The sequence below is a fragment of the Podarcis erhardii genome (assembly GCF_964252035.2).
Source record: "Podarcis erhardii genome assembly, chromosome: 8".
Lineage (NCBI taxonomy): Eukaryota > Metazoa > Chordata > Lepidosauria > Squamata > Lacertidae > Podarcis > Podarcis erhardii.
The window spans coordinates 14,939,695-15,978,099 of record NC_138499.1 but is presented as its reverse complement, the minus strand read 5'-3'; the positions used below and the strand labels follow the sequence as shown (position 1 = coordinate 15,978,099).

General features: G+C 44.8%; 6 protein-coding genes and 4 long non-coding RNA genes across 15 annotated transcripts in view; 4 read left to right on the top strand and 6 right to left on the bottom strand.

The window, feature by feature from the left end:
• The first annotated feature begins 23,106 nt into the window (after positions 1–23,106).
• On the top strand, positions 23,107–158,542 carry COL14A1 (collagen type XIV alpha 1 chain). Of its 4 annotated transcripts, XM_081873918.1 has the most exons (49): positions 23,107–23,341; positions 29,306–29,432; positions 41,391–41,507; positions 46,352–46,495; positions 51,909–52,010; positions 67,386–67,541; positions 68,110–68,229; positions 71,876–72,040; positions 72,608–72,769; positions 72,862–73,013; positions 74,073–74,202; positions 81,260–81,405; positions 84,785–84,914; positions 87,837–87,976; positions 89,096–89,222; positions 89,867–90,006; positions 91,487–91,619; positions 92,663–92,734; positions 93,364–93,515; positions 99,508–99,637; positions 99,764–99,886; positions 100,477–100,626; positions 100,932–101,048; positions 102,444–102,590; positions 103,839–103,913; positions 104,149–104,288; positions 105,495–105,618; positions 105,765–105,908; positions 107,157–107,321; positions 110,337–110,375; positions 112,452–112,590; positions 116,940–117,082; positions 117,419–117,528; positions 117,766–117,924; positions 123,674–123,751; positions 123,882–123,968; positions 126,884–126,937; positions 127,502–127,597; positions 128,998–129,051; positions 129,649–129,702; positions 134,752–134,805; positions 135,832–135,903; positions 136,497–136,532; positions 136,875–136,941; positions 137,410–137,598; positions 151,906–151,983; positions 152,218–152,373; positions 156,663–156,741; positions 157,634–157,768. In XM_081873918.1, exons 2-48 carry the CDS (start codon positions 29,330–29,332, stop codon positions 156,698–156,700), a joined length of 5,409 nt encoding a protein of 1,802 aa, XP_081730044.1. In that variant the 5' UTR covers positions 23,107–23,341; positions 29,306–29,329; the 3' UTR covers positions 156,701–156,741; positions 157,634–157,768. The 4 variants fall into 4 exon arrangements, with proteins under 4 accessions (XP_081730044.1, XP_081730042.1, XP_081730043.1 ...); XM_081873916.1 differs by lacking the exon at positions 156,663–156,741 and having other exon boundaries at positions 23,109–23,341; positions 157,634–158,542; XM_081873917.1 differs by lacking the exon at positions 156,663–156,741 and having other exon boundaries at positions 23,111–23,341; positions 93,364–93,506; positions 157,634–158,542.
• LOC309349183 lies at positions 58,618–64,640 on the top strand. The gene is made up of 2 exons (XR_014159805.1): positions 58,618–59,553; positions 64,361–64,640. It is a non-coding gene; the product is annotated as an uncharacterized lncRNA (long non-coding RNA).
• A 10,119-nt stretch (positions 158,543–168,661) lies between the features above and the next one.
• On the bottom strand, positions 168,662–206,106 carry MRPL13 (mitochondrial ribosomal protein L13). The gene is made up of 7 exons (XM_081874791.1): positions 205,991–206,106; positions 204,210–204,333; positions 201,403–201,496; positions 200,097–200,157; positions 189,319–189,405; positions 188,337–188,458; positions 168,662–168,929 (listed from the first exon to the last, which is right to left on the bottom strand). Exons 1-7 carry the CDS (start codon positions 206,015–206,017, stop codon positions 168,905–168,907), a joined length of 540 nt encoding a protein of 179 aa, XP_081730917.1. The 5' UTR covers positions 206,018–206,106; the 3' UTR covers positions 168,662–168,904.
• A 26-nt stretch (positions 206,107–206,132) lies between these two features.
• On the top strand, positions 206,133–242,815 carry MTBP (MDM2 binding protein). Its single transcript, XM_081874125.1, has 22 exons — positions 206,133–206,241; positions 207,298–207,378; positions 207,946–208,019; positions 208,103–208,254; positions 210,457–210,515; positions 211,375–211,519; positions 212,094–212,208; positions 213,702–213,842; positions 214,428–214,522; positions 215,396–215,468; positions 217,561–217,678; positions 218,261–218,434; positions 220,112–220,222; positions 222,330–222,488; positions 224,635–224,722; positions 224,839–224,973; positions 227,157–227,252; positions 237,299–237,565; positions 239,250–239,499; positions 240,537–240,650; positions 241,946–242,011; positions 242,448–242,815. The coding sequence occupies exons 1-22, from the start codon at positions 206,172–206,174 to the stop codon at positions 242,484–242,486; spliced, it is 2,622 nt and encodes an 873-aa protein (XP_081730251.1). The 5' UTR covers positions 206,133–206,171; the 3' UTR covers positions 242,487–242,815.
• Positions 227,260–230,188, bottom strand: LOC309349103. The gene is made up of 3 exons (XR_014159703.1): positions 228,665–230,188; positions 228,117–228,323; positions 227,260–227,859 (listed from the first exon to the last, which is right to left on the bottom strand). It is a non-coding gene; the product is annotated as an uncharacterized lncRNA (long non-coding RNA).
• A 482-nt stretch (positions 242,816–243,297) lies between the features above and the next one.
• Positions 243,298–353,266, bottom strand: SNTB1 (syntrophin beta 1). Its single transcript, XM_081874351.1, has 7 exons — positions 352,408–353,266; positions 287,818–288,034; positions 274,448–274,655; positions 258,090–258,229; positions 249,054–249,250; positions 247,226–247,416; positions 243,298–246,353 (listed from the first exon to the last, which is right to left on the bottom strand). Exons 1-7 carry the CDS (start codon positions 353,048–353,050, stop codon positions 246,261–246,263), a joined length of 1,689 nt encoding a protein of 562 aa, XP_081730477.1. The 5' UTR covers positions 353,051–353,266; the 3' UTR covers positions 243,298–246,260.
• A 43,319-nt stretch (positions 353,267–396,585) lies between these two features.
• LOC309349192 lies at positions 396,586–1,007,980 on the bottom strand. The gene is made up of 2 exons (XR_014159814.1): positions 1,007,932–1,007,980; positions 396,586–397,413 (listed from the first exon to the last, which is right to left on the bottom strand). It is a non-coding gene; the product is annotated as an uncharacterized lncRNA (long non-coding RNA).
• HAS2 (hyaluronan synthase 2) lies at positions 593,745–635,331 on the bottom strand. The gene is made up of 4 exons (XM_081874365.1): positions 634,684–635,331; positions 608,058–608,684; positions 598,410–598,511; positions 593,745–595,373 (listed from the first exon to the last, which is right to left on the bottom strand). Exons 2-4 carry the CDS (start codon positions 608,682–608,684, stop codon positions 594,444–594,446), a joined length of 1,659 nt encoding a protein of 552 aa, XP_081730491.1. The 5' UTR covers positions 634,684–635,331; the 3' UTR covers positions 593,745–594,443.
• Positions 668,434–671,238, bottom strand: LOC309349181. Its single transcript, XR_014159803.1, has 3 exons — positions 671,106–671,238; positions 669,237–669,293; positions 668,434–668,701 (listed from the first exon to the last, which is right to left on the bottom strand). It is a non-coding gene; the product is annotated as an uncharacterized lncRNA (long non-coding RNA).
• A 17,945-nt stretch (positions 1,007,981–1,025,925) lies between the features above and the next one.
• ZHX2 (zinc fingers and homeoboxes 2) overlaps positions 1,025,926–1,038,405 on the top strand; it is a 44,360-nt gene continuing 31,880 nt past the window's right edge. The window contains exon 1 of one of the 3 annotated variants that reach the window (XM_081874175.1): positions 1,025,926–1,026,212. The gene's annotated coding sequence lies outside the window, so the exon portion shown is untranslated. The other 2 variants (XM_081874173.1, XM_081874174.1) reach the window with 2 other exon arrangements.

Here is a 1,038,405-nt window from a genome sequence, read left to right as displayed (position 1 = left end):
GGCAGGATGTAAATATGAGCAAATAAAATATTTCTCAGTCTTGATGCCGCATCTTAAAAATGAGGACAATAACGATCTACCTCCCGGGATTGTGGTGAATGTAAAAATCCTTCAAACTTGTGCATTAACTGAGCTTTCACAGGCCATATAGTTCCTTGAAAAGCGTGGCTTTAATAGCACAGCGATAACTAACAGTATGATGCTCAGTGGCTTAAAAGAACCTATTACGTATACAGTTTGGGTGGAATGACTGGATCTGAGAGGCTTTGTTTAGCCTCATTTTCGAAACGCTAAAAATAGAGGAAGCTGCAGCCATACCTGCATTAAAATGTGCTTCTCTCACTGCTGAGTAATACGCGCTTGCTTTTAAAAGAGCAGAGCTTTCACTTTTTGTAAACTCACATCTGAATCATTGTTTTGTAGAATGCTGAATGAACTACGTAAAACCACGGAGCCAATCCTACTTTAGAGCCAATTTTGCAAAATATTAAGGGGGTTAGGTTAGGCAACAGGATTTGGGGGTTGTTGTTTTTTCAGGGTGTTGAAGGTAGGGGGGGGGGAATGAATTATTTCTCATGATGTGGACACTCAATTCAATTCTGCTGCAATAAGCAGGTTTTTCACATTAGGTCCAAATCCAAAATATTGTCTATTTTCAGCATAAATTCAGATTCACAGACCATGATGAAGCCCCTAGATTGAAATGTCTGAATCCCCCTTCAACCCAATTCCTGGTTGAAGCTTTTAGAAAGGTGTGTGTGTGTGAGGGTGTGAGGGTGTGTGTGTGTTTAAAATTTGGCAGCATATCTTCAACAGCAAAATTCAAACACTTTAATACTTGTACTTGACCCTTTCAGATGTGACTTTAGAGAAATTCACTCCTGTTTGTGCAGGGAAAATGCACATTTGGACATAGGCTTGCTTTGAGCTACAGTAAAATGTGATAAATTTCGAAAGAGGGGGAAATATTTGCGCCAGCTTTGTAATTTCTCGCTCCGATGAGGAAAGGTGTGCCATAATTTTTTTGAATGTATACATATTTATATGTTTTCCACAAGACTGTGTAAGCTATACATAGCAAAGGTATTCTGGTACTGTTCGATTTATATATGTCAGTTGAGTTTTTGAATAAACCTTTTTAAAAACGTGATTTGTTTGTGGCCCCATGCAAAAGAAAACGTTACTATCTCGGCGTTCTTCTCCAGGAAAGGGGATCTTTGACTCATGGGCCAAACTTGGCAACCCACACCCTTTGCAAGCCACACCCTGTGGGGCAGGATTCGGTCAAAATTTTGTCAGGAGTGCTCTGTATACTCACTGACCCTCTCTTTTGGGGAGTGGGGGTGGTCCGTGTTGTGGCAAGCTGTGGCAGTGCTTGAGCGACAGGCGTATTGTGTGACAGGAAACCTTGCGCCTGAATGCATATCGCAGTGCAAATGGGCATGGACTCCTGACCCACTCATTTTATTTATTTATTTAAGCGGTAAGTGATCCCAGAGAAGGTTTAGATAAAAACCATTTTTTTAAAAAAAATGGAACCATTTCATCAAAACATCAGAAAGCAAGGTCATTGGTAGCTGACAGCAACCAGAGCAACAATAAAGTCAAATAAAAATAAATAATAAATAATAACATAAAATAAAAATAAAAGCCAAATAAAAATAAATAAATCAGAAAACAACCCAGCACTCTTAACCAGGAAAATGCTTGTGCGAATGAAACTGTTTTCAGCTGGTAACTAATGTTCATAAGGATCAGTGATAGCGCCTCTTTGAGGTTTTGTGGTGGTGTTTTTACAGTCATTTGCACTTTTGTATTTGTTTCTTCCTACACATTTTTGTTCTTTGTTTTCTTTCCTTGTTTTTCTTTTTCCCCTGTATCACTTTTTTTCATTATAATCAACATTCTTTTGACAAAATATTAATACCAAATTGAAAATAAAAATCAATAAAATCAAGCAGTATAGAAATTTTATGAAATAAGTAAAATAAGGAAAAGGGGGGGGGGGGAGAGAAATAATGTATTTGCCTGCCACTGAAAGGCAAGTGAGCCTGTCTGGGTCCTCATTCTACTCTTGGTGCCAGCACTGAAAAAGTCCTCTCTATAGTAGCCATCTGCTGCACCTCCCATAGGATGTCTTCCCGTGAGTGAGGAATTATCATTTTATTATTTACTATATTTATTAGTCACTTTTTTCCAGAAAAGCCAAACACAAAACCGCTAAAAAATACGAACATTAAAAACAAGGATAGACAACACACACACACACACAAAATCCAACTCAATCCCATCCCACTAAAATGTATTAAAAGAAAATCAGATTCAAATACCTGACAGAACAATACAGTGGTACCTCTGGATGCGAACGGGATCTGTTCTGGAGCCCCATTCGCATCCTGAAGCAAACACAACCTGCGTCCGTGCGTCTGTGGGTTGCGATTTGCTGCTTTTGCGCATGCGCGTGACATCATTTTGAGTGTCTGCGCATGCACGAGCGGCGAAACCTGGAAGTAACGTGCTCTGTTACTTCTGGGTCGCCATGGAGCGCAACCCAAAAATGCTTAACCTGAAGCTACTTCAAGGTATGACTGTAATGTTTTTGCCTGCCCCCCAAAACACATATACTGATGGCACCAGACGTAAAGGTAAAAGGTAAAAAGGACTCCTTTATGGTTAAGTCCAGTCAAAGGTGACTCTGGGGTTGCGGCGCTCATCTCGCTTTCAGACCAAGGGAGCCGGCGTTTGTCCACAGACAGCTTTCTGGGTCGTGCGACCAGCATGACTAAACCACTTCTGGCTCAACAGGACACCGTGATGGAAACCAGAGCGCATGGAAACAGCTCTGACCTATTTGTCTACTTGCACTGGCATTCTTTCGAACTGCTAGGTTGGCAGGAACTGGAATGGAGCAACGGGAGCTCAAACCGCCGACCTTCCAATCAGCAAGCCCAAGAGACTCAGTGGTTTAGATCACAGCGCCACCAGCATCCCAGCACCAGACGTGCCTCCCTGGGGAGTGCATTCCATAAACGGTGAGATTGCCACTCAGAAGGTCTGGACTGTTGTCACCACCTCCCTCAGAGGGGACTCACAAAGTAGGGCCTCCGATGATGAATGCAGGTCCATGTTGGTTCATGTGGGGAGAGGTGGTCTTTGAGGTGCTGGGGTCCTGATATACTTGTTGTTGTTTAGTCGTTTCGTCGTGTCTGACTCTTTGTGACCCCATGGACCAGAGCACACCAGGCACTTCTGTCTTCCACTGCCTCCCGCAGTTTGGCCAAACTCATGTTGGTAGCTTCAAGAACACTGTCCCACCATCTCGTCCTCTGTCGCCCCCTTCTCCTTGTGCCCTTCATCTTTCCCAACATCAAGTTCTTTTCCAGGGAGTCTTTTCTTCTCATGAGGTGGCCAAAGTATTGGAGCCTCAGCTTCAGGATCTGTCCTTCCAGTGAGCACTCAGGGCTGATTTCCTTCAGAATGGATAGGTTTGATCTTCTTGCAGTCCATGGGACTCTCAAGAGTCTCCTCCAGCACCATAATTCTTCTTTATGGTCCAGCTTTCACTGATATACTTATGAGGTACATATCAGGCCACTGAAGACATTTGGGCACCTGAGGTGGACTCCAAAACAGTGCCTCTCTCAGTGCCAGGGAAGGAGGAGTGAGGGAAGATCTACATCAGGAACAAGGGTGGAAGGAGATTGACATTGGGATCTGCTGCCCCGCCTGAGGCAGTTGCCTAATGGGTGGGTCCGCCCTGGGTTACATTGAAGGGATAATAAGATAAAATGACAGGAAGGATTTGAAACCTGCGGGACCAGAGATTTACAGAAGACTGGAAGAAATATACGAACTATTTGAAGAGCAACTGTAATCAGCAAATTACACTAGTAGGACTACAATAAGTTTTGTAAGGAGAAATGTATGAAGCATTGCAAAGTAGAGAAAGAATAGTGATATTAGATATTAGTTATGAGTTAAATGTAATTGTGGAAGTAAGAAATGTATATTTAGTGAACAGATTGGAAAATTTTCAGATGTGATTGATGGAAGTCAAAAAAAATGGTATAAGATATGAAAGTATGTTTAATTATTTTTGAAAATGATATGTTGAAAACCAATAAAAATGTATATATGTAAAAAAAAAAAAACCCATAGAAGGGATAATAACACAGTTAAGCCCATGGAGGTTGGTGCGTGTGAAAATGAAGTGACCAATTCTTCAGCTATTGGACTGATTTCCTCTGCAATTGCACACGTTCTGAAAAATTTCTTATTTTATTTTATTTATTAGATTTCTATACCGCCCTATACCCGGAAGTCTCAGGGCGGTTCACAGAATAGGTCACAATATATAAAATAAAAATAAAAACAATAACCCAATAACACATAAACACACCCCACCAAAAATAAGAGCCACTGAAAGAGGTGGACGCAACCATTTCTCTGCTGCTAAAGCCAGTGGCAAAATCTGCAACGGTTTCATTCTCTGTGACACGACGAAGTGTCGCTCTTTGCATTGCAAAGGAATCCATCCCATGCACTGTCACAGCAACGAAACAGTTTGATGTGTGCAGCACCTTCTTCCAAGCACATTTTACGGCTTAAAAAGAGCTTAAGCAAAGGGGCTTTCACAGAGTCAGCTGCCTGATGTTTGATGCCTATGTGAGATGACATCTTTATGAAGTATTTAGGGGCTGGTACTGTTCCCACTGCATTCCATTAAGGGAAACGGCACAGTGCAAAGGCATGGATAATGCTTATCTCAGCATATTCTTTTGAGAGTCTCTTAATTTATTCTCCGGCATAAAATGCGCTGGCTTTCTTTGTTCCCAAGACAATCTAGCGTTTTCCTCCAACTCTCAGTTTGGCTCTTGTATTTATTTATTTCTTTTTAGGTAATATCATCCTGTGACTTACTTAATAATCTCTTGCCATTTCCCCTCCCCCTCTGATGCTTAGGGAAAATGGGTCACAATTTAGCTCTGCAGTGCCATACAGTGAGGGTGAGTGAATTTGTGCATGTTATTATAGGTCCTTGTATAGGTCCTGGGAATTATCTGCTTGCCTGCTGATTCACGTTATACTGTACCTCGTTCTGTGTTCTCAGATAGGGCAGAAATTAAACTTTCTTTGCATTTCAACGAGAAACTGTTTAATTCACATTTTCCCCCAAACACAGCCACCCTTTGAAATTCACACACCTATGAATTTTGCAGTGCAGTTCTCCAGTCAAGTACTGTGTACAAACATGCCTATTCTGAGCTACGGTGTGCATAATAATGCATATATTAGTGATAATAATATATAAAATTTCATTCTATGTGGGCTCTCCAAAATGTAAGCCTCCAAAAATGCAAATAAAGCAAACTGCATATAAAATGTGTTTATTTGGAAAAATTCTTACTACAATGCTGACGAATTTTCATAATTTACAATATAAATTTGAAAATGGTCTCTCATATAAAGTTGGGCTATGCAGGTGTTGGCTGAGGAGTAAAGTTATGTAGAAGCAGAGAAGTAAATGTGCATAATCATATTTTTTTTTCAGTTGTCGGAGGTAAAATGGAGGCTAAAACTCCCTACTTACACAAAAGCAGTGTTAATTTTTATAGATGCGGAGAAGGCCTTTGATAATATCTCCTGGAAATTTATGAAGGGAAATTTAAAATAAATGGGAGTGGGACGGGGTTTTGAGAATGGGATTGATGCAATATATTCAGAACAAAAGGCTAAATTGATAGTCAACAATGTGATTACAGAAGAGTTTAAAATCGAAAAAGGAACACGACAAGGCTGCCCTATTTCCCCTCTGCTATTTATTTCGGTTCTGGAGGTGCTCTTGAATATGATTAGAGGGGACCGGTTGGTGGAAGGAATTCAGGTCGGAGCGAAACAATATAAACTTAAAGCTTTTGCAGATGACCCAGTTTTGACCCTGCAGGAGCCAGAATCTAGTACGAAAAGAGTATTACAATTGATTCATGACTTTGGTCGGGTGGCGGGATTTACATTAAACAAACAGAAAACCAAGGTATTGGGGGAAAAATTGACAGATACAGAGTCAGGACGGTTTCAGAGAGGGACAGAATTAAATGTGGTTAAAAAAGTAAAGTACCTAGGGGTAAACATAACAGCAAAAAATCTGAGTCTATTTAAGGACAACTATGAAAAATGTTGGTCAGAAATCAAGAGAGAATTAGACAGTTGGACAAAATTGAAACTTTCTTTGTTAGGCCGAATTGCTGCTATCAAGATGAATGTATTGCCAAAAATGTTGTTTTTGTTTCAAACACTACAGATTGTGGACAAAACGGAGTGCTTCCAGAAGTGGCAGAGAGACATCTCTAAATTTGTCTGGCAGGGCAAAAAGCCCAGAATTAAATTTAAGATATTAACTGATGCGAAAGAAAGAGGGGGCTTTGCCCTGCCAGACCTAAAGTTGTACTATGAGGCCGCAGCTTTCTGCTGGCTAAAAGATTGGCTACTTCTCGAAGACACTGATGTACTGGATCTGGAAGGCTTTAACAATGCTTTTGGTTGGCATGCATACTTATGGTATGACAAGGTTAAGATCAATAAGGCCTTTAAGAACCATATTGTCAGAAAAGCAGTGTTTAATGTCTGGACAAAATATAAAGACTTATTGGAAAACAAAACTCCAAGGTGGCTTTCACCTCTGGAAGCTAAGGCCCGAAAAAGACCCAATATGGAGGCCAAATGGCCAAAATATTGGGAAATACTAGAAAAAGATGGAGACAATTGGAAATTGCAGAGTTTGGAGAAAATGAAGGATAAAGTGCGAGACTGGTTACACTACGCTCAGATTAAAGAAGTTTTTAAAAATGATAGAAAATTAGGGTTCCAGGTGGAGAAATCGAAATTGGAAACAGAACTGTTAGAACCTAAGACTAAGGTACTTTCAAGAATGTATAACTTGCTGTGAAAATGGAATACACAAGATGAAATGGTTAAATCGGCTATGATAAAGTGGGCACAGGATATTGGGTATAATATCATGTTTGAGGACTGGGAAAGGTTGTGGACCACTGGGTTGAACTTCACTGCATGTAATGCTTTGAAGGAAAATGTAATGAAAATGATATATAGATGGTACATGACCCCAGTTAAACTTGCTAAAATATACCATTTGTCTGACAACAAATGCTGGAAATGTAAAGGAAATGAAGGAACATTCTTTCACCTCTGGTTGACGTGCCCTAGAGTGAAGGCTTTCTGGGAAATGATATATAATGAGTTGAAAAAGGTATTTAAGTATACCTTCCCTAAGAAACCAGAGGCCTTCCTCCTGGGTATTGTCGACCAGAGGGTGATAAAGAAGGACAGAACTTTTTTCCTGTATGCAACAACGGCAGCAAGGATACTCATCGCCAAGCATTGGAAAACTCAAGATCTACCCACACTGGAAGAATGGCAGATGCAACTGATAGACTATATGGAACTGGCTGAGATGACCGGCAGAATCCGAGACCTGGGAGAGGAGAAGGTTGAAGAAGACTGGAAGAAATTCAAGATTTATTTACAAAAATACTGTAATTTGGTTGAATGTTAAGAAGGATGCCAGATCATAAATAATTGAGCACCACTAAATTAGATGGAATTAGGATGACAAGTGAGATTGAGGAAAATATAATTTTTTTGGAGAATTATTAGATTATATTTAAATGAGCGGGACATAAGAACGCAAACAAGTTGATAAATTGCTGGTAAAAATTTATAATGATGTAAGTGGGAACGGGAGACGTGAGGGAGTCCAAAGAAGCTATGAAACTATGTTATGATACATGTTACATTGTTTATTATTTTTGCATTTGTATTTAAAATCTTAATAAATATTTTTTTAAAAAAATAAAAATAAAACTCCCTACTTACAGCTTCAGTCTCACCTGTCTGAGGTTAAAGACAGACTGGGAAAAGTATATGGGAAAAATGTTTGCAGGATCAAAGCCACTCCTGCCGATAGTGCTAATAAAAGCAGATGGTTATTTTGCAAGGAAATCCATATCGAAAGAAGCAATGCAATAAGTAAATAATAATAATCATATAGTAGAGTGAAATCTACATGTAAATATGCACATGCAAGTGAAAATAACATACCCAAATGCATTATGTTAGTGGAAATTGCTTTGCAAAAATGTCATGATAGGCCAAATTGCATAGAAGGAGGAGGAGGAGGAGGAGGAGGAGGAGGAGGAGGAGGAGGAGGAGGAGGAGTTTGGATTTGATATCTCGCCTTTCACTCCCCTTCAGGAGTCTCAAAGCAGCTAACATTCTCCTTTCCCTTCCTCCCCCACAACAAACACTCTGTGAGGAGAGTGGGGCTGAGAGACTTCAGAGAAGTGTGACTGGCCCAAGGTCACCCAGCAGCTGCATGTGGAGGAGCGGGGACGCGAACCCGGTTCCCCAGATTACGAGACTACCGCTCTTAACCACTACACCACACTGGCCAAATAGTGAAATTTTTACCAAAATGCTGCTGATTTTTCACAAGGTCTGTGCTAAATTCACAAACAGATGTGGCAATGTGAGGAAGTGAACACAGGAACTGAGGAATTAGAAAGAGAGAGAAACAGTAATTGACAGGTGCACCCCTCCCTATGTGAAATCACACACACAAAGGTGTGTTTCTTTGCATAACTTAAAAAGGAATGGGGAGGCACAGAATCTCCCACACAACATGGGACTGGCTCTCTGTTACAGAGAGAACATTGTGAGATTTAAAGAGAAGAAAGAGCACTGCTTTCTTATTCCGGTAGATCCCTGGTTGTGATTGTGCCTTCATTTGCTGGTCTTCCAGCATTGCTTCAGTAGCTGTAAAAGGTTAGATCTAGTGTGGGTGGCCGGACAGGCAGGGATCGGTCAACCATAAGAACTGCTGACTTTTCTGGATTCAACTTCACAGTGCCACAAGACAACAGCACTGTGACCCATAAATAACCCTACTTTTTCAACAATGTTTTTCTTCAGCCAAATCCTGTTTCTTTAGACAATGGCAGCTATTTACAAGCTCTGAATCTGAATGCGTGAACAAACTCCTTTTTTCAAAAAAACACCCTCACAATTACGATAGATTGTCAAGATGTGACTTTTTATAAACGAAACACTCCTCCTTTCTGTTTACACAAAGTGCAAGTAACCCTCTCTTATTTGCACTAGTGCTATTTGCAAATGTGTGACTTGGAATTTGCCTTTGTGGTAAATGTTCGGTTTCATAAGAGCTGGTTTCACTGCATAGACTCCATGGCCTATTTTCTAGGCAGTTGCATTTTATTTGTTCTCATCCCAAAGAGCATCTGATCAGCAGTGAGATGTTTATCTTGCCTTAGACGCATGGCCTTCCAGGATAGGCCCCAGACTCCAGAAATGTGTAATAAACAAAAATCTGCCTTTATTCCCTTATGGGGAACACAAGAGCCCTTATAGAGTCCTTTGTAGGTTCTCCATCAGTCAGAGAAAATAACAGAGGCCAGCCAGAGAATATTGAGAAGCAAAGCAGCTCGTAAGCCTGATCTTTATTGAACTGTTGCAACAGGGTGCTCCCCTCACACGCAGGAGAAAGGAGGAGGACCCAGAACCAAGGTGTGTCCACCCTTATATAGACCTTTTAAATTGCCCGCCCTGGAGTCCAAGAAACATCATACCTACATCACAGAAAGGGTGTAGCTCAAGACCACCCCCCAGATACATCATGCCTACATCACAGAAAGGATGGTCTACAACAGAAATCTGAGTGCGTTCTTTATCTCCTGTCTGGCAGACCTGTTAATGGTCACTTGATTGGATACCCTGGGGAGCCTGGCCAGTCTTTTGTAATGACAAATACTTAGTTCCTGAGCCAGGTCACAGGCTCATACCCTATTCATACACAGACATACCCTTAAGACAGGATTTGTGGAGGAGGAGACAATGGGGAGGCTTTGCAGAAATGTTTGAGGTCTATTTGAGAGGGACAAAATGGTTTCAGGACTTTCTGTGGGGTTTCAGACATGTGGTTTATATATTGATGTACATGCTTGGTTGGTACATTTATATATATAATTATGTCAGATGAAATGACTCCTGGGAGGAACACACAGAGAAAAAATGCCATGGTACATCTGTAACAGTGAAACTGGATGCCTCCATCTGCCCCAGCTACAATAAAACATGTCTCTCCTGTATTGGTCTCTACAGCCACAGCAGGTGCTGTAACTCTCCAACAGTTTGACTTCACCTGCAAAGGCACATTCTTCCATTGTCTTCTGAGACAGACAAATGCCAACAAAAGACATGGCACTCCAGAATGAACCCTGAACTCCAGAGATGCAATTCCCCTCTTCTCCCTTCCTCAGAATGTGGGCTTTGAACCAAAACTGAGGGTGGGAGGACAAAGCAATGTCCCACATTTCTCAACAACCTTTGCTGTACTGTGCAGACTTTCAACAAATCACATGCCCCAGCCAGCAATTGCAGGACAAATATGGGTTTTCGTGAGTCTAAGCTCATAGGGTGCATCCAGACTGCTGCTATTTTGGGGTTGGAATCAATCGCATATTTGCAAATTCAGATTGCGCGGGAGGTCTTGCACCACAAATCTGCTTCCCTAAAAGATCAGAGTTTTGGTGACCCGGAAAGTGATGGGTTGCTTTGATGCAACCACCATCTAACCTCCCTGCAAACAAATCAGAATAAATGCTCAATAAACAGGTTGTCTGAAAGCACCTATTGCCTTCAACATTCATCTATGGGAACTGAGTACAATAACCATGCACCCTGCTTTAAAGAGGACACTCTTCTATTTCAAAGACTGTCAGAGAACAGTCCTCTTCTATTTGAAGGGCCATCTAGACCAAGTCTGGTTTAAAGACGAAGAACCATCAGAAGGCGGGCCCACACCCAAAAGGCCCCATTCGTGTTAGTTGCTAACCTAGCATCTCTTGCCAACAAAGCAGAGAGCAGGGTCTCAGTCAATGACCGTAAAGCCCAGGTTTTCAAAACTGGGTAAATATAAGGACAATCTTTACCAGCGAGAGGCAAGTCCTGAGTCCTGATAGGGACCATCGGAGCATAGACCTCACGTCACCCACTTCTCAAGCTATTTTATAACTCATGCAACTTTCTACTTTATATCAGTTGTTTTCAACTGATGTACCGAAGCATGTACTGAACTGGCTCTTGACCTGGTTGTTATCCAAGCTATGGTCCTCTTCTGCTTACAGAGACGCAATCTAAAATAAACATCGCAGGGCAACCCCAATGGCCTCAAATGTATTTTCAGCGGATCAGCTCTGAAACCTGATAACCCCAGTTGCTTTCACCCGAGCCAAGCTGCTTCCACAACACCTCGGCCTGGCTTGCCAAATGTTCAGAAAAATCAGCCCCTAAGCTGCTCCAGAAACTTTCAAAGCAGTAATCCATACGCGACTCCCCCCCCCCCGCCCCCCCCATCACCTGCTAATGTCAGCAGACTGAGCTGGGGAAAAGACTGGCAATCTTCACTTCTAGCAATAATGTGATTAATATCATGTTTTAAATTGAAGGCCAGGGGTCACGACTGGTTGTTAGAACTCATACACATTGCATGCCCAAGGTTCCCAGCTCAAAAATCTCAGGAGACAGAACTTCAAAAAGACCTCTTGCCAGCCAGAACAGACAGCACTGTGCCAGGTGGGCAAAAGGCTGTAAGAGAGACAGTTTTCATGTAAAATATGGGGAGATCTGCTACGTTTGAAAATCCTGGTTTCTCCTGCACCCCATTTTTTTCTTGCTTGTTCTGCTCCAGATACAGATCAATGGAGATGCTAGGGATCAAACTAAAGGCCTTCTACATGCAAGCAGATGATCATTGGCTGAGCTATGGTCCTCCCACTTCACATTTATGGTGTGTTTGCTGCTTTCTAGACAAATGCAGGACACAGATAAAAAGTTTCTTGAGTGCCCACTAGTGGCATCAAACCAAAAAACGTTGACTGACCTAGTACTTTATTTAAAGCAGACCTAACAAACAATTGGTACGTGGGTGGCACTTTGGGTTAAACCAAAGAGCCTAGGACTTGCCGATCAGAAAGTCGATGGTTCAAATCCCCGCGACGGGGTGAGCTCCCGTTGCTCAGTCCCTGCTGGCCACATGACCTGAAAGCTGTACGCCGGCTCCCTTGGCCAATAAAGCGAGATGAGCGCCGCAACCCCAGAGACAGCCATGACTGGACCTTCCAGCAGGAAGGTAAACGGCGTGTGCTGCTGCTCTGGTTCTCCAGAAGCGGCTTAGTCATGCTGGCTCCCTTGGCCTATAGAGTGAGATGAGCGCCGCAACTCCTGAGTTCGTCACAACTGGACCTAATGGTCAGGGGTCCCTTTACCCCTTTACCTTTATCATATTTACCTTAACCTTTTGCCTGTCCAGTGGAAAGCAAAGAGCTTCTCTCTCTTTTTTTTAATTCGAAAAATTACTTTTCAGAATCTTGTTGCATATTCTCAGCACAGAACTTTAACAATGAAGTTAGAGCCCTTGGGTGGGTGTTACCCCTATATACACTTACCTCACTGAGCTTAGTGAGCCTTATAGGACTGCATTGTTAATAACCTGAATATCAGATTTTACACAATGCTGCCCTCTGCTGCTTCAAAATGCTTCTGAACTTTTACAGATGGCTTTTCAAAAGCTTAGAGCCCAGCCACACTTTCGCATGACCTGCATTTTGATCGTGTTGCGTACCGATTAATTTCTCTGGGTCCACAAGCTTTTCTTGCAGTTCTATTGCTTTGCCTTGAGAAAACCCAATCTTACCTGCTGAACTGAAGCTCGGTTAAGCAAAAAGCTCTCTTTGGATTTTCCAAGCATCTGATAATATCCGATTGAGTGGATAAGATCAGATTTCTGCAAGGTGCAACTGTGGAACAATGAGAAAAGCTCTTGGAAATTAATTGGTACATAATAATCAAGATCAGGGTAAAGAGGAAGTGTGGACAAATGCTTTGTTTTTGTAAACAGCCTTTAGGTAAAGGTAAAGGGACCCCTGACCATTAGGTCCAGTCGTGGCCGACTCTAGGGTTGCAGCTCTCATCTCGCTTTATTGGCCAAGGGAGCCGGCGTACAGCTTCCAGGTCATGTGGCCAGCATGACTAAGCCGCTTTTGGCAAACCAGAGCAGCGCATGGAAACGCCGTTTACCTTCCTGCCGGAGTGGTACCTATTTATCTACTTGTACTTTGACGTGATTTCGAACTGCTAGGTTGGCAGGAGCAGGGACCGAGCAACGGGAGCTCACCCCGTCGTGGGGATTCGAACCGCCGACCTTCTGATCGGCAAGTCCTAGGCTCTGTGGTTTAACCCACAGCGCCACCTGCGTCCCAAACAGCCTTTAGTTTTTCTAAAACTATATTGATTCCCTGGCAGAGCTGGTCCTACCATTAGGCAGAGCCAAGCGGCCATTTCAAGCATCAGGTGCTGGGATGTTTGGGAAGGCAATAGTGGCAACATACACATGCATACCAGTTTCTCCTGATAGGAAAGGGGGAGAAATTTTCAATTCAATTTGCATCTTCCAAAACAATATGCAAACTGAAATACAGTGATCTATCAAAATGTGCACATCTCTGAATTTTGCAACACAATTCTCCACTCAAGTGATGGAATACTATTCAGCTACCACATCCTTAGATGGTTGGTGGAATGACCCTGAGTGAGAGGCGGGGAAGGGAACATCTCCCAGGATGAGAGACTGATAGAAGAAAGGAAAGCTCCCCAGTTAGAGCTGGGAGGGCTCACCTCTTTCTGTGGGTGACAAGGGTTAAGACAGGGGTCAGCAAACTTTTTCAGCAGGGAGCTGGTCCACTGTCCCTCAGACCTTGTGGGGGGCCAGACTATATTTTTGGGGCAAAAATGAATGAAATCCTATGCTCCACGAATAATCCAGAGATGCATTTTAAATAAAAGCACCTGTTCTACTCATGTAAAAACACCAGACAGGCCCCACAAATAACCCAGAGTTGCATTTTGAATAAAAACATACATTCTACTCATGTAAAAACACCAGGCAGGCCCCACAAATAACCCAGAGTTGCATTTTGAATAAAATGACACATTCTACTCATGTAAAAACACGCTGATTCCCGGACTGTCTGCAGGCTGGATTTAGAAGGTGATTGGGCTCAATCCAGCCCCTGGGCCTTAGTTTGCCTACCCATGGGTTAAGAGCTAACTTTGAGGGAAGGCTCTGTCTTTTCTTTTCTCCTTCTCTGCTTTTGTTTTTATTTAAATTAGCTTCTTTTACATTACAGTGGTACCTCGGGTTACAGACGCTTCAGGTTACAGACTCCGCTAACTCAGAAATAGTACCTCAGGTTAAGAACTTTGCTTCAAGATGAGAACAGAAATTGTACTCCGGCGGCGCGGCAGCAGCAGGAGGCCCCATTAGCTAAAGTGGTACCTCAGATTAAGAACAGTTTCAGGTTAAGAACTTAACAGTTTCAGGTTAAGAACAGTTTCAGGTTAAGTTCTTAACCCAAGGTACCACTGTACTGCATCATGAAAAAGGTTTAATAAAATCTTAAGGGGGGGGGGGATTCCATGTCCCATCAGTGCAAAAATTTCAGCTTGCGCAGTGGGGGGACTCCACCTCATGTGTGCTACATACCCTCCCCAAATCTGCTCCCCCGTTTTTCCAGGGAAAACCTGAAGTGACGAAGGAAGCTCTTGCATAGATGAACCAGATATATGCAAACCAGATATAAAAGTAATTATACATGTAATTATTGCTTTGATAACATTATGACGGCTATATATTTAAATGTAACAAGCGTGCCAAACAGGATAATAATATATGCTTAATTGGTAGGGTAAGTTTATGTTTTATAAGGAAGTGTTGCAGGTTTTAATTTCTCCTCCCACCAGCATTTCAACCTGTCCGTGGTTGAAACTGAGCTTTCTGTCTGTGCCTTCAGCGTGTTCTAATCCTTCTAACCTCCTTTGGGCTAGGTTTGCAGGTATGGCAGAAGGAGATAGGGTCTGCCCATGCGATGCCCACCTGGTGGAAACTCTAGCTCACATGGCCCTTAAATGTAAAAGGTATGATGATCTCCGCCAACAATTTCTAGGCCATCTATGTATTCCAACATGGAAACCAGAGACAGAGGTTATACGCTTCTTATTACAGGGGAGAGACCAGGAGCTCCTCAAGACAGTAGCTAAGTTCCTCTATTTGATTTTTTTTTTGTCGCCAAAGTACGCTACAGGATCCTGCCCTTGCTGGAGACCCACGGAGATGATACAGATTGCTTGCCTCTTCTTCCCTTTGGCAAATGACTGTACTGTTGAAATGGCGAGGAGATCGCACTGGCCTATTTATTCTGAATGTATTCTGAATGTTCCTATGTGATGCCAATAAAGGTTACTTTACTTGGCTATAAAAAGGGCTTAGCCTGAGGTTTAGAGAGTGAGTTGGTTAGTTGGTTGGGAAAAGGCAGCTGGGAAAGCAGCTGGCAGACAGATGGAAACAGAGAGACACTAAGTGCAGCTGGTTATTGTGTGAGGGGAGGTAGAAGAGTTAGAGATAGAAGAAAATGCATTTCAAATGCATTTAAATGCATTTATTTCTGATTGCAATAAACTACAATCTTCATTCGGGACATGGGTGGCACTGTGGGTTAAACCACAGAGCCTAGGAAGCTGCACGCCGGCTCCCTCGGCCAATAAAGTGAGATGAGCGCCGCAACCCCAGAGTCGGTCACGACCATAGGCGCCGACTCCATGGGGCCTGAGGGGGCCCGAGCCCCCTCAAAAATTCGTTTGGGGGGGCTCTGCCCCCCCAATAATTTAAGAAAATTATTAGTTATATTATGCTTTGTAAAATCACAAAATTATGTTGGTATTTTTTATTTTCCTTGTTTGACGATAGTTACCTTTTAAAATACATTCAGTATTGAGTTAAAACAAAGCCACTCCCGATCTAGAGAGGGGGTGGGGTTGCGGGCTCTCGACCCATCAACAATCTCGCGGGGCTGGCGTCAGCCCCGCGAGAAGCGGGGATTCCCCCAGCTCATTAATATTCACCGCCCACGGCGGCAGCCAATCGGCTGCCGCAAAGGGCGGGCCCTCACAGGTTCACTTAAGATCGGGGCAGCCCGGGGCTCGCCCCTTTCGTTCCCCCAGCAGCAGCGGTTTGGAGGTCTTGGGCCCCCCCAATATTTTTTATAAGTCGGTATGGGCCCCCGCCCCCCCAATATTTTTTATAAGTCGGCGCCCCTGGTCACGACTGGACCTAATGGTCAGGGGTCCCTTTACTTTTACCTTACAATCTTCATTGTTAACTTAAGATCCTGACTGAGACTAAGTGATTTACCAGGGAGGACCTGGTTGGTAGCAGCGGATTAGTGGTGTACGGGTCAATAGTCTGTGAGACGGTCGGGGGCTCCGTACGAACACCACAGATGCTTTAGCTGAGATTCCTATATGCAGATGGTTGGACTAGATGACCCTCAGAACCCCTTCCAACTCTAAAATTCTGTCATTCTATAATGGCAAAATGCAGCGAAAACCTGTGAAGGAGTCCACAGGCCTCTGTGGTTGATTTGTCAAAACCGCACTCCTATTTAATCCAGGTCTGCACTTGATTTGATTGCAGCCTGTTTTTTTTCACACATACCTCACCGTGTTGCTACCTAATAAATGACATTTCATATTGACATGAGTACAACACAGCTCAGTCATCACAGCTGAGGATGATGAAATCTTGTAAAATCCATGGAGGAAATTAAGGTAAATGAGTCAGGCAACCAGCATTTCAACTAATAAAAGGGGGGAGGGAAGTGGACTTCCCATTCAGATTTCTAGGTATGTGTACTGATAAAAAAACTCACATCTTCAGAAATGACAGCATGGAACGAAGTTTATGCACAAAGAAAACACTGGGAGATTTACTGTTTCAGTTAGTATGCTAGGTGTTTCGACTAATTTTGCCCCCCTCATTATGCTTTTATGTGACAAATTAATTGCACGTCTGGCTTGACAGCGAGTGATGGGGTGTCCAGGGAGAGAATTTGTTTGCAATAGGAACCTACATAATTTGCAGACTGAAACACAGCTACCTTTTGAAATTCACATTTCTCTGAATTTTGTGATGCAGTTCTCTAGCTGAAAGGTGTGTGCCAGAATTCATGTATTTTTAATGGTTTTTTTTTGGGGGGGGATTGTTAACAGGAACACACCTACCCGTGCCACCAAAATTCTCCATAGTCTTTAAATGTCTTTAAATGCCCTTTGAAATGGGCTTCTTACTGTCATTGTGTTACTGCCTCCCATGGAAAATACTATTTTGTTTGTTCTTGTTTAGTTGTGTCCGATTCTTTGTGACCCCATGGACGAGAGCACGCCAGGCACTCCTGTCTTCCACTGCCTCCCACAATTTGGTCAAACTCATGCTGGTAGCTTCGAGAACTCTATCCAACCATCTCGTCCTCTGTCATCCCCTACTCCTTGTGCCCTCCATCTTTCCCAACATCAGGGTCTTTTCCAGGGAGTCTTCTCTTCTCATGAGGTGGCGAAAATATTGGAGCCTCAGCTTCAGGATCTGTCCTTCCAGCGAGCACTCAGGGCTGATTTCCTTCAGAATGGATAGGTTTGATCTTCTTGCAGTCCATGGGACTCTCAAGAGTCTCCTCCAGCACCATAATTCAAAAGCATCAATTCTTTGGCGATCAGCCTTCTTGATGGTCCAGCTCCATACATCACACGTTGGCAAAGCTGGACCAAAACATTTTGCTGCCTGACATAAATTCAAGGTATAAAATACCCAAGACTGATCAATTTATTTTGGCACCTGAGGTGGGAAATCCCAGAAGCACTTCTTGCGCTCCCTAGAAATAAAAAGAATACAAGAAAAATGTTGCACGACATCCCTCCCCCCGCAAAAAAAATCTTTGAGCAGTGCAATATTCTGGGGGTTGGTTGCAGGCGATTACTCAGGGTTCGTGCTCCCTTTGGAATGAGGCACAGCAAAAACTGTGGTGTTTTTAGGATAGATGGTTTATATACAACCTGAGCCTACAGTGGAGGGGCTCATAGGATCAACACCCGAAGAGGGTCTTGCTTCACCCATAGTCACAGCTTGGATGTGAGCAGAAATCAGGCATAGCCAGGGCCGGATTTAGGTTTGACGAGGCTCTAAGCTACTGAAGGTAATGGGGCCCTTTCTATGTCCAGCTGTCCTTTGTCAACAACCAATTGTCACTGTTTTTTGTGTTGAATATATGCTGTATGGTAATTTATGGAACTAATAGGTATCTAAAGCTATTTGCACATGCAGAATGTAGGCACTCTATATATAGAAATGAGCAAATCAGTGATATTTTAGGGAGCAGGCTAGCAGGCGGGGCCCATTATTTACATCATAGGAGCCTACACAACACAAAACACTGTTGCTGTATGTAGGTTTTATTTTATTTGGTTTTTTTATCTTATATTTTGGAAATGTACATCCAGGTGTTTTTTCCCCTTTCATTTTTTTCCCAGCCCCCAAGAGAGCGGGGTCCTAAGCTATAGCTTGTTTAGTTTATATGTAAATCCGGCACTGGGCCGCATAGCTCTGCCTCACAGGCTTCTGCTTGCTTCTTCCCCCAGCATCTAGCACTCACACACGCAACTCAACTGTGGCCTTTTTCTTTTCGAATGCCCCGCCCATCTGGCACAGAGCCACTTCCTTTGTTACCTTAATGCCCCATATTTAGAAGGCCATTATCAAGAAGATTGCCTGGCTGTTCCATCACTGTCAATCTTTACTTAGATGCCTAAAATCACTGGATCCAGGAATGAGAAGGGTCTTGGCATGCAGCCTACCCTACTACCACTTCAATACAATAGCAAATGAAACAGTGGACTCAATAGCATCATAGAATCGTAGAGTCAGAAGGGGCTCCAACGGTCATCCAGCCCAACCTCCTGCAATGGAGAAAATAGAATTATAGCAGGCTTCCTCAACCTCGGCCCTCCAGATGTTTTGAGACTACAATTCCCATCATCCCTGACCACTGGTTCTGCTAGCTAGGGATCATGGGAGTTGTAGGCCAAAAACATCTGGAGGGCCGAGGTTGAGGAAGCCTGAATTATAGCATCAGAGGCTAAGGCCTAGGGCTGGCTCTGGTCAAGTCTTGAGTGAATCAGTCTCTCTCTCTCTCCTGTTTTACAACAATCATGGGAAGATTAGAAAGGTACAGTTCTTTGCACATTGAAACATGCTGCATCAGTGGATTGCAAGAATCAGGCAGGACAGAGTTGAAATCTGACACAAGGTGGCAGTCACACACTTTCCTATTTTCCTCCTCTCTCTCTCTCTCTCTCTCTCTCTCTCTCTCTCTCTCTCTCTCTCTCTCTTTTAAAGGCACAAAAGGCAGAGGGAGCCAGAGACTTTCCTCTTTGAAATCTGGCCCTCCTCCCTCACTTCAGTTCCTTGAAGTACCTTTCAGAATCCCAGCCACTCTATTGGAAACTGGGCATCAAGCAGCAACCATGCATGAACCCGATTACTTCTCTCTCTCTCTCTCTCTCTCTCTCTCTCTCTCTCTCTCTCTCTCCATCCTTATGAACATTTCAGGAATCTGCGGCTAAACCTGCTCACTTCCTTCCGTCTCCCCTCCCTTTCTTTAGCTGCATGCAACAATTTCAGGCATTTGAAGTGAATGTTCCTTGTGACAGTTGCAGAGAGGAAAATAAATGGTCCAGAGTCCTTCTGCATCAGAGGGAGGGCTGGGGCAGAAAAACCCAGGCATGCCTTCTTTTATTTTCCACACACAGTACTGCAGAAGAGGGCATGGAATGCAGCGCTTTTTATTCTATTTTTAGAAGGGAGATAAGGGGGTCTGTTTTGGATTATGCCTCTCAGGGCTGGATTAATTCACGCAAGGCATTAATTAACAATAGGCAGACGGTCTCATGTTCCATCCCCAACGTCTCCATTTAGGGCTGGGAGTATTCCCAATCTGCCTGAAACCTTGGAGGGCTGCTGCAAGTCAGTGTAGACAATACTAAGCTCCTGGATGGACCAAGGATGCAGCATGCAGAGCCTTGATTCTTCAACATCAACTTCGTTGGACTGGTCATGGTGTGCGGATTACCTGATTATCGTCTTCCAAAGCAACTACTCTATTCCAAACTTAAAAATGGAAGGTGTAATGCTGGTGGTCAACAAAAGAGGTTTAAAGACTCTCTCAAGGCAAATCTAAAAAAATGTAGTATAAACACCGACAACTGGGAAACACTGGCTCCAATTGGAGTGCTCCAATTGGAGAACAGTCTTTACCAAAGGTGTCATGGGTTTTGAAGATGCTCAAACTCAGGACGAAAGGGAGAATTGTGCTAAGAGGAAGGCACACTTGGCAAACGCTCACCATGACCAACTCCCACCTGGAAACCTATGTCCCCATGGTGGAAGGACATGTGGATCCAGAATTGGCCTCCACAGTCATTTACGGACTCACTTTTAAAACTGTGTTTGTGGAAAACAATCTTAGTCAGCTACGAGCGATTGCCAAAGAAGAAGAACGCAAGTCTGCATTAACACATTGGAGCCTCAGTTTGGTCCATAGAAGAGCAGTGGCGAATATCGTCCTTGAACAAACACCTCCTTGTGGGAAGAGCCACCTATCCACCCGACCAAAGAACTAATAAGCGTGTCCAAGACTCTTGCGGCATCCAATGCTGGATCATATATGGCTGGGAGATGGGTGCATAGGTTGCTCTTGGAGGTGTGGCCCTCCAGGCGTGCAGTTGGACACCAAATGTACAGTTGTCAAAAAGAAAGGTTGTACAGTTGGAGCACTAATAATGTGAAGATGGAAAAACTGAGTGGGAAACTAGACATAACTTATTAACTGTGTTAAGATCCCTTAAATCAGATGTTTTCAACCTTTTCGAGTCCATGGCTCCCTTGACCAACTACATTCTTTGAGGCAGTGTGGTGTAGTGGTTCAGAGCGGTGGACTCGTAATCTGGGGAACCGGGTTCGCGTCTCCGCTCCTCCACATGCAGCTGCTGGGTGACCTTGGGCTAGTCACACTTCTCTGAAGACTCTCAGCCCCACTCACCTCACAGAGTGTTTGTTGTGGGGGAGGAAGGGAAAGGAAATTGTTAGCTGCTTTGAGACTCCTTAGTGTAGTGATAAAGCAGGATATCAAATCGAAACTCTTCTTCTTTCTGTGGCACCCCTATGGGGCTCAGGAACCCAGTTCTGTCACCCCTTGCCCTCAGAGCTGGCTGCCTCTTGCCCTTTTTCAAACATTCTCCCTTATGGAGTGCTCCTTCGGCCTTCTCTCCTCCCCCTCCTCCTTGGGAGTCCTCCAGGCAGCTCCTGCTGCCACCCTGGTCTCTGAGGTGCCCACCCCTGCCCCAAAGAGAGGTGACTCCTCACACTGTCCATTCCCAACAGCAAGGGCTGGAGGAATGGCTGACTGGCTGGGCTCCCTCTCCCACTTGCTTCCTTACTCTGAGGCCACCTCAGCTCCTGGCAACCAAGATCCCTGGCCAGCCTCAGAGGCACCATTCACCTGGGGAGCCTGTAGTCAGGGCTGCTGCAACAAACAGCTGTGCAAGACTTTGGTAGGCAGAGATGCGAGAGGGTAGAAAAAGAGGGAGGGAAGGAAAGAGGGACAGAGGCCATTGTTGCCCGCGACACCCCTGACCATCATTCAAGGCACCCCAGGCTGCCACAGCACACTGGTTGAAAACCACTGCCTTAAATGTCAGGCAATTTCAGGGACAGTGTGTGCACAGATTGCACATGGATGGAATGCATGCAGTTTCTACACTTAAAACAAGATGCTCCTATTAAAGCACCTTCTTCTGTTTTGGCCAGAACCTCCTCTTCTTTGGACAGGTGACATTACTGAACCAAGGCAGGTTCATAAACAAATCGCAGAATTACTTCTATGGTGAAATGGCCTCTTATGTGTAAGCTGTGCTTTCCCCCCCCCAGCCAGAGCAACAACTTAATGGTGAGTTCCGGCACCTTTTTTTCTTTTTAAAGAAAGCACTGGGTGTAAAGCAAAGCAATTTTGTGTTCATTGGCTTTTGTGTGCCTTTATGCAGAGAATTTGTGCCTTTATGGCAGAATTTGTGCAGTTGGGAAATCTGCTTTTAACCCCCTCCCCTTTCCATGAAACCTTCAGCATATTTTCCCAGTCCTCATTCCCAGCCCCTAACCAAGCCTTAAAAACACATAAATACAGTGGTACCTCGGGTTACATATGCTTCAGGTTACAGACTCTGCTCACCCAGAAATAGTACCTTGGGTTAAGAACTTTGCTTCAGGATGAGAACAGAAATCACACGGTGGTGGTGCGGTGGCAGCAGGAGGCCCCATTAGCTAAGGTGGTGCTTCAGGTTAAGAACAGTTTAAGGTTAAGAACGGACCTCCGGAACGAATTAAGTACTTAACCCGAGGTACCACTGTAGATCAATACTTCACTAACATGCAGCTCTCTCTCTCTCTTCCCTCCCCTGATGTTAAAATGTAACTTGTCAACTGCTTAGCGGGGGTGGGGATCAGGTGGATGAAACTTTGTTCCCAGCCATGAGCAACCAATAAATGAAGAATTTTGCTTGCTGAAGAGTCCTGTGCAACTGGAAAGCTTGCATGCTTCCATTCCAACAGCAATGGATTTTTATTTATTAAAAATGCTTGGGCATCACTTAGGGCAGATGTATACTACACATTTATGAAGTGCTTTTTTCTTTAAAAAAATGTTTAGGTGTTCTCTCATTTTCCTACTCATATTGAAATACTGCCCTTCAACGAGGCCAAACTTAGATTCACGAAATGTTTAGGGGTATGTGTACCCCTGCGTCCCCCCAGGGGGAAAAAGCACTGCATTTATGAGTGTTTATAACAATTTCACTGTGACAGCCCCCCCCCATGAGAATTCCATTTAAGGGAGGATACAGAGAAATACGCCTGCACTTAGGTAAGGTTAACCCTGCAATCCTGTACATTTCTATTCAGAAGCAAATATTGGAGTACTTGTACTTCGAAGTTGGGCTGCAGTGCAGCAGCTTAAACCAGTTTTAAAACCCGTAGTGTTTAAAAATGCCTTGATTTCCTCCCCCTTCTGGGACGGGGGGTGGGGGGAGACAGCTGTCCATGTGCCAAACGAATGTTGTGGGAACCGTGCCTTTGAAAGACCACTCCCCTCTCCTCCCAAGATGGATTTGTAAGCCCATTTCCCATACTTGGAGAAACCCTCTCGCTTGAACCAAAAGACTCACATTTCTCCCTCGTTCCCATTGTACACCTGGCAACACCCCCCCACCCTCCCGCGGGACTGCCCTTCCTCAACTCAGGAGCGGAGTGGAGACGGTAAGGGATTGGGGTGAGGGTTTGCAGAAGGAGAGAGGGAATGGGTGCCGGGGATTATTCTTGCGTCTTGGAATCGCTGTGTATCTCTCCCCCACCAACCCACCTCGCTGCTCCCCCCCCCCCTTTTCTCCTCTTTCCCCTCATTTCCACCTTCCAGTCTTTCACCGGCTGCTTTCTTCCTCTCCCATTGCTGCTGATCAAACAGAAGAAAAGGGCATCTGATGGGGGAGAAACAAACTTTTCCTAAGAGTTTGTTGCTTGGTTTTGAGCTTGCGCGCGCGCGCGCTGCTGCTGCAAAGTCTGGTTTTCTCGCAGGGAACTGCACCCACTTTGCAATGCACTAAAGCAAAATTGTTCGTGGCTGCAAAGGTTTGTTTGATTTCCAACCCATCCGGCTTTGACCATTTAAAAAATGAAATAAAATAGTAATTGGGTGTGTCTAAAAAAAAACCTTAACAGAGGATGGGGTGGGTGGAAAGAAAGGCGAAATATTCTAAATAGCTAATCCCCTCTCCCTTTTCTATTCTTCTTACCTTCGTTTCATCAGTGAACAAAGACACATCTGTGCGCCCTGTAATGATGGGGTATAGAAATAATTTTCCCAGAGAGATGTAGATAAGGAAGGGAAGGGGATTTGGAGTGAGCGGGTGCGCGCGTTGGTTTAAAGGGAAAGCGAGAAAATCTGTAGGTTTTGGAGACGTGGCTGTGTATTTGGGTGGGTGGGTGTGCTGTGCGCTTTCTGAGGAGCGCGGTTGCCTAATCGGAACAGCCAAGAAATGCGCAAAAACGCGCCTTGCCAGATAAATGGATAGCTTTCCTTCCTCGCAAGCAGCACCCCTCTCTCGGCGCCTGGGGCTCTGCTATTCTGCCGGCGATGATGGTGGTGGAGAGCTTGCCAGGCCTGCTGGCTGTGTGAAACGGATCCTGTCCCAATATAATCCCTCGAGGCTTAATCTGAGCCGCGGCGGGTGGGGAAAACCCTCAGGACGCTCCCCCGGCCATCAGTGAAGCCATATCGAAGGCGAGAGTGCCAGTGCGCACGTGCAGATGCGCAAGGCTTCGTTTGAACCCGGGCTGAACGACCTGCACGTCTTTTCCCCGTCCCCCTCACTTCTCAATGGCAGGGCACACCCCTGTTATGTAGGTGCAGTGGTAAGAAAGTACAGAGTGCCTCTGAACATGTGCAGAGAGCCTTCCCTCAGATTTGTTGTTGGGATTCAAGCCATTTATTTATTTTGAGACTAGAGAAAAGCAATAAAATAAGTAACTTGTGGTAATGTTTTAGCAATTTTTTGAGAAAGGTCAATACAGCGTCTCTGCCCATCCGTCCTCATGTTTGCCTTGATTATCCGAACCTGTCACAGGTGTAGCAAATAGCACCTTGCAACCCCCTTGTTTTGTTTTGTAACTATGCAGGAATGTTAATTCAGGCATGAATGCAGAGGGGGGCCTTTCTGAAATGAAATGGACATTCCAGCCACCCTAGGTTTTTATATTTGTATTCTGCAACATGTGGTAAATGCAAGAAACACATTGAGTATCATGTGTGGAAATGTTTTTTGGGGTTTTTTTTTGAGGGGGGGGGGGCTTGCCCTGCAGTCTGTTAATGCTGTTAAATCGAAGTAGAAAGTGGAAGAGAGAGAGTTTTTCGAGCACATTCTTTCCTTTGGAAGCTCTGTGTTCACATGACAGATGTGGGAAGTGCCAAAAACTGATTGAGGGAACTTTCTGACGGCCTGTTTATTGTACATTTATCACGGTTAGTTTGCGGGGAGATTAGATGACAGCTGTCTAAGGAGCATTCCTTTTGAATTGTTTGTGGGGATGCTGACTATTTAATAATATCCTGCCAGGGTCTCCTGTCATTCCCTTCCAGTTCTGGCACGTGGCCTGTCCCACACCTTAACACGATGAAGGCCAATACTGTATTTCTAAACTTAAAAGTGTGCAAGCTTACCTGTTGAATGTGCTCAGGCTGGATCTCTCTCTTTTGATTCAGAGTTGCAGGTAATATGACGAGTGGTATCCTAAAGGTAAAGGGACCCCTGACCATTAGGTCCAGTCATGACCGACTCTGGGGTTGCAGCGCTCATCTCGCTTTATTGGCTGAGGGAGCCAGTGTACAGCTTCCAGGTCACGTGGCCAGCATGACTAAGCCACTTCTGGCGAACCAGAGCAGTGCACGGAAACGCCGTTTACCTTCCTGCCAGAGTTGTACCTATTTATCTACTTGCACTTTGACGTGCTTTTGAGCTGCTAGGTTGGCAGGAGCAGGGGCGGATCAATGGGAGCTCACCCCATTGCAGGGATTTGAACTGCCAACCTTCTGATTGGCAAGTCCTAGGCTCTGTGGTTTAACCCACAGCGCCACATGCATCCCTACTGGATCCTACTGGTGATCTAATAGTGAGTGCAGAACTTTTAATGCCATTAGAAAAGGAGTCAGCAAACTTTTTCAGCAGGGGGCCGGTCCACTGTTCCTCAGACCTTGTGGGGGCGCTGGACTATATTTTGAGAAAAATAATAATGAACGAATTCCTATGCCCCACAAATAACCCAGAGATGCATTTAAAATAAAAGGGCACATTCTACTCATGTAAAAACACGCTGATTCCAGTACCGTCTGCGGTCCGGATTTAGAAGGCGATTGGGCCAGATCCAGCCCCCGGGCCTTAGTTTGCCTACCCATGGAGTAAACAAACACACACACACACACACACACACACACACACACAAACACAAATGGTATGATCTGGATTGTGTGGTGCACTTGCAGAAAGGGCTCACATCTATCGGTTCTGCATTTCCCTCAAGTTGCCCACAGCTGGTTTTCCCCCATAGCACACCATATACGCATTGCTCAAGAGTTCTCCTGTGTGGCCACTGTGTGATGAACACAACTGCTCAGCAGATGCACAGAGAAAAGTCTTGCCCCTCCTGTTCTGATCACCGCTGCCAGCCTTCCCGTTGCGGTGCATTGCTGGCGCCAATCTTCGTTGGCTTCTGAGAACCTTCACAGCAGCTGAAACAGCAGGGCTGCATTTCACCTGTCCTATATGAGTTTCCAACATGTGTGGAATAGCTTTATATAATGGGGGGGGATGATACTGCTCAGATTGTTGCAGTAGTTTTCCTGTGCCTGAACAACAGGCATAAGTGTTACTATACTATTGATATTGTATTTTGTATCCAGTGCCTTTGGTGGCCAAAGACACCATACAATCAGGCATGGCCAAACTTGGCACTCCAGCTGTTTTGGGACTACAATTCCCATCACTGTTGACAACTGGTCCTGTTAGCTAGGGATGATGGGAGTTGTAGTCCCAATATAGCTGGAGGGCCAAGTTTGGCCATGCCTGCCATACATCAATTGTCAGGTTTTAAGGATGCAATTGGAGCCTCAGCTTCAGGATCTGTCCTTCCAGGGAGCACTCAGGGCTGATTCCTTCAGAATGGATAGGTTTGATCTTTTTGCAGTCCATGGGATTCTCAAGAGTCTCTTCCAGCACCAGAATTCAAAAGCAATCCAGTGGCACTTTCCCATGTTGTATAAAGAAAACACAAGCATACCTGTCTCTCTGGCCTCCATTGTCCCAGGTGTGATGAGTTTGGATTTTCAGGTTAAAATCCTGAAAACCTTACCAAGCAATGTGCTCAACTTTCCTGCTATGTGTGTATGTATAACCCTCATAGTTTGAATTAAGTAGCTGGGATTAAAAAAGATATAGTGAATTCTGGAGTTTAAAATCTTCAAATTGAATGTCACTTTAACTTGAAATAACACAGATGGTGCAGAAAGCTTCCCCCTTGGGCTGGTCATTCAGTCTTATCCAAGAGACAATATCTTTGGATTCTCCATTGGTTTTAACATCACGTTTGTGAAAGCTTCCTTGGTAAACCATTCAAGTTACAACAAGAGACTGTTGGGCCCAAGGAGTAAATCTCAAACATTTTTGACCTGACCTTGTTTTCTCCTTGATGGTTCTATTCCAAACCTTTCTGCTATTCTGCCCCCTAGCACATTCACACCCCTAATACCTGGAGAAATTATGTTTATCCTGGCAGCTGAAGGTCTAGTAGTGAATTAATTTGAAACCCGTATCCCCTTCATTAGGGATACAGGTGGCGCTGTGGTCTAAACCACTGAGCCTAGAGCTTGCCGATCAGAAGGTTGGCAGTTCGAATCCCCTCAATGGGGTGAGCTCCCGTTGCTCGGTCCCAGCTCCTGCCCACCTAGCAGTTCGAAAGCACGTCAAAGTGCAAGTAGATAAATAGGTACCGCTCCGGCGGGGAGGTAAATGGCATTTCTGTGCGCTGCTCTGGTTTGCCAGAAGCGGCTTAGTCATGCTGGCCAAATGACCTGGAAGCTGTACGCCGGCTCCCTCGGCCAATAAAGCGAGATGAGCGCCGCAATCCCAGAGTCGGCCACAACTGGACCTAATGGTCAGGGGTCCCTTTACCTTTGCCTTTATGGTTTGCCCTGCTCTATGGGCTGCATTCCATGGTAGCTTTGCTAAGACTTAGGTCTATTAATTTTAATGGGTCTAACTTCAGGTCACCAGATTTTTTTCAATGAATCTGGGGACACTTTTCAACTTCAGTCGGAATGGATGGATTTTGTCAGGGGACTGATTTGTAAATCTGGGGACTTTCCCCGGGAAACAGGGACGTCTGGTAACCTTAGTCTAACTCTGGGTAGATCTTAGTTGGATGGGGCACTTTGTTCTTAAAGTGTTTGCCTTCAGCTTCTCCCATTCTAAGGCTGAGCTATCGCTAAGGCGATAAATCACTTTGGAGAACCATGTCAGGTTTCTGGTGGGAAATCCCCTGCTGATATGGTCCTTCATACCAAAAAGAAGAAGGAGAGAAATATCCATGCATGAAGAAAAGTAGTATTTCAGGGAGAAGCATTCTAGAGAAGTCTAAAATATGCGCAGGGAGGTTTAATGTGTGCCATGCACTCAACCACAAAATACAAAAGAACCCAACCCATTTGTTGTCTAAAGTGATTCAGCCCAGACACAGGCTGACAACCTCACTGAGAACTAGGCTAATGAGACTTTCTGCATGACGAGACACCAAGCATGCCCTAACAATATTTGAGCTTCTCGCAAGCAAAAAATAAAAAATCGCAAATATGTGACGTCCCCTCCACCTATAGAGCACAGGGCATATTTTTGCTGCAGGGGATGGCTTTGTTCCTTGTTTCCCTAAAATTTATTTATTTTACAGTTTTAAAATAGTCGTTCTGACTAGATGAGGGCTGCAGGAGAAAAAAGAAAAAAGGGGTGGGGTGGGCATGCACAGTCTCTTCCAAGGAATAAAACTGAGCTATAGGGTTCATTGGACAATGTAGCATTGCAACAAGAAGTAAGTCTTGCTGTTTGTGAACGACACCATAAATTTAAAGCATGAGGCTTCCTCCGAAGAAACCTGGAAACTGTAATTTATTAAGGGAATTGTAGCTCTGTGAGGGGTACACTACAATTCCCAGGATTCTTGTGGGGTGGGTAAGCCATGTCCTTAAATGTGCTTTAAATATATGTTGTGGATGTGACAATATATACTGTATTTTTCACTCTATAAGATGCACCAGACCACAAGATGCACCTAGTTTTTGGAGGAGGAAAACAAGGAAAAAAATATTCTGAATCTTAGAAGCCAGAACAGCAAGAGGGATCGCTGCACAGTGAAAGCAGCAATCCCTCTTGCTATTCTGGCTTCTGTGATAGCTGCGCAGCCTGCATTCACTCCATAAGACGCACACACATTTCCCCTTACTTTTTAGGAGGGAAAAAGTGAGTCTTATACAGCAAAAAATACGGTATAGTTTATAGCGTTTGTATTTCCCTTTCCCCCTCAGCTAACAGGAAAATAACCTTGACGAGAATCTTGCTTGCCACAGCTGAAATCCCAAAGGGTGACCACAACATCTGTTGATTAAATACTTCTGTGCGATTACAGGTTTGTTGATGTTACATACAACCGATGACAAAGGAAAAGACCCACCGCTGGTTCAAGATGCTGAGCTGGTTCCCCTTTGTCTTCATAGCCATCACAGCTCAGTTAATGACGCACGTCCGGGGTCAAGGTAAACTTATCTCTAAGAAACCATTATATTTCACTAGGGCTCTCTGATGTGCAGAAAAGGGGCTCCTGTGTACAATTCACACTCTCTCATTAAGCAGTGCATATGGAAACATTTAGATCATGGAAAGACACCCATCATTTCCTGTCACAATGGCTAACGCAGTAGCCAGGGATGATGGGTTTTGTAGTCCCAGAATTTTGCAAGGACACCATGTTGGCTACCCCTGATTTAGACAAACTAAAATGTTGTGATTGGAGGAGTGGCTACTTTGAATCCCAGATAGGATGCCGTGTTTGTGTTTTTGTGCAGGTCATACTATTCGTTTTACTGTACCTCTGAGTGCATGTGGACCACTGTTCTAGGAAGCAGGTCTGGATAACACGGCACCTTCTTCCTCTACCCCACAATAAGTTATTTTTTGCCAGTTCCATGAAGCAGGTGTGGAATGTATGCAGCTTTTGCCAGTTTAACGCATGCCCTCCGTATTGTTCAAAGTTTCTGTTTTCTAGCACCTGCTTTCAATAACTGATCACTTCTGCTTGGTTCCATAACAGCTGGTTTTACTTTTAACAAATATAGCAATACTGCAGCCATGTTTGCCTAGGAATTGTGACCCTTTTTGACAACTGGATGTGTGCAGGGGTATGCAAAAGACTATTCCTTTAGGTTTATGAATATAGGTGGACATAAATAACTAAGACTCTCCTGGTTCTTTAGAAAATCAGGCCTGCAGTCCTAACCCCATTTACCTGGTAGTAAGCTCCACTATATTCCATGTGACTTACTTCTGAGTAGAGATGGTTTGGATTGCACTCTAACCAATTTATTATGACGTAATAAAGTCCATTTTATCGGATACACAACGAGTCATCCTCAGCTGCCAGGTATATAAACACATTGGTGCAAAAAGCTAAAAGCTGGAATCAAATGAAAAATGTACTGTCTGTTAAATGTGTGCAGAATAAGACCACTGACCCTTTACATCAGCAGGATTGGTAGACTAATACATGTTTACCCTTCTGGAACGAGATGGGCATGCTTGTTTATATGTGTTCTCAAGTGCTTCCTAAGTTCATAATTTATTTCTACTAATCTACTTTATGAGTGCAAGATCTTATGCACTTTATGGACCAGTGCTGTGTATGCTTACTTGAAATTAAGTTGATTTGAATCTACTGAATTTACATGCTGTCCTTGCATTCTGGAAAATGTAAGGCAGAAAAGCAAGGTGGGCCAGGAATGGCAATGCTAGCAACCGGAATGAGAGTCTGCATTTGCTTGTCTGTACACTCTGCAATTCAAACAATATAAGGGGGAGGGGGGAGCTGTTTTAAAAGAAAATGAGGTCCTCTTCCGTAAGGGAAGCCACCAGCTTTCTGATTCACACACTGAGCATTTCAGACCACCTTCCACGTCTGTCGTCAGGAATTATGTTTCTGGAGCACTAACAACAACAATGAAAAATGTCCAAGTTTCGATATGATCTGCACAAACCCAAAGGCCTTGAACTTGTCTCTCTCCTCCTTTTGGATGAATGCTTTAATGTCGCTGCCGGCCATGCGCTTGCACATTCCTGCGAAATCGCTTAACAAGCTTGAGCTTCTGATTTTTATCAGCTAATTTCACCGATACGTAGACTGATTCTTTTTCTTCTTTTGCAAGAAGTGAGATTTTATTCCACAGGCTATAAAGGTGCTCCACAGAAATAAAGATTCCCTCTCCAGGTTGGTGGCCCTGAAGTCATTCCAATCAATATATTGTTATGTTTGTCCGAGAGTTAGATTCATTTTTATTTTTTCACTTTCTCTAGTTGTATGTGCTTTCTTGTGCAGGAATGATAGTCTTTGCATAACTAAGCTAAATACTTGCTTTAAGGAACTGTTTTGGCCCTTATATGGTCAGTTATCGGCACGGAAATTGTCGGCTCTCGTTTCTTCTCTCTTTCCATTTGAAGAAACAAGCAAACGCTGGGTGGAGATAATCTAGTTATGTAAAGACTTTTCTGCACATTTCTTCTAGACTGTTGTGTTGTAGGTTTCCAGTATATGCACAGAAACACCTGACTGAGTTTGTCTTTCTTTTCCTATCTGTGTTGGACGAGTGACCGGTTCATGGGTTCTGGAAATGTGGTTTGTTTGGTGACGGCTTCTTATCAGTGATGTTGGTGCTCTTGTTTCTCTGATAGGAAAAGGACCATAGCTCAGTAGAAGGACCCATGTAGAGTCCCTTACATCTAGAGCAGTGGTTCCTGACCTTTTTTTGGCCATGCCCTATCTAAGCATCTCTAAAATCCTGATGCCCCCCCCCCATGACATATAATTCTTATTATTCAAAAAAATGAGCTCCTATTCACATGGAGGAAGCCTAAAGGGTCATTAACTTGGTCTAAACCAGGCTTCCTCAACCTCACCCCTCCATATGTTTTTGGCCTACAACTCCCATGATCGCTAGCTAGCAGGACCAGTGGTTAGGGATGATGGGAACTGTAGTCTCAAAACATCTGGAGGACCAAGGTTGAGGAAGCCTGGTCTAAACAAGCTTCCAAATTGCCCCCCTTAAAAAATCAAATCACCACCCCCGTAGGGCGTATGCCCCATATTGGGAACCGCGGTTCTGGAGTTAAAAAGATCTCCAATAACAGTACTGGGAAAAACCTTGGCCTGAAGGACAGCTGCCAGTCAGAGTAGAAAATCCTGGGTGAAATGGTCTATTGGGCCAATATTTGGATTATTTGATATATATAAGTATATATATATGTATATGTATAATTTGGAATATTTAATGTGATTTGATAGGATTGTTAAAGTGGAAAATTTAATAAAAATGATTTTTATTTTTTAAAAAAGAAATGGTCTATTGGGCCAAGCCCCAGGATTTTTACACCAAACCCAAGATCTCCTTTCTCCCCACCCCCCTTTCAAAAATATTACATTGCTTACAGGGCAGCTTCTATACATATAAATGACCATATGTGAATATGTGTTGTGGGGTTGCACATTGAGGTTTTTTTAAAAAGGACCTTGCAAAGTCCCTGTGGTACAGTGATCTAACTCAGTAAGAGGCAGATGTGTATTTGTGTATTGTGCTTATATAGTTGCGTTGTACATTTACATACATGCATATATAGTCCTGTGAAAGAAATGGCTGTTATTTGATCTAAGATGGCATGCGCATTGCCCATTTAAAACACAAATCTGGAGATGGAAATAAGACACAGTCCTTACCAGAGAAGAATGGCAGATTAAATTTATGGATTATGGCAGGTATAGGCAAACTCAGCCCTCCAGATGTTTTGGGACTATAACTCCCATCATCCATGACCACTGGTCCTGTTAGCTAAAGATGATTTGAGTTGTAGTCCCAAAACATCTGGAGGGCCGAGTTTGCCTATGCCTGGACTATGCCGCAATGGAAAAAATGACCGGAAGAATTAGGAATCAGGAAGACCAATTATTTTTTAAATAAGGAATGGGGAAAAGATATAATTTATCTTAAAAATCATTGCAAACCATTAAAATTATTAGTAGGATTGGAATGACACTTGTAGTTAACTATAGTTAACTATGGTTGTAAAGGAGATTTGATAGAATTGGATTAACAGAGAAGATGCAGGAGGAAAAAGGTTAATATAAGGATCCACAAAGGGGAGGAGAAAAGTCCATGGGAATTTGTGGAATTCTCTTTTTGTTTTGGTTGTTTGATGATTGTAAATTTCACAATTTGGAAAATTAAATAAATATATTTTTTTAAAAAAGATAGAAAAATAACAAAATACTGTACTGTAAACTGTTCATTAGCAAAAATGCTAAACAACAGGACTGGCTTATGGTGGTGCCAGATCAGTGAAAACTAGTCTCGTTCAGCCAAAAACATGACTAATGCCCCATCAACCCTTTGCATTTAAAGCAGTAACAGTCATGACTTCCCTCAAAGAATTCTGGGAACTGTAGTATGTTATGGATGCTGAGAGTTCTTAGGAGACATCTGTTCCCCCCTCACAGAGGTGCAATCCTGAGAGTTTTCTGTGAAGACGGATATGTTTTCAAACCACTCTAGAAACTGCAGTTTTATGAGGGGAATTGTTGTTGTTGTTTAGTCATTCAGTCGTGTCCGACTCTTTGTGACCCCAGGGACCAGAGCACGCCAGGCACTCCTGTTTTCCACTGCCTCCCACAGCTTGGTCCAACTCATGCTGGTAGCTTCGAAAACACTGTCCAACCATCTTGTCCTCTGCTGTCCCCTTCTCCTTGTGCCCTCCATCTTTCCCAACATCAGGGTCTATTCCAGGGAGTCTTCTCTTCTCCTGAGGTGGCCAAAGTACTGGAGCCTCAGCTTCAGGATCTGTCCTTCCAGTGAGCACTCAGGGCTGATTTCCTTCAGAATGGATAGGTTTGATCTTCTTGCAGTCCATGGGACTCTCAAGAGTCTCCTCCAGCACCATAATTCAAAAGCATCAATTCTTCGGCGATCAGCCTTCTTTATGGTCCAGCTCTCACTTCCATACATCACTACTGGGAAAACCATAGCTTGAACTATACGGACCTTTGTTGGCAAGGTGATGTCTCTGCTTTTTAAGATGCTGTCTAGGTTTGTCATTGCTTTCCTCCCAAGAAGCAGGCGTCTTTTAATTTTGTGACTGCTGGGGTCTCTTAACAATTCCATGCAATTTCAATGAACTACCATTCCCAGGATTCTTTGGGGGAAGCCATGGCCTCTTAAAGTGGCGCCATGGTGCTTTAAATACGTGGCCGAAGTACGCTTACTTGCCGGGGGGTGGGAACCGAAATGAAATCAGTTAAGGCTACTTTGTAAAGGAGCCTAGAAAAGTTACTAGCCTGAAAACATTTTGCTAGCCTGCTGGAGGCTGACAGATGGAGAGCCACACCCCTCCCACAGTAGCCTTTGACTTTCTATAATGGGTGAAAAGGAAGGGGACTTTCATAGAATCATAGAGTTGGAAGAGACCACAAGGGCCATCGAGTCCAACCCCCTGCCAAGCAGGAAACACCATCAGAGCACTCCTGACATATGGTTGTCAAGCCTCTGCTTAAAGACCTCCAAAGAAGGAGACTCCACCACACTCCTTGGCAGCAAATTCCACTGTTGAACAGCTCTTACTGTCAGGAAGTTCTTCCTAATGTTTAGGTGGAATCTTCTTTCTTGTAGTTTGGATCCATTGCTCCATGTCCGCTTCTCTGGAGCAGCAGAAAACAACCTTTCTCCCTCCTCTATGTGACATCCTTTTATATATTTGAACATTGCTATCATATCACCCCTTAACCTCCTCTTCTCCAGGCTAAACATGCCCAGCTCCCTTAGCCGTTCCTCATAAGGCATCGTTTCCAGGCCTTTGACCATTTTGGTTGCCCTCCTCTGGACACGTTCCAATTTGTCAGTGTCCTTCTTGAACTGTGGTGCCCAGAACTGGACACAGTACTCCAGGTGAGGTCTGACCAGAGCAGAATACAGTGGCACTATTACTTCCCTTGATCTAGATGCTATACTCCTATTGATGCAGCCCAGAATTGCATTGGCTTTTTTAGCTGCCGCGTCACACTGTTGACTCATGTCGAGTTTGTGGTCAACCAAGACTCCTAGATCCTTTTCACATGTACTGCTCTCAAGCCAGGTGTCACCCATCTTGTATTTGTGCCTCTCATTTTTTTTGCCCAAGTGCAATACTTTACATTTCTCCCTGTTAAAATTCATCTTGTTTGTTTTGGCCCAGTTCTCTAATCTGTCAAGGTCGTTTTGAAGTGTGATCCTGTCCTCTGGGGTGTTAGCCACCCCTCCCAGTTTGGTGTCATCTGCAAATTTGATCAGGATGCCCTTGAGTCCATCATCCAAGTCATTGATAAAGATGTTGAATAAGACCGGGCCCAAGACAGAACCCTGTGGCACCCCACTAGTCACTCTTCTCCAGGATGAAGAGGAACCATGGATGAGCACCCTTTGGGTTCGGTCAGTCAGCCAGTTACAAATCCACTGAGTGGTAGCATAGTCAAGACCGCATAGTTTCATCCTCTGGCAGCCCACCTGGTTTCTATACTGGTCACAGAGGAAGGACTGACCACTGCATCCTTACACACACACCCCACTCCTTCAATGGCTTAGCATCTTGTTCTCATTCATTCATTCAAAGTCTCTGTATCCCACTCCTCAGCCAGAATGTTCCAGAGCAGCTTCCTTATCAGTGAAAACAGTCCCTGCCCTTGGGCTTACTATCTAAAAAGACACCACACAAAAGGGGTGGCGGTGGAAGAAGAGAACAAGTGAATTCAATTCATTGTTGCCTATGGCTACCAGGCAAGTGATTAATGACAAGACTGCGTCTGGCCAGCAAGTGCAGGGTCTCTTAATTTATATCCAGACAAGTCTCCTTGCTTCTACTTAATTTGAGAGGTCTCTCTCTCCCCCCCCCCTTCTATACTGTTTTACCTGGCAAATGTAACAATTGTATGCTTTTGCCATTGTCGTTCTTTCTTCTCTGTGGAGGGTGAGGAAACACCCTGAAATAACAGCAGCAGCAGCAGCAACAACAACAACTTATTTTATTTATACCCCACCCTGTGGGTGGTTTACAGAATACATAAAACATAATAAGGCACCAAACATTAAAAAGTTCCTGATAATCATTTTTTTGTGCTTGCTCCAAAGGTTTATTTAGGCTGTAATTCTATACCAATTTTACTTGTGAGTAAGCCAAGGCGCACTGAAATGTCTGCTTCTCAGTAGGCTTACGCTTAATAGCAGGAGTGAGGAACCTCCTATTTACATGTCAATTTGGCCTGTGAGGCCATTTCTCCCAAAGTCACATCCACCTGTCAATCAGGTAGTGTCACACTAACGGGTGGGTGATGTCAGCTGATGGGCACAGTTCAATTCCTCATTGGCTGAGCTGGCCAGTTATCCACAGGAAACTACTGTGTGTATCCCAAGCAAAAGAGTTTAGCCTCCCAGCTTGCAGGGAGGGTTAAATCCTGCTCAGACCCCTGCAGAGAGCAGGATTGAAAACTCTGCTCTCCAGCTGATGAACAGAGAGCTCAGATGGTTACTATCTCTTCCTCCCCAGTGGGTCAACTTTGGCAGGTGGGTGGCCAATCAGCTGACCTATTTATGATGTCAGATGATCAACAGGATGGGGGGGTCTGTGCTCCCCCTTGCTTAAGAGGGACAAAGTGAATTAATTACTCAATGTAATTTCATATTTTAATGAAACTCTCTTGGTGCCAGTCATATCTCTTCGTTCATTCTTCTCTGGTTCACCCCATCATTGGCGATCCTGAATCATCTAATCTAACCCGCTGCAATGCAGGAAACTTTTGCAGCCCTGAGATTGAGAGTCTCACACTTTGAAAATGAATTCAGTGTTGCCTTTTGTAACAGCAGTTGGCTGAGTTTTCTAAAATGTGTCAGAGAACCCCGCAGTTACTTCAATATGAATCTGATACACTAAATTTTCAGCAGGCCACTTATCTCATTGTTGTTATATTTCTCCTCCCCTTCCATCCCTTCACCCCTGCCCCAAAAGAGGTCCACATTTTCAAAGATCTGTGGAGGTGGTTGGTGTGTTTCCTCTTGGCCCAAGGTTGTCTGTTGGTCGTTACAGCTGATGGATATTTGTGGGTGTGGTGAGCATCTTTTAAGCATGACCAAAATGCAAAGCCATGAGCACATTCCAGAGGAGGTCAGGCATCCTTTTAATCTCACAGATACTGATGTGAATTGATTTGGACAGACCATCTTGGTCCGATTCCAGAGGCTGCCACTAACAACCTCTGTACAACCCAAGATTCTGCAACAGCCAAGTGGAAGGACCCTACCTCTTAGCAGCAACCACAGTCATCAGCTTGCTATATAATGATTTGTGCCACTGCTGATCACTAGAATCATAGCATGACCCTGATCAACTGAGCGTAGCACAACCCCCCTCTGGACTCTTGGTCACCCAAGAGAGGGCCGATCCCTCAGTCTTTGCCACTGCAGATTTGAAAGGTGGGGTTATTGGTAAGGAAGGGTCAGGTCAGTGCCCCAATGAGCGCAAATTGATGATGCTGTCAGCTCTTGTCAAGCCAGCGTGTAAGTGTGGCAGCATACTAGATGTGGTACCTCGGGTTACATATGCTTCAGGTTACAGGCGCTTCAGGTTACAGACTCTGCTAACCCAGAAATACTACCTCGGGTTAAGAACTGTGCTTCAGGATGAGGACAGAAATCGTGCAGTGGCGGCACAGTGGCAGCAGGAGGCCCCATTAGCTAAAGTGGTCTTCAGGTTAAGAACAGTTTCAGGTTAAGTACGGACCTCCGGAACGAATTAAGTTCTTAACCCGAGGTACCACTGTACTTGTGTTAATCCAATTAATGTACATAATTTTTATGTCGGGGTGGCCAACTCTCAAGAGACTGCGATCTACTCTCAGAGTTAAAAACTGACAGTGATCTACCCCCTTTTGGGGGGGTTCAGGTCAAAGTTGTTGAGATTTTTTTTAGGAAGGAGGAAGGCCCATTTTGGGGGGGTTCGGGTCAAAGTTTTTGAGTTTTTTCAGGAAAAAAGTTGAGCTTGTTTTAGGGGAGCCACAGTTGTTCAGCTTCTTTGGGGGAGTCAATGATCTACCAGTGATCTACCGCAGACGTCCAGTGATCTACCGGTAGATCACGCTCTACCTGTTGGACATGCCTGTTTTATGTAAATCGCCACAAAAAGCCTGAGTAACCTCAGGACTGTGAGCTTCCTTTGAAATGCAAATGGCAGGTCTTAAGAAGTGATCTCTGCTCTGCGCCCCCCCCCCCGCTCCAACTTGGGGGCTCCTGTTGCTATTTTGCGGTAGGATCTAATCACATTTTGTAGCAAGTTCAGGTTGTATCATTGCAATGGTGTTCTTGCAATAAGGAAAGTGACAGAAATGCACTGTTGGAAGTATTTTGAGTTGCACCCTGACATTTGAAGAAGAAATAGGAAGTGTAGCAAAGCAGGAAGTGACTTCAGCATCAGTCTAACAGTGAAGCGAGATCAGCTCAGGACACTCGAGGAAGCAAAATGGTTCCTCTTTCTAGCTACCCTTTCTCAAGCAGATACATCAGCCTGCAACACAAGCTGAGTTGCACCCTGACACTTCCACCAGATGCAACATTGTCTAACCTCCGCACAAACAAATCATTGAAAAGTTTTGTCTCAATTGCTTGGTGAGGTTGCCCCTGGCATTTAGTTGAGAACTCAAGTGCTGTTGGTTTTGGATCCTTGTCTCTTACCCTTTTGTTTTTATGGGCGCTTCCACCATTGTTCCACCAGATTCTGAGTAAGCATGGATTGCTCAGGTACTCAGTCTTGTTTATTTGTTTGTATTGAAATGCATATGTATGGCTTACCCAAAGGCTTGAGGTGGTGATAGTAAAGGTAAAGGGACCCCTGACCATTAGCTCCAGTCATGGCAGTCTCTGGGGTTGCGGCGCTCATCTCGCTTTATTGGCCGAGAGAGCCGGCGTACAGCTTCCGGGTCATGTGGCCAGCATTACTAAGCCACTTCTGGCGAACCAGAGCACCTCACGGAAATGCCGTTTACCTTCCCGCTGGAGCGGTACCTATTTAACTACTTGCACTTTGACGTGCTTTCGAACTGCTAGGTTGGCAGGAACAGGGACCGAGCAACAGGACCTCACCCCATCGTGGGGATTCAAACCGCCGACCTTCTGATTGGCAAGTCCTAGGCTCTGTGGTTTAACCCACAGCGCCACCTGCATCCCTGTGGTGATAGTAAGACCCCACTATTAGGGCATTTTCACCCTCATCAGCAGAATCACATAGCGCAACTCTTTCTAAACTGTACCACTCAGACTGCAGAAAAGAGATTGTATGTTTCATTGTTTGTGCGTGAGAGAGAGCAAGGGAGCACCATGTCACGGTAAAGGCAGTTCAAATATGTCTGGAGTGGTAGAGCTCGGAAAAGCTATCTCAGATGTCATTCTGCTGGTCATGTAGCTTGGTTGCTGGGAGCACACCTAACTGAGATGTGACAAAGCTGGCCTATTCTCTGCAATTCCTCTCTCTGACTCCATTTATCCAGCTCACGTTGCTTGTCTCTGCTTGCCTGAATTGCTCAGTTGCTGTCATGTATATTAAATTCCTTTTGAGGCTATATACAAGACCAGTCACTTCTTACAGTTGCTCAGATGAACTGGGGGAAGTGCGGTTGGGCATTAAACTGGCCTGATGTTTTAATGGTAGGATTTATGTATGCTGTGTGTGTGTGTGTGTGTGTGTGTGTACATGTTACTTTTCTGGTTTGCTTTGGGGCTCAGCTTCATTATTTAAAAAAGTTAGCACATACATTAATTATGTGAAGTTGCTCTGAGCTGCTGGGATGTTCAGGCACAGAGAAGGAAGCCCAAAAGGTGCCTTCATGTAAGACTTTTGCAGCTCCTGATCAGTTCATGCATGGATGTGCATGGACCACACACCAGACGGAGAAGCCTTTTAATACCATTTCAAGCACAACGGGTTCCCATTTCTTTTGCTGACGATGCAGCAACCTCACCAAGTTGAATGGCTGAGATGGGAAGGAGCAATAGGGCATTGCAGTGGAAAGCTTGAGGATATTGTAGGGTTAGGAAATTGGAACTTTTGGTTTGGCAAGGATGAGCGAGGCAGGCATAGGGTGAAGGTGGAATTGCTTGGAGGTTTGCCACGTTTAGCAGAGGAAGGCGTGGTACTGGGTGGAGAAGGAGAGTTGCTCATATGCCATCGCACTCCAGGCAATTTGTGAGGCTTGTGCCTTGCTAGTTATTTTGAGCTCCAAGGCAAGTCTGCACAACTTGTCTCCCCTGCCAAACCCAGCTCACCAGCTGCGTATGATGGCTTTCTAGATCTCTGACAACCCACTGTCTCTACAGCCTCAAGCAGCACCCAACCAGAGGTTGTTAAGCTCCTGGTTTGATTGAGTGGATTGCAAATTGTGCAGTGCTTGGCTACAGGCAGATCTGTGATTCTGATATCAGTAATAGATGTATTTGCCGGGGGGGGGGGTGTGTGGTATGTGCACTATGGGATGTCTTTTTAAAATGATGTACCAGCATACAGGATTGCCTACACAGCCACGTCAAATAAATTAACTGCTATGGCTTTTCCACACCTCTCATGGGAATTCTGGCAATTTTAAATAGTCTGGAAATTCTCTGGATCAGAATTTCAGAGGACTAAAATTTGTAGGGTCCATCGGTGGGAAGCCATGTCAGTTGGGCATATTTATGTTTATTTTGTTAAAAATTATTGCTTTAGTCATCTGCAAAGCAGTTACAGAGTAGACTTATTCTAAGTGACATTCTGCCTAAAACTAAGGGACTTCTAGCACACTTAATTGCTGGTAGGCTCGGGAGCACCAGCGAATCAGTGTATTCCATGTTGTTAACTTGGTCCACCCACCACCCTTTGAAAATTACAATGCTCCTTTTTCCTGCATGCACTATAAAACATACTCAAAATTCATGCCTTCCCAAGTCTTTCACAATATGACCTTGAGCAATCTCCACCTCCCTACTCTCCAGGAGACCCCCAAAAGCTATAAAGAGCCCATTAGAATGTTCCCTGCACCATAACATAACAAAGAACAGATAATACACACCAAAATAAAGTTTGTGCATCGACTTTGCTTGCTAAACTAGGATGTTTTAACCTCTAACCCCAACGTTTCTTTGTCTTTCCCTGTGGGGACAATAGTGCTTTTTTACATTTATTGTGTAGCTTATGTCTTTGGGAACTGATAATTCACCTTGACGTATTTCAACGTCGTTTTACAAACTAATAGACGCTCATCACGGGACTCTCCTGATAACCCGCATCCTTTGTCTTGTCTGAAAATTGTGTCGTCTCTTGTTTAATTTGAATGTCTGTATGTGCTGTTAATCTTAAGTTTTAAACGAAGTGCGATAAGTCCTTCAGTGCTTATATTTTTGCTTCCCTTTCAGTGGCCCCGCCGTCGAGATTAAGATACACTGTTGTTGCTCATGACAGTGTTCAGATTTCATGGAAAGCCCCTAAAGGGCAGATTGATGGATATAGACTCCTCGTCACTCCAAATGCAGGTAAGGGGAGGGGGATGAAATGCTACCTTTCCCCTGTATTGCCAGTTTTCAAGCTGAGCTCCAAAGAACCTGATGAGGGATTTGTCCATTGAAGATGGGACAACAGTAGCCCAGCCTAGACCCATTTATTTATTTTTACAAGTCACTGAGCTAAAAACCTAGGCTGGTTCTACACTTGGCATCACTGAGGCATTGTTCTTTCATTCTAAGCTATTGTCTTGGCAGCAACAACAAAGCTGCTTTCTCCCCACTTCCTATCAGATGCTTTGCTCTAAGGAAAACAACAGGCATCGGAGCCTACTCCTAGGGTCTGAGGTCCCTTCGCCTCCTCCCAATAAGATATATGAAGGGGCTGGGCCCCCTCAAAGTTGATGGACATTGCCATTCAAATAGTGAGGGTGAGTCCCGTCATGTGATCAACTATGCAGGGCATAATCCCCCTGCCCTATATTTTATTTACTGTACTTTTCCGTGCATAAGACTCCCCCATGTATAAGACGCACCCTATTTGGGTGGACTCAATTTTAAGAAAATGGGGGGAGGTGGCTCAGAGTTGTTGGGCTTTTTTGAGGGGGGGGGGTATCCAGAGTTGTACAGCTTTTTTTGGGGGGGGGAATTTCCAGAAATTGCTCACCCGCAGCACCGATGCTGACAATCGCCAGCAGCCGCCAATCCACTGCCCACTTGCCGCAGCAACAGCTGATCACCAATGAACCTTTCCCCAGCAGAAATTCACTAACCCAACTGAGAAAAGCTGTCTGCTGACAATCGCGCGCATCCCAGAACAGCAGCCACCAATCACGGCAGCGACAGCCAATCCACAGCAGTCTTTGCTGCAGAAACAACCCAACCCAATTAGAGCAGCAGCCGCCAATCCAAAGCAGCTCTTCTAGCAGCTAACAATCAGCCACTGAATCTCCTGCTCATGGCTGCAGCCAATCACCCTCTCCCCCCCATTCACTATCCATGTTTAAGATGAGGTGGGTGGCACCGTGGGTTAAACCACAGAGCCTAGGACTTGCCGATCAGAAGGTTGGCGGTTCGAATCCCCGCGACGGGGTGAGCTCCCGTTGCTCGGTCCCTGCTCCTGCCAACCTAGCAGTTCGAAAGCACGGCAAAGTGCAAGTAGATCAATAGGTACCGCTCCGGCGGGAAGGTAAACGGCGTTTCCGTGCGCTGCTCTGGTTTGCCAGAAGCAGCTGAGTCATGCTGGCCACATGACCCGGAAGCTGTACGCCGGCTCCCTCGGCCAATAAAGTGAGATGAGTGCCGCAACCCCAGAGTCGGTCATGACTGGACCTAATGGTCAGGGGTCCCTTTACCTTTACCTATAAGATGAGGCACGTTTGTGAACATTATTTTAGAGTAAAAAAACCTTGTCTTATACACAGAATAGTATGGTAAGTTGGCACCCCAAGTGACAGGGAAATGCTCTGAATAGTATGGGATAGCACACTGAACCTGGGCTCATGGTTTAACTCTGTCCAGGCTAACCACAAGCTGTAACCATGGTTTGGCTTGGCGAGACTTGCAAACCAGGCCTACCCAGGTACCTTGTTCACTCACACAGTCTGCTTGTGCAAAGGCTTTGGGAAATGTTTACAGCTGAAGTTGGAATTACCGTTATGCGAGCATGCAAGACTCCATTGGCTCAATACTCACAGTATTATTGTAACTGAGGGGGAAATTGCATGTTATACACATCATGCAGCCTGGATTCTTTTAAAATTCAGCAGAAATTCAGCATCATGCTTCTGTTTCTGCTGAGCTCAGAACTGCAGCCTTTAGCAAGCCCTTTAAAAAACCCAGGAACAGTTGACGCTTCCTTGCACACATCTGTGTGTAACTTGTAGTTTGCCCTTGAGGATAGTGTTTGCTGAAGAGATATCATTCTGGCTGTTGCTGCAGAAACTCTAGTTGTAAAGAAATTGAAGAAGTTGTACTTGCTTCATGCAGTGATCAAAGGTATATTTGGGGGAGAACACCATATATTTGGACTATTCCTCTAAACCTACTCTTTCGCCTAGTTAGACAATGTTTGCAAAAGGTTAAAGGCTGTTCAGTGAGAGCATGCCTTATGTCTGCAACATGCCTGTTCTGTTCTGAAGAGTTTGGCAGTTAACCGTTCTGAACTGCAAACACGGAGCTGCTTAAAACCAAATTGTTAGGGCAAAGGGACAGTGCTTGCAAACCTGAGTGATCAGCTGATTGTCTGGGCTTGCAGAACTTGGTGCACTGGACTTTCCAGGTGCAACTGATCAGTGATGCCTCAAAGCCCTGCTTTTAACTTCCTCACACCTGATGCCGTATGATACACAAGGCATGGCTTGGCTGAGACAGCCTCATGGGCCAAATGGGGAGGTCTGGCAGGCCTGACTAAGCCTGTGTGGGGGAGACTGCCATTGTCATGTAGCAGTTCCAAGGACCAGACATTTCACAATCAACCCCATCAATATGGTCGCAAGCTTCGTGCCATGCTAGCTGTATGAATCAATGCAAACATTTCTCCCACAGTGTTCAGATTGGGACATTGCTTCTGCTGCCTCTGAGGGTATATGGGACTTGTACAGATTTTGACCTAGCTGCCAAAAAATTTAACCTTCACTCATTTAAATAATAACAATAATAAGTTTTTGAGAGTCACTATCTGGCAACTTTAAGCTTCCCTTTCTAGAATTATGTCCATGCCTAAATAAACTATCATTCTTTGCAATCCAAGCTATGCCAGAGTCTTTGTTCCTTTCTCTTTCGTGAGACTTGAACCCCTAGGAGGCTGCAAGGAGCCCTCCCTCTCTAGCCATAGAACTGGTTCCACCAGAATCTTCTACAACAGACGGGTGTTGGATGCAGATAAGTCTTCTCTGGAGGTGAAGGCTTGCAAGCCACCCACTTATAGGGATGGAAGGACCTGTCAATTTCATTTCTCTGAGTCTCTCATTCTTTCAAATTTCAGTTCTCCACATTTTGCAGAAATTGCAATTACTTTTTTAAAAAAATCCTCATAAAATTCACCAGCATTTTGGTCTGAATTTCTCCTAATAAACACATCGGCTGTATGCAGTTTTGACTAATGTACACATTTTTGCAAGCAGTTTTTCATTAATGTGGTGTGTATTTGTTATTCTTCAATAATATCATCATTTTAACGCACTCTTTCCTCATTACATGAATCTTTGTAAACATATTTTGGTTGGGATACTGCATTGCAAAATTTGGATAAGTGCAAATTCCACATATAGTTTCAGGAAGTTCACATTTGATAGATTTGACTTTAAATTTAGCCAAATCAGATTTCTCCACCATTTCCTACTCCCTTATAAACAGACCTTGTCCGTTTGCATTTGGTGATATTAGGGGTGCTGAGTGATGCCCTCTTGCTACATGCCAAGTTCAGCAGGTATGAATTCTCAAAAATAATACACACAGCTCACACTTTACGAATGTTCACTGTGCAAAAATTCACTCATGCCAACACAAGGAATTTGTAGCCAAACCACTGCAGATTCTGTGGTTGGGAATGCATTAGAAATTTCCCCATAGGAATCATTGGAACTCATCACCTCGTTATGTGAACGGAACTCATCAACTTGCTATGCAAACAGTTGCCTAATGAACAACTTCCATTGTGTTCATAAAGCAGGACCTGCATGAACAGCTTCATAATGTGGGTCAGGCAACCATGCTTGAATGATGCCTTAGGAATGTTTCTTCTTGACATGCTAGTTTTCTACAAGCAACACTTTTTATTTGGGGTTTATATCCAGCCATAGGGACGCGGGTGGCGCTGTGTGTTAAACTTTCAGGTTCACTAATGGCTAAACAGAAGTACCGGTACTTCGTCTGTTTGTGAAAGGGGCAAAATCCTGTGAATGGAACAAGCTCTGCTGTAGGCATTTTTATAATTCTAATGGTACCAAGAGGGACGCGGGTGGCACTGTCGGTTAAACCACAGAGCCTAGGACTTGCCGATCAGAACGTCGGCGGTTCGAATCCCCGCGGCGGGGTGAGCTCCCGTTGCTCGGTCCCTGCTCCTGCCCACCTAGCAGTTCGAAAGCACGTCAAAGTGCAAGTAGATAAATAGGTACCACTCCAGCGGGAAGGTAAACGGCGTTTCCGTGCGCTGCTCTGGTTTGCCAGAAGTGGCTTAGTCATGCTGGCCACATGACCCGGAAGCTGTACGCCGGCTCCCTCGGCCAATAAAGCGAGATGAGCGCCGCAACCCCAGAGTTGGCCACGACTGGAGCTAATGGTCAGGGGTCCCTTTAGTTCTATCCAGCCATACAGACTCCATCCCTTTTGTTTTGTAGTGTAAACATTTCAACTGTAGTGCTTCACGTTATGGAAAGGGATCCCAGATTGCTCTAGGCTCTGTAACTTTGCTGCCTATGATTGCAAAGGATTAACGAGTAATTTCCCAGTGAGGAGACAGGTAGAAACACGATTTAAAGTTTAAACTTATGCCAAGGATGTATCGTATTGTGTTGAAGAATATATGAATGCATAGAGCTACTTATTTATGTATCTCCATATCCAAGCTGGAATCTAAAGAGGCTTTAATAACTACTTTAGGATTTTGGAGGGGTTTGGGTGGGGTGCGGGTAATGGAATGCAGAATGGCTTTTTCCTTGGAAAGTTACACAAAAAAAAGTTCTGGAACAAATGGGACTGTTCTGATTTGTTATAAGACAGCTTTGCATGTTTATATAGTTTAACTGTGGATTTATGTTGCCTTTATGAAACAGGAACATTGCATGCACATACAAAAATGTGGATCTCTGTGCTATTTTTGTTTTTAAATTAAAAATGCAACTCTGGTCTTTCTTTCTTTTTTTCCTTTCCGGCAGGTGGAAAAACCAACGAGCTCACTCTTCAAAACAATGCAAACAAAGCAATTATTCAAGGCCTTATCCCCGATCAGGGCTATACGGTTCAGATTGTGGCTCTTGCTAAGGATCAGGAAAGCAAAGCGGCTCAAGGCCAGTTCCGAAGTATGTTTTCTCTCCCGTTATCTACGTTTCTCACAGGGCTTTGCAAGAAGCTGGTTTTTGAGATGAGCATTTGAAATGTGTTTTGCAATGTGGAATGTGTGCTTTCTTGCCTGTCATCACACCGCAGAGTCTTGGAATCAAGGATCCAAACTTGAAAAGAAAAGCCCCCAAGGCTGGTGCAGACATGGGGAGCCAGATTCAACTAAACAGTTGTGTTAGCAGGAGCCACTACAATGAGTCCTGCTAGTGTAACTGGGGCTTACCCACCAATTCCAACACAACCCGCAAATCTGCTTGGTGGAAGGGCAAGAGAACCTCCAGAACAATGCGTAGCGGGAAAAGTGGGGAGTTCATTCCATCTGGCAAGCAGAATGCTTGATTATGGAATGGTTGTAATAGCGTGACAGTGATTTGCACCCTCTGAGCTTTTCCCTGGGCAATGCAGCCATACTTTATCTCATACTTAGAGAACTCCAGCTTCTCCAGTTCCAGCTCATAGTTCTGTGGCAGAACACATGATTTGCATGCTCCAAGTTCAATCCCTTACACCATAAGAAATGAGGATGGGGAAAGAGAGAGTTTAAAATACTGCCTAATAAGTGGTGCGAAAGATCCCTGCATAAGACTCTGGAGAACCACTGCCTTTGGGCAAGGGTCTTAGTATATTATTATTATTATTATTATTATTATTATTATTATTATTAAATATAATAATAATTTATTATTTATACCCCGCCCATCTGGCTGGGCTTCCCCAGCCACTCTGGGCGGCTTCCAAAAAAAATATTAAAATACTGTACTACATCAAACATTACAAGCTTTCCTAAACAGGGCTGCCTTCAAATGTCTTCTAAAAGTCTGGTAGTTGTTGTTCTCTTTGACATCTAATGGGAGGGCATTCCACAGGGAGGGCACCACTACCGAGAAGGCCCTCTACCTGGTTCCCTGTAACTTGGCTTCTCGCAGTGAGGGAACCGCCAGAAGGCCCTCGTGCTGGACCTCAGTGTCCGGGTAGAACGATGGGGGTGGAGACGCTCCTTCAGATATACTGGACCGAGGCCGTTTAGTTCAGCGGTAGAGCTCAGCGGTAGAGCATCTGCTTTGCGTGCAGAAGGTTGCAGGTTCAATTCCCAGCATCTCCAGCTAGGGCTGCCCCTGTATGGGCCTCTGGAGGGCTGCTGCCAGTCAGTGTAGACCATACTAAGCTAAATGGACCAACAGCCCAAATTGGCATATGGCAGATGCTGTTTTTCTTATGTGCCATTCACAGTACAGTGATACCTTGGTTTTCGAAGATAATTTGTTCTGGAAGACTGTTTGAGTTCCGAAATGTTTGAAAACCGAAAACTCAATAGCCGACAGCTAGGGTGCAGGATCTTGCCCTCAGCAGAAGCCACGTGGTCATGTTCGACTTTCAAGGCGTGTTCGAAAACCAAAGCATTTACTTCTGGGTTTACGGCGTTTGAAAACTGAAATGTTCGTCAATGGAGACGTTTGAAAACCGAGGGACCACTGTACATAATATGGAGTCCTGAGGTACCTGTCTGAGTTCTCCCAACTCCAGACACTGATCTTAAAAAACCTTTGAGCTGGAGCATATACTAGGGTTGCCATATTCCCCAAAGTGGAAAATCCGGACAATGTTGTTGAGTCTTTATAATTTTATTTTATTAGGTCAAAGTTGTTGAGCTTTTTCAGATTTTTTAAAAAGGATTTAACAACAACAAAAATCACTCCCCTTGACAATTCTGCAAAAATATTCCTGGACGCCATTTTCCTTCCCAATTCCTGGATGTTTCCAGGAAAACCCAGACGAATGGCAGCCCTAGCATATACCCTCTAGGTGCAGAGCCAAGTATGGACCAGTGGACTTCTCCCGTCAGATGTAAACCAGAGTACAGGTGGGATCCAGTACGTGTGGTGTGTGCATTTGCTCAGAGATTTTGGCAGCCTGCGACATCCCTGGCAAACTCACAGAGCAGGCTCTCCTTGGCTACAACCGAGTGGTGTGACTTGGACGCTTATCTGGTATGCCATCAGATCTTCCCTTCCGTGTCTCTGCCTCTTGAGGCCAGTGCTCTCTCTAGCTCATTTCCATGCCCATTGGTGCTGTTGGTCCAGAGCTGTAGCTAGGTGATCTTGCGCCCCTGGCAGAACCATCCAACCACCCTAGCCACAGACAAATTAGCTCTTCTTTCCGTCTCTCCTCCAACCCCCCCCCCTCCACCCATTCAATCCACCCTCTATTTAAAACCATTTCTTATCAGGCATTCATCAATATTTATATTTATCAACATATTTTTAGCCAATTTTGTGTGCCCCAATTGCCTGTGCCCCTGGCAGGAGCCCACCTCACCTCCCCAGCTATGGCCCTGGGTGGGTCACTGGCAGTGACCCCTAAAATATATGGGTCTGGACCCAGAAGGAAATCATGCACCCATTAGCAGAGGCCTGATATCTGTTGATGAAGAGAAGCTGGGCCAAGCCCTCTCAGAGCCATTTCTCAGCGTAACTGGCTGTATTATTTGATATAACCCCCCCATGCAAGAAACCCGCCATGTCACATGCTGCTTTAGAGTTAAAGAGCAAACTGTTGAATGGTTGACCCAGGCTCTGAGTTATTAGCTGTGGTTGTGTTCAGAGTTGCTTAATTCCACCGGAAAGGTTGACAGTGTGATTTAGAATGCAAAGGCTGACAGTATATTCCAAAGCTTGGCTTTGGTCTGTGTTTATTGGCTGCAGCGAGACGTCCGCATGGAAGCATAATGGCTTGTCTGAATGAAATCAGACATCTTGTGCCTCTCGGAGCCCGCCTTAAATGTGGATGTGCTGTAAATGGATAAGAGTTCTGCGGGCACCTTAAAGACTGACATGTTTGCCATTTGCAAAACAACAACAAACCTCTGGTTACATGAAACATATTCAATAAACACACAAGACGTAACCTGCTGTACCTTTGAATAAATAAGGTATATTATTCATTGTATCAAATTGTAGATTTCAACAGAAGTAGCTCATAAAGCATTACCTAGAGTTTGTACTACTGATGAAGCCCAGGACAGCGAAACAAGGCTAATATCCCGGAAATCCTTGTCTTAGACTCTGTGAAAGGATTCTGTGGAACTGTAACAACCTTTCATGTGAATTGTTGGACTCTATGAACAGACAGATGGAATAGACACTTATACGTGCATGGACCTTATGCATGAACTGATTAGAGAATGAACTGATCCACTGGGTCTTCTGCTTTTTTCATTGAACTTTATGAGCTACTTCTGTTGAAATCTACAATTTGATACAAGGAATAGTATACCTTATTTATTCAAAAGTACAGCCGGTTACGTCTTGTGTGTTTATTGACATGTTTGCCATGTCATAAGCTTTAGCAGACAACTGTTATATTGAGTTGCAGGTAAATATGTGCACATGGTTGTCATTGGGAGGAGGTGGGAAACAGCAAAGTCAGAGGGAAATGAAATGCTAAAACGTAGACGCAGTGATAAGTGTCTTATTAACAGTGGTAATTCACAAAAAACAAATAAACACAATTGTGTTGACAACACAGGTGCACCCACATCGGTAAGCCAATTAACACATGCAGCACGACGAAGAATGCATTACCTTGTGAAACGCCCCAAGATCTTTTGATGAATTGCAGTATATAAATCTAAAAAATAAAATAATTTCCCCACCAACCCCCACCCCAAGAGTAGATATACTTGAAAATCAGGATAACAGGGCATACATCTGTTAAAGTAGACTGCAGTCCACAAAAACTTAATAATTTGTTAGTCTTTAAGGTGCCCTGTGACTGCTTTTGCTTCAAGAGACAAGCAGCAACTCTCTGAGAAATGTGGTAGATAGCTAATATTTCTTAAGACCACTGAGATTCATCCTTATTTTAGCGGCTGATTCACATAATATTATTGTTACTATTCTTTTCCATTTCATTTCTATACTGCTTTATATTTTTTAAGAACAAAATCTCAAAGCGGTTTACAAGCTGCATTAAAACACTGAAAGAAAACAATCCAGAATAAAACCATTACTGAAGAAAGTATACATTCAAAGCAACAGAACTAACAGGAAACTAAAAGATTTCCAAATAAAACATTACAAAGCTACGGAATACATACCAAATGTAGCAAAGTTAACAATTTTTGCTACCTTAAACATTTCAAAAGAAAACATTACTAAATGCCTACTTAAAGCAGCCTAAGTAACAAGAGAATAAAATAATGTGTGAACAAACTTGAGTTTTACAAACTTGTGTTTGCAAATTAAGTGTATTGTGTATATCCTCACTTTGTACCCAAGGTTTGGTTGTGATGCCTTTAAGAGCGTCTTTTCGCTAGCAAGCCATAATATGTGAAAAGGCCCAAAGGAAGGATGAAAAATATGAAAGGGGAAATGTATAACTGACAGATCAGTAGCATGACTGAAAGAAGGCCATGAGCAGAACATGATTTTTTAATAAGATGCAGCCACCTCCTCCCCAAGAAATGCTTTTAATAGATGGCTTTTATTAAGTCGGTTACACAATAATAGAGGCATGGTCTTGCTGCAGTAAGACTATATTTACCGGTCGTTTTCCACATTTTAGGAAGACTGTACAAATTGGAGAGGATTCAGAGGAGACTGACGACAATGGGTGTTGGTTTTTTCTTTAAAAGAATTCAGAGATATAAGAAGCATCTGAAAGGGTTGTTTCTAGTCTAATGAAGAACAGATAAGGGTAACATTAAAATAGTTCGGCAGAAATGCCAAGAACCATTTTTCTTCATTACAGCTTGGAAAAAAGGCAAGACTTTCATTAGCACTGTATTCACTATTAGCCAATAGTTAAGGGGTTGGTTTAGGTTTATAAAGCCTTTTAGGGTTTAGACACGGGTGGCACTGTGGGTTAAACCACAGAGCCTAGGACTTGCTGATCAGAAGGTCGGCGGTTCGAATCCCCGCAACGGGGCGAGCTCCCGTGGCTCAGTCCCTCCTCCTGCCAACCTAGCAGTTCGAAAGCAAGTAGATAAATAGGTACTGTTTCCGTGCGCTGCTCTGGTTCACCAGAAGCAGCTTAGTCATGCTGGCCACATGACCCAGAAGCTGTATGCCGGCTCCCTTGGCCAATAAAGCGAGATGAGCGCCGCAACCCCAGAGTCGGCCACGACTGGACCAAATGGTCAGGGGTCCCTTTACCTTTACTATGGACCCAAAAAGGAGTCTAAACATTTTAATATATGTAATAGGCATATGTTGGCGACAACAGAATTCAAAATTAGAACATGGGAGAAATGGAACGCAGACTGCCTCATGTAGCACAACATGGTAATGTCATCTATAGAAGCCCATTTAATCACTGGGATGCAGAGTTTGTTATGCTTGGGTGTCCCTGTTTTAACTCTGTCCACCTTTGCAGTTAAAGATATTGAGAAGAAGAAGGAGACCTCAGGAAAACCCAAGGTGAAGCCTGCCACCCCAACGAAGGATATTGAAAGTACACAACTTCCAGAAGTAGAAGGTCAGAGTTTGTGGGGAAGGAATGTAACATGGCAATGTTTTCTGTGTTTTCTAAAACAGGCCACATAGTAATATACACGGTGGGTATTGTTGCAAGTCAACATTTCGTTTTGTTCTTTCTCAACCATTACTCACGTCGGCGACTTCTTAAATACATCGTTAATTATTATGAGAACAAAATGCTACACATCAGTAACGATAATGTATTTTGGTTCAGTTTCAGTGCTCTGCACACCTGTTAAAGCAGCAAATTTAGGAGTGGTGTTTGTAAAAGTAGAGCTGTTCTGCAAGTCTACATTCCAATCTGAGCATGGTCCACCAGATGTGGAGTTGGGAAGTTTCCTTCAAATTGTGGAAAGAACCAAAATCCTCCCCCATCCATAGACTTGGCCAAGTAAGGTTAGGATGTTGAGTTGTCCATTAAGATAAAAACCAACAGGAATGTGTCCTTGGAAAACAGCAAGCTTAACTCCATGCCAGTCCACATAAGCCTTGAGCAAGGGAGCACTTTTGTTGTGAGAATGATGTCATTTTCTGATTAACAAACTAGGTTTGTCAAGGGTAATGGTATCTTTGTGTGCCAGTGTAGAGTGTGTTTATAATGAGACATGCTTTGTGCTTAAATAGCTTCTGGGAGCAAATCAGGTATTTTTTCATGCTATTATAGAATTCAAAACACCTTTTTTAAAAATAGCATTCCAAAGTAATTAGACCCTATTACCAGTAATTATTTGCAAATAATAAGCACACACAAGAGCCTAAGATTTCCATCCTCAAGACTTCTGAAATCCTCTGTCTTTTCAGGTTTGTATGCTTGTGGGGGAAATTTTGTCCTTATCTCTTTTATTCCATGCTGGAGAGAGTCTGGCTTATTTTGGGGTTACCAGTAAAAAATACTTTGCTTTTGAGCAGTATTGGTCATACTAAAGTGTCAAGTAAGTATCTTAAATGCAGAAAGAATACATAGAGAGATGTGTCCAGAATCCATGCCAGAGACTTACTAAGAATTCACTACCTAGAGATCTGTCCGTCGTCCATTATTTTAGATGGATTCAGGAAGTAATCCAAACTGAAGATCCCCAGGGATGAGCTGATTTTGGAATAGGTTGACTGAGCTGTCTCAGCCATAGATACTGGGATTTCATGACATATCTTTAGGCACCAGGTGAAAACATTCCTCTATATTCAGGCCTTTGGCTGATTAACCAATATATGACCTTTGTGTTTCTGGGAGGGGAATAGATTTTGCTTTATAATGTATTATTTGTTCTCATTTTGTTTTTCTATGTTGTGAATGACCCTGTGATCTTGGGATGAAGACCGGTATACAAATAATAATAATAATAATAATAATAATAATAATAATAATAATAATAAAGGTTGGCTCAGCTGGAAGTAGCTCTGCTCCTGAACTGAGTTTTGAATACAGGTGAGTTACACTGGCATCACCTTGCCAACAAAGGTCTGTATAGTTAAAGCTATGGTTTTCCCAGTAGTGATTTGTGGAAGTGAGAGCTGGGCCATAAAGAAGGCTGATCACCGAAGAATTCATGCTTTTGAATTATGGTGCTGGAGGAGACTCTTGAGAGTCCCATGGACTGCAAAAAGATCAAACCTCTCCATTCTGAAGGAAATCAGCCCTGAGTGCTCACTGGAAGGACAGATCCTGAAGCTGAGGCTCCAATACTTTGGCCACCTCATGAGAAGAGAAGACTCCCTGGAAAAGTCCCTGATGTTGGGAAAGATAGAGGGCACAAGGAGAAGGGGACGACAGAGGACAAGATGGTTGGACAGCGTTCTCGAAGCTATCAGCTTGAGTTGGACCAAACTTTGGGAGGCAGTGGAAGACAGGAGTGCCTGGTGTGCTCTGGTCCATGGGGTCATGAAGTGTCGGACACGACTAAATGACTAAACAACAACACCAACACACTGGCAAAGTTTAGCTCAGCGTATATCAGGCTGGCTTCCTGTAGTTTGGATTGCTCCATTGGACTAGTCCTAAGCACGCTTACTTGGCAATAAGCTCCATTGGCCCCAGTGGAATGGTGTTCTCAAGTATACATGCATAGCACTACTCTTTAGGAACAGGGTTACACAGATTCGTGGCGAATTGATCCGTCAGTGGCAACATGCTATAATGGCAAAGTGAAACCTCCCTTTTACAGAGTTGGTATCACTTTGAATGAATACTACATGCTGGGGCCAAAGGGAGGAAAGCAATCACCTTTATTTAGTCATTATTTGGAATGTAAAAGGTGAAAGATTTATACGAGCTGAAGAGAAACCAGAGTATACGCCACCCTTCAGAATGAGTGTAAACTGGTTGATTTATGAATGAAAACATGAAATGCAGAATAGGTTACATAATTGTTCAGCCTTAGAAAGCTCAGAGGCCTTTTTTTGTTTTTTTGTTTTAAAGAAATTTTTATTAAGAGGTTTTTTTTATAGCAATAAAGAAAAAACAGCATAGCAAAAAGCAAACAGAAAAGGAAAAACAAACATAAAATTTAGCATCGTATAATAACCAACTTTTCTTCGTTTTTGGACTTCCTCACGTCTCTCGCTCCTACTTTCCAAATTTATAAAACTTTAACCAGCAATTTATCACCTTATTTCCGTTCTTATTGTACACTTTTCCAATATTTTGTCCCTAACTTTGAATATTTTTATTTAGGTCTTAAATATCTAATCTTACCATAATATTTATTCAAAATTTATTTTTCTCATAAACTTGACTCATTTTCACAGTCTTTTCACCAAATTTTATGGTGCCCTGTTATTTTCAAATCCCTCATTCTTCTTAGCACTCATATAATTTACAGTGTTTTTGTAGGTAGTCCTTGAATTTCTTCCAGTCCTCTTCCACTGCTTCCTCTCCCAGGTCTCGGATTCTGCCAGTCATTTCTGCTAGCTCCATGTAGTCCATCAGTTGCATCTGCCATTCTTCCAGCGTGGGCAAATCTTGAGTTTTCCAATATTTAGCGACAAGTATCCTTGCTGCTGTTGTCGCATACATGAAAAATGTTCGATCATTCTTTAACACCCTCTGGCCAACAATGCCCAAAAGGAAGGCCTCTGGTTTCTTAGGGAAGGTATACTTAAATACCTTTTTCAACTCGTTATATATCATTTCCCAGAAGGCCTTAACCCTGGGGCAAGTCCACCAGAGGTGAAAGAACGTTCCTTCGGTTTCCTTACATTTCCAACACTTATTATCTGACAGGTGATATATTTTTGCTAGCTTGACTGGGGTCATGTACCACCTATATATCATTTTCATAGTATTTTCTTTCAGGGCATTACATGCCGTAAACTTCATACCGGTGGTCCATAACTTTTCCCAGTCAGCAAACATAACATTATACCCAATGTCCTGTGCCCACTTTATCATAGCTGATTTAACCGTTTCATCCTGTGTATTCCACCTCAGCAACAAGTTATACATTCTTGAAAGTACCTTAGTCTTAGGTCAGAGGCCTTTTTTTGTAGCCGCTATTGGAAAGCTAATGACGAACGTTGACCTGGACAGGTGAGCCCAGTTCTGGTGTCCGGAAAGGCAAATGGTTTCTTTACTAATGACTGATGGGAGCTCTCTGGAAATGTAACCACGGTTTATAGAGTGTTCAGTCATCAAAAGCGTCTCTGTTCTTCTGGTTTCTATCCTCAACCTTCCCTGGCCAGGCACTTAGCTTCTCTTCACGCTTGCAGAGTTTTAAGCTCAATGGCTCATTAATCCACTCAAGTCATTTTGCTCTCTTCAAACAAGAGAGCGATTCCTTCGGTCGCTTTCCTGAGCTTCCCTGCGTTGAAAAATCTTTTCTGTGCAAGATGAAAGGGGCAGTGGGTTCTTTCTGCTCTCACCGTTCCTGAGTACACGTGGCATGAAACTCTTAAATGCCTTTGGTGCCTCTCCGAAAAAGCCTTTTGTGTTGCCTTGTGTCTGGTTGTCTTGTCATGGTTCTCCAACTACGTTGCTCCAGTTATTTCGGTGGAACAAGACTTAACTTGGCAGACAGCTGCAGGGGCTCTTTCATTTAGAGCATCACTTTCATTTAGAAGTTGTACAAGTTCCAATTTTTTTAAAAAAGACATATAAATATGGGTTTTTTTTGGGGGGGGGACTTGACTATCAGTGCGAGACTTAGTTATATTCTTTAGGCCAAGGGATAATAATTCTGTTTAAAGGACTTGCCCCTGATACTATGATGCAGGCACAAAATAGACTTCTCTGTATGGAAAAGAAATCAACACATGTCAGTGTATTTATGGCTGTTTCTTTTCCACACGCAAGCTGTGGAAAAAGCAGTGTGATGGAGAACAGCGATGGGGACCCTGTGGTCTTCCAGATGTTGCTCTGCTGTTGTTGGATTTCAACGGTATCTTGAAGGCTTCAGGTTTGCCATCGCTGGAACAGAGACTAGGGACGGGCACACCCAACATTTGCAGTGTGAAAGTATTCTCACATGTTTATTCATATGTCTGGTCCTTTGGTGAGTTGGGGACCTCACCTGCATGTGAAGATAGGCTCTGCCGGATTGAGCGAATGAAACCAATGGTGGATTTAATGGTCAAAAAAGCGGTTTCTGAATGTGCCCTAGAGGGAAGTGAGGGGCAGAAGGGGCTTGCCCAGCTGGGAAGGGAGCCCATCTAGGAAAAGGAAAACTCTGATGCTAAACCTGCTGCTTTGATTGAATTGTGCCTTGAGATCATTTTTGACAGAATAGTAATAATAATATTTTATTATTTATACTCTGCCCATGTGTCTGGGTTTCCCCTTCCACTCTGGGTGGATTACAACATATATAAAACATAGTAAAACATAAAACCAGTAAGTTTCGCCGGTCTTATTCTTACCGGAAGAATAGGAAATCAAGATTAAGTTAATTTGGATATGCAGAAGATATTAAAAATAAATTTGAAGACCCGCAGAAAGAGGGGGAAGGAAGTCAGGTTTTGAAATGTTAAAATGATTGTAAAATTAGTGAAATGTCTAAACTTGAAAAGTATAAATAAAATTTAAAAGTGTGTATATATATGTATGAAACATTAAAAAGTTTTTGATACACAGCTGCCTTCAGATGTCTTCTAAAAGTTATGTAGTTCTTTATCTCCTTGACTTCTGATGGGAGGGCATTCCACAGGGTTGGTGCCACTAGCGAGAAGGCCCTCTGCCTAGTTCTCTGTAACTTCGCTTCCCGCAGTGAGGGAACCGTCAGAAGGCCCTCAGAGGAGGACCTAAGCGATGGGGGTGTAGATGCTCCTTCAGATGGTGAGTTAGAAACATTTGAATAAGTGAATATATAATTATGGAGGTGTAAAAAATACAAAACACATCCCCCCCCCATGAGCCTCCACTGCTTTTAAGGTATTCATAAGTGATCTGGAATCAAAGAGGAAGCCAAATTCGTAGATTGATGACACCCAGTTTTTCAGACTGGGCTTAAAAACAACCACAACTAGACAACAGCCTCATGGATTCCCATGGAGACCTCAACATATGAGGTGGGGTAGATTAACCCTTCCCTCCCAAGCAACAAACACCTTAGCAACCCTTCCCCCACTCCTTTACACAGTTAGTTTTAGAAAGAAGCTCCCATCTATGCCAACATGAGCTTTCCTCCCTGAAGGGGAGGGGAAATATTTTATTGGGATTCTAGCTAGAGAGAGAGTCCCTTTGTGCAGCCATAACAACTTTTCTCTGTGTGTATTGTGCACACACACACACACACACACACACACACACACTTGTAATTGATTAAAGAAATACCAGAGATATAGCTGAATGTAGTGCAGTCAAACCTTAGTTCTTGAACAGTTTGGCTGCCAAACAAATTGGCTCCCGAATGCCAAAAACCTGGAAGTAAGTGTTCCGATTTTGAATGTTTTTCGGAAGCCGAATGTCCGACACAGCTTCTGCTTGAGTGAAGTCCTGCAGTCAATCGCAAGCCACGCCTTGATTTTTGAACGGTTTCAGGAGTCAAATGGATTTCCAGAACGGATTAAGTTCGAGAACCAAGGTACCACTGTCCATTAAGCCTAACAGGTCGTTTGGACTGTTGCATTCCTAAACTGCATGTAAGCTTCCAGGAAGGAGCCAGAGGACCACTTTTAGAAGCAGTACAGTGGTACCTCATGTTATGTACTTAATCTGTTCTGGATGTCCGTTCGTAAGAGGAAACCGCTGGTAACATGAGGTGCGCTTTCGCTAATGGTGCCTCCCTCTGCTGCCGCGGTGCTGGAGCGCGACTTCCGCTCGCATCCCGGGGCAAAGGTCGCAACAAGGGGCATCTACTTCCAGGTTAGCAGAGCAGGTAACCCTCAGCATTTGTAAGGGGGACAGTACGTAACACGAGGTACTACTGTATGTTGATTTTTTTTAGTCTGAGGTAAACAGCGTTTCTGTGCACTGCTCTGGCACGCCAGAAGCGGCTTAGTCATGCTGGCCACATGACCCAGAAGCTGTACGCCGGCTCCCTTGGCCAGGAAAGCGAGATGAGTGCTGCAACCCCAGAGTCGGCCAAGACTTAATGCTAAGGTACTCATTGAAAGGATAGCAACTCCTCCCCTTAAAACATTAAACTATAGTGAAACCTTTTCACCTGATTGGCAAGGGTATAAGTGCCCTCAGAAAGATTGCAGAATGACAGAGCCGCAAAAGACAATCTTGCTTACTTGTTGGGGTTTCCATTTAAACTAAAAGGAATTTAAGTTATCCCTCAGGTTTAATCTAAGCATGTGCGCACAAACATATGCAATCAGGTAACATATGCCCTAATCCCAGAGGAAAGTAAATGCTCTGATAATACTGAGAACAAAATGGGCAACCCTTTCTTGATCGTTAGAATAGCATATATTAGTATGAGAAGATTTTTATCAAGCTGTGTGTTATTTGGTACACTTCTGTAGTATACAGAAAATAAACCACTAACTTTGCATTGTTGTATCCTTGAGCCATTATCTCTGTATATGTACACTTTTTGAACTCTCGACTCATTCTATGTCACAAATATGTCCCAATATGTAGCTTGCAATGTGTGTTTTTTCTGGGTGCACAGAGTCCCCCTGGCCAAATTGTATAAGTAAAGAAAAGAAAACACAAGATATATTTTAAGACATCCTTCACATAGACTAAACATCTAATTTAAGTTGCCAGCTTTTAGTGGAAGGCTGGACTTGATATGTCCATTCACCCTTGCGTTTAAAGCACATGATAATACTTGTCTCCAAAGAATGTTGTCAGGCTTAATTAATTTGTTGTTTGCATGTCGCGAAGTGCCCATAACTACTTCAACTGTCAGATGGACTGAGAGAAAATGTGTGTGTGAAAAGTAACAGTACAGTATCAGCACGAGTGAAGCAGGTTAATGCACTATTAGTATCTCTCTGTCTCATAGACGAGTGAATATATTATTATAAGTTTACATTACTAGTATAGCATTATAAAGTGTGAATTTTTTTCAGGCAGAAATATCTGCCGTAGTTTTGCCACCACCTGCCTGCCCTCTGGGTGCTGAACTTTGGAGGAGGAGGGAAGTACAGCTAAGGTCAGTGCTGTCAACAGTTCTATGCCTGGGGCAGGCTCAGAATATCCTCCTGGAATCAGAGCCACGAAAATCACACTTGGTGTGTGTGTGTGTGTGTGTGTGTGGCCGCAAAGGGTTAAAAGTATAAAATAGGAGTTATCCTTGTACGGACCCCTGTGAGAGTCATTAGTAAAAACTGGAGGGAGAGAAGAATGTGGACCTCGAGGAAGACTTCTGGTAAAATTCCAAGGGCTCATGGCATTCAATCTGCTTCTGCTCAGAAATGCTTTTTTTTTTAAATAAAAAAAAAAGGTTTGCTGGTGGCTGCTGTCTAATCAGCAGCTGCAGCTCAGAATTGCATGCCTCTGATTTCCCCCCCATCTTTTCCCAGCCAACATTATTCAACCCTGGAAACTACATTAGCAAGCAGAATGTGCTGTGCTGTGTTAGGATGCAGGCACAAACGCAGTGAGCATGTGCTAGTCTGTGCCGCTCTACATTGCTGCTGCCTCCGTCAAAAAACCAAACCAGGTGTGATGTGGATATTCTGCAACTGTTTTTGTTTTTTGTTTCTGTTTTTTTTTGCAAAACTGAAACTTTTTTTTTTTGTTGCAGTGATAAAAAATGGGGGAGGCAGGAAGTGACTGTGGTTCTTTTTTAAATGTTTTTTATTGGTTTTACATATAATCACATTAAAAGGTAAAGGTACAACTGACTGTTAGGTCTAGGTCCAGTTGTGGACAACTGTGGGGTTGCACGCTCATCTCGCTCTGTAGGTCGAGGGAGCCGGCATTTGTCCACAGACAGCTTCCAGGTCATGTGGCCAGCATGACTAAGCCACTTCTGGCGAACCAGAGCAGCACACAGAAACATAACACCATATCCTCTTATTTTATCTCTTTGGTTCAACTGAGCCTAGCGACTTCCCTCCCTCCCGTCTGATGGTTTACAAAATTAAATTTTACATCTTTGCATTTCACTTCGTTTCCCATCCTTGTTATATCGTTACCTAAAATATTATATTATTCAACCTGAATAGGTAGCAGTTTCATCTTACAGATCTTCTGCTAACCCTGCTAGTGCTGTTAATTGCTTACAGTTGTCTTTCAAATGTAATATAAATTTGTTCCAGAAATGACTCTGGTTCAGGACTGCAGGACACGAGGAAAGGGGAATTAATCCCCTGCCCTATCATTTTCCCACTGAAAAGCACCCACCTCTAAGGCTGCTATTTGCTTTCGTTGGTAAAACTGTGATTATGCCCCACTGGAGGAAAGGAACATATTTATTATTTCAGTGGGTTGGACTAGATGGCCCTTGGAGTCCCCTCCAATGTTACAGTTCTACAATTCTACAACCCCTGTCCATTTTGTACCATTTTTCTGTGCACCTCAGGGCAGATTTCCTATCACACCTCACATAGAAGTGTTGACTGGGGGCTGATAAGACTTGAAGTCAAATACTTAGGGAATACCTGGATTAAGGTGATTAATCTTATTTCAATTCTGATCAAGTTGATTTTTTTTGAACTGATTCCTTTTGCAGTCCTAATGTTAGAAACAAACAAAACTCCCTATTGGATCTTTAAATCAATTCAGGATTGTCAGTTGTTGTTCGAGGGCTGTGAAAAGTTAGTGTTGGCAACTTTCCGTAAGCTTACAGTCTAAACATTTAGTTAAACATTCACAGCCGTTTATAAGAAAACTGGGAAAGAGAAGCATTAATTAAAAACAACATCGCACAAGCTGCACCGCTTGCAAGAGGCAGATGTGGCTTTTGTTCCGAAGAGGCTTTTGCTTTAGATTATTGCCAAAAGAGACATCTCACATATTCACTTGAAATACAGCCCACAAAACAATGAGCTCAGATTGGTGCAGCGGGAATTTATCATGGCTCGGGGTGATTTATGGTAAAGTGCAATTAAAAGCACAAGATACAAGTAACCTAGTACGAGGGATGAACAAATCTGGCAATTTCAGGGGTTTTCTGCTTCCCATTTTTTCTAGTCTTCAGTTCAGTTTGCTGCAGTTCTGCATCAGTTTGCATGAAAGAAAATCATTGCAAAAAATAGCATTTTAGTTCACATTTCTCCTAAAATGGCCTCCCTCATTCCACTTGCCTGCTTCAGCTTCTGCCTCTGTTTCTTGACTGCTCTCTGCCACGGACTATCCCTGCTCACCAAGCTCTGTTACCTCTTCATCTTCCGACACCTCCTCTTCTCCCTCTGACCACTCATCATTCTCCCACCACCACTCTGAGCCTTCTTCCCTTGGTGGTTCCCCAGCTGGTCCCTCCCATGATTCCTCTACGTCCAACCAGTCCATGATGACATCTTCTGATGTAGGCCAGTCATTTCTAGCTTCCTTCCTCTTCTAGTCTTGACTGAGCCCCCTCATGGAAAAGCAGTGGCACAGCCCAGGAGCATGCAGAGGGAAATAACCCGTCCAGAAGAAGAGCTTTCCTGGATCAGACTAAATATTTGCCTAGCCGCATATGCTTTTTCCAACCAGCTTGCTTCTGAGAACCCCACATGGAAGCAATAGCCCTTGCGCACAGTGCCCTGAATTCAGACTAAACTTGGCTCAGTCTGGAGGCTCTGTTTAGCTGTCATGCTTCAACGTTATTTTCATTTTGCAGCCAGGTGAAAATGCACCTCTTTGTCCAAGATTTTGAGGTGAGGCGAAATGCATTGAAGTTGTGTTGCGCTGTGTCCTTCTTCTCCCAAGTGAATTTCATTGGCTTTTACGCTGACAGTTCAAGCACCTACCCTCCTGCCCTGCCCTTCTGTGTTATAAATAGATGGCCTCCTGTCACCAACTTGAAAAGAAGAAGAAATATGAAGGGCTTTGAAGACCCAAGTTTGAGTTGGAATCCAGCCTAAGAAAAGTAGTTGGACGTAGAAGCTCCACAGCCTCAGAAAAATCTTCAGTGGATTAATGGCCTCTTTGCTACTCTGATTGTTAACAACCGTGCATCAGTTCAGTCTAAATATATTTTTGATTTCATTTTACAAAAAAATATTTGGGATTCTTTTCATCTATCTTTAGGCGAAGCATTACCCATAAATTTCAAAGAGGGGGAAGCAACACTTTGCTCTGGACTGTATAACTCCTTTTTGGAAATTGTGTTGATAGCTATTCAGCGCTTAGTACTGAATAACAGCCAATTGCACCAATCAATGAATGATTAGTAAAACCAGACCATAAATCTTACAGTGGAACCTTCTCTTATCTACATGCCAACAAAGAGAAAACAATTATTGCCCTGCTCATCTTTCTCTAGAAATCACATATTTAGCAAGACGCTATCTTTGTGGTTGGTCATACCCTGACCAGCATTTAAAGTATTTATTAACACACACCACAGTGCAGATGGGCATAGTATGAAGACATCATCCAGTAGAGCAGGGATGGGAATGCCTGGGGTCCTCCAGATGTTGTGGGACTCCGAGTCCCATCAACCACAGCCAGCATGGTCTATGGTCATCATGGTATTGTGGCAAAGATTATGGGAGCTATAGTTGCAACAACATCTGGAGGTTCCTTACCCTTGCATTAGAGTGTCAGATGTAAATGTTTGGGACCAGTGACCAAAGTAGCTGTGTTATCTGCATTGCTGTTTTTCTAGGAAGAGAGGTGCCGAAACTCACCGTGAACACCTCCCTTGTTCTCTTATACTGGCAATGGTGGCCACCTGAAAGGTGCTGGAACTGAGTTCCAATGGGTTCTGGCTGGGAAAAAAAAAGCCCTGGTTATCTGTAGGAGTGTCATGGACTGGTTGGGCACAGAGGAATGGTGGGAGGAACCAGCTGGGTTTCCCCCAAGGGAAGAAGGCTCAGAGCTCTGGGATTGGTGGTGGGACGACAATGAGTGGTCAGAGGGAGAAGACTGGGAGAAGGAGGTGTCGGAAGCTGAAGAGGTAACAGGCCTTAGTGAGCGGGGAGAGTCTGTGGCAGAGAGAAGTTCAGAACCAGAGGCAGAAGCTGAAGCAGGGGAGAGAGGAGGCCAAGAGGCAGAGATGGATCAGGATGGTGAAGAGTCAGGGGTGTCTGCCCCTCCTGCTGCAACAAGCCCCCCTCCCCTTTGTCTCCCAGTACCAGAAGAGGCATGAAAAGGGCAGAGGAGACGTTAGCTTTGTGCAGGTGCAATCTCTGATTGCTTGGGGAAAACCCTGGAGAGGAGGGGACTTAGACAACTGCTGGGAAGCAGTAACCTTCAGTCTCAGCAACTGCAAGACCTAATGGAGATGAGTTGCTTTGCTCATTAGGCCTGACACTCCTGTGCAGATCCTGTTTTTGCTAATAAAGAGTTAATTTGAACTTACTCAGTGTGATTTACTGCTGGCTCGCTCCTGTCAAGGAGGTTGCAGGTGCAATCCCTGCTATCTCTTATTAGAAAGGTTTCCAGGTAGGAATGCAATAACAGGGGACTAGTGCACCCAAGCAGTCACTTGTGTCAAGAGCTCCAGGTAGAACATGCTGTAAATAGCATGCCATGAGGTCATGTGTGCAGTATTGATACCAACCTCTTTGTGGGTCAGCTTGTGTTATTCATTTGACACATTTCAACTGAGTAGCTCCATGTGCCAGAATTTTGTTTGTGCAAACCACCAGTTTGTGATTGCTGTGCTACCACTTTACTGTTTGATAATGAATTTTTAAAAAAGATTTTACATGGCTTAAATGGGATTGACTTTAAAATGTCAGAAAGTGCATTTTTTGAGGTGTTTAAACAAATAAAAACAAATGCTTCTGATGAAGATCTTTTCTCTGTTGTTTCGTATATAAATCTGCAGTTTTTAATATCTCACTATTGTCATTCCATTTTAGGATCTCTCAACACCTGACGATAAGTTCAAGTGAAGTGCTAGGAGAAAATCAAATATATAAACTTAGTGGGTGTGCGGAAGTAGCAAAAGTTTTATGAATAGAAGCTTTGAGCAAGTTCATTGCAACTGCGAAGAATTATAGACGTTCCAGACTTCTGTGGAAGCGCAATATGATATGGAACAAAGTCACTAATGCTTGGGTGTTAATATAAATCTTGTGGGATTTAATAATGGCTTGCTTTGTTCTGATAATTTTGAAATAAAATATTGTGAGGAACGCAGTTGTAAATTTTCTCGGCTGCTGTCATTTTGCAAAATTATTTATATAACCAAGCTGAATTTATTTCTTCTGCATAATTGTAATAGCTTCACACACCACGCCAGTTGTAACTATCTTAAGAAGCAGATAATTTTGAGCTAAGAATGAGTGGACTCCAAAGTTAGCCTACTTTAAAAATGTGTAATGGGGACATGAGGCATCTAATGCTTCGATCCACAGCACTCTTAAAACTGAGTAATTAGATCTAAACCATTTTGCTCCTAATTACTTGAGGTGGAATACATAGGTGGAAGCAAGTATTTTAGCTCAACCTGGTCCCATTTCTTACTGATGGGGTAATTCAATTTGATTAAAGTACAATTTGTTGCATTTGATTTGGGGGCAATCCTATGGCAAGGTCCACTGGGATGCGCAGTTTAGGATACAGTGAGTTGCCAGCTTAAGTGGTTGAGTCTTAAACTCAGCCTGCATTACCTGTTCTAACCTGGAGATTTAATTCCCAGAGTGTAGCTAACAGGTTTCTGTGGGAGACGCCATGACTGTTTTAATGGCATAACACTGCTCTAAATGTATTGTGTAGAATATCCGTGTTTGGGTTCCCAGCTGTTGTTGGAACACAATTCCCATCATCCCTGACCGCTGGCCCTGCTGGCTAGGGATGATGGGAGTTGTAGCCCAACAACAGCTGGAGACCCAAGTTTGAGAAACAGATGGTGCCATAGTTAGGCCTATGCATCTGAGCTGAAAACAACCTGTTCTCTAGCTTGGTCCCCATATCCCATGTAAAACCATCATTTGGGTAGCAGGACCAGAGAGATCCTGCACTGAAACAAGCATGTCAATTCCGTGTGGAGCTCAGCATGAAAAATTCACTATTTGGGGGTAAACCAGCTTTATAAACCCAAATAGCCCACCTGCCTTTATATTAAGAATTGCATCAGTGCACCAGGTTGCTGACTGGTTTTTCAGTGGTTTTGTTGAGAACATTTTTCAGTGCCTATGTTACAGATACAGCAATAAAAATAATGGAAGAAAATATACACATTTTTAAAAGCTGCTTAGGGCGTAAACCTTGTTCATCAGCTCCACTCCACTCTGATCCCTACTGAAATTAATATATTTGGAATGGCGTCATGAACCGTCCTATGAGTTCCACTTGAGTCTTACAGTCACACTTCTGGTATTGATTAATTCTTCCCTTTTCTTCCATCGCAGCATGCGTCCGCTAAAATTGTGAAAATGAGATCATGTTTGCTTTTCTTGCATCAGATTATCCCTGTTGTATACCCTAACCGCAATTGCACACTTGCAAGCTGGTCCAGTTATTGTGCTTTATTTAACCTATTGCGTGCTGTAAGTGTCTATAACAAAATCATCTTCACTGCAACACGTTTGTGTATTTGCATTAGTTTTTATGTGCTTGCATTGTTCTTGTTGTTTTTTTTGCAAATATGTACAAATCAAAACTTACAAACTTGAAAAAGAGAAAAGAAATTAAGAAAGGTTACAAAAAAAGAAGAAAAGAAAAGAAAAAAGAAAAACGGAAACATAAATAAGTATCATACACTGATACAGTTAAATCTTAATAAAGAAAAAAGAAAATCATAAATAAAGCGAGATTAAGTCATTCATTGTTAAACTAATACTTTACAGATAAAACACATGCTTTTAACAATTACCTCTTCTGCGTCATCCATTGTTACCTATCATTGTTACTTAAAAAAAATAATCAGATAAATTGTGATAAAGACTGGTGGCTATTGCCTGCATTTTCAAAGCCCTTCTGCACATCAGATTGCTTTTACTGGTTTCGAAATAATGCCAGCAATATTAATGCTGTGTTGACAGTGCTGCATTTTGGAGATAGGGTGTTAATAGTTTTTATTAAGTGTCCTAGGGCTGCATATGTATTGACCTTTCAACTGCTGTTGCTGACTCTCTGCTCTTATATTGCATTTGACCAACTGTGCATGTATTTTATTCTGATTTTACTTCTGTTGCTTTCTTCACAGGCACCTGGCAGGTGTCCCTCTCGTCTGCTGTTCCTTTCAAATCCATCCACTCACCTTTATTTGTTAAAAGTCTTTGCATTCTCAGCTAACTTGAGACTCAATATTATAAATTGGGATTTCAAGGTCATTGGGTCAAACAGAAAAGCAATTCCTTTGTCACCTGCAGGAGACTTGCCCATTAATATAACAAGGCCATTAACCTAGACTAACAAGAAGGCTGTTCCTGTGAAAATGCAGCTGCTAACCTTACAATGAATTGTTGTTGCTTTCTCCCCAACAAGTTCTTGACAAGGCAGAGAATTTCTGCAAGCCTTCCTTGGAGTCAATAACTCTGTTATGTGTTTACAGAAGTATTATATATTTGCTTTCGTAGATTTTCACGGGTACAGTATTATATTAAAGTATTATATATATATATATATATATATATATATTATATATATATTATATATATATATATAAATTATATATATATATATATATATATATATATATATATATATATATATATATTTATATATATATATAAATTTTATATATATATATATAAATTATATATATATTTATATATATAATATATTTATATTTATATATATATAATATATATATTTATATTAAAGTATTATATATATATTTATTTTTTTAAAAAGGAGGAGAAAGAGGAGGGAAAAAAACCTTCTGTTGGGAAATTTTCATGGAGTAAGCTCTTTTGCTTGCTGTTTTGTAATTGACAGAAAACCAATTTAAATGCAAAACTCCAGCCATCGCAGACATAGTGATCTTGGTGGATGGTTCCTGGAGTATCGGCAGATTCAACTTCCGGCTTGTGCGTCTTTTCCTGGAGAACCTTGTTGCTGCCTTCAATGTGGGATCTGAAAAAACAAGAATAGGTAATATTTCAAAATGTAGTTTGTGTGTAGGGGGACGATGACTCAGCCCATTGTGACTTGAGTTGCTATTTCTTTGTAACTGCAGTTTGTCTGTATTTTTGTTATTTGCATGTAATTAGCAAAAATATGGTGGCCTTCAAACTGACACTGAAATAATGGGTGCGAACGTTATACACGCAGGTCCCACTATCGGAATGCTCCATTATACGAAATTTCAGTTATCCGAACGCAGACAATTGTGCCCAAACCTGCTATACGAATGAAGCCTTGCCATATACAAACCCTCTCCAAATGCATATGGTTAAGAGCGGTAGTCTTGTAATCTGGTGAACTGGGTTCGCTTCCCCGCTCCTCCACATGCAGCTGCTGGGTGACCTTGGGCTAGTCACACTTCTCTGAAGTCTCTCAGCCTCACTCACCTCACAGAGTGTTTGTTGCCGGGGAGGAAGGGAAAGGAGAATATTAGCCGCTTTGAGACTCCTTCAGGTAGTGATAAAGTGGGATATCAAATCCAAACTCTTCTTCCAAACTCTTCTTATGGGATGATGTGCACTCCTTTCTTCCCCAGGCCTTGCACAGTACAGCGGCGACCCACGCATAGAATGGCATCTGAATGCCTATAGCACAAAAGAGGCTGTCTTGGATGCGGTACGCAACCTACCCTATAAGGGTGGGAACACCTTAACAGGTACAAGTATGGTTTTATGCACTTCAGTAATGTGCAGAGCTCCCCAATTATCCTTTTGATCTGTTATCCTATTCATTCTTTTGCACGGAGAGTAAAAATGCGCCTGTGTTATTGCTGTAGTTTGGTTATAAGGTTAGTGAAAGGCGGGGGGGGGGAGGGTTGTCGGCAGTATGTGCAGGAATTCATGCGCCGAACTCTAAATCATTTTACATGGTGTCATTAGGTTTAAAATAATAATAATAAAGACTACACTACATTGAAGGAGACAGGGAAGGAAAACATCAACCCAGCTATTCAAGCTGATGCAAATTGGTTATATTATTTAAATTTTGAAGGGTGCATCTTACAAAATGTTGTTCCCCGCTTAATTTACTGCATTGATGTGTTATTAATTTTAGCCAGCAGCATTGTGCTGGGAGCTGTACAGAACATGTTGGTTAAAAGGCCCCTTTCCTGTAGGGCTTGCATACTACACAGTGGCCTGTGTTCACCTAAAAGGAAGAGGTTGGAAGCATCTGCTTTCTTGTTTAAACTAACCACAGTTCATCATTGCATCCAAACCACTGTGGTTAGTTTAAATGATGGCTTAAACCAGGAACAGGCAGCTTGTGACCTCAGTGGCGTAGCGTGGGTTGTCAGCACCTGGGGCAAGGCAAGTAATTTGCGCCCCCTAACCCGTGGATTTTAGCAGGGGGCAGAGAGCTGCGAGTGCGAGCGCCCCCCCAGATGTTGCGCCTGGTGCGGCCGGCCCCCCCTCACCCCCACTCTACGCCACTGTGTGACCCTCAGCTTAAAGTTCAACAGCCGTCTTTCGACGAGACAATTGGTTCTAACCTCTGACATTCCCTGCAGCCCACTGAACTGGGAGCAAGCAAAGGAAAACAGGGTTAGCACCACCTGTCGGAATTTTCGCTACGACCGAGCTGGAAAAGCTCATCCTCCAGTCGAGTCCTCCGACGGTGATTAACGACCTGAGCCTTTGATGAGGCTCCAGGCACGTTCCCTCATTAAGCAGAGTATCAAAGCAGCAGCGAAAGAGACGAGAAATGTGAGCTACATGCTAGGTTTTATTTCTAACTACGCAGACAGAAAAGAAACATCCTCTCTCTGTGAAAGCAGAGAGCAACTGAAACAAAGGAACGGGAAACCAGTAAACACCACATGCGTCTCCTGTATTCCATGAGACTTCCAACAGCCTGGAATGTCTGGAATGCAAAACAGAGTCTTGTGACTCCAAGCACTGCACAGTGGCAACACACAGAAACCAACATTACCCACTTTGGGCTCTTTCTCACAAACCACCAACGTGCAGTCCTTGATAGGTTACATTCAAGGGAAGGCAACCCTCAAGAGAAAATGTTGCACGCCAACATGAGGGGTTCAAACAAACCACAGTTCCCTGCTCAAAACTTACAAACTGTGGTTAGTTTAAACAAGGTTCCATTTCCCCACTCTAAGTGCCAGAGGAAGAGATGAGAATATTGAGCTTGAGATTCTTGCATAGTCCAAACCACGGTGTAGCTGCTAAACTTTAGCATTTGGTCCAGACTAATGCTGCAGGAGATTTGGAGCACCAGGTTGCATCCCAGATTGGTTTGGTTTGGCTCAGGCTGACTGCAGCCCATCTAAAAGGATACTGAATAATACCTGTTAGCTTTAGAATCTTAGTAAGCTGAAAGAGGAGGCTTAAAGGATTTCCCTTGAGTAACTGCAATCCGTGATTCAGCCCTGAACAAGATCCAGTCTTTCCCATGAGTAATGATTATTCACAATACCAGGCTTAAGAGTCTCAGACCTTCAATTAGTCATGTTGAATCCCAGCTTCACACTCCCACTGACATAACATACCACAGGCTCCCCCTCCCCCTAGTGTGCAGCATTTGGATACATATTCCTCTAATTATCCCATTCCCAAATCCTTGATTTAATTAAATTTTTCACTCTTCAACATGCCAGTTGTCTTTGGGAAGGTTGCTGGGGAGTTAGTAGTGAAGCATGTGCTTTGCATGCTAATCAGTCTCTGTATTGGATCTGAAATTGTTTTAATACAATTCAGTTTGTTTTAATTGTGTTATATATGGATGCGGGTGGCGCTGTGGGTTAAATCACAGGGCCTAGGACTTGCCAATCAGAAGGTCGGTGGTTCGAAACCCCGCGACAGGGTGAGCTCCCCTTGCTCGGTCCCTGCTCCTGCCCACCTAGCAGTTCGAAAGCACGTCAAAGCACAAGTAGATAAATAGGTACCACTCTGGCGGGAAGGTAAACGGCGTTTCCATGCGCTGCTGTGGTTCGCCAGAAGCGGCTTAGTCATGCTGGCCACATGACCTGGAAGCTGTACGCCGGCTCCCTCGGCCAATAAAGCGAGATGAGCGCCGCAACCCCAGAGTCGGCCACGACTGGACCTAATGGTCAGGGGTCCCTTTACCTTTTACTATGCCATTGTGTGAACTGTTTTTTTATGCTGTGTGTGTGAGGGAGAGGGGGAGTGGATGAGAGAGATTGCTTACTGATGTGTCATAGGAAACAATTCATAAATGAAATCAATAAATCAATAATAATAAGGATGTATGCATATGGTCCCAGGTTTAATCCCCAGCATCTCAAAGTGAGACTTGGAAAGCTCCTGCCTGAAATTCTGAGTCACTGCTGGTCAGTGCAGAAGACAATATTGAACTAGATGGAACAATGACCATCTGCTTCACTTGCCTTTAACAGCATAAAAATATATATCTGTGCCCAGCTATTCCCCCAAGCATCATCTTCTTCTTTGGCAATCACTTGTAGCCGAGTTAGATTGTCTTCCATGAACACGGTTTTAACAGTGAGTCTGTAAGTGACTGTGGAGGCCAATTCTGGATCCACACGTCCTTCCACAGTGGGGACATAGGTTTCTGGGCGAGAGTTGATCACGGTGAGGGTTTGCCAAGCGTGCCTTCCTCTTGGCACGGTTCTCCCTTTCGTCCTGAGTTCGAGTGTCTTCAAAGCCCATGACACCTTTGGTAAAGGCTGTTCTCCAGTTGGAGCACTCACGGGCCAGTGTTTCCCAGTTGTTAGTGTTTATACTGCATGTTTTTAGATTTGTCCTGAGAGTGTCTTTGAACCTCTTTTGTTGACCACAGGCATTACGCTTTCCATTTTTAACTCAGAATAGAGTAGTTGCTTTTTACTCGGAATAGAGTAGTAGCTTTTGAAGACATTAATCAGGCATCCGCACAACATTGTGCCGATGCCTCCAAGCATAACCTACCACACACCCCTTATCCTTATAACTGTGAGGTAAGTTACACTGAGAGGTAGCTGCTGGTCATTCTGGCTGAGTAGGAAGTTGTACTTGGGCCTTTGCATTGGAAGTGTTCAATGTTTTTTCTTTCAACAATCCAATAATTGGCTGTGGCTGATAGGAACTGAAGTCCTATAACATCTTTCCACCCCTGCCTTAGAGGGAGAGTACCATCTTTTCCAGCATCTCATTTAAACACGGTGACAATTCCAGCTATCTATTAACCATTAGCTCCCACTGAGGAAACATGAGCCAGCTATTCTGGACTATTTGCTATCAATCCATGTTACAATCAGCCAGAAGCTTTTAACTCTCTATATATGGTCAATTTGAGTAAGGCTTTCCTCTCTCTTCCTCTTCACACAGGGCTTGCCTTAACTTTTATTTTGGAAAACAACTTTAAGCCAGAAGCAGGTGCAAGACCCGGGGTCCCCAAAATCGGTATATTGATCACTGATGGCAAATCCCAAGATGATGTCATTCCGCCTGCCAAGAACCTGAAAGACGCTGGCATTGAATTGTTTGCTATTGGTGTGTATTCTTGTCTTACTGATTAGCTTTGGAAAGTGTTTTCTCTCATTGGAACAGGCTAAAGACCCATCTAAGGGACACGGGTGGTGCTGTGGGTTAAACCACAGAGCCTAGGACTTGCCGATCAGAAGGTCGAATCCCTGCGACGGGGTGAGCTCCCGTTGCTCGGTCCCTGCTCCTGCCAACCTAGCAGTTGGAAAGCACGTCCAAGTGCAAGTAGATAAATAGGTACCACTCTGGTGGGAAGGTAAACGGCGTTTCCGTGCGCTGCTCTGGTTCACCAGAAACGGCTTAGTCATGCTGGCCACATGACCCGGAAGCTGTACGCCGGCTCCCTCGGCCAATAAAGCGAGATGAGCACCGCAACCCCAGAGTCGGTCACGACTGGACCTAATGGTCAGGGGTCCCTTTACCCTTTACCTTTAAAGACCCATCTAGTTCAGCATTCCACTCTCTCAGTGGCCAACCAGATATGGGAATTTGGGGTGATGGCTGGGAATCCCGAGTGCGAATGTGAATTGAGGCTGAATTGAGGCTTGCAACTTGTGGTGTTTCTTCCAATGCTAGGTGTAAAGAATGCCGACGAAAATGAACTGAAGGAAATCGCCTCTGAACCAGACAGCACTCACGTCTACAACGTTGCTGACTTCAGCTTCATGAACTCCATTGTGGAAGGTCTTACCAAGACCGTGTGCTCAAGAGTTGAAGAACAGGAAAAGGAAATCAAAGGTAAATGAGGAAACTTACGACAGAGCGCAACGAGTAGCCGGTATTCCATTTCACACGGTTAAAATGATTGTTTTTAATTGCCTAAAACTTAGGAACTTTGGTAGCCACTCTGGGGGCTCCTACAGATTTGGTCACATCCGAGGTGACAGCCAGAGGGTTCCGTGTGAGTTGGACTCATGCGCCAGGCAAAGTGGAGAAATACAGAGTTGTCTACTACCCCACAAGAGGAGGACAGCCAGAGGAGGTAATGATATAATGAGTGCTCATGCACTTAATCATCTCAATGTGTTCAATAGAAAGAGAGGGAGATGGAATTCACCACCTTAAAAAATCCTAAGAATAGCCTTGATGGAGTTGGCCAAGACATCCTTCCATGTAATTAAATATCCTGTGGCCACTCAAGGTGTCTTCAGGAAGCCTACAAGCAGGTCCATTTTATCTGCTTTTGGCCTAATCAATCTGTTAGACTTCATGGCTTTTTAGGGGTGAGACTTGTGGCGATCACACAGGGTCCCCGGACGTTTCACCGTCTATGGATTCCTGTGGCACCACTTTATTTCTCGCTGCCACAACCCAGGCCCTACCTGGTACAATACTGAGTCCAGTCAGGGTTAAATTGGAACATAAACTTCTGTTTATTTATTGCAGTTTAACAAGCGTGTGGTTTCATAAATGGTATCGGTCAATTACAGTCATGGGGTGCCTATCCAGACCTTATAACTTCCGCTACCAGCTCTCACTCACTAAACCACCTCTCAGATATTTACTTGTCTTCCTAGCCCCTAACTGTTCCTGACTCATCTTATTTCTCTACACTAACTCAACCTACCCACAGACTCTATCCCAATTCAATCCCACTCCAACCAACCACCCAAGGAACTCCCCCTTTCGCCCCTCCCAGAGCTGGGTTTATAGCCCCTCTGACTCCACCCCCTGGGTTCTGATTGGGTAACTTGTTTAACTATTTCACCTCCAGCACTCTCATATGTTAACGTCACAAGACTTTGGCACCTAAAATGGCTGCCGTGCTCTCGCGCGAGAAAACGGGATGCCCCGTTTTTTTCTGGGACACTTGTGGGTTATGGGATGCCTCTAATTTGGGCAGGGCATGAGTAGAGGACTCTTTGGGGGGGGAGGTGGAAATCATTAGTGACTGCTAATCAACTGGTATTCTCTCTTTCACCAGTCACTTCTCTTTCTCCTGGACTCGTGTTAAGGCTCATTTCCAGGCAAAGGAGAAAGCCTGATTTGGTATGAATTTGAAAAAAAATCTTGATTTGATTCGGTCTGTCTCTTCCTACAGGTGGTTGTGCATGGCAGTGATTCAACGGCAGTACTGAAAAACCTGATGTCTATAACCGAATACCAGATCGCTGTTTTTGCCATATACATTACTTCTGCCAGCGAGGGCCTCCGGGGTACTGAAACTACGCGTAAGTAATGGAACAGAACAAAGAGTCCGTGCATATCTGTTTCTGAGCTGTGCCGAAGCTGGATTCTTTCGGCCCTAATCAGGCATTCGAAACCTTTGATGTGATGAGACAGAACAGTGACAATTCACTAGCTCTGCCTGCCCCCCTCCCCTGTAGCCTTCCCGACTACCCTCCACAAGTTAGAGGCAAACATCTGCAGTGGAAAGCCTGCTCTGCTTGGAAAATCCAGGTTATGGAATCCATGTAGAGCTTCCATGGGTTTAAAAACAGGCTCCCCACTCCAAAAGATCTCCCTCCAGCTGGTGGAGGGTGATAGGAATGTATTTGAATCAGGAATGTATTTGGTTGATGAAGCTGGTACCTTGCTTCTCTTTCTCTCTCTCTTTCATTGCATGAAGGATTTAGAACACCAGAGCAGGGTTTCTGCAATGCTTCTAGTACATTTGGTAACTCCAGGTTTAAGAGCATGAGAAGAACCTGCCGGATCAGGCCAGTGGCTCATCTAGTGCAACATCCTGTTCTCCCGGTGGCCAATGGGAAGCCCACATAGGTTGAAACCTGTGTCTGATATTGCATCAGATTTGAAAGTTTGCTTCTTTCCATGTCTTTCGGGCTGCTGCTGTTTCCTTCCCCCCTGTCATTCTCCTCTAGATAAGTTTACCTGTGAAGGTGCCCCTCTCCCATGGTCAGGCTATATAATGCTGCTTTTAAAATGTGAAATCTGAACAGGCGATGGGTGCTCTCTCAAGAAAAGTTATCGGGGGAGAATCAGAGGCAACCCTGTCATGTCAGAGCAAATGCTTTACTTTCTTAATGAGGCAGTGAAGCCCATTCATTGGGATCTGACCACCTTACTTTCAAATAGAGTCGTACTTGCATGAGATAGACCCCTCTGGGAATAAGCTAAAAGCTTCTGCATTGGGAAAATTGTTAGCATATGAACTGTTTTCTCTGACATAGTAACTTCTTTGTTTTCAGGTGAAGTCTGTTTCATTTAAGAGCCACCCCTTGTAAAAAGTGCTTGTAAAATTAACCACAGGCTTACCTTGCTGTCAAAAGAACCCCAAGTACTGTAGCTCCAGCCTCAGTTTGACTTTTCACCATGCATGAGGCTTAAAGTGTTTCTTGTTCCAGTTGGCTTGCGATGAGAATGTTAAATCCACATTAGCCATAACCCACATTTGCATTATGAGTTCCCAGTGGCGGAGCTTCATGCTCCAGCACCAGGGGGCAGAGAGCAGGCAGGGGCGGGGCTGGTGCACATCCTGAGGGCACGGCACCCAGCGTGGGAGGGGGGCAGCTGCGATGGCACCCTGTCAGGATCGTGCTGCCAGGGGCGGTGCGCTCCCCCCCGCACTCCTCTTCCTCTTCCTCTGCCAGTGCAAGTTCCTACACTCTGGTTTCTGCACTAAGAACAAGTGGCCAGAATCAACCCTGAAGCCTCACTTGACCAGCCTAGGCCTATGCCAAGTCTAATACAGTTCAGTAGGACTTAAAGGTAAAGGTAAAGTGACCCCTGACCATTAGGTCCAGTCGTGACCGACTCTGGGGTTGAGGTGCTCATCTCGCTTTACTGGCTGAGGGAGCTGGTGTACAGTTTCCGGGTCACGTGGCCAGCATGACTAAGCCGCTTCTGGCGAACCAGATCAGCACACTGAAACGCCGTTTACCTTCCAGCCGGAGCGGTACCTATTTATCTACTTGTACTTTGAGGTGCTTTCAAACTGCTAGGTTGGCAGGAGCAGGGACTGAGCAACGGGAGCTCACCCCGTCACGGGGATTCAAACCACCAACCTTCTGATCGGCAAGTCCTAGGCTCTGTGGTTTAACCCACAGCGCCACCCGCGTCCCTTTTCTTAGGACTTACTCCTAAGTAAATATGCACTGGATCACAGACTCGTTGTGCTTTCACTCAAGAAAAGCACACCTGTCCTTGGGGGCCAGCTTTTATCTTGTTGCTTGTTGCTGACTAGTGAGATTAATCCTCCAGACACAAACCAGCAGGCCTCCTGATAAGAGCTTGCACTCCAACTCCTCTCTTCTGATTGATTCTAGGTTGTGTGAGTAAGGGAATGGAAGGTCTGCTTCCATACCTGGCGCCAACCCTCAGCTATCACCCAGGAAGGAGTAATTATGTGGTGCTTGTGCCTAGCATGGTATTTCTAGAAGTGTGTGTGTGTGCTCTGCATTCCAAGCACCATGCAGAAAAGGCTTTTATTTATGCTTAAGCAACGTATCTTTAGGGATGCCATAGATGCTTTTAAGAGGTTTGTGTCTTGACATGCTCTTACCTACGGACCCAGTTTTATATTTCTTTTCTTTTCTTTTCTTTTCTTTTCTTTTCTTTTCTTTTCTTTTCTTTTCTTTTCTTGGAAAAAGCAGTAAAGCAGTTTTGACAAAAACTGCTGCCTTATGGGGGCAGCTGGATGCGAGAGATTTCCTGCATCTTGCTACTTCCTCGGTGCAAACCTCAAAAGAATCTGCGTACAAATGGAGGCCCGTGTCTCCTGTGACTGGCAGAAGCTCTGGGGCCCATCATCTGCTAGCCAAACCTTTAATCGGAAATGCCATTCAATGACATTTCAGGACTGAGCCTGAAAAGCAGGTGGTCTATCTCTGAGCTTATACCCTGCCCTCACAGGGATGCTGTGGCGCTGTGGTCTAAACCACCGAGCCTCCTTGGCTTGCCAGTCGTAAGGTTTGCGGTTCGAATCCGTGAGATCCAGCAGTTCGAATCCATTGCTCTGTCCCAGCTCCTGCCAACCTAGCAGTTTGAAAGCACACCAGTGCGAGTAGATAAATAGGTTCTGCTGTGGCGGGAAGGTAAATGGCGTTTCTCTGCTCTCTGGCTTCTGTTGCAGTGTCCTATCATGCTAGAAGCAGCTTAGTCATGCTGGCCACATGACCCAGAAAGCTGTCTGTGGACAAATGCCGGTTCCCTTGCCCTGAAAGCAGAGATGAGCGCCGCACTCCATTTGTTGTTGTTTAGTTGTGTCTGACTCTTCATGACCCCATGGACCAGAACACGCCAGGCACTCCTGTCTTCCACTGCCTCCCGCAGTTTGGTCAGACTCATGCTGGTAGCTTAGAGAACACTGCCCACCCATCTCGTCCTCTCTCGTCCCCTTCTCCTTGTGCCCTCCATCTTTCCCAACACCAGGGTCTTTTCCAGGGAATCTTCTCTTCTCATGAGGTGGCCAAAGTATTGGAGCCTCAGCTTCAGGATCTGTCCTTCCAGTGAGCATTTGGGGCTGATTTCCATAAGAATAGATAAATACTATTCACCCCATAGTCGAATTCAATTAGACTTAACCGTCCAGGGGTCTTTTACCTTTTTTAGCTATACCTTGCTCTGTTGCATCTCTCAATCCAATCACACCCGAATCACACACAACAGAAATGCCTCCCACCGAGGGAGGGGCAGTGAATCATACAGAGACACTGCGGGCAACATCTGTGTAGGTGGATTATTTGGGTTGTCATTTATCACAGCATGCTGGCAGGTCCCAGCGCACTCATGTGCCCCAACACTGGGAAGTATTGAACTAGGGCATCAATGCTATGTATGCTTCTTTGGGAATCAGCGCCATTGTTCCCAGTGGGACTTACTCCTGAGCTGACATGCATTGGATTGCACTGCATAAGAATTAGGTTATCTGTAGGCCAGGATGTGATCCATCCCGGTCAGGATTTGGTTAATGAGTAACTCCGTGGTAATATTGCCGCATACTGACGCAGTAACATCCCATCCCATAGCACCTGGCGCACTTTCAAAGTCACTTTTCAAGTTCTGACTAAGCCCAGCCCTATACATTTTTCAGAACTGATCGCACAACTGCCCAAGGCTGAATGTCTCCAAGCGCCGTTTTAACAAATCTTTGCTTGAGTGTCATAAAGCAATACTCTTGAAATGTGCAAATAATTAATCACTCCATTTCAAATATATATATTAATGCTGCCTTTGGGAGTTTGCGGGGGGAAATATAGTTTACATTTTTGACCTCGCTGGAAGATGGTGACAGATTAAAATAAACAGCAAATATGAAAACCCACACATTTGTGCATAGGTTGCAGGAAATGAAATCTCGACTGAACAGCGCGGCCAGCCATGGAGATAAATTAATTCATGCCATGAGCATTTGAGACATGGAAAATATTAAAGATAAGTGCATACTTGGTGTTGGTGGTGGGGTGGTCAGACCAGGGATGGAAAAACTGTGACTCTCTAGATGAGCGGTTCTCAACCTGTGGGTCCCCAGATGTTGTTGGACTACAACTCCCATCATCCCTGAGCTCTGGCTTTGCTAGCTAGGGGTGATGGAACTTGTAGTTCAACAACATCTGGGGACCCACAGGTTGAGAACCGCTGATCTAGATATTGCTGGCTGAGGCTACTGAGACTTGGGAATCTAAGAGCATCTGGAGAGACACAGGTTCCCTGCGCTTGTGTAGAGAGAAGTGGTCAACAATAGCATCACGGGAGACCCTCCAGAGCACCTGAAGAAAGTATGACCTTGGGATGGGTTATGTGTGTGAAATTGGATTTAGTTTGCATTTAAATGAGAATATACGAGATTCACACTTTCCAAAGCAATATGAAGCATCCATCCTTCAAAAGTTGCACTTATCTGAATTTTGCGATGTAGTTCGCCAATCAACCAATGTTTACAAAAATGCATATATAAGAGGAAGGTGGGCATAAAAATGAATATGTTAGTACAAATAACATTTTTTAAAATTGCTGAATTGGGAAGGATCGTCTGGTTCCACCACCTGCAATGCAGAAATCCCACAGCCCTGAAATTAAGAGTGTCATACTCTACGACTGAGCTGTTTTGGGATTATATTGTTTGCAGTTCTTGTGTTGCACCTATGGGGAAGACTTGGGAACCCCAGAGGGCACAATCCCCATAAGTTCAGGGTGAAGGGATTCAACAAGCTCAGCCAATGCTGCGTGTGAATGGAGCGTGATCCTCGAACAGGTGTGTGGCTCTCTGAATGCTTTTGGACTCCAACACCCATCAACCCCAGCCAACATGGCTGGGGATCGGGGATGATGGGAGTTGTAGTCTAACAGCATCTGGACGACTACAATTTACATGTTCCTGCTTTAGAAGATACCTTAGTACCCTTTGGAATGTGGAAGTGATGGGTTGTTGTTTTTTGCAGCTAACGTTTGAAAATCCTTGTATCATACCTGGGGCAGCCAGTTTTTTGGCATGCAGATAGGTGTGATGCTTCAGTTGGCCAATGGAAACAAAGAATTGGAATATATTGTTACAGAAATTGGGTTCCACCCCAACACTTTACCAAGCGGTAGTAAGATTTCAGGGGGATTCCAGGCGCTCACCTAGAGTCTGTGCTGCTTTGGAGAATCAAGACGCGGCACAGACTGTTGTAGCTTTAAGAAATATGATTTATTCACATATTTACACCTGAGTTTAGATGGAGGGAGTCCAGATCTTACAGCATGGTCCTCTCAAGAGGGGCTTGTTCCCCACAGCACTTGAGACCAAGGCACTATACCTGAAGGAGCGTCTACCCCCTATCGTTCAGCCTGGACACTGAGGTCCAGCTCCGAGGGCCTTCTGGCCGTTCCCTCCCTGCGAAAAGTGAGGTTACAGGGAACCAGGCAGGGGGTCTTCTCGGTAGTGGTGCCTGCCCTGTGGAGCACCCTCCCATCAGATGTCAAGGAAATAAACAACTATCTGACTTTTAGAAGACATCTGAAGGCAGTCCTGTTTAGGGAAGTTTTTAATGTTTGATGTTTTATTGTGCTTTTAATGTTGTGTTGGGAGCCGCCCAGAGTGGTTGGGAAACCCAGCCAGATGGACGGGGTAATAATAATAATAATAATAATAATAATAATAATAATAATATTTATGCTAATGTGACATTCCCAAGACCACATCCCCTGCTTGTATCATATGTATATACAGAGTGCAAAAAGCCTAAATACAGAATTGCCTGTGTTTAAAATTCATCCAAGGCTACATCTGTATTCTGACTCCTACCACAATATGGTAACATATTTGGTGAAATGTAGGGAAGTTTTAAATGTTTGATGTTTTATCATGGTTGTAATATTCTGTTGGGAGCCGCCCAAAGTGGCTGGGGTATAAATAAATTATCATCATCATCATCATCATCTCCTAATTCTGCTGTTCCTAAAAACTGAGCCTCCTTTATTTGTGTGCATTCTAACGGTCAGTTCTTTTGATGCTTTGAAGTACTAAGGGCTAATTCCCTCAAGCATTAGCTAACAAATTTGACTTCATCAACACTTGTTGATTGACTGGGATCAAAGACTTAAGAGTTTACCCAGGTTAATTAACTCTTCATATTCTAACTGCTGATGCTCAGAAGTAGGAACACACATTCCTACTTACACATGGATCTTGACCAGGCATAGGCAAACTCCAGCCCTCCAGATGTTTGGGACTACAATTCCCATGATCCCTAGCTAACAGGACCAGTGGTCAGGGATGATGGGAATTGTAGTCCCAAACATCTGGAGGGCTGGAGTTTGCCTATGCCTGATCTTGACTGCATTCTCAAAGTCTGGCACACAGGCTTTGCACAATAATTAAACTCCCACAAACCCCTCTCATAACCCCTTTTCTATGACACATTGAGACTGTCTTATAACATATCCCAGTTATAACATCCAAGTTCTAATGAAATCCTAATATCTACTAAACCTAAACCTTTTGCACCATGGCTCTATCACCATATTCATCCCAGTAAGATAAATGAGGAATCTAACAGAAAAACAAGAAACATGATCCAAAATGAAGAAGAATTAGAAGTGCAATGATATTTTCAGGCAGTACCTCCCATGCATATGGCAGCGCAAAAGAAATAAGCTATTTTGTGCCTCATTCATCTTAAAGTCCTTGCATCGGTAATTTGCTGCGGGTCGTCCTGGTCAGCACCGTTCAAACAAAGTTGGTTGTTCATTCCTGACAAAGAAAGCCTTGAATTTACTGTTAGAGAATGATTTTAATTTCAGCTGCTCTCCTCTAAGTAACTGTATCTTGTTTCCCACCCCCTGCAGTCGCCTTGCCAATGGCCTCAGATCTGGAGCTGTATGACGTGTCTCACAGCAGCATGAGAGTGAAATGGAACAGAGTAGCCGGTGCAACCGGCTATATGATTCTGTACGCTCCTCTAACCGATGGGCTGGCTGCAGATGAGAAGGAGGTGAGCTTGGCATCAACCAGAAGAGATGTCTGTGGGATATGAATGTTTGTGGAATAAGGTCATGGGTTCGAGCTCCACATTGGGCAAAAGATTCCTGCATTGCAGGGGGTTGGATTAGTGTTGGTGCTGACCTTGAAAGCCCTAAACGGCCTCGGTCCTGTATACCTGAAGGAGTGTCTCCACCCCCATCGTTCAGCCCAGACACTGAGGTCCAGCGCCGAGGGCCTTCTGGCGGTTCCCTCATTGCGAGAAGCAAAGCTACAGGGAACCAGACAGAGGGCCTTCTCGGTAGTGGCGCCCACCCTGTGGAACGCCCTCCAGATGTGATGGAAATAAGCAGCTATCTTATCTTTAAGACATCTGAAGGCAGCCCTTTTTAGGGAAGTTTTTAATATTTAATGCTGTATTGTTTTTAGCACTTGATTGGGAGCTGCCCAGAGTGGCTGGGGAAACTCAGCCAGATGGGCGGGGTATAAATAATAAATTATTATTATTATTATTATTATTATTATTATTATTATTATTTACCATTGCGGGCCCTTTCAATCCTATGATTCTAAGGACATGATGGATCATCTCTTCAAAGTGTGTGCTTATTTTCTTGAAAAGTCCCACTGCCTCCACAAGACACTTTATTAGGACTTATATGTTCTTCTCAAAGCAGGATGTGTAGACAGTGCCTGAGCCTTGTTGCTGTGTGGATGGGTGTGTGTAGATTTTTTTTTTTTTTGGCTGCAGAGGAGAGAGGTAAAACTCCTCCCCTCCCAGCTTGCTGTGCTCACAATTAGCACTGGGACACCCCCCATACCTGTAATTAATCGATTAAAGAAAAACCAAAGATGGGATGTGAGGGCGATCTGGCTGCGACATCTGTCACCCCATTGATCGCCAGGGTTGATTTGGCTGATCTGGCTGGCTAGGCGGGTGTCCCCTTCCTCCCTCACTGCTCCATGTGCGTCCCTCCCGAGGATAGCTCAGTTGGTTAGACCATGGTGCTGATAACACCAAGGTTGCAGGTTCGATCCCTGTATGGACCAGCTGCATATTCCTGCATTGCAGGGGGTTGGACTAGATGATCCTCAGGGTCCCTTCCAACTCTACAGTTCTATGATTCTAGCTGCGCGCTCGGTGGAAGAGGACGACCATCCCAGATAGAAGGAGTGTACCGTTCTTCGGTCAAGGGTATACGATAGCTGCGCTCCCCTGCTAGAACCTCCAAACAAGAAAAACCAAAGATGTAGCTGCATTCTACGCATGAAACATGTTGTTTGGCCCTTGGTAATTTCTAAGATTTAGTCAGAATTAGAGACAAAGGAGAGTATTGATTCATTACACATTTAAAGTCACCCCCCCCAAAAAAATTTCCACTTTCTGAAACTACATGTGAATCGAAGCACATGTGAATCGAATTCACACACATCTGAATTTTGCAATGCAGTTTTCCAACTGAACAAAGCTTATAAAATAATGTATATATTAGTGGCGTATGTATATATTAGCCAGGAGTGCTTGGCGTTCTCTGGTGCATGAGGTCACGAAGAGTCGGACACGGCTAAATGACTAAACAACAACAACAATATATTAGTGGAAAGTGTACATAAAAATAAAGAATTTATTGAAAACAGCATACCGAAATGCATTGAATTAGGGGAAATTATTTGCAGAAATGTTTCACATTAGCTAAGATGGCATATAAAATGTATTTATTAGGATAAAACTTCATTGAAATGCTGATGAATTTTCATTAGGACTTTTTTAAAGGGTGGGAAAATCACAAATAGCTGCAAAATGTAAAGAGTTTAATTTAAGATCAGCAGAATGAGAAACTGCGAGGACTGAAATCTACAGATCCTTCCCTCCATTGTCAGAACGAGTATGCATTTTCTTGACTTGGTGAACAAAATCTGCCCTTTTAGACAGTGTGAAGGGGCACCATCTCTGCCCCATTGCTCAGTTTGTGTGTTTGAAATTGCATTTATTCCCATTCAGAGAAGGAGACTTAACAACATGCAAAGGCATGCAAGGCTCTGGTAAGGGTGTAGAGAGCTCGCATAGACTTGTGCTTTGTTCTTTGCATGATCTGTAGCTATGGGCATGTACCCCCTTCAATGAAAACTTGCTGAAATCAGCAAGCTCGAGAACCTCACCCTATAGACAGATTTTCAACAAATAAATCAGTCTTTATTATTATTATTATTACTACTACACCCAGTGAAGAAGCTCAAGGGGACAGAAATACTCACTTCAAATTGCAAACTGCATTAGCAGTAACTAAACCTCGCCCTATGGAAATAATTCTTAAATGCACTAATCATAGCTGCCATCTCCACAACCATCTGGTTCCAGCTGCCATTTTGAGGTGTGTTTTCTTTTATTGTTGCAACAACAACAACAACCGCAATCTCACAAGAGGAACCTTGAGGCCTTTTGTGTAGAGGTCTCCTCCTTCTTCTCCTCCTCTCACCTGTATACTGGGTGGTTATTTCTAGTCCTTAAAACGAACCATTGTACTGTGTCTCTATGGGCAATACAACATGTACCTTGTTCTGACTCAAGACCAGATCCCAAATAGTACTCCCACCTCTGGATAAAGCCAACATTTTCAAAGGTCTTGTTGTACCATTAAGACACCAGTTCCCACCTTCCCCTGTCTCTTTCTCCATCTTGGTACTGGTCCCAGAGGCAGATTTCTTCACTCTTATGCATCGCCAGTGTGGTGTAGTGGTTAAGAGCGGTAGTTTCGTAATCTGGGGAACCGAGTTCGCGTCTCCACTCCTCCACATGCAGCTGCTGGGTGACCTTGGGCCAGTCACACTTCTCTGAAGTCTCTCAGCCCCACTCACCTCACAGAGTGTTTGTTGTGGGGGAGGAAGGGAAAGGAGAATGTTAGCCACTTTGAGACTCCTTCGGGTAGTGATAAAGCGGGATATCAAATCCAAACTACTACTCCTCCTCCTCCTCCTCTTCTTCTTCTTCTTCTTCTTCTTCTTCTTCTTCTTCTTCTTCTTCTTCTTCTTCTTCTTCTTCTCCTCAAGGCTGGCCTTGTATGTTCTTCCTCAATTACCTCAGTTGCTGCTTCTCCTCTGCAAAACTGTATCAGGAGGCAATGATTTATGAGGGGAAGTGGCAGACAAAGAGGTGTTTAACATTTTCCCCATAACACACCTCTGCCCAGTTGTCATTTGTCTCCTAAGAGTTCTGGATCTGTGATTCCATGCCCTCCTTACTTGGCTTTGCAGAGGAGACTTTCAAGCACCCAATATTGACTAAATAAATAAGGGTTCTCCCCTCCCCTTGGGGAATAAGGCCTTCCCTCTCCCCTTTTTATGCTGCTTCCTTGGTTTATATATGATGAACCATCCTTTTGTTTCATCCACAGATGAAAATTGGAGAAAGCTCAACAGACATTGAACTGGAGGGTCTTCTGCCCAACACAGAATACACGGTCACGGTTTACGCCATGTTTGGAGAGGAAGCCAGTGACCCGCTTACAGGACAAGAAACAACATGTAGGTGATTCAGTGCTCCAGGAGCAAAACTCTAGGAGAGGTTTGCGTGTTTGAAAATGAATTTCTGGCATAGAATATTCATTCCCACAGGGATTGTTAAGGGAAGGCAGGTGGGCACCATTTATGAATATCCCCCAGAACCACCAAAATATCTGGTTATGATGGAGTAGAACAAAGTAACCACAATGCATTGCTTCTTCTTTTTGTTTGTATTTGGTTTTAAGATATTGAAGATCATTGTCCTGCTAATTTATCCTCCACCAGGGCCAGGGCCTTCTCAGTGATGGCTCCGACCTGGTGAAATGCTCTGTCCCATGAGACCAGGGCCCTGCAGGATTTAACTTCCTTCCACAGGGCCTGTAAGACAGAGCTATTCCACCTGGCTTTCAATTTGAACTTAGCCTGACCTTTTATTCCCCTTCCTTCCCTCCCCCTCCCCTTTGTATGAAGATTACCCGCTCTGGGATCTCACAGCTAATTCTCCCCTGGTCTCCACGCTGGCCCAAATAGAACTAATTTAGCCAGCTAGCCCTGATGATCATCTAATGTTTATTGGATGGATTTTCCCCTTAAATTGATTTTTGAATTCTGAATTTATTGTTATGCATCTTTTATACTGTATTTTATGCTGTTTTTTGTTGCATCAATTTTAAATTTGTTGTTAGCCGTCCTGAGCCTGGTTTTCTGAACCGTGAAGGGTGGGGTATATAAAAAAAAATTATTATATTAAACTTACCCTCCGTGAAAATATTTTCTTTGCCCCCCTGTGCTGGAACACAGAGACCTGCCTTATGCTGAGTCACATCATTGGTCCATCTAACTCAGTATTCTCTGGACTGATTGGCAGCCGTTCTCCAGAAGGTAGCACCCTTCCCCATGCCATATAAAGAAGCCGATTGGACTAGCAGTTCTTACATCACTGCACCTGAAACAAACATGACAGTCTGGAGTGGCTAGGCAAGCTGGGTACCATACATTTCTCTGTCTTCCATCACTTAGGAATGGTCAGGGGCCTTTAAAGTGATTGCTTCTTCCTCTCAGCATCCGCTGCCTGAGGCAGTCATTTCAATTTGCCTAATGGTAGGGTTAGCCCTGGCTAGACCACTCAGATGCCCGATCCCCATCATGTACTTTTTCAATTCATGGGGGAGGTACATGTGAAACTCCATAGGTCCTTGTCATTAAAGGTAAAGGGACCCCTGACCATTAGGTCCAGTTGCGGACGACTCTGGGGTTGCGGCGCTCATCTTGCTTTATTGGCCAAGGGAGCCAGCGTACAGCTTCCAGGTCATGTGGCCAGCATGACTAAGCCGCTTCTGGTGAACCAGAGCAGCGCACGGAAACGCCGTTTACCTTCTCGCTGGAGCGGTACCTATTTATCTACTTGTACTTTGTTGTGCTTTCGAACTGCTAGGTTGGCAGGAGCAGGGACCGAGCAACGGGAGCTCACTGTGTCGCGGGGATTCGAACCGCTGACCTTCTGATTGGCAAGCCCTAGGCTCTGTGGTTTAACCCACAGCGCCACCCGCATCCCTGTCCTTGTCATTACACGTGTGTAATAACATGTAAGGCACAGTTCCAGCGGAAATATCTCATGTGCCGTCTCTTTGATTTCATGCCAAACCAGTGTTTTCATTTTTGCATGGCTTGCCCTGAACATTTTCCTAGAAAATTGTGTCTAAAGCCAGAAGTTTCTCAGCTTGCACGTTTTTCTGTTGTGTTATGAAAGGATCCAGACTTTTTCATTAAAAACAGCTTATGCTAGTAAACATGTAGTCATGAAATCAGAGAGCGAGTTGCATGCAACGTTACAAATGTGTGCAAGGAAAAGAGGTTTAATAATGTAAATAATACAGCCTTGTGAGACTGTGGTTTTTTTTTTCTGAGGGGGTAATACAGTGTTTACTCCTTCCCCAGCTGACTGGGTTGTTGTTGTTTTTGCTCATAATTGCTTGCAACTGCTTTCTTCACTGTAACAAGGATGGGAGAAACTGTAGTCCTCAAGATATTCCTGGACTCCAGCTCTCATCCAGAAGTCTAAGGGTACCTACGCATCATACTATTTAAAGCACACGACTTCTTCCAAAGAATCTTGAGAACTGTGGTTTATTCCTTACAGAATTGCAGCTTCCAGTACCTTGGACAAACTACAGTTCCCAGGATTCTTTGGGGGGAGTCATGTATGTTGTGTTTGCAGCCAGAGATGATGGGGACTGTAGTCCAAACAGTCTGGAGAGTTTCTGATTTCCTCTCCTTCCTCTATTGGATTCTAGATGCATTTTTCTCCATGAGAAGAGGGATGTGGCAGACACAGAGCCATAATTTTGGTCGAGAGGGACACTAAGTGTTGGTGTACATAAACCGCACTTAAAACTCTACCTGGACAGTTCTGCTTTCGACTGCCAGGGAAAGAGGGATTTGAATGTTTGGATTCCTTCCGATGAAAACAAATAAATAACCCTCCACACAGGAAAAAATAGCATACCGTATTTTTCCGTGTATTACACGCCCCTGTGTATAATGTGCCCCCTGTTTTGGGGGACTCCAAATTAAGAAAATGGGAGGAGATTGTATCCGTGTATAAGATGACCCCCAATTTTAAACATATTTTTTAAAGGAAAAAACCTAGTCTTATACATGGAAAAATGTGGTATATGGCATGTATGTACTTTGTTACATGGGGAGAAAAAGGCATACAACTTGCACATTTTGACAACATTCCCAGGGGCTGATTACATACCAGCTGTTGGAATGATTGCTGACTTCCATTGAAGTCATTGGGACTAATTCAGCTTGAATTCAAGCATATGGAGTTCATGTTTTCTTTTCAATGTGTTTTTTTCTTTCTACATGTTTAAGAGATATAGATTTTTTTATTTTTTAAAAAAGTTTGTAATTTGAACTTCCCTCTACCTTTTGCAGTACCTTTAAGCCCACCGCAGAACTTGATGTTTTCAAATGTGGGACACAATTCAGCAAAGATAACATGGGATCCTGCTTCTAAAAAGGTGAAAGGCTATCGGATTATGTATGTCAAAACGGATGGAACAGAAACCAATGAGGTAAGCAGATTTTTAGAAACAGGTGTTGTTGTTTTTAAAGGAGCAAATGTATTATGAAATTCCTGTATCTGATTGCAATCTGCCAGTTACTGATATCATAATTAGATTTAGTACTTCTCTTTGGGTAAAGAACCACTTCAAAGACCTACAGAAAGCTCCATACCTAGAGAGATGCCAAGGAATGTCACTCACAAGATAACCTTCTAGAAACTCAGAAGATGCCATGAAATATTTAAATAAATCAATTTAAACAGCAAAAAGCCACAGAAGGGGCAAAATTGACTCGAAAAGAGAGGGAAAAACTGCAAAAATGACTCGGAAAGATCAGGAAAACAGCTAGCAATCTCAGGAGTATTTTTAACTGCAATCCCATGATCCTTTGAGGACTGTGGAGAGTTACAGTTCGAGAAAGGAGGTTTGGAGGGACCAGTTGGATGGTGTTTACAAGCTTTTTAGAAGGTTCCCCCCCTCCAATATGCGATTTTACGTTTGTGCATGGTGCCCAGGAACATAACCCCTGCCTAAGTGGGGAGACACCTGCAGTTTGTTTGAAAAATGTGTTTCAAGGCTTTGAAAAACGTACATAACCTGGATTCCACCCTTGCTCCCTGAGTCCATCTTTATTTTCTGTTAGCGCTGATGCCAGATTTTCCTCTTCCTCGCTACCAGCCCTGTGAGTGGAAGGTAGGACAGACCTTTCCAAAGGCAGTTAAGGAGCAACTGCACGGCTCTTGAAACAGAAGCGCCATTTTGCGGTTTGTTTCTTTTAAAAACACATGTTGTGCAGGTGCTCTCCCTTCCTTCCAAGCCCTGGTGGTCCATTTCAGCAGCAGGATCTGGTATTTTATGACAGTAAACAGGAGAGGGGTATAGCACCCCCTTTTTCTCCCTCATCTCTCCCCTGTAGCTGAAGGAGAGGAGAGGAAGCAATCCGTTTCTTGCTTTTGCCAAACCACTGAAGGGTACATTCTGGCACCCAGAAGGCTTTCTTCAGCTGTTAGGAAACTCACACAGCTCAATACAAGCCTGCCTTTTGCATCCTGATGTAGACGGTGCAAGCCAGCTGAGTCTTGCCTTGAGACTCTCCACATGGTTGACGGCACTCCTTTTATTTTGCAGGAAGAGGTTGGCCGTGTTTCAACACACACTCTGCAGAGCCTGACATCCCTCACTGAATATACTGTTGCTATTTTCTCCCTCTATGACGAAGGGCAGTCTGAGGCACTCACTGGCAGCTTCACCACGAGTAAGTCTGGCTCCACTTCTGAAAGCTATCCAAGCACAACCGTAATATTCCTTTGCTTTTCCGGAAAGAAAAGTAATTGCAACAGTCTCGCACTGCGATTTTATTTTTTTTTAAGGAAAAAGGAACGTAATAACTCCTCGACTATTCATTCACTCAGCAGTTTAGAAACTTGAAATTAAAAGAAATGCAAATAGGCATTTTTGTCCGATATCTTCTAATGGTGGCTACAGAAAGAAAGAGAAGCATTTAAATATTGGATAGCTGGAGGCAAGTTGGGTTTTGCCAGTTTGCTGAATAAATTATGTAGATGAAGTAAACCCCTCAGAATTCCTTTAAGAAAAGTTTCTTTCCAGCATTTCAGTTGCATTGAGGTGTTCTCAAGCGCGAAAAAAATGCAGTTCAGTCAAATTTGAACCTCTTAAGGCTAAGCAATCCCCTGTGCCAAAGAACTGAACTGAAAATCACTCCATGGGATTCTGTCCTCCTCTCCCTGGTTGCTCTAGTTTTTGGAAATGGAACAAATACAGCCCAATTAATTCTACCATGTTTATAGGGTGCCTTGGAGAGCTTTCATAGTGCTTCTCTTCAATCATCTCAGTGATCCTTATAACAAGTTTTCTTTCCGATGCGATACTGTCTTGCAGAAAAAGTTCCATCTCCCCAGTATCTGGAAATAAACGAAGTATCCACAGATAGCTTTACAGTCAGCTGGAAGCTGCCATCCTCAGACGTTGCCCTTCTTCGACTGGCATGGATTCCACTGGGTGGGGAAGAAGCCGAAGAGGTGACTGTTCTTACCTCTCGTATGGTATCCTGTATATTAACAGCAAGCTCATGCTCCAAGTACAGCCGTACCTTGGTTTTCAAACAGCTTAGTTCTCAAACGTTTTGGCTCCCGAATGATCGAAACCCGGAAGTGACAATTCCGGTTTTTGAACGTTATTTGGGAAGCCGAACGTGTAACGTGGCTTCTGATTGGTGGCAGGAGCTTCCTGCCACCAATCAGAAGCTCTGCTTTGGTTTTTCAAATGTTTTGGAAGCCAGACGTCCAACGGGGCTTCTGTGGCTTCCAATTGGCTGCAGGAGCTTCCTGCAGCCAATCGGAAGCCGTGTTCTGGTTTTTGAACGTTCTGGAAATTGAACGGACTTCTGGAACAGATTCTGTTCGACTTCCAAGGTATGACTGTACTGGTCCTTTCTCTTTTGGCCAAAACAACAACATCCATGCACAAGATAGAACTATGAGCAGGCTCGGAGAAAACTCAGGATTTGCAAAAGTACCGAAAAAAAAAAAAAAAGAACCATTTAATATTAATATTTAATATTAATTTATTTTTTCTACCCCGCCCATCTGACTGGGTTTCCCCAGCCACTCTGGGCAGCTTTCAACAGAACATTAAAAACAGAATAAAACTTCAAACATTCAAAACTTCCCTAAACAGGGCTGCCTTCATATGTCTTCTAAAAGTCGGATAGTTGTATATTTCCTTGACATCTGATGGGAGGGCGTTCCACAGGGCAGGCGCCACTACTGAGAAGGCCCTCTGCTTGGTTCCTTGTAACCTCACTTCTCCCAGTGAACCGCCAGGAAGTCCTAGGAGCTGGACCTCAGTGTCCAGACTGAACGATGGGGGTGGAGATGCTCCTTCATGTATACAGGGCCGAGGCCATTTAGGGCTTTAAAAATCAACACCAGCACTTTGAATTGTGCTCAGAAACGTACTGGGAACCAATGATGGCGGGGAGGGGGGGAGCAACACTAAGGAGGGGGCAAACCCAAAAAGAGCTCGGTGAGGAATGAGCATATTCAGTGGCCATGGAATTCAGACTTTTTTAGGAGTGGGGATGTGGGTGGAAAACTGGAGGAGGGAGAAGGCGAGAACATGGAACAGAGTATTCTGGAAATGGGCATGAGCAACCCCCACCGCAGCATGTTATTGCAGGTACCAGAGTTGTATGAATGAGTAACAAATCCCGCTGAGTAGCCGAGACGGATGATACAGTAGTAACTCGGGTTACAGACGCTTCAGGTTACAGATGCTTTAGGTTACAGACTCTGCTAACCCAGAAATAGTACCTCTGGTTAAGAACTTTGCTTCAGGATGAGAACAGAAATTGCGCGGCAGCAGTTGAGGCCCCATTAGCTAAAGTGGTACCTCAGGTTAAGACCAGTTTCAGGTTAAGAACAGACCTCTGGAACGAATTAAGTTCTTAACCTGAGATACCACTGTATGTCTTTCTATCTGCTGTTCTGTCTTCTTCAGATCGTCCTCAGCGGAGAGGTGGACACGTACGAGATCGAAGGCCTACTGCCAAGTACAGAATATGAGGTGTCCTTGGTGGCCATCTTTGACGACGAAAGCGAAAGCGACGTCATTGCTGTCCTTGGGACCACACGTACGACAGGAAAAAACATTGCAACCTTCTCTTCTCTTCCCCTCCTCTCCCACTCACTCCCTAGGGCCTGAATTTCTAGAAAGGGAGATTTCTGTCTGGGAATGCTGCCCTGTGAGCTGCAAAAACACAATTCCACAATTTCCTGATACACGGGGTGGTGGGGATGATTCTTTGCAGTCACTTGGCGCCTTCTCAAGGGCAATTCCCTCTTTCTCCACTTAGGGAACTTCCATAGCTCAGTGGTAGAGCATCTGATTTACACTCAGAAGGTCATGGGTTCATTCCTCAGCATCTCCAGGCAAGGCTGGGAGAGGCTTCTGCCTGAAACCCTGGAGAGGGCTTGCCAGTCAGTGTAGACAACACTGAGCAATAGGGATCAATAGTCTGACTCAGTATAAAGGCAGTTTCCTATGTTCCTATGTATTCCAAGATAAGTTTGGGCATTCAAAATTGACCTCTGGTATGCCAGGATATGTATCAAGCATTGTCTCATGTTAAATAACGGCTTTATCAATCTATTAATAATATCACCCATCCTCTCTTCCAAAATATCTGGGATGTGTGGAAGGAAGCCCTGTCACAGGTTTAAGAAGCGGGAAGTTTGTAGTGGAGAAGCTGTGTTTGTGTGTGTTGCTTAATTTCTTCCAGTCTGCAGCTTTACCCAAATCTACCCACCTTCTGCTGGATTAATAATGTGTATTTGCTACAGGAGAAAAAGTGTTGTGGGTGGTAGAATTTGGAATAGAGAAACCGCAGACAGGGCAAAGCTCAAATACTCCTCCTCCTCCTCCTCCTCCTCAGTGCTTCTCTTTTTCAAATTTCCCTCTCCTGAAGCTGCTTTTCTTAAAGAAAAGAAAAGAAAAAGGGTTTACATGTTTAAAAGTGTAGTATTAATGTATAAGTGCCTGCGAGACTGCTGAATTCACTAAAATGTTCCCATATTTCCATAGCCAGTAGATAAATGTATGTGACTGGCTTGAAGATGCGATTGCTAAAATGATGTTTCGCATGAAAGGTTCCATATTGTGTGTGTTCCCCCCCAGTTGAAGTAACAACTACTGAAATGACCACCATAACCACGACTAGTACCACAACTTTCCGGCCTACAACAGCAGGTACAAATTACTTTTTTTTATTTAGAAGATGAAAAATATCGTAAATATTTGTACAGCCAATTTTATTGGGCCTGTTTGTTTTTTTGACAAAAGTAAAAAAGAAAGGAAAGGAAAGGAAAGGAAAGGAAAGGAAAGGAAAGGAAAGGAAAGGAAAGGAAAGGAAAGGAAAGGAAAGGAAAGGATGCCAATATGTCTCAAACAGATTTTCAGAATGTGAATTTTCCTCACACATTGCTGCCTCAAACTTAAAATTCTCTTCAGAGGCCCTGCAAGTGAAGTGTGGCCGATGGCTCTTAGGGAGAAAGTCTTATTGGTGGTGGCACCCCAGTTATGGAAAAGTCTCCTCAGAGAGGATTTTATGGATTTTTTTGGTCCCAGGGGTTACCTCATTATCCACTTAGATTTTTAGAACCTGTGATCTTAAAACCTGACTCTGTACCCGACTGGTTATATGGAAATGTTTGCACTGCAATGGTTTTATAATGTTTCTTAATTATTGCATTTTACTGTTATATCTCCGTGAGCTAGACAACTATGGTATTGTGTGGCCCCCAACTCTCTGTGATATTAATAAAATTCAGTTTTTTAAAAAGATTTTGAAAACAAACGCATGTTTGATATCATTTCAGTCTTTCGAACAGGAATAAGAAATCTCGTCATAGACGACGAAACTACCTCAAGCTTGAGAGTCAAATGGGACATTTCGGACTACAATGTTCGTCAGTTCAGGGTGACATACCTCACCGCTGACGGTGATCGGGGTGAGGAAGCGGTAAGAACGGTTGGTATGAATTTTCTGTATGGTTCAGCTTGGAGTCTTCGTTTTCATAATAAAGAGGCAAATGACTTATCCTACAATGGCTAAATGCTAGCAGACGCCCTGAGATATACCTCACACATAATTATGCTTGTGTGGCTTGTGAGTTTATAGATACTTGCATGCTTACAATGTCATCAGCGCATGTATTATTTTGCAGTTTCAGCAGTTAAAAATTGGCAGGATAGCAAGGGATGAAGCAGCAAAAAATTGGCAGGATAGCAAGGGACGAAGGAGAGCAAGTACAGTTAAATTTGGGCCTCGCATGCACTATGCACTCAAAGCAGTATAAAAGGTAAAGGATCCCTGACAGTTAAGTCCAGTTGCGAACGACTCTGGGGTTGCGGCGCTCATCTCGCTTTACTGGCCGAGAGAGCCGACGTTTGTCCGCAGACAGTTTTTCCAGGTCATGTGGCCAGCATGACTAAGCTGCTTCAGGCGAAACCAGAGCAGTGCACAGAAACGCCGTTTACCTTCCCACCGGAGCGGTACCTATTTATCTACTTGCGCTTTGACATGCTTTCCAACTGCTAGGTTGGCAGGAGCTGGGACCGAGCAAATGGGAGCTCACCCCGTTGCAGGGATTCGAACTGCCGACCTTCCGATCAGCAATCCCTAGGCTCAGTGGTTTAGACCACAGCACCACCCACGTCCTTCCTCAAATGCCACTTTAAACGGTCATGGCTTCCCCCAAAGAAACTTGGGAACTGTGGTTTGTTAAAGGTGCTGAGAGCTACTCTCTACTCCCCTCCACAGACCTACAGTTCTCAGAGTGGTTTAGCAACAGATCCCTCTTCCCAGGATTCTAAGGATTCTAACTCTAAGGTGTCTTAACAACTCTCACCAACCTTAAGAAATTCCAGTTCCCAGGATTCTTTCGGAGGTTGCCATGACTGTTCCAAGTGGTATGATTCTGCTTTAAATTCAGGTTGCAGGTGGTGGTGTCTGTTGCAATTGGGATATTGATTAATGGGTGAAGCCAAAGTTCTCATGGAAAGGTGGGTTTTTAAGAAGGGATTTGAGTGAAGAGAACAAGTACAGGATCAGGGAGTGAGTTCCAGGCCTAGAGGATCGCAACAGAGATCTCTGGAATTCCTTACATTACCTACCTGTAAGGCTTATGATATCTTTTTGTCTCCCTGGGAACAACTAAAAATGCTTCTCCTTTTGTAAAAACAGAGCAAATTGTTTATTCTGAGGTCCAGTGCCAAGGGCCTTCTGGCGGTTCTCTCGCTGCGAGAAGCCAAGTTACAGGGAACCAGGCAGAGGGTCTTCTTGGTAGTGGCACCCGCCCTGTGGAATGCCCTCCCACCAGATGTCAAAGAGAAAAACAACTACCAGATTTTTAGAAGACATCTGAAGGCAGTCCTGTTTAGGGAAGCTTTTAATGTTTAATAGGTTATTGTATTTTAATATTCTGTTGGAAGCCGCCCAGAGTGGCTGGAGAAACCCAGCCAGATGGGCGGGGTATAAATAATAAATTATTATTAGTAGTAGTAGTAGTAGTATTCTGTTGTGTGAGTATAGCTCAGTTGGTAGAGTATTAGATTCTTAATCTCATGGTTGTTGGTTGGAGCCCCACATCAGGCAAAAGATTCCTGCATTGCAGGGGGTTGGACTAAATGACCTTCATTCCCGTGAAATGTGAGTTTTTCCTCTCCCACCTTGACCCACCATGCAGTTTGATCTCCTAGCTTTGGTTGCTAGCCTGTTGTGCTCTGATGAGGTTCTCATCAGAGGTTTGCAGATATAAAGGATTATTCACTGCATGGAATAGCGCTTCATGTTTCTTCTTGCAGTCTGCTGCCTTAATCAGATCTCTATTTTGTAGGAAGCTCTTGTTAATAAAAACGTCAAAAGGCAGGGGTGTTAATTGATGATCTCTCCCTTTTTGTTTCAGTTTCTTCTGGGTTTTATGAGGCTTTGGTAGAAAGTGTTTTTTTAACAATAATAATAAAAAGCAGTCTGTCAAAGCAATGTGTGCTTCTCCCCGGGCTGTAAAAAAAAGTGTGCAAACTTCCAAAAAAATTATTTGAGAAGCATGTAAACAATGGTATTGTATACTTATCAGCCTTTAATCATGCGAGACCCCAGCTGCAGTCTGAAGTGGTACAGTCCTGGACTTGATTTAGCATCTCTGTAAGCTGGTTGTGGAGTGGGGTTGAGGAACCGGTAGCCTGCCAGTTCTTCTTGGATTACAATTCCCACCATGCCTGACCATTGGTTGTTCTTGCTGGGCTGATAGGAGATCAGAGTTCAACAAGATCTGGAGGTCCAAAGGTTGCCCCACCTGCAGCAGAGAATCTTCTGTCCAGCTTTTTTAAACGGTAGAAATGCGTTGTTCACGGATGACAACGGTTGCCATTTTTGTAAAGCTGAAATTTCTATTTGTTCCTGTCACGTGTGGCTTCAGACCAATGCGTTTGGTTCTAGAATGTGCTGCTGCTGCTCTCCAGATGTGCGATGTGGCCAGTTGCGCCAAGCCTCTGTGGCTTTTGCTGTGGTTACGCTGCACGTTGCCAAGCCTTTTCATGAATGACATGAACCGAAAATCAGTTCCATAAAGTCACGAAGGCTGGAGCTTTGTGTTCTTCCCTTTGACTGTCGCACATGATATGTCGCACATGGTTACGCTGCACGTTGCCAAGCCTTTTCATGAATGACATGAACCGAAAATCAGTTCCATAAAGTCACGAAGGCTGGAGCTTTGTGTTCTTCCCTTTGACTGTCGCACATGATATTGCTTAGCGCTCTTGCAACCTTTTAAAGCAGCCGGTTGGTTTTCTTAACTCCGCGAGTCCTACCTTCAGCAAACAATTCCATATCATCTTGAAGGCCAATAAACCCAGTGAGCATCTGCCATGGAATCTCTTCAATGTTGCAAAGGATTCTGGGCCATGTTCTAGACAAGTACGAACTCTGTTGACACAGGATGCTGGCAGTGCCTGTTCAGCCTCACTGTCACCCCTGCCTGAAACAGAGAATAGGCCCCCAAAATGCATTGAAGCACTCCCCTTTGTCTGCCCATTACAGTGGTACCTCTAGTTACGAACTTAATTCGTTCCGGAGGTCCGTTCTTAACCTGAAACTGTTCTTAACTAGAGGCGTGCTTTCACTAATGGGGCCTCTTGTTGCCACTGCACCGCCGACACACGATTTCCCTTCTCATCCTGGGGCAAAGTTCTCAACTCAAGGTAATTCTTCCAGGTTAGCAGAGTTTGTAACCTGAAGCGTTTGTAACCTGAGGTGTTTGTAACTCGAGGTACCACTGTACATGTAAATGGTGAGCAAGCTGTATCTCAGGGATGCTTATATGTCATTAATTATTCTTCCATCTATGTACGCTTGATAAGTTTCCAAGGAATCCTTGTTTACTCCTGGGATAGTTTGAAAACTCTGGTTTTGAACCACCCCAACTGAAACTGCCTGCTTTGACCACAACATAAAGGTTGTTTGGAGCAATATTCCAAGACTCCTTTACCTTGTCTCTTGTCTTCTAGTCTCCCCTTCCCCCATTCAACTTTTTAAATCTGTGGACATTCTCTCCATCTCCACAGAGCCCTATTTTCAACTCTTCTATCTTTCCCTTTGATTCTGCCCTTCCAGCATATTCACGGAGCCAACAACTGGCAACCTTTATGGACTTCTGGGCGCATTTCAAGTTTTGAGGGAGTTATGGGGGTGCCAGTCACAAAATGGCTGCCATGGGGAGTGTGGGATAACACAAAAGCAGAGAGAGAACACCGTTGACAATGTTGGGCTTACCATAAGAAGTCAGCTGTGTCCTGCAAGTCCTGGTTATGGAGATCACACACCAACACACACACATACAAACACAGAGATGATGTGTCTAATAATTGCTGCTGTCTAATTAAAGGACAAATAGCATCTGTCCTTTCAGGAAATACAGATAAGGTAGCCACACCACTGTTAATATATCACATAAAACGCTTAGAAGTTGCCTGCCAATTTAGCCCCATAGCTTTCTTTCTAGGAGGCCTAGAATCATAGAAAGTATAGGAATGTTAAGGAACGTAAGAGAGGATATATTGTTTTGATATTATCCCTCCTCACTCAAACTAATGAGTAAACCTACCTGGACCCTGAGATTAACCTACCCGGACCTTGAGATCATCTTCTGAGGCTCTCCTTCGTGTGCCTCCTTCTCAAGAGGTCCAGAGGGTGGCAACACGAGAACGGGCCTTCTCTGTAGTGGCTCCCCATCTGTGGAATGCTCTCCCTAGGGAAGTTCGCCTGGCACCTTCATTATACACCTTTAGGCGCCAGGCAAAAACATTCCTTTTTAACCAGGCCTTTGCCTGACTTCATCTACTTCCTATACCCTTTTAAAAATGCTGGCTCTTTTTTGGAGGGGGGCGTTCTTGGGTTGTTATTTTTGTTTTTATTTTATGTATTCAATATTTTATGTAAACCAACCTGAGACCTTCAGGTATAGGGCGGTATAGAAGTAAGTAAGTAAGTAAATAAATATAAAAAATAAAAACAGCTGAGCACATTCCCTTTGCAACTTATTTGGAAGCAAGTTTGATGATTTGTTAGAATCCTCTAATTGAGCAATCCAGCCTGGATTGTTCCTGGCAAGTTTCCTCTTTTATTTCCCTCTTAAAATAACAATAACACAACACATAAAGTTTTACTTGCATTCCATTTGCAGCCGTAATCTGAAGGCAGGCTTTATCTTGTGGTTACAGTGAAAAGAAGTCTGAGCTTATATCTCAGACTTTCTGCTCGTGGGCTCCATCCTATGTGAAGGTTGAGCCATGTGCTGGCTAAGAGCCAGGAGAACAGGAGTCCAAGAAGCCAAGAGGCCAAGAGAGAGATGGTTGCTTGACCAGCCCTTTTATCTGGTCAGCTAGGGTCACATCCATCTACCTGGTCACACACAGAAGGAGGACGCTCCAAAGCAGGTATAGCAGGAAGTCCTCCCTGTTCGGAGCCACGTTCCCCTGGGTGTCCATTCTAGGCAACAGGAAAATGTTGTACTTGACTGCTCTAGTAATAACACAGCCCACAGGATCATTTAGTCATCATGCAGGAATATGCAGCTATCCCATATAGATATTGTCAGGGAACAACCATTGGAGCTAGAGGAGGAGGGGGGGCTCCAGAGGGATGCCAGAGAGCGCCCCAGGAGGGAGAGAGGCAGCCCATCTGCTGGGGAAGGAAATCAGCATAGCACCAGTGGAGAAGGGGGGCAGATGGGGGAATCTGCGAGGTGGCTCCATGACTCCTCGCCGGAAACCAGCTGGGAGAGCACGGGTCCTCCGCTGCCCACACCCTCCCTGCGCAGAAGACTTCCGCGCAGGGAGAGTAGGCGGAGACTAGGCATCAAAGAGCTTCTTTGCTGGAAGAAGTTCAAGAAACGCCCACTGACGGATTCTGCCAGCGATTGAGACAGCCACGGATGAGTGGCTGTCTGGACAGAAAGGGTTCACCCAGGTAACCCAGCCAGGTGTGCCGACGACTTACGCACTAGCAACCCCTAGAACCATTACAGATATCAAACCTACAACCTTGGCGTTATCAGCACCACACTCTAACCAACTGAGCTATCCAGCCTAGTCTCAACTTATTATTTTTTTTTAATGAAAGCTCAGGACCTGGGGAACCTTCTCGAGGCACCACTGAATGTTACTATCTACATCGTGCATGCCTTTGTGCATAATAATCTTGCATGTGTCGCAGTTAAACTCAGAAGTCATGGCCTGCATCTATTTCTAAAGAGATGGACGTATGACAAACCCACACAGTATCGGCATTTTCACGTTGGAGAGTGTACATGGATGTACATGGCTTTTCTTTTTCTACAACCTAGTCCACCAGTGCTGAGGAGGTTTAATAACCTAAAGTGGTCCTGTGGCTCAAGAAGCTCTGAAACAGATGCAAAACACAGAGGTTAATCATAGATCTTTTTTGTTTTGTTTCCCCTGACTAGGTAATGGTCCCTGCAAGGCAAAACAGTTTGCTTCTTCAGCCTTTGCTCTCAGACACTGAATATAAAGTTATGGTTACCCCAATCTATTCTGACGGGGAAGGTGTCAGTCTGTCAGCTCCAGGGAAAACATGTGAGTACAAAGGTTTCTCTCCTGGCAAAAGTCGTAATATAAGCAACTGTCCCTTTTTTAAGCAAGCGCTGTTTCTCCAGGATGTACTGAGAACCATTTCATTTGTAATACGTTTTCATTTTGCAGTGCCCCTGTTTGCTCCTCAAAATCTCAGGGTCTCTGACGAATGGTACAACCGATTGCGGATTAGCTGGGATGCCCCTCCATCCCCCACAATGGGATACAGGATTGTATATAAACCTGTGAACAGTGAGTGTCTAAAATGGTTGCTTATGTAGTTTATTTAAATATGTGGTAAATATGTTAAATCAGGTGTGTGAATGCAACTCGCCTAGGTATAGTTCTCACAAGATAAGGTGGGAAACCTGTGTTACAATAATTCCTTCCTGAGAAGATCCCACTTTCAGTCTGACTGTCCATGGAAAAGAATTCCTGGCCATAAAAAACTAGCATTTCTGGAAGATGTTGGACTAGAGCGCTTCTTCCTAACATGCTAGCTTTCTGCATGTAGGGATTTTTATTTTTTATAATGGGGGAGCATTCAGTCATGCAAATTACCAACTGCAGTCCAGACAGAGGTATACCATCTTATCTACTGTCAACGAGACTAAGGTTATTTATGCTCAAGTCACTCATGACAAATAAGAATTGCCTTTAAGAAACTAGCAGAGGGTGTGTGTGTGTGTGTTTTGTAAACTGGAATAAAGTGAGTTAGAACAATATTTCATTTTAAGAATGAGCATGGTTTTATGTGATCAGAAGCTAGTAATGAAATTTCACAGTGTCTTCAAGCTGTGTTTCCCTGCCTAAGTCATTTATATTCCTCTCACTTCTTGCAGTCCCTGGACCAGCCCTGGAGACGTTTGTGGGAGATGATATCAGCACCATCCTTATTTTGAATTTGCTCAGTGGAACCGAATACAGCGTTAAAGTATTTGCTTCCTACTCAACGGGATTCAGCGATGCTTTAGCTGGCGTAGCCAAAACATGTAAGAGACCTCAACTTCTTGTTATCCAATTTCTAATCTCCATGGACCATATTTCATTGGTAACCTTAGCCTTGAACAGAGTATCGAACTCAACCACTTTTCTTTTGCGCTGTTCCTAAAGGAAATGTTTTTGCTTGCTCTTCTGCATGAAGTTCTTACTTCAAGTTTAAGGTACATAAAAAGTAAAACGCACAGAACAAACAAAGCAGACAAGTGTTGAGAAAACCCAAATTTTAAATCAACGACAAGTAGGTTCTGCATCTAAAGAAATGACGAATGTTTTTTATTCCTGTATTCCATTTCAGTGTACTTGGGAGTGACAAATCCGAGTGCTTATCAAGTCCGCATGACAAGTATCTGTGCTCAGTGGCAACTTCAAAGACATGCAACAGCATACAGGGTTGTGATCGAATCAGCTCTTGGTAAGTCATAAGGAAATAGCATCAGTGTGATGCCAGAACACCTGTCAACTACTAAGATACTCTGTTGCTTGATTCATGATTGATATCTGCTTACCATATTATAGTGAAACTTAAACAAAGATGAACTCTCATAAAAGTGACCCGCCTTGCACGGAACGTGAGGATTCCCAGGGAAAAGATCACGAAGAATGTACTCCTTCCCCAGTCCTTCTTGGTTATGGCTTTTGGTTTGTCTGGAATGAAACAAACCATAGTCCCAAGTTCCGATAAAATGTTAAGTCAAACCATGGCTTGGCTCACAGCAGTGCAGCAGCAGCAGGACTGGAGAACGAGAAAAGCAGTTGCGTGTCGAGGTCCCCAAGCCACCCCAATAAAACACAATTCACACAGAATTTTTGTTTAAGGTTTTTGGCATAATTTTGGCCACAACTTTATTAAAATACAGAAAATGTGATTGGTTGCTTAGGCATTGGTTGAGACTATCTGTCCCCGCCCGAGGACAGACTGACATTCACACACCAGTGAAAGTCAGAAAGGGAAAACATTTTGGGGAGAAAGATGTAGCTGGGTACCATGCCCTCACCTCTCCCCAAATGCTCCCAGGGGCTCTTGCGTGGCCCTAGCCCCTTGACAGGGGTTTGGACAAAAGCATGGCAAGCCCCTGGATTCCTTTAACGGAATTCCCTTGCAGCAGCAACAGCATTGGAGGGGCAGGCACAGCCGATCCATGCCCCTCCACCAACCAATTCATAAAAACCAATGCCCTAACCGCAACCTTACAAGTTCTGATGATTTGTTACGCAGTAGGCAAAAACCAAATGGCCCCAGCCAATCAGCCAAATGGACAAAATTCCTACCAGGCCCCTGCCCCAAAAGCAGACAACCCCATGACAAACATAGCAAGGTCAACGTGAACAACCCTAAATATAGGGAGGGTGGGCGGGTGATCTGATGCACGCTATGAAAAGAGGAAGCTCAATGCTGCGAGCAGGGAATATAAAACTTCTTGGCTGTCAGTCACAAAATGGCAACATCAACTTCTCCCCAATCACAAGGGGAGCCCAATCGCAAGGGTGGCCAACTACCTTTACCTGTCCAACAATAGTGGGATGTCTTGCAAGACCCCTTGGCAACATATGCTCTCTATGAAGGAGAACATGTTTTGCGTTCTCTCCAGGAGCATGTGCGCTTGCACATTCTTGCTAAGTCATAGTTTGCTTTAGCATTACCAGCTAATAGAATCCAGCTCAAAGTGTCGTCTTCTTCTTCTTCTTCTTCTTCTTCTTCTTCTTCTTCTTCTTCTTCTTCTTCTTCTTCTCTGTGCTCCACTTCATTGTGTTACCTGTATTTTAGACCAAAGTCCTAATCTTTAAACAGCTCCATTTCTAATTTCAGATGGGACACAGGAGGAAGCATTACTTGGTGGAGGAACTCCGAGGCATTGCTTCTTTGAACTCGTTCCTGGTACAGAATACAAAATCAGCATCCATACGCAGCTTCAAGAAATAGAGGGGCCTGCTGTCAGCATAATGGAGACCACTTGTAAGTATACATCCCATTGGAATCCGGTTCATTTTGCTGTCATCAGACATAGGCACTAAGACCTCCTTCACACCTGATTTCCTAAACTTGGCACCATTATCTGATACAATTGCATCAGGGACTCCGTGGCTGGAGGCAGGTGCCTCAGGACCTGAGTATAGAGTCTAGCTTAATAGGCTACCTTGGAATTTGCGTGGCTAGGCCTCAAAGACAGAGCCTTCTTCAGACACAGAAGGATGCACCACTGACCTCTGTGATTGGTAGGCCACATGTAGCCTCTTCATTGGCTAGGCCTGGTATAAGCACTAGGAACTTGGCTTTTTGACTTTTGCCTAATCAGCATAGCAGGATCTTTTCCCTGTTACACCCCAAGCCTTCAGTTCCAATACCGGACATCAGAAACTGCCTTTTACCAGGACAGTCCATTCATTCATCCATCCATCAGGCTGAGTGTTGTCTACAGTGACTGGCAGAAGCTGTCCATGGTTTCAGATGGGGGACATGGTTTTCCTACCTAGGGACTGAACCTTGGACTACTGTGCATGCAAAGCAGATGCTCTATTACAGCCTTTCTCAACCTTGGGTCCATATGTGTTGTTGGACTACAACTCCCATCATCCTTGACCATGGGTCCTGCAAGCTACAGGTGATGGGGGTTGTAGTCCAACTACATCTGGGGACCCAAGGTTGAGAAAGGCTACTCTACTATATTGAGCTATGGTATTTCACCATGTCAGGGGTGAAACACAGATGTGTGTTTGGGTCTAATGTTATGCATATCTAATATTGATTAAATCCCCCCCTCCAAACTCCCATTTCCTACCCTCTGCCTTAGGGGTGTGTATTGATTGTTGGGGGTAAGTATCAAACTGCTCTCACCTTACTTATAACCTTAAACTTGACTCAAATGCCTGTGTGGTGCTAAAGACTGCACCAACCCTGCAAGATGAACTAGAAGGAGCACTGCAATTTCTCTTTCATCAGTGAAATTATATGCATTTAGACTTTGCCCGTGGAGATGGACTGTGAGGCCTTCCAGATTTCAGGCAAATCTTTGCAACCATCTTTTGAAACAGATGAAAGCTGAGATTCTCAGCAAGCCAAATTCTGGGCTCAGTACAATATGAGCTGGGCATATAACAAAACATTCACATTTCCTGCATTCTCCCAATATCTGAATAATGCTTTCACAATTGACCTGCTTACACAGTCAAGCTTCCTCTTACTGTTCTTTTTTTCTGTTTCTAGTGCCATTCCCAACCCAACCACCACCAACTCCTTCAACCACCACTCCACAACCTACAATTCCTCCTGCAAAGGAAGGTAGGCTCTTTCTGTAGCAGAGTAACAGGTGTGAATGATGCAATGATTATCTTAAGCATTCTTCTGTTTTGAAAGCTGTTTCCCCCCCCTCCAGGGTAGAGCTCATAGTTACTCAGTGAGATCCTAACTATTGGGTTCCATAGGCAGGTTTACACATGTCAAGGAGGAGAGGCATCACTTTAGCATGGGAAACCTGCTGTCTTTCTTTATTCCAAAGTACTTTGTATGTCTTTAGTTTGCAAAGCTGCAAAGGCTGACCTTGTCTTTTTGGTGGATGGCTCATGGAGTATCGGAGACGACAATTTCAACAAAATCATTGGCTTCCTGTACAGCACTGTTGGAGCTCTTGATAAGATTGGCCCTGATGGAACTCAGGTGAGTGAATGAGTGCGAGAAAGAATTAACAGGATTCAAAACATGAGCAAACATCTAATTCAAAGGAGGCTTGGAATGGGATGAATGAAAATACGATATTATGGCGAACGCTGTTGAAAAGCATGCGGTGGCATCTTTCTTTAGATCTGTAAATATTTATATTCCAGAGTGTCATTAATTCCTGTACAGAGACTCACTGTGTTACTGAAATTCCCCTAACACCTCAATTCCAAACACACCCACCTGTAAGTTTATGACGAAGGTTATTTTTTTGCATAACACACTTCCCAGCAAGTCTGCTGAAATTCAAAGGCTTGCTGTGGTCTTCAAAGAGGGCCACACAAGCTGACTTCAACACGACTGGGAGATGGCAGGTGTTCACATAGCTCCTATTGGGAGGACTAAAACCCTTTCTCTACACAGAATTCGGTGAGGCGTGTTGATGAGCAAAGTATCATAGAGAGCAGCTGTAAGCTACAGTGGCCACCTCTGTTCAAAGGAGGAGGGTTCAGTGTAAACGCCCATTCAGTTTATCTCCCACTTGCCACTGATCCATTCTTCTTTGACTAGATGGTGGTCTTTAGAAAGGTGGACACATGAGAAAAATGGAGCCTGGTGTCCAAGATTGGTTATGTCATCTGCCAGAGTACCAGGGTAACTGATATGCCCTCCTTGCTTTGGCACTGATAATGAGGCTTTCAAGTTTGTTTGTGATGGATTAGCACAGAAGGAAGAAGAGAAATAGTCAAGCAGAAGCTGGTTACTTCTTTCTTTTTCATTGATGGGCTACCTGCTTCATGCCAGCAGTTGAAAGGGTGATGCTTCTTTGCAAATTCAAAGCTAAAGGTTGCATTTCAACTAGCTGAAGATCTTTTATTAAAGCTCAGTGTGTTCTACAAGCTGAACTTATGCAGTCAGATGTAAACACCACTAAGGGAAGTGGAGCTTACTGACAGGAAACTATGTATGGTATTATATATTACTGATCCTTGATGTTTGTGTAATAATGGATCCACACAACTGCCTTCATTTTGGGACTCTCCTTGGAGGTGTCACCGTGGTGGCTCTCATGATGAGGCTCCTAAACTTCAAAATTTACCACTACCTGAGGTGTGTAAGTGTGTCTGAGAGAGTGTGGATCCCAACCAGCTCTCACTTGCCCCTGCTGTGTCTGCCATAAATGAGTGAGATGTCTTTTCTATGAAGGTGGCCATTGCTCAGTTCAGTGATGATCCCAGGACAGAATTTAAACTGAATGCCTACCGAACGAAAGAAACACTTTTGGAGGCCATCCAGCACATAGCATACAAGGGAGGAAATACCAAAACAGGTGAGTTAGATTGCCAGGTAGATTTTGTCATTGCTGATTTCAACAAAGGGGGTCGTCAGGGCCATGTTTTTTGTGGAGAAAGTTGAGATAGAAATTAAATAAATACACTTCGGTGCACTGTTTATCTTTCTTCTTCTTCTTTTCAGGCAAGGCAATAAAACATGCCCAACAGGCCTTATTTACTATTGACTCAGGGACCAGAAAGGGGATTCCAAAGGTTTTGGTAGTGATCACAGATGGGCGATCACAGGATGATGTGAACAAAGTCGCCAGAGAGATGCAGCTAGATGGTAAGAAGATAGGGACATAAGGAAAGCTCACCTATATCAGGCCAAACACCCCAAGCAGGACATGAATGCAATAGGCTTCTGTTGCCCATCTTCCCTCTGATATTGGTGGCATAGCTGTCAACTTTTCCCTTTTCTTGCGAGGAATCCTATTTGGAATAAGAGAATTTCCCTTTAAAACAGGGAAACGTTGCCAGCTATGATTGGTGGTAAATGGCCATTCTCTTAAGAATTACCTGTTCCAACTTATCTGTCTCAGGAGGCCTTTCATAAAATACAAAATTTAAAAGCAAGTGGCAAAGTAGTGCTCCGTGTGATTGGTTTGCTTGATATATGTTTTAAAAGGGAGCAATTTGCAAGGCACATAATTGCTTTCTTCTCTCTCTCTCGGGCTTCTCTTTTGCTGATATATGCAGACTCTTCAGCCACCCATTAACCACTTTTATAGGTGTGCATGCATCTGAAGAAATGTGCATGCACACGAAAGCTCATACCAATGACAAACTTAGTTGGTCTCTAAGGTGTTACTGGAAGGGATTTTTTATTTTGTTTCAGACCAACATGGCTACCTACCTGTCACTTTTATAGGTGTTCTCATAAAGGTCAGGTAGAGAGAGTCAAATGAGCATTCTCAACGTTTTTGTGTCAGTGATTTTAGCTAGTGTGGGATAAAATGTAGAAGATGCTGCAATTATTGGAGTCTCAGGTCTCTTTCTCTTCTCTGATGCAGTAGTTTCTGTATCTGAGGCATGGGCTATTAAACTAGCATCCACCAATCCAAAAAGAAAATAAAATTGTGGGTTCAGTGCACCAACGGCTCAAGCTCCATGTCTGTTGCATTGTGTTGGCACAATGGTCAAGACACCCTAACTTGCAGGACTGGTGTGTTGGCAAAGCAAGTGTTAGAATTAGGTCATACGTTATTGAAAGAAAAAAGGGAAATTAATCTGTGTGCTTCTTTGTCTGTTGGACACACTACGTAGTTTCTGTTCCTAAAATAAACTTGGCTGGTTGAAGGGAGAGAGTTCCTTTTTCTTGGCTGGCTAAAGGGAGAGTCCTTTTATGAAAGTGCTGAAAGAGTAATCTGGTGATGTTTATTGGGGTGGAGAAGTGAATTTGTGCCTTCTGGTGCGCGATGGAGAAAACTGGTTTTATTTTTCCGTACTGCGTTTAGTTAAAAGATTCGCAAGAGGAAGAACGGTTGTTGCATCTGAAGAATTTTTTATTTGTGTTTTTCTCCCTCCAACCTAGGGTTCAGTATATTTGCCATTGGAGTAGCAGATGCTGATTATTCAGAACTGGTTAACATTGGCAGCAAGCCTAGTGACAGGCATGTCTTCTTTGTGGACGACTTTGATGCCTTTAAGAAGATTGAAGATGAACTGATCACTTTTGTCTGCGAGACAGCTTCAGCAAGTTAGCGATTAAGACTTCATTTTTATCTGCTTCTGTTTATACGATATATGATCTCTTTTTTGTCATTGTCCCATACAGAACAATGAAATTGAAAAACTACATAAAACATTCAAAAACCCCTAAAAAATCTGAAACCCAATTTTAAAATACATTGTACTATACTATAAAAACCCATAAAAACTCTGAAACCCCATTTTAAAATACACTATACTATACTATACTATACTATACTATACTATACTATAAAATACACTATACTAAAAAATACACTATACTATAGAGACCCGTTATGCTGTGTTTAGAACCAGAATTGCATTTATGTAGAAACTGTTTCTCAGGAGGCTAGTCCTGGCCTTTATAACCCTATACCTTCTTCCAGAAGGCAGAAGTTGAAAGAGATCATTTCCGGGCTGCGTACTATCCGGCGCTATCTCTGCCGCTTTCTTATGGCACCTGGCAGCATAGATTTGATCTAAGGTGGGAAGAGTTGCACTCAATTATTCTCTCTGCAGTCTTTACAACCCTGGATAGTATTGTTTTTTCCCTGACCGTGCAGCTCCCAAACCACATACACAGACCATAAGTTAATATGCTCTCCACAGTCCAATGGTAAAATGCCATCAACAGGTCCTTTGAGAGATTGTTTTTCCGGAGGATTCTCAGAAAATATAACCTCTGCTGTGCTCTCTTCATCAGGTCTTTGCTGTTTTCTCCCCAGGTTAGGACGTCTCTCAACTCCATTCCCAGAAATCGAAACACCGAGACCTGTTCCACGCACTTCCCCTCAATAATAAGTTTATTGCCCAAACAGCATATAAAAACGATGCTTTGCTAACTGGGGTAGTGTATGATACTCCTGCAGTATGATAGTAACAGTTGAACTCTGTGCATTCGAAGGAAAAGCCACTGAACAAGTACCGTATTTTTCGCCCTATAGGACGCACTGTCCCATAAGGCGCACCTAGTTTTTTTTTGGGGGGGGGGGAAATAAAGGGGAAAAAATTATTTCTCCCTCAGGCACGAGGCTGGGGCGGGGGAAGCCCGAGCTTCCCCCGACCCCAGCCCCCAGAACAGGCAACTCTCCACAAGCCGTGAGAGCCTGGCGCAGGGCTCCCGCATCTTGCGGAGAGCTGCGCAAAGTCTGGGCGCACTGAGCTCAGCGCGCCCAGCCTTTGGCATGCAGGCAACTCTCCGCAAGCCGGAGGAGCCCAGCGCAGGGCTCCTGCGTCTTGCAGAGAGCTGTGCGAAGTCTGGAGAGCGAGAGGGGTCGGTGCGCACCGACCCCTCTCGCTCTCCAGGCTTCAGCGAAAGCCTGCATTCGCCCCATAGGACACACACACATTTCCCCTTCATTTTTGGAGGGGAAAAAATGTGTCCTATGGGGCGAAAAATACGGTATGTACTTCACTTTTTTTGCAATCCTTTTGCAATCAAACCTATGTAGCAGAATGTGCATCCTGTCACATTCCAGATTAAAGTTGTTTCTACACTGCTGCCCTGGCTCCAAAACATGACAGCAGATGCTCTTATTTGTAAATAAGGAAGTGGCCTTTATTGAAGCAGAGTAATGGTACAGACTCGGCAGCAGGAAAGGAGCCGATTCAGTCTCAGAGCTCTCAAAAGGCATAGCGTTGGCAAAGAAGAGTCTGGTCTAGAAGCACGGGTCGAGGTTCACGAATCCAAGATAACAACAACAATAATTTTATTATTTGAACCCATCTGACTGGGTTGCCCCAACCACCCTGGGCAGTTTCCAACAAATATAAAAGAATAATAAAACATCAGACATTAAAAACTTCCCTAAACAGGGCTGCCTTCAGCTGTCTTCTAAAAGTCAGATACAGTGATACCTCTGGCTGCGAATGGGATCTGTTCTGGAGGCCCATTCACAACATGAGCAGAACACAACCCACGTCTGCGCATGCACGGGTCACAATTCACCACTTCTGCGCATGCTCATGACGTCATTTTGCGCATCTCTGCATGCGCGAGTGGCGAAACCCGGAAGTAACCCTTTCCGGTACTTCCAAGTCGCCGCAGGACGCAACCTGAAAACATTCAACCTGAAGCAAACGTAACATGAGGTACCACTGTAGTTGTTTATTTCCTTGACATCTGATGGGAGGGCATTCCACACGGAGGGTGCCACTACCGAGAAGGCCCTCTGCCTGGTTCCTTGTAACCTCACTTCTCACAGTGAGGGAACCACCAGAAGGCCCTTGGAGCTGGACCTCAGTGTCAAGACTGCACAGGTTGTTCCTACAAGTTATTCATGCTCACCTGCCAGCCTTTAAAGCTAGGTTGGAGCAAAGCCCTTACGTGAGAGAATCTCTATTCCCGTAGGATGCAAGCGGGTACAATGTTTGGGTGGGTGCATCTTCTTCCTTCTCCAGAGGTGTTGCCTTGTCTGGGGAGAGAGTGTCAGACCTTCTTCTCCAACTGAGCCCTGTGCAGACACCCCAGGCAGTGGCTTTGAGTCATGCCCAGACTCCAACAGTGCTCTCTCTGCCACAAGAGAAAGGGAAGGAGCAGCCTCCTCATCTGAACCTGAAGGCGTCGAGGGAGTCATGACAACTACAGCCCTGGAATGTTTCTGAGGCACTGTTTTTCCACAGTTAACAGGGACTAGAATGAAAACAGAGGTTCCCCATAGCACTTACTATTTTTTATTGCTTCTTAATTAAAAGGTATAATCCACCCTTCCTTGCCAAAGGGAGCCCAGAGTGAATCACAATAAAAAAATTAGCTAAGAACCAAATTAAAACAATACTATTGGAGACGGAAGTTAAAACCAACAGTGTAAAACTATCATTGTTTACTGATGTTCACCGGGGTTTTTGTTTTGTGTGCTCACGCATGTGTTCTTACAGTGCCAAACTACACATCAAGGTCCTGGTGTCTATTGATCTCATAGCACAGATTTTGGGTTCCATTTAGAAATATGTTGTGTAGCCAACAATTTCCCCCCCTCTTTTTCAAGACTTAAAGATATTCTCTTCTTCTTCCTTTTTGCAGCTTGCCCATTGGTTTATAAAGATGGCAACAGCCTAGCAGGTATAGTATTTCTATATATTCCTTCTTCCTTCCTTCATTTGCATTTCTATATTGCCTTCCTGCCAAGGCACCCGAGGTGGCTTACAAGTTTAAAGCACAAATTTAAAGATGTGAAATTGGGAGTGGAGAGAGACTGACTGGAGCAGACCTTGCTGTATCTGCTTCCCTAACACTCCCTCGGACTCTTCATCTTCTGTTAATTGTTTAAAGGATTATATTTCTCATTTGCAGATCCTTCCCTAACTGACATGCCTACTACTAAAATTTTTGAAATATACGAGCTATATATACATTATTTACACAATGGGCCCCGCATGATTGGCTAATTCCAGGCTGCTCCTGCAGGCCAATCAGGTCACTGATTCACTTCCACCTGGAGCTGGATTGGGTGGCTCCTGCTGACCAATCAGACTGCTGCATTCTGGATCCTTTTGTTCTAGGATTCAGCTCAGTATATAACAAATTTAATAATAATTTATTATTTATACCCCACCTATCTGGCTGGGTTTCCCCAGCCACTCTGGGCAGCTTCCAACAACAAATTAAAAATACATTAAAAATACTACTGCTCTGGAAAGGTTTATTGTTCAACTGTTAAAAGGGGCAGTCACATAATGAGACTGTCTGGCACACTCTGCCAGGGCCGTGTCAATCATTCATGGCAACACACACATACACACACACACACACACACACACACACACACACACTACAGGACTTCAGCTTGCAACCAATCTAGTTAGGAAATTACTGCTGGGCTCAGATAATAAGAGACAGCAGCTTCATTGGAAGTAATGATTTATGGCTGATGGTTGCCTGAACGTGTCTGGGCAAACCTTGGGCTCATGTTCTCCTCTCTCCTCTATTCCCCTTTGGCAAGGGCTTGAGGAGATCAGAAGCTTTTGCTTCTACGTTTGACTAGTTGCAATTTAGCGCCGTGTCCAATACTGATCAAACTGGTGGTTAGTTTTAACTATAGTTTGCTGAAACAAGCCAACTCTGAAGCTGTCTTCTTTCAATAAATCATAGTCAAGAGTACTCACAGTCAGGGTTCAGATGTAATACTAAACTGGGGCTAATTGAAGACGGAACTGAAATCTTCCAACCTTTTTAGAGCTACACTGCAGGAGCAGGGAAGGGAGAGAATGTGAGCATGAGACTCATTCCTTTACCAATAAACTATAGTTTATCATTACACCGAATGCAGTCAATGATTGATCAAGGTCACACAGGAGAGTTTGGGAAGACTAAGCACCTTGGAAGAAAGTCTCCAACCTAAATACTTCATTCTCGAGGCCAAGCTGGCCTCTTATGCACAAACCCCATTAAAGAACCCAAGCTATGAAAGACCATAGTGAGTCTATTGCGAATCTATTTTTTTCCATGGGTTTTCTGCTGCTGCTGCTGCTCAACTTACAGCAGTATAAATAAATATGCATTCTCTAGTGCTCATGCTTTGGATTTAAAAAGGTTTAATTCCTGTCAGATGCCTTGTACGCCTTCTTCCAGCAACTCCTTAAGCCAAGCTGGTGCCAAATGTATTGCTCGCCTCCCTTTGGACCGCATCAGCGAGGCTGAGAGAGGGGTCTTGTCATCTGGGCTGCCCAGGACCTCCATACACACTGCCCAGACTTATATACCTTAGAAAGTCACTTCAGTGCTTCTAATGCAATGGTTTGACTTTGTCCCCTGGAGGCACACTCCATTGTTTCTCTAGACAGGTGGATGCCACCACTGCCACCAATTCCTGCCATTTTTTTCAGCAGCTTTCAGTTGGAGGAGAATTCAGTACTTGAACCAATGACCTGACTCAGCACCAGGCAATGCCATGTTCCAATCGCTTTTAGCTAACAACCTTTTCCACTTTTCCTTTCAAGCACCATTAAAACATGTGACACTTGAGCAAGTTGATGACCACCTTCTTACATTATTTTATAGCGTTTTGTGGTATGCAAGTTCCCAGGGAAATGGGCCCATGCTCGTAAACTTAGCGGTGGTATAAATCTTTAGTCATTTTCTCATTTTCACTCCCAAGCCACATTAAGAGAAGTCAGTGACATGTCTTATGTTTTTCAGGATTCAAAATGATGGAGATGTTTGGTTTGGTGGAAAAAGAGTTTGCAACTGTGGAAGGGGTTTCTATGGAGCCTGGAACATTTAATGCCTACTCCTGCTACAGACTGCATAAGGATGCTTTGGTTTCCCAGCCAACCAAGTATGAACTCTAGATGTATTCTTAAAATATGTTGGTGTAATTATAGCCAAAGCTCATGGAAGCTAAACCATAGCAACATTTTCTAAATCTGCATCTGAATACTGGATTTGTAAGAGCGGGCCCTACCATTAGGCAAGTCGGGCAATCCATCTCAAGCTCAGATTTTGGGTGACAAATTGTGAGTGAGATCCCATGGGGCTTTTCATTCCTCTCCTCCCTCTGCAGCCTCACTGTGCACCCCCAAAATCTGCTCTGAATGATTGGAAGACCCTCTGGAGTAACAGAGAGTGACATTTGAGTTTCTGCCTCAGGTAGCAAAATATCTATTTTGGGCCTGTCTCAGAAGCTCTGTATGGTATTTAACCATTACAAAAAATAGCAAAGGTTTCAAGTTATTTGGGGGCATGGCAGTAAATGTTTTCACTGGTGAAAAGGTGAGGGTTTTTATGGATGCAAATGAAGCAATCTCACTAAGCAAACAGGACAGTGTTTTGGGGGAGAGGAAATGAAGAAACTGCAGCACCTTGCAGTTCAGGAAAATGCAGAATAGCAGTGAGTTACTTATTTGTGTGTTACTTACTCAGTGTTTCCCAGCTTTATCATCTCTGAGCACAATCAAGTGCAAGATCTTATGCACAACAGAATATGTTTCCATGTGCAGAATTTCCCCCATCACATGTGCAAGTTTCTCTAGATCTATGGAATTCTCCCCACTCCCAGTGTACCTGGTTGATTATGAAATAAGTATCCCAATTCCAAAATCTGCTTGGGAGTCACAATCCCTCCCCACTACTGGCGAGTGGGGATTTCCTTAGTTCTCCAGATGTCACATTCCTGCCTCCTGTCAGTCATTTGATTGGCAGGGGAAGGGGTCGAGTGGAAGGTCTGTGAGTAGCACTGTTCTCAGAGCTGTCTGAATTAGGGCATCTAGCTATAGTATTATTATTCTTGAACCAAGCTTTTGCTTGCTTCCCAAGAAGAAGTCGTGGGCAGAACCCTCCTTCCAAACATTTACAGTAAGCATCTCTACTGTAATGCAAGTCTGCCCAGACTGCCTCTGGAATGTTACCAGTATTAATCTTTACCTTGGCCAAACCAACGTGCTTGTCCCTTAATATATATATATATATATATATATATATATATATATATATATCTGTATTCATTAAAACCCCTCGTCATATGTCACACTCTGGCATTAGGGTTGAGTGCTGAAAATACGAGAGAGGAGCATATTGAGTTTCAGAGAAAGTCGAGTCCAAGAGCAGGATTTAACTTGGGAAGGGAAACACACTGCTTAAGTGAAGAGATAAAGCTAACTCAACCCATGTGTGGATTCTGAAAATGGTGGTGATTAGAAACAGCAAGGCTTGTGGGAGAGCACAGATTGTAACATGGCATTCAGTGCTGGAAGAAGTGGGAACTTACAGGGTGGGTTCAGCATGGCACACTTCCAATTGTTCTGTCTGCACAATGATTTGTGCTTGCCAGATGGAATATCCCCCTCCCCTCCCCCTGTTCACTGTTCTCTGCGTTCTCCTGCTCCCACACCCGAGCCAATTTCAGGGGATGCAGGAGACATATGGGAGGAAGCTGTATCCCAATGTGGCTGAAAGACCTACATTGGCTCCCAGTACGTTTCCGAGCACAATTCAAAGTGCTGGTGTTGACCTTTCAAGCCCCAAATGGCCTCGGCCCAGTATACCTGAAGGAGCGTCTCCACCCTGTCTTTCAGCCCGGACACTGAGGTCCAGCTCTGAGGGCCTTCTGGTGGTTCCCTCCCTGCATGAAGTGAGGTTACAGGGAACCAGGCAGAGGGCCTTCTCGGTAGTGGCACCTGCTCTGTGGAATGCCCTCCCATCAGATGTCAAGGAAATAAACAACTATCTGACTCTTAGAAGACATCTGAAGGCAGCCCTGTTTAGGGAAGTTTTTAATGACTGATGTTTTATCGTGTTTTTAATGTTCTGTTGCGAAACCCAGCCAGATGGGCAGGGTACAAATAAATTAGTAGCAGTAGTAGTAGTATTATCCTGTCCCAGCAAGGACAATGGGCATGCTCCACGACCATCCACTCCCCGCAAAAGTCCTTGCGGGGTTGTTTTTCTCCACAAGCAGAAATCTTTACCACAGACAAGGCTTGTTAGGTGAATCCTGCCCAAGACCACTTGCATTGGTGGAGAACCTTAGGACAAATGTGGCCTTTCAGGTCTTTCCATCTGAGCTTCAGAACTCTCCCTAGGACAAACCTGCTCCCCAGGCCACCCTCCCTCTCCTCAGGCCCCACCCTTTACAGATCTTGCTCTGCGCCCTCCTCGCGTGGCTCCTTTTTCTTGACTTGATGTGATTGTGATAATTCCCCTTGATGGCCTGGATGGAGAGGGTGTGTGTGTTTTGGGGTTTAGAAAGCTCTGGCTTTCGTGTGACAGAAATGTAACCTAGTGTACAAAGGTTACGAGTCAGGCCTGGGTCCCATGCCACAGAGAGGTTAGGCTGGCCTCAACCAGAGCCAGGGCTTTTTTGGCCGTGGCCCCGATCTGGTGGAACGCTCTGTCACAAGAGACTAGGGCCCTGCGGGACTTGACATCTTTCTGCAGGGCCTGCAAGACAGAGCTGTTCCACCAGGCCTTTGGCCAGGGCACAGCCTGACCCCCTCCTTTGACAATCCTCATAGAACTCTAGCCCAATGGTTGCCATTAATTTGATTGGAATTAATTTTATAATGAAATGATTTTAGAATGTTTTATCGTTTTACTGTTGCTAGCCGCTCTGAGCCTGGCTTCGGCTGGGGAGGGGGGGATATAAATAAAATTTATTATTATTATTATTATTATTATTATTATTATTATTATTATTGGCTTTGGCTTTGCCCACTTTTGCCTCTGATCCCCCACACTACCGGCAAACAGACTTTGGAAAGTTTCTCACAAGGAAATGTGCCCCTCAAGCTGAAAATATTTCCCCATCCCTTCTGTAGAGCATGCCATGTTGTTTTTCAAATGTAAGTCATGCTTAGCCGGAACAAAACAGGTCGGCACTGCACACACAGCCCTTATTTCAGCCTTCCCCAAGCTGAGAGTTAAAGACAGTAAGAAATGTCTTTATTCCTTTCACAAGATGCCTTTTCCCCTGTCTTATATGTTTAATTCATTGTTAAAAAACATGTTCTTGAAAGATCCTCTGAACCTCTGAGGTAAGAGCAAGACAAAAGATTGCTTTATTCATGCGAGAACAAATTACTGCCACTGAGTTTGGGCCGTACCTGATTAGGCGTGTGCAGCTTAGTTGCACTGAAATTCGGATTCTGTGTTCCAGTACTTGCAGAGAAACATAACAGGTTCAAATTCAACCCTACGGCGGCAAATGCTACCTGGGACGCAACGCTGTGCTTGATGTTTTACTTGCTTAAGTGGTGTTGAGTCTTGGGTTGTGCACAAGGTGGATAGCTCTCACAGTAACTCTCTGGTTGGTCTCTGTCAAGTAACTGGAGGAGGAAATGAAATCCTATGAAATGCGGTTACTGTATCATAGGCTTCGCTTCAGCAAAGGCATTAAGCATCTCTTCTTGGCTGCCCTCCTCAAACCACTTCCTCTGGAGTCATCCTGAAGAGATGAAATTGCCCCACGGGAGCAAGTCTGAAGGCTGCAATGTGGTTAGACTCTTTTCTGCATGTCAGTTTCAAGATGTGTGAAATGACATCAGAAATATAATTATAAAAAAGTTTGCGGCAGTCGGCCACTCATCTTCTAACAGCTTAAGGGCAGCTTAACTAGAATAGGCAAGTCTACTGTAACCAGACCTCCAGGTCATTTAATTAAAAGTTTTAAAGGAGAAATAGGTGGTTATATGTAAAACTGAGAATACTGTAGGCTCCCTAGTTTAAACGTTTTGGAATGAGGCCAGTGAGAGCATTGTACTACTTTCTAAACTCAGTCGAGTAGACTTCCTATCTGCAGCAGTCTTCTTTTCCATAACCTTCTGGTTTTGTCATCCAATGATCAGCAAAGGGCCATATCACAAATGCATTGAGAACTATGTTTGCTTTTTGGTAATGTACATGTTGAGTGTATGCATATGTATGTATGCATGCATGCATCGTCATATAATAAAATCATACATAAGGTGATTTTCAAATAAAAGATATAAACCACAAAAATTAGCAACAAACCTAACAGTAAAAAAAGCAGCAGTTTGAAATTAGTGCTCTTTGGTTCTTTCCTTTTACCTCAGAAGTGCTAATTCAAGAAGATAGGAGCAATTACGACTGGGGCATGGGGCGGAGGTGTGCTTTCAGGACCCCATTTCCTGTGATGACATCAGTTTCTGGAGCCTTATTTTCCTTTTACAGATATCTACACCCAGAGGGACTTCCTTCAGATTATACCATTACTTTTCTCTTCCGTATACTCCCTGAAACGCCTGAGGAACCGTTTGCTCTCTGGGAAATTCTGAATGAAGAATATGAGCCACTGGTTGGAGTTATTTTGGATAGTATGTTCATTGTGTCTTTATCTCGGACCTTGATTGATTGATTGATTGATTGATTGATTGATTGATTTGGTTTGTTTATATTCTGCCTTCTCATTCAAGGAGACAAAAAAGCCATTATTGAATTCCCTGCCACACCCCAAAATAAAGTTATAACTTGTACCCCTGTACATTGTTCCCACACCCTTTTATGAGAACCTATTTCTATTTTCTATTTTATCATTTTGATGAAGCCTTTAAAGAAAATAAATTACTCGAGGGTATCTAAGTTGATGTTCCTCTTTTAAAAAACACTGTAAGCATATATCTCTGAAACATGTTCTGTCTCACACTCCACAGATGGTGGCAAAACATTGACTTTCTTCAATTACGACTACAAAGGTGAATTCCAGACTGTCACTTTTGAAGGACCTGATATAAAGAAAATATTTTATGGAAGTTTCCATAAGGTGAGAATTGCTGAGACATTTGGGGGGAAAGGATGTGATCGTGTAAAAAGAAGTGATAATATTCTGAATACTTTTTTCTGGTTTTGCTTTGTCTCTACCGAAAGTAGTGCTAAAATGGGGAATTAGGAGGTGTATCTGTTGTTGATTTTATAAAAAAACTATATGTATTTTCCTGGGCTTTCTTTCTTTTCATTTCTTTTTTTTTTTGGTATTAAACACATAATTTTCTTCCCTCAGTTGCATGTTGTCATCAGCAAAACTACAGCTAAAGTTGTGATTGATTGCAAACAAGTGGGTGAGAAGATGATCAATGCAGCAGGCAATATTTCTTCTGATGGGATAGAGGTACTGGGAAGAATGGTTCGATCGAGAGGGCCAAGGGACAACTCTGCACCAGTAAGTGAAGCAGCTTGGTGTTTTGAGCTAAAAGAGAGCATTTTCTTTTTTTAAAATGGTTGCCATATTAATATAATGTTCATGATGTAATGTGTTTAATGAGAAAAAAAGCTGCTATTTGGTTATTTAAAGAAATGTTTGCCTGAGAAATTCTGGCTCATATAGAAAGCTGACAGTGAGAAGATTTAAATATCTGCCTTGGGTATCAGGAAAACTCTTTTTAATAAGTTCTTAACATGCTAGGGATGATCCCATGCCTAGATACATTGATGCCTACAACACCCACATTGAATAGTTTCGCCAGAAGGGCACCATGGACAGTGATAATGGGAGCTGCTGAGAATCTAAAACAATCATCCTTAGCATGTTAAGGGTCATGCTCTCCCTGTCCCGGTGAAAGTCATCCCATGGGACCATTTCCATCCCCCCCCCCTCAACCAAACCTGAAATCTGATCAGGGTGGATCTAGAAAACTAGTCCCATCTAATTGTTTCTGGAGTTGTGTGGCAACCACTTGCTTGAGCACAATGCCGAGAATGGCGATGTGAATCACTGGTGCTCAACATCAAAAAAACTAAAATCATGGCAAATAGAAAGGGAAGAAATGGAGGCAGTGAGAGATTTTACTTTCTTGGGCTCCATGATCACTGCAGATGGTGACAGCAGTCACGAAATTAAAAAACACCTGCTTCTTGGGAGAAAAGCAATGACAAACCTAGACAGCACCTTAAAAAGCAGAGACATCACCTTACCAACAAAGGTCCGTATTGTTAAAGCTATGGTTTTCCCAGTAGTGATGTATGGAAGTGAGAGCTGGACCATAAAGAAGGCTGATCGCTGAAGAATTGATGCTTTTGAATTATGGTGCTGGAGGAGACTCTTGAGAGTCCCGTAGACTGCAAGAAGTTCAAGCCTATCCATTCTGAAGGAAATCAGCCCTGAGTGCTCACTGGAAGTACAGATCCTGAAGCTGAGGCTCCAATACCTTGGCCACCTCATGAGAAGAGAACGCTCCCTGGAAAAGACCCTGATGCTGGGAAAGATTAAGTGTACAAGGAGAAGGGCACGACAGAGGATGAGATGGTTGGACAGTGTTCTCAAAGCTACCAACATGAGTTTGACCAAGCTGTGGGAGGCAGTGGAAGACCAAGAGTACCTGGTGTGCTCTGGTCCATGGGATCATGAAGAGTCGGACATGGCTAAATGACTAAACAATAACAACAATAGTTTATTTGGGGACTGGGTTAGGGTCTTCAGTGGTAGCTGAATTATGGATTCTTTTCGTGAAAGTGGTATAAGCCCCTTTTAACAAGACATTTACCTTCTCCTGGACCCATTGAAACACCGACTTGTTGGAAGTGAAAGGGTTAAGCATACAGGTGGACTTCCCAAGCACCTTTGTTAACAGCCTCAAGCCTTGAAGACTGAAAGTCATTTGCTTTGGATGCCTTCACAGATTGAACTTCATTAAGTACGGAGTTCATATTGTGGTGAATGTGAGCAATTTTATCAAAATTGCAAATACGTTTTGGCTTGCTACCAAAGGTACCAACATATCACTCTCTTGCAAAGGGACACTGGATGAACCTCTTGCTTCTTCACCATCATCTTGATAATGAGTTCTTAAGTTGTGTTCATAAACTTGTGATTCTAAGAAGAGCATTGCCCTTATACTGTTGTTTCCTCCAAATGATTTGATATCATCCTTTTGCAAGACAACAAACCGTCCTTCTCTTATCAAGACTGGATCTCCCATTCATCATCCCCAAAAATGTCTTCAGGAACAGTACCATTGCATTTTGGGGATTAGAGAATGAAATAAGCTGAAGCTATAGGAGGAGAGGTGGGTTTGTGTCAAAGTTGGACAATCTACCCATAGCCTTTGACCTTTCCTGAGCAGCTAAGCTCCATTAAACATAATAGGACAAAAACTCAAAATAGGCCTACTCAGTGCTTTTTTTCTGGGGGTACGCAGGGGTGTGCATACACCTAAACATTTTGTGAATCTAAGCTAGACCTTATTGAGGGGCAGTATTTCAATATGAGTAGGAAAATGAGAGTACCCCAAACATATTTTTTTAGGAAAAAAAGCACTGGACCTACTGCTTCTTGACCTGTCAGGAATATTTATCCCAAAATTATGCTAGAGGAAGAAGAAGAAGAAGAAGAAGAAGAAGAAGAAGAAGAAGAAGAAGAAGAAGAATTGCTTTCAGGCCTCAGGCTTAAATATGGGAATGAATACATCAGGCCTCACAGAACAATTGAACAAAACAACCTTTGTGACTACATTCCAACAGCAAAAGACAAAGATGAACTTATAAAAGGTTGCAGTTAAAGAGCCTTTTGTAGAAAGAAAAAGAAAGAAATGATGGCTTTTGTTAAAGAGAATCAGAACTGTATGAAGGATAAATGACATAGCAAAATCTACACCCACAGAAAAATGCTGGTTGCCTTCAAGTGAATTGGTTGGTGGTTATGTAAGTCCGCAAGCATGCATTTCGAAACACAGCTCCGTAATGTACACTCAGTTACATCAGTTACAATGTTATCCTAAACATTAATAAAGCCTGTGTTGTATGATGCAAATTCAAGGATCCAAAGGTTTAATGCTTTCTATGGTTCAGGCAGGTAAACCCCCAGATGTGCTCATGTCTTCTCTGAGCCAGGGGGATGTCTAGTCCCTTTTCGGCGGCAAAGAGGAAGCTCCTCTGCTGCGCTTGCCTTAGATGCGGCAAGCCACACCCCCAAGCCAGCCAATTGGCTGGCCAGGGAGATGACGCAGCAGAGGATTCCCCACATCGCGCAGGGCTGGAACCCAGCCTCCGTGCGAGTGTTGGGGGCAGGAGCCCGCAACACCACCTCCTCCTGAGGTCGGAAGTGGCTTTCTCAACTATGCCTGGCACCTTGATTACAAATTAGGAACTATCCTTCTGTGGAGAAACGCAGCGGAAATCATTGTTAATCAAAATAAATAGCACTCCGGCAGCTCCAACGTCTTCAAACTTGCTGTAATCTACTGCAATGCTTTCAAAGCAGCATTAATATTCAGTAATAAAGAAGGCTGATCTCCGAAGAATTGATGCTTTTGAATTATGGTGCTGGAGGAAACTCTTGAGAGTCCCATGGACTGCAAGAAGATCAAACCTCTCCATTCTTAAGGAAATCAGCCCTGAGTGCTCACTGGAAGGACACATCCTGAAGCTGAGGCTCCAATACTTTGGCCACCTCATGAGAAGAGAAGACTCCCTGGAAAAGACCCTGAAGTTGGGAAAGACGGAGGGCACAAGGAGAAGGGGACGACAGAGGATGAGATGGTTGGACAGTGTTCTCGAAGCTACCAGCATGGGTTTGGCCAAACTGCAGGAGGCATGGAAAACAGGAGTGCCTGGCATGCTTTGGTCCATGGGGTCACAAAGAGTCAAACACGACTAAACGACTAAACAACAACAACAATGATGGCTAGGCCTTGTGATATTTAAATCAACTTATCAAGTTCAAAGAGCACCCCAGACAACTGATCCCTGCATATGTGCAGACTGTGATGCTCACACGAACATATTCTGACCGCAAAAAGACTTCCCTATTTATATTCTTTGAAGAGGACCTCTCTGCATCTTCAGATAGAGCTCTTTCCTCTCCCTTCCATGAATGTGCCTGCCTATGCACATGCAGGAGCTTGCATGTGGACACCAGCAAATTAGGACAGTATATTTTTTGCATTTATGCTGTGTTCCTTAAATCACCCTAGAGAGACTGTTTGTTTATTCTGTCCAAATCACACACATGAGTTTTAGTGCTGTTCGGTCCAGTCCTTCACAGATTTCTATGGATTTGTGTGCATCTGAATCTTGACCAGTTTAAATGTAAATGTCCAAGAGTAAATGCCTCAGAAACAAAGAAACCGTTGTTTAGCAACTCAGCTGGAATAAGAAAGAGCAACCCAGGTCACAGTTTAAAGTCAGAAGAATGGCTGATTCAGCCGGTTTCAGCATCAATGTAATAAATCAATTCAAACCACTGTTTCTTGGTAATTTACTAAAAAAATAATAATGCAATATCACATTGCATCCTTAATCTGATTAATACTAACCCATGAAACAGAAGAAACCCACTTTGAGATTTTTATTACAAACAAGGAGTATAAAAATGTTGTGAAATAAATAAATACAATAAGGAAATAAGGGCATATCATTTTCATTTGTTGTGATGGGATGAATTCCTGTGAGCACCCAGAAGTATCAACAAGAGGCGTATTATGTGAAACAGCTGAAAAGATGAAAAAAAAAATTATCATGTTTAGTCTGTGATTACCCTAAGCGCGCGCACACACACACACACACACACACAAACACACACACACACACACACACACACACACACACACACACACACAGGATTTACATAGAACATATTTCTAAATACTAGTTTTAAAATTCACTCTTTTTATTAAGTTTGTAAAAATATAATAATATGTGAAATGTAAGGATCTTGTGGAAGCAATCCTATACACAAGAAGCTGCCATAAAGCAAGAAGGAGTACGTTAAAAGTTCCTTGGGAAGAAGGATTGATTGCTAAACCCTTCTGGGAATTGTGGGTCTCTGAGAGGAACAGGGGTCTCCTAACATCTTGCCACAGCCTTAACAAACTAGTTTCCAGGATACTTTGGGGGAGAAGCCACGACTGCTCAATCTGGTATGATACCCCTTCAAATGTACAGTACAGATGAGCAAGCATTGCTTCAAGTCAAAACCACTACACTATTAAAAGCCAAGCATCTATGCCAACAGGGACGCGGGTGGCGCTGTGGGTTAAACCACAGAGCCTAGGAACTTGCCGATCAGAAGGTCGGCAGGTTCAAATCCCTGCGACAGGGTGAGCGCCCGTTGCTCGGTCCCTGCTCCTGCCAACCTAGCAATTCGAAAGCATGTTAAAGTGCAAGTAGATAAATAGGTACTACTCTGGCGGGAAGATAAACAGCGTTTCTGTGCGCTGCTCTGGTTCGCCAGAAGCGGCTTAGTCATGCTGGCCACATGACCCGGAAGCTGTACGCCGGCTCCCTTGGCCAGTAAAGCGAAATGAGCACCGCAATCCCAGAGTCGGCCATGACTGGACCTAATGGTCAAGGGTCCCTTTACCTTTACCTTATCTGTGCCAGCAGCTGCATAGTTCCATGCTTTGCAAACTGAGCAATCAGCTGATCGTTGAGGCTTGCAAAGGACCATGGACGCACCAAGGATCAGCTGGTTGTCAAGACCTTTATCGTGCTTGTATTGCCTTGTGCAAGTGCCTTTGGCCCAGACATGTCTCCACCTGCTCCATGTCTGACATCACATATGAGGTCAGATGCGTGTGCCTCGGCCAAAACAGCCTTGTGGGTCAAGTGAGCAGGGGCGGAGCAAGGGGGTGTGGGCAGCATTGGGTGTCATCCTGAGGGGGTGTGACATTCAGCCCCCTGCCTGTGACTCCCAAGCCTACAGCGAGCAGTGGCAAAGCTCCCTTCCTTCCCCTGGCTTGCTGTAGGCTTGGGAGTCACAGACGGGGTGGTGCGTGACAAAATTTCTGCACCGGGTACCACCTCACCTTGCTACGCCTCTGCAAGTGAGGAAGACCAAATTAGGTCTGTAGGCAGGAGGGTCCCTCCCCATCCTGCAATCTAAGGCAATTCCTTTATTGTTTGAGATGGCTCTCCTTCACTGATCTCCTGAACCGGCTACATCTTATGTTATATTTCCCCTTTTTCCAAACCAGTTCCAGCTGCAGATGTTTGACATCGTCTGCACCACTTCATGGGCCAACAGAGATAAATGTTGTGAACTTCCAGCTTTGGTAAGCTCTTGCTTTTTAAAACTTCTGTTTGGTGACATGTGGTTCTGATTTAATTTAAGATTGATGCAGATTAATGCCTAATTTGGAATCTACCGAACCAGTCGTGACAGGGCCTTCTTTTTCTCACCAGAGGGATGAAGAAAGCTGCCCTGCCCTACCTCATTCTTGCTCCTGTTCTGAAGTCAGCAAGGGAGCTAATGGACCCCCTGGACCACCAGTAAGGCTATAATAATAATAATAATAATAATAATAATAATAATAATAATAATAAAAAATAATGTGTTTGCTTTGGTTCTCTGCCATGGACCAGCTTATTATGTTTGATCTCATACTTGACAAAGTTGAAGATGAACTTATTTGAACCAAGAAAGGTTTGATGCTTTGAGTATGTTTTGAGTATAGTGGTACCTTGGGTTACAGACGCTTCAGGTTACAGACTCCACTAACCCAAAAATAGTACATTGGGTTAAGAACTTTACCTCAGGATGAGAACAGAAATTGTGCGGCAGTGGCAGCGGGTTCCTCAGGTTAAGAACAGCTGCAGGTTCCTCCGGTTAAGAACAGCTGCAGGTTAAGAACGGACCTCCAGAACAAATTGCCGTATTTTTCGCCCTATAGGACGCACTTTCCCCCCTCCAAAAATGAAGGGGAAATCTGGTTGCATCCTATGGGGCAAATGCAGGCTTTCGCTGAAGGTTGGAGAGCGAGAGGGGTCGGTGCGCTCGCTCTCCAGGCTTCAGGAAGACACCCGCAGCCTAGGCAGCCCTGCGGGAGGTCCCACAGGGATGTCTAGGCTGCAGATAGCAGAGCGCCCGGTGCTTCGGGAACACGTCCACAGCCCAGGCAGCCCTGCGGGAGTTCCCCGCAGGGCTCCCCACGCTGTGGATAGCAGCCTGCTGCCCGGCGCGTAGGGCACCCTGAAGCAGAGCGCCCCGCACGCTGGACAGACATCCGCAGCGTGGGGAGCCCTGCAGGAGTTCCCCGCAGGGCTCCCCATGCTGCGGATAGCAGCCCTGAAGCAGAGTGCCCCTCGCGCCAGGCATACATCCGCAGCATGGGGAGCCCTGCAGGAGTTCCCCGCAGGGCTCCCCACGCTGTGGATAGCAGCCTGCCGCCTGGCGGGTGGGGCACCCTGAAGCAGAGCGCCCCGCGCGCCGGACAGACATCGGCCAGCCCCACAAGCTCGGGGGACAGCAGGGAGGCGCAGCGCCGCCATCCTGCTGTTCCTCGACCTGGTTCAGTTTCCCCAACCTGCTTTTGTGGGGAAAATAAAGGGGGGGGGGAATTTCCTTTATTTCTCCCCCAAAAAACTAGGTGCGTCCTATGGGACGAAAAATAGGGTAAGTTCTTAACCTGAGGTACCACTGTATAGTTTTGTTTGTTTGGTGGTTTATGTTGCCTCAGCTGGTTTGCAGTTTAGCCAGACCAAGCCAAGACATTTTGCCACCTGAGGCAAACCACAAAATGGCACCCACTGCCAGGGAAGAAGGGTTGAGTGTAGATTTCATTTGGGAACAAGGAGAGGAATCAAATCAACCTGACCTGATGGTTGAAGTCAAAATCAAGTGCCATCACGTGGGGACCTATATCCCCTGTCTCTCTCCTGACAGAAGTCATCCTACACGATGACCAAAAATGTTTTAAAACAAATTTGTGGCTGCATACACACTATACCTTTAAAACACATTAAGCGTTACAATTTGGTTTCCTGGCATGCTTGTGGCTTGTAAGAAAAACCTCTCAAGTCTACCGATACGCTAAGTAAAGTCCCATGAGAAACACACCACAAATTTTCACTGGAGATAAAATGTCTCATTCATTCCACCCAAATCAGCCAGACAGACAGGGCGGAGGTGGGGGAAGGGAATCTAATTCCTCGTCATGTTTCAATTTGGACAGAAAACAAGTGTGATTTGGACTTTTTATTCCCTCTAATAATATTGGAGTTGGTCTAAGTTCAGCAAATTAAATCAAAATGTGGAAAAAGAAATACAGGTTTTCAGAGCTATGCACTTATGTGTGTGTGTGTCGGCAGGCAAATCAAGGTGGAAGCATGTGGAAATTTTAAATTTGTGTCCTTTTTTGTATACAGTGTACTGAGCCCAGAAAATCCTGCTGCTGCTGCTGCTGCTGATTAAATTTGTATACCACCCTATACCCACTGGTCTCACTCACCATGTTCCTTGTGGTTTACTTTTCCTCGGAAGAGTAAATGGCAAAACAAACAAACAAAAAACCACTTGCCCCATGTCCCTTAGTTTAGCAATCCAGCCTCCATTTGTAAAGGCCGATTCCAAATTCTGGCTATTGGTCATGTTTAGGTTTCACAGAATGTTGGAAGCTGGTTGCACACACAGAGAGAAAGAGCGCTGGGAAAGGGGAGGGAGAGATATATCCTAAAGCACTGGATTTCATCCAGTGGGTTGGAATCCAATTATACAAATTTACAAATTGTGTACAAGTCGGTCAGAGGACTCAATTGCAAAATTCAGGAAAGTAAAAAGGAGACTGCAGTTCAGTTTGTGCACTATTCAAGAAGTGTGAATTAGGGATATCTGCATGAAAATTGGGAATTGAATCCCTCCCCCATCTTTGTTTGAGCTTCATGTGTTTGCTGGTCTCTGCTGTAGAGCAGAACCATAACTTGATGTGAGGAGATAACCTGCTTCCTAGTCTCCATTTTTAAGGCATTTTATCAAAGATTGATGTACTGCTTTCATTAATAAGTTAGGGAGGAAAATAATATGTACTTTTCTTTAAAAAGGAAGAATGGAGGCATTGGGGATAGCGGGATATCATCACTCTCCCTAAAAACGAACTTGGGTGCTGAGTGTCTCCAGGACTAGAGCCAAAACATGGACATGAAGAACCAAGAGAGAAGTAACAGCATGCACTGGGGAGCCTGCACATTTGCTGAAAGGCAACAAATCCTAAAAGCAGGCTAGCCTGTTGAGGATGGTGAAGATTCAGTAGCCATGGGATGCTGAGGGTCAACTGAAAGGCAAAACAGGAAGTGAATGGGATGGAGTTTCCTGGAGGAAGGCATGGCTTTAACCTGAACAGGAGCCCACCTATTTTGAGGGCCTATTTTTATGTGCAGCAACTTCTCCTAACTCTAAATGTGTTTTGCAGGGTGGACCAGGTCTCCGAGGTCCAAAAGGTAACCGAGGCGACCTTGGCCCAAAGGTAATTTGTCTTGCTGCTTCTTCTGTTGCTTCTTCTTTTTAATGGGTTTGTGACTGCATAGTAAAAAAATTGATTTGAATATTCTGTAGGTATAATCCAGGTCCACAGGGATTTTCCCCTTGACGCAAGGGATACTTGAGACTTGTGCCTCCGCTCTTTTCCATTGCATTTCCTCAACCACAGATGCTATTTGCAGAAACTTTCATTGTCTGTTAGGGTGATGAGAGGAAGAGTCTTTAATAACTGCATGGATTTCTACAAAAAAAATGTAGAATTGCATTCATTGGAATATTTTTTATGAATGTAGAATTTATGAATGTAGAATTACATTCATTGGCGTTACGTATCTATTGGAATATTTTTCATTTAGGAGCAGATCTACATGCAGTAAATATTTTGCTTGATCCAACCAGGCCTTTGCGGAGAACTTTCTTAGATCTCCTCAGTTGGGTTAATTAATGTGTCACTTTAGTTTAGTTTGGAGGGAGCTGGAGGCTTTCTAGTCAGAGTAGATGGCTGTTCCTCTAATAGAGATTCATGATATGATGACCTTTTTTGTTCCAGGGACCAGATGGACCTCGTGGTGAAATTGGAGCTCCTGGTCCTCAGGGGCCTCCTGGACCCCAAGGACCAAGTGGGCACTCCATCCAAGGACCTCCGGTAGGTTCTGAACAGTTGACAGCCCAGTCTTATTTGCACCATAGCAGTTAGAGTTGCCAGGTTTTGCAAAACAGTGCAATACTTGAGCTGCAAAAAAGCAGCGTTAGAATCACAAGGTGCTTCCAAAGGACGGGGGGAGGGTCTGCCCTATGGGGGCAATATTTGACAAAAACCGGGAAGACCCAGGGGAATTTTGTTACACAGTTCAAGCCCTGGTTGAAGGCAGATTTGGGATCTTGTTTAGTGTCCTCTGATTTGAGAGTCTTTCAACGTCTTCCCAACTCGTTAGCAAAAAAAGGGAACAGAATTATCCCTTATAAGGCTGTCAGTACACACTGTACCTTTAAAGCACATTTGAAGCACTTTTTTTTCTTCATGTTTTTGATCCAGAAAAGCTCAATTCCAATTGATTTCAGAGGGAGAATTAAGAGCTTGCTTTACTCGTGAAATTGGTAGAAAGCCACTTCCGAGCTGGAGAGGAGGTGGGGTTGCAGCCCCATGCCCTCCCCACGCACGCGGGGGCTGACTCACAGCCCCGGCGAGAATGAGGGAATCCTCGGGCACGCCAATCGGCTAGTCAGGGAGGCATGGCCTGGGCTATTTATGGCCGGCGCGCCCGAGGACCACCCTCTCTTCGCCGTTCCAGCTGCTCCGGTTTCCCACTCTGCCCGCCCTTAGTTTTCTGCTCTGACCTTGCTATGGACTTCGGTTGGTCACCATTGAGGGGCCTGGTAGGAATTTTTTCCTCTTGGCAAATTGACACCAGCCATTTGGTTTTTCACCTACCTCGTAGCAAATCATCACAACCTCTCGGCATTGGCAGTTAGGCATTGGTAGGGGTATTGTTATGCAAATGTAATGGGGGGGAAGGAAGCGCCATCACCTTTCCCCAAAGATAAGGGTAGTACGGTAAAGGATTCCGGGGGGCGTTGCCCTGTCTGAAGCCTATGGAGGTGTGGGCCTAAGGCACGCCAAGAGCGGTGACCCCAGGGGAGCTCCTAGTTGATGTGCATCAACAGGACTTCCCCCACTGGTGGTTAACCCTTACCGGCCTTCATGCAATCGGGCTGAAGCCGGTTAGTTGTTAGGACCAATGCCTAAGCCAATACCGCTCAATTCCTGCAATCAATAAAGTTGTGGCCTTTTCCGCCCATTAACCTTAAATGCCGTGTCCTGTGCCTTTATTTCCCAAGGGGGGAGGGGGACCTTCCATGCAATCTAAAACTTTGGTTAGACCGTGCCTCATGTTTGTAGCTCACCTTTGCTATTTTCCCCTTCTTCTTCCCCAGAAATAAATCCGTAGTTCACAGTTTTGTACCTCTGTTTTGATGAAAGAAATGGGATAGCTGGACAAACAATGTGCCACTGGTATGATTAACTCTGTGGTCATTTATCAACAGGGAACAACTGGTGAAAAGGGAGAAATTGGAGAAATGGGCCGCCCTGGCCTACAGGTTGGTATGACTCTGCTTCCCAACTCTCAAACTGCTGGAAATGCCTGTTCACGAGACTCCGTTTGTCTCGTTGTAATTGCAAGCAGAGGCAGGGCCGTCTTAAGTGTATCCGGCGCCGTGGTGCAAAGATTCCTCTGGCGCCCCGCCCCCCTGTTTCCCAGAGTTGCTGACCTTTTTACGGCACTGCCGGCAGCTTTGCGGGGCTGGAGGAGGCGGGCAGCAGCTGGAGGGTGGCTCCTCTGGTGAAGAAGAGGTAGAGGCTCTAGGCACGGGGCTGCTTCAGCGAGGCAGGCGAGGGCGGCGAGCTGATGCCAGGAGGCGCCGTGCCCAGCCGCCGCCCCTTCTCTGGCACCTGTGCTGCGGTGGCCACAGCAGGCGGAGGCTCCAGGAGCAGAGCTGCTTCGCGCGGCATGGCGGAGGCGGGCGAGGGCAGTGAGCTGATGCCAGGAGGTGCCGCATCCAGACCTCGCCTCTTCCCTGGCGCCCTCCAGAACATGGCACCCCGGTGCCCCGCACCACTTGCCTCTATGGCCAAGACGCCCCTGAGCAGAGGGTGAATGTTGTTGTATCTTTTGAAATGTGTTATCTTTCATGCAGGGGGTCCCAGGAGCATCTGGATCCCCAGGACGAGATGGAAGCCAAGGCCAAAGGGTAAGACTGGACAAGTGACTCCTCTTTTGCTTCTTCTCCTTCCTCTGGGTCGTCCTTTCTAAGTTAATGTTCCAACCCCAGGACTTCTGTGAGTCAGTTTTGTGCATGTGACATTGGCTGCTTCTCAAGAAATCCTGGCGAGGGAAGGCTTGGCCCGTGGCTCCTTTTTTCTGGACCAGCAACACACTGACTGTAGGTTTGTACAGCAACAGGAACTGGCACAAATTCCACCTACATTTAAGTGCCCGAAATTCATCTGAGCGGTCTCCTATGTTTTCTTCTGTGTGTTGCCTTTTGTCTTATAATATCTGAATAATAATAATAATAATAATAATAATAATAATAATAATAATAAATAAATAAATAAATAAATAATTTATTTATACCCTGCTCATCTGGCTGGGTTTCCCCAGCCAACAAAATATTAAAAATACAATAAAATGCAATACATTAAATACTTCCCTAAACAGGGCTGCGTCCAGGTGTCTTCTAAACATCAGATGGTTGTTTATTTCTTTGACATCTGGTGGGAGGGCATTCCACAGGGCAAGAGCCACTACCGAGAAGGCCCTCTGCCTGGTTCCCTGTAACCTCACTTCTCACAGTGAGGGAACCTCCAGAAGGCCCTCAGAGCTGGACCTCAGTGTCCAGGCTGAACGATGGGGGTGAAGACATTCCTTCAGGTATACTGGGCCAAGGCTGTTTAGGGCTTTAAAAGTTAGCACCAACACTTTGAATCGTGCTCGGAAATGTACTGGGAGCCGATGTAGGTCTTTCAGGACTGGTGTTATATGATCTCGGCAGCCACTCCCAGTCACCAGTCTAGCTGGCGCATTCTGGATTAGTTGTGGTTTCTGGGCCACCTTAAAAGGTAGCCCCATGTAGAGAGCATTGCAGTAGATTATTTCATTCCAGATGTGAAATATGGAGCAGAGAGAGAAAGGGGGCTCTTCTCAGTGTTCTGCTATATTGCCTAAAGAGCTGTGCCCAGTTCCAGCATGAACCATTTTGCTGCCTGAAATATAGCTCAGATGCCTTCTCCACTTCTGGCTAGTTTTTTCTTCCAAAAAAACCCCCACAAACATTTCTGACACCAATATCTTCCTTCATTTCTCATAATCACCACACACACCTCATAGCACCCCTTAAAACAATCCCTTACTGTAGGCTCACAGTCTAACAGACATGACACAAAAGGAAAAAGGAATGGGGAGGGAAGAAGAAGAAGAAACAAGCAGTTGCTTCTTCACTGGCTAATGAATGGGGACAGGTTCTTCTCTCCCTTCCCCCCTTGCTATTATGCAGCCTCTCAGTGGCCCCAAGTCACCTGGGTGGTTGCAGAGACCAGTGTGTGTCTTCCTTCAGCTCAGATGTCCCACATAACTGGCAGGAGCAGAGTGTTCAAAACAGATGAAAGGAAGTGGAATCCCATCCAGTGTCAAGTGTAAACCTTGTCATCTCATTACACCTGCGTGGCATTATTTAAATAGCAGAAGCAGCAATGTGAACCTGCTTGAGCGGAAGTTGCCTTTTGCTTTCTATTTCTTTTGCTTTAATTATTAAGGTTTTAAAACATACGATCAAATATATGACAAGCAGCAAAAAGATTGTGAATGTTTACTGCTGTTTCCCACCCTGTAATTATACGATCACATAAATCGCTTTCTGTTGATTTATTTTTCTTTCTTTCTTTTTAATCTCAAGTTTTCTGATTAGTGCTTTCAACAAGGAAGAAGTTATAACACATTCCCCAAGCCAGCCTGCAGAAATAAACAGATCAATTTCATGATGGATTGCACATACAATAAAATATATAGCTGAGGGCAGGTTGGATTGCAGTTTTGAGACTGATTCAAGATGGTAAAAGCCAAATTTTTGGTTTGGTTTTTTTAATAAAGTAAGAAACCCTTAAGAGGGGTTTTGTCCTTAATTAGATTCAATCCACTGAGGAATATCAAGTCAGAGCAGACCCATCAAAAACAATGGGCACAACTAAGAAGTCCCTTAGGGACGCAGGTGGCACTGTGGGTTAAAGCACAGAGCCTAGGGCTTGCCGATCGGAAGGCCAGTGGTTCGAATCCCCACGATGGGCTGAGCTCCCGTTGCTCAGTCCCAGCTCCTGCCAACCTAGCAGTTCGAAAGCACGTCAAGTAGATAAATAGGTACCACTCCGGCGGGGAGGTAAGCGGTGTTTCTGTGCGCTGCTCTGGTTTCTCCAGAAGCGACTTAGTCATGCTGGCCACATGACCCAGAAAAACTGTCTGAGGAAGTGGACAAACGCTGGCTCCCTCGGCCTGTAAAGCGAGATGAGTGAAGCAACACCAGAGTCATTCATGACTGGACTTAATTGTCAGGGGTCCCTTTACCTTTAAGAAGTCCCTTGATTTCAGAGGTATGACTCTTGAGTTTGCTTAACCATATCGGGTAACAGGATTAAATAAGACCACATTCCAAACTTACATTAAGGTAATTATTCTAAGCAGAGAACTATGGAAAGAAGTTCTGTTTAAACCAATGGTACCAATTTCATGAGATTCTTTTTTTTTAAGAGCAGGACTGCAGGGCTGTTAAAAACAATCCGCTCTTAGACTATGTCTTGAAACAGATCTTGGGCTCCTGCAATTCCCTCTTGCTCTTTCTCTGCTCCCTTCATTTAAGCATCACAAAAAAAACCTTCTGCAGTCCTCACACCTCTCAACTTATATATGCCCTGCTGAACCTCCTCTGGAATTAAGCTTTTAAACCACGAAGAATAAGCAAGGGGAATTCTGGCATCTGTTACTTATGAGAAAGGTGGTAATATAGATCTATTCCCCTAAGCCTCTCTTTGCTTAATCCCTTTCTTGCCACATGCAGTTATTGTAGCGGGCCTTTCACTGCATCCAGGCACTGCGAAGCGAGGGCTTGCATTAGTCTGTCAGCTCAGTAGACAATGCCACTGCTGTGAATGAGGGGTGTGTGCCTGTGTTTGTGTGTGTGTGTTTCTGGACAGCAGATGCTGTCCAAGATTGATTTGGCAGCACTCGCACCACGTTAGTTTCGTTTAGTCAAGAATTTCTGTGCCTTGTTCCAAGAACAGCACTGAGCGAGTTCCTACGCCTGGATTTGGGTCTTTTACCAGAAATACTGTGTCAACGCAGCCATGCTGAGTGGCAGCTGATACGGTCCTGAGCCCACACTGGAACTTTTCATCTCCTTCATTGCTCCAACTTGTTGGCTGGGACTCCCGGCATTTGCAACCACCGTTTGCGTTTATTTAAAGAAAAAGATGGAATACAAAGGAGAGGGTAGGAGAAACACAGATGGAGGCTGGCGGGCCAACCAAAACATATTTTTAAAAAGTCAAAATGGGCCTTGTTGCAGATTTGGTTGGATCCCAGGTCTGAAAAAGCTGGAAGCTACTGCTTGCTTCAAGGAACGGTATCCAAATAGATCGCATCACTGGCGAAAGAAATAGAAAGGAACGCTCTCTTCTCCCCACAAATGGGAGACGTACCAGAGGTCAGAGTGCAGAATCCAACAGATCTGAATGCATTCTAATGGAGATGTTGAAAGAATCTGAGCCAGGAAAGAGGTTTGGCTGGAAGAAAACAAATCTGGTGGAAACCAATGGGTGGGAAGGGGTTAAAAATATCTTGCAACGTCTTCTTCCCTGCAGATTTCCTCCCATCTGCACAGGCAGGGTTTCCAGCAAATACAGGACTGGGAATCCCCATTTTTCTGCTTACGGTCCAATTTTGATCTTAGAATCTAACACCCCCCCCCCCAAAAAAAAATCATAAATGGGAATGAAGTATTGTGCTGCTACAGCTGGTTTGAGGCTAATGCAAGTAGGAAGGGGAAGGAACAGAATTTCTTTTATTTTCTAACATCTGAAAAGTCCCATATTTCCCACTAATTCACAGATCTAACGCGGTGGTGCAGTCACCCAATATAAACGCATTCCCCTTCCTTCTCTGCAGTCTGCATTTCTGGTTTAAGATGTATACCTGCCGTTTGATAATCCGGGAAGCAACGTTTCGTAGCAGCTTCTGGAAGTTTCTAAAGGCTGGCATGTATCTCTTGTTGGAGGGACTGCAGAAGCAGTGCTGCTTCCCCAACTTCAAACAGGCTGCTGCTTGACTTAATTTATAAAATACCCATTTTCACACCTAACAAAATACAGTAGGAGGAAATTTGTCAACGGCCAAAAGATACAGAAACAGTGCCAAAGTAAATATGCCCGGAAGGCTTGCATGGATATATTATTTAGCAGCTAAACAAGAGAAAGCAGCAAAACCTGAAAACGTATCATGTTGTATGCTTTTAAAATAAAAGCTAGAAAGAAACTCAGGTAGAAGCATATCTTTTCACTCTCATTTGAAGAAGAATTGGCAGAAAAGTTAATTCACCCCCATCTTCAAAGAACTGAAGGTGGCACTGTGGTTTGCAAGCACCAACAGGTAAAGGGACAAACAGATTCCTAACTTACTTTGTTGGCTCTGAACTTTGGCTGCCCAGCTCACATCAGTGTTGTATGTTGCCCACGTGCAAATCCCTAGTTCTTTTGGAGTTTTCTTGGACCTTGGGGACTTTCAGACAGTTGCTATTTTCAAGTGCAATTCCATCGAAAACCAGCACAATACCAGGTCACACAATTCAAGTTGATTGCACAACAAACCTTCTTCTCTCCCCCCCAACCCCCCCCCCAGGCTTTTGGTGACAAAGAAAGCAATGGGAAAAGGGCGGGATTAACAATTGCTTGACACAACATCATATATAACCTCCCCACAAACTGATCAGAACAAACGCTCAGTAAAAGTCAACATTGTCTAACCACCCTGAAAACTTTGCAGAAACGAATCAGGTTGTATGAATTGATTAGTTTTGTGCTTGTTCTGAACATCCTGTAGAGAACATCAAGAGTTCTGTGGAGTCTGGGATCGTGGCCTTCCTTGTCTAGTGAACAATACTGTTCTAGTCTATGGGAAATTGGTCCTGCATCTTATGTGGGATAAAAAGCAATACTCTAATTTATCTAATTTATCTAATTACTTGCCTCTGATCTAGGGCCTGCCAGGCAAAGACGGACCCACTGGCCCTCAAGGGCCACCAGGGCCTGTGGTAAGTAAAAATACACCAAATTCTAGGTAACGTAGATTGAGTATTTGATATGGTAGGAAGTGCATGTTTATTTAAAACCACAGAACCTACGGCTTGCCGATCAGAAGGTCGGCGGTTCGAATCTCTGCGATGGGGTGAGCTCCTGTTGCTTGGTCCCTGCTCCTGCCCACCTAGCAGTTCGAAAGCACGTCAAAGTGCAAGTAGATAAATAGGTATCGCTCCAGCAGGAAGGTAAATGGCATTTCCGTGCGCTGCTCTGGTTCATCAGAAGCAGCTTAGTCATGCTGGCCCAGAAGCTGTACGCCGGCTCCCTCGGCCAGTAAAGCGAGATGAGCACCGCAACCCCAGAGTCATCTGCGACTGGACCTAACGGTCAGGGGTACCTTTACCTTTTAAAGGTATCTACAGCATGGTATGTGCTAGCTAAACACCAGAACATACAGCTGTTTGGTGTTGTGAGGGTATAGGGAAGCCTCCATGAATAAACTATTCATTTGGGGTTGTGCATAGTCCTGTTGATATTCCAACTTGTGTCAAACTTAAATTTAGGCTGCAGCTCACCATCTTCTGCAGGGATGGTTAGGCATATTCTCAAGACGCATTGAGTGCATCCTCAGTTCTGGGCTCAGAAAATGCCAACTAGGAAACTTAAACGGAACACAACTTTAATACCATCCAATTTTGGGAGACTCAAAATTGGGGTGCATGTCTTCTGGAACGCGCTTCCGGGTGTGACCCATGCCCAAAAAAGTGCTGGGGGGGTGCAAAATCTTCTGTGGCATCCCAAAATATGCATTTTTTTTTACGCAGGACCATGGCCCCCCAAAAGCACTTTTTTCAGGGCAAGAGCGCAGCGTGAGTGCATGTGAGATTACAACACCCAAAATGGCGGCTGTAATCTTGCACAAAAAAAGGGATGTCCTGTCCCCCCCCCCCCCAAGGCCCTTGCCAGGTATGAACTTTATCTGTATGGGACTATGTGGTTCAGTTGGTATATGGATGTGTTCTCTTGTTCTCTCTGTGCAGGGAATACCTGGTGCTCCAGGTGTACCAGGAGTCACCGGCAATATTGGGCCACAAGGCGATGCTGGAGCACCTGTAAGTAGTAGAACACTTTACTGAATGTATCGCTATGGCCATCCTTTCTGAGATATTTACCACAAGTTCAGTACACAGGATAAGCTCTACCTTAGGATTCACCACAGTACATATTACAACTTCCCTCCAGGGCCTAGGTGGTGTCAGGAGCAGGTCAGTAATAAATCACACGGAGTAAGTGAAGTTAACCCTTTATTAGAAGAATCAAGAGCTGCTCAGCAGTGCCAGGCCTTATGAGCACAGCAACCCTTCCCAGTAGATCTGGCCCCCAGATTGTCACCTAGAAAGGAATGTGGCCCTTAGGCTGGGAAAAACAACAACCCTTCCTTAATCAAGGGAACTAAACATCTGCATGGACACATTGCAGCTTCTCACAATGATACAACACTAGCCCTTCACCTGCCAAACTCTGAAGCTGTGTTTGAAATGTGCAGTGAGATACGATTCAATCCCATTGTCATAACTACTCCTATAATAAGGTTCGGGCCCACTGATCTGCAGTCAGTACATTAAAAAACAACCCTATTAATCACAGAAGCAGAAGAAAGGGCATATGCACAAATTAATTTTTATTCTTTTTTGTTCCCCCGCAGGGACTTCCAGGACCAAAAGGCGAGAGGGGTGAACGTGTAAGTACATTGTAAATACAGAACTGTACAGAGAGCACAGCAGGCATATGAATTACTGTAGTTTTTAATTCTTTTTAAAAAGCTATTCATTTGCCTACTATATTTACAGCTCACCTTTCATCCAAGGCAGTCCTGAGAAGCTTGGTAGGACTTACTTCTAAGTGGACATTGCATAGTATTGTACCGTTGAAAGCCAAAGGTTACTATGTGCAAACAAATCAGGGCAAAGGGTCAATTAACCGTTAATCTGGAATCATAGAATTGTAGACTTGGAAGGGTCTAAAGGTCATCTAAGGGAGCTAGCAGGTGTTAACATGTTATTACAATGTTCTTATCACACAGGGAGACCTCCAGTCCCATGCCATGGTACGGGCAGTAGCCCGTCAAGTATGTGAACAGCTTATCCAAGGTGGGTAAAAATAATTTCCATGTTACAGTTCTAAAACACAGTTGTGGAAGCTGTGATCAAACAACCCACCAGCCCAATTATGGTGGCTGTCAAAATAATGCTTCATTTGGACCAGTTGTTGAAGGGCAATTTTTAAGGATATGTCTGTCATGGTCCAGTTCACTGGCGATCGAAGTCCCGGCAGGGGACGGCAGGACCGGGGGCAAGATGACAAGATGGCAGGGTGGGAGCAGGAATGGGGCTCCAGAAGCCAGGAGTCAGGAACCCGAGGGTCAGAGAGCCGGGAGTCAAGAAGCCAAGGGTCTGAGGGTCAGGAAGCAAGAAGTCAAGGGTCCAAGGATCAAGAAGCAAGGAGTCACCAATCAGCCTCACCTGTGTGCCCGTGCCTTGCCTCTTCAGAACAAACTTAGGAAGGCCCCAGTCCTGCAAAGTCCTATTGGTCACACCTGACACTGCCTTTCTTTGCAGGTCACCTGGCCAGGTATAACTCCATCTTAAATCAAATCCCAAGCCAGTCTGTCTCAACACGAACTGTCCCTGGACCCCCCGGTGAACCAGGGAGGCAAGGGTTACCTGGACCTCAAGGAGAACAAGGATCTTCGGGAAGGCCAGGATTTCCAGGCAGTCCTGGCCAGCCTGGAAGACCTGGCGAAAGAGGTGAGTTGTGAACATCGAGATTTATAAAACTGGAGCTTGCATGAAGGGTACCAAACACAATAAAATTATGTCTGACATCAGAGGGAACATGAAAAGCGGGAGAGATATAAATAGCTTTTGGTTCCTGGATAGCATTGAGTGTGATAAAAAAACCAAAAAACCATGCTGAATTTTTCCAAAATTAATTAATCTCTGAGCAGCACTATTAAGAGTTTCTTTTTGGGAACTGGCCTTTCAGAAAGAGTATTTCATGCCAAGTATAATTCTGTATAAAGCATTTATGAAAATGGGGTCAAATTGCTTGATAACAGCCTATCAAACCTTCCTTTTTCCATGGTATTGGGTGAATAGGTGTGTGTGTGTGTGTGTGTGTGTGTGTGTGTGTGTGTGTGTGTGTGTGTAATCTTAACCAGAAGTGTATAATCTACTCAGAAGTAAGTAAAACTGAATTTAGTGGGGCTTAGTCCGAGGAAAGTAGGGTCAGGATTGTAGCTTAGGGGTTGCATTCAACTAAGTCGTGCTTAGAGTAGACCCTCTGAAGGCAGTTTCTGTCAGGAATTCAGCCTACACTTGAGTAGGACCCTGGCAGAGACACATGCCCGACTGGCATGTCTCCCTCATGGTTGATTGTTCGTGAGCTTCAAAAGCTTTCTTCAGCCCGAACATCACAGCGACCGATGCCAACCGACACCGGCACACTTAGGGATCCTCAGAGTTTGCAGAGCATTGTGTGACAGACCTCAGCAACTCAGCATTTGGGCTAATCTACTTTATTTACATATAAACACACAGGGAGCACTGCAGCATGGCTCCCTCTCTCTCTGGCATCAGGCAGCAAAGAGAGAAAGAACAAAGGACAATAGTCCCACTCCACGGAACACAGTAACACAAACATCCTGTCTCCGTCACTTCCCACTTTGTGGAGTCAAAACATATACCGTCATGTGAAAGACAACAATCCCATGACTGCAATCACGGAGCAGGAATTCTAACAGTTTCTGCATGTGCTGTAGAGGGAAGTGGGGGACTGATGGGGCTTACCCACCTGGGGAGGTAGCCCAGCTAGGGGAAGGAAAACTCTAATCCTAAAGCTCCGCTGCCTTGCAGGATATCTTCAGGAGAAGACAGGGCTAAGGAGTAAACCCTGCACAAATCTGGACTGATGTCCCTAAAACGGTTGGATGGCGCCTCATACGGCTCTTTCCAGCAATTCCTGAAGCCAAACTGGTGCCAAACGTATTGCTTTGTTTTCCTTTGGACCACATCAGTGGGGCCAAGAGGTCTTGTCGTCTGGGCAGCCCAGGACCTCCAGACTCACTTCCCAGGCTTGTGTCCCATAGAGGTCACTTCAGTGCTGCTAATGCAGCAGTTTGACTTCAGAGACACACTCCATTATCTCTCGAGACAGATGGATGCCAATAAATAAATAAATGACAATAAATTTATCCCTGATGGGACTGAAGATGTCTTACAAATTAAAAACACAAACCGGTAAAAACACAGAAAAACAATATATATATATAAATTAAACATTGATGGAATTAAAACAATACACATATATAAAAAATCTGTTAAAACCATACAGATAATTACCATAAAAACAGCACGGCACCAACTCTTTCATTAAAAGCAGTCAGTTCCCCAGAGCCAGTTGGAATAAGAAAGTTCCTCATCTGCTGGTGGAAGGACAATGAGGAGGGAGCCAGTCTAGCTTTTCTAGGGCGTGAGTTCCAAAACCTGGGGGCAGCAACCAAGTAGGCCCTATTCAAGGATGTTCCTTATGCAATGGGGTTTTTCCCCTTGCCCCATGGGGGGGGGGGGATAATTCCACCTGGCATGCCCAAATGCTTCCTAAGTTGGAACATTCACTTTAGCACAATGTTGAATTTCTCCCAAATACAACAAAGGGTCTTTGGTAAAGACCAGCAAATTTAAACTAGCACATGCTTTTGCAGACTAGAGTCCATTTCATCAGCAGCATCAGAAAGCTTATGCCATTATAAAACATTAAGGTGCCCCAAAAGACTATTCTGCTGTTTTCTGCGGCAACAGACTAACACTGCTCTTCCTGTGGAAATAGTTACAGTGGAAAGCCAGTGAACCGTATTTTTCCTTCACTGGTGCAGTCCTTCTCATATAATTGCATAATTTTTACGGCCTAGTTTCATTTTGTAATTTTAGTAACTACAAATAAAAGTTGAACACCAGTCAGTAGCACTGAGGCTGAACAGGAAGGAACTTGTTTCCCAAACTTTACAGCAGGTGGGATTTTGTAACTGAGCTAAGGCAGTTTCAGGTGACTACTTCCCATTGATAGTTAAGGGAAGTTGGAGTCTGTGTGTGTTCCCTTTAATATGCCTCCTGAAATTATTGCAGCCCCATTTGTGAATGATGGATCTTATATGGTGAATGATTTCCACCATTCCCCCGGAATGAGGGTGTGTGGGCATGGCAAGGGGGAAGTAACTTGAAGACAGAATCAATCTGTGCTATCCAAAAAAACGCTCTGTGGAAGGAATGGATTTTGACAGGGAAAGAAGGTATTTCAGATATAGCTATTTTTCACGAAATTCAAAATCGCAGTACAATAAAAATGCAAGGTAAGAAATAAAAGAAGCAAGGAAAATACAGTTAAAAATCTATGTGAATATTTCTCAATTCCCAAACCTTTGTCGGCATATAGACTAGATTCCAGGAAGGTTCAGTACAGTAAAATCACTCAGCAAAATCTGCATCTAACAATTAAGATAATGTATAAAGGTAAAGGTAAAGGTAAAGGTAAAGGTAAAGGTAAAGGTAAAGGGACCCCTGACCAGTGGTCCAGTCACAGACGACTCTGGGGTTGCGGTGCTCATCTCGCTCTATAGGCCGAGGGAGCTGGCGTTTGTCTGCAGACAGCTTCCGGGTCATGTGGCCAGCATGACTAAGCCGCTTCTGGCGAACCAGAGCTGCGCATGGAAACACCATTTACCTTCTCGCCGGAGTGGTACCTATTTATCTACTTGCACTTTGACGTGCTTTTGTACTGCTAGGTTGGCAGGAGCAGGGACTGAGCAACGGGAGCTCACCCTGTCGCGGGGATTTGAATCACCAACCTTATGATCGACAAGCCCTAGGCTCTGTGGTTTAACCCACAGCGCCACCTGCGTCCTAAGATAATATATAACATGCACTTAATCCTTGTTGCGTGTTGCAGAAATTGGGCAGCTATCTCCATCTTAACCCCGTCCCAAGAAGACCTAAGGAAGGCTGCCTTACGTTCACCTGAATGCCACTTCCTGCTAAGAACCACCTGATTAATGAGCTTAGATGGAATTGTCTGAATCAAGCATCAGTGCAAAAGAACATGCACAACTGATTCTATATGTCAAGTTTCCTCAACCTTGGCCTTTCAGATGTTTTTGGCCTACAACTCCCATGATCCCTAGTTAGCAGGACCCGTGGTCAGGGATAATGGGAATTGCAGTCTCAAAACATCTGGAGGGCCGAAGTTGAGGAAGCCTGCTATATGTTTTTGTCCAGAGAGGTGTCGTCTCTCTGTGAGTGGTATTTTCTGGAATCTCCCCTGTAGCAATGCCAAAGGTAGCACATTCAGTCTCACATGTATGCCCTGTGTTGATTCAGGTTGGGAGAGATAAGTTGCCATTGGGAATCCACATCGTACCATCCCCAGACTTGCACAGACACTGTCCCTGATTTGGCGACTAAGTTCTTGAAATTCGTTACCTAACAATCTGTGTTTAATTATCTCTCTCACACACACCCCGCACTGAATTATCTATGTGAATATTTAAAGCGGCGGATGCGTTGCCTTTCATTTTCGACCCAAAACCCGCAAACACACTGCAGACAACCCAAACGAAAATTGCAGACCACTAGCAGTCCATGGACCACATCCCTTCGCCTAGAGTCCTCATGATGAATGGAAATAAATCCTAAGTACCTGTGATTGCATTTGTTCACATGAGAATGTAAGACAAGCCTGCTTGATCGGGCCTGTGACTCATCTAGCCTGGCATGCAGATTTCAGCAGATGCCTGAGAGAAGCCTGCAAGCTGGGCATGAGCGCAACAGCACCCTGCCTGCCTTCGATTCCCACCAACTGGTATTCAGAGGTAGTCCTCCGATAGTGGAGGCAGAACATAGCCATCATGGTGTGAACCTGTCAATAGCCTTGTCCTTCACAAATTTGCCCAATCCTGTTTTAAAGCCATCCAAATTGGTGGTCCCCATTGCCTCTTTTGGGAGTGAGTTCCATAATTTATGCATTCCATGAAGAAGTAGGGGTTTTTTTTTAATTGGCCCTGAGTCTTCATGTCCATCCATCATTACCTTTAACTCTCACCTTCCTCCTAATAAGCTCTTTGTGGTGGTTTTGCTTTAGTTGTATGCCAAAAATAACTTAAAACGGCAGCAGTACAGAGGGCACAAAAGCAAGGGTGGGTGTGTTTGTGTGGAGGTGGCAATATCCTCAAGAAGTTTAAGCCTGCTGACACTTAACTAGCTTAAGGCTTAAATCCTGCACACACACACACACACACACACACAGCCTTGGGTGTAGGTTTAGACTATTACAATGCACTGACAAACAATCTGGAACCTGCAACTGTTTCAAAATTCTTAACCATTCCAACAGAGGCTTGGACTTACTTTTGAGTAAGCAGGCATAGGATTCTTCTATAGTTTTGCAATCCAATGCACACTTTTCCCGGGAGTAAGCCACATTAAACTCAATGACTGGTATTCAACTAAATTTTACTCAGACCTATTGAAATCATTGGACCCAAATTAGTCGTGTTCATTACTTTCATTGGGTCTCCTTTCAGTAAAATGTGGTTGAAAAATGACCCAGCAGTGCTTATCTTTGAGTAGACATGCAAAGGATTGCACCGTGAGTGGGCAAATACAACTGACAGAATGATGCTAGTAAGTCCCACAGGGCTCAATGGGACTTACTCCCAAGTAAACGTGTATAGTATTACAGCCTAAGTGACTTCGAGTGCACAATATGGGGGTTGCAATGCGTTTTATATTCCCTGTGCGTGAAAGCCATTTTGCATGCTGTAATGGCAGCTCTTTGGTCATTTCTGTGTGTCAAACATCTTGCTCAGTAGTCATGCTGTTGGCTCTGATGAGGAAACCTTTAAGTGACCTCTGAGACTGCCTCCCACCTAAAAGAAGAAGAAAAAGGAAAGAAAACCAAAGTCTCTGAGGCCATAATTCTAATTACTTCAGTGTAAGAGGAGAAAAGATTTAGGAGGGTGAGCTTGTCAGCCCCGGGTTTCTATGGCGAAGCTGAACAAAGAGTGACATTGTTTGGTGGTATAAGGGAAAAGAGCGTTGAGGTAGGAGGGAAAGGGGAAGTTGGAGACAAGAAAGGGACCGATTCACTGTTAGAGGGGGTGGGCTAAAGAGTTGTGGGAGGCTGGAGGAACTGCCTGAAAAGCATAATTATTTGTGCCACTTAAGCAAATGTCTTGGAGTGTGGAGAACTTAACGCAAGGATTAGGCAGATGTACAAGATAAAGGAGGACAAACAATGTTTCGGATTGTAGTAATAATTCGCAAACACGCAACAACAAACTTTATAGCCTTGTCTGTAGCTTGCAGGGAGCCTGCCAGGGAATTCTGCAGAGAAGCGTTAGTTTGCGATAACGAAAAGAAGAAGAAGAAGAAGAAGGCATGGGATCAAAGTTCCCTCATTCTCGTTATTTCTGTTGCTAAAACAGCTGTCAAAGCAAAAGAGACTTTTTGGCAGGACTTGCTTGGAATTGATATATACGAACATCTCCACCAGCATTAATGGCCATGCTTTCTAATGTCAAAAACTGGTCCCGGGCCAACGCAGAAGTAGGGCCAACTACATTGCATAGTTCAGAAAGCTGACCTTGGGCTAAAAACTGCTTATGTCAGAGTAGACTTGCAAATGCCCGGTGGAAAGCACCCTTGAGCTTGTTGCACAGTTTCAGTTCATTTTGGTGGGACTTGCACTGAACCTCCCAGTTGATTGTGCCATTAGGAACATAAGCAGAGGCCTGGTAGATCAGATCAAGGGTTCAGCTAGTCCAGCATCCTCAGGAGCATCCCATCCCCGTCGTCCAGCCCGGACACTGAGGTCCAGCTCTGAGAGCCTTCTGACGGTTCCCTCCCTGTGAGAAGTGAGGTTACAGGGAACCAGGCAGAGGGCCTTCTCGGTGGTGGCACCCACCCTGTGGAACACCTTCTCATCAGATGTCAAGGAAATAAGCAACTATCTGACTTTTAGAAGACATCTGAAGGCAACCCTGTATCGGGAAATTTTTAATGTCTAATGTTTTACCAATTATGTGCTGTAAGCTGCCCAGAATAGCTGGGGAAACCCAGCCAGATGGGTGGGGTACAAATAACAATAACAATTATACTGAAGTTTTTTGAGCAGATATTTTAAAGGAAAATCGCCATAAATGACATTGCTGACAGGTGTTGTCATATGTCTGGATTTTCCCGGACATTTTTAGCTATTTCTATCCGGCCACTGCTTCCAATTGCAGTATCCTGACTATGTCCAGAAAATTCAGGACATATGGCAGCCCCGGTATGAGTACTGTGTTGTTCTAGCAAAAGGACAGAGCTAGGCTGCTAGCTTCACATCCCCCAAGCTGGATTCTTCCTTGTTGCTAAAACTAGATATGATCTCAGCAAGTCTCCTGCCTAAAATTTTATTTAGGCTGTTTGAGAATTTGGAACTCAATGTCCTTTGGGTGGAGGTGGGGGGAGAGAAACAAGCCATAAATAATGTCGAAATAGCTAGGAGATATTCATTTGACTGGATATGCATGTTTTGGGCAATCACTCAGCCTGAGAAGCTGTAACTCTTCAGGCGAGGTGGTGAAAAGGAATTGGGAGAAACCAGCTAAAGTTGAAGTTGGGGCGGGAGCAGAGAGGTGTTTGGACTATTAGAAGAACTGTTCTGTTCAAAAGGGGATGAATTTTCACCCGGATGATTCATTGCTTTGGTGGGAATGCATTTAGCAAGAGGTGTTCCTTGATCTCTGTTTGATTATTTCGTTTCTTGATCTCTGTTTGATTATTTCGTTTGTATCCCACCTTTTCCGATATAATTCCAGTTACAGATAGGTAGCCGTGTTGGTCTGCCATAGTCAAAACAAAAAATTCCTTCCAGTAGCACCTTATAGACCAAAGTATCTGAAGAAGTGTGCATGCACACGAAAGCTCATACCTAGAACTAACTTAGTTGGTCTTTAAGGTGCTACTGGAAGGAAATTTTCCGATATAATGTTCCAGATTATTTAGGTACTGCACACTCTCTGATCCTTCCTATGCCCACAAAATGCTAATCTTTAAACTGAATGCAGTAAAACAAGACTATAATTTATGTTTTAATAAAGCAGTGGAAATTGTCGTGAAAGGAGGCTCTCTCCCTTTTCACTTCCCTCTGGTTCCTATCTGCAAATGAGCTCCTCATTAGCATTTTTCCTATCTGAAAAGCACCATCAGTCTGCCCTGTCACTGCAGATAAGAGGCGGGATGAAATCAAGATGATGCAAAGGAAGGGAAAGGCTCTCTGAAGTCCTTTTTTGTGCTTCTGCCAAATTAGATAGCTTACAATTCATTCCTGCATTAGCAGTTTAGTGACACTAAGCACATGCTTCCTTGATAAGAAGTTATTTTTAATACTCATGAACAATTCCAATTTTTTGTTGTTGTTTTTTAAAAAAGTTAGTAATTCTGAGAGGTAAACTATGTTAGCTTGCCAGCGACCGAGCGAGTAAGCAGCTTTTCAATGGCTTGACTATGACTGAATTCATGATGTTGACACCCATTATTGTTGTTTAGTCATTTAGTCGTGTCCGACTCTTCGTGACCCCATGGACCAGAGCACGCCAGGCACTCCTGTCTTCCAATGCCTCCCGCAGCTTGGTCAAACTCATTGTAGTAGCTTTGAGAACACTGTCCAACCACCTTGTCCTCTGTCGTCCCCTTCTCTTTGTGCCCTCAATCTTTCCCAACATCAGGGTCTTTTCCAGGGAGTCTTCTCTTCTCACGAGGTGGCCAAAGTATTGGAGCCTCAGCTTCAGGATCTGTCCTTCCAGTGAGCACTCAGGGCTGATTTCCTTCAGAATGGATAGGTTTGATCTTCTTGCAGTCCACGGGACTCTCAAGAATCTCCTCCAGCACCATAATTCAAAAGCATCAATTCTTCGGCGATCAGCCTTCTTTATGGTCCAGCTCTCACTTCCATACATCACTACAGGGAAAACCATAGCTTTAACTATACAGACCAGTGTTCTTATCCGTTTACAGTTTGTTTGTAAATATTCAATAAACCATTTCCATTATTTTATATAAAAAACTTTGTTATCTTGATTTCTTATTTCCCCCCAGTTAGTTTCACCATTTCTGCATATTCCATAAGTTTTTATATTCATTCTTCTTTTGTCAGGACTTCTTCTTCTTTCCATTTTTGGGCATATAACATTCTTGCCGCTGTAGTCACATACATGAATAAATCTCTATACAGTTTGAGTAGTTCTGTCCCTATAATTCCCAAAAGGAAAGCTTCTGGGTTTTTTTGTTTTGGTTTTTTGCAAAAGATATTTTAAACATCTTTTTCAGTTCATTATATATCATTTCCTAGAAATCCCCTTAATCCTGATTTTATTTTATTCTTCAGTAGATTTACAAAAAAGAAAAACAAACATGAATAAATAAATTTTAGAAAAGAACAAGGTTAGACGTGGATGCACAAAGCAATTTTTTAAATAAAGAAAAGCAAGACAGTGCAGTATACAAGGCTGGGCCTCGATGGTGGTGGCTCCTCCTCACCTAGCAGCTCTCCAGCAGCTGCTACAAGCTGCCCAAGGGAGGAGACCAGTGGTGGAGGCCATGGAGGGGTAACTGGACAGTCCCTCGAATTCACCACTCAGGATAAACTCCAGCTCATTCTTCTCCCTGACCTTGGTGGCAGTGGTATTGGTGGCGGAAGCAGGGACATTCCTGGATAAAATCAGAAGCTGGGATGGCTTCCGTAATTCCTGGACTGTCTCTGGAAAATTGGGAGACTTGGAGGGTAGTTTATTTGTGGTTTCTTATGGTTCCAGGGATGCAGGTGGCACTGTGGTCTAAACCACAGAGCCTAGGGCTTGCCGATCAGAAGGTCGGGGGTTCATATCCCCACAACGTGGTGAGCTCTCCTTGCTCGGTCCCAGCTCCTGCCAACCTAGTAGTTCGAAAGCACTTCAAAGTGCTAGATAAATGGGTACCACTCCGGCGGGAAGGTAAACAGCATTTCATAGAATCATAGAATCATAGAATCATAGAGTTGGAAGAGACCACAAGGGCCATCGAGTCCAACCCCCTGCCAAGCAGGAAACACCATCAGAGTACTCCTGACATATGGTTGTCAAGCCTCTGCTTAAAGACCTCCAAAGAAGGAGACTCCACCACACTCCTTGGCAGCAAATTCCACTGTCGAACAGCTCTCACTGTCAGGAAGTTCCTCCTAATGTTTAGGTGGAATCTTTTTTCTTGTAGTTTGGAACCATTGCTCCGTGTCCGCTTCTCTGGAGCAGCAGAAAACAACCTTTCTCCCCCCTCTAGGTGACATCCTTTTATATATTTGAACATGGCTATCATATCACCCCTTAACCTCCTCTTCTCCAGGCTAAACATGCCCAGCTCCCTTAGCCGTTCCTCATAAGGCATCGTTTCCAGGCCTTTAACCATTTTGGTTGCCCTCCTCTGGACACGTTCCAGTTTGTCAGTGTCCTTCTTGAACTGTGGTGCCCAGAACTGGACACAGTACTCCAGGTGAGGTCTGACCAGAGCAGAATACAGTGGCACTATTACTTCCCTTGATCTAGATGCTATACTCCTATTGATGCAGCCCAGAATTGCATTGGCTTTTTTAGCTGCCGCGTCACACTGTTGGCTCATGTCAAGTTTGTGGTCAACCAAGACTCTTAGATCCTTTTCACATGTATTGCTCTCAAGCCAGGTGTCACCCATCTTGTATTTGTGCCTCTCATTTTTTTTGCCCAAGTGCAATACTTTACATTTCTCCCTGTTAAAATTCATCTTGTTTGTTTTGGCCCAGTTCTCTAATCTGTCAAGGTCGTTTTGAAGTGTGATCCTGTCCTCTGGGGTGTTAGCCACCCCTCCCAGTTTGGTGTCATCTGCAAATTTGATCAGGATGCCCTTGAGTCCATCATCCAAGTCGTTGATAAAGATGTTGAATAAGACCAGGCCCAAGACAGAACCCTGTGGTGCTGCTCTGGTTTGCCAGAAGCGGCCTAGTCATGCTGGCCACATGACCCGGAAGCTGTATGCCGGCTCCCTCGGCCAGTAAAGCAAGATGAGCGCCGCAACCCCAGAGTCATCCTCGACTGGATCTAATGGTCAGGGGTCCCTTTACCTTTATGGTTCCAGGGCAGTTATATGTGACCCCGGCCACTGCTTGCGAAAGTTTTGGGGCAGACGTATCACTTCATTTCCATTCAGTGTGTATCTTGCTGAAATCCTGCAACTTTTCATACCACAAATGCGTGTTGTTGTTGTTTTGTCCTATCCCACCTGGCTTCAGGTGGTTTTGGCATCATGTAAATGTCTACCTTTTTGCTGTAGGTTTTTTTTTGTGTGTGTGTAATCTTAGGGTTTTTTTTTAGTAAGATGGAGCTGAAGATTTTGCGGTTGATTTTTGTGGGCGTGCTGTGTTTTCCTTGCTCTTTATTCTGCTAGAATTGTTTTATATTTTGAATGGAATTGTCACCTGCTCTGGGGTCACGTGATGCTGAAAGTATAAATAATAGAAATGTTTCAAATAGCGCTGGGTCCAAAGCGGAGGTCTGGAGAATCACTCTGGTGCTTTCGCCGCTTGCCTGTACTCCCTGCTTTCTGAGTTTAAAAGCACACATTTCATAAAGCTGGCCTCCTGAATGCATATCTGAATCTTTAATTATAACAGAAAGCCATGACCTCAGCTTTCCTGTAAGCTTGAATATGATAGCATCGGTCCAAAAAGAAAAAAGAAAAAAGAAAGAAATGAAAAAAACTCCAAAAACACTGGGATACCAGCCTAGGAGCTTGGCCTGGTTTCTGCTAATAGCTTTGCTCTGCTTGTGCCAAATCACCTGACAGTGTCTTGCCTCTAAAACGACACTGTAAGATATTCAGCCTCATTCTCCGCCCAGATGAGGCCCGGGAGCTTATCGTCCACTAGTTAGTTTGGGTTTTAAGGCAACTATCCATGTCAACATGAATTCAATCTTAATATTTTTGCTTAAGTTGGGAACTGTTGCTACAAACCATACCTTGTAAGCGGCCTACGAGAGTGTGATCTTATTATATATTTTTTTAAAAAAAGAAAAATTAAAACAGAAAGAGAGTGTATGATCTTGGCCACTCGTTTTAGGTATGCAAAGATAATAGGAGAGAGAATGTGGTTGGAAGGGATATGCTGCAAGTGTTTTTGCAACAGGTTGTTGTTGTTTAGTCGTTTAGTTGTGTCCGATTCTTCGTGACCCCATGGACCAGAGCACGCCAGGCACTCCTGTCTTCCACTGCCTCCCGCAGTTTGGTCAAACTCATGCTGGTAGCTTCGAGAACACTGTCCAACCATCTCGTCCTCTGCCGTCCCCTTCTCCTTGTGCCCTCCATCTTTCCCAACACCAGGGTCTTTTCCAGGGAGTCTTCTCTTCTCATGAGGTGGCCAAATTATTGGAGCCTCAGCTTCAGGATCTGTCCTTCCAGTGAGCACTCAGGGCTGATTTCCTTCAGAATGGATGGGTTTGATCTTCTTGCAGTCCATGGGACTCTCAAGAGTCTCCTCCAGCACCATAATTCAAAAGCATCAATTCTTCGGCGATCAGCCTTCTTTATGGTCCAGCTCTCACTTCCATACATCACTACTGGGAAAACCATAGCTTTAACTATACGGACCTTTGTTGGCAAGGTGATGTCTCTGCTTTTTAAGATGCTGTCTAGGTTGGTCATTGCTTTTCTCTCAAGAAGCAGGCATCTTTTAATTTTGTGGTTGCTGTCACTTTTCAACAGGAGCAGTCTCTAATTTCAGCATCTATCCCTGAAAACTTCCTGGTCCCTTGGTTGTCTTTTGAAGATTCCACCCCCCCTCAAGTTGCAATCCTTTGCCCGTGTACTTGGGGGTCAAGACCCGTTATGCTCATTGGCGCTTGCGATCTGGTGAGACACACGTGTAGGTTTGTGCTTTGAGAGCTGTAAGGAAACGGAACACATTCTTTAAACAAAATCATTCTGGCAGCCGGGGGCCTTTTTATTCTTTGAGGGGAAGTTTAGAATTTCACACCTTCTCTGCTCAGCATCTTTTGTGGGCTGTGAGTGAGGTGATTCTTCTTGACCCGGGTCTAACACTGTGCTGAATTAGAAGGAATATTCCCGCTGTGCAGTTAAACGCTTCAGAAACTGTGTACAGGTGGGTGCAAAAGAGTTGGGCATCTGTAATAATCGAGCCATAAATGAGAGCCATTGCACCTTCTGGCATTGATTAGTGACTTCACGAAGCTATAGCAGTGAAAGGGAATGGAGGAAGACATCGTTTTTGTTTAACCGGCTGAGCTTGCATCACCTGCTCTATTTGAGCTCCTTTTTTTTTGTTAAAAAATGTTAAAAACATTCTAAAACCATCCCTATGCAGCTTAAGGAATGAGTTGCGCTTACAGGAACATCCAATAGCGACTGTTACATCAAATTATGGGAAGTGTTCTGATATTCCTACCGTTTCAGAGGAGGAAGATAAAATCCTTGAGCTAGCTACTTAAGAGTTAAAGAAAGACATCAATGTTCTTAAGAAAATGTGGTTTGTTCAATGATCAGAACAACAAGGCTGGTTCTTTGACAGATGCAGGTATTTGGAATGCTGTCCATTTGAGATTTGTTGGTTTGTTTCTCTTAAATATGTAAATATTGGAACCACAAAAATCTACATGGAATATATTTCTGTGGTTCTAATAAAACCAGTTCTGAAATAAAAATAAAGATCAGTTTGACAGCATTCCAAATAAATGCAATATCTGTTTAAGAATGACACTTTACGTATAATTTATTCTTATTTAAGCTTAAATGTGGATCATATTGGGTGTATATGTGTGTGATTCAAGTAGGAATGGGATGCCAACTAGTCTTTTAGGTGCCACAAGACACTTCTGTTGTTTTTGTTGCTCAAGACAAACATAGCAAACTCTCTGGAAATTGTTAGTTTTATTTTTGGCGTCCGCCTGTCTTGAGAGACAGTGGAGGTGTGTCCTATTCGGGGTGAGGTCAAACTGTTGGAGAGTTACAGCACCTGCTATGGCTGTAGAGACCGATACAGGAGAGACATGTTTTATTGCAGCTGGGGCAGATGAAGGCATCCGGTTGTGCCGCTGCAGATGTGCCATAGCGTTTCTTCTCTCTGCTAAAACGAATGTCAACAACAGCGTAAAGTGGTACCTCGGGTTAAGAACTTAATTCGTTCTGGAGGTCCGTTCTTAACCTGAAACTGTTCTTAACCTGAGGTACCACTTTAGCTAATGGGGCCTCCCGCCGCTGCTGCGCCACCACCGCACAATTTCTGTTCTCATCCTGAAGTAAAGTTCTTAACCTGAGGCACTACTTCTGGGTTATCGGAGTCTGTAACCTGAAGCGTCTGTAACTCGAGGTACCACTGTACAAAATTGGGATTTATGCTTTAACCAGAAGTTTGAGGAGCTCATGCAATGAGAAAGTGGAGGCCAAACCAGAACTGTTGTGTGAATCGACATAGCTTTAATATAAATACGTTAGCGACCTCTGACTACTGTATCCAGGAAGGGTCTTTATTTTGCTGTATGTCAGCAATGTCTTCTAAAGTGGCCCAACAGGACTTCGTAAAGAGCCACTACAGTGGTACCTTGGGTTACAGACGCTTCAGGTTACACACTCCGCTAACCCAGAAATAGTACCTTGGGTTAAGAACTTTGCTTCAGGATAAGAACAGAAATCGGGCAGCAGCAGCAGCATGGCAGCAGTGGGAGGCCCCATTAGCTAAAGTGGTACCTCAGGTTAAGAACAGTTTCAGGTTAAGAATGGACCTCGAGAACGAATTAAGTTCTTAACCCAAGGCACCACTGTATAACAGGAAACTAGCTATAGCAACACCTTCCAACAAGGCTGTAACAGAAGACGCAACAGAGCCATTTCTCCTTGGCCTCCCTTCCTTTTCTTAATTAATAAAAGATGCTCATGGAGAAGCATTAATCAACTCTCCCCCACACCACCCCATCTGTTCTGATTTTTATCCTTTCCTCTTAACAGGTTTATCGGGAGAGAAGGGAGAGCGAGGGAGCCCAGGTGTCGGGACCCAAGGTCCTCGGGGCCCACCAGGGGCAGCAGGTAAATTCGCTGTAGTGACCATATGCCCAAATGATATGCAACGGTCAGTACAATTAAATGTGCATTCCCATGCATAATAAACAACAGTCGGTACAAGTAAAGTCTGGCCCCTGTATAATAAAGAACACGTGTGGAATCACGTCTGGTTACTTAGGTAGTCCTTACCTGACGTTGCTGTCTCATTCTGCAGCAGTGGGAAGGATGTTCTGACATCCGTTTCTGTGTTCTGTGCAGGGCCTCCAGGCGAAAGCCGTACAGGCACCCCGGGACCACCAGGTTCACCAGGTCCAAGAGGACCACCTGGCCATACAGGTGTTCCTGGGCCGCATGGCGCCTCAGGGCAACCGGGATACTGCGATCCCTCTTCCTGTGCTGGATATGGAACAGGTGGTGAGTATGTGTTTCCGAGTTAGCCTCCTCCCGCCACACACATGTCTTCAAAATGAGGTAGCTCAGTCAGTAGAACATGGGACTCTTAATCTCAGGGCCGGGGGTTCTAGTCCCACTGTCAGGTGCTGGTGTGGTTGCTCGAGAACAAAAAGGCAAGACTCCAATCTGTCTTTTCCAGGCTTTATTATCTGTACAAACTATTTTACAGTGCAGAGTGTCGCAAGTCCATGTCTGCTCAGTCACTAGCAGAATCTGGGAGTGGGTGGTCCTTATACCTTCCCCAGCATAACAGCCGTGTGACCCCCAACCTTCTCCTGCCCTCTCTGCGCCGAAGACTACTGCGCAGAATGGGCGCTGGCAAAGGGGGACTTGCCTCCCCTCTGCTTTGCTCAGGCTCAGTGCTGAGGCTCTCCCTAGCATCTTCTGATCCCAGCACCCCCTCCCCACTGGAGGTGGGGCTTCTCTCCTCACCAGAGGAAGAACTGCTTCACAAGATCTTCGGAGGCTCCCTGTAACACAACTGCCCTTCCACCTCTCGCCTCTGAGCTGATGGCAGTTCCCTGACACCCACGTTGGGTGAAAGATTCCCACATTGTAGGGGGTTTGACCCTCGTGGTCCCTTCCAGCTCTACGATCCTAGCGCTTTACTGAATTTTTGTGCTGCTCGATTTTCAGTGAGTAAGTTGTGGCTTCGGGAACGAGGGAAAGGTTCTGCAAAATCAGAAACAACACACACACACACACACACACACACACACACACACACCGCAGTTGGACCTGTTACTCTCCCAAGTGATTTTGGAGCTATTCTTTTTACCTGAAAGGACCTTGTAATTACAGTGGTACCTCGGGTTAAGTACTTAATTCGTTCCGGAGGTCTGTACTTAACCTGAAACTGTTCTTAACCTGAAGCACCACTTTAGCTAATGGGGCCTCCCACTGACGCTGCACCACCGGAGCACGATTTCTGTTCTCATCCTGAAGCAAAGTTCTTAACCTGAAGCACTATTTCTGGGTTTGCGGAGTCTGTAACCTGAAGCGTATGTAACCTGAAGTGTATGTAACCCGAGGTACCACTGTAATTGCCCCAGCCCACCAGGGATCTCATTGTAGATATGATGGTGTCATAGGGGCATGCAACCTAACCAGCTTAGCTCTTTGGTCACTGCAGCGAAGGCAAACAGAACTGCACTGCCTTCTCTCTGAAGACCCTCAAAAGTGCATTTGGACACATACCTGTGTGCGCACTGAAGTACACACCCTTGTATTCTGACACAAATGTGCATCTGGGCCACTACGGATACAAAGTTAGTGTGGTTTCCTCTTCCCCACAGACACACCTGTCTGAACATCCCCTCCATGTCCACAAATAAAAATAAATCATTTCCTGATCAGTCATCAATACCATTTTAAACATTTCAAAAGAAATCCAAGCGCAGAATCTCAATGCGCACAAAAGCAACAAAGCCCTATTAAAATCACAGAACCGTGGAGCATGTTTGCATGTTTTTTTACTGTAGGGACTTTTAGTTGAAGGAGGTGAATCCTAGAGAAGTTTAGGGTTTCTTTTAATCTTTACAAATGTCAGTAAAGTAGCCAGGGTGGCTGTCCTAAAGCAGGGAGTTCCAAAGATGAGAACATAATACTGAGGTAGGCTTCCATTCCAAGGAAAGGGAATTCCAGAGAGCTGTTGCCACTGGGCTAAAAAACCCTTGCTGGTTTCCTTCACAATGGTGGCAGCATTAGTGTAATGCGGGAGAAAATTATGTCAACTGATCATACTGTTCACATAGGAGGCTCAAAGGAATTTTTCCTCTGTGGATTTGTCTTAATCCCTCTGTTAAAGCCATCCCTGTCTCCTGTGGGAGCGACCTGCTTAGTTTAACTCTGCATTGTAATAATAATAATAATAATAATAATAATAATAATAATAATAATATTTATACCCCGCCCATCTGGCTGGGTTTCCCCAGCCACTCTGCGCAGCTTCCAGCAAAACACTAAAATACAATAACCTATTAAACATTAAAAGCTTCCCTAAACAGGGCTTCCTTCAGATGTCTTCCAAAAGTTTGGTAGTTATTTTTCTCTTTGACATCTGGTGGGAGGGCGTTCCACAGGGCGGGTGCCACTACCGAGAAGGCCCTCTGCCTGAAGAAGTGATATATTTTATGTGTCCCGAATCCTCTGACATTGAACTCCATTGGATATCCTTGAGTCCTAGTGTTAGTGGGAGAGGGAGAAAAACTCGTCTCTATCCACTTTATACATTTCCGATATATCACCTCTTCCTTGCCTTTTCTCTAAGCTAAAAAGCCCCAAACTTTCTGAAACTCTGCCACATCACTTAACCGCAACTCAGCCCTGATGTCACAGGGCCCAGCGTTACGTGTGTCCAAATGTTCATGTTCCCCTGGTCTGAGAAGCACATCATAATGGCCTTGTTGTTCTTCTGCCCTGCGCTCTTCCAGAAATGCAGAAACTATTTTGGAGAGTGACAGTAGGGGAACCATCGTAAAATGATATTGCAACTGCGGGGACAAAGAGACATCCTTGCCAAACATGGTTATAAATCCTCAGGCCTACCTTTAAAAAAATTACTGATTAATCTGAAGTGCTCCCCTGTGTGAACCACATACACAGGCTAAGCAGCCATAACTACACCTGTGTGTCCACATTGCAGACTTTGAATAGCTCTGGTTGCCTGTTGGGCAGGGAAAGGAAAATGGTCCTCACTCAGTCCCTGTCAAGCAGCCAATAAGTGCTAAACACTATATCTAACTAGAGCTAATCATGCACAGCCACAGTGCTGAGGAGGGGAATCATAAACATTGTGGTCTACTTCATTGGGTCAGGGAACTGTCAGGAGCTTGTCCTACACTTGAGTAGCACCTTGGCAGAGACACATGCCCAACTGGCATGTTCCCTCCCTCCTGGTCGATCGTTCGGGAGCTTCAAAAGCTTTTTCAGCCTGAACATCACAGCGACCGATGCCAGCAGACACCGGCACACTTAGGGATCCACAGAGTCTTTGCAGCTTGCATGACAGACCTCAGCAACTCAGCATTTTGGCTAATCTACTTTATTTACATATAAACACACACAGAGTCCTGCAACATGGCTCCCTCTCTCTCTAGCATCAGACAGCAAAAAGAGAAAGAACAAAGGACAATAGTCCCACTTCACGGAACACAGTAACACAAACATCCTGTCTCCATCACTTCCCACTTTGTGGAGTCAAAACATACACCGTCATGTGAAAGACAACAATCCCATGACTGCAATCATGGAGCAGGAATTCTAACAGGAACGTGCCCGGTTATCTCATTCAAAGAGGAAAAACAGTTGAAGCAATTAAAACCCCATATAAAAACCAAAGAGTGTGTGAAATGCAGGGCGTTTTGTTTCTCTGTCTCTTGTGCTTGTCATGTGCCATTGTCACATTGTCTAAAATAACCCAGTCCAACTTTCTTGAATGTCTGTTTGTGTCATCCATCTCCTGGTTTTAACCTGATCTGCCTTGGGTGGTTGAGTGGTTGGGAGATCCCTAGCTGAGAAGCTCCTCGTTCATGTTTGTCTAAACAGCATGGGAGACCTGAGTGTCACTAACTAAGCCTCTTGTAATAATCTGAATCAGCAGGGCATATAGTTGTAATTCATGAATGACAGTCTTTTTTTTAAAAAAAAGAAATCGGACTAAAATACCCCCATTGCATGGAGAGATTGTGTCCTGACAACGTTTCTTGAACAGTGGTTTTCAAATGGTGTTCCTTGAGAGCATTATTTTTGACTGGCTCCGCCCATTTTTGCCTTTGGCCACACCCACTGTTGGCATTATCATCTTCTGCCAAACATATGTGTGTGTGTGTTTGTTGGGTGAATTGTCAACCAAGCCTCAGAATTCTCTACAACATGCAACGTTCCCATGGTAAGCAAACTGATACGGAAAAACTCATTGAGGACCTTGAAAAACACTGTTTGATATCCAAGGGGCCATGGAAGGAAGGTGTAGGAACTTTGACACAAGTTCATGTGCTGCATGTGAATGTTTTTTATTCCTTCTTGTTTTGGTTTGCAAAGCATGAAGCAAAGCCTTAGGTTGTACTTATTAGTTTGAGACTCAGTCTTGGGTACAGCTTAAGTCACAAGATTAACCTGTAGTTGAACTGGCCTTGGAGACCTTTGTTTGTTTTACTGACCTGTATGTATTTCTCTGTTGTTCACCTGCTCCTGTCCCTCTCCCCCTCTTCCCCCCACCCTTCATCTTGGTTCGTTTTCGATTTCCGAAGGCTCATTCCCTTACAATGGCTACCCATACGGAAGGTGAAATCGGGTAGAGTCTGGTTTTTCTTTCTCATATGGATGAAGGTCAGAATGGCAACTACTGAACAGCCTTGATGCTTTCCCACCAGCAACACTGATTATTATGATTATTATTATCACCACTAACAAAGGATGCCTACTCTGGTTTTCTTATGCTTTCTGCTAGAATTAAAACACTTGGCACATTTCTCCACGGTGCGCATTGCTAGGCACAGCACAAACAACCACTGGACAGGCTGTTATCCAGAACAGGATTGTATTGAAGCCCTGGGAGAGCTTTTGGAAAGGGAGCGCTTCACTTATGTGAGATAGAGCAAAACAGGGGGGAACGGCAACAAAATATTGCAGGTTGGAGTGTTCCTATTTAGGCCTCCAGCAAGCCAGCCAGATCCCATATGCAGGATTTTCCACTGAATCAGGGTCATTTGCTTTAATTCCCCCCCCCCCCACTGAAATAAATGAAGGCTAAACACACTTAATCAAGGCTAGGTTGTGTCTATTGGTTCTTAAGCTGCTCCATGTTCCCCTGCCCCTAACCACGCTGTGTAACAGACAACTCATATCTAATACAATTAGCGCACTGTTACTGCTGGTGTCGGTTTCCAACTAACAGGAAGATAATCATAAATCTTCCCCCATTCACTGGTGCTGATTTAATCTTGCAAGGCCAACTGCTTTGTAAGAAGCAGCAGCCGAGAGCAGCCTTTCTCAACCTTGGGCTCCCCACTCGATGATATTGGACTACAACTCCCATCATTCCTAGCTAGCAGGAGCAGCAGTCAAGGATGATGGGAGTTGTAGTCCCGCCACATCTGGGGACCCAAAGTTGAGACAGAAAGTTGCTCTATAGAGAGCAATATTCAACCAAGCTCCTAACGATTGCTTCAATTTTGCTTTCCTCTTGCGTTAACTGTGCGGCTCCTCTTGGCGAGTTAAGGTGGCTATGGGGACCCAACTGATCAAGAGATCCCTGTCGTGCCGTTACCGCACAGCTCCTACCAGCTCTATGACTCCGAGGACCTTTACGATGACGATGATCAAGAGCCTTATCTAGTGCATGGATCCTACCATCACCCGCAGTCCCCCTACCCAGCACCTCGCCTGGCTCAGCCAGAGTTCACACCTGTGCGGGAAGAAATGGGAGCTCTCGAACTGAGATCCCCCGGAATAAGCCGCCTTTCAAGAAGAATCTCCAAAAGAAGCGCCAGTTCTCTGAGGCTCAAGAGGAAGGTTAAGAAAACCTCTTAACGAACTATTTCTCTTTCTCTCTGTGTGCATTATATACATGAATCTTTTAGGCCTCTGTCCAGTTGCCTAATGTTGTCGTGGGAATTGTTTACAGGCTCATATCTTAAAGGGAAAAAATTATATTGTACATTACCACTTTGGCAGAACGAGGGGTGGGGTGGGGATAGCTAATTACATTGCATGCCAGAAGTTATTAGCTTTGTAGGGGTTTATTGTTAGATGGAAACTCCAAGGGACATTTCTGTAGATCTTTGTAGTTATTGCATTAGAATGGTTCGATGCACATTTCAAAACACTCCATCACCAGCTGTTATATCTGAATAAGTCAAGGAGCTCATTCCACTATTTCTTGCTTTCTGAATTTCTCTGCCTGGATTTTGATTGTGTGCTTTACTTGCAAAGTAACCCTTCTGAAGCCAACTGTGTTGGTTGATTTTATTTTATTTTTAATCGTTTCCTTCGAAGATTTATATAAAGTGGGATTTTCTTCCCACAGCATTCCTATTAAATACCTATTAGAAACACACTAATAATTTATTGTGGGTCTATCACTACTCTATTTTATATACAAATAAACGTGGCAAACTTTTATAAATAATTTCATCTGTTGTATTTATTATTTTTAAGAGCCCACGACTGTGGTATGAAGTTTAATCTGGGGGTCCCTGAGATCTATAAAAAAAACACACACCATCCCACAATCCTTGCAAGTTCCAGTTGTGAGATTGCTCTGTCCATGGAAGTATTTCTGCTTGCCTTCTTAGATGTGATTTCTGCATTGCAGGGAGTTGGACTAGATGATTTTACACGTTTCAAACTTCGCTTAAAACGGAACGACTCTTCTAATTCAGTGTACAGGTTTTCCTTTGCTGGATTGGGATACGTATGTCAGACAGTTCAGGGCCATTTCACAGCTCACAAGATGTACCTCTCCGCTGCATCAACCCTAAATCTGTTCTGGACAGATTTGGGGAGAACATGTTGCACGCACGGGGGAAATGGAGGACGGGAAGTTCTGTTGTAAGTGCATAAATCCTTGCACTGATGGCAGTGGTGTAGCGTGGGTTGCCAGTACCCAAGGGGGTGGGAGGGAGGGAAAGGGATGGAGTACACATGTGCATTTAACTGCCTAACAGCATCCACCTCACCCAGGAGATCGCAGCCGCAGAGATAAGAAAAGAGGGGTCGTTTTGTTGTCTGGAGTGATCACTTCTTGGTTCACATGGAGAAGCCCAGCAGAGCCCGTGACAGAAACACACAGCTGTATTGAGACAGCACTGGGTGTTGAAATTTTGCACCCCCTAACAATTTTGCGCCCCAGGCAACCATCCCTTTCCCTCCTGTCTCCTCTGTGGGGCACACTAGTTGAATAGCACCCTACGTTTCCAGAGGGTTTCTCTGCCTTAGCAGAGGGGCAATGCTGTTGCTGGTTTTTGGCACTTTCCACAATGCTGGCATGGATCCCAAATGCACCATTCGAACAACATCAGTTGCAGGTAAGCAACCTGGCATTTGTTGTACAATAACTCCCACTTATCACCCATCTAATCTTTGTTTTTCCCCAGCCTAGTATGCTACAAACATCTATCTTGTTTATCTGAAGTCATGCTCGCCTTGAGTGTTTTAGATGTCTCGTGCCTGTATATTGCATTACTATAGGAAAATGCCTCCCCTGCAAGTGAAAACCTTTTCCCATATAAAACTTGCTTAAAGACTGCCATGAGCTATTCTCCAGCAAGATGGCCACATATGTCTATGTGCTGCATATTTATTCCAGAAATGGTGTCCCTTGTAGCCAACTCATTCCTCTCATTCTCTTATAATTAGGTCAGAATATGTTGGAAATCTGAGGCTGCTGAAAGACTCTGATTATTTTCCCCACTGATAATTTATGTCAGAAATGTTGGAATGATATAATATAGATTAATTGATTCTGATTGCATTTCATGCCATGATGGATGTACATTCTTATGCTGATATTCTTTGCCAGAAAATGCTGATTTCTCAAGCTTCTGCACACCAGAAGAAATAAACGAGGGTCTTTCTTCTAGATTTTAAAAGCAAATTGGTGGCTTGGTAGCTTGATCTACACTGGGATCTAGAACAGGAGGCCTTGGCCCTTTGCCGTGCAGTAGGGACGCGGGTGGCGCTGTGGGTTAAACCACAGAGCCTAGGGCTTGCCAATCAGAACGTCGGCGGTTCAAATCCCTGTGACGGGGTGAGCTCCCATTGCTCAGTCCCTGCTCCTGCCAACCTAGCAGTTCGAAAACATATCAAAGTGCAAATAGATAAATAGGTACCACTCCGGCGGGAAGGTAAACGGCGTTTCTGTGCGCTGCTCTGGTTCACCAGAAGTGGCTTAGTCATGCTGGCCACATGACCCAGAAGCTGTCTGCGGACAAACGCTGGCTCCCTCGGCCTATAGAGTGAGATGAACGCGCAACCCCAGAGTTGGTCACGACTGGACCTAATGGTCAGGGATCCCTTTACCTTTACCTTAGAGTTCTGATCCAGATCATCAGGCCTCAATCACATGCTGTTTGCATTGAGGCTAAAGCTTCCATTTGGTCCAATAGGAACTTTTATTTCCAGTGCAAATAGCAGGGACAAAGATGTGCTTTCCCAAGTCCACATTCCCAGCATGTTCACATTCTTGTTTCATCTGTGTTGCCTTGGTCACCTCCCCAGAATGGACGATGGCAAGGATGTGCTCTGCAGGGAGTTGGCTTCAGGTACAAGGCCTGTTGGCAGACCAACTCTGCGCTACAAAGATGTCTGCAAACAAGACGTGAAGGCTGGCAACATCAACCCTGCTGTGTGGGAATCCCTTGCAGACGACCGCAGTGCCTGGAGGCAGCCAGGTTGTGCATCTGCAGCAGTGACCAGCAGAGGAATGACGGCTAGAGGGAGCGCAGACAGAACAAACACCATGGTACACCTGCATCAGCACAACCGGAGGCCTTCACCTGCCTTGGCTGCAACAAAACATGTCTCTCCTACATTGGTCTCTACAGCCACAGCAGGCATTGTGGCTCTCCAATGGTTTGACTGCATTCCATTGTCTCCCGAGGTCAGATGAGTGCCAGCTTCTGAAATAAGTCCATGTCTGTGTTTCCCAAACTAAGATGCTGCAAGAGATATATGATATACAATATACAATATCTTTATTGTCATTGTCCCATACAGAACAATGAAATTGAAAATCTATATAAAACATTCAAAACCCCCTAAAAACTCTGAAACCCCATTTTAAAATACAATATACTATAGAGACACCTTATGCTGCATTTAGAACCAGAATTGCAGTTGCGTAGAAACTGTTTCTCAGGTGGCTAGTGCTGGTCTTTATAACCCTGTACCTTCTTCCAGAAGGCAGAAGCTGAAAGAGATCATTTCCGGGTTGTGCACTATCCTGCGCTATCTCTGCAGCTTTCTTATGGCACCTCACAGCATAGATTTGATCTAAGGTGGGAAGAGTGCACCCAATTATTCTCTCCGCAGTCTTTACAACCCTGGACAGCATTTTTTCCCTGACCGTGCAGCTCCCAAACCACACACAGAGACCATAAGTTAATACACTCTCCACAGTACAATGGTAAAATGCCATCAACAGGTCCTTTGAGAGATTGTTTTTCCGGAGGTTTCTCAGAAAATATAACCTTTGCTGTGCTCTCTTCATCAGGTCTTTGCTGTTTTCTCCCCAGGTTAAGTTAGGTTTTACGGCCTGAGATGTGCTGTAAAAAGTAAATCACCATGTTGGGCAGCCAGCATTATATGGCTGTCAGAAGCATTGAAGTCAGGGCCGGGGAGAGTGAGGAGAACGTATTTGGTACTGATTTGCCTCCTCTTTTTTAAAAAATATAAATTTTTATTAATTTTTCAACGTATCATTTTCAACAATAATTAAACATACTTTCAAATCTTACACCTTTTTTTTTACTTCCATCAATCACATCTGAAAATTTTCCAATCTATCCACTTGATATACATTTCTTACTTCCACTATTACATTTAAATCTCATAACTAATATCTATTCTTTTTGTACTTTGCAAGGTTTCATATATTTTTCCTTACAAAACTTCTTGTAGTCCTACTAGCGTAATTTGTTGATTACAGTTGCTCTTCAAATAGTTCATATATTTCTTCCAATCTTCTGTGAATCTCTGGTCCCACAGGTTTCGAATCCTTCCTGTCATTTTATCTAATTCTGCGTAGTCCATTAGTTTTGTCTGCCATTCTTCTTTCGTCGGGATTTCTTCTTGCTTCCATTTCTGGGCTAACAATACTCTTGCCGTGATCTGCCTCCTCTAGACCAACATACATGCATCTTCAAGTGGGAGTAAGGAGGTACCCAAGATGCCATAGCAACAGCTTGCACAGCATCTGATAAGCACAGGGAGAGCTGCCCTAGAAACATCACCATTGGCCCAAATTAGGATCCATCCATCAGTAAATGGCAAATGGAATAGTAAGATACTAGCAGGGACTAGTTAAGTGCACTATCCTACAGTTGCCAGGAGTCCTTCCGATTGCTCTGGAAACTGATTAGGCAAATTAAGCAGATACATTGGTTGGCTCCCAGCTAAGGTTGGTTTAGCCGATTCCTGCATTGCAGGAGGTTGGATTAGATAACCTTCTGGGTCCCTTCCAACGCTGCAGTTCTACGATGGTATGAAACGAAGTGAAACTCAGTTAATCTGGATCAAATATGAATAAAGGTAAAGGTAAAGGGACCCCTGACCATTAGGTCCAGTCGTGATTGACTCTGGGGTTGCGGCGCTCATCTCACTTTATTGGCCGAAGGAGCTGGCGTACAGCTTCCGGGTCATGTGGCCAGCATGACTAAGCTGCTTCTGGTGAACCAGAGCAGCGCACGGAAACGCTGTTTACCTTCCCGCCGGAGCGGTACCTATTTATCTACTTGCACTTTGACATGCTTTCGAACTGCTAGGTTGGCAGGAGCAGGGACCAAGCAACGGGAGCTCACCCCATCATGGGGATTCGGATTAGAAAAGCTAAAGCACAGAATGAACTCAGAGGTTAAAAGCAACAAAAAAGGCTTTTATGGGTATGTTCGTAGCAAAAGGAAGAACAAAGAAACAGTGGGGTCACTCAGAGGAGAAGATGGTGAAATGCAAACAGGGGACACAGAAAGGGCTGAACTCCTCAATGCCTTCTTTGCCTCAGTCTTCTCCGATAAAGAAAACAATGCCCAACCTGAAGAATTTGGAGCAAATGATTCAGCAGAGGAAACACAGCCCAGAATAACTAAGGAGATAGTACAAGAATACTTGGCTAGTTTAGATGTATTCAAGTCTCCAGGGCCAGATGAACTGCATCCAAGAGTATTAAAAGAACTGGCAGATGTGATCTCAGAACCACTGGCAGTCATCTTTGAGAATTCCTGGAGAACAGGCGAAGTCCCGGCAGACTGGAGGAGGGCAAATGTTGTCCCTATTTTCAAAAAGGGTAAAAGAGAGGACCCAAATAATTACCGCCCAGTCAGTCTGACATCAATACCAGGGAAGATTCTGGAGCAGATCATTAAGCAAACAGTCTGTGAGCACCTAGAAAGGAATGCTGCGATCACCAATAGTCAGCATGGATTTCTGAAAAATAAGTCATGTCAGACTAACCTGATCTCGTTTTTTGACAGAATTACAAGCCTGGTAGATGAAGGGAACACAGTGGATGTAGCCTACCTTGATTTCAGCAAGGCATTTGACAAGGTGCCCCATGATATTCTTGTAAAGAAGCTGGTAAAATGCGGTCTTGACTATGCTACCACTCAGTGGATTTGTAACTGGCTGACTGACCGAACCCAAAGGGTGCTCATCAATGGTTCCTCTTCATCCTGGAGAAGAGTGACTAGTGGGGTGCCACAGGGTTCTGTCTTGGGCCCGGTCTTATTCAACATCTTTATCAACGACTTGGATGATGGACTCAAGGGCATCCTGATCAAATTTGCAGATGACACCAAACTGGGAGGGGTGGCTAACACCCCAGAGGACAGGATCACACTTCAAAACGACCTTGACAGATTAGAGAACTGGGCCAAAACAAACAAGATGAATTTTAATAGGGAGAAATGTAAAGTATTGCACTTGGGCAAAAAAAATGAGAGGCACAAATACAAGATGGGTGACACCTGGCTTGAGAGCAGTACATGTGAAAAGGATCTAGGAGTCTTGGTTGACCACAAACTTGACATGAGCCAACAGTGTGACGCGGCAGCTAAAAAAGCCAATGCAATTCTGGGCTGCATCAGTAGGAGTATTGCATCTAGATCAAGGGAAGTAATAGTGCCACTGTATTCTGCTCTGGTCAGACCTCACCTGGAGTACTGTGTCCAGTTCTGGGCACCACAGTTCAAGAAGGACACTGACAAACTGGAACGTGTCCAGAGGAGGGCAACCAAAATGGTCAAAGGCCTGGAAATGATGCCTTATGAAGAACGGCTAAGGGAGCTGGGCATGTTTAGCCTGGAGAAGAGGAGGTTAAGGGGTGATATGATAGCCATGTTCAAATATATAAAAGGATGTCACATAGAGGAGGGGAAAAGGTTGTTTTCTGCTGCTCCAGAGAAGCGGACACGGAGCAATGGTTCCAAACTACAAGAAAAAAGATTCCACCTAAACATTAGGAAGAACTTCCTGACAGTAAGAGCTGTTCGACAGTGGAATTTGCTGCCAAGGAGTGTGGTGGAGTCTCCTTCTTTGGAGGTCTTTAAGCAGAGGCTTGACAACCATATGTCAGGAGTGCTCTGATGGTGTTTCCTGCTTGGCAGGGGGTTGGACTCGATGGCCCTTGTGGTCTCTTCCAACTCTATGATTCTATGATTCTATGAACTGCCAACCTTCTGATCGGCAAGTGCTAGGCTCTGTGGTTTAACCCACAGCGCTACCTGCGTCCCTTCAAATATGAAGGGAATTAAGTGTGGCTCTGGTTTCAGTTTCGGAGGGAAAAACACTGCACCAGATGGCAAAGTCTGGAAAACAACGCACTAGAGGTGGTAATAAATCAGTGCTGCCTCTTAATGAAGACATCCTAGTTTGTAGGCTAAAGATCAATTTTGTACCCAAAATGAAATGGAATCCCTGTATAGTGGCTTGAATTAGTATGCACCCCCCCCCCGGCCAAAGATGCACTGCGCCCAAATTGCCTCAGTAGACACACATATAGGTCCACATTATGTTCCTTGATGCTGATTTTTGTTGGTCTGGTAAGGTTCCTAAAATTACATACTCCATAATATCCTGTCCAAGATTTTGACAGTATGTTTTAACCCAGCGCCCCACAAAATCATGACCTAATATTGCAGCTGGTGGGTTTTTTTTTTTGCAGTGATTAAGATTTACCTTAGATGAATATCTGGTCTATTAGCTAAGCATACAGTATTAACAAGCAATCTGAAAGCAGTGTAAATCGCTGACTGGCTGTAGACAGCATCCAAGGATATGCTAGGACCTTTTGGAATTGCTCCCAAAATTAAACGTGAGAGGGAACGGCTCCTAGTATTTCATATGCTGTGCAGGATTACGCACAGTGCAAGACCAATTTGCTAAATGGCCTGCAATGTAAATATTTGCATAAACAGTTATGCAGGATTGACAATAGGAGAGGGCCAGAACTTTCTCTGAAAAACTTCCTCACTGAGTATGGCTCACTATCCCAACAGCAAGCAGAGGGAGAACTCAGAAAGACAAAGGAAGTAAAATAAGATACTGTATAGGATTATGCCCAGACCTTGCTGTAATACTCTGCACATTCAGATATCCAAACAGCCAGAGTTTGCCCCTTTCCTTACATGCTTGTGCTTTGCTGTTTGGAATCCGTCATTTTCAGGCAGACCATGCAGGGAGGGAGGGAGGGAGGTTGGACAAAGCAGAGATTATATGCAACAACAGCAGCAAGAATACTCGTTGCCAAGTATTGGAAGACACAAGATCTACCCACCCTGGAAGAGTGGCAGATGAAGGTGATGGATTATATGGAATTAGCGGAAATGACTGGCAGAATCTGAGATCTGGGAGAAGAGGTGGTGGAAGAAGACTGGAAGAAATTTAAAGACTATCTGCAGAAGTATTACAAAATTAATGAATGTTAAAATGATGTTGGATTGAAAACAAGTGGTATTAGCAACAAAGTTAAAAAGAGTATGCAAATAAGTGAATTGATAATGGGTGAAAACATAGAATTTTGATACGTTAAGATATAGAGTTAAGATAAATAAAAGAGGGTAAGGATTTGCTGATCTGATTTTGTAAATGGGAATACAAAAAGGGAAGGTGTGAGGAGGTGAGGAAAATAAGGATAAGAACTTTAAAGTTAGCAAAAGAATAATGGTTGTTTTTCTTCTTTTTTATTTTTACTTTTACTTACTTTTTGTGTTTTGGGTATCTTTCTGCTTTGTTTTTTACTTTTCTGTTGTATTTTGTTAAAAAAATTAATAAATATCTATTTTTTAAAAAAAACAAAGCAGAGATTAGAAATATTCCCACAGGTATCAATGGGAAACGTGGATTGTTATGCAAACACTCTCCCAATGATTTCCCAGGGAATGCATTGCATTCCGTAAGCAGGGCCTATGTATATTCCTCTGTTTGACTAGCTTGGATCAAAGATTTTCAAGAAGCAATAGAGCACAGTTATGTGGACAACTGAGTAGACTTGGGAAAATGCTCAGAGAGAAACTGACCATAGTTCGCCAGGAGGGCAGTGTGCCCAAGCCACAGCTTTTGCATGAGAATGATCATAATGAACAGTGAGCTATAATTTTTAATGACGGCTGTGCTATGCAGGCTGTATGAAGTTCACACCGCATATTAATCTCACACGTTCTTTCCCCTTGACCAAAATTTATCACTCGTAACTTGGCTTCTTTAACTCCAGCCAAGAGTGTTAAGACCTAAGTGCATGTCATAAAACAGGAACAACTGCCAAAACATTTGTTATGGCCACTGGGGTTGACTTTTTGTTGTGTCAGAACTAAATCACACCTGTACCCTTGATAACTATATTCAATTTGTTCATAGGAAAACTGTGTTGCACCCAGGAAAGGAGAAAACCTCATGCCCTCTGAAAACAGTTCAGTAAGAATGCCCATTTTGCAGATTTTAGAACATTTTTATTTATCATTTTATACATGTGCCAAAAGAAGCAAGAGGCAGATGTGTAGCTTCAAGATTTCTTCCAAAACCCAGTCACTTTTTAATCTTAGGAGAGTTGCCGATTTTGCCAGATGTTCTAAGAAGTCAGAGCAACTCTGAAGCATTTAACACAGGAGGAACGACTGAGAGGGCCTAACTCAAAACACCTACACTGTAGTTTAGGAAAAGATGCTGCGTTTTACCGAAGCAGTTCAAAATACATTCTTCAATAGACTGAGCAATCTGGGAATCTCAACAGCGCTGAGCATTGCTCCCAGTCTACCGGTGGTCCAAACACCCACCCCTCAAGACAGACACATTAATAGCGTGGCCAGAGAAGCGATCATTGTACCGCTCCCCTCTGTTGGGAGTCAATGGGAGGGGAATTACTTACACCAGATCTTGTCCTCTCAAAAGATTCCTGCCGAACAAGAAGTTCAGATTCAGTCTAGGTGTGCTCATTCCATATGCTGCCAAGACACACCTTGCATTCCATGGCTGGAATTTTGCTGTCAAAGAGTCTCCTGGAACTGTTCCAATATGCTGGAGGAGAGGTCCGACAGTAGACCTCATTTCACTGCTGCAAAACTCTCCCCGTAAGCAGAGTGGCATTTCAGCCCAGGCTTTTCAGCCCAGCGGACCTCAGGAACAGAGCTACACCCCGAGTTAACTACACTGGCGTTAATCCAGAGCTATGCACCTAACAGCAGTGTGCTGAGTGTTTCTAGCTACTTGTCACTACACTTTTGTCTTTCAGTGGATGGCGAAAACCATACTCTTTTGTTGGGCATCAGAATGCTGCTGTGTTCCGTCTCTAGTCTCCTTGCTTCTATGTACCGTGTTTTTCGCTCCATAAGACACACTTTTTTCCTCTTAAAAAGGGGAATTGTGTGTGCGTCTTATGGAGAGAATGGTGCTGCGCAGAGATGGAGAGATATTTTTTTGTTTTCCTCCTCTAAAACTTATGGTTGGGAGCATCTTATAGAGCGAAAAATATGGTAACTGGTTACTGCATTGTGGTGTACTGAGCTGGATTGCTGTGGTTTTTATTTTTGTTTGTACTTTAATTGCATGCATTTTTATTGTTTCTGCTTTAATTGTTTGCATGCATGCTGCTCTAGGGGCCTATGGAGAAAGTGCAGCAAACAAAACAAATTCCAACTATAGCTAGCTACTCAATAAATGGTTGGTGATGGTAACTTATACACTGGTAATCTACCTTATAGGTGAGACAAGGGACCCTGAATCCAAGTTTAACCTCACTCTCCTTTTTGGCAAAAGGAAGCACGGCACTGTCTCTAATGACAGTCCTAGCTGTCTATCAATCCTGTTCTGCATGCCCAGTTCCCGCTCCAGTAAGGGGATGTGTGTACAAAAGTCTTTGCTAGAGCAGGACACCTAAACTTAAGTGTGAGATCATTGGCTAACTGCAGGCTTCAGCAGGAATACAACAATCTAACAGCCAGCACACTTGCTCAAATGTTTTACGTATTATACAGTTATGCATGCCACAAAACAAGTTCACCCAAAGGCCAGAACGCCGTAAAAAAAGATGTACATACTGCAGTTAATTTCAGAAAAGTATTTTTTATTGTCAGCCCCGTTCCCCCGTCCACGGAAGAAAAAGGGGATTACCAAGCATAAACAAATGAAGTAATACTGCCCTAAACCTGAAAAAAAATCAAGTTTGCTTTAGACCAGACAATTAAAGCTTTATGCAATTAACTAAACGGTGAAATGCTGGATGGCTTTTATCTTCTAGAAGACAAAGCATGTAGGCTCCTGTTCTCATTCTTTCACACTCTTCCTGCTACGCCGGTCGAAAATCTTTAGGTCTGCAAATAAAAAAAAAGCAGGGATGAATAAATATGCTAGGACAGCTTGTCAAATAAAACAAAGAAGAAGAAATAAAAAGATCATAAACTATTATTACGGCGGTAATATTACTCTTATTACAGGTTGGGAACCTGTGGCCATTCCTCGCCCTTAATATATTGGCAGCTAAAATAACAGTGCATCAGTCTGTACTGTGGAAAAAAAAATATGTGAAAAAATGTACCAAAGAACAAGCAGAAAAATTAGGAGGTGGTCATTTATGGAGTTTCCTGTAACTTATTTCTGCTCATCTAAAGGCAACTAGCAAAGTGAACTGTAGTCCTGGTCCCATCACACTTAAAACCAAACACACATACGCTCTCTCTCTGCAGCTAAAGATGCTTTGGGACGCAATAACCTGAAATGAAATACAGTGGACCCTCTGGATACAAATTTAATTTGTTCCAGGGGTCCGTGCAGACCCTAAAAAATCTGCATCCAGAGGAGCCATTTCTGTGCATATGCGCGAGTGGTTAAACCCGGGAAAATGCTTCCGAGTTTGCCGCTTTCACAACCCGAAGTTTATGTTACTCGAGAGTAACGGAACCCGAGAGTGTACTGTATTCAACTTGCGTTTTTCTCAGAACACACCAACTGAGATTAATGTATATGACTCAAGTTAGGTCCAAGAGACCTACTTGTGAGCAAAACTTAGTTGACCACCACTCATGGGAAATAAACAAGCCATTAGCAGAGATAAATGAGATAGCTTGAACATACAGGCTGAGAACTGCATAGTATGTTGGATATGAAAACTGGAAAGCACCATCAGATCATCTCATTTCGCAAATACAACAAGGGAGGGAGCCTCCCAATTCCCATGACCCAGGAGAGCTCCGGGTTCTGCTGAGCAGATGGGAAATGCAGAAACTGGCAACCACATTGCTCAGCTGATAAAAATGAAACAAGGCTGCATGCATCAGCTCAAATCAGTATACCACACAAGTTCTCCAATGATCTGGAGGCCAGACCCTGCTATTTAACCCCCCACCCCTAAATACGGCAGTTATTAAAAAGTGTTTATAATAGTTAGACATAGACTATGATATAGATGCTCACCCGGTGCTGCTACATCGACACATATTTAATTAAGTTCTTTACCCTTCTCCCCAGTGATGCATGGGAATCCACTGGTCAACATTATCGAGTTGCTTCGCTCCCTCCCTCCTCCCATTCTCTGCTTCTGCTCTTGCAGTGGAGTCATGAGCTGGCAGCCGTAAAAGACAAGTGCTAATTGGAACATTACTATGCTGTTTCATTACCTGGGACTGGCAAGGCTATTCTGCAGCATTTCAGAGTCAACACCAGCTATCTGAACAGTGACTTGAGAAGCAGCTGCTGCTCTAAATACAGTGGTACCTCGGGTTACAGATGCTTCAGGTTACAGACGCTTCAGGTTACAGACTCCGCTAACCCAGAAATAGCACCTTGGGTTAAGAACTTTGCTTCAGGATGAGAACAGAAATCGCACGGCGGCAGCAGGAGGCCCCATTAGCTAAAGTGGTGCTTCAGGTTAAGAACAGTTTCAGGTTAAGAACGGCCCTCCAGAATGAATTAAGTTCTTAACTCGAGGTACCACTGTACCACTTTCCCCCCCATTACCAAAGGAGCGCGTTAGAAACTGAGATATGAAAGCTAGGAGCTAAATGGCACCTTAAACCTAGGTTATGCGTTCTACAAAGCCGATTCCCCTTGCAGGGAGTTGATCATAGAATCATAGAATCATAGAGTTGGAAGAGACCACAAGGGCCATCGAGTCCACCCCCCTGCCAAGCGGGCAGATCATGAGCCCAACACGTGCATCACAGGGAGTTCCTGGCTGCATCATTTCATATTGGCCAGTCCAATCGGCCGAGGGGGGCATGGCTTAGCCCATTTAAACGAGCCGCAGCCAGGCTCTCACCCTCTTTTACCTTGCTCAGGTGTTTGTGTGTGTCCTCTGTCTAAAGCCCAGACGGGGGCCAGGGCCATAGCACAACTCCTGTCAGTGACCCTGGGGGAATTCCTTGTTGATGTGCATCAACAGGCCTTCCCATATCGGTAGTTAACTCTTATTAGACTCCCTGCAGGCGGGCAGGAGTCAGATAATAATAATAATAATAAATTTTTATTTATACCCCGCCCTTCCCGGTTCAAAAACTGGGCTCAGGGCGGTTAACAACAAATTTAAAACACTTTAAAACACTTAATTATAAAAGCAGCATAAAATACAGTATAAAAACACGAGTAACAATAAAATTCAAAAATCAAAAATCAATTAGATAATCCCCAGGGCTAGCTGGCTGAATTGGTCCTACTTGGGCCAACGAGGAGGGCAGGGGAGAATTAGCTGTGGGGTCTCAGAACGGGTGATCTTCATTTAAGAGGAGGGGGAGGGAAGGGAAGGGAAATAAAAGATCAGGCTGAATTCAAATTAAAGGCCAGGCGGAATAGCTCTGTCTTACAGGCCCGACGGAAGGAGGTTAAATCCTGAAGGGCCCTAGTCTCATGGGACAGATCATTCCACCAGGTCAGAGCCATCACTGAAAAGGCCCTGGCCCTGGTGGAGGATAGTCTAACTTCCAGGACTTCTAAACTATGGTTATTCATGGACCTTAAGGTCCTCTGCAGGGCATATCAGGAGAGGCAGTCCCGTAGATATGAGGGCCCTAAGCCGCAAAGTCATTGGTTCCAATGCCTAAGCCAATACTACTCACATTCTGTAATCAATAAAGTTGTGGCCTTTTTTCAGCCTATTAACATAAATTCTGGTGTCAAGTGTCTTTACTCTACAATGGGGGAGAGGGTTCAGGACCCTGCCATGCAATGTAGTGTCTAGGCACACTTTTTTAATAACAAGAATACAAAGCTGAAAATGAATGAACTGCAGCTGAAACATTCAGTTCATTTTTCACATGGTCTAGTCCTTCCGCTTCCCACCCCACTAATATTCTTAAGAGGGTCTCTTCTCTGGTATTCAGAGAGTAGTTGGGGAGGCAGAAAAAGGTCCTCCTTTCCTCCGCTCTGCAGTTTTAATCTGAAATCTTAGGCGCAGCACTGCACCCAAAGCTCAGAAACTGCTTCATGAAATTCTGTCGCAAAATGCGCCTAAAAGAATGGGAGTTTTGAACGCTGAACCGTACGGATTGAAAAAGGGAATGTTTAATAAAGAGGCGTTTACACAAAAGGCAATTTGCAGTCAATAAAAAAAGAAAGGAAAAACATGTTTCCCCCAGGTGCAGAGGCCTCAGATTCTGACATGCAGGTCTATGCACAAGTCCTGCCTTTGCTGATCTAGGCAAACTTCAGCCATTTCAGACCCAGAACTGACCTTTAATTCTCATCTACAAAATGTATGTATTTATCTTGCATATTTAGACTGTTCAACAGTGGAACTGTCTCCCTCGGGAGGTTGTGGACTCTCCTTCTTTGGAGATTCTTAACCAGAGGTTGGATGGCCATCTGTCATGGATGCTTCCCTGAGATTCCTGCATTGCAGGGGGTTGGTTGAGATGATCCTTTGTGTCCCTTAAGGTAAAGGTAAAGGGACCCCTGACTGTTAGGTCCAGTCGCGGACGACTCTGGGGTTGCGGCGCTCATCTCACTTTACTGGCCAAGGAAGCTGGCGTACAGCTTCCGGGTCATGTGGCCAGCATGACTGAGCTGCTTCTGGAGAACCAGAGCAGCGCACGGAAACGCCATTTACCTTCCCGCCGGAGCGGTACCTATTTATCTACTTGCACTCTGATGTGCTTTTGAACTGCTAGGTTGGCAGGAGCAGGGACCGAGCAATGGGAGCTCACCCCGTCGTGGGGATTCGAACCACCAACCTTCTGATTGGCAGGTCCTAGGCTCCGTGGTTTAACCCATAGCGCCACCCACATCCCTATAATTCTGCGTCCTTTGCAACTCTACATTTCTACAATTCTATATTGCTTTCTGTTACAAATGACCTCAAAGCAGCTCATGTGTTACAAGTCAAAACATCAATACAATTTATAAAACAGAATGAAAAACATAAAACCGTAACAATGACAATCAATACAGCAATGTAGAAAGGGGTGCAGTAGGAACATGTGTTTATTAACTGGAAATGCTGCATCTCACAGCCAAATGACTAGGAATGTTTTCATCACTCCTGCAAATTTTCCTTGCTTCTTTTTAAGCATGCTCGATATTCACGGAATATAATTAATTTGTGTTTATTTATATTTAGTAAACTTTATATAGAGCCATCCAAGCACATGGAATTTGGCAGAACTGCAGGAGTCTAAAGTTTGACAGCAGGCGACAGAATAGAGGAAAGGGTCAGGCAATGGTGGCAGGAACTGTGTGAACTCAGTTCTTAGGCTTTTCTTTTTTCCCCCAGATGGGTTTAAAGAAAAAGATCACAAGCATCCGTTTCCAACTTAACAGAAGTGAGCGGAACTTCTGGATGAGCTGCAGAGAAAGAGTTAATGTGCCGCAAAATTAAAGGCGACCAATCCCTTTCTCTGAAACCCTGTTAGGTTTTCAAAAGCTATGGTACTTTTTTGTCCTTTCCAAAGAGTTTTAGGCACAAATACAGCCAGGCCCAAAGAAGACTGCTTCTGGCAGCGGAGACTTACGGAACAAAACATCTCCAATCCCAAGAAAGCCCTTAAGAGCGTTAATCGATATCCCTATGAGCGATGGCCGTATGAAACCTGGGGCGTTCCTCTTTCACTCTCTGAGTTTCCCTTAACCAAATATAAAAATTCTTCTGCACTTGGAACAAATCAGCACAGTGTAACCGAAGAAAGTACATGACCTTTGACAACTGGAAGCCGTGGGTTAGAAATCTGGGCACATGGGGGGGGGGACTGGTTTAGAGAATTTATGAATAAATGGGATGCCTTATAAGGCCTGTGAAAGCCTGTGTCTTCATCAGAGGATAAAAAGTGGGTTGCGATGAGGGCCAGTCTGTTTTGCTAGTTCCTCACCACCCTACTGTGCCCATAACTGAAAGCTATAACTGAAAGAACCACCTGATGTGATCGCAATTAATTTAACTCACAAAGCATTAATAACATGCAGCTTTGAAAAAGTAGCCCAATGGACTGATCTTGAGACCTGCGTCAGGTACTGCTTCTGCTATGGATTTCTTCTGCATAAAAGATATTGCATTACATTCGTCATTCAATTATCTTTCCACTGATATATAATTTTATGGTATTACTTACTCCAAAAGAAAGTGGTGCTTTGAGCCATCAAACCTCAGAAATACACTTTTCCCTAAAGGTTCCCACAATTTTGGCCACTAGTGTAGTTTAAAAATGATCTCAGGGCCAAGAAAGAACATTCTCCAAAACCATGAACAGCCGCATAGGGTAGATAATACGGGCTTAGATGAAGCAATAGACTGACTCGCTTTAAGGCAGTTTTGTATGTTTGACAGCCACTATTTTAAAGGGGAAAAAACTTCCCAAACTAAATACTGTCTTCCCGTCCCGTGTACGATGCTATTTAACACCCCCAGAGCCTTGTTAAAACGTCTTTTCAGTGGGTACAAAAAATACGTGCGCTAGAAAATTTGCTGACGAAACTGCTGAAATAAGTGAAGGCAAACCGTGGTAGTTTTTAGCCCAATCTCAATAGAGTCACTGTGGAATTTGCTCCTTAGCAAAACCGCAGGCAGCGCATTCCAGTTAAGGTGACCCCTTTTTTGCCTAGCAATGCTCTGCAGACCAAAAACTGGGGTTTGGCGGAAGCTGTATGGTGGGAGTAGCAGCCTATTTTATTTTTAACAGCATAGTAAACATAATTAACAAGACTCTGCAGCCTTTAATGACAAGGCGTATCCCCACATTATTTCCATGCAAATAAGCACAAGGGCTGATAAAAACTGGAACTGTGTTGTATAAAGGCAGGAAGCATGCCCCAAAGAGCAAGGATGCACCCCTGTGTTCCTATGCAAAGCTAGTTTTAAAGAATGCCAAAAGATTTTCACATTAGCTATCATGGAAGTTGAGAAGGAGGGCGAAACCCTCTTCTCCATCCTAATTATGAAAATACAAGAGCGGGGAGAAATCAATGCATAAGTCTTTATCCAAATGGCATGTGGGATCCAACACAGAGAGATAAGCCAACATTTTACTTGGATAAATGGGAGTTATTCCTTCTTTCTGGATTATAGTGACACAGAAGGTGTCCAGATTTCAAAAAGTACAGTGGTTACGAACTTAATTCGTTCTGGAGGTCTGTTCTTAACCTGAAACTGTTCTTAACCAGAGGTACCACTTTAGCTAATGGGGTCTCCCACTGCCGCCACGTGATTCTCATCCTGAAGTAAAGTTCTTAACCCGAGGTACTACTTCCAGGTTAGCGGAGTCTGTAACCTGAAGCGTTTGTAACCCGAGGTACCACAGTAATGGAATCTTTACAAATGTTTCTCAGATTATTTCATTCAAAGCTCCATTACATTGCAACATCAAGGAACATATTCAGCGTTATGTCAAAATTAGCACAACCAATTTCCCCTTCACTTCTAACACGTACTTGGAAGACTATCACAGCTTTCTTAGCTGTCTTTAAGTCTATGAAACATTACCCCACAAATACAGAAATACCAAGATTTGTCAGCAGAAGTTACTTACTAAGCCAGCAATATGCACCTGGCATGATGACTTTGAAGCCTTCAAAATGGCATTTTTTCTATTTGCCTGCAGGTAAACCCCTCTCCTTGTCAAGTGAGAAAAATGACTCCCATCCATGGAGTGAGTGGCAGGTATTCATCACCTCCTTGCCGTGGACAAACCTGACTTTTCTGACTTTTCTGAAGCACTACATGAGGTCAGTGCCTTGCAGCTAATCTATTAGCGGTGTACACCAACAAATCTGACACGAAGAGATTAAGTAACAGGACAAACGCGAAGTTGAAAAGGGCACTAATGAGTCTGAACTCCGGTTTGGGTGAGTGGCTGGGAAAACTTTCCTAGACATGGAATCAAGACAGACACTCAGAAAGTCTCTGCAGAGTTGTGTAACCGTTTTACTCACAGGGCTGCTTCCACATCCATTCATGTGGATTTCTTGCAGAAATAACTTCCAAGTGTTTTACAATCCATGGCTGCCTCCTGAGGGCAATGTCAGTCTTGACATACAAACAAACAATAACAATGCACTCTCTCTACCAATTCTGCACTGAAATTAGTGGTTGGACAATTTCTGCAGAAAAACTGCTGAAGTCTGAAGACTGGCTGGTTAAAGAATACTAGGCTTTTGAGCTACATATGACTCCTGCCCAGTTCTAGTACAGCAGGAGGACAGCCAAAACTGGAAGGGAGAGGAGACGCAAGAGGGAAGGGAGCCCAAAAAACGGTGCACAGAGCGTGTACCCTGAAAGAGATCCCTCTCATCTGAGCTATCCAGAATTGGCCTCCACAGTCACTTATGGACTCATTGTTAAAACCGTGTTTATGGAAGACAATCTTACTCAGCAACGAGTGATTGAAGAAGACGACGAAGAGGAAGAGGAGGAGGAGGAAGAAGAAGGCCAAGAAAGTGGGGGAGGCTAAGCAGCGTGCAAAAATATAGCTTTTTGAAAGGAACAGAAGGAGACAAAAATCTGCATGATTCAAAATGGCCAACCAACGTTGAAATGTCTAGTACAGTCATATCTCATGCTACATTTGCTTCATGTTACGTTTTTTCAGGTTGCGTTCCACAGTGACCCGGAAGTACCGGAAAGGGTTACTTCCGTGTTTCGTCACTCACACATGGCAGACGCAGGCGCGCAAAATGATGTCACGTGCATGCGCAGAAGCGGTGAATCGCAACCCATGCGTGCACAGATGCGCCGCTGCGGGTTGCGTTCTATTCATGTTGCGAACAGACCTCCGGAATGGATCCCGTTTGCAACCAGAGGTACCACTGTATGCATCTTTGAGCTTCTGGTCTTATTAGGGTGAAAAGGGACCTGAAGAATCAAGATCTTTGTGCTGTCGCCGGTTTACATTTTTCTGCAAATAGAATTGCGTATGAATGGAGGGAACACGCAGTCTGCTCCCCAAGTGCTCCCTTCAAAACTGCACTGGCCCTGGCGGTCCCGGATGACAAGGAGAAAAGAAATTCCATCTCCTTCAAGAACTTGAGATCGAATCAGGCCATTTGCCTTGCTTTAGACCAGTCTTTGTTCTAGCTGCAGTCGAGAAATTAAAAACCATCAAGGAGAAAGCCATGCTCACAAGAATGTGGAGTTATTATTAGTTGATGACAGCAATGCTGCCCTGTAATAACGTGTCACTACTTCTCTTTCAGGCTTGCTTAACAAAATATGTTTTCAACAGGTTCTTTAATGTTCTATTTTATCTGTATATATAGAGAGGGGGGCGGGAATGTATATACCAACTTATCTCAGTCAATGTAATCAGTCATGAACCACACTAAGCCAAACCATAAAGGTAAAGGTAAAGAAAGGGACCCCTGACCATTAGGTCCAGTCATGGCCGACTCTGGGGTTGCGGCGCTCATCTTGCTTTATTGGCCAAGGGAGCTGGCGTACAGCTTCCGGGTCATGTGGCCAGCATGACTAAGCCACTTCTGGCGAACCAGAGCAGCGCATGGAAACACCGTTTACCTCCCCTCCGGAGTGGTACCTATTTATCTACTTGCACTTTGACGTGCTTTCGAACGGTTACCGTAGGTTGGCAGGAGCAGGGATTGAGCAATGGGAGCTCACCCTGTCGCAGGGATTCGACCTTCTGATCGGCAAGTCCTAGGCTCTGTGGTTTAACCCACAGCGCCACCCGCGTCCCAGCTCCCTTTAGGAGACAGAACCAAAATGGCAGTACTGTTCTATAGTCACATGCCAGATGAGAACCAGACTGAAACAGGTCCTGTGTATATTGAGTCCCATCAGGGGAAAAGGCAGGGTTGGCCATTAATTTGATTCTGAATTGATTTTAGAATGAATTGATTTTAGAATGTATTTCAATTAAATGATTGTGATTTTATGTAAACTGGGTTATTTTTACTGTTGTTAGCCGCTCTGAGCCCAGCTTCGGCTGGGGATGGCGGGATATAAATATTATATTATTATTATTATTATTATTATTATTATTATTATTATTATTATTATTATTATTATTGCATTTATTACAATAACATTAAGAGAGCAAAGTTTTCAAGAATATACTGATGGGGGGCGGGAAATCAATGCTTTGCTTATTTTTTACCAAGCAATATTCCTGCTTCAGTTCCTTCTGTATCTGTTTAACTACAAGAGAATGTAAATATTTTACTATTTTGATGTGCCTCTCATGGTTCACTAGGTAGTGCTTATGCACTTCATCTGACAGGAACAAAGACATCCTTGCAAACTGGAATTTTAACCTGGGGGAAAGGTTAGAGAGAAAGGCAGTGGAAGACTTAAAGAGGGGTGCATTACATGGATAAAGAAATCATGGGATTAAGTTTAAACAGCCAAAAAGCCTTATATGTGGATTTGCTGACCTTTCGGATTCTTAAAATTTTATTTTGAGCCTTCATATTAGAGCAACACTCTGGCATCTGGCCACTGGGCAAATTTGAGGACTCCAAGGGAATGAGAGTCCCTCTTTAGAAGTACCTGATTACCTGTGCAATGCTTCCCCGGGGGAAAAGCGAACGTTGGTACTTAACCGTGATAAGTTCCTTCTCTATACGGAGAACTGGGTTGTTTCTGCCTATCTCACCACTGGCAGGAATTTTTTAAAAAACAAAACTTTGAGGATACTTCAGGGCAGGGTGGATTCGATTTAAATCAAATCGATTTAAATCACGATTTAAATCACGATTTAAATCACTAGTCAGTAAGACTTGATTTAAATCACTAGTCAGTAAGACTTAATTTAAATCATTTTTTTTTACAGAAAGACTCATTCTTGCCAGTATAATCTTAATATTTTCAACCCAATGAAGGTTTCATTTTTGGAATAATAAATTTTCAGAGTAGTTTTTACAGTTATATCCAAAATTACTGACTTGGTTATACTATTAGAAATACATAAGACAGATAATTATGAAATGATTGTTAGGTTTAAGAAGTTAACTGTTTATATTGGGACAACTTTTCTGCTGTACTTTATTGGACGGAGAAAAATAATCATTTCCTTAATAACAATTTAAGCAATTTATTTAACTAAAGCAATAACATTATGGAGAGTTTGGATTTATATAGCAAATGTATCCATGTTTGTTAACTGATGTGGTTAAGCTTTTTTTAAACAAACAAACAAACAAACAAACAAACAAACAAACAAACAAACAAACAAAAACAAACTTAGACTGAGTTTTAACACACATACAAAACTTAAAACAAATCCTTATTTCCTGATGAATAGCCTTTGGACTATAATGTAACTTAAATAGAAAACTATCTTTACAAAGGTTTTTCCTCCAAAAGCATTTTATTTTAAAATTCATTTAAATAAAAAAATAAATAAATCTGATTTAAATAAAAAAAATCTGATTTATTTTTTTTAATCATTGATTTTTATCCACCCTGCTTCAGGGGAGAGACAAGCTCATCCCAGCTCAACTCATGCTTAAGCAAGTAACTGCAATAGCAACTAAGGAATAGGAGGGGAACATGGTACTGTTATGTACTGAGTTTAATAGGATCCAAAAGGCAGCAGTCTGATTGGTCCTAGAACAATAGGATTCAGAATGCAGCAGTCTGATTGGTCCTACAACAATGGGATTCAGAATGCAGCAGTCTGATTGGTCCACAGGAGCCACCCAATCCAGCTCCAGGTGAACGTGACCCTGCAACCAGATTGGCCTACAGGTGAATTAGCCAATCATGTGTGGCCCATTGTGTAAATAATGTATATAAAGCAGACATTCTGGGGGAACCTCCATTCATCCTCACCACTATGAGCTGAATAAAGAGCATGAAATCCACTCTCGACTCTGAGTATATTTCAGGAACATGCCCCCCTGGTCACTGCATGAAAGGAAAGCTTTCTAGTGGCCCCTTTAATTAGCACAGGAGAAAGGGAAAACGGAAATAATCCTCATAATGGGCTGAGAAGGCCAGAAAGGCTGGGAAGGAAAGATAGGAGGCCCCTGGACCTTGGGACAAAAGTCTCATACCCCTCTGGGCAACCCTCCGAGATTCAGCGTCCAATAGCCTGATAGGTCTGTAGCAAGCAGGGTGGGGAGACTGAGGAGGCCATGGGGAGGTCCAAAGTCTGTCCTAGACAGGCAATCCACTCGCCCAACTTCCCAGCCTAACTTCCTGAAGTGCTGGAGCTGCTGGATCAAGCATTTGCAGTTTGCCTGAAACCTCCTCGGCTTGGGCTGCTGTTAAATTCAAGGGAATTCCGCAGGCGGCCTGGGATCCCAGATTCCACTGAGGAATAAATAATAATAATAATTATTATTTATTTATACTCCGCCCATCTGGCTGGGTTTCCCCAGCCACTCTGGGTGGCTTCCAACACAATATTAAAATACAGTAATGTATCGAACATTAAAAGCTTCCCTAAACAGGGCTGCCTTCAGATGTCTTCTAAGTGTTTGGTAGTTATTTTCCTCATTGACATCTGGTGGGAGGGCGTTCCACAGGGTGGGTGCCACTACCGAGGAATCCAGAGGAAGCTCCATCTCTCAGAAAAGAAAGTCTCCTCCTTTCTGCTGGGTTTTCCCTCTGACCCTTTCTGAGGCTTTCCTCCCAAGTCCGGAGGCCTTCCAAGGGCTGTAGGCCCAAAGGAAGCTGAAAAAGTGGTTCCAAGAAACGAAGGCAAAGGAAGAACAAAGGAAAGGAAAATCCCTTCCAATATGGCTATCCCGCCTTCTTCTTTTGCCCAGAGCACGCAAGAGACCTCATACCAGCGGTGAATGCAGGAAATGGAACAGGGGCATACTTCTCGCCTGAAGTATCCCTCAAAAATTTTCTAAGACTTCCTGCCGGTGGTGAGATGGGCGGAGACAAGCCCACATCATGCATCCCAATTTTCCCCCAAGGGAGAAATAACCTCTGTTCAGGTTTAGGCTGCTTGCAGCAAAGTACTTCGTTATTTTCTATCCCCCTAGAGTGCTTGGTTTTTGCTCCACTGCAAAGTCTAGTTATGACTCAGGCATGTCAACCCAGAGCTCAATATTTCTCACTGCAATTTGTACTTAGTGCCAGATTTGTTGAGAAGGTAATTAACTGTGGCATTCATAGGGGTACTCAAGGATTAAGCAGATTTTGAATCGGGGACTCAAATAGATTTGGGATCAGGCTTAGTAGGCTGGCTATAAAATTTACTGCTTAGGTTCTGCTCAAACCCAAGTTGGAACGGTTCGATTTAACCTGCCACGTAACAGTTTCCAGAAGAAGCAGAGTGAAATCCAATAGCTTTTATTTCAGCTTCCTGTCTCACACTTGCATTCATGATTGAAAGCAACCGAAATTGAAAATGGGTAAAAAAGCATCTTGCTAATGCAGTCTGGTGAACATTCAGCCTGGACAGAATAAAAGGATAGATCAACAGAGGGAAAAGTTGGTCACGTAAAACTTATTTTGCACTTCAAAATAGTGAACAGTTGCACAGTTCAAAGCACCTCAAGTAAAACAGAATACAAAAAATGTGGCTTTGCTAGTCAAGCCAAAATTTATGGTCACCAGGTTCCTTCATGGCTTGGCAGAAGCAACATCACTGCCCAATATCAGGCAGTTACAGACTCTCACACCCCAACTCACCCTACCTGTGAAGAAAAGAGCTGGGGAGCATGTTGGCTTTTGTTGAGCAGCTCAGAGCACCTCATTTGAGCAGCAGCCAAATAAAACCTGCCTCTATTTACTGTGGGGAGGAAAGATGAATAATAATAATAATAAATTTTATTTATACCCCACCCTCTCCGGCCAGAGCCAGGCTCAGGGCGGCTAACACCAGCAAAATTACAATAAAAACATAATAGGAGGAAAAAACAGAACAAAACAATTTAAAATGCAGTCTCATTTTAATACTAGCCCATAGATCAAAACCATAAGGAGAGGGGGGGAAAGGGTCAGACTGAGTCCAAACCAGGTGGAACAGCTCTGTCTCGCAGGCCCTGTGGAAAGATGTCAAGTCCTGCAGGGGCCGTAGTCTCTTGTGACGGAGCGTTCCACGAAGTCGGGGCCAGTACTGAAAAGGCCCTGGCCCTAGTTGAGACCAATCTAACCACCTCGGGGCTTGGGACCTCCAAAGTGTTGTCATTTGTGGACCTTAAGGTCCTCCGCGGGGCATACCAGGAGAGGCGGTCCCATAGGTATGTGGGTCCTAGGGAAAGAGAACACCAGTTTCGTCTGCTGTTGCTTGGAGGGGGCGGGGGGAAGAAGGGGTCAGCGTGCTTCTGCTGAGCAGCAACCATCCTGGGTGATTTGGCCATGCAGCTGCCAAACAACCCCAGTCTTCCTCCCAACCTTGGATTGCTACACGGCTGTTGGGATGATCACGCTTCAAAGCTGCAAAGGAGGCTACTCATTTGACACGCACAGCAAATGAAGACACTCATTAAGCTGCGACCCAGCAAACGTGCTCCCACTCCTGAGAAACAAAAGCCAAAATAATGTTGTAGAACTTTTACTACAGAGAAACCAGGAAACACAGCCATGCTCAGCCCATCTTTCCTCTGAAGAAACAAAAAATGGCAGGTAAGCAGGCACTCCCACAGAAGTATTTTTAGCCGCGCAGGATTCCCTGGGGCAAGTTATTTTATGCTCAGTCTCTCTCAGGCAGCTGGAGTGAAAGGGGCCTGTAATTTTCCAGTTAAAACAGTGCCTAATATTCACAACTGAAGGCAAGACACTTTTCATGCACATTTTACTAATTATAAGCTGTGTCGTTAAGTACCATTTCCCTGCTTAATTCCACATGGCATTTCTCTGCGTTAAAACCACTGGCTTCCTGTAACCTTCTTAATTGTGGTGGTAACAGACTCCAATTTCACAGCATAAAACTGCGAAGGTCTAACATTAGCAGGATTTTTATGAAAACATCTCCTGGCTTCCATATGAGGGGAAGCATCACTATCAATTTGGCTGAAGTCTTATGGCATCTCCCAACCCATTTCCATTCCCTCTCCCCCCCCCCCCAAATTTTTTTCAGAACTCTCCTTTCTGCACTAAGGATTCTTGCCGCCTCTTAAAGTGCTTTGATTGCTTCCTTGTTCTTATGCAACAAGGGGTCAAGTGCTTTCCCCCTTTCTCAGCAGTGGGAATAAAAGCTTTCTGACCTCCTCTCTCACTTCCTCTTTTGGGCTAAGCAAGATACTTAAATGTTTCTTGAGAGGGGAGGGGGAATCTGAAGGAGAGTCAAGCCTAATAGTGTTGTCAGGAGCTTCTCCTACACTTGAGTAGCACCCTGGTAGAGACACATGCCCGACTGGCATGTTCACTCCCTCCTGGTCGATCGTTCGGGAGCTTTAAAAGCTTTCTTCAGCCAAGACATCACAGCGACTGATGCCAACTGACACCGGCACACTTAGGGATCCGCAGAGTTTGCGCATCATGTGTGACAGACCTCAGCAACTCAGCATTTTGGCTAATCTACTTTATTTACGTATTAACACACACGGAGCACTGCAACATGGCTCCCTCTCTCTCTAGCATCAGACAGCAAAGAGAGAAAAACAAAGGACAATAGCCCCACTTCATGGAACACAATAACACAAACTTCCTGTCTCCGTCACTTCTCACTCTGTGGAGTCAAAATATACACCGTCATGTGATAGACAAAAATCCTGTGACTGAAATCATGGAGCAGGAATTCTAACAGTTGTAACAGTCACTTCTGCACACTTCTGCAGAAACAAGATAAACTTCATATTTCTCCCCATCTCGATTCTGAAGGGAAACACTAAGCCAAGACCTCTGACTGCTCAGATACCAAAGGGATCCAGGACAGGGCATCCAGTGGTCAAGAGGCAGATACAGTAGTACCTCGGGTTACAGACGCTTCAGGTTACAGACTCTGCTTACCCAGAAATAGTACCTCGGGTTAAGAACTTTGCTTCAGGATGAGAACAAAAATCGTGCGGCGGTGGCACAGCAGCAGTGGGAGGCCCCATTAGCTAAAGTGGTACCTCAGGTTAAGAACAGTTTCAGGTTAAGAACGGACCTCCAAAATGAATTAAGTTCTTAATCCGAGGTACCACTGTACCAGTGTTCAAAATCAGCCAGGCACCAGACACATTTTGCACCTGGCTTTTGACCACTTGCAACCAAGTGAAGATGCCTGGATGCCAGAATGGGCCTGACATCTCCACCATCTGGAGGTGCATGCCTGGGAATCATTGGATCTGGACTAATACCTCATCCTGTAGAATTCTCTTGGTTATATTTTATCTGCACAACTGGAATGAATTTCTGGAACCTGAATGCTTTTGTCTGTGCATCCTGAGCAGGAGCTGTTGCCATTAAGAAAAAGAGGTTGGAATAGGCCAATATCTATGTGGATTGTCCCTGGATTAAGTTCTCAAAGTTCTCAACCTAGCTCAAGGTTGTGATATGAACTAAGACTTTAGAGCCGTCTTGCCCCAAAATGGCAACTAGACATTCCATTTAGAGCCTATAACCTTGGTTTAAGGAGTCATTTGGCCCCTAGCTTAAATATCTGAGTGAGATACATGTATGTCATGCACAGTAACCACCAAACTGTCTCCACAACACCCGTTATCTATTTGTTTCTCATCCTCTGTGGGCAACAATCTAGAAACAAACCTTTTAGGCAATCAAGGAGGAAAGAAAGGAAAAAGAGACAAAGGACAGCCAGGAACCAATGGTGAAGGAACCAGCAGCTCAGGCATCAATTCTGGTAGACTCTTAATTCCTTGCCTTTTAGCTATTATAGTGCTCACCAAGGTATCTGGATTTTGAAACAACCAGGAATATAGCCAGATGAAAGTATGCAAAATGAAGTTAGTTTATGGAAATCTGCATGCTTTCCATTGTTCCAGACACTGGGTGCAGACAGAAGGATATATATTCAGCATTTATATATTGGGGTTTTTTTTAAAATAGATGTTCAAAGTACTTCAAAAACAAGCTTCCCTCCTACCGCATTTTTCGCTCCATAAGACACACTTTTCCCCTCCTAAAAAGTAAGGGGAACTGTGTGTGTGTCTTATGGAGCGAATGCAGGGGGGAGGCAGGCAGGAAAAGCCCTCAAGAGCCGCGCACAAGCTCTGTGCGGCTCTTGCAGGCTTTTCCCCAGGACGGAGAAGGGACTGACGCGGCCAGTCAGTCCCTTCTCCCTCCTCGTAGAAAAGCCCGCAGGAGCCGCACGCTCCTTAAAGGGTGCACGGCTCCTGTGGGCTTTTGCGGGAGGTGGGGGTATTGCCATAGCCACGCGCAGCCCTTCCAGCCGGGAGAGGCTGTGCGTGGCTATGGCTTCTTTAGCCGCGTGCAGCCTCTCCCAGCTGGAGAGGTTGCGCACTGCTAAAAAGGGATGGATCCTGCTCGCTGTCTTGGCTTCTTTTCTCTTTGGTGCTGGGGGGGGGGGCTTCCCCCGGCAGCCCCAGAAGCAATTTGGGGGTGTGTGGGGGGAAAATAATATTTTTTTTTCTTGATTTCCCCCTCTAAAAACTAGGTGCGCCTTATGGTCCGGTGCGCCTTATGGAGCGAAAAATACAGTATGTTATAGACCAAAGAGGGCTACATGGCCGTTTAGTATCACTGTTCTGACATAGTGGACTGCAGGAGGAGAGAGACAAGCAGCTAAGGGGGTTTGTAGTTGTGGCGAGATTCTGAGATGTCTTGGCTCGCAGTCAAAGTTCATACACTACACCAGATAATATTAGAAGGGTGAAATGCTTCACAGAGGGGAAAGGGTCAGACACCTGGACTCTCCTGGAACTTTTTTCCTTGACTCGTCGTTATTCCAAAGTTAGCAGACTGTAAAGTCCTATTTGGAAGGAGAATGGCTTTAAATAATCAGGCTCATAGGGAACCAGCTCCAGCTCTTGAGAATTCTCTTTCGGGTGGTCTCTGTCTTTCTGATTCTCTCTGTCCTACGTAATCACAGGATGGAATAATTCTGCATATGCCACAATAAGATGGAAATACTGTACTTGTAAACAGCAGTACATTTCAAATTCTGCTCGTTATAAGACCATAGCAGGATTGAGAAAGAGGTAGGAGCACACTAAGTTTCCAAAACACTTTTTATCTCCTCCCTAAACAAAAGAAATTAAGCCCATATAATATACTGAATAAATAAAATAATAATTTTATTACTTATAACCCGCCCATGTGACTGGGTTTCTACCACTCTGAGTGGCTTATAGCATATATAAAAACATAGTAAAACATCCAGCATTAAAAACTTCTTGATACAGGGCTGCTGTCAGATGTCTTCTAAAACTTGTGCAATTCTTTATTTCCTTGACATCGGATGGGAGGGCGTTCCACAGGGAGGGCGCCACTACCGAGAAGGCCCTCTGCCTGGTTCCCTGTAACTTGGCTTCTTGCAGTGAGGGAACCAGCAGAAGACCCATGGAGGAGGAATATCTGATTTTAACTTTTCCTTTCTTCCTACAACCACAGTGCCCAACTATCTTTTTTTAAGTCCAAGGCTCAACAGTTAATGAAGGTGAAGACTCATTCAGTGAGCGAAATAACTTTCTTTAGGTAAGGCAGAATTCTTTCAAAGCATTGCAGTGAAAGGGAGGCTCCGTCCGTGCCTTGTTTGGTAACGTAAGAACCTACGAAGAGCCTGTGGAAGACCAGAAAGCAGGATTTGAGCACAAGAGCATGCTCCCTTCCTGTGGTTTCCAGAAAACTGGTATTCAGAATCATTGCTGCCTCCAACTGTGGATGCAGAGTATTGATTTCTTATGTTCTCCCATCACTCTTATATCACATGCAGAGAATCTGAAGTGAAAGTAAGGTCAGTATGGAATTCTTATGTATGGGCCTTGCTACTACAGTAGTACCTCGTGTTACGTACCATCCCCCTTACAAATGCTTCGGGTTACACGCTCCGCTAACCCGGAAGTAGATGCCCCTTGTTGCGACCTTTGCGGATGTGAGCGGAAGTCACGCTCTGGCAGCACAGCAGCAATGGGAGGCGCAATTAGTGAAAGCACGCCTCATGTTATGAACAGACCTCTGGAACGGATATAATAAATAATAATAATAATAATAATAATAATAATAATAATAATAATAATAATATATTTATATCCCGCCCATCTCTGGGCGGCTTCCAACAGAACACTAAAATACAATAACCTATTAAACATTAAAAGCTTCCCTAAAGAGGGCTGCCTTCAGATGTCTTCCAAAAGTTTGGTAGTTGTTTTTCTCTTTGACATCTGGTGGGAGGGCGTTCCACAGGGCGGGTGCCACCACCAAGAAGACTGGTACCTGGTAACTTGGCTTCTCGCAGTGAGGGAACCACCAGAGGGTACGTAACACGACGTACCACTGTAATCATATAATGTTCCAGGAAGCTCATCAAATGTTTTGCAATACGTTTTATTCCTGCATCATTACTGTACATTGATATCTCAGCAGTGGGTCTTTTACTAACAGATTTCTGAGGTGGTCAGAGGCGGGGAGCCAGGCCCAGTTGCTTCCCAGATTGTCATTCGTAAAGGTGGCACCACGCAGAATGCATAGAGCTCATACTGACCGCTGCTGATTCCAATTGTACAGGCATATTTTTATAGACACAGCGACGGTAAAACTTCTATGGCAGGAGAGATGGTCGTGGGAAGAGAAGAGGCATCTACCCTGCACTGAAAAAACAAGCTCTGCTTGGGTAGCATCACCTCAAATGCCACCGAAAAGGCAATATTCTAGCGGGTAGATATTGAGCTGTCGTGATTTTCATTCCTACAGGTCTGCTCTGCATGCTAGATTTGGCTCTAGTGTCCTTCACAAAACACCCTTAATACTTGGCGCAAGTATTGGTTTCAAGATTGCATTCTGGTTTGGTAAAGGAATTTATCTCCTCAGCTTCCTGCTTTCTTCTCTTTGTAAATAAAGCTTAAGACACATATTATGGACTGCTTTCAAGGCTTCAACTTAATCCACCCAAAACCTTACAAATACCTGTGTGTAAGGTATTCCACGCGAAAGCAGGCTACTATATTTTATAGGTTAGACCATTGTGTTTAAAAAACTATTCCGAAAATATTTCCCTTGAGGAGCAAAAACAGATATGCCTTGATTTCTATTATTTTAAAGGAAATGCGCGCACACACCCCCTCTCTCATGAAATAAGATCAAAATCTACTCTCAGAGTAATCCAAAAACTGAAGGGACAAATGTATATGGCGTATCCGTCTTCATCTTTGCTTCAAAGACATTTTTAAAACATTTCTCTAGCCGCTTAGAAGCTAACGCATTCTTTAAAAGCTAATCCATCACGTGCGGTTATAAAAGCCCTGTGCAATGACTTTTAGGCACTTACGGATTCCAGAGCCTTGGGAAAGCATCGATTTCCTCTTGCGTATATTCGTCAAACCTCTTGGGCACTTTGCGGGGCTGTGGAAGCACCTCTACAAGATTCTTGCGTATTTCTTCGGGGATTACCTGAGGAAGAGGGAAACACAAACAGCCACTGGCCATCAATTGCCGTATTTTTTTGCTCTATAAGATGCACCCGACCATAAGACACACCTAGTTTTTAGAGGAAGAAAACAAGAAAAGCCAGCAAGAGCCGCAGACACGTTCGCTCGGCGCGGCTCTTTAAAGATAGAGCGGCTCTTGCTGGCTTTTCCGGGAGGTGGAAGAAGGGAGTGACGGGCTGCCCTCCATCCCTTCTCCCACCTCCCTGAAAAGCCAGAGCAAGCTGCACAGCTATCTCTGAAGCCAGCACAGCAAGAGGGAGAGCTGTGCAGCGGTTTTTGCTCTGCTGGCTTCCCAGCGAAGCAGATGAGGGACGGAAGGGAGCCCTTACGCTTTGCACAGCTATCGCTGAAGCCAGCACAACAAGAGGCGCTAGAGGCGCTGCGCAGCTCTCCCTCTTGTTTTGAGTGTTATGCTGAGGTCTGTCTGTTTTTCCTATTTATTTTGCATTTCTCTGGCTCTTTTTTTGTGACTGTGTGGAACCAAGTTCAGCTACTGATTGATTGATTAGTTTGGTGACTGCAGTACATTGTTTATTGCTTTCATTTTATGGATCAATGGTCTCATTGGATAGTAAAATTCATGTTAAATTGCTGTTTTAGGGGTTGTTTTTAAAAGTCTGGAACAGATTAATCCATTTTACGTTACTTTCTATGGGAAAGTGCACCTTGATTTTGGAACGCTTTGGTTTTAGAACGGACTTTTGGAACGAATTAAGTTTGAGAACCAAGGTACCACTGTACATGGATTGAAAATGTAGGTTAGAATTTGCATGGGTACAGTCGAGATTGGTACACAAGAAACAATACTGGCAACTAACTTACATCATCTGCAAAGATGTGCAGCCTTTGCATCATAGTTCTTCTGAGAAGGTTTTTGGGGAGCATTCCATACGTAGCCAGTTTTACAATCTGCAAAAGAAAACACATAACATTGGCTATCTCAAGGTCTCAGAAATCTTCAGCCTTCTAATACAGAATTAAATAAGAGAATTTTATTTTATCTTTCATTTTAAATAAAAAGATAAAGTTTTAAACACCAACCTTTCTTAATTGGCCTGACTTGAACCCCTAGCTGCACCTAAAACGTTTTCTCAAGGCTCTGTCTGCACCTAACTTTTTTTTAAAAAAACACACCAAAAAACTTTTGTTTGCTGTTTTGGGCACTTTAAAGAAGTCATAGACAGCAATGCTTGTGTGCCAATGCTTCCTTCTTCGTCCCTTTACAATGTGGCTGGGAATGTCAGGTTGCGTGGTGAGTTCCTGCCCCCCCCCCCGTGGAAATAATGACACATGACACAATTATTAAGGTTAATGGGTTAAATAAGGCCACAACTTTATTGGTTACAGGTGATGAGCAGTATTGGCTTAGGCATTGGTCCTAACCGACTATATCTGACTCCAGCCCGTCCGCTTGAAGTCCGGGAAGGATTAACCACCAGTAGGGGGAGTCCTGCTGATGCACATCAACTAGGAACTCCCCCAGGGTCACCGATTGGGGGGCGTGCCTTAGGACCTCACCTCCCCAGGCTTCGGACAGGGCCACACACCCCGGAATCCTTTATCGGACTACCCTTTAATATGTGGGGCAGGTGATGGCGCTACCTCCCGTCTTCCATCTACAGAACAATACCAATGCCTAACCGCCAATACCAAGAAAGTTGTGACGATTTGCTACGAGGTAGGCGAAAACCAAGTGGCTGGTGCCAATTTGCCAAGTGGAAAAATTCCTACCAGGCCCCTCAATGGTGACCAACCAAGGTCCATAGCAAGGTCAAGGAACGAAAACCTTATAGGGCGGGAGGGTGGGAAAAAGCAGGAACAGCTGGCAGGGAGATCCCCGGCTGCGTCATGCCTTAAATAGGGCAGGCCACACCCCCAGAGCCAGCCGATTGGCCGGCCAGGGGGTGACACAGCTGGGAATCCCCCCAATCACGCAGCGGTTGGGCTCCAGTTGCACTCGTGGTGGGGCCGTGAAGCCTGCAACCCCACCTCCTCCGTAGTGCGGAAGTGGCTCTGCCTTCAAAGAGGGCCTGAAAAGGCAACAGGAAGCATCAGTGCTTTGAGTTTCCTGTTGTATCGTCTTCCCCAGCCCACCTCATCACTGTTTGCAATGAACCTCCCCTAGCAGGCTCTCTTCCACAAATATTCCTGAAGGGAATGTTTACTATCGGAAATGACAAGAGCCTTCATTATGGGATTTCCCCCATCGCTCTTGCCAGGTAGCTATGACACTCATATAGCTGCATTAAAAATCCCTGCTAAATTATGATTTCTTTCATGTTATTAAACATGGCTGGATTAAATGTGTGCCAAAATCTGTTGTTTTTTTTAATAAAGAAAACCTTCAGTCTCTTTAAAAAGGAAATCCCTATATAATTTTTAAAAAGTGGTGACCAGACATTCTGTTTTTGCGCCTACAATTCAAGTCTCAGGGGTAGTGTTGCTCCTTGCTTTCGCATCCCAGTTTCTAACACTGGCCTTAACTATTCTGCGCTACAAAGCACTTTCAATCCTTCGCGCTCTCTTCCATTCCTGTTGGCACAACACACTAAGGATTGGACAGTTAATGGCTATTTCTGACTATGCCCATTAGAAGTAAATGCTGACTACACTGTAAATATTTAGAGATGAATGACAGATACATTTATCTAAATAATTCTTTCCAAATGTACAAGTGTATTTGGTTTCAGTTTTAAAAACAGAGCCTGCACCCCATGTAGCTACACACTCATAAATTCCCTTCCAAAATATAATATGTTGTGCCTCCTTTATCTGAATAATATTTTTAAAGAATCACATGTGAGCAATGTGGCTTCTTTTTTAAAATGTAAGACCATTTTAGAATAATTTCAAGTTTTGATCTCTGTTTCTAGAAAGACAGCTTTGCCTACCTGAAGAATGGCAGAAGGACTGCAATTCTAACCATGTCTATTCTGAAGTAGCTCCCATTGAACTCAATTGTGCTTTATCCCTCTTAGTGACTGCAGCCTTAGACAGCACCACAAATCACACAAAACACAGTTATGTCTAGCTCATCTCACCTTGTATCCTATTATCATTATATGGAGTTGAACATATATAGTTCAAGTTATTTTGGGGGAGGAAGGGTGGGATGTCAAATGAATAAATGATAATAATAATAAATAGGACACAAAACAAATTTAACTTGATATTAAAGAAGGGCAGCGACAGGTGGGGAATGCAGGACACATCTCCCAGTTTTAAGGTACTGTGTAGCTTTGTCTTTAACTGCGGGCATTGAAGCCTATAAAAATTATTTGCTTAGCGATTTGCTCAAGATGAACAGGCCTATTAATAGCAAAGGGGAATAAGATCTATGGGCCAATGTTCATCTATACAAAAGAACAACAGCTGAGTGCTAACAACAACAACAACAACAACAACAACAACATGCCAACCATCTGACCAGTGTTAAGAGACTCAGATATATAAGCTAGGGGCCAAATGACTCCTTAAACCAAGGTTATAGGCTCTAAATGGAATGTCTAGTTGCCATTTGGGGGCAAGACGGCTCTAAAGTAATATTTTTCAAATGATGGGCTGACTGTGATTGATTCTCCGTTAAACATCTGGCCAGTTCAGAGGACAACCTTGAGCTAGGTTGAGAACTTTGAGAACTTAAAGAAGGAAAGTCACTTGATCCAGGGACAATCCACATATATACTGGCCTACCCCAACCTCTTTTTCTTAATAGCGACAGCTCCTGCACAGAAAAATAGCATTTTGGTTCCAGAAATTCATTCCAGTTGTGCAGATAAAATCTAACTGATAGAATTTTACAGGATGAGGTATTAGTCCAGATCCAATGATTCCCATGCATGCACCTCCAGATGGTGGAAATGTCAGGCCCATTCTGGCACCCAGGCATCTTCACTTGGTTGCAAGTGGTCAAAAGCCAGGGGCAAAATGTGCCTGGCGCCTGGCTAATTTCGAACACTGCATCTGACTGGGTTGTGCCAGCTCTGGGAGACTTCCAGCGAATCATAAAACCACAGTAAAACATCACACCTTAAAAACTTGACCCTAAAGATCTGAATATGCTGATATGCTCCTTTGCATAAAAACTGGAAAGCTGTACAGACTTTACCCAAAGGGAAACTGTTATATAAAAGCAAACCTCAAAACAGAGGACTTCTAATTCTAGAACTGTGGCTCTACCGTGCCAATCTGTCAAAGGGTGTACTTTTTAAAAAAATGCAATCAGCAATTTAAGATCAGCTTACAGGATCAAGATGTGTGTCTGCAGCTTAGGTTGAAAAGTGCGAAAAAAAGTGATGAAAAAAATAACCAACAAATAATCGGAATTGTGAAAATCAGAACAGACATTAGTCATTGCAAAATGCTGATATATGTGTGATTTAATATCCTGTGTAAGGTATTTAATATAGGAACTAATCTAAAGTAACTTCCTCTGCAGTTAATAGTCACTAAACAATTCTGGAATACGGTCAACAAAAGTAATTGGAAAACTCTGGAGGGAGAGAGGATCCTTTGTTTCATTTTTTTTTTTTTTTGCAGTGCATATCAATGTTAAACTTCAATTCCCAATAACCAGAAATGCAGAAAAACTCATGACGAGTGCAAGTTCTATTATACTTGTCACATCTCTTGAGCAACACAATCCTCTTCCTTTTTACTCAAAAATTACTGTTTCCAGTAAAGCTTACTTACTCCCAAGCAAGTGCATATGAGAACCATAAGAAACCTCTATTAATTGCTGGTGTTCCCACTCTGAACATGGTTTAGTTCCCCAGCTTTTCTAATGAACACCCCAGAATTGAGGTCCTTGAGATCCTTCGGCCCCTGTGTGCAAAACACACTGAAAAATATTTTGCCCATTTTGTTTTAAAACGCCTACTTTTATTTTGATTTTTTTACATAAACCTGCCTTCAGATTTGGAGTTAAGAACTCTTGGAGTGCATTATAATAAGAACTGCTGTGTCGTTTTGCATCTGGAATTGCTTTCTCGTCAGGGCAGTTTCAACGGTTTTACGTCTAGGATTTGTTTACAGTAGAAACTACTAGATTTTTCAGGTGCTTTTTTGTGTGTGTGTGCATTAAATCCTGAATAAAAGCCACAAAAGATGCCATAAATGTTAGTTTTCAATAGACAGTTTACAAAGCCAGTAAGAGCAATGCAATCTGGAAGGAACATAAAAGCCACAAGTCAAAAGCCAGAAACTTTCACTTCCAAGCTTCAAGTCGTCACGTGCTCCTCTTTCAAATACAACGGAGAGAGCGCTATAGATTTCCACATATGCCGGCAGAGTGGTTTTACACAAATGCACCTCATATTACAGTTGGCTTAAAAAACCCACCTTGGCTAAATTAAGGGAGATTCAAGGTATTTTTCTTTTGTTCAAATCAGGCTCCTGGGGCGCTACCTTGAATCGGGGGGAAAGAGATTCAATCCTCGCCCTGTACTGCAACGATCCCCAATACTACTCAAATTGCACCCCTGTATTCTGCCTTCATGTTTCCCCCTCTACAGTTTATAGCCGCTCTTGGGACATGGGTTCATTCCAGTCTCCTGATCCAAGCTGAGCCACCCTCAAATACGCTAGGGGATTCAATCGCAGAGTTTTCTCACGTAACATGCAGTTGGGCCCTCTTGATGACATGGTTTGGACTGGAGGGTCGTATTGATTTTAGAAATGCATACCCCTCACTCATCACCAGTCTGTTCCCAGGTTGGCTTGCAAGCAAAAATGAAAGATATAATGCAGCTACTAAATATACTCCCATCAATAAAACACAGAAAAACCACCACCAGAGATTTATGAACTCCCACTTATAGCAGGAGGAGAACGTGGAAAGAGAGACTTTTCAGTTGCTTATATCCTCAGGACTCACTGTCAGTCCCAATAACATCAGAATAGCAACATCAGTTCATAAGGCAACATCTATTTCATCTTTAATTATTTGATTGTTGTTATCATGTTCTTTAGCAACAAATTGCCACCTCTTTAAGTGAAACGTGCTCTCTGCTGGATCGTGGCACAACTTGTGAACAGGAGTTAGATTCATTAACCAAAGCAGAGAAAGATTTAAGTCACAAATGAATTTAACTCACAAATGAGGTGTGGGCATATGGATCCCTTTCTCAACCCATGCAGAGTTTGTCACTTTCTGCATAGTTTGTCACTAGTCTGGAAGACTAGCACTAACCATAATTTCTGAATTCAGACATCATGGTAGACAGTAAACCACACGCAAAGGGAGTGAGGGGAAGAACGCTTTCTCAGTTCTCCAAATTATGGTGTGGGGCATTGTCAGGACAAAGCAGACACTAGCTGAGTCAGCCAACTCTTGATTTCATTTGGTTCACATTATTCAAAAAAGTAGTTCTGTGGTTCTTCAGTTTGCATTTCTATTTACATGTGTCTTGGCCTGTACATAGGAATTAGCAGCTGAGAAGCATTATGGGGTGAAGAAGTCCAACTCCTTGAAATCAGGGACTATCAGATGGGGAACCCCCTTGACAGGACATCAAGTCCTTGGGCTGCTAGTTGCTTATCCCTCTTCTAAAATATAATATAAAAATTCAACAGGGGGGAAAAAGCAAAATGCTAACATTAAGCAGTTCCTGAAAAGTTTGGACAAGCTCTCTAGTAAGGAACTAATAAAACTGCCAAACAGACAGCTGTGAAGAAAATATATAAAATATATATAATTTAAAAATGTGTATATATAAATACACCCATATAATAGTTGGAAAGGCAGAGATCTGGAAGAAGTAACTAAACTTTCCAAGAAAATCTGGCCGACTCATTATTAATTGAGAAGACATTGGTATAATGAAGCAAATTCAAGAAGAAAAATCTGGTTCAAAAATTGAATAATGCTGATTCCACAAAAAACCACTGGAAAAGTGATCTGTTAAGGGAGATAGTGTATGGTATCAGCAAAAAAAGGTGAAAAGAAAACCCAGTTATTGGTGGAAGTCTTTGGATAAAGTACCATTCTTCTTTTAAATATGCTGGTGAGAGCTGGTTTGCTAATTGACTAATGGAAGCATTAGAACCCAAAAGCTGCCTGCATGAGCCCTAAATACCGTATTTTTCCATGTACTGTATAAGACAACCTTTTTTTCTGATATTTTTTTTGTGATAAATTGAGGGTCGTCTTATAGATGGGTCAATATGCTAAGTAAGTGAGGGCCGGTGCTGCGGCAGTAGCAGGGAAATGTCGGAGAGGAGGCTGCTTACCCGCTCTTCCCGGCTTAGGAAGAGTATTTGGTTTGTGCCAGTATGCAGTGTATTACGGCACCAGTTCCGTCAGCCAGAGCGGGGGATCATCAAAAAGCTGCTCAACAGCTCAGCGAACTTACAAAAGCAGCTCAACAACTATTGAGGGCTCCCCAAAAGAGGGGTCTTATACATGGGGTCGCGTTATACACAAAAAAATACGGTGAAATGAAGTGCAAGGAATGAAAAGGAAGGTGCCTTAAACCAAACTGGACCCCCTAGTCTATCTGAGTTCAGTATCTTCATTGATCAAAACCGTTGAGAATCTCTGCCAGTCTTTTCCAGCCCTACCTAGAAATGCCATAGATGGAACTGGAATCTTTCTGCGTGCAAAGTGTAGACTTCCACTATGCTACTGCCCTTCTGAGACATTGGTTTTGTAGTTAAAAGTTAGTCTCAGACTGGGAAACCTCACCTTCCCAGAAGAACTATAGGGGAAGAATAATTACATTTAGGCAGAGAGGTTGTCTTCCATAAACAGAAGAGATTTAACTTAGAGAAGAGAAATTAAAAGAAAAAATGGTATATAGCAAGGAGTATAATATAGGAACCATGCACAGTTTCTCTGAAATACATAGAATTACAAGGGGGGGACACACATTATAGAGGATTAGGCTACTTTTCCGCTTGTGAAAACGATACAGTTTTAAGCTAAATGGACTTGCATGCCAAATTTGATAGACCTTAGTTCCAACTGCCTTATTTCTGGATTTCTACTACAATACAATTTGAATTCTAAAGTAGAGTTGTGCAGCAGTGGTTTTTTTCAAGAAGGGAATTGCAATTATCGCATGATGGAATGGAAGTTTGCATCTTTCCCCCCACAATATTTTTTCCAAATACATGAAGATAAGCATTTTTATGGGAGAACAACTGAAATAAGTGCACATTCATTCCCAAATGAATGGAGCTCTTTCCGAGACAAAACAAACTTCTTAAACAACACAGCTGATTACAGCTATGATCCTTACACAATTTATTCAAAATTTTACTTTCAAAACTGATGCTACATTCTGCACTTTTAGGCAACTGCAGCACACAGAAACGCCGTTTACCTTCCTGCCACAGTACTTCTTTATCTACTTGCACTTTGACGTGTTTTCGAACTGCTAGGTTGGCAGGAGCAGGGACCGAGCAACGGCAGCTTACCCCATCGCGGGGATTCGAACCGCTGACCTTCTGATCAGCAAGTCCTAGGCTCTGTGGTTCAACCCACAGCGCCACCCGTGTCCCACCTAATCAATGTACTCAGCTCTGAATACTGGGATAGAGGAAGACAAAACCAGAGCCCATTTGATTTTAAAAGCAAACCTTTTAATGATTTTTGGAAGGTTTTTCTCCACTTGTTCCTCTGTTAGTCTAGGCAAGTCTGCTGAAAAGTTATTAACTGGAATAGTCTACCACAGGGATGTCCAACCGCTCGACTGCGATTTGACAGGTCGACCCCTGGTTTATATTAAGTCGATTGCGGTCTCATTTTCCTCTGCGGGAAAAGAATACTCTTCCTGTATTTGCGCACGATTTCAAGAACGGAAGATGGTGCTCCCCCCCCAAAAATAGGCAGAAGTATTTGCTGTTTCTCCTAAAAAAAGGTCAACGACTTTGGCTTGCCCCCCTTAAAAAAAGGTCAACATCTTAGGTCACTAGATCACTGCTAGTTTTTTTTATCCGGGAGCAGATCGCAGTCCCTTGGGAGTTTGACGTCCCTGCTCTATTACATCTCCTGGGTCCTGAATGATCTAAGGTGGGTTTTAACAACTGCACTGCCAGCACATAATCCAGAGTGAATGGAGGCAGCACAATTTTTCCATATCTAACTTTGAGGCATGTTAAGTTATGCTGCCCTCAAGTGTTCACTGGCCAACATGAGCAACTGACACAAAAAATAAAACTGAAAACCTATTTGTCATGAAAGGCTGATTTAGTCAAAGAATCTATCATTCATCTGTAAGTCGGTTTCTGAAAACTTTTATTTTAAACTGCAATCGTTACTACTGCTGCTGCTGCTAAGTGACTCACCGTACTTTTCCGTGTAGAAGACTATATTTTTTTCTTTAAAAAATCATGCTAAAAGATTGGGGTCGTCTTATACATGGGTAGCGAGTAGGGTGGATGTTTGATTGGTTGCTGCTGCATCTGTTAGCGGCTATTGTGCATGTGATTGGTTGCTGCATCGATAGGTGGTGTTGACTGACTGATGCTGCAGCAATTGGGCGGGCAATCGGCAGCTTCTGCCTGCGAGGGGACAGACGGGAGGCGGATTTTGTGATGCGTGCGGGAGAGTGATTTACGGCAACCCACCCCCCAAAAGCTCAACAACCTTGTGTAATGTCCCCCCATTTTCTGAATTTTGTGTCCTCAAAAATAGGGGGCGTCTTATCCTTACAGATGGAAAAGTACAGCAACTACCAGTTAGCTCATCTAGGAGAAGAAAAACTCTGATCCTAAACCTCCGCTGCCTTGTGGAATATCCATGGGAGGGGGGGGGGGAAGGCTTAGGAGTAAACCCTACACAAATCACTCAGACTCAATACACCAAGCACCCCAAAAACATGAACGGAACATGGCCCCTAACAAGTGTGATAAATATCAAGGATTTTAAAAGCTGGATTTAAGTTTTTTTTTAAAAAAAAAATTTATTAAAATGACAATGAAATTTCTCTTCAAAATAATTTGGCTAACGCCACAGAATCTGAATAACGAGAGGAGGGAAGGCAGTTTGACAAGAGATAGAGAAGCTGTTCAACCACATGGAACAGCATGGCAGAAGGCATGGAAATGAGCTTTGGTGGCACAGAAACATTGAGACCGGCCACATGGGAGAGAACAAAAAGTTAAGGTGAGGGGAGAGACTCCATCAGGCAAGGCCTCCTTCCACCTGCCTTGCTCTGCCCTCTGCTTCTCAATGTGTATTGTATTGTTTTATGTACCGTGGCTTGTCGTTGTTTTATTGATTATAGTTTAGATATTATTGTAACTGTTGAGTGGATTTCTGTTTAACTTTTATATGTTGATATTATTATTTTATACTATTCTAATTGATTGCTGAATGTTACTTTTTTGATGTAGGCTGCCTATTTTAAAGTTATGTTTTATTATCACATTTTTGTATTGCATTAGATTGTTATAAGACATACATTTTTTGTTTCTTCAGCTTGTAAACCGCCTTGAGTATTGTAAGAAAGAAAGGCGGTATACAAATTAAAAATGATGAAATGATGATAAGAAGTTAGGTGTAGAGACTGAGAGCTGTAAAATGAGGACCAGAAAACTGACTGGGGCGGCCGTAGCTTCAGAAATGAAATAAACACATGGTGTTTTGAATTGCATTGCATTGTGGGCACTTGCTGTATAGTGCCTGCAATGTAATTAACCACCCGCTTAGTGCCATATAATCTAGCCTCATAATGTCACTCCCCACCCCTGCAAAAAAAAGGAGAGCTGATCATGGTGTGCATGGTTACCCACCAACTATTATGTCCAATAGAGACACCACCATTTTCTCATTCTAATCTCATGCAGCAAGCCCCTTCAATTGCAAAGATGTGACAGTCTCTTAATGATTGCATGGGAAGGCTCTCAATGCTAGGACCTGGCCACTGCTTCATGTGGGAGGCAAATGAGGCGCTGTGGGTTAAACCACAGAGCCTAGGACTTGCCGATCAGAAGGTTGGCGGTTCGAATCCCTGCGACGGGGTGAGCTCCCGTTGCTCGGTCCCTGCTCCTGCCAACCTAGCAGTTCGAAAGCACGTCAAAGTATTGATGTTTTAACATGTAACATGTGAGCCGCTTTGAGGTCATTTGTAACAGAAAGCAATATAGAATCATGGAATTGTAGAGTTGCAAGGGATGCGGGTGGCGCTGTGGGTTAAACCACAGAGCCTAGGGCTTGCCAATCAAAAGGTCGGCGGTTCGAATCCCCGCAACGGGGTGAGCTCCCATTGCTTGGTCCCTGCTCCTGCCAACCTAGCAGTTTGAAAGCACGTCAAAGTGCAAGTAGATAAATAGGTACCACTCCGGCGGGAAGGTAAACAGCGTTTCCGTGCGCTGCTCTGGTTCGCCAGAAGCGGCTTAGTCATGCTGGCCACATAACCTGGAAGCTGTACGCCGGCTCCCTTGGCCAATAAAGCAAGATGAGCGCCGCAACCCCAGAGTCGGCCACGACTGGACTTAATGGTCAGGTGTTCCTTTACCTTTACCTTTAGCCCTGAGATGAGAGCACATGCCACTGTGGCACTCTGCCTGCAATATGGTCCACTTGAAATGAAGGCAGAACATTGCATAGAGAAGTCATTTAGAGAGGCAGGACGATAGAAGGGGTGCTCACTTACTGCAGTTGGGTCCCTTAGATGAAGCTGAGCTGCTGTCACCTGTTTGAAGCCACCAGGGTATCTATAATACAAAACGAAAGAATCCAGAAAATTCAGAAGCGTATCTAAATAAGAGATCGATAGCAAAGATTGCCATCTTGCAAATAAAAACATGCATATGCTTAATGTAAGTTCGCTCGCTAGTGAAATGCATTGTTTATGGTTTTATAAGTATTTTATTGATGTTGATTCATATCATCTTGTCGTTTCATTGATATTTTCGGAACCAACCATATTCACGTGACTGATTTGTGTTAACAGCTACAAGTAGGTAGCTGTGTTGGTCTGCCGTGGTCAAAACAAAATAAAAAAAATCCTTCCAGTAGCACCTTAGAGATCAACTAAGTTTGTTATAGGTATAAGCTTTCGTGTGCATGCACACTTCTTCAGATACCCGAAAGCTCATACCAGTAACACGAAAAGCTCATACCAATAGCAAACTTAGTTGGTCTCTAAGGTGCTACTGAAAGGATTTTTTTAAATTTTTATTAATATTCCATATTGAATTTTAAATGGCTGTATCCTGTCCTGGGACTTGCTAGTGAAGGGCAGATAAGAATAATATTAATAATTTGTATGTTATGTTATGAGAGCTCCAAGTTTTGAGCTGGAAAGGATGGTGGGGCTTGGATTGGCCCTGTGTGCCTCAGCAATGCAGCAGCCAAACATCCCCTTGCCAGCTTCCCCACTTTGGAGCTGGAGAGGCAATTGTCCCCATCCACTTCTGAAACTCCAAGGTTAGAAGGAAGGCTCAGACTTGTTATGGTTGCTCAAGGACGGCAGCACATTTGCTGTAGTGAGCAAAAATATAGAACACCCTGACACGGGGCTATTTGCTAAAAAACAACAACCACCGTTTACTATGGGAGTTGCACAAGCATTTCCAATAAATATTAGCATATCTTATGCTAAAAATACAAAGCTTCCCTTTTCCGACTTTCTACCAGTAACAACATTCAAAGCCATTTACAGTGAGTGGTACCTCAGGTTAAGTACTTAATTCGTTCCGGAGGTCCATACTTAACCTGAAATTGTTCTTAACCTGAAGCACCACTTTAGCTAATGGGGCCTCCTGCTGCTGCCGCACTGCCGAGCACGATTTCTGTTCTCATCCTGAAGCAAAGTTCTTAACCTGAAGCACTATTTCTGGGTTAGCGGAGGCTGTAACCTGAGGCGTATGTAACCCGAGGTACCACTGTATATCCATATTTTACCAACAGTACTGATTTGTTCCATGTTTTTAATCCTTAAGATGTTGAAAGCTTACCCAGTATGTGATGAATACACCTTCTGCTCCCATTTGTTCCCGGAAAAAGCAATGTGCCTTGTGTTTATTATGACAACATGATCTCCAAGGTCACCTAAAAGAAAGAAATAAAAAGGTTTTCAGTTAACAGGACCATCAGCAACCAAACTACTCCAGGTGTATAGCACAATTTCCTCCAGACAAACCATAAACTGTAAACAAGGGCAAGACACTAAGTCAAACCATAGCTTAGTTCACAGCAGTGCAGCAGCAGCAACAGGACCTGAGGAGGAGCACAGTAGTGATTGCCTCCTCTTCAGGAGCCTGCAAACTTGTGTGCTCATGCTAAGCATGATTTGGCTTAGCATTATGTGCAAACTGAACCCATATCAAGGAACAATCTACGATCCTGTGCAATGTTGAGGAAACATGCATCAAAAGCAATAGTTTTCATGGCATCCATTACACTGGTACCTCGATCTAAGAACAGTCCTGTTAACAAATGATTCGGGCAACGCATTCACTCCACAAAACCGGAAGTAGGTGTTCCGGCTAGCAAACTTTGCCCCGGAAGCCGAACGGTGGAAAGGCACCGGCGGCGGGAAGCCTCATTAGGGAAAGCGCACCTCGGTTTAAGAACGCTTTCGGCTTAAGAACAGACCTCCGGAACGAATTAAGTTCGTAAAGGTTGGTACCACTGTACTGGGAAAGCTCATAAGTCATGCCCTCATTGGCTACAGAGGGGTGTGCAATGTGCAGTCAGCAAGCTACTCAATTTGTGAAGTGTGCATTTGGTTTAGGTTTCAGTAGCCGCAGCAGCAGCAGCAGGGGCAGCATGTCAACTTTTTTTTAAGGAGAAGAGAACATGAGAGTAATTCTGCATTTGCTCTGCATCTATTCTCAGATCTACTACATACAAAATATATTCTGCTCATAAGCAACAGGTTATCCTACATCAAAATGGGTGTATTTCACGGATAAGTGGCTGGGATTCTTGTAAAGCATGCTGACTGATTTAGATGGGCCTTCATAAGATTCAGGAAAGTATTTCAGAAAGAAGGCATACCCGGGATCATTCAACACAGATTAATTATGCCTTAATAGTAAGGAGGGGTCGCGGGTGGCGCTGTGGGTTAAACCACAGAGCCTAGGACTTGCTGATCAGAAGGTCAGCGGTTCAAATCCCCGCGACGGGGTGAGCTCCCGTTGCTCGGTTCCTGCTCCTGCCAAACTAGCAGTTCAAAAGCACATCAAAGTGCAAGTTGATAAATGGCGGGAAGGTAAATGGCGTTTCTCTGGCGGGAAGGTAAACGGCATTTCTGTGCGCTCCTCTGGTTTGCCAGAAGCGGCTTAGTCATGCTGGCCACATGACCTGGAAGCTGTATGTCGGCTCCCTCGGCCACGAAAGCAAGATGAGCGCCGCAACCCCAGAGTTGGCCATGACTGGACCTAATGGTCAGGGGTCCCTTTACCTTTAATAGTAAGGAGATGTCATGCAATGTACTTAATTTGAAAATTTACATGCAGACTGCTAACTGAGAGGACTCCAAAACAAAATAAAAAAATTCCTTCCAGTAGCACCTTAAAGACCAACTAAGTTAGTTCTTGGTATGAGCTTTCGTGTGCATGCACACTTCTTCAGATACACAGTGTATCTGTACTTCAGTGTATCTGAAGAAGTGTGCATGCACACGAAAGCTCATACCAAGAACTAGACTTCCGGAGGCGGCGCGAAGGGTAATGGCTGCCCTTTCCTAACGGGAAGGGAAGCTCCGCACGAGAAAGGGTCGTCCGCTACGGCGCAGCGGAGACCCAGAAACGGAAAACCGCAGGCAGCAGAAGCCTGCGGTCCCGGGACCCGGCGGGTGCCAGAAGCGGCCACCGAAACGTTGAGGGAGCCTCGTAAGGGGCTCCGGATCGCGGAGGAGGCTGCGGCGCTGTGGGTCGTTCCGCAATCGGCGGAGTGAAGCCGCGTAGCTGTTGCCAGTGAGCGCTGACCTTTCTTCCTGAAATTTATGCTTTAAAAACAACAACCCGTGAGTAAACAACGGACTGTATGTAATTCGGGACTTTAAAACATTAAATTTGGCTGAAAGCGGATTGACGAAAAACAGGAAGTCCGTCTTCCGCTCCCATTGAACTTGAACGCAAAGAGCGTGGAAGAGTGGAGGCAAAGAGAGACCTTTTAAACTATTTGATCTGAGCACCCATTGAACTTTATTTTAAGTGGAATAAATAACCTCATGTGCTGGACTTTTATGAATTTTAGTTATTTTAATCTTTCTCCCTTTGGAGCTATATTTTAACTAAAAACCCCAGGCGCTGGAACTGCCTGAGAAACTGAGCTGTCAGCTTGCAAGAACTAACTTAGTTGGTCTAACCAAGAACTAACCAAGAACTAACTTAGTTGGTCTTTAAGGTGCTACTGGAAGGAATTTTTTTATTTTGTTTTGACTATGGCAGACCAACACGGCTACCTATCTGTAACTGTGAGAGGACTCCAGTTCAACAACAACAAAAGGGTAAAGCAACACTCAGTTCATTCCACTCCAGCTTTAAACTGTCAATGTGATGCCCATGCGATCACTCTCTGGTCACAGAGACCCCCTCTGATGCCCTCAGATTTCACTCTTTGCCCTCCCTCTGAAATTAGGCTTGAAAGAATTCTATTGTACCCAACAGAACAGGTTACAGTTTTTGTGGTGCCCACAATTCCTCCAGCCTGAAAATGTGTTCATTGGCCTAAAAAGATTGTTGACCCCTGCTTTAAACAATAAAAACAAATCAGTGCTGATATAGCAAACATTTGAATCCCGAGCAGAACTCACTTAGTGCATGGTACACAGGCTTATGCTTCCCCTCAAGTCTGATGGCAGTGATGGCTGCAATTTTTCCTGGCGGTTGCATCTTCGCATCTATAAGATACCAGGCTCGAGCAAATGTGGCCCATTGCTTTAAAGGAATATTGGATCATGGTTAGCATATAGAAATATTATTATTCCTAGTAAACAAAAATATATGTGCTCATCTCAGTGAGCCATCCCCAGCGTATGTTCCTTGATCTATGTGACATTAAGAACTGTGGTTTGTCTATTAGGACTGGTTGCATTAAAATAAAATGAAACACCAACGTACCTAAAGATACATTTTTGCTGCCCTGGGACACAGAAGATGGTCAACAATGAGAGATTCCAACATGTAGTTGGAAAGCAACAGTGGCATCCAAGCCATAATTTCTCCAGGGTTTTTTTTTTTTTTTTACCTCAATCCTATGCAGTATAGGTGCACCAACATAACTGAAAATAATAGGCTTAAGTGCACCTAACTCTGCATAGACCGCACACGCCTACTTGGGAGTAAGTCCGCTTATATTCAGTGGGAATCAGTTCAAAGTAAACATGCATCAGGCTGAAGCCATATTTTAAAGTCATTCAGAAGTTGACATTCAGAACAAATTCAGATGTAAGGAACAACATTATAATAAAAATGAAGTTCTGTAGCACGGTAATGCATATGGTATATGCCATAATTAGAGTTCCTAACATAACCCTCAATTAATGGGTTAAGCGGGGGGGGGGGGGCGTCACACACCACTTGCCACATGCAAATGTGCATAATGAGACTCAAGGGTAATTTCCCTTTAAAGCAGTGGCTCTCCAGATTTTTGCTGATCCCGCATAATTCAACAGCCCAGCCAGCATAGTCAATGATCATGGTAGTTGTAGTCCAGCAAAAAAAATCTGGAGGGTCACAACACCCAGCCTACAGGAAGTCCGCAAGCAGGACCCAACTTGTGACTCCCCAGCATACTGCCTCCGACAGTGGAGGGCAGCACATAACCATCTTGGTTGAAACAGGCAAGAGAAGGAACAAGTCCCTTGTCCTTTCCTGGTCACTTTTCTGCGGAGTCTACGCAAGGAGGTGCCCCTGAAAGCCTACTTTTACGTAAAGAGAAGGAAACCAATAAGCATTGCATTTTTACACCCAGAAGGAAATGGGGAGACACTGTTATATGGCACCCCGACCTCAATGCTGGAGGCAGAACATGGTTTTACCTAAAGAGCTTGGGCTTGCGATTTATACAACCGCGCAATCACACGTTCCCACTAAATATATATGAGTTTATTGGGTAACGTTCATGGATTATCTGACATATCTGGTACCAAATAAAAACCTTGCGTCCCACTATGGGATATATTTTGCATCACCTGTTCTGCTCTAAGCATTTATTATTATTATAATAATTATTATTACTATTACAATTATTATTAACGTTGTGATCTCAGGAGGAAGGGTGGTACAGTATAACCATTCAGTTAATAGCAATAATAATAACCATGGGACTTTATTCTTAATTACAACATCAACACATTTCAGCAACGGTTACAGATCCCTTGACGCCCCAGCTGCCCGCTTTAAAACGGAAGACGCATTTGCAGCGCGCCGAGTCCCTCCAGACCTTTTGCAATACATTAAGGGCAACCCCCCCCCCCTTAAAGAATGCGGATTCACTCCGGATTAAGGCGCGCAGCCGGCCCGGCCCGGCCCGGCCCCCAGCAGCCCTGCGTGGCGCCTTTCCGAGGGGGAGGCCGGGGCTCCCTCCTGGTACCTGCGCGGCCTTGGTGAAGCTGGCCATGGCGGCTCCCGGAGGCTGAGGCCTCGAAGGAGGGCGGCGGGCGGCGGCCGAGGCCTGTAGCTCCTCCTCGGGAAGCGGAAGCGGCGCCGGCGGCGAGGCGGAGGCGGAGGAGGCGGAGGCGGGAAGCGGGCGCCCGGCGGGCGACGGGGCCCTCATGGACCGCCACCTCCTCTTCGTGAGCTGGCGAGGCCGGCGAGGGGAGGCCGGAGCCCAAGGCCGCCCAGGTGCGCGCTTTCTTCCCGCGTGAACCTCGCGGGCTTGTGCCAGGTTTCGTGCGCGTGTGAATGTCGCGTCTTTCTGGCAGGTTTCATTCACGTGTGCGCGTGTGTGAACGCCGTGTGTGTGTAATCCCAGGTTGAATTCACGTGTATGCATGTGAATGTCGTGTGTTTATTGCAGGTTGAATTCACGTGTGAATGCCGTGTGTTTCTAACTGGTTTAAGTCACGTGTATGTGAATGTCGTGTGTTGATGGCAGGTTTGATACATGTGTGAATGTCACGTGTTTCTATGCATGTGAATGTCGTGTGTTGATTGCAGGTTTAATTCACGTGTACACGTGTGAATGTTGTGTGTTTATTGCAAGTTTCATTCACGTGTACACATGTGGATCTCGTTTGCTTATTGTCGCCCTCCCATGTCGGCATGTGAACCTCATTTGCTTATTGCAGTAGAATTCATGTGCATGTGTGTGAACTTTGTGTGTTTTTTGCACATTTAATGCATGTGTACAGTGTGAACTTATTGTTTATTGCTGGTTCAATTCAGGTGTACAGTGTGAATCTCATTTGCTTATTGCCGGTTTAATTCATGTGTATGCATGTGAACCTTATTGGTTAACTGCAAGTTTCATTCACATGTATGTGTGTAAATTTCATGTGTTTATTGCAGATTTAATAAACGTGTACGCATATGAACCTCCTTTGCTTATTGTCAACCTCCATGTTGGCATATGAACCTCGTTCGCTTGTTGCAGTATCATTCACATTTATGTGTGAACCTCGTGTGTTTATTGCTGGTTTAATTCATGTGTATGCATGTGGACCTTCTTGGTTTATTGCAAATTTCATTCACGTGTATGCGTGTGAATGTCATGTTTATTGCAGATTTCATTTATGTGAACTTCATTTGCTTATTGTCATCCTGGTTCATAGCTATATACTAGAGATATTTTGGCATGCATGCTACTGTAAACTTAAGGAATGCTTAATAAGGATGGAATGTGGATTCTTGTGTTCCTATGATGCTTCCTGCACATAAACTAAAATTCGTATTTTGCAGGTTTGACTGCTGAAAGTATTTATAACATATTAGAAACAAACTGCAGTACCTCACTAAACACAAAAGTTGAAGATTTCCCAGGTAAGTGAAACAGCAAATATTAGCATATGCCATGTTTTCAGACATTGGGGACTCGCAGGGGATGGGTAGGTCCAGCCTGTGTTGCTTGTGAACCCTCTCAGAAGCGTCTGACTTGCCACTGTTGAAAACAGAAAAATCTCTATAAATTTTGAATGTTTTCAGGTCTGTGCTTGAGATGCCAGTTAGTGTAATTTATAAAGTCACAGCAGTCATTTATTGAGGGCCTCACAGATTTAGTTAACTGTATATGGCCACTAGAAAACAAGGAAAAACAGCAGCAATTCGCAAACCTTTTTCATGCAAGAGCTGGGGTGATAGGGAGAAAAAAGAGGATAATTAATAATGTAACAAAAATACAATTGTTTACAGTAATATTTTGCATTTTGTTATTTAGTGTATATTTTTTGACATAGCATCTTGCAGTTCATGAGTCAGCCTTTGCAGTCCATTAAACATATCTGAAGAAGGAAATATGGTTTGGATACAAGCTACTAATACTCTTTCTTTCTTTCTTTCTTTCTTTCTTTCTTTCTTTCTTTCTTTCTTTCTATTCCTTCCTTTCTTTAGCATGTTCACTTGTTGGGACTCCAGGTATGAAAGGATGGTATTTTGCAATTCAGTCAATATGTGGGTTTTCTCAGGTGAGTTAGTACAAGTTGCATCATTATCTACAATGTTAATATAACTTGGCCGACCCTTACGAAATTTCCTTTTGATTGGATAGTTTTGCAGTTGTGACTGGGAGGACATCAATTTTGACCTGGAGGCGGAAGAAAGCAGAATCTCTATTCAAAGAAATATCGAAGCGTGCCTTGGCGATTTTCAAAGTTTTGAGGATGATGACAGTAATAGCCGGGAATCCCTATCCCTGATTGAGTAAGCTGATTCAATATCTGATAATACACCCAAATAGTACAGTTTAAGAACCAGAAAACCTAGGCTGCAAGCCAGAAAACCATGGGAATCATTGACTTTAGTAGGGTTGCACATAATTCACCTGGAGAGTCTGCAGTGGAGCACAGCATTCTAAGCAGGAGGCAATGCAAAGGTGAGGGGAAGTAGTTTTATTGCCACTGTACAAAAATGAAGCCGGGATACATACCAGGGAATAACAAGGGCAAGATAGCTTGTCTTAGGATGCTGTTAGCTGAGTGAAATAGCCAGGCTGAGGTCAGAAGGCCTGTGTGTGTTTTATAACTTTATTTTCAACCAAATGAGTCCCTCAAAATAATTTGCAGGAAGCATAAGCAGTGAGACAATACAGGCACGCCAGTTTTACAATGCAGTCTTGATACGGAAGCAATTATAAAGAGGGCATACTTTTTGAGAACTTGGCTAGATTCTTCAGTTGTCAGAACATGTGAAATGCATTCATGGGGTGTGAAAGTGGCTGTCATGAAAGCATGACAGTGTTAGGCTGTTACGAGGCTGCATCCAACAGCAGTTTTGAACAGGTCTTGGCCTTGTAAGCCTGGCAGTTTCTTGGAGGGGTTTTGACTAGTTGAATGTTAAAACATTATTTATTTCAGATATAAATGGTGCATGGCAGGTGTTGTTAATTTTACAAGAAGCAACACAAGGGGGAGCCAGTGTGTTTGTCACTGAAACATGTCTTTTATATATATATATATAAATATTTATTAAAATTTTTGAATACAAATGCACAAATAATAAACAATCTTACTTATATCATAACATGGTTTCATCACTTCTTTGGACTCCCTCACGTCTCCCGCTCCCATTTACATCGTAAAAAGGTTTTTCCAAGCAAATTATCAACTTATTTAGGATCTTATATCCACTCATTTAAATATAATCTAGCAATTCTCCAAAAAATTTATGTTTTCTTTAATCTCACTTATCATCAAATTCAAATCTAATTTAGTGGTGGCCAATTTTTTATAATCTAGCATCCTTCTTAACATTCAACCAAATTGCAATGTTTTTGTAAATACGTCTTAAATTTCTTCCAGTCTTCCTCAATCCTCTCTTCTCCCAGGTCTCGGATTCTGCCAGTCATCTCGGCCAGTTGCAAGTCCATTGGCCTTGTAAGCCTGGCAGTTTCTTGGAGGGGTTTTGACTAGTTGAATGTTAAAACATTATTTATTTCAGATATAAATGGTGCATGGCAGGTGTTGTTAATTTTACAAGAAGCAACACAGTGTGTTTGTCACTGAAACATGTCAAACAGAAGTTGCTTCATCTCTTTAGCCTGAAATTCTAAACGTACATACTTATGAATAAAACCAGTTGAACTCAGTTAGGTTTGTTCTGAATAAACGTACATAGGATTGTGTTATAAGTAGCAAAACAGTGTTAGTAAATGACTTGTTAGAGGGGCATTTTTAGAGTTTGACTTGGCATCTGACTGCTCTAATAACCAGTGAATAATTTTTTAAAAACATAAAATTTAAATCATAGGTAGGCAAACTAAGGCTTGGGGGCCGCATCCAGCCCAATTGCCTTCTAAATCCAGCCTGCAGATGGTCTGGGAATCAGCGTGTTTTTACATGAGTAGAATGTGTCCTTTTATTTAAAATGCATCTCTGGGTTATTTGTGGGGCCTGCCTGGTGTTTTTACATGAGTAGAATGTGTGCTTTTATTTAAAATGCATCTCTGGGTTATTTGTGAGGCATAGGAATTTGTCCATTTTTTTTCCCTTCAAAATATAGTCCGGCCCCCCACAAGGTCTGAGGTACAGTGGACCGGCCCCCTGCTGAAAAAGTTTGCTGACCCCTGATTTAAATCATCCTTGCGTGGATGTTTTCATAGGATCTTTATGGGCTCCCTAACCCATGGGACTCTCAAGAGTCTCCTCCAGCACCATAATTCAAAAGCATCAATTCTTCGGCGATCACCCTTCTTTATGGTCCAGCTCTCACTTCCATTGGTACCAGACATCATTCCATTGGTACCAGACATCAAATAAGAAGCAAGCCTACTCGTCTGTTTCACACACTGAAAACATGTTGATACTTTGCAATTCAAATATGTGGATTGCATAACGCTTGGAATATTTTGAAGCATTTTATTCTTGAAAGATGATAGCTTATTTATTTTCAATGTTTGTGTTTCAGTCTCTATGAAGAGTCTGCAGAGAGTATACATCTGTTAGCAGATAAACTTCCTGCTCCTGGTAATCTTTTTTTAATAATCAAATCTTTCCCCCTGAAATATCTTTTTTAAAAATGCATTTGGGGTATAACAGATCTATTCCAATTTTTTTGGTATGGCGAACCTTATTCAAATAAGCATGCATGTCGTCTCTCCTGTATATAATCTACTCGTATTTGGCAAGTAGTTTTGCATTACTGGAAAGTTTGATACAGTCACCAGCTGTTGTTGTGCTTCTGCTTATGTATTTCCATAGTCTGGGAGCAAAATGGCAACAGGTTTCTGCAGCAAAGCAGTCTGGTAGAAGAAATACAGTGTGGCAAAATTTAGTTTTTTAAAAAACAAAAGTGATCAGGAATCATAATGGAAATAAGTCCACTTTATCTGTGGCTACTGTGATAGACTTGCAAATGGACTTGGAAGATGATGTTGCTTGCTACAGACACAGCTGAACAGTATTTATTTAGCCATTTTTATATCACCGAGTTATCTGTGCCTTCCAGGGCATATTTACAGATCTGTGTTAGAGGAATGAAAGGGGGGTCATGAAGTAAGAAGAATGATATACAGTGGAAGGAAAATTGGAACTGCAAAGATATCAGGAAGCTTAAATGCAGCTTTTTCTAGGGTTAGCTGTAGAAGATAGAGAATAGCAGTGAAGGTGTGATGTCTAAGTTAGGTCGCGTCTCTTAAAACATCTTTCTGAATTTGAGTGTTCTACAACTAGATGTTTGAGAAATGATGCAAACAAGCCTATAAATTTTGACAAACTGCTTGATAATAGCTTTTGGGGGATAAAACGGCTTTTACCCTATCTTGTGCTTAATAGTGAGGGGTTTTGCTGCACATGTGTGTTTTACCTATTGAAATTGCTTCTACAGGAAGAACAATGGTTGATGTCATATTGCATTCTTCAGAAAGAGATGCCCCTAGATTAAAAGATTGCTTACCTGCCATTGGTGCCTTGAAACACCTGAGAGAATGGCATGGAGCAAAAATAACTATTGTAGCAAGTGAAAGAAAAATGTGAGTAGTGCCATTTAAACAAGGGAACTAATTTTAGTGTTTATGTCACTTTATGTAAAAATATTTTAATGTCTCAGTTCATAAATTGTAATATTTTGGCAGGCACCCTTATAAACAAAATGTAAGTTTGCACTTAAAGAGGAAACAAGAGCACCACACCTCCAAAACGTTGACTAAAGCTTTGTATCTTTCTGGTAGATTTCTTCTCTGCCCTGATTTATGTTTAAATTGTATACGGGGTTTGAGTTTTTTCTGGCAATAATGAATCGTGTTATGCCCATCAAGCTGCCTTTTGATTTCCTAGAGGGTTAGGAAGTCTTGAGCTAGACACCTGAATGCTAAGGGAGACTTGTGAGACCACTGAATTTGAATTATAAGATCATTGAGTGACTTTGGTTAATTGAAGGCATATAGATAATGCCCACAACTACTAAGATATATTACTTTTACAAAAGATAAAGCAGTACTGGGCTGATAGCTGGTGTTGTACCGTTGTCTTAAACATTGAAGTTGTAAAGATATAAAGACTTGAGTAAAGAACGCACAACTCACTTGTGTTTTCTTTCTGCAACAGTTGGCAGAAAATCGCATGCTATCTTTCTGCAGATATTGTGGCTCCCGAGAATCTGAAAAACAGCATTGATTCCAGAGACTTGTGGAGAGGAAAGATTCAGATATGGGAGCGAAAGGTATCGGTGTGAAACCCTTTGTGGGTGCATGTTGACTCAACCTGTATCAAACTAATGAAAAATGCATGCTAAGTTCTTACACGGAAAGGCTTCAAAGCTCTTGATTGAATTTAGTGAATCAGAGAGAAAACTGTGTTGCTTTAAGCATAGTGATCAAGGTGTGTGTGGCTGAAACAGCCTGGTATTCTGGTTTGGGTGGGCAGAGCTTGCAGATTTGAGATAGCAACCCAAGCATGCTAACTCTGTATGTCCTTGATTGTGCAGATGAGCTGCAAGCCCAGAAAATATTTTCTCCCCAGTTGTCCAATTGCTTCACTGGCAGAGCCCACACTGCCAGATAGGACAAAGGAAGATAATAGGGCTATCCGACAATGGCATGCTTCAAGTTCCCTGCGAGAGAAACCATATTTAAGCACCATCAGTCACTACAAGCGCAGTGTGTAGATCCCAAATCTGCACGTACAGTCGTACCTTGAAAGTCAGACGGAATCTGTTCCGGAAGTCCGTTCAGCTTCCAAAACGTTTGAAAACCAAATGGCGACTTCTGATTGGCTGCAGGAAGCTCCTGCAGCCAATCAGAAGCCCCATCGGATGTTTGGGTTCCAAAAGAATATTCGCACACCGGAAGAATCACTGTAGTGTTTGGGAGCCAAAAAGTCCCAAGTTCCAGGGCATTGGGGGTCCAAGTTACGACTGTATATCCACCTTGGATGGTGAAGATACCAACACAGAGGGACAGAGAAGTGAAGGCGATAGAAAAGCATCTAAACAGTAAAGTGGCTTGAGGTACACAAAGGAGGCAGGTCTCCCATTTCTTGTTGTGCACATGCCTTCCTCTCTTCTTACCACAGCAGGAGATTTTGAGTTGGAGTGAGGAATAATACTTGTGCATTTAATGAAGGATTAGGCGGTTCCCTCACTGTGAGAAGTGAGGTTACAGGGAACCAGGCAGAGGGCCTTCTCGGTAGTGGCGCCCGCCCTGTGGAACGCTCTCCCACCAGATGTCAAGGAAATAAACAACTATCTGACTTTTAGAAGACATCTGAAGGCAGCCCTGTTTAGGGAAGTTTTTGATGCTTGAAGTTTTATTCTGTTTTTAATGTTCTGATGAAAGCCGCCCAGAGTGGCTGGGGAAGCCCAGCCAGATGGGTAGGGTAGAAATAAGATACTATTATTAATTATTATTATTATTATTATTATTATTATTATTCAGCATTCAGATCTGGACTCTCTGCTATCCACTTCCTTCCCCAGAAAGAAGGGCAGAGGATATAGGTGGGACCAGCTTATCTGAGCACACAAGCAAGGAAAAAGCTTTTGAAAGTGTTTTTTTAAAAAATATAAAAAAAATCCAGTAATGCATTGTTTTTAATTCCTTTCGTTGTGTTTTCTTTTTTCACCTTAAGTGTTTTTGACTAATTTAAAAAGAAATAAATGCAACTCCTGCTATAGATTTTTCTGCACTTACTTTTTTCTATTTCTGTTTTCTTCAGTTTGGATCTGAAATTACTTTTCCAGACTTCTGTATAAAAGGCACTGCATCAGGAAGGCAGCTCAGCACCTCGGCTTTAAATTCTTACTTTACTGCCGATGAAACTGGACGTAGGCAGAATACTAATGCTTGTTTGTCGGAGGTAAAGCCTGTGTTTTACGTGTCTTTGAAATGGCACTTCTCCTCTTTAGGAATCAATAGTGGCTAAATCTAGGCAATAGGCATGCAGTAAAATCGAAGACTTGTTGTAAGGAGACTGGAAAACATTCACAGGCAAAAATGAAAGAGAATATTTGAAAATCTGGCTGCAGGTTCTCTCTGTGCTGAAAAGGATTACACTTACCTAATCACACGAAAACAACAAAAGCAGAAGGGAAAGACAAAAGGTAGGGAAGAGAAATGCAGTAAATGTAGCAACATGTGTTTAAAGCGTGGCTGCTGTTGGGGATAAAAAAAATGAGGATTATTTTTGGTCAAGAATTCAGTTGAGCCTAGGTTGTGCTCATCGTGGTTGATTTTCCTTTCCATTACCTTGTGACTTGGCCGTTTCAGAGGGTATTTTAACTATGGGGGCTTTTTGACTGTGCAAGAGAAAAAGAAGTGTAGAAACCTCTGTGTGCGGTTTTTTAAAAATATTCTGGCCATAAACATATACAATTATCTCATTTAGAGGTATTCGTGGTATATGTGTTTGCCTAATAACCCTTTCATCTTAATTTCTTCTTAGGTTTTCCATTATTATTGCCCTGCCTTGAAATTCATACAGATAGTGATGCTGTCACATCTGCCTTCATCTTTAGTGTCGGGTCTTCAGTTTGAACTGTATCCTTTTGTTGCCAGACTCATTTCATGCGCTTTAGTTGCTTTGAGTGCATGTAGAGCAGGCACGTCCAAAGTTTGTTTTGGGGGGCCTAATTTGGCCCGCCGGTCGGTTTAATTCAGCCCCTGTGGCAGTTTATTTCCTGGGGTAAAATCCTAAAAAAAACCTCAACTTCAATCCTAAAAAAAGGTTAACAACTTTGGTTGGCCCCCACGGCCCTTTACTTCCTCAAATCTGGCCCTCTTTGAAAAAAGTTTGGGCACCACTGATGTAGAGCATGAGACCCTTGTATCTCAGGGTGGTGGGTGCGAGCCACACGTTGAACATTGCTAGGAGTTGGAGTAGATGACCCTCATTGGTCCCTTCCAACTCTACAATTCTGTGATTCTGTGAAGATACGTGTCAGGGAACTACCATCAGCTCAGAGGCGAGAGGTGGGAGGGCAGGTGTGTTACAGGGAGCCTCCAAAGATCTTGCGAAGCAGTTCTTCCTCTGGTGAGGAGAGAAGCCCCACCTCCAGTGGGGAGGGGGTGCTGGGATCAGAAGATGCTAGGGAGAGCCTCAGCACTGAGCCTGAGCAAACCAGAGGGGTGGCAAGTCCCCCTTTGCCAGCGCCCATTCTGCGCAGTAGTCTTCAGCGCAGAAAAGGGAGGAGAAGGTTGGGGGTCACACGGCTGTTATGCTGAGGAGGGTATAAGGACTACCCACTTCCAGATTCTGTTAGCGACTGAGCAGACATGGACTTGCGACGCTCTGCACTGTAAATAGTTTGTACAGATAATAAAGCCTGGAAAAGACAGATTGGAGTCTTGCCTGTTCGTTCTCGAGCAACCACACCAGCACCTGACAAAATGGTTCTTTGACTCTCTGTGTAGGAGCTTGGCAAGAACTGATGTTGAAGAGAAATCTCTGCTATTTTGGAATCAGATTTCTTCTCTGTGTGGAAAGGTATCTTGTCTCTTGCAGTGCTTTTTTTCTGGGGGGACGCATACCCCTAAACATTTTGTGAATCAAAGTTTGGCCTCATTGAGGGGCAGTATTTCAATATGAGTAGGAAAATAAGAGTACCCCTAAACATTTTTTAAAGAAAAAAAAGCACTGGTCTCTTTGGAAAATCAAGTATAATGTTAAGTTTTATATGTATACTGGTCTCTGGTGTGTCACCTTATTTCTCAGGTAAATATGAGTAATGAACACATTAGCTTAAATACAAATAAGCATAGTTTCCATTTGGGGTAGAGAGTTTCTTGGAAAGATAGCAAGTGCTTTGCAGCACAGTAGTATCTGAGGGCTATTCACAAACCTTCTAAGTATAAATTATATATTTAATGCAGTGTTTCTCAACTTTTGGTCTCCCGCTATTGTTGGACTACAAAACCCATGATCCCTAGCTAGCAGTACCAGCGGACAGAGATAATGGGAGTTGTAGTCCAACAACAACTTTGCGACGCAAAGTTGAGAAGCATTGATTTAATGAATGTAACTCTAAACTATTGCCAGCAAGCCAAAGCTCACAAACCATGGTTTGATCCTGGCATGGTTAAACGAACCATCGTTTAACCATGGTTTCCATGAACTCAGTTAGAATGGGTTGCTCTGGTTTAGTTTAAAAGTGAAAGCTTCCCCACTTCTCACAGCTATAGCAGAGGTGGGAGAGAGAGTGCATGAACCCATGGCTCCTTTAGGATCGCTCAAATAATACTCAACTGTAAGGTAAAGGTAAAGGGACCCCCGACCATTAGGTCCAGTAGTGACCGAATCTGGGGTTGTGGCGCTCATCTCGCTTTATTGGCCGAGGGAACTGGCGTACAGCTTCTCAGTCATGTGGCCCGCATGACTAAGCCGCTTCTGGCGAACCAGAGCAGCGCATGGAAACACCATTTACCTTCCCGCCGGAGCGGTACCTGTTTATCAACTTGCACTTTGATGTGCTTTCGAACTGCTAGGTTGGCATGAGCAGGGACTGAGAAACGGGAGCTCACAGGGAGCATCACGGGGATTCGAACCACTGACCGTCTGATAGGCAAGTCCTAGGCTCTGTGGTTTAACCCACAGCGCCACCCACATCAAATAATACTCAACAGTAGTTTAGTGTTTTTACTGGAAATGCACATCGTTTCTAAATTACAAGCCATATGCCTAGGGTTGTAAATGTATGGAATAAAGAGAAATGGGCATAAAAGTTCAGTATCTTCCGTATCCAAAATACAGGGGAATATGTGCCCTAAAGTGAGGCTGCAGTTTGCAAGAAGAATCAAGCAGATTTATACAATACAAGGATCAGTCTAATTCTGCCAAGATGTTTCCTTTTATTCCATAGTTTTCTAAATATTCTCCAATCCTTATATACGTTTTGTTTTGGTTGGCCTCTGTATTGTATACATATGTTTGTAGGAGGTAAAAAGAAATTATATAAGGAATACGTAACTGTGCAGTATAAAGTAATGGATAGACAAAGTACAGTGAGATTAATTGGAAGTCGGTTTTAAATTTATTTTCTATAAATTTTATAATTGTGTTCAATACCAGGAGTATATATGATGATAATTATATTAATCTTCTTATATCTTATAGTGTGGTGGTTTGTTTGATTTTTCTGTTATTTGTTTGTTTGATTGTACGTTTGTTTACTTGTATGTACGTCTGTTTTTCATAAATGTATTTGTTTTAAATTACTAAAGATATATTTTTTAAAAAGGGAAAAAAGAATCAAGCAGATTTATTGGTCTGGATGTTGTTGCATTCACTTGATTCATGTAAGACATTATTACAGCCATCTTACATGTGCAGATAAATGTTCACACAAGTGACCTGTTTGCATGACCCCCCTAATGCAGAAGGAAGGGATTAGAGAAGTTGCTCTTTTGTGACTAGAGAAGCCATGGGGTGTCCCCCCCCCCAATTTCGAGGTAGAGCAGCGTTCTTTTGTCATCGTTTCAACTGTCCTTGAAAGATCAGTCATACTACCTGACCCTTTAAAAATCTTTCTCCTATGATGTTTATTTGGTAATGGAAAAGTGTACATATGCTTTTTCTGCAGGTAGGAGCCTTATTTTTATTGCCTTGCACAGTAAGCAGCATGTTGGTTCCTTTACCTGCGCAGCTGAGCTCAAAAAAATGGAAGGAATATATAGCCCAGAAACCCAGACTCATTAATGGTACGTTGTATTTCATTACTACATTTGCACTCTTTCCCTGTCCTGCTGGCCCACTTTTTTCATTACCCCTGCCCCCAATTGCTCTTTTTTTCTCTTGAAACTCTTAGTAGATCTTTATTGATTGTATATGAACCTTGCATAAAAATAATACCTCTTTTGAAGCTTTTTTAAGCCAGTATAAAAAAGAAATGCTTCTATTTCCTTAAGTAAACAAATACGAGGATGACCTAATAACACAACCTTATATGTGTTTACTCAGAAGTAATCCCCAGTGTATTCAGTGGGCTTGCTTCCTAGCCAGCAGATATAACATTTCAGCCTAAATATATTAATCTGAATAATTTATCAGGTTTTCTTTAAATTTTTGAAGAAATTGTGTGTGTGTGTTGTTGTTGTTGTTGTTTTTAATTAACGAAAGTTCAAATGTATTTACTTCTCTTATTAGAGGAACCCTGGCTATCCTAAATCTATAACTTATTAATATTTATTCTAGATTTTCTGTATGTGTTTATTGAACAAATTACTGTTTTGTTTAGTAAGGTCTGAAGTCTTTAGTTGCACAACTTCTTGTGTTCTAATTAGTTCCAGAAGTTGAACTGAAAGGAGAAACGTGCAACTATTATTTCTTGGTACAAGGAAACGGCCGTGGAGGTTGCAAGGCAACATTGATCTATTCAGCCAGTCAGATCAATGGATCACTCGCTCTTGCAAAAACAACCGGAAAATTTACCACAAAGACAGGAGAAAGTGAAGCATGTAAGTATTATGGTGCATTACTTTCCTTCCAAGTAGAACCAATTTCTTTTTAAAAACAGAGATCTAATATATTCAACGTTTGGAGTCTTAGATCCAAGATAATAAGGATATTAATCATTTTAACCAATTCTAGCGTCTAAGAACTAATCAAGCTTGTGAGCTTGCCTATTAGTTCTTTCAGTCGGGGAATGAGATCTGTGTACAGGCTTGTTCTCCTGAGTGTTTTCTCACTGACTTTGATGAGACAAATCTTGGAATAGCTATTATACACACTGCTATGTATTAGAATTGCACGGGTTAGAGCAGCTTTTGCCAGTCTGCAGCCCTCCTGGTGGGAGTTGTGGTCCAAAACAAACAGAGGGCACCAGGTTGTCAAAGATGGGGTTAGCTGTTTTCTTTTATTGCATTTCCCAGCAAAATATGTCTCAGAATTAGAACATTGCAAGGCATTTGCTAGAGCTGGCCAGGACATTGGTGACTTTTCCCGTGTTTGTTGACAAGGGTAGCCCATCTTAACAGTTTCGGAAAGCTGCTAATAAGCATCCCATTCATATTTATTCCCAATTTTTTTTGGGGGGGGGACTTTTTTTTCAGGTATAGAAAGGGATCAGTCTGAATCTACATCATTAAATTTTCTACATCATTAAATTTTAATAGTAGTACTTATTAGGCATCTCATTAAGCATTGTCAGTCGCATTGATAGATTTCATAATTCAGTATACAGTGGTACCTCGGGTTAAGAACTTAATTCGTTCTGGAGGTCCCTTCTTAACGTGAAACTGTTCTTAACTTGAGGTACCACTTTAGCTAATGGGGCCTCCCGCCGCTGCGCGATTTCTGTTCTCATCCTGGGGCAAAGTTCTTAACCCAACGTACTATTTCCGGGTTAGCGGAATCTGTAACCTTGAAGCGTTTGTAACCTGAGGTACCACTGTATTCACATAATGCCAAACTAGCACTTTGGTAAGCCTTTAGAGCTTAAGAGGGATTATTTCAATACTACTACAGTGGTACTTCTGGTTACGAACTTAATTCATTCCGGAGGTCCATTCTTAACCTGAAACCGTTCTTAACCTGAGGTACCACTTTAGCTAATAGGGGCCCCCGCCGCACTGCTGCTGCGCGATTTCTGTTCTCATCCTGGGACAAATTTCTTAACCCGAAGTACGATTTTTGGGTTAGCGGAGTCTGTAACCTGAAGCGTCTGTAACCCGAGGTACCACTGTAATTCTTAGCCTGGTAAAGAGGAGACTGGGAGGAGATACAATAGCCACCTTCAAATATCTCAAGGGCTACCACATGGAATATGGAACAAGCTTGTTTTCTCCTGCTCTGGGGCTAGGACCCATACAAATCGATAAGTTGCAAGAAAAGAGATTCTGGCTCAACTTCAGGAAGAACTTTCTGACAGTCAGAGCTGTTTGACAGTGGAACAGACTCCCTCGGGAGTTTGTGAACTCTTCTTCCTTGGAGGTTTTTAAAGCAAAGGTTTGGTGGTCATCTGCCCAAGATGCTTTAGGTGAGATTCCTGCATTGCAGGGGTTTGGACTAGCTGACCCTTCGTGTCCCTTCCAGCTCTACTATTCTATGATTCTCATGTGATTCTAAGATTCTAATTTGATCAGCTTTTTTTAAGAACACCTCTCATCTCTCCCTGCCCTTCCCTATCAACACAGGTTTGTTTGAAGAATTCATCAGATCTCTCCCACATTTCTGTGGAGAACAGATTTTACAGAGAGAGAAGAAATTGGCTCGTGCCCAAGCATTGGCTTTGAATCACTGCCGGAGTGAGTAACAGGGAGAACTGATATAAACCACATTTATCTTAATTTGGAGTTTAATTTGACACTATTTACATTTATAAGCCCTGGAGAAGCTCGTAAGTTCAAATATTGTTTAAAAGCGTTGTCATTAAGAAAAATTACAACTGCACATCAGGTAACTCAAACCAGGCTTAGGATAATGGGTCCCGTCACCCCCGAATTACTTCAAATCACATATTCTGCTTTGTTTTTTTGAGGGCAGGGGAGTCTTTGCCTGTTTGCAGGGCAGATAGCCGCTCTGCTTGCAGGGCAGCTAGATAAATTGGAGGGTGCGATGAAAGTTTAAAACGAAAACCAAATACCCAGTAGAGATTTTTTTTGTTTCAACAGGGCACAAGTAGTCTGTAGGAACACCAGGATAAGTGGTTTGTTGTATATCGTTGAAACAATCACTTCCTTACTGGAGCTAACGTGATATGAAGATTAAATAAAAACATTTAGCAAGCAAGAAATAGAAAACAGGGCTAGTTATGAACCCAGTGCTCTACACAGTGAGAGGAGTGTAAATGATCAGTACAGGCTCACTTCAGATTGTCACCCAGCTCCTGGGAGGGGAGACACTAGGGGTGGCAGAGCTGCCATTCTTCTCCCCACCTCATGGATTTATTCCAGTCAAGGAAATAAATGCCTCTGTACAGCTGTACTTGTAATTCAATCCCACTGGGACCATTGACTTTCTTCTTAATCTGTGTGAACCTTGTTAAGATTGGCTTTAAGGCTGCAATCCTAGACAGGCTTACTTAGGAGTATGTTCCAATGAAAGCCCACTAAGATCAATGTGGTGGGTATTTCCAAATAAATAAAAAATGCTGCCTGAATCTTACTTCGGCTGACTACAAGCATCTTCCATTTTCTTCTGAACAACAAGCTAAGCGCTAAGGGAGGATTTTTTTTTTTTTTTGGTACCCATTTGACAAAAGCTCCAGGTGAGGCCTTGGAAAAAGGAGTTCCCACTGCAACCTCTTTATTAAGCATATGTGGGGAGCAGCCCCATAGCCTTCAACTACAGGAACAGCAGAAGCAGGGGGAGAATATAGCTGCCAGCTATTTTCCTGCATGCTTTGGTGAATTGATAGAGCAAATAACTAAAGGTAAAGGGACCCCTGACCATTTGGTCCAGTCATGGCTGACTCTGGGGTTGCGACGCTCATCTCGCTTCATTGGCCGAGGAAGTCGGCATACAACCAGCATGACTAAGCATGACATGTGGCCAGCATGACTAAGCCGCTTCTGGCGAACCAGAGCAGCGCACGGAAACACCGTTTACCTTTCCACCAGAGCGGTACCTATTTATCTAGTTTCACTTTGACATGCTTTCGAACTGCTAGGTTGGCAGGAGCAGGGACCGAGCAACGGAAGCTCACCCTCTCGCGGGGATTCAAACTGCCGACCTAGGCTCTGTGGTTTAACCCACAATGCCACCCGCGTCCCAGAGCAAATAGCTAGGCGTTAGCAAATCGCCGGGTTAAAAAACAACAACGCTTTCCACTGCTCCTTCCCAAACTTCCTGTGGCAACTGTTGGAAGTAGACACAAAATTCATGAATTGATATGCCTCATTTGCTGAATTAGTGAACGGTTTGCATTTTATGTAGATTACACTGTTGAGGTTTGTGACAACCGAGAGATGGGAATTCTATCTGTATTGCTTGACAATTCGTTCTTGACTGGTTCCTTCTGGTTTCCATGCTGCACCGGAATCACTGCTTGTCTTAATCTAGTTCAGTGAATCATGAAGACTTTATTTAATTAAAAGAATACCTTGGAGAAAAGTGCATTATTAATTGTCTGCTAGAAACGACAAACATTTATTGTTGTTATTGGTTGCAAATGAGAAGAAATTACTGGAACAAATGCATATTTTTTCCTAGGTAGCTTTTTGTAAAGGTGATTCACATTTGCCTCCAGATTGTTTTTCTTTCTTTTCTTGGCAGCAACATTCGGTCAGAGGTGATGTTGTTACTTCAGTAAATTGTTATTGATTAACATCACTATATACCTCGCGTTGAGAGTACCATGTCAGTAACCAAAGAAGAAGAAGAGAAGCTGAGCTTTTGTGTTCTCTATTGCAGAAAGGCAGGAATCTGCCAGACAGCTCCCGGTGGTTTCAAGCGATGACCTGAAAACCTTGCTGACATGTACCAGAGAACATTATTTGGAGTTGTGGAGCACCAGCCAGCTAAATCGTTCTGTAGCACCTGTCAAAGCCAAAGTCCAGGGTACAGCTTGTGGTAGGCATAATTTGGTTGCATAGTTATTATCATTTGGGGAAATGCTGGCTTTCGATACTTGAGGTGTATATTTTAGGACCCACCTGATTTCTGAGATTGTCAGTTGTTTTAAGCTGTTTTTAATATTGTGTTTCAATGTTGCAACCCACCCTGGGACCTTAGGGTGAAGAGCAGGTAATAAATCATCATCATCCTCAATATGTCTACAGTCGTACCTTGGAAGTCGAATGGAAGTCCGTTCGACTTCCAAAACATTCGGAAACCAAAGCGCAGCTTCTGATTGGCTACAGGAAGCTCCTGCAGCCAATGGGAAGCTGCGGAAGTCCCGTCGGACATTCAGGTTCCTAAAGAACGTTCACAAACTGGAACACTCACTCCCGGGTTTGCAGGAGCCAAAACGTTCAAGAACTAAGCTGTCCAAAAACCAAGGTACGACTGTACCTATCAATCATGACATTCTTTCCCTTAAGGATATCAGTGAGCGTGCTACTCCCTTGGTGAGAGCAGGGAAACAAGCTAGAGAGCAGCAAAAACTGGAGAACTAAGCAAGTCAGAATGTGAAGACGTGGTTTAAAGTTTTTAAGCTGATTTAATATCCTGGCTTGTTTAGAAGCAACTAATCATAGTTTCCCTCTTCAGATGTAACAGGAAGCTGCAGTAAAAGGCAGCTTTCTTGGCTTGGCTGGAGTGAAACGTGTAAAAGAAGTTTGTTTGTATCTTGGTTTTTTAATAAAACAAATTCCTTCCAGTAGCACCTTAAAGACCAACTAAGTCAGTTCTTGGTATGAGCTTTCGTGTGCATGCACACTTCTTCAGATACACTGAAACAGAAGTTTCCAGACCCTTCTATATAGTGAGAAGGTGGGGAGGGGTATTACTCAGAAGGGTGGTGGGAATGGGTGATTGGCAGATAGCTGTGATGAGCCTGTAGACGACTCTTAACGACTGGCTTTTTAATATTACTATTCATCCAACTTTTGAACCACACTCCTTCAAATTAAGCTCTTAGCGTGGTTTACAATTGCGTCATGTAAAACAGCCTAAAAGCACTAAAACACGGATTAGAGAGTTAAAACAACCACTATAACAACCACCAAAAATGTTAAAGGGAATGCTCATCAACACCCTGGTACAATGCCAGCAGAATTAAAGCAGCAGGCCTTAACCAGTCAGATTCCTCCAACAGCCTGGGTGAACAAGGGTGCCTTAATCTGGCACTAGAAACGCAGAGATATAGGATGCAGTGGCTGACTTCTCTCACCTTGAAGGCCACATTGAGGGTTCACCACCTTTCTTGAGGGCTGTGCGCCAGCATGCGGACACACTCACGGGGCACACACGGTACACACAAACACAGCAGGGAGTGGAGGGAAACAAGCAGCTTAATTCCAAGAAAGAGGTGCAATGCAAGTCTTCCAGACCAGTCATGGAAAAACGCACAAATGTGCCTTTTTAATGAGTTACCAAAAAAGTGATGTTTGTTTGTTTGAATCCCATTATTCCAATCGGTTGAGCGGAGCTTAAGATCGACATCCAAGTACAAAATGCATAAAGCGAAATGCACAGCACATGTTTTAGACAAAAGTTAACATTTTAACATGCTTTTCTGATCTTCTATGTTCTAACGCTCTTTGTTGATCATTCCAGCTGTTTGCTTTTGTTGATGCTGCAAAGTACAGTCAGAGCTAATAGGATTCATTATAATGGTGTAGGCAGCAGTTGCCACAGGCGTTGCAGAATCTGTTGTACAAAACCCTTAGAAAAATGCAAACTTTTGAGTTACAGTGGTACCTCGGGTTACATACGCTTCAGGTTACAGACTCCGCTAACCCAGAAATGGTACCTCAGGTTAAGAACTTTACTTCACAATGAGAACAGAAATCGCGCAGTGGCAGCACGGCAGCAGTGGGAGGCCCCATTAGCTAAAGTGGTGCTTCAGGTTAAGAACAGTTTCAGGTTAAGGACGGACCTCCAGAACGAATTAAGTACTTAACCCGAGGTACCACTGTATACAGGACTCCCATGAGGTATAATGGGAAGCTGGTAGATTCTCTGCTATACCTAGATTTTGCAGGGAGTTATGGTATTGTTTTGACTTTATTCCCCCCCCCCCCACTTTCCCCCACCTCCAACGTCTCACATTTAGAGCTGAAAGATTCAAATCCTTTGAAGTGGCCAGAAAGAAACGTCCTGCAGAACTTGGAAAGCACTGAAAAAATTAAACGAAAAGCCAGGTAACATTAACATGGCTTAAATGTTGGCAGTTTTTAAATAAACCACACTACCTATTCAGCACCAGCTATCGGTGTAGTTAGTGATTTTTGTTCATCTGTTTTGTTTCCCTCGCCAGGGTTTCGGAATTACTTGCCCGTAAAGAAGGCCAAAAGGGCCCTGCGATATCACTTGATGCCAAAGAGCTGCTGAAGTATTTCACCCCAGAAGGCCTGCCCATTGGGGATCTGCAGCCTTTACACGTTCAAAAAAGGTAAGGCGTTGTTAGGCATACAGCGCACTGTTAAATAGTTCATTCTTTAAGATGGTAATCCTGAAGGATGGGATTGCCTCTTTGAATCTATGTGAGATGTTTTTTCTAATACCTCCTTCAGGTGCCTAATAGTAATTTCTCTGCTGCTGAAGGTGTGTACCGCACCTGCAAAATCAATAACGGGACAGGGGTGGGGAATCTTTTCAGCTCCATAGACCATTTCCTTATCAGGATTGTTTGGGGGGGGCCGCAAGTTTAACGGGTGGGTAGGCCTGCCCACCTGTCAATCACCTGGCAACATTTGAGAGTTGGGTTGCCCCAACCATTTGCCAAAACCCCTTGCGTGGGGTTCCCACATGCCAGCTGCCCGTCAGGCTCTTGGGAACCTCAGTGCAAGGAGCATTGCAGTTTGGAAGTGCTCAGCGCAGGGCTGGCAAAGCGCTTTTTTCCCTCACCTCCCCCTGAATGGAGCAGAAAATATGAAGCCTGCATTTTACAGGCTGCGCGTGCCTGCTTTCTGCTGGGATCAAGTGCACACAGCCAAACTGAGCAGGATTTCACCCAGCTGTTTGTCAGCTGTCCAGCAGGTTGAATCCTGACAAGACAGAAGTACTGTTCTTGGGGGACAGGGGCCTGGTGGGTGTGGAGGACTCCCTGGTCCTGAATGGGGTAACTTTGCCCCTGAAGGACCAGGTGCGCAGCCTGAGAGTCATTTTGGACTCACAGCTGTCCATGGAGGCGCAGGTCAATTCTGTATCCAGGGCAGCTGTCTGCCAGCTCCACCTGGTACCCAGGCTGAGACCCTACCTGCCCGCAGACTGTCTTGCCAGAGCGGTGCATGCTCTAGTTATCTCCCGCTTGGACTACTGCAATGCGCTCTATGTGGGGCTACCTTTGAAGGTGATCCGGAAACTACAACTAATCCAGAATGTGGCGGCTAGACTGGTGACTGGGAGCAGCCGCCAAGACCACATAACAAAGACCTACATTGGCTCCCAGTACATTTCCGAGCACAATTCAAAGTGTTGGTGTTGACCTTTAAAGCCCTAAACGGCCTCGGCCCAGTATACCTGAAGGAGCGTCTCCACCCCCATCGTTCAGCCCAGACGCTAAGGTCCAGCGCCGAGGGCCTTCTGGCGGTTTCCTCACTGTGAGAAGCAAAGCTATAGGGAACCAGGCAGAGGGCCTTCTCAGTGGTGGCACCCGCCCTGTGGAACGCCCTCTCACCAAGATGTCAAGGAGATAAACAACTAGTTGCGGAACGCCCTCCCATCAGATGTCAAAGAGATAAACTACCTGACATTTAGAATACATCTGAAGGCAGCCCTGTTCAGGGAAGTTTTTAATGTGTGACATTTTAATGTATTCTTAATCTTTGTTGGAAGCCGCCCAGAGTGGCTGGGGAAACCCAGCCAGATGGGCGGGGTACAAATAAATTATTATTATTATTATTATTATTATTATTATTATTATTATTATTATTTATTTCCTGCTGCATTGTCTGTGCACACTTGTTCCCTGCTGGAAATAGGCACACATAGCCCAAGAAAGCCTGCAAAGCATTCTTATTTCAGCGCTCTTTCCCAGAGCGAGTGCAGAAACAAGCACTTTGCAAGCTCTAAGTTTTTTTCCAAGCATTGGCTTGGGTGGCATAGGGTGTGGTGAGGAAGTCTCTTTCTCTCAAATAGCCTATAGTTGGGGGCGGAAAGGGGGTTGCTTTCTTTGTTTGGCTGTGCGTGCCTGTTTTCTGCTGGGAACAGGTGCGCACAGCTAAACTGAGCAGGATTAAACCCTGGCTTGTCAGCTGTCAATTGGGTGTTAACTCCTACTTTGGCTGCGCATGACTGTTGCCTGCTGGGAGCCAGGCACCCTGGACCAATGCAGAAGTGAACCCCACCTTCCCGCCCGCTAGTTGACAGCATAAGTGACACCCACCGGTTGAAAGGTGGGTGTGGTTTAGGGGAAATGGCCTCACGGGCCAAGATTGGTCCATGGGCTGTAGGTTCCCCAACCCTGTTGCATACTATGAATTGAGTTTTAACTGTGCCAGAGTAATTTTAGTACTATGGTGCCAAAGTGGCAGACAGTTGCTGTTCTTCCTGTAAAAAAGTTATCCTCCGTTCTAGAAATAAGCCAAAGCTGCAAATTAAAATCAATTCTTTCTCCCTCCCCACCCTGTTCAGTGAAAATACTTTCCTTCTGACGCCAGAGCTGACTCCTCGAAAACTCAGAAGCTTGCCCTTTGAAAAGGCTGCTGGCTGCCATTATCACGGTCTTGAGTAAGTTACTTTATAAGTGAGTGATGTGAACTGTTCACTCGGTCCTCTTACTCAGTGTAAATGCAATGTACACACACACACACACACTTCACATTTGGTCTTATTATGCAAGGGGAAGCATCATTTGAATTTGCTAGCATCTTGCAATAATTAATTGTCTGGAATGAAAGCGTTACGCCTTTGATTTGAATAGTTATACGTTTTTATGGTAATGGGTGCTTAAGATGTTATGACAGTAACTTTTCACTTTCAAATCAAAGCAATAAGGAAAATTGCTGACAGCTCATGAATTAAGTCTGCGGTTCTATTATGCCAGGATGGGAGGTAGACAGCGGAGGAGGCCTTGGAACAGAGAATATATGCTGTGATGCCTACATTAAAGGATATTGAGCCCAGTGATGGGCTGAGACTCCATGCACATCTTCTCTAACAGCAGCTCTGCATACTCACAGAGGCTGCAGTGTATTTATACTACATCTGGATCCTGCAATGGAAAACACAGCTGTCCTGGGCTTCTGGCGTTTTTGAATCATTCCATGCTTGGAAACGGGGCCCCTATCAGATAACAGAGGAGCAACCATCATTTTCTTTAGAAGTACAGTGGTACCTCGGGTTACATACGCTTCAGGTTACATACACTTCGGGTTACAGACTCCACTAACCCAGAAATATTACCTCAGGTTAAGAACTTTGTTTCAGGATGAGAACAGAAATCGTGCTCCGGCGGTGCGGTAGCAGTGGGAGGCCCCATTAGCTAAAGTGGTGCTTCAGGTTAAGAACAGTTTCAGGTTAAGAACGGACCTCCAGAACGAATTAAGTACTTAACCCGAGGTACCACTGCAGCAGGTTGACCATGTTCTATACACTAAAAAAAAGCTCTCTGATAGTTTTATCACAGTGGGTGTCATAGAATCTAGTGTAGTGTACCCTATTTGACATGAAGATGGCTCTAACTCAAACTGTTAAAGTATATTGAACTGGCTAGATTAACAGAGGCAATTAGAGATCACACTAGACAAGAGTTTCAAAAAGCATGGGGGAAATGCAGAGAATACTTCACAAAACAGTGCCCTAAAATATATACAGTGGTGCCCCGCAAGACGAATGCCTCGCAAGACAAAAAACCCGCTAGACGAAAGGGTTTTCCGTTTTGGAGGCGCTTCGCAAAACGAATTTCCCTATGGGCTTGCTTCGCAAGACAAAATGTCTTGCGAGTTTTTCCGACTTTTCCCCTCTCTCCCCCCCTTTTTCTAAGCCGCTAAGCCGCTTATCCGCTAAGCTGATAAGCCGCTAAACCGCTAATAGCGCTAATCCGCTAAGCCGTCAATGGGCTTGCTTCACAAGACGAAAAAGCCACTCGACGAAGAGAATCGCGGAACGGATTGTTTTCGTCTTGCGAGGCACCACTGTACCTGGACTTGTTTCAATTAATGTCTGCAGGAGACTTTGTGGATACTTAAGTTATAATTAGAAAAATCTTAATAATTATTCATAAAGGAAACAGTTTATAAGAAGTAAATAAGGAGGCCAGATACAGGATAAAGGAAGTCTTTTGTTTGTATTGTTGTATGTTATGCTCACTGTATGTTATGTTCATATTTAATGAGGGTGGATTTGTGTATTGGGGGGGGGGTTATGTTATGTTGTAAATAAAATTCCAATAAAAATTTAGAGAGGGGCGGGAGAAGAAGATGGCTCTAACTTACTAGTGGAAAATGATCTGAATTTATCAGACTGCTCACTAGGTATCCAGTATGGCACAAGAATGTCCAAAGTAGATTCCTTTCTGGGAATCCCACAGTGCCCTGAGCTTGTTTTAGTTTCCACTGTGAGAATGAAGGTAAATCTCAAGAATGCCCAATGCATAGTAGCAGCGGTGGAACATTCCAAGAACGTCTTATTAGAGCCAGGGCATTTCTGCTCCTCTTCTTGCGAAATGCCCATCTTACCCGAGAAGTCCCGAGTATGAATGGGTGAAGTTTAGTCCTTAATCCCTTTGTCCTGGAGAAGTTGGTCTGTTGCGATGATTGCCTGCCTTATTGAAGTATGAAATAGAGGAAGAATTAAGTAGAACAGGCTGCTTCAGATGGTTTAGTATCTACTTCAAAGGACTTTCCCCAAGCTTTCATGGACTAAGTTGGTGGTTGTCATTGATTGTTCAACACTTTGAAGGGTTGGGAAGCGCAACGTGCATACTGAGAAGCAGTATTAGTTTCTTACAGAAGCTCTTTTCAGTAGCTGAATACAAATGAAAGAGGCAGTTTGGGGTGAGCAACAAAACCGCATCTTCCATAATTCCAAATAGACTTCCATAGCACTGCAGCTGTGCAGAGCCCATGGCATTAGGTGGTCACTTGCCCTCCTCTATTTTATTTGCATGATGAGACCTAAACTCAAATTCAGGAGTAGTCAATCTTGGTGCCCGCCAGGATTTGTGAACTACAAATCCCAGTGGAAGCTACTGTCGACAGCAACTGGGCGTCACTGCATTGACTGTTGTTGGTCAAATGTTTTGCTTTTGGATGTTCATCCCAGGGCGCTGTATCTGTTTTCCAGAGTTTAATAGGGCTTGTAATCCTTTTGGATTACACCCAGTATACCTGAAGGAGCATCTCCTTCCTCATTGTTCAGGCCGTACACTGAGGTCCAGTGCCGAGGGCCTTCTGGTGTTTCCCTTGCTGCGAGAAGTGAATCTACAAGGAACCAGGCAGAGGGCCTTCTCGGTAGTGGCACCCGCCCTGTGGAACGCCCTCCCACCAGATGTCAAAGAGATAAACAACTATCTGACTTTTAGAAGACACCTGAAGGCAGCCCTGCTCAGGGAAGTTTTTAATGTTTGGTTTTATCGTGTTTTTAATATTTTGTTGGGAGCTGCCCAGAGTGGATGGGGAAACCCAGCCAGATGGGCGGGGTATAAATAATAAATTAGTATTATTATTAATTGGTGTCTGGGACTTGTAGCATTTTCTCTCTCTCTGTCTGCCAGTGTCTCTCTCTTTCTCTCCATTTTTTGTGTGTGTGTTTTGGAAAGTAATGTCAGCTGTTTTTCCATTACTTTATGAAATCCATTTAATTTTACTATTTAGTGTTCTTTGATGGCAGTGGTATTGGCAATTCAGCTACGAGAACCAGACGTGCAAAGTGCATTGTGGCTGGTATGGGGTGGGAGAGCCAAACACCATCTTCAGCAGATTGTGGAATGATTATTAGCACCCGAACATTTTAGTGGGGCTGTGTACAAAAAAAAAAAAGGGCAGTTTGGAATTTCTTGATTTTTTTTTTAATGTTTCTTTGGTGCTGCGCCTGATCAAAACCAATTTGCATAACCTTTTCCCATTGTCATGAATCAGACACAGCTGGATTGTGGGGGCTGGGGGGGGAGAGAAGGAGAGGAAGATGTTGCCATAAAAAGAGTGAGCAAAGTGACAGCATTACTCAGGATAAATTAATATGTCAGCTCTGTAGAATGGGCAGCAAAGCTTAACTCAGAATACAAACAAGGAAACTCAAAATACCATGAAATGGATAAGCAATAAGTTTTTTTGTCTTATCAGATAATGAGCTTGTTTCTAGTGGCAAAATTGAATACATTACTTACGTTGATTAAAAACTCTCTTTTTAGAAGAGGGAATAGACTTCGGGCTATGTATGACAATATTATCTTGGTAACAGAAAATGACTTGATTTGTCCTGACAGTCTGGTGGAAGCGCCATGTACTGGTGCTCAGATAATTATAATAGCCATGTGCCTCCATGTTGATTGAATTGTTAGGCAAGCCAATCCCGCCCATCTTATCTGCTAAAGTGGAAAGTATATGCTTTTAGGCGTAATGGCCAAATTGAACCTCCCTGTTGAGAGAACAAATGATCAGAGAATGGTTATTGCCCTTGGGTCCTATTTGTGCACTTCTTGGAGGCATCTGGTCGGTCACTTTTGAACTCTTTTGAACTCAGAACGCTGGCCACTTGTCTAAACCAGCAGGACTCTTCTAATCCATATGTGGATGTGCTCCATTGATTGATTTGTGCTCTGAGATTGATTCATCCATGCCTGTTGGCACCAAATATTTGTAGAAGGACCTTCTTTCACTCAGTATGGGACTCCACAAATAGCTGTCATCACACACATTCCATCTCCTCATCTGAATGAGTCTTTGAAACAATCCTCTGAGGGATAATACTTAATAATACTTTTGTATAGTGCATGTGAAGCATTTACGAATAGCGAGTTGTAAGCCTTGCAGCATCACTGTTAAGGCAAGTCATTGTTGTTGTCGTTTAGTCGAGTCCGACTCTTCATGATCCCATGGACCAGAGCACGCCAGGCACTCCTGTCTTCCACTGCCTCCCGCAGTTTGGTCAAACTCATGCTGGTAGCTTCAAGAACACTGTCCAACCATCTCGTCCTCTGTCGTCCCCTTCTCCTTGTGCCCTCCATCTTTCCCAACATCAGGGTCTTTTCCAGGGAGTCTTTTCTTCTCATGAGGTGGCCAAAGTATTGGAGCCTCAGCTTCAGGATCTGTCATTACTATCCCCCATTTTACAGATGGGGAGGACTGAGGCCAAGAGACAGAGGCTTGCATAAGGCCATCTGACGAGTTCATTCATGGCAGATACGGGTTCAAACTGGGGATTACCTGATAGATGGAATATCCATTCCTTCATTTTATTTGTATGCTGTACACACGCACACACACACACACACACACACACACACACACACCATGCTCAAAGCAGCTTACAACGAAGGAACCGGGGTGCATTTCAAACAAACACTACAAATATAATTTCATAATAACACAGCAAAACAACTCCATAACAGCATTGCTGGAAACATGCTGAGGAAGAGAACAGTTGTAAACCATCTGGCTTCTTTTAGGCTGGAATGCAAAACCCACTGACTAGGAAGTAAGCTCCACTGAGCCTAGTGGGACCTACTTCTGAGTAAGCATGCATAGGATATACAAATAGCATTCTTTTTTGATGCCAGCGAATTGTGGGTTGAGGTGTGTGGCACGCTGAAACTAAGGTGGAAGGCGGTTTGATCCATGAGGTCTGTTTTTGCCCCGTATCATAGCAGACTGCAGGAGGACCTTTTCAGAGGTTCACTAGCAATTCAAATAAGGAGAGACATTCTCATACCGCAACGTAAACAAGGGGTACTAAGTTATCCCTTAATTAGGAAAACACCTCCAGGCAGAAGAAGCCATTCAAAAAACTGCAGCACTGGAGCAGGAGGTGAGACCACTGCACAAGCAGGTAGGGGATCAGCAAGCCTACCTGTCTATGATAGAACTTCGGGCACGGGAAAACAACTTGAAATTGAGGTTCATTCCAGAACTTGAACATGAACAAGGGAATCTAACTGAGTATTTAACAAAAGAGTTTTCCAAGTGGTGGAACTTGGAGGAGGAAAAGGACTTTAAAATCGTGACTGCTTTTAGACTTGGAAAACTTACAAGAAAAGACAAGCCCAGAGACTGTTTGATTACTTTAAGATCCAAGGAGGAGAGGGACAAAATATTAGGACTACACTACGGAAAGTCACTGGAAATTTTGGACAAAAGAGCAGAGGTGTACAAGGATATTCCTAAACAACTTAGATCCACTTATTCTGAACTAGTGAAGTTGCTGAGGAGCAATTTAATCATCTTTAGGTGGGAATTCCCACAAGGACTGTCCTTTACGTTTAGGGGGAAGAAGGTGAAAATTAAAACAGCAGAAGACAGAGATAAATTTCTGAATACATACGGAGAGGATCTTCAGAAAGGGATTGATAGACCTCCTGGGGCCGAACCACAACTTGTACCTACACCTACACCGAAGGGGTCCCTAGACCAGGAGAAAAAGATACCACCACCAGATCAATAACAGATTTGACCAGGATGTCTCTGCAACTTCTAAGTTGGAATATAAATGGCGCCAACATCCCGGAGAAAAGAAGAAGGATATTTCATATTTTGAAAAAAGAACAATTGGACATTATTTGTTTGCAAGAAACACATGTGACTAGGCTACACAGAAAAGTGTTAATAAACAAAAGACTAGGCCAAGAATTTATTTCTTCAGATCGAGTAAAGAAAAGAGGCGTGGTGATATATGCAAAAGAGAGCCTGTCACCAAAATTCCTATTCAAGGATGAACACGGACGAATTTTGGCAATTGAGATTCAGAACCAAGGTGAAAAGTTTTTATTATTAGGAATTTATGCGCCAAATGAGGGAAAATCGGAATTTTACAAGAAGCTGCATGAGATTATGCTGGACTATCTGGACTATGATAACATCATTATGTTAGGAGATATGAATGGAGTGGTATCAACCAACATGGATAAGTCACAAAACCATAACGTGACAAAAGATGGCAGACTACCAAAGACATTTTTTGAAATGACTGACAATATGGACTTGATTGACATCTGGAGAACAAAGAATCCCCTAGAAAGACAAGGAACATTCTTTTCTGAAGCCCAACTGACATGGACAAGAATTGACCAAATTTGGACAACTAAAGGCCTGGCACCTAAAATAAAAAAGTGGAAATCTGCCCAAGAACCTGCTCCGACCATAACGCTGTCAAGATGGATATGAGACTAACTCCAACTGGCTCTTTCAGATGGAGGATGAATGACAACTTGTTTAGAGATCAGGATATTATTAAAACGGCCCAAAAAGCTTTGAAGGACTATTTTGAGATAAACCTGAATACTACAGTGGAAAAAAGAACTGTCTGGGACGCAAGCAAGGCGGTGATGAGAGGGTTTCTGATACAGCAGAATACAATTAAGAAAAAAGCACAGAATGACAAGAAAGACAAGATCTTGGAGAAAATTAAAGAAGGTGAGAAAAAGCTAAGATCGAAACCGAAATCAAAGGAGATCTTAAGAGAAATTAAACACTATCAAGTACAATATGCAAAAATGATGAACCAAGAAGTGGAATGGAAGATTAAGCTAATGAAACAAAGATCCTTTGAATCGGCAAATAAATGTGGAAAGCTGCTAGCATGGCAGCTGAAAAAGAGACAAAAGCTGAACACAGTAACAAATTTGGAAATTGAGGGAAGAAATATTCAGAACCCGGTGGAAATTAGAAAGTGCTTCCAGAGATTCTTCAAACAACTTTACACACAAGGGCCGCAAAATGAATCAGAGATAGATTCAGTTTTTACAGAAGTATGGTTTACCAAAGTTGTCTCTTAACAACAGAACAATCCTGAATTATAAAATAACACAATTAGAAATTGAGGAGGCCATTCAGAACATGCAATTGGGCAAGTCTCCAGGGCCAGATGGGCTTACCTCCAAATATTATAAGACATTGAAAGACTATTTGATGCATCCACTAATGGAGGTTTGCAATGAAATTATGGAAGGGAAGAAGGCACCGGAGTCGTGGAAAGAAGCTTTCATCACATTGATACCCAAATCGGAATCTGAAAAGACGCAACTTACAAACTACCGCCCCATCTCCCTTTTAAATGTGGATTACAAAATATTTGCAGACATTCTAGCAAGAAGATTTAAAAAAGTTCTTAATGAAGTAATTCATAAGGACCAAGCAGGCTTCCTCCCAGGTAGACATTTGTTTGCTAACACAAGGAACATTATTGATATTTTGGAACTTTTGCAAACAAATATAAATACAAAAGCTGTGTTAATTTTCATAGATGTGGAGAAAGCCTTTGACAACATTTCTTGGAAATTTATGAAGAAAAATTTAGAAGGAATGGGAGTGGGGCGGGGACTTTACAATGGGATAGAGGCAATTTATTCAGAGCAAAAAGCAAAATTGATAGTTAATAATGTGGTGACAGAAGAGTTCAGAATTGAGAAAGGAACAAGACAAGGTTGCCCTATATCCCCTTTGTTATTTATATTGGTCCTGGAAGTGCTCTTGAATATGATTAGAGGAGACCGGTTGGTAGAAGGTATTCAGGTCGGAGCGAAACAATACAAACTGAAAGCATTTGCAGATGACCTAGTTTTGACCCTACAGGAGCCAGAGCCTAGCACTAAAAGGGTACTGAAACTGATTCAGGAATTTGGTCGAGTGGCAGGATTTAAACTTAATAAACAAAAAACTAAGGTTTTAGGGAAAAATTTGACTTCTTTAGAGTCAGAAAGGTTTCAAAAAGAGACAGAATTAAATGTGGTTAAAAAAGTAAAATATCTAGGGGTAAATATAACAGCGAAGAACAGAAATTTATTTAAAGATAATTATGAAAAATGTTGGTCTGAAATTAAAAAAGACCTAGATGTCTGGTCAAGATTGAAACTTTCCTTGTCAGGACGTATTGCTGCTGTTAAAATGAATGTATTGCCAAAGATGTTGTTTTTATTTCAAACTTTGCAAATAGTGGACAAAATGGAGTGTTTTGGGAGGTGGCAACGAGATATTTCTAAATTTGTCTGGCAGGGCAAAAAGCCCAGAATCAAGTTTAAGATACTAACTGATGCTAAAGAAAGAGGGGGCTTTGCCCTGCCAGACTTAAAGTTGTATTATGAATCAGCAGCCTTTTGCTGGTTGAAAGATTGGCTACTTCTTGAAAACACTGATGTTTTAGATTTGGAAGGATTTAATAATGCGTTTGGTTGGCACGCGTATCTGTGGTATGACAAGGTTAAAATACATAAGGCTTTCAAGAACCATGTTGTCAGAAAAGCAGTGTTCAATGTCTGGTCAAAATATAAAGACTTATTGGAAAATAAGACCCCAAGGTGCCTATCACCAATGGAGGCTAAGGCCCCGAAAAGACTCAATATGGAGGCCAAATGGCCGAAATATTGGGAAATAATAGAAAAAGATGGAGATAATTGGAGGTTGCAGAGTATGGAGAAAATAAAAGATAAAGTGCGAGATTGGTTACATTATGCTCAGATTAAAGAAGTCTTTAAGTTGGACAAAAAGATAGGATTTCAGGTGGAAAAATCAAAGTTAGAAACAGAACTGTTAGAACCCAGCTCTAAGATACTTTCAAGAATGTATAACTTGCTGCTAAAATGGAATACACAAGATGAAACGGTCAAATCAGCTATGATAAAATGGGCACAGGACATAGGGTACAACATCATGTTTGCTGACTGGGAAAAGTTATGGACCACCGGTATGAAATTTACGGCATGTAATACATTATGAAAACATTATGAAAATGATATACAGGTGGTACATGACCCCAGTCAAGCTTGCAAAGATATATCATTTGCCTGATAATAAATGTTGGAAGTGTAAAGAGGCTGAAGGAACATTCTTTCACCTCTGGTGGACGTGCCCTAGAGTGAAGGCTTTCTGGGAAATGATATATAACGAGCTGAAAAAGGTATTTAAGTATACCTTTCTTAAGAAACCAGAGGCCTTCCTCCTCGGCATTGTCGGCCAGAGTGTGCAAAAGAAGGACCGAACCTTTTTTATGTATGCTATAACAGCAGCAAGGATACTTATTGCTAAAGGCTGGAAAACTCAAGACTTGCCCACACTGGAAGAATGGCAGATGCAACTGATGGACTATATGGAACTGGATGAGATGACTGGCAGAATCCGAGACCAGGGAGAAGAATTGGAGGAGAACTGGAAGAAGTTTAAAGACTATCTGCAAAAGCATTGTAAACTGTATGAATGTTAAGAAAAATGTAAGATCTGTAACATCAAGGCTCTAACAAATTAATAACCTTTATGTATAAAAGTCAATGTAATTGAAAAATAAGATAAATTGTGGATAAATGGTATCCTATAATTAACCTTTGACAAAAGAAATCTAAAAGATTAAATTTGAGATTTGAATATTGGGAAATTTTAATTAGATAAACTAAATTAAGTTAATAATTTGCTGGTAAAACTTATGAGTCTAGAGAGTAGGAACAAGAGGCGTGAGGAAGTCCAAGGATGTTTATGAAATGATGATATCTGAAATTGATATGTTTTTATATATATTTATTGTCAAACAAAATTTAATAAATATTATTTAAAAAAAAAAAATTAGGAAAACACCTCCGTTCTTCTGCAGTGCTCCTCTCACGGCTTCTGAAGCTGTTTCATGTTTCGCTTTAGATACTGCCTGGACAACAGGAGAGCTTTGGAGAGAGACGTGGCATTTGCTGAACTTCAGACTCGTCTTATCCGTTACGAAACGCAGACCACCTGCACAAAGGAGTCCTGTCCCGTGCCCTGTGCGTTGAGCCCTCTGCCATCTCCTGCGGTTTTGTCAGAGCCCGGGAGTGTCCCCGATGGGGAATCTTTGCAGAGGGAGCTGCAAGCAGAGGCATCCAGGTTAAAACGCAGATCAAAGGACCTGGACGGCTTTCATTCCAACAAGAGGTAATATAATAATAATAATAATAATAATAATAATAATAATAATAATAATAATTTTTTTTTTAAAAAATATTTTTATCACGCCCTCCCCAGCCGAAGCCGGGCTCAGGGCGGCTAACAACAATAAAATAGTACAAAAGTACAGCATAAACAACACTCTAAAATCATTCATTATAAAATTAATTACCGTAATTTTTGCTCTATAACATGCACGTAGTTTTTAGAGGAGGAAAATCTGTAGGCATGCCACCCGTAGGCATTTCCTCCATAACACGCACAGACATTTCCCCTTACTTTCTAGGAGGAAAAAAGTGAGTGTTATGGTGCAAAAAATACGGTAATTCAAGCCACTGGCAACCATTGGGCCAGAGCTCCGCGAAGATTGCCGAGGGAGGGAGTCAGGCTGTGCCCTGGCCAAAGGCCTGGTGGAACAGCTCTGTCTTGCAGGCCCTGCGGAAAGATTTCAACTCCCGCAGGGCCCTGGTCTCTTGTGACAGAGTGTTCCACCAGATCGGAGCCACAGCTGAAAAAGCCCTGGCTCTAGTTGAGGCCAGCCTAACTTCTCTGTGGCCTGGGACCTTCAAGATGTCTTTATTTGAAGACCGTAAGTTTCTCTGTGGGGCATACCAGGAGAGGCGGTCCCGTAGCTACGAGGGTCCTAGGCCGTATAGGGCTTTAAAGGTTAAAACCAGCACCTTTAACCTGATCCTGTACTCCACCGGGAGCCAGTGCAGCTGGTATAGCACCAGGTGAATGTGATCTCGCAGCGAAGACCCCGTAAGGAGTCACACTGCATCATTCTGCACCCGCTGGAGTTTCTGGGTCAGTCTCAAGGGCAGCCCCACGTAGAGCGAGTTACAATAATCCAGTCTGGAGGTGACCGTCGCGTGGATCACAGTGGCTAGGTCAGGGCGAGAGAGGTAAGGAGCCGACTGCTTAGCTTGGCGGAGATGGAAAAATGCCGCCTTCGTTATAGCTGCAATCTGCGCCTCCATGGAAAGGGAGGTGTCGAAGATTACACCCAAACTCTTAACGGACGGTGCTGGCACTAATTGCGCCCCCGCAAGAGATGGGAGTTGCCCCCCCCCAATCCCATATCCCAATATGCAGCGGTGTAGCTAGCTGCTCAGGCATTCGGCTCGGGCGTGCTGCAGGCGCCGCCCCCCCCAAGTGGTAGGTGGCCGCCCAGTGCGCCCCCAACCCCAGCTATGCTAGTGGTGATATGCTACACTTTTTTTTAAAAAGTGAGATATTTTGAGTATGTGTAAATTGAGCTCTCTTTTCATTCCGAAGAGATTTCTGTGGCATAATGTTCAGATAATCTTAATCCTCTTTTGCTAATTCCTCCCTCCCTGCCTTATTTTTCCTGTGCGATAACCTTTCGTTAGCTTTGAATATGTTGAAACAGGACCCGAAGGCATTTTTGCTTGAGCTCCATAGGGCTGCGTGATGGAAGACGCTGAGTGAGGGTCACGCCCCACCAAACTGGTTCTGTTTAGATAACTCACTGCCAGATTGGATGAAAGATCAGATGCAGAAATGTGTTATGTTTTCTCTCCTGTTTCAGATGGATAATTTTTAAATGCTGGCGTCTGACACGATTTGAGGTGTTTTAATGACAAATCGAGCCGCGCACAGAACAGAATAATCTTAACATCTGTTTTGTTCCCTCAACTCTTCTTTCTAGGTTGCGGAAATCTGAAAGCACAGATTCTCTCTTGTCCCAGACAAGCGGAAGCAGCGGGAGTCGCCATTCAGGAGTTGTCACAAGGCAATGCCAGGAGATTTCAGTCTCTCTGCCTTCAGTAGCTGTGAAACAGTCTCACAGTCGGATGCATAAAGTCGCCCTAAAGAGCAGCTCAGCAAGCCAGAGGTGTGGGGGAAAGCCAGAAACATTGAAGCCCACAAGGGAATCGAGATCTCAGAAGCATACACGGGTAAATAACTTTTTCCGGATAGCTAAAAATGAAGTTCTGTCTTTGCTTTTGCTGTCCCTAGATTGAATAAGGCAGGGCGAAGATTAGACCCATAAATACAACAAATTACTTGCCATCCTCTTTAGCCAGACTTTTGAGTCTCTTCTTCAAATTCCCATGCTGCTCCTGTTGCCAAGAAACTCAGTTCCACTCGTACTCTGCACATGCCCCAAGGATATGTGTATTTTAGTTTTGTTCTGAGCGGTGAGCAATAGCACCGCATTATAAATAGTTCGTATTACAGAGTTAGGGCACAGTTTCTTAAGCTCTGGGAAATGCTTGTTTATGCACTTAGGCAGCAGAAGACAATATCCATTTTATCCCTAGATGGAGAATAGTTTCAGTACAGGGAACTGTCAGCTTAAGTAATTAGTCAAAGGGGGGGAGGAGACATTAAAGGAGGATAAAACAACAACAACTAAATAAAAATCCAAACAAGGATGTTGTGTGTGTATGTGATAGGTTTTTTATTTTTTTAATGCCTAGTAGCTAGTGTTTCATCTTCAAAGGACAATATGAATATTTTATTCATATTCCTGTGAGGTAGGTAAACAAGCGATCTGTTTGCTTGTTCAAATAAAAAAAGAATCGGAACAAGTTTTGTTACTTGCTCTAGCATGAGGGGGTCACGTCATAATTACATCTTTCACTGAGACGCCTATCATGTTTTAGTCTGGCACCTAAGCCTGCAAAGATACGATTGCAGCAAAATGTGTGTAGGTGTCCACATGCAGCGTGGAGTTTATATTCATCAGGCAGCTTTGATCTTTGCAGCTTCCTTTTGAGCGGATCGTCAGCCTAAATTTTGCTTAGATGTGTTACCTGTGAAAATGCTGCAGGCAGTGTCTATATAGCAGGGCTGAGCTGAGAAATGCTGGTGCCCAGGCCCCTTCGTTAGTAGCACGGTTTTGCTCCGATAAAAAATGTGCATTTGAAAGTGGGGCGTGTGGGGCATTGGGCCTCAGAAGTGCAATACATTGCCAATGCTTCTCTTCAAGATGCTGAAGGAGGTGGTGGCGAAAACCCTCAAGGAGCACGGCATTGTTGAAGATCACAAATGCTTTGCGGCGTGCAGCCAGCGTCTGTTTGAGATATCCAAGTATTATCTAAAGGTACTTTTCTCCAGCTTCCGCATGCGCAGAACAGTGCGTGATTGTGTTATGGTTTGATATGTTGACAAGGAAGGGTGGCCTGTGTGATTTACCATACTTTTCCATGTATAAGAAATTTGGGAACTCAAATTTTAAAAATGGAGGGAGATGGCACAGAGTTGTTGAGGTTTTTTTTGGGGGGGGGGAGCTGAAAATCGCTCACCCGCACGCATCCAATAATCTGCCTCTCATCTGTCCCCTCGCCAGCAGAAACTGCCAATCGCCCGCCCAGTCGCCACAACGTCAGCCTATCAACACCAGCCATTGACGCAGCAACCAATAACACGCCCAATAGCCGCTGACAGCCTCAGCAGCAGCAACCAATCAAACGTCCACCCTATGCACTATCCATGTATAAGATGACCCCCACTTTTTAGCATTATTTTTAAAGAAAAGTACCAAATCTTATACACAGAAAAGTATGGTATTCTGCCTTCAAAGTGGCCTTCTTTTACTGACTTAGAATCATAGATTTGTAGAGTTGGAAGGGACCCTGAGATTAAGAGAATTATGCACTTCTGATAGGGATGAGCCAAAGTGCCTTGTTCGGTGTCCTTTTTCATTCTATTAAAGTGGCGGTTTCTGGGCACTTGCTACAATCAAATTCACATTGCTTGAATACTATCCTCTCTGCCATTTTCCTCCACCTTAACAGTCCTCAGCCCTGCTCTGCCCCATTTGCCCATGCTACCGTTTCATTGCATGGGTGACACTTGTGATTTTGATTAAGCATCGCAACACCGCACCTGGCACAATGATTTCAGGAATGCTCACACACGAAATCTGGGGCTTGAAATAGCAAATTGGGTTCAATAGCAATGTGGACAAATGAGAGGAGTGCAAAGATAAGATGTAAAAATGTGCTAAGAAGACTCAGTAGCCAGGGGAGTAAAAAGAAATAAAAACACTGGGCATTGCGGGTTTAAAATTTTAATTTTACTAGTTTGTTTGGCTGTGGAATATCAAAATTTGGAAAGGTACAGTACAGCTTTTACTACCATTTGTTGCCATTTCCAGTGAGATAGCTGTGTTAGTCTCTATGCGATAAAAGAACTTAAAAAGTAACTCATTTATTATGGCATAAGCTTTTATGAACTACAGGCCAACTGTCATCCATTAAAGTTTATGCATTTTGGTGTTACTGTAGTGCTTTGTTTTCCAGAATATTAATACATCTATTCCTTCTTGCTAACCTTAAATCTAACACTGCGATCCATTAAGTTTTCCGCTTGTAATGCAATATGGTTCTTATTTAGGATCTGAAAACATCGAGGGGACTATTTGATGAAATGAAGAAAGCTGCAACCAGCAATGTTAAACAGGTGAGATTCTCTTACCTGTGCATGTGTCCAGATTATGTTTTCTGTACTGGAGGAATATTACAAATACTACTTAGGCTTGGCTTGGGTTATCAAAGTGGGTTCTCAGGGTTATCTAGATTGAATTGCCTCAAATAGTGGCTTCATTGGGCTGCTGGATGAGTCTGTAAGATGACCAAATTGTCCCCTTAGTATTAATTTGTGGAATGTGACCTGTAAAATGGTTTGTTTGCCCAGCAGAATATCTGCCTTTGTTTTGCGAATTCAGAGTTTGGTAAGAGTTGTTGGCTATCATTTTGTTTGAAGATCCTTGAATTATAAAGAACTGCCCCAGTATTAATTAGATTCAACATTTCTGTATTGCATCATTTTACACCTCTTAAGCTTTGTTTCATGTTCATTTTTAATTCTAAGTGCATTTCTTGGGATGTGTTTACAGGTCATTGAATGGGTTTTAGACAAGAGCAAGGAGAAATGACATGTGCTAAAACCATTGCTATTCCAGGATGGCAATTTTGAGCAAGCACAGCACATTAAATGGACAGCGTGGGAGTGCCTTGTTACGTTGTGGAAGTCCCTAAAACCAGTGATTCCTGCAGTGTAATACCCTCAAAGATCTCTGACATTTAAAAAATGGCTTTGAATTGAGCCTTATGTGTATATATCTGTGTATGTGTATATATATATACACACACAATTATTATTTCAAACTGTATAAATAACACAATCAAATCGTCTATGCTTTTTTTTTAAATATGCGGTTTGTACAGCTTTTTTATTTAGAAAATAAAAGCTAGGTTTCTAAGTAGTTGACAGCGTTATCTTCTTTTCCTGTTTGCCTGATTTACCAGGCGCATAACTCTGTCAGTACCTTCCTTGTGGTTAACCAACTAGCCATAAAAGTTTTACAAGATAGACAAAACCCTCTTGCGCTTGATAACAAATTAAGTGTCAAGAACAGTGGCTTTTGTTGAAAAACCCTGAACCAAAAGGCCACCAGGAGGAATATTCTTCCTCTAGACCTGACCGCTGACCCCCATAGATGAACCAAGATGAACCAGAATGTCTCAGTCAAAGCAAAAATGTGCACAGTAAGTTTCAACCAGTTTCAGAAGATTCAAGGGAGATAATTGTAAAAGGAGACTTAGCTAGAATAATTGCTGCTATCAAGCCAAAACTCAGTTGTAGAAATTCCACTGGGGTTAATCAAGCCAGCGTCACTGAATGTAACTATAATGCTTTCTCAGAGCATTCTGTTCTTCCCATATAAAATATAACCCCACAAAAACTCCAGTAAATGAATTTTTTATTAAATATAGTATTTTTTCCTCTAAAATATAAATATTTTAAACTAAATTCTTACAAATCTTGAGTAGCACCGTATAATTTGTTCTATCAACTCCAACCAAATATGAGTCGATCCAAAATCTGTATTTAATTTGTCTATAAATATATAACATTTTTTTCTCTTTGCAGATTATTCGCTTATTCTTTATATTGTAATCTGAGCACCGTAAATTACATGACATACTGTGTTGTTTATTAATTGATAACTAATAGATAAATTCTGATTATTTACAATGAAGGTATATCTTTAACATTCCAGTGATTTTTTTAAAAAGTGTTTAAGGACAGTATAATTTACACATGCATTTACTTTCCCTACAATACACAGTAATTCTGGGTTATTTTCTGTCATTCAAATCCATAAACACTCTCCCTTTGCAATTTCAGTTGTATTGAACGAAGGACTTGTATTTTGTGTGACGTTGGCAAGTGCATGGATTGATGGCTCTCCATCTGTATATTTGCATGTTCCTTTATTTTTCATAAAAAGAAAAAAATCCAGCCCAGCCTCACATATCCCTCTATCATCCTTCAACTGACATGGACACCCTTATTCCACTTACGGAGATCTCTTACCTGCAAAGGTGTTCCTATGCTTTAAATGCAGGAACGAGACCTACCCCTGCATGCATTCCACTCCTAAGTCCATTCAAGTGAAACATGGAAGCCCATAGAGTCTTCTGTGCGCACATGGGGCTCTAAATCAGAGAAATACTACATTGACAGAAAGGGGTTCTTCTTTATGGAAGACCGCTATTATCATATCCCTCTCTTCTCAAGGGCTTCAGTACTTTCCCTCCCCTGCCTGCACCATGCCTGCATTTACCATCAATAACAATTACACCAGTATCAGGCATAGCTGTTATTAATACTAAGCAAATACTCTATAACCAGGGTTTTATTATTAGCTTCAAACCCTGGTTAGGAAACTCTGGCTTAATGCTCAGTTCTGGATGAAGTTAAGTGCATGATGTGCTTAGCAACATTTGTTCCGTTAGCCATGGTTAAGATCTGCACCGTAATACGGATCCCGTTCAGTATCTTCTGTATATAAAACAATGTATTTCCCCCCATGTACAAAAATAACTCTAAAAAGAGATTTTGTTGCCGTGTCCCACTTCCAGGGAACACAATTAAAATGAAACACAACTGAGCTCCCTTTTGTCTGTCAGAGGGAATCAACATCGAAAAAATGAGCAGTGTTCCAGGAAGCATGAATAATAAGGATAATTGTTATACTGAAAGCCACCAGCTCAGGGTCTCCTGATCACATTTTCTGCCTCTTTGTGTGTGTGTGTACAAGATAGGGTTTTAGTGTTGATGCATTTGGAAGACTGCATTCAAGCAGGATTCTTTGTGGGTTGTATCCAACCAAGTCATACTCAGAGGAGACCCATTGACATCAATGGACAAGTTAGTCATGACTGAATTAAGTCCACCCACTTCCCTGGGTCTACTCCAGCCCAATAAAACGGTACTTTGCCATGGCGATTGGCTGCTCCCGAGTGCTGCTGGTGTTCTTACACCGCAGCTGTTCGGATCTATACTTGGGTCAAGAAGCCAGCAAATGGGAGTGAAATGGCATAATATAGGGTTGCCAAAGCTTGTTGCTGGGAAGGAAGGAATTAAAGAACCTTTCCCTTGTGCCTTGGCTCATGGGAAGACTATCAGCAGAAAGCATCACCACTGAAGGACCTTTAGCCGAAGCTCAAAATGAGCCTCCCCATCTGAAAATTCTTCCAGAAGGATCTTCGCTGCTTTAGAGTAAAAGATTTGAAATGCATAACATAATTTCATGTAGACTGTTTCTCTCACCCCAAGTTATTACTGAGCAACACCATTTTACGAAAGTTAGCTTGGATTTCTTAATTGAACGGGCACAGCAGCTTCTACAGCTGAATGTTACATGTGGCCATTGTAACCCTTAAGCTACAGTACTTAAGGACAATTCTGAGGTTTCCTCCTGCTCTGGCCTGGCTTGGCAACGCTGCCTCAGTCTGACCTCTCCACCTGGGAATAGTGCCCTTTTGTGCAATGGTCACAGAGAACTAGATTTCCAAACCATTTCCACCTTTGTCTGGACAAGCAAACTACTCTGGCTGGTGCATTAATGGCAGGAAGGTGGAGTTTTCTGAAAACGGAAAGATGGCTCGGCGGATACAAAGTCCACAGGTGCACAAGATCTTGACAACTTTTCACCAGATCTTCTGTCTATCTGCCTAGCCCTTATTTTCACTCATCAGTTGTTTTCAAACTGCATACTCTCAGAACCCCAGCCCAAATCTGTGTTCAACTGTCTCTCCTCACCCATAATGGACTGCAGATTTCTGGGATGTTCTGGGACACACTTTTATCAGTCCACAAAGACTGCCAGCCCCATCTGTGGGCAGTAGTTGTCATGCTACATAAACAGAGAGGGGCACCCTAAAGTTGATTGTTGCTCCACTGTGGCTGGGCGATGCCAGGGAAAATGGTGGACTTCAGGGGAGCTGTTCTCACATTGCTGATTTTCTAACTGAGGCATCCCCCAGTTTCTCAGAGCCCAGCTTGAAAACCACTGCTCTCTTAGCACTGCTGCAGGCACAGTTAGGTATACTGGAAATGCCACACTGTAGTATTAAGCTATTTACTCCTTCAATTTATTTATTTATTTCCTTTATTTACAAGCCATCAGTTTTGTTTCCCCCTGCAGTGTGTTAGTCGAAGCAAATGTCCTGCTCTCGAGCATCTCGGCAACTCTTCCTCCTTTCTGTGCTCTGTTTTTGTAGCTGGTCCAAATGTTGGGCATTGCTCCTGTGCAGAATATTATATATATATATATCCCTAGCAGCTTCTGCTGTTGCCGAGATGTCCCTTGCCATTTAGATTGTGCAGGCAGCTCCTCCGTTCTTCCTTCAGACTGTGCTTATGCTACCAACCCAAGTCTTGTAATCTTGGCCGAAAGGAATGAATGAATGATGAACACAATTGGCTTTGGACAAGAGTGAAGGTCCAGTTGCTGAAATCAGAAGAGAGAAGAAGTATGACTCAATAAAGGATGTACACAGAAGGAAATCTGGGTTGCACCCGAAGGTGCCTTGCTAACAAAACGAATGGTTCCGTAAGCAGAAATGGGATCTTTCGATGCAACCCACAATTTTATTTTTGATCGTATGGGGGGGGGGGAGTTCTCAGTATCCTTACAGTAAGCTCAAAACTAGAATGAAAGCATCACTTTGAAGGTGACTTATGCAGCAGGCTAAATCAGACAGGTGGTCCATAGGGCTGTAAAAAAGCAATTCTGCAAAGCAACGGCTGGAGATGTCAAATGTAGCTCTTCTCTCTCCCGACTATGCAGCTGATCCTAGTTTTTGCTGATCTTTTGGTAGTTGGAGCAAAGTGGTGGGGGAGAAGCTAACCTTAGGTGCACCTCCAGTAGCCGGTTTCAAAGTAAAGCAATAGGACACTCTGAGCGGCTGCCAATCAAATGTTAAAAACAGTACAGCATTAAATATTTAAAACTTCCCTATTTCCTTCACATCTGAAGGGAGGGTGTTCCACAGGGTGGGCGCCACTATCGAGAAGGCCCTCTCTCTGGTTCCCTGTTGCCCAGGATCAGAAACTTCCTCTTTAAGAAAACCTGTAGTGTACACATAGCCTTGCATATTTACCTTCAGGCCTGCAAGGAACTGTCTCCCGATTACTAGGAATTGTGACATGACACCTGCTTTTTCAAAGACTTTCCAAATTCTTAAGCACCTAATTCGCAGCACAGCACTGCACAAACACTGTCACCCAGTAACAAAACGTTTATCGAAGGAGCAGATTCTACAAACAACAACAACCTATATTCACGGCAACGCGGGGAAAATACAAAAATAAAAATCTTACAATTTCTCCTTCCTTTCCTCCAAAGTCTAAGTAAAGCATCCGAATCCCATCGTCCGAGGACATTTTTAGCTTTTCGTAGGGAAACTGTAGAATGGTTTTGGGGAAGGCACCATCTTGGGGTTCAGCTGCGAGGGAGAATCCGTGTTCGTAATGAATGGTCAATCGGCATTCCTGGCCTTTGTAGGTGCAAGCTGAAGGGAAAAACACACACGAGTTGGTAATAGTTAATGGGTGGGGAGTCACAAGCCTATTTGAAGGCTTTTGAATATTTTGGTTCTAGCTTGCAGAGAAGCTTGGGGATAGGGAACTAATTGGCTCCATGACTACTGAAAACAGGCTCCGATAACTGCAAGCAGGAAAACAGCGTAGCACTAATATTTCAGCATACGTGGCTGAGCATCAGCAGGAGCCGAGAAGATACCTGGAAGGCAGGTAATACCGACTGCAGCTGTATATAATAGTAATAATTAAAAGCATGGGGGGGGGTTAATAGGTTCTCTGAACCTGCAAATTAGTCCTAGCCAGGCAAAATTTCTGTGACAGGCGCCTTGGCTCACAATAGCTGGGACACAAACTAGGAACCACCTGGTCTGTGAACTACACGGTCAGGGGAAAAATAACGCTGTCCAAGGTTGTGAAGACTGCAGAGAGAATAATTGGGTGCACTCTTCCCACCTTGGAGCAAATCTATGCTTCCAGGTGCTATAAGAAAGCTGCAGAGATAGTGCAGGATAGTGCACACCCCAGAAATTATCTCTTTCAGCTTCTGCCTTCTGGAATAAGATACAGGGTTATAAAGACTAGGACTAGCTGCCTGAGAAACAGTTTTTATCCAAATGCGATTTTGGTTTTAAACACAGTGTAAGGTAGTCTCTATGTGAGTATATTGTATTCAGTTATGGGGTATCAGAGTTTTTAGGGGGCTAACCAGGCTGGGATAGTTGGGATAGCAGGCTTGTTGGTTTTTGAATGTCTGATGTAGATTTTTTCAATTTCGTTGTATGGGACAATGACAATAAAGATTATTGTATCGTATTGTAGTCTTCCTTATGGCAACTCGTGGTCTGGGAGCCCACCCCATAAGCCCAGCCTCTGTGGCTTGCAGCAGAACTCCTGAACTCGAGGGTTCTCCTTGATTATATAATTCAGCTCTGCGTGAATAGAGCAAAAGGCTCTCAAAACACACTTCTCCCGAGTGCGAATAGCAGCATACAGTGGTACCTCGGGTTAAGAACTTAATTTGTTCTGGAGGTCCGTTCTTAACCTGAAACTGTTATTAACCTGAGGTACCACTTTAGCTAATGAGGTCTCCCGCTGCTGCGCAATTTCTGTTCTCATCCTGAAGCAAAGTTCTTAACCCGAGGTACTATTTCTGGGTTAGCAGAGTCTGTAACCTGAAGCATATGTAAGCTGAAGCGTATGTAACCCAAGGTACCACTGTATACACTTCCAGAGTTAATGCTAAATACATTATTTCTGGTAAATGAGCCACCATAGCTCATTCTCATCCTGAAGCAAAGTTCTTAACCCGAGGTACTATTTCTGGGTTAGCGGAGTCTGTAACCTGAAGCATCTGCAACCTGAAGAGTCTGTAACCCGAGGTACCACTGTACATTGTGAGAGAACCCTTCGTTTGGCTCACTCCTGGATATAGCAGACAAAGGGACCTTCAGCACCCCTTGGCCATTTTGGACAGCAAACAGACCAGAGGTAAGCAATATTGTGCCCTCTTCTCCCACTTAGGTGTCATGGCTGCTGGGGAGCCGTAGGTTCCCTACGCCTATTTCAAAGGATAGTTGCCGACTGTGGCCCTATGGCTTTGGCTCACCGGTAGTGATTTCCATTGAGAGTTCCGCAGCGTTGTGGCAACCCTGAACTATGCTCCGCGTCCACAGCGAGAGGTCCCTGCCGGTCTCTGTCCTGAAGAGATGGCTTTCGATTCCTTGCCGCGTACCCGTACGGGTAGCAAAGGACAAATCCATCCCGGCCTGGGGGGAGCCTTTCCCAGGTCCTGAATGTACCAACCTAAAGGGGAATGAACGAAACAAGAAGTTGGCGTTAGAGGGAGGGTTTCACAATAGTTGATTCCCTGCTTGGTATGCAGAAGGTCCCAGTTGCAGTATCTGCTATATAATTCAATTTCACTTAAACTGGAGGTTTCATCAAGCAGACTAGATCGGATCAAAGTATATTATTCAAGGTTTCCTTGCAAAAGCCATGACACTTATCTAAAGGTGGCGAAACGATTAGATGAGAAGCAAGCATTTCCTGGAGCGCCATTGAACTTGGAAGTTGATAGTGACATCACCTTGCCCACAAAGGTCCATATAGTTAAAGCCATGGTTTTTCCAGTAGTGATGTATGGAAGTGAGAGCTGGTCTGATCGCCGAAGAATTGATGCTTTTGAATTATGGTGCTGGAGGAGACGATTGAGAGTCCCATGGACTGCAAGAAGATCAAACCTATCCATTCTGAAGGAAATCAGGCCTGAGTGCTCACTGGAAGGACAGATCCTGAAGCTGAGGCTCCAAGACTTTGGCCACCTCATGAGAAGAGAAGACTCCCTAGAAAAGACCCTGATGTTGGGAAAGATGGAGGGCACAAGGAGAAGGGGACGACAGGACGAGATGGTTGGACAGTGTTCTCGAAGCTACCAGCATGAGTTTGACCAAACTGCGGGAGGCAGTGGAAGACAGGAGTGCCTGGTGTGCTCTGGTCAATGGAGTCATGAAGAGTCGGACACGACTAAACAACAACAACAAGTGACAGGACTGTTAGGAAAGGTGCTGGTCTGAACTTCTGAGGCGTGATTTAATCTTGTTTAACTTTGTCAACATGGAATGGGTACATCGACTTTCTTCCTGAATAATATGCTAACTAATCCAAAGAGTTTGCTAATTGTTCTGCAATCTGACTGACTGCGTCATCACAAACTCACGTAGGTAATTTTAATAAGTAAACTTAAAAGCGTGACTCCAGACCACAGGGCTCTCAGGCACTGTTTCCACCATAGCACCCTTTGAACAGACAGGTTTCATCTCTACCAACTGAGGTCTCTAACTAATTGCCTCCATTTAGTAAGGAAGCCTCCCACCCGGGGCTGCAAGTCACAAAGTCTGAGGGTTTCTACAGGGTAAGAGACACAGCCATACACACCTTTGAGGACAGAAGATGGCCCAGAATGTTCTGTTGCTCAACTGCGGTTCTGTGGTAGGCAAGTCAATACGGGAAGGATTCCCTCAAATGCCATAGCCCTTCTGTTACAGAGGATATGTGTGCGGGCCTAGCCAGTTCACAACAAAAATCCAAAGGGAGGTCTACCATGAAAGTGTGATTTCTTTCCTTTTCTTACACCTCTTAACAGCATTTGCAGCTGTCTATACTCAAAGGGAAACTGGGAGCAGCAAACCTTTGCCACATCTTGGTTCAAATTTGATAGGCTCACGGCGGAAACTGCTCTGAGGAACCAGCTCGGCCTCTCGGCCAGCTGGCTGACCATCCTCAGTGCATGCCTCATACCTCCTGTTCCTTTTCTTGAAACCTTCCAAGGAAATGGAGCCCGCAACCTCTCCCATCAAGCCACTGGGTCAGAATTCATTTGCAAATCTGACACTATTGGGCTTCAGCTCTGCAGAAACAGAGAGAGGCCAGCTCATTACAGAAAGTAATTGCAATAATTGTCCCTTGAGCAGAAGTATGTAAGACGAGTCTGACCAAAGGCTTTTCTAAGTCTGGCATCATCCTGTTCTCCACAGATACTCTTGCTTCATCAACACTGCAACAGAAGCAGGGCAGCAGGTACCAGCCTGATGTGTGTTCACATAAAACACTAGTTTAATACAGTGGTTCTCAAACTTATTTCTCTGAGCCACACTTTCAGAATAAAAATGTTCTCGTGTTACACCAAATTGTTTATTGATAAGAAATACACTGGAAAACTAAAACAACTCCTGGCAGTGCTTGATTTATAACACAGAATCCTAGAATCCAGCTCATTTTCAACATACTTTATCACATGCTGATGTTAGAAGAAAAAGATAAAAGGACGGAAAGGATCAGCAGGAGAAAAGACAGCCAAAGAATCATTTGGACTCATGTTTCTTTAGTGGTCCAAGTGAGCCAATTCAATTAAAAGCAGTTGATGTTGCATTCAGAAGATAAGGGGGGAAAGCCACAAGGCATTTTTGCACATGGGTTTAGTAGCATGAGAGAAACCCAAAACACTTGTTACTCATGTAGCAGTGCTTTTTGGGGGTTTTTTTTTAACCCTTCAACAAGCAGGGCCATTCAGAAGTTGATGAACAATTGATATACTGCAGGGAACTGTATGAGCTCAGAGCTTTCAGCTCTCAGTGAGAGAGTTCACCTGAAGATTAGCCAGATGGAGAGGCTTTGCCAGGTAAAAGGTCCATCTCAACAGTGCCCTGGGTGTGTGCATTCAAGGACCAGCACTTCCCAGCAGAGGGCACAGGAGAGCTAAAAATCCAAAACAAACGCAGCTTTTTCCAGCATGTTGAGTATCATAGACTTGTAGAGTTGCAGGAATATGGGGATCAAGAAGAAACATTTGTTGTTGTTAATAATAATAATAATAATAATAATAATAATAATAATAATAATATATTTACTTATACAGTGGTACCTCGGGTTAAGTACTTAATTCGTTCTGGAGGTCCGTTCTTAACCTGAAACTGTTCTTAACCTGAGGTACCACTTTAGCTAATGGGGCCTCCTGCTCCTGTCGCGCTGCCGGAGCACGATTTCTGTTCTCATCCTGAAGCAAAGTTCTTAACCCGAGGTACTATTTCTGGGTTAGCGGAGTCTGTAACCTGAAGCGTCTGTAACCTGAAGCGTCTGTAACCCGAGGTACCACTGTACCCTCCCCCCCTTTTCCCCCTGATGGGACTCAAGGAGATGTAGACCCATGGGTCATGCTTAAAGCTTGATAAGGATGTAGTAAGTCCATTTCCTGCCCATGTCCTCTCTGCATGTGTCTCTCACCCCACCCCACCCCACATTTCTGCATTAACCTGAGCACATATTAAACCCACAACTAAATCTGCATCAGAATATTGTCACTCAAGACACTGCATTCCTGAAAGTATTCTCTCTTGCAACACACATTTGAAATGCATTTTGGTTCCCTTTCTTTTTTTTTTTAAGCTGAGAATGCTGTCAAAACAACCAGAGTGTTAGGAATCACTGATCTGCTTGTTTATATAGCAGCCAGTCCACGGACCACCAATTGGGAACCGCTAATGGATCTAAGGGATAACAGAGTTTCAATTCATACACTAGTCTGGAATCAGATCAGCCCACACTGGAATTGGCAAGGAGTCCTCAGTTCCTCAAGTACTGCAACTTGCAGAGGATTCACATCGTGATGGTGAAACTCGCTTGCTATTCTTTTTCAAGCTTACCTGCAGCCTGGATCGTCCAGCTAGATTTGAGGTACAGACTGGTGTTTAGAAATGCAAATAGCTTCAGGGTAGGGGAAAGGCAAGGGATGCAGGTGGCGCTGTGGGTTAAACCACAGAGCCTAGGGCTTGCCGATCAGAAGGTCAGTGGTTCGAATCCCCGTGATGGGGTGAGCTCCCGTTGCTCGGTCCCTGCTCCTGCCAACCTAGCAGTTCGAAAGCACGTCAAAGTGCAAGTAGATAAATAGGTACCACTCCAGCGGGAAGGTAAATGGCGTTTCCATGCGCTGCTCTATGTGACTCATAGAATCACAGAACTGTAGAAATGGAAGGGGTGCCAAGGGTCATCTAGTCCAACCCCCACAAGGCAGGAATCGCAACGAAAGCATCCATGGTGGGTGGCCACCCAACCTCTGCTAAAATACCTCCAGCAAGGCAGCTTGCTGTGCTCCTAAGCACTTCCATTTTTGTGTGTTGGTGTGCCGGCGCTCTGACACAAACAGCTGCACGCTTGTGGAAATTTAGTTGTCATTCCCTGAGTGGCTGTCCTAAGATAACCCTCCTGTCAGTACAAAGAAGGGATTGGGTGTTCTAGACACCCTTACTAACTCGCTCGGGGTCACTGAGAGGCTACAGAGTCCCTCACGCCACTGCTAGCAGGAACATGCCGACTCGCCAGCCTTGTAACATGAGAACCTTCGTGTCTTGTGCTGTTTCCTCGCAGTGAAGGAATCCCGCACTATTTGGGCGGGTTAAGTCTTCTGCAAGCCGGAGCCAACACTTGCCTCCACATTTGTCGCCATTTGCTGTCCTCGGATTCGTGAAAAATGTTTCACCTAGTGACAGCTTGGCAGTTGTCACTACATGTGGCCAGCTCGAAGCCAGATGCATGAGAGCATACCCTAAGCCACCAAATGCTCAGACAAAGAGTACCTTTGGTAGTGCACAGTGTTTTAACTGGATTGTGTTCAGACCCTCACGGCTTCAGCCAGGAAATGGTCCATGCATTTGGTGAACTGGGCAGTGTTAGAAACTGAGATATCAAAGCTAGGAGTTAAATGGCATCTTAAACCTAGGATATGGGCGCCACAACGGAATGTCTAGGCGCGCTTTTTATGACAAGAATACAAAGCTAAAAATGAATGAACTGCAGATTGGCAGACAAAATTAATGCACTACGCAGAATTGGATAAAATGACAGGAAGGATTTGAAATCTGCGGGACCAGAGATTTACAGATGACTGGAAGAAATATATGAACTATTTGAAGAGCAACTGTAATCAACAAGTCACGCTAGTAGGACTACAATAAGTTTTGTAAGGCGAAATATATGAAATATTGCAAAGAAGAGAGACATTAGTTATGATATTTAAATGTAATAGTGAAAGTAAGAAATGTAAATTAAGTGAAAAGATTGGAAAATTTTCAGGTGTGATTGATGGAAGTCAAAAAAAATTGTATAAGATATAAAAAAGTATGTTTAATAATTGTTGAAAATGATATGTTAAAACACACATACATATGAAAATGAATAAACTGCAGCTAAAATCTTCATTTTTCACATGGTCTGAGGACTGCAAAAAACAAAGCCACGCTTCCCCTGCCCACCCCCTAATACTCTTATGAGGGTCTCTTCTCCAGCCTTCAGAGAGTGGCTGGAAGTGGATAGGCAGAAAAAGGTCCTCCTTTCATTCCAGCAGTGGCAGTTTTAAGCTGAAATCTGAGGTGCAGTACCGCACCCAGAGCTCAGAAACTGCTCACATGAAAGAAGTTCCCTGTCACAAAATGTGCCTAGAACAATGGGAGTTTCGAACGCTGAAATGGGATGGTGTTCAACTAACATGTTCCACTAGTGCAAGGATTGCTACTTGTGCAATGCAATTCCACACACACCATGCATGCCCCAAATCTGTTCTGGAGGGTTGAAAAAATCCCCAGAACAAATTTAGGGTGCATACGGGGGCCGGAGGGGGGGGAGAGAGTTTGATTGCGCAAGTGGAAATCCTCACACTCCCGGAACATATTACTCTGCACCAGATTGGATATAATGGAAAAATTTGCGACGATCTTTATCAGTAAACCAGTATCAAGCTAGGAAAGAGCTTCTTCATGCTTTATGCCAGATGTGGTTTGGGCTCTGGCTCCCACAAACATTTGGGGTGCAACATGGACTGAGAAGTGGGCCAAGAACCAAGAAGCCTTATGAGGAACAGTTGAAGGAGCTGAGTATGTTTAGCCTGGAAAAGAGGAGACTAAAAGGAGAGGGGATTTTGTTGTTGTTGTTTAGTCGTTTAGTCATGTCTGACTCTTCGTGACCCCATGGACCAGAGCACGCCAGGCACTCCTGTCTTCCACTGCCTCCCGCAGTTTGGTCAAACTCATGCTGGTAGCTTTGAGAACACTGTCCAACCATCTCGTCCTCTGTCATCCCCTTCTCCTTGTGTCCTCCATCTTTCCCAACATCAGGGTCTTTTCCAGGGAGTCTTCTCTTCTCATGAGTTGGCCAAAGTATTGGAGCCTCAACTTCACAATCTGTCCTTCCAGTGAGCACTCAGGGCTGATTTCCTTCAGAATGGATAGGTTTGATCTTCTTGCAGTCTATGGGACTCTCAAGATGGGATAGCCACCTTCAAATGTCTTAAGGGCTGTAACATGGAAGAGGGAACAAGCTTGTTTTCTCCTGTTCTGGAGAGTAGTACCCAAACCAATGACTTCAATTTATAGGAAAGCAGATTCCGGCTAAACATCAGGATAAATTTCTGATGGTAAGAGCTGTTAGACAGTGGAACTGTCTCCCTCAGGAGGTTGTGGGCTCTCCTTCCTTGGGGGTTTTTAAGCAGAGGTTGGATGGCCACCTGTCATGGATGCTTTAGCTGAGATCCCTGCATTGCAAGGGGGTGAACTAGATGACTGTTACGGTCCCTTCCAACTCTACAATTCTATGATTCTAACCAGCAACTGGCTGAAGTTCCCACTTGAATTTTTCTGCACGTTTTAATTCATTTGTGCTTCACATGTCTAATGTGGCAAGCATCCCAGTGTAACCCCCAGCAGCCTGGAAAAAAACTGAAGTGGCCTTGCACAAGTCATTATTTTTAACTTACTAGCTGGTCTGTTGATAGGAGTTGCAGCCCAAAAATTCTAGGGTACCAGGTTGAGGAAGTCTGCTTTAGAGTGTGCCCATAAGCCAAAAGCCAGCTCTTTTGTCCCACCTTACCCATCTACTTGTTCTTGCTTCCTGACACTCTATGGTAACCAGCTATTCCTCTGTTATCTCCTATCCCAATGGGAAAATGTCTTCCTTATTGCAAGCTTGCATCTCTGGTGGAAACAGCTGGCAGCAGAAAGAAGCATGAAGAATAAAAAAACCCCAAGGATGATACAACACCAGGAATGTTTCTGGAGGGCTTGGCAATATCCAGGGCTGATCTGCCTCTTTGGTGGCAGCAGTATTAATTCCAGAAATCGAGCAGGAATAATAAATTATAACGCTCCCAAGCAGAACTTATTTACATACTAAAACGTTACAGAATCAAAGAGCAAAATTCCGGTTCCAAAAAGCGAGGCACACATGGAGTACAAGCCAAAGAAAGCAAATCTTACAGGCTTATAAAATCATTTAGTGCACAGAGAAACGGCGACTGGGGAGAATTCTGCTTCTCCTTCTTTTTCAATAGTGGAATCATGAGCTACGAAAACTGTTTTGACACAAGGCAAAATTCTCTCATTGACAAGGGACACACAGGGTCAGGCTCTGCAGAAGTATGCAAAGGCATGCCCTGCAACGATGTCACGCAGGTGAGATGCAGTGCTCCATGCAACTGGGAACACTGCCTTTCCAGGGTACCTGGCCATGTGGAGCGCTGGGCATACACGCAGATCTGCATTTGAAGACATGCACAAAGGGAGGCAGAGCCTGCTGCTTGCCGCCATATTTGCATTCATGGTTCACAGAAGGCCTTTGCTCCACCCCCACCCCCAGATACAAATTAAACACCACCTCCAACTCCTTGAAAGATTCCATCAAGGGTGTCTCTGAAAAATTTTACACATCACTTGGGAAGACAGGCGGACTAATGTCAGTGTACTGGAAGAAGCAAAGATCACCAGTTTTCTTCAACATCAACTTCGTTGGACTGGTCATGTTTTGCGGATGCCTGACGATCGTCTTCCAAAGCAACTACTCCATTCCGAACTTAAAAATGAAAAGCGTAATGCTGGTGGTCAACAAAAGAAATTTAAAGACTCTCTGAAGGTGAATCTAAAAAAGTGTAGTATAAACACCGACAACTGGGAAACACTGGCCTGCGAGCACTCCAATTGGTGAACAGCCTTTACCAAAGGTGTCATGAACTTTGAAGACACTCAAACTCAGGATGAAAGGGAGAAACGTGCTAAGAGGAAGGCACGCTTGGCAAACCCTCACTGTGATCAACCTATGTCCTCACTGTGGAAGGATGTGTGGATCCAGAATTGGCCTCCACAGCCACTTACAGACTCACTGTTAAAACCGTGTTTATGGAAGGCAAACTTACTTGGCTATGAGTGGTTGCCGAAGAAGACCAATTAAGAATACTTGAAGAGGGTTTCGCTTTGACAAATGTTTCTCGTTAACCTTAGAACAGAATTCTGAACCCTTCCTAAGAAAGGAAGCTATGTTCTACCTCTACAGAAGTACGCCTCCAGATACCAGTTGCTGGGAATCACAGGTGGGCTTGTTGTGCTGATGTTCCCAAATGCATCTGGTTGGCCAAGGTGAGAAGAGGTACTGAACTAGATGGACCACTGGCCTGATGCAGAAGGCTCTTCTTATGTTGCTGCCTCATCAAAACGCATCTGCCTTGTAGCAAGTGCCCTTTTAGATATTGCTGGACTACAACTTCCATCACCCCTGACCATTGGCCCTGGGAGTTACTGTTGTTGGCATCTGTCTGTCTCAAGAGACAACTGAGTGAGCCTCCGGGAGTAAAGTCAAACTGCTGTGCCGGAAGTGATCTCCCTGGGCAGTGTGTATGGAGGTCGGGGGCTGCCCATCCAACCCCCCCTCTCAGCCTTGTTAATGCAGTCCAAAGCAGTGTTAAATATATAAGCCAGGCACGTAAGTCCTCTGTGACATCAAACATGCCAAATGAGGGTCTGGCTTGCCCTCTGTGATGCCAGAGCTTATCAACCACTAGCTATTTGACTTTTAGAAGACACCTGAAGGCAGCCCTGTTTAGGCAAATTTTTAATGTCTGATGTTTTATTGTATTTTTAATATTTTGTTGGGAGCCACCCAGAGGGGCTGGGGAAACCCAGCCAGATGGGCAGGGTATAAATAAATGATGATGATGATGATGATGATGATGATGATGATAGTGAGCGGCCTGTGGACATGACTCAGCATCTCAAGGCTCAGTGCACAGTCGCTAGTTATGGAAGCAGTGACAAAACATCAACAAAGGTACCTGGTGGCCAGCAGAGGGTATGAATGAAGAGGACCGAACCAAGCCTCTTTGATCCGTGGCATGCTCTCGTACATCAAGAGATCCTTCTCAGTCAGTACAACAAGCACAGCTTTCCAATGCCTCTCGTTCTCTCCCAGCACCTGGGGAGGAAAAGAAGAAATAGAGCCTGTGAAATGATGGCAAGGAAAGAAGTCAAGATTGCAGTTGCCAGCTAGTCTGAAGTGGGGGGGGGGGGGAGAAGAAGCACATGCTGTCAGGAAAGCAATGAGTTCATTGATTGAATCACTTCTCTAGTAGCAGTCATTTATGCATAGCTCCCCAAGAGCGCACTGATTTGCGTAAAATTGTTGTATGCATAGATGCAAAGAAGTAACTGCTGTAATTTCAATAGAAGTGCATCTCAGAAAAAATAGGGAAGACCTGTTGGCATATGCAGTCTGCAGTCTAGGTACAACAAGGGAAGCTACATTAGGCTTGAGTCTAACCGGTACTGTTCAGCCTGACTGGCAGAAGGTCTCCCGTATTTCAGACAAGGAAGAACCCTGGCCTGATCTGCAAATGCCAGGGATCTGCTGCTTGTTCTCTACCACTGAGTTCCGGCAACCCAACAGGTTTGCTATGGGCAGCTACAAGGCCTCTGCTCTCTTCTTATGATCCTTTACCTTCAAACCAGACTTGGACTACACAGCCCTCCAAACAGAGGTTGCCTTCAAGCAGAAGACTATCCTCTGGCAGACCTTCAAGTTAGAGGACTGTCCTCTGACTGCTCTAAGAGTAATATGTATCCCATTTTTAAGGAAAGTACCCCCCCCCCCGGGGCAAATCATTCAAAAATTAGCTACTGCTGCCATGTTTTTCTTTCTAAACTCCAGGTTTCTTGCGGGACACACATTTTGTTCTTAAATCAAGTGACTCACGCAATCTAGACTTTGCCAAATGGTTTAAAAGCATATTTTCAAACTGTGAAGCTAATCGATAATTAAATTAGAGTCCTGTTTTGGAAAGCCATTCTGTATTTTTCATTAATTGGAAAGGGCCACTCCAATTATAATTGCTTTTTATTAAACTAATTACACAGTATCAGCAGGCTGAAAATTTCACCAGGCATTCAGCCTGTGAGATTTAAGCAAAGGGTGCGTTGGCTTTGGGGAAGTCTCATGTTTCATAAAGGCTAGTTTTCAGGATATAAAAATCCGTGTTTCACTAGATTTACAGACCAGCTATGAATAGAAACCTTTAAAAAAGAGAAATTTTGATTCTTATTTTTTGTTTTGTTCTCCTGTTTGAAAGAAAATGGGTTGTTTTCTTTTCAACAAATTTGCATTGATTTTTTAATGTATAGGAAAATATGTTTTCAAATAAACAATATAAAAGGAAAAGCAAAGCCTAGGTTTAAAATAAAGTTGACATTCTGGACAAGTGCCTAATAAACATCTTCATGAAGTGATCTACTCAGGTGAGTACATCAGGTAAAGAATTGAACCAGTGCTTTAAACTTTATTTCCCCTTTTTTCCATTTCAGAGTATAGGGGCAGCAGAATTAAAGCCACTATGAGGAGGCCTCTCTGCTTAAAGGCTGCCGGTAGAGACTTTCCATATTCCTAGAGTGAGTTTCTGACATTTGTAAAGGGACCCCTGATCATTAGGTTCAGTCGTGGCCGACTCTGGGGTTGCAGCGCTCATCTCACTTTATTGGCCGAGGGAGCCAGCGTACAGCTTCCGGGTCATGTGGCCAGCATGACTAAGCCGCTTCTGGTGAACCAGAGCAGTGCACAGAAACACCGTTTACCTTCCCGCCGGAGCAGTACCTATTTATCTACTTGCACTTTGACGTGCTTTCGAACTGCTAGGTGGGCAAGAGCAGGGACCGAGCAACGGGAGCTCACCTCGGCATGGGCATTCGAACCGCCGACCTTCTGATCGGCAAGTCCTAGGCTCTGTGGTTTAACACACAGCGCCACCCGCATCCAGGCAACTAATCCCTTTGGATACTCTGCACAGTGTGGAAGTGGCACCGTGTTGACAGATGTTAAGATACATATTAGGCTATGTATTTTTATTTCTTTTCTTGCTGGTTGATGAATGACAACGTCCACATTTTTATTTTTATTTATAGTAAATAATCTTGATTCAAGTGCAGGAGGCAATTCCGAATACAAAAATAATGAAATTTGATTGGCCGAAGCAAAATAAACTGCAATGCAGAAACGCATCGCACGACATCTACAGTGTCCTGTCTCCCTCTGAGCTGCATTGGTGAACTCACTGAAACCAAGGCGATTTCCAGCGGTGGAGCTGATTAGAGCAGACAGCCGTAAGCACAGGATGTCGGCACATCCCACGCGGCGGGAAATTGGGCCGCACTATACCTCTGACCCCAGCCGCAGACGAAGGAGGCAATACAGGGAGAATTATTTCAAGAGGGAAATGAAAAGAAGCAAATGGCTACATTTCCATTGCTAATCTCTTCCTGATCCCAATGCGCACTACAATGCAGGCTTGTGTCGCTATCAGATCTGGGCGTTTGCCAAGGCATACAAAATTCCCTGCAGGGCACAATAGGAACTGCTGGAAGTACCTAACGAAAACAAGAGAAAAAAATTCCTTCCAGTAGCACCTTAAAGACCAACTAAGTTAGTTCTAGGTATGAGCTTTTGTGTGCATGCACACTTCTTCAGATACACTGAAACAGAAGTCACCAGACCCTTCTATATAGTGAGAAGGTGGGGAGGGGTATTACTCAGAAGGGTGGTGGGAATGGGTGATTGGCAGATAGCTGTGATGAGCCTGTTGACGAAGAGGTGCGAGTTGAAGGTGGGGAAGGGGGGAGATTGTGCAGCCTGGGCTGTGCGTCCATTTGGGTGCTAGGAGTCTGAATGCTCAGGGAAGACAGAAGCAGATAAACGCATAATTGCAATGATTGATTGATTGATAATAAGTAGTGGTCCAAATTTGTTGGTATCGCTCTTAAACCAGCTTCACTTAACCGCAGCGACATTGTCATGTACATTAGTAGCATCGTGACTTCATAAAAACACTATGTGATCCCTGATTGTCTAGGTTCACTCTAGAAAAGAGAAAGAAGCCAAAGCAAACAGGGGGAGGTAGGTAATCATAGAATCATAGAATCATAGAGTTGGAAGAGACCACAAGGGCCATCGAGTCCAACCCCCTGCCAAGCAGGAAACACCATCAGAGTACTCCTGACATATGGTTGACATATGGTCGTAATGATGAAATGACAGCAAGTTAAGGAAACCAATGGCAGCAAGGTAGCAAAGAAGGTGGGATATGTAGGAGGGAAGTCTGCATTAGGTGAAGTCTTGGGGTTATTTCAGACTCAAAGCTGTCCATTGAGGCACAGGTTAATTCTGCGTCCAGGGTAGCTCCATCTGGGACATCACTTAAAACTCTACCTGCCTGTGAACTGTCTTGCCAGAGTGGCGCATGCTCTGGTTATCTCCCGCTTGGACTACTGCAATGTGCTTTACGTGGGGCTACCTTTGAAGGTGACTCAGAAACTACAACTAATCCAGAATGTGGCAGCTGGACTGGTGACTGGGAGTGGCCGCCGAGACCGTACAACACCGGTCCTGAAAGACCTACATTGGCTCCCAGTTTGTTTCCGGGCACAATTCAAAGTGTTGGTGCTGACTTTTAAAGCCCTAAATGGCCTCAGCCCAGTATACCTGAAGGAGCATCTCCACCCCCGAACACTGTCCTCCGAGGGTCTTCTGCTGGTTCCCTCACTGCGAAAAAGCGAAGTTACATGGAACCAGGCAGAGGGCCTTCTCGGTAGTGGCCCCCTCCCTGTGGAACGCCCTCCCTTCAGAAGTCAAGGAAATAAACAACTATCTGACTTTAAGAAGACATCTGAAGGCAGCCCTGCTTAGGGAAGTTTCTAATGCTTGAAGTTTTATCACGTTTTTACTATTCTGCTAGGAGCCGCCAAGAGTGGCTGGGGCAACCCAGCCAGATGGGTGGGGTATAAATAATAAAATTGTTGTTGTCGTCGTCATCTAGGGCAGCAGCTCATTGCACATAAACAATTTTTTTTATTGTTGTATTTTTCCTCCTGAGTTTTTAGGGGAGACCTCTCACAGCCAGGATCTCTCTGCTGCTTGGCTTATGAAAGATGACAAGATCACAACCCTAAAATCGGCATCTACGTTCCTATGAGGTTTAATCAATTATCTGAGACAAACCATTGCTTGCAAACTAAACGCTAGATACTCTCAACATTATAACTCAAGTCTACGTGAGGTAGCAGCAAGATTCTTTATTTATTTTTAATCTTCTCCTACCTGACAGTTATGTGGAGTTTTAAATTAGATATGCACACCACAAACGGATGGAGTGCAATACAGCATTATTTCCTCCAGATTACTGAACGATGGAAGATTGCTAAGGCTGTCAATCTTTAAACCGAAATCCTATTAGGAAATTACATGCTATCTGCAATGGAGACTCTAAAGCTTAATGCTTTTAACTTGACTCTCCAGTTCTCTGGGTGTTTTCCGAATTTTTGCTACACAGTGCTGCAGTATTCCATGATCTGAAAAGCCGTGTTTATCTGACACGCAGATCACGTTAGGAACATAGGAAACTGCCTTTGTTTGGAGTCAGACCATTGGACCACCTGGTTCAATGCTGTCTACAATGACTGGCTTAATAATGCAAGCAGAGCTCAGCATCCCATTCCCATAATGACCAACCAAAATAATAATAATAATAATAATAATAATAATAATAATAATAATAATAATTTGTACCCCGCCCATCCGGCTGGGTTTCCCCAGCCACTCTGGGTGGCTTCCATAGAAACCAAAAATACACTAAAATATCACACATTTAAAAACTTCCCTGAACAGGGCTGCCTTAAGATGTTTTCTGAATGTCACGTAGTTGTTTATAGCTTTGACATCTGATGGGAGGATGTTCCACAGGGCGGGCGCCACTACTGAGAAGGCCCTCGGCGCTGGACCTCAGCGTCCGGGCAGAACGATGGGGGTGGAGACGCTCCTTCAGGTATACTGGGCCGAGGCCGTTTAGGGCTTTAAAGGTCAACACCAGCACTTTGAATTGTGCTCGGAAACATACTGGGAGCCAATGTAGGTCTTTCAAGACTGGTGTTATGTGGTCTGGGTGGCCGCCCCCAGTCACCAGTCTAGCTGCCGCATTCTGGATTAGTTGTAGTTTCCGAGTCACCTTCAAAGGTAGCCCCACGTAGAGTGCATTGCAGTAGTCCAAGCGGGAGATAACCAGAGCATGCACCACTCTGACAAGACAGTCCGCGGGCAGGTAGGGTCTCAGCCTGCGTACCAGGTGGAGTTGGTAGACAGCTGCCAATGGGAAGCTCACAAGCAGAACAGAACTCTCCCACTACCAAGCGACTGGGATTCATAAAGCATTGCTGCCTCTAAAAGTGGACACAGAGCACAGCCATCGGGGTTAATAGCCATTGATAGCCTGCAGGGACTGAGGCTATTTGCAGAGTTGGAAAGGACCATGAGGGTCATCTAGTACAACCCCATATACTATTTTCCCCAATCTGGGGCTTGAACACACAACCCTGAGATGAAGAGTCTCATGACTTACCAACTGAGCTGTCATGTGGCAAGATCCACTGAGATGAGCAGCTTAGGATGCAGCCCATCTCTGGCTCAGCCAGCTGATTCCTGGCTCAACGAACCCCAAGCCAAAGATATGCCAACGGATCTCGGCCCAGTATACCTGAAGGAGCATCTCCACCCCCATTGTCCAGCTCCGAGGGCCTCCTGGCGGTTCCCTCACTGCGGGAAGTGACGTTACAGGGAACCAGGCAGAGGGCCTTCTCAGTAGTGGCACCTGCCTGTGGAATGCCCTCCCATCAGATGTCAAGAAATAAACAACAATCTGACTTTTAGAAGAAATCTGAAGGTTGCCCTGTATAGGGAAGTTTTTAATGTTTGATGTTTTATTGTGTTTTTAATATTCTGTTGGGAGCCGGTCAGAGTGGTTGGGGAAACCTAGCCAGATGGGTGGGGTATAAATAACAAATTGTAATTGTTGTTGTTGTTATGTCCCATCCTGGCTTAGTCAAGGTTGATGAAAGCCCTAAAATGGGGGGTTCTGGGGGTGGGACTTAGGCTGGATATCTGAATACCATTGAGCTTGGACACTTGACCTAGCAACCTGGCACACAGCTCTATTTTACAGGGATCCAGGCAGAGGGCCTTCTCGGTAGTGGCACCCGCCTTGTGGAACGCCCTCCCACCTGATGTCAAAGAGAACAACAACTACCAGACTTTTAGAAGACATCTGAAGGCAGCCCTGTTTATGGAAGTTTTTAATGTTTAACAGACCACTGTATTTTAATACTTTGTTGGAAGCCGCCCAGGGTGGCTGGGGAGACCCAGCCAGATGGGTGGGGTATAAATAATAAATTGTTGTTGTTGTTGTTGTTGTTGTTGTTGTTGTTGTTGTTGTTGTTGTTAATCAGAGGATTGTAGAATTGTGGAGTTGAAAGGGACACCAAGGGTCATCTAGTCCAACCCCCTGCAATGCAGGAATCCAGTCAACCTCCACTTAAACGCCTCCAACGAAGGAGAGGCTTGTTGGTGACTGAGCAGCAAACCTCACTGTTGAATGGGGTTTGAATCTGGTGTCTCTTTACATTGGCTTGCTTTACACCAGCTTCTTGTGCATAGGATTACTCCCTCTGTCTAACCTGTCAATCCTATTTTAAACCACTCAAAGGCAGCAGGTCTTTGGGGTTTGGGGCAGCCGTTTCTCTCAGCTCCACCTTGAGACGGCAAGGTTGAAACTAGGAACTTCTGTGTGTAACTCATCTGCCGTAATCTTCCAACTTCTTTTTCATTCTGCCTATAATAACGATGAGGATAATAAAACTTGTCCCTAAAGTTTTACCCGTTGATTAATCAGCCCATTAAACCGAGCGGTCCTCATCTGCACAATTGTAAGGTTAAATACATATATACATACAGTACTTTAAAAATAAAACTGCTGGTATTGGCAGATGCGTTTGAGGTAACAGGTGCATAACCATTATCAGGCAGCATTTGGTTCCCATTTCAAATATGTGGGGGACTTTCCCATTCCTCTGGATATGATCCCAAACCACATCCCAGAGCTGCTGGTTATCCCTAGTAAAACATCCAGGCAGCTGTGAAAAGCGCTTTTGAACCATGTAAGAAGTAGCTCAGGCTGGATGTTCCTTTAGGCTATTTGGAAAGTCTGAGGGCAACCAAATGCAAAACAGCTGGGGGTGTGAAGAATAACTGTAGAAAGCCCCTTCCCCCGAAGATAAGCTTGCGATAAGAATGGCCAGATTTGTCTGCAAAAATGAAAGCATGTTCCTCTGGATAAAATGGGCCCAAACTTTGGTCTCAGCTGGAAGCAAAGGAGGATCCCAGACTGATCCACAAACCATTGAAGGCCTGTGCTTAGATCTACAGTCGTACCTTGGAAGTCAAACGGAATCTGTTCCGGAAGTCTGTTCGACTTCCAAAAAGTCCGAAAACCAAATCGTGGCTTCCGATTGGCTGCAGGAAACTCCTGCAGCCAATCAGAAGCTGCGGAAGCCCTGTCGGATGTCCGGGTTCCAAAGAACATTTGCAAACTGGAACAATCACTTCTGGGTTTGCGGTGTTCAGGAGCCAAAGTATTTGAGTTCCAGGCCATTCGAAAACCAAGTTACGACTGTTTGTTTGTTTTTTAAAAAATGAACTGCAATCTCCAAACAGTATACAACCATAGAAGAGACATGACTAAAATATACAAGCCAATTAAAGAAAAGTTTGCAACCATAATTAAAAATAAAGATAATTAAATAGTCTAAGACCAGTTTTTCCTGTTGAGGTCAGTGAGGCTGAATTGGGCTTAGAGCCAACCATACTTTACTGAACTATGAAATCTACCAATAGCCTCTCTAGGCACATATCTGTTTATATTTAATCTCAATAAATCTTCAGCCTTGGTTCATGTTCCACCTTCCCCTGGTATGTGTTACGTCCCACTTCTGAAAATGGCCAAGTTTGTACACCACAGTAAACCATAGCTAACACTGTACCATGAACGTGACTACAGAGCAGCTTTGACTCCTTGTTGCTCATGCTGGGAGGTAATAAACCATAATCCCTGCCTTGGTATCACATTCGAAACAGGGGTTGCAGTTTGCTTTGCCCTTCTGAAAACTGCCCAGTTTGCACACCATGATAAACCATGGTTAATGGTTTATTGCTGTGTTGTCTAACTCCTTTAAGTTCAAAGCACAATCCCTGGCTAAACATGATATCCAAGCAAACCATGATCTCCAAGTCCTGACTTTGTCTACAGGTTGTGGTTTCTTGTGAGTCAAACCATGTTCCCAGGGTTTAGATGCAGTGCTAAACCACAGGCCCATAGTTTGTATCTTCCTTGGGCAAGCAGATGCAAAAACTGCTTGTGCATGGTAAAAACCATGCAAATATACATGTGCAAATATGGCTGAGATTTCTGACAGACAAGTCTATTTCTGGCCTCACTCACAATTGGGGTGGCTGCTCTTATCCACACAGAACGTTCCAGAAGGGGGCAACATCTTCCTTCCTCCAATCTGTCTTGTGACCTCATTAGAAAACATGCTTCGATCCGGAGCTATGGTAGTGGATTAAGAGGAGGGAGCAACTCCTTGACTCTTTGCTTTGTGTGTGAAATGTTTAAGGCTGGCGCTGACAATTGACCTCCGAGGGTTTTTTTTTCTATCTACTACTATTCCCTCTGCATTCCCCCGCTGCCATGTTCAAGTTCCCTAGCTTTTTTCCTTTAGCAGGGCAGGATCGCTCGGTGCACTCCTTCAAAGGATTATTTCACCTGCTGCTCCTTGCTTAGCTGTTCCTAAAATATACCCAGGCCTTTTTTAAACACCTTTGCCTTCATCTCTCCCCGTTGTGCCTTCTGCTTGGAGGTTCTGTGCTATTTTCTTCCCTCTCTCCCAACTTCTATAGGCTTCATGGGGAGAGACCACAACTCAGCAATGTCAAAGGTCCCAGATTCCAAGCCCTTGTAGTATGTCTGGTTAAATATTCAAGTTGCAGGGCAGGCTGGGAAAGAGCTCGGGATGAGACTCTGGACACCTTCGTTGGAAGTTATGCTGAGCTGAGCACAGGAAAAGCTTGCCCCACTCACCGGCAGCTAGGCAGCCTGCCTTCCAAGTTCGTCTGTCCTGTGTCCCACTTTCTGTATCCGTGCAAAAGTTGCTGTTGTTGTTTAGTTGTGTCCGACTCTTCGTGACCCCATGGACCAGAGCACGCCAGGCACTCCTGTCTTCCACTGCCTTCCGCAGTTTGGTCAAACTCATGCTGGTAGCTTCAAGAACATTGTCCAACCATCTTGTCCTCTGTTGTCCCCTTCTCCTTGTGCCCTCCATCTTTCCCAACATCATGGTCTTTTCCAGGGAGTCTTCTCTTCTCATGAGGTGGTACTGCAGTCTCAACTTCAGGATCTGTCCTTCCAGTGAGCACTCAGGGCTGATTTCCTTAAGAATGGATAGGTTTGATCTTCTTGCAGTCCATGGGACTCTCCAGAGTCTCCTCCAGCACCATAATTCTAAAGCATCAATTATTAGGCGATCAGCCTTCTTTATGGTCCAGCTCTCACTTCCATACATCACTACTGGGAAAACCAGAGCTTTAACTATACGGACCTTTGCGGGCAAGGTGATGTCTCTGCTTTTTAAGATCCTGTCTAGGCTTGCCACCGCCTTTCTCCCAAGGAGCAGGCATCTTTTAATATCGTGGCTGCTGTCACCATCTGCAGTGATCATGGAGCCCAAGAAAGTAAGAAAACAGGGAACTGAGCCAGAAAGCTTCCCACTATATTCATTCGTTGCTCCAGGCTTTTAAGCTGTGGTCCCTTTGGTCCTTATTGGTCAGTGTGAGCAATGGGCAGCCTAGAATGGCATTTGGCAGGCTGGCCCTCTGCTTATTCTAACCTCCATGTGCCCAACATCCTGCTGCCGTCGGATGGTTTCAGCTCAGGCTCGTTTGCTCCTTGCTTGTGTGTGCTGTGTTTGTTTTTCTTTCCTAATCCTTAAATTGAGGTAGATGGCAGAGAGGGAGGACATTGTTGTGTGCTGGGACTGCAGCCCAGGGCTTGCTGCGCTGTGGTTGGAAATCAGAAATCTTACAAACTTCTGGACAAAGCAGATCCTGCAACTTTCTAGCAAGCAAGCTTTTCAGGCCCTGAACTTTGCTCACAGTTTAGCATTAGGTTTGCATCGCACTGCACAGGCATGCATAAAAGTCCTCCATCATAGGTAAAAGGTAAAGGGACCCATGGACATAGGCGACTATGGGGTTGTGGGGCTCATCTTGCTTTCAAGCCGGGGGAGCTGGCGTTTCTCCACAGACAGCTTTCTGGGCCATGTGGCACGCATGACTAAACCACTTCTGGTGCAATGGGACACCATGACAGAAACCAGAGCGCACGGAAACACCGTTTACCTTCCTACCGCAGCGATACCTATTTATCTACTTGCACTGTTGTGCTTTTGAACTGCTAGGTTTGCAGGAGCTGGGACAGAGCAACAGGGCGCAGGTGGCACTGTGGTCTAAATCACTGAGTCTCCTGGGCTTGCCAATCAGAAGGTCGGCGGTTCGAATCCCCACGACGGGGTGAACCTCCATCATATAGGCCGCATGAATCACTATAAGCATTTCTGCACCTGTAGGACATTGAATGACAGAATCACCAAGTTGGAAGGGACCCCAAACATGATCTAATCCAACTCCCTGCAATGTAGGAATATCAACAAAAGCATCCATGAGAGATGGACATCCAACCTCTATTTAAAAACCTCCAAGGAATGAGAGTCCACCACCTCTCCACTCCATTTCACAGCTCTTACTGTCAGGAAGTTCTTCTTGGCTAGAATCTCCTTTCTTGCAACTTGAAACCATTGGTTTGGATCCTAGCCTCCGGAGCAAGAGAAAACAAGCTATCCCACTCTTCCATGTAACAACCCTGAAGATATTTGAGGATGCAAGTGGCACTGTGGGTTAAACCACAGAGCCTAGGACTTGCCGATCAGAAGGTCGGCGGTTCGAATCCCCGCGATGGGGTGAGCTCCCGTTGCTTGGTCCCTGCTCCTGCCAACCTAGCAGTTCGAAAGCACAAAGTACAAGTAGATAAATAGGTACCGCTCTGGCAGGAAGGTAAACGGCGTTTCTGTGTGCTGCTCTGGTTCGCCAGAAGTGGCTTAGTCATGCTGGCCACATGACCCGGAAGCTGTATGCCGGTTCCCTCGGCCAATAAAGCAAGATGAGCGCTGCAACCCCAGAGTCGGCCACGTCTGGACCTAATGGTCAGGGGTCCCTTTACCTTTACTTATCCTTTCTCCTCTCAGCCGCCTCTTTTCCAGGCTCCTTCAACCATTCCTCATTAGGCTTGGTTTTTAACAAGTTGCCATTGTGATTGTGTTCCATACTGCAAAAGGAAGTATGAAAAATAGACCTGCTCTGTGGCCATGCAAAAGTTGGGAGCGTGAGATCCAAGCTTGTTTTCGAAGCACTAAACTATGGTTTACTGTTGCTTCTGAACACAGCCATTGCCTAACATTCACGTGCTCCTTCCTGTTTCACAGCCCTTTAAGTTCCTCCATGATGTAAAGGTAAAGGGACCCCTAACCATTAGGTCCAGTCGTGGCCCACTCTGGGGTTGCGGCGCTCATCTCACTTTATTGGCCAAGGGAGCCGGCGTACAGCTTCCGGGTCATGCGGCCAGCATGACTAAGCCGCTTCTGGCGAACCAGAGCAGCGCATGGAAATGCCGTTTACCTTCCTGCCGGAGTGGTACCTATTTATCTACTTGCACTTTGACGTGCTTTCGAACTGCTAGGTTGGCAGGAGCAGGGACTGAGCAACAGGAGCTCACCCCGTCGCGGGGATTCAAACTGCTGACCTTCTGATCGGCAAGTCCTAGGCTCTGTGGTTTAACCCACAGTACCACCCGCATCCCTCCTCCATGATGTAGTCATCTTTTTAAAAAAAAGTTAGGAAAAAAAAGCAAGGGACAGAAAATGACTTGTTTCCCCACCGTTGATTACATTGTACAAGCAGTAAACCTGCGTTCTGCGCCACTGTGCCAATGGCCCACTTCAATTAACATGCCAGCATGGTGCGTATTTCTTCCTTCTTTAAAAAGCCCTAAGGTGATCTTGCAATGTGCTCTGCATCTAAATCACCTGAGGTCTGAGGTTAATGTCCGCAGCGCACAACTCATTAGCTGCGCATTACTGTCCAAGCCAACCCCCCTCCCCTCAACTAACATGATTGATCCAACCACATGCTTAGTCCTGGGACTCGTTCTCAAATGAGAGTTTATTGCAAAAGGAAAGGTCAGCACCTTTGCAGAATGTTCTTTCCGATACATGTTGCAAGCGTTTGCTTTTCGAACTAATCACCGGGGGAAGGGCGGAATGACAACTAATACAGAGCCTCATTAAAAATTGAGAAGAGAGACAGGGAAGGGAGAAAAAGGAAGCTCTGGTGCAGCCAGTTCCTTTCTTCTTACCTCTGCTTGAGAATATTTTATGCTGCAATAAGCCTTACACCACAACAGATGCTTTGTCCACCTAACCCAATGGCTGCAGCTCTTATGGGTCTCAGGCAGGACACTTAATCCATTTAGGGAAGACAGCAGGTCTGTGGTAAAAGCATCTTTTCGGTGTGCAGCAGGACCCAAATTCAATCCCCAACATCTTTGGGTAGGGCTAGGAGAGACTGCTGCTGAAAATCCTAAAATTGCTACCGGTATAATAATAATAATAATAATAATAATAATAATAATAATAATAATAATAATATTTATTTATACATACATACATACATACATACATACATACATACATACCCCGCCTATCTGGCTGGGTTTCCCCAGCCACTCTGGGCGGCTTCCAACTGAATATTAAAAACAATACAGCATCAGACATTAAAAACTTCCCTAAACACGGCTGCCTTCAGTTGTCTTTTAAAAGTAAAATAGTTATTTATTTCTTTTACATCTGGTGGGAGAGCGTTCCACAGGGTGGGTGCCACTACCAAGAAGGCCCTCTCCCTGGTTCCTTGTAACTTAGCTTCTCACAGTGAGGGAACCACCAGAAGGCCCTCGGAGCTAGACCTCCGTGTCCCGGCTGGATAATGGGGGTGGAGATGCTCCTTCAGGTATACTGGGCTGAGGCCGTTTAGGGCTTTAAAGGTCAGCACCAACACTTTGAATTGTGCTCGTAAATGTACTGGGAGCCAATGAAGATCTTTCAGGACTGGTGTAAGCAACATTGAGCTGGACAGACCAGTGGTCTGACTCAGTGTAAGGAAACTTCCTATGCTCTTGCAGGTTACATGCTGGTCATATTGTCATGGACTGGTTGGATGCAGAGGAATGGTGGAAGGAACCAGCTGGGGAACCGCCAGGGGAAGAAGGCTCTGAGCCTAGGGACTGGTGGTGGGACAACGAAGAGGGAGAAGACTGGGAGGAGGAGGTGTAGGAAGCAGAAGAGGTAACAGGGCTTAGTGAGCAGAGAGAGTCTGTGGCAGAAGGAAGTCCAGAAGAAGAAGCTGAAGCAGGAGAGAAAGGAGGCCAAGAGGCAGAGGTGGGTCAGGCTGGTGAAGAAATACAGGTGTCTTCCTCTGCTGCTGCAACTAAGCTCCTTTCCCTCCCTCGTCTGCCAGAACCAGAAGAGGCATGAAGAGGATGGAGGGAAGATTGGTGACACAGTCTCTGATTATTTGAGGGGGAAACCCTGGAGAGAAGGGGACTTAAAGCAAGGTCTAAGCTGCAATGCTTCAAAGCATCTTTGTAAATAAGATGATGGGTCTTCTTTTCACTAGGTGACATTTGCAGTGTGACTTGAATTACTGCTGGCTAAGACCAGCGACTACAAAGGACCACTGCCAACTGAAGCGTTGCACGTGAAACATTTATACCTTTCTTTCTTTTTTTTAACAAAAACTGCAAATGAAACTGTGATCCAATTACCATTTGGGTAGTGATCGGTTGCTGTTCTTCAAGGCACATGGAACAACATGGGGAATCATGCATATGTAGAGCCCAATTTTAGCCATGAACGTGGAACTCGTCAGAAATCTTGGAAAACTGAGACAGCTTGAAAATTGTCCCAGTATGCTATACACAACCTGCTTTTTGAACAATTGGAAGCACCCCATATTATAGTTACCAGTGGCAGTCACATGTAGATAACCACACTGAACCAAAGACTCTGTGGGAAAGGACTAAATGTGGGTTTTAAATGAACAAACCGTAGCAATCCTGTATGGCTGGATTGCTCTTTACAGCAAAATCTGCCTAAACTTGTCAGGTTCTTCTCTGAAGTCCCAAGAGCTAGAATCCTGCGTTTTGGGTTTTTTTAAAGCATAAAAGTCATAGCCTTGCAAAGAATCAAAGAATCATAGCCTGGCAAAGAATCCGATTTGTTTCAGGGGTCCCGGGGAGCACTTGCAAGAATAACAAACCAACACCCCTGTTTATTTGTGGTAAGTAACTCCTGGCAATTCATCACAAGATCAGAAGCAGTGACCTCCAAGGAAAAAGTGAAGGGCGCAGGTTGTTTCAAGTTGGAACGCCAAACACGAGGTGCATACCACACAAAGGGCACACCAGCCCCAAGCACTACCAAGTGTTATGAAAGCATCACACGTTGGCATCGGCTTTCAATTCTGGGCCCTGTCCAAGATCCATGCCTCTTAAAGCCCTAAATGGGCAAAGAGCTCAATATCCACTGGGACCAACTTTCTCTTGCTAAGCTTCTGTCTTAATCAAGAATGCTGAGTCCGTGGACTCAGGGCAGGGAGAACAGCTGAGGTACCTTGAAGTGCCCATGCCATCGTTGCTAAATATACTGCCACCACCTCCAACCGAGCAGTTGATCACGACAAAATAGAATGCCTGCTGTCCTGAGCATTAATGCAGCAACAGCACATTGCATTTCATGGACGGACAGCCAAATGCCAATTGGGATTTGCAAAATGTTACTCAAGTGGAGCCCCATTCTCTTCCATAAAGCGGCCTTTGCCCCAACCGGCTGTTTTGGACTACAAGTCCCATCAGCCTTAGCCAACACAGCCGGGCTGGCGCTGATGCGAGGTGAAGTTCAAAGCAGCAGCTGGAAGTAACCAGCTTAGGCAAATTTTGCCATGAGGAGTTCGCCGTTTTGCTTCTAGGAGGAGGTGAAAACCATGATGCAGGGAGCTGGGGAAAAGCCTATCATGAACAAAGAGTCTCCAACCCTTAGAAAAAGATGTTCAGATGTGGGGGTAATTTGAACTTATCCATAGGAGGCCCTAGATGAAATCCCACAATGCCTTGAAAACATCTGGAAGAACTATGGGAGCAAAGGTCAGGGTCAATTGTACAGCGATCAAAATGATCAAGGCAGTAGAGCGAGACCCCTGTGAGGAAAAGGTGCAGCGCCTGGGACTTCAGGCAAGCCAGAGGTGACATGAAGGAACCTTATAAAATTATACATGGCATGGAAACAGTGGGAACAGAAAAGCTCTTCTTCCTCTCCTGTATCACTAGAGATTGTGTGCATGCAATGAAGCTGAAGGTTGGAAGATTCAGCAAAGTACCTCAATGGAACTTGTTCCCAAAGGTGGCAGTGATGGCCACCCCACTTGGGCTGCTTAAAAAAGAGGACTTGACAAATTTGTTTGTCCCGAACCCACAGAATACCTGGCAGAAAGTTCCCACAGGTGTACACAGCCCCCAAAAGCAACATCTCAGAGACCTCCTGGAACAACCAAGCCGTGGTCCATCAACGTGGGCAGCTGAGCAGACACGGCACCTCCGTTCTGCTTCCCTTTTATACCTTGCATGCCAATTGCCACATCTGGGCTTGACGAGGCCCGTGACCCACACCTATCCTGAGTCTACTCCAGCTGGGGAAGCTGAGAGGAGGGCCCTTGCCTGCCTCAGCCTCCTGGAGCGCCCTTCTCGCTTCTGCCTCAGAATGCTCAGAAGGTAAAAAGTAAAGGACCCCTGAATGGGGGTCCAGTCAAAAGTGACTATGAGGTGCGTTTGTCCACAGACAGCTTTCTGGGTCATGTGTCCAGCATGACTGAACCGCTTCTGGTGCAATGGGACACTGTGACGGAAACCAGACCACATAGAAACACCATTTACCTTCCCGCCACAGCAGTACCTATTTATCTACTTGCACTGGCGTGCTTTGAAACTGCTAGGTTGGCAAAAGCTGGGACAGAGCAACGGAAGATCACCCTGTCGCAGGGATTCGAACTGCTGAACTTCTGAGCGGCAAGCCCAAGAGGGAAGGCCTGTGGACAGAATGAGGAACTTGTTACCTTTTCTGCGAGCCAGCCAAGGTGCCTAATCTCTCGAGCTCCAGCAATTCCTGCTTTGCCCAGCTGATCTTTGACCTCCGAGATGGCCTTAGGAATGAGATCGCTGACGCAGGAGTGGATGGAGTGGAACCAGGCCTGCGCTGTGGCGGAATCCTTACTCCTTAGAACCAGGGTGTGCCTGGCATCTGGCGAATGAACTTCTACAAGCCTGCGGGAGAGAAAAAAGCAGAATCAGGATAACGGCTGGAGGTTTAGTCTAAAAATATTTAGGATGGCTATCACAAAGCAGCCCAATCCTATGAACCTTGCTAAAATACAAGCATTAAATATCCATCCGTCTGTCTGTCTGTCTATCTATCTATCTATCATCTATATCTATCATCTGTCATCTATCTATCTATCTATCTATCTATCTATCTATCTATCTATCTCACTGCAGGTCATGTTTTGTGCACTATTATATAATAGACTATTCAATATTACTTTACAAGTCGTTCCACTTTAAAGTTATATTTTATTATGATATATATTCTAATAGCGGGTGGCGCTGTGGGTAAAACCTCAGCGCCTAGGACTTGCCGATCGCATGGTCGGCGGTTCGAATCCCCGCGGGGGGTGCGCTCCCGTCATTCGGCCCCAGCGCCTGCCAACCTAGCAGTTCGAAAGCACCTCCAGGTGCAAGTAGATAAATAGGGACCGCTTACCAGCGGGAAGGTAAACGGCGTTCTATGTGCTGCGCTGGCTCGCCAGATGCAGCTTGTCACGCTGGCCACGTGACCCGGAAGTGTCTGCGGACAGCGCTGGCTCCCGGCCTATAGAGTGAGATGAGCGCACAACCCTAGAGTCTGTCAAGACTGGCCCGAACGGGCAGGGTTACCTTTACCTTTATATTCTAATAGACTATTCAACATTACTTTACAAGTCATTCCACTTTAAAGTTATGTTTTATTATGATTTTTCGTATTGCATCGGATTATTAGAAGGGGTGTGCGTTCTTTAATGCATATTTTGTTGCTGCAAACTGTCTTGTGTATAAAGGTAGGCTGTATACAAATTAAAAAGCAAAAAGAAATGAAAATGAAAATACCGCAGGGTGTAGGTCGCGAAGTTTAACTTCTAGTTAGCGAAGTGAAGAGGAAACAAACAAGCCACGAATTATCGCAGGCTGGTTGTGGTTGGCTTGAATTAACTAGAACTTGAACAGAACTGGATGTGCTTTGTTCAAAAGTAGAAATGAAAGTTTTCAGCTTCCGAACCTTGTGCTCAAGAGTAGAGAGCCCACCAGGCCAGCAATCGCTGTAGCTCACAGAAGAGGAAAACAAGGGAACTCTCCTCAATGTGGGGGAGGAAATAATGAAGGTGATTCGTATTGTTGATTTGTTATGTTGCAATTGTTAATAAAAAAATAAAAAAACAAATAGCAAAGAATACGTTAGACTTAATGTACGTGGTGCTTTACAAAATGACATGAGGAGGTCACTGCCCGCAAGGCATTTACAGGTGAACTTTTGACAGGTGAGAGGAACCATAGAATCACAGAATTGTAGAGTTGGAAGGGACCCTGAGGATTATCTCATCCAAACCCCTGCAATGCAGGAATATGCAGCTGTCCCATACGGGGATCGAACCTGCAACCTTGGCATTACCAGCACCATGCTCTAACCAACTGAGCTATCCATGCATCAATAACAAACACCACTATTGACTAGTAGCAGGTGTCCAGGACTTCAGGCAGCGTCTCCAGGTGCCTGGGATTGAACGTGGGACCTTCTGCATGCAAACCAGATGCTCTCCCTGTGAGCTGTGGCCCTTCCACATGCAGAAGATTTCCCTACCCATCCTGTCCGCATAAATACAACAATGTGCTAGGCACGGCCGCCGAGGTGCCGCGCAAACATTTTGCAAGCAGAGCACATTTGCCAAACAGACGGGACAGCTCCGATTTGAAAATGGCTTAAAACGTGTTACGCTCTTTGGCAACCTGCCTTCTGAAAGGCAACATTATGTTTATCTGCTATTTGATGATAAAAGTTCCCTTTTCCACTCTCCCTGGCCTAGAAATATTTCAGGCAGTGCCACAGCTGTGTTTATCCTCACACACCACCGCAGTTATGCAAACACAGCGTGCGGAATGGCTTTCGATAAAACCCACACCAGCTCGCAGGAATGGCACGTTTAAGCGCGAGGTGGCTGCCATGATACACACGCACAGGAATGGTATCACGTTTTCCCAGGGGCTGCTTGGCTAACTTCGCAAAAACAAAGAGTCCGAGTTGCCAGTTGTCATTTCCCAGCATTCCTCCTTTCACTTCCAAAATGCTTCCCGTCTCTGACATGCATTTAGCCCTCCCATAATCAGGCAAAGAGCCTAACAGGGAAGTTTGGCTGGCACCTTCATGATACACTTTTAGGCGCCAGGCAATAAACAACTACCGTATTTTCCCCTCTATAAGACGCACCAGACCACAAGACACACCTAGTTTTTGGAGGAGGAAAACAAGAAGGAAAAAAATTCTGAATCTCAGAAGACAGAACAGCAAGAGGGATCCCCTCTTGCTGTTCTGGCTTCTGGGATAGCTGCGCAGCCTGCATTCGCTCCATAAGATGCACACACATTTCCCCTTACTTTTTAGGAGGAAAAAAGTGAGTTTTATAGAGCAAAAAATACGGTATTTTACTTTTAAAAGACAACTGAAGGCATCCCTGTTTAGGGAAGTTTTTAAAGTCTGGTGCTGTATTGTTTTTAATATTCAGTTGGAAGCCACCCAGAGTAGCTGGGGAAACCCAGCCAGATGGGTGGGGTATAAATAATAAATAATAGTAATAGTAATAATAATAATAATAATAATAATAATAATAATAATAATAATAATAATAACAACAACAACAACTCTTTAACCAGGCCTTTGGCTGATTGATATCCAGCACCCTTTTAAAAATAGGGGGGGGGGGATTACTGGGTTTTTGTTGTTTTTTATTTTCATTATGTATTTTGTGTTTGTAGATTGCAATTTTATGTGGTTGTACTGCCCTGAGACCTGCAGGCATAGGACAGTATACAAATTTAAATTGTTGTTGTTGAACGGGCAACATAATGGCAAACAAGATTTAACATATGCAACTGCAAATTACAATCATAGCCTCCCTTGTCCATAGCAGAACCATTCCAGCTTTCTATTATTGGTTTCTTTTTTTCAAATGCCCATTGTTATACAACATGGTGCATTTGGTTTCTGTTCTCCTGGCTGCATCAAACAAACGCCTAACTCTAGTCTGTGCAAGTGCCTTGTATAGCGCTGTGATCTAAACCACTGAGCCTCTTGGGCTTGCTGATTGGAAGGTTGGCGGTTCAAATCCCAACGACAGGTTGAGCTCCCGTTGCTCTGTCCCAGTTCCTGCCAACCTAGCAGTTCAAAAGCACAACAGCACAAGTAGATAAATAGGTACCCCTGCGGCGGGAAGGTAAACAGCGTTTCTGTGTGCTCTGGTTTCCGCCACGGTGCCCCATTGCTCCAGAAGAGGTTTAGTCATGCTGGCCACATGAGATGAAAAGCTGTCTGTGGACAAATGCCGGCTCCCTTGGCCTGAAAGCAAGATGAGCACCGCAACCCCATAGTCACCTTTGACTGGACTTCACCGTCCAGGGGTTCCTTTAAGGAAGCCCGTCTCCAGCCACGCTCACTGCAGCTCCCACAGCCTCACCCCAGCACTCGCACGCACAAAGGGGGCGATCCCATGGCAAAATCTGCTGGGATGACCAGCTGAGGTTGCAGCGGATGTCCGGCTGTGCCAGCTGATTCTTGCTCCGCCAAGCTCAGAAATCTCAAGTCCCCAAGCCTGATTCAGCCAAAGAGAAGCCAACATAACTTGCTCAGTCAATGTAAGCACCAAAAAACGGGGTGCAGGATCAGAGAGGGGAGAAGCTTAGGCTGAATCCTAAGTCAATTCAGCTTCATCTGGCAACTTGACAAAGGACCGTTTGTCAATGCTCGGTCAATGCTTGCTTTACCTTTTGTCAATGTTCGTGCAGAGCAGCGGCAACAGCCCCACTGCAGAACGGGTTTTCGATCCAGGGTTAACTTTTCGCTGGCTTAATTTACACCATCTTGCTTTGGGTCAGCTCTTTGCACACAGGATTGCTCCAACACACAAACACACACACAATATTTAGGTTTTAAAACGTTATTTCATACCATGGCTGCACCACGGTCGACTTCAGGTTTTTGAAAGCTTCCTTACTTCCGTATATGGATGCAAGCTGTACTTCAAAGTTGTATCAAAGACGATTTCCAGACGTATTATTATGCACATAGCTGAAGTGTATAGGCTCTGTCAGCCGGCTGATTTTGCTTTTATGGGCATGGATGGCCAAGTTACTTTGCTAGAGAGCATGAACATGTCATGGGCTGCGTTCTAAAATAGCAGAGCACTTCTCATCGGAGCAGCGAGGTATGCTCAGGGACATTGACGCAAGACGAAAAGCCAAACTCCGTGCCAGGAACATTATGCAGATTAAGCAGCAGATTTGCATCGCTTGTACAAACCATTTGCTTTGATTCCAATATTTGAGATTTCCCTGGGTGGGTTCCTCTTCTATACGCTCCCTGAGCAGAACATCTGAAGCAGAAACTTGAATATCTTTCCTATTATTCTACCTTCCTTTCCCTAAGGCAAAATGTCCAAAACGGTACTACCTGATAACTGAATAGAGGAAACAAGCCACATTCTGCAAGGGGAGGAATGTATAGGGTCTTAAAAAACAACAACCCTGTAAGGCCTGAGGACTGAAATTGGACAGGTTCCTTATGAACATAAGAAGACCGCTGCTGCATCAGATAACATTGGGGGGCTGCAGGGAGACTCCCCCCACAAAAGGCCACAGGATGCCAACTTTTGTCTTACAGGAATTGCCTGGACTGTATGTGTGTGTCTGTGGTTATAAAATGCTACGCAATTCAACATCCTATATTTTAGGCCCCATCTACACTTCACATTTCATGGGACGCGGGTGGCGCTGTGGGTTAAACCACAGAGCCTAGGACTTGCCGATCAGAAGGTCAGCGGTTCAAATCCCCATGACAGGCTGAGCTCCCGTTTCTCGGTCTCAGCTCCTGCCAACCTAGCAGTTCGAAAGCACGTCAAAGTGCAAGTAGATAAATAGGTACTGCTCCGGCGGGAAGGTAAAGGTGTTTCCATGCGCTGCTCTGGTTCACCAGAAGTGGCTTAGTCATGCTGGCCACATGACCCGGAAGCTGTATGCCGGTTCCCTCGGCCAATAAAGCGAGATGAGCACCGCAACCCCAGAGTCGGTCACGACTAGACTTAAATGGTCAGGGGTCCCTTTACCTTTACACTTCACATTTAAAGCAGTATCATACCACTTTTATGGCTTCCCCCAAATACTCCTGGGAACTGTACTTTGTTCTGATACTTGCCAGGAGATAACCCACCCCCATTCCACTTTCCCCTGCAGAGCTAAAATTCCCAGAATGGCTTAACCGTCAATCCCTCTCCCCCCAGGGAACTTTGGGAATTATAGATCTGTGACAGGAACAGAGGTCTCCTAACAACTCTCAGGACCCTTAGCAAACTACAGTTCCCAGGATTCTTTGGGGGAAGCAAGGGGTGTTTAAAGTGGTATCAGAGTGCAGACGGGGTCTGTTGTGCATTGAGTCAAAGGATTTTATATCTGTATTATTATTGTCTGTATTTGCATTAGGGTAAAGTAACTGCCTTTTGGTTCCAGAGGGTACAGCTACTATTGGTTCATTTAAGCTGCTGTATTTGGATCCTCTGTCTTATTGGTTGCCTCCAAAAGGCAGGACTGTGATTGCCTGATATTGTTCCCTCCAAAATGTATCCTCTCTAGCTAGTTCCCTGTCCCTATAAATGTAGCTCTCCCCTCCTCAGGTTTCAGTCTTGTTGCTTTAATAAAGAAGTGTTACTAGAGCAGTGTTTCCCAACCGGTGTTCCGCGGCACACTAGTGTGCCGCGAGACGTTGCCGGGTGTGCCGTGGGTGGGAGGCGGGTGAGTCGGGCTGCTTTAGCCCCGTGCGTGCTCTCCCAGCTGGAGAGGTGACGCGCGCCTATGGAGGCTCCTGCCATAGGCGCGCGTCACCTCTCCAGCCGGGAGAGGGTCGCGGGGGGCTGCTTTAGCCCCGTGCGTGCTCTCCCGGCTGGAGAGGTGACGCGCGCCTATGGAGGCTCCTGCCATAGGCGCGCGTCACCTCTCCAGCCGGGAAAGTGCGCGCGGGGCTAAAGCAGCCCCCCGCGACCCTCTCCCGGCTGGAGAGGTGACGCACGCCTATGGCAGGAGCCTCCATAGGCGCGCGTCACCTCTCCAGCCGGGAGAGCACGCACGGGGCTAAAGCAGCCCCCCGCGACCCTCTCCCGGCTGGAGAGGTGACGCGCGCCTATGGCAGGAGCCTCCATAGGCGCGCGTCACCTCTCCAGCCGGGAGAGCACGCACGGGGCTAAAGCAGCCCCCCGCGACCCTCTCCCCGCTGGAGAGGTGACGCGCGCCTATGGCAGGAGCCTCCATAGGCGCGCGTCACCTCTCCAGCCGGGAGAGCACGCACGGGGCTAAAGCAGCCCCCCGCGACCCTCTCCCCGCTGGAGAGGTGACGCGCGCCTATGGCAGGAGCCTCCATAGGCGCGCGTCACCTCTCCAGCCGGGAGAGCACGCACGGGGCTAAAGCAGCCCCCCGCGACCCTCTCCCCGCTGGAGAGGTGACGCGCGCCTATGGCAGGAGCCTCCATAGGCGCGCGTCACCTCTCCAGCCGGGAGAGCACGCACGGGGCTAAAGCAGCCCCCCGCGACCCTCTCCCCGCTGGAGAGGTGACGCGCGCCTATGGCAGGAGCCTCCATAGGCGCGCGTCACCTCTCCAGCCGGGAGAGCACGCACGGGGCTAAAGCAGCCCCCCGCGACCCTCTCCCCGCTGGAGAGGTGACGTGCGCCTATGGCAGGAGCCTCCATAGGCGCGCGTCACCTCTCCAGCTGGGAGAGCACGCACGGGGCTAAAACGCAACCGTCTCCCGGCTGGAGCCGCGGGGCTGGGGCGGGGGAAGCCCGAGCTTCCCCCTCCCCCAGAACGGGACCCAGAGCTCTGGGAGCTTGCGGGGCTGGGGGAGGAGGAAGCCCTCCGCCAGCCTCCAAACCATGTTGGGAGTCAGCGGGTGGGCGCGCTACGCCTCTCCCGCTGTCTCCCGAGTTTGCGGGGCTGGCGACGGGGAGGAGCAGGCTTCTCCCCCCGCCAGCCTTCTAGCCAAGTCGGGGGACAGCGGGAAGGGCGCGCTACGCCTCTCCCGCTGTCGCCCGATTTTGCGGGGCTGGCGACGGGGAAAAGCAGGCTTCTCCCCCCCCCCCCCGCCAGCCTTCTAACCAAGTCGGGGGACAGCGGGATGGCGGCGTTCCTTCGGAGGACGCCCGTGCTCCGCGCTGGTGTTGGCCAGCCTTGCGCACCCGGGGGATCTCCCCCCAGGAGCGCAAGGCTTGCAGGCGGCGCAGAGCACGGGGCGCCCTTCAGAGGACGCCCCGTGCTCCGCGCTGTGTTGGCAAGCCTTGCGCACGGGGGGGGGCGCGTGGGGCGCCCTGAAACAGAGGGTTCCCCATGCTGCGGACTGTAGCCTGCCGCCCGATGCGCGGGGCGCCCTGAAGCAGAGCGCCCCTCGCGCCAGGCAGACATGGGCCAGCCCCACAAGCTCGGGGGACAGTGGGGAGGCGCAGCACCGCCATCCCACTGTTCCCCGACCTGGTTTTTGGGGGGGAAATAAAGGAAAAAAAATTTTCCTTTATTTCCCCCCCCCCAAAAAAGTAGGTGCGTCCTATGGGACGGAGCGTCCTAAAAATACGGTACTTACTATTTCATAATAAAGTAATTATAAAATACCGGTACTTTCTTTGTGTTTATTTGATGCCTATTAAAGAGAGTTACTTTATATATAGTCAATATAGGCACAGAGTTAATTTTTTAAACATTTTCTAATGGTGGTGTGCCTCGAGATTTTTTTCATGAAACAAGTGTGCCTTTGCCCAAAAAAGGTTGGGAAACACAACTGTCTCCAGCATATTATGTCAAGAGAGCTGAAATCACAAACCCCATGTCACAACAGGGTCTTCCTGCGATGATTCCTCATGCCCCCAAGGAAAGAGAGGAAGCAGAGAAGTAATGGATTAGGGAGAGATCCTAACCCAGCCTTTCTCAACCTGTGGGTCCCCAGATGTTGTTGAACTACAACTGCCATCACCCCTAGCTACCAAGGCCAGAACTCAGGGATGATGGGAGTTGTAGTCCAACAACATCTGGGGACCCACAGGTTGAGAACCGCTGTGGACCTAACCCAAATGCAGCTCTGGCTGAAGCCTTGGAACAGAAAATGATTTCATCCATCAATCTCCACCGACAATGGAGTTGCCAATATTTTAACTAGAGTTGTTGGCATCACATAAGCTGCAGTTATGTTTTGATTTGGGCTGGAGCAGCTACAGAAGCTGTGGGGAGTCTCTTAAAGTGTTTTTGCAATACCTTTTCCCCACTCATTTGGGGGAATACAGGACACAGCAAGGTTTCTCACCGCGTCTGATGTTGACTGGAGAACGTCAACTGAGAGCTCAGAGTTTCCACAGGAAATAAAGGCCACAAGAACTGAGAAACCCTCTTTTAATGTGTGGGAGACTCAAAACTACTCGTTTCCTGAAGATAGCAAAGGTTATTTGTGACCGTGTGAGCTGTATCTGAAACAGAGCATTGTCTCACACCTGAAGCTCTCTTTCCCAAGGGTTTGAAAGTCATGGTCAGTTTTGAAGCACCCAGAGCCCAGGCCTGGCTCCATTCATGGCAACAGCATCCATGATCGATTGGAGGAAGTGGGCGCCATCCTCAACTTACTGTAATCCAATTAGTCTCTGAGTCTCTTTGCCACTGCAGAGGATGGAGCAAAGGGCCAGGTAAGGACAATTCTCAGAAGAGAGGCTGATTATTAAACCACTCTGGGAACTCTAGCTCTGTGAGGGGAGTAAGGGGCTATTGGCAATTCTCAGCATCCTTTTTGTTGTTGTTTAGTTGTGTCCGACTCTTCGTGACCCCATGGACCAGAGCATGCCAGGCACTCCTGTCTTCCACTGCCTCCTGCAGTTTGGTCAAACTCATGCTGGTAGCTTCGAGAACATTGTCCAACCATCTTGTCCTCTGTCATCCCCTTCTCCCTGTGCCCTCCATCTTTCCCAACATCAGGGTCTTTTCCAGGGAGTCTTCTCTTCTCATGAGGTGGCCAAAGTATTGGAGCTTCAGCTTCACGATCTGTCCTTCCAGTGAGCACTCAGGGCTGATTTCCTTCAGAATGGATAGGTTTGATCTTCTTGCAGTCCATGGGACTCTCAAGAGTCTCCTCCAGCACCATAATTCAAAAGCATCAATTCTTCGTCGACAAGCCTTCTTTATGGTCCAGCTCTCACTTCCATACATCACTACTGGGAAAACCACAGCTTTAACTATACGGACCTTTGTTGGCAAGGTGATGTCTCTGCTTTTTAAGATGCTGTGTAGGTTTGTCATTGCTTTTCTCCCAAGAAGCAGGTGTCTTTTAATTTCATGACTGCTGTCACCATCTGCAGTGATCCTGGAGCCCAAGAAAGTAAAATCTCTCACTACCTCTATTTCTTCCCGCAAACTATCATTCCCAGGATTGGGTTTTTTTTGGGGGGGGGGTTGGGGGTTATAGCTGTTTAAAGTGGTATCACAGTGTTCTCAATTTAGGGTGTGGACGTGGCCGCAGCTGAACCAAGGATTTCCGCAAGGATTTGAGAGATCCAGCTGTTCCGCTGTCGAAGTCAGGAGAACGGCTGCTTTCCATGCTCCTAGCCCTCTCCCTAAACTTGAAAAACTTCAGCTTTCAAGCCCCCTTCAGACGGAGAAGTGTTGAAAGCCAAAGAACTTGCAGCCAATTTCTTTAAAAGCCTCTGTACTGGGTAGGAACAAAAAGCTCATTGATGTGAAATGGGGGGGGGGGTTGAATATATTCTCTTTCCCCTGACTTCATTGGTTTCTTTTATTTCTTTTTGGTTAGCAACTGCGAGAGAGACAATGGCGTTGAGCTGCCGTGTGCTGGGGTGCAGCTGGTTCCACATATGTTTAAAACAGGGACCAACAAGCTCGCCCTATTTTTAGCGCCAGGAAGCAAAGGGCCATGGAAGTCCCGTGTGCCGTTCTGCCTTGCTCACTTCCCTTGTGAGCAGAAGGTTCCCAAGCCAAGGCGATTCAAAATAATATGAGGATTTTAGGCCCTCCGCCTTATCAAGACTCTACATCTTGTAACCCTAGGGCAGGTATAGGCAAACTCAGCCCTCCAGATGTTTTGGGACTACAACTCCCATCATCCCTAGCTAGCAGGACCCATGGTCAGGGATGATGAGAGTTGTAGTCCCAAAACATCTGGAGGGCCGAGTCTGCCTACGCCTGCCCTAGGGCCTTCTCCTCTTGCCCCTTTCCTTTCTAGAGGTACCCTACTCCTGTCTCAAAGCTCTAGATGAGAGATTCTCTTGCAAACCACCTTCAGTTTTAGCTCCTGATCCATCTTCCATTTCTCCACCACCCATTGTTGCTTCAGATCAGGGGTCGGCAAGGTTTACCTCGCCTGGGCCAGTTCACTCCAGCAGAGATCCCTCCATGGGCCGGAACCTGTACCACGGCCGCAATTTCCAGCATCCGAGCAGATGCAATTTCTGGCACTGCAGAAGCAAGTCCCCACACCACGCTGTGCCGGTTTAGCGAAACGTGCGGGGACTCACTGAGCGGGTGGCTCAGTTCAGGGGCGGGTTGGGGGCCGGTTAAACAACCCCCGTGGGCTGCTTGTGGCCCGTGGGCCTTAGGTTGCCTACCCCTGCTTCAGATCCTTGCTTTTTACCCCATCACGTTCTTTCTCCCCATCCGCTAATTCCTTTAACCACCTGCTCCTGTCTCATCCCCCCACCACCACTTCCATACAACACAGCGCAATCCTCTCCTCCCAAAATTAACGTTGGCAGCGTCCTTCCACGTGCAGTTGGAATGTTCGCAATCATGCCGTGGCATCTTCCTGGCTCAGCCAGTTTGCTGAATGCAGGTTTCATTGCCAGAAGCGCACTGCACTGCACAAACGGCTAGTTTCACTGCGCAGAACAGGAATTTGCCTAAAACATAACCTTCTTTCTTTCCAGAATTCTCTCGTAATGCGGTAATGTAGGTAGCTGACCCACGGCAACCCCAAGCAATCAGCTGGCCTACGATCTACAGCAGCGTCAAGCAATTTCAACAGCAAATCAGCTGGCCTGGAGAAGCCTCATGTATGACCCAGTCAGGTGATTTATAGGAGCATCGTGGGTACCATTACAGTGGTACCTCAGGTTACAGATGCTTCAGGTTACAGACTCCGCTAACCCAGAAACAGTACCTCGTGTTAAGAACTTTGCTTCAGGATGAGAACAGAAATGGTGCAGCGGTGGTGCGGTGGCAGCGGGAGGCCCCATTAGCTAAAGTAGTACCTCAGGTTAAGAACAGTTTCAGGTTAAGAACGGACCTCCAGAATGAATTAAGTTCTTAACCCGAGGTACCACTGTATTACTTTGGGTGTGGTGCTTCTGGGGATAAGGCAGGACTGGGTAAACTATATTCCCTGTAAATGTACCAGATATGCTCGTGTTTTCTGTGGGTTTCTCATGATCACTGTGAGAGCGGAAGGCTGCTCTACGTGGACTTTTTTTTTCTGAACCAGCAGAGATCCTCTTATGCGTTCAGAGTGAAACAAACGTGGTTGCATGACGATGTAGCTGTGGCATGCATTCTTCCCGGCCCTTGCCCTCACTTAGAAATATTATCTGTGTAAGAAAAAGGGGATATTGGAAGCATCCTTCTGTGAGTCATAAGAAAGGTGACCAGCTTTGAAAAGGCTAGGTATAGTTTTAAGAAGTGTATTTGCTCGTACTCTTTCCCGATCTGAGCCAAAAAAAAAAAAAAAAAAGCTTCCCAAACCTGTTGCATGGCGAAGTCTTTGCAGAACACCAAAAGATTCCTGAACAGTGGGGTTGTTACAGGATGACAACATGGGAATTTTCGCACAGTTAAGATAATCTGGTAAAATGTGTTCATCTGATTCACTTCAGCCAGCAGAAATCACACCCACTCTTAGCTTAGCACACTAGAACTGTGTCAATTCTTATTTACTTTAAGGCCTAGAACAGGCATCCCCAACCTGCGGCCCGCCATATGTTTTGGGACTACAACTCCCATCATCCCTAGCTAACAGGACCAGTGGTCAGGGATGATGGGAATTGTAGTCCAAGACATCTGGAGGGCCGAAGGATGGGGTTGCCTGGCCTAGAATAAAGATCTGGTGTATAGACTTCCACGTCTGTGTTTTTTTAATAAAAAGAAAAAGGGAAAAAGAAAAAGGCAGGTTTTGAATAAACATTCACAAACTTTATATTGGTAATATACAGATAGATAAATTAAGGATCCATACAATGTTATAATATGCAGAGAATAATATGTGTTGAGAAACCAAAGAGGAGCTGAGGGAAGTCTGGGGTGGGAGGGTGGGTTTTTCTTTGGGGGGGGGAGGGGGGAGGGAAAAAATGAGGGGGGGGAGGAGGATGTATTTTTTTGATAAATTGTCATGTTGAAATTCCTAATAAAAAACATTTTTTTTAAAAAAAGATACTTTGCAATGGGCGTGCATTTTTGTTTATCCATAAATAAGTATCAATAAATCAGCTAATTAAAAAGTGGAATATTAATATTCACAATGGAGTACTTATAGAGCCACAAATACATTCCATAAGGTTGATTTGAATGTACCTGAGTTTCTATGAATTCTGGATACATACACCGATGATATTATTATTATTATTAGTAGTAGTAGTAGTATTTAATAATAATAATGAAGGTGTAATGATTTGTAAGTGTATATGTATTATCATCATTTTATATAGGGATCATCCACACTTCTGTTTATCCCATGAATTCTAGTTGTGGGTCCAAGAGGTTCTTGTTTTGTTCCATGGATTTCCCCCCGGAAAACCCACTGCTTACCACTGAATCAGAACAACTGTCAATTGGGTTTCTTGACCTTCGTTCCGATTCAGCAGTACATTGCGGGCTTTCCCAAAGAAAGCAGCGGGACGGAACTAAATCCTCTCGGACCTGTGAATAGAAATCAAAAGGCAAATGGAATAAATCATGGAACAAAGATAAGTGTGGCTTAGCCCCCGGTTGAAGAGGTTGGTGCTTCTTTTGATCTGTCGCTTTTGTGTAAGTGCATATTATCTCTCTCCCCCCCCCCCAAAGGTCAAACACCTTCCCCCTGCCCCGCCAACTTCCCCGGCAACGCCCATTACCTGTTTTCTGGGTCCGACACGGCCATGTTCCGCGTAACGTAGCACATTTTGAGCGGGATCGTCTTTTTGTCTCTGTGGATGGAGAGGGACAGCTGAGACAGGGGGTCGGTGGACGCATTCCCCAGCCGCGGAGATTCGGGTGGGGGGGTCTCCCAGCCAATTTCGGAAACCGGAGACCCTTTCTTGACGTAGGGGGTGGCTTCCCTCATGTACTTCACTGTAGCAAAGAAGAAGAATGAAGGGTGAGTATGTGAAAAAATGTTCTGAGAGCCAAACACTCCTTTGCTGAAGCACTAGACCATGAGTAACTCATGTGGTTCCCTGCTGCCTCCATTGGCCTAGATGACCCTCCTCTGTTTAGCCCCTCAAGATACTCCCTCACTCAACATTCAGGGTCAAATTCATCCTAGTCGAGACAAACGTTAAGGCACACTTGACAAGGAGCGCACAATGACGTAGAGTGGAGTAGGAGAGCTGAAAATAACCAACACATTTCGCATCTGGCAACCCATGTGTCCCTTTCATTTCAGATAGTACATGGGCAGAAGAGTCTAAAAAGCCCGAGAGACACAAATTGTCACATCCCTTTCTAGCAGCGATGGTGGCTCATTTACCAGAAATAATGTATTTAGCATTAACTCTGGAAGTGTATACAGTGGTACCTCGGGTTACATACGCTTCAGGTTACATACGCTTCAGGTTACAGACTCCGCTAACCCAGAAATAGTACCTCGGGTTAAGAACTTTGCTTCAGGATGAGAACAGAAATCGTGCTCCGGCAGCACGGCAGCAGCAGGAGGCCCGATTAGCTAAAGTGGTGCTTCAGGGTAAGAACAGTTTCAGGTTAAGTACGGCCCTCTGGAACAAATTAAGTACTTAACCCAAAGTACCACTGTACAGTCGTACCTCGGAGATTGAACGGAATCCGTTCCGGAAGTCCGTTCGACTTCCAAAGTGTTTGGAAACCAAAGAGCGGCTTCTGATTGGCTGCGGGAAGCTCCTGCAGCCAATCAGAAGCTGCGGAAGCTCCGTCAGACATTCAGCTTCCAAAATAAGTTCGAAAACCAGAACACTCACATCTGGGTTTTGATTGTTCGACAACCAAAACATACGAGTACCAAGGCGTTCGACAACCAAGGCATGACTGTACTTGAACTATGCCTCCTAGATCAAAATATACACAGGAGGCTGTTTGTTTGTTTGTAGCCTCCTGTGTATATTTTGCTCTAGGATGCATAGTTTGGTCAGAATTGAAGACACTTCCAGAGTTAACATTACGCACAAACATACACACACCAAACTCAGTTTGCTAATTGTTTTTAGATTGTGTCGACTTAGCAACAGTTTTCAAGAGGCAAGAATCGCTTTTCCTACAAGTCAATCCAAGCCAGACGTGCTTTGACCGTTCTTAAGAACGGCCACCATGCAACTGCAAAGCAGACCTACTTCTGGCCTTGCAAAGCTTAATGCTTCGTGGAGCAACTTGAGCTAAGCTCTTTAAAATGCAGAAGAGGAGAGGAGAGGGGATGGGATGGGAGACCAAAGCCAGAGAGAGCAACTTGGACTGAAAACTAAACAACAGGCTGGAACATTCAGATGTGAATGCAGTTCCCAGGACATTGTCAACAAGAGTAAAACATCCTTCCACTTCGCCCTGCCAAGTCCCAGGTTCTGTTTCTCAGTTCTCAATTCTTAAATGCAGCATGTCCCAGTTGAACATCAATTTGCAATATATATATATATATATATATATATATATATATATATATATATTTTAAAGCAAAGCCTGCATGAAAACTGGCATGGGTTTTTTTGGTGACATTTTGCTCAATAATAGGGTTCTTCTTCTTTTTTTGCAAGCCATTCCCTTGAATATGATACATTTTTGTATGCGACTAATCACTAATATATTGATTTTTGTGTGCGCTTAAATTATATACTTTTTTGGGCAGGAAAACCACAACACAAAATTCAGAGGAGTGCAAATTTGAATAACCACGCTTTAACATAAAATCAATTGAATTGTGCTACCACAATTCCAATAGTGCATAGGGTTGGGCATTTTCTGGAGTTCTGTAGCTCCAATATACCACAAAACTACTCTATTTCTCTATAAAAATATTTTTCTCCTGCCTTCTTTCCTTCATCCTTACTATATTTGTCAATTTAAAGATAAGTACAATTTCTCATAAGTGCACAATCCAGTCCTCAATTGTTGGGAGTTTTTATTTTCTTCCAATTTGAGATGCAGTTAAGAGATGCTCTCACATTGTGATGCCTTCAGACAACACTGAGTGCTTTACAAAACTGGACAATACAATCAAGGTGTCTAATAATAATTGATAACCTGTTATAATTTCAATTTTGTTTATTATGTCTATACCAAATATCTTATTTTGGGACAAAACCAGAAAATAGGGGCCATATCTGCGTTTACTGTCTGACAGCTCCAGCACATATTCCTAGTATTCCTATAAATACCTTCAAGCCTTTTCAGACTCTGAAGACCTGGCAGTAGCCAGCGGTGAATGATCCTAACATCTTCCCGAAGGGTACAGAATCTTTCAGAAATACATTCCTGTTTCTTTTATGATTTGAAGTCCAAGGAACCGGATTTTCTATAAAGCTATTTTTATTCATTGTACTCCAACTGCCTCTCTGAACTTGAAGCTTCTATATCTACCTATGGCTTTAAATGCTTTATGTTACACCATAGCCCAAAAGTGTCCTGGGGAGGAAAGGGCATCCCATTTTTTCTCATAAGAGGATGGCAGCCATTTTGGGTGCCATGATCTCATGTGATTTCATGCTATGATTTCACCCTGAAAAAGTACTGGGAGGGGGGCTGTGATCTTGCACGGTGCCCCAAAACAGGTTTTTGGGTGCTGTGCCTGATAAAATGCTTTTTTCAAGGGAAGGGGATCACGGTGTGAGATTGTGTGAGATCACAGCGCCCAAAATGGCCGCCCTCTCGTGAGAAAAAACAGGAAGATGGCGTCCCAGAAGATCATTTTTGCCTTTGATGTGTTCGAAGCTATGATTGCACACCTGGTAAAAGGACGTTTTGGTCTGGTGTCTCCAAATTCCAGATGGGTCAAAAGCATGAAAGAGCAGCAAATAATGATGACATCTGTCGTATGAACTTTGCATTTTTACTGCCCATCTGAAGGTGCAAGGCTGGGAGGTTGGTTATGAGAAGCCCCAATTGCCCTCCCTCCTTGCACTTCGTACTTTAAAAGGCCAAATTCTGTATTACAAATCCCACATACAGACAGGTATTGATAGCCACATTTCAGTTTCATATTGGCTGGCCTCTTGTCCTGAGAGGACACGATGTATTATGGCTTTCAAAGAAGTTCAATAATGTTTATCAAGCGGTCAAGATCTGTTCTTGACTCCTACACCAAGTGTTTCAACAGCCAACCATACAGTGGTACCTCAGGTTACAAACACTTCAGGTTACAGACTCTGCTAACCCGGAAGTAGTACCTCAGGTTAAGAACTTTACCTCAGGATGAGGGAGGCTCCATTAGCTAAAGTGGTGCCTCAGGTTAAGAACGGTTTCAGGTTAAGAACAGACCTCCGGAACTAATTAAGTTCGTAACCAGAGGTACCACTGTATTAGGAAATGCCCACTCTGTCTCAGTCTCTGTTTGCATTGGGTCATCATTTGTAATAAGCTGCAATTTAGCACAGCCTTTGCCAGTCCTGGTTTGGGGGGGGGGTTTGAACTACAAATCCCCCCATGGAGTTGTGCAAGAGGTGTACTCCAGAAACATCTGGAGGGCACCAAGGTTGGTTAGACCTAACCAGTGTTAGAAATTAGCCAGGCGCGTTTTGCGACTTGTGTGGCTCCACTTGCAACCAGATGGAGATCTCTGGATTCCAGGCTGGGCATCTCCATCTGGCTGGCTTACTTTCTTAAGCAAGTAAGCAGAAGACATTATTTGCTGCATTTGTATTCCACCTTTTTATCCAAGGTGTCTATGGTTCACCCCCATTCCTCAGTGAATCCCTAAAACGACCCTGTGAAGTGGACTAAGAGGCTATGGCCAGTGAGCTTCATGACTGAGTGAGGGATTTGAAACCTGATCTCCCAGCTTCTAGTCTGACACTCTAACCACTACACCACCTTGGCTTCCTGGAGCACTTCTGCAATGGGGCAGCTCTATAAATTAAGTTGGTAAACTAACATGGTGAAAGCAAAAGGTCACTTAGAGAAGGACCTGAAATATTTTTTCTTGAAGCTTGAATTTGTTTTATTCTGGATTGTTTTATTTGATGTTTTAATAAGTTGTAAACTGCTTTGAGATTTTTTTCCCCTTTAGAATAAAAATGAAACAAATAATAGTATAGATGGTATATTACACCAGTGAAATTAGCTAAAACGTATAAGACAAATAATAAATGTTGGAAATGTAAAGAAAAAGAAGGAACATTTTATCATATGTGGTGGGAATGTAAAAAAGTAAAGATATATAATGAGATGAAAAAGATGTTGAAATATACATTTAAAAAAAAAAACCAGAAGCATTTTTACTTGGTATTATAGGTCAGGACATTAATAGGCAAGATGTTAAATTGTTTGTATAAGCAACAACTGCAGCAAGAGTATTGTTAGCCCAGAAATGAAAACAAGAATAAATTCCAATGAAAGAAGAATGGCAGACGAAATTAATGGACTATGCAGAATTGGAAAAAATGACAGGAAGGATTCGAAACCTGAGGGACCAGAGATTTACAGAAGATTATAAGAAGTATATGAATTATTTGAAGAGCAACTGTAATCAACAAATTACGCTAGTAGGACTACAAGAAGTTTTGTAAGGAGAAATATACAAAGTGTTAAAAGATAGAGATATTGGTTATGAGTTTGAAATGTAATAGGGAAGATAAGAAATGTATACTGAGATATTAGATCGGAAAATTTTCAGACAGGATTGATGGAAGTCAAAAATTTGAATAAGATGTAAAAGTATGTTTAATTACTGTTGAAAATGATATGTTAAACACACACACACACACACACACACACACACACACACACACACATATATAATGAAACAAATAATAAAAATAAATTTCATTGCAAAAAAAGGCACCTAGACATTCTTGTTGTGGCGACTGCAACATAGGTTTAAGGTGCCCTTTGGCGATTAGCTTACATATCTGGGTTCCTAACACTTCCTCCATTTCTCGGTTCCGACCTGATCCGACGCTTACAGACACATGCAGGTTAAAAGCGCCATCTAAAAACTCACATCACTGACCCCACAACCTCTTTCAGGCAGAGGCTCTAATCACCACATACTAATTAATAATCCACGGTCTCTTTGTGTATGGCAAATTACAAAAAAAAAAACAACCCAATAATATTGCGGTCAAGCAATTAAAATTCCAATGCTCAGTTCCTTCCTCATCCCCACTGCCGGTACTTTCACCCTCCACGCCGAAAATGACAGGAAACGAGGAAGCGGCAGTTGAACAAATTAATCCTCTGGCACTTGCTGAGGGTTCGGCGTTTGTTGCTTGCTTTGCAAGGCAAGGCAGAGCCGTTGTTTCAAAAGAGCACTTCATTTGTGCGCAATCCTGCCAAGCCCCCAAAACATTTCCACAATTAATCCTTTGTTACTATTCCCAGATGACATTTGGGGAGGTGGGGGGGGGGCGGAAGCAAAGAAGAAAAGCATACGTCCAACAAAGGGAAGTCAACACGGCAAATTTGATCAAATATATCAGTCAATGGAGCTTCTGGAGCGTCTTACGGCTCATGCAGGTTAGCAAAAAGCGGCAGAGGCAACAAAAGGAGCTACAGTTCATTGTCTGGGGAGGGCCTGTAGCTGAGGGGTGGGACAACAGCTTTGAATGTAGAAGGTCAGGATCAATCCCAGCATCTCCAGTTGGAGCTGTCTATATAAACAGAATATTATCAATCAAAGATCTGATTAAGAGCCATCAGCCCAGCTTAAAGGAAGTCATCGTTTGCAGCAGTCGCCTATTGAGATCCTTATTCTTCTTCGGCGATCACTCATAGCCGAGTAAGATTGTCTTCCATAAACACAGTTTTAAAAGTGAGTACGTAAGTGACTGTGGAGGCCAATTCTGGATCCACACGTCCTTCCACAGTGGGGACATAGGTTTCCGGGTGGGAGTTGATCACAGTGAGGGTTTGCCAAGCGTGCCTTCCTCCTAGCACGTTTCTCCCTTGCGTCCTGAGTTCGTGCGTCTTCAAAGAACCATGACACCGTTGGTAAAGGCTGTTCTCCATGAATGGTGGTGGCCACAACCTCCTCAAGCAAAAAACTTGGTATGGAGGATCATCTTGAGCCTGCAGAATGCCAGAATCCCATCAGAACCGACTGGATCAGGGCGTGTTTCGTCAAGCATCATGCTTCCCGCACTAGTCGACGCCCACCATTGGTACGTGCGCCCTCAGTGCAACCTTTGAGCCAAAACAGGTGAGCCAACCCTGCTCAGTAGCTTAGGACCTGGCATCTGGTAGACTACCCCTGAACATGGAGGCTCTGTAACTTGTCACGTATTGCTGAGTGGGGGAGGCACATATTGTTAACCCCACCCCCGGTTTTAAAGCCTATGCATGTAGGATCTCCTCCAATGGTCTCTCTGGTACATGGCAGAAATTCACAGAAGCCTGAGAAAGAAGCAACAATGGTTTAAAGGTAAAGGGACCCCTGACCATTAGGTCCAGTCGTGACCGACTCTGGGGTTGCGGCGCTCATCTTGCTTTATTGGCCAAGGGAGCCGGCGTACAGGTGTACGTGTACGTGTATGTGGCCACCATGACTAAGCCGCTTCTAGCGAACCAGAGCAGTGCACGGAAACGCCGTTTACCTTCCCGCTGGAGTGGTACCTATTTATCTACTTGCACTTTGACATGCTTTTGAACTGCTAGGTTGGCAGGAGCAGGGACCGAGCTCACCCCGTCGTGGGGATTTGAACCGACGACCTTCTAATCGGCAAGTCCTAGGCTCTGTGGTTTAACCCACAGCGCCACCCAGGTTTAACCCACAGTGCCACCCAGGTTTAACAAGGGTTTACGGAGGGCAAAACATGCAGCCACCTTTGCAAAGCTGCCCCCCCCAAGGCCCCAATACTGGGTAGCAGAGAGACCTCTGGTGCTCTCCTTTCCCTCACTACATAAAACCTATTTCTGTTTTACCAAGTCAGATGAGCAACTTGATAATTCACAAGGGACCTGCCCTTTACAGCGCAGAAATGCCACATACCAGGAGTTCAGGCATAGCGCTTTCAGTATGTTTGAGTGAATCTCAAATATTTGCAGAGCAGCATGGCAGGGAACGCCAGGAGTTGTGAAACAAGACAAACTTCTCACAAAATACTTTAAAAAGACGTTTTCTGTTCGTGGGTACCTAGCCGTAAATTCAGAATCTTTCTTGGCTGCAAAGTAATTTATGCTTCCTACAGTTGAAATATTTCATTTCATTTCATGTTGAGCATTTGGACTCCCCTACCTTTGAATATTTCATTCCAAAGTCGGTAGGCAACCTCTGTCTTTCCAGATGTTACTAGATTCTTAGCTCCCATCAGCCCCTGCCAGCATAGCCAAAATAGTTTTAAAAAATCAATTCAGGTAAGATAGGAGAGAAAGTATAAGAGGGCGACGGCTGCCATGAATCACTATCGTAGCGCTGAAGGATGAAAGTAGTTCAGTAAGTTTACACAACAAGGAACTTGGTTTTATAATGCTACAAAATAATGAAAGCTACAGGACGCTTCTACTACATATTGAGATGAACACCTTTCACCATACCCCATCTCAACAAAGGGTCCTTCACTTTGGCAGGGTCATAACAATGAAAGCTCATTGACAAATATTTGTATACAGACTAATAATGTATTTGGCCCAAATTTCATCCCACTGAATGCTGACTTCACTTTCCCATGCTTAAATGTACTAGCAGTCTCATACTCAGTACAGTGGTTCCTTGGGTTACATACGCTTCAGGTTACAGACGCTTCAGGTTACACACTCCACTAACCCAGAAATAGTGCTTCAGGTTAAGAACTTTGCTTCAGGATGACAACAGAAATCGTGCTCCAGCGGCCCAGCGGCAGCAGGAGGCCCCATTAGCTAAAGTGGTGCTTCAGGTTAAGAACAGTTTCAGGTTAAGAACAGACCTCCGGAATGAATTAAGTACTTAACCCAAGGTACCACTGTACAGTTCCGGAATCCTAAGAAAGCAAATGATTCGCGCAGCTCCTAATCAATGATTAAAATCAGTGTGATTTTGAAAGGCTCCACAGAAGCATAGAATTGCAGAGTTGGACCCCAAAAGTCGTCTAGTCCCATCCCCTGCAATGGAGGAATCTTTTTGTCCAACATGGGACTTGAACCCACAACCTACAAGGAGTCTTGTGCACTACCAAATGAGCTATCCATCCGCCATCTTAATTTAAAATGGCATTCAACTGTATACAAACACAGACCCAAACCCGCTCCTTGGTCTTCGGAAACCACCATGCAAAATTGGGTTACGATACGTTTAGAGCTGTAGAAATGAACAGCGAGCAGACGAGTCACTTCTCAAAATAAACAAGCAGACTGGCAGAAGGTACCCAGAGTTGCCTGGGAATTCTAAAGGGCCCAAAATTGCTGTGATTTATAAATCGAGCATTTTGGTCGCCATTTTCTGAACCTTTTCCAACTCTACAATATCCTTTTCGAGGTGAGGCAACCAGAACTTTACACGGTACTCCAAATGCGGTTATGCCATAGATTTGTACAATGGCATTATATTGACAGTTTCACTAAAGGAAGGAACTTTTTATCACATGTGGTGGAAATGTAAAAAAGTGAAAAAGTTCTGGGAAATGATTTATAATGAGATGAAAAAGATGTTGAAATATACATTTATTAAGAAACCAGAATAATTTTTACTTGGCATTGTAGGAAATCATATTAATAGACAGGATTGTAAGTTGTTTTTAGTTGCAATGACAGCATCAAGAATATTACTGCCACAAAAATGGAAGCAAGAAGAATTACTGACAAAAGAAGAACGGAGGATGAAGTTGATGGACTATGCAGAATTAGATAAATTAACAGGAAGGATTAGAAACCTGCGGGATCAGAGATTCTTAGAAGACTGGAGTAAATATATGAACTATCTGAAAAGTAATTGTGATGAACAGACTATGCTAGTAGGGCTGCAAGAAGTTTTGTAAAGTGGATTATTTAAAATATTGCAAGAAAGACTATGAAGAGAATTATTAGTCAAGGATAATTAGACGTAATAAAGAAATTAAGAAATGCAGAATCAGTGATAAAGAACGGAAAATCATCAGAGGTGTTGACAGAAGTCTAAAATATTGTATGAGATGAGAAGTTATGTTGTATGACTGTTGGAACTGATATGTTAAAAAATCAATTAAAATGTATATATAAAAAAAGATATTGGCAGTTTTGCTATCAATTCCTTTCCTGGCATTTTCATTGAGCTATTAACGATGACCTCAAGGTCTCGGTAAAAAGTGCGGAGAGGAAGCTGAAGGAGGAAGCTGCAGGAGGAAGTTGGATGAGCGAAACTCTTTTCCGCTTCCTCTTTCGGATCTGTGTGCTTTTTCAAGGCTCAGATGTGTTCTACCGGAGCTACCTTTTACCCAGATCCCTTGGAAAAGCAGTATGTGTGCATGTGTGTTTCCTTGGGTGACCTGATTTGGGGAGGTTGGGGGGAGGAGTGATCAGAGGAGGTGACGCCAACAACACTCCCTCTAAAATCCACATGTGCACACAAGCCAAAATAGCTGGCAACCTCTGACTGGAGATCAGTTTCCTTGTTCAAACTTGGATTGTGACAAATTTCCTGTCAGCGCACCATTTTTGGACCTCTGCATGGCTCACTCAACAGGATCTTTCCAATTGCTGCATTTTGGACTGCAACGACTTTTCCCCTAGGGGGAAAAAATTGCTTAATATGTCTAGGCAGGTTTTTTTCATTGTCTGGAAACACATTATGTAATCTGGGTGTTTTACTGAAGTTGTTCCTGATTCTTGGGCCCTGCCGTCATAGGATAACGCTTTGTCCCTCTACCAGTTTTTGCTTTGCCGTAAGACCATTTATCGGGATTATATGAGTGAGCAAATTGGAGAACGGAGGCGCCTGTATGTCACATGTTCTTGGCAACGAGACAGTATTTCTCTTACCTTCTAGCAATCACCGTTTATCTCAATTAGCCTTGGTGTTAGGAATACTTACATAACTTGCAGATAACCCTTATCGTTACATCCGTACGGCATGAGCTGGCAAGTGTCATTATTCCTTCGGAATCTCTTGCCTGAACATACTGAGGACTAGGAACAGAGGCCCACTCTTCAAAAACCATCAGAATAATGCCAGTTATCAGAGGACTGTAAGATAATTTAATTTACTGGTAGATCTCTGTCTGATTTGCAAAGATTTCTGATTCCCATGTCTTTAGCTGGAGAGGAGCTAAAAGTAATGCCTTTCTCTGTGTGCTCCAGTTCTGGTGCTCAAAGCAAATTCCTGGACTCATAGTTCTTTGACTTGTACATCTTTTGAACCAGGTTCCCTCAGAAGTTTGGGAGAGGTGGCCTGGAAGAGGGTTATCTTTGTGGCAACCTCTAGATCAGGGCTTCCCCAAAATGGGTCTCCAGCTGTGTCTGAACTACAACTCCCATCATCCCTAGCTAGCAAGACAAATGGTCCAGGGTGATGGGAACTGTAGTCCAAAAACAGCTGCTGGAGATCCTTTTTTGGGGGAAACCTTGCTCTAGATTGTGGAAGACTCTCACGCACCCCCAAATAGATGAATCTAGCATCTTCATTGTATAGCTTCTGCCCCATGCTGAAAACACTCCACTTACCCATGGGTATTTGAGAGTTAAGGTATTTTTGTTTCTGTGTGACCCACCTCTGTTATTGATTTTATGCTGTTCTGCTCCATTTGGAATGGTTTTACTTGTTTTATAATTGCAACTGTTTAATCTGTATTTTTATAATTGTCTACTCTGTTGCTGCAACCTGCCCGGGAACCTGATGGCGAAGGCGGGGAAGACATTTTGGGTTGCATTCAGTGTTTGTCATCCTCAGAGTAGATACACAGGTCCATTAATTTCAAGGGTCTGCTCTGAGCATTAACAACACAAGGTGCTACCTTGCTCTCTCTCTCTACTGTATAGTGTAAAAAACCACCCCAAAACAAAGCAGATTCCACAAGCCTTGAGTCCACCCAAAAGTACATTAACAAGAAGTTTAACGACTGAGCTGGGAAGCTATCTGGAGTTTGTCCTTATTCTCCAACTTCCCTGACCTTTTGTCTCGTTTTTTAAAAGATGGTGAACCTGCAGGGAGAAGTTTGTGTTGTTGCTTACTTTAATCTCTCTCTCTCTCTCTCTCTCTCTCTCTCTCTCTCTCTCTCTCTCTGGTGTCCAGCACCTATTTGTGCTTTTTGGGGGGTTGGACTATATGACCCCTGGAGACCCTTCGAATCCTATGAACTCGGGGCACCAACTCTGTCCAGCACATTCACCATCTGAGCATGAACCAGAGAAAGACAGATAGTTACAGGGAACCAGTTACAGGGAACCAGGCAGAGATAGTTACCGTATTTTTCGCTCTATAAGATGCACCAGACCACCAGTTTTTGGAGGAGGAAAACAAGAAAAAAAATATTCTGAATCTCAGAAGCCAGAACAGCAAGAGGAATCGCTGCACAGTGAAAGCAGCAATCCCTCTTGCTGTTCTGGCTTCTGGGATAGCTGCGCAGCCTGCATTCGCTCCATAACACACACGCACACATTTCCCCTTACTTTTTAGGAGGGAAAAGGTGAGTCTTATAGAGCAGAAAATACGGTACAGGGAACCAGGTAGAGGGCCTTCTCGGTAGTGGCACCCTCCCTGTGGAACGCCCTCCCACCAGATGTCAAAGAGAACAACAACTACCAGACTTTTAGAAGACATCTGAAGGCAGCCCTGTTTAGGGAAGTTTATAATGTTTGATGTATTACAGTATTTTAATATTTTTTTTTGGAAGCCACCCAGAGTGGCTGGGGAAGCCCAGCCAGATGGGTGGGGTAAAAATAATAAATTATTATTATATTATTATTATAGACAGAGAGAGAGAGAGAGTGTAATACTTTAGATTGCACTGCTCTCATTGACTATTAAGGAATGAGACAGCTTAGTTGGTAGAGCAAGAGACTTATAAACTCAAGAGTCATGGGTTTGAGACTCACATTGGACAAAAGATTCCTGCATTGCAGGGGGTTCGACTAGATGATCTCTGTGGTCCCTTCCAACTCTACAATTCTATGTGTTAAGTTGTGGGTTGACATAGCAGACGACACAGCGATTTCTCCAAGTAGCTCTTTATTTTGTAAGCTGGAATAGAACTGACTGCAAACAGCTCAGCCGGCCTGCTTTTATAGGCAGCCGGCTGTCAACATTGTAGCAACAACAGCCCAGAGTTCCCGCCTAAAATAACTGACGTGGACCTGAGTGAAAACTATCGACAGACCTGAGTGAACTATATACAGTATCCCCCTGCTGGCCCAGGGTGAAACTTCACTACATAACACTATGATTCCATTATACACCTGGGTGTATAATGCCTTATATATCAGCCCCAATCCTCTCCGAAGCCTTGTCATCTAGGAAAGGACAACAGAATAAAACAAACAGTGCTGGTTGCCATCAGCAAGCTGGCCTTTAGGGTCCTTGCCACTGTCAATTTGTCTCCTGGTTTTTAAAGGACAACAACGAAGTCCTAGCTTTCCCGCAAATGTCACAGCGAGATAAACAATTTAACATTTATAATGTCTCTCATCTGCAGTTTCTCAGATCTCTCTCACCTGCATGCAAACACACACACACACAAGTTCCCTGGGTACTCCCAGTGTTAACCTGAGGAACTATTTCTGGGTTAGCCGGGTCTGTAACCTGAAACGTATGTAACCTGAAGCGTATGTAACCGAAGGTACCACTGTAATAGTAATTGCGTGGCTATTCCCTCCCCCCCACAGGTAGAATGAATAAAGACACCAGACACAAGTATTTAAGTTAATGGGCGAAAATGGCCACAACTTTATTGATTACAGGTAAGAGAGGTATTGGCTTTAGGCATTGGCCCCTAACCGACTATCCGGTCTAACCGGGAAGGGTTAAACACCAACAGGGGGAGCTACCTGAGATGCATATCCCTAGGCGCTCCCCGAGGGGTTACCGCTCGGGGGCGCGCTTTAGGCCCTAGCCTCCGTAGGTTTCAGACGAGGCGTCGCCCCTCGGAGTCCTTTAACGAACTACCCTTCAAGCAATGGGGGAGGTGATGGCGCTCCTCCCCCCGATCTAATTTGCATAACAATACCCCGGCCAATGCCTACCGCCAAAACCGAGGAAGTTGTGACGAATTGCTACGAGGTAGGCGAAAAAACCAAGTGGCTCCACAACCAGCCAATTAGCCAAATGGAAAAATTCCTACCCGGCCCCTTGCGGCGACCAGCCGAAGCCCATAGCAAGGTCGATGGCAAACCTAAAGGGTGGGTGGGTTCCCTTCTGGCGGTTCCCTCATTGCGAGAAGCAAAGCTACAGGGAACCAGGCAGAGGGCCTTCTCGGTAGTGGCGCCTGCCCTGTGGAACGCCCTCCCATCAGATGTCAAAGCGATAAATAACTATCTGACATTCAGAAGACATCTTAAGGCAGCCCTGTTCAGGGAAGTTTTTAATCTGTGATATTTTAGTGTATTTTTGGTTTTTATGGAAGCCGCCCAGAGTGGCTGGGGAAACCCAGCCAGATGGGCGGGGTACAAATAATAAATTATTATTATTATTATTATTAATATCCCGTGGGGAAAATGGCACATAGACACTGATAATGCCAAGGTTGCAAGTTCAATCCCTGTATGGGACAGTTGCAAATTCCTGCATTGCAGGGGGCTGGACTAGATGATCCATGATCCTCAGGGTCCCTTTCCAACTCTATAATTCTATGATTTATCTATGATTCTGTTGTGGTGACTGCAACCTAGCTTTAAGGTGCGGCTAGTTTGCATATCTGAGTTTCTAACACGGACTGTAATCCAGACAAAGTGAGGCAGGAGTGAATCACACCGAAATCAATGAAGTTTTAATACTTAGCTATGTGATCATGTTTGTACACGCAACTTGTGCGCTTAACTCCCACTTCAATCAAGGGATGACTCGCAGGTGCGAAGCAGCTTGCAGCAAAGACACCAGAATGTTTCTCTAACCACGGTTTAAATCACGAGGGGAATGCGGTTGTATGACTAGCACCTAAAACTTCAGCTGCCGAGTTTGGTGTCCTGGAGAACTAGAAACGCATCCTGGCTTCCAGACGATTGGGGAAATCATCTGCTTTGCATGCAGACGGTCCCAAGTTCAAGTTGCAGTATCACTAGATAGGGCTGGGAATGTCCCCTGCCTGAAACCACGCAGAGATGCTGTCAGTCAGTGTTGACAAAGCCTCTCCTCCTCCCAGAGGGGAGGGATTGTGAGCGGGAGTAGCCTTCTGATTGGTTCTGCTGCCGCAGCCAAGCCTCCCAGCCAACCAATAGGGCCGGCTGGTGTGCGGGGCTAAATGCATTTAAACAGCCACGGCAGCCCTCTTCTCTCATTCTGTTCCTGTTCTGAATCGTGCAGTGGCCCGCAAGCTGCTATATATGAATGGCCATGTGACTGCACACCCTGACATCCGATTCAGCGATGTGTTTTTTGTTATGTACTGAAGTTCTCACCCTGGGCCAGCAGGGGGATACTGTAGATAGTTATGCAAATAAGGGATCGAAAGTGACGTTCAGTGATTGGATAGTTTTAGAAAATTGTTACAGTTACGTTGTACTGGAGCTCTATATAAGCAGGCTGGCTGAACCCTTCAGTTCAGTTCTGTTCTGGCCTCTGAATAAACAAGAGCTGTTTGAAGAATCACTGTGTCGTCTGATATGTTCACCAACAACTTAACATTTTTGTTTCATGACGATGGCGTCCATCTTTCTGATCAAGGAAATGATGTGTGGTTGGCAGACATCATCAGAAGTATTAGGAATTGGTTGCAGCTGTGAGGGTATTGGCGGAGAGCCATTTGGCTCGGGTGGCAGTTAGGCATTGGAATATGTGTGCTGTGTTGGAGGATTGGGTATGCGCCATCATCTACCCCTCCTCTTTTGGGTATTCCGTTAAAGGAATCAGGCGGTCGTGGATCCTGTCCACTGCGCTGCTGGTGGCTAGGCCATGGCACGGCCCCCGGTGACGTCATGGAGGAGCTTCCAGTTGTATTTGCACCAACAAGCTCCTCCCATTGGTTGTTAACCCTGATATGACTCTCGGCTGTGTGGGGTGGAGTCTTGTATCGCTGTTTCATCCAATGCCTAAGCCAGTACTACTCACATGCTGTAACCAATAAAGGTTGTGGCCTAATTTTGCCCATTAACCTAAAGTAACATGTCTGTGTGTCTTATTATAATCCTATGCGGGTGGAGGGTCCTTGACTCACAATGCTGAAGTCGATGGGCCAATGGTCTGACTCTGTGTACGGACATTCCCTAAGTTCCTAACAGCTTGCAGGCAAAAAAGAAAAGTACTCCGTTTATTCAGCAAGACAAATTCTGAACGCTTGATTTAAACGATATTTCACATTTTTAAATTTCCCTGATTCTGCCAGGACGTGTTACTCTGCCCAAGGATGTTGACTCTCGCCTGCTGGGAATCGTTTTATATGCTTCCACTGAGTTCTTAAAAAACGATACTGCAGTTTCTAGACAATTCCTCTTCTTGAGTCACTGGCTCTTATCAGATAACCGTTGCCGGCGCAGTCCTTTTAACACCTGTCCTTCCCAAATTGGTGTTCTTATCTTGCTATTATGGTAAGGTTAAACCGATAGTTCTGCTTCTTGCGTTCCATGTGAGAAACCTTAGTGCATTTTCCCAGCAAAGAATACAGAAAGCCAGGATCAGTAAACAGGAGAACCAAACAGTAATAAAGGTTTTTCCTAAACTGCGCTGCACACTACAGGGCTGCCGGCTTGAACGCCAGGTTTCCCCTCTTGAGGGGGAAAAAAAACCTCCCTGCACATAGAAAATTAGCACACCCGTCACCCTGACATGCTACTCTTCTATGTGCAGGGAATGTTTGCATGTGGGGTTAGCAAACAAGCATGTGACTCGCACTTCTGTGGCCCAAAGTGTCATGTTCTTTGAAAACCTTTGTCTCTTTATACTGCTGATTGTACTATAGCTGGATCTAGACACATAAAAAAAAAGTTTCAGGAAAAGCGTGTTGTAAACCTCATAATGGGAAATAACATTGGCGAAAGACGGAACTCTGGTGTCACCGTGTTATAACACATTTAAAGCGCTTTTTCTTTACTAATGTAGTGGGAGTCCTGCCTTTGGTTCAAAATTCAGAGTTAGAAAGGACCATAAAGGGTGTCCTGGACTCCAAAGCAAGACCAAAAATGGAAAGAAGTCCCAACAAAGGAAGAATGGATACAAAAATTATGGAATATGAAGAAATGGCAAAACTTACCAGAAGAATAAGAAATCAACAAACTTTTTATAAAAGAATGGAAATGGTTTATTGAATATTTACAAATAAATTGTAAACAGATAATCTCCTGCCCTCTTTCCACAGCTGTTGAAGAAGGCAGGGTAACCTCAACACTAGTCGTGCAGGGAATCAAGTTCAGAGTACCGTATTTTTTTGCGCTTTTTTCCTCCTAAAAAGTAAGGGGAAATGTCTGTGCATCTTATGGAGCGAATGTACTGGACGGCAGAGGGATCCCTTGGCTGCCGCTGCAGTCGTGAGCTGAGGGATGCCTCCGGAGTCGGAGCCATGGCTCCCGTCCGTCACTCACTGTGAAGCCAGCAGAGCAAGAGCCGCTCTGCGAGGCTCTTGCTTTTCTTGCTTTAAAGCAAGAGTCGCAGAGAGCGTGTCAGCGGCTCTTGCTCTGCTGGCTTTACAGTGAGGCAGGAGTAGGGATGGACAGGAGCTATGGCTCCCAAGTGCCCCTCCTCCCACCTCACTGTAAAACAAGGTGGAAGGAGGGATGGACAAGCAAAGTGAGAGCTGCACAAAGCGGGGCAGAAGCCATATAAGCGGTTCTCGCTTTGCTTGCTTTAAAGCAAGAAAAGCGAGATCCGCTTACACGCTCTGCGCAGAATATTTTTTTTCTTGTTTTCCTCCTCTAAAAACTAGGTGCATCTTATGGTCAGGTGCGTTTTATGGAGCGAAAAATACGGTGATCTCAGAAGACCCTCAGAAGAGTGGAGAGAGGATGCTCATGGCAAAACCAAATTCTGCCTGGCTACCAAGGCAAGGCTAGATTTAGGATCATAAAGCTGTAGAGCTGGAAGGGACCACAAGGGTCATCAGTGTCCAGTCCCCTGCATTGTAGGGATCTTTTGCCCAACGTGGGAATAGAACCCACAACCTTGAGATTCAGAGTCTCATGCTCTACCAACTGAGCTATCCCAGCTGGATGAGAAGTGACCTGCTGGATCTGCCCAATGGCCCATCTTGTCCAAGAGCACTCTGCCTTCCTTCCGTTTCCAGCAACTGATTTTCAGAAGCATCGCTCTGGGCGCAGAGCAGATTCATCAAAACCGGTACCCATGGATCTGCTGACCCACCGCAAGTCACAACACTGCACCCCATCCCAATTCTTAACCGTTCCGCACTAAAACAAACACCGCTTCAATCTTCCAAAGGGAAATCTGAGGCCAAAGAGGAGATTCCGTTCTACCGGACATACAATCCACTCCCTAGCTGCAAGGCCAGGTCTTGATGTCCGTGAGAAAGAGTGGGAAACATCCCTGGTATTTAAGCTCATATTTTATCACTTGCTCCGCTCAGGTCCTGTTTCGGAACAAAAACACAGCTGCAATGTTAGATGAACTGGTCGGGACGGCTTGTTATAGCCACGCTCTGCACAGGAAGGAAAGAGGCTCCTTGATTATTCCATAAAATGTTGCCTTTACGACACTATCTAAATCATAAAAGCAAACCGTCTTATCTCAGGTTTCCCCCCTCGCAGGCTGCATTCGTCCTTCCCTTCAAAGGAAGCAACATTATATTAAAAACGAAGTCGGAATCTCTCCAGGGTCGTTTAAAAGAAGAAGAGTCCAGGCAGACAGACAAAATTCGCTGTGGCTTTCCTTTCTAGAGATTTTACCCGATGCAAATTCATTTAGAGAACGGCACAGAGGCAGTTTGGCCTGAGGGGAACTGGAATCTATGATCTGCCAAATGCCAAAGGTTATAGGGTCTCTCTCCTCATGTCCCTCTCTCCTATGATTCTTTATTCCTTGAAATAAATATCCATGATATACTTATTCTGGCATCCGACACACACACACACAAATTTCCACTGAGAATCTAAACTTTATACAAAAGAAAGTAAAACCAAATTTCTAGCCCTTTTCGTAAGACTGTGACCTGGTTTGGATGTTAAACCCTAAATCACAGGTTTAGCATTATGTGCATGAACTTGATCCTGTCTCTTCTTCCAGTATGGCCAAGATGAGGAAACAGAAAGCAGCTACTTCCATTTTGAACTAACTTCAACTTGCCGTTTCACTCAAAGTAGGAACTCTGGTTTTAAGGCTTGGCTTGTGGTCAGAGAGGTTATCAGGCGCAAAGCTGAGTCGAGACGTCCGTGAGACGAGGCACTTTGGGCTGCCTCTGACTTGCATGAACAATTCCAAGTCCATTATGGTGGGGGCTTCTCCATGGGGTCTGACACCTCACTCGGTAGAGCGTGGGAATCTTAATCTCAGGGCAGTGGGTTCGAGTTCCACATTGGGCCGAAAGATTCCTGCATTGCCAAGGGTTAGACTTCAGGGGTCAGCAAACGTTTTTAGCAGGGGTCTGGTCCACTGTCCCTCAGACCTTGTGGGCGGCCAGAAAATATTTTTGGGGGGGAGGACACAAATTCCTATGCCCCACAAATAACCCAGGGATGCATTTTAAATAAAAACACACATTCTACTCATGTAAAAACATCAGGCAGGCCCCACAAATAACACAAAGATGCTGTTATGTACTGAAGCTCTCACCCTGGGCCAGCAGGGGGATACTGTAGATAGTTCAGGTCCACATATGCAAATAAGGGATCGAAAGTGACGTTCAGTGATTGGATAGTTACAGACAGTTGTTACAGTTACATTGTACTGGAGCTCTATATAAGCAGGCTGGCTGAACCCTTCAGTTCAGTTCTGTTCTGACCTGTGAATAAACAACAGCTGTTTGGAGAATCGCTGTGTCGTCTGATATGTTTACCCACAACTTAACAGATGCATTTTTAATAAAAGGGCACATTCTACTCATGTAAAAACACACTGATTCCCGGACTATCTGCGGGCCGGATTGAGAAAGCAATTGGGCCGGATCCGGCCCCTGGGCCTTAGTTTGCCTACCCATGGACTAGATAACCCTTATAGTCCCTTCCAACTCTATGACTCTTCAGGGTTAGGCAGGATCCTGACCATGACATCTGAATGCAGCCTATGTGTCTCTCAGAAACAAAAGAAGTTCACATGGCAGCACATCAGTGACCTGCATAGTTCTTTGCAGTATTCCCTGCCTTGCAGAAACAGAATACTGTATTTTTCGCTCTATAAGACGCACCAGACCACAAGACGCACCTCAGAAGCCAGAACAGCAAGAGGGATCGCTGTGCAGTGAAAGCAGCAATCCCTCTTGCTGTTCTGGCTCCTGTGATAGCTGCGCAGCCTGCATTCGCTCCATAAGACGCACAAACATTTCCCTTTACTTTTTAGGAGGGGAAAAGTGAGTCTTATAGAGCAAAAAATACGGTATATTGCGCAAAACCAGCGCAGAAATGGGCAAATCAGCTCAAGTTGCATACTTTATGCTGGTCACAGAATCCAGCTTCTCCTTGCTGCAGAATTTTAATTTCACTTTAGCAATGAGTCTATGCACAGTCCTGATTATTGGGCATGCATTTTTATTCTCGACGGTGGCGTTGGCATTCCAATGACGGAGAGCATTCTGAGCTAATGGTTTTCGACTGTAATTTCCAATTGAATTAGGCCCACAAACCCCTTTTACTGGAACACTTTATTGGCAATGCCAAGTTCTGAGCAGAAGCCGTTTGTTTTTGTTTTTTCTGGATGGGGAAAACAAACAAACTACAAACCCAGTTTCGCCATCTGTTCTGCAAAGTCAAGACCAGCAACACACGTCCTCCAACACATCCCCAAGGGAAACTGAGGTCTGGTCTATGTTATTTCTGTTCACGATTTATGAGTTGCCCACCATCATAGAGATCTCTAAAAGAACACAGGACCAGATCGAAATTAACACTCCTAATATGCTAGAGCTAAAAGAAGACTATCTTCACCATGCGCTGAAATCTATATAATGTCAGCACCTGCCTCATCCCCCCACCCCCCCGAAAGGTGTTGCATAATGCAGGAGCTATTTCACCGACTGCTCTCTTCTGCATATAGAGAGTTTTAATATATTTCATAGACTTGTCAGGCACAAAGGGACCACAAGGGTCATCTAGTCCAACCCCCTGCAATGCAGGAATTTTTTGCCCAACATGGGATTCAAACCCACGACCCTGAGATTAAGAGTCCCAATTGAGTTACAGGGGAAGGGCTATGTTTCAGTGGCAAGAACATCTGCTTTGCAAGTTCCAAGGTTCAATCCTCAAGATCTCCAGGTGTACCAGAGAGAAACCCTTGCCTCAAATCACAGAGCGCTTCTGCCAGTCAGTGCAGACAATATGGAGCTGGATAGACTACTTCATGATTTATCCCCGATTTCCCCCCCATTTATATACCACTTTGCAAGGATCTCTAGGTGGGGTACATAGTTATCCTCCTCCTTTCTCTCTCTCTCTCTCTCTCTCTCTCTCTCTCTCACACACACACACACACACACACACACACACAGAGAGAGAGAGAGAGAGAGATTTTATGTGTGTGTATAGATAGATAGATAGATAGATAGATAGATAGATAGATAGATAGATGATAGATAGATAGATAGTGGACGAACGTGATCCGTGTGGGATGCATGTTCGCAACCCGCAGCAGCACGTCTGCGCACATGCGGGTTGCGATTTGGCCCTTCTGCACATGCGCAAAGAACGATTTAGCGCTTCTGCGCATGTGCGACTGCCCAAACCCGGAAGTAACCTGTTCCAGTACTTCCAAGTTTTGGTGGTCCGCAACCCGAAAAAATGCAGCCTGAAACATCTGTAACCCGAGGTATGACTGTATTCTGTTGTACAATTTAGAGTATTCATTTAACCTTAAAATATGAATGACTTCCCGTCTTCTCTTTCCATGGTTCATTTTGCATATCATAAATCCCTGCATATTTTACATAAACTAACATTCAGCATTCCATTATTACAGCCCTCAAAACTTATTTACACTGCTGATTTTATCTTAATTCTGCTAACGGTTTCAAGTGTACACAATTCCCCCCCATATATTCAATAAACCTTTTCCAATCTTCTTTAAACATATGTTCTTCTTGTTCTCTTATTCTATATGTTAAGCCTGAAAGTTGTGCATATTCATTGAACCATAGAATCATAGAATCATAGAATCATAGAGTTGGAAGAGACCACAAGGGCCATTGAGTCCAACCCCCTGCCAAGCAGGAAACACCATCAGAGCACTCCTGACATATGGTTGTCAAGCCTCTGCTTAAAGACCTCCAAAGAAGGAGACTCCACCACACTCCTTGGCAGCAAATTCCACTGTCGAACAGCTCTTACTGTCAGGAAGTTCTTCCTAATGTTTAGATGGAATCTTCTTTCTTGTAGTTTGGATCCATTGCTCCGTGTCCGCTTCTCTGGAGCAGCAGAAAACAACCTTTCTCCCTCCTCTATGTGACATCCTTTTATATATTTGAACATGGCTATCATATCACCCCTTAACCTCCTCTTCTCCAGGCTAAACATACCCAGCTCCCTTAGCCGTTCCTCATAAGGCATCGTTTCCAGGCCTTTGACCATTTGGGTTGCCCTCCTCTGGACACGTTCCAGTTTGTCAGTGTCCTTCTTGAACTGTGGTGCCCAGAACTGGACACAGTACTCCAGGTGAGGTCTGACCAGAGCAGAATACAGTGGCACTATTACTTCCCTTGATCTAGATGCTATACTCCTATTGATGCAGCCCAGAATTGCAATTCCATCAACTTAAGCTTCCATTCTTCTTTGGAGGTACCTTAGGCTGAGAGGCAGTGACTGACTGCAAGGTGGCCCAGTGAGCTTCATGGCTGAGTGGGGATTCGAACCCTGGTCACCCAGGTCATAGCCCAACACTCTAACCATTACGCCATACTATTCCTTATTCTATTCTCAAAGCAACCATGACAGGTCAGTAGACTGGGTCTGCTCAGTCAAGGTCCCACAGTGAGCTTTCTGGCTGAGTAGGAGATTGGATCTGAGTCTTCTCGGTCCTGATCCAGGCCTCTAAACCCAGCATTTGGTAAACTTTGCCCCCTCCAGCAGTTGGTTGGTCTGTAACTCCCATAATTGCTGGTACCACTGGTCCTGCCAGCTGGAGCTCATGGAATTTGGACTCCAACAACATCTGGAGTGCTCAAATCCCTGCTCTAACCACTACCCCAGACTGCTAGCATTCTCTCACTTCATTCTGCTGTGTGTGCAGACCAGGTGGCAATTGCCACTGCAATTCTTCTTCTTCTTCTTCTTCTTCTTCTTCTTCTTCTTCTTCTTCTTCATCTTCATCTTCATCTTCATCTTCATCTTCTTCCCCTCCTCTGTTCCCTGTTATAATATAATCCACACAAATTCCGCTTCATGCGCATAGCTTATACAGGACCTGCAATCGCCAGCTTTTTTAGGGTGTGGGACAGAATTTGGGTCAGAACAGATTCCCTCTCCCCTGCCCCACTTTTAAGCATGGTGTGTCCTTACAGCATTGGTTGAGAGCTGTAATAACAGAACGTATCGGCGACCTGGTGGCCTTGTTTACAGCCAGCTCTGGGTACTCTGTGCTTCATCGAAACTAAAGGACAAAAAGAATGATGGGAGACACAGCGATAAGCCACAGCAAAAAGCGGTGGGAGACTAATGCTTACTTCCAGATCCTTTATTATCACCCACCTCAGCCTGGCAATTACCGACTAGTAAATCCCCTGGAATCATCCAAACGACACGGATATGTTGCTATTGTTGTTTTAAACAATGCAGGCTTCGTCGGTGTTCATCTACAGCAGGTACTTCCACAATTGCACTCATGTCCTGCTTGCAGGTTTTCTGCAGACAAGTGCTGGGCAATCTATGGCTTTCAACGTTGTGATACTCCAATATATCACAATGTCTGAAATAAGGACAGAGCTCAGTAGAGGCACTGGCTGGCTTCACGGTTTTTCCTGTATCGTGATTTTTGACAGTGCCTGCTCTCATGATTTGCAGCCCCCTATGAGATTAGATGGGCTGGATCACATCCAGATCCTGGATCTAGATCCTGGCCAGATCCAGTGCGACACTTCTTAAATTCTTATGCACCTACATGACTAATTGGCACGAGCAACTTCCAGAACGGGGTCCCTTCCAACTCTACGATTTATTTCTGCAGCACATCACAAAGGGATTTTTTTAATAATAAAAAATCTTCATGAAAATTGTTCAGTGTTTGAGTGCAACTCCCACCAAAACCACAATTTTGTATGCAGTTTTGACTAATATGCCCATTTTTACAAACTAATATGCCCATTTTTACAAACCCAACGTAATGCATTTTTGGACACAATGTTTGGGTGGAGAAGCGCATTGCAAAACTCAGAGATGTGCACATTTTGAAACCTTAGCTGTGTTTCGGTTTGCGTGTTGGTTAAAAGAGTATCAATTGGGTTGCTGTTTCTCATTAAAATGCAAACGAAACCAAACTTTTCCATCTGCAGCAACGTGTAACGTTTGATGTTGTCAGAAGTGTGGACATGAGTCGTGCAATGGAACGTCTGAGCAACAGAATCAGTAAGGAAGAGCGACAAAAGCTTAGGTTCCCCTACAGTTGTAGGGTGTGTGTGTGTGTGTGTGTGTGTGTGTGTGTGTGTGTGAGAGAGAGAGAGAGAGAGAGAGAGAGAGAGAGAGAGAATATGTCAGAATATGCAGGAGGATGCAACAGCGAAAGGACCATCTCCTCCTGCGCCAGCATGCTTGCTACCTAAATATCTGATGCAGAAGACCTTGCCTGCATCCTGTCTATGTTCTCTGTAGAAGCACCCAGTTCTGTGTGCCCCTCTCCTGCTGTTTCCCACCAGCTAGTGAAAACCTTTCTACCCTGGTAGGCAAACACTGTAAAGGTAAAAGTAAAGGGACCCCTGACCATTAGGTCCAGTTGTGACTGACTGGGGTTGTGGCGCTCATCTCGCTTTATTGACCGAGGGAGCCCACGTACAGCTTCTGATTCATGTGACCAGCATGACTAAGCCGCCTCTGGCGAACCAGAGCAGCGCACGGAAATGCAGTTTACCTTCCCGCTGGAGTGGTACCTATTTATCTACTTGCACTTTGATGTGCTTTCGAACTGCTAGGTTGGCAGGAGCAGGGACCAAGTACAGTGGTGCCCCACAAGACGAATGCCTCGCAAGACGGAAAACCCGCTAGACGAAAGGGTTTTCCGTTTTGGAGGCGCTTCACAAAACGAATTTCCCTATGGGCTTGCTTCGCAAGACGAAAATGTCTTGCGAGTTCCTGCGGTTCTCCCCCCCCTTTTTTCTAAGCCGCTAAGCCGCTTATCAGCTGATCCGCTAAGCCGCTAAGCCGCTAAAAGCCGCTAAGCCGCTAATAGCGCTAATCCGCTAAGCCGTCAATGGGCTTGCTTCGCAAGACGAAAAACCGCTAGACGAAGAGACTCGCGGAACAGATTAATTTCGTCTTGCGAGGCACCACTGTAACGGGAGCACACTGTGTCGCGGGGATTCGAACCACCGACCTTCTGATCGGCAAGTCCTAGGCTCTGTGGTTTAACCCACAGTGCCACCCGCGTCCCTCAGGCGAACACTGTACACATCTCAAATTCCTTTGCTCAATGTTATAAACACAGGGAACAAAAGTCAGTGGCTTCCACCACAATTTTTCTTCCAAAGCACAGCCATTCTGTTAAGGTTCGGTTGAGACATAATGCTGAACCATGGTTAATGGTAAGCATGGCTTGCCACCTTCAGACTGGTTAGCATCCCAAGCACATGGCAGAACCATGGTTGAGTCTGCCAAGCTTTCCCTGGAAGGATGTAAAGAGAGAGATATCAGCAGGATCTGCTTCATAACTCGCATGTAGGTGGGGAAGGAAGTTGCCTTAACCATGGTTTCCTCGATGCAGCTGTAGTACTTAACCATGGTTAAAGGAAACCCATAAAATCATGTCTGCGTGGGAGCTGAATAATAATAATAATGGCAGCCTTCTAGAAGAATCAAAATTACCGTATTTTTTGCTCTATAAGACGCACCAGACCACAAGACGCACCTAGTTTTTGGAGGAGGAAAACAAGAAAAAAAATATTCTGAATCTCAGAAGCCAGAACAGCAAGAGGGATCGCTGTGCAGCGAAAGCAGCAATCCCTCTTGGTGTTCTGGCTCCTGGGATAGCTGCGCAGCCTGCATTCGCTCCATAAGACGCACACACATTTCCCCTTACTTTTTAGGAGGGAAAAAGTGAATCTTATAGAGTGAAAAATACGGTACCTCTCCCTTTCTCCAATTCCGAGGGACAGTGTTAGCTGGATTCAGCACTTTGGCACAGCCCCTACTTAAGAATTTTGTTGACATATTAATGTTGCTCTTTAATACCAGGCCCAGCATAATCAATTTCCACTTGGAGTGATGACTCATGGAAAATATCTGCTAACATAAAATAAAACAAGTGCTATACATGGAGAGGAACAGTGGACAAAGCGGACATGAAAGGCTCAGCAGATTCCACTGGACCAGAATGCGTTTGATTTCAACTTGAAAGACATATATATATATATATATATATGCTAACTAATTGCACATTCTTAAAAGCTGATGCAGCACTTTGACAATCTAGGAAGCAGTAAGACGGAAGTAATTATAGATGCTTACAGAAGTTTCCAGAACAGGGAGTCTTTGCAGCAGAGAAGTGATGAGAATGAGCAGTAAGGCGGGGGGCACTTTGTACAAATTTCAGTTCAGCCAAGAACTGAGTACCTTAAAAAAACACGCTTCCTCAGCATTGGTCTACCTTGGTCAGTTTACAAGATAATGCATTTGAGGCACTTCAAGTATCTAGAAAAACTCCTATATGAATGTAAAGGTAAAGGTAAAGGGACCCCTGACCATTAGGTCTAGTGGTGACCGACTCTGGGTTTGCGGCACTCATCTCGCTTTATTGGCCGAGGGAGCCGGCGTACAGCTTCCGGGTCATGTGGCCAGCATGACTAAGAACCAGAGCAGCGCACGGAAACGCCGTTTACCTTCCCGCCAGAGCGGTACCTATTTATCTACTTGCACTTTGACATGCTTTCAAACTGCTAGGTTGGCAGGATCAGGGACCGAGCCACGGGAGCTCACCCCGTCGCGGGGATTCAAACCGCTGACCTTCTGATCAGCAAGTCCTAGGCTCTGTGGTTTAACTCACAGCGCCACCTGCGTCGCTTCCTATATGAATACTAACCATGACTGCTAGGTTGGCAGGAGATGGGACCGAGCAACAGGAGCTCACCGCGTCACGGGCATTACCCTAACAATATTTATACAGTGGTACCTCAGGTTACATACGCTTCAGGTTACATATGTTTCAGGTTACAGACTCCGCTAACCCAGAAATAGTACCTCAGGTTAAGAACTTTGCTTCAGGATGAGAACAGAACGAATTAAGTACTTAACCCGAGGTACCAATGTACGTATATTCTCGCTCTGCCTTCAAAAAATCTCAGTAAGGTTTTCCAGGGCTTGAGCACTTCCTCTCTTGATGGTGACTCCAGAAAATATCTGTTTTTGCTACTGGTGTTCTGGAGTTGGCAGCAGGCCCTGCTTCATCAACCTTGTCCGCAAAGCCACCCCTAAAATTTTCAGCCTGTTGTGAGAGCAACTGCACGGCATTTTAGCAACTTCTCCAATTGCTCAATTGCCCAGAATGAAGATTACTCTCCTGAACATTTCATTTGAACTGGACTGGGTCTCTCCTATAGTTTCTAGGTTAAGACACTTAGGGAGAAAACACTATGCTAAGTGGAAGCAAACTTTACAGTGAAACATCCTTTTGCGAAATCAATCCACTTCTGTTCAACGTTTCCTAATTCTAATGAAGATCAGCAAGTATTTACTGTTGACACAGCATGGCTCAAAAAAAAAAGGGGGGGGACCTGCTTGCAGTAAAAGTGGAAATAATTACATCAGAAGTTTCAGGCAAACAAAAATTCACAAAGAACACAAAATGTACCAAGCCACTTGCAAAAATGAGGCTCTTTGGGGCAACTTAAACTAGGCCAGCGACTCATCAAGCAATATAGTCTTACATTTTGCTGAAGCTAAGCAGGTTTAGGTCTGGGTCAATGTCCAGATGGCAGAAAACCTGCAAATCACTTGACAGAAGTAGGGAAAGTTAGAAACTTAGATCTACAGTGGTACCTCGGGTTACATACGCTTCAGGTTACATACGCTTCAGGTTACAGACTCCCCTAACCCAGAAATAGTGCTTCAGGTTAAGAACTTTGCTTCAGGATAAGAACAGAAATCAGGCTCTGGCGGTGCGGTGGCAGCAAGAGGCCTCATTAGCTAAAGTGGTGCTTCAGGTTAAGAACAGTTTCAGGTTAAGAACGGACCTCTGGAACGAATTAAGTACTTAACCCAAGGTACCACTGTATACTGGACAGTGTTCTCGAAGCTACAAACATGAGTCTGACCAAACTGTGGGAGGCAGTGGAAGGCAGGAGTGCCTGGTGTGCTCCGGTCCATGGGGTCACGAAGAGTCGGACACGACTAAATGACTAAACAACAACAACCACTGTATAAGCTAGCAAGCAAATGGCTCCTTAAACCACAGTTGCAGTCGCTGGGATGCTGGGGACAAAGGTTTAAGCCGGGGTGGTCATCTTAGCCAGGCTGTTCTTTGTGAACTTTCTGGAAGTTGGCCACCCAAAGAAAGAATGGAAGCAGCCATTTCTGAGAGGAGCCTGCCTGAAGATAAACAGAACCGTCTACTTTTATTTCCTTTTTAAATGCTTTGCGGCAATCATTCAAAATGTTAAACGTGCTGCGGTTGCAGTTTTGTCCAAAGCCTGGCCGTTTATTGAAGACACAATGTAGGCCTTTGTTTGCCACCAGTGGAAAATATGGCATGGCGGCAAAGGCTGAAAGAAACACAAAAGGCTCTTTAAAAGGGGGGAAGCCTTCTAAGCTTGTGGCTGAAACCTACATTGCTACATTGCTATTGTAATCCTTGAGTGGTTTCCCAACAAACACTTCCTCTGGTGCATTAAGACATTGCCCACTGGGATAGTTCAGTCAATAGAATATGCGACCCATAATCTCAGGGTCAAGGGTTCGAGCCCCCACATTGGGCAAAGAGATGTTTAGGGAAGCTTTTAATGTTTGATGCATTACGGTATTTTAATATTTTGTTGGAAGCCACTCAGAATGGCAGGGGAAGCCCAGCCAGATGGGTGGGGTATAAATAAATTATTATTATTATTATTATTATTATTATTATTATTATTATTATTCATGCCTTGCAGGGGATTGGACTAGAAGACACTCACGGTCCCAACTCTACTATGGTTCTATGGGCAGAATGCTGACTTTTAGCCAATTAAAGATCCAATTGGGGAGATCTGGTGGATAAGCTTCTCTCACACTAACTCACCATCATATTTGGAGTCGCAGAAAGAACTCCTTCGCAACCCCTGCCTCACCATCAGATTGACTTTGGAGCACAATCAGTTTTTCACTAATATGCACGGCTTCGCTTGCTTCCAGAGGAGCCCAAGAAATATTTGCTCCACAAGGAATACTGTAACTCAGGCGACCGTCTGCACCATAAATCTAAAGCACTATTAGACCACTTCGACAGGAACGGCTTCCTTCAGAGCCAGAGCCAGTGTGGTGTAGTGGTTAAGAATGGTGGACTTGTAATCTGGGGAACCGGGTTCGCTTCCCCGCTCCTCCACATGCAACTGCTGGGTGACCTTGGGCCAGTCACGCTTCTCTGAAGTCTCTCAGCCCCACTCACCTCACAGAGTGTTTGTTGTGGGGGAGGAAGGGAAAGGAGAATGTTAGCCGCTTTGAGACTCCCTAGGGTAGTGATAAAGCGGGATATCAAATCCAAACTCCTCTTCTTCTTCTTCTTCTTCTTCTTCTTCTTCTTCTTCTTCTTCAAGGAACCCTGGGAACTGTAGTTTGTGAAGGGTGCCAAGAGTTGTCCAGAGACCCCTTGGAGAGCTATGAATCCCAGACTGGTGTAACAATCAATCCCTCTCCCCAGCGATCTCAAAATGTATGGGGCAGTAGTCAACTAAAAAGTTGTTTTAGTACAATGACTTTCAGCTGTGCAATATACCGTATTTTTCACTCTATAAGACGCACCAGACCACAAGACGCACCTAGTTTTTGGAGGAGGAAAACAAGAAAAAAAATATTCTGAATCTCAGAAGCCAGAACAGCAAGAGGGATTGCTGCGCAGTGAAAGCAGTGATCCCTCTTGCTGTTCTGGCTTCTGGGATAGCTGCGCAGCCTGCATTCGCTCCATAAGACTCACACACATTTCCTCTCACTTTTAAGGAGGGAAAAAGTGAGTCTTATAGAGCAAAAAATACAGTAACTTAACCAGTCTCTCCCTTCCCCATGTATCCCCCTGAATCTGCTCCAGGGATTAGGGTGTTTGTTTGTTTGTTTGTCTGCATGGGTGGGAGTTTGGAATATCCCCAGTGATACCAAATGCTGATGTTTCACTTGCAGTTTATGGAAGAAAAACTTTGTTTCCCTTTGTAAGAAGGGCAATCGAGGCAGCTCTGTTATTTACTACTGAACAAGGTGCATCATCAACAAGATTATGATGCCTCCTTATTCCCGCCGGGTCATTTAGTGCTGGCATTGCACTGCAAACATAGTTCAGGGAACGGAAACTTTGCTGTTCTTGGATTCTCTATCTCTCCCTAGTCTAATAATGCCACTTTTTAAAAAACGAACTTTAAAGGACACAGGGCTTGCATTGAAAGGGGGAAATAAATCACCTATAGCCCTGTCATGGTCATGTGTAGAAGATTCAGACAAATCCTGCATCTCTCTGAAGAGCCTGGAATGGAAGAAATTTGGGGGCAATTCAGCCAGGGACGGATTTAGATTTGATGAGGCCCTAAGCTATGGAAGGTAAAGGGCCCCCTTTATATGTCCAGCTGTCCTTTGTTAACAACAAATTGCCACGGTTTTTTGTGTTGAATATATGCTAGCAGGCTAGCAGGCGGGGCCCATTACTTATATCATAGGAGCCTACACAACACAAAAACTGTTGCTGCATGTAGGTTTTGTTTTATTTGTTTTTATCTTATATTTTGGAAATGTAGATCCAGGTTTTTTCCCTTTTAATTTTTTTGGGGGCCCCCAAGAGAGTGGGGCTCCAAGCCAGGGGTCGGCAAGGCTTACCAGTCATGGGCCGGATCACTCCCATTGAGATCATCCGTGGGCCAGACCGGCGCAACGCGACGCCAGAAATCACATCTGCGCATGTCCGCTGAAAACTGCTTCTGTGCATGCCCAGACGCCGAAAATCACACCTGCGCAAAAGTGATTTTCAGCGTCTGGCATGCGCAGATGCAATTACTGGTATCTGCGCATGTGCAGACATGATTTCTGGCACCGCTTGGAGAGTCTCCGCGCCGTGCTGTGAGGGTTTAGCGCAGTGCGGGGGGGGGGGACTCGCTGAGCAGGCGGCTCGGTTCGGGGCGGCTTGTGGGCCGGTAAAACGGTCTGCGTGGGCCGCATCCGGCCCATGGGCTGCACGTTGCCAACCCCTGCCCTTAGCTATAGCTTGCTTAAAAAGGTAAAGGGACCCCTGGCCATTAGGTCCAGTCGTGACAGACTCTGGGGTTGTGGCGCTCATCTCGCTTTATTGGCCGAAGGAGCCGGCATACAGCTTCTGGGTCATGTGGCCAGCATGACTAAGCCGCTGCTGGCAGACCAGAGCAGCGCACGGAAACACCATTTACCTTCCTGCCAGAGTGGTACCTATTTATCTACTTGCACTTTGACCTGCTTTCGAACTGCTAGGTTGGCAGGAGCAGGGACAGAGCAACGGGAGCTCACCCCGTCGCGGGGATTTGAACTACCAACCTTCTGATTGGCAAGCCCTAGGCTCTGTGGTTAACCCACAGCGCCACCTACATCCCGTCATGTATGAGCTTGTTTAGCTCATACATAAATCCGGCTCTGAATTCAGGGATTATGATTTTTTAAAAAAAACAAAACACCTGTCAGAGCTGCCTCTAGGTCCCAGCTCACAGAGGACCAACACCAGGCTGATGTTATGTACAAAAGTCTTTATTGAAGTTTAATTTCCATTTCAAAGCCAGAGCGTGCAGCCCTACGTCTAGACTCTAGATCGGCGAAGTCCCGTCTGAGTCTCCGCCCCTTCCACACCAGTTTAAGATCCTAGCCCTGCTTCACCTCCTGCGCTGCTCTCTTCTCCTCTGGGTCCTCCTGCCCTCTGGGGCATTGCCCTTTCTGGACTCTTCCGACGCTGAGTCGCTTAGCTCCTCCCCCTGCCTCCGGCGTGCTTTAGGACCCGGTTCCCAATCCTCACTCTCTGCTGTCCCACGCTCCTGTACATTTGAACTTGCTTCTCGCGCCAACCCAGTGACCTTTCTCCTAACCGTTACACTAGTTCTATCACTGCTTCCCTCTTCCGTGACACTGGCCGGATCTGACCTCCCTTCCGTTATCCGACTCTCCGAGGGAGGCGTGGTAGACTCTGCCTCGTCTCCTCTCCCTGGTGGGGAAAGCACTGGCCCCGATGCCTGGGACTCTTCCCCCCCACTCTGCTCTGGTGGGGAAGCTGGTCCTGATTTCCTTTTTTTTTTTTTTAAATAAAATTTTTATTATATTTTCAGTTTACAGAAAAGAAAGAAAAGGATAGAAAAGAAAAAAGAAAAATAATCCAACTTTCAGAATACATTTTTAAGTTGTTAACTGAACTTCCCCACATCTCCCTCACCCTGCGTTCTTTACAATAAAACATATCAGCAAATTATTACCTTGTTTCATGTCTTATTTATATCTTTCAAAATATTTTACTTCTAAATTTAAAGTACCTTTTGTCAAATATTTATACCTTAATAGCTTTAAATTTCAACTTTTTCTTACTTATAACTTAATTTTTGTTTTCTCAATCTAGTTGCAGGAGCTAAATTTTCCAAGTTATGCAGATTCTTAACATTCATACAACTTATAATGTTTTTGTAAATAGTCCTTAAATTTTTTCCAGTCTTCTTCCATTGTCTCTTCTCCCAAATCTCGGATTCTGCCAGTCATTTCAGCCAGTTCCATATAGTCCATCAACTGCGTCTGCCACTCTTCCAGCGTGGGAAGATCTTGTGTCTTCCAATATTTTGCAATAAGTATTCTTGCTGCTGTAGTTGCATACATAAAAAGTGTTCTATCCTTCTTTAACACCCTTTGGTCCACAATGCCCTGGGTCCGCCAAGCCACACGGTGAATTGGTTCCTCTGACCCGGCAGAGCTACAGTCGATCCATCAATTTTATTGCAATCCAGCAGCCAGCTAACGATACACAAAGTCAATAAGAGCAACAGCTACTGGTGGCATTCCAGGAGGAGTTATAAAGTGAAATATAACGGCGGTTGTATAGATGCACTGCCAGGGATATCTGAACTACCTCTCAGAAGTTTAACGAACCAAAAGAAAAAAGGGTAAAACAGTCTGGGAAAGATGGTGGCCATCTGTATTCATCAAATGAATATGAAATGCTTTGTCATGGTTTGCCTTAAAAAGTGGGGTAAATTAATTGATTACCAGCTGGCCAAAGAAACACCTGGATGATAAAAAGTTATCATTTATTTAAAAATATTCCTAAGGTGCCTTTTAGGGACAAAGTATCCAAAGGTAGCTTTCAGCAATATGTCACAATATACAGTTGGCTCTATCGGCAACATGCGATCATAGCTTCAATTTGGAAACTCTCTACCTGCTCGTAAAGTTGTTTGAGAAGTCTCTTCCCGGTTGTGATTAATGGTGGCTCTTCCTCTAAGCCCTTTAGTATCTCTATTTATTTAATATACCCTTTCATCTGTTTAAACAAGTCCTTCTTGCAATATATTCATTTGAATGATGACTTTTTCCTTGGTTTTGTTTTTATTAAGGCAGAGAAATTGTACATTTGCACAGGAGGAAACGAATCTGAGTTGCAAAGCTCAAGAGCTGCTCCTCATGGCCAACGTGCCTCATTTACAATATCCAAGTATATTTAATCAATTAATTAACAATTAAGTGCTTAGAAATCAAGACAATCCATTAAAGGGTCAGCTAATCCCTTAAAAACCTCAAATTACTGGGCTGATCATCCTAGCGTTTTTTTTTTTAATAACAGGTGCTGTTTCTTTCTTCTGTAAGTACAAAACAAGTATGTCAACTTTACACAACGTCATTTGACAGAAGAGTCTAGTGAGCCATAGAGGCGACTGGGAGGAAGATCAGACACCAGCAGAAAATCAGACATGCTATGACGCTTGTGAGCCAGAAAAAGCTACCTATTGTGCAAAATGATATGCTCTAAAAATATACAAAGCAACACACCCTAAAAATGACAACACCCGACATTATAAAACTGCATTAACAAATGCTACAGGATCTAAGTGTAACATCCACAGTGAATACAGCTGTAAAACTTAGTCCGGCCCCCAACAAGGTCTGAGGGACAGTGGACCGGCCCCCTGCTGAAAAAGTTTGCTGACCCCTGCTTTAAAGTTGGACACCAACCCCCATCAGCCCCAACTAACATGGCCAATGGTTATTTATTTATTTATTCACTTCATTTTTATTGTATACTATAAATTCTGACCCTGATGTTGGGAAAGATGGAGGGCACAAGGAGAAGGGGACGACAAAGGACGAGATAGTTGGACAGTGTTCTCGAAGCTACCAGCATGAGTTTGACCAAACTGCAGGAGGCAGTGGAAGACAGGAGTGCCTGGCATGCTCTGGTCCATGGGGTCATAAAGAGTCGGACACGACTAAACAACAACAACATAAATTCTGACATGTTGCTAGACGCTACCTTCAGAGAGTTTCTCCTCTGAAAGGTGCCATATGAATATTTAAAATAACTGATAACTTAAAACAAAACAAAAGCCTATCATCCAAGAATCCAGTTGTTTCAAAATGCTGGAGTTGGAATAAATAGTCTTTAAATTTAATTTAGTTTGTCCCAGCTGGTGTGGGGAACACCTTGATACAGCCTCTCGATGAGATACTTGGGTCCCATTTTCTGAGGCTGACAGAGAAATATGGATAAGGAGGCCGCAGAATTATCCCTACAGTGGAAACAAATGAAAAGATTAGGAATGTAAAGTGGATCATTAGGGGATACTTCCCAGCAAACTACCGTAAGTGTGGGGCAGGGGGTGGGCAAAAAACAAAGTCTTGGCAAAAACAATGGAACCATTCTCATCTCAAAAGTAGCCAACAAGAATCCTCGAGTTATATCAAAGTCTGATCAATCAAGCCAGATCAAATGAAAAGCAGCAGCAGAAGAAAATACTTTATACTAAGCATTTCACTCCCTTTGGGGTTTAGTTTTCCAGCAAATGCATCTTTGAACACATCTATCCAAAGGCTTGCCTTGATTCATTCTTGAGCCAACTCTTTAAAAATTGCTTTTATCTTAGGATGTTTTAACCCAGATCAACTTCTAGACTGGCAGAACATGCAATGAAAAGGACCGTTTAGGCTTACATTTGAGCACGAGTGATATATTAAAAGCCCGTGTAATTTCAATCCTTTTTTTAAAGGTTTGCAAAGCTGAATTGCTTCTCCTTGCTCCAGGCTCCCTTCTGTTTCTTAATGGATTCTTTACTAAATCTATAAGATAACACCGGATGAGTTGCAGATATTTAAACAGGAAACCAATTAACTTAATGTAGCCACCACCTTTGAAGTCTCTCTAGTTGGCAACGTTTCCCCCCCCCCCTTTTATCTGCTTTTTCTCTCATAATATATATGTGAACCAAAGAGAGTTGCGAAAACTGGTTTGTTTGCTTCTCCTTTACTCAGAAATCAAGGGTTTTAAAATATACCACTGAATCAGAAATTCTACCAATATCAGATTATAATGTCGCTGGCTTAAAACTGGGGCTTTGATTATTTTCTGTGACTTTCCCTGACAACTGAAATGTTATGCTCACAAGACGTCAAAAAGTAGAGGCAAATGCAATGTTTATGGAGTTGCAGAGCTGATTTGCAAGTGTATTTGCTGGTTCTGTCTGGATGCAACGGTGACCTATGGTTTAGGCTAGCTTTCCGTGGGTGGGGTATCGTGCACTTCCCCATAGCTGTCAACTTACAGATTTGAAAATAAGGGACCAGCAGCCTCGAAAATAAGGGATCAGCAGCCAAAATAAGGGATTTTCAGAGCACTGGGTGGTTCAATTTCTGAGCCCCACCGAGCCAAAGGCAGAAAGCCCAGCCAGCAGCCAAACGAAGCCTTAAGCGGTGGTTCCCACAGTGCAGCAACCCGGCAAAGGGGATGCAGCAAGGAAAACCATTGTCACCTCTCCGCTGGGAAGCACAAGGCATGCAAGCTCCACCCCCCAGTCATTCTTAGACTCCTTATTGGATGAGCAACGCAGCCAAGCAACACAGTTGCCTGGAGCTTCCCTCCTCCCTGGCTGGCAGGGAGGGAGGGAGAGGAGCTGCTTCCTTTGAAACCTGGGAAATTTAAGGGACATCATCAATAAGGGACAGCAGTGGGACACAGCACTGGGATAAGGAACTTTCCCGCCAAATAAGGGACGGTTGACAGCTATGCACTTCCCATCCGCCGTGTTGAGCTTGCCGATCCTAAGATCTTGGCCTGCTGAACTGAAAAGGTTCCCCATTCAGAATGGCAGATGAAATTAATGGACTATGCAGAATTAGATAAATTAATGGGAAGGATTCGAAACCTGCGGGACCAGAGATTCTTAGAAGACTGGAGTAAATATTTGAACTATTTGAACAGCAATTGTAATAAACAGATTACGCTAGTAGGACTGCAAGAAGTTCTGTAAGGAGGATTATGTGAAATATTGCAAGGAAGATTATGAAGAGCATTATTAGTTAATGATAATTAAAAGTAAAAGAGAAACTAAGAAATGCAGAATGGAAAATCTTCAGAGGTTGTTGACAGAAGTCTAAAATATTGTATAAGATAAGAAGTTATGTTAAATGACTGTTGGAAATGATATGTTAAAAAATTAATAAAAATGTGTGTGTGTGTGTGTGTGTGTGTGTGTGTGTGTGTGTGTATATATATAGAAAAGGTTCCCCACTCTTGCTGTAACTAAATTCATTATACCCACGTTGCACGGTTGGATGGTTCGCTGCAAATACGTGTCCTGGAGCAACTACGGCAAAGTTTGCGCATTCTTGCTAAAGCATGAGTGGGCATCCTCTACTGGCTCTTTGGAATTCTTGGCAGGGGCGGTGAAAGACAAAATATCCTGATCTGTAAGCGTTCTAAGCAGCAAGCAGGGCAGAAGCTGTTTCACGGACTGGCTTGCCACAAATCAAGCTCTCCTGGGAAGGAAGGGTGGGCAACTGCCCCTCCTTCAGTAGATGGAAAGCCAGTGGAAATAAAGTGAAAAAGCCCTTCAGGATTACATCACTTCACAGTTCAAGGTGAACCAATGCCAGTGTACTGGAAGAAGCAAAGATCACCAGCGTTGAAGCAATGATTCTTCAACATCAACTTCGTTGGACTGGTCATGTTGTGCGGGTGCCTGATGATCGTCTTCCAAAGCAACTACTCTATTCCAAACTTAAAAATGGAAAGCGTAATGCTGGTGGTCAACAAAAGAGGTTTAAAGATTCTCTCAAGGCAAATCTTAAAAAATGTAGTATAAACACTGACAACTGGGAAACACTGGCCTGCGAGCGCTCCACTTGGAGAACAGCCTTTAGCAAAGGTATCATGGGCTTTGAAGACACTCAAACTCAGGACTCAAGGGAGAAAAGTGCTAAGAGGAAGGCACTTTGCTTAGCAAATCCACACTGTGATCAACTCCTGTCCGGAAACCAATGTCCCCACTGTGGAAGGGCGTGTGGATCCAGAATTGGCCTCCACAGTCACTTATGGACTAATTGTTAAAACCGTGTTTATGGAAGACAATCTTACTCGGCTACGAGTGATCACCAGAGAAGAGCTACAACATGTTTGAACACTCAAAATCCTCCTGCATGTGCAATAGGTGCATGTGCATCAGGGACAAGGCTAGGCTGGAATCTTCTAAGGTGTTAGCTTTCCACATGCAAGGAGCTTCTGATTTGACACAAATGTGCTGCCCTCCATGACTTTCATCACCATCGTTGTTGTTGTTGTTGTTGTTGTTGTTGTTGTTGTTGTTGTTGTTGTTGTTATACCCTGCCCATCTTACTGGGTTTCTCCAGCCACTCAGGGCGGCTTCCAACATATATAAAAATATAATAAAACATGGGACATTAAAAAGCTTCCCTGTATATAATTTTGACAGTTTATTATAGTTCCTTATTATTGTTAATTCCATTTCTATATTAAAAGGGGGGCGGGAATCTCAAAGCGGTTTACAACCCACATTAAAGCATCAAATAAAACAATCCACAACAAAACATTACCGGAGGAAGTCAAATATAAAGTATATATCCCAAACAACAGAAATAACAAAACAATCTTGGAACATTACTAAAAGAAGTCAAATATAAAATGCACAAGTACATCCTTTTTTGGAACATTTTGCTGCTACTTGGTTAAGTAGTTCAGCTTAGCTTGGATGAAATTGTTTGCTGGATATCCAAAGGTTCCTATCTACAACCAGCAAAATAATACCAGGAGAAAGAAAAAGGGAATATGACCAGCTAAAGAAACATGAAAGAAAACCACTGGCCCCAGTTGAAGGACAGAGGAAAACATGCGAGAACATAACCTGTCTTTAAATGAAATGCTCTTTTCTTGAATTTTAATGTACAGTGAGTTGCAAATGAATTATTATTATTATTATTATTATTATTAAGGCAGAAAAGAGAGGCTTCAGGTCCCTCATGGCCTTGATCTCCTCTTGTGCACTCATGCTAAGCCATGGTTTGGCTTCGCATGGCATACAAGCCAGGCCAATGCAGAAATCTCACAACAAACCCCAGACGTGAGAGTCTTAATCTCTGGGTCATGCGTTCAAGCCCTGTTATGTATTCAGTGGTCTGTGTTTGCCTGAGCTTGACTAAGGAATCTGAGCTCCTGTGTTCTGATTCAATACATGTTGTCCAATCGCAGAACATTTCAGGATTTTTGGCCTCTGCCATTGGCCCTTGAACTCTGAGTTGTGATTCGCAGCTTGGAAGTTTAGACAGCCAATCACGTAGGGAGTGGGAGTGGCCCAGGTTTTCAGAAATGTATATAAGTAGTTGCTTTGCCTCTGTTTCCCAGTTATGTAGTTCAATAAAGATCCTTGCTGTTATCACTGTGTCTTGCCTTGTGGGAACCCACCTACACATCAAGCCCCACATTGGGCAAAGGATTCCTCCATTGCAAAGAGTTGGACTCGATGACTCTTGTGGTCTCTTCCAGCTCAACGAATCTATGAGAACATATTGGGCTATGTCACTTTTAGCAGAAACGGCATATATTGTACATCTTCCTGACATGCACCCAGATGCCTTTCTTATGAAAAAGGCCTCGAGATTGGATTAGCGTTCAATTTACCTGGAATCCAATCATGCCCCTGGCTCAAACAATGAGGCTATGTGCTGCCTTCACTTCCTGACCAAAAGAGCCTGAGAATTCTTGAGAACAGCGCTTTTCAAAAACTTTCTGCCTTCATAGAAGGCAGCCCTGTTTAGGGAAGCTTGTAATGTTTGATGCATTGCGGTATTTTAATATTTTGTTGGAAGCTGCCCAGAGTGGCTGGGGAAGCCCAGCCAGATGGGCAGGGCATAAATAAATTATTATTATTATTATTATTATTATTATTATTATTATTATTATTATGCATCAGCTTGCTTGCAGAGGGCTCTTTCCGAACGTCGCAGGGGATCCTTGGGTATATAATCTAAATGTGGATGTGAGCAGATTTCAGACCTGCAATATTTCATTTTCCTTACTTTCTTTACTGAAACCCTGAGGGGTCCACTTGTGGGAAAATATAACGGTGGAGGGCCAGAGCCCAATACAAAAAAGGTGGCTCAGGTAGCAGAGCCAATAACCGACACCGAATACAGGGCCAAACCACAGTGGACTTTGATGGGCAAGGTTTCAGTCATGGCAGTTGTCATCAGCACTGGCACAGCGCAGGCAAAGATCTCACAATAACTAGCCCTTAATCCCAGTAGGAGTTGCCAGCATGGTGGCTGCAAGGCCTAAGGTCTCGGATGCTGGAAGTTGTAGCATGATTCCTGCATTTCAGGGGGTTGGACTAGATGACCCTCGGTGTCCCTTCCAATCCCATTACCTTGAGGGCACCCCCCCAATCTAGTTTATGCAATCTGATTTAGCCACTTACTTGCCTAGTTGCCTCTAGGACAGCGTTTCTCAACCTTGGGTCCCCAGATGTTGTTGGACTACAACTCCCATCATCCCTGAGCTCTGGCTTTGCTAGCTAGGGGTGATGGGAGTTGTAGTCCAACAACATCTGGGGGCGCAAGGTTGAGAAAGGCTGCTCCAGGAGAATGGTTTCTCATTTCAGGCAATTAATACACTACAAATGGCTAACACATATCCCCTTGGGGAAGTGTGCCTGCAGCTTCTGCAGTGCAGATTTACTGAAGTATATTATTATTATTATTATTATTATTATTATTATTATTATTATTATTATCATCATCATCACACTGCCCTTCACCCGAAGATCCCAGGCTGGTTCACGTCAGAAAAATACAAAATGAGAATGCAAAATACACAATAAAAGAAAACAAACCACTAACCCCCGTCCCACAGACGCATTTAAAAAGCCGTAGAATGTTAATCAGCCAAATGCCTGGCTGAAGAGAAAGGTTTTCACCTGGCACCTAAAGATATGAGCTAGGTGAGAGTCCCTGGGCACAGCATTCCACAAAGGGGGAGCTACCACGGAAAAGAAATAATTCTCTCATTTATTTATTTAATAACCAGCAGTTTTTATTACCTAAGCTAGCAACCCCCTGCTAACTTCCCACCAATTTCTCCCCGGTTATCGCGAGCGAAGGAACTGCTTTTCGGCAAATGGATTTCACCACCTCAATCTACCCTGCGCCGGTTCCTTCCTTCGTTTGGGGTTAAAGTTCCCACAGAGCTACACCATGCCATTGGCAGGAAACGCTGGGTTATATCAGACAGCTTTTGGCCCCGGCAATGAAAAACATTCCACAGTTTATTACAACTGGCTTATGCTTATTCATTCTCGCCGACTTCCCATGTGATAAGCAGGCTGCTTTAAGATCCACGGCAGCTATGAGAAGGATTCCAGAAATTCCACAAGGACAGAAAGACGCAGAAGAACACAAGCTGATAAACATGCTGGAAGTTTCCCCCAGTTTCTGACAACAATGCGGCACATTTGCAGTATAGGAGAAACCCACCAGTGGGGAGGCAGGTTTTTTTACAATGGCATATGAACCCCCCAATTTCCATACATTCATATTTCAAAGACTGCAGCCTAGTTCAAGAGATTCTGGGACAGACCTACACAAACTTCGAGCTGACATGCCCTCTTTTTCTTCACATAGGAGGCTGAAGCCACCTGCTTTTGAACTAACCATAGTTTCCCCATGATGCACAAACTTAGGAAACTCTGGTTTGTTTTAACTGTGTTTAGTACAGAAACCAGGGTTGTGACTAGTTTCCATGTGATCCAGTGAGGCTCTGGAGCTGATCAGGATTTGAACCAAAGTACCTCCTTCCTAAAGGGACGCAGGTGGCACTGTGGGTTAAACCGCAGAGCCTAGGACTTGCCGATCAGAAGGTTGGCAGTTTGAATCCCAGCGACAGGTGAGCTCCCATTGCTCAGTCCCTGTTCCTGCCAACCTAGCAGTTTGAAAGCTCCTCAAAGTGCAAGTAGATAAATAAGTACCGCTCCAGTGGGAAGGTAAACGGCGTTTCTGTGCGCTGCTCTGGTTCGCCAGAAGTGACTTAGTCATGCTGGCCACATGACCCAGAAGCTATACGTCGGCTCCCTCAGCCAATAAAGCGAGATGAGCACCACAACCCCAAAGTCAGCCATGACTGGACCTAATGGTCAGGGGTCCCTTTACCTTTACCTCCTTCCTGGACCAAGACAAGCACTTTGTTCAATGCCCTACAATGGATTCCATGCTGAAAAAGGGTCAAGCATGCCAGCTGGCCTATCTTGCAGGAATTATACTCGGTCACACTGAATCTGCTTTGCCTTGGCACAGGTTTTTCGACTTGCTTTTTTAATCCATACAACATATAGGACCACAATAATAACTCAGAGCAAGTCAGCTACTGAAGATCTAACTGGTTTAGCCAATATTCATTAACTGGGAAGGCCCCTGTTTCAAAAAGGAAGGGGGGCATTGGAAGAAGCAAAGACCGCTTAGTTAAAGGAACACAATGCCTATGTATAACACAGTGTTCCATAACCCAGACAACAAAGCCAGGGTAATTCAGATTCAAGCAGGTTGTTCTGGGTCACTCTACTGAGAACAAAAACCTTACCAGTTAAAGGCCCTGCACAATCTTATGATAAAGCTGGACACTTATGTGTTAGAAATAAACCACATGCTTTTGACGTTGTTTAGATGTTAAGACCACTGGTGTGTTTGCTGCTATGGACTCCTTTAGGAGGAAGGGTGGGGTATTAATCAAAGAAGCCAACAAACAATTTACCGTACTTTTCGCTCCATAAGACGCACCGGACCACAAGACGCACCTAGTTTTTGGAGGAGGAAAACAAGAAAAAAAATATTCTGAATCTCAGAAGCCAGGACAGCAAGAGGGATCGCTGCGCAGTGAAAGCAGCAATCGCTCTTGCTGTTCTGGCTTCTGGGATAGCTGCGCAGCCTGCATTCGCTCCACAAGACGCACACACATTTCCCCTTACTTTTTAGGAGGGAAAAAGTGAGTCTTATAGAGCAAAAAATACGGTACATGGCTTATGTTTAGGGCTGGTCCCCAAAGGCTATACACCCCAAATCTATTTGTGTGCAATGATCCAAAGTAAACTCAATGGCTTTAATTCCACACCCAGAAGATCTAAAGCTTTAGACAAATCAAACATCTCATGCCTGGAGGATGGCAGGTCTTATGGCTCCCTCTTCTTCATGCCATAAAGAGTAGTAGCATTCTGAAACTTAATTTTCTTTTTCAAAATGTTCATATTTATGGATCCAATGACTTGTGGGGAGTGGGGATTTTTCCCCCCAAAACTTGGTGCAGGAAGCAAAGAAACCGTGGGTAACAATGATCTGGATATACCAAATCTTACATACTATTTTTATATTTAAAAATTCCTTCCAGTAGCTCCTTAGAGACCAACTAAGTTTGTTATTGGTATGAGCTTTTGTGTGCTTGCCCACTTCTTCAGATACTATTTTTATGATATAGCTAACATTTGCTATTGCAAAATCCTTTTGCATCTGTAATAAATGATGAAGAGTTGGATCTTGATGAACATTTGGGGGGATCATTGTTCGGATCTCAGCTGACTCAAACCCTGGAGAGGCCTCCTCGAAAGAAGAGGCCTGGTGGCCTGCAATGCACTCTCTGAAGACAGGCTGCAAAAGTCACAGGAGAAGCATTTGCTTGGCTATTGCAATTGCAAATGGTGAGTTTACATACTCACGCTGCCAAAGAACCAAGAGTCTTACTCATAAGCACTCCAAATGTTTCCTTCTCTTGCAAAGTCCCAAGAACCTGGTTTCATGACATAAAGGTAAAGGGACCCCTGACCATTAGGTCCAGTCATGGCCGACTCTGGAGTTGCGGCGCTCCTCGCGCTTTATTGGCCAAGGGAGCCGGCATACAGCTTCCAGGTCATGTGGCCAGCATGACTAAGCCACTTCTGGCAAACCAGAGGAGCACACGGAAACGCCTTTTACCTTCCTGCCAGAGCGGTACCTAGCTATCTACCTGCACTTTGACATGCTTTCAAGCTGCTAGGTTGGCAGGAGCAGGGACCGAGAAATGGGAGCTCATCCCATTGCGGGATTCAAACCGCCGACCTTCTGATTGGCAAGTCCTAGGCTCTGTGGTTTAACCCACAACGCCACCCGCATCCCTTTTTATGACATACCAAGATTGTAATAAATAAATAAAAATGTCCAGTAGCACCTTAGAGACCAGCTAAGTTTGTTTCGTGCATGCACACAAAAGCTTATACCCAGAACAAACTTAGATGGTCTCTAAGGCGCTACTGGACAATATTTTAATTTATTTCGATTGCGTCAGACCAACACGGCTACCTACCTGAATACCAAGATTGTGTCACCAGAGAATGTACTTGGATTGAAAAACCAGAGGCCTTGAAAGCCTAAAGCTTCTCCCCCCTCCCCCCCCCACCAAGGCTTCCACCTCTGCAAAGCTACTGGTGTGAATGGACATAATGACCCCAAATCTGGGCTTAGCTCCAGAGGCAAGAGATTTGGACAATTAAACCGCATTGTACTGGCAGGATCGGGCACTTTAGAACCCTAAGAGGTGCCTTTTGTTAAGAGTTTCTCAAAAGGAACAAAGTCTCCCTCCCTCCCCAATCCCAGAACACATTTACTCCTGAGTTTCCAAGCAGTTATGGAGACTGCAAAAAAAAAATCCACTACATCGGGGGCGCCAGCTGGGCGCCAGCTGGCACCATGGCACTCATGAAGGGTTTCGCTGGTATTCCCAGCAGGAGCCAAAGACTCTGAGCTTTCTTTTTCAAGTAAGTCTCCAGCCCTCCTAGGAGGAAAGTTAAGCAACAAAATGTGCAGGTACCCTTCCACAGAATTTTGCAGAATGGGCCAACCTGGCTGCTCCTGGCTTTCTGTGTTTTTAGCCAATGAGTGAAGTCAGGGCTGCAACTGGTAAGTGAGTTGTTTAGGCAAGAGGAATCGCTTGGGTCCTTAAGTGCTCATATATGGGTGGTTTGAGCATACAGTGGACTCTCCAGATACTAATTTAATTCGTTCCAGGGTTCGTGTGCACCCCAAATAATCCATATCGAGAGGTGCCGCTTCTGCGTGGGGCACAATAGAGCACTTCTGTGCATGAGCAAGCGGCAAAACCCAGAAAAATACTTCCGGGTTTGCCACTTTCACAACCCAAAGTTTACGTTACTCAAGAGTAACGTAACCCAAGGGTCTACCGTACATGTTTTTGCATGTATGTGCCACCCCCAAAACATAACCCTTCTGTAACATGCAAATGTAATTTATACTGCTATTTTTAAAATATACATCAGGAGGTTTACAAAAGTCACACAAAAAACCCCCAACACATATCAATTTTTGAAATCAGATATCAGGTAACTGTTATGGAACTATTCTGCAGTTTTACACTGGGCCTCATGGAACTAAAAAAGAAGGAAGGTTTGTATGCAGTGTAGATTATTTCTAAACTCACACTCATTCCTTGCCTGTGTGTGTTCAAATCTTTATTCAGTTTCAATTGATGCCAAAGATGGACAAACATGAGGGAAGTGAGAAACAAGAGTTGACAGTTGCATCCGAAAACACCACGCTGCAGGAGAAAAACGCTTAACAGACTCCAAAATTGCATTTTCTGGGCCAGATGCTTGAACTAGTTTCATATTCTGCAGTTTTTGGAAGGATCTGAGGAGAAAAATGTGCCGGGAAAAAATAAAAATAAACACGCTGCCCTATTGGAAGGAGAAAAGAGGAAGAAAGGAATATCAAGTTCACAAATAATTCCTTGCAAGCAGAGGCATCTGGTCCGAGAAGCATACATTTTTAGCGCCTGCAGAGGCAAGAGACTCTGCGTTCCCACTGCTTTTCTGACACTTGGGCAGAGCTTCATGCGAACAATGAGACCACTGACGCACACGAGAGACCCTGAACTGGAGTGATGGTCACTAACACTACCTTGTAAGGATGAAAAAGAGTGCATTTCAACTGCGGGCACTACTGTATTTCACCTACCTATTTTAAGCAAGCTATTATTCATAGTAGGGATGCGGGTGGTGCTGTGGGTTAAACCACAGAGCCTAGGACTTGCTGATCAGAAGGTCGGCGGTTCGAATCCCCGCGACGGGGTGAGGTCCCGTTGCTCGGTCCCTGCTCCTGCCAACCTAACAGTTCGAAAGCACGTTAAAGTGAAAGTAGATAAATAGGTACCATTCCGGCGGGAAGGTAAACGGCGTTTGCGTGCAATGCTCTGGTTCGCCAGAAGTGGCTTAGTCATGCTGGCCACATGATCCGGAAGCTGTACGCCGGCTCCCTCGGCCAGTAAAGCAAGATGAGCGCCGCAACCCCAGAGTCGTCCGTGGCTGGACCTAATGGTCAGGGGTCCCTTTACCTTTATTATTCATGGTAAATGGTACAGCATGGCATGCTCAAGGCAACCAACCATGCGGTATTCCACACTACGTCATTCCTTTGCCCCCCTATCCTGTATCCAGTCACTGTTTAAGCATTTCACAGCTACCTAACATGCTTAGCCCTCCGTATATAGGATTAATAACCTAGTAAAACAGTATCATTACCTGATAAAAGATTGCAGGTTGCCAAGAGCTCTAGCAGATAGGTTTGACCTGCAAATCTTAATAAGTTAATGACTCATTTCAGTGGTGATTAAGGCACAAGGAAGGAGAAAAGGACCTTTTGCCCATTTATGGTGCACACAGCAGGGTTTGCAGAAGCAGAGAAAAATATTTAAGGGAGTGGGGAGCTCAGAGTGGGAGGGAGCCCCCCCCAAAAGTGACCAGTAAGGACTGAGCATGCTGGACAGCTACAGAAAGCTGATTGGCAGGTTGTGGCAAAGAAAAAGAGATAGGAAATGGTAGAGGAGGAAAGGCAAAAGGCCACGAATGGGTGGTATTGTGAACAGAAGCACTTTCACGGGGCAGCATATGCTTACATTGAGACTGCTAAGCCTTCAGGGCCTCAGCCAGACCTTTCCGCTGCAACCCCTGTGACCAGAGATCCCTCTACAAAATAAAAGAAAAAAGGTAAAGGGACCCCTGACCATTAGGTCCAGTTGTGACCAACTCTGGGGTTGCAGCGCTCATCTCACCTCTGTACCTCTGTACCTCTGTACCTCAGCTCACCTCTGTACCTGGAAGTACAGCTTCCAGGTCATGTGGCCAGCATGACTAAGCCACTTCTGGTGAACCAGAGCAGCGCACGGAAACGCCGTTTACCTTCCTGCCGGAGTGGTACCTATTTATGTACTTGCACTCTGACGTGCTTTCGAACTGCTAGGTTGGCAGGAGCAGGGACCGAGCAACGGGAGCTCACCCCATCGCGGGGATTCGAACCACCAACCTTCTGATCAGCAAGTCCTAGGCTCTGTGGTTTAACCCACATCTCACAAAATAAAATACAGATACACAATACCCAGCAAGTGTCCTGGAACCCTTTGTAGTGAACCACAGTCAAAAGCTCAGATTCTTACAGTAAAACAAAAACAAAAAAACTGGCAGAAGCAACTCCCAAAATGCTTGAGGGCAGAACTTGTCGTTTTGCTACATGTGGTCGACGCCGACTGTGAGCCATCTCCCTTCCAATTAATTTTTATGACAATGCAGATGAATCACAAGGAAACTCCTATTTCATACAGGCCTTTTATTTGCCTAGTTTCCTTCCTTGTCTTAAAAGCACCCAAGCCAGTTTGGGCTTGAATTTTCGCTGTTCCTTTAAGAACGGACTGTTTTCCATTCTGACCCCCCCAGGGACTACTGTTTATTCCATGAACACACAACAAAACAAAAATGCACAGAGGGAGAGAGAGTAGAGAATTTGCAAGCGCTTTTGGAAACTTGGCTTGGGAGCAGAATGATGAATCTGTGTTACTTGTTTGGTCAACTGCGTTCTACCGCACTTCTAAGCAAACGTCTCAATTACAGGGGCGGGCAGCATACAGCCCACAAACCACAGAGTGTCCGTACGGCACTTTCATGTGGTGAGTTTACAGCTTGTTAGAATCAGTAAAAAAAAAAAAAAAAAAAAAAAACCAACCCTTCCAACATTGCATGGATTCCAAGGTGCACACTTATATACAATGGGACTTGCTGCCTAACCTGAAAAATACCTACTGAGGAGCAAGTCTCATTCACTTAAATAGGTCCAAGTGTGCTCAGGGTTGCATTCTAAAATTAAACTAAGGACTCCATTTGTACTGATTTCTTTGGGGCTTACAGTGGTACCTCGGGTTAAGAACTTAATGAGTTCCGGAGGTCTGTTCTTAACGTGAAACTGTTCTTAACCTGAAGCACCACTTTAGCTAATGGGGCCTCCCGCTGCTGCCGCGCCGCCGGAGCATGATTTCTGTTCTCATCCTGAAGCAAAGTTCTTAACCCGAGGTACTATTTCTGGGTTAGCGAAGTCTGTAGCCTGAAGCGTCTGTAACCCAAGGTACCACTGTATACAGATATATAAGCTAGGGCCAAATGACTTCTTAAACCGAGGTTGCTGTCGCCAAGACGGAATGTCTAGTTGCTCAACTCTTGTTTTTAAAACAATGGACTGATTGCGATTGATTCTTAGTTAAACATCTGGTCAGTTCAGACGACAACCTTGAGCTTGGTTAAGAGCTTTGAGAACTTAAAGAAAGTCCCTTGATCCTGGGACAGTCCACATCTATATTGGCCTATTCCGACCTCTTTTTCCTTAATGGCGACAGCTCCTTGCTCAGGCTGCACAGAAAAAGCAATTTGCTTCCAGAAACTCATTCCAATTGTGCAGATAAAATATAACTGATAGAATTCTACAGGATGAGGTATTAGTGTTTGAAAATGGTCCAGATCCTCCAGCCCTAGGAGTCCTCACAAGGGAGCTGTTCCTGGAGGAAGAACTGTGAGGGGAGAGACTCCATCAGGCAAGCCCTCCTTCCACCTGCCTTGCTCTACCCTCTGCTTCTCAATGTGTATTGTATTGTTTTATGTACTGTGGCTTGCCGTTGTTTATAGTTTAGATATTATTGTAACTGTTGAGTGGATTTCTGTTTAACTTTTATATGCCCTGAGCCCGGCTTCGGCTGGGGAGGGCGGGATATAAATAAATTTTTTTATTATTATTAATTATGATGATGATGATGATGATGATGATGATGATGTTGATATTATTATTTTATACTGTTATGTAGTGAAGTTTCACCCTGGGCCAGCTGGCAGAGTTTCCAAGCGCCCAACTTATTTAAAGGACTATGTTGTTGGACATGTATCACTGTTGGTCTAAGTATGGGAAATGTAACCGATATGCTTTTGTGCCTAATTGAACCATTACGCGTAGTGCTGTATATAAGGAAACCATTACGATTGTAACTAACGCCTTATCTCGGTGGGGAGGGGTGTTATGTAGTGAAGTTTCACCCTGGGCCAGCAGGGGGATACTGTAGATAGTTTTCACTCAGGTCTGTAGATAGTTTTCACTCAGGTCCACGTCAGTTATTTTAGGCGGGAAACTCTGGGTTGTTGTTGCTACAATGTTGACAGCCGGCTGCCTATAAAAGCAGGCCGGCTGAGCTGTTTGCTAGTCAGTTCTATTCCAGCTTACAAAATAAAGAGCTGCTTTGGAGAAATCACTGTGTCGTCTGCTATGTCAACCCACAACTTAACATATACTATTCCAATTGATTGTTGAATGTTACTTTTTTGATGTAGGCTGCCTATTTTAAAGATATGTTTTATCAAATTTTTCTATTGCCTTAGATTGTGCATTTTTTGTTTCTTCAGCTTGTAAACCGCCTTGAGTATTGTAAGATAGAAAGGCGGTATAAAAATTTAAAATGATGATGATGATGATGATGATGATGACGATGACGATGACGATGACGATGACGATCCCCAGGCATGCAACTCCAGATTCTGGAGATGTCAGGTTCCATCCTGGCACCCAGGCATCTTCACTTGGTCGCAAGTGGTCTAAAGCCAGGTGCAAAATGCTCCTGGCTGATTTTGAACACAGTCAAAGTGGCCTTAAGTTTTGTCCAGGTCATTCAAGCGGGGTCTAAAATCTAGTGTGAAATGATTAGAAGCTAATGCGATGCGGAAAGTCCAGCACACACACTCTCACACCCCATGCTGCAGCCACACCTACAGAAGACCGTTCACAAAATTCCCATCAGAACATTGTGTGCTTTTTCTGAATGGAGAGAGGCATAGGGATAATTGCGTTTAATAATTTTATTATCTGTACCCTGAGTATCTGACTGGGACGCAGAGACTTTTGGATCTCGTTGTCTGGAGGTTAGGCTGCTGTACAAAGGCACTGAGCAAATGAGCCACAGTTTGCTCCACCTACTTTTACCCATGGACTGCAAGAAGATCAAACCTCTCCATTCTTAAGGAAATCAGCCCAGAATGCTCACTGGAAGGACAGATCCTGAAAGCTGAGGCTCCAATACTTTGGCCACCTCATGAGAAGAGAAGACTCCCTGGAAAAGACCCTGGTGTTGGGAAAGATGGAGGGCGCAAGGAGAAGGGGACGGCAGAGGACGAGATGGTTGGACAGTGTTCTCGAAGCTACCAGCATGAGTTTGACCAAACTGCGGGAGGCAGTGGAAGACAGGAGGGCCTGGCGTGCTCTGATTCCATGGAGTCACGAAGAGTCGGACACAACTAAACAACTTTTGCCCTTAGCTCCACCCACCTATGGTGTGTGCCCCAGCCACCCCCAAAGGTTTATCATAAGGGAATGTGGCCCTTGGGGTGGAAAAGCTTGGCCATCCCTGGTCTAGAGGGAGAAATTTCTCAGATTTGGGGTTTGAGAAATTTCTCCCCCTATACCAGGAAGTGTGCCATTTTGGGGGGCCTGAGAGACACATTCTAGTATCAGAGATGCTGCAAGGCTTTTTTTTTTTTTTTTAAAGTGCAAACCAAGAGGAGGGATGAGTAAAAAAAAAAACCTGGGCTAACACCTCTTGAACTGACATAAAATAATACCCTGCAAAAAATAAATAAATAATAATCTCAGAAATTTCCCATACTCCCCCCCCCTGCAACTTTTAAGGGTGTTTGCATTCCTTTCCCCCGCAACATAATATTTGGCACAGCTTTACTACAAATAGCTGAAGATGGCTTGAAACTGGAGAGATAGATCTTCAGTCCAGTATCTTCCAGATGTTTTAGCTGATCACAGACCATCTTTAGCATAGGAAGAAAGCCAAAAAATTATCACAAAAAACCAACTTTTTTTTAAACTAACTTTCCTATCCCTTCCACCGTTTGCAACTCCCTTGGTAACGTAGCATGAGGGAAGGAAGCATAGCTGTCAACATTTTCCTTTTTTTAAGGGAAATTCCCTTATTCCAAATAGGATTCCTCACAAGAAAAGGGAAAAGTTTACAGCTATGGAAGGAAGGATTGGGGGGGGGGGGGCTTCCTGCATGCATAATAGATCTCCTTGGAAAAGGGTTAGAATTCAGCGGAATTATAGAATGCAAGCTTATGTTGCCTCAGAGTTACTATATGCGGTTAAGGAACACATGTTTAAAATTCAGGAGCTCTGCACACAGAAAAAGCCACAGGCAGAAATACATTCTCTGTACATACCATCTTTTATTTTTGGAGAAGTTTATTAGGTTTATTAAAACACTCCTAGGGATGAATTCTATGCTGCATACAAGATACATTAGGTCTTAAGATAATATTCTTCAATAAAAAGAACATAAATCTTTACATGGCCCTTCTACAACTCCAGGGAAAGTAGATTTCTCAGAGTAGGCTTTTCGAGTGTTCCAGCAGCCGCACGCGATTCTCATTTCCTTCCCACCTTCTGCATCTCATACCAGAGCTGACTTAAAGCAGGGTGTTTACAATATAAAAATACAAAAATACATAGTAACAAACAAAAACAATAACCTCCATACACTGTTTAAAAGGCCATTATTTCTTCAATGAGCCAAAGTACTGAGAGAAGAGGAACATTTTTGCCTGGCACTTAAAGATTTATAATGAAGGCACCCAGCGAGACTCCCTGGGGAGAGCATTCCACAGACAGGGAGCCACTGCAGAAAAGGCCATCCTCTGGACTCTCGCAGAGGAGGCACACGAAGACGGGCCTCAGATGATGATCGCAGGGGTTCAGCACTTTGAATTGGGTCCAGAAGTTAACTGGTGACTAGTGCAGTCGGGCCAGGATACATGCAATATGGTCAAATCATCTGAGCAACCTGGTCGCTGAAGTCTGTGCTAGCTGAAGTTTCCGAACCATCTTCAGAGGCAGCCCCACAAATAACACGTGGCAGTAATCAGACCTAGAGGTTATCAGAACGTAGGCAACAGAAGGCAAGCTGTCCCTGTCCAGATATGGGTGCAGCTGGGCTGCCAGCCAAAGCTGAGGGACACCACTCTGTGCCACTGAGGCCCACCTGAGCCTCAAGCAACAACAAAGGATCCAGAAGTACCCCAAGCTACGAACCTGCTCCTTCAGAGGAAGAGCAGGCCACCTTCCAGCTATCCGGTCTAGGGAACCACCCACTAACAAGGCCTCAGTGTTACCTGGATTGAGCTTCAGTTTATTGGCTCTCATCCACTCTGTTACTGAGGCAAGACAACCTGGTAGAACGGGGGTGGGCAACTTAAAGCCCATGGGCCAAAAGCGACCCACGGGGGTCGTTTAACCGGCCCATAAACTGCCCCTGAACTGAGCCACCCGCTTGGCGAGTCCCCGGGTGCTGCACTAAACTGGCGCAGCATGGTGCGGGGACTCACTTCCGCAGTGCTGGAAACTGCGCCTGACACCGGAAATCGCAGGTGCACACATGGAGGGATCTCCGCTGGAGTGAACCGGCCCGGGTGAGGTAAACCTTGCCAACCCCTGTGGTATAAGTTATACATCCATCTGTCACTCGCTCATGTTACACTTTTTGGTGCGTTTCCCTGTCACTTTCCTGACCACAAAAAGTTGTTTTCTAAAGTTGGGTTTGTTGCAAGAGAGTGCTTTAGTCCACTTCAGTGCATAAACCTAAACTCCCCCTGCCGAAACAGTGACAACCTCACACATCCGCTTTTCTTAAATGCCTGAAACAGAGCAAGGATAAAAAACCACCCAGGGGATTTCTGCTAAGTATTTATTGTACAGGAATGTAGGGATCATAAAGCCCGGAGTCAGATGTGCAAGTTACTCAGCTAACAGCAAACGCCTAGGGAATAACGGAGGACGTGCTTCTGTCCCCTTGTGTGTACGCAACAGACTTATAAGGAAATGCTTCAGTTGTGCAAACACTACAGCTATGCATTCTTTGCTGTACAAGAGTCTCGCTGCGCAGCCCTAAGCTGGCCAAACGTCGTTCTGAGCAGCGATCGGCATTCCATTCCTCTCCGCATGCCTCCTTGTCTTTTCCCTGCCCACTTTGCAATTCCTCTCCAATCCCCTTCAAATCGCTTTCAAAAGTAGGGGGTCCATGGCTTGGCTTTTGAAAAAACATTGGCTCTGCAGTACAGTGGTACCTCGGGTTAAGCACTTAATTCGTTCTGGAGGTCCGTTCTTAACCTGAAACTGTTCTTAACCTGAAGCACTACTTTAGCTAATGGGGCCTCCCATTGCCGCCGTGCGATTTCTGTTCTCATCCTGAAGCAAAGTTCTTTACCTGAGGTACTGTTTCTGGGTCAGCGGAGTCTGTAACCTGAAGCATCTGTAACCTGAGGTAAAAAGGTAAAGGGACCCCTGACCATTAGGTCCAGTCGTGACCGACTCTGGGGTTGCGGCACTCATCTCACTTTATTGGCTGAGGGAGCCTACAAGATGCAAATGGTCCCCAACCCTAGCGTATGCCTTGTCTGATCTATCAAATCTTATTGATGCTTTCAGATCACTGCCCCCGTGTCAATTGCGATCTCACTGGTCATTGGCTACTTCCCTGCCAAGCAAAATGACCAATTCCAGAGGGGGCAGCCTCATCAGAGCCACAAAACCCTTGTTTCTGCTGCAAAGCTGGCCAGCAACCTTATTCTGGTATACTCTTTCATGAGCTTGAGAAGGGAGTGGGAAAACTCGCAGCCATCCCTGTGTTGCTAAACTACAATTCCCAACATACCTGACTCCTGGCTGTTTTGATTGTAAGTCTTGTAGCTCGACAACACCTGGAGGGCCAGAAGTTCCCAGCCAGTGAGATCGAGCCTTTGTTTGACAAACGGGGATCTCTTCTAGATCGCATAAAATACTGCCGCAATATGATTTATAATGAGATGAAAAAGATGTTGAAATATACATTTATTAAGAAACCTGAAGCATTTCTACTTGGCATTGTAGGAGATGATATTAATAGACAGGATTGTAAGTTGTTTTTATATGCAAATACAGCAGCAAGACTATTACTGGCACAAAAATGGAAGCAAAAAGAATTACCGATGAAAGAAGAATAGAGGATGAAGTTGATGGACTACGCAGAATTAGATAAATTAACAGGAAGGATTTGAAACCTGCAGGATCAGAGATTCTTAGAAGACTGGAGTAAATCTACGAACTATTTGAAAAGTAATTGTGATGAACAGATTACGCTAGTAGGACTGCAAGAAGTTTTGTAAGGTGGATTATTTGAAATACTGCAAAAAAGACTATGAAGAGAATTATTAGCTAAGGACAATTAAATGTAATATAGGAATTAAGAAATGCAGAATAAGTGATAAAGAATGGAAAATCATCAGAGGTGTTGGCAGAAGTCTAAAAATAATGTATAAGATGAGAAGATATGCTGTTTGACTGTTGGAACTGATATGTTAAAAATCATTTTAAAAAAAAAAAAAAATACTGCCGCAATAAACATGTTGGGGTTCAACTAGATGACACTCAGGGTCCCTTCCAAACTCTTCAATTCTGTAATTCTGTGTTAGTCTTTAAGGCTCCAGCAAACTCTCAGTTGCTTTTACGGCACAACGCTTGAAGGTTTCCCAACTTGCACTCTCTGGAGATTGACAGGCTATTGTGACAACTTTGCAGGGAGACCAGGTGTTAAAAGAGCACCTTGCACCAGCTCTTGTACCTTTCACCGTAACAGTGCAAGGAAACAAGCAATACCTTTGGCACAGCAGTTGGCAACATCCCTTTGTCCTGCCAATTTTCTTCTTCTTAATCAAGGACGACTTTCTGGAGGTTTGACTTCTGTCCATACCCATGTACATGTTTCCTACCATGCTGAGTGTTTTTAATATGCATTCACCCCCCCCCCACTAGGAGGCCACTTTTAGGGAGAAAGGAAGATAAAGGACACAGGCTGCAAATTGCCATCTACTGAAATGGAAGCTAGATGGTTCTCAGTGTGAGGTCTGAGGCATCTCCCTCTCTTTGCCCAAGCTTTTAGTGCTGGGGAAACCAGTGGATGCAATTTCTGATTGCAGTTACGAAAGAAGGTTTCAAAACAGCCCCAGCAAAAAAAGATTGCTCGGTGCAGGGGAAGCCAGATCTCATCAAAATTGCTTCGAAGGAACTTCCTAATTTGCACAATACTTTTTTGCAGAGGACAACACACAAACATCCAACACACGCTTCCCTCTCAAGCCTTGTAGCCTGCAAAAGCTGTCTGGTGGTGCCTGGAGGGTACACAGCACTTGTGGCAGGAGAAGCTGAAAGGTAAAGGTAAAGGGAACCCTGACCATTAGGTCCAGTCGTGGCTGACTCTGGGGTTGCGGTGCTCATCTCGCTTTATTGGCCGAGGGAGCTGGCGTACAGCTTCCGGGTCATGTGGCCAGCATGACTAAGCTGCTTCTGGCGAACCAGAGCAGCACACGGAAACGCTGTTCACCTTCCCGCCGGAGTGGTACCTATTTATCTACTTGCACTTTGACGTGCTTTCAAACTGCTAGGTTGGCAGGAGCAGGGACCGAGAAACGGGAGCTCACCCCTTTGCAGGCATTCGAACCGCCAACCTTCTGATCGGCAAGTCCTAGGCTCTGTGGTTTAACCCACAGTGTAGTTAGAAATCAATGCAGAATTCAGGGAAGGGCTGTGGCTCAGTAGCAGAGGATCAGCTTGACATTAGTGTTAGAAACTCAGATATATAAGTTAATCACCAAATGGCACCTTAAACCCGAGCTGCAGTCGCCACATTGGAATGTCTAGGTACTTTTCTTCTTCTTGCAATGGCACTTACTATTATTATTATTATTATTAATTTCATTAGTATACCTCTTCATATTTTAAAGAAAAAATCTCAAAGCTGTTTACAACACATTAAAGCAACAAATAAAACAACCCAAAACAAAACAAATTCAAGCTTCAAGGAAAACATTTCAGATCCTTCTCTGACATTTTGATTTTCTGATATTTATTTACCTACTTAATTCGTACAGATGCCTCATAGCAGAAGTACTCTAGGAAGCCAGTGTGGTGTAGTGGTTAGAGCATTGGGTAGGCAAACTAAGGCCTGGGGGCTGGATCCGGCCCAAGCGCCTTCTAAATCTGGCCCGCGGACGGTCCGGGAATCAGCGTGTTTTTACACGAGTAGAATGTGTCCTTTTATTTAAAATGCATCTCTGGGTTATTTGTGGGGCATAGGGATTCGTTCTTCTTCTTCTTTTCAAAATATAGTCCGGCCCCCCACAAGTGGACCGGCCCCCTGCTGAAAAAGTCTGCTCACCCTGGGTTAGAGTGTCAGACTAGGATCTGGGAGATCAGGGTTCAAATCCCCACTCGTTCGTGAAGCTCACTGGGTGACCCCTGGAGTCAGTCACAGCCTCTTAACCTACCTCACAGGGTCGTTGTAGGGATTAACTGAGGAGGCGGTGAACCATGTACTGCTTGGAGGAAAAGGTGGGATACAAATGCAGTAATATGCCAGTGTGGTGTAGTGGTTAAGAGCGGAAGTCTCGTAATCTGGTGAACCGGGTTCGCGTCTCCGCTCCTCCACATGCAGCTGCTGGGTGACCTTGGGCTAGTCACACTTCTCTGAAGTCTCTCAGCCTCACTCACCTCACAGAGTGTTTGCTGTGGGGGAGGAAGGGAAAGGAGAATGTTAGCCGTTTTGAGACTCCTTAAAGGGAGTGAAAGGCGGGATATTAAATCCAAACTCCTCCTCTTCTTCTTCTTCTTCTTCTTCTTCTTCTTCTTCTTCTTCTTCTGCTTAAGACAGCTGGAGGAGCCAGCCAGATGGAGATGTTAGCCGCCAACCTGGCATCCATGTGGTCACAACTGGACCAGCATCAGCAGCAAAACGCGCCTGGCAGCACCTGGCTAATTTCTAACACTGCTTGGCGTGCAGCCGGTCCTAGGTTCAATCCCTAGCATCTCCTGCAAGGACTGGAAGAGACTCCCAGCCGGAAATCATGGAGAGGCGATGCCAGTCAGTGTAGACAATACTGAGATGTTCTTCCTGCCAGAACCTGAATGCAGGCAGGTGAACAGAATTCTATAAGTGCATTAAATTATTTAGGTGTGATACCCTCCACAGTGGGACATGGGTAGCGCTGTGGCTTAAACCACAGAGCCTAGGGCCTGCCAATCAGAAGGTCGGAGGTTTGAATCCCCGCAACGGGGTGAGCTCCCGTTGCTCGGTCCCTGCTCCTGCCAACCTAGCAGTCTGAAAGCACGTCAAAGTGCAAGTAGATAAATAGGTATCGCTCTGGCAGGAAGGTAAACGGTGTTTCTGTGCGTTGCTCTGGTTCGCCAGAAGCGGCTTAGTCATGCTGGCCACATGACCCGGAAGCTGTACGCTGGCTCCCTCGGCTAATAAAGTGAGATGAGCGCTGCAACCCCAGAGTTGGCCATGACTGGTCCTAATGGTCAGGGGTCCCTTTACCTTTACCCTCCACAACATCTGGACTACAACTCCCATGTTGACTGGGGGCTGGGGAGAGATGAGGAGAAGCAAGATATCTTGCCTAGAGCTTCTCAGTTATTCTGGAGTCATGCAGAAGGCTAAAAGGGAGGAGCCGGACTTCTCCTTAATGAGATACTGGGAAGAATACTGCCTGCCTGCTTTCTCCCAAGTAAAAAGGAACAGAGACTTGCTTGCTTGTTTTTAAATGAAAGCTAAACTTTCAGGGAAGCTTTTCTTTTCTTTTCCTGGGGACACAATACGCAGCCAATTTTCAAAAACACACTGAAATTCCTGCCCTACTTCTGCAGGCACTGGAATAGTTTAGGCTTGTAAATCTCACGGCAAGCAAAGGAAACGTTTATGAAATTGAAAAAGCAGTCGGTTTTTTCCCCTCAGGTCCTTAGGCCACCCTTCCCAGCCGTTGTCACAAATTTTGTGTGCAGGCTGGTCACTTGTGCAGACTAACTTTGCACTGCTAGGAAAGTTGGTAACAACATCTGGATGGTCCCTGTTCACCTCCCCTCTCAAGAAAGTGTCCTTATTCAGGTTTGACCCAGTTACCTTCTGGGCCCTTAAAGTTTGCTGCACAGCACTAAACTTAGGAGAGAGGGACTCTGCTCTCAAGATACCTTCATATTTTGCTCCTCAAGGAAATATAGCTGCCTCTGAAGTACAGCATGTCCAGGCTGGAGTGTGACTTGCTGCAGTGTGGAAAAGTACTTCAGAAAGCAGTGTTTGCTCACATCAATCATCAACTAAACGGCAAAGGCCAAATTCTCTCCGAAGTTATGCCCACATACCCATTCATCCCCACGAGGCTGTGGCAGAACATGGTCCCCTTTCTGTGCTCCCTGCCACAGCAGATATTTCCAAGAACTGCCCAGCTCACCAGAAGGGTGGAGGAGGCAGTCAAATGAAGTCTACCGTAAGGCCAGGACCAAATGGATGAGCAAAGAGTCAGATGGGCCCATTTCTACAGAATTGCAGGCTAGGGCTCTTGCTTTCCGTTCCCACAACATGCAGAGTTCATCAGCCTCGGCTGCCGAAGTCTCAGCTAAAATGCTCACTCTGCATTTTAAGTATGTCCTGGGGCCGATGTGAACTGAAACCAAGAATTCTTCCACACCAAAATACATCGCCAATGCCTTCAGACTGCAATCAGCTGTCTGCGGCAACGGATTTTAATTAATCCTCCGCACCCTCTCTCCTGTGGCAGGCACTCGTACGCAAAAAAAAAAAGAAGAAAAAAAAGAAATCATGCATGAATCAATTTGTCAAGATGAGAAAGGGCTAACTAGCCATGTGCATAACATAAGCAGGGTGGGACAGTTCATCTGGAGAAAGTTAAGTGCCTAAATCTCCAAGACTTTAGTGGAATGTAAGCAAGCACCCTGGGATCGTGCATATAGGAGACACACACATGGCCTTGTATTAAAGGAATGCTGAAGCTCTTAATCTTTTTTAAAAATACAAGAGTTTCAAATGAGACAACACGGTGCCAATTATGTTCTCAGGAGGATCGGGGATCAGGAAGGATTTTTTAAAAAGAGGGAAAAAACCCATAACTACCCTCAAATGTTTGAGGGTTCTCTCTAAGCCAGTCTCATGACTTCAGCAAGCTTGATTTGCAATTCTGAACCTCGCCAGTTACAGCAATACCAGGGCTCTGGGTCATGCCAACCAGATGAGAGGCTAAGCCAAGGCGAAGCAGATGTCGCACGATCTGCAACCTGCCAGGAATTGTTCTCTGAAAATGAAACACCACACAGCGCAATGCAAACCTCGCTTTAACCACCTGGGCATCTGTTTAGCAAACGTGTCCATTGCCAGACATCCAAGTAGGAATCAGCAGCCCAGGGCCAGATCCAGACCCCTGCAAGTTTCTAGTTTGCGAAGGAAGCAGAGAGCGGCAACAACGGGAAAGCAAGGTGGGTGGTGAATAATAATAATAATAATAATAATAATAATAACAACAACAACAACAACAACTCTGGGCGGCTCCCAATCAAGTGTTAAAAACAATACAGCGTTAAATATTAAAAACTTCCCTGAACAGGGCCGTCTTCAGATGTCTTTTAAAGATAGGATAGCTGCTTATTTCCTTCACATCTGATGGGAGGGCGTTCCACAGGATGGGTGCCACTACCGAGAAGGCCCTCTGCCTGGTTCCCTGTAACCTCACTTCTCGCAATGAGGGAACCACCAGAAGGCCCTCGGTGCTGGATCTCAGTGTCCGGGCTGAATGATGGGGGTGGAGACAGGTATACTGGACCAAGGCCATTTAGGGCTTTAAAGGCCAGCACCAACACTTTTAATTGTGCTCGGAAATGTACTGGGAGTGCATGCGAAACGTGCATGTGAAACAAACTTCTACAACTTTCCTTGAGAGGCCCCCCCCCCATGGCACAAGCTCCTGAATAGATTTTAAACACCATCTCTAAACTGAAATCCCATTAATTACCTAATGGCTCTGACAGTTGAGGCAGAACATAGCCATTGATAACCTTTCAGATGATTCATTGCAAATCAGCTCAACGACGGCCCACAACCAGAGTAAGCTGCATTCCAATTCTAGGCATGCTTACTCAGAAATAAGTCCCACTGAGTTCAGTTGGGCTTACTGGAAAAACAAACAAACCACGGATGGTATTTTAGCCTCCTGGTGCCATCCTAAACACACCTGCTAGAGAGCATGTCCCATTAAACTCTTTGGGGCTTATTTGCAAGTAAACAAACATAGGATTGCAGTATGTTCCACAGTTTCCACAGTACAGTACGGTGAAGAAAGCAAACACAGTTCAGTTCCTGATCAGCCTCAAAACTCATTCTGTCATGTTGGGCCATTCACCAATACTTGGCCAGGTCTACCTTACAGGGTTTTTGTGAAGGAAAAATGTGGGATGGGCAACAATACAGTAGTACCTTGGTTTTCGAGGTACTACTGGGAGTCCGTTCAACCCCCGGAACCGTTTGAAAACCAAAGTGTGGCTTCCAATTGGCTGTAGGAGTATCCTGCAGCCAATCAGAAGAAGTGCCGGATGTACAGCTTCCGAAAATTCCGAAGCTCCTGCAACCAATCGGAGGCCCCCCGTCAGACGTTCGGGTTCCAAAGAATGTTCTTAAATCGGAACACTCACTTCCGGGTTTGTGGCGTTCGGGAGCCAAAACATTTGAGTACCAAGGTGTTTGGGATCCAAGGTATGACTGTATGTGCAAATCATGTTGACTGTGTTGTGAAGGACATATTGAAGCTACCTACAACTCTCCAACTTCCAAAGTTTTCATTAAAGCCACTTGTCACTGAACACATGAATCCACAGTTTTTCTTCCTCCTTATTAACAATACCAGTAACTATGGTTCACCTGGTCAGCTAGTTAGGTTCTATTGGGGTGGTCAACTTTTTACAGCTTCCTGCTCCTATGCATTTCACATCAGCTGGATCTGCTGACACTCATAGATGATCGTGAATGATGAATAACGCTTCATGTGCTTCCTTCTGCATACCAAGCTTCTGTTTAATGCAACAGGTGTGTGTTGATTTTGTTCTGGCCCACCTGGCTTTCATAGCATCACTAAAGTTTCAACTGAGGATTAAATCTCTAGACGGGAAGCGGGAGGGCGCAGATGCCTGTGTAGTCTCTTAGGACATAGGACTCTGCCTCATGAGGAGTTCTATGAAACACAAAAGCTTGCAAACTCCAACCCTGTGCTCAGCTGATCCAACTACAGAGAAATTTTTATGAGCTTTACAACTTCCTGAAGCACTGTTACTCCATCATTCTGTTCCAATCATTTTTCAAGGCTTCAAGTGCTGCCATATATTTGAGCAAACATTTTTCAAAAGAAGACAGGAGATTTTGAGCGGCGTTTTGCCTGTCAACCTTCTTCACAAATGCCAACGAACTGGAGGTCGGGAATCTCTAGGACAATGAACTTGTGTGTGCAAGCAAGTTATCACCAAGGGCATTTTCTCTCTCTAAAAAAACACAAAATGGATGTTTTGTTCCTGTAACTTTTTGCTGTTTGGCTCCTGGGGGTCTGCCCTCGCAGGTTACTTTTGACAAACACCGAGAGGAGAGCAGCAACAACTTTTAGGTGTAACCCTTCTTCCAAAGCCCCATTTCGGAAACCTTTTAAAAATGCGGTCCATAGTTTTCAAAGTTAGGGAAGGAGGGGCAATGAAGACAAAGATTCCCATAATCTCTCTTGAGGGCTGACAATTATCATCTCTGTTCTCTTACCCCCAGTCTTCTCTAACATGGTGGCGTCCATATTGTGTTGGACTACAGCACCCACCAGGGACATGGGTGGCACTGTGGGTTAAACCACAGAGCCTAGGACTTGCCAATCAGAAGGTCGGTGGTTCGAATCCCCGTGACGGGGTGAGCTCCTGTTGCTCGGTCCCTGCTCCTGCCAACCTAGCAGTTCAAAAGCACGTCAAAGTGCAAGTAGATAAATAGGTACTGCTCCGGCAGGAAGGTAAACGGCGTTTCTGTGTGCTGCTGTGGTTCGCCAGAAGCGGCTTAGTTGTGCTGGCCACATGACCCGGAAGCTGTATGCCGGCTCCCTCGGCCAATAAAGCGAGATGAGCGCCACAACCCCAGAGTCGGTCACGACTGGACCTAATGGTCAGGGGTCCCTTTACCTTTACCTTTTACAGCACCCACCATCCATGAATCAGCCACATTTGCTAAGCCCGATGCAAGTTCTAGCCCAAAACAGCTGGAGTACTAAGCGGAGGTTTTGCACACCCAAAGTTGTGATTTCCTCAAGGGCAGTGCCCTTGCAGGAGAACACTGTTAACCTTTGCTTATCACACAGACTGCTCCTGCTCAAACAGAGCACACAGGACAACCTTGTCACTCATCTCTGATCAAGCTTTGAATCTAGAGTTGCACAACCCTTAATCTCTGTGAGTCTGGAGAGGGATGGGTGCTCACGTTTGTGACCTGAACGACTTCTCACAAGCGTCACTAAATCTTGCATGCTCTTATTTGGAAGGAAGCCTCACCTCGCGATTAAATATCACTGGGCCATAAGACGGCCTTTTTTAAAATGTAGGAGGCCTGGAGGGTTTGTTGACAGCAGGGTAAAAAAGCAAACCATTTTGCATGCAGCATATAGCACCTTCTTAGCCAATGCAGTTTCGACATCTGCATTCACATTTTCAGTTGTGGGGGCGGACAGACAGACACTTGCAAAAAGAGCTGAACTTTAGAGTAGTTTAAATGAACAGTGCTCCTCGGATATGAGGAAACAAAAAGTATCCAGCCAAGCTTGCTTTATCTACTACACACCTTGCCAGAAAGACCTGATCTGACCCACTGTTCTCTGTTTCAACAGATAAGATGGCAAAGTTCTAGAAGTTAACCCCTTATTAACTTACAAGGTGTCACACAGGGTTGGGGGGGGGGAACAGCAGAGGGATCTTCCGAAAGCATCTCCCAATTGTCATCCTTTTTCTTTTTGAGTAAATAAACAAACAAACCCATCTCTCTTTACCTTTGCTGAAGCCCCTAATCCTGTTTTTCTAGATGTGCTTGCAAATGGCTGTGAGAGGTTGTCACACTTAACACTAAAGGTATCTTTGCTCAGCTGTTGCCCCCTATTCAGATGAAACAAATCCTCATGCTTTTTACACACACTGAGTTGTTTCAATATTCACATACAAAGCCTTGAAAATTCCTGTCTACCCTTGACGTTTGTCCTGGCATATTCTACCTCTAGACCAGGCACCAACCTTCAGCCCTCCAGATATTTTGGACTACAATTCCCATCATCCCTGACCACTGGTCCTGTTAGCTAGGGATCATGGGTGTTGTAGGCCAAAACATCTGGAGGGCCGCAGGTTGGGGGTGCCTGGTCTAGACTGTCTCTCATTTCATTTTTTTTAAATTTTATCTACTGATTATTTTGATATCCCCCGAGGAAATAAAGACACAGTTGTCTTCCCTCCTCAACTTTATCCTCACACAACAATCCTGTTAGGTAGGGTGAGCTGAGAGAAGGTTATTTGGCCCAAGGTCACAAAGCGAGCTTCATAGCTAAGGGTGGGGATTTGAAACCTGGCCTCCAAGCATCCTAGTTCAGCAATCTAACCGCCATACTATGCAAGGCAACACTGCACATAAAAACATGCAACTTTCCCCTAATTTCCCTCTCTCTCTCCTTTCTACAACCCAAAGTCAGAATCTGGAGTGAGCAATTGGGAGCAGAGGTTGCGGGGGGGGGGGGGGTTTGCAGAGAGGACAACACTGGGGGGGGGGGACACTTAACACTTTCTCTGCTGCCTGTTCTTTCTGCTCCAAAGAAGGCTCCACACATGCACAAACCAGGAACGGTTTCTCCAAGAGAAACAGAGAGGACCTTTCCAATCTCAGTTTATAGCACAATCCTATGTGTGTTTACTTGGTAGTAAATCTCATCCTGTTCTGCTGGGTTCATTTCTCCCAGGTAAGTGTGTGCTTAGGACTGCAGGCTCCAATTAGGGGATTAGCCCTAATTTTGCTTGTGTATTTTGCTTCAAGCCCAAACACCTTAATACAGCCAGGCAAAGACCACATGCCTCTCCTCACCTGCACAGTAATAACAAACCATATCCTAGGAACTTTACACCATAATGTGTTTTCAAGGCGGAGGCTCAATACCAGCAAGAGAATGATAAGAGATGCTCAACCAGCTCTGGTTAAGAAGTGCTAGTCCTGCAGCAGTAGCTTCAAAACCCACCTTGCCAGTTCCCAAAGGGCTCTGAGCACAGCAAAATCCAACACCTTTCGTTTTTCTCATTTATTTTTATTATTACTATGTATCTTTAAAAGATAAACATTCAGGGTAACAAGGGACTTAAACCGGAAGCCTTTCTTTAGCACACATGCCCTTAAGGGGATGATCCACCACTCATTTACTCGTGAGCAAGCCCCGCCAAACTTGTCGATGTGACAGGCAACAGGCTGCACCACGGGGGTGAGTATAGCAACGTTGGCCAAAGTGGGGCCCCCGCCAGATGTTGCTGGACTACAACTCCCATCATCCCTGGCCACGGCAAGTTGCGAGTGCAGCTGTATGTGGAAGGCACCCCCCCCCGGCTACCGCCAAACACCACAGGCAAACACTATACTGTGGGTGTTTCTGCAAGCAAGTGCAGCCAACTAGGTTCCAGTGCCCTTTCGGATGCCAACGGGCGAAATGCTTTGCAAAGTCAGAGCGCCGTCAGCGCGCGCGCACATTCCCACGCACCCCCAGCAGGTGGACCCGACGTTGCCCCCCAGTCCGTCCCGGGTGCCTTTCACTCTAAGCTATTAAAAGCGCAAGAGCGCCTCTCGGCATGTGAAGAGCGCCTCTGGCGCACAGTCCAGATTTCAACCAAAAACAAGTCTTTCTCTTCATACACAGAACACACGCGCGAAGCTTTTTACGATTTGGGGGCCAGGGCTGTGCGCTCCACCAGCTCACTATTCCTCCCCCCCCCCCCGCGCCCCGTCTCTTTCTTAGGAAACTTTGCAGGACTTGGCCCTGTTAACCCCTTACCTTCCAGCGCCACCTCCTTGCCCGCCCTCTTGAGCGCTTGCACCGCTTCGTCGTGGGTGGCGTCGCGCAGGTCCGTGCCGTTGACGGCCAGGATGGCATCCCCGACGTAGAGCGCCTGGGTCTGGTCGGCGGCCAGCCCTTTGAAGATCTTGCTGATCAGGATGGGCATCTTGTTTTCCTTGCCCCCCTTGATGCTGATGCCCAGCCCGCCCATCTCCTGCTTGAGCACCTTGACGCACCGCTTCTTGTTGGAGATAGCTTCGGGGACTTGCTCGGGCAGGTCGGTGAAAGCCGTGCGCACCCCGCTCATCAAACCCGATTTAGGACTCATGCCGCCGCCGCCCCCCGACGGCGACTCCGGAGAACCCCCGCTGGAAAGGCTGCAGGCGGCCGAGGCGCCCCCCGACGCCGGACCCAGCGCTGCCCCGCTGCAGAAAGTCCCATTGCCGTTGCTGCCCGACGCCCCGATGCCGTTGTACGCGGCGGCGGCGGGAGCGCCACCGTCGTCGGCGCTCAGCACCAGCGCCTCGTCGCTCAGGCTCACCAGCACCCGGTGCCACCGGTCGCGCACCAAAACTTCCAGCGCGCCACTGCGCTGCACCCGGCCGACGCCGCCTCCCCCTCCGGCTGCCGCTACCGCCATCTTTGGAGCATTTCTCGAAGCACCATGTGATCGAGGGCGCGCACAGACAGGCGGACGGGCAAGGGAAGCGAAAGAGGGCGCGCGGAGGAGCGCGCAAGACTTCTCCTCGGCGCCCGAGCGAGCGAGCGAGAGAGAGAGGCGTCGAGGACTAGGGAGGAGGAGGAGAGGGAGGGACCAGGGAGAGCCCCCGAGCGCTCCCAGCCTTGCAGCGTGGCGAGCCGAGGGGAGGAGCAGTGGGGAGAACCGGGCGGGGTGGGGGGGGGAGAGAAAGGACGGACGGGGCGGGCGGAAGAAGGAAACTCCGGCGCAAGGGCGCAGGAGGCAGCCCGAGTTTGGAGACGGGCGCGCAGCTCGAGACTTCGGAGTTGGGTAAAGCTGAAGGGCTCCCGCGCCGCCGGCCCGGAGAGATCAAGCATTTCCTGGAAGGGCAAAGCTTGTTTTTGTTTCGAGATTCTTGAGGTTTTCAGTTTTGCGTATTTTTGTGTGGGTGAGCCGCTTTGAGACCTAGGCGGTGGAAAGGAGTGAGAGAGAGAGTGTGTGTTTAACAGAACAAACATAAGTAATAAAACAGTAAACCCATAAGAAATGTGGGGCTGCTTTAAAAAAACAGGTTTTATTATTATTAGACGGAGCTGGGTGCAGCTCGAATGGAAGGCAGAAGAACCTTGCGTGACCTTGGCGTTGTTAATCGTGCCTCGGTTTAAGGGCACTTCTGGTCGTGGCTGCTCAGAAGTAAATGTTATTTAGTTTGACGGGGCTTACTCCCAGGTACGTGGGGATAGGATCGAGGACTCGGCTCGCTTCACACTTCCTGAGGTTGTGGGGTAACAGACTCTGCCTTTCTCTTTCTCTTTTACACGTACACACTGTTCTGAGCTCCTTGAAGACAGAGTGGAATGTCACCCCGTTAATGTTCTTATATAGGCGAATTCACGGAGGATAAAACTATCAGTTGCCGCAAGCGATTGTTGTGTCTGTGTTCTGTCTCCATGACCAAGACAGCATAGTCCTGAATTCCAGTTCCTGGGAATTGCAAGTGGGGAGAAGGTTGTTGCACTCGGGTTCAGCTTCCCATAGAAGAAGAGGAGTTTGGATTTGATATCCTGCTTTATCACTCCCCTTCAGGAGTCTCAAAGCAGCTAACATTCTCCTTTCCCTTCCTCCCCCCCAACAAACACTCTGTGAGGTGAGTGGGGCTGAGAGACTTCAGAGAAGTGTGACTAGCCCAAGGTCACCCAGCAGCTGCATGTGGAGGAGCAGGGAAGCGAACCTGGTTCACCAGATTACGAGTCCACAGCTCTTAACCACTACACCACACTGGCTCTGTAGTTGGCTTCTCGAACAACAGGGTTCTGGACTAGATGGTCCTTCAGCCCAAAGACGTACCTAGGCTCCCTTGTGCCCTTGGCAAAGAGTCTTATCAGCACCGAGAGAGACCATGGACAAGAAATTTCCCTCACCTGGCCTCCCAGAGCAGTGGAGGAGCAGACAGGTGGGCAGGCTCATAGCCACTCCGAGACAGAGTGGAGAGGTGTGATTTGTGCGACCCCCCCTGCCCTCGGGCCTGCACCCTTGACTGGGGCCAACCTGACCAACCCCTAGGTTAGGGTTTCCCAAACCTGGGTCTCCAGCTTTTTGGGACTACAACCCCTATCATCTCTGACCAATGGGGTCTTACTAGCTAGAGATGATGGGAGTTGTAGTCCAAAACAGCTGGAGACCCAAGTTTGAGAAACCCTGCCCTAGGTACACCTCTGCCTTGGCCTGATCCAGCAAAGCTCTTCTCATGTTTTAAATAATAATAATAATATAGTTCCAGGGAACAACAGTTTGCACGTTATTGTTTTTGTTGGCCTCAACTAATGCAATAATTAGTACCTACCCAACTGTTACTTCTGGATTCTTTTTCCCACCGTTGTCATTATTCTTAACTGCCTCAGGTGTCTGGCACTGGCTCCCGAAAACCCAGTAAACTTCAGAGTTTGCCAGGCTCCACCCACAGCTTAGCAGATTCCACTGTCTCACAGTAGAAGCGTTCAAGCAAATACCCTTATCCTCACACACTGAGTGCTGTCTGAAAATTGGCTACTGGCTGGCAGACGGCTGGTGTTTCTAGATCAGCAAACTTTTTCAGCAGGGGGCTGGTTCACTGTCCCTCAGACCTTGGAGGGGGGGCAGACTATATTTTGAAGGGGGGGAATGAGAACGAATTCCTATGCCCCACAAATAACCCAGAGATGCATTTTAAATAAAAGGACACATTCTACTCATGTAAAAACATGCTGATTCCTGGACCGTCCGCGGGCCAGATTTAGAAGGCGATTGGGCCAGTTCCGGCCCCTGGGCCTTAGTTTGCCTACCCATGGTGCGCTCTTCTTGCAGGTAGTCACATGCTTGGCCGTCAGTGCCCCGAGTTTTCCCTTTTCTTTTCCCCTAAGGTAGATCTTGTGTTTTGGGGTGTCCAGAAGCAGTCTGAGCCAACCTTAGCACATGGGCAGCTGCTGCAGCCCTAGAACCCAGCTCTAGAACACTCTTTGAAAGAATAAAGAATCCGTCCCGATGCTTCGAGCAGCGCAAGCTGCCAGTTTAATTTTCCACAGCAGTTTTGCTTCAGGGAATTGCGAGGAATTAATGCAGCAGCCTCCGTCCAAATGGCACTACTGCTTGCTAGTGTGCACCATTGCTACTCGGCAAGTCCACCAGGGCCCAACAGCAGAGAAAGGGCTCATCAGAGGGCATGTTGCCTAGCCTCCTCAAATGGGGAGCCTGCCCCACAGGGCTGTTTGCATGTGTGAGTGTGTGCATAAGCAGAACTTGTACTGTTAGAAAATTGAGGCTGGGCTATTATTAATATCCATAATTATAATTATTACCACTACTGTTATATTTATATGTCACCCATCCGACTGGGTTGCCTCATCCAGTCTGGGGGGCTTCCAGCAAAATATGAAAACACGATAAAAACATCAAATATTAAAAACTTCCCTATAGAGGGCTGCCTTCAGGTGTCTTCTAAAAGTCATATAGTTCTTTATCTCCGTGACATCTGGTGGGGTGGGGGGCGCTACTACCAAGAAGGCCCTCTGTGTCGTTCCCTGTAACTTCACGTCTTGTAATGAGGGAACTGCCAGAAGGTCCTTGGAACTGGACCTCAGTGTCCGAGCTGAAAAATGGGGGTGGAGATGCTCCTTCAGGTATGCAGGGCCGAAGAGGTTTGAGGCTTTAAAGGTCAGTACCAACACTTTGAATTGTGCTCAGATATGTACCGGGAGCCAATGTAGATCTTTTAGGACCAGTGTTATATGGTCCCAGCATCTGCTCCAAGTCACCAATCTAGCTGCCGCATTCTGGATTTGTTGTAGTTTCCCAGTCACCTTCAAAGGAAGCCCCACGTAGAGCGCATTGCAGTAGTCAAGATGACCAGAGCATGTGCCACTCTGGAAAGACAGTCTGTGGGCAGGTAGGGTCTCAGCCTGCGTACCAGATGGAGCTGGTAAGACAGCCGCCTTGGATTCTAGTTCAGCTGCAGTGAAGAGGTAAAGCAAAGGCTATTCCTACAGTTTTGGTGAGAGTTAAGATCCATCCCAAAGTATTGTAACATAAACTTCAGCTTTCAGTGAATTTTGTTGTTGAAAGCCAAACAAGCAATCCTAAAAATAAATGGTTATAACTAAAGTGTTGACATATCCTTAGTTACAGTGACATTCCATCCCTTCCCCTCCAGCCTGATTTGCTCTGCAAGTCTCTTTCAAGCGTTGATTGCTTCCCAAGGCACCAAGGTGGCAAGCGATTTGTTTCCAGGAGGGGCTTTGGTTTGTTGCATTTTTATATATTTAATCAGCTGCATCTGTTGCTGCATTAAGAGGCACATTGCTTAAAATGACCAAATCAAAGGTTGGGTGGTGGCTGTGACAGCAGCTGTTGAGCAAATTGGAATTCTTAGCATAGTAAGGGAGAGGACGAGAAACAATTCCACATGTCACCGCTTCCATTGTCCGCCTGTCAAAGGGAAGGCTTGTCCAGAAAACAACGTACCGCTTACTCCGAGCTTGCCTGCTTCACTTTGCAAGAGCAGAAGAGCGAGCCTGAACTTCACCTAGAAGGAAACTCTCAACAAATTCTAGAGGCCCTTGGTTGACCAAATCACCCAAGGAAGGTTGAGGGACACAGAACCAGAATTTAATTGAGAGTTCCTTGGTGTCGTGAAGGTATGCAAACCTATAAGAACGAGAGCAGCTAGAAGCAAAGTCTCCTGAACCCTTGGCCTACCTGGCAGCTAGTCAGTATGTCAAGTCCAAAGTTAAAAGACCATCCATGCAAGCAAGGTCGAAGGTGAATCCAAGTCTGAAGTCCAGCAGTCAGGATACAGTCCAGAGTCCAACACAAAGCTCAGTCCCATAGAGGTCCAGGGGCATCCCGGCCAAGGTCCACCAACATGGGCAGCCGAGCAGACACAGCATCTCTGCTCTGATTGCCACATCTGGGCTTTATGAGGCAGGTGACCCTCACCTGTTCCAAGCCTAAAGCTGAGGAATCACACACCTTCTCCCAGAGCTAGTGAGCCCCACCTGGTCAAATAAGGAGCTGGGTGGGGGCCCTTGCCTGTTACAGCCTCCTAGAGCAGCGGTTCTCAACCTTGGGTCCCCAGATGTTGTTGGACTACAACTCCCATCATCACTCTGAGCTCTGGCCTTGCTAGCTAGGGGTGATGGGAGTTGTAGTTCAACAACATCTGGGGACCCACACGTTGAGAAAGGCTGTCCTAGAGCATACCTCCCAATGCTCTGTACACCTGAGAGCCTGCCATGTCTATAGAGAAGCTCTGGCTCTCGTGATGGGTCCTGCTGCTCTGGTTTCTGTGCATTGCCCTCCATCTCCTTGCCATCCTCTTGTCACCCTGTGAGAAGAAGAAGAGTTTGGATTTGATATCCCACTTGAGACCTGAAGGAGTCTCAAAGCGGCTAGCATTCTCCTTTCCCTTCCTCCCCCACAACAAACACTCTGTGAGATGAGCAGGGCTGAGAGACTTCAGAGAAGTGTGACTAGCCCAAGGTCACCCAGCAGCTGCATGTGGATGAGCAAGGAAGTGAACCCGGTTCCCCAGATTACGAGTCTACCGCTCTTAACCACTACACCACACTGGCTCTCTGTGAGTACTTCCTTCCCCGGCAGGGCTCTTCCTATGCCATGTCTCAAACCAGCGCTGGCTGCAAGGGGTTCAGCCTCTCCTGGGTTTTTAGGCCTACCTGGAGATGAACCTGGGGCCTTTGGCATGCAAAGCAAATGCTCTACTGTGGAGCTACAGCCCTTGTGAAAAGCATAGCCAGATGACATTCCTGAAGCCCAAGCTGGAAGGTGCTTCATCTACAAAGTGCACAAAAGCCACCGCTTCGATTCAAAGAGCCCAGCTAGATAAACGAAGAGAGTGACCGTGAAAGATGAAGGAGAAAATAGTTCCATTAGCATCTGGGCATTTGGAATGGCAAGATTTCCCCCTGAACAATGGCCCCCATTGAGACCGTGAGTGCCTGCCTTGTGTCTGCTACCCATCAGACAGGCATCACTTTCTCTTGAGCAGCTGTGCACTCTAATTGGAAAAGAAAAGGCTCCCAAACTCATAAAAGGGTCTCTCATTGCAACGCTGGAAATCACTCTGGAGCAGAAGTGAGTCAACTGCTCCTGCGCCTCTCTGCCCCCTTGATCATCTTGGCATCATGACGATCATAGTTTTTTGTTTGTTTATTTTTAAACTGCAGGATGCCTTTTAAGACCCTAAGCAGCATGGAGTTGCAGTACCTTAAGGATCACCTCTTCCTGTTTACACCTTATTATAACACTGGCAGGGACGCGGGTGGCACTGTGGGTTAAACCACAGAGCCTAGGACTTGCCGATCAGAAGGTTGGCGGTTCGAATCCCTGCGAAGGGGTGAGCTCCCGTTGCTCGGTCCCAGCTCCTGCCAACCTAGCAGTTCAAAAGCATGTCAAAGTGCAAGTAGATAAATAGGTACCGCTCTGGTGGGAAGGTAAATGGCGTTTCCGTACACTGCTCTGGTTCGCCAGAAGCGGCTTAGTCATGCTGGCCACATGACACGGAAGCTGTATGCCAGCTCCCTCAGCCAATAAAGCGAGATGAGCGCCGCAACCCCAGAGTCGGTCACGACTGGACCTAATGGTCAGGGGTCCCTTTACCTTTACCTTTATATAACACTGGCACTTCTGTTTTCTAAGGTTCTCTTTCTAAACCCACAGGATTCTGCGTACCCCTGGTTGCTGGAGTCTGCTTAAGGATTTATCTCAGCATTGTGACTGTTCCTCGTTAGGCCCAAGGGATAAAATCATAGTTTTCACCTCATCTGATTCAGAAAGCCCACAAGCCTCACACTTATTCTCCTGCTGCACCTCTTTTTCTCACCATTCCCATTAGCCTCAGAAAACATTGCCAACGGCCAGGGGTGATGGGAATTGTAGTTCAGAAACATCTTGAGGGCTGAAGTTTCCCCACAGCTGGACCAGACCCTTTGCTCCCATCACCCAAGAGTACCAAATTGTCTCCGCTCATTTTTACCACTTATTATGGCATAATATTTCAACAACCAATCGCAGTTTTGTATGTGTCCTTCCCATTGCAGCCCTTTGTTGCCATAGCTATCCATAAATAACACTCATGTTTGTATCCAAACCTCTCCCAGTTGACTTACAGTAGGATTCCACCCAGATTTATCTGCCAGCTTTTGGAGCCTGCTACTTCTCAAGTCTTTCCCAATATATAATATCAACCATCTCTGTGTAGGGGTTACAATCACACTGACGCACAAAATCAACTCATGATGAGGTGAAAGAATCTTGCCATGGCTTTTGCACATCGCAAAGTGAGATCAAAAGGGTAGCAAACAACTAGATTAGGAGATTAATCAGGGCTTTCCCCCTTTTAAAATGCTGTAGTCCTCTATGAACTATACTGCTTCTTGGTGTAGATGGCAAATTGTTAGAATCTTCCTCCCAGTTAAAACTCATTTCATATGAAAATCAGGCAGAAGTCTAGGATAGATCTGCATTCACTCATACTCTGCTTTTCTAACAGCAGGGAGATGATTCAAACATATGGTCCCCCAACTGCATCTTTTAGTTATACAGTTGTACCTTGGAAATTGAACGGAATCCATTCCGGAAGTCCGTTTGACATCCAAAATGTTCAAAAAACCAAAGCACGGCTTCTGATTGGCTGCAGTAAGCTCTTGCAGCCAATCGGAAGCTGTGGAAGCTCCGTTGGACGTTCGGCTTCCAAAAGAACGTTCAAAAACCAGAACAATCACTTCCGGGTTTCGATCGTTTGGGAGCCAAAATGTCCGAGAACTAGGCTGTTCGACTTCCAAGTAACGACTGTACAATCCTGGAAACACAGCTCTTGAAAAAAAATTCAATGATTGTTATTATTAGTGGCAGCAGTAATATATCACCTTCCACTAATATGATGTCTTCAGGTGATGATGTACACAATATAGTGAAAAGCATTTTAAAAAGCAGTTAAAATCAGCACAGAAAATAACAGCAAATTAACTGAAAAAAATGGGAGACACAGCCATGATATTCATCCTGCTGGGAAAGATTGCCAGAAGAAAAATGTCTTCAGCTGCTTCCAGGAAGGACAGAGAATGGGCACCTGTTATGTCTCAACAGGAAATTGAATTCCACAGAACGAACTAAAAGTACTGCTTGGAGTTGCTTAATACGGGGTCTTATGAATACAGAACGTAGAAGTGCATTTACCACATTTCTTCTTACACTAGGTTTGGGCAATACAAGATGGTGGCCTGTAAGCAAAATGGAGACCCAGGCCACTGTGTGTGTGAGACCTCTTCCCCTCATTCTGTAGGTTGGTATTTGGCTGAAGGGAGTGGCTAAGGGAAATACTCCTCATGCTCCAGTATGAAGTGGCCAAGGGAAGCAGCTGCAGGAGTGAATCAACCAGTGGTATCCCCCGGAACAATGTGGGAAATGTTGGGATGCAACCCTTGGCTCACACACTGTGGCTAACACTGGTAGCCCCACAAACTGTTCTCATGAGCTGTGGCTGGCCAAACTCCAGGTGGCCGATGGAAGCAGCCAATGCTGACCCTATGCCACGGCCTGGTTCACGGGCGATCAAAGTCCCGGCTGGGGACGTCGGGACCGGGAGCAAGATGGCGGGGTGGGAGCAGGAACAGAAGTCCAGAAGTCAGAAGTCAGGAAGCCAAGGGTCCGAGGATCAAGAAGCAAGGAGTCATGAAGTCAAGGGTTCAAGGATCAAGAAGCAAGGAGTCAAGGAGCTAAACGCAGCAAGGCAGGGAATGTGTTGCTGTGGCAAAGAGCCGAAGGGAAATGCTGACCTTATATCCCTTCCTGGCTCTTGCCACCAGGTGCTGTGAGTTACCAATCGGCCTCACCTGTGCGGCCATACCTTGCCTCTTCAGAACCAACTTAGGAAGGCCCCGGTCCTGCAAAGTCCTACTGGTCACAGGGCCTGGCTCCTGCATGCACTCCTGACACCCTCAGGGTGTCATGTCAGGCTTGTGCATGACAGAACCAGGAGATTCTCAGCTTCTCCAGACAGTCTACACATTGAACACTCATCCTCATTTGCTTGCACAAAACTTACACTGAGATTCGATTGTCTCAGGCCTGTCATCTAGCTTTCGTTGGGATTTGTTTGTGGGGCGGTTATATGACAGCGAGCATCCGAGCTGGATTCGTTCCGATTTGCTTGCAGGCTGTTTACACAACTTCCTGTTAATCATTTGCTCATTCCGCACCGTTCAATGTGTATCCCCTACCTGCAAAAGTTCAGTTTCTTTTAAAAAGTGGTTATGCTATGTTGGGGCAACAGAGTGCTTTATCCGCTTTGATTGCAGAAACCCAAATTTCCCAACTCTCATCCTTCCTGCAAAACACTGACTGGCTGGGGATACCTCCAGGGAAAACAAAATCACGCAAGTCTGCTGATCCACTATTAGAAATCCACCCACTCTTTCGTCAGTTCATTAAAATGAAATTTCAGAGCAAATAGTGGTGGTAAAATAGTGGCTTGAGCACTGCGGAGGGCCCACCTCCCTAAGCGCCACAATTGCTCCATGAAGACTTTCTGCAGTGCACATTCCTACCTACCAACCCCCTATGACATTTGGCAGCTCTCGATGCCACGTTTTGCGAAATGCCTCCTCCGAGAAGTGACAGACGTCTCGCTGGCCGACCTTCTGGTTTTGACATGCGACGCAGACCACCCTTTGCCTTTTAAAAATGAACAGCTGCATGCCCCTGTTTCCCCCCTCTCCTGTCTCTACACGTCCTGGTGCCACCTGCCAAAAGACGGTGTGCCCGCCTACTGACATTTCTCAGCATTTGTTATGCCATATCTGCCTCTGCCTTGGGTGGGTGGGTGTAGGAACAACAAGAGTTCATTTTGTCTGTCTCTTGGCAATAGCACACAGAGTGCCTGCCAGCGTATTGTTTATTTCTCCTCTGAGGCAAATCTCTTCTTCAAACGGTATTCATGATTACGTTTCGACCATGTAACAAGCAGGGGTTCATTTGTAAAGGAGAAATGTTGGAGTTCCTATACAGTGGTATTGCGTGGGGAAGGGTCTTCCTAGCAAAGAGAGGGAAACGGACAGTGGCAGCGGTCATTTATTTTATTAATCTTAATTATTTCATGAACTTTTTACACCACTTGATTGCTTCATTTTCGTTTTTTAAAAATAAAACCTGCAAAGCAGTTGCGCCCGGAAAAACAGCCCCTCTGCCCCACGCCCCAGTGCTACACAACAGCTCCTATATAGCTTTGAAAAAGGGGTATAATAATAATTTATTATTTATACCCCGCCCATCCAGCTGGGTTTCCCCAGCCACTCCGGGTGGCTTCCAGCTGAATATTAAAAACAATACAGCGTCAGACATTAAAAACTTCCCTAAACAGGGCCGCCTTCAGTTGTCTTTTAAAAGTAAAATAGTTGTTTATTGCCTTGACATCTGCTGGGAGGGCGTTCCACAGGGCAGGCGCCACTACCGAGAAGGCCCTCTGCCTGGTTCCCTGTAACCTCACTTCTCGCAATGAGGGAACTGCCAGAAGGCCCTCGGTGCTGTATCTCAGCATCCGGGCTGGATGATGGGGGTGGAGATGCTCCTTCAGGTATACAGGCTGTTTAGGGCTTTAAAGGTCAGCACCAACACTTTGAATTGTGCTTGGAAACGTACTGGGAGCCAATGAAGATCTTTCAGGACCGGTGTTATATGGTCTCGGCGGCCGCTCCCAGTCACCAGTCTAGCTACCACATTCTGGATTAATTGCAGTTTCCAAGTCACCTTCAAAGGTAGCCCCACGTAGAGCGCATTGCAGTAGTCCAAGCGGGAGATAACTCTGGCAAGACAGTCTGCGGGCAGGTAGGGTCTCAGCCTGCGTACCAAATGGAGCTGGTAAACAGCTGCCCTGGACACAGAATTAACCTGCTCCTCAGATACATGGCCTCCATGACTCTCTATCTGGCCCTTGGGAGTCTCCCTGTGTCACATCCTCTCCCACGCCACACCCTTCGCTGGCCCTACTTTTATTGATTCAAATTACAAGAAATGGGATTCCAACTAAACATTATGAAGAACTTCCTGACAAGTAAGTGCTGTTTGCCAGTACAACTTACTAGCTTGGAAGATGGCAGACTCTATTTCATTGCAGGTTTTTAAACAGAGATCAGATGGCCATCTGCCATGGATTCTCGAGCTGTGATTCCTGCATTGCAGCTGGTTTGACTAGATGACCTTTGGGGTCTCTTCCAACACTACAATTCTATGTTTCTATGATTCTACTTCCTACACTACTTCTCTATTTTCATCGAAGAAATGTTGGAGGGTATGGAGTTCTGACCCCTAAGCCAAGGAGACAAGTAACTATACAATTTTTAGAAGGCATCTAAAGGCAGCCCTGTATAGGGAAGTTTTTAATGTTTGATGTTTAAATTTGTGGGAAGCTGCCAAGAGTGGCTGGGGCAACCCAGTCAGATGGACGACATAGAAATAACAAATTAGTAGTAGTAGTATATAGTAGTGTATTGGGAACCCGTGTGGATTCTCACGAATCAGTGTCAGTGGCGTAGCGGGGGGGTGCAGGGGGGGGCCGGCGGCACCGGGCGCAACATCTGGGGGTTAGGGTTAGGGGGCACAAATCCACGGGTTAGGGGGCGCAAATTACTTGCCCCGGGTGCTGACAACCCACGCTACGCCACTGATCAGTGTCATTCCAAGAGAATGGGAGCCAGTTAGTTTTCACTAGTTGAAAATTCTGAACAAGGGTCGCTCCAGAAAAAGCACATTGTAATCATCTAGCCAGGATGTTACTAGAGAATGGACTATATCTCTTCATGAGTGGCTGTAATCAGCAAACTGGGTGTAACTGATAATAAGCACTTTATGCCTTCCCAAGCCTACAGTGAGAAAGATGGATCAAGCCCCAAGCTATGCACCTTCAAAAAGAGTGCAGCCTCATCCGGAACAGGCCATCTACTCAACTCCCAGACTCAAAAAACCGCCAGTCCACCTCCATCTTATTCATTTGGCCCTCATCCAGCCTACTGCTCCCTGCAGGCAACAACCTCACATCTGCAATAAATACCTGTGGCCATCCCTCTCTTCAACGGACACGGCATGAATCGTCTTGAGATCATTTACGCTAAAACTGGAAGTTCAAGATTAGAAGCACGATGCACCCAGCAATGCTAGAAAATTAATTATAACCGGTTTCAAGTGATTGGACTTTCTTGATTGCTATATTCAGTCCCTATAATTAGGGAGTTATAGGTGATGCAACTAATCATGGCTTTTAGTAGAATTTTAATTGCATCTACTTTCATCCATGGGAGTGGTTGGAACTTGGAATGTATAAAGATACACAATGAATATTCTCTCCCCCCGCCCCCCGTGGTGTAGATGTGAAAACCAGAACACAAAGACCGATTGTTGTCCAGATCTCTCTCCCCCCCCCCCACACACTATGTTTTAAAAATGTTCTGTATCTTCTGCAAAGGTTAGGTTACCATTTCATTTAATAGCCCTTTGCACTTCTATAGTGCCTTAATGTTTGTAACTTTCTTTTCCTCTTTTTTAATGGCACTGTTTTTCAAAATCCAGACATCAACATACAAAACATCTTTTTTTTTTAAAAAAAAAAGTCATTTGTTTGAAACTGAGATACTCTAAAAATATCCCTACAAAATCAGCAATAAAGCAGTAACTACAGCTAATTATAGACCCCCAAATAAAGATATAGCAAGCATGTGACATAACAGAATCAAACTTCAAAGCTGGTTATGCATCTGTCAGCGCAAGCATATATTGCTTTACATTTCTGAGGCTTTGATGCTGTCTATCAAGTTATCTGACAGACTTAATAAATAGACTCTGGGTGAAAAATAACAGGAAGCCTCCAATTCAACACTACAGGGGCAGAGGGAAGCCAAAAAATGGGGAGTTGAGGAGGGTCAGTTGGGGTGGGTGAGAAATGTCCCTATTTTCATCTGAGGAACGTTGGAGAGTATGCTTGTGATCATTATGTACCACTATGTAAGGAACTACAGTGGTACCTTGGGTTAAGAACTTAATTCGTTCTGGAGGTCCGTTCTTAACCTGAAACTGTTCTTAACCTGAAGCACCACTTTAGCTAATGGGGCCTCCTGCTGCCACCACGCCGCCCGAGCACAATTTCTGTTCTCATCCTGAAGCAAAGTTCTTAACCCGAGGTACTATTTCTGGGTTAGCGGAGTCTGTACCCTGACGCGTCTGTAACCTGAAGCATCTGTAACCCGAGGTACCACTGTATAGGGAATTGGAAATGTAGATTGATTATTTGTTAAATTGTAGGATTTATTGGGCACATGGTGGTTAATTAGTTAATTACTGGGACCATAGGATATGTGTAATTTGTTTGTATATAATTAGTCTTTGCTTATCTGCTTGCTTAAGTGAGGTTTTGATTAGTCTCGTTCATAGGTGACATTCTAATCTGATGACTTCTTCCTTCCTTGCACAGTGGTAAAGGTAAAGGGCCCCCTGACCATTAGGTCCAGTCATGGCTGACTCTGGGGTTGTGGCGCTCATCTCACTTTATAGGCCGAGGGAGCCGGCGTACAGCTTCCGGGTCATGTGGCCAGCATGACTAAGCCGCTTCTGGCGAACCAGAGCAGCGCACAGAAATCCGTTTACCTTCCCGCCGGAGCGGTACCTATTTATCTACTTGCACTTTGACATGCTTTCGAACTGCTAGTTGGGCAGGAGCTGGGACCGAGCAACAGGAGCTCACCCCGTTGCGGGCATTTGAACTGCCGACCTTCTGATTGACAAGTCCTAGGCTCTGTGGTTTAACCCACAGCACCAACCGCGTCCTCGGGTTAAAAACTTAAATCGTTCTGGAGGTCTGTTCTTAACCTGAAACTGTTCTTAACCTTAGGTACCACTTAAGCTAATGGGGCCTCCCGCTGCCTCCGCATGATTTCTGTTCTCATCCTGAAGCAAAGTTCTTTACCTGAGGTACTATTTCTGGGTTAGCGGAGTCTGTAACCTGAAGTGTCTGTAATCCAGGTACCACTGTGGTGCCTTTTAGTTTAGGTAAATTGAAGCCTTCTCAGCCTTGGCAGTGTGCATTAAAGACACATTCTTCTAAGCAGCAATTAATCGCTTGCAGATTTGATTGCTTGGATTGTGTTTGCGTCTGGCTTCCAGCCTAGCTGCTCCAACAGGAAAGTTTTGCTTGCCCTTCTCCCTTAGCTTCCTATCATGGGAAGTCCCACCAAATAAATGCCTTCTCCGTAGCGCCCCCCCACCATCTGACAGAAGACATCATGGGTGCTCTTAACTCCAACCTTGGAGCCAATCATTTGAATGCCCATTCATGGGCAGAGGGGCAGCCCCCTCAACTATTTTATGGGGGTGGTGAAGGGACCTCTGCCATTAGGAGTTGGCTCTTATGCTCATCATGAAATAGCAGTTCACAGCACCTTTTCTCAGACCCACTCAGTCTGATATATGTTTCTAGCACTAAGGTAAAGGTAAAGGGGCCCCTGACCATTAGGTCCAGTCGTGACCGATTCTGGGGTTGCGGCTCTCATCTCGCTTTATTGGCCTAGGGAGCCGGCGTACAGCTTCCGGGTTATGTGGCCAGCATGACTAAGCCACTTCTGGCGAACCAGAGCAGCGCACGGAAACGCCATTTACCTTCCCGCCAGAGCGGTGCCTATTTATCTACTTGCACTTCATGCTTTCGAACTGCTAGGTTAGCAGGAGCAGGGACCGAGCAATGGGAGCGCACCCCGTCATAGGGATTCAAACCGCCGACCTTCTGATCGGCAAGCCCTAGGCTCTGTGGTTTAACCCACAGCACCACCTGCATCCCTGTTTCTAGCACTAGTGCTACCAAATAAAGTATGCACAATAATAACAAAGAGGATAAGTTGAATTACATGCAGAGTTTATTTCTTGCAATCTGGAGATTGTCCTCTCTCCCAGCTGACGTGAAAACAGCCTTTTGAAGCAGCCTTTTGAAAAAGATTAAGCACAATTCCCTCCACTCTGCAAGGCTCCCCACTGGCACCCCAGGCTCAAAGATCCCTTGAAACTATATCATAAAGTTCAGCCTATTCTTGGGGTTTACTTCTGTTTCAACGTCTGAAGAAGCCCTTTGATCAGTGACTTGATATCTTTTATTATAAAATCTCATATTCTCCGCTGGAGACCTAAGCGCCACCACCGCCGCCTCCTCTTGCCCTCCTGATTTTGCTTGATCACTTGATATTGTTGGATTGTTGACAAACACTAAGTCAAAACAGGACTTGGAAGTCGTTCTAAACGAGCTTTTCAAAGAATTACCCCCTGGGACAAGATTCTCCCTCTTCCCTTCCTAATTAGCAGGAGAGGAGTCAAGTTAATGCCATCCAATCTGCAATCTGAAAAAAAGGTTAAAAGGTGAGAATTAAAAGAGAGAGACAAAGCGTAGGGAACACCCACAATCTACAGAAGTCGTAAAAGTATAAATGCTCCTTTTGTGCTTGAAGGCTTTCAGATCTATATATATTTACTGGCTGGAATTACGGTTTTCCTTTTCTTGACCTCTTTTCATGAGCAAGGAGTTCAGCTATGCAAATACTCTGTGTGGATGAAATACAGTCAGTGGCGTAGCGTGGGTTGTCAGCACCCGGGGCAAAGCAAGTAATTTGCGACCGCTAACCCGTGGATTTGCGCCCCTAACCCGTGGATTTGCGCCCCCTAACCCTAACCCTAACCCCCAGATGTTGCGCCCGGTGCGGCCGGCCCCCCCTGCACCCGCCACGCTACGCCACTGAATACAGTCTTGCGTGGGAAAGGAGACAGCTCCTTCTCCCCCACTCGTAGGGTCCTGTTTAGTCACACCAAGCAACAGCAAATAGATCTACCAAGCGATCTGTTTTGTGGCAGTCTCCGTTTATGACCATAAGATCATTAATTCTTTCTTGTGCCCTTAAAAACACCATTGTCTCCTTGATAATAGCAATAAGGCCTTGCCAATATCATCATTTTGGGATGGCAGGATCTTGTGGAAAATTCAGCATGTTCCAAATTTCCCTGTGAAAAGGATCTAGGGGTATGTCACCTTCATATTTCAGAATAAAAGGATGTCTTTTCCATTCAGCGATGTACTGAAAAGGCCTCCTTGCTCTCACCTGCTTAGCCTCCGTCCAACAAAAACACCAACTGCACTTCATTTCAGTTCAACAGATTGCTTAAGTGCTTTTCTGGATGGGATTCAGTTCCAGGACCGGGCTGTTGAATTGTACCACTGTCTCTGTACATAAACACAAATTTGCATATATATATATAGAGAGAGAGAGAGAGGGAGAGGTTTCCTTTGGACTATCGCTGGACTGAACAGAATGAGGGTCAGCTGAAAGTCCTTCTCACTGAGTATACCTAGGGTCACCGATTGTTTGGAACCCATGGCTGCATTTGCAAATCTGAGACAGTGTTGTGGGCTGCTGGGAGAGCTTGGCTAGTCCAGGGGACAGGGAGTTGAGTACAAAACAGAGATTGTGTCTGAGCCCCAAATATCAAACCAGTAAAGGTAAAGGACCCCTGACAGTTAAGTCCAGTCGTAAACGACTCTGGGGTTGCAGCGCTCATTTCGCTTTCCTGGCTGAGGGAGCCGCCGTTTGTCCACAGACAGTTTTTCTGGGTCATGTGGCCAGCATGACTAAGCCGCTTCTGGTGAAACCAGAGCAGCGCACGGAAATGCCGTTTACCTTCCTGCCAGAGCGGTACCTATTTATCTACTTGCACTTTGATGTGCTTTCAAACTGCTAGGTTGGCAGGAGCTGGGACCGAGCAACGGGAGCTCACCCTGTCACGGGGATTCAAACTACCAACCTTCTGATCGGCAAGAAGAGAAGAGTTTGGATTTGATATCCCGCTTTATCACTATCCTAAGGAGTCTCAAAGCAGTTAACAATCTCCTTTCCGTATCCTTCCCCACAATAAACACTCTGTGAGGTGACTGAGGCTGAGAGACTTCAGAGAACTGTGACTAGCCCAAGGTCACCCAGCAGCTGCATGTGGAGGAGCGGAGATGTGAACCCAGTTCACCAGATTATGAGTCTACCACTCTTAACCACTACACCACACCACACCACAGCGCCACCCGCGTCAAACCATTAGCCGTCACCAAAAAAAGCACAACACATTACCCATACACAAGCTACCTTTCTGAAGACCATTTCCACCCAAAACTGCAGCAACACCCCCCAACACTCCACTACACTGCAGCACTGAACCGTGGTTTAATATTTTGTCCAAACATGGCCTATGTGTCATGAAATTAAAGTCATGATGGTATTTAGAAGCGTTGCTGCCTCCGACAATGGAGGCAGAGCCGAGCCATCACAACTGGCCCGCGAGTGCTCCAATTGGAGAACAGCCTTTACCAAAGGTGTCATGGGCTTTGAAGACGCTTGAACTAGGGACAAAAGGGATAAACATGCTAAGACAGAGGCCATCAAACTATGGCCCGCAGGCCGGATATGGCCCACCGGGCTCGTTAATCCAGCCCACAAACTTTGCAGATTCTGCTGCCCGCTCGCTCAGTCCCCGTGCTAAACAGGTGCGACACGGCATAGCTTCTGATTGGCTGCAGGAAGCTCCTGCAGCCAATCAAAAGCCGCAGATGCCTCTGGGCAGGCAGTGATGCTGGCACAGCTTCTGATTGGTTGCAGAAAGCTCCTGCAGCCACTCAGAAGCCACAGATGCCTCTGGGCGCTGCCCCTTCCTTCCTGCTGTGGCAGCTGAGCGGCAGGAAGCGGCGGCGGTGCCTCCACCACCCAGGCCAGCGGCATCTGGTTACCGCCCTGTTATGTACTGAAATTCTCACCCTGGGCCAGCAGGGGGATACTGTAGATAGTTATGCAAATGAAGGATCGAAAGTGACGTTCAGTGATTGGATAGTTTGTATGCAAATGAAGGATCGAAAGTGATGTTCAGTGATTGGATAGTTTGTATGCAAATGAAGGATCGAAAGTGACGTTCAGGGATTGGATAGTTTTAGAAAATGGCAACAGTTACATTGTTCTGGAGCTCTATATAAGCAGGCTGACTGAGCTCCTCAGTTCAGTTCTGTTCCAGCTTACAAATAAAGAGCTGCTTTGGAAGAATCACTGTGCCGTCTGATATGTTTGCCCACAACTTAACACGCCCCTTCCTTCCTGCTAAGGTGGCCAAGTGGGAGGAAGCGGCCGAGTGGGAAGGAAGCAGCAGTGGCGTGGAGGCTGCTTCCGCTGCCCAGGTCAGCGGCATGGGCTCTGTGCCCCGCTGAGAGAGAGGACGCTGCCGCTGCTGAAGATGAGGCAGCTTCAGTGGCTGCGGCATGAGTGGCATAGACTAGGGGGCCTTTCAGGAGTGGGGTGCTTTCAGGAGGTGGTGAGTCCTGCCCCCCACAAGGTCTGAGGGACAGTGGACCAGCCCCCTCCTGAAAATGTTTGCTGACCCCTGTGTTAAGAGGAAGGTATGCTTGGCAAACCCTCACTGTGATCAACTTGCACCTGGAAACCAACGTCCCCACTGTGGAAGGACGTGTGGATCCAGAATTGGCCTCCATAGTCACTTAAGGACTCACTGTTGAAATCATGTTTATGGAAGACACTCTTACTCGGCTCCAAGTGATCACCAAAGAAGAAGAAGAAGTGGCCAAAGATAATCTTATATTCCACAAACTTGTCTAATCCTCCTCTAAAGCCATCCAAGTTGGGGGCCATCATTGCCTCCTGGGGGCACAAATTCCGTATTTTTAACTAGGTACCGTGTGCAGCAGTATTTTCTTTTTTCTCTCCTGAATCTTTGAACTTTCAGCTTCATTGGATGCTTGCAAGTTCTACTGTCATGAGAGAGGGAGCAAAACTTTTCTCTCCCTACCATCCCCTTGCGTAATTTTGTAAACTTCTGTCATGTTGCCACTTGCTTGCCTTTCCTGTAACCTGTTGTTGTTGTTTAGTTGTTTAGTCGTGTCCGACTCTTTGTGACCCCATGGACCAGAGCACGCCAGGCACTCCTGTCTTCCACTGCCTCCTGCAGTTTGGTCAAACTCATGCTGGTAGCTTTGATAGCACTGTCCAACCATCTCGGCCTCTGTCATCCCCTTCTCCTTGTGCCCTCCATCTTTCCCAGCATCAGGGTCTTTTCCAGGGAGTCTTCTCTTCTCATGAGGTGGCCAAAGTATTGGAGCCTCAGCTTCACGATCTGTCCTTCCAGTGAGCACTCAGGGCTGATTTCCTTCAGAATGGAACGGTTTGATCTTCTTGCAGCCCATGGGACTCTCAAGAGTCTCCTCCAGCACCAAAGTTCAAAAGCATCAATTCTTCGGCGATCAGCCTTCTTTATGGTCCAGCTCTCACTTCCATACATCACTACTGGGAAAACCAGAGCTTTAACTATACAGACCTTTCCTGTAACCTAAGAAGTCCCAAACTCTGCTACCATTCTTCATAGGGGCGTCGTTCCATGCCCTTGATCATTTTGGTTGCCTATATATATATTTAAAAATCACACTATATAATTGGATTTGAAGCCAATTGGATTAAAAACCAACAATCTGAAATGCGCTTGCATTAATTTTCATGGCACATAAGGAGGATCACTTCTCTCCAAATGAATCTACCCGGACTTCTGATGCCCTTCTTCATGTGCCTCTAGAGACCCAGAGGGTGGAAACACGAGAATGGGCCTTTTCTGTAGTGACTCCTCATTTGTGGAATGCTCTCCCCAGGGAGTGTTATGCACTTTTAGGCACCAGGCGAAAACATTCCTCTTCTATCAGAGCTTTGGCTGACTGACATCCAATGCCCTTTTGAAATGTGTTGGGCATGAGGGATTATTGGGTTGTTCTTGTTCTTATTTTTATTACATATTTTGTGTTTTTATATTGTGATTTTATGTTGCGAACAACCCTGAGGCCTGCGGGTATAGGGCAATATGTAAATTTAAATAATAATAATAATAATAATAATAATAATAATAATAATAACAACTGTTTTTAAAAAACATTAAGAGCATTGAAGACTGTAGACTCAGAATGTTCCAACTCATTATTCTGATCCCTCGCTTTTTTTTTCATAGCGAATAACAAAACTGACCTCCTCCAATGCAATGTTAAAAGTCTTCCTGACAATAAATGCGCTTTTTAAGAGCTGTGTTTCCTTTATGGCTGCACACCCAACATGGGCTGTGTTGCTGAGAAGTGCTGAATTCACATATCTCTCTTCTCCCTCATCAGGTTCCCCCCCCCCCCCCGATTCATAAGGACACAGTGCAGACACTATTGTGATAAGGAAGAGCAACGAACAAAGGGCTGCCTCCCGGTAAAGTCGGAGAACCTTCAGCAGCGAAGCCTAGTTTCAAAATCAATTCTGCTGAAGAGAGAGTGAAAGGCAGAGATCATACAAAAAAAAAAAAAAAAAAAAAAAATCCTTGACCTCCTTTCCCCACCCCATTCCAATTTGCACTGAATAGAAAACTGTTCTGCAATTTTAGATGTGCTATTGAGTGGCTTAGTGGGTGCCAGCTGTGCTCTGTAATTACTTGGCAAAATATCTGCACACGATAAGAGGGAAAAATCTGTGCTAGTGGTAGAGATAACCTGGCTAATGATCTGTTGTCTTCCAACCTGGTTAAGTCTTTAGTGCAAAGTCAGGGTGCAGTATTACCAGGTGAGCGGTGATCGTGTTAGTATCTTCCATGGCTACAGGAAGCCATACCCAAATCCACACCTGAGAGGGCTGGCCATCAAGGGTTGACACGGTCATTCAGTGAGGGGCATCAGAAATTTTGCAATACCCTCTGACTCAATCCCCTGGCACTTGCCCTAACAGCCAGGGTTGGTTGAAGTCACAGTGTTTCCCAAACTCGGGTCTCCAGTTGTTTGTGGACTCCAACTCCCATCATCCCTAGCTAGCAGGACCTGTGGTCAGGGATGATGGGAACTGTAGTCCAAAAACAGTTGGAGACCCAAGTTCGGAAAACATTAAGACCAGCATATGTGCTGCCGGGAGGGGGGGAAGCCAAAGTTGTTGACCTTATTGGGGGGAGGAAAATTGCTTAACTGTAACAACGATGCAGCGGAAATAACTGCTTTTGTTTCCTGACTTGGGGATATTTGACGCTACGAAGTAATAGAGCGACGAAGGAGGGGGGCAGGGACTTTTGCTCCATTGCTTTTCACTGCCGCTGAACGAGAGGAACCGGTATACAGTAGGTATACATTTGGCAACCCCCAGAATACACTTGGTGCCTCCCAAGATTCGGCGCCCGGGTGCACCGCACCCCTTGCACCCTGGGGTAAAGACAGCCCTGATTAAGATATAGCATAAGATGAGTCCTGATGGATCAGTCCAAAGACCAGCATCTATTGTAGCAGCCTATTCTCACAGTGGCTAACCAGATGCCCTTGAGAAGACCTCAAACAGGGCCTTAGTGCCACAGCGCTCTTTCCACTTGCAGTCGTGAGCAATTTTTATTCAGAGGCCTACTGAATAGTCACGAATAGCCTTATCAGTGGCATTCCCCCTTTAAAGCTTTCCAGGTTGGTGATTATCACTACATCTTGTGATGTTTTGTTGCGTGTTGAGGTCCCCAAGCCACCCCCTAAATAAATCACAGTTCACACAGAATTTTTGTTTAAGGTTTTTGGCATAATTTTGGCCACAACTTTATTAAAATACATAACGTGAGTGGTTGCTTAGGCATTGGTTAAGACTATCTGTCTCCACCCAGGGACAGAACTTACTTCCACAACCCTGTGAAAGTCAGTAAGGGAAAACATTTGGGGAGAGGATGGAGCTGGGCACCAGACCCTCACGTCTCCCAGGGGCTTGAGCGGCCCAAGTCCCTTACCAGGGATTTGGACAAAAGCATGGTAAGCCCCTGGATTCCTTTAACGGAATTTCCTTGCAGCAGCAGCATTGGCGGGGCAGGCACTGCCAACCACATCCCCTCCACCAACCAGTTTTAACCAATGCCTAACTGCAACCTTACAAGGTGTGACGATTTGCTACACAGTAGGCAAAAACATTTGGCACCCAAATGGTCTGAAATGGCAGAACAAATGGTCTGAAGCTCAACATCAGAAAAACAAAGATCATGGCCACTGGTCACCTCCTGGCAAATAGAAGGGGAAGAAATGGAGGCAGTGAGAGATTTTACTTTCTTGGGCTCCATGATCACTGCAGATGGTGACAGCAGCCACAAAATTAAAAGACGCCTGCTTCTTGGGAGAAAAGCAATGGCAAACGTAGACAGCATCTTAAAAAGCAGAGGCATCACCTTGCCAACAAAGGTCCGTATTGTAAAAGCTATGGTTTTCCCAGCAGTGATGTATGGAAGTGAGAGCTGGAACATAAAGAAGGCTGATCGCCAAAGAATTGATGCTTTTGAATTATGGTGCTGGAGGAGACTCTTGAGAGTCCCATGGACTGCAAGAAGAACAAACCTATCCATTCTGAAGGAAATCAGCCCTGAGTGCTCACTGGAAGGACAGATCATGAAGCTGAGGCTCCAATACTTTGACCACCTCATGAGAAGAGAAGACTCCCTGGAAAAGACCCTGATGTTGGGAAAGATTGAAGACACAGGGAGAAGGGGACGACAGAGGATGAGATGGTTGTACAGTGTTTCCAAAGCTACCAGCATGAGTTTGACCAAACTGCGGGAGGCAGTGGAAGACAGGAGTGCCTGGCATGCTCTGGTCCATGGGGTCACGAAGAGTTGGACACGACTAAATGACTAAACAACAACAACAAGGCAAAAACCAAATGGCACCAGCCAATCTGCCAAATGGACAAAATTTCTACTAGGCCCCTGCCCCCAAAGCAGACGACCCCATGGCAGGCATAGCAAGGTCAGACACACAAGCCCTAATTTAGGGAGGATGGGCGGGTGATCCGATGCATGCAGCAAAAGGGAGCGTTAAATGCTGCGTGCTAAGTATATAAACCCTCAAGCCACCCCACAAATTTGGCAACATCATAATTTGCCCAACAACCCAGAATAGCCAATCACAATCCTGGACATTTAAACAATCCCACCCAGCAACCAAGAGGGGGTGTCCTGTTAGACCCCACCGCAACACATGCTCTCCATGAAGGAGAACATTCTTTGTCAGAGGGGAAGGACAATGTAATAGCTCTTCCTATTTTATCTACAGAAGCTGACTGGGTTTACAGGTGAATATTTCTACACTGGCGACAGGACAGCATCTTCCACGGTACCACCTGCATGTAGGTAAAACTAACCTACTCAGGAGAAGTGGCGGCACTCAACTTTTCTCACTGATGTGCTAATTTTCTGCATGAAGGGATGATCATCTCTCTCTCTCTCTCTCTCTCTCTCTCTCTCTCTCTCTCTCTCTCCCTTGAGGAAAGCACTAAAGAAAAAGAAAAAGAAAAAGCAATCGTTCATCCGAAGAGGCAGACCTCAGACTCTTTCTACTTCATTCTGTGTAACTTGTAGAAGTGCTTCTCATGTCAATAATTTCCTTCTTGGTTCTTCTCTTCTTTGAACGTCATGTGCATTCTGGAGGAAGCCTGTTGAGAATTTTTCTCATATTTCTAAAAGGCAGAAACTATTTAACAGCTCTTGAAATAATACTTGGCTCAAGTAAAGAATGTCAAGGTGAATGTCAAGGAGGGCGAAGAACAAGAACTGTGGCTGGCAGCCCACAAATTGCTTACTCCAAAGTAGTCCTTATCAACTTAAGAGACAACCTTTAGCGCAAAAACAGGTAACTAGCTGGGGTATTACAACAGGAAATATGATATTAGGCCCAAATAAACAAAAAGTGGAAAATCTTCAATCAGATGTCCTGAAGTTCATATTGTATTTATGGATTTATAACATTTCTAGCTCTTTTTTAGAAGGAGCTAAAAAATGGTCATGTTTTGCAGCCTTCTTCCATTTTCATCAATCAGATATTTTTAATACCCCTCTGAATATGTTTCATTGAACCCAGTGTGACTTAACATAAATATGCCCAATATCAGAATGCATAAGAAGGGGAAAGTCAGCAATAGCCATTTTAAAAGTATAAATAGAAAGGCATTGAAATAATCTGCTTTGTGGACAATATCTCCCAATGTGATAGCAGTCTTTACATGGTAACATCCCTGGGAAAATTGCATACATTCTTTATGTGTGAAGGCATCATCTCCAGTTCAATGCAGCTCTTTATGTATAACAAAGACATGTTGGAATACATTCCAGCCAAGCCTGATTATCGTCTTCCAAAGCAACTACTCTATTCTGAACTTAAAAATGGAAAGTGTAATGCTGGTGGTCAACAAAAGAGGTTTAAAGACTGTCTCAAGGCAAATCTAAAAAAATGTAGTACAGTCATACCTCAGGTTGAATGTGCTTCAGGTTAAGCGCTTTCGGGTTGTGCTCCGCAGCAACCAGGAAGTAACAGAGTACGTTACTTCTGGGTTTCGCCACTCACGCATGCGCAGATGCTCAAAATGACATCACGTGCATGCACGGAAGCAGCAAAACATGACCCGCACACACGCAGTCGCGTCTTACGTTCCAAAGAATTTGCGGATCCCGTTCGCATCCCAAGGTACCACTGTATAAACACTGACAACTGGGAAACACTGGCCTGTGAGCGCTCCAATTGGAGAAAAGCCTTTACCAAAGTCACTTGAACTCAGGAGGAAAGGGAGAAATGTGCTAAGAGGAAGGCACGCTTGGCAAATCCACACCGTGATCAACTCCCACCCGGGAACCAATGTCCCCACTGTGGAACTGGCCTCCACAGTCACTTACGGATTCATTGTTAAAACCGTGTTTATAGAAGACAATCTGATTCGGCTACGAATCCAAAGAAGATGGATCCCCCATCAACCTAAAGAAGAAAAGTAGCTAACAAGTGTTGGGAATTGAAGGACAGAACAAATAGTAGTAAGTTTTATCAAGTCAATTTCTCTTAGCTTGCTTGACCAACTTAGCTAGTGTTGTATTATATTTGCATTTCAAAAGAAAGAAAGAAAGGAAGGAAGGAAGGAAGGAAGGAAGGAAGGAAGGAAGGAAGAAACTTTGCTTTCTTGCTTTGGATAAATGTTTGGGTTTCTGAGGGGGGAAGACCCATAATTTTCAGGAAATAAATCATCTTTGGAAAGCATCCACGTTTTGATGGAAATTACTGACATTTGGGGAACATACCTTCAATTTCTGCAAGTTTTGTGGGCAAATTTTGTGGGAGGGGGAAGTGTTTTCCTCCCCCCCAGCGTTCTGAAAGCTTCAAAACTATTGCAGTGTAAGTTAAGCATTAATTAGACAACCTCTTGAGTTTCTTCACTAGGAATAGAGATTTATTTCCTCAGAACAAAGGATCTTAAATGTACTTAACAGGTAATTTAACATCCCAGCAGGTAGAAGTTTGTCTCAGAAATCAGTGCCATAGCATGAAATAATCCTATTTGTTTCTGGGAGGTGGACAAGGTTTTTGGAGAGGGGATCACAGGATAGCCCCATGCCTCTGCCAAGGGAGGCAAATCCCAGTGGGAGCTAATTGAAAAACAAATTAACTTATTAGTGATGGTGATTGCCCTAAACCCTTTTGCCACCTCTTCCCAATTTGGGTAATGCTGAAGGGTAAGTGATGCAGTTGGGAAGAGGAATAAGTATAGACGCTTCAGGTTACATACGCTTCAGGTTACAGACTCCGCTAACCCAGAAATATTACCTCGGGTTAAGAACTTTGCTTCAGGATGAGAAGAGAAATTGCGCAGCAGCGGCACGGCGGCAGCAGGAGGCCCCATTAGCTAAAGTGGTGCTTCAGGTTAAGAACAGTTTCAGGTTAAGAACGGACCTCCAGAACATATTAAGTTCTTAACCTGAGGTAGCACTGTACTGTATTTTTCCGTGTATAATACCCCCAATTTTTTCGGACTCCAAATTGAGGAAATGGGGGGAAAGCTTTTTTTCAGGGGGATTGCCCACACTTGTTGAGCTTTTTTTTTGGGGGGGGGGATTGACGACAATCGCTCACCCGCCTGTCTGCTGCTGCCAATCGCATGGGTTGAAGAAGCCACCAATCGTCTGCACGCTCACCGGCAGCAGCCGCCAATCACCCGCCCAAATGCCGCTGACAATCTCCTGCTCGCAGCAGCCACCAATCACCCATCGCACCTCTGCACTATCCGTGTATAAGACAACCCCCAATTTTTAGCATTTTTAAAAATAATAAAAAACTCGTCTTTTACACAGAAAAATACGGTACTGCACATCTCCTGGGATGTGGGGTTGGAAGTGGCTTAGAGAAGAGAGTTAATACGATCAGTTTAACACCGCAGAAGAACCCTGAGCGTGGAAAACTTGGGTCCTCCTTTGAAATTGCTTGCTGGTGGTAGGGATTACAGAATGCACTTGCTCCAAGAAGAAAGCATCAACACAGTTTTTGGCCCTCTGTCTGCATCCATCAGGCCTCCCCCAGCTGTCAATCTGGCAGCAACCATCCCATCAGGGAGAGATGGGAAGCAGGGCTTATTTCATCAGCTCTGCTGAAAAAGCAGCTCCATCGAACTCCTCCTACCCCAGCACTGTTTCCATGCTAACATATCATTATCAGAACTATTATGTAAGAACTGGTGCCTGAGTTTGCTTCCTGGAAAGTGCAGGAGGGGGAGCGTTCTTGTGATCGGGTCCTGTCTGAGAGTTTCCCACATGCATCTGGTTGGCCCCTGTTGGCCGCAGGATGGTGGAGAACGTAGGCCATTGGTCTGCTCCAGAAGGGCTCTTCTCATGTTCTTAGTCCAAAGTGATTAGGGTGATGTCTGAAAAGGAAATGCAGTCTGGTATGTGGTTGGCAAGGGACGCGGGTGGCACTGTGGGTTAAACCACAGAGCCTAGGCCTTGCCGATCAGAAGGTTGGCGGTTCAAATCCCTGCGACGGGGTGAGTTCCCGTTGCTCGGTCCCTGCTCCTGCCCACCTAGCAGTTCAAAAGCATGTCAAAGTTCAAGTAGATAAATAGGTACCGCTCCGGCGGGAAGGTAAACGGCATTTCTGTGCGCTGCTCTGGTTCGCCAATAGCAGCTTAGTCATGCTGGCCACATGACCCAGAAGCTGTACCCAGAAGCTCCCTCGGTCAATCAATAAACGTTACTTCCGGGTGTCACCGCTCGCGCATGCGCAAACGCAGACGCTTAAAATGACATCACGCGCATGTGCGGAAGTGGCGATACATGACCCGCACATGCGCAGACCCACAATCGTGTGTTACATTCTACTCAGGATGCGGACGGGGCTCCAGAACGGATCCCATTCGCATCCAGAGGTACCACTGTATATAAGTATGGTACCAGTGCATGCTTTCTGGAGTGTGACTCCCATTTAGTTTTTTTCAATCTACTTTCAAGTTATTGTGAACTGTGAAAGCAGCACAAATTTGTGCCTTTCTGGATTCTAATGTTACTGGAATACTGCAATTGAAAAGAATTTAACTGAAATGTTTTTAGCTGAAAAGGGATGACAGAACTTTCAAAATTTGGGCCTTGGACAATCTTTGTCAACGTATCAAAATGGTGTAGATAGGTTTGCCATTACTGATAGTTATTTAGCACCTCTGTTATGTTATGGTCAACATTATAACCTGCAACTCTTTCCGCCAAAGATTACTTCACCCACTAGCCCAGTGTATACATAATGTGCTGTTTTTTAGGAACAAGAAGTAAATGCTGCCATCTAGTGAATTAAGGGCTCCTCTGGATAACCTGTTTATTAAGCAGTCATTTAATCTGCTTTCACAAAGCTTACTCAGGATGAGACCATGTCTGGCTTATATTGAGCATTTTGTTACGACTTGTTTGTGGGGAGATTACACAAAAATGAGTATTCGCCCTGGTTTGTTCGTGTTGTGTTTATCTGTCTTCCCATTAATCATTGAGTCATCCCACACTTCTCAGTATATTTCCCCATCGTTTTCCTAAGAGCAAGCAGTCAGTTGCTTTTCTCAACATGCATTTGGGCCCCTGCACACTTTAAAACTCTTGTTGTCTTATAAACTCTCTGTCATCCACCTTTCTTATATTTCTGATCAGAAGGGGAGCAGAAACAACCAGCATGTTACAGAAACTGACTTCAAGTTTCTTGGGTAGCAGAGGAAGCAAAATATTGGCTGAATGCAAGCTGTGCGTGCCACTGTTGTAAACAAAAATATGCCCTTTTCCCTTATGGGGTATCTGAGAGCCCATATAGAGTCCTTACATAGGTTCCCTATTGGTAGGAGAGAATAACAGAGGCCAACCAGAGAATATTGAGAAGCAAGGCAGCTAGTAAGCTTGATCTTTATTAAAACTGTTGCAACACGGTGCTCCCCCCACACACAGGAAAAGAGGAGAGGACCCCCAAAAATGCTGTGCAAGGGCTTATAAAGACTTTTGAAATTCCCATCCTGTAGATCAAGACCACCCCCAGAAACATTATACATACATCACAGAAGGGGTGTAACCTAAGACCACCCCTCAGATACATCACAGAAAAGGTGGTCTTAAAACAGAAATTTCAATATTGTTTTTCTCTTATCCTTGTTTATTTCCTGTCTGGCAGGTTACTTGATTGGATTGCCTGAGGAGCCTGGCCATTCTTTTGTAGTGATAAATAGTGATAAATAGTTCCCGGGCCATGTCACAGGCTCAACACCCTATTCAAACACATCAACATACCCTTAAGACAGGATTTGTGAAGGAAAAGACAGTGGGGAGGTTTTTCCACTTTGACCATGCAGAGAAACATTTGCTCAGTTTAGGAATCAAAAATGGCTTCAGGTCAGTCTTCCTGTGCCGATCTATGTACGTGCAGTTATGAACATTACCATATATCGAGACCTCAAAATTCCTATCACACCACGAGCTGGCATAGTGATCAGGGGAATATCCACTGTTTGAATAGCTACCATGGTCCATAGCTGTTCTGGGGATTATTTAAATCCTTATTGAATATCCCACAAAATTCCCGGAAAAATCACGACATATCTGGAAAAAGCATTGGGGGGAGGAGGAATTGTGTGAGATCATGGCAACCAAAAGGGCCGCCATGTTCTTGTGATAAACAATGGGAGGATGGCGTCCCACATTTTGGCTTCAGTGTCTGGGAGGGTATGTTATCACCAATACGGTGGAACCTTTTCTGAAGATGGGAGGACATGGCTGTAGTTCCACTGAGATCCAGCTCCAAGGGCCTTCTGGCGGTTCCCTCATTCCGAGAAGGAAGGTTACAGGGAACCAGACAGAGGGCCTTCTCGGTAGTGGCGCCCACCCTGTGGAATGCCCTCCCATCAGATGTCAAGGAAATAAGCAGCTATCCTATTTTTAAAAGACATCTGAAGGCAGCCCTGTTTAGGGAAGTTTTTAATATTTAATGTTGTATTGTTTTTAACATTCGATTGGGAGCTGCCCAGAGTGGCTGGGGAAACTCAGCCAGATGAGCGGGGTATAAATAATAAATTATTATTATTATTATTATTATTATTAATCACTGGGTCTCACCCATCAGCTGTTTCCTGGTCATTTTTTTTAAACACACACACACACACACACACACACACACACTGAAATATACTCGGAGTCGAGTGTTGATTTCATGCTCTTTATTTCAGCTCATGGCAAACAGGGAGTGAGTCTTCCCACAAACCTCTGGCTATATATACATTATTTACACAATGGGTCCCGTGTGATCGGCTGATTCAACTCCCCTCCTGGAGCCTGATTGGGCTGCTGCTGCAGGCCAATCAGATTGCTGATTCACTTCCTCCTGGAGCCGGATTGGGCGGCTCCTGCAGACCAATCAGGATGCTGCCTTCAATTATCCTACTTGCCTATTGTTCTAGGATCCAAGCTCAGTACATAACATACACACACACACACACACACACACACACACACACACAAAAACAACACAAACAAACCTGGAGATGCCAGGGACTCAACCTGGCAATACCATATAGAGAGCTTCCACGAAGATCTTTGCACTCTGACTACAGAGTAAAACCGGATTGGTGTATACAGGGTCCAAGTGTTATAATATTTTCTTGTTGTCTGTGGATTCCAGGGGTAGAATTCAAGCTTCTTCTGTGCCCTGATAAATTCTGTCTTCAGGTCAGCACTTAGTAGAGACAGGTAGATTCATTAAAAAAACTTTTTCTTTTGTTAGGAACACAGCAAAACACACTTTTCTTGTAGCAAGGCAGAGCAGTTCATACAGCCTTTCCACTCACTCCAGCATGTACAAACACAGAGCCACAGCTAGTGGAACTAAATTGCACCAGGGTCACATCCACACCATCCATTAAAGCACCATTAAACTGCCATGACTTCCCCCCCAAAGAATCCTGGGAACTGTAGTTTGTTAAGAGCGCTGATCCTTTTGCATCACGTCTGGTTTGCCTTACAATAATTAAACATATCTCCTTCCTTGCATTTCACTTTTCCTTTCCTAATTGCAAGACTGAAAAACTGGAAGTTCATTCCTTCTCTTCCGAAGTGAACAGTAATTTAAGACCACTGAGAGCTGAAGCTTAAATTATAGTGTAGAGACAGCAATGCCCAGAAAGAAATACAGCTTAATAGCTTGCATCTTAATCACACGTATATAAACATTGCACAGCCAAATAGCTTTCAACTTAATTGTGCCTTTCTTTTCAACAAACCATTTTATTTCAGTAATGATTACTGGTAAGTTATGATCCCTTTAGAATTAGGATGCCAGAAGGCCTTAGCAAATAATACAAGACAGGCTGCTGAGGAAATGCTTTAATATGTTTTTTTAAAAATATATCAGTCACCAAAGCTGACAATAGCAAAAATACTACTTTAGAAAATGTTAAGTGTTGAAATGAAACATCTGTTTTACTAAAAAGAAAAAAGAAAAAAAAACCTCTGGAGAACTAACATAGGTAGTTCAAAATAATAATAATAATAATAATAAATTTTATTTATATCCCGCCCTCCCCAGCCGAAGCCGGGCTCAGGGCGGCTAACAACACTAAAACTAAAATGAGAGCAGGGTTGTGTTCAGCCTTGGCTCATTCTGTTTATCTTGTCAGTGGTTTTGACCATGGAACCCTTCTGAAGCAGCTCAAGGAAATATGAGTTGGTGGCCCTGTACCCGTTCCTCCAAGGCCATTTCCCGAAAGCAGGTATCAGGGGCACTGTTTCACACCATGAGAGTTGTTATGTGGTGTCCCACAGGGTTCTGTCTTGCTTCCCACGCTATTTGACAACTAAATGCCATGACTAGGAGCTGCCATCGGGAGATCTCGAATGAGGTGTCATCATCATAAGGATGACATCTAGCGCTGTCTCTCTGTTCCATCACAACAGACCCTCTTGGGTGTTAAGATCGGCATCAGTGCACATTGGGGGCTTTCTTTGTAGTTCTGTCACCCTAAACGACTGGGAATAGTGACGTAGGAGACAGGTTTCTTTGTGGCAGCCCCACAGAAGGGCTGCTGTTGTTTGGAACTGTTTTACTTGTTTACAACTAAACCATCAACAAGTAATTTAGTTTGGACTAATCTCATTGATACAGGGACGCAGGTGGCGCTGTGAGTTAAACCACAGAGCCTAGGGCTTGCCGATCAGAAGGTCGGTGGTTTGAATCCCCGCGACGGGGTGAGCTCCTGTTGTTTGGTCCCAGCTCCTGCCAACCTAGCAGTTCGAAAGCACATCAAGTGCAAGTAGATAAATAGGTACCGCTCTGGCAGGAAGGTAAATGGCGTTCTGCTGTGCTTCACCAGAAGTGGTTTAGTCATGCTGGCCACATGACCTGGAAGCTGTACACCGCCTCCCTCGGCCAATAAAGCGAGATGAGCGCCGCAACCCCAGAATCATCCATGACTGGACCTAATGGTCAGGGGTCCCTTTACCTTTAATCTCATTGAAGGTCAACCAATGTCTGCGTCACAGTTCTGAATTAATTGCAGCCGAAACCCTGTTATTCTGACAGATCAAACATCTCAAAACTGGAGACAGACAAATCCCTGCACTGCACTCATGAACTGGGTGATTTATATGAGCAATGTGTGAGGTAAGCAGGGGAAGAAATATAAATTATCCCCGTTCATCGCATTCACTTATTTTAATATTTCCCACATGTTTCTATGACAACATTCAAGGCGTGCACATTTTAATTTTACTAGTGCAGGGGAAGCTTGTCAAAGTTGTAGAGAGTTCCCTAGAAATTTTAAAAATCATATTATTAGGAAAGCATTGTATAATGTATGGAATCGATATAAAGATTTGTTTGAAAGTAAAACCCCCAGGTGGCTGTCACCAATGGAAGCTAAGGCGGTAAAAAGATTGAACATGGATACAGACTGGCCAAAATATTGTGAAATTATAGAATATGATGGTGAAAAGTTGAAACTACAGAGTTTTGAGAAATTGAAACCTAAAGTCCGAGATTGGTTACATTATTACCAGATTAATGAAACTTTTAAGCAGGACAGAAAACTAGGATTTCAGAAGGAGAGGTCAAAGTTAGAAACAGAATTGCTAGAACCCAATACTAAGAATTTGTCTAGAATGTATAATCTGCTGCTAAAATGGAACACACAAGATGAAACGGTTAAATCAGCCATGATTAAGTGGGCACAAGATATCGGCCATGATATTATGTTTGCTGACTGGGAGCAGTTATGGACCACAGGTATTAAATTTACGGCATGTAGTGCCCTGAAAGAGAACTTAATGAAAATGATCTATAGGTGGTACATGACCCCAGTCAAGCTAGCAAAGATATACCATTTGCCCAATAACAATTGCTGGAAGTGTAATGAATGTGAAGGAACCTTTTATCACCTTTGGTGGACCTGCCCAAAGATTAAGGCCTACTGGGAAATGATCTATAATGAAATTAAGAAAATCCTTAAGTGGACATTTGTAAAGAAACCGGAGGCTTTTCTCCTGGGCATGGTCGGCCAATTGGTACCAAAGAAAGATAAGACCTTTTTTATGTACGCAACAACAGCAGCAAGAATCCTTTTGGCGAAGTATTGGAAGACTAAAGAATTACCTACTCTGGAAGAATGGCAGACCAAGGTGACTGAATTTATGGGACTGGCAGAGATGACCGGCAGAATCCGTGACCAGAGGAAAGAGACAGTGGAGGAGGACTGGAAAAAATTTAAAATCTATCTTAAAAATTGTTGTAAAATTTCGGAATGTTAAGATGTCAGGGGATTGGACACAAAGAATTACAGCTATAAATCGAAATTTATAAAGCAGAAACTCTTTTTAAAGAGAACTAAATATAAAAATGGGATGAAGAATTGCTAAAAATTTTGAAATTTGGATGCAGTGAAGGGGAGGTTTGGGGAAGTCGCATTATGTTTGTTCGTTTTTTGTTTATGTTGTAAAATCAATAAAAATTATTATAAAAAAAAAAAAAAAATGAAGCCTCAGCTTCACGATCTGTCCTTCTGCATCAATTCTTTGGCGATCAGCCTTCTTTATGGTGCAGCTCTCACTTCCATACATCACTACTGGGAAAGTGGGCCTAGAAACCCTATATAAATGAATATATAATTGTTAGAGGAGCATTTAGGGGAGCACGACTGCTTCAGTCACACTGGGTGTGGAGCCTTAGGAGCACCACAGGGGGTGCTGCAATTATTACATAGAAAGGAAGGCGAAGTGTCGGGACGACAACCAAATTTGGTGGAAATTTGAGACCCCAAGTTCCACTGCTGTGGTTGTGTGAACCCCAACCTCTGAGTGGTGAGAGATCTTGGGACTACCAGCACGGTCCTCAGGTTTCATTTCCTTAGAATGAAAGTCACTGGAGGAAGGGTTGTCTCTCTGATACATAGTTTTGTTTACACAAATGTACAAGCTGAGCATAAGATGAAGGGCTCACAGCATTAACACTTCAACAGATCCTGATCTCTCGTTTGGTTTCTACTGCCCCAGCCGCTCTGCAAAAAAGCCAAAAGATTGGTAAAGAAGCTGAAAATCCCAGTTCATTTTCACAATGAGTTGAAAGGGTGAACAATATCTATAGTCCTGCTTTCTGAACCAGATGGGCAATTAAGGGCAGACGAATTCCCCTGTCTTGTTGCAGGGACCACAAATGAATGATACCAAATACAAAGAATGCAGAAAAACCAACAGAATCATCAGCTCATAGAATAATAGAATTGCAGAGTTGGAAGGGACCCTGAGGGTCATCTAGAACAACCCACTGTGATGCGGGAATCTTTCGCCCAACATGGGGCTCGAACCCATGAACCTGAAATTAAGAGTCTCATGCTCTACTGACTGAGCCAACCTGGGAGGAAATTTCTCCTGACTACCTACCTTCTTTGCCAGTCTCTTGTGAAAAAGGCCCGTTTGAAAGCTGTTCCCCGCCCCAGGCTTTGACAAGCCTTTGAAACCTCCAAGGGTGTCATGAAGGCCCATTAATTACAACACACACTTTTCAGAGAGCTGAATTAAATTGCAGCACAAAGCACTTTTTGGAAATGGGTTGGATAATCACAGCATCTTCAACTGTTCTGTGCTTTCATATGCCAGTCATTTTGGGCACACAGTTGAGCTCTGTATCATTTTACCTCGCATGAAGTGAAAATCGATAGCTTGTTGGTCTTGACAGGCTGCTAAATGCCGTTTTTCAGCAGCCCAAGGATCATCAATCACTGGCAACTCAACATTAATTTTATTGTTCTCTAGCAGTCAAGGAGGTGGCTTTTTCTTCTTCCCGATGTTTACCTTTGTTCCGAGACAATGAAGTATGTGCAGATGTTCCAAGGTTTAATATTCAATTAGAAAGATAAAATGTGCTCCTCTTTCTAGTGCACATGGAAATTTTCAAGCCTGATTGCTTTAGCGGTGGCTAAATCTCTGGACCTGTTTTCATTGCCAAGGATCCCTGCCTCTTGGCCCCCCCTCATCTCCAGTCTCTGATTCTGGAGTTCTCTCTGCCACAGCCTCTTCCTGCTCACTAAAGCCTGTTGCCTCTTCAGCTTCTGACACTTCCTCCTCTTCCCAGTCTTCTCCCTCTTTCCCTCTGTCCACTCATCATAATCCCATCACCAGCCCCCTGGCTCTGAGCCTTCTTCCCCTGAGGGTTCTCTTGCAGGTTCCTCAGCTGATACCTCCCACCGCTCTGTGGAGGTAATGCTCCACTTTACGAAGACAAATCTCACACCAGACATGCAACAGTGTGTCAAGGAGCATTGTGCCTGCTCTCCTTGACCTTTTGCCTTCTTGGCTAGAAAACAGGGTTTCCCCCCTGACCTTTTGTCCTCTCACAATTTGTTTGTTAGACGTAAGGCTTGGCTGGAGCATGACGCAGACATAATCAAGTATTGGGGGGAACATTTTAGGAAAACACCTGTTGCCTGGTGTATTTGCTAACACTGGAAATGTGCTTAGATGGAAATATGTTAAGTTCAGGGTGGTTTCACTACTGTTTCCAATGGTTGATTTCTGCTAATAAAAGGAGCCTTGGCAGAGCTAGCCGGCAGCTTGCTTGGAGCATGCTTGCCAGTGTGCTTCTGGACAGCTCACCTGCATTCAACCTCCCGTCATCTCCATTATTCCTACACGCTCCTCTGCTTCCAGCCAGTCCACAATAGATGCCAGGGCTTCTTTAGTTGTGATTGTGGGGGTTTGGACTAGGTGACCCTTGGGATCCCTTCCAGTTCAATGATTTTATGAAAAGAAAACGTTACTAAAGGAAGCCGTATATAAAATGCACATTCAAAACAGTATCAGCAAGAGAATTAAATAGAACATACCTGCTGCTTCCAATGGTAGTTTGTGGCAGATGGTGGCTGTGGAAGCTCAGGCTCAATGACCTGGGTCTCCACTAAGAGTCAGCCAAGATGGTCTCTGGCCTCTTCAGCAGCTTTTGTAGCTGGAGTCAGTCAGGGCCTCACCCTCCCAGGCCAGGTGCGAAAAGGCCTGCAAAGTATGTTGTTACTTTTTTTTCTACAACTGAAGGTTTAACTTTTCTATAGTACAGAAGATCTATGTGGCTCAAACTGTTAATGGGAAGCAGTGTGTGGTTGGCCTTTACTGTCTTGGTCCCCCCCCCCCCAGTTGCGTTTTACATTGTCTCAATTCTAATAAACTTCAGATTGCAGCGGGGTGTGAGATGCCGTCATTTCAGCAACTTGTTTAAAGGCCATGTTGTCTTATTTTCTTTTCATTGTTATTGTTTTGTTTAGAGTTCCTCAAGGCACCCAAGGGCTCTTTTATGGGCGTTGCGAAGTCGAAAATGGTGAGTACATCTTTTACACCGCATCCAGTTTTATAATGGGCCCTTTGTGTCTGAGTGGGCTACACCCCATTCGGCCAGTAACGTTCTGGAACAGGACCCAAAAGAAAACCGATCACACAAAATTGCCCTTTGCGGAACGTGCCCGGGGTGTTGTTAAGAGTGTTGATAGTATTGAAATGATTTAGGGGCTGTGCAAACCTCAGTGAACTGTCTTTGCAGAGTAATAAACCATCTGAGGTGTGAGATTATGAGTAAGGCTATATTGAACTGCCCTTTATTACTGGTTGTTGGTGTTGCCAAATGGAAACAGAGGGGGCTGTTGCTTCATAGCTCACGGGATGATTGTGTCTTGCATCAAGGCAAAGACACCGGCTTGTTGCTGAGGTCACTCTGAAATTGCTGTGTGGTACGTGGCCAATGGTCATGTCCAGACAAATTTGCGAAGGCAAGAATAATGAGGCCCAGCTACCAAGAAAATTCTTCTCCTGCCCACCTCCGGACAGGTAAGGGGGAAGTTGGAATGATGATGTTGACACACAACACCATGAGGTAAGAAAAAAATACAGCCTTTCCTTCCTTGCCCTGAATAAAAATTATTATATATTTGCCTCACCGCCCCCCAAACTGGTGAAATGTTCCCTGTTACCTTCATTAATAGAAAACATTAACAGTCTTTCATCATCATCATCGTTAATTTTTTATAGAGCCCTATCCCTATAGAGTCCCATGGACTGCAAGAAGATCAAACCTATCCATTCTGAAGGAAATCAGCCCTGAGTGCTCACTGGAAGGACAGATCCTGAAGCTGAGGCTCCAATACTTCGGCCACCTCATGAGAAGAGAAGACTCCCTGGAAAAGACCCTGGTGTTGGAAAAGATGGAGGGCACAAGGAGAAGGGGACGACAGAGGACGAGATGCTTGGACAGTGTTCTCGAAGCTACCAGCATGAGTCTGACAAAACTGCGGGAAGCAGTGGAAGACAGGAGTGCCTGGCGTTCTCTGGTCCATGGGGTCACGAAGAATAGGACACGACTAAACGACTAAACAACAATAACATCCCCATAGATCTCAACATAATATTGCAATATTGAAAAATCATCAACGCAACCAACTTTTTTAAGAGAGAGAAAAATAAAACAAACAGACTAAAATCTACATTAAAAAGAAAACCTCAGCAAGCTGCAGCCCGAGAGCAACGGAATATTCTCTGAGCATTTCGATCAAGAGATGACAGGGCACATTTTGGCCTGAAGGTGTCTCCATTTCCCTATGAAACTTTACCATTTGGCCACACGTGCTTCCAAGACAAGCGGCTCCCTCAGTCAGGCTCTTGGGACCTCACAGTAAATCAACACACCTATTTGGTCATTTCCCACCACATGGTGTTATGGTACTTGCCTGTTATCACTTTTGCGGAAAGCTCTACCTTTTCAAAATTGTAGTGGGCTGCTGTGTGGCATTTTTGTGATGTGCGATGAACTTACATACCATGGAAAGGTTAAGGCCGGAGGGAACAGGCCAACAGTTTTCAATATCTACAAGGATTTCAGAAAGGAGAGAGAGAGAGAGAGAACTATTTATTTTTAATCACTAAAGAGAATACATTGCATTGCCCTCCTGCTGGGATTATGGTGAAATGAATGGTGTAAATGGTGCCAAAATGAATGCAAAGACATCCTACTGATCTAAAATTGTGGTCTCCAAAGTTAAGTCTCCTTTTCATAGCAACCTTTCTGCATGTCTGCTGAATGTTGAGAATTCTGGGGATTGCAGTATGACAGTTTTTGATCATGCCACTATTAGGGATGGGGGGGGGGGAATTTGTTGTCATTTGCATTTAAAGGTAAAGCTACCTAACTCACCCTTTCTGAAACAATATTGAACCGAAATGCAGCCACCCAATGAAATTAGCACATCTCTGAATTCTGCAGCTCTCCAGGCAAGTAGTGTATCGTGTTGCAGAGTGTGCATAAAAATGCAGGTGTTAGTGAAAATGCATTTTGTTAGGGGAAATTGCTTTGCAAATATGTTTGTGTTAGGCCAAAACTGCATAGAAAAATATATTAGGAGAAATTCACTCTAAAATGCTGCTGAATTTTCATGAGGCTCATCCACTTCAGGTGTGGGGAACCTTTGGCCCCATCAGCCTCAGCAAGCATGGTCAATAGACAGGGATGATTGGAGTTGTAGTTCTCCAACATCTGGCGGGTCAAAGGTCCCCATACTCGATCCAGCTAGTTCCTAAACATGTACCATAATTGAAACAAAGCATTGTCTTCACCTGCCTACTCACACCTAAATTTCATCTTTAAGCTTCTTGAGGCAGAGACCTAATGTACCTATTCTTTTGAAAGTACCTTGTGCTATATAAATGATGATGATGTTGGTTGACCCTTTGCAAATCCTTTTGACAGGTTTTCTGATGCTTAGCTATATAGGTTAATGCTGCCATAACCCTGCCACCAGTGGATTTTGAGTTAGACATGAGATTATGCATTTGGTTCTGAGCAGCATCACTCCCTTTCAATCACTACGTCCATTGGCTTTATGTCATGATGAGTTCCTTTGAAGCACCAGTCGATTATGTTGCCAGATTCATTGGTTAATCAATGCCACCATCTATGAACGCCACTACAGAACTCTATCATACCTCCATTAAAAAGCTTGTGAGTTTGTCTGTAAGTTACAGTTTGAACATTCAGGCTCAAGTTCAAAGCTCTAGAAAGTTTCACTGCACGTGAGAACTTGATGTACCTTTTCAACGACAAGGACTTATGTTCATGCATATTTGTATTGTGTGTTTGGTAATCTCTGCATGCACAGCCTTCCATCTGAATGCTTGATCCCTTGAATGTTGTTGGGTGTGCTGGAATAATGTGCCCCTTGGGGAGAACTCATTTTAATTTTACTGTTTACAAAGTCCCAATGATACTTCTTCAGATAATTAATCACCATGTCCAGCTACATGCATGGTATCACTTTTTGTGTGTGTGCCTGGACACATGCAAGGATGTGTTTTATGGATGAGTTTTATGGAAATAATTTATGTGACACGTAGCCCTGCAGGTGTTTGGCCAGTGGAGGTCTATCTGGCTCCATGCATTGTAGAAGATTCTTAACTCTGTAAGCTACAAAGCTCTAAATTTGCAGATCCAATTTTATTGTGGAATAACATGGAAGTTCAGCAGTGGCACTCACAGGCACACAGTTTTGCCGTCCACAAAACTCAATGAGCAAAGATATCTTTGGAAATGTTTACATGCCTCAAATCTCATCCACGTGTATTGACTGGCATATTCCACAGGAATATGGAGTGAGATAACAAGTCAATGCTATTTCATTGCTTCTTGGAGTACATCTGAGACTGGACGAAAGCTGCGAAGGTGTCTCAACAAACAGTCATGACCCTCCCACCCACCATCTGTCCAATCTTCCCTCCTGGCTGGTTGAGGCCCTTCCTTCAATGGTAGGGAATCTCTGTTCCATGGGTGGGGCAGGACACATAGCCAGTGGGGTGGACTTTCCTTCCCCAAAGGGGTGGAACCTTCATTCAGTCATCCACTTCATTCATTCTGGTAGATAGCATCTACCAACCAAAACCCAAGCCAGTAGGGATCTCAGGGTCCCCAGCAGCTGCCCGTAAACCTTTGTTTTGCTTCTCAGGTAGCAAAAGTGGAACCTCTCTTCCATTAAAACCACTCCAATAATTCAAACGTGACCTCACATCTGTCTGGAATTGAATTCCACATGATACTCATTATATAATCAACATGATTAAAATAGATGGAGCCTTCTGGAAGTAGACAAAATATGAGAGCAATTACACTGAAAGGTGGAGTGGGGTAGGGTAGGGGGAAAAGGAGATCGGACCAAACAAACCTGCAACCAGGAAGCCAAAATAACCTTAACACTTGCTCACTGCTTTAAGTATCAGTGTTTCACAGGGACTACAGTAAAATCAAGGAGGTGATGGAAGAAGGGGATTTCTGCAGAGGGCATTGCACTGAATAGGTCGTCTGGTTTGAATGAAGATGAGCCTTTGCCTCTTGTTGCGAATAGATGTACTCAGCCCTTTGCAGAATGACTACCGTTTAAGCACCACATTTAACCCTGAGATGGAGGCAACCACGAGGGTTGTGTGCCCTCAAAGTCTTATCCAAATCCTACTTAAACTAATGGAAATGTTTGCTTTGAAGTTGATGGGAACTGAACTGGCACCAGTCCAGCAGACCACTTATGTCCTATGTTAACCCCGTTTAAGGATTGAAGGGATATAGCTGCTTTATAACTATACAGTTTCCCACATGTACCTAAATACATATATCTGGAAGGAAACTCTTGCCAAAAATAAGCCCTCTAATAGAAGAAGGAATGGTTTCTTGAGGGATATCCTTAAATTTTACTAAAGGAAAGTTAAGGATAGGATAGAAATGAACTCCTAAGGACTCAGGGTTTCCAGATGTGCCTTTTTTTTAAAAAAAGGCAAACCTAATAAAGCTAGCCTTCCCAGAGTAATTACATTTTTATGTGCTCTTTCACATAGATGTATGAAAACTGAGATAGTACAAGCCCTATCTCATGACAGAGAGCCCTCCCATCCAGTAGGGGTCGCTGTATCAAAAGTGTCACCTGATATGTGAGCCCTGACAAAGAACATTAATCTGAAACTCATTGGGATCCATTAATAATAAGTTTGAACTTTGTAGAGATATGAAATATTCAGTGGATATTTCATAAGCTTGATCTTTTTGTTACTGTTACACATGTCCCAATCTTTGAGTGGCATGAGATTTCCCAACACATACCTTGGGTTTGGTTTCCTGAGAATGAAGGTCACAGGAGACAGGGTTGCCTTTGTGATAAATAGTTCTGTTTACACAAACATAAGCATAAGATGGAGGTCTGAAAGCATGAAGACTGCTACAGATCTTCCTCCCCTATTTGGTTTCTAGATGCTCCCCCAAAGCCATAGCTTTGGATTCAACACAAGCCTTTGTGTCTCTTTCCAGCCCAGTAGAAGATGAGGTCTATCGCTCTCTTACACTCACCAGTGACATTACCTGTGAAAGAGTGTAGGAGAGATAATTCAGACCAACATGAGTTAAAACAAGAGGTTTATCAAGCCATACATGGCTGGAGACATGAGCTGGCCTGTTGTTTGTTGTTGTTGTTTAGTCGTTTAGTCATGTCCAACTCTTCATGACCCCATGGACCAGAGCACGCCAGGCACTTCTGTCTTCCACTGCCTCCCACAGTTTGGTCAAACTCATGCTGGTAGCTTCAAGAACACTATCCAACCATCCCGTTCTCTGCCGTCCCCTTCTCCTTGTGCCCTCCCTCTTTCCCAACATCAGGGTCTTTTCCAGGAAGTCTTCTCTTCTCATGAGGTGGCCAAAGTATTGGAGCCTCAGCTTCACGATCTGTCCTTCCAGTGAGCACTCAGGGTTGATTTCCTTCAGAATGGATAGGTTTGATCTTCTTGCAGTCCATGGGACTCTTAAGAGTCTCCTCCAGCACCATAATTCAAAAGCATCCATTCTTCGGCAATCAGCCTTCTTTATGGTCCAGCTCTCACTTCCATACATCACTACTGGGAAAACCATGGCTTTAACTATACGGACCTTTGTTGGCAAAGTGATGTCTCTACTTTTTAAGATGCTGTCTAGGTTTGTCATTGCTTTTCTCCCAGGAAACAGGCGTCTTTTAATTTTGTGGCTGCTGTCACCATCTGTAGTGATCATAGAGCCCAAGAAATTAAAATCTCTCACTGCCTCCATTTCTTCCCCTTCTATTTGCCAGGAGGTGATGGGACCAGTGGCCATGATCTTCGTTTTTTTGATGTTGAGCATCAGACCATATTTTGCGCTCTCCTCTTTCACCCTCATTAAAAGGTTCTCTAATTCCTCCTCACTTTCTGCCTGGCTTGGGCTAGGGAGAGCACAACTCAGGAAAGCCCTGTAAATGAGAGTCAGGCCAGCGAAATCATGCTTTCCATTCTTACTGGCACTCAAGGCAGAGAAAGGCAACCGGTTTTAGCTTGTGAATAAGTTATGGGCACTCAGTCCCAAGTAGAAGAGGAAAGCGGAACAGCTGTTCCATTGCATTCATTTCCTCTTAAACACTTCACTATGGCGATAACAGCTCTATCAATATCCTCCTTTCAGTTGCCTGCTGTGTATAGTCTTTTTGTTTGAGTGTTGCCAGGTCAGTTTTCTTTGGTGAGAAGCAGCTGTAAGAGTTGAATTCTGGGTGGTAGCAGAAGAGGAAGGACAATGTTTATTTCATCTTTATTTTAAGACGACGCATCCCATCGTTCTCGAGGAGTCAAAAAGCCACCATCTTGCTGCTGGGTGGTGTTGGAAAAATTAAAATTTATTTCTGGGACGGGTCATTAAGGTCCGCTTTTCATGAAGTGGCACTTGCATTTTTATAGCAAAAGTAGCAGATGTGAATACAACCCCACCCCCATATATACACTGTAGCGTTTCTCCATGTTTTGTTAATTACAGAAAGCTAGAGCATAATAAGAGCCTTGAAGGAGCAGATGGGATGTGGGTGGTGCTGTGGCTTGAACCACAGAGCCTAGGGCTTGCCGATCAGAAGGTCGGTGGTTCGAATCTCCGTTGCTCGGTCCCTGCTCCTGCCAACCTAGCAGTTCGAAAGCAAATCAAAGTGCAAGTAGATAAATAGGTACCACTCTGGCGGGAAGGTAAACAGCGTTTCTGTGCACTGCTCTGGTTCACCAGAAGCGGCTTAGTCATGCTGGCCACATAACCCGGAAGCTGTACGCCAGCTCCCTCTGCCAATAAAGCGAGATGAGTGCCACAACCCCAGAGTCGTCCACGACTGGACCTAATGGTCAGGGGTCCCTTTACCTTTACTAGAGCATAATAAGACCCTTGATGGAGCCTCCCTTCCACTCCAGCATCCTGTTCTCACAGTGGCCAACCAGATGCCTATGGGAAAGCCTGCAAGCAGGACCTGAGCACAGGAGCCCTCTCCCCATTCGTACTGTAAACCGCCCTATTATCCTTGGATGAAGGGAGATATATAAATTTGATAAATAAATAAATAATTGTGATTGCCAGGAGCTGGTTTTCAGAGGCCTACCACCTCTCTGCTACTGAAGTTAGGTACTGGAGTTAGGGACACAGGTGGCACTGTGGTCTAAACCACTGAGCCTCTTGGGCTTGCCGATCAGAAGGTCGGCGGTTCGAATCCCCACGACAGGGTGAGCTCTGTCCGTTGCTCTGTCCCAGCTCCTGCCAACCTAGCAGTTCGAAAGCATGCCAGCGCAAGTAGATAAATAGGTACTGCTGTGGCGGGAAGGTAAACGGCATTTCCGTGCTCTCTGGTTTCCGTCACGGTGTCCCGTTGCTCCAGAAGCGGTTTAGTCATGCTGGCCACATGACCCGGAAATCTGTCTGTGGACAAACGCCGGCTCCCTCAGCCTGAAAGCGAGATGAGCGCTACAACCCCATAGTCATCTTTGACTGGACCTAACCATCCAGGGGTCCTTTAACTTTACTGGAGTTAGTACATATCCATTTTGGCTATTAGCAATTGATAGGCTTATCCTCCATGAAATTGTCTAAACTCTTTTTAAAGCCATTCAAGTACAACACCACATGGTCTGGAATTCCATAGCTTAACCATGGAACTTTCATTGTGATCTGTTCACACCACTTAATCCGTGTGTGTGTGTGTATGTGTGTGTGTAATTTTTATTGAATTTACAAATTTTACATTACAAATTAAACATCTTTTATTACACCATTCATTGACTTCCTGGCAGGTAGAAATAGAATAGGACAAGCTTCTTCCAGTACAGAAATACAACGATGGGGACAGCTTCAACAGCTGACATCCTATCTGTCAGGCATCTTATTACTTTTGTGTGGCCCCTGATTTATTTTGGCCCCTGTACTTCAGCAGCTTGTAACCTTCTGAATTCCGGGAAAAAATGCCGAGGACAAGTTTTCTACGAACGAAAGCGAATGAATTTGATCTAGTTCATTTTGTAAAAGGACAGACTCTTCTCTATTTGGGCAAGATGAACCTAAACTAGAACTAGTTCCTTTCAAAGTGAACTTTCCCACCTCAGGTCTGCAAGTGACCTCAGAAGCAGACGACCCACCATTTGCCACACACATAAAAAGATATATATGTATTTTTTCCCCTCAGTGAACTCAAAATACTGGGCATCCTTCTTCCCAATGTGATGTAGCCCAGTTGTAGTTCCTTGTGAAGAAGGGTTTGGAGTGCTTTGAACAACACCGTAATTTACCTCACAGAATATTTTCCTAGCATCCCTTCCTACTGGAACAACTCAAACTCTGGAAGGACAGAAATTTACCTCACAGAATATTCTCTCATCGCCTTCCCTGTTTAGTCCCTAAGGGGACTAAAATTTACCTCAGAGAACATTCTCCCCACTGCAGCCATTCAAATGGTAAAGAGATTGAGATTTCTCTCAGGAAACGGTTTTCCATAATCCAGATGACTGGCCGCGAGTCCTATGCACATTGAACAAGTTAATTCCAGTTTTATGAGAAAGGGTTAGATGGGCTGTGGAAAAGAAAGATTGAATTGATTATGAACCAAAGGTTCTGGAATACAAGTTCTTTTACTGCGCTGTTATATTTCACATTTTTAAAAACTGTGAATAAAGAAAATGAGTTAATGCTGAATGATAGCTTCACTATGGCATGGGCAATAAACATAATTTTCTTATCAGCCCAATCCTCTTTGTCTATTAGCAAGTACTTCACAATGTTTGGAGAAGATAAATCACCTCACATATCTTGAAGCTTTTAAAGGCTTTGTATCAGATGATATACACCCTTAATCTCTTTGCCAAGTTAAACAGGATAAAAGATATGGCATAAATATATAACATAGAGCAATAACTCTCCATGAATACAGTAGCTAGTCATACTTTCTCCTAGCTACACAGAGCTTTACGAAATGCACGTAAAATGGTGCCTCAGAAAAAGGTTGCTTCCACATTTAAGCTTTTTCAGAGCTGCTGTGGAACAAACCACTGAAAGATGAATTAATATAGTGTTTAATATAGAAATTGTTAATTTTAAATAGAAGATCCTTCTATAAAGCTTATGCAGATATAAGTCCCATTCTGCAAAGGGTCATTTCCAATGTTAATTAAAAGGTTTCTGTTGCTGGGTCTGCTCTCAAGTGCCTCCTGTTGAGCATGGGATTACTGAGGAATAGCCTGTTAATTGCTCATTGAATAAGATCCTTTAATGGCAGTGTTCATTCCCAACAAGGTGCCAATTCTATGGTCAGAATTAGTCCCTGACCTTTTATCCTGCATTATCTATTTTCTGTCACTCACAGAAAAATATTGAAATGGGCAAAAATATCCTTAGCATCTCCCCCCCCCCCCCCCCGCAATTTAACAACATCATGTAGATTAATTGTTTAGCAAACCTAGAGTTCCCAAACCTGGGTGAACTACTATTTTAAAATATTCAACGCCTCACCCTGCTTTCTCCCAAATTCTGACGAGCCTCTCCCCTCTAATATACCAAACTGCCCCCACCCCTGGTAAGCACAGACGAAATGATGGAATTTATTGCAGAATTAAAACATGGTAAGTCTCCTGGTTCTGATGGGATTTCTGCTGAGATTCTATAAAATAAGTATGAAGATTGGTGGGAATCACCATTTGCTAACCTTCCCACTCTTATAGACCAATGAGGAATTATACCAAAATTGTGGTTAACTTCTGTAACAATCCCAATCTATAAAAAGGCGATTCTGAGCAGCCATGTAATGATTGCCCTTTTAGTCTTCTGTCCACTATAAGTAAACTCTAAACATTTATAGTGCTATCTATTGGACTGGATTAAAATGAACAGAATTAATGGCCCTGAACAGATTGGATTAACAAAACGGAAAAAAGCTATTGATCACTGTCTCTCATTTGTCTTTCTAGCAGGTAAATATATGAAATCCGAAAGGGGAAAGTTATACATGGACTTTATTGATCTGAAAAGTGCTTTTGACTCGATACCTAGAGGGTTGTTATGGGAGAAACTGAATACTATTGAGCTAGAATCCCCGACTACTTTTCTTGATAAAAAAATATGTGTCAGGTGAAGATCTCCCCGGATGGGCACTTGACACTTAGATTTACAACTACTAAAAGAGTCTTTGCCCCCTATCTATTTAATCCATTTTTGGATGATATGAAACAACATATTACTCAAAACCCAAGATCTTGGTATTTTCACAGAGTTGGCATCCATCTAAATGGTGTATCGCTGATCAAGCAAGTTAAAAGGCGGTGAAGGCGGTGAAGGCGGTGAAGGTCCTGTGTGAGTGCCTGGAGGCGGTTGGAGGATGGATGGCGGCTAATGGATTGAGGTTGAATCCTGACAAGACAGAAGTACTGTTTTGGGGGGACAGGAGGAGGGCATGTGTGGAGGACTCCCTGGTCCTGAATGGGGTAACTGTGCCCCTGAAGGACCAGGTGCGCAGCCTGGGAGTCATTTTGGACTCACAGCTGTCCATGGAGGTGCAGGTCAATTCTGTATCCAGGGCAGCTGTCTACCAACTCCACCTGGAACGCAGGCTGAGACCCTACCTGCCCACGGACTGTCTCGCCAGAGTGGTGCATGCTCTAGTTATCTCCTGCTTGGACTACTGCAATGCGCTCTACGTGGGGCTACCTTTGAAGGTGACTCGGAAACTACAACTAATCCAGAATGCGGCAGCTAGACTGGTGACTGGGGGCGGCCGCCAAGACCACATAACACCGGTCTTGAAAGACCTACATTGGCTCCCAGTACGTTTCCGAGGACAATTCAAAGTGCTGGTGTTGACCTTTAAAGCCCTAAACGGCCTCGGCCCAGTATACCTGAAGGAGCGTCTCCACCCCCATCGTTCTGCCCGGACGCTGAGGTCCAGCACCGAGGGCCTTCTGGTGGTTCCCTCATTGCGAGAAGCAAAGCTACAGGGAACCAGGCAGAGGGCCTTCTCGGTAGTGGCGCCTGCCCTGTGGAATGCCCTCCCATCAGATGTCAAAGCGATAAATAACTACCTGACATTCAGAAGACATCTTAAGGTAGCCCTGTTCAGGGAAGTTTTTAATCTGTGATATTTTAGTGTATTTTTGGTTTTTATGGAAGCCGCCCAGAGTGGCTGGGGAAACCCAGCCAGATGGGCGGGGTACAAATAATAAATTATTATTATTATTATTATTATTATTATTATTATTATTATTATTATTAAAAGCTTTAGGGACCACCTTTTATTACAATCTAAAATGGGTGACTCACTGTAATAAGATAACCAACTTAGCTAATTGCTCTGCAGCACGAATTAAACAATTCTGTTTTCTCGATGGTAACCAGAATGTGCCTGCAGCAGTTAGGGCCTATAGCAGAAAAACTGTTTTGCAACTCCTTTATGGGATTCCCTTATGGATAACTGACTTTAACAACAAAATTGAGGGTGTACAGGCATCCTTCTTCCGACAAATTCTAAGAGCTCCAAAATGTGTCTCCTATCTGGCTATGTGGGCAGAGTTAGGCCAGCATCTCTTAGAATCTAGGGGCTGGATTATGACATTTACATACTGCTTAAAAATTCACTTTAATACAGACTTGGACAGTTTACTAACTTCTTTATTAAGAAACACACATAATTTTACATGGTTTTCTGATATTACCCTCAAACTCAGGAAATAGGGAATGGAATAGATTCCCTTCTTCGGATGAGTCACAAATCTCCTCTCTCATCAAGCAGAGACTGCTAGACCATGAAATCCATAAAACCCTACCCCTCCCAGCCTTTTGTATGTTCATCTGCTTACTTAGGATTGCAGCTCCACCATGGAGTAATACGTAATTACTTTCATAATCTAGATACTAGATATCTAGATAATCTAGATACATAATCATAGCACTGCAGAGCTTTTATGCTAGCTGTATTGTTTGGAAGGTTTCAAAAAAATCCCCTTCCAGAACATATTCTGCTTCTGTAATAAGAAAACATCACATAATTTTGGATTGCCCTCTTCTCGGCACCCTTCGCAGAGATCTCCTAGTTACTCCCTATTATATTGATTTACAAAGAGTCTGTAATCCAATATTTGTTGAGGGATGATACTCCCCAAATACCAAGATTGCTTTGGGGTATTTAGCCGAGGTTTTTAAAGCTAAATCTAAAGTTGCCTGATTTACTCAATGGTGACTATCTAGTCTTTGTATGTGTTTGGATTCTTAATGTATTTGGCTGAGTTTGTATGCTTTTATTGTTTAAACTTACGCGAATAAAGGCCAATAACAAATAAGAAACCTAGAACGTCCATACATCCAGATTTTCCTGGACATTACTGGGATTTCAAAAGGCAGTGCTTTGGTGTCCTGGTTTTTACTTTTTGAAATATGCCAGCCCTAGCAAACCACACTGAAATATTTTTTGATTAGGTGTGTATCAATCTTATGAAATAAAAATAAAATAATAAAATAGATTCAAGTGAACTGAAGGATAGTAATTCCAGACAAAATTACTAGTAGTATGGAAGCAACCCATCAGACCAGCCTTATACATGTCTACTCAGAAGTAAACTTATCGGGCTTACTCCCCAGTAAGTGGATATAGAATCGCTGCCCAAGTTATTATTTGAGCTACTATGTTTGCAAAAGTGACTTCTGCCAGATCTGGACTATGTGGAGGAACATCTGAGCTTGCCAATGTCTTGCTTACATTTGTTCTGGATTTGTCATTCAGCACTGAGTCAGTCTGGCAGCATCCAGAAAAGCTGTGTCCTTTTTACAGCAGTTTCATGACTGTTCACAAAGAAGACCCAAGCGAAGAACTGACCTCTCCCATCCTTGCTGGCAAGCTCTTGTATAAAGAATTAGCGCTGCAATCTAAAACATAAGAAAGAGAGAAAAGCCCACCCAAACGCTTCCTTTTCCTAATGTGCTGCCCAGACAAATGTCAGATCGTCTCCTAATTACAGGCAAAAAAATTCTCTGGGGTTCAGAGACATGAGAGCATTCAAAGAGAGGCAGCCTCAGGCCTCTCGCTTCCTCTGGAGTATCAGTGAATCATCTCACGAAGCACATTCCATACTTGTAACAATGGGCAGCCTTGCTTTGCCCAGATACACTGGCAGGCCTGTCAAGTGGCATTTTCATCAGGGCGGAGGCTGCTCTTTGCAGAAAAGAACCCCATCATCGATGGCCGGGCTGTGCCAAATGGATTGATTGCACAAAGCGTCCCTGCCTTGTTCTTTCTCGTCTCCTCCCCATGTCTCTCTGGAAATCGGCTCTGCTGACAAACAGTGGTACCTCGGGTTAAGAACTTAATTCGTTCCAGAGGTCCGTTCTTAACCTGAAACTGTTCTTAACCTGAAGCACCACTTTAGCTAATGGGGCCTCCCACTGCTGCCGCGCCGCCGCCACACGATTTCTGTTCTCATCCTGAAGCAAAGTTCTTAACCCGAGGTACTATTTCTGGGTTAGCGGAGTCTGTAACCTGAAGCGTCTGTAACCTGAGGTACCACTGTAATAAGTTGCACATTGCAGCATGGAGCGAAAGCCTGAAGGAACAATGGGGACCTTTCAGAAATAACAACTGGAAACGCTATTTCTCTTGGCAGCAGGCCTCCCTCTATTCTCAGCCTGGTATACATCAGGAGGAGCTCTCTGAAGTTGGGAGGGCTAAACCAGTGTCAGACCACTTAAAGTATAGTCAGGATATATGAGAGACATTGTTCTTCTTTTTGCTGGAACCACACCCCTTCTGCATTAAAGAGCACACACACAAAAATTTAACTGCTGTCATGGAGAACATATGACGTTGATTCTCAAACAGTGTGCCAGGGTTAACGTTGGGCGAGAAATATGACTCAGTTTGCATTTAAAGGTGAGCATACCAAATCCAGACTTTCCAGAAAAAACGCTGGACTAAAACACAGCCATATGTCTCTAAATTTTGTGGTGCAGTTCTCCAGTCAAGTAATGTTTGGGTGAAGTGCGCATACAAATGCTTGTATTCGTGGAAAATAACACTTGAGCAGTGCTGGATTTACGTATAAGCTAAACAAGCTATAGCTTAGGGCCCCCCAGAAATTTTAAAGGGATAAAAAAAAGTGGATGTACATTTCCAAAATACGAGATAAAAAAAAAAAATAAAACCTACATACAGCAACAGTGTTTTGTGTTGTGTAGGCTCCTATGATGTAAATAAAGCCTGTTAGCCTGCTCCCTAAAATATCACTGGTTTGCTCATTTCTATATATAGGGTGCCTACATTCTGCATGGACTGGTTGTAACAATTACTTTGATAAAATACATATTGTGTTATGTGCAAATGGCTTTAGATACCTATTAGGTCCATAAATAAATAAATAAATAAATAAATAAATAAATAAATAAATAAATAAAAATACCCCACCCATCTGGCTCCACTCTGGGTGGCTTCCAACAAAATATTAAAATACAATAATGCACCAAAGATTAAAAGCTTCCCTAAACAGGGCTGCCTTCAGATTCAACACACAAAACAGTGACAATCTGTTGTTGACAAAGGACAGCTGGACATATAAAGGGCCCCATTACCTTCAGTAGCTTAGGGCCCCATCAAACCTAAATATGGCCCTGCACATGAGAATGCTTTATATTATGGGGAAAGTGCTTTATAAAAATATGCATATTAGGCAAAACTTCTTATGAACGTGTGTGTATGTACTGTATATCAGGAAAAATTCTGACTAATGTTCCTTGTGGATTTCCCCACTCCCCAAATTAGTATACTGATGTAGAAGTGTGGAGAAATGAACTTAAGGCTGGAAGAATGAGAAACTGGAAGAAACTCAGTTACAGATAGGTAGCCGTGTTGGTCTGCCATAGTCAAAACAAAACAAATTCCTTCCAGTAGCACCTTAAAGACCAACTAAGTCAGTTCTTGGTATGAGCTTTCGTGTGCATGCACACTTCTTCAGTGTGTATCTGAAGAAGTGTGCATGCACACGAAAGCTCATACCAAGAACTGACTTAGTTGGTCTTTAAGGTGCTACTGGAAGGAATTTGTTTTGTTTTGACTATGGCAGACCAACACGGCTACCTATCTGTGTATCTGAAGAAGTGTGCATGCACACGAAAGCTCATACCAAGAACTGACTTAGTTGGTCTTTAAGGTGCTACTGGAAGGAATTTGTTTTGTTTTGGAAGAAACTCATTCACACATCCTTGACTTTATAGGTGAATTGCACCTTAAGCCATTATGTTGGTTACATCCAGCACTCTATGGAGTGGCGAGATCCTGTGCAGCATTGACCCCTCTTCTCTGCTGCTGATATATGAGCTGCAAGTTCACTTTGGGGGAGAGACAGTAAGTTGCACCAAAGCTTCTGAATACCAGTTTCTGGAAACCGCAGAATGAGAGAGAGAGAGAGAGAGAGAGAGAGAGAGAGAGAGAGAGAACTCATGACTTGGTCCCGCTTCCAGGTTTCCCACAGGCATTTGGTTAGCCATTGTGAGAACAGGGTGCTGGTGAGCCTTCGGCCTGATCCAGCAGCTTCTTCTTATGTTCTTTTGCACCAGGATTACTGGTACTTGCTGTAGCCCACTCTATAGTTGACAGGGACTGCACAGAGAGCACAACCCCATAACTGACTGACTGGGCAAGGGGGAAAGAATGAGAAGCTGAAAGGCAATATGAACCAGGCCATCTTATAGTTGCAAGGTGGGCTGGTTACTATTCACTGTTTCGGGAGACGATCAAGAAACTTTCATTTTGAGCCTAAGAATGAAGCGTGCTTTAAATTTTACTCCAAAAAAACCAACAACAATTCTGTGCTGAGCTGTGAAAAGTTTAGGAAGTGCTGTCCTTTGTTAATGCCTTTTTCCTCACCATGTTGTTCACAAGTCCCCCCTCCCCAAACCCAGCACCATAGCTTGTTTTCAACTAAGTTTTGCTCAAAGGAAACCTCGTGAACTTAAAGGTCTAAACTTAGTTATGTTCATTAATTTCAGTGGGTCTCTTTGAGTAAAATTAACCTAAGTCCCACACAATATATATAAACATTAGGCAAGTTAATTTTCCTTCAGACTGCATCCTAGTGACTAAACAGTTTAATATTCAGATCTATCATATGGAAAATACATGAAACAGCAGAATTTGTGTGTGTGTGTGTGTGTTACCATCACTTTCCAGACTTGAGGCAAAAGTGTTCCCTGCCCCTTTCAGATCTCAGTAAACTGATTCATTAATTAAGAATGTGACTAATTTATGACTTCTCTAAATCTTATCTGCAGCTATATGTGCAGGGGAGACTTGAATGAGTCTTTGGAAAATTTGGGAATGTTTTTAAAACAAAAGCCAAAACACACACGAACCATTCAGTATGAGATAATCCAAAAATTCAAATTCATTAAATAACAATGTTTTTTTCAAGGTACTATTGACTTCTGTATAATACCAGTTGCTAGAGAACCGAAGAAGAGGGTTGTTCTCTTCATGCCATGGTTTTGCGTTTCCCAGAGGCTGTTGTTCGGTCACAGTGGCAAACAGGATGCTGGACTAGGTAGGCTTTTGATCTGATCCAACACAGCTCTTCTTATATTAAAAGCCTTGGAGATTGGAAACAAAAGGTATTGCCAGGGAACTGCCATCAGTGCCGGAGGGAGAGAGCAAAATCCAGAGGGATTCCAGAGAGCGTCCCGGGATTGGGAGAGGCAGCCCATCTTCTGGGGAAGAGAATCAGCGTAGCACCAGTGGAGAAGGGGGGCAGATGGGGGAAGCGGCGAGGCGGTCCCATGACTCCTTGCCGGGGACCAGCGGGGAGAGTAGAGGTCCTCCGCTGCCTACACCCTCCTTGCGCAGAAGGCTTTCGCGCAGAGAGAGTAGGAGGAGACTAGGCGTCAAAGAGCTTCTTTGCTGGAAGAAGTTTAAGAAACGCCCACTGACGGATTCTGCCAGCGATTGAGACAGCCACGGGTGAGTGGCTGTCCGGACAGAAAAGGTTCACTCAGGCAATACACCCAGGTGTTTGCACCGGCTTACGTACGAGCAACCCCTAGAACCATTACAGGTATGGTCAAGGAAAGCTGGGTGCTCAAACTAAGAAAGTTCCATTGGTTCCAAAGCACATTCTACTGTTACAGGTGATGCAGCAATAAAACTGCTAGCACATTTGCAAAGCTAAGCAGGGTCCTGCATGGTTTCAAATTGGATGGGAGACAGTGCGTTGAGATTCCTGGATTGCGGAGGGTTGGATGAGATGATCATCAGCATTCCTTCCAACTCTACAATTCTATGATTCTCAGTTCATGCAGGCTCTGGTCAAGTTGATAACACTGGTTCTCAGTAAATGGACATATTCATAGGTATGAATCCAAGAAGATATCTAAGCCTGTCAACCTCTGACCCTTTTCGTACATTTTGTGACGTTAGCAGTGCAAGCCTCTTTTTACACGAAAACAAGGGAGTGGGCTGCCACACAGAAGCTTGGTATAAATAGAGGACTTTTTGTTTTGATACGCAGATGTTTCAGTGGACATCAAAGGGAGCCAGGAAGAGAAATTCAGCAGAATTTCTCCTTTCTCCATTCCCTTTTGTAAAATGCTTGGCAGAACACCCTGAACCTGATGGTTAGGGGTCTTTGAGATGAGCAGCTGTTCCAAAAGCAGGAAAGAGTCAGGCATATGCTAACTCCCTTCCATTTGACCTTGATAGTTAGGAGTCCAAAATGTTTCCTTCTTAAAGGTTTCTTTTGGTGTTGATCTCTTCCATTGATCTCGTCATCTTTGTTGTAATGCTCATTAGTTCTAGCGGAAATGTAAAAGCACACCCCAGCAGTTGGGGCAAGGCAAAATTAATTCACTGTATTGTAGTTACAGATAGGTAGCCGTGTTGGTCTGCCATAGTCAAAACAAAATAAAAAAATTCCTTCCAGTAGCACCTTAAAGACCAACTAAGTTAGTTCTAGGTATGAGCTTTCGTGTATCTGAAGAAGTGCATGCACACGAAAGCTCATACCTAGAACTAACTTAGTTGGTCTTTAAGGTGCTACTGGAAGGAATTTTTTTATTTTGTTTTCACTGTATTGTAGTATCTCAGAATATAAAGATTCTGATTTGTTTTCTAATGGTACAATGCACAATACCATCTGTAATATGCCTGTTGTTAATTCCATCTTCCAAGCACTGACACAAACTGGAAATAGTAAAGTCAAAAGCATTGCAGAAATGGGTTTCAAAAGGAAGAGAAAAGAGTCTCACTGCATCTCCCAAGCAACTTCTCAGAAATGCAGGAAGCTGCCTTCTACTGAGTCTGAGTCAGTATTGACTGGGAGTCTCTCTCCCAGTCCTACTTGGAGATGCTGGAGAATGAATCTGAGATTTTATTCATCCAAAGCTACAACTTTCTTCTGAGGAGACGACTATCTGAAAGGGTAGGGAAGATTGCACAGGGTAAGTCATTCACCTATATATCAATCTTCCCTTACCTGGTGTCTCCCCCTCCACCCTCAACAAGAAGTTTATTAATGTGCACACCCCATTCTCCAAGTGCCCAGAGCATCCAGGGGCTCCAGCTCTTGCCCAGGGTTCAATTTCCTTGGAATGAAGGTCAGTGGAGACTGTGGTGTCATTAGGTTTTATTTGTACATGCATATAACAAGAAGAAGAAGAAGAAGAAGAAGAAGAAGAAGAAGAAGAAGAAGAAGAAGAAGACGACGACGACTTTGGATTTGATATCCCGCCTTTCACTCCCTTTAAGGAGTCTCAAAGCGGCTAACATTCTCCTTTCCCTTCCTCCCCCACAACAAACACTCTGTGAGGTGAGTGGGGCTGAGAGACTTCAAAGAAGTGTGACTGGCCCAAGGTCACCCAGCAGCTGCATGTGGAGGAGCGGAGATGCGAACCCGGTTCCCCAGATTACGAGACTACCGCTCTTAACCACTACAGCATACTGGCTCCCTAAGAGCATAGGATGGAGGGGCTCACAGCACCAACACACAGGCAGATCTTGCTTCTCCATTAGGTTTCCAGAGAAAGCCCAGGTCACACCTTTGGGCCCAGCACAGAGCAACAGGCATGTCTCTGTTTCCAGCTTCAACATCAACCCAACCCAACCCACACACAGCCCCTTTGGCCTACTATTCCCCATCCTAGGATGATGCAGCATCCATCCAGGTGAGCTGTTGGTAGGGGAAATGCCTGCCCATTTTTTTCTCTATGGCAACAGAGCAACCTCTTGGGAAGTATAAAATGTAATGGCCAGCTAAGGTCATTATCTTGCAAAGAAACTCATTTGACCCATTCACCAGGTTTCTTCTTCGAGTTTCTAACACAGAAAGCGGTCATATACCAGGTTGACTATTTGCCTGTTTCTCCCAGTGTTGTTCTCTCTGACTGGCAGTGGTTCTTCTGCAGGGTCCAGGCAGAGGTGCTATTAACTGGCGGTGCAATGGATTGCACCCGGGATATTCTGTGTGTAAAGCAGAGAAGGAATTATGAATTGGGGCTGAGTGGACAACTATAGGCTGCAGTGGTATTATCCACATTTGAAGTAGACTGAGGGCCTGACCAAAAGTTTGAGAGTCCAATCAACCTTAACTGGAATTGCTAATATCATGCCTGCCGTTCTCCATGGCGAATTCCATTGTTGTACATCTGTTGTTACTGGAAAGAAAGAATAGCATAATCTGAATTCCTCTGTGAATTTGAAGGTAGCTCTGTCCAGTCCTTTTTCCTCAGGAAGTGTAAAGTTAAAGTACGAACACAGATGACGCTCTTTTGGACCACAAGAGCAGAGATTCAGTAAGAAGTCATTAGAAGTTCAGCTCACAAAGGACTTGCAGAAACAAGCTTCACTCTCTGTTCTTGCTGAATGTTGTGTATATAAAACTGCAACCCGTGGACCACTGAAAGAAATGTGTGAACATGGAGATTAGCCAGAGGTCTTTGCCAGAGCATCACTTAACTTCTCTGAACATCTGGCTGGCTTGAGAAGTAACTGCTGTTTGAAAATGGCTGTGGAACTTCTTCGTTTGATCAGGAAGGGCTTGTTTAAAAAGACACCTACCTGCATTTCAGGAGCTGCTGTGGTGCACCACAGTACAGTAGTTTGTTACAGTATATTCCTAGGTGCACACTCAGTGGAGGCTGGTGTCCAACCACGGCATAGAATCAGAACTGTAAAGTTGGAAAGGACCCTGAGGGTCACCTAGTGTCAGGAACTGGGCAGAGGAGGAATGGTGGAGACCGCCTCACCAGCCTGACACTTCCAGAGAAGAAGAAGTCAGTTCAGAATCACAACAGGGGTTTGAGGGAGATCACAGCTCAGAGGCAGATGAGGGGAAAAGCTGGGAAATAATGGGAGAGGAGGAGGAGGAGGAGGAGGAGGAGGAGGAGGAGGAAGGGGTGAAAGCTGATGGGCACAGTGTCTTTAGAAAGCATTCCAGACCCTCCTCTCTCCCAGAACCTGATGAGCATTGAAAGTAGGAGAGCAAAGAGCTCAAAGGCAGAGGGCACTTTTCAGTATCCATAGCTGTGACGCATGAGAGAGGAAGAGGGTGGAGACTCACTCAGGGCAACGCCATTATTCCAAGAGGTTGCATTTCCAAACCTCTCTCTGTGAATATTGAAGCAATTAGTAAGAACTTTTCCTTGTCTTATCCTTTCCTGGCAACCTGCCATGGGGCTTGGATCCTCTGCCGCCTGACACCTAGTCCAATGTGTTTGGAAGGTGAGTTTGACTTCCATTTGGTTCATCTCCAGACAATGGAAATTGTCCTCTGGACTAATCTTCCAACTCCCTCAACACAATAGCTCTGAAATACACCAAGCAAAGATTCCATGGCTCAAACTATTAAGTTTCCTAATAGGAAGCGACCCTGGGACTTACTCACAGGAAAGCAAGGCACCACGCTTGTAAATCTGAGGTTAATCAACCCAGCTGAAGCCCTGAAGAAGCTTTGGGATTGGGACTGGGGTGCCTAAAGCAGGAGGCCAATGATAGGTGGAAACAGAGTCAATGGCAGGCATTACCACAGGGCAGCTAATGCCGCAGTAGACAGATCTGGGATTCAAAATGTCTTTAACAGATTAAAGAACTGGGCCCAAACTAACAAAATGAATTTCAGTAAGGACAAATGTTCAGGTTCTACACTTAGGCAGGAAAAACCAGCTGCACAAATATAAGGTGGGGGACACCTGGCTTGCCAGCAGTACATGTCAAAAGGATCTAGGCGTCTTAGTAGACCACAACCTTAACATGAGTCAACAGTGTGATGCAGCAGCAGAAAGAGCTAATGCTATCCTAGGCTGCATCAACAGAAGTATAGTATCCAGACCAAGGGAAATAATAGTACGGCTCTGTTCTGCCTTGGTCAGACCAAACCTGGAATACTGTACCCTGTTCTCGGTGCCACAATTTAAGAAGGATGTTGACAAGCTGAAAGATGTGCAGACGATAGTGACCAAGATGATCAAGGGTCTGAAAACCAAGTTAGGTAAAGGTAAAGGGACCCCTGACCATTAGGTCCCCGACTCTGGGGTTGCGGCGCTCATCTCGCTTTATTGGCCGAGGGAGCCGGCTTACAGCTTCCGGGGCATGTGGCCAGCATGACTAAGCCGCTTCTGGCGAACCAGAGCAGCACACAGAAAGACCGTTTACCTTCCTGCCGGAGCGGTTCCTATTTATCTACTTGCACTTTGACATGCTTTCGAACTTCTAGGTTGGCAGGAGCAGGGACCGAGCAACGGGAGCTCACCCCGTCATCGGGATTCGAACCGCCAACCTTCTGATCGGCAAGTCCTAGGCTCTGTGGTTTAACCCACAGCACTACCCGTGTCCTGAAAACCAAGTTACAAGAAAGGAAATTCCTACTTAACACCAGGAAGACCTTTCCGACAAGAAGAGCTGGAATTGATTCCCTCGGAAAGTGGTGGACTCTCCTTCCTTGGAGGTTTTCAAGCAGAGGTTGGGTGGCCATCTCCCATGGATGCTTTAGTTGAGATTCCTGTATTGCAGAGGGTTGGACTAGATGATCCTTGGGGTCCTTTCCAACTTTATGATTCAAAGAAGCATAAAACCATCCATACAATGCACGCCCCAAATGAAAAATGGAAGATGAGTAAATAATTGGACGAGCTGCAAGGCAGCTTCCTGAGTTCCCAAGTAAACGTAAATACAACCTTTCAAAAAATAAGCAAGACGCTACTGAGAAACATGTTTTTCATTTTCTCCCTCATGCACCTCTCTGATTCCCCGCTCCCCTTGTGAGCCACAGATGTTTCCTACATCCCCATTTGGCCCCTACCTCTTTCCACCTGCTTCCTCCTGCAGTCCCTGCCAATAAAAGTTTTCACCAGCGCTGCGCAGGAACTTGACATAAAGCGGATCTCTTCTGAAAACAAGCTGTGGTACCTCACCCCCTGGGAGCACTCCTTCTCCCACATAACACCACAAGGTTGCAGCCTCCCTCAAAGGGTTTGGCGCTGCTGCATTCCAAGCAAATATACTGAATAACCCCCACCCACCCCATGCAAAAATATCACATTTCTCCATTGAAATGTTTGCCCCATCCTTTTCTCTCCAGGGCACACTTAAGGCTTCTCAAGCGATGTGTAGAGTGCCAGAGTTACCTCATCCATGTCAAGTTCAGGAAATGTTTCATGAGGACATTAAGACTTGAGTTCAATGCCACCTAGAGGAGACCCATTTGCACTAATGAACATGAACCTGCTTGTGGGTATTTGGGTGGCCACTGTGAGAACAGGGTGCTGGGCTAGATGGGCCACTGGCCTGATCCAGCACTTTTCTTATGATCTGATCCCCCGGTGACTCACCTCCCTGTCTCGCCCAAAGGCGAGCACTCATCCTGCGAGTCTCTCCTTCTCTCAGACCTGAGTCTCTCCAGCTCGGGAGATGTCGGTGGGTTACTAGACCCAGGGGCCGCCTCAGCCTCTCCTGACCCAGCCGGTAGTAGAGCAACTGTAAGTTATTGCCCAGCTGGAGGCAATGAGGTAATCCCTGCATCTGGAGTCAGGGCAGGCTCAGGCCCCTGACTCGGCCTAGCTGGTGCTTGTTGCAGGGGAACCTGTGCAGACTGGGGCTCTTCAGAATCAGGCCCTAGACTAGGTTCAGCTGCCGCCTGAGGCAAAGGATCTGGTGTGGACTGAGACTCCTCTGGCTCCGAGTCCAAGACCAAGTCCCAGGCCATCACAGTCCCTCTTCTGCACAGCCAGCACCGAGCACTGGAAGAGGATCAGCCGGCACTTGTGTTTAGCAGTGGAACTCTCATGAAGTGGAACCTTTGAGCATGTGGGAAGCATTTCCTTGCTGGAGTGGAGGTGGCGGACATGTCTGATGCTCTTGCCGGCCCCTCTCTGCTGCCATGAGATGCGGTGTGGGCAGAGGAAGCAAGTGAGAAATGAAGGGGAGGAGCAGCTGCCAGGTAGGGGCTGCAGCAGGGGAGGCAGCCAGCTGACTCATGCATCTCTTGGTGCTGTGCTTCTGCACGAGCCAGCTGACTTGTGTGGCAGCGCAGCGCCAAAAGGCACATGTCCTGATTTTCAGCTGGAAAATGTTGGTGGGTATGCACTTGGTAAAACCTAGTTGAATACCACTACTCTCTAGCCTTGAATGGGGAAGAGAAAACTGACATGCTGTGCTTGAAAATGAAGGCACTCCAGGCAGTTGATTTTGGTATCTGCTCATCTACACATGTGCCGCATGTTATTTTCTGCAAGCAAGTGGCTTTTGTGAATAAATGGCATTATAAAGATACAGGGGTGCCTTAGGTAGATCACCCATGAGCAACATGGTTCTTCAGGGTCTTATGTCTCACCCTTTCTTTGAGAAGGGCCTGCTGGACCAGACCAAAGACACATCTAGTTCAATATCCTGTTATCAGAACTCATAAGAAACCTGCAAGCAGCACAAGAGTGCTCTCACCTCCTGCAGCTTCTAGCAACTGGTATTGAGAAGCATTATTGCCTCCTCTTGAGGACCATTAAATGGAGATGCTGAGATGCCTGCATGTGTCCTACAGCACTTCCCTTGGCTCAATACCTCACAGTCCTGACCTATCAGCTCTTGCTAATGCATGAAGTGATCTTAACTCTTCCTTCTATAAAAGACAGCAAGAATGTTTAAAGAGGCAACTTCCGGGTTGGCGCCATCGCCGAATGGCGGACTCCCTCCGAGCTCCGGAGGGAGCCTGCTCGGCAGGGGCTGGGTTGTACCGCGCCGGCGACGCGGGGACCCTCAAAAACCATGGGCGCTGAAACCCATGGACATGGTGACTCGGCTGGCACCTTTTGCGCCCCCCCGACCCGCGAAGGAGCCTTTTTAAAGGCTGCGGAACGGGTGACGGGGGGGGGTGCTTTGAGTCCTCCGCTTCCCCTGCCGAGCGAAGCCGCATGCCATTCGACGGAGAGCGCTGACTTCTTCTATTGAAAATTTGGACTTAAAAGAATAACCCGTGAGTAATTGGAACCTGGACTAAAAAGGGGGATAAATTTTTTAAAAAAATTCGGAGCGAGCGGGGGAGGCGCAAAAAGGAAGTCAGCCCCCCCCCCCCCGTCGTAGAGGAGTTAAAGTAAAGGATTTGACAACTAAGATCGAGCGCAACCCTATTTTGACAAAGTTACTAACTTCGCAATGGAAAATTATAAGACTGAGCTGGAGGAGAAAAGTGGAATTGAATTAAAAAGCAAACCCCCCCCCCCTGGAATCCTGGGAGCGATTTGTGAGAGCACCGGGAGAAGAGAAAGAGAGGTTTTGACAGCTGTCAAAGAGCTGTCAAAGCGGAAGAACAAAAATGAGAACTTTGTTACCAGGACTTTGCCGGTTACATTTGTTATAAATTGGATACAAATTGCTTAAAACAAGGAATAACAAGTTATTTTGACTGGTGGGCGTGATCTGGAAGGGAACTGAGTTATTGCAATCCACCTAGAGGAGCTGAGGGATATTACAAGTATTGTTGGCTTGGAACTTGAATAGAACTTTTTATCTCCTGGGAAACTGCAGGAATGGAACACTATTTTGTCTACAGAGGTCTACACACTAAAGGAGACAATAGATTTATCTATTGAAGAATGGAAGGGACTTGGCATAATGTTTTGTTCCTGAATAACAGAGCCTCTGCAGAGGAATTAGAAGCTTTTGGAATTAGAACATTTGTGCAGGAGAGCAGGAAAAAAAAAAAGGAGGAGAGGGATTAACAAGAACAACAAGAACAACAAGAATTGGATAAAGTTGGAAGTGGGAACATTTGGGACATCCAGATTTGAAAAGTCTAAGAAATAAAATTGGAGTTTTTACTCCTAAATATAAAAATCTGGATGGAAGAAATGGGCCTTTTTGAGATAGACTCCTTCCAAGATTGGACATTCGAAATTAAAGATGACTGGTAAAGGACTATGGCCTAGATAGATGTGGGAGCTCCAGGAAGACATCAGACGTTGATGAACATTGGGAACGCAACCGGGAAAGGGGGGAGGGAAATTTGGAATCCAAAGGGCGTAAAATTATATTTGATTATCTTAATTATATTTTACAATTTTATTTTAATTAATTATATTTGATTATTTTAATCTGTATTGTATATTAAAGGAGGGAACGCGCGGAAGGGAGCAGGTCGATTTTAGGGGATGGGAAAATATTTTTAAAACTGGGCTAATGATAATAAGTTCAAAATCTGGGATAAGAATTTGCTGAATTTATTTGTAAAAATTGGAATACAAGAGGGGGAGGGGAGGGGAAGTCCTGGAAAGATGTTACTGAAAATAAGATTTTAAATTGGGATGTTTTGTTCTTTTTATTTCTTTTGTAATTGGAAACTTCTAATAAATATTATTTTTTTAAAAAAAGACTGTTTAAAGAGGAATGACCGCTCCCCACATCAAATGGGGCCACCTTTTGCGTGGTCACGTGCAGCCCCCCAGATCCCAGTGCAACGCCTGGTCGTTTGGGCTGGCTTCATCCTCCCCAGGCTGGATACCTGGAGGTCTCCGCTTACCTCAGCCAATCGCCCAATCCCGCCAGGGGAGGTGTTGCCAGGGGATTGGCCAGGTAAGGGGAGGGACTGTCCTGTTCACACAACAGAAGGTGACCCTTACCTGCGAAGCGGCAGTTGGCTCCAGAGCTTCTCCCACTGTGCCCTCCCTCAGTTAAGTCTTCTTTTGCAGGTTAACCTCTTCTCCACATGTATGCAGGCACTGCTACGTCAGGGTCGCTGTTGAAGGGCCGAAAAGGAATTTCCCTGCATTGGCAGGTTTTGCCTTTCCCATAGCAAAACGTCACAACTTCGGCGGTTTCAGGCCTTGGGTGGAATCCTTTAGTCTATCTTCCTAAATGGGGGGAGGCTGAAGTGGTGACCCCCCCCCTTGTGGCGGTGATACCAGGGTTCCCCGTTAAAGGGGTCTTGAGGGGACGCATTGGCCATACACCGAAAAGTTGTCATTGCTCTCCCCTCCAATGGTGGCGAAACGGAGGGCGGGCTCTCTGCTTGAACATATGTTCTCCAGAGCCAGCCCAATCCCCACACATTCTGGATAACCCTGAAGTCTCCCAGATCCCTGACTGGGGACTAGGAAGGATAAAGGCCCAATGCCTGAGCCAAGGTCTCCCTACATCTGAAACTTAATAAAGTTGTGGCCAATTTTAATCCCATAGCATGTTGTCTTGAGTCATTATTCCGCTTGGGGGTCACTTGGGGTTGGGGGGACTCCGCCTGTCCACACAATATAATCATCCCAGTCTGGATTAGATGAGGAGTTGAAACTCTTTCCAATGACTGTCCAGAAATAATGATTTGCTAGCAACAGCTGCTTGCAATTATTGTGGGTACTCCTAAATTACGAGTCTATGAACTAGCCCTTGATTAAGATTAATTTCAGAAAGAATAATCCTTGTAACACTTGCAAATAGCTGCGCCAGTCAGAGTCTTTCGTCTTTGTTATAGCAATCCATTATTTTAACATGGTGGTCAGTTCCAAAATATAAAGTTGTCAGCGTGCCTACAGATTTTGGCATATCCCTCTAACTTTGTTTTAACATATTGTTTAAACCAAGTTTAATAGTGTTGATTTTCCTCTCGGGCTCTTTGCCATTGCAATGGATTGACAATTGGTTCAAACTTCTGAGCCAAATTGTACAAATCAGCTGAATGAATGATTCGTTATGAAGCTGGAAGTTGCATTTTGCCTTATGACACCCTTGAATACAAGTAATCCATGCTGCAGCACCAATGAATCAATACTGTCCAATAGGAAAGTCTTGTATGGTGAGTTAAGTTCAAATCTGAGGAAATCACTTAATTCTGAGATGCAGCCACAGCGATTTCGGCTTAAATTTCTCTGGATCACATTCTGGACAGCTTAGTGGCACACTGGTGCAGCCATAAAACTGCTAGTACATTTGCAAAGAAGAGGAAGAAGAAGAGTTTGGATTTGATATCCCGCCTTTCACTCCCCTTCAGGAGTCTCAAAGCGGCTAACATTCTCCTTTCCCTTCCTCCCCCACAACAAACACTCTGTGAGGTGAGTGGGGCTGAGAGACTTCAAAGAAGTGTGACTAGCCCAAGGTCACCCAGCAGCTGCATGTGGAGGAGCGGAGACGCGAACCCGGTTCCCCAGATTACGAGACTACCGCTCTTAACCACTACACCACACTGGCTCTCAAAGCCAAGCAAGGTCCGCTATGGATTCAAACTGGATGGGGGGGGGGGACCGCATGTGAGATTCCTGCATTACAAGGAGTTGGACTAGATGACCCTCGATGTTCCTTCCAACTCTCCAATTCTATAACCGCCTTACAATAACAAATGGTTTCAACAATTATTTTCTCTTCCTAGGGAACTGTAGTTCTGTGGGCTTCTGAGATCTCAGGACAAAATTCTCAACATCTCAGCAATCTGCATTGTCCAGGTTCCTTTTGGGTGAGGAGCCCTGACAGATAAAATAGTTTTTTTAAAAAAACAAAAACAAAACAAAACAAAAACAATAATATGGCTTGGCTCCTCACTAACCCTCTGCAAACAGAAGGGCACTTTTTGTTCACAGTCTGCAAGAGTACGGATCTTCTAGCTTCAGAGCAGAGCATCTGTTTTGCATGCAGAAGGTTCTTAGTTCAGTTCCCTGCACCTCCAGGTAGGGTTTTTTGTTTCTGAAAACCCACCTAAAACCCTATACAGTCATACCTCAGGTTACAGATGCTTCAGGTTGCGGTTTTTTTGGGTTGCGGACTGCCGAAACCTGGAAGTACCGGAATGGGTTACTTCCAGGGTTCGGCGGTTGCGCATGCGCAGAAGCACCAAATTGCAACCCGTGCATGTGCAGGTGCGCAGACGCGGGTTGCGGACGCTGCAGGTTGCGAACGTGCATCCCGCACGGATCACGTTCGCAACCCGAGCATCCACTGTAGTGCTGTTTCCGTGCAGCTGCTTCAGTGCAGACAATGCTGAGCTAGACAAACAAATGGTCTGCCTCAGAGTAAGGCATCTCCCCACCCCCACCCCCCGTGACAATGACAATAAAGATATCGTATATTGTCTCCTGCACTGCCTCTCATGCTGCTCTGGAGTGTCCCTCAACCCCCAGAAGAGTTTTTTGAGGAGCAAAGTAGCTACTGGGGGAAGGGGAGGTGCCCCTTTCTGGCGAGTGGGAGGGCCCTATCAGTAGGACTCCACTTATAGGATACTTCTGCCAATAGAACCCTTGTTAGGATTCAAGCCTGCTAGAGAAGAAAAGACTTGAGAATTTTGCATTGATTCTGAGATGTGGGTAGCACCAGTGGTTTCTTTAAACTCCTCCCGCCCATTCCTTGTACTCCCTAAGTTAGGGTGACCCACAAGTCCTACGATATGGAAGGCAGCCCTCTGTATCGAGGAGTCCTCTATTTTAAAAAGCCCCGATGTGTCGTATTTTTCGCTTCATACACACCTGACCATAAAACACACCTAGTTTTTAGATGAGGAAAACAAGAAGAAAAAGAATCTTAAACGAAACAGTGGATGTATGATCTTTCTGGTTCATGCTGTGGCCACAGACATGATATGTGATTTGACAGTGAGTTTGGGGTAGCCCAATGCAAAACTTCTGAGAATCCATGTGGATCCATGCTTTATAACCATGTTTTTGTGCCATTGAGGCCCCACAAAACAGTGGGTGCCTGATTTTTGGGTGCAGGCTATAGCCATGTAAAGGGACGCGGGTGGCACTGTGGGTAAAACCTCAGTGCCTAGGACTTGCCGATCGTATGGTTGGCAGTTCGAACCCCTGCGGCGGGTGAGCTCCCGTCATTCGGTCCTAGCTCCTGCCCACCTAGCAGTTCGAAAGTGCAAGTAGATAAATAGGTACCGCTTTATAGTGGGAAGGTAAATGGCGTTTCCGTGTGCTGCACTGGTGCAGGCTCACCAGAGCAGCTTCTTCACTCTGGCCACATGACCCGGAAGTGTCTTCGGACAGCGCTGGCCCCCGGCCTCTTAAGCGAGATGGGTGCGCAACCCCAGAGTCGGTCACGACTGGCCCGTATGGGCAGGGGTACCTTTACCATTTATAGCCATGTACATGCTATGTGATCTGATGGTGAATTTGGGGTGACCCAATGCAAAAATCCTGAGGATCCATGTGCTTTTACCTCCCCCCTCCCAAGCAGCCTCCATTATTGCTAGAGTCCCTTATCTCCCTTCTGATCACTTGCTGATCAGCTGCTCAGCGGCTTTGTTTCAACACCCCCTTCCCTCTTTCTAAAAAAAAGAAAAGCACAATCTGCTTTTCGCCCCTGGGCAATTCAGCTCCAGGGACCACGCATTCGTTCCATAAGATGCACAGACATTTCCCCTTACTTTTTAGGAGGAAAAAAGTGTGTCTTAGGGAGCGAAAAATACGGTATTTACCCTTCCTTGTCATTGCCAATGTGGCCACCCTATCTTCTTCTGTATCAATACTATGGCACCATGGCAGGCATGCAGTTGTTCTTTGTCAGGTGAATTGATGTGGAAAGGTTTGAAGGCCATGGCTGAGCAATTTGATGCATTGGGAAGCTCCCATTTCTGTGAGACAAATGGTTACTTTGGCTGGACTCTGTAGGAAAGTTCAGTAGATTACTAAAGGCAGCTTTTCTCCCCACAGCTTCCATAACCGCTGCGGAAGGCAGCTTGCAGCTGGCTTGTTTGCTGTCTGTTGTTATAACAAAATGTTAAACTACAGCAGCAATCACAAATGTTATTTCCAGGATGCTGTTGTTGCGGACGCTGGCTATAGAAGACAGCTTCTCGTTTTTCTGCAGTTTGTACAAATGAGGGAACCTCCCCTGCTGTCTGTTCCTCTGCCAAAGCCAGCAAATTTGTCTCCTTATTTTTAATGAGCTTGCAAAAAGGAAAAAAGAAAGAAAGAAAGTAATGCAATGAGAGGCCTGCCTCGCACATCGGAGGAAAGTCGGAAATGTCCATTTGCACCCACCAGGGACCACATCTGTTGAGTAAAGATAGCTGTAAGGATGGCTTGCATCAACAATGAATGCTGAGTGGAAGGGGGGGTGATGATTTCACAATGAGGAACTCTCAGTTATCACTATAGTGTGTTCGTAGCAGTGCTTGCACACATTTGTGCAATCATACAAAATATAGAATGAGGCTGAATTTACTGTTTTTGCATAGTTCAAACCCTGATCTACCCCATAGCAGAATGAGGTGGGAGAATCCTGAGATGGTAGAATGAAATGTGCAGCTTCTGGTGGCAGGTGGGTGACCCCATTTTTGAATGTCCCGTTCATTAATCAAACATCTGCGGTCCACACAGTAGAAAACTGGCCAGGCAAGAAAAAGGCCATCTTGCAACCTTCATCCTTGATCTGCTCATTTTCTGTTTGCAGGGAGTTATTTTTTATTATTTGTTTTACTTGGGCAAACATCTCCAAAATGGTATCTCCCATCTGCAGCCTGAAGCACTGCAGTTCAGGATTCCTAATTCTGCTACATGTGTAAACTAGGGCTTTCCTATCATTCTGTAGCACTGATCTTGCATATCAGAGTGGAATCATTGTACAATAGTGACCCAGTTACAGATAGGTAGCCGTGTTGGTCTGCCATAGTCAAAACAAAAAAAATTCCTTCCAGTAGCACCTTAAAGACCAACTAAGTCAGTTCTTGGTATGAGCTTTCATGTGCATGCACACTTCTTCAGATACACTGAAACAGAAGTTTCCAGACCCTTCTATATAGTGAGAAGGTGGGGAGGGGTATTACTCAGAAGGGTGGTGGGAATGGGTGATTGGCAGATGGCTGTGATGAGCCTGTTGATGACTCTTAACGACTGCAATAGGTCTCATTATACATGACAAAGCCATTTTTCACCTTTTCACCCCTTGCTTTTTCCTGTAAGACCTATTGCAGTCGTTAAGAGTCGTCAACAGGCTCATCACAGCCATCTGCCAATCACCCATTCCCACCACCCTTCTGAGTAATACCCCTCCCCACCTTCTCACTATATAGAAGGGTCTGGAAACTTCTGTTTCAGTGTATCTGAAGAAGTGTGCATGCACACGAAAGCTCATACCAAGAACTGACTTAGTTGGTCTTTAAGGTGCCACTGGAAGAAATTTTTTTTTTTGTTTTGAATAGTGACCCAGTAACCCTTCCAACAGAGCTGGCCCAGAGATGATGGGAATTATAGTCCTACAACACCTGGATGGAACCACTTTGGCTTCTCCTACAAGTGATCTGCCCTAAGAAATCTGTATCAGTATAAAAAACAAGCTGTGCATCGTGCAGGTCTTCTTGCCAACAAGATGATTATTTTATTCAGAAAACGTGTAAACAAGTGTTGTGCAAGTAAAACACAGCTAAAATCCATGCAGTTCCACTCTTGGGTGTGTGTTTGGTGGCAAACACAGGTTTGCTTTAGTGCGATAGTGTAAGATCACCTCATGTACATTAAGAAAAGGAGAAATTAAAGGGCCCACAGCAAGGAAATGGAGAATTGAGTCATTCTGGCTCATAACAGTCCGCTTGCACTGCGTTAACAAGTGACATGTGATAGAAAAAGGAACAGAGGTCTCCACAGGCCCATAAAAACAGTCACTAGCTGGTCACAAATGATGTATGAATGATTAAATAATACCATGACCTGTAACAGCAGAGCTTCTGTTGATTTCTTCACTAACAGCCTTGTGAGCGACAAACTCTCCAGCACTACACAGAGGAAGGGAGGGGACACATTTGTAGCGCACCCATCCCAAGGACCACAGCTCAAGGCTTTCATCAGCCATATTTACACAGTAGTGGAAGTTGTGCTCTGTCCGGTCCACATCAGCATTTTGCCAATGGAAAAATCTGATGGTCTGAGGGGTCATCTGAACTTGCACTTGTCCAGTGCCTACAAGGCACAGGTCTGATCAGTTTTCTGCTTGTCCCACACTTTCTAGACACAGGTCTGAGCGGTTTTGCCTTTGCCCCACCGCTTTCTCCAGGGAAGCCACTCTTTAGCGATAAATCAGAACAAACGTCAATCTGGAGAAAACCTGATGGACACTTGCTCCAGTTGAGCAGTAGAGATCAGGTTTCCTGGGGGGTGGGGGGACGGACACAGTGGGACAAGTGCAAATCTGCATGAGCCCTAAATATTGGAGCAGATAATCTTTACCCATCCCTATTTTACAGGGTGTGGCTCCTTTTGATATGCAGTATGCCTTGCCTTCATAGCTCAGTTGGTAGATCATGAGATTCTTCATCTCATGTCAGGGTTCAGGGACTCAGCTTCCTCCCCCCCCCCCCTTTGGTAGTAGATAAGCAGAACAAAGTGAAAGGAGTTTCTTACCAGTTAGAAATTTTAATGATCACAGCGAGAGAACAAAGAATCCATTCCTAGGAATGAAGGTGCTCCCAATTAAGGGTTCCACCCACTTTCTCCCTAGTCACCCACGTCAGGTCTTGCAGCCTGATCTCGCAATCGTTGTGCTTTCTGTGCTGCCACCTTATCTGCTCTCCTTGACCTTCAGCTGAGTGGATGTATGCTTTTCAGCGACAGTGAGTCTGTTAACTCTCTCCCTCCCAGTTCTTCTTCTCCTAGCTGTTCACCATCCAGTACTTCCCAACTTCTGTCTTCTGAACTATGTCCCTCTGCAAACCACTGTTCCAAATCTATACTGTCCCACTGCTCCTGGGAAGATTCAGGATTCTGATCAGGAGCAGGTGGAGGGCAAGGCTCCCACCACTCCTCCTCAGTGCAACCCTCCTCATGGTCCCTGACATCTCAGGGTCATGGGTTTGGGCAAAAGATTCCTGCATTGCAAGGAGTTGGAATAGATGGTCCTTGTGGTCCCTTCCCACTCTACAGTTCTATGATTCTATGTTCATGGACAGAGCTGGACAATTGCACTGGAAATTTTGCATTTGTCTCCACTGTACACCAAAACATATGTATAAAAGAATCTTCAAATTCAGCTTGGTTCGGGAGGGTGTAAATGAAATGCTTTATTGTCACTTGCACAACTTGTATACAGTGAGATTACACGAGCACCCCCCACTCAGCTCTCTTAGTCTTAATTCCCCTCGTTTACTGATGCACACCCACCAAACCCGAAAGTCAGTTGCCCTGTTGTTATCTTTTCATTCAGCAGCCTAACAGCCCACGGATAGAAGCTGTTCTTTACCCTGTTGGTGAGCCTAATCATGCTTCTATATCTTCTGCCCGAGGGCAGGAGATCAAGAAATGCCGACCAGGGTGTGAATCATCCCTGAGAATTTTCCTCACTCTCCTGAGGCAACGTTCTTCCGCAGTGTCATCCAGCGGATTCACGGGACAGTCCATAATATCTTGTGCTGTGTTCACCACCCTCTGTAGGCACTTCCTATCAGTTGATGTCAAACCAGCGTACCACACCGTGATGCAGTAGAACGAGATTGGTAGAAGGAGATCATCAAATGTTGATTGAAATCGTTCTGTCACAATACTCTGAGGAGATGGAGTCTCTGTTGGGTTTTCTTAACCACCTGGGTTGTATTGATTTTCCAAGTAAGGTCTTCACTGAGATAAACGCCTAGGAATTTAAAGGAAGAGACTCTCTCTTTAAATAAAGGATTAGGGAGGCATGACACAGGAAGATGGATCACATTAACAGCTGCTAGATGTGCTGGCTAAATGGAACTTCCAGCCTCAGAGGCAATGTATCTTGGAACACAACACTAGATGTGGAGGAGAAACAGGAGAAACCTTTGTGCCTTGCTACCGGCTGGCTCCTGTTGAAAACAAAAATTGCAGTTCTGGAGTAGATGGAATTTCGATCTGATCCAGCAGCATGAGCCTTATACTCTGATGTTCTCAATTTTATAGCACCAGGATAGAGTACCATACAGGGCAAGGAGATCCCAGCCATGGATTGTAGCTTGCCAGGTGCTTCATAGTCCTTGTCCTCCTCCTCTTCTGATTTATTTTAATGGCAGATGCAACCTCCACAAACCCCAGCCCTTGATGGGCCACCAACTGTACACAGCTGGTGGTCTGTGTTTGACCTAATGGTTCAGAAGCTGGGCAGCCTCAGCCTAAAGGAATATTTGCCGCTCTCATCTTAGTGAGTTCCAAATGTCTAAAGTTGAACGTGAACCAAAGCGAGTGATTCAAAATCAGATCCGCTTCACTGAAAAAACACTTCACTGAAAAGGCTGATATCATGTAATGCTTCACTCACAGTTAAATATTAGCCACAGGATATGAATTTTCAAGGGCATTCTTCAGCCACTTCAAAAACCTCTTTGGCTCGAGTTCCTCTTATACCATCTTTATTTTATTTGGACACAAAAAAGGAGGTGTCTTTGTCACAGTCATTTATTTTCCTTATCGGAAGAGGCAAAATGCTCACAGAGCATCTGGGTTTTGGTGAGGTCTTTCCTCCTTCCTATTTTTTCCAGCTGCTCTGGCCTCGTTGTTTTGCAGGATCCTCATTTGGCAACCCCAGAAGATGAGGGTTTTTGTTTTTGTTTTGGTCCCCTGGCCACCTTCCCATTTTAAAAGCTGGAAATAGGAGCCGTTTACCACACAAGAATAATCCTGCATAACAAAAACTGTTTCCCCCCTCCAGTCCTTGCATCAATCATCCCACAGTCGAGGTCTGTCACTCACAAAAGGGACTGGAAAGTACAGAATCTTTTGCTTTATTGTTTATGACTGTCATCCTGTCATGTTTTGTTGTTGTTGTTTAGTCGTTTAGTCGTGTCTGACTCTTTGTGACCCCATGGACCAGAGCACGCCAGGCACTCCTGTCTTCCACTGCCTCCCGCAGTTTGGTCAAACTCATGCTGGTAGCTTCGAGAACACTGTCCAACCATCTCGTCCTCTGTCATCCCCTTCTCCTTGTGCCCTCCATCTTTCCCAACATCAGGGTCTTTTCCAGGAAGTCTTCTCTTCTCATGAGGTGGCCAAAGTATTGGAGCCTCAGCTTCACGATCTGTCCTTCCAGTGAGCAGTCAGGGTTGATTTCCTTAAGAATGGATAGGTTTGATCTTCTTGCAGCCCATGGGACTCTCAAGAGTCTCCTCCAGCACCATAATTCAAAAGCATAAATTCTTCGGCGATCAACCTTCTTTATGGTCCAGCTTTCACTTCCATACATCACTACTGGGAAAACCATAGCTTTTACTATATGGACCTTTGTTGGCAGGGTGATGTCTCTACTTTTTAAGATGCTGTCTAGATTTGTCATTGCTTTTCTCCCAAGAAGCAGGTGTCTTTTAATTTCGTGGCTGCTGTCACCATCTGTAGTGATCATGGAGCCCAAGGAGCCCGTTTTTTTTGATGTTGTCATCCTGTCATAGTATAATCAATTGAGGGAGCTGCCTTATAGCTAGTCAGACCATTTGGTCCATCTGGTTCAGTACTGTCCACACTGACTGGCAGCAGTCAGTTAGGGGGCATACCCAACCATCTCTGGGAATGAACCTAGGATCTTCTGTCCACAAAGCAGGGGTGGGCATTCCCTGTCCCCCACTGCAGATGGCTGCACTCCCTTGCAGGTAGTATGTCAGAGGCTGCAAACAGGTGTTGTTTGGGGCCTAGGGACGTTGAAGAATTATGACGGAAATGCGAGTGAAGTTTATTTTATTCGAAATTGAATTAGTTAGTTGCTTTATCTTGCCAGGGCAACCCAAAGCGCCTTACAGTGATTGAGGCTTGCTCATTCTTCCCATATCTGGAATGGTAATCAATCCAATGGTCTGCATGATCTGTATTTGCTGCTTCTGCTTTCAGCCTGCAAATGAAACATAATTGATTACTCCCCCCACTGCGTTTCCTTTGCAATGGAATCAAATGGTGCGGAATAATGTAATCATTGCACAATTAATTGTGTAAAAATTCTGCCGCAGCAGACAGTGTGAAACCTCATGTCAGAAGCCGAACTGCAGCAGAAAGGAAACAGTGCTGCATGCAACAAACATCTTTACCCTGGCTTTTGACACTTGGGGTGTATCTTGTTAGGACTGTGCATGGGGTGGCCTTAGAACAACTATTTAAAAGATGGATTGCATTTATATCTCATCTTTTCCCTCTGAGGAGCTCTATGTGGCATACATTATTTCCCCCTTCCTCCTTTAATCCCCACAGCAACCCTGTAAGATAGGTTAGGCTGAGAGGCAGTGAAAGGGTCAAGGTCACCCAGTGAGCATCATGGCCAAGTGGGGATTTCGATCCTGAGCTCCAAGGTCCAACACTTCAACCACTATATCACCTTGACTCTCTTTGTGTGATTCCCCCTCCTTCTAGGTGAGTACTGTCTGGAGGCAGATCAGGATTCTTTATACTGATCCCAGCCCTCCTAAGAAGCATTCCCAATGATGGTTGCTTTATTTTTAGGGCTGTTGCTTGTAGAAGCATTGAACTTGCCAAGTTTAAATTTCATGTATTTTCCTCAAATGTTAAGAGAAATCTACAGGAGTCAAGATTTAAGCGTGGGGGGTTTTCAAAGTTGAATTTCATTTCTTTAAAAATCTGAAAACATTTAAAACTCAAAAAAATGCAACAAAGAATTCATTCCAGTGCTGCTTGTACAGAAGGATTTCCTGACCCAGCAGAGAAAATGAGTGGTCAACAAATAGAGGGGCAAAGAATCTTTGGAGAACAACATTTTTGGCATATATATATTTACTGCATAAATTTTGCAGGAGAAAGGAAGCAGATTTTTCTTCTGAATTAAAACTCCATGTTTTTAGTGTGTGGTCTGAGTTTAAAGCATTTGGAACTTTTCCAGAAAGATCAAAGGTATCAAAGTTTTCTGTCATGTCAATGCTCCTCTCCCTTCATTTATTTACTAACTTAGATTTCAGATAGAAGTGATGCAGCTTAACCATCTACCGTGTTCTAAATAATTCAGCAGAGTGTAATCTCTCTGACTATTTTAACAATCAGTCCTTCCACTTTGTTGTTGGCATTCATCTCTCCCATGAGAAACTGGAGTGTGTCTCTGGGGGGAGAAGTCCCTGGAGAATCGCAGCGCCTGGTGTGGTTGCAGAATCCGCTAACTCATAACTGCTGCCTCCTGCGTTGTTTTTGCTGTGTTAGCGGTACTGAAGTGATCTCTCCACAGTGCAAGCCTGGGCAGTGTGTCTGGAGGTCCTGGGCTTCCCAGACAAGACCCCACCCCTCGTCCTTGCTGATGTGATCCAAAGGAAAGCAGAGCAATATGTATGGCACCAGCTTGGCTGCAGGAGTTGCCGGAAGGAGGCGTACAAGGTACCACCCAACCATTTTAGGGACTCCTCTCTGGATTTGTGGACAGTTTACTCTTCAGTCTCTTCTCCCGAAGATGTCCCACAACTTGAAGAAGAAGAGGGGGAGTTTGGATTTGATATCCTTCATTATCACTATCCTAAGGAGTCTCAAAGCGGCTAACATTCTCCTTTCCCTTCTTCCCCCACAACAAACACTCTGTGAGGTGAGTGGGGCTGAGAGACTTCAAAGGTCTATTTTTTTTTTTTAATAAATATTTATTAAAGTTTTTAAATATAAATGCACAAATAATAAACAATCTTACTTCTATCACAGACATAATTTCATGACTTCTTTGGACTCCCTCGCGTCTCCCGCTCCCATTTACATCGTTAAAAGTTTTTTCCAAACAAATTATCAACTTGTTTACAATCTCATGTCCACACATTCAAATATAATCTAGCACTTCTTCCAAAAAGTTTTATATTTTCTTTAGTCTCACTTATCATCAAATTTCAAATCTAATTTAGTGGTGGCCAATTTTTTATAATCTAGCATCCTTCTTAACATTCAACCAAATTACAATGTTTTTGTAGATACTTCTTGAATTTCTCCCAGTCTTCCTCCATCTTCTCTTCTCCCAGGTCACGGATTCTGCCAGTCATCTCGGCCAGTTGCATATAGTCCATCAGTTGCATCTGCCACTCTTCCAGTGTGGGTAGATCTTGAGTTTTCCATTTTTTTGCGATGAGTATCCTTGCTGCCGTTGTTGCATACATAAAGAATGTTCGGTCCTTCTTTAACACCTTCTGGCCGACAATACCCAGAAGGAAGGCCTCTGGTTTCTTAGTGAAGGTATACTTAAATACCTTTTTCAGCTCATTATATATCATTTCCCAGAAGACCTTCACCTTAGGGCATGTCCACCAGAGGTGAAAGAATGTTCCTTCGTTTTCTTTACATTTCCAACATTTATTATCAGACGAATGGTATATTTTGGCAAGTTTAACTGGGGTCATGTACCATCTATATATCATTTTCATTACATTTTCCTTCAGAGCATTACATGCGGTGAAGTTCAGCCCAGTGGTCCACAACCTTTCCCAGTCCTCAAACATGATGTTATGCCCAATGTCCTGTGCCCATTTTATCATAGCCGATTTAACCATTTCGTCTTGTGTATTCCATTTTAACAGCAAGTTATACATTCTAGATAATACCTTAGTCTTTGGTTCTAACAATTCAGTTTCTAACTTCGATTTCTCCACCTGGAACCCTAACTTTTTATCATTTTTAAAAACTTCTTTAATCTGAGCATAATGTAACCAGTCTCGCACCTTATCCTTCATTTTCTCTAAACTCTGCAATTTCCAATTGTCTCCATCTTTTTCTAATATTTCCCAATATTTTGGCCATTTGGCCTCCATATTGGGTCTTTTTAGGGCCTTAGCCTCCAGAGGTGAGAGCCACCTTGGAGTTTTATTTTCCAGTAAGTCTTTGTATTTTGTCCAGACATTAAACACTGCTTTCCTGACAATATGGTTCTTAAAGGCCTTATTGATCTTAACTTTATCATACCATAAGTATGCATGCCAACCAAAAGCATTGTTAAAACCTTCCAAATCCAACACGTCAGTGTCTTCGAGAAGTAGCCAGTCTTTTAGCCAGCAAAAAGCTGCGGCTTCATAGTACAACTTTAAGTCTGGCAGGGCAAAGCCCCCTCTTTCTTTCGCATCTGTTAATATCTTAAACTTAATTCTGGGCTTTTTGCCCTGCCAGACAAATCTGGATATATCTTTCTGCCACTTCCGGAAGCACTCCGTTTTGTCCACAATCTGTAATGTTTGAAACAAAAACAACATTTTTGGCAATACATTCATCTTGATAGCAGCAATTCGGCCTAACAAAGAAAGCTTCAATTTTGTCCAACTATCCAAGTCTCTCTTAATTTCAGACCAACATTTTTCATAATTATCCTTAAATAGACTCAGGTTTTTTGCTGTTATGTTTACCCCTAGGTATTTTACTTTTTTAACCATAGTTAGTTCTGTTTCTCTCTGAAACCGTTCCGACTCTATATCTGTCAAATTTTTTCCCAACACTTTAGTTTTCTGTTTATTTAATTTAAATCCTGCCACCCGACCAAAATCCTGTATCAGTTGTAATACTCTTTTCGTGCTAGATTCTGGCTCCTGCAGAGTCAAAACTAAGTCATCTGCGAAAGCTTTCAATTTGTATTGTTTCGCTCCGACCTGAATCCCTTCCACCAACCGGTCCCCTCTGATTAAGTTCAAGAGCACCTCCAGAACCGAAATAAATAACAAAGGGGAAATCGGGCAGCCTTGTCGTGTTCCTTTTTCAATTTTGAACTCTTCTGTAACCACATTGTTAACTATTAGTTTAGCCTTTTGTTCTGAATATATTGCGTCAATCCCATTCTCAAACCCCCGTCCCACTCCCATTTCATTCAAATTTCCCTTCATAAATTTCCAAGAAATATTGTCAAAGGCCTTCTCCGCGTCTATAAAAATTAACACTGCTTTTGTATTTATATCTGTTTGCAAAAGTTCCAAAACGTCAATAATGTTCCTAGTATTTGCAAACATATGTCTGCCTGGGAGAAAGCCTGCCTGGTCTTTATGAATTACTTCATTAAGAACTCTTTTAAATCTACTTGCCAAAATGTCTGCAAATATTTTGTAATCCACATTCAGAAGGGAGATGGGACGATAGTTTTTAAGTTGTGTCTTTTCAGCTTCAGATTTTGGTATCAATGTGATAAAAGCTTCCTTCCACGATTCCGGCGCCTTCTTCCCTTCCATAATTTCATTACAGACCTCCATCAATGGTTGGATCAGATAGTCTTTTAATGTCTTATAATACTTGGAGGTCAGGCCGTCTGGCCCTGGAGATTTGCCCAATTGCATGTTCTGGATAGCTTGTTCAATCTCTTGCTGTGTTATTTTGTTATTCAGGATTAATCTGTTTTTTTGTGACAACTTTGTTAGTCCATTTCTTTCCAAAAATTGTTTAATCTCAACCTCATCTTGCGGCCCTTGAGTGTATAATTTTTTAAAGTATCTCTGGAAGCACTTTCTAATTTCCATGGGGTTCTGGATATTTCTTCCTTCAATTTCTAGGTTTGTAACTGTATTTAGTTTCTGTCTCTTCTTCAACTGCCAGGCTAGCAGTTTCCCACATTTATTTGCCGATTCAAAAGTTTTTTGTTTCATTAATTTAATCTTCCATTCTATTTCTTGGTTTATCAATTTGGAATATTGAGCTTGATATAGTTTAATTTCTCTCAGAATCGGCTGTGACTTCGGATTTGATCTTAATTTCTTCTCCAATTCTTTGATTTTCTGCAAAATCTTATCTTTCCTTTCATTTTGTGTTCTTTTCTTTACGGTGTTCTGTTGTATCAAGAACCCCCTCATCACAGCTTTGCTTGCGTCCCAGATAGTTCTTTTTTCCACCGTAGTGTTCATATTTATTTCAAAATAGTCCTTCAGAGTTTTTTGGGCCTTCTTAACGATCTCCTGATCTCCAAACAAGCTATCATTCATCTTCCATCTAAAGGAGCCGGTTGGCAAAAGTGTCATATCCATCTTCAGCGCATTATGGTCGGAGCAGGTCTTTGGGCAGATTTCCACTTTTCTGACCTTGGGTGCCAGACCTCTAGATATCCATATTTGGTCGATTCTTGTCCAAGTCAGTTGGGCTTCAGAGAAGAATGTTCCCTCTCTTCCCAGGGGGTTCTTAGTTCTCCAAATGTCAATCCAGTCCATATTGTCAGCCATTTCAAAAAAGGTCTTTGGCAGTCTGCCATCTTTTGTGACATTTTGATTTTGTGACTTATCCATGTTTGTCGATACGACCCCATTCATATCTCCCATCATAATGATGTTGTTGTAGTCCAGATAGTCCAGCATGATCTCATGCAACTTCTTGTAAAATTCCGATTTCCCGTCATTTGGTGCATAAATTCCTAATATCAGAATCTTTTCTCCTTGATGTTGTATCTCAATTCCTAATATTCTTCCATGTTCGTCTTTGAATAAGAATTTAGGTGACAGGCTCTCTTTTGCATATATCACCACTCCTCGCTTCTTTACTCTGTCCGAAGATATAAATTCTTGACCAAGTCTTTTGTTTATTAACACCTTTCTATGGAGCCTAGTCACATGTGTTTCTTGTAAGCAGATAATATCCAATTGTTCTTTTTTTAATATATGAAAAATTTTCCTCCTTTTTTCCGGGATGTTGCAGCCATTAATGTTCCAACTCATAAGTTGCAGAGACATCCTGAATAAATCTGGTTATTTTTCAAGGGGTGGTATCTTATTCAGAAGATCTTCAGGGTCCAAGGGTGCAGGTTCCTCTGGTGTTTCAGGCCCTGGAAGTTGGTCAATTCCTTTGTGAAGGTCCTCTCCGTATACGTTCAGAAATTTATCTCTATCTTCCGATGTTCTGACTTTGATCTTCTTCCCTCTAAAAGTAAAAGATAGTCCTTGAGGAAATTCCCACCTAAAGATGATTGAATTCTTCCTTAGTAGTCTTGTCAACTCCAAATAGTTAGATCTAAGATCTAGCAGTTGTTTAGGAATATCCTTGTAGATCTCAATTCTTTTGTCCAAAATATCCAGTGACTTTCCGTAGTGTAGGCCCAAAATCTTATCCCTTTCCTCCTTTGACCTCAGTATTATCAAACAGTCTCTGGGCTTCTCTTTCTTTAGAAGTCTTCCGAGCCTAAAAGCCGAGACGATTTTAAAGTCCTTTTCCTCTAAACTCCAAAATTTGGAAAATTCTTTAGTCAAAAACTCAGCTAGGTTGCCTTCTTCCACTTCTGGTATTGCTCTTATCCTTAAATTGCTCTCCCTGTTCCGCAGTTCAAGCATGGACAAATAGGTCTGATGTTCACCTACTTGTTTACAGAGTGGTCTTACCTCTTGTTCTAAGTTTTCAAGTTTTTGGCTGGTATCTTCAGCCAATTTCCGATTTTCCCCTGCAGCCTCCTTCAATTCTCCGATTGCTTGAGTATTCTGTGCAACTTGTCCAGATAATTTATTTAAACATTCTATGTTCTGCTCAATTTTATATGTTTGCTCATCGGCTTTCTTGTCCAAAGATTCTACTTTCTTATCCAAAGATTCTAATTTTTCGAAAATTTTCTCTAAGATAGCAGTGCTTGCCCCTGAGGCCATATCTTCCAGTTGTAATTCCTCAGTTTCTCCCTCCCCTGCCCGAGGCAGAGAAACAGCTTCCACCTCAGAAGGCAAAGTAGGCACAGATGATCTACGTGCCTGTGAGGCTGCGGTTAAAGTTGTCAAAGTTGTTTGTTTAGTTCTTCCTCTCCTTCTTGTACCACTCATTCCAAAGTTATCTAAAAGTCAAGGTCAAGCTGAGTTGTTCCCATGAGAAAGCCACGGCCCAGATGGTAACAGTCAACAGAGGGCCGGGAAAAGGAAAGTAAAATAAAAGTCACTGTTATAAGTCCCAAATCCTCTAGGGGGAGTTTAAAATATTTCAGGAAAGAAGTCAATTTCAATTAAAATAAAGTCAGATTTTTAAGTCCAGGAACCTTCAATAAAAAGATTTTTCAGCAGAGTTGAGGTTCAGTACAGCAACAGTGTTTCTGATGGTGCAAGCTGGTAATCCAAATGCCTTAAAGTAACAAGTTCAAACTCTCTCAGATTGTTTCAAAGTTCAGATTCAAAGTATCCAAACTGCAAACTGCAAGCTGACAGCTCAGTTTCTCAGGCAGCTCCAGCGCCTGGGGTTTTTAGTTAGAATGTAGCTCCAAAGGGAGAAAGATATCCCCGTGTAATTAAAATTCATAAGAGTCCAACACATAGAGTAATTGTTCCACTTAAAATAAAGTTCAATGGGTGCTCAGATCAAATAGTTTAAAAGATCTCTCTTTGCCTCCACTCCTCCAGCTCTTTGCGTTCAAGTTCAATGGGAGCGGAAGACGGACTTCCTGTTTTTCGTCACTCCGCTTTCAGCCAAATTCAATATTTTAAAGTCCCAAATTGCATAGAGTCAGATGTTTACTCACGGGTTGTTGTTTTCAAGGCATAAATTTCAGGAAGAAAGGTCAGCGCTCACTGGCAACAGCTACGCGGCTTCACTCCGCCGATTGCGGAACGACCCACAGCGCCGCAGCCTCCTCCGCGATCCGGAGCCCCTTACGGGGTTCCTTCAACGTTTCGGTGGCCGCTACAGGCGCCCGCCGGGTCCCAGGACCGCAGGCTTCTGCTGCCTGCGGTTTTCCGTTTTGGGTCTCCGCTGCGCCGTAGCGGACGACCCTTCTCGTGCGGAGCTTCCCTTCCCCGTTAGGAAAGGGCAGCCATTACCCTTCGCGCCGCCTCCGGAAGGTCTAGCCCAAGGTCTAGCCCAAGGTCACCCAGCAGCTGCATGTAGAGGAGCGGAGACGCGAACCTGGTTCACCAGATTACAAGTCTACTGCTCTTAACCACTACACCACACTGGCTCTATCATATTTAAGAATAGGGGTGGGCGGATGTCAGGCTTGTGAAATCTACATTGATTTTTACAGGAGCCCTGGGGTCCATCAATCAAAGCAAAATAGTGGACAGGCATTGAGAAGAAAGGAACAAGGTGCCCCCCCAGCACATACACCCCCAAATCCACCCCCGGTTTCCTCCCAAACATCAGTCCAGTTTAGGAGGACAGAAGGAAGCTTTTAGTTGCTGCTGTGATTGAATGGTTGGGAGTAAGAAAACCTCACTACAAATCACCTTATAAATCATTCTGGCTCAGGTATACGGCCTGCCAGCTCATTTCTAGGTCCAGTTTAAGGTGTTAGTACTAACCTTTAAGGTCCCAAATGGTTTGTGAACTGGGTATGTGAAGGATCTCCCCAGACATCAAGATCTACATCTTGGTCCATTTCTCCACTCCACCAGTATCTGCTCTTAGGTTAAGGAGGACTTTCTCTGCCTCTGCCCTGGAATACCCTCCCTGTCCTGTTCCAGTTCCAAGAAGGAGCCAACATGGCAAGGCTGCAGCACCAAGGAGAGCTCCTAGTGGCAGTGAGCCTGTGTCTCCAGTCCACCTCTTCCGTACTCTTCCCTTTTGGAGAACTAGAGTCTCTTAAAGGGGCAGTACTTTGCTTAAACGACTCCAACCTGATGCACTTCCTGTGCTGAGGTCCTGTAGGAGGCACTAGGCTCCTTGGGTGCTCTGATTCAATGAGTTTGTCGCAGTGTGAACCAACTCAGTCAGCTCCTGCTTGCCAGTCTCTGGTTCAGTGGGTCCCTCACCATCTTTCTTCTTCTTTGCGAACGCTCTTAGCCGAGTAAGATTGTCTTCCAGAAACACGGTTTTAACAGTGAGTCCGTAAGTGACTGTGGAGGCCAAGTCTGGATTCTCATGTCTTTCCACACTGGGGACACAAGTTTCCAGGCAGGAGATGATCATGGTGAGGGTTTACCAAACATGCCTTCCTCTTAGCACGTTTCTCCCTTTCGTCCTGAGTTCAAGCGTCTTCAAAGCCCATGACACCTTTGGTAAAGGCTGTTCTCCAATTGGAGCACTCGCAGGCCAGTGTTTCCCAGTTGTTGGTGTTTATACTACATTTTTTTTAGATTTGCCTTGAGAGAGTCTTTAAACCTCTGTTGTTGACTACCAGCAATACACTTTCCATTTTTAAGTATGGGATAGAGTAGTTGCTTTGGAAGATGATAATCAGGCATCCACACAACATGACCAGTCCAACAAAGTTGATGTTGATGAACATTGCTTCATCAGCAGCATTAGGTTCAGAGCCAAATTCTTGGTCCAGCAACTCAGGTAGTATTACCGATTTGGAGTTATTACACTTCCCATAGAAATATATAAGGCTCCTTCTTTGCCAACCTGCAGGAGAGCTTTTTGAGGCTTATTCATGATTGGTGTAAAAAGTGTGAACTTACCTGTTTGTATACCCCAATTATTCTGTACACAGACTGTACACTTATTGAACGTCACATGTGAACACCTGTGCAAGTGTACAGCTCACCTCTTTGCGTACATGGATTGGACACTTGTTGAATGTACCATGTGAACACCCATACTTTCTTATTACAGCCCCCTTGTGTATACTGTTCTGGCGCTATGTTTTAGGTAATGATTTATCTGCTATCACTTCATTTTAATAATCTGGATTTTTGGAAAACTGTTATTGTCATTTGGTTAAGGAAGTATCTGCACCTCCTGCAAACAGCCTTGTGAGTATTGATGCCCTGAAAAGGTGGGTTTAAAACCTATCGATAAATAGAAGCAGTAAATAAAATGTAGATAAATCTGGAAACACAAATTGCATCCTGCCTCACTCCTATTGGAATAGTTGATAGTACATAGAATTATGCTGTTTTCCAGCCCTTTTATTCACCCAACTATCATTTTTTTAAACTAAATATATAAAATTAGCTTCAATATGGAAGAAATCTAGTGTTCTTGTTTAGACAGTCTACGCTTTGGCACCATATGAACCCATTTCTGCTCTCTTGTGGTCTCTGGTAGAAATCAAAACTAAATAAGCAAAGAAGGGAACAAGAACTCAGAAAAAAATAATAAAGCAAAATATCAGAATAATTAATTCAGAATGAGTTTCCCCTCAGTCCTTCTCACATGTAACAAGAAATGCAAAAGAGTGTTCAGAATCCTAATGGTTTAAAATGAAAAGTTATGGCTAAAAGGGAACATTGCCTCTCTGTCCTAGAAATTTTGCCAAATCCATGAGGCCATAATCAAAGCTCCAAAAACCAACACTGACATCCTCCTTCCATATTTACTTTTCATAAGCAGAGCAAAGGAAATGTGGGAAGCAATCAGGAATTCTTATTCACACACAATGACCAAATGTTTCTGATTAGAATAAATGAAAAGTAAGGTCACTGGCACCCACTTTTCGTAATATACTTTTTATTTATTAAATGTCTACACCACCCTTCCTCTGAGGATCACAGGGCAGTCTGCAATATAAAAACACAAACATACACAAGAAAGAAGCTCTCTGTGTGTCTGATTTCACTAGGCAGTTACCCCGGTGAGCTGTTGATGGCACCCTCACGACACGGCTGGGCAAACCCAGTAGTGGTGGGAGTTGTGGGTGGTGATTCCGGCTCATGGGATTCCACCACCCAAGGCAGCTGCTTCAGTTCACCTCATGGATGGGCTGGCCCGGCCCAGCCCACCCTTCACTAGGAGGAGGACCAAGGGCGGGTGATAACAATTTGAAATTCAGAATTAGAAACAGTTCAAACAGATTAGAATGGGTGCTGAAAATGCACGCCTCAAGTGTCAAAGGCCAGAGAAAAGATGTGTGTCTTAGGCAATAACCTTAGGCATGAAGGATTTAAAGTTCTTATTGTCCTGTACCATAGAGACTGGAAAGAAATATACTTTTTATTTATTAAATGTCTACACCACCCTTCCTCTGAGGATCACAGGGCAGTCTGCAATATATAAAAACACAAACATACACAATTGTATTAAGAAACAAAAACAGTATTTTTGCTGTTAGTGGTGTTATGGTTATTATTTACTACTTCCTTGCCAAGGTGGCCTCTAAGGAGTTTACACACACGAAAACAATAGCAAAAAATACACACACAATTAAAATGTGCAGTAAAGAAGGCCATTAAAACAGCACAGCAATTAAAACAGTGAAAAATAGCAATTGTGAAGGCCAGGAGATCGGAGGAATGCTTTTCTAAACAGGTGTTTTTTGAAGAGCCGACAGAATGCCAATACTGATGGGGCGTTTAGCATTAATGTATTTTGATTATATTTTAAAAGTTTTTAAATTGTTCTATATGACTCTTACATGTGATAATTTGTCGTAAGCCACCCTGGGTAGTGCTTAAGCTTTAGAAGTACAGGATAGAAATAGATGCTAGACAGACAGACAGACAGAAAGACAGAGATATGAAACAACTTATACTGAATCAAATAATTGGCCCAGGTCTTTCTTGACTCTCTAGGCCAGTGGTGGCCCAAGGGCTTGATGATCTAGATAGGCAAGGATCTAGGCAAGGATGTCTAGATAGAATGCTGTCAAGGCATCCCACATTTAAATGTTCCCATATCCAATTTGGAATCTCACTACAAGGAGACGATTAGGTTAAAGTTTGAAGAAGATGAACCAATGGAGGAAAAAACTAAATAACATTATAATTTTAGAATATCTAACTGTGAAGATACACAGAATGAAAGGGTTTAAGGTCAGTGAGAAGATACTGAATTATTTAGGTAGGTTTGAACAATTTGGGGCAATTAAAATGTTAAAAGTTAAATAAACCTTGTGGATGGAGGAGGGTTAACGTATATAAAATTGTACATATGGTTGATTTGAATATGTTATTATTGATTATGTATACCCAATGTATCAGTTGCCTGGGGGGTTTCACTGTTTGTGCTTGGTTGTTGGTAAAAAATAAACATTTTAAACATTAAAAAAAAATTAAAAGGGTCATCAGAGGAGAAAGATTTCCAACTGCATGGCCATGAATAAGATAATAAACACATGTTGAAATAAGAATTTTTAAAAAGTTAGAAGAAAATATGTGTGTGTGTGTGATATATGTGTTTGCGTGTTGCAAATATGTGTATTTGAGGGAGTATTTAAACAAGCAAGTTCTCTGTCAACTTTCTGACATGTTACAGTCCCAGGAAGGGTATGCCATTGGCTTTTTTTCCGAGTGTGCAGACTACCCTTAAACAGGTAGGCGAATAATTATTAAAAGCATATACTGGAAGAATGGAAGTAGAATCTAGAATTGCTTCAAAAACAAAAACCCAGTCTACGCTGCAACTCTGCATAATATTACAAGAAAAATATTTACACAGAATAAAATCACTATATATTTTGGATGAGTATCACTTTCTGCTTGAGTTTCTGAATTAACAATTATAAAGGCCCAAGAAATATTTTTTCCAGACATGGATGTTTTATATGTCAAAGTTGGTGGCTTTCAGTCATAGGAGCTTTCCCTTAGCTTTTGGAGAAGCTTCCTGGCGGTGGTTGTGGTAAAGATTGACAAATCAATAGCTGAAACTTGAAGACCTATACAAAAATATGGCACAGCAAAGAGGAAATTTGCTTTTTAGAAATACCCTTAAACGGATGCTTTTTTCTACTTAATCAGAACAATATTTACCCTTGTCAGAGATTAGAAACTAGGAAAGGGGGTTGCACATGTATTCACTTAGGGCTTGTTCATTTTATCCTGGTATAGAAATCCTTCAGCTTGTCTTAGCCTCTTATGCTTTCCCCCAACATGGTATTATAGAGCCGCCTAAAACCTAGACATTAATAAATGGTAGATTTTGATTATCTTGGAGTATTGAAGGGAAGATTGAAGGCCAGTGGAGAAGTAAAGACTAAGCTTTCTTTCCAAGCCAGGACCTCACCTGGGATAGAGGCATTAACATGACCAAAGGGGTTGATGGCCCACCTGAGAGCCTGGGAAGACACTCGGAGTCGAGTGTTGATTTCATGCTCTTTATTCAGCTCATAGCAGTGAGGAGGAATGGAAATTCCCCCACAATGTCTGCTTTATATACATTATTTACACAATGGGCCCCACGTGATTGGCTAATTCCCGAATTCTCCTGTAGGCCAATCAGGTTGCGGATTCACTTCCACCTGGAGTTGGATTGGGTGGCTCCTGCGGACCAATCAGACTGCTGCATTCTGGATCCTATTGTCCTAGGACCAGTCAGACTGCTGCATTCTGAATCCTATTGTTCTAGGGCCAACCAGACTGCTGCAATTTGGATCCTATTCTACTCAGTACATAACAGGGTGGTTGGGACTCCCTCCATGCAGCCTGCAGGTGTAAATAGGTGAATAAATCATAGTTCTTAAAGCTACAGCAGTCTCCGCCGTGTCTCAATTCTCCAAAGGAACACAGAAAGCCTGGAACCCCCTGGAATCTTGCTACCGCTTGACAGAGAGTGGGGGGAGGCACCCAGCTTTTGTAACAATTTGTTCTGGACTGCAACTCTCATCAATTCCATCCAGCCTTGCCAATGGTCAGTCCAAATAGAGAAGGGTAGAAAAAAAGCTACTGAGGAATATGGAAAAAGAGTCTCTAGATAACCAGGGGCTCTGTGCTTCTGCCTCCTCTTTCAATAAAGTGACAGTGCAAATGATCAACATGGGCAGTTTTTGGGGGTATATAGCAGTGTGCTGATTTTAAAAATCCTTTGTAAGAGCACAATGTCGAGAATAAGCCTAACCAGGAAATATGCATTGCAGAGCCATCATGCAGTCCTTTATACGTACATGTGGGAAATGGTTGTTGAGTCACAATGACCATGTCCAATAAAACTTTAGCACCTTTCAGATGATCTGATGCGAGCACAGTGGTTGACCATATGGGGAATGGGAACATGATAGCAAGTCCCAGTCCCCCCACCATACATGTGCACATTTGCACAAACGCAGCAGGCCTATATGCGTCCAAAATGTAATCGCAGATACTTGTATGCATGGCTCCAGACTGGCTGCGACCCACATGTATATCTCTACATATGTACAATTTGTATGCATTGTATGTGCATACGTGATCCCACTCCATTTGTTGCATACACTTCTGAATAGTGCTAAAGTTTTAGCACCATTTAAACCACAGAGCCTAGGACTTGCTGATCAGAAGGTCAGCGGTTCGAATCCCCTCAACGGGGTGAGCTCCCATTGCTTGGTCCCTGATCCTGCCAACCTAGCAGTTCAAAAGCACGTCAAAGTGCAAGTAGATAAATAGGTACCACTCTGGTGAGAAGGTGAATGGCGTTCTGCTCTGGTTTGCCAGAAGCAGCTTAGTCATGCTGGCCACATGACCCGGAAGCTGTACACCGGCTCCCTCGGCCAATAAAGCAAGATGAGCGCCACAACCCCAGAGTTGTCCACAACTGGACCTAATGTTCAGGGTTCCCTTTATCTTTTTACCTCGACTCCATAGGGACACGGGTGGTGCTGTGGTCTAAACCACTGAGCCTAGGGCTTGCCGATCAGAAGGTGGGTGGTTCGAATCCCCGCAATGGGGTGAGTTCCTGTTGTTCGGTCCCAGCTCCTGCCCAACTAGCAGTTCGAAAACACGTCAAATGCAAGTAGATAAATAGGCACCACTCCGGCAGGAAGGTAAACAGCGTTTCCGTGTGCTGCTCTGGTTCTTCAGAAGCGGCTTAGTCATACTGGTCACATGACCCGGAAGCTGTCTGCGGACAAAACACCAGCTCCCTCGGCCTATAGAGCGAGATGAGCGGTGCAACCCTAGAGTCGTCCGTGACTGGACCTAACGGTCAGGGGTATCTTTACCTTTACCTCAACTCCATGAATGTTCTTTTTATGTATGGCAGAGCATTCCAGAACGTCTTTGCTGACTGTGGTTATTCTGAAGTCACTGCATGTTCATTGCACGCATCCAGGTTAATCTAAACAGTGCTAACTTTGTGTTCCCAATCATGCGTACAAGCCAAAATTCTTTCTCTAGTGCAAAGAAAGCAATGCTGATTGGGGAGATCTCTAGGCGTGCCCATGAGGTGGTGAGTTATTGATAAATGGGGAGTTGCCAATATGTTTAATCCTGGGTTGAGTTTCATAGTGAAAAACAGATGATCAAAGCCATTTACAATCAATGACATGTTTATGCCTCCCACTGTATTCAAAACCGAGGACGTTTTCCCGCTTGGCCTTTGCTCTAGCAGGGGAAATGAGAAAGCAGCTGAGGAAATGAAACCAGAGTTACAAAAAAGCCACAGCACAGCAGAACCCAAACTGATACTTTGCATGGAAAATCCCCCCCCCCCCAAAGTATATTGTTAATTCACCCGTTGTTCTCACAAGTAGGGATGTGGGAGGCATTGATTCATTTCAGATTTTAATGTGAGCCTATCAGATTGGCAGTTCCCAAAACTAATACAGAAACTGAAAAACATTGCGGTCCTTTGAAATTCGCACTTCTCCGAATTTTGTGGTGCAGTTCTCTAATCAAAGTATGTTTTTAAAAAACCACATAGGTTAGTAAAAATAATGTACAAAATGTGTGCTGGGGAGAATTCTTTGCAAAAGTGTGTATGCTAGACAAAATTGCACAGAAAAATGAATATATTTGGAGAAACGCACACTTGGGCACACATAGAAATTCAAATGAATGCAGAAATGGGGCAAATGAACTTATTGCTATTATTATTATTAATAATATTTATTACATTTGTATACAGCCCTTCATCTGTAGTTCTCAGGTTCACAACGTAAAGCTTAGGATTGGAAAAAATGAGAAATTGAAATTGGCAGATTCATCCATCCTCACAGCATTCCGAATTACAGCTGGGTATCATTCAAAACAAAGGGAACCACCACTCTATCCTCCCCCTCACCAAAAAACCCCCCCACACCTGATTGTGCATAAAACAGAAGATACTCAATTGCTGGCTTGCTAAATTATAGATTATCAAGCCTGAAGTAAGTTATGAGACCATGTGTTCCCGCCTGCTTTCCTTGGCACTTCCATTTATTTTAATATAATTAAACCAAAGTGTACCGGTATGTTCATTCCACCATCACCTTTAGTCCGACAGGTTTTTGAAAAGCTTCAGATACATGCAAAAAACTGTGTGACTAGAGGCATGGGTGAAACTGTGTGTGTGTGTGTGTGTGTGTGTGTGTGTGTGCACGAGCGCACCAGGGACAATGATGCCTCTCTCATTTCACCTTAGAAAAAAACACCGTCCGAATCCAGTCTGAAAGGCTTTGGTGTGAGGTGCTTTTTCCCAGTTGCATGGGAAAACATCGGGGACGATGCTTCCAGTGAGGCTACTCTTCTGAGCTCTTGAACGAGATGCAGCGCAAAGACTGCATGTTGTTTCTTGATCTCTAAGTTAAAGCAGCTGCGTCTGTATACTTTAGAGTTAATTGGAACATCTGGCTCTTATATCTCCTGAGAAAGCTAGGATCATAAATGTTTAAAGAAGAACTTTCCCATATTACCACAACTGGTACTTCTATATCAGCCCCGCAGCCAGGAGGTACTGCTGTTTGCTGACTCAACAATGCGGTGCCGTCAATGACTCTAGTGTCCAATTCTGCTTTATCAAGGTGTCCCACCAGACTTCAGCACAAAGTCACTAAGGCTTTCTTACGTTATCCAAAACACCGGTCTTAGATCTGCTTGTTTAGGCTTTCGAATGACTCCATAAGCCATTCCTTTTTTAAAAAATGTGCCTGTTGTTTACAGGCAAAGTACACAGCTTTCAATAAAATACACTTTTGTAAAACAAATTCCTTCCAGTAGCACCTTAAAGACCAACTAAGTCAGTTCTTGGTATGAGCTTTCGTGTGCATGCACACTTCTTCAGATACACTGAAGAATCTGTGTATCTTCAGATCTGTGTATCTGAAGAAGTGTGCATGCACACGAAAGCTCATACCAAGAACTGACTTAGTTGGTCTTTAAGGTGCTACTGGAAGGAATTTGTTTTGTTTTGACTATGGCAGACCAACACGGCTACCTATCTGTAACATACACTTTTGTAGTTTTTAAAATTATGCTCTGCTCCAATAAACTACTTGGCATATAGCACCCTAGCACTGCACTTTTTAATTGCAGTGAACAAGAGAAGTTAATGTTTTAATTTCGGGAGTCTGGGCATTTCACTAAGCACAACTCCGAGAAGAATCAGAAGGAAAGGAGCATGCAGCTTTTTCCCAGTTATTGGAAAACTGTAAATCTCATTGAAGATTTGTATTCAGTGAAATTGATTCTACTCATGTGGATTCTGGGGAACATCCATAAAATGATTAAAGAAGGAACCTCCCTGATGGGGTAGCCTTGGAAGAGTTCTGAGGGCTATAAAGGGAGGCCTGGGGGGGTGGGAGGATACATTCAGCCCACAGACCCATGATTCTTGAACCCTGATTTAGGGTAAAGTCTACTCTGGCTTGCAGAGGTCCATTACTGTCTCTAGTATGTAGAATTGAAGCATATCATATAACACCAAGATCACATAACACTGGTCTTGAAAGATCTACACTGGCTCCCAGTACGTTTCTGAGCACAATTCAAAGTGTTGGTGCCGACCTTTAAAGCCCTAAATGGCCTCAGTCCTGTATACCTGAAGGAGCGTCTCCACCTCCATCGTTCTGCCCGGACACTGAGGTCCAGTGCCGAGGGCCTTTAGGCAGTTCCCTCGCTACGAGAAGCCAAGTTAGAGGAAACCAAGCAAAGGGCACCCACCCTGTGGAACGCCCTCCCATCAGATGTCAAAGAGAAAAATAACTACCAAACTTTTAGAAGACATCTGAAGGCAGCCCTGCTTAGGGAAGCTTTTAATGTTTAATAGGTTATTGTATTTTAGTGTTTTGTTGGAAACCACCCAGAGTGGCTGGGGAAACCCAGCCAGATGGGTGAGGTATAAATAATAAATTATTATTATTATTATTATTATTATTATTATTATTATTATTGTTGTTGTTGTTGTTGTTGTTGTTGTTGTTGTTGTCAGGGGCTCAGGAGCAGAGGCACAGGGAAGAGAGGAAATGGAGAGCGAAGGGGAAGAATCTGAGGGCAGCGTAGGAGAAGATGACAGTGGCCCGAGAGATTCCATGAGCCTCTCCAGCGAATCAGAAGATTCACAGAAGGGGGCGCCGATGGCCAGGGCAAGGGGGGTCCCAAGGGGGACACTCCAGAAGCAAGGGGCCAGCGGGGACTCCCAGAGCAGCAGTTGGAGATCAGGACCAGCTTCCCCACCAGAGCGTAGTGGGGGGGAAGAGTCCCAGGTATCGGGGCCAGCGTCTCCCCCAGCAGGGAGAGAAGATGAGTCAGGGCTGACCACGCCTCCATCGGAGAGTCAGGGAACAGAGGGGAAGTCAGGTCCAGCTAGCCTCCCGGAAGAGGGAAGCAGTGACAGAAGCAGTGTCACGGTCAGCAGGAAGGTCACTGGGTGGGCGCGAGAGCCAAGTTCAAATGTACAGGCGCGCGGGACAGCAGAGAACCCGGATTGGGAACCAGGTCCTAAAGCCCGCCGGAGGCAGGGGGAGGAGTCAGGGGACTCAGCGTCAGAAGAGTCCAGAAAAGGGAATGCCCCAGCGGACAGGAGGACCCAGAGGAGGAGAGAGCAGAGGAAGAGGTGGAGCAGGGCTAGAGTCTTAAACTGGTGTCAGAGGGGAGGAGATTCAGACGGAGCTTCGGCGGTCTAGGGTTTAAGACGTAGAGCTGCGCGCCACGGCTTTGAAATAGAGACTGAACTTCAATAAAGACTTTTGTATATAACAACGACCTGGCGTTGGTCCTCTGTGAGCTGGGACCTTGGGCAGCTCTGACAATTATTATTATTATTATTATTATTATTATTATTATTATTATTATTATTATTATTATCTACCTCTGGATGTAAGAATTTATTTATACACGATAAAATATTCTACCATGAATGTTTAGGTTCATTAATCCTTGATATCTGTGAACTTGATTTGAGGAGCTGCTAACCTAGACACCCCCTGATTATGTGAAACAGAGAGCAGAAGCATTGTCTCTGTAGAATATATATATATTATGACAGCTTCAGGGCACGCACGGTGGTTACTTTCACAGATTCAGATCTAGCCAATTTTATTTATAAACTCAGGGAGTTCTTCATAAAAGAAAGCTAAAGATTATATGATTTTTTGAAAATCAGGAGACATCTATTTCTCCCCTTGGCAATATGGCCGCCAAGTGCAAAAATAAGGACTTTCTGAAACCAAACAGCAACGAGAGGCCAAATCAACCCACTGCAGTCCTGAACGGAAATGACTCTCCAGATTCAGCGGACTGGGCAGTCCCAGAAGAGGAGGATTTACTGAGTAATTTTACCAATTTACCAGATGAATAGCAGAGGGACATTATCATAAAACGAGATAAGTTGCGGTCCAGGTTGGCCCAGATGCAATGCCATGGATGGCAGGATGTTGTTGAAACAGCTGGCAGTCAGGCCCCATGTCCATTTCCCAAAAATGTATAGTCAAGAAGAGGATGTCCAGAGGAACATCTGAGTGCACAGATGTGGACCTGCAATCCCAACCCCCCCCCCATAACATGGTGAGGGTCAACCCTGACACAGTGGCTGCGAACTCCTGGCTGAGCTATCGCAAACTAGCTCCAAACGAGATAGTTACTCCTCTCCCGAGAACCAAGGGGTATATCAGCATTGCTGAATGGGTTTCTACTGATGGAAGGTATGAGGAGCATTTATTTTAGACAAAACAGGGTATCTGGACAAGGTGGAAGCAATGGGCATAGAGCCTTGAGAGACAACAAGGCTGTTGTCATGGAATATAGCATGTTGGCGCTCAAAGCAGAACGACAAATTAGTAAAAATTGCTCTGCTGCAGAATGTAGGATGCAAAGCAATAAATGCAAACTGATCTCATTTTCATAGGTCAAAACTGAGATGCACAATCTGCTTCTGAAGGTTTTTGCATTGTTGCCATGATCTTTGGTTAGAAGGTGGTATAGACATATTTTTATAATTGGACAAACAAGCAGTTCTCAGTGCTACATTCAAGGGCCTAATTTTCCATTTTCCTTTCCTGAATTCTAAACACTAGGACGAGGGTGAATTCTTACTGAGTATCCAAAGTCTGGTTTCATGTTTGGTTTGTCGCATTCATATTAATTGGGTTAAATTGGGATCTCACAAAGTCGGCAATGTGACATGTTTTCGTTCTTTGGTGGTGGTGGGGAGGGGGAATCTGTAATAATAATCTTGTAAAGAAAGCCAATTATTTCCTTGCCTTTGTTCTGAAGTTTTCATTAAAACAGCAGAATATGAATAGCTGTTGCCTACGGGCTAAAAAAATAAAATAAAATGTAGATTACCATAAGACTGGCATTCTTTTTTGAAAAATCTGGAAGTAACCAAGGAGCATAAGTGCTGTTCTATTGGTGGGACAGAACTTAGACCCAAATAAGAGTAGTCAACATGGTACCATCCAGATGATTCACACTACAGCTCCCATCAACTCCTCCCTTCATGGCCATTGAAAATAATAATAATAATAACAACAACAACAACAACAACATTTTATTACCCAACCTCAAGGGTGGCCCATCCTCTTTTGCTGCCTGAGATGAAACAGGAAAGTGCCACCTCCCGCTCCGCCCCCCCCCCCCAGCCGGTGTCATGGGGTTGCAGCTTCCAGCAACCAAGATAATCAAGGGTCTGGAAACTAAGCCATATGAGGAGCGCTTGAAGGAGCTGGGTATGTTTAGCCTGGAAAAGAGACTGAGAGGAGATATGATAGTCATCTTCAAATATCTTAAGGGTTGCCACATGAAAAATGAAGCATGCCTTTTTTTCTCCGGTTCTGGAGGGTAAAAGTAATCCATTTACAGCAGTTCCGATCTTAATCCTTTATTTAAAGGCCACTGGTTTCTTGACTTTCATTCGTAGTTGCAAATTTATTTAGTTGCAAAAGGTGGTAGAACTCGAAGCAATGGCTTCAAGTTGCAAGAAAGGAGATTCTGACTAAGCATTCGGGGAAAACTTTCTGACAGTAAGAGCTGCTCAGCAATGGAACAGACGCCCATGAGAGGTGGTGGGCTCTCCTTGCTTGGCGGTTTTTAAGCAGAGGTTGGATGGCCATCTGTCATGGATGCTTTAGCTGAGATTCCGGCATTGCAGAGGGTTGGACTAGATGACCCTTGCGGTCCCTTCCAACTCTATGGTTCTATGAGATGTTGTGGAGCTCACACAAGATTTCACAGAGCTCTCAAAAGATCTTGTGAGAATTCTGTGGGACCACACGAGAATTCCACAACATCTCACGAGATCTCACTGGAAGCCACAGCTTGTCAGGAACTGGGGGCAGATGAGGAGGAGTCGTGGAGAGAGGGAAGAGGAAGGGAATATGGGTCCGGGTTCATGGTGTTTTGAGACAGGGCACACCCCCGAAGAAGGAAGGAGTTGGTAGATAATGGGTGGTGAAGAGCAGAAGCTAGAGAGCAGGTGCACTAGCCCTGAACAGACAAATTTCAGATGTGTTAAAAACTGTACAGCAGCCCAATGACACAATGTCTCTGGAGAGGATACTAGAAACTCCCCCTTATGCTAAAACCAGGTACTTTCTTTGTGTCTCAGAGCAGGAAGCCAAACAGAGGCAGAATGATTTCCTTGCTGGTCACCGTAGGCAGCAGGAGGGGTCTGGGAGCTTGGGCGTAACTGCTGGGGTGGGTGGGGAGCAGGCACTCTGAGCAACAGCTCAAGAAAGAGGAAGCACATCCCATGTCTCCATGTATTTCTGTTGATTTAAATAAAAAAACTGAAAGAAGCTCTCTGTGTCTCTGATTTCACTAGGCAGTTACCCCGGTGAGCTGTTGATGGCACCCTCACGACACGGCTGGGCAAACCCAGTAGTGGCGGGAGTTGTGGGTGGTGATTCCGGCTCATGGGATTCCACCACCCAAGGCAGCTGCTTCAGTTCGCCTCATGGATGGGCTGGCCCGGCCCACTCTTCACTAGGAGGAGGACCAAGGGCGGGTGATAACAATTTGAAATTCAGAATTAGAAACAGTTCAAACAGATTAGTCATAGGGATAGGATGGGTGCTGAAAATGCACATCTCAAGTGTCAAAGGCCAGAGAAAAGATGTGTGTCTTAGGCAATAACCTTAGGCATGAAGGATTTAAACTTCTTATTGTCCTATACCATAGAGGCTGGAAAGAAACTAGACCCTAGAAATCTTTCCTGGCTGAGCCACTCATTGGTATCCACAAGGTACTGTTTTATTTCAGATTGGGTCAGGTTTTCCAGTGAGCTCATGATCACGCCTTCAAGCATGCCTTCAATATCCAGCAGCTGTAATAAAAAAATAAAAATAAAAATGAAGGATTAACCAAGCTTGTAGCCAAGCCAATTTTACAACCTATATCTCACGGCTCCCAATCCGGTGTCTAATTGCTTTGAAGATGAATAGGACATTTTCAGAGGGGTGAGAAAAGCAATTTTAATAAACAAGGTGCCCATCGTCTGACATCAGACCACGGATTGCCCTTGAACAACATTTTCCACCATATTATAACCCAGACATGAGAGGGGTGGTGGGATGTGTTGCAGTGGTACTAACAATTAGCTATCCTTGGCACGAGGGACCAAAAGAACAGGTCTGGCAGTAGATGAAGTCATAGAACCTCAAAGAATACTGTAAACCTAAAAGGAGCAGACGCATGTTTATGTGAACAGGGCTTGTAACATCAGTCCCTTAGCAAATGCATAGTTAATGTTTGCATCCTTCTGGGTTTACACATTTCCAGTAAAACGTCTTGCGAGTTGGGAAGGCAGTTCAGTGCCGTAATTACGAAATGTTCCATCACTTTCAGCAGCCGTCTCTGAAGGATGAGAAGACAAGCCGGTATCAACAGAGGTTGATCAGCTGGCTTATTGATGAAAAGAGAAATAAAGGTACCATTCTGTGTCCTCCACACATCCAAGAGAGAAAGAGAAAGAGCTAATGTGATTTTAGTATCTACACTATACATATAATGAGCACTCACACATTATATGTGGGTGCCCTTTGTGGGATCACACGCTGGGCTACAGTTCCCAGGGAACTTACTAGAAATAAGGGGCTGGCTTACATCTCAGTGTTATTATTCAGAGATTCACGCCCAGCCTCAATAATCTAGTTTTTTGCTGGGAGGTGGGGCCAGCCCCAGTTTAAATAGAGGGTGAGAGCCGACAACAGACAGGCTGTCAGCTCTGGAGATTCACCCTCCCTTTGTTTAATGTTTTCTTGTTCGCAGGTTAACTGTTCCTTCCTGTTTAGCAGGCAGGCTGTGGTCTTTGACTGGTTGCTGTTGAAGGACCGGGAAGAAATTTTCGCAGGTTAACTGTTCCTTCCTGTTTAGCAGGCAGGCTGTGGTCTTTGACTGGTTGCTGTTGAAGGACCGGGAAGAAATTTTCCTGCATTGGCAGGTTTTGTCTTCCTCATAGCAGGTTGTCACAACTTTGGCGGTTATGGCCTTAGGTGGAATCCTTTAGTATTTTCTTCCCTATACGGGGGGGTGGGCGGGTGTGAAGTGGTTATTCACCCCCCCACAATGGCGGCGATTCCAGGGTCCCCCTCTTAAAGAGGCTATATATATGGGTGTCACTGGCCATATACTGAAAGGTTGTCAGTGAACTACCCCGCGTACAGGGATATGGGTTTGGCTGCCTGCTACACTTATGTCCCACAGAGCACCCCATATCCCACTTACCCTGATGTGCCCCAGTTCCCCTGGCTGGGGGGCTGGGAGAGATACACGCCCAAGACCTAAGCCAAGGTCTTCCTACATTCAGAAGTTTAAATAAAGTTGTGGCTGAATTTTAATTCCATATAATGGCAGAGTCTTTATTCCTTTCTTGTGATCCCTGGGGGCTGGGGCTGTCGCGCCTGCCTACGCAAAGCAGTATCACACCACTTTAAACAATCACGGCTTATCCCAAAAAATATGGGTAACTGTAGTATAAGGGTATTGGGAGTTGTTGGGAGACTCCTAGTCTCCCCACAGAGCTGCAATTTCCAGAGTGACTTAAAGGCCAATCCCTCTTCCAAGGGAACTCTGAGAATTGTAGTTCTGTGAGGGGAATTGTCTTGTCATGTAGGTCATAGCTATCCATGACAGTTTCATTGCAAACAAGGATTTAACATTACAGGGTTTTTGTAAATGTGCCGAAGAAGAAGAAGAAGAAGAAGAGGAGGAGGAGGAGGAGGAGGAGGAGGAGGAGGAGTTTGGATTTGATATCCCGCTTTATCACTACCCTAAAGAGTCTCAAAGCGGCTAACATTCTCCTTTCCCTTCCTCCCCCACAACAAACACTTTGCGAGGTGAGTGGGGCTGAGAGACTTCAAAGAAGTGTGACTAGCCCAAGGTCACCCAGCAGCTGCATGTGGAGGAGCGGGGAATCGAACCCGGTTCACCAGATTACGAGTCCACCGCTCTTAACCACTACAACAGCTCATGTGGTTAGCTTCACAGCAATAATTAGTTTCAATGAGAGTTTTGTCTCATGTAAGGGGTTAATGAGCTTGACCAAACTGCGGGAGGCAGTGGAAGACAGGAGTACCTGGAGTGCTCCATGGGGTCACGAAGAGTCGGACACGACTAAACGACTAAACAACAAGGGGTTAATATATTTTAAAAAGCAACCTGATCAGTCTGAGAAAGCTGACCACACATGGGCAAGATCTCAGTTTACATTATGAGCTGAAGAATAACTTCTTGGGGGAAACTAATACTTGATTGTCTCCATGTTACAAACTGGATAAATTCATATTTCAGAGTTGTGAACTTTGGTAGCATCTCTGATGAAGAGCGCTTCAACATGGCTTCAAGCCAAACCACTGCCCTTTTCAATTCCCCGAATCTCTGCTTGAAGGGCATAACTCTGGCACGCATCAGATTCTTGCTGGGGTATCTACAGGCTCTGCTATGCTGGATCAACATCTGTCTCCTTGGGGAGCCATCTTCTTGGGAACCTGTTCCTCTGTTCCTCTGTTTTCTAGAACTCGTTTCCGGCTAGTGAACGATTCCAGCTGAGGTCAGTACCCGCCATCTGGCTCAGTGCCTCGCAAACTTGCAGATTTTGTGCAAAAGGACACTCATCGTCACCCAGCCCTGATGCAGGAATGCCAGGCCACCCTCAAAGCACCAAATCAGGCATGGGAACCACAAGCCCTGTTTCCTCTCACCCGCTTTTTGTCATCTAGAGCCCAGGTCCTCACCGGATGGGCAAATCTCACTCTTGTGTGACCAGCCTCTTCTGTGCCTAAATGAATTTGACAAGGACATATTTACCCCCTTCTGGCCTTACACAAGGCACTGCTGAAATCAGAAAGACCAGAGTCCACCCCTGCAAGGGAGTATGGTCTTTCAGAACATAAGAAGAGCCTTTTGGATCAGGCCAATGACCACCCAGTCCAGCATCCTGTTCTCATAGTGGCCAACCAGATGCGTCTGGAGAACCTGCAAGGACCTGAACACAAGTGTGTTCTCCCTTCCTGAGGTTTCCAGCAACTGGTATTCAGAAACATTACTGCCTCCAGCTGTGGTCTGCTGAATGGTTGCATGGTGAAATGTCAGCTAGCTATAACAGAACCAACAACTCTAAGGCTGCCTAATAATTGCTGGCCCATTGTAGCCAGTGAGTTGGGTCAGTGTGGTTGTCAGGAACAAGCTAGCAGTAAATCACACCAATCACAGTTGGAGTTAACTCTTTATTAGCAAAAACACGATCTGCACAGACTTGGCGGAGTGTCAGTCTAATTAGGACACCAACTCATCTCTGGTAGGTCTTGCCCCCTGGAAGCAGTTGTTGAGACTGAAGGTCCCCACCTGCAATGGCCTGGGACTCGGGCTCAGACTCGGAGCTAGAGGAGTCTCAGTCTGCACTGGATCTGAACCAAGGCTGGGGCCTGACCCTGAAGAGTTCCAGTCTGCACAGGTTCCCCTGCAACGAACACCAGCTGGGCCGAGTCAGGGGCCTGAGCCTACCCTGGCTCCAGATGTGGGGATTACCTCGTTGCCTTCAGCTGGGCCATCACTTACAGCTTTTCCACTACTGGCTGGGTCAGGGGAGGCTGAGGCGGCCCCTGGGTTTAGTAACCCACCAACATCTCCTGAGCTGCAGAGACTAAGGTCTGAGAGAAGGAGGGACCTGAGTACTTGCAGGAGGAGTGCTCGCCTTCGGGCGAGACAGGGAGGTGAGTTGCTGGGCGATCAGGACTGGCTGTTACTCCAACAAAGATAAAAGGCTGTCAGACTGCACCCCAGGAGCAACGTTGCTGTATGTCAGAACCTGCCTGAGATCCTGTACCTGTCCTTGCCTGGTTTCCTGCCTCATGTCCTGCCTTGGCCCTGTCAGACTGACTCCCAGAGGAACCTTCGGATTCTGGACCGGTCCTGGACCATGTTTCACAGGTTACCCTCGGGCCCAGCATACCACCCCTCCACAGCTGTCCAAGTCCCCTCCACTCCTGGGTTATTTCCCAGCAACTGGAGACTGGATATGCATGTTGCCAACCTTTCCTGCCTCCTTTTCATGCCTCTTCTGGTTCTGGGAGACAAGTGTGGAGGGCAGCTTGTCACAGCAGGAGGGGGACACACTTTTTTCCAGCCTGTCTTATCTCTGCCTCTTGGCCTCCTCTCTCCCCTGCTTCAGCTTCTGCCTCTGGTTCTGGCCTTCTCTCTGCCACAGACTCTCCCAGCTCGCTAAGCCCTGTTGCCTCCTCAGCTTCCGACACCTCCTCCTCCCAGTCTTCTCCCTCTGACCACTCTTCATTGTCCCACCACCGCTCCCCGGGTTCTGAGCTTTCTTCCCTTAGTGGTTCCCCAGCTGGTTCCTCCCACTATTCCTCTGTGTCTGTCAGAGACTGGGCAGAGGAGGAATGGTGGGGACCACCTCCCCAGTCTGACCCTTCAAGAGAAGAAGAAGACAGTTCAAAATTACAACAAGGGTTTGAGGGAGGTCACAGCTCAGAGGAAGATGAGGGGGAAAGCTGGGAAATAATGGGAGAGGAGGAGGAGGCAGACCTGCAGCAGGTGGCTGACACTTTATCACTAGAAAGCATTCCAGACCCACCATCTCCCAGAACCCGGCAAGCTTTAAAAGTAGGAGAGCAAAGGGCTCAGAGACAGATGGCCCTAAGCGGCAACCATGGGGGGGGGTAGTACTGTTGATGAATTGGGACACGGGTAGCACTGTAGGTTAAACCACAGAGCCTAGGATTTGCCGATCAGAAGGTCAGGAGTTTGAATCCCCGTGACGGGGTGAGCTCCCGTTGCTCGGTCCCTGCTCCTGCCAACCTAGCAGTTTGAAAGCACGCCAAAGTGCAAGTAGATAAATAGGTACCACTCTGGCGGGAAGGTAAACAGCGTTTCCGTGCGCCACATGACCCGGAAGCTGTACACCGTCTGCCTCGGCCAATAAAGCGAGATGAGCGCCGCAACCCCAGAGTCGGCCACGACTGGACCTAATGGTCAGGGGTCTCTTTACATTTACCTTACTGTTGATGAATGAGGAAGTAGGGGAGAAGGAGGGAGAGATTTACTTGGAGCAACACTGTTATTCCAAGTGGCTACATTTCCAAGCCTCTCTCTGTGAATATTGAATAAAAACAGATGGTAAGGACTTCCCTTGTCTTATCCGTTCCTGGCAACCTGCCGTGTGGGCTGGATTCTCTGCCCCCTGAGCAGTGGTGGAGGAAGGGGGTGGGGGCGGCCCGCCATTGGTGCCATCCCTGAGTGGGGTGACAAACCTTTCTCTATGCTAACACCACAGGGCGTGGCGGATCGCCCCCCTATGCGCAGCTTGCCCTGCCGCTGGTATGTAGTGACGCCAAGTGTGCGCTGTACATAGCAGGGCTGCGCATGTGCCGCTGAGCGGTTCGCCCCACACCAGGTGGCAGAGAGCCTCCCTTCACCTCTGCACCTGACAGTGTCCAACCAGTCTATGACAGTAATATACTAAGACTAATACTAATACTAATAATAATAATAATAATAATAATAATAATAATAATATTTATTATTTCTACCCCGCCCATCTGGCTGAGTTTCCCCAGCCACTCTGGGTGGCTTCCAATCAAGTGTTAAAAACAATACAGCATTAAATATTAAAAACCTCCCTAAACAGGGCTGCCTTCAGATGACTTTTAAAGAGAAGATAGCTGCTTATTTCCTTCACATCTGAAGGGAGGGCATTCCACAGGGCGGGCGCCACTACCGAGAAGGCCCTCTGTCTGGTTCCCTGTAACCTCACTTCTCGCAATGAGGGAACCGCCAGAAGGCCCTCAGCGCTGGATCTCAGTGTACTGGCTGAACGAGGGGGGTGGAGGCGCTCCTTCAGGTATACTGGACCGAGGCCGTTTAGGGCTTTAAAGGTCAGCACCAACACTTTGAATTGTGCTCAGAAACGTACTGGGAGCCAATGCAGATCTCTTAGGACCGGTGTTATGTGCCCCCAGTCACCAGTCTAGCTGCCGCATTCTGGATTAATTGCAGTTTCTGGGTCACCTTCAAAGGTAGCCCCACGTAGAGCGCATTGCAGTAGTCCAAGCGGGAGATAACTAGAGCATGCACCACTCTGGCGAGACAGTCCACAGGCAGGTAGGGTCTCAGCCTGCGTACCAGATGGAGCTGGTAGACAGCCGCCCTGGACACAGAATTAACCTGTGCCTCCATGGACAGCTGTGAGTCCAAAATGACTCCCAGGCTGCACACCTGGTCCTTCAGGGGCACAGTTACCCCATTCAGGACCAGGGAGTCCCCCACCCCCGCCCACCCCCTGTTCCCCCAAAACAGTACTTCTGTCTTGTCAGGATTTAACCTCAATCTGTTAGCTGCCATCCATCCTCCAACCGCTTCCAGACACTCACACAGGACCTTTACTGCCTTCACTGGTTCTGATTTAAAAGAGAGGTAGAGCTGGGTATCATCTGCATACTGATGAACACCCAGCCCAAACCCCCTGATGATCTCTCCCAGCGGCTTCATATAGATGTTGAAAAGCATGGGGGAGAGGACGGAACCCTGAGGCACCCCACAAGTGAGGACCCAGGGGTCTGAACACTCATCCCCCACCACCACTTTCTGGACACGGCCCAGTAGTGGAGGTACCATCCTGATACTGGTGTTGCTACCACTTACGGGGATGGGGCAGGGCAGAGCATGGCGACAAGGAGATAGAAGATGTGTGGGCACATTGGCAGAACCAAGGGCTCTTCCTCTGGCGCACTCCCAGAGCCCTGACCTTGGCACTGCTGCTGCTCTACCCAGGCAAGCACCCACAATGCTGGCATTGAGAGGTTGGCTCTGCTGTACCACCTCATTGGGCCCTGTGTTCCTGTCACATGCAGTGTTGCACTTGGATACTCTTTAACTTGGAACAGCTTGTCCTGGGTCCTGCCCAAGAACAGCAGCAGGTGTACTTTCTTGTAAGTAAGAAGCCAAACTTTATTCTAACATGTAAACTCACCAACAGCAACTTTTTTCTTTTAAAGAGCAACTTTTAAAGATGGCCTGCATGAAAAACTATGGAGGTAGACACCTGCGATTTGACATGCTTGATCGTCACTTGCAGGGGCTAAATAATAATAATAATAATAATAATAATAATAATAATAATAATAATAATAATAATATTTATATCCCGCCCATCTGCTGGGTTTCCCCAGCAATTCTAGGTGGCTCCCAACAGAATATTAAAAACACCAAACATTAAAAACTTCCCTAAACAGGGCTGCCTTCAGATGTCTTCTGGATAGTGCCTTCTGGATAGCGCAGGATAGTGCGCACCCTGGAAATGATCTCTTTCAGCTTCTGCCTTCTGGAAGAAGGTACAGGGTTATAAAGACTAGAACTAGCCACCTGAGAAACAGTTTCTATCCAAATGCGATTTTTGTTTTAAACATGGTGTAAAGAGTCTCTATGGGAGCATACTGTATACAGAGTTTTTAGGGGGCTAACCAGGTTGGGATAGCTGGGATAGCAGGCTTGTTGGTTTTGAATGTCTTATGTAGATTTTTTTTTTTCCAATTTCTTTGTTCTGTATGGGACAATGACAATAAAGATTATTGTATCATAAAAGTTGGATAGTTGTTTATTTCCTTGACATCTGATGGGAGGGCGTTCCACAGGGCGGGTGCCACCACCGAGAAGGCCCTCTGGCTGGTTCCCTGTAACCCCACTTCTTGTAGGGAGGGAACCGCCAGAAGTCCCTCAGAGCTGGACCTCAGTGTCTGGGCTGATCAATGGCGGTGGAGACGCTCCTTCAGGTATACTGAGCCGAGTCTTTGTTAGGGATAGATATGTAACGATATCCATACTTAAGCAGAACTACGCCCCTGGTATTAAATTTCTATCTACCCTTGTAGGCTGCCCAGGCCCAACTCCTCCAAAAACCCTACCCAGTGTTTATGCACCAGGAGGTTACATTCCCTCCCTGAAAACACGACATTTAGAATCAAGAAAGCATCTCGTAATGTGAAAATGGGCTGATAATAAACTTCGCATGGTTGGCGCTGACAGAAGGGAACCTTGGCGTTTCATTCCTAATTAAGCTCCGATGTCCCGGGTTAGGCAGCAGAAGCAGGACCTCTTAGCTTGGCAGGAAATGAACTTACGGAGGCTTCAATTGTTAACATGTGCTACAATTATGGATTTATTCAAATTAAAGGGGGAAGAGAGAAACCAGAGGTGCTCAGGAGTCCCTTGTGCCGCTCTGAAGCTCTGTGTGGCGCAGATGCGGGCTGACACAGGCCTGTACACTTTAATGCTAGGATAATGTAATAAAGATACATGTGCAGAATTATCCTCATGCTAAAGTGCACGAGGAGGGGGGGCCTGCTCCAACAGAGCTTGCTGTTTCCGTTGAACAACTGAGCTGAGATTTCAGACGCTGAAAAATCCATTGTTTCTCTTGCAGAACGATAGCTAAGCGCCTATTGATGGTTGGAAGTGCAGCAGCAAGGATCATTCAGTTTGTAACTGAAGGGTTAATTCTGTTTATCTGTACGTCAGCTAACGCAGAAGGTTGAGGTAGAGGTGCTGCTTGCCATGAGCACCTACTTTCATTTAACACTTTTAAAAAATTGTGTGCAAATTGCTTTGAGATAGTTGTTTAGAAGGAGATTAATAACATTGGGAACAAAATTTTTGTTGCATTGACACCTGCAGTTGTTCTAACCTAATTTCGACGTGCTGATTTCATATCTGAAGTTGGTTTTGTTCTCTGTGCTCTAGTTTTTTTTTGCAATTCATGTTTTTCACTTTTCACCATAAGCTTTGTTTTTCACAGTGCAAGAATTCAATATTTTATTAAACACATAGCCAAAGTAGTACAATATGAGTATAAATGTAAGTGACTTAAGTGGTTAGAGTGTTGGACTAAGACCTGGGAGACCAGGGTTGATAATCCTCACTTAGCCTTGCTCACTGGGTGACCTTGGGCCAGTCACTGCCTCTGAGCCTAACCTACCTCACAGGGTTGCTGTGGGAATTAAAGGAGGAGGAGAACTATGTGTGCCACTTTTATATCCTTGGAGAAAAAAGCTGGGATATAAATGCAATAAAACGAATAAAAATAAAATTATTATTTTCTGCCCAGATTGAATTCCAGGTGTGTGTTTGTTTGTGAGATTAAACATGCAGAACACCACACAGAAAAATATGGCCGCAGAGTGGGGTTGTGGGTTAGAAGGGGAATGGAAAATAACAAGTGCAGAAAGGATAAGTAGCCACAACCAACAAGGTTTTAGAAGATGTGGCAAGCTCCCAGTCTGCGCTGGAGAAGCAAAACAACCTAGTCTAGCATGTTCTCATAATCCGTGAGACTTTGTAACTGCACACCAAGCTTAGGGAAAATATATTGGTACGCCTTAAAAACATTACGGGAGATGAGATTCCGTGGAAAACCGTTATTATTCTCACAGGGTACATGGAGATCTGTGCAAAAAAAAGGGTAGAGATATCTGATTGCAAATGCGTTGGTGGCAGGCAGGACTTCATTGGCAAGACGCTGGGAGCGACATCAATTGCCAGCGGCTGAGTTTTTGGAAATGCAATATATGGAATATTATGTTGATGTACAAAACCGAGTTGACTTCAGATATTGTTGGAAAGGGAAAGTTGATTCGGGTGACGCAATGGAAGCGCTCTGATCCAGTATTACAGCAGAATGGTGGCATTTGAGAATGGCAATGCAAGGAGTGTATTGGCTCCGATACAATGGGTGGGGTATAAATAAAATTATTATTGTTGTTGTTGTTGTCTGATACGGACTTGCAGTGCATAATGATTGACACTCCATGTCACATTTTTCCGCGGTGTTTGGCATTTTCTTTGGGTCATACCCAATGGTAGTCATAACTTATGTCTATTGATTTTCACAGGTCTACTCTGATTATGACTAATGCTGAATGGCACACTTTAGCCATGTTATTTTAAATATATTTAAACACACACACAGTTTATTTACTTCAAAGTTTCTCCTCTTGCTGTGCTTTTCTCTCTGACAAGAACAGCTATCGAGGTTCTAGAAAATATTTTGTCTGTTTATTTCTAAATAGCCTTTCCAGACCAAGACCTTCCAAGGCAGCAAACAACTATATAAACATGCAGCTATATTATTAAACACGCAATGTATTTTTTACGCTGCCTTATGAAAACCTTTTTCTGAAAGGTGGGATATATATTTATTAGTGGAATTTTGATTTATTAGTTATTACTGTAGTGCAGTCAGACAGACTAGGGAGATCCAGGTTCCAATCCCCATTTGGCAATGAAGCTCATTGGGTGTCCTTGGGCCAGTCACAGTCTCTCAACCTAACCTACCTCACAGGGTTGTTGTGGAGGGGAGAAACAGTGCCCACTACCTTGGGCTCCCTGGAGGAAAAGTGGGATATAAGTGTTATGATAAGTTGTCCGGGGCTGACGGAATCATATTTTAAAGCAGCGTTTCCCAAACTTGTGTTTCCAGTGGTTTTGGGACTACAATTCCCATCAACCTTGACCACTGGTCCTGCTAGCTAGGGATGATGGGATTTGTAGTCCAAAAACAACTGGAGACCCAAGTTAGGGAAACCCTGTTTTAAAGCATTTCTGTCTATTTTTTGGAATTAATTTGAAATCAAATTTCAAATAATGTCAGGTGTTTAATTCTAAAAATGCAGAAATACAATCCAGCCAGCTCATGTCAAATTAAGTCACATCATTTCAAAACAGACAGATTTCCAAAGTCTCTTCTTTTTTTTTTAAGACCAACACTGAAGGTGGGTGATCTGGTTTCTCCACATGGAACCCTTTATATCTATATCCTGTTCTGTTGGGCTTTGGTGCTCAAGGGGAACAAGTGGCAACGACCAGAGTCTCGCAAAGGCATTGCTGGTAGCAGCTGCCAGGGGCTTCTCCTGCCTGAGCTTTGGAAGACCTGATTGTAGCAAAGCGAGAGAATCATCTGAAGGTTTAAAAAGACTGGCCAGTGGATGCTTAAAAGGATCTGTGGCATTTGCCCTCCTAGGTGTGTGACATCATACCGGGTTCATAGGGAAAGCGTTAACCAATTGTAAAATGACTAACCAATGGGAACCCAGGGGGCAGCGTTAATTGCACACTATGAAATCTCATAGTACCGGAAGTCCTCGAAAGATTCCATCAAAGGTGTCTCCGAAAAATTTTATGCCTCACCTGGGAAGACAGGCAAACTAATGCTAGTGTACTGGAAGAAGCAAAGAACACCAGTGTCGAAGCAATGATTCTTCAATACCAACTTCGTTGGACTGGTCATGTTGTGTATTCATCTTCCAAAGCAACTACTCTATCCCATACTTAAAAATAGAAAGTGTAATGCTGGTAGCCAACAAAAGAGGTTCAAAGACTCTCTCAAGGCAAATCTAAAAAAAAATGTAGTATAAACACTGACAACTGGGAAACACTGGCCTGTGAGCACTCCAGTTGGAGAACAGCCTTTACCAAAGGTGTCATGAACTTTGAAGATGTTCGAGCTCAGGATGAAAGGGAGAACCGTGCTAAGAGGAAAGCGCAATTGGCAACCTATGTCCTCACTGTGGAAGGACGTGTGGATCCAGAATTGGCCTCCACTACCACTTACGGACTCACTTTTAAAACCATGTTTACGGAAGACAATCTTACCTGGCTACAAGTGATCGCCAAAGAAGAAGACTTGGTCTGGCAGGACGGATGAGTTGAAAACCACTCATGCACAAGAGAAGGACAAAAGAATACTAGCAAAACAGCATCCTTGGAAAAGTTTGCTGTAAAGTGGGGTTTTGAGGGGACAGAGGAAGGAGGGCTCCACTCCTGAGATGGAATTCCAGGTGCATTTATTTCAAATTGCCTAGTTTTAGTTTCTGAAGCTGAGCAGCCATCATCACAATAGAGTAATTTTAGACTCTTAGATGGACTTAATGGCCTTTCAGGGAGCAGGGTCTATTTTAAGTGGTAATGTTCATTACGTCACTTCAAAATATGGTAAACAAACCCTGCTGGATTGGGGGTGGGTGGGGGCTACTCCTGCCCTGACAGCACCACTCTGACAGAGTCTGCTATCTCACAGCTACATTGTATGACAAAAGTAGGATAATATTCTTATGAGTTGGTTGGGAAAGGAAATGAGTGCCCACCAAATTGTGGATATTACTTAAAAAAAAAAAAAAAACAAGAAGAGAAGTCCCCTGAATTGGACAGTAACCATCAGTCCTCCCCCAAGGCTTTGGAGGAGCTTGAATCTAACAAAGTTATCCTGGAAGCCTCTTGCTCTAGACAGAAAGCAGAACTCGCTGGTCCCTTCCCTTGACCCTCTCCTTCCTTAGCTCGTTCATCTCCTCCCATGAAACCCTAGACTTTATCTCTGATGCCGCTGTAATTATGAAATGCAAGTTCGCCGTTTCCACAAGGCCGTATTTACATGACATCATGGAGACAGATGGCACTTTGCAAATTACTTGGCAATGATGCATCCCAGATCCAAACCGCAACGGCGCAAGACAGACAGGACAGGACAAGCCATGACAGAAGACAGAGGTGGAGGGCAGGAAGGAAGGAAAGGACAGCGGCTGTAACAAACAAGGACCATATGATATCTTTTGCAAAGCAGCCCGCATCTTAGGGAGTTCCAGCCGTCCCTATCTCACCCTCCTTCTTCTCCCCACTCCTGCCCTGAATCTTTCAACATCCTTGCAGGGCAAGGGAAGGAGAATGAGCAGGGATAACTCATCCCATGGAGATAACTGTAAGACATAGGGACAAATACCATTGTAGATTAAGGGCCAAACCACATGGCGGTTTTTAAAAATAGAATTCAGCTTTTATTTTTTTGTTTTTTCCCCCATTCCTGCCTCATTGCACTTTGCTTTTCATCCAAAGCCATATAAATTAAACACTCCTCCTTTTTCCACCATGCTGCTGATCCGTGTGGGACGTGACTCATGCATCTGCCCAGTTTCTTTGCAGGGCAGTGGAGTAGGCACAGAGCAGAACATCGTGCGCCAGGCGGGTCAATGCATGTAGAGTTCTGGTGGCATGAGGGTCTGATAGGCACGGTTCTTTCCTCCTAAGTAAAAAATGGTACCAATCCGCCTTATGCCCATGCTGTCCTGCTCCCTGCGCCCCAGTGTCACCCCAGGAGGACTTGAATGAAGGTGAATCAAAAGTCACCCATCCAGGGAAGAGCCCTTAGCACTCCTGTCCTCCCAACCTGGGGACGTGTCTCTCGCATCACCCTCAGAATCCAGTGAGGACCTTCCTTGTAGCGCCTTCTGTTCTCCAGTGCTGCCAGAGCCAGGGGCTTGGGAAAGGGGGCGGTGGGGTGGATCACTGAGGGGGGTGACATTTGGCACACCACTTGCCCATGATTCCCAAGCCTACCTCTAGTTATCGGGGTAAGGGGGCGGAGCTGTGCTGCTTTGCCAGCGACATTCCCCATTCCCCCTTTCATTTTGACAGCTTAGGAGAGGCTTGGGAGTCGCGGGTGGTGCACCAAATGGGCGGCTCAGTCCACCCCCATGGGTGGCTTGCTCCGCCCCCTGGCTGCAGGGCACGCGCACCACTCCAGGCACTCAAGCAGCTATCCTGTGCCTGGGAGGGCACCCTCTGCGCCATGCGCCCCACGGGAGCATGCACGCCCTGGGCAGTGCAGGATTATTCTCCCCCACTGGCCGGAGCATACAAGGCTACAGACCCTCACACAGGTCCCCCGGATGGTCTATTGATCCCTGTGCCACCACTGTGCTTGCTTCCCTGCAGCCACCAACCAGTTACTCTCTGGTAAAACACTGAGTCCAGATAGTTGTTAAAATGAACCAAAAAAAGGGGGCAGTTCAGGGCCAGCACCACCAACCAAACTGTTCGGCCGAATTCTGGCTGAAGCTCAGGGGCTTCTCAGTCAGCGAGGAACACCCTGAAACACCTTGCGCACCTGTGCCATCAAGTGGATGTGATGTCCTGCTCCCTCTTCATCTGGATTTTGAGCTCAGAAGAATGAGGAGGAACAACCAAGAGTGTGACTTATGCTCCTAAGAGTGGAGGGACCCAGAAGGGCTTGAGCAGATGTTTCTGGCTTACTCAAGCCGAATGCATGTGGGTTTGTGGTTTCTCTTAAGTGTTTGCTAATATTTACCACATTGCACAGTCAAACATCCTTTCTCAACTGAGCTGGCTGCTCATAATGCAACACAGATGAGTTCATCAACAGTTGTCGGGGCCTTTTCTCTTCTTTTTTGGAGATGTGTGAAATCAAATGTTCCCCTCCCAAATCCATTCATTCCATTTATGCCAGAGGCTTTCAAGCTGTATATTTTTTTGAGGTGGGGGAGGAGTGGAGACTGGTTTTTCCCTGGGTTCCTCAGTGAGAAGATAAATCAAGGTTGCTAGATGTTGATAGGGGCATTGGGAGAGTTCTGCTGGATCAAACCAAGCTTCTGTTTCATCCAGCACCCTCTTGCACGCCACTGCCAAGGATGTGAGGAAGCCCCCAACAAAAGCCTGAGTGAAAAGCAATTCTTGTTGCTGCCATTGCTCCAATATTATTGAAGTGGGCTTGCTTGCAAATGAAAAAGAAAATGACTGTTGATATATCCTGTAGAGTGTTATGTCTCAGAATCTGACAGTGAACAAGCACAGCCATTAATTGGAACCTAAGAGGAGCTCTCAGTGAAGTTTTGTAGTTTTGCAAGAAAGAGGGCTGGGAGGTCTTAATTCAGACCACCACTCCCCTTCAGCTGATTGGTAGAAATTTGCACGTTCTTTAAAAGGAGTCTATGAACAGCCCCTCCCCCAAATCACCAAAAATGAGGGTTAGAACCCTCTTACTTCTTGCCTCTGCTAAATGAACCCAAGTTCCTCCAATTTTATTTCTCTCTTTTGCCTTCTGCCTTCTGGCAATGCCTGCAACCAAGCTGATGAAAAATGTATGCTCTGTTTTCCTTTGGACCACACCAGTGATGCTGAGAGGGGTTTATTTGTCATCTGAGCAGCCCAGGACCTCCAGACACACTGCCCAGGCTTGTACCTGGGAGGTCACCTCGGTGCTGCTAAGGCAGCAAAAACAACATGGGAGGCAGCAGTGGCGAGCTACCGGTCTCTGCAGCCACAGCAGGCGCTGGGATTCTCCAGCAGTTTGACTTCAGCCCCGGAGGCACACTCCATTGTCTCTTGAGACAGATGGTTGCCAACCACAAAGACACTTCATCTTCCCTAAGGCAGCCGAAAGCAACTTACAACCAACAAATGTATGCAGCCTAACTTTGCACATCTCATTCCCCACCCAGCTAGGAAGTCTTCTTCTGCATGTGTATGTCGCTTAGCTGGATTGGGGCAAAAAAACCAACACCACTTCTAGCAGTAGCCATATGTAAAAAAACAACAACTAACCACACATATCATATGTGTAGTCTGGGGTTTCTATAAATATACAATCACTAGTCCAGTGTAATTAATCTTTGCATTCAACAAAGATGTTCTGATTTCTTTGCAATGCAGAGAGGGTTGGTTTACATTAGCTGCCCCAAGTAAAAGATTTCATTCTTTGATTGACATTCTGGGCAGCTCTGATCTTTACATTATCTATTGATCCCCCTTGCATTGCAGCTTGGAACCACAGCCAGTCAATGCTTTAAAATGAATCAACTTCCTACTTGGACCACCACTGGCTACTGGATCAAGCCTCTGGCCCCATCTAGTCCAGGATTGATGCTTTTGAATTATGGTGCTGGAGGAGACTCTTGAGAGTCCCATGGACTGCAAGAAGATCAAACCTATCCATTCTTAAAGAAATCAGCCCTGAGTGCTCACTGGAAGGACAGAGCCTGAAGCTGAGGCTCCAATACTTTGGCCACCTCATGAGAAGAGAAGACTCCCTGGAAAAGACCCTGATGTTGGGAAAGATGGAGGGCACAAGGAGAAGGGGACGACAGAGGACAAGATGGTTGGACAGTGTTCTCGAAGCTACCAGCATGAATTTGACCAAGCTGCAGGAGGCAGTGGAAGACAGGAGTGCCTGGTGTGCTCTGGTCCATGGGGTCACGAAGAGTCGGACACAACTAAACGACTAAATAACAACGACAACAAGAAGTCCAGGATCATGTTCTCAAAGTGGCCAACCAGGTACCCATGGGAAGCCCACAGACAGCACCATGGGCATGAAAGCAGCCTCTGTTCCTGCAGTTCCCAGGAAGTGGCATTCAGAAGCAAGTTGTCTCCGACAGTGCAGGGACAACTTAGCCATCCGTATTAGTAGCAGTGATTTACCGTGTATGGAAGAACCAGAATACACTTTGGGGTGATGTTCAGAAGAATTCCACTAGGGGACGGAATTGCGTTCTGAATTAACTTTTAGCTTGTTGGAAAAGCCGATAGCTTCCAGAATCTTAAATCTTTCAATGTGGGGACGCAGGCAAAGTCCTCTTGTTGCTGTGGGAACAGACCAAAGCAGAGGGTAAATAATTTGACAATAACGAGAGACCATTTCAATTTTCTTCCCACTTTTTAATGCTGCAGGTGGGGTTATTTTTTGGGAGGAGTGTGTTTGCGTTTTTTAAAACCACTTTAATTTTCAAATTCTCCTTTCACCCTGCTGTAATTAGATCCATCATTTGTTGCCTAACCTGAGAGCTTCTCTGTGAGAAGTCTGGGGAACACAAGACCCTCCCTACTGCCAAATGGGATCATGGCACATAGGTCTATTTAGACGCCATGCATTCAAAAAACCCTGGCTCCCAGGACTCCCTGCTCTCCATTTCCTTTCATCTCAGCACCTCACTTCGAATCAAAAAGAGCAGCTGCATTCTTCACATGGACTGACTGGCTTTTTCTCAGAAAGATATTCTGAAGTTGAACATATGATGCACACAAACACCCTCACAAATTTGGATTCATCAGCAGAAACAGAAGTTTAGAAGCTGACATTTTATTTTACTGCTTTTGAGCCAAAGGCAACCAGCTCATACCCTCCAACATTTCTCTGATGAAAATAGGGATGTCTTATTCTATTATTAAAAGGGACGTGGGTGGCGCTGTGGGTTAAACCACAGAGCCTAGGACTTGCCAATCAGGAGGTCGGCGGTTCGAATCCCCGCAACGGGGTGAGCTCCTGTTGCTCAGTCCCTGCTCCTGCCAACCTAGCAGTTCGAAAGCACGTTAAAGTGCAAGTAGATAAATAGGTACCGCTCCAGCGGGAAGGTGTGCTGCTCTGGTTTGCCAGAAGCGGCTTAGTCATGCTGGCCACATGACCCGGAAGCTGTACGCTGGCTCCCTTGGCCAATAAAGCGAGATGAGCGCCGCAACCCCAGAGTCAGCCACGACTGGACCTAATGGTCAGGGGCCCCTTTACCTTTACTATTCTGTTGTTGTTGTTGTTGTTGTTGTTGTTGTTGTTGTTGTTGTTGTTGTTGTTGTTGTTGTTGTTATCATCCCACCCATCTGACTCTGACCACTCTGGGTGGCTTCCAACATATATAAAAACACAAAAAAATAAACATAACAAACTTCCCAATACAGGGCTGCCTTCTGAGGTCTTCTAAAGGTTGTATAGTTACTTATCGCTTTGGCTCAGGGGTCGCATAACTCCATACCCTCTAACATTTCTTCGATGAAAATAGAGCCATCCTAAGGAAAAGTGGGACATTTAGGGGTCAAATCAAAAACTGGAATGGCTTCTGTATGAAACGACCATTGCCCCTCACGAATTTAGGTTCATCAGTGGGAATAAAAGTTTAGAAGCTGACATTTTATTTTACTGCTCCCGAGCCAAAGTCAACCAGCTGATGGGGAGTGATTCTGGTCATCTGTGCTGCCTGTGTTAAGTGACCGTCCTTTGAGAAATACTGAGACATGTTTATTAGGGCAAATGGGGGCAATGGCCTACTGTGGTGATCACACAGGGTCCCCGGACGTTTAACAGTCTATTGATCCCTGTGCCACCACTGTGCTCGCTTCCCTGCTGCCACCAACCCGTTACTCTCGGGTAAAACACTGAGTCCAGACAGTTGTTAAAAGTGAACCAAATAAACAAGTTTATTTTATAAACGTTAACAAGTTTATGGTTTCTCAGATAATATTCCTGTCAGTATCTATACCTTCCTAAAAACCTTCTGACTCATTATCTCAACTGTTTGACTGACTCCTCTTAAATTCTCTCACATCAGACTAGCCCAACCTACAAACTTATCCTCTCTGTCTCTTCTAACTCCAGACTGTCTTGTCAACCACCCTAACTAACTCACTTAAAAAAAACAACCTTCTGTGCTTAAACCTTTCTTGTCGTTTAGTCGTTTAGTCATGTCCGACTCTTCGTGACCCCATGGACCAGAGCACACCAGGCACTCCTGTCTTCCACAGCCTCCTGCAGCTTGGTCAAATTCATGCTGGTAGCTTCGAGAACACTGCCCAACCATCTCGTTCCTCTGTCGTCCCCTTCTCCTTGTGCCCTCCATCTTTCCCAACATCAGGGTCTTTTCCAGGGAGTCTTCTCTTCTCATGAGGTGGCCAAAGTATTGGAGCCTCAGCTTCAGGATCTGTCCTTCCAGTGAGCACTCCGGGCTGATTTCCTTCAGAATGGATAGGTTTGATCTTCTTGCAGTCCATGGGACTCTCAAGAGTCTCCTCCAGCACCATAATTCAAAAGCATCCATTCTTTGGCGATCAGCCTTCTTTATGGTCCAGCTCTCACTTCCATACATCACTACTGGGAAAACCATAGCTTTAACTATACGGACCTTTGTTGGCAAGGTGATGTCTCTGCTTTTTAAGATGCTGTCTAGGTTTGTCATTGCTTAAACCTTATACACAATTAACTCCGCCCCTTGGCTTCCCATTGGTTAGTCATTTTACAATGAGTTAACACTTTCCTTATGAACCCAGTATGATGTCACACACCTAAGAGGGCAAATGTCACACCTAGAAACTTCAGCCTGCCCTGAGCCAGCCCCTGGCTGCCTACTTTCATGTGCACAACCGCAAGGAGGGTAGCCAGGCCCAGGGAGAAGCGGCATGCTGGCATTTTCTGATGAGAACTCATGAGATTTCGCTGATATATTCACTGGCAGAGCGGGCAGGGCACAGAGGCAGCCTGCTATGGCTTGCCTCGCAAAGCGGTGCAGGGGCCACACTTGTGCGCCGCAGTCCAGGCGAGGAGAGGGGTGGCAAAGCTGCTGTCAACTCTCTTCCTCTCCTTGCCCTTTGTCGCTAGTGATGCTACAGTCACTGTCCAACCAGGCAGAGGGCCTTCTTGGTGGTGGCGCCCGCTGTGGCGATCACACAGGGTCCCCGGACGTCTGACAGTCTATTGATCCCTTTGCCACCACTGTGATTGCTTTCCCGCTGCCACCAACCCATTTCCCTCGGGTACACACGGAGTCCAGTCAGTTGTTATCATTAACAAATAATCAAGTTTATTTTTATAAGCATGAACAAGTTTAAGGTTTCAGTTAATTCTTCTTGTCAGTTTCTTAATCTTAGTTTCTTTACTGACCTATTCATTCCTAACAACTTCAAACTGATTATCCCAACTATCCATCTGACTCCACCTAACAGTTCCTCTCACTCTCTCACAACACAACTCGACCAATCCATAGACTTATCCTCCCTCTTCCTTCTCCAACTCCCAACTCTCAACTGACTTCTACACAACTCCCACTCTAACTGCTCCCCTTGGGTTCCCACTGGCCAATCACTTCACACTCATTTAACCCTTTCCTTATGACCCACCTAGGAGGCAAACGCCACAGCCGCCCTGTGGACCGCCCTCCCATCAGCTATCCAGCTTTAATAAATAAACAACTATCCAGTTTTTAGAAAACATCTGAAGGGAATGTTTTAAATGTTTGAAGATTTATTGTGCTTTCAATTCTGTTGGAAGCAGCCCAGAGTGGCTGGGGAAACCTAGCCAGATGGGCGGGGTAAAAATAATAAATAATAATAATAAATATTATTATCAATAGGCTCTGACCCTGGCATGGCAATAGTCTGTGCAACACCCAGAAATGGATGTGTTTGCCTGCTGAAAAATGAGCCTTCCTTTCCTACTAGTGCTAGGAAAAGTAAAATGCAAATAAACCCCATACTTTAAGTAGGGGAGAAATGATCCTAGGGGTATTTTCTTTACTTCTGCTTGTGTGTATGATGCCTTGAACAAGCGCAACATTCAGTTTTTCTGGGAAATTCTTTGCTTTCAAGTCGCTGAGAGATCTAAGCAACCTTGCTGGTAGCTCCGGGAAAGTTTTACAGTATAAACACACCTACCTGAGGTTCTGTATTTTAGCCCACTAATTAGTCAATAATTATCCTCTCAATGCGTCTTGGAAGTGAAACCAAGGCTGTGACACAGGAGAACAAGGTCAGGCTTTGATTGCCTCGCTGCCTCACTTCTTAGCTGAAAAGCAGCCAATTATACCTGTTGTAAAGCAAGGTCAAAGCTTCAGGCTGGCGATATAAATAAATTAGATCCTGTTTGGGTTCTTAGACGGGGGTGTATTAATAGCTAGGCATAAATAGCTTAGGTTTGTTTGAATGCCTTTCAAGGAAATGTGGGGGGGGGTGTAATACACTAAAAAGCAGTCTAGCTAGATCCTGGAAAGAGAATAAGATTTGCAAGCCTAAAGCCAGCCATTTTGTTGTAAAGGAGGCCTGAGGATACATTAGGAGAGGGGGCGTCATAAGTTGATGTGAAACGGCGCACAAAGCTCAACTAAATTTTGTGTTTCAATTTATGGCCAGAGCAATCTGAGAGTGAGACCAAGGCAGAGAAACCTTTTCCTATATGACCTGCCAGCTCTTGCCAGCAGAATGGCAGGTGGTAGTGGTCACACGTATGGGTTGCCAGAATTTCCTGGACATAACTGGGATTCTGCCGTCAGAAACTGTGTCCGGGCAGAAATTGCTGAAACGTCTGGGATAATCCGGATGTTTGGCAACATGTGTCAGTACAGTGGTACCTTGGTTCTCAAACTTAATCTGTTCTGGAAGTCCGTTCCAAAACCAAAGCGTTCCAAAACCAAGGCACGCTTTCCCATAGAAAGTAATGCAAAATGGATTAATCCGTTCCAGACTTTTAAAAACAACCCCTAAAACAGCAATTGAACATGAATTTTACTATCTAACGAGACCATTGATCCATAAAATGAAAGCAACAAACAACGTACTGCAGTCACACAATCAATCCACCCGTAGCTGAACTGGGTTCCACACAGTCACAAAAACAAAACAAAAAAGCTGCAAAAACATAAACACAAAATAAATAGCAAAAACAGACTTTGGCATAACACTCAAAACAGGTGGCACTCAAATCGGAAGTGTAACACTCAAAATGGAGCACGTTCAGCTTCTGAAAAAGGTTCACAAACCAGAACACTTACTTCTGGGTTTACAGTGTTTGGGTTCCAAGTTGTTTGTGTACCAAGGCGTTTGAGAACCAAGGTACCACTGTAGTGTAGATTCTGACGCATTGCCAAAATAGCTCTAAAACTTCATTTATGGCAACACTACTTTTTCCATTTCTCCCCATTTGAAAAATCTTATGGTCCACACTCCCAGGCACCAAAGGATTGCACCCTAAGAGCATTTAATTTATTTTATTTCATGTTCCTTGCTTGATGACTACAATAAAACAAAGGAGTCAAGTTACAGTTATTCCTCCTCCCTCTCCCCAAAAATATGTAAATCTGAGCAAATTTGGAGAGCGGGGACAACTACTGCTGTGTGTTTTCATAGCTGTTGCCTTGAGCTCCACCCCCCCACACACACTTTGCAGCTCTTTATTTTATTTTATTTTGACCAAGTAATAATTATACATAAATAGGAATAAAAATGTGCACCCCACCACTGAGACCATTCCACTGTAACTATCCAGCCTCCCAAAATTCCAACATCTCTTGCAATGGTTTGACCCCTTTCCGTTTTAACAGTACGAATTCTACAAACACCCTCCATATCTTCTCAAAATCATTTATCCTGCATATTCCCCGTCTTACCTCAATGGCACATGTTAATTTATCATTAATAGCTATATCCCACACCTCTTTATACAGTGGTACCTCAGGTTAAGAACTTATTTCGTTCCGGAGGTCCGTTCTTAACCTGAAACTGTTCTTAACATGAGGTACCACTTTAGGTAATGGGGCCTCCTGATGCCGCCATGCCGCCACAACACAATTTCTGTTCTCATCCTGAAGCAAGGTTCTTAACCCGAGGTACTATTTCTGGGTTAGTGGAGTCTGTAACCTGAAGCGTCTGTAACGTGAAGTGTCTGTAACCCGAGGTAAAGGGTAAAGGTAAAGGGACCCCTGACCGTTAAGTCCAGTCGTGGCCGACTCTGGGGTTGCGGCACTCATCTCACTTTATTGCCCGAGGTAGCCGGCGTACAGCTTCCGGGTCATGTGGCCAGCATGACTAAGCCACTTCTGGCGAACCAGAGCAGCGCACGGAAACACCGTTTACCTTCCCGCTGAAGCGGTACCTATTTATCTACTTGCACTGGCATGCTTTCGAACTGCTAGGTTGGCAGGAGCAGGAGCGGAGCAATAGGAGCTCACTCCGTCATGGGGATTCGAACCGCCGACCTTCTGATCGGCAAATCCTAGGCTCTGTGGTTTAACCCACAGTGCCACCCGTGTCCCGTAACCCGAGGTACTACTGTACTATTCTTCCATTTTATATTCTGCTTGCCCCTTCCACTTCCTAGCCCTAATAACTCATGCAGCTGTCAATAAATTTGTGAGCAAGTCCTTCCTGGCCGGCGAGCCTTTCACCCCATCGTAAATTGTTAATAATGCTACCTCTGGACTTTTGGTTAGCTTTAACCCAGTGATTTCTGTTATCTCCTTAAACACCCTTTTCCAGAAAAAATTGTACATATTTACACCTCCACCACATGTGAACATTATTCCCGGTTTCCTGGCATCCCTGCCTTGAGCTCTGATCACAGCTCTTGTGTGTCTGGATGGAGGCTAGAAGCGAGTGTGTGCAGAAACCAGCCTAAAAGCAAAAATTGCATTTGCTGGCCCACCCACCTTTGCCTCTGGCACCACCCACCGGTGGTACGTTGCATACAGCAGACCGTAGCCCTCAGGCTAATAAAGTTTCCCCGCTCCTGAAAGAGAGGAAAGACAAGATAAATGTTGGGGACGAAGGACATTGCGATATGTTTTTGCTGGTACACAACTCGTAATCCTGCTATAAACCTGTTGATGTCCCAAACCACTTGCGGTACATTCAGACACAGCAATTGCATTAAAAGAGAGAGAGCTGCGATAGATGATGTTTCAATGGGCAACATTTTCCAGAGCTAAAGGGGAACTTCACAACTTGAGCAGAAACCCACCCTGGTTCCCTGGTTGAGCTTCTCTTGCAGCTGAAGACAGAAGATGACCTTTACTAAAGCAGACCCTGGAGGCTTTACCTTTGAGTCAGTTTCTGAGTCACAAGCACTGTTGGTTTTCTTCTTAAAGTGCTTTCTCTCTCCCCCCCCCCCCGTTAGATGCACTGGGGTTGAGAAGCCACTGGGTTGGGTTTTTTCTGTCCCAAGAACCAACTAAATTTTAGTTGCTAAAGCCTCAGTTTGCCCCAGGAAGAAACATGACACATTGTGAGAACTTACTTTGAAAGGAATTCTCTTCCCCATCTATCCCCCCGCCCCCTTTCAAATCCCTGCTTTTATGGATAGTTGGAAGGAAATAGAAATTAAAATAAATAAATTCCAGCTGGTGCCTTTGTAATTTGCAGATTCATAGGAATCTGTCAAGTTATCCGATTAGCAGTTTCTTATGGCTCTTTGGTGAGATTTTACCCAGCCCACTAGGCTATGCATAAACTTTGTAAGTTGGTGGGAGAGCGGTGGAGGGAACAAGCACAATGCTAGTAAATGCATTGATTAAACAGGAGCTATTCCTGTTTGGGTGGGTCTATGAACAAGCTGATTTACTTATGCCAAACATCTGTGGTTGTGGGATAAATGTGCATCTGTTTATGCAGTATGCAAATTCATGGGGAGAGAGAGAGAGAGAGAGAGAGAGAGAGAGAGAGAGATGTCACTGAAAGCTTTGAATGCACATCTGGAACATTAATAAATAATAATAATAATAATAATAATAATAATAATAATAATAATAATTTACTATTTATTATTTATACCCCACCCATCTGGCTGGGTTTCCCAACAAAACACTAAAATACAATAACCTAGTAAACATTAAACGCTTCCCTAAACAGGGTTGCCTTCAGATGTCTTCTAAAAGTTTGGTAGATATTTTTCTCTTTGGAATCTGGTGGGAGGGCGTTCCACAGGGTGGGTGCCACTACCGAGAAGGCCCTCTGCCTGGTTCCCTGTAACTTGGCTTCTTGCAGCGAGGGAACCGCCAGAAGACCCTCAGAGCTGGACCTCAGTGTCCAAGCAGAACGATGGAGGTGGAGACGCTCCTTCAGGTATACTGGATCGAGGCCATTTAGGGCTTTAAAGGTCAGCACCAACACTTTGAATTGTGCTTGGATTGGAAACGTACTGGGAGCTAGTGTAGGTCTTTCAAGACCAGTGTTATATGGTCTCGGCAGCCGCTCCCAGTCACCAGTCTAGCTGCCGCATTCTGGATTAGGACTGGTGATGGTGCTGTGAGGCAGGCATTCAAGACACCCCTGTGTGCTCTAGTGATTAGAGAGTTGGACTAGGGGCGAATCTACACTGGCCGGTTATAACATTAAAAATGTGTTATAAAAATGTGACACCAGAGGGTGCTGCAGAGCAGTGATCTGGGGGAATGGGAAATTGCATTGAGAACTATGTAACTTTTTTTCCATATAGCTTTTAATAGTGTTTTTGCAGATCAGTGTAGATCCAGCCTAGGACCTGGGAGCCCAGGGTTCCAATCCCTGCTCAGGCACAAGGTCTACCTTGGCTTAGTCACTAGCTCTCAGCCTAAAGTCCTCACAGCTTAAAGACCACCGCCACTACATGGGAGACAAATTGAAGAAAAGGAAACACAAATCGACCCCGTCCCATAGCTTAACCAATCGTGAGTATGGGCTATGAGATCTAAAAAAAAGTGTAGACTTGCACATGCTGGCCAGCTTCCATTTTGATTTGAAATGCTTGTTTTGAGCTTCTCAGAAGTACCTTAAAGCATGAAGTCTGTGAGGGGATCACTGGCCTGCAATGGCGCTCACCTGAGAGTTGCCCAAACTGCACTCGGGAGCGCTCCGGCTGGAAAAAAAACACTGATCATAGGGCTTATCCTCATGTACCTTTTATCTCACGTTTCCCAGGCACAGGTCCATGCTTAAACACTCTGTGTCCAAGCAGTCCCCCCCCCCCCTTATCCCCAGAGCTTTCCTCACAAAAACTGAATCAAGAAAGCTGAATCAAAACAAACATCAGTTTGGGTTTCCTGCAGATTGACGTTTGTTCTGATCGAGCTGTAAAGCTCCAGGATGAAAAAATGGGACTCTTTCCTGGAAAGAGCGGAAGAAAGGTAAGTGTGGATAAGCCCATAATGTACAGAGATGGCAATGTTGGGTCTGCAACCAAAGGGTACTTATTACATGGGTGGGTGGCTTGGATGGTCACGAATGTGCAATTAAACATGTTTTGCTTCTCAGCAAGTGCCCTGTATACTGCATTTTTGTATTTTCAGTATGTAACAGTTACCCCCTTTCGCAGAAACAACTGGCGTTTCTTTTCTGCTAATAGTTGCAATTAGCCACGATTATTCAGCCAAGGCAAGTTCAAGTTTCCGTTCTTAAATGTCACTCGATCTTCTGGAGTTAGAGGAGCGTTGTGTGGCGACTGAATTCCTACCAAAGTATTTTCAGGTCACCAAAATGTCTTCCCCCCGACAATATTTATCCCGTGTAATGCATCCGGGCCATTTGGGTGGGAGCTGCTAAGAACTCTCTTGCTGCAAAGTAGAGTTTTAATGACATGGGTGTATTTGAAGTCTAGTTTCCAACAGCAAAATTGCCCTGTGGTATGCTATGTCAATTACAAGCACAAGCTTGAACTATATTTGAGTGAACTTTGATGATAGATTGTAATGCAGCTATCAAGGCATCTTATATGATGGCTGTTGTCGAGGGGTGAAGCAGAAATTAATTGCTGCTTTTGTCTCCCCTCTAAGCTGATGTGGGGAGAAAATCTGGATGGCATTCCTCTATATGCTGCATTTTTCTAATTCACTGGAAGCTCACTGCAAATTTCTGTTGTTGTTTTTTTAAAAAAATATTTTTTTATTAATTTTCCAATTTTTAACACTAAACAGCAACAACACACAAACATCAACAAATACAAACACACACAAAAAATATCATTTCTTAACCTCAGCAAATTTCTGTATTGATATAAGGACATAATTACTTGCCTCCCCCAATCATGGCTGAAATTTCTAGATACTTTATTATTTACTTATTAATGAATTGCCTTTCCCATTGGTCTCAGGGTAATTTACCTGTAGAAATTTTGACAATTACCGTAATGTAAATACCTTACATAAACAACATAAAAAGCTTTTGTTAAAATTACAAAATAAAACTGAAGGTCTTGTAAAAGCAGTACAAAATGAAAATAAGTTTTAATAGTTGTCAGACGTATGCAAATTGACTCTAGACCTGACCTGCATGACGATAAACAAGTGTAGCAGTTAATGTTTTGTTGAAATCAATATTTTCTTTGTAAGTTTTATGCTGGGTTTCCATTTGGAAGGTGCAAAATGTCCGGTGCTCTGTTTTGTTCTTCTTCTAACCGATAGCCAATACAAAATTACTTATTAACAACTATAACTTCTTATTAATACTATATTTTTTGTGTGGAAAATGTTATATGTTAGATCATGCGAGAGGGAGACATCTATCTCAGAACTTGCTGCACCTGCTACCTGTTGGGATTCAAGCCCTTCTCATAAGAAGCTGGCAGCAGTCCAGGCACCCGGCTTGATTCCCTGATGACCTCCCTGGCTGCATTCCCCAGCAGACGCAGGCAAGGTCTCGATCGGCGATTCTTCTCAAACGTGAGAAGAACACACCCCTCTTTCCTGCCTCCCCCAGGCAGGGGAAAGAGATAGACAGAAACGTATTTACATGCTTTTATTTCTGTCTTTGCAGCGTTACAGAAAACGTGACTGCTCTCTCCAAATTCCAGCAGTGTTGTGACAAACACTTCCTGGATAGGAATAAACGGAAGAGCTCATATTACACTCTGAGCTAATTCCGGTGCTTCGCACTGTGAATAGACTGCCCCTCTGATTCCCACAGAACAGTCCCAACATTCCCATCATGTTTACCTCTCAAGCTAGCAGTTTGCAGCTGCATTGCATCCATATTGTAACACTACCATGTTGCGCTTATATTAGGCTCCAACACAGTCACAGATGCCTGAATCCAGCAACATCACCAGATGCCTTCAGGTAATGTCAATCTAGCCTCCTTTTCTCACAGTGGCTGACCAGCTTGGGGGGGGGGCTCAGTCCCATCCTCACATACTTTGGGGGGGCACTGAGATGTCCTCAGACCCATAGAGTTGGCGCCTGTGTTGATTTGTGTTTGCTATGGGTGCTTGGAAAACGCCAACAAAACACAATTTTTTTATTGACCTGCCTAAGATACAGGACAAAGCACCACCTTTTGAAAAATTCCCCCCAGATGTCAATTTCACCTTTGAAATCCCAGTAAAGCCCAGGACGTATGGCAGCCCTATGTAACAGTACTCTGCTAGCTGGCAATGTGGGTCATTTTCAGTCACTACCTGTATTCCAGATCCCCTCAGGAGCACCTGTGCTCCTTGCTATTATGGAATACAGAAAGGTAACCATAATAACGTGGGACGCGGGTGGCGCTGTGGGTTAAACCACTGAGCCTAGGGCTTGCCGATCAGAAGGTCGGGGGTTCGAATCCCCGCAACGGGGTGAGCTCCCGTTGCTCGATCCCTGCTCCTGCCAACCTAGCAGTTCGAAAGCACGTCAAAGTGCAAGTAGATAAATAGGTACTGCTCCAGCAGGAAGGTAAACGGCATTTCTGTGCGCTGCTCTGGTTTGCCGGAAGTGGCTTAGTCATGCTGGCCACATGACCCGGAAGCTGTATGCTGGCTCCCTCGGCCAATAAAGCGAGATGAGCACCGCAACCCCAGAATCAGCCACAACTGTACCTAATGGTCAGGGGTCCCTTTACTTTTAACCATAATAAATGCTCTTAAATGCACCACTTTGGATTTTAATTTGAGCCTACCCAAGAGCAGGCCTATAAATCTGACTCCCACAGCCTGTGTTCACCTTCCTTGCTTCCGAAACCTGAAATGGCATCCTTGATGAAGCCACTGATTAAACCAATTAAGCTCGCAGCCCTGGCTGTTTGGCAGTGTCAGAACAAATTTCCAGCGGCCTTTTAATTGGGTGCAATTAGTTCATCTTTTTACCAAAAGGAAGGGGAGAGGGGGAACTTGTTGTTGCACTGGGGTTGTGGGGGAATGGCAAGCTATTAAATTTTACCCTTGAACAAATCTAGATGATAACAAGGGCACTATAAGGGGAACCGAAGAAGGTGATTGGCTTTGTTTTGTTTATCTCTATGGCATCTTTCTTTCTTTTTTGTGTGTGGAAGTGTTTTGATATTGTAGTTTTCTTTGCATCTTTTCATCTGTTTGGCAAAGAGCTAATTGTGGCCTCCCGTTCTCACGTTGCGCTGTGCTGAGCTTTCCGCCCTTGCATGAAATGCCTTGATATATCCAAAACACAAATATATACAATTTGGCAACTCCCCTTGCGCTTGCCTTTCATGCCAAGATTAAAGGGCTGCCGGCTGTGCTCTTTTGGAGCTTCTCAAAGTGAGCAGAAAGGCCTCTGAGTCTCTGATGACCAGGCTCACTATAGCTTTAATTCAACTCCCAGGCTCCTATAGAGTTCAGGTTTGAAGTTTTCCTATTCGTTAACCTCTTCACTGAACCGAATTTTCCTCTGATTCTCTAATTAGGTACAGTCTAAGCTTTGGTAACTCTTTAAGAGTTTCCTATTGGGGAGCTTAGGGGAACAAGGTTCAAAAGATGAGCTGGCAAGGATGCTTTAGGAGCCCTTAGCTAGACAGTTTGATCAGAGGACAACAAAACTCTACCCACCCCCTTATTTGTGGGTGAAATAAGCAGCGGAGGAGATTAAATCTGCAAATGCCTTAAACGCTTCATTTAAAGTTGTGCTGGTGCCAAGCCTTGCCCTTAGGTGTCTGGAAACTCTTTGTCCCTTGTGAAATGAACTCCCCCTCCACCCCAACTTAGGATGTTCGAGAAATTCTTTTATAATTTCACTTTAGCGACAGAACTTGTACCCCAAGCTCCTCACCTAGAGGGGCAGTACCATGATGTTACCTTCCCAGAAAGTTTGTTGTTGTGTTCACTGGGAGTGGTGTGGCATCAGGGAGGTTGGCACAATGCAGGTGAAACGACAGAGCTAATTTGGTACTGCCATTGCTGTGCCCACAATGCGACAAATGGGGTCATCTTAATAGATGGTCCTGGTTGCGGGCAGGCTCTCAACCTGGTTCCCACCACCACCCTGGCGTGGGTGGAGCTATCGCTCATGCCAGGGTGGCACCACAATCACCCAGGGCTATTGCCCAATCATGCCAAAGGGTGATAGTGGGGGAAAGTATAAAAGCAGCAGCGTGACGTGTGCCAGGCTCCTGCTTCGCGCTGCTGAACCCTCCCTTTAATTTAGATCCTTTGGCCTTGCTTTGAACTTTGGTTGGTTGCCCGGCTTGAGTTGGGGGCTGGGTAGGAGAAAGCATTTGGCTACAACAGCCTGAGACTTCCCTCCTCCTCAACTAATGGTTTCCCCACTTATTATCTAATACTGCATTTTGGGATTATAGTTATTACTATTAAATCCTAATTGTAAATCAACAATTCTTAAATTATACTTTTCAAGAATTGATAAAGTCCGCCTTACAAAACTTCTTGCAACCCTACTGGTGAAGTTAGTTGTTTTACAGTTGTCTTTCAGGTATTCTGAAAATTTATTCCAGTCTTTCGGGAAAGTCTGGTCTTGCTGGTTCCGAATTTTTCCTGTTAGTTTCGCCAACTCGTTGGTACTGATTCACACACACACACGCACCCTCAAAATTTGCTCCTGAGGATGGGGAGACTCACCAGAGTGGATTCTAGGTGTGTTCAGGAGGAAGAGAGGGTGTTCGGAAGAAGTCTCTGCGCTTGCAACATTGGATACAACCCATAGTATGCTAGGCATCACCAGTCAGGTCTTCTCCCTCAGTCGTGCGGGGCATGGAGGTATGGGCAGGTTTGCTTGTTTATTGAAAGGCAAACAGTTGAGGGGAAAGGGTATAGATTTTTGCACCTCTTTAAACAAGAGGAAGAGAAATCAACAGAAGTGACTATAAACTTTTTCAATATGCAGTGACTGCGGCAAGAATTTTAATGGCCCAAAAATGGAAACAAGAGGAATTACCGACATTGGAAGAATGGAGGCAGAAACTTATGGATTTTGCAGAACTAGATAAAATGACAGGAAAAATTAGATACCAGAAAGATCACAAGTTCACTCAGGACTGGAGAAAGTTTACGATTTATCTGGAAAATATTTGTGACGAACAGACAACGCTAGTCGGATTTAAAGAGGCTTTCTGAATGAGAAAGGGTATTGTAAAAGGGAAAGGAGCTGTAAAGATTTATAAACTGGCAATATAATTATAAAGGAAATGCGGAACAAATATAAAAGTATGAGGATTGCGGGGGAGCGGGTGGAAGTCAAAAAAACTAATATGTGGAATATGATTGTGTTTAAATAATTTGTAAATGGAAAACTTTCTTAAAAAATTAATTAAAAAAAAATAAACAAGAGGAAGGACACGGGTGGTGCTGTAGATTAAACCACAGAGCCTAGGACTTGCCGATCAGAAGGTTGGCAGTTCGAATCCCCATGCTGGCCACATGACCCGGAAGCTGTACGCCGGCTCCCTTGGCCAATAAAGCAAGATAAGCACCGCAACCCCAGTGTCAGTCACGACTGGACCCAGTGGTCAGGGGTCCCTTTACCCTTTACCTTTAAACAAGAGGAGTGCCTGGCGTGCTCTGGTCCATGGGGTCACGAAGAGTCAGACATGACTAAATGACTAAACAACAACAAAACAAGAGGAGGAAGTTGCTTTCAAGAAGCCTCCTTGAAGACATTGCTTGTACTGTATTATCTAATAAGGAAAAGTATGTGTTTGCTTTAAAGTTATTCATTTTTCTTCCACGCTTGCTAAATTTTGCAGATTATATCAGCTAATGAACTGAAACTAATAGGATGAATCCCCTAAGAGTTCTTTAATCGAGTAGTGGCTGTAATGCAAATGCCAAGACCTCTATGGTCCCTTTGTTTATAATCAAATAAATTTATTGCTGCATAAAGCATGCGGTATCTTGGCTGGCCCACCACAGCAAATTGTATGTGTTGCTCTTAGTAGCTGTTTCCTTGATTCAGTTTCCATAGGGAATTAATGAAATAAACTAGTCTTGAAAGGCCCACCTGCATTCAGAACCTGGGTGGAACAGCACTCTCGCCTCCTGAGGTTTCAAGCAACTGTTATTCAGAAGCGTTATTGTCCCTGACCATGAAGGTTGAGTATCGCCATCAGAGCTAGCAGCCCTCTCCTCCATGAATTTGTCCAATCCTCTTTTAAAGCCATCCAAGATGGCGGCTCTCCCAGCCTGCTGTGGGAGCAAGCGCAATAGTTTAAGTCTCTGCTGCATGAAGGAATTTGTTTTATCTGTCCTGAACCTTCCAACATTCAGCTCCCTTCTTCTTAGCGTTGCCAGCTATTCCATGTTACTGGAATAGGGAAGAGTTCACCTGCAAGATCTTCCACCCCACCGAGGGAAACATCATTTCCTGAGGCACTGGCTGCTCCTGCTTTTTTCTGGCACCCGCGCACATGCCTCGAGCTTTTCCTGCATTTCTGTGGTTTTATTTTTGTGTGTGACGATCTGAGTCTGCATAAATATGCATCGATGAGTGATTAACTGGTGCAAGGAAATATACCGTATTTTTCGCCCTATAGGACACACTTTTTCCCCTCCAAAAATGAAGGGGAAATGTGTGTGTGTCCTATGGGGCGAATGCAGGCTTTCGCTGAAGCCTGGAGAGCGAGAGGCGTCGGTGCACACCGACACCTCTCGCTCTCCAGGCTCCAGGAAGCTATCCGCAAGGCTTGCGGGCGGCAGCCTGCAGCGCGGAGCAAGGGGCGCCCTTTGGAGGACGCCCTGTGCTTCGTGCAGGTGTCCGCAAGCCTTGCGCGCCCGGGGGGCACCCTGTGCTCAGCCTGAAGCAGAGCGCCCCACGCACTGGACAGATATCCGCAGCCTGGGGAGCCCTGCAGGAGTTCCCCGCAGGGCTCCCCACCCTGTGGATAGCAGCCTGCCGCCCGGCGGGTGGGGCGCCCTGAAGCAGAGCGCCCCGCGTGCCGGACAGACATCGGCCAGCCCACAAGCTCGGGGGACAGCGGGGAGGCGCAGCACCACATCCCACTGTTCCCCGACCTAGTTTTGGGGGGGAAATAAAGGAATTTCCCCCCCCCTTTATTTCCCCCCCCCAAAAAAGTAGGTGCGTCCTATGGGACGGAGCGTCCTATGGGACGAAAAATACGGTAATCTCTACCCGACTGCAAAGTAAAGGTGGCATCCAAATTTCCTGTACTCAAAAATCCCTTCTGCGTAGGGATTAACACAAACTCTGATAGTTCGTGTTAATAGATAGATAGTTGATTTCATGAAGATTTAAAATCCAGGGCCAACCCAAGACATTTTGCTCCCAGAACTGGAGTGGCAAATGCCACCAGTTGCCCAAATTAAGGTGCAGGCTAGTCTCAGGCTTGTCAAGTTATTTTGGTGCCTGTGTTTTCCCAGCTTCTCATTATTCCACTCCTAAATTCAGTTCTCACCATTTCCACATCGTTTTGCAAATTTGCTTGTAAAATAAAAGTCCCCGTGAAAAATAGCCAGCATCTTAGTGCGAATTTCTCCTAATGCACAAATGTTCTTATGCAATTTCGCCTAATAGACACAAACTCTGGCAGACGGAAGGAGCTTCCTAAAAAGCGCTGCTGGCAACTTACCATGTAGCCTGTGAAATGTTATTTATCTATTTAAGGGATTTATATATGCCCTGCTGTTCAGCCCCCCCCCCCCATACCTCCAGAATGGCTTTCAAAATCAGTACGTAGATGAAGAGTTTGGATTTGATATCCTGCTTTATCACTACCCTAAGGCATCTCAAAGTGGCTAACAATCTCCTTTTCCCTCCCTCCCTCCCTCCCTCCCTCCCTCCCTCACAACAGACAATCTGTGAGATGAGTGAGGCTGAGAGACTTCAGAGAAGTGTGACTAGCCCAAGGTCACCCAGCAGCTGCATGTGGAGGAGTGAGGAAGCGAACCCGGTTCACTAGATTACAAGTCTACCACTCTTAACCACTACACCTCACTGGCTCACTTGCTCAGTAGCAAGATGGTCCCTGTCTTCATGCTCACAACCTAAGCCTGAAGGCACAACATGTGAGGGAAAAGAAATAGAAGGAAGGCTTGTATGATGACGTCTAAATGGACACACACCCCAATCCAGCAAGGGATTCCCCATACGGAAGCAGACTCTGCATATGAATGTCCTTGCAGCATCGGGAGACTGATGGGCAAATTGGATGAATCAGGCTCAACAGGTGCATTGCAATGCAAAATATCTAAGCACCGTTATCCACAGGAAAGGAACGGAGATTTGTGTTCTCGCCTGTGCCAGAATGCAAAAGGGGTTTCTGCTGGCTAATCTGCTTTACACAACACAACAGTCCCATGTAAGTACAATATGATACGATACGATAATCTTTATTGTCATTGTCCCATAAAGAACAATGAAATTGGGGGGGGGGGGAATCTACATAAGACATTCAAAACCAACAAGCCTGCTAGCCCAGCCTGGTTAGACCCCCTAAAAACTTTGATACCCCATTTTTAAAATACAATACACTCCCATAGAGACTCCTTACACAGCATTTAAAACCAAAATTGCATTTGGATAGAAACTGTTTCTCAGGTGGCTAGTCCTAGTCTTTATAAACCTGTACCTTCTTCCAGAAGGCAGAAGCTGAAAGAGATCATTTCCAGGGTGAGCACTTTCCTGCACTATCACTGCAGCTTTCTTATGGCACCTGGAAGCATAGATTTGATTTAGGTATTGTGGGAATGCTTCTCAACCCTGGCTTCCCAGCATGTGGAAATGCATGGGAGGGGGGGCGGTGCATGCGAGGGAAACCCAAGTATACAACCATTACCTATTGCATCCTTACACAAGGTTTCCCTGTGGATGTCTCCACCTAAGATGCGAGGTTCGATGAGCATTGTGTTCGAGGCCGATGATTTGCCTCGTTCTGACTGCTCCCCAATGTGGATACCCAGCAGAAGATGCAGACCACCAACTCTCCTTTGTCTCCTAAGCCGCTGCATATGGATCATATGGTAACGATGTTTGTTCACTACCTAGCGGCGAAAGGCCCTATATCCTATTACGGATCCCTTGGGCTGTACAGTCGACTTGTTTAGAATTCTGTCAAAAGAAATCAGGGATGTTTTTACAACAGGGAGAAGGGGAGGCAAAGGGGGTCGGTGCAAAAGAAAAACAGAAGTGTGTGCAGGAACAGGCATGTCTGTCCCCCAAGCTACTATTAGTTTTGGAACAAGGCCAAGAAAAGGAGAGGTTACCTACTAACTTAACATCTGTGAACAAGAGGTCATACTGGGCGCAAGAATGAGTTGCAGAATCCTATTCCCAGTCTCTCCCCCTCCCCCCGTGCTGATACTTTGGGGGCCTGTGGGATTGTCTGCTCTTGGGTTTGAGTTAGGATGGGCCGAGGCAGATGCTACTTTGTTCTCACATTTCACTTTGTTCTCTTCATTTCGCTTTTAATTTGTACGCTGCTTTTCTATGTTAAAATGGTATGTGGCAAATATCACACGTCGTATAACAGACCCATCTTATGCACATAAGTCATGCTAAGAATATGACTTTGAAATAAACCTATATCAGATAAAGGTATATTCAATAACCCATTAGACTATAAGAGTAAGGTAAAGGTAAAGGGACCCCTGACTGTTAAGTCCAGTCGCGGATGACTCTGGGGTTGTGGCGCTCATCTCACTTTACTGGACGAGGGAGCCGGCGTATGTCCGAAGACAGCTACTGGGACTAAGCCGCTTCTGGCAAACCAGAGCAGTGCATGGGAATGTTGTTTACCTTTCCTCTGGAGTGGTACCTATTTATCTACTTGCACTTTGACGTGTGTTTGAACTGCTAGGTTGGCAGGAGCAGGGACCGAGCAATGGGAGTTCACTCTGTCCCAGGGATTTGAACTGCCGACCTTCTGATATGCAAGCCCTAGGCTCTGTGGTTTAACCCACAGCGCCAGCCACTTGTGTCCCAGACTATAAGAGCACACAATAAAATTAACTCTCAAAATATCAGCAACTAATTAACCGGGAATTCACTCTCAACAATTGCAATAAATGTTACTAAACGACAATCACCAGTGTTAAAATATGTTCCAATACCATTTGTACTTCTGTATTTTTGTTACGGCCAATGGTTTTCAGCAAATAAATTAGATGGACTGACTCGTGAATGCACATGTCCCAGTGCTGGGAAATTATTTACCTCTAAGGTGCTCAAGTCTCCCAGGTACATGGTTCTCCTCCTACTCTGTTTTATCCTCACAACCACCCTGTAAGGCGGGTCAGGCCATGAGAGACTGTGACTGCATCACGCAGTAAGCTTTGTGGCTGAGTGGGGATTCGAACCCTTGTCTCCCAGGTCCTGATCCGACACTGTGACCATAACACCACACTGGCTCCCGATTCCCCTCTAAGAGGAGTAGCTAAAGGGAGTCTTGTTATAGTGAAAGTGTCTGGTTTCTCTCTCGTCTCCCTGTAATTCAAGTACCAGCATATCTTCAGGCGCCCTTCCTTCCTCTCCCATTGACGAGAATCAGCTTGTTGCAACAATATCGCAGGTTCTATTATCCTCGCTTTCCCCCTCCACAGTTGTTCGACATATGAGCCTATTTGCTCGTCCTGGTTGGTGGTCCCCAATTGGTGGGTGAGGCCAGAATGGAAGTAATAACTTTTCTTTCACGATTGCAGTAGGACTTGAATAGCGTCAAAGCCCCTCCTAGAGGAGGAACGAGCGTAGTTTGTTGCAACTGTGTGCCACAGACCTTTAGGGCCTCTCCTTCCACCATGTGCAATAAAAGAGCAACTTCAAAGGCTGCTCCTGAGACTATTGTGGAAAGCCAAAAGTGCAGTTCCCATCACTTCCAGGGGTCAGCCTGCCTTCCCACAGAGACTTCCTATGGTTGTGTGAGAGAATCTGTAGCTGCAAAACTTCTTTGTTTCACGCAAGTAACAAAAGGCTCCTCTAGGCTACCTGTTTGTTAAGCATTTTCTCCTGATTTGCTCATGCAGAGGTAAGACAAGGGCCCTGCCTGTATGATACAATTTAAGTCTGTATCATACCACTTTGAACAGTCATGGCTTCCCCCAGAGAATCCTGGGAAGTTTGTTTGTTAAGGGAGCTGATCTTCTTTTAGGAGACGCCCTCTTCCATTCCAATTCCCAGAGTGGTTTGTTTGTTTATTTATATTATTTATTCAATTTATATACCACCCTTTATCTAAAGATCCCAGGGCGGTGTACAGTGGTACCTCAGGTGAAGAACTTAATTTGTTCCGGAAACTCTTCTTAACCTGAGGTACCACTTTAGCTAATGGGGCCTCCTGCTGCCTCCATACCGCTGCCACGCGATTTCTGTTCTCAGCTTGAAGCAAAGTTCTTAACCCGAGGTACTATTTCTGGGTTAGCGGAGTCTGTAACCTGAAGCATCTGTAACCCGAGGTACCACTGTACAATGTTACAAGCACATTATAGAACATCAATGATAAAAACATAATATAAAGCATACTGACAGACAGCCTAATAATAAATAATCGTCATAATAATAGAATCATAGAGTTGGAAGGGACCATAAATTAGAATCATAGAATCATAGAGTTGGAAGAGACCACAAGGGCCATCGAGTCCAACCCCCTGCCAAGCAGGAAACACCATCAGAGCACTCCTGACATATGGTTGTCAAGCCTCTGCTTAAAGACCTCCAAAGAAGGAGACTCCACCACACTCCTTGGCAGCAAATTCCACTGTCAAACAGCTCTTACTGTCAGGAAGTTCTTCCTAATGTTTAGGTGGAATCTTCTTTCTTGTAGTTTGGAAACATTGCTCTGTGTCCGCTTCTCTGGAGCAGCAGAAAACAACCTTTCTCCCTAAATTAATATCCAAAGGCCTGGATACAGAGGAATGGTTTTGCCTGGTGCCTAAAGATACATCGTGATGGCACCAGGTGAGCCTCTCTGGGGAGAGCATTCCACAGTCGGGGAGCCACCATGGAAAAGGCCTGTTCTCTTGTTGCCACCTTCCGAACCTCTCTGAGAGACATAGATGAGACCCTTTGGTGACAATGGCAGGTTGTGGGTCGGTTTGTATGGGGAGAGGTGCTCCTTAAAGTGTTAAGGTCCTGAACCATGTAACAGTCAATCCTCCTTACTCGGGAACTCTTGGAATTGTAGCTTTAAATATTTAGTGCAGATGAGGCCTATATCCACTCTGGCCTATCTGGTCCAGCACCCTGTTCTCACAGCGGCCAACTAGATGCGTGTGGGAAGTTCAGAAGCAGCACAAAAACCACTCTCCTCTCCTGCAGTTTCCAGAAACTGGCATTCAGATTAACACTGCCTCGGGCAATGGAGGCAGAACAATAGCCATCGTGGCTGGTAGCCATTGACAACTTTGCCCTCTGTGAATTTGTCTAATCCTCTTTTAAAGCCATCCCAGTTGGTCACCATCGCTGCCTCTCCATCGTCAGTGGGTCTTCCAGAAAGCTTCACAGCCCCTTTTTAAGGCAGCAAATGAATATAATGCAATCAGAAAATTGCACAAATTGAAATAATGACAACAGAGCACCAGATTACCGATTTATAAACTCCACTTTATATGCTACCAAATGTCTAGGCAATACACAAAGGTTTTCAGCTGGTGTCTCAAAGCTAATGGAGTTAGAGCTAAATCGCTGAATAACATCAAAAACAAGCTGAACACAGTAATACAGTCTTCCTTTCTCAAGAAATCTGGCTCGCGGAGCTAATACTGGCTCTTACATTTCATGGTCTTTCTGGCTCCGCTATTGACATTTTTCTCTCTGTATTCATGTATCTATATAGCTGCCAAGTGAACAAAACACTTTACGCCTCTGGCAAAGGGGAACCTCATGCTGCAATAAATCTGACATGGCCCAGCCCTGTGCATGCTTATTTGGAAGGTAAATCCTGCCGAATTAAATCAAAAGTTTTAATTGTGCATAGGATTGCAGCCTTGTAGCAGAATCCTAAACACATTTTTCTGGAAGTGAGTTGCATTGGTTCAGTGTTATTTCCAAATGTGAGCAGCCAGGCACATTTACTGTACAATAATCCTATGCATTTACCGTATACTCAAAATTAAATCGCATTGTGTTGAATGCAGCCTTTCCCTAGCAAGTGGGCCTAGAGGCCCGCAGCCTTAATATTTAAGGCGCTACAGGACTCTTGACTAGTTTTCACTGTGACGTGACTAAAATGGTTCCTATTTCTCTGGGACGTAACTAGAAGACCCAGATGTTTCCAGGGATGGTCCCTGGCAGAGCACATCTTTGCAGAAGAAGGTCATTAGGATGCAAGGCTATCTTATGCTCCACAGCTGCAGCGCATTGGGAGGCCAGTGTGCTTGTGTGGCCTAGCCGAGGAACAAACACCAAAGCTCAAGAAAGGAAGAAGAGTAGCAATTTGGCCAAGGCGGCTTGTAGAATCAACTGAGAACTGGAAGAGGCTCTCTCTGGAAAACCCCTCGCAGGAAAATGCTGACCTTGGAGAGGGACTTGTCTAGCAGTGCCAATCTTTTCCCACCTTAAGTCATGCTGTGCCTCCATTCCATGGAGAGATTTTTAAATATATATATATATATATGAAAAGATGCAAAGCAGGCCAAGTGCCTGGTGTCAACAAATAAACACCAAACATAAGAAGCGAAACAAACGTAGAGTCGTTTATGAATTCTGGATACTTGGCCTTGGTGAAGCTTTGACGTTTTCATCCCCAAAAAGTTTTTGATTTGAGTTTCTACTGAAATGAGGCTGCATTTTAATGTTGTATTTTAATCTTGGTTTTTAAGTTGTATTTTAATCAGTTGTTTTTATACTTGGTGTTAGCTGCCCTGAGGGCTGGGGAGGGCGAAGTATAAATAATTTTTAAAAATATTATTATTATTATTATTATTATTATTATTATTATTATTATTATTATTATTCAGAGTCATTTATGCATTCTTCATACTGCAGGGGATGCCCACCAAGAGTTCATCCTCTCAGTTAAATTGTTCTCAGTACAGTGGTACCTCGGGTTACACACGCTTCAGGTTACAGACTCCACTAACCCAGAAAGAGTACCTCGGGTTAAGAACTTTGCTTCAGGATGAGAACAGAAATCGTGCAGCGGCGGCGCAGTGACAGTGGGAGGCCCCATTAGCTAAAGTGGTGCTTCAGGTTAAGAATAGTTTCAGGTTAAGAACGGACCTCCAGAACGAATTAAGTTCTTAACCCGAGGTACCACTGTATATGCTGTCCCTGAAACAATGGAGGTGGGGTCTATGCTGCATTTTCTTTTTACACTGGTACCTTGGTTCTCAAACTTAATCCCAGAATTCCGTTCCAAAACCAAAGCGTTCCAAAATCAAGGTGTGCTTTCCCATAGCAGCGGAAGACTCCATTTACAAATGGAACACATTCAACAGGAAGCGGAACGTGTTCTGCTTCCAAGGCAAAGTTCACAAACCAAAACACCTACTTCCGGGTTTGCAGGTTCTTAATCCAAGTATATCCTATAATAATAATAATAATAATTTATTATTTATACCCCGCCCATCTGGCTGGGCCTCCCCAGCCACTCTGGGCGGCTTCCATAAAAACCAAAAATACAGTAAAATATCACACGTTAAAAACTTCCCTGAACAGGGCTGCCTTAAGATGTCTTCTGAATGTCAGGTAGTTGTTTATCGCTTTGACATCTGCTGGAAGGGCGTTCCACAGGGCGGGGGCCACTACCGAGAAGGCCCTCTGCCTGGTTCCCTGTAGCTTTGCTGCTCGCAATGAGGGAACCGCCAGAAGGCCCTCGGCGCTGGACCTCAGCGTACGGGCATAATGATGGGGGTGGAGACGCTCCTTCAGGTATACTGGACCGAGGCCGTTTAGGGCTTTAAAGGTCAGCACCAACACTTTGAATTGTGCTCGGAAACATACTGGGAGCCAATGTAGGTCTTTCAAGACCGGTGTTATATGGTCTCGGCGGCCACTCCCAGTCACCAGTCTAGCTGCCGCATTCTGGATTAGTTGTAGTTTCCGAGTCACCTTCAAAGGTAGCCCCACGTAGAGTGCATTGCAGTAGTCCAAGCGGGAGATAACCAGAGCATGCACCACTCTGGCGAGACAATCCGCAGGCAGATAGGGTCTCAGCCCACGTACCAGATGGAGCTGGTAAACAGCTGCCCTGGACACAGATTTGACCTGTGCTTCCATGGACAGCTGTGAGTCCAAAATGACTCCCAGGCTGCGCACCTGGTCCTTCAGGGGCACAGTTACCCCATTCAAGACCAGGGAATCCTCCACACCTGCCCGCCTCCTGTCCCCCAAAAACAGTACTTCTGTCTTGTCAGGATTCAACCTCAATCTGTTAGCCGCCATCCATCCTCCAACCGCCTCCAGACACTCACACAGGACCTTCACCGCCCTCACTGGTTCTGATTTAAAAGAGATGTAGAGCTGGGTATCATCCGCATACTGATGAACACCCAGCCCAAACCTCCTGATGATCTCTCCCAGCGGCTGCATGTAAATGTTGAAAAGCATGGGGGAGAGGACAGAACCCTGAGGCACCCCACAAGTGAGAGCCCAGGGGTCTGAACACTCATCCCCCACCACCACTTTCTGAACACGGCCCAGGAGGAAGGAGCGGAACCACTGTATAACAGTGCCCCCAGCTCCCAGCCCCTCAAGACGGTCCAGAAGGATGTTATGGTCGATGGTATCAAACGCCGCTGAGAGATCCAGCAGAACTAGGAAACAGCTCTCACCTTTGTCCCTAGCCCGCCGGAGATCATCAACCAGTGCGACCAAGGCAGTTTCAGTCCCATGATGAGGCCTGAATCCCGACTGGAAGGGATCCAAATGGTCCGCTTCTTCCAGGCGTGCCTGGAGTTGTTTGGCAACCACTCGCTCAATCACCTTGCCCAAGAATGGAAGATTTGAGACTGGGCGATAGTTGGCCATCGTGGCCGCATCTAAAGATGGTTTTTTAAGAAGCGGTTTAATAACCGCCTCTTTTAGCGGGTCTGGGAAGGCTCCCTCACGGAGGGAAGCATTCACCACCCCATGAAGCCCATCACCCAGTCCTTCCCTGCTAGCTTTTATAAGCCAGGATGGGCAAGGATCCAGGAGACAGGTGGTTGGTTTCACTCGTCCAAGCAGCCTGTCCACATCCTTGGAGGTAACAGATTGGAATTGATCCCACTCAACTTGACTAGACAGAACTCTAGCACTTTCCTATTATTGAGTCCCCACCAGCCGCTCTTCTGTGTATCTTATAAACATTTTGCTCCAGGGCTCCAAAAGGTAAGTGGCACAGAGCAAGTGTCAAAGTTCTTGAATATGGTCAACGGTAGAAGACCACTTATGATTTCCTGATATCTGTATATCTATATCTGTCTATCTGTGTGTGCACACATACACACAGAGACACAAGCACACAGGACTCAGCTACATTACTAAAGAAACAGCAATTTGAATGCACTATAAACATGCAACAGCAGATAGTGCCAGAGAGCAGGGAATTTTAAAACACAATTTTACATAGAGATTTTTTTTCTTTTGTTATAATGATCTAATTTCTGAGGGTGTTTTTTTCCTGGGTCTAGATGCACCCACCGTTTAGTATTATAGTCCTGTGTTTTCAGTTGCATTAACATTTATTTTTATTAATGTTATTGCCAATCGTTACAAGATGGTTAGCGATCGTTTCAATGGTCTGTTGACTGCAAATAAAGTGATGATGATTGTTCTAAAGTGGTGTGTTGGGGGAAGATGACTGCAGCGTGGGGAGGGATTGGCAGAAATCCTTCTCTGCTTGTGGAAGGGGCTCCTATGTTCCACCCCAGATGTTTCCCACGCATAGGAAAAAAACAGAAAAGTGTAAGACTTTTTCTATTACTATGAAGAAATGTAACCAAACACTGCTCTGGCAGTAGGTGCTGCTGTAGACCTTGTTTATGTTTGCATGTTCACTTCCACCAAGTCAAAAGAACCTTTGGAAAAGATTGCAGCAAAGATATTAGTGGGGAGGGTGGAAATCCTGCACAGGACCAGGAAGAACCAACAATGGAAGAGGGGAAACGGGATTTCAGGGTGTTAGAAATCGCCACAAACACTTGCCGATAAGCAAACAGCCCTTGGCTGAGAGGAAATCTCATTATTAGTGAGCCAGAGTTGCTGCCTGCTGAAAAACCACTGAGCTGAAAACCTAAAAATAGGTGTGTTGAGACTAGAATGAGGCTTGCCAGCTTTAAAACAAACAAAAGCACAAGCTCTGCTTCTGTGCTTTGAAGAGCAGCTTGACATGAGGAAATTAAGCAGATAAAAAACATCTAGTCCGGCACCCTGTTCTCACAGAGGCCAGCTAGATGCTCATGGGAAGCCTGTGAAGAGCACCTGGGTGCAAGAGACGCCTGCCCACTTGTGATTCCCAACATCTGGTATTCAAAGGCAGACTCCATGTGACAGGGAAGCTTTCCCCGTTCTTTTATGTTCATGCCCGAAACAGCTTCTTTGGGTCAATTTTTGCATGCTTGGTTACGGTTAAAGCCACAGCCTTGCAGCCAGAAAAAAACAGCTGGCAGCTGTAACAAGAACTTACAACACTGCCTCTTTTAAACGGGACCTCCTTATATCATGGGCTGCAAGCATCTGGAGGGATGTTATCATGATCGGAGCAATCGTTTTGCCCAGTGAAAGATTTAAGTGCAACCCCAAAGCTTGCACATCTTTAACCTGCAACAGAAGTGGAGAATGGGGAAGCTGTAGCCCTCAAGATGTTGTTGGGGCTTCAACTCTCATCATCCCTGGTCACAGGGGGGTTGGACTAGATGAGCACCGTGGTCCCTTCCAACTCGACAATTCTGTGATTCTGTCACCATCTCTGAGGCTGATCATAACTATCTGGAGGGCCAGAAGCTCCGCACCCCGGCAGACAGGTTGGTCCAATTGACCATATATCTGTGCCGCTTCTCTGTTTCTGTGGGGCCAACATAAGGTCCATATATATATAGTGGTACCTCAGGTTAAGTACTTAATTCGTTCTGGAGGTCCGTTCTTAACCTGAAACTGTTCTTAACCTGAAGCACCACTTTAGCTAATGGGGCCTCCTGCTGTTGCCGCGCCGCCGGAGCACAATTTCTGTTCTCATCCTGAAGCAAAGTTCTTAACCCGAGGTATTATTTCTGGGTTAGTGGAGTGTGTAACCTGAAGCGTATGTAACCCGAGGTACCACTGTACAGTCATACCTCATGTTACTTCCGCTTCATGTTATGTTCTTTCAGGTTACGTCCCGTGGCGACCCGGAAGTACCGGAAAGGGTTACTTCCGGGTTTCACCGCTCACACATGCACAGAAGCACAAAATGACGTCACACGCATACGCAGAAGTGGCGAATCACAACCTGCGTGTGCACAGATGCGCCACTGCAGGTTGTGTTCTTTTCATGTTGCGGACGGGCCTCCGGAACTGATTCCGTTCGCAACCAAAGGTAGCACTATACAGTGGTACCACAGGTTACATACGCTTCAGGTTACATACGCTTCGGGTTACAGACTCTGCTAACCCAGAAATAGTGCTTCAGGTTAAGAACTTTGCTTCGGGATGAGAACAGAAATCGTGCTCCAGCGGCGTGGCGGCAGCAGGAGGCCCCATTAGCTAAAGTGGTGCTTCAGGTTAAGGACAGTTTCAGGTTAAGTATGGACCTCTGGAATGAATTAAGTACTTAACCTGAGGTACCACTGTATTATGTTGGAAGCCACCCAGAGTGCCTGGGGCAACCCAGTCAGAAGGGTGGAGTACAAAAAATAAATTATTATTATTATTAGGCTGAAGTAGAATTTGAACGAGAGTTTTCCTAGAACTGGTCTGACACCTGCAGTCATACTTATTGGTAGCTATTTCTTGCTTGCCACCACAGGAGTTAAATGGCTAATGAACAGACATTGCCAGCAGTGATCTCCGGGTTGGTGTGACCCAGCCTACAGCTAGTGGAAGCTGCAGTTACTGAAAACAAAAGGCATTGTTTTTATTTTATTTCTGAATGTTACCTTTAAGTCCAGGAGGCAGAGAAAGCTGAATAACCTTGGTTTTCTATGGGGATAGGGGCCTCCCAGAACCCTCACCCCTAAAATCCCATTCTGCATCAATTTACTGGCGGCCTTTTCCTTTCCAAACCACCCATGGTAGTGTACCCAAAATACACAAAAGGTTCAAGGCGTTTCTCCTTTCCCCCAAGAGATCCATTTATTGGCTTTGTTTCTCTGACAATACATTCTCTCTAATTGTTTTAGCTGCACCAGGGGGAGCCCTGATTAGTTTTTAAAGACTTTGGGACTGTGTTGTGTGTGTGTGTGTGTGTGTGTGTGTGTGTGTGTGTTGCATATCAATTTTTCCAGCTGTGTTAACAAATTGAAGGAAAACAGATGGTGGGGAGGAGGATGGAGAGAAAACTCAGAAGGGTCTCTGGCACTTGGGCAATCATTAACACCTTCCAACCTTATGACTACCTTCATAAAGTAAACCTTCACCTCTTGGTAAGGTCAGGAGGAGTTCTTTGCAATGTTTTCACATCATACAGGGAAGGAGACGATCCTTTTTATGAGGAAAGGGTCCAAATCCAATCTAAGCAGTGTAAGAAGAGCCTGCTAGATTTAGACCAGGGGTAAGGAACCTAAGGCCCAGGGGCCGGATGTGGCCCAATCACCTTCTCCACCCGCCCTGCAGATGGTCCAGGAATCAGCATGTTTTTACATGAGTAGTATGTGTCCTTTTCAGGACGCGGGTGGTGCTGTGGGTTAAACCACAGAGCCTAGGACATGCAGATCAGAAGGTCGGCGGTTCGAATCCCCACGATGGGGTGAGCTCCCGTTGCTCAGTCCCTGCTCCTGCCAACCTAGCAGTTCGAAAGCACCTCAAAGTGCAAGTAGATAAATAGGTACCCCTCCGGCAGGAAGGTAAACGGCATTTCTGTGCGCTGCTCTGGTTCGCCAGAAGCGGCTTAGTCATGCTGGCCACATGACCCAGAAGCTGTACGCCGGCTCCCTCAGCCAATAAAGCGAGATGAGTGCCACAACCCCAGAGTTGGCCACGACTGGACCTAATGGTCAGGGGTCCTTCTACCCTTTACCTTTATGTGTCCTTTTATTTATAATGCATCTCTGGATTATTTGTGGGACCTGCCTGATGTTTTTACATGAGTAGAATGTGTGCTTTTACTTAAAATGCATCTCTGGGTTATTGTGGAGCATAGGAATTCGTTCATTTTTTAAAAAATAGTCCGGCCCACCACATGGTCTGAGGGATGGTGGACCGGCCCACAGCTGAAAAAGGTTGCTGACCCCTGATTTAGACCAGTGCCCCCATCTGTCCCAGCATCCCATGCCCTCCAACATTTCTCTGATGAAAACAGAGACATCCTATTCCATGACAACAACAACAATTTTATTATTTATACCCCGCCCATCTGACTGGGTTGCCCCAGCCACTCTGGGCAGCTTCCAACATATATAAAAGCATAATGAAACATGAAACATTCAAAAACTTCCCTATCCAGGGCTGCCTTCAGGTGTCTTCTACAGGTTGTATAGTTACTTATCTCCTTGGTTTGTGGGTCGTATAAGTCCATACCCTCCAACATTTCTCTGATGAAAACAGGGACATCCTAAGGACGTGCCATGGGACTGTCTCTGGAAAATAGGAGCATTTGGAAGGTTTGTGCCATCAGTCCTAGCCAACATGGGCAATTTTCCAGCTGTAGGCATTTGGAGGGCAGTGTCTGGAGAAGGCTGATTTAATAACATGTGCAGGGAATGTCTTTTGCATAAAGGGAAACACTCAGAACTGGAATTCACCATCTGCAGCTCGACGTCTTCTGCTCCAAGAACTCTGCCGCGTGATTCATCTTGAATGTGTACACCAGCCCCGGGTAATTGCAAACGTCAACACTTGCAAACAAAACAAACAACAACAAAACTCCGCCTGACGGCCTGCTTCTGGGGGTCTATTCATATGGCTACTGGCATGGGAGAGCAAGAGGGGGAAAACCTGTGTTTTGTTTCAGCTGGAGGGAGAACAAACTTGGGAAGCGGTTTGCTGGACTCCAGCTCCCATCCCAACATTGCCAAGGATGATGTAGTTGGCCAACATCTGGAGGACCGCAGGCTCCACACCCTCAGGCTATGTTAACGGCTTCGTGGGAAAGGTGTTTTTATTGTATTTCTTAGGAGAGATCTGAAGGATGAAAGAGAGAGTCGGCTGCTAGCACCGCAGGAGCCCTTAGCAGGCTTTCAGTATGAATTTGCAAAGAGAGCCTCAGGTATGAGTGAGATTGCCTTGCCTTCTAGATGACACACAATATTGTTACAGAAAAATCTAGGTGCGAGGCTGCTCAGTCACTCAGCTCGTCAGGCAGAGCCCGTGGGTCCCTGCGGAATAAAGGAAGGAGTCCAGCCACCAACTGTATAGCTGTAGACCAAAGTTTATTGCGCAACAGGTTCAAAGGGGAATTTTGAATCCTGAGGATAGGATGACAAGGACTTTTAAAAGTTTCTATCTTATCCCAACATACAGTTCATTAAGCATCATCACTACATCATTGCTACATCACTGCTAAATCCTGATTAACATAGGAGGAATGTGTTGGGGCAACAGGTGGATACAGGATATGTATTCGGAAGTACATTCTAAGCACCTACTACAAAGGAACAACAGAACTTTGGTTTGCATAGTCTGCCACCTGGGCAAGTCCAGAGGAGTGCCTTTGCCCAGCGATTGACACCTATGAGTACCTTCCTGTGAGTATGTGACCTCCCGCTTGAGGGATTATGGCGGGGACCGAGTGGTTTCCAAGTCCTTGGCCAATGAAGCAAATTGGCGGTAGAATGAAGGAAACTGGCAAAGGAGTTGATTTTAGATGATTTTTTAAGGCTAAGTAACTTCCCTGAGCTGTCAAGTCGAAAGGATACATTTATGCATAATATTTGTAACATCTACCAACTTTAAAGATGTGCCCCCGCCCCCCGTAATTTCCGTAACAATATGCATCAGTCCCTAGGGGACCTGACACACTTCTGCACATGGAATGCCCTCCACTGGGAAGCTAAACCCCAGTCAATCAGGGTTCACATCCTGGCAGAGGGAAAATTATAGGTGTACACGAATAGCACTCTTCCTACTGGTGCCAGTCATGCACCAGCCAGGCACTCCAAACATTTGTTGAACTACAACTCCCAGTGCCCCCAACCATTAACTATCTAGTTGGGGCTGATGGGAGTTGTAGTCCCAAACATTGGGTGTGTGTGTAAATCTGTCAATTTCAGTTTCTCAGTTTTCACAAATCTGTCAATTTCAGTTTCACTCAGTTTCTTATTTTTCTAATCTTAAATTCATCTCTTCACATTTCTGGAGCAGTTCACAATAGTTCTTTTGTTTAAAAGTGCTCATGAAAATCATTCAGCACTCTAGTCTGTATTTCTCCTGATACCCATATTTTGCAAGGTAGTTTCCTTGAATAAAATGTATTTTTTAAATGTCATCTACAACGACTAAAGGAATTTATATGCATGCTTGCCTTTATTTCATTTCATTTATCATATTTCTATGCCACTTTTCACTCATATGAGTCACAAAGTGACTTACAAACAATAAATGGCAACAACAACAATTTTATTATTTCTACCCCACCCATCTGACTGGATTGCCCCAGCCAGACTGGGCAGGGCAATAACATAATAGAACATCACAATTACAGCATAAACCATATAGAATAATTAACAATCAACAGTAAAACAATTGCAAATCAGCAGTAAAACAACCACCTTCTATAAAACACCATTAAAACAACTAAAAAAAATTAGGCTAAACAGCACAACCATAACAAAAGATTCACAAATCTTTACGGCACTCATAATCCACAAAACAATGCTAACAAGACGTAACAACCCCAAACAAACAAACACTGTTCAATTTATCCTAATATACACACTAACGTACACATTATTTGGTTGGAGAATCACACCACAAAGTGCAAATTCCAAATGAAAGCTGTGTTTTGGCTTTTGCATATTGTTCTGGAAATTCGGATCAGATGGGCTTGCATCTGAACCAATTCGAATTTCCTCCCTCTTCACATATTCATAATGTAGGTAAAAGGTAAAGGACCCCTGGACGGTTAAGTCCAGGCAAAGGCGACTATGGGGTTGCGGCTCATCTTTTAGGCCAAGGGAGCCGGCGTTTGTCCACAGACAGCTTTCCGGGTCATGTGGCCAGCATGACTAAACCGCTTCTTGCGCAACACAAGACCGTGACGGAAACCAGAGTGCACGGAAATGACGTTTACCTTCTCGCCACAGCGGTACCTATTTATCTACTTGCACTGGCATGCTTTTGAACCTCTAGGTTGGCAAGAGCTGGGACAGAGCAACAGGAGCTCACTCCGTTGCGGGGATTCAAACCGCCAACCTTCTGATTGGCAAGCCGAAAAGCAGGGGTCAGCAACCTTTTTCAGCCGTGGGCCGGTCCTTCAGACCTTGTGGGGGGCTGGACTTTAGTTTTTTGGGGCAAATGAACAAATTCCTATGCCCCACAAATAACCCAGAGATGCATTTTAAATAAAAGCACACATTCTACTCATGTAAAAACACCAGGCAGGCCTCACAAATAACCCAGTGATGCATTTTAAATAAAAGCACACATTCTACTCATGTAAAAACACGCTGATTCCCAGACCATCCACAGGCTGGATTGAGAAGGTGATTGGGCCGTGTCCGGCCCCCGGGCCTTAGGTTGCCTACCCCTGCCCAAGAGGCTCAGTGGTTTAGACCACAGCACCATCTTTACCTGCATAATGTAGACCAAGATAAGGCTATGATGCTATAGGAACAGAGTCCCAGACAGCGGAGACAGCAAAGAATTAGAGAAGTCTGTTAGGCGAACAGGCAAGTTATCAGTAACTGAATTTCCTAGACTGTGGGGGGGGGGGGATCTTGTAGATCTATGACGCAAGCGTGCACCGTTTCCCAGTTGTTATTAGAGGGTAATTAAGTGCCTGGAGCTAGGAAAGGGGTGCATAGACCTAATTGTCGTTTAATTAGATTTTGACATGAGAGAAGGAGGGTTTAGCTTTGAACCTGGCTTGAGAAACCATGTGTAGCAGCTACAGCATCGTCTGTGTTTCTCTTACAGACAGATTCCCATGTTAAGATCACACACATACAGCTTGGGGGAGGATTAGTTCTCATCCAGTTGTTTAAACCATGATGGCATCCAGATTTATTTTCCTTGTTAATTAACAACGGCAATGCTTAGGTTTACATCCATCTGCGCGGACAAAAGCGTAGCGTTGCCAGCAGGCTGCACATGTTAACATCTGCTGGCTTATGTGTTGATTACTGGGAAAAGCTTATACACAGTATTTACTACCCTGTGGTTTTGAAAGACGTGGACGTGTTAAACAGCTGGAGATTGTGGCACCCTGAACCTCAGGCTCTTCAAGCTCCCATCTGCAACATTTTACCTGGGACCATCATGGTACCTGTGGGACAAAATGGGCAGATCGCTGCAGCTCTGTTTTTAATACAATATACAAATCTTTATTAAGTCATAGACCAGCATAAAAGGGTGGGGTACAGTCATTTAAAATCTGAAAAGCATTTTGGAAAGCTAAAGGGCATTAAGACAGAAGGTGAATATAAAAGTCGATAAGAATTTAAAAGACGCTAAAAGAATTACAAGAAATGGATAGAAACATTGGGCGGGTGTGGAAGAGCATGAAAGGTTGATATATAAAAGACTTTAACTATTAATTTACCGAGCACTCTGATATGTTCATTAAATCTAGTTTGTGGCACAGGTCATCCTCCAACGAATTTTGAGCACTGCTGTGCAGAATCTAGCAACATTGTACGCTGTAGCAGGCTTGGTATCTGAGAGCAGCAGGGTGGTTTTTTAATATGAAATGGTAGGAATCAGAAATCAGAAGGCAAAGTGGTTTTTTAAAAAGGCAATAGGACCAAACAGCAGTGCCAGCTCCATCTGGTACGCAGGCTGAGACCCTACCTGCCCATGCACTGTCTCGCCAGAGTGGTTATCTCCCGCTTGGACTACTGCAATGCGCTCTATGTGGGGCTACCTTTGAAGGTGACCCGGAAACTACAACTAATCCAGAATGCGGCAGCTAGACTGGTGACTGGGAATGGCCGCTGAGACCATATAACGCCGGTCTTGAAAGTCCTACATTGGCTCCCAGTACGTTTCCGAGCACAATTCAAAGTGTTGGTGCTGACCTCTAAAGCCCTAAATGGCCTTGGTCCAGTATATCTGAAGGAGCATCTCCACCCCCATCGTTCTGCCCGGACACTGAGGTCCAGTGCCGAGGGCCTTCTGGCAGTTCCCTCACTGCGAGAAGCCAAGTTACAGGGAACCAGGCAGAGGGCCTTCTCGGTAGTGGAATGCCCTCCCACCAGATGTCAAAGAGAACAACAACTACCAGACTTTTCGAAGACATCTGAAGGCAGCCCTGTTTAGGGAAGCTTTTAATGTTTGATGTATTACAGTATTTTAATATATATTTTTGGAAGCCGCCCAGAGTGGCTGGGGAAGCCCAGGCAGATGGGTGGGGTATAAATAATAAATTATCAGCATCATCATCATCATCATCAAAATCAGTGAAAATCTGTTGCTTGCATTTATATGGTTTAGGTCTAGATGCTGGTTTTTATTTGCTTGAAGCAGACCTTATGTTATTCAAATGTGCCCAGCATAACTATTCCTCGCAAAGTTTATAAATAATTCTCAATCATCATAAATTATCATGAAATAGTATTGAGTTATTATTACGGTTAATGATTGCATTTATAATCTTGACCTATGTATCATTTTAATTTATTGATTGTATTTGGTGCTACTGATTGCCATCAACCTAGAATTCGTTTTGATAAGGGAATATGAAGATGCAATTAGGTTGGGTAACTAAGAGGTATTCTTTGAATATTGAGTTGATTGTATAAATATTACCAGTCCCTTGATTATTCTTCTTGATTATGAAACTTGATGGTAAGTAAGTGTAATTACATGTGTATATGCATAAATACATTTAAATAATTTTTAAAAGAATAAACTAAAGGAGAAGCAAAATAAAATAAATAAAAGTTGCAAAATTAATATTGCTGCAAAATATCTTCCGCAGGTGTAGCTGAGGAATAAAATGGAAGCTGCTGTGAATAATATATGCCCAGCCTTTTCACAATTACCACCTTTGTGATTCCCATTTTACAGGTGAGAAACCAAGCCCAAGAAAAATTCATTGGCCGAGGTCATTGCCACAATGCTGGCTTCTGAAATGGTGTCTTTCTAAAATAAGGCTGGCTTACTTATGGATTTTAGGATCATAGCATTACTGAGTTTAAAAATTCAGCAACACAGTAATTCTATGCCAGTAGTTCCCAAATGTCCTCCCACTATGGAACACTTAAAAACACCACGCAAGATGCTAGATGATTTTTAATTGTGTTTTTAAATATTAATTATGTAAAGCTTTCATCTACCACTTTATCGTTCACATTTCAAAGAATTCCATGGAATCCAAATTGTCATACAATAAGGATAAAGTATAAGAAGCAAATGGGATGCGGGTGGCGCTGTGGGTTAAACCACAGAGCCTAGGACTTGCTAATCAAAAGGTCAGCGGTTCGAATCCCCGCAACGGGGTGAGCTCCTGTTGTTTGGTCCCTGCTCCTGCCAACCTAGCAGTTCGAAAGCATGTCAAAGTGCAAGTAGATAAATAGGTACAGCTCCGGCGGAAAGGTAAACGGCATTTCCGTGCGCTGCTCTGGTTCACCAGAAGCGGCTTAGTCATGCTGGCCGCATGAACCGGAAGCTGTACGCTGGCTCCCTCGGCCAATAAAGCGAGATGAGTGCCGCAACCCCAGAGTCGGCCACAACTGGACCTAATGGTCAGGGGTACCTTTACCTTTATACAAAACAAAAGAAGCTTCTAATTCTATTTAATTGCTGCTTTTATTTCTTATATTGTGTATTATTGTAAATAGTCATATTTTAACATCAGTACTGATGAACCATGTTGACCACTGGTGGTCCAGTTTGGGAACTCCTGTTCTGTACCCAGTTACCCATAGTAGATGAGCAAATATGATTTTGATGATCCTCTTCTATAAGCAGAGATCAGAAAATGCCAAAATGCACTGAGTTTTGGGCAAAAATTTCCTTAAAATGGTGTCAATATGCTTTCTTCTTAATCATTTCTTTCACCCACACTTTTCAGTGCATTTCTCTGTCCTAACTACAAAAAAAGTCCTTTAAAAGAAAAAGGAAACAGTGGAATTGGTATGCCAGGACCTTTGGATGCAATATAATATTTTTAAACTGCCTTGAGTTTAAAATTCTATAGTTCTACGATTTAGGCTTGCAGCTTGGGGAAATGAATAAGTATCAGTGTTCAAGAGGTGAACTTGGTTGATATGGGCACTTTGCATCACCACTCAGCTGTTGTTGTTTTTTAATTTCTAAAAGTACTAGTGATTTAGTTTGGAAAGAGCGAGCTCAGATGTTGGATGAATCCATTGCCAATAGCATTGTTTAGGCATGAAGGTAGGGCTTCTGTGATGGAACAAAAAACAAGTTAGGAGATTAATTTTCAAAGCCTGGAAACCAGATACTTCCTGATTATAGCATTAGCAGTTGTGAGGGTGGGAGGAGTGAAATCTAGTTAGAAACACACCAACGAAGGTATTTGGAATACCAGGGAATATGGGGCTGACATTCTTTATAAATGAGTCCTTTTGAGGACACGTTAGACTTTTCCTTTCAGAAATGTAATTCTCCTGAGTGGAATCTTCCATCAAGGTATGACGGCAAGTGTTAGCTGCAGAATGTATAAACAGAGTGAGCCAATTCATTTGCTGCATGCTTAATGAGCCAGGCTTTTAACATGGGAAGACACCAGCTTCTTTCTTCCACCTCCTTGTCTGGTCTGCAACAGACACATTGAAGCCAAGAAGACGCCATCGTAGCATTCACGGCCAAGCCAGCTTCTGTGGTGCAACAAAGTGCCATTTCATGTTACCCTAAGATGTTGCTATACTCTGTAAGATCTGTAAATTAAGGAAGAAGGCCTCAAAACACCTCCCTTCTGAATCAAAGCCTTAATAGGCACTCAAATGCTCTGCAAGATGAGAGAATGATCAACTTCCCATTAAAGAAAATGCCACTGTTATGTCCATTATGAAAATTATACTTGTCCCTTCCATTGCAAATGGACTTTTACAAGAGAGAGAGAGAGAGACAGACAGAGACAGAGACAGAGACAGAGAGAAATGTGGGAATGTTCAGGGATGCAGGAGAGGATATATTGTTTGATCATAGCCTTTCCAACTTGTGTAAACAAGTTCACAATTTAGCAGAGTAACATTCCCCCTTTTAAACTCTCAGTGGATGTGTTTGCTCAGGCTCACTAAAGCCTCTATAATAACTGGTCTGGTATTTCTCCCTTATTCCCTCATAAAAGATAAGACACGACACAGTCTTCTATGAAAGTATAAAAAGTGTTTACTCACATTCTGTTCACAGTCGGATCCCAGAAGGCAGACTTAGCTTAGAAAAGTAACATACACCTGGAAACTATCTCATAAGGAGACAGTCCCTTTGCCCCCTCTTGGCAAGAGAGCATCTTTGGCTAAGCAGATGTTGCTTTGTCAATGCATGTAGTCAAAGAGAGAGAGATGGCTGCCCTGCCCTGTGCTTTTGTTGTTACCTGCACAGGTGAGGCCACACCCACCTCTAGTCACATGCAGAGGAAGTCTGTCCCAGCCCAGAAGGAAACAGGAAGTTTACCTGCTGGCTGGACAAACATTCCTCCCCGTGTGTAAACATGTTCACTCTAGGCATGTTGTACTTGACTGCTCTTGTGTTTCACATCCCACAAGAGAGAGAGAGATGTAGAAACCCAAGCCAAATCTGCTTCTGTGACATAAGCAATGGGAAAGGTTAATTTAGGTAAGTGTGGAAAGGCTTCTCTTGTAGAACCACAAAAAAATGCGACTTAGGGGTCCCTCCTGATTTTGGGGGAGGGAAGCATCTCCTCCTGTACTTTCTTTCCAGTTCCTCAGCTCCAACCAGACTTGGGGGAGGAGGCAATTTTTTGCCTGTGAGTTGGGCAGATGCAGCAAGACAAATTGAGGCTTTTTCTGCTTTGACAACTAGAGAGGAGGAAGAGGGAGGAGGAACATGCTGATCGACAGATATGAGAAGCTGCTACAGCTGGAATGCATTTCGCAGCTGAAGGTCTTGCTTGTCTCCCTCCAGTCATGAGCAGCTACAAGTTGAAAAGCCAGAACGCATCCTCAGCTATAACGTCATGAGTTGGGAGTAAATCCATGCAGCTTGATGGGGTCCCTCCCTTGTCGCTTGAGTGCAAAACAGGGCCTGGCTTTCGGTGAGGCAGATTGGACAAGAGAGATGGATCGGGCTCTTCATCAACATTTGGGAAACCGAAGCCCTCTGAGCTGAAGCCAAGAACTTGACACTCCTATGTTTCCTGCATTATTTCAGACTATGCTGATTTAGTTCTGCATGGCTTTAAATATTTCAGAATTACATATATCAGCATTTTCCGATTTGGGGACGTGCTCTGATATATATTGGATGCAGCATGTTCTTCTCGTCGTGCCAAGTGCACTGGTAGCTGCTAGCGACACGTTTTTGCAAAGTTTGTTGGGCAAATTGTATAAACAGTAGCTTTGGCTGCTGTCGCCTATTTGCAAATGCTTAGATAGATGAGCCAGCTATGACTCTGGGTTTCTGGGTTGTGGATGTTAGTTAGATGTCAACACCATGCTCTGAAACTTACCAGTTTTGAAGCATGTCTATGTTATACTTTGGTATATTTCCAGAAAGTGTCAATTTGGGAAGTTGACCTTTAAAATAGATTGGATTTCTTCCCCCATCACTAAGTGCACTTTGGTTTGGCACCTTGACAGACTGTCAGGCAGCCATGCTAGTGTAGGAACAATAGGTTTCTCAACTGCTGTCAAAACCATGTATCTCACCACGTCCCCAACTTCATGCAGACGTGATCTAAGATTTATATGCCTTTGGACTTTACCACATGGCGAAATTTTACATGCACTTCTCACCTGTCAACTGCAAAGGAAATGGTTACTGGTCTGGCACAACCAGAAGAAGAAATTAGGCAAGCAACTTGGATAATTCAAACTCAGCTTCTGTTCTCAGCCACTCTCTGCTTCCTTTTATTCAAAGCAGGGTCGTGGCCTTTGCTATCTACTGAAGATGTTTAAAATTGTCTTAATTAACCTGAGAGTTGCTTATCTGAAACGGCTCTTCAATATCAGCCTTGAATTCAAGATAATCGGGGAAGAGGATCTTGTGTTTAAAAGCGTAGGGGCAGCAATCTTTCATCCTCTGAGGAAAGCTTCCCTCGCTTAATTGTCTCCTTTTAAGTCACCCCTGCTTTGTTCGAGCCAGTAGCCCTGTCACAAAAGAGGACAGGGAGGAAGAGAGGTTAGGAAGTTAAAGAAAGGACAAAGAGATTATCAGGGCTCTGTGGCTTTGTGTGAGGTCGCATTAGGTCAGCAAGCCTCTCTGCTGACTTTTGGAGCACTCCCATTGAAATCTAACAAGGGACTAATTTGGGACACCAAACATAGAAGAAGAAAAATCACAAGTCTAACCCTGTGAAGAAATACATGTTTGTGTGGTGTTACCAGACCCTCCAAGTGTCCCTATCTTCCAGGGACAGTCCCAGATTTACAGAAGCCGTTCTGGTTTCTGATTTGATCCTGGAAAGTCCTTCTTTTCCTTAGGACATGCCGACTTTCATCAGAGAAATGTTGTACTGAGTTATATGACCCCCCCCCCCCAGCCAGGGAGATGAGTAACTATACAACCTTTAGAAGACATCTGAAGGCAGCCCTGTATAGGGAAGATTTTTAATGTTTCATGTTTTATTATGTTTTTATATATGTTAGAAGCTGCTTGGAATGGCTGAGGAAAAACCCAGTCAGATGGGTGGGGTCTAAATAATAAAATTATCTTCTTCTTCCTTGGTGACCTCTCATAGCCGAGTAAGATTGTCTTCCATAAACATGGTTTTAACAATGAGTCCGTAAGTGACTGCGGAGGCCAATTCTGGACCCACACGTCCTTCCACAGTGGGGACATTGGTTCCCGGGTGGGAGTTGCTCACGGTGTGGATTTGCCAAGCGCGTCTTCCTCTTAGCATGTTTCTCCTTTGCATTCTGAGTTCGAGTGTCTTCAAAGTCCATGACATCTTTGGTAAAGGCTGTTCTCCAACTGGAGTGCTCGCAGGCCAGTGTTTCCCAGTTGTCAGTGTTTATACTACATTTTTAAAGATTTGCCTTGAGACAGTCTTTAAACCTCAGTAAGGTTGGTAGTACAATAGCTTTGTAAACAAGCATTCTGGTTTCCCTGCAAATGTCCTGGTCCTCAAACACTCTGCACTTCAGTCGGGAGAAAGCTGCACTTGCAGAGCTCAGGCGATGCTGGATTTCAGCATCACTGTTGACCCTTATGGAAAGATAACTGCCTAGGTAGGAGAAGTGATCAACATTTTCCAAAGTTACACCATTGAGTTGGATTTGTGGCACTGCAGAGGGGTTATTTTGTATTTGTTGGTCCAGCACTTTGGTTTTTGGGATGTTGAGCGACAGGCCAAGCTTTTCGTAAGCTTCTGCGAAGATATTTAGGATGGTTTGGAGCATGCACATACTATGTTGTCATCAGCATATTGAAGCTCTATGACGGAAGTTACGGTAACCTTACCCTTTGCTTTCAGCTTGCTCAGATTGAAGAGCTTTCCATCTGTTCGATATATGATTTATACCCCAGTGGGGAGTTTCCCTTCAACAAAGTGTAGGATCATGGGAATGAAAATAATGAATAGAGTTGGGGCAATAACACAACCCTGTTTAACACCTGATCCCACTGTGAATGGTTCACTTTGAGAGCCATTGTTATCTGCGATTGTTGCTGTCATATTATCATGGAGCCGAATCATGTTTAGAAATTTATCTGGGCAGCCAATTTTCAGAAGGACAGTCCACAGGGCATTACGCTTTACAGTGTCGAAAGCCTTAGTCAGGTCCATAAAAGCATATACAGTGGGTGGTTTTGCTCTCTGCATTTTTCCTGAAGCTGTCAAGCGGTGAAAATCATGTCCACTGTCCCCCTAGAAGGCCAAAAACCATTTTGGGATTCAGAAAGGGTCACCTCGGATATTGTTAAGAGACGGTTTGCTAAGATCCTTGCAGGAATTTTGCGGGCCGCAGCTCATAGAGAGATGCCTCGATAGTTTCCACAATCAGTTCTGTCACCTTTTTAAAAGAGATTGATAATTTAGGCATCCCTAAAGTCTGCTGCTAATAATTATATTATTAGCCTGATAGGTGTTTCTCAGGAGTTTGGAGGTGGGGGCAATTTTTGCAGCCACAAAAGGGCAGGGATCTGGATGCAGCCCTGATCTGGATGTTTCCAGTATATGCAGGAACAAACTAGTATTTAATTCAATGTTGCTGTTGTTTTTAAAAGACCCTAGTAGAAACTTCTATTTGTTTCCATCCGGACCCCACAAGAAAATTTTCTGGCTCCCAAAACTCTACCGATTTTGGCAGCATCTGGAAAGAGGAGAAGGAAATTAAAGTAGACACAGTGCCTGGGTGGGCAGAGCTCAGGGCCCTGAGGAGGATGCAAGCCATCCCCTGCCCATCCATCAGATCAATCATTTGATAAGCAGAGAGGGATGGGGGAAACCTCCTCCTTCCTCCTCTTCTGATCTGCATAGCTGGAAAGACGAGTACGAACTCCGAACTCCGTTATCACCTTTGAAGCTAGGAAAAGGAGAAATAATGCGTAGAGAAGGATCCAAGCATTCCTCCACAGCGGCGTAGCGTGGGTTGTCAGTACCCGGGGCAAGGCAAGTAATTTGCGCCCCCTAACCCGGGGCAAGGCAAGTAACTTGCGCCCCCTAACCCCTAACCATGGTCATTAATACTGACGACTCTACTCTGGGGCAAACTCCGTGGTGACTACTGCCCTCCGTGGTGTTGTTTTTGCAATTAAAGGACCCCTGCCTCAAATAAAGCATCTTGGGGATTGGGGACTGGGATTTGCCAAGGGAGCTGGGAATTGCAGTTCAGTGGCGGGTCAGGGGGAGAGGGTCCCTTCCGCGTCTGGGTGCCGCGGGCCCCTTTGCGCCAAGACGCGCGTCTTTGGGCGTCGCGGCGCAGCCTTCTCGGTCTCCCTCCCCGGCCCGGCTAGCCCCGACGCGGCTTCTTTCTGGCGCGGGGAGGGAGCGCCTCTGGGGCCAGTGCGTCGGCCGGCCTCCGGCGCGGGTGGGCGGGCCCCGTCGGGGCCGGTGGGCGGTCTTGGCGCGCAGGCACTAGAGCGCAGGTGGCTCCGGCTGGGCGCTTCATTCGCCGCCGGTGGCGCGTTTGGCGGGCTGCGCGTGTCCAGACAGCGACCCGAGCCTGGGCGGCGTGGCGCTTGGTGCCGGAGCCTCCGCCCGCAGCGCCCCGTCGGGAGACCCGGCTGGAAGGAGCCTCGAGCCGGCTGTCGGACGCGGCTGAAGCAGCCAGGGCGGCATGGCAGGCAGCGGCTCCTCGGCGACTCCGGAGGCAGTGAGCGCGCCCCCCCCCAGAAGTTGCGCCCGGTGCGGCCGGCCCCCCCTGCACCCCCCACGCTACGCCACTGTTCCTCCATCCCAGTACTGAGGCTCATGACACAAAACAGCATAAAACTATTGCAAAGGTTTGTCACTGGTTCGGAGAGAATTGGACAATGTTGGGTTTTGGGGGGGATACCTACAGCCACCATTTTGAGTATCCATTACTCAGTTTGGGGGAGTGGCAAGAAACTCCTTGGAGGCAGCCTACATATTCAATAAATAAATAAATAAATAAATAAATAAATAAATAAATTGCAAATAAATGCAAATAATAGTACAGTGGTACCTCTAGATATGAACGGGATCTGTTCCGGAGCCCCGTTCACATCTAGAAGCAAACGTAACTAGTGACGGCACGTCTGCTTTTCGCCGCTTCTGCGCATGCACGTGACGTCATTTTGAGTGTCTCTGGTTCGGAACATGCAAAAAGTTAAAACAACAATAGACTGGAACAAATAAAACTCTAATCAAGTTTCTAAACACCTGGGCTTGTCTAAATGAGAATGCTTTTAACAGGTGCCAAAAAGAATACAGTGGTACCTTGGGTTAAGTCCGTATTTAACCTGAAACTGTTTTTAACCCAAAGCACCACTTTAGCTAATGGGGCCTCCAGCTGCTGCCGCGCCACCAGAGCACAATTTCTGTTCTCATCCTGAAGCCAAGTTCTTAACCTGAAGCACTATTTCTGGGTTAGTGGAGTCTGTAACCTGAAGCGTATGTAACCCGAGGTACCACTGTACTGCTTGATGTCAAAATGCAGGGAGTTCTGATGTTTATGTGCTGTCACTAAACCCTACAAATCTTATAAATGCAGAATGGGTGTGTGTTGGTTTTCAAAAAGTGTCGATTGGTTCGCCTTTAAATGAGAACTGAATCAAATTTCCCCCCGTCCATGTTGAGGGTCTGCAGCAGATGTTCAGGAGTTCCTCTGCAGAAATGTTAATGGGGAGAAATCCCTGAACATAGGGACTTGGAAGAAAGCATTTGCACTCGAGGAATCAAATGAAACACAACATGTCACACAAAGAAATGACTTGCACTCTTCCCACCCGGAGAGAAAACCATCAGAAGATCTTCCTTACTCGTGTTTTTAGCCAGAACTGTACTTAACATGGATTTCTCTGTTTTTGGCTCTCTCTGTTTCCATGCAGCTGTGCTAGATTACTATAAAGCCAATTGAGTTAGAAGGAAATTCATCTCTCTCTCTCTCTCTCTCTCTCTCTCTCTCTCTCTCTCTCTCTCTCTTAATCTTCTTGCATTTCAAGATGGGAAAGTGAAAGGAAGAGAAGAGGCTTCCATAGAGCAGCAAGTACTGTATTTTTCGCTCTATAAGACACACCAGACCATAAGACGCACCTAGTTTTTGGAGGAGGAAAACAAGAGAAAATATATTCTGAATCTCAGAAGCCAGAACAGCAAGAGGGATCACTGCGCAGCGAAAGCAGCGATCCCTCTCGCTGTTCTGGCTTCTGGGATAGCTGCACAGCCTGCATTCGCTCCATAAGATGCACACACATTTCCCCTTACCTTTTAGGAGGAAAAGGTGAGTCTTATAGAGCAAAAAATACGGTAGTTTGAGTGCTTGATGAACAAGTTGGTAACGTTTGAAATACAACTTGAAAACTTACAATTCTATTAAATTCAAGGGTCGTAGTACAATTAAATATGATTAGGAGTAAGAGCAGATGAATCTGACAATTTCTCATTTATTCCAATCTTCAGTTTTCCCCATTTCTTCATAAATTTGCAGCTCAGAAGTGTGTGGCGGAATCAAATGTCTCCAAATATCTGACATTTCACCCAGGATACATGTATTTGAAAGCACTTTCTCCCCCTAACAGAATGCATTTTTGGGTGTTATTTGATCATCTATGCATTGTTGCATTTTTCACTAACGTACAAAGTTTTGAACTGCATCCTTTGGTTTCAGAACTGCATCTCAAGATTTGGAAGAATGAAGATTTCAAAGGAGAGCTGTGTATCAGTTCTTGTATTGGTTTCAGGGTGTGTGAATTTGTTAGCCTGGTATTAAGTCCTGAACTAAACAAAATTTAGAGCACATTTAGAAATGCTAACTGCTATTTCCGGACACATTTTCAAAGGCAAGTCCCATGTACAATACATTAAGATTTTTTTTAATTAAAGTTTTTCATAATACAGTAAGATATAGAAAACAGTTGTGATTTTTTTTAACAATTGACAAAAATAGCTACATTTTTTTAAAAAAAAAGAAAAGGAAAGGAAAAGAAAAGAAGAATCACAGTTATTATTTGTGGCATGGTATCACAAAAAATGTCACAATGTGTTTATCAGTCTTCGGCTGCAACCCAAACCCCACTTACCTGGAAAGAAGTCCCATTGAATTAACTGGAATTTGCTCCTGAGTAGACATGGCTAGGACTGCAGCTTCTCAGGTGCTATAAAGGTCCACGTTGCCCTTGGTTCATCCTTAAAAAGACAAAACAAGTCATAAACATGAAGTCTGTGTGACTTCTTTCCTTGCATTCTTCATAGCAAAGGTTGCAGTTTTCAGCTGGGGCAATCAGAATAAGATCCACTATTTGACTATTGATTCAAAACCCTAAAATGTATTTTGTATCATTGGCATTTCTATTCTTTGTATATCGTATTGTTGTTTTATTGCTATGCCCGATGGCTGACACAAATAAAGATTCATTCATTCATTCATTCATTCATTCATTCATAAGTAGCATAAGATTCCCCTCCCCCTTCCACCCCCACTTCAATAATAATAATAATAATAATAATAATAATAATAATAATAATAATTTATTATTTGTACCCCGCCCATCTGGCTGGGTTTCCCCAGCCACTCTGGGCGGCTTCCAACACAGATGAAAAATACATTAAAATGTCACACATTAAAAACTTCCCTGAACAGTATTGTTCCCTGAACAATAAAGTTTTAACAATTGCTAGGTTGATTAGATTAATGCAGGGATAGGGAACCTCTGGCCCTCTACATCCTGTTGGACTGCAACTTCCGGAAGGCACAGCCAGGATGGCCAGTGTTCAGGAATGATGGGAGTTGGAGTCCAACAACATCTGGAGGGCGCCATGTTGGATATTCTACTGGATCCCTGGTTTTTATTCTTGCTTGTCTCCTGCTTTCCCCCCTCCTCTGCTCTTAACTGCTGTTTTACTTTGAGATTTTTAAAACGTTTTGTAAGGAACTTCTGGTGCAAAGTCAACAGAAGCCGTATCAGGTTGCGTTACCTGGTGGTTGGAAGAGGTTGACTCCCAAGAGAATATCCACAGGGCTTCCACCTTAGTTGTGGTCTTGCCGTTTGTGGTCTAGCTCCGAAGCACCCCTTTAGTGCCGAGCGAGTTGCCTACGCCTCTTGCAGAACATCTGGTGTTCCTCAGCGCAATTAGATTTAAGAGTTTGGGCAGGCCTAGACCAACACAAACATTTTGACATTAGCAAAGATCCCACTGAGGTAATATGAAATAGCAAGAATTGTTTTGACTAGATTTCTCTAATGAGCGGAGGGAACAGAACACATTTTAAAATAAGAATGTTTGGGAAATGTCTGCCCTGTTTCTATTCAATTCTAAACAGGAGGAACGCCACAATGGCCGATGTGGTTTAGGTACAGATGTAAAGGGTAGGAGAGGTTTAAGATAATGTAAACAATTCGGTAAGGAGGCACTTTGGGAAATCTATCAAAATAAGCCAAAAGGAAGCTAAAAGGATATTGTATTTAGAGAAGCGGGGAGAAATAGTCGGCGCTGATTTTTAGTGGATATCTCCAGCAGCTGTAGTGGATTCGTTATGCATACATACACAATCTATGCAGCGGTCCAGGGGGAACAAAGAGAAAATTGCTCCATTAAAGAAACAAAACGAAACAATGGGAGCAGGAACTCGAAGCGCTCAGAAAAGGAAAGGGAACACACCATCCATTTTGCTTCTTTCTGTTCTGAAAGAGTGTGAGGAGGAGGAGAAAAATCCAACGGCAATTTGTGGAAAGTTGAAATAATTAGTAGTGTCAATGGAGCCAAAAGGATATTTTGTGTGTGCTGATTGTGAAAAGCCCAGTTCTATCTCATATATTAAAGCTCCACAGAAATGTTGTTATATTTCACTTTAACGCACCAGCGCCTAGGACATTTAGTCCGACGTAACGCTGATTGGTGTGTTCAAGTAATTTTTGAATTATTGCAATTTTGTAATGTTGGGGGTGGGGATGAAGGGAACCCTGAAAGCTTATACTCTTTCTGCGATCTTTTGCAGTTGTTTACGTAAACTACCAAACACATGTATTAGATGACATAAAAATCAGCATCTTACAGAAACAAACATAGGAGAGCCAGCTATGGTGACATCCTAATGTGTTGTTTGGTCATCTTATTTATTTCTTGGAACACTCCTCCAAGCCTTTAGGAGATTTTAGTCACACAGCCAGAGGGATTGGATATGGAGAAACTAAATGAAATATGTTGAAGATTTTAATTGCCTCTTTTGTTTGGTGTGTGTCCCCCCCCCCCCCCGCCCTGCTGGCAAACCAGCTCCGACATCCCTTGTGATAAAAGGTGGGATATAAATCTTATAAATAAATAAAGTGTGTGCCTGTCTCTATATCGCTATAGCAGGGTTTCTCAAACTTGGCTCTCTAGCTGTTTTTGAACTATAACTCCCATCATCCCTAGCCAGCAAGAACAGTGGTCAGGGATGATGGGAATTGTAGTACAAAAACAGCTGGAGACCCAAGTTAGGGAACCCTTGATCTATAGTGAGAGAGAGTGTGCTAAATTTGTTTTATTTGTTGTAAGCCACCTTGGGAGCTAAGGTGGGATATATTTATACACAATAAAAGTATAAAAGGTGGCAGCTATAAATGCCAAGCTAGAACCAGAGTCTAGGGACACGGGTGGTGCTGTGGGTTAAACCACAGAGCCTAGGACTTGCCGATCAGAAGGTCGGCGGTTCGAATCCCCACGATGGGGTGAGCTCCCGTTGCTCAGTTCCTGCTCCTGCCAACCTAGCAGTTCGAAAGCACGTCAAAGTGCAAGTAGATAAATAGGTACCACTCTGGCGGGAAGATAAACGGCGTTTCTGTGCGCTGCTCTGGTTCACCAGAAGAGCTGTATGCCGGCTCCCTTGGCCAATAAAGCGAGATGAGCGCCGCAACCCCATAGTCGGCCACGACTGGACCTAATGGTCAGGGGTCCCTTTACCTTTACCTTTAGAACCAGAGTCATGATTCAGTAAGACAATTCAGGTAAGGGCATGTGGGCTGTGCAGATAAGGGTAACCTCATCAGAATATACCTGGTTCTAAGGCAGAAAAAAGGAAGTCATGGTTTTGGTAGAGAAAACATAGAAGATGGAGAGGAACTTGAAAGCTAAGCATGCCTTAAAAGGGGGGGTGGGGTGGAAATATACCTTTGCCAGGCTTTGCCGACTTGGTGTCCAGAAGATGTTTTGGACTTCTCGCGTTCCCATCAGCCCCAGCTAGCATGGCTGTGTTGGCTGAGGTTCATGAGAGCCGAGGTCCAAAAACTCTGGGGGATACCAGGTTGGCAAACACTGATATACACAGGACCATATTTTTTTTACCTGCAAGGGTAAATGGGCCTGTAAGGGACACACCCACCTCTCAGGAGGGACACACCCGCCTTCTATAACAGCCATCTTCAAATATCTAAATGTCTGTCTCATGGGAGATGGAGCAAGCTTATTTTCTCCTGCTCTGGAAGGTGGGACCTGAATCAACAGCTTCAAGTTACGAGTAATGAGATTCCTACTAAACGTCCGAAAGAATTTTATGACAAAAAGAGCTTCTCAACAGTGGAATGGTTCTCTCTTCTTCCTTGGAGGTTTTTAAGTGGCAGTCTGTCATGGATGCTTTAGTTGAGATTCCTGCATTGCAGGGGTTGACCTACATGAGGGGTAGGCAACCTAAGGCCAAGGGGCCAGATGCGGCCCAATCGCCTTCTCAATCTGGCCCACAGACGGTCCAGGAATCAGCATGTTTTAAAATGAGTAGAATGTGTCCTTTTATTTAAAATGCATCTCTGTGTTATTTGTGGGGCATAGGAATTGGTTCGTGTGTTTCCGCCCCCTCCCCCAATATAGTCCGGCCCCCCAAAAGGTCTGAGGGATGGTGGACTGGCCCATGGCCTAAAAAGGTTGCTGACCCCTGATCTAGATGGTCCTTATGATTCCTTCCAACTCTGCAGCTCCATAATTCAGTCCTTCTTTAGCAATCCTAAATTTCCTTGAAGAGGAACTGTAATGGTTCTAGGGGGTTGCTCATGCGTAAGTTGCCGCCACTCTTGGCTTGGTTGCCTGGTTGAACCCTTTCTGTCTGAACAGCCCTTCACTTCGTGGCTGTCTCAGTCGCTGGCAGAATCCGTCAGTGGGCGTTTCTTAAACTTCTTCCAGCAAAAAAGTTCTTTGACGCCAAGTCTCCTCCTACTCTCCCTGCGCAGAAGTCTTCTGCGCAGGGAGGGTGTGGGCAGCGGAGTACCCGTGCTCTCCCCACTAGTCTCCGTTGAAGAGTCCTGGAGCCTTTTCTCCGATTCCCCATCTGCCCCCCTTCTCTCCTGGTGTTACGTTGATTTCCTTCCCCAGCAGCTGGGCTGCCTCTCCCCCTGCTGGGACCCTCTCCGGCATCCCTCTGGAGCCTTCCCTCCGCCTCTGGCTCTGATGGCAGTTCCCTGACAGGAACATCCTAGCTTAGAAGGCAAACTAAGGAAGCAGGAAGTGGAAATAAATTGCATCTGGAATAGGAGAAGAAGCCAGACCATGGAGTCTTCTGAGCTTGGGATATTGTTGCTTTGGCAGCAGCTGAAACCTTCCCTCTCCACCTCCGTTGCCTCAGACACATCCACTCTTCTTTCTTTCCTCAGGTGGAATGTATCAAAATGCTCAGGGAGGAAGTGGTTTGGCCCCTTTACTCATACACCGCCGAGTCCATTCTGCCAGAGTCCCAGCAGTGCCAGGAGTTCGCCATCTTGATTTGACCGGCTGGAAATGAGGCGGAACGTTCTGGAAAGTAGGCGTTCCTTCCACAGTCCTGAGTTCAAGCCGACAGCCAACATAAGCAGTGTGGCTGGGGATTTCAGTCTGCCATGAGGCTCCACTGGCTTGGAAATGATGGTAGAAAAATAGGCAGCACAGTATTCAGGGTGGGCCTCAGCCCTCCACCTCCCCTGTGGTCCTGCCTCTGTTTGCAGCATGTCAGTCTACTAATGTAGCATGTCACTATTTCAGCCAAATGTTTGGATCTATTTCATTCTTCTTCTTTTTAAATAGGACATTTTTATTTGTTTTAAAAGGTTTGTTATGTATCAGGCAAATGCCACCTCTGTTGTCTTTTTGGTGCTGGCCGAAGGCTTTTTAAAGAAAAAGGTGGGATTCTCATCAAAACTCATCAGGGAGAGTGCATCAGTAGCAGAGAGAAAGCCAACTCACGCAAAATGGTGATGTGCGGGCCTTCCCCTCATACACAATGGTTTGTACCCAATGGAGTGCTAAGCAACTGTCCTGTCTGCGCAACCATTTACACTTGTGCAATGGGACCTTCCGCCTCCCCTCTTACATGTGCTGCTAGATCTACTCCTTTCAGCAGTAGATTCAGCATAGCTGTCAACATTTCCCTTTTTTTAAGGGAAATTCCCTTATTCTGAATAGGATTCCTCGCAAGGAAAGGGTAAAGTTGACAGCTATGAGATTCAGGTAGGTAGCCGTGTAGGTCTGGCTAGTCGAAATAAATAATAATGATAATTTTATATATTGTCCAGTAGCACCTTATATGTGGGACGCAGGTGGCGCTGTGGTCTAAACCACTGAGCCTCTTGGGCTTGCTGAATGGGGGTAAACAAAGATCAACAGATTTGCTGTCACTAGGTAACATTGGGTCGTGGGTGGCGCTGTGGTGTAAACTACTGAGCCTAGGGCTTGCTGATTGGAAGGTCAGCGGTTCAAATCCCCGCGACGGGGTGAGCCTCCGTTACTCGGTCCCTGCTCCTGCCAACCTAGCAGTTCAAAAGCACGTCTAAGTGCAAGTAGAGAAATAGGTACTACTCCTGTGGAAAGGTAAACGGCGTTTCCGTGTGCTGCTCTGGTTCGCCAGAAGCAGCTTAGTCATGCTGGCCACATGACCCGGAAGCTGTACGCCAGCTCCCTCGGCCAATAAAGCGAGATGAGCGCCGCAACCCCAGAGTCGTCTGCGACTGGACCTAACAATCAGGGGTCCCTTTACCTTTACATGTGCAAGATAGTGCTGCAGGTCATGCTAAAGGAGGGTGAAAATAAATAACATAAATCTAATCTTATTTAAATAATGTCATTCGTGATGGCAAATATAATATGTTTTTTAAAACATCTTATGTAAAATTTTAGGTTTTAAAAGAGGCGAGCGCAGACTCTGTGTATCTGAGCCAAAGATAACCACTGACCATTTTTTAGTAAACAATGTGACAGAATAAATGATTAGATTTCTTACAGCTGAGAAAACTATATAAGCCTAATAAATAGTTTGAGAAATGTAACATTTCCAGTTAGCTTACATGTACAAGCATGTCTGCGCCAACATCTGCACTAGCAGAATATATCCCATAAGGTAAAGACGTTGATTGCTATTGTTGAATGTTAATATTTTGGATCTCTTTATTTCTCTCTGCAGGAGGAAGAAAAATGTGTTTGCTATTTTGCCTGCGTTCCATATACAGTGGTACCTCGGGTTACAGACGCTTCAGGTTACAGACTCCACTAACCCAGAAAAAGTACCTCGGGTAAAGAACTTTGCTTCAGGATGAGAACAGAAATCACGTGGCGGCAGCGGGAGGCCCCATTAGCTAAAGTGGTACCTCAGGTTAAGAACAGTTTCGCTTTAAGAACTGACCTCTAGAACGAATTAAGTTATTAACCTGAGGTACCACTGTAGTAAAATGTCCATGCACGTTCTATGCAGTGCAGTATTTTAACATAGAAGACTTGGTCCACTCTCATTTGAGTGGGTCTTCGATGACCACTAGGCAGTAGGTCAGGCTGGTGGCAAGTAAGAACTACACCACCATTAAAGATTCAAGACCTCCCTTTGCACTTAATCTCTCCCTTTCTCTTTCTCTTCAAAAAGAAAGCCAAACAACAACAAAAGAAAGAAAATACAGGTGTGACAGATGTTGAGTTGCAGCTGAGTCTACTCGGGTTGCAAATGCAGCTCACCAGAGGAAAATCAGTGCATGGAACCAGGCTTAGGGCTTGGCTTGCTGGAATCAATGGATACTGCCTGAATTGTTTGCTGGAAGGAGTAATTGAGGTAAGATGGGATTGGGATCTCATTTCCTTTCTGGCAGAGGTGCAACCATTCCTCTGTTTTTAGGCAAATATCACTGAGGCTGGTTATTATTCTTATTCTTATTCTTATTCTTATTCTTATTATTATTAATACCCTGCCCATCTGGCTGGGTTTCCCCAGTCACTCTGGGTGGCTCCCAACAGAATTAAAAGCACAATAAAACATCAGACATTAAAAACTTCCCTAAACAGGGCTGCCTTCAGATGTCTTCTAAAGGTCAGATAGTTGTTTATTTTCTTGACATCTGGTGGGAGGGTGTTCCACAGGGCAGGCACCACCACTGAGAAGGCCCTCTGCCTAGTTCCCTGTAACTTGGCTTCTCACAGTGAGGGAACCGCCAGAAGGCCCTCGGAGCTGGACCTCAGTGTCCGGACAGAACAATGGGGATGAAGACCCTCCTTCAGGTTTTTTTTAAAAAATAATAATCATTTCTCACATACTCTTCAAATCTTTATATGTCTTTTCCAAGGCCTTCTTAATAATCTTGCATTGCCACCACATATAAATAACCTCTTATGCTTTCCCCCCTCCCTTCCTGTTTCTTTTCTATCACATTCAGAGGCTCCCAAATAATTTCACATGAGGTGCCATTTTTGTTTTGGGCTACTCTTGAAGAGCGGAGGACAAGTACAAGTAGATTCAGAGCTGGTGAAGCGGCTGGGCCAAAGCCGAAAGGTCGCGCAGTTGTGCATATGCCTGAAAGTGAAAGGAAAGTCCAATGCTGTAAAGAAAAATATTGCATAGGAACCTGGAATGTAAGAACCATGAACCTTGGTAAGTTGGATGTGGTCAAAAATGAGATGGCAAGATTAAATATTGACATCCTGGGCATCAGTGAACTAAAATGGATGGGAATGGGCAAATTCAGTTCAGATGACCATCATCCCTGGAAAAGACCCTGATGTTGGGAAAGATGGAGGGCACAAGGAGAAGGGGACGACAGAGGACGAGATGGTTGGACAGTGTTCTTGAACCAAACTGCGGGAGGCAGTGGAAGACAGGAGTGCCTGGCGTGCTCTGGCCCATGAGGTCACGAAGAGTCGGACACGACTAAATGACTAAACAACAACAACTCTTGCTTTTCCTTGTATTTTCCTCGAACCTTGTCTCTCTACCATTTCCAAGACTTTAAATTAGGCCCCGTAGCAGCATGTGGGCAGGATTGTGTACTCAGATTAGCAGCATCAACCCAGCAACTCAAGAAGGATATCTTCCAGACATCACCTGGAGATGCAGGCAACCGAACCTTGTGTCTGCAAGGCAGAAGCTCCATCACCAGCCTATGTTCCCAACCTGGTGGGAAGATGCTGGCTTCAAGATCCACCAATGCAGTCACCAATGCAGCAGTGCGAAAGCGCAAAGTGGGTTCTCCTTCATGGAGAGCACGTGTTGTGGTGGGAGCAACCATGACATCCCCTGTTGCTGGGTGGGTGGGTTAGTTTGGATGGCCACGAATTTGATTGGACACATTCAGTTGTTGCTGGGGAAAATTTATTGCTGCAATTTTATTTGATTGATGGGGGTGCTATATATGCGCAGCACTGAGCTTCCTATGCGCAGCACCTGAGCTTACCTACCCTCCCTCCCTTTATTTAGGGTTTGTTCGCGCTGACCTTGCTATGCCTGTCATGGGGTCGTCTGCTTTGGGGCAGGGGCCTGGTAGGGATTTTACCATATGGCTGATTGGCTGGTGCCATTTGGGCTTTGCCTACTTCGTAGCAAATCGTCACAACTTGTAAGATTGCAGTTAGGAATTGGTTAATTTTTGGTTGGTGGAGGGGATGTGGTTGGCTGTGGCTGCCCCTCCAATGCTGCTGCTGCAAGGGTATCCAGGGGCTTGCCATGCTTTGTCCGAATCCCTGGCAAAGGGCTAGGGCCATGCAAGAGCCCCTGGGAGCATTTGGGGAGAGGGGAGAGCCTGGCACCCAGCTTTATTCTCTCCCCAAAATTGTTTACCCTTACTGACTTCCACAGGGACGCAGGTGGCGCTGTAGGTTAAACCACTGAGCCTAGGACTTGCCGATCAGAAGGTCAGCAGTTCGAAACCCCACAACGGGGTGAGCTCCCGTTGCTCGGTCCCTGCTCCTGCCCACCTAGCAGTTCGAAAGCACGTCAAAGTGCAAGTAGATAAATAGGTACCATTCCTGCGGGAAGGTAAACGGCGTTTCCATGTGCTGCTCTGGTTCGCCAGAAGCGGCTTAGTGATGCTGGCCACATGACCCAGAAACTGTACGCTGGCTCCCTCAGCCAGTAAAGCGAGATGAGCACCTCAACCCCAGAGTCGGCCATGACTGGACCTAATGGTCAGGGGTCCCTTTACCTTTACCTTTACTGACTTCCACAGGGGTGCGGTTGTCAGTTCTGTTCCTACCTCCAAGTGGGAACAGATAGTCGCTAACCAATGCCTAAGCAACCACTCGCATACTGTAATTCAATAAAGTTGTGGCCAAAATTATGCCAAAAACCAAAACAAAAATGATGTGTGAACCGTGTTTTTATTCAGGGGTGTCTTGGGGGTGCTCGACACGCAAACGTCTATTGCAATTGAAAAGGGCGCCTTTACCAATTTGGTTGCACGGACGTGTATTTTATGGAAGCTGCTTTCGGCCTCTTTTGCAGCGGGTGGAGTGGGGGAGCACGCTGTAAATTTCATAAATGAATACCCAGCCCGAACCCCAGTTTTAACTACATTTGGCAACCCATCGAGATAAAAGCAGGCTTTTTTTCTTCCTCTGCCCAAAGCTTAGTAAGAGAATAGAGCTTGTCATAGTTCTGCCAGAGTCAACTTTTTCCCCAGCCAGGGATTCGAGCTGAAAAAGTTACTAGGAAAGGTTGATTCTGGCAAAGAGGCCAACTGTGTGAACCTGCCAGCCTTTCCCAGTATGGCACAAATAGGAGTGTGTGCCAACCTGCCAGTTCCACTGGCACATCTCACCTCACCTCACTGCCCCTTTCCTCTTAGCAAGACTTGCTGCCCAGTGTCAAACCTACTATAACAGACATCAGGAAATGTGCTCATTCTGATGTCTGAGAAATCTTGCACGCCACCCCAATCCCCAAGGGGCGCGAGATTCCAGGTGTTCCAAGAGCTTACTCAGGGTTCGTGTTTCCTTTGGAATGAGGCACGGTGAGGACTGTGGTGTCTTAATGATATGTATTTACACATATATACAACCTGTGTCTACAGTGGAGGGGCTCACACCCCAAAAAGGGTACTGAAAAAGGGTATTGAAAAAATTGTTTAAATATACTTTTCCCCCCAAAATCGGAAGCATTCTTGCTGGGGTTGATAGGAGATGAAATAAGAAAAGCAGATCAGATATTATTCATGTATGCTACGACTGCTGCCAGAATCTTAGCAGCCCAAAAATGGAAAACTCGGGAAATACCAACATTAGTGGAGTGGCAGACAAAAATGGTTGAATATGTGGAATTAGCAAAACTGACCCACAGAATCCGTAAGTTCAGAAGTGAGTGGAGTAAATTTGAGGAGTATATATGTAATAATTGTAGAAGTTTAAAGACTGCAGTAGGATTAAAATAAATCTTATGACTTGAATAGGATGGTGTTAAGAACCTGTGAAAAAAAGGAAAGATTAATATGAAAACCTCTGAAGGGAGGGAGGGAAGTCTGTGCTTGATAGAGCCTTGAGAGAATAAGTGTACATAAGATTGTAGAACACTAGTGTATTTATTTTGTTTTGTTTGTGTTAAAGAAAACTCAATAAAAAGCATTTTTTTAAAAAAAGGGTACTGCTTTTCGCATAGCTGCAAAAATTGGGGGGGGGGGATGGACGACAGAAATTAGGCATCACTCTGTCTCTCTGGCTTCCCAGCCTGCTGCTTCCAGCTTCTCCCTTGTAGTTCACATCAGTCAGCTATGGCCTTCGTCATTATGACTACCAGTGAGTTAAGGGAGGGGCCCCCACCCATTTGAAATCTGGCAAAGACCCACTTCCTTTGTTACCTTGGCTATTCCAATAATTTGGATCCTTGGTTAGATTTTAACATTTGCTGGATCCAGGGATTAGAAGGGTCTTGGCATGAAGCGTAACCCCCACAAACTCATAACACTAATTTCATTTTGGAGTTACATGGAGTTACCTGCATGGAGTGCACTTTCTTGTATTAATTTAGAAAAACTAATTCCAATATTAAGCAAATAACTGTATGAATCCGAATGTCAACACTTGTTGGCTGAAATGGACAAATGCATTGCATTCATTCAGAGATTAAGACCACACCATGATACCACCGTCATGGTTTCCCCCAAAGAATCATGGAAATTGTAGGTTTTTTAAGGATTCCAGGAGTTATTAGGAGAGGCCTATTCCCCTGACAGAGTTACAATTCCCAGAGTGGTTTAGCAATCAATCCCTCTTCCCAGGGAACTCTGGGAATCGTAGCTGTGTTAGGGAAACAAGGGATCTGTTCAGAAGCGTGAATTTTGAAGGATTGCTGTGTGGGGAATAGGTCCAAGCTTCCTTACCAAACTACAGTTCTTCATAAGTGGTGCAATAGTGCTTTAAATATAAGGTGCAGGATATTCCGACAATTGAAGAATGGCAACAGAAAGTACTGGAGTATGCGGAAATAGCAAGGCTAAGAAGGAAATATAGCAAGGCTAAGAATCCGACAGCAGGATGATGAGAAATTCTAAAAAGAATGGTCCAAATTTATGGTATACTTAAGAGAAAACTGTACATAAATAAAGACACTCACAGGACTGAAATAAAACTCATAACGTTTATTGTAAACATTTGGTTAGACCATAAGATGTAATGCTGTAATATAATAAGGACTGTGCGTTTAAAGTATGATACAAAAATTTATTGAGGAATTATAGACATCTATAGAATGTATAGGGACGCGGGTGGTGCTGTGGGTTAAACCACAGAGCCTAGGACTTGCCGATCAGAAGGTCGCGGTTCGAATCCCCACGACGGGGTGAGCTACCGTTGTTCGGTCCCTGTTCCTGCCAACCTAGCAGTTTGAAAGCACATCAAATTGCAAGTAGATAAATAGGTACCACTCTGGCGGGAAGGTAAACGGCCACATGATGGCCACATGACCCGGAAGCTGTCTGCGGACAAACGCCAGCTCCCTCAGCCTATAGAGCGAGATGAGTGCCACAACCCCAGAGTCGCTCACAACTGGACCTAATGGTCAGGGGTCCCTTTACTTTTACCTTATAGAATGTATATATAGTAAACACGCTTAAGTAAGAGCAATGTATATATAGTAAACACGCTTAAGTAAGAGCAATGTAGAGAAGTCAGAAGAGGGGTGGAGGGGAGTTAATTTGGATAAGATAATGTTGGTCACGACTGGACCTAATGGTCAGGGGTCCCTTTACCGTTAACTAAGGTGTCTCAAAGCGGCTAACAATCTCCTTTTCTATTCTTCTCCCACAACAATCACTCTGTGAGGTGACAGATAGGTAGCCGTGTTGGTCTGCCATAGTCAAAACAAAACAAATTCCTTCCAGTAGCACCTTAAAGACCAACTAAGTCAGTTCTTGGTATGAGCTTTCGTGTGCATGCACACTTCTTCAGATACACAGTCTCAGGAGAAAGTGTGTATCTGAAGAAGTGTGCATGCACACGAAAGCTCATACCAAGAACTGACTTAGTTGGTCTTTAAGGTGTTACTGGAAGGAATTTGTTTTGTTTTGTCTGTGAGGTGAGTGAGGCTGAGAGACTTCAGAGAAGTGTGACTGGCCCAAGGTCACCCAGCAGCTGCATGTGGAGGAGCGGGGAATCGAACCCGGTTCACCAGATTACGAGTCCACTGCTCAACCACTACACCACACTGGCTCTCCCAGTGTGGGACATTCCGGGATCAAATCAGAAACCGGGACGGCTTCAGTAAATCAGGGACTGTCCCTGGAAAATAGGGACACTTTGAGGGTCTGCAGAGATGGCCTAATTAGAAAGGATAGCAGGGCATGTTCATAAAGTCAGCACTAACTACTGGTGATATTTTATAAACACAATCCATATCTAACAGTGCCAACCTTTTGGGAAACGGATTGTACATTTTCAAGGAAGGTGCAAACCACAGCAAATACATACGAAAGCCTCTTCCTTCGTTCAGGAAGCAACTGGCTTCTCTAAACTAAGCTGGTGGCCTTATGATTCCTTGCATTATTCTTTTAATGTCACGACCTTTATGTCAAAATGAGAGGCTCAATGTAGATTTTTCTTGTCCTTGAAAGCTACACTTTCTCCTGAGACAAAGAGCCCCTTTTTTACGTCAGGGGCTGCCATGAGGTGGGAGCTGCAAAGCTCTGCAAGTTTGGGCAGTGTGTGTGCTGACATTTTTCATTCCTCATGTCCCACAAGTATTTCCCTTTTCAACGGGCCTTCTGTGTGAGGTGGGAGGCGGGGAAAGGAAGGAGCTTTTCTCTTGGCTCCAGTACATTCGAAAATCCTGATGAGGTTCCCAATTTCTTTGAGGCTTTGGTCCCACGCAGTAGTGACCGGTGCTCATTGGGCAGAAGGCAGAGAGTCTGACAGTAGGTGGCGCCGCAGCCAATGACAGGAAGAGCTGACTAAATCAGGAGCCAATGGGAGCACACGACACCAGGAGAGACTAGCGCCCAATGGAACTGGTACAGCAAACGGCAGGGAGACAGACAGTAGGTGGCGCCAGAGCCAACGAGAGGCACGGTCAAGAAATACTAGTTTTAACTCCATCCTCCCCGCTGTTGAGTTCTACAAAGGCAGTGCTGAGATGGGTAGGCAACGTAAGGCCCAGGGGCCTGATCCGGCCCAATTGCCTTCTAAATCTGGCCCACAGACGGTCCGGGAATCAGTGTGTTTTTACATGAGTAGAATGTGTCCTTTTATTTAAAATGCATCTCTGGGTTATTTGTGGGGCATAGGAATTCGTTCTTTGTTTTTCGTTTTTCTTTTCAAAATATAGTCTGGCCCCCCACAAGGTCTGAGGGACAGTGGACCGGCCCCCTGCTGAAAAAGTTTGCTGACCCCGGCTGAGATGAAGGAGGAAGATGCTGATAGACGGTATTACCCCCTGGGTTGGGTAGAAGTACGAAGGCCAGCAGGTTGACTGAATTAAACTATGGAACTCACTCCCACAGGAGACAATGGTGGCCACCAACTTGGATAGCTTTAAAAGAGGATTGGGCAGATTCACGGAGGGTAAAGCTAACAGTGGCTATGAGGCATGATGGCCATGCTCTGCCTGCATAGTTGGAGGCAGTGATGTTTCTGAATACCAGTCCTGGAGACCACAGGAGGGGAGAGTCCATAGTCATCTTCAGTGCTTTTTTCTGTGGGGGGGGGGACACGTACCCTCTAAACATTTTGTGAATCTTTGTACCTTTGTCCATTTAAAGTGGTACCTTGGGTTAAGAACTTAATTCATTCTGTTTTTTTTTTTTTTAAGAAATCTTTATTAAGAGTTTTTTTTTATAGCAATAAAGAAGAAAAACAGCATAGCAAAAAGCAAACAGAAAGGGAAAAACAAACATAAAATTTAGCATCGTATAATAACCAACTTTTCTTCGTTTTTGGACTTCCTCACGTCTCTCACTCCTACTTTCCAAATTTATAAAACTTTAACCAGCAATTTATCACCTTATTTCCGTTCTTATTGTACACTTTTCCAATATTTTGTCCCTAACTTTGAATATTTTTATCTAGGTCTTAAATATCTAATCTTACCATAATATTTATTCAAAATTTATTTTTCTCATAAAATTCACTCATTTTCACAGTCTTTTCACCAAATTTTATGGTGCCCTGTTATTTTCAAATCCCTCATCCTTCTTAGCACTCATATAATTTACAGTGTTTTTGTAGGTAGTCCTTGAATTTCTTCCAGTCCTCTTCCACTGCTTCCTCTCCCAGGTCTCGGATTCTGCCAGTCATTTCTGCTAGCTCCATATAGTCCATCAGTTGCATCTGCCATTCTTCCAGCGTGGGCAAATCTTGAGTTTTCCAATATTTAGCGACAAGTATCCTTGCTGCTGTTGTCGCATACATAAAAAATGTTCGATCATTCTTTAACACCCTCTGGCCAACAATGCCCAAAAGGAAGGCCTCTGGTTTCTTAGGGAAGGTATACTTAAATACCTTTTTCAACTCATTATATATCATTTCCCAGAAGGCCTTAACCCTGGGGCAAGTCCACCAGAGGTGAAAGAACGTTCCTTCGGTTTCCTTACATTTCCAACACTTATTATCTGACAGGTGATATATTTTTGCTAGCTTGACTGGGGTCATGTACCACCTATATATCAATTTCATAATGTTTTCTTTCAGGGCATTACATGCCGTAAACTTCATACCGGTGGTCCATAACTTTTCCCAGTCAGCAAACATAACATTATACCCAATGTCCTGTGCCCACTTTATCATAGCTGATTTAACCGTTTCATCCTGTGTATTCCACCTCAGCAACAAGTTATACATTCTTGAAAGTACCTTGTCTTAGGTTCTAACAGTTCTGTTTCCAGTTTCGATTTTTCCACCTGGAATCCTAACTTTTTATCCAATTTAAAAGCCTCTTTGATCTGAGCGTAATGTAGCCAATCTCGCACTTTGTCTTTTAGTTTCTCCAAACTCTGTAATCTCCAATTGTCTCCATCTCTTTCTAATATCTCCCAATATTTCGGCCATTTGACCTCCATATTGGGTCTTTTCACAGCTTTAGCTTCCATAGGTGACAGCCACCTTGGGGTCTTATTTTCTAATAAGTCTTTATATTTTGTCCAGACATTAAACACTGCTTTCCTTACAATATGGTTCTTGAAATTCTTGTGAATCTTAACCTTGTCATACCACAGATATGCATGCCATCCAAAAGCATTGTTAAATCCTTCCAAATCTAACACATCAGTGTTTTCAAGGAGCAGCCAATCTTTCAGCCAGCAAAAAGCTGCTGATTCATAATACAACCTAAAGTCTGGCAGGGCAAACCCCCCTCTTTCTTTAGCATCAGTTAATATTTTAAACTTAATTCTGGGCTTTTTGCCCTGCCAGACAAATTTAGAAATGTCTCTTTGCCACTTCCTGAAACACTCCATTTTATCCACAATCTGTAAAGTCTGAAATAGAAACAGCATTCTTGGCAATACATTCAAGGAACTTAATTCATTCTGGAGGTCCGTTCTTAACCTGAAACTCTTCCACTTTAGCTAATGGGGTCTCCCGCTGCCGCCACGCGATTTCTGTTCTCATCCTGAAGCAAAGTTCTTAACCTGAGGTACTATTTCTAGGTTAGCGAAGTTTGTAACCTGAAGCATCTCTTACCTGAAGTGTCTGTAACCTGAGGTACCACTGTACTGTCTTTATTTTCCCCGATTTGAACTATAAAATGGTGATTTTCTTGAGTTAAAACGAGAGTACCCCTAAACATTATTTTAAGGGAAAAGCACTGGGCATCTGGTTAGCCACTGTGAGAACAGGAAGCTGGACTAGGTGGGTCATTGGCCTGATCCAGCAAGCTGATATAGATATAGATATAGATGTAGATGTAGATGTAGATGTAGATGTAGATGTAGATGTAGATGTAGATATAGTTTTATTAAATTTTTCTGATTTACATTTCAAAATATTCATTTGGACAACTTTAAATCAATCACTTCCCTTCTTCTCTTTCTGTGGTTCATTTTGCATACCACACCTCCCTGCATATTTTATATGAACTCAACCATTCAGTAATCCATTGTTACACCATCAAAGCTCATTTGCACTGTTGAATTTATCTTAATGCTACCAGTGTTTTTACATGTATACAATATTCACCCATATAATCAACAAACATTTGCCAGTCTTTAAACGTATATTCTCCTTGTTCTCTTATTATGTATGTTAAATCTGCAATCCTTTTGGTTGGGGATAATTCAGAAGGAAATCCCCAGGTGTCAAAAAAAGACTATTTATGTATGCTACTACTGCAGCCTGTGTTTTGCTAGCCCCAAAATGGAAAACGAGCGAGGTCCCAACCAAAGAAGAATGGCAACTTAAACAGGTGAAATACGCACAGCTTGCAGATCCAGCAGCCTCTTCCACTGGTCATATGGAAATACTTTTCACATAGCCTCCTTTCCTTTTTAAATAAATGAATAAACAAAAGAGTAGAAAACATGTATTGTTCTTTTCTATCTACCAGCAAACAGGACCATTAAAACGAGTTTCCCCTTCCCGAGATGGCCGCATAAACTATTTTTCCACGAGAGGCTGCTTATCACCATTCACCTCAGCAGTGCTCAAGTGGGCAGAAGCGGCCCCTGAAAATGAAGCATTTCAACCCCCCCTTAGTAAACACTAATGACCTATTCATAAAGAGAAGGGCAACAATTTCACACAATAGGAACATTCAGATTCAGCACGGACTGCCAAAGTCAGCAGGAGAAGACGTGTAAATCAGTTTCAGAGGAAATCCAAAGAAATTCTGAGGAAATAAGAACATTCTTAGCAACAATGCGGAGACTAATTTCATTATTTATGGCTTTGAGGAAAGGCATCCCTGGAAGACTGCCTTGGGAAACCCCACGTAACATGCCTCAAGTTCGGTGGAAGCAAAGCTAAGTACAGTGGTACCTCAGGTTACATACGCTTCAGGTTACATACACTTCAGGTTACAGACTCCGCTAACCCAGAAATAGTGCTTCAGGTTAAGAACTTTGCTTCAGGATGAGAACAGAAATCATGTGGTGGCAGCGGGAGGCCCCATTAGCTAAAGTGGTACCTCAGGTTAAGAACAGTTTCAGGTTAAGTACGGACCTCCGGAACGAATTAAGTACTTAACCTGAGGTACCACTGTGTATCATATCAATGTCTTCCTATGCGGGGCTCTCAAAATAAAGAGAAATGTTTCCCGCTGAGAGGGCTACAAAGTTATTGGATAGTGTCCATTTATTACCTACACCCAGTGCTATTTTTCTAGAAAAATAGGTGCCGGAGCTCACAACAAATATTTCCCTTGTTCTCTTGGAATGGTAATGGCGCTCACCTGAGAGGGGCCAGAGTTGAGCTCCAGTGAGCTCTGGCTAAAAACAAAGCCCTGCCTGTACCCCTACGATGGATCTTTGGCCAAGGTCAGAACATGCAGTGCTAAAAAAGAAAAACACCCCCCCCCCATTTAATCTACCTGCAACCTGATAGTGCAGAACCAACCCAGCAGATTAGATGGGAATATGGTCAACCCAGTGCTGGATTTACGTATAAACTAAACAAGCTATAGTTTAGGGCCCCACTCTCTCGCCCTCCCCAAATTGTGAGTCTTTGTAAATTGTGTTTCTAAAAGAACTTTTGTTATTGCCAAATACCAATGTGTTTGCATTATTAAGTTTGTTATGAATAAAATATCATTTTAAGTTAGAGCTTAATAATTATTTCACAATTAATATACTTCTTCTTAATTGTATTTCACTATTAATATACTGGAGGAGACTCTTGAGAGTCCCATGGACTGCAAGAAGATCAAACCTATCCATTCTTAAGGAAATCAGCCCTGAGTGCTCACTGGAAGGACAGATCCTGAAGCTGAGGCTCCAATACTTTGGCCACCTCATGAGAAGAGAAGACTCCCTGGAAAAGACCCTGATGTTGGGAAAGATGGAGGGCACAAGGAGAAGGGGATGACAGAGGACGAGATGGTGGGACAGTGTTCTCGAAGCTACCAGCATGAGTTTGACCAAACTGCAGGAGGCAGTGGAAGACAGGAGTGCCTGGCGTGCTCTGGTCCATGGGGTCACAAAGAGTCGGACACGACTAAACAACAACAAATTAATATACTGCTTTTAATTGTATTTCAGTTCAACAATTACTTTGATAAAATACATATTTTGTTATGTGCAAATGGCTTTAGATACCTATTTGGTCCATAAATTACTATATAGCATATATTCAACACAAAAAACAGTGACAATTTGTTGTTGACAAAAGACAGCTGGGCATATAAAGGGCCCCATTACCTTCAGTAGCTTAGGGCCTCATCAAGCCTAAATCTGGCCCTGGGTCAACCCTGGCAGAAGACAACTCCATATATTTATTGCACTACATTATTAAAATCTGCAGAATTATTATTATTATTATTATTATTATTATTATTATTATTATTATTATTATTATTATTCCTTGGGCTGGAAATCAGTTTGCAACAGTTCCACACACACCCCCCGCCCCACTCCTTTAATGGAAGACAAAGCTAGCCACAAACTGCTGAATATAAATATGCCTCACTCTCCCCCGCAGATGGGATGCTCTCTTCTATTGTGATTTACATTATCCTCATCCAACCACTGTCAGCCTATCGCGTGTCCCCTTGCACAGTTTACAATTCCCATTTATGAGAAAGCATCCTTGTGAAATTGGACAAGGCTGCCTGTCCGGATATGATGATTCAACCCTGGAGAATTCCTTTTGGCTTTGGACGTTCTCGAAATGTCAAGACCTATAAGGACTCTTGTATGGTATTGTTACACTGGGAAAGAATCTGCAGAACAGGAGTTCAGTACGACGTAACGTGACATGGGACAGCATATTGTCACGGGTTTGTGGGTACCAGAACTTAATCAACGCAAATGTTTCCTAACCAGGAAATCGTCTGGGGGTGATGAGTTACTCTTGTGCAGCTCAGAGATTGAGCTGGCCTGCAACAGTATCCTTTCGTTCCTGTTTCCTGCATTGGTTTCAGCCTGGAGAAGCACTTGAATAATCTCATCTGGGGCAATCACAATTTCTCCACACTCTAGAAAGATTATTCTGTTTGCTTTCGTTACTGTTCTTAACCCTTCCAAGCCTTGGGGATAGGGCAGGCTATCAAGCTAAACTGCATGCATACACAAGCAGGACTACCATATTTTTCGCTCTATAAGATACACCAGACCACAAGACGCACCTAGTTTTTGGAGGAGGAAAACAAGAAAAAAAAATATTATGAATCTCAGAAGTCAGAACAGGAAGAGGGATCGCTGTGCAGTGAAAGCAGCAATCCCTCTTGCTGTTCTGGCTTCTGGGATAGCTGCGCAGCCTGCATTCGCTCCATAAGACGCACACACATTTCCCCTTACTTTTTAGGAGGGAAAACGTGAGTCTTATAGAGCAGAAAATACGGTAACTGCTTCAGCAGTCTTAAAGACTTCATAATCCATGATGTATTGTGGCTGTGAGTGAAATTGCATTCATGAAAATATCTGGCTCTTTGAGGACCTGGGACGGCCAAAGAAATGGAAGCACAACCAAAATCCAGGCAGAGAGGCAGGTGAATTTTCCATGGAAATGCACAATGTGTGGTTGTAAAAATAAATAAAAATGGAGTTGAGTTGTTGTTGTTGTTTTAATCCACCTGCAGGTTTTTGCCCTGCAGCACTATTTAGGATGGTGGAATAAGTGAAGATGCTAGCGTTCCAGAAATGTTTGCAATTTAGAAGGACAAAATCCTGGCTGAGAGCTTTGGGTATTTGCCACTGATCTTGGTTGGACCAAGGTTTGGCTGAAAAGGTCAAATTTGTTTACCACTTTGTGTGAAATCCCAGTACAGTTAAGACCCATGGCAGGCCTCCTGTGGCCTCCTGTGAGATTAGATTTGGCCCTGAATAAGCAAAAAAAATACACTGTTTTGTTAAGTAAGGGGTGGACACACTTTCCAAGTCCAGAGTGTCTGATTTATGTGTCATAGATTTTAGCTCCACCCTTAATCATCAGCTCTGGCTGCAGTATTTACAAGACTCCAAGGTGGGAAGAGCACATGCGGCTGCCATTGGCAAGTTTGTGGAGTTGTGGAGGACATTTTAATGAGATTGTGCTGTGACCTCAAAGTAAACAGAATCAATCTGTTGATAAAATGTGCAATTAATTAGTCTTCTTCTCTTCTACTTTTTTATATTATTATTACAAGAATTGACCATGTGGGAGGTGTTCAGACAGCCACTTTGAGTGGCATAATTCTGACAGCCCACCCTGATCCCCCATAATTGCACTGATAATAATAATAATAATAATAATAATAATAATAATAATAATAATTTATACCCCGCCCATCTGGCCAGTCACTCTGGGGAGCTTCCAACAAAATATTAAAATACAGTAATGCATCAAACGTTAAAAGCTTCCCTAAACAGGGCTGCCTTCAGATGTCTTTGTTGTCCCCGAGAGGGGGCAATGACAATAAAGATATTATTATTATTATTATTATTATTATTATTATTATTATTATTATTCTAAAAGTCTGGTAGTTGTTGTTCTTTTTGACATCTGGTGGGAGGGCGTTCCACAGGGTGGGTGCCACTACCGAGAAGGCCCTCTGCCTGGTTCCCTGTAACCTCACTTCTTGCAGTGAGGGAACCTCCAGAAGGCCCTTGGAGCTGGACCTCAGTGTCCGGGCTGAATGATGGGCGTGGAGACGCTCCTTCAGATATACTGGACCCTAATCTGCACTGTGATGATTTGCACAATAAGAAGCTGCCATACACTACGTTGGACCGCTGGTCAGGGCCGGCCTACCCATGAGACAACTTGAGGAGACCGCCTCAGGCGCCAGGATCCATAGGGACAGCAGATCCCAATGTAGATCTTTATTCCCCCCCTTTGTTCCTGATGAAGTTCTTCACTCACTCCTTCCCTGGTGGGGAGGGGGTGCCATTTTGTTGCTTTGCCTTAGGTACCAAATTGTCTTGGGCTGGCCTGCCAGTGATCCGTCTAGTTTGCTAAGAATTATTTACACATTGATTGACAACACCCGTCCAGCGTTACAACCAAGGGTCTTTCCCAACTTGGGATTGCTGCAGGTGGCAAAAGAGGAAGAGGAGGCGGAGGCAGTGGCGGCATGGGGCATGGGGGTAACCCCATTTTCTGTTTTGCCTCAAGCAGCAAAATGTCTTGGGCTGGCTCTAACTCCCACCATTCCTGACCATTGGCCGCTCTGGCTGGGGATGATGGGAGTTGTAGACCAAAACACCAAAAAAATCCAGAATGCACCATGACTGGTGACTGGGAGTGGCCGCCGGGACCACATAACCCTGGTCCTGAGAGATCTGCATTGGCTCCCAGCATGTTTCTGAGCACAATTCAAAGTGTTGGTGCTGACCTTTAAAGCCCTAAATGGCCTTGGTCCTGTATACCTGAAGGAGCATCTCCACCCCTATCGTTCAGCCTGGACACTGAGATACAGCTCCATGGGCCTTCTGGCGGTTCCCTCATTGTGAGAAGTGAGGTTACAGGGAACCAGACAGAGGGCCTTCTCGATAGTGGTGCCCGCCCTGTGGAACGTCCTCCCTTCGGATGTGAAGGAAATAAGCACCTATCTTCTCTTTAAAAGACATCTGAAGGCAGATTAGGTTAATAGTTTTTATTCTCCTTTCAAACCACACTTTCCAAATTCAACTTGGCGACAGGAGATCCCTTGAATGGTCTGCTGTGGAATGCCGGTGTGTTGCAAAGGATTCTGGGGCATATTGTAGGGCACATGCTCAGATCATGTAAGGTAGCCTGATAGACACCCATCCTTCTCCCGTGTTAAAACTTCACTGGAAGAGGTCAGCAAGCAACTTGAGAAACGGACATTTCTCTGCCATCGCTTTTCTTCTTGCTAAGGGCCCCCTGGCAAGCTTCCCAGCTTCCCGAGAACGCAGTTTGCAAACCACTCGTGTAATGAACTGGATGGCATTGCAATGGGAAGAGAAGTTGGAGAGGCTCGAGATTCTGAGACCATGCATAACATTTGTCTCCAGGTGCAGCATGGAAGCGCATTTCTTTAAGCAGATCTCAATAAGCCTCACTTGCTCAGCAGTTTCCAATATCCCACAGACAATTTCTGAGTCAAAACAACAGTTTGTATACAGCTGTGCTAATGGCTGCCACTTGCAGTCAGAGGAAGTCCGCTTTCGATTCCAACCATCTGGACGGATTGTGCAGCCTACAGCAAAAATATATTTCCAACTTCTCAAAGATGGGGAGGGGGCACATTGTCCACCTTTGCAGTAACTGTGCTATTGTGTGGTTGGGCGATGTGGGACAGATGTCTTTTGGGAAATGGTTGTCAGCATTTCATTAAAGATGACTCAGCCTACTCTCCAGCTTTAGGTTTTAGGTGCTTTGAACAAGAGGGTATAATAATAATAATAATAATAATAATAATAATAATAATAATAATATTCATACCCTGCCCATGTGGCTGGGTTTCCACAGCCACTCTGGGCAGCTTACAACATATATAAAACATAGCAAAACATGACACATTAAAAACTTCCCGATACAGGGCTGCCTTCAGATGTCTTCTTAAAGTTACAGGATGAACATACAATGATGAAGAACATAAGAAGAGCCCACTGGATCAGGCCAATGACCATACCCTTCAATTCTCCCACTTTAAGTGGGACATCCCAGAATTGTCTACCAGCTCCATCTGGTATGCAGGCTGAGACCCTACTTGCCCACAGACTGTCTCGCCAGAGTGGTGCATGCGCTAGTTATTGTATTTTCCATTTGGATTACTGCAATGCGCTCTACATGGGGCTACCTTTGAAGGTAACTCGGAAACGGCAATTAATCCAGAATGCAGCAGCTAGACTGGTGACTGGGAGCGGCCACCGAGACCATATAACACCGGTCCTGAAAGATCTGCTTTGGCTCCCAGTAAGTTTCTGAGCACAATTCAAAGTGTTGGTGCTGACCTTTAAAGCCCTAAACGGCCTTGGTCCAGTATACCTGAAGGAGTGTCTCCACGCCCATCATTCAGCCCAGACACTGAGGTCCAGCTCCAAGGGCCTTCTGGTGGTTCCCTCGCTGCGAGAAGTGATGTTACAGGGAACCAGGCAGAGGGCCTTCTCGGTAGTGATGCCTGCCCTATGGAACGCCCTCCCAGCAGATGCCAAGGCAATAAACAACTATTTTACTTTTAAAAGACAACTGAAGGTGGCCCTGTTTAGGGAAGTTTTTAATGTTTGATGCTGTATTGTTTTTTAATATTCCGTTGGAAGCCTCCCAAAGTGGCTGGAGAAACCCAGCCAGATGGGCGGAGTATAAATAATAAATTGTTGTTGTTGTTGCTGCTGCTGCTGTTGTTGAAGCCACCACAGCTTCTGATTGGATCCTGGGGATGTCCTGTTTTCACTCCTGCAAGAGCTATTGTGGAAGTCACTTGGTCCCTTCTAGAGTGTGGCCCTGAAAGAAACACACCCCAATTTTCCTCTGTGGATTACGGAGACACTCGTTGACTTGGAATGAAGTAGAGGTATACGCAGGTGTGAGCTTCTGGGTTGGCTTGGGAAGGCATTCCTTGCCCAATCTGAGAAAAGATGTGGCCGCTGGCACTTGGAACGCAGTACGGGCAAACAGAGGTGGGGCTTGCGCAGCACTGATTGCACCGCATCTGTGTTGCCCTCACTGCACTTACTCCATAGCCATATACCCCACTCTCTTTTCGGTGTTTCAGCAGTTAAAACACGTCTTTGCACAGAAGCCAATGGAGCAAGCTGGCTTGCATGCGAAACTGAGCTCTGGATTTTAGTCCTCGCTGCCATCTGGAGGGTGTTTTGCATCTCCTCCTCCACTCTCTTGGGGGTATGCAAATCCAAACCAGCCGTGACATGGCTGGGCTGTTGTAAACCATGGTCCGCCCTAATCTGGAATATAGGGAGAAGAACATACAGTAAGGATAGCCTTGCTTACCAGTGGCCCTGTTCTCACAGTGGCCGACCGGAATCCCACAGGAAACTCTCAAACGGGACTCACCTCTGCTGTAGCAGCAACACTGCCAGATAGCAGAGAGATTGTGTGAGTGAGAGAGGCACCTCCTTTTCCAGAGCAGTAGCAGCAAAGAAACTGAGCAGGCAGTCAAGTAAATCGCAGCCAGAGAAGAACTTGGGTGTTTGTAATATTTGCCTTTTATTATGAACCCTGCATTCCAAAGCAGACACCTGTGTTTACAGACAAGTTAGATCCATGTGGTTGAATTAAGAAGGAAGAGAGCAGAATCTCCCTGGAGGATACTGCGAGGGATGGATTTGCATCCCTTTTGGGAAGACTTGGTGCATGAGTTTTGCTGCGCAGTCCTGGTCTAATTAGCATACTCGTGGTCCACAAGGATTCTTCAAGAATCAGCTTTCCACTTGCGATGGCCAGACTTCCCAAAACATGAATAACCCAGAAAGATTATTAAAGGTGTATCACGGTCCTGCTTACCAAAGCGTGCTTTCTTTGCTTTTCTCACATATAAGAACAAGCAGGCAGTATTTAGATGACCATAATTAGGCCTTGGCCTCTCCTTTCCTCAAGTGTGTGGAAGGATAATCATCACATCCCACAAAAGCTTCCAAACGCATTGTTCTGGGATCGCTTTGTTTTTCCATTGCTTAAACTTTCCACGTTTCTGCTAGCCAAATTTCTGTGCTTTGGGTTTCGTTCCGCATCTGTTGGTCTCCAGACCAGGGTGATTTTGTTATAGCTGGGCATCTATTTCTCTGAAACATCAAGTGTTGGAGAAATTTAAAAGGGGGTTTCTAGACTCCCCAAAAACTCCCCAAAAAGGATGCAGACTCCAAGTGAAAAGATACAATACAAGGTAAAAAGGTAAAGGTAAATGACCTCTGGACAGTAAGGGGTTTAGTCATGCTGGCCACATGATCCAGAAAACATTCAATACAGATGTGCATAAGGACAGCCTCAAAGATAAGGAGGAGACTCCAAAGAACCACATCCAAAGCAATGTTTTTAATACACTTCCAGATTACGCACGTGATTTCTTTCTTTTCTTTTTTTGAAGATAATCTTTATTGGTTTTATAATTACATACTATACGCTGTGGGTTAAACCACAGAGCCTAGGACTTGCCGATCAGAAGGTCGGCGGTTCAAATCCCCGCGACGGGGTGAGCTCCCGTTGCTCGGTCCCTGCTCCTGCCAACCTAGCAGTTCGAAAGCATGTCAAAGTGCAAGTAGATAAATAGGTACCACTCCTGCGGGAAGGTAAACGGCGTTTCCGTGCACTGTTCTTGTTCGCCAAAAGCAGCTTAGTCATGCTGGCCACATGACCCAGAAGCTGTACGCCGGCTCCCTCGGTCAATAAAGTGAGATGAGTGCCGCAACCCCAGAGTCGGCCACGACTGGACCTAATGGTCAGGGTTCCCTTTACCTTTAGCTTTATACACATACACATTACATTACATTACATTACATTACATTACATTACATTTACATTTACTCCTAAGAGTTGACTTCCCTCCTTCCTTCTTCTGGCTTTTTTATGTCATCTCTAAGTTTTTCACATTTTCTTTATCCGTTTTGTATATTGTTCTTCTTTCATCTTTATCCATACAGTGTCTATATACAAATAAATCTTTCTGTATATACAAGTCTTGTTGTTTGTCTATAGTCATTTACAGTTACCCTGATTATATTTTACATTTTAATTCATATTGTCATTAATATCCAATAATGTGCTTTCTAGTCACCAATCAAAAGATCACAGCAATCTTAATAGATGCAACCCAATGTCATCATCCTGAATCAATCAAAAGCACTTGGCTCTTCAGATCAGCCCTCATCATAATATCATGTGATTACATAGAACCATTTTTTCAGTCTATTTCCTTATCAAGACTTTGACTAATTTTCCTATTCATTAAATGTCTCCCAATCTGTCTACAAAACAATTCAAGATTAATAACAGTTGACATGCCCAGCTGATTCTCTTTTCATGCATACAATGGCCAGCATGGATTCTAACAGTTTATTCTTTTCAGTGCTCCGGAACGGACATTCGCTACGTCCAGTACTAGTTCTGTATTGAAAAAGGTAGGCAGGCACATGACTTTTCAGTTTAGCCAGGCCATAATCTCAAAAGAAAATGAAATCGTCAAAATGATAGAGTGCTATGAAATTATCATTTTCTCCATTACATTTACTGTTTGGATATATTCTGAGCATAGAAGGGTGGACCAAAATTGACTGCCATTTTATCGCATATGTAAAAGGTAAAGGTACAGGACCCCTGACAGTTCAGTCCAGTCGCAGACGACTCTGGGGTTGCGGTGCTCATCTCGCTTTACAGGCCAAGGGAGCCGGCGTTTGTCTGCAGACAGTTTTTCCAGGTCATGTGGCCAGCATGACTAAGCCGCTTCTGGCGAAACCAGAGCAGCGCATGGAGACGCCATTTACCTTCCTGCTGGAGCGGTACCCATTTATCTACTTGCACTTTTTGGCATGCTTTCAAACTGCTAGCTTCAATATTCACAGAGAGAAAGGCTTAGAAATGCAGCCTTTTGGTGTAATGGCATTACTCTGAGTGAATCTCCACCTCCTCCGTCTCTCCTAATTCCTCACTTTGTTGTTGTTTAGTCATTTAGTCGTGTCCGACTCTTCGTGACCCCATGGACCTGAGCACGCCAGGCACTCCTGTCTTCCACTGCCTCCCACAGTTTGGTCAAACTCATGCTGGTAGCTTCGAGAACACTGTCCAACCATCTCGTCCTCTGTCATCCCCTTCTCCTTGTGCCCTCCATCTTTCCCAACATCAGGGAGTCTTCTCTTCTCATGAGGTGGCCAAAGTATTAGAGCCTCAGCTTCAGGATCTCTCCTTCCAGTGAGCACTTCCACGCTACCAGTACTAAAAAGTGCCCTCTGCCTTTGAGCTCTTTGCTCTCCTACTTTCAAGGCCTGCCGTGTTCTGAGAGAGGGGGGTCTGGAATGCTTTCTAAAGACACTGAGTCTGTCAGGTGTCTTTCCTCTGGTACTTCTTCTTCCTCCTCTTCCTCCTCTCCCATTATTTCCCAGCTTTCCCCCTCATCTGCCTCAGAGCTGTGATCTCCCACAAACCCCTGTTGTAATTCTGAACTGTCTCCTTCTTCTCTGGAAGGGGCAGGCTGGGGAAGCTCCCTCCACCATTCCTCCTCTGCCCAGTCCCTGACACTACCTCTGACCACGGAGACAGAATATAGCCATCATGGCTAGCAACCATGATAAAGTCAAACTGATCAATACATAAAGCAGTACATCCTATGAGCCATTGCCAGTAAAGTGGGAAATGAATTGTTTCCTTTTTTTAAAGTAATATTTATTACTTTTAAAAGAAGAGAAAACAGAAGCAGAAAAAAAAACAAAAGAAAAAAGTACAATACAATACAACATAAAAACAGTACAAAACACAACCTAAACCCATTGAAGTAAACACTAAACTAAACAGAGCCCACTCCCTAACCCTAATGCTAAAAAAACAAATCAAAAACAATTTAAAAAAATTACATCCCCCCTTTTCGAAACTCTTTCTTTCGTTCCCTTGTTTCCTAGACCTCCTCTCACCTCCCTTTTTGTTTTCCACTTCTACTAGTTCTTTCAGCAAATCCTTTCCATCTTTCTCTATTCTCTATCATATTATATATAACATATTTTTTTAACCTTATTTTAACATTAAAACTAAAATACTTATATGTACTTAACTCCTTATAACATTTCTGCTAAATCCATAAAATATCAATCCACCATTTTTCTATCACTCATTAATTTTGCAATATTTCTATATATAAACTTTAAATTTTTCAATCTTCTTCCATCAACTCCTCTCCCTGGTTTCGGATTCTGCCAGTCCTTTCCGTCAATTCCATATAGTCCATCAACCTGGAGATCTTATGTCCGAGGCTCTTAACTCTTTTCCAGGTCCCTTCTGCAGATCTTCTTCATATTCTCTAATGCTAGAGAGCAAATCTCGAGAAAACTCCATGCTAACAATGTTTTTATTCCTTCTGGACAGTTCAGCCAGATTTCCATAGTTGAAGCTAGGGACTATAAAGTGTTTCAGGACGTATTTCAAGATTCTTCCAAATCCAAAGGCCCTCAAAACTTCAATCTCCTCCAAATCCAAGTCCATGTCCCAAAAGTCAATTAATCCCTGGATAGAGGGATATTTCCGACTTTCCTTCTTCAGTCCAAACCGGGATCCAATCCTCAAAATCTGACTTTCTCTATATTCAATCATAAAAGGCCTCAGTTTATAGTCCTCAATTTGCTTCTGTAAAACTAAAGGTCCCGCTTGTGTTATTTTAGGTTCAAAAACAACAACTTTCTCCTTTTCCTCCACCATTTGTTCTGCCAAAGTAGATTCCTGTGCCAGGTCCTGAATTATTTCTGCGATGGTGCTCTCTTCTTGTATCAAATTAGTCACTTTCTGTTCCAAGTTATCAACTTTAAAAGTCGTGGCATCCGTCTTTTTATTAAGCTCTTCCAGCGAATGACTTATTTTATGTAATAGAGTCACAATATCTTCTCCTATCAACATTTTGAATAGTCCAAGGTCAATCACTGGTTCTCAGAATCCTTATCTTGCAGCTGGAGATCCCCCAGTTACACTCCTGTAACAGTTTCAAAAGCTCCCTCTAGACTAGCAAGACCAGTGGCAAGGGATGATGGGAATTGTAGTCCAAAAACAGCTGGAGGCACAAGGTTGGGAAACACTGCTCTAGAGGGAAACAGTCTCCACTTGAATGAATTCTTTCAAGCACAACTCAAGCAATAAACAAAGTTTCAATTTTCAGTTACTTTTCCTCCATTTTGAATGCAGAAGAGGACAATGGAAACAGTATCTTGCTCTTATTTTAGCTAGCTGTCAAATCCGTTCTGTCAACTAACTTTCCCCAAACGTCATCTGGCAACCCATACCCAGGTTCAGAGCTGAGGTGATTTGATTTTCCCCTCACTCCTGCAGGCTTACTAAGTTCAAAATTCCAAATCCCCCCCCCTTCACCTGCCTCCAAGGGGGGTTTTATATTTTTAACCGATGGAAATTTAATCTTTTATCAAAAGCTTTCAGAGACTTTAGCTTGTAACGTCTTTGCTTCAGTCTATTTACAAAAGCGGAAGGCAGACTTCCTGTTTATGACCTTCCCGCTTCAGCGCCAAATTAAGATATTTAAAGATCCAATTTTCCATTCTACTCACGGGTAGTTGTTTAAAATCCAATTGTCCACAGGAAAAAGTCAGCGCTCTCCAGCAACAGCGATGCGGCTTCACTCCATGAAAAAAGCAGTCGATTCAAATCACCCCGCCGCTCACCCCATGTCGCTCCAGATCCCAAAACAGGGTTTCCCCGCGAGTAGGGGAGGCGCAAAAGGTGCCAGCCGAATCCCAGGTTCACAAGCTTCTCCCGCTTGTGATTTCAATGGGTCTCTGCCTTCGCGGTGGCGGTCAGACCCTGTTTTTCACGGAGTAAGTTCCTCCCGATCGGAGGAGCTCAGCCATTGCCGGAGGCGCCAACCCGGAAGTCTCCCTTGTGTCGGAAATGAATTGTTTCCAGGCTTTGGGTTATATATTGAAACACTAGAGATATATCAAGACATCTGAGATTATTTTTGGCCAGTTTCAATCCTCTCTTCTAAAGCTGACAGCATGTCTAAATATGGTCTCCAGCATAATTTTCGCTTGTGAATTCGTGTTAACCTCACTGGCTCATTCTAATTAGCACTTTGGTTTAGTCTGCAAGAAATCAGCTGTACTGAAGTGAACAGCGTGACCTCCGGCTGTGTTTTCATGCCCCCCCTCCATGTCCCTCATTTATCTTCCTTTTCTTTTTGTTACGTGTCCTTTGTAAATCACCGCCCCTCTCTTGGCATTTTGGGGGGTGAAAATTGTCTCAACTAAAAAGGTTGTTAATGCAAAATTTGGAGGCTGAACTGAGTCTCTGCTCACCCCCCTGATTTGCAGGTGATGCCAGGCATTTAAATTGTTTTCCGGGGCCAGTGCATTAACATTTGCACACTGTTTCAAGGTGGGTGGGTGTGTATGGAGCCAAAAGCTTATCCCCTCCCAACTTCTTTTCATTTAAAAGCTGCCTGAAAGGTCATTGGCAGGGACTCTGCTGTTGAGGCTGAGCCATTGAGCGATAGCCTGCAGTAAGCAGGAGTGAAGAACCAAGAAGAAGAAGAAGAGGAAGATGAAAAGGAAGAGGAAGAGGAAGAGGAGGAGAAGGAGTTTGGATTAGATATCCCGCTTTATCACTACCTGAAGGAGTCTCAAAGCGGCTAACATTCTCCTTTCCCTTCTTCCCCCACAACAAACACTCTGTGAGGTGAGTGGGGCTGAGAGACTTCAAAGAAGTGTGGCTAGCCCAAGGTCACCCAACAGCTGCATGTGGAGGAGCGGAGACGCGAACCCAGTTCACCACATTACGAGTCCACCACTCTTAACCACTACACGACACCATACATTTACAGCATGTGCAAAGCACACGCACACCCAAAGAATCCTGGGAACTGTAGTTTGCCAATGGAGTTGGAATTTGTTGCTCCATGGGGGGAAACTACAGTTCCCAAGATTCATTGGGGGAAGCCATGTGCTTTAAATGCGTGGTGTGGATGTGACCCAAGGCAGAACCGCAGGAGGCAGAACCAAGAGGCAGAACCAAAGGACAAGCCAAAATGCAAGGACACACCAGAGTCTTGTTGCTCGGGCAAGGTCCTCCCATATCCCTTCTTGTCCAGGAGGACCCAATGGGCAGCCTGGGTGAGAGGAGGAGAAAGTTGTCACTCACAGTTCAAATGTCCAATCATACGGGGGAGCTGCTTGGAAGCCACTCAGGGAGCCTTTTTGACTGGAGAGTGGGGCAAAAATGCTCTTAACATGCAAACTTCATTGGGTCCACTTTGAGTATTTGGTACAATTAGGGTTGCCATATATCTGGAATTTCACGGACATCGCCAGAATGTGGCAGTCGGAAGCAGTGTCCGGGTGGAAATTGCTGAAATGTCTGGGACCCATGGCAACCCATGTCAGAGGTCTGTTGTTGTTGTTGTTTAGTCATTTAGTTGTGTCCGACTCTTCGTGACCCCATGGACCAGAGCACGCCAGGAACGCCTGCCTTCCACTGCCTTCCACTGCCTTCCGCAGTTTGGTCGAACTCATGCTGGTAGCTTCGAGAACACTGTCCAACCATCTCGTCCTCTGTCGTCCCCTTCTCCTTGTGCCCTCCATCTTTCCCAACATCAGGGTCTTTTCCAGGGAGTCTTCCCTTCTCATAAGCTGGTCAAAGTATTGGAGCCTCAGCTTCAGGATCTGTCCTTCCAGTGAGCACTCAGGGCTGATTTCCTTAAGAATGGAGAGGTTTGTTCTTCTTGCAGTCCATGGGACTCTCAAGAGTCTCCTCCAGCACCATAATTCAAAAGCATCAATTCTTCGGCGATCAGCTTTCTTTATGGTCCAGCTCTCATTTCCATACATCACTACGGGGAAAAGCGAAGTCTAGATTTTGCCAAATTTCCTTAAGAATAGCTCAAAAGGGGCAAATAATATATATTTTGAGATTTTCCAGATTTTCCAATCTTGGCTTTTAGGAGGGAATGCCTTCTCCACAGAGGAAGGGATTGGGAATGAGAGCTGGTATGTTATGAAGGTGCCCCTATTTTCATCGGTGAAATATTTGAGGGTATGCATTTGGCAGTTCAGATTTGCAGGATGGTGGCAGCTCTTTGATCAGAGCCAGCCTCCCTCCTGAGACTATTAAAAGCTTGCAGCTCCTGTGAATCTATTCGGAGAGATCCTCCTGTCAGCATGCAAGCCAAACGTCTCCATAAATATGCAGAGAATGCCAAGACTAGTTCGAGAAAGCTACGGCACATAAATAGGAAAGCTTTTAATAAATTTATGCATCCATCGAGTGGTGTGAAATCTGCTTGGCTGTTCTTCGCATGGAAACCAAAGTATTGTGTAAAAGCATTGAATAAGAGTTGGTTGCGGCACAGAATGTGAACGTCAGGGCTTCAGTTCTTCACCGATTTGAAGACGGGTTTCAGGCTAAGCTGACATAGCTCAGTTGGTAGAGCATGAGACTCTTAATTTCAGGGCCATGGGTTCAAGCCCCACGTTGGGCAAAAGTTTCCTGCATTGAAGAGGGGTTTGACCAGATGATCCCCGTGGTCCCTTCCAACTCTACAGTTCTATCATTTTAAGAAAAGCTGTATTTCTCCATTGATGCAACCGGCAGAGCCAGCATCATGGATTGACACAATTGGGCTGAAAAGATTCTCATTCAGTAGTTAATAGTCATAGCAGTCACATAGCTCAGCCAATCACAAGCTTCCCTATTTTAATGAGATGTATTTCTGTTTAAATTGTCACCATTGTGATAGGAATTTTGTGGTCTTAGATATATGTTAAATGTTCATAAGTGTACCAACCAAGCACGTACATAGATCAGCACAGGAAGACCGACCTGAAACCATTTTTTATTCCCAAACTGACCAAATGTTTTCTCTGCAAGGTCAAAGGAAAATGGAAAAGCCTCCCCATTGTCTTTTCCTTCACAAATCCTGTCTTAAGGGCACATTTTAGATATGAATAGGGTGTGAGCCTGTGACCTGGCTCAGGAATTAAGTATTTGTCATTACAAAAGACTGGAAAGGCTCCCCAGGCAATCCAATCAAGTGACCATTAAGCAGGTAACCTGGCAGAGAGGAGGTAAACAAAGCACTCAGATTTCTGCTGTAGACCACCCTTTCTGTGGTGTAGGTATGATGTATCTGGGGTGGTGGTGGTCTTGAGCTACACCCCTTCTGTGGTGTATGTATGATGTTTCTGGGGCTGGTCTTGGACTCCAGGGAGGGAATTCAAAAGTCTTTATAAGGCCTTGCGCGCCATTGTTCTGGGTTCCTCCTCCCTCCTGCATGTGGTGAGTGAGGACCCTGTTGCAACAGATCAATAAAGTTCAGTCTTCCTAGCTGTGATGTATACATGATGTTTCTGGGGGGTGGTCTTGGACTCTAGGGAGGGAATTTAAAATGTCTATATAAGGGCAGGCACACCTTTGTTCAGGGTTCCTCGTCCCTCCTGCGTGTGGTGAGTGAGGACCCTGTTGCAACAGATTGATAAAGATCAGGCTTACTAGCTGCTTTGCTTCTCAATATTCTCTGGTTGGCCTCTGTTATTTTCTCCTACGAATAGGGAACCTACGTAAGGACTTAATATGGGCTCTTGGATACCCCATAAGGGAAAAAAAGGAAGGTTTTTGTTTACAACATCATTATTTTGGAATAATGCATGTAAATCAACATATGCACATTTTATGCAAATCTGTGCCCTCTTTTTGTCTTCTTTTCAGTGACGCATTTCATTTTCCTTTTTTTGGGGGGGGGGGGATGCTGTGCAAGTGGCCACCCAAGGAGGGAGATGCAAGCCAGCCGGAAGGAAGCAGTAATTCTCATGGAGATCACTTCTCTTTTTAAAGGTATCTTGTATATGAAAGGCTGCCTGGTCCAAGTCCTGTTTATGGACGAAGAACCACAAGAAGAGAGAACAGGGAGGGGGCTTGAAGTCACCCGTCAATTGTTGGTCCCTGAGCATCCGTCTTCCCTATGATTCTAAGATATATTTCTATCTGAATTATAGCAATTGGCTCTGGGCATGCATCTGTGCATGTAACCTAGCACACCTGCTTTGGGTGCAGAAGGCCCCAGGAGGAGTTCTTATTTGATATAAAATATATTCTCTTGGTAGGCACAGAACAAGAGGCTGCTTATTGATGGGCAAGCTTCTGCAGATGGTGACAGCAGCCATGAAATTAAAAGACACCTGCTTCTTGGGAGAAAAACAATGACAAACCTAGACATAGCTTTTACTATACGGACCTTTGTTGGCAAGGCGATGTCTCTACTTTTTAAGATGCTGTCAAGGTTTGTCACTGCTTTTCTCCCAAGAAGCAGGCATCTTTTAATTTCGTGACTGCTGTCATCATCTGCAGTGATCATGGAGCCCAAGAAAGTAAAATCTCTCACTGCCTCCATATGCTCTTAGATATATGGTAATGTTCATAAGTGTGCCAACCAAGCATGTACATAGATCAGCACAGGAAGACGGACCTGAAACCATTTTGATTCCCAAATTGACCAAATGTTTTCCCTGCAAGGAGGGGGGCGGTCAGGGAGCCTTCCCATTGTCTCAGGAATTGAGTAATCAGCATTTTAATGGGTGACAGACGATCAGGAAAGGCAGTCAGGAAAGGCAATCAGATAACCTGGCAAACAGGAAAAACAACATTCAAATTTCTGTTTTAGACCGCCTTTTTGTGATGTAGGTATGATGTATCTGGGGGTGGTCTTTATCTTGTTGTTGTTGTTTAGTTGTTTAGTTGTGTCCGACTCTTCGTGACCCCATGGACCAGAGCACGCCAGGCACTCCTGTCTTCCACTGCCTCCCGCAGTTTGGTCAAACTCATGCTGGTAGCTTCGAGAACACTGTCCAACCATCTCGTCCTCTGTCGTCCCCTTCTCCTTGTCCCCTCAATCTTTCCCAACATCAGGGTCTTTTCCAGGGAGTCTTCTCTTCTCATGAGGTGGCCAAAGTATTGGAGCCTCAGCTTCAGGATCTGTCCTTCCAGTGAGCACTCAGGGCTGATTTCCTTCAGAATGGATACATTTGATCTTCTTGCAGTCCATGGGCCTCTCAAGAGTCTCCTCCAGCACCATAATTAAATAAATATTCCCTTTCATATACAAGATACATAATTGCTACAGGGTGGCAATTTCAAAAGTCCATATAAGACCTTGCGTGCCATTGTTCTGGCTTCCTCCTCCCTCCTGCGTGTGGTGAGTGAGGACCCTGTTGCAACAGATCAATAAAGTTCAGTCTTACTAGCTGCTTTGCCTCTCCATATTCTCTGGTTGGCCTCTTTTATTTTCTTCTATCAATAGGAAACCTATGTAAGGACTCTATATGGGCTTTTGGATACCACATAAGGGAAAAGGGCAATTTTTGTTTACAACAGCTGCAACCCATAATAATTGGAGACAATACTGCAAACCCTGCCTGAAATCTGGGGGTGATGCTGCTGCTGCCAGCCAGTGTAGACAATACTGTGCTAGATGGGCTAATTATTTGAATTGGAGTAAAGCATCTCCCTCTGTCCCTGTGTCTGGTGAAGTGTCACCACTTATTTCACAGCAGAGACAATGATGTCATCTGCCAGCGTACGATTTGCCAATCCTCTGCATGCCAAACAAATAAGCTTTTCTTGGAGAGAGAGAGACCCACAAAAGAAGCTGAGCAAGGAAAAGAAAGGTTGTTTATATTAGCATGCCTATAAGGGTTTAGCAGGCACTTTTTTATTATGGGGGGGGGGAGTCCTTTTATCTATGACCGAACCGAAATGTCACAGGAACAATGAGCAAGACTTTGGGTCCAACAGAACTCTTCATCAGGCTGGATACTGAGCAGAAGCAGGAGGAGGTGGGGTAATTTAAAAAACAAAGCTGGCTTGCTAATGAAGCCACAATGTCTGCACTAGTCAGATCAAATCTTTATTGTTATGGTCAATGGCCGGCAAAATAAGAGGCTCGTAAATCACATTATGCAAACGTGTACAACAGCAGAAAAAAAAGAGGAAGAAAATAAAAAAGTAAAGTAAATATAAATATCACAGAGTGAAATAAAATGGGGTCAGCATTTTAAAAGCTGTAATCATGTCACGAAATCCAAGGAGGAAAATGCCTGGGGCTCAGTTCCTGGTGGGTTCTGCTTGCTGCACCATATTACTTGGCTACACTGAGAGTGAAACATGCATTTTGATCTGAGAGGAGCAGAGGACATAAAATGCACTTGATTGCCATGTTGTTGGCATCCATCTGGCTCGAGAGGCAATGGAGTGTGCCTCTGGGGGTGAAGTCTAACTGCTATGTTAGCAGCACCAAAGTGACCTTCCTGGGGTGCTGAACTTCATTAGGGTGTCATGAGCAAGAATTTGCAAATATTCAGAGACATCACTGTCCTTTTTTCTTGCCAAAGCTGAAATTTCTGCAATGTCGGCTTGTAGCAATTTTAGAGGCTAGCAATAATTAAGAAGAATAATGTGCTGGAAATTATGAAAATTGGCAACCCTGAATATTGCTCTTTATGGTCTTGCCAAATACTTACGGGATATATTCCAGAGAAATGGTGATGTTCTTTCCCAGATAATAATATGCATCTTGACAATTAGAACTCTGAGCCAATATAAGACCAAGAAGCTGTGCTTTGTGGACTTCTTGGCTGTAAAATATCAAATAGAAAATATGGGGGAGGAAGACCACAGCTTATGCCCAGATCCTATGAGGAAGTTCACGTCTTCAAGAGATCTTCTCATTTCCTCTTAGTTTCAGCTGCAATCTAATATGCACACTTAACGGAGAGGAAGTCCCAATGAAATTTATACGGTTGACTTACTTCTAAGCAGATGTGGATAAGATTTCACCGTCAGTGACTTTTGATGTATGCTTGCTCCCATACTCAGCTTCTAATAATTACCTGGATATGGTAGGTAGCAGGTTCTGGGGTTGTTTGGGGCTCTCACCAAGCCACACCCCCCCTTACTCTTACTGGGTGTTTGGGCCTGGCTGGAATGTGTCCTTGAATTCTGACAGTACCTTTAGGTTCCCTGGATGGAGTACATTGTGTGTGTGTGTGTGTGTGTGTGTGTGTGTGTAAACAAAAACTACATTTGTAGTTGTCCTCCCTGGTACACAAGGCTGGGCAGTGGTTATGGGGTGCTGGGCTGCCCAGATACTAAGGCCTCCCTCCCGGTCTCACTGATGTGGTCCAAAGGAAAGCAGAGTGGTATGTCTGTCACCAGCTTGGCTGCTGGAGCTGCCAGAAGGAGATGTACAAGGTGCCATCCAACCATCTGAGGGACTCCACTCTGGATTTGTGTAGTATTTCCTCCTTAGCCTTTCCTTCTGCTAGAGATATCCACAAGGCAGCAGGATCAGAGTTTTCCTTCTCCTAGATGGGCTACCTTCCCAGGTGGATGAGCCCCATCTGCCCCTCACTTTGCTCTAGGGCAGGGTTCAGCAAACTTACCACGCCTCGGGCTGCTGTCTCCAGCGCCAATCGCATGGCGGGCCAGAGGGCGGGGGAGCGCATACCCATATGTGTGCGCACACACTATTTCTGGCGCACTAACCAGATGTGAAGGCAGAGGTCCAAGGAGAAGATGCTTCCACAAGGTTATTTGTGAGGGAGAGAATTTTGCCATTACGCTCTTTTCATTCATTAGCAAATAAAGTTTGTGTTATATTTCTTCCAGCCAGGGGGGAAGGGAAAGAACACAGTGGTCTGGGGCCTGCCTAAGACAACTTTTGCTCCCTCCAAAACCATGATTGCACTTTTCCAACTGGGCTCTAATATTGTTTCCCAAGCACACTGTTTGGCTCCCATCCCTTGGCGGGGAAAATGCTCGTATTTGTGAGGCTCCTGAAGGCAGAAACCCCATCTTGTCCCACTCTGAAAAGTGTTCTTGATGAGATACATGGCTGCCAAGCAGCTCTGTGCCGAAGCACTCACTTTGCATACGAGACTAAATGCATCACTGAAATAGAAACGAGGACAAAGATTTGCATGTGCTAGTTTATATGTGCAGATGCACATTCAGAACTAATTACTATAATTCAGTTAGAAATATATCTCGCAACAATAGGGGAAAATGGATGCTCAGGCACCAACCATTCATGGGCAAGCTCAATTCCCCTCCCTGTTCTATCGTCTTATGGTTCTTCATCTTTAAACTAGATGTGGATCAAGCATCCTTTCAACTAGAAGATGCGTTTAAAAAAAGGAGCAATTTCTGGCAGCTATTCAAATGGAAGATTGCCCTATGGAAAGCTCACCAGGTGGCCGTTGGTGACAAGGAATTCTATCCTGGTGAGAATTTTGCAATATACCAGAAGACATTCTACCAAGCCCCCTTCCCCCTCAGACCTGGAGCTGGCTGTGAGCCATGTATACTGCAATCTGGAAAACTGCCAAAGAGAGAAATGGGAATGAGCATTCTAATAAAATAAGGGCATAAGACAAACCTGCTGCATGGGGTCAATGGCCCATCTAGCTCTGTATCCTCGTCTCACAGTGGCCAACCAGATGCCTATGGAAAACCAGCAAGCACTGTCACAAGAGACTAGGGCCCTGCACAACTTGACATCTTTCCGCAGGGCCTGCAAGACAGAGCTGTTCCACCAGGCCCTTGGCCAAGGCACAGTCTGACCCCCTCCTTGGGTAATCCTCATAGAACTCTAGCCCAATGGTTGCCATTAATTTGATTCTGAATTGATTTTAGAATGAATTGATTTTAGAATGTATTTTAATTAACTGATTGTGATTTTATGTGTTACTTTTATTGTTGTTAGCAGCTCTGAGCCCAGCTTCAGCTGGGGAGGGCGGGATATAAATAAAATTGTATTATTATTATTATTAAGCAGGATTTGAGCACCAGATCAACTGGTATTCAGAAGCATTGTTATCTCCAACTGTGGAGGCAGAACATAGTCATCATGACTATTATTGTTGTTGTTGTTGTTATATTTTAAAGAAAAAAACTCAGTTTACAACCTAAATTAAAACATCAAACAAAACCATCCAGGATAAAACATTACAGAAGAAAGTCAAGTAGTATACATTGAAAGCAACCTAATTAACAGAAAGTTGAAATATTATCTTAAAGATGTCAAAATGAAACATTACAAAGGAGGTCAGCTACAGAATGCACATTTAACACAGCAAAGTTAACAGAAAAAAACTTTCTTAAACGTTTCAAAAGAAAACATTGCTAAAGGAAGTCAAATATAAAACGCACATTTGAAACAGCATAATTAGGAAGAGAATAAAATATTATCATAAGCATAGAAAATATCTGCTGCTGTTGCTGCCAATCCTGCAAATGGGGTTCATGGCAGGCTGCGGCTCAGTGATAGCCAAGATGGTTTCAGGCCTCTTCAACAGCCTCGGGTTTTTTTTGTAGCTGGAGTCCATCAGAGCCCCAACCTCCCAGGCCAGGTGGGAAAATGCCTGCAAGGCAAGAAGCAGGTCTTCCAGGTCTCACAGCCAAGATGGTCCATTGATAGCCAACTCCTCCATGAATATTTGTCTTATCCTCCTTCAAAGCCAGCCAAGTTGGTGGCCATCATAGCCTATTGTCAAAGTGACTTCCATAGTTGAACTATGCGCTGCACGCAGTGGTTCAAGTGGTTCTTTTGAGAGGAGAGATGCAAACACCTAATATGGGTGCCACTTGGATATGCACTGCAATATGGACATCTGGGAGCGGAAGGACAAGTGCTGGGAGTCTGTTTATGTGTTCATGGCCTGAACCCTGAACACTCCTCGCCAACGTATCAGCTTCTGTGTTTGGAGTAATGCCATAAACTCTCCACAAATTTCTTAGACCTGTTGGCTTCTCTCTCTCTCTCTCTCTCTCTCTCTCTCTCTCTCTCTCTCACACACACACACACACACACACACACACACACACACTCACACTTCCCTCACCCTTTTTTAAGGGAATGTCATTGCTTCCCATCTCTGGCTTCCCACTAACAAGGAGAACCAGCCCAAGTTCTGCAAGGGAGCCCGTTGTTCATATGCCAGCCCAGGCCCAACATGGTGGCTATTGCCAAGCCAGCTGGGTCCTTGCTGGCACTGTTGCTACAAAAGTTGCCAGGCAGCGGCCAAGTCAAGAATCTGCAAGCCTTTGGGGGAGGCGGGGGATATAATCAATTCCATGTGCATCTTTCTTTTTGTTTATTGCCTAGCAGAAAGTAATTTATTCAGAGATTCCAAATCATATTTTAGAAACATAACAAATAGTCCATTGTACATCTGTGTGCTGGACCAGTCTGGGAAACGTTCATTGTGCGCAATATTATAAAGCTCCCTTCTTGTTATTTCCAAATATTGTGACTGATTTATCTTCTCCAGTGGCATGCTGAGAGCTACTCTGTGCAGTCCTGCTCCAGCAGACAAATGGAGCAATGTTTTTTCCCATGAATACCATGAACAAGGAGGGCCATCGACACCTCTGTCCTTGCCAACTGGAAGGAGCCCACCATGTATGATTCACTTGATAGGCTACTTTTGGAGCGCCACATCAACGCTGATCATTATCTTACTTGTTTGTGTGGCCCGGACAGAGTTACTTCAATGGAGAATGAAAATGTGCCCTTATGCATCAATAAGATATTGATGATAACCCATTTGGGACTTAGAAGAAAAGATGGACTGAGAAGGAGATGGCTTTCTCATACGAGATTAATTACCATTCCTGTTCAGTTCTCATAGCTCCAATATTTTCTGCAAAATTTGGCAATTAAAATCAGACCGTACACAAGTGTTGATAAGTTAACCAAAAACTGACATACTTAAAAGTGGGGTGACCAAGAGTGGTATTCAGTTATGCTTTACTCAGGGTAGATCTGCTGAAATTAATGAAGATGACCAAGTTAGAACCATTAATTTATCTGGGTAAAACTTAGTTGAATACCACACCAGATGTTTTGGACTACAACTCCCATCAGCCCCAGCCAGCATGGCCAATGATCAGGGATGATGGGAGCTGTCGTCCAAAACTACCATATTGGCAGTTCTGATTTACAAGATTATATACTGCTCCCCAGGAAGGCTTTTCACTCGGACCTGCAGCAGGTTTTCCCATGGACTAGAACAAGAGAGAGGGAGTGGGGAGTTGGAAAAGTGACTTGATCACAGCTGTCTTCCATCTTCTTGTTTTGAATATGGACCAGACAGCCCTTCAAATAGAGGACTCTCCTCTGACAGCCCTCCCAGCCCTCTGTGAAGCAGGAACACGCATGATCACCATCGTTTTTTGATTTTCCACATTGCCACTGGAAACGAGAGATCACAGTTCCCCTAAAAATATGTTTCTGCTTCCAGATTTCCTTAATTGGATTGGACATCTCCGTGATTCCTAACCCTGATCCAGGTTTTGCCACTTGTACCTTCATCTTGGTGATAACTGAGTCTCCGGACCAAAGCACGAGACTTGGGAACCCTATCTGGAAAGCACTGTAGCCCTCATCAGGCAGTCAGCCTGGACACACACACAAGGAGAAAAGGGCATAAAGAAAAGGTGATGGGCCCCTCTGCCTCATCCCCAGTAGTGATGGCCATGCCCCTTCCACTGGGCCATGGCTTGGTGGTGGTAGAGCACAAGCTTTGTGTGCAGAAGGTCCCAGGTTCAATCCACAGTATCTCCAGGTGGGACTGGAAGAGATCTCCATCTGAAACCAAGCTAGTCACTGTTAGGATATTGATGTTCCGTTCCACCTAAACAGATGTGTGGAGCTGTTGTGTGTCACATGTCTGTTTACATTCCAGCACAGCTTGCTGGGAACTTCCATTTGTGCATAGCTTTTGCCTTATGCTGCTTCTTGCTTCGACATGGAGAGCAGACATGTTTTCTTTGTCCTGATCTATGCTGAATAAACTGCTTGTAAATATGCTTTACATATGCCTCTGTCCACCCTTCTGTCGCGAAGAGTTTGTTATCTCTGCTGGCTTGCGTGCTCAGCTTCTGAAAGGCTTCTGAAGCTCTGAGTCGCTGATTGATGCAGAAACGTTCCCTTGGGCGCACTAGGTGGACCCATGGACTGGCTCAGCATAAGGCAAGTTTCTATGCTCCTATGTACCCATTCTTCACAGGTTTAGCTCAAAGTTCTGGAGGGGGCATGAATGTACCTACATGGCTTCTTGCAACTGAGAAACCCAAAGAGGCTTTATGAAGCCTGCATTAGACAGGCTTAAAAATTTAAGAAGAGCCTGCAGGATCAGGCGAATGGCCCATCTAATCCAGCATCCTATTCTCACAATGGCCAACCAGATGCCTGTGGGAAACTTCCAAGCAGGACCCGAGCACAACAGCACTCTCATCTCTTGAAGCTTCAAGCAACAGGTCGGTTGAGGTGATATAAATATTAGACAGTGAAGGCAGTACAAGTGCAGGCCTACTATAAATACAGACAGCCTGAGTTTCTGCTCTTCTCCAGTCAACACAGCAGTCTCTTCAATCCGATGCGTTCTCCAAGCTCCAGCAACTGACTTCAGGGACTGTGATATTGGAGGACGCACACTTCGGAACTGGAGCTGGTTACTGGTGCCCAGGACTCCAGCTTGGCCCTGTCATTGCTTCCCCTCCCCCCACGCCTTTTCTTTCCATAGCAAACAAAGGAAATATGACGACGCTCTTGGCCGGTTTCTGCAGTTGGTGTACCAAGTTATGTCAGCCTCCACAATTCCTCATGTCAAACCCATCTCATTAGCACCTGAAATCTAAACACACCAGCCGTTTCAAATAGCCCATTTCACAGGGCAAAAGAGGAAGAGAGGAGGGGGCATTTTGCTTTTCCTGCTCTCTGCACCCAAACATAATAGCACATGCAGGCGTCATTGTTTTTGCCAAAGTACATGCAACGTCTTCCAATTCTGAGCTGGTTTTTTTCACACTTTTTACTCCGGTATTGAACTGCTTCTGTCCAGGCACATTCTTTACCGCCAGCAGGAAGAGCGATGCAAAATACCTGATTACAGTGCAAAATATCCCTGGGATGAAAGTCAGAGCATGAGCTCACCCTCCATTTGCAAGACAGCAGGGCAGCTCTGTGTTTGCTGCCCGGCACCATTCTATAAACTGTTTGGCTCTTAAGCTGCTGTAATTGAGGTCTTTCAAATTCAAACCCCCTGTTTTCGGCAGGGGTTTGGATATTTAGGGCTCCAGACATTACTGAAGGCATATTTGCAGCCATCCCTTAAAGGAAGGAGTGTTTACACTATGTCGGGGCTTATGACAAAGAAGCTCCGTCACTGGATTCGCTAGGAAGGAAGGGTGCCAACTTGAATAAGATATTGGGGGGGGGCAGGTAAGCCCCACCCACGTAATCACAGGAGACAGTGCATGCACACCATTTGAATAGCAATGCCCATCAACTTGGGGGGGGGCTCAAATATTTTATTGTGGGGGCCAAAAGGACTTCAACCCCTAAGAGTTGGCTCACCAGGAAGGAAGGAAGGAAGGAAGGAAGGAAGGAAGGAAGGAAGGAAGGAAGGAAGGAAGGAAGGCTGGGTCCATGCAAACATCTGATAAGCATAGCCACCAGGTGTTGAGCCTAGCCTCTCCAATCCCAGACGTACCCAGCCAGATGCAGAGTTCTGCCATCAGGAAAGAAGGTTCTCAAGAAATCTAGAACAATGTGGAGACAGTAGGCAAGAGTTATAGCTCAGTGCTAGAGTTCTTGCATGCCCAACATTTCTCTGATAAAAATAGGGACATCCCACTCCATACAGTCGTACCTCGGCTCCCAAATGCCTTGGGAGTCAAACGTTCTGGCTCCCGAACAATCAAAAACCAGAAGTGAGTGTTCCGGTTTTCGAACGTTTTTTCAGAAGCCGAACGTCCGAATAAGGAACAGTGTGTTCCCCCCAGGGGGTACTCAATGGTACACAGTACCGGCTCTTTTTGTTTTTGTGTTTTTGTGTTGTTAAACAGTGTGACACTTACTGTAACAACTTCATGGTGAATACCAGCACCTAGTTTACTAGAGGAGGGTGGGAAGCACTGATAATGAATATCAGATTCTAGCTAATATTTGGGTTAATGCAAGGGAAAGGAAGGGAAAATGCAAGCTGCAGAAATGGTTCAGACAATGAAGTTAAGAGCAAAGTCATTAACAGGCAAAGGTGCTGATTGCTGGTCATAAGCACATCAAAAGAAGAAGCTCAGGTCTGTGCAAAGCAGAGGTTGCCAAGGAGACGGGGAGGGATGTGAAAAAGGAGTGTTGCTTTTTTTGCTGGAGTTTGGGTTTTTGGCAAAGAATCGTGGGAAGGAGGAGGAGGTAGGCAAAGACATCTTGGAGAGGCTGCAACCCATAGACTTGGGAGCTATGGCTGGCTGCTCTGGACTCAAGATGGCGGAAGCTGTTGGAGAAGCAAGAAGGGACTCTCTGGAGACGAAATGCTATGGACTGTCTTCCTCTCCATGCAGATCCAGGTGTATAGAAGTGTAAAATAAACTGTATATTGCTCAAAAATGGAAAGAGGATGAGGTTCCCACGAAGGAAGAACGGCTTATTAAAATGATGGAGTATGCTGAACCCACCAAGCCAACAGCAAACATTAGAGATCAAAACGACGACACATTCTCTTAGGGTTGGAAACCTTTTGTAGAATATCTAAAGAACTAAAGAACTATTACATGGGTAGGCAAACTAAGGTCCGGGGGCCGGATCCGGCCCAATTGCCTTCTAAATCCGGCCTGTGGATGGTCCTGGAATCACCGTGTTTTTACATGAGTCGAATGTGTCCTTTTATTTAAAATGCATCTCTGGGTTATTTGTGGGACCTGCCTGGTGTTTTTACATGAGTAGAATGTGTTCTTTTATTTAAAATGCATCTCTGGGTTATTTGTGGGGCATAGGAATTAGTTCATTATTTCCCCCCAAAATATATAGTAAGGCTCCCCACTGAGGGACAGTTGACCGGCTGAGGGACAGTCGACCAGCCCTCTGCTGAAAAAGTTTCCTGACCCCTGAACTATTACTAGTGCATGAAAACATGAGCAGGATTTGAAATATGAGCAACGGTAAAAAGAAATTAAGGCTAATAATGTAGGATGTGTACATATGGAGCGTTATAAGTTAAAATATGCAGCATTAACCGATAAACACAGAACACCATTGGGGTGTGTGTGGAATGAGAAGTCCATGGATAAATTCAAGGTATTGTTGATGCTTAAGTATGCAAACTTTAGAAAATTATATAAAATTAGCATACATAAAGAAACGAATCATATATCTTAATTTCTGCTGTGCCCTGAATTCTCAACACGGAAAGACGTCTGGCACCGCTGGAATTTTGCTACTCCTCAGCAGAGATTGGGGTGGCGTTGAAGATGCAGAATCCATCCGAAATGAGCTCCATGGTTGGAGTGCCATTTGGGTTCTTCGTGCTCTCGCAGACTATGTGGGTTCTCCTGGAATCCTTTGTCCATTGTCTGAATATCTTGCACTTGCAAAATGCCAAAGGAAAACTGCTGAGAGTTGTCTAGTTTGGCAGTTAGGCCTGCCTGGCTGCTGTAGGTGCTGACCCCAAGGATGGAAATGGAGTCACTAGTGGCAAATAGAAGGGGAAGAAATGGAGGCAGTGAGAGATTTTACTTTCTTGGGCTCCATGATCACTGCAGATGGTGACAGCAGTCACAAAATTAAAAGACACCTGCTTCTTGGCAGAAAAGCAATGACAAACCTAGACAGCATCTTAAAAAGCAGAGGCATCACCTTGCCAACAAAGGTCCATATAGTTAAAGCTTGGGTCACTTGGGTGGTACTAACACAGCGGTTTGACTTCACCCCTGGAGGCACACTCCATTGGCTCTCAAGACAGATGGAAGTCAACAATGGGAGTGCAAAATAATTTTCAGTCCAAGGGCCGTGTTCCCTTGTAAATAACTTTCTGGGGGCCACAGGGCAGTGCCAGTGGAAGCAGAGGCAAAAGTGATCACAGCAACAAATGTAGTTTTTGTTTACACACACACAATGTACTCCATCCAGGGAACCTAAAGGTACTGTCAGAATTCAAGGACACATTCCAGCCAGGCCCAAACACCCAGTAAGAGGGTAGGCAGTAAGAGGGGTGTGTGGCTTGGTGAGAGCCCCAAACAACCCCAGAACCTGCTACCTACCATATCCAGGTAATTATTAGAAGCTGAGTATGGGAGCAAGCATACATCAAAAGTCACTGACAGTGAAATCTTATCCACATCTGCTTAGAAGTAAGTCAACCGTATAAAATTCATTGGGACTTCCTCTCCGTTAAGTGTGCATATTAGATTGCAGCTGAAACCAAGAGGAAATGAGAAGATCTCTTGAAGACATGAACTTTCTCATAGGATCTGGGCATGAGCTGTTGTCTTTCTCCCCCATATTTTCTATTTGATATTTTATAGCCAAGAAGTCCAAAAAGCACAGCTTCTTGGTCTTATATTGGTCCAGAGTTCGAATTGTCAAGATGCATATTATTATCTGGGAAAGAACATCACCATTTCTCTGGAATATATCCCGTAAGTATTTGGCAAGACCATAAAGAGCAATATTCAGGGTTGCCAATTTTCATAATTTCCAGCACATTCTTCTTCTTAATTATTATTAGCCTCTAAAATTGCTACAAGCCGACATTGCAGAAATTTCAGTTTTGGCAAGAAAAATGGACAGTGATGTCTCTGAATATTTGTGAATTCTTGCTCATGACACCCTAATGAAATTCACATTCATGAGGACTTATGGGGGAGGGATGAAGGCAGACTGACCTGCTGGCTGGAGTAAAGCACCTTAAGATAGGTAGAACTAGCTGCTTCACGTCATAGAAACAGAACTGGTATGTATCTTGGAGTAGCTGCAATCACAGAACAGCTTCAACTGATATAGAAGCTGCAGCTGTTCCTGGAGCAAGATAGCTTGACCACAGTAGTTCAGACTTATTGGTAACTTCAGATTACTTCAAAGGGCTTCCCTTGCAGTTGATCTGGAACCTGCAGTTAGTGCAGAATGCTGCAGCACAATTGCTGACAGGAGCAAGAGTCTGTTTGCATATTAAACCTGTGCTCAGATATCTGCGTTGGCTGATGATTTGTTGCCAGGCCAAGCTCGAAGTGTTACTTTTGGTACATAAAGCCCTTAATAGCTTAGGACCAGTTATCAGTGTTTCTCAAATCTGGGTCCCTGGCTGTTGTTGAACTACAACTCCCATCATCCCTAGCTAGCAGGAGCGGTGGTCAGGGATGATGGGTGTTGTAGTCCAACAACAGTTTCAGAAACACTGGAGGGATCACCTTATCCCCATATGAGCCTATTCAGTTTCTTTGATCTACAGAACTTACATGTTTTGCATTCACAATGAGTCTTTCTGTTAGTGTGGTAGCAGCATTACTTTAATGCACTGTTTCTCAAACTTGGGTCCTCAACTGTTTGTTGGACTACAACTCCCATCATCCCTAGCTAGCAGGTCCCTTCCAACTTGATGATTCTGTGATTCCTGGAAACACACTGGAAGCCAGCGAAGATGTGTTTTAGCTTAGCCTTATGAGCACCAGGTGATTGAGGTTTCATTGACGCAGCAGATTCGCTGACCTCATTGTTTGGCCTGCCCTTTGCTTGCGGTCTGCCAACATTCAGCCTTGCTGCTTTGGAAAACTGGGTGGTTACCCCAACAAACGAAATAAAAATCAAGGGCGCAATCTGTATAACCCACTGGGCCCCCACCCCATTAACGTGGAGGTTTGTCAGAATAAAATGGAGTTGGCCAGCTTTCCTGAAAGAGCATTTAAGGGCTGGATAAGGGACATCAGCTTAGTCCTGGGAAACATTTTGCTCAAGCTTTTTGGTTAAGTGTAAACATATTGTTGGCTAATTAATGGAACCAGATGTTTTCGCAGTTCAAGGAAACCCATTGTCTGGCTGATTCTCGTCACTGGGAATTGACAATTTTGTCCCTGCCAGAGAAAGGGAACTCTGTGAAACAAGAAAACGGAAAGCGATTGCCCAAATCTAATAAGTCACTTCCAATGAGATTCGTTCCCCAGTTAAAAATCTGCCTTATAAGCAACAGAAACAGTTTGCCTAAGAGTAAGTCATACTTCAACAAATTCAAATGAGGCAGAAACACGGAAGGAAATAAAAATGTTATCTCTCTGCTATACATGTTTTCCCCATGATGAGAATATATCTCACAACTTTCTAAGAAAACAAAACAACACCCCCTCAAAAAAACTTCCAACATCCCACACCTACCTACTTTGATCTTTTTTCTTATATACTTTTCATCCCATCGCCTGGCTGCATCACGGTTGCCTCCCCATTAGGTCCCTGAGGTAAAAGTTAAAGGTAAAGGACCCCTGGACAGTTCAGTCCAGTCAAAGGCACTATGGGGTTGCGATGCTCATCTCGCTTTCAGGCTGAGGGAGCCGGCGTTTGTCCACAGACAGCTTTCTGGGTCATGTGGCCAGCATGACTAAACCACTTATGGTGCAATGGGACACCATGAGAGAAGCCAAAGCCCACGGAAATGCTGTTTACCTTCCCGCCGCAGCGGTACCTATTTATCTACTTGCACTGGCATGCTTTCGAACTGCTAGGTAGGCAGGAGCTGGGACAGAGCAATGGGAGCTCACCCCATTGCGGGGATTTGAACCTCCGACCTTCTGATCAGCAAGCCCAAGAGGCTCAGTGGTTTAGACCACAGTGCCACCCGAATCCCCCGAGGCACTATGCAGATAGACCAGAGCCAGGCAGGTGAAAACAACTTCTAAAAGGGGTTTCAGGTCAGGCTTTTTGGCTTAGGTGAGCAGCAAGAAAACTTGACCTGCTCCACCCAGAAATTCACGACCCTGAGATCTGAGATTTCAGGAGTTTCCAGTGCTTACCTACCAGGTTTGGTTTCTTCAGAATGAGATTACTAGAGACTGTCTGGTGTTTTATGATCTTCGATTTACTTACACTCATATAATGGTTGAGCACAGGGGGAGATTCACAGCATTAAACAATGGGGTTTCTAGAGCCCGTTGTTTCTCATCAGCCATTGCACTGCTGGTCCATTCCTGACCATCCAGCAAAGAGAGGAAGAAGGATTGAGAATGAACCAAGATGGCCTGTAAGGAGTGAGAAGGGGCAGAGAGTTGCGCTGAGCACCTTTTGATGTTGCCTATTCTAGAGGACTATTGTGCATTTTTCTCTGCTGGGAAGTTGAGCTTTCAGTTTAAGGCTGCTAGCCCTGGCCTCTGATTTTTTACTACCATTCATATCAATTTACTTTCAACACTTCCATTTCAATGGCGTTGTTTCAATGCTCTCTGCAAGGTAAAAGTAGATCTGGTGGAACCAAGACCCACAGTTTTTGAATACCCAGTGCAAGATCTGTGCTCAGTCTGCTTATAATACAAAATTTATTACTTATACCCCACCCATCTGGCCAGGCCTCCTCAGCCACTCTGGGCAGCTCCCAATAGAATATTAAAAACATGATAAAACATCAAACATTAAAAACTTCCCTAAAGCCTTTGCCAGGGCTGCTTTCAGTTGTTTTCTAAAAGTCAGATAGTTGTTTATTTCCTTGATATCTGATGGGAGGGAGTTCCACAGGGCAGGCGCCACTACTGAGAAGGCCCTCTGCCTGGTTCTCTGTAACCTCACTTCTCTCAGTGAGGGAACTGCCGGAATGCCCTTGGAGCTGGACCTCAGAGTCCAGGTTGAACAATGGGGTTGGAGACACTCCTTCAGGTATACTGAGCCCAGGCCAACACATGCTCCATTGCATCACAGAGCCTGACTGCTAATGCTGGCCACATGACCCGGAAAAATTGTCTGTGGACAAATGTTGGCTCCCTCAGCCAGTAAAGTGAGATGAGCGCCACAACCCCAGAGTCATTCGCGACTGGACTAAACTGTCAAGGGTCCTTTATGTAAAGGTAAAGGGACCCCTGACCATTAGGTCCAGTCGTGACTGACTCTGGGGGTTTGGCGCTCATCTCGCTTTATTGGCCGAGGGAGCCGGTGTACAGCCTCCGGGTCATGTGGCTAGCATGACTAAGCCACTTCTGGTGAACCAGAGCAGCACACAGAAGCGCCGTTTACCTTTCCACTGGAGCGGTACCTATATATCTACTTGCACTTTGACGTGCTTTCGAACTGCTAGGTTGGCAGAAGCAGGGACCGAGCAACGGGAGCTCACCCCGTAGCGGGGATTCGAACCGCCGACCTTCTGATCGGCAAGTCCTAGGCTCTGTGGTTTAACCCACAGCGCCACCCACGTCCCACCAAGGGTCCTTTACCTTTACCTTTTTAGGTAACATTGATGCTGGTGGGACTTGAAGCTATTGCAGAGATAGCCAACATTGCATGCTTCAGATGTTGCTGGACTCCAAATCCCATCATTCCAGACCACTGGCCATGCTGACTGGGGCTGATGTGATGGGCAGGTTGGAACAGCTAAGCATGTGTACTTTGGAGCAGAATTTGCCAGTGCAGTTATGAAACTGACAACCCTTTTGACTAGGAATCCAATGACAACTTGATTGATTCCTATTTGAAGCACGGCTTCTTCTTGGCGTGGCGGGGGTCCCGATGGAACGATGCCCCCCGCAGGCGTAATGATGTCATTATAGTTTTCAACTTGGCCATTTTTCTTGACGCTGACAGAGCAAAGGAAGCGGGCGCCAGATATTTTCAGAACATCCCAGCTGTTTTGCTGAGGCAGATGATTAACGACGTCTCTCCCGGATGCTTGATTAATCATTGTAACCTTAAACTATCTTGAGAGCAATTTCAGCAAGTGTTCTTCATGCGGATAATAACCCCGAGCATCTATTAGAACGTCCCATTGTGAAACCTAATCAGACCCTGCAATCATGAAGACCAACCAGCGTTCCGTTTAGACAAAAACGTGAGTGGATCAGGCAGGACTGAGGTGGAATATTAAGCGCTGGAGAGATAAATGTTAAGGGCTAGAGAGAGAGATCCTTGCAAGCGAGGAAACCAGAAGCAAATGGAGATGTATAAATGGGTTTTTAGAACATAAACAGTAGTAGCACAAGAAAACTCAGCCCACCGAGAACGTTCAAAGGTTTAAATTAAGCAAAGTAGGCAATTGTAGTGTTTTTATGACACATTCACAAAAGATAAATGTATGATGGAGCAAGTCCTGGTTTTGTTTCTTCTTCTTTCTTTTTTTAAAGACCTCTGAGTTGTCCTGGGATTAAAGAGTAGTTCCAGCAGCTGCAAGGCTACGTCTGTAAGAGAATCAGCAGGTCCCCAAACAGCAGAGGAAGAAACAACTGCAAGCAGGTGTTTCAAGTGGTGTTTTTAAAAAATTAAAACTGGGCAGCCCTTTGTGTTGTAGCTCATCATTCAAGTCTTGGTCAGGGATCATCTGTGTGTTCCATTAACAGAGGTGGACTTGGGTCTTTCAAATTTCAGCAGCGCCCTGTGTGAGGCCAAAATTCAGCATCCTCCCACCTCCCATTCTGCTCAATTCATGACATCATAGTTGTGGTGCCCTGTGGTGCCCCCTAGGCTCAGTGCCCAGTGCTGCAGAACTGGTCGCACTGCCCTAAATCCACTTCTGCAGAAATCACATCGGGGAGCGAGCATGTTCTTCTCCTTTCGAGGGAGAAGGATGCCTCCCTATTGAGAAATCTTGGTCTGGGTGAGGGAATTGAATGCATAAAGCACCAAAAATTGATTAGGGGTGTCAGTGTTTCACTGAACTATGATCATGTTTCTGATTGATTGAATCAATCTAGAAAGAAAAAACTCAAGAAGGGTGCAAAGCAGTTGGAGGTGGTGGCAGCCCTGGGAAAGTCCTGAAGACCAGACAGGAAGGACTGTAGGCATTGTTCAAATATGCAGCCGGGAAGAGGGCTTGGCTGCTTTGTGGGTGTCAGGGACTGGACTGAAAAAGAGGAGGACTGGTGGAGATCACATACACACACCACCTTCTCCTGTAGCTTCCAGAGAAGAAGGAGGCAGTGTTGAATTACAGCAGAGCTTTGAGGGAGATCAAAGCACAGAGACAGGTGAACAAAAGACGTGAGAGGTGATAAGAGAAATGGGAGGGGAGGCAGAGCCAGCTGACATGTTGTCAATGGAAAGCATAGCTGATTCCCCCGTCCCCTAGAACTCGGTGTTCGTTAAGAGTGCAAAAACAAAGGATGCAGCGACAGTTGACCATGGGTATGTCGACATGCAGAGGGCCGGGAAGCCAGCTAGCAAGCCCCAGATCGGCTGACTCCTTTCATCGGCCCGTGCTCTGATGTAAATCAGCGACCCGGTCTTCAAAGCCAGGGCACGCTATCAACAGAGAGAACTGTGCCCACAGAATAGGCGTGAGGCTTGTGGAAGCATACTCCAACTACAGATTTATTAATCATAAATCAGGACAAAGAAACATGTCGTCTCTCTCTCACGTCGTCTCAGAGAGAACAGCTAAAAGCAAAAGCGATACACACAATGGAAGTTCCCAGCATACTGTGCTGGAATGTAAACAGACATGTGACATGTAACAATCCCATGTATGTTCCTTAAGGTGGAATGAAAATGTCAAGAGAGTGGACATCATAGAGGCAGATTCTGTTGCTAGAAAGGGAGTGGGGAGGAGCTCAGAGTGAGTAACTGCCATCATTGAGGAATGACTGGATTTCTTTGTCTCTCAACCATGATGACTGAATAAACTCTTAAGCAAGGACTTTCTTGTTTCCTCCTCCTTGCTGCCAACGGGAGAGGGAGAGAGTTCCTCAAGCCTGACAGAGGGACTTCAAGTGGGAAGCTACCTTGGGGCTTGCTTGGCCGCTTCCCTCTCTGCAACCTGAGAGCCTCACTTAATTCCATTGGTCATGATGGATGGCAGTGTTGGCTGCTGCCCATTGGTAAGGGAGACCAACAGTAGGTGGCATCAGCGATTTGTCCCCATCCTCCTCCGCCTTGCTGAGTTCTGCAAGGGCAACACTGAGACTAAGGAGGTGGAAGCTGACTGGGTTTAAGCAAGACTGGATTTAAGCAAGAAGGCAGACAGGTCTGACTGAGGGCAGACTGTGGTTGGTGGGGCAATGCCCCATTTGCCCTAATTCACCAGCCTCCACTGATGCATGATGATTACTGCAAATGTCAGCAGACAACCAAACATTCACCCCTGAAATGTGGCACAGCTCTAATCACGTCTGATTAAAGGCTTGCTTCTGCTCATGCTTTATTTGCAGAACTGGCTGGAGACGTGTTGCTGCCTGAGGTGAAGGACGAGATTCACCCTCCCCTCCATCCCATGAGCAGAGGCCTGCTGGACTGGCACTGAATATTACTTCACTGGTAAGAGGGCAGTGCCCTCGACTGCTCCTGAGGGCAGCAAGGCTAGCTTCAGGAGTGTGGGGTCAACCATGCTTGACACGCAACTCTGGCCTCCAACACCTTACTGCTGCTCCCTGCCCTCCAATATCTGCCACCTGAGGCAGCCCAGTGACTCCTGCTGCCCAATGGTAGAGCCAGAGATGTAGGAAGTGAGGTGCGGTGGGTGCGGGCTGCCCCGGGTGCCATCTCTGAAGCGAGTGACAAAATCCCTCCTGGGCAGGGATAGCCGCACCGATCACCCCCCTGGGTAGGAATCGCCGCTGATCGCCTTGCCGATCACCTCTGTGGGCAGAGATCATCGTGCCAATGTCCCCCCTGGGCAGGGATCACCGTGCCAATCTCCCCCCTGGGTGGCCCACCCTGCCCCATGGGCAGCCTGCCCCCAGGTGCACAGCATGTGTGCCATTCTGGGTGCCCGAGCAGCTAGCTACGCCACTGAGTAGAGCGGACCCTGTTAATGGCTCTCTGTTTCCTAGTTATTTGATGTAGGGTTGTCTTATACTCCTGTGTTTTGTACTGCTTACAGTACAAACTTATACATGTCTAGACACAGGTCTATTTTTATTGTATGTTGTATTTGAGTGTTCCTTGCATATTTTTTTTTAATCTTGAAGAGGATATTGTGTTTCACAGCTATTTATGCTGCTTTAAATGTGGGCTTTTATTGCATTTTTTGTATTTGATTTGCATTTGTAATATTTGCTTCTGGTATTCTGTAGATGTTGTATTTGTTGTTCTGCAATCTGCTTAGAGGGCATGAAGATAGGTAGATAGACAGAGAGAGCTATAGGAACGAAATGAATTGGGAGTGGAGAATCTTTTTCAGTCTCAGGGCTGCATTCTCCACTGAATTAATGACCATGTCTAATTTAAATTTCATTCAAATGGGTCTACTCTAAGTAGACCAGGTGTGTATATCCGACGGGTCTCAAACCCTTGAAAATTCTGCATGTGAAGCCAGGCTCCAGCAGATAGAGAGGAGGAGACCAATAGTGGGTCCAATGGTCAAGAAGGCAGTTTCTACTGGTGCCACAGAGGTAAATGAGGGACAGATGGGACTCATCAACCTGGGAAGGTAGCCCATCTAGGAGAAGGAAATCTATGATTCCTCTGCCTTGCGGGATAACTTCAGGAGGAAAAAAAAAGCTAAGGAGTAAATCCTACACAAATCCAGAGTTGAATGTGGTTGGATGGCATCTTGCACACCTACTTCCAGCAACTCCTGCAGCCCAGCTGGTGCCAAATGTATTGCTCTGCTTTCCTTTGGACCACATCAGAGAGGCCGAGAGAGGGCCTCCATCAGTGCCGGAGTTATGTATAAACTAAACAAGCTATAGCTTAGGGCCCCACTCTCTTGGGCGCCCCCCAAAAAATTAAAGGGGAAAAAACTGGATTTACATTTCCAAAATATAAGATTAAAAACAAATAAAATAAATACAGCAACAGAGTTTTGTGTTGTGTAGGCTCCTATGATGTAAATAACGGGCTCCGCCTGCTCCCTAAAATATCACTGGTTTGCTCATTTCTATATAGAGGATGCCTACATTCTGCATGTGCAAATGGCTTTAGATACCTATTAGGTCCGTAAATTACCATATAGCATATATTCTACACACAAAACAGCGACAATTTGTTGTTGACAAAGGACAGCTGGACATAGAAAGGGCCCCATTACCTTCAGTAGCTTAGGGCCTCATCAAACCTAACTCCAGCCCTGGCCTCCATACACACTGCCCTGGTTTCCTCCCCAGGGCAGGAACCACTAACACAGCGGTTTGACTTCCCCTCCAGAGGGGCAAGCCATTGTCTCTTGAGACAGACAGATACAAACAACAACAACAACAAAAACAACAACAACAACACCTCTGAATAAAACAATATAGGTTACAACCTACTAGAAGCGCTATAGGATACAGTTCCATGATTCTATGATACATTCCAGTGAAATCAAAATTTTAAGGTCTTATATATATAATAAATGTTCATAAATGCACCAAACAAGCACGTACATTGATATATAAACCACATGTCTGAAACCCCACAGAAAGTCCTGAAACCATTTGGTGCCTCCCAAATTGACCTCAAACATTTCTCTGCAAAGCCTCCCCATTGTCTCCTCCTCCACAAATCCTGTCTTAAGGCTATGTCTGTGTATGAATAGGGTGAGCCTGTGACCTGGCTCAGGAACTAAGTATTTGTCCTTACAAAAGACTGGCCAGGCTCCCCAGGGTATCCAATCAAGTGACCATTAACAGGTAACCTGCCAGACAGGAGATAAACAACGCAGTCAGATTTCTGTTGTAGACCGCCCTTTCTGTGATGTAGGTATGATGTATCTGGGGGGTGGTCTTGAGCTACACCCTTTCTGTGATGTATGTAAGATGTTTCTGGGGGTGGTCTTGGACTGCAGGGCGGGCAATTTAAAATGTCTATATAAGGGTGGGCACACCTTTGTTCTTGGTCCTCCTCCTTTCCTGCGTGTTAGGGGAGCATCCTCTTGCAACAGTTCAATAAAGATCAGGCTTACTAGCTGCTTTGCTTCTCAGTATTCTCTGGTTGGCCTCTATTATTTTCTCCGACCGATGGAGAACCTACAAAGGACTCTATAAGGGGTCTTGTGTTCCCCTAAAGGAATAAGGGCAGATTTTTGTTTATTACACCAGTCAAGCAAAAAAGCTCAAGTAGACTGGAAAGTATTAGGAACACTTAGAGGTGTGGCCTGGGGGCAGTCTTGGAGGGCTTTATTTGGCCACTGGGCCTGACATTCCCCACCCATGATATAAATAAATACATAATCAGTGATTAGAGCCTTCCCCCTCCCACCACCGTCAATGAGACTTACTTTCAGGTACATTTATATGGGATTGCAGCATTCATCAGGTAATTCTAGAACAACTTGAGGAGCTACATGATGTTGTCCACATGGCTGACCTCTGCAGGCCGAAATCAGAGTGTCATTAAGGCAAAAAAATGACACCGTCCTGGTTTGTAAAATGTTTGCTTTATGGTTCATTCAGGGACGAGTCAGTAGGAAAAGGACTATAAAGACACTGCTGCAAGTTTGGCTATGGGACGCGCCTCGTCCGATGCAGCCAACTTCTACAGAGGTTGTGCCTCTTGCAGATGGATGATTATTTGGTTATCCTAAACAATAAAAATAATAATTATTTTTTACAGTTGATGGTACAAATCACTACATTTTTAAACACAAACACACACCTCCTCCCTGTATAATAGAGGGGAAATGTTCTCATGACATCACAAAATGCACAAAAAGATGTATTTGTTTGTCTTTCCAATAAGATTTCCTCCAGCCTTCCTGTACCTCTGTATGAGCAAACATTGGCATGTTATTCTCGGATAGATGTTTCTGAAACACTGACAGATGGTAGTTAGAATAGGGGCCATACTTTTCCTGAGTCTGAAGCCACACACACACACACACACACACAAAACCCACGGTATGAAGGTCTGGACACATACAAGGACTTAATTGTTCTGATGGCTTGCTCCACGATGTTCTTTGAATGTTCGCATTGCTCACCCACAGGTATATTTTGGGAAAGCTGACTCCGAGCCTCCCGAATGGAAACAATTTGCAACTGCAGAAGGTAACGCTTAACCAGTCTCTCTCTCTGTTTCCAGTGCTCAGAGTTATTTGTAGAATCATGAAATTGTAAAGTTGGAAGGGACCCTGAGGGTCATCTAGTCCAAACCCCCTGCAATGCGAGAATTTCAACACACAGTTCCCCATCCAATCTGAAACCATACCAGACCCCGCTTAGCTTCGCAAATGTTAGCAGTTTTATTGCTGCTGTTGTAAACAAAAAACTGCCCTTGTCCCTTATGGGGTATCCAAGAGCCCATATAGAGCCCTTATGTAGGTTCCCTATTGGTAGAAGAAAATAACAGAGGCCAACCGGAGAATATTGAGAAGCAAAGCAGCTAGTAAGCCTGATCTTTATTGATCTGTTGCAACAGGGTCCTCACTCACCCCACACTGGAGGGAGGAGGAACCCAGAACAATGGCGCGCAAGGCCTTATAAAGACTTTTGAATTCCCTCCCTGGAGTCCAAGACCAGCCCCAGAAACATCATACATACATCACAGAAGGGGTGTAGCTCAGGACCACCACCACCCCAGATACATCATACCTACACCACAGAAAGGGCGGTCTACAGCAGAAATCTGAGTGCTTTGTTTACCTCCTGTCTGCCAGGTTACCTGTTTAATGGTCACTTGATTGGATTGCCTGTGGAGCCTGGCCAGTCTTTTGTAATGAGAAATACTTAGTTCCTGAGCCAAGTCATAGGCTCATACCCTATTCATATCTTAAATGTGCCCTTAAGACAGGATTTGTGAAGGAAAAGACAATGGGGAGGCTTTTCCATTTTCCTTTGACGTTGCAGAGAAAACATTTGGTCAGTTTGGGAATCAAAATGGTTTCAGGTCGGTCTTCCTGTGCTGATCTATGTACGTGCTTGGTTGGTACACTTATGAACATTTAACATATATCTAAGACCTCAAAATTCCTATCACACTGCACAGTGCAATTCCGTTTTTAGTCAAAACAGCACCATCCATACACAAGGGGGAGGTACTGGCCATCTCAGAAGAGCCCTGAGGTTTTCAGAAATTTCCCTCCCCCCCCCACCCAAAAAAATGTAGGGGGCAACTCTTTATTTTTGTGGGAGTGGGAAACGGCAAAAACAGCTTACTGAGAACTGACTGTGCTCAGTGGCTGCAGAAATGCTGACTATACTTTGTCATGGGAAAGGGATGTTGGTAGCCGTTGAGAAATTTTCAGTGGTTTATTCCTCTCAGTTGAGTTCAGTGGTAAATATTTTCCTTTCACCAGCCCTGTGGTGGATGAAAAGTCCTGTCATCAGAGCTGCACTGGCATAATTTTTGAACCAGTGTTTCTTCTGTGGCATGTTTTGCCAGCCCAGTGAGACTTCCTCCATATCCTACACCCCTCAACCAGATTATTTCAAGCAAATGATTGCCCACTGTTGTAAGGAAACAGAGAGGGGCAGACAGAGACAGTATCTGATTTCGGTGTTGATTGAAAGCAGGCACGGCTGCTTTAAGGAGGGGGGGGGGGATGAGCTGACACACAATTCAAAGAAATAGGTGTTGATTATCTTCCCAGCAGATCCTTGAAGTGTTAATCAACTTTTATAATAGCTTCCGGATGGACTGATCCAAGAACAATGAGCCAAGCATCTCCTCTTTCATAAAAAAACTCTCTGATACTGATTTGCATTGCCAAACATTCCTGCATGGGTTGCTTTTCCTGGTGTTAACCAAATGCCAGAGAGAGCCACATCAGTCAAGCTGAAGAAAGCCAGAGAAGTAAAGCTAAACTAAATAGGTACGAAGTCAGCTTATTATACGGGAAGGGCTGTAGCTCAGCAGTAATGCAACTGCTTTGCATGCAGAAGGTCCCAGGTTCAGTCCCTCCAAGGAATGCAGGTAGCACTGTGGTCTAAACCACTGAGCCTCTTGTGCTTGCCGCTCAGAAGGCCAGAGGTTCTACACTTGATCTTAGCCAATCAATACCAATAATTAAAGGTGTGACGATATTTAAAGAATGGCAAAGAGTATTATCAAGATATATCTGGCAGGGCAAGAAGCCAAGAATGAAATTTAAGATTTTAACAGATGCAAAATGTTATGTACTGAGTTGAATAGGATCCAAACTGCAACAGTCTGATTGGTCCTAGAACAATAGGATCCAAAAGGCAGCAGTCTGATTGGTCCTAGAACAATAGGATTCAGAATGCAGCAGTCTGATTGGTCCTAGAACAATGCAGCAGTATGATTGGTTGGCAGGAACTACCCAATCATGCTCCAGATAGAAGTGAATCCACAACCTGATTGGCTTACAGTAGAATTCCGGAATTAGCCAATCATGTGCAGCCCATTGTGTAAATAATGTATATAAAGCAGATACTTTGAGGGGACTTTCATTCATTCCTCCTCACCACTATGAGCTGAATAAAGAGCATGAAATCACTTTGCGACTCTGAGTATATTTCACAAAAGATAGAGGAGGCTTTGCCCTGCCAGATTTAAAGTTATATTTTGAGGCTGCATGTCTTTGCTGGGTGAAAGAATGGATAAAGTTAGAAAATACAGAATTGTTGGATTTAAAAGGTTATGATAATAGATTTGGTTGGCACGCATATTTATGGTATGAGAAAAAAAGAGCGCACAAAGGTTTTGAAAATCACATATTCCGAGGTCCGCTGATTGAGGTATGGAATAGGTACAAAAATCTATTAGAGTTTAAAACTCCATTTTGGCTGTCACCATTGGAGGTAATGAGTGTTAAGAAGATCAATATGACGGGGAGTTGGATTACATATGAGAACTTAATTATAAAAGAAGGAAATAAATGGAAATTGAAACCATATGAAGAAGTTAAAGAATATGTGAATGATTGGTTACATTACTTCCAACTGAATGTGATGTTTAAAAAAGAGATGCTGGAAAGGGGTTTTCAAGAAGAAAAATCTAGATTTCAAAAAGAAATTTTGAATAATGATGTTAAAATTCTATCTAAAATGTATAAATTGTTACTTGAGTGACATACAAAGGATGAAGAGGTTAAAGTTGCAATGATTCAATGGGCCAAAGATTTTGGTTATAATATTCAATTTGATGATTGGATAAGACTGTGGAAAGAAGGAATGAAATTTACTGCATGTACTACATTAAAAGAGAATGTTATGAAAATGTTATATAGATGGTATGTAACACCAGTAAAACTTGGAAAGATGTATAAAGTTAGTAATAAATGTTGGAAATGCCAGGAAAAAGAAGGAACATTTTATCACATGTGGTGGGAATGTAAAAAAATGAAAGGTTTCTGGGAAATGATTTATAATGAGTTGAAAAAAATGTTGAAATACACTTTTGTTAAGAAGCCAGAAGCTTTTCTGTTAGGAATATTAAGAAATGATATAAAAAAGAAGGATGAGAAGTTGTTTTTATATGCAGTAACAGCGGCAAGAATTTTGGTGGCACAAAAATGGAAACAGGAAGAAATCCCGACGAAAGAAGAATGGAGAATGAAGCTCATGGAATACGCAGAATTAGATAAATTAACGGGGAGAATTCGGAACCGACGAGACCAAAGATTTACGAAGGACTGGAATAAATTTACAGAGTATATTAAAAATATATTTGAAGGAGAATTAACGTTTGTAGGCTTTCAAGAACTCTGTGATAATAATGGAAAGAAATATTGTTTTATATTATTTGTTAAAGCGTGTTCTCCCTAACAGAGAGCACGTGTTGCGGTTGGGAACAGGCCACCCTCCAGTGACTAGGCAAATTTAGTTGGAACCCAACCATTTAAATGGTTAAACTGGGTTGCTGGGGTGTTTGATTGTTGCCAATTCGGAGGAGGGGTCAGAGTCTATATATACAAGGGCCAGACGTTGGCACGGCCTCTTGGCCGTTTTGCATCGGATCAAGGAGCAGCTCTGCCTGAGACGGTTGTATTTCGAGCCTTGCTGTTTAAATCCTAACTTTATTGCCTTTGGCCTCCCCCCCCCCTTCTTTCTTTTATTTCTTCCCACTATATTTCTCCTCCTTCCCTGCTTCCTCCTTCCTCCTTTACCTTAATTTTCCGCTGTGATCTGTCCCTGTTTATTTGGTTTACTATTGTCTAGCACAGTTTGGGCTGGGGGTGGGGATCCCCCCCCCCGCTCGGTGGGGCTCGGCCTTCCCGGTTTTTTTGGGGGGGGGCCTTAATACTTTTGTTCGGGGAATTCCCTCTCTGCGTGGCGGGAGACGTCCGCGAAGCCCGTTTACCCCTCAGCCTCGCTCAGCGGCCCCGCGGCAGCCAGCGTAGTCGCTCCTTTTCCCTCCCCCCCACCTGTCCCTCAGCGGCTTGATTGTTGCGGGCCCTGGTTGGCGTGGGGGCCGTTGTCGTGCCCCCCTCCCGTAGGGACAAAGGGGGGGGAATTTTTCGTCCATCGCCGGGGCGCATTAAGCGCCTGCTTCCCTTTTTGTTACTGTGCGCGTTATATAGGGACTTTGGCGCTGCCTGGCTATTGCCGCTTGCTGAGGCCTGCACAGGGCCGCGAGGCCTGTGTTTCTTTCTTAAAACTGCTGCGCAATAGCTGGTGTCCTCCATTTTGAGCTCGCACGTGGTGCGTCTGGGAGAGTGCCTGCCTTGCGTTGCCCTGCTTGCCGGCCCTCTAGTGGTCACTGGCTGCTACTGCAGCCGCTAGTGGGTTAGCTCCCCCTGGTGGCTCAACACTGTATTACACCTTCAGCGTTCACTGACTGGGCCGGCTAGGGACCCCCACTGGCCGACCTGAGCATTGCAGCCCTTTTTCTCTTGAATTAACCTGCTGATTTCTCTGAGGCTAATTGAGATTTTTTAGAATAGAGTTAACCGATTATTTGATTCATTGCAGCCTTTCTCTTGAGTTAGCCTGCTGATTTATCTGAGTCCAACTGTGAGTTTAAAAAAATAGAATATCTGCGGCTAATTGATTATTTAACTATTTGACTTCTTTATTGATTTCCAGTCACAGCACCTTTCACGTCTTGGGTGGTACGCCTGGTGCTCCCTGTTAGCTGGCCTTAGGAGTTCCATCGTTTGTTTTAAATTGTATAATCAATATTCAATAATTGTCTGATTGCTTTTAGTTTTAAATCAAGTTGGATTTATTAATTTGCATTACAAGTTTTATTTGATCTGCTGCTCGTGGTTCTTTCAGGAACAGTGCTCATAGGGTGGTGGTGGTGCCTTGTGGGTTCTGGGAGTTTGCCTGGCCATATCCTTTTCAACTCTTATTGAAGTTGTTGCCTCATTGGTTGTTGTTTGTGGTGGAGTTCTTTTGACTCTTGTATTTTTCTTGACTAGCAGGTATGGCTCCAAAGAAAGCTTCGGCCCGCCCTGGCCCATCTGCGACCGCAAAACGGCCTATTAGAGGCCCTTCTCAGGCGCTGTGCTCTCCTGCCCCAAGTCAGGCGATGGGGCGGGTGTAGTCCTTGGTGGCAAATATGGCCGGTGATCCAGTTGCCTTGTCTCGCTTTGCGGCTGAAATGGATGGCTTTCTTCAACAATGTTCCAGTCAGCCTTCTACGTCTGCGGGGCCACCTCATCCGTTGGTGGCATTGTCGCCTGCCTCTTCGTCATCTAGCGAGAATGGGAGGGAAGGGTTGTTAGTCAGTGGTCCGAGGGCTGATCCCCAGTTGACCCAACCATCTTACTTACCTGCTACTCGTGGCCGTTCTCAGAGGACGAGTCTGTCGTCCAGGAGGGCCTTGAAGAGGAAGAACCCTTCAGCACCTGCTACCCGCCAAAGCAGGGTTGCCCGGCCTTCGGCTGAGTTAGCTTCAGGTTCGGGTATCTCACATGTTGTTTCTTCTCCAGCAGATCCGGGTGCTTCTCAGCCAAATTTTGACTCTGCCTCTTCTGTGGAAGATAGCTTACCAGTCCCGGCTAAGAGATCTTTGGGTGGAAAGCGTCACCACAGAAGATCTTCCCGGAAGCATGCCAAACGTAGAAGGGCGGACTCTTCTTCCTCTTATACGGGTACATCATCTAGCTCCGATGATGAGGCTGGTAATTCAATGGAACTTTATTGGGGTTTCGGCGAGTCGGCTTCAGGGCTCCCGAGGTGGGCCTGGGAACGGAGGGCCAATACGCACCGTGCTAAGTACGGGGCCGTACAAGAGTGTAGGGACGGTGTGCTGGTACCTGACATTAACGTCTCTACCAACTCGGCCAGGGACATTATTCCTGGTTCACACCTGGCTACAAAGCTTCGGTCTAGGATATTGAATGGCCGTTATGTAGATATTTTCAAATTGGCCCCACCTTCGGAGGATCAGGAGAAGGGGCCTTCTTCCAAGAAGCGCCCTGGTGCCGCCATTGCAGACAGGACATTCGAACATTGGCTCGATTGTTTTCAAGTCTTCGCTGGTGTTGTTGTGGCAGCCTATCCTTGGAGGTCTCTTCACTTGTTTGTTTACCTATCCATTGTTCGCTCTGCCTTCACCAAAGCTGGTGAAAAGGCTGCGATCAAATATGACGAGAATTTCAGGCACCGAGCGGCCAAGATTCCCATGGCCCGTTGGGATCATAGGGATCTCGATGTCTGGACCACCCACGTGGCACCACTCATCAATAAGAAAGCGCCAGAACAGCAGAAATTCAAGCCGGCAGCCTTTAGACCTAGCCGCCGCTTCCTATGCTGGGATTTTAACAAGGGCTCCTGTCAGCGGCAGGGGTGCAGATATGCCCATGTCTGTGAAAGGTGCAATGGTTCGCATGCTGCTTCCTCTTGTTTTGGTGGTCGGCGGCCCTTTCGAGGGGGCAGAGGGGGTTCTCAGCAAAGTTCCAAGCCAACCCCCTCCCCTGCAACTTCAGCAGCAGGGAAATAACATGCTAAACTCCCTGGCATACACTCCTGTTAGCTTGCAGGCCCTGCACTTATGGCTGCAGTCTTACCCCAATAGGGAGGCTGCAGTCTATCTGAGCAATGGTTTCTCTGTTGGTTTTCGGATTCCTGTAGCCATGCCTCCCGTGGCACAGAATCCTGCTAACCAAAAATCAATTCGCGAGCTGCCTCAGGTTGCTCGCAAGAAGATTGCGAAAGAGGTGGCTATGCGGCGTATGGCCGGCCCCTTTGATACAGCTCCCTTTCATAATTTGCATGTATCCCCATTGGGTATCGTGCCAAAAAAGGCCCCTGGTGAATTTCGTTTGATTCATAACTTGTCGCATCCCACGGGCACGTCAGTCAATGACGTTATTCCACCGGAGCTCTGCTCCGTGAAGTATGCTTCTCTTGATCAGGCGATCAAGATGATTAGGAAATTTGGCCATGCCGCTTTATTGGCAAAATGTGATATTGAATCGGCATTTCTCCTTTTGCCAATTCATCCGGAGGATTTTTGGCTGCTAGGTTTTCAGTTTGAGGGCAGCTATTACTTTGACAAGGCTATGCCTATGGGCTGTTCCATAGCATGTGCCGCCTTTGAAGCATTTAGTACCTTTTTGGAATGGGCCCTAAAATTTAAAACAGGTTTGGGCGGAGTCACCCATTATTTGGATGATTTTTTACTGGCCTCGGCGAGCGATACCGGCGATTGCGCGGTGTTGCTGCAGGCTTTTGCTGACCTTACACAGGAATTGGGGGTTCCGCTTGCCGCTGACAAGACGGAGGGTCCTTCAACCCAGCTCACTTACCTGGGTATCCTCTTGGATACAGTGGCTCAAACTTCTAGCTTGCCAGGGGACAAGTTGGTTGCCTTGAGGAAGATCATAGAGGAGCTACTTCCTCTGAAAAAAGTGTCACTCAGGCAACTCCAGTCGCTTTTGGGACACCTGAATTTCGCTTGCAGAGTGGTGGCTCCCGGGCGCCCCTTCTGTTCACGCCTAGCGCGTCTCACCGTAGGGTTGAAGGCCCCGCATCATCGGGTTCGCCTCTCTGGTGAGGTGCGTGCTGATCTTCGCATCTGGCTTGAATTCCTTGAGGAATTCAATGGGGTGTCCTTATGGCAAGACACTTTGAACTTGCATAATGACTTCCAGGTGCACTCCGATGCTGCAGGTTCCCTGGGTTTCGGTCTTTACTGGAAAGGTCGTTGGTGCGCTCAGTGTTGGCCGGCTGGGTGGCAGGGAAGAGAGATTACGCGTAACCTAACTTTTCTCGCGTTTTTTCCAATTGCAGTGGCAGTGCACTTGTGGGTCGAGGAGTTCAGGAACCGTCGTGTCTGCTTCTGGACCGATAACCAGGCGGTGGTGACTGTGTTGGCCAAACTGTCATCTCGCTCCCCCAGGGTGTCTGCCCTTTTGCGGGCCTTTGTGTTGCATTGCTTACGTTGTAATATAGTTTTTTCGGCACGTTTTATTCCTGGGGTGTCTAACGAAATTGCTGATGCTCTGTCCCGTTTTCAGATGGAGCGGTTCAGACTTCTGGTTCCAGAGGCGCGGATACGTCCGGAATATTTCCCGGATCATCTCTGGAGCCTTGGCAGCAATTAGTTTTTCAGGGAGTAGCGGCATCGGTTTCCCCTTCTACCCTGAGATCTTACAGAAAAGCTGGGGCTGATTTTCTGGCATTTATCCGCCAGTCAGCCAGGGTGCTAGCTGGGGTCCCACCCACCTCTTTGCAGGTGCTAAAATACTTGGCGCATTTATTTCAGATGGGGCGTGCGGGCAAGACACTTAGGATGCAGGCAGCTGCTATAGCATTTTTCTGTAAGACACATTTTGATACTGATCCTTGTGCGAAGTTTGTTGTTCGCAGAGCCCTTGAAGGTTGGGGTAGACTATGTCCTTCTCGGCCAACAAACCGACGCCCCATCTCTTTTGAATTGTTGAGCAAGATGCGCAAAAAACTGCGGGTGGTGTGTTGGTCTGGCTATGAGGCCCCTCCTGTTTTCGGCTGCCTTTTCTATAGCCTTTTTTGGAGCATTGAGAGTGGGCGAACTGGTGGTGGAAGACCACAGGGATGGTCGTTCCAGGGGCCTTTTGCTCCAGGATGTGCAGCTATCCCCTGCTGAATTGAGAATTACAATTAGGCATTCAAAGACGGATCAGAGGGGCAAGGGGGCTCTCATTCGTCTCCCTGCCACTGGGGCGACAGGCCCTTGCCCAGTAAAGGATGTTAATAAGTACATGGTGGTGCGGGCGCAAGGGGATGGGCCACTGCTCCGGCACGAGAATGGGTTGCCCCTAACAAGACACCAGTTCGCAGGGGTGATGCGTAAGGCGATCCTAGCCTGTGGTGGCGTGGCTTCTGATTTTGCCCCCCATTCCTTTAGGATAGGGGCGGCCACGACGGCAGCTCATTGGGGTTTGTCAGCGGCTAGGATACAGGATTTGGGTCGTTGGAAATCGAATGCGTTCAAGGGATATGTTCGCTAACGATTTGGTATCTTATACTGTTTTTGTTCATTTATCTCAGGTTTGTCAGCCATACGCATCTGGATGGTGGGGCACAGCATCATCCATTGGGCTGGTATCGCAGCACGTCAGTCCGGAATGGGTCCAGGTCTCGGCCTTCCTTCACACATTCGGGTGTCCTGGCTGTCCAGACGAGGAATGTGCTGGTCAGAGTTTTTGCCACGGATTCGAAGGCAGTTGCTCTTGGAAGGGCCGCCAGCGGCTATTCTGGTGCAGCTGGGGGAGAATGACCTGGTTGCCATGGACTGTTTATCACTACGTGCTGCAATTTTGGCTGACCTGGAGACGCTGCAGGCAATGGTGCCCACAGCAAAGATATTTTGGTCTAAGCTTTTGCAACGACGTGTTTGGATGGGTAGTCGTTGCCCGAAGGCCACTGAAAGGGCCAGAAAGCGCATCAATGCTGCTGTATCCAGAAGGATTGTGGAGCTGGGTGGAGAGGTGATTTTTCACCATGAAATCTCCTATCATGCGACAGCCCTCTTTAGAGCTGATGGTGTGCACCTTTCTGCTTCTGGGAATGAGGCTTGGTTAGGTGCGGTGGTGGCCAAGCTGAGGTCTTGGCTGGGGCTGTGAGTGGTTTGGCGGTGAGCTGAGGGCTCCATGGCGGTTAGGCATTGGTTAAATTGGTGCTTGGAGGGGTAAGTGCCTACCCCTCCAAATGATGCGAAAGGGAATTCCGTTAAAGGAAATCCAGGGGCTTGCCATTCTTTCGTCCTTGTCCCCGGAGTCGGACTTGGGCCGTGCAAGCCCCACAGGAACATGAGGGTGAGAAGTGATGGTCTGGTGCCCAGCTTCAGTTCTCACCCAATACTTGTTTCCCACGCTGGCTTCCGCTGGTGTCCGGAAGACCAGCTCTGTCCCTGAGGGCAAGGACAGATAGTCATAACCAATGCCTAAGCAACCACTCACATTTTTGTATTTGAATAAAGTTGTGGCCAAAATTATGCCAAAAATCTTAAACAAAAATTGATGTGTGAAGTGTGAATTATTGGGGGGCTACTGTGACTCAACACGCAAGACTAATATGGTTAAAAAAAAACCAATATAGATGGAAGAAATGTGAATAATTGTGATAATATGGAAAATTTCCAGATAGGCTGAGGGAAGTCTAAAAGTATAAAGACTAGAACTGGATGTAAATTTTGGATGGAATGTTTTTCCTTTATTGTTATTTTTGAAATATTTGATATTTTTTTAAAAAAAAAAACCAGAAGGTTGGAGGTTCGAATCCCCGTGACGGTGTGAGCTCCCGTTGCTCTGTTCCAGCTCCTGCCAACCTAGCAGTTCGAAAGCACACCAGCGCAAGCAGATAAATAGGTACCAATGTGGCGTGAAGGTAAACGGCGTTTCCATGTGCTCTGATTTCCGCCACAGTGTTCTGTTGCACCAGAAGCGGTTTAGTCATGCTGGCTGCATGATCTGGAAAGCTGTCTGTGGACAAACGCTGGCTCCCTCAGCCTGAAAGCGAGATGAGTGCTGCAACTCCATAGTTACCTTTGACTGGATTTAACCGTCCAGGGGTCCTTTACCTTTTACCTTTTCAATCCCTCCAGTTAGGGCTAGGAGAGCCAGTCAATGTAAACAACACAGAGATAGACAGATTAATGGTCTGTATTCTTTCTGAAGGCTATTGAAGACTAATAGCTATCTGGTGGGGGGTTATTCTATTTTCTGCTCCTGTGTTCTGTCTTGCGCCTGCGTTTTGCCCACTCACTATATATATTTCACTTCGTTCTTGTTGATAGACCCCTTGGATAAGTTAGTATGCACACACACACACACACACACACACACACACACTCCGCCTGGGTCTGTCCAAAAGCTCATGTGCTTCATGTTCTCACCAGTGATGACTATTGCCCCTTGGAGCTGATAAGGGGCAGAAGGCAGGGAGAGCTACAGTTAAGTAGAGCAAGAACCAATAACAGGTAAAGGTAAAGGGACCCCTGACCATTAGGTCCAGTCACGGACGACTCTGGGGTTGCGGTGCTCATCTCGCTTTATTGGCCGAGGGAGCCGGCGTACAGATTCCGGGTCATGTGGCCAACATGACTAAGCCACTTCTGGCAAACCAGAGCAGCGCACGGAAATGCCGTTTACCTTCCCGCCGGAGCGGTACCTATTTATCTACTTGCACTCTGACGTGCTTTCGAACTGCTAGGTTGGCAGGAGCTGGGACTGAGCAACAGGAGCTCACTCCATCTCAGGGATTCGAACCGCCGACCTTCTGATCGGCAAGCCCTAGGCTCTGTGGTTTAACCCACAGTGCCACCCGCGTCCCAAGTAACAGGTAGAGCCAAATAATTCTACTTTTGGCTCCTTCCTTCTTCCTGCCAACTTCTGCAAGGGGTGGCACTGAGACAGAGGAGGAAGCTGGTACAGATAGTGACACTCCTTCAACTGGTTGTAAGTAAAAAGACAGGCAGGAGGAGGGGGGTGTTGGCTGAGTTTGGAGGCCACTGCCTGAATGGGCTCCCCTCGTGCTCACAGCAGCCAACCAAATGCCCATGGGAGGCCCACAAGCTGGACCTGAATGTGACAATACACTCTCCACTTGTGAGTCCCAACAGCACCCGATTTAGGGTGGTGCATTCGGTTTCCCTGCACAGGGTGCCAAGCCAAAGGGATACATTATTATTATTATTATTATTATTATTATTATTATTATTATTTCTGGTTTTGTAATAATCTGAAGTCTCAGTGAGCTTTTGAGAAGATATGTTTAAATAGCAACTGTACCCAAAGGAAATATTGTGAAAATAAGAAATATTTTTTGGGGGGTGCCAAATTTTGTCCTCACTCAGGGCGGCATATTAATGGAGGTAGAGCCAACCCACTGTGACTAGCAGTCACTGATCGCCATTATCCTCCATTCATTGGTCTAACCTTCTTCCAAAGCCATCCAATGTGATAACTGTTACTTTTTCCTGTGGGATAAATATCCATCGTTTGCCTATGCACTGTGTGAAAAAGATATTTCTTTTGTGTGTCCAAATTCTTCCAACATTCAAGTCATGGCAGAACCTAGGATCTTACTGTGAAATGAAAATCGAAATATCTGTATGTATGTATAAATCTCTCCTCTGTTACGTTCTTCTTCTTTTAAAGATCAGTTTGTGTGGAAAGGATCTGATTTTGTTAGATATGACACTGACTTTACACCTATTTGGTTTCCTGGCTGTGCTTATCTTGGAGCTACAATTTAGCACCTCTGGGAGAGATCTTGCATAGATGCTTGAACTGAACTGATAAATGGAACAAAAAAAATATGAATGAAGGCCAGCTGTCCTTTTGATTGGAGAGATTAAGAGCTGCTGTTTTACACAATATGTCTAGCGCTACACATACCAGAAGAAATCCTTGTGCAGCCCAGTCTTATGCAATGAGGCATAACTAGAACTGCAACCCCATATACATTTACCATAAGCCCAGTGGAACACAATGGGACGTCGCCCTGAGCAAATAAGCACAGGCTTGCATTGCAAACCAGTTTCAATCCCAACTTGCCAAGGATGAGGCTGTTATGAAACAACATGTTTGCAAACCACCCTGTTTGCATTGTCTACTAGATATGGGGGGAATTCCATACTGTGGCTGGGTTTTGTGAGTGGGATTCAATCACATAGTAACATTTTCAGGTCATGCACATAGTGAATTTGGGCTCATGCACAGCAAATTCTCTTCCTGTTAAAAACTGGAGATGAAGGGGAAATGCAACAAGAAACCGAGGTGGAATCTACACACATATTTAAAAACGCTGTGAAAATGCTTTTTTAAAAAGGGGGTTTTTTGGGGGGGGGACACGACTACATTGAATTTGCCATAGCTCACTGTCGCCATCTAGTGTCACGTTTGTATATTGCACTTTACAACACACTGAAAACGTTTTATTTGCAGCTGTGTAGTTGATTCAGTAAGTGTCATTGGGCAAGACTTCTGGAATGCTCTGTCAATACAGTTTCAGCAGGCGGCATCTGTGCCAACTTTCCTATTCTGCCAGAGAATAGCTTACGCTGGCAATTAAGACTATGTTGTTGTTTAGTCGTTTAGTCGTGTCCGACTCTTCGTGACCCCATGGACCAGAGCACGCCAGGCACTCCTGTCTTCCACTGCTTCCCGCAGTTTGGTCAAACTCATGTTGGCAGCCTCGAGAACACTATCCAACCATCTCGTCCTCTGTCGTCCCCTTCTCCTTGTGCCCTCCATCTTTCCCAACCTCAGGGTCTTTTCCAGGGAGTCTTCTCTTCTCATGAGGTGGCCAAAGTACTGGAGCCTCAGCTTCAGGATCTGTCCTTCCAGTGAGCACTCAGGGCTGATTTCCTTCAGAATGGATAGGTTTGTTCTTCTTGCAGTCCATGGAACTCTCAAGAGTCTCCTCCAGCACCATAATTCAAAACTCCAGGGACAATTAAGACTATATCTCCCCACAATTGTTAATTTAATTTGAGATTTTTTTAAAAAAAATAATCATTTCTATTGTATGCTTTTATGTTCTATTGCTGTAAAAAAGCTTTGCTGTATTTTTACTGACCTAATCGTATATCAATATATTTTTAAAAAAATAAATAAATAACTACAGCTGGCAAACAAATTGGAATGAATGCTCAATGATACATCCACATTGACCTTGAGGTCTCAATACTGGTCAGCCACAACCAGTTCAGACCCCATATGAAATATATATATATATATATATATATATATATATATATATATATATTTGTCCTGACATACATCAGATTACACTTGTCCACGTTGAATCGCATTTGCCATTTGACCGTCTTTTCAATCATTTTGGAGAGATCATTCTCTTCACAATCCCTTTTGGTTTCAAAGATTATATGACACCTTTAAAAGTTCTGCAGACTGAGGCAGTTGTGTCAGCATTTGAGGTTAACATAATTAACATATTTATTGTGTGAAATGGTAGTCAAGGTAATTTAATCATAACGCACATGCTTACTTTTGCATGGCAGATATTCTTGAAAAAGAGCTTAAAGCTTGAAATGTGCTGACCATATTATAGACTAAAGATGTAATTTACAGCACTGATTGATTATTTTCCTCTTAAGCGTGGGGCAGGGAATTAGAGATTTATAGGTTGGTCTGCTCTTGAATGTGGCAGGAAAATATCAGATAAAACCATTTGACTTAACATTGCAAAGACATCCTGTTAAAAACATGGGAGGGAACTGAATTCTGTTTTGGGCTCGAATTCGAAGTTGATTTTCAATCAATTGCAAGGCGGCACTTTTCTTTTTAAAGACCTCTATTGAAGTGCTTATCTTCCTCTTCTCCACCCCACAGTCAGGCCAGGATACTTTGTAAGTTGTCTATTGTCAAAATAATTCATTGCCGCTGGGGGAATCTTGAGTTCAGAAGCAGTGGCCATCTCCGGTTTAACAGGGGTTAGCCACATCAAAGGGAGAAATAGATGTGTTCAGTCTCGGGGGTGGGAATGGCGATCATCACTGCTCTTGAAGTTGCCAACTTCCCCTTTCAATCCAGAGTAGGAAATTTACTCCAAAGATGAAAAGCAAAGTGAAAGAGAAATTGGCATGCGTGCCAGCTCTTTTCCAAGCCTTCCAGCCCAGCAGAAATCAGGGCAGACCAAGGAAGCAATAGGATCTTATTATCTGGTGCTCTAAAACTAATTCTGGGTTCGCCCCTTGGTCCGACTAGCATCGCTTAGGACAGACTTAAGTGCCTTCTTTTAAAAGAGAGTTTTAAACTTAGGCAGCCTAGAAAAGGACTTAATGAAGCACAGTGGACCAATACCAGCTGATGACATGGCTGCCCAAATCAACACAGACTGTGGAAACTTCACATTGGACTTCAAGCATCTGGCATTGTGTGCCTCCCCATTCTTCCTCCAGACTCTGGGTCCTTGGTTTCCTAATGAGATGCAAAAGCTGCTCTCATCAGAAAAGAGATTTGGGGAGCCATGTCATCAGCTGGTGTTGGTCCACTGTGCTTCATTAAGTCCTGGGTCAACACAGCCATCTACCAGGAGATTTTGGAGCACTTCACGCTTCCTTCCGCAGACGAACTTTATGGGGATGCTGACTTCATTTTCCAGCAGGACTTTGGCACCTGCCCACATTGCCAAAAGTACCAAAATCTGGTTCAATGCCCATGGGATTACTGTGCTTGATTGGCCAGCAAACTCGCCTGACCTGAACCCCATAGAGAATCTATGGGGCATTGCCAAGAGAAAGATGAGAGACATGAGACCGAGCAATGCAGAAGAGCTAAAGGCTGCTATTGAAGCTTCCTGGTCTTCCATAACACCTCAGCAGAGCCACAGGCTGGTAGCATCCATGCCACGCCGCATTGAGGCAGTAATTGATGCAAAAGGGGCCCAAACAAAGTACTGAGTACATATGCATGCTTCTACTCCTCAGAGGTCCAATGTTGCTCTATTTGCAATCCTTGTTTTGCTGATTTCATTTAATATTCTAATTTTCTGAGATTGTTAATTTGGGGTTTTCATCAGCTGTATGCTATGAGCATCACAATTATAACAAATAAAGGCTTGCCATATCTCGCGTTGCATGTTATGAGTCTATCTCATATATTAGTTTCACCTTTTAAGTTGGATTACTGAAATAAATGAACTTTTCCACGATATTCTAATTTTCCGAGTTTCACCTGTAGATTGGTTTGTCTGCGAGTGCGGTAGAAAAGAATCTGGTGGAACCATTTGCTTAACAGAACAGCTTGAAGTTGCACCCAAAAATTACTAGAAAGCTTCCATCACATCTTCACAATGTTCCAGTTGGCTTATGATAAGAATCTCCCTAAGACTACTGTTACACTAAAACACACACACACAAACCCATTCTCTGCCTTAGATTTAAAAGCACTGTGTTTGTCTAACCGAATGATTATCCCAGCCAATAGATAATGAATGAGCCCACAGGTCATTGTTCTGCTATTTGGCTTTCTAATCTGAAGCCCTTGCAATACCCTGAGACAGTTATCCCGAAGGCTTCAAAAACCAGAAACAATATCCAGACACGGCTGGCTAGCATTTTAATTGCAATCCATTTCAATACGGCTGCAACTTACCTAAGAGGAAGTCCCATCAAAGTCAATGGGGTTTGCTTGTGAACAGAGTTCATGTCAGGATAAATTGGTTAGTCTTTATGGTGCCACAAGACGCTTCATTCTGGTTGCTGTAACTGACAAACATGGCCACCTACCCACCCCCTCTGCCGCTGCCGGAAATGGCTAGGATATTTAGGATTGTCACTGTAAAACTCCAATTCTATACTCACTTGGGAGTAAGGGCTTATCCCCGATTACTTTTTGTCCCCTTCCTTCCAGGCACAGGTTAGCACTTTAATGCTCTGTGTCTGAGCAGTTTGTTTGTAAGGTACCGTATTTTTCGCTCCATAAGGTGCACATGACCATAAGACGCAGGAGGAGGAAAATAAGAGAAAACATTTTCTGAACAAAATAGTGGATGTATGATTTTTGTGGTTCATGCTGTGGCCACAGACATGCTATGTGATTTGACGTTGAGTTTGGGGTAGCCCAATGCAAAAATCCTGAGAATCCATGTGGATCCATGCCTTGCGGCAACATTTTTGCTCCATTATGGCCCCACAAAACAGTGGATGCATGGTTTTTTTTGGTGTAGGCTGTAGCCATGGACATGCTATGTGATCTGATGGTGAATTTGTGGTGACCCAATGCAAAAATCCTGAGGATCCATGTGCTTTTACCTCCCCACTCCCAGGCAGCCTCCTTTATTGCTAGAGTCCCTTATCTCCCTCCTGATAGCTTGCCGATCAGCTGCTCAGCGGCTTCTTTTCAACACCCCTTCCCCTCTTGTTTGCCTTAGAATCTTTTCCTTAGCTGGAGCAGTTTTTTGCTCCTCCTTTTCTTCTAATTTCTCTCCTCATTGCTTGTTTTAGTCTTCCTGTCTCCTCTCCTTGCAAGTTTGCTGTCTTTACCTCCCCCACCCCACCCGGCAGCCTCCTTTACCCACAGCCTTTTCTTCCTCCTGACCGTTTGCCAATCAGCTGCTCAGCGGCTTCGTTTCAATACCCCCTTCCCTCTTTCTTAAAAAAAAAAGAGCAGAATCTGCTTTTCGCCTCTGGGCAATTCTGCTCCAGCGACCACGTATTTGCTCCATAAGACACACAGACATTTCCCCTTACCTTTTAGGAGGAAAAAAGTATGTCTTATGGAGCGAAAAATACGGTACATGTGCTTTTTCTAAGCAGTCAAAGACTTGTGTGCAGCCTGCCCCTGCTCTGCACATTTCAGCCCTCTTCTCATTCTGGAAGACCAGGTGGGAGGGGAGCTTGTTGTAGGGGGAGACACCCAGGACTGTTCACCAGCTTCACTCATCTCTGCTCTTGGCCTCCCTTCTGTTCTCCTTCAGCTTCTGCCTCTGATTCTGTACTTACCTCTTCCACAAACTCTCCCAGTTCACTGAGCCCTTTTACCTCTTCAGCTTCTGACACTTCCTTCTCACAGTCTTCTCCTGCTTCTCCCTCCATTGTTGCCCCACCATCAATCCCTGGGCTCTGAGCCTTCTTCCCTTGCGGGTTCCCCAGCTGTTTCCTCTGTGAGAGGAATTTTGAGGTCTTAGATATATGATAAATGTTCATAAGTGTACCAGCCAAGCACGTACATAGATCAGCACAGGAAGACCGACCTGGAACAATTTTTGATTCCCAAACTGTCCCAAGCTGACCAAATGTTTTCTCTGCAAGGTGAAAGGAAAATGGAAAGGCCTCCCCATTGTCTTTTCCTTCATAATAATAATAATAATAATAATAACAATAATAACAAATCCTGTCTTAAGGGTATGTCTGTGTATGAAGAGGGTGAGCCTGTGACCTGGCTCAGGAACTATGTATTTATCATTACAAAAGAGTGGCCAAGCTCCCCAGGGTATCCAATCAAGTAAGCAGGCAATCCAATCAAGTGACCATTAAACAGGTAACCTGTCAGACGAGATAAACAAGTCACTCAGATTTTTGTTGTAGACCACCTTTTCTGTGATGTAGGTATGATGTATCTGGGGGTGGTCTTAGGTTACACCCCATCTGTGATGTACGTATGATGTATCTGGGGGGTGGTCTTGAGCCCCAGGGCAGGGAATTTAAATTGTCTATATAAGGCCTTGTGCGCCATTGTTCTGGGTTCCTCCTCCCTCCTGCGTGGGGTGAGTGAGGACCCTGTTGCAACAGATTGATAAAGATCAGGCTTACTAGCTGCTTTGCTTCTCAATATTCTCTGGTTGGCCTCTGTTATTTTCTCCTACCAATAGGGAACCTACGTAAGGACTCTATATGGGCTCTTGGATACCCCATAAGGGAAAAAGGGCAGATTTTGTGTTCAACCAAACTGTAACAGCTAGCAGAGAGAGGCAGCCACAACATGGTGCCCTCCAGATGTTGCTGGACTCCAATACTCCAAATATTTTCAGTGCATCTTTGCCAAATATACACCCTTTTGCAAAGGAATTTCCCCTAACATGAGGCTTTTTGTGTGTGTGAATATTGTAGAAATGTGAATTTTCGAAAGATGGCTGTGTTTCAATTTACATGTTGTGTTAGAAAGTGAAGACCTTTAAATGCACTCTGAATCAGATTTCACCCCATATCCAGAACTGTACCAGCATAAGGCTGCAATCCATTGGCCCATTAAACCCCTGTTTTAAATATGTTGCATTTAATCCTCCTTAACCAAGATTATTCAACCCTGTTTATTTAACCAGCCTGATTTCATCAGAGAATATCTAGGTGCGAGTGGAGCGTGATTGGTATAATGAATTACTTTGGGTCAAAAGATTGTTCCTTTCTCTGCACACAAAATACCATTCCTAGAGCTTTGCTGAATTTGCAGGAACAAGCCCAGGGCCTCCTTGAAGAGAACTTTTGCAGCAGTGACGTGCTCTCCAAACCTCTTCACCCAGGGTGGTCTGACTGTATGAGCAGTGTAATGTTGGGAGGAAAGCCTCAACATGAGATTACAGCTCTTTTGCCCATTTCTACCTCTTTCTAAGTAGGTCCAAAATGTCCTTATTTAATCATACAGCCTGCGTTGCTATATGTTCAAATCATGGCAAACCACCATACCCTCCAATATTTCTCCAATGAAAATAGGGACATCCTATTCTGCTGTTGCTGTTGTTGTTATTGATTTATTTATACCCCACCCATCTGACTGAGTGGCCCCAGCCACTATGGGTGGCTTCCAACATATATATTAAAACATAATAAAACATTAAACATTTAAAAACATCCCTATATAGGGCTGCTTTCAGATGTTTTCTAAAGGTTGTGTAGTTGCTTATCTCCTTGGCTCAGGGCTCACATAACTCCATGCTACCCCAACATTTCTCTGATGATGATGATGATGATAATGATAATGATAATTTATTTATACCCCACCCATCTGGTTGGGTTTTCCCAGCCACTTGGAAGGCATTTGAAGGCAGCCCTTTTTAGGGAAGTTTTTAATATTTGATGTTCTATTGTCTTTTTAATGTTTTGTTGGAAGCCGCCCAGAGTGGCTGGGGATAGTCAGATAGTTGTTTATTTCCTTGACATATGATGGGACATTCCACAGGGTGGGCACCACTACTGAGAAGGCCCTCTTCCTTAGGGACGTCCTAAGGAAAAGCGGGACATTCCAGAATCAAATCAGAAACTGGGATGGCTTCTGTAAATCCAGGACCATCTCTGAAAAATAGGGATAGTGGGAGGGTCTGCACCACTAAACCAATATTGAGGAGGCGCCACCTGCAATTGAAACTTCAGGTTTTTGCTAGATGATTCAGTTAGCCATGTGTTCTACTTTACAGAGGACTGTCCTCTGTTCGAAGGAGTCTTCCATTTGAAGGGATAATTAGGCCCTGGGCAGCTTGCCTCAAGTTGTTAAACCAAACAAAGGGGTTCAAAGAAACTTCTTATATGCGTTGGCATGTTCTGTTCTTTAATGTACATGAAGGCTTAGAAAGCTGGATTTGAATTTTGCAGAGAGAAGTTCTTTTTGAGCTGGCTCATTTTGGACCCTCAATGGAAGAAGAAGATTGTTGCTGCTGTGGACCTTTTCTCCAAACTTATTACTTATAATTCATCTTCATAGCTGTGATTTTGAGTTAAAGATATTGTTAAGGAAACAGTTCCTCTGTGTGTAAGGGGCAAAGATCGGCTTTAGAAGACCTGTTTTGCATGCTGGATTTTCCAGAGTCAATTCCCAGCTTCTCCAGGTAGGACTGGAAGAGAACCCTGTCCAAAATCCTTGAGATCTGCTGCCACTCAATGTAGCCAATACAGTGGTACCTCTGGTTCAGTACTTAATTCATTCTGGAGGTCCGTTCTTAACCTGAAACTGTTCTTAACCTGAAGCACCACTTTAGCTAATGGGGCCTCCTGCTGCTGCCGTGCCGCCGGAGCACAACTTCTGTTCTCATCCTGAAGCAAAGTTCTTAACCCGAGGTACTATTTCTGGGTTAGCGGAGTCTGTAACCTGAAGCGTCTGTAACCTGAAGCGTATGTAACCCGAGGTACCACTGTACTGAGCTAGATGAAGCAAAGGACTGGCTAGTTATAAGGCAGCTTCACACAGTCATGCAAAATTCAGATCACGTACAGCTGCCCGATATCCTCTGCTAAAATAACTAAATATCTTTGAAGAGAGTCCCATTTTAGGCTTGGAGTACACAGCACTTTGGAGTATCCCAGAGAAATGGAAAACAAATAATAATAATAATAATCCCCTTCAACAAAGGTTTTCAAGCTAAGTTTATAAGTGTATTTCTTAAACTATAATCAGAACATAGCAACTTTAATCAGATGCCATGTCTAAATTCCCCACAATTAACAGCGTTTTTGTTTTTTTAAACCCTCTAATTAGATGTACCCTGGAAGAATTTTGGCTACCAAAATATGCCTATTTCATATTTAGGTTGGGGGGGCATGTAGACCAGCCTTAAAATAGAAAGTCCCCCCTCTTTTTTTTTAAGGATCCTTTTACATAATCCCTATTTGCATGCTCTTGCCTAAGTTTCTTCCTGCTGTTGAAAAGGGCAGTGATCAGAAACAAACACACACACAGGCTCATAAGCAATCACACACTGGAACAGTTTTGGCAGCCAATGAATGATGGGCTTCTTTGCCCTCCTATTAAAAACGCTTGCTAAAAGAGACATTCTCTTTTTTTCAGGGGCCGCCTTTGCGACGTCCTGATCTGCAGCTAAATGAAGGCACTCTGTAGTCAGGTCTGAAAGAACTGCTCTCCCCCAGTCTTACATCTGTGGTCCTCCCAGCTCAAAAACAGGGCAATGTACAGTTTGTTTTGACACCTGCTTTGTTTTGACACCTGCCCCCAACACCCTGCTTTATTACATTTACGGTTGGGTCTTCAGAATATGCCCCACAGTGTGTTGCGGTTTGCAAGGAAGTGTGCTTTCGATCCAGGGCTGAGACCATCTGAAAAGCCAAGGCTCAAGCTATGAAATGGACATCTGAAGGCAGCCCATTTTAGGGAAGTTTTAAAATGTTTGATGTTTTATCGTGTTTTTAATATTCTGTTGGGAGCCACCCAGAGTGGCTGTGGAAACCCAGGCAGATGGGTGGGGTATAAATAAATTTATTATTATTATTATTATTATTATTATTATTATTATTATTCATTGCTTTCCATGCAGAAGATACTTGGGCCAAACCACAGTTTCTCCAGGTAGGGCTGAAAAAATGTCCCCTGTCTGAAACATCAGAGACCCACTGCCGATCAGTGTAGACAGTAGAGCTGAATGGACCCGTGGTTTGACTTTGTATCTTGAGGCAACTCGGTTTTCAACCCATCTTGTCACACCCTAAACATCTTGCAGATGAAGGTGACCTGGAAACTGCAATTAATCCAGAATGTGGCAGCTAGACTGGTGACTGGGAGTAGCTGCCGAGACTATATAACACTGGTCCTGAAAGACTTACTTTGGCTTCCAGTACATTTCCGAGCACAATTCAAAGTATTGGTGCTGACCTTTAAAACCCTAAAGTGTCTCGGCCCAGTATACCTGAAGGAGCGTCTCCACCATCATCATTCAGCCCAGACACTGAGGTCCAGCTCCAAGGGCCTTCTGGAGGTTCCCTCACTGCGAGAAGTGAGGTTACAGGGAACCAGGAAGAGGGCCTTCTCGGTGGTGGCGCCCGCCCTGTGGAACGCCTTCCCATCAGATGTCAGGGAAATAAACAACTATGTGATTTTTAGAAGACATCTAAAGGCAGCCCTGTTTAGGGAAGTTTTTAATGTTTGATGTTTTATTGTGTTTTTAATATTTTGTTGGGAGCCACCTAGAGTGGCTGGGGAAACTTGGCCAGATGGGCAGGATAGAAATAATAAATTATTATTAACTATTATTATGGAACTTCTGCACCAGGTGAAAAAGCCCCTTCCCAAGAGGGATTGTCAGCTGACACCATTTCTCAGGACTTATATTTTTGAATTGTTCTAGGTTTGTATGGGCTGCATTCATTTATTGAATTTATTGTTAGCTAACATGCTACTATTAGAAATGGGTGATTTTGTCAACTTTGTTTTCTCTCGTTTTTCCAATCTCAAATTCAGTTCCCCACTTCATTAGTGTTCTAGTGTGGGTTTCTCCATATGCACATTTTATATGCAATTCCCCGAATATACAATTTTTTCCGCAAAGTATTTTTTCTGTAACGCAATGCATCTTTCATGAATCAATGCATTTTTACACACATTTAACACATTTTTTTTGCACAGGTTACTGGGCTGAGGAACTGCAGTGCAAAAGTTGAGGAGGGCAGATTTCAAAGGATGGCTGCATCGTTCCAGTTCATGTCTAAGAGGTTTAGGAAAGTTTGGATCTGCTAGGTTTGTCTTTAAATAGTAACTGAATCAACTTTCTCTTCCATGCCTAGTCATTGTGTTTCTATAGGACTGTATTGGTGGGAACGCTGCTGCTTTTCTAAACTGCTTTGTGTTTGTTGTGGGCCTCCCGAGTTCAATGTTGCTGTTGGAAAAGTGCCAAATATCAAACCAAATGCGTCAACTTTATGTGCATCATGGGGAAGTTTTAATCCCCCTTCATATATGGCAAGGGTGGCCACATGGTGCCCTACAAATTCCAGCAGCCCCAAATGTCATGTCCAACAGCCATGGATGATGGGAGTTGTAGTCCAACAACATTGGGAGCTCAGCACCAGGGGCATCATCTTGGGCCCCAGATTATGGGTGCCCAATAGCACCCATGCCATAACGTGATGTTGTGACGTCATGTCATTTACATTGTGTGTGCTACACCAGCGGGGCCTCAGAGGTCACATCTGAGGCCTCTGTTGTGACTTCCAGTTTCTACTAGAAGTTGCATCTGAGGTCCCATCAGGTCTCAGACATGACTTCCAGGGTCTCACGAAGCACCAGGATTCGCATTAGAAGTGCCCGAATGATGGAGTCTATGTGTTCAGCTAGTGCTCCACCTAGAAAAAGGTAAAAGGTAAAGAACCCATGGACGGTTAAGTATAGTCAAAGGCAGGCACGTCCAAAGTCCAGCCTGGGGGCCAAATCCAGCCCCCTGGTTGATTTAATCTGGCCCCTCAAGCAATTCTGAGAAATGAATCTGTTGTGGCCCCTGAGCTCCTGCTGTTCAGCTTGTTCTGCCCAGGAGCCAACGCATAGACGGAGAGCTGCAGCTCTTCAGCATTGACCCTTGGAACCGCCCACCCGCCGGCTCGCGCATGCACCCTATTCGGTTTTCCCGCTGCTGGTTGACTCGTGCAGGTGCCCTGTGTACGGATCGGTCTTCTGCCTGCCTGCGGATTCCTGCAGCGGCTCACCATGCAGCTTGCTTTCATAGTTGCTCTCGCCTGTACAACTAAAAGAAAGCTCAACAACTTCAATCCTTAAAAAACGCTCAAGAACTTTGGGGTAAAATCCTAAAAAAAAGGGTAGGCTGTCTGAATTGTGCATTGCTTTGTAACAATTTGTTGGGTCTCTGGACCGTAATAAAGATTAATTGATTGATTGATTGATTGGGAAAAAACTCAGCAACTTCGGCTGGCCCTCATGCATGTTCACTTCATCAAATCTGGCCCTCTTTTTTGGACCCCACTGGTCAAAAGTGACTATGGGGTTGCGGCGCTCATCTCGCTTTTCAGGCAGAGGGAGCCGGCATTTGTCCACAGTCAGTTTTCCAGGTCATGTGGCCAGCATGACTAAACCGCTTCTGGTGAACGGAGGAACGTGATGGGTGCCAGAGTGCACAGAAACACAGATTATCTTCCCGCCACAGCAGTACCCATTTATCTACTTGCACTGGTGTGCTTTCAAACTGCTAGGTTGGCAGGAGCTAGGACACAGCAATGGGAGGTCACCTCATCGCTGGGATTCGAACCGCCGACCTTCTGATCAGCAAGCCCAAGAACAGGGGTGGGCAAGGCTTACTTTGCCTGGGCCGGTTCACTGCCGCGGAGCCCCCTCCGTGGGCCAGATCGCAGGCATGCGTTAGAGTGCGTGTGACCAATTTCTGGCATTTGCAACTGCACAGACGCGATTTCTAGCGCTGCAAAAGCGAGTCCCTGCGCCGTGCGGTGCTGGTTTAGCACAGCGCATGGGGACTCGCCAAGTGGATGGCTCAGTTCCGGAGCGGCTCGGGGGCCGGTAAAATGACCCCCATGGGCCGCTTTTGGTCCCTGGGCCTTAGGTTGCAGACCCCTGCAAAGAGGCTCAGTGGTTTAGATCACATCGCCACTCGCATTCCTCCACCTAGAAAAAGGTGCATCTAGCCAACAATAGGACCAGGTGAGAATTGTGATACAAATGCCATCACATTCGTATTGGTTGCATATATAAAACCAGCTGCTATGCAGGTCCTACATGGTAGATTTGGGCTCCTTTTAGAAATACATGTACGAAGCTCAGGAAAGAACACCAACTGCTCACAATCGTATCAAAAATATTTTATTTATTAAAGTAACAATTGTACTAAACAACCTATACTTGAAATGCATTGAATAATTGCTAGAATAAATACAGGCAATTATTTCAATCCTTTAAAGAATGAGAGGATTTTTATTTGACACTTGAACGTTGTTACCCCAAAGCTTTAACTTATACAATATAAATAGTTAAAAGGCAAAAGTCAAGTTTCTTTTCTTTTTTTCCCCCATTTGTGTCATTTGCATGGTTTTTTGTTTGTTTTTTTAAAAAAAGAAAATTTAATACTGATCCATTTGGTCACCAAAAAGGATCGATTTTCTCCCCCAGTTGCAAGCAAATTAAGGCAAATTTTGCGAGCAAACATGATCTCTGTATCATCAGACAAGGTAGTATGGGTGTTACACATTCCATAGCAGAAAAATCAAAGTCATATCTGCATTTTAAGGAAGACAACCACATATCCCCCAAAACAACCAGATGAGTTTCCATTCTACCACAGTGATGGCCCATGTCAAAAAGAACAAGAATAAAATATAGATCAGTATGTTGTTGATACTCTTCCGCTTTTTAAAAAAAATATTCTTAGGGATTAATATTACATTAATTGCCTATGCGGGAATTGGGGCCCATATTTTCCTCTTTTTAAAAAATGTATTTTTAGGCATTCTTACAATAATAATAATAATAAAAACTTTGATGGGTACATCATTGGGGATGGAAGGAATAACTACAGCACAGAGGTGTAGAGATTCATGTTATTCTTCCATTAGGTTGGATCCAGATTTAAGATGTAATCTAATACACATTCACCTGGGAATAACCCCACTGAACTCAGTGGGATTTTCCTTATTTTTCCGTCTATAAGATGTCCCCATGTATAAGATGCCCCCTATTTGGGGGGACTCAGATTTAAGAAAATTCCACCCTCGGTACTATCAGTGTATAAGATGCCCCCTAATATTTTATATTATTTCTTAGGGGGAAAACCTAGTCTTATACCTGGAAAAATGTGGTAATTCTGAGTTGATATGTATGGGATTCTGCTATATGTTACTCATGCTATAGCTCATTGAAATCAGTTTGGACAAGTTAAGTCAAGGTTCACATAAATCCCATTGATTTCAATGGGGCTAAAGCTTTACTTTAGACAGGACCTATCCCAATAGTTTTCTCTGGAAGCTAATGGACTGCCAATAGCTTCCATTCTAGACTGGAAAGGATTTTCTCACTGGGTTGGCATAACTCAATTTGAACAAACCAAGATATGCGACTAGGATTTCACCCATCTTTACATATTTTCTAAACTGGAAACCAAGAGTTTCACTCCGACAACACTATGTTTTCATATATATAAACACTATGTTTTCATATATATATAGCATTCGGCACCCAGGTGGTGAGATGGAAGACTGTTTTTAATGCCTATGTATCATCTGGCAGAGGGTTATAAGTTTCCTCTTACAAAAATTTTATGGGGAGGAGAAAAAGATTGCACGTATCTATCCCATTGGCCTTTGTGGGCCCAATCCCACAGAAGGTTCTCCTCCACAATTCGCACTGAAATTGGTGGGAGCTGTGCAGAACCGGAGGTGGAATTTTGGGCTCTGGATTTAACGGTCTCATTGCGACGTCAATATTTGGTTAAGTCAAACCTGGTGTTTTTGTCCTCTCACTCTAATTATTCTACTATGTGGGGCACTGGATATCTGCCCAAATGGTGCCACTGAAGTGGTTTGTGATCACTTAACGCAGCTCCCATGGATTTCAATGGGGGTCTAGGCAGGAGAATATCCTGGGGATTGTGCTATTCCTTGCGCACAAAGATTTTGCCTCCAAAAATTGACAGTGATGTTAATTTTCCCTTCCACCCCCTCAAATAAAGTCAAAAGCACACATTTAAATACTTTCACAGAAATAAACATTCATCAGTTTAAAAATACAGAGACTTTTAAAAAATTCTTCTTTCAATAGTGGGAGGGGGAAAATTCAAATCAGCAAACCATTTTCACATTGTGGGCAAGTCTTTTTCTTTTCTTTTTTAAGGAGGAGTTTCTCAAAGCCTATTTAGAGAGGGGGGAAGCGAGAGACTGTAAGAGTGGCGGGGAGGGGTGAAAATAGTGTACTTTTTGGCAGAAATATAAAATACGAGGTTTTTATTTATTTGTTTTTTTTTAAAAAAAAAGACTGGTGTAAAAAGTAAACAGAGACAAATAATTACAATTATATAAAAATACAAACCCTTGGTCATCAAAACCCTTATAAAAACTTGACTTTGGAATTACAGTTTGCAGCCTAACACACACACACACACACACACACACACACACACACACACACACACAAACACACACACCACACATGCTCACTCGCACTGCTTCCTAGGAAAAAAAGTCACAGAACAACAAGAAGGTTCATAAATTAGGTTGCAGATCCTAAAATGGGTTACCAGATCCTTTGCTTGTGTCTCCAAATCTCCCTTTCTTCCATGTCCGCCCACAGGAGCGTGGCCAATGAGGTATATAGGACGTTAACACTTTTGGGCGTACGCACAACAGAAGAAAGTGCATCGTTGGGAGACCACCCACAGGAATGGGTTGAATCCTTGTGATTTTCTTCTCCCCCCCTCCCCCACCCTTTCCCGACAAAAAGGCACAATCACATTTAATTATTATTATTATTGCTTTGGCATGGTCATGAATTCGTTCATGTTCAAGTCCCAGCAGCAGTGATCCTTTTCCCTTGATGATCTCAAGTACCACAAACGCTAGAAGGTTCGTCGTGTGACAAGAAAGATTCCATGGGCAGCAAAAGAATAAAATTTAAAAAATGGGGTTAAGGGAGGCACAGTGGTTGAATCATACATCAAGCACCATGTCGTACTGTTGTTCCTTCTTCCTCCTTCCGCATTTGGTGATGAGGACCAAGTACAAAGTCAAGAGCATCACCCAATAGCAGGCGTAAAGTATCGTACCAATGATTAGCACGGTCTGTTTTGATTCAGTGAATGGCTTTTTGGATTCCTTGTATATCGTGAAAATGACGCCGCCCAAGAGGATTGTAAACCAAATGGAGACTGGGATGAGTCCTATGAAGTTGACCACGATGGTTTTCCGGCCCGACGTGCCCCAGCCTGCTTTGTTTATGGTGGCGATGGCAAACATCTTTGCCGGCAGTAAACTGGACATGTACAACACTGAGTAGAGAGACATGAAAACCATGACAATGTTCCCTCTAAGGCAGCTAGCAAAGGAAGACTTGATAAGGCCCACCAGCTGGACTGTCAACAAGAAAAGGAGGATGTTCCACAGCTTCCCCCGGTAGAAAAGCTGGATGACAGTGGCAATGAGGAAGAATGGGAAGAAGCCAGTGATGACAGCCTCGTAAGTCATCCACAAGTGATGCTTGTGGAACCACATTGCATTGTATAGCCACTCTCGGAAGTAGGACTTGCTCCAGCGGGTCTGTTGGTTCAACCACCTGAGATATTCGATGGGCGTTTCGGTAAGGCACTTGGACCGAGCTGTGTATTTCGTTGCATAGCCAAGGCTCAGGACTCGGTTGGTGAGATGACGGTCGTCTCCAAAGCTGCACTGAGATCCCATGAATTCTTGATTGTACCAGTCTTCCACAAATTCGTGGAGCAAGGCGTTCCTGTACATCCCCAAGGGCCCGCTGATGCACTGCACACAGCCAAAGTAGGACTGGCAGGCCCTCTCGATGTTAAACGCCATCCAGTATCGAACGCTGCTGAGAAAGGAGATCCACGAGTCGTACTTGTTCAAAATCTGCAAGCAGCAACAATGAAAAGGAAGTTTTAGCAAGAAAAAGAATATGCAACTGTGTTTTTTTAAAAAAATCAAAACCCATAAAGTATATGTCATAAAATACTGCCATTCACATTTTTTTCCATTTTTTATATTTTGACATAGTAATAATCAAAGAAAAAAGAATAAAAATGTGCACCCCACCACTGAGACCATTAACAACCAACCTCCCAAAATTCCAACACCTCTTGCGATGGTTTGACCCCTTTCCATTTTAACAGTACAAATTCTACAAACACCCTCCATATCTCCTCATAATAATTTCACCTGCATATTCCCTGCCTTACCTTAATGGCACATGTTAATTTATCATTAATAGCTATATCCCACACCTCTTTATGCCATTCTTCCATTTTATATTCTGCTTTCCCCTTCTACTTCCTACCTAAACAGCTGTGTGCAGCTGTCAATAAATTTGTGAGCAAGTTCTTCATAACCTGTGAACCTTCCACCTCATCGTAAATTGATAATAGTGCTACCTCTGGACTTTTGGTCAGCTTTAACCCAGCGATTTCTGTTATCTCCTTAAATACCATTTGCCAATTTTTTTTTTTTTTACATATTTATACTTCCGCCACATGTGAACATAATTCCCTGTTTCCTGGCATCCCTCCAACATAACACCGAATATCCCTTGTTTATTTGGTTTAATCTGACTGGTGTTAAATACTATCTCCAAATTGATTTATAATAATTTTATTTTATTCTTACATTATTTTTAATATTCTGTTACTCCCTCCCACCCATGTTTTCATAGAATCCTGTAATGCAAGAATCCTGCACTTCATGTTGGCTCTCTCTCACACAATACCAATGTTACCGATATTTTGTGGCAGTGGTTTTCAAACTGCGTACGGATCAGCACCATGCATTTAAAGTACAATCCTGGGAGCTGCAGTTTCCCCCTCAAGGTGCTACAAATTCCCAGCATCCTTAACAGACTACAGTTCCTAAGATTCCTTGGGGGAACCAGTGCACTTTCAATGAGTGTTGGGTGTGCTTCAAATGGATAGTGTGGCTCCGCCTTGTGTGATAGAAGACCTGGAATTGCTCAGTGCCTTATCTTGGGGTTCCTCCTACTTCCAGCATCCTTCCCTCTCATCTAGACCCCAATTTTGAACAAATACTTCACTGGACACAGAATGGAACATTTGCAAGAGACCCCAAATGGCAGAAAGAACACAGGCATACATATCGTTTCCAAGTTCAGAGTCTGCAAAACCAACAAAGTTCCCCAGAACAAGGTACTCTGGTTTCTGTACATTTCTAGACTCCGGCTTTTTCCAAGGTCTTGTTTATTTTACTTTGACTGCACAACTTCACTGTGATCTGCTCAAGGGGCGGGCAGAGATGTCAGGGAGCACGGGGCCCCGAGCCACCGTGTCACTCCCAGGAGAGACGCGTGGCTTGGTAAGTGCCGCCCCCTGGTGTGTGCCATTTTGTCGCCCCCTCAGGGATTACACCACACCCCCTGCAGCCCCCTTCCTACGCCCCTGCTCATTGACACCAAGCACAGCCAGATCAGCAGCTCACTCCATCCTGATCACCCATCTCTGTCTTATGCTCTTTCCTAATCATGTTATTTTACCCCTATATAATTAGAATCTGAACCTTGCCCTCCTGAAATGCAATGACTGATTCCAAGAGTCAAAGCTTCATGTGGACTATATTGTGTAAGAATTAGGCCTGGCAGCACTGTAATCGGCACACTCTATTATCTTGTCTCAGCCGGTCTTTTGTGCCCTTTACATTGGGGCCCATTTTATCTATACAGGCCCCAGACAGAGTTGTTCCACCTGGCCTTTGGCCTTTGGCTTGGAATCAATTTGATTCCCTCCCCCTCTTCTTTTTTCCTTTCTCTTTCTGTGATGGAACTCCTATTTGGAAACTTCCCTGGCTTTTTTCTGGCCCATGTAGGACCAGTCTGAATAGCTAGCCTTGGTGAAGACTTGACGTTTTCATGCCCCAAAAAAGTTTTTGATTTGAGTTTCCACTGAAAGGAGGCTGCATTTTAATGTTTTGATGTTTTAATATTGTATTTTAATCTTGTTTTTTAAGTTGTATTTCGATCAATTGTTTTATATCGGGTGTTAGCAGCCCTGAGCCTGGTCTTGGCTGGGGAGGGCGGGGTATAAATAAAATTTATTATTATTATTAGGTTTTTCAGATTAACAGAAAAGCTCAGTTATCCAAGCCCCAAACCATCTGAAGGTGGGGAAGGATAGGGATGTGTGCTTTTTTAATGTTTAATGTTTTATCATGTTTTTAGATATGTTGGAAGCCACTCAGAGTGACTGAGGCAACCCATTCAGATGCGTGGGGTATAAATGCTAAACCAGTAATAATAAATATTATTACGGAATAGGACGTCCCTATTTTCATTGGAGAAATGTTGGAGGGTACATGGCTCATGTACAGACAATGACCAATAAGGACATGTGACAGGGTATGGAAGTGGCTGGAAAAGGAGGCAGAAAAGGGGGTGTGAGTGGGCTTATGTCATGCACAATGACCCAGAACACAACCCTTGTGCAGTGGCGTAGCGTGGGGGGTGCAGGGGGGGGCGGCCGCACCGGGCGCAACATCTGGGGGTTAGGGTTAGGGGGCGCAAATCCACGGGTTAGGGGGCGCAAATTACTTGCCTTGCCCCGGGTGCTGACAACCCACGCTACGCCGCTGCCCTTGTGCAAATCAGGGTTGTCTGTATTACCATGTCCTACTCGGAATGAAATAGCAAGCATATTGTAAATGCATGAACGGTGGCATCACATAGGAATGTCTTCTGTGCAAAGTTCATGGATCAATATTCCCAAATCCAGCCTAGATATCCAGTGGCTTCTGGATCAATGCATCCACTATAGGAGAAATGTTCACAGTGCACATAAAATATGCATGTGACTTCCTGCGTGACTATCAATCTTCACTTGCAAGGGAGCACATAGAGGTGGCCCTAAATTTACAGTCTTTGATGCAGAGTTTGAAAATTGCTATATTCACCTGCACATCTCCCCCAACGCCTCCAACCATTGGATCTTCTTCTAAAACCTTGACCATTTCTACCGATGAAGCTGGATCAAGCATTGTATCAGAGTCGCAAACCTGTCCACGAGAAAAATAAGTAAATGTGGAATTAATAAGGGAACCAGAGTCAGCACTTCCGAAAACTATGTGTTTCACAATTGGTGTGTTTTGAAACAAATCCTATCAAGCAAATCACAGGTTGTGGAACCCACACTGGCAAAGCTTAGCAACACTTAGAAAACTTGAAAAAAGGTCACCCCATTCACACAAGGGGATGATGCCTTTGGCAGATTTCAATTTTTAACTGCAAATTTCAACTATGCACTTTTTCACATTGTAAGGCTTAAAGATTCTCTTTGTTCCCTCACATCTGACTCCGCTCGCTCTAAAACACTTCCCACCGGAATCTGCAGTTTTCCCCCTTTTAAAGCCTGTTTGTGTCAGGCTAGCAGGCATACCCTTTAAATGTAACAGCCGTTGTGTGAGTACTGTGGCTATAAAGAAATGTCTGTTCTCAGAATCAGAGGTATTTATTTTATTTGCGCATTGGATCAACTTCTTTGAACAAGGACCGTGTTCATGAGATGGGGCATGGAGAAGTGTGTGTGTGTGTGTGTGTGTGCTGGGGGGACGACTTTGCGGGTGTTCTGCACTTTTCCTGATCCCATTTGACAGAAGGAAACCGGATGCATTTGGTGCCCCCAGTTCAAAAGTTTCCCGCTGTCCTAAGGGGGGAATGAATGATGAGTGAACCTACAGATGCTTATAAAAATTGGCAGAGGATCTGGGAAGAAATACGATAGCCCCCCTTTTTTTTCACTCACAGAAGGTTTAGCCATTCATGTATATATGATTCCAGAAGCCGATTCTGCCAACCAGATCTCTTTGAACCTGTGTTTCATGGAGCTCTCTCATTCACAACACGCCTATAGAACTGTTTCTCATAATCGCACACTCGCATTTTATAGCATTTAATGTTGCTCTGCTTGTTGTTATTATGCTCTCGTATTGTTTCAAAAGAGACGCGGGTGGCACTGTGGGTTAAACCACAGAGCTTTGGGCTTGCCAATCAGAAGGTTGGCGGTTCGAATCCCCGCGATGGGGTGAGCTCCTGTTGCTCAGTCCCTCCTCCTGCCAACCTAGCAGTTCGAAAGCATGTCAAAGTGCAAGTAGATAAATAGGTACTGCTCCGGCGGGAAGGTAAATGGCGTTTCCGTGCACTGCTCTGGTTCGCCAGAAGCGGCTTAGTCATGCTGGCCACATGACCTGGAAGCTGTATGCCAGCTCCCTCAGCCAATAAAGCAAGATGAGCACCACAACCCCAGAGTCGGCCACGACTGGACCTAATGGTCAGGGGTCCCTTGACCTTGTTTCAAAGGATATTCTGACCTCATTTCTAGCATGTTTGAAATGTTCTGCAGGTATGGCTTTCTTCTCCTTTGAAGAGAGTTGTTGTTGAGTAAAATGATCATGGCAGTGGATGCTCACTTAAGGGCAGAAGACAGAGCAGAACCGGCCTGACCATGAGGTTGAGTGAGGTAGCTGCCTCAGGTGGCACCCCACAAGGAGCATCATCCCCGTTCTGATGCCCAGTTTTGCTGCTGGTCTCCCCAACTTCTAGGTTCACAGACTCATAGAATTGTAGCAATGCAGAAATCTCAGGTAGAGCATCCATGACTGATGGACATCCAACCTCTGCTTAAAAAGGAAGGAGAGTCCACAACCTCCCAGAGGAGACTGTTCCACTGTTGTAACAGCTCTTATGGTCAGAAAGTTTTAGTCAGAAATCTCCTTTATTGTAACTTGAAACCAGTGGTCTGAGTCCTACCATCTGGAGAAGGCGAAAACAAGCTTGTTCCCTCCTTCCATGTGACACTGAATGAATTTTCATGAGGATTGCTTTGAAAAATGCAAATCGCTGCAGAAATCTGGAGAAGCAAATTTAATATTGGAAAAACGAGCAATGGAGAGAATTGAAATTGAAAGTTCCTTCCACCCACTAATTGTTGCAAATGTTTCTATTCTAAGCCTTCCCTCTAATGAACTCTGGGTAACATTCACTTGGGTCTATCCTTCCTCCCCAGTTATCCTCAAAACAACCCTGTTGAGCTGACCAGTCATGACTGTCCCAAGGTCACATAATGAAACTTCGCAGCTCAAGCAGGAATTCAAACCCAGGCCTTTTATCACCAACTTCACCAGGAGCAGGTCATAGACCTGACAGTGACCAATAGGTCAAGGGACAGAGCCAAGGGTGGTGCCAATAGGTTATAGGGGAGCCTGCTATAAAGAGTGTTGATTAATATTTCTGACTCCCATTCATTAGCTTCCCAGTTAGACCAATAGATTACTGGGTGGCAAGCAGTTATATTCACAGCTGGCATGAAAGGCATGAATACTGAAATATGAATGTAAATTCACCTTTCCCATTCACTAGATCTACAAATGTGTACTCTCTTCATTTAGAAGTGGGGGGGGGGGAGAGAGAGAGAATTACAGTCATTTGCATAAGGGCTTAGAGACCATTAGAGGTGCCTTTTTGTCCATCTGGCAACAAAAACAGCTTTCAAAATGCTGATAAGGGGAAGAACCAGTTAGGGTTGTTAGTGCACCACAATGTGGAAATTATGCTTTGCCTTGGATGTCAGGTATGTCATGCGGCAGGTACATTAACAAGCAAGCTCTGTGAAGCATTGGGTAGCCATATTCCCTGATATTTATGATAAATCTCACTTATTTGAAAGAGCTAATGTGGTGTCATAGGACCTGGGAGACCAGAGTTCAAATCCCTATTTTGTCATGGAGCTAGGAAGAGGAAAAATCTGCCCATTTTGGTTTCTCTGGGTGTCCCACCCCCATTTTTTTCAGTCTTAAGTTTGGTTCTCCCCATTTCAAAATCGGTTAACATTTTTTTAAAATCCTCATGAAAAATTGTAAGCATTTTAGTGCAAATTTCTCCAGATAAGCACAGTTTTTGTACACCCTTCTCCTCCTATGCATGATTTCACAACGCTGTTTTCTCCAACAGAATGTTATGTTCCCATGCTATTTTCACTAATATAGAAATTTATATCCACACTTTACTCTAGAATATGCATTTTTGTACAAACTACTTGGTGGGAGAACTGCGTTGCAAAATTCAGAGTGGTGGGAATTACAGAGGACAGCTGTGTTTCGGTTTGTGTACCGTTTCGCAAAGTGCAATTTACGTAAGTTCACCTTTAAATGATAACTGAATTCAATATTTTCCCCATCCCTACCTTGGGCTTAGGACGCAGGTGGCGCTGTGGGTTAAACCACAAAGCCTAGGACTTGCTGATGAGAAGGTCGGCGGTTCGAATCCCAGCAACGGGGTGAGCTCCCGTTGCTCGGTCCCTGCTCCTGCCAACCTAGCACTTCGAAAGCACGTCAAGTGCAAGTAGATAAATAGGTACCACTCCGGTGGGAAGGTAAATGGCGTTTCCATGCGCTGCTCTGGTTTGCCAGAAGTGGCTTAGTCATGCTGGCTACATGCCCCAGAAGCTGTACGCCGGCTCCCTCGGCCAAAAAAGCGAGATGAGCACCGCAACCCCAGAGTCAGTCACGACTGGACCTAATGGTCAGGGGGTCCCTTTACCTTTACCTTGTGCTAGTCACCGACTCTCAGCTCAACCTCCCTCACAGGGTTGCTGTGAGGATGCTATGGAGAGTGGAAGAACCATATCTGCCACCTAGGCTAGAAATGAAATTATTTATAGTGAATCAAAACATTAAAAAGCCCTCTTTGGTTGTTGCTTAAAAAAACCCCAACAACACTTCTTAAAAACTCTCCCTCCCCCCTTTGCCAGATGTATTGCTGGGATCCGAGGCCATGATTCATTTTGTGAGAAACTCTGAGGCACTCATATGCAAACAGATGCTCTTGCTGCTCAGAAAGAGCATCTCAAAGGATTGGCAGAGTCCGCGAAAATGGAGAGATTTTAAAGCCCTATAAAAACTTGTTAAGAAGCAGGGGGAAGGCGGCGGTGGCTGGGTGGGGAGGAGGAGGGGAGCTTAGAAATACAAACAGGAGAGATCCCTCAGCCAAAGAGTGTTGGCTTCATCCTTTACAGCTGCATTACCTCACTCAAGGCAAAAGCTTGGCCTTTAAAGCCTCAGTGACACCGTTCACTTAAAAATGAATTAGGCAGCACCCACCCACCCCCTTTGCAAAGTACAAGCTGCAGGCAAGGATTATTTGCCAGCTGGGCTGCATCTGACATAGACATACCCCCCCCCTTCCTTACTAGGCCTGGTAAAATGGAAGGGGCAAAAAGCTTACAAACAAAGAACTAACTCACGCAGGCTACTTGTATTTATAATTGCCGTTGAGCTTTGGGGAGGAATACATGGGCGTGGGTTGCCCCCATTTTATCCTTTCAGAGAGGTAGACTGGGGCCAAGAGACAGAAAGAGGGAGGGAGGGAGAAGAATGTCCCAATAGGCCACATTCAATAGTACCATGATACCACTTTAAACCATCATGGCTTCCCCCAAATAATTATGGGAGCTCCTTGTTGTGGGTGTTGCTGTTTAAGAGGCCTCTACTCCCCTCACAACCGAGCCACAGTTTCTCCTGGTTATTAAGCCATTCTGAGATCTGTAGTTCTGCAAGGGGAATGAGCGTCTCCCAACATCTCTCAGCACCCGCAACAAACTAAAGCTCCTAATATTCTTTGAGGGAAGCCATGAGCATTTACTAGTGGTGCTGTGGTCTAAACCACTTGGGCCTCTTGGGCTTGCCGATCAGAAGGTTGGCGGTTCAAATCCCCGCGACGGGGTAAGCTCCCGTTGCTCAGTCCCAGCTCCTGCCAACCTAGCAGTTCAAAAGCACGTCAAAGTGCAAGTAGATAAACAGGTACCGCTCCGGCGGGAAGGTAAACGGTGTTTCCGTGCACTGCTCTGGTTTTGGTGTTCTGTTGCACCAGAAGTGGCTTCGCCATGCTGGCTACATGAACCGAAAAAACTGTCTGCGGGCAAATGCCAGCTCCCTTGGCCTGTAAAGCGAGATGAGCGCCACAACCCCAGAGACATCTGCGACTGGACTTAACTGTCAGGGGTCCTTTACCTTTTTATAGAAGTTTTACATATACAGTGGTACCTCTCTGTTGGTTGCAAACAGGATCCGTTCCGGAGCCCCATTCGCAACATGAGCAGAATGCAACCTGTGTCTCTGCGTGCGCAGGTCGTGATTTGCCGCTTTTGCGCATGCAAGTGGCGTCATTTTGAGTGTCTGTGCATGCACGAGCAGCGAAACCTGGAAGTAACCCTTTCCGGTACTTCCGGGTCACTGCAGGACACAACCTGAAAAGATTTAACTGAAGCAAACTTAACAAGAGGTATGACTGTATGGTGTAAATATTGGCCCCCAATGAGCTTCAGGGCTGAGTGAGGATTCAAAAGCTGATGTCTGCTACCAAAGTTCAGGGCTCTTCACTTTGGAGGAATGCAGATAGGCAGGTCCTGGTGTGAGGCATTTGTGGCACAAAGACACTGCCACAGATTGACACTGTGTTGGGTGTTCAAGGGACTGGGGTGAATTCTGTGTGGCAGGTGACTCCCAGACCCTAATGACTGTGGTAGGGCCACTGAAGGCTGCTCCATAACCACAATGGGGCAGTGCCCCCAAACCTCAACCTACCCCCACCTGTCTGCCTCCTTATTTACAACCAACCATGAGTTGCCGGTCATTGGCTCTGGTTTCCCATATTGCAGTCCCCTTGCCTTCTGCCTCACCAGCCCCACTGGACACCAGTCACCACTGGTAGGGGCACCCAGGACCCAGGCTATGGTACAGACGCTATTCTTCCTCTCCTGGAATAGAGTATAGAGGAAAACGTGAAGGAGCTGGGTATGTTTAGCCTGGAAAAGAGGAGACTGAGAGGATATATGATAGCCATCTTCAAATATCTCAAGGGTTGTGACATGGAAGACAGAGCACATCTGTTTTCTCCTGCTCTTGAGGGTAGGACCCGAACCAATGGCTTCAAGTTACAAGAAAGGAGATTCCGGCTAAACGTTCAAAAAAAGTTTCTGACAGTAAGACCTGTTAAAAACAGTGGAACAGATTCCCATGAGAAGCCGTGGACTCTGAGAATTCTCCGGAAAAACAATCTCTCAAAGGACCTGTTGATGGCATTTTACCATTGTACTCTTGAGTGTCTTAACTTATGATCTGTGTATGTGGTTTGGGAGCTGCACTGTCAGGGGAAAAACAATGCTGTCCAGGGTTATAAAGACTGCGGAGAGAATAACTGGGTCAAATCCATGCTTCCAGGTGCCATAAGAAAGCTGCAGAGATAGTGCAGGATAGTGCGCACCCCGGAAATGATCTCTTTTAAGCTTCTGCCTTCTGGAAGAAGGTACAGGGTTATAAAGACTAGAACTAGCCACCTGAGAAACAGTTTCTATCCAAATGCAATTTTGGTTTTAAACGCAGTGTAAGGAGTCTCTATGGGAGTATATTGTATTTAAAAATGGGGTATCAGAGTTTTTAGGGGGCTAACCAGGCTGGGATAGCAGGCTTGTTGGTTTCTGAATGTCTTATGTAGATTTTTCAGTTTCGTTGTTCTGTATGGGACAATGACAATAAAGATGATAAAGATTAGCGTATTCTTCCTTGGAGGCTTTTAAACAGAGGTTGGATGGCCATCTGTCATGGATGCTTTAGCTGAGATTCCTGCAGGGCAGGGGGTTGGACTAGATAACCCGTGGGTCCCTTCGAGCTCCAAGATTCTATGACCTTTCTAAGAGAGACCTTATTTGCAAGCAGCAGCAACACGAATGATGCTTTCAACAATTTGTAGATATAAATGAAGGCAGTTTTTTTACACCAGTTAAGAAACTGGCCTAGTTAAATAACACAGCGAGGCAACTTCAATCCCATTGGATTGGGTACCCATTATATATTTTTTGCTTAAAAGCAAACGAGGCAGAAAAAGATTGCCAGAGATAGGGGGTTGGTCTACCCCTTCAAAACAACATAGGACACTCTTGTAGAGTCAGGTTATGGGACTATCTCATCTACTATCATCTAAACCTGCTGCCACTGAAACACCTCCATAGGAGCCAATTCCAGTGGGCCAAGGGTGCCCTGGCACCCACAATAATATAATTGTGGGGGGGGGGGAGGAAACACCCACAAAGCCAATGAGAAAAGCCGGCAGGTGGCAGCGGGGCATCCTTTTCTGGGAATGGGGCTCAGATGTGGAGGCAGAGTCTCTGAGCTCCTCCCTATGGAAAACGGTGCCTCGCTGGTATTCTCTATAAGATTGAATATCAATATACGTATAGAGACTTTGAGATTAGACCACTCAAGAAGCCTGGAAAACTATCTTGGGAGTGTGCTACCTGCAAGCCCCAGTAAAAGGGCCCCATTGGGGGCAAACAGTGGCCTCTTGATTACTTGGACTGCCAACTTCATTAACATCTATCTACAACTCCACTAGCATCTCTCGGTATTGCGAATAACACCAAACTTACCTCTTGTTGGTATCTGCATGAACTTATCTAAAAGACTGAGTTAAGCATTTGAAAAACCTATTGAAACAAGACATTACAAGTTCATCTTAGGTTGGGTAGTTCGCAAGTCTCTTGTGGCTTTGTTTAATGTTTTGTATTTTTCTCAGAAGGTTGATAAAGAATGTATAATTTATTATTCTCTGTATATTAATCGCCAACATGTTGCATGAGTCGCACTACTTCCTTTAGCTCAGCAGTGGTGGAACCTCTGTCCTGTGGGCCTGGTGTGAGTCCCAAGTTTGCTTGCTGAGCTGCTTCTGACAAACTGTGCCCCATACCCCATCATAGGTATGGGGTACCTCTGGATGCCGCTACAAAGGAAAAGCTGGGCACTTAAAATTGAAATCCAGAGTGTCCCTTTGTAAGTGGGACTTTTTGTTTCTGACTGGGAGCTCTGCTAGGATCAGCTGCAGTTCAGAGTTCCTCGTCAGGAACTCCCTAGTATAGCTCCATCGCTTTCGCCTTTTGAAGGAACTGGCTGGAATTCAAGTAAGTTCCCAGAAACAGAGCATTTCCCCTAATGATGTAAGCTAATAGATAGTGGGAGATCCCCTCTGAAACAGTTACGTGAGATGAGTAAATAGCAACCCACACTGAAACTGCAATGCTCTTCTTCAGACCAACAGCCCACTGAGAGTCTATAACTGCTGTCTTTCCAGTCTTATAACCCTGATTCATTCGCAAGCTGCTTCTGCTAGTAGCCATCATGCAGGTTACCAGCAGTGGTCAGCAAGGTAGGAGAGTGGTGCTTACCTGACCTACTGTCACCTGCATCACTGCAGTGTACTGGGAAGGGTGAGACAGCCATGAGTGAGTTGGCCGTGAGGTCGGCAGAATGCAAACGCACTTGGCAGCAGCACAGGTTGGCTCTGTCAGTGCATTTGCACTGCGCTGGCCAAACCACCACCTCTCCCTTCTCCTTCTCAGTAACACAGGTGATAGGGCAGATAAGTGCTACCACCCCACCAACTGCTGTTGCGGGTTATGTAATTCAGCAAGTGATTAATCTACGGATTTAGAAACAACTGCCAATAAACAGATATGGTAAACAGAAGCATGTGTAAACAGAGGCAAAGAATCTATCCCTGCTTTAAAAAATATGATTGGGGAAAGAATATCATTCAGAGAAGAAATGGCTGCCACAATGTTTGTCCCAATTTCAAACTGGTGATGCTTCGGGGTCCAAGTAATCATAGATATCATTTGCAGGTTTTGGGGTGCTCCCCTTACCATATTCATTGCATACTGGACCATGAGTTAAGGTCCAGTATGCAATGAATATGGTAAGGTAATCTCTTTGTGAGGTTAGGCATTGAGGTTAGGCATCGGGTAAGCCTTTGTTTGGATGGAGGGGAGGTTGTAGCCTTTGCCTGCCCCTCTCAGTAAGGGTATCCTGTTAAAGGGATCCGGGGGTGTGGATTCTGTCCAATTCTGTCGGACGTGGGCTAGGGCCATGTCACAACCCCAGTGGGAACCCCTCGGGGTACCCCTATTTGATGTACGTCATAGGGCTCCCCTATTGGTGGTTTACTCTTAGATGGACTTCCTGCAGGCAGGTTGTAGTAGAGATCTAGCCTGGCTTCACCCAATGCCTAAGCCAAACCGCTCACATCTGTAACCAATAAAGTTGTGGCCTATTTGAACCCATAAACCAAAATACTCATGTCCATGTGTTTATTGTCCATTAGGGAACTGCAGGTCACGGGGCCTTGGCACGTAAGTGCCACACACACACACACACACACCCCCCCCCCGGTGTACTGGTTTCTGAATTTGTTATGGTTTGTGAACGCTTCTAAGTTAAGTAACTGCACAGCTCAGTGTCAGATTCTGCCCATCCCCTTAAAACTGGCCCTGCACCAGCATGACGTGTCACTGTGTACTATCTGACCAGCCTTAACTATTTCAGAAGCTAAAGCTTTTCAACAGCCCTGCTGTTTTCCAAATGGAGAGTGAAAGGGGCGCTCTGTTCACTGAGGGACTAGGATAGGCTACGCACTGCAACGTCCAGCACAAGATGTACAAGACCTGCTTTCTTTGGAGGCTTGTTTTACTTGGCAGTGAAGAAGGGCTTTTTCATACCTACCTGCACATAATCCACGCTTCTCCCCAGTGCTTTGAACGCTGTGTACATCACTTCTCTTTTCCCACCCCATTTTTGCATGATGCAGACACTTTTGTTGGACAGGACCAGTTGAGTGACGTGCTGCATGCTCTCTTTATGCGACTCTTCCGTCTCCTCCGGGCCTCTCTGGTGGAAGTTATTCCTCCAGACGTAAGTAGCAGACTTATCCCTGCCCATGACTTCGCTAAAAATGTCCATCATGTAAACGTCATCTTCAGAATTCCCATCGATGACCATAATCACCTTAATTCCAGGGTAGGTGAGCCTTTTCACGGAAAGTAAACATTTCCTTAAGTAGTTGGGGTCCTCCTGGTAGGCAGCAATGCAAAGGGCAACAGTTTTGTTCAGCTTGATGGGCGTCTCAAGAGACCGTTTCATTTTCCTGTGTTCGAGGAAGGCAAACAGGCTTTGGATGATGAGGTGCGATGCCAGAATGGCGCCGTAGAGTCCAAAGGAGAAGTAATAGTTGTCCGTTTGGATAAACTGGTAGCCAACAATGTAAGCAGCGGAGATCCCAAGCAGGAGGGACACCCCAAAGAGTGTGGTTCCAAGTATTCTCAAGATACATAGAAACCTCTCGCAATGCATCTGCAATGAATCAAGACAGGTCATGGTTACTTAAGCATACTTCTGGATAAAAGAGATGATCGGGTTAGTTCAAGGCAGGGATAAGGAAACCTGTGGCACTCATTGGACTCCAACTCCCTAGCTGATGTATTCGATAGTCAGGAATGATGGGAGATGGAGTAGCAGTGGAGTGCATGGCAAGGCTACACCGCTTACCTGATCTTCCTCTGCCTGAGTTGCTGTTGTATTCTGGGATACAGGGGCAGTGAGGCTGGTGCGGTGCAAACAGGCAGACGGGAGCACTAGGTTGCCTCTACCTGTGCATTTGCACTGAACTTGCCACAACCTCTCCCCCTTCCCTTCTCCATTCTGGTATGCAGCATCGACTCAGCCACAGGGAGGTCAGGTAGCCTCACCAACAACATCTGAAGGGCCACAAGTTCCCCACAGCTAGATAGAGGGAAATAGGTTTATGACACCTATGACAGAGCTATAAGCTGCAAGATATAGCTTCCAAATTCTGATTGAGGGGGGACATATGTAATATTGAAAAAACAGGGAGCAGTAATGGTAGAATCATTGCAAACAATCATGTGCAATCTGGTTATAGTTCTGCTCAAACTACATAAAATGCTGGCACGTATTTATCTATCTTGGATGCTGCATTAACAACAGAGCCAAATGAATCATGTTTTGAGCTTATAAAAAGCTACTTCTTCACCAGGGGAAATGTAGTTCAAAATTCCCAAAGCGTTTCTATAGAATATCTTGGGAAATGTTAGGTTTTGTCAATAAGCTTTTGTACTTGCTACTTAGTCCTGTCTGATACCTGTTGATTGGATCTTGTGCTACAAGCCCAGGCAATAATCACCAGATAAACCATTGCTTTGTTATGGGCTCCATGGTGGGATGTGATGGTCTTTCATATGTTGGACAGTGATAACTGGGTATTTGCAACTGTGTGTGCCAGGGGAACATAGCAAGTCTCAGGTCCCTGCATGTCTACTTAAAATGCCTTGCAAATAAGAGCAAAAGCGGGGGGGGGGGGAATGCAAGTCACTATCATTCACCCTTGATTCCCCCCATTTGATGTTCTGCTCTCCTACAAATGTAAGGGCTCTAAATGACCTGGGTTTATCTGGATCAGCACCATGGTGCCTCACATCGCATTGTTTTCTTAGGTCAACGTGACCTGGTTCATGTAGGGTACAACCAGAGGACAATTGAAAGCAGCTGCAGAGAAGACGCAAGCAAACTATATTTCTGGATGCAATTCTGCTTATCTCCTCGGAGACAGATGTGCATTAAGGGTCCTTTTTACGGCTGTATTTTATGTTGCACAGACCAAAATGCAAAACAAGAAAAACACACTAGTGGATAATGGCTCACTTAAGCAGGAAATTGCCAATTCCTACAAACTATGGTGTATCTTATCCCTCTCCCCATATGACTACACCTCTTATTTATGGACTTGAACCAGGATTGTCTACCTAGGAGATCCTTGATCCCCTAAGGAATCAAGTTAGGAGATTGAACCAGGGACTGGCAGATCAAACATTTTGTCCAAGGAATAGAAATTGGCAGTGGCCGCAGTCTAAACCCATCCAGTGGTGCCACATTGCATGGCTCAGTTCCAGGGTGCTGTCCCTTTAAATTATCTTTCCCATTTGGGATGTAACTCCTGTAGTCTCTGGGAGCTCTCCCTGGTCCTGCAGTACCAAGATGTAACAGAACCAGCTGCTTCTAACTACCTCTTGTAGTTCATAGAGAGTTGGAAGGGAATTCAAATGCCATCTAGTCCAACCCTTGCTGATGTAGGAACTCTGCTGCTAGAGCATCTCTAATAAGTGGCCATCCAGCTTCCATCTCTAATAAGTGGCCATCTCTAATAAGTGGCCATCCAGCTTCCAAGGTTAGACCAGCACTATTTGAAGCAAGCAGGTCCACTGTTGAACAGATTGTACCATCAGGAAGCTCTTCCTAATGTTTAGTCTAATAAATCCCTTTGACTTGGGTACCACCCTCTGAGTTGACGGAAAACATATCTGATCATTTTATATGACAGTTTTTTTAAAAAAAGGTTTTCATATAGTCTTTTAATCATATCTTGCAACTCCTTCAACCTCTCTCCATAAGATTAGATTTCCACTCCCTTTTCTACATCATTGCCACTCTCCTCAGGACACATTCCAGTTTACTGATATCAGTCTTAAACTGTGGTGCTCAGAACTGGGCGTAGTACTCAAAAGTGTAGTCCGACAAAAGTAGAATAGAGAGGTACTCAATACTTCTTGAGATCTAGATACTATGCTCCCATTAAGGCTTCTTGTTAGATTCCTGACCTAGAACTGCTAAGTCCCAATGCATTGTGTAATAAAAGAGTTGTCCTTTTCATAGCCTTCCTGGTACCTATAAATTGCATATACCAGGAATATACAGTGTAGCAGCAAACTAATGTGTGCAATTCCCTAGTTCAAAGTTCATCACAGCAATCAATTCACAAGGTGTTTCATATGATTCACTGTTTTCTTGGTCTCAACGTTCCCTCCACAACATGGGGATAAAATTTGCCTTCCTTACAGGACTGTAAGAGGGAGAACTGAGAAAATGTATGTTAAATGCTTTGTACATTTGAAATGCACCATACCTGTATTACGTTACACACCAGCAAAACAATATTTGAGATGAAACCCAGCCTTTCTTGGGTATGGAATTCCTACTGTTATGCTTTCATGAATTTTAAATATAAACCACCAAGAGTGACCCCATATTTTTTCAAGCCTAAACACACACGCACAGTTTATTAGCTCCCTTTAAAAACAAAACCCTAGAGCAATCATTTTTCCAAGGTGACAAAACCATGAGCAAGAGTTCCAAAAATTCGTACACTTGTCAGTCGGCTGTTACAAGTGTCTCGGAAAAGTTGTACAATATCCTCCAGCTTCAAGTCTTAACTTGCTAGAGAAATCTTGAAGCGCAAAGTGACTTCATCAGCTGTGCTGTTCTTCCGTGTTGCTTATACTAATATTAGAAGGTCTTTTTTAAAGAGAGAGAGAGAGAGAAAGGAGGTGTCAGACTATATATAGGCTGAGCCCTTTCAGAACTTGAAATAGAATCTGGCAACTTTTGGCATCCTTAGCTTGTCTGTCTCTGGAATCTCCGTAATGCTAAACTCTGCAAGTTATGCATGATCTAACAAGAATGCAAGACTTAACAAGTGAACAAGATGCGAAGGCACCACAGTAATAAGCAAAGAGTATATATTAAAACCTTTCCAGGAACAGAGAGACTTGCTGTTTAGCACTGTGCATCTTTACTCAGAAATTCATTGCACAATGCTCAATGGGGCTTACTCCCAGGTCAGTATGCATAGCATTGTGTAAAGGTGGGAATAATTTCAACAGGCTTTACCTCTGAGTAAAGATGCATAGATTTGCATTGCATGGGGGGTGGGGAGAGACAGTATCTCAGAAAGTTCTCCTTTAATCCTGGGTTGCATTTCAATAGGGCAAGACTTAGCACAACCCTTCAAGTCCACTCAGCCTAGACAAGTCTATTCAAAGGAGTTCAATGGAACTGTCTTCCAGAAAACTGGCTATAGGCTGCTTATATGGGCCTGGATCTGTGAGTGGGTCACAGCAGAGGCATCAGCAACAAGTGACATACTCCTCATACCCCAGGGTTAGAAACTCAGATATATAAGTTAGGTACTAAATGGCTCCTTGAACCAGGATTACAGTCACCAAAACAGAATGCCTAGTTGTAATTTTGGGGCCAGACTGCTCAAAGACCGTATTTTCCAGTATGACTTTTTGGTTCCTGAAATTCATTCTGATTGTGCAGATAAAATGTAACAGATAGAATTCTACAGGATGCGATATTTGTGTGTGTGTGAAAACAGTCAAGATCCAAGGATGAAAACAGTGGGGAGGAGGAAAATGAAGGTGGTAGTTAGGGGTGGATAATCTTGTCAATTTCAGGTTCTCTCGTCTTCTCATTTCTCCAATCCTAAATTCAGTTTTCCACATTTCCACAACGATTTGTCAATCTTCTATTTAAAAAAACCTCATGCAAATTTATCCTACTATACAAATGTTCGTGTGCAATTTTGTCCAATGTAATGCATTTCTGTATGCAGTTTAAAGTAATATACAGTGGTACTGCGGGTTAAGTACTTAATTCGTTCCGGAGGTCCGTTCTTAACCTGAAACTGTTCTTAACCTGAAGCACCACTTTAGCTAATGGGGCCTCCTGCTGCCGCTGCACTGCCGGAGCCCGATTTCTGTTCTTATCCTGAAGCAAAGTTCTTAACCTGAAGCACTCTTTCTGGGTTAGTGGAGTGTGTAACCTGAAGCATATGTAACCCGAGGTACCACTGTATGCCTCTTACGTAATCTTTGCCATAGTATATGAATTTTGTACACACTACGTGAAGACTGGACAGCTAAGTTGAAAAATTCAGAGAAGTGTGAATTCCAAAGGGTTGCTGTGTTTCGGCTCGCATTGTTTCAGAGTGTTAATTAGGAAGGTTTGCCATCCCTAGGTGGAATACACCCCCTCCTACATTTCAAACATTTTTATTTGGCATGTATCCTCAGATCTCATATATAGCAATCAAACACCAGACTTCAAACAATACAGGGAGGGAAAAGGTACCATATGTACCAGTTCAGTGGCACCCAGGGTTGCGTATAATTTTTCTTAGCTTTCAGCAAACATCAAATAAGGGGAAGAACTAGGAACCTAGCCAAGTCCCCATCATTCCGATTAAGATTCTCCAGCAACTTCTCTGGCTACAATAACTTCCAATTATGATGTGATGCATGCAGTGGTACCGTCATGCCAGCCAAGCTGTGCAAGCAACTGAAGTCATTGCTTGGAACAGCAATATTGCAAGCTGTGTGCAATCTGAAAGGAGCAGCCCAGAATCCCCTGCAGTTTCAAAGAGGATACTGTAGAATGCTCTCCCCAGGGAGGTTCAGCCGGCGCCTTCATTATACACCTTTAGGTGCCAGGCAAAAACGTTTCTCTTTAACAAGGCCTTCGGCTGATTGACAGCCAAAGCCCTTTAAAAATGTGTTTTGGAAGGGGGGGGATTATTGGGTTATTGTTTTTATTATGTATTTTGTGTTTTTATATTGTGACTTTATGTTGTTAATCACCCTGAGACATGCAGATATAGGGCAGTATACAAATAAAATAAATAGTCGTACCTTGGAAGCGGAACAGAATCCGTTCCGGAAGTCCATTCGACTTCCAAAACGTTCAGAAACCAAAGCGCGGCTTCTGATTGGCTGCCAATCTGAAGCCACGGAAGCCCCGTCGGACGTTGGCTTCCAAACATAGTTCACAAACCAGAATAGTCACTTCCGGGTTTGTGGCGTTCGGGAGCCAAAACGTTCGAGAACTAGGTTGTTTGAAAACCAAGGTACGACTGTAATAGTTCAGGTCTTCAACTCCATGGATGGTATTCAGCTTAGGTTTTACTCAAGAAATTAATGAACATGACTAAGCTAGGTCCATTGCTTTCAATGGGTCTACTGCAAGTAAAGAAATGACTTCAGTTTCATGCACAGCTTGGCTGGCCATGTGTTTGATCACAGCCAATGATGGTTGGTGCCCACTAGACTGAGGGAGCAAACGGCAAGGAGACCATCAGTAAGTAGAATCAGAGCCAACTAATTCTTGATTAGTTGTGAAAGCTGGACCATAAAGAAGGCTGATCCACCGAAGAATTGATGCTTTTGAATTATGGTGCTGGAGGAGACTCTTGAGAGTCCCAAGGACTGCAAGAAGATCAAACCTATCCATTCTGAAGGAAATCAGCCCTGAGTGCTCACTGGAAGGACAGATCCTGAAGCTGAGGCTCCAATACTTTGGCCACCTCATGAGAAGAGAAGACTCCCTGGAAAAGACCCTGATGCTGGAAAAGATGGGAGGGCACAAGCAGAAGGGGACAACAGAGGATGAGATGGTTGGATAGTGTTCTCGAAGCTACCAGCATGAGTTTGACCAAACTGCGGGAGGCAGTGGAAGACAGAAGTGCCTGGTGTGCTCTGGTCCATGGGGTCATGAAGAGGCGGACACGACTAAACGACTAAACAACAACAACAAATTCTTGATTGCCCCCTTCCTTCTCACAGCTGTGTACTATATGGGCAACAACACTAAAAACATAATAAGAGCTGGCTGAATCAGGCCAATGGCCTATCTAGTCCTTCATCCTGTTTTCACAGTGGCTGAATAGTTGCTTGTGGGAAACAATCAAGTGGCATTTGGGCACAAGAGCCCTTTGCCCTCCTGTAGTTTCCAGCAACTGGTCTTCAGAAGCATTGCTGCCTTCAACTGTGGAAGCAGAGCATAGCCATCATGGCTAGTAGCCATGAATAGGCCACTACTCGAGGAATTTGTCTAATCTGTTTTTAAAGCTGTCACTGCCTCCTGCGGGAGTTCCACAGTTTAAATATGCGCTGCCTAGGACCTCATACCTGTGGGACCGCCTCTCCTGGAATGTCCCACAGAGGACCATACAGTCTTCAAATAAAAAGATCTTGGAGATCCTGGGCCACAGGGAGGTGAGGCTGGACTCAACCAGAGCCAGGGCTTTTCCGGCCGTGGCCCGATCTGGTGGAATGCTCTGTCACAAGAGACTAGGGCCCTGCGGGACTTGACATCTTTCCACAGGGCCTGCAAGACAGAGCTGTTCCACCAGGCCTTTGGCCAAGACACAGTCTGACCCCCTCCTTCTGTAATCCTCATAGAACTCTAGCCCAATGGTTGCCATTAATTTGACGCTGAATTGATTTTAGAATGAATTGTTTTTAGAATGTATTTTGATTAATTGATTGTGATTTTATGTAAACTGTGTTATTTTTACAGTTGCTAGCCGCTCTGAGCCTGGCTTTGGCTGGGGAGGGCGGGATATAAATAAATTATATTATTATTATTATTATTATTATTATTATTATTATTATTATTATTATTTTGTCTGTCCCAAATCTTCCGATACTTGAAACCAAGGAGGAGCCTGCCAGTCAGTGCCACCCTCTGGACTGGTTACAAGTAAGAAGGCAAGCAAGATGGTTAGGACTGGTGGATAATGGAAGAGCCCTAATGGAGAATTTCAAGGAATTATGTACAGTCTCTGCCACATAATCTTACATGTTTTATCAGAACGAGAGTTCCACTAAGTTCAGTGGGACTTCCTCTCTTCAGAGGGATGTGGGTGGCACTGTGGTCTAAACCACTGAGCCTCTTGGGTTTGCCGATCAGAAGGTCGGCAGTTCGAATCTGTGTGATGGGGTGAGCTCAGTCTGTTGCTCTGTCCCAGCTTCTGCTAACCTAGCAGTTCGAAAGCATGCCAGTGCAAGTAGATAAATAGGTACTGCTGTGGCGGGAAGGTAAACGGCATTTCCGTGTGCTCTGGTTTCTCTCATGGTGTCCCATTGCACCAGAAGCAGTTTAGACATGCTGGCTGCATGATCTGGAAAGCTGTCTGTGGACAAACGCCAGCTCCCTCAGCCATGAGTGCCACAACCCCATAGTCACCTTAGACTGGACTTAACCGTCCAGAGGTCCTTTACCTTTTTACCTTTACCTCACTAATGCAGAGTTTAGGGTTGCTGCCTTAGCTAGGAAAACATATTTTCAAGTGAAATGTATTCCTAAACTGAACTCTGGCAGTGTAACCAGACCTATCCCCAAACTTCTGCCCCTTTCCCCATTATTCACATTTTCCTTACATTCACTATTTTCTGTGTGCATGCTGATAATATTCAGCACACCATCTGTTGGCCACATCTGATTTGGAACTACACCCTCTGACATCATTATATGCTTGAGGACCATCCCTTTGAAAGGCTGGGAAAAAAGATTTTCTACTTAACTATAGCCATACAACACTCATCAACTGTTTACATTTCGGTCTTACAGGGCTTTACGGCATGGGGGAGGGGAGGATGGGGGCTACACCCTTTTATAACTTAGAAAAGGACGTATTTGATCACTTTAGCAGATCACAAGGACAGGAGTCAAAGAGAAAGGAACCCTTTTTAGAGATTTTAAAGTTAAGAGTGGGAGAGGTTTAAAGAAGGCAGTAAGCTTGCTTTCATGTACAGCTTCAGAGAGAGAAAGCTTATTCCAGATTCTGTAATGGAGACGCATTCTTAAAAGATCTAAACCCTTGGGTCTGGCAGGATCTACAGAGTCACACCCTAAAATGTGTCGCCAGCAGTTTGAAGTTTCAAGGCTGTTTCTTACACGTCTGTGTCCATCACTTGGTTTCTCAGTGCCAGATGACAGAGCAGCTGGACATGTGAACTGGCTCCATTGAAAACCATTATGCAGTGGCATAGCAAGGTCAATGAATGTTAGAATGATGTCGGAATGAAGTTAAGTGGTTCTTAGCAGTGGTTCTTAGCAGTAACGCTAGAAAGGAGTAGGTGAAAATGGATTTTTAACAGGCGAGAAAGTAAAGTTATACTATATTAAGATAAGGGATTAAGATAAAAATAAAGAGGGAAAGGATTTGCTGAGTTAACCAATTGAACTGGAATACAAAAAAGGGAGGTGTGGGGAGGTCAGCGAAACAAGTAAATGAAAGATAAGTTATGGAATGATGGACTTACTTTTAATTGTGTTTATTTTTTCTGTATTTTGTTTTTTTATATATATTTTTTCTTACCTTTGTAACCTTTTTTGAAATTTCAATAAATATTATATATATATATATATATATATATATATATATATATATATATATATATATATATTTGCTTTCGTAGATTTTCACGGGTACAGGAATGCAGGTTTTGGTGTCCTCGGGTGTCTTCCCGTGTAAAAGTTGGGGTGTCTAGGCGACGTTTCGACGAGGTCTCACTCGTCATCTTCAGGCTGGTGCTTTCGGCTTCTTGTTACTGGAACAGAGCAGGATCTCAGTGTTTGAGTTCCTATAAATACTGTAGAGGGGGTGTGGTGTATAGCCTCCAATGTTCTGGGCAGAGAGGAAGTTCCCAGGCTAGTGTGCCTTTTCTTCTTTTGTTCCTTAATTACTTGAGAGATATCTTGAGTGATTTCTTGAGTGATATCCTGAGTACCACTTAGGTGGGTCATTAGGTGTGGATTAGTTGTTAAAGTCTTTGTGTCTTGACCTCTTGAACACACCAGACCCAAACCCAGACCCTCTCCACAGATGAATTACAGACACCATCCAGTAGCCAATCCATGGTGGCACCTCCGGATGCTGCACCCCCCTGCAATCCCTACACAGATCTGGCTGACACAAGCCACAAAACCACAGCTCGCCCCTATACACGAAGCCAAGCCAGAGCACAACTAAGTACAGTACAGCCATCTTCTCAGGAAAACTCTTCACAAAGTTCAAGAGGTCAAGACACAAAGACTTTAACAACTAATCCACACCTAATGACCCACCTAAGTGGTACTCAGGATATCACTCAAGAAATCACTCAAGATATCTCTCAAGTAATTAAGGAACAAAAGAAGAAAAGGCACACTAGCCTGGGAACTTCCTCTCTGCCCAGAACATTGGAGGCTATACACCACACCCCCTCTACAGTATTTATAGGAACTCAAACACTGAGATCCTGCTCTGTTCCAGTAACAAGAAGCCGAAAGCACCAGCCTGAAGATGACGAGTGAGACCTCGTCGAAACGTCGCCTAGACACCCCAACTTTTACACGGGAAGACACCCGAGGACACCAAAACCTGCATATATATATATATATATATATATATATATATATATATATATATATAAAAGAAAACCATTATGCAGTGGCATAGCAAGGTCAGGTGGTACCCGGTGTGGAAAATTTCTTTGGACTCTAGTTGAAATCTGGTTGGACTCCCAAGAGACTGCCATCTACTCACAGTATAAAAAGACTGGCTGTGATCTACCCATTATCATTGCAAGGACTTGTTGAGGTTTCTTTAGGGGAGGGTTGCCCAAAGTTGTTGAGCTTTCTGTGGTTCCAGGGTTTGGGTCCTGAGTTGAGGGACCTTTTGCTTCTTGTCAGGAGGTTGAATCCTGACAAGACAGAAGTACTGTTTTGGGGGGACAGGAGGAGGGCAGGTGTGGAGGACTCCCTGGTCCTGAATGGGGTAACTGTGCCCCTGAAGGACCAGGTGCGCAGCCTGGGAGTCATTTTGGACTCACAGCTGTCCATGGAGGTGCAGGTCAATTCTGTGTCCAGGGCAGCTGTTTACCTGCTCTATCTGGTACGTAGGCAGAGACCCTACCTGCCCTCTGACCGTCTCGCCAGAGTGGTGCATGCTCTGGTTATCTCCTGCTTGGACTACTGCAATGCGCTCTATGTGGGGCTACCTTTGAAGGTGACCTGGAAACTACAACTAATCCAGAATGCGGCAGCTAGACTGGTGACTGGGAGCGGCAGCCGAGACCACATAACACCGGTCTTGAAAGACCTACATTGGCTCCCAGTATGTTTCCGAGCACAATTCAAAGTGTTGGTGCTGATCTTTAAAGCTCTAAGTGGCCTCGGTCCAGTATATCTGAAGGAGCATCTCCACCTCCATCATTCTACCTGGACACTGAGGTCCAGCACCGAGGGCCTTCTGGTGGTTCCCTCACTGTGAGAAGCCAAGTTAAAGGGAAACAGGCAGAAGGCCTTCTTGGTAGTGGCGCCCTCCCTGTGGAATGCCCTCCCACCAGATGTCAAAGAGAACAACAACTACCAGACTTTTAGAAGACATCTGAAGGCAGCCCTGTTTAGGGAAGCTCTTAATGTTTGATGTATTACTGTATTTAAATATTTGGTTGGAATCCGCCCAGAGTGGCTGGGGCAGCCCAGCAGATGGGCAGGGTATTAATAATAATAAATAATTGCTTCTCTCCTTCCCTCTACCCTTCACTTCTTTGCTCGCCTGCCTCCTTCCCATTCTCTCCCTGCATGGCTCCGCCAGCAGCCAGGGAGCGTGAGGCTGTCAAAACGAGGGGGGAAGACTGCCAGAGTAGGGGTAGGCAGGAGTCGTGGGCAGACTGTGCGCCAAATGTCACCCCCCTCAGAGTTGACACCCAGTTCACACCACCCCCACCTTGCTCCACCCTTGCCATTATGCATTGGATAAAGGGGTGACAGACAATGTCTTGTGAAGTTCTGTAACTGTGGTGGTTCACTGACACACCGCTTGATGCTGCAACCATCTACAAAAACAAAAACCAGAATCCACAACCACCGCCAACCCAACTCAATCCATTAAGAATTTGGGCATATTGAAGCAACTACTTGACTAAGAAGACCGTGACTATGTTAGGATCATAGAATTGTGGAGTTGGAAGGGACCCCAGGGGTCATTTAGCCAAACACCCTGCAGTGCAGGAATCACAGCTACCAGAACCCAAGCCAACCAGTCCTGTGCATCATCATCATCATCATCATCATCATCATCATCATCATCATCCAAGTCATCCTGTAAGATCCTAGAGCAGTTTGCAGCATAATCAGACAAAATACAACATCACAGAACAATAGCCTCAAAAGGCTCCTAACCAAACACATGACAATCATTAGCAGATTCTGTATAGCAGCAGACAAAATAAGAGCTACCAGAAAGCATCATAAGGAGGTTCCAGATCAACAGAGAAGCCACAGGGAGAGGAAGGTGAAGCCTGAAGTCCTCTCCTGATATGCCCCGCGGAGGTCCACAAATGACAACATTTTGGAGGTCCCAAGTCGCAAGGTGGTTACATTGGTGTCAACAAGGACCAGGGCCTTTTCAGTACTGGCCCCGACTTGGTGGAACGCTCTGTCACAAGAGACTAGGGCCCTGCAGGACTTGACATCTTTCTGCAGGGCCTGCAAGACAGAGCTGTTCCTCCTGGCCTTTGGTTTGGACTCAGTCTGACCCTCATGTTTCCCTCTCCTTATGGTCTTGATTTATTGGCTACATTTAAAATGAGGCTGCATTTTAAATTGCATTTTAACCTGTATTTTAATTTTTTTTCTCTTTTTCTTTTTCCCTTATTATGTTTTACTGTGATTTTATTGGTGTTAGCTGCTCTGAGCCTGGCTCTGGCCGGGAAGGGCGGGGTATAAATAAAATTTATTATTGTTATTACCTGAAAATAAACCCAGTTGAACTCAATAGACCATAGCTGGGAAACTTGTGGCCCTCCAACCTCCATCAGTGACAACCACCACAGCCAAAGGGCAGGGATGTTGGGAACTGCAGTCTAACAACATCTGTCCACAGGTCCCTGCACTATAGGGTTTGCTCAGAAATGGCTTGTGAGGTTGGGCAGAGCTGCTGTACCAGCTTCCCAGAGGGTGGGCCCCTGGAGCAGAGGGAGACTTTGGCCTTTCAAATTTCAGTGGCACCCTGTGCAAGGCCAAAATTGGGTGTGTCCCACTTCACACCTTCCATTATGCACATGCACTACGCCATAGTTGCAGCAACCCCCTTGGCTCAGTGCCCAGTGTGGGGACACCGGTTGTGCTGCCCTAAATCCACATCTGACTGGGGTTTACCAGGATGGAGAGGAGCAAGGTGGCAGGGAGAGCTAGGCATGGTGCAAACACATTGGCAGGAGCACCAGATTTGCTCTGCCAGTGCGTTTGCACCATGCCAACATCCCCACCGCCTTCCCCTCCCGGTTAGCAACAGTGACTCTCTGCCGGAAAAATTAGCATAGCAGCTATGCTCAACTTGGTGACATGTATGCCAGGGGTGGCCCATCCTGTTTTGCTACCAGAAGCAAAATGGAAAGGTGCCACCACCACCCCACCACTGCCCCCCTCTGGCCTTCCTTGCCAGGGTTATGTGGCAATGGCTTCTGGAGAGAGATCAAGATCTTACAGAGCTCTCACAAGATATCACAGCGCTCTCGCAAGATCTCCCCAGAAGCTGCCACTGCGGCTTCTCCTCGCTGTGATACATATGGATAAGCACTACTGGTGGAGAAGCAGGGGGCATCCAAAATCTGTGTAAGTTAAAAGAGTTATTAGCTTGAGCCAAATGGTCATGTGAAAAAAGGCCCTGGGTGTAGCTGATTAAGCCCATAGTTTCAAATGAATCAAAACAACCTGACAGATGTAATTTGGGCTGCCTTGAACTCAGTGGGAGATTTGCCACATACTTAAAAGCACAGCAAAAATCTGTGGGAAATTCTTTGACTTCGGTAGCTTGATATGAGAGTTTAGCCAAAGACTGTAGACTTTGCAGCAATGTGACAATTAAGAGATCCCTGCTGCTTGCGGTAGCTTTACAGTTAAGCATCCTGTAGGACTTAAAGTAATCTCTGTATCTCACTCATTCTTTCTCTCTTGTTCTCCCTCCCTCCCTCCTTCCCTCATAGCGGTCAACCTTCCCTTTTTTGCGGGACGGGAAATTCCCTTATTCCAGTGCCGTTTCCCGCTGCTTCCCACTGCTATCCCGGATTGTTAGATATCCCATAGACTGTCCCCGGGACAGGTGAGGTTGCTGATCCCTTATTTTCGAATCTGAAAGTTGGCACCTATGCCCTCCCTCCCCACGCACCCCCAACCTGGCACACAGAATTCATTTATACAAAATACATGTTGAAAGCACGATGCCTGGATAGCTCAGCTGGTAAGAGTGTGGCGCTGATAACGCCAAGGCTGCAGGTTCAATCCCCTTCCAACTCTAAAAAAATTATACAATTCATTTTTCTGCATTTAATTTCATTCCAACCAAATGGAAGGTGTTCACAAGGACATAGGAACTGGCTTGTGGGGAGTAGGCAAGATGAGGTGCCTACCTCAGGCAGCAGATGCTGGGGTTGTGTGGTAGGCCTCCACTGGAGACAAACCCCCAGCCTTTTCCCTCTCTGTAATTATCTACATTGACTGGCAGCAGCTCTCCAAGATTTCAGACCATTACTTTGGAGATGCTGAGGTTTGAAGCTGGGTCTTGTGGTGTAGTGGTTAAGAGCGGTAGTCTCGTAATCTGGGGAACCGGGTTCGCTTCCCCGCTCCTCCACATGCAGCTGCTGGGTGACCTTGGGCTAGTCACACTTCTCTGAAGTCTCTCAGCCTCACTCACCTCACAGAGTGTTTGTTGTGGGGGAGGAAGGGAAAGGAGATTGTTGGCCGCTTTGAGACTCCTTCGGGTAGTGATAAAGTGGGATATCAAATCCAAACTCCTCTTCTTCTACTACAAGCTACCTTCAGGGATGAGGTGACCACTCTCTCACCTATACCTGGAGATGCTGGGGACCTTCCAAAAGCAAAAGCTCTGTCACTTGCCGCAATGCAATCTATCAGCGCACAAGCTAAATTGATATCCCCAAGCACTTTCCCGATCTGTCCCACTATTATGACTGAAATCTCGAGTTGCTTTGCCCAGAATCCTGAACACAGCTGAAGCTAACGGGTTTCCAGCAATGTAGCCTTGGGCAGGACTGCAGTCATAGCGAAACACGGACATTTGATACAGGACTTTGAAACCGGGGCTATCTGATGCCCAGGATCTGATAGTTAAAAATCGGGACCGGATTATGGCAGCCAATGCTGCTGCTGCTGCTGCTTGGCACCGTTCCAATCGCCAATCTGCTCCTTACAAATTTGATAAGCCTGCAAAAGGAAAGACTTGGTGGCTGGAACAATTCCAAATAGCCAGGAAATCCCACTTGAGGTCAAAGACAGCCACAATTGGAGAATTCCTCACTCACTCGTCTAGCCAATACAGGCTGTAACCCCCAAAACAAACTGGAAACCTAAGGACTCTTGTTCTGGTTCAGGTTCAAATAATGATTGTCAAACAATGGCTCAGGTTCTGCTCCGTTCCAGATCGGGGGGAAATAATAATAATTACTAAAGGCTTGGGTTTTTTGCTTTTTCCAGTTCTAATTTCATATTGAGGAGCTTTCAGAAGTGATCTCAAAAGGACTGCAAGCTGGCCAGGGGTTGGGGAAGAAGTGGCAAAGCCCTGGAGCAGATATGGGAGATTGGCACTTGCTAGAAAAGGAATATCAGGTTGACACCTGTTACTCTTAACCCACTTAGACAATGAACTGGAATGGACCACAGTCCACAAATGCCTCTCCTATAGTACTGGATTCCCTGCATTGCCTAGGCTTGGATTAGATGACTACACGAAGGACTAAATTATTCTATGTAAATGAGTAAAGTTTCAAGACCAGGAGCAGCCAAAATACGTCACATGACTTAAACCACTGAGTATCTTGGGCTTGCTGATCGGAAGGTCGGCAATTCGAATCCGCGTGACAAGCTGAGCTTCTGTTGCTTTGTCCCAACTGCTGCCAGTCTAGCAGTCCTAAAGCACACCAGTGCAAGTAGATAAATAGGTACCACTGCGGCAGGAAGGTAAACGGCGTTTCTGTGCACTTTGGTTTCCGTCACAGTGTTCCATTGCGCCAGAAGTGGTTTAGTCATGCTGGCCACATGACCCGGAAAGCTGTCTGTGGACGAATGCCGGCTCCCTTGGCCTGAAAGTGAGATGAACGGTGCAACTCCATAGTCTCCTTTGACTCGATTTAACCATCCAGGGGTCCTTTACTGGTTATCTTTATTCTTCTACCCAATTATATGCTTCTCCACCTCTGCCTAAAGTTCTCCCTCACATGACTTGACTTATTCTCCTCTCAGACTGCCTCTTTTCCAGAAAAAGCCTCCTCAAATTCAAGACATGATTTTCTGTTGTGCCAGGAACCAGTCAGACGAACCAGAGATCCGCTGCATCCTTCAGCTTCTGAAAAGCTGTAGGAGGAGTTTCAGAGGGTGGTCATCTCTACATTCACACTTACTGTATTTACATTCGAACCGTACGCAGGCACCTGTAAATTATAAAATTAGCCGATTGGCACCCCCGTTTCTGGGAAGCTGGCGGAGACTTAATTTTGGCAGCAGCAGAAGCAAATCCATCTTTGAAGTACAAATGATTCCCAGCATTCATTCATTATGAACATAAAATAGCTGTCAGCATTCTTTCCCCTTCCAGTTTTAAGAGCCAATGGAAGGGGAAACTGAACAGTTATGTTACATCTGTACGGCTTTACTGCTTTGCAGCCCAGTTGCCTTAGTCTCCCGCTCATTTATCATTTCCAGATTTTTTACATGTCATTGATCTTCGCTGCAGGGATCAGACAGAGCCGACGTCAGGTCTCTGTTTTAAGTGCAAATTAAAGAACAGGAGAGAGCCCAGCTTTCAATAATGAAAAAAGAAATAATAATAAAAAAATCAGGCCATTATAAACATGAAACCAGCTGTACATTCTCAGAGACCCCAATATGGGGTCTCCGAGTAGCATTGAATTAAAAGGCGTGGGGCCCTATTCTAAACTGTCAGTTTGCCTACGCCATTGCTCTCAAGTCTTACACCTTTTAGCTGAAGGCATGCTTCGTTAAGGGACGCAGGTGGCGCTATGGACTAAACCACAGAACCTAGGGCTTGCAGATCAGAAGGTCAGTGGTTCGAATCGCCGCAATGGGGTGAGTTCCCGTTGCTCGGTCCCTGCTCCTGCCAACCTAGCAGTTCGAAAGCAGGTCAAAGTGCAAGCAGATAAATAGGTACTGCTCTGGTGGAAAGGTAAACAGCATTTCCATGCGCTGCTGTGGTTCGCCAGAAGCGGCTTAGTCATGCTGCCCACATGACCCAGAAGCTGTACGCCAACCCCCTCGGCCAGTAAAGTGAGATGAGTGCCACAACCCCAGAGTTGGTCACAACTGGACCCAATGGTCAGGGGTCCCTTTACCTTTACCTATGCTTTGTTAAAATGAAGGTCTCTCCCCGCTTCCAAAGAGTGCAGATAGTCAAAAATAAGGGTTCTAACTAATCTGGATTAGTGATAGGGAGTATAAAACTGGCATCCAAGGATGCCAACTTGAATAAAATATTGGAGGGGCTCAGGTAAATTCTGGCCCGCATAATCAAGTCAGTAGACGTGGCACAAACACACCATTTGAATGGCAATTCTGATAAACTTTAGGTTTGTGTGCCCCCCCAAAAAAATATTTTATTGAGGGTGCCAAAGGGACCTTGGCCCCTAAGAGTTGGAAAGAAAGAAAGAAAGAAAGAAAGAAAGAAAGAAAGAAAGAAAGAAAGATGGTGCAAATATCATTTGAAGGATGCCAATGAGGAAAGTATGGGAATGCCAACATTTTGGGAAGGAATGTTGACTTCTTAGTAATAAATGAGGGGGAGGGATGGATACTATACTGAGAAAAAGGAAGGCTTTTGTGAGGCTGGAAGTACCCAGTGACTCACATAACTAAGCATGTGAATATCTTCCATTGAATAATATTGTGCTGGAAGTGAAAGTGTTGGGTGTTTGGTAAGTGAGAAGAATACTTTGCATTCATATTGTGCAATCCTATGCATGCACATAAACTCCCCTTATGCAATGCTGTTTACCCCCATGTAAGTGAGCATAGGATTGCATATGCGGGTGTTCAAAGCACATCCTATTTATTATCCCAGGGATTGCTAGCAGGCTCAGTAAGGGAGGGCAAGTGCTATTGTTGCCATATTGCTGGGGTGAGTGGTGGCCAAAAAGAGCAATGAGCAAGCCCTGGTGGATCAGACCCAAACCCCGTCTTGTCCAGGATCCTGCTCTTACAATAGCCAAGTATGCCCAGACATAGCAAGTCCACAAGCAGGACACAAAAGTGTCCACTCACCCAACTTGTGATTTCCGGCAACTCACATTCAGCGGTTTACTTCCTCCTGCACTTAAAAGTAACACATAGCCATCAGGACTAGTAAAGGTAAAGGGACCCCTGACCATTAGGTCCAGTCATGGCCGACTCTGGGGTTGCGGCGCACATCTCGCTTTATTGGCCAAGGGAGCCGGTGTACAGCTTCCGGGTCATGTGGCCAGCATGACTAAGCCGTTTCTGGCAAACCAGAGCAGCGCACAAAAACGCCGTTTACCTTCCCCGCTGGAGCGGTACCTATTTATCTACTTGCACTTGGATGTGCTTTCAAACTGCTAGGTTGGCAGGAGCAGGGACCGAGCAACGGGAGCTCACCCCGTCGCAGGGATTCGAACCGCAAGCCCTCTGATCAGCAAGCCCTAGGCTCTGTGGTTTAACCCACAGCGCCACCCGTGCCCCTCAGGACTAGTAGCCATCGACTAATCCTTAATAAAACCAGGCAAGAGGTGAGGATTTGCTTTAAGGCCACCTAGTTAGCCTGTCCTGTGACCAAAGCGAGGTTTTATCTGGCAATCTTTCAAACCATTCTCCACGCTAGATCATGCAGTAGCTATTTTGCACATTCCTGTCACGGAGTGATGTGTGCATGTACACGAGCCCCTCTATGAAAAGACATGCTAGGAAATAGTCTCTGCAATACTGGACCGGCTAAAGGTGAACCTAACCCCCTATATAATTAGCTAGAAGCACAAAACACCTCTGGCAACTAGTTACGTAGAGGTGGCTAAATGTACACGTTGCAGAATCGCAACCTGTGTGAATGGCTGGAACGTTAACAAATATCAATACAACTTTGCTCCCTGAACAGTGGTCTACAGGAGAGACCTGAAACGCATTGCATTATGCACCTGCTCAGAATTCTAGCTACTCTGTTTACATTCCTCCTGGATTAATTTCTGTTCAGTGCCTAGCAAGTTAGCCAGCATTCTGTACCCACTGAGCACATTTGTGTACAGACAGTATACAGTGTGTTATGTACTGAGTTGAATAGGATCCAAAATGCAGCAGTCTGATTGGTCCACAGGAGCCACCCTATCCAACTCCAGGTGGAAGTGAATCTGCGACCTGATTGGCCTACAGGAGAATCCCAGAATTAGCCAATCACGTGGGGCCCATTGTGTATATAAAGGAGACATTCTGGGGAAACTTCCATTCCTCCTCACCACTATGAGCTGAATAAAGAGCATGAAATCCACTCTTGACTCCGAGTATATTTCACAGTGGTACCTCGGGTTACAGATGCTTCAGGTTAGAGGCTCCGCTAACCCAGAAATAATACCTCGGATTAAGAACTTTGCATCAGGATGAGAACAGAAATTGTGTGGCGGTGGCGCGGCAGCAGCGGGAGGCCCCATTAGCTAAAGTAGCACCTCAGGTTAAGAACAGTTTCAGGTTAAGAATGGACCTCCAGAACAAACAAATTAAGTTCTTAACCCGAGGTACCACTGTAGCTTCAAAGCACCTTCAAGGCACATTCTTTCCCTCAAAGAATTCTGGGCGCTGTGGTTTGTTCAAGTTTGTGAGGAGTGTAACTATGAGGGGCAAACGACAGTGCCCAGAATTCTTGGAGGCAAAGGACCTGTGTCAAATATGCTGTAGAAGGTATAGCGTACATATACTCTTAGTCCTCATCATTGAGCTGTTTTTGGAGTTTCCCCTTTCTATAGATTTGTCATACTTCTGCAAACCTTGGGGTTTCCTCAAGCCTGCTGATATGTTCATGTCACATGATCATGTCACACAGGACAAATGCAACTAAGGGTGAAGGCATCACTGGTTTCTCCTGCTGTAAAAATATGCTGGAGAACATGAATCTCAGCCCTAAAGGTAAAGGTAATGGGACCCCTGACCATTAGGTCCAGTCGTGACCACCTCTGGGATTGTGGTGCTCATCTCGCTTTATTGGCCGAGGGAGCCAGCGTACAGCTTCTGGGTCATGTGGCCAGCAGGACTAAGCCATTTCTGGCGAACCAGAGCAGCGCACGAAAATGTTGTTTACCTTCCCGCTGGAGCAGTACCTATTTATCTACTCACACTTTGACGTGCTTTCAAACTGCTAGGTTGACAGGAGCAGGGACCGAGCGACAGGAGCTCACCCCGTCGTGGGGATTCGAACAGCTGACCTTCTGATCAGCAAGTCCTAGGTTCTGTGGTTTAACTAACAGCGCCACCCTTGTTCTTCTTATGTATGGGTTTATTTACCACCCCAGCATACAGGTCTTGATACAGCGCAAAGCAGGAGGAGCACTGCTGTCCTTGGATGAATCAGCAGCAATTATATTTTGAACCATCAGAAGCTAAACGAGCCTCAAGTTTCAGTTCTCTAATCACTTAACTGGATTTTGCAGCAGAGCAAGCCTCATCTATTTCAGTGGAACAGACTTCCCAGAGATAGCTTGTGCCTGTGCAGATTTCCTCAGAAGAAAGTCCCACTGAATTCAAGGAGGCTCATTCCTTTGCATGCCTGTGTTGGACTGCAGCCTCCGCTAGCTTGCAAATTGATGCATCTCATTTCAGTGGGTTGGAAGAGAACTGAAAAGGCCAAGTCTCAAGTTTCAAAGCTGTCTCATTGTCCTGTTCCCTGTGCAGACTGCTGGGTGGTGGTAGGTTTTATTTTCTGCTCCTGCTGATAGCTATTACTTAAAGATGTGTGGAAACTAGAAACCACTGGGGATAATATATGTGGCTTGTCAGTTACACACTATTTCAAAGAGTGGTGAGCCAATGAGGTCCAGTCGGCCTTCAAGGCTGGAGACTAATCTACTTATGGATTTCTTGTGGCCTTGAGAAAGTTATTTCTCTCTAATACCCTGATCCTAAGCATCTTTGCTCAGCATTATCCCATTTATTTGAATGAAGCTTGCTTCCAGTATGTGTGCTCTGGTCCTTGGTTTCTTCAAAGGATCTGAGCACACATGCTGGATGCAACCACCAAGGACTTTTGATACAGCCAATTATTTGTTTCCATTGTTCTGTGCTACCAACCACAATGCCTTTGCTTTGTTGGTCAACCTGGGGCAAGAGGAAGGAGTTCAATTATAGTCATACCTCATGTTACGTTTGCTTCAGGTTGAGCATTTTCAGGTTGTGTCCCACGGTGACCCAATGTACCGGAAAGGGCTACTTCCAGGTTTTGCCGCTCGCGCATGCGCAGACGTGCAAAATGACGTCACGCGCATGCACAGAAGCGGCAAATCGTGACCCACACAGACTTGGGTTGCATTCTGCTCATGTTGCGAACGGGCCTCCGGAACGGATCCCGTTTGCAACCAGAGGTACCACTGTATTGTGTGCCTGGAAGAAGGGTGTGGCGATAACACAGGGTCCCCAGACATTTCACCGTCTATTGATCCCTGTGCCACCACTTTATTTCTCGCTGCCACCACCCAGGCCCTACCTGGTAAAATACTGAGTCCAGTCAGGGTTAAATTGAAACAAACTTTTGTTATTTATTGCAGTTTAACAAGCGTGTGGTTTCATAAACCGTACTGGTCAATTACATTCATGGGGTGCCTATCCAGACCTATAACTTCCGCTACCTGCTCTCACTCACTAAACCACCTCTCAGATATTTACTTGTCTGCCTAGCCCCTAACTGTTCCCGACTCAGCCTATTTTGCTACACTAACTCAACCTACCCACAGACTCTATCCCAATTCACCCCCACTCCAACCACCCACCCAACTCCCAACGAACTTCTCCCTTTGCCCCTCCCAGAACTGGTTTTATACTCCCACTGACTCCACCCCCCTGGGTCCTGACTGGGCAACCTGTTTAACTATTTCACCTCCAGCACTCTCATATGTTAACGTCACAGAGGGTCCCTTCCCATCACCTCAAACCCCAAGTTCTGTTCATACAAACAAAGCCCACAAATCTAGGGTGGGGCATCTGTGACCTTCCAGATGTTGAACTCCCATCATTGGGGGCAGACCCCTAGGGGCCAAGGCAGTTTTGGCCCCAACCCCAATGCATTTTTTGAGAGGACTGGGGCCAGGCCTCTTCAATTTCCAGAGGGCGCTTGGCTCCACCCCCTGAGACTTATGTCATCTGGAAAAGCTGGCACCTTTGACTCCCGTCATCCCTGACCACTGGCCATGCTGGCCAACAATACTGATAGCTAGAATCCAACAACATATGAAGGGCAACCGATTCCCCACACCTGTTTTGAATGGTTAAAATCTAAAATAATCCTTTTATTTGGGAGTGGGGTCACTCTTCCCCACCCCCCACCCCCGGTTATTTTCCTTTTGTACATGAAACACGTTTACTAAAATGGTTATTGAGTATTGTATAGTGGTACCTTGGTTTGCAACCATTTTGGATTACATCCACGTCAAACACGGAAGTGCGTGTCCCTTTTTTAAAAAAATTGCAACCCTTTTTTGGGGGGGGAGGCCCCATTGGCAAAAGTGCGCCTTAGGTTACAACCTGTTTTGGTTTACAACCAGACCTCTGGAACGGATTATGGTTGTAAACCAAGGTACCATTGTACTAGGAAAAGTGAGCACATGGACTAATATTGAAGTCTAAGGAAATAAATGCAGTTTGTAAGGCAGGGGCTAGAGAAAGGCAAGCCTAAGCATGTTTACAGAGCTCCGTGGGACTCGCTGCCTAGTATGAAGTCACCATCTGAAGCACTCAATCACCTGCTTTAAATCTTCCTCCCAACCCCCAAGATTAATGGGATAATAAAAAAATGCTTAACCTTCAAGGCCCATCTTTCTAGAGCAGCTATATGGTATAATAACCCATCAGCTCTCAGAGGGTGTCACAGGAGAGGAGGGCAAGCGTGACGGGAAGATTCAAGGGCAATCAATGAAACAGTTAAACATTTCAGTGCAGTATAATATCAAAATAAGTTTTTAATTTGCAGAATATGGCTATTTATCTTTTCAAAATAAGTGCAATAACATCAAGGGATGTTGAGGAAAGTATCATCCTTATGGTTGCCATATTTCAAAAAGTAAAAACCAGGACAACCCAAAGCTGTTGAGCTTTCTTTAGGAAGGAAACACACACAAACCTGCGCTGTCTTTTGTAAATTCCCCCCGTCAATTAAAAAAAAAAACGGACGTCAATTCCGCCTATGAAATCCCAGGTGTATGGCAGCCCTAATCATCCTATAATACTTAACGTACATATGTAAGAGACTCATTTATAGTTATAATTTGGGAACATATCCTTACGCAGATGCTGATTTAATACCTTTATACTTGATTTTATACTTTCTGGATGTTCTATTTTGTAAATTAAGTACTTCTAGGAGTCCCCGTCCCCCACAACGTATTTCTTTTTTGCTTTCCAATCCATTTCCACATCTGCTGTGGCTCAATTTTTTTATTCTGAAATAATAATAAAGGGGAGAGAGAGTTTGAGCTCCGTGGGAGAACAGAAAATCCCAGGTTCCACCCCCCGACTCTCTAGGCAGGGCTGGGAAGTCGAAAGGAGCTCCTTATGCCAAGAACCCCCTTGAAACGTCTCCTTTTTCTCTTCCCTCTCAGAGGCGCCAGCTGTAGAAAAAGTCCCCACTTCCCTCATGCTTGTCTCACGGATCGACCGGGGGAACCCCTTCCAGATCGCCGGGGCCAATCAGGAGAGGGTGCGGCGCCGCGTCATAAAGGAGGAGGCGGACCCTCCCACACAGTGACCTCATCGTCGGCATTCCCTGCATCTCGGCTCTTGCCTGCTGCCACGTGGGTTCCCAGCCTGCAATAAAAGTCTGCCTGGCTTTTTGCTGAGCGACCTCGCTCTTGGCTTTTTTGCTCGCTCTGCAAAAAGGGAAGGCGGCCGGGGCCCCAAACGCCTCTCCCCTGTCTTGCAAGGGGGCGCTGGGCTGCAGGGAGGCCGGGGCTTGTTTTCATGCGCTGAGGGGCGAGTGCTGCACACGTGTGGGTCGCCTCTCTGGACTCTGGTCTCTTCTCCCCGCCTCCCCATAATTGAACCGCTCCAGCTGCGCCCTGTCGAAACCTTTTGCAACCAGACTCTCTTGCATGTGGTCTTTTGCAAAAAGGACCCTGCTTTTAAACTCGCTGCGCCTTCCCACGAGGGAAGAAAGGCTGCTGAATCCGGAGCAATAAAAAGGGGAAAAAAGCAGTGGGAACGAAACAATGAGGTGGCTTCTATCCAGGGCATGGAGAGAGAGGAGATAGGCATCTTGGAGCCCGGCAGGCGGTTGCCAAGCCGGGGCCAGCGCAGCCTCCTCTCAAGCCTGGCTCCCTTTGTCCTGCCCCACGGATGGGGGGAGAGCGGATCGGCCCCTGTCTGGACGCGCGCTGCTCCGGAGCCGATGCCACGTCCTTCCATTTCCCGCGCCCCATCCTCCAAGGCAAAGGATCTCAACCCTGCCCACCCGGAAAAAAAACAAAGCAAAACCCTCGCCCCGATCCACGACCACACACCGCACTTGGGTAGCAAAGCATTGAGCCTTGCAAGTCCTGGAGTCGAGGAGTTGCATTGCTCCTCTCTCCGGTAAAACGGCGCCCAGCTGCGGCAGCGATCCTACGCATAGACAACCTGGGAGTAAGGGGCTTTGAAGCCAGCGAGGCTTAAGGCCGGAGTAAAGAGGCACTGGGAGATCTTGAGGGTGGGGTGGAGGAGTCAGGGTGCCCACGTGTTAATATAGGGTGGGTACCTATCTTTGCTTCCCTTCCCTCCCACCGAAGCATTTCGAAGCGCCTTGCAAAATTGGTTCACCAAACCAGACACACCCCTCTCCTAACATCGAGCAGACAGATGTTTCTTCCAGAGAGGGGAGGGGGAGACCGGCTCTCCAGATGTTGCTGGACTCCCAACTCCCAGCAGCTCTGGCCATGGTCGCTGGCGGGGGGGGCGTCAATAGCCAGATGTTCCTCCCCACCACCGCAGCATCTGGCTATTCAGATTACATTTGAACATGGCTCCTTCCTTTCACAGCCTTTGCCTTGACAGATCTGTAGCTCCCATCAATGCGTCTTTTAGAAAAAGAAAAACGAAAGAAGTCAAGAGCGCACCCCAGCTACCCTCCCATCTTGTGGCAGCGCGTTCCGTAGGTGGAAGCGTTGCGGAGCAGCTCCTTTCTCGCGCCAGTCAAATTTATTGGCCGATTCTGGCTCGGTTTGCAGGTTTGTTGAGACACCCTCTCCCCCCCCCCTTCCTTAAAAAATAAATAAATAAATCACTGGGAATCTGGCACCCACACCCCTCCCCCTCTCGCCTTCTGCTCCTTCCCAGGTTCCTTCTCCACTCTCTTCCACCCGTTTGAAACCGGGAAGGGAGGGGAGGGCGTGGCAAAGTCACGTTTCATGTTTTTACAAGTGTCTAAATAGCTACAGTGTATGCAGTCCAAAAAGAGAGAGAAGGGGAAAGCAGACCCGCCTTCCGGAATAGACTCGCTCCTTTGATATTTTGGAACCAGATCAATGTCTCCAAATCTCCCAAGAACCTTTTATAGCTTACATAGGTGTGTTCATACGTGTGATTTTATATATATATTTGTTGCAAGCCGAGAGGGAAAAACTATTCCTTTACTTAGGCGTACAAGACACGCCCCCCAACCAGTTACTTGCGAGTAGGCTTACTGATTTCCCTCCATTGATTTTACGGATGTTCCCACAATTATCATGGAATTGAGAGAAGAGACCAAACCCTAGGAGGACCTAGATGCATGTACTCCTGCACAAGCCCCTTCCAATGGGGTTTACTCGCGAGTAAGTTCTCTTCTGCCACAAAACCCTAGCGCTCGATCCTCGATCTTTAAATGCATTTGCAGAACTCGGAGGAGTCGGGGTTGGTAAACGATTTATAGACCAGGATAAAGAAAACGGGCAAGATCCGGCCAAAGGTGAACACCTCCCAGTACCATTTTCCCCCGGTAGAAGAGAAGCGCACCCCCCCCCAAAAAACCTAACCATGCTTAGGCCCACACGGGCTTTGCTCCCAAGTAAGTACGCGCAGGATTGCAGCCTTAAAACAAGGTTGACCTTGGCAGGATCGTGTCCTGAGCCCTGAAGACGCGCCCACGGTAGCCTAGGTGTTAAATTTAGCTTCCCCAAAACAGGATGCAGTAAAGAGATGCACAGCATTATCTGAAAGACGCTTCAGGTGATCAACAGCAATGGCAATTAAAATAGGCTGTTCCTCGGGGCAGAGACCTGCGTTCCCATCGGTTTAAAAGGCACAAGCGCGCAAAGAGTTCCCTCGATGGCGCTCCACAAATTTCTCTGTCCCCCTCCTCGGAAGCAATGTCCGCCTCTTATTTAAAAATAAATCACCCCTAAATCCCCCCCCCACCCGATTTCTTGCAAGAAACCTAAACAGAAATAAAATTGCCCATTTGTATATAAAAAAAGCAACCCTCACTCACCTTGCAGTTCTTCTCTGCTCATCCAAGATCTACAAAGAGGCCGTCGGCGCGGTGCGGAGACCTGGAAGCCCTCTCCCCCCAGATTGAGGTAATAGATCAACTCACGCTTTCGGGAGGGTGTTTGGAGGGGCTGGATCCCAACGGCCTGCAAACCATGGGGAAGAAAACAGGGAGCAGAAGGGGGATCTTTGCTCCCCCACCTGGATCCCAGTTCCCTAAAAAAATTCAAGTTTCTGGCCTTTTTTTTCCAAATTTCCTTGCCCCTTCCTTATTTTTCCCCTCAAAGCTGGCTTCCAGAGAGATGGAGACGGTGGGCTTGTTCCTGGCGGTGGAGAGTCCAGGCGCCCGCCGCAGAAGTTGCTAAGAAAAGTTGAAGGCGGCGCAGCATGAACAGGCAAAAGAGGGAAGGAGGGGGAAAAAAGTCTCACTCTCTCTCTTTGGTCCGGGCTGAATGGAACTTCTATCTCAGGCTCGGCGGCGGCGGCGTAGCAGCAGCAAGCAGCCTCAGCAGTTGGAAGTAGCGGGTGGATAATATTTTCCAGACGTCTCTTGCCTCTTTCTCTCTCTCTCTCCCGTCTTCTTTTTCCTGCCTCCCCTTGGCTGCTGAGATTCTGCCTGCTCCAAGTTAAGGGGTCTCTCTCGCTTTCTCCTTTTTTTTTTTTTAAACCAGTGAAGGCTTGGAGGTTGTTTTAATAGGGTGGAAAGGGTGGGGGGGGGAGAGGAGGAGGAAGGAGGGAGAGAGGGAGGGAACTCCTGTAAGTTGGAAGGGGGGGGGAGAGCGAGAGAGAAGAGGGAGAGAACTGCCCATTCAACAGGATCAGTTTAAACTCGAGTGAATTCAATTAAATTAATTGCAAACAGAAATTGCAAAAAGAGAGAGAAATACAATACACATGTGTTACTACCACCTGATTTCCTCTTCGTGTTAGAAGGGGTGGGGAGAGGGGAGTTGGGCTTTTGAAATCCCTCCATTCCGCCACTCATTTCACCTCCCAGAATCGTATTGTATGTTTTGGGTAGTAAATGATTTCTGGTGCACATTGCATTTTTAAAAAATATATATTTAAAAAAATCCAGGTTTCATATTTTCCCCTCCTTCTCTTCTAAGGAAGCGGGCTGGAGGGATTGCTTCTCTGATGATTTCTTAATTCATTGGAATTGCTTTACACAAGCTGGCTTTGCTTCCTTGATCCAGCCCAGCTTTGCGAGATAATAAGGGATATGGTTGGAAGGGACTCCAGGCAAAATGAGAAATAAACCCATTCACAGTCCCTGGCCAACGAGCCTGGATTTGGAGAGCAAGGCTGGAAGAAGGGGGAGGGGATGACAACACGAAACAGTCTTTGAAATCATCTTTGCATCAGAAGCTCTGGTCCCAATCCAGCCAGGAAGATCCATGTGCAAAAGTGGGCTTTTCTGTGCAGGCAGCTGTTGGGAACATCTTGATATGCAGACACATGGCACTGCCATCATGTTCATTTGAGGCCCACTACACTGACTGGCTTTTCGATGGAGAGGAGTAGGTGAATGCACACCCCCATTGTGTTAGTCGTGAGTTGTGTGGTTCATGACTAAATGTGCACGACTAGATCTGAACCAGAACCTCTCCATTTCTTCCTTTAGTTCAGGTGAGGTGAGAACCTGTGGAACGAGAGATGTTGCTGGACTCCAGCTCCCATCGTCCCTCACCTTTAGGCCATGCTGGCTGGGGCTGATGACACTAGAAGTCCACCAACAGTTGGAGGACCACAGTTTACCCACTCCCGACATCGATCATCCCCTTTAGTTCTCATGTTCTGGGTGTGAGTGCCAAAACAGGACCACTCACACACAACTGAGAGGTGTTGGCAGGTTTGGGTGAGTCCTGAGGTTTGGAGATGAAAAAGGTAAAGGTAAAGGGACCCCTGACCATTAGGTCCAGTCGTGACTGACTCTGGGGTTGCGGATCTCACTTTATTGGCCGAGGCAGCCAATAAATGACTAAGCCGCTTCTGGTGAAGCAGAGCAGCGCACGGAAATGCCGTTTAGCTTCCCGCCGGAGCGGTACCCATTTATCTACTTGCACTGGCATGCTTTCGAACTGCTAGGTTGGCAGGAGCAGGGACTGAGCAATGGGAGCTCACCCTGTCGCAGGGATTCAAACCGCCGACCTTCTGATCGGCAAGCCCTAGGCTCTGTGGTTTAACCCACAGCGCCAAACACACAAACCCCCCTCTTTCGTGGGAATGAATCCTAAGGGAGTAAACCCCCAAAAGTAGCCCATTGAAAACACAGTGTGCTCTGACCCACAGATGGATGAACAGGATGAAAAAGATAAGAAAGGAAATGGAGAGTGTAGAATCCTGAACAGGGAGCCCTACACATTGCAACATCCCCCCTCCCCAGACAACGATGATTGATTGCTTATATTTATATCCTGCCCATCTACACAACTGTGCCCAAAACACTTAATGAAACGAATGGGGGAATTAGATCAGTCCTGTTACCAATTTTGCTGCTGCCTTCTGCTTGCTTCCATCAATATTGTCAGCCGAGAGAAATGGAACTGCTGTGATCAATCAGTGCCCCCCTTTACTCTGCTGGTGTACAGAAATAATGACTACTAAATTCCTGTCAATTCATGCTACTATTTCATATATATATATATTAAACATTATTTGTGGGGGGTGATCGCTCTGCATTTTCCCTGCAACAGACTTTCAAGAAAACTGACCACCACCAGGTGGCACTGTTTAGAAAATTATAAGCCTTGCGGTTCCACTGGTCTTGCCAAAGGTCATATGATTTCTAATATTTTTTGCAAATATATGCACATGGACCCAAGTGAAAAGCTTGTATCAATCTGCCTCCCCTGAGGTTGAATGGCAGAAAAACGCCAACTAGCTGTAATGCGTCAGAATGGCTTCTCTTGACAGTTCCCATTCATTGAGCATCTGGTTCTGTTAAACAGGCATGCGGATTGTCTTCCCTGACATTTCCCCTTATTAGTATGTGGGCAAACTCCCCATAATCTGCTTCAGATAGAATCCTGAGCGAGCAGTTTGCTTCCTGGACATCTGCTGGATGTCCAGAGAAAGCTAAACCTGAGGAAGGATGCAGGAAACTTTCAGCCGAAGAATCAAATCAGCATGTGACATTCACGCCTCCTTCCCCAACCACCTGGCCGTGGGGCTGCAGTGGCAGCGGAAGCCAAAAGCTGGCAAAATCTTATGCCTTTCTATGCAACTCTTTCTTTGCCTTTCTGCGCAACCCTTTCATAAAGGTTCTGCAGCCACGGCAGGTTCTAGTCTCTAGACCAGGCCTGCCAAAGCTCAGCCCTAGGGTCTGAATTTGGCCCTCCAGTTCTCTCTTGGCTGGCTCTCAAAACTCTCCTCAGGCCACAAATCTTCCCCAGCCTCATCTGTTCTCGCCCCTTATCTACTTAAGGGTTGCCATATTTCAAACAGTGACGTTTTTGAGTTATTTTAATGGGAAATCGGCAAAGACGACACTGCTAACATGGGTTGCCGTATGTCTGGTTTTTCCTCACTGTCATTTTCTGAATTCTGAATTCTGCCCAGACATTGCCCAGGGAGTCTTCTCTTCTCATGTGGTGGCCAAAGTCTTGGAGCCTCAGCTTCACGATCTGTCCTTCCAGGGAGCACTCAGGGCTGATTTCCTTCAGAATGGAGAGGTTTGATCTTCTTGCAGTCCATGGGACTCTCCAGAGTCTCCTCCAGCACCATAATTCAAAAGCATCAATTCTTCGGCGATCAGCCTTCTTTATGGTCCGGCTCTCACTTCCATACATCACTACTGGGAAAACTTATATTACTCTGCAATATTGTGCCCATTTTACAGATGGCTGAAAGACAGGGGCTTGCCCAATGCCGTAAGGCCAAGTTGGAACAGTTGAGGCTGGAACAAGTGAGACTGGAATGCAAGTCAAAATCAACTGTCTGCTGAACCAAGTCAGCAGATAACGTCATTAATGCTGCCACATTTATATAATATGATTGAGTGACTGATGTAAGTCATGATTGACTGTCATATTCTGACAAGCTTTTGGCAACTGACTGCTTTTAAAGGAAAGGGCTTTAAAAATAAATAAATCTGTGGTTGTGAAGTTAATTGATCAGTCGGCATCAGTTCTGCACTGAGGCTGATGCACGAACTGACACTTTTGATTCCTGCAAATATTCATGGGAGACATTGGTGCATATGTAAATCCCTCCCTCTGAAATCCTTTAGACTTCAAACCGTGCTGTATTGTGCTCCAGTTAATTTAATCTCTACTGAGAAGTCTTAGTTCACACTGTACTATCTTCCACAAAGAGGAATCCTTGCATTATGCCAGATGGAACTTCTTGTCTGAGTTGCCAATGACCAGTTTATGCTAATAGAAGGTGTCAAAGTCCTCTCCTGTTTACTATAATCTGATGTGATCTGTCAGAAAATGTTCCTATGCATTTGGCCTTATCTGACTCCTCTAGGAAGAGTTGATATGCTAACATATTTGATTATGAGCTCGGAAGAGCTAATCTATTCAAGATGCTCAATTCAGAGGATCCCATCTTAAGGTGCCAAAGGGAAAGGAGATATACAAAAAGAATTTGATAAAGGTCAGTCTGATTCTGACAGACCAAGCAAATAACCCTCCAAACATTTGATTTAATTGAACTGCTTGGGCTTAAATCATGAAATTTATGTACCACTTAAAAAGCAATTTAAAACATTTTAAATGATTAAAATTAACAGTACAAGAGATGTAAACTTATCAACATCTGTCTGGAAAGGCTTGCCTGAACAAAAATATTTTAAGCGGACACCAGAAAGAGTACAGCAAAGGTACCTACCTGTAAACAGTTTCAAATTGTAGGTGCTGCTACACTGAAAGTTCAGTTTTTTTACAAGTGTGGAAGTATTATAAGCACCTTTGCCAGTTCTGCAGATCAAGCATTTGAATGGGCATGGATGGAGTAATAATGTGATGCCATAAGTAAACTGTTCCCAACCTGTTAAGGGTTCTCTATATCAATAATAACACACTGAGCGTGGCCTGGTATTTTCCTATTTTGATATTTCTGATTGAATCATAGAACTGTAGAGTTGGAAGGGGTCCAAAAGTATAAACAGCTTCCCGAAAAGCAGAAGTAGCTTTTGTTAATGCTTAATGCTTTAATATTTCTGTGTAAACACCTCCACCTGAAAAGTTTATATCACACGCTATGTGTGTGTACATAAATAAATTTGGTGCGGAATATGGGCTACAGGATGAAGAGCAAGACTTGGCTCTAATGATCCTTTGAGTCATTGTGGTGTTTGTAGATTCAGGTAGCTAGCCGTGTTGGTCTGACGCAGTTGAAATATTAAAAAAAATAATAAAAATTGTCCAGTAGCACCTTAGAGACCAACTAAGTTTGTTCTTGGTATAAGCTTTTGTGTGCATGCACACTTCTTCAGATACACTAAAACAGAAGTCACCAGACCCGTGTGTGTGTGTGTGTGTGTAGTGGGAGGGTGGGGTAGGGTTTTTCTCCGGGAGGGTAGTAGGAGATGGATAATTGGCTCAATGGGTATGGTAAACCTGTTGACGACTGTTAACGACTGCAATTAGCCCTACAGGAAAAAGCAAGGGATAGTATGCAGATGATTAGCATATGTAATGAGACATGAATCCAATATCTCTATTAAGACCAGGTCTCTCTATAGTTTTCAGTTTAGTGATAAGTTGTAATTCAGCAACTTCTCTTTCAAGTCTGTTTCTGAAATTCTTTTGTAATAAGACAGCTGCTTTGAGATCCTGTATTGAATGTCCTGGGAGATTGAAGTGTTCTCCTCCTGAGAAAAACCCCACCTAACCCTCCCACTATATATAAGGGTCTAGTGACTTCTGTTTCAGTGTATCTGAAGAAGTGTGCATGCACAAGAAAGCTCAAACCAAAAACAAACTGTGGTGTTTGGGTTAGACTCACATAGCTTGACATACTGCTTTAAGACAGCTAGACAGGTAGTAAGAGGATGAGAGAAATGCATGCATTTAATAGCAGAAGTACTAACAAGACTATGACTTCTGAAGATGAAGTTTTTTTAATTTGTGGAAAAGCAGCCAATTCCAGGCAATCACTGTGGCTTTATCAAAACTCATTTACGGATTAAGAGTTATCTCTGCTGAAGTTTGATACTATCATTGTCTTCATAGCCTAAGGCATTTGCCTGCAATCAGTGTGTATCTGCACAGCTAATTTTCAGGTACTGATTGAATTTCTAACTGGGTGTGATAAATGGTGTCTTTACTTTTCTGGCCTTTGTGTACATTCAAAAATGAAATTGGCCTCAGTTTGTGTGTTAATGTAAATATTTTACCCGGCACAAGAATTAAACCTATACTGATAATGTAAAAATGGTGCTCCTGTCTCAGATAACAACTCTTCCAGACCAATGTAAACGTAAAGGTAAAGGGACCCCTGACCATTAGGTCCAGTCATGACCTACTCTGGGGTTGCGGCGCTCATCTCACTTTATTGGCCGAGGGGGCCAGCGTACAGCTTCCGGGTCATGTGGCCACCATGACTATGCTGCTTCTGGTGAACCAGAGCAGCACACAGAAACGCCGTTTACCTTCCGGCCGGAGCGGTACCTATTTATCTACTTGCACTTTCAGATAGGTAGCCGTGTTGGTCTGCCATAGTCAAAACAAAATAAAAAAATTCCTTCCAGTAGCACCTTAAAGACCAACTAAGTATGTCTTGGTATGAGCTTTCGTGTGCATGCACACTTCTTCACGAAAGCTCATACCAAGAACTAACTTAGTTGGTCTTTAAGGTGCTACTGGAAGGAATTTTTTTACTTGCACTTTGACGTGCTTTCAAACTGCCAGGCTGGCAGGAGCAGGGACTGAGCAACGGGAGCTCACCCTGTTGTGGGGATTCGAACCGCAGACCTTCTGATCGGCAAGTCCTAGGCTCTGTGGTTTAACCCACAGCGCCACCCGCGTCCCCCCCAAAAAAGAAGTCATTATGTATATTTGAAGGCGAGGCAATAGCACATGGGGGAAATGTCTATGTCTTCTTTCTGTAAAGCCTTTGGGACTTTTTTTTTTTGCAATTAAGCAGTGCATAAATTTTATGAAATGAAGTTTACATAGTGTGTGTGTTTTAGGAGGCCCAGTTTAATAGGTTGTTCCCACATGGGTGGCAGAGGTGGTAAAGGTAAAAAAGGTAAAGGACCTCTGGATGATTAAGTCCAGTCAAAGGCGACTATGGGGTTGCAGCGTGCATCTCACTTTCAGGCCGAGGGAGCCGGCGTTTGTCCACAGACAGATTTCTGGGTCATGTGACCAGCGTGACTAAACTGCCTCTTGCGCAACAGAACACCGTGACGGAAACCAGAGCACATGAAAATACTGCTTTTCTTCCCGCCGCAGCAGTACCTATTTATCTACTTACACTGGCGTGCTTTCAAACTGTTAGGTTGGCAGGAGCTGTGACAGAGCAATGGGAAGTCACCCTGTTGTGGGGACTTGAACCGCTGACCTTCTGATCGGCAAGCCCAGGAGGTTCAGTGGTTTAGACCACAGCGCCACGTGCCCCAGCATACCAACCCAACCAATAGGGCAGGGTTGAACCTATCACTCAAAGAGACAGTAGAAGAACTTATCTGATATATCATGAGAAGAGACTCCAGATGAGTTTGTTGGGTAAATGCTAGGATGTCCCTCAAGATGATGATGATGATGATGATGATGATTATTATTATTATTATTATTATTATTATTATTATTATTATTTATACTCCGCCCTCCCCAGCCAAGGCCGGGCTAAGAGCGGCTTACAAGCAATAATAAAAACAAGTTGAATGATTACAAATTAAAAAACAAAAACAAAATTAAAATACAACATTAAAATATTGAAACATTAAAATATTAAAAGGTAGCCTCATCGCAGGAGGAGAAGGGAAAGAAAAAAGTAAGAGAGGGAGGGAGGGTATCAAATTGGCTCCAAGCCAAAGGCCAGGTGGAAAACTCTGTCTTACAGGCCTTGCGGAAAGAAATCAGATCCTGCAGGGCCCTGGTCTCATGAGGCAGAGCGTTCCACCAGGCCGGAGCCAATGTTGAAAAGGCCCTGCCTCTGGTTGAAGCAAATCTAACTTCCTTAGGGCCTGGGACCACTAGGGTGTTGCTATTTATGGACCTTGAGGCTCTCCCTTCTTTGCAACCGTAATATCAAACCTGCGCAAATATTTAGGGTTAGTTTCTACACCCATGGGGCACCCCTTAATTTATTATCACTCAATCACTCAAAAATTCACAGTTTTGAGCCAGTGTGGCGTATTGGTTAGAATGTTGGACTAGGACTTGGGAGAGCAGGGTTCAAATTCCCACTTAGCCATGATGCTCACTGGGTGACCTTAGGCCAGTCACCATCTCTTAGCCTAACCCACCTCACAGGGTTGCTGTGAGGATGAGATGGGGAGGAGGAAAACCATTTCAGCCACCTTGGGATTCCTGGAAGAGAAAGGTGGTCTATAAATAAATAAATATTGTGTGGCCAGACTCTATGGAAAGGCAGGTTTTTGAAGTGACGTGAAACCTCTCTCCCTGCTGCTTGAACTGGAACGGCTGCTTCCATTTGATGGCAACCCTCAGTTGGTCTCCATGTAGTCTGTGAAATGGGCATAAAATACCTGCCACAAACAGGCGTGCCGGCTGGGAAAGCGGAACGGCCATTTAGCAGCAGTTCTGGGTAACAATGTGATCGCTATCAAACAGTGGTTCCCCCACAAAAGGAACACTTATTGCAGGGCAGGAATTTGGCTGTTTCAAGCCACGGCTTGTAGAGAACGGCGGTGTCAGGAAAGACCCTGTCCGCTGGCACAGATGGACTGGGTTTGACAACAGAAGTTATTCTTCAGTTCCAGCAAATCAGTGTTGTGACCCCTTTTTTTATTTTAGCACACTCTGTTCGTGTGTGGCCTCTTCCTGACCTGCCAAGTCTGCTCAGACGCAACTTCCTGCTTGTTCTTGCCCCTCTTTCCAGAAAGCAGTCAATCTTCATCTTCCTGGGATGCCTGTGTGGGCCTCTTGAGCTGGCCACAGCAGGAAAGACTCATCTCTCCAAAGGACCCTTTCTTTCTCTTATCTTCTGAGTCCTCTTTGGGGAATCCTCAGACTCATTATCACTCCCCCTCCCCCATTAAGTGGGAGAAACCAAAATGATGAAAGTGTTGCTAATTGCTCTGCAGACACCCATCAATTATGACTGGAGAACGAAGGGAGGAAAATGTTTATGCACTTTTGTTTATAGGGGGACCACTTACCAGTGGAGGGGGGAAAAGGAAGGATTGCATGGGGGGGGGGAGAAGACAAAAGAGGGTGTGCATTTGCATAAAATCTGCACATGTCTGCTCTGCTTTTTAGGTGCTAATTGCCAGTGGTCAACTGCAAGACTCTTGCTAGCTCTCCACTATCATTTAGGGTTCTTAAATCGTATTTTTTCAGATTTCCAATATTTATACTGAACGGAAACAAAGCAATTTTACAGCAATCAAAGCCACATACGTAAAGAGTTAGTTGTGTGCAGTGCTTTTTTCTGGGGGGATGCAGGGGTACGCACACCCCAAAGTATTTGTGAATCTTTGTACTTTTGTCCATTTACTGTACTTATTTTGCCTGATTTGAACTACTGTTTAAAATGGTGAGTTTCTTTTTTTAAAATACATTTTTTAAAAACATATCAATTTCAACAGTCATACAACATAACTTCTCATCTTATCCAATATTTTAGACTTCCGTCAACATCTCTGATGGTTTTCCATTCACTATCTCTTATTATGCATTTCCTAATTTCTAGATTACATTTAGTTATCCTTAACTAATGATTCTCCTCATATTCTTGCAATATTGCAAATAATTCACCTTACAAAACTTCTTGCAACCCTACTAGCGTAATCTGTTCATCACAATTGCTTTTCAAATAGTTTGTAAATTTACTCCATTCTTCTGAGAATCTCTGGTTAAAATGGTGATTTTCTTGAGTCAAAATCAGAGTACCCCTAAACATTTCTTAAGGGGGGAAAAGCACTGGTTGTGTGTGGCTAACTCATGTTATACTGGTTTCACTGGCACCTACTAGTTGGATTAAAGTCCCGGAGTGCAATGCTGGCAAATGTTTATTGGGTTTTTAAAAAAATTCTCTCACTTACTGCCACTGCAGGTCATTGGGCACTGTCGTTTTCCCAAACCAGTAGCATCCCTCTGCCTTTGTTGTTGTGAGTTTTAAAGGAGAAAGGAAGAAATTGCTGAAATCTGAGCCGTGTGACTGGATGGAGGAGAGGAGGACACAGGCGAGATGAGGTGGTAATTTGACCCTGCCCCGTATTTATCCATCTGAAGGAAGCCTCTTTGAACAGCGCTTCATCCTGGGAGCTCTCCAAAGTTCAAAGTAAAACTGAAGGAGAGCTTGTGTCACTCTGGGGCCTTAATCTAATCACAACATCCCCTTTGATTTAGAAGTCCACTTGGGAGGTAGGCAATACCTCTAGGGAACTCTGAAATAGGGTGGTTTAACTTACTGCTGCTTCTCCCCACTCAACCCACTTTCCCGCTCAACCCAAAGGCAGAAGGATAGGCAGACAGCAGATTTGTGGGATCAACTTTTATTTTGTTTTATTAGAACCCCAGAATCCATCCATAAAGATAAAGGGACCCCTGACCATTAGGTCCAGTCGTGGCTGACTCTGGGGTTGTGGCAGTCATCTTGCTTTATTGGCCAAAGGAGCCGGCGTACAGCTTCCTAGTCATTCACTGCTCTTTGCTGCGCTCCGATCAGCAAATGTCGCCATCTCCGGAACGCTTCATGAATGGCGAGTAGTTCTCGGTTGTACACGGTGTAGTTTCTCTCGGATTTGTTCAGCTTCCGCGAGAAGAAGGCACACGGTCTCCATTCCGACGTATCCCGGCTGTAGAAGCACCGCCCCCACTGCTCTGTCTGATGCGTCAGTCTCCACTCTCATTGGTTGCCGTAGATCCACGTGCAAAAGTTGTTCTTCCGATGCAAACGCCTTCTTTAAACTTTCGAACGCTCGCTGCGCCTCTTCCGTCCAGACAAATTTCTTCTTGCTGCTGAGACAATCAGTGATGGGAGCCGTTAAGTGGGCAAAGTTCTTGATGAACTTCCGATAGAAGTTTCCGAAGCCCAGGAACCTTTGCACGTCCTTCTTAGTTTTCGGTGTCTTCCATTCCAGTACCGCTTGAACCTTGCTGGGATCCATGGCCAATCCCTTGTCTGACAACCGGTACCCCAGGAATTCCACCTCTCTGGTATGAAACTGACACTTCTCCAGTTTCACCCACAGCTGGTTTGCTTGCAGTCTGCTCAGTACCTCTCTTACGTCCCGCACATGCTGCTCCTCATTCTCTGAGTACACCAAGACGTCATCTAAGAACGCTACACAGTTCTTGTAAAGCAAGGGTCCCAGGACGTGATTCATGAATGATTGAAAACAGGCTGAGCCCGCCTGTAGACCGAAGGGCATAATGAGGTACTCAAAGGCCCCCAAGGGGGTGAACATGGTGGTTTTCCACTCGTCTCCCTTTCTCATACGTATCAGGTTATACGCCCCCCTTAGGTCCAGCTTGGTAAAAATTTTCCCTTTCCTCACCCGGGTCAAAATGTCATCGATTCTGGGCATGGGGAAAGTCACGGGTTCTGACACTGCATTTAGGGCCCGGAAGTCCACGACCAATCTGGGTTTATCCGTGTGTTTTTTGTCCACAAAGAACACTGGGCTGCCCCCCACCGCTCGTGACTCTCTGATGAAACCTCGCTTGAGGTTTTTGTCAATGAACTCCCTTAACTCCTGCATCTCCCTGTCTGACATAGCATACAGCTTGCCCACTGGCAGTTGTGCTCCTGGGAGTAAGTTAATTTGACAGTCAAAGGGTCTGTGCGGGGGCAGTTTGTCTGCTTCTCTTTCGCTGAAGACGTTAACCAAGTCGGCATATTGTCGTGGTACCTCCCCTTTATTTGTTACTTCCATCCCTGCTAGCGTGGCCTGGGCTTCTGCCTGTGCTTCCCCTCCCTTGCAGTGCGCCAGGCAATACGCTGACCCAAATGAGACTACTCTCTGGTGCCATCCCACTAGCGGGTCATGCAGCGCTAGCCAGCTCATTCCCAATATGATGGGCGCTCCTCCCAGGGTAGCCACATTAAACGCTATGACCTCCGTGTGTCTTGCCACCCTCATAATCATGGGAACAGTCTGGAGGTTAACTTCTCCCCCCAACAGCTCCCTCCCATCAATCGTTGTTACCTGCAGAGGGTTACTTAAAGGAACAGTCTGTATCTGGTGTTCCGCTGCAAACTCCTTACTCATAAAATTGCAGGAGCTGCCTGAGTCCAATAGCGCCCTTATCTTTAGCGGATGTCCGTTTGGTAGCTCTAGCACCACCTCCACGACAAGCGCTGGTCTTGGGGGTTCAGGCTTGGGCACATTCACTGCTCTTTGGCCTGGCTGCTGTGCCCCGATGCTGGCAACCAGGCGTTGGCTTTTACCTGCTCCTTAACCCCCTCCTCCTCCCCCCAACAGCTCCCGCCATTTCTTGCCATCCCTTCCTCTGAGGGCAGACTCTGGCAAAGTGACCTAGCTGTTGGCAGAGGAAACACTTCTTGGCGCTCTTTCCCTCTTTCTTCCGCCCTTCGTTGGCGTTTGAAACTCCGCGCGCACGCGCTGTTCCAATCTCCATCGGTTCTACTGGCGGTGACTGCTGCCCTGGTATCTCTGGAATGCGGAACTCACTCCAACGTTCCCCTTTCCCTTCCCGCTTTTCCAAGGCTCTTGCCTCTTGGCGCGCTCCGACAGCAAGCGCTGATTTAGTCAATTGGTCCATAGACTCCGCCCTGGGCGCGCGGGAAAGTTCATCCTTCACCGCCGAGGATAACCCTTCTTCGAAAAGCATTTGAATTGGGTCTGCAGACAGGTCCCACCCCAGTTTATGGATCAACATGGTAAACTCAGTCCAGTACTCTCGGACGGAGCGGTTCCCCTGTTTACACGCCATCAATTGTCTGCGCACCACCCCCTGCTCAATCTCACTGGAAAACATCAGGTCCATGGCGCGAAAAAATTTCCTCGTGTCCTTTAGAGCGTCACTGTTCCCTGCCACCAGGGGCCTCACCCAGTCTTTCGCCCCACCTTCGAGATGCCCAATGACATACGCCACTCTCGATTCCTCATCTGGGAAGTCATCAAACTGCAGATTGAGGGCGTATTGTATCTCAGTCCTAAAGGCTTGATAATTTCTGGGATCACCCCCAAACTTTTGCACCAACCCTGGCACCTTCCTGGCAAGTGGGGTGGTTTTGCCCTTGTCTGCATCCTGAGCCCGCCTCTCTTCGAGCCTCGCCGTTTGCAGCGCTAGCTGGAGTTCCAACACCCTGTACCTTTCTTCCAGGCTTGGACCCGCTCCAGCTCCTCCTGCGTCTCCAGCTCCGGTTGGGTTGCTCATGATGCCTTTTGCACAAGCGCTTACAGAGACTGTCGGATTGCTGTGATGGGATTATGAGCTACTTGTGCGTAAAAGTTCAGTCCCTCAGATCTTGGGCATGTTTCTCAAGACTCTGTGTACAGCGGAGCCCCCTTAAGCATGACTCCCTTAATCGCTGGCAGAATCCGACAGTGGACGTTTACGGAAACGACTCCAGCATAGAAGCTCCTTAACGGAAACGCGTCGTCTGGATTCTCGGCGCGACAGTTTCCGGCGAGGAGTGGGTGTACCTATAGGAGGTCCTGCGACTTCTCCACTGTTTTCGCTGGAAGATTCCCTGAGCAATTCCTGCGCCTCACTCTCTCTCTGATCTCCCGCACTCCCCCTGCTGGTACCTTCCCCCGCTGCTAATTCTCTCCTAGCTTCTGAGAGCCCCTCCACCACCTGCCTTTCCGATGGCAGTTCCCTGACAGTATATTACCAATAAGGAGTTTGTGAATGTTTATTCAAAACCTGCCAAGGAGTCCAGTTCGTAAAGGGTTCCCATTCTTCTTTAAAGTCGCAGTTATCCTTGTCACGTAATTTATGTGTCAATTTCACCAATTCCGCATAGTCCATCAGTTTCTCTTGCCACAGTTCTTTAGTCGGGATTTCTTCATTCTTCCATCCTTGTGCTATTAATACTCTTGCCGCCGTTGTTGCATACATAAAAAATTTTTTTAGTTTCCTTAGCAGGTCTTCAGATAAAAACATATCTTTTAATAGTTTGTCATAAGTTGTCCACCTGAGTGTTGCGTTTGTATTATCTTCATATAATACAAGCACCTGGGGTAGCTCTTACCCTCAGGGTTGTGGGTTTGAGTCCCATGTTGGGCAAAAAAAGATCCCTGCATTGCAGGTGGCGCTGCAGTCTAAACCACTGAGCCTCCTGGACTTGCTGATTAAAAGGTCGGAGGTTCGAATCCCCACGATGGGGTGAGCTCCCATTGCTCTGTCCCAGCTCCTGCCAACCTAGCACGCTGTTTGAAAGCACTCCAGTACAAGTAGATAAATAGGTACTGCTGTGGCGGGAAAGTAAATGGTTTTTCTGTGCACTCTGGTTTCCACCACGATGTTCCACTGCGCCAGAAGCGGTTCAGTCAAGCTGGCCACATGACCCGGGAATGCTGTCTGTGGACAAACGCCGGCTCCCTCTGCCTAAAAGTGAGATGAGCGCTGCAACCCCATAGTTGCCTTTAACTGGACTTAATCATCCAGGGCTCCTTTACCTTTTTACCTTTTACTAGATGATCCTCATGGTCACTTCCAACTCTGTGAATCTGTGACTCACAGCATTGGTTGGGACCAATCCAAGACTTTTTGCTGCTTGAAGTCAAGGATACAAATGGTGTTCTCCCCCATTGTAAATGTGTACACATACTCCTGGATTTATTGAATGGTATACTTATCACTATGGGATGCGGGTGGCGCTGTGGGTAAAACCTCACCTTGCCGATCGTATGGTCGGCGGTTCGAATCCCCGCGGCGGGGTGAGCTCCCGTCTTTCGGTCCCAGCTCCTGCCCACCTAGCAGTTCGAAAGCACCCTTAAGTGCAAGTAGATAAATAGGTACTGCTTTATAACGGGAAGGTAAACAGTGTTTCCGTGTGCTGCGCGGGTGCTGGCTTGCCAGAGCAGCTTCGTCACGCTGGCCACGTGACCCAGACAGCGCTGGCTCCCGGCCTCTTAAGTGAGATGAGCGCACAACCCTAGAGTCGGACACGACTGGCCCGTACAGGCAGGGGTACCTTTAGCTTTATACTTATCACTAGGGATGCGGGTGGCGCTGTGGGCAAAACCTCAGCACCTAGGACTTGCCGATCGTATGGTCGGCAGTTTGAATCCCCGCGGCGGGGTGCGCTCCCATCGTTCGGTCCCAGCGCCTGCCAACCTAGCAGTTCAAAAGCACCCCCGGGTGCAAGTAGATAAATAGGGACCGCTTACCAGTGGGAAGGTAAACGGCATTCCGTGTGCTGCGCTGGCTCGCCAGATGCAGCTTGTCACGCTGGCCACGTGACCCGGAAGTGTCTGCGGACATCGCTGGCTCCCGGCCTATAGAGTGAGATGAGCACACAACCCTTGAGTCTGGCAAGACTGGCCCGTACGGGCAGGGGTACCTTTACCTTTACCTTTACCTTATACTTATCACTAGGGATGCGGGTGGCGCTGTGGGTTAAACCACAGAGCCTAGGACTAGGTCGGCGGTTCAAATCCCCGCGATGGGGTGAGCTCCCGTTGCTCGGTCCCTGCTCCTGCCAACCTAGCAGTTCAAAAGCACGTCAAAGTGCAAGTAGATAAATAGGTACCACTCCGGCGGGAAGGTAAATGACGTTTCTGTGCACTGCTCTGGTTTGCCAGAAGCAGCTTAGTCATGCTGGCCACATGACCTGGAAGCTATATGCCAGCTCCCTCGGCCAATAAAGCAAGAAGAGCGCCGCAACCCCAGAGTCAGTCACGACTGGACCTTTACCTTTACCTTATACTTATCACTAAGGTATTACAGATTTTTTTCCAGCAGCTGAGAAGAACCTGATCAGTTCTTTTTGGTCTACGACTGAAGCAGCCACCATTTTCTGTGTTCGGGCAATTTTAGAGTAGCTGGAAGCAAAATAGGAATTAAATCTACGCTGGAATAACAGGAACTATTGGGCAATGATCCCTACTCTGTGGTATGCTTAGCATAATGATTAATCTATCTCTCAAAACATGCCAGCCCAACTTGTTCTACTGGCACCAAGACCCTTGAATCCAAAGACTGTGTCTTCGACAATGTACGCAGCATTGTCTCGTTCTATGAAATGTGGCCAGGTTTGTGTGTGTTTTTTACAATAATTGCTGCTGTTTCTGGTAAACCAAAGGTTTTTACCTAGAAATTTATAATTTGCACAACTGCTAATCACGTTAAACAAACACGAGGAAGGAACGCAAGCAGCCAGAAAGATATCTCAAATCCATCTGTTCATGTTTGGTACTGCTGCGTTTAAAGAATAATTCCAGATTAGATGACCAATTTTGTAACCTCAAATGATGGCGATCTATCCACCAAACCTCTTGTTTCCGTTCACACAAGTCTAGTAAATAAATGGAGCTGAGTTATAAAAGCAATAGACAGGCCACATCTGAGATAGCCTCACAAAATGTTGCTCTCAGTTTTCCAGGATGTGAATTTGGGTCAGTACTAATAGCCTGACCGAAGGCCCATTTAAGTTGGTGGATGTGTGTGTGTTTAAGTTTAAATATCTCTGTTGACTTCAATGAAATGGGATCAGCAAAGATTCTGCTTAACTGGGTTGCGGGTTGGGCTGGTAGACAGCACATCCAAATCTGTGGGTTGTATCATCTAAAATGACTTAACAAAACTGTGACCAGCAATTCCAGCTCTTAAACATTCATTCTGAAATGCTTAATGTGGGTTGCAGCTGTGGCCAGCGGTCAAAGAAAATAATAACTTCAACTCGTTTTTTCCCCAGCATAATATTTTAATCTAAATTGTTATTTTTAAAGGAGAAAATGTTGTTTTTTCTGGAGAGATAGGAGCAATATATACTCCGTTCCTTCGATTTCCCCTTTTCAGAGTTTATATAACAAAGGGCTAAACTCATTTCATGGCGGTGAAGCTGGAGTAAATTGTGGTATGTTCCCATACAAAGAAAAGAACAGATACACAGGAACCAGGAAGGGCATGACACCTGACATCGCTTCTGGATTATTCTGAGTCAGTAACCAGGAAACAGAAAGCTGTGGTTTGCCTGAAACAGTATTTCCCAACAGCGTGGGCTCTATCATTAGACAGGGGGAAGTGGCTGCCTCAGGCAGCAGATTTTGGGTATCATGAAAGGGCAACAGACGCCATACATTTAAAGCATATTTAATTCAATTTGCTTCCACCATACAATCCTGGAAAGTGTAGTTTACCTCTGATAGGGCTACAGCAACCAGAGTCATAACAAATCACAGTACCCAGGTTTCTTCGCAGGTGTCTTTTTATTTTTTATTTTTTGTATATAGACATATTTGTTTTAAAAACAGTTGACTTTAGCAAAGTTTCAATACAGTGGTACCTTGGTTCTCAAATGCCTTGGTACTCAAACAACTTGGAACCCAAACACTGCAAACCAAGAAGTAAGTGTTCCAGTTTGAGAACTTTTTTTGGAAGCCGAACGTGCTCCATTTTGAGTGGTATGCTTCCGATTTGAGCGCCACACTTCTGTTTTGAGTGTTACGCTGAGGTCTGTCTGTTTTTGCTATTTAATTTGCATTTTTGTTTTTGCTGCTTTAATTTTTGTTTTTGTGACTGTGTGGAACAGGTGTAGAACAGGTGTTCTGCTCTGGTGCAGTCATCTTCAGCTGGTGGCTCAGAAACCACTACCAGCTTGTAGCCTAAGGTGGGTCAAAACAGTGGCACTACCAGAATTTTATGAAAAATTTTACACATCACTTGGGAAGACAGGCGAACTAATGCCAGTGTACTGGAAGAAGCGAAGATCCCCAGTGTCGAAGCAATGATTCTTCAACATCAACTTTGTTGGACTGGTTATGTTGTGTGGATGCCTGATTATCATCTTCCAAAGCTGCTACTATTTTCTGAACTTAAAAATGGAAAGCGTAATGCTGGTGGTCAACAAAAGAGGTTTAAAAACTCTCTCAGTGCAAATCTTTTACAAATGTAGTATAAACACCAACAACTGGGAAACACTGGCCTGCGAGCACTCCGATAGAACAACCTTTACCAAAGGTGTCATAGGCTTTGAAGATGCTTGAACTCAGGTCGAAAGGAAGAAACATGCTAAGAGGAAGGCACGCTTGGCAAACCCTCACCATGATCAACTCCCACCCCGAAACCTATGTCCCCATGGTGGAAGGACATGTGGATCCAGAATTGGCCTCCACAGTCACTTACGGACTCACTGTTAAAATCGTGTTCACGGAAGACAATCTTACTCAGCTACGAGTGATCACCAAAGAAGAAGACTTCCAAACTTCCAAAAGTTTTTAACAAGGGTTCATTCCTGCCAAACATGTTCATGGAAGACAATCTTACTTGTCTACGAGTGATTGCCAAAGAAGAAACTACCACACTCTCTGAATGTCCCTATTTTCCAGGGACAGTCCGAGATTTAAAGAAACCATCCCAGTTTCTGATTTGATCCTGGAATGTCCCACTTTTCCTTAGGATGTCCCTATTTTCATTGGAGAAATGTTGGAGGGTATGCAGCGTCCCCTGAGCCAAAGAGATAAGTAACTATGCAACCTTTAGAAGACATCTGAAGGCAGCCCTGTATAGTTTTATTATGTTTTTATATATATAGGAAGCTGCCCAGAGTGACTGGGGCAACCCACTCAAATGGGCGGGGTATAAATGATAAAATTGTTATTGTTGCTGTTATTGAATACGATGTCCCTATTTTCATTGGAGAAATGTTGGAGGGTCTTCACTACCACCATACCAATTCTTGGTGAGAAATTCAAGAAGTGGGTCCTCAAATGTGTGTTTGTGTTAAAGGCAGGTTTAGGCTCGAAAAGGCTGAAGACTGCTGCTCCAGTGTCTTACAAAATCTTTGGGAATCCACCCAGTTCGGTAACAACATGATGAGACTAATATATTCCTTGACAAGCACCGAGGCAGCATACCTTTTTTCCTGGATGCACACCCTCAAAGAATCTCTGCAGGAAGTTGAAAGCTTTCCCTCTTCATTATATTACTATCTTAATCCCGGCTGCTGGAGTTTGTCATAGATGTTGCTGATAATAATTACCACATCTCTTCACTGTCTAGGAGTTCGGAAGTCAGATTTCCCCTCTCCCCCACCCCCTTCCAAACTTTACATCATCCTTCTCACTTGGAAAACTCTTCCTTTCTTTATGGGCTGTCTGTTGCGAAATGCTTTAGTCATCTCCGTGCCCCCAGCCTCCCTCACATCTCCCCGTTGACTTCAAAGAGCTAGCTTGCGTGATGTGGGGTTCATCCATGACAGTGAGATTTACACAACCTGACCCTATTGTCCATTGATGTAAAGGAGGCACTTTATGGAGTCTCTGTGAAGCCGGTCGTAAAAATCCCAGCCAGCCCGGCCTGATTAATGACCAGTTGCATAGCTGATTAACATAGTCAAAAACCGTTTTGTGGGCTATAGTTGTAACACACAGGAAAATCTGCTAATTCACAAAACTGCTCCAGGCAAGCTTTACATGACCGCCCAGCGATAGACAGAACGCTTCTTGTGTGATTTTTCTTCTGTCTGGAAATGGAGATTCACTTACCAAAAATATTCTTGTGCAATAAACAAATTTAGCCCCTTGAGGTATTCCTTGTGCAGAAAATCGAATCTGGTCATCAGTGGCTTATTGTAGCAATTGCTTGTGATTAAAATTATTTATGTTTTAAAGTAGTGGGACGTTTTTCAGATTGAGGGAGGCATTCTATTACCAGCAACCTTACGGGGCCTCTATGATATAGCCATATAAGCCCATTCACCTCCCATTCTGCAGATTCAGCAGCTGTAGCCATAGGCACCAGCTCTATGGGGCTGAGGACACCTTAGCCTCCCCAAATATATTGTAACAGGGCTGAACCCCCCCACCCCGATCTTGAGCAGTTGGGCCTCCCCGCAGATGCAGTGGACCTTGTAGTCTTCTCCCGCTGCATGATGTCACACGTGTGCCTGATATCACACGGGCATGTTGGGGTCTTCCAAAGTTGGGCAGAACCCGGCGCCAATGGCTGTAGTTCAGTGGCAGAGCTCCAGGTCTGAGATTCAATTCCTGGCAACTCTTGGTAGAGCTGGGAAAGAAGAGCCCAGTCTGGAGAGATTCTGGTACCCAACACAGACAATGCAAAGTTAGATGGACTGTTGATCTGGTATATAAGGCACAGGAGGATCAAAATGATTGGGAGAAGGGTCATGACTCAGTGGCAGAGTACATACCATGTGCAAAAAGTCTCAGGTTCAGGCTTAGCATCTTCAGGTAAGGCTGAGTAAGATTCCTGTCTTACTCAGGTGCTGCCATTTAGTGAAGACCAGGGGTGTCTAACGTTTGGCCTCCAGGAGTTATTGGACTACAAATCCCATCATCTCTGACCATTGGCTATGCTGGGTGTGTGTGGCTGATGGGAGCTGGAGTCTAACCGCATCGATAGACAGTGCTGAGGTAGATAGCCCAATGATCTTACTCAATATATAAGGCAGCTGGGTAACTCAGTTGGTTGGCGTATGGTGCTGATAATGCCAAGGTTGCAGGTTCGATCCCCGTAAGGGGCAGGTGCATATTCCTGCACTAAAGGGGGTTGGACTAGATGATCCTCAGGGTCCCTTCCAACTCTAGGATTTTGATTCCTGAGCTCCTAAAGCTGGGGAAAGTTTGGTCACTGATTATGGGGCTGTATATTAAGCCTGTTTTTGGAAGTGTTGGGGGATTGGGGTGAGGGAAGACTTCTGAAGTTCCAGTTTAGTGATAAAAGTGCTGAACTGGAATCAGAAGGCGATTCCAAATAATTCTGCTATATGATATGTGTTTCTGTTTAAAGGTCAGGTAGATTTCCGGTGGTGCGTTAACATGTTTGGGCAAGAAAGCTGCAAGTAACGCTTAATCATCGCCTGTGCCAATTACATTAGTCTATATTGACTCTTGAACATTTGTGTGTGTGTTTTTTTTAAAAAAACAAACCCGGAAAGCTGCTGTTTCCAGTAATCAGATTCACTAGCCAGACACCAGCACCAGTGTTTTAGAGATTAGGGTGAAGGTGATAATCACAGGTAATGTCAGCCCAGACCCTGAGGGGATGAAGGGTGAAGGAGGTGGAAAAGAATCAACAGATAAGGGAAAGGAAGAGACACAGAGTCATCGGCTGGAAGTGTATCCTGTGTGTGTGTGTGTGTGTGTGTGTGTGTGTGTGTGTGTGTGGTTCGTAACTTGAAATGCAGAGGTGTATAAAATTATGTATGGCTAGATAAACAAGGTCCGTATAGTTAAAGCTGTGGTTTTCCCAATAGTGACGTATGGAAGTGAAAGCTGGACCATAAAGAAGGCTGATCAACAAAGAATTGATGCTTTTGAATTATGGTGCTGAAGGAGACTCTTGAGAGTCCCATGGACTGCAAGAAGATCAAACCTATCCATTCTGAAGGAAATCAGCCCTGAGTGCTCTCTGGAAGGACAGATCGTGAAGCTGAGGCTCCAGTACTTCGGCCACCTCATGAGAAGAGAAGACTCCCTGGAAAAGACCCTGATGTTGGGAAAGATGGAGGGCACAAGGAGAAGGGGATGACAGAGGACAAGATGGTTGGACAGTGTTCTCGAAGCTACCAGCATGTGTTTCACCAAACTGCGGGAGGCAGTGGAAGACAGAAGTGCCTGGTGTGCTCTGGTCCATGGGGTCACGAAGAGTCAGACACGACTAAACGACTAAACAACAACAGATAAACAAATGTTCTTCTCCCTCTCTCATAAAACCAGAACTTGGGGCCAGCCAATGAAGCTGAATTCTGGTAAATTTGGAACTGAGAGAACAAGACCGTTCTACACACAGTGCAGCAGTGATGTTGTGTCTGCCAGAATGGGGATGGAGCTGGACAAAAGGCAATGGAGAGCATTTGGATGGCAGCATCAGCATCCTGTAGGTGTGCAAGCTCCTGCACAGGGGCTTGCAAAAATGAACCCCTCCCTTTCACTTTTATGTTGGGAGGGTTGCGGAAAACTTGGTTCATTGATTCATGTTTGGCGGAAATGACGTTTGGAAGTTTGGAAGTCTTCTTCTTTGGCGATCACTCGTAGCCGAGTAAGATTTCTTCCATAAACACGGTTTTAACAATGAGTCGGTAAGTGACACTGGAGGCCAATTCTGGATCCACATGTCCTTCCACAGTGGGGACATTGGTTTTGGGGTGGGAGTTGATCATGGTGAGGGTTTGCCAAATGTGCCTTCCTCTTAGCGTGTTTCTTCCTTTCGTCCTGAGTTCAAGCATCTTCAAAGCCCATGACACCTTTGGTAAAGGCTGTTCTCCAGCTGGAGTGCTCGCAGGCCAGTGTTTCCCAGTTGTTGGTGTTTATACTACATTTTTAAAGATTTGCCTTGAGAGAGTCTTTAAACCTCTTTTGTTGACCACCAACATTACACCTTCCGTTTTTAAGTTCAGAATAGTGTAGTTGCTTTGGAAGACAATAATCAGGCATCCAAACACCATGACCAGTCCAATGAAGTTGATGTTGAAGAATCGTTGCTTCAACACTGGTGAGCATTCTCCATTATATCCACAATTCTTCTACTTTCTCCAAATCCTGCCTTATCCCAGCTATCTTTAGACATAGGCAAAGGCTCCACTCTGCATCACAAAGAACTAATAGGCTTCTTACTGACCGCAGCATGATTAGTGATAGCTCAACAGTGAGCGAACAGGATTTTGAGGGTCCTTTGGCATGGCAACCTCAGTGCCCCTCTTAACTTGGTGCTATCCAGCTTGCACTAAATCATGACAAGGCCTTCTCGGAGGTGGTTCCTTGTTTGTGACATATCATTCCTAGTGAGGTGCATCCGTCCCCCTCATTATTAGCATTCAGGAGTAATTTAAAACATCTTTGTTCACCCATATATTCATTGGCTGAAAGATACAGTTCCTGGCAGCCTTGAAATTATTAGCTGCAGGGATAGGTGACTGATTTTAAATGGTTTCAGGTGTTCTTGATGTTTCAAAATGTCTGCAAAGTCTTTATGCTTTTTATTTTTTATTGCATTGTTTTGCTGCGGGATAGACATTTAATAAATATTTTTTAAAAAACAACAACAACAACTTGCAAAGAGGTAAAGTATAAAAATTCTCCAACGCAGCACCTAATCTTCTTGGGTATTCTTTGCAAACATGTTGGGTTAGCAGGTTCCCTGCTTGCTTGTTGTTGTTGCTTAGTCGTGTCCGACTCTTCGTGACCTCATGGACCAGAGCACGCCAGGCACTCCTGTCTTCCACTGCCTCCCACAGTTTGGTCAGGCTCATGCTGGTAGCTTCAAGAACACTATCCAACCATCTCGTCCTCTGTCTTCCCCTTCTTGTGCCCTCCATCTTTCCCAACATCAGGGTCTTTTACAGGGAGTCTTCTCTTCTCAAGAGGTGGCCAAAGTATTGAAGTCTCCCTTCATGGATCACTGCCTTGCTGTGGTGAAGGGGCTTGAATAACTCAGAGAAGCTATGAACTATGCTGAGCAGGGCACCCAAGATGGACAGGTAATAGTGGAGAGTTTAGACCAAACATGATCCACCTGGAGGAGGAACCGGCAAGCCCCTCCAGTATCCCTGCCAAGAAAACTCCATGGACAAAGACAACTGCCCTGCTTGCTTGAGGCCCTGGCAAATGCCCAGCTGTACCACTTCCCGAAGCCAGTCCTAAGTGCGTAAATACCAAGTGACTCAGCCCAAGTCTAAATTTTGGCAAATCCAAAAGCAACAAAAGGAGAGATGGGAATGGTCAGTCGCCTGTGTCCAAAAGCATAATTGTTATAAACAGAGCTGGGGATTGAAAAATAAATAGACTTTCTCTGCTGCTAAGCTCCGTCAACGAGAATGGAACAATGGCCTAGGATGAGGACAGACGGCACCCCCTTCCTAAACACCACCTTCTGACGCAGCCAGGACCTCCACCACGGGGTCCAAAATGTGTAGAGCAAAATATGCATTTCTGATTGTTCCGCTCACAGTAGGTCCTGGGAACCTGGCTTACATCAGACACAGTACAGTGGTACCTTGGGTTACAGACTCTTCAGGTTACATACGCTTCAGGTTACAGACTCCGCTAACCCAGAAATAGTACCTCGGGTTAAGAACTTTGCTTCAGGATGAGAACAGAAATCATGCAGCAGCGGCGTGGCAGGAGCAGGAGGCCCCATTAGCTAAAGTGGTGCTACAGGTTAAGAGCAGTTTCAGGTTAAGAACAGACCTCCGGAACGAATTAAGTTCTTAACCCGAGGTACCATTGTATTATTGTTTTTTTAATGAGGAAATTATTTCTTCTTCAGTTAAATGTGAGTCACTCAGCTAATATAGACGGAGTCTATATTCTTATATTACTGAGTCCAGGCTCAGATGTTTTTCTTGTATCATTGTGAATTTTATTTTGCATCAGGTGCAGAGGCGTGCTAAAAGATTGGATGGATTGTATAGCAAAGCAATTTTAGGACATCGAAAGAACACAGAAAGCAGCCTTATACCGAGTTGGACCCAAGAATTAATGTTTTACATTTAAGGGCCATGAGAGCTAGTTTCCACCAGGTGGGCATTGCATGGGCAGATCCTATCTCCTTCTGCCATACCCACAAACCTACCCCTACGTGATAAATGGGAACCACACCAGGGTGAAGGCATCCTCTTTTTGAAAAAAAACCATACTTTTCAGATATATACATTTCACTGATTTTACAGTCATTTTGACATTTTGAAACTTGACTTCCTTCCCCCTCCCCTCTCTCTCCCCCCAAATTCTTTGCTTATTTATCTGTTTTGCAACACAAGAAAATCTTTAATAAAAACTAATTTAAAAAAGAGAGAGGATAAGTCAAATCCATGGAAGTGTAATCAACAAAAATCTGCCCTTATTCCCTTATGGGGGACACAAGAGCCCTTATAGAGTCCTTTGTAGGTTCTCCATCGGTCGGAGAAAATAACAGGTGCCAACCAGAGAATATTGAGAAGCAAAGCAGCTCGTAAGCCTGATCTTTATTGAACTGTTGCAACAGGGTGCTCCCTTCCAGTAAGTTTCGCCATTTCTGCATATTCCACCAGTTTTTGTATCCATTCTTCCTTTGTTGGGACTTCTTCTAGGGGTGAAGGCACCCTCCTCTGTCCCTGTGCTAGTTTGAGTTGGTTAGCTTTTCTAGTAGGGTGGTTTCCCATACATTTGGGCAAACGTGGTCCATGTTCACTCCTCTGAAAAGTATCTACAGATGGTACCTAACTCCAAGGAAGTGGTCTTACCCCCTTTTAAAGCCATCCAGGCTGGTGGCCATAACTGCCTCCTGCGGGAGCTAGTTTGACAATACACTGCTGTACTGAAGCACTTTCTTTTATCTGTCTCAAATCTTAAGAAGCATGTAAGCCCAATACTCACTGCAGATGGTGACAGCAGTCACGAAATTAAAAGACGCCTGCTTCTTTGGAGAAAAGCAATGACATACCTAGACAGCATCCTAAAAAGCAGAGACATCACTTTGCCAACAAAGGTCCGTATAGTTAAAGCTATGGTTTTTCAGGTAGTGATGTATGGAAGTGAGAGCTGGACGATAAAGAAGGCTGATCGCCAAAGAATGGATGCTTTTGAATTATGGTGTTGGAGGAGACTCTTGAGAGTCCCATGGACTGCAAGAAGATCAAACCTCAGCATTCTTAAGGAAATCAGCCCTGAAGGACAGATCGTGAAGCTGAGGCTCCAATACTTTGGCCACCTCATGAGAAGAGAAGACTCCCTGGAAAAGTCCCTGATGTTGGGAAAGATGGAGGGCACAAGGAGAAGGGGACGACAGAGGACGAGATGGTTGGACAGTGTTCTCGAAGCTACCAGCATGAGTCTGACCAAACTGCGGGACGCAGTGGAAGACAGGAGTGCCTGGTGTGCTCTGGTCCATGGGGTCACGAAGAGTCGGACACGACTAAATGACTAAACAACAACAAAAAGCCTAATGCGTGCTGTGGCTCGTTCACATCATGCACCTGGACCATTATCTTTCAGAGGCATCACTGCAATGTGCTTCAGAAGTCCATCATTTTGTAATACCCTTAGCTCCTTGATGCCGTCTTTCTTACCGGTAGGGTTTCAACACATATACTATTGGGTAATGATGGCAAACAGAAAGCTTTTCTCAGCCTGAGCTTGCAAGGATAGAAAAATATACCATTTTGTTATTTATCTCTCTGGGATTTTGGGTGAAGGGGAGGCAGGGTAAAGGTCTGTGCTGGAAAATCCCAATCTCAATTATTCATGGTAAAAGTGTACTAAAAAACCAAACCACTGGCAATTGGGTGCTGAAATCAGCCTCAGCTGAATCACATCACCTTTCCTAATGGTAGGGCCGGGTCATCTGGGAGAGGAGCCAGCATGCACAAATTCAAATCTATGATAAGCCATGACATCCATATGGGGAAATTGGCCTTGGGCAAACTGACAGCTTTTAATGGAGAACAAGGAGTGTCACCAGTGGTCATAGTAGACATTACTTGGTTAGATGGACCAACAGTCAAAATAGCATCGTGCATGTTCACTTTAAATAAGTTGGCAATCAATTTGTTTGACAAGGACATCAAAGTTTCCTATCAAACAAACATTAAAAATGGAATAGTTTTCATTGTTAACCTGGTTTCATAACTCAGGACACTCCCAATAATAATATATATATACTTAAGCCGCATTGTGCTGATTGAATACTTTATAATCTGAATATTTTTGGAATGATATTTGCCCAGCAACTGGAAAAAAAGCTTACCTTTGTGGTTATTATTATTATTATGAAGTGAAGTGATTAACTTTCTCGGCCAGAAATTAGCTCCTTTAAATATATGAGCTAAATAATTCGTGTTTTATATATAGATAAAAAAAAAACACAGATGGATATGGAGGAGGTAAAGATGTCCATTTGTCCTACTTCGCAGAGGACAGATCTCTAGTTGAAAGATGGTCCAGTAGAAGTCCAATTGAAAGGTAAGTAACAGGTTAGCTGGCCTGTCTTCCTTCCTATTCTAGTGTTTGTGTGTATCTTGTGTGTGTGCACAGGCAGATTTTATGCATATAAAAACATCCTCATTTTTTGTGATGTATTTCAGAAACACACAACTAATCACCCTAGAGAAGTAATTTTTAAAATTCCTTTGTAGAGTTTCCATTACTACTGTATTCCTTACTAGATGCCTGAGAAGTGGTAACTTCTTCTTAGACATCGGTACTTTTACTGCTTTTTAAGAATACAAGAGAGCTCCTGCTGGAACAAGCCAAACACCCATCCATTCTATTTCTCTGGTAAGATCTGAATACCTTAATTGACAAAAAAAAACAAAAAACCTTTAAGCAGTTTACAAAACCAATATAAAATGTTTGCCCAAATGCAGTTAAAACCAAACAGTAAAAACAAATTTACATAGAAATTATCGATACGGGTAAAACCAGCCAATTAAAACAGATATAAATAATAAAATTATATTTCTGGGACTCTGGCTAGAGTTGCTTAAACAAAAAATATATATTAGCAGGTGCTCCAAGCAGTGCATTGAAGGCCCCTTCCTAATATTAATCTAGTCCAGCTGCCTTTTATCTGACAAACATTTAGTAGCCAATCCGCCACAAACTAAAAAATAAGAAGTTCACAAAACCACCTTGCCGCCTCTGAACTGGAAATCCATCTGGATCTCCCCATTCAGTTTTGAAACATCATCTTGGATTAAGACGGCCATGTAATTGCACCCTGAGTCTGACCAAATCCAGGGGAACTGAAATAACATGCCCAATGCATGTTTCTGATCCGAGAAGGATTAGGAGTGACTGGAAGTGTTGTGAGAAAGCCTTTTCCCAGGAGATCTCTCGCCCAGATAGCTGACCAGAGGCCTCTTTTAGTTTGTGAACTTCCAAGGCACCTTTCAGCATCCTTTGATGTGAGCTCTCTGCTTCCTGCCATGCCAAAATACAAAAAACAACAACACCCACCCTCGCTCTCAACATTGTGTCGATGCAAATCGAACTTCTTTGGTCAACATAAACTCACCTAAGCCTGCGCTTTGAACTGCTAACACCTGGGAGACCAGATCCTTGTAGACCTTAAAGATGGGGATTTAAGAGTATGTTTGTCTAGAAGATGCTCTATTATCTCCTTCTTAGCAAGCTCTCAAGGCATCGTATTAACTTAAGCAATGGAGGAGGAGCGATTTGCTTTGAAAAGCAACACATGCCAGGAAAGAGAGTTAAAGTTCAAACTGTATCCTTTACTGCTCTCTCTCTGTGTTTAATGCAGTTGTTTGTGGGCAGGATGGATGGGGGGGGCGGTCTTCAGGCACACTATATTTGTCAGAGTCCTTAAACAAATGACTTAAGGATGGAGTTTCCAGTCTTTGGTGCAACAGAGAGAGAGAGAGAGAGACTCCTTTGTGTTTGTGGATTCAAAGCAGGCTGTTAATGATACCTGAATGTAATTACTGTTTGTTATTGCTATGTGGTGTCTTCTTAAATAAAGGAGAAGAGAGGAAAGCAGAGGGTAAACAAACTTCATGGAGACCAAGAGAACTTCAAAAGCCAAGCTAGGGCCACCCCAGAGTCCAAACACAGCTTTCCAGCTCCCAGCTCCTTAAAAAGCAACAAAAGAGTCTTGTGGCACCTTAAAGACTGATTAGCAAATTTATTATAGCATAAGGAACTTTCATGCAGTAAAGTCCCACTTCATCAGATGCATGAAGGCATCGTCCTGAGTTGCAGGCACACATTTAGCCACATATACAAGGCATGGTTGGTTGGCTGAAATTGCAAGCCGTGAGGTCAGAGGAAAATGAAATGCAAAAGACTACAGAGAGTAATAATTATGTACTTAACAGTGGTAATTTGCAAAAAAATTAAATTTAAAAATGTTAATTTTAATTTAAAATCCTAAACAGCCTCGGGCCAGTATACCTGAAGGAGCATCTCCACCCCCGTTGTTCAGCCCAGACACTGAGGTCCATCTCTGAGGGACTTCTGGCGGTTCCCTCACTGTGAGAAGCGAAGTTACAGGGAACCAGGCAGAGGGCCTTCTTGGTAGTGGCACCTGCCCTGTGGAATGCCCTCCCATCAGATGTCAAAGAGATGAACAACTATGTGACATTTAGAAGGCATCTGAAGGCATCTGAAGGCAGGAAGTTTTTAATGACTGGTGTTTTAATGTACTTTTAATCATTTGTTGGAAGCAGCCCAGAGTGGCTGGGGAAACCCAGCCAGATGGGTTGTTGTTGTTGTTGTTGTTGTTATGATTAATTTATTTATACACTGCCCATCTGACTGGGTTGCCCCGGCCACTGTAAGGTAATCATGAATGGAGTTGTTCTAGGGGTGAACCAATGGAGGAAAAAACTGAATAATATTATAATTTTAGAATATCTAACCGTGAAGATACACAGAATGAAAGGGTTTAAGCTCAGTGAGAAAGAGGAGGATTGGTTTGAGAAGATATTGAATTATTTGGGTAGGTTTGAGCAATTTGGGGCACTTAAAATGTTAAAAGTTAAATAAACCTTGTGGATGGAGGAGAGTTAACATATATAAAATTGTACATATGGTTAATTTGAATATGTTACTATTGATTATGTATACCCAATGTATCAGCCGCCTTGGGGTTTCACTGTTTGTGTTTTGGTTGTTGGTAAAATAAAATAAAATAAAATAAAATAAAATAAAATAAAATAAAATAAAATAAAGTGAATGGAGTTGTTCTGCCTCATGTCTATCTTTGCTTCTTCTGATGGCCTGGTTTGTTAGATCTAGCCGCAGTTTCCAGAACCTTTTTTCCCCTTTTCATGCTGTCATCCCTTTTAGCAGTGTGTTGCATTTTTTTCCATGCCTTTAAAGTTGCACTTGGATTACTTTCTGTTGTCACTTTAGGCGCTGGGCCAGCTGAACAGAGGCTGAACTGGAGATATAAATTTCACTTTCGTGTGCACACGAGTTGCACAAACCCTGAACTGTAGAAGCCTTCTATCCAAAAATGACATAAAATAATAATTGGTTTGTCCAATCCTTTACATGTCAGCGATGGAACTCGTGACTATTAGGAAGCAGATTTTAAAGAAGCCAATATTTATTCAATTTCCCAGTGCGCCTCGTGGCCCGAAAGATTGGGGAGACTTCTGGTCTAGGTGCACACTGTACAGCTTGAATATCTGTGGGCTTCTCCAGATATCAAGCTGAACATGCCTAGGGGATTTGAAAAGATGCTTGAGGGCAGAGGAAAACTGCAGCAAAAGCTAGGTAAAGGTAAAGGGACCCCTGACCATTAGGTCCAGTCGTGGCCGAATCTGGGGTTGCGGTGCTCATCTCACTTTATTGGCCGAGGGAGCCGGCGTACAGCTTCTGGGTCATATGGCCAGCATGACTAAGCCGCTTCTGGCGAACCAGTGCAGCGCACGGAAACGCTGTTTACCTTCCTGCCGGAGTGGTACCTATATATCTACTTGCACTTTGACGTGCTTTCAAACTGCCAGGTTGGCAGGAGCAGGGACCGAGCAATGGGAGTTCACCCCGTTGCAGGGATTTGAACCGCCGACCTTCTGATCGGCAAGTCCTAGGCTCTGTGGTTTAATCCACAGCGCCACCCGTGTCCCCAGAGCAGTTTACAAGTCACTAAAATAAATATATAAATGACCAGCTCAGACTTAAAGACACAATTCAAAAGGAAAATGGACTAGGAGGGAGGAGCAAAAGCTAGGCCTGCTATAAAGCTTTATTGAAAAGTAGTCAGGTTTGGAGTCATTTGCTTGGAAATTCCTGCCCCCCGGGGAACATGATCTTGGTAACTTCAGTTCCACTAGCCATGTTGTAACAGCCGCAACGCAGGCCTAATCCTGCATCCCATTTTATGGGTGTTGCATGTGCAACAGTATTCTTAGACTCCAAGGAGAACTACTGGTTTCTAACCGACAGATGTATTGCAGCAGGACTTCAAACGATACAGTGACATGTGCAGAGAAAGGGAGATCATCTGCACACATTTACACCGAGAGGGGAAAATCGAGTGCTGTTTTACAACTGGAGCAATATTCCGAGAATCAAATCCACCGAGGGATAAAGTGAGCCCAGACTGTAAAGTGAGAAAAGGGGGAGGAAAAATGAAAATGTTCCATAGGCTTTAAAGGTCTCGGAATTTTAATGCAATCTAATTTGACTGGCTGTGCTGTGGTCAAGGCTTTGGCGCTAGAGACAATGGAGAGGGAGGTTGCCAGCCCTGGCCCCAGAGAGTGCTCTGGTAACTTTTTGAAATGTTGCAGGATCTGTTTTTAAAGATACAAGAGCCTTCGCAAACTCTGAAGCTTGTAACATAGAGTGGTAGGGGACAAAATCTAGACTTGGAACTTGTATCAATGTTTAGTAGTTTCACGGGGAAGGGCGGTGTAACATCTGCCTTCGATGCAGAAGGCATCCAGATGGACCCCCAACATCTTCATGTGGGCATTAGAATGTCTCTCTTTTTAAACCCCTGGTAAGTAGAGGTAAAGGGACCCCTGACCGTTAGGTCCAGTCGTGGCCGACTCTGGTGTTGCGGCACTCATCTTGCTTTATTGGCTGAGGGAGCCAGCGTACAGCTTCCAGGTCATGTGGCCAGCAGGACTAAGCCGCTTCTGGCAAACCAGAGCAGCGCATGGAAACGCCGGTACCTATTTATCTACTTGCACTTTGACGTGCTTTTGAACTGCTAGGTGGGCAGGAGCAGGGACCGAGCTCACCCTGTTGCGGGGATTCGAACCACTGACCTTCTGATCAGCAAGTCCTAGGCTCTGTGGTTTAACCCACAGTGCCACCCACTTCCCGCTTTGATCTATAGGCTACCACTAAAACGAGGCTGCATTTTATGCTGTACTCTAACTTATATTTTAATCAATTGTTTGTTGGGGTTTTTGTTTTTTTGTTTTTGTTTTGTTCTTAATATTTTTACTGTATTTATATCCGGTGTTAGCTGGCCTGAGCCCGGTTTTGGCCGGGGAGGGCAGGGTATATTATTATTATTATTATTATTATTATTATTATTATTATTATTATTATTATACCTTCCACACCCAACAGAGACTTATCCATTTGTAATCTTGGAGTCAAGTCTACAAATCATGTCTTCTTCCCAGAGAGCACACATTGTGATGGGATCATAAAGACCGACCTCAATGCTGTTGTGGGTGGGAGCGATTGGAAAGCCACTACAACCCGACTGGTGGTCCCTTGAGGTCTTGGAGTCTTAACACGCAAGCTGGCCTTATAGCTACAACATCCAGGGTAATTTCTGCCATTTCCCCCTGCATCCCTCTCTGCCACCTGATTAGAAGATTTGGTGAACTTTAAAGCTTGCCACAATTTTGTGACCTTTTAATTGGTTCTAATAAGTGTATTGCTCAACTGCAGATTTTTGAGTTCTCCCCACCCCACCCGAGGTTTTCTATGGACCAACATCATTACATTTTTTTAAAAACCCTGAGACATGGTCCCTGCAGCCAGTGATTTTGATGAGTTGCATGCTGCCTCAGGGACCATACAGTTGAAAAGCAGGATGAGAATACTGTAAATAAATAAAAAATATAAACTTCACATCTTGGAAGGTGGACTGCACAACTTGATGTTATAATCCTGGATAAGGAACAATGCCTTTAAGGTTTGGGGTGGGGGAATTACGCTCTAACAAAATGTTTTGTTATTGTATTGAATGTCAAATTCGGATCACATCCTGGGGTAAATGCTCAGTGTTTATTCAAACTCCATGCTGTTTCCATAAAAATTGGGATGTCTGGACAACGTCACTTGCCTTCGCATCTGGCTGAGATGTAGCAAAGCAACAAAAAGATACTCGCTTTAGCCAGCCGTTGGGCTTATCCACACTTAATTTTCTTCTGCTCTTTCCAGGTGTACGCTTTAAAGCTCAACTGGAGCAAACAGCAATCCAAGGAAGACCTGAATTGATGTTTGCTCCGACTGAGCACTGAAGAGCAGGTTTTCATGGGGGAAAGCTCTAGGGCAAACAACCCCCAAACACTGAGCTTTTAAGCGCAGGGATGTGCCTGGAAAGTGCAGGGCAACAAATAAATGTATATAAATAAGCCCACTGTCACAAATGAGGATTGTTGTTGTTTAGTCGTGTCCGACTCTTGGTGACCCCATGGACCAGAGCACGCCAGGCACTCCTGTCTTCCACTGCCTCCCACAGTTTGGTCAAACTCATGCTGGTAGCTTCGAGAACACTGTCCAACCACCTCGTCCTCTGTTGTCCCCTTTTCCTTGTGCCCTCCATCTTTCCCAACATCAGGGTCTTTTCCAGGGAGTCTTCTCTTCTCATGAGGTGGCCAAAGTATTGGAGCCTCAGCTTCATGATCTGTCCTTCTAGTGAGCACTCAGGGCTGATTTCTTTAGGAATGGATAGGTTTGATCTTCTTGCAGTCCATGGGACTCTCAAAAGTCTCCTCCAGCACCATAATCCAAAAGCATCAATTCTTTGGCGATCAGCCTTCTTTATGGTCCAGCTCTCACTTCCATACATTACTACTGGGAAAACTCTAGCTTTAACTATACGGACCTTTGTTGGCAAGGTGATGTCTCTGCTTTTTAAGATGCTGTCTAGGTTTGTCATTGCTTTTCTCCTGGTTTATGTTAAAGGGTGGTTGAAGAGCAGAGAGGTAGCTCAGTTGGTTAGAGCGTGGTGCTGATTATGCCAAGGTTGCAGGTTCGATCCCTGTCTGGGACAGCTGCATCATCCTGCATTGCAGGGGGTTGGTCTGGATGATCCTCAAGGTCCCTTTCAACTCTACAATTCTATGATTCCATCTTAAGGGAGTCCCTGAGGTGGAGGAACAGAGGGACAGGGCTCTTGGGTTCACACTGGCAGAGTGCAAGGTAACCTGGCAACTTTTTCCTTATTTCTCCCTCCCACCCCATCCTTCTCTTTGCTGGCCACCAGAAACAGCTGAGAGATGGGGGTGAAGTCATGATGCTTGCTTCCCACCAGGTGGGTTGCTGTTGCAACAATTTGCAATTTGGTTCTGGCAGATCCTGCCAATGCAGTGCAGTGATTCAAATGTCAGGCTCCAATACAGAAAACGCTCGTTCCGATCTCTATCCAGCTTTAAAGGCCACAGGCTAGATCTGAGCAAATCACTCAGACTGCTTACACCCTAACCCATTTGTAGTACCCAAAAAACGTAGTTTTTTCTCTCTCTACCAGGAATCATTCATTCTCAAGCTCAACATGCTGCTTTCAATCTAGATTGATTCCAGATCCTGCCAATCCACAAGGGTGAGTGTCGTTAATTGTTTGGAAACCCTTCCCATGGTTAGTTTATCCATGGATGTAAGCTAGCCTTCCTAATGCTTACCCAGGATGGGGACAAGATGAAGATGGTAGCCAGGTTTCTTCAACACGCAGTGAGGATCTGTGAATGTTATGCAGCAGTATTTTGATTGCTAGATTTTGCTGAGCGATTTTATTGCACTGCACCTTTCAGAACTTTGTCTATACAGTGGTACCTCTGGTTACAGACGCTTCAGGTTACAGACTCCACTAACCCAGAAATAGTACCTCAGGTTAAGAACTTTACTTCAGCATGAGAACAGAAATCATGTGGTGGCAGTGGGGGGCCCCATTAGCTGAAGTGGCACCTCAGGTTAAGAACAGTTTCAGGTTAAGAACGGACCTCCAGAACGAATTAAGTTCTTAACCCGAGATACCACTGTATGCCAATAAAGGCTGGAGATTGAAATTGGGTTAAACCACAAATTTTCATCTTTGCACATGCCCTGGGTGAATGAAAAAAGACGCTGTGATTGTGATCTTAGTATACACCCACCTACAAGTCATTGGGCAAGTGTACATACACTCTCCCAATTTATCTGGTCCCCCTACATTTGTTTTCAGTGTGCAATGAGCTTTTACTTTCAGAATGAAACCAGCTTCTCAAGAGGCTTCTGTCACAGTGTCCTGTTGCGCCAGAAGGGGTTTAGTCATGCTGGCCACAAGACCCGGAAAACTGTCTGCAGACAAATGCTGGTTCCCTTGCCCTGAAAGCAAGATGAGCGCCACACCCCATAGTTGCCTTTCACTGGGCCTAACCATCCAGGGGTCCTTTGCCTTTACCATTACCTTTATTATGCAATGTATCTAGACTGGCTGTGGACTATGTAGAAAAATACCAAGTGCTGGGTCTCCACTGATTCTAGGATAAAATGCTGTGCATTTGCAGCCACGATGTAGAGCTATGATTTCTCCAAATCATCACTAAGCAAAACATCACACCGGGTGACCTGTCTAAGTCTAGGTAGTTCTGTAGTAGAACTACGTAAATTGTATAGAAAATTATTTATGTATGCTACTACAGCAGGAAGAATGTTACTTGCCCAAAAGTGGAAAGAAGCAGAAGTCCCAGAAAAAGAAGACTGGATACAAAAACTTAAGGAATATGCAGAAATGGCAAAACTTACCGGAAGAATAAGAAATCAAGATAACAAACTTTTAATAAAAGAATTGAAATGGTTTATTGAATATTTACAGACAGATTGTAAACAGATAAAAACATTAGCAGGATTAATGTAATAACCTGCAGTTTTATAAGAGTATATATTTACAGTAGATAAATAAATGAGCAAGTTAAATAAACTTGGATATGCAGAAGATATTAATAAATTAAGTTAAGTAACCGCAGAAAGAGGGGGAAGGAAGTCAAAATTTGGAAATGTTAAATCGAGTGTAAAACTAATGAAATGTATAAATTTGAAAAAAAAATATAAAACTATTTTAAAAAAGGAATTCAAGAAGTCTAGAATGGAGTGGTCAGTGCAGGCTCCTGAGAAATCCAGCTTTCTTTTTATTTCTTTAAATGACTCCTAACAAGTTTCTTGGCATTATGGTTGGGAAGAGATGCTGCGGAAGCATGTGCAATTCCTACTGAAGCCTGAGAAGTGCCTGAATAAGATTCCTAGTAGCTTATTTCAGGACTAAATAGAGGGGGGCAAAGTCCTCGGTCTCCACTGAATCTAAAATAAAACTCATAAAATCATAGAATTGTAGAGTTGGAAGTAACCCCCAAGGCTAATCTAGTCTACCCCACCCCCCGCAGTGTCCAACGTGGAGCTTGAACCCACAGCCCCTGAGATTAAGAGTCTCGTGCTCTACCGACTGAGCTATCCAGTTATGTATACATAAGCATTCAGTTGGAAGGTGAGTCCTGTCTGACTGAGCCCTAACCTACCTTACAGGGTTGTTGGGAGCCAAAATTCTGCCCCGAGTTCCTCGGGAGAAAGGTAGCACATAGATCTAAAGGCAGCATGTACTGTAGATCTGCCGTTCTGCACCCTCTCCAAATGGCAGCTTCTTCTTTCCTTCTAGGGCGCCCTGCCAAACCCCTGTTCTTCCCCGCAGCAAATCAAGAGCTATCACCGGCGGGTAACAACTTGCAGACACAACTCACTGGCTGGAAAATGTTCCTGACAGCAACAAGGAAGCTCACATTATCCATCCCTCGTATCCGTGAAAAAAGCTTAAATCAGGTACGCCACAGAGCTGGGTTTACTGATCAAAGCAAATTCATTCCAGACAAAAACAGAAAGGAGGCTCAATTATTTCCTAGTAGGGCTTAATGGGCTGCAATTGAGGAGAAGCATTTTTATGAATTAAGGGGTTGAGTTATGGTGATCAATGAGGTGCCAATCAAAGGGCCCTTCCTCCCAGGCAGGTGATAAAGGGCGCTTGCTACAGTGCAGCTGAAACCACATGAAATGACCTTGACTCTAGTTAGCAACTGGAAGGATGCCAAGTCAGTCATATTCCATATTAGCACAGCAGATGTGAGGGTGCTGGTCCCTTGAAGCTTAATTATCGGTGCTGCTTACTATCCCGGTTGCTAGTGCAGGACCATCAATGGGCACACTAGTTCAAGGTGTGTAACAATTACTGCTGAATTTGCTTCTGATACTGCAGTCCCCAGTATTTACCCAGTTATGGCCAATATGCCCTCATTGGCCAGATTAGGACCTTTGCTGGACACAGGTTGGTCCATGTTCACCCTAAGCCCTCTTGAGGCATTATAACTAGGGGTTCAGCCAACACACGAGGGAAGAGCAATGGGAACAAGTGTGTAGATCTTGCTCTGTTACTATTCTGGGTTCTTTCCGCTCTGGTTTAGGGTACGATTGCTGTTCTGCTCAGGGCTTGCTTGCTGGAATTTTGTTGCCCAAGGTGAGACCAGGATGCTGGAGAGCCAGTGTGGTGTAGTGGTTAGAGTGTGGGACTAAGACCTGGGAGACCAGGGTTCAAATCTCTGCTCTGCCATGAAAATTAGTGGGTGAACTTGCAGGGACGGAGGAAGGGGGGGGTGCAGTGGGTGATCGCTTGCAGAGGGATTTTGAAATTAGGCTAAGCGCTGAAGGTTGATCACCTCTCATGTGGAGCCGAGCCTGTTGACATTTCTTACTGAAAGGTGCAATGGGGAGTGAGAGCAGTGTCAGTCTGGGTGGGGCAGGCATGCAAGTGAAAAATGAAGGCACTCTATGCTCCATCAAGCATCACAGATGAGCAAGGGATGCAAGAAATGGACAGTGCCCTTTTGATATTGTGAGGATGTCAAAGAGCCAGATAAAATGGCCAAAAGGAGAGGGAGAATCCATGGTTGAGGGTGGTGTCCCCTCCTGTCCCAGCCGCCCTTTCACAGGGGCAGAGTGCCTTCTTAGTAGTGGTGCCCACCCTGTGGAACACCCTCCCACCAGATGGCAAAGGAAAAAACAGCTACAGTGGACACTCGGGTTGCGAACGTGATCCATGCGGGAAGCACATTCGCAACCCGCAGCGCCGCGTTTGCGCACACATGGATTGCGATTTGGTCTTCTGCGCATGTGCAAAGCATGATTTAGCACTTCTGCGCATGCACAAGCGCCAAAACCCGGAAGTAACCTGTTCCGGTACTTCCGGGTTCAGCGCAGTGCACAACCCGAAATCGTGCAACTCAAAGCATCTGTAACCCAAGGTATGACTGTACCAGACTTTTAGGAGACATCTGAAGGCAGCCCTGTTTAGGGAAGCCTTTAATATCTGAAGGACTATTGTATCTTAATCTTTTGTTGGAAGCCACCCAGAATGGTTGGGGAAACCCAACCAGATGGGCAGGGTATAAGTAAATTATTATTATTATTATTATTATTATTATTATTATTATTATTATTATTATCTCCATTAAATTGCACAGCTTTTATCCTGACAGTTCTGCAAGAGGACAGTGGTTGCTGGTTATAGAGGTCTGCCTGTCGAGAAGATCCAAAATCAGGCACCCCTATGCATACATCCCCAGAGTTTTGCTTTGTAATTTCCGTTTTTCCTTTCCGACTGAAATTTCACCAGAACTGGGGTGGGACAAAGGCTTAAGGTAATTCCTGGAATCACAATTAAATCCAGCCAGTGGGGGCACATAAGGTCTGGGGGAAATCCCACTGGGATTTCAGGTAGGATTCAATCACGTACCAGCAAACTGAGGTCTCGGAATCAGAGCTGATCTGGAGGTCTTGCACAACGACCCTGCTTCCCCAAACAATTAGACTTCTTGCAATAAGTGACCAGGGGGGTGGGGGGTGGGCAGATGCATTGGAAAAGCGTATGGTAATGCTTTGAACACACCCTCACCTAATCTCCCTGCAAACGAATGAGGATGAATATTCAATGAACAGGTAAGCTAGAATGAGCCTTTGTGAACCACTTGCATCCTTTGTGTTATTTGTACATGTGTGCAAATGTCTCTCTTTCTCTAACACACAATGCTAAAATCAATTGTGTATTGGTTCTAGTTTTATTATTGTTAAAAGCAGCTAGAAAAGGAGACGGGGAGTAGCCTTCCAAGGAATAATTATTCATTGAGACCCTGTCTGCCTTTCTTGGCACTGTCCCGCACAAGGCAGCTGGCCTGTAATGGCATTTTAATGGTGTCATAATATGGTGCTTCTTTTAGGCGTGTCAAGCAGTAATGCTTCCTCACACTCCCACTTTTGGCAGGCGCTGCACTAAGCATGGCCTGCGGGGGTTTCACATAAGCAGCCATGTCTGCATCCTAGTATACTTTCAAAGTCTATATTACCAAAGATCCCCAGAGGCCACAGCAAAGAAAAGAAGAGAAACGAAAGGAACATATATCTCCGTGTTTCTCCCCCTCCCCCCCCCCATTTCTTCTTCTGTGGCATATTCTCATCTAACTTTATGCAATTCATACAGCTGCATAAAGCAGTTTATTGCAGGGAGTAATTTTGAATTGTTTCTTCAACTTACCTCAGGGTGTTGTGACCCAGCGTAGTTTAACCTGGGTTATAAAGTGTTTGTGCTGCTTCCGTTGCGAGGAAAGTGGGATTTTGTGTGTGTTTTCGGAGAGAGATTGTCTTTTTTGGTTTCGTTAATTATTATACGTTTTATGTTTGGGTATTCTCTTATTTGTGTGCACCATTGGCTATGCAAATATAATAAGTGACACTGTGGGTTAAACCACAGAGCCTAGGGCTTGTCGATCAGAAGGTTGCTGGTTCAAATCCCCGTGACAGGGTGAGCTCCTGTTGTTTTTCTTAGTTCCTGCCAACCTAGCAGTTCGAAAGCACGCTAGTGCAAGTAGATAAATAGCGGCGGGAAGGTAAACGGCTACTCTGGTTCGCAAGAAGTGGCTTAGTCATGCTGGCCACATGACCCGGAAGCTGTACGGCAGCTCCCTCGGCCAATAAAGCGAGATGAGCACCGCAACCCCAGAGTCGACCACGACTGGACCTAATGGTCAGGGGTCCCTTTACCTTTACTTTAACTAGTAATAAGATTAATTCATCCCATTTTTATACCACCCACTTTATTCGACAGCCAGTGTGGTGTAGTGGTTAAGAGCGGTAGTCTCGTAATCTGGGGAACTGGGTTCGCGTCTCCGTTCCTCCACATGCAGCTGCTGGGTGATCTTGGGCCAGTCATACTTCTTTGAAGTCTCTCAGCCCCACTCACCTCACAGAGTGTTTGTTGTGGGGGAAGAAGGGAAAAGGAGATTGTAAGCCGCTTTGAGACTCCTGAAGGGGAGTGAAAGGCGGGATATCAAATCCAAACTCTTCTTCTTCTTGAGATGGGATGCGATGGGGTGCATAGTCTTTCGCCCTCCTGACCCCCATCCTGGATAGCAAAAAGGTCTCAGAGGTAGGCTGCAGTCTTGTATGTATTTACGTGGGAGAAAGTCCCACTGAGCTCAACTGGACTTACTTCAGAGGAGACATGTACAGAACTGTACTGTTATAGGTGCTTATTGAAACCAATGAACCCACATGTCCTTGCCTTTGTACTGAGTTGTGTTTTTCAATTAAATTGTACACTGTCCTGCACTTACTTCAAGGTCTCAAATAGGCAGCTAGACCGAGCTTTCTGTAATATGCACATTTATTTGAGCATAACTGATTAATTGGCTAAAAGGCAGAGGGTTAACAGTGCAATCCTATGCATGCCTACTCAGAAGTTAAGTCCCATTGAGTTCAATGGGGCTCATTCCCAGGTAGGTCTGTATAGGATTACAGTCTTAATCCACACACAAAAATACCCCCCCCCAAACCCCCCAGCCCTCAAATCAGTTGACAGCCCTAATGGCTTCCATTCTAATCTTAAGAGAATTTAAGCTTACCAAAAAGGAAAGGAAATGGTTTACATCCTGCCACTTGGTACTGAGGGGCAAAAGAAGAAGACTATTAAAAATGTATATAATATGAAACTAGGAGGTCACTACAGGTTACTCTCCAGGAGCACCGACAGAGAAATTAATGCCTGCCTTGAAACTGTTCCACTAATATAAGTTTCCTCCTAGCTCTGTATAAAATCAAACGGATTGCTCAGTGTCTCATTTCTATTGAAATGTGTTTTCAATTTAGAATTTCTTCCCGACCAGCCCCCCCCCTTGCACCCGCTCACTTCCAAATCCACCCGCTAATATCCAAAAAGAGGGGGCCCAAATGCTGTTCTGACAAAATGTCCCTCTATAGCTTGTGGGTAATGAAACCCAGACGAATTTGCTGCCCATCGAAGAAGAACGGCAAATGTGGTTTTCAAAATGATGGGTGGGTAGGAAAGGGAATTAAGGAGCAAGTGAGGAGCACCACTTGGGGAAGCAAAACAATACTGAAGAGATAGCAAAGTGGGACAGGAAGAGATGTAGAAGATGGGTGAATCTGAGTATTTTGGTTTCCTTCAGTTTCTTGTTTTCCCAATCTTAAGTTCTGTTTCCTATCCGTTTTTGAAAAAACAGCCACATGAAAATTCATCGCCATGTTCCTGGCATGGAGAAAGTGGACAGAGACAGGTTTTCCTCCCACTCCAATAACATTTGAATTCAAGGACCTCCAGTAAAATTGAAGGCTGGGTGGTGCAGTGCAAAGCTGAACTATGGAACTTACTCCCGCAGGAGGAAGGATGGCTTTAAAAGAGGACTGGACAGGTTCATGGAGAAGAGGACTGTCAATGGTTACCAGTGGTGTAGTGAGGGTTGCCAGCGCCCGGGACTGCATGGAGAGGGAAGGAAATGGAAGTGTATGCATGTGCATTCGACTGCCTAACCGCATCCATGTCACCTAGGAGATTGCAGCCACAGAGATAAGAAAAGAAGAGTTGTTCCGTTATCTGGAGAGGTCACACCAGGCATAGGCAAACTCGGCCCTCCAGATGTTTTGGGACTACAACTCCCATCATCCCTAGCTAACAGGACCAGTGGTCAGGGATGATGGGAATTGTAGTCTCAAAACATATGGAGGGCCGAGTTTGCCTATGCCTGGGTCTCACACACACAAACACACACACACAAGCTGCTTTACCAAGTCAGACAATTAGACCATCCAGTTTACTGCCAACTGGCAGTGTCTCTTTAGAGTTTGAGACAGGAGTCTTTCCCAGTCAAAGAAGAAGAAGAAGAAGTTATTATTTATACCCCGCCCATCTGGCTGGGTTTCTCCAGCAATTCTGGGTGGCTCCCAACAGAATATTAAAAACATGAAAAAACATCAAACATTAAAAACTTCCCTAAACAGAGCTGCCTTCAGATGTCTTCTAAAAGTCAGATAGTTGTTTATTTCCTTGACATCTGATGGGAGGGCATTCCACAGGGCAGGCACCACTACCGAGAAGGCCCTCTGCCTGGTTTCCTGTAGCTTCACTTCTCGCAGCTTCACTGCCAGCAGACCCTCGGAGTTGGACCTCTGTGTCCGGGCTGAATTATGTGGGTGGAGACACTCCTTCAGGTATACTTACCTAGTCTTACCTGAAGCTGCCGGGGCTTGAACCTGGGACCTTTTGAATGAAAAGCAGATGCTTTTTCACTAAGCTGTGCCCTTTCTCTGTGCTTCCTCAGGCTGCCAGAACTCTCCTGGGCTTCAGAACCTCCTCACACACCTCTCTCACTATTTCTGATTCCCAGAAACCTATATTCAGAAGTTTCACTGCCTCCAGGCAGAGCGTAGACCATCATGGTCAGCAGCTACTGAGAACTTCCATGAATGCATTTTCCCTGGTACATCTTGTTCACCTTGCAGGAAGCAGCTAGGCCTTACCTACTTGTTATGACTCCTGACCTGCGCTCTGGCCCCAACTCAGATCTCCATGCGTCAGATACACCAAGCGGCCTGCAATGCCCCTGTTGATCCATCTGCATTATATTATGTCCTCATTTATTACCAAGTGTGGTTTTCAAAGGGGATTCATTAGAGAGACGCAACCCATTGCACAACGAAGGGACTGTTTTTCTTCCCACCGCTCTCGCCTTCCCTCCTCTTCTCAAGTTTCTCTTTCCCTCCCTTGCGATGGCAGGGATATGAGATGCTGGTGGGACAATATTTTGGATCCAACGCCAGTTCATCTGTTCTGGACAATTAATGTGGGTGGCAAACAATACCTGACTCAACCCTTTCCCACCTCTCCTTTCTTTTTGGTGGCTGCCAAAACCATGAGAAGTGGTTAATTATCTTCTACAGCCTGTCTCTTACTTAATAAGGTGCCGGACTGCTGCACTTCAGTCTGGAAAATCTGGCTTCCTCCTAAGAGAAACAAAGGAATAATTATATGCCTGTGCAAAGAAAGAGAGAGAAAATAAATATGTTTCATAGGAGAAATAATTTCAATAAGCGCCTAATTTGTGTTTTAAGCAAAAGCTCCTAGGATTCATATGTTCAGGCCCAATGCATAGTCCACACCTTGGGTAGCCACTTATCCATTGCCACAAAGAGGACACATATTTGCCTAAATGTAATGGTTCCAAGTGGCTGCTCGAGAGCAAGCAGGCAATTACCTGCCTACTTGGCTGTAAAGCCTTGCTTTAGCTGCAAAACAAACGTTATCTGTCCAGAGCGCCACTCTCCCGTGGCTGGCTCATTCACTGGCAGAATCCGTGAGTGGGCGGCCCTTAAACTTTCCCCAGCAAAGTACTTTCTTGACGCCCAGTCTGCGCCTCCCCTCTCTGCGTGGAAGCTTACTGCGCAAAGAGGGTGTGGGTAACAGAGGACCCCTCTCCTCCCCGCTTTGACCAGGCAAGGTCTTCTGCCACCACCTCACCTCCTCCGAGCCCTGCAACTCCTCTCCACCGGAGGTGTGGTTACTCTCCTCCGTTGAGGAGGAGCTACTTCTCACAATCCTTAGAGGCTCTCTGTACTCCATCCGGCTTTTCCTCTCTCCCTCCTGAACCATGGCAGTTCCCTGACAATAAAATTTGCATTTGCTCATATATATGTATAGAATCATAGAATCTTAAGAATTGGAAGGGACCCCACGGGTCATCTAGTCCAACTCCCTGCAATGCAGGAATCTCAGCTAAAGCATCCATGACAGATGGCCAGCCAACCTCTGTTTAAAAACTTCCAAGGAAGGAGAGTTCACCACCTCTCATGGGTGTCTGTTCCACTGCTGAACTGCTCTTACTGTCAGAAAGTTTTCCAAATGTTTAGACAGATTCTCCTTTCTTGCAACTTGAATCCATTGATTCTAGTCCTACCATCCAGAGCGTCATTTATAAAGACATCAAACAACAATGGGCCCAGGGCAGAACCATGCGGAACCATGTGGCACCCTATTTGTCACTTTTTTCCAGGGTGACGAGGCACCATTAATGAGTACTCTTCGGGTCCGATCAGTCAACCAGCTACAAATCCACCTAACAGTTACCTCATTCAACCCATATTTTACCAGCCTCCTTGCGAGAATATCATGGGGGACTTACTGAAATCAAGCCTTACTGAAATCAAGCTACACAAAGATAAGATGAAATAGGGAAACAAGTAGAATTGGAAATAAACCTCATAACGGGGAAGATTAAGATTAAGAAAAGTGATGGATAATGAAAATAATAAGCAAAATGTATAAGGAAACTAATATAACTAACAGTAGTTGTAAATGAATACAGACAGACAACAAGAATTGTATAAACATGAGGATTTATTGTATAAACATGAAGATTTATTGTATAAACATGAGGATTTATTTGTTTATGGATGCACTATGGACAAATATGGAAAATGAATAACAATATACAAAATGGAAGAAAATAATGCGATAAAATTATATGTGACATAAAAAACCAGAAGAAGGAAGGAGAGAAGTCAGCTCTGAAGAGCAAGTATAAATGTAAAATGTAATACAATAAGTGTACAATGGTACCTCGGGTTACATACGCTTCAGGTTACGTACGCTTCAGGTTACAGACTCCGCTAACCCAGAAATAGTGCTTCAGGTTAAGAACTTTGCTTCGGGATGAGAACAGAAATCGGGCTCTGGCGGCGCGGCGGCAGCGGGAGGCCCCATTAGCTAAAGTGGTGCTTCAGGTTAAGTACGGACCTCTGGAACTAATTAAGTACTTAACCTGAGGTACCACTGTATGTGGAGTATCTAATTGAAAAACTAATAAAGATTATTTGGAGAGAGAAAAAGAGATCAAGATACACTATATCCACAGCATTTCCCTGATCCACCAAGTTTGTAATTCCATGAAAAAAAGAAATCAGATTGGTTTGGCATGACCTATTTTTGATAAATCCATGCTGGGTCGTAGTAATCACAGTGTCCTTTTCTAAATGCTCACAGACCAACTGTTGAATTAGCTGTTCTAGAAGCTTCCTTGGTATCGATGTCAAGCTCACCGGTTGGTAGTTACCTGGGTGGGCCCTTTTGACAGTGTTTGCCCACCTCCAGCCTGTAGTGACATCACCTATTCTCCAAGAATTCTCAAAGATAATAGAAAAAAGCTCTGAAATTACATCCACGAGCTCCTTTAGTACCCTTGGATGCAGCTCATCAGGCCCTCGAGATCTGAATTCACTTAAAGTAGCTAGGTGTTCCCGTACTACCTCTTTTCCAACTTGGGCTGAAGCTCCCTCCTTACCTCATTTTTTCTGTTATCACCAGGTAGCACGTTTATTTTATACAGTAAGGTTTATATATGCTTCACACACAAAATAAATAAATCTCCAAGCAGTCTCCCTAAAACTGGAATGAAAGAGTAAAAACTAGCAGTGGAAACTAACTTTTAAAAGCAGTCAACGTAATCAAATTATCATCAAAATATAGACACAAACAGCAGAGACATCACCTTGCCAACAAAGTTCCTTATAGTTAAAGCTATGGTTTTCCCAGTAGTGATGTATGGAAGTGAGAGCTGGACCATAAAGAAGGCTGATCGCCAAAGAATTGATGCTTTTGAATTATGGTTCTGGAGGAGACTCTTGAGAGTCCCATGGACTGCAAGGAGATCAATCCTCTCCATTCTGAAGGAAATCAGCCCTGAGTGCTCACTGGAAGGACAGATCCTGAAGCTGAGGCTCCAATACTTTGGCCACCTCATGAGAAGAGAAGACTCCCTGGAAAAGACCCTGATGTTGGGAAAGATGGAGGGCACAAGGAGAAGGGGACGACAGAGGATGAGATGGTTGGATAGTGTTCTTGAAGCTACCAGCATGAGTTTGACCAAACTGCGGGAGGCAGTGGAAGACAGGAGTGCCTGGCGTGCTCTCGTCCATGGGGTCACAAAGAGTCAGACACGACTAAATGACTAAACAACAACAACAACATTTTCATTGGATAAATGTTGGAGGGTGTGCTGCACCAATTTTACTGGGACATCCCAAATCTACGAAAGCCATCCTGATTGGATCCCGGAATGTCCCATTTCCCACCTTCCAGCACCACCACTGAGCTCAGGGAGGAGAAGGAGCTTGCAGCCCGCACTTGAGCTTGCAGTGGCGCTGTGCTCTCACGTGAGTCAACTGACATCCACGAGAGTGCAGCAGCAAAAGACGTGTAAACTGGGATGGCCCAATCGGTAGAGAATCATAGAATTTGCAGAGTCGGAAGCGGCCACAAGGGCCATCTAGTCCAACCTCCTGCAACACAGGAATATTTTGCCCTTGAGACTCTTAATCTCATGCTCAGCCGACTGAGCTATCCTTCAGATGGGAAGTGGAATAGCCATGCATGCCGCCACCTTAAGCTTCTTGGAAAAGGAAGGCTGGGATGAACAACAGAGAAATGGCGCCAACCATCGAATCCAACTTTTCTTGCATAGAATGCACTTATGCATATCTTCTACAGTAGTACCTTGGGTTACATACGCTTCAGGTTACAGACTCCACTAACCCAGAAATAGTACCTCGGGTTAAGAACTTTGCTTCAGGATGAGAACAGAAATCGTGCTCCGGTGGCACGGCAGCAGTGGGAGGCCCCATTAGCTAAAGTGGTGCTTCAGGTTAAGAACTGTTTCAGGTTAAGAACGGACCTCCGGAACGAATTAAGTACTTAATCCGAGGTACCACTGTATAAGGAAAAACACAGATCCAACCTATTAACTTCAAGGAGTTCCCTTGCTGCTGCTGCTGAGATCAGCCAATCAGCGTTGGAAATCTTCTGTCATTAGCTGAAGTGCATTGACCAGGAAACCAACACTGTGTGGCCCTGAGTTGCCAGTTGAAGTTCTGATGGCAGAGACCCCTCCCCTCACTTGCCACCTCCTTTTCTGACATCTGGTAACAAAGTGCAGCTCCCTTCTGAAGAAGTCCGTGGGAGGTTAAAGGCTAATGATATCAAAAACCCGAGGCTGTCTGGTTTATTGTAAGCCTTGTTTGCTTTAGATCGAGCTCATTGATCGGAATGAAACACCCACCACTGGGAAAGGAAAAGTCTTCAAAAGTGAATTAGCAGCCTGGGTCTCAAAAAAGGAGATTGAGCTGGAGGAACTTGGGATGGAGTCGGCTTTCAGAAATCGGCTGCAGCCTCATTAACTGGGGTTAATGATGTTTTCTCTCCTTGATGGGCAGCCTTCTCAAGCTGATGAGCCACAGCTGCCCCAATACGAAATGTAGGTTCACATATAACACCTTATAAAACCTTATCCCATCAGAGCTTAGCATCCCTAGAGGAGGGCGTTTGAACAAAGGATCAAGATCCTTGCTGGGTACAAGAAACTAATCATATAGTTCTCTGTTGGTGACCTGTTTTATCTACCTAGCTTCCTAGCTACCAGCACCAGACCAGCAGCTATTCCATCAGGTTACAGTAGAGGAGGGGACAGAATGGATGCAGGACCATGCCATCAGCACATCTGAGAGACCAGCAACTTTCGTTGTATCCTCTTATTGAATTTTTCCATCCCAGCCGGTCATTAGAAGAACCTGCAACCGAGAACTTGAACCCAAGTTTGCTTGCTTGCTCCTCCCTCCTAGTCCATTTTCCTTTTGAATTGTGTCTTTAAGTCTGAGCTGGTCATTTATGTATTTACAGTGGTACCTTGGGTTCCATACGCTTCAGGTTACAGACTCCGCTAACCCAGAAATAGTACTGCGGGTGAAGAACTTTGCTTCAGGATGAGAACAGAAATCTCTAAGACTAAGGTACTTTCAAGAATGTATAACTTGCTGTTAAAATGGAACACACAAGATGAAACGGTCAAATCGGCTATGATAAAGTGGGCACAGGACATTGGGTATAACATCATGTTTGAAGACTGGGAAAGGTTGTGGACCGTTGGGCTGAATTTTACTGCATGTAATGCTTTGAAAGAAAATGTTATGAAAATGATATATAGATGGTACATGACCCCAGTCAAACTTGCAAAAATATACCACTTGTCTGATAATAAGTGTTGGAAATGTAAAGAAAACGAAGGAACCTTCTTTCACCTCTGGTGGACCTGCCCTAGGGTGAAGGCTTTCTGGGAAATGATATATAATGAGCTGAAAAAGGTATTTAAGTATACCTTCCCTAAGAAACCAGAGGCCTTCCTTCTGGGTATTGTCGGCCAGAGGGTGCAAAAGAAGGACCGAACATTATTTATGTATGCAACAACAGCAGCAAGGATACTCGTTGCCAAGCATTGGAAAACCCAAGATTTAGCCACACTGGAAGAATGGCAGATGCAACTGATAGACTATATGGAACTGGCCGAGATGACTGGCAGAATCCGAGACCTGGGAGAGGAGACGGCAGAAGAAGATTGGAAGGAATTCAAGACCTATCTACAGAAACATTGTAAATTGTATGAATGTTAAGAAGGATGCTAGATTATAAATAACTTGGCACCATTAAGCTAGATGAAGTGAAATATGAAGATAAGTTAAATTGAAGAAAAGATAAATTTTGGATAATTATTAGGCTAAATTTAATTTTTTCAGGTTTGAATAAACAATATCTAAAATTAGAGATAAAACATTGGAAAAATAGATAACAAGAATGGAAATAAGGGGATAAATTGCTGGTTAGATATTTATAAATCAGGAACGCAGGAGCGGGAGATGTGAGGGAGTCCAAAGAAGTTAAGAAATTATGCTATGATATCTGTTATTTTGTTTCTTTTTTCATTTGTATGGTAATTAAAAAAACTTTCAATAAATATTTATAAAAAAAAAAGAAGGATGAGAACAGAAATCGGGTTCCGGCGGCGCGGCAGCAACAGGAGGCCCCATTAGCTAAAGTGGTGCTTCAGGTTAAGAACTGTTTCAGGTTAAGAACGGACCCCTGGAACGAATTAAGTACTTAACCAGAGGTATTTTAGTGACTTGTAAGCTGTTCTGGGGATGTGGGTGGTGCTGGGGGTTAAACCACAGAGCCTAGGACTTGCCAATCAGAAGGTCGGCGGTTCGAATCCCCGCAACAGGGTGAGCTCCCATTACTCGGTCCCTGCTCCTGCCAACCTAGCAGTTCAAAAGCACGTCAAAGTGCAAGTAGATAAATAGCTACCTCTCCGGCAGGATGGTAAACGGCGTTTCCGTGTACTGCTCTGGTTTGCCAGAAGCGGCTTAGTCATGCTGGACACATGACCCAGAAGCTGTACGCCGGCTCCTTTGGCCAATAAAGCAAGATGAGCGCCACAACCCCAGAGTTGGCCACGACTGGACCTAATGGTCAGGGGTCCCTTTACCTTTACCTTTAAGCTGCTCTGAGAGCTCACTCCCTTTTCTTTTTCTTTTGGCTGGTGAGTGGGATAAAGGGGGCAAGAAAACATATTTAAATAAATAACCACCACATTGACTACTCATGGGATAGAGATGCCTAAAGTCGTGACGGAAAGGAAGCAGTTCAGTGGTATTTTGTGGGCATGTCCACACAAGTATCGAGAAGATGCACTCGCCATGTGCTCACATGCAAATCAGGAGCTTCTAGAGAGGCAGGGAGGGGAGTGAAATTTGAGGGAAGCAAGTGAACACACATGGAGACTAACACTCCTTCTGAGAGAGAGAAAAACCCATTCCTCAAAAGGTAGCATTTGGTCAGGGACAAGTCTCTATCTCCTAAAAAAAGGGACTATCTCTGGTAAACACAGGGAATTAAAGCGGATCAGAGAATCTTTGTATATGACCACACATGATAATGTTTCTCCTGATAATGATGCTGTCACCTCGTCATGTTCAGGAAATCTTGGGGCATATGAGGCAAGTCACCAAAGCATACAAGAGATGTCCCTGAACTGAACTGAACTGAACTGACCTGAGATAGAACTCAGTTTGTATTTAAAAGTACTTTTCAAAAAACAAAACAAAAACCCAGAGTCCTTTCGTTGGGGATAACTCAGACGAAAATTCCCAGGTACAGTGGTACCTCGGGTTAAGTACTTAATGCGTTCCGGAGGTCCGTTCTTAACCTGAAACTGTTCTTAACCTGAAGCACCACTTTAGCTAATGGGGCCTCCTGCTGCTGCCGCGCCGCCGGAGCACAATTTCTGTTCTCATCCTGAAGCAAAGTTCTTAACCTGAAGCACTATTTCTGGGTTAGCGGAGTCTGTAACCTGAAGCGTATGTGTCAGGGGCTCAGGAGCTGAGGCACAGGGAAGATGGGAGATGGAGAGCGAGGGGGAGGAATCCGAAGGGAGCGTAGGAGGGGACAGTGGTCCGAGGGATTCCATGAGCCTCTCCAGCGAATCGGAAGATTCACAGAAGGGAGCGCCAGTGGCCAGGGGCAGGGGGGTCCCAAGGGGAACGCCCCAGGAGCAAGGGGGCAGCAGGGACTCCCAGAGCAGTAGTTGGAAATCAGGACCAGCTTCCCCACCAGAGCAGAGTGGGGGGGAAGAGTCCCAGGCATCGGGGCCAGTGCTTTCCCCACCAGGGAGAGGAGACGAGGCAGAGTCTACCACGCCTCCCTCGGAGAGTCGGACAACGGAAGGGAGGTCAGATCCGGCCAGTGTCACGGAAGAGGGAAGCAGTGATAGAAGTAGTGTAACGGTTAGGAGAAAGGTCACTGGGTTGGCGCGAGAAGCAAGTTCAAATGTACAGGAGCGCGGGACAGCAGGAGCGCGGGACAGCAGAGAGTGAGGATTGGGAACCAGGTCCTAAAGCACGCCGGAGGCAGGGGGAGGAACTAAGCGACTCAGCGTCGGAAGAGTCCAGAAAGGGCAATGCCCCAGAGGGCAGGAGGACCCAGAGGAGAAGAGAGCAGCGCAGGAGGTGGAGCAGGGCTAAGATCTTAAACTGGTGTGGAAGGGGCGGAGACTCAGACGGGACTTCGCCGATCTAGAGTCTAGACGTAGGGCTGCACGCTCTGGCTTTGAAATGGAAATTAAACTTCAATAAAGACTTTTGTACATAACATCAGCCTGGCGTTGGTCCTCTGTGAGCTGGGACCTAGAGGCAGCTCTGACAGTATGTAACCTGAAGCATATGTAACCTGAGGTACCACTGTATCAGAAAAGGTTATTTATTTATGCCACTACTGTTTTGTTAGCCCAAAAATGGAAAACGAGCAAAGTCCCAACTAAAGAAGAATGGCGACTTAAACTGATGGAATATGTGCAGCTTGCAGACCTAACATATAGAATAGAAGAACAAGAAGAATATATGTTTAGAGAAGATTGGAAAGTGTTTATTGAATATATGGGGGGGGGAGAATTGTGTATATTTGAAAATGTGGGCAGCATTAATATTCAACAGTGTAAATAAGTTTTGATGGATAATAATGGGATACTGAATGGTTTAGTTTATATAAAATATGCAAGTATTTCTGTTGTGCAAAATGAACTATGTAAAGAGAGGAAGAGAAGTCATTGATATTTTAAGGTTTTTAAGTGATTATTCTAAAATGTAAAACACACACACACACACACACACACACACACACACACACACACATATATATATATATATATATATATATCAGTTTATAAGCCCACAGGTCTTCATATGTCCATAGGCCGCATGTGGGTGCAGGATCCGATCCCCTTGCAAATACTCCCTTTTTGGGAAAGGTGATTGAGAGGGTTGTGGTGCAACAGTTTGCAAGCACTCTTGGATAAAAGTGGCGATCTGACCCCATTCCAGTTGGGGTCTGGCCTGATTATGGGACTGAATCACCCATGGTCGCCCTGATGGATGACCTTTGTTGAAAAAACGTCAGGGGGAACGCGACCCTATTATTCTTACTTGTGGCTTTGGATACCATTGACCATGGTATTCTCTTGAATTGGCTCTGTGAGTTGAGAGAAAGTCAGCAGGGTGCAGTGGTTAGAGTATCCAACTAGGATGTGGGAGACCAGGGTTCTGATCATCCCTCTCTCACTGGGTGTCAATGGACCAGTCACTGCGTCTCAGCCTCAGCCATCTCACAGGGTTGTTGTTGATTGAATGAGGAGGGGGAGAAGCATGTATGCTGCCTTGAACTCATTGGAGGAAAAGGTGGGATGAATAAACATTGCATTAATAAATATCAGGGATACTGTTCTACAACAAGAACGATTTTACTATTTGCATGCCGCCCATCTGACTGGGTTGCCTAAGCCACTCTGGGCAGCTCCCAATAGAATATTAAAAACACGATAAAACACCAAACATTAAAAACTTCCCTAATGTTTCTAAGAGGGACGCAAGTGGCGCTGTGGTCTAAACCACTGAGCCAAGGGCTTGCCAATCAGAAGTTCAGTGGTTCGAATCCCTGCGACGGGGTGAGCTCCCGTTGCTCAGTCCCTGCTCTTGCCAACCTAGCAGTTCGAAAGCACGTCAAAGTGCAAGTAGATAAATAGGTACTGCTCCGGCGGGAAGGTAAACGCCATTTCCGTGCACTGCTCTGATTCGCCAGAAGCGGCTTAGTCATGCTGGCCACATGACCTGGAAAAACTGTCTGTGGACAAATGCTGGCTACCTTGGCCTATAGAGCGAGATGAGCGCCACAACCCCAGAGTCGTCCACGAGTGGACCTAACGGTCAGGGGTACCTTTACCTTTACTAATGTTTCTAAAATGTAAATTGCTTGGAGATACCTCTAGGGAAGATATTTATCAATCAAATTAGCACCAAATAAATAACATAATCCCTTGGTGCATGCATCAAGAAACCAAGGTCCTATCAGCCTCTTTGAAAATTCCTGGAGTAGATTTCAGAATCTGAAATAGAGTCTTCGGTGCATTATAGAGTTTTGGTAGTGTAGAATGCATTCCTTCTGCCACCCTCCAAGACCTTTTGGAGTAGAACTAAGATGTTCCTCAACTCCGTATCTAGACAGTACAAACCAGTTAGCATATGAAACAAAATAAAATAAAAACATAAAAAAAATCCTTCCAGTTGCACCTTAGAGACCAATTAAGTTAGTTATTGGTATGAGCTTTCATGTGCATGCACACTTCTTCCATGCACACGAAAGCTCATACCAATAACTAACTTAGTTGGTCTCTAAGGTGCTACTGGAAGGAATTTTTTTATTTTATTTTATTTATTTTGTTTTGTTTTGACTACGGCAGACCAACACGGCTACCTACATGCAGTTAGCATATGGTTTGCCAGCGAAATGAAAGTTGCAGCATTTGTCCTGATGGCATCTCTTTGCTGAGGAGAGCATTGGATATAATCACACTAACATTCTTGATTTAGGTAGGTAGCTGTGTTGGTCTAACACAGTCAAAATAAATAAATTAATTTAAAAATTGTCCAGTAGCACCTTAGAGATCAATACCCAGAGCAAACTTAGTTGGTCTCTAAGGTGCTACTGGACAACGTTTTTTAGTATAACGAAGTGACTTCTTTCTGCTTAGGTTCATGGAAAGGATAATCCAGAGGAAAACACCCAGCATTTAGATAGGGAGAAGACATTCTCACTTCAGACTTCAAATATTAGCATTTAGCTAATCTTTACATTAATCCCATTGCTCTTCTTTTATCTCTTTAAGCACCTTTATGCTATTAGCGATGGCATTGTTCCCCCCCAAATGAACAATTCATTCCGCTTCACCTTATCGAAACTGTATCTAATCAGTTGATGGAACCATTTAGGAACAGGGTCTGAAAAGATCCGTGGTTATTTTATTGGCACAGCCCTAATGCCTTACAGCTCGGATATCTTTCTCATAAGGGCTTGCCTTAGAACAATGTGACAACTATCACATTTGCCAGAGATAAGGAGATGCAATGCTGCTTGAAGGCCCAAAGAGGCAAGGAGACCCTGTGAACTGAGTGACCCTAGAGTTGGGCCATGAACTGCAGCCTGAGATGTCAGGAGCTGGGAGGAAGGTCACTGGTCTGAAGCAATATGCAAAGCAGAGGAAGGGGCCATAGCTCAGTGGAAAAGGTTTCCAGTTTCCAGGTAGGGCTGGGACCAAACTATGGAGCCACCTTTAGTCAATACTGAGATGTTCCCCCCAAAAAGCTCAACAACTTTGTCCCCACTTCCCTATTAAAGGAGAAACTAGAGGCTAGGACCATGGGCTAAGAGACCATCCAAAAAGGCAGCCTAAACCATAACCAGCATCTTAAAAAGTAGAGACATCACCTTGCCAACAAAGGTCCGTATAGTTAAAGCTATGGTTTTCCCAGTAGTGATGTATGGAAGTGAGAGCTGGAGCATAAAGAAGGCTGATCGCCGAAGAATTGATGCTTTTGAATTATGGTGCTGGAGGAGACTCTTGAGAGTCCCATGGACTGCAGGAAGATCAAACCTATCCATTCTGAAGGAAATCAGCCCTGAGTGCTCACTGGAAGGACAGATCCTGAAGCTGAGGCTCCAATACTTTGGCCACCTCATGAGAAGAGAAGACTCCCTGGAAAAGACCCTGATGTTGGGAAAGATGGAGGGCACAAGGAGAAGGGGACGACAGAGGACGAGATGTTTGGACGGTGTTCTCGAAGCTACCAGCATGAGTTTGACCAAACTGCGGGAGGCAGTGGAGGACAGAAGTGCCTGGCGTGCTCTGGTCCTTGGGGGTCACGAAGAGTCGGACACGACTAAACGACTAAACAACAACAACAAAACCATAACCAAGGATGCTGGACCATGCAGAGTTCTTGTTGCTCATGCATGGCTCAGCTGGGAAATGAAACACTTTATAGTTTTTCTTGCCCAGAAGAATCCATGAGCAGCGTGGGTAGGCAGAAGCTTCATCTCTGAGGAGGCTGCCAGCTGCAGTTCAAAGCTTCACCACACGGGGCAGTTGCACACAAATCCCAATCGCTCCTCCAGACAGCAGCCTAGTGGAAAATACCATTGCACGAGGGGGATTTGTGGTTGATGAAATAATATTGATTTGTCATAGGAACCCCCGGCCAGGTATGTATATACGGCTTCAGATCCCAAGCCGTTTCCATAGTGACCCAGCTGTTGTTAATGTAACAAAGGAGATGCAATTGCAGAATCTTTCCATTCTTCGAGCACTTGATTATATATGTTATCTGCCAGCAAGGAGATGAGAAACGCTTAACGCTGTAGCAGGGAGGAGGGATGCCACATCATAACACGAGTGATGGATGAGCCCAAACTGGGAACTGTAATATGTACACTCCCACTCCCCAAAGAATAACCTCTGATTTTGTTAATGCTTCGGGAGGCCCCTGAGGGCCAGAGAACAGCAGTTGTTAAAATGATGTACAATACTTCGGCTGGCTCCCCCCTTTTCACCCCAGAATACTGGAAATGATTCCAGGAAACATCCAGATAAGATAGAAAATGGATGTAAATCATTTCTCCCTGCTATATTATGCTGTCATAGGAACATAGGAAGGTGTCTTATACAGAGTCCAACCCTTGGTCCATATAGTTTAGTAGGTAAGGTAAAGGTAAAGGACCCCTGGATGGTTAAGTCCAGTCAAAGGTGATTATGGGGTTGTGGTGCTCATCTCGCTTTCAGGCTGAGGGAACTGGTGTTTGTCCACAGTTTTCCACATCATGTGGCCAGCATGACTAAACTGCTTTGGGCGCGATGGGGCACTGTGACGGAAACCAGAGCGCAAGGAAATGCCGTTTACCTTCCCGCTGCAGTGGTACCTATTTATCTACTTGCGCTGGTGTGCTTTTGAAGTGCTAGGTTGGCAGGAACTGGGGCAAAGCAATGGGAGCTCACCCTGTAGCGGGGATTCCAACCACCGACTTTCAGATCGGCAAGCCCAAGTGGCTCAGTAGTTTAGACCACAGCATCACCAGTGTCCCTACACTGACTGGCAGCAAATCTCCAGGGTTTTTGGCAGAGCATCTCTCCCAGCCCCACCTAGAGATGCTGGGAATTGCACCAGGGATCTTCTGCATGGAAAGCTGATGCTCTACCACTAGGTTTGGTCCTTCTCTCCAATGTCTTTCTCTCCAATTTGATGTAAAATTTGATGTACAGAAGCTCATCATGACAGCCCCACAGCCATGCCTCCGAGGAGATTCCCTGAATGTAGGTGGTTGTGTCATGACACCAAACAGGGAGGGGTAGCTATGGCCACAGAAGATCGAATCAGGATTCAAGATGACCGTAGAACCGATGGAGAACTGAGCCCAAACTAACCAAATGTGTTTCAGTAGTGACAAATGTACGGTTTGCACTTAGGCAAGAAGAACCAGCAGCACAATTATAAGATGGGAGACATCTGGCTTCACATGTGAAAAAGACCAAGAGTCTTAGTAGATCACGAGCTTAACATGTCAACAGTGTAATACAGCACCAAAAAAAAGCTAGTGCTCTTCTAGGCTGCCTCAACAGAAGTATAGTGTCCCCATCAAGGGAAGTAATAGTCCCTGCTCAGTTCTGCCTTGGTCAGACCACACCTGGACTACTGTGTCCAATTCTGGACATCACAATTTAAGAAAGATGCTGACAAGCAAGGTCACCGGTCTTGAAAGACCTATGTTGGCGCCCAGTATATTTCTGAGCACAATTCAAAGTGTCGGTGCCGACTTTTAAAGCCCAAAACGGCCTCGGTCCAGTATACCTGAAGGAGCGTCTCCACCCCCATCGTTCAGCCCGGACACTGAGGTCCAGCGCCAAGGACCTTCTGGTGGTTCCCTCATTGCGAGAAGTGAGGTTACAGTGAACCAGACAGAGGGCCTTCTCGGTAGTGGCAGCCACCCTGTGGAACGTCCTCCCATCAGATGTCAAGGAAATAAGCAGCTATCTTATCTTTAAAAGACATCTGAAGGCAGCCCTGTGTAGGGAAGTTTTTTTTTGTTTTTTTTAAATAATATTTATTAAAGTTTCAAAAAAGTTACAAGAATAAGAAAAAAAGAAAAAGAAAAAATACAAAATACAGAGAAGTAAAAACAATTAAAAACAAATCAACCTTTCCATGTCTTGTCTTTCATTTACTTGTTTCCCTGACCTCCTCACACCTCCCTTTTTTGTATTCTAGTTCAATTAGTTATTTCAGCAAATCCTTTCCATTTTTGCTTTTATCTTAATAATTTATCTTGATATATTATAACTTTACATTCTCACCTATTAACAATCCATTTTTACATACTCCTTTATAACATTACTGCTAAAACCACATAACTTCATTCCAACATCCTTCTAACATTCCTTAATTTTACAATGTTTCTGTAGATAGTCTTTAAATTTCTTCCAATCTTCTTCTACCGACTCTTCTCCCAGGTCTCGGATTCTGCCAGTCATTTCCGCCAGTTCCATGTACTCCATCACCTTCATCTGCCATTCTTCCCGGGTGGGTAGATCTTGTGTCTTCCAATACTTTGCGATGAGTATTCTTGCTGCTGTTGTGAGCACGAGTTTAATTTCTTGCCCATCCCTACCTGTGAGGTTTGCCATTTGAGCAGGATTCACCTTTTCCTAGCAGATTTCCTGAACGCCTTTTAAACACTCCACATTTGCAATATGGTAGCACCCACCAAGCTTGCAAACGCATCAACATGTGTCAGAAAAGACAACTCAGCAGATCCTGGAAGAGGAAAGGAACAGCTGAAAAGTGTTGAATCATAATAGCAGCACAAAATGAGGCCTTTGCATGATTGATGCAATGTGTGTCAGCGTGCTGGAAAAGTCCGCATTTGAGAACCTCTCTGCCAAGCGGCACAGTGGTACAAAGCTGGAGTCACACAGAAGTGGCATTAAATTGCCACGTTGGAGTGGGTTGACGTGTAATTGAGGACGAAAGCATCTTTGCCCGCCTGAATGAAATCAGCCTTTGCTGTAGGCATTCTCCAAGCCAGTGAGAAGGAAGAGGCATTCTGATCGTTTTCACATGTCCTCCCCTCTGAAGGAAACCCCTTTTCACTGTGGCCACAGATTTATGTCCATTTCCCTTCCTGTCTGGTTCTTGAAAAAGGAGGAAATCAAGTCTTGAACAAATAACACCAAATGGGAGTGAGCGGGATAGATAGCCATAGCAGAAAAGGTTGTCTGCCAGGGAGTAGAATTCTTTTTTCTGACATGCAGAAATCTTTGCCTTCCTGTTCATGCCTTCTCAAAGATGAAGCAAGGTCTGCTGTTAAAAGGAAAGTCACAAAAGTTAAAAACTTGTGTAGGTTTTCTTACCACATCAGTCACTCTTTCCACCTTGTTTAACCCGAGATCCATCTCCTTCTGTTACTAAGTGATATATAAAACCCTGGAGGAAAAGCCAAATGCCCTAATTAGGAAAAGAGATTGTGCTATAGAATATAACATTGTTTGGGAGACAACTTAGTTCTCCACTCTTGCTATCTGCTCCTCTTAGACACGACGTCGTCTCTGAAGAAAGCCAGACCTTCTGAAAGCCCCCGTCCTTGTCTAAAAATAAGGGGTGTTGCCTTTCTCTTAGTTTCTGCCCCCTTTAGAGGCCTTAAAATAACCCATCCCATTCTTGAATGCAAATAAAGATCTTGTGGCTGGTACGACTCTTTTGTTTTCCTTGTTTAGAGGTACAAAACAAATTAACAACACTGGGAGAAGGAAAAACAGCCTATTGTGGGCTGAGCATGTTCAGTGGCTACAGAATTCTGAGTGTCTGATGGGGGAATGGAATACTGCAGGGAGGGGGGATGAAATGGAATATCCCGGAAAGGGGCTGGAGACCTGAGCAGGAGCAGTATGCACTGCAACACTTGGTTGCAGGACCCACTTGTCAAATGGGAATAACCAAATGTGGTTATGACACCTTTGTCCCACATATACCGATTTCTCTCTCTCTCTCTCTGAACAGCACGGAATGGAGATGAGCTATTTTACAGCTCCTACCCTCTGCAGATCTCACTTCTTTAAACAAAGGGAGATCAATGTCAGATCTTAGTGGCTTTCTGGAGAGATCCTGAGTGTGAGGGACATTTCTTTCCCACCATCTCTACCCCCACCCCACAAGCCAACTTTAGCTGGGACAGGACCTACCTGCCAAGCGTTTGATGTCAAAATGATGTCAGGTGGTTGATAGGTAGGTGAGAAATAGTGGCCAAGCCAGGACTGAACCATGCAGCAGATGTGTAGGAAGTTCATTCTTGTTGAGGAAACAGAAGCTGATGCAACAGGGAGTTCAATCTGGCTTTTTGTAGGATTTATATGAGAGAGATATTGCAGGTTTTAATATTGCTCAGCTTGAAGAAGCACATAAAAACGGATTCCTCTTGGAATAAAATGTTGTCCAGACCCATAAGTACCATTCAAAACTTTCTTTGCAGAACTTTCTTCAAAATGGAACAAAAACGGTCAGTGATACATCCAAATAATTCCACAAAACATATGCTTTTTCAAGCATAGGCTCGGCATGTCTTCAGTATTATAATATAATTCCAAACAGACCTAAATTCAAAGGTCAATCTCTCGTTATAGCCTCCATCAGCCTGCATTCCAGCCTGAGGCTCATTTACAACATCCTTTGTTCTCACCGTGGCTTCTTGAGAAAGATTAGCAGGCAATTCCCTTCAAGATGGTGATTTGCAACTGAGCACCTTCGTGTGATCTAAGGTTAAACACTCGCATGAAGACTGCCAGAGAACAACAACAGTTAATTATCAACTCAGCTAGAGCTCAGAGAGAACTGTTTCTAACTTAGTGTACTCCAATGGATTTTCCAATGTCAAACCCTTAGCAACCTACACACGGGCATTCTCCGTTTCAATGTGAATTTAAATATTATAGTTAACAAGAGAGAGGTCCCTGTGCACCCAAACCAAGCAGGAATGAACTCCCTGAGCACCGACAGGTGCAGGGCTTGGGTGCGAGAGTTCCAAGTAAGATCAGCTATTGAGTCTAACAGCAAGTCTCAAGCAATTCATGCAGGCCCGTTTTTTATTTAACATCCAAGTCGAGAGCTTTGAGGCTTAGGAAAAAAGGGTAACTAATGTGGTTTCTGCTGCACAGGTTGTATATTCAGGTCTCCCAACAGCCACCAAGAGACAAGCAGTGGCCTTATGCACCGGTTGAACAGAGCATATTGCAGTAAGCAGCCTGTATCCTGGCTGTGATGGCAGCCTTGATCTTTGGCAGAGATATCTCTACTTCATCTTCTCCGACTCCACTGAAGTTGACTAGGCAGGATCTCTTGTCTTAATAAAAAGAGCTTAACAGTAGTTGAGTAACATTCCAGGCAGCTCATCGCCAAGAGTCTGTTTCAATTTATGAAAGGCAATAGTGTCGACAATAGGATTTTTATTGTTTCCTGCACTTCCTGCCTGGTCCCTTCTCCTTGCCACTACCTGCCAGTAGCATGTGTGGTGGGTTCATAAGATGTGAGACGAGCCGACAAAGAAGGATCTCAACTGTCTGGGTAATAAGTAGCAAGGCACAACGGCAATTGGATCAAAATCTAATGGAAGGAGAAGAAGCCTTGCTAGGGACTGGTGGGAGGGATATAGCTATATTTTACTAGTACAAAAGGTAAAGGCAAAGGACCCCTGGACGGTTAAGTCCAGTCAAAGGTGACTATGGGGTTGTGGCGCTCATCTTGCTTTCAGGCCGAGGGAGCCAGTGTTTGTCCAAAGAGAGCCTTCTGGGTCATGTGGCCAGCATGACTAAACCACTTCTGGTGCAACGGGACACCATGACGGAAGCCAGAGTGCACAGAAATCCCATTTACCTTCCCGTTGCAGCAGTACCTGCTTATCTACTTGCACTGGTGTGCTTTCGAACTGCTAGGTTGGCAGGCGCTGAGACAGAGCAACGGGAGCTCACCCCATCATGGGGATTTGAACCTCTGACCTTCTGATCAGCAAGCCCAAGAGGCTCAGTGGTTTAGACCACAACGCCACCCACGTCACAATCTTACTAGTAGGTACTCATGAGAGCCAGTCTGTAGGGCTAAGGTGCTGAATTAGGACCTTGGAGACCAGGGTTTGAATCCCCATGCAGCCATGAAGCTCACTGGGTGACCTTGGGCCAATCACCATCTCTTAGTCTGACCTACCTTGCAGGGTTGTTGGGGAAGGGAAATGGGGAGCAGGAGAACCATGTAGCCCACCTTGAGATCCTTGGAAGATAAAGATGGTATATAAATGTACAAAATAAAATAAAATAAAATAAAATAAAATAAATAAAATAACATAAACTAAACTAAACTAAACTAAACTAAACTAAACTAAAATAAAATAAAATAAAATAAAATAAAATAAAATAAAATAAAACAAATAGAGGCCCAATTGGTTTCAGCTAAAAGTCGGGCATTTAGTGTCATTGGCCTCAATAGTACAGTGTTTCAACAGAAATTTGGAAGGCATCCTCACTTTGGCTTTTGGGCATATATTGAAAACTTGGTGTGTGTGTGTGAGCGCCAACAGGCCTCTGAAGTGGTTTAATTTTTGTTTAGTCAGTCACCTGAATCTGCTTTTTTAAAAAAATACATAGTGCACCCCACCTTGATATATTTTACGATGTGGTGGTATAGAAATACTTTAATAATGAATAATCAAACAAATACTGTCCCAGGTACCCCTGACAAGCTGTGAAAACGCAGCATCCTTGGAAAGAGCTTCTGTCATACTTCCGGAGACTGAGGTCTGACGCTGTTGTTGTGGTGGCCCTGTTGGATGCGGTGGTGCAAGTATCGTAGGCGCAGAGTTTGATCTCTCCTCTTAGTCATGCTTACAGCCGATGCACTGAAATCAGTGTGGGACTTTGGTTAGTCACTCCACCAGCCTAAATCTCACGGATTTCGGTGGAACGACTAGAAGTATGACTAAGTCTCAATTGAACCCACAGTCTGTGATTGTGGGGTAATTGCAGGAAGTCTGGAGACAACAGAATCCAGGGGAAAAAAGAAACTGTTCTCAGCTGGGTAGGTGTGCACACTTTGTGAGCATTTGCCAATTGTGCGTATGATATTTCAGTGATTTCTTCCCTCAGAGGGAGTGCTGGAGGCAAAACACTGAGCCAGGCAGCCTGTGTCCATCTATACCACTATGCATGGTGATCAGGCATCCACGTTCCACCATGAGTCTCTTGTGGAGACCTCCACAAGCTGTGGACTACAACTCCCATCATCCCCAGCCAGCCTAGTCACTAAAGATGGGAGTATACAACATCTGGAGTACACTATGTCAGCTGCCCTTGCTCTACATTTTCTTTGTTCAGCTACAGCTTCCATGCCATTTTTGCTGCTTTTTGAAAAAGCCCCTCATCACAGTAACCGTGATGTCAGATTTGGCCTGATGATCATGTCACACAGGAGAAAGGGTGATGGCATCGCTGGTTTCTCCTGCTGTAAAAATATGCTGGAGAACATGAATCTCAGCCCTAAAGGTAAAGGGACCCCTGACCATTAGGTCCAGTCATGGACGACTCTGGGGTTGCAGCGCTCATCTCTCTTTATTGGCTGAGGGAGCCGGCGTACAGCTTCCAGGTCATGTGGCCAGCATGACTAATCTGCTTCTGGTGAACCAGAAATGCCGTTTACCTTCCCGCCAGAGCGGTACCTATTTATCTACTTGCACTTTGGTGTGCTTTTGAACTGCTTGGTTGGCAGGAGCAGGGACTGAGCAATGGGAGCTCACCCCGTCATGGGGATTTGAACCACTGACCTTCCGATCGGCAAGCCCTTGGCTCAGTGGTTTAACCCACAGCACCACCCACGTCCCCTATTATGGAATAGGACGTCCCTATTTTCGTCAGAGAAATGTTGGCGGGGATGAGAGTAGAATGACTCAGTGGTGTGGATGGTGCACTCCTGAGCTGGTGAGACATGGGCTGTCTCTTCAGGTTAAGTGTGTGCTTCCCCTTCAAGCTCATAGCATGTGTTGCTGTATTGGTTTGTGTGCACATGTGCGCATGGTCTGAACATGCCCTCCATCTTCCCATCGCAGCCATCCTTTCCTTCCCATCCCAGCGCCTTTTCGGGGTGAGGGAATCCAGATCAGCTGTTCAATAAATACTGGGAAACGGCATCCTTTCCAAGAAGGAAAGGGTTAGAAGAACACATTGAGGACAACAGATTTGCTCTAATTTTATTACTCCAGCTGAGATCATTCTCATGATGTGCCTCTGTTGCTAACGGCCCTATCTTGGAAAACATCAGCCCCCGTTATCTCCTGCATTACAAGCGTGTCTATGGGATCTGGACATAGGTCTCTCTGCTTGCGCTCATGAAGGCTAACATAAGCAGCAGATGTGCAGGAGATGGACAATGACGTCTGCAGCTTTAAGTAATAATAGATCAAAGAATGCAAAGGAAACAGCAACTGTCCATTCAGCAATGGCATGTTGCGGTTTTCGTGCCTTTGCACGAAGCAGCTAACTTCGCACATGTACAAACAGCTAACTAATCTGTAGCTAAGGGCCTGTTCACTCGGAGCGTGCACAGACAGAATTCGGAAAAGAGAGCTTCGGTCATGTTCACACTCATGCTGTAATAAAGATATGTTTCTAGAATGTACTAGTAAGTTGAACACAAGCATGTCAGTTTTGCTCCTAACATGTGCAATAGAGATGTGCATTCCCCCCCACCCCCGCCACAATTTGAGCCCAGGGCCCAATCCAATGTCAGATTTGTGTATAAGCTAAACAAGCTATAGCTTAGGGCCCCACTCTCTTGTGCCCCCCCCAAAAAAAAATTAAAGGGGAAAAAACTGGATTTCTTATATTTCCAAAATATAAGATAATAAAATAAAATAAAACCTACATACAGCAACAGTGTTTTGTGCTGTGTAGGCTCCTATGATGTAAGTAATGGGCCCCGCCTGCTCCCTAAATATCACTGGTTTGCTCATTTCTATATATAGGGTGCCTACATTCTGCATGGACTGGTTGCATGGCAACATGCGCAAATGGCTTTAGATACCTATTAGGTCCATAAATTGCCATATAGCATATATTCATCACACAAAAAACAGTGACAATTTGTTGTTGACAAAGGACAGCTGGACATATAAAGGGCCCCATTACCTTCAGTAGCTTAGGGCCTCATCAAACCGAAATCCGGCCCTGGCCCAATCCAATACTTCGGAGAATGGACGGTTCAGTCGTTCTCAGTTTGGCAGCACACACACGTTTCCCTGCTGGGAACTAAAGTACTAACATTTTATTATTGCATATGTTTTTGTGGTCTAGAGTCTACTGAATCATAGTCCACGATTCCTCAACTTGGTTCGACTCTGTTCATTTGGGTCTGAATAGAGACAACGGTTTTCTTTCCCATGACTGCTTCTAATTAACTCAGCATTGTCAACTTGAAGCTTGACAAATGCTTCAGGAGTAAACCCCCCAAGGAAAAATCTGTCCCCACTGCCTTGATGGACTTCTTCGGGAGAAGAGAAAACTAAGGAGTAAACTTCTTGCAAATCTGGAGTGAAGTCCCTAAGATGGTTTGATAGGGTATTGTACACCTCCTTCCAGCAACTCCAGCAACCGAGTTGGTGCTAAATGTTTGCTCTGCTTTCCTTTGGACCACATCAGTGAAGCTGAGCATGGGGTCTTGTCTTGGCATACCAGGAACTCCATACATACTGCCCAGGTTTGTGCCCCAGGGGGGTCACTTTGGTGCCGCTAACACAGCAAAAATAATGTGGGAGGCAGCAGTTACGGGTTACTGGTCTGTGCAGGCACTGTGATTCTACAGCAGTTTGACTTCACCCCTGGAAGGGCACTCCAATGTCTCTCAAGACAGACAGATGACAACAGCAACAACCACCAACTTGATTGTTTTATCACTTGTTTTAAAGGGTCGTTGCCTTATCGTGCATGCCTTCTAGCTCTTATTAAATTGTGACATCAGGTACATATATCTACAACTGAGGATTACGCTTCATGCATCTGATGAAGTAGGCTCTATTCCACAAAAGCTTATTGTTGCTGTTGTTGTTTAGTCGTGTCCAACTCTTCATGACCCCATGGACCATAGCACGCCAGGCACTCCTGTCTTCCACTGCCTCCCCCAGTTTGGTCACACTCATGTTTGTAGCTTCAAGAAGACTGTCCAACCATCTCGTCCTCTGTCGTCCCCTTCTCCTTGTGCCCTCGATCTTTCCCAACATCAGGGTCTTCTCCAGGGAGTCTTCTCTTCTCATGAGGTGGCTAAAGTATTGGAGCCCCAGCTTCAGGATCTGTCCTTCCAGTGAACACTCAGGGCTGATTTCCTTCAGAATGGATAGGTGTGGTCTTCTTGCAGTCCACGGGACTCTCAAGAGTCTCCTCTAGCACCAGAATTCAAAAGCATCAATTCTTCAGCGATCAGCTTATTTCGCCACAATAAATATGTTAGCTGGTGTCACAAAGCTCTTTGTTGGTATGAAATATACTGTAGATATACTGTGGATACAGCTCTTAAGTGAAGGGTACTATTTGTCCTAATTTCGAGGAACAAAATGGAATGAAAAACAACCAGGTTATTGCAGTTGTAAAGCTGGAGGCAGAATTGTTTTATTGACTAGGGAAACATAAAAGTAAACATCTGTCTGGAGGTGGGAATATGTTCAAAATATAAAGCGTGCCATGGAGGTGGGCCTTATCAGTTTAGTTTTTGAACATCTGTGGGGCACTTTATGGAGGTTTTTTTTTCCGTTTTCATGCCATTCAGTGGAGGTAGGAGAAGACAGTGATGATGTTGCCTACTGACTTAGGAATACTGGAAAACTTTTCTGATTCAGTGAGCCTGTGCAGGATACGAGATTTTTAGTTACATCTGTTTTAGATATTTTATTTGTTTTAGACATTTAAAATCCATTTTTTAATTTTAATTACCTATTTTTTATTACAAAAAGAAATGTTTGCTGCCCTGGGCTCCTTTGGGGGAAAGGTTGTGCCATAAACTTAATAAATAAGTAAATAAAGCTTCACGTCCACTTTTAGGGCACAACGCCCCCTCCATTCCAGATTGTGTTCTGTTGCAGGGCTTTTCAGGATCACACCTGACCAGGGAGCTTTCTGGGATATTGTGAAGAAACAGCTGGAGCACATTAAAGGCTCAGTGTGAGATACATGTTAGTGCTCCCGTGTGAGACCTCAGTTTAAAACAATGTGCGTAGTGGATCCATGAAAATATGTTGTGGAGGAGGAGGAGGAGAGTAGATCAAAGAAGAATTCTTTCCTCTTTTTATCTTCCTTCTCCACCCCAATCTCATGCTTCCTGGAGCCATATCCAAGTTCAGCCAGGGCCAGCTCTTGACTAAATGTTGTCCCGCTAAACCTCTTTGGTGTTCTTCCTTCATTAGTTCAACTCTGGAGTAGCATTTCCCCCCCTATTGGCTTTTGTAGCCTATTTCACAACTTCCAAGCTTGATCTGCAGGCATGATTGGCCCTGTCATGTTGTTACATATTGTACATCTTCCCATGGATTAAAACAGGCGTCGCCAACACAATGTCTTCCAGAAATTGTAGACTACAACTCCAGCTAGCATGGGCAGTCATGAGGGATTGTGGTAGTTGTAGTCCAAAACATGGGACTGACTCCAGCTGCAAATACTGCTGCTGAAGGCTCCAGAGATCCCTCTCACTAGGAGTCCTGCAGGACCTGCTCCCTGTTCTCTGTCTCACCCAGATAGAGCTACAATTCCCAGAGTGATTCAACCATCAACCCCTCTTCTCTGAATTTTGGGAACCGTAGCTCTGTGAGGGGAATAAGGGGATCTCCTGACTCTCAGCATCCTTAAAAAACTGCACTTCTCATAATTCTTTGAGGGAAGCTGCGACTGATTATAGCGCTATCATAGTGCTTTAAATATATAGTATGAATGTGGCCATAGCCCCAAATATCTAGATGGTACCAGGTTGGTGTCAGGAGCGAGGCAGCAGTAAATCACACTGTGCAAGGTGGAATTAACTCTTTATTAGCAAAAACACAATCTGCACAGAGGTGATGGAGTGTTAGGTCTACTGAGCACAGCAGTTCATCTCCAGAAGGTGTTGCCCCACGAATCAGTTGCTGAGAAAGTTTCCCACCTCCCCAGACTAAGTCCCCTCCTCTCCTGGGTTTTCCCCAAGCAACCAGAGACCGTACCTGCATGAAGTCAACATCTCCTCTGCCCTCTTCATGCCCTTTCTCATTTTGGGAGACCAGGGGTAGGGGAGCTTGTCATCACAGAAGGGGAAGACACCTGTGGCTCTTCACTTGAATGACTTGTCTCTGCCTGCTGTGACAAGCTCCCCGCCCCACTGTCTTCCAGAACCAGAAGAGGGCTGAAACAGGCGGAGCAGTGGCAGGTCGGCATAGTCTCAGATTGTTTGGGAAAAGCCCTGGAGAGGAGGGGATTTACATGACTGTGGGGAGCTGAGGACTTTCAATCTAGACAACTGATTCATGGGGTAAGACCTTCTGGAGATGAGCTGCTGTGCTCCTTAGGCCTGACATTCAAGCAAGTCTGTGAAGGGGGTGGTTTTGCTAATAAAGTGTTACTCCAACTTCAAATGGTGTGATTAACTGTTGGCTCTTTGACACAGGCCAACAGTGAAAGGATTTTATAGGGGGAATGGCCGTAGCTCAGCAGTAGAACATCTGCTCTGTGTGCAGAAGGTCACAGGTTCAATCCCTGCTGCTCCAGGTAGAGGTGGGCGAGAAGCCTTGGACCTGACCCGCTGCCAGCCAGAATAGGCAATGTTGAGCTAGATGGACCTGACTCATTATAAGGCAGCTTTCTGCATTCCTGTGTTTTGTTTGGCTTCCTCAGTCCAGCTCTAAGGCTTTCTGCCTTTTCGGACCCCCGTGCTGACAGCCTCCTGCCAAAATCATGTGACTTTACTGGTCAGAGAAGTCTCGCAACATCGATTTGGCAACTGTGCTTGCCATGTGCAGGGGTGCTCATGTGCCTGGACCGCCCCTGAGTGCTTCCACCAGAGACATTTCCTTTGACTTTATGACCCGTAGTCTCAAATCTCCTTCCCACCAGTGACCAAAGCGCCCAGCGACCCCATGTTCCATTTTGATCATAAACACGGCACTCTCCCTTGGATAAATGGCAACCACACCCCTTTCTTTTCCCTCTCTCTTTTTACGGAGCTTTCGCTCCCAACTCAGACACTTGTGCACTTTGGTATTTTAGAGATAGCCAAGTTTCTTCTGCAGATTACATCACCTTTCTTTGGCAAAACACATCTGCTTCCACTTCCACGGTCTCGCTGCTTTTGCTGTAGAAAGGGAGGGGGTTTCCTTAATAAATATTCTTCAAAGCATTATATGGCCTCCAATCACTGTTTCCTCCTCCTATTCCCGTGAAGTAGCCTTGTCTCAATGACTCCTTTTGATTTGGTTCTTCAAAGCCAGCGGAGCCAAAGTCGTGCCCTCCAGATGTTGTTGGACCTTGACTGCCACCATCATCCCTGACCACACTTGCAGTGGCTGATGGGAGTTGGAGTTCATAAAAAGAGACTACTGGATCAAGCCAATGACCCTTTTAGTTCAGTAGCCTATTCTGACAGCGGCCACCCAGAAGTCAACATTGGCTATCCTGGCTTTAAAGGGTTCCATTTTACCTTTTGATTATTTTAATTTAAAACATTTCTATCCTGCCCTCCTCATACAAGGTAAAGGTAAAAGGTAAAGGACCCCTGGCCGGTTAAGTCCAGTCAAAGGCAACTATGGGGTTGCAGCGCTCATCTCACTTTCAGGCCGAGGGAGCCAGTGTTTGTCCACAGACAACTTTCCATGTGGCCAGCATGACTAAACCGCTTCTGGCACAACAGAACACCATGATGGAAGCCAGAGCACAAGGAAGTGCCGTTTACCTTCCCACCAGAGCGGTACCTATTTATCTACTTGCACTGGCGTGCTTTCGAACTGCTAGGTTGGCAGGAGCTGGGACAGAGCAACGGGAGCTCACCACCATCAAGTGGATTTGAACTGCCGACCTTCCCATCGGCAAGCCCAAGAGGCTCAGTGGTTTAGACCACAGCACCACCAGCATCTGGCTAACAGCATCTTATTAAAACAACACACTATATCTATCACACTATAGCCAGTGTGGTGTAGTGGTTAAGAGCGGTAGTCTCGTAATCTGGGGAACCAGGTTCGCGTCTCTGCTCCTCCACATGCAGCTGCTGGGTGACCTTGGGCTAGTCACACTTCTCTGAAGTCTCTCAGCCCCACTCACCTCACAGAGTGTTTGTTGTGGGGGAGGAAGGGAAAGGAGAATGTTAGCCGCTTTGAGACTCCTTAGGGTAGTGATAAAGCGGGATATCAAATCCAAACTCTTCTTCTATCATACTACACATACCCCACATAATTTAACTCTATATACCAGTTCCCCAAAATAGCTTTCAGGTATTAAAAATCAATAACAATCCATGAAAGCAGTTGCTTATTTACTGCTTTTAGATTCCACAGTCCCTCCAAAGAGCTCAAGGTGACATATCTGGTTCTAAGCCCTTTCCTTTTTATTATTATAATACACACACACACACACACACACACACACACACACACACACTTACACATGTTTTGCTTATCTACTTGGGGCCCCGGAACCTAACCCCCAAGTAAGTGAAGAGATGCCTGAATATATCACCAATCTACGATATTGGCACTGCATATATAGGTCAGATTCCTCCCATGCTGGCTTCCAACATGACACAATAACTTCTGCAAAGTGTCAGGATTCAAGTGAAACAAGCTTGCCTGGAAACGGTCCACATCCAATGCTCCTTAGATGAGCTGCATCTATTGTTTTCAAGCTTTGTTCCCTCGGGGATGCAGTCTCTCATCCCATTTGTCAACTGAGAAGCCACTGAGCTTCTGCTGCAGAACTTCTAAGTCTAATCTCAGCCCTGCTCTCCTAGGAACTCCAGGGATCCCACACAATTGCTGGGTGATGTTCCTCAGGATTCTTTTATTAACTATGAGCCGGCACCTCAGAAACTTCCATTGCCAGAATTCTGTGATGGATAAACCAGTTGGCATTAGTAATGCAATGCTCTCCAAAACAACAGCTCATAATTAAATGCACAGAGAGGAACACAGGGAAAGTGATTAATGCCAGGGCAGACTATCATCCAGCTAGGTCAGCATTTGGCTGCTCTGATTAGCAAATTGCTGTCCAGCAGAAGTCTTTCATGCAACCTTCTAACTGGATCTTTCAATGGAAGACAGCAGAAAATGAACCTGGGAACTCATGTATCTACACTACCCCAGACTTCTATACCCATGGCTTCATGCTTGTGTAATTGTCAATACAGTGGGACGCGGGTGGTGCCGTGGTCTAAACCACTGACCTCCTGGGCTTGCCAATCAGATGGTCGGCAGTTCGAATCCACTCTGCAGTGGTGAGCTCCCATTGCTCTGTCCCAGCTCCTGCCAACCTAGCAGTTCGAAAGCACACCAGTGCATGTAGATAAATAGGTGCTGCTGCAGCAGGAAGTAAATGGTGTTTCCGTGCACTCTGGCTTCCGTTACGGTGTTCCGTTGCTTCAGAAGCGGTTTAGTCATGCTGGCCACATGACCCGGAAAGCTGTCTGTGGACAAACGCCGGTTCCCTCAGCCTGCAAGAGAGATGAGCGCCACAACCCTATTGTCGCCTTTGATTGGATTTAACCATCCAATAGAAAAGCAAGCTTGAGTTGCAGCCATGCCACACATTTAAAGCAATCTCCTACCATTTAAATAGCCGTGGCTTTCAAGTGGATATAGGCTGTAGGGTTAGAAGATAGTGTATTTTAAAATAGTATTATTTGTAAGTGATAAAATGTGAAGTTATTTTAAGTGTGATTAAAAAGATGGTTAGAAAATATGATATATGTAAACTGTTAAAGATGAAGTAAAATAAAAATCAGATAGATGGGACTTGGGGAAGCCCACTTAATAATGTTTAGAAAAATAAGGATATGTTTGTATTGTTTGTTTTACTGTTTGTGTTCTTTATTTGTGTTATAAAATGAATAATTGTTTTTTGAAATAAATAAATAAATAGGCGTGGTTTCCTGCAAAGAATACTGGGAACCGTAGTTCTTTATGGATGTTGTGTATTGTTGAGAGTTTTCTGTTCCTCTCACAGACCTACAGTTCTCAGAGTGCTTTAACAACCAAGTTTCTTTTCCCAGGGAACTCTAAGTGAAACCCTAAATGACTTATGCCCCAAATATCTGAAAGCCCATCACCATCCCTAAAGAGGGGACTCGCTTGGTAGTCCCATCACCCTCAGAAATTCAGGGGTTGGCAGTCTGGAAAAGGATGTTCTCTGCAATAGCCACTAAGCTGTGAAATCCCCTCTGTACAGAGGTGAACCTGGTACCTTCATGGTGTAGTTTTTCATCTGAAGATGCTTCTCTTTACCTGGCCTTGAACACCTGAGATATATATTTTAAGACCCACCCTGTTATCTGGTTTGTAATCTCTTTTTAATATTGCATTTTCCCATTGTTATAACTTGCCCTGGGACCTCACAGTGAAGAGCAGGTAGGAAATATTATTATTATCATTATGGATAATGGTCATGAGGTTGTTGGGAGTAGCCACTGAATCCTGCAAAGGAGAGTGGCTGCAAGTTTTCCAAGCATATGGGTGGAGGTTTCAGACCCTACGCCAAATAGTGAACAAGTGACCTTCATCCCAGATTGTCTGATGTTGGAGCTAATCCTTCTCCTGTCCCTAAATCACAGCCCCAGCCTATCTTCTGACTTCCATCTGAATTACTCCAGAATTAATCAAAACAGCAGTCAAGAGTCTTCTGCGGACTCATTGTTGGATGAGGGAAATATTGTGAGAGAATTCCCCGCCCACCCCTTTTTGGAAACCTCTCTGCTTCTCCTGCCCCCTCTTTTTCCATTTGAGGCTGCTGATATGATTTCTTATAATTGTTGGGTGGAGCGGGAGACAAACATTGATGTCACCCTTGTGACATGTTGTGCCGCAGGTCAGGCTAGGGTAGCATTTATTCTGTTCAAACAGTTGGCTGTAGCAGCGAGGGCTTTCACGAGCCTTCCACACACTGCAGCTGCAAAAGTATCTGTTCCTTCCAGCAAGCTGAAAGCCACTGCCAAGGAGCTGGAACCTAAAGTAAACAGGTCTCCCCGAGAATTCCCATGGAGTTCTTTTGCAAATTGTGGTTGTTGTTGTTGTTGCTACTGCTGCTGTTATTAAAATGCATATACTGCCCTTCAACTGAAGATCACAGAGGGCAGTTCATAACATAAAAATACAAAACGAGAACACAAAATACATAATAAGAAGAAAAACAAACCACATATCACCATGGCCTGTGTCTTTCTCCTCCTGTCATATAGGTAATAAATTTGTATTGATATGATATAAAGGTAAAGGGACCCCTGACCATAGGTCCAGTCATGGCCGACTCTGAGTTGTGGTGCTCATCTTGCTTTACTGGCCGAGGGAGCTGACGTACAGCTTCCAGGTCATATGGCCAGCATGAGTAAGCCGCTTCTGGCGAACCAGAGCAGCACACAGAAACGCTGTTTACCTTACTGCCAGAGCAGTACCTATTTATTTATTTACTTGCGCTGGTGTGCTTTTGAAGTGCTAGGTTGGCAGGAGCAGGGGCTGAGCAACAGGAGCTCACCCCATCATGGGGATTCGAACTGCCGACCTTCTGATTGGCAAGTCCTAGGCTCTGTGGTTTAACCCACAGTGCCACCCGCGTCCTTGATATGATATAGTTTTGTGCTATATGTGGTCATGTAGTGGAATGCTATGCTTTCAGCATCATTAAGTCATGCACACAAGTGCACATAGGAGCGAACTCCAGTGGGCCATAGGTGGCTTGGCACCCACAATAATATAAATGCGGGGGCCGGCACCCACAAAGTCAATGAGAAAAGCCAGCAGGTGGAAGCAGTGCTGTCTCCGAGAGAGAAGCAATTCAGCTCTGCCCTCGTCACAGCGGTGGAGCATATGCTTGCGCTGCCCAGGGTGGGAGCACTCCTGAGGGTTGTGTGGCATGCTTCTGAGGGGGACATGGTGCGGAGGGTGCCCTCCCAGATGCAGGATAGCCACTCGGGTGTCTGGAGCATCACACACACCTTGCAGCCGAAGGACCAAACCCTACATATAGTAAATAAAATAGAAACATCGCCACCCAACCCCAACCCCATCCATCTCCCCTCCCTCCACCTCTTTCCTCCTTTTCTTCCTAATGTCTCAACAAATGAAACAGATTTGTAAAAATGTTACATGTGGGGGGAAAATATGAGAGAGAGATAACACTTTTGTAAATCAAGAAAAATAAATACAAACAATAAAAAGGGGGGGAATAAAGGGGGAAGGGGGGATTGCCGCTGGCAAAGCGGTGCAGCTCCCCCTTACCCTGACAGCTTGGGGTAGGCTTGCGAGTTGCAGGCAGGAAGCGCACCGAATGTCACCCCCCTCAGTGAGGGCACCCAGGGCGGTCCGCCCTCAATGCCCTCCTTCCTACGCCCCTGCCTCTACAGCCAGCAAGGCACCATTTTTGGTGGGGCTCTGATGCGGAGGCAGAGTCTCTCTGCCTCCAAGTCTGAGCCCCTCCCTGTGAAAAAAAGGTGCCTCACTAGCTGCAGAGAAGAAGAGTAGAAGAAGAGTTTGGATTTGATATCCCGCTTTATCACTGCCCGAAGGAGTCTCAAAGCGGCTAACAATCTCCTTTCCCTTCCTCCCCCACAACAAACACTCTGTGAGGTGAGTGGGGCTGAGAGACTTCAGAGAAGTGTGACTGGCCCAAGGTCACCCAGCAGCTGCATGTGGAGGAGCAGGGAAGCAAACCTGGTTCACCAGATTATGAGTCCACCGCTCTTAACCACTATACCACACTGGTGGAAAAGGAAGAGGAAAAGGAAGAGGCACTGATGTCGCTGCCTGCTGCAATGCTCATGTGATGTCACACACACTACATGCAGGCGTGTGCATGTGACGTTGCACATCTGCATTGCGGCAGTGGGCACCCACAATCCTGAGGGCAAGATGGCACCCCTGCAAACATAGATGTTTGAAGAATGCACATCTAGGTCTGGTGGGAAGGTTGACCTCTTTCTTTTGCAGATGTATTTTTTTCCGGTGGCCACAGAGTCAAGCATGCTTTTGAGCTGAGTGTTTATCTTTGGAGGAAAAGCAGCATCAAGGAACTGTCAAAGTGTCCACCAGAAATATCCATTGCTTTGAAAAGGCTTCCACTCTGCCCTTTGCTAGGCATGTTTGTCTTTCCTATTACTTCCATCTCTTCTCCATAAATCCCACTCTGTCTCCTCCTTCTTGATGTTTTTAATTTGTACCTCTCTATTTGGTCAGAGCTGGGTTCTTGGGTGGGGGGGGGGGTTTGCCTTTCTTTTTTTCTTTTTTTAAAAAGACTTTTGAGTCATTGCAACATGAATCACAGAAAACTTCATTCATACAAAATATGGGCCCATCGTGTAAGCAACTCTATACGGCGTGGTTTGATAATGAAAGGGCAATGTGTCTGTGTGTGTTGCTATAGATGTTGTGAGCTTTTTCTAATATGAAAAACACATGACAGGATGTAGCCTGGTGCTTGCCTTGTCTTGTGCTTTGCTTCCATAAAATTACTAATGATGATCTATTACAGTGCTATATAATGTTTGCACAGTACCAGCCTGGAGACAGGTGCTGCACAGACCATTCTATGAGTGACAGAATCCTTGCCCTAGGGTTTATCAGCTGCATTATTCAGGCAATGATGGTAACTAGGAGCAGAGACAGGACAGGATGGGACCGGGGCACAAGGTCAGGGATGCAGCAGCGATGCAGCAGGCTATTCCTTAAGGTGGATTTTTCAAAAACGAGTGGCGCACCAAGCCAAATACGGAACATTCTTATAATTTCCATTCATTTTTGAAACGTGTATCACACCGTTCATCTTTAGAACCCGGGGCAGGTTGCAAATGTAGCAGGCTGTAGACACATATAACGATCAATAAAAGTACATCGTCCAATACAGTTAAATAAAACCCTAGCCATCTGTAAGATATCACTGGATGGGCCAATTTCCTAACTCCTGAAGGCCTGGGGGGGGGGGAGTGGCTACTCTTCAGATGTTTCCTAAAGATCTGGCTGACATAGATGCCAGCCTCTGGGGGATAGACTCCATAACTGGTGTGCTAATGGTGAGAGGGTACTCTGCTGATCCCCAGACATCACTTAACCATGCCACTTTTGAGATAATAGGCTGGCTGGGCCTGATGGGAGTTGGAATCTAACAACATCTGGAAGACCACAAGTTCTCCAGTTCTTTAAATAAAGACACCACAATACAATTCTAGGAATGCCTAGTGGTGTCCTCGCCCTTCTTAACTAACTAAACACGATGCCCTTTCCAACATGCCCCATATCAGAATCTGACCTGATTCTGAAGTTGTTGTTGTTGTTTAGTCATTTAGTTGTGTCCGACTCTTCGTGACCCCATGGACCAGAGCACACCAGGCACTCCTGTCTTCCACTGCCTCCCACAGTTTGGTCAAACTCATGCTGGTAGCTTCAAAGATAGTATCCAACCATCTCGTCCTCTGTTGTCCCCTTCTCCTTGTGCCCTCCATCTTTCCCAACATCAGGGTCTTTTCCAGGGAGTCTTCTCTTCTCATGAGGTGGTCAAAGTATTGGACCCTCAGCTCCATGATCTGTCCTTCCAGTGAGCACTCAGGGCTGATTTCCTTCAGAATGGATAGGTTTGATCTTCTTGAAGTCCATGGGACTCTCAAGAGTCTCCTCCAGCACCATAATTCAAAAGCATCAATTCTTCGGCGACCAGCCTTCTTTATGGTCCAGCTCTCACTTCTATACATCACTACTGGGAAAACCGGAGCTTTAACTGTATGGACCTTTGTTGGCAAGGTGATGTCTATGCGTTTTAAGATAATAAAACAGCATTCCCCCCACCCCCAGAAACTTTAGGGCCAGTCACAGTTTTGAGGTCCCTACTGCTTTACTCTAGCAGTTTACTGTAACTCTATAACTGTTCACTTTCATTTGTCAGAAGAAACAAATTTGCTTCTGGCGGTTGCCAGGCAACCACAAAATTTAATTGTCAGAGAAGGCCCTCAACCACTAAGGGATGTTTGGGGACTGTATCTTGTTGGTTGCCTAGCAACCACAAGGTACCGATTCTCCCTTTGTCTGAGGTCAACAAAATGGCTGACCTGGGGCCTCACTCCCTCACAATCTGGGGTAAGAGAGACTGGAGCAGTACGTTTAAGTGAAGGGTCTGCATTGTCTTCCACTGTTTATGTGGAAACTCATTAAAAGCTAAGTGGATGGCTAACAAGCTTTATTTCTGATGGCACCTGGGTGCCTGCATACAGTAGTACAGGCATAGGCAAACTCCGACCCTCCAGATGTTTGGGACTACCATTCCCATCATCCCTAGCTAACAGGGCCAGTGGTCAGGGATGATGGAAGTGGTAGTCCCAAACATCTGGTGTTTGCCTATGCCTGCAGTAGTAGCAAACTTCTCCAGCTAGGCCACACCTCCAAGTCTGCTCTCCAGGAGCTGTCCTCCTGAGTCATAGCTCATTCTCTTAAAAGGGCCAGTTGATAAAGCATGCCCTATCAAGAGGACAGCATCCACACAGATGTGTGGGGAAGCCTGTGGGGCTTAAGCCAAGATAGGATAGTGAGGACACCCATAAGAACATGGGACACAGTGGCCAAGCAGGTGCCTATGGGAAGTCTGTAAACAAGACCTGAGCACAACAACACTCTCCTCTCCTGCTGTTTCCTGCAACTGGTATTCAGTGGCACACAGCCTCCAACAGTGGAGCAAAATATAGCCATCGGGGCTATTAATCATTGAAAGCCTTATGCTCCATAAATTGCATATCTGCTTTGCATGCAGGTCACAGGTTCAACTGGGAAAGAACCCGGTCTGAAACTATGGAGAGCTGCTGTGATTCCCAGCAATTGGGTGTCAGAGGCACACTGCCTCCGACAGTAGAGATATAGCAAAGCCGTTGTGACTACTTGCCACTGGTAGCCATCTCCTCCATGAAATGAGTTTGCTCATTCATTTATTTATAAAAGTAATGTATTGTGTTCATGGGTGTTAGACTCCCCTAAATTACTGGGTTCAGTAGGTGTTAGAATTTAATTAAGTCTTAGAATTCTGCTAGAGCTGTGTGCATTTAGGATGTGTGTTAGACGCTTCTAATCCTCTGGATCAGCATGTGTCAAAAACTAATTAAGCCATGCTGACGCTTCCTGTGATGTGTCAAAAGTTAATTAAGCCAGGACTGGACTAGCCTCTTGTGTGAGATGATAGCCTGGGGATAATGACCCATTAGGAAAATATTGGATTAAAGGAACCTGCCAGACATGGCAAATTGGTGGGGCCCCATTCACTCTACAGATAAAGGGAAGCAATATGATTAATATTGGAAGAGTTAGGAGTGAAGTAACAGAGATATGGGACGCGGGTGGCGCTGTGGTCTAAACCACAGAGCCTAGGGCTTGCTGATTGGAAGGTCGGCAGTTCGAATCCCCATGACGGGGTGCGCTCCTGTTGTTTGGTCCCAGCTCCTGTCAACCTAGCAGTTCAAAAGCACATCAAGTGCAAGTAGATAAATAGGTACTGCTCCGGCGGGAAGGTAAACGGCGTTTCCATGCGCTGCTCTGGTTCGCCAGAAGCGGCTTAGTCATGCTGGCCACATGACCCGGAAGCTGTCTGTGGACAAACGCCGGCTCCCTCGGCCCATACAGCGAGATGAGCATGCAACTCCATAGTCGACTGTGACTGGACCTAACGGTCAGGGGTACCTTTACCTTTAACAGAGATAATAAAGCAGTGGGCTGGAGACAGAGGCGGGAGCATTCCGAGGGTGGGGTGGGGTGTCTCTCTACTCTGGGTGCCATTCTACAGGGGGGGGAGGACAAAAAGGCAACCCCCGATTGGCGGCACCCCAGCGGGCAGCGGGCCACACCCCTCACGGGAGGCAAACCACGTCCCCTGGGAGAAGCGCTGCTCTGGGTACAAAGATTCACAAAATGTTTAGGGTTATGCATACCCCTGCGTACCCCCAGGAAAAAAAAACACTGGATACAAGCCATAGTTTGAATTCCCTCCTCATCTTCTTCATTTATTTAACATAATTTGTATGCTGCTTACTAAAACGACTAGTTCACATTTTACATGTGTTCCCTGCCCTCTCCCTCCTTCCTCCATCTGCTCTCTCATGCGCAGACACACATTTTGATTTTTTTTTTAAAAAAATGGCTAAATCATGCCTTAAATATTTATGACTAAACGTTTAACCCAGGTCAGAGCAAGGCGACCATGCTGTTCTTTGGCTCATCCCACCAACTGCTTTTGTTCTCCCCCCAAAACACACACAGCCTTTTCCCACGCACAGTAATTGAAGTGGGCTGTGTATGCAGGGAGACCCAGCTTTTCGCCTCCATTCAGAAATCTCAGCTCAGGGATCGCTAACACAGAGCTGCTGAGTAGAAACATGTGAGGGAGGAGCTGGACATCCCCACCCCCACCCCCCACCCCCCACCCCCCACCCCCCACCCCCTCGGGGCCCACCCAGCCACTGTGCTCAGCAGATTAAGGGTCCCTTTCCAGGCTCGCCCCGTGAAAAATTGAGCTCAAACAACTGTCAGGATCACAAAAGCCGAGAGACAGATGAAAAACACCATGATGAATGTCACAGGAAATTGTTCCACTAGAGCTGGTTGGCAGGTCTCTTGTTTAGACACCGAGCGGTGGGGGTGTCAGGTAAAGAAAACAAAACACAATGCGTAGGTGAGGGAGGTCACCCTGGAGCGTTCAAAAGCAACAAGGATGTTTAAACTGCTTGCCCAGGCCATTCCTCACGTGTACCCACAAAATGGGTATTTGAGGCCTACCCCCAGAGGTGAGTACGAAAATATGAAGAACCTTCTGGATCAGGCCAATGGCCTAGCTAGTCCAACGTCCCTCCCTCACAGATGCCTGTGGGGAAATGAAAACAGGGCTCAAGCCCCAGAGCGCTCTCTCCCGTCGTCTGTGGTTTCTCAACAACTGGTATTATTGCCTCCATTTACCTGGCATGAACCAGGACTAAAGGTGAAGGGTGCAAGTTATCTGAATTGCTTCCATGTGTTTTAGGATCAGCTGGTGGGACCTTCCTGCCTTAGAAGCCATGAGTGTTGGTAACGCTTGAGAGGGATTTGTCTGTGGCCACAGGTGTCGAGTTCATAGAATCATAGAGTTGGAAGAGACCACAAGGGCCATCGAGTCCAACCCCCTGCCAAGCAGGAAACACCATCAGAGCACTCCTGACATATGGTTGTCAAGCCTCTGCTTAAAGACCTCCAAAGAAGGAGACTCCACCACACTCCTTGGCAGCAAATTCCACTGTCGAACAGCTCTCACTGTCAGGAAGTTCTTCCTAATGTTTAGGTGGAATCTTCTTTCTTGTAGTTTGGAGCCATTGCTCCGTGTCCGCTTCTCTGGAGCAGCAGAAAACAACCTTTCTCCCTCCTCTATGTGACATCCTTTTATATATTTGAACATATATATGTGCCCCCAATGTGCCCAACATTGGGGGGACTGCGCATGATGACTGTCATATCAGGCGAGGCTTCCCAGGTCTCCTCCCGATGTGGCTGGGGAGACCCAGCCAGATGGGTGTGGTAATAATAATAATAATAATAATAATAATAATAATAATAATAATGACATTTTCCACTTTCCTTGGAATTCTCCATCTTCCCTGTTCATGACAACCAAGACATGAACTGCTGGGCTGCCTGATCTTTTGTTCCAGCACTACAATTTCCTGTTTCCTTTCAAAATACATCTTCCAAGAGTATTGCTATGCTGGAAACAAGCTGAGAAGAAAATATAGTCATTAGTCACCCAAGGACAAAAATTAAACACATGTGGTGATTGCAATAGGCATTCTGAATCTCCGAACACCATTCTTTGGTTCAAACCAATAAAATAAAAAAGGAAGATGGTGTATTTTAAAAGCACAACTGGACTTTCATTAGGCAGCAGTTCCACTGAAGTGTACTCACATAATGTACCAGTTCAGCACCAGTTCAGCAAGAGTTCTTGGACATGAACGGATTCATTTCAGCCTCATCCCTTGGTTTCTCCTCATGTTGCTATGGTAATATTGGGAATCATGAAGGCAGGTCCTGCTGCTCTCTCTCTGCTGGGCACTGATTGGGTAGGAAGGACTCACATGATTGGCACCATCCATGTGGTCCTGCGCTTTTGCATATTACCATGACAACGTGGGAGGGAAAGCCACAGGGAGCCTGTCCATATCCCACTGTGATAATGAAATGAAGCAGGCAGCCCCAATTCTCACCTAAATGTGATTTACTATGGGGTATACTTCTTGGATTTAAGTTAATTTATGGCATATTATATATCTATATCTTTATATCTATCTATCATCTATCTATCATCTATCTATCTATCTATCATCTATCTATCTATCTATCTATCTATCTATCTATCTATCTATCTATCTATCATCTAGCTATCTAGCTATCTAGCTATCTAGCTATCTAGCTATATCTATCTATCTATCTATCATCTATCTATCTATCTATCTATCTATCTATCTATCTATCTATCTATCATCTATCTATCTATCTATCTATCTATCTATCTATCTATCTATATCTATCTATATGTTGTTGTTGTTTAGTCGTTTAGTCGAGTCCGACTCTTCATGATCCCATGGACCAGAGCACGCCAGGGACTCCTGTCTTCCACTGTCTCCCGCTGTTTGGTCAAACTCATGCTGGTAGCTTTGAGAACACTGTCCAACCATCTCATCCTCTGTCGTCCCCTTCTCCTTGTGCCCTCAATCTCTCCCAGCATCAGGGTCTTTTCCAGGGAGTCTTCTCTTCTCATGAGGTGGCCAAAGTATTGGAGCCTCAGCTTCAGGATCTGTCCTTCCAGTGAGCACTCAGGGCTGATTTCCTTCAGAATTGAGAGGTTTGATCTTCTTGCAGTCCATGGGACTCTCCAGAGTCTCCTCCAGCACCAGAATTGAAAAGCATCAATTCTTCAACTATCAGCCTTCTTTATGGTCCAGCTCTCACTTCCACACATCACTACTGGGAAAACCATAGCTTTAACTATACAGACCTTTGAGATACACACACACACACACACACACACACACACACACACTTGGTGACATATTGGTTGGCAATATGCAGAGTGGGAGTCTGGAGAAGGGACATTTGCTGTGGAGAAAACAGTTGGTAGGACGAGGATTGGGAGCCTTAGGCCCAGGGGCCAAATGCACACTCTGTTTGGCCCTTAGGACTCTCCCCTCCTTGAGTGTCCTTGAACTCTGGCAATGCTGCTTCCCTGTCTGGATGGAGGATAATTATTTCAGAATCTATAGGATATTGGACAAACTAGAATGTACTGCTGACATCAGTGGATAGAAACAATCTCAATTTATGTGGGCCTTTATGTGACTGTCCTGCTGAGGAGTACGCCACAACCATGAGGTAGAATGGAAGACGAGAGCTGGGGGGCACTGAATTTTGGTGTCGCATGGGGCACTGCTGAAATTTGAGACCCCCAAGGTCCGCCATTGCTTGTGATAACCCTTTTAAAAAATTTATTTTGTCATATAAACATACAAGCACATAACAAAAACAAGACGACAATCCTTTGTTGATGGGGATGATGCCTCAGCTGTTCTTTGAATAAAAAGAGTTAACTTCATTGACACCTTGCGTATTATAGCTGACCTGCTCCCCTGACAGATATACTCGGTTCAAGCAGCCCCTGAGATACCCTGGACCTGTTCAAGGCTTTGTAAATTAATATAAGGACCTAGACCTGGCTTGGTAGGTCGATAAGCAGGCAGTGCAAATGTTTTAACAAAGGTGTCACATATTGTCAGTCAGATGTCCCCCCATCAGCAATCTGCACCACCACAACCAGGACCAAGGGCAGCTACACATAAATGCCCAGTTGAATTATGGACCAAACTTGAGAATACTAATACTAATACTACTACTAATAAAATTTTATTTATACCCCGCCCTTCCCAGTTCAAAAAACTGAGCTCAGGGTGGCTAACAACAAATTTAAAACACTTAATTGATGCAACGAAAAACAGCATAAAATACAGTATAAAACGTGAATAACAATAAATTCAGAATTCAAAAATCAATTTAGGGGGAAAATCCATCCAATAAACATTAGATGATCACCAGGGCTAGCTGGCTAAATTAGTCCTATTTGGGCCAGTGAGGAGACGAAGGGAGAATTAGCTGTGGGATTCCAGAACGGGTAATCTTCATACAAAGGGGAGGGGGAGGGAAGGAAGGGGAATAAAATATCAGGCTAGGGTCAAACTGAAAGCCAGGCGAAATAGCTCTGTCTTACAGGCCCTGCGGAAGGAAGTTTAATCCTGCAGGGCCCTAGTCTCATGGGACAGAGCATTCCAACAGGTCGGGGGCCATCACTGAGAAGGCCCTGGCCCTGGTGGAGGATAATCTGACTTCCTTAGGGCCCGGGACTTCTAAACTGTGATTATTCATGGGCCTTAAGGTCCTCTGCAGCGCATACCAGGAGAGAAGTGTTCACTCATCTAACCCAACTAATTGGTTGGGAAAATGTCCAGAAAAATATGAACCATTGAGGGTGTTCACCATGTTTTCCTCCATCCAAGACCATTTCACTTCCACAGTGGGGCCCTACCTGCATCTGTTGCTTCAACGTTGCAATTAGAAAACAGCGTTAAGTGCAGCAAAATGCTCATCTGCAGAAGATTATGAAAACTAGATTGAGTTTCCAAGAGGTCGCAGCTGTTCCAGTCCCTCGAGTGAACATGTACTGCTGTCTTTCTGTGCCAAGTCTGGGCCCAGATTGCCTTTTACTGGCTGAGAGTTGCAATAAAACTTTTCAAGCGGAATTTTACGCAACCCAAGTTCTGACATTGTGAAGGTTGTGGTTGGGTCTCCTAAAGTAACCTTAGAAGGCCCCTGCCAATGTCATTTCCCAGATTGTGTGCTCCCATGGAAGATGTCTCAGGCAGATATTACCTATCACAGTACACTTGCTGTGTTAAACAATAGATTTTTTCGGCTAATGCACCTTGTAGTTGATTCATGTCGCACAGTATCCGGTTTCTTGCAAGAGCCAACAGCTGATGCTCCAGAGGAGGTTTGAGACTTCTGCATTAGGCACATGTAAAAATAACATTCTCTTTATCAACAGCAATATTTGCCGAAAGTTAAGTGTTCTTTAAGTCCTGTGTATTCCGAGGAGTGGACGCGGGTGGTGCTGTGGGTTAAACCACAGAGCCTAGGGCTTGCCAATCAGAAGGTTGGCGGTTCGAATCCCCACGACAGGGTGAACTCCTGTTGCTGGGTCCCTGCTCAAGCCAACCTAGCAGTTCGAAAGCACAAAGTGCAAGTAGATAAATAGGTACCACTACAGCGGGAAGGTAAATGGCGTTTCCGTGCGCTGCTCTGGTTCGCCAGAAGTGGCTTAGTCATGCTGGCCCCATGACCCGGAAGCTGTACGCCGGCTCCCTCAGCCAATAAAGCAAGATGAGTGCCGCAACCCCAGAGTCGGCCACAACTGGACCTAATGGTCACGGGTTCCTTTACCTTTACCTTTTATTCCGGGGAGAGAGATGTGCAGCCTGATACCAGGCAGGTTGACTTGAAAGGATTCCCCACAGATGCACTCGGGCTTATTTCCCAGTGAGTGCAAGCGCTTAAATGCTTGCTCAACTTTTCCAGGAAATCAATGGCACTTTCAAACTTGGCTTTCTAAGGCTTTCACTAGATATCAGGACAGGCACATGTCTCTGGCTCAAAGCAGCAGCTCATAACCTTTTCCTTTGCTCTTCCCCAGTGATTTTTTTTTTTTTTAAGAGATATCTTTATACAGTGGTACCTCGGGTTACATACGCTTCAGGTTACAGACTCCGCTAACCCAGAAATAGTACCTCAGGTTAAGAACTTTGCTTCAGGATATGAACAGAAATCGGGCTCCGGCGGTGCGGCGGCAGCAGGAGGCCCCATTAGCTAAAGTGGTGCTTCGGGTTAAGAACAGTTTCAGGTCCCAAATAAAGAATCATGGCAAGAAAAATTGATGGATTATGCAGAACTGGCAAAATTGACACATAAGCTACGGGACAAGGATAACTGTGACTTTAAGGATGAATGGGAACCCTTTACAAAGTATTTGAAGACGCAACAAAGTGAACTGAACTCCTTGGCAGGTTTTGAATAAACATCCACAATTTTTTACTGATAATAATTAGCACAAACAGTTGGAGGATCTATACAACTCTGTAACATGAAGAAAATAGCATTATTGGAGAAACCAAAGACTGGAACTGAGGGAAGTCGGGGGGTGGGGTGGGGGGTTGGGTTTTGTGGGGGGTGGGGGAGGAAAAATGGGGGGGAATAAGGATATGTTTTTGGAAAATATGTTTTGTTATAACTTTGAGTAAAAAAAAATTTTTTTTAAAAAAAGAACAGTTTCAGGTTAAGAACGGACCTCCAGAACGAATTAAGTACTTAACCCGAGGTACCACTGTACTTCTTTAAAAAAAAAATGCTGAAGTGGTTTACAACATTAAAACATGCATTTATATTTATTTATTCTAAAATGTTTATGTTCAGCTAGCTAGGACATGATACTAATAGTGCGGTATAGTGGTTAGAGCGTCGGACTAGAACCTGGGAAAGACCAGGGTTCAAATCCCCACTCAGCTGACTGCATGGCCTTGGGCCAGTCACACTCCAACCTACTTCACAGGGTTGTTGTGGTGATTAAATGAGGAGGGAGGGCACTATATACGCCACCCTTAGCTCCTTGGAGAAAAAGCTGGGAAGTAAATGCAATAAATAAATTTGTATAGCACTTTGTTCAAAGTGCTTCACATGCACCTTCTAGTTGTAATCCCTTAGACATGGGGTGCTGGTAGCACTGTGGTCTAAACCACCGAGCCTCTTGGGCTTGCCGATCGGAAGGTCGGCAGTTCGGATCCCTGCGATGGGGTGAGCTCCCATTGCTCTGTCCCAGCTCCTGCCAACTTAGCAGCTTGAAAGCATACCAGTGCAAGTAGATAAATAGGTACTGCTGCGGCGGGAAGGTAAACGGCATTTCCATGCACTCTGGTTTCCATCACGGTGTCCCGTTGTACCAGAAGCGGTTTAGTCATGCTGGCCACATGACCTGGAAAGCTGTCTGTGGACAAACGCTGGGTCCCTCGGCCTGAAAGCAAGATGAGTGCCGCAACCCCATGGTTGCCTTTGACTAGACTTAACTGTCCAGGGGTCCTTTACCTTTACCTTTATCTTTAACCCCTTAGGACACCATCAGGCTCTGGGGATGGATGTGGCCCTCCAAGTCTCTCCACTGGTCCTCAGAATGCTTACCCTAGCTACGCCGTCTCTGCTCAGGCCATACACATCACTGACCCTGCCTTTATTTATTTATTTTTGGCTTGGTTGGAATGTGTCCTTGAGCTCCAAAAATGCCTCTGGCTTCCACCATATTGACTATCCCTGCACAGTTTATACATGCAGCAGAATCAAGTACCAGGATGCAAGAGAAGAGTAAATATTTCAATATTTAGCTACACCATGGGGAGGGGGGTGCGACGGCACAACGGCACTTTTTCCTCTGGCACTGTTGGGCCAACCCTCACTTAAATATAGTGCGGCCACCAGTTACAGATTTCTATAAATTACCCCAGATTATCTAGTGGAGGACTTGTGTGAGGGAAAACTTAATGGAGTCCCAGGCAGGATTTGATCAAATAAACAATGATAATTTTTTATACAAAAGAAGTTTATGACACAAAGGGGGTAAAACAAAGGATACGTCAGGTTATAATGTTATTTCAGGTAACCGTTCACCTAATAATTTTTTAAAATTAAATCTAACTGATGTTATGGACTTCTGATCAAGCACAGTTTCTTTTAAACTTCAGTGGTTTATGTTCAGTTACTTCGCTTCAGTTAGATGCTACAGGTTTTTAGACTAAAGGGTAAATGCTCAGCTTATTTCCAGTTATTTCACTTCAGTTCTTTCTCAGTTGTTGCACAGCTGTTTGCTGATTAATACTTTGGTTCTTAAACAAGCTGCTACTTCATGTCAGTTACACACCCCTTAGACTACCCTACTCCTGAGGTACTCCAAATAACAGACCCAAGGGATCACCACATTCTGCAGCAGAATCTCTCCCCTCCTAACAGGAATGAGACCTACTGTAAGTAGACTGTATCTTTCCAGCTTCTACTTCTCTTGGTCAACCTCAGCCTCCCAGTTAATTCCTGGGCTATTATTTTCACAGGACGCCACACACTGTCCTTCACACTAAGCTCAGAGACTCCTTTCTCTAGCTTTTGATGGTGTTATGTACTGAGTTGAATAGGATCCAAAATGCAGCAGTCTGATTGGTCCTAGAACAATAGGATTCAGAATGCAGCAGTCTGATTGGTCCTAGAACAATAGGATTCAGAATGCAGCAGTCTGATTGGTCCTAGAACAATGCAGCAGTATGACTGGTCTGCAGGAGCCACCCAATCCAGCTCCAGATGGAAGTGAATCCGTAACCTGATTGGCCTACAGGAGAATTCCGGAATTAGCCAATCACGTGCAGCCCATTGTGTAAATAATGTATATAAAGCAGATACTTTGGGGGGACTTTCATTTCTCCTCACCACTAAGAGCTGAATAAAGAGCATGAAATCCACTCTCGACTCCGAGTATATTTCGGATATATTCCTCAGAGTGGATGTTTCTACCCAGAACCAACTCTCTACCCTCTCACTCCGTATCTCCCAACCTGACTCCTACCCTATCTCCCCCAAACCTCTCCTTTTCAATTCCTTCTCCTGGAACCCCGGCCAGTCAGAAGCTGCTGTTAGTTAACCGTTTGCTGGCAGGGAAAAAGAAAAAGAAAACACCTGGTGACCCAACCTGCCCAGCAAAACAAACTTCACAGGGGAGGGGAGTAGTTTTTGCACCTAGAGATGGGGGAGAAATTTGATTTAACTCACATATGAAGGGGAACCTTTCTATTTTACACTTTCTGAAACAACGCAAGAACCCAAAACGCAGCTGTCCCTTGAAATTCAAAATTCTTCCAATTTTGCAATAAAATTGTCACATGTATAAAAAATGCATCTACTAAAGCAAAATAAAATAAAAATGCACATATTGGTAAAAATAACACCCAAATGCATTATTGTTGGAGAAGCTGCTTTGCAAAAATGGTGTATATTAGGTAAAATTGCATACAAATATGTGCAAATTGGGATATACTTGAATGCTGATGGCCATCTGCCAGGATGCTCAGAGTCCCTTCCAACTCTACAATTCTATGATTCTATGAATTTTCAGAAGGACTTTTTAAAAAAACATAAAGTGATCTGGGAATGTGAAGAACTGAACTTAGAATGAAGCAGGAAAATAAAACGGGCAGATACACCCATCCCTAAGGTAAGCGTAAAGGGACCCCTGACCATTAGGTCCAGTCATGACCGACTCTGGGGTTGCGGCACTCATCTCGCTTTATTGATCAAGGGAGCCGACGTACAGCTTCCGGGTCATCGACGTACAGCTTCCGGGAGATCTTTATTTGATCATCCCACTCTCACAAATTCCCATTCAGCACTCAAATCCTCGCTTCAGAGTAAAGAGTAAAGGGACCCCTGACCATTAGGTCCAGTCGTGGCCGACTCTGGGGTTGCAGTGCTCATCTCGCTTTATTGGCCGAGGGAGCCGGCGTACAGCTTCCAGGTCATGCGGCCAGCATGACTAAGGTGCTTCTGGCGAACCAGAGCAGCACACGGAAACGCCATTTACCTTCCCACCAGAGTGGTACCTATTTATCTACTTGCACTTTGACGTGCTTTCGAACTGCTAGGTTGGCAGGAGCAGGGACTGAGCAACAGGAGCTCACCCTGTCAACCGCTGACCTTCTGATCGGCAAGTCCTAGGCTCTGTGGTTTAACCCACAGCGCCACCCACGTCCCATCCCTACTTGTACCTAAAAAAGTAATATCATGTTAAGCCATAGGCTAGAATGATCTCTTCTGCAGAACACACTTTGTTTTCTACATGAATGGAGGTTTTGTCTTTTGAGGCAAGCATTCAGCTGCACTACAACTCATCACCTGCAGCCTGAAATGGTACAGTCCAGGTAAAATCTTCACCACCCGATGCTCCTTTATGCATATGTTGGGTCTAACACTGCCTCCATTCAATGCAACCACATCTCATCCATATCACCGGGCATTTTGCATCTTTATTGGCTCACCACTTATGGTTCATCTCCCACATTGTGGTTTGTCTCCATCCCACTTCAAGTCATGATGAAGGAAGGTGAAGAGGTGGAGGATGCCTTGTAGAGTCCTTTCAAAAGCTCAGGAGGTGAGTGGTGGTTTCTTTTCTTCCTCCTTGACACCAGTGGCAATCACATGAATTTACATGCATGCCCTGCTGAGAGGCGAAGTCTGCTTTACGCCATGTGGTTGAATGCAAAACCATGTAGATCTTGTTACGTCAAGCCAGGGAACATCCCGAATGTGACATTGCAGTGGTCAAGAGCAGCCATCTGCAGCCTGGGCCTGCCAACTTGCTTTCAAAGTGATCTGGAGAGAAATACAGTCTCCAGCGTTCATTGCTTTTTTATTAATATTTTAAAAAGCATATATTAAAGACAGCACTTGGGAGGTTCCCAAATTGTCCAGATGCAGCTGTCCTTCTGGGGGAATCATGTATTCCTTGCGTGAATGAAGCGTCCATCCTGGAAGGGATCAGAAACATTTGTACTTAATTGGGCTGTGTCAAAAAAGAAGAAGAAACCTTAGAGCCCAGCATCCCAGCTTTTTACACATCATAGGATGGAGGCTTTTCTTGTCTGATGTCAGGAATCTTGCAGCGAGTTGACAAGGATTTTCTTTAGATGTCCAAATGGAGCAGGGTTCACCATAACATAAGTGACGGGCATTTTTTATTTTCCTTCTTCTTGATAATAGCATGGAAAGCAAAGGCCCTGGAGGTCACCTGGAGTTCACAGGTGTCTCAGTGCACATTAAATCAAAAGGAAGGACCAAAGAACTGGCCACTCATGTATCTGCCTCTAAAAGTTCTGCATCCAATGTTTCAGCCTAATAGGACCAGGAAGCCTTGATGGGAACAGAAAAAGAACATCACAGGAATCATTTTATTTGTATGCCGCCTTTCCAAAGATAAATCTACACTCCACATAAAAAGATTTACATAATTACAAATGTAGCCCAAGTAATCATAAGCAATAAACAAAACACATCAAAAAGCACACGACAATTTCCACATAAAACATAAGAACTGAAAATAATGAAAAAAAATTAATATCAACAACAGCAACACTACTCCAATGCAAGAGTCTGTTCAGAAGCCTCAGCTTTTGTAGCTGGAGTCAGTCCAGCCCTGCCTTCCTCCCAGGTGGAAAAGGCCTGTAAGGCAGGGAGCAGGTGTTCCAGGAATTGTAGTGTATTGAACTAAAGCTTGGCTAAATATCCATGGACCACATCTGCAAGCCTAGTGCTTTTTCTTCTTCAGGGGGTACTCAAGGGTAGGCAGTACCGGCACCTCTTTTTAAATTGTTGTTAAAAAGTGTGACACTTACTGTAAAAACTCCCCCTATTTTTCTAGGGGGGAAAGCACTGTGTATGCCTATTTGTCCACTGAAAAAAGTGTTTATGAGATATTTAACAACTTTTTAGACGGACTGTAATTCTGTGAGAGAGAGAGAGAGAGAGAGAGAGAGAGAGAGAGAGAGAGAATCAAAGTAATGTTTGATCACTTTGCATTGAACGGTAAGATTATAACCCTTGGAAATTCTTAAGGATTTATCTACCTCCAATGTTTAATCCATATTTCAGGGGAATCTTTCACCGCATTCCATCCCCTGAAATCAAAAACTTTACTACGTCGGTCCAAGAATCTATCTATCTAGTCCGCTGTTTTGTTTCAAAGAATGACTGAGCAAATGCCTCTGGAAAGTTCACAAGGAAGATAATATACTTCTCCTGTTATATGTTTCCAGAATCTGGTATTCAGAGATATTGGGGGGGGGGGGTGCACGCGCGCGCAAACCTATGACAAGAGCCATCAGAACAAGCAGCTTATTAAGCTGTGGATCTCCATCGATTCAGCTGGTGTTGAGTCCCCAATCCCAGCTCAGCTGAAAATACACTGCCATTACTTGCTCATTCAGGGCTCAGACAGTTGAGCGAAAGGTGGCAGGTTCAAGGCCAGTGTAAGTCCAAAATAGGGGCATTAGTGGGGGGTGGCTGGGCAGTGGGGGACTTAATCTGGATCATAACTCAGTTCAGTCTTGTGACCTGGCAAAAAGGGCAGCATAAGTCAAACTCAAGTTTCTTTTCCCTCTGACAGGCTCATCCAGCAGTAGTTTTGCTCCAGGATAGGGTTTGGCTCTGGAATAATTTTATACCTGATTAATTTACACCAGCTTGCTTTATGCCAGATTCTTGGGTACAGGATTGCTCCCACACTGCCTCTGAGTGAATTAAGAATCTACCCCTCTCCCTGGGCAATTCTGGGAATTGTCACTCTGTGAGGAGAATAGGGGTCTCCAAACAACCCTCAGCACCCTTAATAAGTGACAGCTGCCAGGATTCCTTTTGGGAAGTCCTGATGTGGCATGGTAAAGTAAAGGGACCCCTGACAATTAGGTCCAGTTCTGACCGACTCTGGGGTTGCAGCGCTCATCTCGCTTTATTGGCCGAGGGAGCCGGCGTACAGCTGACTAAGCCGGTGGCCAGCATGACTAAGCCACTTCTGGCAAACCAGAGCAGCGCACGGAAACGCCATTTACCATCCCGCTGGAGTGGTACCTATTTATCTACTTGCACTTTGACATGCTTTCAAACTGCTAGGTTGGCAGGAGCAGGGACCGAGCAACAGGAGCTCACCCCGTTGTGGGGTTTCGAACCGCCGACCTTCTGATCAGCAAGTCCTAGGCTCTGTGGTTTAACCCACAGCGCCACCCGTGTCCCTGATATGGCGTGAGAGTGCTTTAAATGTGTGGTACAGATGTGGACAAGACTGAGATTTGATTATAGTTGCCCACCCAACTGTCCAGATCCTGAGAGGAAGTTTGGATGGAAGGTGTTTTAACAGAGGTGTCTCCTAGCAGGTCAGACGGCTGAAGGGGATGAGTTTCAGCAGTGTGTTATTGCTCTTTGCTTTCTCAAAGCACAGGCGAGCCTAATCTGCAAACCTCGCTTTCTACACCCACCGCCCCACAGTGAGTCATACTTATATGGTTCCCTGGGGGATGGCCTTTGCTTCTGATTGCTCTTAGTTACAAGCTCGGGCTGATTACCCTAAAACTTCAAACCTGTGTGAGGTCTGGGTGGCTGGAGATTTTCACAGAGAGTTACCACCCTGTCTATCAGATTGCTGCAGAGAACCTCTCCACCCATCACACCCGCCCCTTGTTCTCTTTAAATGAAAATTCCATACGTTATGAGTTTGCAATAAAATTCCCATATTTTGGAACTGTTTATATTTCCTCTCTAAAGTGTTGCATTATATATATGTCGGCAACAACATGGAGTTTAATTTGATATTGGTCTCGGCTGAGGATTGTAAGGTTAGATTGCTGCAATACGTTATACATGGGGCTGCCTCTGAAGACGGTCTGGAAACATCAGCTGGTGCAGAATTCAGTGGCCAGGTTGCTCCCCAGGACAAGACGGTTTGAACAGATTTCACCAATCCTGGCCCAACTGCGCTGACTGCAATTACGGCAGTTTTAGGGCCCAATTCAAACCTACAAAGCCTTAAACAGCTCTGGGCCACAGGAGTGTCTCCACCCCCAGGGCCTTCTGGTGGTTCCCTCACTGCGAGAAGTGAAGTTACAGGGAACCAGGCAGAGGGCCTTCTTGGTAGTGGCACCCGCCCTGTAGAACGCCCTCCCATCACATGTCAGAGAGATAAACAACTATCTGACTTTTAGAAGACATCTGAAGGCAGACCTGTTTAGGGAAGTTTTTAAGGTTTGATGTTTTATTGCATTTTTAATATTCTTTTGGGACATAGCTGTCAGCTTACAGATTTGAAAATAAGGGACCAGCAGCCTCGAAAATAAGGGATCAGCAGCCAAAATAAAGGATTTTCCGGGCACAGGTATGTTCAACTTCTGAGCCCCTCCGAGCCAAAGGCAGAAAGCCCAGCCAGCAGCCAAACAAAGCCTCATCAATAAGGGACAGCAGCAGAACATGGCACTGGGATAAGGGACTGTCCCGCCAAATAAGGGACGCTTGACAGCTATGTTTTGGGAGCTGCCCAGAGTGGCAGGGTATTAATAATAATAATAATAATAATAATAATAATAATAATAATAATAATAATAATAATAATAATAATAATAAATTTATTATGCCTCAAGGACCACTTTGAGGTGCTCACCATTGTGCTAGGGGTTGGGCCCTGTTTCAGCTGTGAATGTTCAAGCCAGCTGTGTGTAAGTCTGTGGAGTAAACATATGAAAAGGATCAAGCTGAATATCAGCAGGGTCTTTCCCCCTGAGTTTCATGGGTTTGGTTCCTCGTACAGATAGGGATGGAAGCTTTGTGCTCCACACCCAGCCCTGGAGAACAACAGCATTTAGGACTCAAGTGGGGGGTGGGGGGCTGTTTCCATACAAATCACCATTGCTGGAAGCCTCCAGAAGCCTATTGGCTCGCCCCAAAGGCAACGAAGGAGCCTTTTGCTGCCTGAGAAGCATTAACACATCCGCGTCACCATTAATTTCACCTTCTGAAGCTCCTTTTTTCTGGGTTGGGAAAGCAGAGGAGTCCCCCCTCTGCGGAGAAGAAATTCTAGGAGGGGGAAATGTTGTGACTCATCTCCGTGGCAACCCTCAACTGATGATGTGAGTGGTGCAAGATGTTACGCATGTTTAGCAATAACTGGACAACACGAGCGCCTTTTCAGTAATCTGAAAAATCCTCGGACGATAATGAGTTCCCCACGACTGCCTTACCCTTGCCAAAGCACCAGAATATATTGCACGGCACATCTGACATCCTCAGCATTTTATATTTCCTACCTGTTAAGATTCAAGGCAAGGGGCAGATAAGATTTAAAATCAAAACCGTGCAAAAAGCACTGGGTGTGTGCTATGTTATACCCTTCCCAGCATGTAGCTCAAACCCCTGGGGCTGTGTGTCTTTCATAATTCTGTGCATAAAGAAGTCATGGTTTTGAGCATGGGGTTCAGCATTCTGAGACTCTTCATTTACTTTGTTGTTGTTGTTTTAGAAAAACATTCTTCTATGCTTTTCTATTTTTCTACTGCCTTCTCTTATGTCTGCAAATAGTCTGGGTGCATGACTGGGATCTCTCCTGTGAGTAGCTGAACAAATTATGTGAATACAGTGGTACCTCAGGTTAAGAACATAATTCGTTCTGGATTGCCGTTCTTAACCTGAAAATGTTTTTAACCTGAGGTACCACTTTAGCTAATGGGGGCCTCCTGCTGCCGCTGTGCAATTTCTGTTCTCATCCTGAAGCAAAGTTCTTAACCCGAAGTACTATTTCTGGATTAGTGGAGTCTGTAACCTGAAGCATCTGTAACCCGAGGTACCACTGTACAGTGGTATCTCGGGTTACAAACGCTTCAGGTTACAGACTCTGTTAACCCAGAAGTAGTACCTTGGGTTAAGAACTTTACCTCAGGACGAGAACAGAAATCACGCAGCCCCATTAGCTAAAATAGTACCACAGGTTAAGAGCGGACCTCCGGAAGGAATTAAGTTCATAACCAGAGGTACCACTGTAGTAGTATTGAAATAATCCCTCTTAAGCTCTGAAGGTTTACCAAAGTGCTGGTTTGGCATTATGCGAATACAGTGCTACCTCAGGTTACAAACGCTTCAGGTTACAGACTCAACTAACCCAGAAATAGTACCTTGGGTTAAGAACTTTGCCCCAGGATGAGAACAGAAATCGCACGGCACTGGGAGGCCCCATTATCTAAAGTGGTACCTCAAGTTAAGAACAGTTTCAGGTTAAGAAAGGACCTCCGGAACGAATTAGGTTCTTAACCCGAGGTACCACTGTAGGCAGATAACATCTGTGTCATTCACAGAAGTTTCAGAATTCAGCTTCTTGTGAGGCAAAATTTAGACAACTTTGGCACAAACGTGTGTTGTTGTTGTTGTTGGTTTTGGCCTCTATATTGCTACTGCTATTAATTGTCCCAGGGTGGATCACAACAATTAAAATTTTAAAATGGATAAACCAGGTTGCAGTCACAGGAAAACACGCATCTCAGATATCAAAGGCCAGGCTAAAGTAGCCTCCTACCCACAACACACACCCTCACACAACCCTCCCATGGAGCATAAGGTTGCTCCTTTATTTTATGTTATTATATTAAATTAAATTTTGTAACATTATGCTCCCACCATTTTGGGGGCAAACAAGTCCTCATGGCCGCTTGTCAATAAAAAACCTAATACAAATTAAATGCAAGCAGCTAACATCCCATAATCCAGAACAGTCCTCTGATAAAATAGTCCTAAACACCTCAACACATACACACATTATTGCCATACAATTCTCCCTGTAATGTTTTACTTGAAAGAAAATGAGGAAAGAGAGGGATGGAGGATGTTATATACCGTATTTTTCGCCCCATAGGACGCACCGGCCCATAGGACGCACCTAGGTTTTTTGGGGGGAAATCAAGGGAAAAAATTTTATTCCCCCCCCCCCCCAGCCTGCAGAGGCTTTGCACAGCCATCCCCAAGCTAGAAGAGGGAGATGGAGCGCTCCGTCTCCCTCTTCTGCCTTCAGGGACAGCCTCCCTAGCCTCCGTGGGGCAGCAGCTTGCCCCGCTGTCCCCCGAGCTTGTGGGGCTGGCGGTGGGGAGAAGCTTGCTTGCTTCTCCCCACGCCAGCCTCCAAACCAGGTCGGGGAATAGCGGGATGGCGGCGCTCCGCCTCCCCGCTGTCCCCCGAGCTTGTGGGGCTGCCCGATATCTGCTCGAAGCCCAGGGTGCGCTCCGGAGCGCGCCCCATGCTTCGCGCTGCAGGCTGCCGCCTGCAAGCCTTGCGAGCCTCGTGGGCACTCCCGCGGGCTCCCAAGGCTTGCGGATAGCTTCCTGAAGCCTGGAGAGCGAGAGGGGTCAGTGCGCACCGACGCCTCTCGCTCTCCAGGCTTCAGCGAAAGCCTGCATTCGCCCCATAGGACGCATACACATTTCATTTTGGGAGGGGGAAAAGTGTGTCCTATAGGGCGAAAAATACGGTATTCAATGTTCTGTGTTTGACTGAGCTTGACTCTGAACTAAGGATTCTGAGCGCCTATGTTCTGATTCGATACATGATACCCAATCACAGAACATTTCAGGATTTGGGCCTCTGCCATTGGCCCTTAAACTCTGATTCGCAGCTTGGAAGTTGAGACAGCCAATCACGTTGGGAGTGGGAGTGGCCCAGACCTTCAGAAATGTATATAAGCAGTTGCTTTAGCCCTGTTGACCAGTTCTGTTAGTTTAATAAAAGTTCTTGTTGTTACCATTGTGTCATGCCTCGTGGGAACCCACCTACACTTCAGAGGATGTATCCAATAATTACTTCATGTGCTACAGAAATGAAAACAGAAACAAAAAAATCTAGGCAACTACTTCCCTATTGATGTTTTCATTCCCAAAAAGCTTTTGATTTGAGTTTCTATTGAAATGAGGCTGCATTTTAATGTTGTATTTTAACCTTGTTTTTAAGTTGTATCTTAATCAATTGTTTTATATCTGGTGTTAGCTGCCCTGAGCCCGGTCTTGGCTTGGGAGGGTGGGGTATAAATATTTATTATTATTATTATTATTATTATTATTATTATTATTATTATTATTATTATTATTATTATGAGACACAAGATCTACCCACCCTGGAAGAGTGGCAGATGAAGGTGATGGACTATATGGAATTAGCAGAAATGACTGGCAGAATCCGAGACCTGGGAGAAGAGTTGGTGGAAGAAGATTGGAAGAAATTTAAAGATTACTTGCAGAAACACTGTAAAATTAATGAATGTTAAAATGATGTTGGATTGAAAATAAGTGGCATTAGCAACAAAGTTAAAAAGAGCATGCAAAAATGAATTAAAAATTGGTGAAATTATAGAGTTATAACATGTTAAGATTCAGAGCTAAGATAAATGGAAGAGGGTAAGGGTTTGCTGATTTGAATACTTAAATGGGAATACAAAAAGGGGAGGTGTGAGGAAGTCAAAGAAATAAGCTAATGAGTTTAAAGTTATAAAAAATGGATTTGTTTTTAACTTTCTTTTTTTATTTTTCTATCTCTCTTGTTTTTTGTACCTTGTATTTTTGTTTGAGAGTTTTCTCCTTTTTTGTTTTACTATGCATTTTTGTACTTATGATTTTGTAAAAACTTAATAAATATTCTTAAAAAAATATTATTATTATTCTGGCATGTCTATACTATTTTTTAATTGTCTCTTTTGTTTATTAAAAAGCAAATAACAAAAAAAGCATTACATGGTCCTCCCACTGGAAATAATAACATATCACAAATCACCACTCATTCAAACAGCAGAAAGAAGGTAAAATATTGCATTAGTAGCCCAAGAAAAAAAAGTTCAACAGGACAGCCACAGCTTGGGAAATAGAGCCACAGCTCAGGAATAGAGCACATGCTAAATCATGGAGATGTTCTATCCCTGTCATTACTAGTTAAAAGGTCAGGTAGCAGGTGATGCAATCTGGAAAGACTCTGGAAAGCTGTTGCGAGTCAGAGCAGACAACACTAGGTTAGATGGACCAGTGGCCTAACTTGGTGCTCATCGATTCAAATGCTTCTCACTGGTAGGTTTGAGCATTGGCAGACTTGTTTGCAAGGCCTATCTCACAAGGAGATAAGCCATACAGTATGCCACTGCAGCAGCAAGAATACTTATCGCAAAGAATTGGAAGACAGAAGACCTACCCACCTTGGAAGAATGGCAGGTGCAAGTAATGGACTATATGGAAATGGCAGAAATGACTGACAGAATCTGAGACCAGGGAGAAGAGTTGGTGGAAGAAGATTGGAAGAAATTTAAAATTTATTTACAGAAACATTGTAAAATTTTTGAATGTTGATGACGTTGAAATGAAATGAAGGGGTTCTAGTAATAAGGTAAAATAAGAATATGTAAGAATGAATTGATACTAGATGAAAATTTGAAGCTATAATATGTGAGGGGGAAAAAATTAAGGATAAATCAACAGGGTATGAATTTGCTGAACCAATTTTTAAATGGAATACAAAAAAGGGAGGTGTGAGGAAGTCAGGAAAATAAGTTAATGAATGGTGAGAAATTAAAAAGAGGGATTTTTTTATTTTTTATTTTTCTTTCTATGTTAAATGTTTGTAATTTTGTATTTTTGTGTTGTTGTATTTTTCTTGTGTTTTTTTTATTCATTGTCTTATAACTTTTTTCTTGTTAAAACTTAATAAAATATCATTTTTTTAAAAAAGCCATACCTCAGCATCCCTGTAGATCCAAATTATCTAAATAAAGAGCAGGATTTTCCTGGGTGACCCTAGAGATGGTTCACACCTGTGAATGCACTGCTTGATTCCTCAATGTGAGAGAAGCTTAAGAATTTCAATTTCTGTTGATCCCAGTGGGTTCGGGCCTGATTTGTGCTTCCTGGGCCGATGAGTGAATTGAAACGTAGTTATCCTTCGCATTTTGCAATTCCCTGAAATTTATGACACAGTTCTCAGCTAAGAATAAAACTACCAAAATGCATTAAAACGCCTATATTTTGTTTTGTTTTGATAATAAGTTTTATTAATTTTCAATTATTCTTTGGGGATCACTTGTAGCCGAGTAAGATTGTCTTCCATAAACACGGTTTTAACAATGAGTCAGTAAGTGAATGTGGAGGCCAATTCTAGACCCACACGTCCTTCCACAGTGGGGACACTGGTTCCCGGGCGGGAGTTGATCACAGTGTGGATTTGCCAAGCATGCCTTCCTCTTAGCACGTTTCTCCCTTGCGTCCTGAGTTCAAGTGTCTTCAAAGCCCATGACACCTTTGGTAAAGCCTCATTATGACAACACCAATTTATAATGCAATTAATAATACCAATAATTCAGATACCAAATTATATAATTTAGATAAGGTGCCCCCCCTCATGCTATAATTGATCATTTTCTTTTATTTCTGCATTCCAAAATCTTACTGATTTCAATTACATTCCAGTCATAATAATAATCCCTTCTAAAACAGCTGCAGTATTTATAACTTCTATTCGTGTTGACAGATTAAATGATTTTTATAAAATGCATATATTAGGACAGTACATTTATGAATTTTTGCTCATTATTATTATTAATGTGCTGAAACAGGACAGAACGGAGTTATGAATTAACACGTGTGACATTGACTTGGGTTGAAAATAAGTAGAGCTGCCTCCCCTTACATCCTGGTAACTTTAGGCTGAATGTTTAATCTGCCTGTATACGTCCATGTTGATTTTGGTTTTTTTAAAATGCAAACCATCAGAAATAGGGTGAAATAAATTTCCGATTGGAAAATTGAGAAACCAAATTGGGCAGATTTTTCTATCCCTGGTGATAAGTCATCCACATCACTCCTGGAAGTTGCCATTTGATGCTATATATGATCAACAAGCCCTTACAGCGAATGTGTGACAAAATACTATTTTTGGAGTCTCATCTATATTTTCTGTCCATATCTTAGTACCTCACTTAAACATGTGTAATGACGAACTCACTGAAATGCCCTCACCCAAAGGAATAAATGTTGCTAAAACACCCAACTTTAATTGTGAAGGAACGATGCCTCTGTGATATACAGGCCTTTAGGGGAAAGGGAGTGAAAAAGCAGGATGACATATGTAATGGGTTAAAATAAGTTGTTTTAGGTGGACTCCCTGCAACCTAGGGAGTCTTTGGTAGATGTTTTGACTACAAGGGAAAACATCTGTTGTTATTCAGCCGTGTGCTATAGCTGTCCATGCTTCTATGCAGACACGGTCATAAACCTCTGAAAAGATACTGTTGCTTGGAGGGTCTGTCAAGAGGCCCTGGGATGGCGGGCGGGGGGGAGAAGATCCACCATCTTATTTGTTATTTATGGGACTCTTGGCTAGGACCACCACCCTCTTTCCAATCATGGGCCCCATTTTGTTAAATGCTGTTCAATAACCAAACCAAGAATGACCTTTGCCTCCACATTCCAGAATAGTACCTGTGTTCTCCTGTGACAGCAGAGGCAACCAAGAGTCTTGTAGAATCTTAGAAAGCAGAAATGAAATCCTGTACTCACTTAATTGGGAGGAAATCAAACATCCTAACACTAATTAGGGTTGCCATGTTCCCCAGAGTGAAAATATCAAGAAAAAGTTGTTGAGCTTTTTTTTCTTTTTTTCTTGCCTACTTGCCACACATCCAGCAGCCTGTCAACAGCAGCGGGACAGCAGACTGATATACCTTATTTTTCGCTCTATAAGATGCACCAGACCATAAAACGCACCTAGTTTTTGGAGGAGGAAAACTAGAAAAAAAAAAATCTGAATCCCAGAAGCCAGAACAGCAAGAGGGATTGCTGTGCAGGTAAGCAGCGATCCCTCTTGCTGTTCTGGCTTCTGGGATAGCTGTGCAGCCTGCATTCTCTCCATAAGATGCACACACATTTCCCCTTACTTTTTAGGAGGGAAAAAGCGAGTCTTATAGAGCAAAAAATACGGTAAGTGCTATTGTAAAGGTAAAGGTCCATTAGGTCCAGTCGTGACCGACTCTGGGGTTGCGGCGCTCATGTTGCTTTATTGGCGAAGGGAGCCAGCGTACAGCTTCCAGGTCATGTGACTAAACCACTTCTGGCTGACCAGAGCAGCGCACGGAAACGCCGTTTACCTTCCCGCCAGAGCGGTACCTATTTATCTACTTGCACTTTGATGTGCTTTTGAACTGCTAGGTTGGCAGGAGCAGGGACCGAGCAACGGGAGCTCACCCCGTCATGGGGATTCGAACCACTGACCTTCTGATCGGCAAGCCCTAGGCTCTGTGGTTTAACCCACAGCGCCACCCTATTGTACTTCTGTTTATAGAAGTGCTATTGTACTTCTATTTAAATTTACAACTGTTTTATGGTTCTGTCTATGATGGCACGACCACTTTGGTCTTATTTTGTACATTGTCCTGATGATTATGATTATGGTGATTAATACCCTGTCCATCTAACTGGGTTGCCCCAGCCACTCTGGTGGCTTCCAGCATCAGAAAAACACAGCAAAACATCAAACATTAAAAGCTTCCCGATACAGGGTTGTCTTTTATCAGAAGGTCGTATCATGGTTTATCTCTTTGACCTCTGACGGGAGGATGCTACTACCCAAAAGGCTCTCTGCCTGGTTCCCTGTCGCTTCACTTCTCGCAATGAGGGAACCAGCAGAAGGCCCTCAGAGTTGGACCTCAGTGTCCAGGCTGAATGATGGGGGTGGAGATGCTCCTTCAAATAGACAGGGCCTAGTTGGATAAGAATGGCTTTAAGATATTCAAATAATCGCTAAAGCATATGCAAATCTTGTGCATATCCCTGCCCACTTTTGTTCTTTGGCGGGGGTGGGTGGGTCTGCAGCATTTCTTCTGGTGACGTGTGAGAGGCCACTAGCTATACCTAATGGCAAGCTTCCCTCCACTGATGAAAGGAACTTTGATCCTGCGCAGGCTTCCATCAGTGGTATGGTGAGAGAGGCAAATCTTGCTATTTCTTCTTTCTCTCTTCCCTCCTCCTGTTGTTGTTGTTTAGTCATTTAGTTGTGTCCAACTCTTCGTGACCCCATGGACCAGAGCACACCAGGCGCTCCTGTCTTCCTCTGCATCCCGCAGTTTGGTCAAACTCATGCTGTTAGCTTCGAGAACACGGTCCAGCCATCTCGTCCTCTGTCGTCCCCTTGTCCTTGTGCCCTCCATCTTTCCCAACATCAGGGTCTTTTCCAGGGAGTCTTCTCTTCTCATGAGGTAGCCATAGTACTGGAGCCTCAGCTTCAGGATCTGTCCTTCCAGTGGGCACTCAGGGCTGATTTCCTTCAGAATGGATAGGTTTGATCTTCTTGCAGTCCATGGGACTCCCAAGAGTCTCCTCTAGCACCATAATTCAAAAGCATCAATTCTTCAGCGATCAGCCTTCTTTATGGTCCAGCTCTCACTTCCATACATCACTACTGGGAAAACCATAGCTTTAACTATATGGACTTTTATTGGCAAGGTGATGTCTCTGCTTTTTAAGATGCTTTCCTCCTGCGGCCCCTTATATTCTGTCGATCAGCTCCGAGTGCCAAGGGACCCTTAGAAAAGCTTGAGAGGTGGCTTGGGGGTGCTCAGGATAGAGCATGCAGCAGGTCAAGGTTCAATCTTGGCATCTCCAGTTAGGGCTGGAAGTTTCCCTTGCCCGAAACCCTGGGGAACTGTCTGTGTTGACAATGCTGAGCTAGATGGAGCAATAGTTTGACTCAGTAGCATGCAGCTTGCTATGCTATGTTTGTTCCTTTCAGTGAAAGTCGCACACTGCAAACCAAGGAAGGGAGACCTATGGCTCTCCAGATGTCAGTGGATATCATCTTTGACCATTGGCCAGGCTGGCAGGGGCTGATGGCATTTTGGATTCCAACCACATCTGGGGGACCACAAGATCACTGCTGTAAGCAATACATGGGATAAACCAAAAGAAAGCCTTTGAATGCTCAACTTCTATCAATTTTCTGCTGCAGAGTATTCATTAATAAACAAAAAAGGTCTTTCTTAAATTGATAAATGAGTGAGTATATTAAGGCAGCAATCCTATGTGTGCTTACCTGAAATTAAGTCCCTCTGAGCTCAGTGGGATTTATTTCCAAGTAAACACTCATTTCCAAGTAAACACTCATTTCCAAGTAAACACTCATTTATTTCCAAGTAAACACCTACAGGACGTGGGTGGTGCTGTGGGTTAAACCACTAAGCCTAGGACTTGCCAATCAGAAGGTCGGCTGTTCGAATCCCTGCAACGGGGTGAGCTCCCATTGCTCAGTCCCTGCTCCTGCCAACCTAGCAGTTCAAAAGCACGAAGTGCAAGTAGATAAATAGGTACCGCTCTGGCGGGAAGGTAAACGGCCTTTCCGTGCTCTGCTCTGGCTCGCCAGAAGCAGCTTAGTCATGCTGGCCACATGACCCGGAAGCTGTACGCCGGCTCCCTCGGTCAATAAAGCGAGATGAGTGCTGCAACCCCAGAGTCGGTCACGACTGGACCTAACGGTCAGGGGTCCCTTTACCTTAAACACTCATAGACTGGGGCTGCTCTTCAGCCACAAGATGGAATACTGTTGATGTAGGTTAGGCTTTTAGTCATCAAAAAAGGAAGAAAATTTAACAAAACAATAGCACCATATATGATCATTCAGCCTGAACACAGTAATTACTCTGAGGCTTTGATTCTTTACTGTGAATGAAAACCAGCCAAACCTTTGGGAGGAGTGTGGCATATGTTAGTGTCTATAGTCATTACATTTCTCTTTCAACGTTCCACTTCTTCAAAGTGTCATACTCATGAGCCTTGATCCAGACTAGTAGCCTAAAGCAATGGGTGGGAAGTCTGAGACTCCACCACAATGTGGAGTTTCTAAGGAAGTGTGTGACAAATTGTAATGACAGGGTTGATTCGGAGCATTTTGTAAAGAAGCGGCGATTGTTTACTACACATGATGCAGACAAAGGGAAATATGGAATGTGGATCGAGGTCAAATCATTGTGAACCAGAACACTGAAATTTCAACTCAGATTTGGATCTGAATATCTCAGAAGTACAGATCCATAAACTTTGTTGTCTTAATAAGTTTCTTGGCTGACGAAGTAGGACTCCAACACTTAAAGTTCAGGTCTTTGTACCCATTGACAACGATTACATTTCAACACATTATTTTAGGACCATGGAGGTGACAGGACATAAAATTTAAATGTGAAACATTTTGACCATTGATAAATTCATTCTTGTTGCCAAATAAGATGGCCTAAATTCAGCACGGAGTTAGGCACACTTAACCCGAATGGACTTAAGCATACTTAACTCTCTGCTGGATTTAGGCCATGATGATTAATCAGATCTTCAGCTTGAGCCAAGCCTATCCACTAAGATGTGCCAAAGGAAAGTTTAGTGGAGTGTAAGACCAATGCTCAAGACATCCTGTCTTTGGCTGGGGTGTTCCTTACTATGCCTGAAGGAGGGGCAAACACCCAAAAGATCTTAGAGGAGATCAAATGTACACCACCCATGTGCAACTGATTATGCAGTATGGCCATGGTGCCAATGTTCAGAGGTGGTGTACCAAATACTAGTGGGGATTTAAAACAATAAATCACAGGACACCTATCACTACCATGCCCTGCAGATTGTGAGACTAGGTATGTGTGAAACCAGCTGGGGGAATTCAATTTTGGTCTCTATTTCTTGAGTTTGAGCTTTGGAGATCTGCCCATCCAATTTTCAGAGAGTTCCTATTTATCTACACAATGGTGTTTTATTTTTCACTTTAAATAGAGACACAGTATATTTTTGTACGCTGAGTATTTCGGCAATAGTGTATGAATAAATGTGTTTTAATGACTTGTTGCCGATGGGATAGATCAGTTGGCAGAGCATGAGACTCTTGTTTGCAAGGTCATGGGTTCGAGCCCCACATTGGCGAAAAGATCCCTGCATTGCAGGGGGTTAGACTAGATGATCCGTGTGGTCCCTTCCAACTCTACAGTTCTTTGATTCTATGGTAGAATTCAGCATCATTCTAAGGCATTCTTCTCCCAAACTTCCGAAGCAGATTTGGAGAGGGAGAGGGGAAACCGGGTGGGGGGGGGGACTCATTGCACAATTTTTTATTTTACATTTGTTTTCAGCCATGCTTATTGTGTTTTGCTTACATGTACCATGTGCATTGGCCTGGGTTCCTTCAGAGGAAGGGTGATAAATACCGATAAATAAAGTCACATTTTCATTACGTTTTCATTGCAACATGGATTCTCTGGTTTCATTAACGTTCTCTGCTGTTAGTGCATGAAAGGAAAGAGTGGGGATGTGTGTGTTAGCATTGACCTCATGACAATTCTGATTGCTCTTCACAATCCATAGGACAAACTTCTGAAGTTGAGAGTCTCCTGTATTTCTGGATAGTCCCTCTGCCTTTCAGACCTCTTGAAAATCCAGGGTTCTAGAACCCCAGATGAGCCACTATGAGTAACAGGGGTGGGTCAGAGCCAGCCCCCTTATCCTGTCTGTCTTTCTTTGCCTGTTAACATCAAAGAAGATGCGCTTGATGAGGGGAACAGTTGCTTGACTATTGATTCTCAAGCATGTGTGTTTGCAGGGAAGAATGGTGGAGGTTTGGGTCAAAGTATCGTGACGCAGTATATGAATGCAGGTGCTCTGGGACAAAATGTTTCTTGCAGGTTGAGAATTTTTCAAGAATATACAGCGTGAGAATGTGATGCTGCGAGAACACACACCTCTTCCTTAGGCCGGCGTGATAGATGAAGAATGATCAGAAGCGGATTTCAAAATGGCCGGCATAAATCTTGAGGAGCAAGGTCCAGAAGCATTGGGACCACCATGTTGTTGTTTAGTCCTGTCCAACTCTTCGTGTCCCCATGGACCAGAGCACGCCAGACGCTCCTGTCTTCCACTGCCTCCCACAGTTTGGTGAAACTCATGCTGGTAGCTTCAAGAACACTGTCCAACCATCTCGTCCTCTGTTGTCCCCTTCTCCTTGTGCCCTCAATCTTTCCCAACATCAGGGTCTCTTCCAGGGCTCAAGAGGTGGCCAAAGTATTGGAGCCTCAGCTTCAGGATCTGACCTTCCAGTGAGCACTCAGGGCTGATTTCCTTCAGAATGGATAGGTTTGATCTTCTTGCAGTCCATGGGACTCTCAAGAGTCTCCTCCAGGACCATAATTCAAAAGCATCAGTTCTTCGGCAATCAGCCTTCTTTATGGTCCAGCTCTCACTTCCATACATCACTGGACCACCATACATCACACCATTTCTGTTTTCTTTTCAACAGTGGCATTAGCTTCAGCCGCAGGAACATGAACATCTCTTCTTGTGCAGCTGCAACTTAAGCAGACCCGGAGCACTGGGATGTAAATTTGGCAGGTGGGCTGCAGAGTTGTGTGTGTGTGTGTGTATGTATGTACACATGTGTGTGTGTGTGTGTGTGTGTGTGTGTGTGTGTGTGTGTGAGAGAGAGAGAGAGAGAGAGAGAGAGAGAGAGAGAGAGAATGAACAAACAAACACATTTTAAATTACAGGCACAAAACAAGGCTATTGCCAACATTGCAGCAATGACTCTACAATATACATGAAAAGGTCGATAATATTGGCGCAAAGGCAATAAACAAAAGCACATTGAGGCTGGGTTTGTTTTTGTAAGATTATCTCGAATGCAGACTTTCTATGACCGTATCGATGCTTTTGTTTATTTGTGTAACCAACTTCCCTTGTAAAGCTGCGACAGATAAAAAAAAGGCAAAAAGGAAAAAAAAGCAGAGAGCTCTTCCAGATGTGTGAAGAAACTAGGCAGTTACTTTGGTCAGACTTTATAAATCATGGTGCTTGCTAGCCTCCTCCTTAAACCACCCCACCCCACCTCACCCCAAAAAAACCCCTAGCAATTTTAACTCACTCATCATTGTTTAAAATGTCTGGAGTTCCCTTTGTAAACCAACAAGAAAAGAGAGATGGATAAAAGAAAACCTCTGTCTGTTATGCAGCTGAAACTTTGGTGCCAAATAAATGCTGGTAGTTTTCAAAGCATGTGTACTTTGATTTCAATCCTGAGAAGGTTGTTTTGGAAGTGCCATGTGGGTGACAGGAGGCTTGGAGGTGTGGATCAATGCAGCATAATTTCACAAAACACTGGAGTTGGCATGTCTGTCTGATATTTTATTTGGATTTAAACAGCATCTGTTACTTTTTACACAGAGACACAAGGATCTATACAACTGTAAGTCAGCGTGGGGGAAAATCACATTGGATGGGATGGGTGTGTGCAGTGGCGTAGCGTGGGGGGTGCAGGGGGGGCCGGCCGCACCGGGCGCAACATCTGGGGTTAGGGCAAATCCACGGGTTAGGGGGCGCAAATCCACGGGTTACGGGGCGCAAATTATTTGCCTTGCCCCGGGTGCTGACAACCCACGCTACGCCACTGGGTGTGTGAGAGAGTCAATGAAATGTTGTGTACCTTTTGACAAGTGCAAATTTTGTTTTAGATGTGGTAATACAGTTGTGAAATTTCAAAAAATTGTGGGTGGAGGGTTAGGATTTGAACTAGGATAAATTCTTAGTCCAAACTCCTCCTCGGTGGGTCAAATAAATGTAAAACACAATAAAACACAACAAAGCAGTATGTAAAACATTTCATTTTCTAAAAAAAATAAATCAACCCTAACAATCTCATATCCTTTCAGCTATTGTTTTGTTGGGTATATTTTTTAATGAATTACATGTGTTTCTGCATAAGCATGTTTGGTGAAAATGTGCTTTTATAATGATGTGTTTTCACCTGAGCTTTTGCTCTTAAACATGTAGCAAGTTGCTTGGATACCTTTTTGAGTAACAAGCAAGTAACAGATAATAATGTACTTGCTGTGCTGTGGCCCCCTGGAAGGCGATTAGCTCTCGCACTGCCAATACTGTACATAGAGGTCGCATCAGGGACCCGGTCATTGTTCACTTACAAATTCTCCAAAGGTCAGATTCATGTGCTTTTCTATACAGCATTCAGAAAAAGTTGCACAGGCAATAAAAAGTGGCTTGGTTACAAAGTTTCTAGATTATTGGTATAGGAACACAATAATGGCTTGTAAGAGGCATGCGGTCTGAGCTGCAGCAGCCAGCTCAAAACCTATTTACACAATCTGGTTGACTGAGGTACAACAATAGGCTTGATTACCTTGGTGGGACGGCTTACTCTGTGACATTAACCCCTTCATGCATTAATAATAATAATAATAATTTATTAATTATACCCCACCCATCTGGCTGGGCCTCCCCAGCCACTCTGGGCGGCTTCCATAGAAACTAAAAATACAGTAAAATATCACACGTTAAAAACTTCCCTGAACAGGGCTGCCTTAAGATGTCTTCTGAATGTCAGGTAGTTGTTTATCGCTTTGACATCTGCTGGAAGGGCGTTCCACAGGGCGGGCGCCACTACCGAGAAGGCCCTCTGCCTGGTTCCCTGTAGCTTTGCTTCTCGCAATGAGGGAACCGCCAAAAGGCCCTCGGCGCTGGACCTCAGCGTCCGGGCAGAATGATGGGGGTGGAGACGCTCCTTCAGGTATACTGGACCGAGGCCGTTTAGGGCTTTAAAGGTCAGCACCAACACTTTGAATTGTGCTCGGAAACATACTGGGAGCCAATGTAGGTGTTTCAAGACCGGTGTTATATGGTCTCGGCGGCCGCTCCCAGTCACCAGTCTAGCTGCCGCATTCTGGATTAGTTGTAGTTTCCGAGTCACCTTCAAAGGTAGCCCCACGTAGAGTGCATTGCAGTAGTCCAAGCGGGAGATAACCAGAGCATGCACCACTCTGGCGAGACAGTCCGCAGGCAGATAGGGTCTCAGCCTACGTACCAGATGGAGCTGGTAAACAGCTGCCCTGGACACATTAGTTAGACTTAAGCATGTTGGTTACACAAGGCTGATTATCCGACATTCAGCAGGTGTGCAATGCACAGGTGCTGAAATAGCAGCTCTTGTTCACTCACTGCCATGTCACAATGCCCTCTGTCAAGGGCATTGACAGCAGAACTCAGTCGAGGAAAAGGAACACTTTCCAGCAAGTTCTCCATGAGCTGTCGCTGCTGCACACAATTATGTCTGTAAAATGCCATGAAAGGCAGAAGAAAATAATTAGGACAGCCGCTGACATATCTCCAAACAAAGAGAGGAAAAGCATCGTCAAAGAAGAAGACAAAACAGGGCACATATTTAAATAGATGCACATTTAGAAACACATACCCAAGGTGACATTCAACTAAGTTTTACTTCAAGAATATCTATTGAACTTAATAAGAATAATGAAATTGGGTTTGTTAATTTCAATGGAGATGGTAGGCATTGTAGTCCTGCAATGTCTTGGGAAACCAAGGTTGAAGAACTCTGAAATGGAGGACTGCCCCTTGCAAAGTATGACACATGGTCACCCTAAAAGGTAGCGCTTAATTTCTAACAAAAACAAACAAACAGAAAAACTTGTCCTTTTTCTAGTACCGGTAATTCCTCTGAAAGTCTTCTGAAAAAAGTTCAGAACAATGGTCATCTTCAGAAGACCACCACACACACACCCCGCCACAAACAAGCATTGGCTCTTTACCAGTATATCTGACCATTGCCTATAGGCCCTGACCTCTGAGTTTATAACTAGCCTGATATAAGACCCTGTGTGTTTCCTTTAAGAAAAGGCCGTTTTGATGCAAACTGGGTTCCTTTTCTTTCCCCTTCCCTTTGAAGCAACGCTACTGATGTTGAATTGACATGGCTGGCCCCGAGCCGGCTGAGAAAGGCACTGCCAGGAAACTGGGGATTCTGCAAAAGCTCATGGGGAAGCAAAACAGCTGATGCGGCCATGCATTTTGCGTCGTTTGTTAGCAAGTTTTTATACGATTCTTAAATTTAATTACTTCCATAATCAAACAAAGGCTTTGCAGCCTTGCAGAAGACTGCAAAATGTCAAGAACAGCACATATTGTTGAAGGGTGACCACAACACTTCCTACGTCTAGGACATCTTGTGTGTGTGTTTTGTTTTAAATACATTTCCAGTTTTCTTTCTTTCAGAGCATGTAACTAGAAATCATCAAAAGACCCTGCTTCAGTATTTGATGGTACCATTCAAAAGGAGGAGGAAGGGTCTTACTAGGAAAGGTTGAAAAGACCACAACATTTGCAGCTGAAGGGAAAAACTAAGATTTTATCTACTTCATGTCCAACCACGGGGAATGTTTGTATTTCACAGAGATTTTCCCTATAGCTTTCAGGTCCTAGAGGCCTCACCAATTTGGAAGGGGACCAATACTAAATCAGATTAATTGTAGAAGTCCGCTGGGACTCCTCCATCATGTGCAAGACTGCAGAATTAACTTGAACTGGACATTTTCATCAGATCTCATGGTAACACTAGAAAAGAGGTAGTCAACATGGTGCCCTCAATATGTTGTTGGACCACAACTCCAGCCATCCCTGACCAATGACATTTACTGGCTGGGGCTGATGAGAGAACGTGTCCACCAACATTGGGAGGACCAGAGATTGGCTACCCCTGCCTTGTTGTTGGTGTTGTTGTTTACCCACCATTCACCCAGTGCTATACCAGCTGCACTGGCTCCCGGTGGAGTACAGGGTTAGGTTTAAGGTGCTGGTTTTAACCTTTAAAGCCCTATACAGCCTAGGACCCTTGTACCTATGGGACCGCCTCTCCTGGTATGTCCCACGGAGGACCTTACGGTCTTCAAACAAAAACATCTTGGAGATCCCGGGCCACAGGGAGGTTAGGCTGACCTCAACCAGAGCCAGGGCTTTTTCAGCTGTGGCCCCGATCTGGTGGAACGCTCTATCACAAGAGACTAGGGCCCTGCGGGACTTGACATCTTTCCACAGGGCCTGCAAGACAGAGCTGTTCCACCAGGCCTTTGGCCAAGGCACAGCCTGACCCCCTCCTTTGGCAATCCTCACAGAACTCTAGCCCAATGGTTGCCATTAATCTGATTTGAACTGATTTTATAATGAAAAGATTTTAGAATGTTGTATCATTTTACTATTGTTAGCCGCTCTGAGCCCGGCTTCGGCTGGGGAGGGTGGGATATAAATAAAAAAATATTATTATTATTTCTTATTATTATTCACCCTAAGGTCAGAGGACTGGTTAAAACACAACATTAAAAAAAGTTTAAAACATATTCACAGAAATAAGGTGGGCCTTGAAAACATGCATCTCAAGTGGCAACCTGAACTCCGCCATATGGGAATCCTTTGCAGATGACTGTAGGGCCTCAAAAGGGATAGTCAGGTCATGAATCCATAGCAATGGACTGCTGGGAGGAGCACAGAGAGAAGAAATGCCATGATGCGCTTGTAGCAGCAAAACCAAATGCCTTCATCTGCCCCAGATGCAACAAAACATGTCTCTCCTGTATTGGGCTCTCCAGGCACTGTAACTCTCCAACAGTTTGACTTCACCCCTGATGGCACACTCTCCCATTGTCTCCTGAGACAGATGATGCCAACAGCAAAGGTCAAAAGCCAGAGTCAAGAGATGTGTCTTCAGCATGTACCAAAAGCTGTGTCAAATGAAGGTGTCAGACACACTTCCATAGAGAGGGAACACCCTGGGCTGCCACCCGCAAGCTTCTGAAGGTAGTGGAACAACCAAGAGCGCCCCTTCACCAATATTAGCACCCATGAGGGTCTGTAGGAAAGGAGGCAGTCTTTCAGATATTGGTGGCCCGAGTCATAAACACCAGTGTGACCACCTTGAATTTTGTGGTTATATGAGATACAAATGGAACCTGCATTTTGGACCAACTGAAGTTTCTGAGTCGTCTTCCGGGACAGCCCCATGTAGAGCTTATGGATTATCTACAACACCACCATTGCATAATCTATACTTTTTTAAAAACACACACATTGGCGCCTGTGAAATTCTTGTTACGTACCTGCTATGCAGTGTTCTCTCAAACAGCAGGGCCATAGACTACCACTGAAGCCAGCCTCTCCTAAATATTATTAATCTTCCCAAGTGGATGAGGTTTTCTCATTTGACAAGTTGTCTCCATTGGAAAGAAAGAAGTGAGGGAGCATAATGTAGCCCATATGGTAGCCTTTCAGAAGAGCATGTCTCTGCCACCATGGACTTCAAGCGGTGGTATTTAATTGTTGCAGCTCTGCAGTCAGTCATAGAAATGTCTTGCTTAGAGGGGAGAAAAGGAAATAGGGAAATGAAGAGCGGACAACAGATGAGCTTGTGGAGAACGGAATGAATCAGAAATGATATAAGAATTGACAAGGGAGACAATATAGGTGGGGGCAGAGGGCTGTAATACTGGGAATTAGAAACCAGAAGTTGATGTTGGTCATGATAGTGTCAAATTGCTAGTATGCATTTAATTAATAGAATGATATTATAAATATTAGGACTGTTCCTACCGATTTGTTCAAATCCTGAATTACAAACCAAATCGGGGTGATTTCTATCAATTTTTGCCAAATCAACACCAGGTCAAGGCAGCTACAAATTGTTACAGAGAAAGTCAGGTGCACCCAAATTAATTAAGAACTTTAAAAATGGTCTGTCTAAAGCTAGACTGACCGTCTCCAAAGTGTTGCAGTTAGTAAGTGCAACCCATATAAGGAGAATGCCAGGGTGGGAAGGAGAGGAGAGGAGATAGACTGCATTCATTCAGAGCTCTTCAGGGCTTGGGTGTGTGTGAAGCCTTAAAATTCAGCAAGTTCACACGGCATGCATTCTTTTGTAAGTTCTATCTCTACAGTGATAACATTCTTCAAAGTAGTGATGTGTGGACCAATTTAGAACTCTTGTGTGTTTGTTTTCTTTAAAGGGGGGGGGATTTGTCAAGGAGGGACTCCAGACTGGGGTAGAGAAAAAGTTAACCCCCAACTCTTGAGTAGATCCAGCTTGGATCTACCCCACCACTTCTCCTGAAGTGTGTTCATCCATTCACTAAATTCGACTTCTAATCCAACATGTGCTTTCCTTATTTAGATCTGTTAGCGTTGACAGTTTCCCGTGCTCTTCAGAAGTCCTCGGAATGTTGGCCTCTCCTCCAAGTCAGAAGAAATCCTCACAACAGAGACATTTCAAAGGCAGAAATTACAAACTCAGCCAGAACAGGGACACCATTGCCTTCGGAAGTCAAAACAATCACACTCCATGTGTGGTTAAAGCAAATACACTGCCCGAGAAAATAAGCAAATAGGTCTACGGACAATGTGGGATCAAAAGGCAGCCAAGTCTGCTTATAACACAACATTGCTAATCAATGTCAGGAGGGTCTCTTCTCATGGCCTTTTCATGTGAATTATGGGATGTAGGCTGTCTGCTCCATCAGCATTAATTCTGGCTATAGGGTGCAGTAAGCTTCCGGTTACTTTTTCAGGTATTCTGATCAGCAAACAGCCCATAATTAACTATGCCTGCATTGGACCAATTCTTGGGTCCAGTGGCAGCAGTTGGAATGATGAAGGCTCTGTGGAAACCCAGGAGCAAGCAGAACCTGACCTTCAACTGGAGACACTGGAGCGATTGTCATTTTCCAATGGACGAAATGCTTGGTAACAGAGGAAGAAGCGGGACCTGAGATTGATGTACCCCGAAGTACGTGAAATACATTCTCCAACATGGCGGCCAATCATGCCGGCAGGCCCACCAGTACCTCCTATGGTGCCTGCAACAGGTCTCTCAGAAATCAGCACTGCGTGAGAGACTGCTTCTTGTTCTTCATGCTCAGTTCCTGTTTGCACTGGCTCAACCTCTCCAGACAAGAAGAGCTTCTCTCTGTGAGCAAATGTGACAGTGGCTGTTTTTGTTGGCATCCATTTGTTGCTATGAATTATCTTACGGAGCGAAAATAATTCTGCAGAATACTAACGCACCGAAACATTTTCTACCCCACATTACTGGCTCTGATCATATTCTCGGGAATTTAATAGAGCTTAGCTGTGTGTGTCACCCTACCCCGGGTGGTGTTTTTTAATGCTATGAATTTTAAGGTTCCCCGTATTCTTTCCTTCCTCTTCACCTTCCCTCTGAACAAAATCTGCCCATGAAATTCAGACCCCTTTGCACACGTGCGACCATATCCCCTTTCCAAATCTCATATTTCACCAGCTCATTACAAGAACCCCTGCCAGGGCGGTCTAAAGCTACACAGAAAGGCCCATTCACAGATACTTCCCCTTAATATCTCTTCGGAGAATGCAACTGAAACGAAACAGCGTGACTCTCCAATTTAGCATTTCCTTCTTGTCTGTCCTGGGGTTGACAAGGCTAGATCACGGACAACCCCATGTGGTCATCTCTTGTTAAACCCACTTACTGATTCTGTTTCGAAAAGGAAACATAGCTTAAAAGAATCATGAAACGCGAGTTCTTACCTTCTGTGACCCACAGAGCCATTTGGAGGTGAAGCGAGGGTGGAAATTAAGTGGAATGGTTGGGGGCTTGCAAAAATTCACAGATTTTTTCCCCTCACATACAATGCCTTCCCTGTGTGTGTAAGAAGGCATCGTTTTTGTTCCGCCCTCTGTTCATAACAGGCAGAGCTGTTTCTGTTCTGCTGCGTTTTGCCTTCTGTCAAAAACAATGTCATCTGTTTTGCTGTCCAACCTTGGGAAAATTACATATCTGACATAACTACATTGCCAATATGTTATCCACTCCATTCATTTCAGTGCAAAAGAAACACCATGCACCCTGGTCCACTACAACAATGGATTCCCCCACCCATCACATTTGCAGTTTATGCATTGTAATAAACAAAAATCTGCCCTTATTCCCTTATGGGGGACACAAGAGCCCTTATAGAGCCCTTTGTAGGTCCTCCATCAGTCAGAGAAATAACAGAGGCCAACCAGAGAATACTGAGAAGCAAAGCAGTTAGTAAGCCTGATCTTTATTGAACTGTTGCAACAGGGTCTTCACTCACCACACGTAGGAGGGAGGAGGAACCAAAACAAAGGTGTGCCTGCCCTTATATAGACATTTTAAATTGCCTTCCGTGGAGCTCAAGACCACCCCTCCATACATCATACATATATCACAGAAGGGGTGTAACCCAAAACCACCCCCACAAACATCATACCTACATCACAGAAAAAGCGGTCTACAACAGAAATTCGAATGTTGTTGCTTTTCCTGTCTGCCAGGTTATCTGATAATGCCTTATCTGATTGTCTTTCCTGGTAGTCTGGCCATTTCTTTGAGATGGAAAGGTGGAAGAGAGATCGGAGCAGCCAGACCCAGGGCTCCATCTCAAGAATATTTTAGCGGATTGGTAATTTATTTAATTAATTAAATAAAATTAATTAATTAGATTAATTAATTAATTAAAAACAGCCTTCTACGCTTCCTAAAATCAAGCCAGGTTAATCACTGTTTATTTCAGGCTTGCGTCCCCTCATCTGGAGTTTTCACGTTGCATTATAATAGCACCTCCTTTGCCTTCCATCGTATTTTACAGCTTCCTTTGTGGGTCAGATTCATCCTATTTGCTCTTGTTCTGTTTCTCTTTTTTTTTTGGAGTAATATGCTCATTTCCTGAGCCTGAAGTATGTTTCTGATTAGAATCTAACACCCCCTTCCTTCTGATTCTTCTTTACCCACACTGTCCCATTCAACTCTTTTCAACATTATTATCTTCATTTGCTAGGAGATGAAATGGAATAATCTCCTTTTAATCCTCCTTTAGTGATAACCCCGATATTTACCCTGAACCCTCGTTCATTGTGTCAGTATTGTCAAGGATTTGTCTCCTTTCCCCTCCAGGGCCATTCCTTCAGTGGAAAAAAAAGGAAAGGTCATGCATTGTCTCCACAAATTTTCCATCTCCCCCATGTTGTTTTAGGAAGTCACCTGCTGATACCCTGTGACAAAACAGCCTGATTGCTCTCTCTCTGTGTGTTTCTTTAGCATCCACACATCTCTCTGAGCATCTATACACAATGGTGGCTGAAATCTAAGGACAAAAGTCTCCCATACTGTGGCTTGAGATAAGATTAAGGGCAATCGTGCCAGAGTCTGCCTCCAATCATTCCAGGATTCACATTACAACTCAGTCAAAACAGTGGCTTTCCATATACAGTGGTACCTCGGGTTACATGCGCTTCAGGTTACAGACTCCGCTAACCCAGAAATAGTGCTTCAGGTTAAGAACTTTGCTTCAGGATGAGAACAGAAATTGTGCTCCGGTGGCGGCAGGAGGCCCCATTAGCTAAAGTGGTGCTTCAGGTTAAGAACAGTTTCAGGTTAAGAACAGACCTCCGGAACGAATTAAGTTCTTAACCCGAGGTACCACTGTACTCCCATTCCACCCACATTGTTTTTACACACACACAGATACACATTCAGAGAATTAGGAATTGGGAATTTCAAAGGATGCTTGTGTTTTGGTTTGCATATTGTTCTGGAATAATAATAATAATAATAATAATAATAATAATAATAATAATAATAATAATAATTTATTATTTATACCCCGCCCATCTGGATGGGTTTCCCCAGACACTCTGGGTGGCTTCCAACAAAAGATTAATAATACATTAAAACATCAGTTATTAAAAACTTCCCTAAATAGGGCTGCCTTCAGAAGTCTTCTAAATCTCAGATAGTTGTTTATTTTCTTGACATCTGATGGGAGGGCGTTCCACAGGGCGCGTGGCACTACCGAGAACTAACTTCGCTTCTCACAGTGAGGGAACCACCAGAATGCCCTCGGCGCTGGACCTCAGTGTCCGGGTTGGACGATGGGGGTGGAAACGCTCCTTCAGGTATACTGGGCCGAGGCCGTTGAGGGCTTTAAAGGTCAACACCAACACCGATTGTGCTCGGAAACGTCCTGGGAGCCAATGAAGGTCTTTCAAGACCAGTGTTATGTGGTCTCGGCAGCTGCTCCCGAGTTAGATAGCTTTGCCTTTAAATGCAAACTGAATCAAATTTCTCCCTCAACCCTACTCCACACTCACTGGGATCCAAACACCAGCAGAAATAATACTTACTTGAAGTGCAAACTGCAAAGAAGAGGAAAGGATTTAACCTGGCGGGAAGTTCCAGAATTTGGGGACGTTCTTTCATATGTGGTGGACTTGTAAAAAGGTAAAAGAGTATTTGGAAATGATCCATAATGAATTGAAAAAAATGTTTAAAAGTACTTTCCCCAAAAAAAACCCCAGAGTCCTTTCTGTTGGGGATAATTCAGATTGAAATTCCCAGCTATCAAAAAAGGTTATTTATGTATGCAACAACTGCTACCTGTGTTTTGTTTGCCCAAAAATGGAAAATGAGTGAGGTCCCAACCAAAGAAGAATGGCAACTTGACAGAATATGCACAACTTGCAGACTTAACATATAGAATAAGAGAACAAGAAGAACATACGTTTAAAGAAGATTGGAAAACATTTATTGAATATATGAGAAATAATTGTGTACAGCTGAAAACACTGGCAGCATTAAGATAAATTCAACAGTGTAAATATGTTTTGATTGATGCAATAATGGAATACTGAATGGTATAGCTTTTTTAAAATACACAGAGATTTAAGGTATGTAAAATGACCCATGGAAAGAGAAGAAGGGAAGTCATTGATATCTTAAGGATGTAAAATGAGTATTTTAAATTGTAAAACAGAAAATTTAATTAAAATTATATATATATTAGAAGTTCCAGAATTTTGGCCCCATCCCAGGTAATCTACCATTCTATGTGAGGTCATAAAAGTGTTCTGTGACAACACCAGGACCGATGCTGCTTCGGAACTTGCTAGCCTCCAACTCCCAACCCCAGCCAACATTGCCAGTGGCCTGGAATGATGATATCTCCTCAAAATCTGGAGGACGCCACGTTGGCTATCCTTGTGCTAAGGTATGGGCACTGTTGTTCCTCCTGAAACATGGCCCTGTCTACTACAGCATACCAGGATCTCTTAACTGGACAGAGTTCTTCAGGGCTATTCTTGGCTGTTTCAATGTCTAGCTGGGAAATGAGCTAGATAAGATGGGGAAAATCTCCGTCTTCTTTTAACTGAAACGAAGGAGGGCCGTCACCAGCAACATAAATAGATGGCGGTGCAGGGAGTGGGGTGGGTGGGGGGTGGATCTGGGAAAAGCAGCCGAATAATGAGCCCTCTTCAAAGCAGGTTAAAGGCAACTTCAGAGAGGGGAAAACAAAGTGTCTAATCTAAGTCGCACCAGACCCTAAACAACCCGTGCCTCTCTGCTCCTTTGTTCTTAGAAATTTCCCATGTAACAGTCTGAGGAGGGAGTGGGGGTGTCAGAGGAACGCTGCTCACTATTTTTGTATACACAGAAGCTGCGGAGTTCACCCCTGAGAAAGAGACATTTGGGGGAACGAAATGACCCCTGTAACAGGATAGGCGAGATTCCACCCTACCCCCCACTCTGCAAAAGTGGCGCATTCATTTAGCCAGATGACAAGAGAAAGCCTGAGAGGAACTGGTCCAGGAACTGGTTTGGAAGTGAATGCTAGCCATTCTGGAAGACCAAAGGTGAGTCAGAGGTACAGATGCTTTTGGGGAGAGCCACCAACAGGCTCAGCATTCTAATGATGCAACATCAAAGGCAAGCCCAGCCCAGCCACCCAGCAGAAAAGTAGATGTGTTTTCCATTTATCATTTCTGTTATACAAAAATCTCCAAATGGGTCCGAACTTCAATGTCTAAAACTCTTGGTAGAGGACAAGGATCTAGAGATCACGCTAAGGGTGGCCAAATTCTGTGCGACTGCCATAAAACTTAGGGAACAAGCTGTACTACCAAAATGATTAAGATTTTAAATGACAATTTTAGGTTATATTTTAATGATCAAGATTTAATATATATTTTTAACTGTTGCTATATCTGAATTGTCTCTGTTATACCCAATTGCAATTCAATGTATTCCTGTTGTGTTTTATGATTTTCAGATGTGTTTTCGGCTCACTCGCTGCTTGCGTTTTGCATTTGGTCTTAACACCGAGGAAGCTGCCGTGGTAAGAAAATTCAGGAGATGCAAGAAGTGGATCGATCAAACATGAATTGTGGGGATTTAAGAGTTGGGGTGTATCTGGAGAGAGGGAGGGGTGTTGCTGCATTCTTCCCTGACTTTCCCCAAGTTTCAAAGCAGAAGGACTAATATGGAAGGAGTGATTATTTAATTAATTAAACACATTTAGATTACGCATTTGATAGATGGCCTCATATAGGGATTGTTGTTTAGTTGTTTAGTCATGTCCGACTCTTTGTGACCCCATGGACCAGAGCACGCCAGGCACTCCTGTCTTCCACTGACTCCCACAATTTGGTCAAACTCATGCTGGTAGCTTCGAGAACACTGTCCAACCATCTCGTCCTCTGTCATCCCCTTCTCCTTGTGCCCTCCATCTTTCCCAACATCAGGATCATTTCCAGGGAGTCTTCTCTTCTCACGAGGTGGCCAAAGTATTGGAGCCTCAGCTTCAGGATCTGTCCTTCCAGTGAGCACTCAGGGCTGATTTCCTTCAGAATGGATAGGTTTGATCTTCTTGCAGTCCACAGGACTAAGCATGGTATAAACTGACAAAATATCCAAAGGTTCCAAGACTTAATGACCCCAACTCTTTCAATATCAAGAGCAGCAAGACTTTGTTAGCCAAAAATTGGAAATTGCTAGAAATACTGACAATAGAAGGATGGCAGATGATGATGATGGACTTTTCGGAGCTGGCTGACCTGACTGGAAGAATCTGCAACCAGAAAGAGGAGGAAACACAAGAAGACTGGAAGAAATTTAAAGAATATTTTGTGAGATACTGTAATATAAGATAATTAGGAAATCCCTAGAAGTAACAGATTAGGCTAAGGGATAGAAAAAGATTAATAATAAAGATGATCATGGATGACAATCGGAAGTTAAGAAGTTTGTAATGAATGAAGATACTGATGTTATAAATATGAAACTGGGAACTGCTAAATATGTAATAGGATGAAATCCAGATTGGAGGGTGTCGAGGAAGTATTTTAGCAATGTAAATACACCAGGGAATAAGAAGAAAAAATTCTTCTTCTATTTTGTGTGTTTTTATTGTTGTTAAGTTTTTATGTTGTGTCAAATGTAATGTTTTTCTTTTGTGTTTTTGTCTATGTGTTATAAGAGAAAACTAATAAAAAAATTGGGGGGGGGGGATATCAGGAGCAAGCTATGCTTCCTGTAGTTATTGTTCCTGAAATGTCAGAAAATAAGAAGAGCCTGCTGGATCAGGCCAATGGCTCCTAAAGTCCAGCATTCTGTTCTCACAATGGCCACCCAGATGCCTTTAGGAAGCCTGCAAACAAGACCTGAGCACAACACCACTCTCCGACAGAGGAGGTAGAACACAACCGTCATGGTTGGCAGCCATTGATAGCCTTCCCTTCCATGAATTTGTCTAACCATCTTTCAACACTGCCCAAACAATTAAAAAACCACACAGACACTTGGAAGAACATATCCACTCAACAAACTCGGGCATTATCATGCCACTTGTAATTTTATTAATATTCCAGCTGTTCATGGTGTCATGGTCTGGTCTATGGGCGATCGAAGTCCCGGCTGAGGACATCGGGACTGGGGGCAAGATGGCGGGGTGGGAGCAAGAACGAGAGTCCAGAAGCCAGGGGTCAGGAATCAGAGAGTCAACGAAGTCAAGGGTCCAAGGGTCGAGAAGCAAGGAGTCAAGAAGCCAAGGTCCGAGGATCAGGAAGCAAGGAGCCAAACGCAGGAAGGCAGGAAACGTGTTGCTGTGGCAAAGAGGCAAAGGGAAATGCTGACCTTATATCCCTTCCCAGCTCTTGCCACCAGGTGCAGTGAGTTACCAAGTGGCCTCAGCTGTGAGGCCGTGCCTTGCCTCTCCAGAACAAACTTAGGAAGGCCCCAGTCCTGCGAAGCCCTACTGGTCACAGGGCCTGGCTCCTGAGCACACTCCTGACACAAGCTTTAAGGTTAATTCCCCACCTGCAACTAGGCCCCATTTCCTAGACTAGGCCCTACGCTAACAGCGACAGGTCTGAGGTGAATAAGGCATTCCGAAGCCATCTGAGCAGCAGAAAACCCTCACTGAGGATGTGCATCTGAAAGTAGGGCTGCTTTGTGCCATATGCCAAGATTACATTGGCATTTTAGAGTGGCCACTTATGCACCAGAAAAGTAGAGGGCAAAAGGCGACACTAGACTTACATAAAATTTAAATATGCTAATTTATGTGAACAAATGCAAATTTAGAGGGGGGGAACTGTTATAAATTAAATACAATGATTTTATGTCTTACCATAATGGGGAAAGACCTGGTGTCCTGTCTGCCCACAGAGCAGCTAACTTCAAGGCTCCTGTTATCCCTTTTTGGGGTCCTATATCCATAAAGCAGGCTTGGGCCATTCATCTGAGGCTGCCTTCAAACAGAGGGCTGTTCTCTCCAAGTTCTTCAAACAAGATCTTCAGACACTCACAAGCTAGAAGGGGTTGTTCGATAAAGACCCAAGCCTGGGAATTTGGACCACTGTAAAATATTTGCAGAGTGGAGAGAGAGCACATGATTGGAAGTGAAGAAGCAGCAGTTGGGAGTGATACCTTAACCCTTCCACCATCCACTGCTTTTCCTCTGCAACTCCTAGCTGCTCCCATCCTCACAAGGCAGGGGCATGAGTTTGTTGTACTCGGTGTGAGGATAGCCAAGGAGAGGCAACTGCAAAGGGAAAGCTGTTTTGGGAAGGGTTAAGCCTCTCCTCCCACCCACTATTTCTCTACTTCAAATTGTACTCTTCTTCTGCCACTTTTTAGATGTTTGGCAGAGATCCAGGAACTTCAGTCTCCACTGAGCATCTACAGTTGCTGTTAGAGAATTTTTACTCCTTAGTTGGATGCTCAGAAAAAGTTGGCGCCAGAAAAAGAAGAGAAAAATCCAAGAATTTGTTTCAACATAAACAACAATCCTTTTGTTATTGTTGTTGAACCACCAGCTTGATGCAAACATACAGCAAAGATACCATTAAAGTGAAACTAATAGCTCCCCATCATAGAAAAGTCTTCTGAGCATCAAGCTAAAGAAAGAAATTCTCTAACTACAGCAGCAGGCACCAAGCACATTTCAAGTTCACAACCCGGCTAATTCCTTAGGAAATGTCAACCAACACTAGGTAATGTCCATTTTTCATCCCCACTCAATTTGTGCATGGGTGGAACGCAAAACTCCATTAATATTGATAGTAAAGAGTAAAACCCATGGTGAGAGATAAAATTGCAGTTCAGTCTTGTATTGTCTGGAGACAAGCAGATGTCTTCTTTGTGTGCACTTCAGGGGGATCTGCCAGAAGCTGTGGCGTAGTTTCTGCAGTTCTTGATTCTTTAAAAGAAGGAATCTGCGTTAGTAGATGCCTAACAGAGAAATCAAAGGATTGAGGAGCATCCTATGGTCTTTTTGTGGCAGTGAGAACAAAGGGAATGCAAACCACAACGATGCACTGAGAAATTATTCATACAGACCAGCCTTTCCCAAGCTGGTATCTTCCAGATGATTTAGACAACAGTTCCCATTACCCCTGGCTACATGCTGGGGCTGATGGGAGTTGTGGTACGAAACATCTGGAGGGGTGCACCTTTGGGGGTGAAGTCAAACTGTCAGAAGGTTGCAGCGCCTGCTGTAGCTGTAGAGACCAAAAGGAAAGAGGCATGTTTTGTTGCAACCCAGTCAGATGGCTAGGGTACAAATAATAAAATTATTACTATTATTATTTGTAATGCTGAGTTGGTCTGCCAGTGGGCCTGGCACCTGAAGCCAGCTGCATGTAGAGCATGTCATTGGGGATCCTGTCATCTTCCATTCTGTGGACATAACCAAACCAGTTGCCAAGGACTAGGCAGAGGAGGAACGGTGGAGACCGCCTCCCCAGCCTGACCTTTCCAGAGAAGAAGACAGTTCAGAATTACAGCAGGGGTTTGAGGGAGATCACAGCTCAGAGGCAGATGAGGGGGAAAGCTGGGAAATAATGGGAGACGAGGAGGCAGCAGAGCTGGAGCAGCTGGCTGACACGTTATCACTAGAAAGTATTCCAGACTCACCATCTCCCAGAACCCGGCAAGCCTTAAAAGTAGGAGAGCAAAGGGCTCAGAAGAAAAGGGCCCTCAGCGCCACCCGTAGAAGAGATGACAAATGAGGAGGTGAGAGGGAAAGGGAGTGGAGATTTACTCAGGACAACACCATTATTCCAAGAGGCTATATTCCCAAGCCTCTGTAAATAGTGTAAATACTGTAAATTTCGCTGTCCCCGAGAGGGGGCAATGACAATAAAGATATTATTATTATTATTATTATTAAAAAAAAATAGTGAATAAAAGCAGATGGTAAGGACTTTTCCTTGTCTTATCCATTCCTGGCAATCTGCCATGCGGTGTTGATGTCACTGAGACAGTAGTCATGTGCCAAGTAATGTGTACAAAAATGCATGCAATGGTGTGAAATGCATACATTAATGAAAAATCACATAGAAACATGCATCATGTAATTATTTGCCAAACTGTGTATACTTGACAAAATTGCATATCAAAACATGTGTATTAGGAGAAATCCACACCAAAATGCAAGTGAATTTTCATTCGTTCTTTTTGAAAGAAAGAAAGAAAGAAAGAAAGAAAGAAAGAAAGAAAGAAAGTTGTAGACTGAGGGGGGAATGTGGAGAACTGAACAAGGCTGAAAAAAATAGAAAATGAGAGAAAATGCCAGCTTTGCATATCCCTGTCTGTGGGTCTCCAGCATTAGCCCTTCCATGCTGGGTGCTGAAATTGGGCCTGGTTAAGATAAAGGGATAGGGACGCAGGTGGCGCTGTGGGTTAAACCACAGAGCCTAGGACTTGCCGATGAGAAGGTTGGCGGTTCGAATCCCCGCGACGGGGTGAGCTCCCGTTGCTCAGTCCCTGCTCCTGCCAACCTAGCAGTTCAAAAGCACATCAGAGTACAATTAGATAAATAGGTACCACTCTGGTGGGAAGGTAAATGGTGTTTCCGTGTGCTGCTCTGGTTCGCCAGAAGCAGCTTAGTCATGCTGGCCGCATGACCTGGAAGCTGTACGCCGGCTCCCTCGGCCAATAAAGTGAGATGAGCGCCTCAACCCCAGAGTCGGCCACGACTGGACCTAATGGTCAGGGGTCCCTTTACTCTTTACTCTGAAGCGAGGATTTGAGTGCTGAATGGGAATTTGTGAGAGTGGGATGATCAAATAAAGATCTCCCATTTATACTCATATACAGCGGTGAAGCAAGCCAATCGGGCACCTAGGGCAGCGTGCGTACCCTGCGCCCAGTGGCAGGGCCAGCAGGGGCATCATCATTTTTATTATTATTTGTATGCCACCTTTCCACAATTAAAAAACCAATGCTCAGTACTTATAGGCCTGTCAGGCTCCGCCCTGGGCCAGATGGTGAGTGGCAGGACTGGGACCCATAGGCTTCCAAGGAGTCTGCCTGCCTCCTCCCACTCAGCCGCCCTACAGCTGAGGGGGAAGCAGAGGCCGGACCGTTTGGGCAGTGTGGAGCCTGCATGCGCCCAAGCCAACCACGTCTCTCCCAGGAGAAACGCGTGGCTCTGGTGCGCTGCAGGCCCCGCGGTGAGCGACACCCGGGGCGTCCCACCCCCACCGCACCCCCCTTCCTCTGCCCCCATATGTATATACTACCAATTTAAATTTTTGCAAGCCGAAACAAAGCAAAGACAACCGTTTCCTTGTTCCATCGCATCAAAGGTAGCTTGTGAAGCCGCCCTGTTGTTTCTAATCATTGCTTTTTCCTGCTGTATTGAAGACAAAGGAAATAGACTGCCTCTCTTATTGACTTGAGCTAAGGCCAAAGTCATAAATGCCCAAATTATTTCTGTGTCGGATGGTACTAACAAGTGTTTCAAGGTTGTGGGAGGAGAAGGGGGCTGGCAATTTGCTCTGCAATAACTGCTGCTGCTGTGTTGGAACAGTTCCCTCAGCTCAGTCCCACTTGGCAAAGGAGCGTCTCCTGAAAAGGATGCCGCCACACTTGGCTTGTGGTCTGTGTGTGGATTCTTTGGGTGACAGGACCTACAGCGCTAACTTTCTGGGAAATTCTTAATCGTCTTATTTCTTCAGCCAAATGAAAGGGATGATTTAAAAGCCTTCCCGTTTAATAGACAGATGCTGCCAAACTTCAGAAACACTAAAACTCTTTCCCATATTCTGTTTTTTTCTTTTTCTTTAATGCACTTACTGGATTCGTGGAATCAAACTGCACATTTCATTGAGACTTATTCTTCTTTTCAGGAAAATAAAGCGACTGGGGGGCAGGGAATCACTTGCCTACTTCTTTCTTGTGATTTCATTGCTGCTTCTGCGTTTCCTGGCACAGGAAACAGATGTAAATTGAAACGCTTCTTTAGCAGACAGAGAACTCTGACATGCTGTTTCCCTCATATCTCTTTCCCCCTCTCCCCACCCCACAACCACTCACTTTCAGATTACTTGTCATTCCAAGCTTCCCTCCTACAAATGCACAAATGGTTTTAAGAAAAAAAATAAAAAATGTCTTTCTCTGTCTCAAAATGGCTACACACACACACATTTCAGATAATCTGGTTGGACAGACATCCATTGTTCAGAAATGCCCCAAAAGCCATGATTTAATGGGAATTCTATTGTGTTGCATCAAGTGGAAAAGCAGATTTTGGGATAAGCGAATAGCTGAAGTTTTATTTTAGCTTCCCCCATACACACACACACACACATACATATATATATATAAATAAATAACAGTGGCACTCACAAGTTGCTCAGTGACTTCTGATGGTTGTTGGCTTCCGGGGGAATTACACCAGTATGTGGGGAGGAAGATGGCTGTCCTGATTTTTTATAGAAAAAAAAACAAGAAACCAGTCAGGTTTTTCTGTATAGTTCCTCCTAAGAGCTGCAGCACACTGTCAAGACCTGTTTGTTCACAGGCAGGAAATTGTTTTGTTTTCTAGGGGCACAGCAGCAGAAACCCGTGTTCTTGTAAGTGGCCATTGTTACTTTTTTAAAACAACTAAGAAAAGATATAGAGGCAACCCTTGGGCTCCCATAGGCTTCCTCAACCTCGGCCCCCCAGATGTTTTTGGCTGACAACTCCCATGATCCCTAGCTAGCAGGACCAGTGGTCAAGGATGATGGGAATTGTAGTCTCAAAACATCTGGAGGGCCGAGGTTGAGGAAGCCTGGGCTACCTCATATGAGATATGTAAGATGAGTGGAGCATCTGGCAATATGGAGAGTTAGGAGTGGGAACAAATCCAGACCACACATCATTCCTGATGGTGAGGCTCAGGTGATTCTGCTCCTGGTTTTGCTTTAGGTGAATTCCTGCCCGATCCCTAATTTTAGCCTTGCCTGTTTTATGAACAACTCCAGGACCTTGCATGGGGCCACATTGGAATAGTTCAAGACAAGGGGACTCCACATTTCCTGCTTTAACATGCATACATCAAAGTGAGATAGGTTCATGTTCTCTGGGTTCACTGGGTCACCTTGGACCAGCCACCACGTCTCAACTGAACCTACCTTAAAGGTTTGCTGTGAGGATAAATTGGGAAGGGAGGAAATCATGCACTCCACCTTGAGCAACTTGGTTAGAAAGGTGGGGTACAATCCGGTATGTAATATTGAAGAAATAATAGGTGCACGAACATTTGATGCTACAGAGTATGTGAAGCAGCTCTTGCTAGGAAAGTGGCAAAAAGTGGCTTAACATCTTCACTAGACCTTCTTGCTGTCGTCCTTCCCATTTCTTTCTTGCTCTCTTGCTTAGTGCCTCAGTGAGGATCTGCAAGGCAGTGCAGATGTTTGGAAGGAGGTTTGTGCATGGACAAAATAGTCTCTATCTCTATCTGTGTGTGTGTGTGTATATGTGTGTGTGTGTGAGAGAGAGAGAGAGAGAGACAGACAGACAGACAGACAGACAGACAGACAGACAGACAGTAATTCATAGTTACTTCTGTGCTATTAGAATTTTTATACAGGTTGGATATGTGAATGTATGTTGGGTGCTTTTTTACGGGATTATTAATATTCTGTTTTCTTTTTATTGCTATATGTTTGCTGAAGTGTAGGTGGGTTCCCACAAGGCAAGACACAGTGATAACAGCAAGAACCTTTATTGAACTAACAGAACCGGACAACAGGGGCAAAGCAACTGCTTATATACATTTCTGAAGGCCTGGGCCACTCCCACTCCCAACGTGATTGGCTGTCTAAACTTCCAAGTTGCGAATCATGACTCAGAGTTTAAAGGCCAATGGCAGAGGCCCAAATCCTGAAATGTTCTGTGATTGGATATCATGTATTGAATCAGAACACAGGGGCTCAGAATCCTTAGTCCAGACACAAGCTCAGGCAAACACAGACCACATTAGCTTAAAATATCAGTCCTATAAATCTAAAAGTTGTTGGGAATTGGATATGGGGAAAGCAACTGAATTTGGACAACATAAATAATAGTCACTGTTAGAATTTGGCCACCCACTCATTCCCTAGTCAAACTAGATTGTCAGGGGAATGACAAGCTAGAACCTTTCCCTATTTTCTATGGGTAGGAACCAACTGTTTCTCTCTTTTTTAAAAAAATAATATTTATTAAAGTTTTAAAAGTTACAGAAAGAAAAGAAAAAGAATTAAACATAACAAAGCCATACAATACAATACAAAGACAAAAATACTACATATACCTAACAAAAATAAAACAAAAACAATTAAAAGAAAAAACCCACCTCCAATACTTTCAATGTTATTAACTTTCATTTACTTGTTTCAGCGACCTCCTCACACCTCCCTTTTTTGTATTCTAGTTCGGTTAGCTATTTCAACAAATCCTTTCCATCCTTCCCAATTTTTATCCTGATACAATGTAACTTTACCTTCCCTCCTTTCATCCATTAACAATCTATTTTTACTTAGTCCTTTATAATACTTCTGCTAAAGCCACATAACTTCATTCCAGCCTCCTTCTAACATTCCTTAATTTTACAATGTTTCTGTAAATAAACTTTAAATTTCTTCCAATCTTCTTCCACCGACTCTTCTCCCTGGTCTCGGATTCTGCCAGTCATTTCTGCCAGTTCCATGTAGTCCATCACCTTCATCTGCCATTCTTCCCGGGTGGGTAGATCTTGTGTCTTCCAGTATTTTGCAATAAGTATTCTTGCTGCTGTTGTAGCATACATAAAGAAAGTTCTATCCTTCTTTGGCACCAATTGGCCGACCATGCCCAGGAGAAAGGCCTCTGGTTTCTTCAGAAAGGTATATTTAAATACCTTTTTCATTTCATTATAGATCATTTCCCAGAAAGTCTTAATCCTTGGGCATGTCCACCAAAGGTGAAGGAACCAACTGTGGAGAAACAGGAACCAACTGTTTCTCCACCCATCTGTCTGAAACAGCCAAACAAGGAATTTCATACATGCAGTGTTAGTCACTAAAATTTGCTAGACAGATACCAACATCTTTCAGCATTTAGATCTGAGCAGAAAATTGTTAGAAAACGTGTTCTTCATTGCCACCACCACCACCAAAACAAGAAGGCCCTGCATGAACACTAGTTTTCTGCAACCTGGTTCTCAACTGCAGGAGGACTGAAGCTAAAGGGTAGAGCATTTGCTTTGCATGCAGAAGGTCTCAGGTTCAGTCCCCAGTATCTCCAGGTAGGGCATGGAAAAAATGCAACCTGAAACCCTGGAAAACTTCTGCCAGTCACTGGCGACAATACTGTTGTCAGGAGTCCAGGTTCCCAGCTTGATAACACAGTAAGCATAGGTAATTAAAAAGAAGCATTTATTGCAAAAACAAACAGATAGCTCCGGACAGCTCTAACAAAGCCTCTGGCATCATTACTCAAGATGACCCTTCTGAAGACACCTTCCGGTTTCTACAGAATATATTGAACTTTTGCACCTTACATCTCTTGTTTTGCTTCCTGTTTAGCAGTCCTCCCCTTCGCCGACTATGTGGACTTATTGGATCAGCTCCAATATCTTCCTTTTCAGAGAGGCTGTCTCTGAGTTTGTTTACTCCATTTTGTGCTTCCTGCAAGCTTTGGCTGTGTTCTGGACTGCTCTCAGCTCCTGTCTTATCAGCCTGCACGTCAAAGTCAGGAAGAGCCAAAGTCTGCAGCTGCTGGCTCACCCCTGCATGACTAACATCTAAGCCTCTCTGTTCCTGACTGATTTCTGCCGTTGGCTGCAAACTTTTGCTCAGATCTGACTCATTCCTGACACCTGTAATAGATGGACCCATAGACTGACTTGGTATAAGATAGTTACCTCAGTTTCTATGCTTCTGGTTCATTCCACTTCCTCTTGACATTTTCATGACATGCCGGTGTGGCCAGGAAATAGAATCAAGGGTGGGGTTATGCAAATATGGATGGCTGAGATTCCAACACGTCCCATGGAGCTATGAAAGACCAAGAAAACGAGCTGCAGCTTGGGACCCAACAGATAAGGAAACAAAACCAGCTTTTTGTGCCAGCTGCAAAGCAGGAGGCACTTTTTGCAGGAGTCCCTGCAATGTACGGGCCTTCCCTACATACATATTCTACCCTCCATGATGACTGACATTTTCTAGTACATAAATAAAACAAACTTTAAGTATTTAATATTCCCCCTGTGGTATGTTTCGCTGCCAATGTTAAAGATATAAGTTTTATAAGTACCAAATCGGGGAGAATATAGTCAAGTTTCATTTCCCTTGTATGCCAGCCAACAACGTTTGGCTCCAATTATTTGGAATAAATATTGCTTTACAACTGTGTCCACACACACCCATCAACCTTAGAAACTGCTTATGTTCTTCTGTTTTCTACTTTGCAACAAAATCTTACACTACGCCGTAACAGATGTTAGGAAAAAATTAATTGCTTCCAGAGTCTAATGGTCTAAAGCTGGCCACTCTGAGGGTGTAGAAAAGGACTATTGAGGGAAGCCCATGTAGAACCTGGAAGGCATAAACACCTCCATATGGGCCTGATCCAGTCTCTCCTCAGGGGTTTGGGAGCCCCTGTGCACTTTGATGGAGGACATGGTTTCATTCATACAGTGGGTGAGCTTTGCCCTCCATCCTGCTCATTTCCTTTTGCATCCAGGTTTTGTTTTTTAAGCTTCCTTGGGGTTTTTTTTTGGGGGGGGGTAGGGGGTACAGGATTGTGTCTTTCCATCATAACATTGGGAAAGGGGACAATTTCGCTACAGATAGGCAAATCCTTGAATGCTGCTTCCTCAATGTCTAGCCACTCAGGAGCATATTTAAGAATGTCAGTGAATTTAATTGGGAGGCGTATGAAATCGTTTCCCATGAAGCCTGGCAAGAACAATACTCCCGAAATTCTCCTTTCTTGCTGGAGTGCATGGAATTTAGCATTTCCCATGATTTCTGATTCAGTTCATTATATTGGAAGGGACAGGAAATTAACTAAAGTCTCATCTACCTCTGCGACAAATGATGCTCCTGAGTATGCACACTGAGAAGCAGATAACGCCATTTCTGTTTCCAGTACCTCCTTCCTGCTTCTAGTTTCAATGCCTTTGCAAAGGTTTGGTCCAACAGGCTTTCCCAGCTGGATCAATGGGACTTCACCATGTGTGTCCACTTGTTTGGGTCCCAGACTTGTCTTCTAATCCATGGTCTCACCTTGAGACCATGGATTAGAAGGTGAATAGTAAATGAATCGTAATAATTGTAATACTAATATTAAATAAGATCCTCAATGTATATGATGCCCATTCCATCTACACGGATATTGATCAGCAGGGGGGTGGGGGAAGCTAATGCTATTCTAGGCTGCATCAGCAAGTCCAGATCAAGCAAAGTAATAGTACCATTCTATTTTGCCTTGGTCAGACCAAACCTGGAATACTTTGTCTAATTCTGGGCACCACAATTTAAGAAGGAGGTTGACAAGCTGGAACGTGTGCAGAGGAGGGCAACCAAGATGATCAAGGGTCTGGAAACCAAGCCTTATGAGGAGCAGTTGAAGGAGCTGGGTATGTTTAGCCTGGAAAAGAGGAGATTGAGAGGAGATATGATAGCCATCTTCAAATATCTTAAGGGATGTCACATGGAAGATGAAACAAGCTTGTTTCTCCTGCTCTGGAAGGTATGAATGAATGAATTTATTAATACGGTCACAGACCAGCGTCAACACACACAATATCACAGATCACAAAAAGTATCAAAAATACAAGAGACAATATGAATATAACAAGGATTTAAATATAAAAATTAAAAATTAATTGTTAGCGTGCCCCCTGTAATTAACATTTAAGGGTTTGGTGCTCTGGAAGGTAGGACTTGAACCAATGGCTTTAAGTTACAAGAAAGGAGATTCTGATTAAATATACGGAAAAAGTTTTGGACAGTAAGAGCTTTTAGACACCATGGAATGGTCTCCCTCAGGAGGTGGTAGACTCTTCTTCCTTGGAGGTTTTTAAGCAGAGGTTGGGCGGCCATCTGTCATGGATGCTTTAGTTGAGATTCTTGCATTGAAGAGGGTTGGGCCAGATGACCCTCAGAGTCCCTTCCAATGCTACGATTCTATGACATCAGACCCACCAGTATGGGAGGCAAGCTGATCAGTACAGGAGAAGTTGCAGGAGCTACAACAATGCTGCCAGTAATATAATAACAGTGAAGACTATGAAGCTGGAGAGAGCTGTTTGCCAGACCTTCGAGCAGAGAGCTATGGACATAATCCACTGGGAAGTTATTTTGTGCAAGCCTCTTTGTCCCTTTCCAAAGCTCCTGGACATATGGAGTTTGTTACAGCCCCAATAAAGAGTGAGTCAGTAACTGAGCCACTGGACAGTCCAGCTGCCAGAGTTTTCAAATTTCTAGAAGCTTGGGAGAAGAGCATATTGCTGGAACCATAAGGGAATGTTCCCAAGGAGATCACTGTGTCATAGGTTTATGGGATTGTTTTTGGTGTGCTTATGTGCACGAGGCTCATCCATCCAGATCAGAGCAGAGGCTATGAGGGAGAAGGCAGGGAAAACACGGCTAGAGCAATAAGAAGGCAATGAACTTGTCTTCTGTCAGCAAGCATGCCACTCTCACTATGTTAAAACTGAAAAAGTGGACACACTGTTCCCCACTCCAGCCTTTGGAAATTAAGGCCAGTTCAGCTTTCTTGAGCCTTCTTTTCTAGTAAGCCTCAGAGGCTGTTTTGACATAGGCAAGAGAACCCAGTGAGGAGAGGATGGCATGGCCAGGGTTTGCATATACAAGGGACAGAGAAACTGTGGCCCTCTTCTTGGACTGCAGTTCCCATCAGGCCCAGCCAGGACAGCTAAAGATGCTGAGAATTGTGGACCAGCAGTGTGTGGAGGACCACCAGTTTCCCCATCTCTGCAATATGCCATGCTAAACAAATTAAATTGTAGTGTTTGGAGTGTTGGGCTAGAAGCTGGGAGACTAGGGTCCACATCCCCATTCAGCCATGAAGGTGAGTGGCCTTGGACCAGTCATAGCCTCTCAGCCTAACCTACGTCACAGTGTTGTTTTGGGGATAAAATAGAGGTGGGGAACCAGGTATGCCACCTTGAGCTCCTTGGAAGATTGCTGGAATTTTATTTATTTATTTATTTATTTATTTATTTATTTATTTAGTTATTATTTAGTTATTCATACATTCATACCCTGCCCATCTGGCTGAGTTTCCCCAGCCACTCTGGGGAATATAATATAATAATAAAATTGTGCAGCAAGAAAAAGTGAAATTCTGCAACTTGTTAAAATCATTCTGGGACTGTCCCTGGAAAACCGGGACACTTGGAGGATATGTGATTGGCAGATGCTCTTCAACCTCTGTGATTATGATTCTGGAAGAAGACTTTGGATTTCCCTCCCCCAGCCACCGAAAATAAAAATAGCAATTGGGAGTGCAACTCTTGAGCCTCAGTTTCCTCCTCTCCACCCTGTTTGGGGGCAATCACCAAATGTCACAGCGTCAATAGTTTTCAACATCAGTGAATGCGTGCAGGCTCTTCGGGGAGTCTGCTGGCGACACCTGGTTTCTGTAGCGGAGGAAGAGACAGGGCCACCAGAGCTGCCGATCTAAATGAAGCAAATGATTCATGGCCCTTCACCAGCCAGGCTTTCTTCCCACTCACCCACAGCAAAAGCACAAAGGAAAGGTTTGGCACAATGAGATTACAAAGACCTAAGGTTGGTTTCATGTTCTAGCTTCAGTTTACAGCTCTGGGAGCTTTGGAGCCGATCTCTTGGCTAAGCCATTTGCATTTGCTCTTGCTACCCATGGGAGAGCCTTTAACTCAAAGATGGGGAATCTCAGGGCCAGAGGCTGAATAAGCCACAACCTCTCCCCAAGATGCGCCACTCACTGGCCCTGCTGCACACCCTCGAGGAGTGCTTTTGGCTGGCTGGCTGGTAGCGCTTGCTCACTTGGGTGGACGATGGAGAGATGGGTATGTACGTTTGTTCATGTATAGGCTTGAGCCATGCACATGGCAGATAGTTAACTATTTATTTTCAGACATAACACTTGCAGTCACTTCTACGGCTCTGAATACCTTCTCTGCACACCAATCTAGCACCCAGGCAGCTATCCCCAGGTCCATGCTCTATGGATCAGTTGCAGCAAGAGGAGACCACTCCACCTCTGCTCTTCTCACTTCATATCTCTCCTGGTTCTAGCAGACAGTTCTGCAGGAGAGGGTGAGGAAGCACCTGGCCCTCCACTTGCCTGGCCTGCCTCTTCCTCCAGCTCTGAAGCTTCCCTGCCTCTGAATCTTGCCTCCTGGCTGGTACAGGCTCCCACAAATCATGGCCTCCCTCTCCCAAGTCCGACTCCAGCCCCCTCCCCCCAGTGTGCACTCCCACTCCTCTTCCTGCCAGTCTGTGACAGTAAAGAAATTTATGGCATTTGATTGGCTGGAATGTTGCCTACAGACACACCAGTTGCTCCACCCACTTTTCCTCTGGCCATGGCCAGGGGCAAAAATGACTCCTCTATGGTCATCTGCCACATAGTTCTGACTAATAATAATAATAATAATAATAACTTATTATTTTTACCCCGCCCATCTGGCTGGGCTTCCCCAGCCACTCTGGGCGGCTTCCCAAAAAAATATTAAAATGCTGTAATACATCAAACATTAAAAGCTTCCCTAAACAGGGCTGCCTTCAGATGTCTTCTAAAAGTCTGGTAGTTGTTGTTCTCTTTGACATCTGGTGGGAGGGCATTCCACAGGGCGGGTGCCACTACCGAGAAGGCCCTCTGCCTGGTTCCCTGTAACCTCACTTCTTGCAATGAGGGAACTTCCAGAAGGCCCTCGGCGCTGGATCTCAGCGTCCGGGCAGAACCAAGGGGGTGGAGATGCTCCTTCAGGTATACTGGACCAAGGCCGTTTAGGGCTTTAAAGGTCAGCACCAACACTTTGAATTGTGCTTGGAAACGTACTGGGAGCCAATGTAGATCTTTCTTTTTTTAAAATATATATATATATGATATTTTATTAAATTTTTAACAAGAAAAAAGTTACAGGACGATAAACAAAAAACACAAGAAAAATACAAAAACCAAAATTTAACATAGAAAGAAAAATAAAAAATAAAAAATAAAAATCCCTCTTTTTAATTTCTTACCGTTCATTTACTTATTTTCCTGACTTCCTCACACCTCCCTTTTTTGTATTCCATTTAAAAATTGGTTCAGCAAATTCATACCCTCTTAATTTACCCTTAATTATTTATCCTCACATATTATAGCTTCAAATTTTTGTCTAATATCAATCCATTCTTGCATATTCTTATTTTACCTTATTACTAGAACCACTTCATTTCATTTCAACGTCATTAACATTCAAAAATTTTAGTGTTTCTATAGATAGATTTTAAATTTCTTCCAATCTTCTTCTACCAACTCTTCTCCCTGGTCTCGGATTCTGCCAGTCATTTCCGCCGCCAATGTAGATCTTTCATATATATATATATATATATATATATATATGTGTGTGTGTGTGTGTGTCAGGGGTTCAGGGAGAGAGGCGCAGATGAGGGAGGAGACAGAGAGTGAGGGGGAAGGATTCCAGAGTGACGAGGAAGAGGATGACAATGACCCAAGATTGTCCATGAGTCCGTCCAGTGAATCGGAGGACTCCCAAAAGGGAGCCCCTCTGGTCAAGCCAAGGGAAGCTAGAGGGGGAAGCAGTCAGGAGCAGGGAAACGAAGGGGGAACCCCCAGTGGGAGTTGGAGAGCGAGACCGGCTGCTCCGCTGGAACGGAGTGAGGGGGGAGGAGTGACCAGTGTGTCAGAAGGAGCAGAACAGGAAGCAGAGAGGGGAAGGAGATCAGGGCAAACGTCCTGTCGGAAGGGGAGGAAAGTAGTATCGAGGGCAGTGTAACTGTCGAAGGCAAGGTCAGGAGCAACGTACGCGCGCCAAGTTCAAAATGGGAGGCGCGCGGAAATGAAGAGAGTCCTGGGGAGGAGCCTGGTCCCAAAGCCCGAAGGAGGGGGGAGGAGGCGGCAGAGGACTCAGCCTCTGGAGAATCCCGAAGGGAGAGAACACAGGGGGGCAGAAAGACCCTGCGGAAAAGGAAAGAGAGAAAGAGGTGGACCAGTACAAGCCTCTTAAACTGGTGTAGAGGGGGGACCGACTCAGAGGGTACTTCAGCGGTCTAAGCGTAACAGACGTAGAGTCACGGAGCTCGGATGTAAAGCTAATAATGTTCTTCAATTAAAGCTTTTGTACATAAGCTGGAGTGGACTTTGGTCTCTTGTGAGCTGGGACCACGGGTGACTCTGACAATATATATTAATGGTTTGGTTTTTTTTTTAAATTACAACATAATAAACAAAACATACAAAAAAAAATCACATTTTATAACATATTTTCTTATCCTTTTTGGACTTCCTCACATCTCCCGCTCCTACGTTCCAAAATATAAAAATTAATTCAGCAATTTATCACCTTATCCCCACCTTATCTAATTTTCCAATGTTATATCTTAAATTTTAGATATATTCACTTGACTTTTTAAAACTTTTAATTTAGCCTAATCATTATCTAAAAATTGATTTTTTCCTAAATTTAACTTATCTTCATAATTCACTTTATCTAATTCAATGGTGCCAAATTGTTTGTGATCAAGCATCCTCCTTAACATTCATACAGTTTACAATATTTTTGCAAATAGTCCTTAAATTTCTTCCAATCTTCTTCCACAATGCAGATCTTTCAAGACCGGTGTTATATGGTCTCGGCAGCCTCTCCCAGTCACCAGTCTAGCTGCCGCATTCTGGATTAGTTGTAGTTTCCAGGTCACCTTCAAAGGTAGCCCCACGTAGAGGGCACCACTAAGGCACCACTTGCCTCCACCATCACCTCCCAGCACCTGAAAGCTTTCCCCTCAAGGGAATTGGATCCTTGCGTTCTCTACTCTTGCATTTATTTCAAAGGCTAGGCGTTGAACCTGAGATTTCTGGTATGTAGAGCATGCAGAAGTAGCTTGCCAGGTTGTGTATAGCAACTACGCTGGCTTCCCAGAAGGTGGGTCACGTACTAGGAGGGACAGGAAAAGGAGTGAAGCTGTAGGGCAGCTGGCATGTATGTGCACTGGCAAGTTGGCTGGGGTGGCTCTTCCACAGCATTGTGGCTGGGTCTGGATGTTTTAAAACTTAGACACTCCCTGTCAGAAACGCATGAGAGTTCAGAGGATCTCTTTATGTGTAGTGTGGTAGCAAGGAACTGTTGTTGTTGTTAATGATAATGATGATGATGATGATGATGATGATAAAATTTATATACTGCCCTGTACCCAGAGATCTCAGGGCAGTTCACGGAATAAAAACAAAATATAAAACCACAAAATACATAATCAAAATAAAAAAAAATTAATGTTGAGATTCCTGTGACCATTGAGGTTGAGGAGGAGTTTATTTCCTGAACTGGGAGTAAATGAAAAAATAAGGACAATGGAAACAAAACTGGAATTTTATTAATAAGCACTCAATGAGGGATAAAGCTTAGTGGTTTCTCTAATATAGGCACAGAACTTAGTTTCAGTCAAAATGTCTCTTGCAGATGTAATTAAGAACTTTCCTCTGTTTCTAATAAATCCAATTTCTTCTAGAATGGCTATCTGTTTTACCCTGCCTATAAAACAGCTCTAGCCTCTTTCTTCCTTTCTCTAGGGAAATAAAAACAACCCCCTCACCAACCAGCTACTACTCTATCTGGCAGTTGAACTGTCAAATTCTACCTTTTTAATCTACACTCCCTACACAATATTGGTTGTATTTCCAACCGGCCATGATTACATACCCTCCAACATTTCTCCAAAGAAAATAGACATCCTCTCCAACACTTCTCTGATGAAAATAGGGGCATCAAATGCTATTTCTTTCTAGAAGAAAAGGTGTCTGAACTCACCACGAATGCCTTCTTTGTTCTCTTATAATGGCAATTGCGCCCACTTGAGGGGTGCAGGAACTGAGTTCCAGAAAGTTCCGACAGGAAAAAAAGTCATGGGGGATGTCCTACCATACCCTCCAGCATTTCTCCGATGAAAATAGGGACATTCCAGGATGAAATCAGAAACTGGGACAGTTTCTGTGAATCTCGGACGGTCCCTGGAAAATAGGGACACTTGGAGGGTCTGTGACTGGGAGAAGGGTCTCTAGGAGGATGACCCAAGATCTGTACATCACTGTGATGGCTTGGGACTCAGGCTCAGACTCAGAACCAGAGGAGTCTCAGTCTGCACCAGATCCTTTGCCTCTGGCATCATCTGAACCAAGTCTGGGGCCTGCCCCTGAAGAGTTCCAGTCTGCACAGGTTCCCCTGCAACAAACACCAGCTGGGCTGAGTCAGGGGCCTGAGCCTGCCCTGGCTCCAGATGCGGGGATTACCTTGATGCCTTCAACTGGGCCATCACTTACAGCTGCTCCACTACCGGTTGGGTCAGGGGAGGCTGAGGCAGCCCCTGGGTCTAGTAACCCACTGACATCTCCCGAGCTGCAGAGACTCAGGTCTGAGAGAAGGAGAGACCCAAGTACTCGCAGGAGGAGTGCTTGCCTTCGGGTGAAACAGGGAGGTGAGTCGCCGGGAATCAGGACCAGCCGTTACCCCGACAAAGATAAAAGACTGATGGACCCCGCCCCAGGTTGCGGGAGCAACATTGCTATATGCTAGATCCTGCCTGAGATCCTGTACCTGTCCTTGCTTGGTTTCCTGTCTTGTATCCTGCCTTGGCCATATCAGACAGACTCCTAGCAGAACCTTCAGATTCTGGACTGGTCCTGGATCCCTTTTCAAGGGTTACCCCCCGGGCCCAGCACAATCACAACCTCCCCTGGCCCCTTCTGGTCAAAATAGTGACCAGGAAGCTAGTATGGTGGCTTCTCCACAATCAGCAAGCCTTTGGAGGACATAAGAATTGGTGCTGCTGAAATAGTGCTTGGCTTCCTCGCAATTTGTAGATTCAAATATTGTAGCCCTCTTTCATGTTTTCAAACTGCATGGCTTGTTGCCTGCTGGAATCAGACAGTAGGCCGGGTAATATTGCAAACTCGAGCCTTTAATCTGAATTCTTATTAACTTTAAAAGCCCTTTAGAAGTTCAAACGTGTCTCAGATACCACTGAAGATACTGACAGGACACGCTGAACACATTTTCAGACCCAGACCTTAAAAATAAAAAATAAAAATAATCCTGTCGCATATATATTCAAGCTACTTCCTTATCTGGAACATCAAGCACCAGGGATGTAATTTTCTAAATAAGAAACTGCATCATATATAACAGTTTTCCTTAATAACTTTTGCAGCTGCCATAAAGCAGCGTTTTAGCTGAACACAGAATTCTGAGGAAAAAAGCAACCAAACTAAACCCTTCGTTCTTTGGTTAAAAAAAGGTCCCATGCTTTTAAGGGGAGGGTTTCTTAGATCAAATCAATTGCGTTTTTTAAAAAACAAAACAAAACACACACCTCAAATGCCAAAGTGGAACGGTTTCACAGAGTTAGCAGCAGAAGTTGCGGGGGGGGGGGGAATAGATGTTTTTGTTCAGGGAAGCTGCTTGCAAACGTGAAAGTGGCGTTGAGAATTCAGAATCCTTGTTCTGTCTAGACTAGCATGGGTAGGCAAACTAAGGCCCGGGGGCCAGATCCGGCCCAATCTCCTACTAAATCCGGCCCTTGGACGGTCTGGGAATCAGCCTGTTTTTACATGAGTAGAATGTGTCCTTTTATTGAAAATGCATCTCTGGGTTATTTGTGGGGCCTGCCTGGTGTTTTTACATGAGTAGAATGTGTGCTTTCATTTAAAATGCATCTCTGGGTTATTTGTGGGGCATAGGGATTCGTTCATTATTTTGTTTTCAAAATATAGTCCGGCTCCCCACAAGGTCTGAAGGACAGTGAACCAGCCCCCTGCTGAAAAAGTTTGCTGACCCCTGTTCTAGAGTTCACAGTTTTTGAGTTTTGAGCAGAGCAGGGTGAGGTGAGGGAGCCACAGGTGTGGAAGCAAAATGCAGTCCCTGAATGTTTTTGTCTGGCTGGAATATGTCTTTGAACTCTGATGATGTCCTTTGCTTGTCTTCACAGTGTGTGAAAGAATGTGGGTAGAAAGAAGCCTACTTACAAAGGCAAAACTTTACACTGTCCCATGTCCCGTGTTAAAATGGTAAAGACGCAGAAGAAGAAGAAGAAGAAGAAGAAGAAGAAAGAAGAAGAAGTAGAAGAAGGTAAGGAGCTAATAGAATATAGAGCGTCTCCCCACTCCAATGGATACAGCCCATCAGAGTTTCTTATGAGTTGCCGTATCAGAACCAATGGTCCCACAACAGTTCCTTTGCCAACAGGTGAATATGGAGGAACTTACCAACTGGGAAAGTTGCAGAAGACAGAGATAAAGAAGAACAAGGATTGCTGTTATGGAATACAGCCCTGTGGTGAACTGGAACTGGGAGAAGTTTGGTTTGGTATCATGAAAAATGGAATCTGGGGGGCAGAATCTTCTGGCACCTCTTCTAGCACCTCTAAGGTGGGCACCATCACCATTCTAAGAAAATGAAGGAGGTGTTCATGTGGTGAGTTCTGGCACCTCTTTTTCTAGAAAAATAGCTCACACTTCTAGATCATATTGGGTAACTATCGCACAGGGTTAGCTTAGAAGTGGGATAAAAACTAAAACATTAGCAAATAAACTAAAACATTAGCAAAGTTCACTGCCACACAGCAAGGAGACTCAATTATCGGCACAGAGATAACTGAAGGAGGAAAAATGAAAGAGACCCAGTGAACGAGAATCTCCATCATCATCATCACAGCAAACCAGGAGTGGTTGTGAAGTTAGGCCAGCCCAGTGGATGAACTTGTAAACCTGAAAGGGTGGGGGCAATCCTATTGGAGCTAAAATTAAAAGGGGGGTATGTATATAGTCAGTTCCTGGGTCAAGGGTATTTGAAGATGGATCTTTTTGTAGAGGTGAGTAGGAGAAGGGAGCAGCCTGGACCCAGAGGCTAAGAAGTAAGCAGGGCTTCCTGTGGACTACACTTCAATAAAGGGATAGCTCAGCTGGTAGAGCACAAGACTCATGATCTCAGGGTTGATGAGTCAAGCATCACGTTGGGCAAAAGATTCCTGCATTGCAGGGGTTGGACTAGATGACCCTCATGGTCCCTTCCAACTCTACAGCTCTATGTTTGAGTTTCCCTGAAATGCCTGAAGTCTGTTTCTAAGTAAGGCAGCCGTGCCAGGCAACAATACAGTCATACCTCGGGATATAGATGCTTTGGGTTATGCAATTTCGGGTTGCGCACCACACCGAACTCGGAAGTACTGGAACGGATTACTTCAGGGTTTCAGCACTTGCACATGCGCAGAAGCACTAAATTGTGCTTTGCACATGCACAGAAGTTCCAAATCACAGCCCACCTGTGCGCAGATGCGGCGCTGCAGGTTGCAGACGCTGCGGGTTGCGAACGTGCTTCCCGCATGGATCACGTTCACAACCCGAGCGTCCACTGTACAATGAGGAAGTCCCATGTGATCGATTTGATTAGGATGGGTCAAGTAGAAATTGAGGAGACCTGAACGTCCTTGTTTTTCTCCTGTCCAATTAGTACAGCCTTCAAGGCTTTAGCCCGTTTACTGCAACCCTATACCCAATTTGATAAGCTTGAGAGTAAGCCCCATTAAGCATAAAGAAGCTTCCTTCTCAATAGATATGTCCACATTGTACCGTAATGTACAACTGCATCATGATTTTGTTATAATGAGTTCCTGGACTTTAGCCTAACTCTTTTCAGTTGTCATGGGGGTGGGAGGCGACTGTCTTTAACATCCACCCACACGCTATTTGCATGTCTAGAGAATACCTGTCTCAGATGCATCCTGGCTTCCATGGATAAAGGAACAGCAAAGCATGAGTCAAGAAAAACAAACTGGAAGCAGCAACTCTTTAGGACCCTGGAGGATTTCTATTGCTTGGTGTCCAAAACATCTCACTTTTGCTCTGGCTGAAAACATGGAATCAAGTTTTGCTTCTTTTTCTCTTTTTTCTTGGGAGAGGGAACTAATAGTTTATCTTTTCGTTTGTGTGTGTGTGTGTGTGTTTATGTGTAGCAGTCTCCCCAAGACACTGTGGTTCCTCATGAGGTCCTGGGCCCTAGCAGCTAGTGGCCCCACCTGAAGATCCTATGACACATGTCTTCTCATGCAGCTCAAAACCTCTCCAAGAAGAAGGCATATGGAAAGGCCGCCCCCTGGTTGCTAGCTAATGCTGTGGGTGCTGAGCCAGTGTGGTGGAGTGGTTCAGAGCGGTGGACTCGTAATCTGGGGAACCGGGTTCGCGTCTCCGCTCCTCCACATGCAGCTGCTGGGTGACCTTGAGCCAGTCACACTTCTCTGAAGTCTCTCAGCCACACTCACCTCACAGAGTGTTTGTTGTGGGGGAGGAAGGGAAAGGAGATTGTTAGCCGCTTTGAGACTCCTTAGGGTAGTGATAAAGCGGGATATCAAATCCAAACTCTTCTTCGTCTTCTGAGTTGTGCAAGGCGGGCAGAACAATGCTAAGCTTGCCTGCTACTCTCAGTTACAGCAGAGGATGCTGTCCCATCACCTGTATTTAATGAAGATTCAAGCTAGTTGGCTTCCATACGTGGAATGGAGGAACACCACCTTGTCCTTTGTCTCAAGCAGCCAAATGTCTTCGGCTCCCCCAAGTTGGAGCGAGAGTTTGGGTGTTGTTGTTTTTTGCTATCTTTTTTTGCAGCATAAAAAAGAAGCGACCGTCAGAATTTCCTGCCTGAAAAGATAAGGACCAGAGTGCTGCTCTTGACCACTCAGATTCCAAGACCAACTATTCCCACAACCCCATTTCATTGCCTCAAACATGTTGTTGTGCCCTACTGCAGGGTCTGACTAATGTGGCAGCTTATCAGGTTTCCCATTTTGTACAGAGGGTATTTTTTATGACTAAGGCTATCAAGAGTGCCAACCTGTCAAATTTTCCAAGCATATGGACCACCAAAAACTCACTCCTAACAGAATATTCCGCTTGTAGACCCAGACATCAAAATGTGATGGACTGCTTTTCTATTTTATGACCAGACCATCAAAAGTTGATGCACTTCAGAATCTTTTACCTGGAAACACAGGCATCAGTATGTATGTATGTATGTATGTATGTATGTAGGCTGTATATTGTCTCCAGGTTTATTTAACTTATATGCAGAATTCATCATGCGAAAGGCTGGGCTGGATGAATCCCAAGCCGGAATTAAGATCGCTGGAAGAAATATCAACAACCTCAGATATGCAGATGACACAACCTTGATGGCAGAAAGTGAGGAGGAATTAAAGAACCTTTTAATGAGGGTGAAAGAGGAGAGCGCAAAATATGGTCTGAAGCTCAACATCAAAAAAAACGAAGATCATGGCCACTGGTCCCATCACCTCCTGGCAAATAGAAGGGGAAGAAATGGAGGCAGTGAGAGATTTTACTTTCTTGAGCTCCATGATCACTGCAGATGGTGACAGCAGTCACAAAATTAAAAGACGCCTGCTTCTTGGGAGAAAAGCAATGACAAACCTAGACAGCATCTTAAAAAGTAGAGACATCACCTTGCCAACAAAAGTCCGTATAGTTAAAGCTATGGTTTTCCCAGTAGTGATGTATGGAAGTGAGAGCTGGACCATAAAGAAGGCTGATCACCGAAGAATTGATGCTTTTGAATTATGGTGCTGGAGGAGACTCTTGAGAGTCCCATGGACTGCAAGAAGATAAAACCTATCCATTCTTAAGGAAATCAGCCTTGAGTGCTCACTGGAAGGACAGATCCTGAAGCTGAGGCTCCAATACTTTGGCCACCTCATGAGAAGAGAAGAGTCCCTGGAAAAGACCCTGGTGCTGGGAAAGATGGAGGGCACAAGGAGAAGGGGATGACAGAGGACGAGATGGTTGGATGGTTCTCGAAGCTACTAGCATGAGTTTGACCAAACGGCGGGAGGCAGTGGAAGACAGGAGTGCCTGGCGTGCTCTGGTCCAGGGGGTCGCGAAGAGTCGGACACGACTAAACGACTAAACACCAACAACAACATGTGTGTATGTATGTATGTATGTATGTATGTATGTATGTATGTATTAACTAACTAACTAACTAACTAACTAACTAACTAGCTAGCTAGCTATAGTGCCCTTCACTCAAAGACCACAGGGCAGTTTACAATATAAACCATATGTGATGTGATGCTGATTTTGACGACTAATCTATTTAGTTGGATGAGATGTGAAACATGCTAAAGCATTTGTCCATTCCCTAAATGATGACTGTGCGAAGAAGAGATTGGGTCCTATTTTAAAAATAAGGCAAATTATGGCAAAAGCATATGTGATGACCGTATAAAACATATTCAGCACCATGACCTATCTTATGAATGAAAACTCCATGAAAATCATCTGTATTAAATAATCAATACTCTGGTCTAAAAAAACACAATTAGCTGCATATTACATTTGAACTAGGAGACCCTAAAGGACCATATTGCTCTCTCATCACTGAGAATATTTTCCCCTACTAAAATGTGTTCAGATATAGAATATTACCATATAAGTGACTCCAAGATCTCACCCGCCCACCTGAACTCCCAATTTGCATATCCACATATCCACAGAGAGGTTCCAATATTTATTGCTTGCATCCGACAATGGATCATCATTCTTTTTCACTTGTGATTCTTTCCAAGCATCTGGTAGGATAATGGCTTTGCAAGGGATTTCAACTTTGTTGAAGCTGGCTGCAGCCAGGTCACCATAGAGGAAAAGGGGTAATCTGATGCAACTGTTGTCACATTTCATACAATGGGAAACGAAGTTGTACTACCACCTGCCTCATTTGCATGTGTGCTTGCATTCCCCCCCCCTTTGTTTTCTATCATTAACAACACTATACGGTGCTCTGGATAATTTTTGACATATTGCGGAAGTGTTCGTAATTCCCAAACGATGGATCAAGGCACACCAATGGGAATCTTGCCGAATATCGATATATTACCAAGATGCAGGAAATGAGCATTGCCAGCAATGTAACAGAAGGTGCTCAGTGTCCTTCACTTCCGGGACACAGTTGGAAGTCCATTCTTAAATCCCATGCTTTACAATCAATTAACTAGTCATAAGATTACAGTATACGATCCAAAAAGTGAAAATTGGGACTGTTCAAATTGGAGTAAGCCGTATCCCTCAAGTAATCCCGCGACTGTGTTACACACTTCATTGATTTCCTTATTAAGTGGGCAAGATCCACCAGGATGAACAACTTTGAATGCAGCAGATCTCCAGGTCAGTTGGCATCACATCACCAAGTCCAGTTCAGATGAGGTACACCAGCATAATTTGTTCAGCCAGTTTTCTTGTATTCCATGATTGCTAAATTTACTTAGGTGTCTTTGTAAAAAAATTGCCAAAAAAGTTTCTTTGGGTCTTTTGCTTTGTGGGTCTTTAAGCTGAAAAGCAATATATAAATAAAATAGCATAGCAAATAGAAGTTTGAAGACTTCAGCATGTTCTGAAGTTGGATCTTCTCTATAAACTTACAACAGTTGGTAGCCTTTTGTCTGCATTTAGTGTAATAGCTTAAGAGCAATGGATTATGAAATTCACCTAGGAGAGTCCAGCTCCCCCCCCCCCTCTCTCTCTCTCTCTCTCTCTCTTTCTTTCTTTTTCGGACTATCATCTCCCACTCTGTGTTTCCTGGGACTGCTTCCAATCTCTCCCTGAACAGCTGAACTGCAGCTGCACCTGGAATTCTAGGCTTGACTTCTCGACAGCAGAAATATAGCATGGACCTGGAGTGGAGACCGTTCGCGGGAGCACATTAAAACATGATCTGTGAGGCTGAAGGGAATTGGCTTTTGGCTTGGTGACATTCAAGGTGTGGACATGACAGCAGCTTGCAAATATTTTAGAAAGAAGTAAATGACAAAGAGGGAGAGGGAAATGCAGGGGCGAAGGAAGGCGTTGAGACACCCAGGGTGGGCATCACAACGTAGGGTGCATGTGCGGCGTTGCTACATGCGACACATGTGCCATACGTAGCAATGCCGCACATGCGCTGTGTAGCGGTTTGCAGCCAGCACCACTCCAGCGCCATACAGGCGGTGTCGGGATCCCTCTGATGCCACTACAGCCATGAATAGAGGATCCCAGTACTGTCCGTAGGGCACTGGAGCGGCGCCAGCAGCAAACCGCTAAGCATGTGTGGCATCACATGCGTGTGCTGTACATAGCGATGCCACACATGCGCTATATAGCAGTTTGCCGCCTGCGCCGAACATGGCTGTAGCGGCAATGGAGGGATCCCGGCACCATCCGTACGGTGCCGGAGTGGCATCAGCAGCAAACCCTAAGTACAACGCATGTGCGGCATCACATGCATGCGCTGTACATAGCAATGCTGCACATGTGCTGTATAGCAGTTTGCCTCCGGTGCCGAACACGGCTATAGCGGCGATAGAGGGATCCCGGCACCGTCCGTATGGCACTGGAGCAGCGCCGGCAGCAAATCACTATACAGCGCATGTGCGGTGGTGACGCTATGTACAATGCATGCGTGCAACACCGCATGTGCACTGTACTTAGCAGTTTGCTGTCGGCGCCAGGATCCTCTGCTCCGCAGGCATGGAACCAAGGGCGTACCGCCCCCCCCCCAGTTGCAACGCCACTGGGAAAAATCTTTAGCAGAGAGAAGGTGTGGGGATCTGAGAGTCTGGGCTGAAGGCATATGATGCCACCATTCTTGCTGAAGCTGAGCAGATCTGGATCTGGTCAGTGCCTGAATAGGTGACTGCCTGGGAATGACACACACAATACAGTGGTACCTCTGGTTGTGAACGGGATCCATTCCGGAGGCCCGTTCGTAACATGAAAAGAGCGCGCCCCACAGCAGTGTGTCTGCACACGCGCAGGTTGCGATTCACCGCTTCTGCGCGTGCACGTGGCGTCATTTTGTGCTTCTGCGCATGCGCAAGTGGCAAAACCCAGAAGTAACCCTTTCCAGTACTTCCGGGTCGCTGTGGGACGTAACCTGAAAGAACGTAACATGAAGCGGACGTAACATGAGGTATGACTGTAGTGTGGATTCAATGGTGGAAGAAAAGTGGGGTCTAAATATAAGAAAATAAGTAAATATGGGGATGGGGTTCAAAAGCAGTTTTTGAACTTTGAGTCCAATTCAAAGTGATGCTTTTAAATTAAAACTTTTTTTTTTCCTGTGTCCATAATATTTATTGATTTTCATCCAATTTAACAAATTCTATTCAGTTTCCATACAATATTCCCTTAACATTTTGACTTCTCATCGTTACTTCCATGACGTTTCAGTTCAAATCCTTTATCTGCTTCCTTAAATGTAATACTTATTTCCATAATATATATCCTACATTACATTCCTTTATCATTCTCATTCCTGTGCTTTTATTTCCAGTCCTGCCTGCAATTTCAATAGACTATTATATTTTCTCAGTTACAGATACAGATATTTTCTCAGATAGTCTGAAAAGGGTCTCCACTCTTCCACAACCATTTCATCTTTTTGCCCTCTTATTTTTGCCATCGATTTTGCCATTTCCATATAGTCCAATAGTTTTAAAGTCCACTGTTGCTCTAGCACTAAGCTATGGCCCTTTCCCAAATCATTCTTGATTGGCAAAGAAACAGCTTTCATGATCTGACAAGTCCTTTCCACTTTTATCTGTTGCAGTCCTGCTTGTGAATTCTATCTGAAAGTAGCTATAGTGAGATATTTTTGCTACCTAAATTCCATTCCCTTTAAAAAAAAAAAATGCTTCACTTCCTCTTCCTTTTTATCTTCACATAGATTTAAGGGCACTAATTGCCTGCCTCTATCTTGGTTTTGGATTTTTGTTCCAGAAGAATGCAAATTGCCATTATGGAAGCGTAGAGGAAATGGATGTGTTATTGCCACTTCTCCCTGTCCTTCTTCCTAGATCAGTCACCTGTATGCCCAATCAGGAATCATCCATTAGGTGTGATGACGTCCCTTTTGTTGTTGTTCTTGTTATTGTTTAGTCGTGTTTGACTCTTCGTGACCCCCTGGACCAGAGCATTCCAGGCACTCCTGTCTTCCACTGCCTCCCGCAGTTTGGTCCAACTCATGCTGGTAGCTTTGAGAACACTGCCCAACCGTCTTGTCCTCTGTCGTCCCCTTCTCCTTGTGCCCTTGAGAAAGATGGAAAGGATTTGCTGAAACAAGTAACAGAAGTGGAATACAAAAAGGGAGGTGAGAGGAAGTCGATGAAATAAGGGAATGAAAGATAGACTAATGAAATGGTATGCTATATGTTTTTTAAATTGTTGTTGTTTTGTTTTGTTTAATTTAGTGTTAAGGTTGTGTTTTGTATTGTTTATTGTATTGTTTCTTCTTTTGTTCTTTTTTCTTGTCTGCCGTAAGTTTGAAAAGTAATAAAGATTTTTTTTTTAAAAAAAAAAAAAGAGAGAGAGCACGGTCCAGCCATCTCGTCCTCTGTCGTCCCCTTCTCCTTGTGTCCTCCATCTTTCCCAACATCAGGGTTTTTTCCAGGGAGTCTTCTCTTCTCATGAGGTGGCCAAAGTACTGGAGCCTCAGCTTCAGGATCTGTCCTTCCAGTGAGCACTCCGGGCTGATTTCCCTCAGAATGGATAGGTTTGATCTTCTTGCAGTCCATGGGACTCTCAAGAGTCTCCTCCAGCACCATAATTCAAAAGCATCAATTCTTCGGCGATCAGCCTTCTTTATGGTCCAGCTCTCACTTCCATACATCACTACTGGGAAAACCATAGCCTGAACTATACGGACCTTTGTTGGCAAGGTGATGTCTCTGCTTTTTATGTCCCTATCTAATATGGCTACATGTTGATGTCACTAAGGGTAAGTGAGAAAGTAGGAACACAAGAGGATCAGGCCAATGGCCCATCTAGTCCACCATCCTGTTCTCACAGTGGCCAACTAGATGCCCAGAAGCAGAGCCTGAGAACATCTGCACACACCAAACTTGTGATTCCCAGCGGCTGGCAGTAATGAGAACGAGGGAAAGTTAGGGGCAACACGACTAAGTGAACACATTTGCATGGAGTGCTTGAAATAAAACTTGCCCTGAAGGAAAAGTGTTTTTCAGCACTGCCATAAATCTTGGTGAAAAACGGTGTGTGGTGTATGCTCAGCTCTAATTCACTCATGTTCCAATTTTGTGGTTTGATACAAAGCACTGCACATAACCAGGCAAACACACATTATGGCAAATTTAGCCTAATCTCTAGAAGGTTCTAAAGAACGTCAGCACTTGGGACAGGTGCAAGCCAGACTGTTGTTCTTTTTTTTAGGGGGGGGGAACTATTACATTGAACATGATCTGTCTTTTGAGTATGATACTATTGTGCATCCCCGACATGTCAGAGGAAAAACAAAAACACTAATATACTGAGACAGTGGGGAAATATATATATATATACATACGCTCCATATTACTGCATATCCACATGACTTCTTGATCTTCCTCTACTGTTGCGCTCCATTTATCATTGCCAGATGAGTTGGCCATATGCCTGCATTTACCCAGGTTCAATGGTCCAATAAACAAGGGAGGGGGTGAGTGGGGAGGAAATCCTGGCAACCTATTTGATGCATATAGTTGATGAAATAATGATATGTAAATAAAACAAGGAAGGCCAACGGGGAATAATTTTAGCCAATAAAGTCCTAGAAGAACATGAAATTGAAGCCAGTCGCCCCCCCCCCCAATGAACTATTACAGGAGTGGCCTCGATTTCTAAGCAAAATCTGACAGCTACCGGGACAAGCTGTTCCCGAACCCATGAACACTGCTCCTCTAAGAAATCTGGCTTGGTTTCCAAATGAACCATCTTCAATAACCAGGGGGCACTGGGGAAAACAGGATGTAACAGGTCTAAATGCCCACCCCGCTAGACTTCTAGCAAATGTTGTTCACTGTTTCACAATACATAGTCTGAAAATAATTCCGGCAGGGTTTTCCCCCAAATAGATCTGTCCTGTGTATCAGCTTCCCCGAATTGAATCATCCACCTTAACCACTTTTGTTGCCATTGACTAAACAACAAGGGCTTGTCTGCTTTATGAATTCAGACACTCCTGGTTCACCAGATGCATTACTCACTATATCCCAGGCTCAAGCTGGGAAGGTAACAAAAGCTGTCATTATAAAAATCACCCCAAAATCCTTGCCTTGGACTTTTGTTGTTCCTTGACACACACTCTTGTTTTAGGCAAGTTTCCTTCCTTCCAATTAGTCACATGTAGGATACCGCCCAATCAAGGATCATGCAGTAGATTAGGGGACATCCCTAAATAGCCAATCAGATATGGCAACATGATGATGTCACTTAGGGTACTGAGAGTATGGCAAATAAATGAATGAGTAAATGGACATTTTCATTTTTATGCTCCATCATGTGATGCAGCACAGCTGATATAAAAGAGTTTTGATTTTTTTTTAAATAATTTTTATTAATTTTCATAAACAAAAAAAACACACAAATAAAAACATTCATAAACAACACATGACTTCCCCATGCCTCCCCTTCACTGCACCCTTGTTTCAAATTTTTTTAGCAATCCTTCATTCCATTTCTATATTTAATTTCCCTCAGGATTCTCTTGACTTAAATATTTACAGCTATAATTCTCTGTTTCTTACCCCTTGACATTTTATCAATCTGAGATTTTGCAACAGTTCTTAAGATATATTTTATATTTTTCCCAGTCCTCTTCCACTGTCTCTCTCCTCTGATCACGGATTCTGCCGGTCATCTCTGCCAGTCCCATAAATTCAGTCACCTTCGTCTGCCATTCTTCCAGAGTAGGTAATTCTTGCATCTTCCAATACTTTGCCAGAAGAATTCTTGCTGCTGTAGTTGCATACATGAAAAAGGTCCTATCTTTCTTTGGTACCAATTGGCCGACCATGCCCAAGAGAAAAGCCTCCGGTTTCTTTACAAATGTCCACTTAAGGATTTTCTTAATTTCATTATAGATCATTTCCCAGTAGGCTTTAACCCTTGGGCAGGTCCACCAAAGATGATAGAAAGTTCCTTCACATTCGTTACATTTCCAGCATTTATTATTGGGCAAGTGATATATCTTTGCAAGCTTGACTGATATAAAAGAGTTTTGAGCCAGGATAGCTTTCTGGGTCCTCTTCAGCTTCCTTCTGAAGAATGCTGGGCTGAGAATTTTCTACTGATCCATTGCATTTCTCCTCCCCAGCTGATAAACTGCTTCTTTTGAAATTGGGCACTTAGGTTTGCAGTCCTGATAAACTCAGAAGTTAGTCCAGTTGAAACCAGTAGGCTTTCTTTGGAAGGAACATGGGCTAGAGATCATCCCGTAACAATGATGTTTTGTTACTTATCCTGATCCTTGTCACTCCCAGCTTAATGTTGACTCTAAAAGGGGCTCAAGTAAGTAAAATTCAATACACAGTGCTGGTGTGTCGTGTCCATACAATGCCAATAAGTGAAGGGGTTCAAAGGCAGAGCATCTGATTTAAATGTTGCAATTCAACCCCTGGCATCCTCAGGTAGGGCTGAAAGTGTTCCCTGTCTGTAACCCTGGAGTGCTCCTATCAGTCAGACAATACTGTTGCATGTCACCTCAATCTCTGAGCGATGCAAGATTCCAGCGGTTCCAGGTGCTTAACCAGGGGTTGTGTCTTCTTTTGGAAATGAGGCAGAGCAGAGACTGTAGTGTCTTTATGATATATGGTTTATTTACACATCTATACGATGGAGGGGTTCACAGCTTTAACACCCAAATGGGTCCTTTTTCTCTCATAGCCACATTCAAGCAGAGCTCTGCCATGGATCTCTCTCTCTGCCTTTGCAGCCTGCAGCTTTTCCTCTAGCTCACATAACTCCTAACTCTAAACTCTGGCTTTATTCCCTCTCACTATCTACAACTCATTTGCATCTCTCACAGAGCCCATTCCTTTGCTCTTCTTACACTTCACCAAGGAGGCCAGACTGGCTTGATTCAATACTTGTTGGATGGAGAGATTAGAAGTCTGGCACCCAGTTTAATGCCCCCAAGCCTTGATTAAATTCCAACACTTGCTGGATCCAGCGATTAAAAGGTGTCTGGCCCTCATAAACTCATAACAATGACCAATGGATTCACTCAGTATAAGACACTTTTCTAAGTTCCTAAAATAAGATACAGGCCCAGCCCTCAAGTTTACAAATTAGAAGACAATACAAACCAAGGAAGGGGAGTGACCATCCAGTTGGTGCCCTGGCAGTTTTATCCTTTTTAATTCTTTTTATGACAGAGATGGTGCAGCTACCAAGTAATGCATGGTCCTCTGACTCATGGCAGAGGACTTAGTGTCATTCCCCTCACCTCTGCAGTCATATGTATCCGACAGGGACTGAGCAGAGGAGGAATGGTGGAGACTGTGATGGCCTGGGACTCAGGCTCAGACTCGGAACCAGAGGAGTCTCAGTCTGCACCTAATCCTTTGCCTCAGGCATCATCTGAACCAAGTCTGGGGCCTGATTCCGAAGAGCCCCAGTCTGCACAGGTTCCCCTGCAACAAAAGCACCAGCTGGGCCGAGTCAGGGGCCTGAGCCTGCCCTGGCTCCAGATGCGAGGATTACCTCATTGCCTTCAACTGGACAATCACTTACAGGTGCTCCACTACCAGCTGGGTCAGGAGAGGCTGAGGTGGCCTCTGGTAGCCCACCAACATCTCCCAAGCTGCAGAGACTGAGGTCTGAGAGAAGGAGAGACCTGAGTACTTGCAGGAGGAGTGCTCGCCTTCGGGCGAGACAGGGAGGTGAGTCACCAGGCAATCAGGACTGGCCGTTACTCCAACAGAGATAAAAGGCTGCTGGACCCTGCCCCAGGTGGGAGCAATGTTGCTGTTTGCCAGAACCTGCCTGTGATCCTGTGCCTGACCTTGCTTGGTTTCCTGCCTTGGCCCTGTCGGACTGACTCCTTGCAGAACCCTTGGATTCAGGACCGGACCTGGACTGCGTTACTTGGGTTACCCCTGGGCCCAGCACAGAGACCGCCTCCCCAGCCTGACCCTTCCAGAGAAGAAGAAGACAGTTCAGAATTACAACAGGGGTTTGAGGGAGGTCACAGCTCAGAGGAAGATGAGGAGGAAAGTTGGGAAATAATGGGAGGAGGAGGAGGCAGAGCAGGAGCAACTGGCTGACATGTTATCACTAGAAAGCATTCCAGACCCAACATCTCCCAGAACCCAGCAAGCCTTAAAAGTAGGAGAGCAAAAGGCTCAGAGGCAGATGGCCCTAAGTGGCAACCGTAGAGAGGGTGGTGCTGCAGACGAATGAATAAGTGGAAGAGAAGGGGGTGGAGATTTACTCAGGACAGCACCATTATTCCGCAAGACTGCATTCCCGAGCCTCTCTCTGTAAATATTAAATAAAAGCAGATGGTAAGGACTTTTCCTTGTCTTATCCGTTCCTGGCAACCTGCCATGGGAGTTGGTTCCTCTGCTGCCTGACAGTATCATGTGAGGACATAAGAAGAGAAGGTGACCCTGATGGATTAGGCCAGTGGCCCATTTAGTCCAGCATCCCATTCTCACAGTGGTCAACCAGATGCCTATGAGAATCCCCCAAACAGGACCTGAGGGCAACAGTACTCTCACCTGTTGCAGTTTGCAGCAAATGGTATTCCAGAAGCATTCCAGTATACCTGAAGGAGTGTCTCCACCCCCATCGTTCTGCCCGGACGCTGAGGTCCAGCACCGAGGGCCTTCTGGCGGTTCCTTCATTGTGAGAAGCAAAGCTACAGGGAACCAGGCAGAGGCCCTCCTTGGTAGTGGTGCCCGCCCTGTGGAACGCCCTCCCATCAGATGTCAAAGAGATAAACCTGACGTTTAGAAGACACCTGAAGGCAGCCCTGTTCAGGGAAGTTTTTAATGTGTGACATTTTAATGTTTTTTTAATCTTTGTTGGAAGCTACCCAGAGTGGAAACCCAGCCAGATGGGCGGGGTACAAATAATAAATTATTATTATTAATTATTATTATTATTCCAGTGAAGGCAGAACATATGCATCAGGGTATCATTTCGTCTCCCCAGCTGTACCCGTAAACAGCTATCTGGCTGGAATTTGCTCGCCCTTTCACTAAAAGAATAGGGTGTACAGTGGTGCCTCGCAAGACGAAAAGAATCCGTTCCGCGAGTCTCTTCGTCTAGCGGTTTTTTTGTCTTGCGAAGCAAGCCCATTGACGGCTTAGCGGATTAGCGCAATTAGCGGTTTAGCGGCTTTTAGCGGCTTTTAGCGGCTTAACGGATAAGCGGATAAGCGGCTTAGCGGCTTAGAAAAAGGGGGGGAAGGGGAAAAAACCCGCAGGAACTCGCAAGACATTTTCATCTTGCGAAGCAAGCCCATAGGAAATTCGTTTTGCGAAGCACCTCCAAAACAGAAAACTCTTTCGTCTAGCGAGTTTTCCGTCTTGCAAGGCATTCGTCTTGTGGGGCACCACTGTACTGACCAACAAGGCCTACTTGGACTATGGAATTTACTTCTGCAAATTTATAGCTTGGATGGCTATAAAACGAAACCAGGCTACCAATGGTCGCTAGCGGAGATAGCGATATTCTGCCTCCACCGTTGAAGGCAATCTGCCTCCGAGCACCAGCTGCTGGGAATCAAAGGTGGAGAGACTGCTGTGCTCAGGTTCTCCCTGTGGCTTGCCATTACTCATGCAAATCCCTGCAATAAGGTACTTCCTTATACAGGCACGTCATTAGGTCTAAGAAAAGCATAATGTGACTATTGACTCACTGTCATTATATGGATTGAAATTCTTACTCAAAAAGTGCTTAGCACTCCTGACCCAGATGAGGAGCCTTGTGTCTGACCCACCTTGGTTTCAGAAACTGCCTGAGAAGGAGAGAGTTAGGAACAGTCATCAAGGTGAAGAATTCAGTGGTTTTGCTGTGCTAGACTGGACTTGCTGGGTGGGAACCACACACAACTCAGAATATTGAGGGTGGTTGGCTGTTGTTGCCTTGAAGCATGAATAGGATAACAAGAAAAGTAAAATAAATTCACAGTACTATAGTGGTTGTTCAAAGAAGGCTTAAAAATGATGTGGAAAATAAAATAAGTTGCAGCCAACTTTTTTTTTTTTTTAAAGGTCTGGAAAGGAAGAAGAAAAGGCAACAAAGTAGTTGCCTACAGCACAAAAGACAGAATATTCCATATAAATTAGCCTCTAATTTAGGGGGTGGGGAAGCTATTACCCTCCAGATGTTGCTGAACTACAGTTCCCATCATCCCTGACCTTCGGCCATGCTGGTTGGGGCTGATGGGAGCTGGAGTTGAACAATATCTGGAGAGCTACTGGTTCGGTGGGGTGTTAGGGGAGGGGAAGTACATCTGGTGAGGGACATGTCATGCTCCTTCCTGGCATGGGAAGGGGGGGTGGAGGGGCGGGCCGCCCCGGGTGTCACTCTGGGAGGGGTGACAAGATGGCCCCTGGCTCCCCCCAGCTGTAGAGCAGCCAAGGGCGCCCCCAGTCCATATGGGCTGCCTCTCACATGGCGACCGTACGGGCTGTTGCGCATGCACAGTCCATACTGGATGCTGCCATGCACAAGTGGCTGCCTGTATGGCCAGCGCGCGAGAGCGGCATCCCGTATGGACTGTGCATGTGCGGCATCCTTCATGGTCTGTGCCTGTGCAACATCCCGTATGGTCACCGCACATGCGCAGTTCATACGGGATGCCGCTCGTGCTGCAGCCTGTATGGCTGCCATGCAAGCGGCAACCCGTACAGCCACTGCGTGCGAGTGGCAGCCCGTATGGACAGCGCATGTGCGGGATTCCACACATGAGCAGTCCGTACGGGCTGCGCCACCCTGGGTGCCGGAGAGGGTTCCTCCGTCACTGTTTGTCCCTACCTTTAGTCCCCACCCTGCACTCATCTCTCACCTGTAGCTCCTAGAAGCTGTCCGCATGATAAAGCGGCCACTCCCCAGGAACAGCTTCAGCTAAACCAGGTGAGGGTAGTTGATGAGTCTTAAACCCTCAGTGAATTAGGGACTTCCCCTGCATGTGAAGACAGGCTCTGGCAGATTGAGTGAACAGGACCAATAGTGGGTTCAACCAGTGTTAGAAACCGAAATATGAAAGCTAGGAGCTAAATGGCACCTTAAACCTAAGTTATGGGCGCAACAACAGAATGTGTAGGCACATTATTTATAACAAGGATACAAAGCGGAAAATGAATGAACTGCAACTAAAATATTCTGTTCATTTTTCACATGGTCTAGTCCTTCCCCTGCCTGCCCCCTCTAATCTTCTTAAGAGGGTCTCCTCTCCAGTCTTCAGAGAGTAGCTGGAAGTGGGGAGGCAGAAAAAGGTCCTCCTTTCCTTCCACTCTGCAGTTTTATTCTGAAATCTTAGGCACAGTCCTGCTCCCAGAGCTCAGAAACTGCTCACGCTAATGAAATTTCCTGTCACAAGATGTGCCTAGAACAATGGGAGTTTCGAACTCTGGGCCCAATGGTCAAGAAGGTGGTTTGTGTGTGTGCTGTAGAGGGAAGTGAGGAACATGTGGGGCTCATCAGTCTGGGAAGGGAGCCCATCTAGGAGAAGAAAAGCTTCTTGGTCCCAAAGCTTTGCTGCCATAGAGCTATACTCATTTGTGAGAAAGACTTTGGGAGTAAACCCCGAGGAAAAATCTGTATGCATTGCCTTGTGGGACATCTTCAGGAGAAGAAAGGGCTAAGGAGTAAACCCTATGCAAATCTGGAATGGAGTCCCTAAAACAGTTGGATGGCGTCTTGTAGCTGTCAGGAGTGCATGCAGGAGCTAGGCCCTGTGACCAGTAGGACTTTGCAGAACTGGGGCTTTCCTAAGTTTGTTCTGAAGAGGCAAGGCACAGCCACACAGGTGCAGCCGGTTGGTAACTCACAGCACCTGGTGGCAAGAGCCGGGAAGGGATAGAAGGTCAGCATTTCCCTTTGGCTCTTTGCTACAGCAACACGCTTCCTGTGTTTGGTTCCTGATCCTCAGACCCTTGACTCCTGGTTTCCTGACCCTCGGCTTCCTGACTCTTGGTTTCTGGACTCCTCTTCCTGCTCCCACCCCGCCGTCTTGCCCCTGGTCCTGACATCCTCCTCCAGGACCTTGACTGCCCATAAACCAGACCATGACAGTATCCCTCCTTCCGGTAACTTCTGCAGCCAAGCTGGTGCCAAACATATTACTGCACTTTCCTTTGGATCACATCAGCAATCCTCAGAAGTGGGTCTTTGATGTCTGGACAGCCTAGGACCTCCTTACACACTGCCTATACTTGCACCCCAGTGAGGTCACTTCAGTGCCGCTAATGCAGTGGTTTGACTTCATTCCTAGATGCGCACTCCATTGTCTCTCAATACAGCAGCTGGTTCTCTGTCCTTGCCCTATAGAGAAAAGGAAAAACTCTGCTCTTGGGTTTTCCGTTGCCTTCTACCTCTGACTATGGGTGGCTCTGCCCCTGCAGACAAGCATCTCAGTGGGAATTGCAATGTGTCTCTGTGCACCCAGGAAAGTGTCGCATTGGGACCCACCTACCCAGAAGACCAGGCTCTCCATCACCACCACCATCTTTCCAGTAACAGTGCTGAACATTTTGCTAGTATATTACTAAAGAGGAAAAGATTGAATAAGACATTTATGTCCAAAGCAGGCCTGGTTTAAAAATCTCTTAGGATATATTTATGCCTGTTTATGAGGGAAGTAATGACTCTACAGCAGAAGAACAAACATGCATATGGTATTAAATTTAAATCATATGAATGTATAGACAGAACATACATTTTCTCACAGATGCAATGTTGATTGGAGCATGCTGCTAAATAAGGCCACAAAAAAGGAATATGCATTTTATGAGGTTCATTAACATCTCCCAAGATGCATGCTTAAATCTTAGGAATGGCTTTCACCCAGATATATGTATAAGCATCAGTATCCCATAATTCTGGGCTGCATCAATAGGAGTATTGCATCTAGATCAAGGGAAGTAATAGTGCCCCTGTATTCTGCTCTGGTCAGACCTCACCTGGAGTACTGTGTCCAGTTCTGGGCAGTTCAAGAAGGACACGGACAAACTGGAACGTGTCCAGAGGAGGGCAACCAAAATGGTCAAAGGCCTGGAAACGATGCCTTATGAGGAACGGCTAAGGGAGCTGGGTATGTTTAGCCTGGAGAAGAGGAGGTTAAGGGGTGATATGATAGCCATGTTCAAATATATAAAAGGATGTCACATAGAGGAGGGAGAAAGGTTGTTTTCTGCTGCTCCAGAGAACACACAGAAGCAGACACGGAGCAATGGATCCAAACTACAAGAAAGAAGATTCCACCTAAACATTAGGAAGAACTTCCTGACAGTAAGAGCTGTTTGACAGTGGAATTTGCTGCCAAGGAGTGTGGTGGAGTCTCCTTCTTTGGAGGTCTTTAAGCAGAGGCTTGACAACCATATGTCAGGAGTGCTCTGATGGTGTTTCCTGCTTGGCAGGGGGTTGGACTCAATGGCCCTTGTGGTCTCTTCCAACTCTATGATTTTATGATTCTATGATTCTATAAGTTAGAGCCATCTGAAACTGTCATGCATAGTCAAGTTCTCTGTCAAGTAAAACATGGCTTAGCTTCGAAGTGGTGAAAGTTCCTAAATTATTGATATAGCAATGCAAGAATGGCTTGCGAGAGCCATGTGGACTGAACAGGAGCAAGCAGCTCAGACCCCCTTAAGTGCTGAGCTTCTCAGGGAACAAATACATGATAACCTGGTTCCTCCCAATTTTAGGGGAAGTGGACAGCTAAGCCTGGGAGGACAGCTTACTTTATGGTATTAACCCCTTCATGCATTCAATAGACTTAAGAATGTTGGCATATGGCTGCTTATCCCACAAGGTTCATCAGGTGACCTTGGGCTAGTCCCTCTCTCTTGGCTTTATCTTCTTTACTGAATTGTTGAAGTGAAGACACGGGAGAAGGGAAATCAATTTCTGTGTGTGCCATTTTGATCCCCTTGGTATACTGACATAATTTCCTACTTTGCCCCAACCAAAGTCAGGAAAAAAAGGCAGAAATTGTTTGAAGTAATGACTATAGCAATGAATGATTTATGTTTGAAGATTCCTTGAGCACCATTTGGTGGAAAGGTAGAATACAAATTTAGCAAACCAACAAATAAAATGTTCTCTTTGAATTGAATACATTGGTTTGTTATAGATAATTGGTTTTATTGCTTTATTATGTGTTTGTTTGCATCATAGACCCTTCCATCCTATTAGGTCCTTAGATTCCTCATATCCTTCATCTGGGCTTGTGCAACATACATATTGTCTTCATCTGCCTTTAAAAAAAAAAAAAAAGCAACAGCAATTCTTGCTCTTGATTCGTTTATTCTCCTCCTCCTCCCCATTTCCTGTTCAGTGCTGCCAATGACCTCTTGTCGCAATTGGACAATGAACCAATGTCAAGTGCCAAGGAGGGTGGGATCTCTGGCACCGAGGAACCTCTCTGAAGAAGAAACTCTTCTGCAATGCAGAGGTCAGCCTCTTCTCGAGATGCCTGAATTTGGATTACTGTTTGGAGGCTTGTGAAGCTTCCTACCAAGTTACTACTGGACTCTTGGGATGAGCACAGAATGGGTGTTTTGTTGACAATATATATGAAACCAAAATAAGAGGGGCAGGGAGGGAAAGCTCGTCCACAGAGGATTATCTTTAGGGAAAAAAGAAGACAACGGTTGTGGAAATCCTTCTGTTTATTGGTGCTTGGGGTCACGCCTAGCAGTACACAGTAGAAAGCACTTTCTGGTTAAATCCCAACAGCACAGCTGTCCTGTCACAGAGAAACAGTAGGGTATTTTATATGTGTGTGGTTTTTTTTAAAAAAATAACAAAATAAAAAAGAGAGGAGGAGAACGTGAAAGAGAGAAATATTAGGATTAGCCATGTGGTTCGACTTTCAAATTTTATTTTTCTTTCCTGCTCATTTAGGAGGGAATTTATAAAAATCCCCTCAGGGCTGGATGAAGAAAAGAGAGCTACTTTTCATTTGGCCATGTAGGGGTGCTGGAACACATCTGCTTGAAAAACAAGCATAAATCTTCAGACTTCCCTAATGTACTTCTTCACCGGGAGTCTAATTAATAGAGCCTTTTGCAGCTCAAAAGTAAGGTAAAAATGGCTGCTGTTGTCTTTACCCACTTCCTTACGCTGTTGGTTTTCAAAACGTGTTCCGAGGGAAACTTGGGTTTCCTAAGAAGCATATTCAGTAGGGGACACCAGCCTTTTGAGACCTGTGGGCACATATGGATTTTTGAGCAAGGGCCATGGCCATCACTTCCTCCAGTCACTTCTCCCCCCTTCTCCTCAGGATCAGCCCCCACCTTTGCATAGGAAGAGATAACAGTGTACCCACCCCCCCACAGAGAGACTTTGCTTTTCCAGTGGAGCTGAGTAGAAGTTGGATGCAGTAGAATTAAGGAAAACCGAAATACAGCCATAACTTTGAAATGCATATTCCTCTGAATTTTTCAATCCAGTTATACAGTCCAGAGAGGCTAGGGTTAATCAGCTGTATCAGAAGCGTAAGCATGATGGGCTGATAGAAAGACCTGCACAAAAAGCAACCTTAATCTGGGTTCCAGGTGGGGAGTCAAGGACCATGTAATATATTGGCATCTACAACAATGATGGTAATCCGTGCAATGTTTTCTTTTCAGTATGGGGCAGTTAATCATGTTTGTGAGGCGGCGGATGAAAAGCCACTTTGCTTAGATGGAAAAACTGGTTTTCCTTAAGGCTCTAGGGTGAATCCACCCACTAAGGCTGGCCAATGAACAGTGAGGGGTACAAGGGACTTCCTATTCCAGTTGAGCCTTGGCTGAACAACACGGCCTTCCACAGTGCTGGAGGGCTCCTTTCTCTTTGGTTATCTGGCTTCTGGTTTGCCTGATTTGTTCTCTGGTCTGGAATCCCATTTTGTCCCTTGACTTCTTCTTGCTCACCTCAGATTGCCATCCAAAGCCCTTTGCAGCCTCCTCTGCAGATAGTTGGGGTTCACGTGAGCTTTTAATTACTCAGTTGATTGCTTCATGGAGCGTCATATGTGCAGGGTGTGTGATTACAGATAGGTAGCCGTGTTGGTCTGCCATAGTCAAAACAAAAAAATTCCTTCCAGTAGCACCTTAAAGACCAACTAAGTCAGTTCTTGGTATGAGCTTTCGTGTGCATGCACACTTCTTCAGATAGCACACTTCTTCAGGGTGTGTGATGTAATAGAGGTAAGGTAAAGGTAAAGGACCCCTGGATGGTTAAGTCCAGTCAAAGGCAACTATGGGGTTGCGGCACTCATCTCACTTTCAGGCCGAGGGAGCTGGCGCTTGTCCACAGACAGCTTCCTGGGTCATGTGGCCAGCATCACTAAACTGCTTCTGGTGCAACGGAACACCGTGACGGAAACCAGAGTGCACGGAAACGCCATGTACATTCCCACCACCTATTTATCTACTTGTAGTGGTGTGCTTTCAAGCTGCTAGGTTGGCAGGAGCTGGGACAGAACAACTGGAGCTCACCCTGTCACGAGGTTTCGAACTGCCAACCTTCTGATCAGCAAGCCCAAGAGGCTCAGTGGGTTAGACCACAGAACCACCTGCGTCCCAGGCAATATGTCTCTGGGTACCAGTGGCTGGGTATCACAAGTGGGAGAGCACTTTTGCACTCCAGTCTTGCTTGTGGCCTTCCCATATGTATCTGGTTGACCACTGTGAGAACAGAACAGTCCTCTTTTGAATTTCACCCTTCTCCAAATTGTGCAATGCTAAATTGCAAATCCCCATTTACCTTCCTGCCGCAGCGGTACCTATTTATCTACTTGCACTGGCATGCCTTTGAGCTGCTAGGTTGGCAGGAGCTCGGACGGAGCAACTGGAGCTCATTCCATCGCAGGGATTCGAACCACCAACCGTCTGATCAGCAAGCCCAAGAGGCTCAGTGGTTTGGTCCACAGTGCCACCTGTGAATGTGCAGCACAACACGTGCTGATGTCACATGGTGAGGAGGAGGCTGTGTGTGGAGCCCGGCGTAGTGCAGCTTCAATGGCCCCCTCCTCTTTCGCTCAGCTCCACATTCAGCCACCTCCATCCCCTCAAGGGGTTGGGAGGGCCCAGCCCCTTCCCAACAGATATTGAAGGGGGCCAGAGATACCTCAGCCCCACAGAGTTGGCACGCCTGAACTGAATTGTTTCTCAACCAGCCAGCACATCTTGAGCACAGGCCTAGACGAACACACAAACCAACAGACCCTAATTGTTTTGAGGACCAACATGAAGGTTCTTTCTCTCAACGGCATCCAGCGTAATAATTTTCTTTTCCTCCCAACTCCTGTTTGCAATTACGATACTCATTGTGAAATGCGTAATTAGTCCGTTTCCCTCCACAGCAATAATAATAATAATAATAAAGATATTGAAATATAGATTTGGAAATGGAGCTGCTTTAAATTAAGAGGAAGAGCGGGAGGGGGAATTAATCCCATCATACATCTTTGTTTCAGACATGCATGTCCTCAGGACAAGTTAGGTGCTGATGCAATCTGTTGTATTGGGCAAAAGGGAATGGAATGGGGGGAAAGCATTGCTACTTTAAGAGTTGTGTTGGACCTCTAATGTGTTTAATGAGGCACAGTGGGCTAACATTGAACATGTGTGTGCTCTCCTAGTCCATCACTCTCCATCTGCCATCTGTACATGTAGGCCGATGTGTAACAGTCACTCAGGTGTAACTTATGCAATGCATCACTGACAATGGGAGCCTTTGAAGAAAAGCCGCACACCTGGGTAGTGAGGAACAGCAACAACTAGTAACTTTGGTCGGTTGTCAAGGCTGTAAGTTGAAACGGAGGTCGATAAGCAATTCCAGATTAATTTTCATCACATGACTTTTCATTTTGGGGGAAGCCAGAGCAGGTTCTCCATTCTTAAGGAAATCAGCCCTGAGTGCTCACTGGAAGGACAGATCCTGAAGCTGAGACTCCAATACTTTGGCCACCTCATGAGAAGAGAAGACTCTCTGGAAAAGACCCTGATGTTGGGAAAGATGGAGGGCACAAGGAGAAAGGGACGACAGAGGACGAGATGGTTGGATACTGTTCTCGAAGCTACCAGCATAGAATCATAGAATCATAGAGTTGGAAGAGACCACAAGGGCCATCGAGTCCAACCCCCTGCCAAGCAGGAAACACCATCAGAGCACTCCTGACATATGGTTGTCAAGCCTCTGCTTAAAGACCTCCAAAGAAGGAGACTCCACCACACTCCTTGGCAGCAAATTCCACTGTCGAACAGCTTTTACTGTCAGGAAGTTCTTCCTAATGTTTAGGTGGAATCTTCTTTCTTGTACTTTGGATCCATTGCTCTGTGTCCACTTCTCTGGAGCAGCAGAAAACAACCTTTCTCCCTCCTCTATGTGACATCCTTTTATATATTTGAACATGGCTATCATATCACCCCTTAACCTCCTCTTCTCCAGGCTAAACATGCCCAGCTCCCTTAGCCGTTCTTCATAAGGCATCGTTTCCAGGCCTTTGACCATTTTGGTTGCCCTCCTCTGGACACGTTCCAGTTTGTCCGTGTCCTTCTTGAACTGTGGTGCCCAGAACTGGACACAGTACTCCAGGTGAGGTCTGACCAGAGCAGAATACATCGGCACTATTACTTCCCTTGATCTAGATGCTATACTCCTATTGATGCAGCCCAGAATTGCATTGGCTTTTTTAGCTGCCGCGTCACACTGTTGGCTCATGTCAAGTTTGTGGTCAACCAAGACTCCTAGATCCTTTTCACATGTACTGCTCTCAAGCCAGGTGTCACCCATCTTGTATTTGTGCCTCTCATTTTTTTTGCCCAAGTGCAATACTTTACATTTCTCCCTGTTAAAATTCATCTTGTTTGTTTTGGCCCAGTTCTCTAATCTGTCAAGGTCGTTTTGAAGTGTGATCCTGTCCTCTGGGGTGTTAGTCACCCCTCCCAGTTTGGTGTCATCTGCAAATTTGATCAGGATGCCCTTGAGTCCATCATCCAAGTCGTTGATAAAGATGTTGAATAAGACCGGGCCCAAGACAGAACCCTGTGGCACCCCACTAGTCACTCTTCTCCAGGATGAAGAGGAACCATTGATGAGCACCCTTTGGGTTTGGTCAGTCAGCCAGTTACAAATCCACTGAGTGGTAGCATAGTCAAGACCGCATTTTACCAGCTTCTTTACAAGAATATCATGGGGCACCTTGTCAAATGCCTTGCTGAAATCAAGGTAGGCTACATCCACTGCGTTCCCTTCATCTACCAGGGTTGTAATTCTGTCAAAAAACGAGATCAGGTTAGTCTGACATGACTTATTTTTCAGAAATCCATGCTGACTATTTGGTGATCACAGCATTCCTTTCTAGGTGCTCACAGACTGTTTGCTTAATGATCTGCTCCAGAATCTTCCCTGGTATTGATATCAGACTGACTGGGCGGTAATTATTTGGGTCCTCTCTTTTCCCCTTTTTGAAAATAGGGACAACATTTGCCCTCCTCCAGTCTGCCCGAGGAGTTTGACCAAACTGCAGGAGGCAGTGGAAGACAGGAGTGCCTGGTGTGCTCTGGTCCATGGGGTCACGAAGAGTCAGACACAACTAAACGACTAAACAACAACAAGAGCAAATTCATCGTGGAGATCTCCTATCTCAAGTTTCTCCCACTGGCCACAACTGCATTAATTAGAATAGGACAACATGTTAAGTTCTCTTGCATCAGGGCTGGCAGTGAAGCAGGGAAGGACAGTCCCAAGAACAGTTTGCTCAGATGTATAAGCCAGGACGACCTCGATAGTTTAATAGGGCCAGGAGGAACCTCTTTTTTTGCTCCTTTTGACACCTGATCCCTGCCGAGCTGGTAGTTGCTATGGCACCTGCTGTCCATCAGAAATGGTGGTAATGCAATGAAGCAGATAACAAGACCGTGGCTCTTTCCTTTGGGAAACTGTCACGTTGTTGCCAAAAAAAATTGCTGGAACACACTGTTGGAGTCCCCAGGTTGGGGATCTGCAACACAGTATGTCAACACATTGTGCAAGCATAGCTACGCTGTTCTAGGACTGTCAGTACAAGTCCACCCTGCAATGTAGCTATTAGGAGTGAATAAATTTGTCAGTCTCAGTATCTCTCTGTTCCTCGTTTTTCAAGTCCAGTTCTCCACATTTCTACGATAGTTTGTAGCTGTTGTTTTTAAAGTCCGCTTGAAAATTCATCAGCGTTTTAATGCGGAAATTCTCCTGATACATACATTTTTGTATGCAATTTTGGCAAATATGCACACTTTTGCAAGCAATCTTCCCAAATAGAATGCCTTCTTTATGTTGCTGTTTCCACCAATAGATGTGTTGTTGTTGTTGTTGTTGTTGTTGTTTTGCACTCTCCAGCTGGCACAAGTACAAGATGGCATCAGTGGGGTGGTGGCACTCAACTGACCTCTGGCTGGTTGCACTGCTGCTGCTTACCATGAGGTAGAGGGGAGGGAGGGGAAGTGTGGTGTGGTGTGGTGAGGTGAGGTGAGGTGAGGTGAGGTGAGGTGGGCACAGTGCAAACACACTGGCGGAGCCAGTCTTGTGCATTTGCACTGCACTGACCTTGCTGCTGCCTTGCTGCTCCTGATAAGCAACAAACATATGACCTATCAGAAGTTAAGTGAGAACTACTATCCCACCACATGGCCTTCTACTGGCCAGCACTAATTCTACTCCACAACTTCTTGAATTCAGACTTTTTAAAAAATGCTCAAAGAATGCAAATTATACAAATACAAAGAATATAAACAGCACTATTTGTAGGATGAAATTGGTATTTAAATGATTAAAATGTATTTTCTGTACATGTGTCACTGCAGTGTGTGTGTGTGTGTGTGTGTGTGTGTGTGTGTGTGTATTCCTGCTGTTTTAAGGCTCTGTTTGAAGAGCCCACTTGACTGGGTGTTATATTCATACATTTGCATGTGACAATCAAATGCTAGATTAAGTAGTAATAATAATAATAATAATTTTATTTATACCCTGCCCTCCCCAGCCAAGGCCGGGCTCAGAGCGGCTTACAAGCAATAATAAAAACAAGTTGAATGATTACAACTTAAAAACAAAATTAAAATACAACATTAAAATATTGAAACATTAAAATATTAAAATGTAGCCTCATCGCAGGAGGGGAAGGAAAGGAAAAAAGAAAAAAAGGGAGGGAATCAAATTGGCTCCAAGCCAAAGGCCAGGCGGAACAACTCCGTCTTACAGGCCCTGCGGAAAGAAATCAGATCCTGCAGGGCCCTGGTCTCATGAGACAGAGTGTTCCACCAGGCTGGAGCCAGAGTTGAAAAGGCCCTGGCTCTGGTTGAAGCTAATCTAATTTCCTTAGGGCCCAGGACCTCTAGGGTGTTGCTATTTATGGACCTTGAGGCTCGCCGTGGGGCATACCGGGAGAGGAGGTCGTGTAGGTATGAGCGTTCTAAGCCGTGAAGGGCTTCAAAGGTCAAAAGCAGCATCTTAAATCTGACCCTGTACTCCACCGGGAGCCAGTGCAGCTTGAAAAGCACTGGGTGAATATGCTCCCATGGCAGAGACCCTGTGAGGAGCCTCGCTGCAGCATTCTGCACCCGCTGGAGTTTCTGGGACAGCTTCAAGGGCAGCCCTGCGTAGAGCGAATTACAGTAGTCAAGCCTGGAGATGACCGTCGCATGGATCACTGTGGCCAGTAGTAGTATTAGTAGCCCCAGTTGATGAGCGTTCTTTTAAAAATATATTATGAGAGCAATCCTGTGCATGAGAAGCTGGCGTAAAGTTACACCAAATCAAAACCCCTTTAAAATAATGTTCTATGCCGGGTTGCCAAGTCAAGGACTTAGGATCCAGTAGAATTGCCATATTTCAAATAGGAAAATCCAGACACAACAGTTGCTGAGCTAGAGAGGGGTTGTCATAAGTCTGGATTTTCACGGCCTTTTAAGCGAATTCTGCCCAGACACTGTTTCAAACTGCCATATGTCCGGGAAATTCCAGACTTATGGCAACCCTAGGATCCAGCTACGAAGTGCTTCTCCCAGAAGCAGCTTTCTAAGTCACTATCTGAAGCACTTCCTACTGCCTCCCCTTCATTAAACCTCGCTGCACGCACATGTAGCATCTCACCTTTGCCTTCCTGCTGCTCCTCCTCACCCTGCAGTCGGCATACCTGATGCAAACTGCACAGCGTGACGACACCTTACATTTCTATGTATATAGGAGGAAATACCTAATTCTGTGAGCCCCTTGAGGGTTCTGATTGATAAGAAAGTGCCTCAGTGAATGGAAAGGGAGCTCAAGGGTTCATGCATGGTTCTTTCCCTCCAGTTCTTTCCAGAGCCAGTGTGGTGTAGTGGTTAAGAGTGATGGACTCGTGATCTGGTGAACCGGGTTCGCGTCCTCGCTCCTTCACATGCAGCTGCTGGGTGACCTTGGGCTAGTCACACTTCTTTGAAGTCTCTCAGCCTTACTCACCTCACAGAGTGTTTGTTGTGGGGGAGGAAGGGAAAGGAGATTGTTAGCCACTTTGAGACTCCTTAGGGTAGTGATAAAGCGGGATATCAAATCCAAACTCCTCCTCTTATTGAATCCACACAAAAACTCTGTGCGGTAGGTTAGGTTAAGAGGGAGTGACCAGCCCAAAGTTACACAGTGAGCTTCATGGCCCAGTGAGGATTTGAAACCTGGTTTCCCAAGTCCTAGCCTGACATTGTAACTGCTACACCCGCCCGCCACAATCTCCTCATCACTGAAATAAGGGATACAAAGAGACCTGCATTATTTCCCACCCCCTCCAGTAAAATAGTGGTTAAACTGTTTAGTGTCGGCAGCATATTTGTCATAGCAAGAAAGAAACTGGAAGATAGAAGGACAATATTGTGGTCGGATGCCGTGCGCCAAAGCTTTTCAAAGAATCAACACATTTCAAAGAAACTGATACAGCTACTGGCAGCCCCTGAACACACGAAAAGGTTCAAGTTGTGGCTTCCAATATGTTACCGCTGAAGAAAGCCCTTTCCTTGTAATGAGTGCTTGGTCGAGATTTCACAACCCATCATCAAGTGGCCCACAGCCAGTAATCATCATTCTCAGTGAATTTCTCACATTCTTTTCTTTTTAAAAAACAACAACATGTGTTTTATGCCCTGCGAAAAACAACAACCCTGGTCTCAGAAGATGGGGACAGTGGAGACACCTCTACAGCAGAAGCAGCTTAGAATCCTGGGGCACTGTAGAGATTAGCAAATTTATTGTGGCATAAAATTTTGTTTTTATTTTCGTGTGTGTCAGAGCCCACATCTGGTAGAGAAAGCTTTGGACCATGAACGCTTAGGCTACAATAAATTTGTTTGTTATGAGGATGCCACAGGACACCAGCTTGTTTTGATAGCCTACGGAATGAATCCACACCCTTGCTCTGAAATTGTGGAGGTTTGAGTAAAATACTATGGGATTTTTGGTTGACCGATAATGTAAGTAAATCATATCCCACATAACCGAGATAGATCACATTGATCCTCGTAAGCACCATTATTGCATATTTTAATTAAAGGTAAAGGTAAATAGACCCCTGATAGTTAAGTCCTTTCGTGGACGACTCTGGGGCTTTAAAGGCCGAGGAAGCCGGCATTTGTCATGTGGCCAGCATGACTAAGCCGCTTCTGGTGAAACCAGAGCAGAGCATGGAAACGCCATTTACGTTCCCGCTGGAGTGGTACCTATTTATATACTTGCACTTTGAAGTGCTTTCGAACTGCTATGTTGGCAGGAGCAGGAACAGAGCAACGGGAGCTCACCCCATCATGGGATTTGAACCACCGACCTTCCAATCGGCAAGCCCTAGGCTCAGTGGTTTAGACCACAGCACCACCTGCATATTTTAATTACGTACACTTTAATGTTATTTGGTCAGATTCAACTAATGAGTCCCACTAGCAAAAACCTATACAAGGACTTCCATGAGCACCGTGAGGCTTTCCCCATCCCAGAACTACAATTCCCAGAGTGGTTTAACAATCAATCCCTCTTCACAGGGAACTCTGGGAACTGTAGCTCCTTATTTATTTATTTATTTTATTTTATTTTATTTTATTTATTTATTTATTTATTTATTCCTTCCTTCCTTCCTTCCTTCCTTCCTTCCTTCCTTCCTTCCTTCCTTCCTTCCCGGAAGTCTCAGGGCGGTTCAGAAACAAGACCACAACATATAAAATCAAACCAAAAACAAGCTCAATTAAAAAAACACCCCAAAAGAGCTACATTTTAAAAGGGTGTTGGATGTCAATAAGATCAACCAAAAGCCTAGTTAAAAAGGAACATTTTTGCTTGGTGCCTAAAGGTGTATAATGAAGGCGCCAGGCGAACTTCCCAGGCGAACAGGAGTCTCCTAACAACTCTCATCCCTCTTAACAAACTACAGCTCCCATAATTATTTGGGGGAGGACATGACAGTTTAAAATGTTATCGTAGTGCTTTAAACACTTGATGTGAATGTGGCCAGTGTTGAATACAGTTCAGCGCTAGTCATACTCACAGTAGACCCATTTATATTAATGACCAAGTCTATGAATTTCAATAGGTATACTCTGAGTAACAGTTGGCTGCGACCCATTGTTACGATGGTTTTGGCAACTTATGCACAGTTCACAGCATCATCCTGGGACATCGTGGGGCCATGGAATGCCCACCACGATAAAAAAAAAGATGTCGACTACTAGCCAAAGGTTTGGGGGAGACGCTCCATGGCCACTAAAGATGTGTCTGCCTTGAATTTAGCACATACACCCCCCAAAAAATCAGAGACACCCTCCCTCCACTTGTTGCCTGCAGACAAGACAGCAATCCCTCCTACTTCTGTACCAAGAAACAGCAAACAATGTTCTGCCTTTCGATCCTATCCTTTGCTCATAAATATCCACAACCAGCCTGGTTAATGCAGAAGACCGTGGGACATTCAGGCGAGGAAAGAACAAGCAACCTGTTTATTTAACATGAGCTATCTTTCTTTCCTTTTCTCTTTTTTTCCCCTTTCACACAATCAAAGCTGACAAGTCCGCTCAACATTTGTTTGGCAGAGCTCCCTACATAATAACAGCCCGGCTTAATTGGGCCTCCTAACCATCTATATGTTCTTGCAGCAGGCAATCCATCTGTTCGGCATTCTGTGATTGCCTTTGAACATAACTAAATCCAAAGGGCGGAGTAGGGAGGGGCGGGTGGAGCGGGGAGGCCCTTTACATTAAAACAATGTGGGGAAATCTGATGTAAACAGGGACCCTCCTATTCTGTCTGCAGTTTAAATTGTGGGGATGGATTTAAATCCTCCAGGCAAAATGCAAGCATTTTCCTTCTCCTCCCTACTCCCCACATCAATGCGCATGCGCACACACACACCTTCGTCCACTCATCTGCTGGTTACATTCTGAAGCTTAAAGGCAGTCCACACAAACAGGAGTAGAAGCAGTGCAAACGTTCCTGAACTGCACCGCTTCCACATAGATGGGAGCCAAAGAACTAAATGCATACAGTGGACGCTCGGGTTTCAAACGTGATCCATGCAGGAGGCACGTTCACAACCTGCAGTGTTCGCAATCCACGACCCGCCTGCCTGAGCATGCTCGGCCGCGATTTAGCGCTTCTGTTAATGCGCAAAGCACGATTTAGCGCTTCTGCGCATGCACAAGTGCCAAAACCCGGAAGTAACCCGAAGTAACCCGAAATCACAAAATCCGAAGCGTCTGTAACCTGAGGTATGACTGCACTTCCAAGTTCTTCACACACACACACACACACACACACACACACACACACACGAAAGGCACTTCACAGAGCCCTTTTCAGATGTTGGGAATCTATGTAAATTCAATGGGTCCAACCAAAAGGGGGACTGTGCCCCCCATCCCTGTCGCTGACCTGTACACATTGTGTGGCCCCATTTTGGAGGCTGGTACCCATTGGGACTCGGAGGGTGAAAGGGAGAAAGGCCTATGATAGGTGCAGCCCAAGCTAATGACAGGCAGAGATTACTAATTCTAGTTTTGTCCCTAAACTCCTCGCTGCTGCTGAGTTCTACAAAGGCCACTCGGAAACTAAGGAGGAAGAAGCCAACAGCCATTGCCCATAGCTGTCAACTTACAGATTTGAAAATAAGGGACCAGCAGCCTCGAAAATAAGGGATCAGCAGCCAAAATAAGGGATTTTCCAAGCACAGGCATGTTCAACTTCTGAGCCCCTCCGAGCCAAAGGCAGAAAGCCCAGCCAGCAGCCATACAAAGTCTCAAGCGGTGGTTCCCACAGCACAGCAACCCAGCAAAGGGGGTGCAGCAAGGAAAACCACCGTCACCAACGCTACTCCGCTGGGTAAAAGGTAAAGGTAAAGATACCCCTGCCCGTACGGGCCAGTCGTGTCCGACTCTAGGGTTGTGCGCTCATCTCACTTAAGAGGCCGGGGCCAGCGCTGTCCGGAGACACTTCTGGGTCACGTGGCCAGCGTGACGAAGCTGCTCTGGCGAGCCAGCACCAGAGCAGCATACGGAAATGCCGTTTACCTTCCCGCTATAAAGCGGTACCTATTTATCTACTTGCACTTAGGGGTGCTTTCAAACTGCTAGGTGGGCAGGAGCTGGGACCGAGAGACGGGAGCTCACCACACCGCGGGGATTTGAACCGCCGACCATACGATCGGCAAGTTCTAGGCACTGAGGTTTTACCCACAGCGCCACCCGCGTCCCTACAGCGTCCCGCTGGGTAGTGCTGAGCAAAGGCGAGTCCCCAGGCAATGCGGCCGATTTGATTGGCACAAGGCATGCAAGCTCCACCCCCCAGTCATTCTTAGACTCCTTATTGGGTGAGCAACGCAGCCAAGCAACACAGTTGGAGCCTGGCCGGCAGGGAGGGAGGGAGAGGAGCTGCTTCCTTTGAAACCCGGGAAATTTAAGGGACATCATCAATAAGGGACAGCAGCAGGACACGGCGCTGGGATAAGGGAGTTTCCCACCAAATACATGGGGACATCTTATACACAGAAAAATACAGTATTTGAACTTCCTGTTGAACCACTCTGGCAATTGTAGCTCTGGGAGGGGTCTTCTATCTAACAACCTTCAGCACCCTTAAGAAAGTCCCAGAATTCTCTTGGGGAAAGCATAAGCATTTAAAGTGGTATCACAGTCCTCTAAATATATGGTGTGAATGTGACCCAGAACTAGCATTGGACCCACTATATGCTGAGTCTGCGGAGATTCTTCCAGAAGAGTTTGCACGCTTGGGAGAAGAGTTCAAGCGTAGACATCTCCCTAATAAGCTCGGTGCAGACAAATATTTTTCATGGAGAAGCATTCCACCATGCAATCTCTAGCGTTGCAGGCCAGTCAGTATTTCTTCAGTTAAAAACAGGATCCCATGTTAGAAATTAGTCACTGACCAGGGTGCTACACTTAAAAACCCAAACCAGCAGAACAAGTAAACTGGAAGCTGGCATCAATAAAATTGTTGGAAGCGAGGCTGCCTTTGGAAAGGAGAGCTAGAAAGGATTTCAGGATTTGGAGGCCTTTTGTTTGAGATAAAAACTGAAGTGAAACAATAATTGGGCCTTCTCAGATGGTTTTGATTAGTCTGTATAATCCCCCAGAGAGACATGCGAAAAAGAGAGAGCACATTTTGTGATCGATCAAAATCGGAACAATATGCTTTTAGCAAGCACAATAAAAGGGCATAGAAGCTGGAACCCTTGTTGGCTGGAGGAAGAAGGAAAGTTGCTCCAATCGTCCCTAACTCCCTCTCTCTTTCTTTCCCCGGGAAAGAAAAATGTGTAAAAAATCATGACCTGATTATGCAAAAATTGTTTCGTTTCTTCGTTCCAGCTGAATGAGCCACACCCATTACAGGGAATTGTGGCAAGTGGCAAATTTCTTATACCGCCGGCCCTCTCATGCTTATTGTCTAATGCAACACACTGGAGGAGTTGGGACCATCATGTCATCATTGATGCACAAATCATTGATATGGGGAAAACATGGGCCATGTTTACACTACACTTTTAAAGCACTTTGAACAATTATGGTGCCCTCTAAAAAATAACTGGGAGCTATAATTTATTAAAAGGGCTGAAAGTTGCTAGGAGACACTTATTCCCCTCTCAGAGCTACAGTTCACAGAGTTCCCTGAGAAGAGGGATTGATTGTCAAACCACTCTAGGAACTGTAGCTTCATGAGGAGAAAAGAGGCCTCCTAAAAGCTCTCAGCACTCTTAACAAACTACAGCTCCCAGATTATTTCAGGGGAAAGCCATGCCTGTTTAAAGTGGTATCACAGTGCTTTATATGTAGAGTGTGAACATCACCATGGTGTGGTGACTCTCTGGTTCACCAGCTGAGGTTCTTAAGTGCAACACAGCCATGTGGGGGATACTAACCCAATGACAAATGTACCCTGTACACCAGGAGTGGGGAACTGGATCCAGGAGGTTCTAGTCCATCATTGGAGTGATTCTGATTGCGTGGCGAGTTTCCGCCTCCCCCCATAGAAATAAAGACACAGGACACAAGAATTTGAGTTAATGGGTCAAATTAGGCCACAACTTTATTGATTACAGGAATTGAGCAGTATTGGCCTAGGCATTGGTCCTACAACTAACCGGCCTAGCCGGTGAGGGTTAACCACCAGTGGGAGGAGTTCTGCTGAGGCACATCAATTAGCACCTCCCCCGGGGTCACCACGTGGGGGCGTGCCGTGGGCCCACACCTCCATAGGCTTAGGACGAGGCCACGCCCCCCGGAATCCTTTACCGGACTACCCTTTATTTGGGAGAAGGTGATGGCGCTCCTTCTCCCCCTTCATCTGCATAACAATAGACTGTACCCCCACCAATGCCTACCGCCAATACCGTGGAGTTGTGACGGTTTGCTATGAGGTAGGCAAAAGCCAAATGGCTGGAGCCAATCTGCCAGATGGAAAAATTCCTACCAGGCCCCTTGACGGCGACCAACCGACGTTCATAGCAACATCAGAGAACCTAGCCTAACGGGTAGGAGGGAAGGGAAAATCAGGTCAGCTGTGGGGCGAGAAAGAGAAAGGTCCTCGGCCGCGCCAGACCTAAGTAGGTGAAGCCACTCCCCCCACGCCAGCCAATTGGCTGGAACGGGGTATGACGCGGCCAAGGATTCCCTGGTATCGTGTGGGGCTGGAACCAGCCCCAGCGTGTGTGGGGAGGGGCGTGAAGCCCACAAACCCCACCTCCTCCCTAGCTCTGAAGTGGATTTGTCCTGCAGTTCTTTCAACACAATAGAACACACAAATCACACCTGGTGTGTGTGCGTGTATGATAGGACTGAACCACAAGGGCTGAAGAGGCAATTTGATGTACTGTCAAATGCATAGGAAGGTACACATGATTCCCAGCTCCCTATCACAGGAAACATAATGGGACTCCTTCCCCCTTTTCACTTGGTGCAAATGTCCATGTGCATTCATCATCATTGTTATTTGGAGACCTCCTGGCTGGAAGGCACAGCCATGCCACCATCCTTGTACTCAGGGAGTCCTTTGCAGTGCCTCCATTTCTCCTGCTTTGTAGAAGTCAAACACTGCAAAATAAGGGGAAAGTTTAAAAACACAAGACACCTCATCCAGGGGCTGCATTTAACCATACTCTAGATCTCATCAGCTTAGTTACGCATTTTGTTGGTTTTTACTCTCCACTGGGACAACACCTTCCTGTAGCTAACAGATCTTCATTCTGCAAGGCCCACTTGGAGCTGTCCAAGGTACTGTTTTTGACTGCCCTCTGCATAAAAGATGCCTTTGCCTACCTCCACCAGACTTTACCTGCCATGACTTGACTTTGCCTACCTTGGCTGGACTATACATTCTATACAAGATCTCAAAGTAGCTGTTCTATTACAAAGGAATTTCAGAAATAGACTGGAAAGAGAAGCTGCTGAATTGCAACTTATTACCAAACTTAAAACCATGGAGAGACCTGGTCTGAATAAAGACATTGGATTCTTATCTCATTATACATGACAAAGCCATTTTTCACCTTCTCACCCCTTGCTTTTTCCTGTAAGACCTATTGCAGTCGTTAAGAGTCGTCAACAGGCTCATCACAGCTATCTGCCAATCACCCATTCCCACCACCCTCCTGAGTAATACCACTCCCCACCTTCTCACTATATAGAAGGGTCTATGACTTCTGTTTCAGTGTATCTGAAGAAGTGTGCATGCACACGAAAGCTCATACCAAGAACTAACTTAGTTGGTCTTTAAGGTGCTACTGGAAGGAATTTTTTTATTTTGTTTTGACTATGGCAGACCAACACGGCTACCTATCTGTACTTGGCTGGACTGTTTGATTGGAGCTTGCTGACCTAGCCACAACCGTGCTGACCTTGCCAGGACTTACCCACACCTGACTTGACTTCCCCACCTACTTCCACAGAACAGGATACCTTGCAGAGAATTCACGTCATCGTGGTGCAGCGTTTCAGTTTTACTAGCGCAGATTCGCACATCACCTGTCAACATCATCATTCAATGGTTGTCTGGCCGGAGCCACAAGGCGTAAGATGAGCTGGGCACCGAGAGCAAGGAGGTGCACCAGGGGACTAGAATGGAGGGCTGGAGTCGGTTTCCAAGGCCAAGGCAGCAGGCAAGACCGAAGAATTGCAGCAACAGGGCTCTACCCTTGCCCCATGTGCATCTATTAACCAGTATACACATGTTTATTGGTTGCACAGGGGTTCTAATGAATGCATATAGTCTGTGGTGGAGTCTGCTCCAGTGATCTCACTCTTACCCTTCATGCATTTATTGCAATATGTTCACGGGTCTTGCAAAGAGACCTACATGCCTACGCTTGTAGGAATGCATACAAGGTCTCTTCATGCAAGCTACTGAACAGGTTGGGTCTTCTGCCTGATCCCATGCCCATGTTAGCTTCTCTGAGAAGAGCTGAGACCTAAAGGAACCACACACACACACACACACACACACACACACACGAGTGATATGCATCTATTTCTGAACCAGGCCTTGGTGGTGGTGGTGGTGGGGAATTGCTGCTGGAGAAGAGAGGGAAACTCTTTAATCTAGGCAATGTTTAATCTATGGCTTCTTTCTGCCCATCTGTACTGCGTGTTCCTTTTTGCATCCCCATTGCAGCAAACCGAAAACCAGCCTGCAGCTATTTGTGTGAGGCTTTTAAATGCTCATTGAAGCTGTTTACCTTCCGTTGACTCAATTACATCTTGTCAGGTCTCTACTCAACCATGCGACGCGGCTGCTGGCAGGGACCTGGGTTCTCTAACCGCTGCATTCCAAGCAACACACAAGACCCTCAGTTGCACACACACAATGACTTCGCTCCGCTCTATGAAGTTTAGAAACCTGTTGGCGGAATGTAGCAATTCTGTGGGCTATGTAGCAATTCTGCCATCCTTCGGTTGTATTAGCAGTCAGTCTTAGGATTATATCCGCCAACCTGGGGTGTCAGTGTAAGACACAGATTTTCCATGATCTCTATTTAGAATCATAGAATCATAGAATCATAGAGTTGGAAGAGACCACAAGGGCCATCGAGTCCAACCCCCTGCCAAGCAGGAAACACCATCAGAGCACTCCTGACATATGGTTGTCAAGCCTCTGCTTAAAGACCTCCAAAGAAGGAGACTCCACCACACTCCTTGGCAGCAAATTCCACTGTCGAACAGTTCTTACTGTCAAGAAGTTCTTCCTGATTTAAGTTGAATAGTGTGTGTGTGTGTGTGTGTGTGTGTGTGTGTGTCTTGCATATGACTAAAGGGTGGTTTTTTTAAAAAACAAATAATTAAATGTTTTTTTCTTTATTTCCCAGTTTTCAAGGTAAAAATCTTCACAAGTCTACTATATTATTATTATTATTATTATTATTATTATTATTATTATTAACTTCCCTTCTCCAGAAGGTTCCAGCACAAGTGACAGCAATATGAAATACAGCATTAAAAACAGTTTAAAACAAATTGCAATCACCACTAGAGTTGGTGCGTGTGCATGTGTGTGCGTGCGTGTAGGTAGGTAGGTAGGTAATATGAGGGAACTTCTTGAAATAATTGTATACGCTTTCCTTCCAGCTGTATTTAAGTCAATTGCTGAATTTTATGTTTTAATATATTTATATTCTGATGTTTGCCGCCCTGAGCCCAGTTAATGTTGGGGAGGGCGGGACATTAATAATAATAATAATAATAATAATAATAATAATAATAATACTTATTATTTATACCCCGCCCATCTGGCTGAGTCTCCCCAGCCACTTTTGGTGGCTTCCAATCAAGTGTTAAAAACAATACAGCATCATAAATTAAAAACTTCCCTAAACAGGGCTGCCTTCAGATGTCTACCTTGACATCTGATGGGAGGGAGTTCTGCAGGGCGGGCGCCACTACCAAGAAGGCCCTCTGTCTGGTTCCCTGTAACCTCACTTCTCGCAATGAGGGAACCACCAGAAGGCCCTCGGCGCTGGATCTCAGTGTCCGGGCTGAACGATGGGGGTGGAGACGCTCCTTCAGGCATACAGGACAGGTATTATTATTATTATTATTATTATTATTATTATTATTATTATTATTGCAAAAATATCACTGGGGGTTGTTTTGCTAGAGCTCCAGATCTGTAACCTGAATTTGCTGCTATGTGATTGAATCCTACTCAAAAACAGTGACAAGCATGGAAACACCCAGTGAATTAAAATAGAATGAAAGATAAAGCCAGTTGTAATATTACTGACTTACACTCGCATGCATGAAGAGTTAACCTGAGCCCAGAGCTCAGGTTACAAGTGGGTGTGGCTTAGCAGGGTTCCAGCATGCTCTGCTCCCACTCCCTCAGCTTTTTCTCTTTGTGCTTCCTGGAACAAGCAAAGAAGGAGTCATGTGGCTTTGCTCCCAACTTAGCAAATGCTGCATGTGATTGAAAAGAATCTGTCCCAAAAGGATCTTTTAAAGGCTGCATCTTTGCTAACTGAAAGATTATGTGATTCTTTTCATAAGCACATTTCTTTCTAAGCCATTTGAAAATTAAAAAATATATTATTATTAGAACACTCTTCCTTCAGATGTCGAGGAAATAAACAACTAACTGACTTTTAGAAGACATCTGAATGCAGCCCTGGTTTAGGGAAGTTTTTAATGTTTGATGTTTTATCGCGTTTTTACTATTCCGCTGTGAGCCACCCAGAGTGGCTGGGGAAACTCAGCCAGATGGGTGGGGTATAAATAATAACATTACTATTATTAACCTTTTCTTCTTCTTTGTTTTATTGCAACAGATGGAGACTTTTTTGATGCAACTTCTGGAACTCTGTGAGTAAGGTGTTCCATTATATGCAAAGCTAGGTGTCTGTGATTTATTCTAGCCTAAGTATTTTTGTGGGGGATGTTTATTTAAGGGTGGATGGTTGCAGATGCAAAATCTAACCAGGTTTTAATATGTTTGGAGCTGTCACCATTGTGCTAACTCGGCTCGCTCCCAAACCTTTTCCTCCAACATAGCCAAGAAACCCTACAGATATATCTGAAACTGCAGCGGGGCCATTGATGAATTGCAATTTTCTATTTCCATGCAGGGTTAGCAGACCTCACCTAAATCATCGACGGAACCAGGAAAATCTCAAACCAATTTGGCTCCCCGCCAAGGTCTCTGACTGGTGACACAAAAAGATCCACTCCAAATAGCTAAAACAACTGCCAGCCGCAAAGTTGCTCCATTAAGTACAATCCCTGCTGCAGTTTGGAGTGAACTTTCCTGCCTGCAGACCCCTGTGGTCAAATGAATCAACAAAGGGGCTTTTGTAGACGGGTGCCTTTTAAAAGACTCGCCATCAAATTGCACCCATTATGCTAGGTTATGTTCATTTGCTTGAAGTGACACAACCTCCCTCCTTTTGCAGTTGGTGTCATAAATCAGTCCTCTGTTGAGTTTTAATGCTTGGCTCTTTTTATTTTCTAGGAATATGCTGGCAAGTGCTGGGCTGTCTGCCACTAGACCCCTGTGCTCAGAGTAAGGTCTGTTTATGTTGGCAAGATACAGCCTTTGAGAGACTGGCGATTTGCAGTCAAAGGCAGCAGGAACGGAGGAAGGAAGGAAGGAAGCTTGGACCACCACGGCCTCTTTTTCCATTCTCCTGCCTTTGTTGATGCTATTAGGGGTCTTGAGGCTGATTTGTCAACTCAGGGTTCTCCTGCTGTATCAACCCTTGGGCTGGAAATCCTATAATCAGGGCTGCAGCTATCGAGTGCTGCAGTTCCAATGATATTCTGAGCCCTTCCCTTAATTTTCACCTTCCATTCATTTAAAAAAGGGCACATCTCTAATATTTTCTACTTGTGCTGATACAAGTTGCAGTCAGTAGTCCATCTGATTGCTCATTAAGAAGTAGAACCTGCATCCATGTTCCATTATTTCAGCCAAAGGGCGCAAACGCTCAGGGATAGTTAATGAGGACTGGCCCCTTATTTTTACATTTAACTAAAACTGATTTCATTAACATCTTACAAAGCAAATATTATTTTTTGCTATGCACACTGCTTAGAGAGCTCAGGTGGACTTACTTATGAGTAAACATCATGGAAGGCTCTTATCCAGCATTGTTGTACAATGTAGCACCATGCTCCCAACTCATTATGAAAAAGCAACGCCTCACAAATGCTAAAAGGCTATTGTACAGAAGCAAACACAGGCAGCACTCTGGTGAGAGCAGAAGAGCCAGCATGGGAGCTTCCCTTTTCCTTGAAATTGCCGACTGCTGTAACTGATAGCTTTGGCACCAAACCAGATCGGGTCATTTCCAGCAAAAAAACCCACCTTTATTTTAGGATGATAAAACCCTTCAGTTCTTGACCTGATCCGAACTTACTTTAATTTTGATTTGTCGTCTTAAAATTAAAAGCACCCTCTGAAAAGCTGCCATAAATAAGGAAAAGCTAGACAAAATAATAAGCATTGCCCTGCATGGATCATATAGTTCTTAGCTGCTTTCCCATAATATTTTATTAGTAAGCCTTTGTCTATGTGTGTTGTAAGTCGTTCTCCTTGCCCTCATCCCGTTGATAGGTTGCGTCTGAGCTAATAACCCTCTCCGGCACCACAGTCACCTGCTGGCGTTGGGATTTCATCTTTCATTTTGGAAATAAGCAACCCAAGCACGTGAATTTATTTATTCAAACTGATCAAACAAGCTTTGCCTGGGATTTTCTTTGGGTTACGTGCATCCAATGAAAATAAAGAGTAGGTGGGTTGCACTGTAACGAGATGAGAAGATTTCAGAAGCAAGCGGGTGACCATAAACAGCCCCAGCTAATTCACACAAACAGCAGTTAAGGCATTAAAACGGTTCCTGGAATGGAAGGGATTGTATTATTGAATGGATATTTATGTATATGCAAAAAACAAACCTCGTGCATATGAAAAAGTAGATGTCAGGGAGTACGGTTTAAGCCTCCATGGTGTGTTAGTTTTGTATTTGCAGGGATTTCATTCCCACTTGCCATTCCTTCCCCCGTACATCAGAACTAAATTATTATTATTATTATTATTAACTATTGCAATCACCTGTATTTTGTAGGCAGCCATCCCATGGTTATTTTAATGCCCCGCCCTTCTGTGTCACCTCCTAACCCATCTATGCCTACTCACTAAGTCAGCCTTGTGAATAAGCTCACAAAAGTTAAAGGTAAATGTAAAGGGACCCCCGACCATTAGGTCCAGTCATGGACGACTCTGGGTTTGCGGCGCTCATCTCGCCTTATTGGCCGAGGGAGCCAGCGTACAGCTTCCGGGTCATGTGGCCAGCATGACTAAGCTGCTTCAGGCGAACCAGAGCAGCGCACGGAAACGTTGTTTACCTTCCCTCAGGAGCGGTCCCTATTTATCTACTTGCACTTTGCCGTGCTTTTGAACTGCTAGGTTGGCAGGAGCTGGGACCGAGCAACGGGAGCTCACCCCATCGCGGGGATTCGAACCGCCGACCTTCTGATCGGCAAGTCCTAGGCTCTGTGGTTTAACCCACAGCGCCACCCGCATCCCTTCACAAAAGTTACTAGCCTGCAAAAATGTTTGCTAGCTGGTAGAGCACTGCATCCCTCTTGCATTTCTGCCAACCTAGCAATTTGAAAGCATACCAGTGCAAGTAGATAAATAGGTACTGCTGTGGCAGGAAGGTAAATGGCATTTCCGACACTCGTCACAGTATCCCGTTGCACCAGAAGCAGTTTAGTCATGCTGGCCACGTGACCTGGAAAACTGCCTGCAGACAAACACTGGCTCCCTTGGCCTGAAAAACGAGATGAGCGCCACACCCCAGAGTCTCCTTTGACTGGACTTAACTGCCCAGGGGTCCTTTGTCTAGTCCAGTGCTTAAATGCAAGGCTGCACTAGTTCACCTTATCAAGCTTTATTTCCTCCTTTCATTTTCATCCAGGCCACATTTTCTCAATTTGTATGAAGACAGGAGTCGGCAACCTCCCGCCCACCAGCCTAATTAGGCCAGCCAGGCCTTAACCCATGCTGTTGTTTTGGCCAAGCAAGACCCACTACATGTGGTGCCATATAAAGCATCAAGTATGGGGCAGGTAAAAATGAAGCAGAGTCAAAGGTGGGTTGCAGACATTGCTAATCAGCTGGTCAACCTCGGTGATCACCTCCCCAATGAATAGGCAGTGAAGATCTTTATTTGCTCAGGCAGATTTAAAAGAGGATTAGACAGAAGACACCACTGAGAAGGTCCTGCCCTATGAAACCCACCTGACATATCTCAGCAAATAAACTTCATAGTTCAGATGTGGATCTGCAGATCAAGAGTTGGAGCTGAACAGGTTGTCAAGAAAGCCCACTCAAAGACTCTCAGTTGCTAGATCAGGGACATTGGCTCTATCAAAATATGTATAAGCTTGCTTAATGAAAAGTTGAGGGACCATTTGCAGTGGGGTTTTTTTTAAAAAAAGCAGCACACCCTGTTGACTGTGTGTGTGTGTGTGTGTGTGTGTGTGTGTGTGTGTGTGTGTAATGGAAGAGTAATATCTGACTAATATGGTTTGTTTGGGGAGGCTTTGAAGCTGACAAATTCTTGCTTTTGGTTTTCATTACTAACATCCTGCTGCAACGTTAGATCAAACACAATCCATGTGACCATCATTTGCCACTCTGTCCTTTGGCCATGCAAAATTCCAAGTTGTTAATCGGCAGATGGTGGGGTATGCATAAACCAGTCTATTCTTCTCCCTTTCCCCAGGAAAAGCTTAACAGCGGGCTGGTTGTGTTTACATAATATCAACGACTGGGAGATAGAAGAAGATAAAGGAATCTCCACTAGAAATGCCTCTGTTGCGTGAATAGTGGGGGCAAAGTGAAGGCAACCCCATGATGTGTAGGGCTACAGGCTGAAATCTGGTCAATGCAGGAGTAAGTCCACATGTGTCCTCTTCATCTGAGGCAAGGGGGAGTGGGCTTCCCGACACACTGCAGGCCATTTTAACAGCTGAGGGTAGCCACCCACCTGTCAGTCTCATGTGATGGCACTATGGTTTATTGTCTAAAAGCAAGGTCCAACGTGCAAGAGTTGGAGATTAGCAATAAGCAGAGGCACCGCCTTGGGTTGAGTGGTGCATTGTGTGCATGACATCGCATCATCAGGAGGAGGCCTTGCCCAGAGTCACGCAGTGTCAATGGTCACGGCTCATTTCTTGTGCTCAGGTGGTGCCTATTCTGCTGTGTGCTGCTTGGCTTACCCGTTCAGCCTCCTCCACCCCCTCAATATTGAGGGAACTGCCAGAAGGCCCTCAGCGCTGGACCTCAGTGTCCGGGCAGAACAATGGGGGTGGAGACACTCCTTCAGGTATACTAGACCAAGGCCATTTAGGGCTTTAAAGGTCAGCACCAACACTTTGAATTGTGCTTGGAAACGTACTGGGAGCCAGTGTAGCTCTTTCAAGACCGGTGTTATATGGCCTTGGCGGCCACTCCCAGTCACCAGTCTAGCTGCCACATTCTGGATTAGTTGTAGTTTCCGGGTCAAAGGTAGCCCCACATAGAGCACATTGCAGTAGTCCAAGCGGGAGATAACCAGATCATCCAAGACTGTGTGGGCTGTGAAGTTGGTCCAGTGAGTTTCTCTGCCTACCAGCCAAGCTTTTAAGAGGAGGAGTACCAGCAGCTACTCACAAGAACTTGCATCCCACAGAATTCCTGGACTGCAGGTGGGGGCTCCACTTAGGGGTCTGAATCTCCTCTTTGGTCTTGATATACCAGCTCTCCCTAGGAGACAGCACCAGACACCACCAGCACCCCATAAAATATTCCCACTCTGTCAGAGCAAGTTGGTGTCCTAATCCTTTCCTACCCTCCATGGGGAGAGAAGGAGCACATCACTGGACCTGGGCACACCTGGGGGCAGAGGGAAGACTTCATCAAGAGGGCTGTGCTGCATAGTCTCTGAAATATACTCGGAGTCGAGAGTGGATTTCATGCTCTTTATTCAGCTCATAGTGGTGAGGAGGAATGGAAGTTCCCCCAGAATGTCTGCTTTATATACATTATTTACACAATGGGCCCCATGTGATTGGCTAATTCCGGGATTCTCCTGTAGGCCAATTAGGTTGCGGATTCACTTCCACCTGGAGTTGGATTGGGTGGCTCCTGTGGACCAGTCAGACTGCTGCATTCTGGGTCCTATTGTTCTAGGACCAATTAGACTGCTGCATTCTGAATCCTATTGTTCTAGGACCAATCAGACTGCTGCATTTTGGATCCTATTCAACTCAGTACATAAAGGTCTCATTCTCCCATCCTACCAATCTGAGTGGCCAAAGCAACGAGGCTGCTGTTCCATCACGATTCATTTTAGAGCCCCTGTCCCACCACAAAAAATTGCTGGGGTGGGGCTTTGTTGGGATGAAGGTGGGTGGGGGAGACTGCAAACGCTGGTCCTGCTTTGACTTGCCTCAAACTTCCTTGGCATTTGCCACCCCTATTCCATGATTAATACAGTGATCCTGAACCTTTGTGGGTTGTGGGCAGTCCTTCTGCCTCACGGACTTCTCAGAAAACCAGCCCAGGATCTCAGAGGAATAACGAGGGAGAAACTCACTAGGCATTTCCCAACCAAGACATTTCTGTTTCCATTGCCCCCCCCCCAATTTTCTCCCTGGGGTGGAGCTTTAATGGTGAAACTGACCTTCTCTTGCTAGATTTGGGGGTTGGTTGTTTTTAACAGCTTGGTTCAACTTGGCCAAATTCAAGGGTTTTGCCAGCTGCCAAGTGCACCTCTGACTTGTTCTGCAATTAAGACTGTGTTATGTTACCACAATGCTTACTGGAAAAGATTTTTTTGGGTAAAGGGTAGTGTTTCATTCTCACATTCCCAAGTGGTGTGGACATCAGGCTTACGTTTGTAGGATCCATTTCTTCTCATTCATATATATATATATATATATATATATATATATATATATGCCTTTGTGATCTCTTTACACAGGATATACTACCAAGAGGTCGGCCTAAGTGGCTACGTGTTGAATGAACTGTGTCTTGTGTGAAAAAGAAGAACTCTCTTTGTGGGGAAAACTAGCACATAAGACAAAGGTTAGGCTAAAAGGTGTGTGTTTCTAAGCCTATTAAGCTTGCCAGAGTTTGACCACTGGCTGCCCCTATGCTGACAGTAGAGGAGGAAGTATTTGGAGATTCTCTTCCAGGCAAAAGATTGCAAGTCCTGCCTTCTTCTTCTTCTTCTTCTTCTTCTTCTTCTTCTTCTTCTTCTTCATTTCAAGCAGTAGCACCAACACTGGCCTGGAGGCTGCGTTTGGTGCAAAATGTTGATGGTGACAGACTATCTTCAACACATTAGCTTGCCCCGGCTGCCCATGGGCTACTGTGTGAGGTTCAAGCTTCTCGTTTTATTTTACGAGGCCCTTGACAACTGAGGCCCACAATCCCTCAAAGACCATCTGATCCCTTATCTCCCTGCCCAGTCACTGAGGTCCTTAGAAGGAGTTGCTGTTAGTGGTCCCCCATGGTCCAGACGCATGGCTCAAATCTACCAGGAACCACCCATGTGGTATTGTTGGCCCAATTTTGTGGCATTCCCACCCAGCTGAGGCCAGATATCATTCATATATGCTTTTAACTGAATTTCACTGTTCAGCAGTGGAACAGTTGTGGAGGTTGTGGGCTCTCCTTCATTGGAGACTTTTAAGCAGAGGTTGGGTGCTTGGATGCTTTAGTTGAGATTCCAGGGAGTTGGACTAGATTATCCTTGGGGTCCCTTCCAACACTGCAATTCTATGAATTCTGATGTAAACGTTTAAATTCATTTTTAGTTTCACTACTTAGAGATTAATGTATTTAACTGTTATATGAATTGTTGAAATAAATAAAGTGGTTCTGGGAAGGTGATGGACAGGCTATTGCAGGGCAATAGTTGTGGACTATCATAATGTGCTCTGTGTGGGGCTTCCCTTGTGTCTAGACCTGTGACTTCTACTGAGTCAGACCATTGGTCCATCTATCTCTCTTTGGTTTCAGGCAGGGATCTCCCATGATTCTACCTGGAGAATCTTTCTCCTAGGTATCAGGTAAGAGGCAATAAAAAAAATGGTCAGACCAATATTTAGATATGCAACTATGGCGGCAATGTTATTGATTGCCAAAAATTGGAAAAGCAGCAGCGTCCCAACTAAAACAGACTGGTTATCTAAAATGATGGAATACTTCCATATTGCCAAACTAACAGGGAGGATAAAAGGAGACTTGGTACAAAAAGTGAATAAGGAATGGGCTATCTTTAAGGAATACATCAAAAATTATGTGGAAAAAGTAGAATTTCTGACAGATATTGAGTGAATCCCGAAAATGATTACAGGGAAAGGAGAGTAAAGTCAAGATAGAAGAAGAGATTAAAGAAAGAATGAAATGCATTTAAGCTAGTTGGAAAAATAAAGTAGCGTAACAAGAATGGCTGGAAGTCAAGTCACTTGGTGGGTGTCCGCATGGGGTAGGTGTGTAGTTATGTTGATATGTACAGTATAGGTAGGTATTATATAGAGTAATGTAGGTATGTTTTATGTTATGAAAATAAGGTAGTGTGTTACTTATGTGTACTGTGTAAATGTACAGTGGTACCTCGGGTTAAGTACTTAATTCGTTCCAGAGGTCCGTTCTTAACCTGAAACTGTTCTTAACCTGAAGCACCACTTTAGCTAATGGGGCCTCCTGCTGCCGCTACAGCGCCGGAGCACGATTTCTGTTCTCATTCTGAAGCAAAGTTCTTAACCCAAGGTACTATTTCTGGGTTAGCGGAGTCTGTAACCTAAAGCGTATGTAACCTGAAGTGTATGTAACCTGAGGTACCACTGTATATGTATGTGTATTATATGTTTAAACAAACAAACCTTGGACCTTCTTCAGGCAAAGCAGATACTCTACCACTGAAAGTCCAAGGTTTAATCTCCAGCATTCAGTCCCTTTGGATTTTACCAGATTATATTATTCTCCAAAGGCCTTATACTGTATAGTTTGACACTGGAGCTTCATTGCAGTTTCTGAAGAGAACTGAGAGATTTTGAAGAAGAGAGCAAGACTAAGACCTCAGGGGAAAGATGGGTTTTGAAGAGGGCACCATGCTGGTATTCTGGCGAAGGGATCCCAAGAACAAAGGAAGTCAGGATAGGACCCAGCATAGCACAGCCCCTCGCCTCTCCTCATTTTCACATGCCCACACCAAGCCCCAACACAAGCCAGTCAGAGTGAGGTGAGAAGACATCTCTTCCAGAATGCGCAAATCCCAAAATAAATAGCATTGTATTAACATCGACCCATATTAACCGCATTCAGGCCATCTTAGATGACAGAGCTGGGAGATGGGGTGGAAGGGCTTAAAGGAAATTAAAGGAAAACAAATGCAGAACAGATGTGAGGAAGCACACTTTCATTCGGAGAATAATAAATGTGTGGAGCGCCCTGCCAGACAGGGTTACAAGGGGCAGGAACACCGAGGTCACTTAATAAACAATTAGAGTCCTTTAGGGTGGAATCAAATGCTAACAGACAAACCTGGACGTCTGACATTTTGCCATAATCACATCTTCCTTCCCCTCCGAGTTTATGAGATCTGGTTCCTTTCTTTATTGCCAATATTTTCAAAATCACTTTCCCCTTGAGGGATGTTACCTGAGGGGTTCCCCCCCCCACACCCTCTGAAGGAATACTGGCAACTGCATGTGCCTTCATGTTCACTTTGCAGTGTGTACATGAGGTAAACATTTCTGGGCCTCCCCACCCACCGACCCAATGTTAGAAAACCAGCCTAGACCACCAACACATTTTGACATACAGTAGGTCAATTAACAGCTGCTGTGGGTAACCACTATAAGACACCTCTAAGCTTGGGTTGGATTGGAGCATGTCCCCCTCACAGCGGAAGGACCCGTTAACCCATTGTTTTCCTGCTGGTTCCCTTCGAAAGCATTTTGTGTTTGGATTATCAGAGATCTCTGCTAGAGATGGAGGAGAGATGTGATTCAGTTCTAATTTCAATCAGTCTTCCTCATCTGCACTTTCTAAAATGATACGGGAACTGAAAAACGCAGCAATACTTTCTATTCATACTTCTCTGAATTTTGTAGCATGGTTCTCCAGCCGAGTAATGTTGACAAAATATGCATATCCTGGAGTAAAGTGCCCATTAAAAATGCATGTGCTTGTGAAAGTAGCATACAGAAATAAATAATTTTCACGAACGTCCGTCTTCCAATAACTCAAGATACTATTAGGAGAACTTCCTTAATGCAACATGAAATCTGACTGCAGCAAATGAAGAGGGTGTGATGGCCTGGGACTCAGTCTCGGACTCGGAACCAGAGGAGACTCAGTCTGCAATGGATCATTGCCTCAGGCATCATCTGAACAAAGTCTGGGGCCTGATCCTGAAGAGTCCCAGTCTGCACAGGTTCCCCTGCAACAAACACCAGCTGGGCTGAGTCAGGGGCCTGAGCCTGCCCTGGCTCCAGATGCGGGGATTACCTTGATGCCTTCAACTGGGCCATCACTTACATCTGCTCCACCACCAGTTGGGTCAGGGGAGGCTGAGGCAGCCCCTGAGTCTAGTAACCCACCGACATCTCCTGAGCTACAGAGACTAAGGTCTGAGAGATGGAGAGAACTGAGTACTCGCAGGAGGAGTGCTTGCCTTCCAGCGAAACAGGGAGGTGAGTCGCTGGGAATCAGGACCGGCCGTTACCCCGACAAAGATAAAAGACTGACAGACCCCGCCCCAGGTTGCAGGAGCAACATTGCTGTATGCTAGATCCTGCCTGAGATCGTGTATCTGTCCTTGCCTGGTTTTCTGCCTCATGTCCTGCCTCAGCCCTGTCGGACTGACTCCTAGCAGAACCTTCAGATTCTGGACTGGTCCTGGACCGCGCTTCACGGGTTACCCCTGGGCCCAGCACAGAGGGGTTGAAGAGGTATGAAACAGAAGGCGAATATATCCAGTGGAACAGGGAGTATAGGGCTCAGAGGGGCTCTTGAATACCCAGGGATCACCCCCCCACACACACACACACACAAAGGCATGTGAATACTAAGTCTATTGCAAAGCTGACAGCAATATTAAGAAATTAACATGATGAACCCTTTATAGAATAATGGATGCCTTTTTGGAATATCTGGAAAAGCACTACAAACAAAGGAAATTGCAGGCAGAATTCAAGATCAGATTTGCGGAAGATAAAGGAATTGTACAAGAGGGTTATTGGTAATAGATGAGAATTTGACATATAATGAAGTAGAAAAGAGTTTGAATGAAAACACTCTGGAGGTGGAGTGGGAAGCCAATACATGAAACAATGCAATTGTTTAATTTGAAGTTAATTTGTAAAAAAGAATGGAAACTCAATAAGAATTATATTGGGGGGAAATGAATGCTATGCTAAGTCCCAAACATCCTGTGTGGGCATGAAATCCTGACTGAATTTCAGTATTGTGTATTCTGCTCTTGGTATTATCACTGCCATTATTATTACTGTTTTAATTAACTAATAAAATGATGACTCGCCTTTCACATAAGTCTCAAGGCAATTTGCAAGCACACAATACGACACACACACTCCGCCTATATGTGTGGACTGAGATATGGGGCACAGCTGGCCTCATCGTTGCTGCATGGAAATACAGAGGAAGTTATTGTTCTTCCAAGTGCCCCTTAATTTCTTTCTCCAATGCAATTATTAGGGATGACAGCTTTAGAGAGCAATATTCAAAAAAAGAAATGTCAGAGGGCTGGTTTTGATGGAACAAGCCAGCGGATGGGCTTTGCTAAAAAAAAGTTAAGTATAATCATAAAAGGCATCATCACTAATCCCCCAGCTGGTTTGCAGACAGAAAGGATTCGGGTTCAGCATTTGGAACAGTCGAAATGCAGACCTACCTCCCAATTGTGAACTCTTTTGGATTTCCGCCTTGTTATTTCAATGAAAGGGAAAATCAACTTTCTAATTCTTTTGATCTTGGAACCATCCTACAATGCGTAACATCAGGGCAAGCATCTGTTCACAATGTTGATTTGCAGAGTAAGCTATGATGTGGGGCACGTTGTAAATCGCTATATCATGAAAACAGGGGTCTAGGGTGGAAAACATTATGAGAGTTGGTTCTTTGGAAGTTTCATGTTTCTTCAGCCACAAGGTTCCCAGAGTGGATTTCCTATCCATACAATGAAATGATAATGGGAAGGAAAGTATAGTGATTAAAGAGGAGAAGAACAAAACACTGGAGTGGCCAAGGCAGATAAATGTGGCTCAAAAATGCCTTTTGAGGTGACTGGGAATGTATGGAACTCATCAGCAGGGAACTCACAGTCATTTTGTACTTTAAAGTATTTTAATATTGGAAAGAAAATACTCTGCTGATATTAAACATATTCACGGATGGCTCTTTTTTGTAGCACCAGACTGACAGTATTTTAAAAAGATCACTGAATCATATAATTGTGGAGTTGGAAGAGATCCCAAGGGTCATCTAGCCCAACCCCCTGCTATGCAGGAAAAACAGATTAAAAAATCCCTGACAAATGGCCACCCAACCTCTGTCCTATATCAAAGCTGAAAAATTAATTATCATCAGCACTGCACTATCAAATGTATGTAGTAATTGTTGTAAGTCAATGATCAAACCAAAAGAAATGGTCCCTGGCCTGAGAGAGGTTATATTCTCAATTTTTGACGGGGATGGGATTAAAGGGAGTCACAGTTTCCAAGTTCAGAAGATCTGGCTCATTCTCCTGGCAAATGGGACTTTCTACTTAAGGGGAGATGTGGGGGAGGGGCACATGAGGTGGAGTTATAATATCATTTTAAAGGGCCATGTTTGGGGGTTTTTTATTAGCATCAAAAGCCCTGAGCAACTCAGAACAAGGTTTCCTGAAAGTCCACCTGCTGCCCCCTGTAAACCTGGTGCTGCACCCTACAGAATATCATAAAAAGGTAAACGGACCCCTGACGGTTAGGTCCAGTCGCAGACAACTCTGGGGTTGAGGCACTCATCTCACTTTATTGGCCAAGGGAGCCGGCGTACAGCTTTCAGGTCATGTGGCCAGCAGGACTAAGCCGCTTCTGGCGAACCAGAGCAGCGCACGGACACACCGTTTACCTTCCCGCCGGAGCGGTACCTATTTATCTACTTGCACTTTGATGTGCTTTCAAACTGCTAGGTTGGCAGGAGCAGGGACCGAGCAACGGGAGCTCACCCCGTCACGGGGATTCGAACCTCCGACCTTCTGATCGGCAAGTCCTAGGCTCTGTGGCTTAACCCACAGTGCCACCCACATTCTACAGAATATCATAGGTGACCTGAAAAATGGCATTTTCTGCTATTGCCCTTGTATGATGGAATGACCTTCCGTCTGCCATACATGAAGCAGCAACCATCAGTTGTTTCATATGTCTTGTAAACAAATCTCTTTTTGCCCAGGCTTTCCCTAACCCATAGGATCAAGTCCCCTGGTTTCCTTTGAATTCCCTGGACATGCTTTCCTACTACTGAATTTTTGTTTTAATGTTGTACACCATATAAGTGTGTGTGGTGTTTATAAATGGCTTTTGTAAACAAAGATTCAGGAAGCAAAATATTGGAGGCATGTATTCTGTAGCCGCATGACAACCAAATCATCAACCGCTAGTTCAGCATGTTGAAAGAAATGCCCCTTGGGTCTTGTTTAGACTCCCTGTCCTATCATTCCCACAGAAATTTAAGGCTCAGGGCTTCTCATGAATATATAAGAGATCACATGGCTTGTGTCATTCCCCCACCAGCATGATTTTTATTTGACAAACTAAAAGCTTGCAATCTGGAGCGCTGCAACAGCATGAAATTGTTCTACAGTTCCCATTGGCTGTGAGCCTCTACTCTTTGGCATTATAAATGGGGGGGGCATATAAATATCCATGGTTTACTGCCCATACATTTTGCATCAGGAAAGTTGCATCTGTCTTCATCAGACAGTGAACAAATCCCGAGAAATTTCCCAGAAGCACCTCTAACCCCAATCTCAGCTGCTACTAAGGTCATTAGAGGTTTCCCTACCATGTTCTTGGGTTGTGTGTGAAACCAAGTAAAGCACAGCTGTCCCAAACCGAACGCGCTCCAACAAATAGATGTTAAAAACTGATACCTGACTCTTAGGTGTTAACAATGATGAAGCCATAAACTTTGCTATTATTAACTCATGTTACTAATGTAGTCTGCTAATACAAGCTATAGATACTTCATTGATTATCCTGTTTCAGCTGTTATCCAGGTTAAGACCCAATAAGAATAGTTATAGGCTAGGAGGAACCTTTTATTACATTAATGGAGAGGGGGAACTCTTAAATTAGCCTACGGTTGGTTCCAGACAGTTATTATGTTGTGAGTGAGATTCAGTAACGTACCGGGAATTTAGATTTGTGCGGTTAAAATGGATTAAAGCCCTCCACAGTGTAACAGATCCACTTAAAAAGACTTTTGTGGTTATGAAAGTGACAGAGAAATGAATGAAATGTGTGATATGATTGATTGATTGATTGATTGATTGATTGATTGATTGATTGATTGGAAGACCCCCTAAAGGCAAATCAGGGTTATTTGTCAAAGCTCCCATCCCAACACTTCCACAGAGGATCTTACATGTAAGGAAGTACAATGGTACCTCGGGTTACAGATGCTTCGGGTTACAGACGCTTCAGGTTACAGACTCCGCTAACCCAGAAATAGTACCTCAGGTTAAGAACTTTGCTTCAGGATGAGAACAGAAATTGTGCGGCGGTGGCGCGGGAGGCCCCATTAGCTAAAGTGGTACCTCAGGTTAAGGCCAGTTTCAGGTTAAGAATGGACCTCCGGAACGAATTAAGTTCTTAACCCGAGGTACTACTGTACATTTTATTGAAGGTTTGCAATGGTACAGCGAAAGATTATCTAAGGCAGGGTTGGCCAACTCCCAAGAGATTGTGATCTACTCACAGAATTAAAAACTGGCAGTGTTCTACCCCATTTTGGGGGGGTTCAGGGAAAAGTTGTGGAGCTTTCTTTAGGCAGGAGGAAAGACCCGTTTTTGGGGAGTTCGAGTCTAAGCTGTTGCCCATTTTTAGGGAGAAAGTGGAACAGACACTCACCAACAGATCAGTGGGAAAACAAACAGTCTCACTGAGTAAACTCTGTCTTCCATTCTGCAGATCGTGCAACAATGGAGGGCAGAGCAAGGGGGCAGGGATGGATTCTATTTTACCAATGCTACGGAAAGGGACCCAGCGATCGACCATGATCAGCCAAAACATCCTGGGGATCTACCAGTAGATCGCGATCAACCTGTTGGACATCCCTGATCTAAGGCATGTCTCTAGAGTTGAAGAACTATATCAGGAGTCTGAGACAAGAAAAAAGCTACAAAGATGTCTCAACAACTGGGGCAATACCAAGGGCAAATGCCACTTCAGATATACCATATACCAGACGTTTGCTCACGTCCTGCAATACAGGGTGGGAAAGTCACCAGATTTTCAGTTTAAGATAGGGTTCTATCTCTATATGACAAGCTGGAGGGGATAAGATAATGAGTTTTGTGTGTGTGTGTTTCTAAAAAGAGTGCATTAGGAAAATTTGCTTGCAAAAATGTGCATATTATTGAAAATTATTATTATTATTATTATTATTATTATTTATTTATTTATACCCTGCCCATCTGGCTGGGCTTCCCCAGCCACTCTGGGCTGCTTCCAACACAATATTAAAATACAATAATGCATCAAACATTAAAAGCTTCCCTAAACAAGGCTGCCTTCAGATGTCTTCTAATATAAACCACTTAATGTCAAAATTAGGCTTCTAAACAACTTACAAAATATAAATGTGCATAACTGAAATACACCCCCCCAAAAAAAACCATTAAAAAAACACAGCAATTAAAACAGGAGACACAAGACAAGTGATCAATGCAGTATATTAAGGAACAGTATTTTAAAAATTCATACACAGGGAATGCCTTTTTAAAACAAATAAATTGCAAACTGAGGCAGAAGTGGGGCAAACATAGCTTAAGATTGGAGAGAAACTGTGAGGAACTGAAGCTGATAGATTTGCCCCCCTCTAAAAGAAACTCACACTTTTGCCCTGTTGACTATCTTTTCCTTCCCTCCTCCCCCCCCTTAGAATCAAAGCAGCAGGCACAAAGCGATGGTGATCATGGGGCTCTTTTGCCACATCCCATAACTTGCAATAAAACTGTCAAGACTCGCCATCCCGCCAAAGCTGGCTCCATTCCAGTGTGACCGGCCATATCTCACTCTCGTAATGGGTAAAACCGTTAAGCACCTCGCTGGTGGCCTTCTTGTTCTCAGAGGTATTTGGTTTCACAGAAGGAGCGAGCCTCCCTGTCGTGCAGAGAAGCAGGAGGACATGCTGACTTTGCATGCTTACATGATTTGGAAGGCTGACGTGTGCAGTATAAAATGGGGTGTTGGTTACAAATCTCCTAGCATGTTTACAAGTGAGAGCCAGCACAACTTGACAGGAAGGCTTGTTTGTTCTCATTGAGCAGAAGTGGAGTAAATGGTACAACGTGAACATGAGACCAAAAGATCTGCCGGATCTGAACAGAACTTCTGCTGGATCTGAACAGAAGTTCATCTAGTCCAGTGGTCAGTCTGGGCCAAACGAGGAGTGACATTCAATGATGGATGTTCCACTCTGTCCACTTCAGCTTCTAATTTTTCCAATATTGTGTTCAGTTCTCTACATTTCCGCATGTTTACAAATCTTTTTTAAGCCCACATGAAAATTCGTCAGCATTTTAGTATGAATTTCTCTTAACATTTGTTTGCAATTGTGCACCATTTTTGGAAAGCAATTTCTCATAATATGACACACCTTTGAATGTTATTTTCACCAATACGTGCATTTTCATGCATGCCTAACCTAGCATACAGTATGCATTTTTGTACATACAGTGGTACCTCGGGTTAAGAACTTAATTCGTTCTGGAGGTCCATTCTTAACCTGAAACTGTTCTTAACCTGAGGTACCACTTTAGCTAATGGGGCCTCCCACTGCCACCGCTTGATTTCTGTTCTCATCCTGAAGCAAAATTCTTAACCTGAGGTACTATTTCTGGGTTAGCAGAGTCTGTAACCTGAAGCATCTGTAACCCGAGGTACCACTTTACTGCTTGGCTGGAAAAGTGCACTGCAAAATTCAGAAAAGTGTGAATTTCAAAGGATGGCTGTGGTTTGCTTCTCATGTTGTTTGGGGTAGTGAAAATTAGGTAAGTTTACCTATAAAAGCAAACTGAATCATTTTTATTTTATTTTTGCCCCATCCTCACCTCTGACACACATTTTGCATTCAATGTGCAGGGTCCCCCCACAAAGGCAAAAACAGCATCAATTGGGAGGACTGATGTGTATTGGTTTTGGAGCAAACACAGAGGGAGGGACTGTATCCGTTTACTCCCAGCTGCAATCCTACGCAACACCCCTCCTTTAAAGCTGCTATTTGCTCACTATTGGTACCACTGGAGGTATCTGATCCCATTTTGAAACCATCTAAGGTAGTGGCTCTCATTGCATCTTGGGTGCAGAGATCTTTTGACCGGTAAAAGAAACTGACTTGGCCAGAGGAGTCAACTGTTTTGTTGTTGGACCTTTGGTGCCAGTTATCAGAAAATCCAGGTGCTTTTTCTGCAGCCCTATTTCAGCTGAATATTTTAAGTGACTAGATAGCTTCTGTGCTGGTCACACCACTGACGTTTGCCCCAGCTCCACGATGAGATCTGATTCCTGGCCCCAAGTGCCACCATGTTTTATTGCATGACTGTTAAAATTGGTGTTGTCAGCAGCTTTCTGTTACTGTTCTATTCTTGCTGGAGAGAGGTCATAGAGTTCTTGTCTGGCTTCCTGATTGGTGTGCCTTCTAAGGCTGCCATGATAGATGGTTCCAGAATTTTGTTATGGCATGGACCTGCAAATTAGAGGAAAATTTCAACTCGAGGCATGGCAAAGGGAGGAGCTGTTTATGCAATGCAATATGTGCTAGGGCAGTAGAGTATCATAGTATGGATTTGAGATGGAGCACATTTGCCAAAGCGTTTGGCTGCCACAGCTCTAAATGGGTATCTCCATATCCACCTCCCAATAGTCTATCTGTGTTGGCTTGGAGTTTTTGTAACTAAGTGTTTGAGGAAGTTGTTTTGTTTTGTTGCTGGTGTGCTTTTAGATTGGAGTCGGGATAAGATGCTGAATGACTCTTCGTGTGACTCATTCCAAAAATGTATGCCTGTCCTCTGATAGGCATAATAAACCCTCTGTGTGCGATGATGAAATGGTATTTTCTACTTGTTTCTGCCGACTGTTATCATAACCCCTGCTGGATTATTCCAGCAACTGGGATCTGTCCAGGCTCTCTTAAAAAACAAAGGAACATCTCATTGTCCAAAAGGGAATTAAGAGAAGGTATCACTGTACCAGCCTGTTGTCTCAAATCAGGCTCCATCGTTTAATCATGGGTGGATCCAGACATCATGGGGCCAGGTTGTTATTTGCTTCATTTTCATGCCAAATGAAAGGGAGAAAGGGGGAAACACTGGATTTCTCCCAAAGTAATGAAATTTACAAAACTTTCCTTGTGGATCACTATATTCATATACCTCCACTGTTTCTATGTCTACAGGCAACAAGAGATGGCAAGGTGGATTGCAGATGGGGATCACCAGCAGTTGCTGTGCAGCAATCAGAGGAGAGAATAGTCTAGTGCTACTAGCCACTGATTGCTATGTTCTACCTGCACTGCCAGAGGCACAATGCCCTGGAAAACCAGTTGCTGGGGACTCACAAATGGGGAGAGTGGTGCCACACTCAGGTCCTGCTTTTGGGTTCCCCCTAGGCATCTGGTTGGCCACCGTGAGAACAATATGTTGGACTACGTTGGCCTGATCCAGGAGGGCTCTTCTTATGTTCTTAATGTCGAAGTTAGTTGCGTGCCAAGGCACCTGAGCTGCAAAGTTCCCAGGAGAACAATAAAGAACACGGACATGAAGTATTTTGGTTTATGGCTTCAAATAGGCTACAACTTTATTGGTTACAGATGTGAGCAGTTTGGCTTAGGCATTGGGGTGAAGCCAGCCTAGATCTTGACTCCTGCCCATCTGCAGGGAATCCACTTAAGGGTAAACCACAGATTGGGGTGCCCTATGACTTACATCGAGGGGCGTGGGTGGCGCTGTGGGTTAAACCACAGAGCCTAGGACTTGCCAATCAGAAGGTCAGCAGTTCGAATCCCTGCAACGGGGTGAGCTCCCGTTGCTCGGTCCCTGCTCCTGCCAACCTAGCAGTTCGAAAGCACGTCAAAGTGCAAGTAGATAAATAGGTACCGCTCTGGCAGGAAGGTAAACGGTGTTTCCGTGTGCTGCTCTGGTTCACCAAAAGTGGTTTAGTCATGCTGGCCACATGACCCGGAAGCTGTACGCCGGCTCCCTCGGCCAATAAAGCGAGATGAGCGCCGCAACCCCAGAGTCATCTGCTACTGGACCTAACCGTCAGGGGTCCCTTTACCCTTTACCTTAAGCTATCAAGAGTTACTAGCCAGGATTGCTATATTCTGCCTCCACTGTCAAAGGTGCCATGCCTCCGAATGCTAATTTCTGGGAATTGTAGGCGGGCAGAGCACTGTTCTGCTCATGTCTTGCTTGTGGGCTTCTCACAGTTATTTGGGTAGCCAGTGTGAGAAAAGTATACAAGATTACAAGGCACCACTGGCCTGATTCAGCAGCCTCTTCTCCTGTTCTTTTTATTCTTACACCTCATGTCCTTACTATTAAAGGAATGGCAGCGCAAACTTCATATTTTGGATGCTGCCTGGAAGGACACAGGAGGACATATGCTTCAGACAGCAGTGGAATGCTACAAAGGACATTTGCTAGAAGGTTCAGCATACTTGCAGGCTAGCAAGAAAAGGAACTGTTCTTCAATGAGCTTGCACGGAAGCCAAGTTATGAACTGACAAAATATACAAGTCTTAAACACCTCATCCCTGTTGTAGCCACAGTTGCTTCCACTGTATCTTCACACCTCATTGCCGAACAGTCGGCGTGGATGAGAGCACGTCTAGGGTCATCAAGACATGGTCCAAGGAATATCCCCACTGGCAGAACCTCAAGCAACCTTTCCTGCAATAAAACCGGGTTCATTAAACGGGTTGTGCAGCTCAAGTGATCTGGAATGCATTAAAACACATTGATGTTGAACAGTGAACACTCATCCATTAGAATGTGCCACGCTGCTTATCAGGTATTAGTCTACATCTGCTCCACAGTTAACAGCCAGCTGACAACAATTTGTGGGCGCATTAATCCCTGCCATCATTAGACAGAACATGCGTGCACTAAACCAGCCACCATGAGCAAAACATGTGTAGCTTATGAAACCATGAGCTTGTTAAAGGATTAAAACTCATCTACATGTTCAAGGGGGAGCACAGGCTACAGCCCTCCTGACTGAATGATCGCTTATGTCAAAGAGGAGAGCCATAGCTTGTGTCAAGGCTCTGCCAAGGCTTCGGGAAAGCTCTTCCTCCCCTGGCTGCAGCAAGATCAGAGAAAACAAGGTAGAGTCCTTTTTACTGAGTTTTATTCAATCTGAATAGTGAGAGACAAGGGATGCGGGTGGCACTGTGGGTTAAACCACTGGGCATAGGACTTGACGATCAGAAGGTCAGTGGTTCAAATCCCCGCGACGGGGTGAGCTCCTGTTGCTTGGTCCCTGCTCCTGCCAACCTAGCAGATTGAAAGCACGTCAAAGTGCAAGTAGATAAACAGGTACTGCTCCGGCAGGAAGGTAAACGGCGTTTCCGTGTGCTGCTCTGGTTCGCCAGAAGCAGTGTAGTCATGCTGGCCACATGACCCGGAAGCTGTACACCGGCTCCCTCGGCCAATAAAGTGAGATGAGCGCCACAACCCCAGAGTCGGTCATGACTGGACCTAATGATCAGGGGTCCCTTTACCTTTACCTAGTGAGAGACAAAAGAACACAACAAGCCTTAACAATGGCGTTGCTGAGAAGCGGGCTCCCCACCCACTTTGCAACAGCACCTTCTTCCCCAACGGTGGCCACTCGTGGCCAAATGCCTCTGATTGCATTGTTCCTGCACTCTCACTGAACTTCTGGAAGAAGGGGGATCAGAAATACTCACCAGTGACAACATGTCATTTGACTCCCCCTCTGCATCCCCCCTTTCTTCTTCCGACACTGCCCAACTGCCCTGTTCATCTGTCTCTGAGCTGTGATCTCCCTGGAACTCCTCAAAGCCCTGCTGTAATTCAGTGCTGCCTTCCCCCTCTCTTGCAGCTTCAGGAGAAGGCGGGGTTTTGATCTCCATCACTCCTCCTTCTCCTCCATCTTGACCTCTTGAGTCCAATTCCTGACAGTTTGGTAGAAGAGCATGTGTTTTGCAAGCAGAAGGTTCAATCCCCAGCATCTAGGTAGGGCTGAGATGACCACTGACTGAAACCACGGAGGCTTGCTGATCATCTATAAACATCAAGAAAGACTGGGAAATGTCTGTGCATATTATCTGCTTGGCGGCAAGTGAACATGACTTAAAAGCAAAAGAGGGCAATGTTTCTTGTACTGTTGGTTAGAGGTGTAGAATGTCTCAGGAGCTAGGTGGACTAATGGTCTGACTCATCATAGAATTGTAGTGTTGGAAGGGACTCTGAGAGTCAGCTAGTCCAGCCCCATGCAATGCGGGAATCTCAAGTCAAGCATCCATGACAGACGGCCATCCAACCTCTGCTTACCTCTCCAGTGAAGAAGAGTCCACCGCCTTCCAAGGGAGTCCATTCCAATGTCAGACAGCTCTTACTGTCAGAAAGTTATTCCTGATATTTAGTCAGCTCCAGAGTAGGAGAAAATAAGTGTGCTCCATTTTCCATGTGGCAGCCCTTTAGAGATTTGAAGATGCAGAGGGTTGGGCTACGACTATGGCAGTTGGAGGCAGTATAATGCTTTCGAATAGATAGAAAGGTAAAGGACCCCTGGATGGTGAAGTCCAGTCAAAGGTGACTATGGAGTTGTGGCGCTCATTTTGCTTTCAGGCCAAGGGAGCCAGCATTTGTCCACAGACAGCTTTCCAGGTCATGTGGCCAGCATAACTAAACCAGTTCTGGTGCAATGGGACACTGTGATGGAAGCCAGAGCGCACAGAAATGCCATTTACCTTCCTGCTGCAACCGTACCTATTTATATACTTGCACTGTAGTGCTTTCAAACTGCTAGGTTGGCAGGAGCTGGGACAGAGCAATAGGGATTCAAACTGCCGATGTTCTGATTGGCAAGCCCAAGAGGCTCAGTGGTTCAGACCACAGCACCACCCACATCACTGCTTTCGAATACCAGTTGCTGGTTGTCACTCGTTCCATGTCTCTGGTACACAAAATATGAGTATGCTCGGCTGACGAAGCCCAGCAGGGCGAAACAAGGTATTATTCCGGTAATCCTTGTAACGTTTAAGTTCTTCCATCTGACACCGCATACAACAACTATGTTTTGCAAAGGCACATGTTAAGATCTTTTGTATTCTTCGTCTGATACCTGCATACAGCAGCTGCATGCAACAACCGTACAGCACTTTGCAAAGGCAGATGTGGAACATTACAAAGAAAAGTTCATCTTTTGCAAGTACTGCTTCTTAAGGTTGTTATGTTTGACACTTGTATTCACTAAGACATACATGGAACACAAAAAGCTTTTATTTGGACATTACGTTTTTTAAGAAAACTGATTCATTTGTACATACGTGGAACACAAACACTTCTATTTGGACATTACGTGAAAAAGAACTGATCTGTTTGTATTTCCTGTTCTAAATGTTGGTCCTTAATTGCTTGTGAAATGTGAAAAGAGTTATGTTTACATGATGTATAAAGAATTTACATAGTTAAACACAGCCAGTTACGTTGTGGGTATATTTGTTAGTTGAATTTACGTACCTAACTATCAGTTTTGGGACGTGGGTGGCGCTGTGGGTTAAACCACAGAGCCTAGGACTTGCCCATCAGAAGGTTGGCGGTTCGAATCCCCGCGACGGGGTAAGCTCCCGTTGTTTGGTTCCAGCTCCTGCCAACCTAGCAGTTCGAAAGCATGAAGTGCAAGTAGATAAATAGGTACTGCTCCGGCGGGAAGGTAAACGATGTTTCTGTATGCTGCGCTGGTTCGCCAGAAGCGGCTTAGTCATGCTGGCCACATGACCCGGAAGCTGTCTGAGAACAAACACCAGCTCCCTCGGCCAATAAAGCGAGATGAGCGCCGCAACCCCAGAGTCAGTCACGACTAGACCTAATGGTCAGGGGTCCCTTTATCTTTACCTCTAAATGTTGGTCCTTAATTGTTGCTACTCAATTAGATAATATGAAAAGAGTTATGTTTATATGATGTATAACTGATCTGTTTGTATTTCCTGTTCTAAATGTTGGTCCTTAATTGCTTGTGAAATGTGAAAAGAGTTATGTTTACATGATGTATAAAGAATTTATATAGTTAAGCACAGCCAGTTACGTTGTGGGTATATTTGTTAGTTGAATTTACGGAACTATGGGTTTGATAGTGTTGTGGAAACCACAGATGGGCAGGGTGTTGTTGTGCTCAAATCCTGCTTGCGGGCTTCTCCAAGGCATCTTGCTGGCCTCTGTAAGAACAGGATGCTGGGTTAGATGGACCATTGGCCTGATACATTGGCCAGCCAAAGGCCCATGGGAAACCTGTAAGCAGAATTTGAGTGCAACACTCAGCACTCTCCCCTCCAGGTGTTATTCTGGTATTCAGAAGCATTACTGTCTCTGGCCATGGAAGCAAAGTGTAGCTATCACGAGTAGCAGCCACTGATAGCATTCTCCTCCAGGAATCTGAAGATCCTTTCTTGGATAATGCCACATTATTTGTTTATTTTGGTTACTGTTTTATTTCATTTCCTGTTTTCTTTTAGTACCTTGATTTTTTAAAAATAAACCAAATGAGGCTGAGTTGAGTCAGTTGGTAAAAACCACTGCTTGATCTTAGGGGTTTTCGCAATTACTGCTTCTTAATCCTTCAGCTGTAAAATGGAGGGGATCTTAAAAGTAAAGGGACCCTTGACCATTAGGTCCAGTCGTGGACGACTCTGGGGTTTCGGCGCTCATCTCACCTTATTGGCCGAGGAAGCTGGAGATTCGAACCACCGACCTTTTGATCGACAAGTCCTAGGCTCTGTGGTTTAACCCACAGCGCCACTCGCGTCCCTAAAGGGGATCTTACACACATGGCTATTCTGAATCAAGTAACAGAAGTGGATCATAAGGTGTTTCATGAATCCATTGTGCTATACAAGAGAATTCTGATTCTGTTTGCATTTAAAGATGATTCTATCAAATTCCCACTTTCCAAGACAGTACAAGAAGCAAAACACAGCAAGCAATGTGTCAATTTTTTAAAAAAAGGAAATTCAATAAAAAAGATATTATAAAAAAGGAAGTAAAACACAGACATCCTTCAAAATTTTCACATGTAGATTTTGCAGTGCAGTTCTCCAACCAAAGAATGCTTACGAAATTGTATATATTAGAGGCCAGTGTGACATAAAAATGAATATATTAGGGATAATAACATAGAAAAATTGTATCACCTAAGAAGAAGAGAAGAGCTTGGATTTGATATCCCACCTTTCACTCCCTTTAAGGTGTCTCAAAGCGGCTAACGTTCTCCTTTCCCTTCCTCCCCCACAACAAACACTCTGTGAGGTGAGTGGGGCTGAGAGACTTCAGAGAAGTGTGACTGGCCCAAGGTCACCCAGCAGCTGCATGTGGAGGAGCGGAGACGTGAACCCGGTTCCCCAGATTACGAGACTACCACTCTTGACCACTACACCACACTGGCTCTCAAGAAATCGCTTGCAAGAATACAGTATGTACAGGTTACCTGAACTTACGCATTTGTACGCATTCATCTTTGCATGTTTGGCAAAGGAAAAAAATTAAAAGGGGGTGGAAAGAGGCTGAGGGGAGAGAGACTTTAGCAGTCATTGGACCCAATCTGTTTTGTCTATACACAATTTTGGCTTTAAGTGCTAGCCCCAGAATGGAACCCCTGTGTAAGCAGAGACTCGCCTGTACATTAATCGAAACTGCCTACAAAAATGTGTTTATCTGGAGAAATTCACACTGGATAATTTTCATGAGGATTAAAGAAATCACAAAATTGCTGTAGAAATGAGGAGAAGTGAATTTTATGACCGTGAGGAAGGTGAAAAACTGAGAGAATCGAAACTGACAGATCCTTCCGGTAATTCCAGAGAATATATATTAATTTACATGACTCGGAGAAGTACTTGGTAATGTTTGGTCAAGCCATATCTATTTCTATGGTTACAGCAAGAAGATACGCACCATCTGTTGATAGCGAACGGTTATATTTGGCAGAGGAAAATTGCCCCGTACTACTTCCTCATCCATTCAAAGAAGCCCAGGCTCAGGAAGTGAAGAGCTTTAAAAAGTCTTTTTATCTATGTGCAGAGTTGTGTTTCATTAAGTGTCCATGTATACAAGCTTGTAACTAAGGATTGGGACTCCAGAAAGATAGTCAAAGCCCTCAGAGTTGATGATGTTTATACAAGGGTTTCAGCAACCAGTGACTGAGCCAAAACTGTTCTCGGATGTTCTCTTTTGCTTTCTCTTTTCCCCAAATTTGCTAAATGTTCTTGACTTATACGACAGAGAAGCATGTGGAATTTCGAAGGCAAACAAATATGCTGTAACATTGGGGAGAGTGGTTTGGAGGGCCAAAACCTCCTGCAGGAAGTATATTTAAGTGTTTGCCTGGTTGTCGTAGATATGAAATCCTTCATTCAAAAGAGGTACCTCATCCCTGCTATAAATCATTTAGTATACAGTGGAGCCTTGGTTTCTGAGAATCTTGGAAGCTGAACAATTTGAAACCCGAACTCTGAAAACCCAGAAGTAATTGCTTCTGTTTTTGAACGTGCCTCGGAAGTCAAACATTTTCAATTTTTCCCCATTGGCTTTGCAGTCAGCCCTTTGATCCTCGGTTTTTGGATGTTTTGGAAATCGAACGGTCTTCTGGAATGGATTACGTTTGAAAACTGGGTTCCACTGTAACATGTGATTTGGCCTTAACACTGGATCAATACCATTCTCTCACTTGTTCCTTCTTTTGGTTAATGTGCTATGCTAGTTCCATTTTGTCTTTCCCTAATGGTTTTTTCCTTTAGCAACAAACTGCATTTAAGAGTTTTCCCAGTCAGTTTAACTTCCTGGCTAAATCTATTTTGGTGTCACAACTAAGTTGAAAGATTTAAGGCATGTTCCATAAAAAAATAATCTTACCGAAATCTCTTAAATCCTGCATCAGCATGAATGATGGCTTCTTGCATTACCCAAAATAATGTTCCACTTGTATCTCATCTGTCTGGCTATTTCCTTGATAAGCAATGCCAAAGAATACATCCTATGTTCTTTCACAACCAGAAGATGCAAGGCTGGGAAGCAAAGTGTAGGAGGTACCATACTAAAACAAAAAGAACACTTTGGGCAGCCCTGACTTCTGTTAAACTGTGAGAAACTGGGGTCCTGTCTGAACTATACATTTGAAGTAGGATCATACCACTTTATTTATTTCTTTCTTTAAAAAATAAAATCTATATACTGCTTGATTTTAATCAAACTCTAAGCCAGGAGTCAGCAGACTTTTTCAGCAGGGGGCTGGTCCACTGTCCCTCAGATCTTGTGGGGGGCCAGACAATTTTTGGGGGGCGGGTGAAATGAATGATTTCCTAGGCCCCACAAATAACCCAGAGATGCATTTTAAATAAAAGGACACATTCTAGTCATGTAAAAACACGCTGGTTCCCGGACTGTTCGTGGGCCAAATTTAGAAGGCGATTGGGCCGGATCCAGCCCCCGGGCCTTACTTTACCTACCCATGCTCTAAGCAGTTTACAAGGGAAGAAAAATGCCCATAAAAACAGTTTTAAACCATTTTTAAAAGCATGTAGGGATAATTAAAATTGACAGCTGGATAGCTCAGTTGAGCATGGTGCTAATAACGCCAAGGTTTCAGGTTTGATCCCCATATTCCTGCATTAGTCCCCAGGGTCCCTTTCAACTCTATGATTCTATTCTATTCTATTCTATTCTATTCTATTCTATTCTATTCTATTCTAGTCACAGTAAAAGAGATGAAAACATATCAACATTTACTTACTTACTTACTTACTTACTTACTTACTTACTTATTTACTTAGGTAAGGGTAAAGGGACCCCTGACCATTAGGTCCAGTCGTGGCCGACTCTGGGGTTGCGGCGCTCATCTCGCTTTACTGGCCGAGGGAGCCAGCGTACAGCTTCCGGGTCATGTGGCCAGCATGACTAAGCCGCTTCTGGCGAACCAGAGCAGCACACGGAAATGCCGTTTACCTTCCCGCCGGAGCGGTACCTGTTTATCTACTTGCACTTTGATGTGCTTTTGAACTGCTAGGTTGGCAGGAGCAGGGACCGAGCAACGGAAGCTCACTCCGTCGTGGTGATTCGAACCGCTGACCTTCTGATTGGCAAGTCCTTGGCTCTGTGGTTTAACCCACAGCGCCACCTGGGTCCCTATACTTATTTACTTACTTACTTATTTTATATTCCGCCCTATACCCGGAGGTCTCAGGGTGGTTCACAAAAAAGATCACAATATATAAAATCAAAACAATAACAATAACTCAAAAACACACACACCCCAAAAAACAGCCACATTGTAAAAGGGCATAGGATGTCCATCAGGTCAACCAAAGGCCTGGTTAAAAAGGAATGTTTTTGCCTGGCAGCTAAAGGTGTGTAATGAAGGCGCCAGGTGAATTTCCCTGGAGAGAGCATTCCACAGATAGGGAGTCACTGCAGAGAAGGCCCTGTTCTCTTGTCGCCATCCTCTGGACCTCTCGAGGATATTTATATATCAATAGTAACACACTGAACACAGGTTAGCAGCTTATCAGCAACCAGTGCAGATCTCTGGAGGTGTTATATGCTGACAGGGTGTCACTTGAAACAGCCATGGCTTCCTCCAAAGCATGCTGGGAACTGTAATCTGTTAAGGGTGCTGAGAGTTATTAGGAGACTTCTATTGCAGTTGGGGCTCATGAATCTGAGAAGGTAGCCCATCTAGGAGAAGGAAAACTCTGCTTCTAAACCTCCACTGTCTTGTGGCTATATGCATTCACGAGAAAGGTTTTGGGAGTAAACCCAGAGGAAGAATCTGTACCCTGCCTTGTGGAACATCTTCAGGAGAAGAAAAGGCTAAGTAGTACTTTTTTTCCCTTTTTTAAATTAAAAAAAAATTAACAATTTCAACATAACAAAATATCAAAACATCTCATATTCATCATTCCCCCCCCCCCATTTTTCCCCACCTCCCTATCAAATCCACCCTCCCTCCCCCCTGACTTCCCTCAGCTCTTCTCTCTGATTTCTCAACTCATATTGTTCTCTGCATAGTGGGAAATTGTATAAATCCTTATCTATCTACTACATTAACAATCAATAGATGTGTGTAAGTTTATTAAAAACCTGCCAAGGAGTCCAATTCATTTTGTTGTCTTTATAAGTAATATAGAAAAAGTTCCCATTCTTCTTTAAAGTCACAGTTGTCCTTATCTCTCAGTTTGTACAGTGGTACCTCTGGTTGCGAACGGGATCCGATCTGTTCGCAACATGAGCATAACGCAACCCGCAGCAGCGCATCTGCGCATGCGCGGGTTGCAATTCGACACTTCTGCGCATGCACGCAACATCATTTTGCGCGCTTACGCCTGCGTGAGTGGCAAAACCCAGAAGTAACCCTTTCCAGTACAGTGGTGCCCCGCAAGACGAATGCCTCGCAAGACGGAAAACCCGCTAGATGAAAGGGTTTTCCGTTTTGGAGGTGCTTCGCAAAACGAATTTCCTATGGGCTTGCTTTGCAAGACGAAAATGTCTTGCAAGTTCCTGCTGGTTTTTTCCCCTTTCCCCCCCCCCCTTTTTCTAAGCCACTAAGCCGCTTATCTGCTTATTCGATAAGCCGCTAAGCCGCTAAAAGCCGCTAAGCCGCTAATAGCGCTAATCCGCTAAGCCGTTAATGGCCTTGCTTCGCAAGACGAAAAAACCGCTAGACGAAGAGAATTGCGGACCGGATTCTTTTTGTCTTGCGAGGCACCACTGTACTTCCGGGTCACCGCAGGACACAACCTGAAAAAAACATAACATGAGTTATGACTGTATGTTAATTTAGCCATTTCTGCATAGCTCATCAATTTCTCTTGCCACTGTTCTACTGTCAGCTAAGGAGTAAATTCTACAAAAATCCAGAGTGGAGCCCCTAAGGCGGTTGGATGGCACCTTGTACACCTCCTTCCAGCAACTCCTGCAGCCAAGCTGGTGCCAAATGTATTGTTCTGCTGCTTTCCTTTGGACCACAGCAGTGAGACTGAGAGGGGGATCTTGTCATCTGGGCAGCCCAGGACCTCCATACACACTGCCCAGGCCTGAGCCCCAAAGAGGTCATACAGCAAAAACAACTCATGGGGCAGCAGTTACAAGTTGCCAGTCTCGGCTGCCTGCTGCGATTTTCTAGCAGTTTGGCTTCACCTCCAGAGGCGCACTCCATTGAATCTCGAGGGTTGCCAACAACAATTTCCCTCTGAGAGCCACGATCTCCAGAGTGGTTTAAACAACCCATCCATCTTCCCTTGAAACTCTGGTTAGTTGAGCCCATCACTAGCATGGAGATAACTCCCACAAAGAAAAACAGCAGAATAATTTAAGTACAGTGGTACCTCGGGTTAAGAAGGTTCTGGAGGTCCGTTCTTAACCTGAAACTGTTCTTAACCTGAAGCACCACTTTAGCTAATGGGGCCTCCTGCTGCTGCCATGCTGCCAGAGCACGATTTCTGTTCTCATCCTGAAACAAAGTTCTTAACCCGAGGTACTATTTCTGGGTTGGCGGAGGCTGTAACCTGAAGCGTCTGTAACCTGAAGCATGTGTAACCTGAGGTACCACTGTAGTGCCTGGGTTTTATCTGATCGCTTGCACTAAATAAGTAAAACTGAATACCTGGAATTAATACTCCTTATTATTTGGCATATGTAAGTTTGTTTCCCTTCTTCAGTTCCAATAGTATTACAGTGGTACCTCTGGTTAAGAACTTAATTCATTCTGGAGGTCTGTTCTTAACCTGAAACTGTTCTTAACCTGAGGTACCACTTTAGCTAATGGGGCCTCCCGCTGCCGCCTCGCGATTTCTGTTCTCATCCTGAATCAAAGTTCTTAACCCGAGGTACTATTTCTGGGTTAACGGAGTCTGTAACCTGAAGCGTATGTAACCTGAGGTACCACTGTATAACACAACACAATCCCCCAGCCTATTTAAGACACCCAGCAAAGCCCTGCATCTGTTGCCACACGTACAGGAGAGAAAGTGGCCAGAGGTGTCTCGGGATTGAACGGAAGGACCGACGAGTGGAAACATGTTGCTTATATCTCTAAGCCGGTACAAAGAAAGCTACAGAAAGCGTAGGAGGTGATATGGAGCCTGAGAATCGCACAGAGCATCCTGAGTTAGGCTGGCTGACAGGGGTCATCAGAAAGGTCTAGCTTAGGCCGGAACCAAGTGGTAATTTGAGATAACGCCGTCCCTTAAAAACCAAGCTGAGTTTCCAACAACCATGGAAACTCATAAGTTGTTCTTAGACACAATCCTCAACTTTTGTGCCACAATGAAAATAGGGTGGAGGGGGGGGTTTGTTTGTTTTTTGCTCTTTTCCTTTTTAAATACACAGGTTTTTTTAAAACTACAGGCCCTGTCTGAGCCAAAACGAATAATCAGAAGGTCCACTGTATGACACTACACACTGTGCATTTTAAAAACTATATCTATGGCTGTGCACCAAACTGCGGGAGGCAGTGGAAGACAGAAGTGCCTGGCATAGGGTCACGAAGAGTCGGACACGACTAAACAACTAAACAACAACAACAATGGCTGTGCACACACGATTTAAGCCCATTCAAAACACATTATTTCCTGCTATGTACTGAGTTGAATAGGATCCAAAATGCAGCAGTCTGATTGGTCCTAGAACAATAGGATTCAGAATGCAGCAGTCTGATTGGTCCTAGAACAATAGGATTCAGAATGCAGCAGTTTGATTGGTCCTAGAACAATAGGACCCAAAATGCAGCAGTCTGATTGGTCCACAGGAGCCACCCAATTCAGCTCCAGGTGGAAGTGAATCCGCAACCTGATTGGCCTACAGGAGAATCCCTGAATTAGCCAATGACATGGAGCCCATTGTGTAAATAATGGATATAAAGCAGACATTCTGAGCGAACTTCCATTCCTCCTCACCACTATGAGCTGAATAAAGAGCATGAAATCCACTCTCGACTCTGAGTATATTTCATTTCCCTTGAGGAATTCTGGGAGCTGTAGTTAAGGGCTGCTGCGAACTGTAAATCAGTGAGGGGTAAACTACAGAGCCCAGAATTCTTTGAGGGAAAGAATGTGTTTTGAGTTTGCTTTAAAGATATAGCATGAAACAGTCTATGTTGGAGGGGAACAGTGCAATCCTATAGACACTTTCCTTGGAAGAAGACTTGTTGCAGCCAGTGTTGTTTATAGCAGAGTAGATGTGCATCATGATACTGTATTAATATATCTTTCTCTGTGTGGTATGCCAAATTTGCATAGTCAGGGGGAATGTGTATATGGTGGAATCTTTGAAGGAGTGATCTACCCCAATGCTTTTCTGGAACAGCTCAGCCAAGCAATGCAGACATCATTTATTTGTCTGCATCATTTCCTATTCTTCCTGTTGAGGATGAGGAGCCTATGGCCCTCCAGATGTTTCTTGACTCCAGGTCCTAGCCAGCATGCCAAGTAGTCAAAGAAGATGGGATTTGTAGTCCTACAGCACCTGGAGCTTTGCTGATTTAAGTCTGAGATCCCAATACGTGGTTCTTATTTGCTAAAAAATGTTCTCTGTTTGCTGGGCTCCATTTGTGCAACACTATAGTTGTTGAGAGGGATGCGGGTGGCACTGTGGGTTAAACCACAGAGCCTAGGACTTCCCAATCAGAAGGTCAGTGGTTCGAATCCCCGTGACAGGGTGAGCTGCTGTTGTTCGGTCCCTGCTCCTGCCAACCTAGCAGTTCAAAAGCACAAAGTGCAAATAGATAAATAGGTACCGCTCCAGCGGGAAGGTAAACAGTGTTTCCATGTGCTGCTCTGGTTCGCCAGAAGCTGCTTAGTCATGACCCGGAAGCTGTCTGCGGACAAACGCCGGCTCCCTTGGCCAATAAAGCGAGATGAGCGCTGTAACCCCAGAGTCGGTCACGACTGGACCTAATGGTCAGGGGTCCCTTTACCTTTACCTTTATAGTTGTTGAGCATTACTTGTATTGCCGTGAGATAAAGCAAATACATCAAGTGACCAGAAGCCAAGGAAGATGGAGCAGCTGTGCCTTCAAAAATGAAGTAGAAGAAGGAATTTCAGCACATACAGTTTGACATGCAGGAGTTCCAGCTGGGCTTTTCAAGTTGGTGGGTTGAAAGCCTCTGGGGTACTGGAGCAGGAGGTGATCAGTTGCAGAAAGCAGGGAAGAGAGAGCAAAGAACGTGCTGATACTCTGGTTTTGAGGACCCTCAAGAACTTCCTATGGACATCCTATGGAGATGGGCAAGCTCAGGTTTAATCCAGAATGCTCTTGACTCACATCAGTTCAGATTCAAATCAGGTCCCTGTTAACTCATCTGTGCTTGGGCTCAGTTTGGATCGGGCCCAGGAGAGCTGCTTGCCATCAGCCAACTCACATGATCTTTATTTGTGGAAGTTCCCTGGTGGGCGTCCATGGTGTATCTAGCCACACGGATGTTTCCTGCAAACTCTGAGCATTTCCTGCAGTTAAACTCTTGAGTAGCATCAGCATCATTGCTAGAAAAAGAACTGGTGCAGGACATCTGAAGGAGAACGAAAGGACCATCATCTCATTGTGGTCTCCCATTTTCCTCTTCCCTCCTCAAGTGTTTCCTCCCTCCAGTCATGATAGAAAGTAGATGTGTCTCGCAGAGATAGCTCACCACTTGTCAGAACAGGTACTACTTTCACCTATCACTCAGCACCTCCTTAGGTTTCTTCCCTTAAACCTCTTAGATTAAAGATTCACATCTGAGTTTACAAAGCCAATTGATATTTATTCAAATAATAGCCAATTTGCAAATGCTCTGTGGTCAGAAATCTGTTTTCCCCATCACACGCATGCATGTTGCCAAAGACTCAGCAGCAAAACATGATTCCACCTAAACATTAGGAAGAACTTCCTGACAGTAAGAGCTGTTCGACAGTGGAATTTGCTGCCAAGGAGTGTGGTGGAGTCTCCTTCTTTGGAGGTCTTTAAGCAGAGGCTTGACAACCATATGTCAGGAGTGCTCTGATTGTGTTTCCTGCTTGGCAGGGGGTTGGACTCGATGGCCCTTGTGGTCTCTTCCAACTCTGTGATTCTATGATTCTATGATTCTATGATTCTATGATTCTAGGGGATTTGAATTCTACATATTAAATAGCAAACCATGCACACACACATGAGGAAGGTATCGGCAGGCTTCTGAAAACCCAGAGGTTTGTATAAGGAGGGGAGAAAGGGGGAGGACTGTAAATTAGTGGGCAGCACAATGAAAAATGTTTAGTCGTGTCCGACTCTTCGTGACCCCATAGACCAGAGCACGCCAGGTACTCCTGTCTTCCACTGCCTCCCGCAGTTTGGTCAAACTCATGCTGGTAGCTTTGAGAACACTGTCCAACCATCTCGTCCTCTGTCGTCCCCTTCTCCTTGTGCCCTCCATCTTTCCCAACTTCAGGGTCTTTTCCAGGGAGTCTACTCTTCTCATGAGGTGACCAAAGTATTGGAGCCTCAGCTTCGGGATCTGTCCTTCCAGTGAGCACTCAGGGCTGATTTCCTTCAGAATGGAGAGGTTTGATCTTCTTGCAGTCCATGAGACTCAAGAGTCTCCTCCAGCACCATAGTTCAAAAGCATCAATTCTTCGGCGATCAGCCTTCTTTATGGTCCAGCTCTCACTTCCATACATCACTACTGGGAAAACCATAGCTTTAACTATATGGACCTTTATCGGCAAGGTGATGACTCTAAAATGAAAAATAAGGATGTCCAATGGACATGGAATGCTGACAGACGATTGGTGGAGGGAGATAGAAAACCCAGGGATGGTGAATGGAATGAATGTCCCAGAAGAGGAAATAGCTGGTTAGCTAAACAGGAGAAATCAGTATGACAACGTTTTCATAGAATCACAGTCACAGAGCTGGAAGGAACCAGAAGGGTCATCTCAGTCCAACCCTCTACAATGCAGGAATCTTTTGCCCATTGTGGGGCTTGAACCCACAACCCTGTGATTAAAAGTCTCAAGCTCTACCAACTGAGCCGTCTACAATTCCCAGAGATCCCTGGTAAGCAGGATTGGTTGTTAAATCACTCTGGGAAATGTAGCTCTGTGAGGGGAATTGGGATCTCCTAAGTACTCTCAGCTCCCTGAATAAACTACAGCTCCCAGAATTCTTTGGAGGAAGCTGTGACTGTTTAAAGTGGTATCATAGTTCTTTAGATGGGTGGTGTGGTGGTCCCATGGGTTACCCAAGAAGCGAGCTCCAAGTCCGGTCCGTGGTCAAAGGTGCAACGTGGAGGCAGTCCGTAGTAGCTGAAGCTGGGTGCAGGGCAGGGAGTCGGGCGAAGTCAGGAACAGGCAAGCAAGCAGGGAGCCAGGGTGGGTCAGCAGCTCTGGCAGAAAAGCAGAACAGGGTTCAGGCAGGAACTGGCAACCAACAATGTTGCTCCTGCAACCTGGGACTGGGGCTGGCTGGCTTTTATCTGCCCCGAGGCATAGGGCAGCCCCGATCCTCATGTGACTCACCCCTCCTGGCCTGGAGGTGAGCACTCCTCCTGCGGGAACTTAGTTCCCTCCGCCTTTCTGCCCTGAGCCTCTGCAGCTCAGAAGAGGCTGGAGGGTCCTCGGACCCAGTGGCAACCTCAGCTTCCTCTGACGGGGCTGAGAGTGGAGCACCTGCAGGCAAAGGGTCCTCCATCATCTCAGGAGCCAGAGCAGACTCAGCTGGTGCCTGCACCTGAGGATCCAGCACAGGTGAGGACCCTTCAGGCTCATGCCCCAGCCCCGGCTCAGCTGGTTCTGGAGGCAGGGAATCCTGTGCAGGCTGGGATCTCTCAGGCTCAGCATCCGAGTCCGAATCCCAGGCCATCACAGATGGTGTGGATGGAGCCAAAGTCAGAATTTCCTCCCTGCCATATCTACACCCAGCTCTGTGGACTTGTTCAACTGGGCGGTTTCTTTCCTGAAGGCTATATAAATAAGTTGAAGTCAGCATGTACCCTCTGAGCATACAAACCACTTTATTTTATTTGCCGTCAATGAAAAAAAATAGACTGAACCCTGCTAAGTTTAAGCACATCTTAGAATATCTTTTCCAGCAGGGATGTGGTACAGCATTATTCTTAGCACAGGCTAACTTCACAATTTTCAGATGACATTATTAGTCTGTGGGTGTTTGGCATCTGTGAGGCTTTCCATGAACAGTATGTGCCTTTACAGAAAGGATCTATATCTTAGCACAGAGATGTTAGTTCATATATTTAGAATATACACCAGGGTGAGATATTTAAACTACAACTGAGTAAATATTTTATTTCTTTGGATGCTCTCTTTGAAGGAACCACATGGAAGTGCAGATGGGATCAAGGTATATATTAGCTCTTCCCTCCTGAATCAACCTTATAAAATGGAATTGGCCCCCCCCCAATATTTAGCCATAGACTGATGCTATGCATGTCTCCTCAAATGTATGTTGCATGCAAAATAAAGATGGACAGATCTGTCTGTTCCCATCCAGTGTCCACATTAACCTGTCAATTAAAAAATAATAATACAAAATGTATACTATGTATAATGCAATGCAATGCAATGCAATACGATTCACACATTACTCTACGATATGCATATCTGTTTCTGAAAGTGTATATTAGGTAGATTAATCTTTAAACCTGCACAGAATCACATTTGTACCCAGGGCCGGATTTAGGTTTGATGAGGCCCTAAGCTACTGAAGGTAATAGGGCCCTTTATATGTCCAGCTGTCCTTTGTCAACAACAAACTGTCACTGTTTTTTGTGTTGAATATAAGCTATATGGTAATTTATGGACCTAATAGGTATCTAAAGCCATTTGCACATAACAAAATATGTATTTTAACAAAGTAATTGTTGAACTTATCTTATATTTTGGAAATGTACATCTAGGGGTTTTTTTCATTTAATTTTTTTCGGGGAGCCCCAAGACAGTGGAGCCCTAGCTTGTTTAGCTTATACGTAAACCCAGCACTGTTTGTACCCCATCCCTAACTTTGCCCAAGCAAGGTAGTGACATGAGGATGGTGGCTGCACAGTTTGAGCATCTCCAGCCACCCATCGAACCACCCTGACGTGCCTTGCATAGAGAAGCAAAGCGGCTGATGAGCCACTCTGAGCTGCACCTCAACACAAGCAAGCTGGATGCTTTTGCATTAGGCAGAATCAAGAGGGAGGCGTGGTCTACTGGGGAGAGTGTTGGACTAAGACCTGGGAGACCAGAGTTCAAATCTCCACTCAGCCATGAAGCTCGCTGGGTGACCTTGGGCCAGCCAGTCTCTCCACTCAACCTACTTCACAGCATAGCTGTCAACTTTTCCCTTTTCTTGTGAGGAATCCTATTCGGAATAAGGGAATTTCCCTTAAAAAAAGAGAGAAACGTTGACAGCTATGCTTCACAGGGTTGCTGTGAGAGTAAAAATGGAGAGAGCCACTTGAGCTCTCTGGGGGAAATGTGGGGTTGCAGTGTGGTAATAAATAAACAAAATGTAGTTCACCTGCAAATACATACAGTGGTACCTCGGTTTTCGAACGCCTCCGTTGACAAACGTTTCAGAACTCGAACGCCAAAAACCCAGAAACAAATGCTTCCGTTTTTGAATGCACCTCAGAAGTCGAATGGCTTCCACTGAGTGTTTCTCCGTTTTCTCAATTAAATTTGCAGGCCGCCCTTTGCACCTCGGTTTTCGAACATTTCAGAACTCGAACGGTCTTCCAGAATGGATTACGTTCAAAAACCGAGGTGCCATTGTTCTTAAAACAAACAAACAGGTTTTCCCCTTCTTTTTGCCGAAAGGTTATTATTCGGCATGCAATTATATATATTTTTTAAAAAATAATAATATTTATTCAAATTTTAAAGATTACAAAGAGAAAAAAGAAAAAAGAAAAAAAGAAAAAAGAAAAAGAAAAAAGACAGAAAAAATACAAACAATTGAAAAAAAACCAGATCAAACCTTTACATCACTTGCTTTCATTCACTTACTTCCTTGACCTCCTCACACCTCCCATTTTTGTATTCTAATTCAGTTAGATATTTCAGCAAATCCTTTCCAGCTTTGTTTTTATCTTAATAATTTATCTTAATATATTGTGATTTTGCATTCTCTTCTTTCACCAATTCATTTTTACTTAATCCTTTATATCTTTTCTGCTAAAACCACATAATTCTATTCCAACATCTTTCTAACATTCCTTAATTTTACAATATTTCTGAAGATAAACTTTAAATTTTTTCCAATCTTCTTCCACCGACTCTTCTCCTTGGTCTCGGATTCTGCCAGTCATCTCAGCCAGTTCCATGTAGTCCATCACCTTCGTCTGCCATTCTTCCCGGGTGGGTAGATCTTGTGTTTTCCAATACTTTGTGATAAGTATTCTTGCTGCTGTTGTGGCGTACATAAAGAAAGTTCTATCCTCCTTTAGCACCAATTGGCCGACCATGCCCAAGAGAAAGGCCTCTGGTTTCTTCTGGAAGGTATATTTAAATACCTTTTTCATTTCATTATAGATCATCTCCCAAAAGGTCTTAATCTTTGGGCACGTCCACCAAAGGTGAAAGAATGTACCTTCAATCTCTTTACATTTCCAACATTTATTATCGGGCAGATGATAAATTTTTGCAAGCTTGACTGGTGTCATGTACCACCTGTAAATCATTTTCATTATATTCTCTCTTAAGGCATTACATGCCGTAAACTTCATGCCTGTGGTCCATAACTGTTCCCAGTCAGCCATCATAATGTTATGTCCAACATCTTGTGCCCGGCATGCAATTATATTTTAACCTCATACTACACAGTAATATTTGTGACACTGCCAAATGCCTGCACAAATATAAAGCGACACGATTTCCGGAACCGTCCTGGACAATGCTAACAAACCCGAGACTCACTGTGTCACTGATGCAGGAAAACATAATGGGTGACAGAAGGTCTTACAGGCACTGCTGGAGTACAAATAAACAAATAGTAGCAAGCTGAACTGTATCGCTTGGCTTGGTGCTCTGGCTTGGTGCCTGACCACTGTCCCCAACCAAGCATATTTCCTTCAACTCAACAGCAGAGATGGATTTTTCAAACACAGAGCGCTGTGTTGACATCACGTTCTCACTATCCAGCACTCACAAGGTGGGGCCCCCTACACATATGGTGCGATCGTAACGCCTCATAAAAATTAGAAGGCTTCCAGGAAACTCAAGAAATCAAAGGCTTGCACACAATGTGTCAGCTGGTTGCTTGCAGTCCAGCGGCCCCACATTTCAAGGGGGTGGGACAGTTTTGCTGATAGCGTTGTAAAATGAACTAATCAGAGCACGATTGACCCAGCTTCGTATGGTCACACCCAGCAGCGGCCAGCTCTGAAGTACTGGGTCCACCTTAAATGACTCGAAATGGCTGCTTTGAGCATATTATCAGAGGGAAACAACCAATGTGCTTTTTTTGCTATGAAGGAATACAGGAATCTGTCTTAGGCATCATCGGCACTGAACATTTAAAGCGGTAGCATGCCGCTTTAAGAGTCATGGCTTCCCTCAAAGAATTCTGGGAATTGTGGTTTGTTAAGGGGGCTGAGAGTCACCAGGGGACCCTGGTTTCCCTCCCAGAACTTCCCTGCAGTTCTAAAATAGTTGTTTAACAGCTATTCCCCCTCTGTAGGGAAGTCTGGGAGGGGAGTAGGGGCCTCCTAACAATTCTCAGCAACCTTAGCAAACTTCACTTCCCAGGATTCTATGGGGACCAGGACATCCCATTTTTTCCTGCAAGAGCATGCTGGCCAATTTGGTTCCCATCACTGTGCGTGATTTCGTGCTGAGATCTCACTCCAAAAAAGTGCATTTTTTTCAGCACTACAGTGTCTCACGGTTCCCCCAAATGCACATTTTTGGGTCCCATGAGAGCACAGCACTGAACAAGTGCGTGTTTTGGGCTCTGTGATCTTGCGCATGTTACGTCACATGTGCGGGAGCACGGATGGGAAGACGTGTGTCCCGGTTTTGGGACTGAACATGTTGGAGGGCATGTGCTCTTTCACTGAGTAACAGACCTTCAATTTATGTTGTAGGTCAAACCTATCCATTCTTAAGGAAATCAGCCCTGAGTGCTCACTGGAAGGACAGATCCTGAAGCTGAGGCTCCAATACTTTGGCCACCACATGAGAAGAGAAGACTCCCTGGAAAAGACCCTGATGTTGGGAAAGATGGAGGGCACAAGGAGAAGGGGACAACAGAGGGCGAGATGGTTGGACAGTGTTCTCGAAGCTACCAGCATGAGTTTGACCAAACTGCGGGAGGCAGTGGAAGACAGGAGTGCCTGATGTACTCTGGTCCATGGGGTCACGAAGAGTCGGACACGACTAAACAACAACAACAACAACTTGTTTGGAACTTGAGCACGATTAATTTCAGCTGGATTGCAGTCCATGCACTTATAGGGAGGGGAAAACCTTCAGGCGGCAGATCTACAAATTCTTTCCTTGTCAATAGCAGTATTATTGATCTAGAGGTCAAAGCTCTTCAGTTCGACTATCAAAAGGAAGAGAGTTTGTGCATTTTGTCCAGCTTGGAACTCAATTTAATAGTGTGGTTATTACTTCACTCCACAACCAACTGGCCTCTTGAGAATATGGTGGTTAGAATGACAAAGGAATCAGTCATAACTGTGATAAAGGCCATAAAGATTAATAGGGAAAGAATGTTCGTGATTAATCAGGCCATTAAAGTAAACGTGATGGAAAGATTTGAAGACTCAACATTATGCTGCTCAAAATTCCTTCAGAGTAAGCAACATTGTGCAGGGAGGGGGGCAGAAAAATAAATTGGGAGCAAAGGGTGCTTTCGGACATCCGTTTCCCAAGATTCATGGCTTTATTTACTTGGTTGTTTATTGGGCTTATATCACAACTCTTTTCTTATAAGGTGGCTCACAATCATATGGGTGGTACTCGAATGGTAGCCCTAGTCAGAGTAGACCTATTGAAGTCAATGGGCATGACCAAATTTAGAGCCAATTAATTTTATTTGGGCTACTCTGAGTAGGACTTAGCTAAATACCACCCCGCGTAAAATGATCACTTTTTTTTTTTTACATATATCTTTATTAAACATTTTTTTAAAATACACACATACCAGAGAAATGAAGATAAAAGGAAAAAGAAAAAAGAAAAAAGAAAGTAAAGAAAACACTTATACACTTACAAACAGTAGACCTCCATCCAGCTCAGTTTAGGGTTACATAATCTTGTACAGTTTCTGCAGTTGTTCTAACAATAGCTCTAAACGTCGTAGGTATTAGTTACCGTCTGCTGTTAAATTATTAATTCCCAAATTAATCTCAATATAGCTTAGAAATTTAGTCCACTCACTTTTTAGTTTTGCAGTATTGTGATGCCTAATTCTTTGTGTTAATCTCGCTAATTCTATATATTGAAACAATCTCGCTTGCCAGTCTCTAATCGAAGGTATGTCGGGGGATTTCCATTTCTGCGCTATTAAAATCCTCGCCGCCGCCGTGGCATATTGAAAAAAGGTTTGGTCTACATTTTTTATCTCCTCACCGATCATGCCTAAAAGAAACGCCTCAGGTATTTTAGGAAAGTTGTACTTCAAAAATTTTTTCAACTCCTCATAAATTTGTCCCCAGAATCTCTTCACCACGTCACAAGTCCACCAAATATGGAAGAAGGTCCCTACCTTATCTTTACATCTCCAGCAAGTGTTGTCAACGGTTCTGTACATCTTCCCCAGCTTTGCCGGGGTCAAGTACCAGCGGTACATCATTTTCTCTAAATTTTCTCGGAGAGTTGCACAAGCAGTAAACTTCATACCCTTCTTCCAAAGTGTCTGCCATTTATTATATTCCACCTTGTGCCCGAGATCTCTATCCCATTTAACCATCACTCCTTTCACCTCTTCCTCTTTGGTGTCCCATTCCAGTAGTTGTTTATACATTTTAGAGAGGAGTTTATTATTGCTTTCTAAAATTTCCACCTGGTATCTCGATTTTTTTTCGCTCATCCCTAGTTTTTTATGTTCACCCCACAGTGCGTTAATTTGGTGAAAGTGTAACCATTCCTTGATCTTATCCTTCATCTCATCATATGACCTAACCTTCCACCCCTCTTCTGTTTTAACTAGAAGGTCTTCATACGTCCACCTTTCACCTGTCATATTTAATTTTTTTACTTTGACAATATCAACCGGGGAGAGCCACCAGGGCGTACCTTTTTCAATCAAGTTTTTATTTCTATTCCAGACTTCAAGTAACGGGCCTCTAATAATATGGTTGGAGAAGCCTCTGTGGACCTTCCCTTTCTCCTGCCACAAGTAGGCGTGCCAACCAAACCTGATGTTAAAGCCCTCTAGATCTAACAAATCTGTGTTCTTTAAAATGGCCCAGTCCTTTATCCAACATAGGCAAACTGCCTCCTAGTAAAGCTTTATATTCGGGACTGTGAAACCGCCTCTCTCTCTAGAGTCCGTAAGATATTTAAACTTGACTCTAGCCCTTTTCCCCTGCCATATGAAATTGGCCAAAAAATTTTGCCACTTCTTAAAGCATGTAGTGCCTTTGATTACTGGAATATTCTGAAATAAGAATAGCAGTCTCGGAAGAATACACATCTTAATCGCTGCCATCCTTCCTGTCCATGATAGTTTCAGCCTATGCCAGGTATCTAAATCTTTCTTAATTTCTTGCCATACCTTATTATAGTTGTCTTCCACTAGATTTATATTTTTCGGAGATAACCAAATTCCCAGGTATTTTACCTTATTCACGACCTTAATACCTATCTTTTGCTCCAACCAAATTTTAGCGTGTTCATCCAAGTTCTTTGTTAAGATTTTAGTTTTTTTCCTATTTAGTTTAAATCCTGACAGTTTGCCAAAATCCTCTAAGAGTTCTACTACACTACTGGCACTATCCACAGGGTTCTCTAGAGATAAGACCAGGTCATCGGCATACGCCTTTAGCTTGTATTCCTTTTCCCCAATTCTTATCCCCTTTACATTTGATGTTTCCCTTATTTTATTTGCGACCACCTCCAAGACCATAATAAATAACAGGGGTGACAGTGGACAACCCTGTCTTGTACCCTTCATGATCATAAAAGACTTGGACAGATTATTATTAATAATCAACCTAGCCCGTTGCCCTGAATATATTGCCTTGATGCCTTCCATATAGGGACCTTCTATTCCTGCCATTTTCATACATTGTAGTAAAAATTCCCAAGAGACATTATCGAAGGCCTTTTCGGCATCAATGAAAATCAGAGCTGCCGGGATGTCTGTCCTCATATCTAAATATTCAATAATGTTTAATATGTGACGGACGTTGTCTTTCTGTTGCCTATTAGGGAGGAATCCCGCTTGGTCTTTATGGATGTATTTCTTTAAGTACTTCTTAAGTCTATTTGCCATAATATCTGCAAAAATCTTATAGTCACTATTAAGCAGTGAAATTGGCCTATAGTTTCTTATATCTGTTTTTTCCTTTTCCGTTTTTGGTATTAAGGTAATATATGCCTCTTTCCAAGAGTCAGGGATCCTCCCTCCTTGAAGAATATTATTAATAACGTCCGTAAGCACCGGCGCTAGGTATTCCCCTAACGTTTTATAATACTTCGAGGACAAACCGTCCGGCCAGGGAGCCTTTCCGGGCTTCATCCTGTTAATAGCCTCTTTGACCTCATCTACTGTAATGTTCTTATTCAGTTGTGCACTGTCCTCTTCTGTTAGATATTTCCCTCCACATTGATCCAGGTAGCTTCCTATTTCTATACTGTCTTCTTCTCCTTTTTCATACAACTTCTCAAAGAATTGGATAAACCTTTTTTCTATTTCATCTGGGTCTTCTGTAGTACTATCCTCCGTTGTAAGTTTATTAATCACATTTTGTTTGTTCCTTTTTCTTAGCTGCCACGCAAGTAGCTTCCCCATTTTATTTGCCGACTCAAAATATTTCTGCTTCATAAATTTACTTCTCCATTCTACCTCTTGGTTTAATAAGGCTGAGTATTGTGACTGCAACACTTTAGAGGTTTGGTTAATCTCTTCATCTCCCGGGTTTATAGTCAATTTCCTCTCACAGTCTCTTAACTGGGTAAGGATGTCCTCTTTCTTTTGTTCCCTTAATTTCCTTCTATGACTATTTTGTTGTATTAAAAAACCCCTTAGGACCGCCTTGCCGGCGTCCCATACTATATCTATAGGGGTGTCCCTGTTCAAATTTAAATCGAAATAATTTTTCAAAGTACTTTTGGCCTTTTCCGTCACCTCTTCGATTTCAAACAGATGTTCATTCATCCTCCACCTGTACTGTCCCTTTGCTACATTTTTTATTTCCAAAACTAAAGGGCAGTGGTCAGAGAGGGTCCTGGGTTGAATTTCACATCTCGTTACACTCAGCGATAATCCCCTTGACACCCAGATCTGATCAATTCTGCCCCAACTCTGGTGGGGTTCAGAGTAATGGGTAAACTGTTTTACAGTAGGGTTTTTATGCCTCCAAATATCAATTAGGTCTAGGTTCTCCTCAAGGTCATTGAAAGATTTCGGTAGTTTCCCCCGATTTGACTTCCCCTTCTTTTCACTTCTATCCAAATCCGGTACTGGGACACCGTTCATATCTCCAAGCAGGATTAGTTTATAGTCTTCAAGTTCTGACAAAATTCAGTTCTATTTGTGTTCGGGGCATAGACCGTCACAACATTAATTCCCCCCCCCCCGGTAGTTTAATTGGATTCCCAGTATTCTTCCTTCATCATCTTTACAAATTAATACGGGATCCCACTTTTCTTTAGCATAAATCACTACCCCTTTTTTCTTATTTATCTCCGAATTAATAAATTCTACCCCCAATTTTTTATTCACTAAAATATGCTTATGTTTCTTAGCTATGTGGGTTTCCTGAAAGCAAATCACATCATACTTCTTATTTTTCAAAGCTTTCTCAATTTTATTCCTCTTAACCTTCTCATTCAGCCCATTCACATTCCAGGACAAAAATTTTAATGTATGAGCTATTATTTACCTTTATCTATTACGGTCTCTCTGACCGAAGTCTCAAACTATAGTCTGGCGCCTTTGTTTCCTGGGAGCTCCTCCTCTTCTGCCGTCCCTTCTCCCACTACGGCCTCATCTTCTTCATCTCCTGATTCCTCTACCCTCTCCTCCTTCCCCTGCCCTCTCTCCTGCCCATTCTCTCTCTCCCCCTCCTCCTCCTCCTCTCTAGCTCTTAATCTATTTTCTGCCTTTCCAAGGTCTCTCTCATACCTTCTTATAAACTTCTCCACCTCCTGTATGTCCATCAGTCTAATTTTTTTATCTTTATAGAAGAAAGTAATCCCTTCTGGGAACTCCCATCTGAATTGTATACCATTTCTCTTCAAAACGGCTACCACTTGTCTGTACCCTTCTCTTTTACGTAGCAGTCTAACTGGTATTTCTTTATAGATAATAATAGGCCTGCCATCAATTCTTAATTTATTACGGTAGCTCGTTCTTAAGATTAGGTTTTTCATTTCCAGTGAGTTGAAAATCACTAAGCAGTCCCCCAGGAATTTGTTAGTTTTTAAATGTTGAGGTCTTGTCATTCTAAATACATTCTCTACAGCAAGAGCCATCTCTTCTTCTTTTAAGCCTAACCACTTAGAGAGTTCCTTAATCATCTTCCCTTTTATATCCTCATTTCTTTCCTCACCTACTCCCCTAAATTTTAGATGAAGCTGTTTTTGCCGCATGTCTGCCATGGCCAAATTATCCCAAATCCTATCTTGTGATTTATTTATCTCTCTTAACTCTTCTTTCATCTTTACTGACTCTTTTTTCTGTTCTCTCATCTCTTTCTGCAATTTTTTATTAGATTCCTCAATTATTTTGGATTTTGCAGATAGTTCTTGAATCTTAGTTGAGAGTTCTCCAACTGCTCCTTCTATCTTTTTATCAATCATCTCCTGCACTTCTCCCAATTTACTTTCCATGTATAGCTCATTTTGCTTAAATTCCTCCTTTATTTTTGCCCATAAATTATCTAAGTCTTTAATTTCTTCCTGACGGGATAACTTCCTTTCCCCTGGAGTCCCACCCCCTCTTCTCCCTTCCTTTCCATCCTTCCCCATCATTGCCGAGTCTCTCCCTTGGCGGGCTCACAGTCTTCTTCCTCTTTTCCCCCTGAAACCCCCGGTCTTAAATAAAAATAAGGCAATTCTCAACTCAAGTTTAAACACTCCCCTCGTTGCAATACACAGGCACGATCCCAATACACCAAGAAGCGGTGGTCCCGTAATAGTCCCAAAGAGAAGTACAGGAGGAGAAGTACAGAATGTCTTCACCCGAACCCAGGGGTTCTCTCTCACTTCGCTCTCACTACTTCCCTGATCTAAACCGGTCCTGGGTTGCGGGGGTGGTGAAGATTATTAGCCCGCAACCGAGCCTTAACGACGTATTGTCCAGTTTAGTCCCGCCGGTAATCTCCTTTCAACAGATCACACGCGAAGTCAGAGTAGCGTGAGCATGTCGCTCTATGCCGGGTGGAGGTGGCTGGAGAGCTCCGCTGCCCCCGTCCGCCCTGAGTCCAGCTTTAAAAGTCTTTAAAGTCTTTCCACGCCAATCTTCTCTACCTCCCCCTTGCAGCCTCTCTCCTCACCTGCCGCCTCTCTCCTCACCTAGTCCATCCGTTCCTCACCGCTTACAGCCTGTATTTCTTATAAGGTGGCTCACAATCCTATGGGTGGTACTCGAATGGTAGCCCTAGTCAGAGTAGACCTATTGAAGTCAATGGGCATGACCAAATTTAGAGCCAATTAATTTTATTTGGGCTACTCTGAGTAGGACTTAGCTAAATACCACCCCGCGTAAAATGATCACATTTTAAAAAGCAGTGTATAACAGCATCAGTTTAATACAGTGGTACCTCAATTTGTAGGGACGCGGGTGGTGCTGTGGGTTAAACCACAGAGCCTAGGACTTGCCGATCAGAAGGTCAGCAGTTCAAATCCCTGTGAGGGGGTGAGCTCCCGCTGCTCAGTCCCTGCTCCTGCCTCCAGCGGGGAGGTAAACGGCGTTTCCGTGTGCTGCTCTGGTTCACCAGAAGCGGCTTAGTCATGCTGGCCACATGACCCGGAAGCTGTACACCGGCTCCCTCAGCCAATAAAGCAAGATGAGCGTCGCAACCCCAGAGTCGTCCGCGACTGGACCTAACGGTCAGGAGTCCCTTTACCTTTACCTTTACCTCAGTTTACAAACTTAATCCATTCTGGAACTCTGTTCTTAAACCGAAACCATTCTTAAACCGAGGTAAAGTTCTCAAACCAAGACACTATTTCTGGTTTTACAGAGTTTGTAAACCAAATTGTTCTTAAACCGGACTGTTCTTAAACCGAGGTACCACTGTACTAGAAAAAGCACAAAAATGTTTTGTTTTGTTTTTAAAAAAAGAAACTGCAGTAGCCAGTGATAACATTAAAGCAGCACTCTGCCCAGTAAAACCATAAAACCACAACATCAAGCCTTCAGTTATAATGATGGTTTTCAACTGCTGGACCAGCACCCAATAACGGGTCATGGCCTGTTCTAAGATGGGTCACAACAGCAACACTCCCACCATACCTATAGATGCTTGGAAAGAAGAAGAAACCGGTCCACGAATACATATTTGTGTTAAAGATGGGCCTGAAGTCTGAAATAGTTGAAGTCTACCAAATCAAACCTTTAAACTACATAAAAGCAGCAAACTGAAAAGTGTTGGATCCTGTCAAATCTCTAATTCAAGATTATTATCACTGAAAGTACGTGTGCCAAACATGTCTTTACGTGCATCGATTGATGGCCACCAAAATTTATGAAAGGTAAGCCTAGCGATGGCTATTAGTCCATGGTCAAAGGCAGATAACATAGATGCTCAGGTCGCGGGATGCACGTTCGCAACCCACAGCGTTCGCAACCAGCAGCGGTGAGTCTGTGCACGTGCGGGTTGCAATTGGGTGCTTCTGCGCATGTGCAAAGCACGACTTAGTGCTTCTGCGCATGCACAACCACCAAAACCTGGAAGTAACCCATTCTGGTACTTCTGGGTTTCGGCGGTTCGTAACCCAAAAAAACGCAACCTGAAGCGCCTGTAACCCGGAGTATGACTGTATCAGGTGCTGAAGACAAACACCAAGCCAGACTCATTACCTATATGCCTGCTTTTCACTTGTGGCTAGTCACTATTAAAAACAGAATGCTAAGCTACATAGGTCTTTGGTCTGATCCTAAAATGATTGTCCTGTTTTACTGCAAAGGCTGAGCAGCACCATGGGGGCAGGGGAAGAGGTGCACAGAAAGGCACCTTCTGATGCTGCAAAGCCCCCACACACCCCATGCCATCCCTGTGTGTAGCAAACCTCCTGGAAAAAGCAAAGAAAAGCACAGCAAACAGTTGTTCTCCGTAATCCCATGTTCTTGAATGCATCTTTAGCAAAGTGATTCATCTGTCAAATTTAATGGGATTGCTCACAGGCTTTAGAGGATTCCTCTTCCAACCGCCTCCCTAAATGCTCGCTTGAAGCCTAATGGATTTTTACCATGGGTAGATAAGGGGAAATTGTTTTTCTAGAATCACATTGGCCGTGAAAGACATGCTCCCCCTTGATCTCGCCAGCGGGGAAGGCCTGTTGCAGAAACCGGTGAGCTTAGTGCGAAAAAGCCCTAACAGCAAGTGCGGGGAACCTTTCGCCCTCCAGATGTTGCTGAACTACAACTCCCATTGGCCCCAGAAAGCACGGACAACAGTCAGAGATGATGGGGGTTGTAGTTCAACAACATCTGGAAGGCCGGAGGTTCCCTACACCAGCCCTGTAACAAACACCAACTCCAGCTGGGCTCCATCGCACCTGGATCCTGAGAACAGTGTGGGTGATACCCAGGAATAATAATAATAATAATAATTTATTTATACCCCGCTGTGGTGATCACACAGGGCCCCCGGACGTTTGACGGTCTATTGACCCTGTACGACCACTATGATTGCTTTCTTCACTGCCACCAACCCGTTTCTCCTCACGGGTAATCACGGAGTCCAGACAGTTGTTAACATTAACAAATAATCAAGTTTTTTTACAGGCATGAACAAGCTTATGGTTTCAGTTAATTTTTCTTGGCAGTTTCTTAATCTTAGTTCCTTTACTGTCCTATGCGTTCCTAACAACTTCAAACTGATTATTCCAACTATCTATCTGACTCCCCTCTAACAATTCCTCTCACTCTCTCACCACACAACTCGACCAACCCACTGACTTAACCTCCCTCTTCCTTCTTCAACTCCCAACTCTCAACTGACTTCCACACAACTCTCCCTCTAACCCTAACTCCTCCTATCAGTTTCCACTGGCCAATCACATCACACTCATTTTTAACCCTTTCCTTATGACCCACCTAGGAGGCAAACGCCACACCCACCCATCTGGCTGGGTTTCCCCAGCCACTCTGGGCGGCTTCCAACAGAACACTAAAATACAATAACCTATTAAACATTAAAAGCTTCCCTAAACAGGGCTGCCTTCAGATATCTTCTGAAAGTCTGGTAGTTGTTGTTCTCTTTGACATCTGGCGGGAGGGCGTTCCACAGGGCGGGTGCCACTACCAAGAAGGCCCTCTGCCTGGTTCCCTGTAACTTGGCTTCTCGCAGTGAGGGAACCGCCAGAAGGCCCTTGGAGTTGGACCTCAGTGTCCGGGCAGAACGATGGGGGTGGAGATGCTCCTGCTGATAAGCCTTCGAGTCTGCCCAAGATCTGATTCATTCATTCCACTACCTGTAACTCACTGGCTGATCAAAGCAGTCTTGGTAGCAGGTAGCACTTTGGGAGGTCGTGCTTAGAAAATGTCAATGTCATGCCTTGAAATCAGACTGGAGGAAATATAGTATTGGTTTAGGCAGGGATGGGATAAACCCCAGTCTGAAACCCTGAGAACCACTACCAGTCAGTGTTTATGGGGAATTATTGCAGTCAAACCAACAATTCATGTTTTGCCAGATCACGGAGCTTTCCTGTAAAATTCGCTAGAGAGAATTCTGTGAGATCACTTCCTTTGTCTTCCTTGGCAGGAAGCTGTAACACTACATACTTCCTTCCTGCCTGGACATCTTTATCTTTCTTCATCATGCCTCCAAGCTGGCTACACATGCATGTCTGAGCTCTGTAGCTCAAACCCCATTTTTGAACTTAAGTTTTCTACTTTAGTAACTTAGGTAGTAGCTATAAACCTACCTTCCTTTTGCTACTGTAACTGCTGCTTCAGGACCCAGATCATGTAAGTAAATATTACTTTTACTTCTTCACAAAACAATGTGTGTGTGACTATTATTTTTATGGGGGTGAAAAGGGGTAATATCAGGGGAAATCCAGTGGATTATTCTTTCTAGAAGGTTAAACCAACCTTGTCTTGGCTTCTAAGTTTAAAGCTGCAAAGAATAGTACTCTACTGATTTCACGCACATGAGCAAGAAAGGATAATAACTAAATAATATATCTTCTCCTAGTGCCTAAATCCATTCCTATAGTGTTGACAATGCAAGATGGACCAATGATTTGAATCAGTATAAGGCCCTCCAGATATCGGCTCCAGCCCCCATCAGCCCCAGACAGTGGTCAGGGATGACCATTGGTCATACTGACTGGGGATGACAGGAGACCAACAATGTCTGGAGGGTCACAGATCAGCCAGTACTGATTTGGAGACAGCCCTCAGACCACCTCCTAAACCTGGAAGTAATGGGTTCCACATGCCAATTTTAGTCCATTTTTGAATGCAACTGGATGGAACGCGCCACGAAGGGAATGAAAGCATGAGAGACAGGGACTGGGAAACAGATGCTTTCTCTGTGCCTACATGGAAGGCCCCTCTCCCAACCTTCATTACATCTTCAGAACAGAGCCTGTCTTGTGGGGTTTCCACTGACTAGAGAGAGCATGGGACAGCTAGTAAATACTTGGCCTTTTGACATTCAAAATACTTGGAAGTGAGCTAAAAAAATGTTTTCTAATTGCTGTGTTGTTGTTTGTTTATACATTGCTCCCGTGAAGCATCTTGAAGCAATTTCACAATAAAATATAAATGCATCTGAAACCATTGCATATGTAAAAGCAGTTAAAGCAACTGCATATATAGAGTCAAGCATCGCTGAAAATGCAATAGAAGTGGTACCTGCCTGATATGTCACTGGACAGATTTCCAATGGGTAGTTGCCACCACACTAAAGGCCCAATTCTGACACTGTGCAGAACAGACCTCCTGATAAGTTGGCATCCACAGGAGTGGCTGGGTATATAATATTTTCAGTATCCTGGTCTGAAGCAGAGAAAGGCAGTGTGGTACAGTGGTTAGAATGCCAGACCTTGGGGACTAGGGCTCAAAATCTGCCCTGAAGCTCACTGAGTGACCTTGGGCCAGTCACTGCCTCTCAGTCTAACCTACCTCACAGGGTTGTTGTGGGGCTTATATGCCACCTTGAGTTCCTTGGAGAAAAGCTGGGATATCAGTGCAATAAATAAATAAATAAATAATAACAACAAATTTTTATTTATATCCCGCCCTCCCTAGCTGAAGCCTGGCTCAGAGCGGCTAACAACAATAAAAGTAACACAGCATTCTAAAATCAATTCATTTTAAAATCTGTTCAAAATCATATTAATGGCAACCATTGGGCTAGAGTTCTGTGAGGTTTACCAAAGGAGGGGGTCAGATTGTGCCTTGGCCAAAGGCCTGGTGGAACAGCTCTGTCTTGCAGGCCCTGCGGAAAGATGTCAAGTCCCGCAGGGCCCTAGTCTCTTGTGACAGAGCATTCCACCAGATCGGGGCCACAGCCGAAAAAGCCCTGGCTCTGGTTGAGGCCAGCCTAACCTCCCTGTGGTCCAGGATCTCCAAGATGTTTTTGTTTGCAGACCGTAAGGTCCTCCGTGGGACATACCAGGAGAGGCGGTCCTGTAGGTACGAGGGTCCTAGGCCATATAGGGCTTTAAAGGTTAAAACCAGCACCTTAAACCTGATCCTGTACTCCACCGGGAGCCAGTGCAGCTGGTGTAGCACTGGGTGAATGTGATCCCAGGACCCCATAAGGAGTCTCGCTGCGGCATTCTGCACCCGCTGGAGTTTCTGGGTCAGTCTCAAGGGCAGCCCCACGTAGAGTGAGTTACAATAATCAAGTCTGGAGGTGACCGTCACGTGGATCACAGTGGCTAGATCAGGGCGAGAGAGGTAAGGAGCCAACTGCTTAGCTTGGTGGAGATGCACCTTAAACTTAGACCTAAGCTGAGTTGGAATAACAATACACTTTTTTTAATCCATTGGGGTATACCTGTCCTTGTCCTGGCTTCAAAAGACATAGAATCATAGGTTTGGAAGGGATCACAAGGGTCACCTAGTCCAACCCTCGGCAATGCAGGAATCTTTTGCCCAATATGGGTCTCGGACCCACAACCCTGAGATTAAGAGTCTCATGCTCTACCAACTGAGCTATCCCAGGACAATGGTCTGGTTTCTGTCCTGTTGCAATCGGGATGCAGCAAAAAGCAATTAAAGTTGTGCTTTACAGTCAAGCGGCGTGTCTTTATTTTTTTGTTTTGGACAGTGCTACGTCCCATCTGTCTCCTCTTCCATAGGCGGGAGACTGCCCCTGAATTGCAATGGCCAGAAAAAATGTTTGGGTCCCATTGTGAAGTCCGACGAAGCAGTTTCAGTTTGTCTGAAGCCTGTGGAAGAAAGAAAGGGGGGGAACACACCAGAGGATTAGTATCAATGTTTCAGCAACAGGCTGGGAGTGTGGGTTTGTGCGTGAGACGGGAGGAAAACTGACATCATTTTTAATTAACTCTCCCAACAATTTAAATATCTCCTCTCTCTTTCCTCACCCCTCTGCTCCCCCCCCCCCTTTTCAGTAATCCCAGCCTTATCATTTTGGTTGTATTTTACGGTGCCCATAGTGATACTCGCAGTTTCAGAAGACTTCGGAAAGCAACCGTCGCCTCTGCTGATCCAAATAGCCACCCATTGTTCCATTGACGGAAACAGGCCCCCTGGAAGAAAAAAGGAGCTCTGCTTATTTTCAGGAAGCCCTTTATTGCCAGAAGCTCACTTTCTCTCTCGTCTAGACATTCGGGCCCTTGTCCCAGCATGTCAGTCACTGTCAAGGGACTGCATCCCTGGAAAGGCCTGCAGAGAACTGAACGTAGACAGTCCTGCTACGTTGCGGCGGCAACAGATGCAGTTTTCACACACGCAGGCCAACGATGAATGGAATGGAATGTAAACTTGACTTCCCTGATAATTAAGCGCTTTGTGATTGGCGGACATCGTTGTGTGGGGGAGAGGGGTGGATGTCTCCATTCATTCTAGGCTGTCAGGGTAAACACAGTTTCTCCACAACAAGTTTTGCTGCTCCAGGCTGGCCACATCCTAAGCATTCCAAACAGGAACATCCAAACAGCAGCAAGGAAGCTTAGAGAAAATAAGTTTATAAATTTAGCATGGAGAAAGCATAGAGGAAAGGGGTGGATTCCCCCCTCCCCATCACTCATAATACTAGAAGTTCTGGGCACCCAGCAAAGCTAAACATTGGAAGATTCAGGGCAGTTTTTAAAATGATATTATTTCACACAGTGCATAATTAAATTCACTCCCACAGGAGGTAGTGATGACCACTGTAATAATAAAATTTAAGGTCTTATATATATAACAAATGTTCATAAATGTACCAACCAAGCACAAACATAGATCAGCCCAGGAAGACTGACCTGAAACTATTTTGACTCCCAAACTGACCAAATGTTTTCTCTGCAAGGAGGGAGGGTATCAGGGAACCTTCCCAATGTCTCAGGAATTAGGTAATCACCATCTCAAAGGGTGACAGACTACCAGGAAAGGCAATCAGATAAGGCATTATCAGGTAACCTGGCAGACAGGAAAAACAACAACATTCAAATTTCTGTCGTAAGACCGCCTTTTCTGTGATGTAGGTATGATGTTTGTAGGGGGTGGATGTGGGTTACACCCCTTCTGTGATGTAGGTATGATGCATGGAGGGGTGGTCTTGAGCTCCAGGGCAGGGAATTTAGAATGTCCATATAAGGCTTTGCGCACCATTGTTTGAGGTCCTCCTCCTTTCCTGCGTGTGAGGGGAGCACCCTGCTGCAACAGATAAATCAAGATCAGGCTTACTAGCTGCTTTGCTTATCAATACAGTGGTGCCCCGCAAGACGAATGCCTCGCAAGACGAAAAACCTGCTAGACGAAAGGGTTTTCCGTTTTGGAGGTGCTTCGCAAGACGAATTTCCCTATGGGCTTGCTTTGCAAGACGAAAATGTCTTGCGAGTTTTCCCGACTTTTTCCCCCTTTTCCCCCCTTTTTCTAAGCCGCTAAGCTGCTTATCCGCTAAGCCGCTAAGCCGCTAAAACCCGCTAAGCTGCTAAGAGCGCTAATCCGCTAAGCCGCTAATGGGCTTGCTTCGCAAGACGAAAAAACTGCTAGACGAAGAGACTCGCAGAACGGATTCTTTTTGTCTTGCAAGGCACCACTGTATTCTCTGGCTGGCCTCTGTTATTTTCTCCTACCAATAGGGGACCCACGTAAGGACTCTATACGGGCTCTTGGATACCCCATAAGGGGGAAAGGGCAGGTTTATCTTGTTTACACCACCACCAACTTGGATGGCTTTAAAAGAGAATTAAGAACTTTTTGGATCATTCTTTGTCTAGCTCCTCCCCTTTGACCTTACTGCCTTGGGTGACCCTACTGGGAGTACGAGACTCCCGCCAGCTTTGTTCACAAGGATTACAGGAACATTCTTTCACACGTGGTAGACTTGTAAAAGGGTAAAAGAGTATTGGGAAATAATCCATAATGAATTGGGGGAAAAAATGTTTAAAAGTACTCTTCCAAAAAAAAAAAAAATACTGTACCACAGAGTCCTTTTCATTGGGGACAATTTAGACTGAAATTCCCAGGTGTCAAAAACGGTTATTTATGTATGCAACTACTGCGGCCCGTGTTTTGTTAGCCCCAAAATAGAAAATGAGAAAGGTCCCAACTGAAGAAGAATACCTTCAAATGTCCCTATTTATCAGGGACAATTATGATTTACTTGTACCTGTGCCCGATGATGTCATCAGCCTATTGTGATTCTGGGTGTGGCTGGTAGGGACAGTAGATAAATTTGTTGCCATTTGCATTTTAATGAGGAACTACCTCATCTGTACTTCTCATGCAAATATGCAGTCCAAAACTCAGCTATCCAGATCTCCAGCCAAATCATGATTACACAGATGCAGTGGTGCCCCACAAGACGAATGCCTCGCAAGACGAAAACTCGCTAGACAAAAGAGTTTTCAGTTTTTTGAGTCGTTCCGCAAGACGAATTTCCCTATGGGCTTGCTTCGCAAGACGAAACATCTTGCGAGTTCTTGCAAGTTTGTTTCCTTTTTCTTAAAGCCACTAAGCCACTAATAGCCACTAAGCCGCTAAGCCGTTAATAGCCGCTAAGCCGCTAAGCCGCTAATAGCCGTGCTTCGCAAGACAAAAAAACCGCAAGACGAAGAGACTCGCGGAATGGATTAATTTCGTCTTGCGAGGCACCACTGTATTAGGGAAAGTGTGCCTAGCAAAGAATACATTAGTGAAAATAACTTAAGAAATGCACGGAGGCAGGAGGAAGTTGCTTGTGAAAATGCGTATTTGTTCATTTGTAAAATGTGTTTTTCACGAGACGTTTACACTACAACGCTGACGGATTTTGACAAGGATTTCTCCTATTTAAAGGGAATCACAAAATGCTGAAGAAATGCAGAGAACTGAATTTAAGATTGGAATAATGAGAAACTGAGAGGACCAAAATTGACATCCAGGCATCCCTAGGCACTCTGGCAGCTTGCACAGAAGGGCCATTCAGTGTGGCCAAGGCATTGAAGTTCCACAATCAGCTGGAAGCAGAATTCTAGCTGTGGTTTCAGTTGACGTTAAATAAAATGGCATTTTCCCCTTTCAAAGTTGCAATACCCTGGCAAATGGCTATGGGGGAAACAATGCCAGCTGTTGAAAATAATGAGAGGAAAAGACCACTTCCTAAGTCAATTTATTTGAATTTTATATGTGTGCATCAGTACAAATGCTGGGTTGTATTGTTTCGTTTTAATGCTTTGCAAAAAGCCTGGATAATGACATGAGGATATCCAGATCTCAACTTTGAAGGGCTCATCTTGCTCTTCTCTGGAACCAGAAAAAAGTGGTGTGAATCTCCCACACCCACAATGGGCTCTTTAGCCTGAGTGGGTGCTGAAAACCCTCTTCTCTGGAGCCAAAATTTCTGGGGGAAATTAATGTGGTCCTCTTTTTCCAATGTGAGAAGCCAGCAAGGGGTGGGAAAGAGAAAATTGGCACTACAGGCTGAAATCCCTGAAGTAGCAAAGATGTCCTGCTTATTTGTCATTCCCTGCATCTCCTTTTATTTATTTATTTTTTATTAAATCCGTTTTATTTGGTTTTACAAATATAATTTTATAATAATCCATATACATACCCATATATAGAGATTCTCTGAATCTCGAGACTTTCCCACATCCCCTTCATGGGTCCTATTTGTCAACATTTTAAACCGCATATTATTCTGAAGTCTATATATTATATATCAATCCATATTATTCATAATGTTTGTTACATTACAAGTGAAGTTAAAATCCTGCTAATGTTTTCATCTGCTTGCAGGGGTCTCCTAGATATATTATGTATTTTTTCCATTCGTTTTTGTCCTCTTGGTTCCTGAGCTTTCCAGTCAGCTTTGCCATTTCAGCGTAGTCCATCAGCTTGGTTTGCCATTCCTCTCTGGTACGGACTCTTTCTTTTTTCCATCTCTGGGCTAGTAACATCCAAGCATACATAAAAGTCTTCTCTCCTTTGGAATGTCAGTACCTATAATTCCTAATAGAAAAGCTTCTAGTTTAACAAAAGTTATTTTAAATATTCTTTAAATTTTTTAAATATTTTTTTAAAAATTCGTTATATATCATTTCCCAGAAAGATTTTTATTACCTTGCATTACCACCACATATGATAAAAGGTGCCTTCTTTTTCTTTACATTTCCAGCAGGTACTTGTACTAGTTCAGGCGTAGGCAAACTCGGCCCTCCAGATGTTTTGAGACTACAGCTCCCATCATCCCTGACCACTGGTCCTGTTAGCTAGGGATGATGGGAGTTGTAGTCCCAAAACATCTGGAGGGCCGAGTTTGCCTATGCCTGTACTAGTTCTATACATTTTTGCTAACTTACTAGGAGTCAAATACCACCGGTACATCATTTTCATATAATTTTCTTTCAGCGTACAACATGCGGTAAATTTCAAATCCATTTTCCATAATCTTTCCCAGTCTGCCATCTGAATATTATGTCCCAAATCCTTTGCCCAGTGTATCATTACAGATTTGACCTGTTCATCTTTTGTATGTCAGCTTGCTAACCAAGCAGTTCGAAAGCACGTCAAAGTGCAAGTAGATAAATAGGTACCGCTCTGGTGGGAAGATAAACAGTGTTTCCATGCGCTACTCTGGTTTGCCGGAAGCAGCTTTGTCCTGCTGGCCACATGACCCGGAAGCTGAATGCTGGCTCCCTCGGCCAATAAAGCAAGCCAGCATACAGCTTCCAGGTCATGTGGCCAGCATGACTAAGCCACTTCTGGAGAACCAGAGCAGCGCACGGAAATGCCGTTTACCTTCCTGCCCGGGCAGTACCTATTTATCTACTTGCACTTTGACGTGCTTTTGAACAGCTAGGTTGGCAGGAGCAGAGACCGAGCAATGGGAGCTCACCCCGTTGCGGGGATTTGAACCGCCGACCTTCTCATCAGCAAGCCCTAGGCTCTGTGGTTTAACCCACAGTGCCACCCATGTCCCTTGAGAGTTGTTAGGAGACCCCTATTCCCCTCCCTAAGCTACAATCCCAGAGTGGTTTAACAATCAATTTAAAACCATATCAGGCCCTGAGGAATTTTGCTTCTCCCTGTGCTCCTCAGGCTTGAACCCATTCTGCACAGAACCGCACGGTTCAGATGGATCTTGGTGATGTAATGCTGAAAAGGCCTCTTTGGGGCCTATGATATGGACATGTCTTCTTTGTTGTCATAAATTATTCTTCATAGTAACTTTGTTTAGGGGGAAAACCCTTGGTATCCCACACATGTTCCCACTCTCTTAAATTATATCTCGGTGGTGTGGGGGCTAACAGTTGTTCCCATTTGACCGCTGTTGCTAGTCTGCAAATGATCCATTTCCATTGAAATGGATAAAAACACAAGTGATTCCAGAAGTAATTACATAACATTTCACCACAGCAGACAGCAAGACACAGAAAATAGTTTTGGTAGAAGCGGAACTGCAGCGGAATGGAGACAGCGCCGCATGCAATGAACCCAGGTAGGAATGGAGATCAGTGGGACGGGGGCATCATGTACAACACCTTGAGCTTCTCTGATAATACGTGGGACATTAATATAAATAATAATAAACAAGCATTTTCTGGATTCCCCATAATAGCTGAGTGAGCCAAGGATGGCAATTCCACACAAGAGAATTAGTCAAGAAGCAACTTCTATTGAACTGACCAGGGTAAAATTGCCAATGCTATAACTTAAAACTGACAGGTTCCCACAATGATCTTATCTTTTTCTTGTGCTCTGTAAATCCAGAGCCCGGGTTTTTGTTTTGTTTTGTTTCAAAGGGAAGGGAAGGGAAGGAAGAATTTGAGATGGTGAAGAAAGATCTCGGGATAATTTTTGACAATGCTGCTGCTCTAAAGTTTGTTCCCAAATTCAAAGCAAATGTGTGTCCACAGCAACTCCAGCTCTAAGGTGTATTTCGTAGGGGCAATGGTTTTTCAGAATCAGTGGTATTACCTGAGAGCTGGAGGATTCCTGAAATTTACCTGCGAGCTTAGCAAGTTGCCTGCACCAGGAGATGCTTGTGGTAAAAGTGATGCAACTCAGAATGTGGAGAATGAGAATTAAGCAGGAATCATTCAAAGGCATGGAATGAGGAAATTATCTAAGTAAAACCACACTATGTGTGTTTTGTTTGTTTGTTTTTAAAGGCAGATCAAGAAATGTTTCTTAAGATATGTTTGTAAGCTCCATTGGCTCTGTGTAAGCACTGTTGAAGACACACCTTTTTTTCAGCAAGTTTCTGAATAAAGGCTTTTAACTTGGTTGGTATCTGCACTGCAATTGAATTGGTTCGATATATGGGTTGTTGTTTCAAATTGCTTTTATGTACTGTATATAATTGTTTCTCCTTGCCCTTATCTACAGACGGGTGCACTAAGGCTCTAGTTTTTTTTATTTAGTGACTGTGGTAACTATGTGGAATGTAGTTAATATTTATATCTCATTTGTGCATCTGTAGATAGATTGAGTTAGTCTTTGGAGTTGGGTATTCAATCATTACATTCATGAAAGTGTTTTAAAATAAATAGCTCTTTAAAAATAAATAAATAAATACTGTTTTTCATTGTTTTCATATATATATTTATACATGAGTTTTAGCTCTTTTTGCACACACAGTTGTCGGTGTGTATGGTTTTATTGCATTGTAAATTACTTTGGGAAGTGGTTCATAACAGAAGAAGAAGAAGAAGAAGAATGTGCAAATGATAAACTCACTATCCACCCTGAAATGTGTTTGTTGAATAGGGATGTACAAATCTGTCAGTTTTCGGTTTCCCTCTCAGTTTCTCATTTTTCTAATCTTAAATCCATTTTACTATGTTTCCACATTGATTTGTGTTCTTTTTATCTAGAAAATCTGCACCAAAATTGATTTGCAACTTTGTACACATTTCTCCCAATACTGTATATGCATTTTTACTGAATATATGCATTTTTGAAAGCCGATTCCCCTAATAGAATACATTTTTGGGACGTGGGCGATGCTGTAGGTTAAACTACAGAGCCTAGGACTTGCCGATCAGAAGGTCGGCGGTTCGAATCCCCACGATGGGGTGAGCTCCCGTTGTTTGGTCCCTGCTCCTGCCAACCTAGCAGTTCAAAAGCATGTCAAAGTGCAAGTAGATAAATAGGTACCGCTCCAGCAGGAAGGTAAACAGCGTTTCCGTGTGCTGCTCTGGTGCACCAGAAGCGGCTTAGTCATGCTGGCCACATGACCCGGAAGCTGTACGCCGGCTCCATCGGCCAATAAAGCGAGATGAGCGCTGCAATCCCAGAGTCGACCAGAGACTGGACCTAATGTTCAGGGGTCCCTTTACCTTTTTACACATTTCCCCCAATACTGTATATGCATTTTTACCCCAATAGAATACATTTTTGTACATATTTTCCACCTACATACACATTGTTGTGTGCACTTTCCCCTAATACTGTTTTTGTTGTTGTTAAAGAACTATATCACAAAAATGAGAACTGCAATTTTTGAAGGATAGCTATATTTTGTTTCAAAGAATCATAGAATTGTAGAGTCGGAAGGGACCACATGGGCCTTTTAGTCCAGCCCCCTGCAAAACATGAAATTTTTTTTGGCCGAATGTGGAGGTCAAACCTATGACTCATGAGTCTCATTCTCTACCAACTGAGGTAGCTCATTCTTGGTTCGGGCTACTCCACTCAGTGCAATCTTAGTATCAGGTAATGATTTATCTTTCAATTAAGTTTGGTAAACATTTTAGAATCTACACTGCAGTTACGATAACCTGAGTTTATTCCTCTGGTGTCAATGAAAGGAAGAGTTGAGTCAAATCAGGAGCCTGCCATCCAAGATGCTGACAGCCTGTTCTTACATCATTAAACCCATACTCCATAGCTAGCTTTGAGAATCATTAGAAAACTGCCCAGAGATGGAAAAACTCAAATGAGTGCAGGAATTACAAGAAACCGAGCCATCAGGGCCATTCTGAACCATTGCCAAAAGGACTGTTTCAAGTTTACTGCTAACCCCAAGCAAGTCACGTGTGCACTTCTCTTGGTTCTTGGGGTTTTCTGACATTTTGCATGATTGGATTATGTATAAACAAAAATAAAGGCATAATTAATTGCTATTGTGCGAAGAGGACGTAAAATGGAAAATCAGCAAGTGAAGTAGACTAATGGGGTCCAGATGTAATGCTGCTCATTTAATTTTTATTTCTTCATTATCTTTGGGTGTAAATTTTGGCTGTAGGCAAGAGTCTGCTCATGGCAGCAACCTCCATACCTCCCATATCACCACTCCCAAAAGCCTCAACTGGAAAAGGTGTAAAAGGGGAAGGGAACCATCACCACTGGACATCCAATGAAGATGAGTGTTGGAAGATTCAGGACAGACAAAATTTGATTTTGACCTGTTTTTAGGAAGTAATTCAATTATTGTTTGAGTTTATACTAATGTTGTTGTTGTTTAGTCATGTCCGACTCTTCGTGACATCATGGACCAGAGCACGCCAGGCACTCCTGTCTTCCACTGCCTCCCGCAGTTTGTCAAACTCATGCTGGTAGCTTCAAGAACACTGTCCAACCATCTCGTCCTCTGTCATCCCCTTCTCCTTGTGCCCTCCATCTTTCCCAACATCAGGGTCTTTTCCAGGGAGTCTTCCCTTCTCATAAGCTGGCCAAAGTATTGGAGACTCAGCTTCAGGATCTGTCCTTCCAGTGAGCACTCAAGGCTGATTTCCATTAGAATGGTTAGGTTTGATCTTCTTGCAGTCCACGGGACTCTCCAGAGTCTCCTCCAGCACCATAATTCAAAAACATCAATTCTTTGGCGATCAGCCTTCTTTATGGCCCAGCTCTCAATGAGAAAACCATAGCTTTAACTATATGGACCTTTGTTGTCAAGGTGAAGGTGATGTCTCTGCCTTGTTATAATGCTAAAAGGTAAAGGTACCCCTGCCCGTACGGGCCAGTTGTGTCCGACTCTAGGGTTGTGCGCTCATCTCACTTAAGAGGCCGGGAGCCAGCGCTGTCCGAGGACACTTCCGGGTCACGTGGCCAGCGTGACAAAGCTGCTCTGGCGAGCCAGCACCAGCGCAGCACATGGAAACGCCGTTTACCTTCCCGCTATAAAGCGGTACCTATTTATCTACTTGCACTTAAGAGTGCTTTCGAACTGCTAGGTGGGCAGGAGCTGGGACTGAACAACGGGAGCTCACCCTGCCGTGGGGATTCGAACTGCCGACCATATGATCAGCAAGTCCTAGGCGCTGAGGTTTTACCCACAGCGCCACCCGCGTTATAATGTTAAGAATGTGTTATAAAAATGTAACACCAGAGGGCGCTGCAGAGCAGTGATCCGTTGGCAATGGGAAACTGCATTGAAAGCTATATAACTTTTTAATAGCATTTTTACAGATCAGTGTAGATCCAGCCTTATACTCTCTATAACCAGACTTGGCCAACAATCTGACTTCAGCTCTTTGAGCCTGTTAAACTTTCTGAGCACGTTTCAAAGGCAGCCCCACTTAGGTGTATGAGTGTGTATCGAAATTAGCCTCCTGTGCAGAGGTACAATTTACATTTGTTACCCTGCCTACTTTTGCATCTGGCCCTGCCTATCACTGGTATATGATGCCCTGGAGGAATGCCCAGAAAGGAATATGACACACAAGCCAAAAAGAAGTTCCCCCACTAAACCAATATGATCCGAACATGATGACTACACCCATTCTTTTGTTCATTTCCCCCCCAGTCCCATTCGCACTGCTCTGGCACAGGGAGTGAAAAAATCTTGGTTTCCATCAAAGAGCTTCTGGTATTGAAATTCCGCAGAAGCCCAAGGGAAGCGAAAGCAGCGGACCCCACAATAAATGGACAATAGAATTTGCATCTTCCTTCCCCATTGGCTTCCTTAATGCCTCCGAGAGCGATTAAGCCGGCTGAAATGTTGCCAGGGCAGATCTTCGCACAGTATTTCCACTCTTCAGCAATGCAAATAGCAGAAGGGAAGATGCTCAATCCCTGCAGAACTCTCTGGAGCATTGAGAAAGCTAGTGGAAAATAGCTTGGTATGCATAGCTACCTTTAATGTTAAATCCAAGGTGCCTCGTTCACACCCTTTGGACTTTCAGTGAAATGAAATTCTTCTAACTCAGCATTTAAGAAAGGCATTGATCTTCCCAAATGGATGTAACTGAAAGCCTGTCTCAATATTGGAAGGAGTGCACCCAAAGGAGTTTCCCCCAGGGCAGTTAACTCTGTTTTTACAGATCCATTGGTGTCTTTGGGGTATCCACAGATAGAGGAATTTGATTCTGCTTGCTTAATAATAATAATAATAATAATAATAATAATTTATTTGTACCTCACCCATCTGGCTGGGTCTCCCCAGCCACCCTGGGTGGATTCCAACAAAGATTAAAAATACAGCAATTCTTCAAACTTCACACTTATCCGAATTTTGCAGTGCCATTTTTCAGCCAAAAAGTGTGCATATAAATGCATACATGAGGAAATCCACTAAATTGAGGGGAAATCAATTGTGCTCAATTCCCAAACAAGTTGTTGTTGTTGTTGTTTAGTCGTTTAGTCGTGTCTGACTCTTCGTGACTCCAAGCACTCCTGTCTTCCACTGCCTCCCGCAGTTTGGTCAAACTCATGTTGGTAGCTTTGAGAACACTATCCAACCACCTCATCCTCTGTCATCCCCTTCTCCTTGTGCCCTCCATCTTTCCCAACATCAGAGTCTTTTCCAGGGAGTCTTCTCTTCTCATGAGGTGGCCAAAGTACTGGAGCCTCAGCTTCAGGATCTGTCCTTCCAGTGAGCACTCAGGGCTGATTTCCTTCAGAATGGAGAGGTTTGATCTTCTTGCAGTCCATGGGACTCTCAAGAGTCTCCTCCAGCACCATAATTCAAAAGCATCCATTCTTTGGCGATCAGCCTTCTTTATGGTCCAGCTCTCACTTCCATACATCACTACTTGGGAAACCATAGCTTTAACTATACGGACCTTTGTCAGCAAGGTGATGTCTCTACTTTTTAAGATGCTGTCTAGGTTTGTCATTGCTTTTCTCCCAAGAAGCAGGCATCTTTTAATTTTGTGACTGCTGTCACCATCTGCAGTGATCATAGAACTCAAGAAAGTAAAATCTCTCATTGCCTCCATTTCTTCCCCTTCTATTTGCCAGGAGGTAATGGGACCAGTGGCCATGATCTTCATTATTTTTTTTTTTTATGTTGAGCTTCAGACCATATTTTGCGCTCTCCTCTTTCACCCTCATTAAGTGGTTCTTTAATTCCTCCTCACTTTCTGCCATCAAAGTTGTGTCATCTGCATATCTGAGGTTGTTGATATTTCTTCTGGCAATCTTAATTCCGGCTTGGGATTCATGCACTCCAGCCTTTTGCATGATGAATTCTGCATATAAGTTAAATAAGACACCGATGCTCAACTCCAGCAAACAATGTCCCCATGTACAGTGTGCATTGAACTACAATGCACATTCAAGAGTAGAGATGAATGGACCTGTTGATTTCAGATTCTCTCCATTTCTCTTTTTTTCAATCTTAAATTCAGTTCCCCACATAAATTTGACGTTTAAAAAAAAATTTGTGAAAATTCATCATCCTCTCAGAGCGAATTTCTGTTTTAATTAATGCATACATTTTGCAAGCAATTTTCCTCAGTGTAATATATTTTTGCATCCTATCTTTACTAATATATTCATTTTCTATGCCCACCTTCCCTTATTATAAACATCGTTTGAAGAATTGCATCAGAAAATTCAGGTGCACAACTTCTGAAGGAGCGTTAATGTATTGGTCTGAGAAGTTTGAAGGAGGTAGTTAAGCAAATCACCTTAATCCCTGTTCAAGAGCAAAGCTGTTCACACCACTTCCTTGTCACTAAGTTCTCTGCAACCACCATTTTTCAGCACATATACACATGTTGAGCTTTCTTTTATGCCATTGCTTTCATGGAGCGATTATGTTGGTTTGCTAGCTCTGGAAGCCATTATGCATGGCCATGCTAACTCAGACCACTTGGAGGTTTAGTCCTGAACATCTGTGGAGGATGCCAGGCTGACAAAGAATGGTGCAGTTGGCGTTCTGGAAGCACAGGCAAATAAAGAAGCTGCTCACTCTTGCTCCGAACCTCCCCCTGCCTCTATCCATATGCTGTCCTATGCTGTCCTATGAAAACCAGCTGAATTTAGTTCCCAGATACAAGCAATCAAGTACCTTTCTACTTCTGGCATATATCAACGTCCAATCTCCTTATTACTTAAATTATCTTCGCTAGAGACTGGTTTTGAAACAGAATATTCTTTTCAGTGCATCAAAGGGGAAGCGCTATAATCTTCATTTAGAGCATGAATTCAAAGATTCAGGCTATCTGATTGGCTGGCGCTCAACGTTTTCGGACCGCATTTGTAGAAGCAGCTACATTTACTTTTTGGCAGGGAACAGGCCTCTTCTGAATCTATTGGAGTTTGGAAACATTTGTCTGCCTGGAGTAGTTCACTGGGAACTGATTATATTGGCACCAATTGCAAGATTTCTGGAATTCCCCTATTCTACAGAACATGGTTGTTGGTGTTTCTGTTTTGTTTTTTGCAAAAAAGCGAATAAACGTAATCCAAATTTTGAAAGCGAAGCACAAAAAAGCAACATCAGAAATATTATCTTGAAATGAGCTTTGGATAGATTTTTTTTTTTTCAATTGCCATTGTGATTGAATCAGAGAATGTCTAGGAAACCTTCCTATTTCATGTGGAAACACCCGTGCAGTTAACTGCTGGAACGGAAGTGTCAACTTGTCTGGCCTGTTGCATTCACAGGGATTCCTTTACTCTTCTGGCATGCAGCAATTCTTCCCACAAGATGCTTCCCACATTAAATAAGCGACCATTCCAGCAAGCCTGAGTCTACGTTCCCTGCATGCCTCGGATTCCCACCTGCTTTCATAATATCTTGCAAATGGATCTTGATCGCCATGCCCCTATGGGTATCCATAGCATCCACAGGGGTGGAGACTCACAAATACAAATACATACATACACTCACAGACTAAGAAATCAGAAATGTCCACAACTGGAAAATGGGACACTGACCAACACAGACAGGTGCGATTTCTTTTTTTATTATTATGATTTCGAAAAGAGAATGTGGAGAAAGCAAAATTGTCTTTTCAGGGTCTGATTGCCATAACAGGAGGCAATTTGCAAATGTCCTTGCACATCGCGTTGGGTGGTGACTATGGTCGTTTTTCATCCATTTATCAATTTCCATCCATTTACATGTGGCTATATATGCTCGCTTGTATTAACTGGGTTTTATTTAATAGGCAACCTGACCCTGTCGATCACTCCAGCTGCAGGTTAAAAATTGTGGGGAAAGTCGTATTAGACCACACCAAGCGTCTCTCTATTCTAGATTTCTGTTTCCAACAGTGGACAGCTGGATGCTTCTCATGCTTCATTCACAAGGCTGCTTATTCGGTTTTCCCCAGTGTTAATTTCTGCATTATATCTGTGCTTTCACAAGACATAAAAGCACCACTTCTGGAAATCTAGTGGAATATTATGGTAGTTGAGAGTTCATTTCCATTTTAATTGCTTCCATTAAATAATACTAATAAAAGCTATCTGTGACTACATTGACCCAGAAAATTGTGGGAGTAAAGGGACAAAATTTGGGGTGTGACACCCGCATTCAGGGGCACTGGTTGTCAGTTTCCTCCTCCTTAGCCTAAGGATTGCCATTGCAGAACTCAGCAGGGAGCAGGATAGGGGCAAAACAAAACTCAGTTGGCTCTGTCACCTGTCTGCTCTGCCTGTCATTGGCTCTGTCACCACCTACTGTTGGGCTCTCTTCTGTACCAGTGGGTACAAGCAGGGGTGTCAGTTCCTGGGGGCTGAGCCCTTTTGCCCCCCTCCCCAAATTTTTTTGGGTGTAGCGGCCGCCACCCCCAATGTCCAGAAAGTGCAGAGGCAAAGCATGGATTCAAGACAGACAAAAGAAAGCACAATTGTGGAATGCACTCCCACCATACGTAGCAATAGCCGTGACTTTTGATAACTGTAACAGAAGATTAGACAAATTCATGGCTACTAGCCACGATGGCAGCATCTTACAAAGTAGAGACATCACCTTGCCAACCAAGGTCGGTATAGTAAAAGCTATGGTTTTCCCAGTAGTGATGTATGGAAGTGAAAGCTGGACCATAAAGAAGGCTGATCGCCAAAGAATGGATGCTTTTGAATTATGGTGCTGGAGGAGACTCTGGAGAGTCCCATGGACTGCAAGATCAAACCGATCCATTCTTAAGGAAATCAGCCCTGAGTGCTCACTGGAAGGACAGATCCTGAAGTTGAGGCTCCAATACTTTGGCCACCTCATGAGAAGAGAAGACTCCCTGGAAAAGACCCTGGTGTTGGGAAAGATGGAGGGCACAAGGAGAAGGGGACGACAGAAGACGAGATGGTTGGACTGTGTTCTCAAAGCTACCAACATGAGTTTGACTAAACTGTGGGAGGCAGTGGAAGACAGGAGTGCCTGGCATACTCTGGTCCATGGGGTCATGAAGAGTCGGACACAACTAAACGACCAAACAACAAATGGGTTTCTAATGGTGGAACATGGAACAGTGTCCTATTATGCTTGCTAGATAGCTAAAATATGCCTCCACAGCATAATTTTCAATGAGATTCCTTACACATGCAAGCCATTATAACCTAAATGTTGTCATGATGGAGTGATGTACACGCTTTATGAACTCACCCTTTAGTTGCCGCCAAAATCAACTTGACCTGAACTAAATCATATGCATGTGAAGGGAGCCCTGAGGCTAGTCATAAATTCTTTTTCCAGGTGAGACCTCCTGGTGTCTTTTCAGCTGCATGACCTTGAAAGCATTCCCTTTTGTTCGCCGTACTTAAAGACTTTTGTTTTGTTTTGTTGCTATATTATTTTGCACCCAACTTTTTCCCAAGGAGCTCAGCATATACTGCACATTGATTATGATCTACTGTCCGTCTTGCCTCACCTCCATATGCAAACCAGCTTTCCCCTAATGATCAACTCTTCACCTACGCAATAATATCTCAAGAAGGAAAACAAGCTGCATCAGAGGCCAGCTTCACACAGCTTGTTAGGTATGTAGAAAATTCTCTCAGACCAGGTCCATTGGTTCATCTTAGATCATTGGTCCACCTGGCAGTAGCCTGTACTCCAGAGGTTGATGATGTGGTCCCAGTGCACTCACCAATTTTCCCAGGGTAACCTCAAAAGCTCTAAGTAAACGTCCCCTCAGATATCCACAGTATACAAGAGTTGGTGTGTTCTTCCTGCTTAATTCCTGTTTGTACTGGGTGAGCCTCTCCTTTTTAAAAAATATATCTTTATTAATTTAAAATAAATACATTTATGAAAAACAAGTAAACAAACATATAATCAAACAAACAAATAACAGAAAAATCAAACAAACCACCACACTATAAGATATAAGAAGATTAATATATTTATCATCATATATACTCCTGGTATTGAACACAATTATGAAATTTATAGAAAAGAAATTTAAAACTGACTTCCAATTAATCTCACTGTACTTTGTCTATCCATTACTTTATACCACACAGTTACATATTTCATTACATTATATATATATTACAGTTAAATGTATTACATATAAGGGTGAGCCTCTCCTACACTGAACATGTCCTTAAACATGTCCACCTTTCAATGGATGCCAGAACTGGACACCCGCTCCTCTATGTGTTCCAAACAAAGGATAGCTGTAAAGAACTCTCTGTGAGTGAGCACAGTGGCGGCTGGTGAAAGTGCCTTTTACCACATTGCCGTGGTGGTCAATGGGGAAGCATTCACAGCAGGCCGGTGAGTTTCTTTGAGGCTGTGATCCCTACCCTTTCACCATGCCATTGATGATTCTCGTGGAATCAAATAGGCTATTAGACACAGATGCTTAGCAACACATTGCCTGGGTTACATGAGCACTCGTCTTCATTCATGGTTCTCTCCCACCCCAACCAACCACACCCTTCCTCTTCATCCTCTTCATCCTGAAGAAGAGTGACTAGTGGGGTGCCACAGGGTTCTGTCTTGGGCCCGGTCTTATTCAACATCTTTATCAACGACTTGGATGATGGACTCAAGGGCATCCTGATCAAATTTGCAGATGACACCAAACTGGGAGGGGTGGCTAACACCCCAGAGGACAGGATCACACTTCAAAACGACCTTGACAGATTAGAGAACTGGGCCAAAACAAACAAGATGAATTTTAACAGGGAGAAATGTAAAGTATTGCACTTGGGCAAAAAAAATGAGAGGCACAAATACAAGATGGGTGACACCTGGCTTGAGAGCAGTACATGTGAAAAGGATCTAGGAGTCTTGGTTGACCACAAACTTGACATGAGCCAACAGTGTGACGCGGCAGCTAAAAAAGCCAATGCAATTCTGGGCTGCATCAAGAGGAGTATAGCATCTAGATCAAGGGAAGTAATAGTGCCACTGTATTCTGCTCTGGTCAGACCTCACCTGGAGTACTGTGTCCAGTTCTGGGCACCACAGTTCAAGAAGGACACTGACAAACTGGAACGGGTCCAGAGGACGGCAACCAAAATGGTCAAAGGCCTGGAAACGATGCCTTATGAGGAACGGCTAAGGGAGCTGGGCATGTTTAGCCTGGAGAAGAGGAGGTTAAGGGGTGATATGATAGCCATGTTCAAATATATAAGAGGATGTCACATAGAGGAGGGAGAAAGGTTGTTTTCTGCTGCTCCAGAGAAGCGGACACGGAGCAATGGTTCCAAACTACAAGAAAGAAGATTCCAGCTAAACATTAGGAGGAACTTCCTGACAGTGAGAGCTGTTCGACAGTGGAATTTGCTGCCAAGGAGTGTGGTGGAGTCTCCTTCTTTGGAGGTCTTTAAGCAGAGGCTTGACAACCATATGTCAGGAGTGCTCTGATGGTGTTTCCTGCTTGGCAGGGGGTTGGACTCGATGGCCCTTGTGGTCTCTTCCAACTCTATGATTCTATGATTCTATGATTCTATGATTTTTGTCTGAAAGTAAAACACAGCAATGAAGATGCATTGAAAGCATCCATTAAACTGGCTGCACACCTTCCAGGTGACTGGGAAGAAATAAGGCTTCCTTGTGCATATTTGCAAGGGTGCTGCCCTTTTGTGTAATTCACATGTCACCAGTGTGTGGAGCCTTTTTTCTGTGTGGAGGGAATCCTATCTGGGATCCAGCAGAGCCTTTATTACCAAGAGGCAGAGTGTGGTGGATGTATCAGATGGCAGGTTTTGGTGCAGGTCCAACCCCAGACATTTTCCTGCAAGTTGGGACCTGTCTGTGAAGGGCGGGTAATAAATTTTAAAATGAATTTAACAATAACAATCAATCCAGAGAATGTGATCAGTATTGGCTGCTGCTTTCTGTCCTCATATTATTTGTAATTACTTATGCTTCCACCTTATTTGCATTGCATTACTTCTATGCCGAAATGAATGGGGTGGAATAATGTAATGGCAATGCAGTTTACTTAATTTGCATCATTAATTGCACATATAATTTCGCCACAGCGGACAGCAAGATGAAGAACGTGTCTTTTGGCAGAAGAACTGTGGCGAAATAGCAACATGGCTGCATGCGACAAATACAGGCTTAAACACATGCCTTCTTACATCACTAAACTGGCCCTGGAAAATGTATGGGCAGAAGGGAAGGGAACTTGCGAACCCAGGACCATCTAGGCTCAAGCTTTATCTTTCAAAGGATGCAATGGGAGGGGAAGTATTCTAAATGAAAAATAAAATAAAAGCTCTGAAGTTGCTTCCACATACCCTGAGAATCCCTAGATGCTTCTTAGATGCGTTTTATGGGCACTTGGGTTGGCCGAGGCTCTGAAGAACTGAATGGGCAAACAGCCAATTCACAGGGACCTGGCCTTGATGCTTGTAGGAAATGCAACCAGTTCTGTGGACCTTTTGCCCTTTTCTTCTACAGAGTGCTTTGTGTGGCTTTCTGAAGCTGCTAAGTGAATTCCAGATGTGTTTCATTACAGTTCAAATGGGGGTATCTGTGCATTTGGAGCGGGGCTGTATGTATTACATCTGATGGGTGCTTATGAGCTCTGATTTGCAGGCTCATGGTGCGTATCAGATCTGTTTGTGCAGCTAATGCGTAACACCCTTTGAACAGAATTCAGTGCTTGTCTTTGGCATAGAGGGCTTTGTATGGAGGATTTGGAAATGTTCATAGTGGATCCAGCAGCAACCTTTGGTCATTACACCTGAGCTCTGAATTCCATACTCCTTATCCAATGATGGAGAATCAGGACTCTGTAAAGCTAAGCAGGGGTGATGAACTGTGGCCTTCCAGATATTGTTGGATTCCAGCTCTACTCAACTCCTGCAAACAGGGATCCAGGATGTTGGGAGAGGCAGCCACCTGCTGTAAACGGAGACTCCCCAGCTTAGCTTGCTGGAGAAGGAGCTAAGATCTTGCAAGGTCGCCTTGCAAGCCCACTAAATCCAAGCCGAACTATCAGCTGAGGTTTAGCAGCTTATCTCAAGTCAGTCGCAAAGAAGCCAAGGCCTTGCTTTGATCTTGCAACACAGTTTTGCGAGGCTTATTTTAATTAGCTTGCACAGAAACTGTCTTGCAAAACCCTTTGCTTTGATCTGGCACACTTCGGTTTTGGAAAGTTTTATTGTCAATTACATTGTTTAGGAACTTTTTATGGGGCGAAAATGATGAGAAATAAAGGGGAAATCAGATTAGATGTTAGAGCAGGAAGGAAAAGGGGGAGGGGGAGACACCCTGAAAACAGGGCTGCCTTATAAAAGCCCAGGCATTCTCAGGTCTAGCAACCAGGACCAGCAGAACCATAGAAGCATGCTAGTCACTGCCTAGGGTGCCAATTTTTCAGGGGTGTTTGAAATTGGAGAAAGGAGGGACACTTGCTGAACTTTGAGAGGAGGTGCACAATACTCAAGCAACGTTATAATGTTAGGCTTGTTTATCTGGAGGTAAGCCCTACAGAGTTCAATGGGGCTTACTCACAAATAAGCATGCATAGGATTGCAGCCTTAGAAGCTCATTCATAATCACACCTCTCCAAACAAAGAACACCTCTCCTAAAAATGGCAGTGCTCCTAATTAAGGATCACACCCCCTTGCGCTCCAATTAATCTACGTCACTCCTACATCTTGTAATCTGAGCTTGTAACTCTGTGCTTTCTGTTCTGCCACTTTCTGAGCTCTCTGTGACTTTGGAGAAAGGGGATGAATGCTGTGAATTTGTTAACCCTCTCTCTTCCAGTGTTTCTTCTCCTAGCTGTTCCCCATCCAGTATTTCCCAGCTTCTGCCTTCTGAACTATGTCCCTCTGCAAACCACTTTTCTAAATCTATACAGTGGTACCTCGGGTTACATACGCTTCAGGTTACATACGCTTCAGGTTACAGACTCCGCTAACCCAGAAATAGTACCTCAGGTTAAGAACTTTGCTTCAGGATGAGAACAGAAATCTCGCGGTGGCAGCGCAGCAGCAGGAGGAGGCCCCATTAGCTAAAGTGGTGCTTCAGGTTAAGAACAGTTTCAGGTTAAGAACAGACCTCCAGAACGAATTAAGTTCTTAACCCAAGGTACCACTGTACTGTCCTCCTGCTTCTGGGAAGATTCAGGATCCAGATCAGGAGCAGGGGGAGGCTCCCACCATTCCTCCTCAGAGCAGACATCCTCAGCACGGACCCTGGCACTGGCTTACAAACCTCTAACAAAGAGAGTCTACCACCTTCCAGGGCAGTCTGTTCCACCATCGAACAGCACACAGGAAGCTGCCTTATAAGGAGTCAGATCATTGGTTCATCTGGTTCAGTGTTGTCAGCACTGACTGGCAGTGGCTCTCCAGGGTTTCAGAAAAGTGTCTTCTCCAGGCCTACCTGAAGTGCCAGGGATTGGACCCAGGGCATTCTGTATACAAAAGCATGTGCCCTGTTGCTGCAGGTCTTGAATAAGGGGGCTGCATCTGGGGATACAAATCATCCTCTAATCTGATTGATTCCCAGCCAATTTACTTTCCCATGGCCTTTGAACTTCAGCCTCGGCGTACCAAAGGAGGGCACTGCCTATGTCCTCTTAGCTGCAACATTTGTGCAAGCCAACCATTTCCGTTAAAAGCACTGCCATTTGCCCTAAGAACATGGATGTGTTGCTTTTCAAAACAAATAATACAAGCCACTCATTGTCAGAAATGCCAAAACAATCTCACCATAGCTTCTCTTCCACCTCCAGCCACCCTCCTTTGCACTTGAACATATACTGGATGTTATTTCTTTCCTGCAGTTGGTAAGGAGAGAGGAGGAGGGAGGGAGGGAGGAGAGTCTCCGCACATCTGTTTCACATCTAACCTGGAACCAAGCTTCAACACACTGCTTCTCTTTCCTCTACTGTATATTGATTCAATTACCATCCATGGCTGGTGCAAGAGATTGGCGTTGTACAACGCCGACACAAAAGCCATCGTGTTTGACCATGCCAGAGCCAGAGCCCTGAATTAATTAGAGCACAAACCACTTCAATCAGGAAGGTTTGCTCTGGTGGGAGAGGGGTAAAACCTTGACGGAAGAAAAGTGGGTGAGACTGAATTGGGGGAACCAGCTTGGGTGCATCTCTCAAGCTTGAATATTTTGCTCCTTGCAATCCGTGAATCTCTCTGACCACCATGTCAACTTAACCTGATAAAGAAGATTGTATGTGCTGATGGGAGCCTGGGTGGGAATGTCCACCAAACTGGATTTGGGCAGATATCCTTTGGAAATGGTTCTGTTGACTAGAGACCATATTGTTCTTTGCACAGATCCCCTATCATTTGGACCCAATTCATTTCAGGGATTCAGGATGTGCAAATGGCACGGACTGGCATCTCATTTAAAGGGTTCTCAACCTGGTAGCTTTTGAGGTCCTCCTGATGATTATCTTTGAACCAGACTTGGACTGTCCTTCAAGGAGAGGACTCTTCTCCGTCAGCCATTTAAATAAAGGTAAAGGGACCCTGACCGTTAGGTCCAGTTGTGACTGACTCTAGAGTTGCAGTGCTCATCATGCTTTATTGGCCAAGGGAGTCGGCATACAGCTTCCTGGTCATGTGGCCAGCATGACTAAGCTGCTTCTGGCGAACCAGAACAGCGCACGGAAACACCGTTTACCTTCCCGCCGGAGCGGTACCTATTTATCTACTTGCACTTTGATGTGCTTTCGAACTGCTAGGTTGGCAGGAGCAGGGACCAAGCAACGGGAGCTCACCCCATCATGGGGATTCAAACCGCCGACCTTCTGATCAGCAAGTCCTAGGCTCTGTGGTTTAACCCACAGCGCCACCCGCGTCCCATGCCATTTAAATAGATGCTTTCAAAGTAGGGCCCAGAGCCAGCTTCACCCACGCACCAGTGAAGCTTCACCCATGCTAACAAGTAAAATAAAAGAGCAAGAAGATCAAGTATATAAAGAGGAGTGGAAAAACTTTGTAGAGTATCTGGAAAATACTTGTAAACAAGTGAAAATGCTAGATATATATAAAACTTTAAATACTGGTGCCAGAGGGCTATACTAAATGGAATGCCATTCACACAATTAGCAAAGGTGTCGATGGCTTTTAAAAAGCCAATTTCACCCTAACATGGAAATCAGAGGGGACTTTAACCATTTGACCTCCCGTTGCACTCACCTACTACTGATTTGCTTTGTTGTTGTTTGGTCGTTTAGTCGTGTCCGACTCTTCGTGACCCCATGGACCAGAGCACGCCAGGCACTCCTGTCTTCCACTGCCTCCCACAGCTTGGTCAAACTCATGTTTGTAGCTTCGAGAACACTGTCCAACCATCTTGTCCTCTGTCATCCCCTTCTCCTTATGCCCTCAATCTTTCCCAACATCAGGGTCTTTTCCAGGGAGTCTTCTCTTCTCATGAGGTGGCCAAAGTTTTGGAGCCTCAGTTCAGGATCTGAACTTCCAGTGAACACTCAGGGCTGATTTCCTTCAGAATGTATAGGTTTGATCTTCTTGCAGTCCATGGGACTCTCAAGAGTCTCCTCCAGCACCATAATTCAAAAGCATCAATACTTTGGCGATCAGCCTTCTTTATGGTCCAGCTCTCACTTCCATAGCTGGGAAAACCATAGCTTTAACTATACGGACCTTTGTTGGCAAGGTGATGTCTCTGCTTTTTAAGATGCTGTCTAGCAAATGGGACTATTTGCTACTGACACACAAACACTACAGGCAGATAAAATGGCATATCAGTTTGGGCACTAGAGATTAAAAAACCATCACCGCTTCTATATCTGTGCTCAGAGTTTTCTCTACATTTTTGCATGGATTGGAAAGTTTCACCCATCCAAACATGGGCTCTATTGATGAACCTCAGAAAATATTCTCACCAACAGCTAGTTACCAGAAATGTTTCTCTTTTGCCTGGAATATCTGCACAATAGGTTTAACTGAGCTCTGTGGCAGAAAGTCATTTGAGCTTGGAATCGGCCTTTGGGGTTTTATAAAATGACAGGCACAATTACAGCAGATGGAAACTAGTGGAGGGCATCTCGTTTTGCCTGTGTGTTCATAGTGTGGCTATTCAAACCAGACCCAAAAGCTGGTAACCATTTAGAATAGCTGGCAGTGGGTCAGGCTGCCGAAAGAAATTTGATTCACTTCACGTTTAAAGGCCAGCCTGCCTGATTCACACTTTCTGAAACAATATGCAAACGGAAGCAGAGCCATATTTTTCTCCCCACTACAGATGGCCACTGTCTGCAGTTGAGCTAGTGCACTCCTCTCAGCTAATCTCTTCCAGTAGACACTCCCCTCTTCTGCTTTGATGGTGAGGCTGGAGGTGAGGCTGGCCCAAGGTTGCTGGACCATGGACAGCACCAAGTGAGCAACTTGCTCCAACAAAGGTTGGGATCGGACTAAAGCCTTTTATGCCTCTGTCTCAATACTACCTCTCCACGCCCCTTGAGAGAACATGTCTATAAGAACCAGTCTGAAGATGGGCAGTCCTCCTTCATTCCACAGCGCCCTTCCCTGGTGCACTGCTGGCACTGCTGAACTGGTGATATGTGGTGGGAGGCATCTAGATTCTTCCAGGTCAGGGAAAGTGTCTGTGAGGGGCCAGGCCCCATAGAGCCTGGTGGTCTGGGAGGTCCCTCTGGGAGTGCAGGTGCAGTGGCTTCCTTATCTTCTGCAGTCAGCTCTGAACCCAGGCCCAGACTCTTCATCTGGGGCCCCTGAATCCTCTGACTCTGTTTCTAGATGACTGCTGGATATTGGGGTCAGGACACCCTCCAAGCTAGAATTATCTGCCAAGGAGATCTCATGGTCCCTGAATCCAACAGAAGCAGCCACTGTAGGAGGGATATGTGTCGCTCAAAACCATAGATGAGCAGCTTAGAGCTTTAATCACTATCTAAAGCAGCACCACAACACACAGTTACACACTATGGCACCGTACCTTGAAATTCTTTGCAACATAACATGAGTGGCAGGCCTCTTGTGGTCTGTTTGGCATATAAATCATCAGTTGAGGCTTTGGGTTTCATTCTATCCTCTGGGAGTGCAGGTGCAGTGGCTTCCTTATCTTCTGCAGTCCGCTCTGAACCCAGGCCCAGACTCTTCATCTGGGGCCCCTGAATCCTCTGACTCTGTTTCTAGATGACTGCTGGATATTGGGGTCAGGACACCCTCCAAGCTAGAATTATCTGCCAAGGAGATCTCATGGTCCCTGAATCCAACAGAAGCAGCCACTGTAGGAGGGATATGTGTCGCTCAAAACCATAGATGAGCAGCTTAGAGCTTTAATCACTATCTAAAGCAGCACCACAACACACAGTTACACACTATGGCACCGTACCTTGAAATTCTTTGCAACATAACATGAGTGGCAGGCCTCTTGTGGTCTGTTTGGCATATAAATCATCAGTTGAGGCTTTGGGTTTCATTGACAAACCTAGACAGCATCTTAAAAAGCAGAGACATCACCTTGCCAACAAAGGTCTGTATAGTTAAAGCTATGCTTTTCCCAGTAGTGATGTATGGAAGTGAGAGCTGGACCATAAAGAAGGCTGATCACCAAAGAATTGATGTTTTGAATTATGGTGCTGTAGGAGACTCTTGAGAGTCCCATGGACTGCAAGAAGAACAAACCTATCCATTCTGAAGGAAATCAGCCCTGAGTGCTCACTGGAAGGACAGATCCTAAAGCTGAGGCTCTAATACTTTGGCCACCTCATGAGAAGAGAAGACTCCCTGGAAAGACCCTGATGTTGGGAAAGATGGAGGGCACAAGGAGAAGGGGAGGACAGAGGATGAGATGGTTGGAGGGTGTTCTCGAAGCTACCAGCATGAGTTTGATGAAACTGCGGGAGGCAGTGGAAGACAGGAGTGCCTGGCGTGCTCTGGTCCATGGGGTCACGAAGAGTTGGACACGACTAAATGACTAAACAACAACAACAAAAGAGCAGCTCAAGCTCCCCTTGGGAGCAATCTGCAGTCCTGTAGTACCTGGATCTGACTAGCTGCCTGCTATCTGACACCTGTTCTTTGCTGCTGTTGCTCATTGCCTTCTACTCCAGGTTGATTCCCCTTGGATCTTGCCTGCCATCCTACAGGCTCCTGGCCCAGCTGAGACCAGTAAGATTTGCCTAAGGTGTATTCCACTTTTCAAAGACCAGTCCTACTGGGCTACTGGGAAAGCGGTAGAGTCAGCCACACCGGGGTCTCAATGTTATTGAAAGATCATGAGATCACCACCTTCTGTGGACCACACAATGAATCTGTGCACAGCCAGGTCAAGTAGAAGAACCATGGTTCAATGGTAGAGCATCTGTTTTACATGCAAAAGGTCCCAGGTTCAGTCTCCAGTGTCAACTCCCTGGAGAGACACTGTCATTCATTGCAGATAATTCTGAACTAGATGCCTCCATATCACGCAGCTTCCTGTGTTCCTTGAACTAGCAGTTCCTTGCCATATGAACTGTGTGGCTTCCAAGGTATAAGTCTACTCAAATAATACACTTAAATCCTCCATCGGGGTGTGCCCTTACAGGCAAAGCTCCCAGGCAATTTCATGTAAAACTAGCTGTGCTAAAACAGGAGAAGCTGGTGCCAGGAAAATAACAGGTACCTGATGCAGATCTATGAGAAGTTTGCTTGATATGAACAGGCGCCCCTTAACGTCTATCTCAAGCTAACAGAAGCAGACAAAACCGCACAAATGTAAATTTTCTAACTAGCAAATCAAGTGCGAATATAAACCATGGAACAAAACCTTGGCACAAAGCTCCCAATCCCCTGGAAGAGGAAATATCCTTCCCTTGGGCAGTCTGGTATGTAGCTCTATAGTGATGATAGATTGTGAAACCGTGTGGCTCAAAATGTTGAGGCTTAAATCTTCTGTTGCATTGGGCAGAACACATTAGAATAAATAATTCTTTAATGCGTTTCAGATGTGAAGGCAAGGAGGACTCAACAGGAATAACTGGAATAGGTTTCCCGCCCCCGCCCCCATTACTTAAGAATAAAATTGATGTGTTGTCCCCACTTGAGGTTTTTGAAGTGCATATGAGGAAATTGGACAGGGTGAGGGCATAGGGACGCATTGGAAAATGCACTGGTGGTTTCAAGGCAGGTACAAACATGGTATGTGATGGGGTCCACCAAAGGGTACTGGATCTAATGGGTGCAAGCTATAGAAAGGTAGAATGCTCAGTGGAACATCTCAATAATAATAATAATTTAATAATTTATTATTTATACCCCACCCTTCTGGCTGAGTTTCCCCAGCCACTCTGGGCAGCTTCCAACGGAATATTAAAAATACGATAAAACATCAAACATTAAAAACTTCCCTAAACAGGGCTGCCTTCAGATGTCTTCTAAAAGTCAGAGAGTTGTTTATTCCCTTGACTTCTGATGGGAGAGCATTCCACTGGGCAGGAGCCACTACCAAGAAGTCCCTCTGCCTGGTTTCCTGTAACCTCACTTCTCGCAGTGAGGAGACCGCCAAAAGACCCTCGGAGCTGGACCTCAGTGTCCGGGCTGAACGATGCGGGTGGGGACGCTCCTTCATAAGAGCAGATCCACAGTGAAAGAAATAACCTGGAAGAAGGGCTGAGCCTCACCAGAGATCTTGGCCTGAAGGGTTCTGGATTTTTTACAAACGTTATTTTAAACATCTTTACCAATCCATTGTATATCATTTTCCAGTAAACGTTAACCTTACAATAAGACCACCATATATGATAAAAAGAACCTTCTTTCTCTTTACAGTTCCAACACATTTGATTTTGATTTATACAATTTACTCGGTGTGAGATACCATCGATATAACAATTTCACATAATTTTCTCTTAAACCATAGCATGCTGTGAATTTTATGTCCGTATTCCACAATCATTCCCATGCTTCCATATCTATATTATAACCAATATCTATTGCCCAATGTATCACTGAGGATTTTACTCAACTGTGAGGGCTGTCATGATGAGCTATACCTGGTCAAAACCTACACTAAACCACTAGCTGCCTGGTACTTCCTTTAATCTATTACATTTATATTCCTCCTTTCCTCCAGGAAGCTCAAAGTGGCATACATGGTTCTTCTTTGCCCAATTTTATCCTCAAAACAACCTTATGAGGTAGGTTAGTCTTGAGAGACATGTGACTGGCCAAGGTCACCCAGAAAACACCCTGAACCCTTGTCTCCTAGGTGTTAGCCCAACACTCTAACCACTAGACCACACTGCTGTCGCTTTTGTCACCAAGCAAATTCCATTTTTAATGTCCCCAGGATTTTTAGGCCTGTTGGTTGCTTTTAAATAAGTGGATTTCTAACATTCTGCTGAACTCTTGTGTTCAGGTTTTCATTATTTGCACTTTAATCGTAAAGACTTCCATATATTGAAGAGCAGTATTAAAATGTTGAGACTAAATTTACCTTTTCCTATTATGCAAGCGGAAGCTGAAACTCTCAGGATATGAGTATCGCAAATGGCTGTGGAAAAGCTGTACTTATAAGCCCAAATAAATCACATTATTTGTTGCTCTGGCACACTGCTAATGAACACCTGCCTAGCCCATTTGCTGATCATATGCGCCGATGAAATTTAGCACATTATGGAAAGCATGTTTGTTTCCAGTGTGTGGGGAGGGTTGGGGGGGTTAAGCTACATTGGTCGGATGGTGCAACGGCGTTGATTAACGTTGTTACCACATCTTGACAAGGTTATTACATCCTGTGGTGGAAGGCTTGGGCCAATCACCCATTTCACTTTTGCACATGTCGCACAGATGTTGCCGAAAAGACAGTCAAAGCGGAATCATTGTTCAAAAGTCCACCATGGAAGCATGAAACTGTTTATAGACCTAGGAACATTTACTAGTCTCAGAATTAATAATGTGCATTTATGACCTCATTTGAAGACCAGGTGAATTTCAGTACAGTGGCTTAGGACACAAGTTACATGTACGTAAAAAAGGGGGGGTTATGGAACACATCTGTGGAATAATATTAATTTCCTTGTGGGTTATTTTCAAGCCATTTTGCCCACTTAACTTTTCTTTTGAAAACTGATTAATAAGATTTTAACAACATCCAGATTTCTTTTTTTAAAAAAATCCAGAACTGTTTTAATTAGATTTTTTCCCCCTCTTTCCCTATGAATATTTACAAGAGTCAGCCCAGCAATGGATCCCAGAATGTGTCCCAGAGTATGGTCTGAAGGCATATGAGGCCACTATTTTGCTGAAGCTAAGGAGGTCTTGTTCTGGTCAGTGCCTGGATGGGGGACCACCTAAGAACCAGATGCACATCAAGATGGGTTCCATTTTAGAAGAAAAATGTAAGTAGATAGATAGATAGACAGATAGATAGACAAAAATAGAATGTGCAGGGCAAATCCACACCATACATTCGTAGCACATCCAACACATATTTGAAGTATGTTACTAGCAGTCACGAAATTAAAAGATGCCTGCTTCTTGGGAGAAAAGCAATAACAAACCTAGACAGCATCTTAAAAAGCAGAGACATCACCTTGTCAACATAGTTAAAGCTATGGTTTTCCCAGTAGTGATGTATGGAAGTGAGAGCTGGACCATAAAGAAGGCTGGTCGCCAAAGAATTGATGCTTTTGAATTATAGTGCTGGAGGAGACTTTTGAGAGTCCCATGGACTGCAAGAAGATCAAACCTATCCATTCTAAAGGAAATCAGCCCTGAGTGCTCACTGGAAGGACAGATCCTAAAGCTGAGGCTCCAATATTTTGGCCACCTCATGAGAAGAGAAGACTCCCTGGAAAAGACTCTGATGTTGGGAAAGATGGAGGGCACAAGGAGAAGAGGACAACAGAGGACAAGATAGTTGGCCAGTGTTCTCGAAGCTACCAGCATGAGTTTGATGAAACTGCAGGAGGTAGTGGAAGATAGGAGTGCCTGGCGTGCTCTGGTCCATGGCGTCACGAAGAGTCGGACACGACTAAACGACTAAACAACAACTTTCCCTAAATAAGTCATGTGTCTCAATAAATAAATAAATGTAGAGACTGGGATTTAAGATTGGGGGAAAATGAGAAGACAAGAGAAGCCAAAACTGACAGTTTCATCCATCATTCACCAGAGTCCCAGGCATAGTCCACATCTATTTATGGGCAGGTCAAGGACAGAGCCATGTTCAGATCAGGGAGGACAACATGGTACTCTGCAACTTTGGATGGCTTGCCATGTGAAGAGTGAGTGCTCATCTCTGAAGGCTTCTAGCTCCAGTCTTTCAGATGCCACCGTTTGCCTCCCAAAATCTGACAGACAAGCAATATATGAAAGTGACTGGACATCCCAGGCCCCCTAGATAAGCCAGGGGGACCCTGGCTTGGAGATGAACATTTGGAGAAGCCTTTCTCAACCTGCGAGTCCTCAGATGTTGTTGAACTACAACTTCCATCACCCCTACCTAGCTCAGGGATGATGGGAGTTGTAGTCCAACAACATCTGGGCACCCACAGGTTGAGAACTGCTGATTTGGAGAGTCATGAGAAGATGGGCACTTCAAAGCTCACACACAGCTGCAGAAAGGATGTTTACAAGCTCAAGCCAACTAAGGTCATGGACACCTGCTAGAGGGAGAAAATGGCATTAGCCCAAACAGAGAACCTAGTGAGATTTCCCTGCTGTGCTTACAAAGTCACGTAATGTTCCTCTTTCTGATCGTTCGTGTAAAAGTAACATCACACTGGCTTATGTCCGCTCGTAAGAAATCCTATAATATGCTTGTCTCTGGAACACCCATTCTGAGCGAAGACCAACACACATTGTCGAGCCTCTTTTATTGTCAGAGGTGTTTGAGTTGGACTCAGATAAATGCTTATTTACAAGGGGACCTCCACCGATGGCATCTCACATGTGATGCTATAAAGAATTATATTGTTCACTCACATTATATACCGTGGATTTGAACTTATCTAGCACAGCATCCTTGTTGCGATGCTGCAGCTTGTTTTCCTGGAGACATGAGGCAAACAACGTCAGTTACAACGTCAAAGAAAGAAGAAGAAAAAACCAAAAAAGAAAACAAAAAACGAAACAACAGTTTCAGAAAAAAAGGGAAAACAAGAAGAAAAAATATCCATACATAACACCCAAAAACATCAATCTCTGTTACAGTTCTTTATTTTATTCTTTAAATCTTTATATATTTATATATTTAGATCTTTCTTCTACACCCCTATTGACCTCCTTCCCTCCCGATTTTGGGCTTCTTGATTAAAATATTTTTTTTATTTTCTGCAGCTAATAATTACTGATGGTTTGCGCATCGTAAGTTTTATAACAGACCTGCTATAGTTTTTAAATTTCTATAGTTTCCTTCAATGTATACCATAAATTTATTCCAATCACTAATAAACTTTGTATTTTTTTTTTGTTTCTAATTTTTTGCGTCATTTTTGCTAATTCAACATATTCAAATAATTTTGTTTGCCAGTCTCTAACCGTTGGTGTATTTGTACTTTTCCAATTTTGTGCAATTAGTATTCTGGCCGCTGCTGTTGAGTATTGGAATAAAATCTTATCTTCTTTTTTAATTTCATCCCCAATTATTCCTAGTAAAAAGGCCTCTGGTCTTTTAGGGAAAGTATATTTAAATATTTTTTTTAACTCATTATAAATCAAATCCCAAAATTTCTTCATTTCTTCGCAAGTCCACCACATATGGTAGAAATTGCCTTCTTTGATTTTACACTTCCAGCAGGCCTTATTTCCTGTTTTGTACATTTTTCCTAATTTTGCTGGTGTGATGTACCACCTATACATCATCTTCTCCAAATTTTCTCTAAGTGTAACGCTTGCCGTAAATTTTATTCCATTGTTCCATAATTTCGACCACTTTTCGTATTTGAGATGAAGTGAAGGTTTGTGAGAGAGGGAAGGGTCCTTGCAGGACCAGATTTAGGTTTGATGAGGCCCTAAGCTACTGAAGTTAATGGGGCCCTTTATATGTCCAGCTGTCCTTTGTCAACAACAAATTGTTGCTGTTTTTTGTGTGTTGAATATATGCTAAATGGTAATTTACGGAGCTAAAAGGTATCTAGAGCCATTTGCACATAACAAAATATGTATTTTATCAAACTAATTGTTGAACTGAAATACAATTAAGGAGAAGTATATTAATAGTGATAGTGATATTTTAGGGAGCAGGCTAGCAGGCGGGGCCCATTACTTACATCCTAGGAACCTACATAACACAAAACACTGTTGCTGTATGTAGGTTTTATTCTATTTGTTTTTTATCTTATATTTTGGAAATGTACATCCAGGGTTTTTTCCCTTTAATTTTTTTTTGGGGGGGGGGCAAGAGAGTGGGGCTATAGCTATAGCTTGTTTAGCTTATAAGTAAATCTGGCACTGGGTTATTGGAATTCACGCCAACACAAAATTAGAGTGGGTCTCTGAAAAGGGCACTTTCTTCTCTTCCACTAGAGCTCATATCCTCCAAGAGTCCTGCCTCACCACGCACTCTACACCATCCTAGTAAACGGCAATGATGTTGCCGTCAAGGGGGACTTCCAGCAGGGGTGCCAACTTGAATAAAATATCAATTGCAAGACGTGGCAGATCTACACTATTTGAATAGCAATGCCCACCAATTTTGGGGGGTTCCAGCCACCTCAGATATTTTATGGGGAGGGGGGGCAAATGGACCTCAGCATCTAGGAATTGGCTCCTATGATTCCCAGACAGTCTTGACCACTACACCTAATTGCTTAAACCAGCGGCTCTCAAACGGGGGGTCCCCAGATGTTGTTGGACTACAACTCCCATCTCCCCTGAGCTCTGGCCTTGCTAGCTAAGGATGATGGGCGTTGTAGTCCAACAACATCTGGGGACCCACAGGTTGAGAACCGCTGGCTTAAACTATATGTCCCTGCTCACTTCCAGCCTTCCTGCTTTAAAAACTCTTGATCCATTTTACTCAGAGACTGGAAGCAGCAGGGGCGTAGCTTGAGGGGGGAGGCAAGGGAGTGGAGTCCCAGGCACAAATTTTTTAGGGGGGTGATCCATGCCTCACCCTGACTGCCACCATGGGTCTCTGAGCCCCTGAGCCCGGTCTGGCCTCTTTATTTCCCCCCCATATAATTTTTACTGATTTTCAAATGTTAACAATTATATAGTACCATAACATAACAACCATTATCTCATTTGCTCTGCAGAGCATACAACTGCCCTCCATCCTTTTTCTGGTTTCTTTCTGTTACATTTTATTTTGCACATGTATAACATCTCCATCCTATATTTATCTTAACTTGTCTTAACACTCTCTTGTATCTTAAAGAGAATGTTAATTCTTCTCACCAAGTGAGTCTTATCTCAGTCCTGCTAGTGTCTTTAGTAAAGGTAAAGGGACCCCTGACCGTTAGGTCCAGCCGAAGACGACTCTGGGATTGCGGCGCTCATCTCGCTTTATTGGCCGAGGGAGCCGGCGTACAGCTTCCGGGTCATGTGGCCAGCATGACTAAGCCACTTCTGGCGAACCAGAGCAGCGCACGGAAATGCCGCTTACCTTCCCGCCGGAGCGGTACCTATTTATCTACTTGCACTTTGACATGCTTTCGAACTGCTAGGTTGGCAGGAGAAGGGACTAAGCAACGGGAGTTCACCCCGTCGCGGGGATTCGAACCACCGACCTTCTGATCGGCAAGCCCTAGGCTCTGTGGTTTAGACCACAGCGCCACCCACATCTTTATATGTGTACAATAAGTCTCTAAATATAGCATAAATTTAATCCTTTCTTTCTGGAATGATTGATTACACTGGTTCCGGATCCATCCGGTCAGCCTTGCCATTTCTGCATATTCCATAACCTTCATCTGCTACTCTTCTATTGTTGGAAGTTTTTGCTGTTTCCATTTTGGAGCTAGCAAAATCCTTGCCGCCGTTGTAGCATACATAAACAATTTCTGATCTATTTTTGGTATTTCCTCTCCAACCATTCCTAACAGAAATGCTTCAGGTCTCTTTGGAAAGGTGTACCTGAACATTCTTTTCAACTCATTTCATATATAATTCCAAAAGACTTTAACCTTGTCACAGGTCTACCACATATGGTAAAAATCACCATCTTTAACATAGCCCGGTCTGGCCTTGTAGCCACATCCCCAGCCCCCTTGCTGAGTGGCCACATGGCCAGCATCAGGGGGGATTTGCCTGCCAAAGGTGAAGTCGGCTGGTCGGTCCCCTCCCTGCAAAGGTGGGCAGGGGCACAGTGCCGCCCTTCTTGGTTCCAGGGCTGAGCTAGCGCATGGGCTCTGTGAACCCTCTGGGCCCTGTGCATGAGTGCCCGGCAGCGTTGGCAGTGAGGGCTGGCCTGCCACAGTGTGTTCTGTTGACCAGGCGTGCCCTGCCATTGCCCATGCCGCTGGTAAGCAAGGGTGTGTAGATCCAAGGATAGATCTGTGGGTTACAGTGGTACCTCAGGATGTGAACAGGATTCGTTCCGGAGCCCCGCTCACATCCTGAAGCGAATGCAAGCCACATCTGCGTGTGCGCAGGTCACGATTTGCCGCTTCCATGCATGCATGTGACGTCATTTTGAGCATCTGTGCATGCCCGAGCGGCAAAACCCGGAAGTAACGCATTCCGTTACTTCTGGGTCGCCGTGGAGCACAACCCGAAAATGCTCAACCCGAAGCTATTTCAACCCGAGGTATGACTGTATTTGCATTAGATAGGCTTGGATTTCTGGTTCTCAATTGTTTAATAATCATGGCGACAGAATGATTCTCTCCCCAGCCTCCAAATTAGGCTGCTGAAATGAATAAGGTTTGTGGAGCATGGAGGAGCATGCAGAAGGCTTGTGAGCTCAGCTCAGTTTTGATACTCAAAACAAACCCCTGGGTTCAGCAGCTGCTCAGAGCGAGACACCATGTTCTTTCACTCTTAAGTGTTTGCGCCACTTAGCTGACTCTGGTTAAACCTTTTGGCCATTGCCGTGTAGCCCGTGAGTAGTAATTCATGCAGAGAGCAACAGATCATTGCTGTTTTCTTTTCATGTTGCTTTTGACACGTTAGAACCCAAATGACCTTTCGGCTTCCTACTGTCTTAACGCAAACCGCAGACCCCACAGCAAGGGGCACTCTCATGTTATCACCTTATCATTTGTCACTAGCAGATTAGGCTCCCAAGTTGACCTTGGTTTATCGGGGTCTCGGGCACACTTGGTCTCAGCTAAGCCCCGAGACTGTTTATATAGTAATTATAGCTTGGCCAGTTAATTGAGAACACCTCTCCTCCCAGCCAATCAATCACAAAGGAGGTTTGTTTGTTTCTCCCTCCCTCCTCTGAGAATGGGAAGTTTTACATTTGCCCTTTGTAAAGGTGAGGGAGGGAGAAAGGAAATCAGCAGACATATTGAATTTGCAGAAGAGAGTTTGACTTGGTGTGTTTCTTCCACAGTTATAAAACATTCAGTCATTCATCATTAAAGAGGGAGAGAATCAGAAGATGTCATCTAACTAAGGTCTCAATCACACCATTCATTTAAAGCTCTATTGTTCTACTTTAAACAGCCATGCCTTCCTGCAAAGAATAATGGGAAGTGTCGTTTGTTAAGGGCTACAGTTCCCAGATTTCCCTGAGAAGAGGAATTGGTTGTTAAACTACTCTGAGAATTTTATATAACTGGAAGACAGTGGGAGAGGCTGAAAGGGAGGGTGTTGGTGATGAATGAGTATGACGCAGGACAACTTCCATCAAATCTCCCAAATCCCCCCATTGTTTCCTTCATAGCTGGAGGAGGACCATAGCTCAATGATAGGTCACCTCCCTTAGAATCATAGAATTGTAGAGTTGGAAAGGACCCAATGTCGGTACAGTGGTACCTCGGGTTACATACGCTTCAGGTTACATACACTTCAGGTTACAGACTCAGTTGGTTCCAAACTACAAGAAAGAAGATTCCACCTAAACATTAGGAAGAACTTCCTGACAGTAAGAGCTGTTCGACAGTGGAATTTGCTGCCAAGGAGTGTGGTGGAGTCTCCTTCTTTGGAGGTCTTTAAGCAGAGGCTTGACAACCATATGTCAGGAGTGCTCTGATGGTGTTTCCTGCTTGGCAGGGGGTTGGACTCGATGGCCCTTGTGGTCTCTTCCAACTCTATGATTTTATGATTCTATGACTCTGCTAACCCAGAAATAGTGCTTCAGGTTAAGAACTTTGCTTCAGGATGAGAACAGAAATCATGCTCCGGCGGCGCGGCAGCAGCAGGAGACCCCATTACCTAAAGTGGTGCTTCAGGTTAAGAACAGTTTCAGTTTAAGTACAGACCTCCAGAACAAATTGAGTACTTAACCCCAGGTACCACTGTACACCTTTCAACCGATGTCAGCGACTGGGCTCAATAACTGGTTCTGCCCCTACTGGGCTAGGCAACTGGAGCACTTTCAGATACCTTCCAGTTCTGGAAAGCAGGTCCCAGTGCACTGGAACCACAACTGTGCATCGTGAGCACCAGACTCATGCAAAGTATAAATAACGCGGAAGCTAGCTGTGAAGCATAACTACTTTTATTTCTAATCACTACTACAAACTAATGAACTACTGGCTTGCATGAATGTAACATCTCCCACTCAGCCATCTAGTCAATGCATAGATAAGACTCTGTCCACACACAGCGTCAGGCAGTCAGTCAGGGGGCGGAAGAGTAGAAGAGCAGTTTCTGCCCCTTCCTTTTTCAAAACATCAGATCAGGAGATTCTGTCAATGGGAGGGGTGAAAATATCAACATCCAAGGGTCATGTAGTCAAACCACCTGCAATGCAGGAATCTCAACTCACGGTCTCCCATCCAATTTGAAACCATACCAGCCTCTGCTTAGCTTTGCAAATGCGCTAGTAAGTTGTTGTTTTTCTCCCAGGTTCAATCTTTGGTACCTCAAGGTAGAGCTGGGAGAAAACACCTCCCTGAAACCCTGACATGCTGATGCCAGTCAGTGTAGACACCAGTGGGCTGGGGAGATGGTCTCAGAATAAGACAGCATCCTGTGTTTCTTATGGAGCAGTCGGTGAGGTGGGGTGCTTGGGTTCCATTTGACTGTAGCAGTAGCATTGGGTGAGAGCTTAATCCACAGTTTAAGTCACACACACACACACATATCACACAACACTGTTTCCATTATTTGCATCCCCATCTCCTCCTATGGAATGGGTGGGGGTAGGAGTATGGTGTAATGCAGGTCTACTAGCAACTTTGGAAGGGGGTGGGGTTTAAATCACAGAAACACTGGCAGAATTTGAGACCAGGGAGAAGAGTTGGTGGAAGAAGATTGGAGGAAATTTAAAACTTACTTACAGAAACATTGTAAAATATTTGAATGTTGAGGACATTGAAATGAAATGAAGGGGTTCTAGTAATAAGGTAAAAGATGATGTAAGAGTGGATTGTTATTAGACGAAAGTTTGAATATGAATTTGCTGAATCAATTTTTAAGTGGAATACAAAAAAGGGAGGCGAGAGGAAGTCAGGAAAATAAGTTAACTAAAGAGGATAAAAGTAAAAAGAGGGTTTTTTGTTTATGTTTTTCTTTTTCTTTTTTCTATGTTAATTGTTTGTATTTTTGTATCTTTGTATTTTTGTGTTTTTGTGTCTTTTCTTATGTTTTTTTTTATTGATTGTCTTATAGCTTTTTTACTGTGAAAACTGAATAAAATAGCATTTAAAAATAATAATAATAATAAATCACAGAAACAGTCAGGGCTGAAAGAGTTACCTCTCCCCAGCATCCCTGTTCCATTCAAAGTTAGAGGCTGCCAAGGCTGCTTTGAAGTAGAGAAAAAAGAAGGCAGGCAAATCCAATTGTGGATCTTCTGAGTCACATCTGTTTTGGCCCTTAGTTTCAGTTACACTTTAAGTATTTCTTATAATCCAAAATAAATCTAGTCTTCCATAAACATATTAGATAAAACAAGCCACTTAGTTCAATGACCAGAATTGTGCTGAAAAAGGAAGATTTTGCACTGTTGATTAAGAGAAATCTAAGTTCGGTGGGTCTCCAGAGGATATTTTCAACCCCTAAATGCCCAAGGCAAGATAGCCAAGGCTGCAACTCCACATGGTCAGTGGTCCGTTTAGGATGAGCTTTGGGGGAGGGATCATAGTTGAAGCATTGGGCTTGCATGCTGAATGTCCCAGATGCAAGCCCTGCCATCTCCAAGCAAGACTGGGAACGTCCCCTGTCTTAGACATTATGCTAAACTATAGTTTAGTGTTATGATGACAAGCCACACCAAGCCTTGGAATGGCCTGCTTCCCCTCCCCTCTTATTCTTCCCCTCAAGGAGATCAGAAGCTTATGTTTTAAACTAACCTCAGTTTAGCCTTTCATCTAAACTGAGGCTTCTTGCAACTACAGTTTGCTTAGTAGCCCATGGTTTGAAGTTGGGCTGTTAACCACAGTTTCCCTGAGTTCAGATGTCACAGCAAACCATGGCTATTCTAAAAAGGAGACAAAAGCTTCTGATCCCCTCAGAGTCCTCTTGTCAGGGAAGAGGAAGAGAAGGAAGAACGGAGGGAGCCTGAGGCTCACCATGGTGTGAACTGTATTCACTCCACGTTTTGGAGGACCTTTGGTCAAGAAACCCTCCATGGGCCTCCTTCACCAGTGAGTCCACCTTCTCACTGCTATTTTCACCAGTTGTTGCTGCTGCTGCTTCTCTTCCTTATTATTGTTGCTTGCATAGGCAGAGAGCCAGTGAGAAAGCACAAAGTGGTATCTCCAGCTCCTCAACAGCACCCTGTCAGCAGATTGCAACAATCAAAATAAGGTCAAAAGGTTCTTGTCAGTGGCCCTTGTGCTGCAGTTTGGGCCCTAGAGAGATGTCTGGTCACATGAACCACTGACTCTGGCCCTGCATGCAAATGTGGCCATTCTGAAGGAAGGAGACTGTTTGTGCAATTTTACATGTGGAATAGCTGGAAAAGAGACCCTCTGAAAGCACCCTTTCTCCAAAGGCTGACCCCTCCCCATCTGATGGACTGTCACAGTCAAATAACAGTCTATCGTTTCCAGTCTGATTCACTTCATTTATTGAGTCAAGCGGGGGAAGAAAAAGCAATGAGTGATGCATTGACTCTGGAATCCCCATCTGTTCTTTGACAGGAGCATCTCAGAAATGCGAAGCTAGAACCAGAGCTGTAAGCTGGAGTTATCCTGTGGATGTTCCAAGAAGAGGAGATCTGCTGCTGCTGATGGGACCTTTCCAGGCTCAGTAGGAAAGATATCGCTGGGTACACCAGAGGAAGGGGCTGGGGCAAGCAAACTAGCAATGGCATTAAGTGGTTGCATTGTACCACACAGGGAGTCTGGATGGAGAGAACAGTGCCAACTGGAGAGGACAGGTTGGCAGCAGACAGGGTCTCCTTGGTGGACCTTGGTGGACCAGAGTCTCCTTGGTGTCACCATGCTAAGTACCAATTAAAGTCTGGTGCTGAACCTGCACCCCATTTCCAAAACATTCCCCCTTGTTACCCACCATTTTAAAAAGATGGTGTGCAGCAGAGCAGGTTCTTGGGTGTTCCAAGAGTGACTGTCAAAATAGTGATGATTGAGGAACGTAAATAGACTTTTAGGGGGGTGGGTGGGGATGAAAAGCTTAAAACACGGCTGAGGAACCTGTGGCACTGTCTTTTTTTTTTTTTTTTTTTAAAAATAATTTTTATTGGGTTTTTGCATTTTATAACAACAGACACACACACAAAGACAAAGACAAACAAACACACAAATACAATTACATACCCTAAGTTTCTTTACCCACTTTCATTGACTTCCCCCCACCCCCTCCTCTTACATCCCAATTCCAAAATTAATTCAGCAAGTTCTTACCTAACCTCTTAAAGATATTCACATTGCTTTTAAAAATTAAAATCTTTTGTTTATCTGTATTCAACTATCCAATTCTCTTATAATCATTAACTTCTTTTTTTTTTAAGGTCGATCTAACTTCCCCTTCACAAATTTTCCCTTTATTATATTAATTATAGGTCACATTGACCAAGTAAAACAAAACATAACATTTTATAATTCTATTCTCTCCCCCCCCTGCCCCGGTTTCTGTCCCTTCCTAGACAAATGTCCAGAAAACAAACAAAAAATATTTCTAGCCCGGATTCCTCACGTCCGAGGCGTCTGATTCTCTGTCAGTCCCTCTCTGCCAGCTATATTGGTAGTCCTCTTTGATGGTCCTAAGACCCCGAAGGAGTTCAGTCAGAGTCAGATCATATTTTCTTTCATTCAGAATGTTGAAGAGTGTTTGCTGCGAAAGACCATCTAGTTTTCCATACTCAAGAGAAAAGTCCCAATCATATTGCTTTGTTCTTTCTAGTTTTAATATTCCAAGTACTCCAGGGGCTTCTCTCTTCTTCTTTCTCATCTTTCGCAGGTCTGTAATCCAGAGGTCTTCTTGCTCATACTCTAACGCTGCAGATTTCTGGTTGATATTTTCCACTTGTAGTGTCTGTACTCCTTCTTTTTTCTCTGTCAATTCCAAAGGCATCTCTTCCTGCTCAGCTGCAGAATTTTTATCGTACATCTCCTTTGTGCATTCAGCAGAGTTGTTTGTTTCAGGATTCAAGGTCATAAAAACTTTACTCAGAGCCATACTCTGCTCCTGCAGGATTCCCACGAGAAAAAACATTTTTTCTATCTCCGCCAGTAATTTTCCCTCTGCAGCCATTGTAATGTCACTAATTCCCCCTAGGGGGCTTTCAGTTATTTAGTAGTCCTTTTCCAATAATCTGTTACTTTGTTATTATCAATACTTTGTTTCCAATCGCCTCAGTCCAAATGTATCAGCTTTAATTCCAAGAGTTATTAAATAGCAAAATTCTTTACTTTGTCCGCCCGTTTGACAGCTTCTTTGACAGCTGTCAAACTCCTTTCACTTCTTCCTCCGGGACCCAAATAGGACACTCCCGGGTTTTTTGGGGGGGATACACACAAAGTTCCAAATTCCCTTTCTCTCCAGCACAAAAATCTTGTTCTATCAAATTTGTGAGAAACTTTTAAATCATCAAAACAGTATTCATTCCGCCTTAATTCTCCGTTCCTTGCTTTGAAACGTCTATAAGTAGAGGGGGTGCGGACTTCCCTTTAACACATCCCCCGATCGTGCCGAATTCACAGGATAAAATTTTTAAAGTCCAAATTCCACTACTCACGGGTCCTTTGTTATCCAGTCCAAATTTTGGGAAGAAAGTCAGCGCTCTCCGGCCATGGCTTGCGGCTTCGCTCTACTGAGGTAGCGGTCTACTCTCAGCACCACGCCACTCTCCGTACCCTCTCCGCAGCCTTTAAAAAGGCTCTTCGTGGGTCGGGGAGGGCGCTTAAGGTGCCCACCGAGTCACCAAGTCCGCAGGCTTCCGCGCCTGCGGTTTCTGAGGGTCCCCGTGTCGCCGGCACGGCAAGACCCGTCCTCAGCAGAGCCGATTCCCTCCGGAGCTCGGAGGGAATCCGCCATTAGCCGTTCGCGCTAACCCGGAAGTCGTGGAACCTGTGGCACTGTCACCGGATTCCTGAGAAGCCAAGAATGCCAAGAAAATTATATTGTCTCCTTATTGCTGGTTTTGAATGGTGAAGCAATAGACCAGGAACGGGTAGCCCGTGACTCTCAAGAAGTTGCTATGACTTGTTTTCTCTGGCTTGTGGCCTGTTGGGAATCTGAGGTGGAAGTTTCCCCCAGTTCCAGTCACCACACAGAGGCAGCTTAAGGTCCAAATAGTTTTCTATTGCAGAAGATAAAGCCTTCAGTACTACAGTTCTGGGCACTGATATATACCATGTATGCCCAACAGATAGATTGTGATCTACTGGTACATCACTGGACATTTGTGGTAGATCACTGGGCTGGGCGTCTGTGGTAGATCACGGCAGATCTTCACCCCCCCCCAAAAAAAAAGCTTTGGCTTCACCCAAAAAAGCTCCACAACCTTGCCTCTCCCAAAAAAACCTCAACAAATTTGCCTTTCATAAAGAAAGCTCAACAACTTTGTCAATAACAATGGGTAGATCACAGCCAGTATTTTTATAATGTGAGTAGATCACAGTCTCTTGGGAGTTGGACGTGCCTGATATATACATATAGCTTGTAGGCTTTGCATACACAGATATAGATACGTATATACAAGTACAAAGTATTTGTGTTGTTCCAGCAGTTCAGGATGTAACACAGATTCTGACTCATAGTCAGACTCACGGACCCACTAATGAGCTGACATGCCTTAATCCCTTATATAGTCAGTTCTGAGCTGTTACCATAGCAACTGGTTTGGCTGACCTTGCACCTGTTGGCTTGCCTCAGACCATGGGGTGAGTTAAACTCATGAAGGAAATTAACCCTTTCCTCCGTGTCCAGTTCCCCCAACATTGCCATCTTGGCTGGGGCTGGTTGGGGTTGGGGTCCAAGGGCATGGAAGACCACAGGTATATCCTCCATCCCTGGTATACAGAGAGCACATAAAAATAAGACTAGATCTCAGAATTGCTCAGTGAAATTTATTGTTGGTAGGTTCAAGACAGATACTTACCCCACACAGTTTATAAGTAATTTATGGAATACATTGCCACAATACGTCATGATGGCTATAGGCATACAAGTTAGGAAGCAGCTTTCGTCCATCTAGCTCAGCATTCTCTATGCTAGCAGTGTTCTCTATGGTTTCAGAGAGGGGTCTCTCCTAGTCCTAGCCAGAAATGCTGTGGATTGCACCTCAGATCTTCTGCATGGAAAGCAGATGCTCCACCACTAAACTATGGTCCTTCCCCTTCCAAGTGGACAGAGGATAGGTCCCACCATCAGCACGTTCAGTGGCAACCAGCTTTCCCCAATGCCTGTTTTGCGAGAAGGATCTGGTGGGCTTCCACGGGCAACAGAATGCTGTACTAGGTATGAGTTGTATGTGATTGATCTGGGCAGTCTGTATGTGCCTAAGCCCTTCTGCACGGTATTGTCTAAGAGGTCTCAGGTGCACCAAGAAAAAATAGATGCACAATACCCTCCATGAAGCACTTTCTATGACCATGTGCACTCACAGGTGGCCTTACACAATTCCATTCTTGCTTCTCCACACACAGGTGTAGAAAACATCCATAAGAGAGACAGGCATTTATAGGCCTTTGGAGAATCCTTCGATTGTATGTTCTTTGGACTGTTAATAGCAGAGGTTATTTATATGCACATTTAGCACAGGAAATTAATTATTAGTTATTAGCTGACATGGTGCAATCTTTGAAGCTCTGGAGAAGTTTACAGACTGATTCACTCCATTAACAGAATCAGCAATCTGGGGAAGTGATGCATTAACTCAAGAATCTCTGTTGATTTGTTGCCAAGTGCACCTCAGAAGTTCATTAGAAAATTCAAAATCGTGCTCAGAATGAGACAGGCTTTCTATGGAATAATACAGATTGGTGGGTTAGGAGAATCTGATGGACAGGATGGAAGTGGGGTTATGTTGCTCAGGTTGTGTCCTAGCACCCTTCCAACCCACCCCCTCAAGGATCATCTAGTCCAACCCCCTGCAATTTTGCAGGAATCTCAAATAAAGCTTCCAAGACAGATGGCCACTCAACCTCTGCTTAAAAACTCCACTGAAGGAGCGTAAACCACCTTCTGAGGAAGTCTGTTCCACTGATGAAGAACTCTTTCCATCAGAAAGTTCTTCCTGATTTTATTTTTGCATTTTTCTATTTTACGTATACAAGCAAAATAAAAACATGAACATATATTCTCCTTTGACTTCCCTCCCATCCCTCATTGTGTATCTTAATTTAATGATTTTCCCCTCTGTATCTCTTTCTTCCTTATTTTAATCAGAATCTCCTTTCTTGTACCATAATTTGAAGCCAGTGGTTCAAGTCCTACCCACTGGAGCAGGAGAAAACAAACATGCTCCATCTTCTATGTGGCAGTCCTTGAGATATTTGAAGATGGCTATCATAGCTCCTCTCAGTATCCTCTTTTCCAGGCTAAACATACCCAACTCCCTCAACCATTCTTCATAAGACTTGGTTTCCAGACCCTTGATCATCTTGGTTGCCCTCCTTCATTTTCCCTATCAAAATTCACTTTGTTGGTTCGGGACCAGTTCGCCTAGTCATCTTGAACCCTACTACTAACTATAATTCTAATTCTATAATTCCATGGGTGTCTATAAAAACCATGTATGTCACATGGAATTAAATGGCAGGATGGGCAAATGATGGGTGGTGAGGCCAAAGGAAAGGAGAAGGGCACTGCAGAGAAAAGTAATATCTGAGAAATATTATCCCACCCGCACCTGCAAGCATTTTTTCTGACTGCATTTAAAATGCTAACTTTCAAAATGAAAATTAAAACTGGGGACTATTTGGCGCAGCCTTCGAGTAAACTCTCTAGCTTTGGAGGTCTGAATTATAACTTTCCATCATTTAAATTCCCTAAGGATTGCTGCTTAAATTGAATGTACGTATCCTTTTCATTTAGCCCTAATTGTTTTAGAATTAGCCTTGACACGTGTATCGGGTTTCACACAGTTGCCTCCAAAAACAAATTATTTTCAAGCAAGCATTCTGAAGCAAGGTTGCGTTATGTCACCACCACCATTGATTTCCCTTCCCTTTAATGGCCTTCCTTGCTGACACTTAAAAAGGGAGGTGTAGGATCTGAATTTACAATGGCTCTATCTTATTTTTAACGTGCCGCACTGAAACAGAGGTTTAAATGAAGCAAGCCATCGCCGGTAGTAGAAAAAGTACAGGAGGAGGTGGAAAGGGAAAAGAAAGCTCTAGACATTTGAACTCCTAAATCTTTCACCACCTTTTTAAAGCTCTATAAGTTTCACTCGTGACTCTGTTTTCTGGATACACCTTTCCCGATCTGCAGAACATCAAAACCAGTGTCAAATTAAAATTTCCCCCTGCTGATGGTATTGTTGACACTCCTATCTTGTATTTGCCAGGGCAGCATATGGGAAAAATTAACGTCGTTCACAACTGGGGCATATATGTTGGCTCAGACTACACTTACGTCACCATCACTAGGGGCTGGTCCATTCGGGTGAGTGAGGCACCGCTCCACCAATCACAGTCTGCCCTCAGCCAGCCCCCACCTGCCTGCCTGCCTTATTTACAGCCAGTCCAGAAGATGATTGTCCGCTTCCTTGGTCTCAGTTTGGCCTTTGTAGAACTGAAGAGGATGGGGACAAATGTAGACTTATTCTCTGCCTGGCATTGGCACTGATTTTGCCTACGGTGGGTACCAGCCATCACTGATCTGCCAGCTTCCCTCCTCCTCAGCCTTGAAACGGAGGACCTGAAAACACTGGTTTTCCTCCCAATATGAACGAGTCTCCTCTTCATTCCTAGAAGATAAGTGGCGATGGGCTTTCACATTTTCCATATTTTAAGGTAGGGCAGCACTGGACTCCCTCATACAATGCCAGGCATCACTCACTGTTATTTATTTGATGATTTATACTTTCAAAGCAAAGAGCTTCTCTGAAATAAAAAAAAGTTAATGTTCCCATAGAAACCATGCAAACAAATATGGACAAAACAGAACAAGGGCTGAATGACCAACTTCTTGCAACCAGCAGGTATAATCATAACACACAGCGCAAGTGAAACCCCTCATGTTCAAGATCAAACACAGGAAAATAAGAAACTGCCTTATATTGAGCCAGGTCAGTGGTCCATCTTGCTCAGGCATCCCCAACCTGCAGCCCTCCAGATGTTTTGGTCTACAATTCCCATGATCCCTAGCTAACAAGACCAGTGGTCAGGGATGATGGGAACTGAAGTCCAAAACATCCGGAGGGCCGAAGGTTGGGGATGCCTGATCTAGCTTGATATTGTCTACTCTGACTGGCAGAAACCCTCCAGGGTTTCAGACACAAGTTCCCCCCAAGATTTCACAATGAAATCTAGGACCTTACTCAAGCCTTTCATGCATTGACATCTGGAGGTGTTCTGTCTCAGTCTCTTGTTGCATGTGGCACATGCAGGAGTGTCCTTGAAGGCCCTTCAAAGTTAGTCCAGAACACATTCATGACCCGGTGTTTAGTAGTGACACCAACGTAAACTCAGAGGCTGAAGGAGCAGTGGTGCCAGTGGAGGCTGCATTGGGCTTGAGCACCATCACCACATAGTAGACCCAAGGTACCATAGACCTCCAAAACAGAAATGCTGGATATTATTAGATTTCAGCTGGAGACCCCCAAGTCAAAGACTCCTGAGTCTGAACTAAAGGTCTACAGTCAGAAGCCCACATCTAGCAGGGGTTCAATTTACCTATCTACAAAAACTTCACCTGAAAGACCACAAAAGCTGATGCCATAATAAATTTATTAGTTTTTAAACTACTCCAAGACTTATTTTGTGGGGAAAGGTAATTTTGGGAACTGTATCAGGGACCACCTTTATCCAGCCTTCCTCAGGGTACACATAAACAGGATCTTGATTTGTATTCTTTTTGTCAAATTGGTGAGGTTCATGGGTCCTAAGGAATCCTAAGGCTTGTGTATTTCTTTAGAGATCACTGCCTATAAAGACACAGACCAGTGAGAAGAACCATCCAAGGACCGGGCAATGCCCTGTGATTATACCATGAAAAAGCTGAAAAACACATCTCCTGCCCTGTGAGCATTCGGTTTAGCAGGCAAGTTCATGCTTCAGTTTGTTCTTTCTTCACCCTGAATAATAATCTCCTCTCTGACTTTGTTCTGCTGGGTTCTGATTTGCATCAGTGGAAATCAGATCATAATCGGACCATAAACTTGATGTCTCCCAAAAGAAACAGAAATAAATTGTTAAAGGCTTGGTGGCTAATGCAATCCACATGAATCTGCTGTTACCTATCCAAAAGAAAGCTTAAACTTAGGCCCCATCTGCACTGCAGATTTAAAGCAGTATTATACCACTTTAAACTGCCATAGCTTCTCTCAAAGAATTCTGGGGAGTGTAGTTTTCTGAGAGTGTTAAGAGTTAGGAGCCGTCTTAAAGACAGCTGTCTTCAGACAGCTTCCTATGTTCCAATGTCAAGGAGGCAAGATTTCATGGCAGGAAGAAGAATGGCTGCGGTCTTTTAAAAGCAGGATGCCATCATGCTCTGATGCTAAACATTGTCTTTGTAATTAAGTGCCACACAAGCTTACCTTCCGTTCATTCATTTTCATCCCCAGCCACGAATGGCAAAGTCGTCTTTAGGCCACTGCTGACTGACCTGTGCAGCTGGCAATTTGGAAAGCTTTCCCCAGGCAGAAGGAAGTTAAAATGTGGGCAAATATCCATTCAGAATCAGAGCAACACAATCTAGTTTACTTTACTTATGACTAGAGCCAGATGTGAGTGCGGAGATCCTAGAAGTGAAAGGGTCAGTTCATGCATCTGTAATGCCATCTTAAAGCTTTTCAGGAAGGCATTGCTTTTTTCAGACCTCTCCTGGTGACACATGATATCGTGTGTGTGCGCGTGCGCACGCGCACGAGCTTGAGAAAGAGAGGGAGTCAAACCAAGCCACACTGTAATGTGAAATGACTGCTACACATTTCGGAAGAGGTTGTGGAATAGCACTGCAACATTCAGAGAAGCGCAGATTTTGAAGGATAGTTGCGTTCCCATTTGTGTATTGATTCAGAAAGCGCAAATTAGAAATGTTCACATTAAAAAGGTGAACTGAATGACTTTCTTCCCCTATCCCTAGCTGTTATCCACATATTCCCATCCCTGTCGTTCAGTGGCATAGCAGGAGAGGATGACAAGTGTGGCAGGAAGATTCAAGGACAATCAAAGAAGTGTTTAAACATTTCAGTGTAATATAGTATAGTAAAGTATCAAAATTATATATATACACACACAAACAGTATCCACGCCTCTCTTCAAGAGCATTGACTATTCTTCTACAGTTCTCCACAACATATTGCTGTGAAGAGGGATTTTCAACTCTGAGAGTTTGTTTGTCTCAAACTAGACCTAGTATGTGTAAATCAGATTACCCAGCAAAAGCAAGCTCACACCTCCCATTGAGTTTGTATGCATCCTTAAGGTACGTATGTAAGAGGTTCATTTATAATTATATTTTGAAAATGATTCCTATTCTTAGGCAGCTGAATTGTTTCATACTTCCTGGGTGTCTCGTGATCATATTATAAAGTAGTTTGTGTTCTGTGTAACAAATCAAGCACTGCTAGGAGTATTTCCTTTTTGTTTTCCAATGTACCTCTTATGCATAAAAAAATTGGTGTGGTGCAAGAAAATTGTTATTCTGAAAGTGTGGCCCAGAGAAAGCAGTTCGAGAACCACTGCTGTAGTTGGTCTGTGTGCTACATGCAGAAGCCTGTGCATAGACACAACCCGTTTACTGAGCATTCATTCTGATTTGTTTGCTGGGAGATTAGATGATGTTGGCTATTTAATGAGCGTTCGTTATAGTTTGTTTGCAGGGGGATTACATGACGTTGCTTCAAGGAAAGAGTTGCGGCAAGCTTCTCATTACTCAGTGAAGGAGGAGCATAATACTATACATATGTTACTCAGCATAATGGACTTCCATTGAAACAATGCTTTGAGATTTATTATCATATGGGTAATCACGGAGAAAATTATTATATAGCCAGTTATGGAGGAAACTGTTCATTTCTCTCTGCCATCTAGTGACAAAAAATGGAACTGGGGAGGAAATAGGGCTTTTCGCAGCTCGATTTATTTTATTTGGTTAATTAGTTACATGGGGTTTATCCATAGGGATGGCTGGATATGTCAGTTTTGAAACCTCTCAGTTTCCAGGTTTTTTTCCAGTTGTCAGTTCAGTTCTCCACATTTCCCCATCAGCTGGCTATTTTTTCAAAAGCCTTTCTGAAAATTCATCAACATTTTAGTGTGAATTTTTCCCATTACCATATATGTATGGAAATTTGACCGAAATACACATTTTTGCAGATATTATTTTCCCAAATCTAATACATTTGTGTGTTCTTTTCACTAACATGTGCTTTTTTATGCATATTCTACCCTGGTATATGGGGATGTGGGTGGCACTGTGGGTTAAACCACAGAGCCTAGGACTTGCCGATCAGAAGGTCGGCGGTTCGAATCCCCGCGACGGGGTGAGCTCCCGTTGCTCGGTCCCTGCTCCTGCCAACCTAGCAGTTCGAAAGCACATCAAAGTGCAAGTAGATAAATAGGTACCGCTCCTGCGGGAAGGTAAACAGCGTTTCCGTGCCCTGCTCTGGTTCGCCAGAAGCGGCTTAGTCATGCTGGCCACATGACCCGGAAGCTGTACACTGGCTCCCTTGGCCAATAGAGCAAGATGAGCGCTGCAACCCCAGAGTCTGCCACGACTGGACCTAATGGTCAGGGGTCCCTTTACCTTTACCTTTACCCTGGTATACATGCCTTTCCGTAAATATTGTTTGAGTAGGGAACCGCAGCACAAAATTCTGAGAAGTGCAAATCTCAAAGGACGGCTGTGTTTCTGTTTGTAAGTCATTTTTGAAAGTGCAAACTGGGTAAATATGCCTTTAAATGTAAACTAAATCAAATTTCTCCCCCATCCGTATACATCCAGATGAAATCTGATTGATTAATTGGAATGAATTATTCGATCTGCAGGACAACACTGGGGCTTTGGGAGTAAACTCGGGTGTTCAGCAGGAACTAAGAGTCCAGGAACCCAGATCTTCACCAACTACCTTCACTGAGCTGGACCATAAAGAAGGCTGATCGCCGAAGAATTGATGCTTTTGAATTATGGTGCTGGAGGAGACTCTTGAGAGTCCCATGGACTGCAAGAAGAACAAACCTATCCATTCTTAAGGAAATCAGCCCCGAGTGCTCACTGGAAAGACAGGTCCTGAAGCTGAGGCTCCAATACTTTGGCCACCTCATGAGAAGAGAAGACTCCCTGGAAAAGACCCTGATGTTGGGAAAGATGGAGGGCACAAGGAGAAGGGGATGACAGAGGACGAGATGGTTGGACAGTGTCCTCGAAGCTACTAACATGAGTTTGACCAAACTGCGGGAGGCAGTGGAAGACAGGAGTGCCTGGCGTGCTCTGGTCCATGGGGTCACAAAGAGTCAGACACGACTAAACGACCAAACAACAACAGCTATGATGGCTATGTTCTCCCTCTGCTAGGGAGCAACCTTCACTGATCTTCACTGACTACCTTCAAGCTGGTGCTGGCATGCTGGGTGAGGGTGTCCTGGATTTGGGAAAGAAAAGATTGTAAGTTATGTATTCCTAATAATTCGTTTGGCAAAGCTACTATCTGCACACAGAAGACTGTGATGGAACACAACCCTTCTATCTATGTGCTTGTGGTGTTTCTGCTCCAGCCACCTGAACCAATGACAAGCTCCATTTCTGGGCCTTTCCAACATCACCCTGTTTTCATTTGTCATGGTACAAAGCAGTGGCTAGAGCCAACAAAATCTACATTACTCACCAACCCCCCTCGAGTTCTTCCAGTCTTCCAGGGTTTTTTTTTACTTCATGCTGAAGCAGCCCTGAAATCCAAGGACTGCAACTGGTCTGTCCCGTGGGAAGTGAGTAAGGTCATGGCAGAGTTATCTCATTTCCTCAGCAAAATAAATAAATAAGTAAATCCCACCCCCTGCCCCCACCACAAACCATTGCAGGAGAGCTAATAGACCTAATGAATACCACCGGAGGGTCTGAAGCCTACACCTGTCCACCTAGTTTCTTAGAGACGAACAAAATGTTACACAAAGTTTTGAATAAATTTCACCCATGATTCCTGAAGCCGAAAACAGGCACAAGAGGCAGCCAGTCAAGGGCTGGCCATGAGAGATTGCTTAACACTCTCTCCTCTGTGTCCACCTCCCCACACCATCAAAATCCCTTCCTAGCTGCTTTTTTCATGTGCAGGAGAATAAAAATCAAGTTAGGGTAAGGAACCTGTGGCCCCTAATATGTTGTTGGACTACTTCTGAGAACCAGTTAAGATTTTCCTTCTAATCAGCTATTGCCACTAGCAGTCACTGGGACTTACTAGGAGGGAGAGAGGTGAGGTGGCGGCAAGGTGCAAAAGCACTGGAGCCAATCCAGTGTTCCAGGCAGTCCGTTTGCACCACGCTGACCTTCCCACTGCCTTTCCCCTCTACCCCTTTCCTTTCCAGTAATCTGCAATGGTGATGACAATGGAAAGTCAGGTCAGCACTGCCTCAGTTGGGATTCAAGGTGGCTTACAACTTTTAAAAACAGCATTATAAAATACAAAGGAGGAAGAAGATGAAGATGAAGATGAAGATGAAGAAGAGTAGTTTGGATATGATATCCTTCTTTATCACTACCCTAAGGAGTCTCAAAGTGGCTAACAATCTTCTTTCCCTTCCTCCCCCACAACAAACACTCTGTGAGGTGAGTGGGGCTGAGAGACTTCAGAGAAGTGTGACTAGCCCAAGGTCACCCAGCAGCTGCATGTGGAGGAGCGGGGAAGCGAACCCGGTTCACCAGATTACGAGTCCACCGCTCTTAACCACTACACCACACGGGCCTAAATACAACAATTAAATAAAATAAAAATAATCTAGCTAAATACAACAATTAAAACACACCAGAACACAACTGGAACCAGCAATAAAAATACAGCATCATCTGCACTGTCTGAATAGAAAGGTCTTAGTCTGCCAGAAAAAGGGTAACCGTATTTTATGCTGGTTTCTTTTGTAGCATCAATTAAGTGTTTTAAATTTGTTGTTAGCCGCCCTGAGCCCAGTTTCCTGAACCAGGAAAGGCGGGGTATAAATAAAAAAATATTGTTATTATTATAAAGAAGGAACCAACCTAATCTCTCTCAAGACGGAATTCCACAATATGGGAGCAGCCACAGAGAAGGTCCTCTCTCATGTCACCGCTAACCATGCTTCCTGAATTTGTAATGGGTTAGACTAGATGACCCTTCCAACTCTACAGTTCTGTGATTCTTTGATGTTGAGGGGACATGCATACCCGCTAATCCATGTTGGAAGCCAGTTAAGACATGAACGTCACCCTGTGTTGAGATCCACATTCTTATGTGAACTCTTTTGCAGGGGACTTTTGCAGGACCCGCCTCTCTGAGTGTTAAAAACATGCGACACTTGGATAAACAATGGCATTCCATGAGCAGGAGAGCTCGTTTTAACTTTTTTAAAAAAAAATGTGGCAAGAGTAGCAAAGCAATCTTCTTGCACCACAATCCAGCAATTCTTCTCCCTCATTCAGCAAGGACTTTTTGGGAGTATACATGGATCAGAAGCAGAACATCAGCCAGGAGGAAGTAGCAACTACATAGGAACAGGTGGTTAGCAAAAGGTTACAGGGGAATGAAGAGCAGACTCATGAGCTTGCAGGACCTTGGACAGCTCCAGGGTAGCATAGACATTACTCCAATACAAGGCAAAACTGCACTGAGACCTTCAATCCTGGTGCTGCCCAGACTCTATGCTCTGGAAAGGGATTGCTTGAGAAGAAGCATGGCTCAGTGCTAGAGCATCTACTTGCAAAAAAAACAAACCCTGTGCTGGTCCTGGGGGGGGGGGTTACCGTGCGGCGTGGTCAGTGTCCGGTCCGAGGCTGAAGCGGGGTCCAAGGCAGGGAGTCGGGCGTGGTCAGGAACTCTGGCAGAAAGCAGGACAGGGTGCTGGCAGGAACAGGTAACCAACAATGTTGCTCCCACAACCTGGGACCGGGCGGGCGTTTATCTCCTCTGAGGCATAGGGCGGCCCCGGTCCACAGGTGACTCGCCTCTTCTGGCCTGGAGATGAGCACTCCTCCTGCGAGAACTAAGTTCCCTCCGCCTCTCTGCCCTGAGCCTCTGCAGCTCAGGAGAGGCTGGAGGGTTACTGGACCCAGAGGCAACCTCACCTTCCCCTGACAGGGCTGAGAGAGGAGCACCTGCAGGCAATGGGTCCTCGATCACCTCCAGAGCCAGAGCGGATTCAGCTGGTGTCTGCTCCTGAGGATCCGGTGCAGGTGAGGGCCCTTCAGGTTCAAGCCACTGCCCCGGTTCAGCCGGCCCTGGAGGCGGGGACTCCTGCGCAGGCTGGGAGTCCTCAGGTTTAGCCTCTGAATCCAATTCCCAGGCCATCACACCCCCAAGCTTTGGACCTTGGCAGGGCTGAGAAAGGCACATCCCTAAACCCTACCAGTCAGTGTAGACAAGTTTGACCTCTGTTGCCATTTCTGTGAAGATGGCACTTCACAGGAATGAGTGGTAAAGGTCCCAAAACTGAACAGAAGAAAAATGCAAGCAATCCCCTGGGATTGCACCAGCTGGGAGCCAGCCCTGGTATTGGTGCCAGAGAAGTAACAATAACCAGGGCTGCTTTGCCATTATTTGCCCTTCAACACTTTCTCCTACATGCCCAGTGGTGCCATGCAAATACCATGGAAGAAGAGCTGTGAGCAAAACAAATGCCTACGACCAGACTGGAGGGAATGTGTTTGTAGACGAAGGTAGCCAGCACAGTGACCTTAAGAGGTGGTTGGACTACAACTCCCATTGACCATACTGGCTGGAACGGTTGGAAGATGAAGCCCAACAACATCTGGAGTGCACCACATTGATCCCTGCTTTTGCAGAAACTGTCCATGTAACATCTATGGTTCTCTTTCATATTTCACAAGGCCTAAAAAACTTGGTGTTTGAAATTCTGCAGAATCCACAATGATTTGTAATGAGAAGCTAGACTCCATAATTTCTGCTTTTGTAAATCTAGGATTCCCAGCTGGAGGAAATGAAACATAGGAAATGGTTTCAGATGGCTTCTTTTATGTTACATTCTTAATACTTTCCTCCTTTTTCTCTGGTCTGCTTTACATGCTGGAAAGTTGTTATTTTCTTTATATCCAAAGACCTTTCAACACACATATATCAGTGGGGGTTTTTTAACTTAATATTTTCATTTGCAAAAACTCAGCTCATCAGACACCTCCATGTGTCAGTACTGCGGATGAACTAAGACCCCTTTAAATATCTAGTGGTTTTCAGCTAGTACAACAATCATCTCAACAACCCTGTGGCCCTCATTGATTTCTATAGTGAAATGAATTTTTACCTGTTTTATTTCGGTAGCATGCACTCACTACAAAGCCAGAGATGTCTCAGGAGAATTCCCTGGCTTGGAAGACATCCCTCTTTAGACAATGATTGATTAAGTTCTTCCCATGACTTCTTAGAATAATCCTGTGTGATCTTTTCCTCTCCAACAATTTTATAGCAGGGAGAAAATTTTTACAAGCAGCTAGAAGAGAGAGAAGGAGAGGGAGATTTCTTGCAAAAGTTTCCTTTAGTTTGTTAATTCCAGATGGACAGGGTGAACTACAGCCCAGATAGAAGACATGGAGGACAGGACATGATCAAATTAGTTGTGGCCCGGAACATTTGGCACAGTCAGATTTTCTAAGTTTTGAGAGAGGGGCAAAATGCCCCTCTTGAAGACTGCCTTGATAGATTTTAAGGAACTTTTAAAAATATTCTAATATCCATCACAAAACTTTACAATGTGATACATATACAGCTATTTCACTATACAGAGATCAACTCTATAACATACCCAAAAGATAGTTAAAGGGCAAGATCTACTGGGATGCGCAATTTAGGATGCAGTAGATATCCAGCCCAGTGGATCTCCAGTCCAGCCAGCTGGTTCCTGGCTCAGGCAGCCTCAGCCACTGTCAAGTTTATAACCCCAGTTCAGCCAAATTTGCACCAGCTTAAATTTCTTGTCCTGGCTCAGCCAGGGCTCAGCCCACTGGGCTGAAGCCAACTGAGCCAAGCCCATTGCCAGTCCCCAAGAAGGGGGAATTCTGGGGAGGTTGCAGGGGTGGGACCAAAAGAGGGGGACTTAGGCTGGATCCTAAATCCATTCAGCTCAACCTGGCATAGAACACTTTTTAAAAGCTTGTTTTCCCTCTGCCATGCTTCTAATGAATGGTTTTGGTTCTGGTGTAACATTTCACCGGCTTAATTTACACCAGCCTTTTGTGAACAGGATGGCTCCCTAAAATTGTGTTTGAGCTACGCCGTGCTTTTGGCCAGCTTAGCTTCCACTGGGTTGCCAGGTCACATGACTGGACTGAGTGGGTTCAGGATCCAGCCTAAGACCCCCCCAACTCCATCCCATCATGTCCTTGGAACACCCCTTTTGCAGGGTTTCTGCCACAGAGCTTTTAAGATCCACAGAGCTTAGCTGAATAAGGATGAGGAAGATACACCACATACATCTCCAGCTGAGCCGAGGATGAGGAAGTTATACTGGCTTAGCCTAGCTGCACTGAGAACCTCCTGGCTCAGCTGGATCCTAACCTGCTCATCCCAACAGATTTATCCCTGTGTCTGTGAAGTGCAGGTGAGTTCTGGTGTGACCGAAGACCGAGATTCAGCTCAAAAAAGAACATCAGGAACAAAAAGAACAAGAATGACAAACAAGGGTAAAGGTAAAGGTAAAGGGACCCCTGACCATTAGGTCCAGTCGTGGCAGACTCTGGGGTTGCAGCACTCATCTCGCTTTATTGGCCAAGGGAGCCGGCGTACAGCTTCTGGGTCATGTGGCCAGAATGACTAAGCCGCTTCTGGCGAACGAGAGCAGCACACAGAAACGCCGTTTACCTTCCCGCCAGAGCAGTACCTATTTATCTACTTGCACTTTGACGTGCTTTCGAACTGCTAGGTTGGCAGGAGCAGGGACCAAGCAACGGGAGCTCACCCCATTGTGGGGATTCAAACCGCGAACCTTCTGATTGGCAAGTCCTAGGCTCTGTGGTTTAACCCACAGTGCCACCCGCATCCCTGACAAACAAGGGTACTTGACCCAATATGGTATATACTTTAAGCCAGCCCAGGCAAAACACACACACCGCCTGTGATAGGTTGCCTTGATGCTGCAGTTAGCAAATCACAACACTGGCCCCATCTCAACAGGGAGCCTGCCAGCTACTAGCATTGCCACTGGAGGGTTTTAGAATTCTCTCCGTCTTTTGTTATGCAGATGAAGTTCCTGAGTCCCAGGAGGCCTGAAGACCCAGGCTTGCATTGCATGCCTACAGGCTGGCTTCAGCCTACAATGCCTTCATACATAACAGTCTGTCAAAAGCAACAAACATGGTTTCCTCTCTGACTGTAGATTTCCAAGTGTCCCTGAAGTTGCAAGTGAGAAAGAAAGTTTGGTGGGTTCTTCTGGTGGGTTTGGAATGTGGCTGATGGGACCACAGTTTAGGATTGGCTCACTTAATAATGAGACCCTTTCCTAATTTCCACTTCCCAGAAGAATGCCATTTGACATCCACACTTCTCCAAATCTCAGAATGTACTTCTCCAACCTAAAGCTGTGTTCAAAAATGTGTATGGTGCAGTGAAATATGCATAAAAAGGTATGTATTAGCAAAAAAAAGAAAAAAAAATCACACGCAAAAATGCATTATATTAGGTGTTTTTTAAAAAAAGAAAAAGTGTTTATTAGCAGAAAAAGGTAAAGGCAAAGGGACCCCTGACCATTAGGTCCAGTTGTGGCTGACTCTGGGGTTGTGGTGCTCATCTTGCTTTATTGGCCGAGGGAGCCGGCGTACAGCTTCTGGGTCATGTGGCCAGCATGACTAAGCCGCTTCTGGCGAACCAGAGCAGCGCATGGAAACGCTGTTTTTACCTTCCCGCTGGAGCGGTACCTATTTATCTACTGGCACTTGATGTGCTTTCAAACTGCTAGGTTGGCAGGAGCAGGGACCAAGCAATGGGAGCTCACCCCGCCGTGGGGATTCGAACCGCCGACCTTCTGATCGGCAAGTTCTAGGCTCTGTGGTTTAACCCACAGCGCCACCCGCGGCCCCCTTATTAGCAGAAATGTGCATTAAAATGCTGTTGAATTTTAGTAAGAACCTATATTTAAAAAAACAACAACTGATGAGAAAATGGATTTAATTAAGACTTGGAGCAAATGGGAGAGAAACTGAAATTGATAGATTCATCCATCTCTGCCACAGCTTAGCCACAGCAATGGAGCACATTGAAGTAGGCAGGTCAGTGTGTCTGGCCCAGAGCAGATGATCTAGATCAGAGATGGGCAACTTGTGACCTTCCTGTTGTTGGACTCCAATTCCCATCATCCCCAGTAAGGTGGTGCCCCTCCCCACTGGCCACTGAGCTTAATAAAGACTAACCAAATCCAAATGAGTGGAATTTCACACATTCTGGGAGGTGGGGGAGACAATAAGAAAGAAATGAAAGGGAGAAATGGTGGGTTTGGTCTAAATTCTAGCGATAAAGGACAGACGCAATAGACACGAATTGACATAGATTCCTATGTATATGCTCACTGCTCTTCAGCCCATGTCTGGTTGACCCTTTCGAAATTAAACCCTGCTATCCAAATGCTCAAGTCACACAAAGAACTCCTGACCTTTATAACCCCTGTCAAAAATTGTTTATTGCCCAGGGTTGCTGAGCATTTCCCTCAGTGGATTCATACCTTGAATTTATTACTTCAGAGCCTAACCGAGCTTCCTGACAAGCAGAGGAAAACACCATTTATTTCTCTTTAAATAGCCTTCTTCCTCAATTAAATGTGTAAATATTACCCTCCTCTTCCTTGTTTTTCCATTCGCAAAAAAAAAAATACGGGGGGAGAGGCATTTCCTATCATCTTTGTTTTATGAGAAATGTCATCCTGGCCCAATGATATAATTTTTTGGGGGGGTGAGGGAGAGACCACTGGAAACCCATTTCTCCTGAGCAATTGGAGAGCATGCAATTTGTTCCTGCTCAAAGATGGAGGTGAGTCGTGCTACCCACATAATGGTCAGCAGTGATATCCTACAGTGTGTGATGTGGCCATGACAACATTGAGCTGCCTTCTGCTTCTCCAGCTAAAAATATTGAGCAGATAAGGATGAACATCCAGTGTATATGTAGTTGTAAACGGAGGACGCTTCAGATCTTCTCATCTCAATTTCTCCCTGGAAGGAGAAGTTCCAAATGAGATGGTCTTCTTCCCAACATCTAATTTGGGACTAGAGCAGAGATGAAGGTTTCTCCAGAGATATTAGGCAACCAGGAGAAAGGAAGAGCAAAAGAAAATAAATAATAATAATCTGAAGCAATCTGAAGTTTGCAGCATGTTATTCCTTGAAGGAGAACTACTTGAAAATGATTTACAGATGGTATTTAGCTCCAAGCAGGCTTGCTAAGATGTATAAGACTGAATCAGATAAGTGCTGGAGATGTAATGAAGTTGAGGGTACATTCTGTCATATGTGGTGGACCTGTAAAAGGGTAAAAGAGTATTGGGAAATAATTCATAATAAATGGGGAGGGGATGTTTAAAAGCACTATCCCCAAAAAACCAGAATCCTTTTTGGTGGGGATTCAGACAGAAATTCCCAGGTGTCAAAAAAGGTTATTTATATATACCACTACTGCAGCCGAAAAATGGAAAATGAGCAAAGTCCCAACTAAAGAGGAATGGCAACTTAAGTTGACAGAATATATGCAGCTTGCGGACCTACCATATAGAATAAGAGAACAAGAAGAACATACATTTAAAGAAGACTGGGGAAATGTTTATTGGATATATGGGGGGAAATTGTGTACCCTTGAAAACGCCGGCAGCATTAAGATAAATTCAACAGTGTAAATAAGTTTTGATGGATGTAATAATGGAATACTGAATGGTTTGATTTATGTAAAATATGCAGGGATTTATGTTATGCAAAATGAACCATGGAAAGAGAAGAAGGGAAGTCGTTGATATTTTAAGGTTGTTTAAATGAATATTCTAAATTGTAAAACAGAAGATGAGAAAGAGAGAGAGAGAGAGAGAGAGAGAGAGAGAGAGAGAGAGAGAGAGAGAATATTAAAAAAATAACAAATATGCAGAAGAATTAGGCACCAGACATACCGGTAGCTACCACTTAAAGGACCCCCAAGGTTTGAAGAAGCATACTGTCAGGGGCTCAGGAGCAGAAGCACAGGGAAGAGAGGAAATGGAGAGCGAAGGGGAAGAATCTGAGGGCAGCGTAGGAGATGACAGTGGCCCGAGAGATTCCATGAGCCTCTCCAGCGAATCGGAAGATTCACAGAAGGGGGCGCCGGTGGCCAGGGCAAGGGGGGTCCCAAGGGGGACACTCCAGAAGCAAGGGGCCAGCGGGGACTCCCAGAGCAGCAGTTGGAGATCAGGACCAGCTTCCCCACCAGAGCATAGTGGGGGGGAAGAGTCCCAGGTATCGGGGCCCGCGTCTCCCCCAGCAGGGAAAGAAGATGAGTCAGGGCTGACCACGCCTCCATCGGAGAGTCAGGCAACGGAGGGGAGGTCAGGTCCAGCTAGCATCCCGGAAGAGGGAAGCAGTGACAGAAGCAGTGTAACGGTCAGGAGGAAGGTCACTGGGTTGGCGCGAGAGCCAAGTTCAAATGTACAGGCGCACGGGACAGCAGGGAACGAGGATTGGGAACCAGGTCCTAAAGCCCGTCGGAGGCAAGGGGAGGAGTCAGGGGACTCAGCGTCAGAAGAGTCCAGAAAGGGGAATGCCCCAGCGGACAGGAGGACCCAGAGGAGGAGAGAGCAGAGGAAGAGGTGGAGCAGGGCTAGAGTCTTAAACTGGTGTCAAGGGGGAGGAGATTCAGACGGAACTTCGCCGATCTAGGGTTTAAGACATAGAACTGCGCGCTGCGGCTTTGAAATGGAAACTGAACTTCAATAAAGACTTTTGTGCATAACGACAGCCTGGCGTTGGTCCTCTGTGAGCTGGGACCTAAGGGCAGCTCTGACACATACCCACTGCCCCCAAAAGTTGGCATCTGCAGAGGTCTAGCCTGGCTCCATGCAAAGCAAGGCTGTGTCTTTTTGAACAGTCATTAACCAGACTTTGATATTGACATGTTGCTCCTCAATCCTGGAAAGGACTTTTGTGTCACAGTATATGCTACTTCTTATGGCTGCCCACCAAAACCTCTTCTGCATGTACTCAAATTCCCCAGGAATGATAAATGCTTCTTTACTTCCTGTGCACTGATTTATAATGTAACATTCTCTAATAAAAAGTTTGATCTGTTCTTACCTACATGAAAGAGCATTCTCATGGCTTGGGCCGTGAAAGAAGGCTACAGATTTCCCTGCGAGTTTTGACTATTCAGGCTATTGTAAAACAGAAACAACCCACCATCATCCATGAATGTGAAGAGAGTTGTTGACAGATGCACAGCTTCTCCTAACAGGCGTACCCCATTTTAACACACTAAATAAAACATAATGCCTGTTTTATGGTTTATTGTTGTGATATTTAGGCACACACACAAAGAAAATAATCCCTCTCATAATAATGATCTTTGCTATTTTTACTTTGTCGCTTCCCCACCGCAAAAAGCAAACCAGGGTTGTTGTTGTTTTTTAATAAAGGAGAAAGATACAGCAAAAATGAAGCAGAAGACCTGTGGTACGGCACATCCAAATATTCTGCCGCAAAGAATGCAAGTTAAGGAGCATTGCATTTCTGCATAATTTGATTCCAAGATTTGGGTTGCCAAAGAATCTGGAATTTTTGGCAAGGACAGTGGAGATGAGAGTTTATATGACCACTAAAATATGCACGGAGATTAGTCATGGGAGAGGAAGCGAAAAATATGTGAGGCTCTTCCTCCAGTTTCCCTCATTTAAAAGCCTCCACCAGCCACAGTCTAGTTGCATCTTCAGGTTTTGTGTACCACCATCAAGGTCAGAAACATTTTTTAATTGTGACTTGTAGATCCAAGAACATCCCATATTAGGTTCTACCTTTGCACAGTGACATAGGAAGCTAATACCAAATCAGCCCTTTGCTCCATCTAGCCAAAAGCACCAACTCTATGGGGCTGAGGACAGCTCAACTGCCTCCCCAAAGTATGCAGGGGCTGAGGTCCTCCCCCTAAAATCCTGAGGGGCAGTGGGCCTCCCCGGACTTTGTGGCCTTCTTCCTCCCAATGTGCATGACGTCACATGTGTGTGTCGCACACGTGACATCACACACATATGACCAATCCCCCCCAATGACTCATGGAACCCAGCACCTCTGCACCTAGCTCGGTATTGCTCTCCTGGCCAGCAAGAGCTCTCAACCCTACCTGGAGAACCAGCCTTTTTGAGCCCACCAGCATCTTCAGAATGTTGAGCAAGTCTCCCAGATGCCACCACAGATGCCTGTAGTGTGGACTGTGATAAATTCTGCAGAACCCCTTATCAGTGAGGCATGTGCCCCAACGTAAGAGTGTGGTCTGATCACAAAGCCAGTAAGAACCAGTTGAAAGGTAAAGAGACCATGAGGTCCAGTCATGACCGACTCTGGGGTTGCGGCACTCATCTTGCTTTATTGGCTGAGGGAGCTGGTGTACAGCTTCTAGGTCAAGTGGCCAGCATGACTAAGCCGCTTCTGGTGAACCAGAGCAGCGCACGGAAACGCCGTTTACCTTCCCGCCGGAGTGGTACCTATTTATCTACTTGCACTTTGTTTTTGTTTTTGTTTTTTTGTTTTTTTTAATTTAAAAAAATATTTATTTATACAACAAGAAAAAACAAGAAAACACACATACACACACAAAAAAAACACAAGTACCAAATTACACACAAATTACAAAAATAACCATAGACGCATAATTTTCTTGACAAACAATAAAACATCTCTTGGTCTTAACACTAAAGACCCAACTTCCCGTCTATTCCATATTTCAAGTTCAAATTACTTATTGCCAATACACATTTTTTTCATAATTAAACTTATACTTGCACTTTGATGTGCTTTCGAACTGCTAGGTTGGCAGGAGCTGGGACCAAGCAACGGGAGCTCACCCCGTCATGGGGATTCGAACTGCCGACCTTCTGATCGGCAAGACCTAGGCTCTGTGGTTTAACCCACAGCACCACCTGCATCCCTCCAAGAACCAGTTTAGGTGGAGCCTCATACTGACTGTGAAAAACAACTCCAGGTAAGACGCAAGGAAGGCTCTGTGCATGCAGAAAAAAGGAGGGCTAAATAAGTGTTTTCAAGGACTATGTTTGGATGGTGAGGAGCTGGGGTGGTGGAAAGTGGCAGAAGGTGACTGGCTGAAGAATAAACAGACAAGATGATGTACTTCTGTATAACAGGTGTGCTAATGGAATGCTCTCCCAGGCCTTTTTGGACTCTGTCCTGTAATGCATTAAGGAATAAATGTCTGACTAATTGGGAATCTGGTTTGAGCCTTCGTATTCAACCCCCCAATGGGAATTTTATCCCACGGGACATGGGCAAACAGCTGTATCTGTGGACACAGCCTAACACAGCCGCGGTGGGTTTGGTAAGCCACAAAATGGCTGATGTAGCGACATGTTGAGTCCAGGCAACTTTAGCAAGAGCAGCCTATCACACCACATTGAAAGCAGATATATTGATTAGATAGATAAATGAGAGAGAGAGAGAGAGAAAGAGAGAGAGAGAGAGAGAGAGAGAGAGAGAGAGAGAGAGAGATGATTAGATAGATAGATGATAGATAGATAGATAGATAGATAGATAGATAGATAGATAGATAGATAGATAGATATAGATGATAGATAGATAGATGATAGATAGATAGATAGATAGATAGATAGATAGATAGATAGATAGATAGATAGATGGATAGATTAGATAGATAGATAGATAGATAGATAGATAGATAGATAGATAGATGGATAGAGATAGATAGATATAGATGGATAGATAGAGATAGATAGATAGATAGATAGATAGATGATAGATAGATAGATAGATAGATAGATAGATAGATAGATAGATGATAGGTGATAGATGATAGATAGATGGATGGATAGAGATAGATAGATATAGATGATAGATTAGATAGATAGATAGATAGATAGATAGATAGATAGATAGATGATAGATAGATAGATAGATAGATATAGATGATAGATAGATGATAGATAGATGATAGATAGATAGATAGATAGATAGATAGATAGATAGATAGGTGATAGATGATAGATGGATAGAGATAGATAGATAGATAGATAGATAGATAGATAGATATAGATGATAGATGATAGATAGATAGATAGATGATAGATAGATAGATAGATGATAGATAGATAGATAGATAGATAGATAGATAGATAGATAGATAGATGATAGATAGATATAGATGATAGATAGATAGATATAGATAGATGATAGATGATAGATAGATAGATAGATAGATAGATAGATGATAGATAGATAGATAGATAGATAGATAGATAGATAGATAGATGATAGATAGATGATAGATAGATAGATAGATAGATAGATAGATAGATAGACAGACAGACAGATAGATGATAGATAGATAGATGACAGATAGATAATGATAGATAGATAGATAGATGATAGGGATGATAGATGATAGATAGATAGATAGATAGATAGATAGATAGATAGATAGATAGATGATAGATAGATGATAGATAGATAGATAGATAGATAGATAGATAGATGATAGATAGATAGATGACAGATAGATAATGATAGATAGATAGATAGATGATAGGGATGATAGATGATAGATAGATAGATAGATAGATAGATAGATAGATAGATAGATAGATAGATAGATAGATAGATGATAGATAGATAGATGATAGATAGACAGATAGAGGTGGAAGTCCCTGAATGGCTCTGCCTTCTTACTTTTTTTTTTAAGTCTTTTATAAATTTATAAATTGGAGAACAAGAGAGAGGAATTGGTGGATCGGGAAGAATAATTCATTGCATAGAGAAGAAAGTGCTGACAGCTTTGAATGAATCTCTTTCTTCCTCCAGGACTTGCTGTGTTTGGTCCAACTGTGTTTAAAGATTAGTCACTAGGAGGAATCCCAAAACAGCCATGACTTCCAAGGAACTCCTGGAAATGATTAGGAAAGATGACAGGGAGAGAGGGAAAGCAGGGAGGAAAGAAGTCTTTCAACCGTTTACATGGAGAACAGATTTGCTGAGAAAAAGGATTATGTCTTCTGGCTCCAGGTTTTAATATGTGTCTAATTTCTCACCCAACAATGGCCTCCTGTTCTGATAACAACCCGAAGGAGTTCAAGAACTGGCTCAGCCTGACACTCCTCAAGAGCAATAGGGACCTTTTAAGCATTTGTATACTGAGTCAAGTATTTTATCTCCATAATCTGTACAATAACCCTGTAAGGCCAAGTGGTATTGTTGTTTCCCGTATTTCAAATGGAGCAAGAGGGTAAGATGCTTGCTGACAGCCCCCTAGCAAGATCTTGTGGCAGAAAGGAGAAATATATCAGGGAACATCACTGACCTACACATAGAATCATATGCAGCAGAATGGGGTGGTAGACTATGTGGAAACTCCCTGCAAGCAGAAAACTAGAAGATCAGGGAGATTACTTCTGGCTCACTCCTTCTTCTTTTTTTAATGAACTTTATTGGTTTTACAGATTCTACAAATTTCACCATCATAATACATAATACATACCTTATTTCTTTTATCCTTAATACTTCAACTCTAAACGAGTTTGTACTTCCCTCCCTCCTTCTTCTGGTTTCTCTATATTTTCTTTATATTTACGCGTTTGTCATGTTTACATTCTATGTGTACTTAATACTATGGAATAATACTATTCAAAATTTCATTAAATGTACATCCTTCAATTGTTGTAACATATTTGTTCAATGTTCTTAAATCCAAAATGAATAATTTTTAATAAACGTTATGAGGTCTATTTCAGTCCCGTGAGTGTCTTTATTTGTGTATAGTTCTTTTCTATGTATGTTGTAAATTTCATCCAGTCTCTTTGGAATGCTTCATCGCCCTGTTCTCTGATTTTTCCAGTCAATTTTGCTATTTCTGCGTACTCCACGAGTTTCCACTGCCATTCTTCAACTGTGTATATTTCATGTTGCTTCCATTTCTGTGTGAGTAGTAGTCTTGTCTGGCTCACTACTTTGTGTGCTAGTTTTTGACCTGCAAGGTGTGCCAAAGTGCTACAGCCCATTCTATCACCTCAGATCTCTACCATCTTGTTCTGCTGCACATGAAGCCCATACCTCAATCTTAGGTAACTATGGGTTGTCAGTTTGTATTATAAACAGAAACAGCTCACAGGGCAGTGCAGAGCCACTATCCTCGCTTCCTAACATGTGGGTCACTGTTGCTTAGCCAGAGGGGGAGGTGTGAAGGTGAGGCAGCAGAGAGGTCAGCATGGTGAAAATGCACCGCCAGAGCTAATTTGGTGTTCCTGCTAGTGCACTTGCACTGTGCTAACCTCCCTACTGCTTCAGCCCTCTCCATCCCAGTAAGCAACAGTGACCCACATGTGTGCCCTGGAACACCGTTTGGGAATTATCTGGCTTTTTCACACTTTGCTGCGTTACTCGGTCATTATTAGCAAGAGTAGATCATATGGTTTTCCCAGTAGTGATCTATGGAAGTGAGAGCTGGACCATAAAGAAGGCTGGTCGCCGAAGAATTGGTGCTTTTGAATTATGGTGCTGGAGAAGACTCTTGAGAGTCCCATGGACTGCAAGAAGACCACACCTATCCATTCTGAAGGAAATCAGCCCTGAGTGCTCCCTGGAAGGACAGATCGTGAAGCTGAGGCTCCAATACTTTGGCCACCTCATGAGAAGAGAAGACTCCCTGGAAAAGACCCTGATGTTGGGAAAGATGGAGGGCACAAGGAGAAGGGGATGACAGAGGACGAGATGGTTGGACAGTGTTCTCGAAGCTACCAGCATGAGTCTGACCAAACTGCGGAAGGCAGTGGAAGACAGGAGTGCCTGGCGTGCTCTGGTCCATGGGGTCACGAAGAGTCGGACACGACTAAATGACTAAACAAGAACAACAAAGATCATAGAATCATAGAGTTGGAAGGGACCCCAACCGTCATCTAACCCAACCTCCTGCAATGCAGGAATCTCAGCTAAAGCATCCATGACAGATGGCCATCCAACCTCTCTTTGAAAACCTCCAAGGAAGGAGAGTCCACCATCTCTCATGGGCGTCTGTTCCACTGCCAAACAGCTCTTACTGTCAGAAACTTTTTCTGAATGTTTAGTTGGAATTTCCTTTCTTGTAACTTGAAGCCATTGGTTCAAGTCCTACCCTCTGGAGCAGGAGAAAACAAACATGCTCCATCTTCCATGTGGCAGCCCTTAAGATATTTGAAGATGGCGATCATGTCTCCTTTCAGTCTCCTCTTTTCCAGGCTAAACCTACCCAACTCCCTCAACCGTTTCTCATAAGGCTTGGTTTCCAGACCTTTGATCATCTTGGTGTCCATCCTCTGCACATGTTCCAGCTGGGCCATATCCTTCTTCTGTCACCCAGAACTGGACACAGTATTCCAGGTGTGGTCTGCCCAAGGCTGAACAGAACAGAACAATGACTTCCCTTAATCGGGAGACACTATACTTCTGTTATTAGAACCTACGATGTAGATGTAATAATTTCACCACTTAGCATCCTCATCAATAACCCACATCACCACTTCATTAAGTTTCTGAGTTTCCCAGGTGTACATCCTTCACCTAACACAGAAGCCCCTCCTTCCCTATCCTGGATTACTTTCTTTACTGCAGACCCAGCCTCATTATATTTATTTATGGCTGTCTCATCCATGTAACAAATGATTGTACAAAAGTAGTGCTGTGTTTCTGAGCCACTGATGCACAGAACACAGGCATGTCAAAAATTGCTGCAGTTTATTTTGGATTATACATTTCTTTTTTGTCTCTCTGTGTGTGTCTCTCTTTTTCTTTTCAGCAAAAGCCCGTAGTGTTTTTCAATTAGACCAAGCCCTTGTTGCACTGATTATCAAAGACCTGCTATCAGAAAACATCTGTACCAAATATTAAAACATCTGTATGTGGTTGTGTGTGTGTGTTTATATATAAAGAAATAAACTTCTCCCTGGACTCATTTATTCAGGAGGATTTTTTTCCACACTCCCCCCCCCCCCGAAGGACATGGTGCTTTAATGTTTTGCATGAGGACAGCATGGCAAAAGACTAAATGGGGTATTTAGGGGCAGGAAATGGTGTCCTCAGTTAAGGGACCAAAGCTGGTCATCCAGTCTGGGACAGCAAAGCAAGAAACTGAGTGAGAGATGATCACCAAAAACAGACAAAGATCTGAGGAGTCGATCATAAAGGCACAACCCAGGTTGGATGGAGAAAGGAAAAGGAATAAAATCCTATGGGCCAATAGATACAAGTAGTAGCAGGAGGAACTAGCTAGAGTGTAAGCAAAGGAGAAAAGCAAGATGGAGAACCTTTGTATGTGTTGTTTATTATTTTGTGTGCTGTTTCTTATTCATTCTATCCATTTCTCTGACAGCTGTAGCTTAATGAAACTTTAAAATCGGTTGAACTTCTATCGCTGCTTGGCTCAGGTGATGGAAAGACTTAAGTGAATTCCAGGTTTGCACCTTCCAGCAGGATGGTAGGAAAGATCATTGGAGAGTGTTGGGCTCACATTATAAAAATCTAATAACCAGAAAATAAAATCTCTATGAACTGAGACCCAGTAAACCTGAAAGAGTGCCTCCACCCCCATCGTTCGGCCTGGACACTGAGGTCCAGCTCCAAGGGCCTTCTGGCTGTTCCCTCGCTGCAAGAAGTGAGGTTACAGGGAACCAGGCAGAGGGCCTTCTCGGTAGTGGTGCCTGCCCTGTGGAATGCCCTCCCATCAGATGTCAAGAAAATAAGGAACTATCTGACTTTTAGAAGACATCTGAAGACAGCCCTGTTCAGGGAAGTTTTTAATGACTGATGTTTTAGCATGTTTTTAATATTCTGTTGGGAGCTGCCCAGAGTGGCTGGAGAAACCCAGCCAGATTGGTGGTGTGATGGTTCTAGGGGTTGCTCGTGCGTAAACCGGCGCCACACCTGGCTGGGTTCCCTGAGTGAACCTTTTCTGTCCAGACAGCCACTCGCCTGTGGCTGTCTCAATCACTGGCAGAATCCGTCAGTGGGCGTTTCTTGAACTTCTTCCAGCAAAGAAACTCTTTGACGCCTAGTCTCCGCCTACTCTCCCTGCGCAGAAGCCTTCTGCACAAGGAGGGTGTGGGCAGCGGAGGACCCGTGCTCTACCCGCTGGTCCCCGGCGAGGAGTCATGGGACCGCCTCGCCGATTCCCCCATCTGCCCCCCTTCTCCACTGGTGCTACGCTGATTTCCTTCCCCAGAAGATGGGCTGCTTCTCCTTATCCCGGGACGCTCTCCGGAATCCCTCTGGAGCCCTCTCTCTCCCTCTGGTTCCGATGGCAGTTCCCTGACAGGCGGGGTATAAATAATAAATTATTGTTGTTATTATTAGGGTGGACCTTAGCGCATGCTCCAAAATCCCAGGCAGCCCATGGGGAATCTTCAGCCATATGTGAGAGGGTTCCTCAGCAGACAAAACCAAACATGGAGAAGATTCCCAAGGGGAGTTTGCTCTAGCTGGAGAGTTTATGCAGACCTTTCAGAGTGGTGACTTCATGCAACCAACATATGTTTAACCCTTAACCGCTTATTCTGACAATCTCCCAATTGAAAAGCCCAAGCTTTTGTTGTTCTTGTTGTTCCCTAAATTAAACATATCAAATGAATTTTAAAACAATAAGCATATTGAAAATATACACTGACATCTGTGTTTGGAGCGCAAGCTAGGGGAACGGCGGCTGGTTTGCATTACCCGAAAGAAATCAAAGCGTCCCGTGAAGCAGACAAACTAGAAATGGGAAAGGATTAACCATATTGAAGCGGAGTTTTTCACTCTTCCTTTTGCTCCGGATTTCTGATGTAATCGAGGTTTCTGAGCTGTGCAAAAAAAAAAAAAAGCATGAAGAAAAAAACCTCCATTTTCAGATCACACAAGCCCCTAATTACACATTGAGAGTGGGAGGTACAGCGTGGAGAAAGGAGATTCTGAAATGTTTGCTTCTAGTAGGGTATCTTGAAACAATCAGTTTTTAGCTGACTAATCGGTCAAAATGACATTATTAGTGAAGGGATTTTTTTTTTAAAAAAAAGGTTAAATACATTCCATCTGGCTTTCAAAATCCTCTAGTCAGCTTCAGAAACTGAAATTCACACAATGTACTGGTCTGTCTTCCCCAAATGCTGGATTTTATTTTTCTTTTTGGATACGTGCCAGTCAGAACTGGCCAGAGGTACTTGGGTGGTTCAAGTAGAAATGGCAACTGGTGCCCACATTCCAATTGTTTTATAACTAGTTCTGTACTGAGCATGCCCAACACAGAGGTAGGCAAATTGGTGTCCTTTCAAATATTGTTAGACTCCAGCTCTCAACAACCTCAAGCAGGATCACCAATGGTCACAGATGATGGGAGCTGGAGTCCACAACATCTGAAGGGCACCTTGTTACCAACCCCTGGCCTGACGGCAGAGTTGTCCCTTTTATTTCTTAGGTCACATCCATATCCTACATTTAAAGCACATGATTTAGCAATCATGCCCCCCCCCGACCAAAGGATTCTGGGAACTACAGTTAAGGGTGCTGAAAACTGAAGCTCTGTGAGGGGTCTCCTAAGAGTTCACAGCACCTTTACCAAATTACAGTTCCCAGAATTCCTTGGGGGAAACCATATCTGTTAAAAGTGCTTTGAATTAATTGGGTGGATGTGACAAAAGTCTTTACTGACTTTGTCCTACAGGCCAGTAGCCAGTTGTGGGACAACATGAAACTGGCATTAATAATCATTGCTCTGACTGAAGGGCAGTAATGTATTTCCAGCTCCTTTCCACATCCCTTCCCAGGCAGGCTTTCTGATCCATTGACTGGTTCACACACCACTTGTTTATTGTCATCCTTTTGTTGGGATACTGCCAGGGAGACAAAGGCCATCATGCCCCCACGTCGTCTCAGGACGATCCATCGATCTCCCATAGATACAGTATCAGTCAATTAGCGACACGAGCATCAGAAATAGCTTGCCACATTCCAAGGACCCCTGCACGCCCTTTCAGCAGAGTTTGCACAATGAAAGATGCACCCAGAAGAGCATATTTACAACTTTATTCAGCGGTGGTCAGAACAAAAGAAAAACATGACTGCCTGCCTGCGTGTCGAGGCACAGAGAGAGGACAAAAGCTATATACAAAACAGAAACTCCCTGTGAGCCGGAAGTATGCAGGCTGTGACACAACCTGCTCCCTTTTTAAGGTGGAACGGAAATATCCTAACACCTTTAACATAGGGACGCGGGTGGCGCTGTGGGTTAAACCACAGAGCCTAGGAGTTGCTGATCAGAAGGTCGGCAGTTCGAATCTCTGCGATGGGGTGAGCTCCCATTGTTTGGTCCCTGCTCCTGCCAACCTAGCAGTTCAAAAGCACGTCAAAGTGCAAGTAGATAAATAGGTACCGCTCCGGCGGGAAGGCTGACCACTGGCACTGGGTATGCATGGGCCATGAGGGCCTTGTTTATGGTACATTTGTAGTCTGCGCAGATGCAGACCGAACAATTAGGCTTGATGGGTGTGACGATTGGGGTTTCCCAGGGGGCATTAGGCACTGGCTCCAGCACTCCTTGCTCCACGAGTCAGTCCAATTCCTCGTCTATACGGGGTTTCAGGGCGAACCGGACCCGGCGGGCCTTGAGCCTGACCGGTCGTACTGCGGGGTCAAGCTGTAGAGCAATGGGGGGGCCCGTATACTGTCCCAATTTCCCATCGAAAACCCCCGGAAATTCCTTGCATATGGCATCCACGTCCACTTGTAAGCTAGTGTGGTTCACCCCGGTGATGGCTAGCCCCAGTGGTCCAAACCATGCCAATCCCAGTAAGCTAATGTAGGGGCCCTTGACCACAAGCAAGTCCAGTTGCCGCGTCCGCCCTCAGTATTCACCCTGAAGGTCCCCACCCCCATTGTGGGGACTTTACGTTTCTGGAAGTCCCAGAGGGTGAATGGGGCCGGCCTGAGTTTGGGACCCCCAGTAGGACAGTTTCCTTAAGGTCCTTGCCTTGGGGTGGGGCAACTGGTATACCTGGAAGTCCATGAGCTCCGTCGAGTTGCCTTGGTGGATTGGGCCCCGGGACCTGGGGCTCTTGGATTGGTCATCTGATGCCTGGCGTCGGGTGGGCCGAGCCCGACACACCCGGGCGATGTGTCCCGATTTTCTGCACTGCTTGCACTCTGCATTGCGGAAACGGCAGGTCCTCCTCTCGTGATTCTCCCCGCAGCTTGCGCAGTTCCCTCCTTCTCGTCGAGGCAGCTGTGGTACGTGGGCTGCTTTAGTGCGCTGCTGTACTCGGTGCACCTCCTCCCTGTCAGATCCTGAGTCGTTGGTGAGGTCTTCGTGGTGGACCCTTGGTTGGGACGGCAGGCATCGACCTCTTGGCAGCTTCGGTTGCCAGGGCCTCCTCCAGAGCAACCTGGAACATTAGGTTCTTCTTAGCGTAGAGGCGTCGTTGCAGCTTCTCATCCTTCAGGCCACCGATGAGGCAGTCACGAAGCATGTTCTCCAGCTCTGAGAAGTTGCAGAACTGGGCGGCTTGGCGGAGAGAGGTCACAAACCAAGTTATGGTTTCCCCAGGGGCTTGCCGCTTTGCGTAGAAGGCATTTCGACGAGCCACCACTGAGGGCTGCGGCAAAAAGTGCCCCTTCAGCTGTTCCATTATTGTTTTGTATGGAACAGTAGCGACGTCTTCAGGCGCAAGGAGAGCCCGGGCAATTTCAAACGTCTCCTCTCCGCAGATGCTGAAGAATATCGCCCTCTTCTTGGCGTCTTCTTCGTCGGTGACCCCTTTGGCTTCTAGGAGGAAGGTGAAACAGGAGGCGTACGCTTCCCAGTCTCCAGATGCTGGGTTGAACGGTGAGAAGCTGCTGTTGGTTGCCATTCTGAGTTCCTTATGTCCCAGAGCTGAAGCCTGGATACACGGTGCGAGGCAGCGGTGCGGCAGGTGGCGGTGCTGCAGTGCTGTGTATGGCAGTCAGCTCAGCGGGATCCCATCCTCGTCGCCAGTGAAATATACTCAGAGTCACAAAGTGATTTCATGCTCTTTATTCAGAAGAAGAAGAAGAAGAGTTTGGATTTGATATCCCACCTTTCACTCCCTTTAAGGAGTCTCAAAGTGGCTAACATTCTCCTTTCCCTTCCTCCCCCACAACAAACACTCTGTGAGGTGAGTGGGGCTGAGAGACTTCACAGAAGTGTGACTGGCCCAAGGTCACCCAGCAGCTGCATGTGGAGGAGTGGAGACGCGAACCCGGTTCCCCAGATTACGAGACTACTGCTCTTAACCACTACACCACACTGGCTCACCACATTCAGCTCATAGTGGTGAGGAGGAATGAATGAAAGTCCCCTCAAAGTATCTGCTTTATATACATTATTTGCACAATGGGCTGCACATGATTGGCTAGTTCCGGAATTCTACCGTAAGCCAATCAGGTTGTGGATTCACTTCTATCTGGAGCATGATTGGGTGGTTCCTGCCAACCAATCATACTGCTGCATTGTTCTAGGACCAATCAGACTGCTGCATTTTGGATCCTATTGTTCTAGGACCAATCAGACTGCTGCAGTTTGGATCCTATTCAACTCAGTACATAACAGCTCCACAACCGAGAAGACCCTCTGCCTGGTTCTCGCTGTAACCTCACTTCTCGCAGGGAGGAAACTGCCAGAAGGCCCTTGGAGCTGGACCTCAGTGTCCGGGCTGAACGATGGGGGTGGAAGATGCTCCTTCAGATATACAGGGACAAGGCTGTTTAGGGCTTTAAATGTCAGCCCCAATACTTTGAATTGTGCTCAGAAACATATAGCAACCACGCCCTGATACCCACAAACCTTCTCTGGGATTCAGATGTCTGACTGTCCAGGCAATAAGATCTTGAATTCGTCTACATTCCATAGAACGTCAGTAATCAGCACAAAGCTTCAGTCACTTGAATTATGCATGAAACATTTAAACCCACAGCTGGATACAGGCTGCAAGTGCCAGGTGCCAGCATGGATGGATGCCATCCAACAATCACACCACCTGCATGGAGCCCTGCATAGATCTGGCAGCCATAATAACAAAGGAAGCCAATCAACCTAGTGGGCATGTGGTCAAGCATTCTGAGGAAATCCAAGAAACTGCATTCCTTTCTGTGTAGTGTCATTGTCACTAAAGTTGCAGTGACTTCCCACACAAAGGGAGACCAGGGTCAACTTCCAACGTCCAATTACAGAACCACCAGGTAAAGGATCTCTAGCGGTTGGTGATGGCAATGGCCACTGGGTTGAGATCTTGGTGAACCTCTGCCACTAAAGGTAGACTTCTTCTTTGGCGATCACTCCTAGATTGTCTTCCATAAGCATGGTTTTAACAATGAGTCCATCAATGACTGTGGAGGCCAGTTCTGGATCCACACGTCCTCTGTGCTAGACAGACAATAATCTGATCTGTTAGAAGGCATCTTCCTACATAGAATGTGTTCAGATGTAGGGTTTGTTGTGCTAGTTTTACTGGTTATAGTGCTAGTGCAGGCACGTCCAACAAGTAGATCATGATCTACTGGTAGATCACTGAACGTCTGTGGTAGATCACTGGTAGATCACTGGCTCCCCCCAAAGAAGCTCAACAACTTTGGCTCCCCTAAAAAAAGCTCAACATTTAGCTCACCAACTTTGACCTGAACCCCCCAAAAGAGGGTAGATCACTGCCAGTTTTTAGCTCTGTGAGTAGATCACAGTCTCTTGGGAGTTGGCCACCCCTGTGCTAGTGTTTCTCTCCAGATTTCTAATGTTCATTTTACACTGCAGTATTTTTACCTGTTGCGTTATGGAATTGTGGCTTGTCATGCTTGATTTCATTCATCCCAGCCGGCATCTTGCAACACAACAATGAACAGCATTAGGCATTCTGCTGTGCCTCCACCCATTCTGGGCACAATTCACCAGACGCTATGCCAAAATGCCACCCAAAAGTTTGTTACATGAGCAAAACTCCAGGATTGTGTGTGTGTGTGTGTGTGTGTGTGTGTGTGTTCCTGGAAATGTTCAGCATGGAAATGTTGAACTAGATTCTGCTAATATTTCCAGATGTGGACTTTATGTCGTGTGAAACATCACATAATGGGCAAAAATGAACGAGTAAGGCAATGTCTGGAAGATGGAATAAAGTGCTGTCTGAATGCAGCCTTAATCACACAGGCAATGTTCCTGTTGAAATCAACGAGACTTCAGAATGCTTAAACTTTGGCTGGGTCTTGCCCAGAGTGATTTTCTCCTCCGACAACAACATTGCTTTAAGCCAAGTGAGCTTTGAGCAATCCTCCACCGGCGCTCATGACATATGTGCAAAGCAACTCCATATCCAGGGTCCATGTGCCTGTCAGGAAACATTACGATGCTCTTTGTCAGCGCCTGATCCAAATCACATGACTAACAACCTGGCTTGTTACATTTGGATGAAGTCTCATGTGCACAGCAGGAAATCTCTCTCTCTCTCTCTCTCTCTCTCTCGACTTTTGACTGAAATCAAGTGTTCAGATTTGAAAAGGGCTTCGTTTTATGACACAGTTTCTGGATAGCTGCAGATGATGTGTAATTAAAGTGCAGATGGATTTTTGGTCAAATAGTACCAGATGTTATGCTTGCAAGGGCTCTCCACCCTCCACCCACCCCGCTCAGCGCAGATCTACCCCCTACCGTGAGGAAATGTCGCGTTGCACAACTACTGGCTGTTCGCTTGGCCAGTGATAAAGTTGGACGCAGCTTAAATTGTTGTCAGAGCCCAAGACTGCAATGAAGAAACACCCCGTGTGTTGTGTTTTGAGATCCCCACAACTATCAGAACAAGCCCAGGATATTATTATTATTATTATTATTATTATTATTATTATTATTATTATTATTTTATCTGTGGTAGAGCAGAAAATGGCACATGAACATGCACTCTCCACTCAAGGTGAAGAGTCTCCAAAGCTGGGCAAGTTATTTTGGCATCCGACAAGGGGAAATGAATACCACAGATGCATCTTCCACTCGCCAGCTCTCAAAATACAGTGATAATATATTAAATAACTGAACACTTTGCTGACTTTCATGACACCCAAGATCAGCTGACTGAGGCAGTCGCCTCAGTCTGTCTAATAGTAGGGTGGGCCTTATAAATTGAAAATTACTCCAACAATTGCATGAGAGTTGCTGATGGGTCACCTCTTAGTAAACAGCTAGTGTGCCTGAGGGGCTATTTGACACCTGTTCTGTCTTCAAATACAGTACATATTTGAAATATGCCCCCATTAAGTGGCAATAGTTAAAGAACATCATTCTCTTCTTGCGTAAGCTAGCCCTTCCCTTTCCATTTGTTTCCAATTAGTAGGGCTGTGCATTGGCTCTGTGTGGGGCCTGAATTATGAGGCACATTGTGGTGTGTGTGTTTTTTACCACCCTCCAAATCAAAACACATTGTCAGGAATGCCCTCCCCACCCCACCCCCCGAGTAGGATCAGGGCCTCCGCAAAGTATTGTGTCACACTGCCTCTCGGATGTATCTCTAATTTCCTGCCCCTATAGCTCTCTGTTTTCTTCTATCTCTGGGTTTCTCTATCCATGGGCCTTTCAAGATGGGAGGCTGTCCAAAATACTGCCTGCAGAGCACTGAAGTATTCAAGATTCTTTTTTCATTCTTTTTCTTTTTGCAAAACAATAGCAGCAGAGGACACATTTAGCAGAGATACACACACACACACACACACACACACCATTGCTTTGCCTTAAATAACAAAAAACAAAGCTCTTTACAACTCTGAAGGCAATTATCTAGACAGCCTCACTTTGTAAGGCGTATCAGAGGACACAAAACACACCGCAGAAAGGAAAGGAAGCTGAAAAGTCTTTGAAAATGTACACTCAATAATATGTACCAGTCAGCTGCCTCTTAATTATTTTAAGGTAAGAAAGAGCAAGAGGCAAACCCCCATTCCTTCACAAGAGATAATAGAGAAAAGTAAATCTCTTTGAATTCCTTCACGAAAAGCCCCTGAACCTATTTGTCTGCAATTTGATTACCTTAATCCACTCTGGAGTGGCTCCTGTGCTTGCAAATTTCATCCACTTTGGCCAAAAAGGGAGAAAATTATACCTGAACTTAGATCCACTGTTATAGTGTATGAGGTCCACAGATCTTTGTTTTACACAGAGTGGCTTGAAACCCACATTGCAGATCAAAACAGAGAGAGCACAGTAACAGGTGCAAGGTGGATTTTGGGACTGGCAAACACCCACAATACTTAGCACCATGCAATATAGGCATTGAGGCAGCCACAGATTGTTGGGGGTCAGGTTGGTTGGCCCAGAGTGATCCAGAACTGTCAGTTGGCATGGCATCAGGCAGAAGAAGAAGAAGAAGAAGAAGAAGAAGAAGAAGAAGAAGAAGAAGAAGAAGAAGAAGTTGTGTTTTCATGGGAGAAGGTATCAGTAGATGGTTGTCTTTTCTTCTCAACCTCTCCGTCACCCCACCCCATGGAGCAGCACTGCACAGGAGAGAATCATTCTGCTTATGAGCTGGTAAGTGGAGGGTTCAATCCTGTGTGGTGCCACCTGTTCCTTTGCAAGAGACTTCCTTGGTTTTGTAAGTAGGAGGACCCAACCCTGCATAGTGCACTTCACTGGTCCTTCGTGAGCAGCTTCCTTGCATGCAGGAAAGCCACTAGCAAAGGAACAGCAGCCCACAGGATGGAATCCACCAGCTCTAGGTTGTGGGGAGGGAGATCAAGATTTCCTCCTTCCCTGGGCCCCTTCCAATCCCAAATGAAGCCCTTCCCCCAAATTGCTTCAGGGATGGATCTGGGGCAGCCCTAGCCTCTGTAGTATATCACAGAGAAGATTTTAGTCCTAAGTACAGAAGCTACAGAATAGAGCATTAAAGGATGGGCTTTCTGGCTTCTGTGCCTATGATTGGGACACTTGCCTGGCAATCGTGCCATGATCCTGTCTGAGCTAACAAGCACACATTTTCCCCGCCACAATGAATATACTTATTAAACTTATCTGTACACTGCAAAACATTATCCAGCATTCGTCCAATTTTTTCCTAGATGTCTTGAGCAATACCCCTTTTCCTTGCCCTCCAACCCCCTAAAGACTCTCTTCACAGTTCTACATCATTTTTGGATGCTGATCCCCCTATTATTCAGACTGCATTTTCCTTGGCACTCAGTTGCATCTCATTATCCTCAGCTCTACCTTTTTTTTCCCCCAACAGTCTGAGATGGAAAAGGCTCAAGAGCACTGAGAACATTCAGCTTTCCCTTTCCGTAACATTATGTCCCATGGTCTGGAAGAGACTGCACTAGTATTGACACCTGGGTCCATGAACTTTGGAGAGTATTGTTTCAGAAAACTAATACAAAAATACCAGCCTTCGTTGGAATCCATGGGGGAGAGCAGATTGTGAATGTCAAGTTGCATCGCCAGAGAGCTGCAGCCTGATGATTTGCCTGTTTCCTACCCACTCCACCTCTGATTGGTCAAACAGCCCCTGGTCCAGGGATGGATAGTCTCTTTGCCCACCCACCCCCAGGAACACCTATGGAGATGGGTGGTTGATGGTGCAAGTCAGGGATTGAGGCCAGAGTTGGAGGTGGACATGTCTTGAGTCAACAGTGGGCAGGGCCCAAGACAATTACTCATTCATGGATGAATTCATGGAATCGTAGAATCGTAGAGTTGGAACGGACCGCAAGGATCATCTAGTCCAACCCCTTGCAATGCAGGAATCTTGACTAAAGCATCAAACATCCATGACAGATGGCCATCCAACCTCGGCTTAAAAACCTCCAAGGATGGGGAATCCCCCACCTCCTGAGGGGCACTGTCTGCTCCCCTTCGTGTCCAAGCAAACAGCATAACCAAAAGCTATACACAAACGGAAGTTCCCAGCAAGCTGTGCTGGAGTGTAAACAGACATGTGACATACAACAATTCCACTGTGCTTAAGGTGGAATGGAACATCAATATCCTAACAACCCCCACCTCCTGAGGGGCACTGTCTCACTGTCAAATAGCTCTTACTGTCAGAAAGCTTTTCCTGATGTTTAGTCGGAATCTCCTGTCTTGTAAATTGAAGTCTTACCCTCCAGAATAGGAGAAAACAAGCTTGCTCCATCTTCTATGTGGCAGTCCTTGAGACATCTGAAGATGGCTATCATATCTCCTCACAGTCTCCTCTTTTCCAGACTAAACATGTCTGGCTCTTCGAACCGTTCCTCATAAGGCCCTCCCCTTCCTGTGTGCTGTCATCCCCAGCAAAATACACTCCCTCCATACAACCCATCAAATAGCTGGCATAAGGTGTGCCTTTCCTCCACACTCCATGCCTTTCCTCAATGGAGGCCAAGCATAGGCATTGTAGCTATGACTCATCAGGGGAAGAAGAAGAAGAAGAAGAGTTTGGATTTGATATCCCGCTTTATCACTACCCGAAGGAGTCTCAAAGCAGCTAACATTCTCCTTTCCCTTCCTCCCCCACAACAAACACTCTTTGAGGTGAGTGGGGCTGAGAGACTTCAGAGAAGTGTGACTAGCTCAAGGTCACCCAGCAGCTGCATGTGAAGGAGAGGAGATGTGAACCCAGTTCACCAGATTACGAGTCTACCGCTCTTAACCACTACACCACACTGGCTCTCGGAAGCGTACATGCGCATAAGGGGTGGTACCTGCTATTATATTACACCACACCCATTGGCGAGTGAAATTTTGGTGAGTGAAATTTAGTGTGACATGGCAGTATAGTGGTCATAAGGCCACCGTTCTGTAATGCAACAGGTACTGCCATGTAATAGGAATGTTAGAAACCAGGACAGAAGTGCCAGCATCATAATAGCTCAGTTGGTAGAGCATTGGACTCTTAATCTCAGGGTCAGGGGTCCAAGCCCCAGGTTGGGCAAAAGATTCTTGCCTTACAACTCTACAAACCAGCAAAAATAGCGCAGTCAGCCCCACATCTGAATTAACCCTAAATTAGTTGCATTTACTGAAATCAGGTGGACTTGGTGACTAAGTCATGTTGGTTTCAGAAGGACCTGGCTGCAGCTCCTTTAGTCGGGCTCCATGTTCAAATCTTCCCATCTGAATGTACAGAGGTGGGTCTATGGGGTCAGGAACTGTTGTGGATTCATTCCATGGGCATTGCCAGTGGCAGAGCTTCATGCTCTGGCACCGGGGGGTGGAGAGCAGGCGGGGGCGGGGCTGGCCTGCAACCCAGGGGCGTGGCGTGCACCCTGGGGGCATGGTGCCCAGCGCGGGCAGGGGGACAGCAACAATGGCACCCCACTGGGGGACGTGCGCTCCCCCGCACCCCTCTTCCTCTGCCGGTGGGCACTGTCTCCTTTGTGCATGGGAAAGGGAGGGTTGCTGGTGCAGCCACCCCACATTAAAAACCAATGCATCTTGCTGTGTTTTGTATCAACCATTCTGAACCGCTAAAAGCTTGACAAGCTAGATTTCAGCTCGTTGTGGGAATGCCGGAACTTTTCCCTTTCCAATCTCCCTTGCAGGCACTGCTATAATAAACACCTGAACATTTGCAATAAGCAACGTAACCTCCGCGAGCAGAGGTTAGTGGTGTTATAAGAGAAACGGGAAGCAAATAATCCAAACAAAACTCTATTTAATTTTATAACTCCCCTGCGATCTGTATGTTTTTGGGGCTCGGGGTCCCCTTTCCACCCAGGTGCATTCCGTCTCCCCAACCCGGTTAGAGCCCTTACCTCTTTCTGTCCCCTTTTCTTCCCGCTGCCCCTTTAAGTTCTGTCTGTTAAATATTAGCCCATGACCTTTTGCTGATTGGCTTCAATTAAGTCTCTGGATTTCCTCTTCCTGAACCTAAGTCAGGTTACAGTGGAAGAATAATAAAGGCAAAGGGAACGTGTTGCACTCGTCCAAATAACGGCCTCCGAATGTCAGCAATGGAAAGTGAGCATGACTTTGAGCTCCCACCCACTGGGAACTTTGATGGCATAATTTATGGGCAGCTTTTTGAAACTGCCAGTAGCTCAAGCTCTCCAGCAGCCTGTTTCTCCTCACACTTTTTTTAAAGGGGGGGAGAAGACCCCCAAATCTCCAAAAGAAGGACATGAGGTGGTGGGGTTTAAAATAGAATATTTGAATTAATTTGGCCATATTTGATAACCAATTGGGGTGGGGTGGGGTAGCATTTCTCTGCAAAACATCTCAACACCACAGCAAGCTTGTGAGTGTTGTGGGGAGTATTATACGGTTTCACCCCAATATGATACCATTCATCCTTTTACCCAACATACACAGGTGGCGCTGTGGTCTAAACCACTGAGCCACTTGAGTTTGCCGATCAGAAGGTCGGCGGTTCGAATCCCCACAAAGGAGTGAGCTACCTTTGCTCTGTCCCAGCTCCTGCCAACCTAGCAGTTCGAAAGCACACCAATGCAAGTAGATAAATAGATACCACTACGGCGGGAAGGTAAACAGTGTTTCCGTGCGCTCTGGTTTCCATCACGGTGTCCCGTTGCGCCAGAAGCGATTTAGTCCGTACCTTTTTTTTTACCTTACCAGCTGCCAATGGTATGTGAACTACACAACATGTCCCCCAAAGGAAGGGTCAGAAAATGTACCATAACTCTTTTAACAATGGCTTTTTTAAAAAGGGAGGGGAAAGGGAGAATCTGTTGGGAGTCTATTGAGAATATTCCCCTCATTACCCACCACGCTAGAGTGTGAGAGGCATCTCTATAATTCAATTTATTACATGCCATATGCACTTTAATGTCATGCCAGAACTGTGACTACACATTTTTATGGTTTTCTGCAAAATGTTTGTTTTTCCTTTGTCCTTTCTCAAGCTGCGCCTGCACACAGCGAAACTAGCTACAATATACATCTTCAGTTCTCCAAAACAATTTATATTTCTTGGAAGAACTGGCTACTAAATGTGATAGTTCAACAGAATCTCCATGCAGGCCTTGTTGTAATAATAATAATAATAATAATAATAATAATAATAATAATAATAATTTATTTATACCCCGCCCATCGGGCTGAGTTTCCCCAGCCACTCTGGGCAGCTCCCAATCGAGTGTTAAAAACAATACAGCATTAAATATTAAAAACTTCCCTAAACAGGGCTGCCTTCAGATGTCTTTTAAAGATAGGATAGCTGCTTATTTCCTTCACATCTGAAGGGAGGGCGTTCCACAGGGCGGGCGCCACTACCGAGAAGGCCCTCTGCCTGGTTCCCTGTAACCTCACTTCTCGCAATGAGGCAACCGCCACAAGGCCCTCGGCGCTGGATTTCAGTGTCTGGACTTAACAATGGGGGTGGAGATGCTCCTTCAGGTATACAGGACCTGAAAGTCAGGTGCAGAACACCGAAGGAGGTCAACAAGTAAATGCATCCTGATACCACTTTACTGAGGAAAACAGGGGGAAAGTGGATAATCTGAGAAAGGAACAGAAAGCCTTTTGACTTTTTTTACTTCGGGCCTTGTACATGACAGGGAGGCATTCAACTAAACATACAGTGGAAAACTCTTTCAGAACTAGGCAACCAATCAGGGCGTACGCTACTTCAGCAAACATCATGCCACTCTGCCTGGTTTGAGCTACATCTCCACCCATGTTTTGAGGACACAGAGAAGAGGAAACTCATTCCTGTCCTGCTTCTAATCATTCTGAATTTGCATTTGGACGTATGATTGAGAAGAGGCAAATTCAGTGCAGATCTGTGTTCTCTTTTTTTGATGATGCATTTCTTCCTTTTAGTTTAGTGGTGCAACTGTGGCCATCACCCCACACCCAACCGCCCACCCTGTAGGTTCCTGGTGGCCTCACATCTCAGCAAGACTTTCTTGAGGGTACAGAGCTTGAAATCCGCTGCTGTAAATTATGCACTTTTTGCATTCACACTCCTTTTGTTTAAGCAAACAAAGTTGATGATGCTTGTTAGGCTGCCATTGTTAAGATAATATATTGTTAGAAAGGCCCGCCGTTCATCAGCCAGCAGTGAGCTTTGTGGTTTGGCGCCTTCTCAAGATCGGAATACATGAATTTCAATGGGGGAAATAGATTCTCTGTTTTCTATGGGAGCAGTAGGGAAGCGTGCTTCACTTCGTGAAATTTAATGTGCAAACAATCATCAGCCTGTGAGGCGGCATCTGCCCGCATGCATTTATGTACCACTATAGTCCAGAGATTAGCGACAGATGACTAACGGGGGAGCTAATCAGGGCAATAAATTAAAACCTGCACAGTAGAAATCCCTTTGGTAATATACAAGGCATGCAAGCTATTCCCCCCTCCTCACACTGAATCACTACTGTTACTAATCATAACTGTAACTTTTCTTTTCGCTTGCATGAACGCTTGCATACAGTGGGCCCTCACTGGTTCCATCACCTCCTGGCAAATAGAAGGGGGAGAAATGGAGGCAGTGAGAGATTTTACTTTCTTGGGTGCCGTGATCACTGCAGATGGTGACAGCAGTCACGAAATTAAAAGACGCTTGCTCCTTGGGAGAAAGGCAAACCTAGACAGCATCTTAAAAAGCAGAGACATCACTTTACCAACAAAGGTCTGTACAGTTAAAGCCATGGTTTTCCCAGTAGTGATGTATGGAAGTGAGAGCTGGACCATAAAGAAGGCTGATCGCCGAAGAATTGATGCTTTTGAATTATGGTGCTGGAGGAGACTCTTGAGAGTCCCATGGACTGCAAGAAGATCAAACCTATCCATTCTGATGGAAATCAGCCCTGAGCAGTGGCATAGCGTGGGGGTGCAGGGGGGGCCGGCCGCACCGGGCACAACATCGGGGGGGGGCGTGCTCGCACTCGCAGCTCTGCCCCTACCTGGCTCACTCAGGGTTAGGGGGCGCAAATTACTTGCCTTGCCCCGGGTGCTGACAACCCACGCTACGCCACTGGCCCTGAGTGCTCACTGGAAGGACAGATCCTGAAGCTGAGAAGAGAAGACTCCCTGGAAAAGACCCTGATGTTGGGAAAGATGGAGGGCACAAGGAGAAGGGGACAACAGAGGACGAGATGGTTGGATAGTGTTCTCGAAGCTACCAAAGTTTGACCAAACCGCGGGAGGCAGTGGAAGACAGGAGTGCCTGGCTTGCTCTGGTCCAGGGGGTCACCAAGAGTCAGACACGACTAAACAACTAAACAACAGCAACAACATAGTTTGTCTATCGTGGTCGCTAGGCCACCTTGCTAAAAGACACATTGCTCATACAGTGGTACCTCAGTTTTTCGAGCGTCTTGGAAGCCAAACATTTCAGTTTTCGAACGTCAAAAACCCAGAAGCAAATGCTTCCGTTTTCGAACACACCTTAGAAGGCAAACAGCTTCTGCTGCATTTCCTTCATTTTTCAATTTTCTCCATTGTAATTGCAGCCTGCCCTTTGCGCCTTGGTTTTCAAACATTTCGGAGGCCGAACGGTCTTCCAGAACGGATTACCTTCGAAAACCGAGGTAACACTGTCTTGTCATTTGGGGAGAAAGCAACTCCACAGAGCTAAAGGGGGGCATACTCTGGAGTAAGTGTGCATAAGAGTGCAGCCATGAAGAAAAAGTGGTGGCGGTAATAATAATAATAATAATAATAATAATAATAATAATAATAATAATAATTGCCCACCCTTTGCTCTAAGGTCCCAGAGCAGGTCATGGCACTTAAAAAATGCCATTTTATCAAAGGCTGCAACCCCTCTCAGTATGCATATAAATTCAAACATGCTTTCTAGTCAACCTTTGGAAGTGCTTTTTAAAAGTAAAGGCTAGGGTCAGCCTGCTAATCACCCCACCGCTGAAATAAGCACATGACAGGTTACTGGAGAGTGCTTGAAGATTGCAGGCAGAGAAATGTCTTCACTGATGTGTAGTTTGGGGAAGAAGGGTGGAATTTATAATAATAATATAATAATAATTTATTATTTATACCCCGCCCATCTGGCTGGGTTTCCCCAGCCACTCTGGGCGGCTTCCAACAAAATATTAAAATACAATAGTTCGTCAAACATTAAAAGCCTCCCTAGACAGGGCTGCCTTCAGATGTCTTTTAAAGATAAGATAGCTGCTTATTTCCTTGACATCTGAAGGGAGGGTGTTCCACAGGGCGGGCGCCACTACCGAGAAGGCCCTCTGCCTGGTTCCCTGTAACTTGGCTTCTCGCAGCAAGGGAACCGCCAGAAGGCTCTTGGTGCTGGACGTCACTGTCCGAGCAGAAAGATGGGGGTGGAGACGTTCCTTCAGGTATACTGGACCAAGGCCATTTAGGGCTTTAAAGGTCAGCACCAACACTTTGAATTGTGCTTGGAACGGTACTGGGAATCAATGTCGGTCTTTCAAGACCGGTGTTATGTGGTCTCGGCGGCCGCTCCCAGTCACCAGTCTAGCTGCCGCATTCTGGATTAGTTGTAGTTTCCGGGTCAGCTTCAAAGGTAGCCCCACGTAGAGTGCATTGCAGTAGTCCAAGCGGGAGATAACTAGAGCATGCACCACTCCGGTGAGACAAGGGTCTTTGTTTTGAGAACAGAGGAGTTGCAGGGACACACACTTGCCCTAGTTCCATCTTATATTAAACCATTATATATTTGCAAGGGAAAGGGAAGGGAGGGAGGAAGATCATTGGCTGATCAGGCCAGTCTTGAATCTGCCGCCATTGTGGCCTATTCTACTCAGACAACTGGACCTGTAAATGATTAAGAAGTAGTCCATGAAATTGATAGGTGTGTCATTTTATGTATCCATACCACTGATTAGCTCTTGAATAGACTTCCTTGGTGGGCTTTGTGCCATTTCTGGGATAGCTTAGTTGGTAGAGCATGAGCCTCTTGATCTCAGGGTCCTGGGTTAGAGCCCAACGTTGGACAAAAATTCCTCTATTGCAGGGGGTTCCAATTCTACAATTATATGTTGCATGTTCTGGATCCTCTCCTTTGTGTTTGTCCACTCAGGCAACTGTTTTTTAATTAGCTAGCTAATTATAAAAATACTCATATCCCACGACTGCATAAAGCATGTCAAGCAGCGTGCAATTGATAGGTATACAATAAAAGCCACATAAAAATGACTCTGCCAGAATCTACAAGCTTTGCATAGTCTCCCCAAATCATCACCCTTGATCCTGTTCTTCTCCAGTGTCCTTATAACACCACTCTCTTTCCTGTTATGAGAAAACCTGGTCTGTGGTCTAAGCCCTTTTAAGAAACGCCATAGAAATAAGATTATATTGTGCTTTCTCTTGTTTTACTGTTCTTCCTTGAGTATTTTACAGGGCAAATCTAATCAACTTAACTTACTTGAAGACCATCCTGGTTTTAAGAACCTATTTGCTGCTTCCTAAAAAAATAATAAAAAGTAGACAGAAATCTATTGTTCGTAGCCTTGCCAGTAAACCACATATAAAAAAATTACAGTGTACGCACAGTCTGGCTATTATTTACCAGTTGCCACAACAAACCACTGTGATAGGCATTCCTGGTGGGAGCATAGTAAGTCATGAAACTTTGAGTGTGGTTCTGTTTTCTTAAGGATACGATCAAGCCATGCTGTACGGGAAAGTATCCTTTTCCCAGAATCCCTAAGGAAGCCTCACTTGCAGTAGTGAAAGAAACATTTATATCATTTCTTTAAAAACACACCCCCATAAACCTCAAGATGAGCAAAGTCCCATAGGTGGCCAACTGGTTCAATAAAAGAGGTCTATAGGGAAATATCTGGAGGTGAGAAATATCTGAATCCTCTAACAGGGCAGATTAAAAAAGATGTGAAACAGCCTGATGAAATCTGTGGGCATTTAGGGACACAGAGGACAAATATATATGTCTTGACACAAGAAGACAGATGTAAATTCAGATGGAGCACTCAGCAGCCAACTGTTGATGTTCACAGCGGGGAACGACAATTTATGAGTGCATTGTATGTTAACCATTTGAGCCATTATCTCCAGGTTTCTTCAGAGCAAACTGCATGATACATAAAATGCAGACTTCCATTGTAGCATTTCTGGTTGCTTTGCTGTTGTTAAATGATTAGGGATGGGCGAATCTTTCAATTTTGGCTTGTTTCAGTTTCTCATTTTTTTCTGTCTTTTAAAGTTCAGTTCTCCAGATTTCTGCATCAGGCTGCAATCCTTTTTTAAAAAGTCTTCAAGAAAAAAATTATTAACTTTTTTAGTGCAAATTTCTCCTGACGTACACATTTTATCTGTAATGTTTTCCTAATTTACTCATTTTTGCAATTCTGCCTAATAGAATGCATCTCCGAAGGATTTTTTTTTCTTATTATGCAATTTTACATGCACAAAAATACATGCACGTTTGTACTCGTGATTTGGTTGGAGAGCTGTATTGCAAAATTCAGGGAAGTGCAAAATTCGAGAGATGACTCAGTTCGCATATTGTTTCAGGAATTGCAAATTAGGTTAAGGTTACCAGATTTTTTTCAATGAATCCGGGGACACTTTTCAACTTCCTACTAAATAGATGAAATTTGCCAGGAGACTGATTTGTAAATCCAGGGACTGTCCCCGGGAAACAGGGACATCTGGTAACCTTAAATTAGGTAGGTTTGCCTTTCAATGCACGGGACGCGGGTGGCGCTGTGGGTTAAACCACAGAGCCTAGGATTTGCCGATCAGGTCGGTGGTTCAAATCCCCGTGACAGGGTGAGCTCCCATTGCTCGGTCCCTGCTCCTGCCAACCTAGCAGTTCAAAAGCACGTCAAAGGGCAGTAAATAAATAGGTACTGCTCCAGCGGGAAGGTAAACGGCGTTTCCGTGCACTGCTCTGGTTCGCCAGAAGTGGCTTAGTCATGCTGGCCACATTACCCGGAAGCTGTACGCCGGCTCCCTCGGCCAGTAAAGCGAGATGAGCGCCGCAACCCCAGAGTCGGTCACGACTAGATCTAATGGTCAGGAGTCCCTTTACCTTTACCTTTACCTTTACCTTTACCTTTCAATGCGGCTGGAATCAAATTTCTCCCTCATCCTTAGTCCTGATCAGAAGGATTGTGCTGAACATGGTGAGTGGGTAAGAACATGAAAAGTTGTCTCATAGCAAGTCAGGGTCCTCCCAGTTGGCAATTTATTGCTGCTCCTGATGCAAGTTTTGGGCAACATCCATACAGCACCGTCTTCATCAGAATGCCATTCCCCCTCCCACCCACTCACTTACCATTTCGGGGGGGGGGTTACTTCGTAGATTTTATATGGAAACAGTAAATCTGATCTAAAGCTCCATCTGCACTATAAAAAAGGTAAAGGGACCCCTGACCATTAGGTCCAGTCGTGCCCAACTCTGGGGTTGCGGAGCTCATCTCGCTTTACTGGCCAAGGGAGCCGGTGTACAGCTTCCGGGTCATGTGGCCAGCATGACTAAGCCGCTTCTGGAGAACCAGAGCAGCGCACGGAAACGCCATTTATCTTCCCACCAGAGTGGTACCTATTTATCTACTTGCACTTTGACATGCTTTCGAACTGCTAGGTTGGCAGGAGCTGGGACCGAGCAACAGGAGCTCACCCCGTCGCGGGGATTCAAACCGCCGACCTTCTGATCGGCAAGTCCTAGGCTCTGTGGTTTAACCCACAGCGCCACCCGCGTCCCTTCTATCTGCACTATACTAACAGTGAAATGAGAAAATAGCCTTTTAAAAAAGGCTGGAGTGGGTGAAAATCAAAGAAACCTCAAAACAGCTCAGTAGGGAGTGAACCCAACCAATGGCCACAAAATGACAGAGAGGGGTAGGAAACTAGGAGGAGGGGAGAACAAAATAGAGTAATATGAAAGAAAGCATGGCTGGCTGGCACACTGAACAGAATCATTTCTTGCAGACCACAGTTGCATTCTAGGAGTTGCAATTACCTTGTCAATATTCTTTGAATACATTTTATGCAGGTTGATAAGGATCTCTCATGTTTTCCTGACACTCGAGACCTCCTCTGAAAGCTAAGCTCGCCATCTGTTTAGCCTTTCTGATGTTTAAGTTAAAGGGCAAAGGAAATACAGTATACAGGAAATGGGAGACACCACAAGAATAATATACTTTCACGTCCATAGTATCACACTTGGCAGAGATGCCCCATTCACGATCACTGATCCATTACAAGTACTAGCCATGCAAGTTCTCAATAGCATTGATGGCAGGAGCATCCTTTCAGGTGGCTCAGGTGCATCCAGTAAGTTGCTTACATAGCTAAAGACCAGTTTGAGAACTGCTGGAGTAAGCTCTCTCACCTCTTCATATTACTCTGGGGGTGGGACAAAAGAAAGACGCTCCCTGGACCCCTGGCATCACAGTTGTAACTCTTCCTTGTTTGGAATGAGCCTGAGACTTTCACAAAGCCTCTCTACCACTGATCAGAATTCCTTTCTCATCGAAGAAAGCCAAGACCTGAATAAAAGAAAGAAGAACATGTTGCCCCACATGTCCCATCCCAAAAGACATATTTGAAAGCATCAACAGGAAGGAATAAAACCAGGCTGATGGGAGCCAAACGATTTCTGATTTATAGCCTTGCAGGAGGGACCTCTTCCAGACTTTATTGAAGATAATGGAAACATTCCTGGATATTTAGATGGGCTCCCTTGCGAAGTTCTAAGGGAGGGCGGCACTGGCAAAGTGGTCTCACGATGAAATGAGAGACCAGTCCATTAAGATCACTGGTCTAAGGCCACATGCCGGAGTGGTCAACAATAAAACTTCATGTGCATTAAAAGCCAGATCCGCTTTTCATAACATATTTCTAAAGGTCACCCCCACACACACACACACACTCCTCCAGGAGCAGTAAACACAGCTTCATGATATGGCCAAAGATTAGAGCAAAGACCAGAGACCAGTAGGGACATTGCTGCTTTCTGGTTTTCAAAGAGGAACAGAGGAAGCTGGCTCATAGCAAGTCAAGCCACTGGCCCAACTACCTGAGAAAAGTGCCAGTTATCTCAGGTTATGGTCTGAAAATCTCTACCTTGTTGAATAACAACAACAACTACTACTACTACAACAACAACAACAATTTATTATTTATACCCCGCCCATCTGGCTGGGTTTCCCCAGCCACTCTGGGCTGCTTCCAGCAAAACACTAAAATACAATAACCTATTAAACATTAAAGGCTTTCCTAAACAGGGCTGCCTTCAGATGTCTTCTAAAAGTTTGGTCGTTATTTTTCTCTTTGACATCTGGTGGGAGGGCATTCCACAGGGCGGGTGCCACTGCCGAGAAGGCACTCTGCCTGGTGCCCTGTAACTTGGCTTCGCACAGCGGGGGAACCGCCAGAAGGCCCTCAGCGCTGGACCTTAGTGTCCGGGTAGAACGATGGGGGTGGAGATGCTCCTTCAGTTATACTGGACCAAGGCCGTTTAGGGCTTTAAAGGTCAGCACCAACACTTTGAATTGTGCTCGGAAATTTACTGGGAGCCAGTGTAGGTCTTTCAAGACCGATGTTATGTCGTCCCGGCGGCCACTCCCAGTCACCAGTCTAGCTGCCACATTCTGGATTAGTTGTAGTTTCCGAGTCAACTTCAAAGGTAGTCCCACATAGAGCGCATTGCAGTAGTCCAAGCGAGAGATAACCAGAGCATGCACCACTCTGGCGAGACAGTCTGTTGAAGCTGAACAGATGTGAGTCTCCACATGGCAACCCATGGTGCATTGCTTTGAGCTCCATGATGGAAACAGATGTGACGTAAATATACAAAAATAAGTAAGCAATTGATGTAATTTAATCTTGCTGTGCATTCCTCAGCTGAGGTATGAGCCTGACTTCCTCCCAGCTTCCGAAATAACAGACATGCACCTGCCAGCAAATCAAACACTAACTTGACCATTAGTCTTGCTCCTCCTCTATGCTTCAGGCAGGCAGAATGCCTCACTTGATTTTAAAACATGCAGAACAGACTTTCATGTTTCTTCATTCTCTCTATTCCTGTAACTGGATTTTAAATCTGTATTTAAAAAATGATGTAACCCACTAACCCACCTTAGGACCTGCTGATGAAGGGCAGGTAATACATTTGATTATTATAATGATGGTGATGATGATGATGATGATGTTGCCGCCATTTTTATAATAGTCTAAAAAATAGTCATAATATAGCATGTGACACTTTCAAACAACAACTGGCTATAAAACCTAATCTTCTCCCAAAGTTTGGCAAAAAAGGTGTGTTTTTTAACTGGCGCCAAAACCAAGTAAATTGATGCCAAACACTCTAAGTTGTAAGTTAACAGTTGGTGTACATTGGTGTCATAATTCTTTCTTACTTTCAATAGTGGTTTGTAGTTTCTTTGCCAGATCTTGGCTCAAGGATGCAATTGAGCGGCAGCAAAATCGAAGATTGTGTAGAACAATTTAGCAGCCTCCGTAAAGAGGAAAACAAAGCTCTGTGTTGCCAAGCAGAATTAAGTACTAATATCTCCTGTCGGAGCTGCTCACTCAGTTTGCTCTTGGCTCCATCCCCCTCTTCCATGAATTATTTCTAAATCCCCATCCCTTTGGCCCTCATAAGGAAATGTCTCTACATTACAACAATCACTACAACCCGAATGGGCTCCAAAGCTCCAGGGAAGTGGGCTACAAGTCCTGGCACAGCAACAGATGCAGTGGATCAGGCCTTGCTCCAGGAAAGGGCCTTGGCAAAGGTTGTTGTTGTTTCAACAAATTGCAAATGCCTTCCAGGGTCTTATAAAGGCTGGCTAGACTAGTCCTGCTGTAGGCTCTGCCCCCTCTAAGGCAGGGGTCAGAAAACTAAGGCCCGGGGGCTGCATGCGGCCCACCGGGCTTATTAATCCAGCCTGCGAACCTTGCAGATCCTGCCGCCAGATCGGTCAGTCCCCACACTAAACCGGTGCAGCGGCCTCGCCGAGCAGGGACTGACTTCCACAATGCTGGCGCAACTTTGGATTGGCCACAGGAAGCTCCCGCTGCCAATCCGAAACTGTGGACGCCTCTGAGCAATGCCCCTTCCTTCCCGCTGAGGCGGCCGCGTATGGCCAAGAGCCGAGCGGGAGAAAGCGGTGGCGGCGGGGAGGCTGCCTCCGCAGCCCAGGCCAAAGGCATGGGCTCTGCGCCCCGTGGACCCATGGCCGAGACAGAGGACAATGACAGCGCTGCCAAAGACAAGGCAGCTGAGGTGGTTGCGGCATGAGTGGCTGCGGGGGTTCTTTCAGGAGAAGGTGTGTCCGGCCCCCTACAAGGTCTGAGGCGCAGTGGACCGGCCCCCTGCTGAAAAAGTTTGCTTACCCCTTCTCTAAGGAGATGTCCCATGCCCTTAAATCAGTGATGGGGAATCTCCAGTCTGTTGGCCTAATCCATCCCACCATGCCCTTCCAAATGAGGCCATTTCTAGCAAACACCACCCACCCTCCAATCAAGTAGCATCATCTGACAGTGCATGTCAATCCTTTCTAATATGTTTCATGTATTTTATGTGCATTCCTCTCTACAATGTATACACTTGAGGTTCTGGTGGCTTCATCACCCAGGTCTTTCTCTGATTAAACAAATTATTACCTTTAAAATGTGTCTGTGGGGGGTATTGTTTTGTTTTGTTTTTTATTATTATGTACTGCGGGTGGCGCTGTGGTCTAAACCACTGAGCCCCTTGGTCTTGCCAATCAGAAGGTTGGTGGTTCGAATCCACACAACGGGGTGAGCTCCTTCTGCTCAGTGCCAGCTCCTGCCAACCTAGCAGTTCAAAAGCATACCAGTGCAAGTAGATAAATAGGTACCACTGTGGCAGGAAGGTAAACAGAGTTTCCGTGCACTCTGGTTTCCGTCACAGTGTTCCTTTGTGCCAGAAGTGGTTTAGTCATGCTGGCTGCATGATCTGGAAAGCTGTCTGTGGACAAATGCCGGCTCCCTCAGCCTGAAAGCGAGATGAGTGCCACAACCCCATGGTCTCCTTTGACTGGACTTAACTGCCCAGGGGTCCTTTTTCTTTTTACTGTAAGCTGCCCTGTGATCTTCACACCTGTGTTTAATTAATAATAAACATATAAACATATAAATTTAATTAATAATAATAACAGAATAAGTAAATGTACGTAAAATATGTAAAATAATGTAAACTTTTGTCCCTGACGCAGAACTATAGGATTGCGCCCTTCAACTGTATGTTCCTCAATATTCCCATCAATAATAGACATTTTAAAAGCAATGGAAGCTCTTAGAAGCTCTTAAGAGTTCCCACATTTCTCATCAAACCCATCTGAGGACTTCTAATCTACAAATACTGGGGAAAAAAGGTTGGGAAGCAATTCTGCATTTTGTGTTTTCCACTGTTGTGAGTGTATCATCTGGTGTAAATAATAGTAACAATAACAACAGTCTATAAACCTTGATAATCAGAGATCCAAACCTTAATTAATGTAGCTAATAGTATGGTTGACAACTAAAAGCAATAACTCACTATAACCAAACAGATTCTTAAATATGAATGGTGCTGTGATGGCGCCATCTAACGATTAACATGCTGATCTCCTGCAGCTTCTGACATCTGTTGGTTGCACTCTCTGTTGCTTATGAACTTCTCCTTGTGCTTAAATGATTTTAAGTTAGACATCTTTGCTTCTGACGGATACAAAACCCACTTGCAATATCATTTAAACTGTAACGACCGCTCAGTCAGATGCTGCTGCAATGATCACCGTAAAATAACTGCAGTGAAGCATCAACAGCCCTGCAGAAACAGAGTAAGAGGTTTTCTTGGTGCTCTTCACTCTGTAGCTGCTGAGCAGGGACAGCCCATTCACCATTGCTAAGAAAGAGGTTCATGCATATTATTATTATTATTATTATTATTATTATTATTATTATTACCCTGCCCATCTGGCTGGGTTGCCCTAGCCACTCTAAGATCTGGTTAACATAAACTATTATTTATAAATATACTACAAACCTTGGTTAATGAGTGACCTTTAACTGTTGTTAATAACAAGTTCTGGTTAAGTTGCTGGGCTCGATTTACATGTAACACTCAGCCATGGTTTAATAACCATGGCTGAGTGTTATGTGTGCACCAGGCCATTCAAGGTCTGGATTTAGAAGAGTTTGAAGAGTTTGGATTTGATATCCCGCTTTATCACTACCCAAAGGAGTCTCAAAGCGGCTAACGTTCTCCTTTCCCTTCCTCCCCCACAACAAACACTCTGTGAGGTGAGTAGGGCTGAGAGACTTCAGAGAAGTGTGACTAGCCCAAGGTAGCTCTAGCACAGCTCCTTGTCCTTCTCCCCTTTGCTGGTGAAATTTGAGATGAAATTGCACATCAGTTATGAGGCAGGGCAAGTGGGATTCCCTTCGGTCTATTAATGGACTCTGTCCATGTATCTGTCAGTAGCATCATAATCACGTTCCTTTTATCTATAGCGCAAGATCGAGCAGAAGCAAGGCAGAAAGAACTTGAGATAGCAGGTACATGGGAGCTACATGGTTCTATTTAACTCAGCATTATCTGCCATGCCAAAGTGGAGGGAAGTGCCACATGGATAAGCCTTAAAGCTTCTTCCACTTGCAGGATGGGCAGAAGAAATATGGCTTAAGCCGGCCGGAGGTTGCAACACAGGCACTCAGACAAAAGCCAGGGGATTAGGAGATAAGGCTTCAACTTTGACTCTCAAGCACCGAAGAAAAGAAGGCCCAGTGGTAAGTCAGAGGCAGGATGTCAACCTTATCTAGGAACTATTTATCACCTTATAAGCCTTACTTTAGAGTAATTGAAGCCATGTGGTTGCCTGAAGACATGATGGGAAAAGAACCAATCATGATTCTAAAAACAAAAGAACTATGCACTGCAAAATGGCCTCTTAATTCTAAACATGACTGCCATGGTGACTTAGTCTGACAGAGCAGTCCTATCTTACCTTGACAACAGAGAGGGGGGGACCCACTGATGGAGCAACCACAAGAAAAGTACATAAGGACATGAGAAGAGACTACTGGATCAGGCCAATGGCTCACCTACATCCATCATTCTCTTCCCACAGTGGCCAACCAGATGTTTGTGGGAAACCAGCAAGCAAGATTTGAGCACAAGAGCCCTCTTGCCTCTTGTGGTTTCCAGCAACTGGTCTTCAGAATCATTGCTGCCTCCAACAGTGGAAGCCACTGACAGCCCTCCCCTCCATGAATTTGTCTAATCCTCTTTTAAAACCATCTACCAACTCCACCTGGTACGCAGGCTGAGACCCTACCTGTCCGCAGACTGTCTCGCCAGAGTGGTGCATGCTCTAGTTATCTCCCGCATGGACTACTGCAATGCGCTCTATGTGGGGCTACCTTTGAAGCTGACTCGGAAACTGCAATTAATCCAGAATGTGGCAGCTGGACTGGTGACTGGGAGCAGCCACCGAGACCACATAACACTGGTCTTGAAAGACCTACATTGGCTCCCAGTAAATTTCCGAGCACAATTCAAAGTGTTGGTGCTGACCTTTAAAGCCCTAAACGGCCTCGGCCCAGTATACCTGAAGGAGTGTCTCCACCCCTGTCAGAGCTGCCTCTAGGTCCCAGCTCACAGAGGACCAATGCCCGGTTGATGTAATGTACAAAAGTCTTTATTGAAGTTTAGTTTCCATTTCAAACCCCAGAGCGTGCAGCCCTACGTCTTGACTCTAGATCGGCGAAGTCCCCTCTGAATCACTACCCCTTCCGCACCAGTTTAAGATCCTAGCCCGGCTCCACCTCCTGCGCTGTTCTTTCCTCCTCTGGGTCCTTCTGCCCCCTGGGGTTTCCTCCTTCCTGGACTCTTCTGACGCTGACCCCCCTGAGTCTTGCCCTTCCTTCCGGCGGGCTTTAGGACCTGGCTCCCTATCCGGGCTACCTGCTGTGCCGCTCGCCTGTACATTTGAACTTGGCGCGCGCGCCCAGCCGGTAACCTTCCTCCTGACCGTTTCCCCGCTCTCCGATGTGGGCGTGGTCAATCCTGACTCATCTCCTCTCGCTGGTGGTGAGAACACTGGTCCCGATTCCTGGGACTCCTCCCCCCTACTGCGTTCTGGTGGGGAAGCTGGTCCTGATTTCCAACTGCTGCTCAGGGAGTCCCCGCTGGCCCCTTCCTTCTGGGGTTTCCCCCTTGGCACCCCCCTCGCCCTGGCCATCGGCGCTCCCTTCTGTGAATCTTCCGATTCGCTGGAGAGACTCGTGGAATCCCTCTGACCACTGTCACTGCCTACACCCCCCTCGGATTCCTCCCCCTCGCTCTCCATTTGCTCCCTCTCCTGTGTCTCTGCTCCTGAACCCCTGACAACCCCCATCATTCTGCCTGGATGCTGAGGAACAGCGCCGAGGGCCTTCTGGCAGTTCCCTCACTGGGAAGAAGCAAAGCTACAGGGAACCAGGCAGAGGGCCTTCTCGGAAGTGGCACCCACCCTGTGGAGTGCACTCCCATCAGATATCAAAGAGATAAACAACTACCTGACATTTAGAAGACGTCACAATGCAGCCCTGTTCAGGGAAGTTTTTAATGTGTGACATTTTAATGTATTTTTAATCTTTGTTGGAAGCCGCCCAGAGTGGCTGAGGAGCCAGATGGGTGGGGTACAAATAATAAATTATTATTATCTAGCTTGGTAGCCACCACTGCCTCCTGTGGGACTGGGCCCCATAGTTTAACTGTGGGCTAGGTGAAGAATTACTTCTTTTTATTTGTCCTGATTCTTCCATCTTCGTTCAGCTTCATTGGATGCCCATGTGTTCTAGCATTATAAGAGAGGCAGAAAAATCTTTTCTCGGTACACTTTCTCCAAGCCAGGCATAATAAACTTCTATCGTGTCCCCTGCCCCCATCACATCATCATGATCAGGGTAGGAGGCTCAGGAGACAACTCCTAGGAGCCAAGGTCCCTTTGGTCCCCTGTGTGATGGTCTGAGACTTGGGCTCGGACTCAGAACCAGAGGAGTCTCAGTCCACACTGGATCCTTTGCCTCAGGTGGCATCTGAACCAGGTCTGGGGCCTGATTCTGAAGAGCCCCAGTCTGCACAAGTTCCCCTGCAACAAACCCCAGCTGGGCCGAGTCAGGGGCTTGAGCTTGTCCTGGCTCCAGATGCGGAGATTAGCTTGTTGCCTCCAGCTGGGCAATCACTTACAGTTGCTCCACTACTGGCTGGGTCAGGAGAGGCTGAGGCAGCCCCTGGGTCTAGTAACCCACCGACATCTCCCGAGCTGCAGAGACTGAGGTCTGAGAGGAGGAAAGACCTGAGTACTCAAAGGAGGAGTGCTCGCTTTTGGGTGAAACAGGGAGGTGTGTCGCTGGGGGATCAGGACCGGCCGCTGCCCTGACAAAGATAAAAGGCTGTTGGACCCCGCCTCAGGTTGTGGGAGCAACATTGCTGTATGCTAGATCCTGCCTGAGATCCTGTACCTGTCCTTGCCTGGTTTCCTGCCTCGTGTCCTGCCTTGGCCCTGTCAGACTGGTTCCCAGAGGAACCTTCGGATTCTGGACTGGACCTGGACTGCATTTCATAGGTTACCCCTGGGCCCAGCAGACCCCGAATAAAATATTTGAGGGGTATGAGCTCTCCCATAGTTGATAGGCATTGCCATTCAAATGGCGCGCATGCAACATATCAAGTAATTGATTATGCAGGGAGGGCTTACCTGCCCACCCCACCCCCAATATTTTATTCACATTGGCACCGCTGGTAGAGGGCAGGGTCAATTTTTTTCCTTTTACCCTTGCATTGACTGCAACAGGGTCTTAATTAACTATGCTAGCACCAGAGCTAATGTAAAAGTGTGGAGCATATTGGGGAAATGAGTTTCTGGGGCATTTGGGGGAAATGAAAGGGCTCCAACACTCTCCTAGCATGCCCTGGTTCCCCCCCCCCCCACTCCACCAACTGAACACTCATGCCAGCATAGCTTTACATGAGCGGGGAACTGCTGTTAGCATAAGTGTCATCACACTGGTGGCCCAGCCCATTGCTGCTTCCCAAGACCCCTCAGTCAGTTTACCAGTAGGGTAGGCGTAGCCAAAATCTGCTTTCCAACAATTTCCACCCACTGGTTCTAAGGCAATAGAGAGTATGCCTGCTCCACCTTCTGTGTGACAGCCCATCAGATATTTGGACCCATAAATCTTCTCTTCTGGAGTTTCAAGTGGAGACTGGTCCATTAGGGCAGACAGAGCATTGCCCTCAACCAGACCCTACCTGGTGGCCTTCTTACAACCAATCCAGAAGGTAACCATGCTTGCCAGAATGGATTCCTCCACCATCTCAGTTTTATCCTCGTAGGAGAGAGGAAAAAGGAGTGGCTCTACCCTGCCTACCGTTGGATCCTGCTCTGCTTATTGTTGACCTCTCTGCTTTCCGCTATACCAGTTCCCAATGGGTACCAGCCACCACTGTGCCCAACTATAGACATGTCAGAACCTGGGGGGAAGAAGACAGTGAGTCTTGTCAGTAAAATAAGCTGCTTCCAACATTCCCAAAGCTTAATTCATGAGTTGATGGCTTTGGCTCTCCATGCCTGCACATGATCTCCAAACTAAGTGCTTTGCAGATGTGCTCTTTGGTCTGCACTTCTGAGTCCTTCATTCATCTTCAGAGGGAGAAGCCTGTTTGCCTTCAAAATTAGGAACTGCACAACTTGGGAGGCTCCCTTTCATTTGTGTAGGCAGGAAAGTTATCGCATTTCATGGAAGATCTGCTTTCAAAGCAAACATGCATACCCTTCAGCATTTTGTGCTGAGGCACCCAAGATTTGAGGACAATGGAGAAAAAGGGACTGACAAATTAGCCACTGCTTTTTTTCTCATATGAACAACCAAGCCTTAACAATGTGTGCAGTTATTTAATCCAAAACCAAAGATCATCTGTTACCACATCTGTTTTTCTTTCCTGGATCCATAATTGAGCAGAACTTTCAAGACTCTGACATTGAGGTCTTTGCATTTGCATTTCCTTGTTTGCTTTCATCAGAACTTGCTTATTATAGCACCAGATCTCAAAGGGCAGAATAACGTGGTTTTGGCCTTTGCTTTCGCAGCTTCTTTTGAATTGATGGGGTATTCTTCAAAACCTTAGCAAATACAAAGTTCACCGGTTGTGTGCAAACTGTCCTGTTCAATGTCTGATAAGAGAGAAATTCTTACGTTCACAGGTCCCAAATCAATGCTAAAAATAAACAGTTTGGGAAAGAGATATAGATCACATTTTGCATTAAGCATCTGGCTGGATCTGGAGTTGATGGATGACCCATCAACTCCAGAACCCTGTTCTCACAGTGGCCAACCAGATATCCACGAGAGGCCCAAAAATCAAGACCCAAGCACAACAGCATACTCCCCTCCTACAGTTTCCAGCAGTGGGCATTCAGAAGCATACTCTCTCCAACAATGAAGGTCGAACATCAGGGTTGGTAGCCACTGATAGCCTGATCTTCCATGGAGTCAATCCCTGGCATCACCATTTAAGAACCTTGACTTGAGTAGCAGGTCTAGGAAAAACCCTCTGCCTGAGAATGTCTGGTGAATGTCTGCAAGTCATTGTAGATGTGTGCAACCCAATCAATTGTTTGGTTTAGTACAAGACATCCATTAGTTTGGTTTAGTATAAGGCATCCATTAGGTTTAGTATAGTATAGGTATAGGTAAAGGTATAGGTATAGTATAGGTATAGTATAGTATAGGTAAAGGTAAAGGGATCCCTGACATTAGGTCCAGTCGTGACCGACTCTGGGGTTGCGGCACTCATCTCGCTTTATTGGCCGTGGAAGCTTCGGGGTCATGTAGCCAGCATGACTAAGCCACTTCTGGCGAGCCCGAGCAGCACACAGAAACGCCGTTTACCTTCCCGCCGGAGCGGTACCTATTTATCTACTTGCACTTTGACGTGCTTTCAAACTGCTAGGTTGGCAGGAGCAGGGACCGAGCAACGGGAGCTCACCCCATCGCGGGGATTTGAACCGCCGACCTTCTGATCGGCAAGTCCTAGGCTCTGTGGTTTAACCCACAACGCCACCCGCGTTCCACCATTAGTATAAGTATTCATTAAAAGAAAAGGCAGAACATGCCTTTTTCTCACTTGTCTTCTGGAAAACTCACTTGTACTCATGGAAAATTTGTCACAGCAAATTATGTGATTGCTAATGCTGAGAGAGAAATCCAGCTTCGATTCACATTTTAATGAGAACCTACCTAGTTCACAACTCCCAAAACTGTGCAAATTAAAATGCAACTAATTCACACATCTCTGAATTTTTCTGGCTCGGCCTGATGGGTGTTATAGTCCAAAAACATGTGTAGGGCACCAGTCTGGTGAAGGCTGCGCTACATGGTCATGTGAGAGACCACGTTGCCTACCCTACGAAAGAGATCATCTAGCTAAACAGAAAACATTTCCCACATATATCGTATAGAGTGATGTGTTTCCTCATTCCTGGAGACCTTTTTCAGGCCCAGTGATCTGCCAATAGGTCCATTTTGATGAACAACCGCAGATTAAAGCTCTACGTATGCTTCAAGCATCATTAGAATGTGTGTTTGTCTCTTGCATTGTGTCCCAAAAATGTCAGGCCTGAAAGCATGTCATCAGAGACATCACTTTAGTCAGAAAAAAAATACTGAAAGGTGAAAAGGGATCTCTCTTGGAAGTCTTCAACAGGAAGATTTGCCCTTTCCTAAATCCCCATATTGTATGGGCCTTGTGATAAAAGAACAGTAAATCAAAGGACATTTCTAGTGGACAAGTCAAATATTTACTTTTCGGTGGAGATATTGATGACATTTCACTGCATTAGTAGAATAGCCTATTGTAGTTCCAAATAGTGGCAATCCAATCTTCTCAAACTCAAGCCTAATGTAAACAAGAAACAAAGACTATTCTGCAGAAGGTGATGCTGAGCCTTCAGTGAAACCCAACACACCGTTGGCTTTACAGCTCCAAGTATTTTCCTCACATCATTAACCCATTGAGCCAGAACCAAAGAATACCTGGGGAGCAAGCAAGTCACTTTCTGTAGTTTTGATCCCAATTAAGCAACATGCCCAACAATGATGGGTCCCTAATGGGAATCTCCATTTCTCTTGGCATTAAAAGTTGATTCTAGTTTGTCTTAGGTAAGCTTCTTAGAGATGCTGTGCACCCATCAATACCTAGTATTGGCTATGTGCACAGAAGATTTGCCTAGCTGGGTGGAAGTGTGTGTCCAACACAGGCATAGGCAAACTCGGCCCTCCATATGTTTTGGGACTACAACTTCCATCATCCCTAGCTAACAGGACCAGTGGTCAGGGATGATGGGAATTGTAGTCTCAAAACATCAGGAGGGCCAAGTTTGCCTATGCCTGGTCCAGCACATCACAAGTTCATCAACTCACCACAGTGTCCAATCTGAGGTCACTTAGGTGAGGGGTAGTCAACATGTTGCCCTCCAGATGTTGGTACTACAACTTCCATCATTGTTGACCATTGGCCATGCTGGCTTAGGTCATTTCCATTCAATCCCACCTCCATAATAAATGCTGTTCAACTGTGAGATGGCTCCACTGAACCTTGGAAATGTGTGGAGCCTCAGTAGAGAAGATAATACCAACCTTCTGTTGTAATGACTACTGAGATGACGTATGTGAAAGTTTTGAGCACTCCAAGATGGCAGTTCTGGATCAGCTTGCCTGGGAGTAGGTCCCATTAAACTCAGCGAGACATACATCCGGATTGCATTGCAAAGTACAAACATTAACTTGGAAACTGTCTCATATGAAGGTCAGAGCACTGGTCCACCTAGCTCAATATTGTTCACACTGGCTGCCAGCAGGAAGGAGACTTTAGGAAGGAGACTTTTCATGGCGCTACCTGGAGAGGCCTGGTATTGAACCTGGAATCTTTTCTATGCAGTGTATGTACTTTATCATTGGGAGTGGGTGGTGCTGTGGTCTAAACCACTGAGCCTCTTGGGCTTGCATCAGAAGGTCAGCGGTTCAAATCCCCGTGATAGGGTGAACTTTCATTGCTCTGTCCCAGCTCCTGCCAACCTAGCAGTTCGAAAGCATACCAGTGCAAGTAGATAAATAGGCTGTGACAGGAAGGTAAACGGCATTTCCATGCACTCTTATTTCCGTCACGGTGTTCCATTGCACCAGAAGCGGTTTAGTTATGATGGCCTGAAGCAAGATGAGCCCCGCAACCCATAATCGCCTTTGACTGGACTTCATCATCCAGGGATCCTTTACCTTTTACCTATCACTGAGATAGAGCCCTCTCAGCCTTATACTTAACTGAATAATGCAAAAAAGCATTGATTCCAGGAACATATTATAAAAATTCTTTACGGTCAACATGATGCAATAACAGTACCATATATCATTTTCTTCACAGACCACAATGTGACTCATATGGCGCTTTCTTATTGGTGGGTGGGTGTCACACACATAGACTGATAGACCACAAGCATTACCATGGGACCATTCTTGAAGATTGTGAAATATAAGCACAAGTTCAAAAGCACAGTACTGGGATGGTGAGATGGCCAATGGAACCAAATCACCCAGAATATAAAACTGACCCTTTTATAAAGAAAGCACATCCATTTCAATGGGAAAGCATTCCTTTCTACCAGGGGTGGAGGACCTGTGACCCTCCAGATGATGGTAAACTCCAACTCCTCTTGGCCCCAGGTAACATGGCCAATGGTCAAGGGTGATGGGAGCTGTAACCTAGCCACGCACTCTCCCTTCCTGCTCTACATAAAATTAATAGAGCTGGAGAAGATGAGAGGACATGTTTTTGTCATGAGACAAAGGTTCTTGAGAGCAGAAGACGCAGTAAGGCCTACAAGGCCTACACAATCATTCAAGCCTAAGCCCGCTAACTGCTAACAGCAAACTGCTAAGTAAGTCACTGTGTCTTGTGACTCATCTTGGGTGATGACTCATTATCCCTACAAAAAGTAGCCAGCCTCTCTATGGGCCTCAGTCAGAGAGCTGTATGGATTGTGTATGGAGTAGTCTGTGTCAGTCTGTCTGTGTCTCAGCCAGTGTGTGTGTGTTGTGTTGTTGCAGACAGAGTGGCTCCAGGACTCTCGTAAATCACTAACTAAGACTGTGCCTCTGTGAAGAGTCAGATAGCTGCTACGAGCACTCTGTGTATGCTCTTTAACTATGCTGTTTCTGAACAAGTTTGTTTTCCTCAGTAAAGTTTTATTCTGCGTATGAAGAAGACTCTGAAGGTCTTTTGGGAAACTAAAGGCTGTTTGGACTGTGCAAAAACCGGGGAAAACTTTAAAGATTTAAACAAGGAGATTTATAAATTTGATTTATCCCCGATTTTAAAGGTAGGCTCCCTCTAGAGGACTTTGGATTTACAACTACACTTGACTTTCCTTTTGGTTTCTTTTCCTCCTAAAAGTTTACTTTATGGGCTTGTGGATTCCCATGGGAATATACTCAATTTGACCTTGACTTGCAGATAAAATTGGAATGAGTGGCACTGCGAGACAAACAAGAGCGGCTAGAGGAAAAAAGCAAGCAACCTTGACTTTAGTTTCGCAGCCACGAAGATCATCTGCCCCCAATGTTTTGGAACTAGAGGGAGCTGAACAGCTGCCGGTAGAAGAAATGGCATCAGGGGGATCTGCTTCAGTATTAGACAAAATACTTGAAAAATTGGAAGGCCTAGATAAAAAAGTGGATGAACAAACGGCTAAGATTGGTCAGACCAGAGATTCTGTCAATAAATTAACCGAGCAAGTTGCATCAAATGCACAAGCAATTGGCAAATTAACTGAATCCACTGCAGAAAACCGGAAATTGGCAGAGGAAGCTATTCAGAAAACTGAGGCACTGGAGCAGGAGGTAAGACCACTCCACAAGCAGGTCGGGGAACAGCAGGCCTACTTGTCTATGATCGAACTTCGGGCCCGGGAAAACAACCTAAGATTGAGGTGCGTGCCAGAACTTGAACCTGAACAAGGAAATTTAACTGACTTTCTGACAAAGGAATTTTCTAAGTGGTGGCCTTTGAAGGAAGAAGAGGACTTTAAAATTGTGACGGCCTTTAGACTTGGGAAATTGACAGGGAAGGACAAGCCCAGAGACTGTTTGATTACTTTGAGATCCAAGGAGGAAAGAGATAAGATATTAGGACTACATTACGGAAAGTCACTTGAAATTTTGGACAAAAGAGCAGAGATTTACAAGGATATTCCTAGACAACTTCTGGACCTTAGATCCACCTACCTTGAACTAACAAGGTTGCTGAGGAGCAACTCAATTATTTTTAGGTGGGAATTTCCACAAGGACTATCGTTTACGTTTAGAGGGAAGAAGGTGAAAATAAAAACAGCTGAAGACAGAGACAAATTCTTGAATATTTATGGAGAGGACCTTCAGAAAGGGATTGGAAAACCCTCAGGGGCTGGACCATCCTCTGCATCTATACCTACACCTTTGGGGCCTGAAGACCAGGACAAAAAGATACCACCACTAGAGCAATAACAGATTTATTCAGGATGTCTCTGCAACTTTTGAGTTGGAACATAAACGGCGCCAACATCCCGGAAAAAAGGAGAAGGATATTTCACATTTTGAAAAAAGAACAATTGGACATTATTTGTTTACAAGAAACACATGTGACTAGGCTTCATAGAAAAGTGCTAATAAATAAAAGATTAGGCCAAGAATTTATTTCTTCAGACCGAGTCAAGAAAAGAGGTGTGGTGATATATGCAAAAGAGAGCCTGTCACCAAAATTTCTATTCAAAGATGAACAAGGAAGAATCCTGGCAATTGAGATTCAGAACCAAGGAGAAAAGTTTTTGATATTAGGAGTTTATGCGCCAAACGACGGAAAATCGGAATTCTGCAAGAAGCTGCATGAGACAATACTGGACTATCTGAACTACGACAACATCATTATGATGGGAGATATGAACGGCGTGGTATCAACTAACATGGATAAGTCACACAGCCAAAACGTAACAAAAGAAGGCAGACTACCTAAAACATTCTTTGAACTTACTGACAACATGGACTTGATCGATATTTGGAGAACAAAGAACCCCCTAGGAAGAGAGGGAACTTTTTTTTCTGAAGCCCAACTGACATGGACAAGAATCGACCAAATTTGGACAACTAGAGGCCTGGCACCTAAGATAAAAAAAGTGGAAATCTGCCCAAAGACCTGCTCCGACCATAGCGCTGTAAAGATGGATATGAGACTAACTCCAACCGGCTCCTTCAGATGGAGGATGAATGACAACTTGTTTAGAGATCAGGAGATTATTAAAAAGGCCCAAAAAGCTTTGAAGGACTATTTTGAGATTAACCTGAACACTACGGTGGAAAAAAGAACTGTCTGGGATGCAAGCAAGGCGGTTATGAGGGGGTTTCTGATACAACAGAACACTATAAGGAAAAAAGCACAGAATGAGAAAAAAGATAAGATTTTGGAGAAAATTAAAGAAGGTGAGAAGAAATTAAGATTTAAACCGAAATCAAAGGAGATTTTAAGAAAAATTAAACTTTATCAAGCGCAATATTCCAAACTGATAAATCAGGAAGTGGAATGGAAAATCAAGCTAATGAAACAGAGATCCTTTGAATTAGCAAATAAATGTGGAAAGCTGCTAGCATGGCAGCTGAAAAAGAGACAAAAATTGAACACGGTAACAAATTTAGAAATTGAAGGAAGAAATATTCAGAACCCAGTGGAAATTAGAAAGTGCTTCCAGAGATACTTCAAGCAATTATATACACAAGGGCCGCAAGATAAATCGGAGATAGAACAATTTTTAAAGAAGAATGGTCTACCAAGGTTGTCTCTGCGAAATAGAACCATCCTGAATTACAAAATAACACAAGAGATTGAAGAAGCCATTCAGAACATGCAATTGGGCAAATCTCCAGGACCAGATGGTCTCACCTCCAAGTATTATAAGACATTGAAAGACTATTTGATGCACCCACTAATGGAGGTTTGCAATGAAATTATGGAAGGGAAGAAGGCACCAGAGTCGTGGAAAGAGGCCTTCATCACATTGATACCTAAACTAGAAACCGAAAAGACACAACTCAAGAATTACCGCCCCATCTCCCTCCTGAATGTGGATTACAAAATATTTGCAGACATTTTAGCAAGCAGATTTTAAAAAGTCTTAAATGAAGTGATCCATAAGGACCAAGCAGGCTTTCTCCCAGGTAGACATTTGTTTGCAAACACAAGAAACATCATTGATATCTTGGAACTCTTGCAGACAAATATCAACACAAAAGCAGTTTTGATATTTATAGATGCGGAGAAAGCCTTTGATAATATTTCTTGGAAGTTTATGAAGAAAAACTTGGAAGGAATGGGAGTGGGGCGGGGGTTTGAGAATGGGATAGAGGCAATTTATTCGGAGCAGAAGGCAAAACTGATAGTGAACAAGGTGGTGACGGAAGAGTTTCATATTGAAAAAGGAACACGACAAGGTTGTCCTATCTCCCCTTTGTTATTTATATCGGTCCTGGAAGTGCTCTTAAATATGATCAGAGGAGACCGGTTGGTGGAGGGTATTCAGGTCGGAGCGAAACAGTACAAACTTAAAGCATTTGCAGATGACCTAGTATTGACCTTACAGGAGCCAGAGCCCAGCACCAAAAGGGTACTGCAATTGATTTATGAGTTTGGTCGGGTGGCAGGATTTAAACTTAACAAGCAAAAAACCAAGGTTTTGGAAAAAAATATGACCTCTTCAGAATCAGAAAGGTTTCAGAAAGAGACAGAATTAAATGTGGTTAAAAAAGTAAAACACCTAGGGGTAAACATAACAGCGAAGAACATGAATTTATTTAAAGATAATTATGAAAAATGTTGGTCTGAAATTAAAAGGGATCTAGATGTTTGGTCAAGACTGAAACTTTCCTTGTCAGGACGCATTGCTGCTATCTTAAAAAAACTTTAATAAATATTATATATAAAAAAAGAAGAAGACTCTGCGTTGATTAATTTACCGCTGTGCAGCAGTTTTGCTGTTGCTCATATGCCTTTCTCAAAATATACCAGAGCAGGATTGCTATGCACGTCTTACTGGACAGGACGATTCCCTGCAATATGCATCTTTGGGGGCATGTATGATTCCCTCAAGAAAGATGTTTCAAGAGTCACTCTCCGCATGTGAGTTGTACTGGACTACTGCAAGAAGGAGTGCAGCAACATGCCATCTTCTATGGGCGTGCTTCTCAATCTGAAGTACTCTGGGAACAGTGCGTTCCTTTTCTTAATTATTTGAGTGAACACGTTGTAAGGATAAAGCAGTCATCACCCCTCTTGGACAGATACAAAGCAATAAACTCAACAGTGTGCTTCCTGCCAAACAAGTTATCATCTCTGGCCCTGAAACGCCCCTGGTCGTTTTCACATACTTGGAATCCAACTGTATTTATTTATTTTTGCCCACATGCACACACAAAAACACTAAGGGCCCAGGGCTTTAACAAAAAATCAGGTTGAAATTCATATAAAATACCTTGTAAAGATCCCACTTAAAAGCACCAAAAATGAAACGGTCGTAAAACTCCAGCCCACTAACTACTTAGCCTTCAGCCTTATAGCGTTGTCCCAAACTGACCAGTCTTGCAACACTTTCTCAGAAGATGCTAAAGGCCTAACTGAACATTACATGGTGTTCCACTATTACTTCTGGTTGCTAATAATTTCCCCAGTCACTAATGCTTCGGTTCAAAGAAGAGGACCAGTACAGAAGGGAGAGGAGCTTCAACTGAATGTTTGGGTGCAACTCAGCTTGGCGAAGAGGGTTTTGCATGAGGTTAATAGGCTAAGGGACCTCCAGATTCCTTTGACCTCTTTGCTGACCTCCCTATCGCTTTGATGTTTAGACTGATAGGTCTTAGGTTGCATCCTGTTTACAACTTCCTCCTTCTGCTCACGCTTTCCTCTCGGACCTCAAGATGTGAGGTCACCCTGGACCCATCCTCTGAGAACAAAGGAGCAAACATGGCTGCCTTTCTCTTCTCCATGTCGCTTGGTTAGGTTTGAATTAGAAGTCTTGTGCTTCCTATAATAAACTATCATTTTCTTACACTATAAGCATCTGAATATGTGTGATCACAACAGGTACAATCTACTCTCAAACCAAATTCACACACACATACACACATTTCTGTTTTACAATTTAAAGTACTCATTTTTACATCCTTGAGATATCAATGACTTCCCTTCCTCGCTTACCATGGTTCATTTTGCATATCATAAACCCCTGCATATTTTACAAAAATTGTACGATTCAATATTCCATTATTACATCCATCAAAACTTTTTTACACTGTTGAATTTATCTTAATGCTGCCAGCATTTTCAGCTGTATTTTCCATATATTCAATAAACGTTTTCCAATCTTGTCTAAACCTATGTTCTTCTTGTTCTCTTATTCTTTTTGCTAAGTCTGCAAGCTGCACATATTCTGCCAAGTTAAGTTGCCATTCTTCTTTGGTTGAGACCTTGCTTGTTTTCCATTTTGGGGCTAACAAAACACGGGCCACAGTAGTGGCATACATAAATAACCTTTTTTTGACACCTGGGAATTTCAATAGCTTCTTTAAACTACTCCCGCAAGTTGTTTTCCCACTGAAAACTGCTAATCCCAGGCTGTGTTTACTCACACTGGGGGCAAGAGTGCTGGGGATATCAAAGAGGTGCCCACAACTTGAGTAACAGTGGCCTTGGTGTTGGAAGCAACTGCTGAAACACTCCTGGCCAGGAGTGGCTGGCTGGGGTGTAGCCACTATGATAGCTTCTTAGCAGGTGGGTCACTGTTGTTTTCCACGAGGGGGAGCAGCAAGGCTTGGCGTAGGGCAATTGTACCAACTCCAGTGCACCTGCACCACAAAAACCTCCTTGCTTCCTCACATCTTCCTCTGAGTAATCGACAGTGATCCACCTGAATAAACCAGGGGTCATCAACTGTTTATAATTTTCACTCGCAAAATGGCTGCAGTGGCGGTGTGGCATGACACAAAATGGCCACCCCTTCTAAAAGAGCAGAATCAGAGACAGGACCATATAGTCGATAGGTAAAGGTAAAGGGGCCCCTAACCATTAGGTCCAGTCGTAGCCGACTCTGGGGTTGCTCTCGCTTTATTGGCTGAGAGAGCCGGTGTACAGCTTCCGGGTCATGTGGCCAGCATGACTAAGCCGCTTCTGGCGAACCAGAGCAGCACATGGAAACGCTGTTTACCTTCCCGCCGGAGCGGTACCTATTTATCTACTTGCACTTTGACGTGCTTTCGAACTGCTAGGTTGGCAAGAGCAGAGACCGAGCAATGGGAGCTCACCCCGTCGCGGGGATTCAACCTGCCGACCTTCTGATCGGCAAGTCCTACGCTCTGTGATTTCTGAGAACTTTTGCTAGCAACCACAAGAGATCATGGCACATTGGCACCCATGGGTGGCATGCTGGCAACCACTGCAAAGTTAAACAATGAACCTTGTGATCTTGCCAGTGAAGAAGTCATCTTGTTGGGGTGAAGCTGGAGGCAGTAGCAAGACCCGGTCAGTCCTCTGAAGCTGGCTGGTACAATGACAAGAGGAGTCACTTTGAGGAATCTGTGCCCTCACAAGGCTCATTGCAGGTCCCTTACCTGGGGAGTCTGCATTAAGAATGCTTGAGGAATCTGTTTTCTGTGAATCCCAGTGTGAAGTGACCGGATCCACCTCTCCTGGAAAAATGTGTTGATTGGGACAAAATTATCCTTCAAATTTCTTACTTCTTTCAATGTTACAATACCGTTCTCAGCTGCCAGCAACAACAAACCCTACCAAAATGCATTAGAAAATGTGTATCTCATGATAAAACATGCTTAGAACTATGTATATTGAGATTAAATATGGGTTTTGAATGTGGAAACATAATGGAATGGACTTATGAATGAACCCAGGTAAACTGATACAGACCAGAAAGCAACGTGTTCATACATCCCTAGGTAAAGGGACCCCTGACCATTAGGTCCAGTTGTGACAGACTCTGGGGTTGCGAGCTCATCTCGCTCTATAGGCCAAGGGAGCCGGCGTACAGCTTCCGGGCCATGTGGCCAGCATGACTAAGCCACTTCTGGCGAACCAGAGCAGCACACGTAAACACCGTTTACCTTCCGGCGGGAGCGGTCCCTATTTATCTACTTGCACTTTGATGTGCTTTCAAACTGCTAGGTTGGCAGGAGCAACGGGAGCTCACCCTGTCGCGGGGATTCACCCTGTCGCGGGGATTCGAACCGCCGACCTTCTGATCGGCAAGTTCTAGGCTCTGTGGTTTAACCCACAGCACCACCCGCGTCCCTGGTACATCCCTAGTTGTCTCCATTTCTGCCTCCATTTCAGGATAGTCATCCTCTTTGGGAACACACAGAATTGTATCCAGCACAACCAACAGACTTCTTCAGTACTTGAGCAACAGAACTTTCCCCCATCACTCCTCTCTCTGTGTGCCCCTATGCCCCCCAAAATCAACTCTGGAAGGTAGGGTGAGTCTCCAGAACAGATTGTGAGAAGGGGGCAAGCAGTAGGGAAGCTCTGTTCTGTAGCAACTTTGTTGGATACAAACCAACAGTGCTTGAGTTAAGATCAAGCAGTAATGTTTTCACAGGGCAGATAATAGCACCCAAATGATGAGAAGAGGAAAGTAAGTAGCAAATACAATGTCTAATTCAAATTCTTAGCAGGCTTGATGCATCCCATATTCACTGGATATAGACCAAAAATTATGAAGGGGGCATGGTTGGGAGCTAAGAAAGAACTTTGAGCCTTGGGGAAATCATTGCTGTGGATTTCATTTTTTATTTTATTTTTTTGCTAGAGAGCATCGTTCTCATGATAGGGAAAATGTCAGACTTAATCTTGCTCTCTTTTTTGAAATCAGCATATTTGATGCGTTAGTCGTCTCTTCAAAAACAGGCAGTTGGCAGCTATCTGATGGGAATGTCCCTCATTCCAAAACCAAAAATGCAGCTTCAATTATTTAATCCATCTCAGACCCATCTAACCCCATAGCATTCTATATGCTGTGATGTATTTTCAGTGTATGTGTGCCTCCAAAGGCTGAACATTGGAGAAACTTTCAAAGTCCAAATGGTGTTGTGACTTTGGAAATGGCTAGGTTCATGGGAACAGGAGAATGGCAAGTGTGTTCTTTAGTAGTGAAATGGGCTGCACGTGATTGGCTAATTCTGGAATTCTCCTGTAGGCCAATCAGGTTGTGGATTCACTTCTATTTGGAGCTGGATTGGATGGCTCCTGCCGACCAATCATATTGCTGCATTGTTCTAGGACCAATCAGACTGCTGCATTCTGAATCCTATTGTTCTAGGACCAATCAGACTGCTGCAGTTTGGATCCTATTCAACACAGTACATAACACCCCTCCCCTCTAAGTTCCAGTCCTGCCCGGGAGGTCACATTCATAGTCCTCGAGGTACGCCGGCGGCCTACGTGTGCGTTGCGGCCTGGGGTGTTCCCTGGTCCGGAGTTCAGGTTCTGGCTCGTATTCCAAGGATGCTGGCTGTGATGGGGCCGTTTGGTCTGGTACAACCAGCTCGCTCAGTCATGGTTCTGGTTCCGGTGTCCTTTCGGCCTCACGGGTCCTTTCTGTATTTACTGATTCTGCCTTTCCTGCTGGCCCCTCCTGTTCTGTGGGTCTCACTGCCCCACTGTTCCCTTGGGACTCCTCTGACCTGTCCTCCTCCTGGTTTTCTCCCAGGAATCGTCGCTGTATCTGGTCGCAGTGTTGGCGCCAGCATTGCCCCCCCATCCGTTAGCACCTCGTACGACACAGGGCCAGTGACCCTGGTGACTGTGGGGGGTACCCATGCTGGGCCCGCCCCAAAGTTCTTTGCGTACACTGGGTCCTGGGCCACGAAGGTCTGGGGGTTCCTGCCTTCCCCCACCACTACCTCATCCTGAGCTCTATCGGGGTGAAGGCGGTCCAATCTGATTGCAAGGCGCCGATCAATTAGTAGTTCAGCGGGGCTCCGGCCAGTCATTGAGCTGGGGGTGCTGTGCTGTGCTAGAAGGAATGTGGCAAGGCGGTACTCCCAATCCCCTTGCGTCATGTGGCGGAGGGTGTCCTTGGTGGTCCGCACCATGCGTTCTGCTTGGCCATTGGTGGCAGGGTAGAATGGCGCCGAACAGATGTGGCGGATGGCATTCTGCGCTGTGAAGGTTTGGAATTCTCCTGACGTAAATGCGGTTCCGTTGTCTGAGACGAGAGTGTCAGGGAGCCCGTGGGTTGCAAACAGCCTGCATAGTACCCGGATGACTACGGACATGGAAGTGGACAGTACCAGTGCGACTTCCAGCCATTTGGTGTAGGAGTCCACCACTATGAAGAATGTTTTCACCTGAAAGGGGCCAGCGAAGTCCACATGCAGGCGTGACCATGGTGCTCGGGTGGACTCCCAGGACTGGACTGGGGCCCTTGGGGGATCTGAGCAGGATTCTTGGCAGGCCTGGCAGTGTTTGACCCAGGCCTCTATCTCTCCCTTGATCCCCGGCCACCACACATAACTCCTGGCAAGGGCCTTCATTCTCACTACCCCTGGGTGTGTCTCGTGTAGGGCGGTGAGGACCCTTTTGCAGAGGGGCTGGGGAACAACGACCCTGCTTCCCCATAACAGGCACCCCTTGTGGGCCGACAGTTCATGTTTGTGGGTTGTGTAGCAGGCAAATTCTGGTCCGGGGCTGCTGCTGGGCCATCCCCTTCACACCCAGTCCAGGACCCGGGAGATGATGTGTGGGCCCAGCAATCAACACATCATCGAAGAAGGGGGTGATGCCAGGAATCCCTTTAAGGAGAGAGTCCATTAGATTCTGGAATATGCCTGGTGCTACACTGACACCGAATTGCAGCCGCTTTACCCTGAACGCTCCTCTGTGTGTCACAATCGTCTGTGCCTCTGCTGTGGCCTCAACTACTGGAAGCTGTTGATATGCTTGGGCCAAGTCCAGCTTGCCAAAAAATTTTGACCCAGCCAGGGTGGCAAGGACATGGCTGACCACTGGCACTGGGTATGCGTGGGCCGTGAGGGCCTTGTTTATGGTACATTTGTAGTCTGCACAGATGCGGACCGAACCATTAGGCTTGATGGGTGTGACGATTGGGGTTTCCCAGGGGGCATTAGGCACTGGCTCCAGCACTCCTTGCTCCACGAGCCGGTCCAATTCCTTGTCTATACGGGGTTTCAGGGCAAACCGGACCCGGCAGGCCTTGAGCCTGACTGGTCGTACTGCGGGGTCAAGCTGTAGAGCAATGAGGGGCCCGTATACTGTCCGAATTTCCCATCGAAAACCCCCGGAAATTCCTTGCATATGGCGTCCACGTCCACTTGTAAGCTAGTGTGGTTCACCCCGGTGACGGCTGGCCCCAGTGGTCCAAACCATGCCAATCGCAGTAAGCTAATGTAGGGGCCCTTGACCACAAGCAAGTCCAGTTGCCACGTCCGCCCTCGATATTGCACCCTGAAGGTCCCCACCCCCATTGTGGGCACCTTACGTTTCTGGAAGTCCCGGAGGGTGAATGGGGCCGGCCTGAGTTTGGGACCCCCACTAGGACACAGTTTCCTTAAGGTCCTTGCCGAGATTATGGATAGAGTTGAACCCGTGTCAAGCTCCATGCGGCACGGGGCCCCCCTCTATCTGTACCTCTACATAAATTTTCTCTACGTTGGGGTGGGGCAACTGGTATACCTGGAAGTCTGTGAGCTCCGTCGAGTTGCCTTGGTGCGTTGGGCCCTGGGACCTGGGGCTCTTGGATCGGTCATCTGATGCCTGGCGTCAGGTGGGCTGAGCCCGACACACCCGAGCGATGTGTCCCAATTTTCCGCACTGCCTGCACTCTGCGTTGCAGAAACGGCAGGTCCTCCTCTCATGATTCTCCCCGCAGCTTGCGCAGTTCCCTCCTTCTCGTCGAGGCAGCCGTGGTCTGTGTGCTGCTTGAGTGCACTGCTGTACTCGGTGCACCTCCTCCCTGTCAGATCCTGAGTCGTCGGTGAGGTCTTCGTGGTGGACCCTTGGTTGGGGCGACAGGCTCGGTCATGCCTCTTGCGTCAACCTCTCGGCAGCTTCGGTTGCCAGGGCCTCCTCCAGGGCGACCTGGAACGTTAGGTCCTTCTTAGCGTAGAGGCGTCGTTGCAGCTTCTCATTCTTCAGGCCACCGACAAGGCGGTCACGAAGCATGTTCTCCAATTCTGAGAAGTTGCAGAACCGGGTGGCTTGGCGGAGAGAGGTCACAACCCCAGTTATGGTTTCCCCAGGGGCTTGCCGCTTTGCATAGAAGGCATTTCGCCAAGCCACCACTGAGGGCTGCGGCGAAAAGTGCCCCTTCAGCCGTTCCATTATTCTTTTGTATGGAACAGTAGCGACGTCTTCAGGCGCAAGGAGAGCCCGGGCGATTTCAAACGTCTCCTCTCCGCAGACGCTGAAGAATATCACCCTCTTCTTGGCATCTTCTTCATCGGTGACTCCTTTGGCTTCTAGGTGGAAGGTGAAATGGGAGGCGTACGCTTCCCAGTCTCCGGATGCTGGGTTCAACGGTGAGAAGCTGCTGTGAGTTGCCATTCTGAGTTCCTTGGGTCCGAGGCAGCGGTGCGGCAGGTGGCGGTGCTGCGGTGCTGTGTGTGGCAATCAACTCAGCGGGATCCCGCCTTTGTCGCCAGTGAATCCCGCCTTTGTCGCAAAGTGCGCCAGTGATCCCGCCTTTGTCGCAAAGTGCTTTCATGCTCTTTATTCAGCTCATAGTGGTGAGGAGGAAATGAAAGTCCCCTCAAAGTATCTGCTTTATATACATTATTTACACAATGGGCTGCACGTGATTGGCTAATTCTGGAATTCTCCTGTAGGCCAATCAGGTTGTGGATTCACTTCTATCTGGAGCTGGATTGGATGGCTCCTGCCGACCAATCATACTGCTCCTGCCGACCATACATACTGCTAGGACCAATCCTATGAATCCTATTGTTCTAGGACCAATCAGACTGCTGCATTTTGGATCCTATTCAACTCAGTACATAACAAGTAGCAATTTCACGGCACAGTTGCCAGGTCACTTCCTTTTGTGAGGGAAACTACAGGTGATGTGTTTCCATGGGAACTAACTGTGAGCCAATTGCTTCTCGATGCAGGAGCATTCTGGAATGTTCTGAACAGATCAAAGCGATCAAAGAAGGGGGCGGACTTTTACCCACCTACTCCCAGCTAAGGGTGTTGTAACCCAGGTGTCTGCAGGCAAAAAGAGCAATTGGCTGGCTGATGGAGTGGTTAAGCTGTACCTCCACCTACGCTTGACCTGTAAATTTGCATTGAACATTACGGTACAAAATGGATTCTGACCCTGCAAGAGAATCAGGCAGCCTCTGATCTCATCCAATCTGGATTAGTGCACTATATTGGGGTCCAAACCAAATTTTATGGTTGGTGTGTCCCCCTAGTATATACTCACATACCCACTACGATCGAAACATAGAATCATAGTATTGTAGAGTTGGAAGGGACCATGAGGGTCATCTAGTCCAGCCCCCTGCAGTGCAGGAAACTTTTGTCCAATATGGGGCTCAAACCCACGACCTTGAGATGAAGAGTCTCATGCTCTGCTGTTTGCCTTTTCCTAAGCAGTCTGGATGGAAACTATAACGCGTCACCAGTATGTGGCAGAGAAGAGGGTCTCTTAACCAAATAAAGAAATGTGCATCTCAATGGATTAAATCTGCTTTGTCAATTATGATAAAGGGGAGGAAAGGATCTGGAAAACAAATTTCTAACCGCAGTGCAATTTAACAAGTCTTTAGGTTAATATCATATTCCCCGTCTGTTGGTTCAGACTCGCTGATCTTTTTGAAAAGGGGATATATGTGCGTAAGATTCTGTTCCATTTTTTAAGAAAAATAAATATTGCCTGCAAACCACATGACAAACACAGGGCAGCTCATTCTCTGAAACCCATCTTGCGTGTAATGTGACTCCATATCCTCTTCCAGCTCCCAAAGGGACAGGCTAGTTTGTATACCAAGAAAACTCAGCATTTTCTCCTACAGCAATATGGACGGCCTATGTCATTTGATGCTGTGGGAAGGCCTATATATATATATATATGTATATATTAACTCTTTTGTAGCAAATGGCCAGGAGTGTAAAAAGGAGGGGACGGAATGCTCCCCCATAAAACATGGGAAACATGTTTACTGAATTCCCTTTTCATTTCCATTGGACGCTTTAGGTGAGATTCCTGCATTGGACCCTCAGTGTATATTCCAACTGTATGATTCTATGATGTCACATTTTAAGTCCCACCTACACCCTTTAAAGGGACGCGGGTGGCGCTGTGGGTTAAACCACAGAGCCTAGGACTTGTTGATCAGGAAGGCGGCAGTTTGAATCCCCGCAACGGGGTGAGCTCCCGTTGCTTGGTCCCAGCTCCTGCCCACCTAGCAGTTCGAAAGCACGTCAAAGTGCAAGTAGATAAATAGGTACCGCTCCGGCGGGAAGGTAAACGGCGTTTCTGTGCACTGATCTGGTTCGCCATGCGGGCCACATGACCCGGAAGCTGTACGCCGGCTCCCTTGGCCAATAAAGTGAGATGAGCGCCACAACCCCAGAGTCAGTCACGACTGGACCTAATGGTCAGGGGTCCCTTTACCTTTACACCCTTTAAAAAGTCACAATTTTAAGCCACCAACTCTGTAACTTTAGGACCGACAGATAAATCAACACCAATCTGTATCAAAAGTTTGATTGGCCACAGGAGCAGCAAGGATCCTAATTGCTAAAAACTGGAAAAAAGAAGCTGTGCCAACAAAAAAGAAATGGGAAGACAAACTGTTAGAGTATATCAAATTGGCTAGATTAAAAGAGGCAATTAGAGATCACACCAGACAAGAGTTTCAAAAAGCATGTGGGAAATGCAGAGAAATACTTCACAAAACAGTGCCCTAAAATACACACCTGGACTTGTTTTGATTGATGACTGCCGGAGACTTTGTGGATATTTAAGTTATAATTAGAAAAATCTTAATAATTATTCATAAAGAAAACAGTTTATAAGTAGTAAATAAGGAGGCCAGATATAGGATAAGGGAAGTCTTTTATTTGGTTGTTTGTATTGTTGTATGTTATGCTCACTGTATGTTATGTTCACGTTTAATGAGGGTGGATTTGTTTATTGGGGGTGGGGGTTATGTTATGTCGTAAATAAAATTCCAATTAAAAAAAACAAAACAAAAAGCCCCAAAAGTTTGATTGGCGTCTTCCTGGATCCAAGGGTGTGATAGACATTTTTCCAAAAAAAGGGGGGAGGTAAGGAATTGAAAATAAAACTGCCAATCAAATTTCCATTGTACAAATCTACGTTGTGACAGCATTTGAAATACTATACACAGTTGGAAGAAGAAGAAGAAGAAGAAGAGGAGGAGGAGGAGGAGGAGGAGGAGGAGGAGGAGGAGGAGGAGTTTGGATTTGATATCCCGCTTTATCACTACCCTAAGGAGTCTCAAAGCGGCTAACATTCCCCTTTCCCTTCCTCCCCCACAACAAACACTCTGTGAGGTGAGTGGGGCTGAGAGACTTCAGAGAAGTGTGACTGGCCCAAGGTCACCCAGCAGCTGCATGTGGAGGAGCGGAGACGCGAACCCGGTTCCCCAGATTACGAGTCCACCGCTCTTAACCACTATACCACACTAGCTCTTGCCTTAAAAAGCATATTGGAGAGTTGGAAAAGGTATAGAAAAGGACAGCCAAAATGACCAAGGAGATGGAGTGACTCCCCAGTGAAGAAAGGCAGAGGCATTTGGAACTTTTTAGTTCAGAGAAAAGGCAAGAAAGAGGTGGCATGATAGATGTTTATGGATGTTTATAAAGCAGGATTAAAGAAATTCATGGAGGAGAGGGTTGCCATTGGCTACTAGCGATGATGACAATGCTTTGCCTCCACAACTGGAGATAGCAGTGGTTCTGAATACCAGTTGCTGGAAATCGCAGAAGGGGAGAGGGGCCCTTGTGCTCAAATCCTGCTTGCTGGTTTTCCACAAGCATCTGGTTGGCCGCTGTGAGAAAAGGGTGCTGGATTAGATGCGTCATTGGCCTGATCCAGCAGGCTCTTCTTATGTTCTTAAGAAGAAAATGTTCTGGTGGAAAGATCAGGAAAAATCACACAAGGACTTTCATACAAGGGCATTGTTCAGCAGCACTAAAACTTCTAATGTGGGAATTGTGGCCTTCAGCCCTAGTGTTCTAGAGGAAGGATGGATGGGACCGTGCTGTTTGAAAAGGGGGAAAGTTGCCTGGAAACTAGATCCAGCCTTCGCGTCTATATTCCTGAGTCAGTTGCTCTGAATCATTAAGTGAAAACAAGCCATTTGCCATCTGGTAATTACCTCTGGGGCTGAGGTGTAAATCCCTATTCCTTAATCTTGCCGCCTGAAAGAAAACATTTCCTCATAGGTGGTCCAGATGGTGGGGAAGCCTTTACACAATGAATAAAAGGCACCAGAGATAGGCCACTTCAGTAGTGAATGGGTTTGCAAGTACCATCTTCCACAAGCTGCCAGTGTAAGTTTTATAAATTGCAGTGGGTGGATGAACAGATGGACAGACGGATAGATGGAGGGAACATTGGTCCTATGGCACCAGCAGGGATTGGGGTGGCAGGGTCTGTCAGAACAGGAGGAGGACCCAATGACTGGAATTGGGGAGAGTTCTGGCAGTGACAGGGAAGAGGGTTCCAACCCACCATTGCTGAATGTCTTGGCAAGGGAGGAGATGGCTGAGTCGGTCCACCTCCAGAGAATGGCCATGGAAAGCTCAATCAGTGGAGCTAGCTGAATTTGAGGGCAAGTGAGAACTGGTGGGGTGGGCTCCCATTGCCAAGGGTGCACCATCATCTGCATGGGTGCAAACAAACCCAGTAGCCTCCCCTTCCCCATAGAAGCTCTTGTTTGCAAGTTCATAAGTCTTCTTGCATAGGATGGGAAGAGTACAAATGGTGGACTCTGTCCTGCTCTTTAAAAATGGAGCGGGAAAGGCGTGTCGGGTCTTAGGACAACATATTTGCTTATGCCTATCCATGTATGGGGTTGTGCTGGACCCGGGGGGGGGGTACCGTGAGGTGTGGTCAGAGTCCAGTCCTGGGCCGAGGGTCTGGAGACTGTCCACCAAGGGCAAAGCGGGGTCCAAAGCAAGAAGCCGGGCGTGGTCGGGAACTCCAGAAGAACAGGTCTGGGTGCTGGCAGAAACAGGTTTCCAACGATGTTGCTCCCGCAACCTGGGACTGGGCTGACTGGCCTTTATCTCCTCTGAGGCCAGGGGCGGTCCCGGCCCACAGGTGACCCACCTCTCCTGGCCTTAAGGCAAGCACTCCTCCTGAGAGAACTTAGTTCCCACATGACCCGGAAAACTGTCTATGGACAAACGCCGGCTCCCTCGGCCCGAAAGCAACATGAGCACCGCAACTCCATAGTTGCCTTTGACTGGACTTCACCATCCAGGGGTCCCTTTACCTTTAGATTTTACCTAGTACCTATTGTCCTTCTGGGGTAGTTTGTCCACCTTTGGTCCTCTCCCTGCACCTAGCCCTCACCTGTGGCTCCCAGAATCTGTCAGCAGCTACACCCAGGGAATAGCTTCGACTAGTCAGCTAAACCAGTGGGTCGCAAATCTTTGCTGAGTCAGGGACTTCCACTGCATGCTCCGGCGGATTGAGCAGACAAGACCAATAGTGGGTCCAATGATCAAGAAGGTGATTTCTGCACATGCTGTAGAAGGAAGGAAGAGACACATGGAACTCATCAGCCTGGAAAGGCAGCCCATCTAGGAGCTGGAAAACTCGTCCTAAACTTCTGCTGCCTTGTGGGATATCTTCAGGAGAAGCAAAGGCTAAGGGGTAAACCCAACACAAATCCAGAGTGAAGTCCCCAAGATGGTTGGGTGGTGCCTTGTACACCTCCTTTTGGCAACTCATGCAGCCAAGCTGGTGCCCAACATATTGCTCTGCCTTCCTTTGGACTACATCAATGAGCCCAATGTCAGCCTACACTCAAGTAGGACCCTGGCAGAGACACATGCCCGACTGGCATGTTCTCTTCCTCCTGGTCAATCATTTGGGAGCTTCATAAGCTTTCTTCAGCCCGAACAACACAGCGACTGATGCCAACCGACACCAGCACACTTAGGGATCCACAGAGTTTGCGCCTCATGCGTGACAGACCTCAGCAACTCAACATTTTGGCTAATCTACTTTATTTACATATAAACACACATGGAGCACTGCAACATGGCTCCCTCTCTCTCTCTAGCATCAGACAGCAAAGAGAAAAAGAACAAAGGACAATAGTCCCACTTCACGGAACACAGTGACACAAACATCCTGTCTTCGTCACTTCCCACTCTGTGGAGTCAAAACATACACTGTCATGTGATAGACAAAAATCCCATGACTGCAGTCATGGAGCAGGAACTCTAACACCCAAATGGGGGGTGGAACTTCATCTGAGCAGCCTAGGGCCTCCATACACACTGCCCAGGCTTGTGTCCCAGGAAGGTCACTTTGGTGCTGCTAATGCAGTGGTTTCACTTCTCCCCTGGAGGTGCACTCTTATTGACTCCCAAGACAAATGGATGTCAGCAAGCCACGTATCCTAGAACTCTGCTTATGGACCTTTGAACCATGCATCCTGTATACTGTGCTGATGCTGAGACCATGTGTTTACTTCTTCAAGTGTGTGTACAAAGTAACTAACCTTCTGCACAAAGGGGGGGGACACATTTGTTTATCTGCCCGTTATCTTCTGGGGCCCCACCCACCTCTAGAATATGGCCCCAAGAAGCTTTCCCAGAAGGAAATGTGGCCCCGGGTCTGAAAAAGTCTCTCCCCCTCCAAAGCGGTCCTGCACGAAAGCTCTTCCCCGTGTAGCAAGGCTGCGGTGCCTGCAGCATCCTTCAGCCAAGCCAGCCCAAGTCACTGAGCGAAAAGGCTGCTTCGAAACTGCCCCAAGCCCATTAACATGAAACATGCGCAAGTGTGGAGCGCAGCGTTTGATGAGGAACAGTGCCTCGTTGTCCGTAGCCCTCCTCCAGCCCCTTCTTTCAAATGCAATCTTTTATCAAAGTCACATGTGTTTTCAATAAAAGTCACATGTGGCCGCAGTTAGACCAGGAAACTGATTCACAAGTGCTTTTGAGGCTCTCCTATCTTTCAAGCCCACCTAATGTTTCCTTCGGTAAGAGTACGGAGGGAAATAATCAGAATCACTGCTTCCATGATCTGAATCATAAGTATGGCATTGTTCAAAGGAACAGCTGGTACCAAATTGAAAACTTTACGTATCCCCTCTGAATAAGGAGTGGGGAGCGTTGGGGAAGGGAGAGAGAGAGAGAGAGAGAGAGACCCACAAAATCTGTTAGTCATCAACTCCCCCAGGTCTTGATTTAAGGCTACAGTTCTGCCTATTGCTTCCCCGGCTAAAAAGATTAGCTGTTAAGGTTTTCGGAAGGGGACGTTTCCACACAAGGAAAACTCACAAACGCTTCTTTCTTGTCCTCTTATTATCCACAGTTATTGTGCCTTTCTTGCCTTCCCTTTTTTTTCAACCGCACATGGGCAATCACACTTCAAACAGCAACAATGAGGCATTTGAGAACCACTTTTAGAAACAGTCAATTTGCAAAGCTGCCTTTTGACCTCTGGGGCTCGCTCCCGACATCAAGAGGAACTCTTACTGTAAAATCGCCTCCAATTGTATCCCTGCCCACCCCCACCCCACCACCCCCGCAACGAAATACATATGCAGCAAGCGAGCTCTATTTATAGGGTATTTTGGGACAGCAGGAAGGGGAGGCCAGATTTATAAATGCCGCTTGATATGAATTTGACTTTTAATTTCCATGCTTCCAACTTTATTGCCCTTCAGACAACCTCTTAACAAGCCGCAGGAAGTTGCTGGGAGTGGGGAACGGTGAGCCCCATTACCAAGCCAAGCAACGGCTGCTAATTATTATTATTATTATGCTAAGGAGCCCATGAATGATCCTAATGAGAAATTATGGAGGGGACATTATGTCAAGCAGCACATCTCCCCAAAGCATCTCCTCATTGGCATTTACCAAAAGAAACAAGTGATGTGAAGTCATGATTCTCAGTGTTTCCTGACCACACCCCTTTGCAACAGCAACCAATGAAGTAGAGTCTGGAGGGATGAGGGGTGGAAGAATGCGGAATATAATTTTGTCTGGTCATATTGCTAGGACAGAAGAAGGGCCTGTCTACTTGATCAAACTAAAGGCCCAGCTCATCCATCAGTTAGTTCACACAGTCGCCAGTCATTTGAGGGGAATCTTTGTCTTCGTTCTTCCACTCTAATACCACTTGTTAGGTTTTTTTACATAACTGTAGGCTCGTGGTATTTTCTCAATCATTTATTGACGGAACAGATGGAATAAATCTCCTAGGCTTTAAGTAGATTCTCCTTGAGCAAAGATGGGGAGCCAGTCGCCCTCCAGATTTTGCTGGACGTCATCAACATCATCATCATATATTATTTATACCCCGCCCATCTGGCTGGGTTTCCCCAGCCACTCTGGGCAGCTTACAGCACATAAAAATTGTAAAACATTAGACATTTAAAACTTCCCGATACAGGGCTGCCTTCAGATGTCTTCTAAAAGTCAGATAGTTGTTTATTTCCTTGACATCTGAACATCCACAGGCGGGCGCCACTACCAAAAAGGCCCTCGGAGGTGGACCTCAGTGAACGATGGACCTCAGAGAACGATGGGGGTGGAGACACTCCTTCAGACGCTCCTACAGCTCCCAGCATCCCTGCGCTTTTGTCTTGCTGGCTGGGGATGATGGGAGTTGGAGTCCAGCAACACCTGAAAGGCTGAAGGATTCCGAAGGTTGCCCATCCCTGTCCTTGAGTGATTGTATGTGAAGTTCATGAAGGGGTGGGATTGAGGTCTTGGTCATTGGCCCCACCCTCTCCATCACATCAGGGCAAATGTCTGCAGTGGAGATCTGGCTGTTCCAGTGAAGACTCACCATGTGATTTAGAACTCCGTTTGTGCAGGGTTCTGGTTTGCACAGCAAAGTACAGCAGCTTGATAGGGGAGAAGGTCACTCTGCCTTCTCCCCATTCAGGCTGCTGTCCAGCCGGCCAAGCTGACTCCTGGCCCAGGACAGCTGTAGGGGTTCAGTCCTTCTGAGATCAGGCCAAAAAAAGAGGTGCAATACGGCTCTCATGCAAACGTTGCTCTCATGCAAACGTTGCTTCCATTTTGATTTAGCAAGCTGAGCCCCAGGACCTTCATAGGCCTACAAGGCGCTCGATATCTCTGCAAGACGTCAGCTACTGTCCAAATTAAGATGAACTTTGCTAAATCTGAGGTGCCTAAATAGTTCAGATTTCAGATCTAATCCTAATTTAATGATTTTTAAAAAAAATAGACTGCTTTGGAACAAAGGGCACTGCAGAGAGTAAACAGCAGGTCTCAAGAGGAAAGGAGAAAGCAGAATTCAGGAACAAACAGAAAAAAATAGATTTGGCTTACTGAGTTTACATGGATATAAACAAGGAAATTGGGCAATGCTTAGGACATCCTTCACCAGCCAAGGCTCACCACGTCTGCACAGCAAACAACCATGCAGAATCCGGCCGCTACTACAAGGGCATCCGCTCTTGGGGAAATCTGGCAAGAGTTCAGTGCCTGCTGCCCGTGAAAGCAAAAGCCACGTTATAATAATAGGACATTACAACTGACTTGGTAACAAAGCGGCATTGAGTAGTTATGACTCCTTTGGTCTTTTACTTGCCTACCAGATGTCCATATGGAAGTGTGCAAGAGAAGTCCGGGGGGGGGCGGAGCGGGGTGTTGCACCTGCCGTTACTCTGCTTGCAGGAAATTGAAAGGCTTCATCCAGTAAAAGAGACTGCAGCACAGCTAACTGGGGCTGGGGGTGGGATTCCTTGCTCCCCACGTAAAAGGGCTGGAGTGAGTGAAGCGTGGAAGTAGGTTACGCAAGGGAATATGCCAAGGGGCTGTTTAGAGAATCACGGTGGTAGAATGTCTCCTGTGCATCCATGTTGCAGGTTCGTTCCCCTGCGGTAAAAGGGTGGTCTCTAACTCCCTGGGGGCTCATCGTACATGTCTGGCGCATTGTCTTTAGCTTTGTAGATCGCAAGCTGCATACCCTCCAGCTGCCCCCAAAACACCGGGATCGTCACAGAAAAACCCTTAAGCCTTCACGGCTTCTTACTATTTCATGCACAATCCCAAATCCCCAAGGGACCTTGCCTTTAGTACAGTGGTTCAACGTGTTACTGGAAGTTCAGACCCGTGCGTCCCTCTAATGCATTTCTTAGATCTATGCCTCCCGCTCCCTTCCGCCGCCGCCCCTCAATATGGCGCCACTTCCTGTTTTTATGAAAACAAGACCTGGGTTACTTGAATACCCCTAGGTGGTTCAACGTGTTACTGGAAGTTCAGACCCATGCGTCCCTCTAACGCATTTCCTAGATCTATGCCTCCCGCTCCCTTCCGCCGCCGCCCCTCAATATGGCGCCACTTCCTGTTTTTATGAAAACAAGACCTGGGCCACTTGAATGCCCCTAGGGAAGTTTTTTTCACCGTTTTTCGGCTCCTCGGTTGGTCAGTCTCCCATAAAGAAAGCCGTGTGTCGGGGAGCGAAGGGAGCAGGGCCTGTCCGCAAGGGGTGCTGAAGAGCGGTTGCTCCAGTTGCTTGGATCCAGCTTGTTTTGTTTGGCCGCTGTACTGCAACTGTGTCCCAACCTCTGAGCCCCAGCCTCTGAGGAAGAGGCAGGGCTGGGACACTGATGTAGAATATTTCCCTATTTGCATCTGAGGTTGTACAAGTCTTGTATATCATGATGTTCCTTTGCTGGCAGCCAAATGTGGTCCTCTAGTCCAGGGGTCAGCAAATGTTTTCCACAGGGGACCGGTCCACTGTCCCTCAGACCTTGTGGAGGGCTGGACTATTTTTTAAAAAACCAACAAATTCCTATGAACACTGCGAGTTACTTGAGTAGTAGCCCCAGCCCCAGCCACCTTCTCAGTTTGCCGCCTGCCCCATTCACCGAAGGGCTGGCGGCACAAAACGGGCTTTCTCAAGAGAAAGCCCTAGAGAAAGAAGGTGCTTATTTCCTAGCAGAATTGAATGATATTTGTGTATAGTAAATAAATGGAATAAACATCTTAGAGGAATATATGGGGAAAGATATAAAACAAACTGTGTGTGATAAAATCAAGACAATAGAAAAAAATATAATGAGAATGATTGGAAGCTTTCCACAGAAGACTTGATTGGATAAGACATGATGTTGTATAAATATCTGGTACTTTTAATTGGTTTTTTTCCTTGTTACTTTTAAACTTTTTGTACTTTTTGTTGTGGAGAATTCTTTTTCTCTTTTCTTTTTTCTTTTTCTTTTTTTCTTTTTTATGCTTAACTTTGTTGTACAGTGGTACCTCGGGTTACAGATGCTTCAGGTTACAGACTCCTCTAACCCAGAAATAGTACCTCGGGTTCAGAACTTTGCTTCAGGATGAGAACATAAATCGCGCAGCAGCAGGAGGCCCCATTAGCTAAAGTGGTGCTTCAGGTTAAGAACGGACCTCAGGAACGAATTAAGTGCTTAACCCGAGATACCACTGTACTTACCTTTATTGTAAGATTGTATTTTAAACCAATAAAGATGTGTTTGTTTGTTTGTTTGTTTGTTTGTTTGTTTGTTTAGAGAAGGCGCTGTGCTTACCTTCACAGGGGCTGCCAACGCCACCACCGCTGAGGTAAACCAGGTGCAGAGTTTGATTGGCGCCGCCGCTCGGCCTCTTCCTCCCGTTGCCATTGCCGGGAGTCTCAGCTTCGTGGTGGGTTTCAGTTTCGCGGCGCAGGCCGGATTTAGGACCCAGATGGGCCTGATCCAGCCCAGGGACCATAGTTTGCCGACTCCTGCTCTAGTCCTTTTGAGCTGGTCCTTGGGACTCTCTCTAGGCTAGGGTTACTCAAGCACACACTTCCTGGTTGTGTTGGCATATACCCAGGCATTTCAGTGATTTTTCAAAATCCCCCTGGACACTTGAATCCTGGGGAAATTCCAGACGTATGGCAACCCTACCCTAGGCCACACCCCTCCTCAGCCTTTCCCCCTCTTCAAGGCCACACCCCTCACCAGCTGTGCTTCACACCCTCTTTATGTGCTTTTGCCTGGCAGGAATATGTCCCTAAAATGGAGACCATCAATGCCTCTTGCTTGCCTGGAAGGTGTGTGAACCTACCGTATTTTTCGCTCTATAAGACGCACCGGACCACAAGACGCACCTAGTTTTTGGAGGAGGAAAACAAGAAAAAAAAATATTCTGAATCTCAGAAGCCAGAACAGCAAGAGGGATCGCTGCGCAGTGAAAGCAGCAATCCCTCTTGCTGTTCTGGCTTCTGGGATAGCTGCGCAGCCTGCATTCGCTCCATAAGACGCACACACATTTCCCCTTACTTTTTAGGAGGGAAAAAGTGAGTCTTATAGAGCAAAAAATACGGTACTTTACCAAATGTCTCCTCCATTGCTCTGCCTGTTTGCACATCTGCCCCCACCAGTGACAGACCTTGGAGTCTCAAATTCCAGCAGTGCCGAAATCTGCCCCCCCTCACCTCTTGCCTTCCATTTAACATAATCATTGTGACGCCTCCCGGGGCTCTGCAGCCGGTGTAATTGAAACAGTTGTGCTCCCCTAAATCTGCCTCTGGCCCCACTCATAAATGAGTGTAGCCCACAGGTGAGAAAAAGGTTCTCCACTCCTGAGAGCGCCTGCTAGTCCAACAAGCAGCGATGGCAGTTAAGTCACAAAAGGCAATTGCTAAAGGAGGGGGTCCCTCTTCTCTCTCCAAATACATCTGTTTTCGGGCTTGTAGCTTCTGACGAATTCCCCCCATGGGGATCCATTGTGGCTTTACATCTCCGTATGATTCTTCAGACGTGCTTTAGTATTTTCTAAATAGGCTATGACAGTTGATTTGGGGTGTTCCGTGGCTAGGAGGCTTTTCAAATGTCTCTGCTGTCCCCCATTTTTTTCCTGGCTCCTTGGTGGCACCCAAGGAGAGAGGGAGTCGTCACAAACTCGTCCTGCATTTGCCAAGGAGTGTTTATGTGTTCCAAGAACACATGTTACATTTCTGAAGAACAGAAGTGCACCGAAAGAAAAAGAAGGAAGGAAGGAAGGAAGGAAGGAAGGAAGGAAGGAAGGAAGGAAGGAAGGAAGGAAGGAAGGAAAGAAAGAAAGAAAGAAAGAAAGAAAGAAAGAAAGAAAGAAAGAAAAGGCACCCGTTCGAGATGGAAGCCATCCAGATGACTGAAAAGACCTGTGTTATTCTTCCCGTGAGGACCTCGGCTGGTGAACTCCCAGCTTGAGTGATTTTTTAGTTTTTTAAAAATGTACACAAACGTGGTTCTGATTTTATCACTCTTATTTGTAGCCGGATTTTGCCTTCAGAAGTCTGAGAAGGTAAAAGGATGGGGGCGAAACCTGAGAATGGTGTGCTTCGCTTCTTGCTCTCAACAGTCCATGGGCCATTTCTAGGGGGTAATTAGGCTCCCTTCTCACCCTCTCCCTAGATTTTTGTTTTGAAAAAAGAAAGAAATGCCCTGCCCCTGATCAGAATAAATTTGTAAATTTAACAGCTCCTTAGGTAACGGTAAAGGGACCCCTGATCATTAGGTCCAGTCATGGTCGACTCTGGGGTTGTGGCGCTCATCTCGCTTTACTGGCCAAGGGAACCGGCGTACAGCTTCTGGGTCATGTGGCCAGCATGACTAAGCTGCTTCTGCCGAACCAGAGCAGCGCACGGAAAAGCCGTTTCCCTTCCCGCCGGAGCGGGACCTATTTATCTACTTGCACTTTGACATGCTTTCGAACTGCTAGGTTGGCAGGAGCTGGGACCGAGCAACAGCAGCTCACCCCGTCGCAGGGATTCGAACCGCTGACCTTCCAATCGCAAAGCCCTAGGCTCTGCGGTTTAGACGACAGCGCCACCCATCCCTAGTCTCCTTAGCACCATATATTTCCTCGTGCATAGCAAGGGATAGGAACAGCCGTGGCAAGTTCATGTCCGTCCCCATCTGCCCTGTGCTTTTAAAGCAGTATGATCCCAATTTAAACAGTCATAGCTTTCCCCCTAAAGAATTCTGGGGACTGTAGTTTGTTAAGCATGGCTGGCCCACCCAGGGCCGCCTTAAGCATATCCGGCGCCGTTGTGCAAAGATCCCTCCAGCACCCCCCCCCCCCATTTCCCAGAGTTGTCGACCTTTTCCCAAGCCTCTGAGGGAATCACTCTCCTCCCGCGGAGACTTGGGAAGGAAGCTACATGCCCGCCAGCCATATGGTTGACGGGGCACAGCTGGCGAACGTGCAGGGAAAGGGAAGGCCACCGGTAAAGCCGCGCAGCTCCCCCACTCACCAGGGCGCCCCTGAGAGCCCAGCGCCCTGGCGCAACGCGCCAGTAAGCCCAATAGGAAAGACGGCCCTGGGCCCACCCATGAGGCAGGCTGAGGCAGCAGCCTTGGGCATAAGCCCAAGAGGTGTCAACCTCATGGACCCCCTGCCCACCACACTACCTCTGCTGCCACTGGAGAAGTGGCGCTGGCAGTGGCATCCACTTTTTGTGAACCATCACTGAAATCTCATGAGATTTTATGTGCTCTGTAAGATCTTGCAAAAGGGACGCGGGTGGCGCTGTGGGTTAAACAACAGAGCCTAGGACTTGCCTATCAGAAGGTCGCGGTTCGAACCCCGTGATGCTGTGAGCTCCCATTGCTTGGTCCCTGCTCCTGCCAACATAGCAGTTCAAAAGCACATCACAGTGCAAGTAGATAAATAGGTACCGCTCCGGCGGGAAGGTAAACAGCGTCTCCGTGCGCTACTCTGGTTTGCCAGAAGCGGTTTAGTCATGCTGGCCACATGACCCGGAAGCTGTACGCCGGCTCCTTCGGCCAATAAAGCGAGATGAGCGCCGCAACCCCAGAGTCGGTCATGACTGGACATAATGGTCAGGGGTCCCTTTACCTTTACCTTTAAGATCTTGCAATATCTCCACCATCACCATCCATGGGTGCCACCACACAACTCAGCTAAGGGAGGCTGCAGAGGAAAGCAATGGGACTTTCCCATTTCACCTTGGGTGGCAAAACAGGATGCGCTGGCCCTGTTGTTAAGTGTGCTGAGAGTTGTTAAGAGATCCCCTATTCCCCCTGACAGAGCTACAATTCCCAGAGAGGTTTATCAGTCTTTCTTTCCAGGGGAACTCTGAGAATTCCAGTGAATTTCCATGCAAGGAAATCAAACACATTTAGAATCAGGGAGTGCTGTCCACTGTTACTTATACTCAGAGTAGATCCATTGATGGATGTGGCTAACTTAGAGCTATTAATTTCAATGGGTCTACTCTGAGTAGAACTTTGTGTTCATTCAGACATGCAAATATTGTGTTAAGTTTTCCTGATTATCATGATAGCACCTTCTGTCATGTTTTCTAATATTCGTCTAACATGTTCCTGTTGCATAATGGAATGGTAACATACATCATTGGACAATGTCGCCAATCGCCCACTCTTTCCACACATGCATGCTTCTGTTCCCCTATGGCTGACCCACAAAAAATGGTAGAATGTCTTACCACCCCAATTTTTGTCCTATTACTCTCACAATTTTCTGGGTTAATGGGGTTGCAAATCAATATTTCTGGAAGCAATTAACATAAAAATAAGTGCTAAACTTTTGTTTTTATTTTGCTAGATTTCCAGAAGAGGCATTTATGTCATGTGAAGCCTCAAACGTAACATAGGAAATAATGGTTAAGGAAACATCAATGAACTGAAACAAACTGCAGAGTGACTGCAGCCTTAGTTAGATGCAACCCAAAGTGTGAAAATCCTATGCAAATAATAAGAAAATATGCCATGACATGGAATATGACTTTTCACACGGCTCTTCATCACAGTCAAGGATGCGTTTAGAAGAAAGACTGTGATGTGTTTGGACCTGACGGCTGCGTTGCAACTAAATCTTTCTGACTGGGAGGCAGACGGGGAAATGCCTCCATAAAATGGAGACATCCGAAGTGGGAATAAATGTCTAGGAAATTCTCGGCTACCGTGATTTATTTGCCATTCTCTTCAAAAAAATAATAAAAGGCTTCACAGAACAGATGGAACAGTTGTGCAGTCAAAACCCATATATAAGAAATGACACCTTGGGGTGTTCTGGTGGTGGTCGAGCCTAGAGGGACTTATCAGGGCTCATTTGCTAAACGGTTACCAAGCGATGCCTATCTTCAGATGGTCCTCCTGGACTTGGAACAGTCTTCAAATGTCAATATTCCTTTGCCACAATTCTACCTGCTTCCATTGGTTCTCTGCCACAGAGGGTCTGGCACACACAGCCCTGTTTATGAGCGTTCAACTCGCACAGGGCCATGTTTACGCACGGCACTGGGAAATAAATAATTATACCCAGAAATGGCAGGAGAGAGCTTCAGAGTCCTCGTGGCTCACGAGGAGACCCTTTCCTGGAAGACTTCAGATGTCAGGGACTGGACTGAGGAGAAATGGTAGAGACTGCCCCCCCCTTCCTGAACCTTCCTGAGAACAGGAGGACAGTATAGATTTAGAACAGTGGTTTGCAGAAGGCCATTGCTCAGAGGCTGCGGAGGGGAGAAGCTGGGAGATATTGGGAGAGGAACAACAGGAAGAAGAAGCAGCACCAGGGGAGAGACAGCTGACAGACCCAGTGTCTTTGGAAAGCATGCCAGACACACACACCCAGGTCCCAGCGAGCATTGAGAGTAGTAGAACAGAAGGCTCAGAGGCAGTAAGCACAGTTCAGCTGGTGCAGGGATGACGTATGATAAGAGATAATAATAATAATAATTTATTATTTGTACCCCGCCCATCTGGTTGGGTTTCCTCAGCCACTCTGGGCGGATTCCAACAAAGATTAAAAATACATTAAAAGGTCACACATTAAAAACTTCCCTGAAGCCTTCAGATGTCTTCTAAATGTCAGGTAGTTGTTTATCTCTTTGACATCTGATGGGAGGGCATTCCACAGGGCGGGTGCCGCTACCGAGAAGGCCCTTTGCCTTGTTCCCTGTAGCTTTGCTTCTCGCAATCAGGGAACCGCCAGAAGGCCCTCGGCGCTAGACCTCAGCATCCGGGTAAAACGATAGGGATGAAGACGCTCCTTCAGATATACTGGACTGAGGTCATTTAGGGCTTTAAAGGTCAGCACCAACACTTTGAACTGTGCTCGGAAATGTACTGGGAGCCAATGTAGGTCTTTCAAGACCAGTGTTATGTGATTTTGGCAGCCGCCTCCATCACCAGTCTAGCTGCCGCATTCTGGATTAGTTGTATTTTCCAGGTCACCTTCAAAGGTAGCCCCACGTAGAGCGCATTGCAGTAGTCCAAGCAGGAGATAACTAGAGCATGTACCACTCTGGCAAGACAGTCGAGAGATGGAGGAACAGGAGTGCGGAGGGACTGGACTGCCCCTGGCACCACTGTTCCGGTAGGGTGCCATCGTGGCAGCCCCCCCCCCCCCGGATATGTGCAGTGCACACACCCTTGCACTGGGCGCCATGCCCCTACAGGTGGCTTGCCACACCCCCAGAACATGCCATGCCCCCGGGATGTGTGCCACACCCCCGGGGTGCCAGCCATGCCCCCACCTGCTCCCCGCCCCCAGTAGCGGAGCATGCAGCATTGCCACTGGACGGAGGGGGTGAGACTTTACTCGGAGCAAAGCCATTATCTGAGAGGCAGTATCAACCATCTCTCTCTGTGAATATTGAATAAAATACCATGGTAAGAACTTCTTGTTTTCCCATTTCTGGCTGCCAGCCATGAGGGAGGGAGATCGGATTCCCTGAAGCCTGACATCAGTGAGGGCAGAGAAGAGACTGGAGGTGCAGTGGGACTTTGTTTAGGCTGCTCAGCCTCCCCGCCTAACAGCTGGTTTGCGGGGCAGCACCACATTTCTGCACATGGTCCTGCCTCCAGTCGGCGACAGAGCTTTAACTTTACTTGAGGAGAGAGTTGCATGGAGAGGGAGGGAGGAAGCTGGAGAGCAGCAAAAAATGGTGATTTAGAGGCTTTTTAGTGCTCCCCACGACTTACCGCATTTTTCCATCTATAAGACGCCCCCATGTTTAAGACACCCCCTGTCTGGGGGGACTCAGATTTAAGAAAATGGGGGGATATTTATCCGTGTATAAGACGCCCCCTAATTTTTGACATTATTTTTAAGGGGGGGGGACCTAGTCTTATACACAGAAAAATACAGTAATTCATTCTGGAAACTGGGCAATTCCAGGTAACTGAAGTTCACTAATACAATTTTATATCTAACCATGTATTGACTAAAGTTACCACCAGGAACCCCCTAAGTTTCCATCCCTCACCCTGTTCTTCCCATGGGTCTCCGAATCAGTATTCCATTTTTTTTATTTAAAAAATTGCATTTCTATCCCATCTTCTTCTCCAAAGGAGCTCAAGGCGATGCACCTGGTCCATCCTCTCCCCATTTAATCCCCACAACAACCCTTTGTTGTTGGTTATCACTGGGGGATAGTGACTGACCCAAGGTCACCCAGGGAGTTTCCTGACTGAATGGGGTTTGGAACCCTTGGTCTCCCAGGTCCTAGTCTGACACTCTAACCACTGTACCAAACTGGCTTTCAGCGGCTTTCTATAGAAGCAGGCTAAGTGATGGGCTTGCTTCCCTCTTCTGCAGCACATAAACTTGCCCTATAAAATAAAAGCAAGATTTACAGGCGCGTCCTCCAAACGCCTCTCCTAATAAACACCAAATGCGGAAGGCTAAGACAACCCCCTACTGGCAAACTACTAGCCCCGTGTCCCAGTTTGCCGCTCTATAGATTTATAATGAAGGAAAGGAAAGACAACTTTTCTTTCAGTCTGATCTAGTGTTTTGGATTATGGTTAATATTTTCTGGCAAGCCAGTCGGCTGTGCTCAAGCATTCCAAAGCAGGAACAGATGTTCGAAAGCTTGGATCACAGGCCCAACATGGAGTATCCTCAGTCATCCCTGCAGAGGGAAGTCAGCAGAACACGTGATATATAATTTTTTTGAAGAACCTGAGGGGAGTTTTCTTTAAATTAAGAATTTGGAGGCAGGGGGGCACTTAACTTTGTTCCCAATTACCATCAATCATTTGGATGGGTGAAAACAGTTGCTTCAGTGCATCCTCCTGGCCTCTGGTCGCAAGAGATAAATAGGTTCGCTGATAAATAGGTTGGAGAACCCTTCAGTCTCAATTGCTTATTTCTCCATTGCTTTGGGTTGTACAAAAGCCAAAGGACACTCATATAAGGAGCAAATACAAGAAGTCCTAATTTCCCAGTCCTCAGTTGTGTAGGTAAAAGGTTAAAGGGCCCCTGGACAGTTAAATCCAGTCAAAGGCAACTATGGGGTGCAGTGCTCATCTCGCTTTTAGGCCGAGGGAGCCAGCGTTTGTCCACAGACAGCTTTCCAGGTATGATCTCAGCCAACAATTTCTAGACCATCTATGTATTCCAACATGGAAACCAGAGACAGAGGTCATACGCTTCTTATTACAGGGGAGAGACCAGGAGCTCTTCAAGACAGTAGCTAAGTTCCTCTATTTCTTGTTGCCAAAGTATGCTACAGGATCCTGCCCTTGCTGGAGACCTACAGAGATGAAATAGAGTGCTCGCCTCTTCTTCCCTTTGGCAAATGACTGTACTGTTGAAATGGCGAGGAGATCGCACTGGCCTATTTATTCTGAATGTATTCTGAATGTTTCTGTGTGATGCCAATAAAGGTTTAATGATGATAATGATTTCCAGGTCATGTGCCAACATGACTGAACCGCTTCTGGTGCAACAGAACACCATGATGGAAACAAGAGCGCACAGAAACACCGTTTACCTTCCCACCACAGTGGTACCTATTTATCTACTCGCACTGGCATGCTTTCGAACTGCTAGGTTGGCAGGAGCTGCGACAGAGCAACAGGAGCTCACCCCATCGCGGGGATTTGAACCGCTAACCTTACAATCAGCAAGCCCAAGAGGCTCAGTGGTTTAGACCACAGCGCCACCCGCATCCCTTTACCTTTTACCTTTGCCTCAGTTGTGTAGCTGCTGCTCACTCTGCATTCAGACCACATTTTTGTGTGTCTTTTCCTGATATTTCATAGAATCGTAGAGTTGGAAGGCACCCTGAGGATCATCTAGTCCAGCCTTTCTCACCCTGTGGGTCCCCAGATGTTGTTGAACTACAACTCCCATCACCCCTAGCTAGCAAGGCCAGAGCTCAGGGATGATGGGAGTTGTAGTCCAACAACATCTGGGGACCCACAGGTTGAAAACCGCTGATTCTAGTCCAAACCCCATGCAATGCAGGAATATACAGCTGTCCCTTCAGGGGATCGAACCTGTGGCCTTGGCGTTATCAGCACCACACTCTAACCAACTGAGCCAGCCATTTCTTTCCTGATAATTTCTGCACTTTCTGTGGACACTCACAGAACTTAAAAGCCACTTCTGAAACTCTAGTGCCAGTCTAAGCACTCATTTCTTTGTTTATTGTTTCTGGGGACAGAGGGGATCCATTTGCAACCCCATTAATTTGGAAAATCAATGGAGGTTTAAAAAAATAATAATAATCAAGTTTTATTTATTTATTATTACAAAGGCAATTGCAAAACATTTTGTTATCTGTGAACAAAATGCAAAATTTTGAAACTGGATCTCAAGAAGGTATGATAAAAAATAACATGGTTTATTAGTCCAAAATGATAGGATAGACAGGTTGGGCCAGGGAAGTAATTGTGATTTTGACTTTCACCAATAACTTAAGTACATTTGTACACTTAAAATCAATCCCCTACTTTTTTTTTTCAAGATACAACAAATATACATCAAAAGAAGAAAAGAGAAATGGAAAATAGAGATGGGCTGTCTATAAATGCCAAACTGTATTATAAACTGTAGACACTTCTCTTCCGTGTGTTGTATTATTTGTATAATTAATTAAGCCGTACCTGACCGCATAAAAATTATTGTGCTTTTTTAGGTCGCCTTACTAATTTTAATTTTTGCGCTAATTTTCTATGTTCGATAATTGCAAACATTTCCTGGTTCCAACCTTTGCTGTCCTGTGCTATAACTTCCTTACTCTTTAGTTGTTCCACCTCTAAAATACAAGAAGTTTTGCGTTGTAATTTTACATGATGAAATTAGGGATGAAATTATAGCTCGTTTCCCCCACCCTTTTAAAATGCAGTGCCACAGTTCCATGCTGCAATGGGTAGAAACTGAAACAGAAGTTCTAGCATTATACGTAACCAGTAAAACCAATTCAATAGACCCCCGTGTTTGAATGCAGCCTCAGCTAAAAGCCTCAGCGAGCTCATTTTTTATTAACATGTCCACTGAACAGGCAGTGCAACCTTTTGTCAGCCACTACAGTACCTTCATTTTCAGCCTCACTTGTGGAAATGGCCCTAGTTCTTAAAAAAAAAAAAATTAATCTCCATCCCAAACTTCTGTGATCCTTGGTTTTTGAGATAAGAGCTCCCTCTGCTGCTTCAGTTTATTTCCATGATAGGATGAAAAAGAAGGGAGAAAGAGAGAGAGAGAGGAAGGGAGGGAGGGAAGAAGGAAGGAAGGAAGGAAGGAAGGAAGGAAGGGAAGGAAGGAAGGTTATTTGAACTTCAGCTCCCATAATTCCCAACCATTGCCCATGCTGGCTGGAGCTGTCTTCACAAAATAATAATAATAATAATTGTATTACTTATACCCTACCCATCTCTCTGGGTTTCCCCAGCCACTCTGGGCGGCTCCCAACAGAATATTTAAAACATAATAAAGCTTCAAACATTAAAAACTTCCCTAAACAGGGCAGCCTTCAGATGTCTTCTAAAAGTGAGATAGTTGTTTATTTCCTTGACATCTGATGGGAGGGCGTTTCACAAGGAGGGTGCCACTACCGAGAAGGCCCTCTGCCTAGTTCCCTGTAACCTCACTTCTCTCAGCGAGGGAACCGCCAGAAGGCCCTCAGAGCTTCCAATGTCTGGAGAGCACCATTCATCTAGGCTGAATGTTGAATCTCCAAATGCTGATATCTCCTTGTTTATTTCAACCTCTCACTATCTCCAGATGTCGGGGACTGGCAGGATGATGACAAGTGTGCACTGGGGAAGGGGGGCTGGAGTCGGACAATGGGGGCAGTGATTTGTGGGGGCCTGGGCCAGGCGGAAGGCAAGACTCAGAGGCAGGGGGAGCTTCACAGCTGGAGGGTAGAGCACAGGAAGGGATGGAGGAAGAGGAGGAAGAGGCAGGTCAAGCAAATGAAGGGCCAGAGGCTTCCCCACCATCTCCCAGAACCAGTAGGGGGTTGAAAAGGGATGAGCAAAGGAAGTTTCCACGCAGGCGCAGTCTCCAGCTGCATGCAAGCAGCCTTTAGGGGGAAGATACATAGAGCATGGACCTGAGAATAGCTACCTAGCAGTTAGATTGGTGTCCGCAAATATCCAGAGCTGTAGAAATGACTTTGTTATCTCTGGCACTAAATACTTAACTATGTGCCATGTTTATTCCTTTGGCTGCAAAGCAACTTTGATAATAATTTTTGATTAGTTTTCAATAACATTCCAAAAATAACCTTATTATAACAATGCCAAATTATAGTATAATTACTAATACCAATCATTCAAATACCAAATTACCGTATTTTTCGCTCTATAGGGTGTGCCAGACCATAGGGCTCACCTAGATTTTAGGGGGGGAATAAAGGGGAGATTTATTTTTTTCCCCCAGCCCCAAAGAGCAAAGAAGCCAAGACAGCCAGCGGGATCCATCCCGCTGGCTGTCTTGGCTTCCTCTTTAGCTGCGCGCAACCTCTCCAGCCAGGAGAGGCTGCGCGCGGCTTTGACAGAAGCCAAGACAGCAAGCGGGATGGATCCCGCTCGTTGTCTTGGCTTCATTTTTAGCTGCAGGGCTGGGGCAGGGGAAGCCCAAGCTTCCCCCAACCCCAGCCCCCAGAACAGGTCCGGGAGCGGGGGCGAGCCCAGCGGGAAGGTTTACGGATAGCTGCCTGAAGCCCGGGGTGCGCAGCGGGAGTTGGCGCTGCGCTCCCCGGGCTTCAGGCTGCAGGCTGCTCTCCAGGCTTCAGCAAAAGCCTGCATTCGCTCCATAGGACGCACACACATTTCCCCTTCATTTTTGGAGGGGAAAAAGTGCGTCCTATAGAGTGAAAAATACGGTATATAATTTAGGTGGCCCCCATCTCCATTCTTGTAAATTGAAGCCACTGGTTTGGGTACTATCCTCTGGAGCAGGAGAAAACAAGCTTGTTCCCTCTTCTTTGTGACATCCCTTGAGATATTTGAAGAAGGCTATCATATCTCCTCTCAGTCTCCTCTTTTCCAGGCTAAACCTACCCAGCTCCTTCAATCGTTCCACGTAAGGCTTGGCTTCTAGACCCTTGAACATCTTGGTTGCCCTCCTCTGCAAATGTTCCAGCTTGTCAACATCCTTCCAGAATTGTGGTCTTCTTACGTCCTTATTAAGTGTCTCCTGAGATTTTGCCCAAATCTGCCTTCTCATATCTGCCCTTTCGTTCTAGTCCTACCCTCGTACTGGGCAATGCTCAGACCCTCTCCACATGCCATGAGAGTGCACAGTCCCTTTGCGGCAGCACATTGTAGAAGTCTGGTTCTAGTGAGCAATCTTTCTTTCGGGGATGTTTATCTGCCTTGACCGATCATCCCATTGAGGAATCCCAGAGTTTGGTGAAACACAGTTTGAAAAGCACTTCTGTAGCCTATGTACTTAACTTGGCTGTCACTTAAAGGTGATCCAAATATAATATTTAATATTTCATTTAAACTCTTCCCCCTCCCACTGAGAAGCAGAATTATGCCCCCAGACTAGCATTCTAGGAGGGATATATATATATATATATATATATATATATATATATATATATATATATCTCACTGAGAAAGCTGAGAAAATCCCAGAGAGTATTTTGTTTGGCTTAAGGCCCAGGCGTTTGTAGTCAAAGCGAATGCTCCATGTGATGTGTTTCCCATTAACATTTTTGACTGCTTAAACTTCATTCATCCACGATGCAAAAAGAGACAATTGCAACGGCTTTATCAGTTTGAGCCGAACATCAGTCAATTTCTTGGCTCAAATTTGCACTCAGATTACACTTTGGTGGAGAGTAGTCATAACAATTCAACACTGAGCACAACCAGATATTTCCCACCCTCCTCTACATAGAAACATAGAAAGCCGTCTTGTACTATCAGTTTTTATAACTCAATATTGCCTACACGGGCTGGCAGCAGTTCTCCATGATTACATTTCCTTAATTGTGAAAAGTCTTTATGTAACTTTTGCTTCTTCTCCCATAACAAAATGACAATAAAAGTTGTTTTTAAACAAACAAACCAAAAAACAATCCTACATGTTCCTACTGCCCCTTATTTGCCAGGAATAGTTCCTATTTACACCTAATAAATATCTGTCCTGATTCTTCCCTTTACTTTTGCCTTGTTAAACATTGCTACAAGTGAGTCCCTAGCATTGCAATCCTCTCCTTCTGTAGGTGTTAATTAGGACAGCAAAGCTGCGATGGTTGCGCTTTATCACCAATTACCAGCCTTGCGAACGACACTTTGCATATCTCATCACACACTGTACTTTTTGCATTTCATTGCCATGAAATTAATTCTCTGTATTCAAATTGTAATATAACAAAATGCAGCATGGGCAATAAAAGAAGCAATTCAAATGCAATTTTAAAAACCATATGGCATCTAGAACAGTGCATTGCCATTGCTATAGCCGGTTCCCCACACTTTGGCTTAGCATGTTTGCTTAGAATTCGCTGCTTTCCCCATCTCACTAATGATATAAAAGCATTTTTTGAAATGTTCCCTTTTTACAAATGAATTATTACTAAGGCTGTGAGCCCCAAATCAGTCCAGAGCTGAAGGGGAATATGAACCCAGGTCTTAGAACATGCTGTTCCTAGAGTGACTATGGAAAGAAATGTTTTAAAGTTATAGCTTTTCTTTCTTTTATTGTCCTCACTTACTGGTAACACTAGTCAATAGATTGTATTTCCCCCCACTTCACTGGCTGATAAATAGTACTTCCTGGGATCAGTCAGAAGAGCAGCTTAATTCACCCACTTCACAATGACCCTTATCAATTCCAGCTAAGAAAGAAGGAAGTCGCTGTCAGAAATAGCTCCTGAAGGTGATGTCTAGGAGAAATTGTCAGCACATTCTCAGCTGTGTCTTTTGCTTTTCTCTTTTTTGGAATTTTCTTTTCTTAAAAAAATTAAAATACGCATATTTTTATTAAATATTGTTACATAGTGAAAAGAAATGGACAGGCTGAACCTCCCACCCCACTTTTACCCAACCTAAAAGCATAGTTTAAAGGTAAAGGGACCCCTGACTATTAGGTCCAGTCGCGGACGACTGGGGTTGCGGCGCTCATCTCGGTTTATTGGCCGAGGTAGCCGGCGTACAGCTTCCGGGTCATGTGGCCAGCATGACTAAGCCACTTCTGACGAACCAGAGCAGAGCACGGAAACGCTGTTTACCTTCCCGCCGGAGCAGTACCTATTTACCTACTTGCACTTTGACTTGCTTTCGAACTGCTAGGTTGGCAGGAGCAGGGACTGAGCTCTCCCCATTGCGGGGATTCAAACCGCCAACCTTCTGATCAGCAAGTCCTAGGCTCTGTGGTTTAACCCACAGCGCCACCCGCGATCTCGATAATAACAGTAACGGTCATCAAAGCACTGAAGTGAAGAGAGAGTGTGAAAACTGCTGATGTCAGAATAAAGGAAGATGTTAACTCAACCACATATTACAGAAGGCTGCAGGTACACTTTGTCCTGTAGAGTCTTTATTCATGTGCTGCAGTTGTGTCTTCTATAAACTCTCTCTAGACCCAACCCGACTGTGCATTTTCCAACCCCCCTTTTTCTTTTCCTTTGTAGGCAGGGGGAGTAAAATGCCTCAGGTAGATTTCACCAACCAATTTTGCTTCCCTAAGAAGCCACCCAACAAAATTTAAACATCAGTATTGTAGCTCAGGCGCTATGTATGATAAGAGATTTACCGGAGCTTCGTTACAAGGGGGGGGGGGTTATTGGGCGGTTGTTTTGATTTTGATTATATATTTTGTGGTTTTATATGTTGATTTTCTTCTGTGAACCACCCTGAGACCTCCAGGTAGAGGGTGGTACAGTGGTACCTCGGGTTACATACACTTCAGGTTACTGACGCTTCTGGTTACAGACTCCGCTAACCTGGAAATAGTACCTAGGGTTAAGAACTTTGCTTCAGGATGAGAATAGAAATCGTGCAGTGCTGGCACGGTGGCAGCAGGAGGCCCCATTAGCTAAAGTGGTGCTTCAGGTTAAGAACAGTTTCAGGTTAAGAACGGACCTCCAGAACGAATTAAGCACTTAACCCGAGGTACCACTGTATATAAATTCTATTAGTAGTAGTAGTAATAGTAGTAGTAGTGACTCAGAGCAGGTCCACTGAAATTATCAAACCTAAGTTAGTTGCGTCCATTAACTAGCATTGCCTGCCACCCTGTGTGACTAGGTCTTAGACTCATAGACTTGGAGGGGACCGCGAGGGTCATCTAGTCCAACCCCCTGCAATGCAGGAATCTCGGCTAAAGCATCCATGACAGATGGCCATCCAACCTCTGTTGAAAAACCTCCAAGGAAGGAGAGTCCACAACCTGTTTAAAAACCTCCAAGGAAGGAGAGAGGGAGACCGTTCCACTGCTGAACAGCTCTTACTGTCGGAAAGCTCTTCCTGGTGTTTAGCTGGAAGAATTTCCTTTCTTGTAACTTGAAGCCATTGGTTTGGGTCCTACCTTCCAGAGTAGGAGAGAACAAGCTTGTTCCCTCTTCCATATGACAACAACCCTTGATATATTTGAAGATGGCTATCAGATCTCCTCTCAGTCTCCTCTTTTCCAGGCTTAACATACAAAGCTCCTTCAACCATTCCTCATCAGGCTTGCTTCCCAGACCTTGTATCGTATTGGTTGCCCTCCTGTGCACACATTCCAGCTTGGAATTGGACATTCCCAGAACTGGACACAGTATTCCAAGTGCGGTCTGACTATGGCTGAACAGAGTGGTACTATTACTTTCCTTGATCTGCTCACTACACTTCTGATGATGCAACCTAGAATAGCAGTAGCTTTTTATGCTGTTGCATCATGCTGTTGACTCATGTTCAGCTTGTGGTCCACCAAGACCCCTAGATCCTTTTCACGTGCACTGCTAATAAGCGAAGTGCCCTCCATCCTATATTTGTGCATCTGGTTCTTCCTGCCTACGTGCAGAACCTGACATTTGTCCCTATTGAAATTAATTCTGTTAGCTGCGCACGTAAGTAGATTGTGCAGTTCCACGATAGACCTCAAAATTTCTCCCTTTTTTCCTAGGAAACCTTTCCCTCCGCTAAAACATGCCCTGCATGTTTCTGTGACTGTTTTCCTTTGATGCCTAACTTTCTGGCTCTCTTGCATATGAACTGGGGGACTTTTCCCAAGATTCACATGGCATTGTCTGAACCATTCTCTTGAGACACTTTGAAAGAGAAACTGCAGGGAGGGAATGAGCGATTTGGGCAAGAAAACAAGCCATGAGACAATTGCTATGTCATTCCGAGAAAGGCGCTTAAAGCGTTGCTCACAATGACAATCTGCTCAGCTGCAGTAGGTCAAGCCCCAAGAAAAAGCCCACAGTGCACTGGTCAAATCAGTGGCTGGTTAAGATTTCCCGATGTGAGTGACTCTGAGATGTGTTTCAACTACATCTCTGGCTTTCAGACTGTATTCCAGGGAGTCCTGAGTTTCCTCAGTGTGAAGATCCCTGGAAGATGGTTTGCCAGCCTTTACTAACCTCCCCCTGAAGCATTTGGTTCCAGGGGATCCAGAGTGGAACCTGGAACACACACCAGATCCCCTGCAGCTGTTCTCTCCTAAGTGATGGTCTCGTTCATGTTATAAGAATTCTAAGGTCTCAAATATATAAATTAAATGTTCATAAATGTACAAGGCAAACACATAAAGGTAAGGGGACCCCTGACCATTAGGTCCAGTCGTGGCCGACTCTGGGGTTGCAGCACTTATCTCGCGTTAGTTGCCAAGGGAGCCGGCATACAGCTTCCGGGTCATGTGGCCAGCATGACTAAGCTGCTTCTGGCGAACCAGAGCAGTGCATGGAAACACCGTTTTCCTTCCCACCGGAGCGGTACCTATTTATCTACTTGCACTTTGAGGTGCTTTCAAACTGCTAGGTTGGCAGGAGCAGGGACTGAGCAACGAGAGCTCACCCTGTCGTGGGGATTCAAACCGCCAACCTTCTGATGGGCAAGTCCTAGGCTCCCAGAATGCCACCCACATCCCATACATAAGCGTATAAACAATGTGTCTGAGATGGTATGGGAGAGCAATCCTGAAGCCATTTTGACTCACCCATTGACCTCAGATATTCCTCTGCAGTAAGGGAGGCAAATGGGGAAAGCCTTCCCATTGTCCTTTTGCCTGCAAATCCTGTCTTAAGGGCATATTTGTATATGAATAGGGTGAGCCTGTGACCTGGATTCAGGAACTAAAGTATTAGCCATCACAAAAGAATGGCCAGACTGCCTAGGTAATGCAGTCAGTGACCATTGTCAGGTATCCTGGCAGGCAGGATTTCTGCTGTAGACCGCCTCCTTCTGTGATGTATGTATGATGTTTGGGGGGTGGTCTTGGGCTACAGGGTGGACAATTTCAGAAGTCTATATAAGGGCTTGTGCACCATTGTTCAGGGTTCTCCTCCCTCCTGTGTGTGGTGAGTGAGGACCCTGTTGCAACAGTTTAATAAAGATCAGGCTTACTAGCTGCTTTGCTCCTCAATATACTCTGGTTGGCCTCTGTTATTTTCTCCTACCGTTAGGCAACCCACTGAAGGACTGTATACTGGCTCTTGAATACCCCATAAGGGAAAAGGAACAGGGTTTTTTTTCTTATAACAGTCAGATGAAGTTCTAGCCCCAGTATGTGTGTGGCATTCAAGGCAGGCACTCAGGTCCTAGCAAACCAAGCCAGGCAAAGTTCCGTTTGCAAGGCAATGTTCCATTCCCAGCAAGGCAAAGTTTGAGCTGAAGACAGCACCTTGGACAGCTCCATTTGGAGATGTACCCATTATTTCCAATCCTCTACTCTGAGTATGTCTAACATTGGCTACCGCCCAATATATGTTTGGCTGAGTGTCTGGATAGGCACCCCATGATTGTAATTGACCAATACCATTTATGAAACCACATGCATGTTAAACTGCAATAAATAAACAGAAGTTTATGTTCCAATTTAACCCTGACTGGACTCAGTATTTTACCAGGTAGGGCCTGGGTGGTAGCAGCAAGAAATAAAGTGGTGGCACAGGGATCAATAGACGGTGAAACGTCCGAGGACCCTGTGTGATCGCCACAGTGCTCATCTTGCTTTACAGGCCGAGGGAGCCAGCGTTTGTCCGCAGACAGTTTTTTCGGGTCATGTGGCCAGCATGACTAAGCCGCTTCTAGCGCAACGGCAAACTGAAACCAGAGCAGCGCATGGAACAGCCATTTACCTTCCCACTGCAGCAGTACCTATTTATCTACTTGCACTTTTTTGGCGTGCTTTCAAACTGCTAGGTTGGCAGGAGCTGGGACCAAGCAACAGGAGCTCACCCCATCATGGGGATTCGAACCGCCAACCTTCTGATCGGCAAGCGCAAGAGGCTCAGTGGTTTAGACCACAGCACCACCTGCATCCCTATGCCATCCTTGTTGTAGTAGTAGTTTAGACGTTTAGTCATGTCCAATTCTTCGTGTCCCCATGGACCAGAGCACGCCAGGCACTCCTGTCTTCCACTGCCTCCCGCAGTTTGGTCAAACTCATGTTTGTAGCTTCGAGAACACTGTCCAACCATCTCATCCTCTGTCGTCCCCTTCTCCTTGTGCCCTCCATCTTTCCCTGTCTTTTCCAGGGAGTCTTCTCTTCTCATGAGGTGGCCAAAGTATTGGAGCCTCAGCTTCAGGATCTGTCCTTCCAATGAGCACTCAGGGCTGATTTCCTTCAGAATGGATAGGTTTGATCTTCTTACAGTCCATGGGACTCTCAAGAGTCATCCTTACTGGGTTCTAAAATTTGAAAACAGTCCATAGTGGAAATGAAGGTTGGGGGGGGGGGTTACCTGGTGAATAAATTGGGATGGATAATAGAACTATCAGTGACCAGAAGCAAAGCAGGAAATGAATGCAGGCTGCAGAGTATAGAAGGCTTTTGTGTCCTTGTTTTTTAAATGAGTTTGGTGCCATCTAGGGGAGAGAGAAAGAGAAACACTTAGGAATTTTATAATCCATGCCGTTCATAATACGTTTGCTCACAATCACCTGCACAAAGTTGACTTTTTTGTTGTTGTGAGAATTTTTATATTTAAAAATGCAATGAATTTTCAGCATGTAACACCTGTGCTCAGAGAACGGCACCAGTTGCCCATCTGCTATTAGGCCAGGTGCCAACCTAGCAGTTCGAAAGCACGTCCAAGTGCAAGTAGATAAATAGGTACTGCTCCGGCGGGAAGGTAAACGGCGTTTCCATGCGCTGCTCTGGTTCGCCAGAAGTGGTTTGGTCATCCTGGCCACATGACCCGGAAGCTGTACGCCGGCTCCCTTGGCCAATAAAGCGAGATGAGCACCGCAACCCCAAAGTCAGCCACGACTGGACCTAATGGTCAGGGGTCCCTTTACCTTTACCTTTACCCAGATGCTTAGAGATGCTGCGGTGACTTTTTAATCTGTTCTAGTATTTTAACTTCTTGCACATATATACAGCCTGCACCTAGATGGAAGGATTGAAATATCCTGATTTGAGGCATTTGTTTTGAAAGTGCCAACCGGGGTTCAGCTGAGGTGTGTACATTTCAGACAGCCATTGCACATGTGCAGATGAAAGCCTTATTGGAGTTCAGCATGGGGAAACAAATCAGGTAGCGTGCATTAGTGAAGACATCCCCACCACTTCTCTGATGGGTAGTGACGTAGGAATGTGACTTAACATGCAGCAGTACCATCTCTCTATATTTCAAGTCTCTGATGTGTATCTAGCCTTTGTCCATCTCTCCCACAGAGGTTCTTCTTTTTTTCTATAATTTTTATTAAATTTCCTGTTTTACATTTTAGAATATTCATTTAAACAACCCTAAAGTATCAATGGCTTCCCTTCTTCTCTTTCCGTGGTTCATTTTGCATAACATAAATCCCTGCATATTTTACATAAACTAAACCATTCAGTATTCCATTATTACATCCATCAAAACTTATTTACACTGTTGAATTTATCTTAATGCTGCCAACATTTTCAAGTATACACAATTTCCCCCCATATAATCAATAAACATATTCCATAAACGTTCCATGAACATAATCAATAAATGTTCCAGTGTAAAGAACATATCTCCTTCTTGTTCTCTTATTCTGTATGTCAGGTCCGCAAGCTGCACATATTCCATCAGTTTAAGTTGCCATTCTTCTTTCATTGGAACCTCACCTTTTTCCCATTTTTTGGGCTAACAAAACACGGGCCACAGTAAAAGCATACATAAATCACATTTTTTGACACCGGGGAATTTTCATCTGAATTATTCCCAATGAAAAGGACTCTGGGTTGTGTTTTTTTTGTAAAAGTACTTTTAAATATTTTTTTCAATTCATTATGAATTATTTCCCAATACTCTTTAACCCTTTTACAGGTCCACCACATATTATATGAGGTGCCTGTTAAGTCTGCGACAACAGACATTTTAACAGGTTTTTGAAAATTCCGCCCAGACACCATTTTTGTTGGACAAATCCCGGCTACGTCCAGAAAATTCCACTTGGATGGCAGCCCTATGTTAACAAGTCTTTGAACATGTCCCAGAAGCTGAATGTCACCCATTGCATACTGCCCAACCCCCAGTATTCATCAAGCAGCAAAAACAGCAGACTAAAAAAATAAGTTCAATATATAATTAATTAATTAATTCAGCATCAACACCATTGCTTTTGGGGAGGAGAGACCCTGAAGAGTCACCATGTGACCTGCCATATGTGGTTGCTATGGAAATAGCTGTCTCCTCCAATGTAGTATACTCAACAATGGAAACCGTTCCTGGGAATTTTTGGTGCATGCCCCACTGAGCATTGAGCGCTGCCAGAGAAGAGCGAGAATTAGCAGCTCTGAGCTTCAGTTGTACTGGAAACCAGGAAGAAGAGATATCAGTCACCCGCATGGATGCCATAATTCCACAGGAACACAAGGAAACAGGGAGAAGGTGCCTTGCCTGCAGAATCTGGCCTCTAAAAAGGCTCAGCTTTCATTTTAAAAAAAAGTTTCCAAGCTAGGATTCCAGGTGGAAAAATCAAAGCTAGAGATGGAATTGTTAGAGCCTAAGACTAAAGTACTTTCAAAAATGTATAATTTGCTGCTGAAGTGGAATACACAAGATGAAACGGTCAAATCGGCTATGATAAAGTGGGCACAGGACATTGGATATAACATTATGTTTGAAGACTGGGAGAGGTTGTGGACTAATGGGCTGAAGTTTACTGCATGTAATGCTTTGAAAGAAAATGTTATGAAAATGATATATAGATGGTATTTGACCCCAGTCAAACTTGCAAAAATATACCACTTGTCTGATAACAAATGTTGGAAGTGTAAGGAAAATGAAGGAACATTCTTTCACCTCTGGTGGACCTGCCCTAGAGTGAAGGTTTTCTGGGAAATGATATATAATGAGTTGAAAAAGGTATTTAAGTATACCTTCCCTAAGAAACCAGAGGCCTTTCTTTTGGGCATTGTCGGCCAGAATGTGTTAAAGAAGGATCGAACATTTTTTATGTATGCAACAACAGCAGCACGGATACTTGTCGCCAGGCATTGGAAAACACAAGATCTACCCACACTGGAAGAGTGGCAGATGCAACTGATAGACTATATGGAACTGGCTGAGATGACCGGCAGAATCCGAGACCTGGGAGAGGAGACGGTGGAAGAAGATTGGAAGAAATTTAAGATTTATTTACAAAAATATTGTAAATTGTATGAATGTTAAAAAGGATGCTAGAGTATAAACAACTGGGCACCATTGAGTTTAAGGAAGTGAATTATGAAGATAAGACAAATTTAAGAAACGATAAAAAAATTTGGAATATGTTGGTTATATCTAAACTTTTTAAGATTTGAACAAAACGATAGTCAAAATTTGAGATATAACATTGGAAAATTAGTGATGAAGATTAAAAATAAGGGGATAAATTTGCTGAATAAAATTATAACCAGGAACGCAGGAGCGGGAGATGTGAGGGAGTCCAAAGAAGTGAAAAGATCTATGTTAAGAGATGTGATATTGTATTGTTTTATTGGTATTCTGACTTAAACAAAAAATTGTTAATAAAAAATATTTAAAAATAAAAAATAAAAATAAAGTTTCCAGTCCTTATGGTTATACTGAAAGTAAGGGGGAAATACCTGGTGAATCTCAGAAGGCGAAGGGGTAACTGAGTGCTATGTCCAGTGGTCCATGTGTCCCTGACTGTTCTTTACTGCTCCCATGAGGAAGAGAAACAGAATGCATTTTGCAGAAAAGTGAGACATTCTCCATCACTCCATGCCCTACTCTCTTGTGGAATCTGTCTGCCTCAAAAGATTGCTCTGTAAATATTAATTTAATCCAAGAGGAAGGAACAGATACCTCTCCCATCCAAACCTCTCGACTGCCCAAACAGTGGCTCATTTCGACAAACGGTATCAAATTTAAAATCCCCACGCACTCTCAGAATCAATTATGGCAACTTTTCATTAATTGGGGGGGGGGATAATAAGCTTATCCTTTGCTAATGAACTCTTCTGCGTTTGGCCTTTGAGTGAGGACCGCTTCAGCAGGAGGACTCAATCAAGCCAAGATAACAGCTAATCAAGAAGCATACATTTTGCTGTTAGGAACGAGAAGCAAAATGAAAAGCAGATTTGGGGGTTTTAGTGTCAGGGGAGTCTGCTCCCCCCCCCCCACACACACACTTCAAAAATCCTTACAAAGAGAAAATGTAAGTCTCCTCATTCGCACACCACCTCAGATCAGAAGCCTGGTAAGTATTCCTTTCCATAGTTCATTATTTGATCATCATTCTTGTTCATTTGTGTGCATATTTTCGTCATTCCTTCAACAGGGATCCTATATCAGATCATATCCTCATAGTCTCAACATGAGACAAACAACGTGGATGAGCCTGTCGAGACTATGAGGATATGATCTAATATAGGATCCCTGTTGAAGGAATGACGAAAAATTCATACTCTCCAGCATTTCTCCAATGAAAATAAAGGTAAAAGATAAAGGGACCCCTGACCATTAGGTAGAGTCGTGACTGACTCTGGGGTTGCGGCGCTCATCTCGCTTTATTGGCCGAGGGAGCCGGCGTACAGCTTCCGGGTCATGTGGCCAGAATGAGTAAGCCGCTTCTGGCAAACCAGAGCGGAAAGGCCGTTTACCTTCCCGTCGGAGCAGTACCTATTTATCTACTTGCATTTTGACGTGCTTTCGAACAGCTAGGTTGGCAGGAGCAGGGACTGAGCAACGGGAGCTCACCCTATCGTGGGGATTCGAACCGCCGACCTTCTGATTGGCAAGTCCTAGGCTCTGTGGTTTAACCCACAGCGCCACCCGTGTCCCTATTCCATAGGGACACCCTATTGAATAATAATAATAATAATAATAATAGGGACACCCTATTCCATAATAGTGCAACACACATCATCATGCATCCGCTGAAGGTTGTTGCAGGAATTTATGTATAGGTTGGGGGGTTGCCCCTCCAGCAGATATCATGCACATGCAGCCCACTACCAAAATCAGCACAATCACTTTTGTGACTTTTGTGATTTGTCCCCACAAAACACTTCATCACAGTTTCTTCCTATCTATTTAAAGGGCCTCTGCTGCAGAATACCAAATGTAACAATTCACTGATAAATGTATCTATGTACTGGCCCACAGGGAAAACTTCAGAAATTCATATAGACATGTGAGCTCAGCTACTCAGCAGCCCCTCTGCCTGAGTGATCATTCCTGGCATCCTGATACCTGAGTGTCAGACAGGTAGCCATTCCAGAAATAACAAACCGAGATGAAGACAAAAGGGTGGGATTAACTTAGCTGGGAAACAGGGAAATGTAAATATCTCTTTTGTTACACTTGATGGGTGTTTGGTGGAGGGCAAGGGGAACCATGGGGCAGGGTCCAGGATGCTCAGATTACTGCCACCAGATCTCCCCTTTCATGATGTAACCATGATGTATTAGTGATGTAGTTTGGGGGTGTAACCTGGGGATTAGCAGCTAATAAAAGTTTGTGGGCTCTTTTGTTCAGGGCTTCGACCTTGTTCCATCTTGTGGCAGGTGGGAGTCCTGTTGCGACAAGCTTCAATAAAGACAAAGCCTACTGGCTGCTGTTTTGCTCTGGTATTCCTGGCTGGTGTCCTTGTTTTTTGTCCAAGGGAGCCCTCAGATTTCTCCGTTAACAAGGTCCAGCACTCTGGCATGACTCTCTGACAAGCCCAGAGCACCAGTGCCGTGTGTGTGACATCACACACACACACAACGCGCCCCCCCCCCAATGTTGGGCGCAACTCGTTGTCTCTGGTTCCCTGAAAACAGATGCTTTCCAAAGCCTTCTTGCTGCTAAATCCAGAGTTTCCCTATCCTTAAAGAATCCGAAAATGGCATTTGTTGTCCTTTAAAAGTGCTCCTGCCAGCTTTCTGTGGACACCTCTTTGTTGTAGTAGTTTTGTTCTTGATGTGGGTATTTTCTGAGGTGGGGTAGCTCAAAACAGGAAATAGTTGGGAAACAAGGTGATAGGACGTGGAAACTTCGGATTAAAACCCCCCATCCGCATATAACCCACTGAGGTACGGACTGCCAGGGGACAGCTTGGTTATGCAAACTGTGGATTTTGTGGGAAAGTCTAGGTGGGCCCTATAGTTTAAACCAGGGGCAGGCAACCTAAGGCCTGGGGGCCAGATGTGGCCCAATCGCCTTCTCAATCCGGCCCACAGACGGTCCGGGAATCAGCATGTTTTTACATGAGTAGAATGTGTGCTTTTATTTTAAATGCATCTCTGGGTTATTTGTGGGGCCTGCCTGGTGTTTTTACATGAGTAGAATGTGTGCTTTTATTTAAAATACAGTGGTACCTCGGGTTACAGACGCTTCAGGTTACATACGCTTCAGGTTACAGACTCCACTAACCCAGAAATAGTACCTCGGGTTAAGAACTTTGCTTCAGGATGAGAACAGAAATCGTGTGGCGGCGGTGCAGCGGCAGTGGGAGGCCCCATTAGCTAAAGTGCTGCTTCAGGTTAAGAACAGTTTCAGGTTAAGAGTGGACCTCTGGAACGAATTAAGTACGTAACCAGAGGTACCACTGTACATCTCTGGGTTATTTGTGGGACATATGAATTCGTTCATTCCCCCCCCCAAAAAAAATATATATATATATATATAGTCCGGCCCACCACATGGTCTGAGAGATGGTGGACTAGCCCACGGCTGAAAAAGGTTACTGACCCCTGGTTTAAACAAAGGAAAAGCAACCAGGAAGTCAAGATCTGCACTGTGTTCTCCATTAAAGATGAAGAAACAGATCAAATACATAGTCACCAAATGGCACAGAAAATGTATGATTCCTTCCTCCCGCCTTAACACTGCTACATCATGGGTTATTTTCCATGCATGTGCTGTTCTCTCTACATTCAGTGCTTGGGAGTGTCAAACTAGGACTGTCGAGTCCAGCATTCAAATTAACACAGGCATGAAGCATCTTGGGTTACTCGCCATCTCTCAGCTTTCCCTACCTCACAGGTAGAGGATAGAATCCAGTAGAGCTGGACCATAAAGAAAGCTGATCACCGAAGAATTGATGCTTTTGAATTATGGTGCTGGAGGAGACTCTTGAGAGTCCCATGGACTGCAAGAAGATCACATGTATCCATTCTGAAGGAAATCAGCCCCAAGTGCTCACTGGAAGGACAGATCCTGAAGCTGAGGCTCCAATATTTTGCCCACCTCATGAAAAGAGAAGACTCCCTGGAAAAGACCCTGATGTTGGGAAAGATGGAGGGCGCAAGGAGAAGGGGACGACAGAGGATGACGAGATGGCTGGACAATGTTCTCGAAGCTACAAACATGAGTGCCTGGTGTGCTCTGGTCCAGGGGGTCACGAAGAGTCGGACACGACTAAACGACTAAACAACAACAACAGAGGATAGAATGGTGGGGCGATAGGCGGAAAAAACACACGTTTTTGCTCCTTGGAGGAGAAGCAGGAAATAAATAAAGTTGAATGGGCCAGAGAGAGAAGGATATTCATTTCATTTACGAGTTGCTTCTCATGAAACATCTCAAAGCAATTTTAACAATAAATATCATGAATAGCCAAGAGTGGTTTTGAGTAAATGCAGCTGCATGCATTTAGGCTTTGTTTCATATCGGGATTTATTTATTTTTTATTAGGGGTAAAATTATTGTTGCATTGGGTTTCTTGTTATGGGTAATGAAACAGAATGGTGCACATTACATCTCTAGCAATAGTGTTGGACTGAATTATATGTTAAAGGCAGGACCCTGCTCTCCCAAGATGCTGTATACCATGTCAGCAAAGCAGGAACAGCTTGTCCCTCAACAGGGAACTCACAATGAATTACAAACAGCTACGGTAAATTAAGGCTGCATGCAAACCATACATTCAAAGTGGGTTGCTTCCCACAAACTGGGAACTCAGAGACCTACAAATCCCAGGACGCTTAACAAACTAGAGTTGGTGATATTCTTTTGGGGAAGCCTTGTAATTTAAGTATGCTTTAAAGCTGTGTGTGTGTGTGTGTGTGTGCATCTTGTGACTTATGGTGTCTCCAGGCAATGTGATTATCTGATTTCTTTGTGGGAAGGTTGAGGCAGAGCCATACTATACATTTAAAGAACAGTGGCAAGGGAAATTGATGGATTATGAGGAACTGGCAAAATTGTCATACAAACTGCGAGACAAGGACAACTGTGGCTTTAAAGAAGAATGGAAACTTTTTACAAATTACTTAAAAAAACAACAAAATGAACTGGACTCCTTGGCAGGTTTTGAATAAACATACACAAATTTATTATTGTTAACATAATAGACAGATAATTTAAGGATCTTCACAATTTTATAATATGCAGAGAATAACATGTGTTGAAAAATCAGAGAGAGGAGGTGAGGGAAGTCTGGAGGGGGAGGGAGGGTTTTTCTTGGGGAGGGGGGAAGGGAAAAAATGGGGGGGGTGAAGATGATATGTTTTTGATAATTTGTTATGATGAAATTCTTAATAAAAACTATTTTAAAAAAAGCACACCCAACACACATTTCAAGCATGCAACTTGCCCCAAAGAATCCTGGGAGCTGCAGTTTGTTCCAGGTGCCGGGAATGAGAGCTCTACGAGGGAAAACTATGGTTCTCGGGATTCTAAGTCATATGCTTTAAAGGTGCATTTGGTGTGCTTTAAATGTATGGCATTGCATCCAAAGCAGTTATCCCAGTGCAAATTCCTGTCACTTTCCTTCCTGCAAAAAGCCCGATCCTTGGGGGAAGTGGGTTTGTTGCACGAAAGCTAATGTGCTAAATGGCACAACCTGAATTTGCCAGCATGTGACTGAATCCCACCCCAAAATAGTGTCGGTCTGGAAGCACTCTTAAATGACCCTCTTCTTGAGTCTCTCTTTTGATTGCAGGTCCCAAGACATCCCTTTATCATCACATTAAATCTGATGTAGAACGAAGACTGACAGAACATAAGATTCTGAAAAGGGCCACCAAAATGACTAAAGGTGGGGTGACTCCCTAGGCAGCTAGACTGGTGACTAGGGGCGGCTGCCGAGACCACACAACACAGGTCTTGAAAGATCTCCATTGGCTCCCAGTATGTTCCCAAGCACAATTCAAAGTCTTGGTGTTGACCTTTAAAGCCCTAAACGGCCTCGGCCCAGTATACCTGAAGAAGTGTCTCCACCCCCATCATTCTGCCCGGACACTGAGGTCCAGCGCCAAGGGCCTTCTGGCGGTTCCCTCATGGCAAGAAGCAAAGCTACAGGGAACCAGGCAGAGGGCCTTCTCAGTAGTGGTGCCCGCCCTGTGGAACGCCCTCCCACCAGATGTCAAGGAAATAAACAACTATCTGACGTTTAGAAGACATCTGAAGGAAGCCCTACTCAGGGAAGTTTTAAAGGTCAGCACCAACACTTTGAATTGTTCTCGAAAACTTAATGGGAGCCAATGTAAGTCTTTCAGGACCAGTGTTTTGTGGTCTCGGCAGCCGCTCCCAGTCACCAGTCTGGCTGCCGCATTCTGGATTAGTTGAAGTTTCCGGGTCACCTTCAAAGGTAGCCCCACGTAGAGCGCATTGCAGTAGTCCAAGCGGGAGATAACTAGAGCATGCACCACTCTGGCGAGACAGTCTGCGGGCAGGTAGGGTCTCAGCCTGCGTACCAGGTGGAGCCATAATGAATAATGAACTGAATACCAGTTGCTGGAAACCACAGGAATGGAGATTTCCATACAAAGCACTTGCTCTGCTGGTATCTCACCATTTTGTTATCTTAGGATCTGTAGTGTGGGAGTGTTTTCCTTTTTAAAAACATAATCATGTGCCACCCTGGCATTCAGGCACGTTCAGACAGAAAGTGTGGTACAGAAAGAGAAAAACATATATCTTGCAAATGAGCAAGATAGCAAGCATGAAAAAAGCACCTATCTTATCTAGAATAGAATGGACCCTGCAACACAAGGCTAGGCAGCAGGGTACCTTTCAGATGTTTTGAACTCCAACTCCCATCAACCCGATAGAATGGCCAGTATTTGAGAATGATGGAAGCGGTAGTCCAATGCATTGGTAGGGTACCATATTGGCTACTCCTGCTCTAAAAGGATGCCCTTGAAACATGCTAATGCTTGGAGTCTTATTCAGGATTTTTATTTTATTTTTGCGCTTGGATCAAAAACCGACTATTGGTCTTTGGGGTATGTATGTATGTGCATGTGTGTGCTATTCATGAACTGGCTTTCCCATATGGGATACAGTTAACCGCTGGCTCACCACCTTTGTCATTTTAATGAGGCAGCCCTTGCAAAGTGCTTAATGGTCCATAAAAATTCAGAGCATTTTTGCCGGAGACCTCTTTCTCTCTCGCCTCGCCAAGCCTGCTCTGCTTGAACAAATCCCAGCCGAACAATCCGCAAGCAGCAAACAGCAACCTGGAGTCAATAGTTTTAGCTCTCTACGGTGCATACCGTATTTTTTGCTCAATAAGACGCACTTTTTCCCTCCTAAAAAGTAAGGGGAAATGTGTGTGCATCTTATGGAGAGAATGGAGGCTGTGCAGCTATCCCAGGAGCCAGAACAGCAAGAGGGATCGCTGCTTTCGTTGCACAGCGATCCCTCTTGCTCTTCTGGCTTCTGGGATTCAAAATATTTTTTTTCTTGTTTTCCTCCTCCAAAAACTAGGTGCGTCTTAGGGTCTGGTGCGTCTTATAGAACGAAAAATACAGTAATTGCTGGTAAGCCCCTCATGGAGAACAGCAGGATCAATGGGCATTGTGCGGTCCATGCAAGGACAACTCTCATCCTCCACCATCCCTTACACATGCAACTTGGAACCACTTCTGTCCTGGGACAAATAGCAGCTTCCTGGGGTGAATTTCATCAACTGAGGACTAAAACACTGAAAACAGAGAGGGTTAATCCTCCAGGCCCGGCCCATGTACTTGAGGTCCTGATCCTGTTTTCTCTCCCTGCAGCTGATGTTTTTTATTGAACAAATCCGTTAAATGTGATCATGCATTTGGACTCCAAATACTTAAGTACAGTAGTTTGGTTCTTGGTTGGTTACTGCCTCTAGAGTACAAGAAGAACACACAATGCAAAACACAAACACCAAATTGGTGGAATAACATCTTTATTTGGACGAACTAGGGTTTGGAATGCTGTGGGCAAGCTTTTGAGTCACACGGGTCTCCACATGCGAAGTATTTGATGGGTGGAAATGTAGCGCCCTGCTTGTGGTTAACGCTTAGCTGGAATGAAATATTCAACGCAGCAACAGAGAAATTAAAATAGTAATTTATTTGTCAGACAAATAAATAAGAGGCACAGTGGTACATGGTTACCAAGCTCTGGCCTGGCCTCCTGCCATTCTGGCCAGCACTTATATTTCCTTAATCCAGCCCCCTTGCTCCTCCTGTGGCTGCCTCTGTCCAATCAGCCTGGTTGAAATTCCTATTGGCTGTTTGCTAGAACCAATCACAAGAGATACACCCACTTCCTTCTGTCCTTTTATGGAACACAAAGAGCTATATATTCTTATCTATAAATGACAAATAAGTAGCAATATATCTTACATATGTCTCAACAAGGAATCTTAATTACCAGCTCACCTCTTGCCCTCCTTGCCCTATTGCCTTCTAAAACAGATGGTTAATCTTAAATTTTTATCTTCAACAGATGTCAAGGATCTTGAGTTCACATCAACATTGAAAGATCTCCTTCATTTGATGGTTTCTAAACAAAAAGGCCTGACAACTATATATCAGGAGTGCTCGATGGCGTCTCCTGTCTGGCAGGAGGCTGGGCTCATTTGCCCCTCTGGTCTCCTATTGCAATATGACTCTATGAAATAAGAATCTAGCATTTCTTAAATCCTTTGCATAATTACATTTAAGCCAATATATTTAAGCTAATATATTTCATACATTATCATAGGTAGCCTTTTAAAAGGAATAAGGCCTTTGTAAAGTAAAAAAGGAACTCACTAAAAAACAGCTTTAAAAGAAGCCTCTTCAGTTTACACCCCTCCTTTCACAGCCAGCTAGATGCTTCTCCATTGCTCTTGGCCTTTCAACCTTAGGAAGAAGATATGGCTCATTTTACTGGGAGGCAAATGGTATTATTTTACTATTTATCCACCCTTAATTTAGTACTTTGCAATATGCAAGGTCAGTGTCTGTAACTCCCTTTTTTTACGACTTTGAGAATTGTTTTCTGCTATAAATCAGGGGGCCCCTTTCCTAGGAGGAAAAACATTGCCAAGGCCTTTTAGGCAGCTGGTCTTTTGCCTGGCATGAAACATTTGAAAATCTTTAAGCTTATTTTAAAATGCAAGCCCTGATTAAACATATAGAAGCTTTGATAAAAATGCAGGCTTATGATTAGATGCCTCAGAAAGAAGAGAGAAAGAAAAGAAAGTGGATGTTATTGTACCAAATAATATCTTCTGCCCACTCTGAGAAAATTTTAAGTCCCTTGAAATAAAAAAATTAAGGTCTTATATATATAATAAATGTTCATAAATGTACCAAGCAAACATGTACATAAATATATAAACCACATGTCTGAAGCAGCACAGGAAAACAGCCATGAAGCCATTTTGGCTCCCAAACTGACCAAATGATTTCTCTGCAAAGTCAAAGGAAAATGGAAAAGCCTCCCCATTGTCTTTTCCTTCACAAATCCTCTTTTACAGTAAGGGTATGTCTGTGTATGAATAGGGTGAGCCTGTGACCTGGGCTCAGGAACCAAGTATTTATCATTACAAAAGACTGGCCAGGCTCCCCAGGGTATCCAATCAAGTAAGCATTAATAGGTAACCTGCCAGACAGGAGGTAAACAATGCACACAGATTTCTGTTGTAGACCACCCCTTTCTGTGATGTAGGTATGGCGTGTCTGCGGGGTGGTCTTGAGCTACACCTTTTCTGTGATGTATGTATGATGTTTCTGGGGGTGGTCTTGGGACTCCAGGGCGGGCAATTTAAAATGTCTATATAAGGGTGGGCACACCTTTGTTCGGGGTCCTCCTCCTTTCCTGGTGTGAGGGGAGCACCCTGTTGCAACAGTTCAATAAAGATCAGGCTTACGAGCTGCTTTGCTTCTCAATATTCTCTGGTTGGCCTCTGTTCTTTTCTCTGACCGATGGAGAACCTACAAAAGACTCTATAAGGGCTCTTGTGTCCCCCATAAGGGAATAAGGGCAGATTTTCATTTATTACACCCTCAAATAAGGTGTTGTGGGATTGTTATTGTTGTTGTTGTTGTTTTGGGGGGTACAGTTTGCTTTATCAAATTACAGACAGCCAATGGCTGTCAAGGCTTTATGTGACACAACACTCAGAACACAAAGAAGGAAATGTCAAACATACATAAAAATTTTGAAAAACACAAACTTTTTAAAGGAGTAACAGTGGTGGTACTACTGTATTATCATAAACAACTATGGTTTTTTTCATAGCTCAGTGACATTGTGTGCAGGGTGTCCTAGGTTCAGTTGCTAAGAACTCTAGTTAAAGGGCTATCAGGTAGTTGCTTGAGATTCTGCAGAGTCACTGCCCATCAAGAGGCAATACTTAGCCTGATGGAACAATGAAAGCGAAAGCTTTATAATATTTCGTTTGTATCATATCTGGGAGCCAATGTGGATTCAGGTGGCGCTGTGGTCTAAAACACTGAGCCTCTTGGGCTTGCCAATCAGAAGGCTGGTGGTTTGAATCCCTGTGCTGAGGTGAACTCCCATTGCTCTGTCCCAGCTCCTGCCAACCTAGCAGTTCGAAAGCATGCCAGTGCAAGTAAATAAATAGGTACTGCTGCAGTGGGAAGATAAACGGCATTTCTGTGCGCTCTGACTACCGTCACGGTGTTCTGTTACGTCAGAAGCAGTTTAGTCATGCTGGCCACATGACCTGGAAAGCTGTCTATTGACAAACAGTGGCTCTCTTGGCCTGAAAGCAAGATGAGATCCACAAGATGAGAGATGGTTATGAGGCTCAAATGCAGCGAGAGATTCCTTGCCACCCTGAACTCCTCAAAGGAAGGATGATGTCCAATTTTTTTAACAGACAAATTTAATCCACAAAAAAGTGTTGCTATGTGGAATGCTTTTGCAGTGCCAATCAGAGTGGGGGCCAGGACGGCAGCCTCAGGCTCCAATGGGACCTCAGATTCAGACACCTGTTAATTTTTTGGTGTTTAATAAGCTTCACAACTTGCTTTCATGTGCATCAGATTAAAACATGACATACTTCCTAAGTTTAAAGCTGCAAATGAAAGCAAATAATAGGTGTGACTTGTTAAGAAACAATTTCTTTCTTTCTTTCTTTCTTTCTTTCTTTCTTGGTTAAATGATATAGATTTTGTCATATCCTTAATACCAACTGTGACATTGCACGAAAGTGAGATTTTTCCTCAATAATTAGTGCATTTGCGCAGAAAAAGGGGTAGAAATTCATTTGTTAAATTAAAAAAGCAAAGCACATCTTACTCTTTTCTTTTTTTCAGCGCCTTATTTAGTTTTAAAGTGCTGACATTTTATTATTATTATTATGGCTAGGGGGCTCAAAAACTGAGAGAGCCTGTGCTGTCGCACAGGGTTCCAGTTGGCCAGCTATACTTGAGCTCTTTGGTGGAAGAATTATAGACAAATTGAGTTTATGAACAAACGAGTGAGACCTGCAACAAAATGTTGCAGTATGGAATTCTTCTGTACAGGGTGTTTGCCAGCCAGCCAGCCCCTTTTGCAGGTTTCCATTGCAGGATTCCATCGATTTGACACTTGAGAGCCATATTTGATTTAATATTTGTATTCTACTTTTCCAGAAACATTGCTGAGTGGTCCTGTCTTCTGCCCCTGGAACCTGCAGTTAAAGGGATTATGAAGGACCAGATCCTTATCTTCCCTACTCATCCTCATGGGCCAAATTTAAGAAAGGATTATGATCTTTGGGACTTCAAAGCACCACACCTGGATTGGTGAGTCAGCAAGCTTGAAGTTATTGGCTGTCAGCTGATGGGTGGTGATTTCAGGCCTGCTTTCTGCAGCACAATCAATTCCTTTTTTATTTCCCATGGGGAACTTGGCCACGCAGCTGATTTAACCGTGTCTCTCCTTGACCCAAACCTGAGATCACATGAGGTGTCAGGTACGGAGCTGGTGAGTTCAGTTTGGAGAAAACAACCTGGTGGGCAAAATAGAGTCCTGAGCTGGGCTGAATTTGGCCTGCGAGCTGGAGGTTCCTCACCTCTGAATTACTGTATTTTTTGCTCTATAAGACTCACTTTTTCCCTCCTAAAAAGTAAGGGGAAATGTATGTGCATCTTATGGAGCAAATGCAGGCTGCGCAACTATCCCAGAAGCCAGAACAGCATAGGGATTGCTGCTTTCACTGCGCAGCGATCCCTCTTGCTGTTCTGGCTTCTGAGATTCTGAATATTTTTTTTCTTGTTTTCCTCCTCCAAAAACTAGGTGCGTCTTGTGGTCTGGTGCGTCTTATAGAACGAAAAATACGGTAGATGAAACTATCGTTCATTGACTGAGGGACGCGGGTGGTGCTGTGGGTTAAACCACAGAGCCTAGGGCTTGCCGATCAGAAGGTCGGCGGTTCAAATCCCCGCGATGCAGTGAGCTCCCATTGCTTGGTCCCTGCTCCTGCCAACCTAGCAGTTCAAAAGCACGTCAAAGTGCAAGTAGATAAATAGGTACCGCTCCGGCGGGAAGGTAAATGGCGTTTCCGTGCGCTGCTCTGGTTCGCCAGAAGAGGCTTAGTCATGCTGGCCACATGACCCGGAAGCTGTACACCGGCTCCCTTGGCCAATAAAGCGAGATGAGCGCCGCAACCCCAGAGTCGGCCATGACTGGACCTAATGATCAGGGGTCACCTTTACCCTTTACAGTGGTACCTCAGGTTACATACACTGCGGGTTACAGACTCCACTAACCCAGAAATAGTGCTTCGGGTTAAGAACTTTGCTTCAGGATGAGAACAGAAATCGTGCTCCCGCGGCACGGCGGCAGCAGGAGGCCCCATTAGCTAAAGTGGTGCTTCAAGTTAAGAAGAGTTTCAGGTTAAGTACGGACCTTCAGAACGAATTAAGTACTTAACCTGAGGTACCACTGTACCTTTATGGCTCATTGAAGACTTGGTTTATTGCAGCATACAGAGAAGGGAAGCAGCTGCACTTGTGGGGAGAAGCCTTGTGCATCTGTTTGTTAAGCCAAAATATGATAGCCAAACAAGATCACTGTGAAATGCAATGCAGATTTACCTACATTGCACATTTTCGTAGGATCATAGAATTGTAGAAGAGTTGGAAGGGATCCTGAAAGTCATCTGGTCATCTAGGTGTGACAGGAAGTCCTCCTGGCTGGAGCAACATTCCCCTGTGTGTCCACTCTGGGCAAACAGGAAATGCTGTATTTGACTGCTTAGGTTACATCTCATACATCCAACCTCTCCAAGGAAGGAGAGTCCATCACCTCCTGAGGGAGTCTATTCCAGTCCAACAGCTCTTACCTTGCAAGAGAAATGGGTCTATACAAATCTGCTCTGTTGCTGAAACACAGTTCTTGATTCTCAGCTTGCATTAATGTGCCTGGTGACCAGAAATAAAGGAAGGCAAGGGTCTACTTATTTGTGCAGAAAATGTTGGCAAGAACAATTTGCCTTGCCTGAGTAAAGACACTGCGCTCATCACAATTCTGCTTCTACAAGATCCCTCTCCCCTTTGCTTCTTACACATCAGTGCAAGTGGGGAATCAAACTCTGTTGCATCGATATATAAATGCAAACCTGGCTTGCACCTTTGTGCTAAATTAATTGGCTAGGCATGGGTGCTCTGTTTTTTTTCCATGAGAAGGAAAATACTAAGCACATGAACTGTGAAACCACCCCCTCCCCAACGATGTGTTTTCACTATACAGTGGTACCTCAGGTTACAGACGCTTCAGGTTACAGAGTCGGCTAATCCAGAAATAGTACCTCGGGTTAAGAACTTTGCTTCAGGATGGGAACAGAAATCGTGCTCTGGCGGCGCGGCGGCAGCAGGAGGCCCCATTAGCTAAAGTGGTGCTTCAGGTTAAGAACAGTTTCAGGTTAAGAACAGACCTCCAGAATGAATTAAGTACTTAACCCAAAGTACCACTGTAAAGTGTGTTGTTGGATTCCAAGCCTAAACTCCAGTCCTGTGATTTACAAAGATAGCGCAACAAAGCTATTAATTATCCTCTGCCGAGGGGTGCCCTATATAATTACTTTTTACCCGATGTTAAACTGTTGCTGTGTTTCTCAAAGGCCATAACAACATGGAGCCTGGTATTTAGGAAAAATTAAATGCAAAACAGTAAGCAGGGTGATTTTAAAGCTCAATGAATGTAAGCAAGTGTGAAATAAACTCTGCTGAAAGGTATTCTTCTTGTTTAAAGTCAAAAGGGCACGTGCCCATAGCAGCAATTTGAAACAGTAAAAGCACCACTCTCTGCACAGATGAAATATAATTAAAGCATTATTGAGGAAGGGAGAATGAGAGCCAAGCGCAATAATCACCGAGTTCATTCATCGCCAATTAAAAAGGTGGGCATTTTGCAGCACAAACCTCAGCATATGCACGCAAAGGTAACATTTTATGCAGATCAGTAATAGATCTGTTATATGCCTGTTGCCTTTGTCCATGGAGTCCAGTAGTGATGTATGGAAGTGAGAGCTGGACCATAAAGAAGGCTGATCGCCGAAGAATTGATGCTTTTGAATTATGGTGCTGGAGAAGACTCTTGAGAGTCCCATGGACTGCAAGGAGATCAAACCTATCCATTCTTAAGGAAATCAGCCCTGAGTGCTCACTGGAAGGACAGATCCTGAAGTTGAGGCTCCAGTACTTTGGCCACCTCATGAGAAGAGAAAACTCCCTGGAAAAGACCCTGATGTTGGGAAAGATGGAGGGCACAAGGAGAAGGGGACAACAGAGGACGAGATGGTTGGACAGTGTTCTCGAAGCTACCAGCATGAGTTTGACCAAACCAGTGGCGTAGCGTGGGGGTCAGGGGGGGCCAGCCGCACCGGGCGCAACATCTGGGGGTTAGGGTTAGGGGGCGCAAATCCACGGGTTAGGGGGCACAAACTACTTGCCTTGCCCCGGGTGCTGACAACCCACGCTACGCCACTGGACCAAACTGCGGGAGGCAGTGGAAGACAGGAGTGCCTGGCGTGCTCTGGTCCATGGGGTCACGAAGAGTCGGACACAACTAAACGACTAAACAACAACAATAGACCTGTTGCAACCTACTCACTTTTTAAATCTGCAAAATATTTAACACACCCTCACAACAACTCTGATAGGTGGGCCGGTTTTTCGATTCTCTAGAGAGAGAATCTCCAAAAAGCCAGCCAAGGAACTTAAAACATTACTTGTTACCAGTAAAAACCCAACTGCCTGTCTAGTAGATTGAACCTTGCTCTCTAGGACAAGCAAGGCAGTAAATGAGTTCTATATTTTTAAAAAAAAACCTTTCCAAAATCGTGAGAAAATATTGTGAGAATGATCTAGTTTAGTCAGTTAAAGCAAGGTGCTGACAGCACCAAGATCGATGATGTGATCCCCATATGGGACAGTTCCATATTCCTACATTGCAGGGGTCAGCAAACTTTTTCAGCCGGGGGCTGGTCCACTGTCTCTCAGACCTTGTGAGGGGCTGGACTATATTTTGGAAAAAAAATGAATTCCTGTGCCCCACAAATAACCCAGAGATGCATTTTACACTCATGTAAAAACACGCTGATTCCTGGACTGTCTGTGGGCTGGATTTAGAAGGCAATTGGGACGGATCCGGCCCCCAGGCCTTAGTTTGCCTACCCATGGACTAGATGAGGTGTCCCTTCCAACTCTACAATTCTGTGATCTCAGCTGTTAATACCCTTGCACTTTTAAACGAGACAGATTCCCATGCCAAATTTCAGGTGGGCTGGAGTGTCCCCCAGCAAACAAGGTAATGCATAGAACAGTGTAAAAGATGTGCAGGACAGGCAGAAACGCAACAGGTGAAGAAGTGTCTCCCATTACCTTCTATTCTGGGATAAACTACACCAGCTGGCTTCTTGGGCAGCTGTTATAGGAGCCTGTGTGGTTTTGGGGGGGGGGGGTTGGGAGTGGAGACACAAGGAGAGGAGGAGGAGGAGAACAACAACTGCCCCGATTGATAAATGGCCTGGCACCACATAAAGTATATTACTCTATTAATATAAAATGGCCGCTGTTCTACAGGGATGTAAATCAGGCAGATCTGTCAATCTACTTCTGCTGCACTTCAAGACATGAGCAGCCGGCGATTGTTAAGAGCCACCCCATGGATTTGACTCTCCTCCGGAGCTATTTCCTTCTTTCCCCATTCTTTGCTTCCAAACAAATGAAAAGGAGGTAAGGAAAAGCTAACAAAACACCACCTAAAGGAGCAACGCGGGAGAGAGGCTCAGCCCAGCGTTTGCTCTTTCCGCAACCATCAGATTCATTCAGGACGGCTTCTTCTCGCAGCTCCCGCGTGGTCGCGATCAAGAGTTTGTCGAAGTCACCAGCCGCGCTTCGAACTTTCCCCTTTTGCAGAAGATAGACGGGGGACGCCAGTCAGATGCGCCTAGGCGCGTCTCGACACGCTTTCACCTGCCGGTCTCCCTCTCCCCGCACCCTCACGCACATTTCCATTTGAAGCATGGCGATGAAACAATGAACGTGGAACAGCAACTGGGCTGGGGCTGGGGCTTACTCTCTGCCTATTACTTCCAATGATTTGGGATTATTATTTTTTTAACAATTAAAATTAGATCAGAGGGGAGGGAACAAGTGACGGCACACACAATTACGCGCCGCCCCGTTACATGGCCTGAGGCTGTGCGCGCAAGCAGCTTTTACGCTTTTCTTGGACTCTCAGATTTTGCCACCTCCGTGCATCCCCCCAAAATAATCCACATCTCACCCACCAGAGCCTTTGCAAAGGGATTTTGATTTTTTTATTTAATTATTTGGTGCGGTGGGGCGCGCGCGTTAATTTGTCCATTAATCACAGGGCAGAGGGTCTTAACCATAATGGCCCGGGTTTAAATTTAACTGGGTTCACATTATAGGACAGGGTGCAGCTGTTTCGGAGTCTTCCTGGGCGTAAGAAAGACTCCTTCTCCTCTCCCCCCCCCCCATTTAAAAGGAATATCCGACAGCATAACCGGCGCCAGGGATAGCAATGAGCGAGATATCCAACCGTATAACCAGCCCCAAATTCTGTTGATTTCAGCTAAACTTCTGGGCTGTGCCCCTGAATGCCCCGGACTTCTGATTATAGGATCGAAGACTCCGAATGATTTTTACTGGGGGGGGGGAGGTGTGTGGAAAAGGAGCGATGGTCTCTTCCATAGGAAGTTCTGCACCCTCTGATTTCTCTAGGGACCCAGCGTCCGGATTTGGGGACCTGTGCGCGCGTGCGTAATTCAGAAACATTTTGCGCCGGCGTTGCAATGAGAAGTTAGGGGGCGCGGATGAGAAAGTGGTCCGGGTCCATTATGACAACTTGCGCGGTTGCTGTACTTTGGGAATAACAGCAGGGGAGGCCGGAGGGACTTTTCGGAGGAGATAATAGCGCACAGCTACATTGAGGTCATTTAAGCGAACAAGTGTGTTCCACATATTTCTACATAAGCAGTCTGGTTACTTTCTGCAAACGTGCACAAGATCGAGGTCCGAAGGCTCCAGTCCCACGCTCGCTTACGAGGGAGCAAAATCCATGCAACGAAGCGAGGACTTTCTCCCGAGTTCAGCATGCACGTGGAGTCCCACGGAGCTCGAGTGGGGTTGTTCCCCAAGCATCGCGCGTGAGGCTGCAACTCGACCCCAGAATGGAAGTTGCTCCCGAGTAAGCGCTTAGTGCAGCCTCGGACCATGCACTAATAACCAAAGAAAGACTGCAGCATTGATTTTATATATATAAATATAATGCATCCTTGATATTATTAGAGGCAACCTTCTCTTCCGACCGCCCCTCCCCCGCCAGCAAATTTTAACGCCTTTTTTTAAACACTGTATTAAAGTTAAGAGCAAAATGTACGTAACAAAGAACGCGGAGACAAAAAAACCAAAAACATCCCGCATGTGAACAGAATGAAGATATGATTTGATTAATTAACAGAAGGTGAAGGCATGCTTTTAAAGCGAGGCAGGACCTTTGGAAGGCGGGTAGAGAAAGTAGCTGCAGGTTTTTCACGTTGGGGGAAAAAAACAAGAAAGAGAATGAAAACTTTGTCCAAAATCAAGGGACCCTGCTAGAAGAGCCGCGGGTTGTATCGTATGCAAATACGCAAGCTGACGTAAGAGATCATGTGGGTTTTGGCGTAGATCACCACCACCGATCGGAGAGGGTTTTTTTTTTAATTTAATTTATTTTTCCCCCCCAAATTGCTACTGGGTTGTGGGGTGTTTTTTTTTGTGTGCGTGAGTGTTTGTGTGTGTGCGTGAGTGTGGTGGTGGTTGCTTTTTTTTTCGCGGCGGGGGTGGGGTGGGGGGGGGTGCGCGGTGGGCCGAGTGTTAAAACCGAGTCCCGGACTGTCTCCCCCGCGTTCTAGAACGCGCACCGAGAGTTCCATTCCCGGGGAAAGTTCGCGTCTCGGCGTTCCAAAGCTTTGATCGCAGGTAAGGAAGGGGAAGGAAGAAAGAAAGCAAAAGAAAAACAACGTTCGCCCTCCCTTCTCCCGCCCCTATTATTATTATTAAGCTTTTGGTTTGTTTGTTTTTAAGAAGGAACAAGGAAGTGCGGTTCTTTGCAAAAAAAAACCCAACAACCCCGCTGCTAAATCTTTTTGCCACATGGACTTAAGATGCTCTTTGCTTTTGCCCTGTAAACCCGACCGATCGGACCTAACTTTTGCTTCTTCCTCCGGGGGAGGGGAGGGGAGGAAGGAAAGCAGGGAGGGAGGGGCGTTGAAGAGAGGAAAGATTGCGAGGAAGGGATAAAAGATCGGATTAAAAGGAAAACATACACGAGTATTGGAAAGGAGGCCCTTCGCCCTCTCTTCAAGTCGATCTCAAGTTGTTGTTGTTGTTTTAAGGGAGGAGGGGGCTGCATGCCGGGCGGGGGGCTAGGAGCAAAAAAGGAGAGAAGGCGAAGGGTGTTTTTTTTTTTTCTTCTATTAAAAAAATACATTAAAAAATATGTCTACGTTTCCCTATGTCGACATCAGCCACACAAAATATGGCGTCCGCTTTCGAGAAGGCGTTACGTAGAGGCGAGGAAGGCGATCTTGGAAATCCAGGCTTGGAGAAAGAGGGACACCCCCGTCCCCTCCTTTCTCCCATAACTGCAACGTTGGTGGAGCTGGGGGGGGGGGGCCGGACGCCTTTGCCCTCGTGTTCCCAGCGCGCCTCCTGGAAGACGGGGTCAGAGTTTTAAGGTGGGGAGGGGGTGGGAATGGGGAGCGTTAGCCCCTCCAGGCTCCGAACAAGCACAGATTTGGGCTGCAATTCCACGCACACACCAGATTTGTCTTTCATGCAGGCACCATGACGCGTTTGGGCTGCAGTCTCTTTCTCTCTCCCCGCTGCAACCCCGAAAAAAAAAATCTGTAAATTGACAGGAGACGTTGTATTTTCCCCCCTATTAATAGGAAATAATGGCTCTGTAGAAGCCACGCTTGCATAGCATAACGCATCGGGCTAACTCTCCTCCCCACCCCCAAAGTTTCCCACCACTACCCCATCTTCTGATAGCGGGTGGGGAGGGGCGATCATCTTCTTGGCGCATCCCCTCTTATATTTTTCATTTCTTAGCAAAAAATAATTTAAAAAAAATTAAAAAATCTTGCCAAACGCCTGGTGTATTCCAACGCCCTGTTGAAAAACCGAAAGAAAACCCGAAATGGAAAAAAAGGTTACTCCTAACCGTTGTTGGTTTTACTTCTGATTTGATCCTGTTCCAAAGATCTCCACAATCCTGGGAAATGTTAAGGTGTTCTGGTCATCATTCCACATTTCCTTTGGAGAGACTTCCAGGTCTATCCTTTCCCCCACCAAAAAAACCCTTCCCCTCCCCCATCAGTTTTTATTTTCATAGCATTTGAATTGGACTTGCTCCTTTCCTGTCTCACTGGGGAGAGCGAGAGAGAAAAGACAATAACAAAGGCTGCCCCCAACCCCTGAGATAAAGTGCTGTGGGAGAGGCTTGGTTTTGGAGGAAGTGAAGTTTTGATTTGCTGAGAAGTTCCACCTGGTTGATTGACTTCAAAGCCATGTGAGACGGTTCGGAGCCCTAGACTTGTTTCCCGATGGCCTTTTGTTTGCCTGCTGGAGTGCCAAGCTGGGCACATTAGTTGGTTGCCTTGTCTTTCCTTTGAAAGGGCACGTTGTACTTTTGGCAGCTAAAGGTTTTGAACCCTAAATTGTGCTGATCCTAATGCACTTGTCAGTTAAGAGCAATAAGAAGCAGGCAGCTTTCAGAGCAGGTGTGAGCCTATTGCAGCAACAGCAAATAATCTTTTTGCACCCTAAAGGAATCTACAGTTATTACGGCATGCGCTCTCATAGAATTGTAGAGTTGGAAGGGACCCCAAGGGTCATCTAGTCCAACCCGTGGCAGATGGCCGTCCAGCTTCTGCTTAAAAACCTCCAAGTTAGGAGAGTCGACAGCCTTTCGAGGAAGATCATTCCACTGTCAAACAGCTTTCATGGCCTAGACTCCAAATGTATAATGTGTCGTCCTCAGTTGATTGATATATGCATGGGCATAAAGGGGGGGGGATGTAAACAGTGGGGTCAAATAGTGATGGTAAGGTAAAAGGACCCCTGACCATTAGGTCCAGTCGTGGCCGACTCTGGGACTGCGGCGCTCCTCGCTTTATTGGCCGAGGGAGCCGGCGTACAGCTTCCGGGTCATGTGGCCAGGATGACTAAGCCGCTTCTGGCGAACCACCCGCATCCCTCAAATAGTGATGAGTGACCTGCAAAAAAATATGGTCTGTGACGATTCAGTTAAAGCTTAAATTCGTGCAAAATAAACTCTGTGACCATGCACAGTAGTGGTAATTGGTGCTAATACAATCAATCACCCCAGTTTTGCTATGTTAATTAACCCTTGTAGCTAGATGGGGGCAGTTTCCAGCCCCACAACAAAAAAGGGGGGGTAAAAATGTGTGATGGGGGAAATGAGGGGGAGCATTTGGATTAAATGCAATCAAACTAGCTTTTGAGTTGCACAGGACTTGTCTTTTCTATGTGAACAGCTCTGTACAGTTTGCAGCTATCAAATCCACTTTGCCCAGTTGAAAACTGACCTGCTGACTGGAAAGCGGAATCGGGAACTTTGCTGGATTTGGTATTCACAGCTCAATCCTGGGCATGTTTATTAAAACGCTAACTTAGGTGTCTAGGGCCAAAGCCTCAGTAAAGCAGGACTCTGCAGCTATTGACCCACTGTGCTGTATGCCAGCCATACATGGCAGGTGATTGATTTAGAGCCCAACACACTTCTGCCATTCCTAACAGGCAACAAACCTAGGAGCTTTAGCACTGTCCCATTTATGTCTACTAATCACAGTGTTCTACCTTTACGGTCAGAGGCAGAAAGCCAGCTGCTGGCAATCTCAGGTAGAGTGAGTGCTACTGTGTTCAGGGTCATGCTTGGGGGCTACCTGTGGTCATCTGGTTGGCCACTGTGACCCTAGAGTGCTGGACAAGATGGGATTTTGGTTTGATCCAGCACAGCTGCTCTTGTGATTTTTACGCCTCGATGGAGCACGAATTGTGCAGATCTGTAGTACAGTGGTACCTTGGTTCTCAAACGTCTTGGTTCTCAAACAACTTGGAGCCCAAACACTGCAAACCCAGAAGTAAGTGTTCCAGTTTGTGAACTTTTTTCGGAAGTTGAACATGCTCCGTTTTGAGGGTTATGCTTCCGATTTGAGTGTCACACTTCCGTTTTGAGTGTTACGCTGAGGTCTGTCTGGTTTTGCTATTTATTTTGCATTTTTGTGGCTCTTTTTTGTGTGTGTGACTGTGTGGAACCCAGTTCAGCTACTGATTGATTATGTGGCTGCAGTACATTGCTTATTGCTTTCATTTGGACCAATGGTCTCGTTAGATAAGAAAATTCATGTTAAATTGCTGTTTGGGGGGTTGTTTGGAAAAGTCTGGAACGGATTAATCCATTTTGCATTACTTTCTATGGGAAAGCGTGCCTTGGTTTTGGAACGTTTTGGTTTTGGAACGGACTTCCGGAACAGATTAAATTTGAGAACCAAGGTACCACTGTAGAGATTTTGTGGGCAGGTATGCATTGGGTCCCAAACAGGGCATATGCTTTGCACACCCCAAGTTCAGTTTCTGTCATCTTGTGTGAAAGGGAATCTCAAGTAGAGAGCTGAGAACCATCTCCGCCTGAGTCTATGGAGGTGCATTGCTTGTCGAAGTTGACAGAGCTGAGCGAGATGGACTAGTGGTTCACAAGACTGGGGGGATCCATGCTTAGTTTCTTTAAATGCCAAGGGGTGGTCAGTAGAGGTCCCGGAATCACATCAGCACTGGAGTAGTTAATCCTATGCTTGCGATTTCTCACTACACGCTCCAAAGTTGTCATTTTTTCCATTAAGAGTAACATGTGGGTACCTATAATCGTTCCCTAACAGGACAAAATGGGATGTGGATGGTTCTGTGGGTTAAACCACAGAGCCTAGGACTTGCCGATCGGAAGGTCGGTGGTTCGAATCCCTGCGACGGGGTGAGCTCCCGTTGTTCGGTCCCTGCTCCTGCCAACCTAGCAGTTCTAAAGCACATCAAGTGCAAGTAGATAAATAGGTACCACTCCGGCGGGAAGTTAAACGGCATTTCCGTGCGCTGCTCTGGTTCGCCAGAAGCAGCTTAGTCATGCTGGCCACATGACCCGGAAGCTGTACGCCGGCTCCCTCGGCCAATAAAGTGAGATGAGCACCGCAACCCCAGAGTCGTCCGCGACTGGACCTAATGGTCAGGGGTCCCTTTACCTTTAACAGGACAAAATAAAAAGGAGAGGGAGCAACTTTCTAGGGGGGAAATGGCTGAAAGGAAAGGACAGCAAAATAAGTTGTGGTCCCAAGTGGGACCACCCCACATACACAAACAAGACAGCTGGGCTATAGAGAAAAGCAAAGATACAGGAAATCTGATCATCAGCATCATTGTCTGGTTGCTGTCCGTGTAGCACAGCTTCAAATTCTTCTATATAGTCCTAAGTTCCAAGTTTCCTATTACTGAGCTATTTTTAATACAGTGTGCTTAAATTCATTGTTGCTCTGGCAATAAGAACAACAACAATAATTTTAAAAAATGGGAACAGAGGAACTGAGATTTATGAAGCATGGAAGCCATAGCTGATGCGAGAGTGAGGCGTCAGAAGCTAGAGGGTTTTCTTGACCCTTTAAAAAGCCCATATCCATACCAGAAGAGGACACCACCCACTTTGGGTTGTCTTAAACCCCTCTGGTTCCAGCAGGACTGGAACATGTCTAAGAGGGTTCGGCAATTATAGCTTATATTTAATAGAATTGAGGTTTTTTCAGTCATTCTGGAAATCGCTGTCATATTCTGGAATTTTCCATTTCCTGACCAGAAACTGCTTTCCAACATAGTACTCAACTTTTCTATCATTCTGCGTAAAAGTAGAGAAGAAACCATTCCCTCCCCCATTTTAATTTCTGCCAACAGCTGTGTAAAATCAGGAATTACAATACACTTTTACTGTTCCAAGCAATTCTTAAAAAAATTAAAAAGTGAACTTTGCCTGAAGTGCTTCAAGAAGCATTTATTCACATCAAACGCTGGGGGGGGGGGATTACAGTGGTACCTTGGTTCTCAAACTCCTTGGTACTCAAACAACTTGGAACCCAAACGCTGCAAACCCGGAAGTAAGCGTTCCAGTTTGCGAACTTTTTTTGGAAGCCAAACATGCTCCGTTTTGAGTGTTATGCTTCTGGTTTGAGTGCCACCTGTTTTGAGTGTTACTCTGAGGTCTGTCTGTTTTTGCTATTTATTTTGCGTTTTTGTTTTTGTGGCTCTTTTTGGTTTTGTGACTGTGTGGATCCCAGTTCAGCTGCTGATGGATTGATTGTGTGACTGCAGTACATTGTTTATCACTTTCATTTTGTGGATCGATGGTCTTGTTAGGTAGTAAAATTCATGTTAAATGGCTGTTTTAGGGGTTGTTTTTGAAAGTCTGAAACAGATTAATCCGTTTTGCATTACTTTTCATGGGAAAGGGTGCCTTGGTTTTGGAATGCTTTGGTTTTGGAACGGACTTCCGGAACGGATTAAGTTTGAGAACCAAGGTACCACTGTAGAAATAAGTGAAGAAGTGTCCGTATATAATAGCAAGTGGCTTCACACTTTGCTTCCCCTTCTTCTTTCTCCGTGTCATTGGATGTAGCTAAAGTAGGGGTGGTGAATCTGTGGCCTTCCATATTTTGATGGACTACAACTCCCATCATCCCTGACTATTGACCATGCTGGTTGGACCTGATGGAAGTAGGAGCTCCCTAGAACATCTAGAAGGCAACAGATTCTGTACTCCAAGCTAAAGGGATGAAATGAGGAAACAACATGAATAAGTTTGTCCAAATATTATTTCTATAAATGGATACGTTTCAACGTTTATGCCCTGCCTTTCTGTGATCAAAATCAAACTCAAGACAGCTTTCAAATAAAGCTATAGGTCACGGGAAAAGTCTTGTGGCCTCTTATAGTATAGACAGTGCTATGGAGAGTTGTGGGGGGACAACCCCGGAAAACCAGGAGGGAGGTGGAATAGAGCTGGAATACTCTCCAGATGTGGACTGCAGCTTCCATCTGATGGAGGTTATAGACCAAAACATCTGGAGGCAACCACATTGGCTATTCTTGGAACAGAGTGTCTTAGCTGGGTTGCTGGAACCCTAAACAAGGGCTCTCCATAGAGGGCAATTTGTTGTGTGTCTGACTTGGGTCCCATAATCCAGGAAAAACAGGGTTCCCTGTGGGGATGTTTCCATATACCAAGAAGGTTTAAAAACAAAAACAAAGAAACTTATAAATGTTTGAGGGTGGGGGGAACCTGCAAACAGTGATTTGCCTAACTTTGTAAAGTAGTTTTTTGTATAGTGTTCCAGAGTTGTCTCTCTGATTCCGCCCCCAGCTTCTGAGCTATCAATATATAACTGTGTCTTTGTTGACATAGAAATTAACACTGCCTAGAATTGGTGATATATAGGCCATGAAGGTTTGCACCTTTCCCACCTGTTTTCAAGGATTGAGGTGATTTAATTAGCGCTTTCCCTAGTTGCTTCCTGACATTTGGTCCAGTCGGAATATTTTGTGTCATTCTGGGTGGTGGTTTTGTGCAGAGATGTGAAATGGCAGAAGAAGGTATTGGAAAAGTGGAAATTGGTAAGGATAAACAGGGTCTCACCTCACAAGACAGAGCGAGATGAAAAAAAATCAGCTCTGTCTGTTTTACATACATATTTATATGAAACACGACATGTAGAAAACCAATATTACAGAGGTTAGGTTCAGAACTTTCTTTATGTGACATGATACTTTTCTAACCAATTTAGTCTCCCCTTTTTGGGAATGTTTCCAGTTACAGACTTCAATTACTGTTTGCTCTGAATTCATTTTCCCCCAGTACAAAAGACTGGAATATTATATGTTTAAGAAATAAATTTATGTTGTAATTGTTATTCCTGTTGGCTTATTTTTGAGAACAGCTATAATGTAACTTATAAAACTCTTGTTTTTGTTTATAACTGGAAGTATAAAATTGGGCTGTCCTAGTAGGCTGTCTTTGTAACATGGGGAAACATTCAAATATGCATTCCTGACCTTCAGTCTTAAGTAATACCATTGGGGGCTAGTTTTATCCCATGATCTTCTCTTTGGGAATATTGGCTGTTATTCAGCTAAACAGTTGGCCTGACTTGGGTGTCATGCTAAACCATAGTTTACTGTGATGACAGTTAGTGTAGGGGAGCCTTAGACTCATGCCACCCACACCTTCCTATAGTGTGGCTGAGAGGAGAAGCTCAAAAGCACTTGTTTCTGTTTTTGATCATCCGAACCTGACAAATTATGGATAAGTTTAACTTCAATGGAAACTGGGGCAGCTTCAAACTGTTTTCTGAACCTGGTTTATTTTAACCAATTGTAGTTAAAACTAACCACAGTTTAGAGTGGGAACAACACACTAAACTGTGTTTAGCCTAAATATTCTGTGGTTTTAAAATGTAGGGCTAATTCCTCTACAGACCAGTCCTAAGCATGTAAGTTTTACTGAGTTCACTGGGGCTTCCTCCCAAGTAACAGAGAAAAGGTTACTTAATTGGAAGCAAATAACGTTTGAGATTGACGGGACTTCCTTCCAAGTCAAGTCTGTTGCACATTTCTTAAGCAGAGGAAGCTCTCATTAGGCTGCAGGCATTGTCACAGTGTGTGCATTTTATCAAGGTCTACTCTACGGTATCCTTTTACTGTGTGATACTTTGTAAACAGAGCTCTGGCCTAGATAGGTTTACTGCTTCTTTATTCCTGCCTAGTTAGCAATCGGTTAGCCTCTTTCCTTTGTCCCAAGTTATTTTACCCAGCCCTCGCTTTTCAGGAGCCCTTCCTGCAAAAACCACAAAGCTCCAAGAAATCAATTAACAGCAGACAGCCAAGGCGAAATGCAATTTAGGTCATCTGCAGCCAGTAGGGAAAAGAGAGATATGATGGCATTCTGTGAACACGTCCTGTGTCTGTCCGTTGGCCTGTCTAGTCCAGTCCAGTCTGCTCTGATTGACAGTGGCTCTTCTATGTCTCAGAGGGAGGGTCTTTCCTACCACCTGTTACCCAATATCACTTTAATTGAAGGTGCCAGGAACTGAATCTGGAAACTTCTATCTTCTGCCACTTAGCTGTAGCCTGGGGAGTGCTGGAGAAATGGTTGTTCAGCATTTAATGCAGACTTAAATAGCCACTTACATGCTAATCTGTGGCAAGAAGAAGTTCTCTCCAGGTGACAAGACAGGGAAGCTCTACAGAAGTCTGGTTTTTTCACCTATTAAGTTGCACTTGAATAGCCTTGGTATAGATGGGCAGGTACAATGGTCACTGCCCATATATACCAAGGCTATTCAAGTGCAATTTAATAGGTGAAAAAACCAGACTTCTGTAGAGCTTCCCTGTCTTGTCACCTGGAGAGAACTTGGTCACTAGGGACACAGGTGGCACTGTGGGTTAAACCACCGAGCCTAGGACTTGCTGATCAGAAGGTCGGCGGTTCGAATCCCCGCCACGGGGTGAGCTCCCGTTGCTCGGTCCCAGCTCCTGCCAACCTAGCAGTTTGAAAGCACGTCAAAGTGCAAGTAGATAAATAGGTACCACTCCGGCGGGAAGGTAAACTGTGTTTCCGTGCGCTGCTCTGGTTTGCCAGAAGCAGCTTAGTCATGCTGGCCACATGACCCAGAAGCTGTACACCGGCTCCCTCGGCCAATAAAGCGAGATGAGCGCTGCAACCCCAGAGTCGGCCACGACTGGACCTAATGGTCAGGGGTCCCTTTACCTTTACAATGGTCACTGGCCACTTTTGTAGACTTGCTTGCAAGGCCAATAAACTGGTGTTTGGGCTAAAGTCTGACTGCGTTTGGCTTGCTTTGGTGTGGTGAAAAAGAAATAGCCTCAGATTTCTCATACCTACAGGACCGCCTCTCCTGGTATGCCCATGGAGGACCTTAAGGTCCATAAATAGCAACACCCTAGAGGTCCCGGGCCCTAAGGAAGTCAGATTAGCCTCAACCAGAGCCAGGGCCTTTTCAACACTGGCTCCAGCCTGGTGGAATGCTCTGTCTCACGAGACCAGGGCCCTGCAGGATCTGATTTCTTTCCGCAGGGCCTGTAAGACAGAGTTGTTCCGCCTGGCCTTTGGCTTGGAATCAACTTGATCCCCTCCCCCTCTTTCCTTTCTCCTTCTGTGATGGAACTCTTATTTGGGGGCTTCCCTGGTTTTTTTTCTGGCCCACGTAGGACCAGACTGGATAGTTGGCCTTGGTGAAGATTTGACATTTTCATCCCAAAAAGTTTTTGATTTGAGTTTCTACTGAAACGAGGCTGCATTTTAATGTTGTATTTTAATCTTGTTTTTAAGTTGTATTTTAATCAGTTGTTTTTATACCTGGTGTTAGCTGCCCTGAGCCCGGTCTCGGCTGGGGAGGGCTGGGAATGAATGAATGAATGAATGAATGAATGAATAAAATTAGGTGGAGAAGCCATCCTGGTTTCTCCATCCAGGAAGTAACTACTCGCTTCCCCCTGCCCAAGTTAAAGGAAAAGGGGAGTGAATTTTTGTTCCAGAGTTCAAAGAAGCCTCTTGAAGTGAGCAGGGCTGTGTCAGGCAGATCATGGCGATACCATAGGCATGCGTAATAACCATGGTTTGAAATTAGCAGGGTCCCAGGCGCGTTTTGCACCTAAAGATTCTCCATTTGCGAGCACCTCAAAAAGTCTGGGTCCCTTTAAAAAAAAAAAAAAAATGTGTGCCTGGCTGACACGCAAAAATTACTGAAAGGTATGTGCTTTGAAGCCTCAAAGTATATGTTAAGGATAGACAATACGTTAAGGAGTTTGGTAAAACTGAAGTATGGTACCAATAGCTTTTATTGTAAGCACCCAATTAAACATGTATTAACAATTTCTGCTAAAAGCGTGATATTAACAATGTATCACTTACATTAATTGCGTACAGTTATACCTCATGTTCCGTTTGTTCATGTTCCGTTTTTTCAGGTTGCTTCCCGCGGTGACCTGGAAGTACCGGAAAGGGTTACTTCTGGATTTCACTGCTCACACATGCACAGTAGCGCTAAATTGCACTTCGCGCATGCGCACAAGCACCAAATCATGCCGCGCACATGCACAGATATGGCGCTTCAGGTTGCGGGCTTTTCATGTTGCAAACGGGCCTCTGGAACAGATCCCGTTTGCAACCAGAGGTACCACTGTATTAGTTCATGCTTATCAAAATAAGAAATAAAAAGTGTTGTCGACACACACACACCCAGTGGCGACTAGACAGTCTTTTTTGGTACCCACAACCCAGGTCCCAGAAGCCATTTGGCTCCTAGCTATTCTATCCCAGTTTCTAACACTGATAATAAAGGAACAGAGAGGGGAAGCAGATATAATTGCACCCTGACAACCAGGATGTTTGAAGGGTAGGGTTTTTCCCTGAGACGCAGCTTTGAAAAAGGTGGCAATTCAGGAGTGTTGGAGCATTACTGCTTCTTCTGGGCTGCAGTTTAGCTTGGTGTTTGAGTTATTTTGCATGCAGAAGATCCTGGTTCAGTAAACAATATCTCCAGTTCAAAACCCCCAGAAAGCAAGACATCTGCTTAAAATCCTGAAAAGGTGCTGCTTCTCAAAGTAGACATTGCTGGCCTTGATGAACCGATAGTCTGGCTTCAGGCAGCTTCATGTGTTTTCCGACAGTTTTTCAGGAGGGGATGGGAGACTAGGGTGGGCTACAGTTGCCCCTCACCCCTCTTCCAGCAAGCAACTTCTCCCCAAACTGCAAATCTTGTTTTTAAGGGGAAAGACAGCTCTTAATTAGATTCCTGGCCGGCATTTAAATTCTCTCGGTTCTCTACTGTTGGCAGAAATATGCAAGCACATCTCTTTCAGTTAAAGGAACTGTAGATTGGAAAAGCACTTGAGAGCTAGTTCATTACTTCTTTGCTTTCCGTGGCGAATTAATTAGATTGCTTCTTTTCCCTAAAATCTCCCCCCCCCTCTCTCTTGCCTCGCCTCCCCATCCTCAAAGCTGCCAGCTTCAATTTTTGATTAATTTTACTTTGGAAATTCATATTGCCTTTAGTAGCAGCAGCAGCAGCCTTGTTGATACATCTTAATTCATTATAGTTGTTTATATCCAACCATAGCTTGCTTTGCACCAGGAACCTGGGTCTGCGGCCCTCTTGATGTTGGGCTGCATGATGTGGGAGTTAAAGGTAAAGGGACCCCTGACCGTTAGGTCCAGTCGTGGCCGACTCTGGGGTTGTGACGCTCATCTTGCTTTATTGGCTGAGGGAGCCGGCGTACAGCTTCCGGGTCATGTGGCCAGCATGACTAAGCCACTTTTGGCAAACCAGAGCAGCGCACGGAAACGCCGTTTACCTTCCCGCTGAAGCGGTACCTATTTATCTACTTGCGCTTTGTGCTTTCGAACTGCTAGGTTGGCAGGAGCAGGGACCGAGCAACGGGAGCTCACCCCGTGGCGGGGATTCGAACCGCCGACCTTCAGATTGGCAAGTCCTAGGCTCTGTGGTTTAACCCACAGCGCCACCCATGTCCCTTGATGTGGGAGTTGAAGACCCACAATTTCCCCACCGATGCTTTTCTCACTTTCTCACTGTTGCAATGGCTTACCCATTTTTGTCTCCCTTTTCACAAATATGTGAATGTGATTAACTAGGGGCTGTGCCCCTGCTCACTCCTCTCCCAAACCCCACTGCCACTCCCCCCTATTAACCCCCTAGG

What these genes read in the sequence shown, in the direction of transcription:
- HAS2 (XM_081874365.1), bottom strand. Translation starts at nt 608,684, where the DNA reads ATGCATTGCGAGAGGTTTCTATGTATCTTGAGAATACTTGGAACCACA. An exon ending in GAAGCGTGGATTATGTGCAG is followed by an intron (nt 598,512 to 608,057) that starts GTAGGTATGAAA and finishes TCTCGTGGACAG; the next exon opens with GTTTGCGACTCTGATACAAT. An exon ending in GCGTTGGGGGAGATGTGCAG is followed by an intron (nt 595,374 to 598,409) that starts GTGAATATAGCA and finishes TGCTGCTTGCAG; the next exon opens with ATTTTGAACAAGTACGACTC.
- COL14A1 (XM_081873916.1), top strand. Translation starts at nt 29,330, where the DNA reads ATGACAAAGGAAAAGACCCACCGCTGGTTCAAGATGCTGAGCTGGTTC. An exon ending in ACAGGAAAAGGAAATCAAAG is followed by an intron (nt 72,770 to 72,861) that starts GTAAATGAGGAA and finishes CCTAAAACTTAG; the next exon opens with GAACTTTGGTAGCCACTCTG. An exon ending in AATTCCTCCTGCAAAGGAAG is followed by an intron (nt 103,914 to 104,148) that starts GTAGGCTCTTTC and finishes GTATGTCTTTAG; the next exon opens with TTTGCAAAGCTGCAAAGGCT.
- MRPL13 (XM_081874791.1), bottom strand. Translation starts at nt 206,017, where the DNA reads ATGGCCAGCTTCACCAAGGCCGCGCAG. An exon ending in GCCTGTGTACCATGCACTAA is followed by an intron (nt 201,497 to 204,209) that starts GTGAGTTCTGCT and finishes TCTTTCTTTTAG; the next exon opens with GTGACCTTGGAGATCATGTT. An exon ending in ATCTAAGGGACCCAACTGCA is followed by an intron (nt 189,406 to 200,096) that starts GTAAGTGAGCAC and finishes TTTCTTTTGCAG; the next exon opens with ATTGTAAAACTGGCTACGTA.
- MTBP (XM_081874125.1), top strand. Translation starts at nt 206,172, where the DNA reads ATGGACCGCCACCTCCTCTTCGTGAGCTGGCGAGGCCGGCGAGGGGAG. An exon ending in GTAGCAAGTGAAAGAAAAAT is followed by an intron (nt 211,520 to 212,093) that starts GTGAGTAGTGCC and finishes TTTCTGCAACAG; the next exon opens with TTGGCAGAAAATCGCATGCT. An exon ending in TATCCAAGTATTATCTAAAG is followed by an intron (nt 240,651 to 241,945) that starts GTACTTTTCTCC and finishes GTTCTTATTTAG; the next exon opens with GATCTGAAAACATCGAGGGG.
- SNTB1 (XM_081874351.1), bottom strand. Translation starts at nt 353,050, where the DNA reads ATGGCGGTAGCGGCAGCCGGAGGGGGAGGCGGCGTCGGCCGGGTGCAG. An exon ending in CTCAATGGAAATCACTACCG is followed by an intron (nt 247,417 to 249,053) that starts GTGAGCCAAAGC and finishes TTTTCCCTTCAG; the next exon opens with CTTGCACCTACAAAGGCCAG. An exon ending in GAGGAAAGGAAGGAGAAATT is followed by an intron (nt 246,354 to 247,225) that starts GTAAGATTTTTA and finishes TTCTGATTTCAG; the next exon opens with CAACTGGACCTTCACTCTTG.